This window comes from Panthera leo, chromosome C1 (assembly GCF_018350215.1).
Source record: "Panthera leo isolate Ple1 chromosome C1, P.leo_Ple1_pat1.1, whole genome shotgun sequence".
NCBI lineage: Eukaryota > Metazoa > Chordata > Mammalia > Carnivora > Felidae > Panthera > Panthera leo.
Genome location: NC_056686.1, coordinates 219,330,635 through 220,438,697, shown reverse-complemented (window position 1 = coordinate 220,438,697; position 1,108,063 = coordinate 219,330,635). Strand labels below are relative to the sequence as shown.

General features: G+C 57.5%; 33 protein-coding genes, 4 long non-coding RNA genes and 1 pseudogene across 88 annotated transcripts; 15 read left to right on the top strand and 23 right to left on the bottom strand.

The window, feature by feature from the left end:
• The first annotated feature begins 18,058 nt into the window (after nt 1–18,058).
• Nucleotides 18,059–25,945, top strand: FAM240C (family with sequence similarity 240 member C). Its single transcript, XM_042948722.1, has 3 exons — nt 18,059–18,119; nt 23,704–23,852; nt 25,816–25,945. Exons 2-3 carry the CDS (start codon nt 23,707–23,709, stop codon nt 25,943–25,945), a joined length of 276 nt encoding a protein of 91 aa, XP_042804656.1. The 5' UTR covers nt 18,059–18,119; nt 23,704–23,706.
• An 11,628-nt stretch (nt 25,946–37,573) lies between these two features.
• On the bottom strand, nt 37,574–41,419 carry RTP5 (receptor transporter protein 5 (putative)). Its single transcript, XM_042948721.1, has 2 exons — nt 41,268–41,419; nt 37,574–39,059 (listed from the first exon to the last, which is right to left on the bottom strand). The coding sequence occupies exons 1-2, from the start codon at nt 41,417–41,419 to the stop codon at nt 37,574–37,576; spliced, it is 1,638 nt and encodes a 545-aa protein (XP_042804655.1).
• A 9,548-nt stretch (nt 41,420–50,967) lies between these two features.
• PDCD1 (programmed cell death 1) lies at nt 50,968–62,790 on the top strand. Its single transcript, XM_042953555.1, has 5 exons — nt 50,968–51,081; nt 58,225–58,584; nt 59,718–59,879; nt 61,569–61,603; nt 61,851–62,790. The coding sequence occupies exons 1-5, from the start codon at nt 51,006–51,008 to the stop codon at nt 62,052–62,054; spliced, it is 837 nt and encodes a 278-aa protein (XP_042809489.1). The 5' UTR covers nt 50,968–51,005; the 3' UTR covers nt 62,055–62,790.
• Nucleotides 62,791–68,341: 5,551 nt separating this feature from the next.
• On the bottom strand, nt 68,342–74,552 carry NEU4 (neuraminidase 4). The gene is made up of 5 exons (XM_042950866.1): nt 74,255–74,552; nt 71,848–71,952; nt 71,087–71,290; nt 70,738–70,993; nt 68,342–69,730 (listed from the first exon to the last, which is right to left on the bottom strand). The coding sequence occupies exons 3-5, from the start codon at nt 71,285–71,287 to the stop codon at nt 68,745–68,747; spliced, it is 1,443 nt and encodes a 480-aa protein (XP_042806800.1). The 5' UTR covers nt 71,288–71,290; nt 71,848–71,952; nt 74,255–74,552; the 3' UTR covers nt 68,342–68,744.
• On the top strand, nt 72,730–75,549 carry LOC122226912. Its single transcript, XR_006205813.1, has 3 exons — nt 72,730–72,808; nt 74,542–74,663; nt 75,117–75,549. It is a non-coding gene; the product is annotated as an uncharacterized LOC122226912 (long non-coding RNA).
• Nucleotides 75,550–78,529: 2,980 nt separating this feature from the next.
• On the bottom strand, nt 78,530–81,970 carry GAL3ST2 (galactose-3-O-sulfotransferase 2). Its single transcript, XM_042950865.1, has 3 exons — nt 81,754–81,970; nt 80,338–80,602; nt 78,530–79,437 (listed from the first exon to the last, which is right to left on the bottom strand). Exons 1-3 carry the CDS (start codon nt 81,876–81,878, stop codon nt 78,619–78,621), a joined length of 1,209 nt encoding a protein of 402 aa, XP_042806799.1. The 5' UTR covers nt 81,879–81,970; the 3' UTR covers nt 78,530–78,618.
• Nucleotides 81,971–100,724: 18,754 nt separating this feature from the next.
• On the bottom strand, nt 100,725–126,616 carry D2HGDH (D-2-hydroxyglutarate dehydrogenase). The gene is given in 11 exon segments (XM_042950863.1): nt 100,725–101,074; nt 108,610–108,775; nt 111,464–111,606; nt 114,089–114,232; nt 115,639–115,807; nt 116,292–116,485; nt 117,272–117,411; nt 118,842–118,899; nt 125,898–125,969; nt 125,972–126,258; nt 126,376–126,616. Coding segments are annotated over 10 exon segments (1,623 nt in total). The 5' UTR covers nt 126,249–126,258; nt 126,376–126,616; the 3' UTR covers nt 100,725–100,814.
• Nucleotides 126,617–131,739: 5,123 nt separating this feature from the next.
• On the bottom strand, nt 131,740–153,861 carry ING5 (inhibitor of growth family member 5). 4 transcript variants are annotated; one of them, XM_042950860.1, is made up of 9 exons: nt 152,816–153,182; nt 151,432–151,483; nt 151,185–151,256; nt 148,044–148,210; nt 147,303–147,414; nt 147,042–147,135; nt 135,372–135,507; nt 135,186–135,247; nt 131,740–133,507 (listed from the first exon to the last, which is right to left on the bottom strand). In XM_042950860.1, the coding sequence occupies exons 3-9, from the start codon at nt 151,210–151,212 to the stop codon at nt 133,465–133,467; spliced, it is 642 nt and encodes a 213-aa protein (XP_042806794.1). In that variant the 5' UTR covers nt 151,213–151,256; nt 151,432–151,483; nt 152,816–153,182; the 3' UTR covers nt 131,740–133,464. The 4 variants fall into 4 exon arrangements, with proteins under 4 accessions (XP_042806794.1, XP_042806791.1, XP_042806792.1 ...); XM_042950857.1 differs by lacking the exons at nt 151,432–151,483; nt 152,816–153,182 and adding an exon at nt 153,535–153,861; XM_042950858.1 differs by lacking the exon at nt 151,432–151,483.
• A 7,772-nt stretch (nt 153,862–161,633) lies between these two features.
• On the top strand, nt 161,634–170,762 carry DTYMK (deoxythymidylate kinase). Of its 2 annotated transcripts, XM_042950861.1 has the most exons (5): nt 161,634–161,792; nt 162,480–162,588; nt 165,034–165,124; nt 165,875–166,072; nt 170,321–170,762. In XM_042950861.1, exons 1-5 carry the CDS (start codon nt 161,663–161,665, stop codon nt 170,429–170,431), a joined length of 639 nt encoding a protein of 212 aa, XP_042806795.1. In that variant the 5' UTR covers nt 161,634–161,662; the 3' UTR covers nt 170,432–170,762. The 2 variants fall into 2 exon arrangements, with proteins under 2 accessions (XP_042806795.1, XP_042806796.1); XM_042950862.1 differs by lacking the exons at nt 161,634–161,792; nt 162,480–162,588 and adding an exon at nt 162,656–163,756.
• LOC122226908 lies at nt 167,517–170,321 on the bottom strand. 2 transcript variants are annotated; one of them, XR_006205811.1, is made up of 3 exons: nt 169,051–170,321; nt 168,155–168,258; nt 167,517–168,057 (listed from the first exon to the last, which is right to left on the bottom strand). It is a non-coding gene; the product is annotated as an uncharacterized LOC122226908 (long non-coding RNA). The 2 variants fall into 2 exon arrangements; XR_006205812.1 differs by having other exon boundaries at nt 167,517–168,258; nt 169,051–169,180; nt 169,758–170,321.
• Nucleotides 170,763–173,375: 2,613 nt separating the features above from the next.
• Nucleotides 173,376–200,748, bottom strand: ATG4B (autophagy related 4B cysteine peptidase). Of its 3 annotated transcripts, XM_042950854.1 has the most exons (14): nt 199,554–199,597; nt 198,967–199,060; nt 190,855–190,956; nt 190,639–190,710; nt 188,394–188,492; nt 187,904–188,005; nt 187,370–187,442; nt 184,619–184,698; nt 178,535–178,728; nt 177,942–178,020; nt 177,511–177,656; nt 176,247–176,303; nt 175,749–175,842; nt 173,376–174,865 (listed from the first exon to the last, which is right to left on the bottom strand). In XM_042950854.1, exons 2-14 carry the CDS (start codon nt 198,971–198,973, stop codon nt 174,792–174,794), a joined length of 1,179 nt encoding a protein of 392 aa, XP_042806788.1. In that variant the 5' UTR covers nt 198,974–199,060; nt 199,554–199,597; the 3' UTR covers nt 173,376–174,791. The 3 variants fall into 3 exon arrangements, with proteins under 3 accessions (XP_042806788.1, XP_042806789.1, XP_042806787.1); XM_042950855.1 differs by lacking the exons at nt 198,967–199,060; nt 199,554–199,597 and adding an exon at nt 200,673–200,748; XM_042950853.1 differs by lacking the exon at nt 198,967–199,060 and having other exon boundaries at nt 199,554–200,051.
• On the top strand, nt 200,114–241,794 carry THAP4 (THAP domain containing 4). Of its 4 annotated transcripts, none has more exons than XM_042950850.1 (6): nt 200,114–200,295; nt 202,327–203,498; nt 225,048–225,207; nt 226,145–226,254; nt 227,041–227,144; nt 241,529–241,794. In XM_042950850.1, exons 1-6 carry the CDS (start codon nt 200,219–200,221, stop codon nt 241,646–241,648), a joined length of 1,743 nt encoding a protein of 580 aa, XP_042806784.1. In that variant the 5' UTR covers nt 200,114–200,218; the 3' UTR covers nt 241,649–241,794. The 4 variants fall into 4 exon arrangements, with proteins under 4 accessions (XP_042806784.1, XP_042806783.1, XP_042806785.1 ...); XM_042950849.1 differs by lacking the exon at nt 200,114–200,295 and adding an exon at nt 200,661–200,949; XM_042950851.1 differs by lacking the exon at nt 200,114–200,295 and adding an exon at nt 201,074–201,423.
• Nucleotides 241,795–249,049: 7,255 nt separating this feature from the next.
• Nucleotides 249,050–262,099, bottom strand: BOK (BCL2 family apoptosis regulator BOK). The gene is made up of 5 exons (XM_042950848.1): nt 261,985–262,099; nt 261,413–261,664; nt 258,584–258,712; nt 250,823–250,986; nt 249,050–249,835 (listed from the first exon to the last, which is right to left on the bottom strand). The coding sequence occupies exons 2-5, from the start codon at nt 261,633–261,635 to the stop codon at nt 249,710–249,712; spliced, it is 642 nt and encodes a 213-aa protein (XP_042806782.1). The 5' UTR covers nt 261,636–261,664; nt 261,985–262,099; the 3' UTR covers nt 249,050–249,709.
• Nucleotides 262,100–280,107: 18,008 nt separating this feature from the next.
• STK25 (serine/threonine kinase 25) lies at nt 280,108–292,206 on the top strand. The gene is given in 14 exon segments (XM_042950845.1): nt 280,108–280,240; nt 280,745–280,867; nt 286,059–286,289; nt 286,965–287,021; nt 287,479–287,587; nt 288,310–288,467; nt 288,551–288,736; nt 289,125–289,270; nt 289,503–289,535; nt 289,537–289,580; nt 289,583–289,617; nt 289,775–289,846; nt 291,374–291,510; nt 291,739–292,206. Coding segments are annotated over 13 exon segments (1,278 nt in total). The 5' UTR covers nt 280,108–280,240; nt 280,745–280,837; the 3' UTR covers nt 291,779–292,206.
• A 140-nt stretch (nt 292,207–292,346) lies between these two features.
• On the bottom strand, nt 292,347–396,937 carry FARP2 (FERM, ARH/RhoGEF and pleckstrin domain protein 2). 9 transcript variants are annotated; one of them, XM_042950835.1, is made up of 29 exons: nt 396,857–396,937; nt 380,948–381,179; nt 350,400–350,504; nt 349,312–349,354; nt 347,827–347,905; nt 345,682–345,779; nt 343,888–344,002; nt 339,077–339,224; nt 334,269–334,364; nt 331,918–332,081; nt 331,516–331,584; nt 330,946–331,003; nt 327,980–328,232; nt 317,459–317,473; nt 316,868–317,046; nt 312,448–312,537; nt 311,938–312,071; nt 311,464–311,545; nt 308,465–308,702; nt 305,446–305,576; nt 300,035–300,103; nt 299,358–299,447; nt 296,232–296,252; nt 295,942–296,024; nt 295,094–295,212; nt 294,585–294,745; nt 293,200–293,681; nt 292,824–292,937; nt 292,347–292,583 (listed from the first exon to the last, which is right to left on the bottom strand). In XM_042950835.1, exons 2-28 carry the CDS (start codon nt 381,149–381,151, stop codon nt 292,868–292,870), a joined length of 3,396 nt encoding a protein of 1,131 aa, XP_042806769.1. In that variant the 5' UTR covers nt 381,152–381,179; nt 396,857–396,937; the 3' UTR covers nt 292,347–292,583; nt 292,824–292,867. The 9 variants fall into 9 exon arrangements, with proteins under 9 accessions (XP_042806769.1, XP_042806770.1, XP_042806775.1 ...); XM_042950836.1 differs by having other exon boundaries at nt 334,275–334,364; XM_042950841.1 differs by lacking the exons at nt 380,948–381,179; nt 396,857–396,937 and adding exons at nt 350,703–350,984; nt 351,265–351,990.
• Nucleotides 386,006–386,472, top strand: LOC122226902 (60S ribosomal protein L30). Its single transcript, XM_042950846.1, has one exon. It carries the CDS (start codon nt 386,075–386,077, stop codon nt 386,420–386,422), a length of 348 nt encoding a protein of 115 aa, XP_042806780.1. The 5' UTR covers nt 386,006–386,074; the 3' UTR covers nt 386,423–386,472.
• A 1,936-nt stretch (nt 396,938–398,873) lies between the features above and the next one.
• On the bottom strand, nt 398,874–433,966 carry SEPTIN2 (septin 2). Of its 4 annotated transcripts, XM_042950830.1 has the most exons (14): nt 433,160–433,220; nt 432,503–432,591; nt 425,410–425,439; nt 423,577–423,697; nt 414,150–414,236; nt 413,435–413,558; nt 412,001–412,135; nt 411,704–411,821; nt 407,785–407,886; nt 407,266–407,411; nt 405,826–405,909; nt 404,229–404,286; nt 402,806–402,908; nt 398,874–400,925 (listed from the first exon to the last, which is right to left on the bottom strand). In XM_042950830.1, the coding sequence occupies exons 2-13, from the start codon at nt 432,506–432,508 to the stop codon at nt 402,807–402,809; spliced, it is 1,113 nt and encodes a 370-aa protein (XP_042806764.1). In that variant the 5' UTR covers nt 432,509–432,591; nt 433,160–433,220; the 3' UTR covers nt 398,874–400,925; nt 402,806. The 4 variants fall into 4 exon arrangements, with proteins under 4 accessions (XP_042806764.1, XP_042806766.1, XP_042806765.1 ...); XM_042950832.1 differs by lacking the exons at nt 432,503–432,591; nt 433,160–433,220 and adding an exon at nt 433,525–433,966; XM_042950831.1 differs by lacking the exon at nt 432,503–432,591 and having other exon boundaries at nt 433,160–433,241.
• Nucleotides 433,424–505,338, top strand: LOC122226895 (high density lipoprotein binding protein). Of its 3 annotated transcripts, none has more exons than XM_042950825.1 (28): nt 433,424–433,564; nt 470,786–470,850; nt 472,048–472,160; nt 473,556–473,713; nt 474,935–475,150; nt 481,764–481,970; nt 482,055–482,270; nt 482,791–482,997; nt 483,130–483,237; nt 484,531–484,635; nt 485,007–485,085; nt 486,724–486,863; nt 488,262–488,366; nt 488,478–488,591; nt 489,570–489,656; nt 489,825–489,956; nt 493,258–493,476; nt 496,224–496,445; nt 496,537–496,755; nt 497,566–497,704; nt 499,151–499,305; nt 500,141–500,245; nt 500,422–500,556; nt 501,510–501,653; nt 503,627–503,812; nt 504,300–504,416; nt 504,630–504,758; nt 504,874–505,338. In XM_042950825.1, exons 3-28 carry the CDS (start codon nt 472,085–472,087, stop codon nt 504,958–504,960), a joined length of 3,807 nt encoding a protein of 1,268 aa, XP_042806759.1. In that variant the 5' UTR covers nt 433,424–433,564; nt 470,786–470,850; nt 472,048–472,084; the 3' UTR covers nt 504,961–505,338. The 3 variants fall into 3 exon arrangements, with proteins under 3 accessions (XP_042806759.1, XP_042806761.1, XP_042806760.1); XM_042950827.1 differs by lacking the exon at nt 433,424–433,564 and adding an exon at nt 447,670–447,788; XM_042950826.1 differs by lacking the exon at nt 433,424–433,564 and adding an exon at nt 466,375–466,402.
• Nucleotides 505,339–507,236: 1,898 nt separating this feature from the next.
• ANO7 (anoctamin 7) lies at nt 507,237–534,205 on the bottom strand. The gene is made up of 24 exons (XM_042950828.1): nt 534,089–534,205; nt 532,781–532,838; nt 532,105–532,107; nt 528,315–528,454; nt 526,306–526,413; nt 525,601–525,737; nt 524,799–524,856; nt 523,974–524,084; nt 522,894–523,059; nt 521,476–521,566; nt 520,482–520,578; nt 519,222–519,365; nt 519,013–519,150; nt 518,250–518,348; nt 518,068–518,158; nt 517,068–517,179; nt 516,773–516,827; nt 515,059–515,156; nt 513,840–513,985; nt 512,224–512,429; nt 511,997–512,139; nt 508,603–508,693; nt 507,981–508,100; nt 507,237–507,842 (listed from the first exon to the last, which is right to left on the bottom strand). The coding sequence occupies exons 1-24, from the start codon at nt 534,191–534,193 to the stop codon at nt 507,726–507,728; spliced, it is 2,634 nt and encodes an 877-aa protein (XP_042806762.1). The 5' UTR covers nt 534,194–534,205; the 3' UTR covers nt 507,237–507,725.
• A 6,844-nt stretch (nt 534,206–541,049) lies between these two features.
• On the bottom strand, nt 541,050–570,835 carry PPP1R7 (protein phosphatase 1 regulatory subunit 7). Of its 3 annotated transcripts, none has more exons than XM_042950822.1 (10): nt 570,150–570,827; nt 567,194–567,334; nt 563,049–563,104; nt 562,354–562,419; nt 561,684–561,814; nt 561,163–561,325; nt 559,225–559,341; nt 558,281–558,385; nt 555,006–555,092; nt 541,050–541,362 (listed from the first exon to the last, which is right to left on the bottom strand). In XM_042950822.1, exons 1-10 carry the CDS (start codon nt 570,199–570,201, stop codon nt 541,186–541,188), a joined length of 1,095 nt encoding a protein of 364 aa, XP_042806756.1. In that variant the 5' UTR covers nt 570,202–570,827; the 3' UTR covers nt 541,050–541,185. The 3 variants fall into 3 exon arrangements, with proteins under 3 accessions (XP_042806756.1, XP_042806757.1, XP_042806758.1); XM_042950823.1 differs by having other exon boundaries at nt 567,206–567,334; nt 570,150–570,824; XM_042950824.1 differs by lacking the exon at nt 541,050–541,362 and adding an exon at nt 544,028–549,460 and having other exon boundaries at nt 570,150–570,835.
• LOC122227957 lies at nt 563,886–565,910 on the bottom strand (annotated as a pseudogene).
• On the top strand, nt 570,333–612,850 carry PASK (PAS domain containing serine/threonine kinase). Of its 6 annotated transcripts, none has more exons than XR_006205808.1 (20): nt 570,333–570,417; nt 571,688–571,768; nt 581,523–581,688; nt 583,570–583,802; nt 584,359–584,529; nt 585,193–585,333; nt 585,791–585,925; nt 587,696–587,956; nt 589,755–589,947; nt 592,050–592,206; nt 597,837–599,296; nt 600,144–600,325; nt 600,699–600,866; nt 604,458–604,583; nt 604,699–604,833; nt 607,572–607,771; nt 608,000–608,137; nt 608,891–609,047; nt 609,782–609,915; nt 611,534–611,621. XR_006205808.1 is itself a non-coding variant. In XM_042950817.1 (20 exons), exons 3-20 carry the CDS (start codon nt 581,550–581,552, stop codon nt 612,389–612,391), a joined length of 4,227 nt encoding a protein of 1,408 aa, XP_042806751.1. In that variant the 5' UTR covers nt 570,333–570,417; nt 571,688–571,768; nt 581,523–581,549; the 3' UTR covers nt 612,392–612,850. The 6 variants fall into 6 exon arrangements, 4 of the variants coding, with proteins under 4 accessions (XP_042806751.1, XP_042806753.1, XP_042806755.1 ...); XM_042950817.1 differs by lacking the exon at nt 608,891–609,047 and adding an exon at nt 612,285–612,850 and having other exon boundaries at nt 611,534–611,680; XM_042950818.1 differs by lacking the exons at nt 570,333–570,417; nt 608,891–609,047 and adding exons at nt 571,143–571,250; nt 612,285–612,850 and having other exon boundaries at nt 611,534–611,680.
• Nucleotides 612,851–614,724: 1,874 nt separating this feature from the next.
• Nucleotides 614,725–621,900, top strand: MTERF4 (mitochondrial transcription termination factor 4). Its single transcript, XM_042950816.1, has 4 exons — nt 614,725–614,771; nt 615,900–616,395; nt 618,600–618,784; nt 619,476–621,900. The coding sequence occupies exons 1-4, from the start codon at nt 614,751–614,753 to the stop codon at nt 619,833–619,835; spliced, it is 1,062 nt and encodes a 353-aa protein (XP_042806750.1). The 5' UTR covers nt 614,725–614,750; the 3' UTR covers nt 619,836–621,900.
• A 605-nt stretch (nt 621,901–622,505) lies between these two features.
• On the bottom strand, nt 622,506–709,548 carry SNED1 (sushi, nidogen and EGF like domains 1). Its single transcript, XM_042950815.1, has 31 exons — nt 709,193–709,548; nt 684,737–685,024; nt 681,686–681,826; nt 680,908–681,070; nt 677,933–678,058; nt 677,579–677,692; nt 675,548–675,661; nt 675,330–675,443; nt 666,914–667,039; nt 665,904–666,008; nt 665,560–665,673; nt 664,859–664,975; nt 659,393–659,509; nt 659,126–659,242; nt 658,852–658,965; nt 658,356–658,529; nt 649,178–649,291; nt 648,748–648,861; nt 647,648–647,761; nt 646,934–647,230; nt 645,268–645,451; nt 643,439–643,551; nt 642,314–642,595; nt 641,021–641,162; nt 640,854–640,936; nt 639,248–639,361; nt 631,530–631,646; nt 630,914–631,001; nt 626,459–626,542; nt 625,573–625,618; nt 622,506–623,861 (listed from the first exon to the last, which is right to left on the bottom strand). The coding sequence occupies exons 1-30, from the start codon at nt 709,403–709,405 to the stop codon at nt 625,579–625,581; spliced, it is 4,143 nt and encodes a 1,380-aa protein (XP_042806749.1). The 5' UTR covers nt 709,406–709,548; the 3' UTR covers nt 622,506–623,861; nt 625,573–625,578.
• Nucleotides 709,549–717,113: 7,565 nt separating this feature from the next.
• On the bottom strand, nt 717,114–787,358 carry CROCC2 (ciliary rootlet coiled-coil, rootletin family member 2). The gene is made up of 34 exons (XM_042948720.1): nt 787,119–787,358; nt 774,521–774,671; nt 773,370–773,518; nt 771,132–771,238; nt 769,598–769,763; nt 765,556–765,659; nt 764,814–765,011; nt 763,251–763,347; nt 763,082–763,171; nt 762,717–762,923; nt 762,187–762,398; nt 760,229–760,411; nt 758,604–758,748; nt 758,038–758,184; nt 757,632–757,832; nt 749,768–749,961; nt 746,129–746,256; nt 745,443–745,612; nt 744,671–744,847; nt 742,778–742,891; nt 739,155–739,298; nt 735,279–735,496; nt 734,481–734,640; nt 734,255–734,313; nt 733,508–733,607; nt 733,276–733,397; nt 733,007–733,124; nt 731,658–732,015; nt 731,257–731,420; nt 730,746–730,866; nt 729,968–730,101; nt 721,758–721,904; nt 717,857–718,142; nt 717,114–717,271 (listed from the first exon to the last, which is right to left on the bottom strand). The coding sequence occupies exons 1-34, from the start codon at nt 787,197–787,199 to the stop codon at nt 717,114–717,116; spliced, it is 5,310 nt and encodes a 1,769-aa protein (XP_042804654.1). The 5' UTR covers nt 787,200–787,358.
• A 9,378-nt stretch (nt 787,359–796,736) lies between these two features.
• Nucleotides 796,737–805,101, top strand: MAB21L4 (mab-21 like 4). The gene is made up of 5 exons (XM_042950814.1): nt 796,737–797,367; nt 799,670–799,895; nt 800,961–801,114; nt 802,744–803,100; nt 803,999–805,101. Exons 1-5 carry the CDS (start codon nt 796,884–796,886, stop codon nt 804,089–804,091), a joined length of 1,314 nt encoding a protein of 437 aa, XP_042806748.1. The 5' UTR covers nt 796,737–796,883; the 3' UTR covers nt 804,092–805,101.
• Nucleotides 805,102–810,269: 5,168 nt separating this feature from the next.
• AGXT (alanine--glyoxylate and serine--pyruvate aminotransferase) lies at nt 810,270–820,249 on the bottom strand. Its single transcript, XM_042953549.1, has 11 exons — nt 820,033–820,249; nt 819,741–819,933; nt 818,480–818,544; nt 817,746–817,846; nt 816,658–816,728; nt 815,113–815,197; nt 814,096–814,191; nt 813,377–813,446; nt 812,107–812,202; nt 811,193–811,321; nt 810,270–810,624 (listed from the first exon to the last, which is right to left on the bottom strand). Exons 1-11 carry the CDS (start codon nt 820,195–820,197, stop codon nt 810,517–810,519), a joined length of 1,179 nt encoding a protein of 392 aa, XP_042809483.1. The 5' UTR covers nt 820,198–820,249; the 3' UTR covers nt 810,270–810,516.
• Nucleotides 820,250–843,658: 23,409 nt separating this feature from the next.
• Nucleotides 843,659–939,422, top strand: KIF1A (kinesin family member 1A). 6 transcript variants are annotated; one of them, XM_042950813.1, is made up of 49 exons: nt 843,659–843,738; nt 868,068–868,234; nt 876,493–876,569; nt 877,206–877,385; nt 878,162–878,227; nt 878,707–878,885; nt 879,925–880,036; nt 881,298–881,375; nt 882,077–882,142; nt 882,666–882,683; nt 887,709–887,784; nt 889,288–889,366; nt 889,728–889,870; nt 891,769–891,902; nt 893,844–893,923; nt 894,220–894,295; nt 896,273–896,352; nt 896,599–896,705; nt 897,436–897,519; nt 898,411–898,591; nt 898,715–898,787; nt 898,959–899,052; nt 900,045–900,193; nt 900,443–900,621; nt 902,249–902,386; nt 903,034–903,312; nt 909,716–909,834; nt 911,923–912,008; nt 912,823–912,961; nt 913,138–913,309; nt 913,444–913,534; nt 914,929–915,047; nt 916,072–916,127; nt 916,288–916,396; nt 916,589–916,655; nt 916,756–916,840; nt 919,146–919,251; nt 921,647–921,673; nt 931,117–931,231; nt 932,197–932,330; nt 933,312–933,373; nt 933,675–933,820; nt 934,086–934,286; nt 934,749–934,826; nt 935,373–935,497; nt 936,280–936,432; nt 936,992–937,184; nt 938,021–938,139; nt 938,492–939,422. In XM_042950813.1, exons 2-49 carry the CDS (start codon nt 868,129–868,131, stop codon nt 938,532–938,534), a joined length of 5,379 nt encoding a protein of 1,792 aa, XP_042806747.1. In that variant the 5' UTR covers nt 843,659–843,738; nt 868,068–868,128; the 3' UTR covers nt 938,535–939,422. The 6 variants fall into 6 exon arrangements, with proteins under 6 accessions (XP_042806747.1, XP_042806742.1, XP_042806743.1 ...); XM_042950808.1 differs by lacking the exon at nt 903,034–903,312; XM_042950809.1 differs by lacking the exons at nt 903,034–903,312; nt 921,647–921,673.
• A 6,242-nt stretch (nt 939,423–945,664) lies between these two features.
• LOC122228490 (aquaporin-12B-like) lies at nt 945,665–949,657 on the top strand. Of its 2 annotated transcripts, XM_042953548.1 has the most exons (4): nt 945,665–945,787; nt 945,824–946,271; nt 947,865–947,981; nt 949,270–949,657. In XM_042953548.1, exons 1-4 carry the CDS (start codon nt 945,665–945,667, stop codon nt 949,473–949,475), a joined length of 894 nt encoding a protein of 297 aa, XP_042809482.1. In that variant the 3' UTR covers nt 949,476–949,657. The 2 variants fall into 2 exon arrangements, with proteins under 2 accessions (XP_042809482.1, XP_042809481.1); XM_042953547.1 differs by having other exon boundaries at nt 945,665–946,271.
• Nucleotides 949,658–955,906: 6,249 nt separating this feature from the next.
• Nucleotides 955,907–960,296, bottom strand: LOC122226887. Its single transcript, XR_006205807.1, has 3 exons — nt 960,095–960,296; nt 957,741–959,652; nt 955,907–956,350 (listed from the first exon to the last, which is right to left on the bottom strand). It is a non-coding gene; the product is annotated as an uncharacterized LOC122226887 (long non-coding RNA).
• An 8,735-nt stretch (nt 960,297–969,031) lies between these two features.
• Nucleotides 969,032–971,481, bottom strand: LOC122226886 (G-protein coupled receptor 35-like). Of its 2 annotated transcripts, none has more exons than XM_042950804.1 (2): nt 971,146–971,481; nt 969,032–970,299 (listed from the first exon to the last, which is right to left on the bottom strand). In XM_042950804.1, exons 1-2 carry the CDS (start codon nt 971,147–971,149, stop codon nt 969,146–969,148), a joined length of 1,158 nt encoding a protein of 385 aa, XP_042806738.1. In that variant the 5' UTR covers nt 971,150–971,481; the 3' UTR covers nt 969,032–969,145. The 2 variants fall into 2 exon arrangements, with proteins under 2 accessions (XP_042806738.1, XP_042806739.1); XM_042950805.1 differs by having other exon boundaries at nt 969,032–970,278.
• Nucleotides 971,482–974,774: 3,293 nt separating this feature from the next.
• On the bottom strand, nt 974,775–976,040 carry LOC122228489 (G-protein coupled receptor 35-like). Its single transcript, XM_042953546.1, has one exon. It carries the CDS (start codon nt 976,038–976,040, stop codon nt 975,117–975,119), a length of 924 nt encoding a protein of 307 aa, XP_042809480.1. The 3' UTR covers nt 974,775–975,116.
• Nucleotides 976,041–989,964: 13,924 nt separating this feature from the next.
• On the bottom strand, nt 989,965–1,006,044 carry CAPN10 (calpain 10). 2 transcript variants are annotated; one of them, XM_042950803.1, is made up of 13 exons: nt 1,005,292–1,005,677; nt 1,004,336–1,004,388; nt 1,003,476–1,003,607; nt 1,002,132–1,002,328; nt 1,001,124–1,001,341; nt 999,414–999,555; nt 998,554–998,720; nt 997,915–998,195; nt 997,253–997,455; nt 996,853–997,108; nt 995,348–995,547; nt 995,084–995,129; nt 989,965–994,812 (listed from the first exon to the last, which is right to left on the bottom strand). In XM_042950803.1, exons 2-13 carry the CDS (start codon nt 1,004,360–1,004,362, stop codon nt 994,783–994,785), a joined length of 1,899 nt encoding a protein of 632 aa, XP_042806737.1. In that variant the 5' UTR covers nt 1,004,363–1,004,388; nt 1,005,292–1,005,677; the 3' UTR covers nt 989,965–994,782. The 2 variants fall into 2 exon arrangements, with proteins under 2 accessions (XP_042806737.1, XP_042806736.1); XM_042950802.1 differs by lacking the exons at nt 1,004,336–1,004,388; nt 1,005,292–1,005,677 and adding an exon at nt 1,005,843–1,006,044.
• Nucleotides 1,006,045–1,012,950: 6,906 nt separating this feature from the next.
• RNPEPL1 (arginyl aminopeptidase like 1) lies at nt 1,012,951–1,022,944 on the bottom strand. 3 transcript variants are annotated; one of them, XM_042950798.1, is made up of 11 exons: nt 1,022,390–1,022,944; nt 1,018,887–1,019,027; nt 1,018,402–1,018,553; nt 1,017,790–1,017,906; nt 1,017,376–1,017,611; nt 1,016,983–1,017,096; nt 1,016,161–1,016,273; nt 1,015,774–1,015,882; nt 1,014,564–1,014,794; nt 1,014,347–1,014,489; nt 1,012,951–1,013,886 (listed from the first exon to the last, which is right to left on the bottom strand). In XM_042950798.1, exons 1-11 carry the CDS (start codon nt 1,022,927–1,022,929, stop codon nt 1,013,599–1,013,601), a joined length of 2,184 nt encoding a protein of 727 aa, XP_042806732.1. In that variant the 5' UTR covers nt 1,022,930–1,022,944; the 3' UTR covers nt 1,012,951–1,013,598. The 3 variants fall into 3 exon arrangements, with proteins under 3 accessions (XP_042806732.1, XP_042806734.1, XP_042806735.1); XM_042950800.1 differs by lacking the exon at nt 1,022,390–1,022,944 and adding an exon at nt 1,020,108–1,020,384; XM_042950801.1 differs by lacking the exon at nt 1,022,390–1,022,944 and adding an exon at nt 1,020,108–1,020,382 and having other exon boundaries at nt 1,018,887–1,018,967.
• Nucleotides 1,022,945–1,023,503: 559 nt separating this feature from the next.
• ANKMY1 (ankyrin repeat and MYND domain containing 1) lies at nt 1,023,504–1,078,104 on the top strand. Of its 12 annotated transcripts, none has more exons than XM_042950785.1 (19): nt 1,023,504–1,023,857; nt 1,023,968–1,024,091; nt 1,031,941–1,032,094; nt 1,034,908–1,035,094; nt 1,037,686–1,037,829; nt 1,043,296–1,043,768; nt 1,047,228–1,047,444; nt 1,047,551–1,047,814; nt 1,050,437–1,050,900; nt 1,053,319–1,053,490; nt 1,054,624–1,054,764; nt 1,055,159–1,055,299; nt 1,056,842–1,056,949; nt 1,059,225–1,059,356; nt 1,062,826–1,062,939; nt 1,063,372–1,063,537; nt 1,066,910–1,066,988; nt 1,067,737–1,067,897; nt 1,068,992–1,069,184. In XM_042950785.1, exons 1-19 carry the CDS (start codon nt 1,023,837–1,023,839, stop codon nt 1,069,045–1,069,047), a joined length of 3,318 nt encoding a protein of 1,105 aa, XP_042806719.1. In that variant the 5' UTR covers nt 1,023,504–1,023,836; the 3' UTR covers nt 1,069,048–1,069,184. The 12 variants fall into 12 exon arrangements, with proteins under 12 accessions (XP_042806719.1, XP_042806727.1, XP_042806721.1 ...); XM_042950787.1 differs by lacking the exon at nt 1,068,992–1,069,184 and adding an exon at nt 1,077,549–1,078,104 and having other exon boundaries at nt 1,023,505–1,023,857; nt 1,047,551–1,047,715; XM_042950784.1 differs by lacking the exon at nt 1,068,992–1,069,184 and adding an exon at nt 1,077,549–1,078,104 and having other exon boundaries at nt 1,023,505–1,023,857.
• DUSP28 (dual specificity phosphatase 28) lies at nt 1,026,654–1,028,717 on the bottom strand. The gene is made up of 2 exons (XM_042950797.1): nt 1,028,248–1,028,717; nt 1,026,654–1,027,584 (listed from the first exon to the last, which is right to left on the bottom strand). The coding sequence occupies exons 1-2, from the start codon at nt 1,028,647–1,028,649 to the stop codon at nt 1,027,429–1,027,431; spliced, it is 558 nt and encodes a 185-aa protein (XP_042806731.1). The 5' UTR covers nt 1,028,650–1,028,717; the 3' UTR covers nt 1,026,654–1,027,428.
• A 504-nt stretch (nt 1,078,105–1,078,608) lies between the features above and the next one.
• Nucleotides 1,078,609–1,106,542, bottom strand: GPC1 (glypican 1). Its single transcript, XM_042950783.1, has 9 exons — nt 1,106,374–1,106,542; nt 1,085,717–1,085,875; nt 1,083,657–1,084,048; nt 1,082,729–1,082,894; nt 1,081,907–1,082,037; nt 1,081,701–1,081,820; nt 1,081,469–1,081,602; nt 1,080,956–1,081,131; nt 1,078,609–1,080,543 (listed from the first exon to the last, which is right to left on the bottom strand). Exons 1-9 carry the CDS (start codon nt 1,106,537–1,106,539, stop codon nt 1,080,314–1,080,316), a joined length of 1,674 nt encoding a protein of 557 aa, XP_042806717.1. The 5' UTR covers nt 1,106,540–1,106,542; the 3' UTR covers nt 1,078,609–1,080,313.
• On the top strand, nt 1,091,936–1,094,861 carry LOC122226881. The gene is made up of 3 exons (XR_006205805.1): nt 1,091,936–1,092,389; nt 1,093,501–1,093,656; nt 1,094,245–1,094,861. It is a non-coding gene; the product is annotated as an uncharacterized LOC122226881 (long non-coding RNA).
• Nucleotides 1,106,543–1,108,063: the final 1,521 nt, after the last annotated feature.

The window sequence follows — 1,108,063 nt, the reverse complement described above, 5'->3', positions numbered from 1 at the left end:
GGTTCAGAGATCCAACGTGGACCCAATGCCGGCCTCCCCAGGTCAGACTGCGGCACAGGGAGCTGGAAGGGACCAGGGGTCAGCACCAAGGCCACGGCCTCCCTCCTTCCGCCCTCAAGCACGTGGTGAAGACAGTGGGGCCTTCTGCCCTACAGATTCAGCCCGACTCTGCCTGGTTGGCCGCCACCTCCCCCATCCTCTGCCCTGTATCTCCTGTGGTCGGGGCTCGGGGCTCAGTCAGCTCCAGGGCTCCCCTCCCGGGACACGTGCCGAGTTGCACACCCTCGTCCAGGCCCACAACCACAGGGCTCCAGAAGGCGGGTTTCTGAGGCCGTGCTGGTGTCTGAGGCTTCCAGCTCGAACCCAGGACTGTGGGTTTTTCTTAACCTGATCAGCTGTGTGTGGGGACCGCCCTTGTCCCGCCCCTGAGCATCCGGTCTCACGGACCAGGAGCCCTTCTCTGATTTCTCCGGGACTGGATGTCCAGCACTCTGTTGGGAGGACCCCTGAGGTCGTGGGCGTAAATTCTGGGGACCGAGATCCCTGTCTTCTCTGGAGAAGCCCACGGCCGGGGTCAGGGAGGAAGGCCTCCAGGGGGCGTGGTCTGTGCGTCATCCCAAAGAGAAAAGTTGGTTCGCAGAAACAAAGCTCACTGTGTCGCGATCCTGCGGCATTCTGCTGGCACCTGGGCACCAGCTACTGTTTGAGCTGTAACAGAAGAGACAGAGTTTTGGGAAAACAAAATCCAATTGAACCATGTTAAAGATCCCGTTAGCGTCATTCAGTGAATCACCAATCAGGCGGTGACCCGTCCAGCAGACGGAAGGGCTCAGGGAGCCGCACAAGATGAAGGGGTCAGGACACTGAAACTCTCTACTGGGCAGGTCCCTTCCTTGAGGGGACAGCAGAGCCCCGGCAGGCAGAGGAGCTGAGGGGCACTGATCAGGGCGTTCCTGCTCAACTGGGCTAAGAGGCCAGCTACAAGGGGGCCGAGACTGAACAGTGATGAGGGGCTTCCGGGCCTATTGCCTTGTTTTTCACAAGAGAGAGGAAAACAGAAAGGAAACATAGTCCTGACGTCTGCGACTCATGCACACCAGGGTCCCCCCCGCCCCGCCCCCGCCATCACGGCTGCAACCCCAGCGCTGGGGGGGTCACGGCCGGGACTGCTGGGCCGGCAAGGAGCACAGATCTCCTGCCCCCAACGGGAACCAGCAGGCCCCGTGGAGCTCGGAAGGCGGGAGCAATGAATCAAGCGATCTCCGTCTGAAGTGAGGCCGGACCCGTCGTCTAAAGGAAAGCCGTGGTCGGGGAGCCACGCCGCTGGGTTGACTCTGCGCCCGTCAGTGAGCCCCGAGTGCCTCCTCTGTCCTCACCACTAAAAACGGCAACGACCTTAAGCTCGTATTTACACATCGGCTCACGGAGCACAAGGCCAGAGGCAGCGGTCCCGTGCTAACAGAAATGAGCCAGCAGATGGCTGTGAGGGGGCCAGTTCGCACAGCGCAGGGCGGGGAGGGCCAGTGGGAGCGCGCTCTGTGGGCCACGGGCCCTTCCCGCCAGCGGGGCCCACGAGTGCCCAAGGGGCGTGTCAGACACAGAGCTCCTCCGAGGTGCTGGGGCCCGGGGTCTGACACGGCAACCCTGCACCAGGCCAAAGAGGACGTCACTGAATTAACAGACGGTCCCATAGGGAGCAGAAGGGTCCCCTCCGCCAGAGACACAGGCCGGGTTCAGAACCGGCACCCAGTCCCTGCTGCCTCCTGCCTTCCCTGTGCCTGTGAGTCAGGCAGAACATGTTTATTTTACTGGTTTTTAAACGTGTATTTATTTATTTTTGAGAGAGACAGCACAAGCCGGGGAGGGGCAGAGTGAGAGGGAGGGAGAGAATCCCAAGCAGGTTCTGCACTGTCAGCGCAGAGACCCATGCAGGGCTCAAACCCACGACTCGGGGATCGTGACCTGAGCCGAAATCAAGAGTCGGACGCATAGCCGACTGAGCCCCCTCCAGGCGTCCCTGTTTTACTGTTTTCTCACCTTGGGGTGCACTGAACGACGGCCAGCACCTCAACCAGTCATTCCAAAGCCCCGTGTTCTTCCCCCAGGGCCGAGGTCCCCGCTCCTCCCCCTGGGGTCCGGCACAGCCTCCAAGCCGCCCCACCCCCACGCCGGGCTCAACCGACAAGTGAATAAATACGACAGCCTGGGGCGCAGGAAGAGTACGACGTGTGGACAGGGCGAAACACTGAAACCGGCCTGGACAGCCAGCGGTGACTGGCAGAGTCCAAAGCAGGTGACGTCAAACACGGAGCAGCTAATGTGTGTGAGGGTCTGAGACAGCGCGGGGGGCACACTCCAGACGGGGGAAAGTGACACGCGGGGTGACGCGGCTGTCCTCAGTGAGAAGAGAGATGAGGGACACGGGGCCAGGGACGCTTGAGGGGCCGCCCCTCCTCCCCCCACCTCCCCCACCATCCCCACCCCTTCCCCCACCCTCTACCCTCCTTCTCAGCCTCCCCTCCCCACCCCTTCCCCACACCCTCCTCCTCACCCTCCCCTCCCCCACCCTCCCCACCCCTTCCTCACACCCTCCTCCTCACCCTCGCTTCCCCCACCCTCCCCACTTCTTCCCCCACCCTCTGCCCTCCTCCTCACCCTCCCCCCCACCCTCTATCCGCCTTCTCAACCTCCTTCCCCACTCCTCCCCCACCTCCCCCACCTCTTCCCCCACCCTCTACCCTCCTTCTCAACCTCCCCTCCCCACTCCCTCCCCACCTCTTCCCCCACCCTCCCCACCCCTTCCCCACACCCTCCTCCTCACCCTCCCCTCCCCTGACCCTCCCTTCCCCTCCCCCCCAGAGTCTCCATTTTGTTCACCCTGGAGCCCAGCTGGAGGAGAGATGAGCATCTTGTGTGTATGGGACCTGGGGTGGAGCCTCACACCCAGACCTGGGTCTCACCATATGACCTACAGTTGCCACTGAGTCCGAATCTCTTTTCCGATAAAATTCCATAAAAATGGAATTCCATAAAATTCCATAAAAATGGATTCCATAAAAATATATGTGACAAGTGCTTACACCCCACAGCTCAGGGCTCCAATCCTGACACAGAGCGATGAAATCAAAACCTTACATCCGCTTGGGCAGCCCTGGCCGGCACCAGAGCTCAGAGCAGCACCTGAAGTCATTCAGCAAACCCTTTCCAGAAGCCAGATCAACCTGGTCACCAGCACAACTCCGACGAAAAGAAACTAACTCTGCAATGGCCCCCGAGAAGGAGGAAAGTGAAAGAGTTCCTGCCACCTGGACCAGCTGTGGCCTCAGGGGTGTGGGACCGGCCCTGGTTCCCTGTTACTGCCCGCGTGACCTCGGGCAGGTGGCTGGCACTCTCGCTGCCTCCCCTTCAGTAGCTGGAGAACCGAGAGGTCAGATTGTGTCCACCTCCCAAACGGTGGGCAATCCAACGGCACACGATGCAGAAATCCAGCAGCCGTGTGCCCGGCCTACGAGGAGGCCTGGGGACTGAAGGAAACAGTGGCCCCAGCCCCCCCGACACACACAATAGGGCGACTCAGCTCCCCTCGTCAAGAAGTGGAGTCTGTCTCCCGGCCCCTACGGCAGACCGTGGTGGGCCTGGCCTCAGCAGTCCTCCCATTCTCGCTTGCTTTTCTGTGACCACCACAAGGATGCTCCGGGACGACTCGCAGCAATCCCAGGCTGGCCTGCTGAGGACGAGGACACAGGACGGCCAGCCCAAACCAGCCTGCCCTCACACGACTGCCCGCCGACCTCAGAAGCACGGTCAAGCCCTTCCAGGTCAGCCCAGCCCAGATCAGACCAGCAGACCCCCCTGGACTATCTGTAGGCTTGTGAGAAATGAACAGTTTTGTGGGTGGTTTGTTACGCAGCCGTAGCTGACTGATGCATGCCTGGTGAACATCAACTTCTTCTCTCTCGCTGAGACCCGGTCAGAGGTGGCTGTCTGACAGAATGTCCTTGTCGTCTCTAAACTCATCAGAATGGACACAGCTGGACTTCCGACCAGATGAGAACATCATTCAGCCCTCTGGCTTCTTGCCGCCCCCAGTACGTCATCAGCCCAGCGTCGACACGCCGGCACCCAGCCTGTAGCTCTGCTCCCACACACAAGCCCTTCGGTTCCTGGCCATGGAGGGCGTGCACTCATCCGCAGGGCTGCTCTGGGAGGTCACACGGGGGGCACCATATGGTGGACACACCATAAATGTGGTCTGGTGATTGGTGGTGGCCTGAATCCTTCAACAACTGATCACCCGAGGACACAGCGCTCTAGAACTTTACTGCTGTGACCTCCAGCCTTGCCCAACCTGCCCCACACACATTGAAGACGGTCATCCGAGCCGGACACCCGGCCACGCTGACCCCCAGTGGCTCTGACCTGAGTGCATTGTTTCCGCTTCACTAAGTTTCATATGAAAAGAATCTCGGCGGAAAAACCTCCACAGCCACCAGGTGCCCTGTCTTCGTGTGTGTCAGAGAAGCCCCTCACAGTGATTCCCTTTAAATCAGTCCCAGAAAGTCCTGTGTCCTGTAGGGCACCTCCTGTGCCAGGGGGACGCGGCCGGGACTCCCTTTGTGCCCTTGCTGCCTGGAAGCTCTGGGGCCTGTGGCTGTCCCCTCTGTGCAGTGATACTGGGCTGAGCACACAGCCGGCCTGTGAGCCCCGGAGGGCAGCTGCCTCCCCTGGGGCTGACCGACCCCGAGGGGTGAGTGGGATATACCGCCCCCCCCCCCCACTGCCCTGATTTCCTTACAGAACGGAGGAGCCTCGTGTGAGGACCCTGACTCCTTGTTGCTGAGTCTCAGAACATCCCCCACCCGCTGATTAATGGGCCCTTGAAACTATCAGCTGTGTCGCATTTGCTTAAAGTAATAAATAATAAAATCACGGCCTGACTCTTAGACACCCAGAAGATTTGTTTTGATGTTGTCAGTGCTTTCTCAACATCTTAACAGAAGCTCTCAGCGGCCTGATGCACCGGCTCCCATTGGCCGGTCTCTTTCCCTGGATCACAGCCCTCTCAGGGGACGGACGTCGGTGGTCTGGCCACAGGAGGCACGTCTGTGGATCTGCACTGCGTTCCGCCCCACGGGAAGGACAAGGACAGCACGTCCCACCAGCATGTCCTGCTAAGATCTGCGGAACCAGGACAAGGCAAGGGCCAGCTTCACGGTTTCTGAGCAGCAAACGCTCCTCAAACCCCCAGAAGCACATCTTCAGTGCGGGGACCTGACTCCAGGCTCACTCCCTCTGGGATGCCACACGACCTTTCCAGTAGAGAGAGAGATGTGCCTTTCAGACCTACGATTTGTCGGGCCAGTCCACCCGTCCAACAGTCACTGTCTGCCAAGGGCTGGGTGGGCCAGGCATGGGGTGACCACCTGGGACAGAAGCGCCCCTGCTCTAGGCAGCCCTGGTAACTACGGGCAAGTGGAGAGGTTGAGTGACCCAGGGGAGTGGACCTGGGTTTTCAAAATCCACCCCTCACGGGGTGGGGGGGCCTTGTGGTTTGCCCCCCAATATCCAAGCCCCATTTTTTCTGGCTGCCAGCTAGGGACGCACTTCTCCCCTGCCAGTGGTGTGCTCCTGGTGAGACAGCTGGGCAGCAAGACCCATCTGGGTCTGCTGGGACACAACAGCTCTCTTCTCTGCTGGGTCTGGACAAGGAGAGGTTGGCTGAGAGCCAAAAATGTCTGAGAATGGTCACCGAAAGAGGCAGAACCAACAGACCAGAAAGAAGAAAGCTGCTGTCCATGGCATTGAGCCCCTGGATCCAGCCATTCCTGAAGGCAGCCCATGCCTACCTAGACTTTTCAGCTTGGTGACCTAACAAATTCTTTATCACTTGATTTTCTTTTGAGTTGGTTTTCTGTGACTTATTATCCTGACTTCTATTCCATTCTAAACAGACTCTGTATTTCTTTGATTCCAGCAATGTGGTAATTTGGAAATACAGTGACACCAGCACTTCCCGTTCTGAGGTTGGGACATCTGAGGATGTATTTTCAGGGGTCAGGGAGTCTGGCCGTGTGTTGATCTTGGTGATGATCTGAAGCCATAAATAACATCCTGGCTCATACATTCTGGCTCCGTGACGTTCAGTGTGGAACCTTGCCAGCTGGTTCCAGGGCTGAGTCTGGGAGGGCTTACCATCACGTCCTCACCAGTGGGGGTGGGAGGGGTTTAAACAACACACATCTACTGCTCAGGGTTCTGGGGCTGGCCGCCCACGATCTAGGTGCCCACAGGGCTGCCTTCTGGCGAGGGCCCGCGTGCAGTCTACAGCCACCGGCTTCTCGCTGCGCCCTCCTGGCGGGGACGGGGTGAGGGAGCTCTGTGGGGCCCCTAGAAGGGCTCTAACCCCATCCCAGGGGCCCCACCTGCACCTGCCATCACTCTGGGGGTTAGGAGGGTGGGGGTGGGGGGCGCCCGAGCAGGGGCATCGCGGGGCAGGCCGTGCACACGTGTGATTCCCGTCCGCGGTTCACGGGGCTGTGCTCCAGGCGCCGAGCTGGTCACCGGTGCCGGAGGCGGCCTCCCGCCAACACTCCACGTTCCCCACTGCTCCCCATTCGCCACGTGCCGGCTCGCGGGTCGTGGGGTCCGGCCGTGGCCGAGTCGGCATGAGGCGAGCGCTCTGCCCTGTGCCCGCTTGTCCATCCGCGTCGTCTGCTTGATTTGCTCCAGGTCTCGTGCGTCCTGCGCGGGGGTGGGGGGGCCTTGCAGCCGGCGGCGTGGGACGTCGTCTCCCATCCGGCTCGCCTGCACTTCGGGCGCTGTTCAACCTTGGTGCCGGGCTGCTCACCTGTCCGCGGCAGCCGGCGGTCGCGAGTCCGTGGGGTCTGTCCCTTCAGCAATGCTTCCCACCCTCACAGCGTGAGCGCCAGCCCGCCACGCGCCCCTCCCTGCAAGCGCATTGCCGCGTGGAGACGGCGTCCGCGGGAAGGAACCACTTATGTGCTTCTGCAGCGAGCCTGCCCCGGCTCCCTGGACAACTGATATCACCTAGCTCTGCGGAACGTTCCAGTTTCTCTACAGCCTGAGTCATAGCAAGTAGCATTTCTATTTCTTCCCCCAGAAAGTCGTTGGTGGCTGTACTTATAGCCACTAACTGCTTTGGAGGGGGTGCCTTGAAATATTTATGCTGAATCAGAACAAAAACCTGATATATGAAAACAGGGGGTAAAGGGAAAATAAAGGCAGAAACGGGCATCAGTTTGGAGCGGATGGCGGACCAGCCTGAAATGCAGATTTTGTAGGATGATGTCAGCATCAAAGCCTGTTACAGCATGTTGGTGGGGTTTCCACAAGAGCAGAGGTGGGTCCTTTATCGAATACGGTGGCCGCCCAGCCGCAGACACTTCCAGACAAAGGATCATGATCAGAGCAATAAACTCCAGCATCACCACACGCGGAGCCCCCTCCTGCCTCCTGTGCGTTGCACAGATGGGGAAACCGAGGCCAGGAATGCCACCAGGTTCCAAGCGCTGCATTCCCGGGGCAGCACCGGCCAGGAGTCCCGGTCAGATTTTGTGACAGAACCCAGAGGGCAGGGCTGCCTCACGGTCACCCAGCGAGAGCGGGGACAGAAGGGGTGTCCTGGGGGCCCGCTGCCTGTCACAGCTGAGCGCCCTCCCACATCCGCTGGGCAGAGTTAAAGGAACTACCAAAGGGCTGCCTAGGTAGTTCAGTCGGTTAAGCGTCTGACTTTGGCTCAGGTCATGATCCCCCAGTTTGTGGGTTCGAGCCCCACATTGGACTCTGTGCTGGCTGCTCGGAGCCTGGAGCTGCTTCGGATGCTGTGTCTCCCTCTCTCTCTGCCCCTCCCCTGCTCTCGCTCTCTCTCTCTCTCAAAAATAAATAAACATTAAAAATAAAATAAAATAGGGGAGCCTGGGTGGCTTGGTCGGTTAAGCATCCGACTTCGGCTCAGGTCATGATCTCACGGTTGGTGAGTTCGAGCCCCGCGTCGGGCTCTGTGCTGACCGCTCAGAGCCTGGAGCCTGTTTCAGATTCTGTGTCTCCCTCTCTCTCTGCCCCTCCCCTGTTCATGCTCTCTCTCTGTCTCAAAAATAAATAAACGTTAAAAAAAAAAAATTTTTTTTTAAATAAAATAAAATAAAATAAAATAAAGTAGCTATCGGAAAGTACTGGAAAACTGCCAAAAGCAGACAGGAACTGACAAGGCGGTGGTACTGGCAGAAGGCATATGTGGGTGTGTTTTCTCTTTTTCAGGGCGTTGTGCCTGAGAGCAGCCGGCCCCGCACGGGGAGACAAAGTCCTTGGTAGAAAACCCACATCCAGCTGGTGTGAAGAACCAGAGAAGGGTTGGGGGGCCGAGCGGTGGGGGGTCCCAGAAAGAGGAGCCAGAGAGGGGGCCGCGAATCTGCCGCGGCCCCCAAACACACGATGGGGACGACAGGGAGACAGAACTCACCTGAGTCAACAAAACCCCGACACTCAGGGCAGGCCACGTGGTGCCCGTCTCCACACACGGTCCGACCGCCGGGCTGCGATCCCGGAGGCCGCAGGAAGGGGAACCGCCAGCCGTCACCCTCAGCAAAGGAGCGAGGGAAGCCCACCCCTGGCCCAGGGCTCGTCCCGAATGAGAAGAAAGGAAAGTCAGCGGCAGTGAAAAGTACAGGCAGCGATCAAGTAGGACCCAGACGCCAGGATCCACTGGGGTTGGGGGGGGGGGGTGTCACAGGTGACGGAAGAGACAGGCAGTGAGCTGCACGGTGAGTCATCAGAAGCCACCCCCAGCGAAAGTGCTGGCCCAGTGGTTGGAGTCGGAGAAGGAGGAGGGGCACGCCAGAACGCACGGCTCACACACTGTCCCGGGGCACAGACAGCCGGCAGAGCGGTGGACAGGGGGGTGGGGGGGTCTCGGCCCCATGCGTGGGGTCCCGGAGGAGAAGGCGGGTGGGCCCAGCATTCCCAGCAGGAATCAGCAGGGGCTTGGCCGGAAGGTGAGCATATGCTCCCAGGTAAGTTCCCCTCATGATGAAATGCCTCCTGCACCGGTTCCGTCTTGAAAACTCTCCCAGGCACATCATGTCCTCGAACCCATGACCGGTGCTGTGGGGAGAAAGTCAGTGCCCAGCTGGGCATCTGCATCAGCGTGGAGCCCTCCGGAGATGGAGCGCAGACAGACGGCCTCCGAGGGACCCTGAGACGCCGCTTGAGCGCCCCACACGCCCGTCAGCCCCGGCCCAGGCCACACCTGTGTTCGGCACCCCGTCTGTCCGGCCGCCCTGACCCCCTGGCCCCGGGCACAGCCCGAGCTTCGGGGAGAGCCACTGTCCTCGGGTGTCCGCCTGGGCCCTGCTCTCCACCCCCCAGGGGCCCCCTGCCGGCCCTCCCTCTATGGAGGACACCGGCCTTCACCCAGCCCCAAGAGCTCAGCCCGAATCTGGACCCCTCTCCCTCTCCAGCCCCTCCCCTGCCCTCTGCCCTGTGCAGGCGGCCCCACGGCATCTGGAAGGTGGCCCTCGGGTGGCCCCCCCTGGGGGGCATCACAGCATCACAGGCACCTGGGACGGATTCTGTCTATTTACGTGGGCCCTGACTACCCTCAGAGAGAGCAGGAAGCCTCCGGTGTGGGCTGGGGGCTGGGACGAGCCGCTCACGTCCTGCAGACCCACTGACAGACAGGAGGCCTCCCCGGGGCTGAGCAGTTTTCCTGTGGTTACAAACGGGCGGCGGAAAACACCAGAAGTTCATTCTCTCAGGGTCAGGACCCCAGAATCCCGAAAGCAGGTGTGAGCAGGCCGGGCTCCCTGTGAGGCCGTGAGGGAGCTTCTGTCCCAGGCACCCCGGCGGCGGGTGCCTGTCCTTCCCCCGCGGTACAGAAATGCCTGCGGGACACTTAGTCTGTATCTGCCTTTCATCTGAACCCGCGGTCCTTACTGTCCTGTCCCCTTGTCCCCAGACCCGCCTCCCGGTCCGTCTATGGGGAGGCAGGACGCTCGGGAAGTGAGGAGGGCCTGACCGCGGTCCCCACCCCTGAGGATTTCAGGGTGTGGCCCCAACAGCCCTGTGCTGGCCGTGACTGCCCCCCTACTCCAGGGAGGGAAACGGGAGTCTGAACACAGGCGCCCCACAGAAGACCCAGGCCGCTGGCATGATGTTGGTGCGGATGAGTTCCGCCCCGGCGGGCTCCCGCAGCGAAATTTGGGAGGACGAATAAGTGTGGGGGATCATAACTAGATTTAAAGAGAAACTGACATCAGGCAAACCCGCGCTTCTCGGTAAGACTTTGGGGAGCTCCGGGCCTGCGGAACAAGGGCCTCTGGCGCCCGGGGTCAGGGCGACAGTAAGCAGGACCTGGGCCACACCGGAGGGAGCCTCTGGATGCCAGCTCTGGTCCAAGAAAAGATGAAAAATACAGAAAGAAGATCCCTAAATGGACGTGTGACCCTGTACGTTCAAGAGTGAGGCTCCTGGCCCCACTTTCAGTTACAGATAAACACACACGTGTGCACACGCACACAGACACACACCCCCTTCTTCTTCTTGGGTTGAGGATGGCCCACACTCAGCACACGTTCAGTGCTGTAACGAGGCCAGTGGTCCGTGGAGTGAGGAAAGTGGAGTGAGGACTCCTGACCATGTCCCGCCGGGGGCTGACCTCTGATCATGTGCCTGTGTGCTGACCCCTGACCGTGTCCCCCGGGGGCTGACCCCTGACCATGTCCCGCCGGGGGCTGACCTCTGATCATGTGCCTGTGTGCTGACCCCTGACCGTGTCCCCCGGGGGCTGACCCCTGACCATGTCCCGCCGGGGGCTGACCTCTGATCATGTGCCTGTGTGCTGACCCCTGACCGTGTCCCCCGGGGGCTGACCTCTGATCATGTGCCTGTGTGCTGACCCCTGACCGTGTCCCATGGGGGCTGACCCCTGACCGTGTCCCCCGGGGGCTGACCCCTGACCATGTCCCGCCGGGGGCTGACCTCTGATCATGTGCCTGTGTGCTGACCCCTGACCGTGTCCCCCGGGGGCTGACCCCTGACCATGTCCCGCCGGGGGCTGACCTCTGATCATGTGCCTGTGTGCTGACCCCTGACCGTGTCCCCCGGGGGCTGACCTCTGATCATGTGCCTGTGTGCTGACCCCTGACCGTGTCCCATGGGGGCTGACCCCTGACCGTGTCCCCTGGGGGCTGACCCCTGACCATGTCCCGCCGGGGGCTGACCTCTGATCATGTGCCTGTGTGCTGACCCCTGACCGTGTCCCCCGGGGGCTGACCCCTGACCATGTCCCGCCGGGGGCTGACCTCTGATCATGTGCCTGTGTGCTGACCCCTGACCGTGTCCCCTGGGGGCTGACCCCTGACCGTGTCCCCCGGGGGCTGACCCCTGACCGTGTCCCCTGGGGGCTGACCCCTGACCGTGTCCCCCGGGGGCTGACCCCTGACCGTGTCCCCCGGGGGCTGACCCCTGACCATGTCCCGCCGGGGGCTGACCTCTGATCATGTGCCTGTGTGCTGACCCCTGACCGTGTCCCCCGGGGGCTGACCCCTGACCTTGGCCCCTTACACCAAGCTGAGGACAGTCCCTGCGCCTGGTGGGGGGGGGGAGGTGGTGCTCAGAGTCCACCCAGAGAAGACTCCAGAAGGAGGGTCTCGCAGACCAGCACCTCAGACCGTGAAAGCTGCCCGGAGGCAAGGAATGAGAAGACAGGAGGGGGCTGGGTGGCGCTCATGGGGTCCCCGGGCACATGCTTGGCCACCGTGCAGCCGTAAGTTCTTGCTAAACTGCATTCATAATGGCCTAGAAAAAATAAAGCATTTAGGAAAAAATCCCTTTCAGGTGGTTCTGGTCAGGAAATTGATAATAAAAACTCACTTTCCCGCTCAAGGCCACATAATCCGCCAACTGCCCAGCCCAGCACAGCTGGAGGGGAGGCACTCGTGGGCTCTTCGTCTGTGAGCATCTCCAGGCAGGGGTTTTGTCCCCTCACCTCTCCGCGAAGCCCTGAGAAGTTCAGGAGCCTGGCACCTGGAGCTCCCCAGGCCTGCTGTGTCCCCCGTGCGGCTGGCCGGCTCAGACTTAAGTCATATAGTCTATACTGAATATCCGGGCACATCACCTAAAACATCCAGACTTGGGACTTCTGTGGCCAAGGGGTCCCCAGAGCAGCGAGCCTGGGCTGACCGTCCACTGCCCCTTTCCACACGGCTGGGTCTCCGTTGGCCGCCAGCACTCCCAACACTGAGCCAGGTCAGTAAAGGGGGCGTCCTGCCCACCTCCCACCACCCTTCCTTCTCAGGCCCTCCCCCAGATTCCCCCGCCTTGTCCTCCTCCTTCCACCCCTGAAATCCCCCTTGTCTGTCAAGCTCACGGTGGATGCCGCCTCCTCCATGGGGCCTCCTGGGATTTCTCTCCCCACCACGCGCCCCCACAACTTGGAGATTTGCTTCCATGGGAGCAAATACGTCTGCACACTCATTCATTCGATGACCAATGACTGTGGCAGCCTGGAGGCCACTCTGATGAACAGGAAAACCCCGGCCCCTGGGAGCTGCGCTCCAGTGGGACAGTGGGGTGGGGTCAGAGGGACAGTTTGCTGCTTCAAATAGGGGGCCACGAAGGACCCGTATGCCTGCCCCAAGTCGGGACGCTCTGAACAAGGACGCCTGCCATTGGTCCCTTAAGAAACCACAGCCTGAGCCCAAAAAACGGCACCTGTAAGGGGACAGCACTCAGGGATGGACAGGCACCCGCCCCACCCTGGGACTCTGTCTGCTGGTGACCACACCCCACTGTCCAAGGCACTTCTTCCCAGATGACTTTCTGACCAACAGTGGCTTCCCTTTGAGAGTCCTCTGTTTTATGTACTTTCCTGCATTTGCTGATTCACCAGGGAGGGTGGCTGGCTGGGGTCCTGGGACCCTCCGTCCAGGCGGGGGTCGCTGATGCAAACACAGCAGATGACGCGGCTGAGGCTCCCGGCTGTGAGGGAGGGCCTGAGGGGGTGGGGGACACAGCTGTTTCCGGGCCCCCTACCACCATCTGTTGGCGGAGGTTCCAGAACCAAGAGGAGACGTGAGTCTTTGTGGACGTGACCCGGCAGCCACAGGGCCCCCTGCCCCACAGGCCACCACGTCCGGTGCCTTCGCCAACCACAAACAGTCCGGAACGTTTGGGGCGAGAGGCCTTTCTCCTAAGAAAGCGCTGCGTCGCTGCCATTCGTTGACCGTCCCGAGTGTCGCCCAGCTTCCCAGGACGGCAGCTCGCGGAGGCCTGGTCCTCACGGTTGCCGGGAGTGCCCAGGGCCCTGGCTCTGGCGCTCGTCCGCCATCGCCTGGCCCCTCTGTGAGCCTCCCGTCCTTTCCTCCCTTGCGTGCAAGTGGATTTCACCTTATTTTCCTGCGAACGCTCTTTGCGTGTTGTGGACATCCGCCACGTTCCTGGCATTCGTTTTGCAAGTTGTTTCCGAATCCATCACTGGCCGACCGTCTCTGCCCCTGCCTCCCTACAGCCGAAAAGTGCATCTTGTTTTAACTTGACGCCCTCATCTGACGGGGGGGCGGGGGCGGGTTTGCAGGGAAGGTCTATTCAACATGTCACAGACTGGACCTCTGGGTCATCCTGAGCCGTATGCTGCACTTGGGAAGGTCAGGGAAGAAGCAAGGGAAGCTAAGGCGTCCGCCTGGGGCAGAACGTGTTCTCCCCAAAGCCTCCCCGTAGCTCTGGCCTCCGATGACGCAAATAATACACGCTCCACACAAACGCTTCACAACACGCTAAAAAAAAGAGAAAGAAACCGCACCTGCTGACCTCGACCTTGACCTTGGCGCCTGCGTGCACCGTGTGGAGACCATGGCTGCGTAGATCCCACCACATCCTCGTTAAAACAAGGGAGGCTCACGCTCGTCTGCTTTTAACCTCGGACGGGCACCTCCGTGTCCCCTGCGTCTCCTCCACGAAGAGCACCCGGCCTGGGACACTGGGGCCTTCCCGCCCTCACAGGCTCAGCGCAGACGGAGGCACCGGTGAGGGCTCCCACCGCCGCTCGCTTTACAAGAACACGGTCGTGGCCCAGGCACTCCTGGTCGGTCGCTCGTCCTCTCAAGCCCTGTCCCCGCTCCTCCTATTTAGTGATGCTCCAAACCGGGCTGGGTCCCCGTCCGTGTCTGTCACCCCGTGCACCTGCCTCGGCAGGCAGCGTCTGCCTCTCCGTGCGTCCGTGTTCTGCGTGTGGTGGGCTGGGTGGCCGTACGTCCCGATACCGTCCTGGGGCCAGCCTCCCGCCCAGCGTCCCCAAGAAGCCAGGCGCTGCTGTGCGAAGGCGCCGGCCACTGCAGGACACAGGACCCGAAGGAAAGCTCCCCACCTCCACGTCAGACACGCACGCAACTTGAATTTTTTAAAACCAGCCTATTCACGAGAATATGAAAAACAACCTTGTGGGAACCCTTCGTCCTGAACATGTGGACCACTTGGGGGCATACAGAACAGCTCAGCTGATTTCTTCAGAAAGGACACTCTGTCCCTTAAACGGAGGGCACCCTGACCGTCCCTTAAACGGAGGGCACTCTGTCCTTTAAACGAGGACAATCTGACTGTCCCTTAGACAGAGGGCACTCTGTCCCTTAAACGGAGGACACTCTTTCCCTTAAGAGGAGGGCACTCTGACCGTCCCTTAAACAGAGGGCACTCTGACGTCCCTTAAGAGGAGGACACTCTGTCCTTTAAACGAGGACAATCTGACTGTCCCTTAAACAGAGGAGACTCTGTCCCTTAAGAGGAGGGCACTCTGACTGTCCCTTAAACGGAGGGCACTCTGACTGTCCCTTAAACGGATATTAAACCTGACCCTGGGTCACACAGGAGCTGTGAGGATGGCAGTCCAGGGAGAGAACAACACACGGGTATATTCTTACTGTCATGTGTATGATTTTTTAAATTTTTTTTAATGTTTATTTATTTTTGAGAAAGAGACAGAGCTTGAGAGCAGGGGAGGGGCAGAGAGAGGGAGACACAGAACCCGAAGCAGCTCAAGGCTCTGAGCTGTCAGCACAGAGACCAACGCAGGGCTCGAACTCACAGACTGTGAGATCATGACCTGAGCCAAAGTCGGACGCTGACCCAACTGAGCCCCCAGGTGCCCTCCTCCATGTATGATTTTTAAATGAGATGCATTACAAAGAGATGGATGGACGTTTGAGATAATTATGTGCACACACAGAGTTGATTAGGTACCTATGTCTGCATTTGTACGTGTAGCTATCTTGTTACAGATGCTGCTGTATCTTATTTTTAAACAATATCTGTAGTATATATAAAGTCAGCACACACAAAAAGGCTTCTTACAGAATCTTGTGTAAAACAGTGTGAGGAGCTTTTTTAAAAGAGAAAAAAAAAAGCATACTTGTAACCATCTTACATCCAGAAAGTTGCCTATTTCTGTCCTGGTCTTTCTGGGACAGTTTTTTATATCGGTTTTCAGTAACTTTCTACCTATGATTGTGCAAAAATACATGTGTGTATATACGCAAAATATATATCTACAACTAAGTAGATCAGCAAAGGCTGTAAACAAATGCACACGCACACCACACGTGCGCACACACATATGCACACACACGCACGCACCACACACACCTCACACACACACCCCATACACACCCACACCGCACACACGCACGGCCCCCCACGGCGTGGCCGCCCAGTGGACTCTTGCAAGTGTCCTGATGACGGGCTGACGGTGTGTCGGCTCAGAAAGGCCCGGGTGTGGTTCCGGGAAGAACAACGGGGCCGGAACAACACGAAGCGCGACCGGTGCTCTATCGCAAGTGTCCTGGTCGGCGTCCAGTGTCTATCTCACAGCGTGTTAAACGCAAACGTGTGCTGCATGGATTCCCTGAAGGGAAGGACACAGACGTCCTGCAGAATTCCGCTCTCAGGTGTAGCCAGTCTCCTGGGGTGCTTCTTACCACCCCCTCCCAGATCAGAGGTGGAGAAGGCACTGGGTTCTCACTGGAGCCCGTTCTCTCCTGCAGTGAAGAACTTTGGTCCTCGAGGTGCCTATTTGCCTTTTCTTGTTCTCTGTTCAAACCAGGTACCACCTGGGAGCAAGAGCCTCAGAAGGAAATCCTCTGTTTAAACTAGAACATTCCAGGATGCATGGGTCTGTGTCGGGTACACAGCCGGGGTCCACACACAGGTGTGGAGTTTCCGGTCGGTTCCTGAGCCAGTCGACAGCTCTCAGTGTCTGCCGTCCCCGGGGAAGGCAGGCCCCTCCGTCCCGGGGGCTTGGTGCTTCGTCAGCTAGAGTCACCGCGGGGATGGGTGGCCAGCCGGCCCCCCTCCCCCGGCTGACACAGGGGCCTTCATCCCGCAGAGTCGATGGGTCGTGCACGTGCGCTCTGCTCCAGGCCCTGGTCAGGGCCCGAGGGGACGTCGAAGGGACTACTGCACTGGCCGGTTCTAACCACTTGACCATCAGCTGGGAGCCCCCTCTGAATCACTGCTGCCCTGTGTACTAGTGGGAAGGGCAGGAAACACCCGGGTCCAGGGCTTTCCCTGCCTTTCTGAGGGAAGAACGCAGGCCCCCGCTGACGGGGGCTCCCTTCACCAGCGCCCACGGGTCTCGTGTCTTCCTGAGGCAGCCCGCTTGCTCAGCACGGCACCAGTCCCTCATTCTCCACGTGATCCCCTTCTCAGTCCCTAGTGAAGAACTCTCGCCCTCTGTGGGTCCGTATCACCCCTTTGCTCCGTTTCCAAACTAGGTCCTCTCTGGGGCCAGAATAAACACTACATTACATACATAAACGCAAAGGTGAAACAGCCAACTCACAGAAAGAGCCCAAATGTCCATCACCTGACGAATGGATAAAGAAGATGTGGTTTGTATACACCACGGAACACTACTTGGCAACGAGAGAGAATGAAACCCTGCCATTTGCAGCAACGTGGATGGAACTGGAGGGTATGATTATGCTGAGTGAAATAAGTCGGCCAGAGAAGGACAGATACTTTCACTCATATGCGGATCCTGGGAAACGGAACAGAAGACCATGGGGGAGGGGAAGGGGGAAATAGTTACCAACAGAAAGGGAAAGCAAAACACAAGAGACTCTAAAATACAGAGAACACACTGAGGGCTGATGGGGGAGGGGGGGGAGGGCAAAGGGGTGAGGGGCATTGAGGAGGCACCTCTTGGGATGAGCGCTGGGTGTTGTATGTAAGCGATGAACCACGGGGATCTACTCCCGAAGCCAAGAGCACCATGTACACGCTGTATGTTAGCCAACTCGACAACAAATTATATTAAAATATAAAATAATAATAAAGTTAGCTTGTAACATAAATGCACATGAGGATCCAGTAAAACTAAATAAATACAAATCAAAGTAAATGCAAAGGCAGAGCATCCGGGTGGCTCAGTCGGTTAAGCATCGGACTCTTGATTTCAGCTCAGGTCACGACTCCGGGATCGTGAGATCGAGCCCCGCGTCGGGCCCTGTGCTGACAGTGCAGAGCCTGCTTGGGATTCTGTCTCTCCCTCTCTCTCTGCCCCTCCCACGCTGTCTCTCTCGGTCTCTCTCAGAATAAATAAATAAACTTTAAAAAATAAACAAAAAATACCGCAAAGGCCACCACTCCGCACACCAGGCCCATGACCCTGCGCGATGCCCAGGCAGCCAACACTCTCGGGGGACGGCGACACCTGGGTGCCACTGTCTGCTTGCCCTCCGGCTCCCTGTCAACCCCCCGGGCTCCTCGGGAGCAGCGTCTCAAGAAAACCAAGCTGTCGGCCGCTAGTAACGCCATCCGGCAGGGAGGCAGGGAGCGAGGCCAGCAGACTCCACATTTCTGGACGGAGGACCGAGGGACACGTGTGCGCCAACAGCTACGTGCCAGGAGCCAAATTACGTCTCGGGATCTGCAGCCAGACAGAAGACAGCTCGCTGTCCCAGCAACTGACCTGAGGCCAAGTGCGCGTCACGAAGCCCATATAAGTGAGTGACGGGCGAGACCAGCGGGTGAGCTCTGGAGAGACAGAGGGCGCCCACCCCGGGGAAGACACCCCAGGACGCCCAGTGACTGGGCCGAGAGTCACCTGCAAAGTAAGCTCTGATGTGCCGGGCGAGCTCGCTGGCGGGAGGCAGGGCGGCATCTGGGGGCCCCTAATACGTGAGCACCACGGAGGGGGGTTGGGGCGCACACGAGAATTCAACTTCGTGGTGACTGTTTCCAGGCGGGTTTCTGGTGGCGACGCCCTGGGTGCAGACCCAGCTGGCGTTGAGTTCATCCCGCGTCCGGCTCCGGGGTCTGTGTTCGCTCCGGGTCCTCCACCTGCTTTCTGGATTTCCCGCTGTCTGTCTGTCTGTCTCTCCCCCACGAGGGTCGGCAGGGCCGAGCCTCCTCGGGAGCCCTGCAGGGGAGCGCAGGGGAGGGCAGCAAGGGCTCGGCCTCCCGCTTGTACTGATGTGAACGAACGCGCCTCCGAGGGGGGCCACAGGGGGTTTCCTGTGCCCAGAGGCACGAGCAGGCGCGCTGCCCCCCGTGGACCGCCGGGGGTGGGTGCGCTCAGGTGCGTGGGCTCAGCACGACTCCCGGCTGCCGGCGCGGCTGGTCGCAGTCCTTCCGGTAAACCGCGCGTCATAGGTTTCCGGAACATCAGAGAGGGCCCCCAAGGCTGACTTTTTGCATCTGTAGGGAAGCCTCGAGAAAAGCATTAAAGTGCTCACAACACCCCTCCTGACGGTCCGCGCGGCCCCACGGCCACTGTACCCGCGTCCACGGCTGGACGGTCACGGCGGCAGCCGCCACGTGGTACGGCACGGTGCCCGCCGAAGGGGTGACGTGCCGGGGGCACACGAGCCCTTCGCTTTCCCCCAACTGGGAAGACGCTGGTACGTCTCTTCCCCATCAGGGTGCAAGTCACGCAGTAAAGGGAGGGCCTGTCCCGAGACGTGAGTGGGGACGCAGGGCCTCGTGTCCCCGAGCTCCGACAGCCGGGACGTTCCCAGGGCTGTGTGGGGCTCAGGCAGCTGCAGGCTGGGGATGTACCCTCGTTCAGAGAAGCCCGGAGGACCCAGGCTGTGTCCTGCGTGCCCTCACGGCTGACCTGAGAGCAGGAGCCAAAAGGATTGGCTGCAAGTGACATCAGTCAGCCTGCCTGGACCACTTTCTCTCAAATAGCAGGACTGACGTCTTTGCCATGTTCTGGCACATTCGGCCCCAAGTCAGGGCGATTTCAGACCAAGGGTTACCCCTTCTGGAAGTCCAGTGAGGTGGTCTGTGCCAGGCCGGCCTGGGTGGCCTCGGGGGCAGTGCTGTGACCGGGGACCGTCTGCTCCGCAGCCCAGGACACTAAGTCCGCCGGGCAACCAATGGTACCGGCTTGTCCGCCACGTATCAGCTCATCACGGCCACACTCCAAGGCCACCTCGTCCTGAGACCAGAGACCTCCTGGGAGCTGAGCATCAGCAAGATCACAAACCCAGAAGGCAGGCTCCCTCCCGGGACCCTGCCCCTCCTCCCTCCCGGGACCTTGCCCCTCCTCCCTCCCGGGACCCCTGCCCCTCCTACCTCCCGGGACCACTGCCCCTCCTCCCTCCCGGGACCCTGCCCCTCCTCCCTCCCGGGACCCTGCCCCTCCTCCCTCCTGGGACCCTTCCCCTCCTCCCTCCAGGGACCCCTGCCCCTCCTCCTTCCCGGGACCCTGCCCCTCCTCCCTCCCGGGACCACTGCCCCTCCTCCCTCCAGGGCCCCCTGCCCCTCCTCCCTCCCGGGACCACTGCCCTTCCTCCCTCCCGGGACCCTGCCCCTCCTCCCTCCCGGGACCCTGCCCCTCCTCCCTCCAGGGCCCCCTGCCCCTCCTCCCTCCCGGGACCCCTGCCCCTCCTCCCTCCCGGGACCCCTGCCCCTCCTCCCTCCCGGGACCCCTGCCCCTCCTCCCTCCCGGGACCCTGCCCCTCCTCCCTCCCGGGACCCCTGCCCCTCCTCCCTCCCGGGACCCCTGCCCCTCCTCCTTCCCGGGACCCTGCCCCTCCCGGGACCCTGCCCCTCCTCCCTCCCAGGACACCTGCCTCTCCTCCCTCCAGGGACCCCTGCCCCTCCTCCCTCCCGGGACCACTGCCCTTCCTCCCTCCCGGGACCCCTGCCCCTCCTCCCTCCCGGGACCACTGCCCCTCCTCCCTCCCGGGACCCTGCCCCTCCTCCCTCCCGGGACCCCTGCCCCTCCTCCTTCCCGGGACCCTGCCCCTCCTGGGACCCTGCCCCTCCTCCCTCCCAGGACCCCTGCCCCTCCTCCCTCCAGGGACCCCTGCCCCTCCTCCCTCCCGGGACCCTGCCCCTCCTCCCTCCAGGGACCCTGCCCCTCCTCCCTCCCGGGACCCCTGCCCCTCCTCCCTCCCGGGACCACTGCCCCTCCTCCCTCCCGGGACCCTGCCCCTCCTCCCTCCCAGGACCCCTGCCCCTCCTCCCTCCCGGGACCCCTGCCCCTCCTCCTTCCCGGGACCCTGCCCCTCCCGGGACCCTGCCCCTCCTCCCTCCCAGGACCCCTGCCCCTCCTCCCTCCAGGGACCCCTGCCCCTCCTCCCTCCCGGGACCACTGCCTTTCCTCCCTCCCGGGACCCTGTCCCTCCTCCCTCCAGGGACCCTGCCCCTCCTCCCTCCAGGGCCCCCTGCCCCTCCTCCCTCCCGGGACACTGCCCCTCCTCCCTCCAGGGCCCCCTGCCCCTCCTCCCTCCCGGGACCACTGCCCTTCCTCCCTCCCGGGACCCTGCCCCTCCTCCCTCCTGGGACCCTTCCCCTCCTCCCTCCAGGGACCCCTGCCCCTCCTCCTTCCCGGGACCCTGCCCCTCCTCCCTCCCGGGACCCCTGCCCTCTACTCCCAGGGACCCTTGCCCTCTTCCTTCCCAGGGACCTCTACCCCCCTCCTCCCAGGAACCCCTGACCCCTCCTCCCCCACAGAACCCCTGCCGCATCCTGGGGACCCCTGCCCCTCTTCCCCAGGACCCCTGTCCTCCCAGGTCCCCACCTTTGTTGGAGGCCAGCACTGAGTCACTCTCCAGAGCACAGGGGCTCTCCTCTTGGGTCCCCTACTTTCTGTTGCCAGCACAGAAGTCTCAACTTCTAACGAGACTCCCCGTCTCCTCCTGACCTTGGTTAATGGGGGGGGGGGGGGGGACACAGGTCTTGATTTGCTTTCAGAAGCCCCAGTGAACACAATTGGGGCAGCCCTGCTGGGCTGAGGCAGGAGCCCCCCAGCTGACCTCCACCCACCTCTGGGCTCTTGTCCCTGGCCGGGCTCTACTGCCTGTGCCCCCAGGGCCTCTCCTAGGAGCCGGCCCTGCCCGCCTGCAGCGGGAGCCCAGAGGCCCTGGGGGTGGGGAGGGGGCTTCTCCCTCAACTTCACACCCCTGAACTCAGCCAGCAGCAGGTGAGGGAAGGAAACCCCCTCACTGCCTTCGCCCCAAAGATCACAGGGTCCCCAGGGATCCCGCCACACACCGGCTGCAGGAGGGGCTGAGGGCCAATGATCACCCTGAGGTCTGGCCCAGGCCCCCCACCTTCACAATGCTAATTCATTCGTGTCCTGCTCACTTAAATGTTTGCACACACCCACGGGCCCCAACTGTGCAGGTGTTTTACGTGCCGTCCTGGGTGCTGCGGATGCTTCCGAGAGAGATCCCAACAGTGAGAGAGGAAAGGACTGGGTCCCCAGGAGAGGGCAGGCAGGCCTCTGGAAGCTTCTGGAAGGAGTGGCCAGCTGGAGCCTTGCTGGCACTCTGGTGAAGCACAACAAAATCAATTGTAGGAAGTGACATTTAAAAGACATAAAGCCCATTTTCTTTTTATGGGACCCACACAAAATTCCAGCCAAACAGCCATGGAAGCTCCTAGCCTCTTCCCTGTGATTGTCCCCAAGGTGCCACCACGGGGCCCGAAGGGAGGGCCAGGCAGAGGCGGCATCGAAGCCCGGTCCGCAAGGGTCCTGATGGCAGGGGCATCACCTGGTCCATCTCACTGTTTTCAGTCTGCGCCCTGTTCCCGCAGGTCCCCCAGCGCGTCCCCGATGTGTCCAGGTGTCCCTCCCCCTGGGCACAGTGGCCTCTGGTTCCTGGGAGGGTTCACTCCCGGAACTCGGTGCCTCCAGCTTCGAAACAAGCGTGTGTGAAGCATGATGTCAGGAGATGAGTTTTGTTAAATGTCAACTTCAAGTTCCTTCTTGTAATTTTTTAACTTGAGTGTAGTTGGCACAAGACGTCTCTCAGGTGTACAACGCGGTGACCGGACGGCGTGGGCAGGACGCCGTGCTCCCACGAGCGTATCTCCCGGCTGTCACCACGCGACGCTCCTCCAGCGCCACTGGCTGTGGTCCCGCACCGGGACTCCTTCGCCCCGGAACCGGAACCAGAAGCCTGGCCCTCCCTCTCCCCTGCGCCGTCTCTCCAGCCCCGCCCCTCCCCTCTGGCAACCACCAGTGCGTTCTCTGCATTTATGGGTCTCTTCCTGCTTTTTTTGCTTATTTGTTTTGTTTTTTAGATAACACGTATAAGTGAAATTCTATGGTTTTTGTCTTTCTCTGGCTGATTTGTTTCACTCAGCATAATATATTCTAGGCCCACCCAGGTTGTCACAAATGACAAGGTTTCATCCCTTATGTCTGGCTGAGTGATATTCCACTGTATATTATACACCACATCCTCTTTATCCATCATCAGTCAATGGGCAGTTGGGCTGCTTCCATATCTTGGCCATTGTAGATAGCGCTGCTATAAACATGGGGGTGTATATATCAAATCAGTGGGTTTTGTTTTGGGGGGGGTTGTAAATACCCAATCATGGAACTTTAGGGTCATAAGGCAGTTCTATTTTCAATTTTTTGAAGAATCTCCATACTGTTTTTGGCCATGGCTGCACCAGTTTGCATTCCCACCAACAGTGTAAGAGGGTTGCCCTTTCTCTGTGTCCCCCCCAAAACCTGCTGTTTTCTGTGCTGTTGATTTTAGCCATTCTGACAGGTGTGAGGTGACATCTCATTGTGGTTTTGATTTGTATTTCCCTGATGATGAGTGATGTTGAGCATTTTCTCATGTGTCTATTGGCCATCTGGATGTCTTCTTTGGGAAAGTGTCTGTTCATATCTTTTGCCCATTTTTAATGGAATTGTTTGGTTTTTGTTTTGTTTTGTGTGCTGAATTGTGTAAGTTCTTTACAGATTTTGTTTTTGTGTGTGATTTTTTTTTTATTTTTTAATGTTTTTTTATTTTTGAGAGAGAGAGAGAAAGGAACAGAGCACGAGAGAGAGGGGGGGAGACACAGAATCCAAAGCAGTCTCCAGGCTCTGAGCTGTCAGCACAGAGCCCAACATACAGCTCAAACTCAGAACGGGGAGATCATGACCTGAGCCAAAGTCGGATGCTTAACTGACTGAGCCACCCAGGCACCCCTGCCTTAGATTTGGGATACTAACCCTTATTAGGTCAGACCCCGGAGGCTGCTCTCAGGCGTGCCTACCGACTACCTCCCTGACAGATTCAGTGTGGGGGTCCCCACGTGGGTGTCCTGAGAACCACCCTGCTCCAAGAATCAGGGATTTGAGGCTGAATCCTCCTCGTGGTTAACACGCCCACTCCCTGTGCAGTCCAACCAACACAGCACAAAACGGCTAAGTGTCATCAATTTTCCCTTTGACAGAAGATGAGCAAAAGCTACACTCTGAAGCAGCCTGGAAGAATAGCCTACGATGCTGGTGTGATAAAGAAGTTTTGGGAGGAAAAGATCGAGCTGCACACAAAACGGCTGCAGAGCGAGGACATGAGAACCCGCAGGAGCGCCCTGGACAGGTGAGCTCGCTGCAGAGCACAGCCTGGGGCCGCTCGGCCATCACCATCCAGACACCGGCACTGCCCTCAGATTCAGTCACAGGAGGAGCGGCTGCAGCCACGGAACACCACTCACATTGACTCAGCTTAGAACCTTGATCACTGGGCTGGGGAGGAGAATGCCCCATCCCTGCAACCCCACCCGCTAACACCTACCAGCCCACCTGCCACCACCCAGCCTTCCACTCCCCGTCCCTGCATCCCTCCCTCCCTCCCCCCATCCCCCGCCCCCCCCCCATCCCCCACTCCGGAAGGTCTTGCTAGAAGTTATCAAAGAAGCCTTGTCCGGCGCAGACTGATTTTCTGACCGTTTCCCCCCCGGAGTGCAGGCTAAATCGTCACACTCCTTCCCACACGTTTGCAGACCCAAAGCCCCTTTCTTCCCTGAGATGAGGCGAGGGGTCTGTGGGTGCAGAAGAGGGTCTCCTAGGTGACCCCGGGCAGACTCAGGGGTGCCTGGTCTCAGGGACAGCTAAAAGGGCAGGTTAGCACATAATTCGCACCTAGACAAGGGCTCAGATGGCCAGATATTCCAGAGTGACCACAGCTTTCATCCTCAAACAGCCCAGCAGCTGCTGCCCTGGGCGCCCAGTTGGAAAGGAGGGTTCCCGGAGGGGCAGTGGGACCAGGTCTGGTGCTGACCTTGCCGGAGGCCCGGCTGCCATCATCCAGGACACCTCACCTGTCATCCAGCACACGTGTCCCCGACAGGCCCAGTACGGGAGGCCGGGGTGTCCCTCCTCTCTGCATGGCTCAGCCCCCCACCTCACACACAGCCCGAACACGGGAAGAAGGGGCCTCCCACTAATGCCTCCTGCCAGCCCTCGGCTCCCGCGTGAGGGCGCCACGGCCTCAGCCTTGTCCTACGTGCACCTTCAGGCCCTGGAAACTTCTGGGTCTTCTGCCCACAGACCCAGGTCCCAGGAACGGGCGCCGGTCAGACAGTGAGAGTGTGGTCGGCAGCGGCTGGGTTAGTCACTGAGGGTCCGGGCTGCTCAGGGACAGACTGTGGAGTGTGACCTTCTGTGGGGGATATGGGGCTAGTTATTAGGCCGCAGACCTGGCCGGAAAGATTGTTCCCTGTCTGCTGGACAACAGCAATCCCCACAGCATCCCCACAGCCATCCTACGTGCTCCCGGGAGCCATGTCTAGCCCTGGGCCCAGCCAGTCAGCAGCTGCGCCCTGGTGAGGGGACAGGAACATGGCCCTCACGTGACACCAGCCTAACGGCCTGCTGCTTCGAGCCACCTTCCTCATTCACGTCTCCGGCTGCTGGAACAGCATCTATGTGCACGACTCTTACCAGTTTGTCCTCCAGACCCAGAGGCGTTCGGGAGCTGGGCTCCCAGCCCACACCGCGCCCTCCAAACCCAAACCACACAGCAGGGCCGCGGCCTGCACACGGATGTTCAGGTCTGTTCCCACCCAGTCACCCCGTGTGTCATGCTGTGGTCACAGCAATGCGCCACCAGCGGGCAGGCGGGCTGGGCAGGCGGCTGGGAGTACCCCGGCAGGGGCCCGTGCGAGGGCGCTGGTGAGGGGACCCCGGCCGACCGTGGGGACTCTGTCCGGTCCCCGTGAGCACATCTCCTACACAACAAACCAGGCCCACTGACAAAGGAGGAATTCAGGACATGGCTCAGTCTCTCCCGGCCTCAGAAGTTTCCAGAAGCTGCTTCCTGGACAGAGCACTTTCCCTCTCCGGGCTGGGGACCGGAGTGAGCCCCTCCGTGTTGGGCCGTCGCCCCCGCCCGGGACCGGCCGGGCCTCCGAGGTGGCAGGGCTCTCTGGGACCCACAAGGTCACGGCCGCTGGCCGCCTGGAAGGGGACGGCTGCACGGGAACATGTGCGGAGGTGCCGACAGAGGCCTGGCTGCCGCCGGCCCACGGCTGACTCACAGGCCGAAATTATCGTTGTCCTAGGCTCCGCGGCGAGTGGGCTCGGATGCTGGAGGGCAGGAACAAGATGCTGCAGGGCCCCCCCGAGGCCCCCACGCGGCCGTGCCTGCTGGGCCCCCAGCCTTCCCACGCACGAGACACGACGGCAGCCTGAGGCTGAGGGGCCTGAGCGCCAGCGGCAGTCGGAGGCGTTGCTCATCCCCCGTCCCCGCGGCCACGGGTCCCATCACGGCGTCGCCCTCCCCCCAGCACATGGCAGGTACCCAATAAAGCCCAACATTATCAGATTACATGTTTTGTGCAAACTTTTCTTCATACCTTTAACATTTACACACATTGGAAGCTCCCGTGGTGTTTTTAGCCCCTAAGAAGCCACAGGCACCTGTCCTGGGCTCCGGCCTCCTGCCTGCAGCCTGGAACTCGGCTCTTTCTTGCCTTTGATCGAAATACACGCGTAAACTCAACCCCAGGATGCGGCCTCGTGTGATGCTGGGTAGAGCTCTGTGTTTGTGCAGCATTCTCTTAAATGCTTCATTCATTAGCCACAACATCTCAGGAAACTAAACATCCTTATTTTTATAGTTGGAAAGTTCAGGATTGGAAAGTTGTGTGTTCAGGGCGCCTGGGTGGCTCAGTGGGTTGAGGGTCTGACTCTTGCTTTCAGCTTCAGGTCATGATCCCGGGTCATGGGGTTGAGCGCCACGTCAGGCTCACAGTTGAACATGGAGTCTGCTTAGGATTCTCTCTCTCTCTCTCTCTCTTTCTCTAAAATAATTTTTTTTTAATTTTTTTAAAAAGGAAAGGCGTGTGTTTCCAAAGCCACGAAGGTTGTTAGGGTCGGGGTTCAGTGCTTGGCCACACTTGTCCTGTCCCTTGGCACCCCAGCTATGGCTGTGACCACCCTGGAGTCCTGGGGCAAGAAAACCGAGCACACAGCGGAGGCCAGGCCACCAGAGGACCTGGGCCACATCAGCCGACGGGGACCCAGACTGCAGCCAGCACCCGTCCCGATGTGTGAGCCCAAAGCCCACCACCCCTGTCCTCACTGTGCCCGCCCTGCTGTCGCCGCTGCACTTCATCCTTAGTGACACAGGACCCCCGTTCGGGGGACGGGATCCGGTCTGTGTCCTCTCTCCAGATGTAACTGCTTACAGGGTTTGGGTTTTGTTTCGTTTGACCCCCTGATCAAGTTGGCAGGGAGACAGGATGAGCAGGACTTCGCAGGTCATGGGAGGCTCCCCAGAGGAAACACTGACGCCTACAGCTAAGTAACACCCGGAGCCACGCAGGTTCCTCGTAGGCACCCCCAGAGCGGAGCACAGACCAGACAGGCGAGCATGAACATCCAGGAAGAAAGGCCCAGAACCCGACACCGAGCAGGGGTGTCTGTCTGGCCAAATGAGCAAGCGGACAGAACCCAGCGAGTGTGCCTTACGACACCAGCCATGTCCCTCCGGCCGTCCCCAGACCGTCTGTCATCACTCGTGACTCAGGAGATTCCACTGGTAACACACTGGGGAGCGTGGGTGTTAATACCCAAAATAGTTCCTGAACAGAAGTCCCTCGCTGGTGCTCGCAGAGCCCAGAGCTGCCGAGGGGAACTTTATCTGACGGTAAACTTAGAACGCATTTACTGTCAATGGTGGAAGCTGGGCTGTCCAGTGAGACCATCGTGGGGTGGAAGAGCCTGTTCACACAGCAGCCCTTGCTGTGAGGCTGTGCGGAACCTTCCAGAACAGCCACACCCTCCTTGCTGCCCGTCACGAGCCCGTCGCCCCTCCCACTAACATAGAAGCCAATGGACACCAGGCAGTTGACCGGCCACGTCTTTGGGGTCCCCATCACTAATCACCTGGGCAGAGCTGAGCAGGTTCTGACACAGGAGGCGTGGGGGGAGGTGAGCTGACCCCAGCCCCCAGGGCCTTTGAGGGGCTCAGGACAGGTGGGGGCGGGGAGGGAGCAGCCACAGCCCCAAGGACCCCCCCCCCCCAGGGGCTCAGGACAGGTCTGGTGGGGGGGGAGGTGAGCAGCCCCCAGTGGCTCAGCATGGGTGGGGTGAGCTTGCGTGTAGAGCGAAGAAGGCGGAGCCACCCACCCTGCAGGCCCCCAGCCGGCCACTCTGCCTCCAGGCGGGCGGGGAACTGGCTGGGGGGACAGACAGTCTGCACCTCGTTTGGGGTGGAGCCTCCCCGCATTCACAGTTGTCCCAGCGCCCCGAGCTGAGCTCTGGAGTTCAGTGCTAGCTACTGTACAGAAGTTTCATAGAACAGAAAAGGTTTTAAAACGAAATGCAAGGTTCACACACACCGTCCTCTGCCGCTGGCCCCGTGGCCGGGAGGGCGGGTGCCTCCCGACAGGGAGGGGCCCTGCTCCCAGGGGGCCCCCGAGGCTTGCCTGCCCCCACCAGGTCCCCACCCCACCCCGCACGCACACCTGCCGTCGTAGGAACAGGTCCCACTCGGGGGGTAGCTGAGCAGGCCCTGGGTTTCTCTGCTCAGGCTGGAGGAGGGGAGGGGGTCCTCAGGCTTCACACTCAGGGTGTTCTCTCCCTCCAGGCGTCGCTGTCCCCACACCAGCCACCAAGCCCACCGTCCCTATATTCATTTCCTCTCCTCTCCCAGGGGTGATGAGTCACGTGGGAGGGGACGGAGGTGTTAGCTAACCTTACTGCACATCGTACCCGTGCATCAGATCATCACCGGACACCCTAACTTTACAGGGTGTCACTCGCCAATGACCCGTCCGTCAATGGCGCTAGGGAAGGAGGGAGGCAGGGGGCCAGGGTCAGAGGCTGGAGGTGCCCCAGCCCCCAGGGGCACCCGGGAGGCACCAGCCCTCCTGACACCTTGATTTTATTTTATGCCTTTAATGTTTACTTATGTATTTTGAGAGAGAGAAGGAGAGGGAGACAGACAGAGCAAGCGAGAGTGTAGGGGAGGGGGAGAGAGAGACAGAGACAGAGACAGAGAGACAGAGAGAGAATCCCAAGCAGGTTCCAGCTGTCAGCACAGAGTCCAACGGGGGGCTCGGCCCCACGACCTGAGCTGAAATCAAGAGTCAGACACTCAACCGCCTGAGCCCCAGGACACAGCTGCAGGGCAGGGGATGGGGGAGGGTGGTCAGGGGGGCCCCTCAACCCGGGGTCTGGACAGGGGTCCACAGCACACACACCTGCTCCAGAGCCGCTCACTTAGACCAGGGGGCCCTGGCCCCTCCCCCTGCCTCCACGCCTCCCCCACAGGCTGAACTCCAAGTGCCACCCCCCAGGGGCCGGGGGGGGACCGGAGGAGAATGCCTCCCTGACCGGCTTCCAGACCCCACGTCCTTCTCTCTGATCTCTCTGGAAGACGCCCCGCACTGCCTGCCAGATTGGCTCACTGCCGTGGCTCACGGCTCGGGGGTAACAGAATCAGAAGCACATTCAGGAAACCCTTGTGTGCGGAGGGAAGCCTACTGTCCGCTGTCCTCTGCAGTGACCCCCCACAGCCTGGCCTCGAAGGGCTTGCCCCTCCCCAACACAAGCGTGGTGAACCGTGCATTTCTTCCCTACAAACTTCCAAGTGTTCCTTCCCCATTTGAGAGAGAAGACCCAGGCCACGTCTGCTGTGAGCTCAGCCAACCCTCCAGTCACCCCTGTGTAGACCCCTCCTCGGCCCCCCCACCCGCCCGCAGCCCCACCCCGGGAGGAGGCCTGGCTCGTGCTCAGACCGGGACAAGACAGTGCGAAGGGACAAGACCAGGAGCTTGAACTTCAGCGGGTGGCCCGGGGTCAAGGGTGAGTCTCACTGTCGCGGCGGGGACCGGACCGCTGGGCAAGTCGTCCCGGAACAGGTGCACCAGAGCCCGTGGACTGTGAACACACCTCCACGTGCGACCGGGTCGGTGGGGCGAGAAGCCAGCTCACCACGTGGCCCAAACAGCGGGCCAACGACCTAAGTCCAGACCCTCTGGAATGTTCAGGGCGGCGGCCGCTGACAGACGCTCCTCTTCCGCATCCACCAGGGAAGGGCCTGACTTCTTCACCTGCTCCGGTGCGGTTCCACATCTCCGAGGGTCTGTTCATGGAGGATGAGCCCGTTCGAACCCACCAGCGTTCCGCACGGCCCACAGCCCTGCCCCGACGCCCTGCCCTGCGCCCGCCCCCCCGGGACGCGTGTCCCCGCCTCCACGGGGTTTCTGCCATCACCCAGGCCTTGCTGCCTGCCGCCGCGGCTCTGAGACCCACACTCAGAATTTTTGCCCAAGAAGGCCGGGCGTCGCTGGAAAAGGCAGCCGGGCTGACCCAGGTCCCCCCAAGCCACAGCCACGGCCCATGGAGGGAGCACACTGAGGGTGTCTGCGTTCCTGTCCCTGGTGAGCTCTGTCGTGGGGGGTGGTGTGGCACTGGGCTCTCACTCCCCACGCCCGCTGTTGGCTCTCCCTTCCGGCACTCAGGCGACCCGTGCCCTTGAGCTGCTAGGATGCTCGGAACCTCCCCTCTGGCTGTGGCGAGTGACCGCAAACACCCTCCCACCGCAAACAGGTAGAAAATCAGGCAAACACAGGGCGGTTGCTTGCAGGTGCTGGGTGGCAGGCAGAAGCTGACTGTAGGCCACGGGCCACCTGGGCCGGCCTTCCGCCCAGCGGCCTCCCCCGCCCTAGGGGGTGGGGCCTGGGGAAGCAGGACCCGCAGGAAGACGCACCTGACCCCACGGCCCAGGCCCAGAGCCTGGGGCCCCCGCATCCCTGTCCGAGGCGGCCTGCCCTGTGTGCAGGGCAAGCCACCGTGTCCCTGCCCTGTCCAAACGGGGGTCTCCTGGGGGTCACAGTCTGGGGATACCCGAGAAGGCCAGGCCTTAGGAATAAGAAACTTGTCCTGGAGGAAGGGCCACAGACAAAAGGACTCAGAACGGGCCCAAGGGGTGTGGGGCCAGGCCCTTATCCGTGGGGCAACACCCCCTCCCAAGGAGATCACTTCTTCCTCACTGGCCTCGTACCTACCCTGCAGGCCGGCCGTCATGTAACGTCATGGAGTGACCTCTCACACAACACGGGCAACAACAGAGCAGAGTGGAGACCAGGAAAGTGCAGTGCTCCCACTGGAGCCAGAGAAAGGAACAAGTTAAGGGCATCCCCCAGATGCCGCCCTCCCCCTCCTGGCCAGGAGGACAGGGTCTTGGGAAAGAGCTCAGTGTCTGAAATGAAAATACGCTGGTGACTCAGGAGCAGGAAAGAGGCAAATGAGCAAGAAAAGAGGGGGAGAGAGGAGGGGAGGGGAGGGGAGGGAAGAGGAGAGGAGAGGGAGAGGGAAGGAGAGAGAGAGAGAGGAGGGAGGAGGAGAGGAGAGGGAGAGGAGGAGGGAGAGGAGAGGGGAGGGAGAGGGGAAGGGGAGGGGAGGGAGAGAGGAGGGAGGAGGAGAGGAGAGGAAGAGGAGGAGGGAGAAGAGAGGAAGGAAGAGAAGGGAGGGAGAGGGGGAGAGAGGAGAGAGGGAGAGAAGAGGGAGGAGGAGAGGAGAGGGAGAGGAGGAGGGAGAGGAGAGGGGAGGGGAGGGAGAGGAGAGGAGAGGAGAGGAAGGAGGAGAGGGGAGGGAGAGGGGAGGGGGGAGAGGGGAGGGGAGGTAGGGAGGGAGGAGGAGAAGAGAGGGAGAGGAGGAGGGAGAGGAGAGGAGGAGGGAGAGGAGAGGGGAGGGAAAGGGCAGGGAGAGGGGACAAGAGAGGGAGAGGGGAGGGGGAGGAAGAGGGGGAGTGGGGAGAGGGGGAAAGGGGAGAGGGGAGGGAGGGAGAGGGGGAGAGGGGAGGGGAGGTAGGGAGGGAGGAAGAGAAGAGAGGGAGAGGAGGAGGGAGAGGGGAGAGAGGGAAGAAGGAAGGGAACGGCCTGAAGAGGCCGCCGGCGCCCGGGGGCAGTGCCCGGGCAGTGGCTGAGCACCCATCCACGGCGGCCCCCTCGCCATTCTCAGCTCCTGTCTGCGGTGACAGGTCTGTGCCCACAACTCCCAGCCAGCCACAGCCTCCCAAGGAGCCTGACCTGTGGCGCACACTCTTGAGGCAGAAAGTAGGGGATTACGGTTCGAGTGTGTGCGGAAGGGAGCACGGTGGCCAGAAGAGTGTAGGTTCCGTGCTCCCGCTGGGATCTCACACCCGCTGAGGGGCCGACAGCCTGTGGCACGCCACGGGCCCAGTCGTGATCCCCAGAAGGACTACTAAAACCAGAGCACGAAGAGGCATGACTAAGAGGCCAGCAGAGGAAGTAAATTAAGGTGAAATACTAGGGGCGCCTGGGTGGCTCCGTCGGTGGAGCGTCTGACTCTTGCTTTCAGCTCAGGTCATGATCCCCGGGTCACGAGATCGAGGCCTGAGCCAGGCTCTGAGCTGACGGCTCGAGCCTGGAGCCGGCTTCGGATTCTCTCTCCCTCTCTCTGCCCCTCTCCCGCTCACTGGCACACATTCTGTCTCGCTCTCTCTCTCCCTCTCTCTCGAAATGAATAAATAAATAAACATTTTAGAAAACGAAGTACCAAAAAAATTCTGAAAAAAGGTAGGAGTGGAGGAACCGAGGAAGAAAAAGCAGAACAGATACAAAACAAATGCCAAGATAAGACGGTTAAAAAAACAAACAAGAAAGGGGGATTTCGAGCCAACTGTATGGAAAAGTGCACACAACACAAAGACAGAAACAAAGACAGAGGTCATCAGACGAGACGCACGCCAGGACCCAACTCCACTTCAAGCATGGGGACCCAGGCCGCATGTCTCCGGGACACAGGGACCCAGGCCGCATGTCTCCGGGACAGGGGTGCGCCCGGCCGGCCAGCGTCAGAGAGCTGCGGTGCCCACGTCGGACCACGAGGCATCCCAGGGGAAACGAGGGGTGCCGTGTGGTGACAAAGGAATCAGCCGCCAGGGACATAAAAATCCTAAATCCTGGCGAACCTGATACCCGAGTTTCAAAATATAACAGGAAACCGGGCAGAACTGAAGGGCGGGGCTCGGACGCTTCAGCAACAGGTAAGGACTTAGAAGCACGGACACAATGCGCGTTTACAGAACCTTGCACCCAACAATTGCCGAAAACACATCATTGTCGAGTGTGTGAGGCACACTTACCACGGATGTCTGCCACCATGAGTCATGAAGGAGATGCAAACCGAGGCCACACGGAGATGCCACTACCCCTGCGTCGGGTCACAGAGGCGGTGACGGGCCCGGCACCCGCCGGAGGCTCCGAAATGGGGTCAGGAAGAGGGTCCGGGTCGTGGCGGCTGCGGCTAGGTGCGCAGTGTCCGCTGAGGGTGGCCCTTCTTTCTTAAAGAGCTCTGTTCTAACGCCGCTCACCGAAGGAAAACCAGAGAGCTTCTCTTGGTTACGCTAAGGCTGTGCTTGGCGGGACCAGGCCCCTGTCAAAACCTAGCTGAAAATTAGTGGAAACGGCAAGCTTCCCGTGGGCAGCAGGGGGTAACGCCCAGGCGGCGGAGGAGGAGAGAGGCCTGGGGCTCCAGGAAGCTCAGAGTCAACGTTGGAGGAAAGGACTCGCAGCCATTTTGCTCTGAGGCCCACGGTCAGCGTCCAGTGCCTCCCCGACCCTCAGGGGAGCCCAGAGGTGGCCAGGAGCCCAGGGCGGCCGTCGCTGGAAAAGTCAAAAATCCCGGGCAGGCAGAGAAGTAACAGCTGCAGCAGAGGGGAGGGGGAGGGGGATCACGGGGCCGCCAGGGAGGGATCAGCTGTTTGTCACACACATCGTGTCACATATGGAATTATTTTGACTTTTACACACCACAGAAAGTCCCACTTTGCCGTGATCTAAGGAAAATAACACTGCAGCCCCGGTGCCACCAGGAAGCAGGGAGAAGAAGCAGCTCCTGAGCCCTGCGTTTCTGGGAGTTAGAAGGTTTCCTATCACTTTCCTAATAAAAACGGAGGGGGAGGTTCAGGTCACAAGTGGGTAAGTGTGCGTTCTTGTGGGCGCCTGGGGACAAGCTCTTCCTGGAGGCAGGCCCACCCCTTCCCTGGTGCTTGAAGGAGGACCTAAGATCCGCCCTGGCTCTGACCCCACACTCACCCAGCCCCTTTGTGATTACAATGGTAGAACCTTCCAGAATTTTCTGGAAAACAATGCCAGACTACATTTGCTGATGAGAAGGGCTGGACTATAGGATAGATGTGTCTTCTGATCAAAATCAACAAATTTTCCTGACTTTTCAACTCAGAGGAAAGATGATAGAAAAGCATTTCAGATGGGACAGTTCAAAGTCAGGATTCCAGCTGATAGAGTTTGCAGAGTGGGATCGCAGCCACCTGCCAGGGCCTCGGGCAAGGGCACCTGGTACCTGCAGGAGGCCAGCCGTGGCAGGGATGTGCTGGGACTGACGGTGCACTGTGGCTGCCCTCCGGGAGAGGGCCTGGGAAAGTGCCCATCCACCGCCTGCGTCCCAGCGCAGGGCATGAACTAATCAGGGTCCGTCTGGTGCAGCCCTGTCACCCCCTGCCCTGCAGGAGGTCTCCTTGAAGCCCCCCTCCGCACACACAGGGCCCTTCCTTCTTCCCCCAGCTTGAGAAGCTCACATCGCTGTGCTCAGTCCCTGGCACGCAGGAAGTGTGACTCATTCCTTCACTAGAACATTTACCAAAAATCAGGAAATTGTTCACACTTTGAGACCCCCCCCCCCCCCGGCTCTGGCTGAACTAACAGTACTTGCATTTAAAATGTGTCTGCCTTTGGTTCTCTTCGAGATGTTTTAGACATTCGGTGTCTCTATTATTGACTGAGTTCCCAAAAATAGTTATTGCCACATCATACTGAATTAGGCCCAAACTGGTCATTCAGGCTGTACAAGAGACAGGTGTGGAATCAGGTGCAGACTCAAGTACAGGGTCAGGAACAGGCTCAGGTATGGGCCCAGGTGTGAGTCAGGCATGAACTCAGGTGCAGACTCAGTGTGTGCTCAGGTGTGGGTCAGGTGTGAGCTCAGGTGCAGACTCAGTGTGTGCTCAGGTGTGGGTCAGGTGTGGGTCAGGTGTGAGCTCAGGTGCAGACTCAGTGTGGGCTCAGGTGCAGACTCAATGTGGGCCCAGGTGTGGGCCCAGGTGCGGGTCAGGTGTGAGCTCAAGTGCAGACTCAGGTGCCGGCTCAGGTGCAGACTCAGTGTGGGCTCAGGTGTGAGCTCAGGTGCAGACTCAATGTGGGCCCAGGTGTGGGCCCAGGTGTGGGTCAGGTGTGGGCTCAGGTGCAGACTCAGGTGTAGGCTGTCCTAGATTTGAGTCCCAGGCACGCCTTGGCATTTTAGCCGGTGTCTGTGAGCCTGCAGTCTCCCGTGATTACGAAGGTAAACAGGCGCTCAAAGGAGCTGGTGTGCCCGGATGCGGATGCCCGGATGGGGATCTGTCACAGAGCGAGTGCATTTGCTCTCCGCATTTGCTATCGGTCTTATTAATGAAACTTAATTCTTAATGAGTTAATTATTAATGATTTAATGAAATTTAGCTATTCATAAAGACTAATGTTAATGATGTCGATGACGGATGGAGTTTGCTGGGTTTTAACAAACCGTCTGATTAAACAGAAATATTTAAACAGCTGCCATCAGTCGCGCCATCGCTGGGCTGCGTGTCCCGCCAGCGGCCACACGGGGGCGCCTCAGGACAGCGCGGGCGGCCAGGCGCTGGAGGCGGGGCCGGAGAAGGGGCGGGGCTGGGGCGAGGGGAGGGGAGGGGAGGGGCTGGAAGAGGGGCAGGCGTCTGAAGAAGAGGGAGGGACTGCGGGGGGGTAGGGCTGGGGGCAAGGGGCCAGGGCCGGTTTAGGGTGTCAGGGGCTGGAGAAGGGGCCGGGAGCTGGAGGAGGGAGCGGGAATGGAAAGGGCCCAACGCGGCCAACCGGCAGAGGGACCAGGTGGACCCTTACCTCCTGACTCTCACCAGGGCTCCCCCAGTGGGGTGGGGCCGGACTGGCTTCCATCCCTCAATCAATCAGAAGAGACCCCGGTTTCAGATATTAAGCTCCTCCCCAGGGCAGCCCTGGTGAGCAGGGTCCCTGAGCTGAGGGAGGTGCTCCCCAGGGGGTCCTCTGGGAAGGACAGGCCCCTCTGGCCAGCCCCTGGCAGGGTTCCCCACCCCCACCCTCGTGGGGCAGGAGGGTCTCCAGCGCCCATCCCAAAGGGACGCTGGTCCTGCCCTGGGACCCCCGCGACTGTGGGCAGAGTGTCCCTCCCTGGAGAGGGTCCAGCGGCAGATCCCACGGTGGGCACTGCCACCCCCCAGTCATTTCCAGGGAAGCCAGTGAGCTGGGCGAGGACCCATGTGTGAGGACAGGACAGGGAACCTACCCATGTCGGACCTCCCTAACAGACTCCCGGGTAGGTGTCCACACCCAGTGTAGATGGGTCGCTGGAGGCGGGGAGGGGGAGGGGGAGGGGGGAGGGGGGTGGGAGGGGCGGGGGGGGGGGGGTGGCAGCTGCCCCAGGACAGAGGGCTCTCACCTGGTGTGGGTCCTGCCCTCCTAGTGAGGCTCTCACCCAGTGTAGACGGGACTTGGAGGGTCTGTGTTTAGGTCTGCCCCGGGTCCCAGTGGCGTCAGGTGAGGGCTCCTGTTCAGGCTGTCTGAGGTCTGCAGACCCTGTGTCCCACACAGGCTTGGCCTTCAGGGCAGGGCGGAACCTTCTGGGTTTGCTGGTATTTGAAGCCTCACCTGCACCTCTTCTCTCCCAGCCAACAACGTAGTCGGTGCAGGAGCACCCCCGTCCCCGTGCCTCCCCCAACATGCACCTGTAGGATCCAGGTCAGGCCAGAGGGCAACTGGGCAGAGCCCTGGACGAAGGTTTCCATACACTCAGCTTCCCCCCCCCCCCCACCACAAGGCAAGGCTTCCCCAGACCCTCTCATCTGACCCCCCGCTTCCCAAATCTCAGACCTCGGGGTCCCTGCAGACAACTCCCCACCTCCCTGGGGCCCCGCCTGGAGAAGGAGGGCATGGGGGCCTGATATGGTCATGCCCAATGTCATGCCTCCACCTGGCTGGGAACTGCACAGCCCAATACCCCTGCCCCTTAGAAGTGGGCCCTGCGGCCTCTGAAGATGGAAATCCAGAGTGTGGCTGACGGGAGGGTTCTGATTTCTGGCGTGGATGGCCCTTCTCCCACCACAGCAGTGCTGTCACGCACGGGGTCCTGGGGCAGGTCGGGGGGCAGGGAGTTCACCACGGCTCAAGGGGGCTTTTACCTTTTCCCAGAGTGGCGGGGGTGTGGCAAGTGATCTGCTCCAGGAGGGTCCAGGGGTCCACACAGGAACGCGGCTCGTGCATGGCCCGCGTCCCCGTGCTCAAAGGACAGAGCGTCCCGGCCCAGCACACCCGGCCGGGAGTCCAGAAGCCATCAGGGGAACAAGTGCTGGGCACGACCGGGTCCCTGCAGGGAGGTGCCCACCACACCCGCCCACGTCCAAACCTTCCGGGTGCTGGCTTCCACTCAGCCCAAGAGCACTGTGGGTTTTTTTCCGTTTGACTTTTATTTTACTGGATTGTAACACTCACACAGACAAGTGCCTGGAGCACGCGTGGGCAGCTTGGCCGACAATCACGGCGTGGACATCCACGAAGCCACGACTCACATCAAGAGACAGAACACACACAGAAGTGGGAAGGGGAGGGGAGGGTAAGGACCAGCTGTCAGAGGACTCAGCTCAGGGAGGGCAGGGAGGGGGGCAGGGGGCCCGGGGGTGCGGACAGGGGCGGGGGTCCCGTTGCTCTGCGGCCTGGGCGGCCCTGCCGGAGGGGCGCGGCGGGGACCCGACGGGGGGCGTCGGCCTCACCCTGGCCGTCAGGGGCTGAACTTGTACAGGTACATAATCCACAGGATGCAGACGGTCATGGACACCCAGATCCACACTTCTTCGTAGGGGTCGAAGCAGGGCCTGCAGCAGCCGTCCTCGGGGCACAAGTCCTCCTCCCAGCCGGGCTCGGGGCAGGACCTGCCCAGCCTGGCCCGCGGCCGCCTCCTCTTCTGGGACTGGCCGCGGGGGGCCAGGCCACCCCTCGGGGAGCTGCCGGCGGTAGAGCTGGGGCCCACACGCTTTATGATGTTGAAGACCGAGAAGGGGATGGTGACAGAGCCCTCGCTGATGGTGACGGGTCTGCGGGCGTGCGGCCCCCGCGGGGGCTCCCGGCCAGCGACGGCGGGGCCCTGGCCGCCGCCCCCCTCCTCTTTGCCTCGGGTGACGTCGGCAGAAGCACCCTTGCCTGTGCCTTCGTCAGTAAAGACGAAGGGGAAGGTGACGGAGCCGTTGACGATGGGGAAGGAGTCCTCCTCTATGACGATGTTGGCCAAAGACGAGGGGAAGGTGACGGAGCCCTCTCCGTCATCCGTGAGGCCGACGATGTAGGACACTGGCAACCGGCTGCTCCCCGCAGGGCCCCGGTCGCCCGGGTCGGTGTCGGTGGGGCTGGGGATGGAGCCCCGGCCCTTGAAGATGAAGCCTTTGAGCTGGAAGGGCCTGATGCTGTTGATGAGGAGGCCTCGGCCGTGGAAGATGGGGCTCTTGAAGTTCACCGGGAGCCCTTTGCCCTTGGGCGGGGCCGTGGGTTTGGCAGGCAAGTAGATGGAGCCCCTACCAACGACGAGCGGCCCGCGGGGGTCAGCCGCCGGGAGGGGGCCCCCCCTGGGGCCGACACCGCCCCTGGCATCGGCGCCGGGCCCCCTGTCCCTGCCCGCATCCACAAGGGAGAAAGGAACGGTGACTATGTCGTCGTCGCGCTCGAAGAAGTTGCTGCTCTCGGACACGGGGTTCCTGATGAAGTCGGACACGGACAGGGGGATGCTGATAGAGTTGGGGGTGTAGCCCCGGGAGCGGTCGACCACGGGCCCGCTGCCAAGGCTGAGCAGCTGCTTGCCGGCAGCGGCCGAGGCCACGCCGTCACCCCCGTACAAGGTGTACCTGCCCTTAATGGAGCCGGGGCTCTGGACCTCGGGCCCCCAGGCCGGGTCTGGGGGCTTCTGGAAGAAGCAGACCCCCAGGTCGCAGGCCTCGCAGCGCTCGCCGAAGCAGATCTCGGGGCACTGGTCCGCGCTGAGACCCTCCCCGTAGCACTTCTGCAGGATGAACAGAACCAGCTTGTTGAGGAAGAGCCGCACGTTCAGGAGACTCACCTGGCAGGCCCCCTGGGAGCCCGGCGGGCACAGCCGGCAGCGCTGGCCCCAGAGGCGCATCTTCACCAGCCCCAGGCAGCTGGCCGGGTGGAACCACACGTGGAAGAGGATGTGCACGTGCGCCGAGGACCAGCCCCACTGGCAGCGGCCACACTGCAGCCTGAGGAGGACAGAGGGGCCGTGAGCGGCGGGCAGGGCCGAGCGCCCGCGCCCCCTCTGGGAAGGGACAGCGGGCGGGTACACACCCCTGACCTGCAGCCCGCAGTCTGAAAAGCCAAAGGGCAAATTCTTTTCCACCAGTCTGGCGGGAAAGCCCGCTCAGGGACGAAGCCCGGCCCGACACCCGTGAGGGGTCACTGCACTGCCTGCTGCGTCCTGCTGCTTTTGTTTTGGGACTCAAGACCCAGGCTTAACAGCCCTGAGGAAATGTCACCAGGAGCCAAGCACCCTGTGAGTACCTGGTGGGGGGGAGCATCGCTGTGGGTACCTGGTGGGGGGCTGGGGGAGCACCCCTGTGGGTACCTGGTGGGGGCTGAGCACCCCTGTGGGTACCTGGTGGGGGCTGAGCACCCCTGTGGGTACCTGGTGGGGGGTGAGCACCCCTGTGGGTACCTGGTGGGGGGTGAGCACCCCTGTGGGTACCTGGTGGGGGGTGAGCACCCCTGTGGGTACCTGGTGGGAGGGAGCATCCCTGTAGATACCTGGTGGGGCGGGGGGGGAGCACCCCTGTGGGTACCTGGTGGGGGAGCATCCCTGTGGATACCTGGTGGGGGGTGAGCACCCCTGTGGACACCTGGTGGGAGGGAGCATCCCTGTAGATACCTGGTGGGGCGGGGGGGGAGCACCTCTGTGGGTACCTGGTGGGGGGTGAGCACCCCTGTGGGTACCTGGTGGGTGGAGCATCCTTATGGACACCTGGTGGGGGGAGCACCCTGTGGGTACCTGTGGGGGGAGTGGGGGAGCATCTGCTATGGCTCAGCTGTGCACAGAAACATGGGGAAGCCCTGGAGGGAAGAGCCCCACCCGAGAGGAGAGGAGGTGACAGGGAAGTAAAGTCGGGGCAGGGAGGGATGTCGGGAGAGCCGGGAGGGGCTGGGGGCTCCCAGCAGGACAGTGAGAGAGCCTCTTCGACGGGCCCGATCTGGCTCTAAACACGTGAGCAAGAGAGCCGTGCACCGGCTGTCTGGGGCTGAGGAAGGTGCTGGTCTGGGGTCTCTGTGGCTGCACGCCCCGGGGCCAGGCAGGGGCCCCCTCTCCCAGACCCTCAGGTCCTGGACGAGTGACCACACGCGGGCATTCCCCAGACAGTGCGGTCACTGGTGAGGACGGGCTCCGTGGGCATCGGCCGGCCAGCAGCACACGGCCACAGGTGGCCAGGGAGCACCCAAACGGCCAGTGCCCTGGGAGCCGCACTTCCAACTTCATTTCAGTGGAATCAACATGCACGCCAAGGGCCACGTGTGGCCAGTGGCTGCTATGTTGCAGAATGTAGGGCTGTGCTGTGTGACCCCGCCACTCGCTGGTGTGCCTGCACGAAAGCTGAAAACCAGCTAAATAGTGTTTATGACCCTCAACCACCCGTTTCAGGCAGTTCGCTTGTCTGTGGGACAGTGCCGTGTTTCTCCCAACACCTGGGAGAGACGACAGGCACCAGACACCTGCTCCCGGGGCTTTCAGACGCCGTGTCAGAGTGTGGCTTCCCACGGAGTCCCCCTGGGGACCTGTGAGGCCCCCTCCCCTCCTGAACCCCATCCCTGCAGGCCTGGCCCATCCCCACTGCTGTCATCATGATGACAAGAAGTGGGGTTCATGCAGTGACCCTCACAACACTAGGGTTCCCAACCTGGCCCTGGCCAGACAAAGCCCCACCTCGGCCTGTGGCCCCTTCGGTCACAGTCATGACTCAGCTTCCCTGTCTCAGGCCCCTCTGCAGGGCAGGGTGTGACCACCATCACCCGCCCATCCCCCATTAGGCCATCAGTGCTGCCATGGAAACCGGGAGATGCTGCAGTGGCCAAGTAAGCCTCCCACGCGTGGGTGGCCGCGTCACCCCACCAGCATCTGCCCCCCACCCCGAGTCCGCGGGGCCCCGACAGGGGTGGCCAGCACTGCCCAGCTTGCCAGCACTGGGAAGGACAGGACAGGCTGTCCCCCAGCACCCCCACTTCCCAGAAGGGAGGACGCGCTCCGGGCCCACCTACCTGTTGGAGCCAAGAGCGGGCTGGATGCGTGCCCCTCTTCCCTGCCCCCAGGGTGCCCGCCGCAGCCGGCCTGGGCCCTGGACTCAGGGCCGACCAAGGGCGGTGCTTCAACAGCTCCTGCCCCTCGCCCCCCAGCACCCCACAGGAAGCCCCCACCCTCAGCGCACCTGGAAAGCCCCCTTAGCCGGTACTGAAAACCGCCACTCTCCATGTGCCCGGAGGCCAGGTTCTCCTCAGGCAGCAGCTCCCAGGTGTCCTGGGGTTTCCTCTTGGCCATCAGCTGGGCCAAGGTGCTGGCCCACACGTCCACCCCGTCCATGCTGGCGCCGGGCTCCGCAGTGCAGTCTGCTGGCTGCACCAGCTCGGGCTCCAAGGAAGCCCTGGGATCCCACATCCTGCACCCTCACCAGCCAATCGCTGCCCTGACAGCCATCCAGTCTCCATGGCAACCGGGTTTGTCTCTGAGGAATGAGAAACAGGCCTTTTTCCTTATCCCCTTGAACATTTTTTATTACGCAAGCAATACGTTTTCATTTCAGAAAAAACGAGAAACGGACAGATTAATAAAAAGGGAAAACTGCAATACGATCAAATCGTACGGGATCATCCTTGTGGTGCTGACATCCATACGTTTTTCACACACGTGCCTGTGTAAATTTTCGTATCTATTTTTCATGAACAGGAACTCATACTAAACATGTTATCGTACAGCGTGGCCTCTTCACTCCACGACATACCGCGGCCGGCGGTCCGTACTCGTCCGTCTGTAAATATCTGACATCTTTCCAGTCCGCAGCCGAGCCCAAGTCTGCGTGCCCCGCCCCCGCCCGTGCTCATTCTTTGCCATCAGAAACAAGGCTGTGAGGAACTTTACAGAACGTGTATCATTGTAAATTTTCCCATGGTTTTTTTTCAAACTTTTTATTGGCTAGAAATGTAAAGCGTGTACCTAAAAAAATGGCTAAAACAATGCTTCACAAGTTGTTATAAAGATCTCGCGCGGCACCCCCAAAACTCTCTGCGCGCCCCTCCCCTGCAGAGGCTTTACGGGGCGGGGGGACCCCTTGGAGCTCCGCCACCTGAGATGTTTCTTTTTGCCGCTTTGAGCTTTCTGCAAAAGGAACCCTGCAGGACACATACTGTGCGCGTGCGTCTGGGCCTCTGCCCCAACCTGTGCAAGCCGCTGTTCACGCGCACGTCCCCCAGATGAAAGTCGGACATCCGTCTTCAGCTTTCAGGACCACTGCCTCCACCCCCGGGGCCAGCGTGCTCCGTGGGCCTTCCCGGCAGCCTGGGCCTCCTCCGCTCTGACCGCCAGCCTGTCCCCAGGTCCCTGCTCTCCCCCGCGGGTGCGCTGTTTCCAATCTCCCTTCCCACCCCTCCAGGAGTTTGGATGTTGCGCTCTGGTCCTGTTGCTTTGTGGAAGGCCCTGGAGCTCCAGGGTGTGAAGCCAGCCAACGCCTTCAGAGGGCAGAGCCCCATCCCCTGTGGGGCCCCGGACTCTGTGTCTCGCTGACCTGCACTCAGAGCAATCCTTTCCCCTTCTCGACGGCTGACGAATTCTCTGCTCGCCCAGTCTGCAGCTAATCCTGGCACGTGACTTGATGTTCCCATCATGTTTTGCATTTCTGAAACTTCTTCTTCGATCTCTCAGCGATGTGATAGCCGTCTGTCTTGCAGCAAAGGGGAATCCTGGGACAGGAGAGGAAGCTATTGGGACACACTTCCAGGAAGGCTCCATAATACAGGACCAGCTGGCTGGGGAAGGCCTATTCCCCATCCCACTGTCCTCGGCATCTGTTTATCGATGCAGAGATGATGACCGGCACTCCTGCAGCCCTCTTAGACCATGAGGTGACCATGGTCACCATCTGGTCCTTGATGACAGTTGGAGTCACCACATCACTTCAGGGCTGCCCACCTCTGGAATTATTGCCCAAGAGAGAAGTTCACGCCCAGATGCCGCTGTTAGCTTAGGGCACTGTTTTCTGGGTTTTCTTGGTTGTCACACAGGTAATCTCAGCAATTTTACCTGATATGCTGGGGCTGCACCTATGGCCATCGTGTGTAGGTGGGCACGTGTGGTCCTGGTCACACGCCGTGCAGGGGTCCGAGGGGATGGCTGTAGCCCCGGTCCGGGGCGGGGGGTCCCCACAGAGATTTTCCTCTGTATGTGACCTGATTGAGCCCAGCGGCCCTGACTACTTCTGCACCGTGCTCTGCCCCGGGCCATACCACAGCCTCGTCTGCGTGGCCGACCCCACAGTTTCCTCCCCTCCAGAGACCACAACCTGCCTCTGAGCTTAGGGAAGAGTCTTGGTATCATGACTGACCACTACAACCCAAAAATAATCTTTTTGGTTAAGAAACTTCGTTCAACCTTTCCTAGACGTCTGCTGAAAAGGCCTGGGTGGCCAACCCCAGGGAAACCAGCCTCATTCCACGTGCCTGGTTATCTCTCCTCCCAAACCCACGAACCGAGCCCTCTGCAAAAGCTACTCACGGCCAACTAACAAGCCAGTTGGCCATAAACATCCCCCCCTTCTTTAGCAGAGGGATGATGGAGGAGACTGAGTGTGCACATGGCCGACTCCGGAGGGGTGTGCCGTACCCTGAACCCGGCCGGCCGTCGCCCGCGTGGATGCAGGTCCCTCCGAGGACAGGCTCTAGGAGGCTTGATAGCAACTCCCTCTGCGCCTGCCCCGTCCTCTGACCTGCGCCCACCATTCTGTGACCGGCCCCACCCCCAAGGCTCGGAGGGCTCCAGAATGGGAGAGTCCAGGGGTGACCGGGCACCACTTCAAGGCTACTGCACCCACCTGACAGAGACGGCGCTCTCCTCTCCCCGACGGACTCTCTCTTGCCTGCCTGGCACTCATCTTCAGTTCGGCTTTCTGAGAAGGTGGCTGGAAGGCAGGGCCTCACCCCTGGGCAGCCCCGAGGGAGTGGGTCTCAGAGCTCAGAGCATCTGTCCCCCTCTTGGCCTGGGCGTGGCCTGGGCAGGTTCCCCCAAAGCCACTCACTGCGAGGCTGGACCAGAGAAGTACCAGCTTTGGGGCAGGACAGCACAGCAAAGGAGTCTAAGCTGGAGGCCAGCTGGCTGGCTGGCTGCTTTGCTCTGTCGCCAGGACCCCACCTCGTGTGCCTGGAGGGAGAAAAGTTCAGAGACAGACAGGCCAGGAGAGAAAATCGAGGGGCAATAATCATGCTGGGTTCACCCCTGCCCTCCTCCAAACACCAGCAGAAGTTGTACACCTCCAGGGACACGCTGCGCGCGCAGCCCCCAGCCCCCAGCAGGCGGGCGGGGCGGGCATCCTGGGCGGCAGGCAGGCAGCGGCATCTGCTCCTCCAGGCTCTTCCCGGTGCCCCCAAGTTCCTTGCCCTGGCGTCCCCCCGGCTGCTGCCAGGCGGGGGCCAGTCACGTCCTCCAAGCCTCGGTGGGATGGGGGCTTGCCCTGCAAGGAGCAGAGACCACCCTGGACAAAGAAGGGACAGGCCAAGGGCCTGGGGACCCATGAGGCTGTGCATGTGTGGCTGGCACATTGGCCACAGACATATTTGCCGTGAGTGTGTCTGCCATAACCAATCGGCCATGTGGTGATTTTGCAAAAGAAAAAAATAAATAACTGGCAAACAGTTGGTTTGACAGTGCGATTTCCTCAAACCAGCAGACAGTTAGGTTTCGTTTCTCCATCAAAATGAGCAGGTGCGTGCAGGGCGGGACAGGGCCCCTCCCAGGTCCCATGCCGGTGGCCAGCAAGGAGCCCGAGTGGCGTCCACCATCAGAGGTCAGGGACGCGTTCACGTGACACGTGTCTCACACACGCTTGTGAACACACAGCACACACACACACACACGGGAGCACGTACGCACACATACACACAAGCGCGTTCGGAAATTTAAGATAAAAGTCCACATTTAAACAACGAACAGCATTCTAGAAAGTTTAGAAAGTGAGGGGACCTGGAAATCTCCTGTGACCCTCCTACCCTCACAAACACCCAACTCCATTCTTGTGCACAGTAAGTGGTGTAGTATTTTGTTCACATTTTTAAAATTTGGTTCTTAAAATGGGCAGATAAATTAGGTGTTCTTTTTTAACTTCTGGGAAATGCTTCAAAAACAGGATAGAACAGAAAGTTTTTATTTGCAAACACTATTAACCATTTCCTGTTCCAACCTCAGAAATCGCTGTGAATCTGCTGCTGCCTCCCAGGGCCACCACCGCCTGCGTCCAGGCTGGGTGACATCACCCCAGCCTCCCTCAGAGGCGGTTTCGGGATGATCCTTCTTCCTGTGTTTTACCATAAATGGAAACCTCCCTGTGACTCGGCTGCTGGCTCGGGAAAGCGCAGGGGGATCCCCTCTCCCCCACTTTCCATCGCGCTGGCTCCTGTTCCGGCCCCCCCCACCCGCCCATCCGCCAGCCCGCCTGCACACCCTGGCGTCACCGTCACCACCGCTGGGCACCTTGGAAACCAGGACTCCTCTCCTTGCAGGGAGGGGGCACTCCACAGGACCAGACCGCCTGGGGGGGAGGGGGGCACCCCGCAGGACCAGACCCCCTGGGACCAGAGCCCCTGGGCAGGGAGGGGGGCACCCCGCAGGACCAGACCCCCTGGGACCAGAGCCCCTGGGCAGGGAGGGGGGCACCCCGCAGGACCAGACCCCCTGGGACCAGAGCCCCTGGGCAGGGAGGGGGGCACCCCACAGGACCAGACCACCTGGGGCGGAGGGGCCACCCTGCAGATCCAGGCCACCTGGGGGGGGAGGGGGGCACCCCACAGGACCAGACCACCTGGGGGGGAGGGGCCCCCCTGCAGATCCAGACCACCTGGGGGGGAGGGGCCACCCTGCAGATCCAGACCACCTGGCGGGGGAGGGGACACCCTGCAGATCCAACCACCTGGGGGGGAGGGGACACCCTGCAGATCTAGACCACCTGGGGGGGGAGGGGCCACCCTACAGATCCAGACCACCTGGGGGTTGAGGGGGGCACCCCACAGGACCAGACCACCTGGGGGGGAGGGGCCACCCTGCAGATCCAGGCCACCTGGGGGGGGAGGGGGGCACCCCGCAGGACCAGACCGCCTGGGGGGGAGGGGCCACCCTGCAGATCCAGACCACCTGGGGGGGGAGGGGGGCACCCCGCAGGACCAGACCACCTGGGACCAGAGCCCCTGGGCAGGGAGGGGGGCACCCCACAGGACCAGACCACCTGGGGCGGAGGGGCCACCCTGCAGATCCAGACCACCTGGCGGGGGAGGGGCCACCCTGCAGATCCAGACCACCTGGGGGGCGAGGGGCCACCCTACAGATCCAGACCACCTGGGGGGGGAGGGGGGCACCCCGCAGGACAAGACCGCCTGGGGGGGAGGGGCCACCCTACAGATCCAGACCACCTGGGGGTTGAGAGGGGCACCCCACAGGACCAGACCGCCTGGGGGGGAGGGGCCACCCTGCAGATCCAGGCCACCTGGGGCGGGAGGGGACACCCTGCAGATCTAGACCACCTGGGGGGGGAGGGGCCACCCTACAGATCCAGACCACCTGGGGGTTGAGGGGGGCACCCCACAGGACCAGACCACCTGGGGGGGGAGGGGCCACCCTGCAGATCCAGGCCACCTGGGGGGGGAGGGGGGCACCCCGCAGGACCAGACCGCCTGGGGGGGAGGGGGCACCCCGCAGGACCAAACCGCCTGAGGGGGAGGGGGACACCCCGCAGGACCAGACCCCCTGGGACCAGAGCGCCTGGGCAGGGAGGGGGGGCACCCCACAGGACCAGACCACCTGGGGACCAGACCTCCTGGAGAGGGGGGGCACCCCGCAGGACCAGACCACCTGGGCAGGGAAGGGGGGCACCCCACAGGACCAGACCGCCTGGGGGGGAGGGGGGGCACCCCACAGGACCAGACCACCTGGGGACCAGACCTCCTGGGGAGGGGGGGGCACACCGCAGGACCAGACCACCTGGGGGGGAGGGGGGCACCCTGCAGGACCAAACTGCCTGGGGGGGAGGGGGACACCCGCAGGACCAGACCCCCTGGGACCAGAGCGCCTGGGCAGGGAGGGGGGGCACCCCACAGGACCAGACCACCTGGGGTGGAGGGGCCACCCTGCAGTTCCAGACCACCTGGGGGGGAGGGGGGCACCCTGCAGGACCAAACTGCCTGGGGGGGAGGGGGACACCCGCAGGACCAGACCCCCTGGGACCAGAGCGCCTGGGCAGGGAGGGGGGGCACCCCACAGGACCAGACCACCTGGGGACCAGACCTCCTGGGGAGGGGGGGACACACCACAGGACCAGACCACCTGGGGGGGAGGGGGGCACCCCGCAGGACCAGACCCCCTGGGACCAGAGCCCCTGGGCAGGGAGGGGGGCACCCCACAGGACCAGACCACCTGGGGTGGAGGGGCCACCCTGCAGTTCCAGACCACCTGGGGGGGAGGGGGCACCCCGCAGGACCAGACCGCCTGGGACCAGAGCGCCTGGGGGGGGGAGGGGGGCACCCCCCTCGCTAACAGCCCGGGGCCTCCCGAGCCTTCTCCCCTTGGTCCTGCCGGAAGCAAACAGTGGACGCGGAGCAGGTCGGACACAGGGACACGGGCACACAGCGCCCAGCAGGCGCAGCCCTGACAGCCTCCCGCACAGACCACAGGCCTCCGCAGAGAACGCAGTGAGGAGCCCGCTGCAGACGCGCACACGTGCGGGAATGCGGCCAGGGTCCTGCCCCGTGGGGCCCAGCCCGGCAGGCCACACGCCAGCCTCCCCCACAGCTCTCCCTCCGAGTGCAGGACGCTCAGGCCGTCCCACGGGCGACCCCGTGGGACACTAACCACGCCACGCGCCCGGTCCTTGGGCAGAATGTCGCCCTCGAGAGAGCCTGGCCAGAGTACGAGGCCGGCGAGAGAGCCCACGATCTCCCAGGGACCGCACACAACACGCTCTTCGCGGGAGACCCCTGACCCGGGGGGTCGGGGAGCATCCCCGATGCCTGCCTACTGGAGAGGGTCCGGAGGTGGGGGCAGGGAGCAGGCGACCCTGGCTGGGACCTCCCGAACCTGAAGGGGTGAAGCCAGGACACGGCAGGGAGGAGAGGGCCGGCTAGCAGGGGCCACCAGAAGGGGACAGATGAAGACCCTGACCTTCCCCTTCCCTCCTGTCCCCAATGAAAGATGGTGGGGGAAGGGCACACTGTGTGTGAGGGGGACACTGTGTGTGACCGGGACAGTGTGTGTGACAGGGACAGTGTGTATGATGGGGACACTGTGTGTGTCGGGGAGACTATGATGGGGATACTGACAAGGACACTGTGTGTGAGGGGGACACTGTGTTTGGGGGAGACAGCATGAGTTTGGGGGAAAGCATGCCGACAGGTGGTAGGGAGCTCCCCTTGGGGGTACGGCACCCCAATAGTCCCTGGGGCTCCTGCCCCCTCCCCCACCTGTCCCAGCCTCCTCCACCGGCTCTGATCCAGTCACCTGCTGGTCCTGCCCACCCCAGGGTGGGGTGGGAGGCTCCCCTGGGCCCTGTCTCCCCCGCCCCCCGCCTCCCCAGCCTTCATGGTCTCTGTGCCCCCCTCTGCCTCCATATCACCCCTGCCAACCCAGTGCCCCCAGGGTCTGAGTGCCCCTCTCAACCTCTCCAGTGGGCCCATGCACGCAGCCCACCGCCCAGCGGACATCAGTGGGAAGGGGGGATAGGAGCCGAGGAGGGAGGAGAGAGGAAGTGACAGAGGGGGGACAGAGGGCGCTGGGCAAGGAGGGGCACCACACACCCTTAGGTTCTCCGGGGGCCCACTCTAGATGCGCATCCAAGCTCCTGCCCGTGGAATCACAGCCAGTGTGGCTGGGGTGCAGGGGCCCCCGGGGGGCCCGGCGACATCTTCCACACAGAGCACACCCCCCACACCGCCCCTCCCGGCAGGCCCTCCAGCCCCGAGCCCCACAGGGCATCGTGCCCCCCAGCGCGGAGCCTCGAGGCAGGTGCCCACAGGTCTGAGCCTTGCCGGGCACCCGGCCGTCCTTAACCTGACCTGACCCGCCTCCCCAGCCCCAGGCCAAGCGCCTGCCATCTGAGGGGAGGCCACGAGGCAGGTGTGCGGGGGACAGCTGTCCACGAGGGGTGTCCACGGGGGCTGTCCCCCAGGCCAGCCCCTGAGCCACCCGGCAGCTTCGGGTGAGCCACAGGCCCTGTGCCCAGCCTGGCCGGCAGGGCTCCCGCCCGCCACGCCGCCCCCGCGGCCCGCGCCCCGGCTCTGGGAGTGGCCCTTCGCTCAGCACCGAAGCTTCCTCTGCTCGCCCTCGCCTGCAGACGCGTCTTTGATGCTCTTTTTCCACCGCTTCAGTTCTCTTTAATGTCTTCCCTTCGCCGCCGAGCCGAGTGGAGCCGGGCGGCCCGCCAGCTGCCAGGCGGGCTCTGCCTTGTCGCTCAGGCTGTGAGACCCACGCGCCCAGCCACCCGTGTCAGCCGTTTCCGCTCCCGCTCGTCACCATCGGACACAAGAGCACGGGCCAGGAAACCGGCAGCCGCCTCCAGACCCCGGCGTCCCTGGGGACCCCAGGACCACGTGCTGGGGGGGCCGGGCAAGGGGGGCTGCGTGACAGGTTGAGCCTCCAGGACTGGGTGTCCTAGGGACACTGCATGGAGGAAGAGCCGGGGGCCGCTGTGGAAGGACCCTGGACCCCGCCTGGCCTGCGGCCCCTGAGGCTGGGCCGGCGGCCTCAGGGCCGGGCAAACCAAGGCCACCCCGGGGCCAGGGAGACCCCAGTCCCCGACACAGGACTGGAGGAGAGGGGTCTCACGTGGGCTCGTACAGACCCTCAGCTGCCCCAGAGTGGTGGCCTTGCAGCCCCCGGGTGGGGTGAGCCCTTGGCCGTGGAAGAGCCCCCTGCCCTCTGCCCCTGCCCCTACCTCCTGCCCCTGCTCCTAGCCCCTGCCCCTTACCCCTGCCTCTGCCCTCTGCCCCCTGCCCTCTGCCCCCTGCCCCTGTCCCCTGCCCCTTGCCCCCACCCCTCCCCTTCCTCTTGTCCCCTGCTTCCTGCCCCCTGCCCTGCCCCTACCCCCTCCCCTTGCCCCCTGCCCTCTTCCCTGCCCTCTGCTCCCTGTCCCTGCCCTGCCCCTCCCACCTCCCCTTGCCCCCTGCCCTCTTCCCCTGCCCCCTGCCCCCTGCTCCCTGTCCCTGCCCCAGCCCCTCCCACCTCCCCTTGCCCCCTGCCCTCTTCCCCTGCCCCCTGCCCCCTGCTCCCTGTCCCTGCCCCAGCCCCTTCCCCCCTACCCCTGCCCTCTGTCCTTCCCCCCTGCTCCCTGCCCCCTGCCCCCTCAGCAGTGGCAGGGTATGTGGATTCCACCCCTCAAGCACAGGCAAGGTGGGCTGACGCCACCCTTCATTGTAGACAAGGGGTGGGGGGGGCGGTGCCTGAGCCCAGAAGACCTGCCCTCCCAAGGGCAGGAGGGGGGAGGACACAGGGCCCTGCAGCCTCACCAGCCTCAGCGGAAGGGCGAAGAAGCAACAACAAATAAAGGGACAAAAACTGCTGCTGGACAGACCCCACGGTGGGGGAGCGGCGGCTGGCCTTCCCTCCTCCTTCGGCCTCTCTCTCTCCCTCCATTTCTGGGTCTCTGTGGCTCCTGTGTCTCTACCCTCTTACTTCTATCTTCTATCTCTCCCCCCATCTCCCTCTCCCACCCCCCACCCCCATCTCTGTCTCTCTGTCTCCCTCTGTACCCTTCTCTCTCTCAGGCTCCCCTCCAATCTCCACCCACGTGGAGGAGGAGGAAGAGGGGGCAGGGCTGGGGCTGGGGCGGGTCCCTCGTCCTAACACGGGACAGTTTCCTTTCCGCTGACACTCTACCAGAACCGTGGAGGAAGAGATTACGGAGGCAGCGGCTGCCGCTCCAGGCATGGGGACCCCACGGGCGCCCTGGCCTCTTGTCTGGGCCGTGCTGCAGCTGGGCTGGTGGCCAGGATGGCTCTTAGGTACGTGGTCAGGGGGAAGACTTCCCACCCATGCTCCCTGGCAGGTGGGGAGGGGGCTGGGGGGGTGGGGGGCCAGGGCCCGGAGGCCCAGCTCTGCCCCTGGCAGGGCGCTGTGTGGCTTTGGGCAGGGGAAGGGGCCTCTCTGGGCTCCAGTTTCCTGCCTGCCCACCTCACCTGGTGTCCAATCCAATCCTCGCCGATAAGCAGGCAGGAACCTCCCAGCTCCTCCTCAGAGTCCCGTGGGACGGGCCGGACGCTCTCTGAAGGATGATGGGTCCTCAGCCCAGATGCTAATGTTCTCCTGGGGATGGGACCAGCCTCCCAGGGGGAGGACTGTCTCTGCAAGGCTCCAGGCTGGACGGCCCAGAGACACTTCTCTAATTATACCCGAGGTGCGGCCATTCAGGTGAAGACTTCTCACCTCTCCAGCCCACCTGCCACGGGGCCTGGGGCCTCTAGACAAGACTCTTGGGTGTGCAGGGGTGGGCACGGCTGGGGGGGGCATCTGCGGCAGGATCTGGCAAGGAGGCCCTGGCCCCTAGCCCCCTCTCGGCGGGTGTCTGTCGGGCAGGCCCTGGGGGCCCCCGGTCAGAGTCTGCTGGTCGGGGAGAGGGGCCCGGCTGCCCTTGTCCTCCAGGGAAGGTGGATCCCTGGGAGGGGCCCAGAGTCTTTTCTCTGGACCTCGCTGGGCTCAGAGGTGTGACAGCCCCTGAGCGTCCCTCCCCCCGCCCCCCCCCCCCCCCCCCCCCCCCGCCCCGACCCTGGGGCTGCCCGTCCCGGAGTGTTGATGCCCCTCCAGGGCCTCCAGGCAGCAACCACCCTGCATTTCCTCCTCAGGCTGGCCTGGCCCTCAGGTTCAAGGGAGGGAATTCAGAACAGAGGTCGGTTGTCCAAGGGCCTGTGGCCAAAAGGTGCCCCATGGGGGTCCTTGCGTGGGAGCCCGGGGAACAGGGGCCGAGGGGCGGATGTCATCCGAGCATAGTCAGGCCATGACTCAGCCCTGGTGGCCGGCTACCCACCAGGACCCCTTCCCAAAGCAGGGGAAGATAAGAACGTGGCTGGGTGTGCCTCCGTTTCCCCACCTCAGCACTGAGCGCTCACGCTGCCGACATCACAGGCCGGGTGGTCCTCCGGCTCTTCCATCGGCCTCCGGCACTGCTGGCTGTGGGACATCTGGTTCCACGTCATCTCCTTCCCTTCCTGATTTATTCTCTGTATTTATTATTTTGGTCGTTTCCATGGGTGTCCCCCACAGATCCTCATGTACACGTTTTTTGTTTTGCATTTTATGAAATATCCCAAACCCAAGAGTTGGCCGAGCCCTATGCTAGCGAACAACAATGGTAAGGGTACGTACAGGCTTTGAAACAGGCAGGCTTGAGTTCAGCATCGCTGACAAGGCACCTGCCGCTGGGGACAGGGATGCCTGCCTTATGCTGAGAATGGAATCAGATCGTTAATGAAAACTGTCCGGCACAACCCGTGATAATGTCCTTTGAAGCCAGATCTCGCTTATGTATCTTTTCTGCTTTATAATTTTGAGAAATGCCTGAAACCTACAGCAAAGTCACAAAAGCAGGCAGCGGACCCCCTCCCCAGAGTGGCCAGCTCGCAACCCTGGCACATTTGCTTCCGTGTTAATTTGCCGGGTGAGCCATAACGAAATACCGACCCCTGGGGGCTGCGGGTCCGAGAGTAGGTGTGGGCCGGGCTGGCCCCCTCCGAAGCCGAGGGGGCATCCGTTCCAGGCTCCCCCGGCTTCTGCCGTTTGCTGGCAGTCCTTGGGGTTTCTTAGCTTGTGGGTACATCACCCCATCCCCGCTCCAGCTTCACACGGAGCTCTCGTATGTTTGCGTCCAAATTTCCCCCTTCTTACAAGGACACCAGTCATGTCGGATGAGGGACCCACAAGCTCCAGCTTATCTTAATTAATTACACGTACAATGACCCTATTTCCAAATAAGGTCACGTTCTGCAGTGCTGAGGATGAGGCCTTCAACACATGCACCAGGGGTCACAGCTCAGCCCACAGCGCTTTCCGAGATGTCAGACTTCTCTGCTAACACTCCAGAGGCTTCCTCCCGGGACGGTAGCCTTGACCCACAGCCCGGATGCTCCCGCACCCCAGGGCGCCCCAGGCTGGGTTATCCGGCCCTGATGGGAGCCCAGCCGAGGACCCCCTGCTTCACTCAGATGTCTCTGTCTTCGGCTCCTTCCAACTGGGGGCCCCAGCTCTCTCTGCCACCGCCAGCCCTGCCCTTCTCTGTGTGTGCGTGTGGTGTTTGTTTTTTTAAATCAAATCTCAATTTTATTTTGGATATGGAAAGCCTTAGGATCGGGAATACAGAATTAGGAATATTTTTACTGAGGTACGACTGACCACAACGTAGTAATTTCAGGTGCACAATGAAATGATTCGCGATGTGTATATACTGTAAAACGACGACCCCGGTAAGGCCACCAACATCTGTCACCACACACAGTCACAAAACGCGTCTCCTGTAGTGAGAACTTTCAGTCCACTCCGTAGCGCTTCCACTGACTGTCGTCCCCGTCACCGTGCTGCGCATCCCCGCGCCGTGACTCTCGCATTTCGTAGCTGCAAGTTTATGCGCTTTGACACCCCCCCCCCAACTTGCCAGCACCTCCCTCCCCATCTCGGTAGCCACCAATCTGTCCCCTACGTCCGTGAGCTCGGGTCGTGTTTTATTTTGCTTTTTGTTCTTAGATTCCACGTGGAAATGAGATCCTACGGTGTTTGTCTTTCTCCGACCGACTTACTTCACTTAGCGCGATGCTCTCCGGCTCCGTCCATGTGGTCACAAATGGCGGGGTTTCGTTCTTTTTTTTTTTTTTTTTTTTTTTAATCGCTGAGCAACATTTCGTTGTCTCACAGCACCCCTGCCTTATCCATCGTCTGTCGGCTGCTTCCATACTTTGGCTGTTGGTACAATGCTGCTGTAAACACAGAGCTGCGCATATCTTTTCAAATTAGTCTTTCTGTTCTCTGCGGATAAGTATAAGCAGAGGAATTGCCGGGTCGTAGGGTAGTTCTGTTGTTGGTTTCTTGAGGAGCCTCCACGCTGTTCTCCAGAGCGGCTGCCCCAGTTTGCAATCCCACCAGCAGCGCACGAGGCTGCCCTTTCTCCACGTCCTCGCCGGCACCTGTTTCTTGGGTCGTTAACGTCAGCCACTCTGACCGGTGTGGGGGGAGGCGTCTCACCGTGGTTTGGATTTGTATCTCCCTGACGATGAGAGATGTGGACTATCTTTCCGTGTGTCTGTGGCCCTCTGTGTGTCTTCTTTGGAAAAGTGTCTGTTCAGGTCCTCTGCCCATTTTTAATTGGATTGTTTGGGCGTTTTGCTAGCGATTTACATGAGTTTTTACGTCTTTTGGATATTATCAGATGTGTGATTTGCAAACACTTTCTCCCATCCCGTAGGTGGCCTTTCCACTGTGTTGATGGTTTTCTTTGCTGTGCAGACGCTTTTTACTTGGACGAGGCCCCATGTGTTTGTTCTCACTTTTGCTGACGGCAGAAAGGGTCCAAGCCAGGGGCGCAGGCACGCACCCCCGGGTGTGTCTGACACCTGTTTGTGGGTGATCACAGGCGTGCTGGGGCCCTTCGGGGACCCCACGGCAAGGAGGCCAAGGCACCCTGTTTCCGTCCTGATGAGTAAGAGACCCGTGGGGGTGGCTGGAGCCCCGACAGCCCATTGCGTGACCCTCCTGACTCCACAGACAGGGTTTGCCTAAATCCAGCGCCAGCTGGGGGTGAAACGTGTGGCCCGTGGGCCACGCCGCTCTCTGTGGGAGCCTGACACACAGCCTGTCCTGCGACACTGGGCCCCACCGTGAGGTCTCGGGGTCCCACCCTGCCAGGCGGGCACACTGTTCTCTCCTGAGCCCACTCCCCAAACATCTCATTATCAAACATAAATAGACCACATTTCAGTGTTTAAGCCCAAACAATATAAGACTCGCAGATGTTGGTACCGTAGGGACAAAGTGGACTCCCATCCTCTGTCCTCAAAAGTGAGTTCCACTATCGACCCTTCTCTGGGAAGGAGTTTGGGCTGACTCCCAGGCTCCATCTGGCCGTCGCCCCTGCTCCCGGAGAGCAGAGAGCCGAGGGCCCACCTAGCCCTCTATCTCCCCCATGAGGTCTCAGCCCCGTGCTCCCTCTGGCCCACTCCCCCCTGGTGCTCCCAGGCTCCTATTCCAGGGAGCCCATCTTTCTCCATCCGGAGAGGCCCCTGAGCACCCGGCTGGGATCCCCCCTACGGCCCTGCACCCCGGCCAAACAACCAGCGCCCTCGACGGTCACACACCCTGTCACTTGAGGGAGGTGGGTGCTCCCTGGTCAGAGCTGCTCTGGAGCCTGCGACGGGCCTGCCCCCTCCGCCTTCCCCACAGGAACACTACCCCCTCGACCTGTCTCTGGCCAGGCGTAAGCTGCCGCTGTATCCGGCCCCTGCCCCTAAGCGTGCTGTGAGGACACGGGCGGGTGGGAAGGGAACGGGCCCGGCCGTGGGAGTGTGTCCCGGGAAGGAGTCTGAGGAGAAGCGGTGAGGCCGTATGGCGCCCAGAGGAAGTGGGACCTGGGCAGGACCGGGAGGCTGCCGTGTAGACGCCTAGGCAGAGAGGCTGGGCCAGGGTGGATGGGGCTCCGGACAGCCCAGAGTCCCCTCCACACCAAGTTCAGACTCCCTGGGAGGCCCACAAGGAGCCGACGAACAGAGAAGTGACCCAAATGGTTGCAAATTCATGCCAGACGCGGGGCAGTGAGGGTCTGAACCAGAGTCCTCGAGGGGCCCTTGTGGGGGGTGGGGGGCTTGCGGGAGTGGGCAGTCCACGCACCACGTGGACCAGAGGGAGCCCGGAGGCACGGGGCTGGGCGGGCCCCACGGATCACACGGCCTCGGTGCCAGACTTCGCCCTGCTGGCACTGTTCCTCCCTCGACGAGTTCCGTGAGTGGACGCGCGCTTCTCGGACAGATGCGTAAAAACGGCTGTCGGTGCCGCCAGGGTCAGCGGTCCTGCTGTCCCGTGCTGGTCGTGTGCGCCTGGGACGCATGGTTAAAATAGGAGACAGGCTTACTGTGGGCGCCCCTGGTGCTGTGTCACCCCCGGGAAAGCCGGGCTGGGGTCCGTGAACAGATGGCCGGCTCCACAAGGCAGTGGGCCTCCCGCCTGCATCAGCCACCCCCCCCAGTCCTGGCCTGGCCCCCTCCAGGCCTTCTGGCCTCCTCCTGGCCAGGGGGATGGGCCTTCTGCGGGGCCGCAGAGATGCACGGACAGCCACCCCCCCCCCACGGGGGCCAGGGGACCCCAGGCTGGGTGGCCTCCTGGCCCTGACACCCAGGGGGTGCCCACCCTCATGGCCACGTGACAGCCCTGTCCCTCCATCAGTGGCCAAAGGAGACACCAGGGAGGCAAGAAGTAGAAGGTCCAGACTGGTTGGGCCAGCCTCTCTAAGCTTCCGGGCTCCCAGTGTAAAGGGGGGTGGGGGGCGCCCCGCGTGCTCCCCCGAGCAGGGCCAGCGACGCACAAGGGTGCTGCGGGCGTGTCAGGGCCCACCCTGCTCCCGCCACCTCTGTGATCTCGCCCCACGTGAGGGGCCCAGTGGGGACGTACAGGAAGAGCTCTTGTTACTCGCGCCCCGACGGGGCTCGCCGGGCCCTGGCACCGGCCCCTTCTTCCCTGGGGCCACGGTCACTCGGCCAGCAGGACACCGTGACCAGCCTCAGGCACCCTGTCCCCAGAGGCAGAGGGACTCCAGCTGAAGGGCTGTGGCCCCGTGTGTGAGGAACCTCGCCCGGCACACGCTGTTGCCGGAGCGGAGGCCTCGCCAGGCAAGAAAAGCTCAGAGGGGCAGCCACACGGCCTCACCTCAGGACTGAAGTCCCCGGTCCCCGAGCATTTGGGGAGTAGAGGGGTGGGGGACGTGCTGGGAGGGCCAGGAAACGACCCCACTGGGCCACGTCTCACGTCTGGATGCTCCCAGGGGAGCAGCGCAGCAGGGGCCGGGAGGGGCCGGGAGGGCTGCAGGGGCAGGGGGCCGCGGCAGGGGGCGGCAGGGCCGGAGCTGGGTCTCGGCTTAGCAGCCTGTGGCCAGCCGCCTCCTCCCTCCAAGCCTTGGTTTCCCCGTGTGTAACTCAGGTCGTGGTGCAGCCTCCCCGTGTGAGCCGACCACAGTGAAGGGGGGGCCCAGCACGTGTGGGTTTGGCCGTGACTCTCTGGAACCCTGGGAGCCTGTGACCCGTCCCCGTGTCGCCTTGACCCCGTATGGGTGCTGCTGGCGAGATGCCTGGGCCTCCATGGAGGGGCTTCTCCCCTGCCGCGGTGAGCATGCGAGGGCGTGTACACTCACGCGGGCGCTTGTGGACGTATGGAAGCACGAGTGCATGTGTGCGCGCGGGCCTGGGCGTGCCCGGCGTGGCGGCGTCGCTGGGCCAGAGCCCTGGCCATCGGGTGTTCTTGCGAGGCCTCGTTTTGTGGAGAGCGGGCCAGGGCCCAGGACTGTCAGGGGCCCCCATTTCTGTCCATATCAGGGGGCAACGGCCCAGCTGGCCTCCGAGCTCCCGTCCCCAGGGTCGTGGTGGAAGACACGGAGGGACCCACGCTGACCCCACCCAGCTCTGAGCTTGTCCTGAGACGGGCCAAAGGCTGGACCCCGAGCCTCCTGGGGGCTGGGCTTTCCGTGGGAGGCCCCCACCGGCCCCTCCCAGCCTCTCGGACACCCACCCCTCCACCCTCAGTATACACGGGACCCGGCCAGGCCCCCGATGAGCCAGAGGCCCAGGACGGTGGAGCCAGAAACGTGGGGGGGTCAGGCCCCCGGACACTAGCAACCCGGAGTCAGCAAGGGAGGGGTAACGGACTAACCACCACGGTCCAGGGAGAAACGGGGGGACCTGGGGCCTCGGGTCTCGGTGGGCTCAAAGGACAAAAGTCCCACCACAGAGCTGCCCGGGGAGAGCGCCACGGCCTCTAGAGAGGGCCGGGAGAAGCCGCCAGGGGCTCCGCAGAGGGGGCTCCGGTGCGGGCTGGGGTGTGCGAAGGCCGGGAGAGCAGGAGGGTCCGGGCGGGCTGCCCGCGTGCCTCCTTCCTCACAAGCCGGTCCTCTCCCCACGCCTCAGACTCCCCCTACAGGCCCTGGAGCCCCCTCACCTTCTCCCCGGCCCAGCTCACGGTGGTCGAGGGGGAGAACGCCACCTTCGTCTGCCACCTGCCCGACGTACCCGAGAGCTTCGTGCTCAACTGGTACCGCGTGAGTCCCCGCAACCAGACGGACAAGCTGGCCGCCTTCCAGGAGAACCACACCGAGCCCGGCAAGGACAGGCGCTTCCGCGTCACGCGGCTGCCCAGCGGGCAGGACTTCCACACGACCATCCTCGCCGCCCAGCTCAACGACAGCGGCATCTACCTCTGCGGGGCCATCTACCTGCCCCCCAACACGCAGATCTACGAGAGCCCACGAGCGGAGCTCACTGTGAAAGGTGCACGGCCCGGCGGCCGGGGCAGGGGGCGCGGCAGGGACCCCCCAGGCTGCACTTCCGACACACGGGGTGACTGAAGCACCCCCACACCCACTGCCCCTTAAGGGAAGGCAGGGCCTCAGCGGGGGCGGCAGGTGGCACTTGTCAGGGTAGGGAAAGCTTGGAAGCTCAACGGAGGTGCCGCCTGGAAGAGGCTGGTCGGTGCAGAGCTAGAAGCCACGCCCCTCGGGACTCGGAGAGGGCAGGGGAGGATGCTGGGTCCCCTCCCTGGGTCCCCCCTCTCTGGGTCCCCTCCCTGGGTCCCCCCTCCCTGGGTCCCCTCCCTGGGTCCTCCCTCCCTGGATCCCCCCTCCCTGGTTCCCCTCCCTGGGTCCCCCCTCCCTGGGTCCCCTCCCTGGGTCCTCCCTCCCTGGGTCCCCCCTCCCTGGGTCTCCTCCCTGGGTTCCCCCTTCCTGAGTCCCTTCCCTGGGTCCCCCCGCTGTCCCCCCCATGTCTCCTCCCTGGGTCCCCCCTCCCTGGGTATGCCCCCGTGTACCCTCTCTGGGTCCCCCCTCTTTGGGTCCCCTCCCTGGGCCCCCTCCCTGGGCCCCCCCTCCCTGGGTCCCCCTTTCCTGAGTCCCCTCCCTGGGTCCCTCCCAGTGTCCCTCCCATATCTCCTCCCTGGGTCCCCCTGTGTACCCTCTCGGGGTCCCCCTCCCTGGGTCCCCCCTCCCTGGGTCCCCTCCCTGGGTACCTTCCCCGTGTACCCTCTCTGGGTCCCCTCCCTGGGTCCCCCCATGTCCCCCCCATGTCCCCTCCCTGGGTCCCCCCTCCCTGGGTACCCTCCCTGGGTACCCTCCCCGTGTACCTTCTCTGGGTCCCCCCTCTCTGGGTCCCCTCCCTGGGTCCCCCCATGTCCCCCCCATGTCCCCTCCCTGGGTCCCCCCCTCCCTGGGTACCCTCCCTGGGTACTCTCCCCGTGTACTCTCTCTGGGTCCCCCCTCTCTGGGTCCCCCCTCCCTGGGTCCCCCCTTCCTGAGTCCCCTCCCTGGGTCCCCCCCATGTCCCCTCCCTGGGTCCTGCCTCCCTGGGTCCCCCCCCCGTGCCCCCTCTCTGGCTCCCCTTAGTGAGTCTCTGTCCTTCTGCCCCTCCAGAGAGAGTCCTGGAGCCCCCCACAGAGAGTCCCAGCCCCCCACCCAGACTCACAGGCCAGGGCCAGGGGCTGGTCGTGGGCATCACAAGCGTGCTGGTGGGTGTCCTGCTGTTGCTGCTGCTGACCTGGGTGCTGGCTGCGGCCTTCCCCAGGGCCACTCGAGGTAACATCGTGCCAAACCCTACTGCCGTTCCCCGCAGACAGAGCTCAAGGCACAACCCACAGCCTCGCCCGTCAGGGATCCTAACCCTCCCCCTCCCCCCCCCCCGCCTCCCCCCAGCGCCCTCGCTGCGAGGACCCCTCAAGGAGGGGCTGGGCCTGGAGCAGGCCTCCCAAGTTCCGGGGCCCCCTCTCCCTAACACCTGTTTTAAGGAGGGATGGGGGGGTAGGCAGCTGCCAAAGTGAGGAGAAGCCCCCCAACAAGCTGAGCCACCTACTCTGCACCAAGGCCACCCCCAAACCTCAGGCCACACCTCAGCCCACAGGGCACAGTGAAAGTCATTCTAACAGCCGCTGGGCTCTGCTATTGACCACAACCACCAGGGTGCTATGAGGCCCCCAGCTCCCCACCAGGTGCACCTACCCTGGCCTCCCGGTGTCACGAGGACGACTGGTCACTCTGACGATGGGTACATGTCCCTGGGGCTGGAGGGAGGTGCCGAAGTTGATTCTCCTGGAGCCACTGAGAGGGGACCCAGCCAGGAGTCAGCTCTTCCCCAGGCTCCAGGTCATGGTCTCCTGGGACAGGCACCCGGGGGGACATGTGGCCAGAGAATAGGAGGTTCCACAGGGTCCTGGACAAGACTTCCAAGATCTCCCCGCTGAGCAGGTCAGGGAGGGCAGCTGAGGTCAGGGAAGGCGGCTGGGGTTAGGGAGGGCAGCAGGGGTCAGGGAGGGCAGCTGGGGTCAGGGGGGGAGGCTGGGGTCAGGGGGGGAGGCTGGGGTCAGGAGGGAGGGCAGCCGAGGTCAGGGAGGACAGCTGGGGTCAGGGAGGGCACCTGGGGTCAGGGAGGGAGGCTGAGGTCAGGGAGGGCAGCTGGGGTCAGGGAAGGAAGCTGGGGTCAGGAAAGAGGGCGGCAGGGGTCAGGGAGGATGGCTGGGGTCAGGGAAGGAGGCTGGGGTCAGAGAGGACGGCTGAGGTCAGGAGGGAGGGCGGCTGGTGTCAGGGAGGACAGTGGGGTCAGGGAGGACCGCTGGGGTCAGGGAGGGCAGATGGAGTCAGGGAGAGCGGCTGGGGTCAGGGAGGGCGGCTGGGGTCTGGGAGGGCAGCCAGTCTCCCCGGGGCAGCAGTACTCAACCTCAGCCAGTCTCCAGTGGGAGTTCACTTCTCCAACGATTTTCCTCCTAATATTTTCGAGAATGTGCTATGTGCTCTGTGTGCTGGCCACTGGCGGACACGTGGCAGTGCTGTGTGGCATCAGTTGGAGAGAGACTTGCTACACTGATTCACTGTGACCACCCACCGCCACCCCCACCCGCCCCCCGCCACCGTGTGCTGCACCAACCCGGGGATGGTGGGTGGGTCTGGTGGGCTCCTCTCTCGGCCAGGGTTTGCAGCCCGAGACAGTAGGCGCCCGCGGCAGGACCCAAGCCGGGGGTCCTAGGGGGTCGCCAGCCTGGACAACCCGCGGTCCGTCGGACTTTTGGTTGACAAGCAGGGACTCGGGGTCACCACGTGGGGGGCGGGGTCAGCCAGACGGCCGGGAGGGGGGTGGGGGGGGGGAGGACACTCGGCCACCTCGGGTGGAAGGCGTGGTGCCCTCCCAAGCCCCCGGGGGCGGGGACCCCTGCCACAACCCCCACCCCGAGGACCGCCGGGTCTCCTGGGCTCACTCCGGATGCTTCTTCACAGGTGCCTGTGCCTGCGGGAGCAAGGACGAGCCTCTGGTGAGTTCCCTTCCCTTGGCGCCCTGGCACCAGAGCCCGCACCGTGCTGGGGGAGGGCCGGGGCCGCTGCAGGGCTCAGCGGGGCTGGGAACCCGCCAGGGAGTCTGAGCGCGGGGACCCCGGGCCCCAGGAAGGGTCACGGAGCGCGGGCCCTGCCTGGCTTCGCTCCGGCTTGGCGTCTGCACGTGCGCCGGTGCGCGCCCGCGTGTCTGCCGCGGGACCGCCGACGCCAGCCCTCTCCCTGCAGAAGGAGGGCCCCTCTGCGGCACCCGTGTTCACCGTGGACTACGGAGAGCTGGATTTTCAGTGGCGAGAGAAGACGCCCGAGCCCCCCGCCCCCTGCGCCCCCGAACAGACCGAGTATGCCACGATCGTCTTCCCCAGCAGGCCGGGCTCCCCGGGGCCCCTGCCTCTGAGGCCCGAGGACGGACCCTGCCCTTGGCCCCTCTGACCGGCTTCCTCGGCTGGCCTGTGTCCTTCAGAGCCTCCGCCAGGAGCCCGGGCGGACCCTTCCCAGGAGGAGCGTGCCGGGGGGAGGCTGTGGGGACTGCCAGCTTGGCTCTCCTCTCGCCGCTCACGTGACCCGGGGGTAGGAGGTGTCCCCGTCCCGTGTGACCGTGTGGCGGTGGGGAGGGGACTCGGGGCCTGAGCCGGCCCATCGCTCCCCAGATCTGCTGCTCTGCACCTCCACACACGCCTCCCTGCGGGGGATGGTCTGGCGCTGTGGCTCTCCCTGACCCACCAATGCCTCCCAGGGGAGCTCCAGGACATGGGCGCACAGGGTCCCTGGTTGGGGACTGTGCCGGTGAAGTGCCCCCACGGCCAAGAGATGCAGCACACGGGTGGAGGGGCACACGCATGGGGTCCGGGACCTCGTGCCCCTCCAGGCCTGGAAAAGAGCTCCTGGTGTGGGGAAGGGCAGGCCGTCTGCGGGCCACCCTCATGCACAGCCCAGCCCACCAAGCAGCCTGGGGGCAGGGGGGCAACAAGGGGAACGGGCCCCAGCTGGGGAGTCGCCCTCCCCTCGGTGCCCACGCATGGTGCTATTTATGGGGGCCTCCGCCCGGCACCCCCCGGGCCCACTGTCACGGCAGGGGGGCAGTGGTACCCAGGCGTCAGGGGCTGTCTTAGGTTCCACACACACCTCAGAGCCCCTCACCCTGTTCTATTATATTATAATTAAATACTGACGAAAACTCTAAGAAAAGCCTAGGTTCTCTCCTGGCCTTGTTGGGGCGGCGGGGGGGCGGGGGGGGGAGTTCTGCCTCAAATAGAGGACGCAGCCAGCCCTCCTCGGGCCTGGCCCTCACCCGCCTGGCCGGCACCTTCTCTGTCCCAGGAACACACGGACCCCCGAGGCCCCTCGTCTCCGTCCCCCCCATCATGTACCACGGCCCCCTCAAGAAGTCTGTCCCCAGATCACCTCAGCCGAGAGGCTGCATCGGTATCTGCCCTGCTCCAGCCCTCCCCACAGGCCCCCTGCACCTGACCGTCCCTCCCAGGCAGTGTCAGTGCCCTGGGCTGGGGTCAGGCCAGGCTGTGAGCGAGTGGGTGCAGCCCCACTGGAGACACACGGCCCTTCCCAGATGCAGAGGGGAGGTCTGTTCCGTCCTCCGGGAAGAAGACACAGCACCACCATCAGGGGCCTTCAGTTCTTGTCCCTGACTGCAGTGACCAACACCCCCCAATCCTGTCCTTCCCAGTGAGCCTCGTCCAGACCCTCGGGAGCCAGGAACACAGCTGCACCCCCATCCAGCCCTCAGGGCTCACACCCTGTGCCCGCCACGCTGGGGTCCTGTCCTGGGCGGGCAGGAGCTAGAATCACCAAGTCCGGGACAAGGCGAGGACATCAGGCAAGGTCACACATGAGGGAACAAACACTGCCGGGGAAGGCTGCGGAGGGCACAGGCTTGCATGCCTGGAAAACCCAGTAGCTTCTGCGGAAACACGAATAGGGCAATAAGAAAATGGAGTCAGGTGGCACACACAAAATTAACCCCCAGAAATAAATGGCTTTCGTACATTCAAACAGCCGCCCCCTGGAAGAGAGAGTGATAGAGAGTCTAAAGTTACGCCCGAGGCGTAAATTTAACAAGAAACGCGCCGACCCGCAGGAGGACAGCTTGGCCGCAGGTGTGGGCCCTCCAGGCGGGGACACGCGGTGCCATCGAGACACCACCCCCCCCCCAGGTTGACTGGTAGGTGTGACCATCCCAGTGAAAACCCACTGCGACTGAAAAGTTCGTATGGAGAAGCAAACAAGAAGAAGAAACCTAGGAAACCAAGCGAAGGAGAGCAGCTGTATCAGACCTCCGGCTCGAAACGGTGGTGCTCACACACGAGAGGTGGGACACTGGGAAAGGACATCCTGCAACAGAGGGCGTGAGCAGCTATTCGAAAAGCACCAGGTGGACTCCGTGCGTGTGCCAGGGACTTGCACAAATCCCAAATACAAGCGTAAGACGGAAACCCGAGCAGACGCAGAGGAAGACGGGCGAGGTCCTTCACGCTGGAGCAGGAAAGCCTCCCCACAGCGGCTCGAAACCACAGCACCATTAGAGAGATTGACACATTCGACTCTACAAATTGGGGGAAACACTTTAATGTGGCAAAAGGAAAGTCAGAAGCAAACCAGGGGAAAGTATTTGCAATATTATTACACAAAAGGTTAAGACTCCAGTTATGTAAAGACCTAAAATACGGAAAGAGCAAGGCCGATGGAAGGCACGATGGAAAAGTGAGCAGAAGACATGACGAGGCGGCACCACCAACTCACACGCCCACGCGCACACATACGTGCACACGCATGCACGCGGACACGCACGTAACCACACGCGCGCGTGTGTTCCATCTACGTATACTCAGATCCCTTAAGCAACCAAAGGATGTTCCATTTTACTCATAATAAGAAAAACGCAGATTACGACTTACAAATCACCCGCGGGCAAAACTCTGACCGCGTGACAACACGGTGCTGGCGAGGACGTGGAGAGACAGCCCTGGAGCGGCCGGGGGCGACAAGGCCGGACTGGAGGACTAGGCACCAGCCAGTGGTTAGAGAAACATGTGCCCTTTGACCCCTAAGCCCCACCTATATAACTCCTCCCGGGGGTGAGCCAGCCGCCAGGACCCCGCGTGCACCCCAGGCAGGCAGCAGGAGTCGGGGGAACCCCAGGGGCAACTCACTGCCCCCCAAAAAAGGAACTGAGCTGGGGGCTCTACTCAAAGACAAGGGAGCACTTTGAGCACGAAAATACCAATTAAAATTAACATATTTTGAGTATGTTTTAAAAGAGGTAAGTTCGTATTCTAAAAAAAGAAGAAGGAGGGGGAGAAAAAAGAAGACAGAGGAGCACGCAGCAGAGAGGGAAGGAAGCGGTGGCCTCACCAAGCCACCGGCCGGGCCACCCACTGGCGGCAGCGCCGCGGCTCAGACAAGAAGTGAGAGAGCGCAGGCACAGTCAGCACTCTGATGCTCGCCTTCCCGGAACACGGCCCCTGCGGCCCGCCTCCACTCATTTTTTCCGTGCCCTGCTCTGCCCCAGTCCCGTGTGTCAACGGCCCTGGCTGGGGCAACTTGCCCATCCCCACCCACGCCCCCCCCACCCCCAGCGGTTCCCTCTCTGCCAGCCTGGCTCATCTCCTGGAGGCTGGCCTCAGGAGGACCGGTGGGGGCCTGGGCTCTTCAGATGAGGCCTGAGACCCTGGCACAGGGCACCCGGGGCCGAGGGCATGTGGCCACCCCGACAGCCCGGGGCCACCAGAGCCCCACACTTGTAGCCCCTCTGGCCAGGAGGACGACCTCTCCCACTACCTGTGCTCACCTTTCCTGGTCTGCAGAGCTGGGGGCAAGCGCCGGCCTCCTCCCGATAGGAATGCAAGGCCGTGTGGGACGGGAGGACAGGAGTCTGTGCCATACCCAGAAATCCAAGGTGGGGGCCCTGACAAAGGTCTCCCGGCAGGAGAAGAGCACAGACCCCAAAGGCAACCCGCCCAGGGGATCGGGAAGGAGGGGCTGGCGGTCCTCACTCCAAGGGTCCCAGCCCCAGCGCGTGGTAACCAATCCCGCGTGGACAGGGGCATGTTTGCGCCTGGTGCAGCTCCTGAGATTTAGGAGAATTCGGGATGGGGTGGGGAGGTGTCTTCCTGAGGGCAATCAAGGCGGCATGGCCAGCATGATGTTGACTCCAATCGCTGGAACCCCTCAACTGCTGCTCAACCGCAGCCCCCTGGGGGCCTTGGACCCGCCGGCTCCGGTCCGGTGGCCCCACCCAATTATGGGGGCCCATGTCTGAGGCTCCTGAGCTGACCGGCTCACAGTGAGGCTGATGACATTGTCACGAGTCCACTGGCCACTTGGATGCTCTCGAGATTATACAACCATTGTCAGGCACTTTCTTCTTTCTCTTTTCTTACTGTCAGAGTGTTTATGGCTATACTTTCTTCTTAAATTAGTAGAAATATTTTTTTTTAATGTTTATTTATTCTTGGGAGAGACAGAGACATGCAGGGGAGGGGCAGAGAGCGAGGGAGACACAGACTCCGAAGGAGCTCCAGGCTCCGAGCTGTCAGCACAGAGCCCGACGCAGGGTTCGAACTCACAAACTGTGAGCTCACGACCTGAGCCAAAGTCGGATGCTCAACCGACTGAGCCACCCAAGCGCCCGAATTAGTAGATATATTTTAAAGCGGTTTTAGGTTTACAGAACTGAGCAGTAAGTCTCAGTACGCCACCCCCATGCCCCCCGCACACACAGCGTCCCCGAGGTTAGCATCCCCCACTGGTGGGGCACATCTGTCCTAACTGATGAACCAGCAGTGATCTGGTACCTCACATCAGGGCTCACTCGTGGCGATGTGCACTCTGTGGGTTTGGACAGATGTACGGTGACACGTACCTACCATTATGGTATGGCACTCGCTGCCCTCACGGCCCCAAGAACCTTCCGTGCCCCACACACACCCCTCTCCTCCCCACAACCTCTGACAGCCACCCGTCTTTTCACTGTCTTCCAAGGTCTGCCTTCTCCAGGATGTCATATGGAATCGCACAGTACGTAACCCTGTCACACTGGCTTCTTTCACTTAGTGACGCACCTTCGGGTTCCTCCATGTATTTCACGGCTCGATAGCGCGTTGCTTTTTGGCGCTGAGTAATCTCCCGCTGTCTGGATAGACCAGTTTGTCCGTTCACCTCCTCAAGGACATCCTGATTTCTTCCAAGGTTTGGCAATTCTGAATAAAGCCGCTATAAACACCATGTGCAGGTTTTTGTGTAGACACGGGTTTTCAACTCATTTGGATAAATACCCAGGAACACGATTGCTGGATCCTACGGCAAGAGTTTGTTCAGTTTTGTAAGAGACGGTGACGCTGTCTTCCCACGTGGCCGCCCCGCCCGCCGCAGGAGAACGCTCCTGCTGCTCCACCCCTCGCCAGCAGGCGGCGCTGTCAGCCCTCCGGACCCGCCGCGCTGATAGGCTAATCGCGTCCTGCTCTTTGTTTTACTTGGTCTTCCCCATGGGGGCATCTTTCCATATGCTCACTTGCCAAAGCACGCAAACAAGTCTTAAAACTCCCAATGAGAAGGCAAACAGCACAGGTAAAAAAGGGCGAAGGCTCTAAACAGACACCTCACCAAAGACGAGCTGCGGCCACTTTGGAAAACAGGCAGGGCAATTTCTTGCAAAGAGAAACTATCCGATAAACCAGCAGGTATCCTGAAATGTTTGGCGGAATTCACGGGGAAAGCCATGTACCCCTGCAGTTTTCCTAGAATGCACATATTTTTTTTTATTTTTTATTATGTTTTTAATGTTTTATTTATTGTTGAGAGAGAGAGAGAGAGAGAGTGTGAGCAGGGGAGGGGCAGAGAGAGAGAGGGCGACACCGAATCTGAGGCAGGCTCCAGGCTCTCTGGGCTGTCAGCATGGCTGACATGAAACCGTCGCGGGGCTCGAACCCACTAACCGTGAGATCATGACCTGAGCCGAAGTCGGACAATCAACCTACTGAGCCACCCAGGTGCCCCAGTGTGTGGAGATTTTAAATTACAGATTAACTTCTTTAATAGGATTTTTCAGGCTATTTTGTCTTTAATAAGTTGTATTTTTCCAGGAATTGTCCATTCATATAAACGGTTCCTAGTATCTTCTTGAAACCTGTGAACATCTGTAGGGCCCTCCTCGTGTGTCCCATCTCGTTCCTGATACTGGATTTGTGCGTTTTGTGTCTTTTATGACCAGCCCCTCGAGGGGGTTATCAGTTTTACTAGCTTTCTAAAAACCCAGCTCTGGCTCTGGCCATTCCCTCTGGTGTCTGAAGTCTCCTGTCCCTCTAGTTCTGCTGCTTCCTTGGACTTCACTTACTGCCACTTTCTAAGGTGCTGGCATCACGGCACCTCCCCCCACCCCCGCCCCCACGGGACCCACCTGGCTCAGCTCAACTCACAGATTGCCTGCGGTGCTCACACAATTAACTTCAACGTCTTTTTCCATGTTCAGTGTAGCGTCTTCTTTGAACCAGGGGTAATTCAGAATTGTGTTTCTCAATTTTCAGACACAAGATTGGAAAAAAAAAAAAATTTTTTTTTTGAGAGACACAGAGAAGCAAGGAAGGGGTAGAGGGAGAGGGAGGGCCAGAATTCCAAGCTCAGCGCGGAGCCCGACGCAGGGCTCGGTCCCAGGAGCCCCGAGATCACGACCTGAGCCGGAATCAAGAGTCGGATGCTGAACCGACTGAGCCGCCCAGTTGCCCCCACAAGGAAGATTTTAAGTTTCCTTTTGTTTTCATTTCTAGCTCAATTTCACTGTGATTTTCATCCTTTGAAGTCTTCTAGAGACTTGACTTCATAATCCAATATAATGTCAATTTTCACACCTACGTGTACTCCAACAGACTGTAGATTCTGTTCTGTGCAGTGCTGTGCGTGTGTCCACTGAGGGAAGCTTCTTGGGCAAGTTGGCCAAAGCTTCTGTGTGCAACCTGATTTTGTCTGCTCACTCTGTCAGTCATTGAGACTTGTATCTACAATTTTCTACTGTAACTGTGGATCTATGTCTCCTAGAAGTCTGCCCACTTTTGTTTCTTATTTCAAAGCATACTATGAGGTATGTACAAATGGGTCGGACCAGAGAGCCCGTCAGGAAGGCCGGCAGCGCTCCAGACGCTTGTCCCCGAGGCCGGGTGGCTTGGGGCCCGGCGGCAGGTTCTGCAGGACCTCACCAAGGGAGAACATGCAGAAGGAGATCTCCTCGTAGGAGACCCTGGCCCCACTCTCAAACAGACAAGCAAAGGTCAGGGCTCCCTTGACAGTTGGCCCGACGGATGCCAGATCAGAGTAGCCACTGGGCCCCTCATAGATCACCCAGGGCTCCGTCCAGCTGTGGGGATCCAGGGGGGACCGGCTCAGATAGATTCCCATATGGAGCCGAGCCCTGCGCCCCACCGGGTGGGAATACAGCAGCCAGGTGGGGCTCTGAGACAGGGTGGCAGGGGGCCCGGGGACCTTCGAGGTCCAGGCCGCCATGATCCCACTGAGCCCAGGCCCCAGGCCAGGCTCTTCGGGGCTGTCCCTACATCCCTCCATCCCGCTGGGCCCCTGGGCCCCTTGGGTGTCTCCAGTACCCTCCTCTGAGGGTTCCCGGACTCCAAGACAGAGGTGTGGAGAGTAGGAGTGGCTCCCGGCACCCACTGGCCATCTACCATTCCTCGGCCTGCTAAAGAGTGGGGCAGGGAAGCCAAGGACGCTGCCCTGGCAGCCCCGGGCGGTCTCGGCCAGGGCGGGCACCAGCTCCCCGGGCAGGAAGGAGGTGCCCTCGTCCGCACTGAGCGCCTGCACGCGGCTCCCCAGGGGGCTCCGGGCGTTGCAGTACAGGATGTGGCCGGCCTGCCCGCTGTCCACCGCGGCCAGCTGGCACTCGCCCGAGCGAAGGTTGGGCACCAGGCCTCCGTGGCGCCAGGTGCGACCGTGGTCGTCACTGTAGAAGGTGAAGGCATGCGGGCTGGTCCTGCAGATCTTGCCAAAGCACTCCCGCCGGTCTACGTGGTACGTGTAGGCAGGCACCAGCAGGCGGCCTGAGCGCAGCTGGATGCCGTGGCCCGGGCCCACGGCAAATGTGGCCCAGTCTGCAGAAGAGGGACTGCTGATCATCCGAGCTGGGAGGCAGCCTTGGCGGAAGCCAGACGCCACCGCCCTGGGGGTCAGGGACGATCTGGAGCCAGTGCCTCAGATGTGGGGACAGCTCATGAGGAAATGGGGGACTGCACCCCCACCCGCACTCCTGCCGGCCACTCCGAATCCCCTAGGGCTGGACAAGCCTCTCTTCGCCACTAGCGGGAGCAGGGAGCCCGGGCAGGTGGCTCTGCCAGGCTCTCCGGACGGCATCAGGTAGCTAGTCCCTGGGCCCGGGGGGGCAGCCACTGGCAGTGCTCAGCGTGAGCCCTGCCCAGAGGGGCAGCCAAGGGCAGAAGGGGTACAAGGACCCTCAGGGTGGGGTCAGGCCCTGGGCCTGGGTGGCATGGGGTAGGGTCCACAGGAACAGAGAGCTCTTCGGAGCAGCTCTGTGTGTCCTGGCCAGGTCTCAAAGCCTGCCACATCCCCTCAGCTCAGCTCCCACCTACAAGGATCAGCGTGACCCCTGGGCCAGTGTCGCCACACCACGGTTGGGGTCGCCTCGGGGGGGCAGTGGGTGCTATGGCCCTCGCGGAGGGGGCAGCAGGAGTGGAGGAAAAGCTTTAGGGTCAGGCCACCTGCCTGGCCCTGGGCTGGACACACCCCCCCCCCCCCCACCACCGGGGTCCGGGTGCTAAGAAGGAGGGGCCTCAGCGCTCAGAGGGAGACGGGCTTGGTTAGATGAGCCTGTTCCTGCCGCCAGGAGGTGGGGGTGACCAACACCCATTCACGGGACTGAGGGGTTCGGAGGGGCGGGGGGGGGGGGGGTCAGTCCCAAGAAACGGTGTGGAGGAGTAGGCAGCCACGTGACCTGCAGACGGACCCTTCCCCCGCCCCCGCAGTGCAGAGCCCCCCTCCCGTCACCTGGTGAACCTGGTGAGACCCCTCCACTCTGCAGGCCCCCTCCCAGCGCAGACCCAGCCGAGCGGACCCCACCCCGAGCGAACCCCGCCCCGCCTACCCTGCTCGGCACCGCCCACCGCCTCCTCCGTGAGGTCCCGGGCGGCGCCCCAGCTGCGCCCCGCGTCCCGGCTGGTCACGCAGCAGAGGCGCGCGGCGTTCCTGCCCGCGGCGATCTGCGCGGCCTCGGGGGTGCGGCCCCGCACGGCGATGAAGAAGAGGAAGACGGTGGCCGTGCGCGCGTCGTGCACCGGGCAGGGGTTCATAGACCGGTGCTCCTCCAGGGCGGCCGTCCCCAGCACGCGCGCGGCGCCCCACTGCCGGGGGGGCGGGGGGGGGCGGTCTCAGTTTACCCGCGCGCGGCGGCGGCCCGCCCCGGCCCTGCCCGCGGGGCGCGCCCGGCCACTCACCCGCACGGAGCCCCCCGCCAGCGTGCCCCGTCTCTGCACCAGCCGGTGCGCGTGCGCGTCGTCGGGGCTGAGCCGCTGCTCCGCGAAGGCCAGCAGGGTGGGCGCGGGGGGCACGGGCAGCAGCGCGGGCACGCGGTACGTCAGGCCGCTCCTCTCGCGCTGGAAGAGCACTGTCCGCTCGGGGACGCGCGGGGCCCCCATGCTCTGCGGGGACACCCCCGCCCCCCCCCCCACCCCCGGGGTCAGCGGGCGGGGCTGGCGCGCTCCCCTCCTGTGCGCCTGGATGGGGGAGGGGGCTCTGCGGGTGCAGACGCCCCCACCCACCCGTGCGCCTCCCTGTGCCTCTCCTCCTCGGAGACCACCCTGTCCCGGGCTCCTCACCCCACGTCCACGGCCGTCCCTGCCCACCCCTCCCTCCTTGCCACTGCACCCCCAAACGTCTGCAGTCGACCCTTCCTCCTCTCAACCAGGTCCCCCCGAGAGGGAGCTGCCTGCTCGGTGTCAGAAGCGGGGGGCCCCCGGCCGGAGTGCCCCGACTGCCCGCCCCGTGCCCGGACACAGGCAGGAGGCTGTCCAAGTGGACAATCTGGGCACAACGTTTGGGACACGCAGGGGTTCAGTTTCCCCCAGTAGGGACCCCACGAGCACGGGAGCCACACAAGCACAGAGAGACACAGGTACAGACGCGCTAGACACCCCGAAAATGAGACAGGGAGAGCCGGGCAGGCGGCACAGGTGCCGACACCGGTGCGCACACTCACCAGGCAGGAAGGAGCCTCGGAGACAGAAGGAGCTTGCGTCCCACACCCACGGCCGCAGGCTTCTCGGGGAAGGTGCCCCAGCTGCCGCCACCACCCTGCTCAGACCTGGGGGGGGGGGGGGGCCTGCTGAAACCAAGAGGGGGCGCCAGTGGGGCTCCTGCAGAGAAGGGGCCTGAATTCCAGGTCCCTAGCAGGCCACCTATGGGTGCCGGGGACCAGTCCCTCGGGCTCCTGAGCAAAGCTGGGGTCATGAGGAGGTCCAGCAGAGACACCCCCCACAAGGTGCCCCAAAATGGGTCCCACGTGTGCCTCAAGGGAGGAAGGTACACACCCCAGTGTCCAGGCCCCCCCAGCTGGACCCCACAAGCTGAAGCCAGGTTGGGGAGGGGGTGGTGTGCTTGGGGGCTTCCCAGAGTGGAAGGCTAAGAGGGTGGGGGAGGGGAGGGGAAGGGACCGAGGGGAGGCAACATTCCAGGCACCAGGGGGGCCCTGGCAGGAGGGGGGGGAGATTCAGCAAGGAGAGAGGAGACCCTCCCCACTGCACTCCAGGCCTCTCTTCCACAACCCCGGCCCCACCTGCCCCTGCCCCTGGGCCCCATGCCCCTCACAGCCCCAACCCCCAAAACCTTGGCTGGACACAAGGCCCACAAGCCTTGTGGCTTGTGGCTGGCCCACAAGCAGGGGACAGAGAGTGGCCTAGGGCAGACTTCCTGGAGGCAGCCCCCCTCCTAGGAGTGTGCTCCCAAGGGAGGCTCACATTTGGGGTGCACGTGGAGGCCTCTTTCTCTGATTTGCACAAGACAAATGAGGGCTGGCCCAGCCCCTCCCCCCCACCCCCCCCCCTCCACCGCAGGGACGGGAGTGAGTGAGCAGAGAGGCCCAGGGGACCGCAGGCAATAGGGGCAGGGGTGCCACACGCCGAACTTGGAGCAGCCAGAGGCCCACCGCCAGGCACCGGGAGGTAACTGGCACCTGAGGGCACTGAGGGGAGGGCGAGGCAGGGAGGCGGGAGAGAGCGAAACACCCCACGTCACGCTCAGAGTACCCCTCTCGGCAGATCAAGCCCCCCCACACACAGGCACGGCCAGTGCGTGTCTGAGGAGACAGGATGCAGAGGGGTGACCGGTCACGGGAACGAGCACCCACCGCAGGAGCGGCCTCGCCGGGACACACGGGAGGCCTTGCCGCTGGCTCGGCCTCCTCTCCTGAGGTCCCCCAAACAGACAGACGTGTCCGCCTCAGTCCACCTCAGCCCAGGGCCACCTGCTCCCGAAAGGCTCTCGTGGGCGGCACGCGGGCCCACCCCACTGCCCGCCCCACCCCCACCACAGCCTCTGGGGCTCTGAGAGCAGCTTCCTGTGTGCTGGAAGCCCCCCGGCCCGCCCCCAGTCTGCATCCAAGGGGCAGTTGTCCCCAAGCAGGAAGCAGGTGCACATGCCACGTGTCCCCAAAGGCTGAATGGACACAAGGGGACATTCTCTCCACTTGGCTCACTCCACAGGCCCTGAGACCACCTGGGCTGGTGTCGGGGAAGGCAGAGGCTCCGGGCCCAGCCCACCCCCACCCTGCGGACAGAGCAGGAGAAACGGAGGTTCCCCAGACCAGCGGCTCGCGCTGCTGGCTGCACAGAGCAGGGCAGGGCGGCCGGGCCCTCGGCGCTGTCTTTGTCTAGGCCAAGCCGCGGGTTTCGGCAGAGCCCAAAGTCCCAGGAAGACCCCCTCAAGCGAAAAGGAAGAGCAGGGCCCCGGGGGCTCCCAGATGAGCAGGTAGCAGGGGTCTGCCTGACCAGGATAGGACGGCTGTGTCCCAACATCCTGTCTGGGCTCCCTGGAGCACTCAGGACAGCCCTCCGGACCAGCACGTCTCCTGTCCCTTGGACCAGGATCCTTGCCTGCTGCAGGGTACTTAAATGCACGCACACGAAGACAGCATGAGGACAGACGGGCTTTGCAGACAAGCGGACAGAGGGGCCCTCTTAGCTCCGTCACTGCCCTGCCGGATGGGAATCCGGTCTAACCTGCCTGTCCTGTGCCCTGTCAGGGGCAAGGACTCAATTACAACCCTGTGCCTGGTGGAGTGTGGCCTACACACCCGTCGGATCCTGCAGGCTGGGACGGTGCCCCTGGCATTGAGCCCCTGCACCCTGTCTGCATCACCCAACCTCTAAATCTACCCCTGGGGCCCTTCGGCACACCTGTCACTTGGGCCAGGACCTCATCCCACGGCGGGGGGGGGTGGGGGGGGGGTGGGAGGGGGGGGGGCGGGCATCCATGTGGAACCTCTGGCTGGACGGCCCTCACTCCAGGAACCCACTGCCCTCTGCCCAGAGAAGGGCCGCCAGGGAGGGAACGGAGCGCCGTTTCTGGCCCTCGGGGCTGGGGTGCAGGTGAGCGGGGAGGGGACTCACCGGGCACCACAGGGAGGCTGAAGAGCTGGCTGTGGGGCAGCAACAGGAGCGCCTGCTTCTCCAAGCCCCTGAGCAGCACAGAGACAGAGACCGGCCCGCTGTGTGGGCGGGGGCCGGGAGCTGGCGGGATCCCAGGGCCGCGTCAGGACCCAGGATCCAGGACCCTCCCGCCAGCTGTGCGACTAAAGCCTGTGCAGCTGGGAGAGCGGGTGGAGGTGCAGAAGGGCACCCCGGGGAGGGGCCGGGCGTCGCGACAGGGCCACACTGCATTCCTCTCTGCTGCTCAGCTCTCTCCACCCTGGAGTGTCGGGGCTCACCCTCCAGCAAAGGGCCACGGCGGACCTCTGAGCTGGACCCGGATATCCGCTGCCCGCAAGCCTCGCCAGAGACACCTGCCGTGTGAAGCCGAGTGAGCGCTCAGACCCCCGGCCACGCGCCGTGACCCCCACACCGCCCCGGGGGTGCCGGGCCCTCTGGCTCTCACCGGACCTCAGCCCTGCGTCCGTGCTGGGGAGCCAGCTCAGGCCTGGCGGGCCGGCACCCCACCCCCTTCCTAGCGCCAGCCACCTTGCCACGCTGGCCCCTTCCACCAGGGCCCACTTCCCGGGGGGCCGCTGCCCGGGCCGGGGCTCCAGGGGAGCCCTCAGCACCCCAGCTGCCGTCCGTGGAAAGGCCGAGGGGCCGTCCTGCTCAGGAGCCCCCTGGGCCCCACCCTCTGACGCTCCGTCCCCTGCCCCTCCCTCTGACATGGTGTCACCTGCAGGACCCTGAGACCTGAGCTCTACTGCCACCCACTTGTCCCCCCGACCTTCATCCCCCATCCTTCCCGAAGCTCTTCCTTCCCCCTCATCTCCTCATTCAGGCACAAGACCCGACAGGTAAAGCATCCCGTGGAGGAAACTCAAACTTCCCCCAAGCAGCAACGACAGTCTGGGCGAAGAGCTCTGGGGGCCCAGACCGCCCAGACCAGTGTGAGCTCAACCCCCGACTCACGCCTGCGCAGACGGACCGCGGGGTGACCCACGGAGCCACCGACGGTTACCCTCACCTCATTGTAACGTTCCATCCCCCATCCAAGGAAGAGCCCAAGCCTCATTTCTACAACACACGGCGTGTGTGTCCGCGGAAGGTTTCCTTCAGGCCCGTGTGTGACCGCGTGCCCGCCTCTACACGGGATGACGAGGCTCCCCTTTCTGAATATTCCATCCTAACCCTAAATGAAAGGAACCCAGCCACCCTTGCTCGAGGGTCACGGCTTTGGAAGTGATTTCCCGTGATCTCCTTCTTTGCCGCAAATAAAGTCTTCTTTGTGTGCTAACTCGCCTGGTGGAGGTTCTATGTGTGACTCACCAAGGAGGGAACTCACGTCAGGCGTTACAACAGGACTTGGAAGGGGAAACCGAGCTCTGGGGAGATAATGACATCATAAGATGTCCACGTAGGGATCATAAACCTGCCGGGACTGTTCAGGTCCCCGGGGGGGCACCTGGGGAGCGGGTGGGAGGCGACCCCGATGCCGGCCAGGCCACTGGGCAGCAAGGATGTCCCTAGCCGGCAGCCTGCGCCCAGACGGAAGCCCGGAGATCTGCCGTGGAAGGAACGGGAAGACGGGGAAGGAGTCGGCACAGCCTCCCCACCTCTCAGGGCTCCACTCACACCATCTCGCTCCCCGTGTCCCCCAAGTCTGGGCCTGATGCAGTCTGATGGGCCCCCCACGGAGCCTCCAAGTCACGTGGGCAAAGTGCCCACGTTCAGCAGGGCCGTCTAACCACAATACCCACTGGGGCCTTGGAAGGAGGAGACTCTTGGACAGGCCTCCTTCCCTCTGCGTAAGGATTTGGGATTCGGGTACTTTGCGGGTTGTTTTTATTTTTTTAACGATACCAAGGAGTGCTTAGTAAATAATTCACCGTTTGGAAAACTTTTATTCATAGAGATTTTCTAAGTAAGCCGTTAATAATCTTTCACGTGTATTCATCTGAAAACCAGCTGTTTTTCATGTGTGACAACGATCTTTCCTCTAGAAACAGAACAAGAGATCTATGGGTTCTGTTTTGTTTTCTGGTGTGGTTTTTTTTTTTTTCTGTTTTTTTTTTTTTTTAATTGAAGTGTAGTTGACATACGACACTATATTAGCTTCAGGTTGGAACACAATTATATGCATTACAAAATGCTCACTCCCATCTGCAAACATTATCACAGGACTGACTGCATTCTGTGCTGTGCCCCTCACCCTCATTGCTATTTATTCCCTAACTGGACGTTTGTGCCTCTTATTCCCTCCACCTGGTCACCCATCCTCCCCGACCCCATAATGTTTTAGTGAGACGCCAGCAGGTTTTTAACAAAACATGGAGATTTTACATGAAAACCTGTATTTCCAGCCTCTCCTGAAAAATCAGCCCACAGCCGGCCATCACTTGCCCCCACCCTGACCCCAGCATCACAAAGGCGTTGAAATCCCCCCTCAAAGGGATTTTCTGCCTGGCTTTGTGCTCCCCACTTTTATTGGCTACAGACCCAAGCATTTTAAATACCCCTTTTGAATGGATTTCCTGAACAGATGGTTTTCCGTGTTTTTTTTGTTACAGACCACATGCACTTTACCTTGTAATAAGTACCCCTGAATTTCCTTCCAAAGAGACAGAACCAGTTTACATTCCTGCCAACCTCAAAGGCAAAAGCAAACATCATTGAATTCCTATTATTACTTTGCATTCTTGATGGGCATGCTGAGAACAGACCCCCTTCTGTGGTCCTGGCACTGGGGACAAGACAAGGCATGTCTGTCCTCACCCTGGACGGGCACGCTGGCCCAGGCTAACTGGTGGAGCCTGCCTGACGCCCAGGGCACCCAATTTGAGTCTGTCTTCAAATGGGGGTAATATTTTCATTTCTTTGTGTGGCTATAGTTTCTTACCTATAAATCCCTCACTCTCCTTCTGGGACTCTGTTACCCACGTGCTGCCTAACCTGCATCTGGTCTCCCTTCCGTTCCCCCAGGACGTCCCTCCACGGTCCCCACTGCCCCTGGCTCTCTGCAGCGTCCGTTCTGGTCTTTACTGTCTCTGTGCAGTTTTGGGGAAGTCAGGTTTTCAGTTTCTGATATCCTGTTTTACTCTCAAAAATCTCTGCAATATGTCCTCTAATCTCACTGAAGATTCATTATTCTTAAATTTCCCATTAAACTGATGTCCAAGGTAGTTGCTGCCTGTTCTGATGGCTGGGTGTCTCTGCGAAATGCTGACCCCCTGAAAAGTGCGGCCACGCCCCCTCCACAGGTGCCCCCCGCCCCCTCCCGGCCAGGCAACTGGGGACTTCGGGCCGAGGACCCCGGCGTGGAAGGAAGAAGACCCCGGGCACCCGGCGGACAGGCCAGGCTGAGCCTCCCGGCTGAGCGTGTGAGAGCAGTTCTGGTTCTTGGCTGCCCCACGCACCCCGCTTCTCTCGGGACACGGGGCATCCGGTTCCAGTGTGCACCCCGCCCTAAGCACTGGGCCCCGGGGCAGCCAGGGATCCTGTCCTGCTAGGCAGGGGGTCCTCAGTCCCTCCCCACGGGTGGCACACAGGGGTGCCTGGAAGCCGCCCCCCTCTGGCGCTGCACCCGAGGGCGTCTCCGGCACAAGGGAGGGTGCCGCCAGCCGCGGGGGCTCCTGCGGCAGACACTCCGGGGGGCTGTCCCAACAGGGAGCTGCAGGACTGACCCCCACCTCGTGCTCCGGCCAAACCACGCGTCTTATACACAGTTTGCACATTTCTCGACCTGAAGCCATTCTTCAGCTGGAAAGAAACCTCATACAGCCAAAGAGATGGGAAGCTGAACATTCCAGACTCGCTGCCTCATACCAGTTTCCTGGGCCTGTTATCCAAGTGCCGCACAAGTGTCTCTGTGACCGGCAAGTTCAGGGAGCCACTCTGGGCTCCCTCAGGGACCCATGGCCCTGCTGCCCAAGCCCCTCTGGGCTCTCTGAGTTCCAGTTCTGATGGTTCACGTGTCCAGTGGTTCCTTCCCCCGGCCGTGCTGGCATGCGCTCTGATGGGCCGCGTGTCCCTGTGTGTTCCTTCGTGGGGCGGTGTACTGACGTCTAATTAAACATGCGAGCGGATTCTGTCGAACAGGTTCATGCCCTCAGACCAGGTGTCCCTACTGTCCGAGATCGGGGCCCTCACCGAAAAGGCCCCTCCAGGAGGATGGATCCCGGGTGGGTGCCTTCACAGGGGTCTTCACCCTAAAGAGGGGCTGCTGCGGGAGCTCCCCCTCCCCCCCCCCCCGCCCCGCCCCGCCCCCGCATGAACTGGTGCCACGGCCTCCCCGCCATGACAGTAGGGGGCTGCAGTCACACGGGGGGCCCGACCCCGTCCCTCTAGTCCTCCAGGAAGGGGATGTTCTTGGGGGGCTTCCCCGGGAACTGGCGGGCGTACAGGTGGGCCATGTACTGGAGCTCGGGCGTCACCATCCTCCGGCACATCTGCCGCGTCTGGTTGTCCAGGTCCCGCCGGAGGTTGTAGCCCATGATGTCGGCCACGCCCGACTGGTAGGGGCGCAGCCGGCGGTCGGTGATCTGCGACCGGCTCTTGGCCTCGCCGTCCTGCAGGCACCGCGCCGCCAGCTCCCGCCGCCGCGCCCGCAGCCGCGCCACCTCGGAGCGCAGGCGCCGCGGGCCCAGCTCGGCGCGCACGCGGGCCCACAGGGTGCGGTTGAAGTGCTCGTAGAGGCGCCAGTCGAGGGCGCACCAGCGCCGGGCGCGCGCGCGGGCCTCGGGCGACAGGCCGGCGACGCTGCGCGGGCTGCGCGAGTTGAGCGGGAAGGCCACCACGTCGTCCAGCCGCCAGCGCAGCAGGTGGCGCAGCAGCACCAGGGACTCGTCCAAGTGCTCGGCGATGAGCACCAGCTGGAAGCGCCGCTCCACGTCGGCGAGGCGCGCGCGCACGTACGCCTCGTCGGCCGGCGCGTCGTTGTCGAAGCCCAGGTCGAACCACATGCCGTTCCGGGCGGGGGCGTTGCGCAGGCCCGCGCCGCGGTGGTAGTAGGTGCGCGGGGCGGCCAGGAAGGCGTCCAGGCTGCCCGCCGCCCGGAAGGCGGGCACGTCTTTCCTGTAGTAGGCGAAGGCGGACTCCAGCTGGAAGACGGGGTTTCTGAGGATGGAGAAGTAGAAAGTGTCGTTGGGCATGACCTTCTGCACCTGTTTGGAGACATGACGGGAAGGGCTGGTGACTCCTCTGCCGGGGCACCCGGGGCCGCCTCGCTCCCCTGCCCGCACCCTCCGCCGGCCGCCGTTGTCCAGAAGGATCCGAAAGACCTCGACGGGGGCCCCGCCCCCTCTCCTTGTCCCCCCCCCCCGCCCCCCCCCCCCCCCCCCCCCCCCCCCCCCCCCCCCCCCCCCCCCCCCCCCCCCGCTAAGCCTTCCGAAGGCAGGTCAGGGAAGCCGGCGGGAGGAAGTGACGACCTTTAAACGGAGATCCGAGGGGTGCCTGGGTGGCTCTCGGTGGGTTGAGCGTCCGACATCGGCTCAGGCCATGATCTCATGGCTCCTGAGTTCGAGCCCCACGTCGGGCTCTGTGCTGACAGCTGGGAGCCTGGAACCTGCTTCCGATTCTGTGTCTCCCTGTCTCTCTGCCCCTCCCCTGCTCACACTCTGCCTTTCTCTCTCCCTCTCTCAAAGATAAACCTTAAGAAAACATTTTTAAATACCCTGAGGAGGAGCTGTGAAGAGTGCCCCCTCAAAAGGGGGCAGCAGGTGCAAAGGTCCTGGGGAGGGAGAGGTCGGTGGGTTTGGGGACCAAGAGTGGGAGTCCAGAGACGCAGATGGAGAGGGCGGCAGGCCACGAGGGTGCCCACATCCGACTCCAAAAGCCATTGCAGGCACCCGTCAGCAGGGGAGGGGAGCAAGGTGTGTGGCAGGCCTCGTCCGGCCCCGTGTGAGGCTCCGGCGAGGTCCGCACGCACGCACACCCAGAGCCTTAGTCTCTCCAGCGTGCAGGCCACCCCCACCCCCCACCCCATGGTCACACCTCAAAGCCACAAAGTGCCTGGGGCTGCGTCTCACCCCCTGCACCTCTGCCCTCCTCCGCACACCCCGCACCTCCGGCAGGTTGAACCTCAGGTGGTTGCACATGATGTTGAAATGCCGCTGCGGGCCGGGGGGCTCCAGGCCCTCCACGTAGCGCGCCAGGAAGAGCCAGGGGTAGCCCAGGTGAAAGCGAGAGCCGGCGGGTAGCGCCACCGACAGGTTGTGCGTCTCCGCAAAGCGGAAGAGGATGTTGAGCACCGTGCTGCTGGCGGTCTTGTGCGTCTTGAGGAACATGACGTTGATGATGGGTGGCCCCTCGGCCTGGCCCCCGAGCAGGCTGGGAGGAGAGCACAGCCAATGTCAACCAGGGAGGGCCCACGGGCCCCCCGCCCAGAGAGACCCCCAACCCCACAACCTGGAGACCCTCAGACCATCCACCACCGAGCTGTCCCTAACCCAAGATCCCCTAACCCACACTTTCCCTACAGCAACACCAAAACCTGTGCCCCCCACCCACCAGAGACCCCAACCCTGCAACCCCAGAGGGCCCACTGGCACGGACCTGACTGCTCCCTAAGTGCCACATCATCTGTCCCCCCACATCCCACAGCTCAGTCCCCAGGCCCTGGCACCCTTTCTTTTGCCTCCCAACTTTCTGTTTGGTTCTCAGGGCACCCAGCATGGCTCTGGCCCTGTGGACTGGACACCACACCCAGCATTTCTTGGCTGACTCTTCATGCCTGGACCGGCCAGCCTGACTGCAGGGCCAGAATGGACACTGGTGGCCTCTCTCGTGATCCCATGACAGCACCTCCCAGCTGTGACCAGCCTGGAGAGCGGGCACCTTCCGTGCCCGAGTGCGTGACCGGTAAGAATAACCCAGGATAGTGGGGGAGGGGGGGCGGACGGGATCCAGAAGCTGTGCCAGCCCTGGGTACAACGGGGGGGCCAGCAGAGACCCGGGCAGCTTGGGGAGATCCAACCAGAGGTGGTAGGGTCAGGGAGAAGAGGCCTGGAGCCACACCTTGGGGTGCCCCTTGGGGAGATCCAACCAGAGGTGGTAGGGTCAGGGAGAAGAGGCCTGGAGCCACAAGACCTCCCAGTGGCCAGCCCTGGACCTGGGTGACCACCCCTGAGGACCTGGCTTCACAGAGGACGAACCACTGGCAGGCAGGGGGACAGGGGCCTGGCCGTCCCAGACCTACCGCGGGCCCTGGCCCTGCCTCCCAGCACCTGGTCACCCTCTGCACACAGCGGCTCTGCCCGACACCCAGGCCCGCCCCCGTCCTCCCCGAGCCCTCCCCAGAGGCTGGGCAGCTCACTGTCCACAGGAGACACTGGGAGGGCTCCAGAGGGCTATAGGATCCCTGAAAGGAATGGTCACCAGCCAGTGCTGGATGCCACCCAGAGGTGGACAGCCTGGGGTCTCAGGCACGACTCTGGGAGGGGGCAGTGTCCGAACCATGGGGCACCCAACACAGAACTCACGGTGCGAACAGCCTGATATCCCTGTGCAGGAAGCCAGCCAGCAGGAACACGATCAGGGCCAGAAGGAGAATGGCCTGGAAGCACCTGTGGGGCAGAGCGAGCCCTTCAGCCCCCCTCAGGGGCATGGGTGGGGCCGGCACCACCCCCTCCACCCCCCACCCCTGTCATCCGTGTATCAGCTCCTATCGAGTACCTACCTGCGCCCACCCCATGGGGCCTCTGGGGTGGGGGCTGAGACCCAGGAAGGGCCTGAATCATCAAACTCTACCCCCTCTTGGCCCCGTACTGCACCCTTCCGCTGCTCAGAAGCCAGGAGAAGCTGGGGAGGGGGGCAGCGAGAGGGGCCAGCTGATGAGCCCTCAGCAGGGATCCTTGGGAGTCTGGCCTGCCATAGACCCCTGAGCTCGCACCCCCACGGGCGCATCAAGAGAGGGTCTGAGAGGTGGGACGTCCTGATTTTCCACCACTGGGGGGAGGGGAGAGGCCCCACAAGAGAAGAGCGGCGTGGGATGGAGGAGAGAGAGAGCAGCGGGGCAGGGACACGTTTGGAAGGTGGGGGGAGCAAATCTGTTGCATATGAAATGTGCTGGGACACCCAAGCAGAGATGCCAGCCCGCGGCTGGAAAAGGAGTCAGGAATTGCTGGGGCTGTGACACACATCTGCACATCAGGATAAAAATGCCATATAACTTAGCGCCCCAGTCAGAAAACAATGGTGGATTCTCCTCACCGATCCAGAAGTCTGGAGAGGGGAGGCTGCTGCTTCTGGCAGACTTAGCCCCACCACATTGAGGATGTTGACATCTCTCCCTCTCCCGGCTTGTAGCCTCATGGTCACAATATGGCTGCCAAGCTCCAGACATCACATCAACATTTGGATCAGCAAGAAGGGAGAAGGGGCAGGGCCAGCCATGGTAGAGGCAGACACCTTCTTAAAGTCCCTAGCAAAATTCCACCTCCACCTTGTTGGCCAGAATTCAGTCACATGGTCACCTCCAGTTGCAAGGGGTTGCTGAGAAAGCATTCCTCGGTGTTTACAGCCTCTGTAGTGGGGGGACAGGGAGAAGGTGGTGGGTGTCTATACGGCTATATTTCTGTAAATCTCTGGGAACGGTGGGCTGCAGCCTGGGCCCGAGCTGGGCTTGCCTTCGGAGGCAGACACATCTCTGGAGGAAGTACGTGACCTGGCTAGTGGCCAAGGACCCAGGTGGCCAGGCCAGCAGCAAGGTGGCCCAGAGCCACCCGGAAGTCAGGCCTCTGTTCACCGCAGCACTCAGGTGACAGCACTTGACGTCAGGTTCTGCATACAGAATTCACGACCCAGGTGGCCCTGGACACAGAGCTGCGGCCGGCCACCCGTAGGCATGCAGCAACGTGGCGGGAAAACCGTCTTCAGGGCCTCACCGGGCCCTGGTCTGCAATCATGTTCCTGACATCAGACCGATAAATGCCCGTTCTGGTGCCTGTTAATGCTTTCAGCCCCTGTGCACTAGAAATGTCCATTTGCATCGAGGTATTTTCAGCCGCAGTTGATAGCGAGCTGTCCCGCTGTGTCTGCACAGCCGAAAACAGCCTGGACCTCCTCACTCGACGGGGACGGCACCTTGCGGACAGGAGCTAAGGCAGGGAGGGGCCGGGGTCTCTCCTTCCACCCGAGACAGCCGGAGTCAGGGTCCTTTCAGAGCCACCAAGAGGGGCTGCAGCCTCTTCCGAGCTCTGCCCGTCACGCCCGGCCTGTGGCCCGGCCGTCTGATGGGAGACACACGCGGTTTAGTGGCGACTGACTAGATTAGCTCCGTGCCCTGACCTGTCGGAGAGAGGACCCCGGTGTCCCCTCCTGGGCTTTGCCAACGACAGCACAGAGCTTGGGACTCTGAACTCCAAGAGGGGCGAGCCGGGAGGAGCCACCAGCCCAGATCCTCGACTCCAGGACAGGCGGCTGCCTGGCCCCTGTCTGCAGATGTGGCCGGGAAGATTTCACAGCCGTCCTTCCAGGCTGTTCCCAGCTCCTCAGCCTTCCCCCAGAGTGCGCTCCCCACCCACCCGCTTCCCTGTACACAAGGGAGCTAGCTCCCCAGGCCTCCCCTTGGACAAGACCTGTGCTCAGAGGCTGAGCCTCATACTTCCCCGGGCTTGAAAGGAAAAAGACAGAGGGGGTCTCTTCCTGGAGCCTAACTGGGGGGCCTGAGTGTCCCCAACAGGTTGTGCCTGGGTCGGCAGACTGTCCCAGGGGCTCCCTGGAGGGGTAGCCGGTACCCAAAAGGCCTCTGAGCAGGGGAAGTGGAGGGCGTGGCGGTGGCCAGAGGGGGCGCGGGGGGAGGGGGCTCTGCCGTGTGGGCCCTCGGCCTTGAAGGAGGTCAGCTCACAGGTTATGAGGGAACTGGGTGCCACATCTGGACTCAACGAGCTTAGCATCTGGAGAGCACACAGGGAGGAACTTCCTGCTCAGACTGGGGCTTTCACATAAAGCTCCACAGGGTACACAGGGGTGTGACAAGCTGGGAACGGGGGCGGGGGGGGGGGGGGCACTGCACTCCTCGGAGGAGAAGTGGCTATATCCACGCGTGGCCCACCAGTCAGGGCCCCCTGGCCCCGAGGCTGAAACAGGAGCAAAGAGGAGGCCCTCACCCCCGCTCGGCAGTGGCCGGCACACCCCCATCCTGGGACAAAGGAGGTGACCAGATTTCCGCATCATCAAACACGCTCAAAGTTTAACATAATTCCCAGAAGAGAATCTTTAATAATAAGTCAATTCTAGAGTTCAAAGGGAAGCAAGTCATACAGTAATAGCCAGGAACATTCTAAGCAGTAATTATAAGGGACACGGGGTCTCCACTGCAAGGCATAGAAAACCACTCTCTCTGAAGCTCCTTGGTGTTAGTGCGGGACAGGAGCCCAGGGGAGGGGTGGGGGGTGAGGGAGCTTTCCAGGGAGGGGAGGGAGGGAGGCAGCGGTGGATGGCGTGAGCAGCTGGCTAGCTAGCTCTGGAAAAGGCTTATGCCGGATTTCCCTCACCCCACGGATGAGAATAAATTCCAAACGGGCGACATTTAAACGTGGCAGGTGTGGAGAGCCCAAGGCTGTCCCTCCCTCCCTGTCACTGGTGTCCTGACTGGCACCGCCTCTTGGGAACTCTGGATTAAAATGCACAGGGCCTTTGCCCAGCCAGGTTGTGACCAGCAATTTATCCTGTAGGCACCACGGATCCCCTTATCCCAGCACCCGACGTGCTCTACCCCGTGGTGTCCCCGTGAGTCATCGCTGGTAGCCACTGGGCAGAGGGAAGTCACAAGCCTCGCCCAGGGCCCCACGCTAGGATGCAAAAGAGGCCTGTGACCCAGAGCTGCGTTAACCAGAGGGCCACGCTGTCCCCATCCACAGGGCCATCACTGTGGCCCAGCCAGGGAACAAACAGGGAAGAAACGCATCAGTGACCTCCCAGATGGAGAGGGGTGGGGACCCCAAGGGGAGGACACGGCCGGGGTCAAGAGCGGAAAGGTGCCCAGCGGAGCCCTCAGTGGACAGGGCAGAACTTGGGGGACACCAGAAGCCCAGGAAGGGAGATGGGGGGGCAGGCGTTGGTGCAAGTTTGGAAAGAGGGACATCGTTACAACGCTGCCACGCCACGGGAAGCACTGTGTCCGTCCGTCCTCCGTCTGTATGTCCAAGCTCTGTACCCTTCAATCAGACGGTCAACCTGGACGCTCTCAACACATTCTGGCTGTTTTCATGACGTCGGTCCTGTGCCTCCCGTTGTATTTATTTTGATTTGCTAGTTTTTCTTGCCACTGTAAATGAAACATTCGTCCAAGTCCCATTTCTGGGTGCTTATCACTAGAAGAAGAACATTCTTTGTACATCGTGGCTGTCACTTCCAGTCTCTCTCCCATGCTGCCCATTTACTGGGCGCCACTGTTTCATTCCAGAACCCTGGTGCCCCTGGCGCTGCATCCGTGCTGGCTGGGACACAGGACGCTCCAGCCCTGTCCTGCTCGCCTCCCGGCCTGGGCCTGGAGCCAGCCCCATCTCCAAGAAACCCTGGTCCCCCTGGTAGGGACGGTCTTTAGGGACCATAATCTGGGGGCTGGGGTGTTCACTGCTCAGGGAAGGTCGTAGTTTCAGGGGCGACAAAGCTAGAACGGCACATGTCGAGGCAGAATCGCTCACGGGCTCACACTGACAGGTCCGCTGTGATTCGAGACTGCAGCTTTTTCAACGTTTTTTATTTACTTTTGGGACAGAGCGAGACAGAGCATGAGCGGGGGAGGGGCAGAGAGAGAGGGAGACACAGAATCGGAAACAGGCTCCAGGCTCCGAGCCATCAGCCCAGAGCCCGACGCGGGGCTCGAACTCACGGACCGCGAGATCGTGACCTGGCTGAAGTCGGACGCTTCACCGACTGCGCCACCCAGGCGCCCCTGAGACTGCAGCTTTTTGAACAACCCTCTTCCTGCTGCCTCTCGCGTCCCCTTTCCCGCCCGGGAGTGTGGTCTCGCGCGAGACGGCCGAATTAGAGTCGTTGGCTCCATCCACACTGCGCACACACCCGTGTTGACCGTTTCTTGGCATACCCTGTCCCCTTCCCACAAAAGAAGCGCCAAGCTTTCCCAGCTCTAGAAGGCCTCACTGTGGTCCCAGGGCTCCAGGGCCCCGGGGTTCCCGCACAGCGGTCATGCCATTTCTCCGGAACCCGTGAGGCCTTCCCGGGGGGTGGGGGGTTCCCCTCGTACCTGAGTGTGGATGAAGCCACAGTGCTTTTACAGCCCATATACACTCTAGCTCCCACTGGGCAAGGCCCACACGGGATACTACCCAGGCTGGTCTCTACCCTGGCGATCTCACAGACCCCACTGTGCCGCCACATAAACTCCCTTCTGCAAACACGGTGTGTTTGCTGGTCCCTTGCAGAGGAGCTGAATGAAGCTCTGTCACACGCTGACCATCTGTTCGAAATTCTCCCCTTTGGCCTTGAGGCGACAAGAACTGGCCTGTTTCTCACAGCTGTCCGACTAGAACAAACAGTCCTCAGAGAGGACACTCAAGAGAGGCTCTTCTTTTGCCAAAAGAACCTGTGGTCCAAACGCCCACGGGGGCCGCCGGGTCACGGTTCTGGAGCCGCCAGGGTGCCAGGTGGCCCACCCTCAGGGCCGCGGGTGGGCGGGATTTGCTGCCAAGCGCCAGATGGGGAGCCGGGAGCCCCTCTGTGGCCTGTGTGTCCGACACACAGACGTGCGTTCTCTACGGAGAGCCCAGTGGCTGCACGACGGTAAATGGGTGAATTGTTTGCTATGTGAATTACGTGCCAATAAAACTGTTTAAAGTGATAAAAAAAAACCTATTTAAAAATATTTTCAAAGTGTTCAGATGGCAAAAAAAACTTTTTTGAAAGCCAGTAATTGTGGGAACAAATAAATATAGCTGGAAATGATTACCACGTGACAGTGCTCCCAAGTGCCTTTAGCTGAAAGGGGCTTCCTACATCCCCCCCCCCCCACCCCCCAGTGCCTGTCGCTCAGGCACAAAGGTCTCTGTGGACCTCCCTTTCCTTGGGGGCTTGGCCTGGGCTGCTCACAGGACAACTCCCAGAGTCTCAACCTTCCTGCCTCGGAATGCCTGGGGTGGAGCTCAGTGCCCAGCATCCAGGTGGTGGGCCTGCTGCCCGCCTCGGGAACATGAAAGGCTGGTGTCCCGTGGCATCCGGGGGGCCAGCAGGCTCTCGGTCAGGCTTTGCTCTTAGAGGCCACAGAGTCCCAGCAAGTGGCACCAGAACCCCTGCAGCAGAGGCCCGAGAGCCAGTCTGGCCGTCTGCCAGACGTGGCCCTGGTCCAGTGCCGGGGGGCACCCGTGGGAGAGCTCAAGGCCCCAGGCCCCCGAGCCCCAGGTGGGTCTGCTCCCAGGTCCCTCAGGGAGAAGTCCCAGGCACGTGGGTAAGAACCAACACGAGACTCAAATCACGGATAAAAACAGTATCGCACATCCCACCTCCAGCTCAGGAGCTTCTGGTCTGGCGAGCTTGCTTACTATGAGGGAGACTCACAGGGGGGCTGACGGAAATGGGTTTTTTACATCCGGATTACTCGTTCCCACCCTCCCCCACACCCCCCACACCCACACACACACCTACACACATACACACACCCACACACACCCACACCTGCCGTTCCAGCTGACCTTTCCTTATAAACAGACACTGGCCTCAGTGGGACTGAAGAAGGACATAGAACCAAATGCCTGATGGTCATCCAGTAGTCAGCCAGTTTCAGCGAAAATCTAGAAAAAACAGGACTGACCCTAATCCGGGGAGCTGACTTTCAGCCCCACAGAATGCACAGGAGGCCCCGGGCTACACCCAGCCCCCTGCCCGGCCACACTCTCTGTTCCATCTCGGTGGTCCCACGGCCCGAGGGAAGCAGGAGAATGGGCTGGAAAGACCCAGCACCCTCCCCCCTCACCTGTACACACAACCGTCAAGTGTCACAAAGCCCTCCGTCTGTCCTCTGGGCCTCCGGACCCAATGGGCTTCCTTAGAACACATTCTCCCTCGGCCCATCTGGGGCTCCAACCCAGGGCTCGCATGCAGGATCCAAGGTTGTCACACAAAGCCGCCCCCCCTGCCAAATCCCTGCTCATGGTGCATCCGTCACCTTTCACCTGGCCCTCATTGAGCCCCTTGTACCACTGTAGGCACGAGGACAAGCTGAGGGCATCAGGTACAGTCGGAGCATCTCATCGGTGGGGGCCAAGGACAGGATGGATGTTACTCAGGGCTCCCCACCCACAGCCAAGCACTTGGCCTGAAAGGCTGGGCTCTGCTGCCCCTGGGAGCTGCATCAGCACAAGGCCGGGGGGCAGGGCCACCCCAGGTCCCCCAGGTCGGCACAGCTTCCTCTGCTGAAGACACCATCAACACCAGGGTGGGTAGAGCACAGAGCCATCCATACAAAGAAGAACCAGGAAGCAACAGGGATGGGCTGCCAGACACCCAAACCCAACATCTCCCGAATAACATGGGCCGCCCTCCACCCAAGGGCTTCTTCTAGAAGAAGAAAAGAAGGCCACATTGTCACGCAAGACGTGACAGAGAAACATGGCCACAGGTGGGATGGGATGGGACGGGACGGGTTAGGATGGGTTAGGATAGAGAGAGAGAGCAGGACTGAACAGATACAGAATAAAATAAGACAGATGTGGGGTAGAAAAGAACAAACTGAGGAGATTAAAATAAACACGGAGCAGGACAGACCAGACCAGAAAACGCCTGAGGGTGTCGCCTGGGTTGTTTCGACACCTGTTTGCAGAGAGACCCGTGAAGTGTGTCCTGGGTGCTGGTGCTGCACCTGGGTCACCGTCGCCGTGGGGAGGTGGGCACTCGGCCCCTCCGCCTCAGCCGGGTGCTGTCCTGACTCCCTCCCGGGCACGCTGAGGCCGAGGAGCCCCCGGGGAGCCCCTCCCCACGACGGCACGACCCCCGGCCCCTCCACACCCTGTCCATCGCCCGTTGACAAGGACAGCACATGCCCTGGCCCAGCAACCTGCCGCAGCAGGGCCTGGTGCCCGAGCCGTCCTCAGCCTGAGCGTCCCAGCTCCTCACGCCCAGAGCCCATCGGGCCGGCCACTAGAACGCTCCGCGACAGGCCATCCGGTCACACAGCTGGAGCCTCGCCCACCCTGGCCTGCACCTTCCCTCCTCGGGGCGGGGGGGGGGGGGGGGGGGGTGCGTGAAGGCCCCACCCCCACTGCAGTACCCCCTCCGCAGGGACCCAGAGTCTGCCTTGGGGGCCCCGCAGGGGGCAAGACCCAGGAGCCCTGCCGCCTCAGTGGCCCAGGGCAGGCACTGCCCATCCCCACCAGCAGAGGCGTGAGATCCTCCCAGGGTCCCGGGGAGGGGGTGGGGGGGGGAAATGGGAGGAACAGCGGGTGGGCAGGCATCCGCCTTCTGGTCCCTCCAGAGCTCCCAGGATGGCCTCCAGGGGAAAGGTGGCCTCCTGTGCTGGCCACCTGAGCCCGCATACACTGGGGCACCGTGGAGGTGGTGGGGCCGCAGCCCTGCCCTCCAGGCCCCTGCAGGGTGGGCGACCACCAGGTGTGACCCTGGGAGGGCTGGCGGTCACCACCTTCACTGCAGAGGCCAAATGTGTCTCCCGGATGGCTGCTCCAGAGGGCACCAGCGGCCCATAATGCTGGGAAAATACGAGACAATTCGCAAAGCACTCCCGGTTTGTCCCTCCCAGAAGTTTCTGTGGCTCTGAGAAGCCCTGGGGCAGACCTGGCCTGGCCCTCAAGGGGTGCCAGACCAGGAGGCTGGGAGCCAAGCCACTCCCACGGCCGGGTGTAGGGAGGACACGACCCTCCTCCCAGCCCACCCCTGCTGGGGACCGGGCCTGGAGGCCAGGACAGACAGCCCAGCAGGGCACCAGCCACAGAGGTCACGGTGGCCCCATCACAAAGCCAAACAGTCCCACACCAAACAGTGCCTTCTGGAAGGTGTGGGCCTGACTCACCCTGAGAACGGCATCTTCCAGCTGGTTTATTCCTTGGTCCACTAGTGGACTGGGAACCCGTGAGGGCCACCGTCCCCAGCCCTCCAGCAGGAGGCCACACCTGGAGGGGACACCTTGTCTTGGCCGGCAGCCAGCTCAGAGGACACCCACCCAGCGCTCGGTCAGGATGACGGCTGCAGACAGGCCAGCACACGGACCACGTGGGGACAGACCGTAGGGCTCCACGACAGCTTTGGGGCATAAGCCAGGCTTTTCCCAAAAGCACCGGTGACTCCTGACAGAGCGAACCCCACCTGACCACACACTGGGGGCGGCACGCTCTAGACACGGTGAGGAGGTGCTGCACCCTCCCCCCGGGCTCCACTGACCCTCTCCATCCCCCCTTCGCGGCCACCACAGGTGGGCACCAGCAGACTACTCCCAGGTCCCCTGCCTCGTCCCCCTCACTCTCAGAACCGGCCCCAAGACCTGGAGCCACAGCTGCCTGCGAGGTCAACCCCCACAGGGTCACAGAGCCCCCCTACGGGGACACACACACACACCCCCCACAGGCAGGACCGGAGGCTCGGCACTCCAGGGGATACTCGATCCCCAGAAACAGAGCTGGGCTTCCAACCAGAAACACAGGTTTTCAGGAGCCCCCCCCCACCCCAGCAACTCTGAGGCAGGACCTGGAAGATCTGGGCTTTCACCCCAACAGCTGCCAGGCAGATTGTGCCACCTGGGGCCGGGGTCCCCGCTGGGGATGCCACCCAAGCCAGAGGGTGCCCCAAAGAGGAGGGTCTGTGCCTCAACCCATCACAGTCCGCTCGCTGAGACCACAAGCCCCCTGGAGGGGGAGATCGTGTCTCTGCTCCAGACGGCTCCTCTGACCACCAGGGCCCCCGGGCACCCGCTCAGCCAAGCTTGCCCAGGGCTATCCCCTCCCTGTGCCCAGGGCCACAGGGTACCTCCCCAGGCAAGCCTGCCTGGGACTGTCCCTCTGTCCCCAGGGCCGTGGCTCCGTTTACCCGTCAACCAGCCAAGCCTGCTGGCCGAACGGAGAGGGGCCTCTGAACATGTGCACAATCCGAGGAAAGCAAACAAGTCGAAGGCTGCGAAGACAGCGAGCGAGCGTGTCCGAGTGACCCAGGCAGCCCCTTCTTCCCGGGGCTTTGAGTGGACCCGTAAGCCTGGGACACCTAGCACAGCCGCCGCCCAAACCTGTGCCAGGACGGCCACCTGGAACCACAACACACTGCCCTGCTGTCCCACCAGGCGTCCTGCTCCCGGGGGCTCCCCCTGGGGCCCCTCACCTTCCCTGTGCGCCAGAGGCCGGGCAGCCAGTGGGACCTGGGCTTGGCCTCCGGCTGATAGAGTGACGTCCCCACTTCATGCTTCCTCCTCAGGGTGGTGACCACATCCACCTCCACGGAGAGGGGGACACCTGGACCTTCCCTGTGTCAGCTGGCCCCTGGGGACCCGCTGTCCTCACCCCAGGAAAGAGCTGGTCATGCCCACGTCCGGGGCCCATGGGGAGAGCGCCCAGAGGCACTGGCGTTTCCCCAAAGTGTGTGGGATGAGACAGAGAACGAAAAGGCAAAGCATTTCCAGACACACCCGTCCCCCCTCCGAACCTGAACTGTCAAAAAAACACAACTCCCTCTGTTTATACAAAGGGAAACATAGCACTTACTACCCTGAGCCGGCAGGGCCGGGTGCCTGCACCTGAGGGGACCTTGCTCTAAGTGCCTCAGACCCTCCAGCGAGCACCTTAAAACATACATGTGGATATCTGGCCCTGGAGTGTCAGAGGCTCAGGCTGGAACTCCCCCCAACGCCAGGAAGTTCCTGCTGCACACAGGGGCCTGGCCATGGGAAGGGGGGGACAAGGACAAAGCCAGGAGGTCCCGGACCCCCAGCAGCCGCCCACCCAGGCCTTCACTCCAGACACCAAACCGTCATCCCCTTGGCCCCGAGCCCCACGTCCCCACAGAGGCCGGGACCAGCGCCGGGCCTGGGAAGACAGGGAGGGGTCACGCACTGCCCGAAAGGAAGAGTGAGTTCAGGGCAGTTATTCTTGAGAAATAGCCCAATATATGACTTCCTTCTAAACACAAACACAGAACAGCTCATTTCTGCCAGGTCTCTGGAATATGCAGGGACTAGAGACGTGTTTTGTGTCTCTGTGCCGACCCCGGCGCACCCCAACTTACCTCTGCGTGCCACCTGGCAGGGACAGCATGCTGGCTGGGGCCCACGCAATGGCAGTGGGCAGGTGGCGGTCCAGGCGGAGGGAAGCCAACCCTCAGCCCCTGGGCACAGACACCGGGCAGGGTGCGGTACGTGCAGAGTATGAACTTGACTCCCACGGGAGCTGACCTGGCTCAGGTGCGAGGCCACGCCCTACAGCCCAAGTCGGGAGAGCTTAAGCTTCAGTTCTCAGAAAGAACCGGACTTTCCCTGGGGCCCAGCTGGCGCAGGGAGTCTAGGGCTCCTTCCGTGGGCCTCCCTGCCAGGCCAGCCCCCCATGGCTCCCACCTGCTCACCCGGCCCCATGCCCAGGGGTCCCTCGGCCCCGGGTCGCCAGGGAGCCATAGGCACCTTCAAGGGCCTCTGGACCCAGAGCTGAGAATGAAGTGGACAAGGTGAAGGCTGAGGGTCCGTGAACCCTCTCAGGATGGATCTGGGAAACGGGATCAAATTCAAGACCTGTTCTCCTCCTTCTACCCCTTCACAGCTCGCTTTATACTAGGAGAAAGCCTAACTAGCTTTTACGTCTTGGGATGAAAACAACTTCAGAATGGGGACCTTGGAATGCTAGATAGAAATACTGGATTTTACTGCATGCAAATTTGTCTCTTTATCCAGGAAGTAAATAAATAAGCTTCAAAGACAAACAGACCAGGGGAAACGTCTGCAGTGCTCAACCGAGTGTTAAGTCCGTAAGAAAAGGACAAAACCCCCATAACAGCACACGAGGTGGCGCTCCGTGGCTTGCTGGCCAGCGAGGGAGGGGCTGGGCATCGGAGCCAGGCCCGTGACCCACCTTCCCACACAGCCCCCTTTCTGTGACTGGTCCCCAGACACAATCTGGGGACTGAGTCCTGGTCCCCAGATTGGTCCGGGCTGGCCAGCGGCCTCCCTGCCCTGGCCGGTGGCTGGCATAGTGGGTGCGACAGGACAGAAATAAGGTGGGTGGGCCGGGGGCCTGGAGGAGGAGAGGGGTGCCGTGGGCGGGGGCTGGGCTCAGGACACTCCCACGCCCCCTGGTGCCCGCGGGAGTACCTCCCCACCATGCTCAGCGGTCACACAGGAGCTCCCAGGGGCTGCAGCTCAGAGGGCAGGGAGTCTCACCCCCAGGACAGCCCTGGACTAAAGTGGGTGGGGAGGATGAGGCCAGTGTCCACCGTCCACGGGGCTCCAGGAGGACGCATCACGTGGGGGCGCGGGAGCCAAGCACCCAGTATGTCATTTCCACAAAGCGGGGGGTGAAGCGAAAAAGGCAGAACACAGACAACATAGCCCTCCACTTCCAACTTGCCGATGTGTGTCAAACACCCCTGAAACTCGGCAGCTCCCCAGCAAGGGCTGTGCTCGAGCTCATGGGCCCCAGGGGCTGTCTGCCCACCCTGCTGCTTCAGGCGGGGGGTTTGTCCTGGGCCCCAGCAGGCTCTCTTCCAGGAGGACCCCAGGAGGCCAGGGCACACCTCACGCACCCCCCAACCCCCATTGCAACCCAGCCCCTCCCATCCCACTGACCAGCGGAGCCATGTGGCCAAGCCCAAGGTCATTGGGAAGGGCGTGGGGCCACTGCAAAACCACAGCCCACGCGGGGAGTAGGAGTGATCAGTGGGACATCCTGTGCAACGCCCCCAGCCCCAGCCCAGGTAACAGATGTCACTGGATGGGGACAAGACAGCCCGTGAACCACCCCCCCGTGGCCTCAAGGAGGCCCCAGGCCCCGGACAGACTGTGGGCACTCCTCCCCTCAGCCCCCTCCCCACACCAGGGAGCCCAGGGAAAGGTGAGCTCTGGTCACTGAGCCTGGTCCAGAGATGCCCAGCCGTCCCCCAGTGCAGGGTCTCCTCTGCTTCCCTGGGGTCACCCCTCCCCGGCCCGCTGTCCAGGAAGAGCCACAGTGGGGCAGGTAAACCAGGCAAAGAGCCACGGCTACAGCTGCAGAGTGCCACTCATCCAAGCTGGCAGGGCCCCAGGCCCCCATCGGGGAAAGAAACTTTTTGGCTGCCTGAGGGCAGCTGTCTGTCCACTCGCAGATGGGAAGGCGCCCCGGCATGGACACAGGGCCAGGACACTCCAGCACAGGGGTGGGGGGTGCGAAGAGCCGCACATGGGAACATCTCAGTGCCCAGACCCCTCTTCCCCACCTGCTGGGACCTCCAGGCTCTGTGAACAACATTTCTCTTCCTCCTGATTTACTGCTTCTGTAACCCTAAGCCTCACCAGCGCCCCGGGGGCACAGCGGCTGCCCCTCGCAAGGCCAGATTCTCTGATACTTGCTGATGAGGTCACTGTGCCAAGCCCCATGAGAAGCACCTTGAGTGACCAGAGAAACCACAAAGCTGCCAGTCCTGAAGACCTGGCCCGGCTGGCCCAGTGACTGGGACCGGGCTCCGGGCTGCTGGGCCCGGGCAGTGACTGGAGCAGTGACTGGGGCTGGGCTCCGGGTGGCAGAGCCCAGGGACACTGGATCCAGGGATGATACCACTGGAGGCACTTGGAGTCTAAGCCACGAGCCCCAGGAGGGCCCTGAAGGGTGCAGGGCAAGGCCTGACCACCAGGGGCTGGGAGGCCACAGAGAGGGAGGGAGGCAAAGACTCGACAGGGGTGGGAGGAGAATGAAGGATGGGGGGCTGGCTGTCAGGTGCAGCTGAGCCGAGGAGGACAGGGCAAGGACTGACCACACCATCGGGAGGGTGAAGCAAAATCAACTCTGAGCTGCTGAGGTCAGCGGGGCTCTGGGAGAGGAGATGCCCTCAAGAGCTGCCACAGACAAGGCCACCTGGGGACACAGGGCAGGGAGGGGACAGCACCAGGGCACAACCCTGCCCCACAGCTGCATCAGGAGGCTGTGAACGCAGGAGAGCTGGCTGATCCTGGACCACGAGCCCTTTCTTTGACCCTCTGAGGCCCAGAGGTCAGGCAGACCAAGAGGCCCCGATCTAGGTGGTGGGCTTCCTGTCCAGCCCCCACAGAGGCCCCCATGTGGGGCAGACGTCTCCCTGTGCCCTCTGCCCTGTGGCCGGGTGACCCCACAGGCAGGACTGAGGATGTCCAGTCTCAGAGTGGGGGGCCTGCCACCCCTCGCCCGCGATGCAGCCCCCAGGCCCAGCGTCCATCCTGAGGAGGGCCCAGGACAGAGGAGCACCGTGTCACCCACCGAGGCTGTCCAGAGGAGGCCCAGAGGGCAACACGGATGTGGGCCCCCAGAGATGCTCAGGCTGGCATCGCCGGCATCAGACATGCTTGGCTGGACGGCACAGCCCGCTGCCTATCCAGCTGCCAATGGGGCCCAGATGCCCCACTGCCTCCCTCCCCCGCTCACCTATGCCTGTAACCCAAGGTCATGACTCTGATGGCATGTGGTGGACAAATCCCCCACCTGGACACACCCTGCAGCCTCCACATCCCTCCCTCCGATGGGTCATGGGGGGCCTCCTTGCTTCACCTCTAAGGGGAACACTCCCTTCCCACCCCGCCGCCTAAACCTCGGACGTCGTCACCCGGAAGTCTGGGAGTCACGTCCACGATCCCTGCACTTACAGATGGTGGGGCCCAGGGCACCCCATCCAGTTGGGGTCCCAGCTCCCTGAATCAAGGCAGGCAGAGTGGGCTGAGGTGGGAGGCTCAGGGCCCTTCACTGAACCCCCCAGTTCAGACTAGGGCTGGGGAGCAGAAGGGCACAAAGCAAGGGGACACTGCGGCAGTGATGGCCCCAGCCCCAGGGACCGGACGAAGGAACCATGTTTGACACATGGGGCCTGGCCTGGGGCTCCTAGAGAGCAGGGTCTGTGGCTCCGGCCTACTCACAAAGAGGACTCAAGGGAAGGCTGGGAGAGGATTAGGGCCCCACACCCAGAGGGCCCGGAGGTTACCTCCAGGCTGCCTGGCCAGAGGACCCCTGCCCACCCTGCCCTGTAGGCCTGCTCCACGGCAGGGACCATTGTGCAGGGCTCCGCCTCCAGCAGCGTGGCCGTGGCTCCTGCTTCTGTGCTCAGCACGTGCTCTGGGAACTCGGGGAGATGGACGGACCACACCCTCTTTGCCAGCCCAGACAGGGGGCTCGGGGCCGGGACCTCGGCCTGCTGACCAGCCTCCTGCCAGTGTCCACGGAGCAGGCCCTCCGGGCCTGAGTCAGGAGCATCTCCAGACCCGAGGGCAAGGGTATTGTCACCCAAGCACCCCCGCCGCCAGTTCTCTGCTTCTGAGGCCAGCCCTGCTGCCCGTCCACCTCAGACCCTCTGCAACCCATTTCCCTTGCCGGCCCACGGGCCCACGGCCACAGAACCCAGAAGGTGGCTCTGGGCACCGCACATTCCGCCCAGAAACGGAGGGACACGGCCTGACTGGGCCACTGCTCCAAAGAACACCTATTTGCACAGCCACGGACCAGAGCCAGCAGGGAGGGGAGCCCGGAAACAGACTACCCAGATAGTTCCTTCTTAATGCACCCCTGCAGAGGAGCTATTCCAGAAACTTCGCCCTGACTCTGGCTGTCCCCCCAGGGCAGGCGTCAGGATAAGCCCAATGCTCGCTGGAGGCCTCCCCCGAGGGCCATGGTCAGTGCAAGCCTGCCAGGGAGGTCCAGCCAGCATGCTCCTCCTCACCGCCCCGGGAGACAGGCTGTGTCCCCACCACCCATGTGGGCTTTGGGGCCTGAACCTTTGGCAGGACAAGACCCAGCCTGCTCTCCCCAGACCCCTGAGGTCCAAAGGACCTCAAAGCCTAGGATGGCTTGGCAGCAGCAGGGCTGGTGAGACTGGCCAAGTAGATCCCCTGTCCCTCTGGGGGTCAGGGAGGAGACGGGGGCTGGACCTGGGACTGTGTCCAGGGTGAGCACTGTCCTCGTCAGAGGGTTGAGGTCAGAGGCCAGGCATATTGTGCAACAGCCTGTCACCTCCTCCTCTGCACAGGGTGAGCATCCTGACAGACACGTGGGGACCTGCGGGCCACATGGCCCCCAGACTCTTCATCTGAGCCCCTGGGGTCCACAGTCAGGAAGCCAGCTCTCCCCGAGGAGGGCTCTGCTCCCTGCAGGCCTGGGGAAGGCTGCCCAGGCCCCAGCCACGTCCCTGGGGTTGAGGGGCAGGCAGCCCCCTGGCTCCCCACCATTCTGACAAGCAGCTCCCTGGGTGGAGACCCCCAGGCCCACTCCCTCCCTCCCTCACCCAGCAGCTCAGGCCCTTCCTGCCGCTCCCTGGGGCCCCTCCAAACGGGGCCCTTGGTGGCCATCAGCCATGAGCAGTGAGAGGTCCTGGTCCCTCTTGAATAACCACTTCTCTCGTTGCACCAGTGTAGAGGTTTTGAGGTGAAAAGCACAAGCTTTTCCTAATCCAAATACAAAAGCCACCCCTCACCACCCCAGGCATGCTGGGAGATTATCCTCGGCAGGAGCCCCACCTGCTGTGGCCCCGTCCCAGGAGGAGCCGTCCTGTCTGCAGACAGGCTTTGTGCTGCTGACACTCCCGACAGCCCGGCCTCCTGCCTCTTTTCACATAACGTTTAGTGTGACCACATCGCCACGCGGGGCAGGACAGCGTGGAACCCACCGTGCCCTGCTGTGCGCCCTACCGGTCTTCACGGTGGCCGGTGGCCGCCGGAGAGGTTGCTACCCGCAGGCGTGAAGGCACGTGACCGGCTCCCCTGGGGGCTGGGGTCCTGTCCAGACAGCACAGGTCCTTGTCACCTTGAGACACATGTCATCCACCCAGGCGGGACAGGGCTTCGTCACGTCCCTGCTGGGTGTGCAAAGATTCAGGAACCCGTCTGGTGGAGCACACATTTACCACCATAAACATGGGTTTGCACCAGCAAGCCCCCTGTCCCACGTCCCGCTTTGCAGGCTGTGTTGTGTTCCGCGGACTCTAAGACACCATCAGCCTTAAGACAACACAGAGGAAAGCTGGAGGGGGCGTCCGTGAGACACGCCAGCCCCTACTGTCAGACAGTCGAGAGGTGAACAGCATTGAGTGTCCCGTACCTGCTCTCTGAGCTCCCGGAGCGGGTGCCTGGCGGCCGGCGGGCACCAGGCCTCATGCTCGTCGTGCCCACCGCCACTGGGTAACACGGGCAGGAAATGCCTAGCACAGGCCTCTCTCCCGCAGCCCGGTCCCTGCCACCTCCCCGACCCAGGCTGCCAGGCAAAGCAGCCCCAGCCTCCAGCCCAGAAACAGGGAGAAACGTGCCAGCTGCACACCTGGCTGCAGAGGGTCGGAGGCTGAGCCCAAGAACTGTGAGACCATGACCTGAGCAGGTCTACCAGCTGACCCCGGACGGGTGGGGACAGAGCAGGGACAGAGCAGGGCCAGCTCCGTCAGGCCATCAAGCACCCATGGGATCTGTCCTGTGCGGTGGAAGCCTCGGCTGCCCGTGGGCACCCAGCCAGGGGCATGGGACGGTGGCCACGGCCACAGGGTCAGGGCTGGCTCTTGGGGCTGGCAGGGCAGGAGGGGTAACTCGACAGTTGGAGTGGCCCAGGGCGCCAGGCCCGGTCAGGCACCAGAACCCAGGCGAGGCCACCGGTGCGGAAAGGAACTCTCGTCTTAAATCCTGGCAGGTGGGGCGCCTGGGGGGCTCAGTCAGTTAAATGTCTGACCCCTGGTTTCGGTTCAGGTCATGGTCTCATGGTTCGTGGGTTCAAGCCCCACATAGGCTCTAAACTGAGAGTGGGGAGCCTGCCTGGGATTCTAGAACTCCCTCCCTCTCTGCCTCTCCCCTGCTTTCTCAAAAATAAACTTAAATAAAAAATAAATACATAAGCCAATCAATCCTGGCAGAGAGCAGGCGGGAGCAGTTGGGGACAGAGGAGGTGGGCCACCCACCAGGAGGTGGGTGCCTGTGTATGTGTGTGCCCACATGTATGCATGTGCGCACCGTGTGTGCAGAGGCCTGTCTGTGGATTGTGAATTGTGCAGGGCGGGCCCCACGAGTGAACCACGGGGCCAAAGGTGCACCACTTCCCATTCTGACATCTGAGGGCCGGCTCATCCTCAGGGACAGGGAGGTTCCTCCTGCCACCTGCTCCCTATGACCCCCAGTCATTGGGCCACTTCTCAAAGCCCCACCCCTACACTAGCAGAAAACACCTAAAATCTTAAGCCTTTTCATATTTCGTGCATTATTTTTTTAATTTTTTTTAAGTGTTTTTATTTACTTTTGAGACAGAGAGAGAGCATGAACAGGGGAGGAGCAGAGAGAGAGGGAGACACAGAATCTGAAGCAGGCTCCAGGCTCTGAGCTGTCAGCACAGAGCCCGGCACGGGGCTCGAACTCATGGACTGTGAGATCATGACCTGAGTCGAAGTCGGACACCCAACCGACTGAGCCACCCAGGCGCCCCTTTCGTGCATTATTTTAATTCTCACAGTGAACCCTCTTAGTCATACGACTATCCCTGAAAGTCATTTTGGAGCCACAAAGCCCTCACTGTATGTCACTAACATGAACTGATTACTTAGGAAACCCACGTGAGGCCAAACCCATGGGCCCAGGAGGCGGGGTTTTAGGTTACTCGGAGCGATGAGGACAGGGGAAGGGGTCAGGCCTGGGGTCACTCTGTCGGCCCTCATGTTCCAGCACTTAGGGAACAGGGCACACAGAGGCACCTCACCGCAGCCTTTATGAGATTATTTTCCAGTAAAAGAAACAAGGAGAGTGTCGTGATTATTTCCCATTTTTACTGGAAGTTCATGACGGCCAGAAAGCGAAAACATACCCAACCTCAGACCTCCACAGCCCCAGGAGGCCCCAGGGCAACAGCAACTAGCAGGCCAGGGCCGCGGAAGCAATGTGCCCGGGCCTGGCCCCTGGCCTCACTGACCTTTGATGCAGAAGACCAGACACATCACAGCAAACCACCGAGACGAAAAACTAATGGCTGACCTCTGACAATGGTCTTGCCAATGCACAGACCTTCCAGAAAATGGAGGAATGATGCCTTCCAGGGCGGAGACTGTCCCTGTCACTCTGGCTCAAAGGTGACCCTGGTGACCCGGGACGGACCCCACACAGAGCTCATCACCTCTGCCGGGGGCTCACGCCACATGGGGGACAGGACCACCCACGTCCCCTCCCACGGCTGCAGCTGGTCTCCGGAGTGGGCAGAACTGCTCGCCCACCGGCCTGCCCGGCACGTGCAGCAGGAGGCCGCCTCCCAACCTGCAGAGGGCTGGAGGGCGCCCGCACAGAGGCTGAGCAGCACAGCCGGGAGGGACCCGCCCCCCCCCCCCCCGCCCCCACCACGCCCCCAGCCAGCCCTGCAGGCCCACTGTGACCAGGACAGCAAGACCAGGACAGGACCAAGGCCCCTCCCATGTCTCCCACTGGCCCTGGCAGGCCCTATCAGGCCTGGGCAGGTAGCGTCTTGTAGGGGTTCAGGATGCCCTTGGGGTCCAAGAGGGCCTTGAGCTGCCGCATGAGCCGCAGGGCCTCGGGCGGCTTGCTGTAGCCGAGGACGCCCCTCTTCTTGAAGCCCAGGCCGTGCTCTGCGCTGACGCTGCCCCGCTGCTCGGCCGTCCACTCGTACACATAGGGCTCCAGGGTGCCCAGCACCGAAGGGCTGAAGGCCTCTGACGTCACGTTGAGGTGCAGGTTCCCATCTCCTGCAAGGACAGGGGCGCTGGGTCAGGCAGGGCAAGCTGAGACCCCTTCGTCGGTACCCCCAGTCCTGCCCCTGCCCTCACGCCTGCTTCCTGCCCTCACACCACTGGCCACTGACCTGCAGTGACAGAAGTGGCCTGCTGGTGACCGCTCCTGTCTTCTGGGAGGTCTCTCCGAGTCCTCCCCTCTGTCCTCGTGGCCCTCTCTGAGGGCTCCCAGCCAAGAGTCACTGACCACCCGTCCAGCTGGTGAGAGCACCCGTGGTGGTCCCCAGACCCACCTCTCCCACGGTACCAGGGAAGCCCCATCCCCGCCCAGCCAACGCCCGCCACAAAGTCCTGGCTCCCAGCCTCCCCCTCAGGTCTGCTGGGGCCCGGCACTCTCTGGCCTCACTGAGACATCCAGATGCGCCCTGGCTCTGCCTCTGCCCACACGCACCCCCCTCGGGGTCCCAAAGCAACGACGAGACACAGGATTAACCTGAGACAATGGGGGCAGGAGAGGGGGCTGCAGTCTGGCCGGAGGAGAGCCTGGTGCGCCCACCTCTGTGGGGCTGAGGGGAGGAAAGGGACAACACAGAGCAGCCACCAGCGCCCAGAGGCAGGAGGGAGGCGGACTTGCCCGCCATGAGGCCCTCACCCAGGAGGTAAACGTTCATTTGCTGGTGTGACCGCCATGCAAAGCCAGCATGGGAGCCACCGCAGATGCGCAGACAGGAGGCCCCCGTCCCAGACTCGGAGGTCAGGAAGGTGGAAAGGGCCGAGCAGAGCAGACGGTGCGTAGGGCCCAGGGAGGGTTGCCGCCCACCCTGAGACGCAGGGAGCCGGGGCGCCAGCAGGAGGGGCCCCTAGAGGCTAGAGTGGCAAACCCCAGGCAGCACAGGGGGCACAGGGGGCAGGGCTGAGGCCTGGGACCGATGACCCAGAGCTTCTCACACCCCACCTCCCTCCCTCCGGGTGTGTCAGGGGTAGGGAGCAGAGCAGGTACCCTCTCCCACCAAAGCGGTCCCACGGACGCACTCAGGGCAAAGGCACCAGAGCCCCACCAGGGAGCTGCCCGGGAAAGCCGGTCCACGCACACTGCCCGGGTATGCTCGGCCACAGCCAGAATTCACACCACCTCAGTGCTCCCGCGGACCTTGAGCTAAGAACGCGAAGATTAAAGAGGTTCCAGCTCGGGGACCCGGGTCCCCACCCCCACTCCTTCTCCCTGCACAAGGAAGTCACCCAAATAATTCCCACAAAGCCCTAAATACAGGAGCCCACAACAAAAATGACCTGCACACAAGGAAAGCAACCACCATGAGCAGGAGCCAGCAGAGTCCAAGGCACAGACTTCTGACCCTGTAACTTCCGGAAACTGAACACAAACGTGTCATATGTTAAGAGTAAGAGATAAAAAAGTATAAAGAGATAAAAAGAGATAAAGAGTATAAAACACTGACCAGGCAAAGTTCTTAAATATCTAAGTCAATTTTCTAGAAACAGAAACCACAAATCACTGAAACATAACAGTCAATGAATGGCTTCAAGGCACATGACTCACGGCAAGAGATTAATGAGAACGTGAATCAAACATGGGAGCTTGATGCAGCGCCGGTCAAAGCCGGGGACAGCAAGGGACATGGGGGGACACGGGGCAGACAGGGCCGGGAGACTGGGGGACATGGGGGATTCAGAGCCGGGAACAGCAGGAGAGACACGGGGACCACAGGCTGCAGCCCTGGGGACACCGGGGGACGTGGGGGGGGGGGGGACACGAAGGAGTCAGAGCCAGGAGACCAGGGGACACAGGGAGTCAGATGTGAAGAGAGAAGGGGAGTGCAATTTCTAAAACCAGAGCCCAAAAGACTGCAGGCAGGACGTGCAAACGTTCACCCAGACAGACCAGTGACCCCAAAGCACCCCAAAGACAAAGAGAACACAACAGACTCCCTTTGTGGGGGGAGGGCAGCATTCTCACGGGGAGCTGACTTTGCAACAACACGCGAGTCACAGACGGCAGGACGCCTTCACCCTGCAGACAGGACGGAGCCGTCAACCAGACGCGGGTGCGTAAGTCCACTGGAAAAGACCTTCGCAACAAAATCAATACGTTGTCAGGCAAATACAATCTGTGATGTTCTGTCACCTACTGCCCCACACTAGTGGACACTCAAAGCTGAGATTCAGGGAGAGGCTGTGACACAAGACTGAAGAAGGACCGCAGGCCGGCTGAGCCCGGACAAACACGGAGCACGCGAGATAACATCATCTCTTTTCTCAGAAAAGAAAACTGAAATAGACCCCAAGAAACCGTGCGTGAACCAGGAGAGGACAATGACAATGAAAGTCACGGGTCTCAAGGTCCTTGCACCGTGTCAGTCGGGGATCTCGGAGAAGCAGAGCTGACAGGGTGTGGGCCCGCATACAGATGGGGAGCGAGGTCTGAAGGGAGCGGGTCACACAACTGAAGGGCCTGGCGGGGCGGGCCAGCAGGCAGCTTGGGTCCGAAGGCGGTGTGGAGGCAGAAGTCGCTCCTCCTCTGGGGACCTCGGTCTCTCTAAGGCCCTCAACTGATTAGATGGGGCCCAGCCACATTACGGAGAGTAATCTGCTCTGCTTACTGCTGATTTAAATATTAACATTATCCAAAAAACCCCTTCACGGTGACACTGAGGCTGGTGTTTGGCCGCGGCCCAGCCACACAGACACATAGAATTAGCCAGTCCACAGTGTTTAGAAGGAGGAGGATAATGACACTGATTAACTTCAAACTCCGATAAGCTAAGGGTGCACGTGGCACCTGAGGCCGGTACGGAGGACAGACACACACGTACGATTCCCTGATTTGTAAGTGGGACAGGTTCAAATGAGGAAACAGAGTAGGCAAGAGAAGGCAGTAAGTCAGAGAAGAGAAACGCAGGACGGGAGGCCCACAGTAAGAGTGGGAGTCCCGGAGCCCAGCGGCTCCAGCAACGAGAGTGACGGCAGCAGAAGGGCCACCCTGAGCCGGAGAAAACCGAGAACGAGCAGATCCAAGAAAAGCCCCCTGCCCTCCCCGTCTGCCAGAGAGCAAGACACAGACAGGCCAGGGTGTCGCCCCCGCCCCCGGAAAGGAGAGCCAAGCCCCGGGCGGCCGTGGGCCCCGACCGGCCAGCCGGACCGCAGGGGTCTGCGCGGCGAGCCCACCATCCCTCCGGCGCCCGGTGCGCACACCCACCTCCCCGCACTCTGCCGTCAGAAGCCCAAAGTCGCCTGCCTTGCCTGGGACCTCTCTAAAGACGTGGTGTCCTTTGTCACGATGCTGCATGAGCCCCGGTTCTAACCGCCTGAGCCACTCACCGCTGAGCCTCCCTGGCGTAGGCCTGATGCACAGCCAGTGAACCTGCATGGTCTAACGTTCAGGCCCAGCCCAAGAACGTAGGAGGGCAGAGGGGACAGCTAAGCTTTCTCTCCCCTCCATGGAGTAAACAACATGCTCGAGTTTAAAAGCAACGAACGTTTATTTGTGTGTCCCGTGTCAGAAAGTGGTCCAGGTTCATTCTTCTGCTGTCCAATCTTCCCGGCACCACTTGCTGAAGAGACTGTCTTCATTTCACTGGATACTCTTTCCTGCTTTGTCAAAGATTAGTTGGCCACACATTTGTGGGTCCAATTCTGGGTTCTCTATTCTGTTCCGTTGATCTCTGTGTCTGTTTTTGTGCCAGTACCATACTGACTTGATGATTACAACTTTGTAGTAGGGACTGAAGTCTAGATGAGACCTATCAAAACCCTAGAGGAGAAAACAGGCAACAACCTGTTTGACCTCTGCCGCAGCAATTTCTTACTCAACATGTCTCCAGAGGCAACAGAAACAAAAGCAAACATGATCTACTGGGACCTCACCCAGATAAAAAGGTTCCGCACAGCAAAGGAAACAATCAACAAAACTAAAAGGCCACCGATGCAATGGGAAAAGATATTTGTGAATGACATATCAGATAAAGGGTAGGTATCCAAAATCTATAAAGAACTTATCAAACTCCATACCCGAAAAACAATCCAGTGAAGAAATGGGCAGAAGACCTAAATAGACACTTCTCCAAAGAAGACCAACAGACCATCCAAAGACGGCCATCCAAAGATGGCCAACAGACACATAAAGAGATGTTCAACACCGCTCATCATCAGGGAAATACAAATCAAAGCCACACTGAGATACCACCTCACACCAGTCAGGGTGGCTAAAATTAACAACTCAGGCAAAACAGATGTTGGCAAGGATGCGGAGAAAGAGGATCTCTTTTGCATTGTTGGTGGAAATGCAAGCTGGTGCAGCCACTCTGGAAAACAGTATGGAGGTTCCTCAAAAACTTAAAACTAGATCTACCCTATGACCCAGCAATAGCACTGCTAGGAATTTACCCAAGGGATACAGGAGTGCTGATGCACAGGGGCACATTTACCCCAATGTTTATAGCAGCGCTTTAACAATAGCCAAATTATGGAAAGAGCCTAAATGTCCATCAACTGATGAATGGATAAAGAAATTGTGGTTTATATATACAGTGGAATACTACATGGCAATGAGAAAGAATGAAATCTGGCCATTTGCAGCAACGTGGATGGAACTGGAAGATATCATGCTAAGTGAAATAAGTCAGTCAGAGAAGGACAGATATCGTATGTTTTCACTCATATGGGGATCTTGAGAAACTGAACAGAAGACCATGGGGGAGGGGAAGGGAAAAAAATAGATAGAGAGAGGGAGGGAGGCAAAACGTAAGAGATTCTAAAATACAGAGAACAAACTGAAGGTGGATGGGGGGTGGGAGAGAGGGGAGGGTGGGTGATGGGCATCGAGGAGGCACCTCTTGGGATGAGCACTGGGTGTTGTATGTAAGCGATGAACCATGAGAATCAACCCCCAAAACCAAGAGCATCCTGTAAACACTGTATATTAGCCAACTTGACAATAAGTTATATTGAAAAATAAATAATAAAATAAATAAAAATTTAAAAAATAACAAATAAAAATAAACCCACGAGGTTTTCAGCATTGAAAAACAAAAAAATAATAATAATAAACAAAATAAAATAAAATAAAACAGCAAGCGGCAAACTGTGTAACAAAGAAGCCCCAACTCCTTGCCATCTACTAGACACGTCTAAGCCATAAGGATGGAAAACGGTCGAAAGTCCTGGGAAGAAACACATCGTGTCAGGAAAACAACTAAATGCAAGGAAGCCTGTGTCACTGCACAGTATCAGTCAAGGCAGGCTCCCAGGACAGAGCGATTCCGGGGCCCAGAAGAGCCTGTCGTGACAAAAGAGCCCACCTACCAGAATGACCGATGTGACCTCCCTCCATCTTCACCACTCACAGAGCCACAGAGCCTGCGGCCGCTGTGAGGCTTTCTGACCCCCGCTCAGTACGCAGCACCCGGGCACGACCCAGCGCTCACACAGCAGGTCTGTGTGCACAAACACTGGCCCCCTGACCGCGGAGAACACGCTCTCCACGAGGACTCGGGAAATGTCAGGAAGCCGGGCCACTACCCGAGGGGCACACACGGTGTGACCAAGCTCACAGGCTTCTATGCAACAAACAACAAGTCAGAAATTTTAACAACAGCTAGAAAACTCCTGTACGTTTGGGAATTTACAAACACATTTCTGCCTAACTGATGGGTCAGAGAAAAGAGAACGGGAATCAGAAAGTACGAGGGAGGCTGGCCAGAGTCCACAGAGGAGGCTCTCAGAGCCGAGTGGGGCCGGCCTCGCCCTCCGCCCTGTCCTCTCCCTGGAGCCCGGGGCCGAGGTCAGGACGGCAGGCAGCTCAGAAACCAAAGGGCGGGAGAGGGGGAGGAGGGCCGGCGGGCAGCAGCGGAGCCGGGAGCCCAGATGCCCAGCAGGCGGCACAAAGCGCCCGACTCTGGCTCCCTGGCGCACCCTCCTGGCCGAGCACACAGACGCCGGGGCTCCCGGGCCGGCGTGAGCAGGTGCTGGCCTCACGGACCCTCAGACATCACATGGAGTCTGACAGGTCCACACACAGAGACACTACTGAAGACAGTCACCCCTGGGGTCCGCGAGACTGGTGCGCAGAGAGAAACCTAAATACTTATGCTAGAAAAGAAAAAAGGCTGAAAATCAGGCAGAGTACTTGACTTACAGTCAGAAGAGCCGCAGGGCAGGCTCAGTGCAGAAGGGAAGGAGGTAATAAAGGTAACAACAGAAAAAAAGAGAAAACGAGGTGCAGCGGAAAGGATCAACGGAGGACGCGGTAGGACCGACAAGCGTGAGAAACAAGAGGGAGGCGGCAAAGAGGAAACCCCATCGGGACGGAAACCGGGGCCACCCGTGAGGGCCGACCCGACAGAGGAGCAGGAGCGGGATCAACAACTTTGTGCCAACACGGCTGAGATTTACAAGAAACGGACAAACTCCCAGAAAGCAAACTTGGCAAGAGCACTCAGCCAGGACGGCCCCACGGCTGGTAAGGACACGGGTCCGTGCTCAGCCCCCCGCCGCCCAAAACACAATACGCCTCCGGCCCTGAAACTTCACTGCCAGCTCCCAGGGGACAGTCAAGGAGGCGGTAACGCCAACCACTCAGACCCCGCTGGGCCCAGAGGGAGAGGCCAACGCCCAGCTCGGACACAGCGAAGGGACCTTACAGGATGGCCAGGCCCGGAAGGCCACCGAAAGAGCCCCGTGCAGAACAGAGGCACGTGGACCACGCAGGGTGCAGAGGGCCGGGCCGAGCCGGGCTCACCCGCGGGTCACAGCCCCCCTGCAGGAGGGGGTCTAGGGTGCACCACCCCACAACCACAGGAAACCGTGCCCGGGTCGCATCCGCAGACACAGAAGCAGCTTTCCACAAATTCAACACCCTCCTCGACTCACAGAGTGGGGGCCCGACTCCGCCTCTGGCCGTGACGCCATCTCCGTCGGTGGCAGGAGCCGCTGTCCGTGCCCCTCGAGGAGCGGGCTCTGGCCCGGGGGCTCCAGCTGCACGTCCTTGCCCCCGGCCCTAGGTGAAGATGCCCTCCGTGCCCGTCCCCCAGCCCCCCTCTGGGAGCCCACCGCGCAGACGTGGCTTCCTCCAGGCTTCCTCCCTGAACGCTAGGTTTGCGAGCCCCGTGCCTTTGCCCGCCAGCGTTCCCGTTCAGTGGTCTGACAGACCGGAGCGTTTACTTCGATGTGGTCCCAGTTAGCAGCCCCCCCTCCTGTGGTTTACACATCTGCGTCCTGATGAAGAAATGGTGCCCACTGCGAGGTCATCATGCTCTCGGGTCCTCTCCTTCACGAGGGAGAGTCTGAGCCACGCGGACAGCGCCACGGGGGTGTGGGTGGTGGCTGCCCCCAGCCCCTGGCCATTCTCACCGTCCTCGACGCTGGACAACCTCCCCCCCCAACCGCCCACTCTGGGGGCCACCAGCCGGCACCACACGCCCTGCCTCCGAACCACAAACCAGGTCCTTTCCAAAATACCCAAAGATCCATGAAGACAATTAGGGTTCTCCCAGGTCCCAGGTTCCCCCATCACTGCTGACCCCGGCGCAGCTCACCCAGGTGGCCGTAGCCCACCACGTGCTTGGCCCGCGGGCCAAGGCGCACGCGCAGGTCAGTCACAAGGTCGTAGAGCCTCTCGGTGGGCAGGGAGAGGTCGTACTTGTACACGTAGCCATCGCGGCTCAGCGCCTCCGAGATCCTCTCCCTGAGGGCCCACAGCGCCTAGGATGGACAGAAAACAGGCAGAGTCAAGGGCCGCCGCGAAGGGTGTCTATGCTGATGGCAGTCAAAACGCTGGGGCCTGGGGGGACTGGGACAGTCATGAGGGAACTTTCCGGGGGACGGAAGCGTTCTTGTGGTGATAGGCACGGGGATTTGATCCAAGAGCCAGTACCAGATGGGGCCCCAGAACGTGGCCATGGCTCGCTCGAGGACACTGCAGGTGACAGGGTGGGAGCTGGTTGGGGCTACCGGCAGGCAAGGAGCCAAGTGAAGGCAGGGTTGGGACAGGGAAGACCCTGCAGACGGGGGGGACAGGGCCACAGGGATACGCGGGCTGTGGGGGACCCATCACATCACTGCCCTTCCAGATAAATCCGTCCATGGGTCACTGCCTAGGCTTGCTGACCTGTCACCAGGGACACCTGAAGTCCTCACGATGGAGCAGAGGACAGGCAGCGCCAAGCAAGCCATCGCTCGGCTGCAGGGTGGTCGCTGTCCTGCCCTCCACATGTCCCCCGGATCCAGGAAGCGTCATGGCAAAATTTCTACAAGTAAGGACTCGTGCCCTGGCTTTTTCACACGATCACAGTGCCAGGACCGCCCCCAAAGGAAGAACAACAGCCCCTCACTCCCGTGGACCCCTCGCCACCCCGGACCCCTCACCACCAGGCAGTGTCCCGGCTTCCCCAATTCTGTCATCGGCGTCAGGGGTCACTCCAAGATCCCTCTGCCTCCGACCCTCAGCAGCTCCCTCCGCCACCTGCCTCACACGCACAGAACCCGGCAATGACCCCACACAGCCCGCTATGCTGCTGGACCGCGAGCTGGAGCACTGCAGGGCAGTCCGGCTGCCCACGGGCTCCTCCATTCACACCCACCACACCCTTCCGTGGCCACAGACCTGCCCTCCCCCCCACCGCCGCCTGCCCACCCTGCCCACCCTGCCCACCCTGCCTCGGGGCCCTGGAGGACCACTCCTGCCTCTGTCCTGTCTTTGCTCAAACGCCCCTGTGGGGACATCCCCCACCGTGTCGTGCCCTGCCCAGCCGGCACTGCCCAGCTCCTCCGTTTGAGAACACGGCTGTGAAGCCAGCAGTCCAGACGGGGCAGGGACCAGCGTGGGCACACGTGGCGGCCCCGTGGCCGCTGCCCCCACAGGAGGAGCGGCGGCGACCCCACCCCAGCGGCCGGCTCTCGGGACTCGCTCTGAGCAGAAGCAGGGAGCACTGGCTTTCCCGCTGTCCTCCTGCTGCTCAAGCCTCGGTCGGCGGAGCGGAAATGCCCGCGTGTGCAGGACAGGGCGGGAGCCTCTGTTCTCACGGCCCCCGGGGCCTGCACTCCCACCACGGACGGACACTGCATTCAGGAAGAAGTGAGGGCGTGGAAACACCGGAAAGGAAACAACTATGCCTGTGGGCAGAGAACAGCTCCGAGCCGATCCGGAGACTGAAGGGTTTGCCCACGTTTCCTGCGCTGGCGCTGGCTGCGTGACACCGCGGGGGAAGCACAGGACGCCCCTGCCTGGGTCTCCCTCAGTGGTGACGTCACCCAGTGGAGACGACGGGGCCATAGAGGCGGGAAGACGGTCAAGTGCCCTGAGACCCTTCGTCAGGAGAGGGGCTGAGGCACTGACAACGTCTGACCCCTTTGCTAAACATACAAATAACTGAAGAGAAAGGCTCAGCGATAAGGCGGAGAAAGGAACCCACTGAGCAGACAGTAAGGGCCGGCCTGAGACCCGCCCCGCTCGCCCGCACGGCCTCTGCCCCCGCCCCTGGTCAGCCCCAGCCCTCCCACCACCCCGCTCCTGCCGGCTGCTCCCACACAGCGCCCCAGGGACCACGCTGCACAAACTGGGGAGGACGGCACACAGCACCCCAGTCCCCCAGTGACAGTAACGGTGACGATGGCTCCCACAGCCATGGCTTCCTTCTCCCTCCTTTGGCCTCAGAGCCGAATGATCTCTGGTGGCAACCTCAATGCCCTCTCCCAGGCAAGTGCAGCCCTCGAGACTGCCTCAGTTCTAGGCACACCTTCCCACGTCCCCTGGCAGCTCTTTCTGCCTTTTTTTAAATTTTTATCTATTTTTGTGAGACAGAGAGAGAGAGAGAGAGAAGGTGTAGGGGAGGGGCAGAGAGAGAGGGCGACACAGAATCCGAAGCAGGCTCCGGGCTCCGAGCCGTCGGCACAGAGCCCGACGCGGGGCTCGAACTCACGGACCGCGAGATCGTGCCCTGAGCCGAAGTCGGACTTTCAACCCGACTGAGCCACCCAGGCGCCCCATCTTTCTGCTTTTGTTTAAGATACTGATGATAGGGACACCTGAGTGGCTCAGTCTGCTGAGTGTCCAACCTCAGCTCAGGTCATGATCTCACGATTCACGGGTTGAAGCCCCACATCGGCCTCGCTGCTGTCAGCGCAGAGCCTGCTTCAGATCCTCTGTCCTCCTCTCTCTGTCCCTCCTCCACTTGTGCTCTTTCAAAAATAAATAAAACATTTAAAACATAAAGTAAAATAACACAGAACATGACTGATAAAGACAGACACCCAAAAGTGTGCTTGCAGAGAGCGAGGGACACCTGCCCACATCCGGACAGCGCACACCCCGAGCCGGACACACGGCACCGTGCAGACGTCCTGCACCAGTTCAGCACGACAGAAGCAGGGAGGGGCCAGCGGCACACGCACCTTGACTTTCAGGTGGTCTGTGGCCACAGTCCCATCCGTCACCAGGCCGGAGCTCAGCACCTGCTCCAGGAAGTCATTCAGCTTCTCAGCATCATGGCCTGCTCTGGAGCCTGAGGTCTCGATCAGAACATAGAAGGGACTTTCTGGAAGGCACAGAAAGCAGGATGAGCAGAGGCGAGGCCGGCAGACAGACAGTCAGGATGGGCCTGGGCTGAGCGTCTCCGACAGCCCCGTGGGGCCATCGGGCAGGCAGCTCACACAGCAGGAAGCCTCTGCTCAGTCTAGAAATAGGTCCTTCAGGGCGCCTGGGGGGCAAGTCGGGTAAGCGTCCCACTTCAGTTTGGGTCACGATCTCACAGCTCATGGGTTCGAGCCCCGCGTCGGGCTCTGTGCTGACAGCTCAGGACCTGGAGCTGCTTCGGATTCCGTGTCTCCCTCTCTCTCTGCCCCTCCCCTGCTTGCACTCTCTCCCTCAAAAAAATAAACATTAGAAAAATTATTAAAAAATAAATAAAAACAGGTCTTTCATGGGGCGCCTGGGGGGCTCAGTCGAGGAGCACGTGACTCTGGACCGTGGGGTTGAGCTCAATCCACGCTGGGTGTAGAGATCACGAAAAACAATAAACTTGTAAAAATCATCCTAAAATAAAATAAACAAAAAACAGGTCTTCCACTGGAAGAGAGACCACGCTCCCCAGAAACACATGAACTACCACATGACACCACGAAACCCTCAGCACTGGCGCCTGGATGGGGCCCCTCCCACAAAACCACACACGGTGGGGAGGCCACGGGCTAAAGGAGAGACCCCCAAGCCCACGTGGCCCACTGTGCCCGCAACGCTCAGCAGTTCGTGCAAAAAATGCATACTAGGGGCACTTGGGTGGGGGGCTCAGGGGAGCCTGAATTTCAACTCAGGTCACGTTCCCAGAGTCATGGGGTCAAGCCCCACATCAGGTTCCACACTCAGCACGGAGCCTGGTTGAGATTCTCTCTCTCCCTCTCCCTCTGCCCCTCTTCCCTGTATGTACACACCCATGATCTCTCTCTCTCAAAAAAGAAAAACGTGTACCGTTTACCCAAGATATCTTTTTTGAAGTTTAAAAAAAGGTATGTTAGTAACTATAAGAAAACGTTCAGCTTGTTTTTTCAAGGCTACTGTAAGTTTATCTTTACACTTGTTGAAATCACAAATAAACTCACTGAACCGCCTTTTCCTTCAGCACTACATTGTCCCTTCTGGGAAAACACGACAAGTTGGTCCTACTGTAAACAGAACAGTGTTTTCCAGAGAGTGGCTTTTTCCATGCTGAAATGCACATTCTGCTCTTAAATTTCTCACACGTCATAGAAAACACGGAGAGCTTTTACATTTCTATTGGCTCCTTTTCCAATTACAAAAGTAAAACATGATTATGAAAGGAGTCTTAGGGGCCCCTCGGTGGCTCAGTCGGTTGAGCGTCCAACTCTGGCTCAGGTCATGATCTCAAGGTTCGTGGGTTCAAGCCCTGCATCAGGCTCTGCGCTAACAACATGGGGCTTGCTTGGGATTCTCTCCCTGCTTCCTGGTCCCTCCATGCATGCCCTCTCTCTCTCAAAATTAAATTGTTAATTGATGGACTTTTAAAATTTAGAGCATAAAGATCTTTCCATATTTATGACTATTTTGAACTAAGTTGTGACCCCCAAACTCCCACAGTGAAACCCTAACCCACCCCCAACATGACTATATTTAGACACGGGGCCTTTTGGGAGGTAATTAAAGCTAACTCAGGTCAAGAGTGGGGCTCTGACCCCACTCGTAAGAAGAGGGAGGGGCACCAGGAACCCCACCACCACCACCACCAGGAAAGGCCACGTGAGCACAGAGCTCCGGGCCGTCTGCAAGCCAGGACGAGGGCCCTCGCCAGAACCAGCCCTGCAGCCTTGCAGTGCCACCATCTGTTAGGGCAGATCTCAGAGGTGAAAGTACCAGGATCTACAGGTTCCGAGGCACAGACACTTTCTGCAACGTGGTATCAGCGTCCCGTGTGCTGGTCTGGAATGAACCGGCTGGGATCTGTCACGGACAGATACTCCTCTGAGTCGAAGAGAAGCGTTTCTGACGAGTGCACCTGGGTTCTCAAAGGCCCCGGCGCTCTGGCACAACCGGCAGCACCGACGGGACCCGCACTGGGGGCGCATTTAAAACGCGCATAATCGGGGCGCCTGGGTGGCGCAGTCGGTTAAGCGTCCGACTTCAGCCAGGTCACGATCTCGCGGTCTGTGAGTTCGAGCCCCGCGTCAGGCTCTGGGCTGATGGCTCGGAGCCTGGAGCCTGTTTCCGATTCTGTGTCTCCCTCTCTCTCTGACCCTCCCCCGTTCATGCTCTGTCTCTCTCTGTCCCAAAAAAAAAAAAAAAACAAAAAACAAAAAACATGGAAAAAAAAATTAAAAAAAAAAAATAAAACGCGCATAAAGGAATTCTGCACTCAGCCAGTTGTGGCGACACCGGGGCCACGGACACACCGACCTGCCCAGGTTCCTGCCACACCTTCCCAGGTTGTGGGCAGGACTGACGGCCTGCGAGCCTCCCCTGTGACCCAAGGCCCGGAGGGGGTGCCGCCCGCCAGCTGGGGTCAGTACCTTGCACCGGGCTGGCGAGGCGAAGGTGGTGCGTGACCAGCCACATGCACTCGGCATCCATGAACTCATACGCGGATAGGATCTCACCCAGCAGCCCCTTGCAGGTGGTGAAGGTCTGCAGGACCTCAGAAAAGCCCGGACAACCTGCAAAGGGTCAGAGCCTCAGGCCCCAGAGCCCACGGCCCCCGACACCCACCCCATCCCCCCCCTTACCGCGGCCACGCCGACCCCAACCCCAGGGGAGGGCGCTGGGCGAGCTGGGCAGCCTCGGGAAGGTGGTGGGAAGCAGAGGGGCCGAGATGTAACGAGAACGCAGGGCTAGTGTTTGGGAACGGCTTCGTTGTAGCTCTCTTCCCACAACCAGCACTCGGCTTTCCGTGGGAAATTCATCTGGGGCTTCAAGACACAGCCAGGCCCAGCACAGGCCCGGGTAGCTCGTCTGCCGGCGGCCGGAGGCGACCCTGCGGCAGGAGGGGTGGGATGCACGCAGCCTTTCAGAGGTGAGGCAGGGAGAGTCTGGGGGGGGCGGGGAAGTGTGTCCTGCACAGCGCGAGGCTGGCAGGTGCCTGCTCTGCACATCCAAGGAGCACATGGAGGTGCCATGGCAGGGACGACAGGGCACGTGGGGGTTCGGCAGCGCTCATAAATGGAGATCAGACGGGAAGAGACTGCCCAGACGTGACAGGAGTGTGAAAGGGTGGAAAACACGGCAGAGCGAGAGCACACACTGGAAAGTTGTGTCGTGGGTTCAGTGACAGCCCTGAGGGACAGGAAGACAGGAATCTTCTAGAACTGGTGAGACATCAAGCCACAGGTGCAGGAAGCTCACGAGACCCACACACAATGCGCCCCAAATCACAGAAGACCAAAGACAAAAAGACCTTTAAAGTGACCACAGAACAGAGCGCCAGAGTCCCCGGAAGCCACAGTGGCGGAGGGCAGCCGGCCTCCCCGTGACCACCAGCACGAGCCACAGGCCACACAGTGACGCTCGACAGGAGGAACAAAAACAAACCCAACGTGCTTGTGGACCAGTGACAGTGTCGTCACGGGGGGGGGGGGGGGGAACGAAGTCACCGCAGACACAGCGGGGGACAGAGGACGCGTCACGAGGAGCGTGTCCCAGGTGGAAGGCCCGACGTAGGAGGCATGCAGCGAGCCGACGGGGACGGGCAGCGACAGGGCAGGCGGTGCGTCCCCACAGGCGTGACTGATTCCCCCACAGTAATGAACACACAAGAAATGACACGATCTCCCCCAGCATCTTCCAGCATAAGCCACTTAAACAGCGGACCCAACGGATGGAAGAGCCGAGCAAAGCCCCAGTTTTGTTACAGAATAAAGTGTGCTCTGCACCAAGACAGGACAGGGTCCGCTCCAGACCTTGCTCTGGGAACCAAGGCGGCCAGGTCCTGACCCCTCTGGGAACAGAGAGCGAAGCTGGGAGAGGCAGGAGCGGCCTCCCGAAGGGCCCCCACCCCTGCACCAACGGCAGGGCAGCCGGAGGAGGCGCGGCTCCGAGCCGTCCACCCGGCGGCCGGCCCACCTACCGAGGAAAGCCACACTCACAGCCCTGGGCTTGGGCGGACACAAGATGGACACAGCCGTGATGACCCCCAGCGTGCCCTCGGACCCGATGAAGAGCTGCTTCAGATCGTAGCCCGTGTTGTCCTTCCGCAGGGTGCTCAGGCAGTTCAGGACCGTGCCGTCCGCGAGAACCTAACGGGCGAAAGAAGCAGGCTCGGCCCTCGGTCACAGCAGGTTCCCCTCCCCTCCCACCACCATGCTCGGTGGGGCGGGGGGGGGGGGGGGGTGTTGCCGCAGCCCAGAGCCGCCTCAGAAAGCAGAGCCAGGCACGGGCCCCCCCACCCCACCGCACCCCGGAGTGGTTCGGGAACGCGGGGCCCGGCGTTACTTAATCAGGCTGAAGGAAAGACTCATTCCCCCAAAGCCAGCAGACCCCTGAGGGAGGCGGAGAAGGGGGCGCAGCCAGGTGCAGCTGAGGGGGCATCGGGCCCACCCCCCCCCCCGTGTCTCGACCTCACCCTGCACCACCCCAGCTGTCCCTGCAACCTGCACAGCGGCCCAGCAGCCCAGCCAGGACAGGGCTCCCGCGGACCTCACAGGAGAGCACAGTCCGTGCTGGGAGACGGCCAGGAGGGCCGGGGGGACACAGGACGGCGGACGGCGCCCCCCAGCTCACCGCTTCCAGGCCCAGGACGGTCCCGTGAAGCGAGCCGTAGCGCAGAAACCGCAGGCCGCCGGCATTGGTGGCCACGTTTCCCCCGATGTGGCAGCTGCCCTTGGCCCCCAGGTCCAGGGGCATGACGAAGCCCCTCTCCTCCACGTGACGGCTGAGATCTTCCAGGACACAGCCCGCCTGGCACACCAGGGTCCCTGCCGGGCGGGCAGAGCTGACTCGGGGCGGGGGGGACGGGGGGGGGGGGGGCTCCCGGCCCCACAGGAGCAAGGACTCATGGGGGAGGGCCCACAGGGGTCAGCCACCCGAGAGCCGTCCCCCCACAGAATCCAGGCAAGGAAAAGGCATATGTCCCCCCAAACCAGAGAAGAAAACCCTCATGTACGCTCACCCTCGTGTGGGAGGGACAAGAGAGAGCAGTGTTCTCAGGAGGGCTTCGGAATGGCCGCCGGGTGGACGGCTCGGAGCCGCGCCTCCTCCGGCTGCCCTGCCCTTGGTGCAGGGGTGGGGGCCCTTCGGGAGGCCGCTCCTGCCTCTCCCACAGGAGAGGTCCCAGGGGACCCCCACCAGGGACACGTGACGAACCTGACGACAGTTTGTGCTTTGGGTGCTGCCGGCAGGGAGCAGGACGGGTGCTGTGCCCAGGGCCCCCACCACAGACGTGTCATGCCGGACGGACAAGCCACGGGGCCACTGGGGCCACTGGGGCCGCTGGGCGGGAAGGGTCTGCACGCTGGCTTGTGCCTCAGACGGGGCACCGCATCCACAAGGGCAGACAGGGCCATCTTGGCCAGAAAAATGCCAGGGTCACAGGGACTCACAGCCCTCCCCTTCACCACGAACCCCCAGCACAGGCCCCCGAGTGACCAGCTGAATGATTCCCCAGGGCACACACACACCCAGAGGGCCGGGCGCACAGAGCGGGGCCCCCGGGGCCCCGCCACAGGCCGGCAATCAAGGCACCCCGGGCAGGGTGGGCTTACCGGACATGTCGTGGAAGCTGATGACCTGGTTCATCAGGGCGGTGGACAAGATGACCTCATCGAAGACGGGCACGCTGCCCCCCACCATGCCTGTGTTTCCCCCCTGCGGGTTCACGGCCAGGTTCCTCTCGTGACAGTGCCTGAGACATGCACAGGGGGCATCAGGGCCCCCCGTCACGCACAGCGTCATCCCTGCAGGACAGCACGCAGGCCAACACCCGGCTGTGAGGCCACTAAACCTTGCTTCCGTACCCTCTCTCGTTGGCCGCGGCCCAGATGGGGGAGCCTCCTGGGTCCCCACGTGGGACGAGTCTGAGGAGGCCCGTGTCTGTCAGAGACTGCACGGAGCGCGAGGCCGGCACTCTCCCAGATGCCAGACAGGGTGGCACGCGAGGGCGCCCCTCTTCGAACAAAGTGCCAGTGCCAGCCGCACCCCTGCTGCTCCCCAAGAGCCACTCAGTTCCCAGCCCCCGGGCTCCTCCCCCCCCACCCCACCACGCTCCACACACGTCCACGTCACGGTGGCACTTCATCCGCGGCCAGGCTCCAACTCCGCAAAGGCCTAAGCGGAGGGCCCATAAGGGTGTGGCTTTGCAGAAGGAGCGCACCTGCCCGCGGGAGGCAGTCCACGCACGCACATCACGTGGGCCGCCCTGGCAGGTGGAGAGCCCCCCGCGGTGGGCTGACGGTGAGCGTGCGTGGGCCCACGTGCGCTCACGGAGGCCATTCCGAAGCCGCGGTTACGTGAGCGTAAAGGTGCACGGCCCCGCTGCGTGCTCTCTGGCAGCTCCGGGAGGCCAGTGAGCCGCAGAGCACCGTGGGGTGCACCCCCTCACGCACTGGACGTGGCGTGGAAGAGTCAGCGCTGGGGGCACGACGCGAAGTGAGTCAGACGCAGGAAGGCAAACACTGTATGATCTCACATGTGGAACCCAGAAAACCAAACGAACAGAAACAGGCCCACGGAGGACAGAAGGCTGCCAGCTGGGGGGGCGCGGATGCAGAGGCACAAGGTCACGGTTATAACGTGCATCGGTCCCGGGAAGGAGGCACCCACGCACGGGAAGTCAGGAACGCTGCAGGGACCGTATGGGGACCACACGTAGTCACGAGACCACCTGCTAACGGGTAAAACTATCAAAACACGGCATCATCCCCCGCAGGCCAACAGGACACTGCACGTCGATTACACTCCAACCTCAAAAACCGGCGTGGGAGAATAATCAGCATCTAGAAACAGGCGCGGACACGGCCAAACGGGGCAGGGGAGAAGGCGTCACATCACAGACACAAGGCAGTAACAGTCAGAAACCACACCAGGGCAGATGAAACAGAATGTCATCGGCGGTTACTTCTGGAGGGAAAACACTGGTTGCTTTTGCAGTATTTTCCTTTATGGTTGTCTATGTTTTCCAACTGTTCTAGAATAGACACGACGGTTTACTGACATAAAGCCATCAAAGAACGCCGTTTGCACGGCAAGGCCAACCCGCCCCCCCCCCCCCCCCCCCCCCGGCCCCAGTCAGCTCCAGTCCGCGGGTGAGGCCCCCGCCCGGGGCGGGCTCCATACCTGAGGATGTGGGACACCTCCTCTGTCGTCCGCGGCCTCAGCAGCAGCACGCTGCTCCCTGCAACGCCAAGGAGCACGTCACACACGGAGGGCAGGTCAGTGTACCCTCCGAGCGACGCTCCTCTGGGGGGGCGACCCGCAGGGGCACCGTTACCAACAAGCCCACAGACCTCAAGGACGAGAGCGGGGTGTCAAAAATGGGTCCCGTCTCAGCCCGCAGGGGGGTGGGGGAGACCCCAGCATCCACATCCAGGCCCGGACCCAGGGCAAGGGGCGCCCGCCAGGCTCGTGATTCCCTAACTGTAACTCTCTTGTGCGGAGACACTTGAGACTCCAAGTCTCCCGTCGCTGCCCACGCCTCCACCGCCAGTGCGAGCTCGGGGACGGTCTGCCAGAAGAGGCCCAGTCCATCCCTCGTCCATCCCTCCACCTGCCATTATTAGCTGACTTTCCACCCACAGAGGGGCTGCCCTTCCCTCTCACATACTTATTCGATCATACCCATGGGGCCTCGTGGGCTCTTACTGGATGCACCAGCTTACACACCAGCCCTCTGCTGCCACGACTGGTCTGACGCCCAGATGTGGCGGCAGGAGCCCCTCCAGGCCAGCCCGTCGGTGTTCCTGACCACTGCCTCCCCAAGATGGTCAAGCTCCTCTCTGCCCCTTTGGCTTTGTTAAAAGTACGGAAGTAGGCGAGGGGGCTTCAGAAAGGCAGGAGGCACGCTTCACACGGGATCCTCCCATCAGTGACTTTTCACGGAGCCTCACCATCTGGCTGTAGTTTTTATCTTGCTCCCTTTTTTTTTTAGGAAGGAGTAAGTTTTTTGGGTTTTGTTTGTTTCTTTTGTTTTCTTGAGGGAACTCAGGCACACATGGGGGAGAGGGGCAGAGGGGGAGAGAATCCCAAGCAGGCTCCTCATTCGGCACGGAGCCAGACGAAGGGCTCAGTCCCACAACCCTGGGATCACGACCTGAGCCGAAGTCAAGAGGACGCTCAACTGACAGAGCCACCCAGGAGCCCCAGGAAAAAGTAAGTTCTGCATATTTATTATCCTTGTTTTATTTTATTTGATTTTATTTTTTATTTTTGAGAGAGGGGCTGACAGAGCTCGAGCAAAGGAGGGGCAGAGAGAGAGGGAGACACAGAATCCAAAGCAGGCTCCAGGCTCTGAGCTGTCGGCACAGAGCCCGACGTGGGGCTCGAACTAACAAGCCGTGAGATCATGACCGGAGCCGAAGTCAGACACTTAACCGACTGAGCCCCCCAGGCACCTTTTATTCTCCTTGTTTTAAACGTAATTTAATTACATATCTATGTAACTTAATTTTTAGTAATGGCTGTGTTTTACAACTGGTCTGCAACAGAATTCTAAGAGTTTTTTTTTAAGTAGGCCTCACGCCTAGTGTGGAGCAAGCACAGGGCGTGACCTCTCGACCCTGAGATGAGGACCCGAGCTGAGATCAAGAGTCGGATGCTTAACCGACTGAGCCACCCAGGTGCCCTCTAACAACTGTTTGATAACTGGCTGTCCAGAGCCAGGGCAGGCCAGCTCCGGCTCACCACTGCCCCAAGGCTCCAGGAGACCCTGGGATTGCGGGGACCACCTGATGACACGGGCCAGAGGGAGGCAGCCGTGGAGGTGCTGCTGGCTTATTTCCGTGTTTTCTCTCGGAACGTGTGGGAGGAACCCAGGAAGGCATCTTCAGGCAGACCGCCACCAAGGTTCACTTAAATTCAGCTGTGTCCCCGTCTCCTTTCTTCCTTATCTGTGTGGAGACTCACGGGTTGAGGGCTTCATGAGAGGAACAGAAAGGGGGAAAGCAGGAAAGGCTTCGCTGCAGAGGGAACAGCGCCAAAGCTCTGGAGGGGACGGGACAGGGAGGAGTGGAGGCTGAAACCCGCGGCCCCTCTGGCCATCCGCTCTCATCCTTGGGCTAGAGGAAGCAGAGTGGGTGGGGCACAGACACCTTTCCTTGGTCCAACCAGCATAACTAGTAGTAGGCTCGGGCAGAGCTCCCCTACCCGCCCGGCTCCCACTGTCCCCCACCCCGGGAGTTCGTGACTCAACCCCCCCCCCCCCACCCCGGGGAGAAGAGTGTCCTGAGCGGGGGTGGCGGGCAGAGCCAGGATCCGAAAGGGGATCAGGGTGATGGAGGAAACACAGGATTACCAAATCATCCAAATAAAGTGCCCATCGGGGCAGAAGAGAGGGCGTTTCCCCATGTGGGCCCCTCTGCCCGTGCCGGCAACGGGAGGGGGTAGCAAGCTTCCCCAGAGCCTTCCACCTGGGCCCTCCGTGCCATCAGCGCCTCCCAGCGCTGTCCTCAGCTTCCTTGACACTCCGCTCAGGGAGGATTCTTTTCTGTTCTAATTCTTTCATTCTTTTTTCTATTTTCTGTTTCTCTAGCAGCTCATTGTTGTGAGTTACCTCCTTGAATTGGAGAAGACACATGGTTCCTACACCTTCGTAACCTGCCAGTCTCATCCACCAAGGCCGTGAGCTCTGTATCTGTAAGATGCGCGTGCTTTTTCGCTCCGTTCAGCTGTTCAGCCTGCACGTCTGCAAATCCCTCTGTCCGTTGAGAGCCACAACCGGCTGAGCTCAGGGAAGGCCTTCGTCGACGCCAGATCCGTGGCGCTGCCATCTTGGCATCCTCTGTGCCGGTGTCACGTCCGGATTCTGAAAGCCCCTTGGCATTCGGTTTTCATCAAACAAACCATGTCTGCCCTCCAGCCCTGCTCCTTTGGGACAGCACAGTCCAGGGACCCTGGCCACCCGTGAAGACCCTGCAGGCTTCAGTCACCTACTGCAGGGATCCCAACGGTGTCTGTGTGCCCACCCTGTGTGTCGGGGCCTGCTGAGGGCACGGAGAATGAAAACAGGCAAGATGTCCCACTCTTGGGACATTTACCTCATAACGGGAGAGGAAATGCTCTAATATGTCAACAGCAGGCACCCACAGAGAGAACAGAAAATCATCAAAGACACGGCTTGGGGACATGGCCCAGGACTGCGGGAAAGGGTGTCTGAGCGGAAGAGGCCCCAGAACTGCCCAAGCCAGCAAAAGCCGCACACGGGTCAGGGCAGCACAGCATCCAGCCCGCCGTCTGCCAGCAGCTCCCTCACCCAGCGGAGAGCCACGGTCGGCCCAAGTTCTCGCTGGGGCAGCCGTTTCCTGTGGCTTCTGAGCCTTCCTGCCACCTTCTCCCTCCACCATCCCGACTCCCCGGCAGAAGCTGGCTCCTCTCCCACACTCTGGATGCCACCGGGCTTGCGGGACGGAAGGCACCCACCTGGCCCACGGCCCCTCCCGGGTGTGGGAGACCGCCCTCCGTGAACGCACGTCACCCACCACAGCAGACAGACCCCAGGGCTCCCAACTGCCCCACAACAGACATGGCCCCGAGGGCTCCCAGCTGGCCATCAGCAAACCCGGGACTCTTCTTTCCACACGCACACCTGGCACCCGAGCCCATCTCTCCTGACGGCCCCTTGAAGACTCACGCTGTGAGTCTTCTCCGAGCTCCTCCGGGCTTCCCTGACTGGGCCGTGAAAGCCTGTGCCCCACGCGGCAGCCACGGTCAGGCCACGGGCCCCTCTCTTCCCAGGGCCTCCCAGTAGCTCCCCATCGGCTCAGGGGAGAAGCCAGGACCCACACGGCCCTAGAGGTCTCGACGACCTAGCCCCTTGCTCTCTGACCTCCCCTCCCCTCCCCAACCCACCACAGCTGCACACAGGTCTCACGAGCCCACAAACACGCCAAGCGTGGCCTTGCCGAGGGCTTTGCACTGGCGATTCCGGCCCCGGAACACCCTCGTGCCCCGAGAAAACCTCCTGTGCTGGCCTCCCGGGCCCTCACGGCCACCTGGCGTGCAGCCCACCCCGTTCGTGCCCCTGTCCCTCAGGTCAGCCTCCTGTACGTCTTCACATTTGGGACCCCCAGACCCGCACTCGGTGAGGCGCTCACTAAATCTCTGGGATTCACCTCTGAGCAAGTGACCTAATGTTTGGGCAAGATATTTAATGACAGCTTCCATTTCAAATAAAGACTATGCTTTAAAAAATTATGAAGCTCTGGGGTGCCGGGGTGGTTCAGTCAGTTAAGTGTCCAGCTCTTGATTTCAGCTCAGATCATGATCTCACCATCACGGATTCGAGCCCTGAATTGGGCTCTGCACTGACACCGTGGAACCTGCTTGGGACTCTCTCTCTCCCTCTCCCCTCCACCCCTCCCCTGCGTGCACGCTCTCTCTCACAATAAATAAACCTTTAAAAAAGAATCACGAAGCCCTAATCAGCATTTACTGGCTGTATCTTCTATACAACTCCAAGATTAAAATGTTAAAGTGTAGTTTAGTTTAGAGCTGCTTTCTCCCCCAAAGAAAGCCACGTAAAGGGCTATTTCGAGAAAAATTCAACAAACTATTTCAGCGGACACCCACCGCGTGGACGCTCGGAGGTGGGCTGGCTGCAGTGCCAGCCTCCCGAGTCAGGGTCTCGGCAGCGGGGGGTCCCCCACGCAGGCACACACGATGTGCAGCCTTGCAGGCGGACAGGCCGTCCAGCGTGAGGCTCCTAGGAAGGGCCCCCAGGGGACAGCCCACCCTTGCCCAGGTTGAGGAGGCACACGGTCTCCATCCCAGGCACCATTTCCACCCGCTCTGGAGGCCCGGAAGGAAGACACCCCAAGCCTCGAGCACCAAGCACACTGGGTTCTTACCTCCAAGGTGGGAGCCCCTCCCCCGTTTATGGGCAGTGGAGCTCAGGTCCATCTGGCCAAGGGCCAGCCAGGCAGCGGTGCCAAGCCGGGATGGGGGCCCGGCCCGGCTGAGCCTGGGGTGGACAGCACTCTGTCCTGCTTCCAGGAGGAGTGCACGTGAGCCTGCAGACCCTGTGCGGGCGGAGGGCTGTCGGTGGGGCCACGTCACCCCTGTGGGGTCCCCACTTAGCAGGCAGGGTGGGGCTGGGAGCCCTGCTACTCTCAGGCGCTTGGCCCGTAAAGAACAGGCCAAGGACTTCCCGTGTCTCCAGCCTCCTCACAGGAGCCGCCTACGTTGCCTGAGCCCACACCCTAATCCCACTCGCTCAAGACCACGCACCGGTTCAAGACGCACAGTATTTCCCAGCTGCTGTGGACCCTCCTCAGAGTTCTCCCCACCAACAGCACAGCCCTTGCAGGGGCTAAGTCCAGGCCCAGCCTGCAGACAGGGCTGCCCGGCCCATCCAGGCATTATGTATTTAAATACGTTACTTCGGTATATAGCAACCCAGGCCTTCCTAAAGAAGGAAGAAAGATACACAACCTAACCTTACGCCTTAAAGAGCTAGAAAAAGAGCAGCAAATAAAACCCCAAACCAGCAGAAGACAGGAAATAATAAAGGTTAGAGCAGAAATCAATGCTATCTAAACCCCCCCAAAAAACAAAAAAACAAAACAAAACAAAAAAAACCCAGAAAAACAGATCAATGAAACCAGAAGCTGGTTCTTTGAAAGAATTAACAAAATTGATAAATCCCTAGCCAGTTTGATCAAAAAGGGAAAGGACCCAAATACATAAAATCAAGAATGAAAGAGGAGAGATCACAACCAACACAGCAGAAATAAATACATTACTTCGTGGGGCACCTGGGGGGCTCAGTCACTTGGGTGTCAGACTTCGGCTCAGGTCGTGATCTCACGGTTCGTGAGTTCGAGCCCCAAGATGGGCTCTGTGCTGACAGCTCAGAGCCTAGAGCCTGCTTCGGATTCTGTGTCTCCCTCTCTCTCTGCCCCGTCCCTACTCATGCTCTGTGTGTGTGTGTGTGTGTGTGTGTATGTGTGTGTGTGTGTGTGTGTGTCTCAAAAATAAATGAACATTTGAAAAAATAAACAAATACATTACTTCGTTGTAAACTGGTTGTCTCCTAGGTCTCTTCAATACTACAGCAAAGATGTCGTGCTGGGTTTTGATCATTGTCTGAGTAGACAGGTTACGTTACCGCTGAACACGTTTCAGGAGAGAAGAGACTTACAAAATCTTTCTCATGGGAAGGGTATGCTGGGTCTGGACGGACGAGAACCACCAAGCAGGTGCCCAGGCGTGTGCTGGTGCGGACAGGTGTGGTGAGAGGAGGGAGGCAGGGGTGGCCAAACAGCAGCCCCACACCTTGTCCCAGCGACATGCCAGGGGCAGAGGGTCCACGTCCTGTGCCTCAGAACCTGTGCACCTGACCTCATCTGGATAAGGGTGTTTGCACATGTAATTAGACCAAGGATCTAGAGACGAAATCATCCTGGATTCGGGGGGATGACAGGGGTCCTTACAAGAGAAGCAGAGGGAGACCTGAGACACAGACACACATGGGGAGAAGCCACGTGAGGATGGAGCCGGAGACCCATGGAAGCCGTCACAACCCAGGGACGCCCGGGGCCACCAGGAGCTGGACAAGGCAGGAAGGAGCCTGCGCCAGGGCCTCTGGAGGGAGCACGGCCCTGCCCATGCCTTGATCAGACAGACTACATCCTGTTGTAAACCACCCAGTGGGTGGCTGTTAGGGCAGCTGCAGGGACCGGCACACCCCCCCAGAGCAGCCAGGGGACACTGCTTTTATTCGCAGATGTCACATACCACCAATAAACCTCTATGAATTTTGTTCTCAGAACACTTTAAAACCACAATACAGCTTTTCTTCAGTGTAAGAAAGGCTACGTGGGGGCACCTGCGTGGCTTAGGTGGTTAAGTGTCCAACTTTAGCTCAGGTCATGATCTCACGGTCCGTGAGTTCGAGGCCCACGTCGGGCTCTGTGCTGACAGCTCAGAGCCTGGAGCCTGCTTCGGATTCTGTGTCCCCCTCTCTCTCTGCCCCTTCCCCTGTTCGTGCTCCGTCTCTCTCTCTCAAAAAGTAAAAAAAAAATAAAAATTAAAAAAAATAAAAATTAAAAAAAAAGAAGGCATATGTGACAGTCACCCCGTGGTCCTCTACCCGGAGCTCAGTGCTGTCTTATCTCCTCTCACTGCTAGCACACACCGCCGTCCTCCTGAGGGACACGGTGTGCACAGACCCTCACTCACCTCGGACCGTTCGAAGCCAGTCCACATTTGAAGCCTCCAGCACCTCTGGGTCTGTGATGACCCTGCCGGGACGATGCGTTCAAAGGCTGCCAGGTCTTCCCCAGACACCACGGAGAATGGCAGCCGCTTCACAGGGTAGCGCTCCCGGGTCAGCATCACCTCCGGGGCCCGGGGGGACGTGGAAAAGCCACTTCTGTAGACCCGGGGGCTGGTGGCCGTGGCTCCCCACGGGCTGCCCAGCCTGGGGATCCTGGACGTCCCTGCCCATGTCCTGTGCTGCACAGAGGCTCCCAGAGTGCACGCCGCCTGCCGCCAGAAGCGCCACCCAGGCTGCACCAGATGGGGTGCCATCGCCCTTGCCCTACAAAAGCAAGGGATGGGACCTGTGACTCTGAAACACTAGGACCTGGGAAGAGGCAAGCACCTGCCCGGAGAGGAGCCCGAGGCGTCCAAGTCCGGGCCAGGTCCAGGAACAGACCTGCTGTCCAGGGGGGAGGCGGTCCGAGAGCAGGGGCGCTGCCCTCGATCCTGACCCGGGCTGTTTTCCTGCAGGACCCCCCTCTCGGGAATGCCCTGAGTTGCACACCTGGCTGGGAGCCAGCTGCGCCACCCTCTGACAGTCTGACATTTGCCGTCACAAAGCTGTCTTTTAGCCCCTCGCCCTTCAGGACTAAACCAGGCCTGAAGACACGAAAAGGGGTGGAAGCCACTGAGTACAACTGACAATGGTTGGAATGGTACGTTTTATGTCGTACGTGTACCTTACCAAGTGTAAAAAGTGTAGCAAAGGAAAGGGCGGGGTAGGGAAGCTTCTCCGGCTGCCCGCCGAGCTGCAGGCGACTTTCGACGTGTACAGGGAGCCCCCAGACCTACCCAGGCGAGGGGACAGGGGACGGGGACGCGCCCCTCTTCTGGAGCTCAGACAACCTGAACCGGCGCGCGTGCCAGCGCTGCCCGCGGGGTTCACCAGCGCTGCGCGACCTGGGGAAAATGAGCGCGCCTCTCCGAGCCTCCCCGCGGCACGCGCGCCACCGCCAGGGGCCGAAGAACGAGCGCGCGGGCTCGAGCCGCGGCCGGGAGTCGGGCCCGCGCGCCCACGTGACGGCACGTAACCCGGCGGGCTCGCACTCGAGAACGGCCTCGGCGCGCGACGCCCCCAGCCCGCCGCCCCGACTCGCTGCCCTTCGGCCACAGACCCCCGGCGGCCGCGCGCACGCACTCACGTCCGCGTCCCCGTCCCGCCGCTGCCGCCACCGCCGCCGCAGGCCTTGCGCCGCCAGAGCCACGGCCGACTGAGCCTGCGCACCGGCGTCCCTCCGATCCCGCCCTGGGCCCCGCCCCCGCGTCTTCTAGGCCCCGCCTCCCGCGAGACGGGCGCCCTCCGAGCCCTGCCCCCAGGCCTGCGGTGCGCCGGGTTGCGTGCCCGGGTCCTCTGCGCATCGCGGGCAGAAGGCTTTAAACCGCGTTCGGCACGCCTTGCGGGGCTCCCCCCACACCCTCCCACCCCTTCCCAAGGCCAGGTCCTACCGTGGCCCGCCCTGACTGTCCCTTCTCTCTTCCTACTGCAGGGCACCCTCCAGAAAACTCTGCCCTCCGCCAGGGGTCTCTAGTTCCCCCTCAGGGAACTCTGCCCCTCCCAGGGATCTCTGGTTTCCCCCCAGGGAACTCTGCCCCCCCCCCAGGGGTCTCTGGCTCTCCCCAGGGAACTCTGCCCCCCATCAGGGGTCTCTGACTCCCACCAGGGAAGTCTGCCCCCCCAGGGGTCTCTGGCTCCCCCCCAGGGAGCTCTGCCCCCCCAGGGGTCTCTGGTTCCCCCCAGGAGCTCTGCCCCCTCAGGGGTCTCTGGCTCCCCCCAGGAAACTGCCCCCCCAGGGAACTCTCCCCCCACCCCCCCACCCCCGCCGCCAAGTCTCTGACTCCCCCCAGAGAACTCTGCCCCCCAAGTCTCTGGCTCCCCCCAGGGAACTCTGATCCCAAGTCTCTGCACCCCCCACCCCCACCCCCAGGGAACTCTGGCTCCCAAGCGCCCAACGCCCTGCCCCTACCCCACCTCCGGCCAGAGGGCAGACACTTCTGCAAGTTGGGCACGCATTACAGGCAGAACCCAAGAAGCTCAGAAAGCTGCCTGCGCACACACAGCCTGAACATTTTCCTGAACAAAGGCCCAGGCCTGGGACTCAAGTGAGGCGACCTCGGAGGGACCGCACTGGGGCTGGGGGACCGGAAAACCACACCCAGGCAGGGAAGTGGTGGCAGTCTGGCCTGGCGGCTGCCTCTTACAACCCCTCCAGGTTTCTGCCTGCCACCCAGCTCTGACATGCCCTTTGACCACTGGTCTGTGGGGCCTGTTAGGCCAGGGCACCTGAGAAAGACAATGGCAGAGGGAGGGAGGAAGAGGAAGCTCCTGGCCTGATGGATACTCCCTGCAGCATCACCCCAGCAGCCTGGCGCCAGGTCCCAGCCTCACCAAATTCCCTCAGGGGTGGCCAGGCCAGCTGAGAAAGACCCTGTCCTGGGACAGGAGTCCCGACTCCGCGGGGCACCCCTTCCCAAACATCTTACCCGCCAGCCGAGCAGCCCGCCCTCCTCAGGGCTCTGAGTCCTAATCAGTGCCCCTCCTCCAAGCTGCCAACCCCAGAAACCCCCAGACTTAAGAGTGGTAGCCGCCTCCTGCAACCATCGTCCCATCACCGTCACTAAAGTGGCTTCTGCCTTCCTGACACAGTACCTGGTACCAGGGTGGGGCTCATCCCCCACGCACCCCCCGGCTCCCAGCCATCCTACTGAGGCATCTCCACTGGTTGTCGGGCTCATCCAATTCCATATGCCAATGGCAGAGCAGACGGCGGCATGTTCTGGGGAAGGGTAAGATAACGAAGACGTCTGGCCCACGTGGCTGTAGGGCGGGTGTTCACAGAACCGTAAGGTGCACAGCTGGCTTTGCCACATAGAGTGGATCCTGGTGGCCTTGCAAACTGGCAGAGAACAAGCACTTGCCAGGTCAGTGACGGCATGCCACGCGCCGAGACGGCAGCGGCAGCAATGCCGCATCTGGGTGCACCACCTGTGTCTTCAACCAACCATACTCCTTACAACCTGCCCGCCTCCTTACAGGTGTGCTAAGTACACCACCACTGCACCCTCTCATCGAGGATGCACTCTGCCTTTGGATTGCCGTCCTGACCAGGGAGATGACGTTCCAGAGACTTCCACCTGCCCGTGCTACCATGACGGCCCTTGCTCCAAGGTCCGTGTGGAATCCGTGTGGGAATCCTGCCAGTTCTCAAGTCTCTTTGCATGGCACATTCAGGTCCTGGGACGATAACCACAGGGATCTGTGGACCCACTCAGACAAATGTCACCACTTGATCGAGGTAGCCCTCCTGGACCTCTGAGACTTAGTAACAATTCAGAGCCAGTGAAGATTACCACCCCCACCCAAAAACACTGGTGTTCCCTTTTCCTAGGCGGTCACCACAACAGGTGGCTGCAGGTTCCTTTAGGAGTGCCCAAAGGAAATCCATGCACGTGGCAGCATTCCAGGCCCTTCCTCCAGAATCTCCTGCTCCCCTCAAGCAAGGACTCTGGGTGTGCTGAGAGGCTGTGCCTCTCCATCATGGTGACCAAGCTGGGTTTCGGTGCCCTGACCATTAACTCTCCTCAAGGAAATGTCCTAAGAACTATTTAGTTCCCAAAGGGGTCTTGACATCTATGCAGATCTCAAGGGCAAGCCTTCTGTTCCAGAGAAAGTGCTTTATGCTTCTATGAAATAGCCACTCCAAGTATTCTACACTGACGTTTCTTGTGAGCTTAGGGATCAGCTTCTGACACCACGTAACAGCTGAGGCCCAGGGTCCTGCCCAGGCCCGTGGCCAGGGAAACTCCTCTGCTCCCATTCACTGCCCGTCCCTTTAAAATTCTACGGAGGGGTGCCTGGGTGGCTCAGTCGGTTGAGCGTCCAGCTTTGGCTCATGTCATGATCTCATAGTTCGTGAGCTCGAGCCCTGCATCAGGCTCTGCATTGACAGCAGGGACTCTGCTTGGGATTCTCTTTCTCTCTCTATCTCTCTCTCTGCCCCCCTCCCCTCATTTGTGTTACCTCTCTAAAAAAAAAAAAAAAAAAAAAAATTCCACGGAGAATACACTTACCATCTCTGGCCACAACGTAGAAGTTTTCACATTTCCTGGAATGACTCATCCTCAAACATTTATTCCAAAAAATACTTTATTTATTAAACAATATATCCATAATCTATAACATGATCCAAAAATACAGATATACATCTTTACATTATTTAATAAAAAGATTTACAATATTATCTTTCCTTTACAAAGGGAACATAGATAATTCCTTGAAAATAAAATGTAACATTCATGTTAAAGCTGCATCATCTTTTTGGATGAAATGTGGTCAAAGTGAACACCACAAAATACATTTGTAGAAAGAAAGAAACTTCATAGACTTCTCTCCTGAATGAGAACGTTTTTCTTAGGCTTCCTGTTTTAAAATTCCTCTCAGCACAGGTAGCGAAGACCAGCCACGGCTCACTAGCAATTGAGGAAAACCTTCAGTCACCAAGGCCCATGATTAAGTGTCTATTCCGGCTCCGGCCACATGGCGGTGGGGGGGGGGGTATTGTTCGGACAGCGTGACAGCTCGAAGCCTTCCTTGCCGACGGCTGCCAGCCACAAGTCGTGAGGCAGAGAGCCACGCGGCCGCCCAGGGACAGGACTGGCACCCAGCTGCCCAGTGTCCCCAGGCAGCCCAGCAAACCGCCAGCATTCCTGTGGCTGTGTCTTCAGCATTTGCTGCCCTGGGCAGACTCGAAGCCACCAGGCTCCCGTGACCCTGGCCAGTCCCATTTCATATCCACTCGCCCAGGGCCCCAGCCTGTGCAGTGGGGACGGTCACCCCAGCCAGCAGCTCCACCAGCGCAGCCACAGATGGGGGGGGGGGGGGGGGGGGAAGGTTGGGGTTCAGTTTATAAGTGCAGCATGTGTCCTCCTGTGGGAAAATGAGAGGCTGTCTGTCGAGCTGCTGACTGATAATCTAGCACTGAGAATGAGGAACGTGCAGATTCTCCTCAAACAAGGTACTCCTTCCCTTACACGGAAACCCCGCGGCCGCGGAGGGCCCGCACCCTTGGCTCAGATACAGCTCCAAGAGGGACCGCAGGGCCCAGCCTGGACCCCCTCAACCCAAGAAACAGGGCTCTGCAGCGCCCTCTGGGTCCGATCCAGCGCCTGGGAGGCAGACGGGGTCTGGTAGGAATCACCCCAGGATGAAGGCGGCTGGCCTCAAGCAGCAGTCCTCAGGACCAGGGCCACGCCAGGTGGCAGAACATTCTTCCCCAAGCAAAGCGCTGCTGTCGAGTGTCATTCTGACTTGCAGAGTGTTGTTCACAGTTGGGAAGGACAACCGATCGGTCTTGACCCAAACAGCATTCCAGGGAATCTTCCTAATCCACTCATGTCTTCTGTCTTCTCCAAAGCTAAATGCGTGTTATTTTGGGAGATATCAATGTAACTGACAAAAGTAAACACCAGAAACAGGTAGGCACAGAAACCTAAAGAGAAGAGGTGACAGCAGAGACGCCATCAGACTTTACACGTAAGCTTCATATGGAAGTCGGCCATCTCTCCTGTCATGCTCGAGGCCCCGGAAACCAGGCATCGAGTGTACCCAACCAGCCATCGGCCTATGTCCACGGTCACCCGTCTTTCCACGATGGCAGCGGCCGCGAGTGTTCTGAGAGGCAGTGCAAATATTAAACTAGCTTCCAAAGAATCACCACAAACTCACTGTACTTACCTACCCTCTCCACAAAAACTGGTAAAAGAGTGAAGCAGACAATTTTCCACAATTTATTCCCCACAATCTCTAAACACCTGTGTTAACAAAAAGCTAAGTTCCTAAATACAGACGAGCCTCGGTTTTGGCTGCAGTGGAGACTGAGGGGCTCGTGAGGGCCGGCGCCCAACCCGAAGCCGCCACCCCTTCTTTCGGAGAAGCAGGAAGGCATCGGTTCTGGGAAAGCCTGTCAGGCCCGGCAACCCCCTACCCTCCCCACGCAGCCCGGGACGCACATGCCGAGCCGACCCCACCTGCAGTCGCCTGGAAGCAAGTCCCGCCACTCGGCCTGCTCCAGGAAGGACACAGGACGGCGTGTCTGCTGTGGGCTGACCCTCCGAGAACCACGGACGCAGGTCCCGGCTGGACACTCACTGCCCTCTGACGTCAAAGCGAACAGTCAGCGCTCATCTAGGGACGACGAGCTGAGCTGGCGCGAGGCGGCCCGTGCACGACACGGCTCCCCGAGATTCTCTACGCGGCATCTCCCGGCCTTGCTGACATACTAGAAACAGGAGGACACGTGCAGTGAACAAGCCATCGGAGGAAGCGGGGCACTGTTCCAGAAGGCCTCCTGATAAAGAGGAGACTCCTGTTCACCTAGGAACTTCCCATCTCGACTCTGCCTCCTGCGTTTCTTCTCATGCCTCCAGGACAGAGACCGGCTCTCCCTTCGGGGCTCCTCGGAGCCCTCTAAGTGGGTGCTGTGGGGTCTCGGGGTCCACAGATGCTCCCAGAAGTCATGCCGCACACCACCACAGACGGACCTCAACCAGAGGTACGCGACTTCCCCCAACTGTTACCAGAACGACGGTTCAAAACTGGTTTGGTGAGCGCAGACTGAAGGGAAAACGCGCTCCGGTTTCCCAGCCTCCTTCCAGAACCGCCGCGGCGCAGACTCACGGGTGGCCTCACGTAACCGTGGTCCCCTCGGACGTGAGCTGCTTACCAGTGTGCAACACGGCAGGTTTAAAATCAGCCCGGCCTCGCCAGACCGGACTCGCCTCACGTGCACGCAGACTGCCGTCTTCGCAGTCCAGCTTCACAGTAAAACATCAGGGATTCCCAGAGCGACGGCACACCAGCCGTCGGTCAGGCGTCTCACGGGCGGTCACGGCAACGACAGCCCGCCTGCTGATGACGGGCCGTTCACTCCGGCAGGTAAAGCCCTCACGGAGGGAACTGGGAGTCCAGACGAACAGGGCAGCGCACAGTGCGGCGGGGCCCTCCCGCTCCAGGGACAGCCCCACCGTCCCAGGCAGGTCACCGAGACACGGAGGACGCCTTCCAGCAACGCCTCGCCAGCTTCCGGGCGCACGCCTTGTGGGGACAGATGTGCCGCGGTGGCACCGGGACGGTCGGACCACACAGGCTCACGCCCGGGCTGCAGAGCGACGGCGGTGCAGCGGGTGGGAAGGTCCCCACCGCACCGGCCCGCGGAAGGCTCGGCCGCTCGGTGCACCTGCCGTGCCCGGGGCCGGGCCCCGTACGAGAAGTCTCGAGAATGAAGTCACTGTGGCAAGTCCCTGTGAGATCGCTCCTCGTGCAAACAGGGCTCAGGTGGATTCTTGCTTGTCTCAGGAAATACCCAGACTTACAACTGGCCACTGAGTTGTTAAGTATCATTCAAAACAAGGTAGTTTTAAAATGAAGAGAAAATATTGCAACACGAAGGAAGGAATACATTAACTCGCTCTTCCAGCCCAGGTAGCAGCCTCACTTCCTCCTCCTCCTCTCCTGAACGCACCGGGGACAGAACCTGAGGAGAGAGGCACGGTGATCGGCCCTGTGCGTGAGGAGGCCCACCCCGCCCCCCGGGTCTCCAGGGACGGTGGCCGTGTCACCGAAACCGCACCGGCAGAGAGCACACGGCTCTCCCACCGGACACCCCGGCAAGGGGAGACCCCCAGCAAGTCGCTGTGGCCAGCGTGTGTTTCCAAGGTGACAGAAACGAGTCAACGAGCAAGACTGTCTATACGAACGAATACGCCTCTTGACCCAGTTTCTTGGCCCTCCCTGTGAGACAACGTGGCCACCGGGGACCAAAGTGGAGGCGACACCCACGGTCACATCGGCAGACCCAGCGCGGCGGAGGATGAACCAGCATGCTCCAGCAGGTGGGGCAGGCCGAGAGGGCCCTGGAACCCGCATGGTTGGCGAGTGCTCCCCGGGGACCCTGGGCAGGCAGGCTCAGCGCCTCAGACACCGGGGGCCGCTCCTGGTCATGCCTGGACCACGGCAGCTGTCAGTGACACCAGGGGACCTCCCAGCTGCTCCCGATGCACATGACTGTGCCCCCACCCCCCCCGCCGCCCCATTCCCCAGGGTCCGGTCTGTGCCAGTGAGCGAGCACTGAGCGCGCCCCCGGCCCTGCCCCCGAGGAAGCAAGGCTCCAGCGGCAAATGCACTCACGCAGGCTCGTGCCGCAAGAACATGTCAGAACAAATCTCACTTAATAGGGAAGAAGCCTGAACACTTTGTGATTCTGGAGAGACCCCAGAGAAACCCTGAGTTAGACAACAGGGGGGAGCCCCACCCTGCCTCCCCGCCTCTGCCCACGGGGCACAGACCCCCTGCCGCTCGACCCTCCCAAGAGGCAAAACCGTCTTCCAATGCCCACTGACTCTTCCACCCGGAAGTTCCACCAACAACTCAAACCCACATCGGAACCCGAATCACGTGTCCCTGCCCCCCGCCCCAGCAGGAGGCCCGCAGCCCCCCACCCGGGTGCCCATGCCCCAGCTGCAGAGCACGGTCAAGGGCTGCGCGTCACTGCTCAGACTTCCTGAGGCGACCCGGGGCCGGGACGCACCTGGGGCCAGGCACCTGAGCACCCCCTCAGCCACTGCCCACTGAGCCCTGGGGACAGCACAGCCTGTCCTTCAGGGGTCTGTCGCCACCCCCCATCCACATACACGCGAACACGGAGGACAATCTCCGAGCCTACATTTTAGAACTGAGACCCACTTCACCCACGGGTAAATAAAACCTGCTTTTTCCTTAAATTAACTCTCGGGAACGACACCGAAGCCACCAGCGGGCACACGGACCAGGGACAGAAGCTGCCCCAGCACCCTGCACCCCTCCCCAGGTGAACACAAGCCCCATGGCAGGTCACCGGCCTCACCCAGGTTCGGATTTAATGCTTGTGCTCTTTGTCTTTCCCCAAATCTCCCCGGGAAAGAACTCATTTCACAGTTTCTACCTCAATCAAAAGCTTCCGAAAAGCTGTTCCTTAGAAGCTTAACAAAAATAGGGGAGCACCATGCAAACATCCTGAGAGACCGGACCCAGGCGAGGGGCGCAGATGTCCCCCTACCAGCTCAGCCCCAGGAAGCAGGACCCACGGACTGCCCGTGGCCACAGCCTGGGCCTGGTGGGGGCAGCACTCACGACGCCCCACAGGCAGGGAGAGGTCGAGCAGAGCCCATACTGACCATTTTCCTTTGGGTTTCGTGGTCAGATCCACGCAGGCGAAGTGAAACCACTCGATAGGACACTGCAAGGCAGAGGGGAGAGCTGCAGTTAGGACTCCATGTGCCCCCCCCCCCCCCGCACCCCCCGCACCCCCGGCCCTGGGTGCAGGGCCCTGCCCGAGGCCCGTGCACGGCGCCCACACTCACGTCCGGGTTGTCACAGCCTATCATCTCCCCGTAGGACACCTGGTGGCACAGGCAGTAGGTGGGCTCATTTGGGTCCACGGGCATGTCCAGCACGTCAGAGGGGTGCACGGACAAGATGGTGTCGGTGAACTCAGACCTGCGGAGAAACCACAGCAGTGAGCAGCAGGTGTGGGGGGAGAACGACCGGCCCCTTCGTACCAGACAAGACGGGGCACAAAGGCACCCCAGAGGGCATGAGGGGACGCACTTACTACCCACTCTGGGGTCGTGAATCCATCCCTGTCTCCTGCCTCCAACCTGTTCCCTGGGCTCCCCGCCCACCCCGCCCCAAGTCCCCCCATCCCCAGCCTCTCAGGGGCCCTCTCCCCTGGGGGCAGGCAAACACCCCTACTCACCAGCCACCAGCTGACGACACCTGAGAATCCTGGACCCCAACCCAACCCAGCACACCTGGTGCCAGACCTCCACCCCACTCATGCTCACAGCACCTTCACCCCAAAACCTACAAACCACCAGCTGCCCTTCCCATCCCTGGAGCAGTAGGTCTAGGGAGCCCCTCCAGCCCCCTCCTGCCCACCCCCCAGCGGGGCCGCTTCTGACCATGTGCCGCTGTCAACTGCCCACACCCCTGAAGCGGGCCTGTCGCCCCCCCACCTTCCGCAGCCCCCCTTGGTCACTAACCAGCGGCCCGGCCAGAGTCCGGCCGGCCCGTGCTCCCCTCTGTGTCGGCTGGGGCCTATTCCCCCCCACTCCCCACAACTCCCCCCACCGCCGGCCAGGGTCCGGCCGGCCCGTGCCCCGCTCCGTGTCGGCTGGGGCCTATCCCCCCCACTCCCCACAGCGCCCCCGGCCAGGGTCCGGCCGGCCCGTGCCCCGCTCCGTGTCGGCTGGGGCCTATCCCCCCCACTCCCCACAGCGCCCCCGGCCAGGGTCCGGCCGGCCCGTGCCCCGCTCCGTGTCGGCTGGGGCCTATCCCCCCCACTCCCCACAGCGCCCCCGGCCAGGGTCCGGCCGGCCCGTGCCCCGCTCCGTGTCGGCTGGGGCCTATCCCCCCCACTCCCCACAGCGCCCCCGGCCAGGGTCCGGCCGGCCCGTGCCCCGCTCCGTGTCAGCTGGGGCCTATCCCCCCCACTCCCCACAACTCCCCCCACCCCCGGCCAGGGTCCGGCCGGCCCGTGCTCCCCTCCGTGTCGGCTGGGGCCTATCCCCCCCACTCCCCACAGCGCCCCCGGCCAGGGTCCGGCCGGCCCGTGCCCCGCTCCGTGTCAGCTGGGGCCTATCCCCCCCACTCCCCACAACTCCCCCCACCCCCGGCCAGGGTCCGGCCGGCCCGTGCTCCCCTCCGTGTCGGCTGGGGCCTATCCCCCCCACTCCCCACAGCGCCCCCGGCCAGGGTCCGGCCGGCCCGTGCCCCGCTCCGTGTCGGCTGGGGCCTATCCCCCCCACTCCCCACAACTCCCCCCACCCCCGGCCAGGGTCCGGCCGGCCCGTGCTCCCCTCCGTGTCGGCTGGGGCCTATCCCCCCCACTCCCCACAGCGCCCCCGGCCAGGGTCCGGCCGGCCCGTGCCCCGCTCCGTGTCGGCTGGGGCCTATCCCCCCCACTCCCCACAACTCCCCCCACCCCCGGCCAGGGTCCGGCCGGCCCGTGCCCCGCTCCGTGTCGGCGGCCCACAGCTCTGCAGCCAAGCACATGTGAGAGCCGGAGCAAGCGTTCACCTGCCTTAGAGCAGGGAGGGCTGGGGGTTCAGGCTTCTACATGTTTCGGCAGCCTTCAAACAAACCTACCAGCTATGGGGCAGCGTAGACGGTGTGCTCCTACTAGCACAGAAAGGCAATCTTCCCTATCTCACCCTGCAGAATCGAGAACACCTATGTGACTCGGGTGTATACCCGCTACAGAAACACCTCGAGTTCACACCAGGAACTTGGTGACAGGGATGCCGCGAAGCCGCGGCAGACCACAACGCTTCCACACACCGACAAAGAGTCCGGTTCCCGAAGGCAACCACCGACCCCTTTGTCCCATACTGCCCGTCTAAGGACACTCTGTGCCTCTGCCATCAGACACCCAGGGCCAGCTGTGCACGCCACACTGCCCCCCTGCAGATAGCACTGTCCTCCCTACCGGCCCCCCCACGGCGCTGTCCTCCCTACCGCCCCCCCATAGCGCTGTCCTCCCTACCACCGCCCCCCCACAGCGCTGTCCTCCCTACCACCCCCCCATAGCGCTGTCCTCCCTACCGGCCTCCCCCACAGCGCTGTCCTCCCTACCACCGCCCCCCACGGCGCTGTCCTCCCTACCACCCCCCCCACGGCACTGTCCTCCCTACCGGCCCCCCATAGTGCTGTCCTCCCTACCGGCCCCCCCACGGCGCTGTCCTCCCTACCACCCCCCCCACGGCACTGTCCTCCCTACCGGCCCCCCATAGTGCTGTCCTCCCTACCGGCCCCCCCACGGTGCTGTCCTCCCTACCACCCCCCCCACGGCACTGTCCTCCCTACCACCCCCCCCACGGCACTGTCCTCCCTACCGCCCCCCCCATGGCGCTGTCCTCCCTACCGGCCCCCCCCACAGCGCTGTCCTCCCTACCGGCCCCCCCCACGGCACTGTCCTCCCTACCGTCCCCCCATAGTGCTGTCCTCCCTACCCCCCTCCACGGCACTGTCCTCCCTACCGTCCCCCCATAGTGCTGTCCTCCCTACCAGCCCCCCCACAGCGCTGTCCTCCCTACCACCCCCCCCCCCACGGCACTGTCCTCCCTACCCCCCCCACGGCGCTGTCCTCCCTACCAGCCCCCCCACCCCCCCCAGCGACAGTGTCCTCTGTGCCAGTGCCGCCTCTGCCCTGAGTGCTGCTCGCTGGAGGCAGTGCTGCCCATGAGGGCCCCAAGGCCTGTCTAAGCCTCTTCCCTTTGTAAGTGACCTGCTCTCTGTCTCTGGGAACAGGCAGGACTTTCTCTGTTTATCTGAAATCCGTGCGCATCACAAAAATGTGTCCCGTCCACATGCTTTCAAAACGTTTCATTCAGGCAACTCTCCAGACTAGGACGTGGTTTCCTCTGTTTTCCGCCAAACCTCGATTTCTCAAGCTGGCCTCTGACACCGTGTCTCACCCCCTGCTGGATCGGTGGGGTTTCCTCCCCGAGACTCACCTGGAGGACCGGTGCCAACCTGCGGTGGGGTCACCCCCAAACGCCCCAGGGCACGCGCCTTCCATGTGCCGACCGCACTTCGGCTGCCCTGTGCGCTCTGCTTGCGAAGCTGGACTGAGCTCTCACACCGCGAGCTGACATCTGACCTGAGCACCTGTCCCCCAGGTTCAAGGGCGCCACCCAACCGACGAGGAGGCCTGGGATCGCCCCTGGGCACCTCCTCTCCGGTCTCACCTGAGGGGGCTCTGGGGTGGGCGGGTGGAGCGCTGCCAGGAGGTCTTTCCTACCTGCCAGGCAGGCTGGAGACCCCGTATCGGCCGTGCTGGCCACAACACGTGTCCTCCGAGCCCATTTCCCGGGACATCGCAGGCATCCCTCACCAGGCACTGCCAGGGATCCCCCCTCCCGTGCCTAAACCGCCAACTGCCCGATGTGCTTTCCAAGCACGAATCAGAGCCAGACTTCAGGGCAGCCCCGGTGCCCCTCACACACCCTTCACGTCAGCGGCCCCCGTGGCCCGTCCTGACCACCGTACAGTGCTGCTCGGGGGCCCGAGAAGGGATTCGCACGGACAGGCCAGGCCCAGCCGGACCCGCCCAGGTGCTCTGCACACGTCGCCACCCGACGTGCCCCGCTCCTCCTCTGCAGCCAGCCCAGCACAAAGGGCCAGCTACCCGCCTCCTCGGTGCCATCAGACGGCGGTCAGCAACGCACACGCCGTCACGGCTCTGCCGAGGGAAAAGCCACGTGCCCAGCCATCTCAAGTGTGTCCGCATAGGTGGCGGCGAGACTCGTGCGTCACCGTGAGGTCTGCGGCACAGGCAGGTGTACCCCCGCCAGGGAAGCTCTAACCGCGCCTGAGAGCTGGGGCCTCGTTCCCTGTGAGGGACCCTTGGGGAGGCGACCAACGAGAGCGCCTGCTGTCTCCAGAAAAGGCCACCACGCCTTTCGGTTCTGAGCAGCGTGGAGCAGGAAGACTTGGAGCCCTGCCGCCACGAGTCAAAAAACCAAACCCAACAAGTTGCTAAAACCACATTTTCCAGACACCGGAAAGCTGTGGAGTGACAAGGCCCAGACGCCCTAAGGCCAAGGGAAGGGCAGTGGCCAAGTGGGCAGGCCATCTGTGTCCCGGGCTTAGCCGAGGGCTGCCCGCCCTCTGGGGGCCACACAGAGCCGGCAGGGCCACCGACACGTGAGAGCTCTATACGTGGGGCAGCCGTGACCCCACAGTCATTCGCTGAACCTGGGGGCGGCACAGAGGCGGCAGAGCGGCAGAAAGGCTGAGCGCTGAGCCATATTCTCGGGGGAGGGGCCCGCCTCTGTACAGCGGCCCGTCCTCCACACCTCCGCCAACCCCAGGAGCAACACAGGCAAGAGACAAGAAAGGAAAGCCAGGGCGCGGACTAGCCACACAGGCGCCTTTCAGGAGGGGGAAATAAACCCTGGGTCCCCCACTGAGAACTGGGGGGGGGGGGGGGTCTTCCATCGTGAGACCTTTGACATCAGAGGGGACAGGGGACAGGGCCCAGGTAGAGTGGCCGCCGGCCTCCAGCCCGCTCCATTTGCCTGGACTGAGAGCAAAATGAACTTCTTCTGGGGAATGGCAGAAATCTCACCCTCCGGGTTCCTCTTATACCTAAAGTCAGACAGACAACAAAAAAACTACAGGACGGGAAAAAGAGCAGGAAAACGTGAGTGAAAATCACGAAAAAGCTAACAGAAGCAGAGCCACAAATGACCCGATGTGCAAATGAGCAGACATGGGCTTGAAGCCGCTGTTACAAAGAAAATCTGAATAACGTGACTGCAAACAGGGAGACTCTCCAAAGAGGAACTAAAATCTGTACAAAAAGGAATCAAAGGGTTCGAGAATGGAGAACGCCACGTACGAGACGTCCTGCTGCTGGTCTCGTCCACCCGGAACTGACTCGGCCTGACTGCTCATATGTCAGCCAGTCGAAGGAGACTCACCAAGGGCCGGGCCCTTTCGATCCCGTCTGCGGGCCGTGTTTGCGGCCAGGCCTCAGGTGCCCCACCAGACCTCCAGAACGCTGGCACAAGCGGGAGCACACGCGAAAGCGCCCCCGGTCACAGATGGAACAAATCCACCGAGCACGGGAGGAAACCCCCCATGATGATGCCGAGAGAGGATGTACTGACATCCGTCAGCGAGATCTAGACTCCAGGAAACGCCGGGAGTCACACAGTCTGGGCTCCGCAGAAGGAAAGCTGTGAAGAAAGGAAAGGGATGGAGAAAAACTGACGCGTGAGAGAGACTACAGGTCTCGTCTAAAGGAGAAAAGAAAAAACCTTCCGTTTCTGACCAGGATATAACAACAAGCACCAAACGTGCCCCCCACCGTGAACAGGGAGAAAACCGGACGAAACACGCGACAGCTCTTCAGACGCTGACCGCAGGCAGCACAGGACGGCGGCCCGAGAGAAGGTAACCGAGGCGAGCCCTGCAATCGTGTCGGCTTCCTGCTGGAGGCACTTCCCACACTCCAGTCCACCGAGACGAAAACCAAACGCAGCGTGGAGGTCTAGAACTGAGGGAAAAACCAAAGTTCCAGGAGGGCAAGGCTGCTGGCATTTGGTGGCAGGTTGCTAGAAAGGAGGAAGGAAGAGAATGTGCTCCCGAAATCTGCAGAGGGACCCCTTTCAGTTTTTAGCAAAAAACTAAGCTGTGCACAGGTGAGAGTCCCTGAGTACTGGCAGAGGGTACAGGGCGGCTGTGAGCTGAGCTCGCCAGAGCTCACACACAGGCTCGTCACACTCGCTCCACGTGGCCAGCAAGGAGAGGCCTCGATAAACACAAACAGCATTCAGAAGAGAACCCAGAAGGGCTATACCTTAGCAGTACGGCTTAACCAACCCTACAGTAAGGCTACCCTAACCTAGGCATTGGTGGTCTGTTTCTGTAAATAAAGTTTTATTGAAACACAGCCACATATTTTCTGTGGATGCTTTTGATATAAAACAGCAGGTCTGAGTGGTCACAGCAAAGACAACACGGCCTATAAGCCTAAAATATTTACCATCTAGCCCTTTAAGAAGAGAGGGTTTTTGGAGCACCTGAGTGGCTCAGTCGGTCAAGCGTCCGACTTGGGTTCAGGTCATGATCTCACGGTTCATGGGTTCAAGCCCCGCATCAGGCTCTGTGCTGACAGCTCGGAGCCTGGAGCCTGTTTCAGATTCTGTGTCTCCCTCTCTCTCTGCCCCTCCCCTGCTCGCACTCCGTGTCTCTCAAATAAAATAAATAAATAAACATTAAGAAAAACGGATTTTTTTTTTTTTTACAAAGGTTAAACATGTGCCTGCAAAGGATCAAGTTGATCCACAGGTAATTAAACTATTGACCAAAAAATTGGAAAATAAATTCAATACCTGTTGAACGAAGACAACAAAATCTGAACACTCAACAACACACATTCACATTGTCCATCATCCCATAAAAAAATCACTAGATGTGTGAAGAAGTAGGAAAATGTGACTTCAACCAGGAGAAAAATGAGTCAGAAACAGACTGTACGCATTACGCATGGACAGCTTTTTGAACCTCACTCATGCCTTAATAAATTGGGGGTTTTTTAGCATGCTTTGCTTTTCTTTTTTCATTTTAGAGAGAAAGAGCACGAGAAGAGAAGGGCAGAGAAGGAGAGAGAGAGAACCTCGAGCAAGCTCTACTCTCAGCACGGAGCCCAACATGGGGCTCTATCCCACAACCCCGAGAGCGTGACCTGAGCTGAAATCAAGAGTCAGACACACAACCAACTGAGCACCCAGGTGTCCCAATAAATAGGTTTTTAAAAAAAGAAAGAAAAAATCCCTGGAAATGACAGAATCAGAAAAGAAGATCTTTCAGAAAGCTATCATAAATGCGTATGCTCAAAGAGAAAGGAAAACATAAATGTAATAAGGGAACCGTTGAATAGTACTTAAATAAATATGGTGTAAATAGAACTTTACAAAAAAATCTCTTAAATGAAAGATTCACTAAAAGAAGATTAAGTTAGACACTAAGGAAGAAGAAAAGACTTGAAGACAAAGTAATAGAAACTATCCAAACAGAAGCATAGGAAGAAAAACGTTGAGAAAAAAAAACCACCACCACCGACAACAATAAACGAGCTGAGCCTCAGTGAACTGCAGGAAAATATCATGCTAGCATACGTGTAATTGAAGGTCCATAAAAAGCCAAATGGGAAGCAGAACTGTCTGAAGAATGTCTGAAAATTTTCCCAATTTCATACAAACTACAAACCAATAGTTCCAAGAAGTTCTCAATGAGGTCTAAGCCAAATACATACAAAAGATCCACACCGGGACAGATCATAATTAAGTTGTTAAAAATCAAATTGCCAAATGGAAATCTTAGAAGCAGCAAAAACAAATAAAGCCACATACATTCAGAAGATCAAAGAAAACCCTTTCTCATCAGAATCCGTGCAAGATAGAGGATACCAGGGAAGGAAATATCTTTAGTGCTGGGAAAAGTCAACTAAAATTCTGAGTCCAACAGAAATATCCTTAAAAAAAAGAGAGATAAAATAGACATTTCCAGACAAGAAAATTTTGGGAAAACACCTCAGCATCAGCAGACCCACAGTGTAGAACAACGTTAAAGGCAGTTCTTTAGCAGGAGAGAGATGACAGCAGAGGGAAATCCTCACGTCCGTAAAGAAATAAAGGCAGCGGAAACGGTACGTACATGGAGTGACAATAAAACCCTTCCTCGTGGTTTATAGTCTATTTAACGTAATCAGTGGTTTAGACCTAAAATAATAACAATATGTTGTGAGGCAAATTATCACGTGTAGAAGCAGAACTTTTGACGATGGCACAGAAGGCACGAGGAAAAAAAAACTCGGGTGGGTTCTTACATTACACACAGAACAGGGTGATATCATTAGAAGTTCATTGTGGTAAGTCAACGAACAGGGAAGACACACTAGAACAGTCCTTAAAACAGAATACCAAAACACGTACTCAAAAAAATACATACGGAGCGCCTGGGTGGCTCAGTCGGTTGAGCGTCCGATCGGCTCAGGTCATGATCTCACAGTTCACTAGTTCAGGCCCCGCAGGCGGCTCTGTGCCGATAGCTCAGAGCCTGGAGCCTGCTTTGGATTCTGCATCTCCCTCTCCCTCTCTTCCTCCTCCACTCGCACTCTGTCTCTCTCTCTCAAAAATAGATAAAGATTTTAAAATAAAATTTTCTAATGCATAATTAATCTAAAAGAAGACACTAAACTAAGAGACGGCACAAGCGGACAACTACCAGCAGAAGGTAAGTTCAAATCCAATCATATTGGTAATGATGTTAAATCTGAGTACTCTAAACATTGCAGTGAAAAGGGAGAGACCGTCAGACTAGATAAAAAAAAAAAAAGCGAGACTCAACTTTGCTGCCTTCAGGAAACCCACTCTAGGGGCGCCTGGGTGGCTCAGTCGGTGGAGTGTCCACCTCTTCATTTCTGCTCAGGTCACGATCTCATAGTTCATGCAATCAAGCCCTGTATTGTACTCTGTGCTGATGGTGCAAAACCTGCTTGGGATTCTCCCCCCCCCCCCCCCCCCCCCCCCCCCCCCGTCTCTCTCTCTCTCTCTCTCAGTTCCTCCCCTGTTCGTGCTCTCTCTCAAAAGAAATAAATAAACTTAAAAAAATAAACCCACTCTAAATACAAAAGCATAGGGGCGCCTGGGTGGCTCAGCCGGTTAAGCGTCCGACTTCAGCTCGGGTGGTGATCTCACGGTTTGTGAGTTCGAGCCCCGCATCGGGCTCTGTGCTGACAGCTCAGAGCCTGGAGTCTGCTTCAGATTCTGTGTCTCCCTCTCTCTGCTCCTCCTCCACTCACACTCTATTTCAAAAATAAATAAAAAGTTAAAAAAAGTTAAAAAGAATAAAATAAAAAATAAATACAAAAGCATAAATGTGTTGAAAGTAAAAGAATGAAAAAGGAAAAAGATACACCATGCGAAAACTCATCCTAAGACAAATGGAATAACTTATCATAATATCAGACCACGTAGACTTCAAAACAAAGAATATCACAAGGGAAAAAGGAGGAAATTTCATAACAATGAAGAGTCAGTTATTTTTAGAAAAAACTAAATGCGTACGTACCAACAAATAACAGACTTTCAAAATATGTGAAGCAAAGCTGACAGAAGAAACAGACAAATCCACAGCTCGAGTCAGAGACTGTAAGATGTTTGTCTCCGTAATTCCTCAAGTGAGTAAACAGACTGTCAGGAAGGACACAGAAGACCAACGGAACTGCCAACCAAGTTATCCGACTAACAGCTACAGAACATGCCGCCACCAACAGAAAACACGATATTCTTCTCAAGGGCATATGGAATGTACAGCAAGACCGGACCATAAACCCTAACACAAGTCTTCATCGACTTCAGAGAATTTCAATTATACAGTGTTCTCTGATGACAGCAGAAATATTAGAAACCGAAATCACAAAGTTACCTGGAAAATCCCAAATTACTTGGAAGCTGAAACATACTTCTACATAAAATATAAGTCAAAGAAAAATCAGAGGAAATTTTAAAATATTTTGAAGGAAATAAAAATAAAACATACCTAAATTTATGGGACATGCTAACAGTAATTAGACTTACAATAGTTTAAAAAAAAACTACAGCTTTATGTGCTCATATTAGAAAAGGAAAATATGAAAATCACTGATCTTAGTTACTTCCAGCTTAAAAAGCCAGAAAAAGAAAAGTAAATCCAAATAGCAGGAAAGAAAAAATAAAAATACAAGCGGAAATCAATGACAAAGAAAACAAACAACAGAGAAAATATAAAAACCGATGAAACCGTGAAGCACCAGGATGGCACAAACATCCACTTCTTGATTTTGGCTCAGGTCATGATCTCACGCTTTGTGAGATCAAGTCCCGCATCAGGCTCTGCACTGACGTCACAGAGCCTGCTTGGGATTCTCTCTCCTCCTCTCTCTCCACCCCTCCCTCGCCTGCACCCTCTCCCAAAATAAATAAATAAAACATTAAAAAAAAAAAAAAGTCAATGAAACCAAAAGCTAATTCTCTGAAAAGATCAAGACAAAATGAGACAAGACATGAATTATCAATATTAGGTCTGAAAGAGGAATCATCAGTACAAAATCCTACAACAGAAAGACAATCATGTAATATGATGACCAACCTGATATCAATAAATCTGACAACTTATATGAAACAACCAATTCCTTGAAAGACACAGATTACCAAAACCGACTCAAGAAGAAATAGAAAGGTTGAAGAGTTCCATAACTTGAAAGTGAAAACAGCACTAAACTGTAAACTTAAAATATTTTATTGTATGTAAACCATTCCTTAATAAAGTTAACTTAAAAGAGAAAAAAATAAAAGGGTGCCTGGGTGGCTCAGGCAGTTAAGTGTCTGACTTTGGCTCAAAATCATGATCTCGCAGTTCATGGGTTCAAGCTCCGCGCTGGGCTCTGTGCTGACAGCTCGGCGCCTGGAGCCTGTTTCGGATTCTGTGTCTCCCTCTCTCTCTGCCCCTCCCCCATTTGCGCTCTCTCTCTCTCTCAAAAATAAACAAACAATAACATAAACAAATAAATAAAAGGGAAAAAAATAAGGTTAAACTATAGCATCCACGAACACACACACAGGGGACAGAACTACAAAGAATGGAAACAAACACCACGTAAGTGTGGGTCGTAGGTCCCCGGGGCAGACGGAGGAGGTTACGGCTTCCACAGAGCCATGAAAGCACTTTTGGCTGAGGTCAATCACTGACCAGGATGTGCCTCAGAGGAACTCGTTAAACTACCTGCTTCTTCTGCATTTATTTACTGCAAGATGGTATTCAGGGTGTTTCTTAAGATAAAAGTTTAAACAGAACCAAAACTTCTCCCGTTTTTTGTCAAGAATGGACTGTCCTGAGATCTCCCCGTAACCGTCAGAACCCTCTCCCCAGAAGCTACTCAGCTCTCTACCGTTTTCTCTGATTCTAAATGTCACTTCTGTGAAGCAATACAAGAGCGAGGGGGGTGGGGGGAGCAGGTGGGAGAAAGCTTTAAATGAAATATGCTGAAATTCAAGGTAAATGACACATCTGTTTAATAAATACAGTCATGCAACTTAATGATGAATATATCCAAAATATATATTTATACATAGAACAACGAACAGCTATATGTTTAGCTGCTGAAGTGTGGCTCAGCCTGAAATGTCGGTAAATGTTATAGTGTCACTCAAGAGGCAGGACACACAGGGGCTCAGAGCGTGGGTTTTGGAGTCACACCGCCCTGTGCGAACCCGGCTCCCCGCACACCAGCTGTAAACCCTCGGCCGGTCACTCTCCCCAGGAGCCCCGTCAGGCTGCCGAGCGCAGTGGAACCGCACCCACAGCGGGCACGCAGGGAGCGCCTCCTCGCTGTTAGCGGCCGCTGGTGTCCCCAGATGCTAAGTAAATACTAGCGCTAAGTAACCTCCGGGGAGAAAGAGACAAGGAAAAGAGCCTCTCACCCTCCTTTATGCTTCTTTTTCTTTGGAGTGTCTTCTTCTGAGGTCCTCCTGCCACGACCTCGGGAGCCTCTTTTTTCTTTCTGACCTCGACCTTCTGAAAGACCATAAACACCCCAATTATCTGCACAGAATTCACTGAAGCAGGACAAGATTTACTCAAACGTGATATTTACCGTAATGTTCCTAATACATTTATCAGACAAAACTCTTCAAAACTCCGTACGTAATGGTAACAAAATGAAGAAAAATTAACAGACTTGCTTTTTAACCCTCGTCCTCCGGAGCTTTCAAAGTCACTGCCCTCCATCTTGTCCTTCAGGTCTGCTTCGAAGCGTGCCAGGTCTGCGTCGAGCCTTCGAATGTGTTTATCCACCTACGGAAAAGGATGCTCGCAAGTCATTTAAAAATGGAAGCGGGACATCTCAGGAATCACAAACACGCTGGAAATCAACCAGGATGTACATTCTTGGATTCAGTTGAGTCTTCAATGAACAGAGCGCTATAGAACAAGGCCCGCCATCCCAGTTTATGTGGGGGTCTTTGTCCCCACATGCTTTGACACCTCAACAGAGTAAGTGCCACTCAGGAAAACCGTGAAGGCAGACAGTAATGAGACACGGGGCTGTGAAACGCAATGGAATGGGGGCGAAGACATAAAAATCTGAAGAACGTACGGATTTCAGAGGACAGGTTCTCACAGAAAATGCCTCTGATGCCTTAGGTATTTAGACCAAGATGGTAGAAAGAAGAGAGAGAGGGCAATGGGGTCAAAGCTCGGGGATGAGACAGTTACCCCGCCCCACAGAGGAAACCTACAGACGCTGCCAAGACTTGACAAGGAGCCGGCGGGCTCGCGACACTCAGCCAATGCCACGTGCCACGGTCCGAAAGAAGGACTTGTCGGGGCACCCAGAGGGTGCCTTCCGGCAGACGGGGCAGCACCCCCGCCCCCCCGCCACCCCCTCTTCCCGCAGAACAGGGCGGGGCCCACCCCCTCCTCACCATCTCATAGGTCTGCATGGCCAGCTGCACCTTATCATCACTGTACTCCTTACACTTGCTGTAGGCGCTCTGGATCTTCTGCAGGTGCTCCACACGCTGGTCTGGAGAAAGCGTCTTCACCGTGGAGATATACTCCGCAGCCAGGATGTCGATCTCTGCCTTCTTATCTGATGGGGAAATGGGGGAGAAGCTAGTCCCCGCAGGGGGTTCCAGAACAAGCCCAGCAGTGCCGGTTCCGGTGACGGTGGCTGACCGAACTCCGAATTACTGCTGGTAGGAGCACAGTGGGCACGGCCTTCTACAGGGAGCCTGGCGCGGGGGCGGGGCACAGACGCCACAGCCAGGGCAGCGTACCCAGGAAGTTACAGCGCACAACCGGGCACAACCGCGGTCCAGGTGAGAACACATACCGGCCCCACCGACTCTCAACGCCCCTGAGTAACAAATTATGTGCTCGTTCAGCCACAACCTGCCTACTGCCCTCAAGTCCACACCCGAAAGATTTAGGATCCATATGGGAAAACACCCATAAATGCAGAAAACAGGAAACAAGGCAAATGTGCGATCTATAGTAAGACGGATCAATAAACTGTGGTCCAATCACATGGAACGCTACCCAGCACCAAATAGCACAGCTGTCACCCATAGCAATGTGGATTAATCCCACAAAAGGTGGCACTGAGCAAGAAAAGCCAGACACAGGGGCACCTGGGTGGCTCAATCGGTTAAGTGTCCAACTTCAGCTCAGGTCATGATCTCACAGCTCGTGGTTCCAGCCCTACATCTGGCTTCTGTGCTGACAGCTCAGAGCCTGGAGCCTGCTCCAGATTCTGTGTCTCCCTCTCTCTGTTCATGCTCTATCTCTCTCAAAAATAAATAAACATTTTTAAAAAATTAAAAAAAAAAGAAAAGCCAGACACAGAGAACAACATACCGTGAGATTCCACTGATAATTAGGGGGGCACTGATACAACTCTGAAATCTCCGGTTTAGCGAGGTGAGAAACCTACTGTTGCAGGAGGAAAGCTCGGGGTGCCAGCCCCTTGGGGGGAGGGGTAGCATGCTCAGCAGGGTTACATGTGCCCCAGGCTCCAGAGGCTCTGTTGCTCCATCTAGGCAGAGGTTCGTAAGTTGGTATTTGTTAGACAATTTCTAAACATATGCTTATTCCTGGATGTAAATGCCATATTTCACAATAAAAAAAAGTCTCTGTATTTGCTAGCAGGGAGACTGTACCTCAGTAAAAAACCACAGCTATCCTGATCTTACAAAACTGTGCCAGGCACAATGAATGAAAAATCACCCATACCCAAGTATGATGCCACAAAACACAAAACCTCAAGGACAAAGAAGCAGCAGAAGCTGCTAAACAGGAAAAAGACCACATATATAAAGGATGAGGAATCCAAACAGCATCACATTTCTCAAGGGCAATGTGGAAGCTGGGAGACAAGGCAGCAGTGCCTTCCACGTTCTGAGGGAAAAGATGGTCAATATGGAATTCTATACCCAGCCAAACTGTTCATCAAATAGGAGACCAGAACAAACACATTTTCAGACATATAACATCATAAGAAATCTACCTTCCCGTGTACCCTTTTCCAGGAAACTACTGGAGGAAAGGCTGCAATAAAACAAGGGAGCAGATCAAGAAAGAGGATATTTACAACAAAGCATTCAGGGTCCTGCATTGAAGATGAGCAGAGGCAGAGCCTGTGCAGCAGGCCTAGAAACAACCAGCCCAGGTATAGCCTGCAGGACAGGAAGCCCCAGGGGAAAAGGCTGCGTTTGGAGAGCAAACTCAGAAATGGCAGATAACCTAGTGTAACAGACACACAGAAAATGTGGAATGTGTATGAAATGTGGAAAACAAAGCAATTATGAACTCCCAGAAAAACAGAAGTTATTCAAAACAGGTCACACAAGCACAGCATGTAACATGGCCCAGCTGCAAACCACCCAGTCAAGAGTCCTGAAGGAAACAGCATCCCTGTTGTACTGCAGGTTCAGATTCTAACTCACTACACCAGGAGGTGGCTGGGTGGGCGGGGGCGGTGCAGGAGCTGGGCAGGTGCAACTGGGAAGCAAACCTTCATATTCCACGGTAACAGAATAAACCCCAAAGCAAAAGGGAGCTAAGTAAGAAATAGCAAAAACATGATGTTTAAAAACAGGGAGTTAAACAACAGAACATCAGAAAGTGCTCTTTTTAAACTATATACACACAGTTTAAAAACAAAAAATAATTTGTTTAATGTTTTATTTTATTTTTGGGAGAGGCAGGAAGGGCAGGGAGAGGGAGACAGAGGATCTGCACTGACAGCAGAGGCCGATGCAGGGCTCAAACACTCGAACCATGAGATGATGACCTGAGCCAAAGTCGGACATTCAACTGACCGAGACACCCAAGTGCCCCAAAAAACATAAACTCTTTTAAAGGAAAAGAAAGATGACAAACATTCTGATTGCAAGAGATAGATGATGGTCATAAAAATGATACATGAAGGGACACCTGGGTGGCTCAGTCAATTAAGCAACTGATTCTTGATTTCGGCTCAAGTAATGATCTCAATTTGTGAGTTCAACCCTTGCATCAGGCTCCATGCTGACAGTGCAGAGCCTGCTTGGGATTCTCTCTCTCCCTGTCTCTCTCTCTCTGCCCTTCCCCCAGTCGCCCACATGCTCTCTCTAAATAAATAAATTAACTTAAAAAAGTATTACGTGAAGGTATGTTAAAACCCAAGAAACTAAGTATAATTTTTTAATGTTTTATTTATATTTGAGAGAGACAAAGCATGAGTGAGGGAGGGGCAGAGAGAGGAAGACACAGAATCCAAAGCAGCTCCAGACTCTGAGTTGTTAGCACAGAGCCTGATGCGGGGCTTGAACTCACAAGCCATGAGATCATGACCTGAGCCAAAGTCAGATGCTTAACCGACTGAGCCCCCTCCAGGCGCCCCTAAGTCTAATTTTAAAGTGTCAGCACACTCAAGACACCACACAGTGCCCAAAGTTTAAGGCTAGGCTGCAGCCCCGCTGTCTTGGGTCCCCTGGGAGACCGGTGCCACCCCAGTATCTTGGAGCCCCCTCTCCCCAATCGTCAGAGCACACCGCCGGCTGTACTGTAAGGCCTGGACCCACCTTCCGTCCTCTGGTCCAGCTCTCTCATGAGCTGGAAGTTCCTCTGCAGCTCACAAGGAAGGTTCTCGATACCTGAAACACAGAGACATGTACTTCTCGGGAGCAGGACAAAATCTGCCTTCCAGACTTTATACCTAAAATCTACAAAAAATAAGCTCACGTCGTTTCCTGTCTGTTAGGATTTGGGGAGGAAAAGGATTAAGGTATCTTTTGGGGAACGGGTACCAAACACTGATAATAGACTCACAGGCTTCAGATGTTGTTGGAAGCTGGAGAAATTAGAGGGACTTATCCTGGAACTGCGAGCAGAGGCGGGGAAGTGGCCCGTGTGACTGTCCACCCCACACCCCCCAGTCACTCCTCCCCTCTCAATACCTCACCACAGTGAGTAAGACCAAAATCCTGGGGTCTCTTTGATCTTCCCCCCCACCCCCGATTTACTGTGAAAACCCATTCACGGGGTAGAACATCAAGCAAGGATGGGTATGGTCTCTCCAGGCTACACAATACATCAGGCGCTGACCACGGGGCTGCTGAGCACCTGAAGGGCTGCTACTACAACTGAGGCACTGAACTCTTCATTCGCTTGTTTAATTACTTCCAAGTTAACAGACCATGCTGAACAGCGTGGGTGGAGGACCCCACCCCACACTGCTTTCCCCTCTGCACTGCAATCCTCCTACTCCAGGACGACCTCCCAGCCTGCCTGCACAGCCTCAACAGGCCCCTAACTGGCTCCCGTGCTCAGTCCTAACCCCCTCCACTGTCTTCAGCTGACAGTGATTGTTGTAGGGCTAAATCCGGTCTTTACAAAGCTGCTGCTTAAAGCTGCCCAGCTCAGCCACAGAATGGCACAAACTCCCTCCACAGCCTCTAGGCTCACCACACCCTCCCATGGACCTCCCCGCTCTGTCCTACCCTGGGCTCTGCAGGACAGTGCCACCTCAGTGCTCTAGCAACCTGCTGGGGTCCTTCATGGACCCTCTTCGGCTGTGAGCTTTTAAAAAAAATCTGTCTGCCCCATGTGAAAGTAAGTTCCAGGAAAAGGAGGACAGAGTCTGCTTCCCTGGCCCACAAGCGAGTAGGCATGTCCATCCTGAGCTTTCACACAGGTGCCCAGAGCATGATGGAACTCACGATCCTCAAACCCTCCAAATGGGGCCCACTGGGATGGTACCAGGACAGAGAAGAGCAAGCCCCAGGAGATGGGTTCAGCAGATGGGTTCATCGTGGTTCTGTAATGAGCGCTGCAAGGAAGAGCCTCCTCCCCTCCAGGGTGCTTCCCGCCTAGGACACCGCCCCCCGCCCGCCATCGCTCACGCTTGGCCTGGGAGGTCCCCACCGTCTCCCCCAGAGCAGCGGTTCACTTCCAACTGCTCCTGATAGAGCTGCAGGTGGGGTTCCCAAGCAGCCAGGTACCAGGGACCGCGTATATTCCCACTGCAATACAGCTCTCCAGCTCCCCTCCACCAGCCCCGCCCACCCCCTCCCGCCAGGCCATCCCCTAGCCAGAGCCAGACCAGCAAGAGTGCATGACCTTGACAAGCTACTTAGCCTCTGCAGCCTGCATTTCCCCATCTGTGAAATGAGGGAAATAATCATCTGCTCAGGAGTTCTTAGGAAGCTCCAACCTGTGCTACATGAGGACAGAACGACGCCTGCAGGAAGCGCCTCACAGACGTCTGCCCGTGGCGCCGATCACTGCCCGGAACACCTGCGAGTCCCCCTCCTCCGTCCCCGGCCACGCAGAAACACAGGCACCCGAGGACACTCTCCAGCCAGTATCGTCTCCCCCAACTCCCAGGTCACTGCACGAGCAGGCACAGAAACACGGCCGGAATCCCGCCCACCCCCCGCCCAGGCCCGGTCCAGCGTCCGAGGGGATACGGGCTCAGGGCTCAACCACCTGCGCCAGTCAATTGGGTGGGAGTAGGGCCGGGGCGGGGAACGGGGCCAAGCCAGCGGAGGGGGGTCGGGAAGGGCGGAGCGGGGCCCTGAGCTAGGCCTCTCCCAAGAGAGACTGAGGGCGGGGAGGGCGGTACGCCGCTGAGGGCAGGGGCGGGGCCGTGACACGCAAGCCACGCCCCACGCCAACCGGCCCCGCCCCTCCGTGACGCACCTGGAATTGGCGCGGCCGTGACGGTGGGACCCTGCGCCGCGCCCCCCGCGCGCATCTCCTTGCGGCCCCGCCCCGCCCCTCGCGCGCCCCCGCCACCCCCGCCGCCTCCGGACTGCCCTCGCCACCCCCACGAGTCCTCGGGGTCCGCACGCAGCGCCTGGTGTCCGTGGGGAACCGTGAGGGGGGTACCCTGTGCGGGCGCCGGGCTCGGGGGCCGCGAGGGACGCTTACTGTCCAGGTAGTGCTCCAAGTACATGGCGGTCGCCATCTTCGTCCGCGGCCGCGCTCTAGGTCTGCGCGGGCGGGCGGTGCCGCGAGGGGCGGAGGCGGGGCCGGCGCGTTCACTATTAATGAGCCTCGAGTGTTGATTGGCCCTCGCGTAGGGGGCGGGGTGCCATCTGGGCACGCCCCCTGGCTTCCGGTCGGCAGGCTGCGCGCGGCGCCGCGCGGGAGCAGGTTTTGGCCTGGCGCCGGGCGGGGCAGGGGACCCGGCCCGGAGGCGGGGTCGGGGGCGCCGCGCACCCTGGACGCCCGCACCTGTCCGCGCGGCCCTGGACCCCCGGGCCCCGTCCCCAGCCTGGCGGCAGCGCTGGCGCATAACAGGTGCGGGTCGGGTGTGACGAGTGTGGTACGGCGAGCGCGCGCGGTGTCGCCAGCGTCCGGCAGGGCGGTGGGCGACGCACGTGCAGGTAGAGCGCGGGCGCGCCACGTCGGCCGCGGTGCTGGGGAGAAGGGGCCCGGGCCCCGGGGGTTCCAGCGTGCCCTCCCGCAAGTTAGCACACCCTGACCAGGGGAGTTTCTTTTTTTTTTTTTTTTTTTTTTTTTTTTTTTTTCAACGTTTTTAATTTATTTTTGGGACAGAGAGAGACAGAGCATGAACGGAGGAGGCGCAGAGAGAGAGGGAGGCACAGAATCGGAAACAGGCTCCAGGCTCCGAGCCATCAGCCCAGAGCCTGACGCGGGGCTCGAACTCACGGACTGTGAGATCGTGACCTGGCTGAAGTCGGACGCTTAACCGACTGCGCCACCCAGGCGCCCCCAGGGGAGTTTCGTTATTCGGGATGCGTGTATAAGCATGTAGCCCCCTCGTGACTCTCCCCTAAACCTGTCAAACACTAACGAATTTCCATTTGTTACGTTCGCTGAAAAAATTCAAGCCGTACAGGAATTTCGAGTTTCCCCACCTCCTAAGGGTACAGATCTCTGTCTTATTCACCTTTGAATCCGAATGTTAGCAGGTTGGGTGCATCCCTTCTGGTCCCCTTTCTGTGCTTGATGAAAAAATGCACATAATTGGACACTACCGACCTTTTTTTTTTTTTTAATGTTTATTTATTTTTGAGACAGAGACAGAGCATGAACGGGGGAGGGTCAGAGAGAGAGGGAGACACAGAATCCGAAACAGGCTCCAGGCTCTGAGCTGTCAGCACAGAGCCCGATGTGGGGCCTGAACCCACCGACCGCAAAATCATGACCTGAGCCGAAGTCGGATGCTTAACTGACTGAGCCACCCAGGCGCCCCACTACCGACCTTTTTTGTTTTAAATGGCCATGGATGGTTTTTTGTTGTTTTTTTTTTTTTTTTTTTTTTTTTAACTAAATAGACTTCGTCTTTTAGAGTAGTTTTAAGTTTACAGAAAAATTGACAAAAGATCCTATATACCTTTTATCCTTAAACACATACACGTGCGTGTACACACAGCCCCGGTATAATTTGCATTACTGTGGTACATTTATTATAACTGATGAGGGGTGCCTGGGTGGTTCAGTCCGTTAAGTGTCAGACTTCAGCTCAGGTCATGATTTCATGGTTCCTGAGTTCCAAGCCCCCAGTCAGGCTCTGTGCTGACAGTGCAGGGCTCACTTCAGATTCTGTGTCTCTCTCTCTCAAAAATAAACTTTAAAAAAAATTAAATAATATTGATACATTACTATTAAAGTCCATAGTTAACATTAGGGTTCACTCTATTGAACATTCCATGGGTTTTGACAAATGTATAATGACGTGTATAATATACAGAATTGTTTCTCTGCCCGAAAAATCCTGTGCTCCACCTTTCCAGCTCTCTCCCCACTCCCCATAACCCCTAGCAAACACTGATCTTACTGCATAGTTTTCCCTTTCCCAAAATGTCATATAGTTGGAATCACACAGTATGTAGCCTTTTCAGATTGGCTTCTTTCACTTAGCAACATGCATTTAAGTTTCTTCCATGCTTTTTTTTTAATGTTTATTTATTTTTGACAGAGACAGAAACAGATCTCGAGTGGGGGCCGGGCAGAGAAAGAGGGAGACACAGAATCGTAAGCAGGCTCCAGGCTCCGAGCTGTCAGCACAGAGCCTGACGTGGGGCTTGAACTCAGGAAACGTGAGATCGTGACCCGAATTCAGATGCTTAACTGACCGAGCCACCCATGTGCCCCACCTCCATACTTTTTTTGTGATTTGACAGCTCATTTCTTATTAACGCTGAGTAATATTTCATTGTCTGGGTGTACCATTTCATTGTCTGGGTAAACCATTTCATTGTCTGGGTAAACCATTTCAGGGTTTACCCATTCACCTACTGAAAGAGATCTTGGTTGCTTCCAAGTTTTGGAAATTATGAATAAAGCTAGTATAGTCATTTTTTTTAATTTACATCCAAGTTAGTTAGCATATGGTGCAACAATGATTTCAGAAGTAGATTCCTTAATGCCCCTTACCCATTTAGCCCATCCCCCCCTCCCACAACCCCTCCAGAAACCCTGTTTGTTCTCCATATTTGAGTCTCTTGTTTTGTCCCCATCCCTGTTCTTGTATTTTTTTTTTGCTTCCCTTCCCTTATGTTCATCATTTTTGTCTCTCAAAGTCCTCATATGAGTGAAGTCCTATGATATTTGTCTTTCTCTAATTTCACTTACCATAATACCCTCTAGTTTCATCCATGTAGTTGCAAATGGCAAGATTTCATTCTAGTAGTGCAATTGCTGGGTCATAGGATAGTTCTATTTTTAATTTTTTGAGGAAACTCCATACTGTTTTCCATAGTGGCTGCACCAGTTTGCATTCCCATAGTATAATCACTTGTATACAGGTTTTTGTGTGGACATGTTTTCAATTCCTTTTGTTAAACACAAAGAAGTGTAAGATTGTCTACGTTTGTAGGAAACTACCAAACTGTCTTCCAAAGTGGTCGTATCATTTTGCATTTCCATCAGCAATGAATGAGAGTTCCCGTTGCCCCGTACCCTCACTGGCACCTGGTGTCATAAGTGTTCCAGATTTGGGCCATTCTAACAGGTGTGTAGAGAGAGTTCTTTGTTTTTTGCAATTCCCTAATGACATGATTTTGAGCACTTTTTCACACATATATTTGCCATCTGTAGATCTTCCTTTGTGAAGTGTCTGTTCATAAATTCTGCCCATTTTTTAAATTAGGCTGTTGGTTTTCTTCTTGGTGAATCATACTATCCATTTTTCTACTATTTACATCTCTAACTTAATACTCTTGGCAAACATCTGGCCGTGTTTTACTCAATTCTACTTCATTTTGTTGAGTAGATATATTTTCATTGGTGTACCACATTTTAACAATAGATGTTTAATATTTTGATTGTTTTCAATTTTTCGTTACCATAAATGATGCCCTGTTGAACATTTATTCATATGGCTGTATGTATCTGTGTGTTCCAGCTATTTATTCCTGCATAATAAACTACCTGAAAACAGTGGCTTAAAGGAACCATTTGATCATCACTTAGAATTTTTATGAGTCACACATTGCAGCAGGGCTCAAGCAGGAGATTCTTTTTTCTATGGGATACTGTAGAGATCACTGGGGTGGCTGGAAGGTGGCATTCAACCGGCATTATGGACCGGGGCACTTACGTAGGACCTCTCCAGCATAGCTGTCCCACGTGGTAGTACTTCGCACATGGCCATGCAGGGCTTCCCGAGATCTCCAGGCCTCCGTAGAAGCTGCAATACTTGTGAATGCCCCTTGGAAGTCCCAAGACACCTCACTGCATTTTATTGGTCAAGCAAATTGTTGGGGCCAACTCCGATTTGAGGGGAGGGGAGTTAAACACACCTCTCAATGGGAGGAGTAGCAATGGTTGTGGACAGCTCTAATTTACACACTGTCCTATTAGCCCTTTAGGATAAATTCTTAGAAATGGAATTGCTGGCTCAAAAACTATTGCATGTTCTAAGTGTTGATACTTCTAAATGAATTGCCCAAGGGAAAATAATACCAACTGACACTCCACTAAGTATGTTTCTACACTTTTTGGCCATGATCTCGTGTTTCATGAGTTCGAGCCTGGCGTCAGGGTCTGTGCGAACAGCTCACAGCCTGGAGCCTGCTTCAGCTTCTGTGTCTCCCTCTCTCTCTGCCCCTCCCCTGCTCATGCTCTGTCTCTCTCTTAAGAATTAAAAAAAAAAAAAAAGAGTAACTTCTTCCAGATAACCATTTGTCTTCTTTCGTTCACGTGACAAAGCTGATGAATTCTCTTACAGAGACCCTGTTTTAGAAACTATCAGAGATGACTCCCTTACTGTCTACTGTTACTGCAACGTACTTAAGAGCAGGTTTCTCAATCTCAGCACTGTTGACACCTTGGGCCAGAAAACTCTTTGCTGTGGAGGTGGGGGTGGGGAGGGGGGCTGTGCTGTGCCCTGTAGGATGCTTAACAGCATCCCTGGCTTCTACTCACTAGATAGCACTTTCCCAAGTTGTGACCATCAAAATGTCCCCTAATCGAGGGGCGCCTGGGTGGCGCAGTCGGTTAAGCGTCCGACTTCAGCCAGGTCACGATCTCGCGGTCCGTGAGTTCGAGCCCCGCGTCAGGCTCTGGGCTGATGGCTCGGAGCCTGGAGCCTGCTTCCGATTCTGTGTCTCCCTCTCTCTCTGACCCTCCCCCGTTCATGCTCTGTCTCTCTCTGTCCCAAAAATAAATAAAAAAAAAAACGTTGAAAAAAAAAATGTCCCCTAATCGAGAAACAGCTGGGGGGCATTTTGGGGAAGAGTAAGCTACTCTGACATAAAGAAACCCAACCAAGATCCAGTGGCTTGGAAAAGACAGAATTTTATTTCTTCTGTAACAGTCCCAATGTAGAGTCCAGGATGTGGCAACCATGCTCCCTGGGGTCACTCAGGGGCCCAGATTCCTCCAAGCATGGTGTGTCCCCCAGGGAGCTTCGTCATCAGCAGCAAAGGCAAGGCTGGGTTGCAACAAGAGGGAGCAGTGGGCAAAGGGAGAGTACTGTTTGCTGTCTCAAGGAGCACACACCGTATCTACTCACATTTATTTATTTTTTAAATGTTTATTTGGGGGGGAGGCAGAGAGAGAGGGACCAAGGATCTGAAGCAGGCTCTTGTTGACAACACTCACGAACCGTGAGCTCACGACCTGGGCCAAAATCAGACGCTTAACCAACTGAGCCACCCAGGTGCCCCCCCTACTCACGTTTAATTGGCAGTTACTTGGCCACACCTAACTGCAAGTGGGGCTGGGAAAAAGAGTCTGGTAAGGCACTGATGTGCCCAGCAGTCTTCTGGAAGTAGGTGAGTGCTATGGACTGAATATCCCCCCAAACTCATAGGATGAATCCTAGCCCACAGTGTGACTGTATTTGGAAAAGTAATTAAGAGGAGGAAGAGACGCCAGAGATCTCTCTCCACACCGTGGTAGAAAGACTGGTGCCATCTGAGCCTCCCGGTCTGTGGTGTTTCGATATGGTAGCCAAGCTAACACAGTGAGAGGATCTTTGCTCCACAGCACCAGTGTCTGACACAATCCTGTGAGGTGGAAGGTACAACACACCTGAGAGGCAACAGTAAAAGGGTTTTAGTGATTTTTTTTTTAAGATTTTATTTTTAAGTAACCTCTACACCCAATGTAGGGCTCGAACTCACAACCCTGAGATCAAGTCGCACACTCCACCAGCTGTGAGCCAGCCGGGCACCCCAAGTCTTTTTGTTTTTTAATGGACAATCGCAAACACATTAAGAGTAGAGAGGACCTAAGAAGCTCTGTGTGCCCATCAGCCAGTGTCACCAACTCTCAACTTACAACCCATTTTATTTCACCTCTGTCTCCAAGCACACTTAGACCCGGAAGTGCATAACGTCGTCCATGAAGTGGATGTCCTGTGCCCACCTACAAGGCCTCCGTGGTCTGGGGAAGAGGACTCACTGCTTCAAGACAGACCATGCTGAAAATCAGGCCTGAGACCTGACTCCCCCACCGTGGCAGAGCAGAAAGGAGACCGATGTCCAGAGCCAATGGTGCTCCTCTGCCCACCGCAGGGCTATGAGATCAGCACCGGATGCAAGAAGAGGCGGAAGTCACCCTGTGACCATGAGGGAAAAGTAGAACTAAAATGTGGACCTGACCTTCAACATCACCTAGCAAAGGAAGCCGTTCTCTCTCAGCTGCCTAACTCTGAACTTGGAGTTATATGAGATAATGAAATATCCTGGTGATTTAAGCCACAGTGAGGTTGGGATTCTGACAGGGGCAGTTAGTCATCCTGATATTTGAGGTGTGACATGTCCTTAGCGATGGAAGCACAACTGTTTGCTGTATCTTAACATCACCGTGCTTGTGCCAGGTTAGCCGTTTCTGCAGTCAAAAGGGCACCCCCACCAGCACCCAGCACCCAAGACCCTCAACGGCCAGGCTCCTCCATTTCCACCGGCAGCCAGGAAGTCCCTGCATTCACGTTTCTCCCCGGCAGCCTGGTGAGCTCATCCTGCAGACGTGGCACAAGGCTACCCTGGGCCCTGCCGACCCTGCGATGGTTCTCATCCCCACTCTAATCCTTTTCACACTTTCGAAGGCAAGAAGATGGACATTTTAGAACAGGAGACACCAAACAAATGGATGTTACTTCCCCACCCCGAACATTAAGCACCAGCCTTTGTATCAGTGAGCTCCTCCTAGGCCATGCTGCAGTAACAAGGGATCCCAGGATCAGGGACAGGGAATCCCGCTGGCTTAACTCCTGCCGTGCCATCAGCTGCAGGGGCTGCAGGCCTTCTCTCTGGGATCAGCACGAACAAAGAGTCATAACCATGCAAAAACCCTTTTCACACCGGGGGGCAAAGAGGGGATGGATGAACCACACACCAGCTTTTAAAACTTCTGCCTCAGAGTGTGCGTGTCATCTCTGATTACAGCAGCGTTGGAAGTCATACGCTGAAGATCGACATCGAGGAATGAGGCAAACGATTTGGAATGATGATATAATCTATCACCTTTTCCAGAACCGAAAACCAAATCAGGCAAAGGTCAGTTGGGGAAACATAAAGTTATTCCAGGTGTCTTGGGTAAGAGCGGCATCAGGGTCTTGTACAAACCCTAAGACCTGGGGGGAAAAGTCAGGGAGATCGCGACCGAGGACGTGGGTGGTGCGGGAAGCCTCGGCAGTCTCCTGGGCTGCAGCAGGGAAGCCTGTGCTCCAGGAGGCTCGCTGGAAAATTCTACCTGCAACTGCCTCCGATCCGCAATCTCTAATCCAGTTATGGAGGCTATTCCGGGAAACGTGGCCCCCAGCTGATTACCACCCGAGCTTGTGTGTCCTGCTCCCCATGTGACGGCACCTGGGCAGGGCCCCCGGGAAGCGAGCAGGTGGCGAGGGCGGGATCCCGACGGTGGTACAGCGCCCTCACCAGGCGAGGCCGGCGGACTCCGCAGCAGCACAGTCTCACCTGAAGCACCCCAAACGGCCCGGGTGTCCCTAACATGACATCAGCACACAGGAGAGGGCGCTTTCCGGACTCCAGGAGCTCCTCTCCACCCTGAAGCTACCCCCCCCCCACTTGCCGTCGCCCCACGGCAGGAGTCGGGCACAAGGCGGCGGAACAGCTGCCCCCGTCCCTCTCCCGAGAGCCCGCCTGTGTCTTCTGAAGCGCACCCCGGGCCTCAGGAACAGCGACAACGCCACCGCTTCCCCGCGACTGTCGCGGAACTACACGGCCGCCACGGGACAGCTCAGTCCGTCCACCCGAGGCACGGCCCGCAGCCCCGGGCCACAGCGGCCGCAGCCCGGGCCCGGAGACTGGGACTCCGCCGGAAGGGGCAGTGTCCGACCAGAGAGCCTTCGCCCCACCCCTGGGCCAGCAGCCAATCCCAGCGTGCGGCAGTGAAGACGGCCCACCTTAGTCAATCCCAGAGCGCGCGCGGGCGGCGCTCCGCTGACGCAGATATTTCAGCCGGGCCCGCCACGCGCCGCGGCTAGCGGTTCTTCCCAGCGCGCACTGCGACCGCGCCCCTTTCGGCCAATCACAGCGCGCGCCGCGGACGCCCGCCAATGGGCGCTCTGAAAGGCGGGGCGGCCCGGGACCGCGGCGGGTGGCGGGAAGGCGCCGCGATGGCGGGCCGGCGCGGAGCCCTCATCGTGCTGGAGGGCGTGGATCGCGCGGGAAAGAGCACGCAGAGCCGCAAGCTGGTGGCCACGCTGTGCGCCTCGGGCCACCGTGCCGAGCTGCTTCGCTTCCCGGGTGGGTGTGGCGCCGGCGGGGCGGACGGTGCGCGGTCCCGCTCGGTCTGGTGTTTGTGCGGCTCCGTGGGTCTGTAGTGGACGTACGACCCGGCGGCACTCTCTAAAGCGGGGTCGTGACGTGGTCGTACACTCAGGAGACTGGTGTCGCGAGGTGACGACCCGATCTGTCACCCCAAGCAGTGTCCGTACCCCAGTGTCTGCTTTTGGTTTTCTGGATAGCTGTTTGCTCCCGGGGGGGGGGGGGGGCGGGCGGTATGGGATATTTTTAGTTTGTAAAGTAAAACTTTTGATCTCCAAAGTGCTTACGAAAATTTCGTCAGCGCTTACGTTATCCAAAAACACCTTAAGGCCTACGAAATGGGTAAGGAAATGAGGGTAAAATGCTTTTTTGAATACCGTTCTAATCAGTCTGCAAATCTTATGAATAGTTCTTTCGAGATAACTACTTTGTGCCCTCATTTCCTTTTCTTAAAGCATCTTTCGTCCCGTCGTGTGTGCACGCTGCTGCCCTGTCTCAGGGAAGCTCCTTTGGCTTCAGGGGGAGGTGTGAACCTGTGTACACACGTGGTACCATAAAACAAAGTTCGACCTGAGTGTGGGACCGGAAGCTCAGCCCCAGCTATATTCTACTTCAGGTGGAGAGTCTGTCCTCACTTTTGTGTCACCCCCTCTTCTCTTTTTTTAGAAAGATCAACCGAAATTGGCAAACTTCTGAGTTCCTACTTGGAAAAGAAGAGCGAGGTGGAAGATCACTCGGTGCACCTGCTTTTCTCCGCGAACCGCTGGGAGCAAGTGTAAAAACAACCTTTGTGCCGTCCCTTCCTGGTGTGCTGCTTCCTTCTTGAGCCTGGGTGAACGGCAGCTCTTGATTCTGAAGGGTGTTGGCAGGAACGCCAGTAATGACACTTTTAAAAGTGTCAGGCTCGTCCCCCGTGACCCGAGGTCTTAGAGCTCCATAGTTCCCAAAGAGCACTGATTAGTGCTTTTCCTTCCTCCTGCCCCGCCACCTTTCTGTTATTAATAGACATTATTTAGGGTAGGTTTAGGTATACAGAAAAGCTGGTGAAAAGGTCAGAGTTCCTCCATACCCCTGTCCCTACCCCCTCCTCCATTTCTCATGTTATTGGTTAGATCAGGGAGTTAACTTGTTACAGCGGGTGAACTGATGTTGACACATTAGTAACTGAAGTTCACAGTTTACCTTCTCCCCGCCCCTTTTGTTTTGCCTCCTCTTACTCAGCCTCTTCCCTCAACATGTAACTTTTACACAGTGCCTGTGGGGTATGCTTTTAGGTGCTTTTGTTTCCATTTACATACACCTGTGTTGTTGGGCTTGTTTTGTTTTGTAACATAAATAAATGGGATCCTCCCATACAAACCACCTCCTAACTTGCTTCCTAATTCTGGCCTGCAGAGTTCTGACTTCCCTGTGGCTCTGGGGAGCTTTTCAGAAAGGCTGCTCCACAGTAGATGCAGCTAGATGCCTGCTGACGGCTTTGCACTGTCCCCCCTTATGAGCAAGCCTACGCTGCTTTCTTCTGGATCCCCTGTGTCTCATTTGGAAAGGTCTTCCCACTCCAAGTATTAGAAGAAAGTGAGATCATTTTTATAATCTTTACTACTTCTGGAATTCATGGACATAATTGGTCTGACTTTGCTTTTTGTGGCTTTGTAGAAAAATAAGTCCACTTAGAAATGAAAAATAATGCTGACTCCACTTCCTAGCGAGTGATCTTGTCCCTGGCACACAGGTCTGCATGTGGCACCACTCCTCCTTCAGGTCATTCCAGCCACTACCATTTGCTCAGTCAGATGCGAAAGTCCTCGGGTGACCGGTCAGATGCCAGGTTCACATCTGGCACCATTGCCCACCAGTTGTGTGACCTTGGTCCCACGCAGCCCCTCTCAGCCACAGCTGCCTCATCAGCATCGTGGCCATGGTGGCCCCTCTTGTAGATCCAGGTGAGGATCGAGTACAGCTGGACAGGCAGGCCTGCGAATGAGTGCCCGGTTAACCTGGGCTGTTCTGAAGCACTTCTGTGAAGAAACTGCTGATTTCCTCCAGCCCTTTGATTGTCCACCTTTTTGCTCTGCTTAATTGACTCAATTGCTGGTTCCCAGAGATACTTGTCTTCTGGCTTCTGTACAGTCCGGGGGCACAGACTGGGTGGCACTGCCCTCACAGAATGGGGGCAGCACCCTGCACTTCCTTCCCCGTCTCTGCCAAAACCCACCAGTCCTCCAGGGGCACCTTCCCACTCCATGCAGGAATTCATTCCTGGAAACTAGGGATTTCTTTTACTTCCCTAAATAGCAATTTAGCCATTTTCTACTCCCTTCTGTGCCTGTCTACCTGAGATCTCAGGGCTGGGGGCTGACTAGCCATCACCCGGTCGGGGACACCCTTGGCCACCTGTGCATCCTCGTCCCATCCTTCAGGCTCGAGGCCGCAAGCGTCATCGTATCTCCTCCTGGTCTCATCTGCTCCTTTGCCCTCCTGGGTTCTGCTTCTTTTCAGCAGGGCAGCCTGGCCCCTCTGCACCCCCACCCAGACAGCCCCAAGCCTCCCTCTGCTCATCCGTCTTTGTCACTTGTATCTGTGGTGCTTTAGTGGACTTGTCTTTTCTACGTTGGGCTTTGCCGGGAATGCTCCTGTGGCATCTTCTAAAGAGAAGATCCAGGAGTGCCTGGGTGGCTCAGTCGGTTGGGCGACCAACTTCAGCTCATGAGATCAGGTCATGATCTCATGGGCTATGGGTTCAAGCCCCGTGTCAGGCTCTGTGCTGACAGCTCAGAGCCTGGAGCCTGCTTCGGATTCTGTGTCTCCCTCTCTCTCTTCTTCTCCCCGCTCTGTGTTCTATCAAAAATAAATAAACATGGGGCGCCTGGGTGGCTCGGTCGGTTAAGCATCCGACTTCGGCTCAGGTCATGATCTCATGGTCCGTGAGTTTGAGCCCCGCGTCGGGCTCTGTGCTGACAGCTCGGAGCCTAGAGCCTGTTTCAGGTTCTGTGTCTCCCTCTCTCTCCGCCCCCCCCCGGTTCATGCTCTGTCTCTGTCTCAAAAATAAATGTTAAAAAAAATTTTTTTTAAAGCGAAGATCCAGATCTTTTCTGAACAAGAATAAAGTTACAAATCACTGCCCAGTAATCCCTTCATTGCATGGGTTTCTGAACTGGTGAGTTATTTTCTCTGGACCTGTGAAGCCGGGACCGTGGTTCAGAAGCACTCTGTTTTTTAGGCCATTAATTAAGAAGAAGTTGAGCCAAGGCATCACCCTCGTTGTTGACAGATACGCATTTTCTGGTGTCGCCTTCACCAGTGCCAAGGAGGTGAGTGTCTCCTGGCCCCCAGTGTGATCGTGGCAGGTACAGACTCCGTGTGTTCATAAAATGCCTTCTAGGACTGCTAGGGTCCCTCTCTTCGCTGGGTTAAGTCGCTCTTTATCGGGAGGAAGAGCACCCAGATTGTTGTCAGAACTCTGTGTTGCTCGGATAGCATATCAGCGCCTCCATTCCATGGTGGGTGTCCGGGTGTTTTCTATTAATTTTCCTCCCCACCCCCCCCCCCCCCCCCCCCCCCCCCGTGCCATGTACTTGTCGTTCTACGGGGAGAACGGCAGTGACCATGCTGCCCGTTTGTTCTGCTTTTCATTTAGAAATGTTCACATGAGCACCAGCAGAGAAGACGATAACCACCAGCACCATCACCTGCCTCAGAACCCTCTGGTCTCTGAGCTGACCCACCGGGCACGTCACTAGCTCCTTGGTGAACATTTCAGTTCACATCCCAAAATAACTTCTCACTAACATAATGTCACCGTAACAAAGAGGAGCCCTTTCCTGACGCCATCATTCAGTCACGTGCTCGGTCGCCAGTTCTGTCGGGAACTGTTTGATTGGTCTTGTGTTTTCACACATAGATTGAATCAGAATCCAATTCAGGGCCGTACTTGAAGTGAGATCCCTTTGCTGTCTCAGACACACATTAGCTTGTTTTTCCCCCTTTGTTAGGAATTTTGAAACCAAAAATTCGACCCCGTCGTGGCTTCTTTCTCTAACTGTTGGGTTCTCTGTTGCCAGAATTTTTCCCTGGACTGGTGCAAGCAGCCGGACGTGGGCCTCCCGAAGCCGGACCTCGTGGTGTTCCTTCAGTTACGGCTGGCAGAGGCCGCCACCCGGGGAGAGTTTGGCCGTGAACGCTATGAGAATGGGAACTTCCAGGAGCGGGCGCTGCGTCGCTTCCATCAGCTGATGGCGGATAAGACTCTGAACTGGAAGGTGAGGGTGTCTCCCGGTGTCGCCGCCAGAAAGCACCTCAGTCCTGCTGCTGAGCCGAGACGCCTGGCGGGCCTGGGGCTCCTCCAGGGCTTCCGCGCACAGCAGACCCCAGCCCTTTGTGGGTTGTGCACAACTAGGGAATTTGGTGCCTGGCGGGTGAGTGGGGGAGAGTTTACTAGATGGCAGCTCCCAGAGTGCAGTCCCGTGTGGTCAGGGCTCCTCTGCTGGCATCATGCCACCCACAGGTCACACCTCGCTTCGCCTTGTTTTTTTTTTTTATTCTGGGTTTTGTTTTAATTTTTGTTTTTTAATGTTTATTTTTGAGAGGGAGAGAGAGTGCACTCAGGGGAGAGGCAGAGAGAGAGGGAGACACAGAATCCGAAGCAGGCTCTATCTAGGCTCTGAGCTGTCAGCACAGAGCCCGACGTGGGGCTCGAACCTACAAACCGCGAGATCATGACCTGAGCCGAAGTCAAATGCTGAACTGACCTGACCGAGCCACCCGGGCGCCCCTAAGGTTATTTATTTTGAAAGACAGCACGAGCAGGGGAGGGGCAGAGAGAAAGGGGAGACAGCATCCCCAGCAGGCTCCTCACTGTCGGCGCCGGCCTCATCGTGAGACTATCCCACGAACCGTGAGATCGTGACCTGAGCCGGAGCCAAATGTCAGACCCTCAACTGACTGAGCCGCTCGGGCACCCCCGCCTTCCACTTGTAACCTCAGAGTAGCACTCTGGCTTGCTGTGTCTGTTCCACCTCTGATCTCGAAAGTCCTAGCTGGCAGGTTTGGGCGCGGCCCTCTGTTCTGCCTCCACACCTGGGAGTCCTTTGCTACCTCCCTCCCAGCCCTGTCCCACCAGTTCCAGCCCCGGAAGGGGCCTTTCTTCCTTTCCTCTTGTGAGGATGTCCTCCTCTCACCCACAGGCTCACACCCATGCAGCTCAGCCCCTGTCTACCTGGGCGTAGTGCCCCTCAGCCCTGCTCCCTCCGCCTCAGCGCACCGCTCCCGTTCGCCTGGCCCATTTCCCCCTCCCCATGGACACCAGAGCGGCCCCTTCCCCACTGCTCCCCCGGCCCACCCTTATCCCTGTGTGGTCAGAGGCTGCCCCGGGAATGAGAATGTTGGCTTTCTTTCCCATCAGCAAGCTCCACTGCTGAGAGGGGCCGCATCCCTGCTGTGCTGTGGGAGGCCTAAGGGAGTCGCTTTGGCTCCCAGTGCTTTGGCTCCCAGTTCGGCCGTCTTCTCTGGTTCATGCTGCTCCCTCGAGCTGCCTGTCTGTGGCCCCATCCCGTCCCCCACACAGAATTCTGCCTCTCTCGTCAGGGTGCTTTCTCCTGCTGTGCAAGGACAGCGTTCCTGTGAGACTGGCAGTAAGGGAAAGTGGCTTAAAGCAAAGAAGCGATCACCGTTAGTTTATATGGAACATTTCTGAATGTTCCCAGACCCAGAAAATCACCTCTCCTAGGCCCTCGTGACCCATCTTGCTAACGAGCGCCCATAACCCATGGATGTGAAGCCCAGACACTCGCAGACACAGCGCTCTGGCGGCGGGGCGCGGGGACGCAGAGGGCCGTCCCGGGGAGGGAGCCCAGCGGGCCTCCTTGCTGCAAAACCAACGCTGAGCGCCCTTTTCGCCCTTTCCAGTAAAGCGAAAATCCTTGTTGGTTTCTTTTGGTTAGCGAAACCGGTACTAACATCGGTCTTTGACACAGACTTTTGCAAAGCAGGGGACACCATTCCATTTCTGTTCAACGTGCCTGCGTCAGAGCTGGGGGTGTGAGCAGCGTGTTTCTTTCTACAAATGGAAGCTCCAGATAAAATCCCTTTAAGTTTGTTTAATATCAATGAGCTTTTAAACCCATTTTTATACTGATTGATTATATCGTATGCAGAAATTCCAAAGTTCTGTTCCATTTCTGTTTTTCTTTTGTCAGTCAGTTCTGCGTGGTTTAAGTTATTCTGAATTTAGAACACTTTGCAAAATCTGCAAGGAATAAGACAGAAATGTCTGCGATCAGGAATGTGAGTGGAGAGGAAACCGTTTCCTACCGACCAGCGCTGGTGCCCTTGTCCTTCCCGACCTCCTGAGTTTTCATCTTGTGTCGCTTCCTTTAGTCTTAAGAACATTCTGTAATGTTCCCTGTAGGGTGGGTCTCCTGGCATAGAATTCTCAGCTTTTGTTTATCTGAAAATTAACGTTTTTAGCATTATTTTTGAAAAGTTTTTAAGCAAATAACAAAAAGAAGTTACAACTTGCAAGTATAGTATATAAAACTCTCTCCCAGGACCATTCGAGAATGAATTTGTACCCAACACCTGCCCCCTGCCATGTACTGTCAGATTTGGGACTTAACGCCATTGGGTCCCCAGGCCCATTTGGGTTACCCCCCGTTCGGGTTCCCACTCACGTCCTTTTTAACAAATGACTCCATGTACAGTCACGTGCCTGGCCTTAGCCTGTGACTTTCATGACTCTGACACTTCGGAAGTTTCACAGCAGTTGTGGTAGTGAGTCTCAGATGGCCTCTCCTGTTTGCCCATGACCGGATTCAGGTCGTGCGTCTCTGGCAGGGTAGCATTAGCGGGCTGTCGGCTTCCCAGTGCACCCTGCCATGTCATGTGGGATTTCGGCTTGTCCCATTTCTGGTGATGCTTGCTTTGTCGGGTATTTATACTGAAGTGTAGCTGACACACACTGTTAAGGTTAGTGTGCACCACAGTGATGGGACCCGCATGTGCCACTGGCTGTGGTCCCCAGGCTGGGCCTTCCACGTCATGACTCCACCCCATAACCGGAAGCCTGGCCTTCCCTCTCCCCTGCACCCCCCCACCCCTTCCCCTCTGGCAACCACCAGTGCGATCTTTGCATTTATGCGTCTCTTCCTGCTTTTTGTTTGTTTAGATTCCACGTACACGTGAAATCATACGGTGTCTGTCTCTGGCTTACTTCACTTAGCCTGCCACCCCCTGGGCTCACCTGTGTCCCTGCATACGGCGGGAGCTCCTTCCGCCCTTCGGCTGAGCGATGTCCCGCTGTGCGCGTACCGGTGACGTTCACCTCCAGGGTGCTTGCTGGGCCCCACTGCGAGGGGACTCTCTGTCTGTAACTAATGCGTGTTTTGTGATGAGATTCTTCAAAACCACCAAAGAGTCTCATCGCTCATCAGGTTTTCAGTTCACCTCTACGTCTGTATCTGAACAGACCCATGTTTTCCTGCTTTACCACCAACAGTCTGTTCGCCGAGGTCTGGCCCACGGGACCCCCGTCCCCACGGCTCCTGTTACACTTCTGCTCCCCAGCACGTGAACATTTTCTGGATTTGTCCTGTATTTTTCCAGCCCAGCTCTAGAATCGGTTGCCTCCCCAGGTTTCCCTGGTTGCTTTTTGTGGTGAAAGGTATTTCTAGATCCGTGTCCAGGGACCCAGGGCGCTTGTTGGTGCTGTGCTGTGTCTGTTCCCAGGCCCTCAGAGGACTAGAGATGTAGAAGTTTCTGTGTGATATGCCATGTGTGAGTTTATATACAGGTGTGTGTGTGTGTGTGTGTGTGTGGTACACATGTGTGTGGTTTTCCCATGTGTGTTTATACATGTGTGGTACGCCTGTGTGTGTTTACATGTATGGGGGGGTACACCCGTGTGCGAGCTCATACGTGTGTGAGACATGCCGGTATGCCAGTTCACACCTGGCATGCAGGGTGCAGAATGCAGTCTAGAAGGCCTTCAGGAGGGTGTCACCGGTGTGGGCTCTCGGGCTGTGTAGGAGGTCATTCCGACTCCTGCAACCAGACCTCACGAAATCGTTCCACAGCTGAGTGGGTCTGTGCTCCCAGGAGCCCGGCTGTGTCAGGACAAAACCGTCTCCCCAGGCCTGACTTCTTGCAGAACTTGCCGGAGTTCCGAGCAGCGACCGGGCAGGGCTGCGGCCGGGCGGGCCCTGCAATCCCTGCGCGTGCTCTGAGCTGGACTGGTCGGGGTGGGGAGGCGAGGGGAGGGGGCTGATGGGGAGCAGGACTGGGTGTTTCTCCTGTGTCGGGGCCACGGCAGGAGTGCGGGACGCCTTGGTCCTCAGGACACGAGCAAAGCCCACCTTCCTGAGCCACGACCAGAGGTCAGAGGGGAGGGTGAAGGACCCCGGCGGCGTGGGGTGCCCCTCTGGAGCCCAGCCCCGCCTGGAGTCCCCGCGCGCAGCGAGAACGGCGAGAAGCATTAACCGTCCTCTCTCTCCCTGCCTCCCCTGTGGGAACAGATGGTCGACGCCTCCAAAAGCATCGAAGATGTCCACAAGGAGATCCACGCCCTCTCCGTGGACACCATCCGGGCCGTCATGCAGAGGCCGCTGGGGGAGCTGTGGAAGTAGGCGCGCAGCGCCCCTCGTCGGTGGCCCCTCGGGGCGGAGCTGCTGGGGAGGTGGACGACCCGACGCCGTGCGCATGCGTGGACCAGCGCCGGCAGCCGCAGGCCAGCCCGTCGTGAGGTGACGGGGCGCGGAGACCCCGTGCGCGCAGTGCCCCCGTGCGCGCAGTGCCCCCGGGGCAGGCTTCCTCCGCCCGCTTTTACCCCGAGATCCCGGTAAATTACTGTTTTCTCTTCCAGAGGGACTGCATCCACGCGGTTTCATTGAAACGGCAGTCCGCTGAAACGCTCCTGAATCTTTTCTAGGAACTAATAAAAATGATTTGGGGAACGTCCTGCGGGGCAGTCGTCTCCTTAGCAGCCGTGGGCGTGAGGGAGAGGCGGTCCTGGCGGGCCAGCCCCGGCCGGGCCTTCGGGATCCCTGCCCGGCGTTGCCGGCAGCCGCCGCCGCTGGGCCCTGTGCACCTGCGTGCTGGCCCGTCGTAAGCTGCTGTGAGTGGTCTGAGGGCGCGAAGAGAATCGGGGCTGAGGGCAGTGCAGCGGGGGCCCCCCTCCAGAGGGACTGCGGCCGAGGTGTGGTATCTGGGGGACCACTACATTGTAAGAGGTGACGAGAGGAGCCTGGGCAGCACCTGCCGGTGGCCTCAAGGGTCCTGCGCAGCGGCAGCGCCCAGGGCCACACTTGCCTGTGCTGGGCAGGGTCGTGCTTGTCTGGGTTCTTGTCTGTGGTCACCGGGCCGGGGGCGCAGGCCCGGACGTGCCCAAGGCGGCCCGGCCCTGCGTCCTGGTCCTCAGGGGGCATCTCAAAGGGGACGGAGGAAATGATGGGTTCTGTGTCCTTTGCTTGCTGAGGGGCCTGGGGACAGCACGGTGTCAGCCTCAGGCATCTGTCCATCAGAGGGTGCTGGTTCTGTCCACTCAGACCGCGCCGCACCCTGGAGGTCACCATTGGGTAACGAGAGCTGTCGGAACAGGGTAGACTGTGGAGTGCCGGGTGTCCCCCCGCGCCCCCAGTGGTGGCCTGGCCCCACCATCGTTAGCTGCCTTTGTGCTCTTTGACAGAATCGAGGCCTCATGCCCTGTGATGAAAACAGTCGCTGCCCCCCCAACTGGGGGCCCCTGGGTGGTCAGTCCGTTGAACATCCAACTCTTGGTTTTGGCCATCGTCGCACAGTTGGTGGGATCGCGCCCTGTGTTGGGCTCTGTGCTGACAGCATGGAGCCTGCTTGGGATTCTCTCTCTCTCTCTCTCTCTCTCTCTCTCTCCCTCCCTCTCTCTCTCTCTCTCTCCCTCTCTCCCTCTCTCTCCCTCTCTCCCTCTCTCCCTCTCTCTCCCTCTCTCCCTCTCTCTCCCTTTCTCCCTCTCTCCCTCTCTCCCTCTCTCCCTGCCCCTCCCCAACTTGCTTGCACATGCACACTTTCTCTCAAAATAAGTAATAGTAGACTTAAGAAGCTCCCAAACCAGCATCCCACGTGCCTCCCGTTGCCGTGGGGCAGGCCAGGGTGACTGACACCTAGTGAGAGGTGGGGACTGTCGGGCAGGCGGAGTGGGTGGTGGGTGGAGGCTGTGCCCGGAACACCCAGGCCATGATGGCAGCTGAGGGGACCTCTCAGCTGCAGACAGCTGCACCCCAGGCTAGATAGAACTCAAGCCGTGGGGAGCCACCTGCTCGGCGCTGGGCCGTGGTGGGGTTGGAGGTGGACAGGAATTCGGGAAGAGAAGGACTGCAGCGGAGGCAGAAATGGTCTGACAGATTCCAGCTTTCTCCAGGAAATACGGTGGGGCTTCAAACATCTGGCCAGGTGGCAGCGGCAGGGGCAGGCCTGACCAAGGAGGGGTAGGTAGGGGGCGGACAGGGTCCAGAGCACCCTTCTCTCCGGTGGTTTCCGGTCTCTCCCTAAAGACGACTGTCAGGCGCTGGGTGGGGTACCCGCACGGCAAGGGGACCGGAGAAAGCCCACGGTGCTGTCACAGGGTCTCTGGTGGGGAGGCGGCAGTCCTGGTCAGGGGAGTGGGCGGCAGCAGGAGGGCTCAGAGGGCGCGCCCTCGCTGGCACTCAGGGTGGAGGGAGGGCCCCGGTCCCCACCCCGGGGAGCACAGGTGGCTTCTGGGAGACGGGAGGAGGTGGGCCGGCACGGGCCCGGGCCTCCAGCCAGAAGCAGCCTTGCAGAAGCCTTCTCAGGGCTCCTGGGAAGAAGGCGGCTGCTGCTTCGACTGTTCCAGCTCATGCTACTCTGGGTGTCCCCTAGAGGCCGTGGCGCGGGCTCCCGGACTTCCTCACCTGGGGAGCTTTTGTCCGCCTTCGCCCCCTGGCAGCTGCCATGGATGGCAGGTGGGGGCGCTGTGTGACTCGTGCCGAGGTGACCGGACGAGGCCAGTGGGCTCAGCCCACCTGGAAGGACACTGCTTTCAGAAATCAAACCAAGGATGGGGCGCCTGGGTGGCTCAGTCGGTTAAGCGGCCGACTTCGGCTCGGGTCATGATCTGTCATTGCCGTTTTTGAGTTCAAGCCCCACATCAGGCTCTGTGCTGACAGCTCAGAGCCTGGAGCTGCTTCAGAGTCTGTGTCTCCGTCTCTCTCTGCTCCTCCCCCACTCACACTCTCTCTCTCTCAAAAATAGACGTTAAGAATCAAACTAAGACTAACACCACGCGGGAGACACTCTCCACGGCCTCTCTTGTCGAAGGAGGAGCCGCTGTGCGTCGTCCTAAAATCGAGTTCCTTGTCTTTCACTCTGGGGACCACGAGGCCGAGGGCAGCATCACAGCCCACAAGCTGGTGGGGGCAGGACGGGCTCCTCGTGCGCCGCTCTGGGGACGAGAGCTGCCCACACCTGCCGGCTACCAGAGCCCCACCCCGAGGATCTTTCCGTGGCATCGTGAGCCCAGGAAATGCTCTCATCACAGCACCTAGACCTCCAGGAGAAATCAGGACACGGACAACAAAGTGTTTTCTACTGAAACGGTTATTATTTGCCATTAAGAATTGCAAACTACGCTACGAGGAATGAACATTTTCTTCAGTAAGCCTTTTTCAAAACACACGAAACAAAGCTCCCCGTGGGTCAGGCCATCGCCCCCGCCCCCGGTTCGTACCGACGGCAGGGCTGCGGCAGCGCCCCGCGCCCCCAGCCCGCGGCAGCGGCGGCACGTGTGTGGTCCAGAGGGTTGCAGCCAGGCCTCCCGGCTCCCCCGGCTCTACCTCACGGATGGGGCGCAGGACAGACGGCCCACACGAGCAGGGACACGGAGCCCTGGCGACACGTCCTGGCAAGGCCCGGCGGGCCCGGCGCAGTCTGGGCCCGGAACACGGGGGCTGAAGGCTGCAGCTGCTGACGTTAGAGCCGAGAAGGGTCTGGAGACGTCTCCAACCGGTGCAGAAGGATGGGGCGCCAGTCTCGCACCATCAAGCCTTAGGCTTTACCCTCTGGCCCCAAACCACCTAAAACCTCACCACGAGGCAGCCCCGAGAAGGACAGGGAGCCGGAGGAAGGGCCTGGGGGCCCCAGGGCAGCCCCCTCCCCACCCCCTGACCCAGACTCGACCCAGGGGAAGCCGGCGACGGGAAAGCAGCAGCACGGCGGCGGCGGCGGCGGGGGGGGGGGGACGCGTCTTCGACGCCAGGACCCACAGAGGAGACGTGAGGAAGGCACGCCCCACTCGGGCGTGACCTGCAGCTCCGAGGCGTGTCCCTGTCCTAGCGAGTCACATGCACGGTGACATCTTTGGATTTCCACCACGCCCACCACTCTGCTGCTTTTCCTCCCAAACCAAGGAGAAGCCTTGCCGTTGACTCTTCCGGCCCGGTTTCCCCCCGAGGTAGCCCTTGAGAAAGCACGGTGGCGGGGCGGAGGCCGCGGAGCAGGCAGGGGCCGAGGCTGAGTCCACAGGCGTCCCGCCGCACACGCCTGCCCTGCGGGTCTTCTGAAGCGGACAGGACAGAAATTCACGTCCTTGTGACTTCAAACAGGATTTTAATTCCAAAGCAAACCCAGAACCGAGCGCCCAGGAGGAAGCAAGGCAGAGGCGACGCGCCAGCGCGGGGCCGGCAGTGTGGCAGGGAGAGCTCTCGCGAGTGTGACGGGCCCTGCTCTCGGGGGCTCCCAGCCCGGCCGCGCTGGGTTTCCCTCGGTGGCTCCCGGCTTGCGCCTTGTCGCCCAGACAGACCCTCTGGGCCCGAGCAGCAGCAGGGCTCACGGGGGGGCTCCGTGTGAGGGCAGAGGCGGCACGGGGCGCGGGCGCTCAGCGGACGGGCAGGCTGGATGGATGAAATGCGGCGGCACCAAGCGCCCCAGGGCGGGTCTGGGCTCTCGAAGGTGCCCCCAGTGAGGGCCAGTGGAAACCGTCCCCCAGCTCCGGGATTTTCAAAGAGACAGAATTTCGAAGTCTTCATCTTCTGAGTCAAAGAATCTTTCCAGTCGCTCTACGTCAGAAGAATCTAGGAGAAACGAGCCAACGCCTCATCAGGTGCCTGGCGTGGGACACCTGGGGCGCGGGGACGAAGCGACCGGTGCCTGTGTGCGCACCGCCCGCCGCACCCTGCCTCTGGCCTGTTTGCCCTCGGTGCAGCAGGAGCCCAGAGGACACCGGGCCGCTGCGGGTCTCGGCCGGCCCGGAGCCTCAACCAGGGGAGGGCGGGCCAGAGAGTCCCTGAGGCTCATCTGAGGAGAACACGCTTCTCGTTGGAGCAGAGAGAGAGGCTAGGGGCTGGGTGGGCAGGGATTCCCGTCCTGGGGTTGGGGGGGGGGGGGGCAGCACTCCCTTCTGGGTTCTGTCAGACAGTGGACTCCGTCATCAGCCTCCAGGATCTTCTCAGAGGGACAAGGACACGAGCCCCGTCATCGTCACGGAGACAGACGGCTTCAGGAACCGGACGTGCTCCCGGCCTTCCTGCCGAGGCCGGGTTTTCGGTACGCCGCAGGCTGACTGACGTCGGAGACGCAGAGGGCCTGGGTGAGGGAGGCGGCCTGGGCCTAGAGCCCGTGAGCAGCAGGAAACGGGCGTCCAGCTGCGGCCTGCCGTCCCAGAGCTGGCGCCCGTGCCGTCTCGGAGACGTAGCGCGTCCCGGCTCTGACGGAACCCAGGGGCCGCGTGAGCACCCCCGGTCACTGCGCGTGAGGCGAGGGACAGCCCGCTTGGGGCAGGGGACGGGCTGCCGGGCAGCACCCCTGGTCCCACACACACCACAAGCGGTCACATCTGGGGTCATACAAATCTTAAAGGCCAAAGGCAACCGGAGAAGCAGAGAGACGGGGACAGAACGTCACACAGACCGCAGGACGGCGCACCTGACACGTGGCCCCGCGGCCCCCCACACTCACCTAAGGACAGGTTCAGGACGTCGGGGCAGGCCAGGTGGGAAGGCTGCTGTTCCACCAGCTCGAACATGGGCAGGGCGCCCCCGAGCAGCGACAGCTGTCAGCAGACACGGCCGGCCGTCAGACACGGCCCCAGCGCCCCCGCTCACCAGGCAGAGGGAACTGGGGACAAGAAAGGGGCGGCAGCCTCCGCGCAAGAGGCTCTCGACCCTCTGCTGAGGCAGGTGCTGCCGCCCCTCGGGCATCCACGTGTCATCAGGTCTCCGGCCACACGGGGGGCGGCAAGCGTGAGGCTGGCGAGCAGCCTCGGGGGCAAATCCCACTTACCGCCTCCCTTCACCGACACGACAGCGGCGAGCCAGAAACCGAGGCGCACGAGCAAGGTCCGAGGCCGACGCCACAGCCACGACCACGCGAGGGCCACGGCACGCTGCGAGGCGGGACCCCAAACCGGAGACGGCCTTCCCCCCCTGCCCCGCAGGCGGGGGACCCGCTACCCACCTTTCTGACGCGCTGGCACCAGTCGTCAAAGTCCTCCTCGGTCTGACAGAAAAACCCCTGCAAGAGAAACGACGGTGAGCAGCACGCGGCAAGGCGCGAGAGCAGGGCCCCCTCAGACGCCGTGTGGACCGCGAAGTGGCGTCCGCCCTCCTCTGGAAGCTCTGCCCCAACTGACCAGACACAGAGGCCGTGCACATTTTAACGGCCTGGCCGGCAGCAAAGGCGCCTGGGACCCACCAGTGCGGCCCAGGTGGGCCTCCCCCGCCCAGCGGCACCTCGACGCGGGGAGCCCTGGGTCCCACGGAGTCAGTGAGGACGGCGCACTGTTACAGCCACGTGCACAGAGCGCCAACCCTGCTGACGAGTTACGAGAAACTCCAGGCGCCGGCAGAATCACAGGTTTTTACCACGAACAGGAGCACGGGCAGCACCCTGCAGGGAAACGGTCTAGTTTCTCCTAAGGAGCCCACGCGCAGCACCCTTCCTATCAGGCGAGGACGCGGCGTCCACGGAGCTGGCTGTCCAGGTGGCTCGGGGTACCGAGCACTTCGCGCGGCTGCGTACTTCGCGCCAGCCAGACGGGAACTCGACCCTCCACGCCCCAGCCACGTCCCGCCACCCTCAGGCATCCTCCCCGGGGCCACCAACCTCAGGACATGACACAAGACCCACAGACCCTGCGTCCAGATGTCTGTCTCAGGACCGATCTGCCTCATCTGTGACTCAATCACTCCCCAAGGGACATCATTACTTGCAGGCATCTTGGGCCTCGTTCCCCATCATCAAGTATGTTTTGAGGGCACGCAAGTTCAGAGAAATCACCACCCCAGATCCCAGCCTTGGAATCAAGAGAGAAGGAAACTGATTCTTAAGGACGATCTCACAGGCACAGAAGTCAAGAAACTTAAAAGTCAACCCAAAAAGCCCACAGAGGTGGCGCAGGGCAGTGGGCTGGGCAGGCCGCCGCTGCCGCCACTGTTACGGGGGCTCACTCACTCTCACTGCGCTCTGGCTCACACCGAGGCCGTGAGGGCCGGGCAGGGCCACGCAGGATGACGGCCTCTGGGGGGCGTGAGTAGCTCACGAACATCGTTAACCCTTTCGTGCCCTTTGCATTCTAAACCAACACGTTGGGGGAAAAAAAAAATCACGAGAATCTGAAGCCTTTCGGAAACTTCCATTCTAAAGCAGCGGGACTGAGCACAGGACGACTCAGAACACCACCCAACGTGGCCGGAGAAGGCGGGACGGGGTGGGGGCGCACCACGGCAATGGACGGGTCGAGCTCCCTGACGCCCATCCTGCTCGGAGGGTGCTGGCAGTGGAAGCTCTCGTCCGGGATGAAGCAGCTGTCCGCAAACTCCACCGCGGGCTGCGTCGTGTGCGGATCCAGGTAGATGAGCTCCTCGCCTGCGTCAGGGGACAGAAGTCAGCAGACGGGGCGCGGCCCGGGGTCCCATTTCAGACCCGCTGCACCGAGACCCACCCGGCTGGGTGTGTCAGGCCGGGAGAGCCGGTGGGCCGCAGACGGGGCGGGAACCAGCCCACTGGGGAGGCCGGCACCGGCCAAGAGGGGACACAGACCACCCGCGGGAACGGGACACCCGGCTCGAGCCGACGCCCTGAGGACGCGCAGCCTGCCCCCTCTTCCTCAGCTTCGGGCCCACCTGAGCATCCCGCACACCCGCCACTCACCGACGTAGCCGATGAAGTAATGGGCGCTGTTGGGCTTGCCTCCGATCACGCCCAGGGACTGGGGCATCATGAAGCAGTGCTGCGGGGCACAGGGGAGGCGGGGCGGCTCAGCATGCTGTGCGGCAGCACGAGCCACATGACCGCCAGCCTGTGTGTCCGGGGGCAGCCCCCTTCCCTGCCAGCCCCAGGCCCGAGGGTGGGACGCGGGAAGGAGAGCCGGAAGAGATGGTCCCACAGAGCTTAGCCACGAAGGAATCCGCGGTCGCGTCCGGGGAAGCTCCGTGGGGGCAGTGGGCCTGCGGAAGGGGGACGCGGGCGCAGGGAGGAGGTACGGACCGGGCTCGGTGGCCCGTGCACAGGGCAGAGAGGCGTGGGTGGGGGGCGGGGGAAGCGGTGCCCCGAGGCTGGGTGCTGGCGCAGACCGGAGGCAGGGGGAGCAGAGGCGCCGCGGCCAGCGGAGAGGCGGTCAGGACTGCCGGGAGCGGGGCCAGCGGTCCACAGGGTGCCAGCATGGCCACAACAGCAGGGCTTTAGCAACAAGCGGCATCTCGAGCCCCCTGCCGGTGGGCGAGAAGACGCCGGCCCCCACCCACCTTCAGAGTCTCCACGTAGGCCTCGTTGATGTCCGTGAGCCCCAGGCGCAGGGGGATGAGAAGCACCAGGGGTCTCCACGGTGCCAGCCTGTTGCTGACCTCGGCTCCCGCGGGGAAGCCGTTACAGTGCCGGCCGGGATCCGCAGGGAGCGCGGCGGCCCCCGCGCACGGAAGACCGCCCCTGCACAACCTTCCTGAAAGACGGAGACGGGCTTTCAAGGGCCGAACAGGGGCAGGCGGACGGTAACCCAACAAAAACAAGTACACGATCATCTGGTCTTAGGAAAAGGGGATAAAGAGCCAAGGGCTTAAACACAATTCAAACTTGGAAAATACGACGATTAATCCTGCCACCCACAGAGAAAAAACCAGAATCAAACGTTTCCTATGCGTGTCCAATATACAGTCGTTACCGTGAAGTAAAGTGTCCCGTGAAACCGTACAAGCAAACACAGCCGTGCGCCCGGCGACGACACGGCTCCGTGGAGGCACGGGGCCCCTCAGCAACGAGATGCTTTCCCTCCCTCATGAACGCTGCTATCTGCCGTCTACACCTGCTGGTGATCCCTAAGCGACGTGCTAACGAGGGGGCTGGCTGGTCGTGTGGACGGGGATGCTCCAGCAGCACCCGGTCCGTGGTTTCCGAACACCTTTCCCCACTACACGGAACCAGGGCTCCTCAGGGAAACCGCCGACCCCAGGCCTGGGGCAGAGAGAGCGCAAGATGAGCCTGGATCTAGTTAACGCCCAAGTGGAGGGCTGGACGACGATGACGACAGAGCACGTCAGCAAACAGCACGAACCTGAAGGGGTGTCCACTCGCCGTACTTGGAACGATGAGTAAGGACCAGAACGTGTAACGCATAACCCGCTGAATAAAAAGAGAATCCGCAAGCCCAGTGACGCGCAAAGTTTCCAAGTCGAAATGAGGAGAAAGGGGCACCTGGGTGGCTCAGTTAAGTGAGGAGAAGGCAGGCAGAGAGGGCTCTTCTCGAGAAGGCCAGCCAGTGAGCCGGCCGGGGAACGTGGAGGAAGGACGGTTACAGAGCCACCGTTCCAGGCAAAGGTCCTCAGAGCACACTCTGCATCACCCTCAGATCTCAGCGATCGCAGAGGCAGAGACGCGGCCAAGCAGGTGCCCCGAGGAAGCACCGCTGCTGGGCAGAACCTCCACGGCGGCTCTACCGGTGGCCCCCGGGGTCTGCTCGTGGGCAGATGAGCAGATCCGAGTGCGAGGAAGCAAATACACTGAGTGTGGGGCGCTGTACCAAACCGGCCCGGGTTCTTCGAGAGGTCAGTGCTATGAAAACCCAGGAAAATAAACCAAGGGGGCAAACCGTCAGATCAGAGGAGACCGCGAGGCCCCCGGACCACAGGCCAGGGCTGCGGAGCGGCGGGAAAGTGGGTGTGCCAGAGCACCCCGACTGGGGATGCGGGAGGGAGGCTGATGGCTGAACGAACCCGGGATTGGAATTTCCCAAAATGCGTAGTTGGGGCGTCGGGTGGCTCAGTCGGTTAAGCGTCCGATTCTTGACTTCGGCTCAGGTCATGATCCCAGGGACTCTGCACTGAACGCAGAGGGAGCCTGCTTGGGTTTTTTCCCTCCCTCTCCGCCCCTCCCCTGCTGGTGCTCATGCTGTCTCTTACTTTAAAAATACATACTTGGAAAATGAAAGAACGGGTGAGGAAGGGATTCAACTTTTCATCTCTGGCTAATCCTTGTTTAATATTGCGATTTATTGTAAGAAACACGTATTTGGTTTTCTAGCAGAGCTCCTAAAACCCTTTAATTTTCCTAAGTGACGAGGCCCACACAGGTGTCTTTCGTTGCACGAATGAGGTCACTTCCCCAAAGCTTCTACGGGTGGGCCGGAACTTCCAGTCCCACACCTGACCTCTGGGGAGAGGGACTGGGGCGGAATCGATCCCCAACGGCCAATGATTCCATCAGCCGTGCCTGTGTAACAAAGCCTGTGTAGAGACCCAAAAGGACCGGGTTCGGTGAGCTTCTGGGTGGGTGAGCACGTGGAGACTCGGGCAGAGTGGTGCTCCCAGAGAGGGCACGGAGGCTCCACACCCCTTCCAGCCGGCTGTTCCTGAGCTGCGTCCCTTCCAACACTCTGGGAATCTACTAAGTGAGTTCTGAGAGACGCTCAAGCAAGTTAACCGAACCCGAAGAAGGGGTGGTCAGAACCCCCCATCTACAGCTCAGCAGCACAGGCCACAAGCTGGTCTTGGCGCTGGGGTCTGAAGGAGGGGCATCGCCTTGTGGAACCGAGCCCTCGGCCCGCAGGGTCTGACGCTGCCTCAGCGCAGTGTCCAACTAGGTTACAACGTAGCATAGTTACACCCAGCTGGTGTCGCAGTACTGCTTGGTGTGGGGGGCGCAAGCCCATGTAACAGAACTGATGTCAGAATCTTACCATCTAATTTCTGAAAGCAGATTTCTGGGCTTTTCCCATTTTCTTTTTTTAATATTTATTTTACAGAGACTGCAAGTGAGGGAGTGGCAGAAAGAGAGAAAGAGAGAGAGAGAGAGAGAGAGAGAGAGAGAGAGAGAGGACAGAAGATCTGGCAGGCTCTGTGCTCACAGCACTGAGTTCAACGTGGGGCTCGAACTCGTGAACCTTGAGATCGTGACCTGAGCCAAAGTCAGGTCATGACGAAACAGAGCCACCCACGTGCCCCTTCCCATTTTCTCTTGATAAAGTTACCTGGTGATGTTATTACTATTTTGAAAAAGCCAGCTCCAGAATTTATTAGTTCTACAATTCCTTCTTTTAAATCATTAATCAATTGGTCTTTATTAATACCACTCTTCCTGGATTTCTTCAGCTAGTTTTGTTGTTCTTTCCCTAGCTTCTTGAGTATATGCTCGCTTCATGTGTTTCCACTTTTTAGTATCTGGCAAGCAGGCCTGCGGATACAGGCTCTTCTGAGTTCAGGGTACATCAGATTCTGATACGCAGTCTGTAAACTTCACTTCTTTTGATCCAAAAGCTAAGGCCGGTTTCAAATTTCTAGGTAGTCTCCGTTAGTTTATACACATGGACACTTCAAAAAGGTATGTTCCGTGGCCAGAATCTAGAGTTTAATGTGTATCCGCTAACCCCTCTTATGGTGTGATCGGGCCGCTCCGTGACTCCATGTTCCGTATATTCATCCTGTCACCTAGTCTGTTTACCGTCCTGTGACACTTTCCTGGTTCACTGCATCTTCATCACTAGCACAGAATCTCACGTGGATGGGCTCAAGAAAGGACGGGAGCAGGGCCTGTCACTGCTGCACTCTGGGGACCCACCAAGGCTGCACGTGGGCCCAAACACTGCGAACGTCCTGTTAACGAACAACGGGTTTTCATTTGTACCAGGCACCCACTGGTAATTCCGTCGTGCTGCTCTAACATCCTTATCATGTAAAAGCCCCGTGTTTCCATCAGTGACAACAGCTGAACGCTGCCTGTGCCCCCAGCTCACAAGCCGGGCCACTGCCTCGGAATGCTGACCTGTCTCCGCCAGCATCTCCTGTGGCAGAAGGGAGACAGCCAGGCCAGTAGGATCACCTTTCTTCAAAGGCAGCTTATTCTCATCGTCATTTGGGTGCTTATAAAAGTGTCTCTTTATCTCTGCAGCTTGGAAGTGTCACCAGGAACACGCATATCTGAACAACTCTTGCTTAAAAAGTCGGAGGTCTCCAGTCCTACAGATAACACCTGCTCTGGAGCGGGGAAGCTTTCCTCCCGTTCCTCACGGTCACCTGTCCTTGCCTCCCGAAAATTCTATCCACAGCCACCTCTGCTTTATCTCGGCCACCAGGGTCTTTCCGCCACATGCTTTCTCCGGTGTGCTCGAGTTTAGTTTTCCTTCATTCGTGCGCAACACCAGATTGTCTTTGTCAATCTGTAATTCCCCAGATCCAGTGACTTCCCACTGTCTGCTTATTCACAAGGGTCTAAACCCACTGACGGCAAGTGCTGGCAGGGGCAGAGGCTGCTCTGGGTGTCCTGGCCGGCCCCCCAAGGAGGGTGGGCAGGTGGGTGGGAACATCCCAACCAGCAAGGCCTCCCCTCACCCAGCACACTTCCCCTGAAGAGGAGGGAAGGTGGGAAGCCCGTGCTTTCCCTGGGGAGGGGCTCTGGGGGTGCTTCCGGCTGACCCTGCATATCCGGGATGCTTCCGGCTGACCCTGCACACCCGGGGTGCTTCCGGCTGACCACTCCCGAAGCGGCTCTGAAAACTAGGTCGGCCCTTGCTCGGCCACTGCTGGTTCCCCACCACTTGCTTTGCTGAATCAGAGCTTTCCCTCCTGCGCCCGCGACCTCAGCCCCCGTGACTACAAAGAGGCTGCCCTCAGGCCTTTGCAGCAGCCCACGGGGCCTCCCCTGGGGCTCCTAAAACCAAAAGCATTAGCACAGCCACTGGGAAGCACCTCCGTCTACTCCACGCACCCCTCACCCCTCAGGTCTCTGCACTTCTCCAACCCCAGTGTCCTTGCAGGTTGGGTTCTGATGCTGTCCTTCCTCAGTCGTCCCCGTGACCAGCATACAGCGCTTGTGACTCAGGAGGGGAGGACCACGGGGCCCTGATCACGGCCGGGCGGCCACACTCACCCCGCTTAGGAACCCTCCCCAGAACAGACCCATGTCGTCCTCGGACAAACCCCGGATCTGCACCTCGTCTCCAGCAGCGCTGCCGCGGGCGACCTGAGACCCCGAGAGCCGGGAGCCAGCGTCCAGCCACGTGGCTGAGTCTCCTCCAGGCGCCGGCCAGCACCCTCCCCACCGAGGAATGGAGGTTCCGGACAGCAGCCCGTCCCTCAGCCCTCCTGGCACCGACCAGGGAGCCAGCCTCGCTCGTCTGAGGGCAGGTTGGGAGGCTGACTGGGTAGACCCCGAGGTTAGCGGTTCCCCCAACAACGGGGCCAAAAAAACCCTGATGTGTATTGGGAAGTGAGCAGACAACAGACGGTTGTGACGCTTCACTGACAGAAGAGGCCGCTGTTGACGCCTGTAAGGACCGCTCTCCAAAACGAGACACACACTGGGAGGGGCCGTCTACACGCCAACAGGAACCATTTCCGAGTGAGAAAATCAAGTGTCGTTTCCCTCATTCTCTGTACGTTTCCATAGTTTCCAACGTGTCACAAACATTTCTAGAAACAGAATGCGAGGAGAAGGCAGAGGGAAAAGATACATGTCCTTCTGTGGGGGCCCTGGTCGGCCAGCCCTCAGGGGACACAGGGTGGGTGAGCTGGGAGGGCGGGCCGGGCAGAGAACCGCTGCCTGCTGGAGGCCCGACCCTGGCTCCCCGGACACCTCATGGACGCTGTCCCCCGGCTGAAGAGGGGAAGGGCCGGTCGGCAGCGGGGAGCAGCGGTGCCTCGGGCCCAGGTGCGCTTGTGGCGGGGGCCCCCCACCCGCCGTCACAGCACAAGACCTCCTCCCGCAGAGCAGCTGGCTCACAAGGCTCTTTCTTATGTGACAATCTTCAACAAGACCGGAGGGAGGGAGGGAGGGAGGGAGGGAGGGCTGGGGGTGGGGAAAAGGCATTCCCGAGGGAAAAACTAAGACGTTCGAAAGAGTTTTGTCGGCTTGGTAGCACAAGAGAATGTCAACTCCAAATTCAAAACTCACTCTCTAGAGGCTATCTGCCAGATGGAGCCGTTTTCCTCCTGGACTACCACTTCAGCATGCCTGGATGCCTCCAGGTTTCCCGTGGATCCTTCCAGAGGGAGGGACAGAGCTATGCTCCCCTTTCCTGCCGCACGCTGGCCCGAGAGGGCGCAGCGGAAAGCCATTCCTGCCTTTCCTTGCGGCGCACGGATGCCCGCGAGGGGCTGACCCAGCACGCCGGAACACTTCACTTGCAACGAGGACACAAAACAGCACGGGGCACTGAGGGCCCCAACCCAGCGCTACAGAGAATCCAGGCCCTCCCCCGAGCCTGGTGTGCGCGTGAAGAGAACAAGGGGTCCCCCGGCCTGCGCGCGGGGCGCCGACCCGCACGCCCGGGGGGGCCGCCCAGCGTGGGCCGGGGAGCCGCCCCGAGGCCCGCCAGCCACAGCCCCACACGCCCGTTCACTTACTGATGTCCTCCATCACCACCGTGTTGTCCATCGCTACGTGGACTGCCAAGGCGCTCCACGTGTCGAAGACAGCAAGCTTCCTGACGGAAAAGGGGAGAACACACCAGTAAGCCTTCACGATCAAAGACATCCCACTTGTGCGGGGCAGGTGAAGGAAAGAGCGTCAAATGCTCTAGCGGTTTCTGCGGATGAGAAAGAGGACGACCGAGACGGTCAGCACCACGGGCGGGAGGAAGGCCGAGGCTGCGGCCCGCTTGTTCCCACCTGGGCCCCGCGCACCCTCCGTCACCCGCAGCCTCCACCTGCGGACACAGTCCCCGCGCCAGAGCCCTGCGCGGCATCGCCTCCGGCCCCGGCTGCACGCGGAAAGAACTGGGGCGTGAGCCCCGCCTCAGGCACCGGGGGTGTGGCCGACCCAGGCGGGCCCAGCCCCCCGCTTCTCCCAGCACCTGCACACGCAGCTCCAAAGGTGCCGGACTGACCAGCACTCGGGTCCTCCCACAGACATCTGGTCTCACAACTGCGAACAGCAGCGGAAAAGAACCGAGGCCAAAGACAAGATTCTGAAGAAACCCAGAGAGCAACCGAAGGTGCAGCGGGAAGACGGGCGAGCGCACCCTGGGTGCTGGGTGACGGGGAGGGGCCGCCCAGGTGACAGGGAGGACCTGGTGTGTCTGGGGCCGCACGTGGAAGGCAGGGGGCAGCCACACAGAGCCGCTCCCGATGGGAGGCCAGAGTGGAGGCCGGGGGGGCGCGTGCAACACGCCGCTGGCGGCCTCCCTCTCACGTCTGCCGAGGGCCAGGTGCGGGCCCGAAACCCACGGACGCACAAGACACAGAGCAGCCCCTCGTGAGGCTGACGTTCCGAAGAAGCGTGTGGGCAGCAGGCGCCGTGGAGAAGCACGGAGCAGCAGTGGGGGCACTTCCAGGGCAGGTGCAGAGTGCCTGGGAGTGAGCACAGGGTGGGCAGAGGAGGCAGGGCCCCGCGTGTGCCCACCGCTTTCCCTGGACTCGGCTGGGAAGCCCCAGGACGGTTCCGAGCAGAGAAGGGGCAGTTGGTCAACTTGCACTTTGTGAAAGCGTCACCTACTGCTATTTCCACAGAGACTCGAGGATGACAGAGAGAAAAGGAAGACCAAGGAGGAGGCAAAAAACGGGGCTTGGGCCAGGGTAAGGACAGGGAAGCGGTGACCCCTGGTTAGAGTCTGGACACACTGGGACGGGGTGTGCCGAGAAAGAGTCTGGCGGGATCTCAGTTGTTGGCCTGAGTTCTGGAAGGACAGCACTTGCCGTTCCCTGTAGAGGAACAGGCTGGGGAGGGGGGACAGGGGGGCCGGCTTTGGGTTCTGGCTGTTAGGTTGACCTGCCCCCCAGACACCTAAGGGGTGACGCTGAGGAAGCATGTGGACCTGGGCCTGGAGGCTGGGCACGTGGCTCTAGGAGCCGGCTGCGTGCACCCAGCAGCTGAGGCCGGTGCTGACAGGGAGAGAGCGGCCAAGGGCCCAGGCCGGCCCTGCGGTGCTCCCGGATGGGGCGAAGCGGCCGCAACGGAGGCATCGACAGGGACCAGAGAGCATGACCGTGCGGCCCAGGGTTTCCAAGAGAGAACACCTGCATCGAGGGCCACCTGCTGGACAGCGGAGTAAACAGAGGACCCAAACCTGGCCTTCAGATGTGACCACTAGACTGACAGCAACCTCGAAGGAGCTCTTCAGAGCAGCAGCGGGGACGCGGAGAGAGGGAACAGCTGAGACAGGGAGAGTCCACATGCAGAGCCCGCGGACAGACCCCGTGTCCAGACACGCAGAGCACGTGGAGAGCACCCACGCAAACCAGCACACCGCACAGACCACACACACGGGCCACGCAGAGAACACCCGCAAACCACGCACACCACACTCACGCGGACCACACAGCCACGGCACACACGGGCCACGTGCACCGCGGACCACGGAGACAGACCGTACGCACGGAGCACACCAGCAGAGTCACGTGCAGACCACACACACTGACCGCACACACAGGCCAGGCACACGGGCCACACAGACCGACCACGCGCGCGCACCACGCAGGGAGACTGACCGTCGCAGACTAGGCTCCCGAGGCACGCGGGGCTGGGCCCAGGGCCCTTGAGGGCATGTGGTGGGGGCTGAGCAAATGGGGGGCTGGGGAAGAACACAGATGGCGGGCGGGCTCGGGGCTCAGCTAGGAGGCGGACGTGCGAGAGAAGGCAGCACCTGGGTTCCTCCAACCCAGGAAACGCGACCAGGGCAGCCGGGCGGAGCTGGCAGCCCGTCGCCGCAACGAGGAGGAGCGGGCTTGGGGCCGAGGGACAAGGGCCGGTTCAGACCCGCTGAGCGAGGAGCCTGGCAAGAGCCCGGGGGGTGGGCAGCACGTGCACGAGTCAGGACGTGGAGGGAAAGCCGCAGCTGCAGACACGGGGCCCCAGGAAGGGGCAGAGCCCCACGGTGGCCACGCCATACTGCCGTCGCTCCAGATCAGCGTCAACCTCCCAGACCCCCAGAAAGTGGGTGGTCCGGGTGACACACACGGCCCCACCCAAAGTGCGCCGTCTGGGTGAAGACGTTCGTTTATCGGGAAACAGAAATTCCACACAGGAGACCACTTGGTGCAGCCGCCCGCGAGGGGAAGAGGGGAAGATCCCCCCACGGCCTTCAGCAAGCGAGACTCAGCGGAGTCTCGCGCTCCGCTACGCCCCAGGACTCGGGAGGGACAGAGCTTGGCACGTACTTGAGCACCTGGGCGACCGTGTTGGGCCCGTACCACTGGCCGATGGACTTGCCCTCGCCGACTCCCATTTGTGCTGCAGGAAACAAGACGGGATGAGTGACGGGCACCGCAGCCCGCAGCCCTCACCCCCCACCCCCCACCCCCCCACCCCCCCGAAGCGGCAGCAGCAACGCTCCACAGGAAGCCCGCACGGGCCCTCCCCACGCACACCGGGACGCTTCCTCCCGAGAGGCGCGGAGGCCACGCCAGGGCTGCCCTCCGCTACGAGCCAGGACCCCAGCCCCTCGGTGAGGAGCAGGAGGGCCGGGTCACTCAGAGCTCTGCCTCTCCCCTGCCCCGCGGGAGAACACGAATCAACACAAGGAGCGCTCGGACCCCGCGAAGGGCGCAGAGCGGGACGGGCCCTCGGGGGCAGGGTCCGGCTTTCACAGCCCCGCCGGTTGTGGGCCGGAGCGACCTACATACAGCCTCACGCCTCGCACACCCCACAGCAGAGCGGCTCTCGGGGGACCCCGCACATCCGCAGCCTCCCACCTATCTGGTGAATGGAGTAGTAACTGTCCTTTCTGTCGATGAAGGCGTTGAGCACGCTGAAGTAGCCGTCCGGCTGCCTCTTCCGCTGCGTCCACCGCCAATCTACCGGAGACACGCGGAGGTCAGCGGTACCCAAACAGCAGACAGAGGCCTTTATGCTTCTAGAACACCCAAGCCACAGAGGATACCCTTCCCTGAACCTTCCTGACGTTAACAAATTCTCCAAGCTTCCAAACACGTATGAGCTAACCCACCGGAACAAATCCACGCAAAAGACAGACGTGGTTTCAGTGACTTTATAAAGAGTTTTTGAAAGACAAACGCTCATCAGTATCCTTCACGGTCACTTTTTCGAGCTGACGAAACCCAGGGGGTCACCACTCAAGAAAACCCTGAACCCCAATCTCTGCTCCACCAGTGATCACTCTGGGTGACCTCACCCCACAGTCCCCTTTGCTGAGAACGCTGCCGTCCCTGCGCCATGACTCACCTCGGCCTAAATGCCGGCACACCAGGGCCTGGGCAAAGATCATCTGTCCACACCGCAGCATACAGCCCCAGCCTGTGTCCGAGGTGGGGCCGGTCCCCCCTGGCAGGACAGACAGACAGACAGGCCTCGCTGTCAGAGGGCCCGGCGGGCCAGGAGGCCACGGGCGGGAGGCCCGGACGCCACCTCAGCTGCACCCCAGGTGACAGGCCATTTAGAGCCTGCTCATGCCAAGGGCACATTTAGCGGGCAGTGACGCACCCCGCCATCCTCTCAAGATGGGTGAAATATGTGAACAAGTCAGTCGCAGAGAATTAAGAGTGTGTGGAAAACATGAAAAGACAGGAAGCCTCGTGAGTATCTAGGAAACCTGAAGCTGAATCAGGAGCCATTTTCCAAGCCCCAGAAGGGCAGAGACGCAGGTGCTGCGAGAGCGGGCAGGGGCGCGTCAGCCGCAGGGCAGGAGCAGAACCGGGGGGTCAGCAACAACCCCGTGCCCTGGCAGCGGGCCCGCCCCGGGGCACAGAGGGTGTGGCCACCAGGCAGCGCAGCTCCGCGTGCCCTCTGGGATGGGCCCTGGCACGCCAGGAGACACCTGTACGTCCTATCCACCCGCAATTCCACAGGCAGGAGCTGGAGGAGCAGAGACGCCAGGGTCGCCCCAGCTGGCTCCACTGTCCCCGCCCAGGTCACCTCAGAGCCTCGGACAGCCCTTCCCACGAAGCCTCTCGGGCTTTCAGAGCGCAGCGCCCCACACAAACTAATCCTCTCCGCGTAGCCAGGGCAGGAAAGAGACCACGGTGGCCCTCACAGGCAGGCCGCGTCCTTCTCGATGACTTCACCAAACCGCACAAGGCTCCTCTCAGCCTGTCCTTCTGTGCCCAGACCGCAGACCCGCAGGACAGCGGGGTCCTGCCAGCACCGCCAGGCACCCCCACCCCGCCTCAATCCCAGGGCGCAGCCGACAGGGCTCATCAGACAGTGGTGTGTGGTGGCACAGGCCTCGGGTCCGCACTCCGCAACGCTCCCCGACAGGCACCATGGCTCGGCCACACACACCTCATTCCAGGGACGCAGGAAACCGCGTCTGGGTGAGGGGCCTGAGACCAGCCACCCGTTGGCCTTCTGGTGCCCCACCACCTCCAGTGTCGGGTTCTCCAAACGGCAAAGGCCAGCCCGAGCCCCGGTGCCCAACCTCTGTCCACCCCCAGGGTCCCGACGACAAAGGGTCACTCTCAGTGGGACGTACGCTCGTGCTACGTATGTAGGCACGTACGTATGCACGCAGCCCCTCAGCTCTCCCACGGCTAAGTGTGGAACACATCGGAAAAGGTGACGGGGGCGGGGGTGAGGGGGGCGCCTGGGTGGCTCAGTTGGTAAAACGGCAGACTTTGGCTCAGGTCATGAGGTCATGGTTCATGGGACTGAGCCCCGTGTTGGGCTCTGCGCTGACAGAATGGAGCCTGCTTGGGATATTCTCTCCCTCCCTCCCTCCCTCCCTCTCTCTCAAAATAAATAAACTTCAAAAATAATTTAAAAAGTGACGGATACAGGGCAATGGCTTCCACACATGCTGGCCCCACAGCAGGAAGCGAACTGTCACCACCACGGCCCGGGGACAACACTCAGACACACAAACTAGATCCTCCTGGATTGACATGCTGTGCACTACGGTAACACACCAATTCGTGTCCCCTTCTGTTCTGCATTTTTAAATGCCGGTTGTGTGTCATTATCCTGATCTCAGGTCCCAGGAAGAAACCTTGACTTGCACACCGATAATCCCTGCCCTCGGAAGAATCAGGAGTCCTGGGTTTGGCCCCTGACTCTGCCACACCAGGGGCGAGCCCTCAGCTGGCTTATATTTAGTTCAGGTTGCTACAACAATTAAAACGAAGTGGACAAGGGGCGCCTGGGTGGCTCAGTCGGTTGAGCGGCCGACTTCGGCTCAGGTCATGATCTCACGGTCCGTGGGTTTGAGCCCCACGTCGGGCTCTGTGCTGACAGTTCAGAGCCTGAAGCCTGTTTCAGATTCTGAGTCTCCCTCTCTCTGACCCTCCCCTGTTCATGCTCTGTCTCTCCCTATCTCAAAAATAAATAAAACATTTAAAAAAAAAAAACCAAAAAACAAAACAAAACAAAAAAAAAAACGAAGTGACAAATAACTAGCATCCTGAAGTTAACTGTCAAGTTTCCCTCCTCATACGATGTACGTATCGTCACAGGTTGTAACAGACAGAGTACTTACCAATGGCTGGGAAGTTTTTCCTGTATGTAAACCAAAATCTGGACGCCACGTCGGACAAGATCTCATCCTTTTCTAGGGATTATTTAAAAGAAGAAAACACAGCCTTAACTTGGTAGATCACGTGTCACAGAAACTTAGCAGGTAACTATTATTACCACAGAACGCTTTTTGTAGACTGAGCCCCGTGAGCACAGCAGGCCTCACCACGGCTAATACCTGTGGAAATGCTGTATTTTCTACCCAGTATCCACACAGGCTCTGAGGTCTCCGGGAAATCTTCAAATTCGGCAAATCGAAGAGTGTCGTAGGTCAGAGTAGCTATTGAAACCAAACACACAGTGATCCCATTTTTATGATTTCAGAGAACAGCATCAGAGACTATCTCTAGCATTTCTGTATAAAGAGCTAGGTGGAATTCTGCATCTCCGCAGGGTTGTGCCAGCTATCTGCCCCCCCCCACCCCTCTCCCCGCCCGAGCCTCACCTTCCGGCAGACACGTAGGTGAGGCCCACTGGGCCAGGCCCAGGGCAGGGAAGGACTTAATTCTTTTTTTCTTGTAAGAGTTTTTTGTCTTTGTTTTTTTTGTTTGTTTTTCCAAGAGAGAGACACAGAGAGTGAGAGAGACAGAGGGGGAGAGAGAATCCCAAGCAGGCTACACATTCAGCGTGGAGCCCAATGCTGGGCTTGGTCCCGTGCTGAGGCCATGACCTGAGCCAAAATCTAGACTCAGGCGCCCCATTAAGTACTTGTTTTAAATTTAAACCTACGGGACAAAAGTAGCCCTGGCATCTCAGCGCGCACGGGGGCCTGCAGACTGAACAGACGGTGGAGTAAACGTCCCCTAGGAGCATGTGTCCAGATGCCGTGGGGGAAGGCAGGCACTTCAGGGGCAAGAAAACAAGCTCCTGGACGACGAAGCCAGATGCAGAGGGCGGGACACAGACTCCCAGAAACAGACCCAGAGGCCCCTGCGAGCTGTTTCCACTTCGCCGACGCTCTGAGAACAAGGCCACCGGCTCCCACCTGCTAAGGAGGTTGCCGTGTGTGGAGCTGGCAAGTCCCGAGCACCACTTAATACTGTGTTGCTTCGACTAAGAACCTAGAGAGGCCCAGGGTCCCTCTCTGTCCTTGGATCCGGCTGAGGAAACCCCGCGCACACAGTCTGCAGACCCGGCCGAGCACACACGGACACCCGCGAGGCAAGGTGCACAGTAGGTCCCGGGCCCCCCGACTCTGTGGCTGCTCCTCACGGAACAAAAATGCACAGCTCTCATCTGCTAGCTCCCAAGCCTCAGTGGCACCTAGGCCCTTGTACCCTTCACCTGTAGCTTCCCCAAAATCTTTGGAAAATCTATCATAATGGTTTCTCCCACATCTGAATTTACTTTTTGACAACAACCCCACCTTTTGGTAACAACGATATATTGATTTTTAAAACCCCAAGACTACAAAAATATTATAACAAATCATCTGCAGCTTCACACCCAGCGGTGAATCTCCTTCCAGAAGGCTACGTGTGGACCCACACACGGAACTACACCACACCCGTGATTTCCTCCTCTCTGTCCTGGACAACGACGCGGTCAGTCCACACAGACACAGAGCTCCAGCCAATGTCCACCGGTCTCACAGTGTCCCGCTGCACAGATGTCCATGCCCTGAGCGCTCAAGCGCCCGGTTTCCTGCGTGAACGTCCCAGCCTATCGGTCCGTGCTGTGTGCAATCCCCTGGGGGTGTCGGGGGTGTGGCGCTGGCAGTGGGGGTTCAAATCCCAGCTCAGGCACTCACAGCTTCTAAGTTCTTTGGGCTCCTTGACCTCCTGGTGTAGAAATTTCCTTACCCGTAATATCGGGGGGTAGGGGGGAAAGTAACAGGATGCTCTCGCAGTGCGACTGCAACGTGTCCGTGAAATCCTCCCCGCGAGGCGCTCACACAGAAGCTGGCAGACTGAAGGGCTCCGAGGTCAGCTGGCATCATTAATATCGAGGACGAGGACGCAGACCTGAGGCTCAAAGGCGCGCAGCTGTACTCCCCCCACGAGGCGAGGCCGCGCCGGAGGCGCGCTAATGCCCGTCGCGGGGCTGGCCACCAGTGCTCCGCCCACAGAGACATCCACAGCAACAGAAGACCCCGTGCTGGCTACTTAAAGAATCCCCTGGCTGTCAGGAACCCAGACCCAGCCCTGCCTTTTTTTCCCCACCCCAAATCAGATGGCATCAGAACAGTCTTGCGCTTCCAGAGAAGCCTCGCCGCCCAGAGCGCCTGAGCAGGACGCAGGCACCGGGGCGTCACTCGCTGGGCTTCGGGCACATGCAGGGGCCCTGCTCGGTGCGTGTGACTTGCCCACGCTTCCACCATGAGGAAGAGCCCCAGCCCAAGGCTACCTCCCCCTCCTTTGTTAGGGACGATTCTGGTCTCTGCACACAACTGCAAACGCTACGCTGGAACGGACTCGAGTTCCACCTTCTCACGGGGCTGTAAACACCGCGATGCCTGTTACCTCTCTGTCCATCATCAGGACCTCTGGGCCGTAACCCACGCGGACACTCAGCTATTCTCAAGGGGAAAGGAGGCAAACAACTTGTCTGGGCTCAAGTGACACCACCACAGGACCACACTCTCATCCTGCTCTACGAACGTCTGAGGTCCTCCTACGGCCGCAGCCGTCAACTAGGGGTGAAGGGGTCTCTTACGACCCTGAGGGCTACCGAGTACCCCGGGCGGCATCTCCCCCGTGCACCGCGTCAGGGGTGCGGCACACGTCAAAGGGCCACCACTCCGTGTGAAAGCTGGGGCCCCTCTGAAGTTGAGAGGTTTTCATCAGTGAGGTGGCAAAACGCAAAGCAGGTGTATTTCTTAGGTTTACTGGCGAAGTTTATAGGCAACCACGCCAACTTCAGAGGGAAAGGAGTAAGAGGCGTCCCTTTAACACCGGTCACCAAATTTCGTACCAGAGCTAACAAAATTATGGGTTGCGTGCCCTCAGATCCTTTACTGCCCCAGCCAAAAGCAAGCAAGGAGCCAGACACTTGAAGGGAATGAACTACACCAGGGAGTGACCCCAGCTCTTGCCAGATCAGCAGGAGCCTTGAAGCGAGGGCACACGTGACCTGCGGGTCCCCAGAGAGTGCTGCCGTGCCCCTGTTCCCCATGTCCCCTCACGCCACTGTTTCTCCTGCTCCTGCCCCTCCAATGACCGCCCCGGGGGGGTGCAAGTCACATCCCGTCCGCCTCTGGAACCAGCTGCAGACACACTGCCCCCAGCGCACCGCGGCGTCCTCAGACAAGGACCGTGGTCGCCTCCCGGTCCTGGGGGACACTGCCTGTCGAACACACTCCCCGCCGTGTGGAACCAGAAGGCTCACCCTCACTTGGTGGTGGCCTTTCTCTGCCTTGGTCCTCTCGTCGGTAAAACGGGGACGGTGTGAGGAGGAAACCTGAAAGGCTCTGTGCCACAAGGGGCGACAGGAAGCGAGGCTCAGGGTGGGTCCCCTGAGAGCGACCGAGCCGGCCACGCCGGCAGTGCCACGGCCAGGAACGAGAAGCCCCCACGCTCTGTAACTGAGTTGCGGCCCCCAGGGCCATGTGAGCAGGAAGCTGGCCTGGAACGCAACCCGCAGGAGCACGAAACCGCATCTGAGGCCCAAACCTCCCTCACAGACGCAGGGCCGTGCTCAGAGCGCAGACGCCAGCCACTGCGGCGAGTCCCACGGACCTGCGGCAATTCAGCCCAGGAACGCAACCGAAGGACCCCTCGTCCCCGTGCGGCCACCGGAGTCCTGCCCGGCAATCCCCCCGCCCCGGAGGACGGGACCCGCCTGGTGTCCCCACAGCCCGGCACCCTCACGGCGCCTGGACCACACCAGCAAGCTCCTGGCCCTTCCAGATTGTACTCTCCAACAAAGACAATGTTTTCCTAAATGCATGCACGTCCGAAGTTCAACTTTGTAGCTGCCGGGATATTTGGTTCTGGGCACAGAGAGCCCACCTGCTGGCTGCAGGATGCACGCCCAGGTCCCCTGACCACGGAGTGAGGACACAGCCACTGGCTCTGCCCAGGGGTGTGGGGACACAGGCTGGTGCAAGGTCCCAGCAACATGTGCGGCACGCAGCCGTGGTTTTCAGCACCCCCTCTTCCTCTCTTTCATATCCTCTTGGGCCTCACATTTCACGGGATGGAACTAAATCTCCCTTCCCCTCAGAGAACACTTTTGCCGTTCGTGTTAATTTGGTCAAAACACGTATTAATGACCCTGCAGAACGGAAAATGTTACAGGTGACCCGTTCAGAAAACAGTTCAATAGACAAACCAGCACTTTCCTCCTTTAAAACTCAGCTCGCAACGCCTGAACAAAGTGGCCAACACGGGAGGCCACTCGTCCACCAACTCTGCTCACATCGGCCGGCGGCCTCTGCCTCCTTCCCAGAGAGGCTGCGGCAAATTGATGAGCCCTTTATCTAATTTCATCACCATCCCGTGTGATCTCAATCCTGTGTGAAGCAGTTCACAAACCTTCCACGTTAAAAAGGGTCAAATCCCGAAAAGAACGCCAGTCTCCCGACTCCCAGGAAATGACTAACCCCCACTAAGGTGACGCGCAGGACGAGAAGGGCTGACAGGTGCCATCTGCCGTGAGAAAGGGGCTCCTTCAGAGGCACTTGCGTTCAGTTGGTCACCTGGGTCCCAGACACTTGATTTTCCACATTTTCCTCCCTGATCACATCCGGAAGAAGGAACAGAAAACCCTTTAATAGCATGCTAATTCCATCAGGAAAGAAATGTTCTGATTTATGTTATTAATTTGACAGAAAAATAGGGAACTGTGCTCAACGAATGTCACCAATTTCTCTCCACTTAGTACCAATCACACTGTAACCCAACCAGGGAGAAATACAAAATACACGCACCACTAGCTCTTTTCAAGCTTATTGTAAAGCATCACGTTTCAAAGACATTTCCCCAAAATATCCACAGCTTCTGAGAGATCATGTTTTATAAACAAAATCAAAAGAAGCGTTCTCCCTTTCCTTTAAAAATGTTTATGCTAAGGAGCACCTGGGTGGCTCAGCCCCGACTTCCGCTCAGGTCATGATCTCACGGTTCGTGAGTTTGAGTCCCACATCAGGCTCTGTGCTGACAGCTCGGAGCCTGGAGCTGCTTCGGATTCTGTGTCTCCCTCTCTCTCTGCTCCTCCCCTGCTTGTGCTCTGCCTCTTCATCTCTCTCAAAATCTCTTAAAAATAAACATTAAAAAAAAAATGTTTACACTTAAATCTTTTTAATTTAAAAAAAATTTTTTTTAACATTTTATTTATTTTTGAGACAGAGAGAGACAGAGCATGAACAGGGGAGGGGCAGAGAGAGAGGGAGACACAGAATCGGAAGCAGGCTCCAGGCTCTGAGCCATCAGCCCAGAGCCCGACGCGGGGCTCAAACCCACGGACGGCGAGATCGTGACCCGAGCCGAAGTCGGACACTTAACCGACTGAGCCACCCAGGCGCCCCGTTTAATTTTTAATTTTAGACACAGAGAGAGTGAGAAAGCAGAGGAGGGCAGAGAGAGGGAGACAGTCTCAAGCAGACTCCACACTGTTACCACATACCCTGATATGGGGCTCAAACCCATGAACTGTAAGATCACGACCTGAGCCCAAACCAAGAGTCGGATGCTCGACCGACTGAGCCACCCAGGCACCCCAGAAAATGTCTGTTTAAAAGAGCAGGTTTGCAAGTAATTACTTTCTAAAATCCCTAATAGTTTACATGAAGATGTTGGCGGTTCAATTCTGAATAGAAGGAAGAGACAGGAAAAGTACCCGGAACGTTAGTGACCCCAAGAACTAGAAAATAACGCGCTCATGAGCACACCAGACAGAAGGCCACTCTGAACCCTGCTGCCCCACAGGGATCAGCAGCCCCTCTCGCCGTTTACACCTTCGTGTTACAACAGGCCAGCTTTACGCGGCAAACTCTCCAAACCGAAGTCCTTACAGTGCAGAGTGGAGAAGTGTCACAGATTGAAGCTCTGCTTCAATTACCAGCCACGCACCAGACACAGCGCGAAGGCCTGCGCGCACAAGGTGCCGGCTCTGTCCTCAGGGGACGGGGCGGTACAGCTCTCTAACCGCTGGCACCGGTCAGTTCCCTGAACCCAGAGCGTGTCTTGACACAAGTGCTGGGGGCTCAGGGGAGAACACAACGGGCCTGTAGCCAGCCTGCCGCCTTCTGGACCCTTATGCCCCGGCCGGCAGCCCTGGGCACCCCTCCTAGGCCCCTTCTTCTTCCTCCTCTTCAGACCATCAGCGACTCCTCCAAAGTGGCTTCCCACACACTTGAACCTCTAGTCCAGGCCGGGGACCCAAACCTCCCCGGACGTTGCAAAGCAGATGTCGAACAATAGTCAACACGTACGAAGCCAAACTCCCAACAGCTTCCCCACCGGCACCACTCCCAAGGTCCTCCCCGGCAGTTTCTCAGCTCAGGCCACAAACCTCAGCCCCACCTTCGACTCCTTCCTCTCGTCCCCTCCTACCACCCCATCACCTCCAACCCACAGACAGTCCTGTTGTCTCAAGCCTCCAACACATCCAGAATTTGACCCAACTAAGTAAGGTCCGCTGGGCTTCCTTGCAACAGGCTCCCAACCAGAGTGTCCCTACTGGAGCCTCCCTACCGGCCTCCTGGCTTCTGCCCTTGCCCCTCTCAGCACGAGCAGCACTCCCGGACGGAAGAGCCAGAGTGAGTGTGTACAACACATTTCCCATCACGGTACTCCTCCACTCAAAACCTCCCAAAGAGTCACCAACTTGCTTAGAATAAACAGCCCAGTCCTGTGCCTGGGCCCAATTCGTCTCTCTGCCTTCAGCTCCTAAGCTCTCATCCCACCTGCTGCACCCCGGCCACACTGGGCCACCTGCCCTTCCTCCTACGCTGCTTTTGGGTCTCAGTTAAAACTTACCTCTGTCTGCAGAGACACCCTGCCCATGACTCCAACCCTCCTGGCCCACATCCCGCTCCCACGTGAGCCGCATGGCTTTTGTCTATTCTGTTCACTTCGCTAGCCAGGGCCTAGAACAATGCCCAACACAAACCTCTCACTCAACAATAAATGTAGTTTATCAAATGGATCACTGTAAAAACAGAACCACCAGGAATTGCGTAAGATTTGGTCAAAGAAGGCAGAATCCGTAAGGACTCCAGGGATCAGGGGAGGCTGGATCGTTAATCATCCCTAAAAGGATACACAACATCACGTCAGGAAAAAAACCCTCCACTGCAGCTTACAGACACCACACGTACTTTTATCAGCATCACCAGAGACCCTCAAGTGCGAACACCTTCTGGTACTTTGAAACAGCTTTGGTGTTTTCCCTGGAGACGACTTCAGGGAACCACCATGTGGCTACCCCTAACTTTAACCTGCTGATGTTCACGTGCACGGCAATACAACCAGCATTAAACCATGTTTTCCCCCTTAACCAACTCTCCCATGTCAAAGGTCTACAGTTTCTGAGCAGGGCTAACTTCAAGAAAGTGGATAAATAATTCTATTCCTTTCTCCACCCTGTGCCCCCTGCCCCCAGCAAACAGTAAAACACTCTCTGACACTTCTTTTTAAAACAAACCTCACAAAAAATAACCTCTTTAACCTGCTCTTTTGGGAATCTGGGCAACAGTCTCCACCACAACTTAACGCGTTTATTATTTTTTTTTAATGTTTTTATTTATTCTTGAGACAGAGAGAGAGAGCGTGCGCGCGCGAGCGAGGGAGGGGCAGAAAGAGGAAGACACACAATCCAAAGCAGGCTCCAGACTCCGAGCTGTCAGCACAGAAGCACAGAGCCTGACACGGGGCTTGAAACCACAACCCTGAGATCATGACCTGAGCTGAAGTCGCAGGCTTAACTGACTGAGCCTCCCCAACACATTTAAAGGACAAGATGCTACAAATCATTGAAATACTGGCCATATACGTTTGCATTCATTTCCAAACTGAGATTTCAGTAAGTTTTTGTTGCCATTGCCAGAAGAAAGACACAGCAGACAATGCCATCCAGGATGACAGGTGGGATGAAACCAGGTGGGGGAGGGGAGCGGTGCTTGAAGGCCAATCACTCCCTATAATGAACGAAAAGGCTAAGACTGCCCTGGAAATGCTTTCAAGGCTACTGAACAAAGACCCAAAATAGCTTGCCAGCAAAAATGAAGGGACGGTCTCTCCTCTGAACAGAAGCACAATGAGACAGACCAAAACACCACATATGCGGATATTCGCACATGTACGTGTACACACGGATAATACACACACCCTCCCGCTCGGCCACATACTTTGCATTAGGACCCCAAGAAGTTAAGTTATGATGAGATGAATTCAGGTGCTCTCTTCAACCACGGAAAGGAAGCTGGCATGATCTACTGGTCACTGAATTTAAAAAAGAAGAAGAAGAAAAAGAAGAAGAAGCGCGTGCCGTGAGTATGTTTCTGGCCTCCAGAGAGTTCAAGAGTCTCCTCCACTTCTTAATTCCCGGGGCATGGGGAGCGGGTGGGGAAAGACAAGGCATTCTCCGGCCGCAGTTTCTAGAGCCAGCTCCGCCCGACCCCCAGCAAGCGCCCGACACCGAGGCGCTGTCCCGTCTCGGACGCCACGCCGCCCCTTCTCGTCCGAGCTGGCCTTGGGCCTGTCGCCGGGCGCCCGGGCGGGACCGAGAAGGCGCCGAGACACGCAAACACCCGCTGTCACATCCGCGCCGGCCTTCCCACGGACGCCGTCCCCGCCCCGCTCCGCCTGAAGGCCAGCTCCGCCCCGCGGCCCCGCGCCCAGCCCTCACGCCCGCCGAGGCCGGGCGACACCCCGGCGGCCGAGGGGCCAGGAGAGCGCCGCCCGCGGGTAGCCCAGCGCCCGCTCGGGCCCTCACCTGCGTCCATCTTCCCTCTCCGGCCGCCGACTGAGAGCGGCGTCGCTCCGACGGTTCCGCAGCGCGACGCGACGGGCCGCTGCCGGGGCCAATCCGGGCCTAGCGGGAGCGGGCGGGGCCGGAAGTGAGGGTGGAAGCGCACGTCCGCCATCTTGGCGTACGGCGGGGCCCAAAGCCGAGGGCTGGGCCCGCGCGCTCGGCTCCCTGGCGGCCTGCACCGTTCGCTCCGGGGACCTCGGCAGCGACCCGTTGGGCTAGCGGAAGCAGACGCGGGCGGGCGGCGGGACCCCGGGGTGGGGGGGCGCGTCAGCCCGCCGTGCGCCCGGGCCGCCGGCGCGGCCATCTTGCCGTACGGACCGGCCGGCGCGCCATGCCGCCGTACGGGGCCACCGGCCCGGGGCGCCCCCGCCCACCCTCGACGCCTGGAGCCTCGGGCTGCGCCCCGCCTGGTGCTGGGGAACCCTGGCACGCCGAGGCCCGGCCTGGGGGCCGGGCGGCCGGGCGGCCGGGCGCGCGCCGCCATCTTGCCGTACGGGAGCCGCGGGGGCCGGCTCCCACGTCCCGCAGCCGTGTCGCCGCGCGCCCTCCCCTCGGGGCGGTCCCGCTCGCGGCGCGGCGAGGCGAGGGCCGGAGCCTGGCGGCGGCGCGGCGGCCTGAGGCCCGAGATGGTGATCTGCTGCGCGGCCGCGAACTGCTCCAACCGGCAGGGCAAGGGGGAGAAGCGCGCCGTCTCCTTCCACAGGTAACGGGGCCCCGCCCGCCACCGCCCGGCCGGCCGCCCGCGCGGCCCGGCCGGCCACGCCCCCGCCCGGCCCGGCCCGGCCCGGCCCGGCACCGCGGGGAAACTGAGGCCGCGCGTGCCGGCCCGAGGCGGGCGGCCCTCGGTGCGCCGGGCCTCGGGGCCGGTCCCGCGAGTGAGTCAGCGCGGGGCGCTGTGTGACCTTGGCCCGGGCCGCCGTCTCTGGGCCGGGCGTCTCGGGCCACCGCGGCCACCCCGGCGCCCACCGGCGGCCGCTCTGCGGCGACCGGCCTTCCGCCCTTCCGCCACCGGGCACCTACCCCACGCCGACATGGAGGCCACCCGGCGCCCACCTTACGGCCGCCACCACCCTCTCTCACCTCCGCCCCGCGGCCACCCTGCGCTCCATTGATTCGGGCTGGCCCCGCCGGTTTCCAGACAGTGTGTGCTGGAGACGCTCTTAGCTTAGTTGTCCTCTTGCGTTTGCTGTGACTTTTGTGCTCTTTCGATCGCGAGGGAGCCTGCCTTGAGTCGAGTGATCAGGACTGGGGCCGAGCAGATGCAAGTTGTGCCTCGAGGACTGACACGCGCTGCCACACGCTCTGCCAGCAGCAGGGTCCCGGCGGTGGCGCCGAGAGGTGGCCCTGCCGCTCTCAGGTGCGTCCCTGGACAGTCGTGCTGGCTGCATCCTGCGCACCAGCAGGGCGAGGCCCGCTGTTCACAGGGGGGGCTTCCCCGGCCCACTCTTGGAGCCGGCGCTCCTGGCCGCTTCTTCCTGGCCGGGCCTGGCCCCCCTCTCTGAGGGATTCTGGAAATGGGCCGCTCAGCCCGTCCTCTTCCCTCCGACTCGCTCCCTGGAAAGCCTCCGTGCAGACACTTGTGTTTCTGTTTTAAAAACTTGAATCCTGTTGGTTGCCGGTAGTTTGGTTGAGAGTTCTCAGAGGGTTGTTTTCTTCAGTTGTTACAATCTATCAAAAGAGCTGATAGCAGATTGTTTTAGAGGTCAGCCACCGTGCTTTCTGGAGTTTTGTTCAGACCCTGTGTCCGGAAACTTTTGATACTGCTTTCACAGATGAGGCAAATCGGTGCAGAGTCGCTTCTCTTGGCCGGCATCCATAGTGGTCTTCGCTGGTAAGGGCAAAGGGTATGGGGATCAGGGTCTTGGGGAACTGGGCTCACAAAACATTGAGGAAGTGTGGAAGGTCGCGTTGCATCGGACTTCCTGGGGTGTTAGTATCTGCCTGGCCCCGGTCCTGGTCCAGGGTGGCCTCAGGTGGGGCAGAGACGGCCCTTGGGAGGAACCACCCACCCCACCCCCAGGGCAGAGTTTGGTCCGACTTTTGTAAATAGGGATCTTGTCTAACAATGAGAAGACACGACTGCTAAGTGTTGTCGTGTTTTCTAGGAGCTAGTTGCTTTTTAAAAGACACTTTCGCTCCCGGCCGTGGAAATGTAGTAGAAACCCGGGACTGCAGCTTTGAATTATCCTCAGTTGCTGGAGTCACAGCTCTAGCTGTGAGGGTCGGGCTTCAGGCAGGCCGTCTGGGATGCTCTCCTGACCCCTTGCTGGCCAGCGCCTGACCTGGCCCCTAACTAGGAGACCAGCCGTCCCTGTTTTCGCACCTGGCGTCATGCCTCCGAGGCACACCAGGAGGGCAGTTGTGCTGTGCGTTTCTAGGAACTATTCCCAGGGCTTCCCCAAGCCTTTCCTGTAGTCGGACGCCCTCCTGTGCGATCTCTCCGAGCGTTCTGTGTCCCTACGGGACATTCACCACAGCCTGGGAGGAGTTACCTTCGTTCTCTGCCCTACAAACCGTGAGCTCCTTGCGGGCAGGTGGTGAGGCTGGCTGGCTTCTATCTCACAATCACTTACAAGCAGAAGGTGTTCCTTACGTTTTTACTTAAGTTTTAAATGAGTAAAGTCAACGCGGCGTTGGGTATTTGCAAAACCACTTGTTCGCTTTCGTGATTGATGTGAATTTAGGAGGAGACATTTAGCTCTTTTTTTCTAATTCTCTGTCATTCTTCCTGCAGGTTCCCCTTGAAGGACTCAAAGCGTCTGATCCAGTGGTTAAAAGCTGTTCAGAGGGACAACTGGACCCCCACCAAGTACTCTTTTCTCTGCAGTGAACATTTCACCAAAGACAGCTTCTCCAAGAGGCTGGAGGACCAGCATCGCCTGCTCAAGCCCACGGCCGTCCCCTCCATCTTCCACCTGCCTGAGAAGAAGAGGAGCACCGGAGGCCATGGCCGCACGAGGAGGAAGGACACCAGAAAGGCCTCGGCGGGCCTGAGGGGACACGCGAGCGGGGCGGACGGAAAAGGAGCTGCAGGTGCGTCGTCGTCCTCAGGTGCAAACCCAATGGCCAAGCCCGGGGCCCGGAAGGTGAAGCAGGCCGCGCCGCAGGGCGAGACCGCCCCCGGGGCCGCCCAGGAAGCCGCCGGTCGGGAGCGGGCGCCGCAGGCCCCAGCAGGAACTCCGGCCGATGGCTCGGCCGCCGCCGCCGCCGCCGCCGCCGCCAGCAGTCAGGGCGAAGCAGAGGCGTCTGCAGTAGACGCCGGCGGTGAGAGCGCCGCCGCGCCCGACGGAGGCCTGGTGGACAAGAGTGGCATTTCCGTGGATGACTTTACCCCGCCAGGGTCTGGGGCCTGCAAGTTCATTGGCTCACTTCATTCTTACAGTTTCTCCTCCAAGCACGCGCGAGAGAGGGCGTCTGTGCCCCGAGAGCCCGTTGACCGAAAGAGGCCGAAGAGAGACGTGGAGCCCGGCTGCAGCGGGACCAGCCTGGGGCCCGACAAGGGCTTGGCCCAGAGCCCCCCGAGTTCATCGCTCACGGCGACGCCTCAGAAGCCCTCCCAGAGCCCCTCCGCCCCTCCGACGGACGTCACCCCGAAGCCGGCGGCGGAAGCCGTGCAGAGCGAGCACAGTGACGCCAGCCCCATGTCCATCAACGAGGTCATCCTGTCGGCGTCGGGGGCCTGCAGGCTCATCGACTCGCTGCACTCCTACTGTTTCTCGTCCCGCCAGAACAAGAGCCAGGTGTGCTGCCTGCGGGAGCAGGTGGAGAAGAAGAACGGCGAGCTGAAGACCCTGCGGCAGCGCGTCAGCCGCTCCGACAGCCAGGTGCGCAAGCTGCAGGAGAAGCTGGACGAGCTGCGGAGAGCGAGCTTCCCCTACCTGAGCAGCCTGCTGCCCCTGAGCCGCGGTCAGTACCGGCCTCGCGGCCCCCGCGCCGCCCGGCCGTGGGAGGGGGTTCTCGCCGCGTGGCCGCCGGGCCCCGGGCACCCGCGCGTCTCGGGAGGAGGCCTCTATCGGAGCTGCCCTGGGAGACGGAGAGCCGGGTTGGGGCCCTGCCTCGCGCCAGGGCACCCGAAGGGCGTCTGTGGCTCTGAGGGTTGGGCCAATGGGAGGGGAGGCCTGTGCCGTCTGCCGGGGGAGCCAGAACCCCCAGTGCGTGGCTTCCCACCGGCCGGGGGTGGGGGTGGGGCATCCGCTCCCGCACCCCTCACACGAAGCACGGTTCCAGACGAGTTGACCTCTTGACGTGAGTGCAGTAGGCTCAGCAAGCTATTGGAAGAGCGGTAGGAGACTCTTAAAATCGTGGGGAGTTTCTTTCCGTTAGTGTTTTGAGGAATATCCTTGAAGTTAAATCGTTTTGAACGTCAATAGTTACTTTAGTGCGCCTGCTCGTGCTTTCTTTCAAAATAAAAAACCTTAGGGGCGCCTGGGTGGCTCAGTCTGTTAAGCAGCCGACTTTGGCTCAGGTCATGATCTCACGGTCCGTGAGTTCGAGCCCGGCGTCGGGCTCTGTGCTGACCGCTCGGGGCCTGGGGCTGCTTCGGATTCTGTGTCTCCCTCTCTCTCTGCCCCTCCCCTGCTCGCTCTCTCTCTCTCAAAAGTAAATAAACCTTAAAAAAAAATTTTAATTTGAACATCTATCCAAGTAGAATGTATTCTGTTTTATAAAAATTAAGATGCTACGGAAATAAGGGGGCTTCAGAAGTGGTGAAAATTCCTATTTCTCACTTATCTCTGACCTTCTAGTGCTTTTTAAAATTTCCTGTATGATATTTTAGATTATCGTCTATGTTGTCACATACGTGTCTTTCAACCTATAGGTACAGGCAGGTTGGATATAGATTTTGTGAGTTTCTCAGCTACGTTTCTACTTTTCACCCTGCCTTTCTACTTAGTACTTGTAAAAAACTGCTTTCTAGATATTCTCTACATTTTGAGTGTTACGTGTTTTACCTGTTAAGTATACATGGAAAACATTTTCCTACTTGTTCACGTGATCTGGATCAATATTTGTCTTCCTGGGTGTGACGAACACTTCTTTGGGAAGAGGCTCCCAACGTGACGGGCTGGGACGTCCTGGATCCCAGGGCAGCAGCCGCGCTCAATATGAAACCAAAGCAAGAAAACAGCCCCATCCTGTGCAAAGTGCACGCTGGGGGAGGGACAGCCCCAGCTGAGGGTCACCGACGTGCTTACTGGTGGAGGTAGACCCGCTCACTACTTTACGGTACCTTCTCCTCCTGGCCAGACTCCCAGGGGCCGTCACTGTTTCGGGTCTCTCCTTTGCTCCATTGAGCGAGGCCGCCTTGTTTCCGCTTCATTAATCCTCACTTTCTGCTTTCTCCACTGGTACTTGGTTTTCTTGGTTGTTCTGGCTCCTGGGGGGAAGAGGGTGTTTCCGGATGCCTGCAGGTGGAGGTGTGTCCGTCCCATTGGCCCGAGAGGATTTGTCTCTTGCAGCTCTCATCGCTGGTTGTTTCTAAATAGTTTCTAATTTCAGTCTGTGTTCCCTCTTTGAGTTATTTAGAAGGGCGTTGACATTTTTCAAGTTGGGGGAGGGGAGCTAATTTTGTTGTAGGTTTTTTTTTTTTTGGCGGTTTTAAATATTCCATTAATTTCTTTCTTTCAAAATGTGTGTTTTTAATTCCAGCGTAGCTGACATACAGGGTTGCACGAGTTTCAGGTGCACGGGGCAGTGGTTCCCTAGTCGTGTACTTTCTCCGCGCATCAGGACGAGTGTCCTGTCGATCCCCTCCCCGTTTCTCCCAGCCCTCAACCTCCTCCCCTTTTTTGTGATTATTTTTAAACTTTATTGCTTTAAGGTCGTATTTGGTTTTTGGCCCCTTTCAGGATTTCGTTGTGGCTTAATATGCAGCTTGTTGTCGTGACTGTTTCGCTGTGGTTTGAGAAGAATGTATCCTCCCCGCTTGTTGGTTCCATGGCTCTCTGTCTCACTGAGCCTCCGTCTGGCTTGTTAACAGGTCTGTGTCCTGACTCACCGAATCCCTTATCTCGGGGACAGAAGGGTGACGTGCCCATCCTTCCTGGGCGTCTCCTTGGTGCTGCCATGCGTCCCGCGGCCCTGTGTGAGACGTCCAAGTGGTCCTGACTGTTACCACCACGGAATGCCCCTTTCTGTCCCAATTTGAGTATTCTTTACCTGCTTACTTTTGAAAGCTTTTTATATTCCTCTATCTTTTAGCTATATTTTAACCCAATCTGAGAGTGTTTGCGTTTTTTTAATAAATTTTTTTAAACGTTTATTTATTTTTGAGAGAGAGGGAGAAAGAGTGCAAGTTGGGGAGCGGCAGAGAGCCACAGAATCTGGAGCTGTCAGCACAGAGCCTGACATGGGGCTCGAACCCACGAACCATGAGATCATGCCCTGAGCTGACTGAGCCACCCAGGCACCCTGTCTTTCCTGCCTTTAGAGTAATCCATTTATAATTGTGATTATCGATAAGTTGGAATCTGTGCCTGTTGTTTTGTGTTTTAATTTGTTAGGCTTTTTCGTTTCTTTTTCTGTGCTTCTGGTGGATGTCTCTCAGCTTTCGAAGCTAACTGTTGAAGCCCATCTTTCTGTGGTGCTTCGAGCTTGGGCCGCTGGGTTCCACAGCCCAGCGCCTCCACGCTTCTGTCCCGCCCCCCTCCCCCACCCGCCTGGACCGTGCGTGTCCTCTACTCCCGTACCCAGGTCTCCTCTGTCTAGGGGCCTAGGGGCCGTAATGAGGTGCAAGCACACGGTTGGTGGGTCGCTTCACTCGCCACCGTTTGTTGTTTGCTTCCTCTCCAGAAAGAGTTAATGGCATTTTTGTAAGTCCTACCCTCGTAAGGTTTTGAGAGGGGTTGAGTTTGAAATGCTGATGCCAGGAAACCATCCATTCTCTCAGAGTTGCCCGTGTGTGCGTGTGTGTGCGTGTGTGTGCGTGTGTGCGTGTGGTGTCAGGATGAGGTCAGGGGTATTTAAAGCCACGATTGAATGGGGTTTCCTGGAGAAGCTGTAGCTGGGGAAGGGGAAGGAGCCAGGCCCGGCCCGGGAGCCGGCTGTTTGCGGAGATGCGGCTGAAGAGGGCCAAAGAGGGCCCCGGAAAGGGAGAGTGAAAGAGGGAGCGTGGGGTCACGACAGCCCAGAGGGGAGATGAGGGTAAGCAGCTGGGCTGGGCCCAGCTCTGATCAGAGTGGGGAAAAGATGGCTGGGCTCAGCCACACGGGGTCACTGGTGACTGCGGTGTCCTTGGAGCGGTGGGAACGCTGCTGGGTCGGTCTAGGGCGGGTGAAAGGCAGCACTGGGGCACTTTAAGAGGGTTGGCCGTGAAGAAGTGGACTGTGGGCAGAAACCCCGGGGAACGTGGCTCTCGGGGAGACTTGTGTTTGTGACGTGGGGATCAGCAAGCAGGTGTCCGTGCTGCCTGTGGGTGGGATGGAGAGCAGGAGTCATGGGGGCCAGGAAGGAGAGTGCTGGGCCCTGGGGAGGTGCCCGCAGAGGGGGCTGGTGGACAGGGTGTCCCAGCGCCTCTGCCCGGTGCGCCCTGGGGGGTGGGGCCGGTCGCTGGTTGGCAGGGGAGGGGAGGGTGCGAGAGGTGTTGGGGGGCGGCAGTGGAGGGACAGCGGGCACCCTGGCTTCGTCTCCAAGGAGACGTGCCTGGAGCCCCCCGCTCAAAATGTCTTCTCTCTAAATGGTTTCCCTCCCAGGCTGTCACGAGTTTGTTGGTCAACGAAGGAAACTTCTTAGGGATTTTATGTCGAAGAGGCATACGCGTGTTTATTCCGCCCAATGTCTTTAGCCGGGCAAGCCCTTTATTTTTGGACAGATTACCTCCAGCGGGGTAGCTGGGCCAGGGGTCTGCAGGTTCTGGGTTCAGAGCCCTCCAGGAGGCGGGTGCTGATTGGCCTTCTCACAGGGTGTCCACAGGGAGGACTTTCTCCCTCCTCCGCCTGCCTCCCGCTGCTGTTTCTAGCCTCCAAGAGGACTTCTGTGAGCCTAGCTGTTCGTCCTTACCAGTTGGGAACTGACATCGATACATCGTTACCAGTCATCTTCCCCTGGAGGTTTACTGTCTTGTACTTGGATTTTTTTTTTTTTTTTTTTTTTTTTTTTTTTTTTTTCTAATTTTGAGAGAGAAAGCAGGAGTCAGGGAGGGGCAGAGAGACGGGAAGAGAGAGAGAATCCCAAACAGGTTCTGTACTGTCAGCACAGAGCCCGACACGGGGCCCGAACTCACAGACCATCAGATCGTGGCCCGAGTGGGCCCTGAGCCGCCCAGACACCCCTTGGATTTTGACAAGTGGGCGCCCGCGGTGATCCCGTGTGGTGCCGCGCAGAAGAGTCGCGTCCCTCAGCATCCCTGCTCTTCTCGTGGTCACCCCTTCCCTTCCCAGCCCTGGCACCACCGGCCTTCCTGGTGTTTCTGTAGTGTGGGTTTTTCCAGAGTGTTCCGTGGTTGGAGTACACGGATGCCGTGGAATCGCAGGCACAGCTTTTTCAGGGTGGCCTCCCTCCCTCGGTACGTGTGCTTCAGGCTCCTCTCTGTGGCTCGGTAGCGCATCGTCTCACCTTTTTTTTGCACTGACTTAGAATGTACACAACAAGGGCCGCCTGGTGGCTCAGTGGCTCGAGCGTTGGACCCCTGACTTAGGCTCAGGTCACGATGTCACAGCTGGGCTCCGCGCAGACCGCACAGAACCTGTTTGGGACTCTCTCTCTCCCTCTCTCTGCCCCTCACCTGCTTGTGCGCGCGCGCTCTCTCTCTCTCTCTCTCTCTCTCTCTCTCTCTCTCAAAGCAAATAAATCAACTTAAAAATGCATGTGTACATAGCAGTGATTTACCGCTTTTAGGTGTGGAGTTCAGGGTGTTAAACGCGTTCTCCTGGTCGTGCAGCCACCACCATCCATCCCCCAGAACTCACGTTAATCTGAAGCTTGACCCGTGTGAAAGCGTAACGGCCCCGTCTCCCCTCCCCGCCGTTCCGATGTCTGCTGTGTGATGTTGTCAGCTCCCAGCGCCTCCTGGAAGAGGAATCTGGCGTGTTGCACCGAACGTGACGCGGATACGTTGTGGCGTGTGGCAGAATTTGATGCCAGCGGAACCATCCCGTTGCCCTGCGCGGACGCACCGTATTTTGCTCATCCGTTCATCTGTCAGTAGACGTGGGTTGCTTCCACGTTTTCACTGTCGAGAGTGCTGCTGCTGTGAGCGAATCTCTCTTCGAGACCCTACTTCCAATTCTTTTCGGCATACTCCCAGAAGTGGAATCGCCAGATCACGGGGTATCTTGTGTTTAATTTTTTTGAGGCGCTCCAGTACTGTTTTCGGCACGGACTGTACCAGTGTGCATTCCCACCCACGGAGCAGGGGCTCCAGACTCTGCATTCTCGCCATCACTTGCTGTCTTCTGTTTTCTTGATTCCCGCCGTCCTAGGGCATGTGAGGTGGGCCCTCGTCGTGGCTCTCATCGGCATTTCCCTGGTGATCAGTGGTGATCAGTGATGAGCATCTTGTCATGTGCTCAGTGGCCACTTGTGTGTATCTTGGGAGAAGAGCCTCGTTTGCCCATTTTTGAGTCTGGTTGGTTGTCTTCCCACTGCTGAGTTTGAAGACTTCTCTGTACATTGGGGACCTCAATCTCTGATCAGAAGTATGATTTGCAAATATTTTCTCCTATTCTTTGGGGCACCGTTTTATTCTATGCGTAGTGCCCTTTGATGTACAATTTTATTTTCACGAAGTCATATTTGTCTGTCTCTTTCTTTTATCACATGTGCCTTTAGTGTCCTATCCAGGAAATCATTGCCAAGTCCACGGTCGTGAAGCTTTTGTGCTGTTTTCTTCTAAGAGTTTTACTGTTTTAAGTCTCACAGTTAGATCCTTGATCTACGTTGAGTGAGTTTTTTTTATGGTATAAGGATCCAACTTCATTCTTTTGCATGAGGACGTCCAGTTTTCCCAGCACCGTTTGTTGATAACGTTCTTTCTCCATTGAATGGTCGTGGCACCTTGTCAAAATCAGTTGACCATATACAAACAAGGGTTTGTTTCTGGATGCTCTACGTTGCATTGGTTTCTATGTCTGTTTTTATGCTAATACCACACTGTTTTTATTACTGTGGCTTCATAGTGAGTGCGGAAATCAGGAACTGATTCCTCCAGTTTTGTTCTTCTCCAGGATTGTTTTCCTCGCTGTTCTGGGTCCCTGAGATTCCGCGTCAATTCTGTCTACAGTGTCCTTGGGATGTCCATAGGGATTGCATTGAATCTGCAACTTTGTTTGAGTAATATCAACACTGTGACAGCATTAAGCCTCACATGAACAGAGGATGTGTGTCCATTTATCTCTGATTACATGGATGTCCAGTCCCAGCACTGTTTGTCAGGAAGACTCTTCTCCATACAGTTGTCTTCGCTCTTTTGTCGAAAATCAGATTCATGAATTTGTGTGAATCTTATTTTTTTGTAACGTTTATTTTTGAGAGAGTGACAGAGTGCGAGTGGGGGAGGGGCAGAGAGAGAGGGAGACACAGAATCCGAAGCAGGCTCCGGGCTCCGAGCTGTCGGCACAGAGTCTGACGCGGGGCTCAAACCCACGAACCGTGAGATCATGACCCGGGCCGAAGTCGGACGCTTAACCAACTGAACCACCCAGGCGCCCCTAATATTTATTTATTTAATTTCTACACCCAACATGGGACTTGAACTCACTACCCTGAGATCAAGAGTCACGTGCTCTTCTGACTGAGCCAGCCAGGCGCCCCTGTGTGTGAATCTGTCTCTGGACCCTGTTGTGTCACTTGATCTGTGTATCTGTTGTTCTGTCAGTCCCATGCTGTAGTGGTTACTGTAGCTTTTAGTGAGTCTTGAAACAGGACTGCGAGTTCTCCAGCTTTATTCTTTTCCATGAGTATTGTGTTGGCTGTTCTGGGTCTTTTGGCTTGAGAATCAGCTGGTCGATTTCCACAAAATAGCTTGCCGGGATTTTGATATTGGGATTGTGTTGAATCTATAGATCAATTTGGGAAGAGTTGACATCTTAACAATACGAGTCTTCCTGTGTATCAACGTGGAAAATCCACCTGTTTATTTAGATCTTTTATTTCTTTCATCAAAGTTTCATATTCCGGGTTTTTTGTGGGTTTTTGTTTTGTTTCTGCTGGTGTGTAGGAAAACAATTGACTTTTGCATGTTAACCTTGTATCCTGCAACCTTGCTGCTTACTAGTTCCTGGAGTTTTTTGTGAGTTCTCTGGGATCTTCTACATGGACAGTCATGTCATCTGCAAACACAGATGGTTGTTTTGTTTTTGTTTTGTTTTTTTTCTGTCCCAAACTGTATACCTTTTATTTCCTTTTTTTTATTACATCAAGTAGAACTTCCAGTGCAATGCTGACTGTGAGTGGTGCTGAGCTTAGTAGGAAAGCTTTTGCTTTCCCACCATTAAGTATGATGTTAGCTGTAGGGTCTTGTTAACGATGTTATTTATTATTCCTAATAATAATATTTGTTCCTAGATTATTGAATAGAACTTTTATCAGGAATGGGTGTTGGGTGTTATCATGGTGAATAACTCGTTTATTTATATTTTTGGATTCAGTTTACTAAATGCTTGTTAAAAATTTTTGTGTCTGTGTTCATGAGAGGTACCCATGTGTAGTTTCCTTTCTTGTGTGTCTTTGTCTGGTGTTGGTGTCAGGGTAGGGCTCACCTCACAGAATGAGTTAACACTCTGCTTCTACCTTCTGTAAGAGATTGTAGACAACTGGTATTAACTGTTTCCTGAATTCTGTGGTGGAATTCACTGATAAGCCCGTCTAGGCCTGGGGCTTTGTTTCAGAAGGTTATTAATCATTGATTCAGTTTCTTTGATGGATGTAGGCCTATTCAGATTATTAGTTCCCTTGGTGAATTTTGGCAGTATGTGTCTTTCCAGAAATGCATCCATTTCACCTGAGTTACCAAATCTGTGGGCATAGAGTTTTTCATAGTAACCCTGATTGACCTTTTCATGTTCAGAGGATTGGTGGTGATGGCCCCCTTTTATTTATAATATTGACATTTTATGTTTTCTCTTTCTATCTCTCTGTTCTTAGTTAACTGGGCTAGATGTTTATCCGTGTTATGGATCCTCTAAAAAACCTTCGATGTTGTTGATTTTATTGTTTGTTGTCTTTATTTTCCTGTTTTCAATTTCATCGGTGTCTCTTTTTTTTTCTGCTTGCTTTCAACTTAATTGTTCTTCTCTTCCTACTTTCCTAAGGTGAACACTTAGATTATCAATTTTAGATCTTTCTTCTTGTCTAATGTACTCAGTGCTATAAATTTCCCTCTAAAGATTGCTTTTACTGCACTGCACAAAATTTGATAAGGTATATTTTTCATTCTATTTACTTCGAATATTTTTTTCTTTCTCTTGAGGCCTCCTTCTTGACTCACCTGTTACTTAGAAGTGTCTTGTTTAATCTACAAATATTTGGGGATTTTTCAACTACACTGCTGTTACTGATTTCCAGTTTAATTCCATTGTGGTCTCAGAGCATACTTTGTATGATTTCTACTCTGTTAAATTTGTTAAGATATGTTTTATGGTCAAGAATGTGGTCTGTCTTGGTGAATGTTCCATGTGAGCTGGAGAAGATTAAGTGTTCTGCTGTTGTTGGATGAAGCAGCATCCTAACCTAACCTAACGCTAACCTGTTAGGGTTCTCCAGAGAAACAGAACCAGCAGGGTGTATACATACGCGTACATGACAGGAAATTTATCACAGGAATTGGCTCCCGTGGTTAAGAATGACAAAATTAGAGAACCAGGAAGGCTGAAGGCATAGTCTAGTCCCTGTCCAAAAGCCTGAGAATTGTTGGGGGATGGAGGGGTGGCGGGAGGGCGTGAGTCCTGGACCAGCACTGATGTCCCAGGACCACAGACCTCCCAGCTCTAACTGCAAAGTCACCTTTCCTCTGCCTTTTTGCTCTATTCAAGCCTTCAGTGCCCACCCACCTAGGGGAGGGCCCTCCACTTTACTCAGTTCACAGGCTCCTATCTTCCCTAAACACCCTCGGAGGCACACACACGAGTAATGTCTTACCAGCTTTCTGGGCATCTCTTAGCTGCATCAGACCGACATGTGACATTACCTATCTCGGTAGCGTACGGACGTCACTTACATCCAGCTGATTGATGCCGCCCTTGAGTTTGGCCAAGTCCTTCCTGATTTTCTGCTGCTGGATGTGTGCATTTCTGACAGAGGAGTGTCAAAGCCTCCAACTGTAACAGTGGATTTGTGTGTTTCCTGTTACAGATCTGTCCGTTTGTCTCGTGTGTTTGAATGCTCCCTTGTTAGGAACGTAGACATTAGGGATTATTATGTCGTCTTAGAGGATTGACTCCTTTGTTATTATGTAACGTTCGTCTTTGTGGCTGATAATTTTTCTGATCCTAACGTCTGTTTTGTTCTGAAGTTAGCATTGCTCCTCCAGCTTCCTGTTGATTTGTGTCAGCGGGATAGATGTTTCTCTGTCCCTTTCCTTCGGTCTATGTCTTTATACTTAAAGTGGGTTTCTTATGGACAACATATAGTTGGGTGTTTTCTAGTCTCCTGACTGTCTTCTCCCTCCCGTTCACATTTGAAGTGATAATTGCTGCAGTGAGGCTAAGCGCTCAAATTTGTGACTGCTTCCCGTTTCTGTTCTCCCCTTTTCCACCTTCTCTGGCCTTGATTGAGCATTTTGTGTGATTTCATTGTGTCCCTTTCTCAGCACACTGACTTGACTTCTCGCCGCACCTCTGTTCGTGGGGGCGCTGGGGTTTTCGCCCCACGTTTACAACTCAAGTACATCCACTTTCACACATTGCTGCGTCCCCGGTAGCGCAGGCGCCTGAGACCTGGGCGTCCCCGTCACCCCCGTGTCGTCCCTTATAAAACCGGTACTCCGTCTCACTTGTGCATGTGCTGGGCTCACTACCATTAATCTGAACACATTCATCTGTTGGGTGAATTAAGAAAAAGGAAAGATTTTATCTTTCACATATTCCTTCCCCAGTGCTCTTGTCTGTACAGACTCAGGTTTCCAACCTGTTTCATCGTTCTCCCTGAAGAACTACTATTTCTTATAGGGCATATCTACCAAGTTTTGTCCTCCAGTTTTGTTTGAAAAAGTTTTTGTCTTTAGTTCTTCTTTACTTTTTTTTAGTTTTCGTTTGTTTGTTTGTTTGTTTGTTTGTTTGTTTGTTTGTTGAGAGAGAGGGAGAGGGAGACAGAGTGTGAGCCGGGGAGGGGCAGAGAGAGAGGGAGACACAGAATCCCAAGCAGGCTCCAGGCTCTGAGCTATTGGCACAGAGCCCGACGTGGGGCTCAAACTCACGAACCTTGAGATCGTGACCTGAGCCGAAGTCGGACGCTTAACCAACTGAGCCATCCATGCACCCAGAAATCAGTGTTTTGTTTTTTTTATTTTTTTAATTTTTTAATGTTTATTTATTTTTTAGAGAGAAAAACAGAAAAGTCAGGGGAGGGGCAGAGAGAGAGGGAGACACAGAATCCGAAGCAGACTCCGGGCTCCGGGTTGTCAGCACAGAGGCTGATGGGGGGCTCAAACCCATAGACTGTGAGATCGTGACCCGAGCTAAAGTCGGACGCTTAACCTACTGAGGCACCCAGGCACCCCAGTTCTTGTTTACTTTTTTGAAGGACAGTTTCTTTTTCTTTTCTTTTTTTTTCTTCTTATGTTTTCATTTTATTCATTTCCAGAGAGAGTGCACGCACACACAAGTGGGGGAGGGGCAGTGAGAAGGACAGACAGAATCCCAAGCAGGCGCTGCGCCAGCAGCACAGAGCCCGATGTGGGGCTCGAACCCACGAACTGTGAGATCACGATCTGAGCCAAGATCAAGAGTCAGAGGCTCAACTGACTGAGCCCTCCAGGGGCCTTTTAAGTTTTCATTTTAATCCCAACTAACGTAGAGTGTTGTGTTTGAAGGACAGTGTCTCTGGGCATGGAATTCTACTCTTGTTGCCTGCACAAGATGCCCTCTGTGATTCTTCCCCATTTTGTTCTATAGGTAAGAGTCCTTTCCTCTGGCTTCTTTCAAGACTCTCCATCTTTGGTTTTTTGCAGTTTGAATATGAAATGCGCAGGTGTCGGTTTTTTTGGTATTTGTCGTGATTGGTGTCCTCTGAGCTTCCTGGGTCTGTGGTTTGGTGTCTGTCATTAATTTTGAAAACTTCTCAGCTACTACTTCATGTATTTCTTCTCCTTTCTCCCTCTGTCCTCTGGCTGTCATTGCCATGATGCATACACATATCTTTTGTAATTGTCCCCAACCCCCCAGTATTGTGTGCGTTCTGCTCTCTGCATCTCACTGTGGAACGTCTCTGCTGCCTGCCTTCGAGCTCGCTGGCTCTCTCCTGGACCCCAGGCACCCCAGGTTTCACCTGTCTCGCGCTGGTTTGGATGTGCAGCCTTTCCTTTGGACCCTTGTCAGCTTCCTCTCCATTTACAGAGCTCAGTTCATGCACGCCGTCTGCTCTTTCTGCTAGAACCTGAGCGGATGGATCATAGTTATTTTAAATTCCGAGTCTGAGGATTCCAGAACCTCTGCCTTATCGGAGTCAGGTTCCGATGTTGTCTCTTCAGACTGAATTTTTTCTTGCCTTTAGCATGGCTTATAATCGTTCTGAAAGGTGGACATGGTAATGGAACCTGAGCCGCCAAGCTGGCCTGCCTGGCAGGTGGGTTGTGTCTGATCTCTCCTGCATCAGGCTCAGATTCCTCTGCTGTCTTTACGCTTCGTCTCCACTGTTGTCCTGGGGCTTGTCTGCCGGACTCCCTCCCAGCCCCTGCACCTGCGGCTTTTTCTGCTCTGATCCCCTCACCTGCCGGAGCCCTGAGGAGGGCGTGGGGGAGGGGGACACTCTGCAGTCAGCTTTCTGTGGGGTTCCTCTTCTGTGGCCTGTGTTTCTGGGCTGTGACCTTCCCGTTCTTGTCCTCTTGGAGTGGGGGGCGGCGGGGGGGGAGGCCGTAGGAGCTCGTGGGGGAAGCCGTCCCCAGTAGAGTAAAGCTCAGGTGACATCTGCACTGCACAACAGCCCTTTCCTTTGGAGCATGCTCTGAGCTCCGGTCAGAACTTTCTCTCCCCTTCCAGTGCCGGAGAGAGACCAGGGGATTTTTTTTCCTTGGCTTCTCACAGTGAGAACTTGGTGGGTTCCTGGAAATGAGACCCGAGGGAGCGTGGGGCCCCCAGGAAACTGTCTCCTGCTCGTCTGCGTTCAGCTCCAGCCTCTTGCCCAGTTGTCATCCAGCGTCCCTGTCAGCTCACATCTGCCCCGGGTGAGCATGTCCCTTCAAGTTCTGGGAGACTGGGACCTCACTTCTGATGGGTCCAGGCAGCCACTGATTTTCAGTTCATTCCATGTTTTTCTTGTTGTAAAGACAGGAATTAGGGCTTCTAAGCTCTTTATGGGTCAGAGTTGAACCGTGAATCTCCCTCCTCTGTTATTTGGTTATTGTTAATATGTAGGAAAGCTACTAACTTTAAAAACAAACCATCTTATCAAAGTCACTTATTCTAATAGTTTTTCAGTTGAGGCTTTGGAGTTAACTAGGTAATCAACCATGATACTCGCAAATAATAACTACTTGGTCTCCTTTTGTGTCTTTCTGTATTTTACAGGAACGTTTGCCCTATTTCCTGTCCTTTCTTTTTTCCCTGTGCGCGAACACCTTTTCATCTGACGAGTAATAAAGTGAGGGCCTTGCCACCATCTCAAAAGAACAGCTTCCCCTGAGGCGCCGGGCAGGTGCGGTACGAGCGGTCACGGGGCCAGGACAGTGTCTGCTCCGCCGGGACGGCCAGCGCCAGCCAGGCGACGGCGGCCTGGGCCCTCTGTCTCTCGTGTTTGCAGCCGGTGTCGGAAACACTGCCGTCTGCTAACACAAAGCAGGGGGAGGGTGGGAGGCGCCAGGAAGGCGTCCGTCCCCAGCGAGCGTGTCTGCTTGTTTCCTGTCGCTGGGGTCCTGGGCCTGTCTGCTGACACCTTTGCCAGGAGAGACAGCAGTCTTGAGCACCCGTGTCAGAGCCAAGATGAGTGTCCACCGGCCCTCTAGGAGATAGATGCAAAGGGACGCATCAGGAGTTTCCAGGGTGACTTACAGAAACAGCTTTTGCCATGTGCCTGGCTCCGCCTGCTTCCCCGTTAAAGGGATGGGTTCCCTCCGTGGCCCCCGGGGGAGGCAGTGCAGGGCCGAGGCCCCACTCCTCACTCCCTGGCAGGTCCCACCTTCCTAAGCCCCGAAATGATCTCCTCCCAGATCCCAGTTTGGTCACCTCCGGGTGTCCTTGTCCTCTCCCGGCTGGAACTACACTTCCCAGAATGCACTCTTCGGCTTGGCACTCCCTTCCTGCCAAGCTGTTAGTAACCAGGTGCAAACGTTTCCGTCAGTTGGCAGAGAACAACCTTGAAGAACCTTGACGGTGTCTGGAGTTCAGAAAACTTAGTGATGGGTAAGCCTGCTTTTGCTGTCTTGGGCCAACAAACGAAAATTTAAATTTCTTGGAGAAGATTTAAATTTTTGTTTTTGCGTTTCGGTTGAGGTTTTAATAAAAGAAGAAAAAAATGAAACTAAAAGCCTGTCTGATTTACTTGAAGAGGTAGAAAGTGGCAAATAGGCTGAAATCCCTTACTTCTTATGCTCGTTTGTTTGACTTTCAAGTTTATCTTACTTTCATTTTTCTAATGAAGTATGATTTACATGGAGTGAAAGACACCAGTCTTAGGGATGTGGTTGGATGGATTTTGACATATTTCACGTAACTTGACATTTGGATCTTAGAATTTCCCTGTTGGTCGTCCCCTGCACCGCTTCATTGAAAACAGGAGGAGACACGGTGGCGGCAGGGCCGTGGGCAGGGGTGCAGGTGCCGAGGACCTGGCTCACCCCGTGCCGGGGGGCGGCGTCCGGGGGCACCAGACCTGGCAGGAGGCGTGGAATCCCCCTGCCCACCACCGGCGGGTTAGTGCCTGCCCCGTCATCCTTATTCAATTAAAATTCGTCACAGCCGAGAGCAAGTTGCCAGGAAGCCGGGAGAACTACGTTTGAAGAACCTAATTCAGAGCAGTTAGGTTCTCCGTGGCAGAATCCCACGCCTCCTGGGGCTGGAGGTTTGGTGGACGTGCGTGCTGGTCGTGGACCCTGGGCGAGGCGACCCAGAGTCTCCTGACATTGGCTTAATGGCACGCACCTTCCACGCAGGTTCTGACTTTTGCTGCTCAAAATGGTGTTTCTTTGAAGAGTCATTCCAGAAACTTCGCGTTGCCAAAGAAACACTGCTTCCTTCCGCTTGAATGTGGCGCGTCAGAGGGGCTTCTGCAGGTCCATCAGGCGAGTTCTGTGGGCCTCAGAAACCACTGGTGTCTGAGTGCATCTTGTCTCCCCAAGGGCTTGCTGAGCCTCCTGTACGGAGGCTCTGCGTGACCTACTGTGCACCCTCCCGCCGCTGCAAAGCCCACCGAACGGGTTTACACAGACTGGTTAGAGGCAGAAGTTAGACCCTCAGCTGTCTCTCCCACTTGCTCTCCTGAAGACACCCTCTCACCCCGGGTCCCAGTGCTGTGACCCTGCTGAGCCCACCCCTCTGGGGGTTTTGACCTGTCCTGGGGTGATGTCCACCCTTGGCCCCGATCCCCCTCCAGGCTGCCAGCCTGGGACACCGGCCCCTGCTGGGCTTTCCCCCTGACCCGCACCCGCCCACCCATCCCTGTTCTCCTCCACTCTTCCTGGCCCGCATCACCTCTGAAGCCCCCTTCCCATTTTGTGGTTCCGGCGATTCTGTCCTCCGGGCTTCCGGTATGAGTCCCCGCAGCCCACCTCCCTGGTCCCCACCCTGGGCAGGCTGTCCCTCTGTGTCACCTCACCCAGCCGTAGTCACCCACTCCAGCCCCTCCCCCCGGTCCCCTGTCCCCTGCCCGAGCCCCCACAGCACAGCACCTGCACTCTGGCCCGCAGTCGTCGTCACCAAGGAAAGAGGGAACGGGCCAGACCCGTGCTAGCAGACCACCTGGGGTGCTGCTGTCTTGTCCCAAGGCCCTGCATCAGCACCCCAGAGGTAGAGAGGGTGCAGTCCAGGGCTGCTGGGATGGGCCAGGCTCCGCCTGCATCTGCCTGCGTTAGCTGGGTGGGCGGTCGCAGTCCCCCGTCCCCCACCCTTCACAAGATCTCGGAGCACCTTTTCCACCTGTGTGCTGTTCCTGTCTTCTCTCCCCCCCTCCCGCTCCCTCCCCCCTCCCTCCCCCCCCCACTCCCTCTCCCCCTCCCCCCCCTTCTGGTGTCACTTTGTCAGAATTGCTTGTGCAGACACCTGTCTTGCCTACTGGCAAGTGAGGGCTGACGCAGAAAGCCCCCAGATCCTCTGAGGATCACCTTCAGTGGTTCCAGGGCCAGCACCTGCGGGGGGAGGAGGCCCAGCAGACCCCCGGGCCCCTGCAGGGGTGTTGGGAGGACGTCCATATGCCCGGGCCCTGACCACTGACTCACCAAACCACACCTCACGCTGTAAGCTGCAGTTGTCATTCAAATGCATCTTCAGAAATAGGGGTATTTTACCCCCAGGTCAGTAGTTCTAGATTTTCTTAAAATACCAAAACAATCTGCAAGAGAAGGCTGTCTCCCTGTGGGCAGCAGTCGGCCAGCACAGACCAGGGGCCCTGGGAGGCTAGGCTGCCCCCTGAAGTGCCAGCTGAGGTTGGAGTCACCTGGCCACTCATGAACCTGTGCTGTGGTGACAGTAAACAGGTCCTGGGAAGGCGTTCCCAGGCTCAGATTGTTTTTTTCTTTTCATGTTTGTTTGCTTTGTGGAAGTTTCACATCTGAATGTTTTCACTGAGGTACAGTTAATATAAGTAAAACAGCCCTGGGTGTCCCTCCGTGACTCCTATGTGATGCCATCACCCAGAGTCCCCGGATCTCCGTGCCCTCCTGCCCCAGTCCCCACCCCACACCCGTTTACCTATTCTAGAATTTCATGCAGATAGAAACGCAGATTACGTACATGGTCTCTTTTGTGGCATGACATTTTTGAGGGAAATCTGATCATGTTTTCATAGCCTTGCTGCGCTGTGGTCGGACGACATGGTGGGGACTCTCTTTACTTTCTGACCATTTACAAGGTCAGTTTTCGTGAGGCTTGGAGAGGAGATTCTGCAGTCCCGGGCGCGGAGCACAGCGTCGCTCGCTCAGAACTAGCTCTCTAGTCGTATGGAGTGAGCCCTCCGTGCCGTGCTGTTCTCTCGGACCCACACGAACCACGGTTCCTGCTGGTTTCTTCCTGTGAGCATCTGTGTGTCGTCAGTAGTTTCTGCTTTGTCACGGCTGCTGCTGGTCGCCTGCGTCTTCCTGACCGCGGGGTCTTCGCCGGGACCGGGACCCTGAGCGCTCTGGAGAGCCGTGCTCTGTCTGTTCTAACGCATCTTGGGTGGAAGTTCATGTTCCCTCACCACGGGAGCACGATGCTAGCTTTCCCTTGGGCCCACCTTTGCCTGGCTCTGAAATGCCTTTCTGAGTGATTCTGTCTGGTGAATCTCTCCTTTGCAGCAAGAGTTGAAGGTCTTGCTCTGTGATCCAGTGTGAAAAGCTTTTCCTTTTCATAGGTGAGTTCCGGTACGTGTGGCTTTAGCTCTGCCTTATTTTTTATATTGTACCATGGCGTATGTTTTTAGAGTAAAACCTTCCCCACTTGGTCTGTGCTTGGCTTGCCCGCCTCCGTGACGTCGCCACTCGGGGGCAGACCTCGGGCATGGTCAGGGCGGCCACCACCTGGGACCAGTTCTCCTGGGGAACGCTTCCATGACTTTCTGGGAATCCCTTTGCTGTCACTTCCCTGTGGCTGCCTGGCGAAGGCTGTCCTTTGGTGGTGTCCTCAGAATTCGCTGTAGCGGAGATCCCTGAGTGTTAGTGTAGAGACCGTCCATCACGGCGCCGTCCAACAGGAGCACAGCGTGAGCTCGGACGTGGTTTGAAATTGTCCTGTAGCAACACTAAGAAGGTAAAGAGAGGGCCGCCTGGCTGGCTCAGTCAGTGAGCGTACGACTCTTGATCTCAGGGTTGGGAGTTCAAGCCCCACGTTTGGCCTGGAACCTGCTTAAAAATAAAAAGGTAAAGAGAAACAGGTGAAGCGAACTTTAATGCTGTATTTTATTTAACCCAATATTACCTGAAACGTTACTTCGATACATAACCATCGGAACCTAAAAGTTACTGAGATGTCTGAAGTCCTTTTTGTGCTGAGTTTTTGAAATCCGTGTGTGTCTTAGCCTTAAAGCACATCTCAGTGGACCAGCGCCTCCAGATGTCCACGTGGGGCCGTGAGCGGCTGTGTCAGACACACCTGTGGCAGCTACCAAATCCGTGACGCTCACTCTCCCCGTGCATCTTGTAAGCGTGGCACTAGCATCTGCCGGACGCTGCCGCGGAGGAACCGTGGGTCCGCTCTGGGCCTCTGCGGGCTCGCCTGTTGTCACGTTTCATATGAGTGGAATCAGGGTGCGTGGTCTTTTTCTTGGTTCATCCACGTGGTAGCATTAGTCAGTGCTTCAGTCCTTTTAAGTTTATTTACGAGAGAGAGAGCACGCACGCGCAGGAGGGGGCAAAGGGAGGGATGGAGGGAGGGAGAGAGAGAGAGAGAGTGTGATTGATTGATTGATTCCCAAGCAGGCCCTGTGCTGTCACTGCAGAGCCCGACGTGGGGCTCTGTCCCACGAATCATGAGATCATGACCTGAGCTGAAATCAAGAGTCAGACGCTTAACGGACTGAGCCCCCAGGTGCCCTCTTCGTTCGTTTTTATGACGGATACTGTTCCTCCGTCTGGCTGTGCCACGTCGTGCTCACCCACTCGTCGGCCAGAAGCCGCGGGGAGGTTTCCGCATCCAGCAGCTGTGAACAGCAGCCACGTGGACGCGTGTCGTCCTCTCACAGGAGGACACCCAGCCGTGGGACTCGCGCGCGGCCCAGGTCCCCCCTCCCCTCTCCCCCTCCCCCCCCCCCCCCCCCCGCCATAGCCTCTCCCCCCTCCCCCACCCTCTCCCTGCACCTGTCTTTGCACAGGCTGCATGTTGCACACGCCCCCAGCCCAAGTCTCCAAACCTCTTGACTTTGTTTTCGTTTTACTCTTCTCATTGTCCTCTGTAGCGCGTGTCTGCCGTGAGTGCCATGCTGTCCTCGTCCACCTCCACTCCCAGCTTCTTGATGCGTCTCTCCCGACTTCTTTCTGCTGGAGTTTCACCTCTCCTGCTCTCCTGCCGCTTCTCTCCCACATTCTTGCATTTCTTCCTGGAGGTGGTTGCTTCACCGTGCACAGAGCCGTGTGCACAGAGTGGGCACGCAGAGCCGTGTGTACAGACCCATGTGCGCAGACCCGTGGGGGCAGAGCCGTGTGCACAGAGCAGGCACAGAGCCATATGCACAGACCCATATGCACAGACCCGTGGGCCAGAGCCGTGTGCACAGACTGGGTACAGACCCGTGCGTGCAGACTTGTGTGCAGAGCCTACACTCACGGCCTCCTCTGGGCCCTGGTGGGGGTCAGTGCTACTTCAGTCTTCGGGCTCCAGGCCCCACGTCCACTCTCAGGCTCCCGCGGTTGGCACAGTCTGACGGGAATGCAGGGTGCTCATGAAGCAGGGGGGCAGGGGGTCCTGTGTCCCTGAAGGTCAGTGGCACCCGCCAGGGGCCCGGCTCCTTTCCTGCTGTTTGTGAACACGGGCAGGGTCCCAGGGCCACCCCAGCCCCCACACAGCCCTCCTGCGCATTTTGGTGGCCATGGGTTGTGTCTGTGACCTGACTTCCCTGAGAGCCAAGGCCAGGGAAAGCGTTTTCAATTATCTCTGTTGTCGTTTTTTATTCCTTTCTGAAAGAGGTGATAATGCTCACCTACCAACCCTGTTCCCTCAGAGAGATCCCCAGAGAGATTTTGAGGCAAGAAAGAGCATAACCCGGCTCTCTCTGTCTGTCCGTCTGTCTCTCCCCATCTCTGGGTCCTTCCCTGTCTCTCTGTCTGTCCGTCTGTCTCCCTCCATCTCTGGGTCCTTCCCTGTCTGTCTCTATGTCTGTGTCTGTCTGTCTCTGTCTCCCCCACGTCTCTGGGTCCTTCCCGATCTGTCTCTGTGTCTGTCCTTCTGTCTTCCCCCGTCTCTGGGTCCTTCCCTGTCTGTCTCTATGTCTGTGTCTGTCCGTCTGTCTCCCTCCGTCTCTGGGTCCTTCCCTGTCTGTCTCTATGTCTGTGTCTGTCTGTCTGTCTCTCCCCCGTCTCTGGGTCCTTCCCTGTCTCTGTGTCTGTCCGTCTGTCTCCCTCCGTCTCTGGGTCCTTTCCTGTCTGTCTCTCTATGTCTGTCCGTCTGCCTCCCTCCGTCTCTGGGTCCTTCCCTGTCTGTCTCTATGTCTGTGTCTGTCCGTCTGTCTCCCTCCGTCTCTGGGTCCTTCCCTGTCTCTATGTCTGTGTCTGTCTGTCTGTCTCTCCCCCGTCTCTGGGTCCTTCCCTGTCTCTGTGTCTGTCCGTCTGTCTCCCTCCGTCTCTGGGTCCTTTCCTGTCTGTCTCTCTATGTCTGTCCTTCTGTCTTCCCCCGTCTCTGGGTCCTTCCCTGTCTGTCTCTATGTCTGTGTCTGTCCGTCTGTCTCCCTCCGTCTCTGGGTCCTTCCCTGTCTGTCTCTATGTCTGTGTCTGTCTGTCTGTCTGTCTGTCTCTCCCCCGTCTCTGGGTCCTTCCCTGTCTCTGTGTCTGTCCGTCTGCCTCCCTCCGTCTCTGGGTCCTTCCCTGTCTGTCTCTATGTCTGTGTCTGTCTGTCTGTCTGTCTCTCCCCCGTCTCTGGGTCCTTCCCTGTCTCTGTGTCTGTCCGTCTGTCTCCCTCCGTCTCTGGGTCCTTCCCTGTCTGTCTCTATGTCTGTGTCTGTCTGTCTGTCTGTCTCCCCCACGTCTCTGGGTCCTTCCCGATCTGTCTCTGTGTCTGTCCTTCTGTCTCCCTCCGTCTCTGGGTCCTTCCCTGTCTCTATGTCTGTCCATCTGCCTCCCTCCGCCTCTGGGTCCTTTCCGGTCTGTCTCTCTATGTCTGTCCGTCTGCCTCCCTCCTTCTCTGGGTCCTTCCCTGTCTGTCTCCCTCCCCCTCATCCCAGGCCCACGGGGCCTGGCTGCAGTTCCACCACCGCCACCCTAGGCTATGTGCCCAGGGGAAGGGCCATGCTCACCAGCCCAGGCGGGCACTGCTCTCAGAGGGGACTGGACCAGCAGGTGGTGCCTGGACAGCGGCTCCAAGTGCTGCCCTGGATGCGACACAGGGTCCGCTGGACAGAGAGCCTCTCAGAGGCTGTGGCTGGCTGGCTGGCTGGCTGGCTGAAAAACAGCGATTTCTGTTTATTCTGAGAACCGCAGGCCCAAACCATCCGAGCTTTGCTCTCCCCTTGTCTCCCTGATGCCTTGAACCTCGGGCGCTGCTCGCCAGCCCTGCATCCCAGACATCAGTGCGTGCAGCTGGCTCTCCCTGCAGGGCACCCCTGGGATCTGGCCCTTTCCACCGGCGACACGGGGCCCAGGCCGCCCTCTTCCGCCACCAGGCACGGCTGCCCCCGCGTCTCCCACTCAGACGTCCCCAGGGTCCTCCAGGATCTGGCCCGGCTGGCCCTGAGGAAGCCTCCGTGTCCCGGAGCGGCCACAGGCCCACTCCCACCGCGGCCTCTGCACGCATCTCAGGGAACCGTCCTCCGCCCTCGAAGTTTCAAGCTCAAATGCCACACCCCCCCACCCCCTTTCGGCTTGTCGCCTCTTTCGCCACACACTCAGCATCCTTTTCTTATTTCTTGGTGGACTGCTCTCTTCCCTCGGTGGGACACCGGTGTCCCCGTGGGCAGGGTGTTTGTCTGCTCTGTCCCACTCCAGACCTTTGACTATGAAGCTTTTATTCCTGGTCTCCACCATAGGTGGTAGCCGAAGTCCCGACTTCACTTTTCTCTTGTCGTCTAACTACGAAAGTCTTATGGCCATGCTCACCCCCAGCTGTCCACAGGCCATCTGCAGAGGCCGGGAGGAGCCGGCCAGCTGGGGGAAGGAGCGGGTTTCCCCCCCAACCCCTCCCCGGCCACCTGCGTCTGCCTGGGCGGGCTCCCACGGTGGAGGGGCGACCCGCCGTTTTCCACCCACAGCTGTTCCCACTTCTTGCCGCCAGCCTGGCGCAGGGCAGCCCTCCTCCGCGGGTCCTGTCTTCCTTGGACTTGGCCTCGGCCCCGCCCACCTCCAGGCCCTCTTGCCGTCTCCCCCGTGTGGGAGCTGCATCTGACAAGATGACATTTGCTGACTGTCTCTCCCCGGCTCGACGGCCGGCTGGTGCGCGTTCACGGAGGCACCAGCTCTGCTGTCCGCACGAGGGCGTGCTCCCTCGCCGAGCGTGGACACGGAGCCCACTGACCGCCTCTTCCCTCTGTCCTCAGAGCCCCCCACGATGAACCCGGTGGTGGAGCCGCTGTCCTGGATGCTGGGCACCTGGCTGTCCGACCCGCCGGGAGCCGGCACCTTCCCGACGCTGCAGCCCTTCCGGTACCTGGAGGAGGTGTACATCTCCCACGTGGGCCAGCCCGTGCTGAACTTCTCGTAAGTGTGCCCCCGACCGCGTGCGAGAGCAGGTCCGGGCCGGGGACGGAGCGGCGGGCGCCGGGTGGGAAGACACAAAGGAACTTGGTTGTATTTCGGAGACGCGCCCTCTTCCTGCCCCGAATCTGGTCGCACAGTGGGTAACGAGGTGCTTCCTGGTGGTCGCGTTTCTGAAGACGCGCGGCCGACCACAAAGCCTCGGGCGTGTTGATGCAAACACACCATCAGTGGTGCCGGCACTCGGTTAAGTTCCCAGTGTCTGCCGCGGTCCTGTATGGAGACCAGCCACCCCCGTGTCACTGAGAATAAAATGACGAACATGCCTTTCCCGGAACTCCCCCCTGAGCCGAGCCGTGTGAGGTCTCAGAGAAGCGGTTGGTATCGTGGTTCTCAGATTCGTGCCACACAGCCAAGCGCACGGCCTTTGAGGTCCTCTGTCAGCACCCTGACTTCGTGCCTGCTGTGTCTTACGTGGGGGTTGGTGGGACCCCCGAGCACGATAATAGCTCCCAAGAGGCAAAGCCTGGGGTGAGGGCGGGATTCGACTGTGCTCGTGGGGCGCGTGGGACTGAAAAGCACGGAGGAGCCTTGCGGGAGGCGCGTGCCTAAACTATGGAGACCGAGTTTCTGTCGTCAAGGTCACTGTCAGTCGTGATGGTCGGGAAGACGGGGACACAGACGAGAGCGAGGGCGGGTGGCACCTAGAGGAGCGGCTTCTGGGTCGGAGACAGAAAGTCCCGACGTACCTGGCAGCCGGGCCACACACGTGGCCTCTCGTGTCTCTTGGGCCGTGTCTTTTATGTGTCTCTGCATTTTCCACGTGAACGAGAAGCATTTGGTGGGTGGGGGCTTCGTACAGTGAGACGGGCACGTGCACGCAGCCCGGCCCTGTCTCGGGGGAATCCGCTACCTGGGCCTTCACCCTCCTGCCCGCTAGGTTCAACGCCTTCCACCCGGACACGCACAAGCCCATGCACAGGGAGTGTGGCTTCATCCGCCTCAAGCCCGACACCAACAAGGTGGCCTTCGTCAGCGCCCAGAACACAGGTACTGTCCCTGGACGGCCCGCCCCCTGCCTGCGTGCCAGCAGAGGGGTGGCCAGCGCCAGAGGTGGCATCTGCGTCCCGCCTGCCACTCTGCAAGTGACCTCTGGGAAGCATCAGGCCTTCGGACAGGCCCAGTGGGGCTGGCGGGAGGGAGCTGGTGGCAGGGGCTGCGGGTCCCCTTTTCCCCTGAGCTGCACACGGGTGTTTCCCGTAGGCTGGGGCTGCGTGGAGGGAACCAGACCAGGAGGCCCACACGTGGCCCGAGGTTCTCTGGAAGTCCGCACTGCCCCCAGTGCCAGGCCACCCTAAGATAGCTCACAGGGTTGATTAATTGGAAATTACTCGAACCACACCTGCTTGACCTTTAACCTTGCTCACTGGTCCAAGTGAGGCTCACTTCCTAGAAGCAGGTGGACAGAACCAGCCCGACTTGGGGTGGGCCTGCCCAAGGCAGTAGTGAGCTGGAGGTCGAGGGGGCAGCAAACGGCCGGGAGGGGGATGCCTCCTGGCCTTTTTCATGGGGCCCAGGGCAGGGCCAGGGTCAGGGCACCCCCTGAGAGAATGACCCTCCACAGACCCCCCCCCCCCCCCCCCCCCCCAGCTATAAGAGGACCCGTGAGTCTTTCCCCCTCGACGCCTGGGAGTCTCTGTGCTGGCCAGGGGGACAGGTCGTTGCCTCGATGGCTTCAAAGTTCAGACCTGTCGAAGCCTGGGGTGCAAAGGCCGGTGGTGGGAGCAGCGGCCTAGGAAGCCGCGGGCGGGACACTGAGGACTGGCGGTCCCGCAGGCATCGTGGAGGTGGAGGAGGGCGAGGTGAACGGGCAGGAGCTATGCATCACGTCCCACTCCGTCGCCAGGATCTCCTTCGCCAAGGAGCCCCACGTGGAGCAGGTGAGTCCACACCGCAGTCCCCTCACGGGTGCCCTCGCCACCGTCACGCACTCGGGCCAGGGTCACGGCCCATCCCTCGGCCTGAAGTCTGCCTTTCTGCTTGACCGAGCCTGTCTGCCCGTGCTTTCTCGTGCCCGCATGGGGGTGTGCCACCATTCAGACACCTGGTCCCTGGCCAGCGGGCGGGGGCCTCGGGTTTGCCGTTTTTCTGGCACACACGTCCTTCTGCGTTTGTGCTGTCCGCTTCTGCGAGATTTCTCCCGATTGAATTGCTGGGTCAAAGGCACATTTTAAATCGTGACAGATTCCGTTAAAGTGCTTTTCTTGACCGCCGCGTTCCCACCAGCGTTGCGTGAGGGCACCTGGCTCGCTGCTCCTTCATCAGCGCTGCTCGCAGACTTACTGGCCCTCGCAAGCCTGACGGATCGAAGACGGCATCTCGGCCATGTTTACGTCGAACTCGTGGATGCAGCGAGCGTCCCCACGTCTCCTCTCCTACTTGACGTTCGCGGTCCTTGCCTGTGTTGTGTGCGTTGTCACTTACGGGCGCTTTCTGTGTGCGTGGCTGGTACCCCCGTGTCTGCTGCTTATGTGACACAGTCCCCGTTTGGTGGCACGTGGTAGTTTGGTTTGTGCCGTGCTCCACCACCCGTTGTGAGCTTTCCTGTCGCTCCCTCCAGGGGTCTTTCCCTCCATGGCGTCTGGATTTGGGTTCTGGCTCTGGGAGGTGTTTCTGCTCAGATGACCAGAGTATCCAAGCATCCCTCCCTTCCCCACACTCTTGTAGCTTTTCACACTCAGACCCCAGTCCGTCCCAGATTTGTTTTCCCGTGATGCCGTGTACAGACCCGTGGTGACCAGTGCCCCACAGACCTGAAGTGTCCTGCCTGGCTCGGGCCCATCCCACAGATGGGAGAGGAAGTGTCCGTCTGTCTGTCTGCCTCCTCACTGATAGTAATTTAAAATTGTTCAATAACGTAGGTTCCCGATACTCCTTTCTCTAAATTTCCTTGGTGAATTCTTCAGCACTTCCTCTTCTGCATGAGCCGTATGTGCTGGGCTGCACAAGTGCACGAATGAATCCGGGGAGAAGCGGCCTCCTCGTCTGCAGCAGCACACAGCGGCTCGGGGCTGTGTTGCCATGGTTTCAGGTCTAGTTTGCGCTCTTTCGGGGGCACCAAGTTTCTTTCTTTATAATCTTGTGTAGTTATGTAGGTGTTGGACGTTTCATGGCAGGTGACGTCGTGGTCCTCTCTAGCGTTCGTGGCTGTACCGACGGCATGTGGCTTCGCCTTCTGATTGCTGTTGGTGGTGGGAGGGCTCTGGTTTCTGTCCACCTGTGCTGAACTGGGACGTGTCTGTCACATCTGACAGCTGGTTCTTGGGCACAACCCTGACCGAGCAGAGACGTGTGTTGGCGCTCACCCCGTGAGGGGCTCGCGGGCTGGTCGGGTAAGGACATCCTGTTTCTACTGTGTTTTTACTATGGTAAGAATTATATTCAGGAAGGGGTTTTGAGTTTCATCAAATGCATTTGCAGCCTCTTTTGGGAGGATTCTGTGTTTTTTCTCATTGAAGTTCTTGACGCAGTGAATCAGAATAATAACTTCTAAGTGTTGAGGCGTGCCTGCTTTTTGAGGGTAGCTCCTACTTGCATGATTTTCAGGAATTATTATCCATTTGGGTATCAGTTTTTCACAGAGTGAGCTGGGAGCTTTTTAGTGGTTTCCATTCCCTGACAAGGAGGGAGCCCCGTGGAAATTGCCTGTTCCTGGTGGGTGTCCAGGGGACAGCATCTGGGCCCAGCCTGGGCGGCCCCTGCTTCCCTCCCTGCTTGCCCGACCCTCTCCCTCGTTGCTCCGTTGGCAGCCTCCCCTCACGGTTCCCGGGAAAGGTGCCCTTTCTTCTAGGTTTTCAAGTTTGAGGAAGAAGTGACACGTACTGGTCTCTCTCTGCCATTCTGTGTCCACCTTACATCTCTGATCTTTTGCGTATGACCGTTGTCTCTTTTTCTTGCTGGTACTTGCCAGAGGTTACTTATTTTATCGGGGTTTTGTGGAGGTGGGGGGAGCTTTATTTTTGCTGGAGAACTGACTTTGGGCTTTAGGAAACAGAGGAGCCCCTCTCTGCAGGACAGAGGAGGTGAGGTGAAGCCTGTGGGGGCAGGGCCAGAGGAAGGCTCAGCCCCGCAGAGTGACCCGGCCGACCGAAGGCTGGTGGGTGCCTGGGTTGGCCTCCCCGCTGGCTCGACATGGACAGAACCTGGAAGTGAGAAGCTCACACGTGGGGCCAGAAGAAGGGAGGGGGGCGGGGACTGGAAGTGTGTGTCTGTCCTCCCAGCAGCTGGCAGGCAGAACGCCTGGCTTCTGCAGACCCCTGGGAGTGGCAGGTGTCGGGACAGGTCCCTGCCTGTCTGCCACTGAAGCCCAACCCCGTCCTCACCCTTCTCTGTTACTTGCCATCTGTGTTTGGTCGTTCAGGACTCCACACTGTCCACACGGCTCTGAGACAGCGGGTCCAGCCCCTGCCCCCATCTGACACTGAGGATCAGAGAGGCCCTGCCTTCCAGAAACTCCCCGCGTCCTGAGGTGCCGACTTGTGCGGTCAGGCTGCTCTGACGGCCAGTGAGGCTGAGCAGTGTCCATCCCTGCCTGCTTGGTCCCTCCTCTTGGGAAGTCCTGACCCGGCCCTCTGACCCGCGTCCGCTGTGTCTGTCCCGCCGGCTTCGTCCCCATATAATTTGGATATAAGCTCCTTGTCAGTTACTTGTGGTGCCAGTATCCAGTCCTGTCTGTATCACTTCCTTCTCTTACTAAACTTTAATTATATGTGGTTCAGTTTCCCAGGCTCTCCTTTCTGGATAGGTTTTGGTGTTTCCTAATTAACCAGTCTTCCCTGAACACAGGTCAGAAAATACGTATTCTATGTATTTTTTTCCGGAAGCATTACAGCTTGACTTAAAACCTCCCCTTCAGCTCATCAACGCACCTAGACTTTTGTGCGGATAAAAGGCTCGCTGTCCCAGCCCCAGCCGGAAGGGCCTGCGTCACCTTCCCCGTCCAGGCGCCCTGCCTGTCTGCCACCCCCCTCCCCGTCCAGGCGCCCTGCCTGTCCACCCTGGGCCAGTCCACTGTGTTTTAATTATCAGAGATTACTAGAATTTTTTTTTTTTTTTTACTTAAAAAAAATCAACTCTTTTGAAGTATAGTTACGTAGAATTAGCGCATACACTTGAGGTGTCCGTGCCCGTAAGTCAAGACCGTAATAGCCCGGCCCCCAGCCCTTGCCCCCCAACCAGGGCCAGATTTCTGTTGCCACAGACTAGGTGTGCGACTTCTGGGACCCCTTATGAATGGAACCATCCAGTATTTACTCCTTTCGTTCAGGGAAACACTTTTGAGATTCATTCCTGCTATTGCTCTTAGCGGAAGCTTGGGTGTTTTGATGCCCAGGGCACGTCCGTCACAGCTTTGTCTACTCTCTTTGACGGACGTGGGTTGGTTTGTTTGCAGCTCTGGGCCGTCACGAGCGTCTGTGCGCTCCTGCACGCAGACACGTGGTTTCACTTCTCGGGTGACGACCTCGGCCTGCTACCGCCCAGTCCCGTGGGCACCAGGCTTACTGGTGCCCAGCGCGACCTCACTACGGTCCCCGGGCCGCCCTCTCTGCGGCACTGGTCCTTGAGTGGCCGCGGACGGCATTCCCTGTGCTGATAAACACACTCCCGGATGCCTGACGGGGTCGCACCCTCCTGGTGCCCGTTTCTCATCTGTGAAGCCAGCGCCCGCATCCTGTGCCCCTGTCGCCCAGCTCTGAAGGTTCCGCGTTCTGCATGCAAGGTCTGCACGTTGACACGGTAACAGCGTTCCAGCTGATGACTTAGCTTTTCGTTTCGTTAACAAAGTGTCTTACTTTTCACGTTCTGTTACCAGTCTTGTCTTTTACGGTTTGTCCTTTTAATGCCCTTTCGTAAGTTGTTTTGCCCAAGCCAGGCAGCAGAGATGAATAACTTGCATTTTCTCCAAGAATTTTTATGGTTTTCTCTTTTACTTTAAGGTTTATGATTTTGGAATTGATGTTTTTTTGTTGTTTTTTTTCCTTAATGTTTGTTTATTTTTGAGAAAGAGAGAGAGACAGACAGAGCACGAGTGGGGGAGGAACAGAGAGAGAGGGAGAATCTGAACCAGACTCCTGGCTCTGAGCTGTCAGCACAGACTCGGGGCTCGAACCCACGAACCGCATGATCGTGACCTGAGCTAAAGTCAGACACTTAACCAAGCCACCCAGGCGCCCCTGCTATATTATTCTCTTAATGTGATTCGTTATAGGAACAGTTTTTCAGATGTCGAACCAACCTTGCATCCTTCAGGTAAACCCCACCTGATTGTAATGATTTATCATTTTTAGTTATTGCTGAATTTTTGTATTGCTAAAGTACATAAATTGGAGAAGTTTTGCTTCATATTATTTTTTATTCTAATCATCCGGAGTTTAATTTCCTCCTGTTTTTTGATTTCTTAAATGAGAAACTTGCATCATTGATATCTAGCCCATTTTTAGCTTGTAACACTTGAAACTATGAATTTTCCTGTAAGCCCTGCCTCAGCTGCCTCCCTCAGGTACTAGTAGAGTGTGTTCTTACGACCTCCTAGCTCAAAATATTTTCTCTAGTGACTTTCTTTTTGGAACTGGATTATTTGGAAGGTATGCTACTACTTTCCAAATATTTAAGGATTTTCTACTTACCGTATTGCTAGTGACTTCTAATTCAACTCTGTAAAGCCCAGAGAACATGTTCTTAGAGTTACTTTATGCCACAATGTGTGCTATAACTTGGTGAATATATCATACACAGTCCAGATGAGTAAAAAGTCGACAGTTGTCGGGTGAGCGGACCTGACACTGTTAGGTCAGGTCGCTTGATGGGGTCATTCAGATTTCTAGCATACTACTGAACTTTTTGGGGGAGGGAGTCTGGTTCTATCTGATTGCAGACAGGTGTTAAACTCTCCAACAATCATTGAGGCTAATTCTCTCCTTTACTTCCGCCTGCTTTTGCTTCACAACTTCGAAGCTCTGTTATTAAATGCGTACGTATGATATTTCATGTTTATGACATGTTACCCTTGGTAACTTGCGTGTACCTTGAAGTTGGAGAATAACAACCATACCTGCTCTCCGGTGGTGGTTGTCTATGTGCCGTGTCTGTCTTCCTACCTTTCTACATTGAACCTCTTTGTCTGCATTCAGAGTACATCTCTTGTAGGCTTGCTTTTATTGTCAAAAAACTATATTTTAACTGGAATGTTGAGTCCACTTACATTTAAGAACAATATTACTCGTATGGTTGGTTGTAAGACCGCCATCTTGATTTGTTTTTTTGTTCTTTCTTGTTTTTGTTCCTTTACTGCATTCTCTTGGGTTAAATATATTTGGCATTCTGTCTTATTCTGTTAGGGTTTTTTTTTTATGTTTATTTATTTATTTTTTAGAGAGACAGAGTGAGGGAGGGCCAGAGAGAGAATCCCAAGCAGGCTCCGTATGGTCGGTGCAGAGCCCAACACAGGCTGTAACCCACGAACCACGAGATCATGACCTGAACTGAAACCAAGAGTCAGAGGCTTAACTGAGCCACCCAGGTGCCCCCCCCCCCCCCCGCTTTTTCTTATTGAAATATAGTTGACACACATTGTCACGTCACTCTCAGGTGTACAACGCGGTGGCCGGACAGCGTGGGCAGGACGCCGTGCTCCCACGAGCGTAGCTCCCGGCTGTCACCGCGAGACGCTCCTCCAGCGCCACTGGCTGTGGTCCCGCACCGGGACTCCTTCGCCCCGGAACCGGAACCGGAAGCCTGGCCCTCCCTCTCCCCTGCGCCCTTCTCTCCAGCACCCCCCCCTCCCCTCTGGCAACCACCGGCGCGTTGTCTGCATTTATGGGTCTCTTCCTGCTTTTTTTGCTTGTTTTGTTTTTTAGATAACACATATAAGTGAAATTCTCTGGTTTCTTTCTTTGGCTGATTTGTTTCACTCATGCTAGGCCCACCCACGTGGTCACAAATGAGAGGTCTCATCGTTTCTATGGCTGTTAGCTTCTCAACTGTGTCTCCCTCGTTTTTTTAATGGTTGCTCGGAGGCTACCGTGACATTTGCCCCTTCACACTGGTTGTGGATAATCCGACTTCACAGCCGATGCTTCCCTCTTCCCGCTCTGCAGTCCCACTGACCGTTTCTTCTGTACGGTGTCGTCACACCCGTAACATGTTTGTATAAACATCGATGTCAAAAGTACACACACACACACACACACACACACACACACACACACACACACCATAAATCTTCACGGTACTGTTCTTTTGGCTTTAAATAGTTGATTTGCAGGGAAATTACATTGAGGGGAAACGGTGCCCTCTTCTCATTACCCACTGCTTCTCTGTGTGCTGCTCTCCTCTCCTCCCTGTGGCCCTGCATCTCCAGCGGTATCATCTCCCTTCATCCTCAAGACCTACATCAGTGGCCCTTCTCGTAGCATAGTCTGCTCTCAGCAAGTCTCTTGGGACTATTTCACTCCCGAACTTTGTTTTTTCTTTTTTTTTTTTTTTTAAACTGTGGGATGAAATACATACAACAAACTTTAGCATCTTGACCGTTTCTCAAGCAATTGTCTCACGTTTATGTATTTGTTTGAGAGAGAGAGAGTGCACATGTGCACACCAGCACGGGAGGGGCAGCGGGGATGGGTAGAGAATCCCAAGCAGGCTCCACACTGTCAGCACAGAGCCCGACACAGGGCTCGATCCCACAAACCGTGAGATCACGACCTGAGCCAAAATCGAGAGTCAGACATTTAACTGACTGAGCCCCCCGGGCGCCCCACATCCTACCTGTGTTTACGGACGTGCGTCCGTGGTGTTAAGTATATTCGTGCAATCGAGCAGCCATCACCACCGCGCATCCCCAGGACACTTGGGTTTCCTAAGACTGAAGCTCTATGCCCCGTGAGTCACGACTCCCCATTGTCTCCCCTACGGCCCCTGGTGCCCCGTGTCCCACTCGGTGCGCTACGAGCCTGACGACTCCAGGGACCTCATCCAAGCAGAGTCGCACCCTGTGTGTCTTTGGTTACTGGCTTATTGTACGTAGCGCAACGTGCCCAGGGTTCGTGCGTGTTGTGGGATATTACCGAACTTCCTTCTTCGGGCCGCGTACTACTCTGTTGTGTGTATGTGGTACATTTTGCTCATCCGTTCATCCGTGGCGGACGCCAGGGCCGCCTGCACCTTGTGGCGGCTGGAAGGCGGTTACCGTGGGTGCACAGACATCTGCAGGACGCCGCTTTCGGTTCTTCTGAGCGTGGACCCGAAAGCGGGCTGGCGGGGTCGCGCGGCGGTCCCGTTTCTGGTTTCGTGAGGAAGCCCACGCCGAGCCCCACGGCGGCTGTGCGGGAGGCCCCCTCCTCCACGTCCTCACCCTCCGGCCGCTCGAGCCGTCGGGGCGGCAGCCGGACTTCTGTTACCAGAGACGCGACCGGCCGATGTTTCTCTCGTTTCGTGAGTTGTTTTTACTGTTTGGTGTCTTTGGACGCATACAAATTTGTAATTTTCATGAATTACGGTTTGTCTGTTTTTTCTGTTGTTGGCTCTACATTCAGTGTCACGTCCAAACATCGCCAAGTCCCGCGCAGTGAAGCGTTTGTGCTGTTTTCTTCTAAGGGTTTTATTGTTTTAGCTGTGACATTGAAGTCTCTGACTCGCGTTGAGTTAGTTTTTGTGTGTGGGGCTAGGGAAGCGTCCAGCTTCGTTCTTTCGCACGTGGACGTCCAGTTTTCCCAGCGCCGTTTGTTACAAAGACCGTCCTTCCCACATAGAGTGGTCTTGGCAGCTGTGTTGAAAATTGACCACGTATGTGAGGGCTTGTTTCTGAGGTGTCTGTTCTGGTCCATCGTCTGTATGTCTGTCTGTATGCCAGAGCCGCGCTGTTGTGAAATCAAGAGGTGTGTGTGTCTTCCAGTTTTGTTCTTCCTTTTCAGGATTTTTTTGGCTATTCCGGGTCCCTGAGAATTCCATGTGACTCTTAGGATGGATTTTTCTGTTTCTACAAAACATATTGTTGGGGTTTTGATAGGGATTTCGTTAGTTTTGTAGATCCCTGAGCAGTATTGATATCTTACTGATACTGAGTCGTCTAATCCATGAACGTGGGATGGGCATCCATTTATTTATGTTTACTGTTTTGGGGTGGGTTTTTTGTTTGTTTGTTTTTGTTTTTGGTGTAGACTGCCTGTGCGCAGGAACCACCCAAGACGTAAACTGAAGGTCTCCTCAGGTCTCTTCTGAGCCTTTCCCTGGGCGTGTGCAGGCACACTCTGACCTCCCCGTATATGCCCTGGTTTGTCCGAGTCGCTAATGTGTGGTTCCCAAAAGGGGAAAAGGAAAAGAAGTTGGGGAAAGGGGTGCCGGCCCTTCAGATCTCCTGTGGGCCTGGGCTGGTCTCCTGAAACTCTTGGAACTGTAAGATTGTGTTATTCATATTTGGGGGGTTTCAGACATTATTTCTTCAACTGTTTTCCTGCTCAGTTATTCCTGTTTTCCCCTCGGAACTGCTGTTAAGCATATGTCAAGCCATTTAATCTTGTACCACACATCCCTGAGGCTGTTGATTCTTCAGTCTGTTTTCTCTATATTACTCAGTTTGGATATTTTAAAAATTGTATTGGGGCTCCTGGGTGGCTCAGTCGGTTAAACGTCTGACTTCGGCTCAGGTCATGATCTCACGGTTCGTGGTTTGAGCCCCATGTCGGGCTCTGTGCTGACAGCTCGGAGCCTGGAGCCTGTTTCAGATTCTGTGTTTCCCTCTCTCTCCGCCCCTCCCCCGCTCACTCTCACACACACACACACACACACACACACACACACACACACACACTCTCTCTCTCTCTCTCTCTCAAAAATGAATAAACGTTTAAAAAATTTTAAGATTTTGTTTTATTTTTAAAGTTCATGTATTTTTGAGAAAGAGCACACATGTGCAGGAGTAGGGGAGGTGCAGAGAGAGGGAGAGAGAGAATCCCAAGCAGGCTCCACACTGTCGGCAGAGTCCTGCTCGGGGCTCGAACTCACAAACGGCGAGATCGTGACCTGAGCTTACAATCAAGAGCTGGACGCTCAACCGACTGAGCCATCCAGGTGCCCCTAAAGATTGTATTTTTAAGAAATCTCTACCCCCAACATGGTGTTCGAACTACCAACCCGGAGATCAAGAGTCACACGCTCCCCCTGAGCCAGCCGGGCGCCCCCAACTTGGATATTTTTATCGACCCGTTTTCGATTTCACCAAGTCTTTCTTCTGTCTCCAGTTAAGCTATTAAGTGAGTTCTTCATCCTTCTGTCTTTGTGCCTTCTCTCAAAGTGACCTCTCTTCCTGGCTTCCTCTCTCCCTCACCTCCCCCTCGCCCCACTCTGGCAACCCCCTCTCCTTGTCGCCCGCGAGCAGCAGGGCAGGGGTCTGGTTACAGTCGTGGAGCAGCTGCGTGTCTACGGCCGTGAGACAGACACTGCCCCCTGGACCCACTGTGAACTCCTCACCCGTTCACAGAGACACGGAAGCAGCCTTCGTGTGCACCGACGGGCAGAGCGAGTATGTGTGCGACGTGCACCCACACACACGCACACAAGGAATGTTAGAATTTTAAAATGAATTAAATCCTGTCATCTGCCACATGGATAAAACCCCGAGGGGATCGTGCTAAAGTAAAATAAGGCAGGAAAAGAAACACTGCTGGTTGTTGCCTAGGGGCGGAGGGATGGCAGGTTGTAGGTCAAGGGCACAGACGTCCACCTAGAAGAGGAGTGAGTCGTGGGGACGTGATGCCCAGCATGGTGTCTGCAGTTTCTACCGTATCGTATACAGTAGATCTTACAGATCTCACACCCCGTACACAGAAAGTAACTGTGTGAGGTGATGGGGGTCAGCTAGCACCAGAGACACCTGCGTCCAGTCCACACTTTGCACCTACACAGTGTCGTGTGTCTCAGTAAGCTGGGGGCGAGCGTGCGTGCGCTTGGATTCTCGGTCGTGCGGACCGGCGGCAGGCCACCGAGGAATGACGGCAGGCCCGGCTGGAGGGTAGCTGTCGGCTCGCCGGGATTCCCGCGGCTGTGAAGCTCGGCCCCTGCCACCTCCGCACCCTCCACCACACCTCCACATCAAACCGGCTCTACGGCGAGCACGGTAACCACCGTGGCTTCCCGATTTCTTTGTTTTAGGAACTAACACACAGTGAAAGCCATCTTCCTCCTGAATTTCCTTTTCCACCTTTTCTCTACTGAACAAAACAAGGAAAAACATGCTTTTAGAAAGCATTAAGACATCAAGAAATTCTCACAGCGCGCCTCCCGCCGCAGCGCACTTCCCTGCGGTGGGCGCAGTCTAGGGAAAATGGGCACCCTTGGCTAAGAGAACAACTGGCGTTTGTCAAGAGGGACTCTTCTGCACCTCCAGAGGCTCGTGGGCCCTCGGCCCGGCTGCGTGCGCGGGAGCCGGGCTCCCCGCGGTCTGAGCGTGCCGTCCGCGATCACCGGGCCGCCTGGACCGGCTCCCCTTTGAAGCTGTCGAAGCTAGCGGCTCCTTCCAGCCTCCCGTTCCTCAAATGGGGATCTGGCTGTGGCCCAGATGGGTCTCCGACGATGCCTTCGCTGTCGTGGCCGACTTGGGATGAACACGGAATTGCTCTGAGCGAGCTTACCAGATTGCTGTCTACGGGCAGAGGCCGTGGGAACCGCCGAGCAAGGCAGCGTGCAGCCTGCCTCGACTTTACATCTTTCCAGCGACCGGCAGTAGGGGGGGACGAGAAACGTCCTCCGAGGGCCTCCAGTTCCAAAGGAACCTGACGGGCGACTCTCGGGGCCTGTGCGCTGGTGCTCCCGTTGCTGGCTTTGGCTCCGAGTGCTCCGCTGTGGCCGCTGTCGTCTCCGCGACAGGCTGACAGCACTCCGGAGGCCACACGGCACGTGCCGGAGGCGCCCGACCTGACCAGGGCCCAGTGAGTGTGCTCTGGGGGCAGTGGGCGCAGGGTGGCCCCTCGCTCCCCAGCCCCGCATCCTTCCTGGACTGGCGGTCGGGCTGTGCTCCCCAGGCCTGCCTCCTGCCCGCCTGCTGCCCGTCGCCACGCTGCTTACGCTGGAATAGGATGGCCGTCGCAGGTTTGGCACGGAGAGGCGGAGGTGAGGGGAGGCCACACTTGGATCACTGCACCGTGAGGCGGGCTGTGGGGGGCCGTGTGGTATTTCCAGAGGCCCCTCCAGCCATGCAGAGACAGCCGTTCAGAAAAGGCCAGTTGTCCTCAGGTGTTAGATGTTTTGAGGAGCCTCTCACGGGCTCAGAGTAAATAAGCAGCGGCCTCGCTCTTTCCCGTGGCTCACAAGGCAGTGCCTCACCTGCACGTCCCTGTGCAGCGTGGTCCCGGGCACTCAGCTGAGGGCACCGCAAGACCACATGTCTCCACCTGTGTCCCCTGAGAAGTGGTCTCAAAGGTAAAAGCCAGGCGTATTTTGTTTTAATTTTTTTTGAGAGACAGAGACACAGAGCATGAGCGGGGGAGGGGCAGAGAGAGAGGGAGACACAGAATCCGAAGCAGCTCCGGGCTCCGAGCTGTCGGCACAGAGCCCGACGCGGGGCTCGAACGCACTGACCACGAGATCATGACCTGAAATGAAGTCGGACGCTCAACCGACTGAACCACCCAGGCGCCCCAAGCCTTGTTTGTTCTTAAATGAAATTCCAGAAGAAATCACGTGGAATTACAGGCGCTGATACGGTGAGACGAAGCTTACGTGCCACATGAGGTCCCCCGGTTGTGTGTCTGTCTGTGTGTCTTGTCCTGGGTGCTCCGCTCCCCTGGGCCTGCCTCTTGTGCTCTCCCGTCCTCCCGAGTGTTGCTGTCTGCCCTGGGGTGACCGCCACCGGGGGGACTTTGCAGATGGGCGAGGTTCCCAAGCTCCAGCACTGGAGCCTGGGTGCAGCCTGGGACTGCGTGACCAGCACCCCCGGGCGGCAGCTGCTGGCGCTGGGGACACGCTCCAAGTTGCGGGATACGGGACGCGGACTCCGTGCGTCTCCCCTGCCCTGTCGTCTTTTTACTTTGCTTTTTATCTTCCACCACTCTTTTTCTGAATGACGGCAAAAGGAATCTTTCTGCTTCTCACGAGGAAATACAAGTGTTTCCTGTCACTTTAGCAGGAGTCAGATTTCCTCACAGGTGACCTCGGAAATCTTTCCTTGTACTCGGAGACAGAGATGAACATCCTTTGCGGGGAGCAGGTGTGTGTCCCGCCTTAGAACATACCAGTACCTTTGGCTAAAACGGAGCCCGGGAGCTTCGTTCACTGGACGCCTTTCGCGGCTGGCGCCCTTCAGTCACAAGTCAGAGTCTGGGAGACCAGAAGGAAACCGTGTCTGACGCAGCGGCGTGTGACTTTGAATATAGGGAAGGTATTTTCAAGCACATCGTCATCTGAGGCATTTTTCGTACCCCTCCCATGAGCCGGACGTGGGTCAGCCCCCTCCCACCCTCCCCCGTTCACAGAAGCAAAGCATGCTGCTGCCTCAGTTTCCCCACTCGCGCGCTTCCACGCCTCGCTGCACGTGGCCACCCACGTGCCTGCTCTCGCCCTGCCCTTCGTTTGCCCCTGCTTCTCCGTGCGGGGGGCCCTCTGGTCTTCTGTTTAAGGGGATACGAAATCTGTGGAGTTTCTTTTGTCTAAAGACGTCTTTATTTTGCCTCCAGTTTTGAAGAGAACACCTTGGGTGACGGTTCTGTCATTTCTCTGTGGTGCCGTCCCGCTGTATCCTGGCGCCGGCCCTGCCCCCGCCCCTGCCCCAGGGGCCCCTGCTCTCCCGGGGCAGCCAGTGTCAGGCCCGGATGCACTTTGCATGCGAGTCTTACGGCTGCGACCTGCTCACATCTGGCCGCATGGTTCTGTCCTGTGTGCTGGGGTTTCCGCCACACGTGTGAGCTGTGACTTTCCGTCCGTCCGTCGGTCTGTCTGTCCTCACGGTCCAGCGGGTGTTTTCTACCAGCCGCTTTCCAGCTGCGACTCTTCTGCCGAATCCACCTTGGGGGCTTTAATTTTCATTATCACATTTTGCAGTTACAGAACTTCCACCTTCTTCCTTCTGGCAGATCCGATTCTCTGCTGAAATTGTCCGCAGGGAATACCGTGTGGTCTCCTGACCGGGGCGGTATCGGCACCCCAACCCCACCCCGGGGCACCTGTTCCCGGTACCCGTGCTGGTCCTGCTCTTCCCTCCTTTGCTAAGCCAGTTATTCTCTCTTTCCCTCTTGGACTCTAGACCCTGTGTGTGGAAACCTCAGGTGCCATGAGGCTCTGTGCGGGGCTGTCTCCCACCGAGGGGTGTTGTGGGGCGGACCCCGCCCGTTGCAGGCCGAGTCGCTTCGAAGCTGGCCTTGCCTGTCCCATAGCCGGTTAACTCTCGGTGCTGGGGGGCAGCCCAAAGTCCGCGGCGCTTCCACGGCCTCTCCTCCTCGCTGGGCGTGGAATTGCGCAGTGCTCCACGCAGCACCGCGCCACGAATCGGAGCTGCCGTCCCCTCGGGGTCCAGGCAGCCGCTCACGGCAGGCGCACGACTCGGGTGAAGGGCCGCCCCGAGCTGGGTCTCCACACACCCTTCTCTCCGGGACCTTTGTCCCGGCTTCGGGGTGGTTCCCTGATGCCTTTAAATGGACTTTCTGAAATGTGGCTTTTCTGGTTTTTCGGAGCCGGGTGGTCAGTTACAGAGCGGTTGGCTGCGGCCTGCGGCAGAGGTCCTATTTCGTACGTTTGCGGCCCCCGGCGCGTCCGGAACACCCAGAAGGTCCCGGCCACGGGGTCGTGTCTCAGCCGTTGCGTGTTCCACGCTCTTGGGCAAACGTTCCAGACGGGTAGCATTTTCTCACCGGCCGCCGTACTTTGTTCTGACTAATTCATGGTTCCAAAAGTGCTCGTACTGAGCTTTCCGAGAACGTGTGTTACGTCCGTTCGAGTCGTGGGTGTGAAAGTGAACGGTGACGAAGCAGGAAAGAGAAGGATGGTTGGCTTCTAAGTAGGCTGGGGTGAGACCAAGTCCCACACTGTGGGTCTTTGGGGACAGCCCAGGGGCAGAGGGAGGGGCCGGAGCAGAGGTCAGGACGCCTTGACCCCGGCACGCCCGCGGCGGCTGTGGGCCCAGTGTCCGCCCCCCACCTGCTGGCGGGGACACCCCGAGGCCCACGGGCCCCTGACGATGGAGGCGGCAAGTTGCGGCCTGTGCCACACGCTTGGCCTGTGGCAGGGCCGCCCTTGGAAGACAGAACTAAGGGGTTTGCGTTTGTTTTGTCCTGCTCAGATCACCCGAAAATTCCGGCTGAATTCTGACGGCAAACTCGAACAGACGGTCTCCATGGCAACCACTACCCAGCCCATGACTCAGCATCTTCACGTCACCTACAAGAAGGTGACCCCGTGACCCCGAGCGTGTGTTGTGACCCTTCGGCTTCCCCGTGGACGCCCACAGCAGGTGTGGGTGTGGCCGCAGGTCTCCGTGGGCTCCCGCGTGTTGCCACGTGTTCCTGTAACGGCGTAGAAAAACCAAATAAAAGGCCTTTATTTTTATGACGGAGCATTTTGAATATTGTCCCTCGTGTAGACTGTGCGTTTCTTCCATCTGCCGGTGGCTGCTTGTTTTCCAGTCTTTTCCCTAAAAACTTAAGGAGTGACTCTCGTGTTCCCTCACCTTTTCTTCTGGTAGTTTTGGCAAGATCTAAAATACCTATAAATCTTCAGTGGGGGAGCCGGTGATAAGCCGACACAAAGGGGATCGCGTCACAAAGGGGATCAGTTACTTTATGACTTTAGAGCTGACGGTCTCGGGGCCCCATCTGCACAGGTGAAGGGCGTTCCCGCGGCCGTGAGTCCCTCCCACCCCCCCGCTGTTCTGTGCGGACCGCTGCTCTCATTTCTGTTTGTCGTGCAGTCTCCCAGCCACCCAGCCGTCCCCCTCCCAGGGCTTCGTCCCTTCTCCCTTCTTTTCGCTGGAGTATTTTTAAACAAATTCCCGGCGTTTCCACCAACTGCTTTAGGGTGCGTATCAAAGCAAAACAAAGCCGTTTGCTTCTTCCTAACACCCCACCTTAAAAGCCCAGCCCTGAAGTGGAGCCCACGTGAAGGGAGGTGGTGTCCCAGCCCCAGGGAGATGAGGACCAAGCCTCGCCCACCCCCCCACCCCGGGCTTGGGGACAAAGGCGGCACCAGGTGAGGTGGCCAGTACCTAGGAGCTCAGGAGGGACCAGGACTGGTGACCCAGGTACCAAGGGGCCAGGGAGGTTGCTGCAGGCCAAGTAAATCCAGGGCAGGAGACTCGTATGAATTCATCCTGAGGCGAAGTCCCCTCTAGCTGCGTGTGAAACCAGACAGTTGAGGTGCTTCCCGAACATGGCAGGACAGGCACAGCGTGGACGCTCCCCGGCAGGGCCAAAACCCGAAGGCGGCAGAGTCCCGCTCTTTGGCTCCGGGCCTGCCCGGAGGCCCGCAGGGTGGAGGCCCTGCCTCCCCAGCTTTGCTGGACGCAGCCCGCACGCGGCTCCCTGGGACGCGCTCCTGTGGGATTACGCGGCTGTGCCGCATAGATTATATGCACTTCTCTGGGGTCTCTGCGGCTGGAATCACACCAGCGGCTCCACCCGCGTGGGGCGTGGGTCTCTGCCGAGACTCCGGGCCACTTCACCCTCCAAAGTCTAGGGGGAAGTAGCAGAGCCCCTCTGGTTAGGATTTCAGCATCTGGGCTTTGGGGAAAACAAACATTTGGACTTTAGCACCGGAGGCCCCGGAAGCCGGCAGGGCGGCCTCCACCCGCGGCCCTCCCGCCCAGAGCTGCTTGCGGGGTGGGCTCGGAGCCCAGGACCAGAAGCAAACATCCGGCACGGTCTGGTCCCTCCCCCGTGCTGTTTGGGAACGGGGTCCCTAAGCCCGGAAGGTGTTCCCCAGGCTGAACTGCGGGTGTGTCTGTCTTGCTCCTCCGTCCCTTCTGTCCCCGTGGATGGAAGTTCTCACTGGACTGTGTATGCCCAGAGCTTCTGTCGCCACTCCGGCAGTCACCTGTCCAACTGCCGCCCTTTGCTGATGCTAAAATTAAGAGGCCCCGGTGGTGGGGGGCTGACCCCGTCTCTCACCGGGGAGTCCGCCACCATGGGGGATCTCTTCCTGAGCCAGCCCCACGGTCAGCGCTGCAGACTGGCCGCCTTACCAGTGTGGTCGTTTCTTTATACGTTTACGTCATCTCCACGCCAACGTGGGGCTTGAACTCACAGTCCCCCGATCGGCAGGCATGCTCCCCCCGGCAGCCGGGCACTTTTCTTTTTCCTTTTTCACAGAGCCATTGTATTTTATCAGGTCTGGCATATTTTTTATTTAACAAAATAGAGGAGCGAAAACTGCAAACCGGTCAGCAGTGTCCTGACGGGAAGAGGGGCTCCGCTCCCTCCGACCCTTCCCACCCGACTGGAGCTGAGCGGCATGGAGCGAGCACGGCTGCTGACAGCGGGTAGGACCCGGGTCCTGCGACTCCTGCCTTCCGCGTGTGTTCAGGGGCATCTGTGGGTCAGGGAGGCCCCAGGTAGGAGCTGAGGAGTCAGCTCCCGCGTAGATCAGAGATCCCAGCGGATGCCCACCTTGGACGCCATGCCTGCCTCCCTCCTTCCCCTTCTGTGACTCGGTCGTGCCTGCAGCGCTGGAGAGGCGGAAAGGAAAACCAGTCGCAGCCGTCAGAGGGGGAGGCTGAGACTCCTGCAGGTGTCAGCGGGGCGCCTCCCGCCACATTCCCCAGCGGCCCTGCCACCACCCACACAAACAGGAGAAGGAAAGGCAGGGATTCCAGGGACAAGCCAGACGTTGGGATCCCAGGCTCTCCTGGGAAACTGAGGAGACTATGGAAATTTCTGGGGCATTTCCAAGGAGACAGCGTCTTCAGAAGAGCCTGGAAACTCCTATTCTGACAGCCTGGGGTGGCGGGGGCTCAGAGCCATAGTCCGTATCGCAGAGCTGCTGACCACCTCCAGGCCTCTCTGCGCTCAACCCAGCCACCCGTGACCTACCCGCTGGCTCAGGCCTGGCATTTCCCCTCCACATCCTCGTCCCCTCCTACAAGGCTCTCAGAGGCCCTGGTCTAAAAGGCCAGTCAGTGCCATGGCCAGAGTAGCCTGTCTGAGAAGGAAATCGTAGGGGAAATGCATGAGGTCACGGATGGGGAAGCACCACAGCAGGAGACATTCTGTCCAGTGTTGTAGTCTCTGGAGTGGGGATGGGCGGCGGAGAACCACTCACTTCCCATCGCAGGGGCCCCCTCAGCACCGCTGTCAGGCAGGAGGGGTGGGAGCTGTTGGCAGTGGGGAGCACCCCACGGACACACTGCCTGCCCACTCCCTGGCCCCTTCAGCTCCAGCCATCTGGACCACTAAATCCCCAGGCTCTCCTGCAGCCCCCAGGGCAGGGCTGGGAAGAGAGGGACAAGTCCTGCCACCACTAGGGCCAGAGCATGGTCCCCGGGACACCTGACCCCCTCTCTTGAAGGGCTGGCTACATGACAGTCAGAGAGCTGCACGGACCTCACACTGTTCTCTTCCTGGAGCCATGGTGTGAGAGGCAGATGGGAGAGAGGGAGGAATAGAAAGGCTTGTCAGAGACCCGGAGAGAGGCATTCAGAGGCGGAAGGGACAGGCCTCCCCACTAACTGCTTTGTTTTAAGTACTCTCTGTGCCTAACACGGGGCTCCAGATATCGACCCCAAGGGGCACCTGGGTGGCTCCGTCGGTTAAGCATCCGACTCTTGATTTCAGCTCAGGTCACGATCTCGCGGTTCACGCGATCAAGCCCCAAGTCGGGGTCTGCACTGACAGCACAGCCTGCTTGGGATTCTCTTTCTCCCTCTCTGCCCCTCCACCGTGCACGCGCGCGCACACACACAACCTTCTCTCTCTCTCTCTCTCTCTCTCTCTCTCTCTCTCTCTCTCTCTCTCTCCTCTCTCAAAATAAACATTTAAAAAACAAAATACCGGCCCTGGGATGAGTCACATGCTGCCCCGACTGATCCGGCCAGGCACCCCAACAGCAGTCACTCCTGCACTGGGGGACGAATTGTCAGGAAGAAACTCCTTCCGCGTGCATCGGGCTGAGCCTGGTCGCCCTGAAGTAACTTCCCAGCGGAAAGCCGGCTGCCATTTGCGTCAGAAAGCCCTAGCACCTCGAGCGGAGGCCCACACCCAAGGCTCCTCTGCTGCTCCTGCTGCCCGGAACCTGTGATTCGGGTCAAAGGGGGCGGGAGGTGCTCAGAGGACAGGAGGTCGTGGGTGGGAGGTCAAAGGTGGTGGGAGGTGCTCAGAGGCCAGAGCGCACAGCTGTGTCCCGTGGCCTCCGCTCTGGTGGCGGGGTGCTCAGAGGCCGCAGGCCCGCTGCCCTGCTTCCCGCCTGCGTGGGCAGAGCCAGAAACGGAGTTACACTTCATGGTCTCGGCACCGCCGTGGCCCGTTTGAGGTCGCCACGCAGTCGGCGCCTTCCCCGTGGCTGCCTCAGCACAGGGGACTCACATTCGTGTTTACGGGGAAAAGCGTAGCATCCGTGCCGTCTCCAGTTCGCGCTCTAGGAGCACAGAACTTTTCACCTAAACTCTTTGATCTTACCTCTTCTAAGGTGAAAAATCTTGGTTCTTTGCAATATTAGTTGCTTTAGCCTCCAGGTACATAGCGTTTTCAGAGGAGTAACACTGTGACAACGGACCGAGCCTGACGTCTGCAGTTTTTCCTTTTGGTTTTGCCCCTTCCCAGCAGAGAGAGCAAGTCCAGATACAGTCGAACTGGACTCATCGGTTTCCCTGGTGCCTCCGGCACCGGCTCGCCACACGAGCTCCCTGCGTAACTCTCTGATTGACTCCGCAAGGTGGCTTTGCTTACGCAAAACCCCTGACGTGACTTTATTGCCAGAACCGTAAAATAGGGCCCACTTGCCCGCCCCCAGCTGCAGGTGCTTCTGGGGCAGCCAGGCCACGGCTCACCAAGCAGGTCCCCTCCCGCAGGACGCCCACCCCGCTTCCGGTCTTCGGCGGGCCTCACGATGTCCCCACCAGTAACCTGCCGCTTTGGGTTTCTGCCGGCGCACGCAGGTGGGAGTCCCGTCCAGGAGGGGGGCTGCCAGCCCAAGGCCAGCGGCACAGGGGACCCGACCCCTGGGGGCTGTGCCCTCCGCCCCCACGGCTGTGGGAGGCCGCCTGCCCCACCAGCCGGGCGCTCGTCAGGGAACGGGAGCTGGGCTAGCTGGGGTTTGCATTTCTCTTATTTTATTTTTTTCTTCTGGGTGTTTGTAGCTGATGCACTCTTGAATTTGGAATATTAATCCTGACATGAACGTTCAGTTACAATTTTTTTATTGAGGGAAAACACACTGTTATGACGTAAAGTTCGCCATTTTAACCAGTAACTAAAGTACAGTTTAGCGGCATTTAGTACCTTCATCCTCTTGGGCAACCGTGACCTTGCCCACTCCCAAACCATCCTTGTCGTCCCGGAAGGAACCCCCCGACCACATGATGGTCACTCCCGTCCCCTGACCCCTAGCCCTGGTGCCCACTACTCTTTTCTGTCTCAGGTGACAAGTATTTTTGAAAACGTTAAATGCCTTTTTATCCACGATGCATTTTGTCTTTCATCGTTCCTGAATTTTACGTCATACTTAGGAAGGTTTTGTCTGTTCCCCACTTACGGAGAAAATCACCCATTTCTTCCAGTGCTTATTTCATGTTTTACACTTAGGTGTTTGATCCCCTTGGAACTTGTCCCCGTGAATATTGGGACCGCGGGTCCCATCTCGTCTCTTCCCCCACCTTACTCGCGGACTCAGTTCTGCAGGCACTGGGGTCTGGCTCTGGCGGTCCCAGGTCCCCGGACTGCCTGCCTGCACTTGGCCTGGTGCTCGCGGTTCCGCGACAGACGCCACACCGGGCTCAGCTACAGGCAGGCTTCTCCCTCACCTTTCTCCTTTGTAAGATTCATTCTGGGGGCGCCTGGGTGGCTCAGTCAGTTAGTTAAGCGTCCGACTTCAGCTCAGGTCACGATCTCGCGGTCCGTGAGTTCGAGCCCCGCATCGGGCTCTGGGCTGATGGCTCAGAGCCTGGAGCCTGCTTCCGATTCTGTGTCTCCCTCTCTCTCTCTGCCCCTCCCCCATTCATGCTCTGTCTCTTCTCAAAAATAAACATTAAAAAAAATTTTTTTTTTAAAAATTCATTCTGGCTGTACGTTTTTTCATTTTTAAAATTTTTTAACATTTTATTTCTCTTTGAGAGAGAGACCGAGCATGAGCAGGGGAGGGGCAGAGAGAGAGAGGGAGACACAGAATCCCAAGCAGGCTCCAGGCTCCGAGCCGTCAGCACAGAGCCCGACGTGGGGCTTGAATCCACGAACCGTGAGATCATGACCTGAGCTAAAGTTGGACGCTCAACCAACTGAGCTACCCAAGTGCCCCTATTTTTGCTTTTTAAGAAAATTTCCTCCCATTAAAATTAGCTTGTTCGGGGGCGCCTGGGTGGCTCAGTCAGTTTAAGCACCTGACTTTGGCTCAGGTCACGATCTCACGGTTCGTGAGTTCAAGCCCCGCGTCGGGCTCTGTGCTGACGGCTCGGAGCCTGGAGCCTGCTTGGGATTCTGTGTCTCCCTCTCTCTCTCTGCCCCTCCCCTGCTCGTGCTCTGTCTCTGTCTCTCAAAAATAAAATAAACCTTAAAAAAATTTTTTTAATCAGCTCGTTTAAATCTAGAAAAAAAAATGTCATTCTGATGTGTCTACAAGGATGGCTTTAAATTTGTAAATTTGCTTATGAAGAATTGTCTTCTTTGTGGATGGATTTCCTCTCCGGAACATGGTGTCTCCGTCTGCTCAAGTCCGTGTGGGGTCTTGAAGGCACACGAGCCTTCCGCACACAGGCTCTCTCACTGTTGGGTTCATGCAGAGGAGTCTTATCTGTTTGTTGCTGTTGGAAACAGAGCCTCTCTCCTACCGCGTCCTGTAACAGAGGTGTGTGAAGACAGCCCCCGCCCGATCTCCCTGCGGTTTCGGACCCTGCCGCTGTCCTGTGCTGCCAGCCTGCCCCAGGATTGGGTCCAGGGGGTGAGGGAGGAAGCTGGGGCAGGCCCAGCGGGCAACGAAGACCTGACCGGCATCGCCTGCCCCCGTCACGGGCACCAGGGCGAGAGGAGGGCAGGCAGGGCTTGGAGGGAGCAGCACCCTTACAGCCAGCCGACTCCCACCCTGTGCACAGGATTGCCGCTTCCCTGGGAGGCTGGATGGGAGGGCCGGGCCAGCTGACTTCAGCCTTCCTCTGGCTCAGCCATACGTTGTACAGAAAGGGAAACCCGGACCAAGGGAGACTGAGTGGCAGAATCCAGCACTGTGTGCCTGTGGCCCGAGCAGGAGTCGGGCCCACGTGGGGAGAATGTCCGTTCATCAGAAAGCCGGGGCTGCGGACTGCCCGGAGCCGGCCCTGAGGTGGACACACAGCAGCCAGGCCCCTGGGCCAAGGGGGAGCCCGGGAAGGGGCACGGAGGCTGTGGCCGGCAAAGCGAGGGGAGGAGAACGGCCGGGCTGGACTGAGGAGTCGCGCAGGGCGGGACCGCTGAGCATTTGTTCCTGGTGTGTGTGTGCGTGTGTGCCCGTGACGCCGTGCGTGCACGAATGTGTCCGTGTGGAGCTCCCTGTCGGTGCGTGGCAGCAGAGGCCGCCCTAATCAGGGAGCGTGCCGGGATGCTTCCGCACTTGTGTTTTTCACCTGCCTCCTGTCCCGTCCTTGGGCGGCAGGGCAGGGCAGAGGCACCAAGAAAGCAGATGGGCCACCTCCGTTGCCATGAAACTTTATTGGCATTGAACGCACACACACCAGCCTTCTTGTTCACAGGCTCCCGTGCTCTCAGGTCAGGCGTGCCGGCTTGGAGCCCACACCCCTGGTCCCCACGACACAGCCTCCCTGCCATGGGAGGGGGACACGCGCTCCCTCCAGAAATGGATTAAGCAACCAGCACGTGAGCTCTATGCCCTGTTTACAAGGTCAGTAAGACCCCACGGCTCCTCCAGCCTTGGCCAGGCCAGGGTCTCCTTCCGACGGAATGTGCAGGGCCCACAGCCCAGCTCACGTCCTGACGTGGTCACCCTTCACGGACGGGACCCGGGCATCAAGTGACAGCCTGGCGTTCCCAGCCCCCTTCCTTTGGGACCTGGATGGTGACCCTGGCTTCATGGCTCCAGATGGAAGAGGACAGGGAAGGGTTCCGGGGAAGGCACTGAAACCCAGCTCCAGGCCAGGGAGGCCCCCCCTGCTTCCCCTTCTAGAGGGCCAGGGTCTGTGGACGAGGGGCTCAGGGCAGGGCCTCCGGCACCGAGGCGGGGCTCTGAGGATCGGAGCGTTCCCAGCCTGGTTGGGGAGGACGTTGGCGCTTTCGAGGGCCGGGGGTCTCCTGGCTCGGAGAGCCTGGCTTCGGCCTCTGCCCGAGCCAGCGGCTCATCTCTCTGGCAACAGCACGAAGAAGGCGGCCTTCAGGAAGCGGCCGAAGCTGCAGAGTGCGGCCACCAGCCAGTGTGAGCGGAAGCCGGGCTCGGTGCTGACCACACACTTGAGGACATCGGTCTGGGAGGGAAGAGGGCACAGTTAGAGGGCAGAGCACCTCACACGGGATGCCCACCAACACCCGCGAGGGGGTGCGCGAGGCCGTTAGGGAAGGCCCGTGGTCCACTCCGGACGGAAGAGCCGCGTGGGGCCGACCCGGCCACGAGAAGGGAAGGGAGGAGGTAGGTGGAGGCAGGGAGCGGCCGGCCGACGGGAGAAGCCTGCGGTGCCCACGTGAGGACTCCACCGCCAGCCCCGTGGCCACTACCTGCAGCCACGTCCCCGCAACCCCCGGCCTCCTTCCGCCTTGGCCCTGTGGAGCCTGGGGCGCCAGGAAACGCCAAACCCAGCTTCAGACTCTCCCTTAGAACAGGAGTGGACACAGCTTTCCAGAACCCCAGGGAACGGCCACTATTTCTTCCTATTCCTGCTAAGAAATGAAGTATTTTCTCTACAGTCCAGACTTGGACCGTGGTGGTCACGGCCTTGCTGGCTCCACGGAGAGGAAGCAGGAGGGACAGAGGCCCCGGGGTCCCTGCTGAGGGACACCCACAGCCACAAGTCACCCTGGAGGCGGTGTCCCTGCCCCTTCAGCTTCAGATGAGCCTCCGGCCCCAGAACCGCCCGACCTCGGCCTTCGGCTCCAACCTCGGCAGAGGGCTGAGCTCTGTCATCCACAGCCAGCTTCGCGCACCCTTGCTTGCCATCCATTTTACGGAGGAGAAAACTGAGATCTCCTGTGGGAGCCTGGCCAGGGCTGGGCGGGCGGCTGGGGCGCGGGGACTGATGGGTAGGACGCCTGCACGCATCCCTGCGGGCTGGGCCGATGTGCCCCACCTCTCCTGGACAGAGGGGTCACGGCTGCAGCCCAGCTTCTGCCCTGCGGGGGACTCCTGGACAGCAGGACTTTAGCCCTAGAGGTGGGGGGAGGCCCCGGCCTTGGAGGGAGCTGGGCCTCACCCCTGCCCCACCCAGCAACCCCTTCCCGGGACCTCAGGTGCCCCTCACCCATCCGCCGCGCCTCCGCAGCCAGGGCGCCAGGGTCTTGCGCACAAACTCCCCGAGGCAGTCGACGATAGCGTGGACCATGGCGGGCTGGGCCTGCCGCACACAGTCTACGGCCAGCCCCGCAGCCACTGAGTACAGGGACACCACCTTGCCCCACGTGATGCCTGCAGGGAGAGAGACAGACGCCGGTCAGCAGAAGGCCACCCAAACCCTGGCTCCAGTCCAGCCCTCGGGGTCGCGGGAAGGGCCTCTCTGAGCCACGCCCCCTGCCATCCTCCCACTGATGACCGGGGTGGGCACCCGGGGCGCCAGCCTCCACCCCACCTGGACAGGTGCCCTGCCAGCTGACCGCCAGGCACGAGCCCCAGCCACCCTCCATCACAGGTCAGTCCTGCCACCCTCACGGGTAGTTCTTAGTTGGAGATTCTCGAAGCCCCCGTTACCCGCCCGCACACCCGTGCCAGCGCCCGGGACAACCTCGCACGGCCCACCGTCTGCTGGAGGAGGCGGTACGACAGCAAGGCAGTTCGGTGAGGAGGAAACGGAGGCCAGGGGCGAGGGTGGCCAAGTGACCTTGAGCTGCACACCGTGTCCAGTGAGAGGCGTCAAGCCACACCTGCCCCGGGCGCGTCCGGTCTCCCGGACGGCCGTGTGAAGGCACCGGGACGTTCCCTACGTGAAGAAGCTGAGGCCCGCGAGGGGGGTGACCCTCCCCAGACCCAGAGCTCCTGAGCAGTGGCACCAAGATGGGGCCGCCCGGGAGGAAAAGGCCGATGAACGGAGTCTGAGAAAGAATGCCCGAAGTTCTAGGGTGTGGGCTTCCTTAACGTGTAAAGAGAGTTTGCAACTCAGCCAGAACAAAGAGAAACCTTTCAAAAGAAGCATGGACGCAGAATAAACGGCTGCTTCACGGAAGAAAAGATACAGATACATGAAACATCTGAAAAACGCCCACCTCACAAATAACCACAGAAAGGCCAACGGAAACAAGATATAGATTGCAATCTGTCAGATTAAAACTTTATTGTTTTTAAGTTTATTTATTTTGGGGGGGAGGGGCAGAGAGAGAGAGAGAGAGAGAGATTGAGAATCTCAAGCAGGCTCCACGCTGTCGGTGCAGAGCCCGACGTGCGTCTTGATCTCGTGACCGGGAGATCACAACCTGAGCGGGTGTCCGCAGTCGAATGCTTAACCAGCTGAGCCACCCAGCCTCCCCTCTTTCTTACCTCTCTTAATCTTCCTCCTCCCCGAACCCACCGTCCTTAATTCTCCGACTAACGAACACAAAGCACTTGGGAGAGCACTGCTGTAACATGCGGGGGGCACTTTATTTTCTGTGGCTGTATTACCGTTGTCATTGTAATTATAATTATTAGTCATTCCTCTTTGTACCAAAATTTCCTCATGCTCATTAAAATATCAGTTATAAAAGATACCATGAGAAAACATAGAATATGTCGAAGAATCTTTAAAACAGATTGTAGCAGGGGAGGATTATGGTTACCTGGATATAACCGAGGAAGCGTCATATGACCCAGGGGAAAAATAAGAACAATGGCCAGACAGCATCATCCCTTGGGATCTAGTGTGTCCCCTGTCCAGATTTATTGTAACACTGAACAGGTCTGAACAGTGACTCTGGAAGCTGAGGAGAGGGCGTGCTCTGTGCAGAGTCACAGGATATAGCCCCTAAAGCCAAGGACCGGGTAGATACCCCAGGCTGGAAACTCTGACAGCTTCAGACTTGTGCACCCAGCAAACTTCTGACCCATGGCATGGATTGGACCAGTCAGTAAGCAAACGGGAGGGCCCCGGGGTCCCAGAAACCAAGGCCCAGATACCAGCCCCGCCTCCCTGCCAGGCTACGAGAGTCACAGCCCTCCAGCCTCCCAACACGAGGGGCCCCTCTACAAGTAAAGATTCTTCACAAACAGCAAAAAACTACAATTACTCTGGTCTAGCGAGTACATGTGAGTACATTATCGACTCTCCTCTTTTGTCTTTTTAAGTTTACTTGTTTATTTTGGAAAGAGAAAGAAAGCGTGAGTGGGGGAGGGGAAGAAAGAGAGGAAGAGAGAGAGAATCCCAAGCAGGCTCCGCACCGTCAGCACAGAGCCTGATGCGGGGGTCGAGCTCATGAACCGTGAGACCGCGTGACCTGAGCCGAAATCAAGAGTCGGACGCTTAACTGACTGAGCCCCCCAGGCGCCCCTTTATTTCTTCATTTTTAAAGTAAACTCTAGCCCCAACACAGAGCTTGAACTCATGACTCCAAGGTCAAGAGCTGCACGTTCTACCGACTGAGCCACCCCCGCGCCCCTGTCAGATTAAACCCAGGTGAGTCTGCAGCTTGTCACCCTGACGGGAAAGACAGCCACCATCACGGCAGGAATTAGCCTGAGGACGCGGCATCTGCGGATGCTGGTGCTGCCGGGTCAACGCACCTTCGCGGAGCCGCCGGTGCAGACACCGGCTCCCACCCACCCTTGCTCGTCCGTGTTCGCGGCAGCCCTGCTCACAATCGCCGAAAGGTGGAAGCGACAAAAGAGCCATCAACTGTGAGCAGAAGAGCAAACTGTGGTCCGTCCGTGCCAGGGAACACGACAGCCACGAAAAGGGATGGGGCGTCGGGGAGCCTCGGAAACACGGAGCTCAGGGGAAGCCACAGACTCAAGAGGCCACGTACGCCGTATGAATCTGTTACGCACAGCGTCCAGAACAGGTAAATCCATGGAGACAGACGCAGGTCGGCGGTTGCTGGGGGCCGGGGGAGGGGCGGGGAGGGGGTGCTCAAGGGGTTCCAAGTGTCCTGGGCGATGAAAACAGAGGTGTTAGTTGCACACACTGTGAATGCGCTAACGGCCACTCGATTGTACGCTTTACAACGGTTAATTGTTCTGTAAGTTTCATCTCAATAAAGAGAAAAATTTTAAACCCCATAAATCGGACCACATCATTCCCCTGCGTAAAAACCTCTCATTACTGTTACTGTGCATCTCTTTCTAAAGAAATTCAAGTTACGGGGCCCCGTGGCCAGCTCCCAGCCTGTGGAGCGTGTGACTCTTGAGCTCAGGGGTGTGAGTTCGAGCCCCGCGCTGGGTGTAGAGATGACTTAAAAATAAATCCAAGTTTGGGGCGCCTGGGTGGCGCAGTCGGTTAAGCGTCCGACTTCAGCCAGGTCACGATCTCGCGGTCCGTGAGTTCGAGCCCCGTGTCAGGCTCTGGGCTGATGGCTCGGAGCCTGGAGCCTGTTTCCGATTCTGTGTCTCCCTCTCTCTCTGCCCCTCCCCCGTTCATGCTCTGTCTCTCTCTGTCCCAAAAAAAAAAAAAAAAAACCGTTGAAAAAAAAATAAATAAATAAATAAATCCAAGTCTGAAATCTCATGTGAGCCCCCACCCCCCTCTAGGCCCCATTCCCACCACCCCAGCCCCGCGTGTGCTCTTCCCGCCTCTTCCCTGCTGCCGGCAGTGCTCCCCAGCTCCACAGGCCAGGCCGTGAGGGCGCCAGCTCGTGGTGACAGCACTCCCCGCTATGCCCGTCCTGGTGGCAGGCTCTGTCCCGCTCACGTGGTGCCCTTGGCACCTGACAGGCACCCCTCCCTGCCGGGACGCAGGTGAAGGGACTGACATGCGAGGGTCGGGGTGACTGCCACGGGATGCAGGAGGTGAACACCACGTTCTGTGGTGCCACCACGTGGAGACAGGTGCTCACTGTGGCGAGCTCCACGTGATGGCTGTATTTTCAGGTCTGGAGAGAAAAGCCAGGGACGGTAATAAGTTACCATAAATTACAGTGGCACTTAATGCACTCACCGCCTCTGTCTCGCCCTAACACATTTTCATGCCCCCAAAGGACGCCCTCACCCACGGGCAGTCAGGCCCCTTCCCCACCCCTGCAGGCAGACCCGTCTTCTGCCTTGGCGGATCTCCCTGCTGTAGGTGTTCCCTGTGGAAGGGCTCACACACGACACTCCGTTCTGCGTCTGGCTGCTTGCACCGGGCACAATGTCCCCAAGGTTCATCCACGTGGTACCTGTCAGCATGTCTCCCTTTCTGTGGCCGAATGACGTTCCCCTGCGCAAAGAGACCACGTTCTGCTCATCCATCCATCAGATGACGAACGTCTGGGTTGCCTGTGAACAGCACTGCTCTGAACGTCTGTGTAGACGTGTGCTTCCATTTTTCACGGGTGGACGCCCAGGAGCAGGACCGGTGTGCCCCGCGGTAACTCCACTCGAGTTAAACCGCTAGAGAGGCCGACCGTCTTCCACGGCAGCCGAGCCACACTGGGGCCCCACCAGCAGCTAATGAGGCTTCAACTGTTCACGTCCCCACCGTGGCGTGTGCACCTGCCTCTGATCCCAGCCATCCTGGTGGGCGGGCGCTGGGGCCTCGCGGTGGTGGCTCTTCCCTGGTTGGCTGACGAGAGCACTTTTCATGGGCCATCTGTACATCTTCCTTGGAAAAGCGTCTACTCAGATTCTTCGCTTCTTTTAGGTTGGGTGGTCTTTTTAGTACTGTTTTCTAAGAGTTGGTTATCTTTTCTATTTTCTGATCTCTTTGTGGTAAAATATTTTGCTCTCGTCCTAAGAAGAAAAAACTGAAAACCCTGCCAACTTCTAACCAGGGAGAGAAAAACCAGTTTCTCCCCTGAAGGGAGCTGAGCAGACAAAGGGCAGGGACAGAGGCACGGCCACCCAGGGGATGCCTCCACAGGTCCTGCCCTGCAGTCCTCAAGCTGCCCCATCCGGGGCCACAGCCCTGACTGGGCCTGCACCCCAGGGGGGCCTGCCAAGGGGAGGAGGGGGTGCGAGATGCAGCGGGAGGGTCCGTGTGAGCAAGGAGGGGCCGCGGGAAGACGGACGGGGCTGGCGAGCACCTCAAGGCTGGACCTCACGGCTGGGGCCGACCCAGTGGCGAAAGGGCCTAAGGACCCGAGACGTAGGATGGACAAGGGACCAAGGGGAAGCCTTGGGCGGCAAGCGGGGTGGTGGGAGGAGCACCCACAGCTGGTAAGGGGGTGGCCGGAGAGCCAGGCAGCAGCAGAGGGCCGGCCCTGCAACCCCACCTCCGTGCAGCCCTGCTCTTTTCAGGTGGCTCGGAGGTTCAGAGAAGCTAAGAAACCAGTTGCAGTTCACGGAGCCGCAGCCGATGAGGGGCAGCAGCCGCAGAGCCCACAGGGGCGGGTCCGTGTGGAGGCTGCCCCCAGAAGGGGACGGGGCCGGCGGGGGCCAGGGCCGAACGTGCTTGAACACGAGGGGGTATATTCTGCCCCAGTCTCCAGTGAAAACCACAAGACTAACTGACCTCTGCAAGCAGATCGAGCCTCCGGGCTTCTGTGCCCGTTCTTCCCTGCCCCTCCCCTGTCCTCGTGGTCCCAGTCGTTCCGAACACCTCCCTGAGCAAGGCTGGGCAGGTGGAGTGGTCCCTCTGTCCCCTGTCCCCTGCCCACATAGCAGCCACCACCCAGGAGCCTAGCCCAGCCTTCCCGCTCAGACCCACAGCCAGCAGCAGACCAGAGCCGCATTCTCAGAGATAAGCCTTCCTTTTAAAGCCAGACCTCGGCTCATAAACCAGCCGCCCGCCAGCCTGGAGTCAGACACAGGCGGCCACCCACGCGCCAGCCATCAGGCCCAGGACACAGGAGCCCAGGGAGGGGGAGGGGGATCCTCAGCCCAGGATGTCCCCTGGGCCCCGCCTCCTTCCTGGGCCCCACCTGCTCCCTTCTCCACAACGTGCCCTCCCAGCCCACCCCTGCAGGTTGCCACAGCCCAGCACCGCCCTCCCCCCGCCCCGCCCCAGGTCAGGACAGTTAGAACATTCTGAAGGAAATTGGGCCTCCCACCAGCCCACCCAGGCACCTGCCTCATGACATCCTAGCCTTACTGACTCCTATCTGGGAGGTCAGTGCTGACCTGGTGGTGGCCCTGGAGGAAGCTAGATTCTACGGTTGGCTGTCCCATGTCCCTGGCCGTCCTGCGTCCCTGGCTGTCCCATGTCCCTGACCATCCGTGGCTGTCCCATGTCCCTGGCCGTCCCGCGTCCCTGGCTGTCCTGTGTCCCTGGCCGTCCCACATCCCTGGCTGTCCCGCGTTCCTAGCTGTCCCTGGCTGTCCCACGTTCCTAGGCTGTCCCATGTCCCTGGCCGTCCCATGTCCCTGGCCATCCCTGGCTGTCCTGCATCCCCACTGCACTGGCCACAACTGAGGGAAGCCTAGCACAGCAAGCGCCACTGTGCCCGCCAGGAGCTGGTAGAGCCTCCTTGGGGGAGGATACCGGAAGTCGACGTGTGGTCACCCCAGAGGGTGGGGTCAGCTGGGCTAGGGGTTCATCTCTGATGGGATGAAGCAGCCCTCTGCTTTATCTCTCTGTCTCTTTTCCCTGCAGGGTGTGGGCTGCATCTGCGGGTGGTGGGGACCGTGGCTCCCCCCGCAGCCTCCACCCTAAAGCCCTGCTCTGCTGCTGTCCCAACCATCCCATGGATGAGGAAACCCAGGCCAAGGTCACATAGCTGGTCAGCAAGAGAGCCAGGACCGCCTCCCAGAGGAGGGTGCGAGGCCTCCCTGCTGCCTGGGGCCCTTCCTCCTGCAGCGGAATGCCTTCCAGAAAGCCCCAGAGGGAGGGTGGCCCTCTCCACTAGCCACATGACCGCTCACCTCACTCCCCACTCCAGCTGGGATGCAGCCTCTGGAACACTCTGGCTCCGAGGCCCCCAAGCTTTCCCCCGCCAAGGGCCAGGGCAGGCTGTCCCGTCATCGGGGGTCCCCTGGCCCCGGTGCCAGGGAAACACCCACGGGATGTGCTAAGGCAGGAGGTGCTGGTTGGGGCTGGGGCTCTGGTTACCTAGACGCACAGCCTGGCACCTGTTATACAAGGATACAGGGACGGACTCACAGAGTGTGGGTGCCAGGACAGGACGTGGTGTCACAGGTGGGGATATGAGGTCCGTGGACGCCAGGGAGCCCAGCAGGTTCCAAGGAGAGGACATGGGGACAGGAGAAGGTTTAGGGGGACGAGCCCCATCGCCTCCAGTGAGTCTGGGGGTAGCAGCAGGAGCTGAACTCAGAGGTGAGGGCACAGAGAGGAGGTGGCAGGAGCACACGTCACCTGCGCACAGCTGGGGCACCAGGAGATGCCCAGGGGAGTGCGGGACAGCCAGCTGAGACAGGTGTGGTGCTCTTCCCCAGAGACTGCCCAGGGAGCCTCTGCTCCGGGGCTCCTGCCCTCATGGATCTTCCCTCCACGTGGGGCCGCCCTGCAAGGCGCCTTTGACCAACACAATCCAGCAGAGTGACACCGTACCTGCAGAGGCTGCATCCCGAGAGCCTGGCAGTCCCACCCGGGACGCTGGGGACACTCCCCCTGGGGACCCGGTACCACGCCGTGAGAAGCCCACAGGCCACACGCAGGACACGCTGCCCCCCCTCTAAGTCAACGGTCAGCACCGACTGGCAATCTGGGACACGCGGCCCAGACGAGACTTCGGGCCGCTGCCACCCCAGCCGATGCCCAGTCAGAGCCTCGTAGAGGCCTGGCACCAGCTGCCCAGCAGGCCCACCATCCTCACAACCGGGGGAGGCACTGCACGTCACCGTTCGAGTCAAGGTTCTGGGCTCTTTTGTGCAGCAAGAAAGTACACGTGACCACCAGGTGGCTCCAGGGCTGTGGGGGCCGCTTCCTGCAGGCCCCAGTGCTGAAGGCCCTGCCCCCGGCCCACCCCAGCCCTGTGGGCGCCCTGGGGGAGGGGGTACCCAGGCCTACCTGCGGAGAAGATTTGTGCTGCCACGGCCAGGAAGGCGTCGGTCACCACTGTCTCAGACTGCAGGGAGATGTTCAGCTGACGAGCCACGTTGCGGTAGATACTGGGCCGGATCAGCTCCAGCTCATCTCCTGTGCAGTCACACAGCGGGGTCAGAGGTGGTCCGTGCCTGCACGACCCTCGTCCCACCGTCACACGGGCCTGGGACCAGCCCACTCCTCACGGCCCGCAGCTGGCACCGAACATGCCTGATCCCCGACTGGATTCAGCCTGTCAGATTCCCACCCTGACTCGACCCCACCATGGCCCCTGGGAACAGGAGACCAAGGAGGTACACTGGGAACCCCCAGACCTACCTCCGCGTCCCGCCCCTCCGACAAGCCAGCCACCCCCCACTCCCACCCAGGGCCAAGCCTGCTGGGCCGGTGTGGTGGGAATCCCAAGGAGGAACAAGGGCCGTGCCTGATGGGTGACTCATGGCTCACAGTGAGCTGCCCGGGCGGCAGGCGTACTGGGCAGGCAGCCAGAGCCCGACACGGGCAGGGGCTGTGCCAACGACCCCACGCAGGTGGGCCCCTGGCTGCTGCCTCCGAGGGGCATCCTCGCTCAGGCCCTGCTCTGTGAACCGAGAAGCTGAGCCATTGCCCCAAGCCACCGACACCGCCCAGGCTCAAACCTGGGCTCCTGGTGCCAAGCGGGTGTGTCTGGACGGGCGGCCACGTTGGGCAGAGAAAATGCCCTCTCAGCAGCCCTGCCCGCGGCCTGCGCTCGCTGCAGCGCCCCTGGCAGTGACGTGCTGGGAATCCCACACGGCCCTCCCACCGGTGTCCCCAGCCCAGGCACTTCTGCAGCCAAGGCCAACGGGGAAATGCCGGGGACTGGCCAGCACGGGGCGACAGGGGTGTCTGCGTCATTCCCGAGGCCAGCTGCACTCCATCTAACGAACTAAGATCTAGATGCAGAGCACAAACCGGCGAGGCTGGCGGGCAGCTGGAGGAGGTGGCATGGAAATCCCCAGGGCCGGCCTGGCCGTTCCCACACAGACCTCAGGGCCGCTGGGGACCGGCCCCAAGACACTGACCACGGGGACGCGACCCATTCTTCTTCCTGTGTGCCGTTGCCCCGGGAGCTAGGCGACTGTGCCGAGGAGGGGCTGAGGGGCGTGCTGGGGGGCAGGGAGGCAGCGCCGGCCGTGAAGGGGCTGGTGCGGAGCGGCACCAAGAGCAGATCGCAGCAAACAGACATGAAGGAGAGCACCCTGGGGGGCCAGGCCATCTCCCTCCTTGGCCACCCGGCAGGGCTGAGTCCCAGCCACCGGACATAGCCTGGTGCCGGGGAAGGGCCTCGAAGGCCCTGCTCCTGAGATGGCTGGTGCTGGGCACCCAGGCCCAGGCCGGAAATGCCGGGGCTCTCAGGATGGGACACAGAGGACTGAGGGCACAGGAACCAGCCTGGTCAGACTGGGAGAGGCCGAAGCAAAGTTCTTCAGACAAGTTCAGACAATAGGCACTCTGGGCCCAGGGCAGAGGCAGCGCCCAGCTCCCGCTCACAGACAAGGAGACAGAGGCTGGAGGCTGGGGGGCTGCAGGGCAGGCCGGGACGGAGGCAAGACTTCCTTCTGGCTCCCCCAGGGAGGCCAAGGAACCACCTTCTCCAGGTTCCTCTAGAATGCTCCACCAGCGTCATCCCCACAGGCCAGCTGAAGAAACGGCTGTGGGTGGCTGACCTCATGGGAGTCTAGGCCCTCTGGACCCCTGCCTGGTTCCCCAAACCCCACTGGCTCTCCCCTCCCCCGAGGCCCCGGTGGGCTACCACCCTTCCTGGCAGCCTTGTCTGACGCCCCAGGGAATCTGTGTGTCTCCCCACAGCCCAGGTCTACACAGCTCTGCTCGGAGTCCACACAAAACAGGGACAAGCAGACACCGGTGTCAGCCGGAGAAGAGGCAGTGTCCTCTCACACAGCACGTCCCCGCGAGCCTGGACCCACACTCTGCGCGCAGAGCCGCACCATCAGGCCTCCGTCCCCTCCCCATGTGCCCCCCGCCAGCAACCAGTAAGCGAGCTCAGTCCCTGGGGGAAGTACACTGAATCAGCTGGGCTGGTCCCCCTCTGGGGTGTAGACCCTGGAGAAGGTGGAAACAGTTATTGGGCTGCGTGTGACCGCGCCCCCCCCCCCATAAGTGCCCCCAGGTGTCTATACACACGGGCTGGCCCCTTGGTGGCTCTGAGCCTCTGAGCCTCTTTTGCAGGGAGCCCTACCAGGCCTCCACATCAAGGGGAAAGAGCAGCGGGGATTTCAGGCAGCAACCCCAAAGACCTACTTTCCAAAACAAACATCGGGACACGTGGTCCCACAAAGGATTTCTGTGCCCAGCTCAGTACAAGGGTCACTCTGGAAGTTTAGCCACCAAAACACTGTTGTTTCCCAGAGATTTCTAGTCTTTGTGAACAGAATGTCTCAGATCTGGGCGGAGCTGGCATGCCGGGGAGCTCTGCAGCGGGTGGGCCGGAGAGCCCAGGGGCTAAAGAGGGGAGTGTGGGTGGGCCCGCCTAGCGAAGCAAGGCTATTCCTGCCCTCCTCCTCCTCCCCCCCTCCCGGCCCGCCTCCTGTCCGCCCCCAAGGGAAACTTCGGCCTAGCAGCGCAGGGCTTCTCCCGGACACCCCTTGGCCTAGCAACGGGGGTCGCCCCCTGGGCACCCCTCGGCCCAGAATTGGGGGGCTTCTCCCGGGCACCCTCGGCCCAGCAACGGGGGTCGCCCCCGAGAGACACCCCTCGGGCCAGCAGCGGGGGGCTTCTCCCGGGCACCCGCCCGCCCCGGCCCGCACTCACCTAGGCGCAGCAGCACCGCGCACACCTCCGCCAGGCGGCCTCCGGGGGCGGGAGCGGCGCGTTCGGGCGCGTTCCAGGCGAGGCCGGCGCGCAGCAGTCGCGCATGCACGAACTCCCGGCCGAGCGCCTTGGCCTGGGCCACCAGCTCCTTGTCGGTGGGCGAGCGGTCAAAGGCGTCCATGATCTCGGCGGCGAAGACCGAGGAGCGCCGCAGCACCTCCATGGCGGGGACGCGGGCCAGGGGCGCGGCACCTGCGGGGAGCCCGGCTCAGCGCCCCGGCCCGGCCGGCGGCGGGGAGGGCGCGCGGGGAGGGGGCGCGCGGGGAGGGGGCGCAGCGGGGAGGGGCTGGAGGGGCGCGGCCGGCCGCGAGGGGCCGTTCGTTCTGGTGAAGGGGGGAGGGACAAATCTTTGAAATCACGGTGCCACGCTCTTTGAGATTCCGGGTTCCATCACCAGGCTCCCCAGGGTGCCCGCGCCAGAAGGACCGCTGCGAGGTGGCGATGCGCCCCTGGGGCCCCGCCTCGGAGGCGCGGCGTCCCCCGCGCCCGTCCCCGGCCGTCGCCCCGCTCACCTCCCCCGCGGCATGGCGCGGGCGCGGGGCCGGGGAGGGGGCTCTGGCCTCAGCGTTTGCGGGCCGCGGGCCCCGCCGGCCTCGGTCGTTCCCCCCGCAGCGGCGGGGACGCGCGCCCGCCCCTCGCCCCGCAGGTCCGCGCTCCCGGGGGCGCACGGCGCGGCTCTCCGCCGGCGAGAGGCGAGGCTTGGGGCTTCGCCTTCTAAGGAAAAGGCAGCCCCCGGGGCGGAGCCGCGGCCCGGCCTCCCCGCCGCCTCCCGGCTTAAGGAGGACCGAGCGAGTTCGCCGCCACCGGCGCCACCGGGCAGGACCTGGAGCTGCGGCCCCCGCGCGGGCCCCTGGCTTCGCACCCAATGCGTTTTCTTACTGGTTCCCAGACGTTCTCCATGTGCCCCGGGGACGTGCCCCTGGTCTGACACGTGGCCTTGCGCTGTAGATAGACGCTTGGCCGCGTAGCGCATTGAAGACCCTACAAAAATCTTGTGGCGCTGGGGGGGGGGGGGGGGGGGGGGGGGTTGCTGTTGCTTACAAGGAACTGGAGTGATTCTCAGCCAAGTCCAGTTTGTCTTTCTCTCTCTCTTTTTTTTTTTTATTAAAAAATGTTTTTAACTTTATTTGTTTATCTTGAGAGAGAGCGTGAGCGGGGGAGGGACAGAGAGAGAGAGAGAGAGAGAGAGAGAGAGAATCCCAAGCAGGCTCCTGGCTCCTCGCTTTCAGTGCAGAGCCTGATGCGGGGGTGGAACTCACCAAAGGGTGAGATCATGACCTGAGCGAAGCCAGGAGTCCCACGCTTAACCCAAGGAGCCATCCAGGCGCCCCTGTCTTTTCTCGGAAGGTTGGTGTTTTTTCATTAGGATAGTCTCCTACGTTTCCTTTTCATAGCACAAATGTTTTACCGGTGACATCGATGGATCACAGATCAATTCTTGTGAAGGGCGTCCTAGGGACCAGACAGAGCTCTTTTTCGTATTTTCATATGAATATCCAGTTGACCCAACATCATTTCCTGAAAAGACCATCCTTTTCCTCTTGAATTGGACAAGAGCCCCCATCATAAATCAAGTGATGGTGTATGTGATGACCTGTTCTAGATGCTCTTACGTCCCACTGGTCAATTCCTCTATCCTTGAACCAACACCACACAGTTCAAACAACAAGATTAACCAACCTGCCCTAATGCACATACATACAGCACGTCATCCAACAGCTGTAGAATACATGTTTCTAACACATGCACATGGAATGTTAATCAAAATAGACCACATCCTGGGCCATAAAACCTCAACAAATTTCAAAGGATTGAAAGCATGCAAGTGTGTCCTCTTTGAATTAAATTAAAACTCAGTGTCAACAAAACAATTAGAAAGCCTCCAAGTGCTTGGTATTTAAACCTTACACTTCTAGATAATTAAGGATCTAATGGTAAATCACAAGGGAAACTGTAAAATATTTTGAAGTGAAAATATGACCTGTCAAACACTGAGGGGTGCAGGTACAGCAGTGCTTGGAGGAAAACTTGTAGCTTTAGGAGAAAGGTGGAAAATTAATGCCCTAAGTTCCAAGTCAAGAAGCTAGTAAAAGAACAACAAATTAAACCCAGAGGTGAGAGGAAATAGCAAAAACTATGGCAAAACTTAATGAAATAAAGCAAAAATTAGAGAAAATCAACAAAGCCAACTGTTGGTTCTTCGAAGAGATTAATAGAATTGATAAACCCCTGGAAATGTTGGGTAAGAAAAAGAAAACAGAAATTCCAGTATCAGGAATGAAAAAGAGGACATAACCAGATACTACAAACGTTAAAAGGATAATAAGGGGACCCTGGCTGGCTCAGTCAGTGGATCACACAACTCTTGCTCTCAGGGTTTGAGCCCCACACGGGTGTAGAAATTACTTTAAAATAAAATCTTTAAAAAAAAAAAAAAAAAGGGGATGATAAGAGAATAGTATGAACAACTCCAAGACAGTAAATTTGAAATTTACATGAAGCACAATTTACCAAAACTGACATTAGAAGAAATAGAAAATCTGGATAGTCCTATACCAATTAAATAAAATTAATCCATAATTTAAAATATTCCCCAAAAGAAAATCTAATTCAGATGGTTTCTTTTTTTTTTAGTTAATTAATTAATTTATTTATTTATTTATTTATTTATTTATTTATTATTGAGAGAGAGCACAACTGGGGGAGAGGTAGAGAGAGGGACAGATAGCATCCCAAGCAGGCTCTGTGATGGCAGCACAGAGCCCCATGAGGGGCTTGAGCTCACGAACCATGAGATCATAACCAGAGCTGAAGTGGGACGCTTTACTGACTGAGCCAGGTGCCCCATTTTTCTTTTTTTTAATTCAGATGGTTTCATTGGGGGAATTCCTCTAAACAGTTGAGGAAATATCACCAACCTTACACAAACCTTTCCAGAGACTAAAAAGTGAGCAAATACTTCCCACCTCATTTTGCAAGGCCAACAAAGCATTGATACCCAAACGTATGTAGAACATTACAAGAATCGAGGAAAGCTATCGAACCTCTGCTGCCTTGGCTTCTCCATCTATAGAACAGTTACCTACCTTGTGTGGTTGTCAAGAGGCCTGGACTAGTGAATCCACGTAAAAACTTGCTTGTCACGTAGAAAAGCTACAGGGCTCTCAAATGTGAGTGTGCATTTTAATGACCTCTTCAGTGTAGGGTCTGGAGTGTCAGGACAGAGTCTGCCCTGGCATTTCTGCAGAGCACTCGGGTTTGGGACCTCCCTGTGTTTTAAAGATGGGAATATGGAATATGGATGCTCAGAACGGAAAGGGATTTACCCACGGTATCTCCGCAAGACTGTGCATAATCAGATTGTGAACTTTGGGGTCCACCCCTGGGGCCCCTGGAATGTACTTCTGGCAGAGGGAAAACCTATGTCTGCACATAGGAGACAGGGATGCCCCCCCCTCCTGCCACCTTCCCCCCACGTGGCCTCAGGAAACTTTCGGCCCCACTCACAGCCTCCTATAGAACGTGAGATCCCATTCTCTGCTTCCTTCCTCCTGGGGAGCATGGACGGGTGCAGAAAGACTTCCTAGGCCCCCACGTGGAAGTGACAAATCACTGGACATAACTGACAGATGTCTATGTTTAGCACAGTCCCTTCAGTCCAGGAGATGCCATGCCTGGATCCAGCCATGCCTAAAACCAGTGGACTCCTCCCTGGACCTTTTATAGCAGATCAAAGCCATGTCTCAGGATGTTCAGTACAGAATATTGATAACAGTGAGGGACTGGAAATGCCCCCAAAGGCTTATTAAGAGAGAAGGTTTTTGGTTTGTTTGTTTTTTTAATTTTTTTTTAACGTTTATTCATTTTTGAGACAGAGAGAGACAGAGCATGAATGGGGGAAGGTCAGAGAGAGAGGGAGACACAGAATCCGAAGCAGGCTCCAGGCTCCGAGCCGTCAGCACAGAGCCCGACGTGGGGCTCGAACTCACGGACCACGAGATCGTGCCCTGAGCCAAAGTCGGACGCCCAACCGACTGAGCCACCCAGGCGCCCCTAAGAGAGAAGGTTAAAGCAGTCCTGAGTAGTTAGAGCACAAACCCTTATCCAGACCTTAAAAAGGCTGGCTCCTGGAGGCACCTGGGTGGCTAAATCGGTTGAGAGTCTGACTTCGGCTGAGGTCATGATCTCGTGGTCCGTGAGTTCGAGCCCCACGTCGGGCTCTGTGCTGACGGCTCGGAGCCTGGAGCCTGCTTTGGATTCTGTGTCTCCCTCTCTCTCTGCCCCTTCCCTGCTCATGCTCTGTCTCTCAAAAATGAATAAATGTTAAAAAAAAAATCTTTTTTTAAAAAGGCTGGATCATGCTGGAATTAGTTGAGGCCTTCTTGTCCCTCGAGGCCTGGAGGAAGCTGGCCTTGTCCACCCAGTCCTGGTCGTAGTTCCCCATGAGTGCTCCGACACTCCGCCGTCACCTTCGGCCCCGATTCTCTGCCTCTGGAGAACGTATTGCTTCTGACCCTCTGTCTGCCCTGGTGTTGACCAAGTGTGGACCTTGGTGCCTGGTTGGCAAGGAGCCTTCTGCGGCCCCAGACTGGCCTGAGCATAGGGGGACTTTTGGTTCGTGCGACTAAAATGTCCAGGGAGGGGTCCACTGGTTTCAGGCATGGCTGGATCCCGAAGGAGTCTCTCCTTCTGCCTGTGGGTCTGTCTGTGCTCCTTCGTGGTGGCTTCACTCTCAGGCAGGCTGTCCCTGAGTGACTGCACTCACCTCAGCAATGCAGGCTTTCCCAGAGGGAAAAAACCCAGTCTTTCCAGGATGCCCTGGGGCCAGCAGCTTTTGTCACAGCCCCTCCCTGAACCAGCTGTGGCTGGAGACCGGGAAGGTGCCACGGTGTCAGGTCTGATTATATACGTGGCCCTGGATGGGGTGCAGGGGCCTGTCAGTGCCACCAGGCAGCAAGGATAAGAGTGGAGCTCATGACCAGGAGAGGGATCCTGGCTTTCCATAAAATCCTGCTCAAGGCTTTTGTGGGGGTCACGATTTGGGGAGCAGGGGGTCCACAACCCAGTGATGCCAGGTTTGAAAGGTGAGTGGTCATGCTAGCACAGACATGGACCAGGGTCCCTGCCTGGTCCCCTATAGCCATGCAACGGGGAAGGCACACAGGCCACTGTCCTGTCCCGCAGAGCCAATGCCCGGGCCTCCAGAAACCCGTCTACACTAGCACGGCCACCTGCAGAGCCTGTGTGGGCCTCTCCCCGGGCCCAGCCCTGGAGGAGACTGAGCAGCTGGAGTCTGCAGGGATGTGGACGGTCACGGATGTGTGGATGGGCATGGAAGTGGCGGCACGGGGCTGCATACGTGGGGCTCACGTGAGGCCTCGTGGGCAGGACTGGCTGTGGCCGAGAAGGCCACGTGAGGTTCCTGTGGGACTCTGATCTTCTGGACCCCGTCCAGGCCTTCCAGGACATCATGGGGCTGCTTGTCTAAGGTGGGGGCCTGCATGTTGCATTAAGTCGTTGCTGAACTCCTCCTGTGTGCAGGCTGGGGACACGTGCCCGCTGTCCGGGGACCCATGACCCATGGGTGGGTGGGGCTTCACCAAGCCTCTTCATTCTCCTTTCAGAAGACACCCTAAGGGAGCTGCTTCTGCCTCCGTTGCTGTAAGCACCCTGACCCAGGCCAGCGCCCCTCTCTTCCGGAATGCCTGCCTCTCAGCCGCACCTCTCTAGGCTACCCTGTGCGTGGGGAGTGCCTTTTCAAACCCAACCATTTTCATTAGTGCCCGGCACCCCGGCACCTGCTTTTACCCTCCCCAACCTCCGAGGCTTCCTCTCCCCTCCCTCTGCCTTGCTCTCAGCTCCAGCCACCCATCTCCTTGTAGATCATCAAAACCGCTCGGCACACTTGTGCCTCAGGGCCTTTGCACTTGCTGTGCCTTCTTCTCTATTATCTTCACGGCTCTGCTCACGTAACATTTCATCAGAGATGCCCACTCCTGCATCCTGACTCTCCCGCCACTCCCATTACCATCTTCCTCGCTCTCACAACCTCTGTGCAAAGCAGGTCCCTACAGGGGTAGCCCAGGACAAGGTGGCCCAGGAGGACACGAGCTGGAGTCCCCGAGAGGTGTGACACAGCCTGCCGCTCACATACCCGAGTCTGCCCTCTCGGAAGTCCAAAGCACCACTGACGGTAGATATCCTTATTGGGTATCACTTTGTGTATGATCTACGGGGCACGGCGCACCGTCCTTCCGGGTACCTCAGGGCTCCCCTCCTCCTCTGGCTCAGGTGTTCATCAGGTGCTTTGCTCCTCCTGGACGCAGGGGCAGAGGTCTGTGCGGAGCACTGGTGTGGACTGAGCCGAGAGTGGGGGGTGCTGCGACTCTGGCCCTCCATCCCTGTCGGCGGATCCCCTGGAGCTCTGTTGTTTGGGTCACGCCAAGGCCTTCTTCCCCCTTTTCTCTTGAGGTCCAAGATGCGCACCTCGTGGGTGGTGATGGGACACCCTCAAGGTTCTCTGACAGGAAACGAACTGATGTACCTGACCTACTGGAAGGAGGTCAGGAGCCTCAGAGAAGACGGACGAGGGGAAACGGCCCCCCAGGCACCAGCCTCTCTGCAGGGAGTTCCGCACGGGGCCACTGCACCAAGCCAGGCTGGTGGAAACTGGAGCAGAGAAGGAGCCAGAGGATCCTGACCAGAAATGCACAGCATCCTTGAACCCTGGAGACGTTTAAAGAGTCCCGGAGAAGATTGGGGCGCCTGGGTGGCTCAGTCGGTTAAGCGTCCTACTTCGGCTCAGGTCATGATCTCACGGTCCGTGAGTTCGAGCCCCGCATCGGGCTCTGTGCTGACAGCTCAGAGCCTGGGGCCTGTTTCAGATTCTGTGTCTCCCTCTCTCTCTCTGACCCTCCCCCATTCATGCTCTGTCTCTCTCTGTCTCAAAAACAAATAAACGTTAAAAAAAAAAAAAATTAAAAAAAAAAAAAAAGAGTCCCAGAGGCAGAAGCTGATAAAGTGGCCACGTGGACATCAATCTGGAAACACTTGTGGCTTGGCCCAGGCTCTGGGATGAGGTCCCTGCCCTGCTGCCAGATGGGAACACCCCAGGAGGGGCCCTTGCGGGTGCTGAGCGAGGTCTGAAGGGGCTGGTTCCCCGGGGGCGTCTCCCCACCCCACCCCACCCCAGGGACAAAGCAGGGCAGCGCGGTGCAGGGCGGAGCCGTAATGTGGGCGGGGCCCCAGGTAGCCCCGCGGGGCGGAGCCGTGGTGTGGGCGGGGCCCCCAGGTAGTACCCCAGGGCAGGTGATCCTCACTACCCCTTCAGGAAGGCCGCGTGGGCAGAAGCTGCCCGGGTGGGCGTCCACTCCCCGCTCTTCCATAGCGATGCTGCAGTAATAGGAGGGCTTGTGGGACAGAGGCGGCACCTGGAAGCTTCCTGGGGCTGAGGCCTGGGGAGGCTGTGAGCCCCGCTCTGGCCCCTCCCTGTTTTTCTCTAGTAGCTCATTCTTCTTCCGGAGGGATCAAAGCCCGGACAGAAGGGATTTGTATACACTGGGGTAAGTGCTGGATAAACACCCAGGGGGCAGAGACGGGGGTGGGGGGTGGGGTGGGGGGAGGGGGTTCTACACGCCTGACCCTGTGCCCCCTCCCCCACAGCACAAATGGAAGGGTGGGCTCCAGCCTTGGGAGGCAGCCTCAGGGTGGCGGGCTCAGCCGGACCAGCTGCATCCGCCCGCAGGGCCGTTGCCCCTCTGCCAGCCCCTCCGCTGCTTAATTATAAAGTATTTGGGGGCACCTGGCTGGCTCAGTCAGTTAAGCATCCGACTTCCGCTCAGGTCATGATCTCAGGGTTGGAGGGTTCGAGCCTGGCGTCGGGCTCTGTGCTGACAGCTCAGAGCCTGGAGCCTGCTTCAGATCCTGTGTCGCCCCCTCTCTGCGCCTCCCCTGCTCGTGCGCTCTCTCTCTCCCTCTCTCTCTCTCCCTGTCTCCAAAATGAATAAACATAAAAAGTTTTTTAAATGCGAACATTGTCAAGCAGCCAGGTGAAGAGCCCAGTAAATGTGCCCGCTGCCGACAGAACGGAGCAACTTTGCACCAGCTGTGAGCCATCCGGGCTCTTGTCATTTCCCAGGCACAGAATCAGCCCTTTTCTTTCAGGTATTTATTTTTTCTCCTTGGCTTGTCCATATTCTTTGTATATTCTGGGTATTAATCTTTCGTCTGTTTTATATAAATGTTGCAAATACCTGCCCGCTCCCCCAGGCTGCCGCCCTTCCCCGGGGCCTTTGTTGGGGCAGGGCCGCCCACCCCGCTGTCTTACACCTGCTGCCAGGCTCTGTTCCTGCCCTTCTGGTGGTGTTTAAAATCCAGTTTTGTGGGGCCCCTGGGTGGCTCAGTCAGTTGAGCTCTGACTTCCTCCGCTCAGGTCACGATCTCATGGTTCATGGATACGAGCCCCACCAGGGCTCAGCACTGACAGCCGGTAGTCTGCTTGGGATTCTCTCTCTCTTCCTCTCTCTCAGCCTCTCCCTGACTCGTGGCTTTTCTCTCTCAAAATAAAGAAATAAACTTAAGAAAGAGAGAGGTTCTCTCTCTAACAAAAAGCGCCAGTTTTGTGGATGTTAGTAAGAAAGATGTTCTTTTTCTTGGTCTTCTCCAACCTGGGCTGGAGGTTCGTCCAACACTTCCTGCCGAAGAGGCTGGTGTTTTCCAGGACTTTGAAAGTCAAAGCTGAACCTGAGTCCAAGTCTGGACTCCCCGTGGACGGGCCCTGCCTCAATTCCTCGTGCTCCTAGCTACTTCATGTATGTGTTCACATCTGGCACGGTGAATTCGACTTTCATGCATTCTTTTTGCATTTATTGTGCACTTCAACGAAAATCACGCACGTCCATGATTTAAAGAACTCAGTAGCTTTACGAGATTTTCGGTGAAAAGCAGCTGTCCCCAGGGCCTCCTCCCCAGACACACCATCTCCAACCCTCCCTGCGAGGCACGCCTCTGGGCAGCTCTGAGGTCTCTGTCAGAGATGTGCCCACTCACTCGCTGCCTTGGAAGGTGAGGAATCAGCCCCCCCAGCCCCACACCTACTTCCTGGCTGCCCTACCTTCCCGTTTTCCCTCTCTGGGACTGGGTGAGGTTTGTGTCTGTGCCATAGGGCAGAGCCACGCTCACAGCCCTGGCGTCCCGGCGGTGGCCCCGCAGTGCACACTCTTGGTCTGTGACTGCCCAGTTCCAGTCGTTTCCAATCTTGCCCCAAAGGAAGATAACCCAGAGCTCTGGGGCCCCTCGTCGCTGGTCCAGCCTGCCACTCCCCAGTGACACCATCAGGAAAACAACATTCTGGATCAGTCCGATGGATTCATGTGAAGAAACCCAGGCCACCCCGATCCTATAGTGTTGTCTGAGCTCAGAGCTTGGCGGGGATTCCCCCGGGAGAGCTACAGGGCCTTCTCGGGCTCACCCCTCGCCCCTGCCTTCCATGTCCCCAATATGGTCACATCACAGGTTCACCTTGCACATGGCTTGTGAGCAGCCATTCTGATTCACAGGCTTCCCTGCCTGGAGTTAAGGACTGCCTCCCCTCCTACTGCTTCTGTGTGCCTGGTACTAACAGTTGACGGACCCTTTGTGGTCCTGTCATCGTTATCAGTCATTGTCCTAAGTGCATCTGTCCTGTCCTGTCCTGGAGGCCCCCCTCTGTGTTCTTCCCCCATGTGCGTGGGTCTCACCCCTGTGCAGGTGATGCCAATGGCCTGGGGCCTTCCCAGTGTCCCCTCCCCCGCCCCCGTCCATATTGTCTGCTCCCTCTCTGTGTCTTTGGTTCTGGCTTCTGGAAGAGTTCCTTAATTTTATCTTCACGCGTTTCTATTCCAATGCTTCTTTCTTATTCTTTGATCATTGCCTTGACAAAGTTTCCTGTTCTCGGTGTTATGGACACAGTATCTTCTCTTTCTGAGGATTATAACTTTAAGGGACTTTTTGGTGGGAGGCCTCTTATTTTGCCCCCTCTCCCCCACACTTCTGTATGATTTAGTCCTCCCCTTTCGTGAGGGAGGTGCTCCTTGGCTGTCCTTCCACGTGGACAGGAGGTCCAGCAGCTCCTTGTGGGTGTCCAACCAAGTCTGGTAGCTGGCCTGCTTCTGTCCTGGGAACCCTAAAACGAGGTCCTTTTCCTGGGCAGTCCGGCTTCTCCTGAGAAGGTTCGCCAGGTCTCCTGCTTGGGGTGAGGGGGGGCAGCATCCCGGAGCAGCGTTCGTGAAGGGAACCAGGGTCTGCAGGCTGGGAGACGGCCCCTCCTTGACACCCCTCCCCTGGGCCTCACCGCCCTCGACATCCCCACAGCTGGAATGCCTCAGACCCAGTTTCTTCCGAGGACAGAGTCTGATCTGGTTTTGTCCTGGGGGCAGGAGGCTTGGGCAAGGCCACCCAGCCTGGCTGCGGGACGTGGGTGAGGGACGTGGGGGTCAGGCCCTGCTGCCTTCCCTGGCAGGGACTGGGCTGTGACACTCAGACACCCTCGGGGTCAGCGTGAGCTCCATCGATTTCACAGTCCCTGCCTGTGTGCGTCGGGGTGGGTACAGGCCCTGGACCCCAGATGTCTGGCGGGGCCACGAGACTTGCCTCGGCCTATGAAACGTGAGTAGGGTGACGAGGGCCATGAGTGAGCAGAAGCTTGAAGAGCCAGGACGCGTTTCTGCCTCCTGACTCGGCCACAGGCTCTGCCCCAGAGAAGGCTGCCCCTCCCCCTGACTCCTGGAACGCAGCAGGAACAGGAGTGTGTGTGGGCGGGGCTGCAGGGAGGAGCCAATGCGTGTGGGCGGGGCTGCAGGGAGGAGCCAATGCGTGTGGGCGGGGCTGCAGGGAGGGGCCAATGCGTGTGGGCGGGGCTGCAGGGAGGGGCCAATGTGTGTGGGCGGGGCTGCAGGGAGGGGCCAATGCGTGTGGGCGGGGCTGCAGGGAGGGGCCAATGTGTGTGGGCGGGGCTGCAGGGAGGGGCCAATGTGTGTGGGCGGGGCTATAGGGAGGGGCCAATGTGTGTGGGCGGGGCTATAGGGAGGAGCCAGGGGGCACAGGGTGCCTGCAGGAGAGAGACAACTTGGCTGCCGCCAGGGGCTGTGATTCAAGGGCTGCTCCTTACTGGGAGTCACTGCCGGGAGCTGACAGCTACATGTGCCGAGTCACACACCACCTTCCATCTTTCTTTGCATTACAGTGTGGTGGAAAGCAGTCAAATCTCTCATCTACTGTTGCCTTCTCTGCCTTCTCTGCAGTTCTCTTTGTTTTTGAGGGTTTTCCCTATTGTACAGTTCTTTCACTGCCATGTTAGAAGGGCGTGGGGAGGAGATGTGACTGATGAGCCTTTTTCTTTTTAACGTTTATTCATTTTTTGAGAGACAGAGAGAGACAGAGCGTGAGCAGGGAAGGGGCGGAGAGAGAAGGAGACACAGAATCTGAAGCAGGTTCCAGGCTCTGAACCGACAGCATGGAGCCCCTCGCGGGGCTCCAACTCACAAACTGTGAGATCATGACCTGAGCCGAAGTCAGACGCTTAACCGACTGAGCCACTCAGGCGCCCCATGTTGAGCCATTTTAAACTGGGATTGTGGTTGCCTGCTTTCCAGCGGTACAGTCAACACTTATCCGACTTCCCAACACGTTTCGCTGACCTCTGTGCAATTCTGCTACTTGTGTCCTGTGCCTCTTTATCGTTGTTCTGGGCGACGCCGTCCGATCCTTCTTTCCGACTCCTGGGTCCCTGTGTGTTTGAAGATGCCTGTGACTCCACTCGGAACACAAGTAGACAGCACTCCACGGTCTCTGTGCATATCCATTGTCCTCCCTCCCGTAATCCTCCTCCCTGCTCCGTCCCTTCCTCCTCTCCTTTATTAATCTTCATTAATCTTCCGGGGCTCCTAACAAAGCAGCACAAACCTGACCTAGAACAGTAGACAGGCTCTTTCACAGTCTGGAGGCCAGGAGGCCAGAACCCCAGGTGTGGGCAGAGCTGGCTCCCTCAGAGGCTCTCGGGGAGGGTCTGTCCTTGCCTCTGTCCTCACTGTGTTGCCCTCTCCCTGTGTGTTTGCGTCCAAATCTTCCCATCCAAAGGCCCCTACTCCAGCATGACCTCATCTGAACTTGACGTCCTCTGCAAGGACTCCCTGTCCAAACAAGCTTCCATTCACAGGGACAGGGGTAGGACTCGACATGTCTCTCTGGGTGATGCCATTCAACCCTCTCAGCTTTTTTTTTTTTAATTTTTTAACATTTATTTATTATTGAGAGACAGAGAGACACAGAGCGTGAGCAGGGGAGGGGCAGAGAGAGGGAGACACAGAAACTGAAGTAGGCTCCAGGCTCCGAGCTGTCAACACAGAGCCCGACACGGGGCTCAAACCCACGAACTGTGAGATCATGACCTGAGCCGGAGTCGGACGCCTAACCGACTGAGCCACCCAGGCGCCTCAACCCTCTCAGTTTTTAAGACTTGTTTTTATCCTTAGAATTCTAAAACTAACTACAACGTGTTAGGTCAAGACTTTATTTCCTCTTCTAACCGAAAACCCACATTTCTCTTCACTTTTGGGGAAATTTTGCCTACTGTGTGTCTCTGCATATGTATGTGGTCTGAGTGGTTGCGGGTCTGTGTTTGCCCCTGCCTGCCTGTCTGTATCTGCCTGAGTGTCTGTGTGTGTCTGTGTCCGAGTGTGTGTGTGTCTGCGTGTCTGTGTATGTGTCTGAGTGTGTGCGTGTGTGAGACTGTGTGCGCCGTCCGTGCTTGGCGTGCTGAGTGATCCGTTCCAAAGATGTGCTCTGCCTAATCCCTGTGCGTGAGCTGCCTCACGTGGCAAAAGTGACTTCGTAGGTGGGGTTGGATTGAAGATCTTGAGGGGGGAGATCCCCCTGCATTGTCTAGATGAGCCCAGTATCATCACAAGAGTCCTTGTAACTGGGACCAAGGAGGGCCGGCCTAGAGAGGAGATCCGTAACAGGGTCTGGGAGAAGCAGGGTCAGAGAGAGGCTGGCTTTGCAGATGGGGGAGGGAGCATGAGCCAAGGGCTGCGGGTGGCTTCTAGAAGCTGGAAAAAGCAAGGAAACGGGTTCGCCCTGGAGCCTCCAGAAGGAAACAGTGCTGATAACGCCTTGACTGTAGCCCAGTGAGACCCATGTCAGACTTTTTCTTCCGGAACCATCAAATACATGCGTTGTCTTAAGCCATTCGGTTTGTGGCATCTTGTTAGAGCAGCCGTGGGAAAGGCGCGTGCCTGGCACTTCTGGTTGTGAGCTCGCCTGTGTTTAGGCTCAGGGAGCCCAGGGAGAGCTTGCGGGGCACTTTGGGAGCCGAGCTGCTGCCCTCCGCCAGGGGAAACCTAGTCTATAAGTAACACATGGTCATTGATAAACTCTGAAAAGTACAGAAAAAATTAAAGAATTTGCAGGAAAGATTCATAATCTGGCTCACAGGCAAGCGAGCACTGTAAACGTTCAATACATTTATTTCTATCCAACAGGGAAGGAGGAAGAGAGAGAGGGAAGGGGGGGAGGGGGGAGGGGGCTGGGTTGCAACAGGAGCAGTTTTTCCATTTTCCCACTTGCCTTGGGAACACTTTCCTATCATTATGGTGTTTTAGCAACAGCAGTTGGATGACCGCACCGCGTCCCAAGGATATATGGAAGTATTATTCAACTGTTAGTATCACTGGGTATTTGCGGTGTTTCCACTTTCCCACCTTTGAGCTAAATTGTGCCCATTTTTTAAATATTTATTTATTTTGAGAGAGAGAGAGAGTGTGTGCGAGCATGTGTGCGCGTGTGCGCGAGAGGGGCAGCGGGAGAGGGAGGGAGAATAGAGGGAGGGAGAATCCCAACAGGCTCCTTGCTGTCTGTGCAGAGCCCGATGCGGGGCTCCATCCCACGAACCGTGAGATCACGACCTGAGCCGAGATCAAGAGCCAGACGCTTAGCTCACTGACCCCCCAGGTGCCCCGCGCCTCTCGATTTCCTCAGTGCTGATGCCTGGAGGTGGTGTTGCCAGGTCAGCAGGAGGGGGCGTTTTTTAAAGCTCTGCACCTGGGTAATATTATGCGGGAGAGCATTGCCCCCCCCTCCCGCCCGCCCCCGAACCCCACTGCCAGGATCCGAACACCAGCCGAGTCTGAGCTTGCCCGGTGGGCACTGGGCAAAGCAGCACTTTTTTGGTCCGGAGGCTGACACGACCCAGTGTGTGTCTAGAGAGGCTGTGCTGGCTGCTGGTGACCGGGAAGCTGGGCGGGAGGCAGAGGCTGCTGGCTAATGCGGAGGCACCCGAATGCACCAGTCTTCACCAAACTGGGTTTGAATGTTTCTGGACCTTTAAGTCAGTCTTAGAGGGTGAAGATTTGCTGTCTGTGAGGGTGGAGGAGACCTCGACCCAGGAGAGCCTGAGGATCCTCGAGGCTGCGGTTGGGGGCCGTCACCTCCCCAGGGCCAGCCAGGGCTCCCACCCTGCCGCCTACGTGGGCCAGGGAGCAGGTCCCGGCAGGCCCAGGAAGTCACCTGAGCAGTGTGTCCGTGGGCCCTTGACCTCCAGTCCAGACTTGGTGTTTTGTTTGTTTGTTTGTTTGTTTGTTTTTGCCCTGAGGGGAGTGAGTTTTCTTCTGCCTTAACCTCCTTCCTGAGATCGTGAGGCCTTGAATGTGCTGTTTTGAAACAATCCTCATTGTTCTGAGATTTCCAAGTCAGCCAGCAGACACAGATAAGCCTGTTTTTCTGAATACAGGAGTAAAATCTGGTCACTGAAGTCTACTGGACCTGGAAAGTTAGGATAGCAAATAAAATAAGACTTAAGATCCACATGGCTGTGTCCAGTCCCCATATCCTGTCAGTTCAAAATAGTCCCCATGCGTACACACGATTAGCGTGTAGTTCTAAAACCTGGTTTTTCGCAGTGCCGGCGTAGCTCAGTCGGCTAAGCGTCGGACTTCTTGCGGTCCGTGGGTTCAAGCCCCGCGGCCGGTTCTGTGCCGACGGCTCGGAGCCTGGAGCTGCTTCGGGTTCTGTGTCTCCCTCTCTCTCTGCCCCTCCCCGGCTCCCGCTCTGTCTCTCTCTCAAAAATAAGTAAACATTAAAAAAAAATTTTAAACTGGTTTTTCACCTAACACCATCCCCGAGCGTGTGTCCGTGGCATCTCTTCCGTCCCACGGCTGGACTCCTCCACCGCCCTCCGGGAGCCGTCGGCCTCGTCCACAGACGGGCGTGGACAGGAAACTCCGCCCTTGTCAGTGGCTTTCCTGGTGGTGGCAGTGGGTGCCAGGTCACGGCTGGAAAGTGAGGCTTCCTGGGGGTCGCACTTGAAGGCGCGGAGCCTGGTGGGCGGAGAGCGGGATCGAAGGCGGAGGCGCAGAGCCAGGGAGCCCCGGGCCTGTGTGGAGCTGGGGGCTCCCCACGCCGGTTCCACCCTACACCCGAGCCCGGCGGCCATGCCATCTGCCCGTGCGGGGTACTCTCCCTGCAGCCTCTCAGTTGCCCAGACATCCCAGGACACCCCTGCGGCCCTGTGACACCCGCTGCCCGAGTGCTGCCTCCCGACCACAGTCACCAGTGGGAGGCATTGTCCTCGGCCCGGGGAACACCCTCCCCTTCTCCATTCTCTTGAACCCCTGGACTCCGGGATCCAGGCTGATGGGCGCCTCTGGACGACACGGGAGCCCCTAGGGGCCGGCTCAGCCATCCACACCCTCCTCCCACGGCAGCCTGGGTCCCAAGGAGGGGCGGTGAGGCCGTCCCCACGCCCCTCCCCGCCCCCCGCCGTGAGCTCTGCACCCTCTCATCCTTGCCTGGTTTAGGGTCTGAGAAGCCTGGGGATTCCCCTCTGGGACCTACTACCAGGGGCAAGGTGAAGCCCCCAGACCGCTCAGTCCCCTCCCACCCAGGGGGCGGTTCTGGTGCCTCCCCCGCCCAACACTGCCCCTGCCCCTTTGGACGGCGTGAGCTTCTGCAGCCCTCCCAAGTTGAGTCCATTTGACCCTGACATTGGCCAGGAGAGCACGCACGTTAGAGCAGAAGCTTCTGGCCCGCCTTGTCCCACCCCTGGGGCCCCAGAACAGGGGGCCCCCGCAGAACTCTGACCCAGAGCCCGGGGCACTGGGCCAGTGGGATCGTTCGAGGCCACGGAGGCTGGGAGAGGCCTGGAGAGAGAAGCAACCATCCAGATGTTGTCCAGAGCGGTGGTGCCATTTTGCATTCGCACCATGTAGGATGTATGAGAGTTCCGGGTTTTCATCCTCCTGAATGACCAACTGTTCAGCTCTGCCTCAGGCAGAGGGGTTTCCAGGGATGTGGGACTTTCAGTGCCAGAACCCGGAACTCCCTATTATGAGTACTTTTTATTTTAGCCACCCTAACAGGAATGTGGACAGCACCTCGCTATGGTTTTGTTTGCATTTCCCTGATAGTTAATGATGTGAAGCATCTGTCCACGTGCTACTGCCATTCACCCATCTTAATTAAGTATGTATTTATTTATGAGATAGAATGAGCAGGGGAGGGGCAGAGAGAGAGAGAGACAGAGAGAGAGAGAGAGAGAGAGAACCCTAAGTAGGGTCTGCGCCGTCGGTGTAGAGCCCAACTCGGGGTTCCAACCCACGAACCATGAGATCATGACCTGAGCCGAAGTCAAGAGTTGGACGCCCAACCGACTGAGCCACCCAGGTGCTCCTCACCACCCTCTTTGATGAAGTGTCTATTCAAGTCTGTTCTCAATTTTTTTTTAATTGGGTTGTTTTCTAACTGTTGAGTTTGGAGAGCTCTGTGTATATACGTTGTATGGTATGTGTATAGTATAAATATATATTTCATGTACATACATCCGTATGTATGTACGTATGTATTTGGATATGTGCTTTGCAGTTTTTTCCCCCAGCCTTGTAGCATGTCTTTTCCTTCTCTCAACAGTATCTTTCTGAAAGGAAAATTTAAAAAATTTGTTGACATTCACTTTATCACTGCTTTTCTGTCTTTGCGTTAAAATACACGTAACGTAGGGGCGCCTGGATGGCTCAGTCAGTTAAGCGTATGACTCTTGGTTTCAACTCAGGTCACGATCTCAGTTTCCTGAGTTCAAGCCCTGCATAGGGCTCCGTACTGACAGGGTGGAGTCTGCTTGAGATTCTCTGTCTCCCTCTCTCTCTGCTCCTCCCCCACTTGCACTGTCTCTCTCTCTCTCTCTGTCTCTCAAAAATAAACTTTAAAAAATTAAATACACATAACATAAACTATACAGTGTACAATTCAGTGGGATTAACAAATTCACGATGTTGTGTAATCATCACCACTATTTCCAGGACTTTTTAAAAATCACCCCAGACAGAAACTCTGTCCCTATTAAGTAATGATTCCCTGTTCCCCTCTTCAGCCCCTGGAAACCTGTATTTTACTTTCTGTCTTTTGAATTGGCCTATTCTCCATGCCTTAGGTAAGTGCAATCATGCAGTATTTGCCTCTTGTGACCGGCGTATGTCCCCTGCGTAATGTGCTTGTTGTTGTTTGTTTTATTTTAAATAGGCTCCATGCTGGGTGTGGACTTGGGACTTGAACACACCACCCAACACAGAACTTGGACTTGACCTCATCAAGATTGGGATGCTTAACTGACCAGCCACCCAGGAGCCCCTGCATAATGCTTTTAAAAGTTCATGTTGTAACACGTGTCAGAACGTAATTCCTTTTCTATTTTATTGTATTTTATTTACTTTAAATTGTGACGTAACACACATAAAATTTACCATCTTAAAAGTTGTAAGTACATTAGCATTGTTGTGCACTCAATCTCCAGAACTCTTTATTTTGTGAGACAGACTCTGTGTCGATTAAACAGTAACTCCCCCCATTTCCCCTCCCCCAGACCGTGGCACCCACCGTCTACTCTGTGTAAATCTACTCCCTTTAGGGACTCCACGTATGTGGACCCATGAAATAATTGGTCTTCTGTATCTGGCTTCTGTTACGCGGCATAATGCCCTCCAGGTTCATCCATGTTGTCGCAGCTGTCAGAATGTCCTTTTTCAGGCTGACTAGTATTCCACGGCTTTGCTACATCACATTTTGTTTCTCCATCCCACCCTCCACGGTCACTTGAGTTGCTGCACTGGGCAGGGTCTCCAAAACAGGGTATCGGCGAAAGCCCTCCAAGGCGGAGGGGAGGAGGGAGAGCAGAGAGCGGGGAGGTGGGTGGAAGGGACCACCAGGAGGGAGGATAGAGAGGGGAAGAGAGGAGGGGAGGGGAGAGGAAGGCCGGAGGGGGATGGACGGGACTGGGAAGGAGGACGGAGAGGGGGTGGCGGGGGTAATGGAGGAGGCAGACGGGGACCGGGTGGGCGGGAAGGGGAGCGAGTCCACGGGTGGGAGGACGCATGCCCAAGGGCCCCCCCAACCCCCGGCTGCAGGACCCCTCCTGGCCCCGGCCCCGGCCCCGCCCCGGCCCGGCCCGCGGCCTGCTGGGAGACGTAGTGTAGAGGCGCTCAGGAAGCCCGACTCCGAGTCCCGGCGAGCCCCGCGACACCGCCCTGCCCCGTGGCTTGCCGGGACTTGTAGTCCAGAGCCGGCGGGCACCCGAGCGCGGAGCGAGCGGCGGGACTCGGTGTCCCAGAGAGCCCCGCGCCGGGCCACGACACCGCGCACCGCCTTCGCCGTCGCCGCCGCTGGGCTTTCTCCGGTCGCCGCCGCCACTGCCGCTCCTTCGCGGGCTGGAGGTCCGGGCGCTCCCCGGGCGAGAGGAGGCTGCGGGTGGGAGCCTTCGTGGGCACTGAGGAGCGGGCCGGGGGAGGCCGGGATGGAGCCCCCCGGAGGTGGGCGCGCTGCCGGGTGGGCCCGCGCCTGCGGCGGTTGGGGAGGGGGCCGGGCGGTGGGGGGGGTGTCGGGCGGTTACGGACCGTGGGGCGAGCGGAGGGCGCTGAGGGAACTGGGGGCGGGGCTTGGCGGTGGGGGCAGGGCGCGGGGAGGGGGGAGAGGACGCTGGAGGTGGGGTTCGGGGTGGGGTAGGGCGCTGGGGGCGGGGCTCAGCGCTGGGGGGGTGTGAGGGGCGTGAAGGGGCTCGGGGACCCGGCCCTGGGCGGCGGGGGGGGAGTAGCGGTGGAGGGTCGGAGGCCAGAGCGCGGGCGGGAGAGGCTAAGAAGGGGGACCCCGCTTGGTGAGGCCATCAGGGAACGAGACGGGTGGGGGCGCCTGGCCCCGGGGAGCCCCGTGTACCCCGAGCAGCACCAGCATCGAGCGCGCCTGCTGTCCTTCCAGTTGACTGAAGCGAGGGAGCCGGCTTCCAGAGCCTCGAGGCGGGATCTAGGGGCCTCGTGGGGTTGCAGCCGATGGTCTGAGGGCATCGCAGACATGGCTCACCTCAGGGGCTTCGCCAACCAGGTAAGGCTGGTTCCAGGATGGGGGGTGTGCGGCAGCGTGCCTGCCCCGCCCCCGCACGTGGGAGCGCCGACCGCCACGTCCCGGGAAGACGTTTATTTCACCCACGAGCGTGTCACCTGAAAAGCGCCTGGGCTTTCAGGAGAGCCGCCCGCTGAGGACCCCGCTCCTCCGGGGACCCGGAGGAGGGGGCAGTGCAGAGGGGCTGCTGCCTCGGGGCGGCTGGTGCGGGGTTTTGGGGGGCAGATGCGCGCAGACTTCTCAGAATAGAAGCCCCCCCCTCCCCCCCCACCGCGCCCCGCGCAGGAGTGGAGGGTGTGCGGAGGCTGACCTTGGGAGCAGAGCGGCGCCGGGTGGCGCCGGTGGGTTTGTCTGGGAACCTGGGTGGCTGCGTTTGCGGGGTCCGGGGCCGGGCCAGGGGCATGCCGGGCTGTGGCAGAGGCTGGGGGTTCCCTCCCTGGGGGCGCGATGAAGCAGCCTCGGGTGACTTGGTGTGTCGGGAGAGCTGAGGGCCCCAGTGTGCTTCTGTCGGGGTTTCTTGGGAAGGCTGCTCTAGGAGCGCGTCACCTGGGCCGGAAGTGCCTGCCTGCAAGGTTCTTGTGCTTCCCCACCCGAACCACTTTGCGGCCTCACCGGCCGGCTCTGGGGGACCCCCCACATCCGGCCGGAGTCTGCCCGGAGCCGGCTGCTGGTGCTGGGACGTGGTGGCGGCAGCCAGCGTGGGGGCTTGTGGTTGGTTCCCCTCCCCGTTTGGTTGTCTCAAAACAAGGGCGATGGAGGCAGCATGAAGGGGACTTTTCCTAGGTGCTGGCGGTGTGGTCGTGTTCTCAGTGGGCTGGCTGCTGCAGGGTGATGGGATGGCCCGTTAGCCCCCCTCCGCCGGCATCTGCCCCGGGAAGGTGTGGACGGGGAAGCCTGTGGGGCTCCCATCGAGCAGCGCGTCCTGCACCAGCTGTGGCCACAGATGGGAACCGGGCCTCACCGGGTGATGCCGAATGGGGCTAGCAGATTCCTCTCTAGGCTTTGACATTTCTGTGTGGTAAGTCACATTACTGGTGCGCAGAGAAAACTCGGCCTCGAGCTTATTTTTAAGAGCCGCAGGGTACATTTTGCACCCAGAAAGAGCCTCCCTTGCCTTACCCCGCCCCGCCCCCCATCCTGCTGCTGGTGAGTGACAAGCTGCAGAGAAAGCACCGGAGAACCAAGCCGGTGATGGTGAAGCGACTGTATCAAAGCTCACCTTGTAAGTTCCACGGCTGCAGCTCCCAAGTGCACAGAAAGCCCCAAAGCCGTGTGTGAAGGGCTTTGACGTTCATTGTCAAACTTAAGAGGCGCTTAGAAAGGTGCAGGTTAGAAAGAGAGAATTGATTTGGAGAAAAAACAACACTTTGGGTGACATTTACTTATTCGGTAAACGTTTATAGAGCGCTTGCCGCCAGTCTCTCTGCGCTAAGCCTTTTGCGTGTGTAGCTCTCGTGGTTCCCCTCAGCCTCACCACACAGGTGCTGTCGTCACCCTGGGTTTAAAACTCGGTGCTTAGAGATGTTAGTTGGCTAGAAAGCGGCAGGTCGAGGCCTCGAATCCAAGCGTACCTGGGGTGACGCTCCCAACCGTCCTGCAGTCCGATGGCAGGATGTGTCTGTCGTCACGGCTTCATTGTTTCTCCCAATGAATCAGAAATACCCTTTACCATTCTTCTTTTCCCTCTTAGAATACAGGAAGGAAAAAAAGCTGTGGGAGTAGTTCCCGTGGGTCCCGGAAGTCGGAGCCCCGAGCTGCCCCCGTCCCCGTGTGCGGTCGGCGCTTCGTGTCGGCCCTCGGCGTCCAGATCAGACGGGGAGAAGGGACCCCTCAGGAACGAAGCCCCCTTTGTCCTTTCAGAGGCCAGTGGCAGGGAGCCTGTCAGCGTATCATTTTCTCTTGAGACAGTTGTCACTGTGGCTCCGTGGGGCAGTCCCTGCTTGGGGCAGTAGGCCGTGCTCCCCCACAGCCTGCCCTCCCGCCCTCCACATCTCTCCTCCTCCCTCCTCCCCCCTCCCCCCCAGCTTGTTCCTGTGCTGCCACCTGTCGTGTGGTGGGTGGGGATGGCTTCGCTCCCCTCATTTCGTGAGGTGACATTAACGGCAGACACGCTGCCAGGCAGCGGCCACAGACCTGGCAGCCTCAGGGTTGGAGGACAAGGGTGTCAACCCCCAGAGCCAGTCGAGCTTTTGAGCTTTTACAGCATCGCCTGGAAAAGCAGCCCGAGGCCCCCAGACCCAGGAGCTACTTGCCTTTCCTTCTCCCGGCGGGGCTGGGAACAGGTGGGCCCTGTGACATTCTTGTAGCGTCAGGGCCGCAGCCAGGCGTGTGCACGTGTCACACTGTCTGCTGAGTTGACTGGCCTGCAGTCGGGGGGACTCCAGGAGTATGAGAGTCGGGGGTTGGGGCTCCCCGCCTTCCTTGCCAAGCCAGGAACTCTGGCTTAGGGTCCACCGTGTTCTCCCGGGCAGTGGGGGTCTGAGTGCCCCATCTGGGGGTTTCCCTTGTTGGGTTGCTGGCCCTGCGTGGAGAGGGCCGCGGTGTTCTCAGCAGGGCTGAGGGGAGCGGAGCAGGAGGACGTGTTGCCAGCAATTGCCTGAGGGTGGGAAGGGGACCCGCTGATTGGTGCTGCCTGCTGTCCGTCCCACCTCCTCCAGCTCTTCTCTCAGGGCACCTTAGGAGAGGGACTTTCTTCGGCGACCGAGGACACAAGGTCAGGGCACCAGCTGGACTGGAGTTACTGGACAGCCGTCGTGGGGTATCCTGCAGGGCTGTGCCAGCCCTTCTGGGGCAGGGGACAGGCTGGCGGTCTGGTGGACCGCCGCCCCCGGCACCGAATAGGCGGTGACGGCTGAGTCGATGGCAAGAGCCTCTGGGAAGGTGCTGTTTGGGCCGATGCGGAAGGAGCAGGTCCGGGAGGGGCCGTGTCCCAGACCATGCCCCACCGCGGCAGCCAGGGAACGGCGAGGTCCCCCACCGCTCGCGAGAAGGCCCTCCGGCAGGAAGGTGTTCTTGTCCTGCCTCCGGCCGGTCACGTGTGGGGTCACGTGTGGGGTCGCGTGTGGGGCCGGGGGTTGGCGTGGCGGGATGGCGCAGGCGCCCTGCCGGGCCTTTCTTCCGGGTGGGGGTGGGTTCTGGCCACGTGATCCGCGCCACCCCCCTCCTGAACACAGCCGAGTGGCTGCAACTCGCGGCCACATGCCTAACCTGTCCTGGTTTTCTTGACATGCGCGGCAGGAATGGAGATGCCCGGCGGTTGGGCCCGAGGGACCCGAGTGGCGCTCAGCTCTGTGTCCTGCTGAAGCCTTCAGCCTTGGCTTGGGGACTCGGTGGTAACTCGACCGCGTGCACCCGCTGCGCCTTGTCCTCTACATGCACTGGCTTGGGGACTGGGCTGCTGGTTCTGGTGAGGAAGCGAGGAGGGCCACGTTCCTGAACCAGCTGGGCCAGCGTGTGGATGGAGCCCGGCCCGGCCCGCCCCGTCTGTGGGGACTGTGCTGAAGTGCTGCTCTGCCCCTTGGTCCCGGCCAGGCCCCGCTCCATCTGCTGTCCTGCGGGGCTCCTGGCACCCGACGGCCCCTGCTGTCCTGGCTCTCCGGGTGCTCGGAATCAGGGCTGCTCACCTGTGGGCCTGCGTGCTGTCCCCTCCCTCCCGGTCGCACGCCTGCACGCCTCGGGAAGGCGGCTAATTAGCAGTTTCTGTTGACGCGTAGTCTCTGTCTGGAGCCGGTCGGGCCCAACGTGGAGCTTTGCTGGGGGTGAGCCCAAGGTGGGCTCCGTGTGTGTGCCGAGTCCACGCGTGGAGGGCTCAGCTCGGGACCGGGGGCGCCCACCCACCGCAGGATGGGCTGTCCCTCGGGCCGATGAGGCACGGGAAGCCGTACTTTTCTCCCTCGTGTACCCGGCGCCAAGATGCTCTGTTGCCAGTGGTGCTGGGGCCGTGGCAGCGGCCTCTGTGCCGGGAGGTGCCTCCTGGTGGATCCGAGTCTCGGGGCCTTGGAAAACCCTTTCTGCCTCTGCCTGGACAAGACGCTAGGCTCCCACCCTCCCGGCCCCCTGCGTCGCTCTGGGGCTGTGTGGACTGCTGCTGGCTCTCTGAGGACACAGTGGCTTGGCGTTCCCAAGAGAGTGCTGTTCTCGGGAGCCCGGGGGGCCACGTGCGCAGGGGTGTTGCCTCCTTCGGGCAGCCCCCCAAAGGCTGAGAGCCATCTCAGCCCCTGACGTGTGGAAGGTCGGCGTCAGGCGTGTGAGTGTCCCCCCACGGGCGGGCGGGTGCCCTCTGCCGGCCGCGCCCTGGTGCTCAGACCTCTGGGCGCTCTTTTTCAGGCTTTGAATTTAAGTCCGAGGACAGGACAGTGCGCTGGTTTTGCGTGGTACTTGAATATCCAGGATTAAGCGTCCAAGACAGCATCAGTTTTCAACTCCCCGCTGGTGTGAGGGTGGAGCTGTCTTGAGGACTGATTTGGGGACCAGAAGGGAAGCCGTTTCCGGGGGGTGTGGCTCCCAGGTGTGCAGGGAGAACCGGCTGACGCCATAGACTCTTGCTCAGGAGGAGTTCGGGGGGGTCCGGGGAACCGAGAGCGCCGGTACCTCCCTCCCCCGCCCCCGAGTCTAGCTGGGGTGTGTTTGTTACAAACGAAGAGGCAGCATGGGTACGTTCTTGCGAACTAGGCCTCTGGTTCGCGAGACTGCGTTGGTGCTGTCCCCACTGTCCCCGCTGTCCTATGGGATAGCCTCGCTGCCCCCAAGTCCCCATTTCCTACCCACGTATCCCCTTTAAACTTGTCCTTGTGCCTCACTTGGCCCTCCCCACGTGTCCACGTGTGGGGTGTGGGCAGATAGGGCATGACCTTCATGGTCTCTCCACCTGCTCCACAGCCTGGTCCCCTGGCTGCTGCGGGGGCCTCTGTGCTCCTTTGTGGGGAGGGTACGTTTAGGTTTCCTGAACAAAGAGGTAAAAGCAGCAAGGAGAGGGGTGCCTGGCCGGCTCAGTCAGAAGACTGCGACTCTTGATCTTGGGGTTGTGAGTTCAAGCCCCACAGTGGGTGTAGAGATTATTTAAAAAGCGTAAACTTAAAAAAAAACGTGGGTGGGCTCCCTAGCTCCTCATTTTGGGGATTGCCACCTCCTCCAGCAGGGTCACCCTCAGTCTGCCTGCTCCGTGTCTCTACAGCACTCACGCGTGGACCCCGAGGAGCTCTTCACCAAGCTCGACCGTATCGGCAAGGGCTCCTTTGGGGAGGTATACAAGGGGATCGACAACCGCACCAAGGAGGTGGTGGCCATCAAGATCATCGACCTGGAGGAGGCCGAGGATGAGATCGAGGACATCCAGCAGGAAATCACTGTGCTCAGCCAGTGTGACAGTCCCTACATCACCCGCTACTTCGGCTCCTACCTGAAGGTGCCTGTGGGGTGGGGGCTCGCTCCACGCCAGGCCTGCGCTTGGGTAGATGCCCGTGACCGCCGCCCCCCACCCAGGCTGCCTCCAGAGAGGCAGAAAGTGCCTGTACCTGCTCGGGAGGCCCGGGCTGGGTCTGCCCCACATGGGGACGGTGGGGACAGGCCGGGTCTGAAGGATGAGGGCACTCAAGAAACTACAGTCCCGAGGGCCGGGTGGGCATGGAGGACATGAATGCGACCTAGTTGGCTCTGCAGTGGCCGTGGGGTCTCACTTCCTGGCCGTGCCGTCTCCCGGGCCAGGGCAGCCCCACGGCACAGCGCCTTTGAGCCCACCCCCCGCTCTGCCCTCGGGGGCCCGCCCAGGGGGACGCCTGGGTGCAGGTGCCCGCAGGCCGAGTGCCGGCTGGACATGTCATTCCTGCGGCCTGGTTCCCGTTGGGGTACTGGCATGGGGGACCTGGCCACCGGCCTGAGCACTGGGTCCATCTACACACACACACACCAGGGGTGTGACAGGAGGGGGGGCTGGATAGGGGCCCCTGGGGCCCTTTTGCGGTGGGTCCCTGAGGGTCGGTCCCTGAGGGTTCCTGAGGGCTGGAGGCCTGAGTCTCCCCTGACGGGGAGTGTGTGTCTTGGGGCCGTGGCCTCGAGCTCATGGGCGTTTCTCTGGGCCCAGGGCACGAAGCTGTGGATCATCATGGAGTATCTGGGCGGAGGCTCCGCGTTGGACCTGGTGAGGCATAGGCTGCGGCAGTGGGCGGCTTGTCGTGGGCAGGAGTGGACACAGGAGGTGGCTGTGGGGCTTGGGGCAGCAGCCCTGGACCCACTGCCTGAGGACCCCCGGCTCCTGTGGGCCTCCGGTCCTTGGCTGTTTCGGTGTGGTGCGTGCTAAGAGCCTTCTCAGCCCAGAAGTGAACTGGGGTCCATTTCCACTGGTTTCCCGGGGGTTCTGGGCTGGTGGGGTGCAGGCGGGCCAGCGCCCCCAGGTACGTGGGCTCGGCAGTGGCCGGGACCCCCTTCGTGCCAGCGGAGAGAACGGTAGATGCCGTCTGGAGAGAGCCTCCCCCCCTCCCACCTGACTCAGCATCTGAAGTCCACTTATCCCCTGGCGGAGGCCGCGGCCGTGGGGCTGGGATTGGCGTGTGCCAGTGGGGGTGCCTGAGGCCCTGCCGTCCCTTCTCTGCCTGCAGCTGAAACCCGGGCCCCTGGAGGAGACGTACATCGCCACCATCCTGCGGGAGATCCTGAAGGGCCTGGACTACTTGCACTCGGAGCGCAAGATCCACCGAGACATCAAAGGTCCCCGGGGGCGCGGCCCCTGTCCCTCGTCCCCGTCCCCTCCAGACCCTAGAAGCGCCAGGGTGCGAGGTGGAGGTCGCTGCGAGGGGTGTGCGGCTGGCGGTACTGGGGGGTCTGGGATGTGGGGACCCTTGTAGTTCGGCGCTTCTGGCCTGAACTCCCTTGGGCCGTCCGACGCCGAGCGGTGCCGTCTCGCTCTGTTCCTGAAGACGCTGCCAGTAACAGAACTTTCCGAGTATGTTGTGCCCGTACGGTGGGGACACCACCTCTGCTCCTCGGGTCGGAAGGGACCTGATTAAAGCAGACGTGTGGATTTTTTGCTCGTGGTCTCCTGAGCGCCCAGTGTGTGCTCCAGCGGCCCCGCCGTGGGAGCCGGCCCTGCCAGGGGCAGCCGGGGGTGTGAGGGCGAGGGCCAGAGTCACCTCTGCCTGCTTTGCCGTTCGGGAGAAAAGGGCGGCGGCTCTGTTCTTGGGGTTTGTCATATAAGGCCCACTCTGGGAAGGCCTGGACCTCGTGCCCAGGCGGGCCCCTCCCGCAGCCACCCCCCGGCCGTGCACGTGGTCCTGGGTGCCTGGCCTGCCGGGTGCCGAGGAGAGCTAAGGTCCCTGAGCCGGACCTGCTGGCGTCCCCAGGTAGACCTGTGCTTCCTCAGGCAGCTGTGTGCAGGGGGAGGGGCCCTGCGCGGTGCTGAGGGTGACCCCCTACCATCCTGTGTCGAGCAGCCGCCAACGTGCTGCTCTCAGAGCAGGGTGACGTGAAGCTGGCCGACTTCGGCGTGGCGGGGCAGCTCACAGACACACAGATCAAGAGGAACACGTTTGTGGGCACCCCCTTCTGGATGGCGCCCGAGGTCATCAAGCAGTCGGCCTACGACTTCAAGGTGGGCGCGGCGGGCGGCAGGGGGGCCGCCGCGTGGCTTGGGACCCCCCCGGCGGCAACAGTCCCGTATGGGTCTCCGTCCAGGCTGACATCTGGTCGTTGGGCATCACGGCCATCGAGCTGGCCAAGGGCGAGCCTCCGAACTCTGACCTCCACCCCATGCGTGTCTTGTTCCTGATTCCCAAGAACAGCCCGCCCACCCTGGAGGGCCACCACAGCAAGCCTTTCAAGGAGTTTGTGGAAGCCTGCCTCAACAAAGACCCCCGATTCGTAAGGCCTGTCTCACCCTGGCCGCTGGGGCCCTGGCTCTGTGGGGTGGGCCGGGAGGAGGCCTGAGCGGCCGAAGGCGGTAGGGGCGGCTCTGGGACCGGGCCCCAGAGAACGGCCCCGTGGGCGGGGACGGGGCCTGAGGCCCCTTCCTTGCGCCCGGCCTCGCCCAGCCCCGAGCGCCTCCCGATCCAGAGCGGGCCCTGGCCAGGGGCTGAGGTCTGGGGGAGCTCGTGGCGGGTGTTTACCTGGTGTGGAGGGGATGTGTTCCGCCCCAGGCTGCTGGTGGCCTCGTCCCTGTGGTCCCCGGGGGGAGCCGTGAGCTCCGGGAGTGTAAAGGCAGAGCTCAGCTGTCCCTGGCGTCCGCTGACCTGTGCCCTTCCTTCGGCAGCGGCCCACTGCCAAGGAGCTGCTGAAGCACAAGTTCATCACCCGCTACACCAAGAAGACCTCCTTCCTCACTGAGCTCATTGACCGCTACAAGCGCTGGAAGTCGGAGGGGCACGGTGAGGAGTCCAGCTCCGAGGACTCCGACATGTAAGGGCTCTTCCGGGGGTCACGCCCCCTGATGGCCGTGGGCCTTGTGCCGTGGCGGGGGTGGGGGTGGGGGGTCAGTGGGCCCCTAGGGCCCCGGGGCGGGCCTACTTGACATTCAGGGCCATGAGGTTGCCTCCAAAATAAACGGGGAGACTAAGGGCAGGTGTGGGCCTTGGGACCCCCAAATCCCAGCCCCCATGCTCCTCATGACCCTTCTCACCTTCCACCGTAGTGACGGAGACACTGAGGATGGAGAGCAGGGCCCCCTCTGGACGTTCCCCCCCACCATCCGGCCGAGCCCCCACAGCAAGGTGCACAAGGGCACAGCCCTGCACGGCTCCCAGAAGGTCTGACCTGGCTGGGGGGTGGGGGGCAGGCACCCAGGCCTGGACACCTCACGGGCTGCACCTTTTAAGGAGGTCAGAAAGCTGGGAGGGGGGCGGGGCACGCCTGACCCTGGGGCACACTCGCTCTCATCACCCTGCCGGGGCTTTGACTTGGCAGTCTGCGGAGCCCGCCAAGAGGCAGCCGAGGTCCCAGTGCCTGTCCACGCTGGTCCGGCCTGTCTTTGGAGAGGTAAGGGCCAGGTCAGGGGGTCCCCTGGGGCAGGAGGCTATCGTGCTTCCCTGCACACGCTGTCCCCACGTTGCGACCTTGAGACCTTGAGGTTTATCAGGAGGTGTGCTGGCCAGCCCCCCCCCCCCCTGCCGTGTGGGGCTTCTGGGCCCCTTGAAGCCCATTGTGGTTGGACCTGGGGGCCAGGCTTTCTGAGCAAAGCAGAAGCGGCCGGGAGAAAGTACTTTAATGTGACCTCCCCGAGTTCTCCCCCTGCTGTGGTGGTTTGGGGTCTCAGGATGGCTCTGATCGAAAACTGTGACTTTTATTTTGAACTGCAAACGCGTGGGATGGTCATCTGTTGAGACAGAGCCTGGGAGGTTCAGTTCTCAGTGCTGGATGTCAGGCTCAGGGCAGGGAGGCCTCAAGGGTCATGTGACCCTGCACGTTACCTACCAGTGGGGGGTCGATAGCACCCCAGGGACCCCCACACCCTGGACTTGGGGCTGGCAGTAGGTCAGGGGCCCAGTTCCCACCGCAGGCCCAGAGAGGGAGGAACGGGGTGCTGAGAGCCTTCCTGAGGCAAGTGGGCCCTGGGGTATCCGCTGGGGGGCAATGGGTAGAGGCGGGAGAGCTCCCACCTGGAGGGGCCTGATATGCAGGGGAGGAGGTTGGGGAGGAGCAGGTGGCCAGAGCGGTACTGTCCGGCCATGGACCAGGAGCTTGGGCTCAGCTGGGACACGTCCCCACACTGGGGAGGGAGGCGGCCAGTGTCAGAGGAGGGCCGGGGCTGTTAGCGCCCTGGGCCGCTTGGCATGTATAGAGTGGAGGGGTGGGGCCCTGGGCTGCTGGAGCCCCTGCGCCGTGTGTGATGGCGCGTGTGTGGGGAGGTTGGGGGGGAAGCATAGCCTCATCAGGTGGTCGGGGCCCCCCTGTGGGGCCTGATTCTGTGGGCGGGGCCTGAGGTGGAGGCCGCTGGACGGGGTGTGCTAGGAGGCACCCTTGTAGTTTCTGTGAGGGGTGTGGCAGGGGACCCGGGTGACCTGCTTCTAATCCCCAGGGCGGTGTTGCCTCCCTCTGGTTCTCACAGCCCCCGGTGGTGGTGGGGCCCAGGGTCAGGATGCCTTGATCTGGCTGTGCTGCGCACTGAGGGGCTTCTGGGCTGTTCGCTCAAGTTTGCGGGGCCTGAGGCACGGGGTTTCTGTGACCCTTGGGAGGAAGCCACGTGGTCAGCCTGGCCCACTGTAGCGTGACGGTGACAGGCCAGTAGAGACCCCTCTCGAGAGCGGAGTTGGGAGATTCCCTCGGGCGCGGGGGTGGGGCAGCATCTGTCTTTGCGGGAGCCCCGGGTTTGGCCTAAGCGGTCCCAGGAACCCCGGGGGACCCGGCCCACCCTAGCTCTGCGGTGGACCGACAGCTGGGGTCCCGCAAACGCAGGTCACAGCGAGGGGCCGGGAAGCCTTCCGCGGGAGCTTCCTTGTGGGAGCGTCAGAGCCGAGGGCCCCGGGGTCGGCAGTTCCGGTCAGGCTCCCGGCGGTCTCTCCACAGCTCAAGGAGAAGCACAGGCAGAGCGGCGGAGGCGTGGGGGCGCTGGAGGAGCTCGAGAACGCCTTCAGCCTGGCCGAGGAGTCCTGCCCTGGCATCTCGGACAAGCTGATGGCGCACCTGGTGGAACGCGTGCAGAGGTGAGGCCCGGGGCGCCGGCCTCGTCTGCGTCGGCTTCTCTTTTTCTTTCCTCTGGAGCCTCGGGGCCTGCGAGGAGAGGCCGCGGCCCCCGCGGCCCCCGGCGGACTGTGCTCAGAGGCTCGGGTCAGAACGCGGGCCGCCCCCTCCCTCGGCATCCCGGAGCCCCCACCCTGCCCGGGGCCGCGCCCCTCCTGGCCGGGAGTGACCGGGTCTCCCCCGCTCCGCAGGTTTTCCCACAACAGAAACCACCTGACGTCATCCCGCTGAAGGCGCTGCTGCTTGAGAAGTGGGGAGAAGGGTCTTTGTGTGGAGCCCCCTGTGCTGTCGTGGCCACGTGGGCCTCACTGCCGGGTCACCGCCCCCCACCCGCACAGAGGGTCCCTTTTCCACGTCCCCTCCTGGCAGCGGAGCACCGACAGGTGACCACGTGGCACGAGGAGCAGAGACTGTCGGGGCAGCCCTGCCTCCTCCCCTGCCTGGGGCCCACCGAGGCCGCGCCGGGCCCAGGTTTGCTTCGTGTCGCATTACCGTGTCTCCCAAGGACTCGTTTCGGCCAGGACTTTTTTTTTTTTTTTTTTTTTTTTTTTTTTAAAGAAAACGAACTTCCTGCTTCCCTAAATGTTCTGAGGTTAAGGTGTTAGTTTTCATAGAACGTCGAGAGGCTCGGGCCACTTTCAATAAAAACCTGAATCGGACAGATGCTGGTGGTGGGCGGGGGCCCCGGTTCTGGCTTCTGAGTCCTTATCATGGCACAGGGTGACCCTGTGGTCCACTGGCAGGAGAGCAGGGGAGAAACTCTTTATCTTGGACCGCACGCACGTTTGCATGGACAGACTAACAGAGCCCGTGTCCGTTTACTTTGATTTGTGAGGAAACCCTGGGGAACCAAGAAACTCTAGGCCCTTGCCCTCCCGGGACCAGGTGGGAACTTTGGTGTCCTCTCCTCCAGAGGGCTGTGGGGCGGGCTCCAGAGTGGCTGCTGCTGGACTTGCGTGGACACGTGTCACCTGGCGTGCAGCTGTGGGGCCCACCCTGGTTCCCGTTCCGGGCCGGTCCTCGGCGGAGCGCTGCTCTGGAAGAGGAGAGGGCAGGGGAGCGTGGGGTGCGGCCACCATCCCTGAGCCGGGCCCGCCTTTTTGTGTGTCCTTCCTGGTGCCCACTGGGTCTCGGGATGACGGCCCTCCCAGAGGTCACTGTGAGGCGTCCCCACGCTGTCCTGCCCCACCTATCCTACGCCGGGGACCCGAGGAGACCACAGCCACCCCTGTGCCGTGGGGAAGACGGGACCCGCGGTCACGGGGGATGTGCTGACCCTGCTCTGCTTCTTGGTTCTGCCCTCCTCGGGCAGGGCGGGCTTCACGCCTCGTCCTCGGGGCGCCTGGCCCTCCCGGGTGAGCTGCTGGCGCTCTCGATCACCTCCATCCACCTGGAGAAGAGGCTGGGCCGTCAGAAGTTCCCAAGATGCTCACTCGGATTTCAGGGTGTGCCCTGGTCACACCAGTGGCCTTGTGCTCAAATAACTCCCCAGGGGTAACCCCAGGCACGGAGCGAACGGACCAGCCAGCCCTTCTGGAGGCGGCACCCAGCCCTTCTCTCCAGGGCTCAGAGCGCCTGCCTCCGGCACCCTCTGTAACAACAGGAGACCCGCGGGGACAGCGGCCGACCGTGGCCGCCTGCCACAGGATTACCTCTCAAACGTGTACTTGCTCTCAGCCCGGAAGAAGTAGACGTGGGACTTGAACTGGAGCTTGAAGACGTGCTCCTTGTGGACGCAGTCGGCCTCCTTGGGGACGCTGACACTGTAGCCCAGCAGCGGGAGGCTGGCCAGGGGGTAGTCGTCCTGCAAGGTGGCACGCGGCTCGGTGGATGCGCCCCCTCCCTCCCCCCCCCCCCCCCCCGCGACCACCGCCGAACCAGCTCTCCCCGTCGGGACTGAATGCCCCGTGGGAGCGGGCGGAGGAGCCGGGAGGCCGTGCTCTCCTGTGCTAGGAGCAGGGGCCGCCGTCTGCCAGTGCCACGGGCACAGCCGCCTCCCCGCCCCGGCTCCGTCCAGCACCTTTACCTGATGAGTTTTGTAGAAGAACAAACAGAAGTTGGTAAAAACCACCCAGAGCTTCTGCCAGCCGTTACTGTTTTTGAATTTTCTCAGCAGGTATCCTGAAAGCTGGTTCTATGGGAAAGAAAGACACCGGTACTGGTTAGCGTCCTGGGACTCTGTCCCGGAGCACCTGCTACCCCAAAGCGCGCGTCGGCCCCCGAGGGCTTTCTTGGCTGTGGCCTTGACTACACTTTCCTGAGCGGCAGCTTCCTTCGCCAGGGCTCTGGGTCGTCAGTCTGTTCATAGTCTGACAGAAGGAGGTTTACAGATGTGGGGGGGTGAGGTCCCAGGCGCTAAGTAGAAGGACACGAAGTTTCTTTTCCCTGTTTATAACCTCCCCAGCCATGACCCTCATAAACCCGATGCTGCGACAGGCCACGTGGAGCCAAGTTAGCACGGTCCCACGGTCCCGACGAGACAGCCTGGCCCTGAGCGTGGCGTCCTGACCCAGGATGGCCCCTGTGGCCAGTGGCCCCGCCTCTCCCTTGTAACCCTGACTGTGCTCACGAGGGCCCTGCAGGGACGCCTTCAGCCCGCACTCCTCGCCCCGGGCTCGTGGGGCCTGGCGTGCTGGCGGCGCTCTGCCCTTTCGGTGGGCCCTACCTTTCGGGCCCCGGCTGACGGGGGAGCCCGGGGCTCTGACGGCTTCCTCACTTGGCTCTGCCTCAGGTACGACAGGAGCCCAAAACCCACAGCGAATGGGAGGCGGCCTGGGGGCCGAAGGGCTGGAGCGCGAAGTGGCCGCTCCGGGTGATGGAGGTGGGAGGGGAGGCGGCAGCCCCCACGAGACCGCCCTTTCCGGAGAACCCCAGGGACGCCGTCCGCCCGGCTCCTCCCGCACGGAACTAATCTCGTGGGCCTGCACAAGCCCTGATGGTCACGGTCAGCCCGCAGCCTGGTGGCCCCCTGCTCTGCCCGGTCCAGCCCTCCTCCCCTGTAGCCAGCGCAAGCAGAGGGCGCTTGGGGCCGCCGTACCTCGACGGCCGCGCTCTGGTCGGCTCTGGAGACGCTGGTGTTCCGGTACCAGCACACGTGCACTGTGGTGTTGGCCCGGTGCTGGCCCTGCCCCTCCAGGGACCCGTGGACGCCATGAGTGTCTTCGGACTCTTTTTCCGGAGAGACCTCCTCAGAGGACCCTGGGGAAGGAGTCGGCCCTCTGCTCAGAGGGAAACGGGAGCACGGGGCGAGTAGGGTGGGGGTGGGGGGTGCTTTTGGTCCGGTGCTCTGGACTGGGGGACGAGGGAAGCCTGCAGCCCGGGTCAGCAATGGGCGGAGAGCAAAGTCACGCGGCGCTTCTGCCAGAAGAGCTCGTGGTCCCTCCCCGCGCCCCGCCCAACCTCTCCCCTGGTGTTCGGGGTGCCTGGACCGTTCTCTGTGGAGGGAGAGCCTGTGGGCCAGCAGGAGGCCTGTGACCAAGAAAAGGGATCTGTAGGGAAGCTTAGGTGCAGCGGGGTCCCCGAGGGGGCGCCCCGGCCGGAACTCACTGCAGGGAGGAGCGCAGAGCACGCTACCCGGCAGCACCAGGGACGGGTCACCCCCGCTCTTGGCCACGTCGATGGCAGTGTTCAGGTCACATATCCACTTCTCCTTTTCCAGGCGGGTGCTGGTGGGGGAGGGCCGAGGCTCAGCGCCCGGATCACAGGACCCAGGCCACCAGGGGCTCCCTGCTGTGCCGGCTTCTCTGACTGAAGGTCCGAGGGCTGCACCCCCCTGGGAGGTGAAGGGCCTGGAGGGGGGGCTTCTCCAGGGACACTTTATTCCTGAAACCAGAACTTTCAAGTCTCTGCCGCTGAAATACCAGACCCGTTCCTGGTTCATGATTAAGCTGCCACGGCTTCCTGGTGGGGCATTAAGTGTCCTGTGCTCTCTGATGTCAGCGGTGACACGATGACGACGGGGTGGAAGCCCAGAGCCAGGTGCCCGCCCGGGAGGAGAAACGCCTCCCCTCTGGAAGGGGCCAGGGATCCCCGGCCCCTACAGGGCAGTGAGCCGCCTGCTCACCTTTGAGCTCAGGCCTCCTTCACACTGGGGTGATTTGGGGGAAGTGGCTCGGCCGTGGGGGCAGGTGGAGGCCGGGCCCCTCCCCTACTTGAGGGGACCTAAGTGCCACTAACCACGTGGGCTGCCCCTGGTCGAGGTAGCTCAACAGCACCGTGGCCGCTCCATGGGGACATTCTCAAAGGTCACTTGCTTCCCACCACAGGAGAACCTGCTCTCTGGTCACATAACTGAAGCAGGGCTCAAGGGGGCACGCGCCCCACAACGACCTCGCTCGTGCCAGAGAAGCACTCCCCCGCCCCGGGCCGCTGGGTGCACAGTGGAACATTCTTACCTGGCTGCCACCACGACTGTTTTCTGAGCTGCACAAATGGTGAAACAGTGTGGAACAGACCGCTCGCTCTCGCCCTCTTCTACCTGTGGCGGGAGAAGAGGCGGGCGTGTGGAGTGAGCCCGGGGCCGGCAGAGCCCGCGCCTGCAGCACAACACAGGTGCCTCGGAAGCCCTGTGCTGGGCAAATCTCTGCTGACTACCAGGGGCTACAGGGGGCATGGGGATCCCCGGGCCACGGCACCTGCCACCCAGGTGGGCGAGCTGTGGGCCGCAGGGCACCCAACTACTCACCGGTGGGTCCAGCACTATTAGCTGAAAGTCAAGCACAGGAAAAAATGTTGAGCATTTTCATTATCAAAAAGGGAAATGGACAGTTCGCTTTATAAACCTGGTACCAAAACCTGACAAAGTTAGCTTCAGAGAAAAACCTGACGGACTGCTCACGGTTCTAAGTGACTCACTGAAGTAACTCCCAAATAAAATACTATCTAATCAAACCCAAAGCACAGACAAGAAATTGTCCTGTGACCGAGGAAGGGGCCTCCAGGGATGCAACGGTGCTTTGACGCTGGGAAGCCGGCCAGCACAGCCGGCCACCACACCTGTCGGGAGGAGGGCGGTCATTTCTGCAATGCCACATACACGTCAGCTAAAATCCAGCGTGTGACTTCTGATGTCTCTCACATGGAAACGGGAGGAAGCCGTAAACATGACACAGGTTCTCTTTCTGAAGCCAAGACCTGTCACCCTTCCCTCTGCATTCAGGATGAGGGCCGGCTGTCTGTTCCCCGGAACCAGCCGGTTACAGACCACCCCCGAAGAGACGGCTTCCCTGTGTGGGGGCCCGTGCGATGCCAACCACCAAGCCTCACTCAGGACACAAAAGATCTGAAAGTGTGAGCAGTGGCCAGCAAGAGAAGGTCACGATGTTCGTCTCCCTGTAAGTCAGCACGTAAATGTAATGCCATTGAACTAGAAATCCCGGTGCTGTTTTTGCAAGGAATTTGTCCCAATGATTCCTCAGTTTATCTGGAAGAATTAAATACTTGAAAGTAGCAAAGAACTTTTTCAAAAGGAGGACGAATAAGGGGTGGAGCTTCCCAACACAGCAACCCCCCCACATGACAGAACAGTGTGAACTGAGGCTGGCCCGGAGAAATGAGACGGGGGGCCCAGCGAGCACCCCAAGTGTGAAGGCCACAGTGTTTCCGTGACGAGGGCAGCCTTGGAGGTCAGAGAGAAACAGATTCGACAAAGGAAGCTGCGTGCGAGGGGGGACGTGGCACGTCCCCATCTGGCGGCCCGCAAGGAAACGCGTTCAGGCAGTTTGTGAGGGAGACTTAAGGAAACTGAATGGATCAGAAGAACAAAAAGGCGCCGATGTGATCTTGGCACAGGGAAGGACTTCCTGAGCCCGCACTAAGGATGGGAGCCCTGATGGAAAAGATGAACTGATCTGACTATAAAAATGTCTGAATTCCCTCCTACAGCAAGGATTTGTTGGGACCTCTGTGCCAGGTGCCGTCCCAGGAGCAAGACACGATCACTGTCCAGTGGACTTTCAATTCTACCAGATCACACCAAACCGCAGGCGAGACAAACAGGACTTGCCAGCTGGGGAAGGGATCCGCGGCCTCGGCGAGCGGGTGGCGTCTATAAAATGCGGCACAAACGTGTACGAAGAGCCAACAGGCCGACAGAGACCGTGGCAGCAGACGCCCGCGTGTCTCCTCGGGGAGGCCCCGGACTCTAGGAGACAAGGACTCCGTCGGCCTCCACGACCGTCCAAAAGCTGCGCCACTGGTGGGACTGTGAAGGATGAGGGGTGAGTGCCCAGTGCCCCCCGACGCCGTGGAAAGAGGCTCGGATGCACTTAGTGGGAGGCCGGGTCGTGCATATGCTCCGCCAGTGATGTGGCGCTGATATTCGGAGCCAGAAAAACGAGCTGCCCAAGGCTCAAACAACACGTGCTGGGCGTAGAGATGTGTAGAAAGACCAAAATCCAACGGGGTTATTTCTAATTTCGAAAAACTAAATGGAGCCAGAGTGTCCAATGTCGGGAAACAGTTCAGAAAGCCAGAGTCTGGCCTCCCAGTCCACTGCCCGTCTCCATTAAATGTGCACGGAGCCCACCTATTACAAGCACAGGAGACGTCAGGGATGAAGCGCTGAGCAAGAACGAGCGAGTTACAGAAGAGCTTGTAGGTGATTGTGCCGTGCCGCCCATGGAAATGTTCCCGTACAGACGGAGCCTGAAGGGCATGTTGCAATAATGCCAACAGTGCGTGTTACTTGGTGGCGAAGTTATGAGAGATTTTTATATTTTCCTTTTTTTTCTATGATGAAAGTATAATTAAAAAATATACACTTTAGAACAGATGGGGTCTGCTTCCAGCGAGGGCAGAGGGGTGTGTTCGGACAGGCCCCGTTTTGCTGAGGGTGGGGAAAACCACCAAATGTTACAGGCTCGGGTGCCCAGTGGAAGGAGGCACAGTGCCCAGGAACACGGAGGGCCGGGAAGGGGAAAACACCCTTGAAGAAGGGTGGGGAAATTGAGGCAGACCAGGCAAGTGTAGCAGAGTGGTGTCTGAGCCCCCGCCCGTGGACACCTGGACGGGAGGCTGGCGGGGCTGCAGGAGAGACGCTCACTGTAGTGTGGCCTGTTCTGGACCAACGGCACAGCTCTGTGGCAAACACCCGAACCTGGCCAGCCATCTTGACTGTTCCCAAAGACGGGGTCCAGGCTGAGTGCAGGTTCACACTCAAGGGCGAATGGACAGTGAGTCGATGTGTGTGCGTGAGCCTCTCTGAGACCTTCACGCAGGGTCGTCAGACCACGAACAGCACCCACCACAAAAGGTAAGGCTGGGGAACTGGGTCACATCAAAACGAAGGGCTCGTCAGAGACCACACTGAAGTGTCTGGTTGAGCCTGTGCTGGGGGGACACAGACATGCTGACTGGTGTGTGGTGTGGACAGAGGGCACGCTGTGCAACAGGGTCACCGGTGGCCCAGGCCCGCTACGGCGGCGCACAGACGGGGTGCGACATTTCCTGTGGCCAGCTTCTAGAACGTGGAGGGAAGGCCCGAGCCCAGCCCCCAACTACAGCCTGACGACTTGTTGGCGGTGCTGTCTTCCGGTTTTGAAGCTGTGCGCGCATGTGCACGTGTGACAGAACTAGGAACGATCAGACGACGTGAAGAGAACGGCCCATGTGAGAAGGGATGAGCACAAGAACAATGAAAGGGGATCGGGATTTTTTTTTTTCAAGAGCTGGGTCAGCCCCATTCCCTGAGCACCCAACTGGGGTCTCCCATTGTGCCGTCTAAGGAGGGACAGGCCCCCAGGGGAACGGCAGGTGGGCTGGAGCATGAGGAGGGATAGTAACGACCACCGGCGCGGTGCCTGGCACTCACCAGCATGCCACGGAGAGGAAGGAGGCCCCGGATCCGGAAGTGGCTGGTACCCGTGACCCCTTTGCTTGTGTAGAGCAGCATATCTGAGAACTGAAGACGACAGGCTTTATTACATGAAGCTTAAAAGCAAGCGACAGGTTTCAATGTCTTAATAGACCAACTTCAGCGCCTGGGGCCTTTATGTGGTTATCAAATTGGCTTAGCTTGCTGGAGATTTTGGGCAAAAAAGGGATTTTTTTTTTTCAGTCACACGATTATTTTGACGAGCTGGTAACCACACGAGGCAGCAGATCTCTTAGGCCCGCACGCCCAGTGCCCGCCAGCTGGAGGCGGTGGGGACTTCTGGCTGGTCCTCCGGTCAGGCTCAGCCAGGGTGGCTCAGGCTGGGGTCTCCTAAGTGGCAGGAGGAAGGGAGCTGATCAAGGGGACCCACCGGGAGGGCCTCTCTGAGGCAAAGCCAGCTCTCAGCAGAACATTCCTGCAGCAACGGGAATGTGGACTTTTCTATCTTCTGGTTTTCTGATGGCCTTGCAGACAGGCCCCCAGAACACAGAATGAGGCAGGCGCCTCGCTGCGAGTGTTTTGTGCCGTCCTAGGCGGGCTCCTGTCTGACTTGGGGCTGCTTGCCTGGGCCTCAGCGCTGGCTCACCGGACACAACCACACCCACCCCACCTACCAGAAAGAACATTCTCTGCTGCAGACCTTTCTTGGTGAGCTTGTGAAGGCAGCCCTCGCGGATGAACTCCTAAAAGACAGAGATGAGGTCCTATTTGTGCCGAAGGCCACCTCTGCAGGTGGTGTGCTGGCGGGGCTGAGGGCCAGGTGATGTCACCATTTATACTTCTCTGAGCCGGTCTGGATGAGCCACTCACAGGCCCCCGTCCGACCCTTCGACAGTGCCCTCCTACCCAGGACGCTCCATGCTTTTCCGACCTCTTCCCTTCCCCTGCCCCCCCCCCCCCCCCCCCCCGCCTCCCTTGGCTTCCAAGTCGGTCCCCAGGCTGTCTGCTGAACACCTGCAGCCCCGTGTCGCCACCGGCCAGCTATGCTGAGAGCCTTCATGGAATGCAAAGGGCACTGTTCTTGTTGAGGGGAAGCTTCTGGAAGGTTCAGACACAGAGATACCGGAGTTCAGCTTTGAGGAAAAACTCGGCCAGAGCAGCCTGAGAATGGGAGGGAGGAAGGGACAGCTGGTTCCCACCAAATGTTCACAGGTAATTAGTGTCAGCTGCCACCTGGGCACTGGCATTTGGAGAAATGATTCCCGAAACCACGCAGGCTTTTCCACCCCAAAGGAATGAGGCCCTGGTGGGAGCCGCCCACACTCGTCCTGGGCTGTCCCTCCACCGAGGAGGAGAGGGTGCGGCCTCTGCCGCCATGGCCTGATGGCACCACCAGGACCCGGGCACACCCTCACACTTCCCCACCTGCCCCGGAAGCAGCACTTCCCAGGCCCTCGGGCGTCCACACAGGCCTGACTGCCCACACCAATGGCGGGAAGTGTCGGTCCTGGTAATTCCGAAGAATTCTGGTTTGGACAATTTCCAGACATTCTGCTGTCATCTGTCATTCCTTTCAGAGAAGCAGGAGCGTGAGCTTCACACCCTGAGCACTCGCCAGAGACCCCGGCCCTCGAATGGACCGAATGAGGGCGTAAAACTGAGGGCTTAGCGGAACCCCTGCGGACCCACCTGCCCAGCTGCACGCATTCTTCTCACTCTTGGGCTGAGGGTGAGCGGGGAGCCCAGCCCCTTCCTGCGGCCCCCAGTCCTGTTTGCAGGGCTCCTCCCTTCACACAGCCGGCTCCTCCCCCTCTGCCCCGGGGAGCCGCAGGGCAGCAGCCCCTTCTCCGGGGGAGTGTGTCCCAGGTCCGTGGCTGCCCTTCCTTCCAACACTGCCTGCGGCGCTGCAGGCTCGCCCCGGGTGGCACTTGCGTTCTGCCTCTTTGACAGGGCCCTGCTGGCCCTCTGGTACCTCATTATCAACTTTCTTCCTAGTTAATAACCCTGGCTCTTAAATTCCTCTGCTCACGTCTCTGGTGTGGCTTCTGTCTCTGACATGAGCATTTAGCAAGCAGGGAGACCAGGAGCCCTGAGTCATAAAGACGTTAGAGGTTTGGGCTAAAAACAACTATGGCAGCAAGTGTTTGCAGACCAGCCACTTCATGCCAGGTGCTGAGCCAAGCAGCTGCCATCAGTCCCCTGGTGGCCCCAGACGTGGAGCAACTTGCCGGGCCACACAGAGACCCCGCCCGGTTTTCCAGTCCCTGTAGTGACGGTCCCCTGGGCCACCACCGATAACCCATTGCGTGGAGCACTGAGAGAAACAGCCTGTATTGAGAGCCCTACTGACCTCCAGGAGCTCACAGCCAGCCGCAACCCTCAGCCACGTGGCAAGGAGAGAAAGGACACAGAGCTGTCTGGGTACCAACCAAAGCCCTGAGTCCAGGAGGTCAGAACCTTCCTGTACGTAAAAAAATTTTTAATGTTTTATTTATTTTTGAGAAAGAGAGAGAAACAGTGCTCGAGCAGGGGAGGGGCCGAGAGAGGGGGAGACACAGAATCCGAAGCAGGCTCCAAGCTCTGAGCTGTCAGCACAGAACCTGATGCGGGGCTCGAACTCAGGAACCGCGAGATCATGACCTGAGCCAAAGTTGGACGCTCAACAGACTGACCCACCCAGGCTCCCCCTTCCTGTACATTTTAGTGTAGCTCATTTCTTTTCTTTGTGATCCCACATTCTCCATACCTTCTAACAAGGCTAACACGGACACGTGACTTACACACCACAGTCTAATTTGTGTTAGGATGAGAAACATCCCCCACGCAACCCTTAAAAAAGTCTTCTTTGGTTGACAGTACTAAGTTCGAAGCAAAAAGCATTAGTGGTGAAGCAAGGAGCAAGCAGCCAGGAGACATGTAGACCCATGGAAGGGAACTAGGGTTCAAAAAGAAACCTGCATATCTGTGTCTATGGACAGTTCAACAAATGGTGCTGGGAACACTAGATGTCCACGTGGGAAAGAATGGAGTGGGACCCCTACCTCACACCACACATAAAAATGAACTAAAAATGGATCAAATCTAAATATAAGAGCTGAGGGGAGCCTGGGTAGCTCAGTTGGTTGAGCGTCTGACTTTGGCTCAGGACATGATCTCACTGTTCGTGAGTTGGAGCCCCACATCGGGCCATCTGCTGTCAACATGGAGTCCACTTTGGATCCTCTGTCTGTAACCTCCCCTGCTCATGCTCTCTCTCAAAAATAAATAAACATTAACAAATATAAGAGCTGAAACACAGAAAGCTTCTAGAAGAAAACACAGACGTATATTTTCACACTGTGGACTGGGCAGTGATGTCTCAGCTGTGACACCTAAAGCACAAGCAACCCAAGAGAGAATAGGTAAATTGGATTTCGTGAAAATCAAAAATCTCTGGGGGCGCCTGGGTAGCTCAGTCGGTTAAGCATCCAACTCCCACTCAGGTCATGATCTCACAGTCCGTGAGTTCGAGCCCCGTGTCGGGCTCTGTGCTGCCAGCTTGGAGCTTGGAGCCCCATTCGGATTCTGTGTCTCCCTCTCTCTGCCCCTCCCCCACTCACACTCACTCTCTCTCAAAAGTAAATAAACATTAAAAAACATTTAAAAAAATAAATAAAAAAAAATTAAGAAATCCCTAAAAACAAAACCCAACACCTTCTGTGCTGTGATACCATCGAGAAAGTGAAAAAACACCCCACAAAATGGGAGGGCATATTTGCAAATCCTATTCTGGTAAGTGTCTGGTATCCAGAACAGATACAGAATCTCACAACTCAACAGCAAAAAGACAACCCGGGTGGAGAAGAGGATCTGAAGTGGCATTTCACCAAAGAAGGCACACAAATGGCCAACAAACACACAACAAAAAACTTGGCATCCGCTGTGTGAGCAACGCAAATCGCAACCACGGTGAGACACCCTGTGTAGCAGCCCGACGCCTAGACTCACAGGGACAAGGTACAGGGAAACCGGAATCCCAACACACCCCTGGTGGGAACGTAAAGCTGTCTGGTAACTCTGAAAGACTTTGGAAAACTGGCAGTTTCTCAAAAGGTTAAACCCAGTTCCCATACAACCCAGCAGTTGCACCCCTGAGTGTCTACCCAGGAGAACTGGAAACGTGTTCACAGATGGACCTGTGTGGCAGGGACAGATGTTCACAGCGGTGTTGCTCACGGTCCCCGTTAGGGGGAGCAGCCCAAGAGTCCACCAGCAGATGAACGGATCCAGAGAGTATGCTGTATGCAGAGAACAGAATTTACAGCCACAGAAGTGAGTGAGGCCCTGACGTGCTACAACATGAACCCGAAAGCATGATGCTCAGTGAAAGAAGCCAGACGCAAAGGCCACACAGTGATTCCACTTAGAGGAAACGTCCAGAAGAGGCAAATGCACGGAAAGTGGATCAGTAGCTGCCGTGGATTGGGGACGGGGGAGGGGAGCGGCTAACAGGTACAGGGTTTCTTTCACGGGGGATGAAAATGTTCTAGAATTAGCGATGATGATTGCACAACCTTGTGGATACCCTAAAGACCACTGGACTGTACACTTTGGAAAGATGAATTCTGCAGTATGTGACTCATGTCTCAATTACACGCAACGAAGTGAAAAAGAACGAGGCTGGAGGCATCACAATCCCAGATGTCAAGATACACCACAAAGAGTTGTCATCAAAACAGTGTGGTACCGGCACAAACACAGACACATAGAGCAGTGGAGCAGAATAGAGCCCGGAGATAAACCCATGATTATATGGCCAATTAACCTTTGACAAAAGGTGCAAGGATATACAGCGGGGAAAAGACGGTCTCTTCAACAAACAGTGCCGGGAAAACTGGACTACTTTCTCACACCATACACAAAAATAAGTTTGAAATGGACTAAAGACCTAAATGTGAGGCCTGAAACCATAAAAATCCTAGAAGAGGTAACTTCAGAATAATTTCTCTGACATTGGCCTTAGCAACATCTTTCTAGATATCTCTCTTGAGGCAAGGGAAACATAAGCAAAACTAAACTATTAGGACTACATCAAAATAAGTTTTTGCATAGCAAAGGAAACAGCAAAACAAAAAGGCAACTACTGAATGGGAGAACATATTTGCAAATGACATATCTGAGAAAGGATTAGTATCGAAAATATGTAAAAACTTACACAACTCAACATGAAAAAATAATCCGAGGTACGAACAGAAATTTCTCCAAAGAAGACATCCTCATGGCCAACAGACACATGAAAAGATGCTCAATGTCACTCATCACTAGGGAAGTGCAAATGGAAACCACAAGATATTACCTCACACCTGTTGGAATGACTTAAAAACACAAGAAACAATAGGTGTTGATGAGGATGTGGAGAAACGGGACCCCTCGTGCACTGCTGGTGGGAGTGCAAACTGGTGCAGCCACTCTGGAGAACAGTGTGGAGGTTCCTCAAAAAATTGAAAATAGAACTACCCTACGACCCAGTAATTCCACTATGGTTATTTACCCAAAGAATATGGAAACACTACTTGAAAAGATACCTGCACTTCTAAGTTCACTACGGCATCATCTACAATAGCCCAGATATAAAAGCAACCCAAGTCCACTGACCGATGAATGGATAAAGAAGGCGTGGTGTATAGATAAGATGGGGTATTACTCAGCCATAAAAAAGAATGAAATCTTGCCATTTGCAAACACGTGGATGGATCTAGAGAATATCATGCTAAGCGAAAGAAGTCAGAGAATGACAAATACCATATGATCTCACTCGTACGTAGAATTTAAGAAACAAATGAAAAAAAACAAAAGAGAGAGACAACCCCTCCCCCCCCCAACGACTCTTACCTATAGAGAACACACTGGTAGTTCCCAGAGGGGAGGTGGGTGGGCAGATGGGTAAAACAGGTGAGGGGGATTGAGAGCCCACTCACCGTGAGGAGCACAGAACCATCACTGTATTGCACACACGAAGCTAACACAACAATGTATTGTCAACTACACTGGATAAAAACCAAACAATTAGGTGACCATCTCAAAAAACTTCCTCGAAGTCACTCACCCTGCCGGGAGTGATGAGATTCTCTATGCCGACCAAGTCCCGCTGCAGCTCTGTCAGCTTCTGGAGGTTTTCCAGCCGGGCAAGGCTGTGCTGGAGTGTGGAGGTCATCTCTGTGATGGCCTGGAGGGCATCTGTGAGGAGAGACCCCTCAGTACAGGCACCGGGGAAGGTGGGCATGGAAGGAACCCTCCACCCACACCTCTGCAACAGGAACTGGCATTTTATTATTTTTTTTTAATTTTTTTTTTTAACGTTTTATTTATTTTTGAGACAGAGAGAGACAGAGCATGAACGGGGGAGGGTCAGAGAGAGAGGGAGACACAGAATCGGAAGCAGGCTCCAGGCTCTGAGCCATCAGCCCAGAGCCCGACGCGGGGCTCGAACTCACGGACCGCGAGATCGTGACCTGAGCTGAAGTCGGCCGCTTAACCGACTGAGCCACCCAGGCGCCCCTGGAACTGGCATTTTAAAAGGCAGTTTTAACCCAAGGAACATTCTACTCCCAAGTCCTCACGGGACTGCCGTCCATGGTTTGCAACTGCCAGGGACAGCACGTGGGGGTCCCTGCAGATGCCTCGAAATTTGGACCTGTTCCGTCCAAACCACTGACTAGCTAACGCTCCGGCTTGGAAAACAGGAAGAATGGTCTTTGTGAATAATTGCCGTTCTGGGCACAGCCGTATTTGTTTTTTACGGAGAACTAGCTACTGTAGTTGAAAGGTGAATAATTCGCATCTTCAAAACCTTTGTCCTTTTTCTCCTTGAATCGAGAAACGCATGCCAATCTTGTAGTTCCGGTACAGATATGAAGGTTTATCATCAGGACGGGAAATTCATTCAGACAAAGCACAAAAGCAGCCACGGAGGGTGGCCTTCACCACACAGCCCTGACCAGGCCACACCGGGAGCAGCCGCTTGGCCAGAGCAGAGTGGCCACATTTCGTTTCCTCTTGGGGACGGCTCGGAGAAGCTTCCACCCTCCCGCCAGAACCTCCGCTGACAGCCTGGCCACTGCCTGGTGCGCCCAAGGGGCACAGCGGGAGCCGTCTGCACCCTCAGCTCCGCCCCTGCAAGTCGGTTGCTCCCAGCGGGGTGCCCACCCCTGCCTCACAGCTTTAAGAGGATCAAATCGGATAAGAAAGCGCGTGCTTTGATGAGCCACTCCTCCGGAGGAACCGCTGGGAGAGCCCCAGGGACGGTGCACGGCCCTGAGCGCCTGCCGCATCCGGCCTTGCTGTGCTGCAGGGCTCCCGTTGAGTCTGGACGCGGGGGCACACGGATGCTTGCTTTGCTCTGCCGGTGCACCGCGGGCTGCCTCGCTGGTGTCCCTCGCTCTCAGACGCCTTGTGTGCATGGAGCACAGGGCTGGAACGTGGGCTCGCACTGCACCTTTGTTGGCTGTGGAAGCTGGGGACACGTGTCTGACCTACTGCCAAACTGATGTCCCCAGGCCCACCTGTGCCTGAGTCTCCACAGAATCACAGTGATGTCGAGGGATCAGACACACACGTGTGGCCCCAAGCCAGTGCCAGGCAGCGCCCTCAGGAAACCCTTACTGAATGAAAGATAAAATAACAACACAAGGGGCTCCCGGGTGGCTCAGTCAGTTAAACGCCTGACATCAGCTCAGGTCATGATCTCGCGGTCTGTGAGTTCGAGCCCCGCGTCGGGCTCTGTGCTGACAGTTCAGAGCCTGGAGCCTGCTTTGCATTCTGTGCCTCCCTCTCTCTGATCCTCTCCTGCTCACACTCTGTGTGTGTGTCTCTCTCTCTCAAAAATAAATAAACATTAACAAAATAAAAATAAAAAAACACAACGCAAGCCTCAATCTAAAGTGATCCCCTTTTGCCCAACAGGTTCAAGGAAGCCCTGGAGGTCGGGGCACATGTGGGAAGGGGCCCTGACCGCTGCTGTCAGCTAAGCATGTGTTTCGTCCATGGCTTTCCCAGTGCTCTAGAGATGGCCAGGCTCTGAGGCAAACCCATCCAGGCTGTCGGGTTATCAACACTGTGTCATGTTAACAATTCACACAGCACGTTCAGACACGCCACCTTGCTGGGTTTTTGCATCAGCAAAACCCCAGCCCTCTCATGCATCAGCCCCGGGATGGGTTCCACCAAGTGGGAAGCCGGTGGTAGCGAGCGGGCCCCACCCCTCCGCTTGCACTAGCCTCCCTGTCGTGTCCTGGAGCCCGGGCCTCCCCTGCCGGCACCGCCCACCCCACGGCCAACGGACTTTTATAAACGCTCTGTACTTGTATCACCCTAAATGTGCTTGCGAGGATTTCCCACAATTTTGTCCTTTTATCGAGCAGAAAGCCCTTGCTTTTGGAATGAAGAGGAAGGGAGATGTCAGTGTCCTATGACACATTAGAAAGTATCTTATTTACTCCCTTCAGGACTAGGTGGGGACCAGCTAAATAATCTTTCATCTTCCAATGACAGTAGGGGACTCGCACAAAGGCTGGCACCAGAAGTGCACAACTAGAGGTCGTCTGTAGGCTTAAAAGCTCTGGGTTTATGCTCCTTTGTCCCTTTAACACAAATAAAAATGACCAAGCTCATTAATATCAGAAGCTTCTAATGGGCCATGCTGGCTCAAATGCTTGACTTTTAGAGCCAAGGCTTCAAGGCCAGAAAGGGTCACTCTGAGAGCTGCTCTCTACCGGCAGTGGACTTGGGTGAGGGGGGGGAACCCCTCACAGCAGGAGGCCGCTGTGACTTTGCGAGGCGATCGGAGTCCTTCCCTACACTGCGCAGACGTGCAGAGAAGAGCCCTGCCCTGGAGTGGCAGAGCTAAAGGACAGGCACCCACCTCTCCGGCAGCGGGGCGGGCGGGGAGGGGACTGCGGCCGGACCAGCCCTCCCAGGGGGGAAGCCACGCACTCCCCAGTTCCCAGTAAGAAAGCCAGCATGCTGCCCTGTAGCCGGGCCTCTGGCACCCGTCCACACCGGCGCCGGCACGCGGCCAACACCAGCTCCGGGCCGCACCGGCTCCTGCGTGTCCGGCCCACACTCACCACGGCAGTCCGCGTAGTCATGGTGCCCGGGGTCATAGTGCCCGCACAGCCGGCTGAGCAGCAGGCGGTAGTGCACCAGCCGCTGGATGGGCTTCAGCAGGAACGCATTCAGGGGCAAGTAGCAGACTTTCTGGAGCTCAAACTCTTTGTACACCGTCTCCAGCTTCTTAAAGCGTTTGGTGGCCTTTTCCAGTTCCGTCAGGACTTCATCGTGCCTTTGGAAGTAGCTGGTGAACTCCTGTTGAGGCATAAAAGGGAGGGCCTCAGGTTAGGAGGGCGGGAGAGGGGGGCCCGCGCGGACAGCCTGGTCAGCCGGAAATCTCAATGGGGCAAGACAGAAAGAACGGCCGGTGCGCGTGCGACCAGACGGCCCTCGGACGGAGCGCGGGGCTCAGCCACAGGGTCACCACCACGTGTGGTGAGGGCACACGGGGTGTCAGCCCCACTTTACAGATGAAGGGCTGGGGCTGAGAGGGCCGTAACCTGCGCCACACGACACGGTGGTGCTGGGCGGCAGGGAAACAGACCAAGCTCCCCTCTGCCCTCAGCCCCGCAGGGGCCGTAGGTCCCAGCCACGTGCAGAGCAGAGCGGGTGTTCGAGCCACTTGTTGGAGTGGGAGTGATCACTCCTGATATTCTTACAGCACAAATCAAAGCACACACGTATGGATTCTGAGTATTATACAGATAATCCCAGCCAGTCCCTCTCTACCTTCTAGAAGGTTTCAATATTAAATCAGTTCGTTTTACTAATGTTACACATAACGTCTGTGGTACGATAACCTCAGACAGATTTGTGTGTATTTTGATTTTAAATTTGTGCAAGTGCTTTTGGGATAGAAATGACGAATTTGCTACCTGGCTCAGAAAACCAAACAAGTCTCAGGGTAAGAGAAGGCGCTCCGAGCAGGGCTCTCTGAAGACAGAACTGAGGGATCTGTGGGCCCCCCAGGCTGCTAGGAGCGGGGCCTACAATATGTCAGGAGTCTGGCTGGACTGGGTGGAAGGCAGGACGGGCCTGGGATGGAGGCGGCGGGCAGCCCAGCGAGTGGGCATGAGGGCTTGCAAGCCCAGGGCAGTACGAGTGGGTTTGAGTCCCCGGGCAGGATGCCGCGGGGCTGCTCCAGGATGAGCCTGTGGGTGGGGCCCCTGTCCCAGGTGTGTTTAGCCAGAGTAAGACCCCCGAACAGCGAAAGCACGGCTGGCCCCATTGTCTTCCGCACCGGTGCCAACCGGTCCTAATGAGAAGACGTGCTGCTTCCGCCATGTTGCTGACCTTGGCTCCCCAGAGGCGCTCTGGACTTTCCTTGGCACATTCCCTTCAGGGAGCTCTAACGCGTCTGAGGGAAAAAACCGGAACTATAAGCCGGCAGACCTGTGTGCAAAGACCCACTGCCAGCCTAGACATGTTCTGCACATCCTACGGCAGCTGGTGAGCTCAGCAAGGACAGCAACAACTACACGGGTCAACTAGGGGCTGATGTCCCGCTGTGGATCGTGGATCAGCAGGCGTCAGGAGCGCCAGCCCTCAGCACGCTACTCCCTCTCAGGCTGTCCTGAGGGAACACTGCTCTAAGGGAAATGCTGTCCTTAGGGGAAGGGTGTCTGAGGAGAATGATGTCCTGATGTCCTGAAGAGGAAACTGCACTAAGGGGACCCTGTCTTTAGGGTCTGCAGTCTTTTTTCAAAAAAATTTTTAGGGGCACCTGGGTGGCTCAGTCGGTTGAGCGTCTCATTCAGGTCATGATCTCGCGGTTCGTGAGTTCAAGCCCCGTGTCAGGCTCTGTGCTGACAGCTTAGAGTCTGGAGCCTGCTTCTGTGTCTCCCTCTGTCTCTCTCTGCCCCTCCCCACTCGTGCTTGCTCTCTCTTTCTCTCTCTCAAAAATAAACAAACATTAAAAAAAACTTTAAAAAAATGAAGTAAAAAAAATTTTAAGTGTATTTATTTTGAGAGAGACAGAAACAGCGCGAGTGGGGGAGGGACAGAGAGGGACAGAATCCCAAGAAGGCTTCGTGCTGCCAGCACAGAGCCTGACCCGGTGCTCGAACTCATGAAACCTCGAGATCATGACCTGAGCTGAAACCAAGAGTTGACTTATAACTGACTGGGCAACCCAGGCATCCCGAGGTTTTGCAGCCCTGAGGGAAAAGCTATCCTGAAGGGAATGGTGACCTGAGAACCCTGATCTGAAGGGAATTTCATCCTGACTTTTGTGTCACTCTAAGGTGAAAACTGCCCAGAAGGAAAGGCTACTATGAAGAAAACTTTGTCCTGAGCAAAATGCTGCCCTGAGGGGAACACTGCTGTGAGGGGAAAAATGACCTGAGGGGAAAACCGTCCTGAGGTGAACGCTTTCTGAGGGAAAACTCTGAGGTGAACACTATCCTGAGGAGAAAACTCCCCTGGAAAAAGCTGTCCTGAGGGGATAAATGACCTGAGGTGAATTCTGTCCTCAGGCAAACACTATCCTGAGGGAAAAACTGTTCTGAGGCGAACACTGTCCAGTCCTGAGGGGAACGCTGTCCTGAGGGGAATGCAGTCTGGTCCTGAGGGGAAAGCTGTCCTGAGGGGAAGGCTGTCTGAGGAGGACACTGTCCTAAGGGGAACGCTATCCTGAGGGGAACACTGTCCAGTCCTGAGGGGAAGGCTGTCCTGAGGGGAAGGCTGTCCTGAGGGGAATGCAGTCTGGTCCTGAGGGGAAGGCTGTCCTGAGGGGAACACTGTCCAGTCCTGAGGGGAACGCTGTCCTGAGGGGAACACTGTCCAGTCCTGAGGGGAATGCTGTCCTGAGGGGAATGCAGTCCAGTCCTGAGGGGAACGCTGTCCTGAGGGGAATGCAGTCTGGTCCTGAGGGGAAGGCTGTCCTGAGGGGAAAGCTTCCCCGAGGGGAAAGCTGTGTTGAGGGGATAACCGCTCTGAGGGAATGCTGCTCTGAGGGCAACGCTGAGGGCGCACTGTCATCTGCTAGGTATGGAGTTATCGCACCCACACGTGGTACCTTTAACTGATGCATGTTCCTGAGCAGGATGTCCCCGATTCGTTGATGGCCGCCTGTGGAATGGGCACTGGAAGACCCTTCCCTGGAGTAGACAGAGATGGACAAATATGGTCAAAACCTCGTTAAAACTTGCGAGCTGTACTTTGATGCTCGTGCGCCCGGCTGTCCTAGTCTTAGAATGGCAGTGAGATGCTTCCAGGTGGGAGGCCCATATTTGACAGAAGACGGTAACGAGGCAAAAAAGTGGATGTACCTTTACTTCATTCTCTCTTACGGAAAAGGAAGAATAAAAGTGGCTGTTGTTACAGGTCTACCCCTCCCACAAGTTTGAAAAATATGCTTCGACCAAACAATGGTTCTTGCGAGTTAGTGTCTGAAGCTGGGAATTTCCCGAGGGCAGCGATACAGCTACACCGGCGGAGCTGGCCGTGTGGGGGTCCAGGGCAGGGGCCGCCCGAGTGTGCAGGGTGTTACCAGAGTGCCAGCCTCTGCTCCACCTCACGCAGGAAGCCTCTGTGGAACTCGTAGATGGGGTCTATGTTGGAGAAGAGCAGGGTCATCAGATCTGCAGGCATGGCGTCCTCCTTGACCACCGCACTGCGGAACCACTGCGGGAAGAGCTCAGGGTGACCAAGGAACCTCGCCCCTGATGGTCTGTAGCCCCAGGACACACGGCACCCATCCCAGATTCCCCATTGTTCAAATCAGTGCTACAGCTGTCCTCTTGGCCCATCGCCCAATTCTTTTCACAACATACGAAAACAGTTCTGGGTGAAAAGCTTCAAATGGATACTAGTTTTACAAAAAAACTTGGACTCACTGTTCTGACTCTATTCTTAGACAGGCTTGAAGGCAAACATGTTTAATAGAACATAAACATGTACATCTCATGCTGGCCAAGAGCTACTTCTCAGGAGAGATCCTCTATTTCTGGTGTCGATTATATTAAAGAAGACAAAGTAACAAAGGATTTAGGTTTCATACCACAGTGAGAACTTCTAAATCCTTCAGGTATGTTCGTTCTGTAGCGAGAATCTCCTTGGCTATGAAATAGGCCTCATCTGCTGCCATGCTCTGCAAGAGGCACAGACAGTGTGAGCGTGTGTCTGTCGGCCACGTCGCCCACGCTCACAGCTCTCGCTTTCTTCTGTCCAAGCTGACATCATTGTGCGCTTTTCATCTGTAATTCCTGACGGGATTTACTTGTGAGTCCAAACACAAGCCCAGATGGATCTCCTTTACATGGTTTTCCCATTTTATGTTATTTTTTTGGAGGGAGAAAAAAAAAATCACTGTTCAAACATCAACATGTTTTGAAGCTTATTGCTGGTTTTGTAATGAAATTATTGTTCTGGTATCGCTGCCAGGGGTGTAGCTGGTTAACAGATACATGTGTCTGTATACACGCATGTATGTGACTAGAAACGATTAAGTTGAACTCACAAAAAAGTCATTACAGTTGCCAAACATTCTAACTGTGCCCAATGTCAGAGCACCAGGCCGGCTAACACGCTTTGAGTGCAGGGCCAGAAATGACCCCGCCCTGGGAGCTCCGAATTCTCCGTCCTCACGGCCTCTGCCTGACTCTCAGGTGCCGGCAGCCAAATCAGCAGGGAGGGGACCCGAGAGCAGGAAGGGCTGCCGCAGGCCCCCTGGGAACCTGGGCCACACCACACCCAGCTCTCGGCAGGCCAGCAAAGGACAGGCCGCATGCCCCCACGTGGGTGGCCCTGCTCAGCCCTGTGGGGCTCCTCCACACCATGGGCACCTCAGGTAGCCGCCTCTGTCAAGGTCCGGCTCGAAGGTCCCTCCTCCGTCCTGTCCCACCTGGCTGACACCCTGCTCTGTTCTATCCCTGCACGCTCCCCTGTAGCTCCCCCACCCGGCCGAGGACTTCTCTAGGGCTGGCTGTCCCTGAGGCCACCGAGCAAACACCTACAGAGCACATACCAACGGCACACAGGCACCGGGGACTCGCCCAGGAGTAGAGGCCCCCGCGCTGGAGCGACAGCAGTGGGAGGAAGGGCAGAGCGGGGAGGGTGGAGGCCGGAGGTGTGCGGCGGCCGCAGCCCCTGCCGGCAGAGACGGGGGGTCGGGTAGTGGGAGACCGGCTGGAGGTCAAGGATGGGGGGGACGGGCAAGAGACAGGTGAGCTGGTTACTGGTGGGGGAGGCAGGGCGTCTCTGGGGCCTACTGGAGCTCATTGGGAGGGGCTCGGATGCCGCGCCAAGAGCAGCATGGGGGGCTGGGGCCTGGCAGAAGGCTCCGTCCGTAGTGGGGAGGGGAGCAGCAGGACCCGGAAAGAGTCTCCTGGTCACGTTCTGGTGTGGGTAGAGGTCCAAGGGACAGAGGAGACAAAGCTGACTGTAATTTTGGGTCCAGGCCCAGGGACAAAGCTGCCATCCCCGAGGTGACAGGTTTGGGGAGGAAGGTGAGGAGTCGGGTTTGCACGAGTCTGGGATGGGCTTTCGACGCCGGCGAGAAGCTGACAGGGGAGGCTGGGCTAGAGGCTGCTGTTTGGGGGCCCCTCTCCTCCCTGTGCCCCCGCCCCCACGTGAAGTTGACCAGAGGTTGCCATGTTCCCACGGTGACAACACAGTCTCATGCCTCCTGTGTGCCCCGGAGACCACCGATTTGGCCGTGACCTCTCCACCCACAGGGACTACTCCCCGCGGCCCACTCTTTCCAAATAGTCAACAGCTGCTCTGTCCCAGCAGCCCCGGTGAGCCTGCTCTGCGGTCACACAACACCGGGGTCCCAGCAGCATCTCCTTGGAGTGCCCACCCCTTGTTCCTAGAGCTCCAGACCCCCTCCCTGCAGAGTGGCAACCTCTGTGGCTCTTCAATTCTTTCTGGGCTTTGTGCTATTGAAACATGACTTTCCAAATCCTGATTCAGTCCAGTCTCTTTGACACACCCCATCTGCACCTGAGCTCGAAGTGCCCAGCAAGCTCTCGGGGGCCAGAGCCGAGGAGGAGGCCCACGTTCCCCGTCTGCAGCCTCTGCCCACCCCCATGCGGCCAAGTGTCCCTGATCCTGGACACCTCCACCTGCACGCTGTCGGCCCGGGGGTTCTGGGTGGGGGGTCCGGGGCAGGCAAGCTGGCTTCCTACCCACATTTCCTTTGTGTGGGGTCCCAAGCAGTGCCTTAGCCCTGAGTGCGATCCTGCAGAAGCAGGGTCACCCTGAGGTTCCAGACCGACTCCTCTTCTGTGGGGGATGAAAGTACCCACAGAGAAATGCTCAGAAACACAGCCACGGCAGTGTCACTGATTAGCTCACCATCACGTCACAGGCGCCACCAGTTGGTGACGGGACACAGGGGTGTGGCAGTCAGGCCAGCCTGCCTGTGTACCGAGGGTGGTCCGCAGGTTTCCAATGCAGTGAAAAACCTCTTAGGGAAACTCCCAGGGGAGCAAAAGCCCGGCCAGCCTGGCTGCAGATCAGCGGGGCTGGGACGGCACCACCCCGGGAGGACGGCGTACTTTCTGCCCAGCCCTGCCACCTGTCCTCACAGGAAGCAGCCCAAGAGCCCCAGGCAGGGAGTGCCCCACAAAGCACCTCAGTCTTCGTCCCTCCCGAATACTGTCAGTCCTCAAGGATTTCTATCGGAAAGGGGGAGAAACAGCCAGTTGAGTGGGACACACTGGCGAGGAGGGACGCCAGGAAACAAGTGGGCGGGTTGCTCCCCACGGAGGGGGAGTCCGGCAGTCAGAGGCAAACGCAGAAGCCCCTCCCAGCGCTTAGCCGCTGCTGAGGCCCTGCCAGGGAGTCCTCGTGGGTCTGTGGCCCATGTGTCTTAGCGCCGGCCTGTGGGCTGGCCGTGGGCAGCACTGAGGAAAGTGCCCAGGGACAGGAGAGGAGGCAGGGGAGCTGTGGGGCAGGGCCTGGGGTCCCCAGGTGCAGGGCCCAGACATGGCTCTGCGAGCCTGTGGTGGGGCTCCCAGGTTCCATCTCTGAGGCCTGGTCTGGATGGGAAGGCCACGGCCACCCACTGGGAATCCGGCCGGTGACCCTCGGGCGGTACAAGTCTCCCTACAGAACCACCTAAAGGATGACTATTTTTGTAGTGCGGAAAAGTAACAAAACAAAATTTAGTTTTTTATGCAGCTTTCCAGCCATTCTGTTTATGCACCAAAGCAACAGTGAGCCAAACAGATAATTGTTAGGTTTGCAAAATCAATAAATAAAAACACCCCAAGCCAACAGTCTTGCTGCTGAACCGGGTTCGAGGGACCAGAGTGACCTCTGCCAGGCAGCCCGATGTGAACAGAGGACTGAGGGGTGGGGACTGTGAGCCCTGCCCCCGGGGCCGGGGTCCTGGGATCCCTGCCCTTGCCAGGCGCCCAACGGCACATCCCGTCTTCCGGTTCAGGACCTGCTCTCTCTGACAGGGGCCCCGGGAAGGAGTGTGTGCTGAGGCCTCGCCAGGCCTCCGACTGGTCGACCCCACTTCTCGAGGAATCTCCCGCATCCCACGCATGGCATCCCTCGGCACAACTTCAGGATGAAACCCACGGCCTGACAAGGTGTTCTCCACGACAGCCCTCCCACGTGACAGGCACCTGTGAGGCAGGGTCCCACCTGCTGGCAGCCCAGTTGAGCCTGGCTTCCTTCCAGCTTGCTCCTCGGGGACCCTACTCTACACAGGGGGACAGGTGCCCTCTGGGCCACCACAGTCCACCACCCGTTATTTCAACCACTCTCTTCCCCAAGCCTCCAGCTGCCTGGCCCCTTTGTCCTCCCTTGTGTGCCCGCCCACAGAGCTGCCTGGCCATGACCACCTGGTCTATGCTGCTGCTCGGGTGCAGGGGGGGGCGGGGGGCACAGGCCAGGAGGGTGGGGGTGGCCACGCAGCAGGTGCCACTGCCTCCGGCCAATGCCTCATCCTCGAGTTGGGGCTCTCCGACCTGCCGGCCTCCTGTCCCTGAGAGCAAAGAGAAACCTGTGGGCATCCCCTCAACTTTCCACCGCAAACCCCACACAACCCTCCTCCTGTGCTATCACGCCCCCTCGTGTGGACCCCACCCCACCTGGTCACTCCTTCAGAACCCACTCATCCACGAGACCAACAAGATGGGGGTTCCTGGTCACCCTCCCAATCACCCGATCGTTTGAGAGAGTGCCCAACAAGGGAGGGAGGGCAGGAGGCTAAGTCCCCCAAGGCCCTACCACTCCCACCACGTCCCCACTCGAAGCCCCCAGGTGCCAGGAACGGCCATTAAATGAATAAGGAAGCCTGCCTGTGCGCAAAGGCGGCCGAAGAGTCCCCAGTGACGTGCAGCTCTAGGGACAGATTTCACTGGGCGAGCCAGCCCCCTGGGACAGAGCTCGCCCTGGGCCCCCCAGGCTTCCCCGCAAACCAGGCCCACCAGCAGCTAGCCTCTTGCTGGGGCGGCGCCCACCTTGTGTTTTGGCTCCTCCTCGCCGTCCGTCCTGGCTCCGCCAGCGTCGCTAAGGACAGGGCTCAGGAGGGGGAACAAGCCCTGTTCAGCTGGGCCCAGAGTCACCTGAGAGGCAGGGCTCAGGCTCAGCGGGCTCTTCCGGGCGGAGGGAGAAGGCTGAGGACCGTCCACGGAAAGGCCTGCAATTGAATGGGGCGGGGGATGGAGCAAGAAATGAGAAAGGGCCGCCACGTCGGCCAGACACCACAGTTCTTACCGTGCTTTAGCCAACGTTAGCCTAACGCTACCACCGGGCACCTTCTGGGAGGCATGTAAACAAAGCCTCTATCAGGTGCAATTCTCAATATGACAGAAAGCGAAACGGACACAGGTTGGTGGCCGGTCGACCCGATTTCAGAGACCAACCACAGGTGGTTCGGACACCCCAGGGCTCTGAGTTTCTGGGGTTTTTTCTCGGTTCTAGACAAGATGCAACTGTGACGAGAATAAGCAGCACAAGGCCTGCGAAGCAGAAGGCACACCCTGAGTAGGGCGCTTCTGTGCGCACGTTAACGGAAGGCGGACTGCGGAGCTTAGACGGAAGGTACCGACCTGGTGCTAACGAATCTGAAAAACAAAAGTGTGCTTTAAGGTCGAGCTCCTCACTTAATCGTTCGTTAAAAAAACTGGATCATGTACTCATCATACTGTTTTCTACTTCCTTGAATTTTTTATTAACGAGGATCTTATATTGGTTTTCTAGATTCATACCACAACAGTAACTACTACTATTTTTCTTCTTAAAACAGGGTTTGCTTGGAACTGGGCGGAGGCCAAAGCGTGGCCGAGTCCTAAGAGGGCTGACGAGGCATGCCCCATCACACGTTTTGCAACACAGGAATTCTGTTATCAAGAGACCTTCAAGTCTGAAAGGGTTATTTCTAATGTTTTTCTATGGGAAATCAGTCAGCTACTGAATGGCAACTTTTGAAGGTATCCTTAAAGCAGAGTTGTAGGTAAGAAATCGAACCAGTTTAGAAGCTATTTATAATTGAAATTTACCTCAGGTTTACAAATGGGCGTTTTAGCTCTCATGCTACCATTACTCCTGACTGTGGCTAAGTGGGCTTATGGAATGCGGGCACCTAAGTGACTTGGCCAGGACCCCTGGTGCCTCCCCACCCCACCTCAGCCCATCCACCATGGGCTTCAAAACGAGATCCTCTTACACCGTAGACAGAGACTTCAAAAGCAGTCACCTATAGTGACCAGCTAATAAAACCAAACCTTGGCTTATTTGACCTCAAACATGCACGTGTGCAGGCAGGTTAGTGCAGAGGGCTGCCCGGAGGGCCGGGTGAACATGGCACCAGGGAGCCCTGGGGCGCGGCCGGCAGGCTTGATTTTCACATTGACAAAGGTGGAGTTCTGGAAGGCTGCTGGTGCTGGCGGGGTCTCGCCCAGGGAGGGGGTCCCGCCTTGGAGGGGAGCTACCAATGCTATGAGGGCAGAACTGTCCTGTGGGCCTCTCACCACGACGGAGAGTGAAAACAAGCAAACATTCACTGACCGAGAAAACCTGGACGCTGTAAGAGCATGAAATTATTAATCAAATCAGAACGTGCTTTTATTCAACATTAATTTAAACAAATTAGAATTTGCTTTTATTACACATTTAAAACATGCTAAAGCAACCTTGAAATCACATGGGCTTCCTTCGTGCCCTACCCACGTGCAGGAGCCTAGTCACTTCTGAAGGGATCAGATGGGGTCGAGGGCTCTGCCGGCCCCTGTGGTGTGGAGGACCCCTACGAGGGAAAGCGGCGTTTCCAAAGATGAGCTATTTTAGGACTCCTATCCAAAACCCTTTTTGTCTCAAGCAAGCTCAGAACTGTGTCGGGAGATACTTTTACACACAGGAGAATCCACAAAAAAGTCTAGAATCTCCTAGCAACGTACCTTATTTTTCACAACTGTACTGTTCAAAGTGTGAGAACTGAGATATTTCATACTCATTGGTTATGAAAATAAGGTAAGTCCACTGCTCCGCTCTGCCCCCCGCCCCGCCCCATGCCCTGCGCAGCGCCTCCCTCAAAGATGGGTGGTCCTACCACAAGGGCATAGTGGATAGTTTCCCAGAAAGTCACTGTGAACTTGACTTCATGTTTAAACAGCAGAAGGTGACGTTGGAGGAGGTGGTCCTCCCTGAAGTGTCATGGATGGGTGCCATGACTCGTGGGGTCGGGCTGGTCGGGCCATCAAACTAGAGAATGCGGCTTCCAATACACGGCCCTTCTGATGAACTTGTGAGAGGAACCACCCTTCCAGGAAGGACCGCTCATTTGGAATAAAGCATGCGGTTCCAGGGAGGGTACGAGCCGTCATTTGATATTATCACTGTGGACACTTACTTGACAAAAGTCGTCACCTCACAATTTAGTGAATAGATTAAAAAGTACCACAAACTGCTATTAAACACCTGTTTTTATTAAATCTGTCAGCTACATCGAAACAGAAGTCATACCTACTTCAAATTATGTGAACGCAGATCCTGCACGACAAAGCAAATCTGTTAGGAGACACTTTTTCAAGCAAGTGGCAGTGAGCACGGAACCCGTCTACACCGCTGCTGGAGGCTGCTGGAGTGGGCGCCACGGCTCCATGCCCTACCCTGTGTGGGTCAGCCTTAGTGCTGCATCTGAGGCCACCAACGCGTACACTGCACACGGAGAACACAGGCGTGGGCTGTGGCTCTGTGGTGTGTCCTTCCGGAGCGACAGAAGCCAGTGGTGTCCACGGCCTGCTGCTCTGGACCCTGTGTTGACAGCGCGCAAGGGCACTAACGTTAGAAGCTCCTCGCCGTAGCAAACCCTGTCATCGCTGACATACCAGGATGCAGGTCTGAGGGATTTTTAAAATGCTAAACCGTCGTTTCAGATACCACGGAACACATTTAGGCTTAACGGACACGGAAAGAGTCTTCAATATTTGTGAAAACAGACTCCCGTGTCCGAGGTCCTCTACGGAAAAACCGCGAGAGTACTATTCTGAGTGACAGGGTCCCTACCATCGATCTACTCAGACACAAAGGTGGTGCTCTACCGTGTCACCGCAGCATCAAGAATGACCGGTTCCGGGGCACCTGGTGGCTCAGCTGCTTAAACGTCCAACTCCTGGTTTCGGCTCAGGTCAGGACTTTACGGTTTGCGAGTTCGAGCCCCATGTCCGTGCTATCAGCACAGCCTGCTTGGATTCTCTTTCTCTGCCCTTCCCCGGCTCACACGCTCTCAAAATAAACTTTCAAAAGAAAAAAAAAAGAACGACCGATGCTTTTACTTGTGCGTGAGGAGTTTTCAGAAATTCTTCCATTTCCAGCATCAAATGATTTGAAATTGATAGACAAAACTGATAGCTATGTTCTACTGAGCTCCTCATTCCTGCTGGAGTGGCTCCGCGCTGTCCACCCAGTGTTCAAGACAGCTCTGCACTCAAAGGGCCAACGTACAAGGTTTGATTACCTTTGAAGACACACATTTAAAACATTTCAAACTGCCAACAGTAAGCAACTCTGACAGGTGATGTTCTTTATTTCCAAAAATTTCTAACTATTTTTCTTGTAATTTTTGAAATGTCATTTTAAAAAGCACAGTATTATACTTCTGTGATCATCTTCACTTTATCCATCTAACTAGCTGGGGAGAGGTAACAGCACAGAGCAAAATTTAGGCTTATTTTCATTTCATACCTTTGAATTCTTTTTCAAAACCCTGTAATGAACTCTCTTGAAAATTCTGCCTAAGGTGGAAGAAGAATCAAGGTTCGGTTTGGAAAATACAAGGTCAAGTCTGAAGGTTAATATGATAGCAAGAAAGTAAGATCTAGAAACTCCTTTCGTTTGAAAAATGGATCATTAATCCCATAAATGGAAAAGGCTAAACTGTACAGAGAATTCAGGTAAATGTGAGCATCACAGGTTAGCAGAAAACTACTTCTGGCTCTGCTTTTGGACTAGGATGTCGGGGGTCACTTTTACACAAAATCTGGCTCAAAAATAAGAGTGGAAGGAAAATGGCGGGCGCATGGGGCACAAACACCAGCTCGTCACCCGCCGTGTTACCGCCAAACGTCAGAGGAGGGCTGACTTGTGCCGTACCTTTCCACGGCGCTGTGGTGCTCACCCACAAGGCTGTGGGCCGGTGCCTGGCACAGGGGGACCTCAGGGTGTGGATGTGGCTGTGGTGACCTGAAGTGAAGAGGGAGATGCCATCGTGCATTGTCAATCTTTTCTTTTGTTCTAAATAAACAGGACTCTTTCCCTGTTAAAGAAAACAGGTATTGTGGCCTACAACACAGTCACATTTTGGGCATCTGCAGGGGTGAGGTCTCTTGCGTGTGGTCCAGGGTGCCCTGCATCTGGGTTCTAACGGAGGACACGGGTCTTCTGAACCCACTGCAGCATCGGGGACAAGGTACCCACAACCAACTATTCAAAAAAAAAAAAAAAAAAAAAAAAAACCCACAAAAAAGCCTGTATGTGATGTTGTTAGGAAACAAATGTAACCGAGATTGACATAATTCAGCAATAAAAGTCAGACGGTCTTCACCCTTCTAACCAGTCATCCTAGAGATGAGATGGAAAAGAGAAAGCTTTGAGCAGTTTCTTGAAATCTGGATTTGTTAATGACACACCTTCTGGGACCCACGTGTCGCGGGAGGGAAGGACTTCCTGTGGCACACCAACCCTCTGAGTGGGGAAGGGACCACCCACGCGGGTTGTGGGGTGTGTGCCAAGGTGCTTTTCTAGAAGGCTGCTGCTGCTGCCACGGCCCCCCGGTTCCGGCCACACCAGGCGCCAGGCACCGCGAAGCCCCAGGGAGGAGACCGGCAGCCGCTCCCTCCCAGGGGCCCGTGTTGCTCAGAGCACCAGGAGGGAGAGGTGAGAGCAGCATCCGCCAAGCTCCAGGACCCAGTGCGGGGGGCTGCACAGGGGCGGGCGGCTCCGTGGGGGCAGCAAGAGCTCGTGTTGGCCAGAGGGGAAACTCAAGTTCAGACTCTGTGTAGCTGTTGTGCTTTGGGTCGGGGACTTCACAGGGTTCCAGCTGACTCGGGGAAGAAAAGGCACAACGTTCTCACCTTCAGAATTAAGAAGCCAGCAGCAGGTGTTTTGCGTGCAGTCTAAGCCTAAGGACCACGTGTTTGTCCCCAATGCTGCAGACAGCGCCACCCGAGAGGTGCGGTGCGGGGCCCCGAGCAGCAGGCCACGGCCCCCCAAGTCCGCCTGCAAGTCCGCCTGCACGCTGGCCGCACCCGTCAGGCCCTGAGACAGAGTGACCCCTGCGAAAGTGCACGGCACCCTCCCCTGCTGGCCTTCCAGAGGGCCGCCTGTCCACACCTGAAGCAAGCCCGCCAAGGTGCCTATTCGCTGCTCAGAAGCCTACGAAGTGAAAGAGGCGCCAGTGAAGAGGTTGTAGAAACAAGATGTAGCTGTTCCAGAGATTCGTTTAATACGCGAGACCATCTTTAACATATATAAACGAAAACTATAAAAAAAGGAGAGGGAAAGGAAGCTAAAAATCCCATTTAAAAGTTCATAGTAAATATTTCCTTATTTTATTGAATAAACAATTAAGTTCTGAATTAGTACATATCTGTGAATTTATAAATGGCAATTTCAGTGGAAAACAAATTCTGTTAAGTACCACAAAGGAGGCAACATCCATGTTTTCTTTAGAGAATGAATGAATTAAGTGCGTCAGGAAGTACCGGTTCCTTTCCTCTGCATTTCCTAGGGGAAAGTAGACGTTTTTAGGCCAAAGATAGCACTTTGGGACCTCACAGCACAGCCACCAGACCTCACAGAGGGGCCAACCAGGCCACCTGCACTCCAGCCAGCTGTGACAAGCTCTGTAACTCCAGGACAAGGGCCAAAGAAAAACCCTGGCAGCGTGACTCCATGCCTTGAGAACACACACTGAAATTCTCAATTCTCAACTGTACGCGCCTGGAGAAGGTTAACATTTTTGTCTGTGAAGTAATTGTTCTAGAAATGGATTTCTTTTTTGATGTTCCGTGAACCAGGAGGGAATGGTACCTTGAAGACACAGGCACTGGCATCAAATGTCACACAAACACATGGCTCATGGGGAGATGGCCCACGTGCCGGGTGGGTCCTACGTGACTGCAGCCATGACACGAGGGGCGCTCGTGGTGACTCATGTGGGGCGGCAGGTGGAGGAGATCGTCACTCAAAATCCACGTATGTCCACACAGGACCCAGTTAGAAAGGACTTTGCAAACAACTATGATGAACAGATGTACAGGTTTCCCTGTGAGCTTTTTGATGTCCTATTTTTATTGTCCATCCATCTACCATTACTGCTATTTCTAAAATGTGTGTTGTCACATACAAGGTACTGTGATGAGGTTGTGTGGTGACAGATGGCGGCCACCCTCACAGCAAGCACACCCGATGCCCAGACTCGTCCAGTCACTGTTGTACAACTGACACTAACGTGACATCGTGTGTCGATGACACAACACACTTTGTTAACTGGAAAAGGGGATCCTGACCTAACTCCATACTCAGGGAATTCCCTTGGAATACAGAAAAGGCACACAACCAGACCTAGGACTCATAAAGTTACACAGCACACACCATTACCTATTTGAGTGCGGTCAATCTTGCTAACCTGAAACTTTACTATTAGACTTTAGATACTCATATATTGGTGTATGTAAAATACTGGACTTTGGAAACTTAAATACAAAAATAGACTTGATAACTAATATAAATAAATATTCTGCCTCAAGCAGGTGTACTCTCAGAGGTGGACTTCATGGAGGTAACAGGCACTGTCTATGGCCCCAACACTCCCGTCTGTGATGGGGCTGGTGGGTGCCCTCCTGTCGGAGGTCAGGCCCGCATCTGGCCAAGGCGGGCAGCACATAAAAGGAGAAAACCGTTTACGCTGCAGGCACTTTTCAACTACACACTCTCAGCAAAGTGGCCACTGACATAAGAAGTGCCGGTTACAACTCTGCACGGCTCACTCAGGTACGAACAGCCATCCTGTGATCCAGGAATAAGGGACCACCCTCCCAAGACGGCCTCGTGCCCATGAGGACTTCCAGAGAAAAGATGATCGTGATCAACGGTCATAAACAAACAAAAGGAAGACCCAACGACGCTTCAGGAAGTACTGTCGCTCAATCCGAACTGCTCCAGACATTTTAATATTTGTGGTAAAGCAGCTCTTACTAAGATAAAACAGAACAAGGTCACTGCCTGAACTATCTGCTACAAGCAGAAAGGACATAATTTGTAGCAGGAAGCGTCCTTCGGGCTCACCTTCCCCGGGTTTCTAAAGAACTCCCTATGTGTGGGGTGACGACCCACCCGGAAGCAAAGGGGGTTGGTGGAGACATGAATGGCAGGCGCCTCCAAGGAGAGCCACGACTGGTTTCCAAGTCACTGACTTCACTAGAAAGGGAGACCTGCCAACCTAAACATAGCATGAGCACTCTGGAAGAGAAAAGCTCTTATACATTTCTCCAGATCTTGCCAAAAAGCTAAACCTGAATCTGAACATAACAGCTGTCCCAGTGGTGTCCACAGAGCGTCTGGGACTGGGCTCGTTTCTCAGCCGTGCTGCCCCACGTGCTGATGGCACAGAGGTGCCAGCCTCGTGGGGCTGCGGGACGAGGGCTGGTGGGTGAGGGCACGTGCTCAGCGGTCCGCACGTCTCGGGGCTCAGCCCCCAGAGAATCAGGGGAAGGGCAGACAGGTGACGGCATAGGCAGGGGCGCGAGCCAGGACCAGGGGCCTGGCTCCTCCTACAAGTCACTGGCACGAAGTGGGTCTTGTCAACGAGAGAAGGTGGAAGAGCGGTCACAGCCACATGTGTTGAGCAGAGTGTGTTTAGAGCCGGATCTGAACAAATCAGGTATTAACAGGCCCTTCAGGCACCAGGGCAAATTCAAGTACATCCCTGGTACTGGAGGATACCACAGGGTTATTGAGGATACCACGGGGTTATTAAGTTTGCATGACTGTCTGTGGCCCCATGAGAGAAGGGGTCACGTTTCAGAGATGCACGTAGACATTCTGAGGAAAGGCATCGGCATGTCAAGGGCCCACAAGAAAATATTAGAGCACCAAACGCGGAGAAGGAAAAGGGGCAGACGGCACAGGCACGGTCGGACTCTGGTAACGCTGAGTGGGGTGGCAACGGGGGTATGTCTACTCCCTTTTCTGCTTTTGTGTATTTTGAAAACATTCTAAATAAAAAGCTAAAAAATCAAGTCTAGAAAATGAAGGTTCACCGGGGAAACAGAACTCCTTTACAGGAAGGCCTGGTAGAAGCTGTCGGAGAACAGCCTTTACTCGGAATCTGCAGGACAAGGGTGGTGTGATGAGGTCCTCCCCCACCCGGCCCTGGCTGGCTCCAACCCACCCACGTGGGACCTGCTGCCTAGGCACCCGAAACAGGACAACTCAGGTTCGCTGAGTCCAATGCCAGGCACTTTCATTAGGAGAGAGGCAGCCCTCATGACGACTACAGCCCAGGAAAAGCATTTTCCACGGAATACAGATTAACTCCTCCCTGCACAGACACGGGCAGGGTTTGTTTCTGAGTGACCCCAAGGGAAAGACAAAGTGTCTGGAACACGCTATTCTAACTTGTGGTTCCTACCTGTGCAACCCTACCACCTTCTCCCTCGCTCACAGCGTCTCTTCACAGGTACTGGTCAGCCAACGCGAACGACACTGCACCAGACTGCCTTCACGCTGGACACAGGCCAGGTCTCAGGAACAAGGGATAGGATAAGCGAGAAGGACCTGCAGGCCACAGTGATGAGACGGTGCCGCAGGTTTAAGGCAGGTACAGAAATGGAAAATCAACACGTTTGGCAAAAAGCCTCTGCTGGTAATCCGGTGAATGCGGATGACAAAGACGGCCCCTGGCGAGAGGCCGCTGGCTGCTGGGCGGGTGCACACGTACCCGCCAGGCGGAGGGTCCGCCATCCGCACAGAGGGACAGACGGGAGGCCCGCAGTTACCAAGGGACGTTTAAGAAGCACAGCCTTTAACACGGCCTGTCTCTACTAGGTAAGACCAGAAAGGATAAGCTACGAAAGTCCGATCTGTGAAGTGGGCAGCAGCCCGGGCTTCACGGTGGCGCAGATCAAGGCACCTGCGAGTGTGCCCGTCCGGTGGGCACGGCCACCTCAGGCTGTCCGTTCCCGTGGCCGTTCCGTCTGCCTTAGAAACAGACACTACTAGAAACGGCTGGCGCCCACGTACCACACGCAACCCGACCTGAAGGAAATGACACTCCCGAACGAAGAGTGAACGTCTCAGCCCTTGACGTGTGTGGAGCTCCTGGGTGCTGCTGCTTTTTAGTGAACAGCCCCCCCATCGGTGTGAAGCAGAGAGCTCTGGTGAGAGCTTACGCACTTGAACTTTCAGGCGGATCGGTGTGTCCAGTTCTGCTTTTTCTGCAACCAAATATTTTATATCCCGATTAAGCCAGATGGAAGAAAGCAGTTCAAACTGACATTGCATTTTAAACCAAACTTCTCCAAGCCCGCTATCTAAACACAGCACCATTTCTGGATCTAAAGTCAGTAGACAATGCCCTTGGGCAGAGCGTGCTGCCGCAGGGCCAGGGACCCCGCCACGTGCAGCCGCAGGGCTGGGCAGGCAGGGGGCCTCGGCCTCCAGGGCCTTTCCCAGGAGCTGGGTTCTGCAGGGCTTACTGGAAATTCTGTGCGGGGCCTGGACAAATCCCACCAGACTGCCGTCCTGATGAAGCACAGGCAGCAAGTTTCATCTTAAAAAAGCAGCACCAGGCACAATACACACCGCAGTAGAGACCAATGTGGACCAGAACCGCGTACCGTTCCAAAAGCGGGGCGCCAGTTTCTCGCTGAGTCAACGCGTATGCCAGAGAGATAAAGCTGCGAAGACTGACTCATCAGCCTCTAGGTGGAAATACTCATCTACTTTACACCTTTTAACACACCACTCTAAGCAAAAGTTTTAATCCTCTGACATTCAGAACAGACTAAGCAGAAAACTAGAAAAGGAAGAACATCTAGCCTCGAACACAGACTCGCTGCCTAGGTGTAAAGCCACCAGTCTGAGCTCTCGCCACACTGAGCGGGTGGGGGGTGACCCTGCAAGGGGGCCCAGGGCCGCTCAGGAAGGGTGTTTATCTACCCGCTCTCCTGGAGTCAAATTCCTTATGGTCTGCAGATCAAAAAGGACTCTCTCTCCACCTGTCTGTGCAAAAGGGTTGCTGAAAAAAAGGCTCACGTCTAGTGGGGCCCCGGCCTCGGCGCCCCACGAATCCGTGTCTGTGCTGCTGGAGTCCTCAGCGGTGGTGGGCGGGTAGCTGAGCTGCTCTAACTGGTCGATAATGTCTGAGAGCTGGAAGGCTGAGCTGGCCTCGGAGCGGACCGAGCAGGCCGGGAAGTTGGCCATGGAGCTGGCCTCGGACTGATTGGCCGAGCTGGGAGTGCGCACAGACAGGCCGCTGTGAAGCGGCAGGTTGCTGAGGGAGCTGTTCTCAGACTGGTTGTTCCTCAGCGAGCTGGTCTCCGAGGCGCTCAGCAGGCTCTGCATCAGGCTGGCTTGTGCCTTCACCTCAAACAGCTCTGAGGTGTCTGAGGGGTGCACGTTGCCACCAAAGCCATCCTCTCCCTCAAATTCAAAACCGTGCTCTACGTGCATGTGTATGACCCCCGGGGGGTACCTGTCTGGGCTGGAGGGGGTGGAGTTGGGGTGACCACAGGGAGGGGCCTGCGGGGCTAATGCACAGTAGGGGAAGGAAAACGCCTCCGAGCCTCCAGCAAAGAAAGAGATGTCTGCCGGGTCATCGTCTATGAACTCCTCAGACACCTGCAGCCGGGCATTTGTCAATGTGAAAACAGGCCCCCCACCACCACCACTGCCCTGCCGGCCATGTGGGTGCTCCCCCTTGGTGGGGGACAAACCCGCGGTCAAGCCACCGCCACCCCCGCGGTCACTTTTACCAGCACCCCCTGCATCTGGGTCTGTGGCAGTGTCGTGACTCTGCCCCACGGGGCGACTGGGGCTGCAACTCCTCACAACGTGACAAAACCCAACACCTTGACAAGGCTGCGGTGCAGGGGGCCCGGGGGACTGGGCCCGTCTGGTGTTGCCGTCGGCCGCTGCTGTGCTGCTCCTCTCTGCAGCTGGCCTCTTGGTGTCGGGAGCCTGGGGCTCGGTGAGGGAGCCACTGCTGTCTCTGAAATCAGGCAGGCCTCGCAGGGCCAGAGGGGAGGTAGGAACGGAATAGAAGGAGGCGTCTGCTGAAGACGGGGACGCAGAGGTCCTCAGGCCCTCGGTGAAGGAGACGCTCTGCGGGTCACAGATGAAGAGAAGAAAAGAGGCGCACATAAGATTACAAATCATCATTAGAAAGTTGCAAAGCTAACGGACCCAAGCTCGTACGTCTGCCTCTACTAAGAAGTGCGATTGACCAGACTTTCCCCATTAGAACTGAAGATTTGTAAACGTAGATAGGATTTCAAAAGGACCCAGGATCATCTGTTTAAAACCCCTTACAGTTTCATTGTCTCTCTTATGCTGTAAGAGTGTCCCGTGCCACCCTGAGGTTGCAGGAGGGCGTGCTGGATACTCATCATTTCCGGGGCAGAGGACAGAGGGCGTGAGCCACTCCATTCAGCTAACGAGACTCTAAAGCAAAGCACCAATAAGGCGACACACACGGCTGCACATGACGCTCATTCCTCGGAGGTCATGGCCAGGCACTGATGAAGCGCGTCGGTAGTACATTCACATGGGCACGCACGGCCGGGGACTCTGCCAGCGCCGGCAGCACAGGAGCCCGGGGCCTTCTGGAAGCACTGGCGTCGCCCCCAGCTCGCGTGAGCAGCTGCTCAGGGGCAGGAGGACCCTGTCCTCACTCACAGTCCCACACGCAAGGACACGGGGTGAGCCCTCTCTTCTCCTTCTGTCACTGCTCACGTGCCACAAGACAGTCATGCCTCCAGGAAACTTCAGGTGACGTATACACACACAACATCGTCAAGAGGGTGGTTAGACCAAGGTATCACCAGACAGTCCTGAATGATTTTCTGTGCAAGGAGCGGCATGCGATATGAGCTCAGCGGTAGAAGCCACAGCGGTGACCGACCAGAAAGAAAATGGTAGCTTTCAGTCCACAGGTCAGTCTCTCTCAGGTGTACATCCCATCGCTTTTTCAATCATCCAACTGTACTCAACATGCTCTTGTGGTTTTTAAAAGACAGTATCAGAACTGAAAGTTTAAATGTAATTTTTAGACTATTCATATTATCTTTTTAATGTTTATTTTGAGACAGGGAAAGAGAGCACGAGTGGGGGAGGGGCAGAGAGAGAGGGAGAGAGAGGATCTCAAGCAGCCTCTACACTGTCAGCATGGAGCCTGATTTTGATTCTCAAAACCCTCAAACCTGAGATCATGACCTGAGCTGAAATCAAGAGTTGTACTGGATGCTCAATCAACTGAGCCACCCAGGCACCCCTATTCATACTATTTTATTCATTCATTTTTAATGTAGGCTGCAGCTCCAACGTGGGACTTGAATTCACAACCTTGAGATCAAGAGTCACACGCTCTTCTGACTGAGCCAGTCAGGTGCCCCCATTCATACTATTTCAAACTATTCAGGGGCACCTGAGTGGTTTAGTCAGTTAAGCTTCCGATTCTTTATTTCAGGTCTGATCGTGATCCCGCGGTTCATGGGATCGGCTCCTACACTGGGCTCTGTGCTGACAGTGCAAAGCCTGTCTGGGATGCTCTGCCTCCCTCTCTCTTTGCCCCTCCTGTGCTTGTGTGTTCTCTTTCTCTCAAAATAAATAAACTTTAAAAAAAATTAAAAAAAAGAAACCATTCATAAATTTTAACTTTGTTTAAACAGAAGTCTTTTATTAATATCAATTGATTTAGCAAAAAATTCCTAAATCTGAAACATACCTAGAAGAGTTAAAGAATGTTTTTATTTAAAAGATCCAATTAAACAAAGTTTGGGAAACACGAGCTTTGATACATGAGGTACAAGTGCAGCTTCTGGAAATACTATAACAATATAAATGACCAACTGTCAACAAAGACTAACATTGAACGGGAATAAAAACTTCTAAATGTGAAACTACAGAGATGCACGAGGAGACAGTGACAGCATCACAAGAAGAGAGCAAGAGCCTACATACAGTACGTATGTGGAAGCTGACCTGTGAGCCTGCAGACAGGAAGACTCTAGTCAAGCACACGGGAAGCACAGGGCCAGCTACGTCCCCTCACGCCGGCTCTGCTATCACATTTTGGATTCTGTGGTCAAATGTCTTTCTGTGAAGCATTTGCACGTGCCTCTGGCTATGCCCATGCTTAGTATAGTAGTAATCACGCCAAACACGGATATAAATTTGTCTCCTGCTTTTCACCCTTAACATATTAGCAAAAAAATCTCACTCTGTGAATATAGTTTAAGTAAATTAGCACCCTAAGCTGGCATTTTACAGTTTCACGCTTTTATAAAGGTAACATTCAGTGTCTGTTTTCCTGACAAGCAAGCTGAGCTTCCTGATAGGCAAGTAGTAGAACTTGCCTGGAACCCTGCCACCCAGAGACGACACGGGACACTTAGGTTTATGCCTCTAGCCTGTCCTCTCTGTGCATCTGTCACTTTAGATTCATCACACAGGCTGCTCCGCCACCTGCTAGCTCCCCTTGCCAACACATTGTGCGTGTGTCCCAGGCCGCACACCGCTCTCCTGCCCCGGGACTCGTGGCGGTTCCCGGGTACTCCCCATCGAATGGGCACACCTGAAACCAAAACCGTGCTAGTGAGTCACCTAGCACAGGCAGCGTTACAATACCACCGTGGTGTGTCTCAATGCACAAAGCTTTTTCCTTACTTAGGACTCCTTTTCTGCAAACAGCCCCCGGGCTGGGAGTGCCATGTAAACAACAGGACTGATTCTAAGAGTCCTGTTACAACACTGCCAGGTGATTCTGCAAAAGAGTACGGGTGATAATATCACGTATGTTTCAACCGGAAGGACTAACCTGTCTTGGCAAGTCTGCAGTCAGAGCACGAATAGACATCCGAGTCTTGCTGTGTCTTCTGCAAACAGAGAACAATCTGTGAGCCACCGAGCCTGCCTCTCCCAGCACCTGTTCTGAGGGCAGCCGTGCCCCGAGGAAGAGTGCACGTAAGAACGGGGCTAAGGTTCTGATAACATGCCACAGGCACCTGGCTAGAAACAGGCAGTGACAAAAAGCAGGAATTCAGATAAAACAGATGTCGCAGAAGAGGTAAAATTATCCCCTCACGTTGAAGAAAAATTCCACATGCAAAAAACCCATGCATTTTCAGATTCAAAGGTAAGCATAGTATATAAAAACATTATATATAAGATACGCTATACAGATTAGAGGCTAAAAAGTAATTATCTGTACCTGCGCAAAGTAACTATAGACAGATATTAATCCATTATTTAAAAAAAATAAAAGAAAGAGAACTCCAGTGTCAAAATACATGTTTACGTACTTGAGGTGACTACGTAAAGGTTAAAACTACGTAAAATATTAACTTTAAAAGCACATACTCCCCATCACAAAGACCATGGTGCTCACCTCTCATAGGGAACCCTCTTCACCCCACTGTCTCGGACATAATCCACCAGCTGCTTCTGAGTCCTTCCACTGTGAATAAAAGTTCAGATTTTAAAGGAAAGAATCGGCAGCAATTCACAGCATTAATTTTCCAGGAAGGCGAAATAGCACGTGCCAGCCCTCTAAGTTCCCAGAGACACTGTAAAGTTCTGTTTGTGATAAGCATAACCGATTTCGCACAGTTTTTATCACAACTGTTTTTTCCACTATCTTACTGGATTTGCTCCCTCCAGTTTCACAGTAGCTGTGTTCTGCATGTAATTCTCTGAACCATTTCACAGCGCTTGCCTGCTGACCAGGGACATGCATACTCTCAGTCCTACAAAGCCGCCAGAGCCCCGCCGACACGTGGTGTGGCCCCACCTGTATCTGAAGGAGGAGCCCCTGCTGAAGAAGACAGCTTTAGCTCTGGGCTGAGGTTGATCAAAGAGTCTGAAGAAGGTGTGATACTCCACACAGATCTTCCAGAAGTTCTTACAGCCGTCTCTACTACCCAACAAGAACTCCAGTGTGTCCTGGTAAGGTCCCTAGAAACAAAACACAAAGGTTCAAGTAACTAATTCAAGAAGAAAATTTAGGCAGTATTCAGGCAACAGGCTTTTTATTCAAAGTTAAAAATTAGGAAGATATTTTTGGGAGACCTGGGTGACTCCATGGGTCGAGTGTCTGACCCTTGATTTTGGCTCAGGTCATGATGTCACGGTTCATGAAATAGAGTCCCGAGCTGGGCTCTGTGCTGACAGCACGGGACTCTCTCTCCCCCTCTCTCTGCCCCTCAAGTGTGAGTGCATGTGCACGCACTCCTGCTCAAAATAAACTTGGGGCGCCTGGGTGGCTCCGTTGGTTAAGTGTCCAACCTCGGCTCAGGTCATGATTTCATGGTTCGTGAGTTCAAGCCCCGCATCAGGCTCTGTGCTGACGGCTCGGAGCCTGGAGCCTGGAGTCTGCTTCGGATTCTGTGTCTCCCTCTCTCTCTGCCCGTCCCCTGCTCACGGGCACATTCTCTCTCTCAAAAATAAAAATTTAAAATAAATAAATAAACTTAAAAAACTCAGGAAGATTCTTATTCTGAAGTATCTATAAAGACTTCTGGTGTCATCTATATTTAAGAGAAGAAATTTCACTGTAGAAATTACCAGAAAGATACAGTCACCCACGATCGCACAACTGCTAACATTTATAAGTGTATCCTTGCGACACATCCCACCCAGCAAACCAGGGCATTTTGTCTGTGAGGCAATTATTTATATGCTGTTGCCTGTGGAGTTTTGGGATGTGCTGGATGTCCTCACACACATCGCCTTGAAGAAACTACTGCCTTCTCTCATAGCTACTCCTCAGGATAAGTTCCTAGAATTGTTACACTGAGCTTAAAACAATGCATATTAAAAAAAAATTATTTATTTACTTATGTAATCTCTACATCCAACACAGGGCTCAAAGTCATGACCTCGAGAACAAGAGTCACATGTTCTTCCGACTGAGCCAGCCAGGCGCCCCCACAATGCACATTTTTGAACCTCGTGACATATTACTAAATTATCTCCCAGAAAGACTGTCCTACCCAGACTCCTGTATTCTGTCTTTAAAATCTAAGTGCTGACGGATACAAGGTGTAACTGCCATGGGCAGGTGCAGCCGCAGCCCTGAGCCTGGATGGAGCGTCACGCTGTGGCTCCAGCACACTGGGCAGGGACGCTCCTCTTTCCAACTCGTCCCAACAGCCCCAGAACCCTTTCTTTCACTCACGGAGAAAACGGCAGCCCTTTACCTGATTTTGTGTATGTTTTCAGCATCCCTTATCCTTCCCTCCCATCCCTACAGCAGATACTTGAGTAAGAAACGAGCCCTCCTTCCCGGCTTCTACAGAAAGGAAACAGCCAGGCAGCCCAGGAACCTGCTGTTGGGCAAAAGCTCTTGCTAATCAAGCGCCTTTTAAAAGCTTAAGTAGAGCCTTCTTCTCAGCTGGTTCAGGGCCTAAATCTCCCACCACTGGAAGCCAGTCTTCGCTGACACGGCCTCTTAAGCCTCAACCGCAGCGTTCGGCCAATCTACTCTCATTTCCTAACCTCCTTTGTACACTGGGAACGTACCAATGTGGACATCTTCGAATCGTTTCAAGTACTGGATTTTTCCTAACTATCACACTTATAGAGACATTTACTTTTTTCCATCTTTACCCATTTCAGTAAATTCATATGTAATTATTACTTTATTGACAGACAATCTCAAATGGAAGGAGTACTTATTTTCTGAAAATCAAGACTTCTCCACTTAGAGCACATAAAAGGTCAATTTCTGAATCAAAGAGCCAGGAGAATACTGGGAACGTCCCTCAGCTTACTTGTGACAGAAGCTCTAATGCTAACGTGCTGTAGGCCTTCAGACCACAGCCTCCTTACCTAGAGAACAAAGAGGCTCAATAAACAGACTGTTCTCAGCAGCCCCTGGGAGCTTCTCTCTCTCACCCCAGACCCGGCTAAACCCGAAAGCCAGCTGGGAAGAGCTGTGTGAGTGGTCCCTGCCCAGAACGCTGACCCATCCTCAGTGGCAGCCCTACAGGGCAGGTTACCCAGAAGCCCTTCCGCACAATTCCAGATCCCATCCTTAAACTCTTGTGTGCGTGGCGCCAAAGTGCTTTATAATTTGAAAAGTCAATATTCTAGCAGAATAAATTTTCTTAAAATTTAGAAAGTGCTCCAAATCGTACTTACACGGACCTCTGGGTGCAGTTTGATGAGAAACCTTTTCCTCTTGAAGCTGAGTTTTCGGACTCTGGACCAGTTAAAAGTGTTAATTTTGGTGGTGCCCTGAAATCCAAGAGATGCACACTCAGGCACGTTTATAATCCAGACAGACACACACATTTTTTCATGAAAAGAGAAGATTTTTTATTTTTTAATATAGATTTTTGAAAAAGAACACAACCAGGGGAGGAGTGGAGGGGGAAGGTGGGGTGGGGAGGACCTCTGTCAGCACAGAGCCCAACCTGGGGCTTGAACTCACAAACTGTGAGATCATGACCTGAGCTGAAGTTGGATGCTCAACCGACCGTGCCACTCAAACGCCCGGAAACAGAGAAATGTTTAAATTACAAACTTACCAGGTAGCACAACAACCCACTTGATACTTTACAATTGTATTTGGAATGACTCTGAATTAAAATGTCAACACTAAACATACAAATCTGCCTGTTTTAGGAAAAGTTGATGTTTTTGATATGGCTTTCCTACAAATTACTATTATTATTTTTTAAAGTATATTTACACACAGAGAGTGTGCGTGCACGTGAGTGAGCAGGAGGGGGCAGCGAGGGAGAGAATCCCAAGCAGGTTCTGCGCTGTCCGCGCACGCAGAGCCAGACTCGAGGCTCGATTCCACCAACTGTGAGATAATGACCTGAGCCGAAACCAAGAGTGGGACGCTTAACTGACTGAGCCACCGAGAAGCCCGCCCCGCTTTTAAAGTTTATTTATTTAGAGAAAGAGTGAGAAAGAGAGCAGAGACTTTCTAACTTTTAAACCTGAGCAGCCGGCAGCACTTCTCTCACACAGATTTGTATGCAATGACCCATGGTGTAATTAGAAACGTCAGGCAGGGCCTGAGACAAAACCCAGGCATTGTGGGCCCCATGTTCAAGCACTCCTGCTGGGACAGAAACCACCCACCCCCCCTCCCCAGCAGCTCTGACGCCCGCCCGGGGTGCCTGTGGGAGACCTGGCCTCTGAGCCCTCCCGCACCCCTTGATGGCCGCCGAATTTTAAATTTGGTTTTCATACTATTGATCACGTGAGTACAGCTCACAGGCTGAGCTATGGTGAATTCTAACTATATTTTGCTCCTTTTACTTTTTCTTGACTTACTGAGTGCCTCTTTTCATTTACTCAATTCTCTATGTTCCCATCACTAATTCAGCCTAAACCATCCACGCAGAATTTAAACTCTTCGATGGGTCTGATCCACGAGACAATTTTCTCCCCGCTGCCTGTGCGCTGGCAGGTGCTCTCTGGGCCCCGGCCCCCAGCGTGAGGCCCCGCCCACCGCCGCCAGCCTGGTCTCTTTTGTCCTTTAAGGGGTGCTCAGCACTCACACCTTTGCAAAACTGCGTGTCTGGAAAACTCTCTTATTTTCTCTGCACGGAAGTCCTGGGAAGTCCTGCTGGACGGGGCACAGGCCCTTGGGTGGGAACTGACTTACTTTCGTGTTCTGCACGACCGCCTGCCCGGTCGTCTTGTGGCTTCCAGTGTTGCCCCTGACGAGTCTGACACGCTTCCTGGTCTCTCCTCCTGGAAGCTCTCTGGTCCCATCCCCTACTATGACATTTCACGCTGCTGTGTTCTGTGGTGATCTTTCCTTGTGGGTTATACGAGGAACGTGTAGATGGTTCTAATGTGGAAATTTGTGCATTCGGTTCTGGATATTTTCCCCAGGTAATTTCTTAAAGGCTCCCTCTGCTGCTTTGGGCTTTAAAGCAGGGTGCTGGGCGCTGGGCCTCCTGAGCTGTTCTCTGAATTTTCTCTCCCCTCCTCCACCTTCAGTCAAAGCCTCCTGGTGGAGATTCTGCCTCACTTTCATCTTCCAGTCCCATCCTGCCAACACTGCCCTCTCTGCCACCGCATCTCAGACCTGGAGGCGCTCCTGTTCTCCGTGTGTCCCTGTGACTGGACACTGCTCGTGTTTCAGAGATGAAGGTCCTCTCTGACTTCTGCAGGGCGTTCCGGAAAACGTAAGACAGTAACACGTCAACAAGGTCCAAACTCGCAGGCACCAGAATGTGTCCACAGGGAAAAGCCCCCTCACTGGCTCCCGGAACCCACAGCTGCCTTCCCCGTGGCCACGAATACCACCTGGTTCTTCTATGGCATAAATGGGGTGTAATTCTCCTTTTTCCCCAAGGGCAGCAGCAAACCCCACACACACCTGTTGAGTCTTTGCTCACACAACAGGGACAGGGCGTCCGACAGAACGTCCCACGTGCCACGACACAGGAAGCCTCTGTGTTCCTGTGCAGTTGCCTGATACTCCACAGTATGGATGCACCAGCCTCCTGATGAATTACCAGTGTTTTACTGTTATAAATGACTAGACTAGAATTTCACATAACAAGATGAAAACTGTACATTCGGCTTCCTATTCCTCATAAGCATCACCCAGCATAAAGCAATTTTCTGTGTCTTGCCCATGGGACAGACAAAAGGTGGGGTCCTCTCTGAGGATTCTATGGGCTTTGTTTCTCCTCTTCCGTCCCTGGCATAGGTTCGGTTTCTTCTGAACGGAGAGGATTTCGATCCCTGGTTATCTCAGTTTGAAAGTGAGGCCCAGGACTGCGGGAGCCTGTGACCATCTGGTTCAGTGGGTGTGAGATCTGGAGGGAAACAGGATAACTGAATGGTCTTAACATGCCTCTCCACAGATTGCTTATTAGTTGAAAGAGAAAAACTAGTAACTATAGTAACTGGTAGCTAATAACCGGAAAGCAGAGATGAAGATTCACACCACCAGTGAGGCCAGGTGGTGTCTCTGTCGTGACCCCCTGAGAAGGACGTGACAACACCCGGGTAGGGGTCCAGCTGGGAATGTGTCCCCTGAACCTAATCCCAGGAAAACAGCTGACAAACCACAAGTCAAGAACATCCTATTAAAGAGAAAAAGGACTGTGCTCTTCAATACTGTCAAGGTGGTAAAAGATAAAGAAAAAAAAAAAATGTTCCAGCTTAAAGGACACTGCAGGCACGATCGCTAAGTGCTGCGTCTGGTCCTCGACTGGGTCCCATCCTGGGGAGAACAGCAGCTGTGAGGACGCTGCCGGCTGACAAGACCAGACAATGAACAGTGGATCAGCTGCGTCAGTGAGGAGGTAAGGGAGCCCTTTCTTGTTAGAAATATGTGCCTTCAGTGGTCAAGGGCCCTCAAGTCTACACCTCACTCTCAAATGCTTCAGAAAAACCGTCTGCAGGTGCACACGTGCGTGTGCATGTAGAGAGTTGGGGGAGGAGAATGTGTGCTGGGGGAAGCACAAACCATAAAGCACAGGTGAGAAATGCTGGAGCGCGTCAATCTGGGCAAAGGGCAAGTGGGGGCTCGATGTGCTGTTCTAATTCTCTACAGTTTTTCTCTAAGTTTGAAAGTATTTCCAAATGAAAGTCTTTAAAAGAGGAGGCTCTCTGTGGGCTGGAGTAGGGACGCAGGCCTGTCACCACGGGGTGCCCCTGCATCAACAATTGAGAGAGTAATAGTGAATTCCATCTAACGTGGTTAATTTGAAGACTCTAATTTCTGGTTTTAACTTCTTCCAGTTACAAATTAGTTATCCTTTTCTGGAAAATGACACTGGCTGGATTCGGTGGATGTGATTTTCATCACGCATGATGGTAGAACTGTCATCTGAGTGAGCAGGTGTGGGAGGCCATGGGTCCACCAACTCACTGGGTGTGCCTGACACGATCATTGCCTGTCAGTCAGTGTACGATATAACACGATTAGCGTTCGGTTTACAAATTAATTTTTTTCCCAGTAGGCAATTGAAATTCGATGGCTAGGTTAAAAAAGGAAAGGGAAAGAAAGCAAGTGTAGCTTGACTACAGAGGCCTGGACTAGACAAGCCATTTCAGGGAAACAGGTTAAAAAGGGCCCACAGATGGGGCGCCTGGGTGGCTCAGTTGGTTAAGTGTCTGACTCTTGATTTCGGCTCAGATCATGATCTCACGGTTCATGAGATCAAGCCCCTCGTCGGGCAGGCTCTGTGCTGGCAGTGCAGAGCCTGCTTGGGATTCTCTCTGTCTCTCCGCCCACCCCCTCAAAATAAATAAATCACCTTAAAAAAAAACACAAAACAGCCCACAGAGTGGACTCCCTGGAGTCCCAGGATGCAGCCCTGGACTCCCAGGGTGCAACCTCCCATGGCGGTCAGCAATGAGCAGGTCTCTGCAGGTCGGCTGCATGCACCTGGGCCACTGAGCCCGAGTGAGAGGATGCAGGGAGCCCTCCGCCATGTCCAGGCACAAAGGGTCTGTGTTCCTCTGCTTCGGATGCTTCCACAGCAAAAACCCAAGCACACACATGTGTGACTGCAGGCAGAACTTAGTGGCCATTTTATGTCACTAATTACATATCCATACATAACTAATACACAAGTTCCTGAAGGCTGTACTGACGCTTATCACGTGCAACAGACTCTGATACTTTCCAGTCTGTTTCATGTACTGAAATGACACCTCACAGAGGGGCACACCCGGATCTGCAGCAGGTCCATGCCTGAAGCGTGGAAGAGCCAGTGTTTCTGTTGAAGGTTCTATGGACATGAACTGTGGCTCGGCATTAGAATGGTGGCCTTTGACTGCGTGCCCTGGGGGGCAGAGGGCTCTGTGACAGCAAGGACAGGGAAAGAAGTGCTCCGCGGGATGAGACAGGCACGCTAGGTTCCTCCGACCAGTCCAAGACCTTCAGCATCAGAACGAAAATTTACCAATATGTGTAAAATCAGCCCCCACCCAGTCCTCGCACACCCCTGCCCTCTCCCTACCTGGAACACGAGGACACCCATGTGGGAAACGGCCAGGTTAATTTTGGCCCCCTCCCTGTCAGAAGCGGCGTGAAAACGGATGCCATACATTTCCAACTTCCGGGCAATTTCGAGCACCTGGAAATCCGACTCAGCAGGCGTCTGGCCCCTATGATAAAGGACGGCATGATCACAGCACTGAAAACAACCTGATTTCTAAAAGAGCCAAGGTGTGTAACAAAACTGATCAGGAAAACAAAGCAGAATGAAACAGACCTACACAGGAGGCTTTTTTAGAGAATGGATTGCTTTTGTGAGTGTATTTACCCACTACAAGTGCAGCAGAGCACACACAGGCCAAAGAAACTGTCCATTTCCTTTTATCCTGTGATCCACTTCCTGATGGGTGGAATGTTTTCTTTGTATGCACAAAATGAGCTGAGGTGCTCAGCCTTGTAATTTGTTCTTAATACTGAGGAGGTGACATGCAAACACTGTACGCAGAGACAGGTACGAAACGCAGGGAAACCACAGATGACACCGCTATCTCATGAAACCCATTTCATACTTCAAAAAACCACTTTCGTAATGTACAATTCTAACCGAGAGAGTATACTTTTATAAGGATAAAATTATGAAACGGAATAAAACCATGTTTCCCAAGTGCACAGTCCACAGTCCTGCTCCCAGGGCAGTGACCTGGGCAGGGACCATGGCCCATGTCACACCGACCAGCCTCCAGGAGGCTGCCGCTCAGGGAGGGCACAGCTGGGCGAAGGGGACAGACAGGGTCCTGGTTAGGAGAACCCCTACACAAGGCCTGAGCCCTGCTGTGGCGTTCTCCATCAACAACCCTTCCTCTCACTCCCACATGTCTGAGCTTCTGGATCTTTAAGGAAGAGCCCTTCCCACAGTTTCTATTCTTAGACTAAAACTTCCATTCTCTGAGTCTGATATGGACACCCGACTATCAGCTTATATTTGATAAATCATCATCAAGCAGGAACACCCAGGGTGTGACAACCGTTTTCCATGGTGTCCCAATGCTTCTGTTTTGGAACGGGGCACTGGGCGGAAGCTGGAGGAGTTCTGAGGGGAGGCTAGGGTTAGGGATGCTAAGGGAGATTCTGGTAAGGGCTAAGAAGGAAAAGAGAGCAGAGAAAAAGCTTTTCTTCTCAGAGAAGCCCTAAGCCTCGTGAACAAAATTTGGTAGACACGAGGGTGGTAAAGATCATTCTGGCGAGGTCTCAGAAGTGAGGAATATGTCATTGGAAGTAGGAGAAAAGGCGATCCTTTTTATAAAGTGGCCCAACACCTGGCTGGGTTACATTCGTGTCCTAGTGTTTTGTGGAGAGCCTGATGCAGGCGCGATCTCAAGAACAATGAGATCATGACCTGAGCCGAAATCGAGTGGGAAGCCTAACTGAGCAAGCCCTCCTGGCACCCGTGGCCGAAGAGATTTCTAAGCAAAGTGATGAAGGTATGGCTGGGCTCCTCTGACTGCTGATAGCAATGCAGGAGGAGAGAGATGCCCGAGACATGGAAGTTTAAGCAAAAAGGAAGCAGAATTTTAAGACGTGGAAAGTGCTCAGCCTGCCCATATTGCAGAAAACAAGAGCACCGAGGTGTGGCTAAGAGGCTGAGCAGGAGGTCAGTATGGACCGGCCACCGCAATGGAAATCAGGACGGGGGAAGGAGGATCCCAAAGGCAATCTGGGTCAGGGCTGCCTCTCCCATCACAGGCCACGGTGGAAGAGCGTGGGGGTTGGGAACACAACTGGCCCTTGCTCAGGTTTCCAAGGCCAGGGCTGCCTGGAGCGCAGGAGGGTATACTTGAGGAGTACGGTAGGCCTGGAGGGCAGGGCACAGAGCCAAAGAGGATTATTCCTGAGCCTTAAGGTTAATGTCATTTGCTCCACTAGGTTCTGGACTTGCCTGAGACCCGTCACCCTTTTCTTCCTTCTAGTCCCTCCCTTTGGAAGGGAAATGTGCACCCTGCGCCTATCCCCTACCACAGTACTTTGGTTTTACAGCTAGAGGAGACTGTGCCTCAGGCAAACCATACCTGGAGTCTCAGCCAGATCTCATCAAGATGAGATTCAGGTAAGGCCATGGAATCAGAGGATTTAGTGTTGGTGTTAGAGCAGTGAAGGCTTTTGGGCTGTTGGGGTGGAATGAATGTACTTTGCATGTGAGAAGGACATGAATTGTGGAGGGTGGAACGTTCCAGAGTGAATGTCTGTGTCCTCCAAAATTCAGATGCTTCAGCCTAACCTCTGGGGTGATGGTATTTGGAGGGGAGTCTTTGGGAGGGCCTGGGTGGGGGATTCACGAGTAAGAATGCCCTAACAGAAGCTCCGGGGAGCTCTTGGCCCCTCCCGCCTCATGAGGATGTGCGAGAAGGTGCCATCCGTGCCGCAGGAAGCAGGCCCTCACCACACCCGAGTCTACCAGTGCCTCCATGTCTGACCCCCAACTCCAGAAGTGTGGGAAATCACAGTCTGTGGTCCCCAAGCTGCCTGGCTTGGGGTGTTCTGTTATAGCAGCCGCGAAGGACTAAGACACCAGTTTTCAAATGTTTTTTCTTCAATGTCAAAGATCCAAAAGAACTGTGATAAAAGTAAAAAAAACACTTCTTCAATATCCTCTTGAAGGGTGATTACAAGGGTGTTTCCAGTGGGTCAAGGAAGATAATTATAAATAACTATGTGAGAACTAGATCTTGATTAAAATGAAAGTACCACATCGTCTCTAAAAATCCTACATAAAAAATGATTAAAAGAAATAAAAGTGCAGTAAATATCTGATGACCATGGAGGACAAAGTTAGCACATCAGAACCACGAGAGGGGCACCTGGCTGGCTCAGAGGAGTGTGCAACTCTTGACCTTAGGGTTATGAGTTCGAATCCCACCTTGCGTGTAGAGATTACTGAACAATAGATATCTTAATGTTTATTTTTGAGAGAGAGCGAGCGAGAGAGAGAGCAAGCATGTGCGCAAGAGAGTGGGGGAGGGGCAGAGAGAGAGGGAGATACAGAATCTGAAGCAGGATCCAGGCTCCAAGCTGTCAGCACAGAGCCTGATGCAGGGCTCCAACCCAGGACCCGAACCATGAGATTATGAATTGAGCCAAAGTTGGATGTTTAACCAACTGAGCCACCCAGGCGCCCCCTAAATATCTGACAGAAAGAAAAGAAAAAGATCATGAGAGCCAAGAGACAGCTGACCTCAGGGATGGCAACACTCTGTTGGAAAGAACCCAGGTTTAGTCCTGTGTCAAGCACATCATCTGATTTCTCTTTAACTGGCTTTCACGAATTTTTAAAGCAGCCACCTTGAGACACACCCCTAAGACGCACAAACACGCACACACGTGCAAGCTCATGAACATGTGAGCACAGGCGCCCTCCCACGCGGCTCTCAAAGTGACTGCTCATAGACCTGCACCATTCTGTCACCTGACACACATGCCTGTGTCCACACTCGTCGGGCCCGGTGGGGAGCCTCAACCCTTTCCTGACGTACCCGTCCCTCAGAGCCTGAGACCCCCACACACCCTGCCTTGTTCTCATGGCTTCTGGCGGAGCCCCTTTCTCACTCCTCCCTTCAAGGCCAGTCTTCAGGAGGCTGTCCTGGGCCCTGCTCTCCCATCTGTGTCTACCCTCTCTTCCCTGGGTGACCTGCATAGCTTGATGTGCCCGACGTGTTGACAACACTCTGCCCGCATCCCAGACCCATCCACCTGCTGGCACCGATGCCTTGGTGGGACCCTTGACCCTGCAGTGCCCCATGCCAACTCCAGGAACAAATCCCAAACAGGCGATCATCTCCCTGGGGACTGGCACTGGGAGATGACCCTTTGTTCCTCTGCCCCAGTGTGCTGAACCCTGACACTAAGAGGTGCCCCCAACCGTGCACCTAGAGGGGGCTGGGGCCTTTGCTTGGTCTTGCCATGACAGTGGAGTCACACAGCCTCCTGTGAGCAGTGGGCACTATTACTCGCCCCACCGGCCAAGCCAGAAATTCAGGTGCAACTGCGGGCACCATGCTGGGTCTCCTGGACCCTCCCAGGCTGCTGCCTTCGCCTGGCACTCCCCCTTCACCAACCCTACGTGGCCAATTCCTTAGAGATGCCTGCTGGCCCAAGCAGCCCGGCCATTCACCCTTCTCACCCTGGCCGCTCTGTCTGCCCTCAGCTTGCACACCATAGTGCACAACACTATACTCGTGTATCCAGTGCCCGTCCCGATGCCAGGCACACAAGAGGAGCTCCCCAAGGGCCCTGAGTGGCAAAATGCATGAGAAGCACACAGACTTGCCGGGGTAAGGTCCTCCAGGTGAGCATCTTGGTCCACCTTCTCAAGGGCAAGGCTTCTCTCCTGTCCACTCTCCTTTTGGGGAGTTCAATATCACAGCTAACTCCCCCCAGGCCCTCGGCCCTGGCCCTCCCTCCTGCACCTCTCTTCAACCTGAAAGGACGTACCGGCGTCAAGTCAGTCAAAGAGCAGGCCCGCCAGCCCCAGCCCACCTCACAGGAGGGCCGCCTGTTGCTCGGCGGGCTACCACACGCTTCTCACCATTAATGGTGTCATGCATGTGGTGGGACCCCGTGGCTGCCCCTGACGCTCTGCCCTCTGGTCACTCTTACCAGGGCCCTGACGTCCCTTCCGGCCTTTCTAAAGCAGTGAGACTGTGCCCTCCCAGGGAGTGGACGGCAGTCACTTTAGTCAGTCTTGCAGAAGCCTTAGCGGTGGCTCCCGTTACTTAAATACACTATTTCATCATTATAGTGTAGGGACAGGGTGCCAGCGGCTGACTCTGACAGACTCACGTGTGCTTCCGGTGGAATTCTAGAATCTTCTCAAGAGAACGCTCCTGACTGGGCAGGTACTCATTCACTTTAAGGTGCTCTCGATCCAGGGTTTCATCATAATCTCCTATTTCAGCTGAAGTGAGAGAACAACAGTCAGTAATTCTAATTCTCAAATAAAGAAAAATACAAGCATTTGTACATGCAAATGCATGAATTAAAAGAAAAAAATTATCCTAAATCTGTAATAAAAGAATATATAAATATTTTTATTTTATGAACAAGATTTTGTATTTTACTTTCCCATACATCTTAAGCTACTAAAGGCAAATATAAAGGCAGGTAAAGAAGTTTTTTCCTGAGTTTTGAAGAACAAAGATGCTGGTGAGTGACCCCAGGGAGGCTGACACTCAGTCGCCAGTTTATCCTGAGTTTTCTGTGTTTTAAACCTCGCTTTATTTGTCTGTAGTCTCAAGACTCTTGTGACCAGGAATATGTATCTTGTTTGTTTCAGGACAATGTATTTTAAATCATTTTTTCCTTCGGGGCCTCTCAAATTCTTGAGGAACAATGTCTCTTTCTAATTTCATGAAGCTTGAGAGGCCACTAATGTTTCAAGAATCGTAGTTAAAGCCCAATAATCTTAAACAATATACATCTTTTTTGTTTTGAGACCATCTCAAGTTCACAGAAACGTCGCTTGCACTGTGCCACACTTGAGGGTGTGCTGTGCCCACATAAGACACGGCCGCCCATGAGCAGGGCACAGCCCCCGAGCAGGCGGGCCCCGGGTCTGCTGCGGCATCCGAGCCTCAGACCCCACCATGCTGTCAGCAGCTGCTCTGTCACGTCTCCTACAGCCAGACGTCCTGGCTCAGAGTCACGCTGCAGCGGGTGGCCCTGTCTCTGCAGGTTCCCGCAGTGGACGCAGCGCATGTCCAAGGGCAGGGCGACGGCTCGACAGGTTATCACACCACATTGGCACCGGAAAGCCAGCTGTCTCTCTGAGAAGACCTCAAACCCAATAAAAAAACAACGAAGTCACTTTGAAAACTTATATCAACAAGTGACAGCAAGGCCCCTAGTGATGAAATTTGCTATTTGTACAAGGTGTGTGTGGGGGAGGGGAGGGGACCCGGCAAACCACAAATTAACCCCCGTACTTAGCCGTTCCTATGATCCCCCACACTTTCTACATTCTACTTTCTGTGCTCAAATTTCAGAAACATCACTTCTGTGTCAGGGACTCTAGTCCAGAAGCAGCATTTCCTTCGTCCTACCCTGTCAGCGGGGGGCTTTGTAAAGCCCCAGCAAGACACACACCCGTTTTTCGGAACCTCTTCCTACAATATAAATTTTCCCGTTCTTCTGAGCTACCTCTTGCTGTGTGACATACTGAGAAATGTGTTCTTTTCCCTCAGGGTTTGATGACTGACTTATCACCAGAGGGGCTGTGACGGTCACCCCAGGGAGGTCTCTTTCCAGGGGTGCTGAGGGTCAGGGCTGCCACTTGGCTCCCAGACGCAAGACATTTATGGGGAAAACGCGGGAAGACACAAAGGAGAGACATTCGGAAAGGATTCGTGTGGCTGCAGATCTTGGCCTGGAGCCTTCCTTTCTTGGTGGAGACTGTCTGCCTCAAGGACTTCCACTCTGTAGATGTTAATCTTCAGCTTATTGGAGAAAATACTCAAATCGAAGGCCTGTTCTTTCATCACATTCATTAACTGTGCAGGTACATCAGGTGCTGGCGGTCCTGAGGGCCGTGCACCTAGGACACCGTATGCGCCTCCGCCCGCGGCTGGGGACACTAACACTGCAGAAGGTGGGATGCCAGAAGGGCCGCCGTGGTGTCCGCACAGGGCAGACGCTCCTCCAGGAGGTCTCTCTTAAGTTGCAAGGCAAACAAGTACCTAGAAGGGAGTTCAAACAACACAAATGTCAGCTCCGAAGGCTCTAGGGCAGACCCCCCGCATCTCCGTCGCAGGACAGCACCCGTAAACAGCGGTGACCAGGGACACCAGAGCAGACAGTGACAAAGAGGTGAAGTCGCAGGCGGCAGCTCTGTGGGCAGAGTCACCGCACACACGAGAGCACTCAGATGCTCGCCTCCCGGACCCTACCGCACCTTCAAGGGCAAGCTCACAAGTTCAGGTCACTTCTGTCACACACACAACTGCACTTAATGACTCTGTTGTGAAAGAATCAGCAACATCCAATTCAGATAGAGCTTAAAATGTGGCCATGGAAGTTTGAGACAGATCGATGATATTCAGCCTTGGCTAGGATCTGAGAAACAGGCACTCCTGAATGTAACTAAAGAAGGCAGTATTAATATGCTCATATGCACATTTATTCCACCGACAAATAATCACTGAGCTTGTACCATGTTCCAGGTACTATTTCTGGAGCTGGAGCTACGATGGACAAGACAAACTCTCTCTGCCCTTGCTGCAATTTATACTTGAGTGAGCTGTTAAAATTTACTGTATTCTCTTAAATTTTAAATGTGGCTACCCTTTAACTTAGCAATTTCACTTTTATGAAACTTTTCAGGAGAGATATTTTCTAGAGCTTACAAAGATGTGTGGGCAAGGCTGTTTATTTGCAGCAATATAGCAGAGAAAAATTGGAAATGATCTAAGTATGCACTAATATAATAACTTAGTAAAGTAGATACAGGCACATGCACTGTACACACAAAGACGGACACGTGGATAACAAAACAAGACCAAACAAGCCATCCAACCCACAGTTCTGGGCGCATAGTGTGATCCTGCTTTGTAAATTACCATTTCTTTAAAGACCTGGCTCCATTTATACATTTGCTGTGAATTCGTCTGGAAGACACTCCTCAAGTGTAACTACTTCTGGGGACAGCGCAGTGGGCAGGGAGTGAAGGGGAACATTTGCTTTTTATTCCATGTAGCTGTATTCTGAAGATTTTCTTCTTTTATAATAAACTGCTTTTTTTTTTTTTTTTAAATAAATAAAAGAAGCACCTTCTGCATAAAGTTGGCTTGGACCCCGTTAGGTAACACCTTCCGTTACCTGTTATTCCCTCAAAGAGGACTTTTTTGGGAAACGCCAGGTACTTAATATGCTAAGAAGATGAGCTCTGTATTCACTCATAACAACACTTTTTGCTGCCCCTGGGGTTGTTTCCTTACCCACAAAGTGAGCGGCTGGGCTAATGGGATCTCTACATCTCCCTGCAGCTGACAACCTGGGATTCTGTGATGTTACAGAGTTCTGTAAGAACCTTCTAAAGAGAGATTCATAAGATGCCCATGATGCAGGTATAAATACATTTTTTTTGCTCAGAAAGGCTGGTACCACCACAATGATATCACAGTTCTCTTTTATCCTATATCTGATCTTGGGTTTTGAATTGGTACATAAAACACAAGGAAAATAAATTCCATAATCTGTGCCCAGATGAAGCAACTGTAAACATTTTCTTCAAATCATTTCTATGAAGAATCAATCTCGAATTCGAGAGAGTGATAACAAAAGAAATCACCTAAAATACTTCTGCTCATATATTCATAAGGACTCTCAAACTCAACACTTCTCCCACTTGAGAGTATTTTGGGCATACGGGCTAGGCTCCTGGCAACTTTACGCACATGCGTAAATCTGTGTCAGCAGGAGGCTATCAGTTCAACAGCACACTAACACGTGTTAGTCCCCCCACCTTTGTCCCCAGTTTGCACCATAAACACTCTTCCAAGCTCCGCTGGCATTTGTGTTTGTGCAAGAGTTAAATGCTTCTTTTAATACTAGACACTGACCACACCTTTTCTGTGTATACTGTTCACCTTTTAGGTGAATGAAGATGTATTCATTCATTCTTTGAATACATAGAGCCTGAGCACTTGATGAGCCAGGCGCTACTGGAGATACAGGTGAATTCTAGATCCCGCTGACAGCAGCTGTGGCTTAGTAGGGGCTCTTTACCTTGTATATTCTTCCTGCAACTGACCCGGATCAGGTGGGAAAAATTTGACTGCTAGACGAAGCAATGCGTTCTTTGGCCCTATGAAAAGAAACATTTTAAACTTCACAAATATTAGGTCAATCCCACTATTTTTTGAGATCTTTGTACACTTTAGTGAAAGAAAAATGTTACCATCGCTCACTATACTGAACCAGAACAATATGACTGCTGTAAAGAAAAAGCACAAGGTATTATTAGCTCATCTGAGTATCTTAGCTTTACTGAAATTTTACAGTAACACACCCATGTAATTTTCACCAAAAAGGAAAGAGGAGCTGTTTTGCTAAATGTGATGATGCCCCACATGGCCTGACGTCACCAGTGACTGATGAAGCTACTGGTGCATGCCCTTCTCTCCCATTCGGGACTAAAAACGTTGCAGGTGAATCTGGACCCCTAGAAAGGACCCTGTGCGTTACATAATTATTAAGAGGCATCACTATGTGCCTCAATTTAACAAATTTAATAGAGACTAACAAAAATAATGTTTAAAATTACAAAATAGTATGAACTATTTTATTTTATTTTATTTTTTTATGAACTATTTTATTAAAAATCTAAACTGTGTGTCAACTATACTCAGAAAAAAAAATCACAAAAAATAAAATTTAAAAAAAATTGTTTAAAAAAAAGGGGGGTGCCTGAGTGGCTCAGTCGGTTGAGCATCTAACTCTTGATTTTGGCTTGGGTCACGACCACAGGGTCATGGGATCGAGCCCTGTGTTGGGCTCTGTGTGGAGCATGGAGCCTGCTTAAGATTCTCTCCTTCTCTCTCTACCCCTCCCTCTCCCCAGTCATGCATGTTCTCTCTAGAAAAAAAAAATTGTTAAAAAAAATTACAAATGCTAATTGAACCTCAATGTCTTTTCATAACTCAGAGAGAAACTGCCTTCTTATTTTTTTGTTTAAATTCAAATTAGTTAACATACAGTGTAGTATTGGTTTCCAGAGTAGAACCCAGTGATTCATCACTTACATATGACACCCAGTGCTCATCACAAGTGCCCTCCTTAATACCCGTCCCCCACCCACTTCCCTCCATCAGCCCTCAGTTTGTTCTCTGTCATTAAGAGTCTCTTGTGGTTTGTTTCCCCTCTCTCCTTTCCCGTCCCACATGTTCATCTGTTTTGTTTCTTAAATTCCACATATGAATGAAATCGTACGATATTTGTCTTTGCATATTGGTCCAAAATTAAAGTGCTATCAAAGAACATATCCTGTTACTGCCACATCTGAGAATGAAGTGAGTTAAATTACTGCCCACCCCCAGCTAACATAGGATAAGACTAAGTAGTGAAATGACTTTCAAGTTCAAGTACTGTTGTCGATCACCTTGCTGCTATCCAGTGACAATGAACATCTGAACATACCTTCAATTTGAACAGTCAAGAACAAAAGCATCTAAAATGAACAGAATTTTTAAAGACTTTAAAAAAAGGACTTACTCCGTATTTGCCTAGTGATGGGCTTCATAGGTTCGAGCCAAATCTAAAGAGAATTTAGAAAAGAGATCAGATGTGTTCAATGATTTCTCTATTTAATAAGTATGTTACAAAATACAGAACTGTTTATAATTAGGAGAGATATTTAAGGCGGGCCTATTTTGGTTCTCCGCTCACACACCAGTCTAATGCTGATAAAACACCTGGGAGTGGGGTGTCTGGGTGGCTCAGTCAGTTGAATGTCTGACTTCAGCCTGGGTCATGATCTCACGGTCTGTGAGTTCGAGCCCTGTGTTGGGCTCTGTGCTGACAGCTCAGAGCCTGGAATCTGCTTTGGATTCTGTGTCTCCAACTCTCTCTGCCCCTCTCCTGCTAATTCTCTCTCTCTCTCTCTCTCAAAAATAAATAAATATTAAAAAAAAAAAAAAAAGACACCTGGGAGAGGTATAGGAGCACCTGCTTCGAGAAGTGTGGCAGGAGGCCAAGATGCCACACTGTATGGGACCCCACCACGAGGCCACAGCACGCTGCTGTTGCTATGCACAGAACAGGTACCAATAATTATTTTGGGGGGGGGGGCATCTGTTAAGGCCAAACAACTATGTGGTGCATGCTGCACTTGTAAACAACAATGGCAAGAGCACCACTACACGAAGGGGTGGATGGAGCTCTAACGTTGACATACTTATTGAACGAACAGGTTGATTTTGGGTTTTAAAACAGTTCCACCTGTAAATATTAAAGCTCCACACTTTTTAAGGCTCATCTATCAAGTGACAAAAAGGATAAACAATTTAGTAGCACAGTTTGCTAAAAATGATCACCAAACAGATGTACTAGAGGGAGTTTCTGGATCTCCTTGGCACACGTACTGGCAGGAAGAACAAATTCAGGGAGGATGGGAACTCAGCCTTGCTAACAGGCACGTGTACTCCGTATTTCCACGGGACAGCCCCAGTAACAGCCCTGTGATAAGGTTCCGTGCTCCCATTGCTGCCACAGGTCCTCCGAGGCTTGCCATGGCCACGTGCACCGCCAGCACCCACCACGTACCCACAGCCCGTCTGCAAGAGTGAGGCAAGAGCACGTACCCAGTAGGCCCGGGGGTGCTGAAACTCCAGCCCGAAGTAGTCACACTCCGTCAGGTTCAGGCGCCTCCACACCTGAGTCAGCAGCGTCTGGCCATCGCGCTTAGGCTGTGAGAGGCAGGGAGGGGAGCACAGGAGAATGAGGTGCCTTCCAACGACCCGGGTTCATGAAACAGCGTGGCAAGATGTGGCTTCCGCACGTAAAATCCATCCTCCTAACTCCTTGCTTCACTCTGCCTTCTTCTAAGGCTCTTAGTGCTCAGAAGCGGACACCAAAGTGAAGCCAGACAACCCCCTCACTCTTACCTTCTCAGGTGCATCTTTAGCTATTTTTCTTGGCAACGTTAGATGACAGAACCCGTTCTTAGCCTCAGTGAACACTTTATCAACTTGGTATTTACCACAGAGGTGGGTCTCATACTCCATGTTTGCCTGAGACCCCAGTGAATGCTTGATTATTTGGTAATAACATTAGCGAGGAGACCTCGCACTGCTCAGACTAGAGGTGGGACGATCGGCCCTCCGTTCAGAAGAAACATGAAGTTAGCTCCCTGGTCTGCACTGGTCACAAAAATAAACTCCTATGGACTAAAGAACAGAACAAAGCAGGAAAATATTTCTCCAGTTTCGGGGTTAAGTAAAGTGTTCCTAAAGTACCACACAAAGACAGACAGACTCGATTAATTAAAGGTGAAAAACTTCTGAACAGAGAAACAGCGAACAAAGTTACCATCCAGAATCATACTAAAACAAGTGATTTCTCTCTCACATTGCTCTCATGAATTGGGTAAAGAGATACAAATGGCTTTTAGGCACATAGAAATGTACTCAAGCCCTCTAATAATGAAATAAAACAGCGAGACACCACTTCTTGTCCATCTCAGAGGGCTGGGAGCACGGGGTGGTGCGGCTGGGGGAAGGCAGCCATGTCCGCGCACTACTGGGAGAACTCCAGTTCGTCCCGTCCTCCGGGAGAGTCTGAAAACACCTCCAAAACTTAAAGTGTACGCATACACCTTTGCTCCAGCAATTCCACTTCTAGAACTTTCTCCTACAGATATTCTCACACAACCGCACAGAGCCAAAGATGCAAGGACAAACCCAACAGAGAACTGATGACACGAACAACGGTACCTCCGTTGTCACAGCCCTCAGGACTCTGTACCAGCGTGGAATGAAGTCCAAGACCACAGTCCAGTCATGAAGAAAAAAGGGTTCCCTTCCTATCCAGTGTACATGACAGAAGCCCACTTCATAAAATGTGCACGCTGCATTTACCTTAACTGAAGCAAGTCTGGAAGGCTCCATCCTGAGAGGAAATCACCATTCTGGACTGAATGGGGGTGGGGATAGGGACCAGGGCCTTCACTTTTACCTTATTTTCTAACTTCTGCGATGTCTCAATTTTCATCAGCGGGCATGTCCTTTTCGCACTGCAAAGATAACACCTGCAGGGGAGGAGGAGAGGCAAACCTCCATGGCTCCCCAGGACGGTAGTTTCTGTGAGTTTAAACACTGGACTTTCTTACTGTGTGCCCAAGAAGTGGCTGTGCTCCTAATGTGAGCACTCTTTTCTCTTTTTTTTTTTTAATTTTTTTTTAACGTTTTATTTATTTTTGAGACAGGGAGAGACAGAGCATGAACGGGGGAGGGTGAGAGAGAGAGGGAGACACAGAATCTGAAACAGGCTCCAGGTTCTGAGCAGTCAGCACAGAGCCCGACGCGGGGCTTGAACTCACAGACGGTGAGATCGTGACCTGAGCCGAAGTCGGACGCTTAACTGACTGAGCCACCCAGGCGCCCCTCTTTTCTCTTTTTTTAAGTTTATTTTGAGAGAAAGAGAGAGCGCAAGTGGGGGAGAGGCCGAGAGAGAGGGGGAGAGAGAATCCTAAGCAGGCTCTGTGCAGAGCCTGATGCAGGGGCTCGAACTCACGAACCGTGGGATCGTGACCTGAGCCGAAATCAAGAGTCAGCAGCTGAACTGCCTGAGCCCCACAGACGCCTGTAAAGCGAGCATTCTTATGGGAAGACGGAAATAGCTGCCCTCTGTGGTGACAAAGCGGCATGCAGGGAGTCACAGCCGCAAAGGGATGCAGACAACGCCATCCGTAGAGAAGGGAAGAGCAAATGTTCTGGACGAAGTACCATAAGATCACGTCTGACGAGGATCACGGTGAGGGCTCGCGTGCCGGCCGTGCTGTTGGGAGAACCCGCCCACAACAGGCTCTGCAGCCTGACGTGCGGTCCAATCCCCTCAGTGGTGAGCTGGTCAGAAATCCTGGGGTCCGCTGCAACTCCTCTCACACTCAGCACTCCTCCCCAGGAAGCTCTCCCACAGCTGTGCCCCCTCCCCCAGGACTGCAGGGCTGTTGCGGGGTGGGGGGCTCCACAGGAGGACAAGGAAGGCCCCAAAGGTGTGTGCACATGGGCCCCACAAGGCCTGGCCTTGCCCATCCGGGGGCGACTTGGACACCTGGCTGCTCCCTCACAGGGAGACCCCCTCTCCCTCTGGCGGCCACGAGCAGACCCTTGAGAACCTGGTGAGTTAGTTGCCTCGTGGGGAAGGTCCCCTTAATTGCGTTTGGCTCCACATAACCGCCACATCACTTGGCGCTTCTCTCCAGCACGGTGCTTACGGCGCCGTCGTTCCCACATTTACTTGTTTGGGTGCATTCCTATTCCACAGGGTCAGAGACTGCGTCATCCATCTTGAATCTCGAGGCCCAGCAACGTGGCAGATGCGCCACTGACAGGCCCAGAACGTCCACAACTGCTCTGCTGCTCCAGTCCTCCCCTCTCCCTTCTCAAGTGCCTGGTCACCCCACGCGGTAAGGGGCGATGGTGGGATTAACAGCCCCATCCAAGCCCTCCACCCACGGGCAGTGAAGCCCCGGCTTGTCCCAGGAGGCCTGCCGAACCGAGGGATGCCAACACGTATCAAGTGTGCAGACACACAGGCACACATCCATGATGCACCAGCGTCCAGATCCAGAACAGGGTTTTTAAATCTGGGCATAAAACTACACTTAATTACACAGGTTTCTATACTAATATACACGCATATACATACATATGTATGGACACACACATGGATACACATATATCCATACACACATATGTATACGTGTATATATATGTGTGTTTAACTCCTGTATTGGAGTAAATTTTACCAAAGTAAAAAAGTTTTTGCAAGTCAACTATCCTATGTTCAGCAAAAAAATAATAAGTAATAACTTTAATGTTGGGACACCTGGGGGTGGCTCAGTCGGTTAAACGTCCAACTTCGGCTCAGGTCATGATCTCAGGTCCGTGAGTTCAAGCCCCGCGTCAGGCTCTGTGCTGACAGCTCAGAGCCTGGAGCCTGCTTTGCATTCTATGTCTCCCTCTCTCTATGCCTCTCCCCTGCGCACTCTCTCTTTTTTTTTCTTTTTTGTAGGGGCCATATTTCATCTTTTTTTGGGTATTTTTCTAGTTTACTTTTGCAATTGAAGTATAATTAACATATAGTGTCATTATATTATTCTCAGCCGTACAATGTAAGGATTCAACAATTCCATACATTTCTGAGTAATCATCAAGATAAATGTACTCTTTTTTTTAAATGTTTATTTTATTTTTATTTTTTATTTTATTTTTTTTAAAGTTTATTTATTTTTGAGGCAGAGAGAGACAGAGCATGAACGGGGGAGGGTCAGAGAGAGAGGGAGACACAGAATCTCAAACAGGCTCCAGGCTCTGAGCAGTCAGCACAGAGCCTGACGCGGGACTCAAACTCATGGACGGCGAGATCGTGACCTGAGCCCAAGTCGGATGCTTAACCGACTGAGCCACCCAGGTGCCCCTAAATGTTTATTTTATTTTTCAGAGAGAGAGAGTGGTAGAGCATGAGCAGGGGAGGGGCAGAGAGAGAGGGAAACACAGAATTTGAAGCAGGCTCCAGGCTCAGAGCTGTCAGCACAGACCTTGACATGGGGCTCAAACTTACGGACATGAGATCATGACCTGAGCCGAAATCGAGTCAGCTGCCACCCAGGTACCCATAGAACAGGAAGAAAGTGATTCTTGAACAAGAGGAGGAGGCCACTCTCAGCAGTACACTAAATAGCTACTATGTGACGCTGACATCAAAACAGAAAGAAATGAGATGTAAAAAATCAGAAAGGAAGCAAAACGATCATTATTTGTAGAAACGATAATTCACTTTGAAAACCTGAGAACATCAACCAGAAAACTATCATGAAGAGATGGAACTGAGTCAGGTGATGGGGGAACAATACCATACATGCATCTAAGCTGCGTTCCCCTATACACAACTAGCCACCATCCTCAGGACAGAAAGGAAGGAATCAACCACATTTGTAACAGTCACAAAGAGCTGAAGTATTTTGGAGTAAGCTTAACAAAAGAAAGCTTCATGGAGAAAATTCAAAACCACTGCGATGAGACAGAAAGGGGGACACAGAAGGAGCGTGGAGAGGTGCAGGGCACACGAACGCCTCCAAAGGGGCGTCAGTGCTCACTGAAGTCAGCCACGGATTCCACGTGGTCCTAATAAAAAGAGCAAAAGGATTCTTTGATGGACCTGATAGACCAATTCTACAGCTGGTATTTTTTTTTTTTTTTAAGTGCAACCATGCCAATGAAAAAGAAAAATAGGGGAGGACTAGCCTTAGCAGACATTCAAACCACAGTAATTAGAATGTTTGGTACTGGTACATGTCTACACAAACTAAATAGAACAGATTAGGAGGTGAAGAAATATACCCAGATATATAAGGTATTGGAGTGTCTGATAAAAGTGATGTTTCAAGTCAATCAGTGGGAGGAAAGCAGATTACTCAATAAAAACTACTTAGTATCCATCTGGAAAAAATAAGGTTGTACCCTTACCTCACGTAATAATTTCAAGATGAGTAAAATACCTAAACACAAAAACATGCACCCATCAAGGTCCTGGCAATGAGACCGTTTTGTTTCATACTCTGGGTGGAGAGAAGGCCATGGTCAGGACACTCTGGAAGCTAAGAGCTGTAAGAGGGGCTTGAGAAACTGGGACATCAAACAAGAAACGTCTGCACGAGATGAAACTGCTGTGGGGGCGCCTGGCCAGCTCCTTTGGGGGAGCATGTGACTCCATGCTGGGCAGAGAGCTTACTTAAAAAATACAATCAGGGAAAGGGGAAAGGGGAAAGGGGAAAGGGGAAAGGGGAAAGGGGAAAGGGGAAAGGGGAAAGGAAAAAGGAAAGGAAAACAAAACGAAACTACTATAAAGTCAAAAACACTCAGGGAGAAAACATTATAGCTCACATCACAAGGTGTTAATTTTTAAGGCACCCGGGTGGCTCAGTTGGTTGGGTGTCTGACTTCGGCTAAAGTCATGATATCACAGTTCGTGGGTTCAAGCCCAGCATCAGGCTCTGTGCTGATAGCTTGGAGCCTGGAGCCTGCTTCGGATTCTGTGTCTCCCTCTCTCTGCTCCTCCCCGACTTTTCTATCTCTCTCAAAAATAAATAAGCATTAAAGAAAAAAAAAAGAAGTTGATAAAGCAGATTAAAAAACAATATAAATACCAAAGCCTGGAAAGTGAAGACAACTTTGGAGAAGAGGAAAGTTGGAGGACTTACATTGCCAGATATCAAGACTTATTCTGGGGCACCTCGGTGGCAGAGTCAGTCAGGTGTCTGATTTCTGCTCAGGTCATGATCTCGCAGTTTGTGGCTTATGGGATTGAGCCCTGTGTTGGCCTCTGTGCTGACAGCATGGAGCCTGCTTGGGAGTCTCTCTCTCCCCCCTGCTGCTCGCTCGCGCACTCTCTCTCTCTCTCTCCCCCCCCCCCCCCCCCGCTGCTCTCTCTCTCTCCCCATCTCAAAACAAATAAAAACTTAAAAAAAAAAAGACTTATTCTAAAGCAGTAGTAATTAAGATAGTATGCTATTGGTGCAAAAACCGACCTGTGGAGTGTGCAAGAGCCCAGAGACAGACCCCTATACGCACACTCATTTAACTTAAAGAAAAGACACTAGTGTAATTCAGTGCAGGAAGGGTGCTCTTTGCAACAACCGGAGCCAAGAGAAGTGAATGACCATATGGGAAAAAAGATGAACATCGACTCCTACCTCACACCATACACAAATATTAATTCAACATGAATCATGGAGAGGCAAAGCAATAAAGCTTGGTGTGAGCATCATCTGCTCCTAAAAATCCAGAAATGCACCATCAGGTGGACTACAGGACCCATGCCCACTGCATATTCCCGAAGTAGCAAAGGAAACCAGACTCTCTCTGAACTACATAAGGGGCTAGGCTCTACAGACACTGAAAACACTGGCATCACGGACAGATACTCACAATGGAAGAAAAATGGTCTTCACGACCCATTTCCCACTGAGGCAAGCAGCCACCCAAATTAGAACTGTGTTTCAAACACTAGACTGGAGAAGAAACAGCATTAAAAATGTAACATACAAAATATAGATTAAAAACCAAAAATTCTGTTTGGTGTTCCCATCTTCCAGTTGGCCACAGTATTCAAGTTCTTCTCCAAGCTTAGACATAAAGCATATTGTTAGAAATTTGCATAGACAAAAGTACCATTAAAGATTTTGTCTGGATGGAAATGGGCTACGAAATCTCAGCTAACAAAGTACTTCTTTATTCTTTGTCTTAAGCACTGTGGGAAAATTCTGGAAAAAGCTTGATTTAGTCCTTCAACTTGTTTCACATGCCCATTTACAGTTCATTTGCCAAATTATAACTCCTCCATCTATCTATCCAGATGCCTACTCCTATTATACAACTCATATCTCTACTGTTTCATTACTTAAAAAATTTTCTTGTCTAATAATTACATCAATGTCAAATTTCCTTTTATGATATTATGTTGTACAATGAATATAATCTTGAGTGCTCACAGGAAACTGTAGCTACATTCATTCTAGATTCTTTGAAAGGTCACCAACATTTTTGATAGGCATTTCATTCCCACTCTGGCACACTTTCAAGTCTTAGGTTCTCACATCTCCCTAAAATGCTGTGCACCAGAGAACTCCTCCAAACTGCATGGAAAGCCACAAGGACTCGTGTTAAATCTGAGGGCCGAAAGATGTAACTACCACTTCTGCTTATCAGAGAGGGGATCCTATGTCCTGGAAGGAGAAATGTATCCCCACACATTCAGTGTTCTGAGACTGAGGAGATCACCTTGCACGTAAATTATCTCTACCATAAGACATGGACATAACGCGAGAGCCTCCTTATCAATGGATCCACTGCTACCTTAGCTCTTTCTACAATGGTTTCTCTTAAATTACTCAAGGAAACAGGACAACTTAAAATTACCAAATTTGAACCCGTTAATACGGGTGAGCCAGGTATCCATTTACTGCTGTTTTCTCCAAATCTACCCTTCTTTGCCTTGCTTTGTGACACGGGGGCAGGTCCCTGTAGATATTTCTCTTTTACAAGCTGCCTGGTCAGCAAAGGGTGCCAGGGATACCATGAGAAGAAGGAGTTTCTCTCCCTGTTTCTGGGGCTTTGGGATTTTGTGCTGCTATGGCCAGTCCAGAGCTTCCCTGCCCACTGTGTGCAGGAGACCCCATGGCTGTGCCCTCCTGGGTCTCCCCTCTTCTACTCCAGTCCTGCCAGGGGGCAGTTTCCTGCCTGCCAGCCTGTTCCCGTGGCATCTTAGCAAATATCTCCACCAACTGTAGGTCTGAACCTTGACCCCAGAGAAGGAGACCTCTTCCAAGTTTGTGTTGGCTGCTGTTTACTGCATTTCCGGTTCTGTATTCTTCAGCATTCTCTCCTCCCCTTAGTAGTTAATCCTTATACTACTTAATAATCACTCCTATTACATTTCCCAGTTCAAATTACTGGCATATATATATATATATATATATGTTTATTTACTTATCGAGGGGGGAGGGGCAGCAAGAGAGGGAGGGAGAATCCCAAGAAGGCTCCTTGCTGTCAGTGCAGAGCCCAGTGCGGGGCTCCATCTCACGAACCGTGAGATCATGACCTGAGCCGAGATCAAGAGTCAGACGCTTAGCTGACCGAACCACCCAGGCTTCCCTGATGTACTTTGCCTCCAAAAATGACAGTTGCCCGGTCGCAGGGCCGTGGGAGTGGCCAAGATCCTGGCTGGGACCCTGAATACGTCAACAGGGAGACCCTGGAAAATGCTGACAGTCGGCACATCTATCTGGAACCTGGGAGGAAGAGTTCTGTAACTGAGGAGAAAAATGTCGCATCTATAGCGGCCCTCCCGTAATCTGTCCAAGCTCAAGCTGTATGTCCCGGCGCACAGGCTTGGCAGGGCCAGGTGACGCTTACCAGTGCAAGAGTAATAACTACGGGGGGCTCGCGTGGGTGCCTGTTCTGCTTGTTCCCAATTCGTCAGGAAAAGAAAACACTGTGCCTTCAAGCAGCTCTCGTAAATGAGGGAAGGTAGGTTTCTGCCTGAGAATACACAGTCAGTAACAAGCTTCATAACAGAGGAACTGGTGGAGTGCACAGAGGGGCTGAGACGCGAGCACAGAAGGGGATAGATGTGAAAGACTCTGCCGTTGCGCGGAAGGACCGTTAAAGTCTCCTCACGCCAGAGCCAGGGCGCCTCCCAAAGGATACATGCCAAGTGAATGAGGCCCGGTTTTGTGACACTCATGCTTTCCCCACCACATATGTACACAGTAAGTTACAGACCAGCAGCCAAAGAAGCAACTTGCCATTTCTGGTAAGTTTTAGAAGTCGGGCAATCAACCTACTCTTCCCCGCCCCCCCCCCCCCCATTCCTTGTCTTTACCTTAGCATCAGGGAAAAAGCAAAGGAAAGGGAGAGCATCTTAGGTTGGCAGTAGATCTCTCAGAGCAGTCGGCCTCACAGGTAATTCCTTTCTTTTTTCCTCGTCAACAGAAGGGCTCTGGGCGGCTTGCCTGTTCTTACTTGTACTTGTGAAAACGCATACACAGAAAGGAAACCTGTCTGTCAGCGTGCCCTACCCACTCACCCAGCCAGGATCTTGACTACTCCCGTGGCCCTGCAACCAGGCAACTGTCATTTTTGGAAAGGAAGCTTGCCTGGGAAAAATCAACCTGTGGCCACTGCAAAGGCCAACGAAGCCAATAGGAGCAGTCTGGAGCCTCACTTGCAAAAACACACGGGCGACCAAGAATGAGCAGACACAGAGAAGGAAATTCCTGAAACAGAGGGATCAGCCTGAAAAGCAGAGGAACTGACCCCAGTGAACAGAAAGAGTGGGGTACACCAAAGAAACCACAGTAAAAAAAAATTAAGGTCCTCAAAAAGGCTAATGTAACAGGCCACTGCATTCATGAAATGAGGAGGCTCTGGGGAAAAGAGAAGCAACTAATGACTTAAAGGGGACATGAAAAGAGCACTCCAGAAATTAAACCTCAACTCAGGAGGCCTGAATCACAGTATGAATCAAGTATAAATCTGAACCGATGGCATGAAAAACAGAGGCAAACTTCTGGAGATAGAAGTAAGGAGAGAAGAGTTTGGATTCAGAAATGTGTGTGAGAAGGATTTCAGGATGGAGACGGTAAAGGGTACAGGGGGTGTGGGTGGTGCTACAGACAATACCCGGTGGCTTGTCTCTTGAAGACCATAGTCTGAGTTGTCATTTCCTCAATCTCTTGCTAGAATTGTTCAAAATCAAAAAAGAAAATAACAAACAAAAATGTAAACTCCATTTTCAGGAAAATTGCTAAACCCTGAATCAAAAACCTTAGGGGTATGGAAGAGAAACAAAAATAATATAAAAACAGGGAGGGGGACAAAACAGAAGTGACTCATAAATATGGAGAACAAACTGAGGGTTACTGGAGGGGTTGTGGGAGGGGGGATGGGCTATATGGGTAAGGGGCACTAAGGAATCTACTCCTGAAATCATTGTTGCACTACATGCTAACTAATTTGGATGTAAATTTAAAAAAAATTAAAAATAAAATTAAAAAAAAAACCCAAAAACCTTAGGGGGAGGAGTGTCACTAGCCACAGAGCCAGAGGGTGCTGGCGTATAGGGGTGGCTCAAACTAGATGCCAGGAAGCAAATTTCAGGAGAAGCCTCAAACAATACAGATCAACAGTGAAAGACAGAACCCGGGGAGTAAAACTTAAATCCGTCGTTTGCAGAAACGAGGGGCAAGAGGCATCAGGAGCAGAGCTGCACAGGAGCCAGAGCCAAACAAGAAGTTGTATGTGAGCTGCACAAGGGAGACACTGTGAGACCCACCCTCCCCTGCCCCACCCCCCACAACCACAGGTGAAGAAGAAGTAAAGGCAAAGCTAACTTACATACAAACCTCAGGTCACTGGATAAATTTCAAATTTCAGCTAGGCTATAACCAGCCACCCATACAAGACCTCCTGAAGATAGCCATCCACGAACAACTTATCTGCCCCAAAGATGAGAAGTCAAACTAAAATCATTGCAAATATTCAAAGATACTCAAGATAAAAGGAGAAAAGAAACAAAATACAAAACAAATGTAAGATGAACACTCAGTTGAAAAATGTTGCCTCTTAGCACATGAAGCTGTGACTGAAATTTGAACAGAAAAAGAAAAGTTCATAGAGCAACTGCCTCTGTAAATTAAGAGCAGAAAGAAGAGATACAAGAGCTCTAGAGAAGACAATAACATCTGTTCTGAGAAAAAGGATCAGCTGGGTGACAGTTCCTCTGCACCTGTTTTCTACTTGTGTGACCTTGGGCAACATCTGAACTTGGGTCACTTGTCTTTTCATTATTGAGTTGTAAGTCATTTTAAACTATTTTTCAGATATAGAATTTATAAATACTTTCTTCATTCTTTTTACTTTCTCAATAGTATTATTTCTAGCACATTTTTTGTTTTGTTTTAATAAAGTCCAATTTATCCATTTTTCTCTTTTGTCATTTCTGGTTTTGGTACCATACCTAAGAAACCACTGTTTAACCTAAGGTCATGAAAATTTACTCCTAGGTTTTCCTCTAAGAGTTTTATAGTTTTAACTCAACAGTTAGGTCACTAATCCACTTCGAGTTGGTTTTTGTGTGTGGTGTTAGGTAGGGTTCAGCTTCATTCTCATCCATTTGTGGAAGACCATTTGTTCTCTGTTGAACTGGCTTAGCACTTTTTTTAGGGTATTTTCTTCAACTGACCATAAACATAAGGACTTACTTCTTGACTTTCAATTCTATTCCACTGATATCTATGTCTATCTTTACATCAGTACCACTATGATTTGATTACTATAGCATTATAGTAAGTTTTGAAGTGTGAGTACTTCAACTTTATTCTTTTTCAAAATTATTTTTAGCTATTTTAGTTCCCTTGCATTTCCATATAAAATTTTATTTTGAATGTTTATTTATTTTGAGAGACAGCAAGTGTGAGTGGGGAGGAGCAGAGAGACAATCCCAAGCAGGCTCCATGCTGTGAGGGCAGAGCCAGATGTGGGACTCAATCCTGTGACTGTGAGATCATGACCCGAGCTGAAATCTAGAGTTGGACGCTCAACCGACTAAACTACCTAGGCACTCACCCCTAGGTAAAATTAAATATAAAATTTAAAAATCAGCTTGTTAATTTCTGCGAAAAAAGCCCGCTGGGATTTTGATGGGGATCACATTAAATCTGTAGATCAACTGGGGAGTATTGCCATCTTAATAACAGTAAGTCTCCTTTTATTATTACTATTTTTTAATGCTTATTTATTTTTGAGAGAGACAGAGTGTGAGCAGGGGAGGGGCAGAGAGAAGAGGGAAACACTGAATCTGAAGCAGCCTCCAGGCTCTGAGCTGTCCACACAGAGACCGACATGAGGCTCAAACTCACGAACCATGAGATCATGACTTCAGCTGAAGTTGACGCTTAACTGAGCCACCCAGGTACCCCATTAATGGTAAGTCTTCTGATACATGAACATGGTATGTCTTTTCTTAGCTATTTAGTTTCTTGCAACAGTTTTACGTTGTTTTTTTTTTTTTTTTAAAGTTTATTTATTTATTTTGGTATAGAGAGACAGATGAGCTGGGGAGGGATTGAGGGGGCGGAGGCAGAGTATCTGAAGCAGGCTCTGTGCTGACACCAGAGAGCCAAATGTGGGGCTTGAACTCATGAGCTGTGAGATCATGACCTGAGCTGAAGTTGGACGTTCAACCAACTGAGCCACCCAGGCGTCCTGCTTTACAGTTTTCAGTGCACAATTAAAAAAAAAAAAAGTAATAGTTTCACTGGAGCTCATAATATCTGTGTTTGGAATTCTGTTTTATGGTCTCTCATGATCACTGGAATCTGGGCTGTCCTGAACATGGCATGATGAAGTGGAGTGATAACATGCAAAGCAAAATTCCTGGACTTCCACAGCTGAGCTCTAGGTTTCATTTTACTGTCTTTTGCTAGAAGCACCAGCAAAAGTTGCTAATGAGTATTTATTATATTTTGTCAAACACCATCCTAAAATGGAAATGAATAATATATGTTCACTTAGCCTAATCTTTGCCTTTAATATTTAAGTATTTGTTGAAGAAAAAAAATCTCAGTGTCTTGACATTTGGTTCTAGTGTTTAAAATTTCTCTTTAAGAATCATGTTTTTCATAAATATAGAGTGAGATTTATTGGATTTGTTTTTAGTAGTATGTAGGGTTTCTTTTCTAATTAATATAGGTTTCCAGAGAAAATATAAAATTTGGTTCTATCTCATATATCAGTACTTCTAGTAGACAGGCCAAATGTAAATACAGATAGGAACAGTGATTCAATTATTTGAGGACTTTACATGTATTACCATGTTTAGTTTTTAGAAAAAAGTGCAATGTAAAAACCAGTAAATAATTTTGCAGCTGGATTCAACATAAACACTCTACAACTGTAATTTAAGTTCTAAAACATAGGAAAATAGATGGACAATGTAAAGGAAGGATAATTAGACCCTATAAACAAATCAGTGGACTGTGTTTTAATTAGAATTTTGTTGGGCTCATGAATTTGTAATTATTTTGATAATTATACTGGGAAGGAGAAAAAGCCTCTCTGGGTTATTCTCTTTGGATTCTTCTTTCCTAAAAAGTTTTTTTTTTTTTTTTTAATCTTTTTATTTTATTCTATTTTAGAGACAGAGTGAGTGAGTTGGAGAGAGGGACAAAGGGAGAGAGAGAATCTTAAGCAGGCTCTATGCTGTGTGAAGCTGGACGTGGGGCTCAATCTCATGACCCTGGGATCATGACCTGAGCCAAAATCAAGTCAGATGCTCAACTGACCAAGACATCCAGACACTCCCTAAAAAGTTTAATTAAACACCTGGAACTAATGTAATATTGTGTGTCAAGCATACTTCAATTAAAAAAAAGAGCTTAATTCAAAATCTCCAGGTCACTAATTAGCTTTTTAAAACTCTCTTTTTATGGGTTATAACAGATTTCTTCTTTAAGAAATTAGTAGTTGATAACCAGAGAGTGTAGAAGTTTTGAGGTTCTCTTGTTAAATTTATTCCCAAGTATTTTTTTTTGATGTGTAAATTAAAGTGTTTTCTTAATTTTATTTTGGAATTGTTCATTACTATTATAAAGAAATACAAGTGATCTTTATACATTAAAAAAATTTTTTTTAATGTTTTATTTTTTTGAGAGAGATGGAGACAGATTATGAGCAGGGGCAGAGAGAGGAGACAGAGAATGTGAAGCAGGCTCCAGGCTCTGAGTGGTCAGCACAGACCCTGACACGGGGCTTGAACTCACGAACCACGAGATCATGACCTGAGCCGAAGTCGGATGCTTAACCGACTGAGCCACCCAGGTGCCCCAAGATCTTTGTATATTGATCTTGTATCCTGCAACCCTGCTGAATCTGTTTATTAGTTCTAATAGTTTTTTGTTTGGGTTTTTTGAGGTAGATTCCTTAGGATTTTGCATATTATGACAATGTCATCTGTAAACAGAGATCGTTTCACTTCTTCCTTTCCAACCTGGATGCCTTTTTAAAAAATTTTCTTCTTCTTTTTCTATTTTCCCCAATTGTCCTGGCTAGAAATTCTAGTAGTGAGTAAGTTTTTTTTTTTTTTTTAAATTTTTTTTAACACTTCATTTATTTTTGAGACAGGGAGAGACAGAGCACGAACAGGGGAGGGTCAGAGAGAGGGAGATACAGAATCTGAAACAGGCTCCAGGCTCTGAGCTGGCAGCACAGAGCCCAATGTGGGGCTCGAACTCACGGACCGTGAGATCATGACCTGAGCCAAAGTCGGCTGCTTAACCGACTGAGCCACCCAGGCGCCCCATAGTAGTAAGTTTTAAGAAACCTCTTTACCTCAGTTTTCTTAAGTATAAAACTAATTATAATGCAAACGGTGAGGATGAAATTAAGTAACACATCCTGCAAAGCACTTTAGAACAGCACTCAGAATATGGTAAATATTTAATGTTGGCCATTAGGTTAGGACATCTAAAGCAAATGATTCAGAAAGATTGAAAAATAAAACTATGCAATGAGTGTACCAGGCATACTGTAAACAACAACAACAACAACAACAACAACAACAACAACAACAACAGAAAAGCAAGGGAAACCTGAACTTAGAGAATACACAGTTGCATTTAGGCCAAAAAGGCACTAGAACAAAAGAAAGAGGACATTTTATAAAAGGAAAACAGTGCCATCCTCGTCAAGCTATAACCGTGAATATCTCTGTACAAGTGAATCTAGTGTCAACATTCATAAAACAACAATCACAGGAGATAAGAAGAGGAATAGACACGAACACATTACCAATGGCTAATTTACTTCCTCAGTGCTAAAGTAATCACATGGACAGAAGTGATATTATGGATGATGTGTGTGTGTGCACACAAGTGCACAAACAAGACTGAAAATGGTCAGGAAGAATTAAACGGATAATATGACCAAAACGTCAAAGAGGCTATTTTGGGGTGTAAAAGAGTAAGAAATTTTTTTTTCCTCTGTACTCTTTTATATTGACTGAATTTTTTACTGTGAGCATGTATCAATTTTATAATTAAAAAAATACATACAGAAACTTCCTGGGGCAGAAAATGCAAAACAAAAAGACAACACAAAAAAGCACACAAAATGCTATTATTTTATAAACCCAACTGACTTGAATAATTAACAATAACAGCATTAATTTCTAAACTTCAGAAAATCTACAGCAATAGGAAATTTTGTTTTTCCAGAACTTTATGGAAACAATGTTCCAAAAACAATTTACTTTCTCTAGTGCTCTTACTTGTCTCCACATTTAATTCCAGTAAGAAAAAAATTGACCCACTGTAAAGCCTGTGTTCTCAGCAAGAGTCTGTCCTCTCTCAAGGTACCTATTTTTATTTTTATTTTTATTTTTTTTAAGTTTATTTATTTTTGTGAGAGAGTGTACAAGCGGGGGAGGAGCTGAGAGAGCGAGGGAGACACAGAATCCAAAGCAGGCTCCAGGCTCTGAGCTGTCAGCACAGATGTGGGGCTCAAACTCACAGAGTGTGAGCTCAAGACCTAAGCCGAAGTCAGACACTTAACCAACTGAGCCACCCAGGCGCCCCGTACCTATTTTTATTTTTTATGTTAATACACTAACAAGTTCAATTTTTATGATGTTACTACTTATACCTAATTTATAATTTCATTTCATATTACAATTTGCATTCATAATGACATTTAGGTCATGTTTTTATTATTCTGTGTGGTTTTAAAAGATGGAAGATTGATGTAAATTAAAGCCAAAAGCAAGCAACTACAGAGCTGAATGTTCTTGATTTAACAGAAGTTTGATTTGAAAGAGCTCATTATGTATTTAAAAACAAATTTTTTAATCTTTATTTATTTTTGAGAGGGGGGAAGGGGCATGGAGACAGGGAGACACAATCTGAAGTGGGCTCCAGGCTCTGAGCTGTCAGCATAGAGCCTGATGTGGGGCTCGAACCCATGAACCATGAGATCATGACCCAAGCTGAAGTCGGACGCTTAACTAAGTCACCTAGGTGTCCCACTATGTATTTTTAACATGTATCTTTCAGCATATTTTCCAGGAGAACAGCAACGTCTACAGCCTTCAGGTGATCCTGAGTTGTCTTAACAAAAATTACTTTAATAGGAAAAGACTGGTTTTTCTTCTGCTATAAAAATCTGACTTTACCAGTTTCAAATACCAATACATGCCCCCCTGCCAAAAGCATACTGCCACATATTAGTGAGAAACAAATCTAAAAAGTAAAGTTATGATGATATGAAGAAACATTATGAATATTTAAGTACAGAAAACTAAGAATGTATTTTTCATAATCAGGAACATGAGACTTATTTCAGAAAGACATTTTAGTTTATCAATGGACTTATTTCACAGAAGTCTAAACTGAAGCTTTTGAGGTTATTAGTTCCAGGCAGGTGTTTAAGATTGTGGATTAAGGAAGAAAATATTTCTTTTTTCACCATCATCAGAAAAAGCTCTTGAATAAGGGCTGGGATCCTCTCTGCCACTGTGGCAAAATGAAGCTGTGTTATATAAACTATACAATTATACACATAAAAGCATAACACGTGTGCACAAGAACATTCCACAGCATTCCAACAACAGCAGTTTGGAAGCACCAACAGATGTTTTCATGTTTCTCTTTAATGACTAGTCAAAATCTCTAAAAATAAAAGCCCCGTAATTACTGCAACCAGGAGTCAAAGACTGAGGATAGTTTTAAAAAGTTGCCTCCCTGGCCCACAGCATGATACTTGTGACACTTGTCCTTTGACATGAACCAGTATGAACGCAATCACAGCACCACACAAGGGCAGTACTAGCATCTCGGGAAGGTCACAGCAATGGCTGTCCTTGCCCTTGTGTATGAGAGTGCAGGTCACTAGAGGACATGGCAAGGACCCTCCACTCAGATGCTGAGGATCACTCCAGGCTCCTTGTGTCCCCAAACAGCTCCCGACCGTCCTCCCAAAGCAGCTGTCCTCATGGCCCCTATCTGAGGCCCAAGCTGGCATCACCTTGGCTCTTTGGTTTCTGTGCCAACATCTTCTGCACAGCAAATCCTGTGGGCTCCTGCTTCAAAATCCTTCCAGGACGAAACTGATGGTCAGCACTGTCCTGCTCCTCCTCTCCATACCAGCCCTGACCTGGCTCTGGTCCAGTCATCATGCCCTTGGGGCATTTCTGCCTGCACCTCCAGGCCACTGTTCCAACCACCCTGAACACTCTTCCTGAGAAGAGAGGTCTGAGCCCCACTCCCTTGCTATCTCAGAGTGCAAACCCCACATTCCTGTCCCCTTCCCGTTTTGTCTCTCTCCCGAGCACTAAGTGTTCTGTGTTTCACCGTGGTCATTGTCAAACTCCTGCTGCAGAACAAGCACCGAGAAGGCTGAGCTCACTGTCCATCCTGCTGACCTATGCACTTCCGGCTTCCACGAGGGTTCCTGGCAGGTGCTGAGGAAACACACCAGCTGAACAAAGGCGGCCCCTATGGGCCTCTGGGTCAGTAAGCACAGCTCAACCCACACTGACAGTCTGTTTCCTAGGTCTCAAATTCTCATGTGCGATTTCCACCATTTCCTGTCCTTTTCGTCACTGTAGATGTCACTTCTGTGAAGTCTCCAGCATTCCTTCTTGTTTCCATCTCTTTTTTTAACTTTAAATACAATGTATATGCTATTTCCCTAACTCTTAACCTCCTATTTTTTTCTAAACTTCAAATACAATGTAGAAATATTTGCAAATCATGTATCTGATATAGGGGTTAATATCCAGGATATATAGAGAACTCTTAAAACTCATCAACAAACTCCAAACAACCTGATTTAAAAAGGGGTACAGGACTTGAGTATACATTCCTCCATAAGAGATCTACCAACGTCCAACAGACACGTGAAAAGATGTGTGACATCACTAATCACTAGGAAGATGCAAACAAGAATCACAATGAGACACCACCTCACACCCATTAGGATGGCTGCTATCAAAATAACAGAAAACAAGTGTTGCAGAGGATGGGAGGAAATGGGAACCTCATCCACTGTGGGTGGGAATGTGAATTGGTGCAGCCAATGTGGAAAACAGCCTGGGGATTCCTCAAAAATTAAAAACAGAATTACCACACGATCCAGCAATTCTACTTCTGGGTGTACACTCCAAGGAAGTGAGAGCAGGGTCTCTGTGAGGTGTCTGCACCCCCGTGTCCAGAGCACCGTTATCCCCAAGAGCTGAAATACGGAAGCACCACTGACAGATGAACGGAGGAGCACGGTGTGGTCCACCTGCACGATGGAATATTGTTCAGCCTTAAAAAGGAAGCAAATTCTAACACCTGCTTCCACATGGCGGAGCCCCGAGGACATTATGCTCCGTGATCAAGCCAGTCATGAAAAGACACGCAGAGTCGTCAGATTCACAGGGACAGAGAGCAGAAGGGTGGGCGCCAGGGGCTGGGGATGGGGGACGGAGAGTCAGTGTCTCATGGGGGCAGAGTTTCAGTTTTACAAGAAGAAAAGAGCTGCACAGAGGATGGCAGTGATGGCCGTGCTGCGGCGTGAATGTATTTAAGGCCCCTGAGCCGTGTGCCCTTCAAGGTGGCTAAGGGGCGCCTGGGTGGCTCAGTCAGTTGATTGTCTGACTCTTGATTTTGGCTCAGGTTATGTTCTCATAGTTTGTGGGTTTGAGCCCCGCATCAGGCTCTACGCTGACAGCTCAGAGTCTGCTTGGGATTTTCTCTCTCCTCCCCTGCCCCACATTCATGTGCTCCCTTTCTCAAAAATAAATTTAAAAACATAAAAAAGGTGGCTAAGATGCTACATTTTTGTTGCATGTATTTTACCACAATAAAAAAAAAAAAAAAACGAAAAAAAATGATGCAGATCAAACACCAGAAAAATCCTCCCTAGACCCACAAAACAAAAAACCAGAAGTTTTATAAAAAACAGGTTCCTGCCCATTCAACTGGAGATTTTATTAAAAATTTTTATAAGATGGGAATGCAAACTGGTGCTGTCACTCTGGAAAGCAGTATGAAGGTTTCTTAAAAAATTAAAAATAGAACTACCCTATGACCCAGCAATTGCACTACTAGGTATTTATCCAAAGGATACAGGAGTGCCGTTTTGAAGGGGCACATGCACCCCAATGTTTATAGCAGCACTATCGACAAGAGCCAAAGTATGGAAAGAGCCCAAATGTCCATCAATGGATGAATGGATAAAGAAGATGTGGTATATATATACAATGGAGTATTACTCGGCAATCAAAAAGAATGAAATCTTGCCATTGGCAACTACGTGGATGGAACTGAAGGGTATTTATGCCAAGCGAAATTGGTTAGTCAGAGAAAGACAATTATCATATGATCTCACACATACGAGGACTTTAAGACACAGATGAACACAAGGGAAGGGAAGAAAAAATAAATATAAAAACAGGGAGGGGGACAAAACATAAGAGACTCTTAAATATAGAGAACAAACTGAGGGTTGCTGGAGGGGTTGTGGGAGGGGGGGTGGGCTAAGTGGGTCTGGTGCGTTGAGGAAACTACTCCTGAAATCATTGTTGTACTATATACTAACTAAATATTTAAAAAAGAAAGAAAGAAATAGCAAAAAAAAAAAAAAAAAAAAAAAAATCTTGTAAGAAACATTGCCGAAGGGGGAGAAGCAGGCGCTGGTGAGCACTACTGGGGGTGCGGAGGAGAGTGATTTCACTGCACCTGTCCCAGCCTCACAAAGACACATAACACCCTCTGGTGTAGGACTGCCACTGCACATATTTATCTAAAGGAAACAATCAAGAATGTGTATAAAGACTTATTATAGAGAAATTGAAAGCAGAAAACTTTGTAGCCATTAAAAACTTTTTAAAGAGTAATCACACAGAAAAATATTCACAGTGCGTTAAATTTAAAAATAGACTACAAAAATGCATGTAAATCTGATTCCAATTTTATTTAATATATGTGGTAGGTAAAAAGTAAAAGAAAGATATTTAGAAAAATGTGAATGGCTGTTCCCTCTGGGTAGTTATCTTTGGTCATGGATCACTTAAATTTTTCTATTTCTCTACAACGAATTACTTGTATGACAGAAACTGAATTACTTTGGAGATGAGTTCCACCTAAAACCAGGAGCATCAGGAACCCCAAGTGACATCCTGGTTGGTCTTGCAGCCACAGTCAGTTCAGCAAGCAGCAGAGAAGCAAGAGGGACCTCGCCAGAGCACAGCTTCTCTGTGGACACTGACCCCAGTGAGCACATCATCGTGCGAGAGTAATAAAAAATGTACAAAACACTCCACAGAAGTGAAAATGCGGGGGTGCCTGCCTGGCTCAGTTGAAGAGTGTGCAACGCTTGACATTGGTATTGTGAGTTTGAGCTCCACATTGTGGGTAGAAATTACGAAAAAAAAAACCACTTAAAAAATACAAGAAGTAAAAAAGCAGAATGCTCTCTTTGAAAAAAGAGAAAATTATAAGTCTACAATTAGTTTTCTGGAGAATCTTGGTTTCTTTCTGGATCTGGAAGTGACCATTAACACTGATAGTGAACTGTGGGGCTGGTGTGCTCTAGAAATGCTCCACAGGAAGACACTCCAAGTTGGCTGTGAAAACAACATTGGACCTTCTTGGTACAGAGAAGAGGGTTTTTGAATCTTGTTCAGTGATGGATGGGTGGGTGGGTGAATGAAGAACAAACGAACGAATGAACGAATGAAGGACAGGGCCAGGAGAAAAGGGCACAAAGGTTGGAATCAGGTGGGGAGGGTACACGTTCCAGAACATACCAACTCTTCTTAAAGCCACAGGCCCTGGTTCTGCCCAGAATCACCTGAGACTCCTGCCAACAATACCCTGTAAGCCAAGTCTGCAGCTCGGTGCCGAGGCCCCTGGAGGCTGTAGCAGCAGGAAGGAGGGACAAGTCCCTCCTGTCAAGCCGGTGGCAGGAGGATGGAACTGGAGGGTAAGAGAGGGTAAGAGTCCTCCACAGAGGAGGAGGGGACAGCTCGACAGGAGGGGAGAGAGGCACACAGTCTGGGGGGCATTGTGTGGAGGAAGGGAACATATGACAGGAGAACCGGCTGGCAGAGCCGTCCTGCATGACCTGGGCAGGGCCAGAATGGGCACATCTCACAACCACAAAGTCTATGCTAGGAACACACCCTTGAGAAACCCACACGCGTCCCCACGACAACATATACAACCTCAGTGTTCCCAACAGAACAAGACTGAATTCTAGTGCATCCAGAAAACACTGCGCTGAGCCCAGGGCAACAGGGACCAGCAGGGCAGCCGAGGGAAGGCCTGCACTGGAGGACTTTGGGCCTTTCTGGCCTCTGGGAACTGCCCTCAACTGCAACCCACATGGCCCCAGTGGGAGGAGACATGGACCATGTCATCCCACAGTTCCGGATGGGTCACCTGATCAAAGCTGTCCCCAGACCTGGAACAAGGCACTTTTATACACCATCAAGAGGCCTAGGGTTGAGATTTAAAACTTGGTCCTAACTTGCCCTGTGTGGTGATTTTTTTTCTTTTTTAAAGGCTGCCCCTTGCAGGGACTAACCAATTCATTTAAAAAAAAATTTTTTTTAACGTTTATTTATTTTTGAGAGAGAGACAGAAGACGAGCAGGGGAGGGGCAGACGGAGAGGGAGACACAGAATCCGAAGCAGCTCCAGGCTCGTAGCTGTCAGGACAGAGCCCGACGTGGGGCTCGAACTTACAAACTGAGATCACGACTTGAGCTGAAGTCCGACACTCAACTGACTGAGGCCCCAGGTGCCCCTGTGTGGTGATTCTTTAGGGACAGAGAGAAAGAAGCTGGCCGAGGAAAGGGGGACCAAGAATGCTGGGCAAGGGGGCCCCAAAGAAGAGCTCATCAGGCAAGCATCACCCTCAAGTGGGTCACCTACTTGTGGGGAGGTGGGCCAAGAATGCAGGCATCTGAAATTTTGGGGAAGAGGTGAAAAGAACTGAAGGGAGCCATGGGTCAAAGGCCAAGTCAGTAAATTAGGTATATGTTCAGCTCCTCAGCCTTCTAGGAACAAGCCAAAGCAGAACCATTCGGGATGAGAAATGAGAGTTATCACTGGGGTAAGACGAGAGCACGGGGCAGGGTGGCGCTCCTGGGTGGCTCAGTCAGTTTAAGCGTCTGATTTCAGCTCATGTCATCATCTCCCGTTTCATGGGATTGAGCCCAAGTCCCGTGTCAGGCTCCACACTGACAGCACAGAGACTGCTTGGGATTCTCTGTCACCGCTCCTCCCCTACTTGCACTTTCTCGCTCTCAAAAATAAATACATTAACTTAAAACGGGGGGGGGGGGTGGTGGTGCCTGGGTGGCTTAGTCAGTTAAGCATCTGACTTCTGCTCAGGGCATGGTCTCATGGTTCGTGAGTTCGAGATTCTGCTTCGGATTCTGTCTTGCTGTCTCCCTCCCCCTCTCTCTCTCTGCCCCTCCACTGCTTGCACCGTTTCTGTCTCTCAAAAAATGAATAAAAACGTTTAAAAAATTAAAAAAAAAAAAAAGAGAGAGCACAAGGTTTCTGGAGACAGCACGGGGGTGGTCACGAGAGCAGGCTCCCAGCTGGAGAGGTCAGCTGCTACCTGTGTCACCTGGGGGCTCATTCCATCTCATTCCCATATCCTGCTGGGGTTGCTGATGATAGGAGATGAAACTGCCAACTGCCAGAACTGAGGTGCCCAAGAAGTGGCATTCCACGTCCAGATGACCCTCCGCCAAGACACTGAGAGATCTCGGTCACTCTCTGTCACGTAACTGTGGTGATGGGACTCTCACTGGTACAAAGATCAGGAGGACAACAGTTCCCTTTTCTTTTCCATTTGCTGGTCTAGCTTCTCCTCCGTCAACATCACATCCAACAGACTGTGTATGCCGGCCTCGAGCTGTGTGCACGCACGCGCATTAGGGTTGGCGGGGGGAGCCGGCACCAGCAGCTTTGATGACACATCTCAGTCACTGAGGATAAAAACATCCACATCTCTGCCCTGTACCACCTGGCCAGGTTCCTGGGCATCATGGCCAAAGAAACAGATCAGCTTTCTCAGACAAAATAACAGGGTTCTGAGGCTAGGACAGAGTCCTATAATAGCTGTATATACTCGAGATACATAAGAGCTTTTGTATAAAGCCTATATTATCTCCAAATTCAGATGCTGAATTACTGACTTGTTCTTCCGAGATCAGACCAAAATAAGTTCTAAGGAGGTTTATTTGCCATATTTAGGATGTTCATGTGGGAGCAATGACAAACATCTGGCTACGATACTTTCTGGAATTTTGACTATTTCTTCCTGGCCAGAAGGAAAACATTAACTTTCTACTGGAATAGCAACTAGCACGGAACTTCAGGACTGAGACACTGTCCTCCAACTTGTCACATATTTAAATTAAAGCTTTTCCAATTTTTTAAAAAAGTAAGCCTCCTCCAAAAATTCTGAGTATGATAAAGAAAAGGGGAATGTGAGCAAACAGATTAACAATAATCAAGAAACCTCATATTCATTAGAACTTGCTCCCCAGTTGCCAGCAAAGGCACGGAACATTCACTTCTGTGGGTGAGGTCTCACACACCCAAACTACACCCCAGATTGTTCTTTTAATCACTAAATATCACCTTTTCCACACTATTAGCTTCCAGATAACAGAAAAGCTAAAATTCACATCAGTTCCTAAACCTGGTGGTGAATTATCAATTAGAAGAATATCTGTGTTAGAAATCTTGCCCTGAAGTCTAGCAGAAGGCCTCTCCCTCTAGCGCACCAACACTCAGACACTTTCCACGCTTAGCATGGTGTGGAGCTGAAAGCATTTCTACTCTGTGACTTTGCACACAGGACAAGACAAGCTGACACATGGCTTCCAGATGGTTTCTTTTATGGCTCAGAAAAAAAAAAGACCTTCTAGAGCTGAGGCCAGATTTCTATTTTCAAAACCACAAAATTCATTTAACTCACTGAAAATAAATCAAGACTTTACTAGATCAAAAAACCGGCCACTGACTGACCTTCGCATAGCTAAAACCCCCATCAATAGATGTCAAATGTCACTTAAAAAGAGACAGGACGGAAGCCTAGGCAGATGGCTCCCCAGACTCCGTGGTGCAGGCTGCTCTCCTTTCCCGGAACCACTAGATAAGTGCCTTCTGTACAGAAAGTATCTTATCTTCATTAGTCATCAGAAGAAAGAGCCACAAAGTGTTATCTCACCTCCTATCTCACAAAGTCCTGGTAAGTATACGTTGCAGGCAGCAAATGATTTATATGGACAAGGGTAATCAAAGTAGTGGTTACTTATAAATGAATTAAGTGAGAAATAACTGATTTAAAAATACAGTGTATCAGTTCCTAGTTCTTTAAATTTACAAGACAACGCTAAAGGGAACTTTAAAATGTTTTATAGATCTTCCGAGTCAGCGTCCACTCTTTGCCAGCTTCATCTCAGGGACACTGTGGCCAGCCCTCAGCTGTGCTTTCTTGGTGGTCCTCACAACCTTGCAATGTAGAAACGTTCACTCCGGGGGCACCTGGGTGGCTCAGTCGGTTGAACGTCTGACTCTTGATTTTGGCTCGGGTCATGATTTCGTGGTTCACAGTCCCTGGGATCAAGCCCCCATGCCGGGCTCTGCACTACTAGCTTGGAGCCTGCTTGGGATTCTCTCTCATTCTCATTCTCTCTCTCTCTCTCTCTCTCTCTCTCTCTCTCTCTCTCTCTCTCTCCCCGCTGCTCACGTGTGCATGCTCTCTCTCTCTCTCTCTCAAAATAAATAAACTTTAAAAACAAACAAAAAAAATGTTCATTCCATATGTGTGCCAGGGCTCTGCAAGAGGGTTAACTTCATAAGTACCCAAAACCTACCCAAGGAACCACTCTGGAGATAACTGATTACTGGTACAGTTCTCATGTTTTTGGCTCAAAAATTTCCCTTCTTTAACCATTAAAAATAACCATTAAAAATAAACTTCTAGAATTTCACCTCAAACCATAATGAGCTACCACCTAACACCCCCCAGGATGACTAGAACTCAGAGACCAGGTAATACAGGTGCAGGGGAGGACATGGACAGACTGGAGGCCCACACACTGCTGGTGGGTGAGCCCCAGACACAGCCAGCCACTCTGGAAAATGGTGTGGCAGTTCCTCTAACAGTTACCACGTGACCCAGCAATTCCACTCCTGGGTACACACTCAAGAGAAACACACACGTCCACACAAAACCCTGCACATGAATATTCACAGCAGTACGATTCCTGACAGCTAAAAGGTGGAGTGTCCGTCAGCTGCCGAATGATAAACAAAATGTGGTCTATCCATACACAGCATTATTCGGGCACAGAAAAGAAAGCAGTGCTGACACATTCTACACACGTACAAACCTCTGAAACATGATGCTCAGGAAAAGAAGCCAGTCACAAAAGAACACACGTAGTCCCACTCACAGGAAATGTGCAGAACAGTGCGGTCTATGGAGGAGGGGCGCACACTACTGTCCGCTTACAGCTGAAGCGAGAGGAGACGAGGGCAGCAAAGTGGCAGCTAAAAGCTATGAGGTTTCTTCCTGAGGCGACGAAGAGGTTTTCAAACTGACCGCTGCAGCTGCCCGTCTGGGAACACACTAAGCCTCGTGGAAGTGCGCACTTCAAATGGGTGACTTGTGTGGGACGTGAACTTTCCTTCAACGAGGCTGTTGAAGACTTTACCGTCGACGCCACTGAAACCTGTCTGGACAAGAGCAGACCCTGGCTTCTGGCTGTAAGCCCTCTGGACTCGCGGGCAACAAGCACTGGACAAGCTCATGTGATCCAGCCCTAGAAGGGGCCGGAACAAAGCTTCCCCACACCCAGCGAGCCCCCCATCTCCTCCTTGGCAGTTGGAGTGCTGGAAGCATGGGCTGTCACCGCGGCGGTCAACACAGCGACGTGACATGCAGTGCGTCCGCACACCCAGGGAGAGGGGAGAAAGAGATACAACTGGGGGCCTGCAGAGCTCACCTTTCTTAAGAAACTGTAACGAGGATGGCCAGTGCCATCTTACTTACTAAGACAGACACGAAACAGCACACACTGCTCGGGAAGAGACGTGAACCCCAACAGGGAGGTCTTCGGGCTGAGCTACTCTGTATTTTCACTGAACAACATAGAAGCATTTCCAAAATAACTAAAAGTCAAAATTTTCCCTAAATTAAAAAGGTCCCTTCAATGTCAACTAGGGATTCTACACAATGCCAGTGATTCAAACTCCCTGTGTGCAGGAGCCAGTGGCCGCGCCCCCCCCCCCCCCCCCCCCCCCCCCCCAAACAAACACACACGCACTTGAATCTGAGGTCAGAAAACTCTGCTCTAGGGGAGAATTCAGGACACTCTTGAAGAAAGGATGTTAACCCAATCTATGTTTTGATTTCCTTCATTCAACACACGTATTTACCGAGCCAGCACGGTGCCACACCAAGAACTCGGCAGAGCCTCAGACAAAACCTTGTCTCTGGGACTTGCCTTCCAGGAGGAGAGAGACCTCAGACAAGCTCTGGGGCAGGGGGTGGCTTCACTAAGACCTTCCTTCTGTGCCGCCAACAAAGACCCAGCCGGGGGTATCTGTGCACTGTGGGCCTGCTGCCCATACCACGAGTGTGCACCATCCCAGACAACAACCTGTGTCTCTTAGCTCAGATATAAAGGGCAGAGGGTGGCGGAGTGAGTGTCACCTGCAGGACCCTGAGACCTGAGCTCTACTGCCACCCACTTGTCCCCCCGACCTTCATCCCCCATCCTTCCCGAAGCTCTTCCTTCCCCCTCATCTCCTCATTCAGGCACAAGACCCGACAGGTAAAGCATCCCGTGGAGGAAACTCAAACTTCCCCCAAGCAGCAACGACAGTCTGGGCGAAGAGCTCTGGGGGCCCAGACCGCCCAGACCAGTGTGAGCTCAACCCCCGACTCACGCCTGCGCAGACGGACCGCGGGGTGACCCACGGAGCCACCGACGGTTACCCTCACCTCATTGTAACGTTCCATCCCCCATCCAAGGAAGAGCCCAAGCCTCATTTCTACAACACACGGCGTGTGTGTCCGCGGAAGGTTTCCTTCAGGCCCGTGTGTGACCGCGTGCCCGCCTCTACACGGGATGACGAGGCTCCCCTTTCTGAATATTCCATCCTAACCCTAAATGAAAGGAACCCAGCCACCCTTGCTCGAGGGTCACCGGCTTTGGAAGTGATTTCCCGTGATCTCCTTCTTTGCCGCAAATAAAGTCTTCTTTGTGTGCTAACTCGCCTGGTGGAGGTTCTACGTGTGACTCACCAAGGAGGGAACTCACGTCAGTTTGGTCACCAGCGGTCAAGGAACAAGCAGTGGTGGATCAGTGATGGGGCCCCAGGGGCAACCAGCCTCCATCTCTGGATCTTTTACATCTTTGGAGCCATGGCTCATGGGAGACACTGGGGAGAATGGATCAGGGCAAGCCTGTGTTCTTGGACCAGAATCTCACAGAGGGGTATGGGGGAAGCATGTCCCCCCAGAGAAGGCCATGTGGCTTGCTCTGGGGCAGGCCCCACAAAGCATGTCGCCCGGCAAACGAGACCAGCCCACTGATGGGAGATACTAGAACTTCACAGAGACAGTCATCTTTCCAGAGATGCATTCCTGATCCACTGGCAACAGCCGTTGTGGTATACCGAATAAAATGGTCACAAATTCCTTGGCACTCCCGCTACAAGGTAGCTCTACTGCTCCCCACTCTTCCCTGCTTGAATCTGGGCTTGCCTGGTGGCTTGTTTTGATCAGTTAAACTTGGTAGGCGTTACAGCACATGAACCCCAAGCATCCAGGGACCTGGCAGCTTCCACTCTTGAGAACATTTCCATCATGGTGCAAATAAGGAGAAGCTAGCTCCCTGGAGGGTGGAAAGAGGTTCTAGCTGGGGTGCCAGACATGGTAGGCCCTCCAGGCCGGCCCAGACCAGAAGGCCCTCCCAAGCCAACACTCAAACATGCAGGAAACATTTGATATTTGCTGTTTGAAGTTACAAGGTTTTAGAGTGGTCTGTTACTTAACAAAATCCACTGACAGGGTTGTAGAGGACAGGGTACCTGGAAGCTGAATACAAATGACTCAAAAAAACATACTGAATTCTAACTCCTCCTAAAAGGCATGCGTCAGTGGGTAACATCATTCAAAAAGTACTCCATCCAACTCGGGGTATGTGGCAGCAATGTGATTCTGCAATTTCTGGTGACTCCGACAGGCTTACCAGAATATCAACCTGCAGGGAAGTGAAGATGATGATTCCATCTGATGAACAGAAGCAACTATAGGGGCCAAGAGCAGGCCTCCCCAAGATGGGCCACTGTGGCATGAACACTATTTTGAGTTAAAAGCAATAAAAACCCAGCAGATTCAGGAAAAGCTCTTCACCGCCCTCCCCCTCACCCCCCAACTAACTGCACCAGGAAGAGAACTATTAACAAAGACTCTTCACCTGAGACACTTATCTGCACGACAGTCAACCCCTATTCCCAGACATCTCCTCTCCCCTTCCTGTCCCAGACCCAACCCCCCTCCTGAGCTCATATAAGCATCGTGCTGCCTGTGTTAGGAATTTCCATCTCTGTGGATTCCCTATACATATGCTATTAAGTTGGATGTTTGCCGGCTGATCTGTCTCATGTCAATCTGATTCTTGGTCTAGCCAAACAGATCTGGAAGGGCAGAGAAAATTCTTCCTCCCCAACACAATAATCTCAACCTACTCAACTCTGACAAGTTCTAAATATGGTGAAACCTTTACAAAATGCCACTTCTGAATGCTGACGAATAAAGCAATCCAGACACTTAGCGATGGCGTGTATCTCAGAGAAGGGCTATGTGTTATTTATGACTCCACAATAAATATGTGCTTTCTTCTTTTTTGGGCCTAGTTTTAGTTGATAAAGACTATTAGGCAGGATAAAAAAAGATGCTCTGAAAGTAAGCTCTGAATAGCTCAGTTCTTTGTGTTCTTTTCTCTCCTCTCCTCTCCTCCCCTCCCCTCCGTTCTTTCTTTTGAACATTCTGAGAGTGTTATAAGCCTAGACCATAGTGGGTGTGTCTATCAGAAGACGGCTAAACGGTGGAACTCTTGAGAGCACTGGCTGGAAAAGATCTGGGAGTCCAGCTAACCCTGCACACCTTTAACCCATTTCCTGCAGGTGACTCATCAAAGAGCACCATGCGGGGCTGGGAAATGCTGCCAAAGAGAGCCCACAGCCAGCCTCTAGCTCTCCAGCATTCAAAGGTAGCCTGTTTTGGACTACCTTCCCAGCAAAGGCTGCCTCTGGCAACACGGGAGTGACCTGGGAAGCTGGACAGACAGGTCTTACCAGTTTCAATTACTACTGCCCTGATGAAATGCTACTCAATTTCCTCCTCAGGTAAGACCTTAAAAGGAGTGTTAGGGGTCCTCTGAATTCAGATACTATGAATCTATGCACTAGACGCTTACCATCAAACACTCAAGCAGGAGAGGCAAGAGAGGCTGGTGTGCCTGGGACCCCAGGCAAGAGGACTGGGGTACAGCCCTGACCTCCAGCTCCCCACCACTGACCCCCTCCCTCACTCCCTCCTCCCCTTCCCATGCAATGCGTTCTGAATTAGGCACCACCAGAGCCCCCAAGAAGTTTCCTCTAGGGTCATCACAGCTTGGCCCCCAGCTCAGTAATCTTAGTTTCTGTGTAGCATCCTGACTTCTTGACAGAAATCTCTAAGCACAAATAAGCCTCCTGCTAAAGTTTAAATTCATTCTCTTGTCCTTCCTTTTGTGACATTAAGAGCAGAAAAAACTTCTAAAGGTATTACTTTAAACCATTATGAAAAAATTAGAGAAGAGAGACTATCTTTGTGCATTACATACAAAATAAATAATTTTAAAAAGCACACTCATTCTAACACCATTTAGAAAATCAGTGTTTTCTAAAGTATTATGTGGGTCTAAAAAGTATTGATTAGATACATATATACACACATACACTTATATGATACATTTACACATTTTTGCTATATTCACTTGTTTTTGCCAACATTATCAGTGCAATCTATTGTTAGGAAATTTTCAAAATAAAAACGTTATTATGTTTCCTGTATCTGTTGATACAGAAAAACAAGTTCAATGTTACTGTGCAACACCACCTGTGTGCCAGGCTCTTTGCACCCGTCCTTGCCACAGCCCCTGAGAAGAGGGGACTACAATCACCGCCACGTTTCAGAGAGGAGCTGACACACAGTGGGCAGATCTGGATGGGTCCAGTCCGTGCTCCACAGCAGTCAGCCAGCCTCTCTGAAGAACAGAAGGGCCATGTTGTATCAGAATTTCAAAGGAAAGACAGGAGAATATCACTCTTCAAATAAAAGCAGAAACTCAGACTCACTGTTTCCAAGGATCTTAGTGTTACCAACACCACCCTTGGTCAGCTTGATAAACAGGCCAAGTCTGATCAGCAAAATGGAATGTGGTTCATCATACTTGACTTTTAGAAAGTATAAGGCAATATGCCTCCAAATATCGCTACTTACCTCAATGTCAAATATTTCCATGCTGTTGTCCAGCAGCTTCACTCGGAGGTGAAGGTGCTTCTCCTGTGTTCTGGCTGATGCCCGTGCTGCGGTTGCCAAGAGGTTCTGCCCAGGCTCGAGGGTGCTCACTCCCCCTGGGGTCTGGGCGCCCAAGCGTGTCCCTGGAGTCTGCAAGACTCTGTATGTTCCTTCTATCTCCCCCATTCTTCATCAGCTAAGAATGAAGGGCACTCTAAAACAAAACAAAAAACCCCAAAGAGTCATTGAAAGTCATTTAATGTTTGTTTATTTTTGAGACAATGTGAGAGACAGAGTGCAAGCAGCGGAGGGGCAGACGGAGGGAGACACAGAATCTGAAGCGGGCTCCAGGCTCTGAGCTGTCAGCCCAGAGCCTGATGTGGGGCTGGAACTCCTGAACCGTGAGATCATGACCTGAGCCGAAGTCGGATGCTCAACCGACTGAGCCACTCAGGCGCCCCCAAAGTTATTTAGATATTAAGAAAAATCAGGTGCCCAGGAATTCTCTGCTCTAATTTTGCAACTTCTAGGCGTCTTAAGTTACGTTAAAGCAAAGAGTTAAACAAGATCACCTTCTACTCATACATGGATCGGTGGATCACAAAATAACAAGCACTGTTCACAAAGACACTATTTCTTGGTGCTTCTGCAAGCCAGGCAATGCATCCTCTCGTGTAAGTCACAAGACCTCACCCAACAGTGGCCTGTGCCTTCGTCCGGCCGCCTGGAGTCCCCGGCACACCCTCTGGGCTCCAGCAGCCCAGAGAGTTGTTGTGCTGATGGTACACTGTTAAATGCCAGATGGTACGTTTCAGCAAAGAGGAGCAGGTGCCACGCAGCAAGTGCAGTGCACGACGGGCACCATTCAGTAGGCCACTCCCTGTGCTGGGTGAGGACAGCCAGGTGAGGACAGCCCAGGTTGGTCTGGGCCGGGTTCAGGCTTCCCAGTTTTGTAAGCGGTGTCTTACCAGGCTGGACGGAGGCCATCAGAGTGACATGAGGGCTGTGTGCCTGATGTGAGGGGCACTGGCCCCAGGCCAGGCCGTTCCCAGCACCACTTAGCTGTTCTCACGATGTCCTTGCACCCGCTGCCTGCTAAGCAGACACCAGCACACAAGCGATGCCCTCCGCCCTTCCCAGTCCTCCATGGCATGCCATGGAAACTTCTCTAGCTTCAAGCTAGAAAGCTGAACAGGGTTAATCACGTCATTGTTTTCACAAAGAAAGAAGAGGCTGAGTATCAGCTAGAATCTAATAATACCAGCTTGCTTTCCTTTGTATTAATCTAGCTACTCTCTATTTATGACAAATTTACTTCTTAAATATGTGTATTTATGTTTGAAAGTCAACTTAAAGAAAAATCTTGATCAGTGAAGCACAGTATGACAAAAAACAAATTCGAGACGTTTACTCAAGAAAGAGCAGATGGGAATGCAAGCTGGTGCAGGTACTCTGGAAAACAGAATGGAGGTTCCTCAAAAAACTAAAAATAGAACTACCCTATGACCCAGCAATTGCACTACTAGGCATTTATCCACAGGATACAGGTGTGCTGTTTCGAAGGGACACAGGCACCCCCATGTTTATAGCAGTACTATCGACAAGAGCCAAAGTATGGAAAGAGCCCAAATGTCCATCGATGGATGAATGGATAAAGAAGATGTGGTATATATATACAATGGAGTTCTACTCTGTAATCAAAAAGAATGAAATCTTGCCATTTGCAACTACGTGGATGGAACTGGAGGATATTATACTAAGTGAAATTAGTCAGAGAAAGACAAAAATCATATGGCTTCACTCATATGAGGACTTTAAGACACAGAACAGATGAACATAAGGGAAGGGAAGCAAGAATAATAGAAAAACAGGGAGGGGGACAAAACAGAAGAGACTCTTAAATACGGAGAACAAACAGGGTTACTGGAGGGGTTGTGGGAGGGGGGATGGGCTCAATGGGTAAGGGGCACTAAGGAATCTACTCCTGAAATCATTGTTGCACTATATGCTAACCAATTAGGATGTAAATTTAAAAAAATAAAAAATTAAATTAAAAAAAAAAGAAAGAGTGGGGCTGCTGGGAAAACTACTTCACTCCCTTACCTCTGACAAGCATTCTACTAACGTGCGGTAAATTTCTTAGAGAATTAATCTAAATTTCCAGTCCATTCCCTCATGTGCCAACCTAACTGTTGGCTCCCCTGGCCCTTTCATCCGTTCCATGCTTACTTTGTTATCAAGAAAAACCATTTCATGAATGTTTTGTCTCTTGAATTAAGTTTAAAAACTTCTCAGTCACCCGCTGAGCCACCTCTACCACACACTTAAACCCTACCCAGCAAAGACAAGGTCTCCAGCCCACGTGGGCAAGAACTTCCACACACGTGCGATCTGTCGAACAAGCAGGCAGAGCACAAGAAAGCTAAAACCTCCCGGGACAGTGAACCAAGAACGGTATGAGCAAAGTGACAAGGTGGTGTCACTCTGCCAAATACACCTCCCGCCCCCACTCTTGCACAAGGACGGACTGCCCCTCGTGGACAGGCACAGGTCTGGTTCAGGTTAGCAGTTACCCACCATATTCGAATCCCCTCTCCGGGTTGTATGCACCCTGACAGCAGGAACTAAATTCTTACTGTGAATGTTTGCTAAGTATTTATTTAATTCACAGCAGTGGCATCAAGGAACATGAACTGCCTCATCAGGCAATGCACCATACAGGCCTGAGCAGTGAAAGACAGACTATGGTCACAAACAGAAAACACTGGAAAATCACTAATATTCATGCCACTAATATTAAATGTGGGATGAGATTCTGAGAACCAGAAGGATGAACTTTTTCAATTTCACTGATGTGAGTAGTTAACGCAAAATTGATGGGATGTGAACGAAGAAGACACCACCTGCAAGGTGTCTCTAATGTGCACATAGAGGAGAACAAGTTCTTGGTTAGTTCACAGCATTTACTGACCCTGAGGCACTGAGAGCAGGTCCTTCTGAGAAACTATGGGCCGTTTAACCCTGGGCACCAAAGTGATCCTTCCCTTTTCAAGCTACTGTTCTGAAAATTTAGGTACAACCAAAACATATTTTAACAAGTCACTTATTTATTCCATTATATATTCTCATGTAGACTTTTCTTTTTTAAATTTTTTGAATGTTTATTTATTCTTGAGAGAGAGAGAGAGAGAGGTGGGGAGAGAGAGAGAGACAGAGCAGGAACAGGAGAAGGGCAGAGCAACAGAGGGACACAGAATCTGAAGCAGGCTTCCAGGCTCTGAGCTGTCAGCACAGAGCCCAATGTGGGGCTCAAACTCATGAGCTGTGAGATTATGACCTGAGCTGAAGTCGGATGCTTAACTGATTAAGCCACCCAGGGTTTCCTGATATAGATTTTTTTCTTAATAATTTTAGATGGAAAAAATTTCTTCAGATTATCTTCTACTCGTTATGATAAGAGAGTCCTGTCTAGACACATACTTCTAAAACAAAACAGGCAAGACTCACCCCCAGTGTGCTGAGGGGCACATCAGGGTGGGCACGCTGTAAGAAGAGTGTGCAAGGAGATTCGTACTAGAAAACTCGCAGTGGTCCATCTTGGTGGGAGGGCTTCTGTCTCCGGGATAAGGTTTCAGAAGGGCCCTCTGGCATGGTTACATCACTTGGTTAGACCATGTTCACTTTATAATCGTTAAGCCATATACTCGATTTATGTGGTTTTTCTAGATCTTTGTTTATTTATATAATAAATAAATTAAAAACAGCATACTTTTAACATTATTTCATCTCTTCTAAGAACAAAAGACCACTTCTTGGTCCACAAGAGACCTGTGCAGGTCTGCATGCCTTTTGAGCAGCAAATGGACATCCTAGTTATTTTCATCTAGTCCAAAGACCTCAATGTAGCTTAAGCTAAGACTCGGGGTCATCAGACACTCTTGTTCTGGAAGGTCATTGAGGAAATGGCCCCGAAGTACCCTACTGCTTATGTCTAAAGAAAAATACGGTTGCTATCACATAACAGTATGTGGCATAAATTACACGTTTAATATTTACTTGGCTTCAAAGTTTAAGAAATCTTAGAAAATGAGGAACTTAACAGAAAACTGGTACAGAACCCCGATGCTGCCCTCAGAGCCTACCCATCTGCTGCAGAACGAAAGGCGTAACCAGACCCCTGCAGAAACTCGAGGCCACTCTTTCAGCGGTCACGTGCCCTGCCCACCGCCTCCTCCAGCTGACCGCGGGAGAAAACGAAAGGAAAAACGTATGCACTGAATGAATCTGTTTTACATCAATTACGACCTAACAGAAATTACTTTGTTTTGCCTTGTGTGCTTCTAAATAAACATTTAAAGGGCAAGAGTATGCAAGACAGATGAGAAACACAGCAAGGCCACGTGAGCTGTTCTGCGGTCCTGGGAGCCCTAAATGTTAGATGCTAGCCCGTGCTCACTTCTCCTGCTTCCAGAGAGCCTCCCAGAAATCCAGAGGGAAGCAGTGGTGTGAAGAACCAAGGCCCTACACGGGCTCCAGATTTTGTCATCCTCCTCCATGAATGAAATGCTCTGCAGATTTCATTCCTAAAAATATTTCTGGTAGCTGGACACAATTTCCACTACTGACATTTAGCACTACCTACTAGAAAACTCCGTTTCTACCTACATATTTTCATTTAATAAAAAAAATTTTTAATGTTTTTTTAATTTATTTTTGAGAGAGAGAGAGAGAGAGCATGAGTCGGGGAGGGGCAGAGAGAGATGGAAACACAGAATCCAAAGCAGGCTCCAGGCTCTGAGTTGTCAGCACAGAGCCCGACGTGGGGCTCAAACTCACAAATTGTGAGATCGTGACCTGAGCTGAAGTCGGCTGCTTAACTAACTGAGTCACCCAGGCACCCCTAAAATTTTTTTAATTTTCATTTGAGAGAGAGAGAAAGATAACAAGCGAGTGGGAGATGGGGGGGGGGGGGGGGGGGGAGAGAGAGAGAGAGAGAGAGAGAGAGAGAATTCCGAGAAAAACTTTAAAAACCACCTTGTGGCCTTTCTCTGTCCTGGCCATTTTGGCGGTTGCTTCTGGTTGGGTCCGCCCCGCACCTAAGGCAGGAAGATGGTGGCCGCAAAGAAGACGAAAAAGTCGCTGGAGTCCATCAACTCTAGGCTCCAACTCGTTATGAAAAGTGGGAAGTACGTGTTGGGGTACAAGCAGACTCTGAAAATGATCAGACATGGCAAAGCGAAACTGGTCATCCTCGCCAACAACTGCCCAGCCTTGAGGAAATCTGAAATAGAATACTATGCCATGTTGGCCAAAACTGGTGTCCATCACTACAGCGGCAATAATATTGAATTGGGCACAGCGTGTGGGAAATACTACAGAGTGTGCACCCTGGCTATTATTGATCCAGGTGATTCTGATATCATTCGAAGCATGCCAGAACAGACTGGGGAAAAGTAAATCACGTAAAATTTTTCGTTAATAAAAATGGCTAGAGCTTGTTTAAAAAAAACAAAAAAAAAAACAAAAAAAAAAAACCACCTTGTGATATATTTCTATCTCAAAGTTGGAAAAATTCAGCTCAAAAGTCTGTCCATTTGGGCGCCTGAGTGGCTTAGTCAGTTAAGTGTCCAACTGATCAGATCTCATAGTTCGTGAGATTGAGCCCTGCATCCGGCTCTGTGTTGACAGCGTGGAGCCTGCTTGGGATTCTCTGTCTCTTTCTGTGCCCCTCCCCCACTTGTGCCCTCTCTTCCTCAAAACAAACAAAAAGTCTGTCCAAGCTTTGGGTGATGACATGTCAATGCGGGTTGTAGCAGATGTGCTACTCTGTGTGTCTGGGGGGGGGGGAGGGGGGGCTGATGGTGGGAAAGGTGTAAGAGGGACAGGGCATTTGGATATCTCTGTACCTGCAACTTGACTTTGATGTGAACTCAACACTGCTCTAAAACATAAAGCCTATTAAAAAAAAAAAAAAAAGCCTGCCACAGAACACATAACTCAGAAATGACTGCGCCAGGACCTAAGCCCGGCCTGGACCTGGCCACTAAGCCGCCTTGCTGTCTACTGGAAAATGAGCACATGGCTCCCCAGACAAAAGCACCCACTGGTCATGGTCCACAATAAAGGGAATTGCTTAAAAATTCTGTTACGCAAAAGATCTCCTTGGTTGCCTCTTTCAGGAGGATCATAAAACCTAAGTGTATACTGACCAATTAAGGAAGCAGAACATGGCACTCACTTCGACGACATCTTTCTAACACACCTAGAGCGTACGACAGCGCTGGCAAGAACGCTCGCTGCTGACAATGTTCAGATGGAGTCCTCACCTGGCTCCTGGGCCCTGGACTACATCACCTCTTCACTACAGCACAGCAAGAGGTAGGCCCTTTTATTCCCTAATAAGCATGACTAGTATTTTTTAGAACAAGCAACTAAGCAATTCAATCGGTATAAGGAATCAGAGAGAAAAATGTCAGAACATGTGCCGTAAGGCAACGCCTCAAAGAGCTGACAAGAAACAGCTGGCCAGATGGAGGGCAGGCAGGGCATCCGCATGCATGGGCACGTGTACTGGTGGCAAAAACACACCCACCTCCTCCAATCAAAAGGTTGATTCTCAACCCTTTTTTCCTTTGGTATGAAGCTGCCCAATTTAACACCAAAATCTTCACGGACAAAAGCAAGGTCTTTATGGTTCTCTAGCATGAACAAGAGAGTTGGAATAGAAACATGTGCATTTGCTTGTCTTCAAACAACAATGGAAGGATAAACCCAAACGTACTGACAGTGGCTGCCCATGGGATGGAATGCACCGGGAATACAGCACTGGAAACCTCTTCTTCCAGTGCACAAGGTTTCCATGGGTTGACTTGGGAACCTCCCGAATGTTTTACATACTTAGAAAGCAAAATGAAATCAGTGTTTTAGAAAAGCCCCAAAACTCAAAAATGAAATAAATGATCCTCACTGTACATTCAGACAGCAGCTAAACTACAAAAGGAATTACTTCAAGTGACTTTCAAACTCAGTAACCTCATTACCCATCACTAGTGGAATACATCCTAAAGATTAAAGACTACGAGTAAAACCACAACGTGGCATATTCTACAAGAAAACAATCTCATTTCTTCAATAAATGGCAAAGAAAAAAAACCAGCAAGCAAGCAAGCAGGCAGGCAAGCAAGCAAGCGACGGGGTGGGAGGAAGGTGATAGACACTGTTAAAACACATTATCTGTCAAATGCTCCCCATGGACCTTATTTGAATCCTGAATCAAGTGGAACAATCAGGGAAATCTGAGCACTTCCTTCAAATTAGGTGATTTAACAAGTACCACTAATTTCCTAGATGTTTTAATGGTATTGTGTATATACGAAGGTGGAAGACACCCTATCTCTTAGAGATACATAACTATTTTTGGATAGTGGAATAATACCTAGGATTACATTAAAATAATCCACTGAGGTGGGGGTCAAGAAGATAATAGTCCCCCTCCCCCAAAAAAACCCCAAACTATTGCCCATATGTTAATTATTGGAGCTGTTTTTGATATATGCACTTTTGTGGATGTTTGGAATTTTCTACGAGTTAAAAAAAAAAGAAAAAGAACAAATGAAAGAACAAACAACAGATCTGGCAACAATTTTCAGCGTACATTAAGGATCCAGAAAACCGCTGGAATAGTTCACAGGTGAGAGGGCGAGTGTGTGTACACCGTGAAATGCTGGCTCATCCCCTTATTTTCCATAGGAAACAGCAGCCTGAGAATGGAGCCGCTTGCTGAAGGCCACAGATCCAACCTGTGTAGACAGGACTAAGGCCCAGTGTCCTGACTCCCAGTCCAATACACTATAATGCAAATTCTTCAAGTTTAAAGGACAAAACAATTTGACTTTAAAAACTGTACATCCAGGGGCGCTTGGGTGGCTCAGTCAGTTGAGTATCCAACTCTTGATTGGCTCAGGTTGTGATCTCATGGTTTGTGGATTCGAGCCCTGCCTCGGACTCTGCACTGAGCACAGAGCCTGCTTGGGATTTCCCCCTCCCTCAAAATAAATAAATAAACGTTTAAAATATTGCACATCCATGCATCATACGTTCACTGTCATTTGTTAACTCTGTAACTCCATTTTACGTCAGTTATTGTATTTTCAGTTCTAAAATTCCTACTTGTTTTTCCTTTACATCTTTTTTTTTAAGTTCACTTTCTACCTTTCCATTTGTTTCAAGAATACCCTTGCTTCTCAGGACATTTTAGTAACAGCTGTTTTCTAAACCTCCCACAGTATCAGCTCACTGGAGTGTTCTGGTTTTTTTTTTTTTTTTTTTTTTTTTTTTTTTTTTAATTTATTTATTTATTTTTGGGACAGAGAGAGACAGAGCATGAACGGGGGAGGGGCAGAGAGAGAGGGAGACACAGAATCGGAAACAGGCTCCAGGCTCCGAGCCATCAGCCCAGAGCCTGACGCGGGGCTCGAACTCACGGACCGCGAGATCGTGACCTGGCTGAAGTCGGACGCTTAACCGACTGCGCCACCCAGGCGCCCCAGTAACAGCTGTTTTCAAGTGCGTTTCAGCTTTTTATCGCAGCCTTTACCAGTTGAGCAGCTTAAATAAGAGCCTTTTATTGTGTCAGTCTCTGTGGATCTGAAGTCTGGGTACAATGTACACCCGCAGAGCACTCTGCTGAAGGTCTCACAAGGTCTGCACAAGGGGACAGCTGGTGTGGGGTCTGAGATGGAAGAATGCATTTCCAGGCCCGCTCAGCTGTCTGGGTAGAGAACTGAGACCCCTGTCCTTGCTGGCACTGAGCTGCTGTACCATGGCATGTTCCTAGAAGTAACATCAGGAGGTGAAGGTCACGGGAGCCAAAATTCTGCCAAAGTCTCTGTCGGAGACCTGCAACATTCGTATCACCTCGGTTTGTGCCTGTCTTGTGTCTTCTGAGGGGATATTTTCCCGATTCTGTGTATGCTATGTAATTTTGGATAGGATTGTGGACTTTTGGAGCCCCGGATTGTGGCCATTTTTAATACTGTGTGGACTTGGGGTATTTCTGCTTTAGTAGACACAGGTCTGCTTGGGATCAGGCCGCAGGCTGTGGTCTCAGCGTCAGTTCCATGTTCAGAGGCTCCATCCTCCTTGTGTACCATCATCCAGAGGCCAGCTTGGTTCCCAGGCCGTGGCCTACCTCTTAGTTGAGTTCCCAAAGCCTCTGGCAAGTTCTTCGGGGTCAGACTCATACGTGCCCAGCTCAGCGTTGAGGCCATAAGTTCAAAGCAATTTCAGGGGTCACTTTCTTGAACTCTTCCCTCTCCCAAGTCTCCCTGGTATACTTTCCAGTTGCCTGGAGCTCCCCTTCTCAGTCCTTCAGCCAGAAACCTGGGGCTTTAGTTACTGGCTCCGCTGTGCACTTCCTGTGCCTGCACCCTTGCCTGGGAGAAAACAGCAATGGGGGTTTCTGGACTCCCTCAGAGTTTTAGGTGTCTGCAGGTTCCGGGAGCCACAGCCTGACTGGAGGACAGGGGAGAGGGGAGGAAACCAGCAGCTTTCTCCCATTCTCTCCTACAGCACTTTCTGTTTGCATCTGGTGCCCACCTCTGGGTTTCAGATACTCTGAGGCCAGGCTGGGGAATCCTGGAGGAAAAATAGGAAACTCTTTACTGGTGCAGTAGTTCTTCAAATTCTGGCCTTTGTTCCCAATCCTCCTGTCACCATTGACTTGTCAGAGTCCTCAAGACCAGTTCCCTGCAGCTGTCCAGGCTTTATAGCCACAGGCAGTGGGAGAGACAGGGTGGAGCATGCTTAGTCCATTGTCCAGGAGCCAGACTTGATATCCATGCATTTTAAAAATGGTTATGGTGGTTATCTTTGGGAGAGAAAGAAGGTTGATTTTTATTTCTTTTTCCAACGTTCTATAATTTTCAAATTGCCTCCAGTGATACATATACATTACTTTTAAATGAGATGGCTTTTCTGCAGATTACTGCACAAGTACTACCTGCTTTAGGAGTCTTAAATGGTAGGGGTACCTATGGTATGTCACTGCTCACCTTCCAAGAGAAAGATGCAATAGCTATTATCTCTCGTCTAGGAAGTGTACTTGTTCTTCTAAAACAGTTCAGTAAAATTAAAAAAAATAATAAAGTTTATTTATTTTTGGGAGGGGGGCAGAGAGAGAGAGGGAGAGAGAGAATCCCAAGCAGGCTCTGCACTGTCAGTGCAGAGCCAGATGTGGGGCTTGATACTATGAATCATGAGATCATGACCTGAGCTGAAATCAAGAGTCGGATGGATGCTTAACTGACTGGGCCACCCAGGTGCCCCTGAAATAAAAATATCTTTAAGCACTCCCTGGAATCGATTTCTTGTTCAGGTACTGAGACTTGTTCCCCCAACATGCATCTTATCAACTACTATCAAAAGCGTTTAGGGCTTTCATTATGAAGGAGGCAAGAGTTACTAAAGCCTAGTAATTGAAACAACTTGTCAAATTCCCTGGTGTTGCTTCTTCCTTCTCAAACACACTTCCACTGGGTGCTAGAAGGTGCACTGAGCACCCTCAACCCTCGTGCCTCTATCGTGTTATCTGGCATTAAGCACAGGGACACAACTGCCCTTGCAAAAGCCTGATACCTCTAAAGCTGTTCTGCCTCTGGTTTGGGCCACCCCCCCCCCCCCCCCCCCCACATGCACTGGCCCCTTCCTAGATCCTAGGACAGGCCCTATGCAAAGTGTGCCTATGGTTGTAGCCTTCTGTAAAATTCACAGAACACATTCTGATTGCAATCAATTTAGGCTGCTGCCGCTTTCCACTACAACCTTGTTCCTTTTACGTCAGGCAGCTTAGTAGGGGCTGCTGGCATTTTGGGGATGCAGCTCAGGGCACAAGGAGCTGGAGACACATTTAGCTTGGATTTGGTGGGATACGTGTATGTTTGCAATTACTTCTTGTACACTTACCACCTGCCATCTCAGTGCAGGTAGGGCTTCTGGGAACACTGGCATCACCCACTACGCCTGCCCCCCAGGGGCACATGAAAAAAAGGTGCAGGGCTGGGGGCCTGAGGCCATCTGTACACATCTGATGGTGCCCAGCACTGGCGGTGCATGGGCTATGGGAAAGAAACAAGGTTTGAAATAAGGGGAGCCAGATGCTCACCTGTGGGAAAATTATCATCACACACGTTAAACTGTAAGTAGATAAAACTGATGTTCTTGTTTGTCAGAAAAATAAATGTTAATGTAGTAGGTCTATCAACATAACACAGATTATTTTTTTACTTTTTGAATGGAATTGTACAGAATTGAATTTATCAGAACTCCTGCTTTTCTGAGACACACACCTATAGCTGTACCAGAAACAGCAAACATATACTGTCCATAGGTGTAACCATGTTTTATGCATCCTATCGATAAATATTTTTGATCACTTGTGTGAGAGGAATCATTGAGTTCTTTCTATTCTCTATCACATGAAGAGACCATTAAAAACACATATGCTACTTTTGAACAAATATGCCATTTAGTGATGTTATTCTCAGCTTTTTTGAATCTGTACCTTTTTCTTATTCTACATAAATATTCACTTTCCAGTTAATTATTTACAACACTGTATTCGTTTTCTTAGAAAGGCTCCCTCTCCCAAATTGTATGTATAAGCTTCAGGCCACATAAAACTTGGCATCTGCCCTTGCCCCAAATGAAATTTGAAATTTGATTTATTCAAATGTATTGAGCACGTGCTCAGTATCAAGAAAATCTAATCTGTAAGAACATGGGAGTTTTTTTTTAATTTTTTTATTTTTAATGTTAATTTATTTTTGAGAGAGAGACAGAGCGTGAGTGGGTGTGGGGCACAGACAGAGGAGACAGAATCCAAAGCAGGCTCCGGGCTCTTAGGTATCAGCACAGAGCCCGATGTGGGGCTCAAACTCTCGGACCTCAAGATCATGACCTAAATTGAAGTTGGACACTCAACTGACTGAGTCCCCCAGGTGTCCCTATAAGGACATGGGAGTTGATGAGACAGCCCCTCCCTATTACAGCAGGAGAAGATGGTGTGTTAAATGGTGGTGGGCACCACAGAAAAAGTAAAGCAAGGCTGGCAGACAGGAATTGGGTGTCTGCAAGAGAGGGAGAAGCCCTCCGCAGGAGGGCATCTGCATCAGGCCAAAAGAAGGTTCTGGCACACACCCCAACGCCACAGTGTCCCAAGGGATGGCCACTGCTAGGCCCACATCATCTTATTTAATCCTCACAATCCCCATCACATAGATCGAGGAACTCAGGCTCAGAAAGGTTAGTGACTCGCTGGTGGTTGGTCAGTTCCTCAAGTGGCACCAACCCCACCCTGATTCCACAGTGGAGCATCTCCTCTTGGTTTACGTGACCCTGCAGGCCAAGCACAGGCCCACAAGATCTAAAGACGACTCTGGGGGCGCCTGGGTGGCTCAGGTGGTTAAGCATCTGACTCTTGGTATTGGCTCAGGTCATGATCTCATGAAGCCTGCTTGGAATTCTCTCTCTCCCTCTCTCTGCCCCTCCCCTGCTCATGTGCGCACTCTCACAGAATAACTACGCTTTATTTTTGTAAAATTTGTTAATGTTTTATTTTTGAAACAGAGAGAGAGACAGAGACAGAGACAGAGACAGAGGAGACGGACAAAGTGCGAGCGGGGGAGGGACAGAGAGAGAGGGAGACAGAATCTGAAGCAGGCTCCAGGCTCCGAGTTGTCAGCACCGAGCCCGACATGGGGCTCGAACCCACAAACCACGAGATCATAACTTAAGCTGAGGTCGGATGCTTAACTGACTGAGCCACCCAGGCGCCCCCAAATAAATACACTTTAAAAAAATAAGTAAATAAATTGTGGTATGATTATATTCCAGTTGACTGTAGATCACTTCACTAATTTACATTAAAAAAATAAAATAAAAGACAGCTCTGTAAGTGGCCAGTACCACCTCTCCACAACAGTAACCAGGAGCAGAAAGTACAAGGTAAACCCAGGAAGAGGGTGCTTGCCTGACTCAGAGAGGCTTCCTGGGAGAAGTCAGGGCAGGGGCCCTGCAGGGGTCAGGACAAAGAACAATGTGGGTAGGTGTGGGGTCCTGAGGATGCCCGCAAGGGGCTGGGCCCTGAGGGACCTTGTGGGCCTACCGAGAGGTCTGGATGTCATCTTAGGTCTCCTTCTGCTCTGCAGCTGGGAGAGTCATCACTGCATCCTACAACGTTACAGTACCTTTCTGTTTTTTAAAAAGGCTAAAAACTAAAACACCGGTTTGGCAGGGTAGAAATAATCCCATGACCCTAAAATAAAACTACATATATCCCTAACATCCCTTTCCATCCTGGTCCACGTCTTCACATATTTTTACAACAGTGTAATTGCTATGTACCCATGGTGTCACCTTTTTAGTGAAGGCATGTTTTTGAACCGATTTCCATAAATCAAAGGTTCGCATTTTGTCTGGATTCCCAGAGCATGCTCACTAGCTGTGGAGAACCCTACCATCCTGACATGCAGGATTTGTGTATCAGGGTTGGTTTTCAGAACGGGGACTACAAAATGAAAATCGTTAGCACATACCGCTAACTGCTCTCCAAAAAGAGCAAACCGATTTACAGAATCACCACCAAAGTAACCAATCCCAGAAACCCACAAGAGTGGGCTTTACCATATTAAGTTCTGTGTAATCCTCACTTCTTTGACTCCCTGTTGCCAAGGTAAAACCTGGAGTAGACAAATATACTATAGTCCAGTGACCCCGTGGACACCCGGAGTTCAGACCACGACACAAGTGCCCTCAGATCAACACTCAACTTTACAGTGGGGTTTCCCTGAACGCCTACTGCCACTGCTGCGTGTCGGAGGCTTGCCACCCACTGAGTGAAAGGGGCAGCTGGTGAGCTGATGAGAAAGTGGGTGAAGGAAAAACAGGAACAAAACGGAACAGGTGAGCAGCAGTCAGTTACTGTCTGACTACAGACGGGGTGCCAAGGTGACCAGAGGCCAGTGTGTGGACAGAAGGGATTACCCACGTGTCCATCTCTGCTTTGCCAAGCGGTTCCTATCCTTCCCCCCAAGGCAGTGTAACTCTGCTTAAATACTGCCTACTTCCCGGGGCGCCTGGGTGGCTCAGTGGGAGAAGTGTCCGACTTCGGCCCAGGTCATGATCTCACGGTTCATGGGTCCGAGCGCTGCGTCGGGCTCTGGGCTGACAGCTCCGAGCCTGCAGCCTGCTTGGATTCTGTGTCTCCCTCTCTCTCTCTCTGCCCCACCTCCACTTGCTCCCTATCTCTCAAAATAATAAATGAAACACTGACAAAAAATTAAAGAAAATACTGCCTACCTCGCTCTACTATCCACTCAGATTATTCTTCCACCTGATAGTATAATGGCTAACGTCACCTAAGCGCTTGCTGTGTGCCACACATCTCACACGTGGCCCATTATATACAGACGCTTCGGTGCCACAACAACCATGTGGGGTAGCTAAGTTTCACCCCCTTTTATCGATAAGGAACAAAGACAGATGGATATATCACGTAAACTGGGGAATGACTCAGAGCAGAAGGGCCCTGGAAACCTAGGAAAGGATGGTCATCATGTGAATGAGGCAGCAAACCTCCCCAGTGCAGGAAACCGCAGCAGCATCTAGTCCAAACGGCTCAGGGCACACTCGCAGGAGAGAAGCTGCAATAAAGCTGGGAAGACGCAAGGCCAGGGTGTGAGCCTAAACCGGTCTCTCCACTTCCAGATGGGGCTGTGCGCCCTGGCCCCGTCTCCTCTGCGGGGGTTTGAGAGAACCAAGCACGACGACCAGCACGGCGCGGTTCACGACTCTTCACGCCGGATTCTCTCAGCGCACAGGGGCTCACACGAATCTCAACCGGCAGCAGATGCGGGAAATTAAAATTGCATTCGATCTACGAGTAAAGGTTACTCCGTGCCTGCCGGCCTGCCTTAGTGTCTTCTACAGCCTCTCTGGCAGAGAGAAAATCTGAGTTGTCTGTTGGCACGCCGTCTACACACAACCAACACCCGAACCCAATGCCACCAGATGGCTATCAAACGTTTCCACAGTGGTCCGACCAAAACCATCTCATGGGAACAAAACAAACGAAGGAAGAAAAACCACCCTTTAAAGATCTAGCCCTGGGTCTTAAATCTTCCCATCGTCTCTTTATAGGACGTACTGGCGTTATTGCCTTCAGCACATGATTAAATTTCTGTTCTTCGCAGCCATCCCCGACTAGCACACCAAAGGCCACTGGAGGCTGTGGACACCGGCACAAGCGGAAAAAGTGCTGGCGCGATTCGCTGGGCCGTATCCCGGCCCCAGTTTTCCTTCAGATGCCTTCCCAAGGCCTTGGGGAACATTCTAAACCTGAGTGGACTAAAAGCATTAACACCCAACACCCAGTTAACCACCTTTAGGATACAATTTGAAGGCCAAGAAGGGTGTGGTCACAACCAGCATGGGCTTCCACCTGTGGCTCTGCGTGGGCCTCCACGCGAGACGCTCCCTGGGCCACCTCCAGGGCCTCCACGCAAGGCTCTCCCCAGGGTCCCTGGGTCCCCACGCAGGACCTTCCCCGGGTCTTCACGCACACCCTCTCCGGCCCGCCCCCGGGCCTCCCGCGTCCGGGCCGCCAGCGGGCAGGCTCCACGCTCTCGGGGCCTCCTCGCGCGGGGCCCGCCGCCCTGGAAGGCCTCCCGAGCCCGGGCTTGACTCCGCTGGTGGACCGCCGTCCTGAGGCGGCTCCTGAGGCGCCGGGCCGCCGCGGGCCTCAGCGCCAGCTCGGCCTCGGCTCCCTGCCCTCGCCCGCGAAACCGCGGCCCCGCCCGCCCGCGGGCCCTTGTGCTCGCGGCCCTGCGTCCTCACCCGCCGGCCCGGCCCGCGCCGTCGTCCGTAGCGGACTCCAGGTCTCGGCAGCTCCGCCCGCTCGCGACCGCCGCGCCAGACTGCCAGCCAGCCGCCTCCACGGCGCACGCCCCGCCCCGCGCCGCGAGCCCCGCTGGGGCCCGCCCCCGCCTCCGCGGACGCGCCGTCGATTGGGCTGCGGACCCTTGGGGCGGGGCCTCCACGGCCCGCGGCCTGGAAGTGCGGCACAGAGTTCTGATTGGTGAACGAACGGGGAGGAGGCGGAGCTAACTCGACAGGCGGAGTCGAATGCAAATCAGCGGAGATTCGCCTCGGAGGACGGTGCTCGGTCCTGGGGGGGGGGGAGGGGGGCTCGGCTCGGCAGGCGGGCCTCAGCCTGGGGCGGGGCTCTGAACCCGGGGCTGGGCCCCGGCGGCTCGCCGGGTCGGGGGCGGTTCTGGGCGCGGCTCCTCTCCTCCCGCTCCAGCCCAGCCCGCCTGCTTGTCCTACCCCCGGATGCATTCCTCCTGGGGCTACCCGGACCATGGCCTAAGGGCACTGACTGCCCAACAGTGACGTGCTGCGGTGGGCAAGGGAAGGCGGCCCACGTCCTCTCAGCCTTGTGGTTCCCCCTTTAGCATCGCGACTACCACTCGGGAATGGAAACGGGACAGTACGTCTTGGGTCTCCCAGGCCCGCGACCACTAGGTGCACACACCCCTTCTTCTAGGGGTTCAGTGAACTCCTACGCATCCTTCAAGCCCTACCCAACTTGCCCTCAGCGCCAGGTCCTGACACCCGCCCTCCTGGGGCAGACCAGGAGTGCCACCGGCTGCTGTCAAGGAGATAAAGGTAGGATCAACTGGGGTTTGTTCTCAAGGGGACCCCCACCCCCACAGTGTTTCACCTCCTGAGCTTAGCCAGACCCCTCAGGTTTCCTAGAGGTTCAAGGAACTGATGCTCCCCACAGGGCAGCCTCAGGGTCTGAGGCTCAGCAGAGACCCAGCTTGGCAGGCCATCCAGACAGCTCTGTAGGGAGCGGCCCCTCCACCTCCTGGCCCCACGGTCTCCCACCACTCCCTTGAGGCCTTTCCTCTAACTGGCCCCCAGCACCAAAATTGGAGTCCAGAGAACTGTCCTCACTGCCCCCAGGGTGGCACAGGTCTCAGGACTGGCCGCGGGGCAAGTGGGGGCTGGGAGCAGAGAGCCTGGTCCCAGGGATGGGTGACTCCCCGGAGGCTGCAGGGCCTCTACTAGCGCCAAACAGGAGGGTACAGGCTGACCTGAGGGAAGGAAGTGGAGATGGTGTACCTTCTACCCTGGGGTCTGTGCAGGTGGTTCAGGAAGCACTAAAGGTCCTTGGGTGGTCAGTGGTGGAGGCAGCAAAGAGCATCCAGCCACCCAGATCAGGCCTGCAGTTCAGGTTCAGAGTTTCCTCTGTAAGTGGCCGCGTGTTCCTTATCCGTCTCTTCTCAGAGATATTTAGAACAGAAATGATTTCCTAGATCTAGTCCAGGCACCACTGGACTCCTAATAGTGCTGACTTTTATTTTTTTTAACGTTTATTTATTTTTGAGAGAGACAGAGAGAGAGAGAGAGAGAGAGAGAGAGAGAGAGACAGAGCACGAGTGGCGGAGGGGCAGAAAGAGAGGGAGACACAAGAATCTGAAGCAGGCTCCAGGCCTTGAACTCATGAACTCAGGCCTTGAACTGATGCGGGCCTTGAACTCATGAACCGTGAGATCATGACCTGAAATGAAGTTGGATGTTGAACCGACTGAGCCCCCCAGGCACCCCATAATAGTGCTGATTTTTAGCATACACTCACTATAGGTAGGTGAGCAGGTCACCCATAATTCCTTCCTTCCTAGTCTTTATGGCTCTTTCCCTCGGGCTGGGATCGCCAATACAAAAGGTAGGTACTGATATTACTGGTGCAAATAATTCTTCCTGATTTTGTACACAGATGTTTTGTAGGGCTTTGAACCTTTCCCAGAAGACATTACACCTTCATAAAGAACCAAAAATAACTATTCACTTCATAGCCAAACAATAGTGCTTTATTGATAAAAGGTTAGTTTCAATGGATACAAAATTGCTATGTAAAGTAAGTTTTCAAAATACACTTCTATAGGTAAAGACTATTCCCTTAGTAAAAGCAATTATCTATAGTGAAAGTATTTATTTAGAATTGGGCAGCACAACAAAAGGGGATTTAGAGGGGAGACAATGTAGGCCCACCTGCCCCCGCAGAAGCCTTATGGGATGGCAGCTGGCCCTAGTAGTCTTACTCAAGCAGACACAGGGCTTGCACTGACCACTTGCACATGTGCCCCCAGCTCCACCCTTTAAACAGCTTTTACTAGTGTAGTTCATGCCAAAATAACCCAAACAATTGGCCTTGCACGGACGCGCTCTTTAGAGCACTTTCCCCTGGTAAAAACTCGGTACAACGTGCCTAAACCTAACAGCTTGTGACTACTCACCATTAAATGACAGTGAAAAGGCAAAGTTGTTGAGAACACCCGATTATTTTCCATAATACACCTTTGGAGTGAATATATTTTGACCATGTCACCATATTGTGTCTGGCCAAAACAAAAACTCTTCTCCTACTCAGAGGAAGTGATTTCTGCATCTTAACCCCTGTTACAGCAAAATGAAAACACTGAAGCCGCACCTGCTCCCTCCAGGTCTCCTTCCACCCTCTCTTTCTGGGAACTCTTTCCCAATGTCAGTATAAATGTTGAAAACAGCATGCCGGGAGCATCGGTGCCCCTCGGAGCACATGACAGGGGGACACACTAGGAGGGAATGGAAGGGCCAAGGCCACAGAGCACAGAAAACGGACCTGACTGGTGGCATCTACCAGTCAGATCGTGGTGCACATCTGAAATGTCTTTCAGTCTTACTCGGTACATGGGGAAATTGGTATTACACAGAACGATGGAAATGACAGTGGCTGAAAATGGACAACAGTCTGCACATTAAAAAAAAAAAATGATCTGCTCTTTGGCTTTCAGAAAACCATTAAAAAAACTTCAGGGAAACAAAAGAAAAGCCAAATCAAGAAAACCTGGTAGGCACTGAGGCTTCATGGGGCCATGAGCCTCAGGGCCCATGACAGGTCTGGGGGTTCAGAGGCCTACCCACCAGAGGACCCCGATTTCCACTGCTCAGGCAGATCTTACTTGCAGTTACAGAAAACACATTAAAGTGCAGTACAAAAATATAAAAAAGTTGGTTTCTAAATGTATCAACTTACTAATTTTCCTTAAAAAGTAACTTTTTATGTTGAGTAAAAATCGTTTATTGGCTATGTGTGCGTTAAGAGTCATCACTGTAACATGAAAACTGGAGTTCATGGACACCTTCTGTCCACAGCAGAGTATAAACCAGTATCAAGTGAAGAACACTACAAAACGTGGCTTGTGGCAGGTTCTCTGCAGAGCAGTTTAAAAAATGTAGCATCAGAATCCAGAGAAATCTTAAAATTTGCTCCTAATGGCCTGTTTTTAAAGGAGCTGAGTATGCACATATCACATTAGATAATTCTATTGTTTCAAGTGGTAGAAAGGTGAATGTGCAGATGAATGAACAGTATCGAATTACAGCAGCAAAACTGGTTTTAGGTGTTGTAAATGCCCTACTGCAGGCCAGCTCATCTTTCCAGATCACTTGCTGGGTCTACGTTGCCACCACCCAGGAACACTGCTGGCTCGATCTGAATGTTCTAGAAATGAATCAAGAGTGCTCCTCAACCATTAGTCAGGCCAGCCAAACCAAAGAAATTCAATGTTAACTACACATTCTAACTGACCCCGGAAATCAGTTCCAACATTAGTGGTTAGTTAAGGTGGAAGAAAGATAAAAATGAAAGGTTCACCTCACAAAATATGAAGTATAACATAGCAACAAAATTACAAATGTTAAAAGTACTTCATACAAAACATCAAAAGTTTAAAAAAAAAAATTAAATTCTCAGGCACAGGTACTGTAAAATGTGGACGGGCACCCCTCCAATAATCTGTCGGAAACACGCAGCTGTATTACTCATGCGGAATGTTTTCTTCACCTTGCAATGTGTTTTCTGGAAAAACAAAACACAACATGTTTAGATGGAAGCAGTGCAATGCTCCTGCTAGGATCATCATCAACATTACTTTCTGTATCACAAAGGGCACAAATTGAGCAGAAGGCTGGCTCACGTGACCAGAGTTAACTAAATCAAAACAGCATTGATGAGGCTCTTGGGAACTTGGGAGTTACCACCAAACTGAAAAGTATACAAAAATATAAAGTGGCTGCATACACCTAAAGTAGAATTTTCCTGATTTCATAATTAAAGTTTTTAAAAGAAAAGCAGGAAAATCAGAGAAAATGAGCAAACATCGGTCACTCCCTCCTGCCTCAAATGAGCCCTCCCCCTCAGAAGTCCTGTTTCCTGCTAATTCCCCAGCACTTCCCCATCAGGCACCAAACCTGCTCACGCACAATCAGCCTCCCGAGCTTGGGCGGTGCTGACATCTCCCCAGTGAGAGGCGCACAGGCAAATCACCGGAAACCCTGGCACGCGATCGGTGTCCACGGCAGTGCAGCGCAGACTCAGCACATGGCCTCGTGGCTGCCGGGAGGTGTCGACAACCAACTCTGGGCTGCCGTTCAACCCCAAGTGGGGATATGTGGACACTCCCGTTCCAGTAACCGGGGACACCAAACAGGTGTATCTGTTTGCTTCACAACTGAAACCTTGCCCCACAAGCCGCAAAGGCAGGGCTTTGTTTTGGTGGCCAATGCTCCCAGGGTGAGCCTGCAGGGCCTCCTCTATCACGTGTGCGACTGCCACGGTGGACTCCTGACAGTGGGTAGACTCCTCCCAGCCTCCAGGTTCCTCGCTTTCTGTCTCATCAATCCTGCCCTGTGTCAGTTAAGCTTCAGCTCACTTATGTCCCCACATCATCTCCCTCTTGTCATCAACACTCTCCTGCCTCTGCAATCAGGCCCCACCTATAGTGGACTCTACTTGCAGCACCCCCAGACCTGTGCCAGCGCTAAGCATCTCTCTTCCATGGAGCCTCTGCCTGAAACCCACATAGCTGCTTCCTCCTCGGGCCTGTATTTGACTTAACCTCTCCCTCCTTCCTCTGGGAGGTGATGACAGCAGTTCCACAGACACCTGTCCACAGAATACAGGGGAACATTTGCCCTTTCCTGGTCCTGGGTCCCTGCTGTCTGCAGATTCCCTTCAAACAGGGAGGTGAGCGCACACCGGGCTAGACATCTACGAGCTTCACTGATTACCACGGGGCGGAGCAGGGCTTCGGTGGGATCAGCAGTCTGGATCAAGGAACCCCTGGCCTACCTGGGATAATTCACCTTTTCACGTCACCTTTACCTTTGGTTTGCAAAAACTGTTTTAATAACACTTTGTAATTCTCTTCGAAGAGATGTTTTCAACTGCAATAAATTTCCAATAGTATGACTAGTAAAGGTTATTAAAAAAATTTTTTTTAACGTTTTATTTATTTTTGAGACTGAGTGTGAGTGGGGGAGGTGCAGAGAGAGAGAGGGAGACACGGTATGCAAAGCAGCTCCAGGCTCTGAGCTGTCAGTACAGAGCCCGACGTGGAGCTTGGACCCATGAACTGTGAGATCATGACCTGAGCGGAAGCTGGATGCCCAACTGACTAAGCCACCCAGGGCCCCCTAGCGAAGCTTATTTTAAAATATTTAACTTATTTTCGTTAATCACATTTATCAGCTCAGAAAATATGGAAAATCTTTTCTACATTGGCAGGGGAGAAGGTTCCATCTTTTAGAGGCCACACGGTCTCCTTTAAGGTCGGTAATAAAGTTAAAGACAGAGCTTCAACGCGCAAAACGTTAGTAAGACTTAAGGAGGAGGTGCCTGCCATTACATTTAGGTTGAGGTGTCTGGAACCACACACGTCTTCTAGGCTTCACTGTTACCTTACACGTGGTGCCCGTGGGCCCCACCGTCGCCGTCCCCGCCCTGCAGCTGCAGCTGCATCTGCGCCTGCATCCTGGCGATCATCTCCTGCATGCGGCGGAGCTGTGGGCAAGGAGGGGCAGACAGGTTATTGCTTCTCCAGGTCCGTCCTCCCTGGACATTCTTTAGAGGTGTTCTCGTGATTCCTAAAACTTCAACCTCCATGCTTTCCCAAAACATTATAGAGAATTTACAAAGAACTCCCACAGATCAGTAAAAGAACCAACAACAATAGAAAACCAAGCAAATGATAATATGCAATTCAAGCAAGAAACAGAAACGATCAATGAACACGACAATTCAGTAAAGGCAACAGGAGATAATCTTTAACCTAGAGGGTGGGAAAGAGGCTGCCACTTCAGGGTGGGGAGTAGGACTGGGCTCTTCTGGAAGGCAGCAAGGCCCTAGCTGTTCCAGTGCTGAGTGGGCCTTCCCTGCCACCCTCATCAAATTTCATCATTACGGTCTCCACTGGTTTAGAAAGTATCTACCTAAATTTTCTTCAGGTAACTTTGTAGTCATGTTTTTAACATTTAAGTATTTTAATCCATACTGAATTAATTTAGGGCCAAAGAAGTGAGTTTAATTTTTGTTTCGAAAAGGCCTGCCTGTTTGAGGATTTCCTGGATATGCTTGAATTCCACCGCCCTAACAGAATCCACCTTTACCACAGACACTTGTTTAAACTTTGGACCTATTTCCAGCTGTGAATGTCATCAGCCCGTCAAGCCTGTGCCCCACTCTGGATTTCCAGGAGCAGTGGAGCCAGCCCTCCTGGGTTAGTCTCCCTGACCCTCCTGTGCTCAGTCTTCAGATCAAACATCACAACTATGTCAGCAAGCTTCCCCCAGAAGAATTTCGCAAACCCCACCGTTCTGCTGGAATGGAGTTCAGTTTAGAGAGCACTGTGATCTGTGTGCACTGAGCGTCCTACCTAAAGTGATGTGTCCATTTACACTTTGAAAACTGTTTTCGGTAGAGTTTTCTAGTTTCTTTTCTGTATGAGTCCTACGTATTTCTTCTTAAGTTTTTGTTAATGGTTGTAAACGGCAGTTTCTTTCATTATATTTTTCAACTGGTTATTGTCCAGGTATAGGAAAGCGACTAAATTTTGAATATTACTAAATTATCAAATTTGCTAAGCCTTAGTAACTAAAGTCACTAAATTCGCACTATTCCCCAATTTTTCCCACTAAATTGCTACTGGAGATCAGACGGTAACACATGTAAAGCACTAGTCTACAACACATACCGATGTACATGTAATAAAATAAATTAGTGACCTATGATGTATCCCTTAAGAGAGTAAGGAAAGAAAACTGTAATGACGTACGGATGCACGCTACAGGCCTTTAGACTTAACAGGAACCCTTTTCTACTTACCTCAGCTTCCTTCTCCAGCAGGATCTGGTCTTTATTCATGTCCTCATTGTCCACTTTTCTAAGAGTTGAACGAAATTACAATTTATCACATCGCAACTAATTTAGCTGGTTATTTCTGATGACAAATGTCCAAAGTAAAATTTCACTTTATGTTTCTGAGAAATGTTATCTATCTACAATTACCCACATGCATTCTTTTTCTGATTAACGACATAAACAGATAAGAAGACAATGTTGGAAAAATGCACATCGTGAAACGGTAAATTCAAGAAACTTTCCTAACTCCAAGCGGGGCTGGGACACTCTGGTCTTTACTTACTCGAGGAATATGAGACATTATCAGGAGAATACTCTTTTTTAAGGTAAGCTCTTTACGGACATAGACCATAACAAGTTCACTTGAAAAAGGGAGGGAGCAGGGCCTGCGCACACACACAGAAGATGCCGGTGAGGGAGGCCCTCTGAGCGATGAGGACATAGCTCTTCGTGAACTCATGCCTGGCTCACTCACAGTGGGATGTTCTTGTGGCTTCTAAAACCCATCTTAATTAATGTCTGGTCCCCAAACAAATAACATGGTAAAGCAGACCTTAACATATACCCTGTATACACACACAAACCCACCAGATGTCAAGAATGTGAGTACTTTAAAATAAACTACAACACGGCAGCCTCCCCCTTATCTGCGGTTTCAGTGGACCGTGGTCAGCTGTCATCCGAAGGCAGGCGACCCTCTCAAGCGTCAGGTCAGCAGCGGCCCAGGGCTCCGACACGCCGTCCAGGTATTCCCCCCACCTCACCTCATCCATCACATGGGCATCCTGGCATCTCACAGCATCACAAGGGGCGCGGTGAGAGCAGGGCAGGAAGCTCGTTCGTGTACTCTGATTAGAGTACGTGGCTGTAACTGTGGCACCGTATTACTGTTGTTGTTACTCCCTCACTGCATCCGATTTATAGATTAAACTTTATCGCAGACACGTACATACAGGAAACAGGTGCGTGGGCAGAATATTTGGCACCGTCCGCGGCCAGGCATCTGCTGGGGGCACTGGAACGTGCTCCTGTGGATCAGGTATGTGGGAGCAACTACCGTGCAGAAAACTCTTTTTGTAAGTGATGAAGGTCACTACCTTGATAGCTAAACTGGGCAGAGATGTGATGTGACCAGACACGAATCAGGTCACAACACACAAACCTTGAGTAAAAACCCACTCCGATGGTGAAACAGGAGAGGTGAGGGCAGCCGCCTGTGTCACTGAGGAGCCGGGCTGCTGCTCACCCCACCCGGGGAGCTGTGCTTCGTAACATCACGTGAAGTCTGTCCTCACTGACAGAGTGACGTTCTAGAGACCAGTCGCTGGCCTTTCCACCTAAAGCTGTTCTTTGCGTGTAGATGATGAAAGCTACCTTGGACAGATTAAACAAAGCACGACACAGTGACATGAGCAACAAGTACCTGGAAAGAGCTTCTGAGTAGGAAACCAAATCATGTTGCTTAGAGTCAGGAAGACAGAGTAGGACAGGTGGAAGGGGGGCCAGTGGGACTCTGTGACGCAGTATGGGCAGGAGGACAGTGTAAATTGGGGATAACAACCTGCCACCTCTTTTGAGCCTCTCGGAACGGAAGTTTTCATAATGCAGGTCCTGGGTCACCTCCTGGAGATCCTGCATGTGGGTGCTGGAGGAGAAAAGGGCACAGCAAGGCCGGCTGAGTGCGGAGCCATCTGCACGGAGAAACTAAAACCCCACTTGCTACTTCTAAATCGTACATGAAGTTGCTGGAGCTTTGGATACAGGAAGGAAGCTACAGAGGCCTCTCTCTCCTCCCTACCACGAGCAAGGGCGCACAAGCACACAGCACAGGGTCAGGTACAGAGGCCCTTCCGTGGGATGCCTCCCCCAGGCACTGCCCACCTCTGCATGAGACTGTCACCGGTGCACAGAGGCAGAGATTTCAGCAGACCCTTTTAGGTGAACGATGTCTGAAACACAACGTACTTTTTGTTTTCTCTCTTTCGACTATTCCTGACTTCTCAAGCTTAAAAGAGTTGGTCAGTGTAAGCTCTCAGCAAGACCATAAAACAAAGTATTAATATTTTAGAAAAACTAGAGATAGCACTTTGCATCTTCTAATCATCTCAGAAAACACTCATCGTTTTTTTGGCTCGGCTCTTTCAAATACATAAACTGCCAGGAACGAGTGACAATGAGGCATTCTTGTCTGCTGCTTAGAGTCTAGAGAACGGGACCAGTGACAGCAGAGGGTGGCGGGCTCTCCGTCCCTCTAAGAAGCACGCAGGAAGCTGCCAGCAAACAGCAGCATGACCACAAGGACCCATCCCCAGTGACCTAAATGACGCCTGAGAAAGCTTGTGGCGTCGTTCTAATTCTAGTTTTGGTGCTTTTTCTGTTTATTAAAAATTGCTCAACCAAGACACACGTCGATGAGCACGTATGTCAATTTTTAGTTACTCAAAATGTACCTCATCTGTTCTTTGAATTCTTCTAATCAAAGAGATTCTAGATTTTAGGAACACTCTTCCTTTCAGCCTGATTCAAGAGCAATAGCATGTGCGTGTATGTCACTAAATGCGAACTCTCCTTCTCAGAGGGAAAACGTGTGCTGCTGTAGCCGGGCCTGTGGGAGGTGCTGAGAGTGCACTGAGGACCCTCCCGGTGGCCCCAGGGCGGGAAGGGAGGCTGCCTGCCATCCCGCAGCACCTGAGCCTTTGTGCCCAGAGCAGGTGTTCGGGCGTGGCCAGGCCGCAGTTTAGGACCAGTCTGCTTTCAGCGTCAAGAGAGCGGGCTGATGAGAAAGGAGAGGGTGCTAAGCCACAGGCCTCGAGTGGGAGAGGCTGGTTCTGTAGAACCACAGAGAGCTCCCGGTGAGGGCCTTCCATAACAGGTGCGGCGGCCCCACCGCCTAATACCCGTGGCGCCGGCAGCTGTCTGCGAGGCCCCACGCACACCCTGTGGTCAAAAAGCTCTGCTTCCCGCTATAGGCGCTGCCAACGGGAGCGCACGGGTGTCTTACATGAGCATCGTCCGCAGCTTCAGAAAGTCATTGTGCTCCGGGTTCTCCACCTCCACAACGCCCCACGGGTAGAGACGGCCTCTGACCTTCTTGCCCTTGGCTTCGATCAACTGATTGGACCCGACCACGGAGAATGGGATACTGGCCTGGAGAGAGACGCACGAGGTAGACCAGGGCCCCACCGGGAAGCCCAATTCTCGCCGTGAGCACACGAACACAGGCACAGACGGAGCACGCTGCGGCTTACTGCAAGATCTCCTCAGACAGCTAATGGTGTAGGACAGCTCACTCAGAAGGACAGGTGTGTTCCACACGGGACAAATTCGATGGAAACACATTAAACCCGCAATAAGATTTCTAAACCTCAGGTGGCAGCTGTATCAAAATATATTTAATGCAAAACACTATGAGTCTCTCAGAGGTCAGCCATCCTGGATACGGCCCTTTGCCAACTCCTTCCAGGGTGCTCATGACAGAGCAGGAGCGACTCGTGTTGGGCACCTGGAGAGGTGTTCTTACCTTGAGAAGTCTAGTCTGCTCTTTAAAATCCTCATCTTCATCGGATTCTGCATCGGGTAAGTGATAGATTTTGATATTATGTTCCTCGATTTCATCCAGAATCTGGAAAAATGACAAAGACAGGAGCAATTTTACCAAACAACTCATATTAAAGACAAGGCTGCCTGGGGCACCTGGGGGGCTTAGTTGGTTAAGTGTGGATTTCAGCTCAGGTTATGATCCTGGTTCGTGGGATTGAGCCCCACATTGGGCTCTGTGCTGACAGCACGGAACCCGCTTGGGAGTCTCTCTCCCACTCTTGCCCTTCCCCTGCTCATGTTCTCTCCTCTCTCTCAAAAAAACCAACCAACCAAACCAAATAACCCCCCCAATAAACAGAACTATCCAAATGCCAACACAGAATCAAGCTGATCACTGACTGCCAAGTGATTTCCTGTTAAGAAAGGCCCCGTGCTTGCATGTTGAGGGGACCCCCTCTGCCCAGGATGACAATAACAGCGTGCCGCTGCTTTCAGGGCACAGAGCAGCAGGCAGACAATCACTCCGGCACGGCAGCTAACAGGAAACACACTACCACCAGCTTCAGGAATGACACGTACCCAGGGAGTGGCACACCCAGACGCCGCAGGCCCCAGAAGAGCCACAAGCATTGCCTGAGGAGTCGGCAGGTGTGAGGGCTGGAGGGAGGGAGGGCCTCTAGGGACCACGAAACCCAGGGTGGCCAGGAAGTCAGCTTCCAGGTTGGGGAAGACAGAAGAATAACTGGAGTTACCAAGCGGAGAGTTCCCCGGAAGCCAAGCTGGGTTCTGGGTTTTGTTCAAGAGGCAAAAAGTGGCAGCCATAGAACCACACACTCAGACCAACTGAGCAAGCGGGAGAGTGGCCCAGAGGGCACGAAAACCTGGGCTGGAGATGAAGGAAGCAGCCGCGCACCCGCTGGCTAGCCCGCGCCCAGCCCCCAAGCGCCTTCTGTGCAGGGAGCGCCAGCAGATACGGGCAGGCTGGAGCTTCGCCTCCGCCGAGTGGGCAGAAATACCCCTGCTTTGAACCCTGCTCTGGCATTGGGGGTTCTTAACGGGAACTCTGGGGCCTTTACGATGAAAGGATCAAAGATTGTGGGACTTAACGCGTTGTCTGCACTAATTCAGGACTCGCAAAGAGGTCTTTCTCCCTCCTCCCAACATCCTTCCCCTTCCAACTGGACCATCTGTGCTTTCAGAGCCCTCCCTCCTAGAGGAAGCAGAGGAACCATCTCACTGGTGGGAGAAGCCCAGCAGTGAGCAAGAACCTCCTCCATCTGTTCCTCTTTCCTGCCCATCATCCATCCCTGCTGCCCCATCAGGACAAGGCTTACGAGACAAGGACGAGAACCGAGTTGACAAAATGCAGTAAATGGGCGATTTCCAACGAGAAAAGAGGAAGAAAGTGATGAATCAAAGGCAGCCACACCAAAGATGGGGGTGCAGGTGGAGCCAGGGAAGCTGGGTAACCAGCTCAGGACCGGGATGGCGGGGGTGGGGGGGTGGGGGGTGGGGGGGGGGGGGGGGGGGTGGGGGTTGGGGGGGGGGTGGCGCGGCTATCTCCTGTTTACACACATAGTTCACGTGAAAAAGATTCTCTGAAAGGAAAAGCAAAAGCCACAGGAGATGACACGATCTAAACTATACTAAGCAATGCTGACATTCGTGGCTTGGAAGATAGGTGGCAAAGCAGGCAGAAAGACCCAGTCTCCCGAGAGCGCGGCCAACCCACTGGGGAGGCCCGAGGCTGGTGGAGGGTCTGCAGCCAGACCCTAGACAGGAGACCTGCTGCTGGATGAAGTGGAGCCAGTTAGAGACGAAGGAAGGGTAGGACTAAAGCAGATCTGCCAGAGGCTCTTTTTAGATGAGGGAGCAGGAGTACAGCAGGAGGCACAGGGAAGAAACCAGATAAAGAGAAGGGATTACAAAGGCCCAAGATGAAACAGAAAAGAGCAAAAAAGGATTTCAATTCATTTCAGACTTGGAAATCAAGCCCTAAGAGTTCTGGGCCCAGGATTAGAGATGGGTGTACAAAACATTCTAACCCTGACCCTGGTTCCCCCACCTCTCTGAAATCCAATGTAACATGCCTATCATAAAAGGTGGCGTTTCCTTAAGTGGGCATTACTAAAACACATACTGTCAAGCAAAAGCATGCCTAAGCTTTCAGGGGCTCTTCCAAAGGCCTGGATATTTCCTAAAAGGCTGGCAGGCACTGAGACGACAAAGGAAAAGGTTGACATAGTCCATACAATTGAAGAATTCTGCCATGACAGAAAACATCAAGAAAAATGTGAAAACACAAAAATCAGACTAGGTCCAAAAACACAAGAATATCCGTTAATTAATAAAAAGGCAATAAAAACGCAACACAGGCTCTAAAAACCTCAGAGAGCACACTAACAGGCATCAGGCACCAGGATACATACTCACTCGCATAGGAACCAGACACTTGTGGAAAACACTCGCGGAAACTAGACACCGCTTCCCATTTCTGAGATGGGAGACACTTTAGAAAACCTGGTGCCGGATCTAGGACAGTTCTGGCAGGGGTGGAGCATGCGCACATGCTGCTTTGAGAATGTGAGTCCTTACACATTTGTTTTGAGGGAAATTCAGCTATCTTTTGTAACTTTAAAAGCCAATCGATTTCCTTTCCAAGAATGTATCTGACTTCTACAATTGTCAGAAGACAGACAGGTGCCTACAATGTGCCAGGTACTGTTCTAAACTTTTGAAACACACAAGTGAGCTAAGCAAAGATCCCTGACGCCAGGAATAGAGGGGTGGGGGTGGGAAGCCAAGAAACACACTGAAGAGAGAGTTTGTGCCGGGAATGCTCCTGAGTGTGTGAGAGAGAGAGAGAGAGAGAGAGTGTGTGTGTGTGTGTGTGTGTGTGTGTGTGTGTGTTGCTCTAAGCTGAGTAAGGATGCGGGGGAGTGTTTTCTGTGTGTGCTGGGTATTCTTAGAAAGTGAAAACAGCAGAATAATATGTACGCGATGATCCCATTCTGTAAAAACAAAAACATAGGTAAACTATGTTCTGGAAAAATAGGTATGTCACTGTAAACAACAACTGCTTTTATGGATAATTCAGAGAACTTTTATTTATAGAATTTAGCATATGAACTTGGACTTTCTTTTAGCAATTAAAACTTTTTTTAATGTGTATTTTTCAGAGAGAGAAAGAGAGAGATGGAGCACAAGGTGGGAGGGGCAGAGAGAGGGAGACAGAATCTGAAGCAGGCTGCAGGCTCAGAGCCGTCAGCACAGGGCCCATCTTGGGGCTCGAACCCATGAACAGCGAGATCACGACCTGAGCTAAAGTTGGAGGCTTAACCAAGCCACCCGGGCGCTCGTAAACTTGGACTTTCTTAATGAGCATTTGAATAAAAAAGACAAGTAATTAAAAAATATATACGAAAGAATCAACAAAGACACACCAGAGACCAATGACCGGCATAGGGCTGCTGGGCGGTGAGAGTCACACAGGCTGGAAGATGGACAAGTGCAAGGCAACCTCTAAATGGCCAAAACACAAGCCCTTGAAACGTTTATGGTACCAAACGATTACAACTGAAATACATTCCTAAATGAATTGGCTGCAATAAAATGTTTAGATAAAATAACAAAACTTCACAGAGATGATCACACTTCCATACTCATTCCACTCTCATAACACATGGTGTCCCTTCTACTCATGGACAGTATTTTCATCTAAGGTGAATTACAAAGAATAAGAACTTGACATCTTTGTCAAAATCCTAAAAATCTACAACTGTTAGGTGTTTTTCAAAAAACCACCAGCCTCCCTACCTGTTCCCCCACATCTCAGGACACCCCTCCACTCTCTCTCCGAGGCACCTGGCCTTCAGCTACCCTGAGTAAAATACACTCACCCTTTTCTTCAAGCGCTCCCGCTCCTTCAGTGTGAGGGTGTCGGCTTTGGCAATGACAGGCACAATGTTCACCTTGTTGTGTATCGCCTTCATAAATGCAACATCTAAGGGCTTCAGTCTGCGGGGAGTGAGACAGTGCCACGAATTTAGGGGAAGAGCAGGGAGATCACACATTTTTGTTCTCTCAAAATTATCTCAATTCTTGTATTAAAATGTGCAACTGGGGGCAACGATCAGCCCACAGAGTAAAGACGAGACTCTAGCACACTTGGCTTCTGCGGCCAGTGGCCCACATACCCGTGGCCGAAAGGGGAGATGAAGTAAAAGCAGCAGTGCACCCTGTTGTCCACGATGTGCCGCCTGTTCAAGCCGCTCTCGTCATGCAGGTACCGTTCGAACTGCTCATCAATGTAGGCGATGATGGTCTTAAAACTGTGAGAAACACAAATACTGACTATCGGATTCCAAAGGCAGGCAGTCCCAAACTTCAAGGACGCAGGCTTTTTCTGTCCCCTGCCTCCACACCAAATACAATTTGACAATCACTTACAAGATGGGGACGGAAAACTGACTCCTATGTTTGGCAAGATGGATGTTTTTGGAAAGTGCGCCAAGCGTAATCTCCCCCAACCACAGGGGGCTTGAAGGCCCAAAGGGAGTAAGTAAAAGCACCCGAGGTGGGTGCCTGGGTGGCTCAGTGAAGCATCCATTTTTTTTTTTTTTCCATGTTTATTTATTTTGAGAGAGAGAGAAAGCACACACGCACACCCCAATGGGAGGTGGGGAGTGGCAAAGAGAGGAGAGAGAGAATCCCAAGCAGGCTCCATTGAGAGTCTGGCCCGAGCCGAAATCAAGAACTGGACATCTAACAGACTGAACTACCTAGGCACCCCGGGAGTCCAACTCCTGATCTTGGCTCAGGTCACGACCTCATAGTTCATGAGATCGAACCCCGTGTCGGGCTCTGTGCTGACATCGAGGAGCCTGCTTGGGATTCTCGCTCTCCCTTTCTCTCTGCCCCTCCCCTACCGGTGTGCATGTATGCGCACCCTCTCTCTCAATAAACATTTAAAACAAACACACAAAGTGAATGAAAGCACCTGAGGTGACTGAGTGGACAGAGGGCCGCCAGCTGTCGCAAGGACTGTAACTGTGCAGAGGGCAGAGGGGCAGCAGCAGAACACACGGCGGGGACAGGCATGTGAAAGTGTGAACCCAAGAGCAGGGAGAGAAGGGAGCGAGTCCCAAAGAGAGGAGACGGGAGACCCTTCCCCTTCCTTCCCTTCCCTCATCAGACGCTGGCAGGTTGATGCTGTCCATTGATGACGTAAGAAATTGCAGTTTCTGCCATGAACGTGGTGCTCTCTGCGCAGCGCAGGGACAGACTGCTCTTCTGCTCGTAGCTTTCCTTAGTTTTGCTCACGATGTCAAGGACCGAGTCTCTAAGGGAAAGGGCTAGACCACAGTCTTCCCCGCTGGCCAGGGTTGATTCAGATCAAGGGGTTTCGTTTACACTAGCATTTGATGGATGGTTGGCTCTTCCAGAAAAAATACTCCTTCTCTCTGAAATTCCTCACTTCAAATGTTACAATCAGCACACTCGTCAACTGTTTCACCGTATTATTATACACAGCTACCTCAAGCCTAGTCATCACTCATTAATGCTATGAAACCTGAATACGTTAGAGTAGCCATAGCACTTCCAGGACCCCGTGTCCCCGAGGAGCGTACCAATCCCTGCAGTTGATGGCGTCCCCGTAGCCGGGTGTGTCCACCACTGTCAGGCGCAGCTTGACCCCTCGCTCTTCAATCTCCACGGTCGAAGCCTCGATCTGGACAGTTCTTTCAATTTTCTCTAAAAAAAGAAACAAACTTAATGAGAGAACGTACCTAAAAACCGACCCAGTTCACAAGAGGAGAAACGACCTGTTACCTTCTTATTAAGATACAAACGAACCTCATTACCTTTCCTAGAGGAAGGTTTTCCGAGCTAACACAAGAACTGTGTAAAAATAACCCCCGAGTTGGCAAGGGAGACCTGGAAGTGAAGACGAAATGGCAGCTCGGAAAAGTTCAAACGCCAACACTGAAAATTATGACCTTTGCTCACACAGCAGGCGCAGGCAGATACCCACACCCGTGGCAGTCAGCCACTTACAGAACTCTCACCTGAGGAAACACCATCCCCCAGCCCTCCCGTCAAACATAGAATACAGGCAGAAGCTACTCCTTCTACTTTACCATAAAGGAAAACAAACTCGGAGACGATGGACCTGTGGACAGATGCCGAGTCTACAACCAAGACTCAAGGGACGCAGGTCAGCACCTTTCCCGACCGAAAGAACGCTTGTCCTTGTGTTTCAAGCTGAGGCAAAAACACCAATTATGCGCTCTCAGCAGCTCTCATGTAGCACGACACTTAACAGTCGTGTGGGGGCTCCTGTACCTGCGGCTCCAGGTATGATTCTTTCCGGGTAGAGATCGGTCAGGAACAGGCTGTTTATGAGAGTCGATTTTCCTAGACCCGATTCACCTTTAGATGAAAATGAAAACATTGTCATGACTTGACCTGTAAGACATGCTTCATCTCCTGAGTTTACGTGTGGGCTGGCACTAGGTTAAGCCCTCACAAACCCCATTCTCTGCACTCCATATGACCACTACCGATTTGGTACGACTCTCCCCACTTCATTGACGGGGAAATGGGTGCTCGAAGGTTACTAAGTAGCGTTTGCTCAGAGAGCTGTCCAGAGCAGGGCCTTGATTGGAATCAAGGTCTCTGAGCCTCCAGAATTCCCACATGGTGAGATCAGAAACATACCCTTAGTTCTTCACAAATGTATACGATGGACTTTTAGAGGTGGGTCTTTATTTTTTGATAAATAGAATGCAAAGGTTTTCAGTTATGAGTTTTGGTAATTATTAAAGTTCCCAATTTTCAGGAAACTGATCTACCAATGTCAAGTGCACTATGGCTCGCCAAGCTGTGGGAACCTGACCCAGAACACACGCCCAAGGCTGCGTCGCAGTCTGCATTTCTTCCTCCTGTCGCCAAGGCAGGGGCAGGCCACCTCCTCCCTTTCCTGCTTTACATACATTCTGTGCCCCAACACTGGCCCGGCAGCTGCCTCAGGTCAGACAGCCTGCCCACACAACACTGTTGAGTGTGACATGACCAATTAAGAGAAACACATACTCATTCGAATATATAATGAGTTAATAATGCTCTTCAACTACTATAATACCTGAATTCTGAACACTCTTGAGTTAAGTAACGTTTGTATTCTGAGCATCTGCAACTTAACTTCAAGGATGCAAAACACCACAAATTAAATATCTTTTAGAAATGTTTATTATTTTTTTGAGAGAAAGAGAGTGCGAGCAGGGAAGGGTCATCCATAGAGAGAGGGAGAGAGAATCCCAAACAGGCTCTGTGCTATTCGCACAGAGCCCAACACGGGGCTCGATCTGATCATCCGTGAGATCATGACCTGAACCGAAATCGAGTCAGAGCTTCATCTACTGAGCTACCCAGGCGTTCCCCCCCCCCCCCCCACAAAATGAAATATTACATCTTAAGGAAGCATGCACAGATGCCATCATTTCACTGTAGCTGTTATCAGCTAAGGCTACATTCCGCGTGGAGAAGTGCTTCTGAACTCAGTGCCTGACCATCTCCTGGGCATCTCGGTCTGAACCTCCCTCTGCTAAGTCCTGCGCAGCACGTGGAAGGAGCACACATCTGTTTTGAAAATTATTTCCGGTAAAATGAAGTACAAGAGTAAATTTGAAATGAGTAGACATATAAAATCAGGACTGCACTTTAATTGGATGGCGATTTTCATACGTGGAAAGGACCACCAAGGGGACAAAACCAGAATTACATGCTGAACATGTCCAAATAAAAGAGCATAAAAATATGCCACCAAATTATCATTTTAACAAACTGCCCAGCAGTTTTTATCACAAACGAAGAGATCTTGCCAGTAAGCGAGTGCTCAGTCTTTTTGTGTGCCTGGCACAGCTCCATGTGCTCGACAGCTAAATTCCTGCTCCCGTGCAGACTGGCAGTCCAGTGGGGGAGACGACAAACAAGCAAGGTTACTTTGCCACCAATGAAGTGGTGACAGCTGTGGGTAATGAAGCTGAAAGGGAATGGGGCTCAGAAGACATCTCAGCACAGGTGTCTGAGTAGAGACACCTTCTTTAAAAGAAAAAAAAAAAGCAGTTGCAACATTCCAATGTCTGATCCTAAATTACAAATCTTCACTTTAAGGGTGGAAGCATCTTCCCTCGGAATGGCTTTCAGGCAGCACCTACAAGTAATTAACTCATAAACTCAGAACATGATGCTGCTGTTGGGCCGAATCTCTGGGAGTGGCTAGCTTTGTGATTTCTCGTTCACCAGTATCTCTGTCCCAGAGGCGTTTCTCAGGCGCCTATACATGCGAGACACAAGAGCTCAAGAGGCCCTGGAATGTATATCTCACAGCATAAAATACACGGGGCTGAGCAAACCTATGTAGTTGTCCTGCACCAGTGATGACAGCAGAAGCTGACTGGGATGGGAGGTACTCGGGGTTTACAAAACGGCTTACGTTCTCACCAATCGAGATACACAGCACCAGGCACAAGGGGGCGCCACCACATGAAGAATATGCACAGGAGGAAAGGGAGCTTGGGTTTACAGCGTCCTGAAATCCCATCAGGCTCAGGGTCCCAGAGATCCCAGAAGCTTCCAATTAAAACCTAGGCGAACCCTCCCATCCCCCCACAAAACTTAGGCCAAGCCAGGAATGCTAGGAAACAAAAAGCTCCTAAACTGGGTGGAGGGTGTCCTCCTCACATTTACTTTTCGATTTTAACCAACACAAGAAAGCCCTTGCTTTCTCAAACACCCTGCAGCCAGGGCCACCTGGGAGGGCCCCGAAGGGCAGCACTCTGAGGTGATCCCTTTTTTGCCCAGAGCCAAGCCATTTCACGGGGTAAGGATGCACAAGCAGGCCCGGCTCAGAGGGGCCAAGGTCCCAGGTGCATGTGCCCTCATGAACGAGTCCACCAGGACACAAGTGTGCATTTTCAGGACGCGTGAACCTACAAGGATTCGTTCTCTTAGCTTAGTTCCAAAGTCTTTGGAAGTGTTCATTCTGTAACCCTCTTGTGAATTTGGTCACACTATCCATTCTTCGGACTTTCTACCAGCTAATATATATATTTGACAATAGGCTTTCTATTTTTAATTTTGCTTTTCTTGTGAACAGACCCACCACCCCCAATACTCGTGGGGAGGCTGGAAACTTGGTATGAACTATCACCAACTATCACCATTTGGCCAGACTTCAGCAGCACAGGCACCACGTTCCCTCACAAGCAACCTGCCACTGGGCTTTGATCTGTGATGTCTTTAAAGAACTTATTTGTGATTTTTAAGTTTCTTCCAGATTGCTGCCCAAACATTTGTAGTTTTTCACTTGCATATATGATCTTTTTATGAAATTTCTTATTCCCTTAGATGTTATCTGCAATTCTGAAAACACCTTTTGCAATAGCGTCTGACTTACAAGGTGGGTGCACTGGCCTTTTCCTGATACAGGTTCTCCCTCTACCCGAAAGTAGACTGTTCCTAAGCCCAAATGGTAGAAAGCAAAAAAGCATTATACCACTCACTTAGATGGAAACATTTTTTGACACCCCTAGCTTAAAAAAAAAAAAAATCACCCCTCAGCCATTCTGATACCTTAGAACACATCATAACAGGTGCACAAAATCAGTGGAGATAAAGTCCAGATGCTCTCAGACAGCTCAGAGCTCTGGCAGCTGGACACGGAAACGCTTCGAGAGGAGGCTCGGCGGGCGTGCTTCCTCTGCAATGGCTTGCTGCTTGCTGCAAAACCGATGCTGAGCTCTTGCTGGTCTTTTGTTATTGAAAACAGGCACTACTACAGGCCTTTCATAAAAGTGGCACGCCAGGAACTTTCAGAAAGCAGGGGATACCTGTATATCATTTTTCTTGTGCTTCTAACAGGTACAATTTAAAGGTTGAGGGTTCTCGTGGTTAAGTTTCTAGGTGTTATTCACTACCCGTCTCACCTTTAATTCCCTAACTACTTGCTTTATTTGAAACCCACTTTACTGAGGTGTAACTCACATACACCTCAGTTCAACAGTTAAGTGCACTCACTTGAACTGTACTGACGGATTAGTCTGACCAAGTACACACTCAGATAAGTAAACTCAAGATAGAAAGGATCTCCATACCATGAGAGCTCCTTTGCCTAAGTCAGAGTCCGCTCTACCCCTCTCCTGTCATTATATGCATACACCAATCTGCTTTCTGTCTCTACAGACTGGTTTTGATTATTCTAGAACTTCACAAACATGGGATCATACAACATGCCTTCTTTTATCTGGCTATTTTGGCTCAGCACAATTAGCTCTGGAGGTTCATCCACGTCATGTCATCCATCAGCAGTCCGTTTCCTTTTCTCATGTGGACACATCGTGACATGTTGATCACCCTCTTGCTGGGTACACCTGTGTTACATCCAGTTTGGGCCACTGCAGGGAGAGCAGCTGTGAACGTCCAGGCGCAGTCTCTGTGGTCGTGCTATCATCTCTCCTGTGTATCTGCCTAAGAGCGGACGGTCTAGTCACACAGGGAGTAACAGCTGAGAAAGCACCGAACTGTTTCCAAAGTGGTTGTTATCACTTTACACTGTCGCTAGCCACCAGGAGAGGTGCGTCTGTCCACATCCTCGCCAACACTTGGACTACCAGACTGTTGGCAAATTTCAGCCATTCCAGTGAGTGTGTGGTGGGATCCCGTGGGTCCTGGCCATTCAGGATCTCCTATGAAATGTCTGTCCCAATCTCGTGGTCCTTTCTGTAACTGGGTAGCCTATCTTCTTTCTGAGCTGTTCGGGTTTATGTTCCGGATAGGAGTCCTACGTTGCACGTGGTGCTGTGAACGCCTTCTCAAGTTTATGACCTTCTCTTGTTGTTTTCTGAAGAGAATTTTTAACGAAGTGCAACTTTTCATTTATTTTGTGATTAGCGTTATTCACGTCCTAAGCAATCTGCTTACTCCAAGTCATGAAAATTTTCTTGCCCGTTTTCTTCTAGACTTCTTACAGCTTTACAGTTAAGCCAACAACCCATCTGGAGTTAAGTGTGTTGTACAGTGTGAAGGAAGGTTCACGTTCACTGCCCACCACACGACCATGCACTTGGTACAACACTGTTTGTAAATGGCTAACCTCTCCCCCTCTGTGTCACCTTGGCACCCTTGTCATGAATCAGTTGATCATGTGTACACGGGTCTTCGGGCTGGTATTTTCAGTTGATCTGGAGTTCCACCCTCACCACGCTGTCATGGTTCCTGCTGGGAAGGCTTGAAATCAGATAGTACAGGCCCTCTAAATGGTTCTGTCTGCTCTAGGCCCTCTGCACTTACATTCACACTTTAGAACCAGATTGTTCATTTCTGTTTTAAAAAGCCTGGTGTGACTCTGGCAATGTGCTGACTCGATGGGTCACTCTAGGGGCAGAGTCACGGGCACGGTGTGCACGGTCACGGGCACACCCGGAGCACTGGCAGGTCTCACAGCTTGTCTTTCTCTCAGCAGTGCTGCCATGGTGTCAGTGAAGGTCCTGCACCCGTTCCGCTAAGTTAGCCTAAGCATGGTGCATTCCTTACATTACTATGGATGGTACTGTCCTTTAAAATGTTTCTTGTCGGGGCGCCTGGGGGGCTCAGTCGGTTAAGCGTCCGACTTCGGCTCAGGTCATGATCTCACGGTTCGTGGGTTTGAGCCCCGTGTCGGGCTCTGTGCTGACAGCTCGGAGCCTGGAGCCTGTTTCGGATTCTGTGTCTCCCTCCCTCTCTGCCCCTCCCCCGCTCATGCTCTGTCTCCCTCTGTCTCAAAAATAAACAAACATACATTAAATAAAAGTTTTTTGTTACCATTGTTTTTGACAGTCTTTTCAAGTTCATTTTAAAATTACTTGTTGGTGGAGGCACCTGGGTGGCTCACTCAGTTAAGCGTCCGAATTCAGCTCAGGCCATGATCTCGTGGTTCACGAGTTTAAGTCCTGCGTCGGGCTCTGTGCTGACAGCTCAGAGCCTAGAGCCTGCTTTGGATTCTGTACTCTATCTCTCTCAAAAATAAATAAAACATTAAAAAAAGAACCTGCAACTTGATAAAATTTACTTATTAACCATAGTAGTTTTGGGATTCCTTACAATTTTTAATATACACAAATCATTTCACTTGCAATTAAGAATGTTTTAGAAAATTTCCTTGTTTTTTTTAGTTTACAAAGTTTTAAAATCTTTAATGGGTTTGAATTGTTGCGACCGCATGTTTTAGATGACAGCATAAATTTCCCCTTTAGAACCACACAGATTAACTTTCTAATGTTAAATCATGCACTCCCAAGGGGTGGCGCCTGGGTGGCTCAGTTGGTTAAGAGTCACTTGATTTTGGCCTCTTGATTTTGCCTCAGGTAGTGATCTCAAGGTCGTGGAGATTCTCTCACTCTTTCCCTCTGCTTCTTCCCCTGCTCCCCCATGCTCTCTCCACAAATAAACAAATAAAAACACAAAAGCCCCTCCCCCCAAAACCCATGTGCTCCCGAGGTAAACCCCATTCATTAGGATGCATAGACAGCTTTGCCATTAACACATGCCTTGAAGGTGAGAATTTGTTCCAACACAACTGATATACTAGGGAACAACTTCAACATGATACAAGCATTGTATCTGCTCGTGTGATTTCACTGGTGACAAACTAGGTGAACGTCAAAAACTGTATCCAGTAGAACCAAGCCATGAAAGAACATTTTCAATAATGTGCACCCCTCAGCACCAGTGACCTCTGTTCAACAGTTATCGTGGACCATCCCCACTCACCTCTCCTGACACAGCTTCCCATCCACCATTTCCCGACACCCACTCTGACAAACCTCAGAGACTGGTCAAGCTATAGGGCCCGTATTCAGTACAGTATGATTATTTTAACCAGTTAACAAGTGTAAAACCATTTAACCTGTAAAACCATTTTTATTATGTTCCTCACTTCTTCCTAATAGGTCCCTGAGGCAACTTTTGTGCCTGTATTTTCTCCAGAAGCCTGTGGCTTCGAGTGCATTATTGCAGAGCATGGTGATATTTTTTTAACGTTTTTATTTATTTTTGAAGGAGAGAGACAGAGCATGAGTGGGGAGAGGAGCAGACAGAGAGGGAGACACAGAGACCTAAGCAGGCTCCAGGCTCTGAGCTGTCAGCACAGAGCCCGAGGCGGGGCTCGAACCCACGAACTGTGAGATCGTGACCTGAGCCAGAGCTGGACGCTCAACCAGCTGAGCCACCCAGGTGCCCCACAGCATGGTGATTTTTAAGGAACACGTGTATACTGCATTATAGTAGAACTTAATGTATTAAGCATTTTTATGTATTGCTGGACTTGCTAAAATTTTATTGAGATGTCTGTGTCTACGCTCATGAATTGTCTATACGTTCTCATCATGGACTACAGGGTAATGTTGGCCTACTAAAATATTCTCACCAGAGTATCTATGGTGAATCCTCCACGTGCACTTGAAAAGAATGTCTACCGTGGGGTTTCTCAGCACAGTGCTCTCAACATCAGTTGGATCAACCTTCAGATTCCTCTCTCTTTCAGATTCTGCATCGTGCATTATGAAGCTCCATCATTAGGTGCACATACATTTATTTTTTAAAATTTGTTTTTTAACATTTTTGAGAGTAAGAGAGACAGGGCATGAGTGGGGGAGGGGCAGAGAGAGAGGGAGACACAGAATCCGAAGCAGGCTCCAGGCTTTGAGCCGTCGGCACAGAGCCTGACACGGGGCTCGAACCCACGGACCACGAGATCATGACCCGAGCCGAAGTCAGACGCTCAACCGACTGAGCCACCCAGACGCCCCTAGGTGCACATACGTTTAAAATGATGTCGTTTTGAACTCATCCCTGCATCATTAGGATACATACTTCTTTATCTCTGGGAATACCCAGGTAGTAGACACAAAGTCTACTCTGTCTCGTATCAATACAGCTGCTGTGGGTTTCTTATGGTTGGGCTTTGCATGATGATTTTCCATTCTGGTCCTTCAGGCTCCTACTCTCTCCCTCTGACTTCTTGTCCCAGTCACGGCTATGCCCCTTCCGCTAGGGTGTTGCCCTCTCTCCATTTGTCTCATCTCTTGTTTCTTTGCTTTCTGGATTGAACAGCGTTCTGTATTCTATTTTATCAAAACTATTGGCTTTGAGTCAAACCCTCGTTTGACTTCCCTAGTGGCTGCTCTGGAGTTGATAACACGCACCACTAACGCAGCAGCCCTCCCTTACGTAACATCAGCTCAGCACCCTCCCGTCCCGTGCTGCCCTCATTCATCTTACTCCATGTTAAACACTGTTAACTTGGCTTTAAAACTACGTTCGACAGAAATGAAAAACCAAGAAAAGTGTTTTACATTTACCAACACACTTGCCATTTCCAGTGCTCTACCTTTTCCGTCAACCTGAAGAACCCAGTTTAATCTTTCTTTTGGTGTAGATCTGACGGTGACAAATTCTCAGCTTTTACTTAAAAATGTTTATATTTCATCTTTCTCTAAATCTCCATCTTTCGAGGTAATTTTTGATTAATTCAGAATTCTAAGCTGATGGTTTTATTCTTTCAGTACTTTAAACTATCACTGCATATGGCTCATATCTGATAAGTCAGTGGTCCTTTCCACCTTTGACCTTCTGCATGTAATGTGCTTGTTCCCCGCCCCCCACCTGCTTATAAGATTTTCCTTCTTATCAGTGCTTTCACCAACTGTTTATTGTGTGCCCTGGTGTGCTTTTCTTATTTATTCTACTCGGTGTCTGGATGCTTTCTATTGCCCTTTCTCTTCGGCAGTATATAATTTGCTGTTAGCTCCGTCAGAAAAAAATTTCATCTCTAAAAGTTCCATTTAAGTTCTTTTGGTTATCTTCTATTTCCTTCTTATATTGATGTTCTCCTTTAGGTAGCAGGAGCACATTTAAAATAGTGAAAGGTCTCGTTCGCTAATTCTATCATCTCTATCATTTCTGGATCTGTTTCTGTTACCTGATTTTTCTCTTGGTTACGTGCCACGCCGTTTTGCTTCTTTGCATTTACAACTCTTTACTGGATGATGGCAAGTGTAAATATTACACTGCACACTGGATTCTGATTTCCATCTTTAATGAATGATGGGTTTTGTCCTGACAAGTAGCTAATTTTTCACCCAGCTTGATCCTTCAAAGCTTGTTTATAACTTTGTTAGGGAAGGTCTCGAACAGCTTACACACAGCAACTGGTAGCCCTCAGCTCCTTGCCTTGTGAGGCTTCTCTATAAGGCTGCTGAAGGGTCCTCCCAACATGGTGGATGGCATCCCCCAGAGTGATTCAAAAAAAGATAGGGGGCAAGCTGCAATGTCTTTTATGACCCAGTCTTAAAGTCACACACCTTCACTGCTGCCATGTTCTACTGGCTACACGGGTAAGTCCCACTCAGTGTAGGAAGGGGCTAGAAAGTATCACAAATTCCAGGAGGCAAGGATCACTGGGGCCATTCTGGAGGCTCACTGGCATAATGAGTGAATACTTCCACCACATACAAATAAGGAAACGACAGAAATATTAAGATTTTACTCTTCAGAAAAATTTTCTAAAGAATCTTTTTCAAATTCCCCAGTTATTTGATCCTGACAATAAAGGAATATTCCCTTCGACTTTATAGGTCACACAATTATACCCTAAAGGTTGAGGAGAGGAAACACCTGCATATTTAATAAGCTCAAAGGTGTAAGGTGTAAGGTGTAAAGGTTAATTTCTTACCGACCACCATTAGTGTGAACTCAAAACCTTTTTTCACTGATTTTCGGTGAACTTGATTGGGAAGGTTTGCAAATCCAACGTAGCCAGGAGTTTCTGGATTTATAAACTGAGTTGGTTGTTGCTAAAATAAGATTTTACAAAAAAAAAAAAACAAAAAACCACATTATTAGTTGCTTTTAAGATATAATCAAACCTGTGACAAACATAGGTATCATTAGTTCCCACAAATTAAAAAAAATACATAAACAAATCCACATTTTTGTAAAAAAAGCACCTGTATCAGAAAACTGATTGTATTCACTTAACACTTTTAAAAAGATAAACCAATCTACTATTATTACATGCAGGAAAATCAGTCAAACTTACAAAGTAATGCCACAACTGAAAGTGGTTTCACAGAACAAACTTAGCAGAAGAATAGTTTCTAAAAGCCAATCCTTCTAGGTATCAGGTGTGATGCATTTGTGAACAGTGTTCAGGAACAAGCCGTGTCTCCCGTTTATTCCCAGCTCTATGCAACAGTGCCATCAAGGGTGAGGCAGGCCATTTAGGGGTGGGATGTGAGCATCGGGCTTCAAAGATCAAAGAGAAGACTAGGAATGAAAAATGAATCACAGCTGAGGACAACGAAGCATCAATATTCCTGGACAGGTGGAATAAATCGGAGATGCCATCAAGTGTATCAAAGCTATAGAATCTAGGCACAGCATACTAAAAATGTGAGGAAATCAAAAAAGGATACACCAACTGCTTTATTAATTTTGACAGCCAAGACATAAGATAGTATTTTTCCTTTAGGATTTTGGAAACATATATTCATATGCACACATGCGCAGATGTAAAAATATTCATAAAATGTTACTAGTGGTTATTTCTAGGTGATGAAATTATGGTTAATTTTTATTTGGTTTTTTGCTCATCAGTGTTCCCGACTCATACTTGCCTAAAAAGTAAAAATTAGTAAGGTAATTATGCATCAGTAATGAACACTGAAACATTCAAAAATAAAAGGCAAAGGAAAGTAATAATCTTGCAATTTTAACCACAAGTTCTGCTTTTCTCAGCATGTCTTTCAAAACTAATTTATTTCAGGGCTCTGGGCTAATCTGCAAGAGCTGATATAAGCCAATTTATCAAGTCTAAGAACCCTGTAAGTTTCATGATGAAATATGATTAGAATTTTAAATTATTATTTGATTGGTGTGCTGAAAATGATGTAAAGGAGGCTAAATGGATTGTTACTGATGTACTGAAACAAATTGGAAATCTAAAAAAATAAAGTTCAAAGGTTTTAGAATGTCAAATTATACACTGCCTCAACAAATCAAATATATCAGTCATATTAAAAATGAGTCACATGGGGGGGCGCCTGGGTGGCGCAGTCGGTTAAGCGTCCGACTTCAGCCAGGTCACGATCTCGCGGTCCGTGAGTTCGAGCCCCGCGTCAGGCTCTGGGCTGATGGCTCGGAGCCTGGAGCCTGTTTGAGATTCTGTGTCTCCCTCTCTCTCTGCCTCTCCCCCGTTCATGCTCTGTCTCTCTCTGTCCCAAAAATAAATAAAAAACGTTGAAAAAAAAAAAAAAAAAAAAAAAGTGAGTCATATGGGGGTGCCTGGGTGGCTCGGTTGGTTAAGCATCTGACTTTGGTTCAGGTCATGATCTCATGGCTTGTGAGTTTGAGCCCTGCGAGGGGCTGTGTGCTGACAGCTCTCTCTCTAAACCCTCCCCAGCTAGTGTGCACACGCTCTTTCTCAAAAAAAAAAAAAAAAAAAAAAAAAAAAAAAAAAAAAAACACATAAAATTTAAAAAAATAAAAAAAAAGTGTGATCTCTTACCTTAGACATCTTCAGTGAAGTTTTCTCAATCTGTTAAAAAAAAAAACCCACATATACATATATGCATGTACACACACACATTTTAGTATGAATTGACATGTACACAGACTTAACACCTAAAGCATCAACAGTTCCTGTTTTACTTGTTACCTGCATCAAATTACAGAAATGAGAAAATTATCATCTCATTAAAAATTAGATATAAAAAATTAGGTCAATTAAGTCAACCACATACACGTATGTACACATACAGACGTTCCTTATTTCCAACAAAGTCTAAACGTTTTTCTAGTACTGATTATATGCTAAGCACCAGGGACACAACAAGAGAAAAAGACAAAATCTCATGACCTCTGGAATTCTATAATTTCCTTTCCCTCTTCGAAACCTTTCAACAAGGAAAGCGTACTTATAGAGCTATGTCTGCTGCTGGGAGGTTCCCTGAGCTCTTGACAACTAGTTTTAGACAATGGGGCACTCAGAGCAACATTTATAATTAAAGGAAAAAGGACTGAAGGCATTGGAGTGTTGGAAGAACATGACAATAGTTTTAGAGATAGTTGGAATTTAATACGAATTTTAGAAGACTTGAAATTTTGGGGCACATGGGGTCTGTCGGCTAAGTCTTTGGTAACAAGGTCAAAAGATATGAATGAGGTCAGATTTGATTCCCTCTGGAGCTTAGAAACTTATGCCCTTCGTGTTCTTGCTTCCCCATCCCCCAAACCTTAACATTCCTGAAAACTGCACACTGTTTCCCTTCTGAATGGAAATGTTCCCAACCACTTCTGAAGACGTGAGGCTCCTGCACCCCCATGCACAGTTTGGTTAACAAAGGCCAACAGCAGTAGGATTTGTATTATTTCACAGAAGGTAAGTTTACAGTCTTTGTTCTCGTTCTTAGTGGCCCATGGGAAGCCTGAACCTCACGTGTCCCACTGGAACAAGAAGGGAGGCAGAGGAGAGTTGAGAACTCACATGCAGTCTGTAAACCGCTTGTTGCTTCTATGGCTCAGAAGGGAGCATTAGGTAAGGCCTGGGCTAAAAGGGAAGGGCAGTGATTGAGGGGGAGTGGATAGCTCCAAGCCTAGGTGGTGGAATTAAAGTAAACTTAAAGGAAAGTAGGAATGTTAGGAAGAACAAAAGCAGGAAGTGAATTCTGAAGAAACTTCTGGCAAGGAAACGAATATAGTGCATCCTGGAAAAGCTTGGAGAACAGAGTCCCTGAGTGTGAGGACCCCAGGAGTAAGATGATAAGTGACCCCAACTCCCTGTCTCCGAGAAGAGCTCCACAGGCAAGCTGCAGGAAGAGGAAGGCAATAACGTGAACCAAAAAAATAGTAACGCTACGGTAAAGATGCAAGTATACTACTTAAAACAAAACATGATTTTCAAACTCAGACTTTGGTAACTCAACTGAACAAACGGTCACAGCTGCGATTCACCTTGGAAGATCAAATATTAGAAAACTTAATGCAAGGGCAAAAACACAGAGAAGGAAATCATGATTTAAAAGATAGTCTTGGAGAAACAATCTAGGCAATCTACCTTGTTTTTAACTTTTTTTTTTTAAAGCTTATGTATCTTGAGAGAGAGAGAAAGCGTGAGCAGGGGAGGGACAGAGAGAAAGAGGGAGAGAATCCCAAGCAGGCTCCCCTATGTCACTGCAGAGCCTGATGTGGGGCCTGAACCCATGAACCGTGACATCATGACCTGAGCCGAAGTGGGATGCTTAACTGACTGAGCCACCCGCGTGCCCCGTTGGCAATCACTAAGAGTTCTTGTCAGTAAAAAAGGAATAGAGGGAGAAAAAGAATAACGAGAATATTTTCCTGAGAAGAACAAAGAGCAGGGCCCATACATTAACAAACTATCTGGAATGAATTAAGGTGTCCTGAATGGAAAGGGACATCCTAGGAAAATTGTATTAATAATATAGAATTAGTATGAAACTACTTAAGAGTTGAGGGCAAGAGTGAGAACACAGAAGTAAAACATTCCAAAGGGAGAAGTGAGGGGTCAGACGGAATACAGATGGTCCCAGTGGAAGAAGGAGCTTTAGTCTTTTTTTCAAATATAGAAATTAAGTGACTATAAAAGAAAAAGTAACCATTAAAGAAAAATTATAGTGGAACTTCCAAATTAAGAGAAAAATATGGAATAGCAACTTGATCAAGCTAGCAAAATTGTGGAAAAAGAAAAAGTAATAAAATCAATCATTAAGTGGAAGAACATTCTTAAAGTAGCAAAAATGCTGAAAACAAAGGGACAGGCGGAAACATACCAGCCTAGCCAAACACAGAGAGCAGGACAGACATTACTGGTATTAACCCCGGGTGAGATTTAAGATTAAAATGTAATCATGATCATAAAAGGATGGAGAAAATACAACATTCCTAAACTTGCACATGCAAATCATTACAACAGATAAACACACAAGGAAAGCCTAAGAAAAATACCAGGTGACTTGGTAAAAATAAAAGAGAAGTGGGAGACTTTAACAGCACCCCTCAGAATGGTACAGATTCAGTAAACATAGTATGAGCAAGGGCAGAGGACTGAGTAATACAGCCAATAAATTAGAATTGATATAGAGAATCTTGAGGTAATAGAAGAAAAGCAGTTAAAGAAAAAATTTAAAAATTATCATGTTACTATAGAGAAAATTTAAACTTTAAAAAATATTTTTACAATTTATGTTCTCAACTTCTGACCTGCTAAAACTAGGGGAAAAAAGATAAAATACAACTCCCAATTATTTGGGACAATCCTGGATAACCCTTGGATCAATGAGGGTAACAAAAGCAAAACCACAAGCTATCCAGAAAGCAATGGGAAGACAAAAGCAAGATCTATGGGACACAGTAAAAGCTCTGCCGGTTCAAATGAGAATTTGGGTTTCAGATATTTTCATTAAAGAACACTGAAAATAAATTCGATTCTCACAATATGAAGAAACGAATGAAATAACTCAATAGAAAATAAACAGATCCAAAAGCTAGTTCTTTGAAATAAATTCCCCACAAGTCAAAATTAAGGAAAAAAGAAAAGCAAACATGGAAAAAAAGCTATAATCACAGACTCAGGAGACATGTATCAAGATGGTCACAAATCTGGGGCGCCTGGGTGGCTCAGTTGGTTGAGTGTCCAACTTCCGGTCATGATCCAGCACTTTGTGGGTTCGGGCCCCGCGTCAGGTTCTGTGCTGACAGCTCAGAGCCTGGAGCCTGCTTCAGATTCTGTGTCTCCCTCTGTGTGCCCCTCTCCCACTCTGTCTGTTTCCCAAAAATAAATAATAATAATTTTAAAAAAGATGGTCACAAATCTGAAAACCCGAAAGAAATGGACGATTTCCTAGACACTATAAATTACCAAAATGGAACCAAGAACTGGAAAATCTGACTAATAGTATTGAACAGCTGAATAAAATATACCAATGAAAACCGGGAGGGGTGGGGTAGGGGGAGCGCGTCCCCTGGGCAGCTCAGTCCGTTAAGCGACTGGCTCTCTTTTTTTCCTCAGAAATTTTACTATGCTACGGAGCCTGGGTGGTGGTTAAGTGTCTGACTCTTGATCTCAGCTCAGGTCATGGTTTCCTAGTTTGTGGGATGGAGCCTGCATCTGGCTCTGTGCCAGCAACGGAGTCAGCTTGAGATTCTCTCTTTGCATCTCCCCTGCTTACACGCTCTCTCCTCTCTTAAAATAAATAAACATTACAAGAAAAAAAAGGAGGTGGGGGTGGGACCAAAACCAGACAGAATTAGAGCTGAGTTCTATCCGACACCCATGTCACTTAAGCCACTACAGAAACAGGGACAGCACTCCAATTTATTTTATGAGGACACTACAACTTCAACCACAAACCCAGAGAGATACCTAAGAAAGCAAGCTGGCTAGATAGCGGTATGTCAATCTCACTCATGAATATAAATGCAAAAATTCTCAATGAAATATTTGCTAGCAATTAGGTTCCAGAAATATACCCAAAGCATCTACCTACATAAAGCTGTTACAACAAACTAAAGGAGGTAATCACATATGAATAGATGCTGAAAAGTCATATGATAAAATTCAGCAACAAACTCTAAGGAAACTGCTTAAATATAATCCAGGGTGTTTCCAAACATTAATGTCAAATATTATTCTCTCAACAACAGAATACTAAATCTATTTAAATTACAATCACTAACTAGGCAGGGATGTCCATTACCACCATAGTTGTTTTAAAATACTTACTAGAAATTCCAAACTTACACAACGGAACAAAATCCCCATGTACCACCCATCATCCAGCTTCAGCAATGACCAATTCAATGTTTCAAATATCCCCTCTGCCACTGTCATCATCCTTGATTATGAATCCCTTATTTCTAACAATAAGGATTTTTTAAAATGACAAATATTATTAAGGAAAATGAACAAATTTTGAATATAATATCCAATCAGCACTCCTATTTCTGATTGTCTCAGTTTCCGGTTGTTCCTTTAAGATCCAAGTAAGATCTTCATATTGCAATCTCACCATGGTTACTGAATACTACACTTTGACAAGTTTAGTGAGAATTCAGTGAAACAACAAAATGAGAAAACAACCTTTTTCACTGATAAGACTACACAGAAAACATAGATAGTCCAAAAATTCTAAAATAACAATTTAGTAAGGTAGCTAGATATAAGGCAAATATAAAATAAATAATTTCCTCTCCATTCTAGTTATGAAGATAAAGAAATGGAAACAGGGGAGAAATGCCATTTACAACAGAATTAAAACAAAAAGCAACCAAACATGTAAGAACAAACTTAGAAAAAAGAAAACAGACCCTATGTGAATCAAATCATTTCTATTTCTCCCAAATTAGTATATAAATGTGGTCCAACCCCACGTGGAATTCTAATGCGGCTTTTTCGCTAAAGGACTGGATAAAATGAGCTTCAGTTCACATCAAAGAATAAGTGCCCGAGGGTGGAAAAGAGTGAGCACTTGCCTTATAGGCTATCACATGTATCTTATTTCAAACCGACCCAGTAGCACAAACGACTATCACGGAGGTCTCCCCTGATCTCCCACAGACCTGCTTCACCTCACTGAAGCCTGGGTTCTCAACAACTTCATTCAGCAAGCACCCTGAAGATGCTGTACCTCGAGCCCACCTGTGTTCACCTTACCTTGTCACCCTGTTGAGCAGGACTGAGGATGTCCCATAGGAGAAAAGGGGGACTTTCACTGTTCCCTATCAGTTTCCTGGTATGTAAGAGCTACATGGATGTACAAGTTTGGGAAACGGAGAATACCATTATTGGAACAGGCTGTGAATTCTTTAATTTATCAAGTTTTTCTTGTCATATCCTATTTCTTCCATATTGTTTTTTTTCCCTGAAATATAATTTGAATCCACTGTGATCTTCTAACAATATAGGTTAGAACTAACTAATGTAAAATGAAAGTTGAAAGAGGAATGTTGAACTTTTGAAGAACCAGAACACAGGATGCCAACCACTGTGATTAATTTAAACACTGAGTGCAGGCCATTGGCTCTCCTAAACTCAATGTGGTCAAATGAAAATTTTATTCTTTCAGGTTGTGCTCATTCTAGAGGCTAGCAATTGTTTAATAAACATTTTTTTTGTTGTTGTTGAACATGGCTTCACAATACCCCCATCCCAATTCACATAGAACAAATCAACTTTTCCGAAACAAAAGATGAAAAACAGATGGATAAAAATGGATTCTTGGCAATAAACGTACATTTTTTTTTTGCTAGTGGTATTTATACTAGTGGACTGTCCATAACTGCCAACCACAGACATGTTATTCTTATATTTGCATACATTACCCCAATCCACAAAATGACCCTGCAGTATAGGACTCCAAATATCCATAATCTCGTACCCAGAACTCTTGGAATGTTCGGCATTCAGATTCTTTGGATTGGAGGAAGGTACTTGTATAGTATACAACACAACATCCCCAACGGCCACCAGGGCAGCACATTCCACAATCAAACGTATTTGCTATAGTGGCATATATGACCGTTAGCATAAAGTGGTACAAATACAGAATATAAAATGGCTTCAACCCAATTCCACTGCCAAATGAGTTATGATGTTCCCATCTCTGTGGGGGAAAAATTTTAAAAACAATTTTAAAGCATTTTCTGCTTTTGAAATTTAAAAAGACCTGAATCACACTTAGGAATGACAACAGAGGGTGGTCCTTCCTTCCCTCGCCATTTCCCTGGGTCACCCTGCTAGCTGAAAAGCAGTCAGAATGCAAATACGACCTGATTGAGAAGCCCTTGTTCTTTACACTGGGCTTCTGTGTCAGGTGAGAGATCAAAGTTGAAAACAGGAAAAAACATCGGGATCACCTTCACAGCCATATGTTGCCAAGACCTGACGGAGCAGCGCACATTGTGAGTCAGGGTACCGGGTGGTACAAAGAAAGTCCGAGTGGGAGCCACCAAAACCGAAAACAACGGGACCTCAAATTACAAGCACCGGGAAACAGCTTTCGGGACCCCTACGCTATCGCGTATCACTAAGCCGGCAAGACTATTTAGAACATCAGACTTATTTTGAGATATTATGATTTGAGTCCTTCAAGAAATACTTGAGAACTCACTATGTGCTGGTCATCGTGCTGGACAACGGGTGAGGGTGACAAGACTCACACATCTCCTGCCCCTCAAAAGACCGACAAGCCGGTAGAAAGCTACCACGGAGAATAAAGGCTGATTCCAGGCGCAAACCTAACCCAGCCGGAGGAAATCGACTCTGGGCCGAATCTCTCACAACAGAGCAGAAGGTGGGGAGGTAACCGGGTTTCAAGCAAAAAGGAGGGTTTGGGCCAAGAACAAAGGTGACAAAGACCCAACAGTTTGAACGGAAAGTTCAAGGCGCTGGGTCAGGCGCCTGTGGAAGGGGGAGGACAGAGAAGGTGGGGCTGGTGCTGATAAAAATGAGTCCGGACAGGTAAAAAGGTGGCCAGGTCTTGTGGGTCCTGCGGCCATCCCAGCTGAGCTTTTACTGAGAGCAACGGTAGCCACAGGTCGCCACATCTCGGGCTTTCGTGGGAATGGCGGCCCCTCCCCACCTCCATCCTTCCGGATTTGGCTGTGCACAGGGCCGGGACCTCCTCCTCCTCGCCCCAGCTCTAATCGGCGGCCAGGAAGAGCCTGGAAACTTAACAAGACAACGAGGACTTGTTGAGGCTTACTCTCGGCTAGAGGATGGCGGGGAGGACAACGGGAGAGCCGCCCGACAAAACCCGCCCCACAGGACGCAGCCCGGACTTTCCCTCCCCAACCACGACCGCCAGCGCCCCAGGCCCATTATCAGAGTGGTCCACGTACTCTGCACAGGATGCGCAAGGGGTCGCTCGGGTTCTTCCGGACACCTCCCGCCGTGAGGGCCCGAGAAGGGCCAGGGAGGGCCGGGGACCCCGGGGCGGGCAGGGTGGGGGGAGGGCCGGGGACCCCGGGTGGGCAGGGTGGGGGAGGGCCCGGGATCCCGAGGAGTAGGAGAACCGGGGAAGGTGAGGAAGGGGCGGGGATGGCTCGCGGAAAGTCCGGGAGCGTCGAGGAGGGTCAGGCACACCGATCCTGCCGCCCCTCCCCCACACCCAAAAAGCCGCCCCGCCCGAGCCGCCCCCGGAGCCGGCCGACCGCCGCCCCGAGCGGACCCCCACCGCTTCTGCATCGGCCCACAGCTCACGCCCCTGCGACCGCGGAACCCACGGCAAGACACTCACCGCGGAGAATCCAAAGAACAGCAGTAGACCGACCGCGCCGCGGACCCGCCCAGTGCCCGACGTCCGCCCGCGCCCCGCCCTTCCCCGCCCCGTGCGCGGATGGCGTCATCACGCCGACCCGCTCCCTGCTCCCTTGTCAACGCTGTCCTCGCCCTGGCGCGACCTGGCCTCCCGCCCCACCCCCACTCGCCGGCTTCCGAGTGCGCAGGCGCAGGCCCATCCGCGTTTTCCGCCTCTGCGCAGGCGCCGTGCCCCTCCCACGGCGGTTGGCCATATAGAGGCTGGGGGTGGGGGGGGGAGGTCAAGCGTAGCCTCTTCTCCTTTACCAAGATGGCGGCTTGTCCCTGTTTCGCCACAGTTCCTACCTTATGAGCTTGGTTTCCTTACGCTGATAAAGTGGAAGAGGTAATGTGAGTCTTTGCCTTGTGAGTACCTAGAGTGGGGTGAAGGGCATCTCTTTACAAGGAGCTAAGTGGCTGCTGAGGAGAAGAGAGGCGGACGGGGATAGGGCAGGTCACAGTAAGACTGCGGAGCGACCACGGGGCGGGAGCCTTCGCCTCTGGCCCTCTCCTCCGGGAAGATGGCGGCAGCACCGAGCGGGGAGCACCAGAGCGGGACAGCGGAGGATACTGAGAGCGGCCGAGTGGGGCTGGTCTAGCCCCGGGCCGCCGTCGTCTCGGTGGTGCCGGGGCCTCGCCTCCATTGGCTGCTGCGGGTCACGTGGGCCGGCGGGCCTGTGAGCGGACCATCGAGTTGGGCGCCCGTCCCCGGGGACGTGGCCTTCGTGCGCCCGAGCTGGGGCCTGCGCCCCGGGGGAGGGAGGGGCGGGCACGGCCCCTCGCGGTCTGCTTGTGTGGTCGCGAGGTGAGACCTGGGGCGCGTCCCCAAGCCCACTGCGGCCACGCGGCTCGGGGACGGGAGGGCGACCCGCCCGGCCCGGGCCGCGTCGGCCCGGGTGTCCTTTCTCCCCGTCGGCGGCCTGCAGGCCCACAGCTGTCGGACCCAAATGCCTTCGTACAGGGCGCCTTTCTTCAAGACCCCGACCGAACGCAAACTCAGTTGCTGAGACTCTGATGGGCTACGGCACAGTGTTGGGGACGCTGGGGGATACCGACAGGGCATGTTAGGCACTTGCTAAGTGTTCTCTACCATCGACTCGGAAAATGAGAGAGTCAGACTTTGTAGGAGGGTTTGCACGCCGTGTGCATCCAAAGAGAAAACCTCCCCGTGTATTGTTTACAAAACAGTATTTATGATCAGATGAAACCTCTGCGGGGATGTAGGTGAGTGGAATGTCCAGGAACAGGGTGACTTGTCCTTCAGTTTTGAGTTTGGTTTCAAGGCCCTGTTAACTTTTTTTTTTTTTTTAAGTTTACTTATTTTTTGACAGAGACGGAGTGCGAGCATGAGCTGGGGAGGGCCAGAGTGAGAGAGGGAGACACAGAATCTGAAGCAGGCTCCAGGTTCCGAGCTGTTAGCACTCAGAGCCTGACTCGGGGCTTGAACTCACGAACTGTGAGATCATGAGTTGGGCCGAAGTTGGACGCTTAACCGACTGAGCCACCTAGGTGCCCCTTCGAGGTCCTGTTACGACAGGGCACGTCACAAGTAGGATTTTTGTCTGAAGCAGCTGGTAGTGCTCTCCTACAGAATAACTGTAGCGTTCATGTATGGAGCCAAACCTGGGGTATTGAAACATTGAATGAAACCTCGTTTTCAAGTTTAACGATTTTGATAAAAATAAGCACCCCCAAGCTAACCTTAAGTACGTTTAATATTAAGGTACTTGGAAGCGGTGTTTTAAAATAGTTGAAAAGATACTTGGTTAAAAAAGGCTTCTTCCATCGCTTGAACTCCCAGTTCTCTGGGTCTGCAACATCAACCGTCAACCTATCCTGAGACTTTTAGGCTAGGGAAAAATGGAGCACACCCCTTCAAGTCTTGAGGGACAACACTCGAAAGCCAGATAAATAATTTACAGTGAGGATTAAACTTCCTTTCCTACGCTAACTTCCATTAGATCTTCTGTGTGCCAAGCACTGTTGATGGGCTTACCTGATTTTCTCTAATCAGGTTAGCCTCACTTGGATAAATGTACAGTGAGCTTAAGGAGAGCGCTCCTAAGGTGCCATCAGCCCACATTCCTGGGCACCTCTGGGGCCAACCCCAGCTGGATCTCTGCACAGGGCGGTTTCTCATTGGCCAAGCTCCGCCTCTCTGCAGCCTGATGGGAGAACTTGGGTCATCGAGTTTTATGTGTTTCTTTTCCTTTGTTTTTCTTGTTTAGGGCTACTGGTTCGGCCTCATGACTTCACTTCTTCAGCAGTTCAAATCAAAAGCATTTATTGGGAATTGTGTGCCAGATACTTCTAAGCGTTCTAGGGTCATAAACATAAAGAGGATATAGACTTTTTTTTTCTTTTCCTTAAGCAGCTTATGGTCAAGTATGGGGGATTCACTTGTAAAGTAACTAGGTTACAGAGTTTTAAGTGCAGTAGTAGAAATACATACAAGATACAGAGATGTGAAGGAGGAGGCGGTAGTTACTGTTGGAAAGTTTTTACAAAGAATGTGGTTCTTGAACTGGGTTTAGGGGATGAGAGTTTTTCCGAGATGAGGTGTTCTAAATAGGAAGACTAGCTTATGCCAAGGGGATGCGTGACAGCCATAGCTGGTGGCACAGATGGGCAAGAGGTTGAGAATTTGGCATGCTGCTAATAACATCTCAAGTGGTAGAGGGCTTGCCCGAGGTCCTGTTGTAAAGGAATTCATGCCCTTCAGTCAGCCCAATCTAGGGCACTGTAACTTGGACAGGATTTCAAGTGGTTACATTGTCCACCTGGATGATTTATATGAGCTTTAGTGACAAGTGGATGAGATAGGTTCTCCATTAATGCTTCCCAACTGAAACTTGTTTATTTACCGAAAGGGTTTGAGCAGAGAACACATTTTTTGAAGTACCAAGTGGTACTTACATTTGATAAGGCCCATTCAGCATACATCCATCTCACAGGGCTAGACTCATCCCTTTCCTATTAAAAAATAACCAAGCTCCTGGAAGAAACACAGCACACAGCTGAGTTCTCAGTTGCCACGTTATGGTAGCAAGAAGTCCGGCATGTATAGTGGAAAAGTTTTTGGCCAAGTGGAAAAACAGCCAGAGAGCATCAGTGAGTCAAAATGCTTTTTCCCCTAAGTTATGAAAACACCACAACATTTCACATTTGAAAACCAAGAAAACCAAACTCTTTTCATCGGTATGACATTTTAAAAATTGATGACACAAGTTAGTTTGGGCTAAAGTAAGTTTGTTTTTTGTGTGTTTTTGTTGTTGTTTTATAGTGCTAAAATCAGAGACATTTTAGAAGCAATGGCCCTAGTAGGCTGTTCTGCCAGGCATACTAAAGTTCCTCGAATACTGCTAGAGACGAGCCAGACGTGTTGTTCCAGACATGTCTGGGCATCATGTTGTGTTAGTCATTTTGATGCTTGCCATTAATTTGCTAACAATACATTGTGTATACTCTGACTTAATACTTTTTATTGGCATTCATGAATTTTAAAGTTAAAAATGAATTTATTTCAATCAAGGTTATACCTTCAAGTAGTTTCAAGAAGGAGAAATAGGGCCCCTGGGTGGCTCAGTTGGTTGAGTGTCTGACTTCAGCCCAGGTCATCATCCCGCAGTTGGTGAGTTCAAGCCCCACATTGGGCTCACTGCTGTCAGCCTGTCAGCACAGAGCCTCCTTTGGATCCTCTGTCCCCCATCTCTGCCCCTCCCCTGCTCTCCCCAAAGTAAATAAGTGTTAAAAAAAAAAAAAAAAAAGAAGGAGAAATAAACGTAGAAAGGCTTGTACGAAGACACTATGAATCTCCTTCCCCAGTCGTGTCTCCTCTCCTGCAGAGCATACACGTCCATCTCTTGGTGGGTTTCTTTGGTCTTTGGCTCTGACTCTAAACAGCACGTGTTCGCCTGCTCAATTATTGCTCTTTTCTCTCCTGTTGCACACCTTGTCTCCTTACTTGACTCAATGGATATGAAGTTTCTAGCTTTCTTTCACTGCTCTGCCTTCTCTGTGTAAATACATGGCTGCCTAAAGCACATGCACCTTTAGTTTGGTTAGACCAGTATTTAGTGTGCGAGTTTTTACCGCATAGTGCCATTCACAGCTAGGCAACTGGTGTGATGGGGTTGCTTTTCCTTTCCTGGATCAGGTTTTGTTTTCCCTGAAGTTCTTGTGAGTCTTGTTTTTTGTGTGTTTAGTTTTCTGTATGTTTCTCATTAAAATTTAATCCCAAATTCAACAGTTGTCTAAATTTCTTTCAAGAAGTGGAGTCTTTTGGGGGGCTCCTGGGTGGCTCAGTTAGTTAAGTGGCTGACTTTGGCTCAGGTCATCATCTCATGGTTCACAAGTTCGAGCCCCACCTCGGGCTCTGTGCTGACAGCTCAGAGCCTGGAGCCTGCTTTGCATTCTGTGTCTCCCTCTCTCTCTCTGCCCCTCCCCCTCTCAAGCTCTGTCTCAAAAATAAATAAATGTTAAAAAATTTAAAAAAAAGAGAAAGAATGGAGTCTTTTTTTATCTGGTGAAATTCAATATTTCATTAATCTCCTTTTGAATAAATCTCCCCCAGGCTCCCATCTGCTGGGATCTTCCTGAAGATCTCACCACCCACTTGGGTCCTTGGTTTCCTGGAACCCATGTCTCCATCTCTCTTGACTTACCACTCTCTCATTTTGATGAAGCACTTCCTCAAGAAGTTGTCTGGGAACAGACGCATGAGAGAGAATGTTTTGAGAACACGTGTGTTTGAAAAGTGCTTTACTTCTACCCATGTATCTGAGTGAGAGTTGGACACCATTTTGCTCCATCTTCTAACTTCCAGGGTTATTACTGAAGGCTTCAGCCATTCTGATTCCTCGGTCTTCATGTGTGGCTATTTCTTCTCTGAAGCTTAGTGGATTTTCTCTCTGAAGTTCAAAACACCCAGTGCAGCAATGTCCCTTGGAGTCAGTTTTCATCTAACGTCTTGCCTTACTTTAGGTTCCTTTATTTGGAAACTCCTGTTCTTTAACTCTGGGCATTTTTCTTGATTTATTGCTTTGATTTGTTCCCATTCACTTTCTCTCTGTAGAATTAGACTATTGTACCTTCTGGACTGACACTCTGGTTTTGCTCAGGTTGTCCACCTTCTTTCTGGAATATATTCTCAGCTTTATTCTGAACATGCTGTTGAGTACTCACTTTATTTCTCTAGGAATGTTCTCTTACTCGCTGTGTCTTCTGACACCCTGGTTTTGTTTCATAGCTGTTGTGCCTCCCCTTATCTCTCTGAGGACATTTCTGAGTTAAGGTTTTCTTTTGCCGAAGTCACAGTTTACTTCAGGCTACTTTTTGTTTGAGGTTTTGGCTTTCGTATCAAAGCCTTTCTGTGGTATCTGGTGATATTTTCCCTGTGCTCATGTGGCAGTAGGTGGGGTTTGCCAGCTGTGGCATTCACTGCAGAGGCACTGGCTGGGCCATTTCCTTACAGCACTCTGTCAGCTTCCTTCTGTCTCTCCAGATTTTCCACAAAAATACCTTCCTGCCTCTTGCCTGTGTCCAGGGGGCCAAGTTTGGGAGAAGACTACAATCTTTGCAGTAACTACAGATGAACTTAACTTCTGTGTCTTCAGAATGGTGCCTCACCCGCCATTGTAACGGGTAGCCCCATTCCAAAGATTCTAGTTCCCTTTCCAGGGGAAAATCACAGCCTTTGACCAGGGTGTGAAAGGCAAAAAAAAAAAAAAAAAAAAAAAAAGCCCTTTTTAATAGTATTTTCTGATCATTTTTCTTCCTTCCTGCTGCTGGGTGTCCATCAGCAATGTTACTTTTAGCTTACAACATGAATTTCACTTACATTTGTAATTCTTTTGTTCTTTACTACTCCTTTGTAGCCTACATGTGGGTTTTCCTTTGTCTTACATGTGTGCTGAAATGCCCTAGCAGAAAAGAAGAGGTGAAAAAGGTCAGTCTTCACAGTCAAGAAATTGAAATGGCCGGGAAGCAAAGAAAGATTTCAGTTTTGCTGATGTCAGAGAATTGACATTGAATGCATATTTCACCTAGAAGTTGGAAGAAGTAAACATGACCATTTTAGTTATCAAGTGTGAGGGGGGCATGTGTACTCAGGTGTTGTGGGGTATAAATAATTTAGCTCATTGGGAGGGTAATTTTGCCTCTATAATGACTATCCATGTACCCCCCTCTAATCTTATAATTGAATTTGTGTGAATTTTAACTGTGTGTAGAGTTGCTGGCTCTAGTGAGCAGAGAATATGTTTTCCAGCAGTGTTTGTAATCAGATATATACACAAAGCATGCAGTATCAGTAGAGAATTTCTGTTTTCATTCAACGTGCAGTTATTAATAAATGGGAAATTTGCACGTAAAATTTGGAAAGACAGCCATGATGCATTTTAAATGGAATTAAGTGTAGCAAGTGGTAAAACAATGCGTATACTATGATTATATTTTTATTTAAATCATGTATTACATATCCAAGAAAAACCCTTAGATAAAACAATTTTGGAGATATTTCTTAGACAAGAATCAGGAGAAATTGCCAGTTTTTATGTTGTTTTATTGTAGTTGTGTTTTACAATTTTTTTTAATGTTTATTTCATTTGAGAGTGAGAAAGAAAGCACGAGCAAGGGAGGGGCAGAGAGAGTGTGAGAATACCAAGTGGGTTCCACGCTCAGCACAGAGCCTGACATGGGGCCCAGTCCATGACCACGAGATCATGACTTGAGCCAATGTCAAGAGTCGATTGCTTAACTGACAGAGCCGCCCAGGTGCCCCCATGTTCTACAGTCTTTTTATGATGAAAGTCCTTTTCCTTGGTAGACCAGCACTGCAGCAGGCTCGCTATAGTGGTAATAAAACCAGTATTAATGTGGCCTTCTGGCCCCTGCCCATCCTATCCCAGGGTCTGTCATGGGTGTAGGGGTTTCTCAGGAGGCTGAGCTGCACCCTGAGAGACCCCACCTGCTATGGGAATAGCAGGCCTCATCTGGAGCAAGGAGAGTAGGGAGCCAGTATTTAGTTAGCAGGTACCGTTCAGCAATCTGTATTTTTTTTTTTTTTTTTACAAATAAGTGTTTTCTGAAAACTCTTCCAGGTTTTCCTTTTATTTGTATGAATTGGTATTTTTAGACATTGCTGAAGGTGGACCTTGTGAGACGTAACAGCAGTGCTTGTCCGTTAGTATAGATGGTGAGGCCTTTGTTCTTTCTGCCAGACTGGACAAAGTGTTGAGACATTTGTAAGCTGAGGGAGGTGGTCCTCACCGGACTAGGAGTCAGGAGGCCTGGACTTCAGTTTGGAGCCCAGTCTTTTTTTCTTTTTTTTTGTTAAGTTTATTTTTCAAAAAATTTTAAAAATGTTTAATTTTCAAGAGAGAGAGAGAGAGAGCGAGCACAAGCTGGGGAAGGAGCAGAGAGAGAGGGGGACACAGAACTTGAAGCAGGCTCCAGGCTCCGAGCTGTCAGCACAGAGCCTGATGCAGTGCTTGAACTCCCAACCATGAGATCATGACCTGAGCCGAGGTCGGACACTCAACCGACTGAGCCACCCAGCTGCCCCTAAGTTTATTTACTTATTTTGAGAGAGCAAGTAGGAGAGGGGCAGAGAGGGAGAGACAGAATCCCAAGCAGTTTCTGTGCTGCCAGCGCAGAGCCAGACGTAGGGCTTGAACTCGTGAAACTGAGATTATGACCCGAGCTGAAACCAAGAGTCTGGTGCTTAACCGCCTAACCACCTGAGCCACCCAGGTGCCCCTAGGGCCCATTCTTAATCACCCTTGTGACTCGGGGTGTTTCTTGACCTATAGGACTTTAGCTCCTTCTTTTTAAAGATAAGAAAGCTGAATCTGAGATTTTGTTGTTATTACCCTTCTGATAGCACAGAACACTTGATCAACTAACTCCGTTTGTCAGAAACTCAGTTTTCAGGTTTGGAAGGACGGCACTTGGAGCTGTTAGTCACTCGTGTAGCACATTCTGTGATCATTTCAAGGATGCACAAGCGATAGGAAAAGCTTTGCCTGGTAAAGCTTTTATTTGCTGATTCCTACGCAACAGGCCCCATGCCCTTTATTTCCAGCAGTGGTTCGATCAGGTGATTTTGGCCCCCAGAGAACATCTGGCAGTGTCTGGAGACTTTTTTGGTTGTCATGACTCAGGGGTGCTACTGGCATCTAGTGGTTAGAGGCCAGAGGTGCTAGGCATCCTACAGTGCCTAGGACAGCCCGTGACAAAGAATTGTCTGATTGAGGAGGTCAGCAGGGCTGAGGTTGAGAAGGCCTGCTTTGCAGGGTGAGTCCTTAGAAGGGTTCTGGGCTGTAGCTGTCATAGGCTCCATTTTCCAGTTAAGAGTGGAGGCTGCCTGGGCAGAGCTCCTTGCACGAGTGGCTGGTTTAGGGCCGCGTTGCCCGTACTGTTGGAGCCCCCACATCACAGATCTCCAGGAGGGTGGTGGTAATAGACCGTCCTCACGGAGCCTATTGTGTGCACTCTGGTGGAGCACTACGTATGGGCTGACTCAGTCCTCACAGTGATACCACCATTGAGAGCAGCTCCTTTTTACAGGAATGGAGACAGGGCCCAGTCAAGATCCGTAATTGTTCCGTCCTTGTCTTTGACGCCAGTTTTAGACGTTTGACACATGGAAACATTCAGCCTTGACCTGTTTATCTGGTGTTTCCTTGCTGTCTCTAGGGCTACTCCAAAGCTTGGGGTGGAGAAGGCAGTATCCTATCCACACACTCTTTACTAGCCCAGGAGTGGGGCCGTCCAAGCCTTTGCAGCAAGATAGATGGTCTACTCTGAAATAAATACTAAAATTGTCTTGCACCCCTTAGACTTTTGAATCTCTTTCCTTGGTTCAATCATCAAAGATTAATTTTTCACCAAGTACATATCCATCAGCAAGTTTCAGGTAAGGAGGTGGAGGGAAATGGAAGTTCCACTCCTAGAGTGCGCAGTCGTGCAGGGCCCATCTCTGCGGTAACCTGTAGACAGCTGCTGTCCGTCCATCTGTGGCCGCTGTACGGGATCCGCTTTCTTCTCTGAACTCCTTCTGGACTGGTGTTTCCATCCTGTTACAGCAACCCAGCACCACCGGCTCCCTGACATCATCTGGTGGATGTGCAGGCCTCGTGGAGTAAGTCCTCTCTTGGTTTTACCTGCCCCGTCCCTGTCTGCATTATAGGATAAGCCATCGGTAGGCTTTTGCTCGTTTTGGATCCCTGTGACACAGCAGAGTAACGGGGTTGTGGCAGATAACCTGTGTGTGCCGTGAGGGAATGAATAGGCAGGACAGCGTTGATTACTAAAATGGGAATATGCTGAACACTTGTCTTTTGCTAACTTTTGGTGAATTACAGTGGGCTGCTGAATTCCAGAATAGCTTTCTAGACTCAGGGGTACACTGGACAGAGCAATAAGCCAGTCTAAAGGCCAGGTCCCAATGCGTTGCTCTTGTGTTCTTCAAGCTGCTGTTGAATTTGTGGCCTCAGCCGACCGTGGAGTAACTTTTTCCTGAGGTTTGGATGTGCTCGGATTAACAAACTGTTGTGATCCAAGAGCATTCAGAGCATGTGCCTTCTCCGTGTAGCACACCGTTTAGGGGCCAGCTGCTGCTTGGCCGGGTGTTCTGGCATAAAGCTGTCTCCTTGTGCTCGTCTTCTAGACTGTGTCTTTATCAGCATTCATTTCTTTGTGCGAACCTTCTAGCATCTCACCTTGGGCATGTGGATGGCGCTGGGGACCACATTTATGAAGCAGAGCAGTAATTCCTGGCCTTGCTGTGTTGGGTGAGAGGGGACCCTGTGAACACTGCTCAGCTCTCTCCCCCCACTCAGGAGCAGGACACGCCATCAACCAGCAAGGTTGATGATGGCAGTGCTTAAAGCTTCTAGATACAGTGCAGGCTGGACCAGTGCTACTTTTGGTTTCTTTCTGGAGAGGGGAGATAACTTGAGCCAGGTGCATTTAGCAAGTATTGTCGTTTGCCACACGCAGAAAGTGTTGTGGAAATGGTTTTGCCCTTCAAGGGAGGTTCTGCTGTGGGAACTTGCTGGTGGTATGGTGTGTCAGGCCTTTGTGCGTCACTGGGCCTGTGTGGCTGCAGTTCAGTAAATGGGGCTGGGAGGGAAGGCGCTGTGGGCCAGTGACTCCATCGAGGGGGCCGAGTTCCTCTAATCCCTGGTTCTGAGGCACCCTGCAAGCCTCTGGGTGCGTATGGTTCCTGGGAGAGGGGGAGCAGCCTGCGTGCAGGTGCCTTGATGGCAGCTACCTGCGTGGCAACCGTGCCCGGCCTCCCAGGAGGTTTGCATCTGGAGGCTCCAGAGAGAGCTGGCCTCCACAAACAGCCTTAGGGGAAGTGGCTAGGCTAGAGACGACACCCTGAAAGGACCAGACCTCTCGGAACAAGTAAAGGTAGGAAGGAAAAGGAACAACACCAGACGGAGAGAGCTAGAAGAAATCATTTCGGAAAGGGGGTCAGGTATTTGGCATTTTTTTGTTGTTGTTGCTGTTTTTAAGATCTGGTTGAGGTGAGTGACTTGCTGAGAAGTGTTCTCGTTTCCCAGGGCCGACCCCTCAGTGTCAGATGTGTGGTTTCTGGTTCCTTATTATCTAGGGTTGAAAACTTTTGGCCCTCTGTTTAACTTTCTTTAGTTTTATAATTAAAAAATAACATAAGAGGAAAAGCTAGCCCTGCGTGAACCTTTCCACCTTTCTGTTGTGCCATTCTGACAGTTGTGAACCATGTTATTGATGGTGCCCATGACTTAGAGAAGGGGCTGGAGCGTGTCTGCTTGGGACTTGACGCTCACTTTTGTCTCTGTGTTCTTCCTGGTGGAGACAGTGTACTGACTCCTGGACATCGGGCATCCGGTGAGGACAAGTGTGGGCTCCGGGCACTTGCCAGCTGTTGTGCACAAAATCACAAGTATGTGCTGCTCTACACTCTGGTGTGGTGTGCTTTCTGATTTTATTGCTACTTAGCTCATTTAGAACTACCTTTCAAATGGAATTGCTGAATTATATGTGCTGTTTTGACTTTTTCTGGTAAATAGAATATTAGCTAGGTGGTCCTGAAGTACCAGCTTAAAGCAGTGTTTGTGAGATCAATTTTAAGAATACAATTTTTTTCTTTTGAAACAAGGCTTCTATTTTGATACACTTGCTTATGCTCGGCACTGACTCGCCAGCCCATGAGACCAAAGTTCTGTGTTGCCTTTGTCGCCCGCCAGTGAGCTCAGCAGTGCTGCCAGGCTGCCTGTGCGCGGGGCCCCTTGGCTCCCGGTGCTCAGCGCAGCAGCGTCTGGGACGTGCAGACAAGAGCCAGCTGCAGCCAGAGGGACCCGTCGCGCTCGGGGCTTTCGGGGCCCCTCCTTAGTTTATACAGGTGCTGAAGATGATCACCATGTCCCCTTGAGATCGGTAGGGGCGATTCTTTTCTGAAAGATTGGGCAAACAGAGAGAAAAAGATGGTGTTGCTCGGGGAGAGTCAGCAGTCAATTTGTAGAAGCGTGGGTAGGAGCCTTTGATCCGTGAAAGACATGTGGCCTTTGCTAGGTCAGCCTCACCTTGTTCTGGGGTGGTTGGGGTTTCGGGTATGCTTCATGCTGGAGATGCTGCTGAGCCGGAGACTGTGTGTGTAAACCTCCAGCCTTTCCATTTCTTTCCAATGCAGTCTTGTTGGTTTCAGGTTGTGCTGGTAGTTTTAGGACTAAATCCCCAAGGAGGAAATGCATGTGAAGGATTCAGTGTGGTCTGTGGGTCTTTCCCTTCCATCTGAGGTCACTGGAGTTGACTTGTATAGTGATTGTCTGCTATCATCCGGGCATGTGGCTTTATTGAAGGCTGTAGCCTGGTTAGCCCTTATTTGGTAAGAATTTTATTTTTTCTTTTTTTCATGTTTATTTATTTATTTTGAGAGAGTGAACGAGAGAGAGCGCATGCGCCCGCGTGAGCGGGGTAGGGGTGGAGAGAGAGAATCCCAAGCATGCTCTGCGCTGGCAGTGCAGAGCCCAACGAACTCCCAAACCAACTCACAAACCGTGAGATCATGACCCAAGCCTAAATGAAGAGTCTGACGCTTAACCGACTGAGCCACCCAGGTGCCCCTTGGTAAGAATATTTTAATTCCAAAACGTACTTTTCGTCTGTCTTCTCTCCTCACTGGTCCTGAAGTGGTAGGGTTGTGTGTGTGCTTTCCTCTCTTGTAAGCCATGGCTAAATGACATGGTCGCTCTCCTCACCCCGCCGTGGGCAGTGCTCCTTTTACGTGACGTGGCTCACCCCATCTGCTGATGTCTCTGGGTCTGTTGTTGGGGTTCCCAGTGCGAGCTCAGATGGGGCGTTCTGTGCATTTCCCTTGTGCATGTGGTGTCTGAAAAGCTTGAGGAGCACCGAGGGGCTCCTGCCTTCTGTCGGGGGGCTGGTGTGGGACCCATGCTGACCTTGCTGTCGTCCGGGATGAGCAGCTGTGCATGTCTCAGGTTGTGCTGTCAGCAGCTTCCTTGACACTTTGTGATGGTTTGAAAATCTGTGTTTATGAACTTCGAGAAGATGACGTATAACGGAGGTTAGTAAGATGGAGATAAAACTTTGTTGTGCTACATAGAAGATGAGTGAGATACACACCAAGCCCAACAAATAAACATGTAATCAACTTTGAATTTGAAGGATCAGTGTCATTTGTTTATTTCGAAGATCAGTCATTTATTTATTTAACAAAAAAATTTTTTTAACGTTTATTTATTTTTGAGACAGAGAGAGACAGAGCATGAATGGGGGAGGGTCAGAGAGAGGGAGACACAGAATCTGAAACAGGCTGCAGGCTCTGAGCTGTCAGCACAGAGCCCGATGCGGGGCTCGAACTCACAGACTGCGAGATCATGACCTGAGCCGAAGTCGGCCACTTAACCGACTGAGCCACCCAGCCGCCCCTATTTATTTATTTATTTATTTATTTATTTATTTATTTATTTATTTATTTTTAATTTTTTTTTTTAGCGTTCACCTATTTTTGAGAGAGAGAGAGACAGAGACAGAGCATGAACAGGGGAGGGGCAGAGAGAGAGGGAGACACAGAACCTGAAACAGGCTCCAGACTCTGAGCTGTCAGCACAGAGCCCGACGCGGGGCTCGAACTCACAGACTATGAGATCATGACCTGAGCCGAAGTCGGACGCTTAACCGACCAAGCGACCCAGGCGCCCCCCTATTTATTTATTTTTAAATTAAGAAGCAGTTCTAGGGGCACCTGACTGGCTCAGTCAAGCATCTGACTCCTGATTTCGGCTCAGGTCATGCTCTCAGGGTCGTGGGTTGGAGCCTGCTTGGGATTCTCTCCCTCTCTCTCTGCCTGTCCCCCACGAGGCCCCGTGAGTGCTCTCACAAAAAATAAAATCTAATTTAAAAAATATATTTAAAAAGTATGTTTAATTTTTTTTAACTATCTTACAGAGGAATTCTAAGACTGGTAGAAAACACTTTCTTAACCATTTGAGAGTAAATTGGGCACATGAGTCCTCATCACCCTTGGATATTTTGGGGTGTTTCCCACAAATAAGATACTCTTCCTCCTTAACCACAATACAACCATCAAAATCAGGATGTTAACAAGAATGCTTTGCTACCTTCAGACCCATTCACATTTCACCAGAAGAATCCACTCAGAAGCACACAATAACATTTCATTGCTGGGTCTCTGTAGTCTTCAAACTGAAACATTTATGGGGCTCCTGGGTGGCTGTCAGTTAAGCGTCCGACTCTTGACTTTGGCTCAGGTCAGGATCTCACGGTTTGTGGGATCAAGCCCGCGTCGGGGCTCTGTGCTGACAGTGTGGAGCCTGCTTGGGATTCTCTCCCACCTGCCCCTCCCCTGCTTGCACTCTCTCTCTCAAAGTGAATAAAACAAGCATAAAAAAACAAAAACCAACAAACAGGACTATTTATTCCATCTTGCCTTGGCTTTCTTGGTCTCGTCATTTAAGGAGTACAGACACTTATTTTGTAGAATGTCCCTCGGTGTGTATTACATTTTGATTGGATTCAGGCTTTGTTATTTTGGCTGGAATAGCACAGAAGGAATTCTGGGTTTTCTTTGCATTCTGTCAGATGGCACACAGGTTCAGTTTGTCCCATTATCAGTGGTGCTCACTTTGCTGATTAAGGTGGTGTCTGCCAGATTCTCCATTGTGGAGTCTGTGTCATTAATAAGTACATGCTGGGGAGCTACTTACGAAGCGAAATATTTGTTCCTGTCAAATCTTCATTTTGGTCATGTGTCTGTATCAATATAGGCTAACCGTTGCCCATTTTACTTACATTATCAACCTTTATCATTACTTACGGTACTGTTCATATTGACTGGAGAGTGCCCCCCTTAAAGCTGGCTCCTGTGTCCTTCTGACGCTTCCCCCATATTTGTTTAGAAACTCTTACTTTTTGGTACAGCAAGACACTCTGGGCTCTTCACGTACCTTCCCTTCCCTGGACCTGGAATCAGCCTTGTTCTTCAAAGAGACCTCCTTTTATGGCAAGTGGTACTAAGAGAAGCAGAGTCTGGACACCAGGTAGGTTGTTGTTGAAGTATTACTGACCCAGGTCCTCTCGGTGGAGAGAGCCACAGAATGTGTGTGTGTGTGTGTGTGTGTGTGTGTGTGCGCACACATATGTATACACAGGTACCCATATGCACACGTGTGTGTTTATAACACAGTCATGTCTACTTTTATCTCTCAATTGCAAAACATGAGTTTTTCTCTCTATTGAAACACATGAGTTCATTCCAGTCCTTCCAACTCCAATCAGATATGTTGGTGTTCATTCCAGTTTCTCCCTTTTAAATCGGTAGCTGTCTTTTCCAACGATGATACTCCTAGATTCCGGTATCCCTTAATGTATTTGCTTATTTGAGTAGTCAACCCTGTGTGTTACCAATCTCCTGCACGGATGTCTTCTGCCCTCTTCACCTCACTCAGCCTCTGCAACGTTCCCACCCCATGGAAGTGGCCTGCCACTTCACCTGGGCTGTGAAAACACCAGTGATGTGGACACCCCCTTACAGGGAAGCCCATAGTCTATTTTTAAAAAATAAAGCCCTGTATACTGTTTTTGCTGTCTCCAGGTCATTACCTGAACCGTTGTTTCATTGTTTGAGACCGTGCCTACTGTGGTTTGGACATGTCACCGTGTCGTTACCACTTGCTCACCTATGCGAACTTGTGTTCTTTCTAGTTCTTTGCCTTTGACGGAGCTTCTGTGAGTTTTCTTCTGTGTGTTACACCTATGCCTTCTGCGTTCTTCTGCAGGTGCTTCTGGAGAGTGGCTTCTTTGAAGTGTGATTGCCGAATTGGATTGTGTGTCTGTTTCTTCATGATGTGTTTTTAAATTGCCTTCTGGTTTTACACATCCTCAATAGTCAAGTAGCCTGTTTTTCCTCGCCATTTCAAAAATTGTACCACTTTTTTTTTTTTTTTTTTAAGTAGGCTTCATGGCTAGTGTGGAGCCCAGCAGGGGGCTTGAACTCATGACCCTGAGATCAAGACCTGAGCTGAGATCAAGAGTCAGATGCTCAACCGACTTAGCCACCAGGCGGCCCCCAAAATTGCACCACTTTTATTCATGTTTGTTGATCTCATAAAGGGCTGAGTGAAGATGAACGTCCATTCGTGTTTATGTGTGGTTTGTATTACTTTTCTATGAACTGTGTGATCACATCCTAGCTTGTTGAGATGTTTGCCAAACAGAGAACTCTTACTTGTATCCTAACTTCTCTAGTAGATGATCTGTGCTATATAAAATTCTTAACCTCTTACGAGGGTCAAATGAGTCAATACCTTCCTTGATGGTGTCTACAGTCTGTATCCTCGGTAGACTTTTGTGCCCCCAAATCACTGGCTTTTCTCCTCAATCTTCTAACTCCCTAAGGCTTGATTTTTTACTTTCAGATCTCTAATGCAGTTGGAATTTATTTTGGTGTATAGCATGAGATAGAGACCAATTTTTATATTTTTCCAAAATGGAAATTTGTTATTGGCCCACTTCTGTCTGTTGCTATCCTTCCTTACTAATTTGGAGGGGCACTTGTATCAAGTGGTAAACTCCTAGTACTCATGAGACTGTTTTATTCATACTTTTCCCTCTTTCTTAACCAACACCAAGTACTAGTTACTATTGCTTTGTCATGTGTTTTGCTAGTCTTTGAATCTCAACTCTTTTTTTTTTTTTCTTTTGAGGCCAAATAATCTAGGCAGATTTTAGGTGGATTTGGGAACTTTTCTTACAGTAAAAAAAAAAAAAAAAAAAAAAAAAGCTCCTGGGATGTTGGGTTAGTTTCTTAGGGATGCCCTAATAAATTGCCATAAATTTAGTAGCTTCAAACAACACAAATTTACTCTTTCACAGTTCCGGAGGTGAGAAATCTGAAATCTGGCAGGGCCACACACACCCTCTGTGGGCTCTGGGGGAGAAGCTGTTCTCTGCCTCATGTGGTTTTTGGTGCCTGCCTCTACACTCCTTGGCTTATGGCCACATCACTCCAGTTTCTGCCTCTGTTGTCTTACAGCTCCCTTTTCTGTGTGGGGTCTCTCTGCTGCTCTTTTATAAGGGCACTTAAGAGTGGCATTTAGCACCTGCCCAGATAATCCAGGGCAGCCTCCTTAAGATCTTTAACTTAATTTGGAAAGACTGTTTTTTCCAAATAAGTTAACATTTGCGTTCCACCTATTAGGAGCTGGTGCCTCCGGGTGGACGTTTTCAGCCTACCACAGATGTTACTGGGCATCTCCTTGAGGGTGTAGATGAACTTGGAGGGGACAGACATCTTTGTGAGAAGTCTCTTGGACTGAAACCTGGCATCATCTCCGTGATATGGGCCTTTAGCGTGTGTTGTGTTGTGTGTGTGCTTGTGTGTGCTTTGTATGGCTGATGTAGTAAACTTTCCTTTAGTTTTCCTAGCTTTTTGTTATAATAGAGGGGACTTCTAAGATGGTCATCTGCAAATAGTGACATTTGTCTCTGCTTAATTACGTCTACTTAGGTTGCATATTTGACAGTCTGTGACAGTAGTAGACATCCTTGCCATTTGGATACTTTTAGCTTTACACAAACATGATATATTTTATCTCTTGGAAATATTCCTCATATAGCCTTTTCCTTCTATTGCTGATGTTAAATTCAATAGGAAACAAGGAACAGACACTGAATTTCCACATTCTTTTGAGCATTTTTTAAATGGCCCTCTATCAGGGTGTGTGTGTGTGTGTGTGTGTGTGTGTGTGTGTGTGTGTGTATGTGTACGTATATGTATATATGTTCTCTTTTTAGCTATAAATTTGAGATGCATACATTTCCTGACATTGAATCCTTACTGAATCCCTAGAACAGACCCTACTTAGTCATGATGTCTTATTTTATAAACTAAGTGCTGGATTTATTGGTTTGGTGTTTTGTTGACTTTTCATGTTTGTAAACTGGTTTGTAGTTAAGATCTTTTCTCTGCAGCACCCACTCATTGATTGGGGAAGCAAACAGTGCCTTGATTTGCCTCTGGGGGCCACCCTTTTCACCACGTACAAACTGTGTGTTTTGGATGAAAGGGCCCAGCTGCATGGGTGGACCCTGATTGGCCACAGCTAATAGACATATCCTATCCCCTTGGTCCCTTGACTATGGTTATTGGTCCCCTGGTGGGCTTAGAACCCAATTAATGCCAGTGAGATACAAAAATAAATTTGTTGGGGCCCCATGGGGCAAAGAAGCGCTTACTTCCTTGGGAGCTACCAGAAGATGTAATTACTGCCATTTGTAATGGTTCTTATTTCAAAACCAAGCAAGGATAGTATTGTATCATTGTGACATTGTATTCTCTGTGTGTTCTTTTCTTTGTAAGACTAGCAGGAGTTAATTGCTCTTTCATTGCTATTTTCAGAAAAACTGATTTTGGTTTTGATCGATCAGGTCAACTATTTCTTGTTTTTATTTTCTATCTCACCAGTTCTTTTATTTTTTCTACTTTCTTTGATTTTCTCTTAACATTTGACTTGAATACTTAGCTCATTTATCTTCATTTTCCTTATAATAAAACTTATACGTTTGATTCACCCTCTGAGTACAGCTTTGGCAGCATCTTTTTAAAGTTTGTTTATTTATTTTGAGAGAGAGGGAGGGAAAAAACTTGAGTGGGGGAGGGGCAGAGAGAGAGAGGGAGAGAGAATCCCAACCAGGCTCTGTACTATTGGATGTGGGGCTCGAACCCACAAACCACAAGATTATGACCTGAGCTGAAACCAAGAGTGAGACACTGAACCTACTGCGCCACCGAGGCGCCCCACCTATAAACCAACTCTAACAATTGTCACGTTTTGCCATTTTTGGTTTGTTTTCCTCTGCCCCCCCCAAAACATTTTTAGTTTTGAGTATTTTATTTCATTAAAATTTTTTTTTAATGTTTATTCATTTTTGAGAGAGAGAGAAAGAGAACACGCACACAAGCAAGCAGAAGAGGGACAGGAGAGGGAGATGCAGAATCCAAAGCAGGCTCCAGGCTCTGTGCTGTCAGCACAGAGCCCAACATGGGGCTTGAACTCATGAACTGTGAGATCATGACCTGAGCTGAAGTCGGATGATTAACTGGCTGAGCCACCCAGGCGCCCCTTGAGTATTTTATTTTAAAGCAAATCTCAGATTTTGTGTTACTTGTAAATAAATACTTTGGCATATATCTTTAGTAGAGGAGGGCTTCAAGAAGTCATAGCTGACAAAATTAGCTGTATGTTGTTAATATCATCCAGTATCTATTGTGTTTGGTTTTCTCCAAATGTCATATTAGGGTTGGTTTGAATCAAAACCTAAAGAAGGTCTCTCCACACACTGCATTTCGTTGGTGCCTCTTTTGTCTCTTTTAAAATATATCACAATTTTGGGGCGCCTGGGTGGCGCAGTCGGTTAAGCGTCCGACTTCAGCCAGGTCACGATCTTGCGGTCCGTGAGTTCGAGCCCCGCGTCAGGCTCTGGGCTGATGGCTCGGAGCCTGGAGCCTGTTTCCGATTCTGTGTCTCCCTCTCTCTCTGCCCCTCCCCCGTTCATGCTCTGTCTCTCTCTGTCCCAAAAATAAATAAAAAACGTTGAAAAAAAAAATTAAAAAAAAAAATATATCACAATTTTCTTATTTTTTTTTTAAACGCCATTTATTTACAAAAGCAACAGGGCCATTTGTGCTGTGGAATTTCCCATATTCTGGATTTGGTTGATTCTATCGTGGTATGTGGTATGTTTCTGTGACCCTCATATTTCCCATAAACCAGTGGCTATGTCTAGATGCTTAATTTGTTTCAGGTTTGATGCCCCCCTGGAGGAGGGGGTGAAGTGGAAGGGAGGAGAGGTGTCAAGAGTATACCCTACACTGTGCTGTGGACCATATTGCATTATAGCAGGAGGCATCACGTCTGTCATTTGTGATGTTAAAATTGATCAGTGGTTACCGTGTCAGCAGGCTGATTCCGTTATGTTCTTTACCAACCAGGGATCTAATGGGTTTAACTGCCTTTTTGCTTGTGTCCATTATTATTTCATTGGTGTATTAGTTTCCTTTTGCCGCTGTAACAAATTACCACGGACTCGGCCGAAGTCCGTCTCACTGGGGTAAGTCGTGGTGTCGTCAGGGTCTCCTTCTGCAGGCTTGTAGGAGAGACTCGGTTAAAGTACACGATTTTGAGGATGCTTGTGATTACACTTAGGTCCCACCTGTGCAATGCAAGGTACTCCCCCCTACCCCCCATCTCAGTGCTCTTAACCTAATTCATCTGTGACATTCACAGGCTTCAGGAGTAATGACGGGTATCTTGGGGGACAGTGATTTAGCCTATAATTGGCAAGTGCAAAATGAAGATTTTTCTATTTCTGCACTTATTAGCATTCTCTTCTAAAGAAGGTTTCCCACCTCAGTTGTGGTTACTCCGTGGTACAGTTCCTTCTCGTCTTTATCGCTGTTTAGTGTGCACCAGGACTAGCACCTTCCAACGTGACAGAGCATTTTTGTGGCTTTTTTTCTTCTAGTCTCATAAACTTATGGATGTGTATATAGTTGTGTGTCAACCCGTTACAGCCATTTTTTGAAGCTCGTGTTATTTCCCCAAGTTGGCTCTGTGTTCTTTGGATGTGACCCTGTTAGTCTGTAGCTGCTTCCTTTCTGTCACAGCAAGGTGTCCCACCTTGTCCATATTCTTGAGCAGACCTGAGGTTTTTCTGAGGAGCCCTGGCTCCTTTTAGTGGCATGTGGTGTTTGGATGCCACAGTCCATATGCTAGGTAGGGATGCTCGCTGCCACTGTGTTGTGTTAACCATAAAAATAAAGCAGCATGTTAAAAATGGATTTCGTTGAAGAATAACAGAATTACGATCGCAGACGTGCAAGCTATAGCAAAAGGGTAGGCGAGTCCGACAGAGATGAGGAACGTAGTGAATTATTACTCACTGAGCCTATCCATGTAACCAGCATCAAGAAGGACATACTTTATTTCTAGAGTTTGTATGTCTCTGATTTGTCTGACTAAAAAAACCTATGAATTGTGCTATATTCAGATGAATTCGGCCTCCATCCCTTTCCCCTCCCTTCCATGGACATTGTTTCCTTCCATCCTCTCTTTTTAAAAACACGAACAGATAAGTATATACTACGTGCGTGTGCGCACACGCAAGTGTGTGTGTACAGAGGCAGTATTTCTGATTCTTTCTTAGAGGAAGGCAGCATACCCTCTATACCTGCTTGCTGTCCTCTGTTGCCTTTGTTATTAACTGTAAACCCTGGAGATCACATATACTAGTGTGGGAAATCTCTCCCATGCCTTATATGCTGCATGTTATTTCATGGCATGGATATAGCATGATTTGTTTAGTCAGCCTCCTCCTTAATGGAAGTTTTGGTCGTTTCCAGACTTTGTTGCCTTTTTGTTTCTTACTGTTTCTGCTGCCGCCCTTCTGTGTAATCCTTCCTTCGCACAATAGGTAGAGTCCATTCCAGATAGCTGCTTAATGTCCGCTTGGAGTTGGCCTCAGTTCTCTCTAGTCTGGCGCCCCATGCTGATCTGCCCTACTGCTTCTTACCCTTGACTCCCTGTGTCTTCACCCTACATCCCTCTTTGGTTGGTGCTGATTTTCTAGTAGCGGGGTTAACAGTGTGCTCTTGCCCCGTGCACCGTTCTTTCTCAACAGGTGAAATGTCTCGGTTCCTGCTCCCCAGAGGCCCTTACGGTATGGTGGCCTGCTCGGAGTCCAGGATATCAGGTGTCTGCCTCAGGACAGAGTAAGATGTATCTGCTTTGGTCTGTGCATTGGACTTGTATTAGTGCACCTTTATGTTGAATTCTTCAGGGTGACAGCTATGCCAGGAATTCTTTAAATCTAAAAGTGAGGTTTGCTCCCTAGAGCAGACTCAGAAAGACGGTACTGGAAGAGATAATGGAGTCCCACCTCCTCATTTGACAAGTGAGAAAACAGGCCAAGTGAAGAGGTGTGACATGTCTACGCTGAGTGTCCACCAGGGCTTAATACCCTAAGGAGGGGAGAATCCAAAAACTTGCTTTTTCTGATACTTGTTTCCTTGTGGAGAGGCATTACATTTCCATTTGGATAGGACTGGTTCCAGTTTAGGTATTTTACCCATGGCTTTAGCTAACTTGGTATCTCTACTCTAGCATAATGTTGTATAGGGATGACCTAAGTTCATTCTAGCTCATAGACCTTTTCTTTTTTTTTTTTTTAATTTTTTTTTTTTAACGTTTATTTATTTTTGAGACAGAGAGAGACAGAGCATGAACGGGGGAGGATCAGAGAGAGGGAGACACAGAATCCGAAACAGGCTCCAGGCTCCGAGCTGTCAGCACAGAGCCCGACGCGGGGCTCGAACTCACGGACCGTGAGATCATGACCTGAGCCGAAGTCCGCCGCTTAACCGACTGAGCCACCCAGGCGCCCCGCTCATAGACCTTTTCTATGTAGATTGTAGGAAGAAAAAACATCTTTCAAGTATAAATTGTTGCCTTTGGTCAAATTGTAATTATTTTGTTTCTTGTAGTTTTAATGGGTTTTCCAGGCAGAAGATCAAAAGCATTTTTTTTAATCGTAGGACTGAGGGGGGATACTGCCAGAGCCCTCCTCTATAGGCATTCCATCGCTGTCATGCCCTTACTGTCCTCTTCCCAGAACCACCATTACCTTGAGGTGCTTGCCGTGGTCCCCAGTCTGTCACCACTGTGAAACCTGTGGCATTCAGAGACACGAATGACCCAACGGTCACTGGATGCATTTCCACCTGGAAGTACTTGGTTGCTGTAATGAAACGAAGAGTTTTAGACATGGAGGCGACCCTCAAGAGGGGTCTGTCTGAGCAAGCGGTTGCCACATGGCGGGCGTGCCTGCTCCGGTGACTGTGCTCACTCTCAGGGGCGGTTTTCTGTCTGCCCAGGGGAGACGTGTCTCTGCGGTCTCTCCCTGTCCCTCACTTTTCCTAGCTGTGTGTGCTGGGAGCTGGGCAGAACTCACCCCTTCTATCCTGCTCTTCGAATATGTAAAGACCGGCTTGGGTATCTTCCAGTTGCCGGGGGCTTTAATAAGTTCGTGTAAGGCCTCCTCTCTCTGCAGTCAGCAGTCCCTCACAAGGAAGTGAACAACAAAAAAGTCTTACTTCAGATTTCTTGCTGATAGCACGGTCTAATAAAACAGCAAAGAAAATAATTCTTGTGACTCTGTCTTTCACTGATTTGTGGTAGCTAATGCTACTTAATAATACCTCTTTATTTCCCTCTCCAAATGGAAGTGTCTTTGTGGAAAAAGTAAGGAGCATCATCTGATACAGAACTAGGCTTCTCCTGCAGGTAATCCACATGAGCACTTAGCATATGTCCATCCATCATTTCTAAACCTTTTAAAATACACCTTTTTTGGGTAAGTGTTAAAAGAAATACATGCTCTTTTTACGTGTGCTCACCTCCCAACTTCATAAAATGGCTCCTTTTTCAAGTCAGTAAGTGTCGTCCCCTCTCCTCTATCCAGCTCTGATGCTCGTGTGCCCTGGTGCCTGGCTCTGTGCTCCCTGTTCTCCTCGGTGGCTCGGCTACCCTAGAAGTAGCTCGTGGGTATTTTATGTACATACAAGCATGTTTCTGTCTATGACACTGCTGGCTGTGTAGCTATAGGATACAGAGCTACCCCTTTCTCCGGAGTTGACTCGGACACTGGTCCCTCAACACTGGTTGAGGGAAGGACACTTACTCATTCACCAGTCTTTGTTTTTTTAATGTGTATTTATTTTTGAGAGAGAGAGACTGGGGGAGGGGCAGAGAGAGAGGGAGACAATCCCAAGCAGGCTCTGCAGCTGTCTGTGCAGAGCCCAACACGGGGCTCAAACTCACAAACTGAGATCATGACCCGAGCTGAAATTAAGAGTCACATAGATGCTGACTGAGCCATCCGGGCGCGTCCCTCCCGCCCCCCCCCCCCCCCACCACCCCATTCCCCCATCATTGGTTGCAGGGCTGCAACCTAGTATCCGAGGGTCTGCTGACTGGATTCTACATAATCTCTGTCTATACAAACCAAACATAATGTGTTACCTAGGACATTCAGCATCAGTTTCTTTTAAGTGGATCAAGAACTTAAGACACAGGGCAATTAGAATATCACATTCCTTGAGGTTTTTAAGAATTGTTCACCTAACTGACATAATTCTTTAACGCAACCTGCCCTCATTGAGAACTTTAGTGTGATAAGTTGAATATCCGTAGAACCATCTCACTCTTCTTTCCTTATTGTATTATTTTTAAATTATGTGGTTACATACGTTAACAGTCAAGACTGGCATAAACAGCTTTGGGAGCAAGCATACACCATCCCAGGTGGGGGCTGGATTTCAGGGCGTGCTGGAGGCCGTCAGTGCTTGGAGGGTGGTCCGTTCCTCTGTCTTCTGGTCGGTGGGGACTGGCTCACTCAGCAGGTTAGTTAGAGTAGACTTTGGGCCCCGCCGTCATCTGTTTATGCAGCCCCTGGCTAATAGAAAGAACACCAACGTCCAATCTTTTGCTCCTGCAGAAATGCTATAGTACATTTGTTTTTTATCACGTATGTGAGCATATGTGGGAGAAATTCTAAGAAGTAGGAATTGCGGGGTCAAAGAATATTCGTATTTTAAGTTACAATATATAATCAAATTGCTCTCCAAAGAGATTCCGTCAGTTACTCCTCCAGCCATAGCAGTTTCCTGTACCTTTTCTGACACTCATGAAACTCCATTTTTGCCAAACCGAGAGGCTTAATGTAGCCTCTTTTCTTACTTTGAACTTGCGTTTTCTTTTGTGCAAATCAAAGTTTTCTGCATTTCTGTAAAAGATGGTTGTATCTTTTGCTCTTTTTTTGGTTGTTAATGGGTTTTTGGAGTCCTTAGGAGAGATGCTGTGAACTAAACTTGGGCATGTCTTCCCTGGAAGTCCTTGAGAGCGCTCCCTGTGCCACACACCCCAGGGCGCTTGTGGCCGTGGAGACACGACATAGTACCCATTTTGTGTTCCTTCCCCTCATCTATTTATTTTAAACAAGAAATTTGTAGTAAATTGATTAGGGACTTTTTAAAAAAGACTGATATAACGTTTATTAGCAAGAAAACACTTTTTGTCAGATTACATTTCTGCTTTGGTTTGGAAAGCCAGCTCTATAGCACTGTAATTCAAATAAGAGTTTCACATAGGATTTAAAGTTTTCTATTGTCCACCTTAAAAATGCAAAAAAGAAACAAGTGAAATCAAGTCAATAATGTATTTTGTTTAACCCACTCCAAAACATTGTTTCCTCATGTAACCGATAGAACATTATCAGTAAAGTGTTTTACGTTTTTCACATGAAGTCTTCCAAATCCAGGGTGTATTTGAGGTGTAGAGGGCTTACCAGTTTGAACTAGCCACGTCTCAAGTGTCAGTAGCCACGTGTCAACGGTATATGCTGGCCAGCATGGCTCTAAAGAGTAGTTTTCATTTCATTTCTATGGAAATCCATTAACTTACTCTTTTGAACCTAACATTTGTCCCATCCGCTTTTTTTTTTAAATGTTTGTTTTTTGAGAGAGAGAGAGTGTGTGGGCGCATGCACGAGCAGGGGAGGGGCAGAGAGAGAGAGAGAGAGAGAGAGAGAGAGAGAGAGAGAGAGAGAGAGTGTTTGAGAGAGAATCCCAAGCAAGCTCCGTGCTATTAGCACAGAACCTGACGTGGTGCTTGATCTCCCAAACTGTGAGACCATGACCTGAGCCGAAATCGAGTCCAGATGCTTAACCGACTAAGCTACCCAGGCACCCCTGTCCCATCTGCTTTTTAAAGAGTTATAAGGTGTGCTTATCTGACACATGTTCTTAAATTAGACTCTAAATAAATGCTACTCTTTACTCATCTGTATAAAGATATGCTGGTGGGCACCTGGGTTGCTGTGTCGGTTAAGTGTCCGACTCTTGATTTCGGCTTAGGTTATGATCTCACAGTTGTGAGATCGAGCCCTGCGTAGGGCTCCACGCTGGGCGCAGAACCTGCTTGGGACTCTCTCCTTCCCTGTCTCTCTGTCCCTCCCCTGTGTGTGCGTGTTTGCTCTCTCTGTCAAAATAAGTAAACAAACTTAAAAAAATGCTGATCATTTCAGTATTCATAAAATTAATGTAGTAGATTTCATTTAGTGAAATTAAATGCGGATATTCCCATACAGTGAGATACCTATTGTAGGGGAGTTTATCTTTCTTGATCTTTTCAGCAATTTACAAAGGCCTCAGAGGTTTATAAATGGGAAACTTGTAAATGTTGAGAGCTTAAACAACTTGTCAAGGTGACCCAAATAGGATCTGAGCAAGATTCTGAACTTCCGTCCTGACAACAAGCTTGGTGTTCTTTATACAGTCTGTTTTCACTGTGGGTGCCCATTATGACTTAGTTAAAACGTAGGTTAAAGAGAAATACATGAAATCTAGTGCCACTGTCATTGAAGACAATTGTTACCCTCTCTGTCACTTCCTGAAAAGAAAGGACACCGATGCATTTAGTAGGGAGAGAACGAAGGGGGGCAGTGGAAAGCGTGGATGGTGGCTATGTATTTCTCTGTCGTCTGAACTTGGACTACTTTATTTTAGGGAAACAAGGCCGCCAAGTTGAATGTACTTATTGTAATAAATATTATTTCCGAGCCAAAGAAAGGAACCTAGTTTTGATGTGTTATTAGAATATGCTACCAGTCAACTTGACACTGCAGTTTATAGCCGAGCATGAAGAAGCTTCATGGTACAAGGATTTTTTTAGTATATTTCAGCTATCGAGGGGGATGAGAACATACTCTTCTTTGCCCTGGCCCACCTACCACACTCATTATGGGAGAGCAGACTGTGAACACTCCCGTCCCTTAGTGCCAACTTCTTACAGGACCGCGGGGCCTCTGAACAAGTTACCAAACCTGAGCGGCTCCCACAGCCTTGGAGATGTCCACTCCAAGGACATCCACTGTTCTTCCTGACCCTGATCAGCATGGCCCACCTCACTGAGTCCTGTCAGGTAATTAGTGAAAGCGAAGAGGGTAAGTAGTCTACATTATGCACCTTAGTTTGTTTATCTGTGTTTATCCATTGACAGGCCGTTCAAAATTGTTGGCTGTTGCTAACAGTGTGCTGTGATGACCAACATCCTTGCATACACTTCCTTTACTCACGTGGGAGAGCTTTTTTCCATAAGTAGAAGTCTGACAGTAGGGTTGTGTCCCATGGTATTTGCATCTTTGGTCTTAGTTGGCCTTGTGAGTGGTATATAAAGTAAGGACCTATGCTTTTTCCTCATCTAGATAACCAGTGTTCCCAGGGGCATCAATCGTCAGTTCATCCACAAGGCCATCTCTGATAAAAGTGATGGCTGGCTGTTAAGGTGGCCAGGCTCGGTGCCTCTTGTCTATGTCATTGTTCTCTGTGTCTGTCCCTGCGCGAACACCACACTGTCTGAAGTACTGTAGCTGTAAAATCTCTGAGCCGTAATCGGCTGTTCGTGGCCTTTGATCTTTTGTAGAAGATTTGTTGCATAAATACAATTGCATATGTAAGTAGTTTAAAAATTATATACAGAAATACAGTATTATAAAAATGGTATGTAGAAATACTGTTGTCTAAATAAAAATTGCATAAAATCTAGTTGGAAAACTCCACACACACAGCACACCCCTTTTTAAGGTACAAGTTGCATTCGCACTGAGTTTCCAGTCTGACTAGGGGAGAAGGACAGTCTTTACAATTGAGTCTTCCTACATAGGTAAATGTGGCATTTCTCCATTTAGTTAGGTATTTTCTGTATTTTGACAGAGGTTTTTAGAATACTGTCTACAAATTTTACTATTTTCTTACTAGACTTATTGCTGATGTTTGGTGCTGATGTTTTGGAGCATAATCGATTTTGCGTACTGATCTTATTTCCAGAAAACTTTTAGTTCTAATAGTGTGTCTGTAGATCCTCCTGGATCTTGTACTTAGTTGTACTGCCCGTGAGCACCTGCAGTTTGTTGTTTACGGTTCTCCTATGTTTCTTTTTCTTGCCTTCCTGCCCTAACTAGGATCTCAAGTGTAGATGTGCACAGAGAAAGTGCTCCGTTTCAACCTGTTTGTTGTCATGATCCTGAAGTGAATGATTCTAATGAGGGCATCTGGTAGACAGCAGAACTAGCATCTGGTTAAGGAAGTGCCCTTGTATTCCTCCTTTTTATCAGGAACGGGCGAGTTCTATCAGATTCTTTATTAGAATGTTTTGAGGGGAGAAAATCATTCTTGCCCTGGTGTAATAACATGGTGAATTACTTCATCTTTTTGATACTGCGGCACCTTGCATTATTGGAATAAAATTGGCATTATCATTATATATTATTTGTTTTGACTTTCTAGATCAATTTGCTAGATTATTAAGTAGACAAAATTCATACATTCATGTTAGCCTTGTCTGGGAAAGTATTAAAGTCCCCTAGCTTTGTGAGTTGAGTTGGGAGGGTAATTTCTCAGGGCTTCCTTGCAAAAAAAAGCATCTGGGCCTGTCTCTGTGTTGAGGTTTTTATATTTGTTTCTTTGAAAATTGGGGGAGAATTGGTTGTGTAAACTTTCCGTTTCTAACAGACTCAATTTGGGTGACTTGTTTTTCTGGAAGTTGCCTGTTTAGTCTGTTTTTCAAGGTGTACATGTGTGCACGTGTGTTCAAGTTTTTGAACTCTGCAGACTTCTGTAGAGTTCTTCTATGATTTTTCAGAGTCTGTGCCGTGGCTATAGTTTCAACCTCCTTGAATTCTTAGTATTGGCTGTTTATACTTGTTCTTATTCTTTTCCATGTCATTTTTTTTTTTTTTTGGTCTGTTTTTTTTCAAGACTCAGCCGGAAGTTGTATTCTCTCCCGTGTATGTCTTTTATTTCATTAATTTCTTAACTGTATTTATTTCAACTTTCTTTAGGTTTTCTATTCTTCTAATTTCAGGAGAGGATGATTAAATTTTAACTTTTTTCTCTTCACTAGTATGATGGCTTATGACTATAAACTTGTCTCCAAGCAACACTCTGGCTTGATGCCCCAAGTTTGGATATAGAACTGCTTATTGTTCAGTTCTAAATATTTTCAGATTTCTTCTTTGTCCCATGAGTTATTTCGAAGAAAGCTTTTAAATTTCTAGGCTTCTTAAAATTTTAAGTTGTCTCTAATTGATTGCGTTGTAGTCAGAGAATGTTGGTTATGCTATTAATTCTTCGCCATTTGTGTTTGTTTTGCCTTAGCTGCTGGCCAGTTTTTATAAAAGTTCATTACGATTGAAAAGAACATGTTATTTCTAATAATTGGGAAAATTGTTGAAATTTTTTCCAAGAAAGTAGGTTTATTAACGGCATTGTTTTAATTATCTATACATTTTTAATCTTCATAATCTGTATTACCAAAAGAGTGAGTCTGTCTTCCTCTGTAAGTCCTCCATACGTCAGCTTCTAGTAACCTTCCTGCTTTTACTGTATATATTTTGTAGCTGTGTTTTTAGATACATGTATAATCAATTGATTGGGATGTTTTATTCTTGACCTTAATAGTGTTTCTTATCCTACAGCCTATTTTAGTTAGTATGGCCAGCTCAGGTTTCGTCAAGTTAGAATTTGCTGGGAGTATTCAACCACCCTTTATTCAGCCTCTGGTCCACATGGTTTAGGTCGCTTAGGTAGCTTATTGCTGGATTTTGTATTCTTATTACATTTTTACCACGTTTGGATTCGATTCTTCATCATATTTTGTGCTTCCTTTGTCTTGCTTTTTCGTTGCTTGTCTTTTACTTCTTCTGCTTCCTATTCTGCTTTCTTTTTTCCTCTCTTTTAGTTAATAATATTGATACAAAGTATGTAACTGGCAATCACGTATATTGTAATGACTACCTCTGTACCTGCCACCTAATTCAAGGTCTAGAACATTGCCGGTAACTTCTGTGTGGATCAGAGTTTGGTTTTTGGTTTGAAAGTTAAAAATTGTGCATTTACTAGATTGTCTTTAGGTTTGCATCATTTATTCAACAAAGGCTAAAATTAGTATCTCTGACCTCTTCTCAAATAATCTTGAAATACAGAAACTTCAGTTTCCTCCTTCTACCTCCTATCTTATTGCTGCTTACAATTTTAATTGAATTTTGTGTTTTCATTTTTTCCACATTGTATTGTTGTTATTAGTATATGGTCAGTGCTTGTTTCACTTTGGCTAGGTACTGGTTTCTTTCCCAGTATTCCCTCCTGCTTTCATACTCTTCTTGCTAGAATATGTTCTCAAATAGTTATTCCAGCACTTTATCCACTAATAGAAATGGCTTTCTCTTCATCTACATGTGTCTCCCGTTTCATTCTTGTCCTGAAATGAAGTGAAGGTACCTCCTTCAGCATAGTTTTCAGGTCTTATTTCATTGTGCCCTGGTGGGCAGTGTGCTCTTTTGTGGTGTTCCTCTAGATAACCTGTCTTGTCACTAGTTGCTTATAGGTTCTACTCTTGTCTTTGTGGTCTGAGGTTTCACTGTAGTGCATTTCAGTGTGGATTAAATGGTGCTGCTAGCTACCTGTTCTCTTACATGGGGGTTGGATGGGTGTCTTTGCATTCTAGAATATTCTCTGCTGTTTTTTCAGTATTGCTCTGTTCTTTATAACTGTTTCTTTCAGAACTTCTATGGGGCACCTGGGTGGCTCAGTCAGTTGTGTCCAACTTCGGCTCAGGTCATGATCTCACAGTTCAAGCCCTGCGTCGGGCTCTGTGCTGACAGCTCAGAGGCTGGAGCCTGCTTCAGATTCTGAGTCTCCCTCTCCCTCTGCTCCTCCCCTGCTCATACGCTGTCTTTCTCTCTCTCTCAAAAATAAATAAAGATCAAAAAAAAAAAAAAAAAGAACTTCTATTGGACAGATGTTGGACTTCCACATCCTCTTATCTATAGTTCTTAATCTCCTTCATTTATTCTATTTCTTGACTTTTTTTTTTAAGCCATCTTTATGTCTTACATCTCTAATCACTTTAGGGTTTTTGGTTTGTTTTTTTACAGTCTCAATCGGATAGTTCTGTCATCTGATGTTCTTGAGTCCACTCCAATTTCAGTCTTAATACTTTTTGAATTTTGGACTTAGAGCCTCTCTACAGTGTGGGTAGATTTGTGGATATCCTTTGTAGCCTGGTATGAGGTTTTTCTGCTGAGTGAGATTGGTTTCTGATTTGCTGATTTCTAGGTTTGGACTAGGGGGTCTTGGAAAAATGGGGTTATAAGGATTTGAGCCCTGATCCTTTTATTCATGGTTGCTACTGCTCAGTGGGAGTTCCCACCTCTCATACAAGCTGATTGGAAAGGATCTGTGCCGGTGGGCTTGTCCCCCCACCCCCACCCCCCCATGGCCTACCTCCTGCTGAGAGTTAGTCCTTTTGGGGATCGTGGCTCTAAGTGGGTGGGAGGGTAGAGTTCTGTTCTTTTTACCTTGAACTGGCCCACATCTCCCATGTCCCTTTGAGGGCTGAAAACCCAAATGTCACAGACTGATGTTCACTTCTTAATGTAGCCATAGGGGGTTCACACATTATCCGGCGTGACTGTAGCTGGGCGCAACTCTCTCAAAATTTGCCTCTACAAACTTAGTTTCAATACGCTGAAGCTTGCTGGGAAGAAAAGCTGGTCATAATTATCAGCAAAGAAGCACCCTGGGATGGTTTGTAGCACAAATTCAACATTGTATTATGTAATATTTTTTTGTTAACTGTATGTTTTTAAACTTCTTTCAAGGCCTTCCATGCACCAGCTACTGTATGAGCTTCTGTCTGTGGGGACTTCCAAGCTTCACTGGAAGTTCCTGGACAGTGGACCTGCCAGCTGCTCACGAATCCCTTCTGTTTTCCCCCTTTATTCCCCCCCCCCCCCCCCCCGCTGACCCAGTCTTGAGACTTCAAAGCAAAACAACAGCACAACACACTTGTCCGAGTTGCTGGTGGATTGGTCTGGACAGAAGGCCTACCTTACAAACGCTAATAATGTAGTAAGGGACGCTACAGAATTCCTTGGTGCTTAAGAGCTTCTCCCAAGTCTAAGGCCATGGCACCTGTCCATGTCCTATTCTACGGAGTTTGGGTACTGCTTTGGCAGTGAGTCCTTGGCTCCAAGTGGTGGATTTTTGTCTGCCTTCCATGGTTTTCTCTCCCCCAGTGATGTCTTAAAGGGTTCCCGGTGTCTGGGCTGGGCTTGGCTTCTTCCCTAGCCTTCAGCTTGTATGTACAGTTTTGCCTACTTGACCAACCAGTGGGCATCTCACACATCACATCTCCATTGTGAGTTTTTGCAGCACACTCCCCCTCTCCATTCAAGTCTTCGTTCGGTCTCCTCATCTCTGTGAGGGCAGCCAAGAACCTCCCTGCCATTCTTAACCGCTGTTGTGCTCTGCCTCCAATCAATGAGGGACTTCTTGGTGCTGCCTTCCAAATTTGGCCACCTAGTTCATGTACCCTTGCCAACCATAGTGGAAAGCTGGTGTCATCTTCAGACTGAACCACTGCAGTAGCCCAGCCCCCCAACCACATACTTTGACTGCATTCTACTCAAAAAGTACATCTGGTCAAACCTGCCGCTCTAAGTCATCCTCGGAACCTAAGCAACACCTGTATCAGAAATATAGGCTGTGCTGACCTGGTTCCTGTTTAAGCCCACCTGGCTGTACCCACAATCCCTCATATGTCCCTCCCTGCCTCTTGCCCCCCTGTGGTCCCAGGTATCTGTGGTGCACTTCCATAATTGATGCAGGAGTCTGTTCCTGACATTTCCATCAGAGATATAAACTAGTATATACAAACTCCTGCAGGAGACCTGTACCCTTGATTTAAAACAGTGCAAACCTGACCTGCCATTCTCCCCCTCTAGGGTGGAAGTCTGCCTGAGGGCAGGGATCTTCTCTCCTGCTGGATCTAGGGTTGCGCATAGTAGGCACACCCATTCTTACCTGTTTCAGTGAAGGGGATTTAACTGGTAGCCAGGGAATAGAGTAGGGATGCAAGGAACTGAACCACCCGGCAGTGAGAGGGAAGGAAAGTTTGTGCCCGAACTTTGGGGCCAGGCCGGCCGTGTTTGCATGGAGTTTGGTTAAGACAGAGTGGGGAGTTGTAAATGCTGGGGGCGGGGGCGGCGGGCAACAGTTTCCCTTGGGGTGCCTTTCGAGGTCCCTTGTTTCATTCTTGGGTGGGGAGGCAGTATTGCTAGTGACCTCGCTTCTGGAGCGGCTCGGCTGGCCGGTCGTGGGGGGTGGGGTGGGCAGATGCATTTCTCAACTCTCCGACCCCCTTTCACCCCCGCCCCAAGGGCCGCAGAGCTCTTTCGGAGTTGAGCCTGGTCTGCAGGCTGCTCGGCCTTGCGCGGCGGGACTGGGGCCGCGAGTGGGGACCCCACGGGGGGCGGCGGGGGCGGGGCGTGGGCGCGGCGGCGGCAGCGGCGGCGGCGGGGGGGGGGGGGGGGGGCGGGACGGGGCGGGGCGGCCGCCGCCTGACGTGTCTCGGCGGGATTGGAGCCGCCGCCCTATATAGCCGCGGGGGCCCGGGCGCCGGCCTCGGAGCGCGGCCGGCTACTCCGCGGCGGCGGCGGCGGCGAGCGGACGGCGGGACGGACGGGCCGACCCCAAGGAGTGAGCGCGGGCCGGGGCGGGGGGGAGGGTGGGCCGGGCGCGAGCAGGGGTGGGGGTCGGCGGCGCAGGGAAGTTGGGGCGCGGGGCGGGCGGGGCGCGGGCTGCCGACGTGGAGCGCCGGGCGGGGGAGGGGCCGCGGCCGCCTCCCCCCTTTCCCCCGCCGCCAACCGGGCGCCCCCTCCTTTTCCCGGGCGCCCCCTCCCCTTCCGCCGCTCGGCCCGGCCCGGGGGGGCGGCTACGTGTCACCACTGCGCATGGGCCGCAGCGCCGGCTTGGGAAGAGTGAGAAACTTTCCCGAGTCCGCGATGCCGGCCCGCGCCCACCCCACCCCCAACCCTCGCCTTCTGCGGCGCCCGCCCCCACGAAGTCCCTCTCTCTCCGTGCCGCCCACTCCCCCCCAGCCCCCTAGCCCAGCGTGGGGGAGGGGAGGCCGACCTGGGCCCGGGCCGCTGACGTGGGCGTCCGGCCGCTGAGTTGACCCCTCCCACCACCCCCCGCGCGCCCCTCCCCCGGCTCGGGTTGGGGGGAGGCTTGCAGGGCTGGGGGTGCAGCTCGGGTCCCGAAGGGCAGGGTTGGGGCCAGCAGGGCGGTAGGGCCCCGCGCAGGCCTAGCCGCACCTTCACCTGCTGCCTGCCTACGTGGTCGGGTGGGTCTGCTGCCCTGGGGGGCTGCAGTGCAACTTGGACGCACCCCAGGGTCGGCGCACGAAAAGTGCATTACGGAAAAATACCGAATTTGGATGAAAGGCGGGGAGGCCGAGCGCGTTACTGCCCCTTTAAGCCTGTCCCCGCCCGCGGGCTCGCGTGGCCTGTGGGAGGGCCTGCTGAGGTGGCATCTGCGAAAGTTCCTCCTGCGGGAAGGGTGCCGACTTCAGAACTTGGGGGAGCCGCTCACCTGGCCCTCGTTCGAACTTTTGGCCCGTGGGGAGCGCGTTTTTGTTCTCAAGCTCGGCGTGTGGGTCTTGAGAAGTATGTTGGAGAAAAAATCGGTTTTCCTTGTAGGGTTGCTGTAGGCATAAAAGTAAATAGTTTTAATCTTGGAAGAAGAGGAAAGAAGTCTGAGTTTGCACTGCGGGTGTTTAGTACCAAGCACATTCAGTCCTGTCATGGCGCGTGAAGCAGGAGCTTGTTAGGTGGCCCCGACGTACTTTTCTGTTCTGTTCCTCGGGAGTTCTCCCTGCATAGGCGTCTCGCTGGGGAAATGTAATTGACAAGGTCACAAGGGAATGCACATGTACTTGTCCAGAAGCAAAGGAAGTAAAATTCTCTCTTTAAAGATTTTCTGTGGTGTATTTGTTAGGACCAAGTTCCAGATGTGATCCACGGACGTTGTGACTGTGTTTCTCCCACGCAGCAGTCAGGAGTGCTCGCGGCTCCCTGCCACGGAGGACACGCTCGCTCTCTCTCTCTCTCTCTCTCTCTCTCCCTTTGCTTCTGTCTGTCCCCTTTCCTTTGGTTCTAGCTCTGCTGCTGCACAGTTATATTTTGCGAGGTGCCTTTTTCCCCCCCTGTGGACACTTAAACTCTGGGAAACAAGAGTTAAAGTCCAGGGTGAGAATAGTTGAAGATTTGCATTAAGTGGATCTGAATGCTTCCTGCAGGGAAAGTAGTTGAGAACAAGCAAAATGATGTAGGGTCTGGGGCGAAACCCGGAGGAGACCGCTCCACGAGTCTGAAGCGATCTTGCAGAAAAGAGTGGGCTTGTTCTCTGTGGTGAGAAGGGGGAATAAAGTTGTGGGTCTTGCCACTGTATACGGCACGCTATTCTGATAGCTGTGTAGAGGTGGAGCGAGGCTCCTTTGGAAGGCAGTGCAGGGGCCCGCCCGGTGGTATTCAAAGGTTGCTGAAGGTCCCTTTCAAGCCTGATTTGAGTGGCGTTAGTACATCAGTCGGGGACCTGCGATAGCATGTGTTTGGCCTGTACTCCTTGATGGTGGGGCTTGTGTCAGGGCTCCTGCGAACTTAAGATAGCAGTGGTCACTGTGCGGTCGTCCAAGGACTCTGGAGTGGGAGTCCTCTTGATGTGTGTTGTCCGTGAAGGCAGAGTGAGGGCTTGCGGGGAGCAGGCTGGGGCGGGCATAGAGCTGTGGGGGGCAGTCTCCCTGGTGCCGATTTGTAGACGTAGAGGCAGGTAGACTGTCATGCTGAGAGCACGTTAGGAGGGCTGAGATCAGCCTTTTATAAAATCTTAGAGCAGAGCCTTAAGAGAAGGGTCATCAGGTATGTGCTTAAAATGGATTCTTAAGACAGGGTTTTGAGAAGTTTATTTAAAGAAGAAAAAAAGCCATCTTCTCTGAGGATATCAAAACCCCAGATGTTAACTCTGTTGTTGGTTGTGATCCATTCATTTCCAGCTGTGATAAACTACCATTGGAAGTCTGGAGACGAGACCCAGTGTATCCTGTCAAACAAGTCTGGAGTTTTCTGGAGATCCACTTGTCCTTCTGTTGCCCGGGGGCCTGTGCGCACGTGGGGGTGTTAGAGGCTCTGGGACAGGCTCTCACTCTGGTACGTTAGTAGGTGTGCGATCCTTTCTTGTGTTTCTCGCACTACAAGGTCCCATGGAAGAGCGAGCTGGAATGGATTTTTGAAAGGTGTGTGAGTGATCTCAGAAGGGACCTTCAGGAATTCGTCCTGTAACGTGACTCTAGGTGCAGAGTGGGAATTGCTTGTCACAGACCTGTGGCTGGAGGGGATATGGACAGTGACTGTACCTTGCAGGGTTGCTGTGTGGCTTTCACCCGGCACGGAAGATTTGTCCTGCCAAGGAAGGCTAGAGGACCGGTCAGTAGGTACACAGAGAAGAGGGTGTGGGTCTAGTCGATCATGTGGGGAACCTGAGTTACTAGGGGGGTGTCTGAGGGTTTTAGGAAGTAACAGGGACTCCTCGTGACCTGGAGTGGGAGGGAGGCTGTTGAGATGCAAGGTTGGCAGGTAAAAGGGCAGGTGCAACCCACGTGGGAGTTCTGAGCGACAAAGGCAGGGTGGATGCCTGGGTCCTGGCTTCGCTGTCGGTGCTTTGACTTAGAACACCTCCATCTTGTGCCTGGACTAGCTAAGTGTGCCCTGGCCAGACATGTGGGATTGCAAGGAGTGCTCACTTCCTGCACCCTGTCAAAATCAACATGTGAACGTGCTGCTCTGGTACTTTGATTTAATGGAAGAGCCTTAGTCTTCAGTAGGACTTGCGGGTTAGAATTATTGGAGACAGGTTCTTAAATAAAATTGTCTTGGTCAGTTTGTCTCCACTTTTCTCCCTCTGCCTTAGGGTGCACACCAGGATCTGGTGGGACTGGGGCCCCAGAGAGGCTCTGGCCTCTGGCTTGTGGCACTTTCCCCGTGTGACTGAAGCCTTGCATTTAGAGTTGTTGGTTTTTTTGTTTTTTGTTTTGTTTTGTTTGTTTCTGTTTTAATTTCTGAAATGCTGCTCAGGACAACGAGACCCGAGTCTATTGGTGCACCCCTGATTGCCATGAATTGTCTTCCTAACTCCTGAATTAAACGTATCACAGGCAAGAATTTGGGGATGTTATTCTACAGTTAGGTAGCAGGATGTTTTTATTATTGCTGTCGATTCTCCCATCTCAGACACATACCCAACCTTTGTTGGAAAGTCCACCTCATCGCACCTTGTCCCTGTGTGTGTGCTGGTTTGCGTAAAGTGGCAGGTAACCTACCTGGTAGCCTCACTCTCCCAAAGTCCCTAAGGCAAGGTGACCCACACCCTCTCACTTCACAGAGTGGTTCTCGGTCCTCCCCAGATGGCCTCTGAAGGTCCCTTCCAACCCTGCTATTTTATGGCCTGGTTTCTAAATCCCCAGTGGATTAGAAGGGACCAAAGGACTTTTACAGGATAACAACGGGAACGGAGTAACCACAAGGCACAGCGAGCTCATGAGGACAGCAGCTCTCGTTCACCCCGAGATGCTCAGGAGGAGCCCCCCCACGTCCACGTTCTGTTTTGTGTCACAGAATGTTTTTCCTCCTGGGTTAGCAGTCAGAGATTAAGAGGGGTGCAGGAGAAATTCGTCAACCACGCAAGAGAACAGACCATCAAGTTTGTAAGGATTTTACTTCAAAATGGGTCAATTGAAAAGTTTCGGTGTTAAGGGCTCACTCCGGTCCAGGGAAAAATTGCCCCTAAAAGTTCTAGATGGTTTACATTTTACTGTAATAGGTTTTGTTTGAAACTGATAGCCCAAGGGCAGAGAGCTTCCCCTTTTTTCCCAAAAAACTTGTCTAAATGTTGGTAGTAATACCGAAGTGTAGATGATGTCGTGCCCTTTTCTGTTTAGGAGGTAAAAGGATCTGGGTTGTAGAATACAGATAAGTAACTTCTCTCTGGTTTTCTTCTCGCTCCCGCTCCCTTCCTGTCCCACACCAGCAAAAACTGGCAGGCTGACAGAGGCGGCCTCGGGACGGACTCTCTGGCTACTGACCGCTTTGCTGGTAAGTTTGACCATCTTTTCCAAAGGTTCCCCGTCCCGGAGCCGCGCGCGCACACGTTTCTAGTGGTTCAGAGAGACTTGTGGCTCCACATCGCGACTCGGGCGGCATTTACGTGTGCCCTGCAAGTGTGTCGTCTGGCTTCCACGACTGTGTTCAAGTTTTGTGTTTAGTCAGGATCGTCTGAATTTGGGTTGTGTTCTCTTTAGGAATGTAGAGCTTAATTTTCTTGGATCTAGGAAGAGTTCTGAGTTGTGAAAATTACACAAAAACTTCACTTTTTTACATCAGTTGGCTCTCTTACTACTTTTCTGCCACAGTGGTACATACAGATTGGTGCGTAATTGTGTGAAAAAAGTGGGTTCTTCATTCTCACAGCAGCGTGGAGCTCGCCTGGAGTCGAAAGGGGGAAGCAAACACCACGGCTTCGGTGCTGAAAGAGCCCCCTTTTCCAAATAAGGGGCTGTGGCTTTTAGAGCCCTGGAATCCCGCTGAGTACGGGGTGCTCAGGCAGCAGGTCTGGAGGCAGAGACTGCGTGGTTCTTTCCCTGGACTGAGGAACTCTATACCTGCGGGTCCCCTGTGACCCCTGAGACACAGGACTTCAGAGAATCCCCAGCCCCCACCCGTCAGAGGCACTTACCCATCCTGCTTCTCGCTGTTCCAGTGGAAGAAGCTGCTCCCCATCCCCACCCCATCCCCCCGCCGTGGACCGGACCGCGTCGCCAAGCTGTGCGGTGCCCTGGGCCTTGCCTGTAGTGCCCATGGTGCCTGAGATCCCCGCAGACCCTGTTTGATTGGCTTTTGGTAGCAGCTGTCACGTGATCTCTTGAGCATTGGGAGGCATGTGGGTGAACCAGTCCCCAGAATATCTGAGGTAGATGTGAGGATGGCTGTCCAGGTGTCGGTCTGTAGGCTTTTGCCGCCCCTGGGCTTCACGGGACTGGGGCGCTCAGTTGGAGCCTCCGCCTCCTCACTTAGAGGCTAAACTTGGAGGGGAGAGTTGTCCACGGACCCTCCTTCACTTGCGTTTTGCCTTTCATCGCTTGGTGAAGGTTTGAGTGTCCTGGTACCTCACGGGTTGTGAGGAGAATGGGTGGTTTGCTGGTGAAACAAGCAAGCCCTTGGCTGAAACACGAAGCTTAACGGTCTCGCCGTGCCTTGACTTTCTTCTGTCTGACTCCCTCCTTCCTGCTCCAGTGGCTCACCCGGATTGTGCGCGGGCGCGAGATCAACCATGAGCTCCGTTGCAGTTTTGACCCAAGAGAGCTTTGCTGAACACCGAAGTGGGCTGGTTCCGCAGCAGATCAAAGGTGACGGCCCCTTTTGTGCCTTTCTTCTTCACTCTGAGACGTCGCTCCTTCAGCATCTTTGTCAAATCTTTCTGCCAGTATTTCTGGATACAGAAACTCTCAAACTGGACCGCTTTCTGGAAAGCCAGTGATTGTGGTCACTGGTAATTAACGGGATTCTTTTTCAGAATTGCTGTTTCCCAGTTGTGTTGAACTAAAATCCTTCAAGATCTGGTGTGTATTTACATAAACAGGATAATTTAATTTGAATGCTAAATTTTCATTTATAATCCTTCATCTGTATGCAGATTCTATAAAATTTTCAGGTGAGAGAGTAGGGTTTTCTATTCCAGCCTGTTCTCAACTTTAAACGTTTTCTAATAACCGAACCAACTATCAGTTCTTAAGTTTAATTAAAATTTCACTTTGTAAGTCCCACTGGCCGTGTTTCGCGTGCTCATTTATTGCTAGGGCAGTGGAGACCCAAGCGCTGCCACGCGCCATCCAGCTGCCCCGTAGGGTTGTTTCCCTCTCTAGTTGAGGGACGCCAGGCACTGACAGGACCCGGCTGCTTGTCAGCGCGGAGGCTTTTTGGCGTCCTGGGATAGCACAGCCACGTGGCCAGAAGTGGTGAGCCCGGAGTGGCACGTAGGCCTGTCTCATTCCAAAGGTCATCTCCCTGCTCTGTGTGCACATCCATTCACAGTGGTTTTTGCGGGGCGCTACCGTTGCCGAGGCACTCGGGGGGATCCGGAACAGCCCCGCTCCTGCTTTCACGGAGCTCTGGTGAATGGGACAAAAAAAACCGTGAATGATTAGGGCTCTGTGGGGGATGGAGGTGATGAATGCTCCGGGGCCCGGTTTCCCCCGGGCTTGTTGGCTCCTGTGCAGTTGGGAGGGGGTGGTCAGAGACGGCAGCTCCCGCACAAGTCATTGTCAGCACGGTGCCCTGCGGTGGGAGATCGGCCGGGGTCTGCCGCGGAGGCGGGTCTCGAGGGCAGTGCTGAGTGAGCACTGACATTATTCTGTTCTGCATATTTAAGGGTTGATTATGTGCCAGGCGTTGTCATGTCATAGTTGTGATTCTGTAAGCAAGGATTAGAAGACTCTTGGGCTTAAATTCTTTGTGGTAAGGCCTGTTTTCACGGGGCTCACCCCACTCAGGGAGGAGTAAGGCACCTGCTGTCGGGGTTGGCCCCTCCCGGCCACATGCTGAACCTGAGGGTGCTGGGCCTGGTGAGCTCACAGGGCCCTTTACCGTCACTAAATGAAGAGGTGGGGGTGGAGTGTCACTCACAATTAATGTTTTGTTGCTCTCTTTTATTGATTTATTTTGACATTAAAACTCTCCAAGTGTCTTTTTCGTCTAATGTTGAAAGTGGTGTGCTTCCTTTTAATCTGTGTCGGCTGGTCCAGTTGCTACTTTAAATTCAGAAGAGGAGAGCGACCCTCCAACCTACAAAGATGCCTTCCCTCCACTCCCTGAGAAATCGGCTTGCTTGGAAAACGCCCAGGAGCCTGCTGGCGCCTGGAGTAACAAGATCCGGCCCATCAAAGCTTCCGTCATCACTCAGGTAGAAACTCCGTTCTTTCTTCCTCTGCCATTCCAAGTAGGAAGTGGTAGCACCTGAGGGAGTGGGTTTTGAACACACAGAAATGGGAATGCTTTGGGCATGCGGGGGCGGGGGGGGGGGCTTTCAGGGTAGATCATTCCCCACTGCTGGGGCAGCTGTCCTCACGCCCACCGCATAGCCCTGGCGCTCAGAAGGAGCAGGTTCCTTGGCTCTTCAGTCTCCGCTGCAATCCAGTCTCTGCTCCTAACTGCTGAAAGTGGCTTTCCACATCACCAGCTCCAACAGGAACCTGTCTGTCTTTTCTGCCTTCTGTCCCCCCATGTCAAAGCAAGTCTTCTCCTTTTGGCTCCGGGACACCCATTTCCGTGGCTTTCTTTGATCTCACTAGTCCATCTCTCTGCTCTCCTGACCTGGGACATTGGTGAGGTGAACCCCGTCTCCCATGTGAACTCTTGTCTGATCGTGCTTGTTGATTACCTGCCACCCATGTGCCAAGAAGTGCCCTGAGCCTGAACCTCCTAACCGACTGCATCCTGGGTCTTTCCACCTTTCCGGCAGCTATCTGACACAGGCCTGGTGTCTCCCCAGTCTTCCCAATCTTATTAAATGCACCATGTTTTACTCAGGGGTCCAGGCCCAAAACCAAGAGTCATTTTGGTTCCTTCCACTTCCACTCTTGCCTCTGCTCAGTGCCTTCTCCGTCCGGCAGCCGGAGCGTCCTGAGTCATCAGTCCATGTGCCTACCTCTGCCCGAACCCTTCGTTGCCCTCATCTTGCTGCAGAGTGGGCTGGGGTATCCGGTTCCTTCCTTTCTCCTGCTTGGACAACACCCCCTCGTGCTCACGCTGCTCCATTATGTGCCCCCTTTTTATTGCCCTCTCCCTTTTGCTCACTCTCCCCTCTGAGTATGGCTTTTCTCTGTCTCCTTGTCCCTCAGCCCCTCTTACCTCCCTGTGTGTTTCCTTCGCTGTGCTCTCACCTGGTGCTTCCTTGCTGTCCATTTGTATCGGGGTATAGCTGTCTTCACTGGAGGGCGGCCTCCTGCCCTGAGGTGCTTTCTGCGGCACCCCCTCTCTGGCTGTAGAGCAAGGGAGGGGAGGAGGCGGGATACTTAGGAGTCTGCGGACTCAGGCTCTTGACTCTGTATTCGGTGCCTGCGCACCTAAGTGTTCTCCGTCTCTTAATCTCTTTACCTTCCCTTTTTTGTCTTTTCCTGAGCAGGTGTTCCATGTGCCCCTGGAGGAGAGAAAATACAAGGACATGAACCAGTTTGGAGAAGGTGAACAAGCAAAAATCTGCTTGGAGATCATGCAGAGGACTGGCGCCCATCTGGAGCTGTCTCTCGCCAAAGACCAGGGCCTCTCCATCATGGTGTCGGGGAAGCTGGATGCTGTCATGAAAGCCCGGAAGGACATCGTTGCTAGACTGCAGACTCAGGTGGGTCCCCAGCTGAGTTCTCCCGAGCAGGTGTGCCCTGGACCGTGCCGCTGGCTCCTGCAGATACGGCTTTGGCTTCGTCAGACCCTTCCCCCACTGGGGAAGCAACATGTGGAGCCTCCTGGCATTTTTATTTGAAAAACCACTAAATCAGGGATAGAAGTGGGACACCTACTGTTTTTGCTATTTGACCTGATGGACTGAAAGGTAAAGGCTTGTCCCGAGGGTGGAGACACTTGGAGAAGCTGGGCTTACTGGATGGTGTAGTGCAGACACCACCACAGGGCGCTCGTCCCCAGGGCCTGTCTCGGGGGTCTGCGCATTGCTGGTTAAATACACGTTTCTGGGTCCTGAACTTGGGAGGTTACAAGTTCGGATGTTGTTTTGAACCTGTTTCATAGTTCTTAGTAGTCTGATACCACTACTTGGAATTGATTGGGGAGAACTGTTACAATAAATAAATCTACGATACCTTTTGTTTCTCCGTTAGCGGTGTCACTTAAAGGTGAAGGTCAATGCAGAGAATCTTATTAAAATTAAAATGTCTTGTGACAGAGACAGCGTTAGGTGGGTTTACTTAGAAATAGAGGTCCTGGGGTACCTGGGTGGCTCAGTCTATTAAACGTCCGACTCTTGGTTTTGGCTCAGGTCATGATCTCACAGCTTTGTGGGTTCAAGTCCCACATCATATCAGACTCTGCACTGGCAGCACGGAGCCTGCTTGGGATTCTCTCTCTACCACTCCCCCACTCATGCTCTCTTTGTCTCTCTCACAACAAATAAACTTTAAAAAAGAAAAAAAAAGAGGGGCTCCTGGGTGGCTCAGTCGGTTAAGTGTCCGACTTCAGCCCAGGTCACGATCTCACAGTTCGTGAGTTCGAGCCCCACGTTGGGCTTTGTGCTGACAGCCTGGAGCCTGCTTCGGATTCTGTGTCTCCCTCTCTCTTTCTGCCCCTCCGCAGCTCATGCTCACACTCTGTCTCTGTCAAAAATAAATAAACTTTAAAAAAAAATTAAAAAAAAAAAAGAAATGGGGGTTCTGTTGGTGCCTGCCTGGGTGGCTCAGTGAGCGTCTGACTTATGATTTTGGCTCAGGTCATGATTCGAGGTTCATGGGATTGAGGTCTGCATCAGGCTCTATGCTGAGTGTGGAGCCTGCTTGGGATTCTCTCTCTCTCCCTCTGCCCCTGCCCCCTGCTCGCTCGCTCGCTCTCTCGCTCTCTCTCTCTCTCTCACTCTCTCACTCTCTCACTCTCTCACTTTCAATCTCTCAATGTCTCTCACTCTAACAAAAAGGTTGGGGGTGGGGGGCAGCCTGGAGCACCTGGCTGGCTCGGTTGGAAGAGCATCCAATTCTTGATCTCAGGTTATAATTTCGAGCCCCACATTGGTTGTAGAGATTACTTAAAAATACAGTCTTTAAAGAGAAAAAAAGAAATGGGGGTTCTCCCCACCTGCCACTGATCTTCTGCAAACTCCTGGGGGAGCTGGCTCTAGAATGTTGTGGCTAAAAGATGAGGGGCTGTGGGGCAAGAGCAGGGACTTAGCAGGGAGGAGGGGATCTGCCCTGTGCTGTCCACACTCTCACTCACCCTGTCCTGTGGGCCATGGGAAAGTCACTAACTCTCCACTAGCTTCAGGGACCGAAGTCCCGAAACACAGGCAGCACTTCACCTTGCTGCTGACATGTAATCAGTTCTCAGACTTGCCGTTTACTGGTCAGTGAATATTTGAGTATTTCGTGAGTGAGCACTGGGCGGGAGAAGACCTGACCCACTCCACTCCCCCTACACCTCCCTTTACTTTAAAGCAGATCCCAGATACATTCATCTGTAATCTGCCCCCCACCTTTTTAAAAGTATAATCTACCAGGCTGTTACTCATTAAAGTTAACAGTAATTTTTAAGTTTGTTACTTATTTTGAGAGACGGAGTGAAAGCGCATGAGTGTGCGTGGGAGAGGGAGAGAGAGTATCCCAAGCAGGTTCCATGCTGTTGGCGCAGAGCCTGATGTGGGGCTTGATCCCACAAACTGTGAGATCGTGACCTGAGCTGAGGTCAAGAGTCTGACACTTGAGGGACCGAGCCGCTCAGGCACCCCTAAAAGTAATAGTAATTTCATAATATATACATACTAAGCCCAGTCTGTGGACTTCTTACGTTAATTATCTCCAGTTGTCTTTGGAGTTCAAATCGGCATCCACACCAGGCCTGCCTGCTGGGCGTCTTGTGCTCATGCCCTCTTTGATTCCTCAGTAGTGCCCTCCCCTCCTCTTCTTGGTGCCTTTGATTTTCTGGGATAAGCAGGTATTTGCTTTGTCCCACCGTCCACTGTTATTTCCTGTAAACTGGGGGTTAGATCTAGGGGTTGGTTACTTTGATGTTCAACTTGTTTGGCAGGGAAACTTGTGGGTGGTCCTGTGTGGTTGTTATTGATTCCAAGACTAGACTCCAGTTTTCAGCAAATGCATCCATTAATAAAGTTCCCGATCTTTTGCTTAGTACTGTTATCATCTGCAGACTGCTTAAATTCAGTGGGGTGCAGATGGCAGTTTTCTAACTCCCTCCCCATTAACTTGGTCTTCTTGTGAAGAACTTTCCTCTGCCACCTGTTGAGTCAGTGTTCAGACTACGTTGGCACCCTGGCATCTTCACGGGGGACCCGGGAATCTTCTCACTGTCATTATGAACTTTTGATGTGTTGATTTGGTCCTTTATGGTGAAGTTTGCATCACCTTTGGATAGTGGGACCCCCTTTGGTGTGGCCTCCTGCCGCCTTCTGGAGTGATCATTCGTGTCCATCATGCCCTAATTTCGAACACAGACATGCAGGCCAACTGTAGCCACAGACGTAAAGTCAACTGTTCATCCAGGAACTCTGTGCCTTTTTTTTTTTTTTTTAATTGTTTTTGAAGTTTATTTTTGAGAGAGGGGAAGAGACAGCATGAGGGGGCAGGGACAGAGAGAGAGAGACACGGAATCCGAAGCAGACTCCAGGCTCTGAGCTCTCAGCACAAAGTCCGACGCAGGGCTCGAAACTACGAACCGCAAGATCCTGACCTGAGGTGATGTCAAACGATTAACTCTCTGAGCCACCCAGGTGCCCTTCTGTGCCTTTTTAGTAGGAAGTTGCATGAGTGCAAACTGGTAGTTCTAATTAAGATGAAAGGTGATGGAGTCTTAAAATTGCTTGAAGGAGTTCATGCTCTCATCCTGAGATACAGTTAGGTTGGGACAGAGTCAGAGCTGTGTGATAAGATCCTGTCAGAGACAGCTTCCGCAACCCCCCCCCCCCCCCCCCGTCTCCCTCCCCTGCCAGGTGACCATTCTTAGTCTTTGATTTATCCTTCCCTTGTTTGGGTTTGAGAATAGAAGCAAAAGATAACTTGCTGTAATAGACCTTGCCCTACATCCTGTTTTTTCCTGCGTCTTTTTTGGAGATGTATACGTATCAGCAAACAGTGGCTCTCCTCCTTTCTTACTTGGGTGCGTGGTGCTCTGTGCGTGTGCTGGAAGTTGTTCAGGCATTCCTGTTGATGGGCATTTGGGTGCCTCCCTGACTTCTGTTATAAGTGTGTCTGGTTAAAAACCTTGTGCATATGGGATTTCCTGTTTTACCCTGTCTATCTGAAGATGAGTTTCCTAGCAGTGAGGTGGCTGGTCTGGGCTGGTCTGAGGGCAGCGCATACTTAATTTCTCTGTAGCAGCCAAGCCCTGGCCCCCAGGTGCACCCGGGGGCCTCCCCCACAGGCTTGCCCCGCCTGTCAGATGCTTGGGCTTTTGGCATTCTGGAGAGTAGCTGAGTGTACTTTTAATTTGGATTTTTCAGATGAGCAGAATTGTTTTATTTACTTACTTGAAAGAAAGTGTGAGTGGGGGAGGGGAGAGAGAGAATCTTAAGCAGCCTCCACACTGTCAGTGCAGAGCCTGGCGTGGGGCTCCATCTTACGACCGACGCTGAGATCATGACCTGAGCCGAAATTAAGAGTTTGACACTAAACCAACTCAGCCACCCAGGCGCTCAGGATTGAGTGTCTGTTTTCCTGAAGGACCCTTTGCATTTGCTCTGTGTGCTCTTTGTTCTTTGGCCTTTGCTATCAAGTTAAAGAGTCTACCTGGCTCAGTGTATTAGGGCTCTTAAAACCTGCCCCAGAGGGGCACCTGGGTGGCTCAGTTGGTTGAGTGTCTGACTTGGGCTCAGGTCATGATCTCATGGTTCGTTTCATGAGTTCGAGCCTGGCGTCGGGCTCTGTGCTGACAGCTCAGAGCCTGGAGCCTGTTTCGGATTCTGTGTCTCCCTCTCTGTCTCTGCCCCTTCCCTGCTCGTGTTCTGTCTCTCAAAAATAAATAAACGTTAAAAAAAAGAATTTAAAAACCTGCACCAGTAATACACCTTATGAATAACGCTTCCTAGTTGGCCATTTGTTTTTTGACCTTGGTGTGTTTTGCTGTGTGACGGGTTATTCAAGTGTAGTCATGTTCATTACTATTGTTATTTTGAGTCCTCACTAGGAAACTGTTTCACTTCTGGATTATGAGAAGCTTCATCTTTTCCTGGTGCCTGGAAGGGTGTTCTTCCCTTTTTGTTCTGGATGTTTGGAGTTTCTTACCAGCAGGGGGAGGGGCACATCCAGTTTCATCCTTCTCCATACGGCTGTTAGGTTGTCGACACCAGTTTTAAAAGAGTTTTTTCCCAGTGATTTGAGTGGCTGTTTTTATGAAGTCCTACGTTTCCGTATTAACTTGTTTCTGTTTGTGGGTTTTCAGTTCTGACCTGTTGGTCTGTCTTTCTGTGTGCTAATATTCTGTTTTAAGGGTAGTAGTTTTATATTATTTATATTTAGTACAGTTACTGGTACCCTTCCTGTACTGTCCTCTTTCAAGATTTTCCTTGTGCCTTTCTCTTTTGCTCTGCCATGCAAAACTTTATGATCTACCTTTTGCTCAGAATTGCATTAGAGCTTTAAAGGAGTGTTTTGTGATTTTTTTTTTTGAAAGAGGGCACAAGTGAGTGAAAGGGAGAGAGAGAAGTGGGGCTCACCTGATGCGGGACTCGGGCTCATGAACCGTGAGGTCATGACCTGAGCTTGAGTCAGATGCTTAATGACTGTGCCACCGGGGCACCCCGTCCTGTGAGTTCTAGTGCTCGGATCCCCCCTGCGCTGCCTGGGCACCCCGTCCTGTGAGTTTTAGTGCAGGGACCCCACCTCTTATGTTGGGTTGTGTCTACTTAGCTACTTTGTCTTTTTTTTTTTTTTTTTTGGCCTGTCAGAAATGGCCATTCTTTTGCATTCTGTCTTCTAACCAGTTGCCGTTAGCATGAGATAAAGCTGCTTTGGTGCTGCTCTTCTCCCTGTTATAGACCTTAGACGTTTAATAAAGTTGTAGTTTCCCGGGGCTCCGGAAGGCACAGGCCCGTGCCTCTTCCCTGTCTCATCTTTGTGCCTGCTTTGCTTCCTTGGGTTTCCTTTTGTGGTGACCCCCTGCAGTGGAGGTTGGGGGGGGGCAGACCTCAGTGGGTACCTCCCGTTAAGTACAGGCTGAGTAGGGTGTTGCCTTTTGTCATGTTACAGGAGTAACACATCCATTGATGTTCATGTTCTTGCACATTTTAAATCATAAATAGATTTAAATTTTCTGGAGGTGATCGTTTGATTTTTCTTCTTATGTCAACGTCATGACACGTCAGTGGTATGATGAATTACATAAACTGATTTCCTCATTGATCCATTTTTGGAGCAAACGTGAGCTGATCAGAATGTGTAACAGGCTGGTGGTCTTTTTCTGTGCTGGTTGGGAAGTGAGGTCCTGTTATATGGTCTCTGTGACATTTTTGTTTTGAACGTCAGGTAGTCTGCTATAAGACGGTATTTTGGGGGAAGGGGGAAGTGGCTGATACGGGAGTTTCTGCTACACCAGTGTTGGGAGCTTTAACACGTTTCTTTTTTAAGTCGTCTTAGTGGCTACTTTCTGCACAGAGTTGGGAAGACTGGGAGCCTGTGTCCTCCTGGCTCTTTGGGACTTCAGGAACCTGCTTGATTTCTAGCAGTTGGACTCATTGGATGAAGGCTTTGGACTATTTCTATTTTATTTTCTCAGATAAGTCGTCTGTTTTAAGTGGTTGTAAAAGAGAGGAAAAAGAGTTTATTAGGGATATAGGTCTTATGTCTGAAAATAAAAATCGCTTAGTATTCCAGAAACAAAAATTAATGTGGTTAGTCAGTTATGTACCCGTTTTCCTACCATGTCCCAGGATGGTGTTGACAGTCATGGAAGTGGAGAACAAGACAGCATTCTTGAATATTCCTGTTCTCGTGGTGGCTCATTGCGTCGAGAAGCCGTTGAACAAATCAGTACTTCTAACTAACTATGACAGCAGAGCATGTGTCATGGGGTCATGGGGGGGTGTATTGCACTTGAACTTTTCCTAGCCTTGGGGTCAGGGTAAGCGTCCCCAAGACCATGATGTTTATTTAACCTGGGAGTGTTCTGAGGGATGGGCTGGCACTGGCAGGCAAGAATGGCGTTTCAGGCGGAGAGAATACCATGGAGAAATAATGCTTTTTCAGGACCTGCAAATACTATTGTTTTCTCTGCCTCTCTTCCTCTTACAGGCCTCAGCAACTGTTGCCATTCCCAAAGAACACCATCGCTTTGTTATTGGCAAAAATGGAGAGAAACTGCAAGACTTAGAGCTCAAAACTGCAACCAAAATCCAGATCCCACGCCCAGATGACGCCAGCAATCAGATCAGGATCACCGGTACCAAAGAAGGCATCGAGAAAGCTCGCCATGAAGTCTTGCTCATCTCCGCTGAGCAGGTGGGGCCAGGTGAGGGCTTGGTGTGTGTGCATCGGCCTCAGCCCAAGAGCTGTGCCTTCATGGTTCTGTTCTGTCCTTTCCAGGACAAACGTGCTGTCGAGAGGCTGGAAGTGGAGAAGGCGTTCCACCCCTTCATCGCTGGGCCTTATAACCGACTTGTTGGTGAGATCATGCAGGAGACAGGGACGCGCATCAACATCCCCCCACCCAGCGTCAACCGGACAGAGATTGTCTTCACTGGAGAGAAGGAGCAGTTGGCCCAGGCTGTGGCTCGCATCAAGAAGATTTATGAGGAGAAGGTAGTGGTTGGGCAGAGAGTATGGGGACTGTCATCTGGAAGTGTGGCTGAAGTCTAGCCCCTGCCTCTTACCGTCTTGTGCCCAGATGAGTTCAGTTTCTGGTTAGCTAGCGGGTGGAGCTGTTGGGCAGGGAAAGAGTGGACAGAGCTTGGAGCTAGACGCCTGGGCTGGACGTAGCACCCAGATCCAGTCCAGTGTTGGAGCTAGCTGTCTGCTGTGAGTCCCCGTCATGGAGTCCCCATACTCACTCCTTGAGGTAGGGGAGGACTTGGTGTCCTCACCTCACGGACTTGGACTTTTCAGTCCGGGCTCGAGTTAAATTCTCAGGTGATTCTTGTGAGGACGAAACCCAGCCCTTGATCAGAGGAGGTTCTGGGTTGGCTGGTCCCCGTCTTCACTTGCAAGGGCTCACGAGTATGTAAGGCTCTGCGTCTTGCTCCCCCCCTTCTTTGATGACAGTGTTCTGTTCCCACCTATTCCTCCTGAGTCCTCCCTTCTGACTCCCTCATGGTGCTCTTAGAAAAAGAAGACCACAACCATCGCTGTGGAGGTAAAGAAGTCCCAGCACAAGTATGTCATCGGGCCCAAGGGCAACTCCTTACAGGAGATCCTGGAAAGAACAGGCGTGTCTGTGGAGATCCCACCCTCAGACAGCATCTCCGAGACTGTGATACTTCGAGGCGAGCCTGAAAAGCTGGGGCAGGCGCTGACTGAAGTCTATGCCAAGGTAACTGCCGCGTACGACACCGGGCGCTGGCTGCGGGGACCGTGTCGGGGGAGCGCACGCCTGGCTCTGGCGAGCGTGAACACGCGTGAGCTGGCCCCCGCAACCCCGCTGCTCTGCCCCCTGGTTTCCTAGGCCAACAGTTTTACGGTATCGTCCGTCTCCGCTCCTTCCTGGCTTCACCGATTCATCATTGGCAAGAAAGGGCAGAACCTGGCCAAGATCACTCAGCAGATGCCTAAGGTGAGGGGGCCTTGCGGATGTGTTAGTTCTGAGTTTTTGATCTTGTCCCGTTGCTGACGTTTGTTGTTTATTCTGGGCGTGCCTCTGAAGACCGTGGCACGGTTTTTAAAAGTCAGTTGCTGTTTGTGCCAGTCCGTTTACATGGTTGGCTGAGGAAGAACGTAATGAAGTTTTTAATGTACCTGTCATTCTTTTGACCTTTTTAGTCGGAAGCTGTGTGTATCGTCGGGTGTCGTGGATACCTTAGGAAAGCTCTCCTGTACTAGGGCGTAGTAACTTCACGATAGTTACGTGTGTAAACTTGGAAGAGCACACGCGCGCCATTTGTTTGAAGTGCGGCGTTACAGCCTTTTCGTGCTTTGCACTCCCATCCTTGACGTCTCCCTGGTCTTCCGGAGGGGACCACAGCTCCCCGTGGACTTACCCCGGCGGACTCGCGCGGGAACACCTCCTTCGTACCACCCTCCTACTCACAGCGGGTTTCCAGTTGACTTCCTCACGTTTCCCTTAGGCTCAGGGTCCTGGTTCACACAAATGCAGCTGCTTCCTGGGGCCACTCTCCCTTAATGCCCTCGTCACACGTTGCCCTCTTGCCCGGTGTGTCGTAAGCGGGGACAGGGCTGGCCCTGCCTGTGGACCACCTTCAGGCAGCTCTCCGTGGGTTCAGATTTCCTCCCTAATGCTTGTCCTCATTGTTTGACTTTTTTAAAAAAGTGTTCTTAACGTTTATTTTTGAGAGAGAGAGACAGAATGCTAGTGGGCGAGGGGCAGAGAGAGAGGGAGACCCAGGATCTGAAGCAGGTTCCAGGCTCCGAGCTGTCAGCACAGAGCCCCACGCAGGGCTCAGACTGAAGAGCCGTGAGATCATGACCTGAGCCGAAGTCGGACACTCAACCGACTGAGTCACCCAGGGGCCCCAATACTTGTCTCCTGTCTCATTCTTTGTGTGAGTGAAGAGGAGTGGGCCTGTAACGGGGAAAGTGCCACAGCGAAACAGTGGGGAAAGTGGTGTTGAGGTGCTCTAGGTCTGCGGTGTGGGTGGTAGGCGTATTGTGGAGGATTTTACAGTTCCCGTATTTACTGAAGCAAAGATGATTAGATCGCGGTATCGAGTACCGAAATAATGGGTGTCCCCCAGCTGCCCTCTTCAGCCGCCTGTGGTGTCTCTGGACGAGCGTTTATATGAAGCAGGTGGGGTTGGCCGCTGCCTCAGGAAAGCACTCGCAGGTTCTCAGGGCGCTGCCGCTGTGCCGTGCCGTCTTGGCCATCTCCTTCCTCATTTTGATGTGGTAGGTTCACATCGAGTTCACGGAAGGTGAGGACAAGATCACTCTGGAAGGCCCCACAGAGGATGTAAACGTGGCCCAGGAACAGATTGAAGCCATGGTCAAAGACCTGGTAAGGTGCCCCCCTGCACGTTGTGGGTGCTGGTGAGGTAGGGGCGTGGCTGGAATGTCCTCGCTTGCCAGTCAGACATCACGTGGGTGGGCCTGGCTACCCAGGGGTAGCCCAGGGCGAGTAACGGGTTCTGAAGCGGTTAGAACCTGGCCGAGTCCAGGAGGTTCATGGATGGAGGAGACTTTGTTTTGAAGAAGGGTCTTTGAAGTGGGCCGGAAGGACAGTCTTAGAACAATGCCCGACAGTTGAGTGACAAAACATGGCAACAGCTGCCGGCTTTTGGACTTTGGTTCTTGCTGGTGTCTGAGACGGTGGCTCATCCCATGGCCTCAGGAGTTTGTCTCCGGACCCATTCTGTGCTTCTCCTGCAGATTACCCGGATGGACTATGTGGAGATCAACGTGGACCACAAGTTCCACAGGCACCTCATCGGGAAGAGCGGGGCCAACAGTGAGTGCGGCTGATGGCGCCGGGGGTGGTGCTGGGGTTGAGGGTGGGTCACACAGCTTCGAACTCCTCTTCTCCTCGGGCTGTGGTCGGTCTGGAGGTAACCATGACCATCCTGGTCAGAGGTCACGGTGAAGGACTACCGAGCCTGATGGGGTAACATCACTGGTTTTCTAGTCACTACCGAATGGGTGCCTAGCGGGGCTCCCCAAGGAGCAGGAAATGTCTGGGCTCACGGGCACAGGGAGGGGTTCTTTTGGGCAAGTGATATCACGGCAGCCCAGGTGAGCTCTGTCTGATCAGGAGCGCAAGCGTGGTTCCTCAGAAGTGTGTTGAGTGAGGGCTGTGCCCAAATGAAGGATGTTTTCTAAAACCCACTCCTTGGCCTGGTTTACTGTGAGGCCACCCGACACATTACAGTGCTTTCCTTGTCCCTATGTTTGCTCTGTAGTAGGAGGTGAGAGGGCAGCACACGTCCCAGCCTGGGTCCATCCCTAGGTTGTAGGGACCCCAGCCGTGTAGACAGGATGCCCTGTGAGTGTGTCCTCTTTGGTTTTTGCCTGATACGGTCCAGTTTTTGTTCATAGTAACGTAAGCTTGTCAGCTGTGCCGTGTTTGGTGTCAGTCTTGTGTTCTGGGGTATTTTAAACACCAGTGAGAGGCCACAGACACAGAGCACCTCCTGATGGAGCTCCCTTGCACATACTGCTGAAGCCTCGCGCACGCCGTAACTCGATTTGTGTGTGTGTGTGTGTGTGTGGATGAACTCTGGGGTGTCTTCACGTAAGAACTCGTAGCTCTGACACAAATTGCCGGTGTCTGCTCCCCAGGAGTGAGGGGCCCCCAATGTGGTTCAGGTTAATTCTCTTCGCTTTCTGGTTCTGTTTCTCCCCTCCTTTTCTTTCATGATCTGAAACCTCCCACCTGGCTTCCGAGTCCTTGGCTCTTGTTGTCCTACGTGGTTTCACCCTGGAATAGCACATGTCCTGGCTGTCTCTGTGTGTGCTCACAGCCCTCCTCTGTGACCCCTAAGGATCTTGGGCAAAATGCAGGCTTGTTTCTTGGGATAAGGTCTCTCCAGGGTGTGGGGGCTTGGGTCTCTGTTCAAAGAAGATGACAGAGGGTTTTCAACTCAACTTGTTTTGCAAAGAAGTGAAGTCTTGATTTGGATCCCAGCTGATGGTGGGGTCTTTCTGGGCAGCAGCCTGACCTCCGTGGAGCCCTCGGGCGGTCATTGGGAGGTGCCCTTCTGTTATTTTTGTTTTTTTGAGAGTAATTTTATGACGTGAGAACACAGTGGTTCGGTTCCCAAACTTGCTTCCACCTTAGAAACCCCTGGGATCTTTTAAGTATTCTAAAGCCCCAGCCATAGCCCAGGCCAGGGAAACCTCATCCACTGAGAGGCCCCAGCTGTCCGTCACGTGACATCCTCAGGGTGACACCTGCATGGTCCGTCTAGGTAAAGACCATACCCAACACATTTTAGAGAATGGAGGGTCTTGCACTGAAGGCTTAATCACCTCCTTTACTTGTTGGGTGACCAGTGAGTGGGGGCTTTAGTCCTGTTCTGCTAGGTGGTTAATCACCAGTGGAACATAATAGATTCTGAGTCTAAAACGCGTTTCTTGTTGTATTATTAAGTAAACAGAATCAAAGACCAGTACAAGGTGTCCGTGCGCATCCCTCCTGACAGTGAGAAGAGCAACCTGATCCGTATCGAGGGGGACCCGCAGGGTGTGCAGCAGGCGAAGCGGGAGCTGCTGGAGCTTGCCTCTCGGATGGTGAGACCTACGGCCAGGCCCTGCTGGGGAGGGGTGCGCCTGTGCCTGCTGGGTGACTCTGCAGGGTACCCTCTGTGCGGTCCTGGAGAATGGGACTCGCTCGGTTTAGGAGTGACTCTGAGCTGCAGGGGCCCAGGTGCTGTGCTGGAGGCACTGGGGCTCTGCAGCAGGGCCGTTGGCCTTGGGGAAACCCCGGAGTCTGGGATGCTTTGAGTACCGACTCCAGGGACTGTGATGGATTTTCTGGGTTCTTAGAAGCACCCAGGGGACTCCCATGTGCAGCCAAGGTTGAAAATTCCTGCTGTGTGGTTATCTGCAACTCTAAAGGTTGGCGGGGCTTGTTCCTGCTGCCAGACTGAAGTTCTGCACTCCCCTGTCTAAGCTGTCAGCGCTGGTGTGTCTATCTTGATCGTGTGATTCATATGCAGATAGCCACGCAGCTGTGATTGTTGGTTTGGGCTGCACGTAAGCGTCACTGGGATGCCTTTCAGCATCCAGAGGAGGCACGTGCTGAGTGAGAGTTTACGGTTCAGCGTAAACACGTGCAGAATGTCAGGAAGCCTCGGGCAGGGCAGCGTGCGTGCCTCGTCAGGATAGGGAGTGAGCTGCATGTCTGTTGTCACCCTGTCACTGCCTGGCTCTGGTGCCCAGGCCTGGAGCCTGCCCTCAAGGCCCCCTTTGGGCAGTAGCCTTTCCTTTTCCTCCGCTGCAAGCTGACATGCGGCCTCCTGCCATTCTCTGGCCATCCCTGAGCTCACAGCTCAGCAGAGGGTTCCAGCTCTTCCCTTACTCAGACAGCTCTCTTGTTGCCCGGGAAGGGGGGGGGGTCCCTTGGTCTGGGGTATCTGGTGCTTCTGTGGGATTACTGAACCCGTGTTTCTCTGTCAGCCTGGTGCCAGTCTGATCCAGAATCTCCCCCAAGATTTTGAATGGTTAGCTGCTAGTATTTTTTCTTTATCCTACCTCTGTTTATTCTTTTGTATTATTCTTTGGTGTTTTAGTGAGATGCTGGGGTAGGTGAGAACCAGAACCATGCAGGTTTACTGCCTGGTGTTGAACCTTTCTTAATTATCCACATGTGGCAGTGGTTGAACCACACTGTGTTCTGGAAGGATCACTGCCTGCGGGGCGTTGTGCCTCATGGTCTCTTGTTCTCGTCCCCATGGGTTGAGGCCACTGCACTGGCACTTCTGGTTGAGGGGTCCTGAACTCTGCTGTGGAATCGTACTTCATTCAGGAAAATGACACCCAGCCCGTGTTGTTAGAGAGAGTGGGTGTCCTCTCCAGGGCACTCTGCTGGCTGCCGACTCCCTGCGGTGCTACGAGGCTGTGTGGAGCTCCCCAGGCCCCCGGGGGGCCTCCTGCTGTTAACATCATCTCCTCAAACCGCGTTTTTAGGAAAATGAGCGTACCAAGGATCTGATCATTGAGCAGAGATTCCATCGCACCATCATTGGCCAGAAGGGTGAACGGATCCGTGAAATTCGTGACAAATTCCCAGAGGTAAGCGTTTCCCAAAGGCATTCTTGAGTCCTCTAGGAGGGATTGATTGGCACTGTTGTGGAATCCAGTCATTACCAATAACTGAACTTGGATTTGTGGTGATTTGTCCAGGTTATCATCAACTTCCCAGACCCAGCACAAAAGAGTGATATCGTCCAACTCAGAGGGCCCAAGAATGAGGTGGAAAAATGCACAAAATACATGCAGAAGATGGTGGCAGACCTGGTAGGGGGGGTTTCCCTCCTTGGTTGAGATACAGTGTTGCTGGTGGTGGAGAGGCCTGGGGGACTTGGCCCATCAGTACCTCTGCTTGGGGAGCGCACTTGGGCCCTGGATTGGTCTGCCGTCTCCATAGTGATGCCATCCCTGGTAACCCCGTGTGCTTAGACTGGCAGAAATTGTTAGGGCCTCAGTGTTGCGTGGAATTACGGTGGGGTGCCAGGTTCCTTGTGTCCTGGAGGGGCCTTGGGGTATCTAGATAACGTGTGCCGAATGGTAAGGAGCGGGATGTGCGCAGATCGTGTGGGGAGTCAGCTACTGATTTGTTACCTTCTTGAGAGCTGGAATGGGAACAGGTAGTTTGGAAAGTGCCGAGGGTCGTTACCGATGGGAGGACTCCAGGTGGGCTCATGCTTTCTGTGGTCCTTCATGGGGCTTGGACCGAGCTGACAGCTGCCTCAGTCACTGATGGGGGCTCTCCCAGCCCTGAGCACATTCACGCTGCCCTGGAGTGGTGGGGTTCCCAAGAGTGGCAGGGTCTGTGTGTCACCTTGAGGTGTGCTCTGGGCTTACTTCTCCCAGCCCGGTGTCCTGGTCTCCACTGGCCCTCGGCCAGCTCTGGTCCTGGAGGTGGCCAGAACCCCCTCGTACCCAGAGTGTCGGTTGAGGACCCTTGGCACACTCCGTTGCTTCTGGATTGTGGAACTTGCATCGAACAGATGGCAGGTTGTATTGCGAGCCACTTTTTATAAAGGTGGCTTTGCATCAGTTAACTGTGGCTTGCCCAGTTAGCTAATTGCTGAGTAAATTATCCCCCATTCTTGTGACAAGCCTCTGAAGGTCAGAGGTCAGATAGCGGGAGACCAGGAGGATCCAAGTGTGTGTTTTCCCATAACGAGACCTGTCATTTCATACTCTTTCATGGATGATGGGATACCTCACTCCAGTATGCTGGCTAATTGTGCCACTCCTTTTGTTTCTAAGGTGGAAAATAGTTACTCAATTTCTGTTCCGATCTTCAAACAATTTCACAAGAACATCATTGGGAAAGGAGGCGCAAACATTAAAAAGGTGACCAGCCAGTTTGTCCCCTGAACCTTGGCTCTCCTCAGCCTACCCCCAAAGCCCTCTGCCATTCCGGCTGAGCTTTGAAGGAGGGAGCCTTCCTTTCCAGCCCTGGGCTCCAGCAGCTGTCTCACCTGGGACGTCCGCTTTTCATGGTGTCCCATCTGCTTGTAGATCCGAGAAGAAAGCAACACAAAGATCGACCTTCCAGCAGAGAATAGCAATTCAGAGACCATTATCATCACAGGCAAGCGAGCCAACTGTGAGGCTGCCCGGAGCCGCATCCTGTCCATCCAGAAAGACCTGGTAATGGGGTGTTTTGAGACAGGACGCTAGCCAGGCTCCCTGTGGTCATGTCTCAGCAGCCCCCACGGCGCTAGCCTGCTGTTCAGGCACGCGGGTCAGGCAGGCCGGCCCTCCCCGCAGCAGTGCTGGCCTCCGAGCAGCCACCTGCCGCCTGGCTGTGGCGGTGTGCCCCGCTGGTCTGAGCAGTAGCACTGGACTTGAGTGCTTGGAAATCACGTCGTGAAGGCATTACAATAATTTTTTTCAATTTCTGAAAAGTTAATGTGTAAAAAACTGCATGTTTAAAGCGTGCGCTTTGGTGAGTTAGGACACGTGTACATCCATGGAATCCTTTCCGTAGTCAGGATGCCGAGCGTGTCCGGCACCCCAGAAATGTCCTCCTGCTCCTTTTCAGTCCCTCCCTCTTTCGTGCCAGCCCCCGCCCCCTACTCTGCCTAGCCATCCCCTTGATCTGCTTTCGGCCACAGGGGATTAGAGTGGGTTTCCTGCATCTTCGTCTAAAAGAAATCCTGGCGTCTGCTCCCCCATCTGCAGCTGCTTTCACCTCGAGCATCCGTGTCGCTCTGTGTGTCAGCACCTTGTTTTGTTTAATGGCCGTGCAATACTGTCATTGTATGCACTGATGATTTTCCTTTTGGTCTGAGACCTGTAGTTTTTCTTTGAAGGGGTTTTTTTTATCTAATAAGTCGTCAAATTTTTTAGCGTAGAATTTTTCATAGTATTCCCATAGTGTGTTTTCACTGTGGTGGTCTCTTTTGCATTCCTGATGCCTGTAATTCGTGTCATTCTAGAATCATCTTCCTTTACCCTGGTAGTAGTCTTTGCTCTGAAATCTACTTTTTCTCGTTAAAGTAGGTTTCTCTTAGGCAGTTTGCTTTTTTTTCTACTCAATTTGACCATCTCTGCCTTTTAATTGTATCTAATTACATTAGTAATTGTAGATACCCTGTTTTAATCCATGTTTTAATCCATATTTTTAGTAAGTGTGAGGAAATGTGAATTTTTTTAATTTTAAAATTCTGTTAAAATTCATGTAAACAAGATTTGCCATCTTAGTGTACAGCCCCAGGACAGTAAGTGCATTCACACTTGCTGTGCAGCCATGACCACCATGTGTCTCCAGAACTTTCCATCTTCCCAAACAAACTGTCCCCATAAACAAGTTCCTTTGGCCCTCCACAGCCCCTAGTCACCCCTGATGTGATTGTTCTGTGCGGTTCCGTTTCAGTCCACCGCCTTGAACTTGTTCTCTGTGTGTCCCGTCTTTGTCCTCTTTTTCTGCCTGCTTTTGGATTTAATAGAACTTTGTTTTTCCTTTGATCTCCCTTTATGGCTTACTGGATATTCTAGCTTTTACTTTAGTGGTTGTTTCAGAGTTGTCCGGGCACACGTTCCACGTGCGCTTCCTTCCTCCGGGTCCCTTCGTGCTATGGCAGTGTCGCTGGAGGTGCTGAGAATCCCGCGTCCCAGCGCTACTGCCCGGCCTCCCTGGTCTGCGTTGCGGCCCCGCGGCACCTTCTTGTTTGCACATTGGCTTCTTTCCCTTAGTATTAACGTGGGTCATGTGGCAAGAACGTATTTAGTTTTGTAAGAAAGTGCCAGCCCGTCTTCCCAGGAGGCTGCCCCAGTGGCAGGGTGGGCATCCGGGGGCTCTGCAACCTTGGCTTGGAGGTTTTCTTTCTGCACCTGACTCTGTTTTGGCACCTCCCACAGTGTCTGTGAGGACACGTCTGAGGTCCTCCTTTACTTTGCTTCTCCACGCACGTTCTTTGGCTCTTGTTTTTAGGAGTGTCTCGTAGGCTTTGAGCGACATACGACATGTCTGGGGGTCCTTTTCCTCGCGTGTCTTGGAGTTCATTGAGCTTTCTTGGATACGTGAGTTTAGCATTGTCATCAAATTTGGAAAAATTGGGGTCACTATTTCTGAATATTTTTTTTCTGTCCTCCCCTTCAGGGACTCCAGTTACCTGGTGATAGGCAGCCAGATTGTCCTGTGGTTCATTCGTACGCTTTTTATTTGAGTGGAAAGGTGAAGTGGTGTTTTTTCCTCCATTAGTTTCTTTAAATTTGTTAATTTTCTGCAGTGTGTAATCTGTCTGTATCCCAGCTAGTGTATTTGTCATTTTGGACGTTTTCACCTGTAGGGGTTCATTTGGAATATTGGAGGTTTTACATTGACACCTTCAGTCTTTCTTTGCCTTTTTGACCACATGCAGGGTCGTGAAAATGCCTGTTGTAGTGTTATCGGTCTCCTCCGGTTCTTCTTTTTTTTATGGTTTTTTTTATCTGAGGTGTGGATGCAGAGGGAGAGAGCGAGAATCCCAGGCAGGCTCCACCGCCCAGCGTGGAGCCCAATGTGGGGCTCGATATCAGGACCGTGAAGTCACGACCTGAGCTGAAAGCCACAGCGGGATGCTCAACGGAACCACCTGGGCGCCCCTCAACCCACTGGTTCTAGTGTCTGTGTCATTTCTGGGCTGTTTTCTGTGCTTTTCTCAGTGAGGTAGTTTTCTCCTGTTTCTTTGCTTATCTGCTATTTTTTCATTGGATGCCAGAAGTTAGGAGGTTTCCTTTGGTGGATGCTGGATAGTTTTGCATTCCTGTAAGTGTCTTTCAGCTTCGTTAAGGTACTTTGAAATACTTTGCTCCTTTGTGGACTTGCTCTTGAGACACACGAGGTGGCGTCACAGCAGTGCCTAGTCTGGGGCATTACTTCCCACTACTGAAGTGAGGCTTTCCTGTGCCCACGTCCTGGCACGTGGACAGTGCTGTGTGCTGTGGTTTGCTCCCTCTAGTGATCCGGGGCTCTTTCCCAAGCCTCGGCCATTTCCCTCCGCACGTCAGTATGGGAGCAATGTCCGGTTCACGGGGGCTTCTGCCTCCACGCTGCCCCCTCCCCTCAGGCTCTGACCTGTCGGCCCTGTGTCCTGGACGCCGGGACTTGGCCAGGGGGCAGTCAGCAGGCTCACCTTCCTTCCTCCCTGTCTCCAGTGTCTTGAACACCATTGTGTCCTTGTGGGAGGTAAACCTGGTCCTTGTGTCACCTTGACTAGAGGCAGGATAGGTGCTGACCCGCGGGCATATCGGTGTATCTCTGCTTGGGCACCAAGAGAAGCAAAGGAGGAAAGCACTGTTTTGACCGTGTAACCCGGAGGCTTCCCTTCCACGTTGTGTGAGCCACTGCCCCCGCCCCATCCCACACCCATATTCGTGTACCCACTCATGCACACAGGCTCCGGGTCCCTGGGCGGCGGGCGTGCCGTCCTGTGTCCCACACCTCACGGACTGTGTGTGATTCCAGGCCAACATTGCCGAAGTGGAGGTCTCCATCCCCGCCAGGCTGCACAACTCCCTCATCGGCACGAAGGGCCGCCTGATCCGCTCCATCATGGAGGAGTGCGGCGGGGTGCACATCCACTTCCCTGTGGAGGGCTCGGGGAGTGACACAGTTGTCATCAGGGGCCCCGCCTCCGATGTGGAGAAGGCCAAGAAGCAGCTCCTGCACCTGGCAGAGGAGAAGGTGAGCCCCACGCCCAGGAGTGATGGTGCCGTGTCTGTCCCTTGCTAGAAATCCTTGCCCTGTTTTTGTGGCAGGTCAGAAAACTGCTCCGTTACACCTTTATGTCTCTGGTTTTGCCATTGCTGAACAAAGGGCCTTGGCAGGTCGAACGCCTACCTGTACGATGTAGAAAAGTTGCGGTTTGGCGTATTGGCTTTTTTAAGTAGGATTCATAGACTATAAAATCCACTTTTCTGAGTTTTGACGAGCATACACACACTGACATGACCACCACTGCAGTGAAAATGTTTTGGCCATCACCTTAAACTCTGCATTGAATCACCTTTGCCCCTTTGTCAAAACCCACGCGTGGGTCTGTTGCTGGACTCTGGGTGTCCCAGTGACACACCTTTAGCTTTGTGCTTTTGTAGAACCACGTTAGCTGTTCTAGATCTTTGCCATTCTGCATTTGGAAACTGCTTACCAATTTCTAGGGGAAAATCCTGCTTAGATTTTGACCGAGACTGTGTTAAATCTGTAGACCAAATTGGGGAGAACTGACCTCCCGGGAATTCAGTCTTCCAGTCTGTGTTAAGTCTTTGATTTTTAATTGGTGTTTTCTTACGTTCAGCATGGGGTTCTCCTTCGTGTTTTGTTCAATTCATCTCCTCACTATTTTGCTTTGTAGCATTTTGTTAATTAAATAAATCAGCGTCAGATTCCAGCTAGGGTCATGTATTGAAATATGTTTTTTTTTTGTATTGGCTTTGTTTTGTGCATCTGCTTTAAAGTTCAGTTACTAGTATTAGTAGCTTTTTTTGTGAGTTTTATGTGTAGAACATGTTGTCTTTGCGTAGACAGTTGGGTTTCTTTCTGATCTGTACGCCCGTAGGTCTTGTCCTATGCGCCACGCGGGCCTCCAGTATGGCGTTGCGTAGCAGTGGGGAGGGCAGACAGCCTTGCCTTGTTGGCAGCCTTTGGGGAAAGTGCTCAGTCCTTCACCATGAAGTGGGAGTTACACTGTCTTCCAAAGTTGCTCTTTATCAGGTTGAGGAAGTTCTCGTCTGTTACCGATTTGCTCAGAGTTGTTGCGGGAACAGGTGTTGGGTTTTGTAGGAAGATTTTTCTGCATCTGTTGACATGGTAGCATGGTTTTTCATTTTTTAAGCATATGTATTAGATTTTTTTGGTTAGCTTTTTCCTTTTTTTTTTTTCTTTTTAATGTTTATTTATTTGCGGAGAGAGGAAACAGTGAGAGAGGGAGAGAGAATCCCACGCAGGCTTTGTACTGTCAGTGGAAAGCCTCACACAGGGCTTGAGCTCATGAACTGTGTGAGGTCACTACTGTAGCCAAAATCAAGAGTCAATGCTTAACCCACTGAGCCACCCAGGTGCCCCTAGTGGTGGTTTTTTGTTTGTTTTAATGTTTAACTGACCTTGTGTTTTTGGGTGACCCCACTGGTTTAAGTATGTCATCTTTTATCATGTTGCTAAGCTGGGGTCACCTTGCTCATTAGCTTTTTTTTTTTTTTTTTTTTTGAATGTTGGTTTATTTTTGAGAGAGAGACAGAGTGCAGGTGGAGGTAGGAGGGGCAGAGAGGGGGAGGCCCAGAATCTGAAGCAGGTTCCAGGAGCTGAGCCGTCTGCACAGAGCACGACATGGGGCTTGAACTCACGAACAGTGAGTTGGATGCTTAACTGACGGAGCCACCCAGGCACCCCTGCTCATAGGTTTTTTAATAATGGTGCTATTTGCCAATGTCGTTGTCTGAAGAATAGAAGATTTTCTCAGGGGTGTTTTGTGAAACCAGCATTTAAAAGATAACAAAATTCACTTGTTTATTACTCTGTTTAGCATGCTGGTAGACCCTCTTTTTTTTCCCCCCCTCTTGTGTTTCTTCATGCCTGTGAGCCAGGTTTCAGGATACAAGGAAGAAGGGGGAAGCAATGGGGCGCCTGGGTGGCTCAGTCGGTTAAGTGTCCGACTTCGGCTCAGGTCACGATCTCGCCGTCCGTGAGTTCGAGCCCCGCGTCGGGCTCTGTGCTGACTGCTCAGAGCCTGGAGCCTGTTTCAGAGTCTGTGTCTCCCTCTCTCTCTGACCCTCCCCCGTTCATACTCTGTCTCTCTCTGTCTCAAAAATAAATAAACGTTAAAAAAAAAAAAAATTTAAAAAAAAAAAAAAGAAGGGGGAAGCATTGTATGGGTCTGAGTCAGCCAGGCAGAGTGTGTGCTCCAGATGAATCCTCAACAAGGTCGTCGTGTCGGGGCTTTTGCTGAGCCCTGGCTTCGTGGTGTCAGACTAGGGCCTTGGTTGGCTTCGGTCTCTCCGAGATTGAGATGGGGCCTTCCTGTTGGGAAGGGCTCCCCTGTGGCGAGAGCAGGTAAAAGCCTAGACAGGGAGCATTCTGCTCGACTTGGGAGGACCGAGAGTGCTGTGGGCTTACTTGCTGTGCAGTTGCCTCCTACTTGCCTAGCACCCCGAGGCCACACTCACCAAGTCCCCTCTGTAGATGGAGAGCACTGGCGGGGGTGCGGTCAGTTTGGGGAAGCAGCAGGACTGGGGCTCTCAATCCACATGCTCTCGGCTATCTGAGTGTCTGTGGTCATGGTAGATGGCATGTAAGTACTTCCCGTCTGGGGGTCCATCCATTAGTTTCCGTGAGGCTCGATTAGCCCCACACTGTTGTTCTCTAGGCCCTCTTTCTCACTTGCCCAGGGGACCAGGCGAGTAGCATCAGACCAATGTATCTGCGGTTGGTTTCCACAGCAAACCAAGAGTTTCACTGTTGACATCCGCGCCAAGCCGGAATACCACAAGTTCCTCATTGGCAAAGGGGGTGGCAAAATACGCAAGGTGCGTGACAACACTGGAGCCCGTATCATATTCCCAACGGCTGAGGACAAGGATCAGGACCTGATCACCATCATTGGGAAGGAGGATGCTGTCAGGGAGGCACAGAAGGAGCTGGAGGCCCTTATTCAGAACCTGGTAAGGCCCGGTGGGAGCTCCCCCTTGGTTGTCCATCCTGTCGGTGTGGTTGACACGAGTCCTCTCCCTTTCCTTTCCTCCAATGCTGCAGGATAACGTGGTGGAGGACTGCATGCTGGTGGACCCCAAGCACCACCGCCACTTTGTCATCCGACGAGGCCAGGTCTTGCGGGAGATTGCTGAAGAGTATGGTGGGGTGATGGTTAGCTTCCCGCGTTCTGGCACGCAGAGTGATAAGGTCACCCTCAAGGGCGCCAAGGACTGTGTGGAGGCCGCCAAGAAGCGCATTCAGGAGATCATCGAGGACCTGGTAGGTGCCTGGGAGGGTGGCAGGGCTCCAGTCAGGCTGGGGCTCTTTGGTTCTCAGTCTTGGACTCTCAGCCTCTCTGGCTTTACTCTTGGCAGGACACTGCCCTTGAGCAGCAGCTTTTAAAAACACGTTATGAAATGAAATCTGTATGAGGAACCGGCTTCCTTCTCTCTGCCTCTCCTTCCCAACGGGAAGAAAAGAGATGGCAGGGGAGGGCGTGTCAGCGAATCCACATGGAAACTTGTGGGGTTTTCTAAACCAGCCCTTAGAGAGCCTCACCCCCCCTCCAGGGCTCCTCCCAGCCCTCCCCTGCTGGGGCCTTGGAAGTACTGTCCTGACCATTAAGCCCGATGCCTCCTCACAGAGTCACAGCCACAGCATCTGAATGTCACCTGGCTAGCGCAGTCACCCGGTTAGTGCAGTCACCCTACAGGGACAGTGGCTAACAGTGCCGCGTGCTTTGTGCTTGGGGCGGGGGCTCTGTGCATGGAGACAGGAGATGGTCACACATGCTCTGGGCAGCAGTGAGTGCTGGTGCCGTTTTGTACAGACAGGTCATCAGTACTTAGTCACTGGGAGATGTCTCAGAAAGAGGCCTCCCTGTCAGTCCTGCCCCCACCCTCCCTCTGTCCACCCTGTTGTACTTTGACCACTTGGAAAAGGGGTGGGGGGGGGCGTGCATCTGTGCTTTTGGGGGTCTCTGTAGAGGATTGAGCGGAAGCTGGTGAAAATATGCGTCGAGCCTAAGCAGTTAACCTTTGCCTTTATTTTTTTCTTTCTTGCTGTGTCCCCCTGCCCACCCCCCCCCAGGAAGCCCAGGTGACCATAGAATGTGCCATACCCCAGAAGTTCCATCGATCTGTCATGGGCCCCAAAGGTTCTAGAATCCAGCAGATTACTCGGGACTATAACGTTCAGATTAAATTCCCAGACAGAGAGGAGAACCCAGGTGGGTCTCAGCGGTGAGCTCTGTGCTGAGTGGGGAGCCGGGGGTGTGTGAATGGACCTCACCTACGGAGGGTGGGCGTCAGGTGGCCATCACGTGTGCTGCCTCGTGCGTCAGTGCTGGCGTGCTGCTGGAACACCCGGGTCCCAGGGTGACCAGGTGGCCTTCGGGCAGGGTGACAGGGCCAAGGACGGCAAAGCAGCTGCGGCCTCTGATGCAGCGGTTTAGTTCTGAGGCTACTTACAGATTCCCAAGTGATGTGTGTGACGGGGCTGCTCCCACTCTGTCCACTGCAGCTGCCTCTCCCCCAAGCACCCCTACCTGGCGGGTCTTGTCCCTTGTGAGGCAGGCGACTCCAGTAAAGGCGGCCACTGGCTGCCCTTCTGTGACACCCCTCCCCCAGCTCCGTGTCCTGCTTGTCACTTGGTCCTGCCTGTGTCCCGGGAGCAGGGCAGGGTGGTTAGGCAGCCAGGAGGTGACTGGCTCGTGGGGTCAGTGAGAGCAGCGTCCTGCCTGTGTCTCAGACCTCACTTGGTCACGCCAGGCTCCCAGCTAGGTTGCAGCCCACTGTGCCATCTCTGGTCTCGTCTGGTCGATGACCGACCCTGCAGCCTCCTGGGTCCTCCCCGCTCGTCTCTGTCCTCTCTGGAGCTTCTCGTGGCCATTGAAGCTCTTGTTTCCTTAGAACATGGGCTGTTTGGAGTATATTTGAAGGAACATCGTACCTGATAAAGACATATTTTATATGTTCATTATCGAAATTCGGTCTCTTTTGTTCTGCACCTCCTCTTCTATGCACACACACAGTTGTTTCTGAGACGCTGGAGTGTAATTTTCAGACTCGTCCCTTATCTGTAGTGGCTACTTCCTGAGAATAAGGATGTTTTCTTAACGTCACTAGAGACAACTGTGGCCCATCCCCCAGAATCCGCGGAGCTGGCGCTCCGTGTACTGGTGCCGAATTCGTGGTCATGGTCACATCTTTCCGGTGCCGGCAGTTCTGCAGCGTCCACCTCTTACCCTGGTCTGTGCGGCACTGCCCTGCCTGATGCTCACTCGCTCGCTCTTGTTCATGTCGTACAGACTCCTGGGTTCCATCCCGCTCTGTGAACCTTGCTTTTGTGTTGGGTCCACACTTGTCCCCCGCCAGCCCACTCCTGTGTTCGTGTCCCTTCACTCTTGAGGCTTGCCTGCCTCCTGACATACGAGGCCGCTGGAGGCTTCCCTCGTGCCTCTCGCTGCCGTGTCCCAGCATCGTGGCTCAGTTTCTAGGCTCCGTACCCTTTGGGCTCACCGGGCATCACGTTCCAGCCCCCAAGGAAGAGCGCTCCACTCCCGGCCTCACTGTGGGGCCTTTGTTGCCACCCAGGCCGGGCTGCGAGCCAGGCTGGCGCCGGTCTGCCCTGCCTCTCCCGCCAGGACTCTGAGCTGCCCTGCCCTTCTCCCCAGTTCACAGCGTGGAGCCGCAAGTCCAGGAGAACGGTGACGATGCTGGAGACGGGAGGGACACCAAAGACACCGACCCTGGCTCCCCAAGGAGATGTGACATCATCATCATCTCTGGCCGGAAGGAAAAGTGCGAGGCCGCCAAGGAAGCCCTCGAGGTGGGTGTGCCCTCATGCAGTGTGTGACTGGACCTCGTCCCGGTGGGGCTGCCCCAAGCACCTTGGCTTGCACCGCGGGCTGTGCTAGACCGGACCCGGGCACAGAGCCCGGCACTGGGGGCTGGGCAAGTATGTGGAACCGGCAGGTTTCAGTGACAGCAGGGTCAACGTGATCTGTAGCCTCTGTGGCCTAGTGATAACCGCTGCCATCTCAGGTCTGTGAGGAGGAGTCTTTTGTGTGGGGGGCATCTACCTGAGAGCCACCTCCCTGTTGGGCGCTGCTCTAAGTGCTGTGTTCCACGGTGTGCAGATTAGTGCTTACGTGGAGTGGACAGACAAGAAGCAGAAACAGGTCACGTGTCAGGTGGTGCTTAAAAACAGTGGAATGTGGAAGTGAAGGGGTTGTGGAGAGGTGGTCAGGGGCTAGCGTAGAGAGAGAGCAGGGGAGCCTGTGTCCCCGCTGTTAACCCAGCAACCCACACAGGCTTGGCTACAGTCTGTTCCTGATGTCAGTGAGGCCAGCTTCCGTCCCTGAGCCCCACCGGTCTCTCTCCAGTTGCTCTGTTTTTCCTCGATTTGTTTTGTTTCTGTAAGAGGTTTGCCACGGTTAAGGGCATAGGCTTGGGGTGAGGGCCAGAAAGTTTGCTCTGGTGGCGTTAACCTTAAAACTGGATTCTGGATTCTCTTCCTGTGTTTTCTGTTGAGTTAAAAGTCTGGGTGAAGTTCTCAGTTGAGGCAGAACATCCTAGAAGGCTCCAGGAAGCGCCCTGTAATTCTCACAGGGTCACTGGCTCCCTGCCAGCTGCTCTCAGGCCCGACCCTGTCTTCTCTGCAGGCACTGGTTCCCGTCACCATCGAAGTGGAGGTGCCCTTTGACCTTCACCGGTACATCATCGGGCAGAAGGGGAGCGGGATCCGGAAGATGATGGATGAGTTTGAGGTACTGGGATTTGCAGTCTTTCCCCAGGAGCCAGTGTTGGGAGCGAGCCCTCCCACGGGCCCCTGGCGGCTCAGCCCCTCGGCAGTGCGCCTCATCCTGGTCGTGCCCCGTAGCAGTGCCCCGTCCCCAGTTCTTGTGCGGGACCCCCGCCTTTATCAGATCTGTGTCCCCTGCAGGTGAACATCCACGTGCCGGCACCAGAACTACAGTCTGACGTCATCGCCATCACTGGCCTCGCTGCGAATCTGGACCGGGCCAAGGCTGGGCTGCTGGAGCGAGTGAAGGAGCTGCAGGCTGAGCAGGAGGACCGAGTGGGTGTCCGCCGGGCCCGCAGGGGTGTCCTCCAGAGCCACGGTCCCCGGCCACACTGCAGGCGGTTCAGCCACATGGCTGCAGGGGGACCTGGCCACCCGGGGAGCCTTCCATCAGACACAGCGTTATGAGCGTGGCACTTTTCTCTTCAATGTAACAGGGGCAGAGTTAGATTTCCCATTAATCAGCACTTTTTTTTTCAAAGTAACCCTGCCACGTGTGGTGTCTCCAGCCCGATAGGTAAGGTAAGGTTGGAGAGGCCTGGGAGCTATTGCTAGAAAAGAACCCCGAATGTGAGTGGTGTGGTCCAGGGTGGGTGTCAGCATGCCCATGCGGACCTTCTCTCCGGAGCTGCCCTGCTTTGAGTAGGTTTAGGGACCCATCTCCCTGCTTTGGAGAGCTGGCATTCGAAGGGCTTCCTAAGCACACGGCAAGGCTGGGTGTTACAGGCTCTGAAGCCCTGCTAGAGATTCTGTAGGGAACGGGCTTCCCGTGAGGAGGAGGACTTGTGGAGTCTCGATGCGAAGGGTCCGCAGACCTCTGGAGCCTGGTTCCTGTGGTCTAGCCTCTGGCCGTAGATGTCCCAGGCCGGCCGTCCTTCAGCACTCTCCTGCCCCCTCTTCCTTCTGGCCTGCTCTCATACCCCAGGCTTTAAAGACCCCAGGACGTGTTTAGGCTTCCTCATCACGTCCCCATGAAATTCACTGGAGAGCCAGCTCAGAGCCCACCACGCACGAAGCCAGTCTTGTCAGCGCCCGAACGATCCTCTTGTGAGGGGTGTACACGCTCGTTCCGGGTCAGCCCTCCAGCTGGCAGTGCACAGAGGCTAACGGGAAAGCGTATCTTGCTTTTGTCACTGAGGAGATCTTTGGGGTCGAGGACAGAGTGGGGTTGACATGTGGCTGCACATGGTGAAGGTCAAGCCTGAACTCCACCCTTGTCTCACCTGCAGGCTTTAAGGAGCTTTAAGCTGAGCGTCACTGTGGACCCCAAATACCATCCCAAAATTATTGGGAGGAAAGGGGCAGTGATTACTCAGATCCGCTTGGAACATGACGTGAACATCCAGTTTCCCGATAAGGATGACGGGAACCAGGTAAGAATGCCGGCTTGGGTCAGACTCTGTGGCTGGAACGCTTTGGGGCGGGTGGACTCTCGTACCCTCACCCTGACCTGGGAGCCGTGAGCGGGCAAGCGTAGGGCCTGCCCAGGTGGGCGGGGAGGGTGGAGCGCAGAGGGGCAGGTCTCTGAGGGTCTGAGTTTGCCTTGGGCTTCGGGGCCCCATCTCGGTCTGTGCCAGCTGGGCGAGGTCTCCCTGTGCTTGGCTGCCGCGTGAGTGCGCAACAATTCTCCCGTGCCCGCCTGGTTGTTCGTGGTAGGCATGCTTTGGCTCCGGCTGAGTCCTTCTTCGCATCTGTACCCACAGGTGCGGTCCTTCAGAGGGTACCCTCCCCCTGCCTATCACACCCCAGCCCGTCTTCCTCTCCGCTCCCATCAGGGCCCCCTTCCAGCATAGCACTGCGCACTGTGGGAGCCTTGGTCTCTGCCTGCATCTCTGGCCATGGTACACAGCCAGGCACCCAGAAATGGTTCTCTAGAACCTTCTGGTCAGCAAATCCCAACATGCCTCTGCAGACTCTGGCCTTTTCAGCCCCGTGTTCCCGTGCTGTGGCAGACTGCCTGTTTCTGCACCTTCCTCCTCTGCTCAGCCCGAGTCTATAAACCACACACTTAACCTGAGTTCAGAAAGGCAGGCAGGCCTGCAGGGCCCCCTCTGGAGCCCCCACCTCTCCTCTGCGCCTCCTGCCTGGTCCTGGCCTTCCCTGGGTGCATCCTTCTGTTCCCGCTGCGTTTCTAACAAACATGTTTATGCTCCTGATCTTTCTTAACGCTAATTTGTGATTTTTGTTCTGTTTCAGTGAGTTCTATGCCCAACGTGGGGCTTGAACTCATGACCCTGAGGTCAAGAGTTGCCTGCTATTCTGACTGAGCCAGCCAGGCGTCCCTTTAACTTTAATTTTTGATGTTTAATCCTGAGAATTGAGCTCCTTTAAACTCTGCACCTTCACTACCTTCTATTTTCTTTAATTTTCCCAAGGAAACGTGACTTTTTTAGTCATTGTTTAGGGTTCAAACCACTCGCTAGTGTTTCAGAGCCAAGTAGGATTGGGTGGCCATGTGATTTTGATACGCAGCATTTTCCTGTGAGAATTATGCTTCCGTTTGCAGTCTGTTCTGTGTCTGCATTTGGCATAGCGCTCGCGGCTGCTGGTGGGTCCTGGACTCCGCCAGGCAGGTTCTAGGCACAGCCCGCTGCCCCCCACCCCTCCACTGCCACCGTGGGGCCTGCTGCTGCTCTGCCTCCGCCTGGCTCATTCTGGCCTCTCTTCTGGGCGGATCTCGAAGTGTCCGCTCTTTTGTTTCCAGGTGTTTTTGTTCTCTGGTCCTTTTCTGTTGTTCCGTTCTTTCGTGGGTGTAACTTTTCCTTTGTCTTAAAGAATATAGCTTACGTGTGTGATTTTTTTCTTCTTTTTTGTCGTCGTTTCGCTTTGAGTCCTGTGTTGGCTCTGCTCGCACTGTGCATGCGTGGTGCTGTCACCCGTCCACGTGTGCTGTGAGGGAAGTCCTGCGCAGGGGCATGCTGGGGCTGTGCAGTGCGGCCGCAGCGTCCCGCCCCTTCTCTCCAGGCGGGTCTGTCTCCAGCGAGACGCCTCCAGATGCAGGGCCCGAGGTGACCTTCCCTGTGCCCTGTGTGGTCTCTGACGCAGCACCCTCCTCACCTGCAGCCATCTCTGTGGCCACGTGTCCTTTCTTTTCCCGTACACGTCTGGGGGGAGGCGGGGGCGCAGGAGCTAATGGGCATCGTTGACCTGTTTTAAATCAGCTTCTGGCGGTCTTCCCATCTTCTTTCTCTCCTGAGTGGGTCAGTGTTTCCCCTCAAGCTGAGGTCTGCCTCACTCCGCCAGCACTGCCTCTTGCCGCCTCGTGGAGCTGCGTCTGCTGGCTTGATGCTCCCAGCCTGGGGTCTCTAGGGGCATCCCCTCTTCTGACTGCGCTCTCCTTTCTTAGCCCCAGGACCAAATAACCATCACAGGGTATGAAAAGAATACAGAAGCCGCCCGGGACGCTATATTGAAAATCGTGGGTGAGCTTGAACAGATGGTTTCTGAGGACGTCCCGCTGGACCACCGTGTTCACGCCCGCATCATCGGTGCCCGTGGAAAAGCCATCCGCAAAATAATGGATGAATTCAAGGTGGGTCCCCAGCGCCACCACGAAGGGTGCCGTGTAGTCCTGGAAGCATGGTGGGTGCAGCGGGGTGGGTGCAGCGGGGTGGGTGCTCCCACGCTGTCGCGGGAGTGAGTGCCTGGGACCACAGGTCTCCTGCCTCGGCTGCTGACCGCCCTTGGGGTCTGGAACGGGAGACTTCTGAGGCTCTGGTGCCCGTCCCTGAGTTGGTGAGGTCATGTGGAGGTCCCAGCTGCGTATACGCGACACCGTCGGTGAGCGTCCCACACTGGCCTGGAGGAGACGGCATTCCCTCCGTGCGGCAGGGTCCTGCACTGTCGTGATGTGTTAGCTCTGACATACAGGACCTTGGCTCCTGAACACAAGGTTAATTTGGGAAAACTTCCCTAGAGGTCCACCATTCTCAGCCACACATGACCATGACCCTTTGGTCCAGAGACTCCAGATGGAGTGTCCTCAGACGCCTCAGCGGCCGCATGTGCTGTCTTTCCAGGTGGACATTCGTTTCCCGCAGAGTGGGGCCCCAGATCCCAACTGCGTCACTGTGACGGGGCTCCCAGAGAACGTGGAGGAGGCCATCGACCACATTCTCAACCTAGAGGAGGAATACGTGAGTCATGGGTGGGCAGCAGGCCTGTGCCTGGGGCACCCTGCCTGCCACTAACCGGCCTGGGGCAGCAGCAAGGCCATGTATGTGCGTCCGCTCCCAGAGGCACGCCAGTTGCAGGGTGTCCCCCTAAGCGAGCCCTGAACACTTGAGACCAGGCAAGCGTGGTCGTCGTGTGTGCCTGCTGCAGACTGACGCCCCCACCTGTGCCCACAGCTGGCTGACGTGGTCGACAGCGAGGCGTTGCAGGTGTACATGAAGCCGCCAGCCCACGAGGAGTCCAAGGCGCCATCCAAGGGCTTTGTGGTGCGGGACGCTCCCTGGACCGCCAGCAGCAGCGAGAAGGTCAGACACTGTTAGGCCCGCCGTTGGAGGTGGGGGCGCCCCCGGCACTCGCCTCTCGCTGGGAAGCGGCTCACACGGGACCTCTTATTGAGGCTGTGCCCTCTCCCCCCTACAGGCTCCTGACATGAGCAGCTCTGAAGAATTTCCCAGTTTTGGGGCTCAGGTGGCCCCCAAGACCCTGCCATGGGGCCCCAAGCGATAATGATCGAAAAGCAGAAATCTCTCCAGCCTGCTGACCCAAACCCCACCAACACATGGTTTGTCTCAATCTGACCCGGCGGCTGGAGCCTCCATAAATTGTTGACGCTTCCCCCTCCCCGAGGTCTCGCAGTGAAGCCAGGCGCGCCAGCACCCCGCGTGCGCTCAGGATCTGCTCCCTGACACCTTCGCTCTGGGACGGCTCTCCACTGTCGTGAACACTAACCGAGGTAATTGGACATTTCCCCGTAAGCGTCCTGGCTCATCCAGCATGTCCGTAAGGCTCTGGCCTCCGCTAGGAGAGCTCCACAGCTGTGGCGGAGTCTACTTCCTGTGTCATGACCTCAGGAAATAAATTTCCTTGACTTTATAAAAGCCAAAATGTTTGCCCTCTTCCTTTCCCACCTCCTTTCCTCCCTTTGCCTGCCATCCAGACCCTCTTTACAGAATGCAGTCCACCTTCCAGCTGCCAAAAGCCCACTTGGCCCAGACCACAGGGTGGTGAGGGAGACCCAGTTTGCACACTGGGAGTGCCTGGGCCCAAAGGAGAGCCGTGGTGGAGCCAGAGGGGACCAGAGAGGCAGCAGGGTGACTGGGTGCTTGGGCTGTCTTGGCCTCGCATATGTTGGGGTCCGAAAGCACCCAAGTGTCTCCGCCCCCAAGCGTGGTGAGCAAACCCCAAAGGCAGGGCCGCATGTCTCCGTCTGGGCCAGCCGTGGCTGTCGTGGTGGCCTGGTGTGGCCTGAGAGACGTGGGGACAGGGAGAGGGGCGGCCCGCAGAGTAGCAGTAGAGACTAGCCGCTCCTCTGTGGCCCCCTCGCCCCAGGCCAGGTGTCCAGCGTCCTCCTTTCTACCTCAGAGCCAGTGTGGCTGCTCTCGTGCTTAGGGTGGTGCCACCCTGGCGCTCAGCCTCTCGGCGTAGATGTTTCTGGTGGTGGCGTGTCTGCTGTAGCCCTGGGGGCGGGAAGCCGGTGCTGGGGCTCAGCCAGGCTGTCCTCTGACGCACCCTCGGATGCTGCGTGTGAGCCCCCGGGAGCTGTCTCAGAGAGGCAGGCATCGTGGTCCTGGGGCAGAGAGAGGTGGTCACTTGGCCTGGACCGGAGGACCCGGTGCTGGTGAGGGAGGGTCCGCTCTTTCTCAGGTGTGTGCTGGGTGACTGTGGGTGTCGGACCACGGGCCTTGGCCTGACCACAACGTGCCCTGCCCCCCAGCGGACTGTTGAAGGTCAGCTCTGGAGAGGAGAGGTGGCCCCGGGCGGTACAGAGGCGCCCGTGTGTCGCATTGTGAGGGAACGAGGACGGCCCTTTGTGTCGGCCCCCTGGCCTCCCCATCTCTGCCTCTGCCCGCACGGAGGTGATGGGGCCCTGTCGGGTTACCCCACCTGGGATACTGGAGTTCCTGGGGGCCAGCTCGTGTCTGGCGCACACCCTGCGCCGCCCCTGCACCCCCGTCCTTCACTCTCCACTCAGTAACTCAAGCCCGGTGATCTCCAGACTCTGAAATTCTAAGTAGACTGAGAATTGCTCGACCCAAGTGTACCTTCGGCTGCCCCTGCCAGCTTTCCGTCTGCCACGGCAGCCTCCAGCGTGCCCATCTGTGGGAGCGAGCCACGGGGGTAGGAGAGAGCACTCACCTCAGCAGGCGGCCTGGGTGTCCCCAGAGTAGGCCTGTGAGGAGACGGAGGAAGGGGAGGCACCCCCTCCCCTCTCGGGGAGCCTGATTGGGAAGGGCGGGCCCCTCCGCGTCTCCACCTGCATGAGGTTTGGAGCCTTTCCCGTTGGCCGTCTTGTTTCCCTCTGCCTGCCCCTCTGGCTCCCTCGGCGTCTGCCCAGCCCTCTTTTCCCTTCATCTTTTCTACGGCATCCTTCGACGTCCCCCGCCCTTCCCCAAACGTAAATTTTAAATTTTCACAAGTTTTTGCACATCTGCATTTATCGCTAAATGTTGTAGATACGAATCCCCCCTTCCCCTGAACTGTGTTTGGGATCTTGCGTGCTGTTTTTGGTTGTTGTTGGTAAAGACTGTTGGTGGCCCTGCCCAGGCCTGGTCTCCTGTGGCCACCCCTGCTTCTGGGGCAGCCCTGGGCAGGGTGGGGTGTGCGTGTCCATTTTCTTTGTTGAATGTCTTCCATATTATGTGTTTCCATAGCTATGATCCGTCCCTTGGCCTTAATTTTGGAATCTGGAGATTATATGCAAACATGTGTAAAGGCTTATGAATATGGATGACACTGGAATTTTATAAATTCTAAAATAAAACCCAAAACCAGATGTAGTGTGCTAGAACTCGTTTTATCACGCGGCATGTCGGTTCTCGGTCCTGTGGAACCAAGGGTGTCTTCAACAGGCTTTTGAGTGATAACTAGAGACCCATAGATAGTTCTAGTCTCCAGTGCGATTCTCCCGGTGGCACATGGGAGATAGAGCTGTGCCCTGCGTGCAGAGAGCTGGGGGTGGGGAGGGCCCTGAGCCACAGTGTCGGGGCCAGCTTCTCTGGTGCGGGGCCACCTGCCCTGGGGGCTGGGAGGGAGGTGGCAGGGAAGCTCCAGGTGCTGTTGCGGGCAGGGGGTTGGGGGGGCGGCAGCCGGCACCTGAGGGGCTAGGGCTCATGAGCAGAGGCCCGGGGTCACCGAGGGCATCACAGCTCTGGGCCAAGAAGGGGCAGAAGGTGGGCTGTGGCCTCTGAGGGCAGTGAGCCTTTGACATCTCCGGGGCAGCAGAGTCCCTCACCTCCAGGTGGGACTGCTGGCTTGGGGTGACCCCCGTGACCTCAGAGAGAAGGGACTTGAGAGGCCTGGCCACCTCCCGGCAGTGTAGGCTGTAGGCCCAAACTCCTGTCTGAGCTCTGGGAGTAGTTGTCCTTTGCTCCGTTTGTTCCAGAGAGAGCCTGTCTCCAGGGAAGGGTACAGGAGGGGTGATTGGACCGGCTACCCTGTCACAGGCCAGGGTAGAGTGCTGGGCCGGGCACCGTGCCGCCGGTGGATGAGGGAAGGTAAAGCGGGGGGCGGGGAGCAGAAGGGCTCACCTCATTCTCAGCCAGCGCCTGCTTGGCGAGGTAGTACTCTCGCTTCACCTTGACCTCCACGGACTCGGGAATGTCGGGTACCAGGAGGTCGAGGATCCGGCCGATGGAGAACACCACGTGCTGGGGGCAGGACATAGTACGAGCGGTGGGAGGACGCCCGCCCCTCGGTAAAACAGACGCCAGCAGTGGCCTTAATGGGGCCAGGTGTGCACACCTGCTCCCCAGGTGTGAGCTGAGCTGGAGGGGAGCAGTGCAGGAAAGGAAAGCCCTGGAGGCAGAAGCCACCGCTACGGAGACCTGCCCCAGGTCTCACGGCCTGTGGAGCCTCCCCGGACACAGCAGTGCCCAGAGCAGTTCAGTATCCACACAACCTAGGCCAGGCAGGGGTTGACAAAGTTTTCAAGACGGGGAAACGACAGTGCACAGGAGAGTGGCCCTGTGACTGGGTAGTAGCTTGGTTGCACACCTCCCCACCCCAACCCCCACCAACACACACACACACACACACACACACCCCCCACATGGTGGGATTAGGCAGAGCATCCTGGGGGAGGGGTGGGTGTCCTGCTAAGGCCAAGAGAGCCAGTCGGGGGAGCCAACGGGAACTAGGAAGTTGGCTAACCTCAAACACTATGACGAAGGCCAGGCGGATGGCCAGAAGATTCCAGTATGTTGGAGAATACTGCCCATCATCTTCCCTGAAAGCCTGATACCTGCAGGAGACACGGAACTCAGTGTGGGGAGCTGGGGCTGAGGGTCAGCTGAGGAGCTGGCAGGGGCCCTTCTTAGCTTCTCTACTTTTTCCTTCCCTGATCGTGTAGTTCTGGGCCCGGCTTGCCTGAGAGTGCCTGAAGGAGGGAATATTCCTAAACGGTACTAAACAGTGCCTTCGGCTTTAATTCTTGGGGTTCCGGGGTTCCAAAGGGATGGATGGGCTGGATTGTCCCATTCCCTACAGCCTGCACTGGGCCCCAGAGTGGCAAATGCCCTGTTAATGTCATGGATGTGATAATATGATGAATCTGCTTCCGCCGGTGATGTCAACCTAGTCAACACTGTGAAAACCTGCCATTCGGAGATCAGTCAGCTGTGCCCAGACACCTGTCCAGCATGGCTCTCCCGGACTAGAATAAGCTGGTGTTAAGTTTCGCTTGCTATTTCCAATTTGTCATCTTGTCATCCTTCGACTACTTCCTGTATTTCCGGTTAGATTCGGCATTCCATTTTGACATAAACTGCCATGCTACACTCCATGGAAAGCAGTATTAGGGCCAACTTTGTAGAAAAAGAAACAATTCTTGAACATTAAAAAAAAGTTACTGAAGGAAAAATCCTCAATGCATGTAATAAACTGTAAGTGGCCTAACTAGACACAACAGAAGACAGACTGGGAACTTGGAGACGATTATATGAAATCACCCTGAATGCAACACAGAGAGTCAAAAGATTGCAAAATATATCAGTGCCCTTGGGACGTGAAGGGAGAACAGAGGTGCTCCAACATAGCAGTTCCAGAAGCGGAGAATGAATGCAAAGAAGAGTTAGAGCAGCTCTGTTTGAAAAATGAAATGGAGAGGTTTCCATGGGGCGCCTGGGTAGCTCGGTCGGTTAAGTGTCTGATCAGCTCAGGTCATGGTTTCGCGGTTCATGAGTTCGAACCCCGCATTGGGCTCTATGCTGACAGCTCGGAGCCTGGAGCCTGCTCCGGATCCTGTGTCTCCCTCTCTCTCTGTCCCTCCACTGCTCACACTTTTCTCTCTCTCAAAAATAAACATTAAAAGAAGAAAAAAAAAAAAGAAACCGAAATGGAGAGGTTTCCAGAACTAAAGAAAGAAAGACATCACCTTTCAGATCAAAAGCACATAACTGATTTCCAGTGAGAAACTTTTAAATAAACTCTACGACGGCAGAGACCTATTAGTAACACAAGTCAAGGAAAATGAGGAAAACCTTCTATGCTTACCAAAGCTTTCCACAAGAGAGTAATAGTCCCAAAGAGCTAAGGGAAGATAGCTCAATGGAGAATTGTATACCTGCTATTGGAAGGACAAAGAGATATTTTCCGATATAAAAGGCAACATACAAAACGGTTTGCCAACTACACACCATTCCTCAAAGCGCTAGTCAAGGATGTACTTCTGCAAGAATGAATGTGAATTCGGAGGGAAGGCAAAGCGTAAGAAACCCTCGTAGCCACAGAAGCTACTAAAACATACCATATAGACATGATTAACAAATGACTAGAAATGTTTTTACTTTTTAATACTAAAACTCTGTATAACAATAAGATGGAGTGGTGGGTGCTAAATAGGCGATAAAGCATGTGAATTCCTTTAGTCTGATAGGAAAGTTTATATAGTTAAGAATGTATGCTAAAAATGTAAGGATAATCTCTAAAAGAATAAAAATGTACACCATCAGTTCTAAATGAGCATAAAGAAAAAAAATTCTAGTCATCCTCCAGAAAGCAAGAGAAGAAGAAAAAGGAAAAAAAAATGAATGGAAAAAGTAAGTAAGTATCCACTAAGAAGAGATCACAAATAAGAACTTAATGCAACTAAGAACCTCACGATACATAAAGCAAGATGTGACAGAAGTACAAGAAGAAACTGATAACTCTACATTCCTGGAAATATTCTTACTTCACCTGTATCAGAATCTGATAACGCAGGGAGGTGGGGGGTGCAGAAAAAATCCAAACAAGAAAGTTAAGAAGCCTTACCTCAGAGGTTTATAGACAGCCTTACTTTAAGACAGATAATACAAGATTCAAGTTCACTTGAACCAGCAAAAATCAAGTGAGCAGATCATAAAGGAAAACAACAAATGTGACAGATTTGTATCATATGGACTCTTCAGGTTCTCTGATCACCAAGCAGTTAAACCAGAATGGTTTTTTATAAGTAGAAGAACACACACAAAAAAAAACAACCTCCACACTGGGGAACTTTTCTAAATAATTCATAGATAAGTAGGGGGATAACAACTGCAGTTAAGAGATTCAGAAGTGAAGGGACAGGTATTATCAACGAAATGAGGCTTTTAAGGGGTAGGGTCAAGTAAACTTACAGACATAAATACCTTTATTAAAATGAAAGACAGAAAAGGGCGCTTGGGTGGCTTAGTTGGTTAAGCGTCCGACTTCAGCTCAGGTCATGATCTCACGGTTCGTGGGTTCAAGCCCCGCATCAGGCTCTGTGCTGACCACTCAGGGACTGGAGCCTGCTTTGGATTCTGTGTCTCCCCCTCTCTCTGCTCCTCCCCCGCTCATGCTCTGTCTCTCTCTCTCTCTCTCTCTCTCTCTCAAAAATAAACATTAAAAAAAATTTTTTTAATGAAAGACTGAAAGCAAATGAGCTATGATGTCAAGTTCAGAAGATTGACTTTTTAAGAGCAAAGAAAACTCTATCTGGAAAGAAAATGAGATAACTACCAAAACAGAGCTTAAGCAAATCATCATAGAATACTATGAACAAGTTTGTGTCATTCCGTTTTTAAAAGCAGTTGGAATAGGGACCCCTGGGTGGCTCACGGTTAAGTGCCAACCTCGCCTCAGGTCATGACCTTGCGGTTCATGAGTTCCAACCCCGCATCGGGCTCTGTGCTGACAGCTTAGAGCCTGGAGCCCCATTCGAATTCTGCATCTCCCTCCCCCGCTCGCGCTCTGCCTCTCTCAGAGATAATAAACATTTTAAAAAATAACAAAAATAAAATAAGTAGCTGGAATACAGTTTTCTGCAAATGAAATTGCCCAAACCGAGAAGAAACAGAGACGGGAAATAAACCTATGCCCATGAAGGAATGGCAATGGAAGTAACAGGCGCCTCCCCAGGGGCCCAGTGTTGCCTACCAAGTCCGCCTGGGTCCCCGTGTCCCCAGACGCCGGCCTGCGCTCTCACCTCCTCCCCACCCCTCCCCCCTCCCCCCGCCCCCGCCCCCGTCCCCGTCCCCCCGACGCTGGTCTGCGCCTCCGGGCCCCGCCCCCACCGGCTCCCCGGCCCCGCCCCCGGCCCCACCTGCAAGTGCGGTTGTGCGCGGAGGCGAAGGCGGGCGGCGCGCGCGCCAGCGTGAAGTTGACGAAGCCGCGCAGGTCGGGGGCGCGGGTCCACCGGTAGTAGGCGCGCGGCAGGAAGTCGGACGAGAAGGCCAGCAGGAAGGCCTGGGCGCGGGGCGGCTGGTCAGCGCGGGCCCGTCCGCGCGGCCCCGGCGCCCCCGCCCCGCCCCGCCCCGCCCGCGCGCTCACGTTGCTGACGACCGCCAGGTGCGCGATGCCAGCCAGGATGTGGGACCAGATGCCGATGTCCTGCGCGCGCTCGGCCACCGGGCGCCGGTGCTCGCAGACGAACTTGCGCGCGTCCAGGCGGACCTCCACCCAGTTGTTGAGCAGCGCGAAGAGCGGCGCGAGCGGACACGCGGCCACGAAGATGGTGACGAAGCCGAACTGCAGCACTGTGGGCGAGGGCCCCCGGCCCGCACCGTGTGAGCCCTGTCCGCCCGCTTAGGCCGGTGAGCAGAGCCACCCGCGCCTGCCACCAGTGGGTGCCACTGCCCGCCCGCCAGCCTTTCGCAGGCCCTCCTCTCCGGAGGCTCTGGGGACACCTGTTCCTGCTCGGCTCATCCGAGACTCAGCTGCAGAGCCCCCGCCCCCGGGAATTCTCCCCTGACTGCTCCCACAGCGCTGCAGGCCTTTCTGGCTGAGCTTGGGCCTCCCCTGGCTCTCTGAGGTCAGGGACTCTGGAACTCTCCAACCTGGGTGCTCTGACACCCTGAGGGCTCGTGCAGCGATGGAAACAAACCTTCTGATTTCAGAGCCGACTTCACCATTCACCCCTCTGGAGGTCGGGGAGCTTTAGGGAATGGCTTTTGTTGTTTTTAGGTTTTTTATTTGTCAGTAATCTCAGCATCCAACCCGGGGCTCGAACTCACAAGATCAAGAGTCGCCGGTCCACAGGCTGAGCCAGCCGGGTGCAACCCCCACCCCCACCACAGGTTCCTGAAAGGGGTTCCTGGGTCTTATGTGAAATCCTGAAGGACAGCATTGGGTCCCATTTCCTGCTGTCCAGTGAAATAGGGACACATGAGGTCCATCAACCCCACTCACATGCTATGAAAAAGCATGACTCTCCAAGAACTGTCCTGCTCCCTTTTATGCAAAGAACGACGTCACCACTGTCACTCGTTTTGCTTTGGCTTCCGGAGACCTCAGAGCAATGTGTTGGGTTCAGATGCTTTAGAGTAGGAGTGTGCGGTGATGGCTTCCCCTCCCTTGTCTCTGGGTAAGACCCTGGACGGGCAGGGGACCACTACCCACAGTAGACACAGCCCCTGCCCTCCAAAAGCGCTCCACCCCACGTGGGGAATGAGCCGCAGGCATGGGCACCACCTGGCTAGGGCACAGTTGAGGGTCCAGTGAAGAGTGTGGGCGTCGCGAAGCTCTCGAGAAAATCAACTCCTCGAGCCCACCACCTCCCGCCCCCAGGGCCCGGTCTCTTGTGCACCTCTCCTCACTCCCTCCATGTGCCCTGGCCCATGCTTCCCAGGGTTGGGGGAGATTAAGGAGCACCCCACCCACTGCCCCCAGGCCCTCTTCTTAACCCCCGTGCCCAGGGCACTGTCCCTTCCCACCCTCGGCCATCCTTCTTCAAGATCTCCCCTCTCCAAACCCCACAATCTCCCTTCCGGAACCTTTGCAGGCCCAGCTCCACCAGGGACCCTCTGTCCCCACGTCCACATCATCTTTCAAGGTAGATGTACCCAGAGGAACACAGGCTGGAGCCCCTCTCGGGGTATGGCTGCCCCTCACCCCCCCCCCCCCCCCCGGTCCCCGGTGCCGGCCGTGGCCGCTAACATGGCTCCTACCCATTTCGAGGTACTCGTTGAACAGACCCTCACAGGGCAGAAGCTCGTAGTCGGCCTCCCAAGGTGCCTGGCCAACCGCCTCAGAAGCCCCCGCCTTCCTCTTCTTGGAGCGCAGCCGGAACTTCTGCCACGAGCCCTGTAGCTTCCTAGAGGAGGAGACATCCAGGAAAATGGCCCTTGTTCTCCCAGGCCTGGCCACGCTTGCTCTGTGGGTGAGGGGCAGCAGGGGGAGGAGGGCCTGGGCCATAGGGAGGGCAGGGGTGAAGATCTTGTGGAACTCACTGGCTGAGAGCATCTACATCCCCCCCACCCCTCCATGGGGCAACCTCCCCCCCGACCGCCCCCACCCCCCACCCCACAGCGCCCTGGGGGACTGCAGAGAGGTTCCGAGCGCTAAGTCAAGGTCGGGAGGGGACAAAGGACACCGCGGTGCCAGTGGGGGCAAAAGTGTGTGTCGCTCTATCATATTCGGGGAGGGGGGGCGGGTGTGTCTGTTGCTTTGCCACACTGTCAGGTGTCCAGCTCCTGTCCCCGCCAGGCACCGAGGTACACGCTGCCCTTGTAATCTCACATTCAGCTTCAGGGCACCAACTGCCCAGAGAAGCAAGGCCACACCCAGGGGTGTGGGGGGTGTGGATTGGTCACAGTCCCACAGCTAAGGGGAGTCAGTTAGTGGGTGAAGATCAGGTGTGCAGGGGCCGACGGGAGGGAGTCCAGGTCGGCTCCAGCCTGGGAGGGGCACCCCGTTGCCTTGAGGAGGGCCACGGTGGTGCCAGTGGGGTGGCACCGGGGAGACGGAACCCAGTCGTCCCTGGTCAGGGCACCTGAAGCCTGGGGCCTCTCGCTGCTCCCTCTGGTGCTGGCCTCGAGGCTGGGGATGCTAAAGAATGCCCCGGCCCAGCTAGAGTGGGCTGCACACCTGATGGGCCAGCACGGGTGGGGCAGGGCCCGGGAACCCAGGCCTCCCCGCCACCCCAGAGCCGGCCCAGGGCCAGAGGCCTTCGTGAGCCTGCCCGGCAAGCACACACCACACGGGGGGCGGGTGGCTGGGGCACACCCTCCCCCTCCCTTGCAGATGAGGCATCGAGGTCCGGCGGGGCCCGGACCCGCCTTCTCCACCTCTTCTTCCGGGCTGGGGCTGGGCCAGGGGCTGCTCTCCCAGACGCTCCCAAATCCCATGGCCCCTGGCTGCTGCCCAGGGCAGGGTGGGGGGGCTCACGGGACGAGAATCTCCTGCACGTTGTTGATGATCTGCTTGCCCACCATGATGACCAGGAGCTCCTGTGCCAGCTCGATGAGGCAGCCTCCGGCCGCACACTACGGCAGCAAGGCTTCAGGTTAGCTCTGGGAGGGACCGGCCTCATCTCCGCCACCCTTCTCTGTGCCTCAAAGGCGTCCCCTCCCACGCCGTCCCCTCCCTTTCAGACATGCCACAGCACACCCGGGACTGCAGAGACTGTCCCTCCCTCTCCTCGACCTCATGCAACCACCCCCTAGTCTCCCCCAGATCCAGCTGGCAGACTGTGCATAGAGATGATGGGGGTGCTGCCCTATAGCACCCCAGATTTCCTTTGGGGACCCACACAAAGGTGGGTTATGTGGGGCTGACCCTAACCTGTGCCTCCAGGGAGGACTCAAGATGTAGGCCCCACGAATCGGTGACCCGAGTCAAGTGAGAGTTGGGCTGGGGCTCTTACGGGGGCTCCTGAGGCGGCACAGGGGTACTGAGCTCGAGGGTGTCAGGCCAACTGCAGGGTCTCCCCCACCAGGTAAGGAGAACCTGCCTCAGCGCACGCCAGTGATGGGGAAAGCAGCTCGGCACTGGTTAGACACCTGGATCCAACCATACCTGAGCCCACGGGGCCCTGAATGTGTTCGGCACCAGAGCCAGTGGCACTCCCTGTTTTGCTTAAGCCAGTTTGAGTTGGGAACTTTTCCCACTGACAACTGAATGCTGCTTCACTGATACGGCGTGTCGTGCACAGTCGTGCCCCCAGGTCGGGGTCCCAGCTGCCTGTCCCTAGGAAGCTCCTCCCATCTCATGGAAAATGGAGGGTGTCCCTCAGAGGTGGCAACTTTGCAGTCACCTATTGGGTTGGGTCACAGCCCAAACCTGCGGGAAGCAAGGAGACCCTCTTTTTCTCAGAAAGGAGAAGCGGGTCTTTTAGGTGATGAGCTCAGCAGGAGCTATCGGACCCCCACCCGTGTCCCCTGACCCAGCTCGGAAGCTACCTGCGGACCGTCCCAGGCACACCCCTCATGCTGTCTGCACCTCTGGGCTCGGGCGTGCTTGGCCTTGCCCTGGTGAGGACCCGGATGCACGAGGACCATTTGGAGATTTCCTCCAATGTCCCAGAAGGTCCAGGACAGAGTCGCACCCAGGGGCTCATAGCAGTGACCCCTCCCTCAAATACAGGCACGCTCCCTTCTCCTGCCCCGCCCCCACCCCTCACATGCTTGCTGGGGTAACGCCCACAATTGCTTGCACCTGAGTTTTTATCTTGGGGTCCACTTGGGGGACCCCACACTATAGCGGTGCTTCATCCTGCACCAAACCCACGTCCACCAGGTTCACGCCTGGCTCTCGCAGCAGCCTGTGCTAATGGGGTTGGGGCTGGCCGCGGGGAGAAGCCAGGGCCGCCCTGGCCACGGGCACCGGGCCCCTGAGGGAGTGCAGCCCCTGCACCCCCGCTCCCCCACGGTGGTTCGGGTCCTTCACCAGGGCTGGAACCCGGCCGGCTCAGGTGTGCACCGAGCCACACGGGAACAGGAGGCACGAGCAGGACCCGTGACTAGGCGTGCAAGCGGTGTGGGGTCGTGCGGGGTCGTGCGGGGTCGTGCGGGGCAGGAAGGCCCGAGGCCCTGGAGACTCAGGAGGCGCGCCCCAGGGTCTCCGCCTCCGTTGGCGGGTGCTGGCCTCCCCACACACTCACCTCCTCGTTGCGGACCCCAAATAAGGTGTGATAGTTGCCCGGGTATCCCACAAACCTGGAGGGGAATTGGGGCCCGGAGGCCATGAGTGAGGAGGGGCTGCTGCCCCCTCGCCCGCCTGACAGGAGGAACACCAGGTGGGCCCGAAGCCGAGTCTGCTCAGAGGCCCGAGGCCAGGACTGGCCCCGGTCCCACCCTCGGCTCCTGTGCCAACAGCCCCCTTCCCTGGGCGTCTGGACGGCGTCCCAGTGGCCACCGGGGGGAACAGGAGGGTAGAGTGGAGGGAGCGGTGCTGACCTGCCCTTGAAGAAGGCGATGTAGATGGGGGAGGAGTAGAAGTTGACAAACTGGAAGATGAACACCTTGAGGGTGAAGGCGTCCTCGAACTTGGTCTGCGTGCGGTGCATTTCTGCGGCACAGGGAGGCTCGCTCAGTCCCCCACGTGAGGCCAGCCAGGGAGGGAGGAGAAGGTCGCATTGCCGGATGTTTTAAGGAAACTCACTCAAGAATGGGGTGGAGTATGGCACTCCTAGATTTCCATTTTCAAAGTCACTTAAAAACATTGCATTGGTAGAGGAGGAGCTGGGGGAAGGGAAGGGAGGTGGTACCGACGCTGAGTTACCACGGTGCGCACAGGTGGGCACAAGGGGTTGGAGCGACAGAAGAGAGCCTGGGGGCTGGGCGGTGGAGGTGTCCGGGGCTGGGGACACACAATGTTAATTGAGGGGGACACCCGTGGCTGGAAAAGGGGGACGCACGAAGCCTGCTGTTGCAGAAACACTCGGGGCAACAGAGCCCGTCCCTGCTGTCCCCACACCTGGAGCCTCTCCTTGGACACCTGCCCACTGCTGTCCCCACACCACCGTCCCCAGGTGAGTCCTCTGTCCCTCTCTTAGACCAGGCTGGTAACAGGTAAGCAGTTTGTGTGGAACGGACAGACTGGTTCATTAGCGTTTGTCCTTAGGAGATGGGGGTCAGGGAAAGGAGGAGAGAGGCTGGCAGAGAGGGGATGGAGAGAGGGGCAGGAAGGGCAGAGCAGAGGGAAGGGGCTCAGGAAAGTGGAGGGGGCTGGGTATGTCCCGGGCCCCGGGGGGGTAGCTCAGCTGTGAGGGTCTCCCCTTCTCCGCCCACGGAGGCCCCACTCAGTGCTATGTGTGAGGCCCCTGGGCAGGGTCCCACATGCCCCGTCGGTGCCTCACTCAGACAGAAGGGCCCATAGGTAGGACGGAAAGTCGAGTTCTGGCCGGCAGGGCTGGGCGGGTCCCAGGGTCAGCGCCCAGCGTCCTTGGCCACTCACCCCATCTCGTCAGGATGCGGGCCAGGGCCACGTAGATCTTGGAGAGGACGAGGATGAAGACCAGGTTCACCACCGACGCCGTGCGCGAGGCCTGAGGGGAGCTGGCGGGTCAGAGTGGCGCGCGGGAGGGGTGGTCCAGAGCCTTCCACCCCACCCAGCAGGAGCGGGCGGTGGAGGCTCACCCAGGCCGCGAGGAGGGTGTTGTTCGACCTGGACACGAGGATGGGCATGATGGCCCGGTACAGGATGATGGACACCAGGCGCATGACCACCACGGCCACCTGTGGGGCAAGGCAAGTGCGTGAGCCCCCGTGCAGCGGCCTGGCACTGCAGGGCCCTCTAGAGCTGGCTGTGGTCCCCGCCCGTCCTAGTTGGGGGGCAGAGGGGGAGGGTGGGGAGGAAGGTCTTTCAGAATGGAGGGTGGGCACCACGTGGATGGCCAGAGGCCGCCGTGCGTTGCTCTGGGCACTCGATGCTACGGAGCCGTCCCTCCTGCCCCCACCCTGCGCCCTCAGCAACCGAACGTCGGGGATCGCTAATGTCTTGGAAGGGGAGGGAGAGGGAGGTGGTCCTGTCTGGAAGCCCCTCTGGCTGGAGAGCAGGGGTGGGTGGGCCCCTGTGCCGGATGCTCCCCTGTCCTGGAAGGTTTCCCGTGGACGCTTGAAGGCTGCCCCAGGCCTGCGTCCACGGGAAACCTTCCCAGAGCCCCCACCTGGCACACACCGCCTCCTACAGCCCGGACCCCCGAGCGTGGCCCCGGGCGCGGTCCCCTGTCCGGAGCCCGGGCACACAAAGGCCTTCTGGGGCCTTCGGGGAGCCGCGAGAGTCTCGTGGGGGCCAGAAGCAGCCTCGGGCTCCCAGCCTCGAGGGGAGAAGCGGTGACGAAAGGTGCCCCACGGGGCTCACGATGGGGAGGGGAGGGCAGGGTGGCAGGGGCTCCCTCACCATCATCACGACCACCGTGGAGCCGGCCAGCACGCGGCGCACGCGGCTCCTCTCCGGGAAGTAGGGCTCGTCCTCCCCGGTGACGGGGTTCAGGGCCGTCGTGGGGGCCGAGGCGGCGAACTGGGGCCGTGGCCTCTCCTGGAAGGGAGCCCGCGTTCAGCGGCGGCCCGCGCGCGTGGGGAGGAGCGGCCCCGGTCCCGGGGACCCACCTCCATGTCCTCGTAGTCCGAGCAGCCCCAGCGGTAGGCCAGCGTGGCGCTCTGGCGCTTCCAGTACTCCAGCAGCAGCACGGCCCACAGCGCCATGAACACGCTGAAGAACACGGTGCCGCCGTGGTCGAAGAGCCGGCCGGCCTGCGGGCGCGGGCGGGCGTGGCTGTGACTCGCGTGGGACCCGTGGCCCCTTCGTCCCGCCGAGTGCTCCCTTTTGGAAGGCGACACCTCTCCTGCGCCTGCCCATCGCCCTGCTCGTGTCTCCGCGCGCAGGCCCACGGACGGGGAGGGCGTCGCCCCGGGGTGGCCCCTTTTCGCCGCGATTTAGGGAACGGGACTCGGGACGTCCAGCTCCGCCTCAACGCTGCTACGGGCTGAGACTTTGGGGGACGTTGGGTTGGGGCGAGTGGATTTGGCACACGGGATGGATGTGAAGTTTTGGGGGCCAGAGGGCGGATGGTGATAGGTTGAACTGTGACGTCCCCCCGGAACCACGGATCGTAACCTCATTTGGAATGAGGGCCTTCGCGCATATAGTTAAGGTAAGGACCTCTGGGTGGGAGCACTCGGGACGGCCCCTGAGCCCCGTGACAGCTTTAGAAAAGAAGGGGAAACAGGAAAGACGGGGGCAGAGGTTGGGGGACGCAAGCCAACCAACACCGAAGACTCCTGCGGCCCCACACACTAGGAGAGGGCCGTGGAGCAGATGCCCCAGAAGAAACCAAACCCTGCGGCCGCTGATCTCGGACTTGGGGCCCCCAGAGCTGTGAGAAAACAGTTCTGGTGTTTTGAGCCCCTCGGCATGATCACCTGTGCCAGCGGCCCTAGGAAGCTGATTCCGACGGGGTCCCAGGAGTATATCAAAAGTGTGTCTGGTCTGCGGGTCCATCCTGGGCACCAGGGTGCCCGGTCCAATGTGGGTGGCGTGCAGGCAAGGCCACAGGGCCGCCGTCCCCGTGGAAAAGCCCATGGGCCCAGGCGGCGCGCGGTGCTGACGTGTGGGCGGACAGGGTCCGGGACCCACGGAGCCTCCCTCCTCCCGCCTCCCACTCAGGCTGTCTGTGCCCCAAAAGTTTCGGGGTTTGTCTGCCGCGGGGAGTCTCCCAGGCGACCTTGGCTACTTATGCACAACAACACAACGCAGCTGAAGCTGGCACGGCTCCAGCTGGGGCGTCGCCACAGTGGGCCTGCCTTCGACGGTGCCAGAGCTGGTGTTACCGACAGGCGGGACCCTCTCCTCCCCCATCACCCTCGTACCTGGACCAGGGTGCAGGCACTGGAGAGCAGCCAGAAGGGGCAGTCCAGGCAGAGCGGGCACATCTCAAAGTGATCGGTGCTGCTACACAACTCCCGCCTTCCGGGCACAAGGACAGGCTGCAGGAGCCCTAGGGGAGCAGGCTCGCGCCGGCCCCAGCCCTTGCCCTCTGCCTCCCCCCGGCTGCCTTTGCCAGGCTCAGCATTTCTTTAAAAAGCAGCTTTAAGGGGCGCCTGGGTGGTTCGGTCGGATAAGCGTCCCACTTTGGCTCAGGTCACGATCTCACGGTTCGTGGGTCTGAGCCCCGTGTCGGGCTCTGTGCTGTCAGCACGGAGCCCCCTTTGGATCCTCGGTTCCCCTCTCTGTGCCCCTACCCCATCCCCCCTCAAAAATAAACATTAAAAAATAATAAAAAACTGCTTTAAGATATAAGCAATGCAAATTTTTAAAAATATTTTTAACGTTTATTTTTGAGACAGAGTAAGCAGAGGAGGGGCAAAGAGTGAGGGAGACACAGAATCCGAAGCAGCTCCAGGCTCCGAGCTCTCAGCACAGAGCCCGACGCGGGGCTCGAACTCATGGACGGTGAGATCGTGACCTGAGCCAAAGTTGGACGCTTAACCAACTGAGCCACCCAGGTGCTCCTATGCAATGGTAATTTTTGAGGTAACTTTTTGAAATTTTAGCTCCGTAACGAAGTAAAACCGAAGGCCGTTTATTGATAAGAAAAGCTTATACTATTACAAGAAGCGAAGGTACCAATAAAATCGATCCAGGAGCACACCGTGCACCTGTGTCGGTCCGGGAGCACACCCGTGAACCGGTCAGCCTTGCAGCCAGGCCCACGGTGTCCTCTACGACAGGAGGGCACGGTTATGCTCAGTGCTCACCTCCATCCCCAGCTCTGCACAGGGCCTGGCACCTGCGGGTCCCTGAACCACACGCCCGCCTCAGGAGACACAGGGCAAGGCTCGGGGGCTGAGAGATGACACTTACGTGGGTATGTCCGAGGACACCAGGAAACAGCCCGCCAGGAACACCAGAGTGCCCACTGCCGCTGCCGGCAGGAGCCAGCCTGTGTAGAACCCTGCAGGGCAACACTGGAGTTGGCCCTCCGGGACTGGGCGGAGGGACCCTGGGAGTCCGCCGTCGGTGCCCCGAGTGGGCCCGTATACCCAGCGCAGAGCGAAGCAGTGGGTGGGGTCTGCACAGCCACACTTGTCCCCGGGGAACCCATGCTCCGCCAGCAGAGTCAGACCTTCTGCCGGCAGCTCTGAGCAGAGCCCCCCGCTCCTGGCCTCGGCACTCGACTCCCCCAGAGCCCCAGCCCAGTGTGGCGACACCTCCCGGACACCCCTTTCCCGAGTCCAATTGGTCTCTAAGCACCATGCCTGGGATGGACGTCCCCATCGTGGGCAGCACACGGCTCACTGCACTCCACCCTGGGAGACCGATGGCGGTCCATTCTGGATGCTTCCCTCTGCCTCAGCCCACCCACTGTGGCCAGATTCCTGTTACCCCCAATCCCTCGAGGGGTCACCCCACTGTCTCCCATGGGTCTGCCTCCAGCCCCATCCTGCACGGGCAGAGGGACTTCCGTAGAAGGCCGGCCTGTCTGGAACCCAGATGAAGACCCTGTCCTCGTGCCGTCTGCGGCCCTCCAACCTGGCTTTGCTGTCCCATGGCCCCCGCTCCCCCCGGCCCCGTTGGGGTCCTCGCACACATGCTATGCCTTGGGCTGCATGCCTGGGCCTGGTGCCCCCTTCCACCCTCCCAGCCCTCTCTGGGGCCACAGAGGCTGTGGGTGGCCTCTCCTTCTGTGTCACCCACGGCTGGTGCCTTCCATGAGAGCAGAGTCCCTGCGTGCCGCACAGCATCCCCAGCGTGGCTTGAGGCCTGAACAGACGCATGCAAGCACGACTGAAGGGCTGCCCATGCCCGGGGCTGGAGGGCACGGGCACTGTGTTTAGGGATGAGAAGGGACTTCAGAAGTTTTGGGGCACAGAACAGTGGGGAGAGGGCCATGCTCATGGGGGTGAGCCTGTGAGGGGGCAGAGGAGCCCAGGCTGCCCAGGGAAGAAGGTCGTTCCAAAGGTGCCAGTCTGCCTGCAGGTGTTGAGAGGGTGGCTGGCCCTGGACCCTGGCCAGGCAGGGGTGACCTCAGCTGGTCGGGAGTTCCTGGAGTGGCCCAGGGCCTCGTGGGCTGCATCTGGTGGGCTGGGGACACTGGGGGCTGAGTCAGGAGGGCCCTACCTGCAGAGGGGTGTTCCTAGCCCCTTGCTGGGGTGTTAGGGCCCAGAAGAGCCACAGGAATATTACTGGGGCTGGTGGTCGCTGGGCAGGTAAGGCTGGGGATTGGGAAGGGTTTCCCCAGGAGGGGCCAGCGTGGCTCTCCTCCGGGGGGCAGGACTCACCAAGCCAGGCGAAGTAGAAGGCCACCTTCTCCCCGAAGTATCTGCGCACGTGGTCCAGAGGCTGGTACTTGTTCCACTGGCTCCAGCGAGCCCAGTACCGGTACAGAACCTGCCTTTGGGTGAGGCCTGGGGCCTGAGGGCCCTCTGGGGGTGTCCTGAACGGGCCCTGTGGACAAGAAGCTGTCGGGCGGGGAGACCCAGGCTGGCCGACCGGGCACTGTTGTAGGTGTGGGGCTCAGGAGGGCTGCCTGAGGAAGGAAAGAGGGGTGTGGGGGGGGCCAAGGGGCCAAGAAGGCCTCTGAGGAAGGGCTGTGCGCCTTGAGCCCCTCAGCCAGGGCTCCTGGGGCCTGGGACCAGGGCAGGGAAGGGTCTGGAAGACACCAGGAGGCATGTCTGGGTAGGGGCTCCTGCCACCCAGAGATGTGCAGCCCACAGCAACCTCAGGGCAAGTGGGGCCGGCTGTGCCTACGGAAAAGCAGCGCCTCCCAGAGCCGGGGAGCACTTGCGATCCCGCCCGCTGCCTTATGTACCCCTAGGCAGTGTCTGGGGAGGAGGGACAGTCCCCACGGTCACACAGCTGTGGGTACCGGCTTGCCCTAGCCCTGCAGGCCCCACCCTCTTTGTGCAGCTCTGAGGACTCGCGGTGGGTACTGCGCAGGGGGCCGGGCGGAAAACAGCTTCCTGACCTACGTGGTGGACATTTTGCCAGGACCCTGGTCAGGCCAACAGGCGCCACTCCCTGGTACCGCCCTAGTTTACCTGGCTTCGAGAGGGGCACAGGAGACCTCCCCATCTTCCCCGAGACCGAAGCTGTCCAGGGAGGGAGGGCTACTGGGTCCGTCACATGGCAAGGAGAGTGGCATCTGGCCACCAGAGCCTCAGACGGGCCCTCGTGTGGCCCTGTCGCGTGGCGAGCGTGGCCTGGGCCGCCCGTCTGACCACAGCTGCCTAGCACAGAGGGGGCCGCTGCCCCACGTGCCCGGAGGTGGACGGCAGGACCCGGCGGTCCTCCTCAACCAGGAACCCACCCTAATGCCCAGGCCAGGGCCCCACCCCACCCCATCAAGCCCCTGGTCTCACATCATGCAGGGGGAAGGCCGCGCTAAAGACACCCTCCGCCAGCAGCTGGTCGATCCCGCACAGGCCTTTCTTCTCGTGGCCATATGGGGTCTTGGCCAGGATCGCAAACAGCTAGGGGTGGTGGGAACAGTGCCGGTTACCTGTCACGTGCCAGCAGGGCAGGACCATCCCGGCCCGCTGATCCCCGGCCGAGCCCTCTGCTGACAAGCAGTGACGAGGCCTTGTGGGTCCAGCTCTTCCGCACGTGGCTGGCTCACACATACCACCGTCCCCGACGCCCCACTTTACTTTGGCCACAGTCACTGGAATCACAGGAGTCCAGTCTGGATCTGAACCCAGGCCCCAACTCAGGGTCACAGCCTCCACCCGGGTGCCCGTGTCAGGGGTGGGCACCGCCCCTGGCCCCCGGGCAGCCCACATGGCCTCCTGCTCTTTGGTGGTCAGCGGGGGACTCGCGGGGCAGGCCTGTCCTGGCGTCTTCCCCACCACAGGCCACCGGAACAGGCCTCCTGGAGGGCATCTCTCGGGGGTGCTGTGGCTGTGCCGGTGCTCTGGCCCTCGGCCCCTCCTCACCAGCCAGCAGGACCCACACCACCACCCCCCCTCCCCCGGGCCTGGTGCCTCTGGCCGTCTGCCCCGCAAGCCACAGTTGTGGCGTCCATTCAGGGTCCTGGGGGCCCCGAGGGGTGCCGAGCGGGGCCTCCGCTGTGCCGTGAGGTGGGGGGTAGCCCCGGTCACGGGACAGTCTTCCTGCGTCCACGGCTCAGCTCCCCTCTGTTCCCGGCTCGGGGCCGGGAGGTCTGAGGCCCACAGCCACACACTCACAATCTGGTGCCGCTCGGTGCTGGTAAAGAAGCTTTCTCGGTTGTCACTGCCGAGGAACCTGAGGGCGCGGGAAAAGGGCAGAACTCGAGAACCTGCGCACACGCGGGAGAGCACACACGGGCACGTGACATGGGACACACACGAGTACACATGGTGCACACGGGAGCACACGCACAGCCTCATCCCGCAGCTGGGAAGACAACCCCTAACCTGGGAGCACAATCAACTCCTGCTTTGCCTTTTCCAGTCTGGGGGCAGGAGGTCACAGCCGGGTCCCCGGACAGCACGGACGCACCCCCCGACAGCCCGTGTGGGAGCACCAGGCTCACCAAGGAGCCCCGTAGCCTTCCACGCTCCCCCTGAGACTCTAAGCAGGGGGTCAGTGGCCTCGTGGGTGGTGCCTGGTGGTGGCCTGGGCGGATGGACGATCGGCCAGGGGCCCTCCCTGGGCCCCCGGAATCCTGGGAAGCCCCAGGACCGCTGGCTTCCCCCCGAAAGGAGGCGTGCTCGGCACGGGCAGGAAGACCACCTGCGAAGCTTCGGTGCTGGTCACCGACAGGGGTCCCCACCGCCCCTGGACACTCCCCTCTTCTGTGGCTGGGGTGGCCGTGCGGCTGGGCTGTCCCGTGCATGCAGACAGCGCCTCCCGAGCCGGGACAGCGCCTCCTGTCTCTGCCTCCGAAGCAAGGAGCCTGAGCCCTGAAGACCGTGCAGAGCAGGGACCTGCCCACCCACCACAGACCAATAGCTGAGAGGGAAACGGACCTAAGCGCCCAGCGGGTTTGGGGGACGTTTGTCTCACCTTGACAGCTTGCTCACTTTGAACGGGCAGGAGTAATACTCGGGGGGCACGTCGGGCACGTCCTCCAGCAGGATGTTGGGGAGCCCCAGCCACGCCAGCAGGCCCGCCGACCAGTTGGAGGCCTGGTTGGGCAGCTCCTGGAGGGCACGGTTGCACTCCTGAGCGGATTCGGACGCAGAGGCCGGCACCACGTGTGGGGTGGGGGTGCGTGGGTTTAGAAAGTGGGCAGAGGGAGCCTGCCCGCCCTCCCCTGGCTCTGGAGCCTGCGGGGATTGACCGGGCTAGCTCCCGGCGCTCTCTGGGCCTTGGGCCGTGGTGGGCAGCGGGAGCAGCCCCCAGGCATATCATCCGGAGGTCACCTGGAAAGTGCTGCCCCTCGCCCCGTGTCCCCCAGGCTGGGGCTGGCCCCCAGTGGGTGGTTTCTGGTGGGGGGGGGGGCTCTGGGGTCTGGGCCTGGAGGAGTCCAGGTGGCCAGTTCAGAGCCTTGGCTCCTATGCACACTCCCTACCCCCCGAGCCCGTTACCTCGACCCTCTCTGCCCACCAAGGCTTCTTGGGGCACAGTGATGGGGGTGGGAGGGACCCTCGCGGACACCGAGCGGGAGCCTCCAGGGGTGTTGGTATTGGCCGTGGTATGAGGGCGCCATCACGAGCGACCTTCGCTTGCGGAGGACCCCCTCCCCCCGCCCCGGGCACACCCGGGCACCTGCAGGGGCAGCTTCAGACGCAGGTCCTCGGCGTAGTAGCAGAGCACGGCCCAGGGGGCCCTGAGGAGGACGTACTGCACTGCTCCGTTCTGACCCTGGACAGCACGCTGCGGAGACCAAGGGCTCCATGAGAGCCTGAGGGGCGTGTGCACCTATGCGTGTGTGTGCACGCTTGGAGTGCGTGCCCGTGTGTCCACTTACACTCCTGGGAAAGACAGATGCTTCTGGAGCCATGGTAACAAGTAAGCAGCACCGGTTTTAAGTCTGTTCCATAAATGACAACTTGCCTGTTGAATGTGCCTCCGAGAGCTGACCGGGCGGTGCCCGCCCCCATTCAGCAACCAGCCCAGCGGCCACGGAGGGACGGCACCCAGCCTGCGTCAGCCACGCCCCCTGGGACTGGCAGGACCAAACACACCCTCCCCCAAAGCCTGCCTCGTCCAGAGACTGTGGCTGACCCGCCCCACTCTCCTGACGTCAGCAGGCAATAGAGTCAGCTTTCGGTTTGCAGAGACCGAACGATGGTCTCGTCCTTTGACAGGCCTCTGGGCCTCTATGTTACGCATGCACATGTGTGCACACGTGTTTAGTGCATGGGCGTGACTGTCATATGCGTGCGCACATGTGGAGACACGTCACAGGCGCTCTTGGGGCTCTGAGAGGGGACTTGGGGCACCCCGGTCCGGTGCACACGGTCTGGGGCCTGGTTTCCAGAACCTTGCCTAGTTCAGGTGCTCTCAGCCCTCCCTGCGTCACAGCCTTTAGGGTTCCCTGAATGCCAATGGTCAGCCTCCGCCCAGGGCCCACTGGAGCAGACACTCCCGGGGCGGGATGGGCTCGGCGGTGCTTCGGGCGACCGGCTGGCTGTGCTGTGCGCCGGGAGCTGCCACCTAGACTGAAGACTCGGGGCACGTCAGTCGCCGTGGTGGGGCAGCCGCCCACTGCTGTCCCCTGTGGCTGTCCTCCTGTGACCCCCACTACGACTGTCCTCCGGTGACCCACTAGAAGGTAAGACCACCCATTCTGGGTGAAGGTCTTGCAATCTCATGTGGCCACACCCATGAGCCAAAGCTTTCTCCAAGATAAGGGGGGGGGACACCTTTCGTCCCCACTCACCAGACTGTCAGGTGGGTCCAAACTCGAAGGGGAGAGGGTGTTGTTCTTGTCCCCCCACCATCCCGCTGTGGGTATGTTTGCCAACAGCTACGGCCCTCTGGAGGGGCCTCAGGGGAGGGGAAGGTCAGCAAATCCGACACGTCCTCCCACAGGAACGGAGAGGTAAGTGGGGGCACATTCACGCGGGGGTTCTCTGGGCAAGGGCAGCAGCCCCGCAGCGAGTACATGGGTGCAGCTCACAAGCATGGTGTCAGGAGGGGTTACATCGAGCCCGAGTGCGTTCCATCGAGTTCAAACAAAACCAAGCTGTACTGTTTGCAACATAAAGGTAGCGCTAACATGATGAGAAACACACGAAAATGTGACGAATGTAAAATTCGGGGCTGCTTTGCTCTGGGCGGGGAGAGGGCACCTGATGGCTGAGTCCGTTCCTGGGGACGGCAGAGGGTGGGGGACACACGTGCAGCGAGCCCAGCCAGGGTTCGGGGACGAGACGACGAGAGGGTGCCCTGCCACTGCTGGAGGGGGTCTAAGTGGGGTCACCGGCACAGGCGACACAGTGAGGGAGGGGCTGCTTCAGCTGCTCAGTTCTAGAAACACACAGTCATCATCACAAGTGTGACACCGGGACACTTCGGTGCAGGTGGGTCAGGCCGGTGGGTCTGAAGGGCTCTGGCTCCCACGAGCGAGCGTGGGGCGGGACCGGGGCAGGTGCCGGGCCGGCCTGTGCTAGGTGGTCCCATAGGCACAGGGGGCTCGCACAGGGGCCGGGCTCCCAGCAGGAACTGGGCTCTTGCTTCGTCCCGGGGCTCTGGACCCCACGCCCTTGGGCTTTGTCGGGAAGGTGGTGGATCACTGAACGGATGCAGGGCCCAGGACGGACCCCAAGTACCTGGTCCACGTGCAGCCCAGCGGCGCGGAGGTTATCCAGAAAGGTCTCCCTCCAGGCACCGCGCGTGTCTGTCCCGTCCCGGCCGGTGCCACCCTGCTGCCGACCCGGCCTCAGGTCTTCCTCCCAAACGAGGACGAAGTCTGCCAGAAACCACAGGGACGGAGGCAGGGCTGGCATTCCGGCCAGGACCCCCAGGCTCCAAGTGGGAAGTGGGACCCGAGCTCTCGGACACTCGCCCTGCTCCTGGGTGTCTCCCTCCGGGCCCTCACTCTGGTCCCGCTCAGGGCTGGGAGCGCTGGGAGCACCGGCTGGTGGGACGGGCCGGAGACGGGCTGGGGCCTGCTCCTGAGATCCCTGTGTGGCTCCCACTCCCGCAGGTAAGTCCCAAACCCCCACAGGGGGCTTTAAGGACTTCACGTGTAAGCCATCACAGAATTTCCTCCCGGCCACGGAGACCGTAAAGGCTGGACACAGTGTGGCAAGTCCCTGCTCTTCTGGCACCAGACAGCCACGGGTGCAGGGCTAGGGCCTCTGAGATCTGACGGTAGGGGAGCACAGGGGTGAGCCCAGACTCACTTGGGGGTTCTCCCTAAGAGCTGTTTCTAAACTGCGGGGCGGGGCAACAGAGCCCAAGAGGCATTGCTGAGCGATGAGTGAGGTCAGGACTGGGGGCTGCGGAGGGGGGTCTGGGGCCCGAGGGGTGTCATGTGGAGAGGACAGAGAGGACAGAGCCCTTGTGGCTCCGGAGCCGCTGAGGCGCAGAGACCCCAGAGGAGGCACGGCGCTAGGGCTCCAGCGGCAGAATGGGGGCAGCGGGTGAGGGCCCTGGCTTTCCAGGTGACACTCCGGGTCCTACCCCAGGAGCCGGGACTCCACCACAGGAGTTAAGGGGCGCACCGGGGCGGGGGGGCGGAGTTGATAAAATCAGCAGAAACAGACCCGGAGACGAGCCACATGGTGGAACTCGCAGAACGGGGCGAGAGGAGGAACAGTGATGGAGGTAAAGCCGAGAAAGGAGTCCAGGACGGGCAATGGTTGGAGAGTGGAATTACGTCAAGGGAGACTTCGGATCTAAGAAAAGGAATCAAGCAGACGTTCGAGAACAGCATGCGCAGCACCTGACACAACGGAAGACAGCTCTGGCAGACTGAAGGACAGACCGGTCCTTCAGCAAGAACAGAAAACATCCCAACTGAACTCGGAGTAAAAAGAACGGAAAGAATGGAACATGGTACCTGAAGGGTGGGGTCCCGGTCAAGAGGCCCAATGCGCTGCAAGCCGAGGACCAGGAGAGGGTAGGAGAGCGGCAGTCCTTGAAGAAAAACGGCCAAGAATCTCCAGAGCTGATGAAAGAACTGACTCCAAAGTGATTCCCAAACAGGATCAAGCAGCTACACTTAGGAAAATCAAGATACAGCACACCCTCTGCTGTAACTAAAGACAAAGATGAATCTTCCAAGCAGCAAGAGTAAAGAGAACACACTGTTTTTCAGGGGGACAAGAGTGATATATACACTTGATCTCTCAACAGGAACAAAGAGACAACGGGATGGCATCTTTGACGTGCTGAGGGACAGATGCCACACGCCAGAATTCCTGATCCAGCGGAAATGTCCTTCAGAAACGAAGGCTCACGAAAACGTTCTGCAACAGCACAAATCAGAGACTTAGTTCCGGCACACCTGCTCTAAATTACTGAAGGAAATTCTTCCGTCTGCACAAGATCATCTTGGACGGAAGTGCTGATGTGCAAGGAGGGAACCCAAATGGAAACACACAGGAAAATATGAGAGCGCAACTGTCTCTATGTAGAGACGACACCATCTTGTATACAGGAAATCCAAAGTCCCAAACTATTAGAACTAATAACAGGTTTGGCAAAGCTCCAGGATGCAAGATCAACATATGGAAATCAACCGGGTTTCAATACACTAGCAATAAACCAGCTAAGAATGAAATGAGGAAAACCACTTCCGTGTAGAACGGCACCAAACACAAAATACTTACAAACACATGTAACAAACGATGTGCAAGATTTAGACATTGAAAGCCACCAAATATGGTTGAAACAAATTAAAGAGCAGATAAATGCAAAGACATTCCATGTGCATGAATGAGAAGATTAATATTACCATGATGGCAGCACTCCCAAAGTTAATCTACAGAGTCAACACAATCCTTATCAAAGTCCTAGCTGGCTTATTATTAATGGTTTCTTTTTTTGCAGAAATTGACAAGATTAAAATTTATTTGGAAATAAGAGGAGACCCCGAATGAACAAAACGCTGTTGAAAAAGAAGAACAAAGCTGTCGGGCTCACGCTTTTTGACTTCAAAACTGTCTATGAAGCTAGAATAACCAAGACAGCGTGGTACCAGTATATGGACAGACATATAGATGAATGGGTATATTTGAGATTCTGAAAAACCCACATATTTATGGTCAATCCATTTTTTACAAAGGGGACGTTACAATTCAATAGGAAAAAAAGTGTTTTCCGCAAATGGTGCTGGGACAAGTGGATACCTAGATTGAAAAGAATGATTTGGTCCCTTACCTCACACCATATACAAAGTGCAGTTAAGATAACCAGAGAAAGATGGTGGACCTGAGTATAAGAACCAAAACGATAGAGCCCTGATGAGGAAACAGCGGTACATCTTCATGACCTGGTGTAGGTGACGATGTCTCAGACATGACACCAAAAGCATAGCGATAAGAGAGAATACTGATAAATTGGACTTCATCAAAATTAAAAACACATATGCTTCAGAAGCATCACCAGGAAAGTGAAAAATACCCCACAGAATGGGAGAAAATATTAGGAATCATATATCTGGCAAGGGAGAACTTTTCTAACTCAACATTAAAGAGACAAATAGCCCAATTTAAAAATGGGCAATGGTTTTGAATAGACATTTTTCTAAAGAAGGCGTATACACGGCCAATAAGGCCCTGAAGTGATGCTCAATATCATTCAGCCCTTAGGGACTTTCCAGTCAAAACAACGAGATAGATGCCATTTCATCCTCACCAGGGCAGTCGGCACACAGACAACAGGCAGGTTAGGATGGACGTTGCGCAACGGCTGTGCTTTGTAAGGTGGTAGTTACTCTGGAAAATAGTTCGGTGGTTTCTCAAAAATGTTCCACTTTGAAGCGCCTGGGTGGCTCAGTCGGTTGAGCGTCCGACTTCAGCTCAGGTCACGATCTCGCGGTTCGTGGGTTCGAGCCCCGCGTCGGGCCCTGTGCTGACGGCTCAGAGCCCAGAGCCTACTTCCGATTCCGCGTCCCCCTCTCTCTCTGCCCCTTCCCCTGCTCGTGCATGTGCTCTCTCTCTCTCTCTCTAATATATAAACACTAAAAAAAAGTTTAATGTTGAGTTACTATCTGACCTTGTGATTCTGCTCAAGTGTCCATGGCCAAGAAAATCAAGCACATCCACATGAAACCCTGTGCACGAATGGCCACTGTTGCTGCGGTCCTCACAAAAGCCACAAAGGGGGAACAAGCAAAACACCTGTCATCGATTCTTTCGGGGATACACATAGAAGTCGGATTGCTGGATTATATGGTATTTCTTTTTTTCTTTCAATTTTTTTTAAAGTCTATCTATTTCTTTTGAGGGAGGGAGAGAGAAGAGAGAGAATGAGCGGGGAAGGGGCAGAGCGAGAGGGAGGGAGAGAATCCCAAGCAGGCTCCGCACCGTCAGCACAGAGCCCGACGCGGGGCTCGATCCCACCAGCTGTGAGATCACGACCTGAGCTGAAACCAAGAGTCAGATGCTCAACCCGCTGAGTCTCCCAGGCGCATGGTATCTCTTGGTTTAATTTTTAGGAACCACCACACCGTTTCCCACGGCGGCTGTACATTCACCTTCCCTCCAGCTGTGCACAGGGTTCCAATCTCCTCACATCCTTGCCGATGCTGGTTATTTTCTGTTTTATTATTTTTAATAATAGCTGTCCTGGTGGGTGTCTACTTTCTGGGCCGCAGGGAGAGCGAGGTGGCAGCAGGGAGCCCAGGCAGGGGGTGGTCGGCACTCTGGGCTCAGGGCAGACGGTACCGCGGGGGCGGGGGGTGAGGATAAGTGGAGCTTAATGGACTTTGAGGTTAGAAAAGGTGTGGGCTACGAGAGACAGTCTGCGTTTGTCTTGAGGCCAGAGCAGGAGAGAGGCGGGCCGCCCCACCCCCGGCCCTCCAGAGCCTCTCAGCCCGCCCCCCTTCAGGGAGGACTCCCCCCACTTCCCTACCATCTCCCTGGCTGTGCTCTGCTCGCCACGAGGCCCTCCCCACACCCCCGGCACGGCGGCTGGCACCGAGTCGGCTCAGGAGATAGTGCCGGGTGAGGGAGCGGCGGCCTGGTTGCTGAGGACGGTGACCTGCCACCACCCGTGGGCATCCCGTCTGCGTCCCCACCCCCAGGACCAACACGGGAACAGCTGGCAGACACTGGGAGGGGCTCACCTACTCGGGGCTTGGAGGGGCTCCCCACCCTGCCGGCGGCCTCCCGGTGTCCACTCGGCTGGAAGGAAAGGAAGACAGATGGCGGCATCTGACAACTGCTGGCACTTCGCCCCCCCCACCCCACCCCGCACCCTCCTCCTCTGGGACACAGGAGGACGAGCGAGAACGCAGCCACCGAGTGTGGGCAGAGTGTGGACAGGCGCTGGCATGTCCGGCGGGGGAGGCCGGCCCCACGTCCCCTCCAGCCCCCACATGGGCCTCCAAGCACCTGGCTGGGCTGTGGGCAACGGTCAGGCTTGTAGGTGACCTGGGCACGACCCAGGGGTGCCCGCGACCGAGGGCCTCCGGGGGCTGGAAGTGCTCTGTGCACCGCCCAGAGGCAGTCATGGCTCCCAGAGAGTGGAATCAGCTTGGGTTTCTCGAAGTTGCCAGGGACCAGAGCCCTTGGTAAGAGGCACCTACACTCACTAGCCCCAGGAGACCCCAATCATCGACCTTGACTAACCGCAAGCTTAACCTTAGCCTGGGATCCAGCAGAACGTAACCTTCGCTGACGCTGAACCCTGCGCTAACAGCAATGCTGACCTGAGCTGAATTCTAAAGCGCGTCTGCCCTCGGGCTGCTGGGGCTCCACCAGGGTCACTTCTGAGTTCTGACCATCCTCGCGTGCAGACGTGCTGCCACACGCACCCACAAGCCACTCCCTCCCCCCGCCCCCCACCCCGGCCCCCCGCCAGAGCGAGCACTGATAACCTTCGATGTGCCCAGTCTACGTTTTTAGGTGACAAAACAGCGTGGACACAGCTGCCGTCCTCGACCCTGCCGTGGGGCAAGGGCTGTCGGGAGCGTGCCTGCTTCCGGGCTGCTCCCCAACGCTGCGTGTACATCCGAGCGGACGGGGCGCACTCCACGGCATTTTCAGTAGCGTCTCTGGTTTACCTGCAGGATGCCCGATGCTTCCCTCTCGCTGTCCTTCCCGCTGCTGAGTCCCCGCCCAGTCCAGCCCGAGCCCAGCCTGTCCCCCTGGTCGTCTGCACATCCCCGAGGACCGGTGACCTGGGCGGTGACCTGACCACGAGCACCGGGGCAGCTCGAGGGCGCAGGAGGTCCGGGCGTCGAGGTGGGCTGTGGGTGCCACGTCTGCCCACAGGCTCGGGGCTCCGGCTGTAGCCACTGTCCTCAGGGTCCTTGAGTCCAACCAGGGGCTGGGGGCTCAGGCCCAGGCAGGGAGAGACCTCCTAAATCTACAGCAGACCGCGGGCCTGGGTCCCAGGGAGGAGACGCAGGACGCTGCCTCTCGAGGTTTACCTCTGAGGTGGGGGCTGTGCTCCCGTAAGTGTGGCCCTTCTCGGCCTCGGGGGCCACGTCAATCAGGACGGTACTGTCCTCCTCCGGGGACTGTCTCCGCAGCATCCCACTCCTGCACCTCACAGCACCGGGTGGGGATGGGACAGAGCGGGCACATGAGGCTCGGTTCCCATACCACTGCATGGCCCATGTGAACCCACTTCACAGGCAAGGGCACAGGCTGGGGCAGGAGCCAGGGCCGGCGCCAGGCTGCACTGTCCCTCCTGAGACCACAGGCAGGTTCCCCAGGGGCCGACCAGGGAGGAGGAGGGAGGGGGCAGGGGCCTGGCCCAGCAGCTGTCCGTCTGTGCACCCGTCCAGCGTGTGCCTCCCTCCCTCCCAGCAATGCCCGGGGTGGTGGGGGCCGGAGGAGGCCCTGTGGGGTGGGCTCAGCTCTGCTCCCCAGCAGGAGGAGTGGGTGATACCCTTTAATAGGCTCGAGGCCTCAGCTCCTCCCAGTGGCGGGGGGGTGGGGGGAGGGTCCTGGACCCGTTGGGGAGGCTGGCCCGGCCACGCTGACCCTGTGTGTTCCCCATCTGGCCTCAGGAGCCCTCCGTGGGGAGGACAGATGCCACTCTCCCAGTTGACAGGTTGGCAAAGAGCAAGAGGAACCCTGTGGCCCAGAAGGGGTGGTTCTGAGTGGGGCCAGTCATCTGCCCCAGCGCGGGTGAGGCACTGACGGCCACCACCAGGCCCGTGGAGGCGGGGAGGGCTGAGGTGGAGAAGCCGCGGGGGGCTTTGGGGACAGCTCGTCTAGGCCACATAACCTGGGGGAGGCGGAGGTGTGAGCCCGCAGCCCGGAGTCTTTGAGGTGCCAGGTGGCCCTGAGCCAGGGCCTGGCATTGTGACAATGTGGGCCACGAGGCCCTCCTGGAGGAGAAGTCTCGGGATCTTAAGCCAGCTGGCAGCCTTCCCCACTGTGGTGAGCGCTCGGTGCAGAGAGGACAGGGGATGAGGCCACAGCAGTGACCTCCTCCGTGGTGGCTCCACTGGCTGTCCCTCCGATTGGAGGCGCCCTGCCCAGAGCCACACCGAGCCTTGGCTCTTCTCACCCCCGAGGCCCGGGCAGGCCTCTGGGTAGCAGGGGGACGTTGGAGCTTAACCCATAGTTCAGGGCATTTGGAGCCCTGATGGTCCGGGGGTGCTCACCCAGCCTCCCTGGAGTCCCTCTCCCCCCTCCTCCCCATGGCCCTTGCATCAGAAAAGGCTCCCACCTGGGACGGCGGCTTCCAGAAGAGGCCTCCGAGGTCATGGCCAGCTTTTCAGCACAAGCCTGGTCTGGGCAGCTGAATCCGGGCCAGTCCCGTAGGCAGAGAACTGGGAGGGACCCTGCCCGGCGTGGGGGTGGGCGATGGCCACTCACATATCCTCCCTCGCCTGGCAAATGGGCCCGGAAGCAGAGTGGCTGGGGCAAGTTCCCCCACCCCCCCCACCCCCCCAGCTCCTGGAATGGGATCTGCCTCTGTTTGAAGAGGGGGTGTGGGGCTCTGAGTCTGCAAACAGAGGCAGCCTATTTTCCTAGGGCCCTCACCCAGCACACATGCAAATGCCACTGTGCTCCCCTTTGTATTCAGGGATGCCAGGGCCCATGTCAGCTGTCGGGCCATTGCTGTGGGACATTACGGAGAGGTGGCATCCGGCGGGGGTGGCCACAGATGTGGGCTGTCGTCTCTGCCTGGCAGGGTGCCCGTGTGGGACATGGGGGACCCAGGAGGTAGAGCCCGTTCTGCCACTTCCTGGGTGTGGCCTCAGGCTACCACATCAGCTCAGGGCCCACTTCAGTGCAGGGAGGAGGGCCCTGGGGCCCCCCCCCGGGCCCTCTCTGCTCTGGGCCTTTCTCCCAGGATCCCGCTCACCCACGCTCAGCCCTCCTCACCAGACACCTGTTGAAACCCCCGAGTCGCACCCTCGTCCTGGCTGCATCTCTGACCCCCACTCTGCTCCCAGGGAGACCCTGCTCAGCGGGTCAAGCTCCCACAGGCAGGGCCCAGCCACAGCTGGGACCCCCTGAGCCTGAGGGTCAAGCGCTTCCCACACAGACGCCGAGATGGGATGCCCCAGAGCCCAGGAAAGGGGTGAGGCGGGCGGAGACAGGAGGAACACCCGGGGGGTGGGGAGCTCGGCTTGAACCCCAGGGCCTCTGTCTGGTGTGGCCCAGAGTTTTCCCAGCCTGAGACAACTTTGCCCTGTGCTCCGGCCAGACACTGCAGAGGAGCATCCCGGGAGGAGGCCAGCTGTCAGGGGCTCCCGGCTCTCTGCTCTTGGGGCCTCAGGGATGTCTACCTGAGGAGGGCAGCGGGGACAGGTCGCGGGGGGCCACCGCGCCCCACGGCTGGAGCCCTGGAGGGACACATGCACGCAGGACACCTTCAAGAGCGGATAGCTTAGATTTTTACTTTGCACGATGTTTCATGGTTTGACATTTTTCCAAGTTGCGTTATTCTGGCAGGTTTTAAAAATTAAGAAGGAAAAAAAAGCAAGCAAGCAACGAGCGCAGGTGTTTTGTTGGGTCCCAGGTGCCAGGAAGAGCCCAGGGCCCGGATCTGCCACACTGCACCCTGGCCTTTTTTGACGGTAACCTTTTACATTCATCTGTTGAACATTTAGAAATACATCGGTGGAAGCAGGGGGGAAAGACCTCCAACTGTGGCTTAAAAAGGATCTTCGTCACCTCACAAGAACAGGGAGGTGGGGCACCTGCGGGCCCAGACTCCAGCCTGTGCCATCTGCACCTGTCCTTCCCCTCCAGATGGCAGGTGCCACCGGCTAAGCACGAGTCCCAGCCCCTCCACCCCCCCCCCCCGCCCCCCACCGCCGCCGTGGGGCAGCCTGGAAAGGGAGCAGCTCTGACAGCTGGTCTGCAACCAAATGTGCCTCCTCCCTGGGGTGGGCACCCTGCTGCTCTGAACAAAATCACTGGGCTGATGGCCCTTGGAGTGACTGCCAGCTGGGTGACCCTTCTGTTCTCCTCAGTCACCCGTCCTGCACACAGTCTGAGGGGTGGGCCATGAACGGTTCACAGTCTTCCCGTATCCTATGCGTTATCCGCTCACTCAACCCCTGCCCTCCAGGACTCATCCCTGCCCCCAGGACTCACCCTTGCCCCCAGAACCCTTCTCTCCTCCCCAGGACTCCCCCCCCCCCCGTCCCCCAGGACCCTCTCTTGTCCCCAGGACTCACTCCTGACCCCAGGACCCTCTCTTGACCCCCAGGACCCTCTCCTGCCCCCCTCCCCCAGGACTCATACCTGCCCCAGGACCCTCTCCTGGCCCCCCTAGGACTCACCCCTGCCCCCAGAACCCTTCTCTCCTCCCCAGGACTCCCCCCTGTCCCCCAGGACCCTCTCTTGCTCCCCAGGACCCTTCTGTCCCCTCCAGGACTCATCCCTGCCCCTCAAGAGCCTTCCCAGATTCCACCTCTCTCCCAAACATTCCCTCCGCACAGAGCAAGCACCCCCTCCCCCAGGTGGCCACCGCCCTCTCTGCTCGCCTCCTGCTGCAGTAGGACGCCACCCTTGTGTCCAGCGTGTCTGTCTGCCCGTCCCCCTGCCCTGCCCCTCCCTGGCCTCAGGGTACCTCCCCTGCCCCTCCCTGCTCCCCCCTCCCTCTGTGCCTCTCCCTTGCAGCCTGCTGGGGTCCTGCCAGCGCTTACTCCCCATCCAGGCTCTTCCCGCCAAGCGCCCCGAGCCCGGGGGTTGGGGTTCCGGAATGCTCTGCCCGAGGCTTCACTCTCCCCTCCCTCCGCTCTGCCTCCTCCTCTCCGCTGCCCCCTCGGCCTGCTTCCCCCCACCCCCCAGTGTGGCTCTGGCCTGGTTCTGCCCCTCAGCGAGGTCACCCCACCCCTGCCGCCAGGGAGCCTGGCCAAAGGCACGTTTCTCCCAAACGTGGAGTCACCTTCTAACCATACAATTGTCTTCTGGTTGCTGTTTAACCTAGGCCCGCTCCCCGGGAAGTTCCCAAGGGCGGGTTTTTAAAAATCTTATGAGAAGAAACAAAGGGTTGTCTGGCTCACCGTTGTATGATCCCAAGTACCTGAAAGAGGGAAGGCCGAGGGACAAGGGCGGAGGCGTCGAGTGCGCACGGTCGCGTCTGTTCCCTGCAGCCACGCTCCACCCCCCCCCCCCCCCCCCTGCCGTGGGATCAGCAGTATGGCCACGTCTGCCGGTGTCTGTGCTGTCTCCTCACCTCCCTCCCTCTGGCTCCAAACTTGCCTCCTAGTAGGTGTCTTTGCTTGGGGCTGTTTCGGACCACGCGCGTGAGGAGGAGGGGTTCCCGGCTGCTCCTCACTCCCGGCTGTTCCCGCTGTTCCCGCCGTTCCCTCCGCGTCTGAGAGCCCTCCAGTCCGCGTGCGCCCCCGCAGGCCGTCCTGCCCGCGCGCGCCCGCCCCCGCACGGCGCTCCTTCGCGGACACGTGGTTTCCGGGCCGCGGCCTCCTCGGGTTGCCCAGCGGGCGCCGCGAGCTGCTTCCGGCCGAAGAACATTTACCGTAGCCAAAGACCCAGCTTGGCTGCGCTTTTGAGGTTCAGGGTGCCCCTGGGGTCCCTCTGCCTGGGCCGTGACGGCACTGCGCCCAGGGCCCACGTGCGGTGCCCTCCTGGACACCCCACGCCGGGAGCTCTCGACCCGGCTAATTTTGGGTAGGGGCACAGCAGCGGCCCATCCCGTGTGTGCCTCTCCGAAGACCGGCGCGCCGGGGTGGTCGCCGGGCCCTCTGGCTTCCCTGGATTGCCTGCTGTCGCCTTCGGCGGGTTTCTGGTGGGCTCTTTGATCAGGCCTCTGCCAGTTGTAAACACTGGGAGCATGTCTCTTCACCTGCTGTCTGTGGTCTACCCGTGGTGTTCCGTGCTCTAACAGGGATTTTATTTTTGCGTAGACGAACCCATCAAAACCGTGTCTGTGGCTGCGCTGCGGCTCACAGAGGTGTTCCCGCACTTCCTCCCGACACCCGTTTTCCCGGTCACTCCGAGGTTTCTGACCCTGGGCCACGCAGGGGGCGTCCCATCCGGGGCCGGGACCCCACCAGCCTGGTCTGTAGCTTTCAGGATCCGGCAGGAAGCTGCCTCCTTTGACCCTTGGTCAAAGTTTCATGGTTCAGTGTGGCTCTTCAGTTTAACGAGCTTCTCAAATATTCAAGTGACGCTTGGTCTGGGACTGCCGGTTCTGCACACCCTTCCCCCCTTCCCCCCCCCCCCCCCCCCCCCCGTACATTTCCTGGGTCTGTTAAAGCACAGAGGCCGGATGTTAGTGGGACTGGGACCGGCTCTGGGCACATGTCCCCACCTCATCCACACCAGAGGCTGAGGCCTCTCTCCTTACTGTCCTGTTTGCCCGAGGCTCCCTGGGTTTCTTTTCCTACCCATGAGGACAAACCTATCCTGTTCGCAGCTACTTTCAGCACGTGGCTCCCCATGCACGTGTTTATAAATGACTGCTCCTTTTCTTCCACGCCACGGTGAACGCATGTGCCGTCTGCCGCTACCTGCGACGCTCTAGCTCCCAGATTAAAAAGCGGTGACCTCGTGGCTCACATGGCCCACTTTTCAGGGCGCGTCTCGTGACGCGCGTGAGAATGTGGTCTCTGCTTCACAGAAGGCTCTTTGTCAGCTGTGTGCTCACGAATGAAGGTCCCGCCGGGTGTGGCCTTCTGCTCCGGAACGACACCTCCACCGTTCTGTGGTTCATCTGACGGGGTTGTATTTGGGTGAATGATGCCTGTGAATAATGCTCCCAGCAGTGGCAGTCAAGTCCCGAATGCTTGTGTCTAGACTCTCTTTCTTCTTACTTCTAGGCCTGTAATCTGAAGACCCTTTCTGGGGCCGCGCCCTCCCGACCCCTTCCCGGAAATTTGCTTCCAGTGGGCAGGCGCTCACAGGGACAGGCCACACGATTTATCCTGGTGAAGGGGAGTTGGGAACTAGACGTGACCTTAAACTTCAGGCCAACAACTGGCAGGTCCATGACTGTTGGCAGGGGTCACCTGTTCGCTGGGAGACCTCTGACCTGCTCCCTGGCTCTCAAGAGTGGCCTGTGCAGGCTACTCATCAGGATCTAGAGCAGGACCTTCCAGAACTCTCTGTGACGACGGGAACGGGTCCCCCTAGTGAGATGTGGCTACTGAGCACCTGGAATGTGCCAAGTGCAACTGAGGAACCGAATCTTTTATTTCATTTTAACAAATTTAAGTTTATGTTGAAGCAACCACACGTGATGGCAAGTGGCCCCCATACTGGACAGGGCAGCTCTAGAACCTTGGAGAAGGGACCATGGTGACCATGATTCAGTGCTCTTTCTGCGGAAGGGAAATCTGAGACCCCGAGAGACCCTGGGTGAGTGTTGACGTAAATGTTCTAAGAAACAAGCCAACATGACGGGGAAAGACCGGGAAGTGATGTCAGAATCTGCCAGGAGGTGGGCTCTTTGGAGAAAGTCTTGAACAGAGACTTGGGCGGGTCCGCACTGCCAGCGGCACGGGCAGCCGTGCGCGTGGGAAGCGTCTCCTCTTGCGGGCGGTCCGGGCCCCGAAGAGCTGAGGTTGGGTCGGCAGGGCCAGCCCGGGCAGCGGTCAGCAGGGGCCCGGTGCGTGGCTGCGACCATCTAGGAGCCGGGAGGGTCGCAGCACGCAGGGCTGAGCCATCCTGTGCCCAGTTTTGTTTTTTAAATACATGCAATTAGAAAAACTGAGGCATCGCCTGGTGTCTAAGACCAAAGAGCTTTGGCGGCCAGGCCGGCCACCGAGTGCCCCCACCCTGGGCAGCGCCCTCATACCCACCGGCCCGCCCTTCTCAGGAGGGCCGAGACCTCCCGGAGAGGAAGGAGGAGACGGACGTGGCGGGAACACCACAGGTGGGACCATGACCGTCTAGCCAGAACACCGCGTGGCGGCGTGGCGGCGTCCCGGAGCGGCGCGGGCGTCACACACGGCGTTTATCACTCAGTGCCTTTTTATTGCCATTGGGTTTGCGACTGTTGAGAGTGACGGCTCGAGGAGCAACGGGCGGATAAAAACCGTGGCTGGGAAGTTCTTGTGAAGAGAGGGCCCGGGCGAGGAGCCGGGAGGACTCAGAACCGGACGAAGGTGGCGTCGATCTGCCGCACGGTGGGCAGGGCCAGCATGATCTTCCGCCTGTACTGGGGGTCCTTCTGCAGGGGGTTCCGCTCCAGGTACACCGTCTCCAGGCTCTTGGCCGCCTTCAGCTCGTCGAGGTCGCTCCAGCTCTCGAGGAGATTGTCGTTCATCTGGAGGACACACACACACACACACACACACACACACACACACACACAAGTGCGTTAGAAAAGCTTGTAGGACTGAAGGGCCCGAGCCTCCCACCCCCACACCTGGGCACGAGGCCACAGACGCGCTCCCGTCCTCCCCACTCTGAAGACAGTGTGACTTGGTATTAAGTCTTCCTGGTGCCCTCATGGAACCCTGTCACCGCTCGGTACCACTCGGCCACCTTCCAGCAGTGTCCCAAGGGAAATGCTCTTGCTCATGCCCAGGACTTGGGCCACATCACCACGAAAGGGGCTAATCCAAGTTAAGATCAGCGGAGAAGCGATCAGAGCAACACCGAGGACAACCCCGCCCCATCTCCTGGCAACGTGTCACAGTAGGTTCGGTTTCTGTTTCAGACCCATTCAGTCATCCCCACGGCCTGACGGCACGCTCTGCCTGTGACATGGTCAGCAGGGCAGCAGCCACGCTGACTAAACGTCCATCTGTCCCCGAAGTTGCCTCTGGCTTGTCCCACTGGGATGCCCCTTGCTGGGGTCTGTGACGTAAATGCCCTGCCACCGCTCACCTTACATGGCTGACATGATGGCCCCAGGATATGAACCTGGAGGAGGGGCTCAGAAGTCTGAGTTACGGGCTCAAAGCAGGTTAGATTTCACCCTCCCGATCCTGCCAAGGCCCACCTGGACAGGACCCGCCAGAGCCAGGGAGAATTCTCTCTTTGAACCACCGTCAAGACGAGGGCATGGTGGGCCTCTGGATTTAGAATGCCCGTCACAGCATGTGCTCATGGCGCTCAGTCCACACCTGTCCTGTGGATGGTGGTGGCTCCTCCGTGGGGGGCGAGACAGGAGGCTCAGAGGGTGAGCCACCCTGGCGTCTGCCAGTTCCCCAAGAATCTGGCAGAGGACCACGTGAACACAGATGGCGGGACAGTCTCTGAAGGCTAGATACAGCCATCCGCCCCGGGGGGTGCGGAGGCCAGGGCGTAGGCCGGGCGGTCCTGCAGGCGCCCTCAGCAACCAGCTCCAAGAGATTTCAAAGAGCCCCGATTGGTACCGTCTGCCGGATTCTGTGGTGTAAACACCCCGCCGTGGCCGATCTCACGCTACCCATGCCACGTCCCAGACCATGGCGCCGGGGTGAGGCACAGCTGGCTCTGACAAGCAGGGCAACCTGACTCCAGCAGATCATTGGAGGGTTTTGGATGACAGGAACTTTAAAGTTTTATTTTTATTTAAGTGATCTCTGCAGCCCATGTGGGGCTCACACTCGTGACCCCGAGATCAAGAGTCGCATGCTCCACCGACTGAGCCAGCCGGGTGCCCCCGATGACCAAGTTTAAACGAGGCACAAGCCGGAAAGCCGCTGGGAGCGTAGGCATCACGAACAGGGGGGTGCCACACCAGCCTCACGGCCTGCTGGTCTGACCCCCCCCCCCCCACCCCAGTTCCAAGCGCACACAGGTCGAGGGCAGGTGCGCTCCTCCCGAAGGACAGGGGCAGGTCCGTCCTCTGTGAACCTGCAGCGGGAGCCGGGGTGGGTGGAGGCGACAGCGTGGCCCCTTTCATCTTCACCTCTGCATACAGAGAAGCGACCCACACACACGCAATGGGAAGGAGGCGGAGCCTTTCCAGGAACCCACCTGTGGCCCCTCCGCAGGAGCGCCAGGGGAGTTCAAGCGCTGCGAGCCAAGAGCGCGTTAGTCGGCATGGAATTCTGGGACACTGCCTTGCCTTCGGGTCTGAAACACTGACACAGCGGCTCAGCATCTGGGCGAACGCGTGGGAACCTCCCACGTACCAGGCTCTGTTCTAGGAGCTGGGGTTCAGCAGCGACATGACATGGGGGTGGCGGTGGGGACTCGGAAGGACTGAGATGGCGGCCCTGGAAGGGTTGTGGACTTGAATCTGGTCATGGTCGTGTGGAGAGTGCTGCACGTTAGGAAGTGGTGTTAATGGTGCCGGTCAGGGATGATGGTGGCTTTGTGGCACGGTGTTGACGGCAGAGGTGCAGAGAGGCTGGATTCTGGGTAGAAGGGGGAGGGAAGGCGTCGTCTTGCATGTGATGTGTAAAAGATAAGGAGAAACAAAGGAAGATTCTGAGATCTTTGGCCCGAAGAACTGGGAGGCTGTTGAACAAAATGGAGGAAGGACAGCTTGGGGAGGGAGGCTCACGGGCTCAGGACGTGCTGCTGGGTTTGGGGGTGGGTAGTCAGCCAACGACGTCCTGCGCTGGGCACACAGTTGTTGCTGCAAATCCGGAGCCCAGGACAGACCCGGGCTGGGAATATAAATGTGGGTGCTGGGAGCAGACGGGGGTACTTGGACTGGAGAGGCTCATTAGGCAGAGAGAAGGCCCAAGACTGGACCCCGGGCAGGCACTCCGGCGTAGAGTGAGGGGTGCAAGGGACACTGAATCCAGCCACGTGTCTGCTGGTGGAGGGAAGCTTCCAACACGCCAGGTGTAGCACAGGCCCCGGCCGCTAGACCATCTTGGCTGGCGGGCCACACCGTGGCTGGGGGTGCGTGCCCGTCCTAGGCCACGGGGAGAGCTTGCTGCTGAGCGAGTCCCAGGGTGGAGGGTGGAGGTGAGTGACAAGCCAGCCAGACGAGAGGTCTCCTGAGCAGGCTGCCTGCAAAGGAGGGCAGGGATGGCGGAGGGGGGGTGGGGGGGGGGGAGGGGGTCATGGTCAAGCAGAGAGGGCAGCCTTCAGGACAGGAGAGGCTGCAGCCCGTCTGTGCACGGGTGGAAACGCTTTTATGGGCTGGGGCAGGGGCGTCACTGGTGGGCGTCCTTGAACGAAGAGGAGGTGGCCGCAGAGAACCGCCTACATCCGCCGTGATGGGGGGTGAGAGTGAGGTTCTCTCCACGCAAGGATGTCCGGCGAGGGCGGAGGAAGCTGACCCGGAGAAGATGGGCTAAGCTTGGCTCAAAAGGCAGGAAGGCACCGTGGGGAGCATGGTGGGCTCAGCCAAGGCGAAGTTAACACCTTCTGCAGGGTGAGCCGGTCGAGCCGAAGGGGGTGACGATAGCAGCCTCCTGATGTAGGAGTGGTGCGGGGGTGAGCACCTAAGAAGGCGAGAGACGGAGAGGGGGCCGGGGTCCCTGGTGATGGTCTCGATGGGGCAGCAAGCAGATGGGAATGCTGGCGGATGGAGCGGACCGCGTGGAGCCGGCAACCACAGGGCTCGGGGTCCGTCGGGGGGGTGTCAGCAACCGTGACTTTCGGGGGGGTGAGGAGGCGCCAGGCCCCTGGGACACCTACACGGACTCGGAGAGCAGCAAGGACCGCGCGTGGCAGGGGCAGTGCTGGGTGGGAGTGAGTCCCGACATCTTCAAGGAAGGGAGGGGTGAGGCCCCGGGGTGGAGTGAGCACACCAGGCTGCGCGGTGGGAGGTCTTCAGGGAGGAGGAAGAACCGTCCGGAGGTGGGCATGAGAACAAGACACCACAACCCCCCTCCAGGCCCAGAGAATAATTGGCACCAAGGGTTTGGTTTCTTATGACAACTTCTTTTTAAGCACAGATCATATTTTCCTATTTACAGATCTGTGATTTTAGACCAAACGCTAGACGTTGTGGATAACGTGCTATCGACACTGGATTCTTTGAAGAGGATGGATTTTTTGTTCTAATACCAGCTGATCAGCACGCCCTGAGTGAACCTGGTTTCACCCTTTGTCAGGGTCCCCCCGACTCGGTGGGACCAACCTCCAAACTCCACCTCTGGAGACAGTTTGAGCTTGGTTTAGGCTTTATTTAGGGTGGGTCTGCGGTAGGGTGAATCTGAGCCTGGGGTCCTTCCGTCAGGAAGGGCCTCTGTGGAGTCCAGCCTGGACGCTGAGGGTGTCGGCAAGCTCTCTCTACGTGGGCACTGCACCCCAGCATTGCTACCGCGTGAGCCTTGAGTGGGGCGGCCTTGGGCCCAGACGGCTCGGGCCTCGGCCACGGTGTGCTGGGCCCCTTCTCTGCACGGCTACCCCCTCTGCAGTGCCTCATGCCTTGTCTTGCCATAAACTTTGACCGCGGGTTCTGTTCTTCGCTCCACAGTTGCCACGCCTCCCCAGGGCCACAGCCTCGTGCTCTGCCCGGGTAGAGCCAAACCACATCTTGTACTTGCTCATGGCTGGAGGCCAGTCCGCTACCCGCTCGGCGGCCACGGCCAGAACGTCTGCACTAATTCCCCGTGAGCCCGCGCACTCCCAGACCTCCTTGGGCGAGGAACCCTCTTTTCACATGACTTCTTGTGGGCCGAGGGTGCCACCTGCTTCGGAAAGTCTAGGTTTCCAAAACCCAGGTCTTGGCCCCGCGAAGGGACGGAAACCTGCAAGAGGGCCCGGGCGCTGAGAAGGCGCTCTGCCGTCGGCCTGAGTGGTGCATCCCCTGGAGGGGACGCTGGAGAACAGCTCCTTCAGGACGCATTCTCAAGTGTTATTCGATGAAGCATAAATCTACCCACCCGTGAGCCGCTCACACGGCCAAATGCAAAGCGGGCACGATTCGAAGTGCCGAGGAAGCACTCCATCCGCCGCCAAAGTGGACAGCCACTGAGACGGTGCACACACGTACCTACGCTTTGACCTTAACACAGCAAAATTAAAGTAGCAGTACAGCATTCTTTGGAAGAAAGAAGGTTTTTTGCAACATTGCTTAAAAACCTTTTCATAACATCACAGTGGTGGACTCAGGCTGTCAGCTCTGGCACAGGCGGCCGCACAGCGCCCGGTCCTCTTCTGGTTCAAAATACACGTTTTCTCCTATCTGCCCACCGCACGCTTGCCGTCCTGCACGTCACGGTGCCCGCGGACACCAGCATGCCGCCAGTTCTGGGGGGGAGACTATCTCTATAAAGTCCAGATTCCAGCATTTTGGGTGATCCAGTCGGCCTCCGGGCAATTTCCTCCAGGATCCCATCAGTGCGGAACTGGAGATTTCACTCCTCCCCACTGGAACACTGGAATGATGTCTTGGATACAGATAACTTTTAGAGTCTTATCTTCATGTTTCCAAAATGGAGCGCAAAACCATTCCCTTGTATTGTTTCCACACACAGTTCAGAGTCTCCTGAGCCCAGGCCGGGGCAAAGATGTTATACTCACTGAGGGAAAACACGGCACCTCCTGTCCCCCGTTACGTTCTTTACAACCGGGGCGTAAAGGAACAGGGTGGGGTGTGACCCTTAGAGAGTATCTCCCCAGAAGGTACGAGGTCTCTTACTCTAGAACATTTCCCACCTTCTACTCACATTTTATTTTCTTCTGTTAAATGAAATTGACTTTGTGAAGAAACTCAGTTAACTTTCCTGTGGAATGCCCCTCATTCGGATGTACCCTCTGGCTCTCTTTTGGTGTCATCTAGCATGTTCTTCTAGCCCCCGTGTTTCCTGTAAACTCAAAGTTAGGTCTGAATGCTTGGTTAGAGCAAATAAACATTTTTGGCAAGTATGCTTTATAGATGACTCACACGGGGGGCGGGGGGACACAGCATCAGGCTGTTGCTGTCAGGGACGGTAAACTTGGTCCTATGGATGAAGTTGCCCTTTGCATTTAGCAAATTCTACGTGGGGCGACACACGGCAGACATCCAGCTCTTCAGTGATTTTAGCATCCAGGGATGAGGTGGCCTGAGTCCACGACTGGAATTCTGCTTTTGACAGTCTCCCTGCTCGACATCTTCCCAGCAGACTGCTTGTGGTTTTTGAGACCCTAACTTCACAGGATGTATTTCCCATTACGATGGTTTTTTGTGGCTGATATTTATATAGAAGATTTACATTTAATTTCCCCTAAACTCAGTGACATCTTACAAACAGCGGTGTGGAAGAATTCTTAAGGTACATCTTGTAAATCACTGGTAGAATATCACAATCGCCTATTTGTGGACAATCTGTAGGGCATTTCAAGAAAGGGGATGTGTGCCTTGTGTGCTGCTGACGTCAGAAGAGGTGTCTGTTACTTCGTATTCAGGTACGGATTCAAGAGGGAGAGCAAGACAGAGTCCCTGGGACCGAGGGCAGCCTCTTCATACCCCAAGCACAGGGGTGAGCTCCTGTGGCCTCTGCCATGTTTTGTTGGAAATGAGTCGGTAAGGCCCACACACACTTGTGGGCAGGGGTCACGTGGGCACGAATGCCAGGACCTCAGTGAGGGGGACACATCATCGGTCATCTCCTGTGGGTTCCATGGATGTTTTCTCCTTGTTCTGGGTGGCACTTTCCTGCCTCTCTGCACACTGGCTGCTGTGGATGCCACACTTCTTGCGGCCTGCGTTTTGCTGTCCTCCTCTAAAGAGCGGTGTTCTGCGAAGCCTCCTGGTCCCGTGAAGGCCTGGTCGCAGGCTCCGGGAGAGTGCCGCATGTGCCTCTCACGTGTGGCTGTGCTGGGCTGTCGATGCGCTTTCTGGGGTGTCGGGCCAGCCGTCCCGCCCTGGCAGGTTGGAACGCGGTGCCTCCAACACGCTGCGTGGCATCCGGAATCTCCGCCCGGCCCGACGTCCTCAGCTGTCCTCTGCCAGGCCTGCTGCCCATGTGCAGCTTATTCTTCGGCTGAGGGATCCTCAGGCTGATTTCTCTGGCTTTGTCTCCGTGTGGCCATCGCCCCGCTGCAAGCCTGCCCTGAAAATTTCAGCCCCAGGAGCCCAAGCTCCAATTTCTGCTTCCTTTGCTTGGGGAAACCGCAGCTCTGTGTCTGGGCCCACCTGTGTGTGGCGAGCACCCTTGGCTGAGGGCCGCGGTGTGGACACGGTGGTCGCCCCGAGCCCATGGCCTGGAAACAGCTACTCCCTATGCCTGCCCATGTGATAGCTGTTTGTGCGAGATGGGAAGACTGAAGGCCTTTCCTCCATGCCTAAACCTGGCCCCAGATCCAAACCCAACACGACAGGCCACACTAGTGTGACTTTGTATTTGTGTCTATTTTCTTGAATGTGGAGTATTCGGAAGGATCCTACTCACGTTAGTATATTTATCCTGTAACATATTTAAAATAGTTTCAAAATCATAACACCAATATTATCACGAATAAAACCACCAAGGGACATTCAAGATCCTTTAGGAGTTCTTTCTGTGCTTAGGATGCAGCTCCCAAAGGCCGTATGGTCAGAGAACTCTTTCCTGCGTCACTGTCTTCTGTGTCGTTATTGTAGGAATTTGAAATATTGAGTCGTTTGTTTCAGTCCACTTAGAATTGTAAATTAAAAATGTTTAAAAAAATGCATAAAGCATTTTCAAAAACCAAAACTCTGCAAAATGATGTGTTTGGAGAAGACACGGTCTGCTGTTACACCCTCCACCTTCCCCTCGGGCCCCACGGGCGACCGTTTCTGCAGGTTGATGCTTCTGGGGTTTCTCCCTGCAGAAAGGAGGGACACGTGTACCCGCTCTTATTTATACACTTTACACACGCACACACTAACTTCTGCGCAGCACGCTACGTATCTGGGCTCGTCCACGCCGAATTCTGGGAGCCGGGATGATCTGGTGAAGGGGAGGCTGTCTAGACTGCTCCCAGCTCAACTGCTGCCTTCTTGCTCGGCCCCACACATCTCCCTGCCCATGACCTTCGCCTTTCCCTCAGCTGGTGACCAGTTTCTGCTGACTCACCATCGATGTTTCACTTGGAACTCACTCCCTTCTTTCTCACTCCGCCGCGACCTGCCAGGTCTGCTCACGTGGCCTCAGTCACCTGTAGGGCAGCAGGAGAAGGGTCTCGGCCTCCGCTGGCCTCCACTGGCCCCTGCACTCCCGCCAGTATGGAGCACACAAGGCGGCCATGTGGCTCACCTGCTCGGCCCCTGCTGACAAGCATGCGTGAAAATACACCTCCTTCTCTTTTTCTTCCCAAGATAAAAATGTTCATTGCCGAGGAGTGGGAAATACAGCAAGGGAGGAAAAGAAAAAGATAAAAATCATGCGCGGTCTCGCCACAAAAGGAAGACCGCTGTTAATGTTCTGTTCTGTCTTCTTCGGCCTTCTCTGTGAGCCACAGAGCCTATCTTGGCGGGAGGCACTGGCGTCAGCTTCACCTCTGCTTCTCTTCAAATGTACTTTTCCATGCTTTGGTTTTCAATCACGAGAGACGTAAGTGCTCACCATGGAAAACTTGGAGGAACCGCAGAGTAGAAAGAGAAAAAGGAAACCGCTGTATGTGTGCAATCCAGAGAGCAGGGTTTCTCGTTTCTACACACGTTCCTCTGGCCTTTCTCTGTGTGCGAGCGTCCACGTGTACTGAGTTCACCAACACCCGGATCTGCCCCCAAATACTTGGCCCCTTCCTTTTTTCCCATCAACATTATGGGCATTTTCCTGGAATTAAATCCCCTTTACAAACGTCATTTGAAAGCCTTGCTTTATAGTAGCATAATATTTCATCATGTGGCCATATCATAATTTATTATTCCCTAACTTGGAGAGAACATACGAATGATACAAATTTAAAGTTTCAGAAGAAAATCTGGACAATTGTTTTTATAAGTTTTGAGTTTATGACCTTTTCTAAACTGACACTAAACGCTGAAAACCAAGGAAAAAACAGATTTCTCGTTCTTCTTTGTAATCTGATCTTTTTCTTTTTTACAACGAACAGAAATACTTTTATCGTTAGAAAATACAACAAAGCTATTTCCACTGTAAAAAAAACAAACCCAGATCCTGATGTCTATGTATTTTTGTACATAATCTTTGACTTTCTCATCATTTTGTTAGGTCTTAGATGTGAAAGTTCCAAGGCTCTGAATGCCCCACAGAACACGTGTCCACCAGAGTCCTGCCGGCGCCCAAGGGAGTGCTCGCCACAACGCACGCCTCATTCTAGCAAAGGCTTTGTCAACCTGACCATCAAAACACCACATCTCACTGTTTCAGTGTATTCTAAAAATTAATAAGTAGGAAACGCTTTATGTATCTACGAGCAACTGTTACTTCTTATTCTGTGACATGCCTATTCGTGCTCTGTCCCCCACCTCCCGTTTTCAAATGGCGCCCCTCTAGGAGCCGTTTTTAATACAGTAACCCTCAGCTCACGTACCTGCACGGGGTCATTTTCAATGTTATCCACAGCTGGTCTCCACCCAGCTACCCAAGCTTCCTCTCCTAAATTCCTGCCTCTCATTCAACCGAGCGTGTGCCAGGCACTGTTCTAGGGGTTGGTGAGGCAAGACTGAGCAAAACAGAGAGACTCCTCTGCCCCGCGAAGCTCACGGTGTACCGTGGAGGAGTGAGAGAGAAAAGTGAAAAATTACATGAAGTCACAGGACCTCCACTTCAAGCGAGGGAAGGACTGGAGCGGGACTCCACTTTTCTGTCGTAAACTGGAAGACAGGACAAGTAACATGAAACTGCTGTTCGCATACACTGGACAACAGGTGACACAGGACAGTGACTCCAGAGAGCAGGGAAACGAGGGAGGTGAGCTCTGTGTGCATCTGGCCTTCTGTCTGCAGGCACGCTGTGGACCACAGGGGAACCCAAGTAGAGCCTGGAGGCCACACTGAGTTGAGACAGTGAATCTGGTTTGGGAAGGCAGAGGCAGCTGGGATTTCTGGAGAGGAGTGAGCTGTATAGGAAAAAAGCTCCAGAAGGGCACCCAGTGTCCCCTTGAATCTTGGACTGACAACCGAGTGTGGATGGTGGCGTGAAATTACAGGACTGGCCACAGCATAGAAGCCACGAGGCGCCAGACGCAATGAACTGGGCAAGGCCAGAGCTCATGCACGGAAAGGACATGTTTGTGCCGTCACCAACCAGAGGCAGAGACCTCGTTAAATGCCCAGGGCATTCACTAGAGACCCAAGAAGGGTCACAGCCTAGAAACAGAGCAGAGTAGCCTTAGAGGACAGGCTTCGTAGATTCACGCTGATAAAGCTGAAAGTGAGCCTCAAAAGGATCAGGTTCACTGTCTGCCAGATATACAGGCCAATACACTTTAAAGGAAAGCCAAAAAAAAAAAAAAAAAAAAAAAAAAAATCCAGAGTCAATAACTTCACATCTTTTTAAAAAAAGATTTTATTTTTAAGTAATCTCTATACCTAGTGTGGGGCTTGAACTCACAGCCCTGAGACCAAGAATTGCATGCTCTACTGACTGAGCCAGCCAGGTGCCCCAATAACTTAACATCCTAATGGCCAGCACCTAATACAAAAATTACTAGCCATGTGAAAAAGGAAGGCTTCAAGGGAAACACAAACATTAAGGAGAGAAACAGAATCTATAAAAAGAGAACCAAACTTTTTTTTAGAGTTGAAAAATATAACATCTGAGCTAAAAAACTGACTCCAAGAGGTTAACAGCATATGAACATTGCAGACGATCATGACCTTACAGACATAGGAACAGAAATCATACAAACGCAAGCACACAACATAAAAGCCAGTGACCCAGTGACCAAGCACTGGACAACATATGCATAATTGGAGTTTTAGGAAGAAACTGGGGGAAGGGGAGCAGAATAAATTTTGGAGGAAATTATTTTCAGAAGTTTGCTGCATCTGATTTTGAAAACTATAAATTCACAGATCCCAAAAGCTCAACAGCACGTGACCTTCAAGTTGCAAGAAACAGAAGTGACGATAGAACATAAATAAGCAGCTGGAGGGAGACAGGGGTGCCTGGGGGGCTCAGTCGGTTGAACATCCGACTTCAGCTCAGGTTATGATCTCATGGTTCGTGGGTTTAAGCCCCATGTCGGGCTCTGTGCTGACAGCTCGGAGCCTGAAGCCTGCTTCGGATTCTGTGTCTCTCTCTCTCTCTCTGCCCCTCCCCCACTCACGCTGTCTCTCTCAAAAATAAACATTAAAAAAATTATATATTAAAAAAAAGCAGCTGGAGGGAGAGAGACATGTCACACAGAAGGGGCGAAAATGACTAACAATTTCTCATCAGGAACAGTGCAGGCCGGAGCACAATGGAAACACGTATGAAGTGCTGTAGACAAACCCCCCAAACTGGCAAACTAGAATTGTAGAGCTGTAATCCCATACTTCAAAAATGAAAGCAAAATAAAGAGACTTTTCCAGACAAATCAAAGCTGAAACAATTGGTTTACAACAGGCTGCACAATAAAAAATTATTAAAATTCTTCAGGTGGAAGGGAAATGGCACAATGGAAACCACATAAAATAATTAAAAAATGCCAGAAATGGTAAAATAAGTGGATTTTGTTATTAAATTTCCTTAAAAGATAACTGATCTTAAATCTACGAAAAGGCTTAAATCTATGAAAAGTAAAACACAGGACAATGTCAGCTGTTGGAGAGGAATGGAAGCACACTCCTGTAAGGGACTCACATTATTTGTGACGTGATATATCATTTGAAGGCAGACTGTGATAAATTGAAGATATATTTTGTGATTCCTAAAATACAGCATACAGATATAAGCAAATTACGTCAATAGTGAAAATAAAATAGACTACCAAAAATAATGTTTTTCTAATCCGAAAAGAAGGCAAGAAGAGAGAAAAAAAGGAACAAAGAACACAGGGGACAAATAAAAACCGAATAGCAAGCTGGCAGACCTAAACCCAACCATTGCACAAAGTGGAAGTGAACGTAATTGTACTAAACGTGAGCAGGGTAAATACTGCCCTTAAAAGGCAGAGACGGTCAGATTGGATAAAAAAGCAAAACCGATGTGCTGTCTACGAGAGACGTATTTTACCTATCATGAAGACAGAGGTTGAGTAAACGGATGGAGAAAGAGACCCATGGAAACAGTAACAGGAGAAAGATAGAACGGCCAGATTAACACGGAGAGGTAGAATTCAGGACAAGAACAAAGAGGGCAGCGCGGAAAAGGGACATTCCATATGATGAAAAGACAATGCCTCAAGAAGACACTATAATCCTAAATGTGTATGCAACCAATAAAAACCTTAAAGATACAAGGAGCAAAAGCTGGGGAACTGAACGGAGAAAGCAAACCCACGGTTATGTTTGGGATATTCCAAACATCCCTTCCAAACATCCTTCTCTCAGTAACTGGCAGGACAAGCAGAACATCAATAAACATACGATTCGGGTGATTAAAATTTTATTAAGCCTGGCTTCCTATTTCTCTCTCAGAGACCAGCTCATAGCTAAGCAAACCCTACATGTGATAGGAGCACAGAAGAGTTTGAGAGCTCCCAGTTTGCAACCTCCCTTCCTGAAATGCAATTCCTCAGTGGTAAAATGGCATAATACCGCCTGCTTCGCAGGGTTGCTATGATCAGCAGATCAGAAGAGGAAGCAGTCTGGGCACCATCAAGCACTGTAGGCTCTGCCTCATTTGACTGTCTTCATCTGCTTTGTGTGTTACAGGGCAGGGCACTACCCACCTTCTGGCAAGTGCCAGCCTGCCTGCCTGCCTGCCTTCCCGATGGCCAGGGTGCCGAGCTGGCCTCTACCTGTGGTCTCAGCACCCCATGTCCCATGCTCTTGTCCCTTGGCAGGGCATGTAGAAGCAATCACACATCTCAGAAACACTGCTTCAGTATCAGCTGGTTTCCCAAACCTCCTGAAATGTTCTGCCAGGAGCCCTTTCCCTGTCACCCAGGTCCCGTGCCACTGGACTCGTTTGGTTGTTTGGTTTCTCTGTGTGGTCCCCCCACCTCTCCAGAGCCAAAACTCTTTGCTCTGATCCAACCAGCCTATCCGCAGCCTCACCTTCCTTCGGGGGTGGGCTGCACGCTAGACCCACCAGGCTCATGGCAGCTCACCGGTGCCTCCAGCCTGACACCCTTTTCCCACCTTTCTACTTCTGGTTCTGGTCTCCCCAGATTTGCTCTGGCACCACAACCTGACACGACACAAGACCCAGCGCTATCGGTAAGGGGCAAAGGTCGTTTTCACAGCAGGCTACCTGTGTTGTCGGGAAACCTGGAGGAGTTTTTAAGATGACGTAAGCAGGGTCAGCAGCACGGCTATGGAAGGAAGAGTCATGTCTCAGACTCCACGCACAGCCTGGTCAGCTGAGCACACCCAGGACAACGCTCGCTTCAAAGGATCTCAGGGTGAAACGTGTGCCACGATCCGTGCACGGGCCCCCAGCCCGGGGACAGGCAGCGCACACACGTCAGGAGAGCACGCCACAGAGCCCGACACTGCGGCCCTCAGCTCGGTGACCGTCGTGCAACGCTTTAGAGGAGTCAAGAAGTTAGGACCTGCGACGTGCTGCTTCTCTTCCTACTTCTTCCTCCCGGCTCTGGGATACCACTCCCCAACCCACACCTGTTAGCCTCAGAAAACATGAGGCAGAGCCCGGGAGGACCGAGTGCAGAGAGCCTTCCGGCTTCTCCTTCTTTGCTGCTGCGGTCTATCTGCACTGAACGCACTAGCTCCCGGGCCGGGTCTGGAAAGCTCTCGGTCACAGGCAACTCTCACCCTACAGACCCGGGCCTCTCACATCTTCTTGTGCGCTGCGATCCCCAGAATCTGTGAAAACGCGGATGCCGCTACAGCCCGCGTCTGTGCGTCTGGGATGACGTGGGGCCCGAGTTCCGCCCCTGGGTGATGCCGGCGCACACAGCCAAGAGTAAACTCTGCGACAGCGCCCCCCACCTCACTGCATAGGAGGCGCCCGGGGCTGGCGCTCCGCAAGCACTCAGTGCTACGCTCGGTGGCGCCACTTCAGCGGAGGCAGAACCAATCCCGGCGGTCATTCCACTTACCCAGAATTCCTGCAGCTCTGTCAGATGGCTGACGTTTTCAATCTTTTTGATTCTGTTTGATGCAATGTCCAACATCGTGAGTTTGTTCTAAAATAAGGAAATAAGATTGTTCCTGGATTACCTCAGTTCAATAATGACCGTGTGACCACACACATGCCGTCGGGCGCCGTGCTCACGGCCGTGGGGCGAGCCACCCTCCCTACCCTCAAGGAACAGGAGCAGGCTATCAGGACGGGGTCACCCGCCACCCCCTGCGGCCCACCCGTGCTACTCGCACACAGACCCTCACCACCACCTCGGCAGCACCCCCGTTAACACTGGCATCTGACAGTCTCCACCACAGGCTCCCAGATCCCCGTCTACAAGGATCGGTGTCCCAGTGGGCTGTGTAGTCCTAGGAAGGGCAGAGTGACACCTCCCTAGAAGCAGGGGAGGCCTGGGGCTCTGGGAGGCCGCATGGGGGCATCTGGTGTGGGCCCCGAAGAAGGGGTAACCACTGTAGCAACACTTATTTAGTTTCTGTTGAGGACACGCACGATATATCAAAAGGAATCCTCAGAATAGTATTTTTGTTTTCAACAACATCTGCTTTAGCGTGTACCCCACAATCCCCTATCCTAAGAATGCCCAGCAGATACGGTTTTTCTAATGCATATGAGCTAAGCCTGAGTAACATTTTTTTAAAGTTCAGGGTTTAAAGATTTAACAGAGTTGAATAACATTGTAGTAAAAACGAAGTCTGTTAAAGCTCCCGCCGCTTGCTGAAGTATGTTGAATCAAACCAGTTGGCGAAGTTTTTCTAAAATCAAAAAGGAAACATTTAGAAGTTGGTTCACAGCCGCCCAAAGAAGTCCATTCCCTTCTCGTCTGCCCATTTCTCACTGTGGATTCCTTCCTACATTTTCTACTGTATTCATGGGATTCCGAGTCCTGGTCCTCCCAAGTTTTAAGGGAAGGTTAAAAAGCGTCTCAATAAAAGAAAAAGAAATCCACGAACACACACAGAAGCCCCCAGCCAGCGGCGGTGCTGACTCAGAAGCGCTCTGGTCCTGGTCTCGGGTTCCTCGAGGGCCCGCCACCCATCCCGCACCCACGTCACCCCGTAAGAGCACTGGCCAGTCAGTTTCCAGGAAGCTACATGGTGCCACGTCAGGTCACATGCAAGCTGGGCACGGGCACGCAGATGAGCAGCTCCTCTGAGTAGCTTGTGTTGGGCACGTCGTGTGTGCTCAGACTGCCACGCGACTGCAGTGTGCCAGGAGGCTCCTGCCTATGGGAGCTGGGGGGCGGTTGGTGGGACCGCAGCAAGCGGGGACTTAGGAGAACTCGGCAGAAGAGGGCCGGGTCCTCCACGGCGGTGGTCTCTGGCTCTCTGACCCCATCCTGCAGTGCTCGGTGTCACGGGGTGCACACGAGGAGACACACGACAGGCCGATGACGGCATGGGCCCCGTCCAAGGCCGTAGCACCAGGGGCATCACGGTGCACAGCACTGGCGCAGGGACTCAGCTATGTGCTCGACACTGTCTTGTTTTTTCTGGGGAGCCGGACAGTGTTTTGAAAGCTCATCTAAAAGCAAACCGGTGAGAGCTACTTAAAAAAATAAAAAAATAAAGAGAGGAACCGGGCAGGGTGGGAGCGAGCACAGCACATGGGGCCACACACAGTGCCGCGGTCACAGCGCCAGAGAGCAGCGGGTGCGAGGTCGCCAGCGCCCGAAAACCCAGCGCTCAGGAGCAGACACAGAGGTCGGGGAGCGCCCGAATGCTGGGCAAGGCGTCTGTGGTGCTGGGACGGGGGATTTGCCATTTGGGAAAAACATACACTCAATTCTTCACTTCCCACAACAAAAATAACTTCCAGATAAACTGAGAGAGAAAATACAGACGAGTATTTGATCTCCAACTGAACGAAGCCCGAGCAGACTGTCATACTGGACCTTGATAAATATTCTAATTACATAATTACCTTCAAAACCACAACCGTTTTTGTTTTTTTTTCTGTTTTGTTGCAGAGGCCCAAGAATGATCTGGAGTTCAACCCTGACCACGGTGCCCACTCCCGCTGGTAAAATTCTAAGCTCTAGCTTCTCTCCTGCTGGCCCAGGGACCTGCTCCTCTGTCGGCCCTGTTGTAGACACACTTCCCCCACCCTGGGGAGACCTGGGAGTTGGGGAGACCCTCAGCTCTCCACGATCGCGGGCCCCGCAGGCTGGTCATCGCACGGGGTCGGCACACCCTGCCAGCTCTGACGCCATGGCCTCCGCACACAGTCCCGCGTCTCGGAACCGGGCCTCCAGCCACCGCCCTGCGCTGCCTGAGTGTACACCCGTCTACACGCCAGGTTGGTCAACTCTGAATTTGACTGCGAGGCGGAGGAAGACAACTAAACTTACCAGAGGCCCATTCTGCCTTGTCTAAAATTTGGTAAAAGGAGATTCAGAATGTGGTTTTCCCTCTAAAACGTTACTAACGGTGACCAGGCCCAGGGGCCGAGGCCAACGGAGCCTTTACTAAGATTGAAACGCTGTGTTTACGGTAACAAAAGTGACCAATATGGTTACCTTTGCTAAAAATAAAACAGAAAAAAAAAAAGCTCAGTAAAACTGAATGAGAAAAAGTATTTTATTTGTCTTGAGTATCGCAGTGAGGAAAAGCAGGCTTGCCCGCAGGCAGCTGAAAGGGGCCGGGGCCAGCGCTGGCCCGCCTCCCCGCTCAGCGCATCTAAGGCTGTCCTGTGCTGAGTGAGAACGGGGCCGTCCGTGGGAGGCGGACAGGCCCTCCCTAGCCTCACGAGGGCTGGTGAAAAGCAGGGAGGAGCAGGAAACGCGCAGGAGCTCAGCTCAGAGCAGCTGAGACCTGGAGGCCCCCGTGGCCCCCGTGGCCCCCGAGTGCCGAAAGGCTGCTGCCACGGAGTGCGGCGGCCAGAATGGAGGGGGGGAGACGGCAGCCGGCACCTGCCAGCCCTCTGCAGCACGGGGCACCTAGGAACGCGCGGGGTCCGTGTTCCAAAATTCTTCCCAAATGGCTGCGGTGCCGCTGGTGACCGTATGGTGCGCACGGCATGCAGCAACAGCTCCGTGCTCCCCCAAGGGGAGGGGGAGCACTGTGTGTGTTTTATGCACGTGCTAGTGTGAAGACGGGGCTCTCTGTTTTCAGACTTGGGAAGGTCTCTACCACGAGCCCCTCGAGGCAGCGAGTCTTCTTCCGACCAGGCCTAGGCTGGCGGCTGCCCGGTCCCCATGCCCATACCGCCCCGGACCAGCGGATGTCTTACATTGTTCTCCAGGCCCTCGATGACCTCGATGCCATTGTGGCTCAGGTACAGCTCTCGAAGGTTCACCAGGCTCTGCAGACCTTCCATCTTGGTCAGCCGGTTGCTCTGTGACAGGAAGAGCAACAACCATCAGGATAGCACGGAGGGTATGGAAAAAACGGCTTTTAGGAAAGGAGGGCTCTCCTCTTGAGGAGCTGACACTTTAAGCGCGCTGGGTGGGAACTCACATAGAGAAAGAGATCAACATTTCGAGGCTGTTGCACTGGCTAGAATGCGTGTGTGAAGGCCGGGGGCTTTTAGGCGAGGAATTCACTCTTTTAGGTGTGCCCGGGGAAGGCCTACCCCAGTTAATTCAGTAATTCAAAAATGTCAAATATACTGAATGCTGTAAAATAAATCACTTATCATTTCTTTCAGGACATACTGTAACTCAAATTCAAGTACAAGGCCCTCTTTTTTTAAGAGTCTGCAGAATGTCTGCTTCACAAAAGGCACAGGTGGTTTTGGCGGACCTGCCGCAGCCAGAATGCCCTCCTGCACCTCACCTCGAGGGTCCGGTTCCACTCATTCGCTTCCAGCAGAAGAGGCGGCCTGAACCTGAACCTGGGCGTGCTTGCCAGTCCCTCCCAGGGCTGTGCTCTCTGTGTGGGTGTGCAAGGAGTGCTCCCACCACTGAGCCCGACACTCCAGGAGGCTTGAGAGCATGCACACGCAGCCTTCTCAAGAAGCCCCCTTGGCTAGAGACCGCCCAGGGAGGGAACTTTTAGCTGTGTGTGCATATAACACACACGTACGTCTAAGTCTCTGAAACCTAACATTTCGGTTGCTCACTGGTGGTAAAAGTAGCGTCGATCCCGGACGCGGTGGCAGACAAAGGTGAAGGCTGTTCGGCAGCGGTGCGCCGGCCGGGGCTTGGCCAGATGGGAGCAAAGGTGGGTCAGTACCTGCATACTGAGGACCGTCAGGTTGGTAAGTGCGTCCAGGTTCTGAAGTTTAGTGATCTTGTTCTTCCCCAAAAACAAACTCTCCAAACTGGTTAACGTGTCAATATTTTCAATTGCCTACGAAAAAGACAGAGAAGCAGTTAGCACTGTGTGGCTGACCAGCGAGACTGGAGAGGGAAAGGTGCCGGGCGAGGAGATACAGCTATCTGGACTTGAGCCCTGGGACGGGGTCAATTTACTTATCCACTCGGGAAATTCTCCCATGAAGTCTCACTTGAAAGTACAGAATGCGAAAAGGTGGCTAGTCCAAGGCCTTGTCTCCTGGGTGCCCCCCACCCCCAGAGCTCAAGGTCAGGGGACACAGTTTGAAACCCACAGACGAGGACATTTCTCAAGTCCCTCTCAGTGCTGAAGTTGAGTCGATACGTTATTGTCATCCCACGTAGGGTTCCTTACGATGCATTCCAAGAGCTTAGGTCTCCCCAGAAGCAGCTCTGACCTTGGGATGCCAACCAGGATTCCTGAGAGCAGGAGCCTCTGTTCCATGGCTTTCTGTCCCCTACCTCAGTTTCCACAACCCTCCCCCCTTGCCAGCATGCTGTGCTCCTCTATTCACTGTAAATTCCAGGGCCCTGCGGAGAGCAGGCATAGCAAGCACTGACTGCCTGGACCGGTTTCCCTCCTCCTGAGTTCACTGCCAGCTTTTTCCTTAGACACTGAATGAGCAGTGGGTGCAGACCTCATCCCCCCTTGCACCTCACAGCAGGACTTGGGGGACTTAGGGGGTGCTTATGAGGGGGGAGGATCCAGGGGGATGGATCCTTAGCTGCTCCTGCCTGCACAGAGCAGGAGGATCCTGCCAGCTGCTCCTGGCTCCTGGGCCACCGTGCTGCCTACAAACATTCTACAGAGATATACCTGATAGAAGGGGCTGACGTCTGGGCCACTCTTTAGTTTTAAACATGGTGCTCTGATATGTGGGCCATGTCCCTGCTAACAACCGTCACAAGAGGCCCTCCTTGGTTTGCATCCTGCCCAGCTCTCCAGGGCCAAGTGGGATGGATCACGGTGTGCCGTAGACACAAAGCCAGGCACAGGGCTACTCCCAACACAGAGGCAGGTGAAGAAGTGCTTGGAAACACTGGCTCTTAGTTGCTCAACAAGGCCAGCGGGAAGCCCCGGGCTCGGTAGCATGGCTTCACTGGGATGTGGGGTGAGGACTGAGGGGTCTTCTGGCTGGCAGGTACCCTCATCACGTCCTGGTGACCCTTCCCCTTCTCTGCTGGCAGCCCCCCCCCCCCCCCCCCCCCATGTCAGTCCTTCTGTGACCCCATCTGTGGCTCCCACCACGGGCAGTGCCCAGCACCCATGAGTCAGGTGGGTAAAGGACTGCTCCTATAGCACCCCAGACCGTTTTCCCAAAGCGTCTCCTGCCTGCTCTGCCCAGTGCTCCCAGAGGTCAGGGCCCGGTAAATGGCGCGATGTTAGGCTGCCATGGGGCGTGTTCCGCTGGTACGCGGCTGTCCAGGGAGGATGGGCCGGCCAAGCACCCGAAGGTGCAATGTGCCTCCTACGGCCCCCGTGTGGAGGTCAGGTCACCGCAGGCCACCACTCTGCTGTGCTTGGGGCACTGTCACCTCAGAGAGGCCCACCAAAGAACACAGCCTCAGCAACTCAAAAGCAAAGTGTTTGGGGCTGACCAGTTCACCTGGGGCAGAACGTCACAGGGACGCTTTGCTAAGGTTAGGTCGTGACCTGGATGCAGAGCAAGTGAGAGACACGCACAGAAGGGCCAGACCGAGTGGTGTGAGCGCACGCTCTTGTGAACACTGACCTGCAGTTGGCACTTTTCTCCTGGAAAATAAAACCATATGATATGAAACCCACAGCCAAACACACATCTCGAAACTGCCACCGCCAGCCGCACCCCACACCTACCCGGATGCGGTTGGACCCCAGCTCCAGCATCTGCAGCTGGTGTAAGCTGCTTATGTTCTCGATTTTACTGATTTTGTTGTTAACCAGGAAGAGCTTCTTCAGTCGTGTCAGCTTGTCGACTCCTTCAATGTTCCTCAGCAGATTAAAAGAAATATCTAGAATCCTGGGACAAGCAAAGCGTTAATTTTTTCATAAGAACAGGTGGAATAGAGCTCTGAATGCAACCAACCTAAAGGCACCGCCCCACCCGGTGGGCCAGGCACCACCCAGCGGCCCACCCCGACTCTCCAGGCGCCCCGACGGCAGCAATCGTGCCGGCCCCTAAATGGACCGGCCTGGAGTCTGCAATCAAAGGTTTAACCTGCAGGCTGGGACTGTGGGCAAGCCAACGCCACCCATGGAGACAGGCGCTGGGTGGGACCCTGTGGCAAAGGTGGCCCTCCAGGACTGAGCGTGGGGCCCAGGGCAGCTCTGGGGAGAATGGACAGACCCCTCAGCTGTCCCCTGGACTCATGACTCACTCCAACTGTGTTAGCGCCTCCAGATTCTCAATCTTCTTGATTTGGTTGTCATAAAGGTCCAGCTCTCGAAGACTCTGTAACTCCTCCAGATTTTCAATGCATTTAATTAAATTTTGACGGAGGCAGAGACTCTGAGGGATGAAAAAGGACAGGTGACATAGGCAGCAGAGAGGTCACGAGGAAGTGCCAACTGTGTTACAGGACAAACCTTCCATGGGACAGGGAATGCGGTTTTCATCCTTCTGTTGTTTTCTAGAAATGTGCCCACCTTGGAGAGGATGGGCAGATACCCAAAGGGAGGCTGGAGGCAGGCCCCGCATGGAGTGCACCTCCTCGGTGAGGGGGTCGTTGGCCAGGGATTGCACTGGCCAACCTCTGGAGGGCCTGAATTTGAACAAACTTAACTGAAATGAGTTGAGGACTACACAGGCTGGGGTGTGCTGAACGGCAGGCAGGCCCTGCCCTGGACCACTGCCAGGCATCAGGAAGAGCCCATCGGCCTCTGTAAACCCGGCCACGCTTAGGATACAAGTGCTGATGTCAGTTCTGGACAGAGGCTAGCCCCTTCTGCAGAACCGAGTCTCAGTGATGCACGTGCCTGTGTCCCTTGGGTAGGACAGGCTCCGGGGTGCGTGTGTCCCCAGGAGACAAAGGACAGAGCCCCTCATACCTTTACTTTCTTCAGCACCTCAAATCCCTCGATTTTCCCAATGCGGTAGTGGTTCAGATCAACGTCCTGAAACGAAGAAGAAATCCGGCTCAGTTGCCTGAAGACCCGTGTCCTGGACTAGGACCAAAGGAGGCCGGCCTGGCGGGCGGAGGGGCGGGCAAGGAAGGGTTGGTGAGCCTGCAGCGGACCGGCCACAGCAACATGCAGGAGCACTGTGAGACATTCCTCAGCAGTTTTACAAAACAATGAGCAGTACGTAAAGCCCCTCTCTCACCTAAAGCCCCTCTCTCACCCCGCAGCAGCCCCATGGGCAGGAGCTGTGAGCTGCCGAGGGCAGCCAGGGAGTCTGCCCTACCTGGCGGTCTCCTGCACACTGAGCTGTTGACGCTCAGTGTGTTTCAGATGCCGGGATGGCCAGGACCCCCACGACTTACAAAGTCATCACCTGACCCACCGGTGGCATTTAGGAGCCAAGGGCGTTTCGTCTGCTGCCCAGCCCTCTGGTCACACAGAAATGGGTTTCAGTCACGGGTATTAAAAACAAGGACAGAAAGAATCTGACCCAACCAAGGGGCCTCAGACGACCTCGCCTGGGGTAATCGCTTACTAAACCAGCACCTCCACAGAAGATACCCTGACGGCCAGAGTGGTCCGTCACCATGGCCCCTGAGGCTGGCTCCAACAGGTGGCATTACCTCTGCATCTCTGTCCAGGTTAATGGTTTCCATATCCACGGGCAGCTCTTGTCCTTCTGAAAAAATAAGGAAAACAGCCCATTCAGAGCCCGAATGTCAGTGGAGCTGGGACTCGGGCTGCCTGGCTCACAGAGCTGAATCAGTGCAGAGGAGACGCCAATGGGTGGCGCGGGGGCCCTGGATGGTGTGGCCGGCTTAACACAGTTCTGATAATGGTCACCATTCAAGCATTCTGACTTTCCCGAATTAGGTGACTGGCAAAAGTCTCCAAATTTCCATCTGTGCCAGTGAACTTGCCAGGGAAGGAAATGTAGTCTGAAGCTGCTTGCAGGGAGGACGGTGGCGGGGGGACGGGGGTGGGGGTGGTGGCTGCCCAGAGCTGCACAGCTGGCAGCAGCCTGCTCTTCCCTGACCTTTCCTTTCTCGTCTGTGGCCACATGTCAGACCATCTGAATATGGATCATGCTGGGCATGTCAGATGTGCTAGGACGTGCCTTTTATTGCTTTGGAAAGTGGCCTGGTATCTCTAAATGCTTGTCTGCCAAGAGGAAAACACAACAGAGCGCAGCTCAACAGACGGACCGGAGAGCCCTAACAAGGGAAACACGCTTTTCCCCCACTGGGGGCCCGGCCCAGCAGAAGGCCAGCCCACCCTGGTGCCCGAGGAGAGCCCCAAGAAGCCCTCTTCATTTCCTCTGAACTGCAGAAGCATGCGTGTCTGAAAGGATTCGATGCTTTAAAAAAGTAACAGTCGTTCTTTGATTTCATCAATTGTCTTATGATTCCCCCCATTCCCCCCCGCCCCCCGCACCCCGTCTGCTTTTATTAGGATCTGAATAAGGGCATATATTGTGACTGGATGACATTTCTCTAATGTTCCTTTCTGCTCTTGCGATTTTTGGTTGAAGAAACTGGGCCGCCTGGCTGTGACGCTCCTGTGGGAGTGTGTAACCTCCGCTCTCCCAGATCTCCCGCAAATCGGTCGTTCCCAGTGCTGTCCTGCCCGGCTCCTACCACCGCCTCTGCCCTGTGGGAGAGCTGTGCTGGCTTCTGTGGTGGCTCACGGCTGTAGCCCTCAGGCCTCCCAAGGACCAAGGCCGGAGGTCCGTCTGCTGCTCAGTCTGGCCCCTTGACTGGAGGCAGCAGAGAGGTGCACGCCACTCGGACCGGACCCAGCAGCGTAAGCACCGGCTGGCACCGGCTGAGTTCAGGTTCCTAACTGTGCCTGTTCCACAACAATCCACAACGGCCAGTTCAAAAGTATGTCGTTTACTATGGTTTGTCATTTACTAGAGTTTTTTTTTCACTTTTAGCAAAAACTCTGTAAGGAAAAAAATGTCTTTTCATTTTCTATTCTTAGCACAAATTTTAATTCTTCCCAGTAGAACTCAAACGTCTTGAACTCCTTTCAGAGTCATCCAAAACCTGAACTTCCTCCATGTCTGGATAAAAAAATCCATTCACAAATGAGCCGTGCAATCCGATCACCCTTTTTGACTTTGAACTTTTCTTTGCCAAAATTAAATCGTACAACAGCCACGTTTCCTCTATAATCTTCACCCGTGACGCCAGCTTCTACATCTATGAAGTGCTTCGCAGCTAAGCAAAATGGCGAGCTACCCTTCCACGGCACCCGGAAGCAAGAGTGTTTCCACAAGGGTTTTCTCCATAGGTGGTACTGTATAATCACGGGCATTGCAAAGGTTGTAGGTCGTAGCCCGCAGCCCGCACAGACCCCTCGGTCAAAGCGGTGGCGTGCTCCGAGGGCAGGACGAAGCAGAGCCTCGCGGTGTCCTCCGCAGGCCGAGCCCGCTTGCTGGGGGAGATGGTGCATATGTCACCTCAGCGCAGGGTGTGGCAGAGCAGAACGTGAGAAAAGACAGCAGCACAGGGGGCAAGTGGAGCCAGAGTCATTTGCTGTAACTTTAGAGGATATCAACCAACCTAGGAACGAAGTGAAAGGAGTTGGGCAAAACCAAGAGAAATAGCCAAATTACCCCTCAGCCCAAGGCAGCACAAATGCAGTGTCCATGAACTCAGGAAGCTGCAATGAAGGCAGGTGTCCAGGCCACCCAGTGTCCAAAGCAGGGCGCCAGGAGAGTCCAGGGCAGGTGCAGACAATGGAGTAGGGCCCGTGGGTGGAAACCGGGCCCGGGCTCTCCTCAGGACAGGTGCTCACACAGCGTAAAATGCTTCTGTCTGTCCATCCAGCACATAGGGCAGGCCCCTCAAAACATCAGCTTCACCTCTGAAACAGTCGCCAGCCTAGAATGTTTTCCCAAATGTACCACGTATTGATCTTTTGAGGGAAAAAAAAAAAAAAAAAAAGCTAGGGAAAATAAGTGAAAGGTAACAGTCGACAGGTTTGAATTTGTTTTATTTGAACTTAGCACTTAAACAAATACAAGTGGGAGTGAGTCCTGGTTTCTCTTAAGGACTTATAAAAATGTATATTCCCAGAGCGCTTCTGATCAGCCAGCGGTCTGGAGGAAGGAACTCTGGATTTGACAAGCTGCGCTCAAGTCCAGCCCCTCTACTCTGTCACCACGAGCCCTTGGGCAGGCCAAGGGAGCAGGTCTCACCACCCAGGGAGAGAAGCCCCATGACAGGGCCCCACCGCCTCTCCGGTTCTCCACGAGCGCCAGGTGTTCAGACGCCGAGAGCAGGCGACGCTCCCACTCTCTTGGTCGTCTGTGACTCAGTTAAGACAGTAACGAAAGCTCTCATCCATCATTCCCGTGTACTTATTCCACCCACGTCACTTCCAGAATATCGACTCTGGCATTCCAAAGTAAACGTGGCTGATACTTTCGTGGTAATCTCCTTTTGCCTTAAAATTAGGTTGCCATAGTTACCAATCATCCTCACTGGCACAGAGCACAATGTTATTTTAAAAATTAGTCTCGTTTTCTTATAAATTTGTGTTTTCTTTTTATCATAAGGGTAGTACGTGACTATCAACACCTTAGAAGTCCACACATTGTATATAAATCTCGAAAACGCAGAAAGTACAAGACCCTCTCACACCTGCTGTTCGGAGACCCTCAACTGAAACTTGATGTGTTTTCTCTGTTAAGTATGTTAAAACTCACATATTACTAATATTTTTAACAATAAAATTTTAACGTGCATACTGTTTTGAAATTTGCTACTCTCACCTAATAACATACCTTGGACATCTTTCTGTCTGCTCCTATGCTCTGTCTCACTTCCTTTTTTCTTTTAATGCTTATGTAGTCTTGGGAGAGAGCGACAGGGTGCGAACAGGCGAGGGGCAGAGAGCAAGGGAGACACAGAATCCGAAGCAGGCTCCAGGCTCTGAGCTGTCAGCACAGAGCCCGACGCGGGGCTTGAACTCACGATCTGAGATCATACCAGAGCCGAAGTCAGACGCTCAACCGACTGAGCCACCCAGGCGCCCCTGTCTCACTTCTTTTCAATGTAAATCTATTTTCTAACCAAAGATCATGGTTGGTAGGGTGAAAGACCACCCATTATGGACTGAGAATTTACTTTTCTCATCTGTAAGTTAATTTTGTTGCTGTTAATCACTAAAACAATAGGAGGCTATGGAGACAGTCTCCACCTAAGACAATTTTTCAAACATCTAGGTATCTTAGGAGTCAATCCTTGCCTGGAAGTATGGTGAAGCAGGACTCAAACGACTTCTCCAAAATACTAAGAGTGCTATTCTGAAATTAGTGTACGTTACTACGATAGGAAACAAAAGCGTCATCGGCCAAAATATTTATTTCACATCTCGCTTTCCGAATACACGGTTAATCACGCGATTTTCCGATCCTGCTCCAGATGCCACGCTAGCACCAGTAACATTAGTCGTGTTTGCCTTCAGTGCAATTCCAAAGAGATGCATCCTGCCCGCGGATGCCGTCCACGAGTCAGCTCACTGAGGGAGTACCACAGAGGGCGCCCGCCCCCAGAGCACACGGCCACCAGCCCCCAGAGGGCCTCCGACGCTGCATCAGCGGAACGAGAGCTCGCCAAACGAACCCCCTCTCGCACAGCAGTCCTCCCGCCGCCCTTGCCTCCCCAACACCCACCGTGGGGTGGGTGTTGGGTGGATCCCGTGCAACACGGCCGCACCCACCCCGCCTCCCGCCCTTAGTGAGTGAAAGGCTCTTAACTCGGCCTGGTACCTTCTGGGACTTCCTCCCCCTGCTCCTCTCCGTCCTTCAGGCTGTGCTCGCTGAGGTCTGCCACTATACCGCCACTCTGCTTCTTCCCCTCTTCATCGCCAGACTCTTCAGACTCGACTCGCCTGTCAACTGAATGCACACACATCAGTAAGAATTCACAGCCACTTTATGTGACTTTCTGAAGAACACAGAATAGACTGATATCCAGTTGTAACTCAAAAAGACTTCATTCAGAATCGTTCGTTGAATTCAGTTCAACAAACATCTGTATTCCATTTCTTGGGCGCCACCTGCAGCGCACAGAGGTGGGGACGACTTGAGTGGGGGAAGGCAGAGCAGGGAGGACACAGGGGTCCGAAGATGAGTAACATACTGTTCCTGCCCTCGAGAAGACTGAAGAATTACCAGGTGTTCTGAAGGCCCTGGGTCATCTGTGACCGAACGTACTGACAGCGACGCAATGAAGTACCTCCTGCGCGGCTCACTTTCAGCCTGGACATCCGTGTACAGGGGACCGTGTGACCCTCCCACCACATACCTTCATCCACGCTCCACTATCCATTTGGCCAAGAAAACCAGCCCCGTCACAGGCCCATGTTCTGAAAGAAATCAAGACTAACTCAAATCAGACTGTGGGCGGGAGGGGGGGGGGGCTGTAATGACAAAGGAGAAGACAGCCAGTAGTGCCAACTGCCCCACATAGAGGTCACTGATGCCAAACACCAGCACACAGTGATACCAGCCGAGAGTTTTGAAAGGCTGGTAAATAAATATTTTTTGAATTAATGCATAAGGCAATGACTAAGTATAGCAGACTGATAAAAATTCTTTGGGGGGACTGTCACATCATTTTCCTTTCTCCAACATTTTCCATGACCTGTCTTGGAATCTGGAAGAGCTGAAACACTAATGAATTACTGGGAGTTATCAACCATACTGAAGGCATTTTCTTTCCTGCCTACGGCTTATCCACAGAGGGGTGTGCTCTTTGAGGACAGGAGTCCTACTCCTCCTTTCTGTCTCCTCCTGGGCCTAGCAAAACAGTACCCAGGAAAGGACTGCTGGATAAAACCAAGTCCTTACTAAACCCACCTCCCAAACCTCCAAATCCATTCCTTCTTCCCCACCCTGGCAACTGCCAGGCCTCCCGACTGGTCTCTCGGTGGCTTTTCTGGCTCTGTCGAATCCATTCTGCATTGCCAGAGAATCTGATTTGATTCTAAAATCCAAATCTGATCTTTGACTCCAAGTTTCTGGAATGTTTCTGGCTCCAGCTGAGATTTCAACTTGCCCTTAGAGACATAGCGTTGGCAGGCTCTTTCCTTTTCCAGCCTCACTCTCCTCATCTGTAGAAGGCTAGTTTAGGACCCATTTACCAGAGGCGCTGTCAGGGCTAAAGTTGAAAAGGCACAAAAGCAGCAGTCAGCATGTGTGTGACACACAGTCAACACTAAGTAAACTAGTGATCACCAAGCACAGGGCACTCTGTGGTCATGGCGAAGGGAGAGCAAGTTCTACTGGGAGATGGGGTGGCGTGGCTGAGACCAGGGTGGCAGGGACCTAGCGAATGAAACCTGGGACTCTATCCTGAAGGCAGCAGAGGGTCTGGAGCATGGGACAGCAGATCAGAATATAAGGTGACTTTGGGACACTGGGAAATGGGGTGGTTCAAAGTCTTGGCAAAGGGGACGGAAGAGGTACTGAAGACTTAAGAGATATTAAGGATATAGAGTCACCAGAACTGATTAATTGGATGGCTGGGAGTGGGAGAGAGAGGATCACCTAGGTTTTGTATTTTCCTTTCACCAAGACATGGAAACAGTTGAAGAGGAAGGAGTAGACTGGGACGCGGGGAGTCGAGGAGAGCAGACAGGAAGAGGCACTTTCTTGCTTAAAGGGATCCAAGACCCTTCACCAAGGTCCACCATGACCCTCTCTTGCCACCCTCCTCCAACAGGACTGTTATTCTTGGTCAAATTTTCTTCCAGGCAGACCGCATTCTTTTCACAGCTCTTTGCCTTTGTCTTTCTCTCTCCTGAAATGATCTTTGATCTTTCCCCAACCTGGTGATTTGTAGTTATCTGTCAAGGCTCAGCTCAGAGGTGGCTTTGGCTGGGCAGCCATCGCTCCAAACAGGCCAGCTCCTCTTCGCACCCCGCCTCCCTTCTTACCTAGTAGTTTACACATCAGACAGTAGCTGCTCTTCTGGAGCTCTGACCTCATCCCCACTTCCCCTCCAAACCAGCAGAGCCCAAAGCATATAAGCACTAGGAAAACATGACTGGCTCTCCAACTGCTGTGTGTATATAACTATATGCACACACAATATGCATGTGATTTTTTTCAACAAAGCTAAAGAGTTGAATTTAGTCTTTTTGGAACTAGAATAGTTTTTAAACCAGGCATCCCCTCTGCAGAACTCAACCTCTCGGCTCCTTGCCACCCGTTCCCCACAACACATTTGCTTAACAGAGGACTCTTCTCCACCTCCACCACGTTCACCTACGAGCCGACTGGGGCAGGTCCCATGGGGCCGTGCGCCTTACTTTTCCAGGTAGCTGCCCAAGGGACCGACCCCGTGGGCCAGGCTCAGAGAGAGGTTCGGTACGAGGCTCCCGCCAGCTGGTGGACGCCGGGGCTGTCGAACCACCGCGTCGTCAGTCCCCACCCACTCTACTGCGCCGCCGCTCTCCCCTCCCACCGGCCGTGGGTCCGGCGCCTCCTGGCCGCCAGCGCCTTCCTGACTGCCGCAGTCTCGGCCCGGGGTCCCGGGGTCCCGGGCCGCCCCTACCCCGCGGAGCCGGCTGGCAGCTGTCAGGGCGCGCGGCGGGGCCCAGGCCACGGCTAGAGGCGGGAAGTCCCGTTTTTCTCAGGCAGGACCGGCGCGGGCCGCTGCCTCCCCGCCCGCGGGGCCCTTGGGCCGCCGCCCCACGAAGCCACTCACCCTCCATCATCTCCTGCGACTGTTGCTGGCCCGCGCCGCGTTCCGCCGCCATGTTGGCTGCTCTTCCCCTTTCCGGAATCTGTCGCCTCAGGCTCCTCAGCCAATCAGGGCTCCCGACTCAGTGCTGCTCAGCCAATGGAATCCCACCCCAGGTTTGAACCCCCCGACGCGCCTGCGCAGCCTCCGCGCCTCATGGGAGTTGTAGTCCACTGGCGAGGCCATGCGGGCCTCAGCCCCAGGAGTAGCCAGCCTCACCTCCCAGGGACAGGTAATCTGAGAGCGCACCGGAGGCTTCTGGAGGCGAGGAGCGGGGAAGAAGACAGGGGCGGTCGGGGCCTCATGCACGGAGGCGTGGCTGCAGGCGAGCGGAGAGAAGAACCTGGGAAATGCTTGGGGCTCATCGAGGGTCTCTGCGTGGGGCTGCAAAGTGCGGGCCAGTCGAGGGCGTGCCGGCCCCTCCGGGGCTCAGAGGTTGCGTCTGTACAGTGGCCAATTTCGTCCCGATGTCGCCGCGCGGATTTAGTCCGTGTGAAGGGATGGCCTCCAGTTAACGCTCAGCGCAGGGCGCCCGCTCTCGTGCCGGAGTCGGAGCCGAGGCCAGGGGCCGGGGCCCGAGCACCGGGGGCCAGCTCCACCCGCAGGTGCGGGGACAGCCTCTCGGGGGTCCAGGACGTCGACCCAGCCCACTGTGAGCCTCAGCCTCTGTCGGTCCCTCGGTCCCTCGGGCGTGCGTGGCCCGTGAGGGATCCCCTCCGCGCCCCCCACCTCCGAGGCCGCAGAGAGGCGAGCTGCGCACTGCTCACCCTTCCGGATTCGGAGACCCGAGGAAACGGTGTCGGTCAGACCCCGCGGGCCGAGGCGCCATCTTTTTTGGTTCCTCCGAGGCGCCGTAAAGGGAGTCCGGTGCGTCCCTAGCAACCGTTAGCGCCCGCTTCCCCGCGCAAGCTCGCCGAGTCCCGCCCACAAGCACTCGTGGTTGGCTCGTAGGGCCTGTCAATCGGCACGGGTCGTTCTGCGATTGGCCGGTGGGGCCGGAGGCGAGGATGCGCTCCTTCCCGGCGGGTGAAGCGAACTTGGCTGGGAGACCCTGGCAGGACCCAGGTGAGATGCCTGCACTGGAGAGAGCCGGCCCGCGACCCGCTGGCTCCTGGCGCGGCCCGTAGACGAGCCGCACCCGAGCCCTGCGTCCCCTTCGCGTGGCTGCGGCTGGTGGTGGCCCGCTGCCGCCTTGCCGCCGTTTGCGGCGCGCTAGGGCCCTGGGACCCGGCCGGGGCCTAACCCCACCGGCGCGCCATCCACCCCGGAGTTGGCCGCGAGTGTTTTGTTTACCTCGTGTTGCCTGTTCCCCCTTCTGGATGTTGAGTCCGGGAGAACAGGGGCCTCCTCCTGCTCTCGGCTGCTCTCCAGCGTCGAGAACGGTGCCTGCCAGCGGGTATTTGTGGCATGAACGCCCACTGCTTCCCCCATCTCCATTTGGGTGTCGCATACAAACCTGGCTTTATCCTGAACCTTGTCTTCACCGGCTTTTCTTCTCCCAGAGCATGGCAGCGGCCTGAGCGGGAAACTTGGGATGCCGTCTTGATGCCTTTCCTTCCGTGCTCATCACCCAGTGTATCTAGGTCAGTTCTGTGCCAAGTTTTGTCTGTGTGTTCCTGTCTCCATCTTTCTGCCACTGCTTTATTTTATTTATTTTATTTATTTATTTTTTCACTTTACATATGCAACTTTATTTTTTTTCAATATATGAAATTTATTGTCAAATTAGTTTCCATACAACACCCAGTGCTCATCCCAAAAGGTGCCCTCCTCAATACCCATCACCCACCCTCCCCTCCCTCCCACCCCCCAATAACCCTCAGTTTGTTCTCAGTTTTTAAGAGTCTCTTATGCTTTGGCTCTCTTCCACTCTAACCTCTTTTTTTTTTTTTCCTTCCCCTCCCCCATGGGTTTCTGTTAAGTTTCTCAGGATCCACATAAGAGTGAAACCATATGGTATCTGTCTTTCTCTGTATGGCTTATTTCACTTAGCATCACACTCTCCAGTTCCATCCACGTTGCTACAAATGGCCATATTTCATTCTTTCTCATTGCCACGTAGTACTCCATTGTGTATATAAACCACAATTTCTGTATCCATTCATCAGTTGATGGACATTTAGGCTCTTTCCATAATTTGGCTATTGTTGAGAGTGTTGCTGTAAACATTGGGGTACAAGTGCCCCTATGCATCAGTACTCCTGTATCCCTTGGGTAAATTCCTAGCAGTGCTATTGCTGGGTCATAGGGTAGGTCTATTTTTAATTTTTTGAGGAAACTCCACACTGTTTTCCAGAGTGGCTGCACCAATTTGCATTCCCACCAACAGTGCAAGAGGGTTCCCGTTTCTCCACATCCTCTCCAGCATCTATAGTCTCCTGATTTGTTCATTTTGGCCACTCTGACTGGCGTGAGGTGATATCTGAGTGTGGTTTTGATTTGTATTTCCGTGATGAGGAGCGACATTGAGCATCTTTTTGTGTGCCTGTTGGCCATCCGGATGTCTTCTTTAAAGAAGTGTTTATTCATGTTTTCTGCCCATTTCTTCACTGGGTTGTTTTTCGGGTGTGGAGTTTGGTGAGCTCTTTATAGATTTTGGATACTAGCCCTTTGTCCGCTATGTCATTTGCAAATATCTTTTCCCATTCCGTTGGTTGCCTTTTAGTTTTGTTGGTTGTTTCCTTTGCTGTGCAGAAGCTTTTTATCTTCATAAGGTCCCAGTAGTTCATTTTTGCTTTTAATTCCCTTGCCTTTGGGGATGTGTCGAGTAAGAGATTGCTACGGCTGAGGTCAGAGAGGTCTTTTCCTGCTTTCTCCTCTAAGGTTTTGATGGTTTCCTGTCTCACATTCAGGTCCTTTATCCATTTTGTGGATAAAGTTTATTTTTGTGAATGGTGTGAGAAAGTGGTCTAGTTTCAATCCTCTGCATGTTGCTGTCCAGTTCTCTCAGCACCATTTGTTAAAGAGACTGTCTTTTTTCCATTGGATGTTCTTTCCTGCTTTGTCAAAGATTAGTTGGCCATACGTTTGTGGGTCTTAGTTCTGGGGTTTCTATTCTATTCCATTGGTCTATGTGTCTGTTTTTGTGCCAATACCATGCTGTCTTGATGATTACAGCTTTGTAGTAGAGGCTAAAGTCTACGATTGTGATGCCTCCTGCTTTGGTCTTCTTCTTCAAAATTACTTTGTCTATTCGGGGCCTTTTGTGTTTCCATATGAATTTTAGGATTGCTTGTTCTAGTTTCGAGAAGAATGCTGGTACAATTTTGATTGGGATTGCATTGAATGTGTAGATAGCTTTGGGTAGTATTGACATTTTGACAATATTTATTCTTCCAATCCATGAGCACGGAATGTTTTTCCATTTCTTTATATCTTCTTCAATTTCCTTTATAAGCTTTCTATAGTTTTCAGCATACAGATCTTTTACATCTTTGGTTAGATTTATCCCTAGGTATTTTATGCTTCTTGGTGCAATTGTGAATAGGATCAGTTTCTTTATTTGTCTTTCTGTTGCTTCATTATTAGTGTATGAGAATGCAACTGATTTCTGTACATTGATTTTGTATCCTGCAACTTTGCTAAATTCATGTATCGGTTCTAGCAGACTTTTGGTGGAGTCTATTGGATTTTCCATGTATAATATCATGTCATCTGCAAAAAGTGAAAGCTTGACTTCATCTTTGCCAATTTTGATGCCTTTGATTTCCTTTTGTTGTCTGATTGCTGATGCTAGAACTTCCAACACTGTTAAACAACAGTGGTGAGAGTGGACATCCCTGTCGTGTTCCTGATCTCAGGGAAAAAGCTCTCAGTTTTTCCCCATTGAGGATGATGTTAGCTGTGGGCTTTTCATAAATGGCTTTTATGATGTTTAAGTATGTTCCTTCTATCCCGACTTTCTCGAGCGTTTTTATTAAGAAAGGTTGCTGAATTTTGTCAAATGCCTTTTCTGCATCGATTGACAGGATCATATGGTTCTTTTCTTTCATTAATGTGATGTGTCACATTGATTGATTTGCTAATGTTGAACCAGCCCTGCATCCCAGGAATGAATCCCACTTGATCATGGTGAATAATTCTTTTTATATGCTGTTGAATTCAATTTGCTAGTATCTTATTGAGAATTTTTGCATCCATATTCATCAGGGATACTGGCCTGTAGTTCTCTTTTTTTAATGGGTCTCTGTCTGGTTTAGGAATCAAAGTAATACTGGCTTCATAGGATGATCCTGGAAGTTTTCCTTCCCTTTCTATTTTTTGGACTAGCTTGAGAAGGATAGGTATTATCTCTGCTTTAAACGTCTGGTAGAACTCCCCTGGGAAGCCATCTGGTCCTGGACTCTTATTTGTTGGGAGATTTTTGATGACTGATTCAATTTCTTCGCTGGTTATGGGTCAGTTCAAGCTTTCTATTTCCTCCTAATTGAGTTTTGGAAGCATGTGGGTGTTTAGGAATTTGTCCATTTCTTCCAGGTTGTCTAGTTTGTTGGCATATAATTTTTCATAGTATTCCCTGATAATTACTTGTATCTCTGAGGGATTGGTTGTAATAATTCCATTTTCATTCATGATTTTATCTGTTTGGGTCATCTCCCTTTTCTTTTTGAGAAGCCTGGCTAGAGGTTTGTCAATTTTGTTTATTTTTTCAAAAAACCAACTCTTGGTTTCGTTGATCTGCTCTACAGTTTTTTTAGATTCTATATTGTTTATTTCTGCTTTGATCTTTATTATTTCTCTTCTTCTGCTGGGTTTGGGCTGTCTTTGCGGTTCTGCTTCTATTTCCTTTAGGTGTGCTGTTAGATTTTGTATTTGGGATTTTTCTTGTTTCTTGAGATAGGCCTGGATTGCAATGTATTTTCCTCTCAGGACTGCCTTCGCTGCGTCCCAAAGCGTTTGGATTGTTGTATTTTCATTTTCGTTTGTTTCCATATATTTTTTAATTTCTTCTCTAATTGCCTGGTTGACCCATTCATTCGTTAGTAGGGTGTTCTTTAACCTCCATGCTTTTGGAGGTTTTCCAGACATTTTCCTGTGGTTGATTTCAAGCTTCATAGCATTGTGGTCTGAAAGTATGCATGGTATAATTTCAATTCTTGTGAACTTATGAAGGGCTGTTTTGTGACCCAGTATGCGATCTATCTTGGAGAATGTTCCATGTGCACTCGAGAAGAAAATATATTCTGTTGCTTTGGGATGCAGAGTTCTAAATATATCTGTCAAGTCCATCTGATCCAATGTATCATTCCGGGCCCTTGTTTCTTTATTGACCGTGTGTCTAGATGATCTATCCATTTCTGTAAGTGGAGTGTTAAAATCCCCTGCAATTACCACATTCTTATCAATAAGGTTGCTTATGTTTGTGAGTAATTGTTTTATATATTTGGGGGCTCCTGTATTCTTTCTGCCACTGCTTTAATGTAAGACCTTGTATTTCTTGCCTGTATTACTTGCCTCCCCACCATCCCCCACCTCCTTTGCTCCTGGAGTGATGTTTGTAAACTGCCAATCTGGTCCTGTTACTCCCAAGTGTAGACAATCTTTGGTAAGAAGTCCAGACTGCTTGGGCAGGCTTAGGAAGCCCTGGGAGGTATGCCTGACTTTTCCAGGCCATCTCCACCTACTTTCCTGTGTCCCAAACTCCCCAGGGTACTGTGGGAATCTTTGTCTTAAGGTGCCTCTGTCTGCCTGGAAGCCTTCTTCATCCCAGTTTTCAGTGCTCAGCTCTGCTGGTGCCTCCTGCAGGAAGCCTTTATTGCCCTTTCAGGTCTGGGAAGTGCCTTTTGCTTCCCCCTCCCCGCCTCATCGCAGCAGCTGTCACCCTAGATATTCTTTAGGACGCCTCCAGGGGAGAGACACAGATGGTCTTGGAAAGGCTCTGAGTAGTTTTTGGCCCCACCCCTGAAGTCCAGAGGCAGGAGGATTTTAGGGGGGTTTATCCAGTGGCTCAAAATGGCGTCCTTGGCATCCTCTGCTTTGCTCTCCATCGTGTTGGCTTCTCCCTGAGGCCGGTTCTGCACCTGGTTGTACAGCAGCGGTGGGACCAGTTGGAGCTGTTTGCTTCCTAGCCTGTGTTCTAGTGGGAGAAAGATGGTTGCTTCCAAAGGTTCACCCGTAAGAGCAAAGGGTACTTTCCCAGAAGCTCCCTGCAAATCTCTTCTTGCTTCTGTTTGGTCTCGGGGGTCCGGGGTGGAGGGGGGCACTCATGCCTTCTGAAATCAAAACTAGCAACAGCAATGGAATTACTCTTAGACACCGTCAGGTGCTCTCTGGTTCAACTTCCTGTATCTTCTGCTCAGAGCAGGTACAGAGGAAAAGGCAAAACCCCGAAAAATGATCCTGAAAACATAGGGCTGGACTTGCAGGTGTTTCTGGTTGGCATTTGAGTTAAACCTGTGAAAACAGGAGCGTTTGAAGGTTGATGAAGCCAGGTCGTGTGCTCTCAGAGGACGGCATCTCTATGTTAGAATTATTACGTTTTGCTGATGTAGCCGGTGTACAATTGTCATCATTATGCTTATAAAATTAAACCTTCTGTTATAGGTTTATTGGCCATTAGGGCTTCCTCTTCTTGTTGAATGAAATCCTTGTTTTCATTTTTCTATAGAACTGGGTGTGTCTTTTAGAATTTCGTAAATTTTTAAAAAATGTTTATTTTTGAGAGGGGAGGAGGGGCAGAGAGAGAGGGAGACACAGAATCTGAAGCAGGCTCTGAGCTGTCAGCCCAGAGCCGGACTTGGGACTCGAACTCAGGAACCATGAGATCATGGCCTGAGCCGAAGTCGGACGCTTAATTGACTGAGCCACCCAGGTGTCCTAGAATTTTTTAAATTTTAAATGATTGACCTTTTAAACTATACTGGATATTTTCTGGTGATATGTGTGGCAAATATCTTCTCCCAACCTGTGGTTTATTTCTATCATTTGGTGTGTGTGTGTGTGTGTGTGTGTGTGTGTGTGTCTATATGTGTGTGTATGTACGTGAACAGGTGTTCTCAACTTTAATGCTAAATTTTCAATCTTATGTTGCAGGTAGAGCTTTTTGTGTCTTGTTAAGGAAAACTCTCCTTGCCCAAAACTTACAGACGGTCTTTCTAATTGTCTTCTAAAAGCCTAGTGTTTTGACTTTGACAAGTTAAGTCTTTCACATCCTGGACACCGCTTTGCACATTTGGCGTGTGGCCAGCTCTGCTGTGACCGTCCTGGTCTGGAGGTGGAGCCACTTCGGCCTCCCCGTGTGCTGGTGGCTGGGTTCTTCCAGCCACGGGCCCTCCCGCAGGCACGGGTCTGGGACAAGGGTCCGGGGCTCGGGCCCGCGCAGGCCTGCGGCTGGGCACCCGCCTGCTCCTTTGATGGGTTTGGTTATTCCTGCCCAGACACACCCGCCCGGTGAGCACAGCTTCCTGTCGATCTTTCATACCTGGCAGGCCCAGTTGCCCCCCTCAGGGGTGTGGACCTGTACATTTATTTCTTTGTTATTGAAGCTCACTCGCTCTTACCTCTTCTGATGCTTCTTCCTCTCCACTCTCCCTCCAGTTAGATCATCTCAGCCTGAATCTCTTAACTTCTCTCTCATGATTTTATGTCCTTGCATTCTGGGTTATTTATTCACATAGATCTTCCAATCCTCGGATTTTCTTTTCAGCTGTGACTACCTACCTGTCTTACTCATCCAATGACATTAAAAATTAACTTTATTGAGATAGTTTACAGACAATAAAACATGCTGATGTTAAGTACATAGTTCAGGAATGTCGGGAGGCTTACCCAACCTCACAGTCACAGCCACAGTTGAGTCTGAGGGCCTTTCCGTCACCCTCAGAATCCCCTTTGTGCTGAGTCCCTCCCTGCCCTTCCCACCCCTGGCCCCCCACAGCCCCTGCTTGGCCTGCTGCCCCTACCGGTGGGGCCTGTCTGTGCTAGTGCCTGGTGCTTGTGTATGGTAGCTCCTTAAGGGCTTCACTTGCGTTTCCCTGGTAACTAATGATGGTGAATGTTTTTCTCATGTGCTTCTTTGTGATTCATGTGCCTCCCTTGGTGAAGTGTCCATTGAAAACCTGCATCCTCCACCCTCTTTAAAAATAATCAGGTTATTAGTTTTATGAATCCTTAGGATTTTCTATGTATGTTCTCATGTCCTCTGTGAATCGAGACAGCTTTATGCTCTGCTTTCCAGTATCTGTGCCTTTTATTTCTTTTTCTGCCATTGTGTCCTGGCTATGACCTCCAGGACAGCGCCGGAGAAGAGGCTAGAATGGACGTTTTTACCCTGCTCCTGACCTTGGAAGGCAAGCATATCGCTAGCTATGGGTTCTTCATGTATGCTCTGGATCAGGTAGAGGACATTCTCACCTCCTAACTGTTGAGTGTTTTTTCCCATAAAGGGGTGTTAGATTTTGTCAAATGCTTTTTCAACATCTGTTGATATGATATGATTGTGTGATTTTTCTTCCTTTTTTTTTTTTTTCCTTTTTTAGCCTGTTGATATGATGAATTACACGGACTGATTTCCAAATGTTAAACTGGCCTTTTGTTCCTGTGATAAACGCCGCCTGATTGTCACGTATTCTCCTTTCTACCTATTGCCTGGTGGATTTGCTAACACTTTGTTGAGGATTTTTGCATCTTTGTTCACAAGAGTTTTTGGTCTGTGGTTTCCTTTCCTTTTCTTTCTTTTTTTTTTTTTTTTTTAATATTTATTTATTTTAGAGAGAGAGAGAGAGAGAGCGCGAGTACACACAGGCCAGGGAGGGACAGAGAGAGAAGTAGACACAGAATCCAAAGCAGGCTGCAGGCTCTGAGCTGTCAGCACAGAGCCCCACATGGGGCTTGAACCCATGGACCGTGAGATCATGACCTAAGCCAAAGTCAGACACTCACCCGACTGAACCACCCAGGTGTCCCTGTGGTTTCTTTTCTATCGATGTTTTTGTCCAGTTTTGGTATCAGGGTAATGCTGCTCTCAAACACTGGGCTGGATGTGCTCCACTGGTTTTTAATTTCTGGAGGAGTTTGTATAGTATTGTTATTTCCTTCTTAAACGTTTGATAGAATTCACCAGTGAAGCCATCTGGGCTTAGAGATCTTTGTGGGAAAGTTTTTAAATTACATCTTCATTTGTATAATGCTGAAATCGATTCTTTCAGTATGTAGTTATTTTTGAGAAACTCTTGTTCTCACTTTTTGACTCACATCTTTTACGTTTTAAACATATACCTGGGTACTTCTAACATCTGATGTTCTTGTGGGTCTGGATCTGTTTGATTGTTCTGTAGACTCTCACCGAAGGTACCTGTTTCCCTGTCTTTTTTGTTGGAAGAGAATGTATTTGCTTGTTCTTGATCTTGGAAGCAATCAGGAAGATTGCTTTTGCCAGGGCCCAGGCTCCTGAGCTAGGGCCGGGGCCCCGGTGTCTCTTCGGGGAGCCCCTGCCTCATTAGGGTGACCTGCTTACAGCTCTGTACAGCTCATGTGCATCTTTCAAAGGTCGTGTCTTTCTGGGTAGCTCCGAGATGCTGCAGCACCAGCATTCTTTTTTTTTTTTTTTTTTTAACATTTATTTATTTTTGAGACAGAGAGAGACAGAGCATGAACGGGGGAGGGTCAGAGAGAGAGGGAGACACAGAATCTGAAACGGGCTCCAGGCTCTGAGCAGTCAGCACAGAGCCCGACGCGGGGCTCGAACTCACGGACCGCGAGATCGTGACCTGAGCCGAAGTCGGACGCTTAACCGACTGAGCCACCCAGGCGCCCCAGCACCAGCATTCTTAATGAGCTCTAGCTGGTCTGGGATACAGGGCCTGCTCGTTACCCAGGCCACTGTATGCTTCATCTTTTTTTTTTCCCTAGAGCTTTTATGTTTTGTTTTTAAATTCACCTGGAACTAGTTTTTGTACATGGCAAGTCATAGAGGTGCCACTTTGCCCCTAATTACGCCAACTCCCAAACTGACAGCTCATGGCTATTAGGCATTTCTAATTCGCGGTAGCAGCTGAGACCCTTGGGTCGTCACAAGTGTGCTGAGAGTTGTGCATTATCGTTGCTCACATTGTGCACAGAAGGGGCTGATGCTGGCAGGCCAGGGGGCTGGGCCGGGGAGCAGCGTTCACCCCCCACCGACCTTCACCGGGTGCCGACATCAATCACAACATCAGTCTGTTTGTGAAATTGATTGTTTTGTCGTCTTTTTTGTTCCTCTGCTGTCCCGACCTCCATTTCTGTGGCTCGCTGGCATGTTTTGATGTCAGCAGCCTTCCATGCTGGTGGTAGGAGGGCCTTCAGTTTTCTGTCTAGGGGGCCCCTGCCCCACCGTGCTCAGGAGCTGGCAGCTGAGGTGAGCATTGGCCGGGCCCTAACACCTGAGGGGCCTGGAACGTGAACATACGGGAGATGCCATGCTGTTACCACTGTATGCAAAATTACAGATTGGGCTCAAAGGCGTTAACTATGAAAGTCACTGCCCTCCTCTCCTGGTGGTGAATCTTCATGAAGGCCTTCAAGCCAGAATAGAACGGGTGGGCGGGGCCTCCTTGGAGTTTGGAGCTGCAATGTGGTGGTGGGGGGGGCAACTGCCTTCCCTTTCCATAGCAGGTCCGTCCTGTGGGGCACCCCCGCCTGCTTATTGAAGCCTGGTCTTCCTTGGAAAGGAAGCCCCTCAGCCAGTCCTTGGGCCCGTGTGTGCCCACGAGGGAGCAGTGGTGGGGGCAGAGGCCCACGAGGGTCTTGGAAGCAGGTTCCGCATACCCTGGCCTGGACCTCCAGACAGTGGTTCTGCAAGATGTCACCATTGGAGGAAATGGTGAAGGACGCAGGAGATTTTTCTGTATTTGCTTTCCTTACAACTGCTTGCAAGTATTTAAAAATAAGAAGTTAACAACACAAATGTCTGGCGCCAGGCCCATCTCCAGACTCTGTATGTTGGCTTTGCGTTGCTATTTTGTTGGAAGCCCCATGGATGATTCTGGGTGTGGCTGGTCAGATGCAGTGGATTTGGGGAAAGCTGGGGCCACCCAGAGCCTCACGTGCTGGCAGGTGCTCCTGTCGTCGGGGACGCCCTTGGCCTGGGGCCATCTGTAGTCGGTGTGCCGCTGCAGCCTGGGCCTTCCTTGGAGGTCCCTCCTGCCCTGCTCTGCTCTCTCCTCATTTTCTTCTTTCTTTCCCATCTCTTCCCCCGCGTTTCTCCCAAAGGACTTCTTTTAGCAGGACTTCGGTCCTTCTGGGCTCGCGTTGTAAGCTGGGGGAGGCCGTGGGGCTGAGCTGCTCTCAGCCTCGTGGGGGGATCAGTTGCCTCTTGCTTCTTGTGCTGCAGATGCTGATGGCCTTCGCTTTGTTTTCCAGTTGTTCTCCTGGCCTGCCAGCTCCCCGATGGAGGGCGGAGGCCCCGCCGAGAGCCCTGCCGTGCGGACCACCTCCGAGCCCCGCAGGTCCTCGTCCTCGGCGCACAGACACCTGAGCAGAAGGAATGGGCTGGCGAAGCTGTGCCAGAGCAGGATGGCCCTCTCCGGTACCCGCCCCTTCTGGGCATCGTGGGTGGCGGTGTCGAAAACGCAGGCGAGGGGGCGCTCTGGGCTCTGGCCACTCTCTCTTCTTGCTGAGAGGACGCGCTCTGTGTGCGGGCGGCGGTGCTGGCTGAAGCCTCTCCTGCGCCGCCGTGATTCTTAGGCATGAGCCTGTCCTGCGGAGGGTGTGTGAGCGCGACCCTGGGCTGGGCTGCCTTGCAAGTAAGATACAGTTTTGCGGCTTTAGTTCGGTAAATATTTACCAGCTGCTGGGCTGCAGGCTCATGCTTTCTTCCCAGGTACAGACGAGTAACACGGGCTTGAGGGCAGCTAGCTTTCCAGTGCAGAAGATGGTGCCCGGTGTGGTGGGGGGAGGGGGCAGGAGGTCGAGGCACCTGCTACCCGCTCGCTCATGTTTCCCCAAGTTAACTGGTGCCTCCAGAGCCCAGACACCCCCGAGGGGCTCGTTGTCGGAGGGGGCGCTTTGGGAGACAGAGGTGCATGCCTGCAGCCCGGGGCTGGGACACGGGGAGTCTGTTAGGATTGTAGAAGGGCTGGAGCCCGGGGGGCTAGGACACGGGGAGTCTGTTAGGTTGATAGAAGGGCTGGAGCCCGGGGGGCTAGGACACAGGGAGTCTGTTAGGATTGTAGAAGGGCTGGAGCCCGGGGGGCTAGGACACGGGGAGTCTGTTAGGTTGATAGAAGGGCTGGTGCTGGAGGAAAGGTGGAGGTGAGGAACAGTCCCACGGAGGAGGAGGGTGGGAGCCCAAGAAGAGGGCTCACATGCTGGCCTGGAGGCACAGGGTGGGGCTGTTCAGAGGGGAGCAGAGGCTAGGTCCTCCAGGTGAGGGCTGGAGGTTCTGTGGGGTGGGCTGGGCAGGTCTGTGAGGCAGGCAGGTAGCCGCCCTCGCCCTCGGCCTTGGGAGGGAGCATGGGTGGGTGTCTGCTTGGGGAGCAGGGGGCGGAGCTGGGGCCACAGCACCTGTCTGGTGCTGTAAGGAGATCAGGCCGGGCCTGGGGCAGCCTGGAAGAGGAGGGCCGAGGCTCTGGGCCGTGCAGTTTCCAGGCTCCTAGAATGGTCTGGGGTGGGCCCATGAGCTAAGGAGGGGAAAGGGGGGAAGACTTGTCTTTGCCTGGTTTTTGAGCTGTTTGAAGGATGGAGCTGACATTTACTGAGATGGGAAAGGAGAGGCAGGGCAGGGGTGTAAGCAGGGGCCTCGCAGCACATTCCTAGGTGAAGTGTATTTAAAGCCACCAAGGAGTGGCTGGGACGGAGCGGAGGCGGTGAGCTTGATCCCCAGGGTTCCAGGGTGATGAGAGCTCAGGCAGGTGGAGGGGGGAGGGAGCTCTGCCAAGGGCAGAGGTTTAAGAGCTGGGGAGCTGCCCCCTGGCCCAGGGCTGCTGATGGTGGGGGTGGGTGAGCCCTGAGAACTGGCCACGGGGTTGAGCATCTTGGGAGCCACTGGACCTGTTACCGGGAGGGGGTTTTCTGGAGGGGTCGTGAGTGAACCTGACCAATGAATGAGGGAGGGAGGAAGGGGCCGGGACAGCCAGGCAGCTCTTGGATTTGGGAGACTTTCTGGGATCGAGGGCTGTTAGGACAGACCCAGGAGGGCACCCCTTGGGGGGCTGGGTGGAAAGGGACCTCAGAGTGTGTTTACACAGAATCGCTGAGGCTGGGCCTGCTCCCCATAGGTGCGACTCCGCATGGCTAGACACACCCGGGTGTTGTTCTGTTGGGCTCTGGGGACGTTTGAGACGCACCCTGGGGTGCAAACCAGCCCTTGGAGCCTTTGGCAGGAACTGAGAGCAGGGGCTGTGTGCAGCGGTGTGTTTGAGGAGTGCGCTCCTGGCAGGTCTAAGGCTTCCTTTCCTTCTCTTTCCAGAAGGCAGATGGAGTTCCTACTGTCTGTCCTCGCTGGCTGCCCAGAATATGTGCGCGAGCAAGCCGCACTGCCTGGCCGCACCGGAGCGGTCGGATGCGGCCGGGTCCCTGGGGGGCGCGTCCTGCTGTTCCCTGCTGCGGGGCTTGTCTTCGGGGCGGTCCACGCCCCTGCTCCCGGCCCCCGTGTCCAACCCGAACAAGGCTGTTTTCACCGTGGACGCCAAGACCACAGAGGTATTTGCTTCGGTTTGTGACCCTGCCATGAGCGTGTAGCCCGTGTGTTCCACCCGTGGCCTCAAACAGAGGCGTTTGCGTTAAGTGCGATCAGAAAAGCGTTGGGTTTCACCTCTGTAGTTGCAGGAGCGACATAAACAAGACTCAACCACACCAAACAGTCCTCTCACCAAGGTGGAGACCCCAGGGAGGGGGCGAGGCGCGCGCTCGTGCTGTCTAAGGCACTGGCCGCCCGAGAGTGAGAACGCATTCCCAGCGTGAGAGCAGTGCGCTCAGGGGCACAGAGAACTGAAATTGTTCGGTGGGCAGGAGTATGGCCTAAGTCCCCACACGTCCACGTAGTCTTGATGACGTGAGGCGCCCGGTCGTGGCGCTGCCATTTCTTGTGTCCCCCTCTGTGGCCAAGGCCCCCGAGGACCCAAGGCGTCACTGCTGTGAACCGCCAGGGCAGGACACTGGGAGGAGGACGCTGGACCATGCCGCCTCGTCTGCTGTTCCCGGGGGGTTAGAGGTGCCGCCGGTGACGCTCGTGCCCTCTCCTCTCCGTGACCCCCAGATCCTGGTCGCCAACGACAAGGCTTGCCAGCTCCTGGGGTACAGCAGCCATGACCTGATCGGCCAGAAGCTCACGCAATTCTTCCTGAAGCCAGATTCTGACGTGGTGAAGGCCCTCAGCGAAGAGCATGTGGAGGCTGACGGCCACGCCGCCGTTGTGTTTGGCACGGTGGTGAGTGCCCGGCGTGTGCCGCCGGGGCCGTGCAAACACGGCCGGTCACCGGCCACCGCGGCCGCTGTCCCCCCGTCGGTGCTGGTGCGGGGGACAGCTGGGCTGGCGTGAGGGCGGTACCACCTGATGGGGGAGGAGGCCAGTCGGGTTTGCGGGCCTGCAGGATGCGGCGTGGATGCTCTCATCTCAGGGTCCCCACCCCTAAATCTCCAGCTCTGTGTGTCGGTGTTCGTTGGCGGGGCTGGCAAGGTTTCCCGGGGGCTTCGGTCCTCCCCGTGTGGCGCATCAGCTGGCAGTTGACGGGCTGAACTGCATGTTAGATGCTGAGCCCTTGCCCCGGGCACCGAGGGGAGTGAGATGTGGTCCGCTACTTCTGAAAGGCCACCTGGCTGTCGTGAAGAAAAAGTTGGCATGTTCACCACGCATTGGTGTCTGTTTCCTCGAGAAGTTACGGATGCTGCTTCCCCTGCGGTGTTGAACGAAGCTGCCAAAAACCCTTCTCTTCCCATAGAACGTTGGCTCAGAGACTGTTAGGTTAAGTGTCCGAAACCTTGTTTATACTTTGGTTCGTTTCCGAGATGTGGGGCAGGTGAGCAGAGGCCGCAGACGTCCACGGGCCTGGGGTCCAGGGAGGGCCAGGTGCAGGCCCGTCTGTCCCCACAGGTGGACATCGTGAGCCGCAGTGGGGAGAAGGTTCCAGTTTCTGTGTGGATGAAGAAGGTGAAGCGGGAACGCAGCCTCTGCTGTGTGGTCATGCTGGAGCCCGTGGAGCGCGTCTCGGCCTGGGTCGCTTTCCAGAGCGATGTGAGTGTGCCCGCGGCGTCTCAGCTGCGCGTAACTTGACCCTGTGGCGCTGCTCCCGGAGCTCGGGCTCACCTTGTGGCCTGCTGTGTGCCTTTGGGGCCTGTGGGAGGCCCCGCTGCACCCCCACTGTGTGCACTTGGGCAAGGAATCCAATCTCCCTGTGCCTCAGTTTCCTCGTGTACTACTGGGATATGATCAGAACCACTCACAGGACTGTTTCCGCACCGTGTGGGGTACACAGCCCTGGGCTGTGAGCTGTGGGTGTGGTTTGTGCCGGCTTCTGCGGAACATCTCGAGAAGTCAGGGATTTGGGCCTCAGGAGTGTTTGTGCGCGCCTCGCACACTTCTGCCGCGCGGTGTGAACTTTCAAGCTCGAGACTTGGCGTTTGGTGGAGCTTGAAGCTGAGGTGCCAGGAGTTTTATCCCAAGGCTTAAAAATGCTGGTATTTCCTCCTAGGGAACCATAACGTCGTGCGACAGTCTCTTCCCTCTCCTGTACGGGTACGCGTCCGGGGAGGAGGTGCTCGGGCAGCACATGGCAGACCTCATCCCTTCTGTGCAGCTGCCTCCGCCCGGCGAGCTCGTCCCACAGGTAGGAAGGACCCCGGGGACCTCTGGCCGCCGCAGGGAGTCTGTCTATCCAGTGGCTGGTGACCGTTCATCTCCCAGACTGGAATCCGTGACCTGGCCACACAGGCTGGGACCTGTGCTCGATGGCACCCGTTCCCCTGTTGCTCTCTGGGCTCAGAAGCCTTGACCCGGTCAGGGCCCGTGTGGCTCTCCAACTGACTGCCCTGTCCCCTCGGTCCTCTCCCTGGAGCCTGGGGTGGGGAACGCCCGCTGCCTCTCTTTACTGACAGGTCTAGGGTCTTGAGGGACAGGGAGAACAGGCTGATGGCAGGTGTCCCCTCAAGGCAGGATGGCAGTCAGATGGGGGAGGGCCGGCAGCTTTGGGGTCAGTGGCGGTCTGGGGTCGGGGGGAGGTTCTGATGCCGACCGAATCCTCCCAGTTCCCAGGAGCCCCGTTTCCTAGTAGTGTGCAGCCTCCACACCGGTGACCCACACTACAGTGAGTTCACCTCACGTCACACCCCAGTGACCTGCAGGATCAGACTGGACGGTTGATTTTTGCCTAAGTCACCTCTGCCGCTGTAAGAAATCAGAGATGGTTTCGGGCCACCCATAGGCACTCACTGGTTCTCTGGCTGGCCTCAGGCCAAGAACCCCCTGAGCAGTCATCGGCTATTTTTCAGCTTTCCAGCTCAATGGGAACCCCCTGCCCCCATCCCTAGTCCTTATTGTCTCTGTGTCCTCTCCCCTGCCCCAAGGCCGGGGGGTGGGGGGCGCCTGTTGGCCCAGCCCCGCTGGGAGCTCGCGTGTCAGCACCTGCTCAGTCTGAACGCAGGCACGCATCCAAGAGAAGTATGTTCTAGAAGGCACGTTTGTAATAGCCTCGAACTAGAGTCCCCGACTCCCCGGCAGCGAGTGGAGACAGGTGCTGCACCCCTCATTCCTTGTGGGGCCCCCTGGGACCTGGCGCCTGGCCTACGGCCTTGGCACAGGGAGCCTGGCGTGTGGAGTCCCGACCCTGTGGAGGGTGCAGTGCCGCTGAGTGAAGCTCCCCTCCTGCGTCCAGGGCGGTGCCCACGACATGGGCCCCTTCACGTCTTCTGTCTCCCAGGTGGCCCCTCAAAGGGGTGGGTGGGATAGGGCGAGGGGTGGGCACAAAAGCCTGGGCCTCGTCTTGAAACCTGAAAGGGCGCACACTCTCAAAGCCCCTGGTGAGGATGCTGCCTTGGTCGAGGTTTACTTGAAACTGGATACGTTCCAAGTCTTCAAGAAGGGAAACGTAAAGCAAGGATGTGCTCTCGTGGGTGATGGACGTGCCGAGGCAGATGGGGCGTGGCCACCCAGTAGTCAGCAACAGCAGAGAGCCTCTGCCCCTCAGGCCGAAGGATGGGGGACGGAGTGAGGGGTGGGGCCGCCCGCAGAGGGGGCACCCTGGGGATACTGGCGGTCCGAGGTGGAGAGCGGGGAGGAACGCTGGCCCTCCCTCCCAGACGCCAGCCCTCGCGCGTCTCGGCTGCCCTGGTGTCTGCTGCCCTCGGGCCGTTCTGGAGTGGTGAGCGGCTGCCGTGCTGGGGTGCCCTCGCCCCCGGTCACAGCTCCTGGCCAGCTTCCGCTTTCCCTGGGGCAAAGGCGGGGTGCGGGGAGCTCAGGGAAGGAGGACCGGTGTGGGGAGTGTGATGTTTGGGGGTGCTCCCCAGCACACGCGGGTGGGTTCGCTTCTCAAGCTGCAAAGACTCAAAGCCGGGGCTGGGTGCGATGCCGCTGTCAGCTCAGTGGTGCGTGTTCCTTCCAGAATCTCAAGGTTCAGAGGTCTGTCGGGAGAGCCAAAGATGGCACCACCTTCCCTCTGAGCTTAAAGCTGAAATCGGAGCCCAGAAGCGAGGTGGTGGAAGACGGCAGGGCAGTGCCTGAGCCGGGTTACTCGGCGTCAGTCTGGGTGTTCTCCACCATCAGCGGCCTCATCACCCTCCTGCCCGACGGGACCATCTATGGCATCAACCACAGCTTTGCCCTGATGCTGTTCGGTTACGGGAAGACGGAGCTCCTGGGCAAGGTGGGCCTTGCGTGGGTGGCCAGCCTGCGTGCCCCTGCAGGGGGCTGGTCCGTTTCCACAGTGAGGACCTGAGCTTGCCACAGGCCTCGTACCTCCCTGTCTGCTGGGCCGGCCCCCTGGCTGCCCCTGGGGGGTGCCGGGCAGCGCGCTCTCTGTCTGCACTCATTTCTCCGGACCCCGCGCCGAGCCCTCCGTGACCCCCTGGGCTGTCTCGAGGTGCCGCCCTGGGAGAGGGAGGGGCTGTCACCCTGAGACCTGTCCCGAGCAGAGCGTGTGTCCCACCTGTGGGGATTTTCTCTGCGCGTGGAGCTCGGGGCTTGTCTCACCTCCTGTGCCCTGGGGGCCATCTTGGGGGGTCTGTTGTGCGGTCAGAGTCAGAGGAAAGTGTTCATGAACTTCTTCCTTGGATGGAGCTTTCTCTGAATTTCTTGAACACGGGGAGTCGGAAATCTCCACACACCAAGAGCCAGGCCCAGCTGGGATGCCAACTGCCTGTTTCTATCTAAGACCGTGCTGAGAGTCTGTATCTGTTGCTGCAAACCATTGTAAGCTTGGTGCCTAAAACATGACAATCTCATATTTAGGTCACAGATGGGCCCTTTGGGCTGGGCTCGGCGGGATGGCCTATTCTCTTTGATGTAGTGTCAGCCGGGGCTGGCGTCGTCCCCAGGCGCGCCTACCTGTGGGTCTGGCTCCCTGGGTCCGTGGCTGGGGCTGCCTGGGTCCGTGGCTGGGGCTGGTGTCGAGAGCCCCTGTGTGTCGTGTGGTGGCCGGGCTCCAAGGGCAGGTGAGCATCTCAGGCGGCCACAGCATGCTCCTCACATGGTCCAGGGTCCTCCTGGGTCCTGGAAAGGGGACACGGACCCTCTGCTCAGTGGGAGGAGGGTCACAGGGGAGGGAGAGGCTGTCGGCTGACGCATCGCTTTTGATGTCGAGTGGTCCCTGTGCCGGTGCGCCCGGCCGGCTCGGCCCTTGGGTGCCTGCAGCCCTTCACGGAGCACCTTGTTCACCACGCGCTGCCGCAGAGGAAGGGAACGTTGTTCCCTCTTGTCATTCTCAGACCCAGTGACAAGGTCCAAACACAGGTCCCTCTTTGTTTTCTAATTAGAAATGTTAAGGAGCAAGTGAGCTGAAACTTAGTTAAATGAAGGTAAGCTTAGTTTGAAGTTAATGAAAACACAGTCAGTGTGAGTTCTGGACCAGGGGTTCCCGCAGGAACATCGAGGGCGTCCCGTCTTTGTAGGGACCGCGTGTGGGGTGGATGGACCTGCCTCCGGATTAGACCGTGTTCCGGATTCACACGGCTGTGAGTAGGGGGCGCACACGGGTTCCGAGAGGGCACGTGTCCTTGCGGCTCTGGGGCCTGGGACCCTCATGCTGAGGCGGTGGCCAGCACAGCAGAGGCGCCCCAGGGCCTTTGTCCTTTGTCTCATCCGGGGCACCCATCGCTCCCTGAGAGCCACGTTTGCACACGTGAGATTTGCACACGTGCCTTTCATGCCTAAGGAAAACATGGGGCGAACATCTGCCCGGGAGACGTGGAGGTGTTGGTATTGGTAGCTTCAGTTGTTGATTTTGTTTTTTCGTAAGAAAAGGGAGGAAAAGTCACGAACTCCATGTTGAGTGTCAGAGGGGCTTTGTGGGTCTGTTGAAAGGAATACGACCTGGGGTCTTTGCTCACCTTGCCCGGAGATGTGCTCGCGTCGCGTTCATTTTGTATGCAGACCGGATGGTGCGCCGGCCCCGTGGGTCAGGGTGGGTCCTCAACACATCTGAAATGTCATGGTTTCTTTTCTAGAATATCACTTTTCTGATTCCCGGTTTCTACGACTACATGGAGCTCGCATATGACAGTTCCTTACCACGGCCAAACCTGACCAACTGCTCGGACGTTGGCAACCAGAGTGAGCCTGGGGGGAGTGCTGTGGACCCCCACCAGGGCTGGGACCCGGCCGGCGAGGCCAAGGGTCGGCCCAGCCGCTTCCTCCCAGGTGCGTCCGTGGCTGCCCAGCCACACACAGCCCTACACCTCGGAGGGAGGGGGCACGGGCGTGCTGGGCGGGATGGAGAGTGTAAGCCAGTGGCCGCCGGGCATTCGTGGAGACCCTGTCTGTCGTGGGCCTTCTGTGTTCCCGGGGGATGGGACGTGTCGTGAGTCTGACAGCCGTGAGCGTAGAGAGGGTCCCGGGGGTAGCTTGTGGGTGGTATTTTACGAGTAGATCTGTGGAGCCTCACATAGCCTACGACAGTGTTAACGTAGCCTATCGCGTTGACCCCTAAGTTAAGTAGTTCTAGGCATATTTGCTCGTTGTGTTTCTCCTCTGTACTTTTAGTTTAGCGTTTAGTATTATTTCAGCAAATATCCCAAGTCCCCAAGACGTGAACATCTTAGGTGCCGTGGTGTGTGAGGACAGGCTGGGAGCACGGCTCCCGCCCTGGCAGGGCTCCTCTCTGGCTTCGGGGCACCAGGAGCAGGGACCACAGAGCACGAGACCGCCCGGCAGCCTCCCCAGTGCTCACCTTTCCGTTGACAAGGAGCGAGGAGCAGCTGCGCCCCGTTCTGCTCCCAGCCCACAGGGCCCCGCTCTGCAAGTACCTGCTCCCTCACTGCCCGCTGACAGGGTGCGGTCCTCACGTTCCCTGGTCTCTGCCGTCCCGTGGGAGGGGACACCGGAAATGAAACGAGAGGGCTGCTGGGGAGCGGCAGGCTTCAGGCGGCCGCATGGGTCCAGGGCTCCGTGGCCCTCTTGGAGGGTGGCGTGGTAGTGATGCCGTGCGCACGGGGCAGGCTCAGGGTACCTTGGAACACGTTGTCCCCGTGCTGCCGCCTGTGGCCCGACTTGCTGTCTGAGCGCTCACATACGGGGGTTTAACACAGTCACCAAGGGGGTGGAGGGGCCACGTGGGAGCCGCTGTGTCGTGGGGCAGCGCTCTGTGTTCTGGGCGCTGAACCCCAGTGGGGGTTTCTGCAGCGCGTGGCTCGGACCCGAGGCTGGGAGTGGGGTGCGTGCCCTGAGGGTTGCTTTCCAGGCACTAGAGGTGACCTCGTGGCATTTTGTTTCACAAGGTGCTTTGTCGGGCTGCTGGCTCTGCTGGGGTCTCCACTGTTCCCACGCCGGCTCCCTTCGTCGCATCTGCGTTCTGTCTACACAGACGGCCCTTTTCCAGTTTCTGTCGCTAGTTCCGAGTCTTCCCTTTCCCACCATTCCACCGTCTCTCCCGTGTGTGTGTCTAACGCACGTTCTTTGTGGAAGGTCAGGGGGCGGGGGTCGCTTCTGCCCCTCTCCCTGTGCCTCCTCGGGATGAACTCTCGGAAGTGGCATTTCTGGGCACGTGGGGATGCTCGCTTTTGCCGGCTGTTGTCCGAATGTCCACTGGAAAGATGGTGCCGGCCCGTCCACTTCCACCGCCGGGGGCCGGGCTTCTTCCCCACAGCCCCGATCCAGACTGCCATTTACAGGGACAGCCCGCCTGCGCCCACCCCCCCTGCTGTGTGCTCGGCCCTATGTGGGTGGACAGGCGCCGGGCCGGGGAGCTGGTGGGGAGGCTGTGACACACAAGTATAGGCTTGACGCGTAGGTGACCAGCCCTCAGGAGGAAGAGCGAGGCAGGGGGAGGACGTACAGTCTCAGGGTCCGTGAGCCTGGGAGGGACCCTTGGGATGGTGGCTTTTGGTGAAGCACCGAAGGCGACAGGAGTGGCGTTCCAGGGACGGGGGCCAGAGGCCCTGGGCAGAGCGTCGGGAGGCGGGCCGCAGGGCCGTGGGGGGTCACAGCACGGATTTGGGCTTTTACCTGGAGTCAGAGCAGAGCCCTCGGGGGGCTCTCGGCAGATGGAGGGGCGCGCTGCAGCCCCGGGGTGGTAGTGGGATCCTGCCGGCTGAGGGCAGGGCCTGGGACACCGCAGCAGGGAGAGTGGGGGCCGCTGGCCCCGACGGGGCACCTGCGGAGTGGCGAGGGGGTGGTCCGGGACACGCTGCGGACGTAGGCTCGCCACGGCTTCCGAGATCCGGTCGGGGCCCCCCCTGCTCACGAGTCCCGTGGGGGGGAGACTCGGTCAGCAGGTGGGAAACGGTCTGTTCTGTTGCTGCCAGGTTCCAGGGTTAACGGCTCGCTTGTCGGAGACCACGAGCTGCCACGAGGCGAGACCCTAGAGGTAGCGGGAAGCCGAGAAGCCTTCGCAGGGACGGGGGGCCAGGCAGACCCCGGAGGCCACCTCCCTCCTGCCCTCCCGCCTCCACCTGTTCCGCGGTGAGTCCCCTGGAGGTGGGGTGGGGCGGCGGTAGGCGGGCGCGGTCGAGGAGCGTGCTGCGACCGTGCTGCGGGGAGACAGGTGCCCGCAGCAGCGGTGGCGCTAGCTCCTGGCCACCGAGTGCTGGCTCGAGCACCGGAGTCCGCCTTTGGGCGTGGTCCCCAGCGTGGTCCCCGGTGGTGGCCTTGAGACCCGGCCGTTGTGTGGGTGGGGTTCCAGGGAGTTAACATAGCAGGATTTTCTCATTTAAAAAACCATCTGCGTCTGCTCTCTTTTAAATAACGAAATACCGTATGTAGAGTGGTCAAGTCCACGTTAGAACACGTGGAAAATGTAGAAAGGCAGAGAGAGAAACTCACCGGTCATCCCTGCTTAGTTATCGTGGTCCCACGGTACACAGCGTTTTGGAGTTTCTCAACTAGTTTTCTCCCCGCGGGAGCCGCCGCCAGCCGTTGGGGCTGCCCCGCCACGTCCCCGTCCTCGGAGCGGGGCACCTTCCTGGCGTGTCCTCCGCGTCCGCGGGTGCTCGTGGGCAGCCTCTCTTGCCCCTGTGGCACAGACCGGGTCACCCCGTGCGTGTTGTCCTGGACGTGTGTGTGTGAGACGTGTGCGTCCGAGCCCTTTCCACGCGTCACCTCCCGTGGAGCTCTGCGGTCTCGCTGCTTTCCTGCCGTTGGCTTGGATTCCCTGGCCTGCCGCTACTTCACTCGGGTCCGCTTTGGATGGTCTCTGTGCCACGTGCCCATCTGTGGACGGGGGGACCCTCCCCCGGCGGGGCCGCCTGAGGCGTGACCCCCTGGCCCCAGGGGTGGTCGCTGCTACAAGCCGCTGGGCTCCTGGCCTGCGAGTCCCGGGGTGGGGGACCCTGGCGGTGGCTCTCATCTGCTCTGCCCCAAGCTCCCGTCTGGGCCCCGCACGCTCCGTTTTCTGGGACGAGGTTGTGCGACAAGCAAGTCCCGCCAGATGAGCCGCTTCCGACGCTTCTCTCGGGTTGGATGTGCTGAGCTCAAGTTGTAGTGCTAGATCGACTTCCCTCCTAGAGGCCCTGTAGGTGTGCTTGTCCTTGTCACTGCCCCTGGCTTGCTTGCTTGCTTCCTTCCTTCCTTCCTTCCCTCCTTCCCTCCTTCCCTCCCTCCTTCCTTCCTCCCTCCCTCCCTCCCTCCCTTCCTCCTTCCCTCCCTCCTTCCTTCCTTCCTTCCTTCCTTCCTTCCTCCCTCCCTCCCTCCTTCCCTCCCTCCTTCCTTCCTCCCTCCCTCCTTCCCTCCCTCCTTCCCGCCTTCCCTCCTTCCTTCCTCCCTCCTTCCTTCCCTCCTTCCCTCCCTCCCTCCCTCCTTCATTCCTCCCTCCCTCCCTCACTCCCTCCTTCCTTCCCTCCCTCCCTCCCTCCCTCCTACCCTCCTTCTGCCCACCCTCCTTCCTTCCCTCCTTCCTTCCTTTCTTCACTCCTTCCTTCCTTCCTCCTTCCTTCCTTCCTTCCTTCCTTCCTTCCTTCCTTCTCTCCTTCCTTCACTCCTTCCTTCCTTTCTTCACTCCTTACTTCCTCCCTTCCTCCCTCCTCCCTCCCTCCCTCCTTCCCTCCCTCCTTCCCTCCCTCCCTCCCTCCCTCCTACCCTCCTTCTGCCCTCCTTCCTTCCTTCCCTCCTTCCTTCCTTTCTTCACTCCTTCCTTCCTTCCTCCTCCTTCCTTCCTTCCCTCCTTCCTTCCTTTCTTCACTCCTTACTTCCTCCCTTCCTCCCTCCTTCCTCCCTCCCTCCCTCACTCCCTCCTTTCTTCCCTCCTCTCCTTCCTTCCTTCCTTCCTTCCTTCCCTCCTCCCTCCCTTCTTCCTCTCTCCCTCCTTCCCTCCTTCCTTCCTCCCTTCCTTCCTTCCTTCCTTCCTTCCTTCCTTCCTTCCCTCCTCCCTCCCTTCTTCCTCTCTCCCTCCTTCCCTCCTTCCTTCCTCCCTTCCTTCCTCCCTCTTTCTCCCTCCTTCCCTCCTCCCTCCCTCCCTCCCTCCTCCCTCCCTTCTTCCTTCCTTCTTCCTTCCTTCCCTCCCTCCTTCTTCCCTCCCTCCTTCCTCCCTCCCTCCTTCCTTCCTTCCCTCCTTCCTTTACTCCTTCCTTCCTTTCTTCACTCGTTCCTTCCTCCCTCCCTCCCTCCCTCCTTCCTCCCTCCCTCCCTCCTTCCTTCCCTCCTTCTTCTCTCCCTCCCTCCTTTCTTCCCTCCTTCCTTCCCTCCCTCCCTCCCTCCTTCCCCCCTCTCTCCTTCCCTCCCTCCTTCTCTCCTTCCCTCCCTCCTTCCCTCCCTCCTTCCCTCCTTCCCTCCCTCCTTCCCTCCCTCCTTCCCTCCTTCCCTCCCTCCTTCCCTCCCTCCCTCCCTCCCTCTTTCCCCCCTCTCCTTCCCTCCCTCCTTCTCTCCTTCCCTCCCTCCTTTACTCCCTCCTTCCCTCCCTCCTTCCTTCCTTCCTCCCTCCCTCCCTCCCTCCCTTCCTTCCTTCCTCCTTCCCTCCCTCCTTCCTTCCTTCCTTCCTTCCTTCCTTCCTCCCTCCCTCCTTCCTTTCATCCCTCCTTCCGTCCTTCCTCCCTCCCTCCCTCCTTCCCTCCCTCCTTCCCGCCTTCCCTCCCTCCTTCCCACCTTCCCTCCTTCCTTCCTCCCTCCTTCCTTCCTCACTCCCTCCTTCCCTCCCTCCTTCCCTCCCTCCTTCCCTCCCTCCTTCCCTCCCTCCTTCCCTCCCTCCTTCCCTCCTTCCCTCCTTCCCTCCCTCCTTCCCACCTTCCCTCCTTCCTTCCTCCCTCCTTCCTTCCCTCCTTCCCTCCCTCCCTCCCTCCCTCCTACCCTCCTTCTGCCCTCCCTCCTTCCTTCCCTCCTTCCTTCCTTTCTTCACTCCTTCCTTCCTTCCTCCTCCCTCCTTCCTTTCCTCCCTCCTTCCTTTCTTCCTTCCTTCCCTCCTTCCTTCACTCCTTCCTTCCTTTCTTCACTCCTTACTTCCTCTCTTCCTCCCTCCTTCCTCCCTCCCTCCATCCCTCCTTCCTTCCTCCCTCCCTCCCTCCCTCACTCCCTCCTTCCTTCCCTCCTTCTCTCCTTCCTTCCTTCCTCCCTCCCTTTTTCCTCCCTCCCTCCTTCCCTCCCTCCTTCCTTCACTCCTTCCCTCCTTTCTTCACTCCTTCCTTCCTCCCTTCCTCCCTCCTTCCTCCCTCCCTCCCTCACTCCCTCCTTCCTTCCCTCCTTCCCTCCTTCCTTCCTTCCTTCCTTCCTTCCTCCTTCCCTTCTTCCTCTCTCCCTCCTTCCATCCTTCCCTCCCTCCTTCCTTCCTCCCTTCCTTCCTCCCTCCTTTCTCCCTCCCTCCCTCCTTCCTCCCTCCCTCCTTCCTCCCTCCCTCCTTCCTTCTCTCCTTCCTTCCCTCCCTCCTTCTTCCCTCCCTCCTTCCTCCCTCCCTCCTTCCTTCCTTTCCTCCTTCCTTCCTTTCTTCACTCATTCCTTCCTCCCTCCCTCCCTCCCTCCTTCCTCCCTCCCTCCTTCCTTCCCTCCTTTTTCTCTCCCTCCCTCATTTCTTCCCTCCTTCCTTCCCTCCCTCCCTCCCTCCTTCCCCCCTCTCTCCTTCCCTCCCTCCCTCCTTTACTCCCTCCTTCCCTCCTTCCCTCCCTCCTTCCTCCCTTCCTTCCCTCCCTCCCTCCTTTCTTCCTTCCTTCCCTCCTTCCTTCACTCCTTCCCTCCTTCATTCCCTCCTTCCTTCCTTCCTTTCACTCCTTCCTTCCTCTCTCCCTCCCTCCTTCCTCCCTCCCTCCTTCCTTCCTTCCTTCCTTCCCTCCTTTTTCTCTCCCTCCCTCATTTCTTCCCTCCTTCCTTCCCTCCCTCCCTCCCTCCTTCCCCCCTCTCTCCTTCCCTCCCTCCTTCCCTCCCTCCTTCCCTCCTTCCTCCCTTCCTTCCCTCCCTCCCTCCTTTCTTCCTTCCCTCCTTCCTTCACTCCTTCCCTCCTTCCTTCACTCCTTCCCTCCTTCATTCCCTCCTTCCTTCCTTCCTTTCACTCCTTCCTTCCTTCCTCTCTCCCTCCCTCCTTCCCCCCCTCCCGTACTCCTTCCCTTGCTCCCTCCTTCATTCACTCTGTCATTCACTCCTTCATCGCTCCCTCAGTCACTCATCACTCCCTCCGTACATAAACATTGCAAAAGACTTGAAGGATCATCCCCAAGAAATACTTTGTAGCAGAAACTGGGCTAAATCAGCAAACACGGTGAGACTGGGAACTGGGAAGGCAGGTGCAGCGTGACTTTGGGAGTGTTCGGTGCCTGGGGACCAAGGGTCGTGCCCGCTCCTCATTCTCCCAGCTGTCCCAGGAGCCCCGGAGGCAGTTGCTAACACAACCCAGTGGATTGTTGTGTGGGAGACCAGCCTGTGACCCTGCGTGAACCGCCCGGGGGCACTGGTGCGGGCCCTGCCGAGTGCCAGCTGGGGCAGCGGGGAGGAGGGGAGGTGGGAGGGGGACGGGAGCCTCTCTGTACTTAAAGGCTCTCCCAGAAGCCTCCTTATCACTTCCTCAGTTTACCCTGGCTGGAATGCAGTGACACTATGAAACCTGGCTGCCGGGAGCTGTGGTGGTGGGACGCGGGTACAGTGCTGGCCCTGGCCTCGCCCCGCGTGCCCACATGGGAGGGTGCCCTACCCTGCCCTGGGGCCTGACCCTCGTGCCCTCCGAGGGTACCCGCACTGCTTAGAAAGGGGATTGAGACCTTCTGCCTCCTTTTTGGACCTTGCAGAGGACGTGCCGGTTCCTGGGGGCCAGCTCCAGGCTGGTCTCTTGACCCGGGTGAATGGACAGAGATAGAGAGATATAGCCAGAGACGCAGATGATTTTTGCCTGGCCTCTGCACACCCTTGTCCGTGCCCTCATTTTCCCCAGAAAACTGCTGCTGTTCCCAGAACCCCACTCACGGTTCCCTCCTCTGTGGGACCTGCCCTTTTGTGTCGGTTCCTTCCTAACCTGTGCCTCTTTACAAACCTCTGTGGCGACGCTCGCCAGATCACCGGCGCACACGCCCCGGCGAGGCCGGCCACGGCCACCTTCCGTGCATCTCGGTGCTGGCGTCAGGCTTCGGCTGGCCCCGGGCAGGAGCTCAGCGTCATCGGTCACGTGGGGCCACAGTGGCCGGGCCAGCTGTGGGGGCGGGGTTCCTCACCTGGGGCCTTTGGCTCTGTGATCGCCCCCCTGCCTGGAGGCGGCCCCTCCCTGGGTGGCCTCCATGCGAAGTTCCTGGGCTTGTGTCCCAGCTCTTCCCACCCCTGTGAGGCCCTGCTCTCACGGCCCCTCCTTGTGCCAGCCTCTCAGAGCTGTCTGTCTTTGGCTGTGACATCTGATAGCATTCATAGCCGATCACAGGTCAACATCGTACAGGGCCGCACGGCTACAGGGAGGCTCCCTCCCCGCGAAGCGACGATGCTGACCGGAGCCCTGAACGTAGGGTCCTGGGTATTCAGGGCTGTCTTTGCTAAATCATTGTTAAACGAGGATTTATCTAGAGAATGCATGAGCTGCTCATAGCTTATGGCGGTGACTGCTTTATACTTGTCTTTAATAGAGGAGGATCCGTGTGCTCTTGACTTTTGGTTCTTCTGTGGCTCTTAAGTAATTACATCATCCGTGTTACAATCCTCAGAGGGGACAACATCCCAGAAGGAAGCCTGCCAGCCCAGGAACGGTCATTGCCCAAGGACCAGCAGAACATCCCAGAAGGAAGCTCACCAGCCTTCAGTGAGTGGTTATTTCCTGAGGGCCAGCAGCAGAACACTCCAGAAGGAAGCCTGGCAGCCCTCAGAGAAAAGTCATTGTCCAAGGACCAGCAGAACACCCTGGAAAGAAGCCCGACAATCCAGGAATACTCATTGTCCCAGGACCAGCAGAACCTCCCAGAAGGATGCCCGCCAGCGCGTAGCCAGTGGTCCTTACCCGAGGCCCAGCAGGACACTGTCTTGGAGAAGGAGGAGCGTGCAACCCCAGAGAGCCTCATACGGGACCTTGAGGGAAAAAGTGGGTCTGGCCCCGGGGACACGTGGACGTTTGCTTCACGTGAAGACTCTGAAGGCCCGGCTCCAGCAGAGGGTGGGAGCAGAAACCCGGGGGTGTGTGGCCCGCACCAGGAGGCACAGCTGGAGGGGGCAGGTGTGAGCAGTGCCGGTGGTTCAAACCATCGGGCTGATTCTGTCATGCCCGTGCCCCATGCTGCAGGCCAGCCGGCGGGACAGCACCTCCTGCCGTGCTACCCCAGGTATGGGGGTGAGCAGAACACGCAGCCCGGAAGCCCCCCCAGGGCAGCGCCACCCTCATTCTGGAAGCCCGTGCTAGATGAGCCGCGGGCAGGGGAGAGTGACCGAGATGAGCTGCAGACTTGCCTAATTAAGGAGCAGCTGTCTAAGTGGAGCGTCGTGGGGCCACCGGGCGTCTCTCACACAGAGCACCCCCTCTTCTCTGCCCCTGTGTCGCTGTGTGACCCGGGAGGTGGAGGCCCGCGCAGCCGTGTGGGCAGCTCCGCGGCTTACTACGCACTGGCCACAGACCTCCCCGGGGTCCTGGATGCGGTGCAGGCCCGGGAGGCCGATGGAAATTCATTTTCCTGGAATCTCAAGGAACTCTTTTTCGGTGAACGGACAGACCGAACGTCCTCGAACCGTTCCTGTACCGCGTCGGAGCTTGTGGAGATGGCCTCTCCTTCGCTGGCGGGCTCTGACGCAGACCTGAGTGGTCCGCACGGGCCCGGGTCACAAGTTCTGGACGACAGAGAGCTGTTGCTCCTGACGGGCACCTGCTTGCGTCTTGGTGAAGTTCAGCAGCCTCGCGAGAGCTGTCTGGGGCGCGGCCCGGCCGAGCCCTCTGAGACCCGTCTGGTGTCCTCAGGACCGTACAAAGCGAGTGGCAGAGAGAACCCCACCTGCGTCCTTCCCACGCCGGGAGCTGGCTCCGTGGAGGTGTGCCCGTTGGAGGAGCCCAGGCTGAGCTTCCAGGTCACCTCCACGCCTGTGAAAGGGGACAGCCCGGCGATGCCCGGGGCCCCTCTGCAGCATGAGATCCAGGAGGGCACCTATTCCGGCAGCTGTTACCACCGAGACGGCTCGTGGCTGAGTATGTGGCGGGCGGCTGCTGTGGGAGCACGGCATGGCCGGTGCAGGGACTCCCCCGTCCCGGTGTCTGATGTGGCTGCGCCCCCTGAATAGTTGGGGCAGAAACGATGCACTAAAGGATCTGCAGTGAGAGCTTATCCCTTGAAAAGTAGGGTGACGAGTGCACGTGCTAGGGAAGGGTGGAGCCTGCGGTCCCTTCCTGGGAGCTGCTCCGTGCACCAGGGGACGGGTTCTGCCGGCCCCGACCTCCACGGTCACCCTGGGCAGCGAGGTGCTCTGTGGCCCCGCGTGTGCTGCTGGGGCTCTGGCGCCTGACGCGCTGTGCGCTAGGAGGCAGTGTTCTTGTCGGGCCCCTTCACTTGCCCCTGGGAGTCGATTATGTTCGTGATTTCTTAGCAGATTATCTCCTGATTTCTTAGCAGATCCACATCATTTTCACCAGTCGTTTCCTTGCTGCTGACTTCACAGTGTCGATCGCTAAGGCTTTTTCCCTAACCTTAAAAAGGTTCTACAAGTAATATGTGTTATCCGTAGATGTACTAGAAAACACAAACAAAAAGATAATAAAGCCACCTGTAAATGCCTCCCCCAAGATGACCCCGTTTGTTTTGGCGCGTACCTTGGAGGCCGTGTAAAAACGCGCAGACGTGTATCCAAACCACGTGGGCTTTGTACGTACGCGCACGTGTGGTCGCAGGAAGCGCCATAGGCACGTACGCGTTCCACTGAGGCCGCTCACGTTCCTGGCAGCTGTCTCCGGGCTTCCCCCCTCGTCCGAGTGTGGGTGCCCCTGCCCGCCCCGCCCGGTGCACGGTGGAGCTGTCGTGGTGACCGTCCCTCCCCTCCAGGTGTGCAGTTTGAGGTGAAGCGGGTGGAGCTCCAGGGCTCCGCGACCCTGTTCTGCTGCTGGCTCGTGAAAGACCTGCTACGCAGCCACCGGGACTCGGCCGCGCGGACCCGCCTGCTCCTGGCCAGCCTGCCCAGCTCCAGCCACTCCATGTGCGAGCTTTCTGGGCCCAGCGCAGGGGAGGTGGGTGTCTGCGGTCAGCTCCCACCTTGCACCCGCCGCGTGGTGTGGGAACCGGTGCCGCCCGGCTTTTCTCTCTTTCTCTCCGCTTCCTCTGCGACGGGAGGGAGGTCCGGGTGTGCCTTTTTGGGCCTGTCTTCTAAGTTCGTGGGTAAGTCGGAAGCCAGACGTGGAATCTTAGACCTGAGTTTGCCCCGTGTGCGGGGCGGGGCGTAAACACGCTCGGGGGTGTGTGCCCATCTGGGCCAACCGGGAGAGCACTCCTCAGGCCAGGTAGCCCCAGGACACGGGAGGAGGGGGGACAGGGGACCGGATGACGCGAGCCTGCCTGCTGCTGGTCACACGTGGCCCCTCGGGCGTCCCGTTTCGTTCACAGATGCTCAGGAGCAAGCCCTGGTTTGAGGAGCCTCCGACGGCTCTGGAGGTGGAGGGGCTGGCCGCCTGCGAGGGCGCGTACTCCCGCAAGTACAGCACGCTAAGCCCACTGGGCAGCGGGGCCTTCGGCTTCGTGTGGACCGCGGTGGACAGAGAGGAGAATAAGGAGGTACTGTGGCTCCTGGGCCGTGCGCAGCAACGGGGCCGCTCCGGTGCGTCCGTGGCCTCAGTGCTGTGGCACGGGGCAGGAGGCGTCCTCCGTGGAAAGCACTGAGCACACCGGCTGGCCCGGAGGGCACCCAAGGCAGCGCACACGTTCCCCCCCTTGGCCATCCTGCCCGCCGCTTCGGGGCCATGTGGGCTTCGCGCGTGCCTCTCCCTCGGGGGCTGATATCTATTGATTTTCAGGTTGGGACACGCCAGGCTTCCTTCTGTGGTCTCAGTGGGCGTGGCCATTCTTACTTATTCCTCGTCCACCTGAGCCGAGGCCTCGCTGCCCCTCCTCCCACATCCTGTTGAGACTGCGGGTGTAGCTGCCCAGCGTTTTGTGATTTGAGGGAATCGACATGGTGACCGTCCTGCCAGTCCCTGTGAACACCGTGACACTGCCCAGGTGTCCCCGTGCCACCTACTGGTTTCTGGGAGACCGTGTACTCAGGGGGTCCTTTGACCTGTTGGCTGTTACCAGCACATGTTGGGGTTGACACATTGTGTGTCTGTGCGAGACCCTTGCGGTCCTGACGTGTTTTCGTGGGTCCCCCAGAGCTCCAGGTGAGCGGCTCAGGAGCAGGCTGCCGCTTGCTGCGTCCCTGCCATCGCGGCCACTCCGTTCCCTTCTCGATGGATCCTTCTGGGGAGGGTGTTTCATTGGTTTGCAGCTCGCTGAGACTTGGCTTGAAGAATGAGTGCTGAGTTCTGTCTGGTAGTGAGTGGTTGACATGATCACACCCTTGGTTTCTCTGTTCAGTAACACCGATCAGCTTGTGTTTTCCAGAATCAGCCCTTGGTTCTGTTACAATATTCTCTTAGCGCGTTGCTGAATTCGGCTTGCTGATATTGCTACTTGGGATTCTTTTTCATTTATATTTCATCCATGAGTTTTCTCTCTCTTCTGACATCAGCGTGACGCGAGGCCTGTGGAGTTAGCGCTTTCGTGTCAGCGGGGTGTCTGCCCGCCTGTTCAGACCTGCACGTTTCTTTCAGCCGCATGCTGTGGTTTTCCGTGTGCAAATCCGTGTGCAGGTGACGTGCAGCTGCGTCTGCTCTCTCGGCCATCCTAGTTCTTGTGTTTGCCCTCTCTCGTCTTTGCGAGACTTGCCAAAGAAGTGTCTGTTTTGTTAACCAGATATTTGTTTTGTTTTCTTTGAACTTGTCTTCTTGTACCTTCTGGGAGTTAATTGTGCTGTATTTCTAGCTTATCGGATTGGAGGTGTCTCGTGGAGCCATTGCTGAGTGACAAGGCCCCTGCAGAGCGGTTGGTGGTGGCGCGGGCCGCTCTTGCCACCTGTGTTTGCAGGGGCTTCATTCTCTAGTCCTCGTGAGGCGGGTCTCGCTCTTGGTTGGGTCAGTGACCCGACAGACCACAGGGCTTTCTTTGGACCGCTCTGCCTAAAGGAAGAGGAAAGAAGCTGCCGAGAGTCCTTCTCTTGGTTTGAAAAGAAACACATGAGTAGTTTCACCTTCCAGAACACAGATGTCAGCCTAAATATTACTAGGCCAGCAAACGATGAAGGAAAGCAGCCAATCAGAAAACAGCCCTGCACGGGTGAGGTGCCCGTTTGAGGGCCAAGCGCTGCTCTGCAGTCTCAGTCCGCGGGACAGGATGGGAGGACTGCCATCCCGACACAGTGGCTCTTGTGACCCAGGACCCGCGGTGTCTCTCCGCGTGTTCAGACCAGCATGTTTCTTTCAGCCGCGTGCCGTGGTTTTCCATGTGCAAATCCTGTCCTCCTTTTCTTAAATTGGTGTCACTTCTATATCCAGTCTCTTCTCTTTCTTGTGTCTAGTTTTCTTTTGCTGGAATGTGCGTTACTAATTTCCTAGGAAGGACACTTTGAGTTCTTACATGTTTTCTGATTTGTTTCCCTTCCATTTCAGGGGCGATGCGCCCTCCCTATCCCTCTCCGAACGTGTGAGCCCACATCTGCTGTCATCTAGCATTTATTTGAAGAGCCATCTGATGTTTTTCCTTTCTGATTTTTTTAATTTACTTAAAAATTCTCTTTAAAGTTTACTTATTTTGAGAGAGAGAGAAAGAGCACGTGAGCGAGCAGGAGAGGGACAGAGGGAGAGGGAGAGAGAATCCCAAGCAGGCTCCGTGCTGGAGCCTGTCAACACAGAGCCCGACAGCACAGAACCCGATGCGGGGCTTGAACTTAGATCATGACCTGAGCTGAAACCAAGAGTCAGATGCTTAACGGAGCTACCCAGGCGCCCCCGGAATTTTTTCTTTTAATCTTTGGACTTCATACATTTCACCAGGATGTATTCCTGCGTGTGTGTGTGTGTGTGTGCACGCGTGCATGTGTGTTGTTTATTCTTGCTTGATGCTTGGTGAGACTTTGATCTGAATGTTTAAAGCTTTCTTTACCTTAAGAGAATGTATTCCTTTGTTCTGTTAATTCTTTCTTTTCCTTCTTTTTCGCTCTGTACTTTCCCCTGAAGCCCCTCTCACGTGTGTGTTGCAGCCCATGGCAGCAGACTTCCTGGTGGTCTGCTCGAACCCTGCGGTGGGACGGCCACAGCCTCTGCGTGCCCCCCCCACCCCCGCTGGCCGCGCCCCTGGGTGCGCAGGGCTTCAGCCTTGCTTCCCTCATTTTCTTGCCTTCCCTCACGTGTCTCCTCCAGCCTATTGAATCACAGGGCCCTCTCTCCACGGGATCCTTAGGATCTGACCACTTGTCACCACTGATGGCCAGCACTAACCCATCACCTTTTCCTCGAGGTCACGTGAGGGCTGACCGGGTGCTGCACGTGCTCCTTGCTGTCCCTCCTGCCTCTGCGTGCTCCCCTCCCGCTCGCTGCCCCTCCGGCGGGTCCCCTCAGCTGTCCCTTCTCGGGGAGCCTCCCTACCTGCTTCCCTCCTCAGCCGGTGCACTGGGCACTCTGTGTGTTGGCCGTGCCCCCCGCAGCCGATGAGCCGGTGAGGTGGGGCTCGGGGGCCATCTTGTGGGGTCTCCCGCCGGCTGTCTCTGCTCCCCGCTTGGCCCCTCGGCCACGCGCCCGGCCCTCACCGGCACGGTGCTCGTCTCCTCCCCGTGACCTTTGCCATCGTCCTGGGCAGTGATGCTGTTTCTCTTGTGTTGGCCTGTGTCCGTCAGGCTTGCTGGACTCCACTGGGCTCCAGCTGATGTGAGTGGTGGCCTTCGTGTTCCCAGTCCTCAGGCCTCCTCGTTCGTCTCCTGGGTCGGGGCACCTGTCCTCACTTGAGAATTGGGGGTGCTGCGGCTTCTGAGGGGCACCTGCTGCAAGGTCTGTGGCCCAGGCTGTGGCTCCTCAGCTCCCGGGCCCCTCCATCATGCCCTCGCATCCACCTTAAGTGGGCAGGTGTCCTCAGACCTGCTGGCCAGCTGCTGGTGTGCCTGTGTGTTCCTCGTGCCGGGCGGGGGTCACTACTAGGTTCCTCTCTCCCGTCCCTGGATTCAGGGGAGGTACGCGTGGAGGTTACCCTCCCCTGCACTGCGATGCAGCAGTGGGCACCAGGCTTGAGGGGACGCGGAGGCACGCTGGCGGTCGCTTCTCCCCTCTGTCTTCCTCGCAGGTGGTGGTGAAGTTTATTAAGAAGGAGAAGGTGTTGGAGGATTGTTGGATTGAGGATCCCAAACTTGGAAAAGTTACTTTGGAGATTGCGATTCTGTCCAGGGTGGAGCACGCCAACATCATCAAGGTGGAGTGCTGCTTCTCACTTAGCGGTGTCCCGACGTTGCTTGTGTGAGAAGCTCTTAAATACGTGGTCTGGAAGGTGTCTCGGCAGGCCCAGACCTGACTTTGTCTTTTTGCAGGTGGTGGACGTATTTGAAAACCAAGAGTTCTTTCAGCTGGTGATGGAGAAGCACGGCTCCGGCCTGGACCTCTTTGCGTTCATCGACCGCCACCCCGGCCTGGACGAGCCCCTGGCGAGCTACATCTTCCGACAGGTGAGCAGGCTGGCGCCGTGCTGGGGAGGTGACGGGCTTGGGCACGGGGCTCTGAGGCCGCGCAGATGTGGCTTCACACGCACTTCTCTCACAAGCTGGGGTCTAGCCTTTAGATTTTGGATTTGACGGAGTAAGATACATAATAAGATATACATTGGAGGCCAGATGCCGTCCTGGACCATTCGGAGATGGAAGCTTATTTATATTCCTACAGCACCCGTGCCAATTGCAAACTTAGCCAGAAATATTCCTACGGTACCCACGCCAATTGCAAAACTTGGCCAGCAAAGCTGTTGGATTAAGGTTTGAGGCCTGTGCCTCTGATCTGAATCCTCGTCTCCCAGCAGGAAACCATTGCTAATCTGTGCAGCAGGGATCATGATAGTGCTGGCGTGGGAAGGCTAGGAGGGTTAGCTCAGAGCCTCTAAGGCACCTGTGCGGCACGGTGTCCCGCACACTGTAAATGCTCGATCAATAGTAGCTGTCCAGTCAGTTAAAGTAATCAGTAAAGGTTGAGATTCTAGCAATCTCATTTTACAGTGTTTGTTTTGGTCTCTTTATATCTGTTTATGTATTGATCTTGTCCGTTTATTCTTTTATTGGAACAGGAGACTGATCAGCGAAATAGAAAGGCATGCTGGGAGATAGAGAGGTTGGGGAGGGGGTGGAGAGGAGACAGTAATTCTTGTTTTGAGGAGACGGTGGTGATTTCATTTTAGACTGTTCCAAGCACCCTGGAAAGAGTGGAGAAATAATCTGGAAGGCCGGGGGCAGAGGGGAGTGAACAAGTCCCAGGTTTGCTCTCTGATTGTTTCCTGGTGAGGACTTAATTTCTAATGACAGCTTCCATAAATTGACATTTTGTACCCAGAGCTGTAAAATCCCAGAAGCTATTGGATTTCTGAAATTAACTTTCTCAGGCACCTACTTATAAATTTCAGGCATCATGATTCTGCTCAAAGACCGTCGTCCCCTTTTTCCCTCTTCCTGTTTTGCAAGATTACATACCCATCTACCTTAATGCATAGCAAAGATTTGTTTTTGAAATCTTCATGGCAGGCAGTCCTATGACAACAGGAGTCACTTGTTAATAGCTGGTGTCTCTCAGTTGTTAATTCTGGGGCAACTGACATAGATAAATATAGTGTCCTCTACTTTATAATTTTTCAAGAAGTATCTATAGCCCTTCTGTAAATTTACATGCGTAAGTGCTACATATGTAGGTGCGTATGGATTCATGATTTTATAGAGAAATACCATTATATATTAGCATATGTATGTAGAGTGCCAGTTATCAGTGAATTGCTTCTCAGCTCCAAATCCACCAAGGGCCCACTCAGCGGCCAGCTCTCCTATGCAGCGAGGGGGAGGGAGGACCTACAGTATATTGTCACAACCGTACCCTTTCAGAGCGGGAACTATTGCATGAGGCTTGTTGGAATGAAGCCCACTTCCAGTGGACTTACTTTACATCTGCCTCCGTGAGAGCCCCACACAGTGTGGCTGATGCTCGCTGCTGCTCTCTGAGAAGCTGCTAGAGCCCAGAAGTAGGAGTTTGGAGACTTGGCCTCCACTCACAGCTCTGTCCCCGCGCACTGCGTGAACTCCGGGCAGGGTCCTTTCCTTCCCTGTGAACCGACGGTGTCAGACTCCGTCTTTCTCCAGGGCCTCCTCCCGTTGAACGCCCAGACCACCCTCAGTAAGGTGCCCACTGTGTGTCTTTGTAGCTTCTGCTTGTGGTCTGTCTTTCCTCCTGAGATTTTCACGATGTGTATTGAGGGGTGAGTGAATGTCTGCTGGGAAGGCTTCTCAGCGTGGAGAGAACTTGAGAATCAGTGTTTGTCTGGTGGGGGCACAAAGTGTCAGCTACACAAGATGACTAAGTCCTGTTTCATAGCTAATAATACTGTAGTGCAGACTCAGAAATTGGCTTAGTGTAGATCTTATGTTGAGTGTCCTTATCGCAAATAATAATAATGAAATTTTATTTTTTTCATTTATTTTTTTTAACTTTTTTTTAACGTTTTTATATTTTATTTTTGAGAGCCTGAGAAACAGAGCATGAGTGGGGGAGGGGCCGAGAGAGAAGGAGACACAGAATCAGAAGCAGGCTCCAGGCTCCGAGCTGTCAGCACAGAGCCCGATGCAGGGCTCGAGCTCATGAGCCGTGAGATCATGACCTGAGCCGAAGTCAGACGCTCAACTGACTGAGCTACCCAAGCGCCTGCTTTTTAATTTTTTTTAACATTTATTTTTGAGAGAGAGAGAGAGAGAGAGAGAGAGAACAGAGCACAACTGGGGGAGGGGCAGAGAGAGAGACACACACACACAGAATCTGAAGCAGGCTCCAGGTTATGAGCTGTCAGCACAGAGTCCGATGTGGGGCTCGAACTCACGAGCTGTGAGATCATGGCCTGAGCCGAAGTCGGACGCTTAACCAGCTCAGCCGCCCAGCCGCCCAGGTGCTCCGAAATTTTAAAGAAGAATCAGGTGCTGGTGCTCCTGCCGGCGGTGGGACAGGCCGGCCACGCCAAGCACCCCACCTGGACCTGCTTTGCCTACGCTGAGCTGGGCGGCGTCTGCAGCATCCAGCCTTCTTTCTTGTCACCCACGCGTGATAAACCAGACAATAGGCTCTTAGCTTCGTTACTGTTTCTTTCTTTGCAGTTAATCCTTATTTTAAATGCATGTTTTACTTGACTTGCTTTTTTAAAAAGTCCCTGTGGCCCCGATTGCAGCTGGTGTCGGCAGTGGCCTACCTGCGCTCCAAGAGCATCATTCACCGGGACATCAAGGACGAGAACATCGTGATCGCGGAGGACTTTACCATCAAGCTGATCGACTTCGGCTCTGCTGCCTACCTGGAGAAGGGCAGGCTGTTTCACACGTTCTGTGGGACCATCGAGTACTGTGCGCCCGAGGTGCTCCTGGGAAACCCGTACGTACGTGCTGCGCGGCAGCCCGGCCTCGCGCCTTCCGTCGGGGCCCTGCCACCCGCGGGACTTTAGGTGGGAAACTGTTTCAGTTTGCGCCTCTTGGTGACAGGGCCGCCGACTGATTATGAGCGTTTTGTGGTCCGTGGGCAGGCAGGCAAAGTAAGGCTGGTTACGGGATGCTGGGCGGTGGCTGCAGGATCTGTTGTGGTATTTTCTCAACTTGTGTGTAGGTCCGGAGTTTTAGAAAACACGAAAGATCAAGATAAGCACAAGAATGAAGAGGGTTTCTCCTCAGTTGGGTTTACTTCTTGTGACGACAGGAATAACGGCTATTCCAGTAACCACTGTTGGGGATCGAGCAATGGGAGGTACCGGTGCAGAGGACCGAGTGGCCTGGGGCCTGGCCAGGCCTCCCGCTCCTGCCCCGGAGCCTGCGGGCCACAGGGGGCTCCAGCCATTGCTCACTGAGCCCTTCCCCTGTCATCCGGCACACTCAGAGCCACCGGACGGGAGGGGAGATTGAAGGGGGATAGTCTAAGAGGGCCTTGGAGTTTCTCTGAAGATGTAATTTGAGCACCCGGTGCCCCCAAGCGTGCCCTTGGCTGCTGTCTCGTCCTGTGGTGGCCACCGGGTCGTCAGAGTTGTAGCGGGGGGCTGCACGCCCTGTCCGTGGGATCACGGCATGCGCTCTGCGGTTTGTCTGCCCCCCACCCCACCCCCTGCACCCGGGCTGGGAAGCTCCCACAGGGAAGCGCAGGGTGGTGCTGCACCTCAGTGCCCGCCCGAGGGCGATCCCGCCTTCTCCAGGAGCCCCGGCCCTGCACCGTGCCTGCGCCCTCCTCTCGGGCCTGCAGGCGCCCTCCTGCGTGCTCCCCCATCTCACCTCACCAGGGGTTTGCTGAGCTCTGATTCTAGATCCCGTCCTCAGGGACTCCGCTTCCTTCCTCATTGTTTCTGTATCCTTCTCTGCCAAACCGGCCCGCCACTGGGTTTTATACATAGACTTTTATTGCTTATGCAGTGTCTGTGGCAGCTTTCACGCTGCTGTGGCAGAGTGTAGTGCCGGTGACAGAGGCTGGGTGGCCCACAAGCCGGAAATGTTTGTGTTTGGCCCTTTACAGAAAACGTTCGCTGCCACCTGTGGTACCCTGTTGGATTTTTGTCTTCAGTCTCCAGTATTCTCGAAATCTTTCTTTGCAAAACAACACAAAACAAAAAGTGTCGAACCTGCTTTCCTCGCTCTGGCTTGTGCAGTCTCTCACCCCGCACTTGCCTGAGGTCTGTCCTCCCGGCACCTGTCAGCGTCCAGGGCCCCCCAGCTCGCTCTCCTGCCCCCTGACGTCCTGGACCCTCTTGCCGCTCACCAGTGTCTCTCAGCCACGTTGTGTGACTGACTCCGTCTCTGTTCTCCGGGCCGGACCGCCCCCGAGGGCCAGACCCCCGTGACCACGCGACTCTGGGGCCAGCTCAGCGGCAGCTCCCCACCTTCTGTGTCACGTGAAGGCGCTGCTTCTCGGGCCAGCTGTGGGGCTTAGGGCAGGGTCACATAAAATGCCTGGCGGAGTGTTGGCATCTCACAGGTGCCGACGAGTGGAAGCCAGGTTAGGTCCTCACGATGATGAAACATGGCGACAAAGCACTATCCCTGTTCCGCCCCCTCCCCCCGCCCCCTCCTCTGGGTCGCTGCTGTTACCTTGGCCCTCCTCCTGCTCCCGTGCAGCTTAGAGCCTCTACTCTGCTGTGCCTTCTCTGCACCTCCTCCAGGAAGCCCTCCCATCAGGAGGTGCTCCGCCCTCACATGCCGCACACCCTCCCGTTTGGCAGTGGGCATCTCTCAGCTGCCTGAGCGCGAAGGTTTGCTTTTCTCTCCCTCCCCAGCGCGTGGCTGGAGCCGGAGTTGAGGGCGTAGTTGAGGAGGGCTGCAGGACGCGCCGGGGGCGTCCTGTGGGGCGGGCCTGTGGCTCTGGGCTGAGCCCGGGCGTGCCCCGAATGTGGCCGCCACCTCCTTGCAGGTACAAGGGGCCGGAGCTGGAGATGTGGTCACTGGGGGTCACGCTGTACACGCTGATCTTTGAGGAGAACCCTTTCTGCGAGCTGGAGGAGACCATGGAGGCCGTGATCCACCCGCCATACCTGGTGTCAGAAGGTGAGCCTGCGCTGCAGGTGCCGCGGAGACGGCTCAGTCCCCTGCCTCGGGCACAGCGCCCCTTTGTCCGTGCTGGTGACCTCATTGCTCTTTCTGTGCCTCTAATGCCGATGTGGACAGAAGGGTAATGTGACCATGACTGAACCGTCATGATAAAGTTATGTGCAGGAGAATCCCCCTTGGGTCCCGGGGGGCCCGCTTCTGAGACAGACGCTGGCAGCCTGGGAACCTGGCTGTGCCAGTGACTGTAAGGTCAGCACTTGGGTCAGACATTCATCACTTGGGGGCAATGGTGGGACTTGGCCCCCTAGCAGCTGTTGGGAAGCCTGCGGGTTTCTGTTGCACCTCCGGCTCCTGTCGGGGCCACGGGGGGAAAGGGGTGGTGTGCGTTTGGGGGAAGGACCAGTGGGCTCAGTGGCCTGGAAATGACTTCCTGTGCCTGGAGTCGGCCCCTTTGGCACCCCAAGTGGAGGAGCCCCAGGGAGGGGGCTGGTAAGAGTTTCACGGGCACTGCTGGCCCGTGGGCTCCGGGGTCCCTTCCAGGCTTGGCATCCTGTGACTCTACAGCACTCGTTTATCCTTACAAGTAGCGGGGTGACGAGCATGAACATCTCGTGCACAGAGTCCGTTTGGAACCAGCTTGGAGTCCAGCCTAACTCCGCTTAGGTTGGAAGCCAGTGTCAGCACTGCCACGAAAACACGCCACAGATTGGGGCTTACACAACAGACAGACATCCATTTCTGTCTGGAGGCTGAGAGGCCAAGATCAGGGTGCCCGCGGATTCGGTTCCTGATGAGAGAGAGTACCCACACGCCACGCTCGGTCTCTCTTCTTGCGAGGACACTAACCCTACCACAGGGCCGCACACTCAGATGAAAGACGTCATATAACACCCCCCGCCCCCGTCACCTCCCGAGGGCTCCACCTCCTAACACTGTCCCAGTGGGGGACAGGGATGGGGGGAGGCGTGGGGACACTGAGTCCCTAACAGCCTGGAGGAGGATCTTTAGAGCTTTGCTGAAGTCCCGGATTCCCACGAACCACGCCGCTTGCAGCACATTCTGTTCCACCCACAACGCCTATTCCACACGCTCACTCACCAGGTTCTCAGGATACCCTCTGGGATGGTGAGGCTCAGAGTAGCCCTGGCTGAGGGGACCCCATGTTCTTACAGGAAATGGGGCCCAAATCCAGACCCAAGGCTGGGGCTCTTCCCAGAGCCTGTGCTTCCTTTGGGGGGAGGGGGGGACAACGCAGGGCTTGCTCTGGCCACGTCCCTCTCCTCTTGTCCCACAAACCCTGTGTCGTTCAAAGCTCTGCACAGCCAGAGCCCCAAGAACGGGTCGAGTTTACGAAGCTCCGCACATTGGTTAGGTGAGCGAGGCGGGACCCTGAGCTCCATGCTTCCATTTCAGAGGGACAAGCTTCTCCTGCAGCCTGTCTGGGGCATAGCTGGGCCCGTGTGCCAGGGACCCCAGGTTCTTGTCAGAAATGGAGGTTCCGGGGCTCAGAGGTGCTCATGGCAGACACACCCAGGACCTGTAGTTTTGAGACATATTCTACTTGAGCCTGGCTTGGATCCACCCACACGCGTGGGGTGGGTCTCTCTGTCCCCAGATCTCATGAACCTCCTGTCTGGGCTGCTGCAGCCTATCCCCGAGCAGCGCACCACCTTGGAGAAGCTGGTGACAGACCCCTGGGTGACACAGCCTGTGAACCTTGCTGACTACACCTGGGATGAGGTGTGTCGAGTGAACAAGCCAGGTGAGAGGCATGGTCGGTGTGCCAGGAAGGCAAGGAGGTTCCCCAGGCTGCCTTCCTGGGTCTGAGGAGGACGCTCCCTCTTCCATGCTGTCCTGGACACAAATGTCAGGCCTTGTAGCTGGCTTGTCACCTGTGGAAAAAGTGGAGCTTGATTCTGTTCCAGAGGCCCCTGAACACCACCGGGGCCTTAGAAGGTGGGTGAGCACCCAGGGGAGCCCCTGACAAGGAGGCGCCCACAGAAGGATTGGGGGCAAAGGGCTGGTGGTGGCCTGAGCCAGCTAAAGGAAAGGGTAAGGCTGTAGATGGTGGGATTGGGATGCTCTGAGAGGACCCAGGAGCCCTGGCTCTTCAGATAAGGCTTCTGGCCGCACAGCTGGGCAGCAGCCAGCGTGTCTGGTCACCAGTGCTCAACGTGGGCGGACCAAGCTGGTGCTGGCGGCCCCAGGCTTAGAATCCGCGCAGCAGCTCGGCAGGGGCCGGGACTCGGGCAGTGCCAGGCCGGTTCTGAAGGCCCCTGATGTCTCTGCGGCTAGGGATTCTCCCAGCGAGAAGCAAGTGTCTTAGAATCTTGTGTTAATGATACAATGTCTTCTTCTTTCTTCAGAAAGTGGAGGTCTGTCGGCGCTGAGTCTGGAGATGGAGAGCAGGTGCGTGAGGGAAGTAGCCCCAGAGCCATGCGGGGCCTTGTGCCCTAGGGGCGGCCCCTGCTGAGCGGACACCAGCTCCCTGCTCCTCTGTATCACTCTGGGGGACTGAATTGTTTTCGGGCCTCTTCCATTCAGAGAAAGTAAACTCTCAAGAACTAGGCCCACTTCACGTTCTAAAAGCTCACATGCAAGTTTAAAAAAATGCTAGAACAAAAGCCAGTGATGCTGTAAGATTTTAGGTTTATAAATAGACTTGGAATTCACTTTTGTCACGACCTCGGGAAAGCGTTCTAGTGCCGGGTTGAGTTTGTACTGTTAAAGGGCTTTCACTTGTGGACTTCGGAAAGGCGTAAAGTTTTTTAGTCTTTCTGCTTTTGTATATACACATGTGTTTTTGTCTCCTCTGACTGGACAAGTGCCCATCGGATGTGTGGAGTTTGTAGAACTGGTTAGCAACTGACCAGACTATTTCATTAACTTATTTTCTTGAACATTTTCCAAATTAAAGCAATTTTGTAGTAAACAGTTATCCTGACTTGGACTGTCTGAATTCTTCCACAACGCCAGTGTGGGAAGCGTTTCCTTTCCTTATTTTTATGTCTGTGCACACCCACTTGCTGCAGCTGGAGAGGGGCTCAGCCTCTGTCAGTTTGGGGGTGCCTCCCCCGGGTGAGCCGGGAGCCCTGCAGCTTGCTCAGTCTAAGGAGGCCGGGTGGGCACTGATGCTCAAGCACTTCTTTCTCCCCTCCCCCCCCCCCCCCCAGCACTGCAGCCCACCTGGGCCCTGCTGTCCACCCAGACGCCCTGCCAGCACTCCCCCAGACAGCCTGCGTCCAGCCCAGGCCCCACTCGGCCGGGGCGTCCGGCCTGTCTTACTTCCCATCCGGTTCACATGCCAGGGTGTCCCTCACACACTCCGATGGCTCCGACCCATCCCCCTCCGGAGCGGAATCCAGATGCTCACGGAGCTCGTGAAAAGCAGCCTTTCTTTTTTATCTGTGTTGGAGGGGAGGGAGCGGTTGGGAGTAAGGGGGAACTCTTTCATTCTTCTCTTTGCTAAGACGGCGAGAAGAAAACGAAAAACCCCGAGGCCCCCCCACCCTTCTTCCAGCACGTCACCCCTTTCTGCAGGTTGACGGTTCCTCTGCCTTGTCCTCCGGAAGATGCTCAGGGGTCACACAGCTCTGGTGAAGCCCTGGGCTCATGAGGGAGCACTCAACTGTCTTCCAGCATCTAGGGACACCCAGAGAGCAGTGGTTCGTTCTCAGCTGTGGGGATATGGGATATTGCTATCCCCCTTCCTTTACAAAGTGCTGCCTGAGTCCCTGCTGTCACCAGAGACTGACAGGGGGCGGGGGACACGCCCTCCTCCATCAGGGACCACAAAGGCCTGGTTTTTAGGTGTGTATTTTTTTTAAAGTGTGTAACAAAAAGTGATGTTTACTCTTCTGAGTTTGAATGAGTTTCTTGATAACTCTTTTCCAGAGTGAAAAAAAAACCCCACGTTTTTGCTTGTAGTAGACACGATACTTACAACACGTAAGAGGTTACAGAATGTTCTTTTCAGACCCGGGTGCAATGGACTAAGAGGGTAAAGTCCTAGCTCTCCCAGGACTGTCACTTCTGAGGAAAAATAAAACTCATCCTTCTGGATGGCAGTAGGAGGTCTGACGTTTTGAGAGCGTTCTTTGCAGAGAGAGGCTGAGGCTGAGGCTGAGACTGAGGCTGGCAGATCTTTCTCTCTGTGTTCCCGGTGCGATTCCAGAGAGCAGCATTTTCAGAGGACTGAAGATGCTGTTGGCTTCCTAGAGCGAGGCCTGCATCTCGGCCAGGACTTTCTCTCTCCAGCCGGATTACCTGTTGGGGCTCTTGACTGATTCCCTCTAGGGAGTGGCGGCAGCACACGGGGATTTTCTTAGGCTTTGGGTGTAAAAGCATTACTTTATCCTGAGAGGCCGACACACGGATAGTTTTGCAAGAAAACTGGAGTAAAAAAAAAAAAAGAAAAGAAAAACAACCAATGCCTTGGTTCTACACAGATTACAACCTTCTCTTTGACAACGTCCTTCGTCACATGACCTGTGGCGGCGCCCAGCCCAGTGCCGGGCACGGAGCAGGTGCTCCAAGCCCTTCTCAGTCCAGAAGCCAGTGCTAGATAAAAAAAGAGGAAGCTCGTACAAGCGAAGGTTCGGGGCTCGGGAGGGCGGAGGATGCCCTGAAAGACACCGGGGCTCCGTGTCCGCACGACCGGGCGTCCCCGCTGGAGGAGGGCAGGCCGGGGGACTGGGAACCTTCGCGGCGGAACGCGCCTCTCGCGCGCCCGCACTTGCCAGGGGGAGGGCGGAAGGGAGGGCTCGCGAGGGCGGAAGCGCGGACCCGTGAGGGCCGGTTTCCGGCGCCAGGGTCGCTGCCGCCTCCGCGCTATGGCGGCGCTCGGCAGGCAGGTGAGGTGGCGCCCGGTGCCGGGGATCCGCGCGGTGGCAGACGAGCCGCCGCCGGGTGGAGCCTTACTCGGGGGCCGGTGCCCCGCGTGGGCCGCGGCGCGCTGTCGCGCGGGGTGGGATCCGGGGCCGAACCCGGCGGAGGGGAGGGCGGGCGGCCGGGCGGCGACCCCAGTGGACGCCTGCGAGCGCTGCGGGTCGTGGTGGGGAGGGTGCTGAGTGCGCGGGCGGCGACTGCGGGATCTGCCTCGCGTGGGCGCGCGCCGCCGAGCCGTTCGAGGCGGGCGGGAGTTGTGTGTGTGCACCTTGGCCGTCAGGCTGATTCTGTGGAACAGGATTGTTTCTGCGGAGTGGACTTAGATCGATGAATCTGCACACTAGCGTGAGGTCCACATCTTTGAGGTGTGGACGCCAACTCAGACCCCCAGGGGTGGCACGGAAGTTGTTTTCAACTATTGTATTTAGGACACAGCAGCTGCAGAAGGGTTTCTGGGAGATTCCCTTATCTCACTGGTAAGACAGGCTTCATGTTTTTCTCTCCTGGGTAGTTTTAGGGCCAGGAAGAAAAAGAGAGACCACTTGCATCTGCGTAAACGAACATTGTTACAAACTTGCTTATCCCCCATTTGTTCTTCCCACAGACGCTGCCTCCTCCTTAAGTTAGGCCCTAATTTTACCGTATAGAGAGCTACCCCTTCTGTGAGCGGCTCCATGCCTATGAATAAACTTTGGTTTTTAGCTTCCCGTTCGTCTGTTTTCAGTTAAATTTGCACCCCCCCCCCCCCCCAAGCACTGAACCTTAGGGGTAGAGCCAAAGTACCCCACGCACAGACACCCTTTCTAGTTCTGTTCCTCCCTGCCCCCTCAGTTACAGTGACAAAAGCCGACAAAAGCCGGCGGACACTTGCTTGGCTCTCTGACCTCTGTGCCCTTGCAGTACTCTGCTCTCTGTATGTGAACTTCCTTCTCTGCAGGCTTTTTTAGGTTCGGATACGATTCTGCAGATTGCTTACAAAGGCTGCTGTGCTTATGTGGGACCAAGGCACTAGGTAACCTGGCTCGGGAGCCCCGTGATGTCTGTTACATTGGGGTAGTGAGGAATTTATTCCCTATTGGTACTCTGTCTCGTAGGTCTTTGACTGGCACCGCCTGATCCCCCTCACCTGGGCGCATGTTGCTAGGCAGACTCCTCTCGGAGAACAGAAAAGGACGTCTGTATCTTTGTTGTGTCCACTGACCACAGCCTCCAATGGAGGGGGCCTCCAGAAGGTATCCTGCGTGGAACCCAAAAAGTATGTGCGGGAACCAGAGTGCAGGACACATCTCACCCCGGACCCCCTTGAGAAGCAGAGGACTCCTGTGGCTGGAGGGTTCTTAGAGCGAGAGAACGTCATCAGTGCCCTCCTGGACATGGGTTTCAGTGACATCCACGTTAATGAATTGCTCAGTATGTGGCCAAGTGTGCCCCCCCAACAGTTGCTGGACATCATTTCAGAATTAATACTCTTGGGTTTGAACCCAGAGCCTCTGTATGTGGCCCTAAAGAAAAGCCCTGAGCTGCTGAAGCTGCCTATAATGCAGATGAGGAAACGCTCCAGTTACCTGCGGAAGCTTGGGCTTGGAGAAGGTACAGGAAGTGCTGATTTCGTGGACGACGCCGAGGACTCGGGCTTGGGGGACGAGTAGCCCAGGTGGGATGGACTAGGGGGGCTTCTGGGGAACGTCCTTGAGAATAACACGTGATTTGGTTCGGAGGTGAGAAAGAGGAGTGACCTCTGGATGGCACTGCCGGAGGGAAGGGGGGACAGGCCAGGACTCTTGTCTGCTGTGCTCACTGTGGGGCCCCTGGCATCTAGAGCACGTACTACATGCTCATGCCCAGCAGATAGATGTCAGTGTGTGATACTGATACATGTGTGTATACGGCATTTTTGATGCTTAACGTGAAGCCGTCTTAGTGCTTTGTGTCTGTATGACGTAGAGCCAAAGGCTTACAGAGTCCCTGGTAAAGACGTGCATTCCAACAAGGTGTCTTGATTTGCTGTGGAAGACGAGATCTTCCCAAACTCCTAGGAAACTGAGGAGTGTCTGTTCCCTCCACCATGTCCCCCACCCCCTCCCCTGTCCCCAACAGGATTCACACCTCAAGGATTCTAGAATTCCTTTCTCTCTTTTTTTTTTTTTTTGTTTATTTATTTTAGAGAGAGTGAGAAAGAGAGCGCAAGCAGGGGAGGTGCAGAGAAAGAGGAAGACACAGAATCTGAAGCAGGCTCCAGGCTCCCAACTGTCAGCACAGAGCCTGACACAGGGCTCGAAGTCACAGACCTCGAGACCATGACCTGAACTGAGGTTGGACACTTAACTGACTGAGCCACCCAGGTGCCCCAAGGATTCTAGAATTTCCTTGGATCTCTTTATGGGCCTTTAGGAGAAGGGGGTTAGGGGTCCATGAGTGTCTCCAAGGATCTTTACCTACTTTGACCAGCGGAAGGCCACTGTTCTTTTTTTTCATTTTTGACTGTTACTGGTAATATATTGTTGAGGGCGACAGAAGGTTTAGGGATCTACTATTTCAGAGGATCTCTATGGACCTCCTCTAGAAGATAAGGAAGAAGGTAGTCTTCTCTGTTTCTCTTACTGGATTACCTGTTGTGGTATAATCTAAAAGGCTAAACTTAACACTTTGTATGTTATGATTATAAATTACAAAGCTCAGAGGTGCCTGGATGGTTCAGTCGGTTAAGTGTCCACCTTTAGCTCAGGTCATGACCTCGTGGTTTGTGAGTTCGAACCCCACGTCAGGCTCTGTGCTGACAGCTTGGAGCCTGCTTGAGATTCTCTCTCTCTCTCTCTCTCTCTCTCTCTCTGTCCCTCTCTGCCCCTCCCTCCTTTTTCTCTTTCTCTCTCTCAAAATAAATAAACTTTAAATATAAAAAAAAAGATTTTCTTCCTCTCTATCTGCCCCTCCCCACTCCTCCCCCGTCAAAGAAAAGAAAAAAAAGACCATATGCCCCAGTTTGCGTAGGGTAATCTCAGTTACCAGTTACCCTAATACATTTGTTAATAGGGCCTCTTTCACTCAGAATTGCCCTAATTTGGATATAATATATGGTCATTTCACTAACTAGGACATCAGTGTTCATGGCTACACATCATGAGTATTCTTACTATTACATTAATTATTATCATGGAAGTCCTTTTCATTGAGTTTAGGCTCCCAGATCTTAGGAACGTTGCTTGTCAGTGCTTCTATTTTATTATGGAAGGAAACATCAATCCAAAGCCCCAGTGTGGGGGATACTACTGTCTCATATTACTGTCTGATCTTTCCGTAAATCCCCTTTTGGAGAGAGATTGTGCATGAGCAGGGGAGGGGCAGAGGGAGAGAACCTGAAGCAGGCTCCACGCTCAGCACAGAGCCCGACGTGGGGCTGTATCTCATAGGCTCATGACCTGAGCCAAATCAAGAGTCAGACACTCAGCCAGATGAGCCACCCAGGCGCACTAACCCCCCACTCCCCCACCGTGAAGTTCTTTAGAGGAAGGGGGCAAGAGGAGGAAGCCGAGAATGTGAGGTTAGCGGCTTTCAGCCGGGAGGCCAGCAAGAGGCCCCCTCTTTCTATCAGGGAGGGAAGGTTGGTGAGTCTCAGAAGTGAGAGAGAGTCGGTGAGGAGATGTGTTGTTCTGGTGCTCCTGGGCAGGCAGCGGACGCTGTCACTCGTGGAGGAGAGCACCCTGGTCCGTGTTTTAAATGCTGGCTTGGGTGTAGCGAGCCCTTGGTTTTCTGGACTATCCTGAAATTATGCACTTGCCCTTTTTTATGTTCTGCAGGGAAACTCAAGACGGTGCTTCTCTGCTGCCCTGAAATCTTCACCATGCACCAGAGGGACATCGACAGCATTGTCGGAGTTCTCAAGGAGAAATGTCTTTTCACGGTACAGCAGGTGACCAAGATTTTGCACAGGTGCCCGTATGTTCTTCAGGAGGACCCCGGTGAACTGGAGTACAAGTTCCAGGTGAGGGTGCCTGGTCGGGGGTTCGGGAAGGGACAGCCAGTGCTTCAGCTGTAGGGAGGGGCCGCTCCACCGAGGGAGGCCTCAGGCGCCCTGAGGATGAGTGGATGAGGTGAGGGCTTAGATCCTCTTTGCAGGAGCCAGAGAGAATCGGCCTCTGGTCTTTCACCCCTTTACGTAGGACCTGTTCTGCAGTTTTTCTGCCATTGATAGGGGGTCACCCAGTCTCACTCCTGGGGGCCAGACGGGGCCTCTGCTTGAAATAGCTAATTTCAAAAGAGCTGAAAATCTTCCTTTCTTTAGAACCTATTCTGCATGTTGATTTTAGAAGTGTAATTGTGACAGTTGTCCCAACTTTTGGGTACCAATTATGACAACTTAGGTCAAATTGTTAGATGTTTTCTGAATTTTTTGCCTGTTCTTTCCATACTCACGGTTTTTTCCCTGAGAAAAACAGAACTGAATTTCTCTCCCTTGCCCCTTTATTTTCTGCTAAATTTTTCTCAATATGAATTTGAAAATGTTTTGAAAACTCAGCCGTCACACAATTGCCGGGCGTCAGGGAGTGTCCTGCCACTGTTAGTTGGGTGGCTCTTTGTGAGTGCGTTTGGACAGCTTGAGGCGATTATGGACCGTAGAAGGGCCGGGTGTAGGTCCCTGTGCCTGGGCCTCCTAACTGTGTCTGTGTCTCCAGTATGCCTATTTCAGGATGGGGGTTAAGCACGCGGACGTGGTGAGGACTGACTTGCTGCAGTATTCCATCACCAAGATCAAGCAGAGACATGTGTTCCTCGAGCGCCTAGGACGGTACCAAACCCCTGATAAGAAGGGCCAGACCCAGGTCCCCAATCCTTTACTCAAGGACATCCTCAGAGTGTCAGAAGCTGAGTTTCTGGCCAGGACAGCCTGTTCTTCTGCTGAGGAGTTTGAAGTTTTTAAGAAGCTCTTGGCTCGGGAGGAGGAAGAGAAGTCCGAGAGCCCCGTGCCTGACAATAAAAGCTTAAGTCTGGACGAGGAAGAGGAGGAGGAGAAAGAGGAAGAGGAGGAGGAGTGATGGAAGGACAGGAGTGAAGAGCGCATAGATACCCAAGAATGTTTTAATTTTCTCAGAGCTCTTGAGAGCTTCACTTGGATCTTCTCAGGTTATTTTTCCTTCTAAAACTGGTCTTCTAGCGAAAACATTGTTATAAATCACCTGAGAAGCAGGTCAGACTAACAAGGAGCTGCATTAGTTTGATCTGTCGTCGGATCTCTGTGGGGAGGGCCCTGTTCCATCCTGAATGAGAGTTACTCTGAGCTGTTAAACTCAGGGGGACTGAGTATCTCAACATCCGGTTTTGTTTTTTTCTCTGTTACATACGTGGGTGATGATTCCATGATTGTGGGGAATGGGGTTCCTCCCTCTGGTTCGAGTCATTATATACTTCCTTCTAGTGATAAAGATACAATTATGAGCAGGCAGGGAGGCTTTTGTACACCACAGCACTTTATTCTATGAAAACAAGTAGCCGGTTTCCCACAGAAACACTCGTGTTTTCCATCCACACATATTGCTTCCTAACTGCATTCAGCATCCGGCAGCGTAAAGGGAGTTGTTAGTGATGTGTGTTTTCATCTCGCACAGCTTCTCGATGCCAGTGGAGGGTTGGGGGGCTGCTCTCTATGTCTGTGAGGCCTAGGCCCTGGCTCTGACCTCTCAGGAAAGTTGGCTTCCCTGCGAGCGAGCTCACGGCCGGTGGGCCACATCCAGGCCTGAAGGCTCTGGCGGCCACAGGAATGTGGCGTGGAGTGCGCCAGAACACGAAGGGGCTGGGGCGGTCTGATCTGTCCTCTCCCTATCGCCCGTTTCACACAGGTGGCTCCTGAGACCAGAGGAGAAGAGGAGTCACACGGGGTCTTTGGCGGGGCGGGACCTGTTCTCCTTCAGGAGGCCCCACGACAGCATGGCGCTGGGAGTCCCCTCGGGGAACCCGGTGGGCCTCAGGGGTGATTTAAAGAGCGGAATGTGATAGAAGTCATCTCTGAGGTAGAGGCCCGGCCCTGATGGTCTGGGCTCCGCGAGGGAGGGCTGGTGCACCTCAGAACGTCCTGGTGTCCCTCCCTTCGGGGGAGCCGGCACGGGGTTGGTGACGCAGAAGATGTTTTTGGTGATGCAGCCAAAATCCAGGTCTTGGCAGCATTTTAACAACCATGTGAAAGTTCTGGTGCTCGGCCTTATTTTTCCAGCAGAGACTGTGCAGGGATCCTGTGGGGCAGCGCTTCCCGCCTGTGGCGATCTCGACCCCAGGGAACGTCTGGCAACATCTGAGAACATCTGAAAAAGGCCTCGGTTGTTAGGACCGAGGGAGGGTGCCGTTGGGATCTAGTGGAGGCGAGCGCCGCCGTTCAACATCCTGCCACGCCCGTGACGGCCTCACTGCAGAACCATCCAGCTGGGGTGTCAGCGGGGCCGTGGCCAAGGAGCTGCTCTAAAGCCTGGTCCGGTGGATTGTAAGCAGGCTTATGTTTGTTACGTTTCTTGTATTTAAGAGAAAAGTCAGTAGCTGTGTGTTTGCGTTCCGTTCCTCCATGCACTGGAATGTTCCTGTAGTCTGAGCTCTGTTTGCTGTGGGGACTCAGCACCAAGGTACTTCTGTTTCCTCCGGGCTCACGTGTGAGCGTGACCACACAGAGCCATGTTCGGCGGAAGGAAAGTAGCTCAGTGAGTCCCTGTGTGGTGTCGGAGGCCAGTGTCGTGGCAGTAGCTGGCCGGCAGGAGAGTCCCTGCCAAGGCAGGTGCTGGAGGTGGCTGGCCCTGGGTTTGCCGGAGGGAGAGCAGCAGGATGGGTGAGGGATTGCTTCTGTGGCAGCCCACATGCGGCGGGGGAAGGAAGGTTTTGTCTTCCCTGGGTTCTCGGCCGTGGGCAAGGTTATGTGAAAACGAGAGCATTTCACTCTGCTGGCGTTTTCACGTTTCTGTTTTGTGGCGTCCGAGTGACCAGTACTCTCCCTCAGATGGGCTCTTGTGTCCAGTCGGGGGACTAAGTAGAATTACAAATTTCTATGACTGGAATGGCTAACCTGGCAATTCATGATTGCTCCTTGCATTTTGATGCAGAAATAAATTTCTACGCACCTGATAGTTTTCTGATTTGCATTATTACTAATTTCTTCAGGTGGAGTTTGAGTGTATGTTCGAGGAAGACGCTACAGTTTTGTGAAAGAACTGTGTGAAAAAAGCAGTGTCTCATTTAGAATGTTTCCAGGATGAATTGTGATTCCTTTAGCATCAGGAGATGTTTTTACTAGATTTACTAGATTTGTAAAACATCACGATGAGTTAATCCTACGACGGCACCAAGCTCAGGATTCAGTAGATTGTTTCTTGTAGAAACAAACGTTTCTGAGTTAAAAACTGAAACACGCTAGTGTTCGCCTCACGGCTGAGGGGCTTGAGGTCATTAGCATCGCAGTAGAAAGTTTCATCTACTTTTCCAGTGATATCACTTGATCTCGCCACTTGCTGGTGATGCTGTAGCTTTCCGTAGGCACACAGCGACAGGTCCCAGGGACACAGCAGAAGTCAGCAGTACGCGTGTCTGTACGTGGTCTCCTCTCACTCCCCCAGTGCCGGAGCCCGCAGTGAGCTCCCCCGTCTTCTCCAGGCGGGCCTGGGTCACTGGGGACGCTCTTGAAAGGACCGTCTTTCCTTTCTGAAAAGGACAAATCGCATAATACACAGACATATGCACACAAAATTTTAATGAAAACAAAAAGCCTAAAATATACTCTAACTCTTCAAAAAAGTGTTTTTAGAAAAGACGACAGGAAGGAGCCCTCTCTGTGCTGGAATGCTGACTTGGGGCAGTGTCCGTGGGAGGCGCCCAGGGGCTCCAGTTCAGGTTGGGTCGGCTCCTAAAATGTATGCGACTCGAGGTGGGTTGGCTTGCTTGGTTTGGGCCTCCGCAGGGAGAAGACTGCTGGTAGAAGACTCTGGAAGGCATATGTGGCGAGGCTGCGCGGCCCCCTGCTTGCAGAGGCGGAAGTGTGTGAACAGCCGCGAGCCGACCGCCTACAGCAGTGTCGCTCAAGGCACGGGCTGAGCATCTCCGGCACGGTCGGGTCTCCGTGGCACCCGGCCCCGAGAGGAGGAAGGAGCCCCTGCTGTGCGCCGTGGGTACCCCCTCGGCTTCCCGAGTTGGGGGGCTCGCACAGGGCTTCTGTGCAGTTCCGGGGTCTTTGCTGCCGAGGTGCGTCATCGGGGCATGGCTTTCTCTGCGCGAGGCTGAGGCCTGGGTGACCCGATCGAGCGGGGCTTAGCCAAGTGGGTAGATGAGGTCTTACTGGATCACAGCCACACCCGTCCGGTCACACGTCTGTGGCAGCGCTGCTGTGAACGCGGAGCTGAGTCGTTGCCGCGGAGACCGTCTGGTCCACGGAGCCAAAAATAGTCACTGTTTGGGAAAGGGTTGGAGGCTGGAAGTGTGTAAACCCCATCTTCGTATTTATTGTACTTTCTCTTTCCAATCTGCTGGACCGGGTGCCGGGTCGCGCCTGCAGCAGACGAGCGGGGGCGATGGTGGAGGAGGGTCCGGCGGGCGCCCAGCCCTCGGCTTCCCTCGCCGTGGCGCCTCATCGCGGCCCCTTCCCGGCGCCGCCGGCTCTGCCTGGGGGGCTTGAGAGCGGCTCGTCCTCAGCGTGACTGTGAGGTCTCCGGGGGAGAACTGCCCCCCCCCCCCGACCTCGGAGTCCCAGAGCCGGTGTCTGGATGTCGCAGGAGCGTTCCTGGCTGGCTGCCTCGCTTATCCAGGCCGATGCCTGGGCTGTCCCCGTAGGAAACGGCAGTAGGAAACGGCAGCCGGGCTTACAGCACGGGCTGCCAGAAGCGTCGCGGAGCCTGGAGGTGACTCAGCCCAGAGGGCGTCCCTGGCGTGGCCTTGGCCGTCTGTCTCGTAGAGGCGGGGGAGGGAAGCTGCAGAGGGGACGGGCGCTAGCCAGGACCTGATGTCTCAGGCGCCCGTCTCAGTCCACTTTTAGCCCCGTCTTTCTGGGCTCTGGAAGCTCGCGAGGTTGAAGGAGTGTAACAAGGACGTCCTGAACCCTTTGAAGGAGAAAGAGAACGGGGCGTGAGGAGAGTGATACCCATACCTCTTTAAAACGCAGCTTCCTGTTCCCTTGGCGGTGCTCGGTCCCCGCCCCCAGGTGGCCCCGTGTTCCTGTCGCATCAGAGCCTCGCTAAGCTCTCCAACACGCAGCAGGGGGAGGGCAGGTGTGCCGAGGAGCTCTGGCTGCGCCACCCCGCGGTAGGGGCGTTCGGGCGGCTCCCTTCCGTTAGGCGATGCCCTTGGACCTTGGCTCTGAAGACACAGGCTGTCCCTTGTTGCTCTGGATTGAAATGAACTGCTCTCGGTGGTGTTTTCTCCATTGTTTGAAGAATGGGTGTCCTGGAAGCTAGTATTTGATGATCTGGGAGTTAATTGAGGGTTTCTGATTTGTTCTTATACTAATGGACTTGTTGAGTTTTAGTTGTTCTTTCAGGTGACTTATTGTGATACAAAGGTTTCAGACCCAAGCTATACTTGCGGGTTCTTGTCCTGGTAGCAAATTGCTCGCGAGCCGTGGGGCGTGTGTTGCATTGTGTGTCTGTGGGGTATGAAATGGGAGGGGAATGATGCCTTTGAGTAGACGAGCTGAACGCAGAGGCTTTTTGAGCAGTCGGCCCGGGGACGGCTGCCAAGGCCGCGCTGTGCGGACCCCGGCCTCGGCTTCCCCCCCTTGGCTGGGGTGAACACGCTTCCTGTGGTGGCGCCTCCCCTGCTAGGCTCTTTTGCTTTTGCTTGTCTGGAAAGGCTCTGAGAAACATTCCTCCTTCATCTCCTCGGTCCGTAAGACGGTATAGCCTGTGCTGAAGCTGCCTGTTCCCTGAGGTGCCTCACTTTCCTCTCAATACCAGGAGGATGGACTCAGGAGGCTCATTTATGGAGCAGGAGGAGTGAGCTGCCCTGGGTGGGGGTGGGGGTGGGGGGCGGTGTGCCACCTTATTCCCGGTGACGCTCAGCGTGGGACTGATTCTGGGCTGTAGACGGGTCTTCGTGGTTCAACCCAATATGTCCCTGACTGTTAGGAAGACTTGGACAGAGTTTATGGGTGGCGAGTAAGCCGGGTGGCGTGGAGTTTCCAGGGGAGTTTGGGAAATGCCAGATCAAACAAGAATAGGGCTAGAGAGTTTCTCTCATTCCAGGATTCCGAATGCTCAGGATTTCTGCGTCCATTGGGAATTGCCCAGTGAGGGAGTCGTCACGACTTCCCCAAAGTTACGTGATCAAGGTCCCTCACCCCATTTTTTCTTTCAACGTATCGCCATTCACGGAGTCTGGGAGCCCTCCCTTGAACCCCTGCGCCCCTGGGTCTGCGTCTCCCCAGGCCCCTCCGACCACCCTCCCTTCCCAGCTCCCCCCCCTGCCACCACCCCTCCCGGCAGCCCCCGTCAGTCCTGCCCCCTGCTGCTGCTGCTGCTGCTGCTGCTGCTGGGGGGCTGGGAGGGGTTTCTCCATTTGCTGGAGGTGGAGTGAGACTCGTGCTCACCCCCAGGTGCATCTTACCAGGTTTATGTCTATTCGGAGGCCTTGGGTATTTGTTTTTTCTCTCCCGTTGTAGCCCCCTCAGAGAGTTCTGAACCCCCTGGTCTGGGGGTTTGTAACAGGGTACAGCTGGGCCCCAAGGAGATGGCAGCCCTCCCGGAGCCCGCCTGCCGCGCCAGCCCCTCCGACCTCCCAGCTCCACCAGCCACCCAGCCGTGGTGGGAGACATACCTGTACCTAAGATTTCTTCAGTGTCGGACTGTTGTTACTTTGTTTCCTGAAATAGGAAAAGGCGGTTTAACAGAAAAGAAACTGTGTACCCGGAGCCCAGGCTGCCTGCTGGGGTCCCTTCTTTGGCTCAGGTATATTCCATTTTGGGGAACACCGCTAGCGAGGCGCTGATGCGGAGACTAGCATTTTAGTGTCTGTGCACCCACTTGACCGACTGTGAGTCACGGGGAGAAGGAGAGTGGAAGGGACAGGTACGTGTTTGGCCAAGCAGGTGTCGAATTGCACACCGCGGTCTTTCCCTGGCAGTCAGTAATGCAAAAGCTAAGGTGTGTGGTTACTGGTTGGTCTGTCGGAGCGACTGGGGTGAGGACTCTTCTGTTTGGAAAGCATATAATGTACTCGGGCAGTACATTATGTGATAACTCCTGTGAGTCCCTTGGGCCCTTTGGGGAAAGAACCTGGCTGTGAGTAAATAAAAAGTAGAGATTTACTATATTTGCAGTTACATATGTGCACCTGTCATTGATGTCCCCTGCTTCCCAATTCACAGGTGCTGTGTGAACCACACGTACTGTGTGAACATGCATAACCAGAGACCCTCTAAGCACCCACCGTGTGACCCCCAGCACCCACTGTGTGGTCTCCCCCGCACCCACCATGCCTGGCTTGACCAGTCTGTGCGTGTTCAGGTGCACACGTACGTGCACACAGTTTCTAAGTGGAGTGTCCGTACGGGGCTGGACATTTGGACAAACACACGAGACAGCCTGGCTCAGCCCACAGGGCTGTGGCACCCCACAGGGCTCAGCCCCCAGGGCCGCCTTTGCCCCGTTACCCTGTGAGCTATACGCAGAACACCGTGTGGGCCTCCTCCCTGAGATGGCACCTGTTCGGGGTTTTCTTGACGCTCGTGCTTTCACAGCTCTCTTTGAAGCAGATGTCCTGGTGCACCTTGTAGACTCTCTTATACCTGCGTCACAAGAAAGTTCTGTGAAGCCAGAAACTAGAGCAGGATGTTGCCCAGCTGCCTCACCTAGGCTTCACGGGCCCACAGTGACTGACCGTGCACGTGTTCGAGGGACAGGTCATTATTTTCTAAATAAAACTTTATCTCACGTGGGTGTAATAAAGTGTCCAACATAAAAGTCATATAATTAAAAAAAGATTGACTGCCCTGAGGCATAATGTACATAAGATACACCCATTTTAAATATGCATTTTGAGAAATGTGGGCAAAAAAATGATATTAAGACGTGAGAGGAGAAATTTCAAGCACGTGTTTTGCGGAAGCCTTGATACAGTACGACTTTTCTGTCTCAGGGGAAGTTCTTGGAGAAGTTTGAGAGCCTTGAAGATGCAGGTGCTTGCCACGGACAGTGTAGACTCCAGCCCTGCCTCCCATTTATTAACTAGTCTACTTGGAGTGTGTGTCTGGAACTTAGGCCTCAGTTTTGTGTGAAACGGGAATTATTCGTGTTACCTCTCACAGATTTGTAGACAGTAATGAACAGGAAAGTGTTTGTTGTTAAAGCTCTCAAATGTCAGAGCTGTTGGAAAGGGAGATCCAGGGAGTTTGATGGGCAGACCTCCAACTCATGTTCAGTCTAGGAGAGCCCTTGGGACTTAAAGCCTTTGGTTAAGTCTTACACTTGTGGCCACCAGGGAGTAACAAGATCTGGAGTTAACCCCCTAATACGAACAACTGGAGAACATGGACAAAATGTAAGCAGCAGTTTTCAGATGTTAGAAAACATACAGTACAAGACTGTGATGCTTGAGACAAGGGACACGTGAAATGAGCCCTGTAACCCCTGAATTCAGTCTGGAGGCATGTTTTGGACTGCACTGCAGGGTGGCGGGGGGGAGGGGTGGTGCACTGCAGGGTGGTGGCAGTGGGGGGGGGGGAGGCGCGCGGGAGCCAAGCAGTGGTCACACTGAGTTGAGGGAACAGAGGTGAGAATTGAGGAGGTAGAGGCAGCTGTGGTCTGTGGGGCAGAGCACTGGGGAGGAGGGAGCTATGTAGAGGACGAGCTGAAGCCTGGAGAAGGGTCCCTTTGAAAATTAAGCTGTGCACACGTGTGGTAGAGTCCCCTGAGGCTGGGCAGGGGGAACTACCGAGAAGCTGAACAACCGAGCTAGAGCAATCTTCTATCCATAAGATAGAAGCTCCAGAAAGACCATGGTTTAGAAGGAGGGAAAATGAAGACAAATCACCCTAAAACAGCCTTCAAAAAGATCAAACTAAAATCAGCTGCCTTGTAGAACATAACTAAAGGTTCTTGGAAATACACACAAAAAAAACTTAGCACTCAGTAACATAAAGTTCACAATGTCCAGCATCCAACAAAAAATTACAAGACATTCAAAGACTCATACAAAGTATCAAGAAAATGTGACCCGTGAACAACAAACAATAATTGAATAGAAAGACACTCAGACGGGAGTGCAATGGCAGGAAGACCAGACAAGGACCATAAAACGTGTCACAGATTTGCTCCCATACGTTCTGTGATCTGAAGGAAAACAGAAGCAGTGAGGGTGGAGAGGAAAGACGTGCGAAAAGACTAGATTGGATTTCCAGAGATGACGAAGTGAAGATTTTGCTGAGTGAGTGGGATTGATGGCAGGTGAGACCGTGCAGAAGGAAAGATCATGGAGCTCAAAGGCACAGCCGTGGAATCGATCTACAGTGAAGTAGAAGAAAGGCTGGAAATGATGAAAAGCACCTTGGGGAGCTGAAGGGACTATGTCAGTCTAGCACCTGCATGATTGGAGTCACGGGACAGGAGAGAAATGGAGGGACGGTAAGGATACCTGAAGAATAAGGGCCCGAACCCCAGAGATACAAGAAGCCCAACAAACTCCTGAGAGCAAACCATGTACACGAGCACGTCCAAATGCAGCACACTTAGGTTTCCCAGAGACGGTAGAAGAGACATAAAAGCAGCCATGGTGGGGGGGGGGGTCACGTCACACTGGGGGAGAAGAGTGAGTGCAGCCTGGGGCGCCTGGGTGGCTCAGTCTGGTAAATGTCCGACTTCGGCTCAGGTCACGATCTCCTGGTTTGTGAGTTCGAGCCCCGTGTTGGGCTCTGTGCAGACAGCCCAGAGCCTGGAGCTGCTTCAGATTCTGTCTCTGTCTCTCTGTCTCTCTGTCTGCCCTCTCCCACTTGAGTTCTGTCTCTCTGTCTCAAAAATAAATAAGCATTAAAAAAAAAAAATGAGTGCAGTCTTCCTGAGACCACGCAAGTCACAGTACAAGGAGGGGCCGCTCTAAAGCGCCAAAAGGAAAAACACAACTGTCAGCCAGGAATTCTACATTCAGCAAATACATCCTTCAAAAATGAAGGCGAAATAACCCTTTCCAGACAAAAGCAGAGAGAGTTCACCGCCAGCAGGCCTGCACTGTAAGAAGGGCCACAGGAAGTTGTTCAGGCAAATGGTGCCTGAGGGCGTCTTGGGTCTGTAGGAAGGAACACCAGGCGCTGGGGATGAGCATGGGAGGGAGCACAAAAGACTTGACTCTCAACGGTTTTTCAGAAGGTAACTGTCCTTTGAGAGCCGGCACACCATACTGTATGGTTCCGACTGGAAGTAAAACGTCCGGCTACGGTCGTTGACAGCCCGAGGGGAAGTGAGCCTGCGGTAGCGGGAGCCTTCCATTATCCTGAGCTTGTGTGGCAGCGGTTAAAGGTATGTTGTGCTGAGCTGAAAATGCATATTGTGAGTCCCACAGGCGTAGTCACCACAGAACATTCGACCAAGCAAGTATTATCAGTGAACCAACCGCAGTGGTAAAACAGAATCCTAGGAAGTAATTGGTCCGAACGTAGGCAGGAAAAGAGAGAAAAAGGAACAGCGATCAGATGGGACAGATAGAAAACGCACAGCAATACGGTGGATTTACACCCAGTCACGCCGGTCATCACGGCAACATGTAGCTGGTGTCAACACCCCAGTAAAAACCAGAGGCGTCAGACTGGATGTAAAGCAAGACCCCCACGTGCTGAACACGAGAAAGTCACTTCCGGACACGTGGTCAGGGTGAGAGGATGGAGAGCTGTTGACGGGCGGGTGGGCCTAGCAGGCACCGGTGTCTCTGGCTCAGTTGGGAGACGGGGGACGCTGCAGGTTAGGGCTGCCGTTCCACAGAACCAAACTCAGATGGTCTGTGCACATGGATCCACGCGCGCCAGTGCAGCTCAGCACGCCTGTGTGCTCCTGCCGTGTGCAAGGCCTGGCTTCCGGTCCACGTTCGGAGCAAACCTACCTGGCCTTCCCGCATCCCATCCAGAGTGCTCTTTAGACACGTAACCAAACAGGTCACTCCTCCGCTCGGCATCCTCGGTAGCTCCCGTTTCAGAACACGTGCCAGCGTCCTTCCAAGGGCCTCCAGAACCCTGCTGGGTTCCTGCTGGCCCACCTGACCACCACTTCCCCTGGCTCCCCTCCAGCCCCACTGGCCTCCTTGCCGGTGCTCAGACAGGCAGACGTGTTCCTGGTTTAGGGCCTTGGCGACTGATACTTTGACTTTCTGGAATGTTCTCCCCTCAGGTATCCCTCACCCCCTCCGTGTCTGTTCAATGTCGTGTTTCCACGAGGCTTCCCGTGACACCCTGTGTGATGCTACAGCTGGCCCCTCCCCGTCCCCCAACCCTGGCTCTCCTGGCCCCACCTGTTCATCTTTTCCCCAGCCCTACATAACATGCTCCTGCTGCTGGTGTCCTGTCTCATCGAAAGTGGAAGGATGTCGAGGGCAGGACTTTGGCCACTTCTGCTCACGGGCATGTGCCGAGTCTGTTTGTTAACCAAATACATTGTAAGTATGACCCAAAGGGCCACAGGGTGTTAGCAAGAAAGGTCCTGTGAGATGAGCCGGGCCAGCTCTCCCTCTGCAACCCATTTTACAGATGGGGAAGCCAAGGCGTGAACGTCATGACCTAATGGCAGGACGGAGACGTGCGTTCTCCTGTGCGGTTGCTTATCTTTCCTGGGGGCTCGGAGGCAGAGAGGAGGGGACGTCATTTCCTGACACCGATGTACATGTTGCCCTGCCGTCCAGTGAGGGGGTGGGGTGATGCCACTCAAGGGTGCGGGAGAGGAAGGTCCAAGGGGTCAGGAGCCAGGGGACCAGGGTTCCCTGCACGGACTCGACAAGCTATTCAGCCGTCTGCTTCAGCTTCCTGATGTGTTACATGGAGGGAATGGGTGCAAGCCCCTGTGTGACCTCGACCCCCAGAGCTCCTTGGGGCTTCTAAGGGTGGGCGAGCTGGGCTTTGTGAAAGCACTTCTGGAAGCCGGGAACTTTCCACAAATGTGGTGAGAGCAGGAAAGAAACTTACACGTGGTGGCAGGCTCCTCCTTCCCAGACGGGCACGGCCTTGGTCTCGGAGAAGAGCCTAGTGCAGGGCTGCGGCACCTTGGTGCAGGCTGCCGGCACAGAGGGAGGGAGAGGGCCGAGGCTTGGCCCTGAGGTCGCACCCCTCCCACAAGTGCGGGGTTGCCCTGGCCCCTGGCAGCCCCAGGCTGTCGGCTCTGCCCGGCCACGGGGGTGAGCAGCTGCTGTGGAGACTTCGTCCACCCCCCCCCCCCCCTTCAGTCCCAGATTCTTTTCAGTGGGGGAGGCCTGTGGCTCTTCTCCCTCCTGCTGCCATGTCTGGCCCCTGCTCCCACCTCTGGCTCTGGGGATGCTCCATGTCCCTTGCTTTCTGACTGTCCCCAGCCTCCCCTGTTCTCTGGGCAGCACCCCTCACCCTGGTGCTTCGGAACAAACTGCGCCTCAATATCCCTACCTGGGCACCGGGGTCTGGGGCACCAAAGCTGGGCCCCCATCCTGGCACCTGGAGGTCGGAGGTCCTTGTGGCAAGCCCACCCTGGGCCCAGGGTTCCCATCACAGTTGGCTGTGACAGGTGATTTGAGGCCTGGGTCCCCACAGGAGGGAGCAGCCCCCGACTTACCCAGCTCACAGCGTCTGCCTTTGAACCCTGGGCTGCAGTCACAGCTGTGGGTGTCCACACCTGGCACGCAGGTGCCTCCGTTCTGACAGGGGTTTTCTGAACAGTTCCCAGGAGTGTCTGCGAACAAGCCATGAGCAGTTAGTTGCCGGGACCCCAGAGGAAGGGCTGCCACCATTGCCCCGTGGCTGCCTCCTGCTGTCCGCAGCGCTCCTGGGCCCTGGGGGTGGTCCGCTTTCAAGCGGTCCCAGAGCAGAGGTGGGAAGGTTGGCCTCAGTGTGCTTGTCCCTGACCCTGCACCTCCAGGGAGGGGGATGACTCTGGGGCCCGCAGTACAGAGACACTCCAGCCCCGCTCCGGCCTGCGGTCCCCGCCGCTGCCACCCTGCACTTGGAGCCCCCTCCTTGTCCTCCAGTGCCTGTCCCCAAGTCCCCAGCCAGCCCTCTGCAGGCCTCCATGCCGGTGTCTTCCCCGGCCTCCTCACCGCGCTGCTGGCGGCTGGAGGCAGAGGGTGGTCCGTGCTGCTGCCCGGGAGGGCCAGGCCCGGCTTTTTCCCTTAGACCTGTCCTTTGTTTTCTTTTTCTTTAGCTTTGTCAAGATACCTGCTGTTTTCCTTTTTAACTTAAAAAATCGAGGAACACGAAAGAGTGAGAACTGTGCACAACAACCACTTCCAGTAGCAGAAGGCCCGTCCCCTCTGCATCTCCTCCCACGCCCCCTTCTCAAGACCTCCTCGCGGCTGGGTGCTGACCGCAGGCCTCACACCTCCCTTGGGCCCTCCTGGCCCTTGGGGGCTCTGTGCTGGCTGGTTCTCATTCCTCACTGTATCTACTCCACTTTTCCTCCTTCCTCCCCTGACTCTGCTCTGGGACTTGTCTTCTTGCCTTTCCTGGTGTGCTAAAGGTGAGTCGTCAGCTTTTACAAGAAAGTTTTATTGTTGAAAACTTAGAAATCTATAAAATGTCGAGTATGAAGAGCCCCATGAGCCATCGCTCAGCTTCAGGGATCTTTGGTATCTTGCCAATCTCATTTAATCTATTTCCATTTCTCACTGAAGAATTTTGAAGCAGTTCACAGAAACCATTTCACCTATAAATATAGCAGGTGTCTGATATGTACAGATTTTTATACATTTTTATGTAAGCACAACGCTATTTCTGTGAAATCAGCAGTAGCTCCTTAGTACTGTAAGAAATCGCAGTCCTTGTTCAGGTTTTCCCTGATCATCTTAAAAATGTCATTTCCAGCTGGTCTGATCTAATTAGGAGTCCTAAGGACACACTGCCTTAGTTTGATGTATCTCTCTTTTAATGTGTAACTTTTCGTCTTTCCCCCATCTGCTTTTATTAAAGAAACCAGGTCATTTGTCCTGTAGAATCTCCCTCCTGGACTTATTGCTTTCTTGTGGCACGAACTCATCTCCGATCCCCACATTTCCTGTAAGCTGATCATCAGAGAGAGGGCTTGATAGGGTTCGGTTTCAAGTGGTCTTTGCAGGACTGCTTCCCCCTTCCCCCTTCGCTACTCCAGGAGGCGTGTGATGTCTCTGTCTCCGGTTTTAGCGATGTGGGGATTGCTCACTGCTTCAGCATCGGCAGCCTGATTAATCCAGGAGAAAGTTCTGATAGGCTCTGCACCTGACGGCTTGAGTGTCAGGAGATCTCGAGTCCCAGTTCCGTGATCTCACTAGGGCCGCATCTAACCCCAACTGTAACTCTTCTGCGTTCCTTGGCTGGAAGGCCTCCTGTGAGGACCTGCTTTCCCTTGCCCACTATCTGGTCACCCTGAACTACAGTCCACATAGGCCAGGCCAGACAGAGGCTTCATTCCTGCCCTTTATTTGTACACTTGCAGAGTAAGCGTTGGTCCCCAGCCAGCTCTAAAAGGGACCAGCACATGGTGCTTGCTCTCAGTGCCATCGTCAACTCAGAGATGCTTCTGTATTTGATGGGACTCAGTCTGCAGCTGCCATGAGTCTTCGGTTATCCAGATGCCCCGGTTATCCGTCCTCTGCCTGTGGGAGCCTTTCAGGTCTGTTCTTGTGCTCAGGAGATAAAACCCCAGTTGTCTTTGAAAGCTTGCTTGTTTTACGAGTATGTCCTGGGTATATTTTGTCCATATTCTGCTTCAGTCTTGGAGTCAGCCGCTTCTCCAAAGACCCCTGGTTCCTTTAATTGGAGGGTGGCGTCTAGAACCCACGGTCTGGGCGGCCAAGGTGCTCACTGCTCCTGGGGTGTCAGTGCTTCAGGCCTTTTCAGTGGACGGAACTAGGAACTTAGATTTAAAAATAAAAGTAAACAAATTGTGAGTTTATATCAATATTTAGTTAAGAAGGGAGACACAGGGATTTTACTTCTTTGATTTTATGTTGTCTCTCTCTACACTGAAAATCTTGGTGGCATTAACATAATTATTTTCGTTATCCCACGGTGTACATGTAACAATTCTAAATAGTACCACTGTTTCTACTAACATTGAGACTATTGAGTACAGCCTTAAATTTCTCTCAATTCTTCTCGTAATAAGAGTTCTTCTTATTAAATATATCCTTCTAGGAATGAATAGTCAGAAGGCTGTTTTTAAAATCACTTGAAATGATACTTTTTTCCTGTCTGGTTATGCCATCAACATGGTAAATAGGTTTATTTATTTCAGTTTGTTTTCAGTTTTTAGGTGTTGCTTTTTCTGTGTGTCATTTGGAAAAAAAACACTTTCTTCGTTCTAAAATAAAAACTATAAAGATACATTCAGGGAAGTCTAGCATCCACCACCATCCCTTTACTTCCTTGTTCTAATTTCCTTCCTCATACAACCATTTTTGTTAGTTTTATTTCTTTTTAAATATAAGAAAATAGGTGTATTCGTATATCCCTTCCCCACTTTTCTACACAAAAGAGATACTGAAAACACTGGTCTGCACGTTACGTTTTAATAATAGCTTTATTGAGATATAGTTTAAATACCATACGGTTCACCCATTTTAAGTGTGTAGTTTATTAGTTTTTAGCATATTCAGAGATAGGTGCATCCATCGCGACAGTCAATTTTAGAACGTTTTTGTCATTTCAGAAAGAAACCCCACATCCCTTAGCTGTCATCCCCCACGCTACGCTTGTACCCCCGGGCGGTCACCCCCTCTACTCGCCTCTACTCACACCCCCAGTCCCAGGCAGCCGCTGACTCTACTGTCACTGTCGAGTTCCCTATTCCGCACTTTCATGTGAGTGGAACCATATTATATAGAGTCTACTGTGAGTAGCTTCTTTTACTTAGTATGACGTTTTCCAGGTTTACCTACGTTGTGGCCTGTGCCAGTACTTCATTCCTTTTTATGGCCGAATCATGTTCCACTGTGTGGACCACGTTCCGTGTATCCGTTCGCCAGTTGGTAGACATTTGGGACGTTTCCATCTTTCGGGGATGGTGAATGATGTTCTTATGAGCATTCGTGCACAAGTCCCTGTGTGGGCATCTGTTTTCATTTCTCTCGGGTACATACCTAGGAGTGGTGGAATTTTCTGGGTCATATAATTCTGTTCAGTGCTTTGAGGAACTGCCAGACCGTGTTCCCCCCAGCCCCGCCATGCTGCACCTGTCTTCCCTCAACCTGCTGCACCTGCCTTCCCCCGACGCACTGCACCTGCCTTCCCCCCACGCGCTGCACCTGTCCTCCCCTCCCCCCCCCCCCCCCCGCCCCGTGCTGCACCTGCCTTCCCCCGTCATGCTGCACCACTCTACGTGCCCACCAGCAGTTTCTCCACATCCTCACCGGTGCTCATTGTCATCTTTTCGTTCTAGCCATCCTGCAGGTGTGAGGTGGCATCTCACTGTGGTCTTGACTAGCGTTTCCCTGATGCCTAATGATGTCAAACATCTTTTCGTGGGCTTCTTGGCCATTTGTGTATCATCCTTCTAGAAATAAGTGTTTAGATCCTTTTGTCTGTTTCTTAATAGGGTTATCTTTTATTCAGGCAAAGTTATTCTTTATATAGTTTGAATACAAATGCCTTTCAGGTATATGTTTGCAGATATCGTCTCTCATTCTCTGGGCTGTCTTCTCCCTGATAACGTCCTTTGAAGCACAAAAAGCTTTACATTTTGATGAGTCCAATCTGCCTTTTTTTCTTTTGTTGCTCAGGCTGTTGGCGTCTATCTAAAGTCTTTTGCCAAATCCAAGGTCATGAAGATTTACCCCTGTGTTTTTTCCTGAGAGTTTTACAGTTTTTGCTCTTAGATTTAAGTAGTTGGTCTGTTGGGTTAATTTTGTGTATGGTGTGAAGTTGAGGTCTGACTTCATTCTTCTGCATGTGGACGTCCAGGGTTCCCAGCTCCCATGTGTCAAAAGCTGTTCTTTCCCCCATTGAATGGTCTTGGCCTCCTTGTTGAAATCAGTTGACCACAGACATATGGGTTTATTTCTTGGCTTTCAGTTCTGTTCTGTTGGTTATAAGCCTGTCCTTGTGCCAGTATCACACTGACCTATTACCGTTGCTCTGTGGTAAGTTTTGACGACGGGGTGTATGGGTCTTTCTGCTTTTTAAAGATCGTGTTTGTTATTCCGGGTCCCTTCCAATTCCATATGGAATTTAGACTCTATACACCATGTCCACAGGTATCTTATGGCAAGCTTACAGAACATGGCAGTGCGCAGGCCTGTGTGGAGCCCGTGAGCCTCTGCCGGCTACCCTCACCCTTTGTGATCGGGACACCAGGCTGCAGAGACTGACTGATGTTCGCTCCTCTCTTGGGCAGCTGAGGCCCTACGCCTGCAGTTCATGCAGCAGTGGGATTTTTCACCGGGGCACTGCCCACTGTAGCCTCATCTTGTGAAGTCAGCCCACTGAATCCCGAGTTTATTGTGACCTACGCACCCTTTAACAGAGGTGGCTGTTTTGAACGGGGTGGGGAATGGGTATGGCTGCGCTCTGGGGTGGTGGCAGTGGGAGGCTCCTACGTGATGATAAGTCACAGAGTAAAGAGGTGTAAGTTCTGCCCTTGCTGCTGTCACCCAAGGATGGAGACTGCCTGCCTGTCTCTGGTATGCAGGGGATAAAACCGGGAGAACCCCCAAATCCTGCTGGGGTGAGAATTTGGAGAAAACAGGAAGAATTTGACTAGCCTCAGTGGCCACTCCAGACCTCTGTAGGGGCAGGTTATGATCTTGGGGATCCTCCTCCTCTCCATGAACTTCCCCTGGGAGCTCAAAGGTGCACCCCTAACCCGGAGAGCTGCCTGGTGAAGAAACACCAATCAAGAGTGTTAATTGTAGTCTTTGGGTGTCTAGGGCTCTCTGGGGATCCTCCTTTCCTTGAGAAAGAAAAGTCTAAGAGCTTCCGGAGAAAATGAGCAGATATCCTACAAGGAAACAGGAATAAGATTGACACCCATTGACAGCAGTGCTGGACAGATGACAGGGGACTAATGTTTGAAGAACTGAAAGGTAGACAACCTTTGAACCTCGAATTTTATACCGACTCAAATTGTCTGTCAAATGTGACAGCTACTAAGAGCATTTTCAGGCATGTAGGGCCAAATCCCAAGTGCTTTGTGGGACTCCACAAGATGGTTATAGACTTAAAAACATTTTTTTTTTAATGTTTATTTATTTTGGAGAGAGAGAGAGAGAGAGCACGAGCAGGGGAAGGGCAGAGAGAGAGAGGGAGACACAGAAACCGAAGCAGGCTCCAGGCCCTGAGTTTCAGCACAAAGCCTGACACGGGGCTCGAACCCACAAACCATGAGATCATGACCTGAGCCGAAGTCTGGCGCTCAACCTACTGAGCCACCCAAGTGCCCCTGGTTATAAACTTTTATAGAAAGACAGAGGACCAAGAACAGCCAACACTGAAGGTCGGAGTGAGTGGGTGGGCCCTGAGGGATAGCATGCCTTACCAAAGATAGCGCCATTAAAATCGTGGTGTTGGCTTCAGGAAGGCAAAACAGTGGAACAGAGCGGTGGACCCAGAGCCTTTGGTCAAGACCAGTGAAAAGACGCTTGACCGTATCCTCATTCAAGACACAAATCCAGATCCCAAGGGGTGTGCCTCATCCCCATTCCACTGGCAGAATCTGGAAACCCTGCCAGATCAGTTTTAGAGAGACTGGCTTAACCACACTCTTGATCATAGCTGGAGGGAGTATGAACTCACGCCCCCACTTAGAAAACAGGTTCGCACTCTTGAGTGACTTGGGCTTTCACAGATCCCAAGCCCAGCGTTTCTACTCTTGCACGTGTGCCAGGGGATACATGTAGGAACTTGATAGTGATGCTGCCAGTGACAGCCCAACACGACCCAGGTGCCCTCTGGGCAAAGAGTGGACAAGGCTGCGGCGAATTCACTCGTGCGTGAATGAGCTGTGGCCGCGAACGACAGCTCTGACCGACCTTACTGACAGTCCGGGAGGATGTGCACGGCAGACACCTTGTAACTAAAAAACCTCAACTGTTGAGGCAAACATGGGTATGTGTGAGGCCCCCTCCCCACCGCCCACCCTGCAGCAGAGCAAAGGGACTTAACACGGAGTCCAGGGGCATGGTTAGCTGGGAGTACAACAGCAAGATACAGGTTACTGTTCGTGTTCTAGTTCACGGGTCGGGTTCCACATCTAAAGGTCACTCATTATCTTAGCAAAAGGTAACTTATTAAACTAAATAAAAGGGGCTGTCACGGTCCCCAAATAGGTGTAACAGGAACCAAAAGCCACAATTAACTTTGCACACCTCGGGATGTTAATGATTTTTTTTCCTGTTGATCACCTGAAACCTCCTTTTGCCCCTCCCCCGCCTGCCTGCGTGGCTCTCGTTAGCAAACACTGCGGATTGCAGTGACATCCGGGGCCAGCTTGAACCCCCGCCTTGAGAAGGAGCGGTAATTCACGTCTCTCTGGTTCCAGAGTTTTATGAAACGCAGCGTCTGATATTGAAAAGGGCTGACTAACACAGACCCTCTGATGACACGGGTGCTTATGTCACTTACAAAACAACAGCAACATAATTTTTACTTTACTCTGGACCCACCTCAACTAATGGGGTCATGCAGACCACCCGCTCGGGGCTCCTCGGGCTGAGGGCAACTCCAGGCACACACACCTTCTGGCGCAGATGCCCTTGATGTGTGCGGGTGTCCTTGGGTCACCCGGGGCAGGCCTGCAGGCGAGACGCACCCTCGGAGGTGGCGTCTCGGGCACTTGGCTCACCGTTCCCGCCTTCCTTGGGGTCTGGTTGGTGGGAGGGCCCAGCCTGGGCCTGTGGTGTGACTTGGGAGAAAGGGCCACTGGGTCCTGCAGGAACGGTCCCCAGAGGGACCCAGCCCCAGGGGTTAGAGCGAGGAGGAAAGGTGGGGCCGGGGTCTGAGTTTGGGTGACGGGCGTGTGTCTCGTAGCTGTCCCGGCTGCCCCTCCGGGACTTCTGCACCCTGCTCAGCACGGTCCTCTGGAGAAGCAAGGGCTGTGCTTTCTGTTGCGGGGGAAGGGGCTGTCCCTCCAGGGCAGGCCTGGGTCGTTTGGGTGAGTGTGCTCCCAGCCTGTTCTCTGGACACAGAGATGTGGGCGCCGCGGCCCGTGTGGTGAGCTTTGCCCACCCTTTCCAGGACGGGGTGTTTGGCTGCTCCTTGGGCAGCTCTGTGTCTCCCGCTTCTTCCCTGTGGGCGGCCCCCTCCTCACCTACGGCCCTGAGGCCCCCTAAGGTGGTCAGCTCTGAAAGTCCACTCCTGCTGACTTACTTTCCGTGTCCTTGTCGCTGCTGCGTTCAGGGAGCTGGAGGGCCAGGCCGACCTGCTCAGGCGCCTGCTTGGGGGCCTCCTCCGTGTTCTCGAGCTGCGCCAGAGCCGTGGGTTCTAGGGGAAACGAGAACGCCCCGGCGTGCTGACCACACAGCCTGCTGCCTCGTGCCCAGGATTGTTCTTGGGTGTCCTTGAGCTGCTTCTCTCCCTCAGGGTGCAGGGATGGCCGTGGCGAGCGCTCGGTGCCCACTTCCCTGCTGCCCCCTCCCCCACTTGGGCAGAGTCCCATGGGCCCCTGCGCTCCCTCCAGCAGGAGAGCTTTCCTCCCTGTCCTGCTGAACCTCACAGCTGCTTTGGTGAAGGTCACCGGTGGCCTGAGGCTGGGCCGAATGTCCTATCCAACCCGGTGGCCCCATCCCTCCAGGTGGCTGATGCTGTGCTGTCCTTCTGTGGTCAAATTCTGCTCTCTTCTCTCTCCACCCCTGCTTCTGGAGGGCTGTGGTGCCTTCTCCACCCCCATCCACCTTCAGGCGGACCTTGTACTTGGCCACCCCTGTGTGCAAGTCTGCTTTTCTGAGGGGTCCCTGCCTGTGTGCTTAATGGCTTTAGGAGGGTGTCCAGACGCAGCCCAGCCTGCGCAGCTGCCCAGACACCTGCCCGGGCCCTTCCTGCTCCTGGTTGCTGTGTGCAGCGAGCCATTCGGCTGCTCCTCTGCTGGCCGCCAGGGCTGCGACACCACCCGCTCATCACTCTCCCTTTTGTTCCCTGGCCCAGGAATGTCTGTGTTGGTTGAAAATCCTCACTAAACTGGTAATCAGGTTCTCTGCCGGGGAATCCATGAGGACGGGCCCTGGTTTACAGCGTCCTGAGGGCCTTCGGGGCAGGGCAGCCAGTGGGCGTGTGGCTCCTGGCCTGCTGTGCCACAGTCTTGGGGAGGACCTGTTGCAGACAGGTTCCTGGCCACCTGCTCCTGCTGAAGCACGTGAGAAGGGGCCAGGCCATCGGGGCCCATCGCCCACGCCCTGTGCTGCTGGGGCCCTGCAGAGAGGCCTGCCGGCCTGCCACGGGTGATCCCACCCATCCAGGCCGAGCAGGATCTGAACCCAAGGCTCTGCCTGGAACACGGGACACGATCTCTTACTGTGGCGGAGAGGTGCAGTCTGCTGACTGTAATGTGCCTGCCGTCACCTGGCTCCTTGTTAAAAGACTCCAGCTGCACAGCTCTGGGTGGGGCCCTGCACTTCTAGAAGCCCCCAGGCGAGGCTGGTGTGCTGGGAGCAGCAACGAGTTAGATGGCGTCACACTCTCCTGCTTAGTGTCGCAAGCCACGTGGGGACTCCTGAAGCAAGGCCAGCTTCTGTGCCTCAGACCGACTTGTGCCCCCGAGCCCTGCCAGCAACCTGCACTTCAGCTCCGGGTCAGGAAGGCTCCTGTGAGCCTGTGCAGGTGTGAGGGCCTGGCCTTGTGCCAGGTCCCTGCTGAAGGTGGCGTCAGGTGTCCGGGTTGGGGGTTGGGTGGGGAGGGTTGTCCTTAAGCTCTCAGGGTGCTGGGGACGAGGGCCGGATGAGGTGGCAGTGAGGCTACAGGGGCTGGCTGAGGCACTCACGTGATCTCACGGTGACCGATTTGCCAGGTGAGCCACCGAACTTGGCACTCACTCGCCCTCTGCCGTCCACAAGCTCCGAGAACCTGCCAAGGGAGTCACCATGCGTCACCACTGTGGGGCTTGTGGCTGGGGCCGCGCGCTCCGGGTGGGGGCGGCTGAGGCTGCACCTGGGGGCCGGGGTCTGAGCTTCAGGGTCGTCACGGTCACTGAGCAGGTGCTCCGGCAGGCGCACGGGGGGCGGTCTGTTTCTGAGCACCCGTGGATGGAGTCCCTCCCTGTGCCAGCGTCTGTCAGCGCCGTCCCTTGGGGCTGCAGGTGGGTGGGAGGAGCGGGTGGCTGCACAAGGCCTGACCCTCCCGGCCCCTCGGAGGGGGAGGACTGAGGAGGGGTGTGTGCATGCCCGAGATCTCGCGGCAGGCTCACGGCTTTCCGAGAAGCCCTGGGCCCTGTCCGCGCCCACCCCCGCCTCCACCCGCTTCCCGTCCCAGGGCTCGCGGGACAAGCTGTCCTGGCCCACCTTGGGCCCAGGCTCTCGCTCTGCAGGGCACGGCCAGCCACTCAGACCTGACGGGACACCTCAGTGAGGCCCCCACCCTGCACACGCCCAGAGCGGGAGGACGAGGCGCCTCCGTGGGTCCTTGTCGCCTGACTGTGCCCTTCAGCCCTCCCTTGGGCAGGTGCATGTAGCCGTGCTGGGTCTGAACCTCTCGGAGCAAGCGTCCACCTCCTGCGTGGTGCCCGCGTGTCTGCTCTCTGGGGCTCTGTTCTGCCTCAGCCACTGTCCACCCCACTGTTCTTTCTTCTCCCTTCGTTGCCCTCACTGCAGCACCTGTCCGGATGTACCGTCTTCCTACAGCTTGAGAACGTGAGCAGGGTTGTGAGGGACCTGGGTGACCCTGCGGGCCACGTCCTCCATGTGGCCTCTCTGAGACTCTGCATTCCTGAGCTCTTCCCACCGTCCATCTGTCTGGGCCTCCCCCAGGCTCCCCTTCCTGTGGCCATCCTGGGCCTCTCTCTCTCCCATTCTGTCCATCGGCTCCTCATGGGTGAGGCCTGGCTGCACGGCCACGCCCCGGGGACAAGGTGAGGAGCAAGATGCTTGTGTCTCCAAATTCCTAGTGTACTGACCTTGTGCCAGCCGCACACAAGTCCTTCCTCCCCCACCGATTTTCACAGCCCCAATTCTCCTGCGTTAACACAGTCCTGTTTTGAGGTTGTCTGTCTGATGTCCGTGGGTCAGTTGTGGTCTGTGCTGGGAGAGGGTCCTGGGGCTGAGCCGTCTCCTGGGCCAGGACGCCACTCCCCAGGGATGGCAGCCCAGGCCGCTGCCCTGCTGGTGGCCCACGGGGAGCACCAGGGGCCAGCCTGCACTCACCATGGCCCCATGGGTCCTGAGCAGACCACGGGGCCTCGTGTGTGTGGCCGTCCCCTCCCCCCAGCCCTGGTAGGGCTGCACTCACAGGTGATGATGTAGAGGTGAGCAGGCTCGCTGTGCAGTTGGTCACCCTCTGCGCTCTGCACGGCTGTCACCGAGAGCTGGTACCGCCGCCCTGGCAGCAGGTCCCTCACCGTGTAGGACGTCAGCCTTCCGTTGGGAACGTAGCGGCTTTTGGTGCTCTGGCTGGTGGTCACGTTGATGACGTATGCCTCCAGCAAGGTACTTGGAGTGGGGGTGTCCCAGACCACGTGGGCAGAGGTGGCCGTGACTCTGGCGGCGGTCAGGTTTGCTGGTGGCAGGGGCCCTGATAGGCACAGAGCAGGGGAGGGAGGTGACGGGGGCCGGCGGGGTCTCCTGCCACCGCCACGTTTACAGATCTGACGTGGATTGCCGAAGCCTCGTGCGAAGCCAAGTCTGGTCATTACGGACAACCTTGTGGTCCTGAAGGATGGTGTGGAGGGGTGTCTGTAGCAGCACGTCCTCCTGCCCGAGATGCACCCCAGAATGCTGCCCGGTGCACCCACGGAGGCCCCCATGCCTGCGCGGCCTGTCAGCGTGTCCTCCTTTTGATCCCCTAAGCCTGGCCATATGCACCTCCTCCTGGGACACATAAGAGGGGCTGGGCTAGACAGGCAGGGAATAATGGGCCAGGGTCCCAGCCTCAGGGTCAGTGCCAGGACTTGAACCTGTGATCACCCTTGCCCCATGGGCCATCCGTATGCCTCCCCACTGGGCAAGGCCCCGCCTAGACCTTCCGTCCTCACCACGCATCCCCCGTGTTCACTGGTCCCCTTGTGCGTGGACCGCACGGCACTCTAGCCCCCTCCCACACGTTGGGCTGGGAGGGCTGGTGAGGGCCAGGTCTCCTGCCCGTGAGACACCATGGAGATCAGGAGTGGACAGCGTGTGCATTCACCGGTGTGCCCCTCTGGCCTTTGGCTCGTGACTCCCATCCGGTAGGAGCCCAGGAGCATCTGGGTGCCAGGTGAATGCGCAAGCAGGGGGCTTCCCGGGAAGGCCGCCTTCCCTGGCACTGGAGGGGAAGAGACCTCTGGGGCATCAGGGCCACTTTGGTAGGACTGGGGCTGGAGGGAGGTGATGGCTGGCAAAGTTCCCTTGAGAGCTGAGCTCATGCCCCTGTACTCACGCGTCCACACGTGCAGCGGGGCCGAGGCCAGGCTCTCGGTGGGAGGCTCCTGTCCCCCGAGCCCACTGAGGGCAGTCGCGTGGATGGTGTATCTCCTTCCTGGCAGCAGGGCCCTGCGGGAGGGGAGGGGAGGGGGAGAGACTCCATTACAGACTGTGACTCCTCCCACACAGGTGGGGGAAGAGGTGTGAGTGGTCCTGCAGGTGGCCCGGGGGGCCTCCACAAGGACCAGATCTGTGGGCTGAGACCTGTGTGCTCCTCAGGTGGGAGTTCCTCCCTGGTCTGTCTAGAACAGGGCAAAGGTCGAGAAGAGCCCACGCCTACCTGCGGCGGCTGTAGTGCCCAGGCTGGTGTTCAGACAGGAGAGGCCAGAAAAGGGAGGGCCCTTGGAGGTCATTGTGCAGAAAGGGTTGACAAGCAGGCCCCACTGCCCTCCTCGGGAACGCCCGCCCGCCAGGTGGCCCGCGGCTGGAACTCATGGATAAGAGGACCTCGCTGCCCCCTGACGTCTGTGCGGTCTGTGCGGCGTGGTTCGAGCTGAGCACCCGCTTCCGCCCGGGCATCCGGGATCTACGCCAGGCCCGGGGGGCCCCGTGCCCAGCCCCCGATTAAAACCCCGGGCGCTGCGTCTCTCACAGGCACCTGGTGGTGGCCTGTGTGAGCGCACAGGGAGGGCGCCCGGGAGCTCGGGCCTGCTCCCCTGACTTCTCCCTTCCTGCGCGCCCTACCATTTCTGTGTTGTGAATCCCAGCTGGGAGCGCGGCCTGTGCTGAGTCTGGGGGGGGGCCCCCAGTGACTCACCGAGCCAGGTGGTCTTGGGGACCCTGACTCACCAAGTGCCCACCCGGGGCCCCACGTGTGTTTTTGTGACACTGTTCTTCGGAAGTGGGCAGGATGTACATCAAGCAAGGTCACAGCGACACTTAAGAGAGCAGAGTCTTGTCTCCGGCACAGCAGGCATGGGAAATACGGTGTTGGGAAGTCCGCCAACTAGAAGCAACGTGGCTCGGTGGTGCAGAGGGGACTGAGTGCTGTGCCCGGCTCGCCTGCCCCGACCCCTGCAGCGCCTGCCTTCCAGACAGCCCTCCCCATGGCCGTGGCCCGTGGCTGCTCTGGGCAGGATGCTGCTGATCTGGCGACATGGCCCGCTGCTGTCGGGTGTGGGCAGTTAGGTGGGCCTGTCCTCTACCAGAGCCGTGTGCACGCTGCAGGCACAGGGACCCCAGGCCGCGGCCAGCTAGTCTTCCTTCCCACCCTCCTGTCTTCCAGCACCATCCCCAGCAGGTCTCGGAAGCCCCTCTGGCTGGTGAAGGCCCACGGGGCCGCTGGGGGCTGAGGCCGGGGAGTGTGAGCCTTCGCTGCGGGCTGTCCGAGCACACTTCAGTCCTCAGCCGCTCGGAGCTACTTTGTAATTCCGTTTGCATCTGATTTGTAATCATTCAGCATAAGATGGTTCTGTGCCCAGTTTAAGGTTTGACCATATTATTTAAACAGCATAAAAACGTAAAGCAACCGCAGGGGTGCCCTGCGTCTCCCTTTCAGAGGGGCCTGTGTGACTCGGGCCGTGCTGCCCTCCAGGCGGCCCAGTCTCCCTCCTTATCTGTGCGGGAGGCAGCACCTCCCAGAGTTTTCGAGAGTCTCTGCAGCCCCGTGATGAGGCAGGGCAGGCAGGTGCCTGGGGGACCCGGGGCGGGGGGAGCGCACACACACACATCCCTGCTTCTCACGGCAGGCTGGGCAGCTGGGGAATGGCAGGGTAAGGACACAGAGGGAGAGAGGAGGAAGCTCTGGGGCCCCGAGGGAAGGGAAGGCCAGCCCTGTGCTCTCACCCGAACGTGAACTTGTCCACGCTCTTGTCCATATCGGTGGACTGGTCCTCCTGGGCCTCGGGATGCCGGATGGACACACGAACGCCGCTGACAGTTGCGTGACGGATCCTGTGCAGAGCCCACCGCACTGAGATGGTGCTGGCTGTCACGTTGGTGACCTCAAGGCCCTCAACGGGGCGGGGTCCTGGGGGGCAATGGGCCCCTCAGCTGATGCTGGCACCTCCTCGTCTCCAGGGGAGGGCAGGGGCTTGAGACAATGAGACAAGGCTCAGGAAGTGTGCTGGGGGTCACAGAGGTGGCCCAAGTGAGGTGCGGGCCCACCTGGGCTTGCTGAGTGCACCCCTTGGCCACAGTGGGACTAGGGGAAGTCAGGCCCCGGACTCCAGCCTGGGGTGGGCGGTGCAGTCAGCTCCACCGGAGGCCTGCAGTCTTGCCTATTTAGACACGTTTGGACATGCACGGACCCTGGGAATCCCCTTCCCCTGTGTCTGTCTGATTTGGTCACACTGACAGTGAACGTTTGGGTGACGCTTGGGCCAGCGGGCATAGAAGCTGGGAAAACTCTGGGCTGCCGCAGGGAAGGGTCTGGGTTCAGCACGGGAGCTGGGAGGGGAGCCCTTGGCTCCCTGGGCAGGTGCGGTGCCCGGTCTGGCGGGCAGTGCTGGCTCTGCCCACCGTGATCTCCTGGGGAGACCCCACTCTGATGGTGGAGGGGGAGGGGTGCCACTTCTTCCTGAAGCCAAGCTCAGGCTGAGCCCACTCCACCCTGCAAGCTCGCTCGGCCTACCTGCCGCCCAAGTTCGCTGTAGGTGCCTCTTGGCTGTGCTTTCCCACGACACACCTGTCCTGAGTTTCTTATCTCATCTCTCACTTGGCCCTCAATGTCCTCAGGGTTAGTGTCTGGCTCGGGCTGGCAGGTGATGTTAGGGCACCCTCCCTTCTCCCGCTAAGTTCCTCTCCATGCCTCTGAGCGTCCTCACCTCCCTCCTTACCCAGCCCGAGTCCCCACCGGTGGGCCATGGCTGTCTGGCCTCACGGCGCTCCTGTGGCCGGCCCCGCCTGCCTGCTTTGACCTGTGCCAGCACCTGGTGTGGTGGGCGCGGAGCCCCTTGTGTGCTGGCCACACTCTGAACCCCTACTGGCTGCCCCCACGGCCCCTCAGTGCTGCCCAAGGGACCATTGCCTGATCCATACTCCTTCCTCCAGCCTCCAGCACCCCCTTCCAAAGTCCCCAGGGTCCCCTGGCCCCTGCCCACCGTTGGCTCCTCCCCCGTAGAGCCCAGAAACAGGCAAGCCAGTTAAGGCCCCGAGGTCTCCCTCGGCTAGGTTTCCAGCTACTCTGCAACAGCACTAGAGGCACCCTCTCTGCCCCACCCCCCTTCTCTAGACCTGCCACCAGCAGGCTCCCTCCCCGGCCCCTCCGAGCTGCCGTCTCCCCCCTCAGCGTGTTGGGGTGGCCTCCTGGACGCCCCAACGTGCGCTGGCTCGTCACAGGTGCCTTCTCAGGGAGACCCGCACTTCTCCCCTAGCCTCACTCCTAAGCCACCGGCTCTTATCTCTGTTAGCCACTGCCCGGGGAACAGGTTAAGGGTCCCCGTGGTGCCTCGGGGTGCCTGGCCAGTGTGCCTCTCCAGGTGGCAGCAGGCACGTCCAGGCGGGCACTCACGTGTGCGGGTGAGGAGCAGCACCGGCCTGCTGATGTCATTCTTGTTGTTGGCGTTGCGCTTGACGGAGAACACGGAGATGTTGTAGGCTCTGCCGGCTGCCAGGGCCCGGAGCTGGTGCGAGGAGCGGCTCCGGTCCACGAAATCTGTGCGGCGGTAGGCACCGTCCGAGGAGGCGTAGGTGACCGCGTAGCCGTCAAGCATCTGCCTGGCGGCCTGACCTTCAGGTGGACGCCAGGAGATGGACACCCCACTCTCCTCCACTCGCTCCACCTTGAGGGCCGTTGGCGGGAAGAGCTCTTCAGGGTTTCGGTGGAGAACAAGGGAAGGGGGTGGTCAGCTGTCGGCCACGGAAGCCCTGGCCCCCGGTCAGATATCTCACCTGGCGGCTCGTGGGCCTGCTACCCTGGGGGGTGGACGTGGGGCAGCTGCTGGGGGTGGGGAGCCAGCTCCTGTTGCCTGCGATGGACCTCTTCTCTCAGCCTCTGGCCAGTGCCTCCCAGGTCTCAGGTGTGTGCGCACCTGTGACTGCATTTATGCCTCCCGGAGTATTTTTACAACCCTCCCTGCTTCTTGGGCAGAGCCTGGGTAAGCAGCTGCCTAGACGCTCTGCTCTGGGGGGCCGCTCAGCACTGTGGCCTGTCCCCGGGGGCGCCTGTGCCCTCTGAGGGGTGAGGGAGGCCCCGCCCCCCACACTGGTGCCTCTGCCACCTCACCTTTGGCGCAATCCTTGCCCGTGTAGCCCACTTTGCAGGTGCAGCTGTGGGACCCGTTGCTGGCCAGGCAGTAGCCGCGGCCCCCACAGGGGCTGGAGAAGCAGGGGTCGCTCACTGGGAGAGGGGAAAGTATTGGTGAACACTGGGGTTTTAGCAGCTCCGCCAGCGGGACCCTTGTCCTTCCTGTGTGGGTGTGTTTGTGGGGTGGAGGTGGCTGGTACCATCACAGGCAGGGGTTTAGGAAGTGAAGGAGGGGACATTGTCTGACGGGGACTGCAGGGCTTGCTGTTGCTGGAGGTCCCACTGAGGGGCTGGGCAAGTGTGCCTTTCCTCCTGAGCCGGGCTGTCCCACTGCTGCTCCAAGCCAAGGTGGGCTGGCAGGTGGTGACTCGGGGGCGAGCGCGGTGCTGGCCCCTCCTGGGGGGGCAGCCGGCAGCCGGGCATCCAAGGGCCCCAGCCCTCTGCAACCTCCCTCTGCGCCAGGGCTGCGGGCACCGAGCGGACCTGGGCTTCCCGGGCCAGGGCCAGGGTCAGCAGGTTCCCAGTGGAGCCTCAGGAAACAGTGGCAAACAACCAACGTGTCCCCTTATCACCGTCACGGCCACTAACCTTGGTCTTCCGGGTGTGCCCCCGCCCACCCCAAGCCTGCGCGGTGAGATCCCCTGGCCGCAAACGGTCCCGCCATGCTTCCGCCCGGGCCCCCTCCCCACCGCCGCCCTGCAGTGCGTGGATGGCACACCTCCTCCCCAGCACAGCCCTCGCTGCCCTGCAGCGTGCACCCTACACAGTGCGGTGCCGCCGGCCGGGCCTGGCTTGGGGCCTAGAACAGGACAGGCCAGGATGTGCCCCCAGGACACACCCATCCCAGGAGGAGAGCTGAGGTCAGCAAGTTGGGGTTATATCGAAGAGGCGGCTCCAGACGGTGGCAAGTCCTATAAAGGGGGAAAAGGCGGGGAGCGTCTCCAGCCTTGAGGAGCCGTGAGGACTCTGGGGCTGTGGTGAGCTCCGCCCGTCCAGGCTGGACAAGGGGCCAGCCCGGGTCTCCCGGGGGGAGCTGGGGCCGCTGGAGAGGGAGCAGGGACTTGCCCCCACCTCCCTACCTGTCTCGCAGTGGTAGCCGAAGAAGCCCTCTGGGCAGACGCACAGGTAGGCCCCGCCACCGTTCTCACACCGGCCTCCGTGCTGGCAGGGGCTGGAGTCGCAGGCATCCACCTCTGGAGAATACCCAGAGAGTCGGCCAGAGCCGCAAGGGGGTGTCTGGGGGAGGGAGGAGAGGACAGCGGGAAGAAGGGAAGGGGAACCGAGGAGAGATGCCAGGTGGGGGGGCTGGGCAAACCCCCCTCAGCCCTGGGGTCCCTCCCACCAGGGGGCCTGTCCAGCTGGGCCATGGGCCCCAGCCCCTTCCCTCTGCCCTCTCAGCGGTCCAGGGTCTAGGCTTGTTGAAAACAGGTTTGCCCGGGGTGTCCGGGGCATCGCGATCGTGGGTGAGGGCCCAGCCGCTCAGGGGACCCACCCAAGCGCAGCCCCTACCTGTCTCGCAGTGGACTCCAGTGAAGCCTGCGGGGCACTGGCAGACAAAGGCCCCCGGGAGGTCCCTGCAGGAGCCTCCATTTCTGCAAGGCTGCATTTGGCACTCATCTGTCTCTGCAGAGACAGGGGCACTTGTCTGTCTCTGCAGAGACAGGATAGGAGGCTGCGTGGCCCTACATGGGCCCTGCACGGGGTGACACAGCCCTGCGTGGGCTCTACACGGGCCTCCACCACACCCAGGGTTCCACGTGTGCCCTGCGGCTTCAGCCTGACACCCACCCTCTCCACTGTCTGCCCAGCAAAGGCTCACCCCCAGGTCACTCCAGCATTTCCCTTCCAGGCTTCTCAGGGGCCCGGAGGCATCCTGGGCCTGGCCCTCCCTGGGGCGGCATCAGAGTCCTACCTAAGTGTGGAGGGCACAGGGCTCGTCCGTCAGTGTACCCCAAAGGCCTCTCCCCTCCCTCTGCTGGCTTGGAGCACAGGGCCAGGGGTGGTCAGGGTGGGGCTCTCTCCACCCCACCTCCTCTACCCCTGAGGCGGAGGCTGCAGAAGGAGGGGCTGCAAGAGGAGATCAAGGTCAGCTTGTTCAGCTGCGCTGTCCGTCTCCCTGGGGAGGTGGAGGCAGAGATGTTTGTAAACCTCTGTCTTTCTAGAAGTCGGAGAGGCAGGGGTCTGAGGGCAGGCAGTGGTGGGCCCGGCAGCCTGGGCAGGAGGGGCTGGAGCCGTGCCCCGCAGTCTTACTCAGCTCACAGTGGGCTCCTTTGCGCCCTGTGCTGCAGACGCACAGGTACCTGGCAGGAGCCCCCGCGCAGCTCTACCAGCTTCCGAGGGAGGGGCGCCCAGGTGCACGGGCACCAGGAGAGACCCCAAGAATAAAGCAGTGTTGCGATTGGAGGCAGTGGCTTGAAGCCGAATAAGATGGACATAAATCAGCTTTGTTCGAGGAGACAGACAGAAGTCTCCAGCACCTCTCAGTGCCTGGAGAGGCCAGAAACCAGGCAGCGGGGGACACCCTGGAGAGGAAGCAGCGGCAGCAGGCCCGGGGACAGCGGGCACTCATGATGACCCGAGGGCTCGCAGAGGTGGTGTGGGACTTCACCCCAGTGGCTCTCGGGTGGCCAGGTCCAATCTTGTTCGTTCGATACACAGCAATCCCATATGAAACCGGCGCAATGGGGACGGGGCCCTCCCTTTGAAGTATTGGCCACAGGCTCACTTTTTCTTTTAAACTGGGAAGTGTACTTCCGAATTCAAAATTTTCAACTTCTAAAAGTTTACTGTTCCTGCTCAAAATGCAGATGAGTAAGTAATGACGCCCGGGAGCTACAATGTCCACCGGCTCACCGGCACGTGCCCCTCCCCACCCCCGGGGATGGAATTTTCAGGGCCGCGATCTCGTTACCTCTTCCGAGTTTCGATTTTTATGAATCACCTAAACACGTATGGTTTGTTTGTGCTACATATGAACTTTACTGATAAGATATTGGGGTATAGGGACTCTTCTCTTGGAAGGCGCGAGGGGCCTCCGCGTCTCCGGGGTCTCTGCTTTCTGCTGCGTGAACATGGGGGCGGCGGTGGGATCCGTGGTGTGACCACACCACACTTTGTCCGGTGTCGTTTGCTGGGCCTTTGGGTTGGTTGTGGACTTTTTGTTATGATAGAAACCTGCTTCTGTTTTTGTTTTTTTTTTTCCCTTTCCTAGCTCCTGGTATAAGTGTGCTAAGCCTACAGGTGGAATCACGGGCACACAGCTTATACGCATGGTCAGCTGGACAGGCAGACTGTTCGACCCTTTTCAAAGTGTTTCCCCTACTTACACTCCCTCCAGCCGTTGCTAGGAAATCCTGCCCATCCACGTTTTCACCAGCAGATGGCTTCTTAGGTTTGTCAACTGCCTCCGTGAGCTTTTGATGTGCAGCTCACTGATTACTAATATTTCTCCTTGTTTTTGTTGGCTTTCAGTATCTCCTCTTCCATGAAGGGCTTACTCAGGTGTTTTGCCAGTTTTCCTATTGGGTTGATTATTCTTTTCTTATTCATTCACAGGGTTCTTTATATATTCTTGAAACCAGTTTTGTATAAATACATCTTTTCCCAGTTTGTCGCTTATATTTCACTTTCTTCCTTAGGGCTGATGATTTTAAATTCATATTTATATAGTCAAATTTGTCCATTTTTTTCTTTGATAGTGCTTTTTTTCAATGTTTATTTATTTTTGACAGAGAGAGAGAGAGACAGAGCATGAGTGGGGGAGGGGCAGAGAGAGAGAGAGAAAGAGAGAGAGAGAGCGAGAGTGAGGGAGACACAGAATCCGAAGCAGGCTCCAGGCTCCGAGCTGTCAGCACAGAGCCCAATGCGGGGCTCGAACTCACAGACTGCGAGATCGTGACCTGAGTCAAAGTCAGACGCTCAACTGACTGAGCCACCCAGGTGCCCCTTTGATAGTGCTTTTTTGTGGCTTAAGAAAACTTTCCTAATCCCAAGGCCAAAAGATACCTATACTTTCCACATAAAATTTTATAGTTTTAGAAAAACATTTAAGTCCTTAATCTGGAAGGAATTCTTGTGTGTGGTGAAAAGCAGGGGACAATGTAATATCTTTCCAAATGCATAACCATTTTACTCTGGCTGTCAAGAAGACTGTCTCCGATGCTCTTTTAGAAGTTTATAGTTTTAGCTTTTACATTTATGTCTACAATTCATTTCACACATGTAAAAATGTATCATGTTTTTGGTGCTGTTACACACAATATTGTTCATTTTATTTTATTTTCCAAGTGTTCACTGCCAGAATATGAAACTATCAAGGTTCTGAAATGTCGTCCTGTGTCCTGTGACCCACTTGAATTTGCTTATTTGTCCTACAGCTTCTTTTGTAGAATTTCCTAGGATTTCCTATGTGCACGATCATGTCCCCTTCCTTTCCAGTAGATGTGACTTTTATTTCCTTTCCTTGGCTGTGGCACCGTCTGGGAACTCCTGGGCAATGCTGGAAGGAATTGGTGAGATGGACACAGTCGCCTTGTTACTGATTGCAGCCACAGGTCTCCCACCGTGAAGTCCTTTGTTAGCGGTTGGTGTTTCATGGATGCCCTCATCAGGTTCAAGATCTTCCCTTCCACTCTTAGCTTAGTAAGTCTTAAACAGTAGTTGAATATTTTGAAATGATTTTTCTGCTTCTATTGAAATGACTATATGGTTTTCTTCTTCCTATCCTAATATGGTGAATTACATTTTTCAAGTATTAAGCCAACCTGTGTTCTTGAGATAACTCCCACTTGGTCATGATATATCATACTTTTTATGTAACACTGGGTTTGATTTAGTAAGACTTTGTTAAGATATTTATGCTCATGTTGGTAAGGAATATTAGTCTCTGATTTCATTTTTTAAAATAACCTTTCTGTCTGCTTTTGCTATCAAGGCAATACTGGTCTCACAAAATGAATTGAGAAGTACTCTTTCTCCTGTATTTTCTAAAAAAGCTTGTGTAGGGTTAGTATTATTCTTTCCTTCAGTGTTTGTTAGAATTCATCTATGAAGCAATCCAGTCTTGCCATTTTCTTGCAGAAAGGTTTTTAATTATGAATTAAATTTCTTTAGTAGATACAGAGCTATTCGTATTTTTTATTTATTTTTCTGTCATTTCTAGTAATTTGTGTCTTTCAAGGTAGTCCCTTTTCTTTCCCTTGCCAGATACATTGGCCTACTGTTGTCCACAATATCTCTTTGTTGTCCTTTAAATGCTGGTAGGATCCTTAGTGATGACACTTCTTTAATTCTGATATTGCTAATTTTTCGTTTTTATTTCTTGATCAGTATAGCTAGAGGTTTGTCAATTTTATTAAGCCTTTCAATGAACCACCTTTCAGTTTCATTGGTTTTCTCTGCATAGGTTTTTTTATAATTACGTTTTCGATTGTTGAGATGTTAAAATGTAATTGTGTTATAATAATCTATATCCACTAAACATACTATGTTTCCTGTCATTTTCAGTGGTTTGCCTGCAGGTTAAAGACAACCTTATCAGCTACAAATACTGACATTTTAACTTCCTATTTAGTATTCTCATGACTTTAGTTTCTTTTTCTTTATTGCACTGGCTAATACATGAAATATAATTTTGATGAGGCTTAGTGACAGTGGGCATCCTTGTCCCCAGTTTTAAGAGGAATGTCTATTTAGGATAATGTTTACTTGGGGTTTGAGGAGAAGCATAGTAAAACTGCTTCAGAAGCTAATTTCCTTCCCCCTGTTGGCCGCTCCGTGTGTTTGAGTCAGATCAACAGAAGCACAGCTTTTCAATTCCAGATCCTACCTCTGTATGACAAGGGTCAGGACACTCATTGTTCCACAGCTCTCTCGATGTAACCTGTAGTCCTTCCTCTGTAAAGGTGTGAAGTCTTACAGCTTGGTTACACACAGTATGAGCAGTCTGGCTGTGCCCAGCCTAAGCACACCTCTCTGTGGGACGATGCACACTTTGGGGTTATGTGGATTCTGCTCCTTCTCTCTTTTAAGCTTTTCCTCCAGCAAACCCTATATATTTTATACCACATGGCACTACAGGTGTGTGTGTGTGTGTGTGTGTGTGTGTGTGTGTGTGTGTGTGTGTGTGTATTATTTTTATCTGGTAAGGAAGTACATTTTTATTCCTTATTTGGTAAGAATTTATTTCATGAATGGGTATAAATTTTGCCAAATGTTTATTATGCACTTATTCAGATACTTACATGCTTTTTCTCCTTCAGTTGGTTGATAGAGCAGGTTTTCCTAATATCGAACTATTCATGGCAACAACCCAGCTTGACAATGGTATGTATAGTCTTCATAGACCATCGAGTTTCTGCATCTATGTCCATATGTTTAACAGACTCACGGCTGACTTTTTCCCACTGTCCATATCTGGTGTTGGCAACAAGACTATACTGGCCTCATAGAATAGGTTGGCACATATGCTTTATATTCTACTCTCCAGAGAGCCTATATAATGATGCGATGATCTATTGGTTGGCAATTTGGTAGAATTTACCTATAACATTGTTTGGTCCTGGAGTTTCTTTGTGAGAAAATGCTTTAACTGCTGCTTCAATACCTTTAGACCTTTACAGAATTATGTAGGCTTTCTACATTTCCTTGAGTCCTTTTTGGTAAGTTATATTTTTCTATGAATATTATGTCCATTTCTGCTAAGGTTTTAAATTTATTTGTATAGACTAGTTGATAGCATTCTCATTATCTTTTTAATCTCTGTTATATCTGTGGCTATGTAATTTGTTTCATTTATAAGGATTTTTATTTGTGCTCTTTGTTTTTCTTGATCAGTTGATAGAAGTTTGTCCATTTTCATAGGCTTTTCAAAGAACTGATTTTGGTGTTCTCTGTACTTTTGACTTAACGTTTCGTTAATTATGGCTCTTGTGTTACCTTTTTCTTTCTACTTTGTTTGTATCATTTGTTGTCCTTTTCCTAACTTCTAAACTCAGACATTTAATTCATTAATTTTTGAACTTTTCTTATTGCGGATTTAAAGATGTAAATTTCTAGGGGTGCCTGGCTGGCTCAGTCAGTAGAGTGTGTACCTCTTGATCTTGGGGTTGTGGGTTTGAGCCCCCACACTGGGTGTAGAGATTACTTAAAAATAAAATCGTAAAAAAAATAAAGCTGTACATTTCCCACGAAGCACTGCTTTTGCTACATCACACAAGTTTCTATATAGAAAATGATCGTTAATATTCACTTAAAATTTGTAACTGTCCATATTTCCTCTACCGATAAGTTATTTCAAAGTATCTTTAAAAATATCTAAACATGGAGATTTAAAATTTATCTTCTCCTTCTTCTTAATAATGTAATATTTTCTGTGTGTTCAGGGAATGAATTAGTTCAAATTGTTAGCTGTATTATTCAGATCTTCTTTTTGCTTATTGTTTTTTTGGCTTCTTAACCCGAACTAATTGAGGGAGGTGGTTCAAAATTTCCCAGTGTTAAGGTAAATCTGTCAGTTTCTTCAGTTTCTTCGTGCAGTCTGTTAATGTTTGCTTTATATGTATCGAGACTATTGCATTAGACGCTGGAATGTTTAGAACGATCTTCTTGGTGAATTGAACCAATTATTGGAGGAGACCCTCTCATTCTTAATGATGCTTTCCGTCTTACAGTCTATTGTGGCTGATAGTAGTGTAGCTAAACCAGCTTTATTTCTCTATGTGTATTTACGTGATATTTTTTCCATACTTTTACTTTTTTGTTCTTCTGATTTAGGAGTGTCTCATCTATGAAAGTATAGCTTGTTTCGTTTTGTTCTGTAAAAGATCTGGCAATCTCTTACATGGCAAATTTAGCTCATTCATATTGACTCGTATTTTTTCTATCATGATCTTAACTGTCACTTTTTTCTGCTTTTTTTTCTATCTCCTTTTAGATAGTGACAGACTTTACTATAGTATGTGATAATTCTCCCTTCTCATATTGCTTACAGAATATTCTAGGTTTATCTTACTTTTTGAATAACTATCCCCCCCACCCCCCAATACTCTTTTTTGGTCAGCCTCTGAAGCTGTTTTTGTAAGAGGATATTTTTTATTATGCCCTCACATTTGAATAATTTGACTAGATAAAAATTTTTAGGTCTTAAGTTTATTTATGTCAATATTTATCTTGTGGTATTTGCTGAGCTTCTTGGATTTGTGGGTCGACATATTTCTTCATTTTTAGAAAATACTCAGTCATTCTCTCCTCAAATGTTTCTTTTGCCTCTTCTGCCCTCTCTTTCCGGGACTCCCAATTATGTGCTTGTTTGCTCGCTATTTCCAAATCAGAGATTTCTTATGCTCTGTTGTTTTTTTTTTAAATTCATTTATGGGGGGCACCATTTATTGGTGGCTCAGTCAGTTAAGCGTCTGACTTCGGCTCAGGTCATGATCGTGGCGTTCATGAGTTCGAGCCCCGCGTCGGGCTCTGTGCTGACAGCTGGAGCCTGGAGCTGCCTCAGAATCCGTGTCTCCCTCTCTCTGCCCCTCCCCTGCTCGCGCTCTTGTCTCTCTCAAAAATAAATAAGCATTAAAAAATGCTGAAAATTCATTTATAAGTAATTCGTAGTTCGTTTTTTCTTCTGATCTTTAGTTTTAATCATTTTGTTGACTTGTCCTTGAGGTCCATGATTTTCTCCCGTTGTATCCATCCTATGGGTGAGGGTACCCAATCAGTCTTCACTTTAGATGTTGCCCTTTTAATTTTGTTACTTTAAGAAGTTTTCTTTATTCTGCTCAAATGTGCTGTTCTCTCACTCTTTTGCTTCTCTTGAACGTATTTATAATGGCTTTTTTAAAGTCCTTGTCTGCTAATGCAGACGTGTGGGTCATCCGCAGGCCTGTTTCTTCTTGAGGTGATACGTCATAATCTCTTGCTTCTTACACATACTGTGTACAAGACCAGACAGCCCGAAGCAGAAAATACCTACCCCGTACCAAGCATGGGCTTGCTCCACTCTGCGCTGGGCAGCTAGGCTGAGGAGCTGATCTCTGATATCGTCAGGAAGTGAGCTGGGCCGGGCCTGGTGCACTGTGCTCGTTAGTGCCAGTCCCCGATTGGCTTTAGATGCTTGAGGGTTGGAACAGGCCTCTCCCTCCAGCTAGACTGGGGACCTCAGCCTTGGGAGAGTGTGAAATCTCTCTTTGCTTTCCAGACCATCTCCTGGCTTCCCATGCACTTAGTAATAAGTGCCGTGGGGGAGAATTGGCAGGTGCCGAGCACTTGCCCTGCATCTGCGACCCCTGGTGCCAGCCCATCATGCTTGCTCACGTAGTCATTATCTTAAGGACTTTTTCTGTTTGTCTCTGATAATCTTAAATTTGGCTGTAATGCGCTAATGTTCCTCTTTTCTCCTGTTTGATGTTCCAGGCCCGTCAGGCCGTGGGGCTCACCTGTCATTCTGGAAACTGAGCTCCACAGCTGGTCAAACGTTTCCTTGTGTTTTTATTTTTCTCTCATCTTGGACTCCCGTTGCCTCAGTGCTGGCACATCTGCCTCCACCCTCCACAGAGCCTGCATTTTCTCTCTGATCTGCACATGCCTCCCTGCTTCTCTGGGGGAAAATTCCTCAAATGGACCTATCAACTCATTAAAACTTCATCTGTATCTATTTGTAAATTGTGACTGTTGTTTCAACTATTAGGGTTCTTCAGTCTTCTTTTTTCCACTTTCTTTTGTTAAAAATGATTTATCGACCCTGTTTTTTTACGACCATTGCCACGTTCTCTTCTGTCTATCTGTCGTGCCTATTTCTATGCTCGTCCACCTTCTTTCTTTTGCTCCTAAATATTTGTTGTCTGGACTTTATTGCTATTATTGTTGGAGAGGGGTGTTCTCCCAGACAGTAACCACCAGCCCCGTGCGCTTGGAAGGATAGGAGGAAAGTATAGACACGTGGGGCTAGGCAGCCCCATCCATCGTCCAGAATTCTTCACCTGTGTGGGGTCGCACGGCATGGGCTTTGCAGGGTGCTGGGAGAGAGCGGCACTGTGTGCCGCTCCCCCCCCGCCCCCGCCCCATCTCTGGGTGCTGTCATGGTCCCTGAGCTACTTTGTTTGAAACTCCTTGCTTTGTGAAGATGTGTTAACATCACACAGATTTTCTGATGGACAGAGTTAGGGATGCAGTGGAATGCACATGCAGTTGTGTAAGTGACCCCATGCCTGCAGGGGCGTCGGGTAGACGGGGGCCGCCCCAGGCCGTGCACCTGGCGCACTCTGGGAGCCTGGAGGTGACGCTGTCTGGAGCGGACCTCCTCCAACAGCTGTGGGTGTCCAGGGGGCCTTGTTCAAAGGAGGGTCTGCTTCCAGGGGGGAGGCCAGGGCCAGAGGCAGGAGATAGGCCCTAAATCCCCAGTCTGCCCCTTGAGAACCGTGCCCTGGGGCCACCTCCTGGTCTGAGCTGCTTCATCTGCACAGTAGGCATATGAGTTGGACACCTCGCTTTGAGGACAGGGAGGCCCTTAGCGAACAGTCATCACTGCCTCCACCAGGGTCGTGACCTGACTTTGCAGGGAGGAAGGGGAGGACCGGGGTCAGAACTGTGGCTCCTGTGCTCCTCTGGGTGGCCCCGACGAGGGGGTTGTGGACCTCACCGGTTGTGCCCACCCACCCGCCCACCCTGCCCTGGAGGGCCCGCGGGTCACCGTGGCACTGTGGAGGTTCGCTCCAGACGCCCTGTGGCTGGCAGACTCGGACGTGGTTGGGGGAGCTCAGGCTGTAGCCGTGGTCACACTTGTACAGGGCCACCGAGCCCAGCCGAGTGCCGTTAAAACGCAGCGTGGCATGCTTCACCTCCGCTGGGGGGCCGCAGTCCACCTCTGTAAGGACACAGCGGCCCTGTCCTGCACTGAGATTCGTCTGCCGGAGGCCTCTCCGCCTGCCCTGGCCTCTGCCCCACCGGGCCTCAGGGCCTGGGACCCTTCTCCCCTCCCCTCTGCCCTCTGCCCCGCCACTCTGCCCTCTGCCCCGCTGGGCCACAGGGCCTAGGACCCTTCTCCCTGCACAGCCCTTCCAGGTGGAAGCGCCTTGACTTCCAGGGCCGGCTGCCCGTCGGATTTTCCTTCTTCCCCCTCCCCTCCTCTGCTCTTTCGGGATTAGGAAGAGATCCCGTCCCTCCACCCCAACCCCCAGCCCTCTCACCCGCCTGGCACCGGCGTCCCATGTACCCTGCTCGGCAGCGGCAGGAGAAATCTGTGCCTAGGTCCTCACAGGTACCCCCATTCGAGCAGGGGCTCCGGAAGCAGGGGGACGGGGCTGCAAGGACACAAGGGGTCACCGTCACTGGGACCTCCCCGACGGCCTCTGGGCTCCACGGGAGCTCTGCCTCCCACTCCTCCAGAGCGGGGCCACCCCTGCCCACTGGGAGGACATGCTGCCCCAGGTGCCCTGGCCCGCTGGCCTCTACCCGCCTTACCTATCTCGCAGTGCCGCCCGGAGAAGCCTGGGGGACAGTCGCACTTGTATTTGCCGATGTAGTGAAAGCAGGTGCCGCCATTGTGACAGGGGCCCGAGGCACATGAGTCTGGCTTCCCTGGAAACAAAGGGGCCCCATCAGAGTCAGGTGTCGGGTGTCCTGCACCCACCGCCCAGTGCCCCTCCCCTGACCCTCCCACACCCCAGAGCTGGTGGGCCGTGGGCCCCCCCAGCCCTTCCAGGCTGACTCCAGCTGGCAGGAGCGCACCGATCTCGCAGTGCCTCCCGGTGAAGCGGTAGGGGCAGCTGCAGTGGTACTCGCTGCCTGCCTCCTTGCACGTGCCTCCGTTCCGGCAGGGCCCCGAGCTGCACAGGCGTGGCCGGGCTGCGTGGGGTGGGGGAGAGAGAGAGACACACACACACACAGAAGTGGGTGAACAGGGGCCAGCCTCCAGCCCTGCGGCACCCGTGATGCCCTGCTCCCCTCTTCTTGGCCCGCGGGCCCCAGGGGCCCAGAAGGCCCAGGCCCTTGGGGGCCCTCTGCCCACCCTTCCTCTCTTTCTGCCCAGGTTCTGGGGCCCACTGGGCCCTTCCTGGTGGAGATCTGGCCCCACAGTGCAGCAGACACTGCAGCCCTGCTTCCTGCACGGCAGGTGAGTGACAGCCAGCAAGGAGCCCGGTTGCAGCTGATACGACACTGGGATCCACAGCAGTCCACTTTTTTTTTATTTCTTTTTTTTTTTTAATTTAAATTTTAGTTAGTTAAGATACAGTGCAGTATTGGTTTCATGAGGAGAATTCGGTGATTCATCCCTTCGTACCACATCCAGGACTCATCCCAAGTGGTCTCCTAATGCCCATCGGCCATCTAGCCCCTCCCCCCACCCTCCTCCTCCATAACCCTCAGTCTGTTCTCTATCGTTAAGAGTCTCTTATGGTTGACTCTTAAATACAGAGAACAGACTGAGGGTGGATGGGGGGTGGGGGAGAGGGGAGATGGGTGATGGGCGTCGAGGGGGGCACTTGTTGGGATGAGCACTGGGTGTTGTATGTAAGCGATGAGCCACGGGAATCTACCCCCAAAACCAAGAGCACGCTTTACACGCTGTATGCTAGCCAATTTGACAATAAATTATATTGCAAAAAAAAGGGTCTCTTGCGGTTTATTTCCCTCTTTTCTCTTCCCCCCACTTCCCCTGTGTTCATCTGTTTCTAAAATTCCACATAGGAGTGAAAGCATATGATATTTGTCTTTCTCTGATTGACTTATTTCACTTAGCATAATACCATCTAGATCCATCCACATTGTTGCAAAGGGCAAGATTTCATTCTTTTTGATGGCTGTTCTATGTATATACACATACACAATGTTCTATTGTGTATGTGTATATATATATCACATGTTCTTCATCCGTTTGTCAATGGACGTTTGCATTCTTTCTATAGTTCGGCTATCGGCTGTTGTTGATAATGCTGCTATAAAACATTGGGGTGCATGCACCCCTTCGAATTCGTATTCGTGTATCCTTTGGGTGAGTACCTAATAGTGTAATTGCTAGGTTGTAGGGTAGTTCTAGTTTTAGTTTTTTGAGGCACCTCCACATTGTTTTCCAGAGTGGCTGCACCAGTTTGCATTCCCACCAGCAGCGCAAGAGGGTTTCCCTTTCACTGCATCCTCACCAACACCTGTTGTTTCTTGTGTTGTTAATTTTAGCCATTCTTATAGGTGTGAGGTGGTATCTCATTGTGGTTTTGATTTGTATTTCCCTGACGATGAGTGATGTTGAGCATCTTTTCACGTGTCTGTTGGCCATCCGGATGTCTTCTTTGGGAAAGTGTCTGTTCATGTCTTCTGCCCATTTCTTAACTGGGTTGTTTTTTGGGTGTTGAGTTTGAAGTTCTTTATAGATTTTGGATATTAACCCTTTATCAGATATGTCATTTGTAAATATATTCCCCCATTCCATAGGCTGCCTTTTAGTTTTGTTGACTATTTCCTTTGCGGTGCAGAAGCTTTTTATCTTGACCAGGTTCCAACAGTTCATGTTTCCTTTTATTTCCCTTGCCTCTGGTGATGTGCCTAGCAAGAAGTTGCTCTGGCCAAGGTCAAAGAGGTTGCTGCCTGTGTTCTCCTCTAGGATTTTGATGGTTTTCTGTCTCACATTTAGGTCTTTCATCCACTTTGAATTTATTTTTGTGTATGGTGTAAAAAAGTGGTCCAGTTTCATTCTTCTGTGTGTCACTGTCCAGTTTTCCCAACACCGTTTGTTGAAGAGACTGCCTTTTTCCCATTGGATATTCTTTCCTGCTTTGTCGAAGATGAGTTGACCATACAGTTGTGGATCCATACTCTGTTCCATTGATCTATGTGTCTGTTTTTATGCCAGTACCATACTGTCTTGATGACTACAGCTTTGTAATACACCAATTATAATGCCTCTAGTTTTGTTTTTCTTTTTCAGAATTGCTTTGCCTATTCGGCTCTTTTGGTTCCATGCAAATTTTAGGATTGTTTGTTCTAGCTCTGCAAAAAATGCTGAGGGTATTTTGACAGGGATTGCATTAAATGTGTAGATTGCTTTGGGTAGTATAGACATTTTAACAATGTTCGTTCTTCTAATCCATAAGCATGGAATACTTTCCCATTTCTTTGTGTCTTCTTCAATTCCTTTCATAAGTGTCCTATAGTTTTTAGGGTATGGATCCTTTACCTTCTTGGTTAGGTTTACTCCTATGTGTCTAATTGGTTTTGGTGCAATTATAAATAGGATCAATTTCATGATTTCTTTTTCTGCTGCTTTGCTACTTGGTGTATAGAAACGCAACCAATCTCTGTCTGTCGATTTTATATCCTGCAACTTTGCTGAATTCATGTATTAGTTCTAGCAATTTTTTGATAGTCTTTCGAGTTTTCTACGTAGAGTATCATGTCATCTGCAAAATAGTGAAAGTTTGATTTCTTCCTTGCTGATTTGGATGCCTTTTGTTTCTTTCTGTTGTCTGATTGCTGAGGCGAAGCTTTCCAGTACAATGTTAAATAGTACTGGTGAGACTGGACAACCCTGTCTTGTTCCTGGCGGTAGGGGAAAGGCTCTCAGTTGTTCCCCACCGAGGATGATATTATCTGTGGGTCTTTTGTATGTGGCCTTTATGGTGTTTGAGGTATATTCCTTCTCTCCCTACTTTGTTGAGAGTTTTTATCAAGAATGGAGGCTATGTTTTGTCAGATGCTTTTTCTGCATCTATTGACAGGATCATATGGTTCTTATCCTTTCTTTTATTAACGTGGTGTATCATGTTGCACCAACATGATATTTGTAGATATTGCACCAATGCTGCAGCCCAGGAATAAATCCCATTTGATCATGGTGAATAATTCTTTTAATGTACTGTTAAATTCAGTTTGCCAGTATCTTGTTGAGAATTTTTGCATCCATGGTCATCAGAAATATTGGCCTATAATTCTCCCTTTTAGTGGAGTCTTTGGTTTTGGAATCAAGGTAATACTGGCTTCAGGGAATGAGTTTGGAGGCTTTCCTTCCATTTGTATTTTTTGGAACAGTTTGTGAAGAGTAGGTATTAATTCTTCTTTAAGTGTCTGTTAGTGGGACGGCTGGGTGGGTCAGTTGGTTAAGTATCCGACTTCGGCTCAGGTCATGATCTCGTGGTTTGTGGGTTTGAGCCCGTGTCTGGCTCTGTGCTGACAGCTCAGAGCCTGGAGCCTGCTTCAGATTCTGTGTCTCCTTCTCCCTCTCAAAAATAAATACACATTAAAATAATTTAAATGTCTAGGAAAATTCCCTGGGAAGCCCTCTAGCCCAGGACTTTTGTTTGTTTGGAGATTTTTTGTTTGTTTGTTTGGAGATTTTTGATTATAGATTCAATTTCTTTGCTGGTTATGGGCCTGTTCAAATATTCCATTTCTTCTTGTTTGAGTTTTAGTAGTTGTGAGTTTCTAGGAATTTGCCCATTTCTTCCAGATTGCCCAGTTTGTTGGCATATAATTTTTCATAGTATTCTCTTACAATTGTTTGTATTTCTGTGGTGTCGGTTGTAATCTCTCCCCTTTCATTCATGATTTTATCTATTTGGGTCCAGTCTGGACAGGGGTTTATTAACTTTGTTTATTCTTTCAGAGAACCAGCTCTTGGTTTCATTGATCTGTTCTACTGTTTTGTTTGTTTCTATATTGTTTACTTCTGCTCTAATCTTTATTATTTCCCTTCTTCTGCTGGTTGTGGGCTTTATTTGCTCCTCCTTTTCTAGTTCCTCTAGGTGTAAGTTTTGCTTGTGTATTTGGAACCTTTCTCACTTCTTGAGATAGGCCTGAATCACAGCAGTCCATTTTGGTTTTTGTTTTCTGTGCCTGTTCTGGCACGGACGCATGTTCTCTGGGTCCCAACAGCTTCCCAGGGCCCCGAGGGGCTCACATGCCCATGCCTGTGCTTGAGGCGTCCACGATTCACAGATGTGAATCGAATGGCACGTCGGTCCCTCCACCCTGAGGAATGGCACCTTCACAGGCCCTGGGAGGAGTTAGAGCCTCAGCGTCCTTTACTTTTTTGGGAAAAGTGTGCAGCAGGAGGGGGGCCTGCCCGCCGCACTCAGCCCTTCTCTCCCCACCACCCCACACGTTGCACGGCCTCACAGGCTGCATGCCCAGATTCCAGCCACCCCACCCCTGAGAGCAGCCACCCCGCGTCCCCACTTTGGGGCGCCTTTGTCAAAGGCACAGGACCTCAACTGCACGTGCAGAGGGCTGAGCCCGGGGGCTTCTCTTTGGAAATTCCCTCCTCCTCCTACAGGGGTGGCCAAAGCTGTGGGGGTTCCCTGGGTCAGAGTGGCAAGGACCTGCCCTCGGGGCCCCCTTGAGAGCGGAAGAGACTTCCAGGTAAAGCCACCGAGGCCTCTGTTTGGACAGTTGAGGGCAGCAGGAGGCCTAGAGGGCTGTGTGTGGCCCAAGCACTGAGCACCGGGACAGAGGCCCCGGGCCGGCCCGGCTCTGACCGAGGGGTGCCGCTGTACAGTCCTGAGCTTGGCTTCTGCCTGCACGGAAAGGACAGTCCAGGTTGGGCACGGGCGAGGACAGCGATGCCTGCCACGTTCTTTTTTGTTTGTTTATTGTGAGGGAGAGAGAGAGGGAGAGAGAGAACGAGCAGGGGAGAGGGCCAGAGAGGATCCCAAGCAGGCTCCGTGCCGCCAGCACAGAGCCCAACGTGGGGCTTGAACTCATGAACCGTGAGATCATGGCCTGAGCCGAAATCAAGAGTCCCACACTCAACCAACTGGGCCACCCAGGTGCCCCACCCACCACGTTCTTATACAACTCTTATGTGTTCTTGTGCGCTCTTAAGTGGCTAAATGTTGACATTTCCCAAGTTCAGTTAGATTTAATAAAGTCCTAATTAAATTAAAAAACTCAAGGATTCTAAAATCCATTAAAAAAAATGCCGAGCAGGAAATGAAGCCTATTCCGAGGAAAACGAAGGTAGTGGCCAGGAGGCCACGGAGTAGAACTACTAACCAAATAAGCAACACTTGGGTGGGGAGATGGTGTTGGCATGAAACACTGAACGTGAGTGACCAAGATGATTCAGGGTGAGCAGGGCCTCTGCCTTGTCCTGCCCTCCGGCCCCTCCCCTGCCCTCCTATCCCCTGCCCTCCCGCCCCTCCCCTTTCCTCCTCACCCTGCCCTTCCACCCCTCCCCTGCCCTCCTATCCCTGCCCTCCCCACCTTTCTCGCAGTGCCGGCCATGGAACCCTCGGGGGCACTCGCAAGTGTAGGAGTCCTCATGGGCGTCACAGGAGCCTCCGTTGAAGCAGGGGTCCGAGTCACAGGGTGATGGCAGTGCTGGGGGGACAGAGAGTGGTCACCCTGACTTCCCAGCTGGAACCGAGGCCACTTAAAATATACAATTTGTGGGATTGTGGGGTGGGGGTCTTAAGTCTTTACACCAGGCTCTAAGGCCCTTCCCTGGAAATTTCTTTTATTCTCAAATTTTCCAGAATTCATCCTACCTCTTGTATGAGCTAGGACGAGTTGTGGTACGTAGATGTTTCTATACGAGCACCACCATCGTCATCACGTGTAATTATACGTTACGTACATAAGCCGTTACTTCTCTGCATACCAACACATACACAGGAGTAAGTATTCAATCACACATCCTGAATTAGGCTCGCGTGAAGGATTTTCATAGCCGAGCCAGGGGCTCAGGGAAGAGCTCGCAAGCATCTAGACACGACTTTCCAGCTGTGAACTTCTGGCGGTGCAGGGGGTGGACGCCTGGCCCAGACTACAGAAGGTGACACGGTAGGGGGTGGCGTCACACACAGGGCCTCTGGTGGCCTGTAGGGAAGCCCCGGCCTCCACTTGCTGTGCCCCCACTCCTCCTCCTAACACCGCCCCCGCCCCGTGCCCCGCCCCCAGCTCACAGTGGCTGACGTTGTGGTCAGTGTGGCAGACGCAGAGGTAGCTCCCCCCGTACTCCATGCAGTAGCCCCCATCCGGGCACTGCGTGTTCATGTTGCAGGGCGTGGCTGTGACTTCTGCAGGGAAGGAAGAGGCCCGTGTGTTTCCCTGGGGACTTGGAGTCCTTGGGAAGGAGCAGGTGGCCAGCCCCACACCCTGGGGTGGGAGCGGGGGATCACGGGACCCCTAGTTAAGGGTCTGGGTCTATGCTCTGGGCCCAGACCCAAGCTACCACCTATCCTCCGGTTTGGGGGATTTTTAGGGGCAAGGCGGAAAGGGTGCCCCCGCCACAGCCGTGGGCACTTACCAAATTCACAGAGGAGCCCAAAGAACCCTGGCGGACACTGGCAGAGGGTGGTGTTGGCCTCTAGGCATCTGCCACCATTGCGGCACCCACAGTGCTCAGGGGTTCCTGCCGTAGACAAAGGGAGGGAAGAGCCTCCGATGTGGGAGTGCTGGAAGGCAGAGGCCTCCCCTGCACCTGCCTCCCTCCTGCGCCTGAGCCTCCCCTGCACCTGACAACACCTGTGCACCTGACTCTCTCCTAAGCCTGACCCTCCCCTGCGCCTGACTCCCTCCCGCTCTTGACCCTCCCCCCTCCCCTGCACCTCACCCTCCCCTGAGCCTGACCCTCTCCTGCACCTGACTCCCTCCTGCGCCTGACACACCTGGGCAACTGACTCTCTCCTAAGCCTGACCCACCCCTGCAGTTGACTCCCCCTGCTCCTGACCCTCCCCTGCGCCTGACCCTCTCCTGCACCTGACTCCCTCCTGCGCCTGACCCTCCCCTGCGCCTGACCTGCTCCTGCACCTGACTCCCTCCTGCGCCTGAACCTCCCCTGCGCCTGACAACACCTGTGCACCTGACTCTCTCCTAAGCCTGACCCTCCCCTGCACCTGACTGCCTCCTGCTCTTGACCCTCCCCCCTCCCCTGCACCTCACCCTCCCCTGAGCCTGACCCTCTCCTGCACCTGACTCCCTCCTGTGCCTGACCCTCCCCTGTGCCTGACACACCTGTGCAACTGACTCTCTCCTAAGCCTGACCCACCCCTGCACTTGACTCCCCCTGCTCCTGACCCTCCCCTGCGCCTGACGCCCTCCTACGCCTGACCCTCCCCTGTTCCCATGAGTGCTGCTGTGTACACACACACACACACACACACACACACACTCTTTCTCTCTCTCTCCCTCTCTCTCTTTTCCCTCCCCCACCCCCTCGTGGGTGTTTGCATGCACACTTACCTGACTCCCTGCATACACTACCACAGGAGGACCTTGCCCTGAACCACAGCCCGGCAGCCCCAGCCCAGACTCACTCTCCCTGCAGTCGAGGCCAGTGAAGCCCTGGGGGCATTCGCACACGTAGCCCTCCTCTGCATCCACACAGGTGCCCCCGTTCTGGCAAGGGGCTGAGAGGCAGGGGTCGGGCACTGGGTGGCTTCCTGCAAGAAAGACAGAGGTCACCAGAGGCCACACGGAGAGCACGGGGCGGGGTGGGGTGGGGTGGGGAGTGAGGCCAAGGGCCTCCTTGCTCGGGCCCCACAGTGCTCAGGTCTCAGTGCAAGTGGGATTTGAGTCTGAGGCTCACTTTCTGGAAACTGCTTTCTAGCTGCCTGTCACCGTCTGAGCCCCCTCTGTGGGGAGCAGAAGGGGAAGCAAGAGTAAGCGCCCCATGGAGTGCACAGCTAAGGCCAGAGGCTTTAAACAAATGTTTCTAATCACACATTTCTGTTAGTAACATGGTTGGGATTTTCCACATACAGTTTTTGTTGATTTCTAGTTTAACTACTGTAATCAGAGAACACAGTCCTTTCCAACTGACTGAACTTTATTTTTTTTTAATTTTTATTTAAATTTTAGTTGACAAGCAGTGCAATATTTGTTTCAGGAGTAGAACCTAGTGATTCATCCCTTGCATACAACACCCAGTGCTTATTACAAGCCCTCCTTAGTACCCATCTGCCATCTAGCCCACTCCCCACCCATCTCCTTCCATCAGCCCTCAGTTTGTTCTCTATCGTTAAGAGTCTGTTGTGGTTTGTTTCCCTCTCTTCTCTTCCCCCCCTCTTCCTGTACATTCATCTGTTTTGTTTCTTAAATTCCAGATGAGTGAAATCACTTGGTATTTGTCTTTCTCTGATTGACTTATTTCACTTAGCACAATACACTCTATCTCCATCCATGTCTTTGCAAATGGCAAAATTTCCTTCTTTTTGATGGCTGAGTAATATTCCATTGTCTACATATACCGTATCTTCTTTACCTAGTCATCAGTCGATGGACATTTGGGCTCTCTCCATAGCTTGGGTATTGTTGATAGTGCTGCTATAAACATTGGGGTACATGTGCCCCTTCCAGTCAGCATTTTTGTATCCTTTGGGCAAATACCTAGTAGTGCATTTGCTGGATTATGGGGTGAGACTTATTTTGTGTCCTACGGGATGGTCTGTCATAGTGAGTGCTCCGTGAGCACTTGGAAAGGATGCGAGGGTTTGTAAATGTCACTTAGGTCAGGTGGTCCGACGGTGCTTTTCACATCTTTGAGGTCCATACTGATTTCTGTGAATCACTGAGAGTGGCGTATTGGAGCCACCCCGGTAGTCATGGATCTATTTCTCCTTGCTTTCGCTTCCTTTGTCCTGATACGTGTTCAGTGTTCACGGGTGCAAGTACATTACAGATGCTCTGCCTTTTTGATGGGTTGACACCTTTGGCATAAAAGAGCCATCCGTCTCCGGCAGTATTCCTTACTCTAGAGTTTAATCTGTTTGATGTGAAGATAGCCACTCCAGCTTCTCTCGATCAGTGTTTGCCAACCTGTTCCTTTTCATTGTTTAGATGTTTGATTTCTTCATGTGGTTCAGAATTTATCTTTTAAGTAATATATGGTACAATTGGCTTTTGCTCGATGTAGACTTTTAACACATGTACAGATCTGTGTTGCCCCCACCACAATGAGGACACTGAGCACTCCGTCATCTCAAGTACTTCCTTGTTCTGTCTTTTCAGGGTCACAGACTCCCTCCCTTCCTGAGCCCCTGGCAACTACTGATCTGTTCATCACCACAGTTTTGTCTAAGAATGAGAGAAGTGGAAGATTACGTATGAACAGTATGTGATCTTTTGAGACTGGCATCTTTCACTCAGCATCAGGCCTCCAAGATCTGTCTCAGTTGTATGATCAGCAATCATGTATTCCATGAACGGGGAAGGACATTTGGATTCCTAGGTTTTTGTGATTATAAATAGACACGCTATGAACGTTTGTGTATTTTGTGTGAACATAGTTGTTATTTCTTTAGGGTTAATAGCTAGGAATGGGATTGCTGGGTCATACTATAAGTGCACGTTTAACTTGATGAAACACTGCGAGGCTGTTTCCACAGTGGCTAAACCATTTGGCATCACCACCCAACATACGCAGGAGTTCCTATAGTTCTGTGTCCTCACCAGTCAGCACTTTTTCTCGTAGCCATTCTGATAGCTTTGTGGTGGTACCTCATCGTGGCTTTAATTTGCAATTCACCAATGGCTAATGATAATGACAGATCACCACGTTTGTTCATGTGCTTCTTTGCCTTCTGGGAATCCTTTATGGTTAAATGTCTTGTTCAGGTCTTTTGCCCATTTTGTGATTGGTTGGCTGTTTGGTCACAGTTGAGCATGGAGAGTTCTTTATGTGTTCCAGACACCACTCCTTTGTCAGACAGGACTTCTTGAAGCATGCAGCTTGTCTCCTCATTCTCTGGACCGTGTCTTTCACAGAGAAGTGTGTTTCATTCTGATGAAGACCACTGTTTCTGTCTTCCTCTGCTGGGATATGCTTTTGCTGTCTTACCTAAGAACCTTCATCTAACCCTAGGTCACAGAGATTTTCGTCCTATGTTTTCTTCTAGGAATATAATGGTTTCAGGTTTTCCATTCAGGTCTATGATTCATTCTGACCTAATCTTGTATAAGGTGTGAGGTTGAAGCTGAAGTTCATTTTTTGCACAAGAATGTCTAATTGTTCCGATACCGTGTGTTGAAAAGATAATCCTTTCTCCACTGAATTGCTTTCATACCTTTTAAAAAACTTGGCCATATATGTGTGGGTCTTCTGGATCCTGTCTTCCATTCCAGGGATGTATGTGTCAATCCCTTTGCCAATACCACAGGGTCTTAATCACTGTAGCTTTATAGTTAAGTCTTAACACTAGGTAGTGTGATTCTTCAACATTTACTCTTTTCCAAAATTGTTTTGGCTGTCTTAATTCCTTTGTCTTTTCATATAAATTTTAGGACCAGCTTATGCATAGCTACAAAACTCTGCTGAGACTTTGGTTGGAATCATGTTAAATCTATAGATCACCTTGGGGAGGACTGACATATTTACTATGTTGAGTCTCCCAGTCCATGAACATGGGATGTCCCTCCATTTCCTTAGATCTTCAGTTTCTCTCACCAGAATTTTGTGGTGTTCAGCATACAAGTCCTGTACGTGTTTCGTCAGATTTATGCCTAAGTCTTTCAATTTGGGAGAAGCTATTATAAATGGTATTGTTTTTAACATTTTTGATCGGATTGCCCAACTTAAGGAGCTCTGGAATTCAGAAGTGATTATGGGGTTGCTGAACCCAGATCCCCCTCTCTGCAATCTCCCCATAGTTCCCAGTGCTCTGGGGCGACCCCTGAGTCCTCTGGCAAGAAATCTGGGGCTTTTATTGACCCCATTCTGCTACTTCCATCCTGTGAGTGCGCTCTCAAGTCTGGGCCAAGTGGTGGGTGGACAGAGAAAAAGAAAAGCAATGGAAGTTGCCCATCCTTGTGGAGTCATAGGACCTCCAGGTGGAGAGGAAGTTTCCTCCTGTCAGTTTGGACCCCTGAGGGCCCCCCCGCCCCACCCATTGCTGCTATTGTTGGCCCTGCTTCTCGTGCCCGACCAGTGGCTACTCCTGGAGCTCTTTCTGTCCATCTGATGCTCATTTGTGGCCCGGGAGATGCTTTGAGTCCAGGCAGGGGAGGCACCAGAGGAAAAAAATGGTAAATTCACCACTGGTTCTGTGGTGCTTCGAAGCTTGGTCCTCTTCCCCGGTCCGCCTGCTACTATTTATTTTTCCGAGTCCTCAGAGAGTTACTCCACGCATTCTGTCCAGGATTTATGGCTGCATCCAGTGGGAGAAACAGGGCACAGCACGCTTACTCCATCTTACCCAAAACCAGAAACCCACTCCACTACTTTCAAATTATCTGTGTCTTTATATTTATAGTAGGTTTCTTGTAGACAGTATCTAGTCGGGTCTTGCTTTTCAATGCAGTTTTACAACATCTGCTTTTTAAGTGGTGTGTGTACCCGTGTCACGTGTTAACAGAACTAGCAATGTGATCAAACCTGCCATCGTGCTGGTGGTTGTGACTCGTTCCATGTATTTCTTACTCCTTTTTTCTTCTTTTCCTGCCTTCTGGATTGAGTATTTTTAGGATTCCGTTTTATTTCCACCACTGTTTTATTTATTTATTTTTTTAAAGTTTATTTATTTTGAGGGGGGAGAGGCAGAGAGAGAGGGAGAGAGAGAGAATCCCAAGCAGGGTCTGCACAGGCAGAAATGTTAAAGGAAATTGCTTAGATTAAAGAAAAACGGTACCAGATGAACATCCGGATCTACACAAATGAATGAAGGGCTCTGGAAACGCTAACTATGTGGGTAAATGTACAAGCATACCTCATTTTACTGGGCTTCACTGATCCTGTGTTCTTTGCAAATTGAAGGTTTGTAGCAACCCTGCACCAAGCAGGTCCCTGGGGCCATTTTTCTAATCGCATTTGTTCACTTTATGTCTCTGTGCCACATTTTGGTAAGTTTGCAGTATTTCAAAATTTTAAACTGTGATTATATTTGTTATGGTGATCTGTGATCAGTGCTTATAACTCACTAAAAGCTCAGATGATGGTTACCATTTTTTAGCAAAGTAGGTTTTTTAAAAAATATTTTTAATGTTTATTTATTTTTGAGAGAGAGAGACAGAGCGTGAGCAGGGGAGAGACAGAGAGAGAGGGAGACACAGAATCCGAAGCAGGCTCCGGGCTCTGAGCTGTCAGCACAGAGCCCGACGTGGGGCTCGAACCCACAAACTGCGAGATCATGACCTGAGCCAAAGTCAGATGCTTAACCGACTGAACCCCCCAGGCACCCCTAGCAAAGTAGTTTTTAATCAAGGTGTGTATATTTTCTTAGATGTGATGCTATTACACACTTAACAGACTGCAGTGTAGTGTTAACATAACTTTTATAGGCACTGGGAAACCAGAAAATTCATTTGACTCCTTTTATTGCCATATCCATGTTATTATAGTGGTCTGGAACTGAACCCACAGTATCTCCAAGGTATAATTGTAAAATACTTCTCTTCTTTTTAATCTCTTTAAAGATAATTTTAACACAAAAAATAAAAGTATGTTTTGGGCTTTGTAGCATTTATAGAAATAAATGTATGACCTTAATAGCTTAAAGCAGAGTGTGCAAGCTTTTCCTGTGAAGCACCAGCTACTAGAATTTTTGGCTTTAAGAGCCATGTGACCACAGATATTCAACTCGCCAGTGTAATGCAAAAGCAGCCAGCCATAGACATACATGAATGAATGGGCATGGCTGTGTTCCAATAAAACTTTATTTTTTAAAATGGGTGTCAGGCGGGGTGCCTACGTGGCTGAGTCGCTTAAACATCTGACTCTTGGTTTCGGCTCGGGTCATGATCTTGCGGTTCATGAGTTTGAGCCCTGTGTCGGGCTCCATGCTGACCCCACAGAGCCCGCTTGGGATTCTCTCTCTTCTCCCGGACCTCTCTCCCCTTCTCTGCCCCTCCCCACCTCTTTCAAAATAAATAAATAAACTTAAAAAAAAAAACCCATTTCTTATAGATCAGATACGCCGGTGCTGAATTCTCTGTTTTTGCTGTCTGACAGGTCTTTACTTCGTGTTTGAGAGACAGTTTTTCTGTGTATACACTGCGAGGGGGACCGCCCGCTGTCTTGAGGCTGGCACTGCTTCTGATGAGAAGTCTTTACCATTCTTGTTTCTCTTTGTCCTGTGTCTGGTCTTTGTCCTCTGGCTGCATTTCAGATTTTCTCTGTTACTTGTTTTCAGCAATTTGATTATGATGTGCTTTGTGTGATTTTCTTCCCGCTTTTCTTGGATACGTGGGTTTTAATTTTCATACAACTTAGAAAATACGTGGCTATTATTTCCTCAATCTTTTTCTGTGCCCCTGCAGCCCCTCCATCTTTCTGGGCCCCACGTGTGTAGACCCTAAACTGCCTGGTGTGTGTCACACGGGTCCCTGAAGACTCGGCCTTGGTCGCAGTCTCTCTCCTTCCTGTGCTGCCTGTTGGGTCGTTTCTTCCAGTGCACGGATCTTTCCTTCTGCAGTGTCTAACCTGTGGTTAATAGGTCCAGTGTGTTTTTAATACAGAGATTTTACGTTTTGTATCTCTAGAAGTTCCTTGTATCTTCTTCTCACTGTGTCTTTTCCCCTCCACAGCCTTGAGCACACAGAGCATGTTCACATGAGATGATTAAACGTGCACATCTGCTAATTTCAGCGTCTCTGCCGTCTGCTCCTGTTCATCTATTTTCCTTCTGGCTGTGGGTCATAATATTCTTTTTTTTTTCTAATTTACTTAATTAACAATTGTTTAAATGTTTATTTATTTTTGAGAGAGAAAGACAAAGCACGAGCAGGGGAGGGACAGAAAGAGAGAGGGGGATGCAGAATCCGAAGCAGGCTCCAGGCTCCGAACTGTCAGCACAGAGCCCGACGTGGGGCTCGAACTCACGAACCGAGAGATCCTGACCTGAGCCGAAGTCAGAGGCTCAACCGACTGAGCCTGTGGGTCATATATTCTTGATGCTTAGTATGCCTGGTAGTTTTTGGCTGGGCATTTTGGGGTCCTGGATTCTGTTACATTCCTTTAAGGAGTATAGGATTTGATTCTGGCATGTGGTTAAACTACTTGTGATTGGTTTGAGCCTTTCAGACTTTCTTTCAGTGTTTGTTAGGACAGGTCAGATTAGCCTTTACTCTAGCATCTATGTATCCACACCAGCAAGATGATCCCCACCGACGACCCTCCTCAGTGTTGGCCCCGGCTGTGAAGAGCTCTCTGCACCCTGGCTGTAGAGAAGCGGGTTATTCTGAGCCTTGTAGAGTTCCGAAGATTGTCTGACTCACACTTCTGGGGGCTCCTTCCCGGCCTGTGGACCTCACCCCACCTGGACTGTGCTGAGCAGAGTCGGGGTCCCCTCTGCTCATCCTCAGAGCTGCTTCTCACATCTCCTCCAACCTCCTGCTTAGTAGCCCCGTCCCTTTTGGAATTCTCCCCACAAACTGCAACCACCGAACTCGAGTCCCAGTCTCCGAGACCCCGAGACTCCGGGGAACTGCTGGAGCCTGGATCCCTTGCTGCAAGGGGCCGGGGGGGCTTCCCGCAGGCAGACTCGGGGCAGTTGTGCGGTGTACTGCCCTGCAGTCCCTCCTCGCAGGGGAACAGTCCCAGGATGTCTGTTGTCCAGAGGCCAAAAATAGTTGTTTCGTGTATCTTGTCCGGTTTTCCAGTCGTTGACGGCGAGGGAAATTCCCTTGGCCAGAAGCAGAAGAGTGGATACTGTTTTTTAAAATTACCTCCACCTTTTGGTCACCTTCCTGTTGAATCTGATTAGGATGTCAAGGCTGGCATCTTGCAACGTGACTGATGAGCGTACATTAGGGATGGAGGTGTCGGTTCTGTCCTTCCTTATTATTTGCTTGTATTTGCGTTATTCTTCCCATACCGAATGTGGTTTCTTTGCAAAATCTTTTAAAATCATTAATCTGTTTTCTGACATGAGTTTAGTTAAATACACAGATATTTAGATAATAATCTGGGCAAGGTGAGCTGTGACCCTTCACAGTGATTTTAAGCAACCAGACCGATAAGATTGCTGCCTTCCCCTCCTCCCCTCTGCACTGCAGAGCCTCACCCTGTCCTCAGGATGTGGCCCGTCCTGTGTGGCCGTCTGACCAAAGACTGATGGAGGGCATAGCATCCACCTACATCTTACTTGTGGGCAAAATGTCATTTCCTTCTTAAGTTTTTAGACTCCAAGTAAACCTGACGAGCTTGTCTTGGGCCCCCTGGGGAGCAGCTGCCCATGCCGTGCACACTGCTCTCGTCGGCACAGTGGCCGAGCAAGACCTTTGGAGGTCAGAGCAATGTCAGACGCTGACAGCCTGGATTTATTCTGTGGGTTGTAAAATCTGGTTGTTTTTTACATTGATCTACCGAGTCATAATCAGCATTTAAAACAATGGGAAATAGAAACCAGCAAATTTCATCACATGTAGTAAAGATCAGTTTTCTTTCCAACTCTCGTCGCTCATTCCCTTGCACGGTGAGCGGTCTGGAGTCGGAAAGAAGGATGTTAAAAAGCCAAGAATCTCCTGAGCTGGAGGAGGGGCCTTGAGAGTGTGGCCGTCTTTCCCTGCATGTTACAGATGGACATGGGGACTGGAGAGGACCCCGCACGGCACGTGGGCGGCAGAGTCGGGGCCACAATGGCAGCTCTGGGGACAGGCTGGCACAGGCAGGCTGGGGAGGTGACCCTCCCCACCCCAGACCGCAGTGGAGCCGATCTGGACAGTGAGGTAAAGGGGCCGGGTGCCCGCGCTGGACCGCCGTCGCTGTGGGGCCCGGGGGCTGTGGGCACGTGCCGTTACCTGTCTCGCAGCGAGGTCCTGCGAACGGCTCTGAGCACAGGCAGGTGAAATTCCCCACGAGGTCCACACACGAGCCTCCATTCAGGCACGGGCCCGAGGCACATTCATCCACGTCTGCGGGCAGAGGAGGTGGGAGCTTGCTCGAGCCGGCCTTTGGCTCCCTGGCACCTGGTCTGGCCGGGCGGGAGCCTCTCCCTTCCCCCGGGCAGGCCACTCACCCGTCTCGCAGGCCGTGCCCGTGTAGCCGGCCTGGCACAGGCACACCGCCGAGCCGCTCTCCGCCTGGCACCGGCCGCCGTTCTCACACTCTCTGGTGTCACACGGAGACAGTGCTGCACGTGCAGAGGGGGGAAGGTGTTGGACCCCTCGCTGTGGCCACGGGGGCGGGGGGGAGTCCCGTGGAGCCCCACTCTGCGGGCGGCTCTGGAGGGTGTTGGCTGTGGGGGGCCTGGCCCGGACGGTCCCCACCCATCGGCCTCGAGCTCGTCCCCGCCGGGGTTGTGGCAGCAGATCTGGGGTGGAAGGGGGCTGTGCGCGCTGGTGGGGGGCGCAGGGGTGAGTGGGCCCAGGTTCCACCCTCCCTGTGGTTCTTCTTCTCAGTTGCCAGCACAGAGTGGGATCCTGGGGCACTGGCTGGAGGGATTCCTCTGGGCCAGAGCCTTGAAGGGGTGCAGCGGGCAGGGGTGCAGGAGGAGAATGGCCCTTAGGGGAAGGGGCGAGGGGGGGAGGAGGCATGTCTTGCCGCAGGGCTGGGCGCAGAGGCTGTCAGCCCCCACCAGGTGGGGGTGAGCTGAGGTGGTGCCTGTGCCTGGCCACCTCCACCCAGCGTGCTGGCCTCTCAGACTCCCTGGTGGCTGCTGGCCCCTGAGCTCCGGTGGCTGAGCCGGGGGTGGGGGGACACTGCCTTCCCTCAGCCATGACACATGTCCTGATGACAGCGCATTCCCCAAATGACTCAGTGTGGGCGCCAAATGCATCGGGAGCACGTGGCCCTCCCGGGCCTCGTGGGGGACAGTGGGAGGAAGGAGACGGCGGTGTGGAGGGGCTCTGCTGGCTGACGGCACCAGGTGACCCCCGTCTCCCGGACCCTGACTCCACCAGAGAGCAGGGCTGGGCACCCGTGGGGAGGGGAGGCTCATGGTGAACAGCGCAGGTGTCCCTGTCTGGACGCTGCTGGGTGTCCCTGCTGTCGTGTGCCCTGGTGGCTGAGGTGGGTCCTGAGACCAGCGAGCGTCGGTGGGGACATGGGACTCGTCGGTGTCACTGTCTTGGCCGTGAGGAATCTGAGGCACGGGGCCACCGGCTCCAGCCCCAGACCCTCCGAGGGGCCTCCCTGGGCCCAGACACATGTATGTGCACTGGAGTCACAGACCTTGAAACATTCCTTGTGGCTATAAGTCTCCCTGAAAAATGGTTCTTCTAAGATCGAAGCTTCTTGTACAGTTGCTATTTGTACACACTTGATTTAACGACGTGTTATGTGTCTCTAAATCACGGTTGAACATCAGTAAGTGTCTTTAGGGGAATGGGTGTGTGGCCCAGCCCAGGGGCGTTAGGGATCACGGTGCTTTGATCTTAAGAGGCTCTTTTTCTTGGGCTCCCCTAGCAGCTTCCCACAGTGAGACTGGGGGTGGAAGTGGGGGCCCCCCTTCCGGCACCGGGTAGGCAAAGGGCCAGGGTGAAGGGACCCCAGAGAGGTGCTAGAGGAAGGGCAGGGGGTGGTGTTTGGAAGGAGGGAGGCAGGTGGGGTGCAGCAACAAGGAGGTCTCAAGAAGGACCCCAACCCTCGCCTGTGAGACCTGGGGGCCTCCCCTTCTGTTGGGGGCTGTTGGGGTTTGGGGTCCTGGGGGTACAGAGAGGAAGAGGGTGGGGGGTTGTGCCCTTCTGCACCCCACAGATGGCCTGTCCAACCTCAGGAGCCCCCACATTCCCCCCAAGCCAGTCCAGAGCTGAGAGGGAAGTGATGGCCCGTAGCACCTGGGGCGGCCCTCGTGCAGGCCCTGTGGCCCGGCTGGAACCGGGCACCGACCGCTCCAATGTGTCATCCCTGGTGTGCGCACCAGGGCCCAGGAGGCGCTCTGGATTCTCCTCTCGAGTCTCCGCTCCTGCCCCCACGAGCCTCGGGGCTGCCCGAGTCTACCGCCGAGCCCTCCGCGGATGCCGACCCGGTGCCCCCACCGGGCTGACCACGTGTCCCTGGACGGGCAGGACCACTCGGGGTGCCCTGCAGCCGCTGGCGTTCCTCTCACCTGTCTCACAGGTGGGCCCCCCGAAGCCGGCTGGGCATCGGCAGCTGAAGCTGTTGATGCCGTGTGTGCAGGTCCCGCCGTTCTGACATGGATGGGAAGCACATTCGTTAACATCTGAAAAACAGGGCCGGCTGGGGCCTCAGTGGACGAAGCCGGGTTGGGGAGACTCTGCCCGGACGCCCTCCCGGCCTCGCTTCAGGGGGGGTCGGCTCAGACGGGGCAGCCGTAGCCCCGCCTGCCATGCTCTCTGTCGGGGAGCCTCTGTGTGCCCCCCCTCCATCGCCCACACTGTGGGGACAGACACCCTGACCTTGGGCTCTTGGGGCCCCTGGCTGTGCTGCAGTGCACACTCACCCAGGTGACACCGCCTCCCGGTGAAGCCTGAGAGGCAGGAGCAGCTGTAGGAGGGGTTGCCCGTGATGCAGTCGTCAATGCACTTGCCGCCGTTGAGGCAGGGACGCAGGGCCAGGCACACGGAGGCTGTGGACACAGGAGGGAGCCGAGCCGTCCCTTCCCTCCCCTGACCCAAAGGGCCCGTCTCTGAAGGATCGCCGGTGGTCTGCTGGCCACCCAGCATCCACGATTCACTTCCCAGGTCTCCCAGGGTGCCCAGTGCACCTGCCGTGTGTCCTGCTGACATTTAGATTCCTACGCCGTGACTCTGGCTTTCCCTGGAGGCCACGCTTTCCCAGAATCCTTTAAACCCACAGCACTTCCTACCTCTTTAATGCATCAACTTGTCTGAGGAACTAACAAGGTTCAAGACCCAAGGGTGCCTAGCGACACAGGAAGGTGTGCGGGCATGAGTGAGCCCGATGAGAAGGACGTCTGCAGGTGTGGACGAGGGGCACCCACCCCTGTGGGAGCCAGAGGCGGTGGGCGGGGGTCCCTCGGGCCTTTCTGAGGGGATGCAGTCTGCTCCCAGGGGCGCCCGTGATAGTTACGGAAACGCACGCCCAGCTGCCCTCCGGGTCTCCCCGCGTGAAACAGGAGGGCCACACTCAGGGTTGTTGAAGTCAGGGTTTCTCACATCATGGCCTCCTGGCCAGGGGGTCTCCAGCGGTCCCCGAGGGCCACCCAACCCCATGCCTGGGCCTCGCAGGACGCGCAGCCCACAGAGCTCAGCTCAGGGGGCCGTACCCCTCTGGAGAAGTAGGGCCACTGAAATCTGCGATGAAGAAGCACAGCTTGGCAGGTAACTAGAGCACCCCCAGGTCTCGGATCTCCCGTTACTAGGAGGGCCCCGGGAGATCTGGCGTGGTATGAAGGACAGCAAGCGGGGGACACACCCGGAAGGACCTCGTGGCCCAGAACACCATCAGAGCTAAGGGTATCTTTCGGACGGCCCCCGCCCCTCACCCGTACCCCTCCTCCGTTCACTCGGTCACACTGTCACTCTGCCGGCCGTTGTGTGGCGGCTGTGTCCACCAGCCGTTTCTGGACCGGCCTTCCTCAGGACTGAGCCTTCCAACGGTGGAGGCGCTGCCTCTCGCGTGTGAACTGACCCTCCCGTCCCGGCACGGCCCGTGTGTAGGCAGCCCGGACTGACACGCACGGGCTCCCTCTCCTGGGCCTGCAGCGTGGCCGCGGGGAAGCAAGGGGGCTCCCGTGGGCCTCTGTGCACACTAGTTCGGAAGGCCCAGCCCTGCCTCCTCCGTCTACTCCCCCAGGAGCCTGGGATCGTGGAGGGAAGCACGTCACCGTGGGAAAAGGATCCCCGAGGGACTGGCCAGACCCTCTTCTGAAGATCATTTCTCAGGGTCACAGCCTGCAGCCTTTGTGGGGAGCATGGGCCTGGCCACACCTAGACACACGCCTGCTCTCACACCTGCTCCCACACTCGCGTCCACGCTGCACCGCTCACGGCAGCCCACACCTGCACCCGTACTTCGATCCCTAACCACAGCCTAAGCCCCTGGCTACTGGCGGGTGACAAGCAACAGACCTCCCTGACATCAGAGACGCAGCGGTGTCCCCACCCCTGAAACACCACCGCCCAGAGCCCAGATGGGCAGAGTAGGCCGCGGGCTTGGCCGGGCCCGCCCTGGGGCTGCAGGAGGGCTTGCGTTCTTGGGTGCCCCGCTTGCCACTTTGGGGAAGGGGCAAAATTATTGGCTCCTGGGCTCCCTGGCCTGTGGGTTCCCCATCCTCTGGGCTCAGGCTCTGGCTGGGGCCTATTTGGTGCTCCGGTGAGTGGGTGGGCTCGGCTTCCCCAGGCATCTCTCACCGGGGCACCATCCTCAGGCCTTGGTGAGTCTTCCTGCCCGCCGGGGCGCACACCCGCCCTCCCCGGCTCCTGCCCCTGTCCCTGCAGAGTGCGCGCCTGTTGCCCTGGAAGGTCTGGGTGGGATCCACCCGCGCTGGGTTCGCTCGCCGAGCTATGGGGTTGGGAGAAGTGGGAAGAGGGTCCTCTCTGTGGCCTCAGTCTCCTTGTGGGTGGGAGGTGAGTCCGCGAAGGCGGTCCCCACGTGGGCGTCATTGTGGCCTCAGCCTTTGCAGGCCTGTGGTTAGTCCTCCCCTCAGAGTGGCCACATCAATCGTTTACACACCCTCTCCATTTCTAAGCACGTTCCAGGAAAGTCTGCACCTCGGCCGGCACCACACAGGGGAAGGGGCTGGGACAAATCCTTCCTCGGCCAGTCCCGACTGTCTGCCCTAAGGTGGACCCTACCCGCCACCCCGCCCCATCTGATGCGTGGTCATTGCCTGAAGGCCCCCTGGGTGTCGGGGAGATCCCTCTGGTCAGGCAGATGCGGGGGGTGTGAAACAGGCAGCAAATCCCACCAAGCATCAAGTCCTTGGCAAACATGGGGAGATGAGTGAAAAGGGTGCCTGCCTTCCAGGCGATCCTGGGGACAGGTGCCCCTCCCCAGCCCAGGACACAGGCTGGGGGAGAATGAGGGGAGAGTGCCAGCTCCTGGACCCAGGACGGGCCACCCCGGCTTCTCCGTGGTCTCCAGCATATTCCCCCATGCGGCGCCCAGAGCAGGGATAGGAAAGCCTCCCCAGGAAAAGATGGGGCTCAAGGGGCGAGCCGGTACCAGCCCAGGTTCCTGGCTGGGGGAAGGGGTGGGCAAAGCCATGCCCTCCGGCAGCCTGCTTGTCCCCAGCGTCCAGCACCCCCTTCATCCGGCCTCGTCCTCCCTGCCCCCTCTCCCATCCTGCCCTTCCCCCGTCAAGCATCCAGCCCCCTTCTTCTTGCCCCCTCCTCCCTGTCCCCAGCATCCCAATCCCTTCCTCCCTGCTCCGGTCCCCTCCTGTCACCCCCCACCGACTCCCTGAGCCACCCCAGCCCCCACAGCCCTGAGCCGCTGTTTCCATCCTCTTACTTGTATGGCCGCAGCCCCCCACGCGCACCTGGGCATCATCGATTCTGAACGCCCAGCGCCCGGGCACGCCCACGTTGGTGGTGGTCTCCACCTCGACCATGTCCGCGGTGCGCGAGCCGGGGATGCTGAAGTAGCGCCGCCCGTCACCCGCATTGAAGCCAGCCTGGGGTGGGGAGAGTGGGGGGCAGGCGCCAGTTGGGTCCCCAGGTCCCCCTGAAGCTCCTGAGACCCACGTAACGCCTCCCCCCCGCCCCCCCAGTGGCCAGGGTCAAAGAAATCACGTGGAAGGCAGCTTTGTAACCCTGGAGCTTTACAGGTTTAGGGGTACCCCTACCGCCCCCCATGTCGTCCTTGTCCCGATCAGCAACCTCCCAGCCAGATCCTGACCCCAGCCGCCAGTCCCTCCAGCCACCAACCTTGAGCACTGGCGTGCTCCCCACACACACACCTGCGGGGCTCACTCCCTTGGAGTCTCAGCTCCCATAAGGACCAGGGGCCAGGGGCAAGTGTGAGCTCAGGAGAAAGTAGGTGGCCCGGGAGGAGGTGGGGGCCTTCACACAGTGCAGGAGCACTGGCTGGCCTTGGGGACTTGCACTTGACCACGCCCTCCACACTTAAGACTTCCTGCTGGCCACAGTTCTGTGGGCCACGGGCCAGCCCCTAGGACAGTCAGTGCACGGAGGACCACTGGCCTCTTCACGGTACTGGCTGTGTGCAGGGAGGGTCTGCCCGCCTTGTCAGCTGTGACAGGCGTGGCGGTGGGGAGCCGGGCCCCTACCTGGGCCGCGATCCCTCCCAGGCCAGTGGTGTCACCCCCGCTGCTGGCGTGTGTGCCTGTGGTCCACGTGATGGACTCGTAGTTGAAGATGGTGAAGGAGAACTTGCCGTCAGTGATGAGCACGGTCTGGAACGTGTTGACCTGCCGAGGAGGGAGGTCTGAACAGGGCTCTGCACCCCAGTGTCCACGCTGCAAGGCCCTGCCCCCCTCCGGCATCCCTTCGCGCACTGTCATCATCCACCGGCTGTGTTCCCGACTAGGTGGTCAGCCATCTGCCGTCAAGCTGATGGCCTCGTCCCCATCCTCCACCGTGTCCCCAGCATCTGAGGCCCCGGCACGGCCCAGACCCCCAATATCTGTCGCCTGGTGAGCGAGACACACCGAGGGGTCATGAGGGCCCACGGACGCCAGGAGCAGACGCTGCGCCCTGTGGTGGCTGGGGCACAAGGGCGAGCGTTGACTGGGCCAGATCCGCACCACTGCCTTGTGTGAAACAAAAAAACGTAAAGGGGGGGGGGGCGGGAGGGAGATAAAAAAAGGAAACAAGAAAAAGTGGTCTTAGTAATTCTTGTTTTCCATGGAATTCTCTTCCATGAAACTGATTGAGCAGCATGTGTAGGAGACGTTATTTCAGATCGGGCAGGGAGGGGGGCTGTTTAAAAAGTGATCTTGGGACTAGTAGGAAACTCTCTGAAAGAGGATAAAATTAGAGCTTTACATCTTTACATCACTTTAATAAAGCCCACGTCAAGTAAGGTTATGGATGGAACCATCAAAGCCCTAGAGGAAAATATGGGCACTCGAGTCTGCAGAGCTGCGTCGGGGAAGGACTTGAAGCATAACGTTTGTCGACCGTGAAAACCAGAAAGGAGATTTATATGTTTGACTACAGAAACTTCTGTGTATAAAGAGTGCTGTAAAATCACACTGAATAGCAAACGGCAAAGTGGAAGATGTTTCTACAACATAGGTGGCCGGCGAAACTGTGGGTGTCTTTAATTCAAGCACAACTTGTACGGGCCAGTAAGAAAAAGACGAGAAAGGTGACCGAATTGGCAAGGGTCGCGTGAGCAGATGCATTACAGCAGAGCGCGACCGCCCGGTCACACTGAACAGATTCGCCAGCCCTGGACGCCAAAGGCCTGGGAGGAAAAGGAAAAGGCCTTCCCCGTTTGCCCGTGACGCTGGCGAGGGAGGGGAGCCACGGGCGTCCTGCTGGGCCCAGGGAGACCGCGTGGCCGCACGTGGCTCACTCGCATGTCTGAGGCCACGAGTCTGAGAGGCGCGTCAGAGCTCTGCGGGCAGCGGCCTCCCTGCTGGAGCCTCGTGCCGGGAGACGGTCCCCGATCTAGCGGGGCCGCGCGGTGCCCACCTCGGGGCACAGGTGCCGCCCGACACGGTGGGGCCTCATATGGTCCATCTTCTTACTTCTGTAAGAATGAGCAAGAGGGAGACCGAGTGCTCCCCTTCGGGATGGCAGACCCGGGGCTAATACGAGCAGGACGCCGCGGCCACGAAGGCGGGAAAGCCGAGGGGGGACGGAGGGCGAGACTAGGGCCAGCAAGGCCAGCGGCGGGGCTTCGCGAGCTGCTGAGGCCCGGCGTGCGAGGAGAGCGAGGCCGGGCGTGGGGCTTACGTCCCTTCCTCCCTTCCTGTCACTCGGCCTGTTCCCAGAGGAGGGCTTTCCGGGTCCGCCAGCGCCCGGCCCCGCTCCCAGCCCCAACTCAGAACTCTGAGCCCTTATAAGAATTCTTGTGTTGCCCAGACATTCGCACCCCTGGGCCCGGACACCGGAGAGCAGTAAGGTTTCCTCTGGCAACACAGGAGGGGCTCAGGAAACAGACGGCACGGGTGACATCACGGTTTCCGCGATGCCGGGGGGAAGGCGGACGCTGTTGAGCGAACAAAACCACAAAACGGCGTGTTCTCCGTGGCTCTATTTATTTCTTAAAGTGGGTGTCAGTATACAATAGGAAGTGTTTACTGGGAGTTACCTCTTGGTGGTGGAATCTCTGGTTCTTTTTTTCTTTTTGTTGCACAGATGTTTTTCTTACAAATTGGTGATAAGAAAAAACAAGTAAAACGTAGCGAAAGATGAGTGGGCTCTGCATGAATGAAGTTCACCAGCGTGAACGCTCATCCGTAGTAATATTTACAGAAAAAGCCCATCTTTCCCTGTTGACTGTCCTCCTTTTAGGAAGTGAGCGCCGCAGTCGCTCAGCGGCTGCCTCGCTCCGGGGCGTGCTCGGTCCCCCCCGCTGCTGGAGAACTCTGCCAGCGCTCTCCACCTGCGCTGTGTTCCGAGCCGCCGCTACTGGGGACCCCGCACCGCCATGCCGAGTGAAGACCTCACCTGTTCCCACCCTCTGCCCACCCACTCGTGTGTGTGTGTGTGTGTGTGTGTGTGTGTGTGTGTGTGTGACGGGAAACCAGGCCCTGCCCTTGACTGCTGTGCCCGTGCCTGTCCCCTGCGGTCCACTGTGCAGACACATCTATCCCTCGGGGCTGCTCTGAGCCTTCCCGTCCCTCGAGCCACGGAGCCTCCTGTGGCTAAGCTGCCACCTTCTGCCTGGCACAGCAGTCCCACGGGCTGTGCTGGCTGAGTGCTTCTCGGCCCTTGGCGTCTAGAATGTGCCGCATAGGAGACACGGGTCCCCAGTGCCTTCATCGTTTGGCGTTATCGCAGAATAAAGGATAAAACAGAATAAACTTCCTGCATAACCTGTTGAGTTTCAAACCATTCCAAGAGGAGACTCTTCTAACACATGATCGGTATCTCCCTAGCGTGTGAACTCCTGTATCGGGTCATTTGGCATTTTCCTAGAGGCAGATGGGTTCCAGGGGGGTGGGGGCTGGGGAAGGTCAGGGCTCTGCCCTCCTCCAACCTGACTCTGCGACCCTGGGAGAGTAACTTCCATCCCTGAGCCCAGTTTTCCCCTCTCGGCCGTGCACCAGTGATTATGTCTGACCCACCTCAGCAAGGCAGGGTCCCTGGAGGGAGAGCCTGGACCCCAGACCGACGTCCTCCCTCCCCCAGGACAAAAAACTCACGGGGGAAGAGGAGCTGCCTCCAAAGAAGGTCACACGGTGCCAGGTGGCTATGAAGACCCAGGTGGCGGAGAAGTCCTGGAGCTCGGGGAAGTAGCGCCTGACATCCTCTGTGGCTCTGCGCAGCGTGGCAGGGTCAGTGGCCTCCCTGTAGTACACGTCACCTGCACGCCGATTGTCCACGTCTGCCCAGAAGGCTGCCACCACGCAGCGGTCCTTGGCGATGGGGAAGGCCGCGGGGGTGAACTGAGAGACCTCCTTCAGGAAGGAGACGACTCCGTTATTGTTCACCTGTCAGGAAGCCAGACGGGGGGCCAGTGGGCACCTGGGGACAGGTGGGCGGGCCCGGCGGCCTCCCCTGCCTCACCCGCCACGCGCCCTCCAAGGGGGAGCCGGCCTTGAACCGGGCAACCCTAGGACGGCCTGACAGTTCCTGGTCCCTGATATGGGACCCCTCGGCCTGTCCCATCCCCTTGCGGACAGGCTGCGCGCTCAGGCACAGGCTCTGACCTGTTTGCTCTACCTGATGTGCCGCACGGCGCCCAGACCTGGGCTGCTGCTGTGGGGTCAGGGAGCTCCCACTGTGGGCCCTGGCCTTGGGCAATTGGGGCGCTCAGGGTCCTGGGTCCCACTCTAACCAGGCACCTTGGGAGGCGCAGTAGGCTGCCAGCCTTGGATCCAGGTCCGGACAGGTGAGCTGGAGCCGTGTGAGGTGGGCTGAGGGGAGGCCGGAAAGGCCTGGATGTCTGGTTGGTGGGGAGGGTCTGTGCTCAGGACTCCAGACAGTAGGGAGCTGCAGAAGGCTCCTGAGCAGAAGGGGGGGTGGGGGGCAGCAGGCAGCGTCTGTGCGGTAAGACGCAACTGGTCCCAGTGCAGTTAGCCGTGCAACCAGGAGGCAGTTCAGCCTTCACCTCTCTGTGCCCTGGGTTTTCACCTGTGACATGGGGATAACACTAGCTATTGCCTCCGGGATGCTGGCAGCCTGGAACGAGTTAGTGAGCACAGAGCTGGGCCCTAGACTGTCAGGATTTGCTCCTGGGAGGATCGTGGTCAGAACTATGCTTTCAGAAAAGACTCTGGACTTGCCCTTTAGGTGAGGGTGGCCCGGTAACCCAGAGAAGCACAGCTCTCTTCTTAAAGGCACCGAGAGCGATCGAGCAAGTGAAGTATTTCAGGGCTTGGATTCCAAATTGAGGACAGGGAGGGACCGAAGGTGAGCCCGGCTCTCAGAGCTCCTTCCCGCCCAAGTGAGTGCACCTGCACACTGAGGAGCAGTGGCTGCAAACAAGACCTAAAGTTTTGCAGCCTCGTGGAAGAACAGAGAGAGAGACGTCAAAGCTCGGCGCTCACTCGGGGCTGGGGGTAAGCCCCCACACTAAGCTGGGTGAACTTGAAGTACACAGTCCTCATGCGGCCTCACGCTCTGCCGTCCCCTCACCCAAGCGATCCAGGGCCCCTCGAACTGGGACTCGGATCAAGGCTCGGATTCTCGGTTCCCAATGGATAGCATCCTGAGGTTCCAGAAGCAAAGAAAACCCTCTCTGGTGGAAGCTGGCATCACCTTAGGCCTCAAGCTATTCCTGTAAATAATTGTTCAAGTACAAAACCCAGGTCACAAAGATAATTGGGCACATAAGGAAACAAGGTACCACTCACAAGAATCAGCAGAAATGCAAGAAACATCGGATATCAGAATTATCAGACCAGAGACTATAAAATGACTAAGTTTACTGTGTTCCAAGTGCAAGCTTTAAGTTTCTTCAAGAGAATGGCCAAAACAATCTTGAAAAAAGAACGAAGTTGGAGGACTTATACTTTCTGCTTTCAAAACGGACTGCAAAGCTGTAGCAGTCAAAACAGTGAGGTCTTGGCTTAAAGACAGAAATATAGACAAATAGAAGAGAATAGAGAGCCCAGAAATAAGCCCTCACATATATGGGCAAATGATTTTCATCAAGGGGGGGCAACAGAAAGGGCAGTCTTTTCAACAAATGGAGCTGGGACTATTGGACGTCCACATGCAAAAGAACAAAGTTGGACTCTTACCTCACCCCAGATACAAAAATTAACTTAAAATGGATCAAAGACCTAACCGTGAGGGCTAAACATATAAAGGTTAGAAGAAAACATAGGATAAAAGCATCACAGCATTGGCTTTGGTAATGATTTCTTGGATATGACACCAAAGGCACCGGCCACAAAAGAAAAAAAAACAGACAAACTGGAGTTCATCAAAATTAAAAATATTTGTTTCTATCAGCAGAATGAAAAGGCAACCCACAGAATGGGAGAAAATATTTGCAAATCATGTATCTAATAAGGGCTTAATATCTTAAACATATGGAGAGCTCCTACAACTCAGTAACAACAACAAATACAAACAACCTGATTAAAAAATGGGCATAAGACTTCAATAAACATGTCTCCAGAGAGGATCTACCAATGGCCAATAATCCCATGAAAAGATGCTCAACATAACTGTCGTTAGGGAAATACAAACCTAAGCCACAATGAGCTAACACCTCACACCCATTAGCATGGTTCCCATCAAAAAACCTAGAAAAGAACAAGTGCGGTCAGGGACACGGAAAAGCTGGAACCCTTGTGCACTGCTGACAGAAATGTAAAATGGCACAGTCGCTGTGGAGAACAGTTGGCAGTTTCTCAAAAAATTGCAAATAGATATACCATATGATCCGGAAATTCTACTTCTGGGTATATATCTGTATTAGTCGGCTGTGGCTGCCATAACAAAATACCAGACTGAGTGGCTTGAACGACAGAAATTTGTTTTCTTGTAGTTCTGGAGCTAGACATCCGAGATGAAGGTGTCGTCAGAATTGGTTTCTAGTGAGGCTCCTCTTCCTGGCTCGTAGATGGCTCCCTCCTTACTGTGTCTCCACACTGCCTTTCCTCTGTGTGCACACGAGAAGGGAGAGAGCTCTCTGGTGTCTGTCCCTCTTATTATCAGATTGGGACCCTACCCATACAACCTCAATTTACCTTCCTGAAGGCTCTATCTCCAAGTACAATCACCTTGGGGGGTAAGAATTCAACATAAGAATTTTGGGTGGGACACAATTCATCCACAATGATACTCAAAAATAATTGAAAGCAGGGTCTTCAGGAGATCTTTGTACACCCGTGTTCATAGCAGCATTCTGCACGACAGCCCAAAGGTGGAAGCAACCCAAGGTTCACCAATGCATGGATGAATAAGCCAATGTGGTCCATCCATACGATGGAATATGATTCAGTCTTAAAAAGGAAGGAAATTCTGACATGTGCTACAAAATGGATGAACTTTGAGGACCTTATGCTCAATGAAATAAGCCAGTCACAAAGAGACAAATGCTATGATTTCACTTATATGAGGGATCTAGAGTAGTCACATTCATAGAAAATAGAATGGGGGTGTCCAGGGGCTGGAGGAGACGGGGGTGGGGGCGTGTCTAGTGGAGACAGAATTTCAGTTTTATAAAATGAAAAGAGTCTGGAGGTGAAGGTAGTGATGACTGAACAACATGTCCTTAATACCACTGAACTGTACACTTAAAAATGGTCAAGATGTAGGGGCACCTGGGTGGCTCAGTCAGTTAAGCATCCAACTTCAGCTCAGGTCATGACCTTGCAGTCCATGAGTTCGAGCCCCGCGTCAGGCTCTGTGCTGACAGCTCAGAGCCTGGAGCCTGTTTCAGATTCTGTGTCTCCATGTTTCTCTTTCCTCCCCTGCTCATGCTCTGTCTCTCTCTTCTCAAAAATAAATAAATGTTAAAAAAAAAGGTCAAGATGCTAAGTTTTATATTATGTGTATTGTCCACAATATAAAAAATTGACTAAAGCAAAGTCTGGGACAAAAAAAATAATCAGGAATGGAAATTCTCTTTTTAATAAACCATTTTATTTTATTTTATTTTATTTTATTTTTTAAATTTTTTTTATCGTTTATTTATTTTTGAGACAGAGAGAGACAGAGTGTGAACAGGGCAGGGGCAGAGAGAGGGGGAGACACAGAATCTGAAACAGGCTCCAGGCTCTGAGCTGTCAGCACAGAGCCTGACGCGGGGCTCGAACTCACAGACTGTGAGATCATGACCTGAGCCGAAGTCGGACGCTTAACCAACTGAGCCACCCAGGCGCCCCTTTAATAAACCATTTTAAAGAACTAAATAGAAATTCTAGGACTAAAACTAAGTAAATAACAAATTAAGAACTAAGTAGATAATTTAAAAGCAGATTTAAATAGATAATTTAAGAGCACAATTAAAGGAAGAATTAGTGAGCTGGACCTAGAAGACAGGTCAGAAGAAACCATCTGGAATTTAGAACAGAGACAAAGACATGGAGAGTAGAGAAAAGAAAAGAAAAGAAAATTTATGTGAAGCAGGAGGATGGTCAAATACAGGTATGGTTTGGAGCACCAGAGGGTAAGGAGGTATAAAGGCAATGGCTGAGAATTTCCAGAACTGATGAAAGACATCAGGCCTCATATTCAATAATCCCAGTGATTCCCTAGCTGGAAGACTTAAAATATAGCAACAACAAATGACTGCTGTAAATGCACATCAACGATAAGGAGACAGTTATAAAAGGAGAAATATATGAATTATCATCAAGGGTCTTTCCCGTAGAGTGGCAGCTGATTTCTCATAAGCAACAATGGGGACTAGAAAATGGTGGGATTGTGTCTTGAATACGCTGGAAGAAAATAATCTGCTTGCAGTTTTATACCCAGATAAAATATCCTTCATTACTGAAGGCAAAAGAAAGATAATTGAAATAAATAAATAATAAATAAGTAGGAACTAAATAGCAGACCCACATAAACAAAGCCAAGTCAAAGGGAAATGTAAAGTCAGAGATGCAAGGAGGGGAAAAGGGCAAAGAAGGTGAAAGAAGGTGCTATGAACTGAATGTATCTCCCCCAAATTCTTATGTTGAAACCTGGCCCCCACTGTGATGGTGTTAGGAGGTGAGGCCTGTTGGAGGAGACTAGGTATGAGGGTGGATCCCCCATGAAGGAGATTAGTGTCCTTATAAAAGAGACCCCAAAGAGCTGTCTCTGTTTTTCTGACATGTGAGGACACGATGAGAAGATGCTATTAACCAGGAAGTGGGTCCTCACCAGACACTAAATCTTCCAGCCCCTTGATCTTGACTTCTCAGCCTTCAGAACTGTGAGAAATAGTGTTTGTTGTTTAAACTACCCAGTCTAGGGGCGCCTGGGGGGCTCAGTCAGTTAAGCGTCCGACTTCAGCTCAGGTCATGATTTCACTGTCTGCAGGTTCAAGCCTCGGGTCGGGCTTTGTGCTGATGGCTCGGAGCCTGGAGCCTGCTTCAGATTCTGTATCTCCCTCTCTCTCTGTCTCTCCCCCTCCTCATGCTCTAGCTCTCTCTCACAAAAAGACATTAAAAAAAATTTAAACTGCCCAGTCTGTGGGCAGCCAGAACAGATTAAATCATAGCAGCCAGAACAGATTAATCATATGTCATAATATGACATCATATATCATATCATAATCATATATCATATCACCATATATCATATCATATATCACAATCACTGTTTCTATTCATAATCATATATCATGATATTCATAATCATATATCATATCACCATATATCATATCATATCATAATCATATCATAATATGATAACAGATTTATCATAGCAGCCAGAACAGATTAAACCAGAAGGCATGAGAATAAATCTAAATGAACATTGACCATATAAAGAAATAATATAAATAAAGCTTTGTGTAGTTGTGTGAAAAAAAAATCTGTAGAATTAAGATTAATGATAATAGCTTATAAATTGGGAGAATACATAAGTGTTTGAAGGTCACTGTATTTTCCAGAAGGGTAAAGGCATTCACTTATTAGTGAATATTGGTAAGTAAAAATGAATATGGATAATCACCAAAAGAATAGAAACAGTGTATATCATCCTAACCGAGAGAGGGGATGTGACTGAATGATTAAAATACTTGATGTATAAGATGGCAAGAAAGGAGAGAGAAGGAAATATAAAGCAAGTGGGACAGACAGCACAGAAGATCTTAGATTGAACCCAGCTCCATCAGTAACAGTTTAAATAAAAATGAATTAGATGTTCCGGTTAAAATACATACTATCCAAATGCTAACCAAAGGAAACCTGGTGTAGACCATAAGGCAAAAAGTATAGCTAGAAACCAAAAGGGCCACTTCTTGATAATAAAGGAAGATATAACAAGTTTGCATTTTTACATGCCTAATAACAACGTTAGTTATCACATAAGTGAAAAACTGACAAAAGGAAATAGGTCAATTCATAACCACTGTGGAACATTTCAACATACATTCCTTAGCAAAATGGACTAGGCAGACAAAATTATCTGGCAGAATACGGAAGATTTGAGCAGTGAAAATAGTAAGTGACCTAATAGATAATACAAATATCTTTTTAAAAATTTACTATACACTGATCACATAGCAAGTGTCAACAAATTTCAAGGGATTGCAAAAAATAGTTTGTTCTCTGGCCACAGCGCAATTACACTCAAAATATTAACCCCCAAAAGGTAGGAAATTTCTATGTATATGGAAATTAAGAAATATAGTTATAAATAACTTGGGAGCGAAAGATAACAAAAGTGCTATTTAGAAAAAACCCGTGAGGGTGTGGGGCGCCTGGGCGGCTCAGTCGGCTGAGCTTTGGCTTCAGCTCTGGCTCAGGTCATGATCTCGTGGTTTGTGAGTTCGAGCCCCACGTCGGGCTCTGTGCTGACAGCTCAGAGCCTGGAGCCTGTTTCGGATTCTGTGTCTTCCTCTCTCTTTGCTCCTCCCCCGCTCGTGCTCTGTCTCTCTCTCAAAAATAAATAAACATTAAAAAAAATTTTTTTAAATAAAAAAAAGACTCATGAGGGTGAGGTGCTACCAAACTTAAAAGGGGAATTTATACCCTTGCATGCTTATCTCAGTGTGTATACTTAGTGAAGAAACCAAACATTTAGTAAATAATCCATATACAGGAAAGAAACGACAACAACAACAAAACAGGGGAAGAGAAAAACAAACAATTAAGAGCACAAGTTAATAAACTAGAAAACAAACACTGAAAAAGAGAACCAACAAAGCCAAAATTTGGTTTGTTTCAACTACCAGTAAAATGGATAAACTTCTGTTGGAATTGGTTAAGTAAAAAAAAAGGTGCTGATGGCCAGTATCAGGACTGAAAAAGAAAATATGGCTTCATACTCTGACACTCTCAAAAAAGATAACAAGAAGATATTGTAAATACCTTTATAATAACAATACATTTAAATTTTTAGATGAAACGAAAAAAATTTCTAAAGAACTGGGTTAAGAAGAAATAAAGGAGGACGGATGTTAGCATAACAGAGAACTGACTTTCTGGAAGAGGACGGACAAGGGCCTCCGTGGACTGGGACAGGAGAAACTGAGAAGATGCCCCAGGATCCCAGCAGATAGTGTTCTCCACAAGTGAGGTGTAGTGTGAGTCGGGGGTGGAAAGTGAGGGTGCCCACTGTCTTACCTGTAATAAAGCAGAGCAGTGAGAGCTAGGCTTGAAATAAGCCATCCGATCAGAACTTTGGTTGTTACCATGACAATGGGGTAGCAACCCTCTAACGCCCCAATGAAAAAGCAGAAGGGCCCTGATGACTGAGTAAAGATTCCCAAAGCTGAGATAAATGGTTTTAACAATGAGGATTTAGAGAATATTTTTTTAAGGATTTAGAATTTTGAGGGGACCCGAAACATTGAAAGTCCATTTGGTTGAGCTGCGTGACTGACAACTGTAAAGCCTTGCTTATTGGGGCAGAGTCACTGTCTTCTGCTGTGTCCCTGGATCCTTGCTTCCTCCTCTATCCTGACTTCAGCTGCTTTAAGGAAAAAGCCACATATGGCAGGAGACTTCAGAGAGGGGAAGGACTTATACTTTTACAACTCTGCAGTGTATTAGTGTAGGTTCGTCAGTTATAACAAAGCTAGCACTGGGGCGGGGGTGTTAATAATGGGGAGGCTGTGCATGTATGGAGGCAGAGTATATATGGGAAATCTCTATCTTCCTCTCAATTTTGCCGTGAATTTCAAATTCTTCTGCAAAAAATAAAGTCTTAGAAAAAAGACAACCCAATAAAAAATGGGCAAAAGACTTGAATAGTGAACAGGCATTTCTTCAAAGAAGGTACACAAATAGTGTAAAACACGCTCAGCATCATTAACCATCAGGGAAATGCAAGTCAAAACCACAATGGGACAGCACTGCACACCCACTAGGATGGCCGTAACGAAAACAAAGAGACAATAACAAGTGTTGGTGAGGGTGTAAAGAAAGTGGAACCCTCATACACTGTTAGTGGAATGTAAAATAGTACAGCCACTTTGGAAGAGTCTGGCAGTTCCTCAGATGGTTAAACAGAACATAACTACGCACGTCAACAATTCCATGCCAGGTATATATGCATGTATATCCAGGAGAACCGAGAACACATCTACACAGACATCTATACGCAAATGTTCATAACGGCATTGTTCACAATAGCCAGTGGAGCCAACGCATGTATCCATCAACTAATGAATGGATAAAGATAAATGGAATATTATTTGGCCATAAAAAGGAATGAAATACCCTTGCCACAACACGAATGAACTTTGTCAACATTATATTAAGTGAAAGAAGCCAGACAAACTAAACTGTATGATTCCCCTTCTATGAAATGTATGGAAGAGGCAAATCAAAAGAAACCGAAAGCAGATTTGTGATTGCCTAGGTCAGGGCAGAATTGAGGGGCTGGAGAGTGACAAGTGCGGGGTCAGGGTTTCTTTTGGAGGTAAGGAGAATGCTCTAAAATTGTGGTGATGGCCGAACAAATACTTGAAATATATGAAAACCCATTGCATTGTAAGAGAGTGAAAGGTATGGTATGTGAAGTACATCTCAATAAAGTGGAAGGAAGGAGGGAGGAAGGGAGGGAGGTGGGCAGGGGTTGGGGCTTGGGCATCACCCGAAGCTAAAGGCCACACAAGCGAGCAGCTTCCCCTGTGCACGCCACCCCCTCCCCACCCCCCACCCTCCCACCGGGCTTCTAGAGGCAGAGCATGGGCCTCTGACTCAGGGGAAGACAAACTTGCAGTGGAGACAGGAAGCTTAAGGGAACCCCATGGCCGGGATTCAAGTCCCACGGCCTCTGTGTCTAAGTGTGTAGTTGCTGCCTGCCGTTCCGCCGGGAAGGGTTGGGGCTTCTCCTTTCAGGGGCCGCTGTAGCTGGGAGATAAGAGGACACCGCAGAGCCCTGTCTTGCAGGCTCTTGTGCAGAAGCTGGTGGAGTCCGGGCGTGGCGGGCCCGAGAGGCGCTTCCATGCAGCAGCTCCCCCTGCCCGAGGCAGGGCCCAGCTGGGAGCTTGCAGAAGCCAAGGTGACCCATGGGGGCTCATGACTCTGAACGTGCCCACGAGCTCGGGAAGGGCCCGACGAGCTGGGCGGCCAAGGGGAAATTGCACAGAGGCTAACGCATCTCGGTTTTACGTGAAAAAATGGCAGCTACCCCTGGGGGACCTCGTCTTTCACGCCGGTGCCCAAAGCAAAGGTGCTGGCTCAGTGGGCCCTCGAGTCACCCAGGGTCCCCAGAAAGCCTGTCTGGCTTGCCACTGCTCTGGCCGAGCTGGGGCCCGATGGTGTGCCCTGGGGGGCAGCAGCCTGGGGAACCGCCCCGGAGCCCCAGCTCTGGCAGGGCAGCCTGTGGGAAGGTCGGCCGGTGCTTCGGGTGGGATCGGACGCGGTCACCCTGGCTGAGCAGGGACTCTTGACCAGGCACGCCAGATTTTTACTGACCTTTGAGTTGCTGCAAATGGTCTAGCTGGGGGTCAGCACGCTGTCCCGCGAAGGGCCAGATAGTAAATGTGTTTGGCTTTGTGGACCACATACGGTCTCTATCACATATTTTTCTTTGTTCTGTGCTTTTGTTTTTATAGCCCTTTAAAAATATAAACAGCATTCTTAGCTCACAGGCCATCCGCAAACAGACGATGGGCCAGTCCCTAGGCTGTCCTTTGCAGACCCCTAGTCTGGTCTTGTAAACAAAGCTCTGCCGGAACGCCGGGGCGTCGCTCACCCCCACTCCGCCTATGGCCGCTCAGAGTTCAGTATCCAGACAGAGCCCTTCGGCCCGAAAGCCCCACATACTCGCTCGTGGCCCTCCGCTGAGAAAGCCTGCCATCTGTCATCGGGCCTGCTGCTCGGAAGGGCCCGGCCTGGCAGACGAAAGACGCCCACCTTTGGGGCCCACTAACGTGGGCGCACGGTGCGGCCACTGGATTCAGTCTGGGTCACTCTCAGAGGGGTCCACAGGGAGGAGCGTTCTCTGATGGCGCTGATGGGGACCAAGCTGCTGATGGAGGCCTCTCGCCGGCCGACACTGCCCCCGAGATCCCTCCTTATACCGGAAATGGCACCACGGCCACGGCAGGGACCCAGTGAAAGGAAAGGCCTCTGTGTTGCTGGTGCAGAAGCCCCTCCCACACACCGGGTTTGTCCTCATGGAAGCTGGCCCACTTTCCATCTTGCCGAGAAGGACCGTGGGCCCCCAGGCCCAGCATCTAGGGGACAATGCTGCTGTGGCAGCCCAACCACCTGCTCCGGCCACATCACTGTCAACTTCCTGGGCCATTTGTGCCCGACAGAGATGCTCCCTCTGTGTCACAGGCCACTGAACAGCAGAACTGTCCGGGGACCATTCTATGCTTCCCACCATCCACTGGCATCGGGCCTTGCCGAGCTCTGGATCAGCCTCCCCAGACCCCACCCCAAAGACCTCCGCCTCTGACACCCCGTGGCCCTGGTCTGGGCAGCTTGCTCACTGAATGTGGCCGTGCCCCGCCAGGATTTGCTTCCTCTTGGTTGCCCTTGGGTAATGACCGGGACGGGAGGAGACTGATAGGGGGTTGTGCGGGCCTATTTTGAAAATTGGGGCCTACGCCCACACTGCTCCCGGACACGATGGTGCAGCTCCCCCTACCAATAGCAGGACAGGCCAGCCCCTGGGGGTGCCTGCCGGGTGCAGCCGGGCCGAAAGGGGCTCAGGGTTCAAACTGAACTCTGGTGCAGCCACCTGGATTTTCTTGGAGGACCAACACGTCCCTAGGTCCTGGAGACCCAGGTCACTTGGTTGCGTACCCCCTCACTGTCATCTGTGGTGGTCCACGGGGGCCGAAGTAGGGGTGTGATGAGTCTATATAAATTTCACTCAGATGCCCCCATTGCTTTTTTTCTCCTAAAGCCTGCAGGTGAAAGGTCTGTGTGCGAGCAGGTGATGGGTGGAGAGAAGGCACGAGATACTGAGATGGGCACACTGTGCAGGCGGAGACCCACCTGGGCACCGGCAGGGGCCACCTCAGGCCTGGGGGCTCGGGGGTCAGAAGCAGTGACGATTCTTTCCCCCTGGATCCGGCACCTGGCAAGGCAGGGAGCACCGTGACCTGTGCTGGGTTTGCACCCCTGCTTGCAGCAGAAACAGTGGACATAGCCAGTCACAAACTATTCTGCTGGGCCTGACTCCCAACGTGGGCCCCTGCCTCTCACGGGCTACCACACATGTCGTACGACCTTGTCTAGGCCCTTCAGACACAAGCTCACACTTGGCCTTGGGTTATGTGGTGTGTGGCGAGCAAGGCCACAAGAGCTTGGGGACACGGCCCACAGACCTCAGGCAGAGATCCAGATCAGGTTAGCATCAGATCCCAAACCGTGGTGGCCTGTGCCCCTCGGGGGAGGGTGAGCCACGGAATGTCCCTCCACGGGGGTGGAGATGAGGGGGCCAACCGTGCCCCATCGGCCTGAGACCGAGGGGGTTCCTGGGCCTTCCAGTGCTGAGACCTGGAAGGTTCCGGTAAAGCAGGATGAGATGGTCGCCCTAAGGGGAATCACCTTTTTGGCCCATTTGCTGCCCCTGTAATTATGGTGGTGGCACCAGAGGTCAGCGGTCCGAGCTCCTCGTGTGGGTCGTAAGGGGGAGTAGCCTGGTCTCAGGCCGCACCCTGGCCGAAGTAGCCCCTGCCAGCCTCTCCGGGACTCACGCACAGCCGGCTGCACCTGCAACCCAGTGGCGAGGTGCAGTCCACACCGCAGGGCTTCACGCTGCTGCTGGGAGCCCCGTGGGGGGCAGCCCGCGGGAAATGCGTCATGAGGCAAATCACACAGAATCGGTCTTGGCCTCTGTGGTCCGACTGATCAGATTGACTGTTGGAATGGCAGACTCATGTGAAAATCTGAGTTGGGCCAAGAACGTGTGGGGCCGAGGAGGCGGACTGTGGAGAGAGGCAATCTGCCACGGGTCCTCAGCGCCTTCGTGTTTTTGTTGGGTATGCCAAGAACGCAAGGCTCCATCTGCCGTCCCCGGGCTGCGGCTCGGGGTTGTGTTTGCAGAGATCAGCTTGAGGGATGAAGTGTCTCCCTTGTGCACAGAGGGCAGGCTTCCCCAGGCTCAGTGTTTCTTGGCCGTGACACAAACCCACAGTGCGGGGAGCATGTACCTAGACCCTACATGTACCTAGCATGTGTTGCCCCGTGGGACTCGGGGAGCAAGGGACCCTGATGCGGATGACTGCTCTGCGCTGCCCGCTGCACCCTGGGTCTGTGCTTCTGACCCAGGAGTCTAGGGTCCTGCCAGCACCCCCCCCCCCATCTGAAACAGGCTAACATGAGCCAGTAAGGAGGGCACAGCAAATCCTAGGCCTTGACAACTTCACGTTAACAACCTTGAAATTGTACATAAAATGGAAATTTTCCTAGAAAAACACAACCTACCAAATGCGAGGAGAAATAGAAAACTTTTAAAAATATAATCGTTAAAGAAATTTGAATCGGCACAAAACTTTCTCCCAGGAAAGCTTGCTCCAGACGGCAGCCCCAGTCAGTTCCAGCTGACATGTAGGGGTAACTCCAGAAACACACCCGCCCTTCTAAACAGAAGAATCACTTCATGAGACGGGCACGATCATGACACTGAGATTAACAGGGCCAGTTCGTGCAGGAACAGCAACCAGGCCAGTTCCACTCACCGAAAACGTTGCCAAAATCTTCAATAAATTAGCAAACTGAATCCAGTGATGTATGAATAGGATAAACAGTTCATCATTAGCAAGTTGGATTTTTGTGAGGAGTACAAGCTTGGCTTTACATTAGAAAACCAACTAATTTAAGTAATTTAAATGATCCACTTAGCAGAGTAAGGGAGAAAGTCCTATAATCACCTTACTAGGTATAGAGATGGCAGTTAATAAAAGTCAGCATCCATCTGGGATCAAACTTCTCAGAACACGAGGAACGTAAGAGAACACCCTTCATCTGATAAAGAGTGTCTTCACAATAAACAAGAACAAACATCATGTTTAGTGGTGACATACAGACTTGGTTTCTGAGACTGGGAACGAGACAAGGAGCCTTCTAACACCATTTCCACATTGGAGACCCGAGCCAACACAGCAAGGCAAAAAAAAAAAAAAAAAGGAATCAAAAAGTAAAGAGATCAGACAGGGAGGAACACAGCTGCTATGAGTTGTGTAGGATACGAAGATGGTTGTAGAAAATCTGAAAGAATCCCCAAATAGTTTAGTAAAACTGATAAGAGGCTTGGTTCGGTTGTTAAATATAAAATTAGAAAATGTAAAAAAGTCAACTGTGGTTCTACACACCGGCAATCAGCAGAAAAGAAATGAAAGAAAATGCACCATTTACACTAGTAAAAATATAAAGCGCTTAAGAATAAGTTTAACGGGAGATGCACAAGACTTGTCCGCAATCACTTCTAAAACTGGATTGAAAACATTCACGACAACTTAGATAAATATAAAAGCACACCGTGTTCCTGAACCGTATGACTCAATACTGTAAAGATACCAGTTCTCCCACGCGGATTTATATACTCAAGGCAGTGTCAAAAAATCCCAGCGAGTATGTGTGTGTTCGTGTAACTTGATAAGCCAATTCTAAACTGTAAATGAAAATGCGACGCCAAGAGTGACCATGACTCTCTCAAGAACGAGGCAGGTGCTTGCTGTGACAGACACTGAGGTCTCCCACAACACCGCGGTAACCTGGCGATGCTGGCTCAGGGACAGAGAGTCAGGAGGCAACCCCACACGCAGGACAATCCGTTTGGACAGAGGGGGCGCGGTGGAGCCCTGGGAAGGGGGACAGGGTGGTTCCTCTTTTGTAAGATGGGAACCCGTGTACCTTCGATCTCGTGCCACACACGGAGCCCAGCTCCAGGTGCGTTAGACGCCTCAGTGTGAACAACAAAACAATCCGGCAAAAACACTGTTGGAGAATATATTCCTGACTTCTGAGGGTGGTTTTTAAAATCCGGCACAAAAACTTCTAACCATAAAAAGAAACCTGGACACATTTTATTACATTAAAATTAAGAACGTCTACTCACGCAAAGACGCCATTAACGAGGGTGAAATAAGGCGCAGAATGGGAGGAGAGATTTACGATACTTGGGACCTGGGTTTGTCAAGCACTCCCCCAAATCAACAGGAAAAAGGCAACTATGTAGAAAAGAGGGGAAGGACTTTACAGATGAGGAAATCCAACAGTCGGCGAACACGCACAAGATGCGTTCAGCCTCGTGGAAGAGAAAGGAAATTAAAACCGCATTAACGCACCAGTGCACAGCTGCCAGATGGGTAAAAGCGTCGGCTAGGGTGTCATGCGGTGGGGACGCCTGTCGCCGCCACATCTAATGAAGCTGAAGACGGGCGCGTCCCCCGGCTCAACGCTCTCGCTCTCGTGTGAGACGTGCCCTTGTGGACACCCGGGTACATGTTCCAGAGTTTCATAAACAGCCTTGTTAAAAATAGTCTAAAAGTAGGAACCCCAAATGTCCCCCACGGTGCAGCAGATAAACCACTTGTGATCTCTTCACGTAATTACCGGCAGTGACAAACCAAGACGCCGCGCCAAACGTGGGTGGGCGAACGTCCGCACGGTTTGGAGCAAAGGAGACAGGTGCAAGAGAACGGGCTCCGCGTGCCTCCGTCAGACCGAGTCTGCACACGGTCTTAGGGGTGCATGGTGGCGGGGGGGGGTGGGGAGGAAGGTGAGGGCATCGTCACGAGGGGCCGGGGCTAGGGGCTTGCGCTGCATTTGTGCCTTTGTGGCACACGCGTTTAGGAAGAGAGCTAAGGGTGAGAAGTCACAGGTGGGCAAGGTGACTGTGGATGGGACAGAGGCCACTGCAGCAGGCACCGGGGGACCCTGGGTCGGGTTGGAGCTGCGGGCAGCTATGGGCCACCTGCCGGGGTGGGACTGGCCTGCACCTCCCTCCCTGCATCCCTTAGCTGGTCTGCTCCCCACTGTGGCTCCTACAGACAGACCACTGAGTTTCCTCCTGTCTTTGAAGTCCAAGTCCAGCCCCCAGGTGTGTGTGTTGTGTGCCCCCATCCCACACTGACGCTGCCCGCCTCCCCCCCCCCACCCCCCGGGTGTGGGCCTGGAGCCCAGGGGTCCAGGAAGGAGGCAGAACAAGCCGGCCCTGTTTCCCTGCCAGGGCAGGGCCGGGCCAGGACCACAGCCGAGAAGGCGGTGGGGGCCCAGGGGCTGAGCAAGCGGGCTGCTGGCAGGCGCTGTCACCTGGACAGGAACCTTGTTGGACTTCCTTTCCCCAGATGAGAGCATCTGCTCGTCCGGTGAAGGTTTGGGGAGTGGGCAAGCTGGACCAGAGGGCTGGGTGTGGCGGAACAGAGCAGGGAGCTGAGGGGTGCGGGGAGCCGTGTGGCCGCCGCTTTCCACCCCACACCGGGGTCCCTCCCCTCCTTCAGGGTGGGGCAAATGCCGCTTCCCACAAAATTCCAATTTTATTATTATTTTTCTACGTGCAGTAGTACTTTATGAAACATGCGATGCAGACATGGAAACTGAGGAGAAAGGATTAGGCCCAGACTGCCCCTCAGATGCCCCCCTGTCACCACGTGAATGTCCTAGATGAATCATTTAGGTCTGATCCACACCTGTGACTTAGAGAAGGGGGACCACCAGCACTATTGAGCCACTGAATCCCCAGAAACGTGGCCACGGGCCTGGGTGTTTGCTGGAGCCCGGGGCCTGGAACGGCCGCCCCCCACTGGCTGGCCATGAGGATCTGGGGCCAGATGAGGGGACTGCCCAGCTCACTGGCACTCTCACAGAGACACAGGGAGACCCCAGGAGCAGTGGGGACAGGGGACCTGCTTGCACTGGTCTGCAGGACCTGTTGCTCCCAGCCCCTCCCTGCAGCCACCCTGTGGTGTCCCTAAGCCAGGCCTTGGGGTCAGTTCTCCTCTCCCACACAGCGACTGTCTCTCTGGTGTCCAGGCACCTGCTGCTGAGAACAAGGCTGCCCCTGGGGGTCCCGGCCCTGGGACCTGGGTGGGACTTGCACACGGGCTACCTTGTGAGGCCTGCGTGGAGCACAGAACCGAGTGCAGGGGTGGGTGACTGGCAGTTGCACCCTCCACGCCATCCCCCTGCACTCTCCTGTCCCAGGCAGGTGCAGGAGGCCTGCGGTCAGTCAGCGGAGGGGGTGTTTCAATCCCCTCTGAGCTGGCTAGTGGTCCTAGGGAAGGAATTGCTGGTGGTCGCTCTTAGGGAGGCCCCGAGGCCACATGTAACAGGAAACCGCAGTGACTCTGTGAACTGCATGGTGGCCCTGGGGTGGAGAGGCCCCTCTTTGACCTGGGGGAAGGGCATGTGTCTGTGTGCATGCGTGTATTGTGTGTGTGAGTGTACGTGTGTATGAGTGTGTGTGAATATGTATGTGTATGAGTGTGTGTATAAGTGTGTATGTGTACGAATGTACACGTGTGTACGAGTATGTGTATATATATATGAATGTGCGTATGTGCATGAGTGTATGTGATGAGTGTATATGAGTGTGTGTATAACTGTGTATGTATGAGTATATATGTGTGCATGTATGAATGTGTATGTGATGAATGTGTGTATGTGTGTGTGCATGTGATGTGTGTGAGTGTGTATGTGATGAGTGTGCATATGAGTGTGTACATTGTGTATGAGTGTGTGTGTATGAGGGTGGATATGTAATGAGTATGTGTATGAGTGTGTATATATGAGGGTGTATATGTGTGTATGAATATGCATGTGTGTGTATGTGTGTATGAGTGTACGTTTATGAGGGTGAATGGGTGATCATATGTATGTGATGAGTGTGTATGTGTGTGTATATATGATGTGTGTGAGTGTGTATGTATATGAGTATATGTATGTGTAAGAGTGTGCTTGTGTGTATGAATATGTATGTGTATATATGTATAAGAGTGTGTGCATGTATATGAGTATGTATGAGTATGTGTGTGTATGAGTGTGTGTATGTAATGAGTATGTGTGAGTGTATGTGTACAAGTGTGTATGAGTGTGTTCATGTGTATGAGGGCATATGTGTGTATGAGTGTGTATATGTATGAATGTGTATGTGATGAGTCTGTATGTGTGTATGAGGATGTGTATTTGTGTATGAATGTGTGTGTGTGAGGGCGTGTGGTGATTGTGTATATGAGTGTGTACCTGTGTGTACATGTGTATCAATATGTACGTGTGTATGGGTGTGTATGAGTGTATAATTGTGTATATGTGTGTATGAGTGTGTGTATGTGTGAATGAGCGTGTATGTACGAGGATGTATATGAGATGAGTGTGTGTATGACTGTACATGTGCATGAGTGTTTGCATGTTTATGAGTGTGTATTGTGATTGTGTATGTATGACAGTGTGTATATAATGAGTGTGCGTATGTGTGTATGAGTGTGTACATATATGAGCGTGTATGTGATGAGTGTATGAGTGTGTATATGCATATGAGCATGTGTGTGTGTGTACGTGCATGAGTGTGTGGCTGTGTGTAGGTGATGAGTGTGTACGAGTGTGTATATGCACATGAGCGTGTGTGTGTGCCTGGGTGTGCAGTGCGGTGTGGGGGCTGGCCAGAGGGCGCCCATGCCTTTTCTGCAGGACCAGCCCCCTCCCCCCCCCACGCCGCCTGTTGAGAAGCACAGAAGGACAGCACCGGTGGCATTTCCGACTTGGATAAAACCAGGAAAGAGCGGAAATGTCCTGGAGAGCCTCTCGGAGGCGACCTGCAGCCCAAAGTATGTGACGTGTGTTTGGCGGGTCCCTGAGCCGGGAGTTTGAGGGCTCGCCAGTGCCACCCTTGCTGGGTGGAGGGGCTGCTCTGAGCGGGCCAGGCAGGCCTGGAGGGGAGCCAGAGACCCCCGAGGCCACAGCACCCCTGCTCTGCAAACATCAGATCCAAACGGGCGGGGCCTTGGTTCCTGCTTTGACTTCTCTGCCAAAAATAAAACAATAAAGCCCCTGAGGCCTTTTATAAGCTTGTTTTGAAAAATGTAGGCATGTTTTTTATTTCCTGGCAGCTTTCTGGGTAATTAGGATTCCTCCCACGGCACAGTTGGGGGCTGGAGTCCGGCTTGCAGGGCAGCAAGTGGGCAGGGCCCCTGGGGCTCCCGGGCAAGGTCAGGTCTGAGCCCCGGAGACCCAGAACTTGCCGCACGCCCAACCCAGGAAGGAGGGGAGGCCCGCCCCGGGCTGAGCCTCGGCAAACAGGCAGACTCAAGGGAGCGGCCCCGGGGCCCACTTCCGGGGGAAGTGCCCCCACCAGAACTGGGGCAGGAGGGAGTCCCCCCCGAGGCTGGGACAGCAGAGTTTGGTGTTGGAGGAGTAGTCCCTTCTGCCCCCACAGGCCCAGCCCGCCTGGATCTCGGGGCCCCGGGACTGGGCTTCCTGCCGTGTTCTCCCTTTCCTCTGTCCTCCTCCAGGGCCGCCCTGTGGCCACCCTCTGGTCTCCTGGGGGGCCCCACAGTCCAGGCCCTTGTTCCCCCACCAACAGAGGCTGCCTCTCCAGGTGTCCCAGCAACTGTCCTTCCTTTATCCTTGTGTAGATGGCAGCTCCCGCCTCCCCCTCCCCGGCAAAGCCTCCCCCCGCCTCTCCTCTGGTACACCAGGACCGGGTGCCCCCCCAGGGCAAGAGCCCAGCTCCCCAGTGGTTCCTGGACACGCCTGCCTGTGGAATACAGTCCCACAGCATCTGGGCACCCTCGCCCTCCCTCGGCATCCATTACCAGCCCGAGCCGCTGCCTCCCCGTCTCTCTGGAGACCATGTTGCCTTTCAGCCTGGTCCACTCCTCAGATACCGGGGCCCTCCTTTTGGACACCCTGCACCCCTGGGCCACCCTGCATCTCTGTGACCACCATGGGGTCCACTGTCATCCTGCAGCCACCACAGCTGGAGATGCAGCTGCTGTGTCCCTGCCCTCCACTCACACTCACTTCTGGGGACAGCAGTTGCTCCTTCGGGACCCCAGCTCCACCCCAGACCCCATCCCCAGCAAGCTTCTGAAGCTGCCTCTGCCCATGCCCCCTCTGCCCAGAGTAGCCAGCAAGGCTCGAGGGACTGCGTTTGGCTTTGGCCCACCCCGAGGCCAGCTCAGGGGACAGTGTGGTCCTGGGCTGCCCCCCGATGTGGAGGGGCTGGGGTCAGGGACCCGAGCCTGGACCCCGTCCTGTTCTCACTCCTCCTTCCCGCACTTGGCCTGTGCAGCTCAGACTTCTGGACCTATTGAGTCCCCTCGGGCCTGGGGAGCAGGGCAGTGGCTAAGCACACAGTAGGTGTTTAATGAACAACTTGCCCCACTTTGTAAAGAACCAGCTTTTGGATGTTGAGGCCCTAAGGCTGGGTCTTCCTGGAGACCAAGTATGGGGAGAAACCAGCCGGGTGCCCTCACCCAGCTGCCTGCTCACAGACCCATAGCAGCAGAATCCCTGGGGTTCAGGCTCTTCCAGATTGTTCTGTCCTGGGGCCCACTCACTGCCCCACCCCTATCACGGATCACAAGGAGCATCCGTGCCCAGGGCCCCGTTGGGGCGGCTTGTCCTGGCCGCCCCGTACCAGTAAATGGGAGGCAGTGAACACCCGAGCCTGCGGGGCTAGGAGTGTCCAGGGCCAGCCGTGAGCAGGAGGGCAGGTCAGTGGGTGTCCTCAGGAAGAGCAGCGTTTCTCAGATGGAACTCTGGACAGGCACCAGGACCCCCTGGTCAAAATGCGGAGTCGGGCCCATGCAAGCCTCTGGAGTCAGACCCTCTGGGAGGGCCCGGGGATCTACATTTCTACCATGCCCCCTGGCGACCGGCAGCACCACATGCTGGGGTCGTGCCCTGCAGGTGCACACAGCTCCTGATGGCTGCTGGAGCCGAGGGAGGTGGGGGGGGGGGGTGGCGGAGCAGTTGCCCCCGGGCTGAGCCAGGCCAGGTGAGGCGGCCACCTGACCCAGCAGAGGAAGGTGGCGAAGAGGATGCCCTTCTGAATGGCCGGGGCAGTAAGGAGACATTCCTTCGGACGCAGTCAGCCCACTTGGGGGAATTTATTGTGAGGAAAGGACGAGAGACCCGTAACAAGGCGTGTATAGGGTGCACGCGCACCAGCGCACCGTCAGTTCATGGGAGACGCTGAAACCAGCCACAGGGGCAACAGTCAACAGAGCAGTCGACTTAAATAATTATGATGCAGCCACAGGAAGGAATATTACACTGTCACCTAAAAGCATGTCTCTAAAAATTTAAGGCATGGGAAATGCTCACAGCCTAAAGTACTGAAAGAAATATGCAAAATAGAAACTTGCACGAAATGGGAGCCCCAGGTTTGTCTCGTGGGCCCCTAGGTATGTTTGCAAACAGATCAAGAAGAATTTCACCAAAATGTTAAAAGTGTTGTTTTTGGATGGTGGGATTATGCCCGTACCATCCCACCGATCAGAAGATGAACAACAACATTGACCTAGAAGCTTCTAGGAGCTAGCTCTCTTCCGGAAGCCAGGATAGCGCGGTGAACAAAATAGACAAGGATGATGGTGATACTTAAACCAAAACACTGCTGCTAGTGCATCTGGACTCCTTGATTCCGAGCAAGGGCTCAGTCAAGCTTTTGGAATGAATGAACGAGTGAATGAATAAATGAACGAGGGAACAAGTCACTGGTGAAGGAGTGCACGAGGTTTCCGTGGTGAGTTTTCTGGAAGGACAGGGTTTGGCGAGCTGGTCGCTTCTGGCTCCGCAGTTCATACAGTCACCGGGAGCTAAGGAGTGGGGACCCCGGGCTCATTCCCAGCTGGCTAGGCTTGCCTCCCAGTGGGGCTGGCCAGGTGTGTGGCCAGGTGCTCTGGGCACAGACACAAGGGTGTTCTCACCAGGAGGCATTCGCTCAGTTTGACGTAAGGTTGCAGCAAGGAATGTCCCCCCACTCTTAATCCACACGCTCCCACTGCTCGGACTTGCCCCGTGCACTTGCTCCCCCCCCGTCTGTCTGTCCGTCTGTCCCTACGCAATGTTTCCCGAGCTGTTGGAGAGTGAAGGGCAGACAAGAACGCTCTCTGCTGGAAGCACACACGCAGGACCCGGGTCGGGAAGCTAGAGACTGATGTGAGGCTGTCCACACTACTTCCTCCCATTTACACGCTTAATCATTTATTTCCTTTTACCAGCGCGAGCTCACTGGCTCCCCCTGTATCCAATGGATTAAAACCTATTACTACCATTATTTTCATGCTCAGATTGCCCCCCGTATGGCCAGGGAGCCTGTTTGATGGCCTCTGTGTCCTCTGGACACATCCCAGCCATTCTTGGAGCACTCTTCTTCCTCCTGCGTGTGACTGATTTCCAGGCGCATTTTGCACTTTCCCTGCCAGGGCTCTATCATCTCCAGAGAGTCCTGGTTCCTTCCAGGGAGAACTGATGTTTGGCAAGCAGGATCTGAGCACTAGGAGTGCTTGGCACTACGGGGGTATCGCAGCGTTGCTCTCCCTCAGTGGACAGAGCCAGGAAACGAGTGAGCTGTGTGCATAGACACATGTGCAAGGGCCTGTGTCCACAGCCGGCTGCCATAAGATATGAACGTAGACATACGGACATATGTACCGTGAGGTCATAGCTCCGTGGCTCGCAGGGCACACGTCCGCATGCAGGAAGTGGACGCCAAATGGGAACGACTGAGGTGGGGTCAGGGGCCAGCACAGGAGGCAGAGCTGGAGGGTGTGGTGGGGACAAGGGGGCCAGACCACCCAGCCTCAGGGCCAGGAGCAGGTAAGGGCTGGAAGGAGAGCCAGGATCTCATTCACATTTGGCAATGCTGCTTCAGCCGCCTGATGCACAGGCTCGAGGGGCAGGACCGGGAGACAAAGGCCAGCGAGGAGGCACCTACATGCATCCAGGCGGGTGGGAACGGTGGTCCTGCCCAGGGCTGTGGCCATGCAGGCGCTGAGGGGTGGGATGTATTTCTAAGTCTCCAGCAAGGAGGGGACAAGGGAAAGGAGGGAGGCATCAAAAGGCTACGGTGGGCCTAGGGAGGAAGCAGGACCTCTGTCTGGGTCCTGCTAAGTTTGAGATGGAATGCTAAGGAGGCAGCTGGACAGGGTGGTCTAAAGGCCCCTGAATCTGCATTCTGAGCCTCAGTTTCCCCATCTGCCCTCTGATATCCAGGCGTGGCCACCAGGTAGGCATGGGAGGCACTGGCCAGGTCACCTGCTTTGGAATAAACACCTTCCCTTCTCTCACTTAGCTTTAATCGTAGCCACCCACCGGCCTGCCCGTGCGGGACCCCCGCGCCCTCCCGGTGCCGTCAGGCAAGCTGTCCGGGCATGGCACCCTCAGGAATCCCACGGTCTTTCTCGCTGAAGGAAGAGAAGGCACAGCATGCTACTATGTCCACATGGACACTTGTTTTTCCAATATTATCTTTGTTTCCGGAAAAAGCTCTCACGGAGATATATGTTTTGTTAGCGGCCATAATGTTCATTTCTGATGAAACTGTTTGTTTTCCTAGTAGATCTTTCCACTTTAGAACCATTTCTCCCAGTTGTTTTGGTAAGAGTAGATGTTTTTGGTGAGGCTATTAAGAAGGTCAACCGTTTTAAGAATATTTTCACCCGTGACTGTGAGGGGGAAAGCTGAGCCTGGCCCAGATGCTTTAGGAGCATTTTGACGGTGTTCTGTTCAAATGGTGCCAACGTGAGTTTTCCCATTTCCAAGGTGCGCGGGCCTGCTCCGGCCCCTGCAGACCCTGAGCACAGCTCTGCACTGTCCACCGTGCACTTCTGGAAGTCAGTCCTGGCCTACAGAGAGGACAGTGGCCCCCTCCTACCACTGTCACGTCACCAAATGCTGCTGCCAAGGTGCGGAAGCTTCCCGCATCGGCATGGGGAGTGCCGTGGTCGCCAGGGGAGAGAGCACGTGACGGTGGCCACGGTGGTGGAGGGGCTGGTGGTGGCCACTCGGACAGGGCCCGGTGAGGGTGTCAATAGTGCAAAAGATGGGAGTGGTGGTGCGGGTGGCCTTGAAGGTGGTGGGGAGGGTGCTGGTCATGTCAGGAGGGGCCGATGGAGCGGGTGACAGTGGTGAAGGGGGAGGTGGTGGCCCAGTGGGGGTTGCTCGGGCGGGTCGATGGCAGCACAGGTGGTGCAAGTGGCAGTGGATGGAGTTGAAAGTGGCTGAGGTCGTGGTTGGGGCGGCGGGGTTGGAGGTGACAATGCATCCGGCCGGCCTAACTCTTTTCTATTCAGGGGACGGCAGGTGCCCAGTGGCCCACCCACAGAGCAATGCGGTGACGAGCCATCGCGTTTCATTCCTTCTGCGGCCCACAAATGGCTCCCACACCGGGAGCACCAGACACAGAACCCTCGCCCTTGCCCCTCGCCCTGAGGACTCCTGCTGTCCTGAGTGCCTGGCCCCAGAGCTCCCTCTGGGAGTCCCTTCGGGAGGCACTGGCCTGAGTAAGTGGCTCCTGGACTCAGGAGGAAGGGAGAAAGGGAGGGAAAGGCTCGGAGGGGACACTCCGCCCAGCTGCTGCCACACCCAGGGGGGCTTCTGCCCAGAAGCAGGCCCTGCCCTGACCACCTGGCCAGGGGTCCCAGCCTCCTGCCCGTGGGCCTCAGGCGTCAAGGAGGGCGGGGCGGGTCTAGGTGGCTGCCAGAGGGTACTTGCAGGCCAGGTGCAGAACTGAACAGGCCAGGTGCCCCGCTCGGGAGACTGAGGCCCCAGGGAGCACGTGGCTGCCGTCACACTGACGTCTGGGACCAGGACGGGGCCAGGACTCTGCGGGGGGGCCAATGGCCGGGCGGACGCGGTGTGCGCAAGCTGCCCAAGCCCCGGGGGCCGGTGAGGCCGGGCCCGCGCTCCGCTCGCCCAGGTGGCCGGGCCGCAGCTCGAACCCCACCCCCGCCCGCCTCTCCCGCGGGCCGCTGTCCGGCCTTGGCCGCCGCAGGGAGGAAGCGCTGTCCTCATTCCACCTCTGGCCGCCGCGGTGCCAAGTTGCTGGCGGCGGCGGCGCGAGTCGGGGCGGCGGGCAGCGGCGGGGGCGCAGCGCCCGCCCCGGCGCCCCCGCGGCCCGAGGTTACTCACGTAGAGTCCGGAGTGCTCGGCGCCGAAGAACGGGAAGGGCACGGAGAGCGGCTGCAGCCCCGAGCCGCCGTCGTCCTGCTTGGGGGTGACAGCGTCGCCGCGCTCCGTGCCGAACGGGTAGAAGTCGGCGAGGGCCACCGCGCCGCGCACCCCGCGCACCCCGAGCCCCAGGGCGGCGGCCAGGAGCAGCGCCCAGGCGGCGCCGCGCAGCATCGCCGGGGATCGGCGGGCGGGACGCAGCAGGACACTGCGGGGACCGAGCGGGGGACACTGCGGGGACCGAGCGGGGGACAGAGCGGGGACACTGCCGGAACCGAGCGGGGACGGAGCGGGGACGCAGTGGAGGCAGAGTGGGGAGCAGTGGGAACAGAGCGGGGGGCGCAGCGGGGACGGAGCGGGACCGAGCCGGACGCAGCGGGCACAGAGCGGGGACCGAGGGGCCTCGCGGTCCGTGTGGGGCCGGAGCCGGCGGGGCCGGGTGCGGTGCGGGCGGCGCGGCGCGCCGTCGGGGAGCTCCCGCGCGCTCGGCCGGGCCGCGCTCGGGTCGCCGCTCCGCGAAGGAAGGCGCCGGGCGGGACCGCGTTCAGGGCCGGCCCCGCCCCAGGGGCCGCGGCTTAAATACCCGGCCGGGCGGTCCCCGGGCCTGGGCGGGGCCTGGGCGGGGCCATGCAAATAAGGCCGCTCTTAAAGCGCCAGGCCCCACGGGAGGGCGAGGGCGCTCGCTGCGCGCCTGGGGCCGCCCCGCGATGGCGGGGAGGAGCTCCCTGGCCCAGTCTTTGGCGAGGTGAGCGCTTCGCGGGAGCGCTCCTGCGGCGGGGACCGTCCTCCTCCTCCGTGGGTTCTCAGCTGCCAGACTGGAGCGAGCCCAGAGGAGGAGCGTTGCTCACGGCGCAGTTCTGAGACAGACCCTAAGGCCTGCCTGCCTGAGATGTTGGTCGGGGCCACCCTGGCTTAGCAGTGCCTTGATACCCTTATGGAAATGGCCAGGGGCCAGCCCCGTGTTGCTCCCCAAGATCTGAGCCTGTGGACACTTGTTGGGGGGGGGGTGCTCCTGGTCTGGTTTTATGTGAGGACCCCTGGCCTGGGGGAATTCAGGGCACTAAACAGGTGCACTGACCCATCAGGGAGAAATCCCCCTGGAGGTTTTCTGATGGGTTCGGGGCCCTAAGGGAACTTCACAGCAAGAGAGTCTCTAGCAGACTCCAGGGTAGGGAGGGCTCTAAGGGAAGGCTGGTCCTCTTGGGCCGGGCGGGGGGGGGGGGGGGGGGGGGGGGGGGGAGGGGCAAGTGGACGGATGTCAGTGGGCCTGGCGGACCGCAGTAGGGCCTCCAGAGCCCAAATTCAGATTCCGTATCCCCAGCTGTGGCCATCCCAGCGCTTCTCCCGTCTCTGAGACCACTGACCGCACACCTGGTCCCTCCCCAGGTGCAGGGCCTGACTCCTGGGGTTGAGGCCCTCCCCCACCCCCCTTGCTCTCAGAATCCCGGTGTTAGGGGATGTGTGAGTGCAGGCCCAGCCCGGAGCCCCTGGAGACAGCGGTGTTCCCGTCAGAGATCAGCAGAAACAGCCAGCACGATAGCAGCAGCTGCCACTGAGTTTCTGGGCGCTTTTACGCTGGGCTCCGTGTTTTTTCTGTGTGTCCTAAAACGTCTTCAGTGAACAGGTGTTGCTCTGTGGTCAGCAAGAAATAGTAAATGTGACTTTGAGGAAGTAGTGGAAAGGTCCTCTGAGTGTGACTCTGGGGGCCAAAGGTTTACACGGGTCCCGTTCGGCCAGTATCCTGGCGGCCTCGCCGTTCAAGGAGGCAGCCCCTGTGGGGCACTGGCCCGAGAGAGGTTCCCCTTCAACTTCTCTCTGGTTCCCCTGTGCTCAACTGCGAGAAGGCCAGCCCTGGGGCCGGGCTCCTGCCTCAGAAAACCCTGGACGGCAGGACAACCGTGTGGTTCCAGGGAAGGACGAGAAAGGGCAAGGCCTCCCGTCTCTAGGAAAGGTCAGAGAGGACATCGAATTCCGGGGCTGTGCTGGGAGCAGAATCTTCGCGGTGTTGTCAGCGGGAACCTGGGGAGGAGGGGCACGTCCCCGCTTGCTCCCCTCCACTCACACGTGCACATCCCCACTCGCACACACACTCCCATTTCCACGTGCACGCTCACACATGGAGACAACACTCACACTTCCACACCCACACTCAGTCACATGTGCTGCCACATACAACACTGCACACATTCCTATGTGCCCCTCTTCACTGCTGACCTTCTGCCCCAAGGGATCCTAGTAAAGGCCCACGTCTGGGCTAGGTTATGGGTCCACCTAGGGGCTTGTAGGCAGTAGGGCTGCCCCAGAGAAGGGCTGTTTCTCTAGACACGGTGGGAGTGGTTGGCCTAGACAGGGGGTCCCAACCAGGGCACTCAACTGAATCCCCTGGGTGGATTTGTGAGGTGCTCAGGCCTGGGCTCCACCCTGGACGGCAGGTGCTTGTGGGTCTAGGCTGGAGCCAGCCACAGGCCGACTCTTCGGCCACGGCCCCAGTGAGGCCACGCTTACCTGGGGTCCAGGCCTTGCTGCCTATTTGCAGCCTGGTCTGGGAGACTGGGGGTTAACATGAGGCCCCACCACTGCTGGGCATTACATTTCAAACACACACACACACACACACACACACACACACACACAACTCCACAGGCAGCAAAAAAGAGGAAAAAAAGTGTTTTTTTTTTTTTCAGGTGCTAAAAATATTATCAGGAAATACTTTTCAGCAATGTGCCGTTTTAGGTTCCCCTCTGGACTCAAGGGCGCCTTTGTCTCTGCCACAGAAAGTCCACATTTATCAACACCAAAATCGTTTTATCAAGCAAGCTCATGTTCTGCGGCCAGGAAACCTGAGCCTCCCCAACAGGCCTGTGACATTTTAGTTTGGGGCCTGAGTATGTGTGCAGTTTAGATGGGGGAGCCCTGGAGCCGACCTCGGGACACCCCAGGACCCGGGGCTCTGTTGGGGCAAGGTGGTGCGTCCTTCCCCACAGCGCACCTGGCCTGGTGGGCTTGTCCCTACAGGGCTGGGTGGGGCTCCCTGAGCAGGGCTCCGGCCGGGGCCCTAGAGGGCCGGGCTGGCTGTGCCTCCCACCGCTTTGTCTCCAGAGGCAGCTAGCTGAGCACAGATCTCCCCAGAGCAGCCAGAAGCCCCTGCCCCAGGTAACCCTCACCTGCCCCAGGAGCAAGGCTAGGAAGTTACAGGGCCCGAGGCTCAGGCTGGGTTGCGCCCTTGCGGAAGCCCACCCTACCTGGTTGTTTCACTGTGAGGCTGGACGGGGTCTTGTCACAGGTGGGAACGCCTGGTTCAGGATGAGCGGAAGGGACGGTCCTTGGGTCCTGGGCCCACTCGGCTCCGCGCCCCCTGTGTGCAGCAAGGGGGCACAGCCTCCAGGGAGCCCCCCCACACCTGGACACCTGACGGGTGTCCTGCTATCTATCGGAGAGAAATGATCAGAATAGGGTTCAACGTTTACTTCCTGGGAAGTTCACTGCTGCTTTCTTCTTTGAAAAAACTAGAGAGCAATTAGAAACCCTTCGAGCTGGAGAATCTGCAGGGAGAGGCCAAAGATGGTTACGGGTGAGCTCAGGTTGGGCCTCTCTCCGTGGTTGGGGTGAGGAACGACGCCTTCTGCCGTCCACGGGCATCCTCCCCCGCCCCCCCCACCCCCTCCCCGGCCCCGCCCCGCCCCGCCGCTGTCCCCCAGGGCACAGGGCAGAGACTCGGCTTCCCGAGTGTTCCACAAGCGCCAGGGACAGGTGCGACAGAAGGGCTCTCAGGTGGCCCCCGCATGACCCTTTGCCGAGAGGGTTGGCAGCTGATAAAATCAAGCTTCTGTGGCATTTTTCATGACGTGGGGAAAAGCCTCATGATAAAATATCAAGTAAAAGTTTTTCAGAAGAGTATTCAGCGTGGCACGTGCAGCAGCCCCCCACCATGGGGAATGTTCCAGTTTTGCCCGAGGATCTGCTGTCACGGAGTACGGGCGGTGGCGGGTTTCTTTTTCATAGGCTTCGTCGTCACAGGTTTTCTTTGCAGTTATGTGAACAAATTAATGTTTTGGAAGCCGGAATATCAGTGACCCTGGTTCCAGCTGGCCCATTTCCTGCTCCGGCTGTGGCCCAGGTGAAGCCCCTGCCTCCCTCGAGAGCTGGGGTGCTGCGGGGGGCTGGGGCCTGTGTCCTCAGGGTGTTCTTTCTCCCTCCGCCGCCTCGTCTGTCTGGTGGGAATCACGGCCTTCCCTGGGCTCCCGAGGGGCCCTTTCTCTGTGGCATCCCTGCTCTCCTCCTTCGTACACCCCACCCGCAGTGGCTACAGGGTGATGATGGTGCCCCCACCCCTGTCGCTGAGGGTTCATGATGGGCCCGGGGTCAGTGTGGGCGATACCTCATAGAGGGCTCACCGTGCCCCTCGGGGGTGGGCTCGCCCATTTCACAGATGAGGAAACTGAGGCTAGAGAGCCTGTCCAGAACCACACAGCTGGAAGGGGCAGAGCTAGGATTCCTCCAAGGCTGATGAGTCCCAAACTGATGTGGGGGCTGCCGGGCCTCTTACAGGCCGGAGGCCTCCGTGCGGGGTGGTCGAGGAAGAAGCCGTGAGCCTTTCCCCTCAGGCCACAGGGAGGGCACGGGCAGCGGTACAGCCTGTTCTCTCGGCCTGGCCCCGCCCCAGGCCCTCCTGCCTTGACCTCACCTCCGGGAGTGTGGGGCGGGTGGTGCGTGTGAGGACAGGTGGATGCCCGGCAGGGTTCCAGCACCCTGGGCACTGGGACCCACCCTGCTCGGCACCCCCAGTCCGTCTGTCCTCCAGTCGGCAGGACGCTGTGCCTGCAGCCTCGCTGGCCTCTGGGTTTGACTCTGACCTCTTGCGGACTGCCTTGTGGCCTTGGTCCAGAAGCAAGACCTCGTGGAAGCCCGGTCAGGGAAGCCCCCGTGAAGTCCCCTGTCAACAGGCGTCCCAGGGCGCTGTTGGGAGGACGGAGCCAGGCTCCTCCAGGTTCCGGGGTAGTTGTTAGACGCACAGGCCCTTGTGCTGGAGATGCTCGAGGAAACACCAATTTATTTCCACTAGAAAAATCCTCTTTTTCCTAAGTGTATGACTTTATGTTGAGTAAGTAAAAACTAGCATCTCCTACGTGGATTGAACGATTAACATACAAAAATCGAGAGGTCTCACAGGTGCTGTGAAAGTCCCGCATGTGCAACCGGGGGCAAGGAAAACACCAAATCACCAGGATGTTGGTCAAAACATGGGGGCTTTCATTTTACTAATGAGAAGTCACCCGACCCCTTCCGCACCTGAGATACATTTTCCTCTTTCACCCGTGAGCGTGCACTTGCTTCTTCTGTGCTGGGAGCACCTACGACGCCAGCGGGTGCCGCAGACACGCACAGACTCCGGTCTCCAGCTGCTTGTTCCTTCCTCCTCACACCCCCGCCCGGCCCGGCCCTGGGGTCCTTCTGCTGGGGGGCGTCTGTCTACTAAAAGCCAGGCCCCGAGGGCCACGCGTCCCCTGTCAGGGCCCCAGCCTCTCCCATTCTGCAGAGCACGCTTCTGAAGTAGGGGTGCACCTGCCCGCTAGCCTCCACCGGTGGCACGGATCGGGCCGCAGGTAGCACCAGTACGGCCTCCTGGGCCCAAGGCAGCCACTGCCAATGGGTCACCCGGCGCTTGCCTCCGAGCCTGGGCTGGGCTTCAGAGCCACACAGCCACCGGTGAGCAGGCTGAGTTGAGGGCGGAATGAAACCTGTCTGCTCCCATCCTTCTAGCCGCTGCTTTCGTACACATGACCGCCTGTGGGAATACATTGCTAAATTCAAGCGGAAAGCAAGGTCTTGACAGGATAGCCTATTTTAAGCCCTGGATCGATCTTGAAACAGACATACGGCGATCGCACATTCGGGCAGCAAGGTGCAGGGACAGCAGTGAGGTGGGCTGTGTGCTCTCGGCCCTGCCCGCCCCCAGGAGTCCTGGAGGGCAGCCAGCACCTGTGCCCGCAGGAATTTACCGGGCTGGCCGGTGCCCTGCGTATCGTAAACGTGCCGCTTGCAAAACAGGGGAGGCCATTTGGGGAGGAAAACAAATCACTCTGGCCGACGTTCATGGGGGAAATGAGTAAAAATGCTGACAGGTGAACCCCACAGAGGCCCGAGATGGCCACCTCGGTCTCCCTAGCAACTGGGGCCGGTTCCCCCAGGAATTTTCCCAGAGTTTATAGGCTGGAAAAGTGGGGGATTCTGTAACAGCTTCAGCTCTCACGGCCAGTGCTTCCCGTGGCCGGCGAGTCACAGGGACTTGGTTCTGAGTCATTTCCAGCCACCTGCCACTGTGACGGACCTGCACTTCCTGGATACAGAAGGTTCCGCGGCCTCTGGACGTAGGGAAGTGGTGGCTGGGCCTCGCAGGACATTATGTTTTTGGCTCTAGTTGGTGGAAATATTTTCCACGTGTTTCCCCATGTTTATAGAGCTGAAGGCATGGAACGCAGCCTGTGGCCGCGGGAGCCGGCCTGATGGGGCCTGGTGACCAGGGTCTGGCCAGATCAGTGCGTCCCAAGTGGAGACAGAGTGCCAGGCCGGGTGCGGGCCAGGGGCAGGGCGGCGCCTGCGAGGAGTGTCCTGGAGGCCGGTCCAGGGTGCGCAGAGGTGGAGGTCCCAAGGGCCGGGGGGAGCTCAGTGCTCTGTGGAATCGCGGGGCGCCTGCTGGTATAGGACCCCGGGGGAGGCGTGGTGGGCTCTGGGCCGTGGCACCACGGTCCTCTGAGCAGCGTGAGACGTCCGTTTTCCCCATGGCGGCTCTGATGCGCTGTCGGGTCGGCGCTGTGGCTGTCGGGCCACCCTGGGGGCTTTGGCAAGCAGGGCTCACTTCTTGGCCCGCAAGGCCTGGCCGAGGCGGGCCTGTTGATGCCGAGGCGCTTCCTGGTCCGGCTGCTTCTTCAGACTGGCCACCTGGGGACAGGGCAGGAGCTCAGGTGGGTGGGTGGTGGCGGGGGGCGGGCAGGGCCTGTAGCCAGGGCTCCCGGGCCGTGGTTGTGGAGAGCTCTGGGGGTCCTGAGGAGAGGCAGGTGCCTGGGAGAGAGACATCAGGCAGGCGGGGGACTCGCTGGCTGTCACATGGGGGTATGTGGAGCCATGCTCTTCAGGGACACCCATCCCAGGGGTCCTAGGGACTGAGGCCACTGCACACCCGCAGTGGATGGACCCCCTTCCATTCAGGCCGTGAACGCACTCGGAGTGATAAGGAAATGCATGCTGCTCAGCTTATAAATTTGGCAAATGTGACTTGGTGGGTTAGGGACACTAACTTGGGGGTGACACCGGCTGGTCACTTTACCCTTCTGGGTTTCAGCTATAAGATGAGAGTTTGGACCAGATGGCCCCCAGGAGCCCAAGGGTGAGCCCCAGCAGGTGTGCGTTCGTGTGGGGGGGGGCGGGGGTGCCGGCGGGGGGAGGGTCACTGCCATGTTTCGTCACTGCCTCGTCCCCACGTACACCACTGTTCTCCCTTCCTGACTCTGACAGACAGGTGCGGGGGTCACCTCTGTTCCGACTGCCATGTGCTAGGTGCAGTTGGACACTTTACCCGCGGTGACCTCCGGCCCAAGAACTGTCCTCACCTTCCTCCTAGGGGCCCAGTGATGGAGGCACAGAGAGGCCGGTGGCCTGTCTCAGAACACTCGCTCCGCCCCTCGGTGCGTGGTGGGGGTGGTTGGATGGAGTGTGAGAGCCCCTGGGGGTGGCTGGGACCCCCCTGCCGCAGGATTTCAGGCCGAGGCCAGGCAGGCACCCCTGCGGTGTGCTGCTACAGGGTGCCCGTCCCTCCCCACCCCTCCCTCTGCCTGGGGCACTGAGGTCCAGGCCCCACTTCCTCCTCCGGGAACTTCGGCCGCCGCTACCGGTGGGTCTGCTCCCGGCTCTCCAGGGCCTGCACAGCCTGCAGCCGGGCCCTGTGACCAGCTCCCGACCGCTGGGCCTGTGCCTGGGCCTGCTCCGCTCTCCGGGCCCGAGGTGAGAACCTGGGCTCCTCCCTGCTGCCCACCGACCTGAGAGCTGCACAGAGTCCAGGGTAGGGCGTCCAGCCCTCCCCCTGGGGCTACTATTCCTCCCTCCAGCCCCCAGCTGGCTCCGCTGCCCTCTGCTGGGCACAGGCCCGGCCCAGGACTGGCAGGCCGACCCAGGGGTTCAAGCACATTCAGCCCCTGGGCCTTGTCTGGCCTAGAGCCCCACCCACGGGCCTCCAGGCTAGGCCTCACAGCTGTTTTACTGGCATCCCAGTTTCTGCTTGGCTGGACTGGGGGAGGCGTCGGGTGGGGGGGGGGGTTCGTGTGGGCGTCACAGACTCACTCTCGCCCCTGCCCCTCTTGCCAAGTCCTTGTGTGGAGGTAGGGGTCTGGCCAGCGGTGGGAGGGGAGATGCCCCCCAAACACACAGGAGCAGCCCCTGGACTTGCCCACAGGCCTGCCTGACCCCGCGCTTCCCACACTCCTCCCCGACCTGCTCTGTTCTGCACAAGCCCCCTCGGCCGTGTGGCCACTCCTGCGGGGCCTGGGGAGGAGACCAGGAGGGGCCCACAGAGCCCCGAGCCCTGGTTCCACCCCCGCCTGCGCCTTGCGGTGTGAGCCTGGTAGACCCCACTGTCGTCTGGGGCCGGGTCTCCGCATCGGTCGGTGTGGGAGCGGTCCACCCCGTCCTTCCGGGCCGTGTGCGCGCCTCCACGTGGGCTGTGCGGCGTGAGACCCACCGGACACTCCCTGCCCCTGGGTGCACCCCCGAGGCTGGCCCGGCTGACCTGCCGCCGCTGGTGGTGCCTCGGCACGCCGTCCCCTTCCTGGTGCAGGCCGCCCACGGGCTGGGGCACTTGCTCCTTCCGGGCCCCCCGCCTTGCCGTGCCCCCTTCTTTCCTCAGCGTCTCCTGCTCCGTCTGTAAGAGCCCAGGTGTCGGAGACTGTAGAGGCCCTCTGGCGGTGGGGGTGGGGGGGAGGTGGGGTCAGGCCAGCCTTCCCCTCGGGAAAGGAGGTCTGGAAAGGGCTCTGGGTCCCCTGAGAGCAGGCTGGGTAGAGGGAGGGCCCTGCAGCCAGGGAGCGGGCTGAAGGAGGAGCACGGGCTCCCGGTGCCAGCCTGCTTCAGGCTGGTGGGGGAGGGGAACGGCTCCATCTTTTGGGTGGCCTCCGGGGCCTGCCGCCCAGGGGCCCTCCCGGCATTGCCCTGGCCTCATGGAGCCCCGACCCCCTGCACTCAGGGCCCTGCCCACTCTGACCCAGGCCCAAAAAGCCTATGTCCCCACCATCTGTCTTCAGGGGGCCGCAAGCTGCCCCCAACAGAGCCCCCTTCTCGGTGGCCTTCTCCGGCATGCTGGTCACAAGCAGGGGGCTAACGGCAGGGGACTGAGAGAGCAAACATTTTCAACGGGAAGTTTGGCGGGCCTCCTTTTGTCCCTTGTGGGTGATCCTTTTGGAGGAAGGCACGGACACCTCAGGTCATGCCTCGTGGGTGCTGGATGTGGACAACCTCCTTCTGGAAGCCCGTGGGTGGGCGCCGGGCCTGTCAGCAGTTGGGGCTCTCCAAACGGGGCCCCCTCCACTACCCTGCTCTGCCCGCCTGCCTGGTGGGTCCTGCTGGCTCCGGGCCAGTCCCTGTGCCCGGCGGGGGGCGGCTGGGGCCCCTGGGCACTCCTCCGTTCGGTGTCTTCTTGCCCCGTGCCCAAGGCCTTGGGGCTGGTGTCACAGAGGCCCGGAGATGTGGCGGCTCTGTCTTGCTGGTAAAGTTATTCGGTCAGTGATAGGAGAACAGCTTACAAAAATAAGGACTTCCAGGGGTGCGGAAAACAAAGGGTCCGTTACAAAAATAAGGGCTTCTTTCTTCTTCAGGGCGGAAAACAACGGATCCGCCTCCACTGAAGAAGGAAGGTCCTGTTTGTCTGAAAATCCAGTCACACTCCTGGAAGTGCATGTCAAAAAGGGAAGAGAAAAGTGAAATCCAAAATAAATAAACGGCCACATCCGGGTTTCCCCTCCTGAGACACCAATAAAGGGTTTATGGGTTTGGGGGCCCCTCACAGCTGACCTCCTGGAACTCATTAGCTGTTCCTCCCCTCCCCGACCTGGGCTGCAGGGGCCCACAACTCGCTCCGCGGCCCTGGGCAATGCCACCGCGGCCGGGCCTGTGCTGCCAGGAGAGGCCCTAGAGGCCTCGGCTCCCCCCGCTCAGCGGCTCAGTGTCGGGCCCGCCTTTCAGGAGAAGCAGGACTCCTGTGACCGTGACCGTAAGGGTGGGCCGACCCACCTTCCTGGGAGGGCAGGTGGCCCTGCGTGGACAAGCTGGCCAGTGGCTTTCAGTGACTGTCCTGACCTGCTGGCCCCTGTGCCTGCATCCCGTTCCAGGGGCCCTGCCCCTGACTGCCACCCCGCTGACCTGGCCACTCCCCTCTGGAAAACCCACTTGTCCCCGAGTCCACGTCAGCTGGGCAGTGTGGTCTGGTGGCCAGAGCCTGCCCTGGGACAGCTGTTCACACGTGCTTGGGCAGACTCTGTGCTGGAGGGTCCAGGCCCAGCAGCGCCCTTGCCTGGTGGGGCCTCACTGCTCCCCTTCGGGGCCTGCTGCTCCGCGGGCACTGCAGCGGGCCCTCCTTGTCAGAGAGGCTGGGGGCCAGCTGGGCGCGGGGAGGACTTCGAAGGCAGACGTCGCTCCCAGAGGGACCCCGCTGCTCCTGGTTTGTGGCACAACTCCGCACCCTCTGTCCCGCTCCTGCTGTGGCTGGTGGCCTCTGTCTTTCTTCCACTCCTTGCTGGTGCCCATGTGCTGCGCCAGCCCCTCTGTCCTCCAAAGTTTGCGAGTTCTGGACACCCAACGTTTTGTCATCCATTCCACGGGCAAGGACTCGGTTCTGGTGAGGCCAAGCCCGGCCTGTACAGTCCCCTGGCCCTTCTGCCCTCAGGCCGCACCGCCCAGCCCAGCCTGCCCTGCGTAAATCTGGTCCACAGGTCTGGGTGAGCAGGGGTGTGCAGTGGCCGGCTCAGGGGTCTCCTGGACCTGAGGCGGCCCCTGCAGATCTGTGAGGCCGTGTCGTTTAACATGGACCCTCCCCACCGTCCCCTGGGAGACCCTGGCTGGGTGCCGCTGCCTCGAGCAACCGTAACAAATGCCCTCCCCTCGGGGCCCGGTCCCCTGTTTCGCGTGTGCAGATGAGCCCCCGTTGGCACACGCCTCCCACACCTCTGCCCAGGCCAGCGCTGCAGCGGGAAGGGCTTGAGCCGGCAGGGCCGTGTCCCCGTGCTCCTCCTCTGTGCCCACACTGCTTCGGGCCACTGTTCTGGGGGACAGGCCACGAGGGTTTCTGCCCAGATGGGGCCCAGGCATGCTCATGGAGGTTCTCGGTCACGAGAACCAGGCCATTAGGCCAGCAGGACACCTCTATATCCTCATCCCCGTGAAGCCTTAGGAAGCCCACTCTACCCTGGGGACCGTGGCCGAGGCCCTCAGCACCCCTGTCAATGCCAGGACTCTTGCTTTCCTCACTTTGTAGATGGGGTCATGGAACGCGAAGGGTCACCCTGCCTTAACCCAGACGTCGCTGTCTGCCTTTGTTCGAGGGCTTTAGTTGGGGCCCTGTCGCGCACCCTGCCCTGTGTGGAGACTGCTGGGGTGACTAGATCGGCTTCTCCCCTTGAGCCTTCCTGGTCTCCCACTGTGTAGCCCTGTGCATTCCCCAGCTGTTGCCCTGGTCCTGTCTGTAGGGCACTCCCCGGGCCTGGGGTCATTTCCAACGTGGACGGCAGAATCTGGGGCTCCCGGGGTAGGCCGTGTGCCAGGCCACACAGCTCCATGCAGGGCTGTGGCCCAGACACTGGGGACAAAGCCGGCGATTTGCTATGGCCCCGGGGTGCCATACCAGAGGAGAGGAAAAGTAGCGGGGGCCTCACCACCAGGCATGGGGTTACGGAGGTCTACAGGGCGGCCCTGAGCTTGGAGAGGGGTGGGCAGGTGCAGAACAGGTGCCCACCCGGGGAGGCGCCTCCGGCAGCCTGGCCCTGCTTGGACCCCCACGGGATGCTCCCTTTTCCCCGCCTCCACCCGCCCCTCCACGGACCCCCGCCCCCACCGCCGGCCCCTGCGGCCAAGGCCCGCCCACCACCCCTGCGCGCGCAGCACCGCGAGCTCCCCCTGCAGGCGGTCCCGCCTGCGCGCGGCGTCTCCTCCCGCGGGAAGCGCCTCCCCTGCGCTGTTGCTGCTGAGCGCTGAGCCCGGCCTGGCCCACGGCTCACCCGCTCTCTGCCCCTGAGCTGCGCGTCCGCAGCCGGCCCTCTGTCCTAGGGGCGCGTGCTGTGGAGCCGGAAACCCGGGGAGAGGCCTAGGGCCTCTGACTCCCTCCCGCCTCAGTTTCCCCGTCTGTCCGCTGTGGTGTCTGGGCATCTGGGGCTCCAGGTGTGAACGCTCGCCTCCGGCATCTCCTTTTCTGTCCGGGGGGGGGGGGGGGGGGGGAGGGGGGACGATGATTCTGTAAAGGGAATGCGGGGCCCTGCCCTCTGGGGCCGCTCACCTGCGCGGGCTCCATCGTGCCCTCTGCCTCCTGGCATCTGCACCCCAGGCAGGCGACCTGCGCCTCCAGCCGCGTCCCCCTCTGGGCCAGGCCCTGGCTGTGCCTTCTGCTCTCATCCAGGGCCCCGTGCAGTGCGTCCACTTGCTCCTGCGGAAAGGATCGTGAGGCCTCCTGGAAACACGGCCTGGGGTGTGCTCCAGGGGCAGGAGCACAGGGCATCTGCCTGGACGGCGCTGCAGGTCGCTGTGTTGTAAAAAGGCAAGAACAGGTCGAGTACCCGTGCGCTTGGAGTTCCCTTGGAGCCGTGGTGGGAAGGGCGCCGCTGCAGTGGGCGGGCTCTCTGCTGTGGCCGGGGGTGGCCTCAGAAGACGCGTGGCATCCCTCCAGGGCTTCCAGCCCTTGTAACGGGCTACGGTAGTCCTCCCCAGCTCACCGAGCCTGGTGGGCTCAGCCTGTGTGCCCCCCCTTCTGCCTCTGAGATCTGCCCCCGTGTGTCATCGCCCCCCCCCCCCACGCCCCCGTCAGCACTTCTGACCCTGCTGTGTGCACAGAAGCATCTGTCCTAGGACACTACTCCCTGCCCCACGGGCATCCTGGACACATGGGACTCAAACCGAGCCCCGGTACGTGGCCCTTTCCCCTCCCCCGACACCCACTCACCCACCCTGCCCAGTCCTTGGCCCCTCTGGCTTCAGCCTGCCCAGACCGTCATCGTTTGCCTGGGCGCCCCTGACGCCTTCGCTTTGCTGTCTCCAGGCATGCTCCACGGGGTGGCCGACCACGCGTCTCAGTCCGTGCATTGAGTTGGGCCGTGTGGTTGCTCTGAGCCTGCAGTGGCTCCCCACTGCCCTCAGGATGAAAACTGAGGAGGGAACACGGCCACTCGTCAAACCCGCCCACCCTGCTCACTCTCGAGTGAGAGCCTCTTGCTGCCCCTTGCCTGAGCTCTGCCCGATGTCCTCTTGGCCCCGTGGCCCCCTGGCCCCGCGGCACTGGGTTCCCTGCAGCACCGCTTGGCCGTCTGTTAGCCGTCGTCCCTGTCACCCCCTGCTCGGAGCCGTCCCCAGAACAGCGCCGTTGTGTCTCTCGGGCCCCAGGGCGGGCACACAGAGGGCCTGGAGAGCTCTTGTGAGCAAACAAACACACCCAAGCCTACTCGAGTCTGCCCGGCAAAGCCGCCGTCCTGCCCGCCGTGCCAGGCCAGTCTCCTGCATTTGAATCTTCCTGAGTGTTCCGTGGGGGAGGTGGCCTGTGCCTTCTGGTACCTCAGACTCCAGAAAATCAGGAGTCACACCTGTAGTGCTTTGGGGGCTGAGCGGGAAGGCAGAGGTGTGGCGCTGGGGGAGTCTGGGAGTCCCACAGTTGTCCACGCGGGAGCCCGTGGTAACTTGGACTCGAGGGGGCAAGAAGTTGAAGAACATGACTTGACTCCAGAGACGGCTGGGGGTGTCATGTGGGGGCTGAAGAGCCGCTGGTGTCCCAAGGGCTCCCGGGCCTGTCCTGCTGGGTGGTCCAGGACCCACTTACCAAGATGGGAAGGGGGCGCCTTTGGGGGTGAAGGTTCAGAGTTCAGTCTTGAGGAGCCTCCCAGGAGTCACTGGATGTGGGGCCAGTGTCACAGAACCAGGTGGCTCTGGAGGCCCAGGGCTCTGATGGCCCAGGGAGGGGAGGGCTGTCCTGGGGAGAGGGGAGAGGGGGAGGGAACAGGTCCTGGGCCAAGGAGATGTGAAAGCAGAGGGGAGGAGGCGGAGACGGCAGCCCAGGAGGACCAGAGGGAGGGAGAGGTTGGTCCCCCATGTGGAATGTCCCGAGAGGTCAGGCGGACGCAGACCCATAAGGGACCCTTTGGATGGGACCAGATGTTGCTTGTGACCTTTGCACGTGTGTGAAGGTGGGGGGAGCTGGGGCTGAGGGTGGAGGGGGGCAGCCGTTCCCAGCAGCCTGGCTGGGGGAGGGGAGACAGGGCTGCAGACAGGCGAGTGGGGTGCTCGTTCAGGAAGAGGGAGACTGGGCACGGCGCCAGAGAGCGAAGGCCGGAAGGCGCAGGGACCCCCTGATGAGCCACGCGGGTGCCAGCCCTGCAGCCACAGGGTCCCGGGCCAGCCAGGAGCGCTCACGCGGCCGTGTCCCGCGTGTGTGTCTGCAAGGCCTTCCCATCCGTTCGCTCGCTCACTCGGTTGTCACAAATGCTGGCGTGAACTTGCCCTGCTTGTGGCGGAGGCTGATTCAGAGGGGGGAGGGGAGTGCCTGCCTGGGGGAGGGGCTGCAGGGCTGACCCAAAAAGGACATCCTCCTTTTTGTCTGACGCCCAGTACTTTAGAAACGGACAGTGGGGACCGTGCCTGTGCCTAAAGCCAGTGACTCACCCTCCCCTGCACACGTGAAACCTACTGTTTTCTGCTTGTGCACGTTTCCAGCAGAAAAGCAGAGGTTTCCTTCAAATATGGCTTAAATATTTCGTGGCATTTTAAAGAGGTCCGAACCACTTCTGTGAAGGATTGTGCTCCTGTTGTAATGACTCAACATTTCTGGAATTCAAACGAACCGTAATGAACGGTGCGCCCTTTAGGAAGGTCAGCCGGTGCACCACTCGGTTATTCTCATTTCTGGTGTCGCGTTAGTTCCGAGTCCTGATGCTGTACAAGCTGTGGGCTGGGCAAGCGAGCCTCGCAAACCCAGGTTCGGTTGGAGGGTCCAGGTAGCTGCAGGAAGCTGGGCACACGGCCCTGCCCTCTGGGAGCCTCGGAGCCCAGATCCCCCCGGGGCCCGGCCCAGGAACACACCGGCACCGGGAAGCGCTCAGACGTACAGGGGACCCGGCCTGCACAGGAGCCCAGGGCCCGGTGGCAGACACCTCTGGACTCCGCGCTGCCTGCCTGCCTCTCGCTCCGCTCTCCCGCTCTGACCGGCCGAGCCTTATCGTCAGTTTCACTATTGTTTTCCAACATTTCCTTTAAAAATCCCAAACGTTCATTCTTCCCTGTAAACGTTGCCCAGTTTCCCTCCAAACATACCATAAACAAACAGACAAAACCAAACCAAGAGAGCAAACAACCGACAACCTACAAAGCAGGACCATAAACGCAGATCCATCCGGAAGCTACTCAAAAGCTCCTAACGGCCCTTGAGCCTCGGCCCCTCAGCGGTGCGACCGGACACGGCAACCAAAAGAGAGACAGATGTGTCATCATTCTTTTGAGAAGTAAAAACTGAAAGTCTTAGAAAAGTGGTAAAAAGAAAAAGAATTCATGTCAGAAACCCGTGGTGCACACGGGCCCACAAGGAAGGAAACTGTGATAACGCAGAATGCTCTATTGAGGGAGGAAACTCAAACATAAATACATCACTTACTCAGTTTAAGAAATGAGGCCAATTACAAAAACACAAGAGAGGATGTTAATATAAGCTGAAATGAATAATTGTAGGCAAAAATGCGAGAAGAGGTCAAGTCGGTTCTTTTGAAAAGACCAGCCAAACAGGGGCACTGTTGGCAGGTCAGATTAAGAGAAGCAGCTAGAAAGCTTCGAGGCCGAGAGACAGACACAGCCACAGGTATAAATAAGATAGAGCCTCAGGTATAAAACGGGTCCAACCAGAGACCTAGCTACATGTGTAATAAAATGTCAAATAGCGTGTGCGGGTCCTTGGCGTTTAAAAACACAAGGTGGACGGAGGTCCAGACGACAACAGCCGCCCCAAGGGGAGAGGCGGCCCCCGGCGGCCCCCGCATCGCCGCGGGAGGAGCAGGGGAGAGGCAGTGAGCGGCGTATGGAGTGAGTGAGGTGCGGAGCGTCTGCGGGCAAGTCCCGTGCGTCTCGGGAACCTGACCTCGGCCGCTCCGTGTCTGGCAGGTGGCGGCGGAAGCTCACCAATTGACCGCATGAGGAGAAAATAATCTTTGCGCCCAAACTCTGTCAAGTGCGGCGCCCTGAGGGGGTACAGATGCAGACAGTCGTCTCCGGGCTTGGGTGGGCCCGCCGACCCGCACGGCACGGCCTGCCAGTCCACGAGGCCGAGCGGCTCCCGGCTTTGCTTCTGGAACCTGACCGACGCTGTTTGGGGCCCGGAGGAGCGCGCTCGGGAGAAGAGGGCGTGTGCAGGGCCCTGGGGGGCTGGGGCAGGTCGGATGCCCGGCAGGCTGTGACCCGGCTCTGATGGGGGGACACCCCTTCTCCCTGGGGGCGTGTGTGGGCCCGCACCCCCGCTTGCTCTGAGGACGACCCCCAGGTGCGGTGTTGGGCGCGTGTCCCAGCGCTCTGTGCTCGGTTCTGCCCTGTTGATCTCTTGAATTCCCAGGGTGGCCCTGGAAACGGGGAGGGATTTGCTCTCAAACAAGAATCTTACTGTTTGCATAGCACAGCCTACCATTTAATTAGGAAAACATGTTTTTAATTGACTTTCTCTTGACAAACACATTGGCTCATGTGAACCGGGGGGAAAACCCAGCCATGAAAGTGAAAGCAGCCGTGTCAGACGCAGACCTCGCTCTAGCACATGCTGGCGGCTTGGCCACGTGACCGACGGAGGGGGCGTGGGCGGTGGGGAGTGTGGCCACGCGACCCGAGCCCCTCGCTGGCTGCAAACGCTGCAGCTGGGATCTGCTGTTCGTCAAAAGGGCCTGGGGCCTCTGCGCCTTAGGTGCGTCTGAATCCCCCTCCCAGGTGCCCACCTCAGTGGCCGACAGGTTAAAACATTGGGTAAGGGGCGCCTGGGTGGCTCAGTCGGTCGAGCATCCGACTTCAGTCAGGTCATGACGGTTTCTGGGTTCGACCCCCACGTCGGGCTCTGTGCTGACAGTGCGGAGCTGCTTTGGGTCCTCCGTCTCCCTCTCCCCCTGCCCCTCCCCCTTTCACACACTCTCTTTCAAAATAAATAAACATTAAAAAATTGGGAAAGACCTTCCTCAGACCTGGAGATCAGAGATTTTGAGGGTTCCCGCGAGGTCGAGGCACACAGAACCAAGTGGCCTAAAAATAGGAGAATTGCTAGGGTTCTAAGAACAACGGATAGATTTTAGCTCATAGACTTTGCTGAAAAGTTGAGGAAATTCTTAATCAAGCAGGAAAATGAACAGGGGTAGAGAAGGTTTGAACAACATCCAGAAGAGCCTTCTGCACCCATGCGTGGAAACCTCACAGAACCTTGGGGACGCTGACTCAGGGCCTGGGCTGGGGGCTGGAGGGCAGGCTAATAAGGACCAGGTCACGAAGGCCCCCAATCCCCTGGCAGGCAAGTGCTGGAGAGGAGGGGACCCCAGCCACCACAGCCACCACAGCCAGCCGTGCCCCTGAGAACAGGGCCTTCACCCTCCCTGTCCCTGGTGGCCCCCATGCTGCCCCTGCTGCCCTGCCCGCTCCCCACAGCCCCCAAGGTCCCCGTGGGTCCCCATGGCTCCCCCTTTCTCTCTGCCTTTCACTTTGGGCCTGAAATATCTGGACAGGGACATGTGAAGTCCCAGGTGGGTTTCTCTCCACTCCTGACTTTGAACGAGACCAGACCCCCTTCTTTGAAGACGTGCAGAGGAGGAAAATCTCGACAGCAGCAATCAACTGTGGTTCAAGAGACAAAGTCAGTCCGAGGGATCAGATCTGAGGGTATTGAGTTAAAAGAGAACAGAGTTATTGCAAGAAATGGGAACAGGTGTCAGGAAAGGTTCACCGACGCTCTCATGAAGGGGAGCCAGAGTGGGAACAGTTGAGATTAAAAACACAAGGACCGGGGTGCCTGGGTGGCTCAGTCGGGTGAGTGTCCGACTCCCGATTTCAGCTCAGGTCATGATCCCAGGGTTGTGGGATTCAGCCCTGCATCAGGCTCTGCACCAGTCGTGGAGCCTGCTTTGGGATTCTCTCTCTCTGTCTCTCTCTCTCTCTCTCTCTGTCTCCCTCTGCCCCCGTTCCCGCACTTGCAAGCACTCTCTCTCAAAAAAAAAGAAAACAAACCCCCCCAAACCCCAAAAGGACCAATCCAGGCATGAGGACAGGGACTAGGTTAGACGCGGCAGTCAGATGAACTAACCTAAAGACCCGAAGTTCTCTGGGACGTGGCAAGGAGCCAGTGACAAGAGGTGACGTTCAAGATGAACAAGGAGGAAAAGGCCCAGAGAGCAAGGCTGGGCTGCAGTGAATTTCAGGACAAAAGAGTGGGAAGAGGGTGGGGGAGAAGCGGTGGTCTTTAGGTGGAAATAACGTGCGTCGACCGAAGACAGATTCGACTCTGCAAGCGGAGATAATGCACAGGCTAAGATAACAGAGGGAACGAGTCCACGTTTGGGGAACGTTTTTGAATTTCCAAGATAAACGGACCTTCTGGCTTCCTCTCTGGAAGGAACGATTCAAACCACCTAGACGTTACCTTTCTGGAACTGTCTGAGCCTGGGGTCACGGGGCAAACAAGAAAAGAAGTCCGAGTAGAAACAGGCCCCTCCCGGGGAGATGGGTCGTGAGCCTCGCTCACCGCGTCCCCACCGACCTGCTGGGCCCACTGCTGACACCGGGTGTGGCGGGCAGAGTTCTGACCTGGCCTGTGCCCCGCAGCCCCAGGGTTGCCCCAGGGTCACCCTGTGACCACGTTAGGGCCTGTTGCAGACGTGATTAAGGTGACTCCTCAGTGGCTCTGAGTTAACCAAAGGGGGATGACCCAGGTGGGCCTGGTGACTCTCACGGGCCCGGCGGGCTGGCGGCAGAGCAGCGGCCGTGGGGTTCGAGTGCGAAGGGGGCCGTGTGGGGGTCCTGCCGTCGCCGCCGCGCTGTCGTGAGGGCCGACGGGAAGGCCCAAGTCGGGAGCCGGAGAAGCCCTCAGAGGCCACTGGCTCCTCAGCCAGGAAATGGGCTGCGAAGAGTCTGCCTCAGGTAAGGAAGCGGCTCCCCACCCCCTCCCAAGAGCCCCCCGCTGTGCCAGGTGGGACCCCGCCCCCCGTGGGGCTGGCAGCTCACGCTGCCCGGGGTTCAGTCATCAGTCTGCAGCAATGGCTGCGTAGCGGTCAGAAAGGAACACAGTGTGGGCTGCGGTGAGTACAGAGCCTCCTGCAGACAGGAGGAGGGGTTCCAACTCAGGGGCAGGCGCTTCATGGACCCCCGCCGGGCACGCAGAAGAAAGGTGGAGGCAGGGCCATCTGGAGCAGGGGAGGGGCCCAGGGGAGAGCCCCTGGACACAGGTGCAGAGCCCTTGCGGGGGGAGGGGCGGGGAGCCAGAGGCGTCCCCTGTGCACGGCGCGGTGACACGTCGGCTGCCGTGCTCACTGTTGCCACACTCCCGCCGCCATGGAAGGGGGCAGGGGGAGCAAATAACCCTGAAATAAAAGGCTGGCACGGAAGTCGTGAGGAAGCATTAAATCAGCAAGGATCCTGTCAGCAACCAAAGAAAACCAGAGCAAATAAATTATTGCAAAACTTGTAAGCGGGATAAATTCCTTTGGAAAAGGCACACGCTCCGAGGTGGGCTTGAAACCAAGGCCAGGCGGATGAAATAAACGGTGACTGAAAACATACAGGGCGGGAGCGCGGGGCCGGGACCGGGGATGGGGGGTGGCCACTGCACGTGTCAGGCACAGCAGACTCAGGACAAATGGCACGGAACAGGCACCGGGAGCTCTAGGCTGGTAAGAGGCAGAGCGGCCAAGAAGCTTCAAGTTGTGAAGAACGTGTCCTAGAAATGTATAAACCAAAGACCCTTACAGACAAAAGGAGGTATTGCCCTCCCTGCCCCCACCGTGATGGCAAAATTCAGCACTTCACTCCCGGTTTTCATAAACTCGAGAGACAGATCCAACCTGGAGTATGTGACTGACGTGGTTGTAAAGGTTGACTTAATTAATACATACATTTCAAAATGTGTAACCTGCAAACGGAAAGCCTTATTTTCAAGCACGCACAGAACACACACACGTGAACGCACGTAAAATGGGGCGCGGCCCGCCCCTCCTGCCCTGGGGGTCTGCCCCTGGCTCCGGGCCTCGCCAGCTCTGTCATGCAGGGCGCTCCCTAAGACTCAGTTTTCCTAATCTGTCAAATAAGGGCTGGGACCACCTCCAAGGCAGCTCTGCCAGGGGATGCCCCCGATGAGCGCCGTGGGGCCGTGTCCCTCGAGGCCACCTGCTCCGGCCCAGTTGTGCTTCTGCCCGTGGGGACCCCAAACCTCCGCCCCCCCAGAAGCCACCCCCTCACCCCCCCCCCCCCCCCCGTCCCCAGGTCCCCGCCAGCTGCGTGCCCCACCTGGAGCCTCCGCTTCTCCCAGCTGGCCGCCCGCCTGCCAGCCCGGTGCTGTTCCTCCAGGCTCCGGAGCGCCTCCTCCTGCAGGGCACGCGCTGCCTGGGCCCTGCGCCTCTCACTCTCCGCCTGGCGCCGGGCTGCGGGGCGAGCAGGGTGCTTGCTTGCCTGGCTCCCAAGGTCAGTGCGGCCGCCACATGGGGGTCGCCCCTGCCCATTTCACAGGCTGGCTGAGTGACTGGGAGCTAGACGGTGGGGGCTGGAGTCCCCCCCCCCCCCCCCACCGCCCGTCTGACAATTCCCTGCCGCTTGAGGGTCCCCGGGGGCGGGTCTGGGGTCCTGGCTCCCTCTGCCTGCTCCTTCTCTCCCAGGTTCTGTCCTTCCACAGACATCCCTCCTTCCAGACACCTCCCGGGCAGACCCACTAACGGAGGGAGGAGGGCACGTGATGCAATGGGGCGACCAGCAGGCCAGGGGCGCTCTCGGTGGTGACAGGGGTCAGAGACCTGACGGAGAGATGGGCCTCAGGGCTGTGGAATCGGGTTCCGGGAGGTCAGCGTGGTGGGAGGAGGGTCTGCGGACCCTGCAAGGGCTCTGGACCGCATCCCCTGGTGACGGGGAGCCACTGTGAGAGGGCCGGGCACACCCGGGGGACACGCTGGCCCGCGCCCGAGCAGCTTCCAGGACTGCACCCTCCCGGCCGCCAGGGTGGGGCGCTTGGGGGGAAGCCCGGGAGGCGGCCCTGTCAGCGGTGTTCGGGGACGGGGCGAGGGAAGGGGGTCACCTTCCTCCGCCTCTGCCAGTGCCTCCTGCAGCCGTGTCGCGCGGCTCTGGGCTTGGGCACGCTCGCGCTCTGCCTCGCTCAGCCGGCCGCTCAGGCTCACCACCTGGAGGTGCCAGTCGTCCTGGGCGGAAGGACCCAGGTCAGGGGGCAGCCCGGTGGGTGAGCGGGGGCCGAGGTGTCCGGCTGGAGGTTTGGGGGGCTCGGGCACGCTGACCTGGACCCCGGTGGGCATCATAGCGGCGCCCGGCGCCAGGGGCCCTGCTGCTAATCGGGAGTAAGGGAGGAGGCCCTGAGCCGTTGGGGCGGCAGCTGAGTTTTGAGGGACCGTGGTGTTTGTTGCTACCTGTCACGCCCAACAAAGGACAGTCTGAGCGCTGAGGCGCCCGGCGACCCCAGGGCCCGCCAGGGCCTCAGCGGATCTGGGGTGGATGGACAGATGGACAGCAGAGTGACGGGCAGCATCTCCGTGTTTCTGGGAGCCCCCGGGCCATGTCCTCTCCACCCCCCTTACCCGTTCCCTCTGGGCAACCCGCAGTTTCTGCACAAAGTCCGTCAGGGCGTCTCGCACAGAGTCCACGTCCACATCTGGGCAGGGGTCCCCAGGTGCCGGTGACGGCCATCGGAGCGGTGAGCCGGACCCGGTCGGGGGGCCGGCGCTCTGGACGCTATCTGAGCCTGCAGGAGAGTGGCAGCGGAGGGGATGCGGTGGGGACGTGGCGGAGACTTGGTGACAGGCATGCAGGTGCCCTGCCCCCCCTTTCTCTGCTTGTCCCCACCCCCAGGGAGCTTGCGGGGGCACGGGGTCCAGGCCCCTCACTGTGTGGGTCGTGAGGCCCAGGGAGGGGAGGAGGTGTCCTGGGTGGGTGCCAGAGCCGGGACAGGAGCCTACCCGAAGCCACTGAGGACACTGACCTGGACTGGGGAAGCCGGGCCACTCGGGGGAGCCCGAGGGGCCTCGTCCCCGCAGCCCCAGGCCGCGGCACAGGGTGGACCACAGCCGGCCCAGCTGGGCCTCCGCGTGCCGCCCGGCACCTTCGGCCCGGGCCAGCTCCCCTTCCAGGCTGTGGATCCGGCGGCCGGCCTCGTCCAGGCGAGCCTGGAGGCCGTCGGCCACGCTACCGGCCTGCTGCAGCTTCCCCGTGACCATGTGCAGCTCGGCCCGGAGGGTCCGCTCGGCCCCCCGGCTCTGGCGGAGGCCCTCCTCCAGCTGCTGCTTCCGGGCCTCAGCACCAGCCTCTGCCTCTTCCAGCTCCCGCCGCAGCCTCAGGACCTGTGGGAGGGTCATGAGGGCTCACGTAGAAGCCCTTTGTCCCAGAGCCACCTGCCCTCCGCACCTCGCCCCCAGGCCTCTTGTCCTCCCTCACTCCCTGCTTGGCACGTCACGGCCAGGGGCACCTCGGACCTGCCTCCCAGCCCGTGTCTGGCGCTGGGGGCCCCTGAGCCCAGGTGGAGAGGGGCACCTCAGGACCACAGAGCACATCCTGGCAGGCGTCCTTTCGGACTCGTGAACCCCCCAGCCAGCTGCTGGCCCTAGGCTGTCCCCTCCTGTGGCAGGGGACCGGCTGCCTCGAGCCAGCCCCATGCTCGTTCGTCTGTGGCTGCTCTTGGCCTGTGGTAGCAAAGGCTGGGTCAGCATCGTCCTGAGACCAGGGCTGGGGAGCCTCGGGGGGCCTGATGCAACACCACGGGCTTCCGCGGGGTGGCACGGGGGTAAATCAGCCTCCCCGGCACACAGCACCTATGGGCCGAGAGGAGAGGCCTGGCCTCTGGGAGGCCGGTCCTGGGCTCTTGTACCTGGGTCACTCTTTCTACCCTTCCACGCTCACCCCTCGGGTCTGCCGGGCCCCAGGCCCCTCTCTTCTCTGGCGGCCTGGCCTGGGTGCGGAGGGGCCCTACCTGACCACCTGCCCCTCTGTAGCCACCCGTCCCGTCGTCTCCAGTGAGGCCACCCTGTCTGCCTCTGCGGACCCTGGTCACAGCCTGACCTGTGCCGCTTAGCCCCTGGGATGGGGCCTCCGCTCACACAAGGTGCCCCCTAAATACCTGTGAGTGAATGACGGAATAGACAGGGTCACGTCACCCCTAGGGCAGTGACAGGCTTGGGGCAGGCAGCCAGGCTCCCGGCTCGAGGCCACAGAGCCTCTGCCAGACCGTAAGCCCTGGCACAGGGGGCAGGGCCGGGCCCCACCCCGTTTCCTCTCCGGGTGGCCACAGTGTTAACGACCCCATTCACGGGTAGAAGTGAGGAGCCGTGAGGTCACACAAGGGTCACATAGGTCGTGGGAGGAGAGTCCAGGTTCTCTGTGCACGGTGGGTGCTCGGTGCAGCCGCCGTGTGCGTGATTTTGGGTCCGGACCAGGGGGTCCCACGCGGGCCGGGCTGTGGGAACACACGTGCAGGCGTGGGTGTAGGTGTCACTCCAAACCCAGAGGCTCTTTGACAATTGGGCATTTGGGGGCTCTTGCCTGTCCCCTGGCTCAGAACTCGCATGTCCCCTGGGCGAGACTGTCCCTTTCTAAAACACGAGAACCTTAGGAGATGCAGGGGGTCCCGCTTTCCCTGCATTCGTTCAGTCAGCACCCCTGTCCCTCGGCCCTGGTGGCACCCAGGCCCCACGTTCTTTCTCCGGTTCTCAGCCCGCAGCATGTTCACCTGCGAGTGTGGGGTGGCACCGAGGGGGTCGCCGGGCCCCTCCTGGGCCCCTGCCTCTGCTCACACGTGCTGGGGAGGGAGCCTTCCTCCTGGGCAGCGCCGCCCCCCACTCTGGCCAAGCCCAGTTCTGGGCGATGGGGGATGTGGGTGCTGGGGGTGCCCTCCGAGACCACGCCCTTGTAGCTGATGGACTCCTGAAGCCGTTTTTGTCTGAGGCCAGGACACCCCGTGGGCAAGGAGCGGGCTGGGCCCCTCGCTGGCTGTCACCCTCGGGGACCCTGGTCCGACACATGTCTCTGTGGCTCGACGTCCTCATCTGAAAAGGAAGGCGCTAGACCTTCCTCACGGGGGGTCGGTGGTGGGGGAGGGAGGAGGGAGGGCGGTGCAGCACACGCCTGGCCTGGAGGGAGCACTGGACCCCGGGTTTCTCCTCCCCGTGCACCTCACGGCCCACTCACAACGGCTGCGGATGTTGGGACCGGCCTCCCACCTGGAGGGGTATCTAGGCCCCTCCTCTGAGCGGTCCCGAAACCGAGTGAACTCGGTGTGAGCGGCCCTTGACTCTGGAGACCGAAGCAGATGGATGAAGCCGTGCAGGTGGTCTCTGAGCCCCGAGGCAGCCGGGCCGGGAGGTGCCCAGCCGGCAGCCGGTACGGCCACCGGCCCCGCGAGCAGGGCCGCCTGCCCGTGAGCCCAGCCCTGCCATCAGGCCCCCCGCTGTGGAGTCTTCTGGGCACGTGCACCGTCGGGCAGAGCCAAGGCGCCCCTCTGTGCCCTCGCCGCATTCCTGATCTCAGGGGCCACGGGCGTCCAAGTGGTCGTTTTCAGCCATTAATCTTGAGGCTTGTCATCCGTACCCCATGGGGCAGACCCAGCCGGAAGCCCCACGAGTCTGAGCAGGGCCCTCCAGCTGAGGCTGCAAGTGTGGGGACAGAATGTTCCAAAGGCACAGACAGCGAGGCCATGTCTTGGAGCTCGGGCTCCGCGGTCCGGTGGGTGCCCTGGAGGCACCTGGGGCAGCCGGACCGAGGGGGGAGGGGACATCTCTGTGGGGGGGCGGGGCTCCAGGACGGCTGCCCTCACCTGTGTGCCCAGCTCCTGGAGCTCCCGGCAGGCGTCGGCGCGAGCCTGCTGCACCTCCCGTAGGCTGGCCCGCAGCTCACAGGCCTCCTTCTGGGCCGCTGCTCGCGCCTCCTCCAGGACCAGCACCTTCCGTTCCCTTTCTTCCTTGGACCTCTGAAAACTGAGCAGAGTGTCACAGGCCGGGGCTCCAGCAGGTCCCGCAGAGACCTTTCCGCCGCCCACCTCACTCCGGCCGGATGCCTGCCCCGTATCTCGGCTCTACGGTGTCCCAGGGCCCAGCCTCCTTGGGGCTGCCTGGGGCCGGTCCCCTCGGGCATACTAGGTCCGGGTGCCCAGCCGGATCTGCCCCTCCCCACGTCTCTAGACCTTCCCTCCACCCTTCCCCGTGCTCCAGCCACACTCCCAGAGACCCGGTGTCCAGCGCCAGGCCCGCACCTCTAATGCCCCTCTGCGAGGCCTGCGGTCCCGGCCTCCCGGTCCCTCCCATGGGGGGCCTCCCAGAGTCCCGGAACAGGCCTCTCTTCCTCCCTCCACTCCCCAGCCCTTGGCCGTCTCTTGCCCACCACTTGGGGCTTGTGTGGCCCGCCAGACGGGAATGCTCCGAGGGCAGGGACAGGTCCCTGCCCGTGTGCGGGCACCGTAGAGCCTTCTGATGGACAGCTGGCACCGTGAGCTTAGTGAGTCCACCCACCATCCTCTGGCCCACCTCAGTAGAACACCCCGCGTCCCGCACACTTTGCCCCTCCGGTGGATTTCGGGACCGGAGGGCCCCCTGACGGATGCTGCATGGGCTCATACCTGGCCTTGTCCTGCTCTGCCCTGCGGAGAGCGGCCCGCAGCTCGGTGTTGGAGCTCTGCAGCACAGCCTTCTCGCGGGCCTCCTCGCCCAGCGCCCGGCGGGCCTCCTGGGCCTCCCTGCGAAGCCCCTCGCGGCTCTCCTCGCTGCCCTGCAGCTCCCCGCGCAGCACGGCCAGTGCCTCCTGGGCCTCGTCCAGCTGTGCCCGCAGCCCCTCCGCCTGGGGAAGGGGCACGAGGCTGTCGGGGCCGCCGGGGGCCGGGGCGCCATGGGCAGGTGGGGGGGGGGGGCGGGTAGGAGCTGCCGATCGGCCTCTGGCTCTGGTCCGGCAGCGCCCAGGTGCCCCCAGCCCTGTGTGCCCAGGTGCTTGAGAGAAAAGCAGACAACCTGGCTCCGCCCACCTGGGGGTGCAGGGTGCCTCACGAGGGCTGGTCCCAGAACCGGGGAGGTGACGGTCTGGCCCTGCTGGCCCTGGGCCCTTGCTCCCTCCCTGGCCCCCGGGGATGCTGCTTGCCAGACAGCAGGGACAGCGTGGCACCTGGCTGTGCCCACACATCCGTACTGCCCCCTCCCGGGTCCAGATGCCTCCGCTTGACGGCCCCCCACCCCCGCTGCTGCCCGCTGGCCTTCAGTGATGCCGTGGCACTGGGGCTGCTGCCCGCCCTGGGGTGGGTAGCCGTGCGGGTGGCCCTGGCTCGAGACCCCTGCTCCGCGGCCCTCATCTCCCTATCACGTGGGAGGCAGGGGAGGGTGGGTCTCTGGGCGATGGTGCCCTCAGAATCCTCTGGCAGCACGAAGGCCGGCTCGGGCCAGGCTGTCCAGTTTGCTTGGGCGGCAGGTTCTCACTGTCACCAGGGCCCTGGACAGAGTGCTCCGCAGAAGCATGGACACCCTAAACCCAACGGGTGGGGGGCAGCAGAGGCCCCCGGCTGGGCAGGATCTGGAGCCAGTGGGGGCCACCCTGGTCTCAGGGCTCAGCAGCCTAGACTCCTGCCTCGGGCCGCTTTGAAAGCTCTGAAAAGCTGACCGGAGGACGGGGAGAGGCTGTAGGTGTGAGTCCTGTGCCCTGCCCCTACCAGATGTGTTCCAGGCCCAGAATGGGACACCCGTCACGCCGTCCTCCCTACAGCGGGACCCCCACGCCCTCTGGGGGCTTCCAGGCAGGGCTTGCTGGTTCTGTGGTTGTGTGAAGCTCAGGGCCTGAGCGAGGGCCAGAGCTGGGTCAGGGTGGGGTCGGGGGTCCTCCTCACTCCTCGCCCCAGCACCACCTCCCCCTCGACCCTTGGAGGGAGGGTCTGGAGGCGAGTGCAGACCCAGGGCAGGGGCGGCCCACCTCCCAGCGCCCCCACTTTGGTGAGGGAGATCTCCAGGCTCGGCCGGGACCTCTGGTCTCCCGCCTCCCAGGCCTGTGCTCCAGCCCTGACCGGGGCACTCTAGAGAGGGCTCCGTTCAGGCTCGGGTGTCCCGAGGAGGAGGTGGAGAGGAGGTGGAGGGGGCCGGCGGCGTGCCGACAGAGGGGAAGCCGCAAAAACTCTGAGCCGTGTCAAGGCGCTGGTTTGCCAAGAGCAAACCCCACTTTGCTGGCCGTTTCAGCGGGACATTGTCCAGGCCCCTGGCCAGCCTGGCTCCCGTGTCCGCCCGCTGTTATTGTTGTTCTGTTTTTGGGAAGGGCCTGAGGCCCCCCCCCCCCCCCCGCCCCACTCCCCTTCCACCCCCCACATATGGGAGCCACAACTGTGCAGGGCAGTTTCCGCCGAGCTCAGCAAAAATCCACCGAGAAGGTCAAGGACCAGCAAAGGGCCCTATCCATCATAAAAGGAACTGTTTTCATTTCCCAGGGCAGAGGAGATGAAAACGAGCACAACAAAGCTGGAGAAGGGCCCCCCTCAGCCCTGCACCCCCACCCGCTTCCCTCTGCCTCATGAGAACAGCCATCCTCTTTACAGGAATTTTACAGCCAAATCACTTAATGTGATTATAATAATTATTTCTTTACTAGAAATTGTATAAACAGCATCTTTTGAAATCTCCTGCAGGGAGGTGGTTCCAGGGCTCTGCACCGCCTGAGGGAAGGCAGGGGAGGGGCCGGCAAGGGGCTCTCGCCCGTGCGTGTGAGCACACACATGCGTGGTCAGCGTGCGTGTCTGCAAGCGACGTGTGTGAGTGTGCCGTGTGCACCTGCACACGCGTATGCAGGAACACGCGTGCCCATGTGCCCACGCACATGTGTGACGTATGTGCGTGTAAGTGCATGTAGAGCTGCGTGCCGCGCGTTTCCCTGTGAGTGTTGTGTCCGCATGTGAGTGTGTGTGGGGGCATGCACAGGCACGCTGTCACTTGTGTGCATGCGTGTGCACGTGTGGGCAGGGGTGTGAACGGTGCAGCAGGTTCACGTGTGTGTGCAGGCACACACGTGTGGACTCCAGGCAGCGCCGAGAGAAGCCTGGACGTTCCTTCAGTTTAAAGGCTGTGAAAACGTTATGGTTTCCATGGCGACCGGGCCAGCCTGGCGCCTGGGAGGCTCTTCAGTGCTGCTGTTCCCGGCTTGCTCCTCCTGCCCCCGCCTCAGCCTCCTGCTCCCCCACTGCTTGCTGGGGCCCCTCTCCTTTCTGGGGGTTCCCTCCCCTTTCTGGGGTTCCCTCTCCTATTGGGGGCCCCTCTCCTTGCCGGGGGTTTCCTCTCCTTTCCAGGACTCCCCTCTCCTTCCCGGGGGCCCCCTCTCCTTCCTGGGGCCCTTTCCTTTGTAGGGGTTCCCTCTCCTTTCTGGGGGTTCCCTCCCCTTTCTGGGGTTCCTTCTCCTTTTGGGGGCCCCTCTCCTTGCCGGGGGTTTCCTCTCCTTTCCAGGACTCCCCTCTCCTTCCCGGGGGCCCCCCTCTCCTTCCTGGGGCCCTTTCCTTTCTAGGGGTTTCCTCTCCTTCCCGGGGGCCCCCTTTCCTTTCCGGGGGCCCCTCTCTGGGAACCTGAGCTTCTCGGGAGGCCTGTGCTCTCTCCTCTTTCACCTCTCCAGAACAAATGTGCCCCCAGTCTCCTGGCCCCTCCCCTGCAGCCCCCAGTTTTAAAATCTCATTTTGCTTCCCCGTGTGGTCGCTGACCGGGCCTGACTTTGAAATCTGTTGAAAGGAGACCTTTCTCTTTGGGGGCCAAAGTAAACAGCTTGTCATGTTAAATCATGCTCTCTCCCTCCCTCTCCCTCCACCACGGGGCCTGCCCCTGGGGGCGCTGGGGGAGGGCTGAGGAGCCCCCCTCTCTCTGCTGCTGCCTCAGCAGCCGGTGCCTGCTTGTGCCCCCCCCGAGCTCTGGGTCAGCGCGCTGCCTGCCGGCCTCGGCGCCTGGCCCGGGGAGGGCACGGGTCCCCCAGTCCTCGCGGCCCCACCTGGGCGCAGGCTCACCCTCCCCCAGCCCAGATCCCCGTGCCCTCCTGCCCTCCCCTCTCCCAGGCTCCCCAGGTGCTGTCACGTCTCCCTCAGGAACACCTCCCCATTCTTGCTTGCCTGCTGGGCCGCAGCCTGGCCTGGCCTGCCCTGCCCGAGACTGTCCCCCACCGCAGGACACCGGCCCATGGCTCCCGGGGGCCCCTGCGGCAGCCTTGAGGCCGCGGCCGGGTCCACGCACGGTCGGCCCCGGAAACACCACAAACCCCCCACACCTCTGCCCCTCTACCCGCCCCCCCCTGGGCACCCCCAGGGCAGCTCCACCCCACCCAGTGCCCAGTCCCCTGGGCTCCGTGCGTCGTGCTGCATGTGGGCAGAGCCTGGCCAGACCCACCGCACGCAGGCTCTGCCCAGGGCTGGTGGGATGGATGGGTCTCCGGGCACCCCTCCCCCTCCCCGGCACCTCTCCCCCCTTCTCCCGGCACCCCTCCCCTGGCACCCCCTCACTTCTCTCCCGGCGTTGCTTCTCTCTGCCGCCATCTCCCGGAGACTGTCTCTCAGAGCCGCGGCCTCTCTCTGATGGGCCGAGATGGCGTCCTCGAACTGGGCCTGCAGGGCCTTCAGCTCCGCAGCCGTGGCGCTGACGGTGGCCTGGAGAGAGCGGCAAGCTGGCCGCGGCATCCAGGGGCAGCCCAAGGCTTGAGCGGCCGGTGGACAGCCATCTGCTGTCCCGGGGCCGGGCGGAGGCTCGCTCGGGCCGCACAAGGCGGGCAGAGCAGAGCCCCGGGCCAGGCTTCTCATGCCGCCCACTGCCCGTGCCACCGCTGCTGGCCCCGAGGGGACGTGGTGATGGGGGGGGGGGGGTCTCCCCGCGCAGAGGGGCTGGCCCTTTCCCCCATGCCTTTCCTTTCGGGTCTCCAGGCCACCAGGCCAGGGCAGCTTGGGGGCGGGGACCCAGTCAGGGACTCAGGTGCTGACCTCTTTCAAGCCAAAAATGTTGCTGTTGGGCCGTTCAGCTGAGGGGCCAAGAACAGCCACTTGGCGAACGAGACAGGCCCTGCCCTCAGAGGAGGCTGACTTTGAGACCCCCTCAGCTGGGCAGTGTGCTCGGCATTCGTGCCCAGGACGTGGGCATGGGAGAGGCAGCCGGGGTCCCGTGGTCCTGTAGTCTGGGACGTCCACTGCGGTCAGTGCACGGGGGGCTCGCCCTTCCGAGGCGTGCCTCTAGTCCCCCTCTCTGGGACCCTGCCCATCGGTGGAGGGCCAGAAAGGTGGACCCCAGCTCAGAAGACATGGTGGTGGCAGGGAAGGGGGGAGGTGGGTCCCAGGACAGCCCTGTCCCCGAGTCCAGGCGAACACAGGAGCCCCTCAGTCAGTCCGGCCCTTGGTTTCCCGAACTTTCAAATGGGCAGGTGGCATTCGGGGATGCCCACGGTCCCTGCCAGCCTAAACACGCGAGCACCCACAGACATGCCCGGAACGGGGCCACGGGGCTCAGCCTACACCCCTCCCTAGACGGAGGCCCCCCTGCAGAGACACTCAGGCAGCACAGACATTCATCGGACTCAGCTTGGCCTGGATCTGCTCTTCTGGACCCTCCTCTCCAGCACTACCCGGTGGGCACTTGGAGGAGGAGGGGTCCCCTGGGCCCCAGGCTAGGAAGCAGTGCCCGAGCTTTCCTTGTCCATGAACAAGGATGCTGCCTGCTCACCTGGGGCCCGAGGCCCGCCTGGCTTCCCGGCCTGTATGCTCCCCCTCGCCTCTGCCTTGGCCCCAGGGTGGTCTAGGCCCCCCCGGGGGGGCCGGGGGGAGTGGAGCCGGCTTCGTGTCCCAGGGAGGCACAGGTGCCTGTGCTGGTGCCCCCGCACTGGAGCCCCACCCCCGCCCACCCAGATTCTGTAGGCCGCTGCCCCAGGGCGCTAGTGGGCTGGGGCCCTCTGAGGCCTGGCCTCCTGCTCTTGGTGAAGGAGCCTCACTGGTGCCTCCTCCCCTTGCCCCTGCCGTCCTTCTGCATTACCCCCCACCACCCTCCTGTCCTCCTGCACTGACAGGTATCACCCTGGGTGGCCCGTTTGGCCGTGCCCTCGGGGCGGACCCAGCGTTGCTGTGGCGGCCTGGCTAGGAAGGCCCTGCAGAGGCTGTGGGTGACAGGATACAGCCCAGGAGCCCCTCCACCTGCCAGGGGGCTTTTCTCACGTCACCCCACAACTGGTTTTCCTCGGCAGGCATTTCTCCTCTCCTTCCGTCCTCAGTGGGTTTTAATTTCCACGTTCCTTGCCAAGGGGGCAAAACAACCCTTAACGAGCTCGCTGAAGTGCCCGCCCGCTGGCTGGCCGGCTATCCCCAGTCCAGGCGGAGACTCAGCCAGCACAGAGGGGGAAGGCTCCTGAGCAGCCCCTCTGAGTTGGGGGGTCAGCTCCCAGGGTCTGGGGGGGGGGCAGTCCCTGGTTCCCTGACGAGAGTGGGATGGGTGGGGCAGCTCAGTGGGAACGGAAGGAAGGAGGGCACCACCCTGTGGGCCCCCCCCACGCCTCCCAGCTGTGCCCACGGAAGCACCGGCCAGCCCGTGACAGAGCAGGGCGGGGGCTCCAGGGAGAGTGGCTCTTGGACAAGACTTTTCTGAGTGCCGTGAGCCCCTCCGGGTGGCAGTGCTCAGAGTGACCCTGTCTGGTGGTGGGGGGGGAGGGGGTGGAAGGCAGCCGGCTCCTAACCGCAGCCCCCTTTCCTACTGACTGTGCCCCTGGGACAGGACTGCGTGTCCCTGCCTCCCCAAGGCCCCGCTGGCTCTGCATCTGCCCCCGCCGGGCAGCCTTCTCAGTGCCCGCTGCTGCTCGAGCAGGTGCAGAGTCAGTGACGCTGAGACAGTGGCTCCTGCTCTGACACCAGTTCTGGGCCGGGCACTGCAGCCGGTGTTCTGTCCACACGCTCGGTCCCTGACTCGCTGAGTCATTCACTCAGCACCAAGGGAGCATCTCACCCTTTGACCTGGGGGCTGGGACACACCAGGGACAAGGGTGAAAAAAGGGTCTCCTAGAATAAAAACGAAGGTGACAGGAGCTGGAAGGACACAGGCAGGAGGCAGAAGGGACAAGGTGCTGGCCTGGCCTTGCCCTGGACCACGCTGGCTCCCTGCAGTCTGCGGGGTGCGAGAAACGCCCCGTGGGTCTCTGGGCTGCTCCCTGCCTGCCTCTGCTCAGTGCCCACCCCCGGGGTCCTGACCCCGCTGCAGACAGCCCTCCCCTGAGCTCGCCGTGGTCCTTTCACCTAGCTCTGGCCACCTCCCCCTGCGGGGGCAGGGGTCATCCCCACCTTGCCTACACTGGTGGGACTGCACTGCATTTCATAATAGGCTGAGCCTCCCCCACTGGAGACAGCAGTGGGGGCCCAGCTCCACACATGGGGTGGGGACACAGGGTCCCCAGGGTCGCTGCCTGCCCTGTTCCCTGGACACGGGCTCCTGATGGAGTCTGGAGCCCCGAGTGGCCCCAGCTCGTTGCCTGAGGCAGCCTCAGTGTACCTGTGGGCGGCTACCCACGGGGGGTCTCTCCGGTCCCTCGTCCCTCGGGGATGCCTTTCTCCTGGCTCAGCTGGACACTCTCTGTGGTGTCCTTTCCAGCGAGGGTCTGCCTCAGGCACAGTGCTGGCCTTTCCCAGTTTGGTTTCTCCTTTGGACGCACGTCTCTAATGAGCCAGCCCCAAGAGGCCTCACGCACATTTCCTGCAGTTCCGTTTTGCCAAGTGCATCTCAAGTGCACAGACAGGCAAGGCTGGATGTACATGGGGCTGGGCGGGGCACAGGGCTGGGTCCTGCCCGCCTCTGCTGCTGGCTCACCTGCGGCCCCAGGCCCTCCTCTCTGGGCCCTTTCTGGCCAGGCCCGCTGCTGGCGAGTAGGGACTGGCTCTTGGAAGCCCCCACCCCCCAGCCGGCTTTGGTTCACTGGGCCTTTCCTTGCCATTAAGACAGTGCCCCCTCCCAGCAGGAGACCTGGACATTTCCTGGAGGGTAGAGAGGGCTGTGTCCCTGGGACCAGGAAGGAAGGGGGTGCATCTGAGGGTCTGCCTGAGTCTGCTGGGCAATGCAGGTGGCCAGGCTGGGTACCCAGTGTCTGGCTTGGGCACACAGGGCTCACCTCGGCTTGCTTTTGTTGGCTCTGGGCCTCCTGCCGCACCTGTCCCAGCTCCTGCATGGCTCTGAAGAGTTCTTCCCTGAGCAGCCTCCTCTCTTCTTCTTTCAGTGACAGGGCCTGGCAGGATTTGGGGGGGGGCATGCTTGTGAGGGTCAGGGAGCCTCCACAAGGGGAGGCTGCAGCAGAATGCTGGGTGCTAAAGCCTCTGCCAGGATGTGTTGTGTTCTTGATTCCACATCCCTGCTCAGGGAGGGGCATCGCTCCGGAGGCAGCCCTTGTCCCGAGTCGGGTCAGTGGGGTCTTTTTACTCTGTCTGCATTGGTCCAGCTTCCATGCCCGTGCTCAGTTCTCTACACACTAGCTGGATGATCAGGTGGGTGGATGGTCAGACACAGAGATGGATGGTGGATATGGATGGACAGCTGAGTGTGTGGATAGAGGGAAGGATGTTTAAGTGAATGGATGGACAGATGGTCAAGTGAGTGGTTGCATAGATGGATGGTCATACGAATGCATGAATGGTTGAGTGCGTGGATCATTGATGGATGCTTAAGGAAATTGATGGATAGATGTATGGTTAGGTGTGTGAATGGAAAATCGGGTATGTGGATAGATGGCCATGTATGTGGGAGGAGAGCTAAGTGTATACATAGAAGGATGGATATTCAAATAAATGGATTGATGATGACAAATGGAAGGACAGTCAAGTGCATGGATGGATAGATGGATGGATGGATGGATTGGTGAATGGATGGATGATGGATTGGTGGATAGATGGATGGATGGATGGATGGATGGATGGATGGATGGATTGGTGGATGGATGGATGGATGGATGGATGGATGGATTGGTGGATTGGTGGATGGATTGGTGGATAGATGGATGGATGGATGGATGGATGGATTGGTGGATGGATGGATGGATGGATGGATGGATGGATTGGTGGATGGATGGATGGATGGATTGGTGGATTGGTGGATGGATTGGTGGATAGATGGATGGATGGATGGATGGATGGATTGGTGGATGGATTGGTGGATGGATTGGTGGATGGATGGATGGATGGATGGATGGATGGATGAATGGATGGATTGGTGAATGGATGGATGGATGGATGGATGGATGGATGGATGGATGGGTGAATGGATGGATGGATTGGTGGATGGATGGATGGATGGATGGATGGGTGAATGGATGGATGGATTGGTGGATGGATGGATGGATGGATGGATGGATGGATGAATGGATGGATGGATTGGTGGATGGATGGATGGATGGATGGGTGAATGGATGGATGGATTGGTGGATGGATGGATGGATGGATGGATGGGTGAATGGATGGATGGATTGGTGGATGGATGGATGGATGGATGGGTGAATGGATGGATGGGTGAATGGATGGATGGATTGGTGGATGGATGGATGGATGGATGGATGAATGGATGGATGGGTGGATGGATGGATGGATGGGTGAATGGATGGATGGATTGGTGGATGGATGGATGATGGATGGATGGATGGATGGATGGATGGGTGAATGGATGGATGGATTGGTGGATGGATGGATGGATGGATGGATGAATGGATGGATGGGTGGATGGATGGATGGATGGATGGATGGATGGATTGGTGGATGGATGGATTGGTGGATGGATTGGTGGATGGATGGATTGGTGAATGGATGGATTGGTGGATGAATGGATGGATAAATGGATTGGTGGATGGATGGATGGATGAATGGATAAGTAGGTAGGTGGATGTCTGTCGACTGGGACTGCTGTGAAGACTGAAGCTTCAATAGCAGTGATCTGGAAAGGTCAACCCTCTTTGTGGGTCAGAGAAAGCATGGTGAGGTGGAATGTGAGGGTTCCCCACTGCCTGAAAGTCCCCCATCACCTCTTGCATCTCATTTTCCAATTGGAGGAGACTCTCATCCCGCTCATGCTTTAGGCTCTGAATTTCCTCCTTCAGAGCCTCCCTCTTGGCCGCATTCTTTGCTACCAGCTTCTTCTCCTGTTCCAACCGGTGAGCTGCCACTTCCTTCTCCTCTGTCAGAGACAGACTCAGGGACTCCTGGGCCAATGCAAAGGAACAGGCTATGAAGACTGCATAAGTCGGGACATGTGAGGCCAGCAGGTACCTGTAGTCCTGAGTGAGACCCGGTTCATGGGACGTCAGGACAGTACAGGACCCCAGGAACGGCCACTCCAGTCAGCTAAACACCCTTTGTCTCACACAATGACATTAAAGCAAGAGCTGGGTCTCGCCACCTGCCGTCCCTATGTAGTGGCCCATCTACCTCTCCCAGCCCCCACATTCAGAAGGTGTGTAACATGTTAAACAAGACCTCGCAGGGGCCTGTGGCCAGTGGGACAGCTTAGCGGGAGGAGGGAGCTCCCTCCGGCTACCGGGCCTCGGACTGCAGCCAGGCCAGCCAACCCGAGGTCTGGCCTCTTCTGTGGGGGAGAAGACGCCCCCCGCACAATGCTCCAGGCCCTGGACCGCCCACGTGAACTATTCGACTCCTCTGGGTGCGGCCCCGGTATGGCTGGGGCACCTCTCGCCTGGCTGGTCTCCTAAGCTTCCCTCCCCCATGTGTCTGCTGGCTTCCGGGACATGGCAGTCTCCTGGGAAGTGACCACACAGCAGCGGCCCAACGGAAGCAGACCTTCTCCCTCTGGAGCCGGGCCAGGTCCTCGTGGTGGGCCAGCGCCTGGCTCTCCAGGGCCAGCTGCAAGTCCCGCTCCTGCTGTGCCACCTGCCGCTGAAGCCTCCCCACGTCCCACTGCAGCTTTGTCTCCTGGACCTCCCAGGCGCTTCTCAGCTGCTGCATTTCCACTGTGAAGTGACAGAGGCATCAGGGACCGGCCACAGGGCCCCCACAGCATGGAACCCCTGTGGCCCTCACAGACTCCCTGTGGAGTGATGGCCCCATGGGGTGACAGCCACCTGCTTTGAGGAGGCTGCCAGAGCCAGTGGGACAATGAATGCCCTCCGTGCCCCACTGCAGCGTATGTCCTAATTGTCACCTTGTATTGGCTCTGGCCGGGCCCACACAAGGCAGGGGCGCCGGGCAGGGAGCACGGGGCCTGGGAAGGGAGCACGGGAGCTGGGTAGGGAGCCACCATGCCGACCCCGTGGCCGCAGCCCAGTTCTGCGCCTGGGCCCGGCACCGAGAGCAGGCTGTGCAGGTGGCCGGCCCTCCTAGACAACAGTGGCATGACCCGATCAGCCACGTGAGCTCCAGGCCTGTGTTCGTGTCCCTTCAGGGGACTGGGGAGTGTGAGCAGCACATCTGGGGACTGAGCCCCACTGAGGGGAGAGCGGAGCAGAGAGAGCCTGCCCGAGGAGCACCTTGCAGGGCCTGCCGAGCGAGCCGCATGCTCCGGGCCTGTCCCTCCAGCTGCTCCCGCTGTGCCTGCAGCTGCATCACCAGCTGCTGGGTCTCAAAGAGGCTTCTCTCCAGAGAGTCCCTCTCAGCCCTGCAGAGTCATCAGACAGCGGAGCAGGTCACCCAGGCGGTCCTGCTGATGAGGGACGGTGCAGAGTCCTTTAGCTAGATAACGGAACAGTGCCCACCGAGGCTGGGCTCATCAATCAGAAGATAAACAGAATGAACATCTCATTCCTTTTTTTTTAACTCTTTTTTTTTTAGGTAGGGTCCACGCTGAATGTGGGCTTAACCTCACGACCCTTGGATCAAGAGTCGTGGGATCTACCAAGAGCCAGCCAGGCATGGCCCGTCATTCATTTGAAATCTCTAAAACCAAATTAGGCCCTGCGCAAAATAATCTTTCAGGTGGATTAAAAAGCTAAATGAAAAACAAAACAAAACAAAGCACAACAACAAATAAACAACTCAGAACTATAAAAACCATAGAAAAAATAGAGAAAGGTATTTTATAAAGTTTGTAAGCAAAACACAAAACCGAGAAGACAGAAATAAAGAGGCCAGCATATCTGAATACACTTAAAGGGGTTGGGGGCTTATGCAGAAAGATTTCACAAACCAACTTAAAAACAAGGGACAAAGAGTTAATATCCATCATATGCAAAGAGCTCCTACGAATCAATGACAGAAGGTCAGCCGATCCTACAGAAAAATGAGAAAAATGACTGTTATTCACAAAGAGAACGCAAAGGGGGAATGAACATATAAAGTTTGCTCACCCTACTGGTACTCAAGGAGATTCAAATGACAACCATGTGGTGTCATTGACCAAGCACCAGATTGACACAACTTTAAACAATGTTTATATTCAATGTTGGCAAGGGTGCGAGGACCATTTTCTTTGTGGAGGGGAGGCTAGGAAACTTCAAGATTTAAAGCGTGCCTATCTTGGAGCCCAGCGATTCCCATCCCAAGTGTCGGTTCTTTAGAAATACACATGAACCAACTACACACGTACAAGGATGCTCACTGCAGCCTTATATCGCACACTAACTGGACGTGGCTTCCATGCTAAGTGGCAGAATGTTCTAGAAATGCTAAGTGGTAGAATGTTCTAGAAATGACGGTGCATCTAGTGAGTTGTTATCGAGGACGAGGAAACTCTCTTCTCTGATCTCTGAGAAGCAACGTGTCAGAGCGGAAGGGCACGCCCAGCGTCCACCGCGTACGAAAGCTGCCGCGGTGTCTCTGTGCACGCAGACACAAATGTGCAGAAAATACCTGCAACTCAGAGCAGCGTTCATTCCCGGGGAGGGGGGTGAAGTGGCTTGAAGGAGTTGTCAGAAGACAACCAATCAGCCCACCGGTCGTCGACCAGCCAGCGAGCACGTTGTAACCGATACTGTGCTTGGCCCCACGCGAGGTGTTTTACGGTGAAAACATCTGCCAACCAAACAGCACACGTGCACACACCACAGACACACAAAAATACTCACGTGAGCACACAAACGGCAGACACACATCCGCACACAAATCGATGGGTCGGGGAGGGCCGTGGGCCCCGGGGGACCCTGCTCACCGCTGCCACCTTGGTGGGGGGGTTGGGCGTGTCGACACCGTCCAGGGCTCGCTCTTGCCTGCAGAGCCCAGAAGCTTCACTCCTCCGATGTCCCCAGTGCCCCCTTCCAGTCCCCATCCTAGTAAGCACCTCACGTTCCCTGCTCCCCGCTTCTGTGTGAACAGAAGGCAGCGGGGGCTGCCTCGGATGCCCTCCCCAACACCTCGAACCCACCTCCTCCCAGACAGCAGCCTGGTCCCCTCTGGGAGAAGCGGTCTCTGCCGCTCAGACACCAGAATCTTCTTTCACCCCAAAGCCTGGGAATCCAAGGGTGTGTCCGGTCTCTCCTTCCTTGGGAGCCCAAGAGCACCTCAGCCTCCCGGAGCAGAGGCCCGGCGTGACCAGCGAGGGCGCAGGCAGGATGCAGGCAGACACCCTCCATCCACCTCTCCGGGTGCCGAGCGAGCCAGCAACCCCTCGACTGGGCATGCGCCCCTAGCGCTGCAGCCTGGTCAGGGCCTGGGTGTGGGGGCTGGAGGAGCTTGAAACCCGGGGTCCTCTGTCATCAGCCCGCCACGGAGAGGCAAAGAGCTGCCGCAGGACTTCTCGCACCTGGTGGTTATCCTCATTACCCGGGAGCTCATTAAAACCGCAGTGGCCAGACCCTCCGGCCCATGGAGCCAGCCAGACAAACACCTACCGTGGGAGCTAGGCGGCACCCTGTGCCAGCATATGTGATTTCAGGACAAGCCCCCAGCAGCCTTGTCACCGGAAGCTCAGACCGGTCACCGTAAAGTGCTGTTTAATGAGCAGGTGACTGTCTGGGGCCACAGGGCTGCCCAGTGATCGGGGCAGAGCCTACGGGGAGGACCCTGGGCTGCCACGGCCTCTGCCCAGCCTCTGTCCGTGATCTGGGCAGCAAATACTGACAGGTGACAGGGGCCCTCCAACCCCTGCTTGTCTGAGCACCCGTGGGGCCTGGAAGGGGGCGACAGGCGGGGACCCTCTGCTCCTGCTGACCCGGAGCAGGCCTTTGTTAGGTTTTCTGTTCCTGTTTCTGTGCGAACTTTCATTTGCAAAAGAGGTTTGTCTGTGAGGATGTTCAAGGACCTGGGACTCAAGGGTTCTGGTGACCCCCAGGTTCTGGAGTTCCAGGAGGAAACCTTTTCTACAAAAATACTTAGATGTTCTCAAGAGAGCCCACAAGTTTGGTGACAGAAAGCAACCAGCTTTTGGATTGCTGCAGAGGCCATGGGACCAGCTCAGCTTACCAGGTGACAGCCTGAAGGGCACCCCCGTTCTTACCTACAAGTGCCTATTTCACGTCTTCTGGAAGTGGCCCCTGCTGATTTTTGAAGCTCGCTCTGGCCCTGCCCTCAGCCTCATGGTTCCCTGGGGTTGACTTCAGGGATGGGTGCCTGGCTTCAGGGATGGGCGTGTGACCCCAGCCTGCCAGTCTGAGCCTTACGACTCCCAGGACTGGTTCAGGGATATCAAATGGCTCAATATGGCCAACGGCAGCAGCTTTTGGGTTTTTGGGGGGAGGAGGACACTGTGTCTGCTGGAGGAGGGAGCCTGGGGTGGCCACTGACCATTTGCCACCTCGCACCCCGACTCTGCCTGAGAACAAAGTCTCCTGAGTTAAGTAGCACTGAGCAGGGAGAGGCAGGATTCTGACAGCACTGTGGGAGCACCTGGATCCAGCCTTGCCTGAAGCCATGTGTATCCTGAACTTAGACTCCTTGAGCAGGACATCCCATGCCTTCCTTCTGCTGGTCTGGACTGGGTTTCTGGCACTTGCTATCTGGCCAGTGTGGCCACCTCTCTCAGGAGGGCCGTCCTGGGACTCTCACTGGATTCAATTCTTCTAGTCGCTCGTCTCAGCCAGGCTCTGTGTCTGCCCTTCATTCACAGCCTCTCTCCCATGTAGACATAACATTGCCCTGCCCTACAGTCGCCGAGTGAGTGCCTGTCCCCTGCCGCACTGCGGGCTCTTCGAGGGCGAGGCCGTGTGGACAGAACCTGCTGGTAGGGCCCCAGGTACCTGAGCTCGGCCGCCTCCTCAGCCGTGAGCCGGACCTGCCTCTCCAGGGCCTCCTGCTTGGCCAGCAGCTGGGCCCGCTCCTCAGACAGAGCCTCCCTCTCCTGCAGGGTCCTCTGCAGCGTGTCCCGCTGGGCCTCCCGGTCCTGCAGGCTCCGGGCGAGCTGCTCCTCCAGGGCCTGCTTCTTGCACGTGACCTAGAGGAGGGGGAAGGGACAGTCCAGCAGGGAGTGGGAGGGTGAGGGGGGCCCTCTCAGGGAAAAGAAGCGATTTCGTGCAGAATGGCAAGGAGGGAAGGGTGGGGAGGAGGGTGGGCATAAGACGAATTGGACCTCAGAAGTACGTGTGTGTTCACAGCAGAGGGGCCCTGGTGCCTGTAGCCACGATGGAGGCGTCCCTGAACTGAGCACTCCCAGGGAGGAGCCAGCTGCCAATCTAAATGGCAACCCGGGTCAGCCCACAAGGGTCCAGGGGGCAGGAAACATCACACAGTGATGGCCATAGAAAGTGGCAGGGGACCTGGTTGCTGCAGACCGACACTTCCATCAAGAGCATCACAGGAACCTGGACGGAACATAACACAGGAATCCGCACAGAGCTTCCGAGAGCTGCCGAGGCAGCTGGGACCTCAGAGGAAGGGACACAGAGGAACGAGGTATCTCTTCTCTGCTCAGAATTTGATTTAAAAGCTTTGGCTGAGAAGTTGAGAAGCCGAGGAGAGCTTCTGACAGCACTCTGGCCTTAGGGGAACAAAAAACTCAAGCTCAGAGCCATCCTAGCAGAGGGGCCCGAACAAACACTGCAGCTCTGAGTTGTATTCGCTGCAGGACTTCACCCTGGTAGTGGTGGTGAATCGGAAGTAGACCATCTCTCATAAAATCTGAAGCTCGGTTTGAAGCCCTTCAACCAGGGACTATGGTGGTCATCTACCTTCACTTCTTGCCAGGACCAGAGCAAGAAGAACAGTGTCATCACGATCCTGAAGTTATTTCTACAGGTTTTTTTACCTAAGATATTTAGCATTTAATCAACATTACCAGGCATATCAGGAGATAAGATGATATGGCAGGAAAAAAAAGTAATAATATAAACACGGATGCCTCCCTGACCCCTTGGGTACCCAGATATTGGAGTTGTCAGACACAGAGTTTAAAATAGCTGTGACTAAGTGTTCAAGATGATGGATGGCAAGATGCAGAACTTCACAACAGAACTAGAAACTAAATATAAACGATATAATTTAAAAATACAATAAGCAAAATTAATAAATGTATGAGTTCAATGCCAGCTTAGATGGAAAAGAGAACTAATAACCTGGAAGATAGACAAAAGAATGTGTTCAGACTGAATCATGAAGAGAAAAAAGGAGGAAGAACACAGAAGAGAGTGTAATAGACTTATGGGACAAAGTAAAAAGGTCCAACATATGTACAATTAGAGTCACAGAAAGAAAGGAGAGAGAATATTTGAACAGACACTGCACAAGAATTTCCCAAATCTAATAAACTACATCAAGCCACAGATTTAAAATGAGCCACAATCCTCCAATAGGATAAGTACAAAGAAAACAGCACATAGAGTATACTAAAGTTTCTGAATACCAAAGATGAAGAAATATATCTTTTACAATCAGGGGAAAACACACATTGCCTTAACATGAGCAACAATAAGACTGACATTTGACTTCTAAACAGCAACAATGAAAGTCAGAAGATGGTGGATGAATTCACCAAAATGCTGAAGGAAATAATGGCCATCCTAGTATTCCATGGCCGGTAAAAATATTCTTCAAACATAAAGACCAGAACTTCCTGCTTCTGTAATGATGGGGGAGGTTGTTAAAGACCCACCCTCCCACCTGGAACAGATAGAAAATCTATACGATGTATGTCTAATATAACTGAGGGCATAAGAGATGCCAAGTAGCCAAGAGCCAAGGAGACATGTATCCAGCTGAGCCCAGCGCTTCATCACATATCTTCCTTGAGGTATTCTCCAGATCCCAAGTCGTGCAAGGCCCAGAACCTTAGCAGCCACGCATAAAGCCTTGGCTAAAAGTCTGGGAACTTGGCTTATGGTTTCAATGGGCTTATAAGATCAGGGAGACCTAACGTGTCATTCAAAGCTACCAAAGCAGCTGGGGTTGGAGAGGAGAAAACAGAAAACATCAGAAAGGAGGGGAGACTCAGATTCTATATTGGTTTTTTTATTGCTTTTTTTTTTTAAATAACTCCCAAGAAGTACAGGGTCAAGGGACCATGAATGTGAATGAGAAATGGCAGGTGAGAGTCTGAGAAGTCAGGTAGAACTTTGGGCAGTCTTACAGAACTGAGAAACAAAATCTGCAGTTAGGGCTCACCAAAATATGGAGGCCCTGGTCAACACCCCACACTTCCAGCTAGGAGACAGGAGAGCTATGTTATATTCCGGGGTGCACGGGAAATAGATTGCTCCTCACAAAAGACTGAACCCCAGTTACAAACCAGCTTGATCCAGGACTGGATAAAACTGATCTGCCCCTGCTTTGATTTCCCAAGATCAAAACAAATTCCCTCTGGAAAAAGTTGGTATCATTCAGAGCCTCAAGTTATCCCTACAAAAACATAAAGTCTTATTCAATATATTCTATTACGGATATCAGCAGGCAAGACAAATGACCGAAAGCCAAGAGATGAAAGATAATAGAAAGAGAGCCATTAGGGGATCTAGATGATGGAGTTATCAGAAAAAGACTTGAAAAAGATTACACTTAATATACCTATGCAGATAAAGAATTTTGCCAGATAACTGGAGTGCGTGTGTGTGTGTGTGTGTGTGTGTGTGTGTATGTGTGTGTGTGTGTGTGTGTGTGTGACTGTTTAAAGCAAAAATTTTAATAATATATGGTAGGGTTTATAATAGCACATGTAGAAACAAAATACATAGCGTGAAGAGCACAAAGGATGAGAGGGGTGAATGTAATACATTGCTGGAAGGGTCTTAAATTGTTTTTGAAGTAGTAAAATATTATTTAAATATGAACGATGCATATCATAATTTTAGAGTGATTACTAAAATAATAAGGAAAAGAACTATAGCTTAGAAACATCAACAGACAACACAAAATGCAATTCTACATAAATACGTAACTAACTCAAAAAAGGCCAGAAGGGAGGAAAATAAAATGTTTTTTTTTTTTAATGAGACAAATAGAAAACAAATACCAAGAAAACAAATACAAAGATGTTTCAACCCAACATATCAATGGTTACACTAAATGTAAATGGTACAATCACTCTACTAATTGGTAGAGACTGTCAGAGTAACAATACAAGCAAGACCCAATAATATGCTTTTTATAAGAAACACACTTTAAATACACAGAAACAGACAAATTGAAAGTAAACGTATGGAAACAAAAACAATGAAAACACTTAGCACGACAAAACTGGTATGGCTAAATCAATATCACAAAAAGTAGGTATCTAGAAAAAGAGATGAGGGAATGTTTTATAACAATGAAAAGTTAAGGCATCATGAAGACATGAACTACTTAATGTGTATCCACCTAATAATAGGAATTCAAAACATGAGGCAAAAATGGACAGGACTAAAGGCTGAAAGAGACAATCCTACAATCATAGATGGAGATTTTAATGCCCTTCCAGCACTAATGATTAGAACAAGGGGACAAAACAACCAGCCAAGTAAAACATATAAGACAAACAAACCCCAAAACAGTGAGGACATGGAAGTTTTAAAGAATACTTGACCTAATTGATATTCATGGACTCTCCATCCACCAGTGGCATGGTGCACACCCTTCTCACATGAGCATGGGATGCTCAACAAGATACGATGGGCCATAAAACGTGCCTCAGTACCTTTAGATCTATTCAGATAACATGGAGTATGTTTTCTGACCACAATGGAATTATGTTAGAAATGGGTAACAAGTAGGTATTTCCAAACACAGGAAAATCCCCGTGTTTGGGAGTTAGGCAATGTACATCAATAAGCCACAGGCCAAAAGAGAAGTCACACGGGGAATGAGAAGATAGCTTGAACCGCACGGTAGTGAAGGTACAGAGAGCAGAGGAATGCTACATTTGTTTTAGAACTTGAATTCCTTATCAAAACTTTTCTCACAAGGGAAATGTCAGACTGAAATGACTTCACTAGCAAATTCTACTAACATTTAGGGAAGAAACAACACCAATGTCAAAACACGTTCAAGAGGTAAATAAATTTCCCAACTTCTTTTATGAGTCCCTGGTTCCAAAACTGAGAAAAACACTATGAGAAAAGAAAATCACAGACGAATAGCCCTCGTGAATATCAATGCAAAAATCCTTCACAAAATGTTATTAAACTGAATCCAAAAATATATAAAAAGGCTATTAACTTATGGCCAAGTAGGCTTTATCTCAGGTATGCAAGGTTGTTGTGACATTAAAAACATGAGCCCCTATAATCCACCACATTAACAGAATGAGGAGAACAATATATTGTCACTTTATAAAATAAAAGCAGTTAAAGGAATTCAAGATTCAGGGCATCTTGGTGGCTCAGTCAGTTGGGCGTCCAACTTCAGCTCGGGTCATGATCTCATGGTTCGTGGGCTTGAGCCCCACGTCGGGCTCTGTGCTGACAGCTCAGAGTCTGGAGTCTGCTTTGGATTCACTCTCTCTCTCTCTCAAAAATGAATAAGTATTTTTTAAAAGATGTTAAAAAAATTCAAAACTCATCTAAGATTAAAAAAGCAATCCTGTCATCACACTAGAAATGAAAGGGAACATCCTTAGTGTATTAAGGGGGATCCGTGAAAAGCCTACAGAGAACATCATCCATGACGGTGAAAGACTGAATTCCTTCACCATGACTGGGATCGGTGAAAACATGGCCACTCTCACCGTTTCTTTTCAACTTTGTGCTGTGGCTCTTTAGTCAGTGCATCCAGAGAAAAAGAAATAAAAGTCACCAAGATCAGAAAGAAAGTAAAACTATTCTTTTTTTGGCTATCCACAAATGCCATGATTATGAGCATGTAAAAGCCTGGCACTCATGAGTGACTTTGTCAAGGTCGCATGACTTAAAGTTCCTAGATGAGACTGTATCCCATACACTAGTAATGAACACCAGGAAAATAAAATTAAAACAACAAGGCAATTCACAATATCAAGCTCAAGAATTAATGTAATCAAATGTGTGCAAGACCCCTACACTGAGCACAAAACACAGCTGAGGGAACTAAGTAAAGAAAGAGAGATATTCCACGTTTTCTTGGATGGACACCTCAATGTCGTGAAGGTGTCCAGTCTTCTAAAACTGACCTATGGAGTCAACACAATCCCAATCAAGGACCTAGGAGGGTTTTGCGGGGGACAAAAATTCACAAGCTGATTCTGAAATGTATGGATATGTAAAAAAAATTAGAGCAGTGAAAACCATTTGAAAAGGAAGAATAAGACTGGGGAGTCACACTACTTAATTTCAAGACTTACCGAAAAGCTACAGTAACCAAGACAGTGTGGTTTTGGGGAAAGAAGGAACAGATTGATTTGTACCGATCGACAAGCTGATCTGTGCACATACACACATATATATGATCGATTTACTTTCAACAAGTCAGGTAATTACTCAGGTAGTTCAAGGGAGAAAGGACAGTCTGTAAAAACTGGTGCTGGAACAATTGGATATTCATCTGAAAAATAACAGACTTCAATGCCTACTTCACACGACATACCTGCGGTCCTCACACTTTTGTATGCATCAGAATCACCTGGAGGGTTTCTGAAAATCCAGATTTCTGCCACCCATCCTGGAGTTTCTGATTCGGTTGGGGTTTTTAAAATTTTTTTTTAATGTTTATTTATTTTTGAGAGAGAGAGACAGAGCTTGAGGAGGGAAGAGGCAGAGAGAAAAGGAAACAGCATCTGAAGCAGGCTCCAGGCTCTGAGCGGTCAGCACAGAGCCCGATGTGGGGCCTGAACTCACAAACTGTGAGATCGTGACCTGAGCTGAAGTTGGACACTTAACTGACTGATTCAGTAGGTTCTGAGTGGGGAATTTTAAGAATCTGCATTTCTATCTAGTTCCCGGGTGATGCTGATGCCGCTGGTCTAGGGAACACACTTTTAGAGCCACTGCCATACGGAAAAATCAACATGAAGTGATCACAGACCTACATGTAAGAACCAGGTGAAAACACTGGAGGGTCTTTTCTTCTCCTTGTCCTACACAGAAATGTCCCAGCAGCACCTAGAAAATACTAGCCATACATTTTTTTAAAACTTGGCAAGTTGGATTTCGCCAAAGTTAAAATTTTCTGTCCATCAAAAACAGCACTAAGAAAATGCATAGGCAAGTCATGAACTTGAGCAAACTCTTCTAAGTACATCCATCTGACAGAGTACTCGTGTTCAGGATATATGAAGACTTCCTATACGTCCGGAGCCAAAACACACACAAACACACACACACACACTAAAAAATGGGCAAAAGACTCGAACAGACACTTGACAAAATAAGGTATACGAGTTTCCAATAAGCATATGCAAATGTGCTCAACATCATTTGTTATCCAGGAAATGAGAATTAAAACCACAACGGTACCTAGCTTCACACACACAGAACAGCTAAAAAGCAAAAACTGATGATGCCAAACGTTGACAAGTCTGAGGAGCACCTGGAACCCCCTCGTCCCCCCCACGCTGTGCTGCTGGCAGTAGAATAAAGTAATACAATCGCTTTGGAAGTTGTTCAGCAGTTTCTTATTAAGTTCAACGCACACCTAGCACCGGACAGTTTCACTCCCAAATATGCACATAACTTGTGCACCAATGTTCACAGCAGTCTTGTCCATTACAGCCCCAAACTGGAAACAACCCAAATGTCCAGCAGCAAGTAAATGGGTGAGTGAATGTGGTTTATTTGTACAACGGAATATTACTGTGTCGTCAGCGCCCCCCCCCACCCCCGCTTGATACACCTAACAATGTCAGAACTTGCAAAGACATCCCCTCCAGAGAGAAGGTGGACACAAAACCTACGGTTCTGCCACAGGTGAAGCCAGTGCGGGAGGCTGCGGGGGGTGGGGGGGGGCACGTCAGAGCAGAGGCTGCCTGGGACGGTGCTGACCCCAGGGCCAGGGGAGACCGTCCACGTCTCCTGGGTGCTTGCTACACGATGCACACAACCGTCACAACTCGCTGAACCGTGCACTGGCTCCCCGAGTGTAAATCACACTTCAGTGAAAGAAGGGGGAGCCGGCGACCCACCGGAAGAGATGGGACAGAGCCTGAGACACTGAGGGAGGCTGAGCCGAGTCCCAGAGGAGGCAGGGGACATGCGGTCTGAATGCCGGGGGGGGCCACAAGGCTGCCAGCACAGGGCTCCACGCGGGGCAACACCTGGGACTAGAAGAAAGCAACCCCGCTCAGTGGCGCTCCCCCGGAACCCGTGCTGGGCCAGAGCCTGGCGTCCACAGAAGGTCCGAGAATGCCGCGTCGGTGAACGAGCCCACGGCAAGTGGGGACGTGGTCCGGGAGGAGAGAAACGACACAAAGAGGGAAGCCGTGAAGCCCTTGACCCCCAAGCGTGTGGAAACCAGGGGCCAGGGGCAGGCCCTATGTAAGCGTCCTCTGCAGCTCCCCTCCCCCCCCCACCCCCCGCCGTCTCTACCCTCTACCAACCCCCCTCCCCCCCCACTTCCGCCACCGCTGCCACCACCTCCGGGGAGCCCTCTTCGACGCCGGCTTCGAGTCTAGCCAAGTCTGTTAGCTCTGCAGCCGGAAGTCCCTGGTGCCCCGAGCCCGCCGGACTTCTGAAGGGGCCCCGTGACCCTCCACACCCCAGGGGGGCAGGGGCAGCCCCGCGGACGCCTCACCTGGCCCACCTGCTCCTGCAGCCGGGCCCTCTGGCGCTCGAAGGCCGCCTCCCGCCCCCGCAGCCGCTCCTCCAGGCGCCCGCAGGCCTGCCGCACCGGCCCCAGCCGCTGCTGCGCCCGCGCCAGCCGCTCCAGGGCACCCGCCCGCTCCTGCTCCAGAGCCTTCTGCCGCTCCCGCAGCTGCTCCCGCTCCTGCTCCAGCTGCCGCGGGTGGGGACAGGCAGGGGTCCGCGTCCAGGCCCGTGCGCCACGCGCACCCTCAGTCCCGCGGGCCTGCCAGGCACCGCTGTGCCCCTGGGCCTCTCCCCCACACCCGCTCTCCGCGCAGGAACGGAGGAGTGGAGACGCGGGGTCGCCAGGGGGACCTGGGCTCAGCCACACGGCCAGCCCGGGCCCCTCGCCTCACCTGCAGGACCTGGTGGCCCAGGGCGCCTTTGTCCCGAGCCAGCCCCTCCGTCAGGGCAGCCATCTTGGCCAGGGAGTCCCTTTGCTCCACACCCTCCGACTTCAGCCGGGTCACCAGCACCTCCAGGTCGGTGTTGCTGGACTCGGCCTAGGGCGGGGGGGGGGGGGGGGGGGGGGGCGGCTGTCACCCCGACGACGTCAGAGCTGTCGGTGCTGGGGAGGGAGCGAGCCCCGCGTTGCGGAGGGAGACGTGCGAGCCGAAGCTCTGGGTGGGGCAGGGTGGGGGGGCCTCTGAGACACGCGATGGGCCCCTGGGTAGTCAGGCTGCATCCAGGAGAGGTGGCAGGGTGACCAAGGGAGAGGGCACAGAGAGGCGGGTGTGGCTAGGGGTCAGGGAGGGTAGGCCGGTGCCCACTGCCTGGAGGCCCAGGGGCCCCCCCACCCCCACCCCGGGTGGCTTTGGGAACTCTGGGGATGGACTGAGGGCGCAGGAGCGGGAGGAGACAAGTGAGTGGGGGGAGGTGGGCCCCAGCGGATGGTGGCAGAGGGCCAGGCATGGAAGTGTACCCGGGCCAGGGCTCTGTGCAGACCCTCCCTCTCGCTCTCCAGAACGTCCCTCTGCAGCCGGGCCGAGTTCAGCGCCTCCTGGGCAGACACCAGCTCCTTCTTGAGCCCTGAGACCTTCTCCTCCAGCTGCTCCAGGCGCCCTTGACTGAGGTCCGGAAACCAGAGGGCAGAGAGTGTGAGGTCACTTCAGGGCAAGATGGAGGGGGCACAATGGGCGGGGTGATGACCTGCAGCTCCCTCGCAGTCCAGGAGCCCCTGCAGGGCCAGGGGGTTCGTGGGTCCTGCTTCAGGGCTGGGGGTGTGGTGGTGTTCTTGGTCCATACCCTGACACCCAGGGTGAGGAGTGTGTGTGGGTGTGCACGCACGGCTCATGGCGCCCATCTCTGCCGGGCCCAGGGTGGTAGATCTGCCCCCGAGGGGTGGGGAGTGCGCCTGGGGCAGGACGTCGGGGCAGGTGTGTGGGTGTGGGGTGATGGCCCAGCCTGGAGGAGTCTGGAGAACACTTTGCCCCTGCTGCCCCATCAGGCACCCCCTCTCCTGTAGATGAGCCTGGGAAAGGGGTGGCCCTGTTGGTGGTGGGGGACACTGAGGCTGAGGGGCGTGATGCGCCCCCCCTCACCCGCCCCAGCCCACCTGGTCCCCAGCTCCCCGCGGCCCCGCCCACCCGGTCCCCAGCTCCCCGCGGCCCCGCCCACCCGGTCTCCAGCTCCCCGCGGCCCCGCCCACCCGGTCCCCAGCTCCCCGCGGCCCCGCCCACCCGGTCCCCAGCTCCCCGCGGCCCCGCCCACCCGGTCCCCAGCTCCCCGCGGCCCCGCCCACCCGGTCTCCAGCTCCCCGCGGCCCCGCCCACCCGGTCCCCAGCTCCCCGCGGCCCCGCCCACCCGGTCTCCAGCTCCCCGCGGCCCCGCCCACCCGGTCCCCAGCTCCCCGCGGCCCCGCCCACCCGGTCCCCAGCTCCCCGCGGCCCCGCCCACCCGGTCTCCAGCTCCCCGCGGCCCCGCCCGCCCGGTCTCCAGCTCCCCGCGGCCCCGCCCGCCCGGTCCCCAGCTCCCCGCGGCCCCGCCCACCCGGTCCCCAGCTCCCCGCGGCCCCGCCCACCCGGTCCCCAGCTCCCCGCGGCCCCGCCCACCCGGTCCCCAGCTCCCCGCGGCCCCGCCCACCCGGTCCCCAGCTCCCCGCGGCCCCGCCCACCCGGTCCCCAGCTCCCCGCGACCCCGCCCACCCGGTCCCCAGCTCCCCGCGGCCCCGCCCACCCGGTCCCCAGCTCCCCGCGGCCCCGCCCACCCGGTCCCCAGCTCCCCGCGGCCCCGCCCACCCGGTCCCCAGCTCCCCGCGGCCCCGCCCGCCCGGTCTCCAGCTCCCCGCGGCCCCGCCCGCCCGGTCCCCAGCTCCCCGCGGCCCCGCCCACCCGGTCCCCAGCTCCCCGCGGCCCCGCCCACCCGGTCCCCAGCTCCCCGCGGCCCCGCCCACCCGGTCTCCAGCTCCCCGCGGCCCCGCCCACCCGGTCCCCAGCTCCCCGCGGCCCCGCCCACCCGGTCTCCAGCTCCCCGCGGCCCCGCCCACCCGGTCCCCAGCTCCCCGCGGCCCCGCCCACCCGGTCTCCAGCTCCCCGCGGCCCCGCCCACCTGGTCTCCAGCTCCCGGCGGCCCCGCTCGCCCTGCTGCACCAGCTCTTCCTTCTGTTCCGCCCACAGCAGGAGGCTCCTGTGCAGCTCCGTGTTCTCGGCTTCCAGCCTCTGCTTCTCTGCGTCTGCACAGGCCGCCTTCCCTCGCATCTCCTCCACCGCCGTTTCCAGAGCCCTTTTCTCTCTGGGAGCAGGGGAGGCAGAGGTTGGGGCAGCCCCAGGACATGGGTCCAGGGAAGGGGAGCCGAGGGACCCTCACTGGGCATAGTCAAGCCTTGGCCGGGTGCCAGGAGCACGGACAGGGCAAGGTGGGCACCTGACCCCGGGGGCCGCTCAGGGCAGCAGCCTGGGGAAGTGAGGTGGGGAGCGAGAGAGACCCAAGCGCCTCCAGCCCCAGCCAGCCTGCCATGCTGGGGTGGCCCCTGGTGGGCCTCTCCCCTCCTGGAGGTTGTGCGGGCCCGAAAGCAATCAGGGGTCTCGCTGCCTGGTACGTCCTGTGCTCAGCCCTCAGCCACCACGGTCCAAGCTCAGCTAGTCCTTGCAGAACTCAGCTGGAAGGAAGGGACCCCTCCTCTGCCTGGTATCTCCCCAAATTCCACATCGGCTGGTCCTGTTCACCTCGCCCTGACGGGGGCCCCCGGCCCTTGAGATCTAACACCTGTGCAAAGCTGTGCTCGCTGGCTGACCCATCCCTGAGCCCTCTCCGCTGCCACCCATCATCCGGGAATCTGAATCTTAGCTGCTCCCCCTCGGGCCCTGGCCCCTGAAGCTTCCATTTCCCGAGTGCCCCTTGGATCTGGCCCCTCCTCCTCCCTACACAGGGGGCCCCACCCTGGCCTGCCCACCTGTCCCCGGATGCTGCAGCTTGGCCCCCAGCAGCCAGACCAGCCCTTTCAAGCCATGGGTTTAGAAGGCTGTGCCCCTGCTAAATGCCCCCAGGGCCCCACAGCGCTCTGCTCCTTGGATTGATGGCCCACATCAACCTCACCCTCCTCGCGTGGTTCCGCTCTCCCCACCTCTGCTCCCGTCTGCCCCTGGGAAGGCGTCCACCCTCCAGGGAGCCCTCCACAGCCCCCTGTGGTGCCATGCCCCCGCCAGGCCAGCTCCTCTGGTGGTCTTTCCCTGGGTGCCTCTGGAGGAAGGCTGGGGCTCTGTTTTCCTCAGACCTCCTGTCCCAGCACTGAGGGCAGTCAGGCCGCACAGAGAAGGGGCCTCCCCGGGGAGGTGTCCCGCTCCCCCAGGGGTGAAGAGTGGAAGCAGCCTTACCTGCTCCCTGTCCTGCTCCTTTGGAAGCCCCCCAGCTCCTCCAGCCGGAGCCTGCTGGCCTCCCACAGCCCAGCTCACGCAGAGTGTGGATTTGGGAAGCCCCATCTAGCCCCTCACTCAGGACTATGAGGCCCCGAGGGATTCCTGTCCCACGCCTCCCCACTCCCACCAACCCCAGGGCAGTAAGATGTGCCCGGAAGCATCCAGAAAGCCTCGCAGCCAACCGCACCATAGGCCACCGGATCCACAGGACACGCCAGGGGGGCCCTTAGACCACCCCAACGATGCGGAGAGAAGGGGGTCAGGGATGTAGGGACCATTTCTGAAGGATGGGTGGGACCCCTGGCAGGAGTCCCGCGGGCCAGGGGGGAACGGGAGGTGGCAGAGCGCGTGGAAGTGGAGCCAGGCTGCACTTTGGGGATGCAGCAGCACGGGCAGGGCACACGCTCAGCCTGGGCTTCGGGAAGCTGCGTCCTGGGCAGCGGCAGGGCCCAGACGGCCCCAGACGAGGGGAAGGGGACTCAGAGCAGGCCCAGGGCTGCGGGGACAAGGCCAGGCCAAGGGAGGTGGCCTTGCCAGGAGCAGTTTCTGTCCTGGGGATGGGACCCTCTTTGTGGCCTGTGGGCAGGCCTTATGGGGGAAGGCCCCCCAGGCTGGCACTGCCCGGCCCGCCCTGCTCAGCCCTCCGGTCACCTTTGCAAGAGCTCGCTGGACGCCCTGCAGCGCTGTGCCTCGCGGCTCTGCGCCTCCAGCTCGCGCAGGAGGTCCTCGGGCTCCCGCACCTGCTCCTGCGCCCGCTCCTGTAGGAGCCTCCTTGCGGCCTGCAGCTCCCGCTGGGCCTCCGACAGCTGCTCCCGGAGCCTGGCTGCCTCCGCCTGGGAGGACCCCAGCTGCAGGCGCAGCTCCTGCCCCGAGGACGGGGTGCGGCGTGAGTCACTCTGGCCTGCGTAGGCCTTGACCACAGACTCCCCCAGAAAAGATGCACTTAAGATGGGGACCCCCTCCCTGGGACTGTAGGGCTTGGGGGCAGGCCACGCGGAGACCCTTCCTCTCACAGACCCCCGGCTCCCGTCTGGGGCACCCAGGTCCCCCTTCCTGTGGCCCCAGGGCGAGCCACCAGCAGGCCCTGTAATGGCACTTCCGGCCTGGGTTTCAAAGCTGCCCCTGGTGGAGACCAGGCCACTGCTTCGCCTCCGGGGCCCCTGTGGACTGAGGCCGCCCACCTGCTCTAGCAGCCGCCACCTCTCGAGAGCCGCGTGCACAGCCTGCGGTGCGGGGTGCAGGGCGTCCAGGGCGTGGGCCCGCAGTGGGGACACCCCGCGCTGGGGGGACGCAGAGCTCCCGGGCCTCCGCACTTGGCCCTGTGCCTCCTGAGCTTCGGGACCGCCGCTGCACGCCCGCTCCGGGCACCCTGCGTCTTCCTGGGCCACCTTCAGGGTTCAGAGAGGAAGGGACGGAGGGGAGAGAGCTCAGGGCTGTGGCCACATGGGGACCTTCCAGATCACGACGTCAGGGCTCAGCTGGGACCATCGGGATCCTACGGTTCATGCTCTGCTTTACCGCGGGAAGGACCAAGATGGGCCAGCACCTCTGTGATGCTCTTCAAGACACGCTGTAGGGCTTCAACTTGGTCCTCCAAAGTGTCCGCTGCCCGCTGGCCTCCGCTGCGCCGGGACTCCTGCGGCCGGAGCAGACTCCTCAGCGGGGCCGGCAGGTGGACCCCCGCCCTGCACCTGCCTCTTCTCAGCCCCACGCACCAGTTTCTGGACATCCATTTTGAGGGAAGAGATGGTTCTCTCCTTCTCCGAGTTTTGTTCTGTGAGCTTCTCCACCAGCAGCGTCTGCTCAGAGAGTCTGGAGAAAAGTCGGGCGTTGGGGGAGGGGTTGTCAGAGCAGAGAACAAAGCCCAGAGCATACGTGGGCCCCGAAGATGTCCAGGCGGTGTCCAGATCCCTCCTGTGCTGTGGCCGCCTCTGTCTGAGTGGGCCTTAGTCCCTTGTCTGATCAGACGCTTCTCTTCTGCTCTAGAGCCTTCGGTGGCCCCCACTGTCTCTGGAGCCAAGTGCAGAATGAGAGTTCAGCATTCAAGACCCTCACCCTGACCCTGACTCTGCCCTCCAGCTTCATGGCCAGTGGCTTCCTGAGGCCTTGTCCTGTCCATAGGGGACAACAGATGCAAGCAGCCACTTCTGGGCCCTTGGCCCAGCGGCTTCCTCTGCCTGGATCACGTCCAGTGCTGTAAGTCTAACAGCAGGTGACGTTACTGTCCCTTCCTGCCCGGGAGCCACCTTCTTCTCAAAGACCTGGGTCTCCCCTCTGTGGCCCCTGGGTGTCCCCTCTGTGGCCCCCGGCTCTCCTTTCCTGTGGCCCTGGGGTCTCCCTTCCTGTGGCCTGTGGCTCTCACTTCCTGTGGCCCCGGGGTCTCCCTTCCTGTGGCCCCGGGTCTCCCTTCCTGTGGCCCCGGGGTCTCCCTGTGGCCCCTGGCTCTCACTTCCTTGGCCCCGGGGTCTCCCTTCCTGTGGCCCCTGGCTCTCACTTCCTTGGCCCCGGGGTCTCCCTTCCTGTGGCCCCGGGGTCTCCCTTCCTGTAGTCCTGGGGTGTTCCACTCAGGCCCGGCAGAGCTGCCCCTGCAGGCTGAGCTGGGCCATCTGGCACCCCCGGGCCCTGCAATCATGCTCCTTTGGGGCTAGTTAGGGTTCGTTTCACTCAACTCACCCCCTGAGGGCGGGACAGCTTTCTTCCCCTCAGCCTGGCAGGTGTTTGTGGCCAAGGGAGCCCCAGACCCCTCGGTTCTGTGGAACTGTGCCCTGGGGCCGGTAGGTGAGGCCTCCCCAGGGAGCTGTCCCCCCATTTCCTGCTGAAGCTGCTCTCAAGAGATTTCTGAGCTGCAGACGTGGGTTCTGTGTCCAGAACCTTCTGTGCTTACTCACAGACTCCACCTCCACCTGCCTCAGCTTCTTAAATGGTCTGTCTCAAAGCAGGCGTCCCCCCTTTGCAGGAAGGTGCTCTTAGGCCTAAAAGTTTCCCTTCTGGGAACAGCAGAGACATGCCCGCTGCAGTGTTCACGGAAGCCCTCGGATGTCAGGAGCTGTACCTTGGCCTCAGGGGGGTGGGTTAGGGTCGCGTGAGCCCAGTGACCTGGGGACCGTCCCTGGGCTGCCAGCAGGGTGGGAGAAGCAGGATGCTGGGTGCAGATCAGGAGGCAAAGCTGTGCACGGGCCACGGGCCTGAGTCTCAGAACCGGCAGCCGCCCGGGAGACAGGACAGGGCGGGGTGGCCCTTCCCCCGCCTCCGTCCACCCTCGGGCCCCCAGCACCCACCTGGCCTGGAGCGCCACCTTCTCTGCGTCCCAGCGGCCCTGCAGCTGCAGCGTCTCCCGCACCTGGTCCCGCAGCCGCTGCTCCAGGGCGCCCGCCGCACTGCTGGCCGCCAGCCGCAGCCTGGAGCCCAGGGCCAGGCAGGCCGTTTGCAGGCGCCCGGCTGTCCTGGCCATCTCCGCGCGCATGTCGGTGAGAGCCCTGGGAGACCAGAGCAGCACCCCCTGCTGAGCCTCGGGACCGTCCGGGGGGAGGGCAGGATCCGGTCACATCGGCCCGCCCTCTACCACGGCAGCCCCCTCCCCGGCCATCCTCAGGAGAAGCCCCCACCACCAGGTGTGCACTGTCCCCTCGTCACAGCCAGGGACGGCGAGCGGGGGCTGGGCCAGGCCAGACCGGGCGGGCTGTCTGCCTCCATCAGGACGCCGGCCCTCTGACCCTCAGCCTCCCCCTGTGCGAATGGGGGTGCTGACTTGTACCTCGAGGCTCCCAGGTCAGACCTGTGTGAGGTGCCGGAGGGATCCCAGGGCCCCTGAAGCTCCCCCCTCTGCGGCGGCCCCCCCGTTGGCCTGCCCCGCTGTCCTCTCTCCCCTGCACCCTTGTCCATCTTGGTCTGTCCATTCTTGCTTCTCCCCCCGCCACCCGCCCCTCCTGCCTGTTCACCGCACCTGTGGGGCCAGTGCGAGGTCCAGACAGGTCCGGACGCCCCATCTCCCCCACCGCCCGGTGGACCCTATGGCGTTACCTCTCTGCGGTTGTGCGCAGCTCGGCCAGCTGTACGTGGAGTGCGGTGACCTGTCTCCACAGGAGGAGGAAGTCCTGGGACCCCCCCGAGCGTGTGCGCCGGATCTGCGAGCAAGAGGCCTGAGTCTGCTCAGGCGTGCGAGGCGAGTGCAGCCTGCAACCCCACCGGCCTCTCCACACCGCCTCTCCCGGATCCTCTGTGGGGAGCACACCCATATCACCTGTGGCTCTGCAGCCCCCTTTCCCAGGGGCTCGTCTTCCCAAAAGGTGCAGATCCCCTGCTCCAGGGGGCAGTGCTCACTCCCCCACCTCGCGGACCTGGGGAGGGGGTCGCATCCAGCTCCTGCCCCGACCTGGGACTCACCCAGCCTGGTCTCCCCGCCGGGGTGGGAGGTACTTGGCGACCCTCAGCAGCCACCCCACTCCCAGCATGAGGGGGGCGGGGAGGCCAGGTTTCCCCCCTTCCTCCAGCACCAGGACAGCAGCTGTCCCTCTCGGGGGTCCCCAACACGTCCAGGGACACAGAAGCCTCTACCACTCAGAGCGCATGGCGAGACAGTGGGGAAGCCGCCCGCTAAGACGGGGCAGAGTGAATGGGGAGTAATGGCGGAGCAGGAGGCTACAGCAGGACTGCGGGGGGGCGGGGGAAGAGGGGAGAGTGGAAGCGGGAACCGGACAGAGCCATGTGTGGCCAGTGGCACCAGCCTTTCAGAGAACTGAGCTGAAGCCCCGGCGTCCTGAGTCTCCATGCCACCTTCCCTGTCCCTGGTCCCTGGGCTGCGTCCTGAGTGCTGACTTCCGGGACCCCCAGAGGGCTCACCGCATGCCCAGTGCTTTCCCACACTCCTCTGTCCCCTGCCTGTCACAGTGCAGCCTGGCTGCTTCCTGACACAGAGTGACCTCACCTTTCCCAGCTCTCAGGACCCACACACTCTCCAACCTTCACAGAGCCTCTGCTGCAACCCCTGTCCTGACCCCACATCTGAGGTCCCCCCCACCCAAGCCCTGTATGCCTTCTGTAGGGAAAGCCCCTTCGTGCCTGGGGCCGGGGTCCTCTGTGCACTTGCACTGCACCTCCCAAACCCCATTGTGATCAGCAAAGAGCAGGGATCAGACATGCCTTGCAGTACCGGATGCCTGGACGGGCCTGTCCAATAACAGCGATTAGCTACATCAGATTCCAGGCTTCGCAGCTCCCTGAGTGCAGGCTGGGCTGGCCCTCGTGGTAGGGAGCACTCGGGCAGGGACCCCTGACCCACACGCTAGGGAGCACTGAGGCCAGAAACCGGCGAGGTCAGGAACTTGAGAGGAACATCGGCAGCCAGCCTCTTGCCAAACTGAGCAACTTGAACGTGCCTCCTTGACCACAGGGGCTCGGGATGCAGAGGAAAGCGTGGCGCCCATCCAGAGGTGGAGTCTGCCCACACTCGTGAGTGAGATCTCTCTGGAGGGTGTGCCGGAGCTGGCTGAGCAGGACACACAGGTGCACACGTCCACACTCACACGTGCTCACAGCCCTGCCCACAGGGCACTGCGAGAAGGCACAGGGGACACAGAATGTTTGTGTCCCCTGCAAGTCCTATGCGGAAACCTAATCCCCGGTGGGACTGTATTTGGAGGTGGGGCTTTCAGGCTCCGTCCTCATGATGGAGTTAGTGCCCTTATGAAAGGGCCCCAGAGCGCTCCCACGCCCCCTCCACCGTGTGTGGTTATGGGGAGAAGGTGCTATCTCCGACCTGGGGAGCATCACACACTGAACAGTCTCCCACCTTGATCGTGGCCTTCCTGCTTCCAGAACCGTGAGAGATAAACGTTAGCGTAACATAGCACCCCTCTCCAACCCCCGGTCTGTGGTGTTCTGTGACAGCAGCCTGAATGGTAAGACAGGAAGGAAAAAAATCTCCCCTCTGGATTTGGAACCACACATCAGCCTTTATGCCACCTGGATTCACATAACCTGGGCGGTTTAAAAAAAAACTCAGGTTGAAAATTTGCTTCAATTCTAACAGGTCCAAAGACTGTTAGAGCCCCGGGTACTTGTCAGAAGTGAACGGAAATCCTTTCTGGAAGATGCCACATCCACTCTAGGTTTCGAAGAACTTTCACAAAGTTGCGAGAAAAATAAGCAGCTTTTGGTTTAAGAAATTTTTTTTTAAATCACCAAAGACACAAGGAAACAGCACTAACCTTAAAGAACTTGGACGTCAGAACATCAGGCACAGCTTGGAACATAACTATTTAATTTGCATCAGCAAGTAAACCAGGAGCTTGACCATGAGTTAAGTGTAAGATATTTGGAAAAGAATCAACCAGAATCCTTAAAGATGAAAAACACAGTATTTGGGATTTAAGCAAAGCAGGCAGGTTTAACAGAAATTGGACGCCGAAGACAAAATTACTGACCGAGTAGGTATATTTGAAGAAATTATCTAGAATATAAGCCAGGGTGACACAAAGAAAGCAGACACGAAGGTTCAGATGGCTGTGGGCGGAGCCACCAAGTCGGGGAGGAGAGAGCGTGAGCACAGGCAGGGCTCAGAGGGGGAAGCGCTACTTTCCAAAAATAACAGAAGACACAGAACCCTGGTGAATCCGAGGCAGGATAAACAAACAGAAAGCTGCACACAGACACACGCTAGTAAAAACTGCAGAGCAGCAAAGTCAAAGCGGGATCTTCCAGCAGCCAGGGGAGAGGACAGATAGCCTGTGCGAGGAGTCCCACGGAGTCAGAGGCGCCTGGAGCTGAGCGCTGGGCGGCGACGGGGGAGGAGACAGAGACAAAGGGTCTTTAAAGCACTGGGAGAAAACACCCGCTGACCAGCGGGACGTCCTTTCAAGGACGAGGAGGAGGGGGAGATGAAGACCCTCGACAAACCCAACTTGAGACCCAGGGGCCTTGTTTCCACTCAGCGGTCACAAGCCGGCAGCGAGAGGAGGAGGGGCTGCCTCGAACACGCCCCCTGCCTCATGGGTGGGGGTGGGGTCCTGCCATTAGCTCCTCCCTGTGATGTGATGATGGACGTGGCCCTCTGAGTGACACACACCCTTGATTACGCCTGGGGCGGCCTGCCTGGCGCCCTCCCCTTCTGTGCAGCAGGGGGCACCCCCAGCCTCTGATGGCAACAGCAGCCACAGAGGGCTGGGCACAGGGGCCCCCCACCTGCTCCCTGGTGGGAGGTGCAGGGACTGGGGGGCTTGCGGAGGGATGTCTGTGTAGGGTCGGCCTGAGGCCCAGGCCGGCAGGGGCCATCTCGGCCTCCTTTCCCTGGAGGAGGAATCCTGCCAGTGGTGCCTGCCTGCAGAGGACAGGGGGAAGGCCGTGGGGACACCGGCGCCCCTTTAGGGATGGCTGCAGCTACAGAGGCCTGCCTTGCCCCCGGCCATGCCCCTTTCCAGGGCCGGGGTCCAGTGACACATCAGCACATGAAGGTCTCTTTTCACTCAGTGCTCACCAGCCTATTGTGGGGAGACCTGGGGGGGGCATCATCCGTGTCAGGCATCTGCCCCGGCTCCCGCCAGGGGTCTTGCCATTGGTGACCACCGGCTGAGGCTGTGCCTGGAGCACTGTGCCCTGAGCCCCCGGAAGGACTTAGGGATTCAGAAAACTGACAGGGGGCAAGGTCACAGCAGGGGGCCCTGCTGGCCCTGGCCACGGGCTGGGAGCAATGGTGTGGCCCCCGCCCTTGCAGTCCGGACACGGCAAGGAGTCGGGCCCCCGGAGACCACCTCTCTCAAAAATGGGGCAGGACGTGGCCCTGTGACCTTGTTCTACTTTCCAAGTCTGTTCTTGGGGTCCTGCTCGCCTTTTCTCAAGGAAGGGTCTCCTTACCCTAGCGCCCCCCACAAAGTAGACTGCAGGGGCCCAGCCGAAGGCCGAACATGGTGCGGCAGGAGGTCGGCGGCCTTGCCCCCGGGGGAGGGGTGGGAGGGGAACCACAGTGGGAGCCAATTCGCCCTGTCCTGGTCCCCACTGCCTACCCCTACCGCCAGCCAAAGCACCAGATCAGGTGTCCCCTGCCGACGGGCAGAAGCGGGCAAAGCACCTGTGTCTCTGCCCGGCGCCGTGCCTCCCTCAGCTCCAGCTGGCTCCGAAGATGGAGTACGCCGTCCGTCGTCCTGGCCAGCTCCTCGGCCAGCCTGTCGTTGGCCTTCTTCATGTGCCCCAGCTGTTCCCGCAGAAGGGTGTTCACCTGGGAGAGCCCCGTGCTCCTGGACGGGCAGACACCACAGCAGCTCGGCCACGGCCCGGGGCTTCTAGAAAGGCTCCCTGAGACCCAGCCGACCCAGCTCAGGCCCGGAGGCCGCAACCGCTCCTGAGCGGCACTGGCCACCTGCAATGAGTCCCCGATGGCTCCCCAAACTGGGGCCAATTTCTGAGTGCCACCCTGGCCCCCTCCTCCTTCTCTGGGATGCCTGCTCTCCCTCCCCCGCAACACGGACTCTCCTGGCCGCGTCCACAAGCGTACCGCCTCGGCCGTCTCCGTCCCTCGTGCCGAGGGGAGCCCTCAGACAGACTGCTCAGAGGGGCAGCGCTGGGAGCTGAGGGACGGGCCTGGGGGGAAGGGGCAGGGCAATGCAGAGAGGGAGTCAGGCACGCCCCCCCATCCCCCGAAGGCGGCAGCCCCCCTGTTACCGTGGAGGCCTTTCTCCACGAAAGCAGCCGAGCTGGGTGGAGCAGGTATCCGAGAGCCAGCCCTCCCAGCCAGGCTTCGGGGCCACAGAAAAGACCTTCTCTGTTCCTCGTTGCAACTCAGGCATCACCCTCCTCCTGGGTTATTACCTCCCACCTCCGCCCCCGTCCCTCCCCCCCAACCCCCCCCTACTGTTTTTGGAAAACTGGTTTTCCAAATGCTTCCCAGCACTTTCCTTCTTTTTCCAGAATCCCCGAGGACAAAGCAAGTAACGGGAAGTAGTCCACACGTGTCCTAACCTCCCCCAGGTCTGGAGACGCAGCCGTGCTCAGGGGCTCAGCCCCACTGGCTGCCCTCCCTGCAGTGTGGAGACATGTTCTCCCTTTCCAGGGATGGTGTCCTGGAGCCTGGGGGTTCGGGGGCCACCTCTGGAGGGCTGAGGTTACCCCTGGGGGTGCCGGGCCATGACCCATGCTTGCCGACAGTGAACGGATGAGCCCCTGACCATGACGTCAGAGTGGCTTGGCACCTAAGGGGCCTGGGAGTCAGGGCCAGAGTGTGAAGAAGGCTGGGGTTGAGGGCAGCACCCCCAGGGACCCCGGACTGGCTGTGCCAACCACGGGCCACAGTCAGCTCAGGGGACCCGCCAGAGTGGCAGCCTCGGCAGGCGTCGGGGCCGGCAGGAGGCAGACGTGGGGGAGCAGGGCCGGGGGGACCCTCAGACCTGGGGGGCCTGCACCCCACGCCCGAGGCCCACAGCAGGCCGGCCCTCTGCCCACCCTGCCCTGTCCACCCAAGCCTGTGGCCACCTCCCACGGGCAAATTTGACCTGGAGTCACTCTGGGAAGAGACTGGCCAACAGCCCCAAGGCACAGCGGGGTCTGCCGCCTCTGGGGGTGATGGCCGAGTTCCCTGTGGCCCCGGCTGCCGCATCCACCCGGCTCACCTCTGCTCAGCGGCCTCCAAACGGCCCAGGGCCTCCTCCAGGTCCGCGCTGTGCTCCAGCTCCGACCTCCGCAGCCGAGCCTCGGTGGTCTCCAGACGGGCCTGCAGCTGGAGAGCGACTGTGACCCACCTCGCCAGCAGGCAGGGCGGCTGTGGCACCGAGCCCTCCCACAGGTGGCAGAGAGGGCTCCCCTCAGGCCCCAGCGGGGTTGGGGTCCAGGTACGGCTGGGTCTGCTGAAGCTCAGGCCCCCCCCCCCCCCACAGTGGGTCCGATGGGCGGGCGTTCACACCTGACCACGTGCCCAGGGCCCGTGGCTGGCTGAGGAGGGGGTCTCGGGGCCCGGTTCATAAAGGGCAGGCAGCATGGCTGAATTGCAGAGCAGGCCTGGGGTCAGCCCCCTAAGAGAGAGTGCGTGTGGGGTCCCGCCCCTCCAGCCGTGCCCACCGCCTGTGCTGGAATGTGTTGCCAGTGCCTCCTCCGGCACGTGGCAGGGACCACGCCCACCCTGAGCGGCCTGGTGGGGAGGGGAGTCCTCTAAGCTGGACCAGGCCTGCCCAGAGTCTGCATCCTTCTTGGCTCCCTGCTGGAGCCCGAGCACACGGGGACCCTAGAGCTCCAAGGGGAACAGGAGGTGCTGGGGGCTGCCCCTAGATGTGCTGACCCAGAGCACACTGGGGGTGTCCGGGGAGGGGCCGTCGGGCCGAGCAGGCAGGCTGGTGGGGGGCCGAGCTACGGGAAGGCCGGGAGAGCCTGGAGGCCACCAGTAGGATGAGGGAGGGCGGGCCGGAGAGCCCAGCGGAGCCAAGAGGCCGGGGCAGGGGCTGTGGGGATGCCAACTGGGATGGAGATGCCCACCAAGCCGTGCCACCGCCACCCTGACCCCCACCCCACCCCGCCATCTGCTTGGGGGTAACGCGGAGGGGGGCCTGGCCCCTGCTGGCGCCTGCCCAAGGGGAGGCTGAGATGCCCGCGGGAGCCTGACATGTCCGCCGAGCTGCGGGGTCTGGGAGTTCAGTTCTGACTCATGAGGCTTACTAATCTGTCCGCAGGATTTCTGGCTTCTATTCCCACCACTGGTTCCCAACATCTCCCCACCCTGTGCTAGGAAGGCCCCCCACCCCCACGACTGGGCCGAGGCCACAGACCGCCAGGGAGGGCAGGCGAGCTCACTGATGTACTCCTGGCCCTGACGGGGGGCGAGGAGGGCCCTCGTGGTCCTGCCCTGAGGGCCTCGCTAGGGGTGGGGGCAGCAGTGGGAGCAGGTGTTTAGTCTGGGGGCTGCGGATGCCACCTATTTCTGGCAGCCCCGGGCATCCCGGGGGACACGAGGCCAGCCTGGGGCCCTCGGGCAGTTGGCACCGGTCACTGGTCGTGCTGGAGAAAGGGCGGGACCCTGGTTCAGGTCTCAGCTCCAACACTGGCAGCACGGCCCTGGGCAACTCTGGCCTGCTCTGAGCCTCAGTTTCCACATCTGGAAAGTGGGGTCATCTATCCCGCCACGTAGGGCAAGGAGGACTCCGAAAACTGCAGGGGTGGGGGCCGAGCCAGACATGCCAGGGTCTCTGAGCACCCCACACGGAGCATCCCTAGCCCAGTCCTGCCTCAGAAGCCGCAGACACCGGGAGGAGGGTCTGGCCTGGCAAGTTTCTTCACCTAGCCGCCACGGTTTCCCCGTCCACACAATAGGGGGCCCTCCCCACCTCCACACCTTACAACCAAATGGTCTCTTGCTGTGGCCGCAGGCATTGTGGATGCCCAGGGGGCCAAGGTGGAGGACCCAGGGGGTCACAGGTGTCCTCTGAGGTCTGTGCTGGCCTCGGCTGTCAGGAAAAGGTAGAGGTGGGGGGGGGGGGGCGAGCCAATTCTCTAGAAGCTCTGTCTGAGTGTTGGGGCCAATTCGTCAGCAGACCCCAAAGGTGAGGTGCCGGAGCTGAGGGCTCAGGACTGACCAGGCTGCCCCCACAAGTCCCCCAGGTGGCCAGGGCACGAGTCAATGTCCTCAGCCGGGCTGTGAGATCTAGGGGGGACTTTCGGGGGCAGCGGGGCCTGGACGCCCCTCCTATTCTCGCCCTCCCGCCTCCAGCCTGTTTTCCCGTCTGCCGTTTGTGTCCATGGCCGACGAACTGTCCTTCTGTGTCCCGAGACTTGACGATGGTCCCACCGGTCTGGCCGCCAGTCCCAACAGGTGACCGCCTCACCACAGGCCGGTCTGCCACGTGCCTAGCGCACGCACTTACCCGCGCACTGACCGCGTGGTACCTGCCGGCCAGTTCGTCCTGCTCTGCGTCTGCCTGGGCCAGCAGCTCCCCCAGCCTGGACAGCTCCTCCTGCAGACGCTCGTTCTCCTCCTGCACCCCTGCTGACACGGCCGGCGGCTCCTGCAGCCCTGCGCAGGTGCGGCCCCAGGGTCAGCCCGGGGGGCCGGACCGGGGCCCCCCACCTGCTCAGCCACGGCGCACTGTCTCTCCACGGTGGGGCTGTGGGCCGGCCACTGGGCTCTCGCTGCTGGCCTGCCCCCATCTTCCAGCAGGGGTCCCAGTTCTGACCCGGGAGACCCCCGGTGTGGGGGACGTGGACTTCGTGCTCGAGGCCCTCCTCCCTCTCCTGTTGGTGGACGTGCTACTGACCTCCTGCCTTTGGCCCCAGTACCGCCCCAAGCCAATTCAAGCGAGGGTGTGGGCGAGGCCTGCACAGCGGGTCCCCCCACGCCCTGTGAAGCAGTGACAACTGCTGATCTGGGGTAACCGGATCTCATCCGAGTAGGAAGTTGCTTTTCTAAGTGCACAGTGGAGTTTCCTTTTCCTTAACATATACCCGGTGAACCACTGGTTCCCTCGGGGGCGGGACAGACCCTCCCTATGGCGAGGGGTCTTGGGACCCACACGTGAGGGAGTCACAAGCACTAGCTAGGGCCAAGTGGCCTGGCCAGTTGGGCGGCCGTGACACGGGGACCCAGCCTGGAGCCAGTCCCTGCAAAGCGCTGGCCCTAGGGGGCCCTCGGGCTGGGTGAGCAGAGGTCGGGGGCGGGGCTGCTCAGCACCTGTGCCTCCCGAGTGTCAGCCTTCAGGATTTTCACTCATCTAATGAAGAACAAATACGGACGAAGTCCAGACTGGCGGTCGCGAATGTGCCACAAACACAAGTGCAGCACCGGACAGTCCTTGCGGGCTAGCCGTAAAACACACGGTGGGCACGGACACGCGACCCCCGTGGCTGACCCCGTGGGAGGGTGTGGCTCTGTGCCCCATCGCACTGGAAGATGATGACAGGCCGGGAGGGGCCAGCTGAGCGGGGGCTCGGTACACCCAGCCAGCCTCCAGCTCAGGGCTCTGTGGCTCCCCCGGTGGCCACCCCCACCCCCACCGTCACCCCTACCACCTCCCGTCACCTTGGTGTGGTTCGTCCCTCAGGCTGCCAGCTACGATCTCACGGATTCGGGCGGGCACAGGGGTGGGCAAAGCCGGCCAGCCTTCCCCACGCACGGTCAGTGCCCGGTCTTCTCTGCTGGCCATGGGACTCAAGACGGTGTCCTCCAGCCTCTGAAAAACAGCCGTCCAGAGAGACACCGGGGGCTGGCAGTTTCCTGGACAGCCGCCAAATAGCCCCACGCGCCCAGCGGAGTTAGTGGGGGGTACCGCAGAGCTCCCCCAGGGCGGCAGCAAAGTGCCCCTGAGGCCTGGGTGAGGCTGTCACCCAGAGCACACGCCCTGGTTTCTCTACCTGTAAGGTGGGAGGGCACCTGCCTGTCCTGGTAGTGCCCTGAGCACCGGTGACCAGGACAGCACCTGGCCTCGGTGGCCACTGTGCGCTGCCCTCTGGCCCTGCTCCCCCTCTGTGAGGGCAGGGCTGGGTGTCCCCAGTGGGCCTCTGCAGGGCGCTGGCAGGCAGGCGCCCTTGCTCTGGCCCACGGGACACAACGACCCACCCAGCTGCCCACACAGTCTCCACCTTCACGGCCTGGGTTGCTGGGAGGACTGGTAAGGACCTGAGACCACCCACCCGCCTCCCTTTAGGGCATGGCCAGCTGCCTGGGGCTTCACCCTGCCCGCCGGGAAGGGCGCGGGTGGGCCCTGGGAGAGGGCAGGATGGGAACCGAGGGGTGGGCTGTGGGAGGGTAGTGAGGACGGCCTTCCCCCCTGGCCAGTCCAGAGCCGCTGACTGCCGTGGGAGAGGTCTGAAGAGGCCTGGCAGTGGGCAGGAAATCCCAGGGTCCCGGATGCCCAGAGGCTGGTGTTGGGAGGTCTTGGGCTCTGAGCTGGCACACTGCCTCGGCCCTGGGGATTCGTTGCATCGTGAGGTGGGCAGAGCTGGGGGAGGGCCTGGGGGTGCCCTTCTTGCCATGTCTGATTGTGGCACCGCCCATGGGAAGGATGTTCAGGGGCCTGTGAAACAGCACTTCACTATGGACATGAGAGGCCTTGATGTGACAAGGTCACCGGATGCTTCCCAGGAGTTCTGGAGACAGATGTCTGCTCCCCACGACTCTCCAGGGCTGCCAACCAGGTCCTCCTATCACTCCCTGCCCCATTCCCAGGCCTCTCGAACTCATCACCGTGTGCCCAGACTCATCCTTCCTCCAGCTTCCCAGGACCCCTGCTCCTGGCCCCCTGACTCACCATCTCTCCCTCCCAGCCCGGGGTCCTGGTGAATGACCACCAAACAGCCTCCTTCCGCCTGTCTCCTCCCTCCTCTGAGCTCCCCCCAGCTCTCCCTGAAGACCTTCTCCAGGTTCAGACTTGTCTACCTGGCTCTGAACCTCAGGGCCTGGCTGGAGGGCTTCCTGGGTGCACCCCTGCCCTGCCCAGCCCGCTGCCTTGGTACATTCCCCCCCACAACCCCCACGTTCCTTCTTCCTGAGATCAGAGTCTGGTCTCTTCTGCACACACGACCTCAAATTCTCCCCAGACACGAGGCCTCTTCAATCAGGACCAGGTCGCCAAGAGTCACCCCAAGACCCGGGCTCCGGAGTGACACCTGGTAAGTCCCCGCTCTGATCCCCAACAGCTGCCCAGTTGCTGGGCAGCCACTGAGCAAATGCCGGGGACTGACCTCCATGCCCTCTGGCTGGAGTGAGGGCCCCACTTCTGGTTCACCCGGGGCCCAGCCCTTCCTCAGGCTGGAGCCTTACTTCTCAGGGGTGCTTGAATCTGAGTCAGCTGGGGGGTCTTGGGGAGGCCCCCTTACCCACCGTTGCCCCCAGATGACCCCCTCCAGTATTGCTCTGGGTGGGAGATGAGAAGCCTGCCTTGGGGGCAGGGGACGATGTGCCTGCTTCCCGTTCCGGGCCAAGCAAGGAAAGGGTGCCAAGACCATCAATGGCCCCTCCTGTCCTCCTGGGAGGAAAGGCGGCCGAAAGGGCTCAGCCGTTGTCTGCCCCGAAGCCTTTATTTGCACGCGGGGAAACTGAGGCTCAGCGGGGTAGCGAGACCCGGCCCCGGCCCCCCCCCCCCTCCCGCTGCAAGGAGCATGAACTCCAGGAAGCTCTCCCTCCGAGGCCAGGAACGACTCTGCCCCTTCGCCCTCCCCCGCCCTCCCCCGCTCCCTCGGGCATCCGAGGCGCCACCCGCTAACGGGAAGGCAGCAGCGAGGCATAAACTTGACTCATTCCTAACATTCACAGAGGGTCACTTATTAGCCGAGACGTCCCGAGAGGCGCTGGGGGCGTAATGGGTTCCAGCTGTGGCCGGGTGCCGGCGATGGGCCGAGGCCCAGCTGGAGCGGAGGGGGCGCGGCGGGGGGCGCGTGGAGGGGAGGGGCCGTGGGGTGGGGGGGCAGCCCCGCCCCCGTGGAAACCTAGGGAGGGAAAGGGGCAGGCCCAGCAGGGGGAAGGGAAGGGGAGGAGGCAGGGAGGGGGCGGGCGCGGCAGGGGGAGGGGAACGGGAGGGGGCGGGGCCGGGAGGAGAGGCCTGGTCTCCAGCCCGGATGCTTCCCGGGGCCTCGCGGACGTGCGGGCTGGACACCGGCGCCCGCTGCCTGTTCCCGGCCGGCCTGAGTCTGGCCCGGAGAGGTCCTCCCTTCCCGCCGCAAGACCTTCCTGTCTGCAACCCCTGGCCCGCACCTGCGGCCCTGCAGGTCCCCGCGGGTGGCCTCCTCTGCGGGCCGGAGGGGCCCTCCTTCCTGGCCGGCCATTTGTGGCCGGGCCCTGGGGTGGGGGTGGGGGTGGACGTCCGCGTGTCCGGCCAGTGCACAGGGAGACTTCCAGAAGCCTGCCTCCCGCCCCGGGACTCTCAGCCCGTCGGAGGGCTGGACACTGGTTAACAGAAGACCTCAGACTCGTAGTTGAACCCAGCCGTGTCCTTTCCTCCTGCCCCCAGTGCCCTGCTCTGCTCAACCTTGGCTAAGGGCCTCTGCAAGGTCACAGCCCCTGCGTGGCACCGCCCATGGGAGCAGATCTCGGCCCTAAGGGGGGCAGTCACTGCTTCATCACTGTCACCCTCCCCATTGTGGCTGTGGGGATGGGGGAACCGTGGGCTCACCTATCTACCCCCACCCCTGGATCAGAGCAGGACTCCCCGATAGGAGAATGGGTCCCTGTTCCCCCACGGCCGGTGCGCCGCGTGACCCTGGGCGTCAACGGCCTCAGGTCCTCATCTGGGAAATGGGAGGGGGCATCCCAGAGCCCCGGGGGGCTACAGTTCTGTGAGGGTGGGGTGTGGAGTCTGTGGGTCAGGAGGAGGCTGGGGAGGGCAGGGGGTGTTGTAGGTCAGAAATGGAAATCACACAGCAATTTCATCACTTCCTCTTGCTGGTGACCAGCATCAGAAAGTCCCCGAGTGGCTCCCTCTGAACGTCCAGGCTGCTAGGGGGCATGGGCAGACAGACAGCCTGTCACCCAGGGGGAGAGAAGGAAGGATTCGCAAGAGGAACCCGGCGTCTTCTAGATGGAAGAAGATGAGGCTCCCCCAGACCCAAGTCAGGGAGACCCTTGGATGGACCAGGGTGGGTTCAACGAGCCCAGTGGCACCAGAAGCGCGGATTAACGTCACCCTGGGAGAGACAGCGTCCAGTGGAAGCGCCCAACTCAACCGGGCCTCAGGCCGCAGCCTCCCGGGGCAGGAGCAGGCCGAGTGACCAGCTGGAGTGCAGGAGCCGGCCGGGCCCCTGTGCGCGGTGGACTGGCCAGCCCCGGGGTCTGGCGGCGGAGCTCCCACAGTGCCGCCGTGTGGCCGCCGGGGGCTCTGCAGGAGGCTGGGCTGCAGGGGAGGGGAAGGGTGCAGGGCCGGGCACCCGCCCGCCGAGAGGTAAGTGACAGTGGTGAGCCCCCACCAGTGAGGCGGGGCTGGGCGGTCACTGCTGAGGATTTCCTAGCAGACGTGTGTGCGCCCCTGACCGTGCCCTGAGAGGCCAGCGTCTCGCCTCCACCACGTGAGGAAGCCGGGGGCCCACTCAAGGTCATTCACGCTCAGGCCCTGAGCCCGTGGGTCCCAGCACCTTCCCAACGCCCGCGCGGCCCCAAGCCTCTCCGCACCGGGCACTCCCACAGGCCTTCCTGCATCCGTAGGTGGCGGGCGCTGGCCCTCGCCAGGAGCGGGCACAGCTTGAAGAACACGTCTGAGGACAGAGCCTGCAGCCAAGTCCAGCTACCGGACGTCTGCTTGCCATGTTTCCGTGGCTTGGCCTGCTGCGGGGGGAGCCCTGGCCAGGGCGCTGGCCTGCCAGGCTCCATTTCCGTAGGAAAAAGAGCTTCTCTGTGTCTGGGCTAACACCTGGCCCCTGACGTGCTGTGTCTTAGCCCCGCTCGGTTCAGATGTCTGTGCGTCTGAGCCCTCTAGGGCCCTGGGCGTCACCCCAGGAGCAGGGGCATGCTTCCTATGGCTGGCACTTTGGTCCTCAACTCATAGTAAGTGGGAGATCCAGGCCAGGCGTTGAACGAGGCATTTGGGAGTGAGGGGCAGGACCTATCATTCCTCTCCGTGCCCCCACCCTGAGCCCCCAGCGCGATCAATGCTTCGCATCAACCAGACACAGGGCAGTACAGGAATGACTGAAAGCCCAGCCCAAGGTATGAATCACTAACGACAAAATGACTCATATCAAAGAGCTCTGGGAAGGGCAAGGAGCCTGTTGATGTTATGGTTCCTGTGCCCCCCGTGCCCACACCGACTTCTGGAGGAGGTGGCAGGTGAGCTGGAGCTTGGGGAATAAGTAAGAGTCCAACAGCCAGAGGGAGCCCGGGTCAGGTGTCCTGGCGGAGGGAAGGGTGCAGGCAGAGGCAGCGGGGTGGCTTCTCAGAGTCTGTGAGGGGCTGGGGCAACAAGGCAGGAGAGGAAGCCACAAAGGCCTTGAATGCCCCCTTGAGGGATGGGGAGCCACAGTCCCCCTGACCCCTAGGGTGGCGGTGGGGAAAGCGGTGTTTCTGAATGAGGACCTGTGGCCCATCTGACTGGCCCAGCTGGCTGATCTGACCAGGTCTGCTGTGGCCTTGGCTGTGGCAGGGCGAACGGATAGACGATTTGGAGATGGGCCGGTGCCGCTGTCCCTGGTTTGCTTGGGGACAGCACAGGGCTCGGCTCCTGGTAAGTGACTGGCCTTGCCACACCATGGTGCTCTGGAACCATCCCAGCTCCTGACCTGTGGGTGGGCCCTCTCAGGTTCTGGGGAGCCCCAGAAACCGTCTGTCTCACCGCATTATACAGATGAGGACACTGAGGCACAGGCAACCGATGACTGAGCCGGCACCAGAACTAGGACACCACACTGCCCTCCCTCTGCTCAGAGGCTGTGGCCTGACTCCATCGCTGTGCCCACCTCGCTTCCTGGACCTCCGACAGCACCTTCCCTCCACCGCGCCCCCTCCGCTCTTTGATGGGAGATTCTGCCACAAGTGTTTCCCGTGCCCTGGGGGGTTCCCGGGGCCCCACAAAGCCTGTGGGTGGAGGAACTGTCTTCAACAAGTTAAAATCCAGGGGTGCAGAGTTTGCCCTTCCGGGAAGGACGCAGGGGTGCCGCGAGCCAGCACTCCCTCTTTGTGGCAACTGGCCACAGTGGGGCATCAGTGGGTGAGGCAAGCAACCAGGGAGTCAGGGAGGTGGGCTGAGGTTAGGGGGAGGTGAGAACCCTGGGGTGGGCTGTGGTCCTCCTGGGCTGGGGGCAGGGCTGTCTCAGGGGGAAGAGGAGCTGACAGAGTTCTTTGTGGCTTTGTGGGCTGGAGATCTGAGGAGCCTTGGACACAGGGCCTCTCCTGCCGTTCCCATTTACACAGCGACAGTAGCATCCCGACACGCCGAATATCTACAGGTAAACGTAATAACGAAACGTGTGCGAGACCTTTTCATTGAGAACTACACTGAGCAAAATTGGAAAAGAAAACTTAGGGGCGCCCGGGTGGCTCAGTCGGTTAAGCATCCGACTTCGGCTCAGGTCATGATCTTGTGGTTCATGAGTTCAAGCCCCGCGTCGGGCTCTGTGCTGACAGCTCGGAGCCTGGAGCCTGCTTGGGAATCTGTGACTCCCCCTCTCTCTCTGTCCCCTCCCCAGCTCACGCTCTGTCTCTGTCTCTCAAAAAATAAGTAAACGTTAAAAAAAATTAAAAGAAGAAAAAGAAAGAAAGCTTAAATGAAGAAATGGGTGGTGTTCATTTACTGGAAGCCTCAAGATTGTGAAGAGGTCAGTTCTCCTGCAATTAATGTGTAGGTTCGGTGGAATCCCAGTCCAATCCCAGCAGAGTTTTCATCGTGTAGAAACTGACACACTGATTCTAAAATCCACTTGGAAATGAAGAGTCAGAAGTACGAAGGCAGCCGGGGAGAACGAAACTAGAGAGAGGGTATGTGCCCCCGGAATGAAGACACGTTACAAACCCACGGTGACTCTGACAGTGTGGTGCTGGTATAAGGACAAACTGACCGGCGGAAGAGGTCATGAGCTCTGAAAGCGTGTCCACACGTCCACACACACGCACGTACACACGCACAGACACGCACCCACAGCTCGTTTGCGACGGAGATGACGCGGGCTGTGCAGGGGGGAGACGGTGGGCTTTTCAATAATGGGGGTGGGGGAGGCCCCCGGGTGTTCACGTGGAGGGAAACATGCACCGATCTCCAGCTCACGCCATACGCAAAGATCGGTTCCAAAGGGATTGAAGGTTTCAGTCTGAAGGTATAACAAAAAAGCTTTGAAAAGAAAGCGTAGAAGGACATCTTTGTGACTTCGGAGGAGGCAAAGTGTGTTTCTTAAACAGCACACGAGAAGCACTAACACGGAAGAGAAAAAACTGGTAAATTGTGCTATATCGAAATTATGATCTTCTGCTCATTAGAAGATGCCATTACAAGAGTGAAAAGGAGGTATTTGCGCTGAATGTATTCCATAGAGACTCATTTTCAGATTACACAAGCAAATTCCCATCAACAATTAAAAGCGGGGCACCCGGGTGGCTCAGTCGGTTAAAAGTCCGGCTCTTCGTTTGGGCTCAGGTCACGATCCCAGGGTCGTGGGATCGAGCCCCACCTTGGGGTCCATGCTGAGTATACAGCCTGCTTAATATTCTCTCTCTCCTTCCCTCTGCCCCTCTTCCCCCTTCTCGTGCTTGCTCTTTCTCAATAATTAATAATAATGAAATTATTTTGATAATAATTATTTTAATGATAATTATCTCTTTAATAATTAAAAGGTTTTCTTAATAATAACTTAAAGAGAGGGTACCTCAACGGAAAAATGGGCAAGCTTTTAGAGCACACACCTCACAAAAGAAGCTATCGAGGGGGTCCCTAAATATACAGAAATGTGCTCAGCTTCACTAGTTACCAGGTAAATGATGAGTAAAAGCTTCACTAGTTACCAGGTAAACGATGAGTAAAAGCTTCACTAGTTACCAGGTAAATGGTGAGTAAAAGCTTCACTAGTTACCAGGTAAGCGATAAGTAAAAGCTTCACTAGTTACCAGGTAAACGATGAGTAAAAGCACAATGCAGTGGCACTGTACCTTCACCGTAACAGCTAAATAGGAAAATGACAAGAGTGCCGGGCGTGGGCAAGGACGTATGGCGACTAGCCCCTCCCACGTTCCACATTATAAATTGGTGCGACCTCTTTGGAGTCATTCGGCGGTATCCACTAAAGCTGACCACGTGCAAACCTGTGACCTAGCATTTCCACGGATGGAAATGTATACACAGGGCCCTGAAAATACGTGCCAGAATGTTCGCGGCAGTGCCGTTCTTACTAGGCCAAAGTGGAAACTGCTCAAATGGCCATTGAGAATAAGATGGAAGAAAAGCGCGGTATATTCACACCATGCGATCCTATAGAGCAAAGGAGGAGCAAGCTATGACCGCGTGCTGCGTTCTGGGTGAAGATATGGTGGTGCACAGAGAGTGTGCTTGTGCACAAGCACACACACCCACACACGCGGTTCCATCTGTATAAACAGGCGGGACTAACCTGTGTCGGTGGGGGGACTTCTGAGCCCAGCGGAGGGCTCAGTCAAGCCGCACGCTTAGGACGGACGTCTGCACGTTTCTATATGCACGCGATTCCTCGTCCCAAGGGGAAAAACAAATCCTGTGATGTTTTTCCTCTCAAAGGCCAGTTCCTAGAATATGGGATCTACTGTCTTCCCCACCCTTTGTGGGCAATGTCCTCCCAGCCATTCTCCAATCTGCCACCTAGCCGCCCACGGCCACGCACCCACCAGCCTCATAACAGTCCCTCCACCCACCGACCCACGTATCCTTCTATTTATCCGTCCTCTAATCCACAGTTCAGCGAGCTGTAGCTCGTAGGCCAAATCTGGCCTGCCGCTCGTTTGTAAATAAAGTTTTGTTGGAGAATAATCCATTGGTTTCCGTATTGTCTATGGCTGCCTTCGTGCTCCAATAACAGAGCTGAGGAGTCGCTACAGAAACTTTATGGTTTGCAAAGCCTAAAATATCAATTATCTGGCCCTTTGGAGAAAAAAGTTGGCCAACTATACACTTGTCCCGTCATATCCCACCCGATCCCACCCCATCCCCCCGTCGACTCTTACCCCTTCCCATCCCGCCCCCTCCCACCCTTCCCCCACCCATCCCACCCCCTCCCGTCCTCACCCCGTCCCATCTCACCCCTGCCCAGCCCGTCCGTCCCAGCCAACCCCACCCCATCCCCCCGTCTTCTCACACGTACCTAACGCACTGCTCCAACAATCCTTCCTTCTCTCTTATGTATCAGTGGTTTTTCTCTCTCTATCAGACCATTCTTACCGATACAAACTGCTTTAATCGACACCTCTCTGTAAGAAAACTGTTGCTTCTACGTGCCCCTTGCAATCAAGATCATCCACGACCTCCGTGTTGGCTAAACCCAGCGGTCCATGGTGTCCGTGTTCCTTGATCTGTCGGCAACATGAGGGTCACCGTGTCCTCCCCGAAACGCTTCTCCTGACATCGCTCCTCCCAGTTGTTCTCGCCTCATTGGCCGTCCATCTTGGTCTCCGTAGCTGCTTCCTTCTTGCCTCTCTGGCCTTTCAGAGTGGGGGGCTCCAACTCCTTTTCTGTGTACACTCACCGGTTACCCGCAAGCCAACAACTCTGAATGTCCATTTCCAGCATGGAGCCCTCCCCCGAGGCCACTGAGCTCCCACTATCTCTGCTCGGATGCCGAGAGGCTTCTCCACGCTAAGACGTTCAAAACAATACCTCTGCGCACAATGTAGTCAAAGGAGGTGCAGAAAAGAATTTGAAAATCTCCACATATTTGGAAATCAGGGTGTTTCCACCTCTAGATAAGCCATGGACGGCATAAGAAATTGCAATGGAAATGAGGAAACAGCTTGAACTGGGTAACAGTGAAAACTATTACATCAAAATTTATGGGATGCAGCTAACACATTGTTTAGAATGAAAAGCATCCTTTAAAAAAAGAAGAAAAAGAAAGCGGGAATGTGGGGGGCACCTGGGTGGCTCAGTCGGTTAAGTGTCCGACTTTGGCTCAGGTCGTGGTCTGGTGGTTCACGAGTTCGAGCCCCGCGTCGGGCTCTGCGTCGGCAGCTGGGAGCCTAAAGCCTGCTTTAGATTCTGCGTCTCCTCTCTCTCTGTCCCTCCCCTGCTGGTGCTCTATCTCTTGAAAATAAATAAAACATCAAAAAAAAAATGCAAGTGGGAATGTGAAATGGTGCAGCCGCTGTGGAGAATAGCACGGTGTTTCCTCCCGTTAAGCAGGGAGTCACATGTGGCCCAGCAGCAACTCTTCTGAGCGCATCCCCACAAGAAGGGACGGCGGGCACCGAAACAGGTGCGCACGTCAGTCTTTAGGGCAGCACACTCACAGCTGCCCAAAGGTGGAGACAACCTGACTGTCCATGAACCTAGGAATAAACACCACGTGGTCCGTCCGCACAGCGGACGGTGACTCCGCCTTAAAAGGCAAGGGCGTTCTGACACCGGCTTCAACACGGCTGAACCCGGAGGACGTTGTGCGTGAAACAGACCCGCACAGAGGGAGGGGTGCCGTAGGACTCCACTTCTGCGAGGGCCCGAGAATGGCCCAAGTCATGGAGGCAGAGACTGGAAGGGTGGGCGTCGGGGGCAGGGGCAGGGCTTGAGGGGTCAGTGTTTCCGGGGACAGAGGTTCAGTTTGAGAAGGTGAGAAAGTTCTGGAAGTTCTGGGTTTGCACAGCAGGGTGAATGTGCTCGGTGCCACTGAACTGCACACTTAAACACGGTTAAAATGGTAAACTTTATGTGTATATATGTATGTATCTATTTTAACACATTTGTTTTAAAAGTTAAAAAAAAAAACTCAACAGAAGGCTGCAAATTCATGAGCTAAGTACACATCTCAAACAACTAGCTGAGCAACAAACCCAAAGAGCTGGAAAGCAAAGGAACAGCAGATGTCGACGTTAATAAAACAGACGGAAGTAGCCTAAGAAGGATCGACAGGTGGCTGGGATCAGGAAAGGAAAAGGGGAATCACTTCAGGGTGGCCCGTCCGGACCTCCCGGGTGTCACGCACGAAGCCCTGGCCTCAAACCCCTCAACGTCGGGGCCGGCGGCCACCCCGCTTCACATCCTCAGACATCAAAACGACAGCAAGAAGATGTCGCAAGGACTTTTGTCAGTAAATTTGGAAGTCTGGGTACCGCAGACAAATTCCTGGAAAACTACCATTGATCGAAACCTAAACTGGGGCATTCACTTCTGAATGCCCCCCCTCTGCAAAGAGAGCTTCCATACTGTTCTTCCTTTCTGATCCTGTAATCTAATAAAGTTTTGCCTGCTGCTCAAAAAAGAAAACAACACAGCACAACAACACAACGCAACACAACGCAACACAATCCTGAACCCAGAAGGCACAGGGTCTGACCAATCTGGTAGCTCTTCAGGGGACCGAGTCTAGGATCACAGCCCTCTGGCACCCACCACCCAGGCTCTCCCGTGCCACCCCTCCCCATCCACACTGGTCTGGACCCTCCCTCTGGGGGCCCAGCTCTGAGCAGGAGGGCAGGGGCGGGCTGCTCTGGGATGCTCTGCAGAGGCTGCAGGGGTTGCGGGAGCACATTCAGGCCTGGTCACATGAGGCCCCCACCCCCCAGCCACACCTTGCCCAGGGCCCTCATTCCCTGTCTGCAGCCAGGGGCTGGAGGATCCTTCTGGCCTGCCTCCCCGTCTGGACAGCCCTATCTGGACGTCTCTTGGCGCCCGCCTGCCTGCTCACCCCCAGGGCAGTGGCACCAAGATCTCCATCACCACGATGCAAATAACAGGTGTTGGCCGGGCGGGCAGAGCAGACCTTGGCTGGGCCTCCTTGTGGCTTTCAGAAGACAGTTTCCCGCAGGGGTTTGGGGGCAGCCGTGTTTGCCAAGCACCTTGTGCCCGCTGCCAGACAATGGCACCAGCCTGCGTCTCTCCCTCAAACTGCCTGTAACCATAGCGACGTGCTTCAACCCTCAAGCCTCCGTTTTCCTGGAATCCAAAGGGGATGATAGAATCCTCCCAGGCTGATGGGGGATCCTATGGGGTGCCTGGATGAAAGGGTCTTGAGAACTGTAGTGTGCAAGCCTTTCCTTCCTGCCTCTATCCTTCTCTCCATCCAGGGAACTGAGACCCTTTGGGAGCTGGACAGAGACAGTCACCCACCCAGGGCCACCTTGTTTTGTGTGGTTGGCATCACCTGATTCACTATCCTGCTGCATCCTGACCTGTCCTGTGTGGGCACCCGTGTGTGCGTGTGTGCGCGTGGGTGTGGGTGTAAGGTGCCTCCATCGTGGTATTTAATCACCTGGCACCAACTGTGGGCGATTACTCTTCTCCGGCGACCTGTGCTGTTTATATCGGGCTGTGTCAACCCCCTGCAGCACAGTCTGAGATTCTAAGAACTGGGTTAATGGACAACTCTGAGTCAGCTGGGGCACCAAGGTTCACTGGGGTCCCCCAGGGGTCACTCAGGGTGGGGACTGCCCGGCTGTGGTGGCCAGAGTCAGGTGATGGCAGTGGCAGGCACCTAGTGGGGCCAGGCAGTGGCTTGGCTCTGGGAGGCAGGGAGTGAGGGAGAGAGAGGCCTGGGGATGCTCTCGGCCACCATGGTTGCTGCTGGTATGCAGGTGGTGCTCTGGAGAAAAGCACCCGGGGAGTTCCTGAAACCGGGGACAAGCCGCAGCCACCCACCAGTGGCGGATCCCACACTTGGCCACAAAGAAAGCAGTGCACGAGGTCCCAGAACGATAGCGTGGACGGTTGCTCTGGCCCTCCCCGTCCCCGACGTGCAGGCTGCAAGCCTGAGGCTCAGAGAAGAGGGCTGGCGGCCTGAGCTCGTGCCGGCACGGATGGGGAGGCTGGGGCTGGGCTCGGGTCTCCCTCTGCTCAGATCAGTCTCCCCCCAGCCTCCTCTCCTGAGCCGAGGCTGCACGTGTGTGTGTGTGCACGCGTGTGTACGCGGGCTCGTGCTGACCACGTGAGCCCTCAAGTGGGGAGCGGGGGAGGTGTGGCCTCTCCGTGCACCCTCCCAAGGTGCCCTCAGGGCCTCCTCCCGGGAGGGTGCTGGAGGGCGGGCACCCCACTGACCTGGATCACGGTGTCCAGCCCCAGTGGGGACCGCTCTGCGGTGGCACCCCCATGGCCAGGCTCGCTGGAGGGAGAGCTCATCTCGAGTGGGAGGGCAGGACTCCGAGAAAGCCGGGGCTTGGCGGCCAGGTGAGTCTCCGGCCGGGACCCGGGCCGGGCCAGGACCTGCGTCAGTGCACCAGCCCCACGCCGGCACGACACCTGGCTCCTCCGTCCAAGGTGCCCAGCTGCCCCTCTGGGCTGGCGACCGAGTGGCCGAGGAAGCCCGTAGACGTTGCTGTGGCAACCGCGACGCTGAGGATTTTGTTTCCCTGGAAACAGGAGCGCAGGCCCTGTTGCCATGGGGACTAAAGAACGCTGTTGTCTGGAAGCGGTTTCCTGGAGACCTGGAGGCGCCCTGGGTGAAGCTGTCCACCTGCGCGACCACGCCCGGACAGGGGCTGGCCTCTGCCCCGGACCTCCTCCCGCAGCCGCGGGGAGGGCCCCAGCCTTCTCCGCAAGAGGCGCTGTGTGCTTGGGGGCCGCACGTCAGGGGAAGGTGGCATGTGGGCCACTGGTTCCTCCCGATGGACAATCATAAACAATCAAACAAACAAACCCCAGTTTTTCCCTAACATCTAGAAAAGACTGTAGAGGTTAGTAGTCGGATCGTGTCCAGCAGGTGGACAGGCTGAGGGCTGGAGAGGAGAAACCACCTGTCTAAGGACCCCAGGAGACCCCCATCGCCCTAACCTCGTACCTGGACTGGCCTTCCAGAATCTGACCTCCCTCTGGAGCCCTCTTAGGGTAATCTGCCCTACGGGGATTCCTCCCATAGCTGGCACACTCCTCGGTCACTGAAAGCTTCCCAGAGCCACATAAGGGACTGACCGGGACACTCGCAGCTCACCCATTGGGGTGGTGGGACCCAGCCCCGGGGCCAAGGCAAGGGGACGGACAAACACAGACCTGTGCCCATCTAGCCTGGGCCTCCTGGGGCCTCTGGACTGAGTCTGGTCTGGGGATCCGGTCACACCCGTGTCCCCCCCGAGTCCTCGCTCTAAGTGGACCTCTCCCAGTGGAGTCCCTGGAGGTGGGCTTGGCAGCCAGGACTGACCGCCCCTCTAACAAGAGGAGGCCAGTGTGGGGGCCCCGGGGGTGGGCCCCCCCGGGGCAGCCTGCCAGGCAAGGCCAGAAGGGCCTGGTGGTCAGGGAGCGTATCTGTCACCAGCACTGCTGACGGATGCTAGGGGCCCAGGCTCTCTCCTCAGAATAGACGTTCAAGACAGGGCCACTGGTGCTTGAAGGCAGCTGTCCCCCCAGGAGGAGTGTTCTGTCCTGGCCCCCCAGGAGGAGTGCTCCATGCAGGGACAGGACTGGCTCTCAGGCAGGACATCGCCTCACTGGGCGTCCAGGCCTGGCAGGAGGCTCCGTGCACAGGTCAGTGCACTGAAGGCACGAAGCCGAGATACAGACTCGGAGCCCAGGGGACCCGTGCTGTGGCCTGGGCACCTCCCGGCACCCAAGGCCGTCTACAGCACCCCTGGGGTCTGAGCCCCAGGACTTGGGAGAGGTGTGAGACAGGTGTCCTTGGTGGGGCACAGGGGCTGGGCCTCATCTGACCCCAGCCAGATGGGCTCTGGGGGCACAGAGGGCACGGCCTGCTTCCGGTGAGAGCTCCTGCCTGGGGAACTCCGTCGGGGCATCCGTGTGACGGCCGGGTGGCGAGGAGGCCGTGGAGGCCGGCGAGACCGTCTGTGATCACTTGTGGGAAACCAGGAAAGGTGGTGCCTCCGGTGGGTGGGGCATCCTACCGGCCGCCTCTTGCCCTGACCCCACCCCAGCATTCACTCAGCCTGTTCTCCCCTTAAGCCCTTAAGGCCCTGTGGAGAAGCTTAGCACATTCCGGCCTTCACCCCCACACCTGTACCCTTTCCTTCAAGGGGAAGCCCAGCCCCTTTGAGGGTCCCACAGGCCCCGTGCATAACCCTAAGGCCTCACTGCCTGGTGTCTGTGCTTGTGACTCCCGGTCCTGGGCCGTCAATGGACAAGAAGGAGAGCCCTCAGGACGGGGCTCAGCCTTGGACCTGGGCATGGCCCCCACAAAATTTTCTGGAATGAACAGAGGGTGTGACGTAAGGTCCTTACCATGCAGGCGGCATCTCTGTGGGCCGGGTGGGCCTGGCGGGCTCAGGGAGGGTCACAGCTGTCCTGACCCAGGGCAAGAAGATGGCCTCACCTCTGTCTGTCTGCCACTGGCCCCAGGGTCACCGGAATTTGCCACGCCCGATCCAGACCCTCCCGAGAGGGGAAGGGACCTCAAAGCTCGCATGACAGTGCTGGCTTCCTGGTGTCAAGGCCACACCTGCCTTTGGTCCACGTCTCTTGTACAGGCCATGACAGACAGGACCAGGGCGGGTCAGCTGAGCCTGCTGTGGATGGGACACGTGGCCCTGACACATCCTCCCGAGGCGGGTCACACACAGGGCAACCCCGGGGAAGAGGGCAGGAGGCCGTAAAGGAATGGGGTGCCGCCGTCCAGCCCCTCGGGGCCTCCATCCCGCCCACCTGCTGTAGGACCTGACTGGCTCTGCATCTGTGCTCCTCAGTGACCCCCCCGCCGAGCCGACCGTCCTCAGTGACCGCATGTCAGGAGGGCAGGTGATCGCTCAGGAAAGGAGCCACTCCCACTGACAGGCTCAGCTCAGCTGACCGGGGTTCGAGGCCTCTAGCGGGCGTGTCCCCTGCAGGTGCGGACAGGAAAGCAGGCCGTCTACTAAGCGCAGCCCTGCTCTGGGCCCGGCTCGGGGGCCGCCCGGGGCTGCTGCCTCGTGCCGAGGCCGACTGGTCGCTGTCTGTGCGTCTGCCCCCTCTGCCCATGCGACAGAGGTGGAGGCCTGTAGCAGAGAGGTGGGACCTGAGGGGCCACCGGGAGGCTCACATCTGGGTCCGCGCCTGGGTGAGGCTCTGGGTGTCCCCAAGCGGGCCCCCGGGCACACGTGCTGTGGGAGAGACGTGTCATCCTTCCCTCTCGGGCCGGCTCGGCATCCAGTCCACCCTCAGAGGACCACAGGGGCGCCGGTCAGCCCTGGCCGTGGCAGGGGCAGCCTGGGAGCGAGTCTTGAGAGGTTCCCTGGGGCAGAACCCACCCTGTAGGCGTCTCTTCACACGATTGCCGAAGGCCGCCGTGGGCAGGCCCTGCACACCTGGGAGCCGGGGCGGCCGGGCTCAGTCCTGCTGAGGACTCGTCAGAGGAACAAACCACAGAGCCCTGACGAGAAGGCACAGGAGAAAAGCGCCGTGGCCACGATTTCTTGGGTGTCGCACCAAAGCACAGGCAACACGGGGGAAAAAAGTGAATTGGATCACTTACACACTCGTGTGCATCAAAGGAAGCTATCGAGAGAGCAAAAAGGTGACCCTCGGGTTGGGAGGAAGTATTTGGGAATCATATATCAGATGTCGGAATGAATGTCCACAATCTGTAAAGAACTCCTACAACTGAGCAACAGGGGGGCAAAGGCCCGAATCGACCTTTCTCCAAAGAAGAGGCACGGACGGCCGATAACTGAAAAGATGCTCGTTAATTGCGAAGGAAACGCGAATCAAAACCACAGCGGGGTCCACACGCATAATCAGGGCTCCTGTAACACAGACCCCAGGAAATGGCAAGTGTTGTCAGGGGTGTGGAGAAACCGGACGCTCATCCCCTGAGTGGAAATGCAGAAGGGCCCGGCCGCTACGGCGAATGCTGCGGCGGCCCCTCACGCGGCTGGCCGTGGCGTTGCCGTAGGACCCGGCAGTCCCGCTTGCGGGTATGTGTCCAAAGAATTGAAAGCGGGGTGTCCCAGGGAGATTTGCACACCCAGGCTCACAACAGCCAGCGGGAGGAAGCAGCCCAAGCGCGCACGGACGATGGACGGAGCAGCAAAGTGTGATCTATGCGTCCAGAGGAGTGTTATTCAACCACAAGGCGTGAAATACCGACCCGAACCTTGTGGACGTTACGCTCAGTGAAATTAGCCGGTCACAACAGGGCCAACTCCACTTATATGAGGTCCCTAGACCAGTCAAGATCATAGAGACAGAAGGACACCCGGCGGGCTCAGTCGGTAGAGTGCGTGTGACTCTGGATCTCCGGGTTGTGAGTTCGAGCCCCGTGTTGGGTGTAGAGATAACTTAAAGTCTTTAAAAAAATCATAGAGGCACAAAGTAGAACAGGGGGGCGGGGGGCTCAGGGGAGTGGGGAGTGTTTTTGACGAGGAGTTCAGAGTTTCCGTTTGGGAAGGAGTTCTGGAGACGGGGCGGGGGGGGGGGGGGGCGACGTTGGTAGCACAACAATATGACAATAGCAACAATGTAAATGCACTTAATGTCGCTGAATTACACACTTACAATTGTTAGGAAGGTAAATTTTACGTTATGCTTTGTATCACCATGAAAAATATCAAACCAAATCAAACCGAACTCAGCCCTGCCTGCAGCACCGGGGGCGACCCTTCTGTCACAGCTCTAAGGCAGCTTCGAAGGAAATCTAGTTGATTCTTTGGTCTGAGCCGTGCTGTGGATCCCGTGGTCTAGAGGAGGGTCGGGGAGAAGTCCCTTCCGGCCCTGCGCTGACCACCTGGGCCCTGGACAGACAGAGCCGGGCCCTGCGTGACCGCAGGGGACCCACATCAATGCTCCTCGGGCCTGAGAGATCGTCTGCCTGGGGTCCTCCTTTCTCACAACCCCTTCTCCCCACCCCTGTACTGAGACCCTGGGAGCCCTCCTCTCCCCCCGGGCCCCCGCCGGCCCCCACCTTGGGCTGTGGACTCCCCCAGACTCCTTCTCGCTTGGAAAGCCTCGTGGCTCAGCTGTCCGCTCCCCGTTGCTTCTGCCGCTGGCCGGGGGTGGCCACCTTCTGGGTGACGGTGCTGGCTGGCCACACAGCTGCTTCTCCTCGGGTGACCCCAAGTGTCCACAAACACCTGGATGCCTCACCTTTCGGGCCACCCCCTGGGCATCCCCCACCACACAGATGAACCCTCACAACCCAGCTCACCACCTCGGGCACCTTCTTCGAGGGGGCCTGCTGCCTCCTGACCAGCGCCCCCTCCCCCCATTACTGCTGGTGTTAGGTGCCCCGTCACCTCCCACATGTAGCCCCACAGTCCCCTGCCTGATGGAGCGGCACAGGTGGGATGGGAGGGGCCCCTGGGCAGTGCCGGGGGGTGGGCGGTCGGTGGGGAGAGCCCCTGGGACCTGGGGGGACGAGGGCCAGTGATGTGACTCCTGTGCTCTGTGCCTCCCGCGTCCTGCAACCCAGCAGACGATGCCTTTGAGGAATCACCAGAAAACAAGGGCAGAATAACCCCAGTCATCGCTGGTGCTCGGGCCGCAGGGAATCTGACGCCCAGTGACAGGGATGCGGCAGGTCGTGTGGGCGCCGAGGGGCAGCCGAGGGCAGAGCTCCCTTCTCACTCCGACCCCACCCACCCACCCACCGCGAAGTCTCTGAGGCAAGCCCGGGCAGCGGTGCTGGCTGTGGTCACATCGGGGGCCTGGCTCCCTCCCTTACGAGCCCCCCTACTTCGGGGGTGGGGTCACCGCTGTCCAGCCCTCCCCCTGCCAGGCAAGGGTCCCGATGTTGAGGCTCATGGGGCCGCGCCTTCTCTGAGCCCTCCTCCTTCCTGCTCCATGGCCCTCGGACCCCACACTTCCGTCAGCTTCTGCTGGCCCAGAGGATGGCCCGGGGACCTGGGCTGGTTTCGGCCAGAAGGAACGTGTTTCTCCCTCCCACGGTGACTTTTCATTTGCCGGCTCCTGCCTGTCTCTCCCCCTCCCCCCGGGGCAGCCGCCCCATGGGGCGGGTCCGTCGGCGGGCACAGAGGACCCAGCTCCTGCGGTCCCCACCCTGAGGCCGCTTCAGAGCAGCCCCAGCCCTGGAGCCCAGGCCTCCCTCCTGCGGCCAGGGCCTCGCCCCTGCTGGCCCCGCCGCCCTCCTCTCCCTCTTCCCCTGACCCGCCTCAGCTGCCTTCCCGGCCTCCTCCGTGCTTCCTGCAGACCTTCTGCCTCTAATCCCCGCAGAGGAGGAGGCCGCGGCCGAGCCCTGGACTGGAGGCTGGAGGCGGCTGGGAAGGGCCAGCCACTGGAGCCAGTGTGGCTCTTCAAAGGCCCCCATTCCTCTGCTGCTTCACCCTTCCAGGGGCGAACGAGAGAAGGGGGGCCAGGCTTGGCAGACGCACGTACACGGCCTGTCACACTTGAATATTCCGCAGAAGCAGCACACGAGCGCCCACGGCCGCGTCCAATGCCAGTCAGACACACACGTCAGACTATGTCCATCTTGACTGTGTGTGTCCTGTGTGTCCTCGGGCCACCGCACACCAGAATTAGGCGGTGACGGGGCTGCCCGTGACGACCAGATGGCCAGTGACAGTGGGACTGCCTGGGACGGTGGGGCTGCAGGGACCCTCGTGGGAGCCGGCGCTCCAGTTCGTCCAGCTTGGCAAGCCTTGCTGTTCCGGCCTAAAGCCGACGGGAGCCACGTGTGGGAGGGGCCCTCTGACGCCGGCCACATGCAGACCGCTCGTTTCGGCAGCTCACGGGCATCGTGTGGGAGGGGTGGCCGGTTTCGAGTCGCCGTCCGTCACCGTCAGAGCGTGGAGGCGTCTCGGGGGCCCATCCGTGTGGCCTCCTCGTCTCCCCGCGACGGCTTCGAGGCCGGGCCGGCAGCGGCTCGCGCGGAGTGTCAAATGGCCCCCGAGCATGTCCTCTCTTGAGGCCTGACCGCTCCGCGTGCCTCCCGAGCGCCAGCGGCCTCTGGCCCGGGTGCTCCGGGCACGCGGGCTCAGCCAGACCGCGAGGCCCTGAGGGAAAGGCCCGCCACCGTGCACGGAGGGAGGGGTCCCCACGGGCAGCACTGACCGTTTTGGGGGATCACACTGGCAGCTCAGGCAGCGTCTGCTTGTGTGTCCTGGGGGCCCCCCGGGGCCGTGCGTGCGGGGACTTGACAAGAGTGGTCTGGACGGGGGCCTGGGAGTCTGAGCGGAGGGGCGGGTGAACACAAGACACGCGAGGCGGCTTCCCGGAGGAGGTCGCGGGACACGGTCCGATGCGTGTGAAGAGTGGCCGCTTCCCTGCGCCTGGAACCCGTCGCTACGATCAGGCAGAGAGGGTCCCGGGTGAGCAGAGCTGAGGCTTGTGCGGTGAGGCCGGCTGGGGCCGTCCCTCCCAAGGGTCCTTGTAGGACAGAGGCAGAGGGCGATGACAGAGATACACGGAGAGGGCCACGTGGGCGCGCAGGCACAGGCGGGGCTGGAAGAGGCAGGCGGGAGCCTCGCAGGGGCCGGCGACACCTTGACCTGGGACCCCTGGCCCCAGAGGCAGGAGACAATAGGCTCGTGTTGTTCTCAGCGCCCCGGTGTGTGGTGATGTGTCACCGCAGCCACAGGAGACCGACGCATGGACTTTGAGTGGCACCCGCCCGGGACCACCTCTCCAGATGAGCCCGCGACGCCGAGGCAGCGTGCGGCCCGCCTCACGGGCTCGGTGCGGGTCCCTTTCTGCAGCGCCTCGGGAGCTCCCGAGACACGGGATCTGTGAGCTTGCCCTGAGCCGAGCTCTCCGGGGAGGCAGAAGCAACAAACACGTGCTGGTGGTCGGCACATCTTCCTGCCAGCAAACCCCCCCGCGGCCCGGCCGCCCAGGCCCGGTCACTCGCCACGCTGGCCCTGGGCTCTGCAGGGTGGCGGTCCCGGTCCCTCTGAGGTCAGACTCTGCCCGGCGGGCCGGGGTGGTGCCCGCGCCTTTGCCCTCCTCTGCCCTCCCAGGGGATGGGGTGCGAGGTGCCCGTGGGCAGTCCGGGGGCAGACGCGGAGCTGCCGTGGGGCACCGAGGAGCAGGTGCAGGGGCTGTAGAACGGGGGTCAGCGGAGAGCGACGGTGGAGGCAGAGAGGGTCAGCTGACCAGCGGAGGAGGGGAACGTGGGCCGCAGGCCTCGGGCGCTTCTGTGTCACTGTCCGAAAGAGGGGGCTGCAGGCGGCAAAGGAGGAGAGCTCCCCGGATGACAGAGGGTTGGGGGCACAACGCGAGGGTTGCCCCCGATGGGGAAGGTCCCTGCGGCATCGTCCCCAGAGTGGGCACTTTGGTGGACGGGGCCTCAGGGTCTCCCGGGTGAATTCGGGATTGCCGTGAGGTTGCCGTGAAAAGAAGCTGAAGGGACACGGGATCATCGGGTCACAGACGGTGGAGCCACGGTACAGACAGGACCCTGTGACCCAGGGTCAAGGTCAGGACCGCAGTTCCCAGCGCCTCTGCAGCAATGCCCCATAGGTGAGAGTCCCAGGAAGACAGAGGGGCCAGGGCAGAGTGTGTGAGGGCAACAGAACGGGGTATAGGTGGGGTGTGAGGCAGGCCAAGGGAGTCTGGGTCCTTGACAGGCAGCAGCTGCCCTGGGAGAGGGACGGATGTGCTCTGGGCAACCCCAGAGGACAGGATGGGGCCAGGTTTAAGGCAGGAAACTGGTCTCTTGTTTGGCCGTGCCATGGGCTGCTCTGTGAGGTGGTGAGCTCCCCGACCAAGGAGGTGCGGAAAGAGAGAGCCAGTCACCGGGGCTTCCGAGCACCAGGAAGTGAGCATCTTGGCTCCAGGCTCCGCCTGCAGCAACCCGGTGTCTGAGGCCCCTGTGGGTAGGGGCGAGGCCGCCGCTGGAGGGCCGCAGGGCAGCGTCTCCAGGATGCCTTGCTGGGGGCTGCCTCCAGGTTCGCTGTGTGCAGACACCCCGGCAGGGGCACCCAGCGTTCCGGGCCAGCCCAGCAGGGCCAAGGGTCAGCGGGGGCGGTCCCCCCTGCTGGTTGGGACTTGCCCGGCCCTGAGTGGGGAGACGGGCCGGGCCGGGCCGGGCAGCGCTCCCAGCACGGCGCCGGAGGGGTTCGGCAGGGCGAGGCTTTCCGCCCAGCGAGGAGGGGCCGGGGAGACGGCTCCTGGAGCCAGACTCGCTCCCGCTGCAGAGCCAGGTGGGTGCGGGCTCCCCTCAGGCTGAAGGCCCCGCGGGCTGGGGGGCAGGCAGCTTGAGGGCCTCGGGCCGGCCGGGGGGTTGGACGTGTGGCCCTGACGGGAGAGGAGGCAGGATTCACAGCGGGCTGCGGCCCGGGCTGCCCTCTGAGGCGCCAGCTCGCAGGGGGGCACAGGTGCCTGAGGGGGCTGCTCAGGTCGCCGTGGAAACACAGCCCCAGCGCTGATGTCCAGCTGCCTCCCACACAGGAGGTCTGGGGAGGCCACCCCTCGGGCCTCACCTTTCTCTTTGGAGCGATGGGATGCCACGCGGCCCTCCCCCAGGCTCGCAGGGAGGCCCGGATGCCACAGACACCGCGCGGCTGCTGGCATGAGGGTGGGGGGCGCCAGGAACGGGGTCCCCACCTCCAGGACAGCAGGGCGGGAGGTGGCCACACCCCGAGTGGCGAGTGGCCTGGCGGTGCCGACTGATTTTTCTCCAGGGCGGAGCCTGAAGGTGCCTTGGGCCCAAGAGGCGGAGTCAGCGTGACAGAAGGGAGGCCCTGGGCTGGGTGGTGACCAGGCCCCGCCTCCCCGCCCAAGGCTGCGGAGGTGACATTCCTAATTGTCGGTGACTGACTCAGCCTCACTTCAAAGTCTTGGGTCGGCCCCAGCCCTTTAACCTGCGGGACGGCCGCAGCCCCCGTCACTCTGGAATTCTGCTTCTCGGGGGAGCCGGCCCGCCCGAAGAGTGCTCCTCGCCCGGCCGGTGCCTCCCCCCGTCCCGTCCCGTCCGCACCCGCCGCGGCCATGGCCGTGCAGGTGCCCCTGTGGCACCACTACCTGCAGGCCATCCGCTCGCGGGGGGCACGGCGGGCGCAGGACTTCCAGCGCGCGGAGAACGTGCTGCTCACGGTGCTGGAGCACGTGCACCGCCAGGACCCCCGCTTCCTCGTGGACTACTCCCGTGACCTGGAGGCCTTCCAGTTCGCCCTGCGCACCTCGGAGGAGCCCCTGCACGTGGAGGTGCCCCTGCGGGCGGACGCGGACGCCCTGCTGATTGAGGAGGTGGGGGCCGCCGAGGCGGGCGACGGCCCTGCGCCCTGCCGCCTGGGTGTCTCCAGGGAAGGGGCCCGCCCGGAACGGCGGATGGCCGATGACGTCCTCAGCGTCTCCTCCGAGGGTGGCGCCGGGTGCCGCGGCCACATCGCGCCCAGCAAGGTCCTGCGCGTCCTCAAGGACCTTCTGGTGGCGGCCGTGGTGCACTGCAGACACCAGGGCCTCGTCACGCCAGGTAGCGGGCGGGACACACTGGGCACGCGTGTGTGCTGCGGTGTGTGTGTGCGTGCGTGTGCACAGACTCGCGATGGCTCAGTGGGTGTGCGTCTGCGTGCGTGTGCACAGACTCGCGATGGCTCAGTGGGCGTCAGGGCACACGGGCTGGGGGATCCCGCTCCGAGATCCTTTCTGGTTCCAAACACTTCTAAGAACGCGGGTCACCCATTTCCACGTTGCCTGATTTTCACATGGTGACTTTGGCGGTGACACGTTAACGGATGTTACTTGACGAACAGCTAGAAGCTAAGTCCGGGGCACGGGGTTTCCGGCTGACCTGCTTGATGACGGTCCCTGCCATAGTTCTGGGCAGGTGGTTCTGTTATCAGTTCCAGCTCAGCATGACGGGTGTCCCCGCTTCTGGCATCTGGTCACAGTGCCCGGAGCGGGAAGACTGCGCGGGTGCGTGTGTGCAGCGGGTGCAGGCCCAGGACAGCAGAGCACCCTCCTGGGGGCCAGAGCAAATACATCGGGTCGTCCTGGTAGAGAAGTGGGGACGCAAACAGAAGTCCCGCTTCCCTTGGGAAGGAACAGGCCATGGCGGTGGCAGCCGCCTGGTCCTCGTGTCTGCCATAACGTCAGAGAACGGGGATGGACGGTCAGCCCGTCGCAGGGACAGTGGCCTGCCCCGGGCTGCTCAGAGAGGCTTCTGGACGGTCTCCCGACAGCAAGAGGGGCGACGTCCAACCCTGGCCCCTCTCCAGACCTGCCTGGTGACCCGGGCGGGTGGCCACCCTCTCAGCTGACGATAGATAGAGCCCTCCCAGGGCAGCTGGAACCTGTCATCAGGCCCCTTGGACATCTTCTCTGGTCATCTTCTGAACCTTTTAATTACCGCAGGTGACTTGACAGGGCCACTGCTGTCTTCTTCCATGATCTACGGTGGCCATGCCCACCTGGCCCTGTCACCTGCAGGCCGTCTGCCCTGCCTGCTGGGATGGCCCAGCCCTGGGCCTTTCAGGCACACTCTGAGCTGCCACTCCCAGGTCCCCACCGTCCCCCGGCCTGGCCCGGCCGAGAAAGCAGAGGCGGCTGGGAGCCACGCCCAAAGGGCCGACCGAGCTGGGCACGCAGGGAAATTCCAAGCATTGCTCCCAGACACTTACCTTAAAAGGGAAGCAGGGCAACCCCAGGTGACGGGGTTCAGGCTGCCCGCACCTGGGAACAAACCGGTGAGACCGGGCTGGGGGCTGAGGCAGGGAGTGGCTGGGACAGGCCGAGGGTGTGGCTGGCCGCCCTCCAAGCCGCCTCCGTGGACAGAATGTGTGACCAATGGTAGGTAGGGAGATGAAGCCACCGGTAGTGGCTTTGGATGACAAGTGCCTCAAACCCTGAATTGGAAGGGACCGGGGGTCACTGAGCTCCTTCCTTCCTGTAACCGATGGGGAAACTGAGGCCCATGTAGGCGATGGAGTGGTCCGGTGGCAGGGCCAGGACCTGGAATACCCCACAGGGGTTTGGGGGGAGGGGTCTGCATAAGGGGGCCCAGGCTCCTTCCTACAAGACCCCCACGCCGTGGGTGGGCCAGGGCGGGCTGCGTGCCGCTGTTGGACGTGAGGAGCCCCACCCCCCGTGCTCAGTCCCTGCAGAGACCTATTTTCAAGGCACTTGTTGGGGGTTCCCTTTGGGACATGGCTCCCAGACGGTTGGTCCCCTGGCCCCTGACCAACACCCTTACTGGGCAGTGCTGGGGGAGGGAAGGAGGGACGTCTCCGAGTCTGGTGTTGGCTGGTGTTGGTAAGGGCCGGTGACAGGAGTGTCCCCCACACTGCTCAGCTCCCCTCCTCTCTCTGTGGTATTAATTTGTTTACTGGGGGGGGAAGGGACAACTGAGGAGGAAGGCCAGAGGGCCCCGGGTCATCCCCAAGTGTCTCTGCCTTGCCAGCCCCCAGCCCTGTCACCCTTGGAATGTCCCCTCCTGGGTGGTCTGGGGGCTCTGGGCTCTGGGTGTGGGTGCTGGGCTGAGTCCGAGGGGTGACGGGAGCGGGAAGCATCTTTACTGGAATGAGCCATCTGGCGTGTGGCTCTGGGGACCCAGGGTGTGGAGTGGAAGCCAGGCGCGTCCACTGTCAGCCTTTGGATCCAGGCCCTCCTGGGGGCGGGGCACCAGGCACGCATCTCCCGACACCGGGCCTCTGGGGACACACATGTTAACCCCGAGCCGTCCCGGGTCTGGCCCTGTCCTTCACTTGCCCAGCCCCTTCCCAGAGGCGCGGGGCCCATCTGAGATGAGGGTTCCAGGGCACGGCGGGCTGTTGCAGGTTCTCTGAACGCGGACAGCCTGGAGGAGAAGGAGTCCCACCTGTCCCTGCTCGTGTCTAGCGGCTGGCGAACAATCCGGTTCAACATCGTGCCCATGGTGTGGAGAAAGCTCGGGGTGCCGGCCCTGGAGAGGGCTCAGTGGATGCACGGGTTCCCTGAAGGCAGCTTGAAAAGGATCATCAGCCAAGAAGCGGCCCTGGTGCCAGCCAGTGCCCAGCACTGGAGGTCGGACATGCGTCCTGGGGTCTGTGGGGTCCTGGGGAGCCGGCAGGAAGGGGGCTGCCACCCCACTGTTCTTCCCACTCCGGGCAGGAAGGTCTGCGGGGACCCCCTCCCCCCGCCTCTGCCCCATAGGCTTCTGTGCCACGCTGACGTCCCTGGGATCTCTGGGGGACGTGGGGTCATCACTGCCCACCGCCAGCTTCGCCCCTCTTGGAGCTGTGGGGAGGGTGGAGCCGTGCCCCCTGCCGCCTGAGCCGGGGGCCAGGGCGGGCTGTGAGGGGACACTCAGAGAAACGCAGAAGGCTCTGGACACCAGAGGCCGGGTGACTCACCCAGGGTCCCGCAGGTTCTGGGGACAGTCGGGAGGGGTGTCCACACAGTGAGGTGGGGGATGCGATCGCACCGGGAATTTGCTAGCATTTCCTGTCTCGGTGGCCCTTCCTCATTAGGACACTGTAGGTCCTCCCGGCAGGAGACCGCCACCTGTGGTGTCCCCGCCCCCCCCCCCCCCCCCCCCCGGCCCCAGAGCCCCAGCAGCCCCTGTGGGGCCCCCAGTCTCCACCCCAGGAGTCTGCGAGCTGGGGGAGGTGCGGATGCCCCTTCCCCTCCCTCTCCAGCCGGCAAAGGGAGACCCCGAGTTGGTGTCCGTGAGCAGGAAAGACAGAGCAGGGGACGTGGGACAGAAGCTGAGCTCCCTTTGAGACCCCGAACCAAGGGCCGGGGACTGAGCCCCATCCAGCTCTGACAGGACTTAAACAGCAAGGCCGCTGTGGTTTGGCCAGGGTGATGCCCCACTGGCTCCCACGCCCGGGAATGCAGCCCGGGGCTGAAGTAAGCAGGGGTCGCTCTCACAGTTAATCCTTGGAAGTAGATGACATTCGTGGGGCTGGGCCGGGGTGATTGCAGCGGCATAGTCCCTGCCGTGGCCTGGACCATCCTGTGGGGCTCAAGACCTGATCCTGGGGAGGCCACGGCTGGGGGCTTTCCTTTCTGGGGATGCAGCGTGTCCCTGGATGGCTGGCCGGAGCCCTGATGCTGACCGAGTATGTGTGCTGTCCCGGCTCTCAGGGTCTCCACTGACTACCTGCTCACCAGGCTGCTCGGTGCGCTGGGCTCCCTCCCAGGCCACCGTCTGGACGGCCTCTCCATCCTGGACCGGGTCAACCACGAGAGCTGGCGCGACGGCGGCCAGAGCCCCGGCCTGACCTTCAGTCACCTGAAGGTGCGCATAGGGGGCTCGTGGGCACACTGGCCCCCGTGGCCGTGAATGTTACATGCCGGGGGTCCCCACTCTGAGCCCTGTGCTGCTCACTGGCTGCTATGACATGGCTGGAGCCGTGTCCTCCTCGGCCCCTGTGACCGTCAGGGGCTGAGAAGAGCAAAGGAAGGCCAGGGCCGGGGCACAGGACCGGGAAAGGGAAGCGGGTGGGGTCTCTGCCTGGAGCGAGCCGTGGTGGGGTGCAGAGGCCTGCTGAGTGCTGCTCCATGATGGGAGCTGGGGGTTAACAGAGAGGTGGCCTGGCCTGCACAGGAGAGCCCGTCTGACCCGCTCCCCACCCTTGCAGGCCCTCATCCCACCCCCAAGGGGCCGGCAGCTTCTAAGAGGGCCCTTGGCGTCTGGCCCACTGTGGCTCCTGAGCCCCATAGTGAGCAGGGATGATGGGGGCTGGTGGGAGGGCACAACTGTGGCTGGGGAGGGGCCCTGGCTGGGGGGCCAGGACAATGCCACAGGCTCAGGCTGCTCTGTATAGCAGGAGTGCAGTCAGGGCTCAGGGCACGAGGGGAAGGGCCAGAGGAGGGGCAGAGCCTCAGAATCTCCTGAGAGGGGTCCTGGGCACCACGGATGGGAAGCCAGGGTGGGGCTCCAAGGTCCCTCCCAGCCTGGACTCAGTGGCAGTGCCTCGGGGAATTGGGGAGGTGGCAGGATGGGGACAACAAGTGGAGAGGGGCTGGGGCTCGCTCTGGGACCTCTGGGGGGAGGTATGGAGTGTGGGGGAGAGGTGCGGGGGGCAGGAGACTTCCAGGGGACAGCTTCGATAAGGGTGATGGGCTGCGGGTGGGCAGGAGTGGAGGTGGTGGGAAGGTGGTATGGGTCACAGGTGGGTGGGCAGGTGTGGGGGTGGAGGGAAGGTGGGGAGGGCCACAGGTGGGCAGGGATGGGGGTAGAGGGAAGGCCAGGAGGGCTGCAGGTGGGCAGGGGTGGGAGTGGAGGGAAGTCTGGGAGGGCCGCAGGTGGCTGGGCAGGGGTGGGGGTGGAGGGAAGGCCAGGAGGGCTGCAGGTAGGCAGGGGTGGGGGTGGAGGGAAGGCCGGGAGGGCCGCAGGTAGGCAGGGGTGGGGGTGGAGGGAAGGCCGGGAGGGCCACAAGTAGGTGGGCAGGGGTGGGGGTGGAGGGAAGGCCAGGAGGGCCGCAGGTAGGCAGGGGTGGGGGTGGAGGGAAGGCCGGGAGGGCCACAAGTAGGTGGGCAGGGGTGGGGGTGGAGGGAAGGCCAGGAGGGCCGCAGGTAGGCAGGGGTGGGGGTGGAGGGAAGGCCGGGAGGGCCACAAGTAGGTGGGCAAGGGTGGGGGTGGAGGGAAGGCCAGGAGGGCCACAAGTAGGTGGGCAGGTGGAGGGGTGGAGGGAAGGCCAAGAGGTCCTAAGGTGGGCAGGGGTGGGGTGGAGGGAAGGCCGGGAGGGCCGCAGGTGGGCAGGGGCGCAGGTGGAGGGAAGGCGGGGAGGGCCGCAGGTGGCTGGGCAGGGGTGCGGGTGGAGGGAAGGCAGGGGAGGGCCGCAGGTGGCTGGGCAGGGGCGCGGGTGGAGGGAAGGCCGGGAGGGCGGGGCTGGGCCGGACCGCGTACCCCGCCCCGCTGCAGACGGTGCTGCTGTGGGCGTCCACGCTCTTCCCGGCGCCGGAGGACTGGGCGGAGCTGCAGGGCGCCGTGTACCGGCTGCTGGTGGTGCTGCTCTGCTGCCTGGCCACCGGGAACCTGCCACACTTCGTCTACCCCAAGCGGAACCTGCTGAGCGACGCCGGCCTGGACCTCAACGCCCTGTACCAGCGCGTGGAGCGCTTCGCCAGCCAACCCGAGGCGTCCCTGCGCATCCACGTGACCCACCTGGGCCGTGGCCCCCCGCCCCGCATCGGCAACGGGGTCAAGGCCCTCCTGCAGCTGCCTGCCAGCGACCCTGCCTACTGGGCCACCGCCTACTTTGATGTCCTGCTGGACAAGGTGGGCATGGCAGGGGCGTCTCAGACGGGCCCGGGGTGACACGCGGGGATGGGGGGGACCTGCTCCCCCGGGGGGGCAGGAGCTGAAGGAAGGCCGGCCGGGCCGGTCCTCGGGCCGGCAAGAGCCGGCCGGGGCAGACGTGACATCCGGTGGTCAGACAGGCCACGAGCGACCCTGCCCACTGGTGCCCCAGGGCCCCAGGGCAGCGTGTCCGAATGTGCCTCCATTGCCCGCCAGAACCACCCCCAAACCCAAGTGCGGTAAGTGCTCAAACCCCGCCTGCCTCCGCTGGACTCCGTTCCTCAGGAAGGGGTGTGGCCGTCCCTGGGCCTCACGGGGCCAGTTTCCTGCTGCATCCCGAGACTCGGGAGGCCCACGCCGTGTCCTCGGACTTTGCATCCTGTGTACGACCTGCTGTTCAGGGGTCGCCTGGCTGTTCTGCCGACCGCACCTCCTTGAGTCTCCGAGGTTCTGCCGGCTCGCTAGGCCCTCCCCTCCCCTGCTCCCGCAGAGCCCGCTCCCGCTCCTCTCCCCCAGGGCCAACCCCCACCCTCACCCCAAAGAGCCAACCCGGTCTCCCTGCAGGACACGTGGGGCCCCGGGGGACGGCAGCAAGAGGGCTGGTGCGTGCCCCGTCCTCCACAAGCACCTACTGGGCCTCCTCTGTGTCGGGCCCATCCGGGGACACCTGTGTGTGAGGAAGAGCCCCCCCCCCCCCCCCGCCCCCGGGCGACAGGGCCCTGCGTGGGTCCACCTGTCAAGAGGACCGTGCAGGCAGAGACCCAGACGCAGGAAGTCCTGGTGGCCAAGGAGCACGTGTTGTCCCGCGCCGCGTCCAGGACCCTGCGATGGGCTCCGAGGTGCCTCTGTGACCCCTCTGTCCCCGCCCCGTCTGCAGTTCCAGGTCTTCAACATCCAGGATGAGGACCGGATCTCGGCCATGCAGAGCATCTTCCGGAAGACCAAGACCCTGGACGGCGAGGAGTGCTGAGCGGCCTTGCCTTTGCTCGGTCTTCACCGCCCACAGCCGGGCTGCATGGCCCTGCGGAGGACCCGGGACATTCAGAGAAGGGAATGGGCTTCACCTCGAGGCAGGTGACGGGCGGTAGAGACGTCCACCTCAGACTGCCCGGGGGATGGCCTCCCGGGACGCTGGGAGCGCCGGGCAGCAGGTCCCCCGGAGCAGCTGCCTGGTCTCCCCAGGGCCTGGGACGAAGGCACCTTGTATCTCACAAGACGCGTGTGGGTCTGTGTGATGTCATCAGACTCTCAGAGCCAAGCGTCTGCCCGAGACCTGGAGCTCGAGGGCTTGTCCCGACCTGAGTCCCATGCTCCTCCATGGTGATGTAATACTATATATCTGATCTTGAATAAATTAATGCGCCAGGTAGGCTCGGTGGGGACGGCAGCTGCCGCTTTCTGTGTATCTATGTGGAGAATATTCCCCTGGAGACGAGGAAGGAACCTGAAGCCAGCAGAGGGGACGCCTGTGGCTCCCTCTGCCAACAGGGGCTGGTCCCGCCGAGGTGGGGCATCTTCCGTCTTACGCAAGGTGGCATCTCCTGGCATCTGACGCCACCCCCCCTTCTGTTCTCAGGGCTCCGTGTCCCCACCCGGCGCCCTCTCATCGGCCCATGACGGCCACCTGCAGCCCCTTCCCCACTGAGCTCTCACGTGACCTTCGTGTGCCCTCGCCTAGCAGACAGTGTCCACTCTCCACTTTCTTTGCCTCTCAGTGCTATTTATGCCCCGGCGTCTGAGCCACAGCCCACACCCTGGCTCCTGTAGAGGGACCTGCAACCCCACGGCGATGCGTGTAGCGACACCTTCCCCAAACCTCCTGCAAAGCAGCCCCCGGCCGAGTGCCAGAATCGCCACACGCAGAGGAGAGGAAGTGCCAGGGCCTTTGAAGGCTGTGTGATTCGGGACCTGAGCTGACACTAATACAGGGGGACACAAAATGCCATGAGAGTAGAGGCTGTCAGAGCACAGGACCTTGACGTTACAGAGAGGGAGGGAGGCAAACCATAAGAGACTCTTAAATCCTGAGAACAAACCGAGGGAGGATGGGGGGTCGGGGAGAAGGGAAAGTGGGTGATGGGCACTGAGGAGGGCACTTGCTGGGATGAGCACTGGGTGTTGTATGGAAACCGATTCGATGATAACTTATTTGAAAAAAAAAAAGAAAAGAACACAGGACCTTGGTCCAATCTGATTCACAGTGGGGACAAAGTGTCCAGGCCCACCCTGTGGTCATTTCCTCAGTGTCTGAGTGTGTCTCAGGAGGCCTGTACGTGGAAGAACTAAGGGCCTCAATAGTGGGGAAGGCCAAAGGGAAAAGTTCCAAAACACATCTATTCTCATGGCCAAAACAGTCTAGCAAAACACACTGTCTCCCAGGGGCAATAGCAGAATGTAGCATTACCCCGAAAGACCCGAATTCACCAGTATAACCTTAGCAAAAATCGGATGAATCAAAAACGCGACACTTAGGTATCAATCCAACAAAATATGCAAAATATCTGTATGAGGAAAATGACAAAACTCTGATGAACAAAATCAAAGAAGAGGTAAATAAATGGATGTTCCATGTTCATGGATAGGAAGACTCAAGGTCGTCAAGATGTCTGTTCTCCTCAACTCGATCTGTGAGTGCAAATTAAAACAACTGGGAGGAAACTCCACGTGCCGACGTTGGAACGTTGACAGCATCGAACGCTGGCGAGGACATGGAACGTCAGGAGCCGGGAGGGATGCAGGTTGATGGTTTCTTAGAAAACTAAACACTCTTTTACCGCTCGATCCAGCAATTGCACTCCTTGGTATTTACCCAAAGGAGCTGAAAACCCATGTTTGCCCAAAAACCTGTATACGAATTTTCACAGTGACTTCATTCGTAATTGCCAACACTTGGAAGCCACTCAGGTGTCCTTCAGTAGGTGATGGATAAACCGTGGTCCGTCCAGACAAGGGGAGATTACTCAGTGCTGAAAAGAACTGAGCCATCAACCCATGAAAAGTCAGGGGGGGACCTTAAATTATTGCTTACTACTTAACGAAAGCTTATTACTAAATGTAAGAAGCTAATTTGAGAAGGCTACATTCTGTATGATTCCAACTCTGACGTTCTGAAAAAGGTAAAATTATAGAGACAGTGGAAAGATCAGTGGTTGCCAGGGGGGAGGGATGACCAGGTGAGGCACAGAGGACTCTTAGGGCAGGGCAAATACTCCGCGTGGTACTAAACTGCTGGGTACATATCATGACGCGTCTGTCCAAACCCACAGAGTGCACAACACCAGGAGTGAGCCCTGATGAGAGTAAGGGGCTTTGGGTGATGTTGACGTGTCTACGTGGGTTCGTCACCTGTAACACATGGTCCCTCTGGTGGGGGCTGTTGGGGACGAGGAGGCTGTGCTTGTGTGGGGGCAGGGGGTTATGGGAAATCTGTACTTTCCTCTCCATTTGGCTGTGTGTCTAAAAACTGCCCCTCAAAATAAAGTCTAAATAATCAAACGAATTTAGAATGTTCTCTCTCAGTCGGATCATGATGAATGACAGCAGATCCCTTTAACTGAACCAGGTTTTAGCCTGTAACCAAGGTGCTGTGCTGGGTGCTGAGTGTTACGGATTTAGGAGAACAGGACAGCACAGCCTGTGGCATGTGCTTCGTGGTGGCCGATCTGTGGAATGAGTTCTTTCCAGCCCCCGTCGGGTGGGGGGGGGGGGGCGGTTAGAAACAATTGTGTTCACTCGGAAGAGGCAGGAAGTTATGTTTCCAGTCTTGCCCCAGGCTGAGGTTGACCTTCCTGCTTTGTGTCACAGTATAGGCCCCATGGACCTTTGTCATCTGGACTGGGCCTGTGGGGTATCTTGCTGGCTCACTATTTTGATGACATCATGCTAATAAGACCTGGGGAGCATTGACTGGCAAGTGTTTTGGATGCCTCGTAAGATGTGTTTACGCCAAAGGGTGGAAGAGAAATGGTAGAGTCTCAAGGGTCTGTCTTATAGCTGGCGATTTGAGAGGCTCGGGGGTCTGGGCATGCCAAGACATTGCCTCTAAGGAGTAGCGGAAGTTTTGATGCCTTGCCCCACCTCCTGTGATGAACAAGGACAATGCCAGGTGGCCCTCACCGATTTTGGAGATTGTGTGCATCTTACTTGGCATGTCCCTGTGTCAGGTCATGCAGAAGGCTCTGAGTGGGGCCGGGGCGACAGGTGAGCTCTTCATGCTGCAATATGACCACTGCCCTGAGGGTACCCCTGGGAGAAGGGGACACCACACGGCATCTCTGAGAGCTCTAACACGGGAGCAAGGGTGCGCCATCTGGAGCACAGAACCACTCACGGTTCAGAGCGCAGCGTCCGTCACGGTGCTGGGCCCCGGTGGAGAATGAGCCGCTGGCCACGAGACCCTAAGTGACTCTGGGACCTGAGCCGCCCACCACGAGCCACGTGTTACAGGGTCCTCACCGTGTAGCGAGGCAGGAGAAGGAAGTAAAAGGCGCAGATATCGGAAAAGAAGTAAAGCTGTCTTTTGCCTAGATACATTGCTCACCTACATAGAAAATCCAAAGGAATCCACAAAAAAAACCTTGTGAATTTGACAAGGTTAGAAGACAGGTTAATAGAGAAAAATCAACTGCACTTGCATACATTAAGAATAAACAATTGGACATAAAAGTTTTAAAATACCATTTACGGTAGTCAAAACTAACACACCCAGGAATATATCTAACGAAGGCTATGGAAGCCCTTGCACTGAAACATTGTGGAGTATAATTTAAAAGACCCAAATCAATGTTCATGGAAAGGAATTCATATTTTGATGATTTCCATTGTCTTTAACTTGATGCATAGATTTACTGCAATTCCTATCAAAATTCCAGGAAGCTATGCTGAAAAAATAGACAAGATGATTCCAAATTTACACGAAAATTCAAAGGATCTAGGAGAGGAAAAACAATCTTTCAAAAGAGAGAGCAGAATCGGAAGACTTGCACTAATTGGTTTCAAGACGCTTCACGAAGCTGCGTTACCGAAGGCGAAGACGCGACAGGGAGGAGGCCGTGACACGGGGGAGAGGCCAGAAGCAGGTCTGCTCTGATGGTCAGTGGCAAAGCGGCCGCCCCAGTCAGGTGGGAAAAGGAGAGTCTGTTTAACAATCGTTGCTTGAACAACTGGCTGTCAGTGTGGAAAAAAAGCAAACCCTGGCTCTTTTCCACCCCATGCACAAAATTAACATAAAGTGCACCATGAACCCCTCCACACCAAAGCTGACACCACAAAGTTATCAGAAGAATCTTCCTATGAAGATATCAATGTCAGCAAAGGTGTCCTGGAGAGGTTCCCGACAGCACGGACCACGAGAGAAGCCGCAGGAGCTCGCCAAAGGAAAAGACCTGCCCTTCGGAAGACACGATTAAGAAAATGAAATGGTAAGCTGCGGGGAAGGAGAAAAGGCTCACCACTCTTCCGGCAGTATCCCGAATCTATAAAATAACGACCAATTTATGGTCAATAAAAATATGGTCAATATGGTCAATAAAAAAGAGGACAATCAAGGAATAGGAACAAATGCTTGAGCCGACAAGTCTCACAAGAAGACTCACACGTGACCAGTCTGCACGTGAAAAGATGCTCGATATCATCGGTCATCGGCGAAAGGCAAATTAAAACCAAATCACGTGCGCTGTCACACCCACTAGACAAGAAGACAACACCAGACGTCGGTGAGGCTGTGGAGGGACTGGGACTCTCGGATGCTTCTGGCGAGGACGTAAAATGTTAGGAGCACTTCAGAGAGTTTTGTGGCGTCTTATAAAGCTGAAGGGTTACAGTGGGACCCCACGATTCCCTCGTAGTTATTTTCCCAAGAGCAGTGAACACGTGTGTCTGCGCAAGGCCACGTGTAGGAAAGTCTGTCACAGCCTTATTCGTAATAGTCCCCAACGGGAAGGTCCCTTCACAGCAGATGATAAACAGATTGTGATCTATCCGTACAAGGGAAAAGCACCAGCAAGGAAGACAGCGTCCCCGCGTCCCCACGGCAACACGCGTGACCATCAAGAGTGTTAAATGGAAGCAGCAGACACAATAGGGAATATGTCACGCAAACACCTACAAGGCTGGTCTGTGCTGACAGTCCGGTGGGGCACTGACCGGCTGGGGGCACAGGGCACCTGCCACCGGATGGGGATTCCTTTCTCATCCCCATGTCTGCTGCAGGAAAAACCCAATCTGGACAGGGCTGCTGTCGGGACAAAGGCCACGTCTCCAAGGTGGCCCGCACGGCCCTGTCCAGCCTTCTCTGGAAGAGCCTCCCTCCACCCACCTTCCACTTCCGGATTCAGACCCTCGGCCCCCTCAGCTCCCGTGTGCGTCTCTCCTGGTGTCCGTGAGCTCACGGGGCGGACGGCCTCCGGTCATCCCCGTGACCCCAGCGGCCTCCAGACGTCCCCCACGACACCAGCGCACTCAGCCGTGCCGGCCGGCACCTGGGTGAGTGACGGGGGCCGAGCCAGGCCGACCCCTGCCCTACACAAGGTCACGGGCTGTGGGTGTCCACCTCCGCTTGAGGCCCTCCTCCGGGGCTCTTAGGACCCGTGAGGATGTGGAGGCACGGGTGCAGCTGTGATCGAGTAGAGCCGAGGCTGCGTGTTCCGGAAGTCTTAGGAGAAGCTAAGGGCGCCTGGGCAGAAACCCCAAGTAAGGGGGCAGTCAAGGGCCAGAGGGCCAGAGGGGGCCAAGCCAAGAACGGGGAGAGGCCGGGGTGCAGAGGCCACGCTCGGATATGCATCTGAGGCCCCCAGACTCTCAGCACATGTGGAGGCCCGTGTGCCTACGTCGTGACCTTCAGTCTTCCCAGGTCAAGTCCTGGCTGTGTGCTCCAGGCATGTTGGTGCCTTAATCTCTGTGACTCTGATCACAAGTCACGAGTAATCAGCCCTGTGGGTCATGGGGGTTGCCCTGGCGGTGTGGGGGGTGCGGTATCTTGCAGGTGCGAGATCTGGGGTAGGATGTATGGTGACAGGGCCCCTACACACTGTTCTCCAGCCCTGGGGAGGCCCTAGGCAAGGAACTGCCCCCAGGCAACCCGCATGAGGGCGCAGTCAGGGGCCAGACTCTTCCCCGCCCACCCTACACACAGTGAGGACAGATGACCGACGATTCTTTATTGAGTGTCCACCGGCCAGGGGCCTGTGGGGGTTGCAGCTCATTTGGGAGGTGCCGTGGGTCCCGAGCCCACGTGGTCTGCTTCCAGGAGGTGCCACTCGAAAGGAGAAGGACTTCCTGGGGCCGGGACGGCAGCTTTCCTGCCCCCCAGGGGCCCTGACCGACTGCAGAGTCTGTTTGCTCCTGGTGCCTCCCGCCGGCCGGCCCCTCCGGGAGGGCGGGACACGGGCAGCCAGGTCACAGCTTGTTTCGGGAGCAGCGCTGCAGAGCCTCCTGTAGGGCCCGGATCACTCGGTCCACGTTCTCCCGGGTGGCGTTGCAGCCCAGCAGCCCGATGCGAAGCACCTGCAGGGGTGGGGGAGGGTCCGGGGCAGATGTGAGCCCCGCCCTGAGTGAGGTCTAGGCAGAGCCAGGTCCCCCCCCACCCCGGCACCGAGAGCTTCCCCCAGTTATACCGGGAGCCCCCCCTCCCTCCCAGACCCAGGCTCTCTTCCGTCTGCATGCACAGAGCTCCAGAAGGAAGGTCAGGATGACGGTCAGTTACAGGTCACTCAGAATCCCCCACTCAGCGGCCACAGCCAGACCCAGGCCCGGCGCCTTCAGCCTGGTCTGCCCGCTCGGAGGGAAGGACATTCTGGGTGGAATCGGAGGGGCCACACCCCACAACCTCACCAGGCTGGGGCGAAAGGGGGCAGGAGAATTCATTCGCCCAGCTCCCCCTGCAAAACCCCTGGGGTTCAGAGAAGGATGTTCCCGGGTGGGTGCCCCTGCCGTCCCGGGGAACCGATGACCGCCGACCTCGGCCTGGGCCTGGCGCATGCGGCGCTCCATGTGGGGGCGGAGAATGTAACTTCCGTGGCAGGCGTGGCCGGCCCTCACCCCTGGCCACTCAGAGCAACAGCGGGCCCCTTACCTTCCCCATCGAGGGCCCAAGGCCGCCGGTGATCTCGATGTCAAAATGGTCCATGACATAGTTGACGATGTCCCTCCAGTCGTAGCCAGCGGGCACGGCCACCGCGGTGACAGTGGGCAGCCGGAGTGCCTGCGGGACAGGCCCAACTCAGCCTCCTCCACGACAGCCTACGGCCAGCACCGCCTGACCTGGCCCGGCCAGCCCTGGTCTCAGGCCCCAGAGGGGAGGGCGGAGATGGGGGAGGGCACGGAGGGAGGGAGAAGGGGCCCAAAGACACGGGGGTCACCATCTCTTCTGTTTCCTACTGAAACCTGGACTGGCTGGCTAGCCGAGCGGACCCTCCGCCCTCCACCCCCGCCTGGCTGGACTCTCGGGGCTCCGGTGGCCATGGGCGTCTTCCGGCTCAGAGATCGCCCATCATTACTTTAGGCGGGGAGGCTGTCGGGGACAGTGGGGTCACTGAGCTAAGCATCCTAAGATCAGAGGCCAGGCCACTGTGACCGTAAAAATGACCACCCAGGTGACCGCAGGAGTCTGTGTCCATTCAGAGGGGGCAGGGTAGGAGCTCTCCCCTCCCCCACACCCTCTGCCTCTCCCCTCTCTACCCTGCCCCTGCCCCTGCCCCCTGCCCTCTGCTCTCTGTCCCCGCCCCCTGCCCCCTGCCCTCTGCTCTCTGCCTTCCACCCCCCTGCCCCCTATCCCCCACCCCCTGCCCCTCCACCCCCTGTCCCCACCCCCTTCCACCTGCCCCCTGCCCCCCACCCCTTGTCCCCCACCTCCTGCCCCCTGCCCTCTGCTCTCTGCCCTCCACCCCTCTGCCCCCTGCCACCCACCCCCTGCTCCCCGCCCTCTGCCCCCTACCCCCTGTCCCCCACTGTCCCTGCCCCCTGCCCCCTGCCCTCTGCCCTCCTTACTGGATCCTTCACGAAGAGCTGCAGGCCCAGCCCCTGCAGGCGCCCATGCAGGTATGCCGTGACCTCCCGGTGCTGCCGCCAGCTATTCTCCAGGCCCTGGGAGGGGAGAGGACACCCAGTGGGCAGGGCAGGGAGGGCAGGGTGGGGTCCCTCCTTCGGTGGCGAGAGAGGGGAAACTGTGTCTCATCCATAGTGGGGGGCAGCTTCAGACTACGGAGGGGCTCCTCTCCTAGCCTGGACTCTGATCCCCATAGAGACCCCTGAGTCCCCAGATTCGGGGCCCCGGTTCTGCCCCAGGGGCCAGACCTGGAGCCACCTCGGGGCAGTGGAAATAGTCTGGGCCTGGGGGAGCAAGTGGGGGGCCCAGCCGCGGGTTGGAGCCTTGTGGCTCCCGGAGGGTGTGAGGTGGGATCGCCTTGCTGCAGGTGGGACGCTGGCCAGGGGAGAGAAAGGGGCTTCTGAGTCACACGCTGTCCTGTCTCCCGTCTTCCCCGTGCACGGACCCCACAATCCGCTGTCCTCACCCCTCTCAGCTGCACGCCCCCATGGGGCACGGCCAGCCTGGGTGCCAGTGACCCCCCCCCAGCTCACGGGACTCCTCAGCTCCTGCTGGCCGGGCCCTGGGGTGCCGGCTCCATGAGCAGGCACGGAAGGGCACACAAGGCCCACACAGCGTGCAGCCTCCTGGGGAGGCCGGCCACTCATGGCGCTCTTCCCGCCTCTGGGCTGCTGGCTGCAGGCTTCCCGGGAGACACCGGGATGACCCCAGCTATGCTGGGGGCAGTGTCGCCTGTCCTCTGTCCCGCAGGACCCACACACTCTGTGCCCCGAGAGTGTGGTCACTGCACCGGACAAAGACACTCTTCTGGTCACACCCACGTGTCCCCGCTTGGCCCCTGCCCCACCCCGGGAGCTGGAGGGGGCTGCGGGAAAGTGCTCTGTCCCCCCCCAGAACCCCTCTGCCCGCAGCCGGCCCTCCCACCCCTCTCCTCCTGCACGCAGCCCATCCTCTGCTGCCACGGCCCCTCTCTCTGCTGCTCCGTGGACCCGTTCTTCCTTCGACGCGGGCCAGGCCCACCCGGGAGACCGCCCGGCACTTAGAATCCCTCCCATCTGTGTCCTCAGAAGGGCTTGAGGGAGTCAGGAGAAGGGGCCTCTGGGAGGCCACCAGCCTCGGCACGGGGACTCCAGGGAGCTGAGAATGCTTCCCTAGGGGTCCTGCACCCGCCGAGTCCCTGCTCCACGCGGCTCTCCGCCCCACTCCCCTCACCTGTTCCGCTATGAGGGCCAGACTCTCTCTCAGGCTGTACAGGCTGACGACAGGGGTCGTGTGATGGTATCTGGAAGACAGGAGGGGACTTGGTCCAGTGTCACCGGGTGGGGGGCGGCCAGGCCCCCTGACAACGGGTCTAGCCACTTCCCAGGGGGCTGCTGTCTGGCTTGGGGGTACGGACCCAGCTGGAGAGGCAGCTAGGGCTGGGGAGAGCGAGGCTCAGGGCAGGGACACCGGCCCGATCGCCTAGGGCTGGCTCCCCACCCAGCCTGTCCTTCCCGAGAAGCTGCTGTGCCCACTGAGTAGGGCACACTTCCTGGTCCCCCAATCCCTGTGTGGGTTACAGCGAAAGCGACTTCACAAGGAGCCCCTGGCTGAGCCCCTCTTTTTGAGAGGTGGGTAAGCCGAGGCCCAGGAATGGGAAGGTGTCGCAGGGCCAGGCCCAGAGCGTCCAGAGGTTCCCTGGGTCTGGGAGGACGGGGCCCGGGGCAAGGGTGGTAGGGGCTCTGCTGCTGGACCTGAGCTCCCAGGCCAGGGAGGGGTGGGGGAACCGAGTGGGGGCATCGATGGCCTGACTCTGGTGAGTCCTGCGGCTGCAGCTGGGGCGTGGGCCCCGAACCCAGGGTGTAAAGCTGACGAGAAGCTGGGTGTAGAGAGAGGTCACCCCCACGCCCCGCCACCACATATGGCCCTGGCCCCGGCCCTGCGGTCCTCACATCCTGGGCTTGCCGTCACAGCCCCAGATGTTGGCCAGCCACTTCATGTCCAGGTAGAAGGAGACGGGCTTCGTCTTCCGAGTGTAAATCCTATTTCTGGAAGGAAGGAGCAGTGTGAGTGCCCGCCTGTCTGGCTGGAGCGCCTGGGGGTGGTCTCGTCAGGCTAGCCTGCTCCGGGGAAGCGAGCCAGAGGGGCAGGTGCCCCCAGGACCCCTGTGTGTGTGCTCAGGCCCAGGTAGGGTGTGTGTCTTCCCAGCCGCTGCACCTCGGGGGGCCAGGCATGGTTGGGGACCTCGGCTCCTCTCCTCCCAGGCCCCAGGAATGCAGCCGATCTTGAAGCTTTAAATACACCTGTTCTCCAGACGGGCGTGACAGACAGGGCCTCTACCCGAGCTCCATACTCAGACCACCAGCCGCTTCCTGGACCTTCCCGCAGGCAGTCAGACTTCCCACGACCACAGACGACCCTTGACCCCACCCGAGACTGTCTCGGTGCCGCATCCCTGGGTCCTCCCCCATCCCGGCCTGGCCTGGCTCAGGGGCTGGACACTGGGGACCGGGGGCACCGGGGCTGCTGGACAAAGGTGGTCCACACCCGCCCTGTCGAGCAGCTCGTGCGTCAGCTCCTGGGCGCTGAGCCAAGGGTGGAGGCATGGGAGGCAGGCACTGGACCCCCAGTCCTTGGCTTGAGGCTGGGGAACTTCCAGAATGCCAGGCCCTGCACCCTCACACACAAGCCCAGGCTCCAAGAGGAGAATCTTCTGGAGGCCAGACTGGCCAGGCCACCAGCCTCACACCGGGACCTCACCGTGCCCTGGCTACCCCCCGCCCTATGAACTCAGAGCTTGGGCACATCTGTCCAGGGTGGGCACCTGTCCAGGGTGGGTGGTGGACAGTCCAGAGGTGTCTCTGAGCACAGCCCCTGAGCCCTCCCTCTCTTGCTCTGACCTCCCGCTTCAGGGGCCTTCCGGCCTCACTGCACATCCACCTTAGGTCAGGGGCCCAGGAGTCACCCACTTGGCCTTGTCACTGAAGGAGATGAGCGAGGTCCCTGGAGGCGAGTTCAGGACCTTCTGGGAGCCAGAGTACAAAACGTCAATGCCTGTGGAGAGGAGGGGCGTGTGCTCCTGGGGGCCAAGCTCCGCCCCGGGTGGGATCATCGCGGGGGTGGGGAGGGTGCCCACCCAGACCAGACCCCAGCAAGTCGAACAGAAGTTTTGGGCAACCTGGGGACCTGCAGGACAAGTGCTGTGTGAAGCAGGCTGGACGGTCTTGTAGGAGTGAGACCCTGACCTATGCGACGTGACGCCCTCTCCACGTAGATGGAGTGAAATTGCAGGCCACCCGCCTACGGTCGGCTCGGGTGGAGGAACCCACGCGTGGCGTCAGTGTTGTGAGCGAGCGTGTGGCAGAACACAGGACGAAACAGGTGTTCTTGCCACATCAGGCGGCCGCTGAACTGTCGCGAAAACCGACAAGGTCACCGCCTGAGATTTACGCTCTAGGTGGCTGTGAAGGGTCTCGGCAAAGCACAGGGTTCACGTCTACCGCCTTGCAGGCCCTGCAGCCGGGGCCTGAGGGAGCTGTGTGCACACGTCCCCCAGCAGCCTTGTCTGTGCAGGAGCGCCCTCTGCAGTTTGCTCCTGAAAGCGTAAACCCAGAAGGAGCCCAGAGGCCTGCTGACAGGAGAAGGGTGAGCCTGGCCTATTCACGTAAATTCAATCCTGCGAACTGAAACTGACGGGTAAAGGCCTCGAACGCCCCGAGCGGCGGCGTTCGCCGACACTTCCCTGAGGTCCACACCCTCCACTGAGGACGGGGAGGCAGGGACAGGGACGGTGCGGAGGGCGTCCCGGGTTCCAACCCTGGCTTCTCGGGGCTGCACTGTCACCTGGGATCTGGGCTGGAGCCTCCTCCCTGGCACCACGGGGACCGCCAGCCCGGGAGGCGCAGTGTGGGCATTCCGGGGACAGCCCTGTCCCCTCCCCGAGCCCTTCCTTTCGGAGCAAGGCTCTGAGGGTCAGCCCAGAAATCTCCCCTTTGACGGCCCAGAGCGCCCTGGTAAGAAAAGATTCTGGAAGAAGCTTGCCGGATGGAGTGGGGGAGGGGTGGCTGTGGCCAGGCCCCACCCCCTGTGGATCGGGACTTTCTTCTGGGAGGAAACGCTGGGCCCGGAGGCTTCTCCAGGCTGGCCAGCAAGGCGACCCTGGAAACAGTGCTCGTTGTGTGTGACAGGCCGGTGGGGACCCTGAGGCCCGGCCTGACTGACAGGGGCCCTGACACTTCTCCCCCCCACCCTGAGGGGCTCTGAGTGCGTCTCCAGACGCTGGGGAGCTTTCCCGCCTGTTCCCCGCAACGGAGCCGCAGAGACGCTGGGGTATTGACCAGTCCATGGGCAGGCCCTGCCTCGGCGAGGAGACGAGCGTCCCCTGGGGTCCTAATCCGACGGGTGCGCTGCCCGCGGGCTTGCAGGCACTGCCTCAGGAGTCTTCCCCCCCAGGGCCCTCTGCACCCTCCGGGCAGTGGCGGGGAGGGTGGCCGGGTGCAGGGGACACGCCTTACCTTGCTGGTCCATGTAGATGGGGGTCCCGCACAGGGATGCCACCGAGTCCACCAGGAGCAGGCAGTTGTACCTGGGGGCACAGGGCAGGACAGTGAGGCAGGAGAGGCTTCCTGGAGGGGCCGTGAAAGCCCGCACGGAAGCGTGGAGGAATTTTGGCCTCCCCCAGGGCGCCTCATCCTGGAGGTTGAGACCTGCTGTGGACGGGCGTTGACACCCGCCCCTCGGCCCGCCCTGGTTCCCACACAGAGCCTGTCCTGGGGGTCTGGGAGTCGCGAGGGCCCGCCCCGGCGGTGTGTGGTCCTGGGGGCGGCTGGGGCTCTGCGCACTCAGGCCCACAGGCCCGCGTGGGGCCCAGGGCTCAGGGACTGGTCCCTCTGGCAACAGCACGCTGGCCGTGTATCCAGAGCCCAGAGGGGACAGAGTCCAGAAACAGCTGAGCTGGAAACTTTGAGTCTCTTCCACCTCCACACTTTCTTAGGAAACGAGAGAGGCATGGGGCCGCCTGGCTGGCCCAGGCAGTAGGACGTGTGGCTCTTAATCTCAGGGTCATGCGTTGGAGTCCCACGTTGGGCACCGAGATGACTTAAAAAATTCTTTTGAAGCATAAAGAGTATCCCACGCTGGGCATGGAGGGGACAGGGGGATGTCCTGAGGGTCCCAGCCCAGGCTTGGTTTACTGGACAAGACCCCGGGGGACGGGCTGTCCTGGCAGGGTGAGCCTGCCTGGCTGCGGAGAGCTCCCTCCTCCCATCCTGCGGTCAGCTCTCCAGAGCCGAATCCCACTCGACTACACCCGACTACACCCGAGGTCCGGCCCGCCCCTTGCTGGTGGGGAGGCTGGAGGAGGGTAGTGGAGGTGGGAGCACCTGGTCCTGCCCTCAGCTGGGTGGAGCCCACCCAGACTCAGTGCGGAGCGAGGAGGACCCCGGGACCGACTGCATCTCACTGTGCGTGACGCAGATGGGGGGAGCCGGGTCTCCCCTGCTGCCCCCTGGCCCGGAGGGGCCTGCCTGCACCCCCACGCCCAGCCGGACTCTGAGACGTGCTTGACTCCGCCCCCCGGCACCGCCCCCTGGGCCAGGCTCACCTGTGGCAGAGCTCCCCGTAGCCGTCGAGGGGCTGCAGAACGCCACTGGAGGACTCCCCCTGGGTCAGGAACAGCAGCACCGGCTTGTGCTGGGCCAGGGCCTGAGTGGGACGGATGTGCCAGCTGTGGGCACAGCCAGAGGGGGTGGGCGCCTCCCCGTGGACCCCCAGCCCCTCCCAGAAGGACTTTCCCTGGCGAGGGCAGGGCGGGATCTGCCCCCCTAACACTCCTTTCCTCCCCGTGGATGGGACAGATCTGGGCGGCGGAAACTCGATGGGCCTCAGGTGCTGAGCCCGCGTCTGGGCTCTGGGAGGTGGGCTGGTTCTGGGAGGAGAAGGACTTTCCCCCCCGAGACAGAGCTGGAATGGGCCCAGCCTCCTCCTGCCTTGTCCTGTTGGGGCCCGGCGAGGTCAGCTGAGTCCCCAGGGTCTTGGCTGGTTGGGACGGACCTTTCCCGACGGGGAGGGCTGGCATCCTGAGTGTCAGGGCATCCTGCTCCCACCTCCTGCCTTCAGCCCCTCTCGCCCAGCCCACAGAACCGGGCTCCTGACTCAGTTTCCCTGCCAGGCAGCCTCCCTATCAGGCTTCCCACCAGCCCCTAAGTACTGGAACGATCCTCCTGTGCACGGTCACCTGCTCCGGGGAGAGCTGAGGGTCAGCCCCAGTCCCCCAGCCCGAGCCCCCTCGGCCAGCCGGCCTCCTCCCCTCCCTAGGGCCAATGTGCCCCACCCTACCTCTTCCAACTCTTGCAGAGTGTAGTGGTTTCCAGGGTCCTTGATCATTGGGTGCACTCGGGCTCCTGGGGGCGGGGGCAGCGTGAGAGGTAAGCACCCTCCACCCCAGTGTGGAGACCGGGGTCTGTGCTGACCGCCCCGGCCCGCGGCCGCAGGGAAGAGGAAGCGGGGTGTGCTCAGGGAGCTGAGGCTCCGGGGGTGCGCGGGATGAGAGCGACCAGGCCCAGCTCCTTTGCCCCCGCCTCGGGCTAACCTCCCTGAGCCCAGCCGGGCTCCTCCCTCGGCCAGTAGACAAGCATTTGTACAAGGCCTGGTGGGTGGGCCGCGCCTCAGCAGCGTGCGGTGATGGGCCGATAGAGCAATGGATGGACGAGTGAGGCTCTGGGAGGCAGGCCTTCGTCCCGCTCTCCCTCTCGGGCCCCTGCGCCCCCCTGCACAGCGGCTCCAAAGTCGGTGTAGAAGGAAGGAGGCCGTGGGACCACCGGGCCTCAGGGGGGAGCCCAAGGGGGGGGTGCGGGTGGGGGCCAAGAAGGGTCTCGCCCGGGGTGCACAGGGGTCAGGCAGGGCCTCTGGAACGGGGGAGCCTGTGAGGTCCACTAGAGGCCCCGGCCTCTGCCCGACGCCGCCTCCCCTTGAAAACCGTCGTGTGAACCGAAGGGGATGGGTGAGGGGTGGGGGGCTGTCCATTAACCAGGACCGAATGCGGCCGTGTGTGGAGCTGACCGTGCAGGATGTTTCCAAAGGCCACGATCAATCATTAAACCCGCTGCACACTCCTGCTCTTGATTTCGGTCTCTCTTCAGAAAGTTTTACTCTGGAAGTGAACACCTGGTCGGTGCCTCTGTTTACCTGGCCGCTCCTGAGAGGAGGCTGTTCCTGAGACCCTGGGCGGGGTGTCAGCCTCCAGAACCCTGTCCTGTCACAGAGCAGAGGTGAAGCCCGGGGACCCTGGGGAGCTGCGGGGGCTGTCTCGGGTTTGTGCGGAAACCTGGGTCTTGCCCACGTGCTCTGGAAACAGCTGTCCTCAAGCTCTGGGCGACTGGGAGATGGGGGTCTCTCGGGCACCCCGGCGCCCGCTCGGAGGAGGCAGCAGCGGGCCTGGTGGGGGTGGGTGCATGAAGGGGACGAGCACTTACCCGCGGAGGGGCCACGGTTGGCGCCTGGGGCGTGTGGGGTGGGTCTGCCGGGCGGGAGGCAGGTGGGGGGCCTTGGGGAAGGATGGCTCGAGGGCCCACACCCCGCCCTCTGCCCCGTCTCTTACCGATGCGCTCCCCGATGTCCGCAGCCCGCTGCCCCCAGATGCCATTGACCCCGACCAGGAAGGGGTCCCCTGGCTCCAAGATGTTGAACAGGGCGGCCTCCAGGGCGCAGTGCCCCGAGCCACTGATGGCCAGGGTGAGGGGGTTCTTGGTCTGGAACACGTACTGGATGCCTTGCTTGATATCGTCCATTATCTGGGGGCCGAGGGCACGCAGGTCAGACCCTACGCCTCTGCCCTCTCCCCCCTGAGGAGGACACTCAGGACACCCACTGCCACCACCTACGTGGCCTACCTGGAACATCTCTTTGTGCATGTGCCCAATCATCTGCTGCCCCCCGGCCACCAGGACTCGCGGAGCCAGGTTAGAAGGGCCCGGCCCCAGCAGCAGCCGGTTAGGGATGAACAGGGGCCTGAGCAGGGCCTCCGGAGGGGCCACCAGCAGCTGGCGGGTGGCCATGGTCCGTGCCCAACCGGCCACCTGGGGCCCCAGGGTCGCACTGGCCCTGGCCAGCGCTCGGAACATTTCCCAGCTGGCCTCGAGCCGGTGTCCGGAGGCCGGTCGATGGGCTCCCCCGCTGCACCGTCTCTGCCTTTCGTTGTTTGTCGCTGTTACCTGACCCCTTATCGACACTTCTCCTGCATGTCAGGGCCTGACAGCCAGGGTGTTGAACCCTCGGTCGGGGGAGGATCCTTCAGGGTCCGGTCAATGAAAAACAGAGTTTGGCAAGCTGCCCTCTGCCCTCCGGCCCCTCCCAGCTCCTCAGCGGTCGGATGCCCGGCCCCAGCCAAGGGCATCCTGCTGGGCTCAGGGGTCCCCCAAGTTTTTCTTACAGGACCAGAGAGCGGATATTTCAGACTTGGCAGGCCTTCCAGGCTGTGCTGCGGCCACTCAGTCCTGCTGTGGCCGTGCAAAAGTGGCTAGAGTGGTGCTGCTGTGTGCCAATAAAACTTTATTTACAAATACGAATCGTGGGCCAGATTTGGCCCAGGGACCACAGTTTGCTGACCTAAGGGAAAGGCTTAATTTGGAAAATATATATGCCCCGTCTGTATAGACACACACTCTCTCTCTCTCTCACACACACACGCACACGCACATATACCCACCGAGGGCACAGTCATTCCTGGTCCTTTTAGAAATAAGGGTCTCCTTGGCCTCTCCACTCCCGACGGCCCTGACGTTTGGTGTTCACTCGCGTACCCAAGGGCACGTCTGTCTGGGAGTCCTCCGCTTGCTAAGTCGACAGGTGGTTGGAATAAATGCAACGCTCGACTACTTGCAGGAAAGGGAGCCAGGCCAGCCGGGCCAGAGGCACCCGTGCAGTGGAGCCCCAGGTGCCCTGGGAAGCCAGGAAAGGCCGGAGCCCGACCTGGTGCTCCCTGAGCAGCACCCATGCCCCGCATGGTTCTCCACGGGGCCTGGTGGGAGCACGTGAATTCCCGCCGTGTTTAGGGCTCTGACGCCGCCGTGGGCCTCGGTCGCCGGGGACGGGGGAGGCATCGGGGCTTCCGCAGGAGACTTCACAGCGACCGAGGAGGCGGCACCCTCCCCCCGGGGCCGGGCACGCGACCTCCCCGTGCCGGCTCGATCCCCAGCCCAGCAAAGTCCCTTCCTTCAGCTCTCGTGGATGGGTCTGGGTTTGTCTGGCATCCCGGGAGCCCCGGGGACCCAGAGAGCCTGAGCCAGGCTGGGCCTGAGCACCCGGGAACCTCCACAGCCTTCGGAAGCGGTGGTGTTCTGTCCATCCGACGGGAGAGGAAGCAGGCGCAGGAGCAGGCTCCACGCCCTGGGCAGAGAGCAGCCCCGGGCGGCCCCAGGGAAGGTGCGGTCCCAGCCGGCCCGGGGCATGCCCGCCTTGACAGTTGGCCTGGACTTCTCCAGCTCAGTGGGCCCTCCCCTCCCCCTCCCCTGCCCTCCCCTCCCTCCCCCTTCCCTCCCCTCCCCTCCCCTCCTCTCCCTTTCCTCCCCCTCCCCTCCTCTCCTCTCCCTCTCCTTCTCTTCCTCCTTCCTCCCTTCCTTCCTTCCCTCTTTTCCTCCTTCCATTCCTTCCCTCCTTCTTTCCTCCTGCCCCCTCCCCTCCCCTCCTTTCCCTCCTCCTTCCCTCCTCTCCTCTCCCTCTCCTTCTTCCCCTTCCTTCCTTCCCTCTTTCCTTCACTCCTTCCCTCCTCCCTCCTCCCTTCCCTCCTTCTCTCCCTCCCCTGCTTCCCTCCCTCCCCTCCCTCTCCAATTCCCTCCTTACCTCCCTCCTCTTCCCTTCTTCCCCTCCCTCCCTCCTTCCTTCCCTTCTTCCCCTCCCTCCCTCCCTCCCTCCCTCCCTCTACTCCCTCCCTCCTTTCTTCCTTCCCCTCCCTCCCCCTTCCCTCCTTCTCTCCCTCCCTCCTTCTCTCCCCCCTCCCTTCCCTCCCCCTCTCCCTCCTTCCCTCCTTCCCTCCCCCTTCTCTCCTTCCTTCCTTCCCTCTTTCCCTCCTTCCATTCCTTCCTTCCTTCTTTCCTCCCGCCCCCCTCCCCTCCCCTCCTTTCCCTCCCCCTTCCCTCCTCTCCTCTCCCTCTCCTTCTTCCCCTTCCTTCCTTCCCTCTTTCCTTCACTCCTTCCCTCCTCCCTCCCCCCTTCCCTCCTTCTCTCCCTCCCCTGCTTCCCTCCCTCCCCTCCCTCTCCAATTCCCTCCTTACCTCCCTCCTCTTCCCTTCTTCCCCTCCCTCCCTCCTTCCTTCCCTTCTTCCCCTCCCTCCCTCCCTCCCTCTCTCCCTCCCTCCCTCTACTACTCCCTCCCTCCTTCCTTCCCTCCCCTCCCTCCCCCTTCCCTCCTTCTCTCCCTCCCTCCTTCTCTCCCCCTCCCTTCCCTCCCCCTCTCCCTCCTTCCCTCCCCCTTCTCTCCTTCCTTCCTTCCCTCTTTCCCTCCTTCCATTCCTTCCTTCCTTCTTTCCTCCCACCCCCCTCCCCTCCCCTCCTTTCCCTCCCCCTTCCCTCCTCTCCTCTCCCTCTCCTTCTTCCCCTTCCTTCCTTCCTACCTTCCTTCCTTCCTTCCTTCCTTCCTTCCCTCTTTCCCTCCTTCCATTCCTTCCTTCCTTCTTTCCTCCCACCCCCCTCCCCTCCCCTCCTTTCCCTCCCCCTTCCCTCCTCTCCTCTCCCTCTCCTTCTTCCCCTTCCTTCCTACCTTCCTTCCTTCCTTCCTTCCTTCCTTCCTTCCTTCCCTCTTTCCTTCACTCCTTCCCTCCTCCCTCCCCCCTTCCCTCCTTCCCTCCCTCCCCTCCTTCTCCCCTTCCCTCCTTCCCTCCCTCCCTTTCCCTCCTTCCCCTCCCTCCCTCCTTCCTTCCCTCCTTCCCCTCCCTCTCTCTCTCCCTCCCTCCCTCTACTCCCTCCCTCCTTCCTTCCCTCCCCTCCCTCCCCCTTGCCTCCTTCTCTCTCTCCCTCCTTCTCTCCCCCCTCCCTCCCCTCCTCTCCCTCCCCTCTTGCCTCCTTCCCTCCCTCCCTCCCTCCCTCCCCTCCTTCCCCTCCCTCCCTCCTTCCTTCCCTCCTTCCCCTCCCTCTCTCTCTCCCTCCCTCCCTCTACTCCCTCCCTCCTTCCTTCCTTCCCCTCCCTCCCCCTTGCCTCCTTCTCTCTCCCTCCTTCTCTCCCCCCTCCCTTCCCTCCTCTCCCTCCCCTCCTCTCCCTCCCCTCTTGCCTCCTTCCCTCCCTCTCTCCCTCCCTCCCTCCCCTCCTTCCCCTCTCCCAGAGCACTCACTCTTGACCAGGACCCGTCTGGCTGCTCCAGCTGATGTAGTATCAGCAAGAGGAAAAGTAGAAGCCCTAATAGGTAGGGAAGGAGTGGGGACTAGAGGAGTCCTGGGTGCTGGGAGCCGAGAGCCTGGAAAAGGGAGAACCCCAGGGGCTGCCAGGAGAAGGTCAAAGTGGAGTGGGAGGCACTGGGGGCCTCGAGAATGGGGAAGGGTGCCGGTCCCAGGGCCAGGAGGGCAGTGAGGACCCAGGGGGAACCACAGGGGCCGAAGGACAAAGGTGGGGGGTCTACCCAGCTAGAGGCCCACGCGTCAGGAGGACGTGTGCAGGCCCCCTAATGGAGCCGGCATTCTCAGGTCCTGCCCCGCCATGGCACCTGCCCCACCACAGCCTGGTGAGCCTGCGTAGCCCTGGGCCCCGGGAGTCACGGTGCGGTGTCAGCCCGGCCCGGCCCTGGTGAACCCTTCCTCTGCCCTGAGCTGGTCAGACAGGACACACCGCACCGTGCGCCTTTCTGCCCGCTAAGAACAAGGACAGCATGCCCTCCCCGGGGCCGGGCACCCTCGGCTCAGCGGCTGCCCTGGCTCTTTCCCTTGGTGGCTGCACCCCTTCCTCTGGGCCCCCTTCCCTCCCGGCTGGGGGGCTGCACCACCTCCCCTGTGTCCTCCAGGCACACAGGCCCCTTCGCTCCAGTCTAACACGTGCCTCTGTGCCTTGGCACGTGCTGTTCCCTCTGCCTGGAATGCTTGTCCCTTTCTTTGCTCAGCCCTGCTTGCTCTTCTCTTGGGCTGTGGCCAAGCCTCCCGTCCAGGGAGTCATCTCAGCTGCGTGGGGTCCCCCGGACACCCTTCCACCGAGCCGTGTGCCACATGCCAGCCGGGTCACGCGGTCCGGCCCGCCCCACCCCGGGAAGGACCCCGCTTTGTGCGGTGCGGCACGTGGGAGGGAGGGGGAAGCCTGGGCCTGGGAGGACTGGCCGGTTCGTCCCGGTAGGTGGGTGGGTGGGCACAGGCCAGGAAGCCGGGGGGGGGGGGGGGGCGTGCGTGTTGTTCCCAAACAGGAAGGAACCCTGTGTCAGCGACACGGGGGCGGAGGGGGGAGCTGTTGCAATCCAGAGAGGCGTCGCCTCAGGCCAAGAGCCCATTGGGAGCCGAGGGAGCCCGTGACGACAACCGGCAGCCGGCCAGGCAACCGACCTCTGTCTCCGGAGCCCTGGAGATAAGGGCCACCTGGCCAGGTGCGCCTCGACCTCAGCTCGACACCAGACCAAGCGAGGCACCCAAGACCAAGGACAGCACCCACCCCGAGAGTGTGCCGGTCAGCCAAGGCCCTGGGTGGGGCGTGGAGTCCTCCCCCCCGGCGCCTGGGTGGTCCTCCCTGGCCAGCTCCCCATCGGCCCAGGCGGTCTTGCGTCTCCATTCGGCCGTGGGCCCCTCGGCTGCCGCCTGCCACGCCGTGATACAGAGTCTGTGTTTTCACCTCCGCTTTTCCACAGTGGACGTGAAAAGTGCAGATGACTGCTTTTGCCTACGGGTCTGCTGCCCGCCGTGCCCCCGAGCTTCGTGAGGAAGGCAGGGCACGTGCCGTCTGTCCCCCGGCTCTCGAGGTGGACGGTGACCTGGTCTGTGGGCCACACAGGCCCGCTCCCCTCTGCCGGCCGCCCGCTCCTGCCCGGCGTGTCCGGGATGCTGTTTCTCAAACTACGGCTAGAGCCAGCCTGCTGGGACACCCCAGGCCAGGGAAGGCCATTAGAGGCCCTGGGCTCACCTTCCCACAGACAGCCCGCTGGGTCCCAGGAGGGGGCAGGGATCGGCCTGAAACCTCCATCTCAGCCCGAGGGGCAGGACTGTCCCCAGCAGGGGCCGCCTGCTGTGACGTGCGGCTTTCAGCGCGGCGGTGTCCAGCCTCAGGTGTCCAGGCCGTGACCGAGGGTCTCTGCCCAGTATGTGTCATACAGAGCCTGCCCCACTGAGAGGCCCCTGAGACGACACTGTGTCCCTGGGTGATGGCTTAGTTGTGTGGCAAGAGGCGCCACAGGCCCGTCTTGACCCGTCTGCTGGCGGTGCCCCCTGCCGCCCCGCTGAGCTGCCTCCCTGGGGCACCGGGCGCCCTGGGGTGCGGGACACAGGGGTCCGAGAGTGAAGGACGTGCACCTGCAGGGCAGACCCCGGAGCCCAGCCCCGTGTGGCAGCGCTGAGACGTGGGGACGGCCCACGGGCTTCAGCCCTGCGCCCGGGAAGGCCGGGAAATTCGGCGGCCGCGGCTCCTCTCCCAGGCAGCCCACCGCGTCCCCGCCGCTGCCCGCTTGTCTGAGCGCCGGCTCCCCAGGTCACCCTCGTCCCCATCTCTCTGCGCCTCTGAGGCTGCACACAGGCTCCGATGCTCTGCCCACCCTGGACCCCGGGCTCTCCCTGATTTCCCCCCAAAACACCACCCACTTCCCGTGCTGCCCCTGGTCAGCCTGAGCGTGCTGGGTGAAGCACCCCTTCCAGGGTAAGGAGGGGGGCGCATGGGGGTGCCCCGGGGGTATGGGCACAGCCTCTAAGTTCTGGAAGGGCTCAGGAGTTAGAATTTCATGGATTCGTCTGTTCCCCAGGCTGCACCGAGCTGGGGTGAGGTTGGGGGAGCGGGGGTAGGGCCCAGCTGTGCCCTCCGGGGACCCACTGCTGGTTCTCAGAGAGAGAAGCCTCCTGGCCCCATCCTCAGGACCCTTGGGGGCCCCACCACAGGGCTGTGAACAGGCTCAAGGTGGGCCTCAGAGAGGAGGGGCCGGGCCTCTCCCCTGGAGGTGGGGGGCCCGGGCAGGTATCTGGAGTCACCTGCAGCCTGATCAGTGTCCTCGTCCAGTGTCCTCATTCATAAGTCAGGGAAGGCACCAAGGGCCACAGGGACCAGGGGAGACCAGGGTGCCAATTACTACAGAGCCTCTGGGCCCCCATCACACTCCTCTGGCCCCGGGACTCAGACTTTTAAGGATTTAAGGCTTCCGTGAGCCTGAGAGATATGCCTACGTCAGGTCGACCCAGCAGCAGTCTCCTGTGTGAGATGAGCAGAATCCAGACCAAAGTCGGGGGACGCCGCTGGGGCTGGCCCCACTGCCCTGTGCCGCACCAAGGCTGCCACTCCCACTGCTGGAAAATTCTGCCCTGGTGCCAGGGAAACAGATCCCAGTGGTTTCTGGCTGTCGTAGATTGCATGGGGTCCTCCCCAAATATATGTGCTAGTCCTGGTGAATGTGACTTATAACAGGGTCACTGCAGATGTGATCAGGTTAAGATGAGGACACACTCGAGTAGGGGGGACCACAATCCAATGGCTGCTGTCCTCACAAGGAGGGGGAAGTTTGGGCACAGACACAGAAGAGGCCATGTGACAACGGAGGCAGAGATGGGAGTGATGGGGCCACAAGCCACGGACTGCCAGCAGCAGAGACACTGGAAGATGTACGTGGGCAGGAACCTCTCCTACACTGGCCTCCAGAACAGAGACAATAACCTGTCATGTCTGAGCCTCCCCGTTTGAGGTCATCTGTTACGGCAGACCCAGGGCACCCACACATCGCGTCCAGGAAAGGGTTGACAAGCAGGCCCCGCTGCCCTCCTCGGGAACGCCCGCCCGCCAGGTGGCCCGCGGCTGGAACTCATGGATAAGAGGACCTCGCTGCCCCCTGACGTCTGTGCGGTCTGTGCGGCGTGGTTCGAGCTGAGCACCCGCTTCCGCCCGGGCATCCGGGATCTACGCCAGGCCCGGGGGGCCCCGTGCCCAGCCCCCGATTAAAACCCCGGGCGCTGCGTCTCTCACAGGCACCTGGTGGTGGCCTGTGTGAGCGCACAGGGAGGGCGCCCGGGAGCTCGGGCCTGCTCCCCCGACTTCTCCCTTCCTGCGCGCCCTACCATTTCTGTGTTGTGAATCCCAGCTGGGAGCGCGGCCTGTGCTGAGTCTGGGGGGGGGCCCTGTGAGTCACCGAGCCGGGTGGTCTTGGGGACCCCAACAAGTATGTGCAATTGACTTTTTAAACCTCGGGAAATTGAATGCTTTCCCTTAGCACCCACAACCGTGTGAACAGACCCACATTTCTGTCCTCCACGCGACAGACGTCTGCCTCATTTCTTCCGGAAACATTCTGGGAGAGGTTCTGGCATTTTGCGTCATCGGTTCATATTTTTGTTTATTTAGCACCATTCACGTGCCTTCCGTGTGTCAACCACACGAGAATGAACAATTCTGAACAAGATGCCAGAGCCGAGTGGCCTCGCCGCTCCAGGGCGCGAGCCCGGATGGCGCAGGGCCTGCGGCCTCAGGGAAGTACCCAGGGTAGCGCACGCACTCGGGGTGGGAGCGGGCGGGCCGGGAAACTTTCTGGCGGGAGCACGTCTGAGACAAGATCTGACAGGGGGAAAGGTTAACCAGGGCTGTGAAGGCGGGGTGCAGAGTGGGCCAGGCCCGTGGAGCAGGGCACAGTCAGGAACAGAGGGAGGCCCCGCGTGGTTTCTCCCGAGAGCCCCACGGAATCACGGACTTTACCTACGACAGTCACAGATCACAGCAAGGAAAGTGCTTCGAGAGTCAGCCAGGAAAGGGAGGTGCCTCTTCCCGGGCAACCTCCTGTGTCCGGAGGGCACAGTGTCCCAAACATGAGTATCAGAATGCCCAGACTTTCTGGTTCTGGAAGACTGGGGTAGGCCCGAGAATCTACATTTCAGCAGGGAGCCCGAGGAGGCCAGGCTTCTCAGTGGGCGTGTCTGGGGTCAGAGGTCATTCAACTCCAAAAGCCTGTGCTTGGACCCCACCTTGCCCAGGGAGCCACTGGGGGACCGGACAGAGGGGAGAACACCACACGTTGGCCCCGCGGGAAACAGCGACACCCAGTGGCCAGACTGAGGCCCCACGGGGAGCTTGGAGAAAGCCGCGTAGGAGGATTGGTGCAGGTGGGGCAGAGGCGAGGCTGGGGGTCTGCGGGCACGGGTGCAAGCTGGGCGGGAGGTCTGCGTGGGTGCACGTCGGTCCCAGGTGGTAGTTGGACGCTCACTTTCCTGCACGAAGAATTTTGAGCCCGGCCGTGCTCTGGGTGTGAGCAAAGAGACAGTGACCTTCTGTGGCCGGAGCCTGCGGGGACTCACGGCGGCAGTGACCGCTGATGCAAGCAGGAAGGCTGCAGACAAGGCCTGGGGAGACGTGGGGGTGATGTTGGGGCCCCTGACAGGAAGTTGTTCTCACTGCCTGGCCAAAAGCGCGGGTCACAGAGAGTTCTGGGGGGTACCGGGCCCCCCTCTTCTGCTGCATCCATCTGGGAAGGGTTGAAACCAAAAGCCCAGGCGGGAAGTAGGTTCCGGGGTGTTCTAGAAGCACGGGCGGTGGGTGGGTGGTAGTCCTGTCCTTATATTTTACAGAACTGAACTCAGCCAATCGTTGAATCCCCTGGAAGAAAGTCTGCTGCTATTCTGTTTACAGATGAGGAAACTGAGGCATGGAGCAGTTCACCCCCCTGGACTGAGCTCTACTGGGCCACTGGGCCGCCGTGGGCTTCCATTCGTGGTGACCGGCAGGGCTCCTTGTCCCCGGCCCCAGGTGACCATGCAGAGGCAGAAGGCTCTGGGCCACTCTCAGGTACATGCTTGCCATCAGGGCTCCAGCTGGGGTCTCCCCAGGAGTCGGGCCCCTCTGCTCCAGCTGGGCCAGGGCCCTGGGCCTCCGCGGAGGGAGCCAGGCAGAGGCAGCTCCCGGAGGCAGTCGGGGCCCGAGGCTGCTTATGGCTCACGCACAGCACGTCCCTGTTGGGAGGACTCCACGAACCCTTCCTACCCCTTCTAGATGTATTCTGGGTCTTACCTCTCTCCCCCCTTGTTCCCAGAATGTGGCTCAGACCCCGAGGTCACTGGGGTCTCGTCCCATGCATACCTGGCAGAGGAAGCTTGCTCTAGCAGGGCCTGCACAGGCCACGCCCTGGGCCCTGAACCCCCCGGGGGACCCTGGTCTCTGCTCCACCGTGGCCCGGGACGCCCCTCCACACGGCCCCCGCCGTTTCGCCCACGTTCCCCCAGCGAAGGCACCTGAGTGGGGCCCCCGGCCACTTCCAAGGAGGCCTGAATCCCCGGGCAAGCGATGCGGGGTGCGGTCCGCTCACACCAGCTCCCCGAGAAGGCTCAGCAAACAGCACCGTCACTGTCGTCGGGACTGGCCTCCTGGCTCCTTCACATATCCTCTCGAATAACCAACGAGAAAGGAATTGATCCTCAAACTCCTTCCTCCAAGGTCAGCCTCCTTTCTGCCAAGATCTAAGAAAAGATTTAATTTCAGTCACTTCTGCTGCCAGTTTCAATTCTGCAATGTCATCTTCCGAGCCGCGAGTCTGAATTACGCCCTGTGGACCCTGGGCGCCGCGTCGTCTTGGCTGAGGCGAGCAGAAGACCCTCTGAGGGAGCCCCGTGTGCCGAGGAGAGGGGTGTCGGAGGCCTTTCACACACAGCTTTGTCTGTGCAGAAGGGGTCCCGTCCCGAATGATCGACAGGCACATCATCACGTGCAAAACACCACAGATTTGGGGGCCACACAGGCAGGAAGATCCTGACAGCCAGACACACGGACGTGAACGAACGACCTCCGAGTACAAAAACTGTGTCAGGGACGTGGCCACGGGAGCGCCTGGGAGGGGAAGGGGCTCCTGGCGGCCCGAGAGTAGCAGGTGCTGCACGCGCACGTGAACAGGAGCAGGACGGCCGGACTCCTGTGGGACGTGCGTGCGGTGGCCGCTGCAGCCACGGAGCCTGACACGAGCCGGACATGAGCCTGACACAGCTTCGTGATCTAAAACGACAGGGGAGGGGCGCCTGGGTGGCTCAGTCGGTTAAGCGTCCGACTTTGGCTCAGGTCATGATCTCGCGGTCCGTGAGTTCGAGCCCTGCGTCGGGCTCTGTGCTGACAGTTCAGAACCTGGAGCCTGCTTCAGATTCTGTGTCTCCCTCTCTCTCTGACCCGCCCCCATTCATGCTCTGTCTCTCTCTGTCTCAAAAGTAAATAAACATTAAAAAAAAATTAAAAAAAATAAAACGACAGGAGTTGTTCGCACCTTCGCAGAATAGAAGCCAAACACCTCTGCAGACGTTGTAAACATTTCCTCCTCGTTGGATATTTCTTGTCCTTGAACTGTTGCTGGTTGATTCTGTCACATTCGAGTTCTAGATTTTGATGTGGCCACATCTGCTGGGCTGGTCCTTCACGACGTCTGGATACCTTATGCTCCAGTTTTCCGCCCTCATGGTCTGGTGCCCTGCCCGAAGCCCTTTCCTAATACCATCCCGCAGGGGATTCAGATTTCGGGAGGACATAAACATTCAGTCTATTAGCTCCTGTGAGAAAATCTTGGTAATTAACACTTGCTTAGAAAATTACCAATTTGGGCGGGTGGGGGGGGGGGGCGCCTGGTTGGCTCAGTTGGTTGAATGACTGACTCTTGATTTTGGCTCAGGTCATGATCTCATGGTCCCTGGGATCAAGCCCCGAGTCAGGCTCTGGGCTGATAGTGAGGAGTCTGCTTGGGATTCTCACTCCCTCTCTCTCTGTCCTTGCCCTGCGCACACGTGCTCTCTCTCCCCCCGAATTTATAAATTAGTAAATAAATAAATAAAAAGAAAGAAAGTTCATTCCTTTGTTTTCAGTGTAAATCCATGACCCTCCCCCCCGGTTAAAAAAAAAAAAGATTACCAATTTGTTTAGATTTTCACCTTTTATATAAATATTTAAAGTGCATTTGTTCTGTAGTTACATTTTCTCCTTTTCAAATAACTAATCCTTTCTTTTCGCCCTAAGTCTGGATTTTGTTTATTTTCTCCTCCATAACTCCAGGTTTTGCCTTATCTCTTGAAAACTCTCTGCTGAACTTTGTTGTTGCTACTTACCATCTGAATTGTTACAACCATTCTGGAGTTGAATATAAGTCAATCATTTTCAGTCCTTCTTGAATTCTTATCAGGGGTGCCTGGGTGGCTCAGTGGGTTGAGTGTCAGACCCTTGACTTCTGCTCAGATCATGATTTCACACTTCGTGGGATCGAGCCCCGTGAGGTTGAGCTGGAGCAGGGCTCTGTGCTTCATGGAGCCTGCTTGGGATTCCCTCCCTCCCTCTGCCCTTTTCCTGCTTGTGCGTGCCAGCGCAAATACTCTCTCTCAAAAGTAAATAAACATTAAAAATAGTTCTTATCAAAGCATTTAAGGCTTGCGTTTGTGTCCCTTTATTTATGTTTATTTCTTTAGAGAGAGAGAAAGAGAGAGAGAGAGAGAGGGAGCATGTGTCAGCAGGGGAGGGGTACAGAGAGAGGGAGAGAGAGAGAGAATCCAAGCAGGCTCCGTGCTGTCAGCGCAGAGCCTGACATGGGGCTTGAACTCACGAACCGTGAGCTCAGAACCGGAGCAGAAACCAAGAGTCAGACGCTCAACTCACGAGCCACCCAGGCGGCCCTCATTTGCTTCTTTTAACACAGGGGCTGCATCGGACTGACAGCAATGAGGACCCCCTCCTTCACCCCTAACTAGAGTGCCATTTCACTTCTGTCTCCTCTTTTAGCCAAATACATTTTTAATTTCCAAAGTGCTTGATGCTTTCTCCTTGGGCTGTGTTTTTCTGGGGTTTGCTCTCTTTTTTATTACCTTGGACTCAGAAAAAGATGACCTATACAACTTCTTCTGTGAATAATTTACTGACATTTGAGGGGGGTGGGGCTCGAGGCCTAACTGAAATGCCGTCAGTGTTCATGGGCTTTGGTGAGGGTCCTGTCAGGGGGCTCGCGGAGTCCACAAAGGGCATTTCGTCACCGTGGGCGGGGCTACGGGCCCCCTGAGTTGGGGGTGAGTCCCAGGCGTCAGCTGCACTGAGAAGCCTCGCCGGTCCTGGAGGGTACCGGGCGGGGGCCGTACTGGAACCCGGAGCAGGCCGTGGAGGGTCCAAAGCCCTCAACGAGCATGGCAAACCACCACGGGTGCTCTGAAAGGGCGGAGACGAGGGACACCTCCCCGCACCCGCACCCCGCCCTCTCCTCCTGCTTTCTGATCTCCTGCTGGACCCTCCCACTGGCTGAAACCAGGGAGGTCAGAGGACCCAGAGAGGTCAGCCCCCAGGGACAGAGCGGGCAGAGGCTGACTGGGGAAGCAGGGGCCAGGTCTGGAGGGGGTCCCCACCCTGCATACCCCCAGGCACGGCCGTGACAGGATGTCCCCTGCCTCGCTGTAAGTTCCTGCGGAAGGGCCTGTCTTCACTAAGACTGCTCAGGCCCAGGCCCTCAGCAGCATCTGGTGGTGTGCTGAACGTTCTTTGCATATGGGACCTCTGACCTCCCTCTGACCTCCAGGCTCTGTCTAGTGCCCGGCTGCTGCTCCCCCGCCCCCCTCCCCACCCCCTCGGCTTTCCGTGCAGGCCGACAGCAGAATCCGCCCTGGAATTTTCCGGGAGCCCTCAGTCTGCTTTCTCCCCCCCCCCCCCCCAACCCTGCTCAGCTCATTGCGGGCAGTGGGGCATCCCGATGTACTAGACCCACCTAGCCGACGGCATCTTAAGGACACAGAGGACAGCCCTTCCTGTCCCCTCCCCCTACAAGCCCCAGACACAGCTCAGAACTTGTAGGGTCTTTGTGGATGTGCAGGGGAGGGACAGGGGAGCTCCAGGTGGGGACTCCGATTGACCTTTAGGGACCTCCTTCTGGTCTGGTCACACGAGGAGCCCCCAGAGGCAGCCGTTCTGTGGACACGGTCCCCCACAATGGGCTCTGGCTCAGCCCAGCTGCCAGCTGCTGCCAGCCAGACACTGAGTCAGCATCTGGCCCGCAAACAGAGCCCAGCGGAGCGGTCCACACGCGGTGCAGGGCCCCTCTGGGCCTCCCGGGCCAGAAGCTCAGGGGCCCGTCCACTTGGGACCTTGCCAATCTCCACCCGGTTCTGCTCTGTCCCACCCACGGTTCCAGGCTTCCGAGTCGGACACCCAGCAATGGCTGTCTCCTTCAGGCCATCTCACTCCTTCATGAAATGGAATATAACGCTGGTCCTACCTCCTGGGTGATTCAGCAGTAAAGTGAGAGCAGTTATTGCAAAGGGACAGGTGTGTTCTTCCAAATACAGATTCCTCCCTGCTGGCTGGGAGGGCGCTGTGAAGCAGGGCCTCCATTAATTAAAGCCTGGACTGGGCGCCCCGAAACCTGCTTCCTACCGTCCCCCAAGGGCTGCCTCAACCCCTGGGGCTCTGGCCCCCGAGAAGCTCCTGGAGTCTGGGAATGAGCTTTCAGCCAAGGGCCTGACTGGCACTGACTTCACGCACCCCGACCCTCAGGGGCCTTTCCAAGTTTCTCAGCCTTGGTTTCCTCCTGGGCAAAATGGGGCCGACGACTGTGCCTCCCTATGCAAGACAGCAGGAGTAAACCAAGCTCGTTATTCAAAAGTAAGCACTTTGCAAATTCTGATGCAGGTGCTGGGAGGATTAGGAACAGGTGTCTGGGGGCTGCCTCTCTGCGTTCCCACATGCCCAGCCTTGGGCTGCCCTCAGATCAGCCTGGTGGACAGTCGCAGCCCTAGGACTCCAGTCTGTGGTCAGCTCCTGGGCCCCAGCCCCACTGCATATGCTGGGCCAGTGCCCGGGGCTCTGCCGGGCCTCCTTCCACCGCACCCAGACCAGTGGCTCCTGTTCACTCACCACCTCATCTCTGTGGCCCCGCAGAGTGCAGGAAACCTGTCCACGGCTCTGTGAGGTTCCTGAATGCTCTGCCCATGTGCTGGCCTGCCAGCCTGGGGAGTCCGTGCCCAGACAGCCTGGTTCTCAGCTTACACACTGCACTCCCTGTTGGCTCGTTTGTTTTACTTTTCTCCAAACCCAAACAAGGGTACTATCCCCACTTTAAACACAAGGGCCCGAGACTCTCAGGGGATGGAACGAATGAGAACTGGGGGATGGGAATGCTCCATCCAGTGTCGGAGGCAGGAAGGCTGCATGGAGGAGGCATCCTAATAGGGCTTTGGAGGATAGGAATTGTCAGTTTTAGAGGAAGTCCGCAGAAGCTGAAGAGAAGGCGTGACCATGGAGTGGGCAGTGGGGCAGTTGGTCAGGCACCTGGAGGGAATAAGCAAGGACCAGATGGACAAGGGGGCTTCCGCCAGGTGGAGGAGCTGTGTGGCCACAGGATCCAAGGTCCAGGTCAGGGAAACTGTCCCACACAGGCGCCCCTTGGGGCCTGGACCTGCCTGGGCAACCCCCGCAGCCCGAGCCGCTGAGCAAGTTGGGAAGAGAAGGGTCCCCACTAGGCCAGCGGGTCCTGCCTCGACAGGAGCGCAGTGCCTCCGCGCAAGTCCTTCCCTCGGTTTCCCGTGTTGGCCTCAGTTTCCTCATCTGTAAAATGCAGCTAACGCCTTCCAGCGTTGGATCTGGAACCCCACGGCGATGCAGCTCCAGCCCACAGAGCCCCCCGCGGCCCCGGGCCCGCCTTCGGGGCGGGGTCTGTTCTCTCGCAGCAGGAGACCCCCACGAAGGCCAGCAGCCCCCGCACACGCGCGGCTGTCCGCGGGGATGCGCGCCCGGCTCGGCTCCCTGGCCCGGAGACACGCCCCGCCGTTGCCGTGGCAGCCGCGTCCCCCGGGGGCGCGCGGAGCCCCGCACCCGGCTGCGGGGGTTGCCTAGGCAACCAGGCGCTGCCGCCTCGGGGCGAGGCCCGCACTGGGCGGGGCCTCCAGGGGCGGGGCTCGGGGCCCCTGGCGCCGAAGACCGGAGGCTGGAGGTCCCCGAGTGGGCCACGGGCGCGGTTGGGAGTTCTGGCCCCGCCCATCCACCCAGCCGACACCGCGGACTGCTGGCGGGCTTTAGAGGCCTCGCAGCATCTTCCGAATTGCACCTGTCCCCTTAGACATCCCCCCACCTCCAGAGCCAAGGGCGCCGTAATTTGGGCAGACGACAGCTGTCCCAGGACCTCCCCCCCCCCCCCCCAGAACGGTCCAATTGTCACTTCTTTTCAGGTAACTTGTCTTGTCACTCTGACTTCTATTTTGGATGATGATGATGATGATGTCCTGCGTTCTGCAGGTTTGGTTTTATTTTTCTCATTCGGGATCACGTTGATTTCTCGCTGAGCATTTCTGTCTATCTGCAGTTCTGGAAAATGCGAAGCCAATATTTCTTCAAATATAGTTTCCATGTCTCTCCACTCCTCCTTCCGGAATTTCAGGGGCCCTTTCTCAAGCACAGGTGACAGGCTTCTCCTACCCGGCTTCCCGATTTCTCCCGACCCCACCGCCCTGCCTCGGCGCTTCTGTTGCGCGCGGGCCCACAGTCCTAGGCTTCCCTTACCCGCCAGGCGGGAGCCTCGAGCTTTGCTTTTCTTCCCAACTTTGCTCCAGGGTGACCCCAGTGGGACCCGGTGCTCACAAAGCTCTCTCAAGTAGCCGGCACCCCGTCCCCACTTTGTTCCCCAGGTCCCCTTCTGCACCCTCCGAGCTGCTGTGCAGAGATTATAGTCCCTGCTGGTCCTGAGGGGCTCAGCCGGGCTGAGCCGACACCATGGGTTTTGTGGCACTTGGGCGGTTTATCTTTTCTGTTTGCAAGCTTGGTTTGTGTGTGTTGAATCCTGCGATATATTTTTCCACAATTTGTTTTTATTAAGGTAAACCATTTAAAATGACCATTTTTTTGTAGGTCAGAAATAGTTGCACATTAAGGATGTCATGAGTTAACCTAACGTTTGGAGTGACTGGGGGGTCTTTCCAGGTTGTTTAGCCCTACAGAATTTTGTCTACAGCTCAGACAGGATTTTAAAAACCTGATTTCTAATGTAGGATTTATTAATGTAAATTCAGAACGGTACAAAGAAAAAGTAAAAGTGAAAATGGATCTTAACCTCTACTCTTAGAGCCACCAAAATAAAAAATGTATCTGTATACCCAAAGAAGATTAGAAAGTTCAAACTGTACATACAGAAAGACTATATAAACATGCTTAAAAGCGAAGGCCTTCTCCACTCCTCTCCCCAGCAGCAGCCCCAGCCGTGGCAAATACCGTCTCCCGGTTCTGGTGCTTCCGTTGAGGAATACAAGAGAGGGAGGTGAATATTATGCACACTCTTCTGTGCCCCTTTGAAATAATTTAGCAAACATCCTTGTGATCTTTGCACATCAGCATATAATTTGGGACTCATTGTTTTTAGTAGCTTCAGAAAAATCTCTCCTGTACATACCCCCAATTCAATGAACCACTCCCCTTAGGGAAACACCTAGATTATCTCCAGTTTTGGGGACAAAGTTTTGTGCGTAGATACCACAGGCAAATATCTAGCCACAGCCTTACTGAATCAAGGATAGGAGCACCTTTGGGGTGCCTGGCTGGTTCAGTTTGTAGAGCATGCAATGCTCGATCTTGGGGGTGTGAATTTGAGCCCCACTTGCGGGTAGGGGCCCCCCGGGTGGCTCAGTTGATTAAGCGTCCAACTTCGGCTCAAGTCATGATCTCACGGCTTGTGAGTTCGAGCCCCGCGTCGGGCTCTGTGCTGACGGCTCGGAGCCTGGAGCCTGCTTCGGATTCTGTGCCTCCTTCTCTCTTTGCCCCTGCCCTGCTCGTGCTCTGTCTCTCTCTCTCAAAAATGAACAAACATTAAACATTTAAAAAAATTAAACAAAAATAAAAAGAATGATAGGAGCACTTTAAACGTGGAAACAATTTGACAAACTGAAGAAAAATAATGATACTTGTCCCGGCCACTGCCACCACCATGTTGTAGAGGGGCTCCTTTCCACACACCCTTGCTCACTGGACATCACTAGACATTTACATTTTGGACAATTCAGTAGGTCAAAAAATATCTCCCTGTTTTGATCTCTATCCCTTTAACTGTGATGACCTTTGCTATTGACCCATTGTCTTCCTGTCACGTGTCCTTTCGTAGTATCTGGCCATTTCCCTGCCGGTGTTTACATTTTGTGCTGTTAGGTCGCACGGGCTTTTTGTAGCTTTAGAAAATTCCCTTCATCTTCATATGTTCTGAAGTGTTTTTTCAGTATGGGCTGGTCTTTCCATTTCGCTTATGATGTTTGGGCCATGTAGACGCTCCGTTTTCACGTTGGCCCGTCGGTTTCTCTGGCACCTTCAAGTCATGGGTCCTCGTTTGTCCGCGCCAAGATATTGAATGTGTCCAATCCTACTTCATTCTCATTTCCTAAAGTTTCATTTTTTTACAACAAATGTTTACTCCACCAGAAGCTTTTCTTGATGTCGTGGCAGGCGGTATTCAATGTTCTAGATCTCGCACAGTGGCCGATACCAGGGACCAAGTCGTCTACTCTCCCCAAATCATTTGAAAGGATATCCTAAACTTTTGATCTGATCTTTCAGAATTTAGAATTTTGGAACTTTCCGTTTTAACGTCTAATAGGGCAGATGCTCTTCCTTCCTGTCCTTTTAAACCAATTTCCTGATTAGTCTTGTATGTTCCTTTTTTTCCAGGTGAATTTTTGTTGCTATTTTAATTAAGACTGAATCAAGTGCGTCCTTTTAATCTAGGGAAAAATGGGCCTTTTACAACGTTGCCTCTTTCTTTCCGGGGGTATGCTGTGCTTTGCCATTAATTTACCTCTTCTCGGTGGATTTTTAATTTCTGTATGCAGTTTCTTTACCCATGAGAAACTGGCACATTTCTTGTTGTTTCTGGATGTTTTACATTTCTCAGTGCTATTGCGATCGGACTCCTCAATTCCAGGCTCTAACTGGTTATACCGGTGACCCCGCTTGCTTTTCGGAAACTGTTGCCCTGTCAGTGATGATGTTTCCTACTCGCCCCAACTTACTGTTTCCTGTGGCTTTTCGCTCATCCCTAAAGTTTTCTAGGTCGACAATCACATTATCTGAAAAGAATGATAATTTTGTTTCTTCCTTTCTAATACTTTTGCCTTTTTTTCTCTCATTTGCAATTACAGCGGCTGATACTTCTGAGTGGAGTGGAGGGACTGTGCACGTCCCTTGCTGTCACGGGAGTCCTTTTGTGTCTCCGTTACAGCTGTCGTCTGCACAGGGCTCACTGTGTGCCCAGCCCTGCTCTCAGCATTTCACATGCAAACCCCCAGCCCCACCTGTGAGGTTGGGACGACTCTTACCCCATTTGAGGAGTGGTGACAGACATGGGGCGACTGACCTTGTCTGGAGTCACACAGCTGATGGAGAGTAAAGCCCACAAGAATGGCCACGAAAGGCAATCAGGGTGTGGGTTGAAAGAGCCCAGGGGAGGGTGCAGTGCAGGGCTAAGTCATGCGGGTCTGCCGGCCAGTCCAGTCTTGCTGCTGGGGGGAGGGGCATGAATTCCACCAGGGGAAAGGAGAGTCAGAAAGTACAAAGAGAAGAGGAGGAGTTGTCAAGGATGCGAGGGCCAGCATGCAGATGCTAGGAGCCCCAAAGTCAGAAAAATATTAAAACCAAGAGGAGTCAAAATATTTGAAAAACCATGCAGATTAATTTTCTGGAATGAAAGAAAAATAAACAACCTCAGATTGAAAGGGCTCACAGGGGGGCACCTGGGTGGCTCAGTTGGTTTAAGTGTCTGACTTTGGCTCAGGTCATGATGTCGTGGCTCGTGGGTTTGAGCCCCGTGTCAGGCTCTGTGCTGACATGTCAGCTCGGAGGCTGCTTTGGATTCTGTGTCTCCCTCTCTCTCTCTCTCTCTCTGCCCCTCCCTGCCTTGTGCTCTGGCTCTCTCTCTCAAAAAATAAAATAAAAACATTAAGCAAATAAATTTTTAAAAGGGGGGCTCACAGAAAAATCCACACCTTTAGGAAGTTCTAGAAGCATCCTGAGAGAAAGAACATGGAACAAGAACCCAGGGGACATGGGACGTCTCGATAGCACACAAGGAGACCACGAAAGAATATTTTTTAAAAATTGGAGGAAACAGGGCACCTGGGTGCCTCCAACAGGTGAGCGTCTGACTTTGGCTCAGGTCATGATTTCATAGCTTCTCAGTTCCAGCCCTGTGTCGGGCTCTGTGCTGACAACTCAGAGCCTGGAGCCTGCTTCCGATTCTGTGTCTCCCTCTCTCCCTGCCCTTCCCTCGCTTGTGCTCTGTCTCTCTGTCTCAAGAATAAATAAACATAAAAAAAAAAATAAAATAAAAATTGAAGGAAACAAGCTTTGCACCTAGAGTTTTGTATCCAGCCCAATTGAAAGTATAATAAAAGTCTTCTCAGGAACGTGAAGCTTCAACATATTTTTCACCCAAAACCCACGTTAAAAATACCATGTATTTCATGAACAACATGAATGCAGGAGAGGCTTCCCAGAGGTATGGAAAATAACAATGACCACATTCCTGGGAATGAGTATTCGTTATTTTAAACAAAAGTGAGGACCCAAGGAAAAAAAAAAAAGAGTATGTCCACAATAACTCAGAACCATAATCCTAGACAATCAGGGCTCTGGAGTAAAGAATCTTTGGCAAGCTGAGGTACTTGAATGTTAGGGACAATATGTGACTACAGAGGTTCATGGGGTAAGTAAAAATGGTGTTAAATTTAGGGCAATTGCCATAAGAATAAAAGTAAGACCAAGGATAAAGCAGAAGAAAATTCACTATACTCCATGAAAAATAGAAAAAAATAAATACAATAAATAAAATTTTGTATAAGATGGCAAACCAAATCTCAATATAACAGTTCATTACTATAAATGTAAGTGGATTAAATTCCAATTAAAAGGTAACCCCCCCCCCAAAAAAAAGGTACAACCTGATTAGATTTAAAAATGCTAACAATGGGTAGCTTAAAAGAGATACACTTAAAAAGAAAGATACAAGAGGCACATGGGTGGCTCAGTCGGCTGAGCATCCGACTCTGGAGTTTGGATTAGGTCATGATCTCACGGTTCATGGGTTGGACGGCAAGGAGCCTGCTTGGGATTCTCTCTCTCCATCTGTCTCTGACCCTTCCCCTCCCCCCTCTCAAAATAGATAAATAAAGTTTAAAAAAGAGAAAGATACAAATAGCTTAGAATAAAATGTTGGCAAAAGACATGCCAGGCAGATATGAACCAAAGGAAACTGGATATGACTTTCAAATTTAAGACAAAAATATTTTTTTTAAACCCACATGGGACACCACCTGCATTCTGATGAAATGGGCCACAGAACAATAGTGCACGTCCATCGGGATCATTTAAATACCTGAGAATAAGTCTCAACGTACATCACGCAAGATCTGCCAGACCTGCAGGGAGAAATAGGTATTTCAACAATTGTCACTAGAGATTTTAATTAAAAAAAAAATTTAATAGCTCAAGCAGGCAAAAACTAGAAGTCTCCAAATCCTGAACATCATAGCTAATAATCTTAAAATTATAAATATATACAGAACTCTATACCCATCAAACAGAGAGTACAACCTTTTAGCACATGTAGAATAGTTACAGAAAAAGACCATGTGTTGGGAGCTGAAGAAGCCTCAATAAATTTCTGGGGCAACATTCCATGCAGCGGGCTGCGATGTTTGGCTTGTGCTTCAAGGTCCCCTCTGCGCCATGTCCTAAGAAACCATGCTAAATGGACCTCGTCAGTGGGTGCCCCAGCCTTCCAGCTGCCCTTGGACTCAGGCAAAGGGGGCACTCCCAGGTCCAGAGAGGAGGAGAGTGGGGTCCAGGGCCAGGGGTTGGCTGCTCTGGTCCCTCTTGATGAGTGCTCAGCTAAGGCCTCTGTTCCCGCCAGGGCTGCTCCCTCCCCTCCCTCCCACCCCTTGCAGTTGGCCACAGTGTCACTGCAGTGTCAGTCAGTCCTGGGGTTTCCCTTCTCCTCCCTACACCTTTGTAGACAGTCCTTTTATCAAACACTCCTCACATTACCTAATTGGAGTGTGCCATCTGCTTCCTGCCAGGATCCTGACTGAACACAGACTTTGTTCTCAGGCGGTAATGCGATTAAATTAGAAACTGGTAACAAAAAGTTACGATAAAAGAAATACCGAAGCAAGCGAGCAAGAAACGCTATTGGAAAATAAATAACATTATTAAATAAGGCATGGGCTTATAACCCACGAGTTTAAAAGGAGATCATCAGGGATATTAGAAATATTTAGATCTGCGGCGCCTGGGTAGCTCAGGCAGTTAAGCGTCCGACTTCGGCTCAGGTCATGATCTTGTGGTTTGTGAGTTCAAGCCGAGCGATGGGCTCTGTGCTGACAGCTGGGAGCCTGGAGCCTGCTTCAGATTCTGTGTCTCCCTCTCTCCCTGCCCCTCCCCTGCTCGTGCTCTGTCTCTCTCTCTCCCTCAAAATAAATAAACATTAAAATAAAAAGAGAAATATTTAGATCTGAGTGATAATGAAACATCATATGTCCAAATTTGTGAGCCCTGATAAGGCTGTGCTGTAGAATGAAGTTTGCAGTTTTAAATATATCTGTCAGAAAATTATATGGTTTAAAAATAAATGAGTTTGAGCACTTAGCTCAAGACGGAAGCAACATACAGACCCGGAGAACCAGGAAGGAGGGAAATCATCAACAAGGGCAGAAATGAGTGAAACAGGAGGAAAGATGAGAAGATGGCCTAAACAAAAAGTTGGTCCCTTGAAAATATTTAAAAATATTGACAGAGAAAAACGCAACTAAACAAAGTACAGAATTTAAAAAGGAGAAATAACTAGAGAAGCGATTGACATAAGAATGAGTATATGCTGGTGATTTTAAAAGCTCAGTGACATTGATTAATTCCTAGAAACATGTAAAATTTGGCTCAAGAAATAGAGACCTTGACCAGGTCAATAAATATGATGAAAATGGAAATGATAAAGCCCCCCCATGCCCCGCCCAGATAGTTTTATTGTTTCTACCACAAGTTTGGAAAAACAAGAATTTCTCTTTTATGTAGGTGGTTCCATGAAATAAAAGAAGAAAAGAAGAAAAGTTGGGGGGGGGGGCTTTGGGGGATGGGGGGGAGGGTGGCCTCCTTTGCAGGATGCATATTCCGGGAGCTGGGCTGGAAAGGGACCCGGGCACCTTGTTACTCTGGAGGAATGTGCCACACAGATGGTGCAAATCGAGGCGAAGCCCCCCAGCCCTCACTGAGTGGGGTGAGGATTCAATGGTTAAATAAAACCTTCAGGCCAGCGTCCTGCACCTGCTGGGCGATGGGGGAGGCTGAGCCACGGGGATGCAGAGAAAGCTGATGGCAGGAGCTGGGCTGGAAAGGGACCTGAGCACCCCGCTTCCGCGAAGGCATCACGTCACCGCGCCCACCGCAGTTCCGGTGGGTGAGCTGGCTCGAGGCTCTGTCAAAGGTGCCACCCCCTAGGGTGGCCGATGGAGGTCGGTGGCAACAGCGATGCCAGTCGGTCTGGGTGGCCTGGGAAGCCGCTGGACAGGTTGACGCAGGCTGGGTTTGCCCGTGTGGCCCGGCAGCAGCGTGTGACCTGGTCCACGGAAGTTAGGCTGCGGAGGCAGGGTGTGAGGACCGTGGGGGCTGATGACCTGGAGAAGTGGGGCGGGCGGCGGGTGGGGGTCTCCACCCAAGGCATGATGGGAGGAGAAGCGGGAGGCGGCCGGCCGGTTGCATCATCCCTGCGAGAAGAGCTGTGCGCGATGCTCTGGTCCCCTCCAGTGCGGGACCGAGCCTGCAGACGCGATTAAAATTCACCTGTTACACCGGAGTCGGTGTCCGCTCCCCGCCCCCACCGCCCCTCCCTGCGGCAGGGACCCCACCGAGTCTTTGTCCCTCTGCGACCAGGCGCTCGTGCTGCCAGCCTCGCGGGTGGGGGGCTGGGGGCAGGCGGAGATTTCACTAGAAAGGGGTCACACTTGGGGGAAGGCCCGGCGCGGGATCCGCGGCAAGTGCGGGTGGGCAGGGGGCCTCTGGGCAAGTGCGGGTGGGCAGGGCGCCGCCGGTCACTCACCCCCGCGGGGGGTGGGGGGTGGCGCGCGGGGACTGCGCGGGCGGAGGGGGCGCCGCGTTCGAGCCCGGGGTCGGTTCCCCACGTCTCCCACCGAGCAGACCGCGGTGTCGGCGGTGATGTCACAGCTCGGCTCCAGGCCCCCCGCCCCCTCCGGTCCCAGCCCCCCTCCCCGAGGCGGCCGCGACGCCCGTCCCTCTCCCCGCGCGACAAACCAGCTGGCGGCTGGGGCTCGGGCGCCGCGCGCAGCCAACCAGCGCGGCGGGAGGGGCGCGGGGCGGGCCGGGCCGGGGGCGCGCAGCCCGTCACGCGGTGCCGCCGTCACAGCGCCCAGCGCAGCCCAGGAGCGGCAGCAGCTCCGCGCTCGGGGACCCGCGCCCATGCCGGGCCGCCGCCAGTGACGCCGGAGAGGTAAGGCGGCCGCCCGCCTGGCCTCGCCCCTGCGCCCCGCTGCCCGCACCTGCCTGCGCTGCGGCACCCCCCCCCCCCCCCCCACCCCGGAGCCGCGTCCTTGTCGCCGCCGGCACCGCGCGCGCGGCCCCTGCTCTCCCCCCGACGCTCCCCGTCCCCGAGGAGAACAATGGGGCAAATTCAGGGGTGACCGCCCTTCAGTCGCGGCCCGGCCGGACCCTCGGGAAAGGCCCCGTCGCCGCGACCCCTGCTGGGGCGGGACCGTCGCCGGGAGGGGCGGGGGTCGCCAGGGGAGGGCGCGCGCCGCCGGTGGCCTCTCGAGACGCCCCCTCCGTCGCTTCCGCCCTAGTCCTTCCCTGGAGAGGGGCCGCCGGGCTAGACCGCGGGGGAGGGCGGGCCGGGGCGAAGCGGAGAGCGCGCGGCCGGGGGCGCGGGGCAGCTGCCCGGGTCCCCGGGGTGGGGGAGGGGGTGCTGGAGCCCGGAGCCTACCAGGCGGGGCGGGGCGGGACGGGCGGGGGCTGCGGCGGGAGGCCCGCTTCGTGCGCGCCTCGGGGGGGGGGGGGTGCCCTTCATCCTCCCCCCGCCGCATCCTCTTCGGGAGAGACCCCGGCTCCATTCTAGAAAGGCTTGGGAGGGGCCGTCAGCGGATGAGGCCTGTATCTACGCAGCCGGCGCCCCAGTAACAGGTGTGGCCCGGCGGCGGGCAGGGAGGGGGCTGCGGGGCCGCCCGACTCGTGTGACAGGGACCAGCGCGGACGCGAGGACCCCCGGACTCCCCGTTTAGGCTGCGGCTCCCCCTCCCTCCTCCCACCGCAAACCAGGGGCGCAGCCGGTGTGCTCGAGAAGGGGCGGCGGAGGCATCCCAGGGCCGAGGGAGGGTCTGCGGTCCCCTGGGCGCTGGGGTGGGCGGGGTGGGGGTGGGGGGACAGCGGGCCGCAGGGCCGAGTAGGGGGGAGGGGAGGGAGGGAATGCCAAGTCATGGGGCCTGCTGGGCGCGGGCACGACGTCGCCCCGGCGCGGACCCGATGCGCGCCCTCGTTTCCAGGAATAGGGACTTGTCCCGAGAGACCGGTGGCCCCCTCCCCAAGAGGCGGCCCCCGCCGAGGCATGCCCGCTTTGCTGGGACCAGAGGCCCGTTAGGGCATCGAATTGGACCTTGCGGCTGCGGAGAGGAGGAGGTGCGGGGAGGTCCCTGCCGCGCAGGGCTGGCGGGTCCCAACCCCGGGGAGGACTGCGAGACAGAGCGCCCGCTCCTGCGGAGCGGTCACACCCGACCCGCTCTCCCTGCCCTGCTGTCTGTCTGCCTAAAGAGGCTCTGCCGGGGCAGCCTGGCCCGGATGCCTGGCCTCTCGGCCCGAGGAGGCAGCCGCAGGTTTGAAGGCCAGCTCTGGGGTCCAGAGCGTGGCGGGGGGGGGGCTGGGACCGCACCTGCGGCGGCCATTTTGCAGGTGTGGTTGGCCACCCGCCTCGGCCGGGGCCGCGGGGTGAGGGTGGGCAGGCGTGGCGCCGGCAGCGGGGTGCAGCGTCTGCAGTGGCCGGTGAGGGATGCTGCGAGGGCCAGGGCCAGGCGCCAGGTCTGCTCTTGGTCGGGGTCGAGACCCAAGATGGGCTGATGTTTGCAGGGAGGCCGCTGGCTGGGAGACCCAGAGGGGGTGGGCGGGGGGGGGGGGGGGGGGGGGTCAGCCTCTACCTGGATGCTAGGTCTGCGAGGGCACTGGGTTCAAGATAGGGACCGGGTGAGCGGCTCTGTCCCGCCTTCTGCCGGCATCTGAAGACAGGAGGGGTGTCCTCTGTGGGGTGTGGTCCACAGGACAGAGAGACTGGGATCGGGCTTGGAGTCAGGGCTCCCCGAACCCAAGAGTCCCAGTGGGGTGGGGGCGCCACGAGGGCCCGCTGAACATCTGCTGTGTGCCCTTTCTCCTCTCCCACACTGGAGTGTCCCACAGACTGCCCCTCTGGGGCCTTGCCCTGGGCCAGCCACAGCCAGTCGGAGACTGAACAAAGCTAGAATTTATGCCACCCGACACAGGGGCCCCCGTCCACTCTGCCTCGACCCCCTTCAGTCACCACTGCAGACCCAGGGCTGACCATGTCCTTTGGAAGGAGAGCGAGATGGGGCCTTGGGACCACCGGATTGGGGACTTGGGGGGGGGGACTACCAGCTTTGGGAACCATGCCCTTCATGCCCGAGACCCCGTACCTCTGAGAGTGGTCACTCAGCCGCTAGTGCCCCCCAGGATGAGCGCACGGTCGTCCTCCTGCCCACTCCCGAGTGCTCCCTAGAGCACCGCCCCATTTAGGGTTCTTGGGCCCAAGGGAGTGGATCCCCACCCACATCCACTGTCTCCCTTTCCCCACCCAGACCCAGGAGCATCTCAGGGCCTGGTTGGGGCTGGACCACACCCTGCCCCAAACCTCTCAGCTGGGCTGGGGTGCTCAGGGGCAGAGCCAGGCAGGTGGGTCTGTTCTGTCCCATTAGCTGATGGGCCTCACCCCACAGCAGGGCTGGGGTAGCAGGCAGGGCGTAAGGGTCGGGGGTGTGGGCATGTGACTCACTGCCCCACCTGACCTACCAGGTTTGCAGTTTAACTCCCAACAGGACCGTGATTCTGGCTTTGGGCACTTTCCCCCCCCCCCCCCCACCCCGCCCCAGGTGCCTCAGGAACTCAGTGAGGGGCCATTGCACCGGGGGCACTGGAAGTGTGGAGGGCATGGTCAAGTCAACGGTCCGCTGAGGCTGAGCCTCTGACCCGTCTGGGTTTCTCTCCAGCCCTTCCTGTGTGCCTCCGTGGTCATGTCCCCTGGCCCCAGCCAGCTCCCACCCTGGTTTTGTCATGCCAGCCCCTGGGAGCCCCTTGCTAGCTGGTGAGGCCTCACTGGGCGCTGTCCCTGGCACTGGGCAGGATTTACCTGCCGCCTGGGTGGCTGGGTATCTGAGAGGAGGGGCTGTCGCCTTCTCGAAAGCCCCCTCCGCCTGGATTTAATCTGCTAATCCTGGTCCTGCAGTCTGGCTGCCTGAGCCCTGCCCGCCCTCCCCCTCCTCCATGCAGAAGCCCAGGGGTGCAGAGTGCCCGCACTGCCCGCCTGCTGGGTTCCAGGGCCCCCTGGGTCGGGGGTGGGGGGTGCTGGCCAGGACCCTCGCCTCCTGTTCTTACTCCTCAGCCTGCTCCACACTGGTCTTGGGCTGGTTGTGCACACAACAGTCCCTTACACGCTCAGTCTCAACACACGCCCACGCACACTCACTCACATACGCTCATGCTTCCGGCCTTACTCGCACTCATACACATATTCATGCACACTCACATTCACCCACAGACACACTTACACACCCAACCTCACCCTCTCACTGTCTCTTACACATGCGGCCTCACACACTCTTCCAGTCTCACTCTCGCACACTCACCCCCCCCCCCACACACCCCCTCTCACACACGCACACGAGCACACACGCACACAGCCCTTGCTTGTCTTTGTTCCTGCCTAATCCTCTGTCTTCTCTGGAGCCTTCCACCCAGCCTCCACGGGAGGTCCCTGGACCCCCTCACATGCCACCACCTTGAAGCCAGCTGCAAGCCCCCACTGTAGGTGGTGGGTCAGGGGAGAGAAGTAGGCATTTAGTGGGTGCAGACTGCGTTGCACATCTCATGGGCCTCTCCTCACGGGGGGCTCCCAAGCCCCCAGCCACGCGGGCGGTGCCCCTCCCGTTTCTCAGGTCTGGACACTAAGGCTCCTGATGGGCCTGTGGCTTGTCACGGGGGCCCCGAGAGTCCACCCAGCTCCCCAGACCCCGGAGATGGCTGCTCTTAGCACTTCCTGCCCTCCTTGCCACCCCTCTACGCCACCCCACCCGCCGGCCTGACCCCCACCCCCCACCCCACTGCCTCACTCCCACCCACCCCACCCCTCCACCCCCCACCCCAACCCTCTACCCCCACCCCACCCACCAACCTGCCCCCCCATCCCACTGCCTCACTCCCACCCACCCCACCCCTCCACCCCCCACCCCAACCCTCTACCCCCACCCCACCCACCAACCTGCCCCCCCATCCCACTGCCTCACTCCCACCCACCCCACCCCTCCACCCCCCACCCCAACCCTCTACCCCCACCCCACCCACTGGCCTCACTCCCCACCCCTCACCCCACTGCCTTACTCCTACCCACCCCACCACACCCCACCCCAACCCTCTACCACCACCCCACTCACCGGCCTGCCCCCCCCACCCCACTGCCTCTCTCCCACCCACCCCACCCACCAGCCTGCCCCCCCACCCCACTGCCTCACTCCCACACACCCCACCCCTCCACCCCCCAACCCAAACTTCTACCCCCACCACACTCACCGGCCTGCCCCCCCACCCCACTGCCTCACTCCCACCCACCCCACCCCTCTACCCCCCACCCCACCCCTCCACCCCCCACCCCACCCACCAGCCTCATCCCCCACCCCTCACCCCACTGCCTCACTCCCACCCACCCCACCCCAACCCTCTACCCCCACCCCACCCACCAGCCTGCCCCCCACCCCTCACCCCACTGCCTCACTCCCACCCACCCCACCCCTCCACCCCCCAACCTAACCCTCTACCCCTGCCCCACCCACTGGCCCACCCCCCACCCCCCACACCACTGCCTCACTCCACCCACCCCCACCCCTCCCCTCCATACATACCCCAACCCCAAACCCCCAACCCAATCCTCTACCCCCACCATCCCACCCACCACCCCTACCTGTTCCCTCATATCCCCACCACACTCTTCTGTCCCAGTGTCCCACCCACCCCACCTCACAAACAGTAGGCGTCCAGGAAATGCTATTTTCTTGTTGAGCTGGTTGTTTTAGCCCAAGTGGTCCATTTCCTGTGTGCCCAGAGAAGGCAGCCACCGCCCTGTTCAGGTGCAGATTTTCTGTGTGCCTTCACAGCTCCCATTTAGGGCCCAGTGTTTCCTGAGGAAAGAGCCCCCCTGCTCTGGGTGTCCTGTGAGGCTCCCGAAATGCAGCTCTGGGGAGGGGGTGGGGATGGCCCCCACTGCACCTGCAGACCCCTCTCCTGCCTTCAGAGTGAGGCTGCTGGTGCCCAGGAGTGCCCTAGGGGGGTGTCGGGAGTCCTCTCCCCCCTCTCAGGTCTAGCCCAGCCAGTAGTGCTCAGGGGGGCATCGGTGTTCTTCCCCAGCTGTCGTCAGCTCCGCCAGGATGGTGAGGGGCAGGGCTGGGCCATCAGTGCCCACGGGCTGTGGGTCCATGAAGACCAGGCATCTGAGGGGCCCCTGTGGGGCTGGGGCATGGGGGTTGTCATCTGCTTTGTGTCATCTGATCCTCACTGTCTGCCTGCTCCTGATGCTTGGGCCACAGCACGGACACAGGCCCTGGTGCCTGAAGGGTGTCAGGATAAGCAGTGATATGGCGGCCAGGCCCAGAGTGGAGGAGGAAACTTAGGGCCTCCCTCTCCTCTGCATGAGCTCCATGCTTGGGCAGGACATTCTTCACTAGCGTCTTATTCCCCAGCCCTCAATCACACTCTGTCCTGCCAGGTCCCCTCTTTCCTGGCTCCCACACCCCCTGGAGCCCCCTCCCTGCTATCTCCCTCCTGTCTGTAACCTGCCACGTGCCAGCCTGCCTGTTGCTCACCACATCCCCTGGGTCAGTGGCTCTGTTTCTCGGACCCCAGAGCTACTCTGGTTTTGGCTTCCTGTCCTGTGTGACTTCCTGAAAATGGCGATGAGTTCTTGGCCATGTGTCTGCGTCTCTGCTCTGTCCTCACGCTGGGTACATGGTTTGTCCGGCGGCACTTGTTTCCCCTAAACATTCCGCACAGAGCACTCGACATTGGCTTCATGGCCTGCTGCATCCAGTTCCTTACGAGCAAAGATCCACCCCTTTTCTTTTTCTGTTTCCTTCCTCGACTTTATGCATTGTCTTCTCATCTTGTTCTCTTTTCTTTCATATATCGTGTCTCCTTTTTTAGGTCTTATTTTCTGGGCAGTTTTGGACTTCATTTGCAAGTTCTTCTTGAAATTGTGTATTTCAGCACCTACCTTTTCCATCTCTAAGAGCTCCTTCTTTCTTGTCATTAACTGTTCTTGTTTCACAGCATCCTGTTCTTGTTTTGTAAATGTACTATTTTCTTGAAACGTTCTGAGTATATTCATTGAGGGTTTTTTTTTTTTATTTGCTTGTTTTTGCTTCCATTCTGTGCTTCATCTCTTGTTTTCTGCTGGTTTATTCTGGTCTTTACCTTTGAAACTTTTTATTCTTCTCTTGTACATGGAAGTCCTTGTGGGCCTGTTTGTGTTGGGGAGCCCACTGGGTAGTAGATCGTGCTGCCACTGGTTTCCCCAGGTCTGAGTGGGATTCCGACTGGCACTCGGTGTGGGCCGTGGAGGCTCCACTGGCAGCCTTTGCTTTTGGTCTGAAGGGCTAGGAGCTGGATCCAAGCTGTCCCGCTCCCTCATGCTGGAGTGTGGGGCGCCGGCATCCACACTGAAGCATTCACTCTCACCGGGCATTTCCTTCCAAGTCTGTGAGAAGAAACGTCAGCTGTGTGCCTGAGAGTGTTGGCAGCCACTGCCCTCTGTGAGGGTGGGTGGCAGGGAGGGGGTGAAGGTTTTACTGATGTGGCTGTTCTACAGGCAGACTTACACTGAGGACCCTTTCTGCAGCCTCACTTCCTGCCCCTGCTCTCCACTGGCTGCTTTGAGCCCACGAGCCCAGAACCCCCGAGGCCCCTGCTGTGTGCCAGCCCCTTCTGGGCCGTGTCTGGCTCCGCCCCCTCCCGCAAAGGTATGAGGGCCTGCGGTCATGGGTGAAGCCTCTCCCCTGCCCTTCACCATTGCGGTGACTCACTGGCGTGCTCTTTTCTTCCATGGGGCATCCAGAGTGACCCCTGGCCATGCCTGGCACTCGTGCAGCCCGGGGGTCCTCCTCACCCTTCTGAGGGGTCTAGGGGCCCGGCCGGCATGGACTGCAATGTATATCTGTTGTAATACTAAGAAAAGCTAGTTTTGTCTTTTCTCAAACTCTTCAGGAAAAATCTGTGTTTCAGGAGGAGGTGCTGCGTTGCTGTGGTGCTCCAGGGTGTGCCGCTGGGCTGGGGGGGGCAGACCGATGCCCGAGGGGCCAGCGGCCAGGGAGGCCTTGGCGCCCAGTGCGGATTTGTGCAGGGGCCGGCCCCAGGCCTCGGGTAGCCTTTGCTCGTCCGTTTCTCCACAGAGGTTTGGCCTCTGCTTGCACATGCTGCCCACGCCCCTGCTCCGTTCCTTTGTCCTGTTCCTTAGAGAAATACTCCAAGGGCCCCGAGAAACAGATGTGAGCTCCTCGAGGGGCTGGCCCCATCCTCTGTGTCCGCAGTGACCTGTCCGCGGTTGGGTCCTCCGCGTGTTTTCACCACGTGAACGGATTTCAACTCCCCTCCTAACCCGGGGGCCTTGGCCCATGGCTCTGGGTCTCCCTCCCCCACGGTCCTGACCATCGTCACTTCCTCGTCCACATGCGTGACTGCTGTCGCCTGGCCCCTCTCTTTCTTCTCCTGCTGACTGTCTTCTCTGCCCCACTTCTCACGGATGCAGCCCGGGTCTTGTCACCCTTAGACACTGATGGCAGCCCTCTTTAGGCCACGGGGCAGACCCTCGTGGCTCGGGGGCCCTCTGGAACAGTTCCTCGGGCTCCTCTTGGGTTCTGGCGTGCTCCCTGCACCTGCGTGGTTCTCCCGGCTCTGAGCCCGGGCTGGCCTGCTCATCACCCCTGCACATGCCCTCCCAGCCGCCCTCTGCAGCACCTGCAGCCACGTGACCCTCCACCCCTAAAGGGACCATGGCGCACTTTCTGCCTTCCCGTGTCCTCTCAGACGCCTCACCAGGCGCTGGGAGGGGAGCGTGGCCTTCTTCCAGCTCTCCAGCTTGTGGCGTGTCTGCGGCAGTGACCCCCCAGCCCCACACCTTCACACCCCCCGCCGGCAGCCCCGCCCCCCTGCCGTAGGTGACAAGGGCTGGCTCCGCCCCCTGCCTCATCACCCTGATTTCCTGCTCCCCTTCGTGGTGAGACTTCTCGAAAGAAGTTAAACACTGTTGTCATGTGATAGGACTCACGAAAAAGAATACAGAGCGTGTCCACAAACAGCCACGTGTCCACCCTCAACTTCAGAGGTAAAGCTTTTCCAGCACGTTCCCGGTTCCCCGGCACTGAGGGCGACCGCCCCCCTAACCCTCGCGCGGGGGCTCTGGGGCCGGGCCGCCTTGCAGACCCGGAGGGCCACATCAAAGCCTCGGCGGCACCCATGGTCAGACTCCTGAGCCGACCTGAAGGCTCACCGTCACCCAGACTGCACTCCGCGTGCTCAGAGCTGCATCGTGGACCCCGAGCCTCCCCCGTGGGTGTGCAGCCCTGCGTGGGCCGAATCCCCTCACGCGTCCGTCCGTGTCCCGCCGGGCTGTCTGAGTGACGTTTGCTGTTTATGACGTTCCCAGGGACTGTGTCTCTGCTTCATTCGGTCCCATCTGGACAGCCGCGGTGTGACCCGTCCTGTCTCCGGTCGGCGGACAGCCAGTCTCTCCATCCCCTCCGTCTTCCCTCCTCTTTCTCTTTTCTGCTGCAGACACTGCAGTGTTGGGGTACACGTCTGGTCACAGAGCGGCCGGTCCCATAGTCTGCGACTGTACTGGATGTGTCTCCCCGTGTTGTTTCTAAGCCGGTCATGCCGGTGAGCTGTTCCCGGGAGGACCGTGCTGTTCCCGTCGCCCTGTCCTTACGACAGGTCGTGTTGCCACATGTTTTAACGCTGGGACCCGAGGGGTGTGGTTTGGAGCCCACGCTCTTGATTACCGTGGTGGTTGGGTGTCGTGTCCTGTAAGTTACCTGTTCAGATCTCGTTGCTATTTTCTCGACCTTTTTGTTTGTTTATCTGGTCTTTGTGTGTTGTCCGTATGTTCTGCACACGAGTCCGCGTGAGTTAGATGTGCTAAAGACATCTCCGGGTGCCTGAGCGTCTGCACCCACGATGGTATCTCGATGTCTGGACTTTTCCTTCTGGAGTCTTCTGTGGGTTGAAGCCTCAAAGGAGAACGTGGAGACAGCACCCGTCTTCGTTTTCTTCCCAAACGGTTGTTCACGTTCGGGTCTTGAGTCTGGGTGGAATTGGATTTGGTATAAAAAAGGAATCTAATTTTGTGTTTCTCCATATGGCCAGCCGGTTGTCTTCATCCACCCGGGCCGCTGCGACAGAACACGCCAGGCTGGGCGGCTCACAGACCACAGTGATTTCTCACACTTCTGAGGCTGGAAGTCCGAGGTCAGGGTGCCGGCAGGGCCAGGTTCTGGCGAGTGCCCGCTCTGGGTTGCAGTTGGCCAACTCCGCTGCAGAGCGGAAGCAGGCTCTCTTGGGACTTTGATAAGGGCGCTAATCCCATTCGTGCGGCCCACCCTCACGAACTCCTCTAACCCTAACCGCCTCCCACTGCCTCCCCCATACCGTCCCGTCGGGTAGGGTTTGGGTTAGGAATGTGGGGACACGGACGTTCAGTCCACAGCCAGTTTTGTCAGCCATGCAGCTTCCGGATCCCTCCCTTCCCTGCTGACCTGCACAGCCCCCTTTGTCCGCTCTCCGAAGGGCTGGGTCTGTGCGCGTGTGTTTCTGGGTCTCTTCTGTTACCCTGGTGGCGACTCACCTGGTCCCAGCCACTCCGTCTTAACCACCATAGCTTTATATTAAGTCTTCATACCGGGAGGGCGTGTCCTCATCTACCCTCTTGTGTTTCTTCAGCGCCTCACTCTTCCATAGAAATTTTTGGAAGGAATTTGTCAACTTTCCAGAAAAAAATGTATTTGAGGTTTCGTTTGAAATTACAGTGAATTTTTGATTCACTCGAGTGAAAATAAACATTTTTTAAAAGATATTGAAAATTTTCCACAAACAAGTTCTAGGTCTTCATTTATTTAGATTTTCTATAAAATTTTTGTGAAGGTTAAAAGTGTCCTCATAAAAGTTATGCACATCTTTTGTGATATTTATTACTATCAAGGTCCTATATGCTTTGGGTCCATTTTTATTTTTAATTTTTTAACGTTTATTTATTTTGAGAGAGAGAGAGAGAGAAAGTGAGCGAGCAGGGGAGGGGCAGAGAGAGGGGGACACAGGGAATTGGGTTATTCTTCAAAGGTACCTTAAAAATATATTTTAGCCACTAGGGTGGCTCAGCCAGTTAAGCATCCAACTCTTGATTTCAGCCCAGGTCATGATCTCATGATCATGAGATCAAGCCCCACGTGGGGCTCTGCGCTAAGCATGGAGCCTACTTGGGATTCTCTCTCGCTCTCTCTCTCTCTCAAAAAAGAGATACACACACACACACACACACACACACCTTTAACTCTTTGCCTCTAGTATATTCCAGTGTGGTTGGTTTCTAGCAATTTTACCGTACCTTCCCCAATTCAAATAATTTGTCTGTGGATCCTCTTGATTTCTGTGTGGATAAGCAAATGGTCTGTAAATGATGGCAATTTGGGTTTCTTCTTTCCAATCTGTATTTTGTCATTGTTGTTTCTTTTTCATGTCTTGTCGCTCTGGCCAGAACCACCACTTCCATGTGAAATAGAAGTGTGATGGGCGTCCCAAACTTGTTTTTGAATTTAAAGGAAATGTTCCTAATATTTTAGCATTAAGTATGATGTTTGGGTAGGTTTTTAGCAGATATGTATCATGAGATTAAAGATTTCTTTTATTCTCGTATTGCCAAGAGTTTTATCATAAACAGATTTTGAAAATTATTGAATGCTTTTTCAGTATCTATGGAGTACCTCATTTGGCTTTTTCTCCTTTAATCTGCTATGTGGTGAATTCTATTAATAGATGTACTTATGTTAAACCATACATATGTTATCGTACCGGTATTCTTGGAGTAAACCTACCGCGTTATCCGTTTTATTTGCTGCTTGGCCTTCTTGCTAATGTTTCAGACTTTTGTATCTATGTTCATCAGTGAGGTCAGTCTATGGTCTTCTTTTCTCAAATTTCTTTTGTCTAATTTGATGCTAAGGTCATATTGGCCTCAGTGAATGAGTCGGGAGTATAATCTCCCTTCCTCTGTCTGCCTCTCATTTTTCTGTTCTCTTAAAGAGTTTGATTACGATTGGAATTACCTAGGTTTTTGAATGTGTGCTGGGGTTCACTTGTAAAAAGTGTCTGTGTCTGCTGGTTTTTTGGTAGGTAGATTTTTCAACTATTGAATCAACTTCGTTAATAGTTATAGGAAAATTCAGGTTCCCACTGAGTAGTTTTTCTCCTGGTTATAGATCATCGTTTCCTGCTTCTTGGCATGTATAATAATTTTTTTTTATCAGATTCTAGACATTTCTACATCGTGGAGTGTCTGAATTATGCTTTCTTCTTAGAAAGCATGTTGGGCTTTAGTTTGGCAGGCAGCAAATTACTTGAGATAATTTGATCCTTGAGACCTGATTTTAAGCTTTCCTAGAGTTACTCTAGAGTAGATGTCACTCCAGGGATAGTTAAGCCTGCTGCTGAAGTATGATTTCTTTGGGGTCTCTACTGAATGTCTGGGAGGGAGGGATCGAGAGGACTGTCTTCTGGCTGGTTGATGCACAGATACCTTCTTTTATGTCAGCTTTGGGAACCTGTGTCTTCTTTGCCTGGACTACATGGGGACAGACTAGTTCTCTACAAAGACTCGAGGGAACCTCTGCTACCTAGCAGCTATTTCCTTTCCAGAACTCTGCTCCACGACGTCCAGCCGCTTCAAACTACCCAAACTCTGGCCTCCATCTCCTCAAGTCATGAAAGCTGCTTGGGTCCTGCCTCCCTAAGCCTGAAATCTGGAAATTGCCTCTGGGCAGATTTGGAGTGATTATAGGTTTCCTCTTGTATGTTTCCCTTCTCTCCGTGATCACAGCCGTGCACTGCCTGCTGTACAATGTCTGAAAACAGTTATTTTCATACATTTTTTTCAGTTTTTGAGTTGTTATTTACAGGGAGAGTTTAAAGGTACCCTTGTAGCTTCCATCGTGGCTGAATGTGGAAGTGCCGGAAGTTTCTTCTTTTGTGTGTTAGCTATCTCGAAGTTTATTTTTCAGTTTTCTTTTTTTAAGTTATTTTCATTTTATTTTATTTTCTTTAGAGAGAGTGTGAGCATGCAGATGTGTGTGCAAGCAGGGGAGGGGCAGAAGAGGAGGGAGAGAGAATCTCAAGCAGTCTCCACACCTAGCACAGAGCCAGACGTGGGATGTTATCTCATGACCTGAGACAAAATCAGGAGTTGGACGATGAACAGACTGAGCCCCCTGAGTGCCCCTCTTTTGAAGTTTTCTAAACACAGGTCTTTAACGATCTTTTATTGATTTTTAATTGTGTTCAAATTACACGATCCGTTTGACACAGAGTCTTTGACATTTATTAGGAGTTGTTTTGTGACCTACTACGTGGTGAAATGTTGTAAAGGTTCCATAGGTGTTAGAAAAGGGACCGTTTCTCTCATTTTCCAGAGGAAGACAGCACCTGTGCTCATCAGTTCGTGATTATCACGTTCAGGTTTTCTACATCTTTGTTAATTCTGTCTGCTTGATCTGTCGGTTAGTGAGGGATTCGTTAAAATTCCCGTCATGATAAGTTAATGAATTCTTTCGTGTAGCATGACTCTTAACCTTGGTTTTATGTTTTCATCGTGTTGTCTCTCTGGGACCGTGCTGAGTAATTTTTTCTGATATGTTTTCCAGTTCATTAATTCTCTGCTCAGCTTCATTTAATTTGCTGATTAATATGTCTGCTAAGTTTTGAACTTTGAATGGTTACATTTTCATTTCTAAAAGTTCTGCATGGTTTTTGCCCCATATTTTACACCATCATTTCCCATTCCTGTTTATTTCTCTAAGCATTTTAGGCACACGTATTTTATAACCTGTGGCTGACAGTTCCAGTATCTGTAATCTTCGATAGTCCAGGATGAAGATCTAATTCTGGTTCTTTTTTCGTTTCCTTTTCTACCCCCCACCCCACCCTCACCCCCCCACCGGAACTCTTGCTCATGGTGAATTGCTTCTCTGGCATTTGGGTAATATTTAATTGTGAGCATCCATTTGACTGATCTTCATCTGTGGGAGTCCCGGGGACCCGAGAAGAGGAAGCTGTTTCTTTTATTTATCATCATTATTTTCTAGTCTTTATTTTTGAGAGAGAGAGATTGCGTGTGAGTGTGGGGGAGGGGCAGAGAGAGACAGAGGATCTGAAGCAGACTTTCGCACCGTCAGCACAGAGCCCGATGCGGGACTTCAACCCACCGACCGTGAGATCATGACCTGAGCCGAAGACACTTAACCAGCTGAGCACCCCCTGCCCCAGGCGCCCCGAAGGCTAAGCTGTTTCTCAGGAGATTTGTTCTTGTGGTTGTGACGTGCTGTAGCGGCTGAGCCCCGCTCTGAGGTCACTTCTCAAACTTGGGTTTCACTGATCATGCAGGGGTCGCAGATCTGAGACCCAAACCTGCACGAGGACAGGTCTGTGACCTCGGAGTCTCGGAAACACTGGCTTTTCCACCCCAGGGAGCTGAGAGGCGTCACAGTAATTCCCCTGGGTCCCTTTGATGACAGGTGGCTTTTCCCCAGCCTTCCATGTCACACGATTTGGTTCCACTTCCAACTTTGTGTGTGTTTGAGGCCACGCCCTCCAGCCTCCATTCGGCAGGCGAAACCCAGAAAAAATTCACCTGTTTTCCTTGTTGGTTGAGAAATACGACTTTTATTTATTCATTCATTTATCTATCTATCTATCATTTGTCTATTTATAATTTTCTATTCTATTCTAGACAGAGAGAGAGCGAGAGCAGGGGAGAGTCTGTTGCTCAGCCGACTGAGCCACTCGGGCGCCCCTAGAAATACTAACTTTGATGAGCCAACTGTTTTTGTCTTCACACATGCCAGTGTTTGTCAACCAAAAGGAGGTCTGTTTATTTATCTACTTATTTACCTGAGCCATGTGGTAATTAAAACAAATTCTGTAAGTGTGACCACAGCCTAGAAGGGTCAGATACAGCCGCCAAACCTGTTTATGGAATCAGCAGGTGTCCGTCTCCGTCCCTGTCCCCGTCAGCTCTCTCTCTCTCTCTCTCTCTCTCTCTCTCTCTCTCTCTCTCTCGGCTGTTGTGTCGTGCTCAGTCGCTCCGTCGTTCCGCGGTGCTAAATAATGTGCTTATTCTGCTGAACGGTGTTTGCCTGTTTTGGAAGTTGCATAAGTGGAATTATAAAGTGTGTACCTTTTGTGTTTGAGCCCTCTTTTCTCAGTGTTATGTTTGTGAGATTCATCCATTTATCTTCTTTCCCTCTTGAAATGCCACCAAAATAAGGGCAAAGGTAAACTCAAGAAAGACCTAAGCTCTTCCGGCGGGAAGAAAGACCAGAGAAGGCACAGTGACCGCATTTTGGAAAATGAAAAGCCGAACCCTCGTGGTGACTGACGGCAGACTCAGGAAAGCTGGACCCCAAGGAGGCCGAGGGGAAACCGGGAAGCGACCTGTGGTGTCCCCACAAGGCTCAAGACCTGGGCACCCAGCTGCCTGTGGCAGTGAGGGCGAGATTCAAGGGGACCTGCCCGAAGTCTGCTTAAGAGGCAGCTGGATTCCCAAGGCTTCTCCGCTGCTCCTTCTCTATCTCTTTCCATCTTTCTAACCCTTCGGCCGTGACTTAGTCAGTGCTCACCAGTGACTGATTCAGTGACCGAGTCCAGCCCCCTCCCTAGTAGAGTTTTTCTCGAATCTCCAGCCCCCTGCCCTATCAGAGGCTCCGCTGCTGGTCCACAGACCTGGGCCTTTCTCCAGGAAAACTCTCCTGAAGGTCCCCCGCTGGCGAACCTGCAGCTCCCTGAGGGCCGCCGGGGTCTGAACCTGCCTGGGAACCGTGTGAAGCGCCCCCCACCCCCCGGGACGGGGTGAACCCCCCCCACCCCAGGCTTGTGGTTCAGCCGCATCCCACAGTTTTCATATGCTGTATCCTCACTGTTGTTCGGTTCAAAATAGTTTCTCATATCTGATGAGTTTTGTTTGTTTGTTTGTCCCATGGGTTATTTAGAATTGTACTGCTTCATGTCCAAGCAGTTGGGGGATGTTGTAAGTTGTTTTGTTTTGTTCCGTTTTATGCACCTTATGAGTATAATTTTATTTATTTATTTGTTTATTTACTTATTTATTTTCTTAATGTTTATTTATATTTGAGAGAGAGAGACAGAGAGGGCACAAGCCGGGGAGGGGCAGAGAGAGAGGGAGACACAGAATCCAAAGCAGGCTCCAGGCTCCGGGCTGTCGGCACAGAGCCCGACGCGGGGCTCGAACCCATGGACCGTGAGATCATGACCTGAGTCGAAGTCGGAAGCTTATCCGTCCACCCAGTTACGCTTAACAGGATGCTTAACTGAGCCACCCAGGGGCCCCTTGATTTTAATTTTAAATTGAAATTTGTTAGAGTTTGATTTATGACTAGCATATGGCTAATTTTAGTACGTGTTGCATGCACTTTAAAAGAATGTGTGCGATATATATTTTTCCTTCTCAGTAGCTGACGGAACAAGCAAACCAAAAAATTTTATTGTTTTATTTTCAACCTCTCTGTGTCTTTTTATTTAAGGTGTCTCTTGGCAACAACATAGAGTCTTTAAAGATCTGTTTCGACAATTACATTTTACTGGGAGTGTTTACCTCATACAAATTTAGTCTATACTAATGGGGCTTTTGTCTGCAGTCTTAAATCTTCATTTTCCATTTGGCCTAACTTTTGTTGTTGTTCTTCTATGTTTCCTCCTTAGTTTCCTTCTATTGGATTAACAAAAAGATTTACATTTTTTTCTGTTTTTTTTTCTTGCTGCTAAATTGTTTCTTTTTCTGCTCTTTTGATGATTTCCTTAGCAGTTGAAACACGTATACTTGAGAGTCTAATATAAATTGTTGCTTTTCCGCTTACCTGATAATGCTGACGCCTGAGCCCTGTCTCGTGGCTTCTGTCATTGGTGCGGAGAAGTCAGTTGTCAGGCTTGTTTTCGTCCCTTTAGAGGTTATGTGTCTCTTTTTTTTTTCCTGGCTGTTTTTAGGATTCTTCATCGTTGGTACTCAGCAGTTTTATTATGATGCACCTTCATGTAGATTTCTTTGTGTTTATCCTGCTTGGCCTTTGCAAGGCTGCTTGAATCTATGGGTTGATCTGTTTCAGCAATTGTGTGTATGTATGTACATACATATGTATTTAAACTGTTTATTTATTTATTTATTTATTTATTTATTTATTTATTTATTTTGAGAGTGTGTGTGTGTGTGTGAGTAGGGGAGGGGCAGAGAGAGAGAGAGAGAGAGAGAGAAAGAGAGAATCCTAAGCAGGCTCCATGCTGTCAGCACAGAGTCCGATTCAAGGCTTGATCTCACAAACTGTGAGATCATGACCTGAGCCAAAATCAAGAGTTAGATGCTCAACCGACTGAGCCACCGGGGCGCCCCTTGCTTCAGCAATTTATTTGTATTTTTTAAAATATTTTTTTAACTTTTACATTTATTTATTTTTTGAGAGACATAGAGAGACAGAGCACAAGTTGGGGAGGGGCAGAGAGAGGAGACACAGAATCTGAAGCAGGCTCCAAGCTTGGAGCTGTCAGCACAGAGCCCGACGCGGGGCTTGAACTCACAATCCACGAGATCATGACCTGAGCCGAAGTCGGATGCTTAACCGACTGAGCCACCCAGGCGCCCCTAAAATATTTTTTAAAGTTTTTGTTTTGAGAGGTGGGAGGAGAGGCAGAGAGAAATGGAGAAAGAGAGTCCCAAGCTGGCTTTGTGGCATCAGGACAGAGCCCAATGTGGGGCTCGAATTTATGAACCATGAGATCATGACCTGAGCCAAAATCAATAGTCAGGTGTTTAACTGAGTGAGCCACCCAGGCACCCCAGCTTCAGCAATTTTAGACAATTAATCATTATCTTTTTAAGTATTGATTCTCTCCTATTTCTTCTCCTTTTAGATTCCAATCACATGCATGTTAGGCTGCTTCACTGTGTCCTATATTACTCTGACTCTACTTTCTGTATTTTCCATTCATTTTTTCCTCTGTTCTGTAATTTCTGCTGGCCTGTCCTCCAGTTCATGAACACTGCCTTCAGCTGTGTCTAATCTCTTGACCTCTTAATGTCAGTTATTGTGTTTTCAGTTCTAGAATTCCCATGAGAAATTCTTTGTTATCGCTTCAAGTCTTCTTGCAAAATTCTTCATTTTTTTTTCCATTTAATTTCTCCGTACTTTTCTCTTTATTTTGAATATATAAGTTGTGGTCATTTTAAAGTCCTTGTTTGATAACTCCTAGATCTGGATCATGTGTAGATATGTTTCTTTTTTTCCCCCCAATTTGTTTTGAATCCTATAGTCCTGTCTTTTCTCACATCCTATGACTTTGGATGTATTGTCAGACCTTGCCTGTTAAAACACTGTAGAGGCTCTGGATGGTTTGCTCCTTTCCTTCCAGACGGGCAGAGTAGGCGGTCATCCCTGATTCAGGCGGAGACTAAGCGGAGTCAGGGAAGCCTTGCAGTTTGCATAAGGTTAATCCTCCCTGTGGTTCCGCCCTCCCTTTAGACTGTGTGCTTCCCCGGGCTTTCAAACCAGGCCGTCGTGTGATCACCAAGAGGATCCTGAATGCTAATCCCTGTCTCCTTAACACCTGAGACCGCAAAAGACTCCTGGTGGATTTTTAGAAGCTTTCTGCTTGAGATTTTAAACTCCACCCCTCATACCCTCAGAGTTCGGCACACGTCTTAAGGCTTGAACTGGCCAAGTGAAGTTCCCCACTCCTTCTTTCTTCTGGGATTTTGGTCTCTCAAGTGTGCTGCTTTTGACCAAAAGCTCAGCGGGTTTCTCCATCCCTCGGCAACGGCCCTCTGCCTGGGAAGACTCCAGATTGCCAGCCTCTTGCCCTGTGCCCAGAATGCAAATGCATTTAAGGAGACAGTGCTGCGGAGTGCTGGAATGTTGTCTCCTGCCCTGGCAGCCCCCCATCTCTGGAATCTTGGCCTCCTCGCCTGCATGGTTTCAGTAGCTCTTTGATTCCTTCCAACAGATTGTGAGATTTTACCCACCTTCTCTAGCTGGGCATGGTGGGAGGGGCGCTGCTGTGCTGACGGCCATTCTGCTGCCTGCTCTGCTTTCCGGGCTTCGTGCTGAGGCACGGTCTCTACCCCAGAGCCATAAGCGTGGTCTTCGTTCTTGCAATGCTTTCAAAAGCAAAGTTCTTGCTCTCTTTTTTAATTTTTAAAAATATTTATTTTTGAGTAAGAGAGACCGAGCATGAATGGGGGAGGGGGAGAGAGAGGGAGACACAGAATCTGAAGCAGGCTCCAGGCTCCCAGCTGTCAGCACAGAGCCCGGCGCGGGGCTCGAACTCGGGAAGGGTGAGATTGTGACCTGGGCCGAAGTCAGACGCTCAACCGACTGAGCCCCCAGGCGCCCCTTTAGCTCTATTTTTTAATATGGGGGAGCCAATCGTTCCAATACCAGCCTCACCCCGTTACCTGAAATGCTGTTTTATCGTCTGTCTTTGGTCAGGCTTAGTCTTTTCTGTTGATCTCTGTGCCTGTGTCATTACTGGACTTCGCAACTTGTAGCTTTACAGCAAGTCTGATACCTGGTAGGATGTGCCCTTTGTCCTTATTTTCCACAGCGGTCTTTCGAACTGTCGCTAAATGCCACTGAAAATCCTGTTGGAGTATTTTGCTTATTGGAATCGGACTGAAATAATGTAGCTAAATTTGGGGAGAGCTGAAAATTTTGCAATATTGAATTGAACATCTGCTCTCATAAATATTTTCCTCATTCCTAATGATTTCCTATTTCGGTGCTGAACATTACTTACTCTACACATATAGCCTCTTTTTTAATGTTTATTTATTTATTTTGAGAGACAGAGGGGGACACAGAGTCCCAAGCACTGTCAGCGCGGAGCCCGATGGGGCTCAAACCCACAGACCTCGAGATCATGACCTGAGCCGACTCAGGAGTCGGACGCTTCACTGACTGAGCCACCCAGGCGCCCCAGCCTCCTTTTTTAGGGCACAAGGCACGCTGGTAAATGCTAGAAATGTCGTTCCAATTTACATTCTCCCCAGGAATTCGTGACCTTGGTCTCGCTCTTCCCACCCCGGCTGGAATGTCCTAAGACTTTTCCCCGTTTCAAGGGCACAGAGATTTTCCAGCATGAGGAAGCAGGTTGTCAGGGAGGCACGTCCCTCCAGTCCCCGCCTAGGTGGTCACTCGCGGAGGGAGGAAGGGGAAATTATTGGGAGCGCTCGGGCTGTGTGGACAAGCGCTGCGGCTGTAAGGGGCGCCGGGGTGTGGCGGGGCGAGCCCAGACCCCCTGCTCCTCCCCATCCGCCTGGGCTCCCGCTCGCGTCCTGCGCTTGCTGGCCCTCCGCGGTCGGCTGCCCTGGGCTTCCTGCTCTCCCTGTGGAAGAGCTGAGGCTGCTTGAGGGGATGGGTTCCGCTCCGTGTTCCGGGGAGTTCGGGGGGGCCGAGGCCCTGGCCCTGAGAGGGCCTGGGAGTTTATCGCCTGAAACCTGCACCGATCCCCACCCCCGGGGGGCTCCCCTCCACCTGCACTGAGAGGCCCCCCGAGAGGCCCCGGGACACACCGCAGGCCCCCTCTGCTCTTGGTCCTGGGTCCCCAGAGGTCCTCACGGGCGGGGGTCGGGTCCTTGCTGGAAAGGGGTCTTCGGGGCAGATTCTCCTGAGGGTGGGAGTCGCAGGTGAGGAGGGTGAGGCAGGAGGTGCCCCTTCCAGGAGGGCGGATTTCGTGGAGCCTCAGTGTGGGCGAGTCTGAAGACCTGTCCCCGAGCCCTTGCTCTACTTGGATGCCTCCAGTGACGGGGGGTTCGCAGCTAAACGGGCATGTGAGTTCATTTCAGACGGCTGAAGCCCCGAGCGCCTCTTCGGGTGAGGCTGAGTTGTTTCCCGGCGCTTCTGGCCGTTCCTGTAAACACCGGCTCTCTGCCCCGAGCTTGTCCCGCTCTGTGTTCCCAGGGGCCCGTCCCTCGGGCCCCCAGCCCCCCCTGCGGTGGCCTGCCGCAGCCTCAGGCCGGCAGCCCCGGCAGCGCCCTGTGGGGACGGCCTTTCACCGTGGCCACGGCGGCAGCAGAGTTCCGCAGGGAGTTTTCTGCCAGCTTTCCTCAGGGGCCCGGCACCCGAGACTCCGACTCACTTTGGGGGCCACCCACCTCAGCCTGTCATTTCACAGGTGGGTAAACCGAGGCCCAGGGGTTAAGTCACACGGCGGAGATAAAGGCAGGACCTGGACCGGGTCCTCCGGTCCCTGCTTTGCCCCTAATCGTCTATGACGCAATTTGCTCCTCATCAACGGACGTCGATGTGGCTTCGGGAATACCCCGGGCGCCTTCGGCACGAGCCGTGCACAGTGGCCCATGACGCCGACACGCAGACCCCTGTCTCGTTGCCGAGGGCTGCCAGCCCCGTCCTTTCGATCTGCTCTCGGGCGAATCATTTCCTTCCCTGCTAGTGTGGAGGCCATACTCGTGGTTGCGGCTGCCAGCGAGAACCCCAGGGTGTAGGGTGTGGTAGGAGACTCTGGAACCCTGTTCGATTTTGAAGCACACCTTGACGACCCTTCTCGATGCCTTGAAGGCCCAGACTGCCTAAGGGTCACGCTCCCGCTCAAAGAGCATCTGTGTCTCACGACGGCTGTGCCCGCTGCCCGCGTGCCACCGGGTCCCTGGCCAGATGGGCGAGGCCAGGGCTCAGGAGCGAGAGTCTGAGGGCACCGGGGCTCTATTTCTGGTGCTGCCTGTGGCTGCCCGACCCTCTTCATTCGGGCCCTGCCTTGTCCTGGCGTCCGGGGCTGGGGGACTGTGGCTGGGAGACCGTGGCTGGGGGCACTCAAGAGACAGCACCTCAGAGACCCGGTTGGCAGCATTTTCTGTGGAAACAGATGCTTGAAGGTGGTTCTGTTCCCGGGACCCCCTGGAAGCTTCCCTGGGCCCACTGGCCGTGAGGGGACGCGTGTGTCTCCACAGGCCCCTGTCTCTGCCTTGGGAGGCTTGCCGGTGAGTCACCTGGTCTTTGGCAGCTGTGGCTTTAGGGAAAACAAGATTTTTCTGTACCTTTGTGATTCCTGTGAATATTCACCCCTTCCCCCCCACCGGGTGGGGTTTGGGGCTCCGTGTGCCCCGGCATCATGGGATCGTCCCCTTGTGCCAGTCCCCGCACCCCTGTGCGTGCCTCCCCCCACCCCGCCCCCGGCCTCCCCGGGGTCCCCCAGGCGGCTTCTTTCTCTGCCCCCCTGCCCTGACCTTGGCACGCGGGGAGTCGAGCACAATCCGATATCTGGAGGAAGCTCACCGGCGCCTCGCTGGCATCGAGGCCTGGAGGGAGGGCTGGCGGCCCGTGCTCCGCCGTGAGTCCTGCCCACCCGCGCCCGCCCCGCTTCCGGGGCTCCCTCCAGGAGCCTCAGTCTGGGCACGCAGGGTGGGCAGGGGGATGCGCAGGGGCCGCCTCCCGCAGGGGACGATGAGGTGTCATGTGCCCCCCAACAAGCACAGGCCTGCTCCCCCTGCGGCCCCGTCCTAGGCCTCCTTCCTCCTGTCCCGTCTCGCCCGGGTCTTGCCGCAAAGACTGTTCGCCCGCCCCTGGCCTGTGGGCTTCCAGCGCCCAGACACTGTCGTGTCCAGCTGGCGGGAGCCCAGCCCGGGCCTGCATCCTCGGGGAGCCGCTTCCTTGGCGTGAGCGTGAGGCTGACCTCCCAAGGGACGTGAAGGGCGGCCTCGCACTCGCCGAGGTTGTCACAGAGCAGGCCTGGTGGCGCCGGGGCTCCAGCAACCATGTCACTCTTGCTTGTCGTCCTTTGGTTGGTTCCTAAACTTCTCACCAAGCACATGTGGACGTGGCACCCGAGGCAGCGGGGCTGAGGCTCCTCGGGAGGGACAGAGGGACAGAGGGACGGCCCTGCTTGCCCCCCCCCCTCCCCCCGGCTCCCGGCTCTGGTGTGTGCTCCCCTGTCTCTCAAGTCCGCTCAGGTGGCCACTTCTTTGGTTTCTGGATTTAGCTAATCTGTTTTTTTGCCTTTAATGTTGATTTATTTTGAGCGCGAGAGAGTGTGTGAGTGTGGGAGGGACAGAGAGAGAAGGAGAGAGAAAGAGAATCCCAAGCAGTCTCTGCGCTGTCAGCACAGAGCCCGACGCGGGGCGCGAACCCCAAAACCGTGAGATCACGACCTGAGCTGAAGTCGGGGGCTTAACCGACGGAGCCCCCCAGGCGCCCCTGGGCTTAGCTACTCTGGAGGTTCAGCTGTCCCGTAGCATCGCTCCAGCAGAGACCCCCCCGGCCCGACAACTCCGTCCCCGTCTTCCTGCCGCATTTCCTGTGCGGTTCCTGAGTTAGAACTTTGTGTTTGCAGCGGTAGGACCAGTAAGGACCCTTCTCTGCTCCGCACGTGCCTCCTCTGCTCTCGTCAAACCCTGTGACACTCTGACGGCCACTTCTCCCTGGCCTCGGACCTAGCCTCCCTCCCGCTGGCGTCACTGATGTCCCCTCCCATCAGGGGTGTCCCCCTGAGGCAGCCCCAGTGTCCTCGTGGGACCCCCTGCGCCATCCCCTGGGCCTGGACCCGCGTCTTCCTCACGTTCCCTGTTCACCCCCGCACTTGCCGGAGCACAGATCCCGGCATGTTCCACAGTCTTCCGGGTCTTCGTTCTCCTCGCACTCGACTGGCGGTTCGGCTGCGTTTAGAACTGGAGGTGGCAGGACGCCTCTCCTCGGCAGTTTGGAAGCGTCTCTTCATCACCGTGTGGCCGAGGAGATACAGATACCGCTCTGATTCTCCATCCTCTGTGGTCTGTTGTGCCTCTGGAAGCTTATGGAATCTTCCCTTTAACCCTGAAGTTCTGAAATTTCACGATTTGCCTGGTGTGTGACGTTTTACGGCCGGCAGGGAGGGTAGGCCCTTTGAATTCGGAGACGGGACCGGCAGTCCGGGGAGGTTTGCTTGAATTATCTCTTCAGTGGCTGCTTTTCACTGACCCTCAAATTCTGTCCGTCCCCTTTCATGGAAAATTGGTAATTCCAACTTTTAAAGTTTCTGTTTTCATTTCTAAGAACTGTCTTATTCGTTAAATGGTCCTCTTACGAATAGTGTCCTCCCCTCACTCGTGGACCTGGTAGCTTTCCTTTCTGAGAACATTAATTACAAGGCATTAAGAAAATACTTTCTTTCTGTTCCCTGCACTGTCTCTTGCTGTTGTGTTCATTGTCTGGTTGTTTTAGCCTCTGTTTCTTGCTAGAGGGTATGGTCCTGGCTGCTTTCCCCAGACGAGAGCCCTGCACGGGGTTCCCGCCGCCCGGCATTTCCGTGGCCTTCGTTCAGCCCCTCTGCAGTGGGCGCTCCGCACCTGCCCTCGTCCGGCCCTCGGGCGCCCCGGGCTGGGCAGGGCCTCTGACCTCCTGCCCGGTGGTGGTGGAAGGCAGGGTCCTGGATGTCCGCAGGGGGAGGGTGGGGGGCTAGGGGTCCTCACCGGCCTGCCCGAGCTGCTGTAACAAAGTTCCACAGACTGGTGGCTCAGAGAACAGAGGCATATTGTCTCCCGGTCCGGAGGCCGGAAACCCGAGATCAGGTGTGAACAGGGCTGGTTCCTACTGAGGCCGTCAGGGAGACTGTTCCGGGCTTTCTGGCTCCTGGCGTTTGCTGTCACCTTTGCCGTTCCTTAGCTTGTGGAGGCATCGCCCCGATCTCTGCCTTTGTCTCCACATGGCACTCTCCTTGTGTCTCTGTGTCTTTTTAGAAGGACTCTGTATTGGGTGGGGGCTCATCCGACTCCAGTGTGACCTCATCTTAACCAGTAACATCTGCAAGGGCCCCGTCTCCAGATAAGGTCACGTTCTGAGGTCCTGGGGTTTAGGACTTCAACGCAGGAATTTTGACGGGACGTAAGTCAACCCATAACAGGTTTAATGTTGATTTTCCACAAACACCCGCCTTTGATCCCACCCAGACGCGAGCCTTCGGAGGTACCTAGAGTCTTTCCAGGTCCCGCGGCGTGAATTGGCTTGTTTCTTGTTGGGCTCTGGATTTCCCAGGCTCGCTAAGCCAGGCTCCACTCATCCTGTCTGCTTTCTTGTCTAAAATGTGTGGTGTTTCGCGTCTGTGGCCGCCCTCTCCGGTTCCTGGCCCCTGTGGTGTGGCACCACACGCAGGGACCACTTAGGGGGATTTCGGAAGGGAGAAGGTCCAGTCCCCAACTGGAAATACTGTTCTGCCTTTTGGATATCGCTTCTAATCCGTGTCTCCCTTTCTCCCAAGGTGTCTCCGCCCTCGCCAGGGCTCCCAGCGCTGCTGAGGGTGACCAACAAAGGCCGGAGAGATGGCCGGGGCCTCGGTGAAGGTGGCGGTGCGTGTCCGCCCCTTCAATTCCAGGGAGATGAGCCGAGACTCCAAGTGCATCATCCAGATGTCTGGAAGCACCACCAGTGAGTATGGGTCGTGACGGCGTTGTCGTCGGCTGCTGGGCGCTCAGGGCCAAGGGTCCTGGGCCTCCCCCGCCAGACACAGCAGCCGCCCTGGCCCCCACCTCCCTCCTTGTCCACCTGGTGTGTTGGCTCCCTGGGGGCAGCAGTGGCAAATCACCAGCGGGGCGGGAAGGCTAAAGTGACAGAGACGTGTCCTCTCCCGGTTCTGAAGGCCAGTGTCGGAGATCAAGGCACTGACAGGGCCGTGCTGCCTCTGAGGTCCTAGAGGAGGCGGCTTCTGCTGGTCTGGCCGTCTGGGCCTGTAGCTGGCATCTTCAGGTGACCGTCACGTGAGAGCACAGATCGCCTGGGAGGTGGGCGGGGGATGGGCATTAAGGAGGACACTTGTTGGGATGAGCACTGGGTATCCCACGTGAGTGACGAATCACTGAATTTCTGTTCCCGAAACCGGTTTCACACTATATTTTAACTAAAAGCCAGACCAAGACAAAACCCCGCTGATCACTGGATTTAGGACCCACCCTAATCCAGTCTGATCTCATGGTAACGACTAATTACATCTTCAACAGCCCTGTTTCCAAATAAGGTCATGTTCTAGGGCTCAGGGTGAACGTGAATTTGGGGGCACACTTTCCAACCCAGTACGCGAGGTTACTGGTTTCTCACCTTGTTTCAGCTGCCCTCCATTGACACGTTCTTTTATTTCTGTCTGTCCTTTGGCCTTGTGACTGTGAGTCGCCTCAAAACTGCCTGAGAAGTAGGAGGCCTGCAGTCAACACGTGGACAGTAAGAGATAAGATGATGGTTTCACGCTCAGATGTGCCCCGAAGGGTTTCTTTAGGGCACACGCAGGCTGCTGGAGTCCAGGGGAGCACTCACTCCAAGCCCAGGGGAGCACTCACTCCGAGTCCGGGGAGCACTCTCTCTGAGCCTGTCCTTTGCTCTTTTGCTTTGAACTTTCATGCTGAGTGGCAGCACGCGTGCAGACGCATGCAGGCAAAGCACAGCGCGTAGCCTGGAGGTCTCACAGCCTGAGCAGAGCATTGCCAGACCCCCCCCCCCAGCCGCCCGGAAGGCCCCCCACCCCTTGCTTCCCACCCGTGGGTTAGCGGGGCTTGTCTAGGGTCCCGTGGAAACTGCAGCCGTGTTTGGTGATATCTCCCGCTGATTGATAGCCTGTCCCCACAACTGCTGACGTACGACGAGAATTCAGGGCTCAGCCAGGCGCTTTGCCCCCGGGGTCCCTCAAGCGGCTACTGCAGCTGTCACCCGCAGGCTCTGGGGGTACAAGCTGTCCTGTGTGCTCGACGCCAGCTGCTCACTCCGCGCCTCGTCCTCAGGTCGCGGGGTGGATGGAGGCCTCGCCCGTCCTCGGGTGCCCTGCACCCCCACGTAACCCTACCCCGCCTGTTAGCCACCAGGTTGGAGGGAGGGGCTGGCCGAGGGGAGGGCGTGTGGAGGGCGTGAGGACTGGGGAGTCTCTGGGAATGTTCTGGGCCCCTTTAGGCTCCGTGGGAGGGGGAAGGGCCGGGAGGTGGCGCCCTACGTCCCTTCGTCCGTGTGGGCAGGTTGTGGAGGCCCCCGGGTTTTGTCGTGGCTTTCAGGAACCGAGTCGCCTCCGCTTGGTCCCTGGAAGCAGACCCTGACGGGAGGATTCGGAAGGGTTTACTGGGGAAGTGGTCCGGGACACATGGGGAGAGAACGTGGAAATGCGGAGGGCGCTGATGCCTGGGGGGCAGGGGACACCACAGGCAGCGGGGGCCGGTCTCCGGGACCCCCTGACCTAGAGAATGCATCTCTGAGTCATCGTCCCCAGAGGCTGGCTGCCTGTCCGGCGTCTCCCCAGCGTGAGCTGAGGGTCGGTCCAGGGGCCTGCTTTCCTAGCGGCCAGAGAAGGTGCTCAGGAGGGTGACTCTCACCTTAGAGGTGGGAAGCCAAGAGCTGTACAAGAACTGGGACCCCTGGGTGGGAACCACGACCCCTGGTGGGAACCGTGACCCCTGGTGGGAACCGTGACCCCTGGTGGGACCTGTGACCCCTGGTGAGAACCGTGACCCCTGGTGGGAACCGTGACCCAGGGTGGGAAGGTGACCTCTTGGGTGGGAACTGTGATCTCTTGGGTGAGAGCTGTGGCCCCTGGTGGGAACTGTGACCCGGGGTGGGAAGGTGACCTCTTGGGTGAGAACGGTGACCCCAGGTGGGAACTGCGACCTCTGGTAGGGGCTCTGGCCCTGGGTGGGCAGTGGACACCGGCCCAAGGAGCTGACAGGGTCTGTCATGTCAGTGTTTGATGACCCAGGACTGCGGGAATGACTATGGGGTCCCTGCTCACACCTGGGCCAGGCCTGACCAGCACAGTCACCACCTTAGACAGTAGCTGAGGGTCTTGGTTCACAGGCAACCAAACCCTGTAAGAACCTGCAGAATAAACAGAAAGAACAAAACATCAGAGTCGGACCCCTGTGTCCCCTGGAACTTGGGAGTGGTCTAGGACAGGATGGGATGGGTGTCACGGAAGCAAATGGCTGGAGGAGATGATGGGCCGTGGGGGGTGAAAACTCTGACCTACCTCTGGCTGAGAGACAGAGAGAGAGACAGAGATGAAGAGACAGACAGGGAGGGAGAGGAGTGTCAGAAGAATGGATAATCAGGACACTTGCTTTGGAAGCTATTTTCTATTTTTTTTTTAACATTTATTTATTTTCGAGACAGGGAGAGACAGCATGAACGGGGGAGGGTCAGAGAGAGAGGGAGACACAGAATCCGAAACAGGCTCCAGCCTCTGAGCTGTTAGCACAGAGCCTGACGCGGGGCTCGAACTCATGGACTGCGAGATCATGCCCTGAGCCGAAGTCGGATGCTTAACCGACTGAGCCACCCAGGCGCCCCTGGAAGCTATTTTCATTTTCAGAGAAAACAAAGCAGTGATGGTACTGATAGAAAGTGCTAGAAGCCAGGTCAGAAGCGGGGGTGAAGGCTGAGGAAACCCAGAGGCAAGGAGAGTGCCCTCCAGCCCTTAGCACAGAAGAGCGTGTCTGAGGAGCGGGGTCAGAGGGCAGGACGGGCTTTATTCCTGGCCGCCCCGGGGCAGAGCTGCGCAGGTGGGTGGACACCCACGGAGGCGGGGTTTGGGCGGCCACCTTGCCAGTGTCTGTGGGGCCTACGAGAAAGGGTGGGGACGACGCTCCGCCGGGTAAGGCTGTGCGAGGCCTCGAGGGCCAGCAGAGAAGTGTTGAGCGGGGAGCCACTCTCCCCAGTGATACACCGGGTGGGCTCCATAAGTGGATTTGCCCAACGGCATCCAGTGCCAGGCCGTGAGTGTCAGGGATGTGACATATTTCTTGAACCTCAAGACTAGGTGTGCACAGGAGATGCCATGTCCCTAAACGTACCCCTTGAACCTCCATCGTGAGGCGCAGATTAGAAGCATTTAGAGGTGAACTTAATTTGTCGTCCCATGCTCACTGCCTGGATGAACAATACCGTTCACTGGAACGTTCCAAAACTAGTAATTTTGTGAGCCAACCAAATCGTACGCAGCGTATGCTTCTGTGCCTACGTGGCAGGTCTGGTGTAGGTTACTCAGGGGTACAGAGGTCCTGTGAGTACCCCCACATCCCCGCTTTACATAAGAACAGACTGAAACTTCTGGAAGGGTTTGCTCTCTTCTCTCTGAGTGCCGGCTATACAGAGGAACCCTCAGGATTGGGGGCCCCCCCACCCCTGCCCCCGTACCCCTGGGGCCCCGAAGCGAGGCTGGGCCTGGATCTCAGCGTCTCTTGTGTCCATTTCAGACTGGCCTTCATTCCTGGACCCTCTGCACCAGTGGGAAAATTCATTTTCCCAGGAAAAATAAGCTGGGATGGAAATTATTTTCCCAGAAACCAGAAGTGTGAGATCAGGCTGTCCATGGGGCTGGCTTCCTCTGAGGCTCTGCGAGCATCCGTTCCTGGCCTGTCTCCTGCCTGTGGGGGCTGCCAGCGGGCCTGGGCTTGCCTCCGTCCTCACGTGGCCTTTTCCCTACGTGTCTGCTTGTCTGTCTGTGCTTTCCCTTCTTATAAGGACCCCGGTCACTGAATGTACGGCCCACCCTAATCTGCATGATCTCATCCTAACTAATTACACCTGCCAAGACCTTTTTTCCAAAGGTCACTTTCTGGGGTTCCAGGTAGATGTGAATTTGGGGAGGACGCTGTTCACCCAGGACACTGCCTCTGGAGCAGGAGGCCATGGCAGGGCTGATCATCCAGGGCCTGCCCCCAGCCCTGCCAGGCCCCACAGGCCCACACCCAGCCTGACCTTCCCGCCTCCAGCCCTCCTCCTGGATGCTGGCGAGCTGGTCCTGGTGGGCATCAGGCAATGCACCGCCATTCTGGATGGTCCGCTGGAATATTCCGGACCCTTTTCCTCTGCTCATAGTGGTCTTTCTCCCAAAGGCCTTTGTCAACCAGCAGCCCTGTGCACAGACCCAGGTGTTGCAAACACCTAATTCATCTAAGTCAGCCCCTATTTGCCATCACTGTTCTAGAATGTTCTTGGCTCCAAATAGAGTGAAACTGGGAACAGAAGGCCACCAAAGGGAACTCGGCAGTGGCTGAGGAGGCAGTGGTGCTGCTGCAGGCCTGTTCATGGGAGGAACGGCCGATGCGGTGTCAGGGAGGAGCCCTGGGACAGCTGCCTTCTCCCCGGGATGTCTGCCACCCGATAGGGTCACCACGGCCGTTCCGCTCACAGGGTCACAGTGGTGACCTTGTTTGCTGTCCTCACGGGGATGAGGACCGTTTCCGAGGCACAGATGGGGAAACCGAGGCTCTGTGAGGGCCTGTCATCACGTGTGGCCATGCAGGAAAGTGGACAGGGGGCCCCTTCATGTTGTCAGCAAGCGTGTGCTGGGCATGAGCTTCCAGGCATGTGTCCTCTCTCTCTCTCTTTCTCTCTCTCTCTCTCTCTCTGTCACACACGCACATACACACTCACCTACCTGCTGGCCGATTTACATGGAACAAGTAACAAGTACTCTCCCCACGGAGCCCTAGGGGGGCAGGACAGAGGCTCTTACCACCCTCAGGGGTGATGTTCCAGCAGGGAGGCGGACCTTGCACACGTGGATGAGGGCTGTGCCTTGCAGAATCAAGAGGGCACAGTGATGGGGTGCAGAGGGGCTAGCCAGGGTGCAGGGGGCTGGCTGGGATGCAGGGGGTTGTCCAGGGTGCAGGGGGATGGCCGAGTGCAGCAGGGCTGGCCGGGTGCAGCAGGGTTGGCCGGGGTGCAGCAGGGCTGGCCGGGGTGCAGGGGGTTGGCCGGGGTGCAGGGGGCTGGCTGGGGCAGCAGGGCTGGCCGGGGTGCAGGGGGTTGGCTGGGGTGCAGTAGGGCTGGCCGGGTGCAGCAGGGTTGGCCGGGGTGCAGGGGGCTGGCTGGGGCAGCAGGGCTGGCCAGGGTGCAGGGGGTTGGCCGGGGTGCAGGGGGCTGGCTGGGGCAGCAGGGCTGGCCGGGTGCAGGGGGCTGGCTGGGGTGCAGGGGGTTGGCCGGGGTGCAGGGGGCTGGCTGGGGCAGCAGGGCTGGCCGGGTGCAGGGGGCTGGCCGGGTGCAGCAGGGTTGGCCGGGGTGCAGGGGGCTGGCTGGGGCAGCAGGGCTGGCCGGGTGCAGGGGGCTGGCCGGGGTGCAAGGGGTTGGCCGGGGTGCAGGGGGCTGGCTGGGGCAGCAGGGCTGGCCGGGTGCAGGGGGCTGGCTGGGGCAGCAGGGCTGGCCGGGTGCAGGGGGCTGGCCAGGGTGCAGGGGGTTGGCCGGGGTGCAGGGGGCTGGCCGGGGCAGCAAGGCTGGCCGGGTGCAGGGGGCTGGCCGGGGTGCAGGGGGTTGGCCGGGGTGCAGGGGGGCTGGCCGGGTGCAGTAGGGCTGGCCGGGTGCAGCAGGGTTGACCGGGGTGCAGGGGGCTGGCTGGGGGCAGCAGGGCTGGCCGGGTGCAGGGGGCTGGCCGGGGTGCAGGGGCTGGCCGGGGTGCAGGGGGGCTGGCCGGGGTGCAGCAGGGCTGGCCAGGGCACAGGGGCTGTGAACCAGATCAGATGGCCACGGAGCCTCCTTGTCTGTCGGGAGAAGGTGAGGAGGGGGCTGTGCCGTGCGCGAGGAATGCCAGCGGCTGGGTGTGGGACTCACTGTTCCCCGAGGCCCCGCCGAGGTCCCGCTCCATGAGGGTGGCCGCCTCCTAAATCCTGCACGTTTGAGGCAGTGGGCTGCTGGTAAGCCAGCTCGCTTGTGCACATGCGCTCTCACGCTCACACACACTCTCACTACACTCTCACACGCCGTCTCACACGCGCTCACACACGCACACTTGCACACCCCCCCACGCGCTTACACGCTCGCACGCTTACACGCTCACACTCTCCCACACACACTTGTCGCCTGACTCACGTGGTATAAATACTCTCCCCTCGGCTAGTTTCGAGCTGCAACGGTCTGACAGCAGGCTCGCAAAAGTCTTCAGTGTTTGCCTGGAAGGGGCCCAAGCAGCACACGCTGGCTCGCGGGGCCTGAGGTCGCAGGGACATTGAGACGGAGACGAACGGCTTCCGTTCCGCCGCTTCCTCCCGGCCGTCCCTTCCCCGTTCCAGCTGCCCCCCCCCCCCCACATGTCTGTCCCTTGCAGGCGTGCACCCCGGGCGGCTCTCCCAGGACTGTGTGCTCATTGGAGGGGCCCCAGCCCCCCCAGGCTTGGTGGGAGCCCGTCCCCGGCTTGGCGAGCCCCCGAGGACCCCCCTCCCTCCTCCCTCCTCAATCCCAGACAAGGAGAAACTTGAGACCCTGGCAAAGGAAGCTGTTTCTCCGGCGAAATCGGCTGTGTCTGGGCACGCAGGGGGTGGGCGGCGGGGACGGTGTGCCAGGTGGGCCGGGGTCTGCCCAGGGAGCAGGGTTGGGGAGCGGGCCTGTCCAAGGACCCGGGATAGGGATCAGGGCCTGTTTCGGGAGCAGGGTAGGGGGGCCAGGCCTGCAAGGCAGGGAGGTGAGGAGCAGAGGGGACCGGGCCCCTGCCGCGTGAGCCATGGGAGGCCTAGCCCGGACTTTGCCTGGGGGGGGTGGCGTGATTGTTGTTTCCACGGCACTGGCATTATCTGTGCTCGGGGTTCCGGTGGCTGTGTCCCCAGGTCCCAGCAGGAGTGGACAGCAGGACAGCCTGCTCTCCTTGGCCTTGCTCCTGGAGGCAGCAGGGATGTGACCCCCTCGAGGCCCCGAGGACAGCGCTGGGGTGGTCGGTCACCTGCTCCTTCCTGCTAACTTCCCCAAGGTGCTGGTTATCTCCCAGAACTCCTCAAACCTGGGGTCTGGGTCCCAAAGCCAAGTCAGCCCTGGGGACAGGGCTTCAGGGGATGCCCGTGCTGGGAGCAGGCCCGTCAGCCAGAGCAAGTGGCCCCGGGGGCCTGCCCGCACAGACCCCCGGCCCCAGAGTCCTCCGTCAAGGTCAACGCAGACCTCAAAGGTTCAGATGGTGCTCCGGTAGGCAGCGGGCGGGGTGGCTCAATGGGGGTGGAGGCCTCAGTCCCTCCTGCCTGGCCACAGAGCAGTCACCTCTTGCAGGCCTGGGGCAATGGGGGCAGAGCAGGCTTGGGTCGGGGGCCGCTGGGACGCGTGGCAGGCACCGGCTGGTGTGTGACGGCACCAGCACGCATTCGTGGCCTCGTTCCCAGGGCTGCCTCTGGTCAGCCCGGGGTGCAGCCCGCTGCGGGGGCGGGGCGCGCACAGGACGGCACCCGGGGGCCCGTGAGCGCGAGCCTGGAGGGAGCCTGCAGGCACAGGCCGGGAGGAGCAGGCGGTGGAGGCTGTGTTGGGTTGCCCCAGCGGGGACAGCCAGGGCCGCACACAGCACACGGGAGCCACATGGGAACGACAGGGCCCGGAGGAAGCAGAGCACGACCGTGCCGGGCTGCCCAGCCTGCCCGGCCTTCTGGCTGCTTCCAGGGCACGTGTACGCGGAGCGGATGTGTAAGACCCAGAGGGGTGGGCGGCGAGGGAGGCTGGACCGAGCGGTGGGGGTGGGCTGCAGGCTCCACCCGACAGAGGAAGGGGGCAGACGTGGCTTGTCTGCCTGGAATCGGAGCCCTGGCCCCATCCCACTGGGGGGGGGGGCTTGTCTGGGGCCAGAGGCCACCGAGGACCCCACCTCCCTGCCCTGGGTACCTCTCTGGTGGGTATGGACCACATCCTGGTCGTCTCTCCCCCGGCACAGCATTAACTGCCACGCCTGTTCCCCCCCGCCCCCTCCGCAGCCATCATTAACCCCAAACAGCCCAAGGAGACACCCAAAAGCTTCAGCTTCGACTATTCCTACTGGTCACACACCTCGGTAAGCCCAGGGCTGGGATCCAGGGGGGTGGGCCGCAGTCGTGTGGATGCTTGCTGTGTGGGCCTTAACCAGTCCCTTAACCTCTCTGAGCTCCTGACCTGGGACATGAGGGTGGGACAGGGGAAGGGGCCAGCAGCACCTGCCCGGGGGGAGGGGCCTACCTCCTCAAGTCCCCGTGTGCTTGAAAGGTCACCCCGAGCAGTGACAGGCATGGTTATGGTAACGCCCCGGACCTGCCTAAATAATCCTCTGTTGGGAGAGCATCCGGCCGCCGTAACCGATCTGTGGGCTCCCAGGGCCTCCAGCCCCACCGCTCCTCATTCCCAAGGCTGCCAACCCAGCCTTGATTTTGAGCCTTATGTCCCATGCTCCTGCCTCGGAGCCTTCACACAGGCAGTTCCCTCTGCTGAGACGCCCTTCCGCCCCGCCAGCCCCTCCCAACCCCTCCCTCAGGAAGCTGCGCCCCGCCAGGCAGGATTAGGTCCCCTCTCCGGGGCGTCTGAGCGCCGGGGCGCGGGGCGGGCGTCCCTCCCCAGGGGGAGGCCTCGGGCTGCGAGGCAGGTGCTCGGAGAACGCAGCGGGCTGAGCCTCGGGCGCACCCGGCCTCCTACAGCCTCGCTCCCTGTTGTCTTGCAGCCGGAGGACATCAAGTACGCGTCACAGAAGCAGGTGTACCGGGACATAGGCGAGGAGATGCTGCAGCACGCCTTCGAGGGCTACAACGTGTGCATCTTCGCCTACGGGCAGACCGGGGCCGGCAAGTCCTACACCATGATGGGCAAGCAGGAGAAGGACCAGCAGGGCATCATCCCGCAGGCACGCGGGCTGGGGCGGGAGGCCGGGGGAGGGCAGCACGGGCAGGGCTGCAGGAGCCCAGCGGGGAAGGGCCGGGCAGGGCGCCCCAGGGGAGCAGCCTCGGAGAGAAGGGGGCCAGGAGGGGGGGGACACTGCGAGGCGGGAGGGCAGGGCAGGAGGGGCGGCGTGGGGTGGACCTGCTCTGAAGAGGCTGGAGCCCCAGGCCCTGCGGTGGGGGGTGCTGAGGGGCAGAGCCCTGGCCGTGCCCCCCGGGTCACATCCGTAAGACAGGGCAGTCGGGAGAGTCATTGTCACGCTGACCCTTCCCCCGGGAGCTGTGGAGGCTGGCGGCGGACAGGGAGAGACGCCGGGGACAAGGGGTGGCCTTTGGTTAACTGCAGCCTGAGACATGGATGACTCAGGGGCCCTGAGCTGCTGGGACCCCGGGCAGGCTTCTGGATCTGAGCTGGTCAGCGCTTGACCTGGTCAGGGCAGGAGAGAACACCGGGTAGCCTGTAGCACGGGGGACCCCAGCCCACCCGGTGGAGACAAGGACGGCACGAAGAGCGTAGGAATGGATCACAGATGGTCCGTGGGGACTCCATGACTTAAGCAGAAGACAGCCGCTCTTTGGCTGCAGGCCTTTTCAGTGCCTTTGAGGTGGACTGTTATTAGCAAGAGGGGCCCAGACAGCGGCGTCTGGCCTGGGCTCAGGCTGCCCACAGCACCCCGGGGGCAGGGCTCCAGGAACAGTCCCATTGTCCCCATAACCTAACGGTGTGTTCTCGGCCCTATAGCTCTGTGAAGACCTGTTCTCCCGCATCAACGACACGACCAATGACAACATGTCCTACTCCGTGGAGGTAGGGCTCCCCGAGCGTCCATTCTTCCAGCACAGCGGGGGGCTCGGGCGTGGACAGCGGTGCTTTTCTGCTTTAAAGCAAGTCCCCACCACTGGTCTGTGCCGTTGGCTCGTCCCTCCCTCGTGCATGTGACACCCACACCGGGCACGGGAGCGAGGGGCGGTCCTCTGCTCAGCAAGTCTCACTAAGTAGTTGCTCCGGACCAGGGGCAGGGACAGATGTCTCAGAGCCGCGGGACCTGGCTCTGCCATGGCCGCGGTGTGTCCACGTCGGACGAGCCCCAGGATGAGCGCAGGTGGGGGGGACCAGCAGGAGGTGGGCCGACTTCCCTGTGCACTCACTGCACTCACCTGACCCCTGCACTCGCACATGCCTCCCCCTGCCAGCAGGTGGCCCCCACACCCCTATCCCAAGAGTCCCTGGTAACGGCCCTGCGCCCCCACCTTGGGGGGCCCTGATGGTACATCTCCGCCCTGCAGGTCAGCTACATGGAGATTTATTGTGAACGCGTCCGTGACCTCCTGAATCCCAAGAACAAGGGCAACCTGCGCGTGCGCGAGCACCCGCTGATGGGGCCGTATGTGGAGGACCTCTCCAAGCTGGCCGTCACCTCCTACAATGACATCCAGGACCTCATGGACTCAGGGAACAAGGCCAGGTGCACGCCGGGGGCTCGCCCTCCCCCAGTTCTCTACCCTAAACACCGCCCCCCCCCCCCACCGCCATTGTGAGTCTCCCTGAGGAAGGTCTGCTCCTGGGGCACCCGTCGGTTTCCCCGTGGGGTCTGTCCAGCACCCCTGTGGAGGGTGGACCCCGTGGGCCTGAGGCCATTGAAGGGCCAGCCTGGGAGGGGCCTCCAGACCCCCACCCTGTCACCTCCACAGGGGCTGCTCCTCCTGGGGGGGACTGGCATCATCTGTGAGTCTCCCAGGGGTCCTTCCCTGTGGGCAGCTGCCCCGTTGGGCCCAGTGGTCAGGAGGCTGTGAGGCCCGGTTCTGCCCGCTCTGCAGGGGGCGTAGGTAGAGGCCTGGGGGCAGGGTCAGCCATAAGGCACTGCTGGCCACGGCACTGGCGGCACTGCCCCGGGGGGGTCTGCCCGGCTGCTCATGGAAACAGTTGCCTTCTCTGCCGCCCAGGGACACCCCCACGGTGAACGACCTCACGTGGGTCAGAGCCCCGCAGGAGCAGGGTTCTGGTGAGGCCTGTCCCTTCTGTGGGCTGTCAGACAGCGAATCCCCACCAGGGACACGTCCTGAGGTCCCGGCAGGTCGGCAGCCCTGGGACCAGCCCTGCAGCTCCCCTCGTGTTGCCTTGGGCTCTGCCCCCAGGGGCCTGCTGCCGGCCCTGTCCAGACGGGGACCGAAGGGACAGAAGGTGGGCGCCTCCTTTCCCTCCTGGGCGGGGCCTTTCCACATCTTGGCCCGACAGGGCCCCCTTCCTGTTTCGTGAGTGCTCCTGGGCTCTGCTGACCCCTGTCACAGCACCCGAGTACCAGGCTGGAGCTGGTGGCCGGGAGGGCGTGGGCCCTGTTCGCACTGTGACGGGACACGCAGTCACCACCAGGCTGGGTAGGGCAGCCCCGGGAGCCCTGGGAGAGCCGATGCCCCGTGACCTGGTCCAGCCGGCTAGCACCGTCGGCGACTCTCCTGCCCGACCATAGGACGACAGGTAACCACGTGTGGCTTCCGTTCCCCCAGGACCGTGGCGGCCACAAACATGAATGAGACCAGCAGCCGCTCCCACGCTGTCTTCAACATCATCTTCACCCAGAAGCGCCACGACGCGGAGACCAACATCACCACAGAGAAGGTGAGCGTGGCCTTGGCAGAGGCGGGCCGTTTGGGCGGGGGCACGGGTCACTCCCATCAGGCGGGACGAGGAGGCCAGGGAACCACCGGCCTGTGAGGCTCGGACAGCGTCCTCACCCTGGGCGCCAGGCCCTCACCACCCCCTGCTTAGCGTGGGCCTCCGAGAAGATGGCCGGCCTGCGGGGCCACCTCGTCTCGGTATTTGGCACCGTCTGGGCGTAGAAGGGACTGACGGTGGAGGGGCCGTGGACCCGGGGTCTGCCTCCTGCCGGGTGGGTTTGGTGGAGACCGTGGGGGCTGAGGAAGGGTGTCCCCACGGCCGCACCGCTGAGGACACCGGTGGCCCTTGGAAGCAGAGGGCCGTGGGTGGAGTGAGTGCCTGTCACGACGGTGACCGTGGGCCCCGGCCGACTGGCAGGAGAGCGGGGGGCCCCGGCATCCACAAGCACAAAGGAGAGGCTGTGGTCTGAGCACCACCCCGCCCACCGCCCCTGGCTCCGGATGCCTTTCCCACGCGCCTTGGCGTCCTCAGGGAACCCGGGTAGGAGCACGGTCCCCTGGGACCTTTATCTGGACACGTGGTCTCCATGCCCCAGAAGGGGCCGCAGGGCAGGCTCAGAGCCTCTTCCTGCCCATCGGTGGCCCTGTCCCTTGGGGTCAGGTTTTCTCTGTGTCGCCTCCCCTGACCCACTGTCCAGCCCTCCTCCCCGGGGCGCCTCGGCCGCCGCCTGGTGGGCAGTGCTCTCTCGGGCAGCGGGCAGCCCCCCAGGGTCCGCATGTCCCGGGGAAGTTTGCCACACTTCGTCGCCGATCGCGCCAGGGTCCTCTCAGCCTGGTGCCATCCTCCCAGAGATGGCCCGGCAGGGTCTGGGCGGGCAGAGAGAACGGAGCCAGAGCCGGGTTCGGATCCCACCGCGGGTGATGAGCCCATCTGTGGAAAAGGGGGGCAGGACACATCTGGGGAGCTCTGTGGGGGTTCCGTGCGAGCACGTGGAGAGCCCCGCACACCGAGGGCGGCGTCTCCGCAGCATCGCGAGTGTTAGGGGTGAGGGGCGCGCAGCCTCTTGGGGAGGTGGGCTTTGAACCCCAGGCAGAGCCTCCGGTGCGCTGCGAATAGAGGGAAACCGCGGGGTCTGAGACCGGCGGACCCCCGAGGCAGGGCTTGGCCACGGCCCCTCAAGCGTGCGCCTCAGGCCTCGGAGGGGGCAGGGCGCCCCCTAGCGGCCTCGAGCGTCTCCCGCATTCGACACGTGCCGTTTCAGGTGAGCAAAATCAGCCTGGTGGACCTGGCGGGGAGTGAGCGGGCCGACTCCACGGGAGCCAAGGGCACGCGGCTCAAGGTAGGGGCCAGGCCACCATGCCTGTGGACGGCGGCGGGCCGCTCCACGCCTCGCTCGTCCGGCAGGTCCCGTCTTCCAAGCCTGGCCTGCTCCAGGGCGGGCCGGGCGGGAGGGCCCCTCTTGGGGAGCACCGCCACCCGGGGCGAGCCCGGGCAGGGAGGGCAGGGGGCGAGGGTGAGGGCGTGGGAGGAGGCCGGCAGCCAGAGGGCCGCGCCCAGCACGCTGGCTTAGTGGTCAACGAGGACGGAGGCCCTGGCGGGAAGGCTGGGCCCCGTGCGGGCCCTCACGGGACCCCGGCCACCCGTGTGTGCGCTTTCCCGCCAGAACCCAGGCTGCGAGGCGGACAGTCTCTGGTCAAAGCGGTCCTTGGTGTCGGGGAGGAGACTTTTCATTTTCAGCCTCCCTTTGGCGCCCGCCGCTACCTGGGGGACGGGAGGGGGCCCTGGAAATTGTACCAGCGGGGCTCGTGTGAGGTGTTCTAAGGACTCCCTGGGGGACTAGGACAACCACTGGGCGCGCCGCACCCCCTTGGCCAGGGTGGGCCTCTGAGCAGCTTCTCGCCAGAGCCTCCCGTGCTCCAAGGAGCCCCGGGATTAACGGTCAGGGCTTGGTGGCCTCAGACCAACGTCACGCGGGTCAGGCCCCGTGGGATCACGCTGGAGCACGAGGTTCATGAGGCTTCCTGTCCTCTCTGCACACAGGAGGGAGCCAACATCAACAAGTCCTTGACCACGCTGGGGAAGGTCATCTCTGCTCTGGCGGAAATGGTGAGCCAGCTTTGGGTTTCTGGAACTAGGCTGATGGCACGGATTGCGGAGGTGGCGCCCTGTCCTGCCTTCTGTGGAGGATGCCGGGGGCCTGTCATACCTGCCGCGGGCCCTGTCTCTGGCAAGGAGCCCGAGGTTCAAGGGAAAGCCCGAAGGTGTGAGGGGTGTGTGTCGCTAGGCTGCAGATGGGGTCGTGATCCCTGTTACTCCCTGGAACCTCAGTTTCCCTACCGGTATTGGCCACTCGAGACACCCCGGCCTTTGTTCAGAGAAGGACGAATCTTACGAGGCCCTGCCCTCCTGAGGTTGTTAGGGGTGAAGGAACCCGAGAGGTCGCGCTGTCGTTCGGCCCGTCGGGACCCGGGTGGCCAGCAGGGGCCAGGTGAGGAGGGATGGACCCCTGGCACGTGCTCAGGCCTCTCCTGCTCCTTTGTCCTCTGGAGCCTGCCAGCAGTCTCCTCCCCACACACCTCGCGTCCCCAGGCTCGCCCCAGGTCCTCAGACTCTGTCTTTTCTTTTCCAGGACTCTGGGCCCAACAAGGTAAGCCGCTTTCTTCGGTTCCAGGGGGAGGAATCTTCCTCCAGGGCAGGGTGGGGGCTGGAAGCAAGGAGCTCCTTCGGCTCCGGTCCTCCTGTGAAGGTCTCGGTCGTGAGAGCGCTCCTTCATTTGCGCACCCCACAGGCAGACACATCGAGCCGGCGCTGAGCCGGGCGCTGCGCCGGGACGACGCAAGCCTTCCGGGGCCACGGCACAATGGGGGACGTAGGCGTAGAGACGTGGACGCGGAAAAAAATAATTACGAGTCGGTGTACGTCTCGTGGAGGAAAAAGATGGGCCGTGAGAGGGACGCGCGAGTGAGATGGCCCTTAGTCGGGGTGGCCGAGGAAGCTTTACACGTAGTTGTAAGGCTGAGACCTGAGGGGCGGGGAGGAGCCGGCCCTGGAGCCGGAGAGCCCGGTGTGAGGTGCTAAAGTGGGAAAATGGTGGCTTGTGTAGGAATTGTGCGTGAGGAGACGTGAGGAAGCACGAGGAATCGTGTGAGGGAGTGAGAGGCGGCGTGCGACGAACTGTGTGGGGGGAACCGCGCGAGGACACGTGGGAGGCACTAAGCGAGGATCTGAGAGGAACTAACCGCGGAGACGGTGTGAACGTTTGTGGGGAACTGTGTGGACGACTGTGCGAGGAACTATAAGGGAAGCGTGTGCGGAAGGGTGCACCGTGCGAGGAACTGCGAGAGGAGGTGCGTGAGGTGGGCGGGGCAAGGATGGCACTTCCGAGGGGATCGTGAGCAACTGGGTGGCAGCTGTGCGACACCGTGTGCAGGACTGTGTGAGGAGCCGTGCGAGGAAGCGTGAGGAACGAGCACGGCACTGTGGCACCAACCGTGTGACGGACCGTGGCAGGGAGCGGAGGGAATTGAAATCGTGTGGGAACGTGTAACTGTAACGGTGGGAGAACGCGTGTGAAGCCGCACGCAGAACGACGAGCAAACGTGTGGACCGTGTGAAGAGCTGTGTAGAACGGTGTGGGAGCTACGTGGACAGATATCTGTGCGAGGAAACTGAGGAAATGTGTGGAAACTGTGAGGAACCACGTGAAGATCGCGTGAGGAACTGAGGAACCGCGGGAGGAACCGCGTGAGGAACCGCGTGAGGAACCGTGGGAGGAACCGCGGGAGGAACCGCGTGAGGAACCGTGGGAGGAACCGCGGGAGGAACCGCGTGAAGAACCGTGGGAGGAACCGTGAGGAACTGCGGGAGGAACCGCAGGAGGAACCGTGAGGAACCATGGGAGGAACCATGTGAGAAACCGTGGGAGGAACTGTGTGAGGAACCGTGTGAGGAACCCCGTGAGGAAACGTGAGGAAACATGTGAGGAACGGCAGGAGGAACCGTGAGGAACCGTGAGGAACCATGTGAAGAACCGTGGGAGGAACTGTGTGAGGAACCGCGGGAAGAACCGTGTGAAGAACCGCGGGAGGAACTGTGAGGAACCGCATGAGGAACCGTGTGAGGAACTGCGGGAGGAACCACGAGAGGAACCGTGTGAGGAACCGCGGGAGGAACCGCGTGAGGAACTGCGGGAGGAACCACGAGAGGAACCGTGTGAGGAACCGCGTGAGGAACCGCGTGAGGAACCGTGGGAGGAACCCCGTGAGGAAACGTGTGAAGAACTGCAGGAGGAACCGTGAGGAACTGTGGGAGGAACCATGAGGAACCGTGAGGAACCACGTGAGGAACCGCAGGAAGAACCGTGTGAAGAACCGCGGGAGGAACCGTGTGAGGAACCGTGTGAGGAACCGTGTGAGGAACCCCGTGAGGAAACGTGAGGAAACGTGTGAGGAACTGCAGGAGGAACCGTGAGGAACTGTGGGAGGAACCATGAGGAACCGTGAGGAACCACGTGAGGAACCGCAGGAAGAACCGTGTGAAGAACCGCGGGAGGAACCGTGTGAGGAACCGTGTGAGGAACCGTGTGAGGAACCCCGTGAGGAAACGTGAGGAAACGTGTGAGGAACTGCAGGAGGAACCGTGAGGAACTGTGGGAGGAACCATGAGGAACCGTGAGGAACCACGTGAGGAACCGCAGGAAGAACCGTGTGAAGAACCGCGGGAGGAACCGTGTGAGGAACCGTGTGAGGAACCGTGTGAGGAACCCCGTGAGGAAACGTGTGAGGAACTGCAGGAGGAACCGTGAGGAACTGTGGGAGGAACTGCGGGAAGAACCATGAGGAACCGCGGGAGGAACCGCGGGAGGAACCGTGGGAGGAACTGTGAGGAACTGCACGAGGAACTGTGTGAGGAACCGCAGGAGGAACCATATGAGGAACTGCGTGAGGAACCGTGTGAGGAACCGTAGGAGGAACCGTGAGGAACCGTGTGAGGAACCGCGGGAGGAACCGCATGAGGAACCGCGGGAGGAACCGTGAGGAACCATGTGAAGAACCGCGGGAGGAACCGCGTGAAGAACTGTAGGAGGAACCGCGGGAGGAACCGCGGGAGGAACCGTGAGGAACTGTGGGAGGAACCATGAGGAACCGCGGGAGGAACCGTGTGAAGAACTGCGGGAGGAACCGTGAGGAACCATGTGAAGAACCGCGGGAGGAACCGCGTGAAGAACTGTAGGAGGAACCGCGGGAGGAACCGCGGGAGGAACCGTGAGGAACCGCGGGAGGAACCGTGAGGAACTGCGTGAGGAACCGTGTGAGGGACCGTAGGAGGAACCGTGAGGAACCGTGTGAGGAACCGCGGGAGGAACCGTGTGAAGAACCGCGGGAGGAACCGTGAGGAACCGCGGGGGGAATCGTGCTGGGGGTCGGACATGCCGTGTCGGGAAATCTGTGGGAACCGCCTGCGAACGCATGTGGAGAATTGCGAGAAACGGTCCGTGGACCGCGTGAGCCGCTGCGGGACTTGGTGTGAAAGAGCGTGGGGGTGGCGTGAGGGATCTCTGAGGGGCTGCGTGGAGGGCTGCTGAGGGGCGGCGGTCTGCGAGAGGCACCGCGTGGGCAGCCTCTGGGCGTCCGTGTGGGGAGTTGTGCGGGGAACCCGCGTGAGGAGGCGTATCGAGCGGGGAGCGACGCGTGAGACGCCGCGAAAGAACCGTGAGGAGCCGGGCGGGAGCCGGGTGGACAGCGTGAGCGACCGCGCGACTGCGACTGCGGGCGGGCGGCGGCCGGAGGCGCGAGGAGCTCCGGGGAACCGTGTGGGAGGCCGTGGGGAAGCGTGGGGAACCGCGTGGAGGACGGAGAGGAACCGTGTGAGGAGCCGTGAGGAATCGTGAGGAGCCGGATGTGGACGTGGTGGCACCACGTGAGGCAGTGTGACGAGGCTCGTGAGGAGCGGCCTCGGGACCGCGTGGGGAACGCTCAGCCACAGGGCTGCGCGAGGGGTGGCGGGGCGCGGGGGCAGCTGTGGGAGGCTGTCTGGGGAGGCGCACGGGGAGCGGCGGAGACTGCGTGAGGGATGGTGCCGAGCTACGCGCGGAAGTCCGCGGGGCTGGGGTGAGGGCCTGGGAGCGACGGAAGGGCCGACACGAGGAGCCGCGTCACGGGCCGCGCGACGAGTCGCGCCGAGGGAGGGAGGGAGGGGCGAGGGGCCGTGAGCTCATCCGCGAGGCACCCCGGCGGCTGCGGGGGTCCTCGCCGACGGGCCCGTGCGACCAGAGGGCGTCTACCGTGGAGACGAGGAATGTGACGGACGTGGCCGGGGATTCGGCCTCGGGAATTAAATAACCGGAAACGAGGTAGAGACGCAGTCTTCATCCGTCGCGTTTCGAAGGAGAACGAAAGGCCCCGGGTGCCGACGAGCTGCCGTGAGATGGGCCCTCAGAGCCGCCCTCGGCGAAGCCAGCGCGGCCTTTCTGCGGGCTCCGATCGCGCGCCTCAAGGGCTTCCACAGCTACAAACGATTTTTTCACGCTTACTTAGTTTTGAGGGAAAGAGACACAGAGCTTGAGCAGGGGAGGCGCGGAGAGAGAGGGAGACACAGAGTCCGGAGCAGCTCCGGGCCCCGAGCTGTCGGCACGGAGCCCGACGCGGGGCTCGAACTCAGGAGCCGTGAGATGGCGACCCGAGCCGAAGTCGGACGCCTAACCGACCGAGCCGCCCCGGCGCCCCAGGAGCCCTCTGAGATCTAGGGGAGCGCCTCTTGGAAAGCAGCCCGAAGAACAGCGACGGAGGAGCCTGTGTCTAGAGAAAAGGCACAGCCCTCGTGGTGGCGCCTGTGCGCGTCTGTCTCCCGGGAGGGCTCCGGGGGACAGGGCCGTGTCCGGTGGCCTCTGCAGGGGCTCAACAAATACCTTCAAGCAACTGTGTGCACGAACGAGGAGACGGTGGGAAGTGACCGGGTGCCCTCGGCCAGTGGACTCCCTCGTCCCATCAGCGGCGTCCCCGGGGAGCGGTCAGCGGTCTCCCTCGGTCAGCCCGTAAGCCGTGCCCACGGGGCGCGGTGCCCAGCGGCCGTCGCGCGGCCGGAGTCCGGGTTCCGAATGTCCTCCATCTGCCGTGATGGAGGAAGAACGAGGCACGGGAGTAGGCGAGGGCGTGGAGGACGCTTCGTCCTGGGGCCGGGGGGCGGGGGCAGGAGCGGCTACCGAAGGAGGGGCCTGTGCCCTGGACTGCAGGGCAGGGGAGGGAAGGTGAGTTCAGCGAGGGAGACACGTGAGCGACGGGCGTGGGCGGAGGCCCGCGTTGTCACGTAAAGCAGCGGGGCCTTTGCTGTTTAGTCAGCGGGACTGACGGTGGGGCCCGAGGAGGGGGCGGTGGGCTCAGACCGGCCCTTCTGACGGAGCAGAGGCGGGACACGCGGCCGTGTCGGGCTGCGTGGCCCAGACGCGCGACGGGACAGACGAGGGAGGAACCCGAGGGATGTGCCAGCAAGTCTGCTCCCAGCCCTGAGCGCAGGCGCCCGGGGGCAGCACCCTGGGGTTCCGGTGGGGAGAGGCCCCGCCTTCCACACCAGCCTTCGGTTTGGGGGACCCACCCACAGACCCCGTGCTTTGCCCTTCCAGCTCCCTTCCCTTCTGGCGGGCTCAGGCTTCACCTCGAATGTTCCTCCCCCACAGAACAAGAAAAAGAAGAAGACCGATTTCATTCCCTACAGAGATTCCGTGCTGACCTGGCTGCTCCGGGAAAACCTAGGTGAGGACTCTCGGGGTCGCCTATCCCCCGGGCTCTGACTCCCACCCTGGGCCTCCGTCCTGCCCTCCCTCCTGGGGAGGGGCGTCCAACCACCGGGAGGCCCCTCACCCTTTCTGGGCTGAGGTTGAGGCAGACCTGGGGGATCCTTCCGGAGGGCCCGGGCTGGTGGCCGGCGAAGGGCCGAGGGAAGCGAGTGCGGGGACGCAGCATGGCCCGCGGGGCCACCGGACACACGCCTGTGCCGCTGCTCCCGCTTTAGGCCTGTGACACCCGGACCACGTCTCCCCACCCCCCGCCCTCGCGGGGACTCCGCGATTCTGGGGAGCCCTGCTTGCTTGCCGGGCTTTTGGCAGGTGCCACACGTCACGCCTTCTCCCTGAGTCCTGAGCCACCGAGAGACAGACAGGGAGATGGAGACTGAAACGTTCCCAGTCCCCATCCCTTCGCACCCGAAAACAACCGTGGGGGTCCTCCCTGGCTATGTTTACGGCTCGGGAGGCCGACACCCAGGAAGGTACACTGAGTCACGGGCTGACCCGATGAACGTAGGCAGCTGGGATCTACAGCCTTCCTCAGCTCCACGGCTGTGGTGTGGGGGCCCCGGCTGGCTGACCCTGCACCCCGGAAGCAGTCTGGCTGTTCCTCAGCTCAGACTAGCGATGGGCGCCACCTGGGCGCTCCGGGAGGCGGGTGAACCCCACCGAGAGCGGATGGTATGTGCCGGGAATGCGTTTCTTCACCCGAGGCCAGGAAGGAGGCCTTTGCCACAGGGCGGGGGCCGGCCCCAGGGTCGGGACAGGGGGAGCCCCCCACAGCCCAGCCAGGCGCCCGAGCCCTTTAGGCTGTCGCCTCACAGTTTGTGTGGGGGCCACACCCTGGGCACATGACTCCCGGGACACACGTCCCTGAGGTCACAAAGGAGAGGCCATCGGTCCCAACCCTGAGCACGGACAGGCAGCCGTCCCAAGGGCTGCCCGGGCCGCTGACCCGACCGCGCCGACGGCCCAGCCCCCGCTCCGCTCGGAGCCTGCGAGTGATCCTTCGGCGTCTGAACTGAAGCCGAACATCCATTTCCTCGCGCGGTGTGTTACCTGATGCCGGGCTCCGCGCTGCCCCGGGCTGGGAATCTGACCTTAAATACCGAGAAAAATATTCCAAATGAGGAAGATAGAAGTGAAAGAAATCATTGCACCTGGAGTTGAATTGAAATGAACGTTGACTCTCTCAAGAAATTATCCTGACCGTGAGAGGAAATGCTCCTCTCTTCAGTGTGGGGAGGGAAGACTGGTGGTTGTGAAATAAACCCAAATTCGAGCAAAGCACTCTGCAGGAGAAAAATGACCGAGGTACCCGCTGCGGTGATGAAGTCAGACCCCCCGTTCCCACAGTTGGCCCGTGACGCAGTTTACCTCTCTGAGCCTTGGCCTCCCCAGGTGTACATGCAGGCGGGGAGGGGCAGGAGGGTGGGGGGAGGACCCCCGCGACCTGGCCTTCTTCCCGCAGGCGGGAACTCCAGGACGGCGATGGTGGCGGCCCTGAGCCCTGCAGACATCAACTACGACGAGACTCTGAGCACGCTGAGGTGTGTTCTCCAGGGAGGTGGGCCCCGTCCCCCCCACCCCGGCAATTGGACTTGCTTGCTCGTCCCCGGGACCACAGGCCCCGACGCGAAGGCCCCGCCACGGGGAGAAGATACCACCCTGTCCCTGCTCCTCCTGGGGACTCAGTTCCCCCGAAAGGGGGCAGGGTTAGGTGATGCCCCCTGTGGGTCTCTGGCCAGTGGCCCCACTGACTCCAAGGGGCATGAGCCCCTGCCCTGTGTCGCAGCCCCTGGGTCCCCGCTACTGAGGCCCTCCCCACCGCGGCTCTGCCCCGGGCAGGGCTCCGGGTGCCCTCGGGCCTGCCCGGCACGGGCACAGCCCACAGTTCCCTTGGCCGTCCAGGTACGCCGACCGGGCCAAACAGATACGCTGTAACGCCGTCATCAACGAGGACCCCAACAACAAGCTGATCCGTGAGCTGAAGGACGAGGTGACCCGGCTGCGGGACCTGCTGTACGCCCAGGGCCTCGGGGACATCACCGACAGTGAGTGTCTGTGCCCGCCTGTCCTGGGCAGGGCAGCCGGGCCAGAGTGGCCTCCCTCCTTGGGACGGCCACCCGCTCGCTGGCTGCGGCCCGGCCGGGACCGGTCAGGCGGCCTTTGTGGCCTTGCCACCGGAATCCTAGCCCTGCTCTGAGTCCCCGTGCGAGGCCCCCCCTGGCGGGAGGCTGGGGTTTCTGTCCTCGACCCCGGTGGACTGCATGGTTTGGGTTTGGAGCTGGCCCAGGCAGGCCACGGACGTTTTTCCCGGAAGCCACATGGGCATGCCGTGGCGCGGGGGGTTGCAGCGGTCTCCGTGCGTCCCCCGAAGACCCCCGCCACCCTGTCGGATGCCCGGCCTGCGACCGGCGTGCCTCAGACCCTCTGGAGACAAACCTGTTCTTCTGTTTCTCTGTCTCTCCTCCTCCCCCACGCCTCCCCTCCCCATAGCCAACACTGTGCCCGGAGGACCCAAATGTGTGTATCCCCCTCACTGCTCTCCGCATCCCCGCTTCTGTCCCTGCTCGGCGGGGCGTAGGGCAGCACGGCGGGGCGTAGGGCAGCACGGCGGGGTGTAGGGCAGCATGGCGGGGAGGGGCCCGCCCAGCCCTCCTCTGCCTTCCCCTCTTTCAGGGGCTGGGGACAACAGCCGTCTTGTTCGCAGACACCCTCTAGGTGGATGCAGGCCATGCTGCCTTGTGAGCCTGTTCCGGGTTCAGTCCCATGTCTGTGTGGGAAACTGAGGCCACAGGGAGGCCTGGTGCAGTCGAGGCCCTGCCAGGCCGGAAGTGACTGAACTCGGCCTGTCCGAGCGCCCTGCAGTGCCAGAGGCCTGGCAAGCTCGGAATGTTAGCTAGCACCGGAGGGCCGGGAGAGCTGGAGGGCCCGCCGAGGCCCGGGGCCTGTCCCCTGGCTCCCAGCTCCGGCCTCCCCCAGACCACACCGCACACACCTTCCCCTGGAAGCGCCCGTGTGCCCTTCTGGCCTTGGGCCTGGCTCCCTGCGGCATGGACATGTGGTTTGGTGCCTCCCCGACCCAGGGGCCGCAGGGTGCCCTCGGTTGCCCCAGCGCCCCGTGCTGTCCTATGTTTGCCGCTGCTCTGCTGTGTGTCTGCTTCTGCCAGGAGGGCTCTGGGCATCTCCCATACCAGGGGTGGCCTAGCTCAAATCCCAGGCCTCGGGCTCTCTGGGCACCCCAGTGCCAGGAGACCCTGGTCCCAGAGCAGGCTCTTCGGGGTGCAGGAGTAACGTGCTCCCTAGGGGGTTCCCAGTTCACCTCTCCTCCAGGGTGTTCTCGGGGCAGATTCCTGTGCCCGGTGGGGCTGGACAGTTAGCACAGCGCAGTCCCCGCAGCTGGGGGGTGCATGGCCGACCAGGCGGGTGACGGGTGCCAGGGGTGGGCGCCCACGGCAGGGAGGATGAGGACGGGTGTCGGGGCCCCGGGCGTAGGAAAGCCGCAGGGCAGCGACAGCACAGGGTGGTAGATGGGGTGGGGGTGCGGGGAGGCCGCTCCCGGACAGAGGCTGCCGGGCGGCCTGGGAGCAGGCGCAGGGAAAGCAGACGGGCCTCGGGGCCGGGCAGGTGCGGAGGGTAGAGGCGCTCGAGCGGGTGCCGGGGTGGTGGGCGGGCTCGGGGGGCTGCGCCCTGGCGGGGCGGTGGTGGGCAGCCTTGCATGTGCTTGTGCGGCGCTGGGCCCCAGGCTGCACCCGCCGGCCGCGTCTGTTTCCTGCCTCTCTTCACCTGCCTCTTGCTTTTTCCCAACTTGGTCTCTCTTTTCTCTCCCTCCCGTCTGTCTGCCCGCCCTCTCCTTCCCTTCCTCCCGTAGACGTGTCCGACCTTGAGAACAATAACCGTAACCGTGGCGGGGCGGAGTTGAGTCCAGCCCCTGACAATCTCTCCACAGTGACCAACACCCTGGTGGGCATGAGCCCCTCGTCCTCGCTCTCGGCCCTGTCCAGCCGCGCCGCCTCCGTGTCCAGCCTGCACGAGCGCATGCTGTTCGCCCCAGGCAGCGAGGAGGCCATCGAAAGGCTGAAGGTGAGGGCTCGGCCGGCGGGGACGCCACCTCCGGGGGGGGGGGGGGGGGGGGCACGGGGGCGGGCCCGGGACCTCTCCTGCCGGCCCGGCCGTGCTTACGGCGCGGGGTGGGCCGGCTTGCAGGCGGAGCGGCCGCACGGATGGGTGCAGGGTCTGGGCCCCACCCCCGGTGCCCCCACCGGCGCCCAGCACCGAGGGGTCCCCGCCTGCTGAGCAGGGCAGGCACGGGTCCTGGGGGTTCTGTGCTCACACCTGCTCGGAGTGTTCCCCTGCCCCGCAGCGGCCCAGCGGCGGGCAGGCTACCTTTTCGTTTATTGGCGTTCCGTCAGCGGATGACTGGGGTGCCGGGCTGCGTGGGGCTGGGGGGTCCAGGCCTCGGAGACAGAAGCACGGAGGCTGGACCGTGGCTGGCGTGGGGCACGGGTGGGACAGGCTGCCCACCGGGGGGGCAGCTGGGAAGGTAACCGGGAGCTGGTGCGGATGTCGGAAGTGCTCGTCCCCTGTCCCGGCAGCGGCTGAGGGTCACCTGTGCCTCGGAATCAGTTTTTCAGTGTCCGCATGTGTCTCTCAGTGTCCCTGCATGTCTCTGAGTGTCCCCACGTGTCTCCCAGGGTCCCACATGTCTCTGAGTGTCCCCATGTGTCTCCCAGTGCCCCCGCGTGTCTCCCAGGGTCCCCCCGTGTCTCTCAGTGTCCCCACGTGTCTCCCAGGGTCCCCACGTGTCTCTCAGTGTCCCCACGTGTCTCCCAGGTCCCCACGTGTCTCTCAGTGTCCCCACGTGTCTCCCAGTGTCCCCACGTGTCTCCCAGGGTCCCCACGTGTCTCCCAGGGTCCCCACGTGTCTCCCAGTGTCCCCACGTGTCTCTCAGTGTCCCCACGTGTCTCCCAGGGTCCCCCTGTGTCTCTCAGTGTCCCCACGTGTCTCCCAGGGTCCCCACGTGTCTCTCAGTGTCCCCACGTGTCTCCCAGGTCCCCACGTGTCTCTCAGTGTCCCCACGTGTCTCCCAGTGTCCCCACGTGTCTCCCAGGGTCCCCACGTGTCTCCCAGGGTCCCCACGTGTCTCCCAGGGTCCCCACGTGTCTCCCAGTGTCCCCACGTGTCTCCCAGGGTCCCACATGTCTCTGAGTGTCCTCATGTGTCTCCCAGTATCCCCGTGTGTCTCCCAGAGTCCCCGTGTGTCTCCCAGTGCCCCCGCGTGTCTCCCAGGGTCCCCCTGTGTCTCTCAGTGTCCCCACGTGTCTCCCAGGGTCCCCACGTGTCTCTCAGTGTCCCCACGTGTCTCCCAGGGTCCCCATGTGTCTCTCAGTGTCCCCACGTGTCTCCCAGGGTCCCTGTGTGTCTCCCGTGTCCCAGGTATCTCTCGGTGTCCCCACGTGTCTCCCAGGGTCCCACATATCTCTCAGTGTCCCCACATGTCTCCCAGTGTCCCCACGTGTCTCCCAGGGTCCCCATGTGTCTCTCAGTGTCCCCACGAGTCTCCCAGGGTCCCCACGTGTCTCCCAGGGTCCCCATGTGTCTCTCAGGGTCCCCATGTGTCTCCCAGGGTCCCCATGTGTCTCTCAGGGTCCCTGTGTGCTTCCCCATGTCCCAGGTATCTCTCAGGGTCCCCGCATATCTCTCAGTGTCCCCACGTGTCTCTCAGCATCCCTGCTTGTCTCTCAGTGTCCTGCGTGTCTCACAGGGTCCCCATGTGTCTCTCAGTGTCCTCGTATGTGTGCGTTTCTCTCCCTCCAGGTTTATTTTGCCGTTTCCTCTACTGTCTGGCTGTGTCTGCGGGAGAGACTTGTGTCCTTGGACACGTTAGCTCCTCAGCCCTTCACCCTGACCTTTCAGGCATTGTGCCGCCTGACCAGACTGGGGATTGGGGTCTCGGTGCCCTTCCACCTGGCCTCCGCTCCTGGCACAGATCCCTCACCTCACTGCTCTTTTCCGCTGCCCAGGAGACGGAGAAGATCATAGCCGAGCTCAACGAGACCTGGGAGGAGAAGCTGCGGCGGACGGAAGCCATCCGGATGGAGAGGTGGGTGGCGGGGAAACCGAGGACTCCAGCGCTGCAGCCCGGGCCCCCGCTCCTGGCGGTGGCCGTGCCCTCTCACCCGGTGACTCTTGCCCCATCACCAATGGCCCCACTGACCTGATCCCTGATCAGGAGACCAGTCCCTCCAACTGGACACCTCAACTCTCTGACCGGATGGGACGCCACCCGGGCTCCGCCTTTGGGCCGTGTGGCCAGAGCCCACGGCCGACTGGTCGGTTGGGGGCCAGGCAGGTCCTGCGGCCTCGAGGCTCGAGCTGACCCAGACGCTGTCCCCACAGGGAAGCACTGCTGGCCGAGATGGGCGTGGCCATGAGGGAGGATGGCGGCACATTGGGTGTGTTTTCTCCAAAAAAGGTAGGTGCTCTTTCTAGCTCTGGGGTGCAGCCCTGACTGGGACAGGGCCGGGCGGCCCACAGCCCTTTGTGAGGTGTCAGCTCCTCTGGGAGGAGAGGGGACAGGTCCAGGCACCGGGGGCCACACTCGCCCACAGCCACACCTCCCCAGTGTGGGAGACACCCTCTTGGAGCTCAGCCAAAGTCAGGTCTGGCTATCCCAGCTGGCACTCAAGTCTTCTCCCGCCCGGGCCCAGCTCGCTCACAGGACCTGGCCCCGTCACTAGGGGGGCCTCCAGAGCACTGTCCTCCTCAGTAGCTCAGGTGGGGCACAGCATGAGCGTTTGGGGAGAAGTTGTCTCTGATAATTCTAGGACCAGGCCCCCCACCCACCCCAAAGAATGCCAGAGCCTCGAGCCCTCAGGAGCTACGTTTTAAGCCGGGGAGCCTCCAAGGAGGTGGTGGCCGTGTGTTCTGACCACAGCTCCGGACTCTCTGGGCCCTGCCCTCGATACTTTGTTAGTGAGGAAGGTCCTGCCCGCCTTCCTGGGAGCATCTTCGTGTGGCTGGCCCCTCACCCTGGCTCTGTCTGGGACGGCGGGTGCTCTGTGCCACCAATGCCCAAAGGCAGACACACATGGAGCCCCCACGGTGCTGTCGGGGACCCTGTGGGAAGAGATGTGTGGATGCTGGTGTGATGCGTGCATCGGCCAGGTGTCCGCTCCTTGGGGACAGGGACAGGCTCCTCGGGCTTCTTCCGCCTTCATGTGCTCCAGGCTGGGGGGGGCAGCAGTGCTGAGGCTCAGAGGCGGGGGTGGGCAGTGCTTGCAAGGACTTGGGGCAGGCTGAGAAGCAGGTCACACCCTGCTTCATGTGCCTTCTGGAGACGCCTTGAGTTTTCCTGGGGAAACTTGCCCCTTCCCGGAGGGTGGGGTGTACCCCGGGGCTGTGGGAGCAGGTGCTCTTGGGACACTTGGCACCCTGGAGGCCTTTGGTTGGTGGCAGAGGGATTACCTTGGCACCCTGGTGGCTTTGGTTGGTGGCCCCGGATCTGGGCACTGCCCAGGAGTGGGAGGATGGCCCTAGGGACCACCGAGGACGCCTCCTTCTGAGAAGGGCAGCATTCCTGGGACTCTGGGGAAGTGCCCGTCCCAGCTGGACCCCCCTACTCAGCCCTGCAGGGCGAGCACCGTTCCCCTTGCTTGGGGGAGGGGGCGGTTGGGGACCGCTGTCCCCAGTGTCTGATGACCAGGACTTCACAGCCCCGCACAGGAGCGTTGGTGGTGCATCGTGGGATTTATAGCTTAAAGTGGAGGCGGTTTGTTCCAAGGTGCCAAGCGGGAAACCGAGGAAGCTGTCCCAGCCTCCACCATGTTGCAGGACCCTGGCCTGGGACACAGTCAGGGGTGGCGTTCCTGAGCTCAGGAAGCATGTCTAGGGCCCCAGTGCCCTGGGAGGGAGGCAGGCTGCTGAGGGCAGGGCAGCTGGCGGGCGCTGGTCACCTTTGGTAGGCCCGTGGACAGGAGAGCGGGTCCGAGCTGGGTGGCTCAGCAGGGACTTCCTTTACAAGCTGTGCTCCAAGCCCCCAGGCCAGATCCCTCCCTGGCCAGTGTCCTAATCCTTCTGGACTCTCAGATCCACTGGGACCTCAGCTCCTGGGCACTTCAGCTGGATTGAGGGCCTGTAGCCCCCTTGTAGGGTGAAGCCACAGACACAGAGCCTGGTGCCATGGGCCCTGCAGGACCCGGCCCGCACCCTGCACATCCGAGGGCCCGCCACAGCCCTCAGAACCCCCAGGTTCCCAGCTCCCCTAAGCGCCTACTGCCTGGTTCTGAGCTCCCTGGGCTCCTCACGGGAGCCAGGCCGGGAGGACACCGCGTCCCCAGGAGGCCAGGCCTAGGCTGGTGGCGGTCCGGCACCTGAGGAGAGACAGGTCAGGTGTGCGTCAGTGCTGGGCCCTGGCACCTCCCCAGGAGATGTGACCCTCCTTTCCCCCCAGACACCACATCTCGTCAACCTGAACGAGGACCCGCTGATGTCCGAGTGCCTCCTGTACTACATCAAGGACGGGATCACCAGGTGGGGGTCGTCAGGGCAGGGCAGGCTCCCTGGCAGAGAGGCCGCCAAGCCTGGGTATGAGCTGCAGCATTGCTGTCCCCCGTGCCGGCTGCTGGAGACAGTGCCGAAGGCCACCCTGAGCTACGTGGCTCTCCCAGGCGGGGCAGCGCTTGGGGCATCCCTGTGGGGATGCGCAGGCAGGCCAGCGGGTGGCGGCATGGGTGCGCTGGGTCCTGCCAGTGCTGACGGCCCCCCGCCCCTCCCCAGGGTGGGCCGGGAGGATGCGGAGAGGCGGCAGGACATTGTCCTGAGTGGGCACTTCATCAAGGAGGAGCACTGTGTCTTCCGGAGCGACTCCCGGGGCGGCAGCGAAGGTACCTCTGCCCTTCAGTCCCCACCTCTGCCCTGGCGCCACTGACCGTCAGGCCTGAGCGGGGCTGTGGGTCAGCCCTCGCTCCTTAGTCCATCCCGGCAAAGCCCTTCCATTACAACGGTGTTCTGAGGGCTTGGCTGTGGACGCGGGAGCTCCCTCCCCATGCCGCGAGTGGTCTGGGGGTCTCCGTGGGCAGGAGAATGGGGAGCCGTGAGGAATGAACCTCCATCCGGGCTGGAGGACTATTTTCACACCGCACTCTCCTGTTGGCTGTGCGCGCGGCCATCTGTCCGTGTCCCCAGCCTGCCTGCCAGTCACCTCAGGGCGATGGCCTTGAGCAGCGTTGGGGACAGAATTCTGTCTCCAAAGCCTGCCCTCCTCTTTGGGATGGGCACAAAGCTCTAGGGGGCTCTGGGACCCCTGGGACCCCTGGGGACACACTAGCCACTGTTTCCCGTCTGTGCCCATCTGGTTCTCTGGGACAAAGGCACCTCCCCATCGGGCATCACCCTCATCTGTTGTATGGGGTGCAGCCCTCCTCTGGCTTCTCCAGGGCCCCCACGATGTATTGTCTGGCGGCCATCGGGCTTTGCAGCTAGCAGGAATGAGAGAGGCCTGATGCGGGCCACACCTGGGTAGCCAGTTGAGCCGAGCCCTGCATGCGGACAGAGGACATGGCCACTCAGGATGACAGTCCCTCACTCTCTGCCCTCCCCATCTCTGTCATGTAGCCGTGGTGACCTTGGAACCCTGTGAGGGGGCAGACACATATGTCAATGGCAAGAAAGTCACGGAGCCCAGCATCCTGCGGTCAGGTATGGCTAGGGCCTGGAGACAGGTGTCTCTTTCTCCCCTGCAGTTTCGGGACTAGGCCTGGGGTCCACACACTCAGGAGGATAGGCCTCAGCTCGGTGTCTCCTTGCTGGTACCTGGACCCCAGGGCAGGGAGGACAAGTGAGGGTGACTAAATGAGGGTGGCTGGCCAAGGTGGCGGGGGAGGAGCTGAGGGAGGCTTTAGGGAGGACTCACCAGCAGACAGGGGCTGGTGTGGGAGGAGCTGAGCCTGCTCCATGGGCCCTAAGTCGGAAGGAAACTAGGCTGTCCAAAGAGCCCTTGTAGGCAGGACTGTCCAAGACGGTGGGTGCTACAACCCTGGTGGACGTGTCTGCCTGGAGGGTCCTGCAGACCGGGGGACCCTGGCCCTGGGCACATACAGACGGGGGGCCCTGGCCCCTGCCCTGCTTCCATCGAGGCGGGTACTGAGGGGAAGGGCCCGTGAGCCCATGCTTCAGCATCCTGCAGGGTGAGGGTGGGGGCACACACAGCCCACTGGTGTGGAGGAGTGGCCAGGGCCAGGGCCTGGGGGCAGGAGACCAGGCTGGCCTGGGGGTGACATGTGTGGGCTGTGCACAGGACCGCACGTTGGAGAAAGCCCCAGGACTGTTTTGCAAACATCCCTGGCTGCTGTATGTTGCGGGGGGGAGTGAGGGGGTGGGTCTGGGGAGAGAGTCAGGTCCCGGCCACAGGGTAGGTGGCTGGCTGGTCCGGAGCAGACCTGGGTGGCTCCTGGTGGACCTCCCTGGGGCGGGCCAGCCTGGTGGACCTGCCCGTGCTCCACTTTTCCCGTCTTCCTGCCCTGACCCCTTGAGGCCACCCCCAAGGCCACAGGCTACCCCCTGATGGCCGGCCTCGCTTCTGTCCCCCAGGAAACCGCATCATCATGGGGAAGAGCCACGTGTTCCGGTTCAACCACCCTGAGCAGGCACGGCAGGAGCGCGAGCGCACGCCCTGCGCAGAGACGCCCGCTGAGCCCGTGGACTGGGCCTTCGCGCAGCGCGAGCTGCTGGAGAAGCAGGGCATCGACATGAAGCAGGAGATGGAGCAGAGGTGAGGCCCGAGGTTGCGGGTCACCGCGCCCCCTCTTCCCCTGCCGCGCTCCATCCCCTTCCCCCCCCACGCCGCGCCCGCTCCCCCGCTCACCCGCGCCCGCTCCCGCTCCCCCTCCCGCAGGCTCCAGGAGCTGGAGGACCAGTACCGCCGTGAGCGAGAGGAGGCCACCTACCTGTTGGAGCAGCAGAGGCTGGTGAGGGCGGCCCGCCCGCCGGGCCCGGCCTGGGCGGGGGGCCGGGAGGGGGGTGCATGAAGGGGCCGGGCCGGGGGGGGGGTGGGGTAGCCTGAAGGGGTCAGGCCCCGGTGGCGGGGCGTGAAGGGGCCCGGCCTCCACGTGGGCCCACACTCCTCCCTCCGTGGCCAGGACTACGAGAGCAAGCTGGAGGCCCTGCAGAAGCAGATGGGCTCCAGGTGCTTCTCTGAAGCGAACGAGGAGGACGAGGAGCCGGAGGACGAGGGTGAGAGGCTCGGGGGGGGGCAGCGCCTGGGCCGGGGCCGGGCGGGGTCTCGGGCACGAGGAGCCCCCCAGGCGCCTGGTCGGCGCCTTTGCCCTCGGGGTCCCCGGCCCGCCCCTCAGGGAGCGAGGCCTCCTTGTCCCCGGGAAGCACCCACGGAGGCAGGATTTGGGGGAGGCTGCGCTGCAGCGGGAAAGTGCAGGCGTGTGCTCGTGCAGTGTGTTTACACAGGCCTGTGCTGGCGCACGCAGGTTATGGCAGGAATGGCCCAGGTGGTGGGGAGCACGGTGCGGGCGGGGTGCGGTGTCTGCTCGTCCGCCCTGCCGTGTGTCCTGCCTGCTCAGGCTGGTGCTCCTTCCCAAGACTAGGTCACCGCTCCTCACCTCAGGACCCCCTTCCCAAGCATCGGCTTGGGCAGCCCCCCCTGTGACGGGGGGAGGACCTCACGCTGCTGTGGGGCACGAGGGCGGCCCGCAGGCAGGGCACATGGGGTGGAGTCAGGCACAGGACGCGCGTCCAGCTTGACCCCTCTGGTCAGCACCTTTGCGTAGATGTGACCTTGGCCTCCTGTTGCCTGGAGTCATCTTCCCTCGGGGCAGGAGCCCTGGATGAGAGGGGCGGAGCCTGGGAGCCTGGACAGGCCCCTCCTGGTGTCCCTGCTCCCTTTCTCTTGGGGACACAGTAGACAAAGGTGTGTGAGCTGGGACAGGGTGGGAGGTCACTGTGCTCTCTTGCCTGTCCTGTGAGCACGTGGCCCCACTGCTGCTCCCTCCCCCCGCCCCCAGCCCCCGCCGGGCTTCTCTGACTCTCAGAATGTCCGGTTCTGGTCGGCCCCTCTGGGGCACATGGAGCCTTCAGGCCGCCCCCGGGGCAGATCCTTCTGTGGCTTTCCTTCTCTCCAAGAGCCCGCGACAGTTAGCGCAGAAGTGGGGGCCCCGGGCCAGAGTGGGGTAAGGTGGCATTTCCGTGACGACCGCACGTGCCCGTCCCCGCAGTCCAGTGGACGGAGAGGGAGTGTGAGCTGGCGCTGTGGGCCTTCCGGAAGTGGAAGTGGTACCAGTTCACGTCTCTGCGGGACCTGCTGTGGGGCAACGCCATCTTCCTCAAAGAGGCCAACGCCATCAGCGTGGAGCTCAAGAAGAAGGTGGGCCCCCACCCCGCCGCCCACGACCCGGGCCCCGTACAGCCGTGGGCAGAGCGAGGGAGGCCCGGGGACGGACCCAGGCCAATGCGCACCCTCCCTGCTCCGGGAGCAGCCGGGGTGCAAGTACAGCTTCCCCTCCGGCTGCCGGCTGGAAGGCTCCGGTGAACCCTGTGGGGCGTGCAGCCCGGAGGTGGGGCCCGGCTCGCACACCCCCGGGGGCTGACGGGCGGCCGCCTGCTGCCGCCACAGGTCCAGTTCCAGTTTGTCCTCCTCACGGACACGCTGTACTCCCCACTGCCGCCGGACCTGCTGCCCCCAGAGGCTGCCAAAGAGCGGGAGACGCGCCCCTTCCCGCGCACCATCGTGGCCGTGGAGGTCCAGGACCAGAAGAACGGGGCCACCCACTACTGGACGCTGGAGAAGCTCAGGTGTGGTGGGCAGGCCGCGAGGGGGGGCGGCAGGGGTGGGTGCGGGTTCGCGGTGCTCCTGCGTCCCTGCGCTTCCCTCCTGCTGGAGTCGCTTTTACAGTCAGAAGGCAACAGCGTTAGCGTAGAATCGGCGTTCTCCTCCTACGGATGCAGCGGTCAAGTGTACCGCGCTTCCACGGAGGAAGGGGTGGATGAGGTTGACGGTGCTGCAGGAAGGCGGGCGGGCGGAGGCCGTGTCCTCAGAAGAGCTCGGCAGCTGCAAGCCTCTCCGCCCTGGGGCTGTAGGGATCCCAGGGGAAGATGGACGGACGAGGGTCCGGGGGAGGGCCTGAGGGGGCTGGGCTGGGGGCGAAGCCGTCCCTGCGAGAGGCGTCTTTCCTCCAGCTCCACCTGCACCCTCCCCACGTGCTCGTCCCCACGTGTGGCTCTTACCTGAGAAAGGGGACTGAGTGAGGTGCAGGCGATGCCGTCCAAGGGAAATCGAACAAGCGCTGCTCGAGGTGCCCCAGACGTGAGGCCCCTGCACGTAGGCCGAGCCAGGGTGGGCGGGAGGGAGCGCAGGCCATCAGGAGGGAGACAGGAGCAGAGCAAGCGAGTCCGCGGCCTCCGTGTGGGTCTCCACGCCCTGGGCAGGGCAGGGCCAACCGCTGGGACCGTCCGGTTTGGATTTCTCTGGAGGGCTTTGGCGCACAGAGCCTGCCCCTGGCTGCCGAGTCCCTGGCTCCAGGGTGATTTCAGGCAGGGGGTGCTGGCTTGGCGTGAGTCAGACAGGTGGGTGGCGGGGGTGGGGGGTGGTTTCGGTTTCCTTGTGAGAGGTGGGCTCACCCAGGACTTATCCACTGTCTGCAGGAACCGGCCGGCCCAGCCAGCAAGGCCCCACAGATGTCCCGACACCCTAAAATACAGAGAAGGAAAGCTGTAAAAATACACAGTTCTACCCAGACACTCCCGCACACACCCTCACACACTCACAGACGCCCGCACACCTCCTTTCTCGCATGGCTCGCTCACACGCTCACACACACGCTGGCACGCACGCGCGCGCACACAGGTACACACGCTCTCGTAAGATTCATGCGAGTAGATGCGCACGCTCAGGGCCCCCACCCTCCCCGGGGCCGCGCTGTGGCGGGGACGAGCGCGTTCCTATCGCCGCTGAGCCCTACCGGGAAACGATTTCGTTCCCATTCTTCCACAACTTGTTGGTTTTCCTGGAGATAATACTTTTTGAAATATGTCATGTTTCTGTATCCCGTCACCGATTTGCCGTCCGTTCCCTTGAGATTTCAGGGCTCTGTGACGGGATCCCCCACCCCGAGCGTCCCCACCGTGGCTCTGGCCGGAGCCCTCTCCGTTTCCCCTCCAGTTCCCGGCCCATCCTGCCTGCATAGATCATGTGGTGTCCCTGGGCCAGCATCGAGAGTATTTAGCACGTGCTCGCCTGGAGGTCTCCTTGCTCACGGTTGACAGATTGCGAGGACCGTGCAGGGCCTGTCAGCAAACCATGCTGAACCCCGGATGACGCTGAGCTGCGGCCGGAGCCGGGTGGAGCCTGCTGTCCCCAGCAGCAGAGATGTGCTGTGCCGGCTGCTCGCCCAGGCCCACAGTGATCCCTGTTCCCCTGCAGGCAGCGCCTGGACCTGATGCGGGAGATGTACGACCGGGCCGCGGAGGTGCCCTCCAGTGTCATCGAGGACTGTGACAACGTGGTGACTGGCGGAGACCCCTTCTACGACCGCTTTCCCTGGTTCCGGCTGGTGGGCAGGTGGGCGCCTCCTTCCCTCCCTGGGCTGAGAGAGAGAGAGAGAGAGAGAGAGAGAGAGAGAGAGAGAGAGAGAAGGTGGTGGGGGCAGGGAGTGGGCGTCCTCCTAAGGCCGAGCGCCCTGGCTGGGCCCCGGCCCTGACATGAGGAGGGAGCCATCGAGAGGCCCTTTCCCACCTTGACGTCCCTGACCTCGTCCTTCCTGGGTCCGAGGCACCCCGCCCCAGCCACTCCTGTCCACAGACCAGTGGGCCCTATAATTTGGGGACCGGGGAGGGGAGGGAGTCTCAGTATCACCACCTACACCTGCTGCGGGGCTGTGGCCGCCGGGTTGCACGTGTCCCCGCGTGTGAATGTGTGGCTTGGTCAGGCTGAGTGACCTGGTCCTCACACGACCTCAGCCACACCTGGCGAGGATCACGCCAGTGGCTACTTTCCAGAACTTTCGGTGACCTTCCCCTGAGCACACGTGTGGTTTCTTTCCAAGCCTGGGGACGGGATGCACTTTTGGTTCTCGTGTCTTTTAAAGCAGCATTCCTGATGGTCTGCGTGTTTGGTTTTGGTTTTAAACAGAAGCCCCCAGCCCCGCCCTGTCCGTCCCCGCGAGTAGCTGGTGTTAACTTCTCTCTGTCTTGTCGCACTAACCTCAGTTCAGTCATCTCTGGCTGCAACAGCTACCCTCTTCTCAACACATGCATGAGCGAGCGCATGGCTGCTCTCACCCCCTCCCCCACCTTCTCGAACCCCGACTCCGACGCCACCGAGCCTGCCGAGGAGCAGAGCGTGGGGGAGGAGGAGGAGGAGGAGGAGGAGGAGGAGGAGGAGGAGGAGGAGGAGGATCTGCAGGACGACGTCTTTCCGGAGCACGCGCTGTGCGACGGCCGGGACCCGTTTTACGACCGGCCCCCCCTGTTCAGTTTAGTAGGAAGGTTGGTGAGGTCGAGGACGGCATGCTGGGAAGGAACCAGCTCTTTTGCGCAGGAGCACTGCTGCGGGCACAATTTGACCGCCGTCAGGGCGTGACCCCCGAGCAGAGGGTGTGAGGGAGCGAGAGGATGTGAGTGTGCCCAGCAGGGAGAGTCGGGCCCCAGTGTCAGAAGAGGTGGTGCTCCCGGAGCACGGCCGTCCGGCGCTGTGTGGTGGAGCTGTGTCTACAGACAGGCCCTGGAACCCGGGAGGAGTCCCTGAGTGGGGCTGCTGGGGGGCATTTGGGAGAGTGGGGGTTTGCGTCTGTGCACCCACCACTGGCTGCAGCGGCCTCACTTCCCTCCGCCTCCTCGTGCTGTTGACCTGCTACTGACCAATAGCTCCCGGCTGGGAGAAGGAGGCCAGCCTGGAGGGGGGTGGGGTGGGGGGGGGAGGAAGAGCTGGCAGGGGAGGGTCTGCCTCTGAAGCCGGGGCCCAGGTGGACCTTGCCTCTCCCCGAGCCCCTCTCCATCTGAGAGTAAGGACGGTTCGCTCCTCCTGACCTCCCGGCTGTCACGGCGAGAGAGGGCACGCGTGGCCCTGTGCCCTCGAGGAAGTGCCCTCGGCAGAGAGGGCTTGTTACACTTTCTGGATGGAAGAAGGAGGCCGAGGTCAGGAGGTGGAGCGGAGGCCCCGGGGAAGCCCAGACCCCACAGGCAGATTGGGCAAATGCAGCTGCCATTCGTGTTTTTTACTGCCATGGAATGGAGGCAAAACAGATGAAGGAAAGATCTAGAAACTTAGCTGCTGTAGTAAGGCATTCAGCTCATTTTGATTTTACGTATAGAAAAAGCACAAGAGGGTTTCAACAGCAGCCTTTTCTGAGCCGGAGACGGCTTTCGTGGGCTAGGCCAATGGGAGTTTCTGCAGGTTTTGACCTCGGAGCCCCAGTACTGGAAGCTGAAGGCCGAGGCTGGCCCCCAGATAACGGGTTCACACTAGCAGCCCTTGGGCGCAGATGCTGGACTGAAGGCCCACCAGCTTCTCCTGGAAGGAAGCAGCTCCCCACGGGCGCATGTCGTGGAGCCCTTCGACTAGCTTTCCGTGGGTGTGGCGTGCTGGCCTGCTCCATAAACACGTGGGCTCTCGCCCTCCGAGATGCCCTGGGTCTGGGCCTCCCGCTCCGCTGAGAGTGGGGTGTAGCCCCGGGGCCGGCTCCACGCAGGCCTCTAGAAAGCCCTGGGCGGCTCCGGCGTCAGGTAGGCGTGGGCTCAGGGCGCAGGGGAGCGAGGGCACCGGGAGAAACGGGGTGTGAGCTCTGCAGTCTCAGCCAGAAAGAGCTGGGTCCTTCCAACACTTTCCCCCTTCTGTGGATCTGAGATGTTACCAAACAACCAAATCAAACCAAGTCGTCAGCGAGAGGCCGGCCCCCCCTACGGCGGGCGGTCTGTGTAGGGCTTCATCTGGAAATGTCCCTATCTTTTTGGTTTGGCAAGAATTGGCTTCTCCCGCGCAGCAGCTGTGCAGGCCCAGGCCCTGAGAAGGACCCCATCTTTGGTTTCCTTTTATCCTTCTGGTAGCTGCTGGCTCTCTCTCTCCAAAGCTTAAGCAGAATTGGGGCACCCACTCTTGTCTCCCTTTGGAAAGGCTTTCCTGGCCCCAGCATGCGTCTCTGCACCTCACCAACCTCGTGGTTTTAGCCCTGCCTCCTCCCCTCAGCCCTGGCTCTGCCGCTCTGCCGTCTCCTCTCTCTCCGGGCGGGTTTCAGCCTGCTTCAAGGTGCCCTCACCCCTGTGGACGGGCCCCCCCCCAGCCTGGGGGGCTCCTCACCCACGGCCAGGGTTAGCCCCCCAGTGGCCTCTCCCTCTGGTGGTCTGGGGTGCGAGGTGAAGGAGGGAGGTGGGACGGGCTGACCCAGGCAGCAAAAGTGGCCCCGGGGGCTCTGGTTCCCCCCTCCCCCAAGAATCCTCCCTGCCCGGAACGTCGCTTTCAGTAGCTGGATGGGCAGGGAGCCCCAGAGAGGAGGGCGAGGGGCTGGCAGCCAGGGATGGAGGGCCCAGGGACGGGTGGCAGGGGCGGCGTGAGGCGGGACTGCCCGAGCCGTGAGCCCCTCTGTGCAGCCGGCGCACCGTGGCTGGCGGGGCCCGCCGGGCGGTGCTGAGGCTGTTCTGGCCCCTTTGCTGACGGACGCTGATGTCGGGCCGTCTGGCACGTGTAGGGCTGTGGAGGGGAGGCCGGCGTCTGTACCAGGGTCCTATTCCCTCACGTCCGGGGTTCTGTCGGCCAGGGTAGGCTCTGCCTGGGCCGTGGGCTCTTCCAGCCTTGGCTTGGAAGGTGGCTAGGTGGTGGCTGCTGGGCCCCAGGGGTCCCTTCTGGCCGAACGTGCCCATCACCATGTCAAGGTTAGGTCTCGGGGATTAGGGGCGGCAGGAAGGAGAGAGGGCCCAGCGGCCGGCACCGTGCACTCTTTTGCCTTCTGGGAGCGTCCGAGCTGGGTGCCCCAGGGGACTGTGTGCATGTGCTTTAGCCACTGCTGGGTTACGAAGCTCAGAGAGGGGCAGAGGGGTCCGTGGACCCCCGCGGCCGATTTCATTGTGTGGTCCTGCACCTCCAACCAGGGGGCACCTCGAGGCCCCCACCCCTGGGCAGCCCCGCCTCCGGCGAGCACATCGAGGCTGCATTTGTCTAATGGTTTGAAGTTGGAAATGGCAGTTTTTGATGCCACGGGTGTTTGGATGTTTTTTCGCCCCCGACAGGAAATCCTAAGTTGATCTACTTAATTAGCCGATCGAGCTGGTGAGCGGGACGACGGTGTCTACCTAGTAGGGCTAGGAGCCAGCCTGTGGGTTTAAACCCCAGCTGGGGCCTTAGCTCCCAGCCCGAGGCACTTCCGCCTCTGTCTTCGTGCCTCAGTTTTGGGTCTGGGAGATGGGTACCGACAGCTCTAAGGCGAGGAAGGTGCAGGTGCTTGAACTGAGACGCGTCGTGGGTGAGGAGGACACACGCGCTGCCCGGGGCCGTGGAGGCACCGCTGTGTCAGTGCCGGCCCCTCGTGAGCTCAGAGGCACGGGCTCCCAGGATGGCTTCACGACTTTTCCACCCACCAACGGGGTGATTGTGGCCTCGGGCACACGAGAGGCCCAGCCCCAGCCGGTGCGTGGGAAACCTCAAATCTGCATGATGCTACAGGTTCTTGAGCCCGTGGATTGGCAACATGGCAGAAAGCGTCCACCCTGAAGACGGTGAGGGGCTTTGTGCCATGAGGCCCTAAGGACAGAGCCAGAACTGGGCATGCCTGCCCTGACCTGGGCCCGGCCCTGCCCTCTGCCTTGGTCTCCCTCTGTCCTGGCCTTTGTTAGGGACAGGGGAGGAGAGTCAGGAAGCGGGTGGGCACAGACCCTGAGAGCTCACCTCTGGGGTGCTGTGAGTGGCATTCTGGGTGGCCCCGGAGCCCAGAGCCAGCCCCCGTGGAATGGTCCCCAGAGCCTTCTAGGAAGGCACTCCTGGCTTTGAAGTGGCCTGGGTGGGAACAGCCTTCAGCTCTCCTTCCCGGAGGCTATAGTGGCTGAGGACCCTGGTGCCGGGCACTGTGCCCTCACAGGCCTGCGGTGGGAGGTGCTCCTCCGCTTCTGAGGGCCCTCCCGTTGGTTCCTTGGCAAGTATCGATGGGGGTGGGCAGGCCGTGGCCCCCGCGTCTGTGCCCAGGGCCCCTGGGGGCCTCCTCTCTGCCTCCCAGCACGGGGCTTTCTGCAGTGGGCCCTGCGCTGGGAGATGGGGTGGGGGCTGACTTGAGGGCCCTGCAGCTGGGGGCTGTCCTGCTTGGTCCCCTTAGCTGTGTCCAGAGTGGTGGGCTGGCCAGACGGGGGCCCAGTCAAGGGGGCAGAGCAGGGTCGGGACATGTTCCCGCAGCCTGAGTTCTGGGCTCCCTCTGCTTCCCCTTCTGGACCTCAAGGCTTCGCTTTCTTTCGTGGCCGCCCTCTTCACGCACCCTCAAATTCAAGCAAAGGCCCTTGGCCAGGATTCCGGGGGCCCAGGGAGGGCAGCCCAGCACTGTCCCTGTCTGGAAGTTAGTGCTGGGAGAGGCTCACCAGCCAGCCCCGGCCAGACCCTGTCAGAAGCAAGGGGCTTCTGCTCTCTGAGTCTCGGTTTCCTTTTGTGACTAGGGTCATGGCTGGCTTTTGCCGACAGCCTCCGTGCCTAGTCTTGCTGGGTGGCCAGGGGCAGGAGAGCCCCCGCCCCTGTCACAGTCAGGCAGACCTACCTGCACCGTCCTCAACACAAATGCTTTTCAGTGATGAGTTCCCCTGGGACAGCCATCCCCTGGGGCATTCTCAGAGAGGCCACCCTGCTGACGAACAGAAGGGCTCCATAAAGCCATCAGGGGCTTCCCCTGCCCCAGGGGGACATCCGGGCCCCGGAAGGCAGTGTGCCCTTTCCTCCAGCTGGTGCCTGTCTTGGCCTGGGGGGTGCCCAGGGAGCAAGAGACACTTGGCAGAGACCGCTCCCCCTGCAGGTTGGGACAGATGGCTCTGAGGAGATACGTGACATGGGGGCTGGGAACAGAGAGGAGGACAGGCCTCACTTGTGGAGGGAGCGGAGAGCACCGGGGTTGCCCCGGGACCGAGGGGGTGGCTGGGCGGTAGGGCTGGCGGTGAGGCAGGAGCTTGGCTGGCACCGAGGGTGCGCGGGAGTCTGGTCAGAACCCCAGGCCCCGTCTGGCTGCTGTGGGGGCCGAGGGGGAAGCAGCTGGGTGACAGGTCCTCCGCAGAGGACCTCTAGTTTGAGGGAGAGCTGACGCATTTGAGAGCAGAGCCAGGACGCTGCTCGGGTTTCTAACCTTCTGTAGACAGAGGTCCGGCAGGAGTGGGGGGGACAAGATCTGGAGCCCACACGAGAGAGGGGCTCCGGGGTCTGGAATCAGGCCCCTGGGGCACAGCCCTTCCCCACGCCTGTGGTCACAGGGGCTCCTCCAGGAAATGAGGCATGGGGCGAGACCAAGGGGCTCAGCCTGGGTGGTGTCTGATCTCTAAGCAAGCTAAGAGGGGTCGGGGATGTGGTGACACCTCTCCTCCTCCTCCTCCTCCCCCTCCTCGTCCTCCTCCTCATTCTCCTCCTCCTCCCCCTCCTCCTCCCTGTCCTCCTCCTCGTTCTCCTCCCACTCCTCCCCCTCCTCCTCCTCCCAGCTCAGCCCTGGGCCGTGCATCTGGGTGCCAGCACCCACATGGCCTTCAGACTGTGACCTTCCCTCCCCTCCCTCCCTCCCCCACTTCCCCTATTGCTCTCACTTCTGTCCCCACTGTGTTCTGCCCGGCTGAAGCCCTGGGACTCCCTTGCCCCATCTCTACACCTGCTCCCCCACACCTCCTGCCCATCCTCGCCCAAGCTCTCCCCCTTCCCTGGGATCCCCCACTGCCCCAAGATCCCCCTGGAAGCCCGGGGCTATCGAAATCTGCACCTCCGAGCTGGGCCCAATGCCGGTCATGCCGGGAGGGAAGGGGAGGGCCGGGCGGGAGGCAGGTCCTGCGCCGATGTGTGAGCGGAGCTGCGGGTTCTCACCAGATGGGCCACGTGGGCCGCCTTCCCTGTGTCAGGTGTCCCCTTGGGACGGGTGCCCCCGACCAGGGAGGAATTTTGCTCCGCATCAGCCTGCACACCTAGCTGCGTGGCACGGGTCTCCCAGAGTCCTCTCTGTCCGGGCGGCCCGTGCGACCTCTGCGCATTGGCCAGCTCCGGGAATTCGGTGGACACCTGGGTGACGTGGCCCCTCACCGGCCTGGCCTGCCACTCGCTGGGTGCGCAACAGAGCCGCTCGGGATGTGAAGGGCTCTGGGCGCCCTGGGGGTGGCGGTGCCCTGTGGGCCGGGGGTGCTGCCCTGTCTGCCACTGTGCGCTCCCACCCGCCGTGTTCCCTGAAGGGTCCAAGAAGGAACCGAGAGCTGTGTTCCACCTTAGAAGCCCTCTGTGAGGGCCCTCTGTGAGGAGCCCACCTTAGGAGACCTCAGGGGTCACTGGGAAAGAGGCGGGAGGCAGGGGGATGCCGGGCATCAGTGCCAGTGTGAGGTCCTAGCTCGGCGTGGCCGGGTCCCCAGGTCCTCCTCCTCCTTGAAGCAGGCTGAAACCTCCCTCCTCAGCTCTGATAGCGGGTATGGCCCCGCGGGCTCCGCCCCGTGCCAGCCCCGCTCCGCGCTTCCTTCTGCCCGCCCTGCGCACGCCCTCCTCCTCCTGTGTCCTCCGCGGCCCGTGGACCCCCCCCCCCAGCCCCCGCCCAGCACAGCCCTGTGTCCGTCCCGCCTGCTCGCTGCCCTGGCTGCCTTGCGCCTCGCTCTGCTTTGCAGTGTTGTGTCGTGAGCCCGGGCCGTGCTGCCGCCAGCGCCGCTCCGCGCGCACGCTGGAAAGGCCCTGACCTCTGGCCTCTGCTTCCCCCAGGGCCTTCGTGTACCTGAGCAACCTGCTGTACCCCGTGCCCCTGGTGCACCGCGTGGCCGTCGTCAGCGAGAAGGGAGAGGTGAAGGGCTTCCTCCGCGTGGCCGTCCAGGCCACTTCAGGTGCGTGTGGGGCGGCCCGGGCGGAGGGCCCCGTGGGCACCGCGCAGTGGCCAGAGCGCCACCGGCCGCCTCTGTGTCTCCGGCTCCCGGCCGGCACACGGGCTGCTGGCTCCAGGAGAAGCCTCTGCCGCCCAGCTCTGCGCTCCGGCCTTCCAGACGCTCCCGGGTCAGGTCGGCCGGGGTCCTAGGAGACTGTGCGGGCCGAGCCCAGGGCTGTCCGAACCCGCTCCGGTTCGGGGGCCCTCCTCCCTCCCATTAGACAGCCCCAGGTGGACCCAGAGACCGACCGGCTTCAGACCCCAGCCTGGTGCGGAGCGGCCGCTCCCCGGCGGTCTCTGAGCCCAGCACAGGCGTGCAGACTGCAGCCCGGACCGGGGCCACGGCAGCCCTCAGAGCCTCTCTCGAGACTCCCCGGTGTGCCCCGCTTGCGGGCCCTGTGGCCTCCCTGGAGCTGACCTTTCTCCCCAGAGGGTGTGCACACCCCCCCCCCCCACTGTGGGCCTGCAGAGGTGGACACCCTCTTGCCGCTGAGCCCTCCCCTCACCCCCGGCCGGGGTCCCGGGACAGGAGAGCCACAGAATGCCTTTGAGTCTGGGTTTGCTTCCCTGTAAATGGCATCCCGTTTGAAGCTCCCTACCCAATAGGAGTGTCGAAAGATTGTTCCAGAACACAGATGTGGGCATGCTTAGCCACCAGAAAGCTGCAGGCCAGAGAGGGCCTAGTGTTCGTGCTCTAATGGCCGTTGCTCCCTTCTCTGCCCTCGGGCCCCCAGCCCCTCCACCGTGGCCTCCTTCTGTCTCCTCCCACTGCCTGGGCAGCCTGGGGAGATAATGAAGCAGAAAACATGCAGAAATGCCGAGCAACTCCCAGACTAGGTGGGGCTGGGCTGCTCCAGAATGTTCCAGCCGCTGAAAGGGTCTCGAGTCACCCCACCCCACTTGAAGCCGCTCCAGGCGGTTTTGGTTACACCTTTAGGATTCTTTTGTCAAATTCTCACTAGCCTGTAATTTCCAGACACTCTTTACAGCGCTTCCCAGTCATGTCACTGTGGTGCCGAGATCCCCCGGGGACCCCGAATGGGGGAAAGGACAGAGGACGGGGATTCTAGGGACGTCTAGTGCCACAGCCATTCCTCAAGGGGGACCCTGTCCCTGTCATCTTGGAGGGGCTCTGTCCCCCTGAGATCTTGGCCCTTTGTGACCAGCCTGAGCCCCGATGCAGCCGGTCCCACAGAGTGGCCTGCTTTATAGGCGAACGCTGTGTGTATTTGGGCCACACCTGATATTCCCTGTCTAGTGGCTACAATGGAGAAGGAGCCACTTGGAAAAGCTCCGGTGGTCACACGTCACACCTGTCCTGCAAGTGTCAGCTTGCAGGACCCCTCAGCACCGAGTGGAGGGGCCGGCCCCGGGCCCTCAGGCAGCTGGGGTAGAGAGCACAGCAGGGTTTTGCCCCGCCCCCCTGGGGGCCCCAGAAGAGGAGGTCAGAGCCCCTGGATTGTCTGAGAGGCCTCCCAGGGGGTGGCTGGATTTGGGGTTGGGGAGGCTGACGGAAGCCAGGTCTGGGGGTGTCCCTTGGGAAACAGTGGGAAAGCACAGGACGCCATGAAGGACGGCAAGTGGGGGGCGTGTGGGGAGCAGGCGTGGGAGCTGAGCGGGGGCTGCCTGGGGTCTGGGTGGATGACGGTGGAGTCAAAATCAGGAGGACCCCACGGAGGGGTCTTGCCCCGTACGGCTCTACTGGTGCAGCCGAGTCTGGGGGAGGGCGGGGGTGGCCAGGACTCAGGGAGACGGGCAGTGGTCATAAGGCTGGTTCTGAAAACACGGAGCTGTGGCCCCATCAGAGGAGGCTGTGCTGAGGATGTGGCCCCGCCTGGGTCCTAGGACAGCACAGGCGGGCGACCGGCGTGCCTGGGACGCGTCCTCCTTGTTCTGGGGCCGCGGTGGGTGGCACTGGGGATCCCCCCGTGTGGGCCAGAGTCTGTTCCGGCTCCTGTGCCTTCCCCCCACCTGGCGACTCCGCCTGGCCCTGCCACTTCCCCCTGGGGGACGAGCCGGGCCCCGACCGTCTGCTCTGTCCCCATTTCAGCTGATGAAGAGGCCCCCGATTACGGCTCTGGCGTCCGACAGTCAGGAACCGCCAAAATCTCCTTTGATGACCAGCATTTCGAAAAGGTGCCGTGAAGGGTTTGGCCCGGCTGCCCAGCACGAACGCCGGGGGCAGCTGTGCAGCGGGCCCCGGGGCCTCCTGTGTTCCTTCCTCTCCTTCCAAGCCGCAGGCCTCGTGGCATGTCCCCCTGTCTCCCACTGTCTGACTTGCCCTGACCCACTGGGTCTCTCTCTGTCCTCGCCACGGCCTCTCCGGGGTCTGTATCTGCTTTCCCTGCCTGGGCCTCAGCTGCGGGCCGGGACACAGAGCAGGTGTGCACCCCCAGACACCGAGATGCCTCCACTCCACCCGCCTTGTCCCCTCCTCGGGCTCGCTCTCCTGGATGCTGTTTCCACCAGCATCTTTGCTCTCCGCCAACATCCCACTGAGAGCCAGAGGGCCCCTCCTCACTGTCTCGACATCAGGTGCCGGGCTGCCCCCGGCCCGGTCCTCCCTCAGAGGAAAGTGCTTTCCACCTGGGCTCCCCTTTCTACTCTCAGGCCAGAGGGTGGAGGAGGGGGAGGGTCCTGCTCAGGGCCCCAGACCGGGCTTAGCTCACAGGCCAGGAGGCTCCTTCCCTCTCCTTCTTTGGCTCTTTCCTAACCTGCCCCCACCTGGCCACCCGTCACCCCGCCTGAACTGCTCCCCCGCTTTCCCACTGCAGCCAACACAGGCCACGGCAGCCTAGGAGAGGCCGAGGGAGGTGGGCGCCCGTCTGGGCGGGGGCGGGTCTGCAACGCGGGTCCACAAAGGCCCTGACCCGACTCCGGGGCCCTCAGTGGGCTAGAGTGGCCTCACCTGGAGCCGGCTCCCCCTGACTCTGGCCCCCAACCCACGCAGTTCCAGTCCGAGTCCTGCCCCGTGGTGGGGATGTCCCGCTCCGGGACCTCGCAGGAGGAGCTGCGCATCGTGGAAGGTCAGGGCCAGGGTGCGGAGGCAGGGCCCTCGGCCGATGAGGTCAACAACAACACCTGCTCAGGTAGGTTGCCACACCTGCCCCGGGGCCCGGGGCACTGGGACACGGCCCCCGCCCCGCCGTGGCCGGGGAGGCTGTGAGACCTTTCCACGAGAGGACACCGCGTGGGCTCCCCGCCTGACGCCGGGCTCTCGGCCTCTGGGGTGCTGCCACGTTGCTCTGCCCTCGGCCCCCTGCAGCCGTGCCTCCAGAAGGCCTCCTCCTAGACAGCCCTGAGAAAGCCGCCCTGGACGGGCCCCTGGACGCCGCCCTGGACCACCTGCGCTTGGGCAGCACCTTCACCTTCCGTGTGACAGTCCTGCAGGCGTCCAGCATCTCTGCCGAATACGCGGACATCTTCTGCCAGTTCAAGTGAGCCCCGGCACCCCCTGCTGGCTGGGGACCAGGGCGGGCGCCTAGCACCCCGGTGACCCCCGCCAGTCCCCGGGGACGGGTCCCCCGTCCCGTCTCCTGCACCCAGCCGAGCGTCTCCTCTAACTCTGCAGCTTCATCCATCGCCACGACGAGGCCTTCTCCACGGAGCCCCTCAAGAACACGGGGAGGGGCCCCCCGCTGGGCTTCTACCACGTCCAGAACGTACGTCCTGAGCGCCCCCGCCTCCGCCCCCCTCCCGGGTCTCTGGCTTTGCGGGGCCTCCCCGGAGCTGAGCCGAGCTGTGGTCACTCTCTGTCGTACCGTCTCCCTGTCCTGAGCCCCAGCCGTGAGCTGGCGGTGCCCGGGTGTGAGGGCACGGGGCCTCTGGTGCCAGGCAGGGCCGTGGAGGCTGCTGCTGGACAGTCGGGGCCTCGGTGGGCTGCTACCTGGGGGTAGGGGCAACCCGGGGGGCAGATAGGAGCACGGGGAGTCCGGGGTGCCCCACGTGGCGCCGGCCTGCTGCCGGGGAAGAAGAGAGGCAGGGCACACAGAGGGCATCGGAGAGGTCAGGGAAGCCGCAGGTGGGGCACGTCCCAAGCTTGGCTGCGGGAAGAGCGGGACTCAGACTGGAGTGGCTCCGTGAGGCAGGAGAATGTGGCCAGCCAGCCAGCCGGGTGGGGGGGGGGAGATGCGCTCCACTTGGCCACGATGAATGCCGCCGGGGGGCAAGGCCTCGGGTGCCCGCCGAGGAGCGTGGATTTGACCCTGAGCGGTGCGGCCTGTGGGTGCGGGCTGTGTGGCCCAAGCAGTCACAGGCCCCGCACTCAGAAGGGCCCCACGGACCGGCCCGTGCTGACGCTCAGGCAGCAGGGAGCTAGTGGGTTCTCAGCCAGGGAGGCCGGGCCAGGGGTGAGGGTGTGCAGCCTCCGTTCCTGGGCTCCGGAGCAAAGCTCGCGCCCTGGCGGCCTTGACAACCAAGTTATTGCCTCTCAGCCTTGGAGGCCGGAAGCCCGAGATGCAAGTGTGGGTCGGGTCGTTCCTTCAGTGACCGTGAGGGGGACTCCGTGCTGGGCTTCTCCTGGGCGGATAGATGCGGTCTTCTCTCTGTGTTCTCACACAGTCCTCCCTCTGTGCCTGCCTTCGTGTCCTCATTTCCCCTTTTCATGAGGACAGCCGTACCGGATTAGGGCCGCCCTAATGCCCTCATTCTAACTTGGGATAATCTCTCTGAAGAGTCTAGGTCCAGCCACAGGTCCTGGGCATTCAAGCTACAACATAGGAATTGGGGGAGGGGGGCACAATTCAGCCCATAACTCTCAGGGAGTGGGCGAGGGCCCAGGAAGGCTCAGGCCAGGCCACAGACCTTCGTCCCCTTGCCAGCCCGGTGTTCTGAAAGGGCATTCTCGGGGGTCCGGCCTTCAGGGGTGTGATGGGAGGGGAGGCGGGGCAGGAAGGACCAGGTGAGGAGTGTCACCCCTTCGTGGGCAGAGGTCGGGTCCAGCCGCGGTGTCCAGTCGGGTCCTCCACAGAGGCTGAGCGCTTACCTCTGCAACCTTCCTTCCCTCTCTTGACTGTGGCGTGGCTGCGGCCTCCTGCCTGCTCTCCTCATCCACCAGATCGCAGTGGAGGTGACCAAGTCCTTCATCGAGTACATCAAGAGCCAGCCCATCGTGTTCGAGGTCTTCGGCCATTACCAGCAGCACCCGTTCCCCCCGCTCTGCAAGGACGTGCTCAGGTCAGCAGCCCTGGGTTGGGGGGCTAGCGGCCCCCTTCCCAGACCTCATCCAGCCCCCCCAGGGCGTGGGCCCTCTCCACCTCCCAGCCAGCGAAGCCGGCCTTGCCCCAGACAGGCCTGGTCGGGTGGCTACAGGACCCATGGGCCTTAGATGCCCATTTTCCCTGATGATGGGGCGGCTGGTTACCCAAGGTCAGCGGGACCCAGAGCAAGTCAGAGACATCCCTTCGGGATGTCGGCAAGTTTCTTAAAGAGTACTGCCGTCTGGGCCCAGACCCCTGCGGGTATGGGCCATGTCCCCGGGCCAGGGAAGCGGGCGCTGGGCAGGAGGACGGCCCGGGTGGCCCACGGGGAGACGGCTCCTGCTGCCTGCTCACCACTCCACCGCCCGGCTGTCCCTTCCCCCGAGTCCTTGGCCCCCAGACTGAGTGAGGGAACATCTTTCTGTCTCCCTCATTCCACGTGACCTCTGGGGGACTCTGAGGGTAGGCCAGGCTGTCCCTTCTGTGGTCCCCACCCCCCACCTGGGCGCAGGGAGAACGGCACGTGGCTTCTGTGGTGTGGGAGCCTCTGGCCACCTCCGCCCCCCTCTCAGCTGTCCTGGGGGACCCGGAGCTAAGTGGGGCGTCCCGGGTGGTGGAGGAAGAGAAAAGCCATGAGAGGTACTGGTTCCAGGGGGGGTGGCCCCAGGAGCCTCGTCTGTCCTCGGGAGGGCCAGGGGAGGCTCTGTCCTGGAGGCCCCTGGACGGAGAACCAGCGTTCTCGCCCCGTTCTCCTGGACTCGTGGGGCCACCCAGGCAAGGTCTGGGGTCCCCAGGGGCCCTCCTTCCCCATCCAGGCTGCTGGAGGGCCTGAGCCCGGGGCCTTTCCTAGGCCCTGGGAGGCAGGGGGGCAGGCGGAGGCTTGGAGCGGACCGTGCCGTGACCGCCCTCTGCCAGCCTCCTGCCCTTGGCTCCCTCTCCAGCTGGAGGGTCCCAGAGACGCCACCTGCAGCCGCCTCACAGAGGCTCTTCTTCCTCCACAGCCCCCTGAGGCCCTCACGCCGCCATTTCCCGAGGGTCATGCCGCTGTCCAAGCCAGGTAGACGGAGCCCTCCTGAGTCCACCCCCGCGGGAGGGAGGTGCCCACGCTACCCTGGACGCGTTCCCCGCCCCGGGCCTCCTTCCTGAGCGTGCCCCCAGGACATGGCAGGTCAGGTCTCCCATCAGCGGCTGCCTCTCTCTCTCCCGTCCTCCCCCAGTGCCTGCCACCAAGCTCAGCACCCTCACGCGGCCCTGCCCAGGGCCCTGTCACTGCAAGTACGACGTGCTGGTCTACTTCGAGATCTGTGAGCTGGAGGCCAACGGCGAGTGAGTCCCAGCGCCTGCCGGGGTCGGCAGGGCTCCGGGTGGTGCACGGGGGCACTCTGGGCTCCGGGCCGGACCGCCTCACCTCCGCCAGAAGGCGGGGCTGCTTTCCCTGCCGTGGCCCTTCGGCTCCTCGGGCGGGGGCCGCGTGTGTCTGCGGGGCGGGGCCTTGCCTCACGAATCTCTCTCTTCTAGTTACATTCCCGCGGTGGTGGACCACCGCGGCGGGATGCCGTGCATGGGGACCTTCCTGCTCCACCAGGTGCGGAGCGCTCCCCGGCCCTGCCCGCCTCGTGTCCCCTGCCCCGCCCCATGTGACCCCCAGACCATCTGACCGTGTCCTCTCTCCTGGTGCCTGGCAGGGTATCCAGAGACGGATAACCGTGACACTGCTGCACGAGACGGGCAGCCACATCCGCTGGAAGGAAGTCCGAGAGCTTGTCGTGGGTGAGTGAGACGGGTGGGGGCTGCCTTGGGGGCTGGGGCTGGGCCGCTGGGAGCAACGGGGCCCCACCCTCTCCGCCCCCCACCGTCCCGGCCAGGCGGCTGACTGCTAACCACAGCTCTGCCCCTGATGCCGTGTGACTCTGGCTAAGTCGCTTAACCTCTCTGTGCCTCTCTGAAGAGCCTAGGAAAGGAAAGCTCGGACTAGGGTGATGATTCCAAATTTCTATGCAATCACCATGTCAGCTCACCAGGGCTGCCGTGACACAGCACCACAGACTGGCAGCTTAAACAGCAGAAAACGATCCTCCCGTAGACCTGGGGGCCTGAGTCTGAGGGTGTCAGCAGGTGGCCATGCCCCCTCTGAAGCCCGTAGGGGAGAGCCCTTCCTGGAGGTTTGTGGGGAATGTCTGTCCCTCTTCGGCTTGGGGACCTGCCGGCTTTAATGCTTCAACTTGACGTGGCCTCTTCCTGTAGAAGAAGCTACTTTCAGGCCTGCTTCCTCCATTGTGACCCCATCTCAACTGATTATACCTGCCGAGACCCTGTCACCAAATAAAGTCACGTTCTGAGGTCCTGCAGGTTAGGACTTCAACACAGCCGTTTTGGGGGGAGGACACAGTTCAACTCCTGGTGGTCACCACGGCTCTTAGACGGTTTTCTTCCGTGACCTCACGCTGTGAACTCTTTGGTCTACTAGACGAGTTTCTTGGCCGAGCTATAGACTTTTTCCAGTTTTCATTCAAGGACACGGACACCTGTCCGCCCCTGCCCTTTCTGGATTGATGGATCCCTCTGGAAACCCCATCCTGGGCACTTCTGTGGCCAGAAGGGCAGCAGCTGCAGGGTGCCGTCCCTGGGGCTTGGAGAGGGGGTTCCGAGGGTGCAGGAGCGGGGACATGACCGTGAGACCCATCGTGCTATGCCCAAAAGCGCAGAGCTGTGGACAACAAGGTTCTGGGGGCCCAGGACAGATGCTTTCATTTTAGACATCTCGTATCTTTTTTCACGCACACGGTGAAAGGCTGGAGCAGGCGAGCCAATCCTCATCTCAGATGTCGTTTAGGGCCGGCGTGGACAGTGAATCGACTTAAAGAGTTAGCAGACACCCGGCCAGCGCGTGGACCGGATGCAGGCAGGAGTGTGTGTCCCGTGTGTGGGCAGAGAAGGGGAGCTGGTGAAAGGATTTGGGGAGATGCTGGTGTGAACGCCAAGGCCCCCGCTCCACGTTGGGGTGTTTGGGCTGTGCCTCTCTGGGCTTCATAAACCACACGGACCAGCGAGCGGGCTGGGAGTGAATGGGCTCCGGGGCGTCGCTCTCGCAGGCGGAGCACCTGGCCAGGCTCAGCTCGGAAGGGGCAGAGAACCTCTGCGGAAGCACGCGCTCCAGGGGCCGAGCAGGGATGAGGCTGGCACTGTGGCGAGCTTTCTTCCGGCAGCCGAGCCGTGGGGCACTCCACCTCCAGCCACGGGGACACATGCCGGAGAGCACTTCTCGGGGAGCCCACACCTGCCTTCTCCCAGAGCCCAACAGTTGCAAGAAGGTTCCAGGAAGTGGGGCCAGCAGCTGCCCCGTGTACAGACACAGAATCCTGGCCGGGTCCCGGGCTCTGCCTCACCTCTGTGTGGGGGGCGGCACACAGGGCTTAAGGAGAAAACGTAGTGCGTGTGTGTCCCCTGAAGAAGCAAAGTATTCAACCTAATGCTACCAGGGCAGGAAATTACTAACGGGGTCGCCAGCGGGATTCCTGACTCGCGGTGGATAGGACCACCACCCCAGTGTGGGCGGCTTAGAGGCTTCTGTTGGAAATGTGCCCTGCAGGGAGAGATCTGTGGCCCAGATAGTGTCCTCCCTCCGTCCCTCCGTCCCTCCCTTCCTTCCTCCCTTCCTTCCTTCCTTCCTTCCTTCCTTCCTTCCTTCCTCTTTCTCTCTTTCTCTCTCTTTCTTTCTTTCTTGAAGGGAAAGTCTCTCCTTATCTTGCTAAGATTTTCTTTTCCAACGAGAGCCTGTACATTCTAGGCCGAGTGTTTGGAATCTATCAGTTGGGTGCAAGAGAGACAGACCTTGAGAGTGTCTAAGCTGAAAAACTCCAATTACGGGAGGAACGACGGTGGAGTGAGCCAAGGGCGCTCACGCCCGGGCTGGTAGCAGACCTTGCCATGGGCTCCCTGTCCGGCGCTCTTGTGGGCACGTGGGGAACCCGCTCCCTGATGCGGTGTCACGGTTCCGGAGCCCCCGCCCAGGCAGGGACCCAGCACCCCCTTCCGTTGTCCTGAGAGGTGACTGAGCCCATGGCCTTTCCCGTAGGTCGGATTCGAAACACACCAGAAACTGACGAGTCCCTGATCGACCCCAACATCTTGTCTCTCAACATCCTCTCCTCCGGCTACATCCACCCGGCCCAGGACGACCGGTGAGTCCCCTTGGGGTGACAATGGGTTCCGTTCCCAGCTCCCTGGAGACAGGGTCCAGGTTGAGACCCAGGGCGTGCCCTCAGCCGACCTGGCTTTGTAGGGTCCGGTACGTGTCCAGCCCCGAAACTTTTGGGCCTTCCTTTCCGACACCTCCGGAACAGGTGCGGGACGGGCAGGCTCGTGGCCTCCAGGTCCTTTGGTGTGTTTGTCTACACGTTGTCCCATCACTGGCTCTCACATTCGTCCGGCCTGTCCATTCGGTGACCTGGTGGAGGGGCAGCGGGACTCGGGGGTTGATGAGCTGGGTTCTCTCCTCAGGAGTTTTGGGGGGGCAACACGGGGTGGTGCGCAGACAGGCGGTCCTGAATCTCCCCGACCACACTGCTGTGGGTGAGTCCGGGGCTCTGGCCGGGGTCCCTCGGGCTGGGGGTCCTGGATCCGCCAGGCACCATTTGGCACGCGCTCCTTGTCGCTGGGCTATTCCTTTCCGAGCTTGTGGTTAATGGCCAAGACTCTGCAGCCCGGGCAGCCCCAGCCCCGCCACATCTGGGACAATGGTCGGGGTATGCAAGCCCCCAGGGACACCCTTAGCAGCCCCCGACAAGCCAGCCTTGTTGAGGCTTGCCGGAGGCGAGGGGGCGGGAGGTGAGGGGTGGTATCTGAGGACTGACGGGGCGGGGGGCGGGGGGAGGGCAGCTCCTAACTGCCGAGAGCTGCCCTGTTGGTGGGGACGTGGGCTTGGCTGTGTCTGAGATGCTGCTTTCTAGGGACTTGGGGGAAGGATGAGGTGTTCCAGAGTGCTGGATGGCTGCTGCGGAGGGCTAGACCTGGCCCAGAAGCAGAAGCTGAGAGTTGACCCTTGGAGTTCACACTCCGGGTGTCCTCACGGGTTCCTGCGACAGCGTCTGCAGGAAAAACTTCTTTGAGGGCTGGGCGTGCTCGGAGGGGACAGGGGACCCCACACTTGCAACGAAGGCTGGGGTCCGTAAACGTAAAAGGACCCGAGGGAATCGTCCTGTCCTGACTCCCGGGTCCAGACGGAGCCTGGGTTCATCATGGACGCCCCAAGGAATGGGCTGTAAGGGAAGCACCCTCAGTGTGGGCAGTTGGGGGGCCAGGAGTCCGAGACCCCCAGAGGGGCAGCTGTGACTCGTTCTAGCCCTGCCCAGGAGCCTCCCAGAAGAAACTCCGCTGCCCTCACGTCCAGGGGAGGGAGGAGTGGGATGCAGAGTGCCGAGGGGGTTCTCATGATGTGCAGGCTGGGGGGCCCCTCTGAGGCCGTGAGAATGCGTCAGAGGAGGCCTGATCCCCAGCCACACGGGGCTGCCTGCAGGGATGTGGGGACCGGGACCCCAGAGGGGAGGGTGGCCCCGGGACTGCCTGTGCCATTGGGGAGGGGTCTGTCTGCCATGCTGAGTGACCTCAGCATCCCCCTGGCCTCTGACCCTTCCTTTGCCCAGGCAACTTCTAGATTTTGGGGGCAGAAATGGAGTGGGGGCAAAAACAAGCGAGTGGGGGTGGGTACGTTCCCTCTGGGCCTCCCTCCCTGCGCGGTCTCTCTACACTGAGGACCGTGTTTCTGGGTCTTTCCATCGTCCCGCCAGCCTGGCCGAGGGGCCCTTGGCTCTGGGCTACGTCCCGGGGTAGCTTAGGAGGCTGTGGCTCCCGGCTGGACCTCGGGTCAGCAGGGCTGTAGCTAAATAGGTCCACCCCTGTCCCTAGAGGCCCGAGGACCCGTCACTGATGGGGCTTTGGTTCCGCTTCCTGGGAGCTGTGGCAAGTGAGGCTGGACTCGGGGCAGCTCTGGGGTCCACTGGCCCTGTGTCTTAGGTCAAGGCCCTGGTCCAAGGGTAGAGGAAGGCCCGTCCACGGGGCAGGCCCATAGACCTTGCCAGAGCTGCTTGGGCCTCAGGCTTGGCTCCTGCCCACGCCAGTATAGCCCCAGGACTGCTCTGACCCTCCAGCTTTGCCCCCAGCAAAGTCCTGGGGACCCTCCTCACCTGGCGGCCCAAGGCAGGTGCCGTCCCGAGGCTCCGCTGGCCAAGCCAGCGGGCCCCTTCCCGAGAATCTTCCTCTTCCCCAACCCTGGCTGATGCCCTCAGAGCCCCGTGATGGGCCGCTTGGGTGCGCCCTGCTCCCCCTGGAGACGCTGGGGCTCAGAGACCCCAGGCCTGGCTTGGGCCGAGGGGCTCGGGCTGTCCTCATGCTTTGCCACGACCTCGGCCTCCTCCGCTGCAAGGCCCCACGCTTTGCTCAGAGTGGGCCTGTTGCCGCAGACGGCTGCTCTCCCCGCTGCCCCTCCCCTCGCTGCCGCTGCCCTGCCGCCCCGCTGCCCGCTGTCCCGCCGCCCTGCCCCGCCGCCCTCACTAACCTCTGATTGTTTGTGTTTTGCAGGCAGTTTCTTGATTCGGACATGCCTAGGTATCATTTGTGCCCCTTGGTTTTATTCCAGCCTCTCTCCTTCCCCAGACCCACAGCCCTGACTTTTAATTTCGGCTTTTTGATCCCTTCTACACTCGCTCCCCTTTCCCTCCTGTTTCTCCGTTTTCTTTCGTTTTCTTTCCTCGGAATACTTTTTTGATTTTCTCTGTTGCTTCCTCTTCCCACCCCCTCCCTCCCTCTTGGCTGAGCTCCTTCCCGTACTCTTGATTTTGGCTGCATCCGTAGTTTCCCGCCCGCCCCTCCGTAGACACTGGCTGGCCTCCTGCTCCTCCCGCCCCTGAGCCTTGCCCGCCCCGCACTGACCCACCCCTGCCGGAGCAGGAGCCGGTGCCCCCCGCATGCAGGCTGGCCGCACCAGCCCCACTCCCTGCAAGGTGAAAGAGAAAAGGGGGAGGAGGGGCCGGCGCTGGGCCCGGGACGGGAGGGCAGACGGGTACCGGCCCTGCAAGGGACCTCTGCACCATACCCTCCGCTGCTGGGCGGTTGCCCGGCCAGGCTGGCCACCACACACCCTGTTTGCAAGTAGGTGGGCGGTGAAGTTGGGAGGGGCCCAGTAGGTCTCGGGACTCACCCGGGTGGCCCCAGGTCCAAACCCCCCGGAGGCAGGGGTTCCCGGGCAGGGGATGCCCTCTCTGAGTTGAGTGGGACCCCTGCCAGTGCCCACCGGGTGCAAGGGTCAGTGAGGCCCTGGGCACGGACAGCCTCAGGGTTCCTAATCAGGACCGTCCCTGAGACCCAAGTCTGTTCTGGGCAGAGGGTCAAGGTCGTCTCCCTCTGGGTCCTGTGGATTGTGGTCAGAGCTCCGTGCTGGTGGTTTCGCAGGACAGCCGTTTTGAAAGGCGAAGTGAGCGGTTGGAAGGCTTCCGGCAAACGTTTGAGCCTTGAGGCTGCATGGTAGCTTGAGCCGGGTAGGGGTGGTGCCTGCTCCTCTTCTGGAAGGAGCCCCAGGGTGGGGCAGGGGGCACGGCAGGACTGAGTCATGGCCGTGAGGGTCACTGTGAGTGCGACCCCGGCACTTGGAGCCTAGGCCCCAGGGAGGGCGGCAGGCTGTGGTCCCGCCGGTGTGACCCTCGGGGCGCACTCGAACATCGCACCTGTTGGGTGAACCCATCTTTTCCAGAGCCTGCTGCGGGCCCTCTGGGGACCCTGTCAGGGGAGAACTAGGGTGGCAGTGGCTGCCCCAGAAAAGGGGGCACGGCCGTGCCGGCCGGAAGGGACCCGTCTCTCCGGGCCATGCGCTGGAGGAGGTCGGGCGGGGAGCCGGGCTGGTTAAGGCCGTGTCGCTGCTCTCAGAAGGCTCTGGGCTGGGAGCCCCTGGCTCGGGTTCATCCCCTGGGAGGGACCCAAGTTAAGGGCTGTTTCCTTGACGAGTGGAGACTTCCAGGCGGGTCGGTGTGAGGGCTCGAGGGGGCGTGACTGTTTTGTCCACGTTTGAGCTGCCACAGCCAGCGCAGGGGGATAGAGGGGCGCTTGGCAGTCCTCAACCCGCCCCCCAGACACAGACCTCCCGGAAGGTTCTAGGGAGAGACAATGCCCTGTGGCCAGGGGGAGGTGTGGCACCAGGAAAGGGAACCAGTTTTCCTTTCCGGCAGGGCTTTCTTTGCCAGCCCCCCAACGTCATGAGGCCCTCACCCCTGCACCTGAGCGGGGAGCACCGTCCCCCCAGTTCCAGAAGAGGGCTCACTGGCCCCAGTGGGCTTGGCCAGTAAGAGGAGGCCTAGGGCACTGAGAGCGAAATGGGGGTCAGAGCCCCAAGACTCGGGCTTGCGCTTCCCCACAGGGTCCGGCTCTGCGGGGCAGGGAGCCACCGTGGCGGCGGGACCGGGGACTGGCGGGACCGTGGGAGGTGGCGGAGGGAGGGTCTTGTCCCACGAGTGCGGACAGCCTGGCAGTGCCCTCCTCTGGCCCAGTGAGTGTGGACAGGTGGCAGAGCCTTCGGGAACCTTGTTCTCCTTCCCCCTTAGAAAGGGGATAATTTCGCCGCTGCCTGAATGGCCGAGACACACACGGCCTCACCCCTCACCCCTGACCACCCCTCACCCCTCACCCCTCATCCCCTCACCCCTCACCCGCAACCACTTACCCCTCACCCCTTATCCCCTCACCCCTCACCCCTGACCACTTACACTCACCCTTCATCCCCTCATCCACTCACCCCCTCACCCCTCAGCCCGACCACTTATCTCTCACCTGTCATCCCCTCACCCCTCACCCCCCACCCCTGACCACTTATCCTTCACCCCTCATCCCCTCACCCCTCACCCTGTCACCCCCAACCACTTATCCCTCACCCCTCATCCCCTCACTCCTAACCCGTCACCCCAACCACTTACCCCTCACCCCTTATTCCCTCACCCCTCACCTCTCATCCCCTCACCCCTGACTACTTATCGCTCACCCCTCACCCCCCACCCCTGACCACTTATCCTTCACACCTCATCCCCTCACCCCTCATCCCCTCACCCCTCACCCGCAACCACTTACCCCTCACCCCTTATCCCCTCACCCCTCACCCCTGACCACTTACACTCACCCTTCATCCCCTCATCCACTCACCCCCTCACCCCACACCCCGACCACTTATCTCTCACCCCTCACCCCCTCAACCCTCACCCCGACCACTTATCTCTCACCCCTCATCCCCTCACCCCTCACCCCAACCACTTATCTCTCACCCTTCATCCCCTCAACCCTCACCCTCATCCCCTCACCCCTCACCCCTGACCACTTACATCACCCTTCATCCCCTCATCCCCTCACCCCCTCACCCCTCACCCCGACCACTTATCCTCACCCCTCATCCCCTCACCCCTCACCCGCAACCACTTATCCCTCACCCCTTATCCCCTCACCCCTCACCCTCATCCCCTCACCCCTCACCCCTGACCACTTATCCCTCACCCGTCATCCCCTCACCCCTCACCTGTCATCCCCTCACCCCTCACCCCCCACCCCTGACCACTTATCCTTCACCCCTCATCCCCTCACTCCTCACCCGTCACCCCCAACCACTTACCCCTCACCTCTCGTCCCCTCACCCCTCACCCCTGACCACTTACCCTCACCCTTCATCCCCTCATCCACTCACCCCCTCACCCCTCAGCCCGACCACTTATCTCTCACCTGTCATCCCCTCACCCCTCACCTCTCATCCCCTCACCCCTCACCCCCGACCACTTACCCCTCACCCCCTCACCCCTCACCCCTCGTCCCCTCACCCCTCATCCCCTCACCTCCTCTCCCCCCACCCTTCACCCCTCACCCCCAACCACTTATCCCCTCACCTCCTCACCTCCTACACTCTTACCCCTCTCCCATCATCCCCTCACCCCTCAGCACTTATCTCCTCGCCCCTCACCCCCTTATCCTCTCACTCCTTCATCTCCTTACCTCCTCACTCCTTACCCTCTTATTCCCTCACCTCCTCACCCTTCACCCTCTCATTGCCTCATCCCTTACTCCCTCACCCCTCACCATTTATCCTCTCACCCCTTCATCCCTCCCCTTCCTCGCCCCTCACTCTCCTATCTCCTCACCCCTCACCCTCATCCCCTCACCCCTCACCCCTGACCACTTACATCACCCTTCATCCCCTCATCCACTCACCCCATCACCCCACACCCCGACCACTTATACTCACCCCTCATCCCCTCACCCCTCACCCTCATCCCCTCACCCCTGACCCTGACCAGTTACACTCACCCTTCATCCACTCATCCCCTCACCCCCTCACCCCTCACCCCGACCACTTAAACTCACCCCTCATCCCCTCACCCCTCGCCCACAACCACTTATCCCTCACCCCTCATCCCCTCACTCCTAACCTGTCACCCCCAACCACTTACCCCTCACCCCTTATCCCCTCACCCCTCACCCTCATCCCCTCACCCCTCACCCCGACCACTTATCTCTCACCTGTCATCCCCTCATCCCCTCACCCCCGACCCCGCACCCCCGACCGCTTACCCCTCACCCCTCACCCTCATCCCCTCACCCCTCACCCCTGACCACTTACACTCACCCTTCATCCCCTCATCCACTCACCCCCTCACCCCACAACCCAACCACTTATCTCTCACCTGTCATCCCCTCACCCCTCACCTCTCATCCCCTCACCCCCTCACCCTTCACCCCCACCCCTGACCACTTATCCCTCACCCGTCATCCCCTCACCCCTCACCTCTCATCCCCTCACCCCTCACCCCTGACCACTTATCTCTCACCTGTCATCCCCTCATCCCTCACCTCTCATCCCCTCACCCCCTCACCCCTCACCCCCACCCCTGACCACTTATCCCTCACCCGTCATCCCCTCACCCCTCACCTCTCATCCCCTCACCCACTCACCCCTCACCCCCCACCCCCCACCCCTGACCACTTATCCCTCACCCGTCATCCCCTCACCCCTCACCCCTCATCCCCTCACCCCTCACCCTGACCACTTACCTTCACCCTTCATCCCCTCATCCACTCACCCCCTCACCCCTCAGCCCGACCACTTATCTCTCACCTGTCATCCCCTCACCCCTCACCTCTCGTCCCCTCACCCCTCATCCCCTCACCTCCTCTCCCCCCACCCTTCACCCCTCACCCCCAACCACTTATTCCCTCACCTCCTCACCTCCTACACTCTTACCCCTCTCCCATCATCCCCTCATCCCTCAGCACTTATCTCCTCGCCCCTCACCCCCTTATCCTCTCACTCCTTCATCTCCTTACCTCCTCACTCCTTACCCTCTTATTCCCTCACCTCCTCACCCTTCACCCTCTCATTGCCTCATCCCTTACTCCCTCGCCCCTCACCATTTATCCTCTCACCCCTTCATCCCTTCCCTTCCTCGCCCCTCACTCTCCTATCTCCTCACCCCTCACCTCTTATCCCCTCACCCCTTCACCCCCTCACCCCTGCCTTCATCCTTTCATCCCTTCACCCCCTCACCCCCTCACCTGCCCACTTCCTCGTCCCCTCAGTCCCTCAATCGTCTCATTTCGCCTTTTCCTTCTGGTCCAAGGACTCTCGCACGGCACGGTGGGGGAGGCCGCTGAGCCCTCCATGTGTCGCATCAGGTGCAGCAGGATCCCCAAGGCTGGGGTTCGAGCCCATTGCCCCGCTCCCAGCTGTGTGACCGTGCTGGGGTCACCCTCCTCACTGGACACGAGGGCTGTCCCGGCTGCAGTCCAGGGGGCTCCGTCCTGGAAGTCTGCCTGTCAGTTCGCCTTCCCCAGGGCCACTCTTGAGAGTACTTCTCTTCTAGAAACGTACTTCCTAGAGCGTTATGAGTTTCTTGTTGAAACTTTGAGCACGGGGTTTGATTTTCAGATTCTCAACAAACCCGTTCGCATCAGGATGCCCAGCTGGCCTGCCCACTAACCTACCACAGCTGAGACACTTGTCACAGGCGCCGGGTGCAAGTCACAACACAGTTGTCTAAACGTCTAAATCGGCCACGTGCAGCCGGCATGCGAGAGTCCCATCGGGAATGCCCAGGCCCTGTGTGCTGGGAGCCCCGACCTCCCGATTACCCTACCCTGGCAGCCCGGCCCCACCTGAGCCCCGCGGGGACGCGCGCGGGCGCACAGCCCGTTGGGTTGGGCAGGGCATCCGAGGGGACATGAGACGCCTGCCCCTGTCCTGGCCGGTGTAGCCGCTGAAACTTTCTGAGCAAGAGTCGACACGGACAAAACATTGGAGAGCGTATGACGTTTTCTCTGTCGACAAACTTTTTAAGTGACTTTTTGGTTTTCCCCACATGGGTCCTCCTTTGTTTGAGCATCAAGCTCCACGTCCCATCACTGAATTGGGGGTGGTCCCGTTTCTGGGCCCCTGCGGCCCCACCCTCGTGCGTGGCTAGAGGAGAGCCGGCCGAGAGACCTCCCAGCCTGGGACCCCGCCCCACCCGGCGTGAGCGGCTCTGTGTTGAGACATGGCCGGAGGCGGCTGGACTGGACCAGGGATGTCTCAGAGGAGGGGGCGCCTTGATCCCGAGCCCCGCAGTCGGCTGCAGAAGGATCCGTGCAGGGCGGCATTTTCCTTCCAGAGGGAGGGCCCCGTGGGAACCCCTAGGGCTCTGCCGTGGGCCAAGCCTTGCCCTGCCCGCTGCTCTTCCTACACAAGGGTGGCCCGGAGAAGGGCTGAGGACCGGGGCCGTGGGTGGGACCTCACTGGAGGAGGGACACGTGCTCTGGCCTGTTTCCCCAGATGGGCTGGATCCCGAGGGCCCGCGGGCTGGTGGGGTGGGCCAAGCCCAAGGGGAGGCGCCGGAGTGGGCTCGGGTGCTCCACTCGCGAGGTGGCCGCATCCCAGTGTTTCTGCCTCAGTGGGTCAGTGGGTTGGGGGTGGGGCCTGAGAATCCGCACTGCTAACAGCGCGGCGTCCCGAGTGGTGCTGCCGCTTCGGGTCCGGGGACCCCACGTCCGGGCCGCACGGTTCCCCGAGGAGTTGTGTCTGAGGGACTGGCTGGGTGTCGGGTGGGGCAGTGTGAGGGGTGCTGTGGGGAATGGGGCTCTCTTCTGGGGGTGACCTGATGCCCAGAGAGATCTCCAGAGCCCTGCGCCTGTTCACAAGTGGGGGTCCGGTATGGTACCCACGGCCTCCCATGGCATCCTGGCTCACTACGGCTCCCTCTCTGGCTCTCTGGGTCTTAGTTTCCTGCTTCCTGATCAAGGGGGCACCAATCAGCGGTTCCCATGCTGCGTCCTGCAGGCTTGGTGTCCTACGTGGCTGTCTAGGTCCCACATCGGGGGGGCCACCGCCCTCTGCACCCCAAGCACACCTGCCGTCATCTGGGCGGGACCTCCCTCTGCAGAGGCTTCAGGGGCTCGGGAGTGTTGTTGGGGACCCTTCCTGCCTGGGGCTCCGGGGTCTGGCACCCACGGCTGGCTGGGGGCTGACCAGTGGTTTGGAGCCAGCTATGGGCAGCAGCTTGGCTATGCCAGGTCAGACCCCGGCCATCTTGGCACCTGGGGAACGGTGCGGTGAAAGGTGCCATCCTAGGCTGTGGACGTGGGCCCAAGAGGGTCCCCACCCCCCGTCACCTCATACGTGAGACCCACAGGTTCAGGTTTTCAGAGAGATTCTTGGTCACTGGAGTCTCATCGGGGCGAAAGCCTGACGGAGGGCCTCCCGGCCAAGAGCACCTTCAAGGGGCCTCGGCGAGCCTTGTCGGAGGTGTGCCGTCTCTCCGTGCAGCTCCAGCCAGTTCTGGAACGGCCCACCTGGTCCTGGGCCGAGGCCCCTGGCTGAGCCCTGGGTCTCTGGCTGGCCAGACCGGGCTGGCTCTGGCTCCTCTGGAGTGTCCCGCCCGAGGCTGTGGGGCTCCAGACGAGGCGGGGACCCAGCTCCTGATGCCCGAGTAGGAGCCTGCCCTGGGAGGGGCACACAGAGAGTGCACGCTGGTGTAGAACCGTGCTGGTCCCCGATCTCGGGCCAGCGGTGGGGGCAGGCTGGGTCCACACGGCCGGAGCGCTTGCAGCGGAACGGAAGCCGGCGGTGTTCTTTAGCGACTTTTGAGGCGGGTGGACAGAGGGGACCGCACCGAGCTGAGGCCGTGGGCCCAGCTGGAGGGTTTGGGGCTGGCTGGCCTACTTGGGCGGGGGCCCCAGGCTAGCCGTCCCCGGTGTGTCATCGGGGCCTCTAGGAGGCGAGGACTAAGGATGATGACCCCCGGGCCCCGCCCTCGGCACCTCATACTGGCTCGTTCAGCCCGCAGCACGTCTCCATGGGGCCCCAGTGCCTGCCGGTCGTCCGTCCAGGAAGCAGGGTACAGAGATGTCTGGCGAAGGCCCGGGGTCGAGCGGCTGTGCGGGAGCATTCGGAGCCCGGCGGTCCGGAGAGCGTTTGGGCCGGGCTGCCGTGGACCACCGGCCGTGCCTGCGGGCCTGCGGCGTCTGGGGGCCCCCGGGACCGAGGGTGTCCCTTTAGGTCTGGGTCACGGGTCCACGGGTACCCGCCTGGTCCTGCTGGGGTGGACCCAAAGCTCTCAGCGCAGACGCGGGGGGCCGGGGTCGGAGAGGGCCCCGCCCGCCGCCCCGTGAGGCGCTTCGGCGGCCGGCGGGACAGCACACACGCCCGCTCGCTGTCGGTTAGCTTGTACCCGGCCGTGTGACCGTGCTCGTTCTGACTTGTCCATCTCTTCTGTGTGTACGTGTGTGTCCTGGCTGCCTCCACCTTTAGCGTTTCGTTCGGAAATGACACTAGGTACAGCTCTCTTTTCTCTTCCGCGCTGGCTTGGTCCGTCCCTCTTCCGCTTTTCAGTCCCCTTTCTCCTGCGACGTCTCCCCTGCGCTCTCTGCCAGTTCTCCGGTCACCCCGCTGTCCTCACGTCCCTTCCCCTGGGTCTTTGTCCTCGGTGACGTGTGTGTGACAGCGGCCCTGCCCCGTCCCACTGCTTCGCCCCGTGCCCCTGAGCGTGTCACGGGGAGCCCGTCCGCGCCTCGGCGTGGCCTCGCTCCTCCTGGCCGCCCTCCGCGCCCCTGGGCCGGGCCGGCTCCTCGTGGGGTGGGGGGGGGGGGCCCGGTGGGGCCAGGGCGTGAGCCGCTGCCCGCGGTCTGTGTCTTTGAGGATGCTTGGATGGAAACGGGGCAAGGCTGGGGGCTGAGCGGCCACACTGTGGACTGAGGCAAATTTACCACCTCAGATAGGATCCTCGAATGCCCACCCGGCCTCGGACAAGAGTTTAGGAGCTCTGCCGGGTGGTTGAAAACAGGAGCTATCCTGTAATAGGAAACCCTGCCCCGGAGCGGAGGCCGCTGAAGGGTGTGATGTCCCGCCTCCCAGGGGCGGCTTAGGCTGCCCTCAGAGGGGCCACGGGCCTCCGGCTCTGCTCACAATCTTTCTGGGTTCGAGATGGGGACAGGGAGCAGGGCCCACCACCTGCTCTGTGCTAAACCGAGAGGAGCCTGGCCGCGGGGGGCGGGGGCGAGGCCATCTGCCCCGGGCCACCCCGCTTCCACTCCAAGTGTCCTCCCCCAAGGGAGGAGATGGGCCACACAAGGTTTTGGCAAACCTGGGCAGGTCGGGACCTCCTTACTCAGACGGGGCAGGAAGGGGCGGCCCCCTTCTGCCCTCTCCGCGTCTCTCACCCCTGTCTGCCCCCACCTCCCCTCCTCTCCCTCCCTCTTTCCCTTTGTTGCTGTGTCCCAGCCCGCTTGCCTCCTGCCCTCCCTTCCCTGCCCCCTCTGCCCCCGCCTCAGCGTCTGCGCTGCGGCTGCCCTGTCCGTCCGTCCGTCCGTCCGCAGGGGAGTCCCCCACCCAGCCCGGTCCCCAGTAAGGAGGAACCTACTGTTCTCCTCGACCCGCCGCCCGGGCTTCCTGACCGGTGGCCCATAGGTCTCTCTGTCTGTGTCTGTCCGTCTGCATGTCCCCAGCCCACAAGCGCGGCCCGTGTGCTGCCACATTTGACCTTGTCTCTGCTTCCTTCCAGGACCTTTTACCAGTTTGAGGCCGCGTGGGACAGCTCCATGCACAACTCTCTGCTGCTGAACCGGGTCACCCCGTACCGAGAGAAAATCTACATGACCCTCTCGGCTTACATTGAGGTGAGAAATCTGTGCCACGGGTGCACCCCCAAATCGCTGCCCCCCAAGTCTGAGATGCTTGCCAAGGGGCAGTGGGGGCCCTGGGTAGCCCCGGACAGAGGACTTGTCAAGTTCTTATTCAATCCACGTACTCCTAATGGCGCCGTTCCCCCTCCCGGCACTACGTTCAGTGAGGCTTTGACCTCGGGGTTGCGGGAGGCCTGCGTCCATGTTCCGGGCAGCCTGAACCAAGAGCCTGACCAACCCCGTCCCCGGGGTCTTGCGCTGTGCCTTCCCTGCCAAGCACAGCGGGTGGCCCGGAGCACGGGCGTTGCCAGCTGGGTGCAACAGCGAGGACCCAGCAGCCCGGAGGGTGGCGGCTGGTGGCACGGTGGCACCCCACCTCCCCTCCCAGCCCGATTGCTCCGGCTGTGGGAAGGGAGCGTCCCGACTGCCTCTCGGGGTGGCGGTTTGCGGGGGAAGCACTGGCTGGGCCCTGCCGCCGTGAGTCCCGGCCCACAGCGGCCCTGCCGGCACCTGCTGTTGAGCTGCAGGAAAACAAGAGAAGCAGCGGTGTGAGAAACGGCGTGTCAGGGCCCCGGGAAGTCATCTAGAGTTAAAATGTGGGTGGGAAGCCAGGATCTGGTTTGATCTTCACAGGTGTTTTTGGGAGCGTGTTGCCCCATCCCGTGGCAAGGTGGCGGGGGCCTGACAGGGTGAGGCCTGTGTCTGGGACCTTCGGGGTCCCCGGCACCCACGCCAGCCCTCTGCGGCCCAGGGAGGCGGGGCCCTGGCTCTCTCCCGGCAGTCTCCTGGGGGGGGGGGGGGCAGGGAGCTCGCACCTGGGTGGGGGGCCAGGGCAGAGACCCACGAAGGTCTGGGGCTGTCGGTCAGTGGCTTGTGCGCCCCGGGAGGTTAGAAGGGGGCCTGGGGCCCGGGTGCCGCGGGGTGCTCCTGCGCCTGAGCCCCCCTGCCCCCCACTGCAGATGGAGAACTGCACCCAGCCAGCCGTCATCACCAAGGACTTCTGCATGGTCTTCTACTCTCGGGATGCCAAGCTGCCCGCCTCGCGCTCCATCCGCAACCTGTTTGGCAGCGGGAGCCTGCGGGCCTCGGAGAGGTGAGCCTGCCCTCGGGGGGTGGCCCAGGGGCCTGCTGTCCGGCACTCTGGCCCCAGTGAGGACAGACCGGACTCTGCACGGGGAGCGGCTGGTGTGTCTGGCAGAGGCTCGAGTGACACGCCGGCTTCAGGCGGGCCCAGACCAGAAGGCAGACTGGCCACTGTCCCAGCCAGTCCCCTGCATTCAGAGCCTCTCACCTGCCCCTGATGTTGGGGTCAGTGGAGGCCATGGGACACAGATGGCACATTGAGGGGCGTGAGAGAGCCCGAGTCTGCCCACAGGCATGCGGGAGAAGGCCTGGGGGGTTTGCCCTTCGGCCCTCCTGTGGGTGGTCCTGGGCCCGCTTCCCCGTAGGACCTCAGGGCCGTGCCATCAGGCCTGGGGGCTGCGACTGGAGAGAGGGCATTCTGGACAGGGCCTCTTGCCATTGGAGGCTGGCAGTGCCCGAGGGAGGAGAGTGTCAGGCCCAGGCCCAGCCCTCCCTTCTTGCTCTCTGACCTGTCCCTGCATTCCTGGGGCGGGGAGAGGTGGTGAACAAGAGTGTCACGGCAGTGAGGAGAGACCACCAGGCCACCTGTGCTCACCTTCGGTGAGGCTCCCCACGCTGTCTCATGGACCCCAGTGTGTGGGACACCTGGGCACAGCCAGGAGGACAGAGTCTGGGGCTCAGGACTTAGTGGCCTTGGGCTGGCTGTAACCCGGCCACGCAGGGTCACCTAGTGAGCACGGGATACCGCCTGCGAGCCTGGCTCCCCCCTGTGCAAAGGTTCGTGGCGCGCACTTGGCGAAATCGCGGTCCCTGGCAAGAGGGGGCCCGGAGGGGTCTGGGAAGGGGACCGCCCACACGTGGCTGCAGCTCAGGGCCCCCGCGGCCCCGCGCAGGGCCACCCGGCATGGGCTCGCAGCAGGACCGGTGCCAGCTTCGCATTTGATCGGCCCTGGCCATGCCCGGTGCCCACCCGCCTCCCCTCTCCCCGCAGCAACCGCGTGACAGGCGTGTACGAGCTCAGTCTGTGCCATGTGGCCGATGCCGGCAGCCCAGGTAGGCGCCTGGTGGGGGGTGGGGGGGCACTTGGTTAGGAGCCAGGGTTCCCCGGGGTCCCTCAGCTAAGCTGCCGTTTTGGGGGGCCCTCACTTTCGAGACTCACGTGCTCACCTTTGCACTTCGGGAGTTGTTCTGAGAGGCCGCGCGGGGGGCGGGCCCGGCGGCCGCCGTGCCGGATGACTTCCTGTGGCCGAGGCTTTCCCGGGGGGCCGGCCTCCCTCCGTGGACAAGTCCCCACGGGGGGCCCAAGGCCTGGCGCCAGGGCGCGGATGTGGCCAGACCGGCACCCCCTTTCCAGGGATGCAGCGGCGGCGGAGGCGCGTGCTCGATACGTCCGTGGCCTACGTCCGCGGCGAGGAGAACCTGGCGGGCTGGAGGCCCCGGAGCGACAGCCTCATCCTGGACCACCAGTGGGAGCTGGAGAAGCTGAGTCTCCTGCAGGAGGTGCGCTCGTGCTCGCCGGGCGCGGACTGCGGGCCGCAGGGCGCACGGGCGGCGTGGGGGGGCTCGGGTGTCCGTCAGTTCCACCCCCTGCCGACCGCAGAGCAGCCGCGCACCTGCGGGGGGAGGGCAGCACGCTGGCTGCTTCGAAGGGCGGCTGCGGGGCTGGGGCTCGAGGCCGAGTGCCGGCCGCGCCCCAGGGAAACAACGGCGGGCGCTGTGGGTCCGGTCGCCCCCGGGGCTGAGCTGCCCTCCGGCTCTCGCGCAGGTGGAGAAGACCAGGCACTACCTGCTGCTGCGGGAGAAGCTGGAGACCACGCAGCGGCCCGGCCCCGAGGCGCCGTCCCCCGCCTGCAGCGAGGACTCCGGCTCCCACGGCCCGTCCGGCCCCTCGTCCCCACTCTCGGCCGAGGGCCGGCCGTCCCCCCTGGAGGCTCCCAACGAGAGACAGCGGGAGCTGGCCGTCAAGGTGGCTCAGGCAGCGCTGCTGTGACCCCGGCCCCTCTGGGGGTGACTCAGCCCTGTCCCGTCAGAGCAGGGGCGGGGAGAACGAGGGGTCCCGGGAGTCCCCTCGCCTACCCCTCACCCACCCACACTGGAATCTGTCAGCCTTTTACAGCTTCCTCCCCCAAGCAGTGACCTGCTTCCCCGAATACCTACGCTGACGGGGAGCTTACCCCCTCTGCCCGGAGCTGGCTCTTTCTGCCGCTTGACGGGCCGCGGGGAAGGCCTCTTAGACTGTGGGCAGCGCTGCCCACCCCCCGTCTTTGCCCTTGGCCCTCAGCCTGCTCTGAGAGGCCTCCCCGGCTCAGCCGTCACCTCGGAGGGTGGAGGTACCTGGGCCCCCGGACAGTCACCCACGTCGGGGCCGTGCCTGGGGCGGAGCCGGGTCCGGGGGCCTCCTGACTCCGGGCATTTGCTCCTCTTACAGTGCTTACGCCTCCTCACGCACACGTTCAACCGAGAGTACACCCACAGCCACGTGTGCGTCAGCGCCAGTGAGAGCAAGGTGGGCAGAGAGGGGCCACCCCCCAGGTCATCACGGGGCCGTTGTCACCAAGAAGAACTCACAGTCGTATCCAGAGAAGGAAATAAGGGTTTTCTTAGAAACATACTGTCATAGCCAAGGGCCCCGTCTCCCTGTGCGTGGGGTCTGTGGAGCACAGGGGCCTCCCGGCCTGGCCCTCACCCAGCTGCCTCTGTCCTGGGCTGGTCAGGCCCCGTCCCTGTGGCCATCCTTCCTCTACCAGGGGACGGATCCTGGTCCCCAGAGCTAGTGTGGTCCCTGTGCTGCCCCACCCCCCTTGATTCGGGACCTGCCGTGTGCTGTCTCTGCTCAGTCTCTGGCCCATCGCCGGTCGTCACCTTTGACGTGTGTAGGGGCGTGAAGGGGCTAGGGGCAGGTCGAGGGGGGCTGGGAAGAGGGTCTGGCCTGCAGTTGGAATGGGGGGTGCCCCAAATGGAGGTAAAAGGTGAGCAGAGGCATAGGAATTAGCCACTGCAGGGGTGTCCCCACTCTGCAAGCCCCACGCCAAAGGCCCACTGTCCTCCACAGCTCTCCGAGATGTCTGTCACCCTGCTTCGGGACCCATCCATGTCCCCTCTGGGGGCAGCCACGCTCACACCCTCCTCCACCTGCCCCTCTCTGGTGGAGGGGCGGTACGGAGCAGCTGATCTGAGGTGAGTGAGCTCCAGGCTCCGGGAGCAGCTTCCAGTGCCGAGAACCGACTGATGACCTCGGCCGTGACTCAGGCGCACAGTGCAGGGAACGTGGCGCGCGCGGGGCCGGGCACGAGGGACGGCCACAGGCATCTAGGGCAGGGCCAGCTGGAAGGGATCTGCCCCGCGCCCTGCCCTGGCTGGCGCGGCCCCCGCCCATCTCCGGTTGTGTTACTTTTCCGAGGCCAGTTTCTGCTGAAGGGTAGATTTAAAATGCACTGGGGACGAAAACCGGGAACGGGTCAAACCGGCACAAAAGCCAAACCCTTTTCGGGGGCAAGTGCTGGTATAATAGTCAGTAGGAAAACCGGCAATGAAGTAGCTTGGAGACCCACGGGCCTGCCGTCGTGCTGATGGCTGGTGTCTGCTCAGCTTTACCAGCACCTCTTACGCCCGGTCCCTTAGACTTTAAATCCCTCAAGGCATCCACGTTTTCTTCTTAAAATAAAAAGGCATCCAGCCCTCTGGGCCTCATCTGAGACGGGCCTGTGCTCAGCCGGGGAGCTGAAGAGACAGGGGTCCGCTTTCACAGGGGCGGGGAGCAGAAAGTGCCAGGAGAAGGGCGGTGGGTCTTGCGGCCACGCCGGCCCTCCCCGAGCTCCAGCTGTGGCTGTGGCGGGGCAGACCCTGGGAGGTGCCCATGGGGCCGGCTGGGTGTGGGAGGAAGCCCGGTCCCACGTGGCTCCCCGGCCCAGCGGGGACTCTCCCTGCAGGGGTGCAGAGGCTTCGCTTTGCTTCCCCAGGACCCCGCAGCCCTGCTCCCGGCCGGCCAGCCCAGAACCTGAGCCTGTGCCCGAGGCAGATTCGAAGAAGCTTCCATCCCCTGCTCGGGCCGTGGAGGCGGACAAAGAGCCCCCGCGCCTGCTGGTTCCTGACATCCAGGAGATCCGGGTCAGGTGTGTGGGGGGTGCCCTGCCCCAAACCGGGGCTCTTCTAAAACCACCCGGCCAGCTCTGTCCCTGACCCAGGCCCGGGGACAGCGCCACACTAGGGAGGCAGGCAGGCAGGCCACCCCTGACCTGGGGCAGGAGCAGAGAAGGAGCAGACAGCAAAAGGGCAGGAGGGGGCCGGGGACCTCGCGGGCACCTCTGCGGAAAGATGGTTTAATGCATCTGCGAGTTATCAGTTTGGCCTCTGTGCCAGATGCCTGCCTGGCCCTTGTGGCCCAAGAAGGCCACCCTCCGCGGGTTGTGGTCACGGAACCCCATGTGACAGCGAAGGCGGCTGCGGCCTTTTTTTTTAAAGTTTCTCCTTTTCACAGCTGGAGAAACTGAGGCCCAGAAATAGGTTGGTGGTTCTGGTCTCTGACCTCCCAAGCCGGGGTTCTACCGGGTACCCCATAGCCCCTGAGCCCCGGCCGGTACCGCCACGGGCCTGGTGGAGGGTGGTGGGCCCCACCGCGAGACCCCCACTGACCGCCAGGAGCACATGAGCCAGCAGGCGTCCCTCCTGCAGCCCCATCGTCTCCAAGAAGGGCTACCTGCACTTCCTGGAGCCGCACACGGCCGGCTGGGCCAAGCGCTTCGTGGTGGTACGGCGGCCGTATGCCTACATGTACAACAGTGACAAGGACTCTGTGGAGAGGTTCGTGCTCAACCTGTCCACCGCCCAGGTGGAGTACAGCGAGGACCAGCAGGCCATGCTCAAGGTACAGCCTTGGAAATGGGATGGGCGGGTCCCGGGTTGGCCAAGGCCCGGCGAACGCCCGGCAGGGCTGCGGGACGTGGGAGCCGGGCCCCGTCCCCCGTAGGCCCGTTTCCTACTCGCTGCCAGACCGAGGTCCCCACGTCCTGTCTCTCACAGGGTCCCCCTTCGGCCCTCCCACGGGGCACCTAGTCCTGGTGACGGCCAGCCATGGCTGTGGTCCACAGATGGGGCGAGCACTGACCCATTCCCCAGGGACACCCTGGGTCGGGGGCTCTGAGCCCCACGGGGCCGGCCATGTCGGGGGCCTGGGAACACGGCCTTCCTGTCCCCTGGCTTTGCCCTGCCCCTCTCCGAGCCAGCAGTGACCCTGGCTTTGCCAGACCCCTACAGCACCCGCTGGCCGATTTCTGATGCCCTGTGGTGGGGGGTGGGCACGAACTCGGCGTGCCGCCCACACCTGCCCCACCCAGGGCTCAGGCTCAGCAGGAGAGGCCGGCACGGCAGCGGAGCCAGAATCGCGGGGGAAGGAACCTCGGCCCGGGAGGGGTAGACGCATCCCAGGGGACCACGCAGAGCAGGCCACAAGGGAGACCTGGGGCAGGAAAAGACACAGGGTGTCCCCACCGCAGAGCCTTCCGCGAGGGGGCCGCCCCCGTGTGGGTCAGACCGGGCCGTGTGCGCTGCGGCTGTCTCCTGCGGGTTCTTCTTTCCTGCCCCCTCGCCCCTGGGATGTCCCGGTGGCGCCCCTCCCCTGCCCCCACCCATGCCCCACGGTGACCACCGCGTGCCAGCCTGGCGGAGGCCTCGCGCCGTCTCACGGCAGCCCTGCCTTTGCAGACACCCAACACGTTTGCCGTGTGCACGGAGCACCGCGGCATCCTGCTGCAGGCCAACAGCGACAAGGACATGCACGACTGGCTGTACGCATTCAACCCCCTCCTGGCCGGGACCATACGGTACGCGGCTCCCCCTGCAGGTGGTGGGAGGGCACCGCCCCCGGGCGCGTTCTTGAGGACGTTAATGCCTAATTTGTGTCGTTGCTGCTGATAAAGCGAGTGAGCCCCTGAGATGTTCAAAACGTACTCGCTCCTGGGGGCAGGCCCTCACGCGGTTGCAAACACAACTCACGGTCAGGCCTGGGCACAGCGAGCCCTGGCGATGGGACCCCCGCCCCTCCTGCACCGCTGACTTGCAGAAGGCAGGTGGGCGACCCCTGAGCCCGGGTCTCTGCGTGAGCAGGGAAGGAGGGGGGGCGTCCGCCGCCGAGAGGCCAGCATCCCGACCCCCGCTTGTCTCCACCTCCCGCAGGTCCAAGCTGTCCAGACGGCGGTCTGCCCAGATGAGGGTCTGAGCCGGAGCCCCCCGCGCCCCCACGACAGCCAGCAGGCCAGCCCCGCCCCCAGTCCTCGTCACCATCCGTCATGTCACACGTGCCCAGCCTGCCCCCACCAGCCAGCCAGCCAGCCAGCCGGTCCCCTGTTGGGGACGCTGCGCGGGGCCCCACAGAGCGCCACCTCTGGCCCGGGCGCCTGCACCGCAAGACCTATCCTGCCCCGAGCAGAGGCCACGTTCTGTCTTCTTTCGGAGCGGGCCCCGGGTGGGAGCGGCTGGGAGGTGCCAGAGAGGCCGGAGGGCACAAGTCAGGGGCGTCGCTGCCGTTCTGATATTTTTTTAAGCATAGACAGACTTATAATTAATATACGTTAGTTTAGTGACACCGAAACAGGCCACTCAGAAATTAACTATAAGACTGTGTTCTATTTATAAGTATTTATTTCTAATGCCTTCACATAGACCCGTAGGATTCGGATGGACCCCGTCCCCTGCTTGTTCCCTCTCTCATCCCCAAGCCTCGTAGGGAAGACCACGGTGAAGAGGCGTCTGCACAGGCCGGGGCACCACCTGGTTGGCACCACGGGGGCGCGTCCACCCAGGACCGAGCTCAGGCTCATGGGGGAGGCCTTCCACCCGGGGTGCGTGTGTGTGTGTGTGTGTGTGTGAGCATCAGGGGACCCGGCGCCCGAGGTCCAGGCCGCGAGGGGGTGGCGTGCACCCTCCCAGCCGGAGGTAGAATCTGCGTCTCACCCGGACAGCAGCCTCTGAGACGCGACCCCGCGGGCAGTGCCGGCAGCTTCTCCCCAGGAGCGTGCGGGCATGAGGGGGACCAGGCAGATGGGCCCCTGGGCTGTGGGGCTCTCCCGGCAGGGACAGCAGGGGTGGTGTGTCCAGGCCGGCAGGGTGCAGGTGGCGGGGGCGGGGGGGGGGGGTCCGGGCGGTGGGGGGCTGGGGGTGCAGCTTCTCAAGCTCCAGATGGTTCCCGGGAAGAAGGTGTGTGGCTTCCCCTCTTTGCCCCGAGAGAGGAGTGTCTGTGAGTCCCAGTGAGAAGATTCCACGGGGTCAGGGGAGGGCAGCCAGCAATGGGGCCCCCGTCACCAAGGAGGCTCCCCTCTCCTGCACCTGAGGGCGCTGCCCTTGTGTTGCTGCAGTGTCCGAGTCGTGCCCCCAGGGACTGCACGGCCCAGGCCCGGCCGCCGGGGCAAGAGCCTGCCCCGGGCTGGGAGTCTGGCCAGGCACCACACCCGGGCCACAAACACATCAGAGAAACCCCGGGGTCTGGGGGGTCTTCGGTGACCTGTTCCCTTGCCCGCAGCCGCACGTGGCCTCTTTCTAACTCCGGTCAAAACAGCAACCGATCCATAAACCCCTGTCCCGCCACGAGCAGGTTCCGCTCGGAACCTGGGCGTCCATGCCGTTCTCTGGTGCCTTCCACTGCCTTCGCCAGACCCTGCAGGGCACCCCAGTGACCCCCCACTTTCCCACTTGGTTCAGATCACCTTGTCGCACCCCGGCCAGTGGTCTGGGGCCCCCTCAGCCTGGCTGTCCCCAAGCGGCACTGACGAGGCCTGTGGATATTGTACGGGTTCCGCGCCCTGAGGCCCGAGGTGTGCGCGGCCTCTTTCCTCTAGGGGTGCGCGGGCATGGCTCCCACACTAAGCGACCAGGTTTCGGTTGGAGGCTTCCCTTTGGGAAAGTTATCCCCCCGATAACTTGAGCTTCGCCCCAGACGTGGGACCAGGCGGACGGGCTCCCCCATCTGAGCGCCGTCTGGCAGCCGCGTCTGGCTCCGCCGGCCGCGCCGGGCCGCTTGGAGGCTGTGAGCGCGCCTTTCCCGTGGCTGGTCTGGGCAGTGCGTCAGCGGTCACTTCCACCCGCTGCTCCCCTCGTCCCGGTGCTCGGAAGGCACCACTGATGGCATCGCTCCATCGGCAGAAAACGCGTCCGAGGAGACCACATCTGTGGGACGCGGGGACCCAGCGGCCTTCTTTGGGGACCCCCAGAGGAGGCCTCGCATCCTGGACAGAGAGCAAACGTCCGGAGACCGGACGCTCCCGGGCCGAGACGCAGAGGGCAGGGGTATGGCACAGTCCAGAGCAAGCATTTATTCTGGCTCCTGTGATGGCCTTGAGGGCAGGGAGGGGACCAGGGAAGGAGGACGTGGTTCCTAGATGAGTTGGTTCCCGACAGCCCCCCTTCCCGCGGGGAGACTGGAGGTGCAGGGCCCGGGCCGCAGGCCACCCAGGTCAGCCAGCCTGGAGCCGCGGCCTGGGGAGGCTCCGAGGCCCCCGCACCCGGGGTGCAGGGGTCTGAGGCCAGCCAGCCTGCAGAGCACCTGCCTCGTGGGGCTGAGGGAAGGGGGACGCGCCCCATACGCGGGAGCCTCCACAGCCATGGAGGTGCCCCCAGGACCGTTTGATTCTGGCCCTGGTGCCCGTGCCCGCGAGCCAGGTGTGGGCCACGTGGACCCCCTGTCCCCTGCCAGACCCTCGGAGTTGGTGGGGAGAGAGATCCGAGTCAGAACGCCTGGTCCCTTGTCTGTCCTGCCAGAAGCTACCCAACGTGTCACGTCAGAGGGGACGGCACTTAGCAAACTGGGCCAGTCTTCACATCTGTGATGAGGGAGGCTGCTGTTTCCCAGAGGAAGGTCAGGCCTGGCTGTGGCTGTGATTTCTCACCAAGTGGGGAGGGAAGAAAGATCCAGAAAGCCATCTCTCTGGGAGTTTTTTTTTTTTAACACCTGATGGCACTCGTTTTGCTTTGAGGGATAGCCGTCCTCACCCAGAGAAGCTCTCTGTCTCCTCCAGGGAGAGGGGGAGTCCTCCCGCTGATCCGCTGTGGTCCCAGGAAGGGGGGCGCTGGGCTCCAGGCTCCAGTGTGACCCAGCTGGTGCCCAGGGGTGTTGACATGTTCCCAAGTTCCAAGGCTTCCATGTTCCGAGTAATCACTCCTAAGATGCCAACGTTTCGGTCACCGATCACACACACGCACACACACGCCCCGGGTGGTTGCAGGGAGGCAGCCTCCCCCTCCGTCCCGGTTCCCCCTCCGCACCTGCCGGGCGGGCGTGGCGAAGCACTCGGGGAGAGTTCCTGAAGGTCGCCGGTGGTTCGGGCGTCAGCGGATCGCAGTGCTGGTCCTCCGTCCGCCCCCTCCGGTGCGGGACCCCGGAAGGCGCCCTCCTTTTACCCCGGGGACCAGGGAAGTGCCCCCAGGGATCAACAGAGTCTATGGCTTCTTCCAGGCCGGTGCTTCCCGCAGCTGGCCGTCCCCCACGTCCCCCCGTAGCTTGTACATATGTGGTTGTGTGGCACACCCTGGCCCCTGCACTGTAACCACCATCCCTACGTAACGACTCGAGTTCCCTGACGTCCTAAACCTGAGTGTTAGGCTCTAGGCTCCTGTACTGTGTGTGTGCACTTAAGAATCTGTCCAATTAAGAAATAAACGTGGCTCCTTATGCAACATCAGACCCGCGGGTGTCCACTGTGGCCTTGTGTGTTGAGTCTGTTCGATGCGGCCAAGAATGGCCCCTGGGGTCAGGTCCAGCACTGTCCAGAGAGCACCCACTTCCCACACCGGTGAGGCAGGGGGGAAGAGAGCCTGGAGGGGTGTGAGGGGTGATGGTCACGGGAGCACCCACTTGCTTCCCTCGGCACCCGGCCGCACCTGGCTGCGTAAGCCACGTGCCCAGGCAGCCTCAGCTTTTCTGTACGGTCAGCTTCACCCGGTACCAAAACCACACGACGATATTGCAAGAAAATGAAATGCAAACCAGTGTCCTTCAGCGACATAGAAAACGAGTATCTTCGGTAACGTTTTGCCAAACCGAATCTACTAACTAGAAGGATAATCCCTCGTGATCGGGTGGGGCGAACCTCGGGAATGCGGGGTTGGCTCAAAAACCCATCAGTGTGATTCACCATGTTAAGCCAACAAAAATCTGGTGGAAAATCAGGAAAATCAGAAAATGAGAAAAATCGCTACAGACACAGAAAAAGCATTTGACCAAATTTAACGTCCGTTGCTAACTGAGCCTTTACGTGGACGATCACGTCCTCGGCCTGACAAGGCACGTCTCTCAGCAGCCCACGGCTAACGCCATCCCTAAGGGCAGAGTGGGAGTGGGAACCCTCAGGACCGGGAGCGAGACAGGACGTCCTCTGTCAGCAGCAGTTGAAAGGAAGCAGACTCGGACACAACAGGGTCCGAGCTCCCCCGACACCCCCCTCGGGAGGCCACCAGGCTCAGCAGTGTGACCACCGCTGCAGTCGCGCGCCGTCGTCCTAGAGAACGCGGTGACAACGGAGGAGTGAGCACCTGTGATGGCCGCCCGTCCCCTGGCTTTATCCCTCTGCCCCCACGGCGTGCAAGTTGGCCCCGAGACCGTGTGCTTTGCTCTATTTAAGTTTTATCTAAACGTTAAAATGATGGGGCGCCTGGGTGGCTTAGGCGGTTAAGCATCTCAGCTCACATGATCATATGATCTCACGGTTCCTGGGATCGAGCCCCATGTCGGGCTCTGTGCTGACAGAGCAGGGCCCGCTTGGGATTTTCTCTCTCTCTCCCTCTCTGTCTCTCTCCGTCCCTCCCCTGTGCGTGCTTGTGCGAGCATGCGTGTACACGGTTTTTCTCTCTCCCTGTCTCTCAAAAACAAATATAAATAAATAGGTAAATAAAAGTTAAACTTAGGCAAAAATAAAGATTGAATTCACGCTGATAGCTCAGCATGAATAGCCACTGAGCATTAGCCAGGCTTGTGCTCTCGGTGATGTGCTTCCTGGGCCTGAAACCACTTTCTGTGTGTTCTGACTGGGCCAGGCCCACCCCCCACCCCAGTTGGAGCAGGGGGTTGGAGGGTGGAAGGGGGTCTCTGCGTGATCCCTGAGGGAGCCCTGGCTTCTCCGCTCACGGACTCCAGGGCTCCACCGGTTCCCCGCTCCTCCGACAGGGCGGGACCTTAAAGGAAAGAACAGGCCCCTTGCCCCCCACACCCCTTCCTGGGGCTGGGGTCTGGACGGTTGTCTGCCTTCCAGGGGGAGCAGCAGGCAGAGCTCCTGTGGGGTTAACCTCACCCCTGCCTCCTGGGGCCCAGGCCCCTTCCCCACCTCCAGGAAAGTTCTGGACCTCAAAATCCTCTACTGGGACAACTGGAGGAAAGGCAGCATCTGTCGCCCATGCTCTGGACCCCCCTCCTAGCTGTCAGTCTCCCCTGCGTCCACGCAGAGGGAGGCTGCCAGGGGGCGGGGGGAGCCCTTGGACTGGAGCCACACAAACAAAAGGAGGGTCAGGGGGGCGGAGGCTGGGCCAGAGGTGAGCCCCCTCCCACCCCCGCAGGAAGGCTGGCTCTCAAGGAGGCGGAGCTACCGCTGGGCCCCCTTGTGAATGTGTGCACCTGCTCCAGAGGGGGCCGCGGTCCAGAGCTGGGCCCTGCTGAGCAACCCTGCAGTGCTGCAGGTGACAGGGCCATTTGGGACACGTCCAGGACTTTAGTCACGGTCCCCCGGGAGTCAGGCGCTGTCAGGGGGCCCCCTCCTGGTGACGTCCTACCCAGCCCTTTCTCCAGTTGTCTTGCTCAGCTGAACTCCTTGGAAGGAAGTGGGTGGCCGGCCTTCTCTTGAGGGGCAGGGGGGAAGCAGGATAGGGAAGGCTTGTGAGAGAGAGGGGTCAGGTGCTGCTGCAGGCCTTGGGGACCCCCAGGTGGGCACAGGGTGAGGGTAGGAGGGGCAGAGGCGTCACCCGTACCCCCAGCGGTGTCTGGACGGTGGGGCCTTTGCCTTGCGGAAAGCCCACCTGCTGTGCTCAGAGCCCATCTCCATGGCTCTGTCTGTCCATCTGCGGGGCACGGGGGTTGGGACATGGGGTAAGGGGACGAGGTGCCCATCTCCCACTGGCCCACCCGCCCCGCTGATCTCCCCGCCCCACTGTGCCCACTGCCTTGGTCCTGGTATGTCCAGGAGACCTTGACCTGGGCCTTCCCCCGAAGCTCCTCCCTCCCCAGTGCCACGCCCCTCCCAGCCTCTGTCCCCCTCCCCTCCCAGTCCTGAGGGAGGAGCTCAGGGCCAGAGGCCCCTCCCCAGCCTGGCAGACCCCTCCCCCGGCAAGCTCCCCATCCAGCGGCCTCTGCACTGTGCCAGGCCATCTCCTTCTGCCTGGAATGACCCCTCCACCAGGGGTTGGCCGCTGAATCCAGCCGCCGTCAGTGACCCAACGCAACTGCTTAATGTCTGCTCTTCCCCAAGGTCGATGGCATACTACAGTCACTGTGACGTGTCGGTGACCTCAAGCCCCTGAGACTACGACCTCCGAGCTCGTGTCTCTGAAGCCTGGCCAGTGTCCCAAAGTCCCCGGTTGCTCTGGGCTTGAGAGCCAGGCCCCACAGCCTGTCCCCAGGAGGGCCGTTCACAGGCAGTCTCTGCTTACCGAGGGGGAACAGGTCTAGTCTTCCAAGGTCATTGTGATCTTGGGTCCGGAAGGAAGCACCTGAACGTCTCAGCCAGCCAGGCTTTCTTGGAAATGCATCTTTATGAGTCTATGCTGCTAGGCAGGAAAAGCAAAGCGCATGGTGGGCCGGGCAGACTTCTGCAGGGTCAGCTTCCTGAGGAGTCCGGAGCGGCCAGGCCGGAGCGCCCATGGCTCCCTCCCTCGCTTGTGTGGGGACATCCGGCCCGGCACGCAGCTGCCTTCGCAGGGGGACCTGGGGCCAGGGGACCCACAGTGCAGGCAGAGCCAAGGCCCCTCACCCAGGTGGGACGCAGCACAGGGGCAGGGAGCTGCCAGGCCGTGCCCACGGAGCCAAGGGCCCGGGCCGTGAGTCACGGAGCTCCGACGGAGGCTTTGAAGCTGCGTCCAGCACCCGCGGCTGGCCGAGTGGGGGCAGGGGGCCAGGCGTGCCTCAGGCCCCAGGGAGGACGCCTGACCTATGGGCGTCCGCTGTGGTTCTGCTCCCGGGCCGGCAGCAGGTGGGGGGGTTGGGGCGGGGGTGAGGAGGTGAGGGCACAGGTGTGGCGTTCGCAGGGACAGCCCGCCCAGGTGGACTCTCCCACAGCGGCCCCATCCTCGGGGCTCGGGGCTCAGGGCGCGCCAGCCCTGACACGTCAGCTCGGGTCCCCCGCTCGGCCTGCTCCTCTAGGGGCCCCCAGGCCGATGGCCGGTCTGAACGTGTCCCTCTCCTTCTTCTTCGCCACCTTCGTCCTCTGCCAGGCGGCCAGGAGGGCGTGCAAGGCCCTGCTCCCGGCGGGCGCCTACGCCAGCTTCGCCCGGGAGGCGGTGGGCGCGGCCCAGCTGGGGGCCTGCTGTCTGGAGATGCGGATGTTGGCGGAGCTCGGCCCCTGGGCGGGGGGCTTCGGCCCCGACCTGCTGCTCACCCTGCTCACCCTGCTCCTCCTGGTTCACGGGGCGACCTGCGACGGCGCCGCGGCCAACCCCACCGTGTCCCTGCAGGACTTCCTCCTGGCCGAGGCCTCCGCGCCCCGCACGCTGCTGAAGCTGGCGGCCCAGGGGCTGGGTGTGCGGGCGGCCTGTGCCCTGACCCGGCTGTACTGGGCCTGGGAGCTCTGTGACCTGCACGTCCTCCAGAACCTCCTGGACCCGCACTGCAGCTCCCCCCTGCGCACGCCCGTGTCCCACGGCGCGCTCGTGGAAGGCGCCGGCGCCTTCTTCTTGCACCTGACCCTCCTCCGCCTCCGGAACAGCCTGCCCGCCTACCGGGTGCCGGCCGTGGCCCTGCTGGCCACCGTCATGACCCACACAGGTGAGACGGGGCTGCCTCTCCCCTGGGCCACGTCAGAGCCTCTGCACCCGCGTGGCCGCCCCGCCCACCCGCACCTGCGGACACCCGGGGGCGAGGCCGCCAGCCAAAGGGGGCCGCCGGCCCACGGAAGCTGCCGACCGCCCTTTCCCGGGAACCCAGCGGTGGCACGGCGGCCGGCTGGACAGGACCCGGTGCGGCAGGGTGGACCTGGGCCCCCGTCGGGGCCGTCGTTCTGGCTGGATCTTCCGCATCCCAGCTGCTCCTGGCCATCTCAGGAGGCCGGCTCCCGGGACAGGTTGGGGCGGTGGGGGGGCAGCCAGTGCGGTTTCTTCAGGGCCCAGGCCGGGCCCCGCTCTGGAAGCCCCTGCGCGTCCTCTGCCGCCCCGTCCAAGAGCACCAGGTCCCGCCGTGTCTGCCCCAGCCCCCTCCCCCTCCCCACTTGGCCCCAGATGCCTCCAGGGAGGGCAGCACCTCCCCCGTCCCATCCTCGGCCGCGCCTGCGCCTCGGGCCGGGCCTCCTGACCAAGCTCCCTGGCACCGCCCCCCTCTCCCGGCCCCCACGCAGCCACCCTTCCCACCAGTGGTGCAAGCAGAGAGCTGAGGTCAGCTGTGGGATGTCCGGACTGCTGACCTCCCAGGGCAGCTGTCCCGGGCAGGGGAACAGAGCTGTGGGGGTGGGGTGCAGGTCATGTGGCCGGCGGCTCACTCCTGCTCAGGGCGCTACGGCTACACCTGGAAGGGCCTGAGGGCCCAGCTCCCCCAAGTCTGCTTTCGGGGGCGGGCGGGGCCCGGTAGGGACAGAACCAGAGGGCTGACTTTCTGAGATGCCGTCCAGGGTCTGGTACAGAACAGACGTCACGTGCCCGGGAAGGCGCCGCGAGAGCCCGCGCACAGGTGGGGAAACTGAGGCACGGGTGAGCAGAGACTCGCCGGGAGCAGGGCTGTGCGTCTGGACTGCCTGGGGTCCCGCCTGGGGAGATGCCGGGAGCTCCTGTGTCAGCCCTGCCGCCACCCAGGGCGCCTCCCGGAGATCCTGGTCTGCAGAGTGCTTCCCACTCTGGTCTGCCCGGACGAGGCCGGAGCTCTTTGGCAGCGGTGGACGTGGCCGGGGTTGAAGGACGCTGGCTTTTTCCCCAGCCCCTCCTCATCTGCCCTGCCCCTTCCCCTTTCTCTTGTTTCTTCACTGGGCTCAACCCTTCTCCACCATCTGTCTCTGTCTGTCTCTGCCTGTCTCCCTTGTCTCACCGTCTCTGTCTCTCTCTCCAACTCTCTGTCTCTGTCTCCCTTTCTCTCAAGGACAAGTGCCCCCAGGTGGACAGAGGAGAAAAGAGCTGGGGGAGATGAGCGGTGGGTAGGGTGGGGGAGGTTTGTGGACGGACTCTTGTCCCAGCTGCTCCCTGATCCGGGGACCTTTGGCTTTGGCCGAGTAGCCCTCCTGCCCATGTCCCCATCAGTACAGCGGGGCGAGGATAGGCTGAGCCCCAGCCTGTGTGCCGGGAACCACGGTGGGGATTTCCGGGGTGGCTCCTCTCCTGGCCGGAGAGGCGGCCGCAGGCAGGGCCCCACGGGGACGGTCTGTGCCTCCTCCCACAGCTGGGCCCTTCACGTCCGCCTTCTTCAACCCGGCCCTGGCCACCTGGGCCACCTTCCACTGCTCGGGCCACACCCTGCTGGAGTACATGCAGGTGTACTGGCTGGGTCCTCTGACAGGTAAGGGCAGAGGGGTCACCTGGGAGGCTCCGTGGGCAGCAGGCAAGGCCAGGCCTGGACAGTGGCTTGGGGACTGCCACGCAAAACATTTGTGGTGGACGTGGGTGTTGGGCGGGCAGGAGGGACGCACCCACGCCTGCAGGGCGCCCTCACAGACCCTGAGCCCGGGGCTCAGGCAGGGGCCACTTCTCCAGCACCTGGCCTTGGCCCCTCGGCCTCACCGCACTCTCCACACCTTGTCCGGCGGGTAAGCGGGGTCCGGTGGAGCTCTGGAAGCTTCCTCCACTTCTCTCTGTCTACACGGTGGGCGTGTCCTCGGGGAGCACAGCCTCGGCCTCCCCGGGGCTCCCAGGCACTATAGGAGCCATGAGAAATCCCATCGTTCCTATTTCTGACTTCACTTTCCACTTGACCGCGGCCTCGGGTGCATGTGGTCCGTCATCCCTGCCCTGCCCGCATCCCCGCCCCCCTCCAGAGGCAGCGAGGGTCTCCTTATCCCCTCCCCCTTCTCTACATAACGGGCTCGGGCTCGCAGAGCCACTTCTGGGTTTTCAGTTAGGGCACTAACTCTCCGCCCTCCCTGTGACTTCCTCCCCCGCCGCCTCCCGGGGGACGGGCCTTGTGCACCTGAGAACAGCCCTCGGGCTCAAGGGGGCTTCCCTGTGTAAGTCCTTACAAGACTCACGTACACTTGAAGAAAATGTGCTCTCCTGTCCCGCTGTGGCCCACTTACCTTCCCAGTGACCCTAGCGGCCACGTGAGAATTTAGGATTCTCGGCTCCACAAGTTCCGGGAAGAACCTGGGAACCAGGGGCCGGGCCCTGCCCTCAGCACACCCTGCACTTCCCAGCCCCGGCCCCACCCACACCCGTCTCCTCCCTCGCTGTCACCTCCACTCTTGCCTACACGCCCAACACAGCCATGCACAGGGATGACAGGTCACTTGGGAGGCAGCCCTGGGAAGAAAGAGGCCGTGCACGCGGCCCACGACATTTGTGCCGGCGACACCAGGCCCAGGTCCCCGGAGCCTGGCCGAGAAGTGGGCCCGGTTCCTGATGGGTCATGCACGTCTCCCAGGGGTAGGCGCAGGGGGCGGGGAGGGGAGGGAGGTGTGGGAAGGGCCAGACCAGGGTCCGGGCGCTGGCTCCCTGACGGAGGTGCGCAGGCTCCCCCAGGTCCAGGCCTGCGGGGCCCCCGTCGCACTGACGGTCCCGGCGTGAGCACCCGGGCTGCCTCATGCTGCAGCGAGCCGACTGGGCCCTGTGGTCTGACGCCTGGTTTCTTGCAGGGATGGTCCTGGCCGTCCTGCTGTATCACGGCCGCCTTCCTCGCCTGTTCCAGAGGAACCTGTTGTACAGCCAGAAGAACAAGTACCGAACTCCTAGAGGGAAGCCGGCCCCGGGGCCTAGAGACACCCAGACGCCTGCAGAGGGGTGCAGAAGCCGGGAGCCTGGGCGGGGTGGGGCGGGGCAGCCGCTGCCGGGCTCCCGCTGAGCCAGCACGGTCTGGGGCGAGGGCCGGGGCTCTGGCTGGACTCTGGGGCCTCCCTGAGCCGAGGGGGGACCGGACCCGCAGCCCTTTCTCCCCACAAACCTTTCGTCAATAAACCATTCCTAAGACCTGCCCGTCTCCCTGGCCTGACAGAGGCTTCTGGAAGGGCAGGCAAGGAAGGGCGTACGCCATGGAGGCTGGTCTGTGTCACCCCCATCTTCCCACGGGGCGTCTCTTGCCTCTTTACAGAATTAGGATCAAAGGGAAGACCGAGGAGGAAAGGCAAGAGGTCCAGGGTGGGTCACGGGGTCCTGAGAAGATGCTGGGGTAGAGATTCCACAGGTGGTGCCTGGCTGCCCAGAGCCCACCGCCCGGGAGGCCCGAGCAGCCTCCTCGCCCTGACACCTGCTGGCCACGTGGGGGAAGGCGGCCGGAGCCTGAGGCTGCAGGGGAGCGGGCTGGACACAGGGTCGGGGTCCCACCATCCGCCAGCATCCGACCCTCAGGGCGGCACGCCCCCGGGTCCTCGTGGCCGGGCAGGAGTGAAAGGAGAATTCCGCCCCCCCCCCCCACCACTTCCCGTGGCTGCCCCTTCGCCCCTTTTTCATCCGCTCTCCACCTGGCCTGGCAGTGAGGCTGCTCCCTCTGGGCCCCGGCTCCCTCTCCCCTCCTCGGAGGGGCTGCTCCGGGGGGGGGGGGGGGGGCGGTGAGCAGGCCCAGGTCTCTGAGGCCAGCACTGTGTGCCTTCTGGAAGGCTTGATGGGGCTACACGGAAGCTTCCAGAAGGAGGACCATGTGCACACAGGGTTGGTGCCAGGATGGGGGGCCATCCAGCTCCCTTTGAAGGGAGTCTTTGTGGGCCGGGGGGCTGGAGGTGATAGCAGAGGTTGTAGCCCCAGGAAGGAGGAGAGGGTCCTCGGGGGGCCCAAGGTTAGAGGCTGGCTGGCACGTCTGTCCCCATAGAACGTGGCCTCTGCACAAATACTTCCAGGACAGAAGCTTCTGGCGCTCACTTAGTAAATTTTTTTTTTTTTAAAGTAGGCTCCACATCCGGCAAGGACTCCAATGAGGGGCTTGAACTCACAACCCTGAGATCAAGACCTGAGATGAGCTCAAGAGTAGGGCACTCAATCGACTGAACCACCCAGGCGCCCCACTCACGTAGTAAATGTAACCAGTGAGTTCGTACAGGAAAAGCAAACCTGTGCACATTGCAATAAATAATATCAGCAAATTATCAGAATTCCCCAAGGAGTTTAGGGTCTTTGTTTTGGAAAACCTCAACGTCATAAAGCAACACCCACATGCTTAGAAGCGTAACTTAAATTTAAGGAACACTGCACTTGATGGAAAGAACACAATTTTCATAATTTCCATACGAAGCTCTGATGAACTGATTACTAACATGGGAGGCAACTTAAAAATTACTACAAAAAGTTGATGACGAGTTTAACACGAAGAATGCAAAATGGTTCCATACTGGGCCACTGTTTAATATAATCCCCCTTGTTAATCAATCTAGGAATAAAATCATACGATTATCTCCACCGACACTTAAAAGGCCTCTGAGAAAACATAACATCTGTTTCCTGTTCTAAAAGATGCTAGCGCATTAGGAAGCGGTGGGTCATTTCTCAATCATGCGTACACGCCGACGTGCGCACAGGGCGCGCCCACACCCCGACGCCCCGCTCGGTGGGAACAGACCACGTCTGGCCGAGTCAGAAAGACAGTGAGGAGTCGCGGCTCCTGCTAAGATACGAGCGGATGAAACCGGACAGGAGGGAACAGTCAGAGGAAAACCAATTCCTATCTGCAGACAGCGTGATGGTGACGCTGGAAGAAATAGACACCACAAAACCAATCACACGCACTGAGAGCCTCAGGACGGTGGCGGAATGTAACATTAACAGGCACCAGGGCCGCCCGGGAGGCTCAGTCCGTTGAGCGTCCGACTTCAGCACAGGTCGTGGTCTCACGGTTCGCGAGCTCGAGCCCCGCATCGGGCTCTGTGCTGACGGCTCAGAGTTTGGAGCCTGCTTCGGATTCTGTGTCTCCCCTCTCTCTGCCCCTCCCCCGCTCATGCACACTCTCTCTCTCTCTCTCTCAAAAATAAATAAACATTTAAAAAATTTTAAAAAAAAGGCATCCAACAGGCTTCACATAGCAAACAATGAGAAGAAAAATATGAGTAACAGCAGAGCTATAAAGAGCTTAGAAATAAATCTAACAAGGAATGCGTAAATCCTGGTTCCGGTGAAAATTTTTTAAATTCCCGAAAGACTGGAAAACATGGAAAGTCATTCCTTGCTCTTAGAAACGATATCCCAACATCCTAAGGATGTCAGTTCCCCCCAAGTTAACACATACGTGTTGATGATACAATAATAATAATAAAGTCATTAGCATAAAATTACATAATATAGAATCGTAAATATATAATAGTGATAAAAATAACAAATAACAACGCCAAAGTGCTTTGAGGCTGGACGCCAGATTCCCAGATCAGTATGAAAACAGCCAGCAAGAAAGCCAAGCAAACGCTGAAGGAGACACGCGTGGGCGGTGGCACTGTGGTCGGGTCACCAAACACAGCTCAAACCCTCCACAGTCACAGCACGTGCTCCGGGCGAGTGGACAAAGATGACTGGCCACAACCAGGCCCAAGTACAAAGGACACTCAGTATCTGACGGGCGCGGCCCCGGCGTCACTGGGTAGAAAGCAGACATCGCGGTAAGTGGTGCCCGGGCCGTGTGGGGGAGGGTTGACTCTGTGCCTCGCACCGGAGTGAACTCCCAGAAGGGACTCGAAGCCATCAGAGACCTAACTGTAAAAACGTGAAAGCGGGGGTGACGTTCTTTCTACATTTGGGAGCAGGGGAGATCTCTCTAACCATGACGGAAAATCCAGAAGCAATAAAGAGCATCGATACCTATAACAAATAGCAAACCAGAGAAAGAGTTGGCAACCTTTGTCACGAAGGGTGAAGACTAATGTGCAAAGAACTCTTTAAAAAAATAGTTTTAGCGGTGCCCGGGCGGCTCAGTCGGTCACGATCTCGAGGTTCGTGAGTTCGAGCCCCGTGTCGGGCTGGGACAGCTGGGAGCCTGGAGCCTGCTTGGGATTCTGTGTCTCCCTCTCTCTCTGCCCCTCCCCTGCTGGCACTCTGTCTCTGTGTCTCTCTAAAAAAAATAAATGAACATTAAATTTTTTTTTTTATTTTCAAAAAACAGGGGAAAAAAGCAAACCGTGAAGAGAAATGGACCTCAGTGCACAGCGACAGGCTCGCGCCCATAAGAGGACAGCAAACCGTATCAGGTACCAGTGTTCCTCCCCACAGTGGTAAAAAAAAAAACACAAAAAACCAAAAAAACCACAGCTTCTCTGCACAAAGCCAGGCCTCCGAGAGCTTGCAGGGCAGGCAGCTCCTGCTGAGCTACAGGAGCCTGGCCCCAAGACGGGGCCCCTCAATTCAGACGAAACCCTGCTCCGGGCCCGGCCATCACTCCGGAGCCTTAGGACAGGACACTACACCCTGACCCCGCCTCCCGCAGTGCAGGGCCGGGAACAGGACTGGGCTGTCGAGGGAAGGGACAGACGGCCTCCCTCTGGTGGAAGCCGGTCCCCGTCAGCTGGGGGGAGGCCCAGCGGGCTCCTGAGCATCCATCACATCCTTCAAGGGGACAAAGCACAGCCCAGGTGGCCCTCAGCTCCTCCTGGCCCCAGCTGGGTCACCGTCCGGGCCCCAGCCCCCCAGAGCCTGCACTCTCTCCCACGGACCCTGCAGGGCTGGGACTTTCACACAGGCCCCCAGGCGGCTGCTGCCCCAAGCCATGTGTGCAGCTCTGGGCTGGGCCCGCAGGGCACCGGGTGTGTGTGGGGGGGGGGGGGGGGGAGGCGGGGTGCGGGGAGGAAGGGCTACCCCGGACCTGCTCAGGGGGACAGCCAGGCATCCAGCTCTCGCCTGGGGGCACCATAGTACCCAAGGGTCACACCTAGAGGGTGTCCCGCAGAGCTGGCACCTCGTGCTGAGTGCCCGCCGAGTCCCCTGCCTCTGAGACCTTTCCTCGCCCACGGGTGAGGACCAGGCCTCGGGAGTGTGGGAGTCCCCCAGGCCTGGGGCTCTCTTCCGGCCCCTGCCTCCCCAGACCGGCGCTGGCCACCTGCCAGAAGGAACTGCCCGTGCCCGGGGGCCGTGGTCCAGGGTCGTCTGCCTTCTACCCGGGCAGGAGCCCCAGCCCCTTCCCGCCTCTGGAAGCTGTTAGCTGGAGGGGAGGGGGGTCCTGGCGTGTGCCCGCGGGCTGGCCGGCCTCACTCATCTTCCAGGTTAGCGCTGAGGGCACACGATGGAGAGCAGGGAAGGCAGGGGCCATGGGGCCCCTGCTCCGGGGGTAAGGACCCCCCCACTCCACCTCTGCCATGCCACCGGTGCCACGGGGCTCCGCCTCCAGGGGGACCCTGCTGGGTGCGCCCTGGGCGGGCCGCAAAGATGAGCTCCGGCGGGGGTCCAGGAGGCTGGTGTGCGCGTGCAGTGAAGAGCAGTAGGGGAGGGTCTGTCCGCCCTTGTCGTGTGGCTTGATGGCCCCGTGGGGCGGGCACACTGGCACTTGACTCTCGGTGCACCTGGCCTTGGGGCTGGCTCTGCAGGGGTTCGGCGCTTCTGGGCGTCACTGCTCGTGGCCGAAATAACCCGGGTTCTCAGAGGGACAGAGCCCACTCACCTGTTATGCCAGCCATGCAGGTGGCAAGGAAGTTGCCCACTCGAGGGGGTTAGATTCAGCCCGGGCACCAAGCCTGGAGCCTCGTATCCGCTTCACCTGAGCAGACTGTCCTTCCCAGCAGGGCCCACACCTGTCCGGTGTCAGTGCCTGAAAGTGTAACCTTTTCTAGAGCCAGTGGAGAGACTGCGATCTAGTCAAAGGAGTGAATCCTGAACGGTGGAACGGTGGGTGAGTGGAGAGAGATTTGGAGAGCAAGTGCCTCCTGGGCCAGGGCTAGCCTCCCGGGGGATAAGAGTGCTCGGGGTGCCGGTCAGAGGCCCGCAGCCCCTCCGGCTCATGAAGTCGGCAGCCCAGGCTGTGAGGTGGAAAAGCAAGAAGAGGTCACAGGCACGTGGCTGACCCCGGCAAATATCGGCAACACGGACGAGCGTTTCTGGGCCGTGCGTCCGGCAGGCCCAGGGGAGACCCTGCCTGCTCGTGTGAAGCTTCAGTGATAGCAATCGTTTTGACTAAAAGAAATGCCAACGGCCACTCCGGGGAGCTGAGTGTGGTCAGCCCACGGGGAGCACTGGCTACACCCTGCTGACTCATTTCCTCTTCTGCAAATTGGAGGCATGTGCGGAGCCTCCAGGCCCTCCGCAGCAGGACCAGCACAGAGCCAGCCGCTTCGCGGGGCTCAGCGCATCGGGTCCCTGTCCCACCATCCCCCGGGGCCCCTCACCTGACCACGCTCTCCTAAGTGAAACGTTTTCTCACCCAGCCCGGGCTGGCTCACCCGAAGGGGCCCCCGTGTCCCACCCCACCTGTGGCCACTGCAGGAAATCGCCTTGAGTGCATAATGGAACATGTATGTGTTTCTGCGTGTTTGTGTCTGTGTGTGTGGACGTGCTCACTTAAATGTGCACGTTCAGGGCAGGGGCCCGGAAGGCCCCCTAGCAGCTGGCCTATGTGGGTGAGTCCCTCAGGGCCTGTGCCCCCGGGCTCCTCTGGCCCCTGGCAGGCACTGGCTCTAACGAAGCAGCCTGGGCACCTGCTCCTGTCCCTGTGCCGGCCACTTAGGGAAAAGGCCACTAACGTGCTGAGGGGTCTTTCCTCCGTCCCTGGCTGAGCCCTCACAGCCCCTGTGCGCACCAACTGCCCGGTGACTCTGATCACGTGGTGCCCGCCTCTGCCTTGGACCCTCTAGGGAGGCAGGGCCACAGGAAAGAGATTTGGGGTGGACCGGAGGGTCCAATGGGCAGCGGAGGAAGGCCCTGGGGGGCCCTGCTTCTATTGGGGGAGCCCCCCAGCCAGGGGCAAGCTGCGGGGTGGGGGCTCTGCTCAGGGCCCGCTATAGCGGGTAGAGTGATGGGACCAGGGCTCTGTGGAGACGTGGCTGAATCTGGAACGGGGACAGGACATGCCCGAGTGAGCCCAGAGCACCTGGTAGCACCAGGAAGTTAGAGAGCGCCCCCCAAACACCCACATGGATGGGAGCATGTCAAAGGGATACAGAGGCCAACTCAAAGAGCCCCCCCCATCACCAAGACCATCTGAGCAAAAATTAATAATAATATTGAATTACTGACCCAAACTATAAAGCAAGTGCCCGTGAATCCATGCCGATATACATAAATTATACATAAATTATTGGGTGGGACCCAATGCGCTGAGCCCCGCGAATCAATGAGGTAGAAGGAGACAACTCCTGTGTAGGAGAATTCCAGATATTTTATTTGACCTGGATACTCTGCTCTCCAGGAGGGATCCTATCTCCTCACTCCCGCAGGGTGGGTTGCTCATAACGACTTCCCTCCGAAGACGGCAGGATGGAAACGGAAAAGATTGGGGTAGAGAAGCCTGACACCCACCCCCTGAAGCAGGTGGCCAAGGTCAACATCAGCTGTGACGTGTCACGTCAACAGTATGCGTGCTCGGTAGGGCGTGATGAGAATGGCCTTGACCTCTTGGTCTTCCTCCCCAAACCCATAATCCCACAATCTAACAGGGAAAAACGTCAGGTAAATTCTAATAGGGGGACATCCTACGAAATGTCTGGCCAGTCCTCCTCAAAATGATCAAGGTCATCAAAAACAAGGGAAGTCTGAGAGGCCGTCCAGCCAAGAGTACCGAGGAGTCGTGACAATCAAACACAGTGTCATCTCTGGCCTGGTGCACTGCAACGGAGAAAGTACATTAGACAAAAGCCACATACTGGGGTCGGGGGGGCTCAGTCGGTTGAGCATCTGACCCTGGATTTCAGCTCAGGTCACGATCTCATGGTTTATGGGATCAAGTTCTGTGTCAGGCTCTGCCCTGGCAGCTCAGAGCCTGCTTGGGATTCTCTCTCTCTCTCTCTCTCTGCCCTTCCCCTGCTCGTGCTTTTTCTCTTTCACTCCAATAAACAAACTTAAAGCAAAATGAAGAGAAACACATACAAACTGAAACATACATCAGAGAAACCTAAACTATATGAATGAACACAATTGACATGGGTTCGTGGGTTGTAACAAACAGACTGTACTGAGGTGAGGCGTTAGCCAAAGGAGATCGTAGATGCGGAGTATATGGGGAGTATTTGCACTTCTCGATCTTTCTATAAATCTAAAACTACTCTAAAAAACAAATTCTGTGGGGAGAAAAAAAAGACAGACAAAAATCAGAGAGAACGAACAATACAGTTTTTTATGCGGCAGGATTAAGCCCTATAACATCAACACCTACAGAAAATGTGAGTGGATCAAACACACAATGGAAAGATCTTGGCAGAATGGCTATAAAAACCTGGCTCTAATCCACACGGTCTTTAAGAAACTCAGATCAACTGTAACCGCACGGGCAGGTGGAGGGTAAGAGGACGGGGGGAGACCCAGCACGCCAACACCGGCCCTGGTGAAGGAGGCGCGGCTACGCGGTGTCAGATACACACTTCCGGGCAAGAAAACCAGGCCAGCGCGTGCGCACCAGGCCTCCAGGGACACGAGAGTCCACCCCCTGCGGAAGGACGCGTGTGCGCTTCTCTGCCTCCTTCTCCCGATCTGCCAGAGAACCGGAGCGTCCCTCCGGCCTGTGGGGCCTGGTGTGCGCTCGCACAATGCACGCCACCCGGGTCTCAGCCGCCCGTCCCAGGCCTCTGTCAAACCGCCACTCGGAAGATAGGAGTATGCTCTTTGGCCTGAAGCGGTGAACTCCATGGTCCCGGTGGGGGTGACGCCCTCTGCTCCTGTCCCCCGGCGCTCTGAGCACTGCGCCCCCAGGGCACCAGGTAAGTAAAGCCCTGTCCGGAGTCGGCGCCCACTCGGTCAGGACCCACCGGGCCCCCTGGGGCCACCGGGCGTCGGTCCAGCTCGTCGGCTGCGGGCCCACTTCCGGAGCCACCGCCGGGGAGCCTGCCCCACAGCTGTGTGCGGACCCGCTCTTCCTGCGGACGGAGCAGCTCGTGTGGGCACGCCTGGCTCCAGGGTGCCGGAAGGGGCATGGGCAGACCCGGCCCGGCTCCACGTGCTCCCCTTCAACCCATCTCTCGGACGCGGTGGCCTTGACAGGCAGCTGCGCTGAGACACTCACCTGCCAATCCCGGTCACTTCTGACCCCGGAAGGGAGTTCTTCCTGTGAAATCAACACGTCCTGCTCAAACACACCCCTTAAATATGCACAGGGGTTTGCACGGGGCCATCTCTGTCCCAGACTGGGTTTCCATCTCCCGTCCACCCGATCACACAGCCAGCCCGTCGGCCACCACCCGTACATCAGTAAAAACCCAACAGAGGGGCCGAGGGCACGCGGTTCAGTTCCCTGACGGATTCACTTGTGCCGCCTTTGATCAGAGCGGTGGCCTAGGACGCGGCCCGTTCCCCTTGGAACGAGCCAGCAACAAGCCAGGCAGCCCTCTGTGGGCCAGCCGAGAGCTGCACGTCGGGGACTGTGCACGCGGCGGTGGAACCTGGCAGCTCCTCGGGGGGCTCCCTGCTCACAGACGTGAGTACCTCTTTGCACCCCCATAGTGGCACGTGCACCTGCAAAATACATAATAAAATGTCCCCCTGTCCCAGGCCTCTTCTGGTCACTGATGCAGGATTTCTCGGGCATCACTCAGGGCGCTACGAGTGTTTAGGGTTTCAGGATCAGGTCATTTGGCCATAAGCGACGTCAGTCAAAACCAAACAGCCCGCGAATTGGGTATTTTCTGGTCCAGTATCCCGGTGGTCGCCCCGGGGGGGCACTCACTGGCCTTTGCCATAGTCTGTCTGTGCTCCACACAGAGCTATAGCACAGGGAGCACCTGTCCTCCCGCACTCCAGCTTCTGACGGCACATCCGTCCGGTGGCCATCCCTTTCTCCCACCAGGTGTCCCATCCTCTTTTGAAATATTAGCCTCTTCGGGCTTGGGCCAACTTACTGGCCCCCATTTCAATGCCGGCTGAAGGGGGCGTTGACATGCCTTCTGGCTGACTGCAGCAGGTGGGGAAGGAGCCCTTCGGCCAGCACAGCGTCTGTCCCCACAACACGGTCAGGTACAGCGGATGTGAGATGCGAATCCCTCATGGACACTTTCCAGTTTTCATCCAAACCTTCACCTTATAGTGCAACCACCTTGCACTCCCTGATCTTCCCGGGCTGCTTCCAGGAGGTTCTGGAATCGGCGCACGGGGCTCCCACGCCAAGGGGTCCCCGAAGGGAGTCCCTCCGAATCGCCCCCACCCTCCAGTGAGCCTGCTTCTGAGGATGCAGGGCTACAGGAAGACGCTTTTCTTTTTGCTGAAATAGTTTTGATTTTCTCTTTCGGTTTTACTGCTGTTAAGTGGTCACTCATGGCTCACGTGGGAACCTCTCAGATTATAATTCTCAGACGATGTTCTACAGCTTCAGGTGGCTTAGACAATTCTTACAAGTGCTTCAGTGTTATTGTCTCTGTGGGAAGTGTCATTACAGTATTTCGTTGTTGCTAACGAATGCAATAACCCAGACACGGCCAGATTTGGTCTTCTAAAATAAATGCAATTTTTTCTCTTTTGTTTTCATAGTTATTATCAAGTGATTACCCAACACCTCAAGTGGAGAACTGATAAGATTATAATTTCAGGGTAGTGTTTTATGTGTTCGTTCCACACATGTGAATCTTATTAGTAAATGGCTCCCATCTCATGTGATTTCTAGACGGAGCAAATCGAACGTTCCTGTCACTCTATTCAACACGTCTCTTCTATTGATCCAGAAACCGCGATATTTGGGCTCTCTCGCAGAAAGCAATTTCCTCCCGTTTGGTGTCACTGCTGCGGTTGGGGGACCATCGCTCAGGTTGACGCTGGACAGGACTGACATCCCTGGGACAGCGATGTGTACGCGGAGCTTCCGTGGCAGAGAATTTCCGAGCGCCCTGTCCCTTCCCGGGTCCTGGACCGGAGGACGGGGTGTGGGTGCGGCCGGCTCTCAGGGCCCCGAACAGGAACTTGGGTGTGGACGGACAGATGGATTCCCTCTAGTTAGGAGACCAATAGGTTCAACTCACTAAATTTAAGTTAAAACAGTTTGGGGAACACCGTGACGACAGGTCGTGGTTTCCTTCAACACTCACGGTGTGAGCGTGTCGGCTCCGGGAGGCCGGCCCTGTGGACGCGGCTGCCTCCCCACCTCGGCCCCGGGAACCAGGTCCCGACAAGGATCTCCTGCTCGCGTGTGAGTTTTCCTCCACGGGCAGCCCGTCCTCACCCAGGGTCCCCCTGCCCCACTCTGACCCCGGTCAGCGTCTCAGGACCCGGCTCCCCAGAGCTCACTTTGGGGGTTCCCACAGACGAGATGGGCCCATGGGCACATCCGACGGGGACCTGAGCCCAGCAGTGACCCCGAGGGCACGGGGTGGGGCTCGATCTCCTCCAGCCAACCGCCCCGGGCCTCCTTCAGGGAGACAGCCCGAACCTCACCAGGGCAAGTGTCCCAGGTGACCCTGAGCAGAGGTCACAGGTCAGACCTGCCACCCTTTAGCCGGGCCTGCCCCAGGCAGATTATGAAGGTGACAAGGATTTTCCAGGAACCCCCGACCCCCTTCCCTGCTCTCAGGTCTGGTGTTTGGTTTGGAAAAGACCTAAGAGGTCAAATGGCACTTTCGCCCCCTCCCCGGCCCCCTCTGACCTCAGCCATGGCCTGGCCACCCCCAGTGACAGTTGGAACAGAACGTGGTCAGTTTGGAACTCGGCAGGGTGGGGCCTGGGGACACAAGCACGGTTGGCCTTGGGCCCTCGTGCTGGCCTCAGCTCCCCACCACCCTGTGGTCAGGCTGGGGACAGCTGCTGTGGGACCCGGCCGTGGGCGTCCAGCTGTCCTTCAATCCTCAAAGCGCTGTCAGAGCACGTCACTGCCAGGGACAAACGTCCACACCACCTGGAGGGATGGTGGGCCTCCTTCCCAGCTCTACGCGGACGGCTGCCCCTGAATGAGGTGCGCGTGGGGGTTTTGGGGACTTCGTCCACCTGGAACCCACGGCCCACGGAAGCGGTGAGCGGGCTCGTCCACGCAGAGGGCGCGGAGCTGTGTCCAGCCCTGGACGGTGCCCAGGAACCACCCATGTGGGTCACTGAGGTGGCCCAGCTAGAGCCCCAGTCGGCTGAGCCGGACGGGCCTGAGGGGGACGGGTCTCCGATCTCCTCCCTGGTCGCCACGTCACACGGAGGCCCGCCTCGAGCCTGCGCGTGACAGGGAATGACTCTGGCCCCTCAGGAACCACAGGGCCCCCTCTGCTGAACCCGTTGGGCTGATCAGAACCAGACTCGTCCGGGCCTGTGATGCGTGGTGCTCTGCCTGTGGCCGCCCTCAGTGGGCCTTGTGACCAGAAGCGGAGAAGGCCTTGCCTGGATCCTCTGCTCCCAGAACAAACCCGGGGGGACTTGCTCCCCGAGTCCCGTGGTCACCCTGCCACTTCGGGGCTCGAGCAGCTGCCGAGCTCAACCGAGTCTCGGCAGCCCGGTCAGGGGCCAGCGGAGGCCCCTCCTGCCCTCGACGGGGACTATGTTCAGGCTCAGTCTTCATTTCCCTTGGAAACCTGGACTCACCTGCCGGTTTCTGCCCAGCAGGCTGAATTCCTGTGCAGTCGGGTCCCCTGGAAGGAGGCCCACCGCAATCGGCCATGTGACGGGAGGTGCCCGTCCCGGGAGACGCTGCGAGGCGGGGACCCCCACCTGTGTGCTGTGTGGGCTGCTGCCCGGGTGTTCAAGGAACAAAAGGCACTGGAAAAGGCCATGAAATCTGGCCACGGAGGACGCTCCCAACACCTGCCGAGGCCACGGCACCGGACCTGGGGGAAGGTCCCTGCTGGCTCTTTCTGGTCGTCCTATTCCCGCTGCCACTCATTTGCCCCCACCTCCCCGCACCTGCTTCCTCCTTTTCTCCTGCCCCACACATGACCAAAGTGCGCCAGGGTGTCGCCAGGGGATGGGGGCACAGGCGCCTCGTGCTGGGCCTGAAATCCAGAGCTGGAAGCCGGCAGCGCTGGGGCCGCACTCTACCCGTGTCCGGCTGCTTCGGGCACCTTGGGACATCCGCCGGGCTCCGCCTGCCTGCCCGTCTCACCTTACAGCCGTATGGCCAGACTAACCTCCTAAGCCACGAACGACACGGTAAGGTTCCACTGCCGAGAGCTTCTGTGTCACTCAGACCCTCAGATCTGAACTCCCAGCTGCCGTGGTCTCACAAGCCCTTAGCCATTAGCTCCTCCCCCGGTCGGAGTAGCTGTAATATGTGTGAGACCACGACCCCCAAAGCAGAGAGGTCACAGAACCCTCACCACCTCCCAGTTCATCCCATCAACCCCTGCTGCCCCCTCCGGGGCGGCTCCCTGGGACGGCAGACCAGCTTACCTTCCTGTAGCTGGACGCTGGTCTTTCCCGCTGCTTCGTGACCCATCCTTCCCCGTGATGGCGCTTGGAACCCGCGGACCCACACGTAGCAGCTGTTCCTTTAAATACTTCCGAAGGTAGATTTCCACCCCCAAGGTCACCTTTGACACTGAAATTTCCCTCAATTTTTTATCTCAACCTTCAATTTTGGAAAACCGGACTGGACCTTAAATGAATCAAAGACTCCTACTGAGCTGCTTCTAACTCTGTCAACAAACCCAGCCCATCGGGAAAGGAAACTTGGGTGGGCTCTTGGCTACAATATTCCCTGTGGTGGGAGAGAGGAGGGACAGCGCGGCACATAAGAGACCACTGGCACCTGAGACCAGGACCTGCAAACTGCGCCCCCCCCCCCCCGGCCCCGGACACCTGCCGCCCTCAGGCACCAGCGGGCGGCCCCTCGATGCCCCTGGGACCCGTGGCTCCGTGCCCCACAGTGCTGCCATACAGGGGGCCACTGCTCCCGGGCACCTGAGCCCCACGGGCTTCTTCTGTTCCAGGGCTGCCTGAGCAAATGCAGAGCCCCTGCCTTTTCTTCGTGAGCCCAGGGGGGTCCGGGCTACAGCAGAGCCCACGGCGCACAGATCAAGGAGAACGGCCGGTGCACGGGCGACAGAGGAAGCCGCCCACGTCTCTGCCCATGCCCACCGCCCTGGCTGTGGGCACGCACACCGGGGGCGGGCTAACCAGCTGAAAGCAGCCTGCTGCCTCTTTTCGTAAATAAAGTTTTGTTGGAACGTGACCTTGCCCGCTTGCCTTGCCCGCACGGCGTCGTGTGCTGCTCTCCCCCGCGGGCACCGCTGGCGAGCCCCACAGCAGACTGAAAATACCAATTCTCCGAGCCTTCGCAGAGAAGCATGCTGACGGCCGGTGGGGACCAGCTTTGCGGCCCACGCCGGGACGAAGGGGCGCTTCATTTCTGACGGCTGCCTGCAGGGCGGCTCTCTGGTTCAAGGGCTCTGCCGTGGCTGCTCTGGGCCCACTGAGGATGCCGCCTCCGGGCGGCCTCCCGCAAAAGCAGATTCCGACAAAGGGCAGCTGTGACGTCACAGACCTCTGCTCTCCCCTGCAGCCGCTTCACTGCTGAGCCGTCGTGGTCCCCAGCCACCGTGGGTGGTCCCACAGAAGGTCGGCATTCGAGGAGGGTCTCTGGGATGAAAACAAGACAGAAAGACATATCTGGCCCCTGCAAACGTGACCCAGTATCACCCGCCCGGCCCCCGTGGAGGACCACTTCTTGATGTCCAGTCACTCCCACAGGCCCAAATCCTATAACGAGTCCTCGGCTCCCGCAAATGCGAGGCCTCTGTTCGCCCCGCGTTTTCTGGAGATGCGGCCCCCCGCCCTCACTGCAGAAAGTGATAAACCGACGCAGGATGTTGATGGCATCTTCCTGGTCTCTGGGTGCGGCCTTGATACAGGTGGATGTGTTACCAAAGCAATCCTGACTGCGTGTCACGGGTGGCCGTCCCGCCCTCATGTTCGGCCTCTCATTTCTAGCCCAAAGCCGGCGCCGTCGCCGGGGCTCTCCAGGCCAGACCACGCTTCCCCAAGTCTGAGGCAGGGCCACCCCAGTATCTTGGCAGAGAGATGGTGACCAGCTGGCCAGCCTCTTGGACTGACCCCGATGGCACAAACAGTGGGACCAAAGCCTGCAGTGGCCGGACCCACAGGGCGTCCCAGCAAGGGCCGGGGCTGTTTCTCAGAGCACCGTCTGCTCACTTGCTAGCTGTTTGGGGCGGTCCTAGAGGTTCTGCAGTGGCTGAGGGAGTGCCGTGCAGGCCTTCCATTATCCCTCGCTCCGGAGTCACCCCAGGAGTCCTGCCCTGGTCCCACAGATGGTGCTATGGCTCAGGTTCCCAGGTCCGGGCCGGAGAGAGGGCAGCTCCTCGGCCCTGTGACCTACAGCCAGGGGTGGGGTGGGGGCACTGGAGGTGGGAGCTAAGGTCAGGCTCCAAAGGCACAGACGTAAGCTTTAAATATTTAGACTAGCATGTGGGTCTCCACCTGTAGTCATGTCCTGGACCTCACGAATGTTAGGGGTGACCCCCCTGGATCCGAGGGTCTTCAGGCCACATGGGAGAGCACCGAGGTAGAGGGGCAGCAGGCCGGTAAGCATGCCCTCTGCATTTGCACTCATGCAGCCAGGTTCAAGGACCACATTCTTTTTTTTTTTTTTTTTTTTTAATGTTTATTTTTGAGAAAGAGACAGAGTGTGAGCAGGGGAGGGGCAGAGAATGAGGGAGACACAGAATCTAAAGCAGGCTCCAGGCTCCAAGCTGTCGGCACAGAGCCCGATGCAGGGCTCGAACCCACAAACCGGGAGATCATGACCTGAGCTGAAGTCAGACGTTTAACTGACTGATCCACGCAGGTGACCCTCAAGGACCATATTCTTAACTGCTGGACCATGGGCCATCCTGTGCAAGCTCAGTGTCTGAGGGCCCCAGCACCCTGGACTCCTGGGCAGAGCCCAACAGGGCAGTGGTAGGCAGGTTCCAGAGGCTGGGGGGCGGGGGAAGGAATAAGGAGGGAGCTGCTGTGGGGTAAAAATGGGAAGAGGTGGGATGGGTGTGGAAGTAGAAGGAAACCTTGTTTAGCATGGAGTCTGGGGGCCAGCAGGGGGAGCTTTCGTGCCCAGCACTGTTTGTCAATTGCAGACCCAGCCGGTGACTAGGCAAGCTGACCAGAAAGAACACTAATATAAGAGGAAAATAGAGGATTTTGTTCAAACCCAGATTAAGACAGCTGCCCAGGAAACACGAACTTCGCAGGGAAGAAAGTGCTTCCGAGAGTGAACAGTTTTTACAGGGTTCTATACCTTTTGCATAAAGAGCCACAAATCAATATGTCAGAGGTATATTCTTGTTAAAGTTCAAAAAGATTATAGATTAGCGCGTAGGCAGGATCATGAGTATTAATGCCATGAGTATAATTAATGCAAAGGAGTAGCAGCATCGATCCATACGTGCAGGACAAGATGGTTTTCCTTTAAGCTACTCATTTACAAGGCAGGTGTGTAAGATATGCACGGTGGGTGGGCCATAAATCGGGCTTTTGGTTTAAATATAAAGTTAATATAGATTCATGCTGCCTTAGAAAGAAATCTAAAATGGCTTCCCTCATATAGCAGCGCTTGAGAGAGTTTTTCTCTCACCAGAGGAAGAGAGGGACCTTGCAGGTGGCTGGCCACCACTTTACTCTGCCCGCAGGAGGAAGGAAGGTTTTCTCCTCCCCTGGCAACAGCCCAGCCAATGAGAGGCAGTCACAGCCAAAGACAGCCCAGCCAATAAGAAGCCACTACCAGCTCCTAGTTTACTCCAATGGGCTTTTGGTTTATAACAGTCCCTTTCCTTAGAAAAGATCTGCCTGGGGGGGCGGTGGGTGCAGCTGGTTTTCTGGACTTGCCTATGGTTTTGCTGTAGCTCGCTGGTCCTGGGTTGCAATTCTCTGCTCTTCCCAAAGTAACCATTTCTGGCTGGTAAAATAACTGCAGTTGTAGTTTTCAGGTTAACAGCGGCTGCGGCGCTCCCGGGCGTGTGCTGGGCGGGAATCGGGCAGAGGGCGGGCACCCTGGGTTTCAGTTTTGCTTCTCGCCGGGAAATGGCAGGGGCGGGCACCTCACTACCCAAGTGGACCTTGTCTGGGAGGGCGTGGAATTCCCTAAGCGAAAGCCAACACTTTGCGATGCCAACTGCGCACCAGGCATGGTCTAGGTGATATACTTACTCCTTGCTGAACGTGCACTCCCCTCCCCCCATTCATAGGTCGAAATCCTAATTACAGACGTGAGGGGATTAGGAGAGAGACCGCGCAGAGCCACCTAGCCCCTCCAGGTGAGAACCCGGGAGGTGTCTGAAGCAGGGAGCACGCCCTCCCCCGGACCGACCCTGACGCCCCCTGATGTCTGACTTCCAGCCTCAGAACCATGAGAAATAAAGACCGCGCAGTCCGTGGTGTTCCCATATGGCAGCTGGAGTAGATTTAAGAACAGCCCTGGAGCCAGGAGACACCGGAGGGTCAGGGGACCTCAGGACAGGACTGAAGCCCCCGGACCCCTGCCCCGTGCTGACCGCGGGAACTGGCAGGTCCTCCCCACCACGCATGGCCTGTTTGCACTTTGGCGCGTCCCCGTCGATTGGAGATTCCCTCCCTAGATTACCTAAAACCTCAATCCTGCCTGGAGCAGCTGGGTGGGGAGAGGGGGTCTCTCCCATCTTTGCCCCCTGTGCCCAGCGCCAGGGGCCGCCCCTTGCTTTTTTTCGGGAACCCAGAGCCGTCTTTAGGGAGAGAACGGGGTTGGACCAGCCTGCGGCAGCGGCACAGAACGGGCAACAACCTTTGTAGGGACCGCGGCCGACCCACCAGCCTGGGAGGGAGGGAGGCGGGGGCGGGGTGGGCGGGGCCAGGCGGCAAGGCCCCTCTCCGGCTCCGCCCCCGCGGCCCAGGGTGCCCCAAGGTCGCCCAGGTGGAGGCTTGCAGAGCAGCGCCAGGGGCAGCGATGCGGACTCCGCCCTGGTGAGTGAGACGAAAAGATGCCACGGCCAGTGCCCGAGGCGCGGGGCGTGTCCTTGAGGTGCGTGGGGACACAGCTGGCCCCTTGGGCGGCCCTGCCCCCCTCTTCTCCCCACAGCACCTACCTGAGGGCAGAGGGTCACACCTCTGCCTCCTGGCTGCCTGGGTCCCCTGCCTTTGCCTGCCCCCTGCTTCCTCCTGGCCCTCGTGCCCCTCCGCACCTGCCCGGGGTCACCCTAACTCCTGGAAGCCCGCTTTCATCCCCCGTAGCCAAACCACTCGAGAGCGCTGCACCCTCATTGCCGCCCCAGCTCACCCTTGACGGCCTGGCCCCCGTCACAGTCCCAGCCCCCATCCTGGTCAACATTCACTGTTGCCACCCCCGGGCCCCCACTGAGGTCCTGGTCCTGCCGCCCAGCCCCCAACTTGCAGCACAAGGAGGTGCCGCACCGGTCTGAAGCAAAGCCTCCCGAACACCGTCCGAGGCCTGCCTCTCCCCTGCCAGGCCCTCCGTGACCCAGCCTTTCCCCTGCCCACCCCTCCGCGTGAGCCTGTGAGGCTCCCCGTGTGCACGTCTCAGGGCTCAGCGCCTAGACGGTGTCTGCAGCATGGCGGGATATACGCTGCTGATGGTCAACACCGGAGCTCGGCCCAGAAAGCAGCACCCAAGGTGTCCAGGAGTCCGGTCCCCCGTGGCGGCCCTTCAGCCTGCTGTGCCCCAACGCTGCCTCCAGGCTGGGACGGCCTGGGTCTCAAAGGGATCAGTCCTGCAAGCTGACTCCGGCGCGCTCCTCCTGTGGGGGAGGCGCCCTAAAGGGGGTGCTGGGGAAGGGGGTGAGCCCACGTGCCTCCCGCGTGCTTGCCGACAGCCTGAGCCCCAACGAGCAAGAGCCCCACCTCTCTGGACCCCCACGCGCACCTCCCCAGAGTGGGACGTGGGCTCGCTGGGCAGAGGGCGGCCGACTGCAGCCGTGGACTCGGAGGGGAAGGCCGCCTGGCCGAGCCGGGACCTCCGTTCACCGCCGCCCTGAGTGTGCTCCGACAGGTGGCTGTGGAGGGCCTGGCTCTCCAGGGGTCACACTCCCAGCCCAGGCTTCTCTCCCGGGGAAGGCTCCACCTCACGGTGACACAGGAGCCCCCCTCTTTCGGGAGCCCCTTCCGGATGCACTGGTGGTGAGGATTGGACCGGGGACTTTATGCCCTATGATCTCTGTGTGCGAGGAGGGGGGCGATTCGGGCCAAGGCCGTACTCGCCCCGGTCGGCCAGCTGCCGCTCAGGCAGCCCCAAGAGGACGGAGGGGCCAGTGACCGTGGCCCTACTCTCGGCACCCCGGCAAGCTCCACACCTGGGGCAAGGACAGGACAGCTGCCCTCGGCCTCGGCCCTGGAGCGGTGGGCAAAGGCACCGATGCCGCCGTCGGCCTTGGCCACACAGATGGCCTCTCCGAGGAGCCTGCTGAGCGGTGACCAGAACGAGTGGGCCGGGGGGAAGGTGAGCCGCTGCTGGGGACGCCGGTCGAGCCTGGGTCTCCAGGCAGCGGAAGACCAGGCCTTGGCGGGGCACCTGCACACACGGGGCGGGACTGACCACCAGACCGTGCCGACCGCCGTGCAGGTCCTGGCCTCAGCTCGAAGCTGGTGGCGCCTCAGGCTGACAGGTCCGGCCTGGGGCCCGGCCCAGAGGCCCAGCTGCTCTCATTCCGCAGGAACAGATCTCCCTGTGCGGCCGCGGGCCCTGCCAGGCAGAGCGCTCTGAGGGTGCAGGAGTCGGGGGTGGGGGTGGGGGTGGGGGAGGGGGAAGAGGAACAAGGTGAGGGGAAGGAGGTAGGGGTCCGGGTCTCCCATTCTCCCTCTAGTCACCTGAGGCTGTTGGGAGCCCCCACCTCTGCTTCCTCGGCCCCAGTTTGGGGCCCCCAGCCTCCAGCACGAGCCCCTCAGGTCTGTGTCCTGCCCGGGCTTCCTAGTGGAGGTGTTTGTGCCGATCCCATAAGTCCATTCCAAGCCGGGCCCTCGGGCCCCGGCAGGGTGGACACCTCCTGAGAACCTCAGCGTTGTGGGGAGAGGCACCCCCCAACCCTCAGCTCAGCCTGTGGGTGTCCACGAGCCCGGGCCAGAGTGGGAGGCCCCCAGCGGTGCCGGGAGGCATGAGGGGTGCGGAAGAACGGGGGCTCAGGGAAGCACCCCGAATCCCCGAAGGTCAGGACGGGACCTCTTTGATGCTCTGTAAGAACCCACGGAACGGTTTTTACAAAGGAGTGTCTTCAAGCTTGTTCGGTGGCTGTGTCTCTGTGAACGTCCTGCGGCCCATGGGACGTACTTGGATTCTGTCTGCAGTGGTGTCACCGGCCTGAGGAGAGACCTTGTAGCCTCTGAGAGATTTTGGTTCTAATCACCGGCTATAGGTGACAGAAATGCCCTCCCCAGTGCTTGCCGAGGAGGGCCGTCCAGGCGCTGAGAAGAGAGATCCGTCTGGGAAAAGAGATCCGTGGGGTGGCAATTTTTTAATGCCTTGGTTAAATTCTATTTGCTGAGGGAGAGTCCACGTCCCCAGGACCCGTAAATCCAAAGTCACACGTGCGCAGTGAGGCTACTTCTGGCGCACGCCGCGGAGGGGGGAAGAGTCACCTCGGGGGGGCCCGGGGCTCCCCGCGGCACGTGCTGCAGGGCCATGCGTGGGGCCTCTCCCGAGCTGTTGTCCTCATCCGTCCACGCCTGGACGGCCCAGTCAGGGTAGTCACGTGTAGGAGCGCTCTGCATCCGTCCCCGGAAAGGCCGGGACGTGCTGAGGACGGCCCCCACCTCCTCCTGGAACTCTTTGGCCACAAAATAGTAGCTGACGGCGTCCAGGCAGCAGTTGGCGTTGGCAATGCGGGAGGTCACCTGCACGAAGGCAGCCACCGCCTGGAGAGTGGGGCAGGCCGCGTCTGTCCACCGGGCCACCAGCATGGCCAGCAAGGCCACGTGCAGGGGGAGGAAACAGAGCAGGAAGGTGGCCAAGTTGGCCGCCACCACGTGCAGGGCTCTGAGGATGTGGGCGGCGTCCTGGGGCGGGGACCGCGCACGCTTGCGGGTCAGGTGCCGGAGCACCTGCCAGGAGCAGAAGCTGAGGACCAGCAGCGGGAGGAGGAAGAGCAGCAGGGAGAAGGCCAGGGTCCTGGGGCCCCGGGTGCGGCCCCGGCCGAAGCAGAAGCTCTCCCCCGCGCGCAGCCAGGACGCCGGCAGGGCCACGGCCCCGAACACCAGCAGCCAGAGGGCCAGGCAGGTGAGGGCGGCCTGGCGGGGGCTGCGCCAGGCGCGAGACCGCAGCGGAAAGCGCAGGGCGGCGTAGCGGTCGGTGGCGATGGCCGTGATGAGGCATATGCTCATGTAGGTGTTGATGTAGTAGAAGCTCTGCACGACCCTGCACACGACGCCCTCCTGGGCCCCCGCCGCCTGGCCCAGCGTGTGCAGCACTCCCGGCAGGCTCAGCAGCAGCAGGCAGTCGGCCGCCACCAGGTTGGCCATGTAGACGCGGGTCTCGGTCCACCTGCGCAGGCGGCACCAGAACACCCAGAGCCCCAGGCCGTTGAGCGGCAGCCCCAGCGCCAAGATGACATAGATGGAGACGCTGGTGGCCGCCTGGGACAGGATGCTCCTCTCCGTGCTGCAGCCCTCAGAGCCGGTCCCGTTCCCGGGGACGGCGGCGGGTGCCCCAGCTTCACCTGCGGGCAGGGAGGGAAAGGCTGCTGTGGCCTCGCCCCTCCTCCTTCACCTCCCTCCCTCTGCCCCCCTCCCCCCTCCCTCCTCATCTCTTCCCCCTACTTCCTGTGCCAGCCCCGGGGCTCCCTCTCTTGACCTCAGAGGGCTCCACTGGGGCCGCCTTCCCTGCCCCGCCCAGAGGGTCTGCATTCCTAGATGTGGACGGCGGCCCCTGCCACGAAGGGGACTCTGGGGGGCTTCTCTCTGGGCTTCTCCACCAGAGGCTTTAGCCCAGCCGGGGACCTTTGCCACGTTGCTGTCCCCCACCGCCTGTGGCCCTGTCCAAGGTCCCTCAACCCATGACCCGTGGAGCGGGACCCCAGACTCCTCTGGCAGGGGCCACGGGGGGTCCTGGTCTGCAGAGAGGGAGCACCCCCAGCCCGTCAGGAGAGCATCGGGAGCCCTGGGCTGACCCCAGTCTTCTCTGTCTTTGTTAGGCTCCCTACTTCTGTGTGTGTGTGTCTCCCTCACCCCAGCCACCCCACTCTGCCCTTCCTCTCTATCCACTTCCTCCTTGGGGCCCTCTTTTCCCCTCCCCCCCAAAGCTTTCCCCTGCACTCTCCCCCCCGCCCCGTCTCCTATCTCTCTCCTCCTCCTGTCTACCTCTGCCCTCCACGGCCCCCCTCACTGTCCGTCCACAGAAGCTAACTGCCCCCTCGGCCCTTGCCCTAACACCTGCTTGGGCTTGGAGCCCAGGCGTGGTCCTCAGGTGGGATGCACGAGGCCCAAGGCCCTGCTCCCGGGAGCCCTTTGTGGCGGCCCGCGTGGCAAGGGCAGGACGGGGTTCATGGAGGGGACAGCAGGGGGCTTCCGGGCCTGGGTGGACTCACCCATCTGGGATGGCTGGGGCCTCGGAGACTCCGGCTGGGCCGCTCACTGCTCTGCAGCCCCAAGGCTGTGGTTACGCTTTTGTACTCTCTCGAGTGGGTGTGGTCCCATCTCGGTGCAGCTGGCAGGTAGGCGGCCCCCTTCCCTGGTCCATGTGCGCCTGGGGCCCGCAGCTTCTGCCTGCGGTTTGTGACACCCAGACCACAGCTCTGGGCCCCTCTGCAGCAGCCTGGAGCTCAGGGCTGGATGGGGACCGAGGGTGCCTCTCACACGGGGCGGGGTGACGGCCTGCACGGGGCTTCTGGCAGGCCCGTTTTGGTTGGGTGGTGCCCCCTACCTGTGTGCGTCCATGATTGGCACCGGGTGGGGAGACCCCGGGCAGGAAGCCTGCGGAGTCCGGGGCTGGAGAACCCATAGACCCTTGGCCAGGAGCCCCTACCCATGCGGCCCAGGGGTCCGGGCACCTGGCCTGACAGGGTGGAAGGCTGTAGTGGGCGCTGTGGGGTGCTCTGGTGGGGGGGGCGTCACGACCGAGGCACATGGTGCTTGTCTTGCTGGCCGGAGGCCCCTCCGGAATCACCTTCAGCAAGTGACACATCAGAGGCCGTGCACCCACGGTAGCCCTGTATGGTCAGCCGCGTGGTCACAACTCCAGAGCTCCCCACGGGCACGGAAGCTGTTCCCTCCGTCCATCCCGCTTGGCCAGCTCCTTTTTGGGTGGGGTTCCCAAGAGCACTCCCACAGAAACCCCTGCGTGCCAGTCTCCATGTCAGAGAGGCTTCTGGAACCCACCCTGACGCAGGGGTGTATTCCTGTCCAGCACCAGCACGGCCCTGACCTTGGCCACACCAGCAGCTCCCCCAGAGGGCCGGTGTGAGGGGCTCTTGGGGGTGGGGGTGTGGGGCCGGCAGAGGGTCTGCTGTCCCAGGACCTGGCCCGGCCACCTGCAGGAACAAGGAGGCCAGAGGAAGCTGCCTCCCCCCGCCCCCCTGCTCGGGAAAGCAGGGGGCGCGTACTCCCACGAATCTGGGGAACACGGCACCCCGTGAAGCTGTGAGGTGGGTGACGTGGGGGCGGGTGCCCAGGGGACCCTGAGAGGGACGGCCTGCCACACAGACCAGGAGGCAGGGGCAGGCACGGCCCTGTGCAGACGGCAGCGGCTCTGAGAGCCGGGCAAGGTGAGGTCCCTCCCTGCCAGAGGCGGGGCTCGCGGTGGTCAGTGTCACTTCTGCCCTCCTCCCTACCCTCCCGGGTGGCAGGAGCTGAAAGACACCTCGCCGCCGGGGGCAGGTGCAGGCCAGCGTGCCCACGTCGCGTGCTCCCCGTGGACTTCAGGTGCCAGCCCCGGGCGCCTTTATCCGAAAGGTCACTCGTGGGCAGCAGCTCCCTGCAGTACCGACCTTCCCATTGGCTCAGCTCTGCGATCTGCCGCCCCCTCCCTGCTGGGAGGGGCAGCCCTGGGGTCCCTGCGGTGCCCCAAACCCTGCACTGCAGCTGCGGGGGGGGCTGACCTGGAGGCTGGCAGCCCCCCCCCCCCGGCACCCACTTCCCCAGACCCTGCAGGGCCCTGCCTGTTCCTGCACCGTGTCTGGTTGACGCCCGCTGCCCCGTTGACCGAGGACACTTACTCTTAGGAAAGTTTCCTCCGAGGCACAGCAGCAGGGGGCCCCGGAGAACGGGACACAAAGCGTGGCTCTACCCACTAATGGCCGGCCTCCCCCCACCCCCAAACTGCCTTCTGAGGCCGGCTGCAGCCGGGCTCGAACCCCCAGCGAGGGGCATGGACTTCCCGGGACACCTTCTCTCTTTCTGATAATTATTGGCACTCGGGGCGCCTGGGTGGCTCAGGCGGTTAAGTGTCCGACTCTCCGTTTCAGCTTGGGTCACGGCCTCCTGGTTTGTGAGTTGGAGCCCCACCTCAGGCTCTGCGCCAACAGTGCTCAGCCCGCTTAGGATTCTCTCTCTGTCTTTCTGCCCCTCCGCTGCTCTCTCTCTCTCTCCTCTCAACATAAATAAAGTTAAAAAAAAAAAAAAAAAAAGAACGTTATTGGACACTTAGATTCTGCCCAGTCCTGGGAGGTTCTCTGAGTCCCTCCCCGTCGGGGATCTGTCCTCTGCAGCCACCCAGACCCATCTGCTTCTCAGGGACTGCAGATGCTGCCACTTCCTGGGCCGCATCTCACTTTATCTGACCGCTCATACTTCCTCTGCCTGTGGCCAGCTGGCCTGGGTTGCCAAGCCCTCAGCGGCCTGAACCCTCCAGACCCTCTCCCGGGTGACCAAGGCCTGGTACAGAACAGTGCCCTGACCAGATAAAATACCCCAGGGGTAATCCTAGTGGAGGGAGAATGAACTGTGTCCTCCCACATTCTGGGCCCTACACTCCTGATGATGCAGCCTCAGAACGAATCTGCTTTTTTTTCAGATGCCGGTCGTTTGCTAATTAATGGCCAGCCCAATCCTCATCAATGGCCAGACTGCCCCCTAAGCCCTCTGGGCCGGGGCTGGGGGTGGTCTGTGCATACATTCATGATAGAGAGAGGTTCTTCCACTTGGCCTGGCACAGCCCAGAGGCTGGACTCTGGTGTAGGATACGGAGCGTGTGGGCCGTGATTAGGGTTCAGAAGTCAGTTGTGGGGATGCTTAACCTCTCTGATTTTGCTTCTGCCCCATTTCTTGTTCTTTCAGGAATTTTGTGCAAAGTCCAGCTGCCTCCACTTGCTGGGAGCCAGGAGAGGCCGGAGGGAGAGGTTGTGCACACATCCCCTCTCCAAGCCGTAGACTGGGGAGGATCAGCACCCCTGGGGCCAGGATCGGACAGCAGGATCGGGCAGCATTGTGGTAAAGCTTCACAGGGCCCCCCTGAGTGTGGCTCTTCCCGGGCACGGGTCCACCCAAGTGGGGGCCTCCCTGAGCACCAACCTCCATAGGCAGGGACCCCTGAGTCCGCAGGCCCCTGGGGCCAGGACACGGCTGCCATTCTGGCTCCGATCACACACGCGGAAGAAAGAACAGGACAGGGAAGCTGTTTGGTGCCCGGGGATGTAGGTGGGGTGGGGTTTGAACCCAGGCCCTGCTTGGACCAGCACCCCGGGCGGCCTCTGGAAGGCTCTGGCTGCTCCAGCTCGAGGGTGGATGCCCGGGGTCCCACGCAGGGAGGCAGAGGAGAGGTGGGCACAGCGCACACCAGGCTGGGCGTCCACACTTCCGCCTGGGCGGGTATCCGGGCCCCGCGGCCACCAGGCAGGGCCACCAGCTTCCCTGAAGGAAGCACAAGGGGAGTGTGCCCCCTCGACAGACCTCGGCCGGTTCCTCACCGCCCCTAGTCCACCCCCAGGCTAGTGCGGTTGGCTGTGCAGCCCCCACGAGGGGTCGAGGGGCCCTGGCCCTGCCTCGGCAAGGGAGAGAGCAGCGCCGCCCCCCGGCCCTCCAGGTGGCTGGGCGTGCTGCGGGGTGGGAGCAGGTGGGAGGACCCAAGGAGAGCCCCCAAGTGGCTGGCCATCTAGGAAGACGCCCCGGCCCTCCTACCTCCCACCATCCGAGTATGGACAGCACACGCGTGTCCAAATGCACACACACATGCGCGCGCACACACACACACACACACACACAGCCCTGACAGGGTCAGGGGAACACCTTTATTCCAACCGCTATAGGTTGGCCGCAGAAAGCTGGCCATTGAGGCCTCCAGGCACAGAGCAAGCGTCCACCCCAGTACCCCGGGGGGACCAGACCCTGGGCACTGCAGGTGTTGGCCCGATCTCAGGGCCCCAGGGGTTGACCCCGCTCAGTCCTCCCACCCTCTTCCACCCCGGGGATGGGCGCGTCACCACCGCGGGGTCCGTGCCTGGGTCGTCGCCACCCTGCCAGGCCCCCTGGAGCCTGCCCCCATCCACGGTGAGCCGGGGCGCCCCCAGCAGGCAGCACCTCCCGGAGAGCCCGGGACCTGGCCCGCGTGCCCGCGACTTGCGTCCTAGGCCAGGGTCACAGAGAAAGAGTCCCGGCTCCTGTGGGCCTTGGCGGTGGGCATGGAGGCCAGTGCCGACGCCTCCTCCTGGAACTCCTTGGCCATGAAGTAGTAGCAGATGGCGTCCAGGCAGCAGTTGGCATCCGAGAGCTTGCTGGTGACGTAGAGGGCGTAGCAGAGGGCGGGGGTGGGGGCGCCGTGGCCCGCGGCCATGCGCACCGCCAGCACCACGTGTAAGGGCAGGAAGCAGGCCACGAACACGACCAGGTTCGCCCAGACCATGCGGGTGGCCCTCCGGGTGGCCTCTGCCTGGTCCGTGTGGGCGGCCGGCCCCTGGCCCAGGGCAGCGACCACCTGCAGGGAGCAGAAGAGCAGCACGGCCAGCGGCAGGTAGAAGCCCAGCAGGGAGAAGGCCGTGGTGTTGGAGCTCTGCCGGGAGACGCTCAGGAAGCAGAAGCCGCCCTCCCGCACCCCCAGGGCCCACCGGAGCACCAGCGAGCCCGTCACCAGCGCCCAGAGCGCCGCGCACACGGCCACGGCCTGCCGCGGGGAGCGGAGGGCGGGGGCGCGCAGCGGGTGCCGCAGGGCCACGTAGCGGTCCACGGCGATGGCCGTCACCAGGCTGATGCTCATGTACCTGTTCGCCAGGTAGACGCCCTGGGAGAGCTGGCAGAACAGCGTGTCCTCGGCTCCCTGCTTCAGGGAACGCAGGAAGAAGGGCAGGGCGCAGAGCAGGCAGAGGTCGGCCACGGCCAGGTTGGCCATGTAGACGTGCGTCTCCGTCCACCGCCGCACGCGGCAGCAGAACACCCACAGCGCCAGGCCGTTGAGCAGCAGCCCCAGCGCCAGCAGCAGGCCCACGTAGGCGTCCACGACGTTCTTGACCCAGTAGGGCCAGGTGAGCTCACTGGAGTGACAGGTACCGTTCATGGTCCTACGGCTGCAGGAGAGAAGCAGGGCTGAGGAGGGCTGGTGGGGGGGGGGGGGCGCGCCCCTGGCGCCAGCGAGGCCCCGCCCACCTCTGGCCAGGGATGCAGGAGGTGAGCACGCCCCCCCCCCCCCACACCGCTACATCCAGTAGCCCAAAACTCACCTTCCCAGAGAAAATCCTAGAAATCATCAGGGGCTCTGAAGCACCCTCCGGGCCACAGCCCTGCTCGCTGGACGAGTGGGGGAACCGAGGCTTTCAGAGGCCTGAGGGGGGCTCAAGGTCACACAGCGAGCCAGCCCAGGGCTGGGACCAGATCTCCTGGATGGCGAGGAAGGTGGGAGGGGCTCAGGGGCTCAGTCTCCACTGGCCAGCGCCCAAATCCTGAGGGCCCCCCACGGTGCCAGCTCTCAGGACAGGGAGCCCGAAGGGCAACCAGCCTGGCCCCAGCCCTTGCCGCTCTCCAGGTGGCTCCAAGGAGAGAGCTGAGGGCCGCCCACTGCCCCCTCCCCCCTCCCCCCACGCAGTCTCTGGCTGCAGGGGTGCTGACATGCCGTTTAGGCAGCGGGGCTGCGGCTCAGGACAGCCCCCCAGGAAACCCCAGAACACCCTCGTCCCCCCTCCCTCCCTCCCGTGCCACCCCGGGCACCACCACCCTCCGAGTGCCCGCCCACCCCAGTGCTGTGCCCTGGGGTCCACTCGCAAGGGCCCCTTGAGCCCTCTGTGGTCAGAGGTCCAGACCCACGGTTCAGAACAGGCCTCCGGGTGGCACTGGGGCGTCCCCTGCTCCATCATCATCAAGGCCATTGTTAAGGCCTCACCCTCCACCACCCACACTGTCCCCTCCCTCCCTTGGACAAGCTCCACGACACGGCCCAGGAGGGCTGGGACCGGTCCCCCAGGGCCGGGGTGGACCTGGTCGGGGGTCGTGACACAGGGCCTGGCCTGTGAGGTAGGGGTTGGACTCCGGACTCACCCGAGCGCTGGGTGAGCCTTGGCCTCCCGAGCACAAAGGGGTTCTGGTGTCACACATGTGGGGTCGTGGAGCACTTGTGTGAGTGACCGGCGTGCCAGTGCCTAGCACGGGGAACACGCTACCAAGCCCCCACCTCGCTTCCCCCGGCTGGAAGGGCCCGGAGGGGCAGGGTGGGCATGGCCTCCCCGCCCCCAGGAGCACCAGGCCCTGGGGGGAGGGGTGCTCCCTGCGCTTGGGGTGGTAAGGAAGGGCGGGTCCTGGGCGAGCTCTACTGCCTTGAGCCCTCCCCACACAGGAAGAGAAGAAATATCTAGAACCATTAGATTCATTAGTGCCTGCGGCCGGGTGGGTGGGAGGGGGACTCGTTTCCTCAGCCGCAGTCCCCTGGGAACCTCCAGACCACGGTCCTTTAGGGAAGCAGGAGCACAGATTTCAGCTCGAACAGAAATATTCCACCAAATTATCCCATTTTCTCTCCGGAATTTTCAAAGGGCGGCCCTGCCAGCAACCAAAGTTTTATGAGCCTTCACCATGGTTTCCGCTCTCTGCGCCCCTGACGAGGCGCTCTCCTTTTTTTGTTGTTTTTAAGGAGTCTGCTCTTCTCTCTGTTCTGTGAGTGACACCCAGGTTCTGAGGCCCCTCAGACCACAAGCCAGCCAGGCTCCACAGGCCCCGAGCCCACCAGAAGCGACCACGGGGATCCTCCCTCCTTGCCTGCCCCGCCCTCGCGGCCGCAGCCCCCCCCCCCCCAAGCATGTGTGAGCTTCCAGGCCCCCCACCAGCCCAGATTCCTTAGAACCTGCTGGGAAGGTACCTCAAGGCCCCACAGAGTCACGGTGCCGCCGTGGGACCCCCCCACCCGAGGCGGGTCCAGCAGCGGTGAACGGTTGCTGCCCTTCTGGCTGACCTTGGGAGGGGGGGGCAGGATGAGATGCCCGGGGCCGCGTGCGGTTGGGTGTCTGGGAGTATGACTCACAGGCTGGCCTCAGTGTGGCCCGAGCTCTCCTCACCATCCCAGACAGGGCTTGGCATGGTTTTGAAGGTACCGGGGGGGTCCTGAACACTTGGCCAGCTCGGGGGGGCCCGCATCTGTGTCCCTTGGGGCGCCTCCCGTGCAAGCCTGGGAAGTCAGGTCGCGGGTCCAGCCCAAGTGGCACGGGGCCGTCCGGAAGCCACCGATGGCACCGCATGTCCTGCCTGCGTCTGGCCCTGGCGTGGGGACCTGTGTCCAGGGCAGGGCCCCCGCTGTCCTAGTGTCCTAGTGGCCCCATTGCCGCACGGCCAGCGCAGAGCGCTGAGTGACACGGGCTGGGAGCTTCCTGCTGAGGGGTGGGGGGGGGCAGGGGAGCGGCACCTCCCGGGTACCGCTTCCTTCCTGATGGCGCCATCAGTCTGCCTCCTCACGCCAGTGGAAAGGTGTCCTGGATTCTGCACTGAGGCACCTCTGTAATGACCCGACAGGGGCCTGGGGTCGGGTCTGGGAGGCCGGCCCACCCCACGGCCCCGGGGCCCCACAGACGCCTTGAGCGGGACCTGGGGCAGGGACTGGGGTGCAGACCCCGGGGCCTGAGCACCGTAGAGGCCTCTGGAGCCGGGGCCCCGCGCAAGAAATACTCCAGGATCCAGGACGGATGCGCGTGGGTGACCGAAGCGTCGCGGAGCCAAGATCCCCGCGGCGGGAATACGGCGCGCAAACATTTTCTCTCCTAGTTTGTCAAGCGCCGGTCCCAGCCCACAAAGTGGGTTTCAGGGTCTCGAGTGAGGTGGGAGTTCTGGCCCTGGAGGAGGACCCCAGTTGCTTCCCATTTGTTGCCCACGCTGGATGCCCCCCCACACGCATGGAGGGCGGCTCTCCTTTCCAGATCATCGTCCTCACAAAGCACCTCGGGCAGGATGCTCCCCTGAGCTCCTCCCCTCACCCTTCCGAGACCCCACCACAGCCTCACCCCCTCTGAGACCATCATAGCTTCACCCCCCCTGAGGCCCCCCATCACACCCCACCCCTTCCGAGACCCCATCACACCCCCACCCCCTCAGAGACCCGCATCACACCCCCACCCCCTCAGAGACCTCCATCACACCCCCACCCCTTCCGAGACCCCCCATTATTTCCTCACCCCCTCTGAGACTCCCCCCACCATACGCTCACTCCCTCTGAGACCGCCCCATCACCCCCTCACCTCCAAGCTTCCCGGCTCCAGATGGGAAAGTGGGGGCAGCCCTGGCCGACCGTCCCCCGACCTTAAGGCAGGCAGGTGGCAGGGTTGGCGGACGACAGAGCGCAGGTGCCGGGACTGCCACCTGTGCCGGCTCAGGGCTGCCGGGGTAGTTTCTCGGAAGGGAAGTGGGGAGTGGCATGGCCTCCCCAGACACGTCTGCGGAGACGGGGCGTCCTGGAAACAACCCGAGAGAGTTCCTCTGACCCCGCTCCTTTGACCCCAGCCTCTCTACCCATCCACCCTGCAGAATGAGGGACCTTTCCGGGGGCGCCCCCCCCCCCCCCGAGGCTGCAGGTCGGTGTCCCCCGCCCCCAGGGCCAGCATCCCCCGGCGGGAAGGCCACACGCACAGGCACCCTCCGGGGCACACCCGCCGCGACCCACCGACGTGTGTGGGCGCAGAGGCTCCTCCGGGCCGGCGGTGCGAACCCAGACAGGCGACTTCCTGTGGCTCTGCGCACGCACGGGCGGCCCTGCTCCAGGGGCCTCCTGGGGCGACCTCCCCACTCTGAGCTCACGCCAGCCTTCGCGTCCCCCTCCCACTTAGCCCGGCGCGGCACGCACAGTGTGGCAGGGACCCGACTCCTCGTTGCGGCTTCTCTCTCTGCGCCGAGCCATCACCACCACCCCTGCTCATTGGCGGAGGCAGCAACCGAGGCCCCCAGAAGGCAGTGGCTGGGCTGGGCCTCCTGGCCCTGTGACCAGGGCCCCTCCCCCACCACAGCAGCCCCAGGCACAGCCCTCCAGAGCCAGCCTGCCTCCCCCTCCTCCCCCGCCTCTCTGCCCCTCTCTGGGGGCCCCACCCCTTCCTAGCGCCCCGTTCGGTCTGGTTTTCCTTATGGAATTTCTCATGAATTAGAAGAGCTCGTCCCTGTACTCAGTTCTTGCCTGTGGCTGGGACCCGCCTGCTGTCGGCCACTTCAGTGCCTGGTGCGGAGTGAGGCCTCCCTAAAGCGTTTTAACCAGTCGGCGGCGGCCTCGAAGGGAGAATCCAGCCGGCGCCGCGTGCCGCCGAGGAAGAAGCCGGATTCTAGGCTCACGGGCGTCCTGTAAACAGTAGTGGCCTCGACTCAGAAAGCGTCTGCCCCGGGTGGGCTGGGGCGTCGGAACCTTCCCTCCGCCAAGCTCCCTCCCTGTGCGGGGCCGGGCCCGGGTCCTTTCCCTCAAGCCCCACTGGATCCCGCGGGTTCAAGAGGCCTGACCTCGCAGGGCAGGCTCCAGATGCCAGACCAGGCCCGTCCTCTGGCTGCCGGGCCGCCTCGAACCATAGCGACGGGCCTCCGCAAAGCAGCACTTGCGAGGCCCGGCTCGCTGCCCCGAGACCCACCGCGGAGCCCCTGAGAGCCTCCACCAGCCGGGGCACTGGGGCTCAGGGGACCTGCACCCCCTGGCCGCCACCCCTGCCTGGGGTCCCAGTCCCCGCTCCTGCTTTGCACGCGCAGAACCCACGTGGCAACCCTCGTGTGGTGGATCCTTCTTGCCCCTTCCTCCTGGCCCTCCGCCCCTCCGAATGGTTGGGGTTGGAGGGAAAAGGGCCACTCGGCTGATGTCAAGATGACACGTCACTGCCCTGCTGAGAGCTGGGAGCCTCCAAGGGAAGTGAGCCCGGGAGTCTGAGTCACTCCACAGGAGGCCGCTGGATGGGGCCCAGGGGCGGGCCCAGGAAACGCTGAGCCCCTGCCTCCGGGGGGCTTCCCTCCTGGGGTGGGAAGCGCGCCCCTGCCCACCTGGGTCACACGGAAACCAAGTGCTGAGAATGGGGGCATTCAGGACCCTCGCCTAGGAAGAGGGCAAAGGATCCTGAGGACACTGGGCAATGCGGCCGCCCAGGGTCGACTCCCTGAGCCAAAATGTGCGTCCACTCTGACCTAAAATGACCGTCTACTCTTGGTCTGCTCCCTCTTCTGCACCCACGCTTGGGCCCTGCCTGGGCACCACGCTGGGCACAACGCTGAGGCAGGCGCCCCAGGAGCGGGGCCCTGCACTCACATCGCCTCCGACTCCTGGGGGGTTCACAGAGGGCAGGACCGGAGGCTTCTAGGAGGAGGTGGCCAGGGACAGGGAGGGAGCAAGCTGCAGGAGGAGCAGGAAGGGAGCCTCAGGCCGACAGTGGGCAGGGGCGTGGCTTGACTGTCTGCACAGAGCCACGGCCCTTTCCTCTGGTTCGGGGATGGGGGGGGCGGGGGGAGCCTGAGCGGAGCCCCGAGAAGCAGAGCCGAAAGCTGGCCAGGGGGCCGCCTTCCGAGCCACACTGGGGGTCGGGTGGGTCTTTCACGACCTCCCGGTCCCCCCACGTTGGAGCCTGAAGCCGAGGCACGCCAGGCCCCCCAGCCTGCCTTCACCGGCCGCGCTCACCCTTTGCTCGGTGGGTTTGCGCATCAGCCTCCGAGTACGAAAACGTGGCACCAGAGCATGGTTAACCCTCACGCCCGAGTTGTCGGCAGCCCCTTGGATGCTGTGCCAGAGGCCAGCGCCTCACCCCTGCCCGGCCTAACCCCAGGCACCTGGGGGTGGAACCAGCCGGGCCTCTGGCACGGAAGCCGTTGCCACCGCTGACACTTTCTGTTCCCCTGTCCCCAGCAACTGTCTCTGGGAACCTCCTCCCCCTCCCCCTCCCCCTGTCTGGCCCAGAGCCAGATGAGGACGCCAAGGGGCTGGAGGGGTCCCGGGAGGGGTCAGCTGCCCCCAGCACCCCCGCACCCGAGTCCCCCTCCCCTCCTCAGCTGGGGGGCCCAGCCTTGGGACCCCCCCCACTCTTCTTCACAGACCCTTCCAGCCCTGTCCCCTCCTCGGGCCCCTCGGGCCCCTCCTCCACTTGGCAGCCAGGGTCCCTCTGCCTCCCGGGAAAATGAGGCCCTGTCACTTGCTAACACTCTCGAACCGCATGGGCCTGTCCCTAGGTCACCCCCAGGCACTGTCCCCCATTAAGAGGGCTTCTTCTCTCCCAGTGTCCTCAGCCTGGGTCTTCCCTTGGCATTCAGAAACCAGCCTCGACTCCCCAGGGGGAGGAAGTGGGGGGGGCGGTGACACCTTCCTGGCCACACTGCCCCCTTGACATCCCTCCCTCTGCTCCCTCTGGCATCCACCCTGTACCACAGGAAGTGGCTGGGGTGCAGGCAAGGTCAAGGATAAGAGCCTCCCACCCACCCGGCCTCCAGCCAAAACCCCAGGCCCAGGCCTGCGGGGACAGGCTGTGAGGGGGCACCGGAGGATGGCCACCCTGTTCCCAGGGACCCGCAGGCACATCTGGGGTGGCAGAACAGCCTTACGGGCCTCGGGCCGGACAGCCGGCGCTCAGGACACAACTCGGCCTCCGGCCTCTCGCGCTGCCGATGACCAGTCGGCACACGCCGACACCCCACGGACAGAGGCCCCGCCTCCGGGATGTGCACCCCGGAGCCCTGGGCGGGCAGCCCTGGCTGTGCCCGGCGCGGTGCTCCTGGTCTTGTTCCCTGCGTTTCTCCTCGGCGTCCCCTTGTGAACCCTCCGTGCCCCAGACAGACCCTGCCTTCAGCCACATTTGCCCCTGGAGCCCCTTTCCCAACCCTTGGCCCTGGGCCCAGGAAGCGCCTCTGCTCGGCCTCCCTGAGACAGAGGGTCAGGGCCAAGTCAGACGCTCAGACAGCACGTCCACAGCCCTTCCTGGACAGAGATTTGGCCCAAGCAAGGAGGGGAAGGGGGCCTTGTCAGACAGGAGAAGGCACCACAGCACAAGGGACACTGTGGCAACTTGGGGAATGTGAGGGCATCTTGAGAGAGTTCTCAGGGGGGCCTGAGGGCCTGAGGGGTTCCTGGGGGGATCCTGAGAGAGTCCTGGGGGGGAGTCCTGAGGGGGTCCCGAGGTCTGCTGACCTTGGCTGGGCTGTTCCCGCTGGTGACATCCTAGGGCCTGTCACTGGCTGAGCAGCATGGGCACAGGGTCCCCAGGGGTCGAGGCAGGCTGCTCTCCTGCCCCCACCCCCACCCCACAGCCTCACAGATGCACAGGCTCAGCGAGGAGCATAGTGGGTGCCACCCTCCCTGCCCGTCCTCCTGCCTACCCCACCCCTTCAACAGCAGCGGTGGGCAGCCTCCCCCGACCTGTGCCCTTGGACACTCAGGGACCAGGGACCCGGGCACCTCCCGCCACCTCTGCTCGTTTTGCCCCGAGGTGGAAGATGCCTCGGGACATCTGGACACTCGAAGATGACGAAAGTGCCCCATCGGCAGGCCGGCCACTGCACGCACGGGGCGTGGGGGATGGGGGTGAGCGGGGACCCGGGCAGGTGCCGGCCTCCAGCTGCCCGGGACAGCTTGCTCACTCCGACAGCTCCTGCTCCCCTCCTCCTGGGCTGGCTCCTCGAGGAGCCCCTGGGGGACCCGGGGGTAGGGTGAGCGGTGGAACGCTGCAGGTTCCTCTCCGCCTCTTCCTGCTCATGCTGACCCTTGATGTGCTCCTCTGCCCTCCCAGGCACCTTCCCCTTTCTCAGCCCCAGACGGCTCCGAAGGCAAGGCTGGTGGCTGCCCCCCCACCCCAGGTTCCACGCCTGCGGTCTCCCTGCACACCCCCCCCCCCCAACCGACCTGGGCCCTGGGCTCCCTGCCCTGCCTGGGGAGTCCTCCCCACTCCCTGCGGCCATCCTCCCGGGGATGGCTCCTCTTTCAGTCAGTGCTGCTGGGGCGCAGGTGGGGGGCTGGGGGGGCTCCATGCCTGTGGACCCCAGGCTGAGGATTGAGATGGGCGGAGAGCAGCGGCTCACCCCTGCCCGAGAGTCAGCTGTGAAGGTGCAGCGCCAGCCGCCAAGCCGGGGAAGGGCCACCTCCCTTGAAAGCGGCTTGTCTGGAGGGCTTTTCCCTGCCTCTCCTCCTCCAAGGGCAGATGGCCTCCGGCTTGGGCTCGTCTGAGCCAGTCTGTCTGGGGCGGGCCGAGAAGCGCCCGCTTTACCAGCGCCAGGTGATGCCGGGGCAGGGAGCCCCCCCCCCCCCCCGCAGCGCTCTGCCCAGCATTCTGTGTCGGCCCCTGTCCTTGTCTCCGCCCAGGACCTCTGCCTTTGGAGGTCGGCGAGATGCCAACAAGAGACAGGAACAGACTCTCAGAAAAGGAGATGTGAGATGCAGAGGACTCACTGGAGATCTAAAAGGGGCCCACGCACTCATCAAACGAGAAACGTGAACTCAAAGTGCACGGCGATTCTGCTTCTCCCCGTCAGATGAGCTAAGTGCGAGCAGAGCACTCGGCAGCGATCGAAGGCGGGGAACATCGCCAGATATGGCCCACTGATCTTCCCCGTGGAGAGGGCCTGGCAATCCTGCAACGCTGGAGATGCCCTGCCCTTTGACCCGGCGACCACACTTCCGGGCATCTGTCCCACGACAGAGCAGTGGGGTTCTGAAAAGGATGCTCGAGGGTCTACCCTCGCGGTGCTGTAGTGAAGCGGGGCCTGGAAACCACCCGGACGTCTGTCCGTCAAGCCCTGGAGGCATGAGATGCTTGCCCTCCACACCACGGGGCACCAGGAAGTCGTAAAAAAGGAAGGAGAAATATTTCTATCCATTACTCAGTGGTTTTCTCCAGGATAGATTGAAGAACGAAATATGGTGTTGATGCGTATTTATTATAGCACACCAGCAGCTTCTGTTTTACAAATGGAAGGATAAGCCAATAAATTTGTTTAAAATTAAATCATTACCTATGAGGAACAGGTGGGGAGGAGGAGAAGGGAGACAGGAATAGAAGCTAGACCTCGAGGGGCACCTGGGTGGCTTAGTCAGTCGAGCGTCCGACTTCGGCTCAGGTCATGATCTCGCGGTTCGTGAGTTTGAGCCCCGCGTCAGGCTCTGTGCTGACGGCTCGGGGCCTGGAGCCTGCTTCGGATTCTGTGTCTCCCTCTCTCTCTCTCTGCCCCTCCCCTGCTCACGCTCTGTCTCTGTCTCTCAAAAATAAATAAATGTTAACAGAAGTTTTTAAGTATGTAGCTCTGAATTTGAGTGAAAGGTATCAGTATATCCTTGTACTGTGTTCTATCTTAAAAAGAAAAGTTAGTATCTGAATTCTGTCCGTTGACAAGACCTAAAAGCAAGCACCCTAAACATCCAGATTTTGGTCTCTAGGAATCATTTCTCCTGAAGAGAAAGAGGGGCTCCTGAGGGCAGCGGACGCTCTCAGGCCTGGGTCAGAACATGTATAAAATGAGCCTGGATTTTGCGTTTCGCCCTAGAGAACGAAGCAGATCCAGACTCTTCGCCACTGTCTAGAGGACTCAGGAGTGACCTCGAGTTCGCTCCCACTGGCCAGAGACAAGATGATCTGAATATCAATAGGAGGATCATTTCCATGAATTGGAACTCGAAAAAATCGCTTACATCCATGAATTTGCACTTAAACTTAAAAACCAACGACCTGTCACTTCATGTGTCGCGTAGCTTGCCAAAAACAAACATCACACCTGAACTTGAAGAAGCACCTGGAGCTCGCCACCTGTGACAAGAGCCCCAGAGGGCGTGGGATACAGTAAGTGACGCCCTAGGGGTGCAAGCAGCAAAGCCCGGTCTGGGGCCGCTCTGCAGGGCAGGGCATCAAAGGCAAGAGTCTGGAGGGGAGTCCAGAGGGGGGCGGGGCTGCCTCCATCACCCACCTGGGCACCAGCCTCCGCGGCCCCGGCTCCCAACCTGCGCCGCCCAGGTGGGAAACTGAGGCCCAGGTGGGGCAGGGACTGGCCTGAGGGTGCCGGGGTGAGCAGAGGAGAGAACCGGAACGCCCAGCCCGGGCTCTTGCCCAGCGCAGACTTGAGGATGCAGCACGCACCTGGGGCGAAGGCCAGGGAAGGAGCGGCGAGGGCGCTGAGCTGACCGTCAGACACGGGTGGGCCGTGGGGGGCGGGAGGGCCACAGAGGTGGGGAGGGGGCGCACGGTCGGGGTGTGAGGGCGACGGCGACTGGGGAGAGGGAGGAGAGTGGGCCCCTCCAAGGTTGAGGTTGGGCCTAGGGCCGGAGTGAGGGGGAGGTCAGAGGGCGGTCAGGGTCAGGGTTAGGACTGTGTTAGGGCAGGGTTAGAGCCAAGCATTAAGGAGTCGTGAAGTAGGCCTTGAGTTTTTACTTGATACTCGCTTATTCTAAAAATCTGCAGTCCGAGATTCTCTTTCCAGAATTTTGTGTTGGTTTTTTGTTTTGTTTTTAAATGTTCATTTATTCTGCGACGGTGAGCACGGGTGCGTGAGCAGGGGTGGGGCCGAGAGAGAGGGCAAGAGAGAATCTCAAGCAGACTCCATGCTCGGCACAGAGCCCAACGTGGGGCCGGGTCCCACGAACCGTAAGATCACGACTTGGGCTGAGATCGGGAGTCGGACACGTAACCGCCTGCACCACCCAGGTGCCCCATGTGTGTTTTGATGAGAGACAAACTCTTTAAAGGCCTGATATACAAGCGAAGCCATTTTAGATTTCTTCTTAGAAAGAAATCAAGCTTTGGTTCAAACCCAAAAGCCTGGCTTGTGGCCCATGTTGTGCACTTGCCTTGTGAACAAGTACCTGCAGGAAAACCATCTTGTCCCTCACACATGGACCGATGCTGCTACCTCCCGCATCCCTCGATGGTAGAACTCAGGATTCCTGCTACGCGCTAATCTCCAATCTTTGGAGCTTTTACAAGATGTGAAAAGTATAGAACCCTGTAAAACCGTTCATTCTCTAGACGCCTTTCTTCCCTGCGAAGGCGTGTTTCCTGGGCAGTTGTCCTAACTTGGGTTCAAGCAAAACTCTTCTTTTAGAGATTCCAAAAGGTTTGTTCATTTTGCACCTCTCTCTCTCTCACACACACACAGACACACACACACACGCGCACATGCACACACACAGTTTCATGGGCCCTGCTCTCAGATCTGCTCACCCTCACCTGGAGCACCCCACCTCTGCTCTCCCCTCCCCGCCTGCCCATCCTGCAACCCGCCCATAGCAGGCTGCTCCCTGCCAGCCCCACCCGTGCCCACCTGTCCACTTTAAGTTCCTCCAGCACATATGTGCTGAGCTGAGTGGGGTCCAGCCTCCTCTTGTAGGCCAGCTCCCACCACGGCGGGGCTTGTACTCCCGGAAGCCACGTTGCAGGCTTGTGGAAAGCCACCCCGCGTGGCAGCCAGAGGCGCAGTCTAGATGAGAGACCGGGCCTCCGCCGTGGTCCCAGCTGTCCGCCGAGCCCTGCCAGAGGACCGTGTGGTGGCGCAGGTCAGATCCTCCTGAAGGAGGTGTCCTCATGCGGAGTCTAGCTCCTCAAACCCCTGCGATGCTCAGACACTGAGGTCCGGACCCCACCGTGGGCAGTCCGCACCCTGGCAGGCACCTAACGGGCACCGTCTCGACTCCCAGCGACATTTGGCAGAGTTCTTCATTGTTCAGTGTTTTAATAAAGTATTGAATAGATTTAAATGTACAGTCATGTGCACGTTCACAAATTAAGAAATGGAGCTTCCAATGACCTTCAAGCGCCCCTGCCTCCTGCCCCAGTTCTGAAACCCTGTCACGGCACCCCCCAGGGGCAACTGGAGCTGCCGCCTCTTTTGGTTCCAAGGTGGCACTCTAGATTGTTCTGCTCCTTCCTCTCCGGACTCTCCCCTCACGCCTCTGTCCCAAAATTGGAGTGCACGGGGCTTGGTCCTGGACCCTTTTCTTGCCCCATCGCACACTCTCCATAAGCAGATGCACCCACTTCCATTGGTTCATCAGTTACCAAATGCCCGACTCCAGCTGCCAGCTCCAGCCCAGACTCCTGGACCACACGTGGAACTGCCTCTCACGCGTCTTCCCCTGGATGCCCGAAAAGCACCTCAGGTGCAACTTGTTCAAAACCGACAGGACCCCCCTTCACCTCTTGCTCTAACACTAATCTTCCTTCAAAGTTCCCCGTCTCAGAGAATGATCCCCCCCCTTGCTTCCCAGGCCAGATATTTGACTACCATTCTTGAGACTCGATTTCCCCTTCCCTTCTTTCCCCCCTCCCTTCTATATCCCATCCATCGTCAATAAGTTAAATATGCAGTGTAAACCTAGTATCACCCACTGAAAAAAACAAAAGTTATAATAAATAAGCCAATAGAGGAGATAAATGGAATACAGAACAAAACATTTGATCCCAAAGAAGGGAGGAAACAGGTACAAAGAAAGGATGAGATAAACAGTACACAAATGTCAGGTGGTAGACTTAACCCAGCTGTATCAACACTTACATTAAACGTGATTGGTCTGCTGTTCCAGTTAAAAGGTAAAGATTTTCAAACTGGATGAAAGAAGCAAAAGATGATAATATACTGTCTGAATGACACTTGTTTTTTTCTTTTTTAAGAGACAGAGAGAGAGAGCTCAAGAGAGACAGCTCACATGTGAGCAAGGGAGGGGCAGAGAGAGAAGAAGAGAGAATCCCAAGCAGACTCAGCGCTGTCATCACAGAATCTGATGCAGGGCTGGATGCCACGAACTGTGAGATCAGAACCAAGCCAAAATTAAGAGTTGGACACTCAACTGACTGAGCCACCCAGGTGCCCAGAACACACACTTTAAATAGAAAGGTAGGTTAAAAGTTAAAAAAAAAAAAAGTAAAATGAAAGAATGGAGAAAGAAAATGCCAATGCTAATCTCAAGAAAGCTGGAATGAGTAAATTAATATCAAAGTTGACTTCAATACTGGGAATATTACCAGAGATTAAAAGGGACATTTCATACCAATAAGAGGATCAACTCATCAAGCATGTCTAACAGTTCTAAATGTGTATTACCTAATTTCGGAGGTTCAAAATATGGGAAGTAAATTAACAGAACTAGCAGGATAAATAGAAAAATCCACAACTGCAATGGGTTATTCTGACACTCTTCTCTCAGTAACTGAGAGAAAACAAATAAGGATATAGCTGACTTGAACAACAATCAGCTTGTCCAAGCTGATACTTAGAGAACGGTGTGCCCAAAAAGAGTATGTAATCTTTTCACGTGCACATATGAACATTCTCTAAAATAGGCCAAACACTAGGCCACAACATATGTCTCAATTAAAAGGAATTAAATCATAAAGAGTATGTTCTCTGAATATGACACAATTAGAAATAACAAAAAGATATAAGATGTCTGAAGAATGCCCAAATATATGGAACTTAAAACAACATAATTAACTCAAGGGCCAAATAAATAATCAAAGGGAAACTAGGAAATATTTTGAACTAAATGGCAATGAAAACACAACTTACCAATATTTATGAGACAAAGCTAAGGCCATGTTTAGAGGAAAATGTGTAGCTTTGAGTGCTTATATTAGAAAAGAGAAAAGGCCTAAAATCATTGATCTAAGATTCCACTTTGGGAACCTAGGATAAAAACAACAAATTAAAATGAAGAAGAAAGGAAATTAAAAAAGTAGAAATTTAATATAATACAAAAATAACAGATCAAATCAATAAACTGCAAGTTGGTTTTCTTGAGAAGATCAATGAAGTTGATAAACCTAGGGCTACACTGATCAAGGTAAAAAACACCCCACAAATTACTAATATCAGAAATGAAAGAGAAAGCATCAATTCAGATCCTACAGACATTAGAAGAGTAATAAAAGAACGTCATTAATAACGTCATGCAAATATATTTGACAACTCAGTTCAAATGCACAAATTTATTTTTTTAAGTTTATTTATTTATTTTAAGAGAGAGAGAAAGCAGGAGAGGGGCAGTGAGAGGAGAGAGAGAGAATCCTAAACAGGTTCCCTCCTGTCAGTGCAGAGTCTGATGTGGGGCTCAGTCCCACTCACTGTGAGATCATGACCTGAGGTGAAATCAACTGAGTCACTCAGGTGCTCTGAAATGCACAAATTTCTTAAAAGTCACAGCTTGTCGAAATTTGTACAAGAAATAGAAAATTTGAATAGTCTATATTTAAGTTGTTGAATTCATAATCTAAAACTTTCCCACAAAGAAAACCCCCAACCCCGATGGTGTCACTGGTGAATTCTACCAAACATTTAAGAATAAAATAATATCAATCCTTAGCACTTTCAGAACATAAAGGAGAACACTTCATTCTACCCTCATTCTAAACCTGAACAAAGATATTACAAGAAAACAAAAATACAGAACAATATCATGTATGAACACAGATATAAAAATTCTTTAAAATATATTAACTGAATCCAGCAATGTATAAAACAAATAATACATTGCACACAAGTATCCTGAGGATATAAGGTTTGTTTTAACATTACAATGTCAACCAGTATAATTGACTACATTAATAAAGGGGAACATTTATATAATCATCTCCTCCGATCTTCCTTGCATTTATATAATGAAAGAAAATCACTTGATAAAATTCAACATCTGTTTCTGATAGAAACTCTCAAAAACTAGGAATAGGGGGAAATTCCCTGTCTGATAAAGAGCATCTATAAAAAAAAAAAAAAAATCATGCCTAATGGTGAAAGACTGAGTGCTTTCCTACTGTGATCAGGAACAAGGAAAGTGGCTCTCATCACTTTTACTCAAAATGGTATTGGAGGTCCGAGCCTCCAGAAATAAAGCAAGAAAAAAAAAATGAATTCAGGTAAGAAAGGAAGAAACAGAACTTTCTGTTTTCACATAGGACGTAATTCTGTATGTAGAAAATCCTAAGGGATTTACAAATCAAAACCAAAACCAAACAAAAAACAACCCAACCCCCAAACTATGAATAAGTGAATTAACAAGGCTATAGGACACAACATAATATACAAAAAATGTATTCCTATATACTAGCAAAAAAAAAATTAGAAAAATGAAACCTAACATACAATAGCATTTGCAAGTGTTGAAAAACAAAGTAGGTAAGAGTAAGTGCAAAATATCTATGCTCCAGGACACACAATACTGCTGAGAGAAATTAAGGAAGACCTCAAAAAATGGGCAGGTATACCATGTTCATGGATTTGAAGGTATCAATTCTCTTCACGTTGCTCTAGACGATCAATCTAATTAAACATCAAGCATCATGTTCTGCTGCTTTTGCTTTCTAAATGTACCTCGACAGTGACCTCTTCTCTCTGCCTCTCCTACCTCCCTTCTGGGCAGGACACCATCACCTGTCTCTTGATGTCTGCGACAGCCTTCTATTTGGTCCCCTCCCCATCTAGAGACTCCGACCAGAGAGAGAAGTCACATATACACCTATCAGGTCCTGCTTAAAAACTGTGTAGTGGCTCCTTACCACCCAAGGTGTAAGACCCAAGCTCCTTAAATGGACCTCAAGACCCTTACCTACTTTTCCAGCCTTAGCTCCTGCCACAGTTGCTGAGCCTACTTGCCACACTGCAGGCACAGAGAGCTTCTTTCCATTTCCTGAGGCTGCTCAACTCCTCTGCCAGCCCCTGCTTGCCCTGCACTGCTGTCCCCAGGCTGATCAAGGGCCACCCCTACACATCAATGCATCATCTATCCCTCATCATCAGTACTGTCCAGATGATCTGTGTGCAGACAGTCCTCAAGGGCAGGGTACTGGGCATCTGAGCCCCATCCATAGCACCCCACACACACTCACAGAGGGACTTCAGAATGAAGGGACAGGGGATCAGGGTAGTGGAGAGGGATGTGTTGGTGCTGGTGGGTCTTCTCAATAGGCCTTGGGGGATGAGGGATGAGATCACGTCAGTCAGATCGTGTGCGCACGCGCGCGCACACACACACACACACACACACACACACACACACACACGTCATGGTGCCCCAGCGTCACACCTGCCCAGGTACCAGGAACCCACAAGGGACTAGGACTGGCCCCTGATAGAGCAGCCAGCCCAGTCCAAGCCAAAGCCGTTTCCTGATCCATCAGCCTCCCCTCTTGGGTGATTTGTGAAGGGACAGGCAGCTGAGGGTGTGTATGGCCTGAGCCCCAGCCCTGGAGGGGAGGTGCTTTAGGGAAACAAGCATAAGCATGGTCCTGACTAAAACTCCATGGCCTGAGTTCCCCAGGACGCTGAGTGAGCCGGCTCCCAGGCCAGACTGCCCTGTCTGTGCAGAAACAGCCTGTGCTTGCTGGGAACCAGAGGAATAGCCAGAGGGTCCCAGCCAGAGCCCTGCATCTGAGGTCCCCTGGGGAGGGACGGGGCCCCAGAGCCGCTGAGTTGAGTACTCCTGGGTGCTGGAAGGCCCAGCCTGCCCCTTAAAGTTCATCCTCAAAACCAGCAACGACCGTCTCCTTGATGGAGCAGCCATGTCCAAGGCCTTGTGTTGGGGTCCAAAAAGCCCCCAAAGTGTCCCTAGGAAAAAATGACTCTTCTATTCATTTCAAAAGGCAGCATATCTAGCTTATATCTATTAAATATTACAGGAGAAAAAAAAAACCAGTAAAACCAAATGATGCAGACATAGGACACTGAGCGAGAAAAAAATGATTATTAACGGAGAGACAGAGAGGAAAGAGGCTGGAGCATCTGAGAACCTCGGCCCCGTCTGGCTGGCCCTGTCCCGTTCACCCCAGCTCTGTCCTTCCTCTCGCCCCGGAAGCCCAGACCCAGCCAGGCCCCCTCCCTGACTACCGCTCTGAGGACACCAGGATCTTGATACTCACCCCAGGACCCCTGCGGCCCCCAATGCTGACCCAGGCCCAGGGGAAGGAGGGCAGGCGAGGACAACGAGAGCAGACCCAGGGCCGGGACTGGGTAGGACATGGCTCCCACAGAAAAGGCACGGTCCACCTGCCCCAAGCAGGAAGTGGAACGAGAAACCAAACAGGTGGTGTGGGGCAAAGTCTGCTGGGAAGGCCGGAAAGGTGGCGTTCCCACATGCACACACCCAGACCTGCCCGTCAGGGGTCTGCCAGGGCCCCCGGACACAGGAGGGAGGCCCTTCACCCGAGTAGTCCCCCACCGGCCGGTCCAAGAACCAGGCCTCCAGGGCGTGGCTGGTTGCTGCTGCCCAGCTCCCCGGGGCCACAGGCCGGGTCCGAGGCGGGGCTTAGGTCAATACAGAGGACGGGTCAGACAGCAGCGCACCGGCCCGGAACCCGTGGGGTCTGTGGTCTACAGCCCCAGCTCATACCGGGCTGGGTGGGGGGCCAACGTCAGGTGGCTGACGGAGACTGGAAGTCGCCCGTGCATCGGGTCCTCCTGTGGGGCGGGGGCGGGCAAGAGCCCTCTTTCGGTCACTCTTGTCCTCAGCAGAATGAGCCCCGCTGGTGCCCACCCCACAGGCCCTTCCAGGCCAAGGACTCCAGGGCAGACATGGGGGCACACTGAGTACGGCCAGGGCTCGGGCACGTGTTCAGCAAGGACATCGAAGCCCAGAGAACACAAGCTACTTCTGGAGCTCACTCGGTCAGAGGGAGGTGGCCATGCCCAGGACAGCCGGGCCTGCCTGCCTGTTGAGGATGCCCTGGGGGTGAGGTCTCCTTCAGCTCTGCCTCCCACGAAGGAACCATGCGAAGGAACCACAAGCTGGCGCAGGCCCAGGGGGCTGGCGGCCAGGAGGGCGCGAGCCTCCTCCGGCGCGGGGGCCACGGCCCGTGCCCCACCGGCCCAGCCACGTCCTGGAAGCCCGGCTGGTGTCTGGCCGCCTCTGCCGGGCTGCCTCTCCATCCGTGGCACCTCCAGATGCTGGAGCCCCTCCTCCGTCCTCCACTCGACCCCAGAGAACTGGTCACTGCGAGGGGTCTTGCTCACACGTGAAGGGGCGTGGGGCAGCGAGGTCTTCCTCGGGCCTGTGTCGCGGCCCCCAGCCCTCCTTTGGAAGGTGAGGACGGCGACGCCACGGCGCTGGCCAGTCAGGGAAGCGGCGGGGGTGGGGAGAGAGGCCCGGCCGAGACCAGGGCTGACTGCGTCCAACCGGTCAGAGGCCCGGGGCCCCCGGGGACGCCTCCTCCCACGTCAAGAGCAAACGACTGCATCTGGCACCTCCAAACGGAAGGGAGGCGGAGGCCGAGAGTCCCTCCGGACGCCCAGGTGGGGTAAGGCCCAGCAGGGACAGGGCGGACGACGTGACCGGCACCAAGGTGCTGCCCTGGGCTGCTCCCTCCTGCTCCCGTCACGGGGCGGGCGCCCACGGCCCCTCCACGACCCTCCAGGCTCCCACCACCCACTGCGTCCTCAAGCAGCCTGCCCGTCTCACAGGCCAGCAGGGCCCCGAGGGAGCGCAGGGCCCGGGCCTTCCCCTGCTCCTCAGGGAGAGCGGACTCGGCCTGCGGGTCCCCGAGACGAGGCTCCGCAAACCGCTCAGTACTCACGTTTATTCATAAAGTTTCTTCCTAAAAACGTCTGCCGTAATAACCGGTTCTAAACAAGATTTGTCCTGCTACGCTCTTGTCCCCTGTGAGGCCTCTCTCCGGAGCCGGCGACAGATGCCGTCGAGGGTCTCTGGGAGGCTCTCCGGCCTCAGCGCCATGGAACAAGGACGCCCGATGCAGCGGTTTTTGCTTTTCCGAGGCACCTGCTTCGCCCCACGGCCACCTCCCTGCAGGACCCGCGGGCACGTGCAGCCGTCCGACTCGGGGCTGTGAGCCACAGCATGGAGGCTGGTGGCACCGTGGGAGGGGGCCTCTCACCCCCCAGTCACCGGAGCCGACACGGGGGTCACCCAGTTAGGTTTTCATAACTGCCATGAAGGAGGCCTGCAGGACGAGAGACGGCGAGGTCTGGGCAGGGCCGCCCTCCTCCGAGCAGCACTGCCAGGGGCTGGGACTGCAGCCCCGGGCTCTCGGCTGCTGAGGGGCTCTGCCTGGTGGCCCCCATGTTCACACACCGGTGTGCCGGTGTCCCCGGGCACAGCCTGGCCTGCAGCCTGGCCTCTGGGAGGAAGCTGGGGTAATTCAGACCCCAGGGCGCCAGGCGGCCCCAAGGCAGAGTAACGGGGTGGCCCTCTGCCCTAGGGCCCACACGTACCTCCTGGAGAAGCTGCCCCAGCCTTTCCTGGCTGTGAATGGAGCGCCTGCGGGAGAGAAGACACGGTCGGCCTCCTGGCCCCCAGCTCGAGAGCAGCCACGCTCCCCCCACAGACTCCCAGGCAAGGAGGGGTCCCAAGGCTCACGCCCTGCCCGCTGCTGCTCTGCGGGGACAGACAAGCGCTGGGGCAAGCAGGGCAGGCGGGAGAGAACAGGCAGGTGAATACTAAGACACCGAGGGCCACCCCCAGCCCCGGAGCCCCACCTGTCTATTCTGGTGGCGATGGTCACCGTGAAGGCCCCTTCTGTGTCTGGCAGGTAGGTGGAGGGCACAATCCTGTAGGTCCCCGCCGACAGGTGGCAGAGCCGGCTCACTTCCTGGGCGTAGCAGTGTGGCACACAGCTTAGCAGAGGGTCCTGGAGCAGCAGGCGGGACGCGCCCTGGCTCCCGCCATCCACCGGAACCTGGCGGAGGCGTGGGCTCAGACGGGGTCGGGGGGTGGGGCTGTCCGCTGGGCCGCCACGGCCACCAAGTCCTTCCCAGTCTCGGGACCGCACTCCCTTTCCGAGGCCGGGGTGTCCAGGGTGGGGAGGCGCCCGGTGCAGTCTGCCCGGATCTCACGGTGACGTCTCCCACATCACACTCCCTTTTCCAGGGAGGAAGGGCCACCAAGCCGGAGAAGCTGGGCTCACACTCACCGAGGCCCCACCGCCCTTGTCAGGCGGGCGGCCCCATCAGGCGTGGGGGACCGCCACGACCACCACTGCCCAGGCCTCTGTCCTGAGGGTCGTCTGACCGGCTCCTGGCACTGGCACTTGTATCGAAGCTCCTGGGTGCCCCAGCTGGCAGCCCGGGGGCAGCGAAGCTCCAGAATGAGCCCTCAGCTCTTGGGGAGCACAGTGTCCTCCCAAGCGTACAGAAGCTGCTCAACCAGAGAAATTCCCACTCTTCCTTCACATCATCTGCACCCCGGGCTCTGTGTGCCCACCCCACAACGGCGCCCAGGGCACGGCTCCAGGCTGCCCTCCTGGCCCATGCCCTCCTCGGCACCCAGCATGAAGCGGGGCCCCCAGGAGGGGCACAAATGTGAGCTGGGAGCCACTTCATCCCCGTGGAGTCTGGGCTTACGACCTCTGACCTCCGGCACCGCACTTGTCCCCCTTCCTCCAACTACAGGTCTGCTGGGCTTGTCCCAGCTGCGTTACAACACAGGGCGGGCAGACTGAGGTGGAGGGAGGTTTGGGAGGTTTGGGGTGGTGTTTGTGATGTGCTGGCCCTACTCCGGCCTCAACACGGCTTCCTCTCCTCCTGCGGGGGGACAGCTCTCTGCTCTGAGAATCACCTAAGCAACTGCGATCGGGGGCATCTGTCTGCCAGGCCCTCACGCCGGCTCTGTGGGCGGGTGGGCTCCCTTTCCTGTTCTTCCCCGCGAACCTGTGCCATGAACTGCGTCATGGCTTTGGGGCGGCTCCTGGCGGACCGCCTTTCCTGGGGCACGCTGTCGGGTCTCCTGGGCGAGAGGCGCGGTTCTAGGGAGCAGACCTGACCTCGTGACGCTTGTTCTGAGCCAGGGTTCTAAGCTGACCTATGACCCCATTGAATTACAGACTTCACGAAACCCAGAAATGGATCTTGTATGGGACCAGCCGGCCTGGCTGTGCCCACGTGACCCCGTCCAGGCCTCTCTGTCCGGCCTGGCCGCCTGTGTGGACCAGCCCCCCCGAGGCCTGCCCTGTGCCCGCCTACCCCCGGGGACAGGAAGGGCTTGCCTGGAAGACGTGGAAGCCGATGGGGTGGCACTCGCTGTCACGGCAGTGTTGGCGCAGAGTGATTCGGATGCAGCGGGGCCCTGCGCCCTCAGGGACCGAGAGGGGGAAGCAAGGGTTGGTAGGGTAGGAGGCGAAGTTCCTGCTGCCCCCCGCCGTCTGGCCGATTCTCCAAGAGCCCCGCAGCTGCACGGTCTCCCACTCCCCTGCGGGCAGGGCCTCCCCAGAGGCAGGGCTCGTGGTCGCCGGCTTGATGGCACTGCCCGGGGGAGACACAGGAGGACCCGGCTGTCATGGGCCGCAGACGCACACGGACCGCCAGCAAGCTGCCCGGGCCGCTCCCCCTTCCTCCGCTGAGGCCCTCGAGGGAGCGCGGCCTGGAGACCCCACTTGCCCCTCTCACCTGAGGGAGACTCTCCCACTGGAAAAGACCCGGAGCAGAAACTGCCCCGGCACGTCCTTCAGGAAGGTGCTGGGGACGGCCAGGTAGTAGCCTGGGCCGAGTTCACAGCGGAGGTGGACCTCCCGGTCGTAGGCGTGGCACACAGTGCCAGCCACGGGGGGCGTGGACAGGACCCTGGGCAGGCTGACCCGCCGCTTCTCCACCTGCAGAGAGGGGGCCCGTGTGCCAACGTCCCGAGACCGGCCTGCCGCCTTCACCCAGCACAAAGAAACCGCCCAGACCTGTGGGCCCCGCCCCAGCACGGCAGGGGATGGCTCAAAGCGCCCAGCAACCCAGGGCTCTCACTCGGCCCCAGGGGTCAGTGGCTCTGTCCCGGATGTGAGCCTCCAAGCCCTCCCGCTCTGGGGAGAACAGAGGAGGACCGAGACAGGGCTGTGCCCTGGTCCCTCCGGCCGGTTCCGCCACCGGCTGCTTTTCTTTTCGTTTCCCTTTGTCTGACGGATGCCGGCTGGGTTAGGCGGGGCTGGGTCTGTGGGAGCACCAGCTGGTGTATGACCCTGGGGTAGGCGGGGGACACCTGAGGCTCCTGGCGGTCACCGGTGTCACTCTTGTCCTAGCGCCCCTAGGCCCTGAGCAGGGAGCCGGGACCAAGGTAGAATTACCTTCCAGATATGCAGGCCCACGGCCTGGTAGTCCTTGCCCAGGAGGCTGGCCGGGGTCCATGAGGCACGGTCGTCCCTCAACGGTGCCCGAGCCCGGCCTGCCCAGTTTGCCGTGCGCACCCTGGGTCTCTGCAGGACGGTAACGTACACCTCGCTTGGTTCCGAGACCCGCAGCCAGAATTTGGGGTTGCTGGGAAAGCCGCTGTTGTTCCGACAGCCTCCTGCAGACTGCCCCTTGACCCAGGCCCCGGGTAGCTCCTGAGTGTGGCACAGCTCCTTTTCTAGATGGAGAACCAAGCATCGGCTCCAGAAAGGGCTCCCATGCCACCTTTCCTGCCACTCTCACCAACACCAGCCACGGCACCCTATAGGAGGGAACCCCGTGTCTCCCAGCACCTTGAGCTGCCAGGGACGGGAGGAAGTGGAACCATCTCTCTGCACTGAAGGAAGCAGATTGGGGCCTGTAGCCAGGCTGGTGCCCAGGAGCCCCCAGAGGGACGCGGGCTCCGCTCAGCCCTGACTTCCGAAGGCAGAGCCCATGCGGCTTGCCGCCCCCCCCCCCCCCAGGCCTCCCCCAGGGTGAGCGTGCGGGCCTCCCCCAGGGTACGGGCTTCCCCCAGCGTGCGGGCCTCCCCTTACCTGAGTAGAGGCTCTGTAGGTGGCCAGCCTCCGTGATCGGGAAGCCCACGGTGACCTCATCAAACTCCTGGAGGAACTCCTCCTCTTCCACCCAGAACTCCCCTTCCTGCAGCTGGGACAGCAGTGTAGCCTCATCCGCCGGGTCCACCTGGCTCCACCCTTCGCCCCTGGAAGACACTTCACTTCAGAGGGGCCTCTCATCCGAGAGTGGACGACACTGACCGAGGAGCCCTGTGCCCTGCCAGCTCGGGTGGCTCCACGCTGGCCTTCCGCAGTCACCTCTGTCCTTCCCCGAGGGCCCCTGTCTCTAGACACATCTCCCCAGAGCAGTGTCCTCGAGCAGGTGAACGAGAGATGTGTTTGATCGACTCAGGTGGAGCTGCCACCAGCCTGGGCTCGGGGGCAAGCGTCGGATCTGCTGACCGGTCACGGCCGGCCACGGGGAGCGGGTCCAGAGCCCTCATTCAATCCAGGTTCCCAGCACCAGTGAAGGTCAGAAAGCTGAGCACTCACAAGTCCCTGTCACCCGCAGCCTGATGGGGCACCTACCATTCCGTGGGCACCCTCAAGACAGGACCCCAGGGTCTAGGGTTGCCTTGGTCCCGGCACCATGCACGACACCGGCCTCCTAAGGTTGTCTGGGGCCGAGCACAGGACTCAGGGGACCAGAGGTGGTGCCAGGAGGGCCTTGCTGGAGACCAACCATGCACCGTCCTGACCAGCTACGAATCGTCTGCCACGAGCCACGGCACCAGAGCCCGGGACACACACGGTTGTGACACACACAGCTCTGAGTTGCCACTCGGGGCCCCACCCTCCCGGCCTGACAGCAGTATAGTTCTGGCCTCACCCATACTCACCCCTCTCTCCAGGGCCCCTGCCAGCACCGCCGGCCCCAGGGGTTCTGAATGCGCAGCAGCAGGATGGCCTGGCCAGTCCGCCCCCGGAGCTCTCGCAGATCCGACACAATGAAGGCATGAAACTCCCCCAACTCCCTGGCACCTGGGAGAGACACAGCTGGGATGTGGGCAGGGAGTCCCCAAACCGAGCAGACCCACGGGTCTGTCTCCTTCCCCGCGGGCTGCTCCAGCCCACCCTGCTGTGGCCACACCAGCACCCAGATCCCCACGGACCAGTGGGGCTCCTTTCCCGACCCTGTGGACAAGCGAGCTTAGGAGCGGCCTTCGCCACGGCAGAGCCACGGCGAAGGACCCGGGTCTGGACTCTGGCTCTGCGGCCACAGGCCCGGCAGCTCATTCCCTTCTCGGTGGCTCGGTCCTTGCCTGGGCGGACGAGAGAGGATGGCCGGCCGGCCGACAAGGGGCACAGGGCCCCTGGTGCCGCCACCAGCACTGTCAGCGGCAGGTCTGTGACCTCCCGGCGAGGCTGGCTCGGGTGGCATCGCACAGCAGGTACTGCTGGAGGAAACACGTGGTGTGGGGTGGGGAGACCGGAGGCTCCAGAGAGGAAACCACCCCATTTGCCCAGAGCCCTTGGGACAAACAGACGTGCAAAAGGAGGGGCCGAAGAGTGAAGGAACTCCAACCTGGGAAGGGGGGTGGCAGTCCAGAAAGGAGAAGAAACCCCAGGAATGTCTTGAAAAGCTTTATTTACAACGGCATTATAGCCACCACTCTTGGGGTCTGCCTCAGTCCTCAGTCCTGAGACGCTCCAGGGGGATCCCGATGACCTCCCGCAGCCCCCTCTTTGCCTAGGGGCTTCTGCAAAGCCTGGCGCGCCAAGAACTGACCCCACCCACCCTGGGGGCAGCCGATGCCAAGACTCAGGGAAGGTTCTAATGCTGTGTCACGCACAGGCTTCTGCGGGCTTCCCTCATTTCCCACACATGGGGGCAGACCCAGCCCTCACGCACAGGCCGGGCAACTGAATTGTCCACACGTGTCCATTTATTTCAATGTCCGTATTCTGGGGTCGTTATGACTTTCATAGTGAAGTTCATCCTGGACGCTCTCAAACACGAACATGTTCAGTAATGCCGTCTATAACGCGAGAAACCGAAAAGACCTTAAAGGTCTGAGGTTAAGGGAAAGAGTAAGAAAACCACAGCAGATCTGCGAACGGAACTGACACTGACAGTTTACACGGCACCTGAGAAAACGGCATACGGTGCAAAATGCAAAACACACACGTGTTGGTGGGAAAGACCTACTAAAGTCCGTGAAAAAGTCAAAGGAGCTCTGTTTGCGTGTTGTTTTCCTTTCAACAAACTTTCTCTGACGAGTGCGAGGACCACCAAGGCGGGAGCCTCAGTACTGACTCCGCCAGGTCGCCAGCCGGCCCCAGATGCTGCCGCCACCCATCTCCTACGAAGTCTCCACACGGCGGCCGCCCGCAGGGTCCGGCCTCACCCTAGCGGTGAGTCGGGGAGCAAGGGACACCTCCCTCCAGAGAAGGACGGGTGGTGGGGACAGTCACACACCAGACACCAGCTTTCAAGGACAAACGTCTTGCTTTCCACTCGGCCCCGATGGGGCCGCAAGAAGAAGACGCACGTGTGTGCGGGCCTCTCCCCTGCCCACCCCCCCCCCCGCCCCCCGCTTGCGTCTCACCTGCTCTGGAACTGAGCACCGAGCAGCTTATCAGGCACCGGTCCTTGAGGCTGAGTAGCTGCCGACAAGTCCTGTGCTCTGAGCCGCCAGGCCTGTCCTGTCGGCCGCCGGTTCTTGCCAAGTCCTTCAAGCTCCACCTTTCCGCCAGGCCACCAGTGAGGTCCACCAGGGCATCCGCCACCTGCCCGGCCCACAGGTGCTCATAGGACCCATAGACCCTAGGGAGACAACCGCAGCCAGTGAGCCTCTGGCCCGGGTACCCTGCCCCTTCCATCCCCACACCCAACACCCCCAGATCACCTCGCCCACCACTTCAATTGCTTCTCTTTACTCCTGCCTCATTCTCCTCAAGTCCAGGCATCACCTGACCCTGAAAGGCTGTAACGTACAGCGGCCCAGCAATGCCCTGCCGCCTCCAGGGCAGACATCAGCACGAGGCGGTGCGGGGCGCAAGCCTGTGAACACCCACTCCTTGCCTCTCGAGATCAAACCCCACACTGGCCAGGGGATGGAGGGACTCGCTCACACCAATATCACTGCGGGCCTTCCTCGCTCCCTTAGGGCTAAGGCCTATCGGTGCAGCCTCTCTGGGCAAGCTGATATATGCATCCTAAGAGGAGGCTTCTTCGATTCAGACCCCGGGTGAGGGTCGTGGTCTCAGGCAGCACCAGGCTAAACAAGCACTGCGACCTGGGTGGCCTCCCACCTCCCACCATTTCCAGGGGAGGGAAACGCACACCCTCTCCCTCTGGAGGCGATGCCTTCATGCCCGACTTTGAGATGAGTGCGGAGAAAGGGGGAGCGGGCCGGGGATGGGGCAAACCACAGGCCGAGTCTCAGAGTTTCTGTCTCTGGACAAGTCAGTCCCCACGCCGGCCTGGCTGTCAGGTCCCTGGAACGGAGGAGGACACTGCAGCCCAGGGAGAGCGGGGACGTGCTTCCCGGGGGCAGACTCAGGCCGCTGTGGCTCCCTGCCCACCCCGACCCTCCAGCCTCCGGCACGCGTACTTGGCATAGACCTTCTCCAGTAAGGGAAGCCAGAACACATCCTCTCTCTGGCACCGGGAGAAGCAGAGTCTCCCTGCAAGACAAGGCAGACGGTCATCTATGGTCACCTCCACCCAGCGTCCAAACTGCCAAACTCGACAGGTAAAGGAGCCGCGGTACGTTTGGTCGAGCCAGCTCGGCTGTCCTGGAGGAATGACCTACCGTGCACAGGGAAAGGCAAAAGGAGACCGTGAGAGGCAATGCACGCAGCGCCCTCCAAGCACCTTCATTGAGCCGTTCCAGGGGACCCTGCCGGTCTGCCGAGGGCCCTCCCCTACTCCTCCCCGGACGGCAGCGCTTGCAGGAAACCTAATCGTCACACGGAAAGCTAACCGACTTTTCAATGGACGCATCTTAGGGCCACACTGAGGGAGCCGAGTGTGTCCAGAAGCTTAAAGCCAACCTTTATGTCCTATTGTCCCAAATAAGCACTCGACCTGAATCCAAAACAAACGTGACTCTTACAGGCACGAGTGACCCAATTTTCAGCACAGCCGGTGGCAGACGGCAGGTCACCGTGGGCACAGCAACCCCCCGGCTGGAGGCTGGTGCCTCGGGATCCGGGCCAGCCCGTCCACTGCTGGCTCTGGTGTTGTGACCCCACAGGTGTGGGCTTTGCCCCGGACACACTTGTCTGGTCCTGGCTCTGCCCCTCAGTGGCTACAAACACGAAAGCAGTGGTTTTCGCGCTCTCACTTATGAACCAGGGTCAAAGCCAGAGAGGCCCGGAGAACAAATGCCAGCAATTGTGGTGTGCTTAGCAAGGCCTGGGGACCCAGGAGGAGCTCTGGATGGGTCACCACCGTCAGCCTTGCTGCATCAATCAGTAACATTCTAGCGACAAGCCAAACAAAGAGCTGTGGTGCTCCTGGGGGAGCACTCTGAGCAGCCCTCCTACACCTGTGCTAGCCGCCCAGCCTCGGAAACCATTTCAATCACCTTTTGCCAATTTACATTCAAAGCTTGTTTAAAAAACAACAACAACAACCAGCTAGGAAAACTTACTCCAAACCCGGGGCATTCCTACTCTGGGCTGGCCTGCTCATCTGTGCATCCCTCCAAGGGTGTTGGAGGGCAGAGCAGGGCAGAAAGCACCGGGGAGCCCTGGTGAGACGGGGACACGGTGTCTGTGCCTTGGAGCCCCTGGGGCCTGTGAGCAGAGCCCTCCCTTTCCACCAGCCATGCTGGGCGACCTCAGCAGAGCCCCGTAGAACAGGAGGTTCGGCTGCCTTGCCTCCCGCTTCCTTCCTGTGCGCAGCAGACAGGAAGACAGAGCAGAAGAGAAACACGCTCGGACGCAGGTACCTGGTCCAGGAGGCGCCGGCTCTTCTGCAGGGCAGCACAGGCGCACAGCAGCCAGCAGTCTCCCAGCAGCCCTTGCTTCACCTGTCCTTCCTGTGGGTTATCTGCAAACAGCCGGGGTGTGGCACAGAGCTCCTGAAATAAAGAGTACACCTCGTCTGAAGGCTAGTCTTTAAAACGAAGAACACGGGATCTAGGCGACAGGCGCTGGGGAGGAGCTTTTCTGGTCATCCGCATTGCCCAAGAGGGGAGGGGAAGCAGCTGGCCTCCGCGGCCTCCATCTGTCAGCCCTCCTGGCTTCACATCATCCCATCTGGCTTAGGTTCTAGGGTCCTCTTCTCTGTCTAGCTTTGTTAAGTGGCAAAACCCCAGCTCGGGATGGATCCCACGTCCCCCTTCTCCAAACAGCTAACTGTTGGCCTAGAAAATGGTTTCACTTAAGTCCACACTGGCAGATCTCAAATGGGTCCTCCATACTGCTGGAAACTGAAACCCTTCTCTCCAAGGCTTAATTGCCAACTCCCCAGACTACTTTATTCCCTCTTCTCTACACTTCTACACTGCCCCCCTCTTGCCTGCGCCCCTCTGAGCTGATGACCTTGCCAGAAGCTTCATCAGAAGCAACCTGACCTGACCCCCTCTTGTCTTCGGAGCCTGGGTTCCTCCCACGACCCCCCCCTTTCACCCCTAGAGGCAGAATCCACCAGCAGAAGACGGAGAGAGAACCCCCATCCTCTCTAACAGACCATCCCCCCTGCATTAGCTCCCCTTGAGGCTTCCCTTCACTGGCAGACTTCTTGAAACAGCTGCTCATCACTTCCTCCTCCCTCAGCATAGGCCCCTCTAGCCTCTGAGCCGGTCACCTCTGTGTGGTCAAATCCAGCAGGCATCTCTCTGTTCTCATCTTTCCTGGCACCTGCAGGCATCAGAACAGTGGCTGAGCCCCTGCACTTCCCCACAGTCCCCTCTTGGCTCCCAGGGTTCCATGTGTCCCCGCTCGTCCTTTTTCCTCACTGCCTGCTGCTTCTCGCGGCTACCTGCCAGGGCACCTGCTTGGACACCCTCGGAAGTGTGAGGGTCCCTCAGGGCTCAGTTCCAAGCCCTCTCTTCTTCTCCAGCCCCACTTTCTCCTGAGACACTCTTCAGGGCCCTGAGCCCTGTGACAGCGCCCATTCCCAGAGGGAACCTCTAGCCCAGAACTTCCTGAGTGCCCGACTCTCATGCCCACCTGCCTCTGACAGCTCTGTTTGCTCCTGAGAGAGCAAAACCCAACCCGAGAGTTCCATCCCTAGCTCTCCCCCACCTCCCCGTGTCGCCTAGCACATCACCCAGGTGCTCAGTCTCGAAGTCTCGAAGTCATTCCTGAGCTTGGCTTTATCCTCACCCTCCACTTCCAGTTGGTCAGTAAAACCTGTTAATCCCCCTCCAGAGTACTTCTCAAACCCACCCACTCTGAAGCCATCCTAGGGGTGGCCATGCTACCAGGAGCATCACTACTGCGATGGCCACCTGCTTGCTTGGCGGGTCAATCCCCCACCCAGCCAGCAGTAAAAGTGAGCTTCTTCAAACATAAACCCACTCAAATCGCTCCTCTGCTAAAACCCCCAATGGCCTTCCAAGTTGCCTAGAATCCATTTTTAACCCGAATTCCACTGGCATGGCCTGTAAGGCTCTTCATGCTTTGGCCCTCCCGTCCTTCCACACCAAACGGGCACTTTCCGTGTTGCCCAAATGCCTCAGTCGCCAGACCCAAGCTGCTCTGGCTTTGAGGGCTGCTGGCCATGCAGGCTGTGTCCGTGCAGACGAGGGAGGGTCGTACCTGAGGAGTCTTACTGGGCAGATACACTGTTTCTAAGGATTATCAACAGAGCACTGGGCCGGAGCATCCCCGCAAATTGCCACCTTAAAGCGTTTACATCTGAAAATGCAGGTGCACGAAGCCCTAAACAACTTTGCTTCGTAGGCTCAGTCTGGCCCTTCCAGAAGACCACGGGCGTAGCAGATACCAGCAAACACAAGTAACGGGGCAGGCCCGCTGGCGGCCAGGAGGGCCGTGCACACCACAAGCTAAGTGCGGTCAGGCGCCCGTCGGGGCAGAAGCGGGGCTGGGTTTGTGGGCCCTGTCGCCGGGCCCCGAGCCTCCTCCGGAACCAAGTTCTCACAGGCGCGGGCCAGGCGCTGGTCCTCCCGCACACCCGGGACGGACCTGGCACGGAGCTACGAGGGGCTCCCTCCCGACGGACCACCCCCCCCCCCCCCCCGTTTCTGGGACAGACGCGGCAGACGCGGCCACCCCTCCCGCCGCGCACCGCGCGGGAGGCAGCGCCCGGAGCCCGGCCCTCGGCTCGAGAGCCGCGCCGGGGGCCGCACCTGGGGCCTCCTCCACGTGATGTCCTCCCGGAACTGGGCCAGCGGCGTGGAGAAGCTGGAAAACAGTGAGGAGTCCGAGGCGGGGAAGTCGGCGTCTCGGAACAGCTCCCTGGCCGGCGCCCGCATCCTGGGCGCTCGGGGCTCCCATTGACAGCCCGAAGGAGGGCGAGGCCCGGCGCGCGCCCGTCCGGTCGCCGCGGTAACCGCCGGGCCACGTGACACAGCGGCCCAATCGCACTCGAGCGGCGGAAGTCCAAACGGATTCCCAGTATCCCACCCTCGGGGGCGTGGCTCCCGAGCTCGGCTCTCGCGAGACCGTGCCATCGCCCGGCGGCACTTTTCTTTCCCCGGGAGGTGTGTGCGAACTCGCCCGGCGGAGACTCACGGGAGGCTGACGGGCTTCGTGTCCTCTGGCCGGTGCAGCTCGGGCTGGGGCGTCGGGGCCGCTTGGACTCGCGGGCGTTCGGGGCTTAAGGGACCGGAGAGGCCTCTTGGGCCGAGGTCCGGGCCGCGGACTACAGATCCCAGAATGCAGCACCGCCTCCCAGAATGCGCCGCTCGTCCCGGCGCTTGGCGGCAGGTCGGGCCGCCTGTTGGCGGAAGGATCCGGGAAGCGAGCGCCGCGGCTCGCTTGGGAGGGCAGCGGTGGGGCGCGGTGGTGTGCTCCCGGGACCGAGCCGGCCCGCGGTGAGGGGGGACGGGGGTCCTCCGGGCCTAGGAGGCTGTCTCGAGGCCGTCTGGGATCGGACGCGCTGGATCCTGAGCGGGACAGGGGATGGGACTGCGGCAGATGACCGGGCATCTGGTCCTGGTGGGCTGGACAGTGAGTGACCTGCTGGACGTGCGGTTATAGCTCCTGGCCGCTCGGTGCTGCGGGGAGGCGAGGACGGCGATTTAGGGACCTGCCTAAGCATTCACCTTTGCTGCAGATGCCTGTACTTCCCCATTCCCGGGAAGGAGGGAAAGCGGCCAGAGGCTTGTTGTCTGCCTGCCTGCCCCTCCAAGCCTGCTTCACTGTGTCTGGCGCCTTCACAGAGGGTCGGGCAGGGGAGGAGAAGGCGGCCTGAGCCCTTCTCGTGGCAGCTCTGTGCCACCTCCTAGGGTTAGTCAGATCTTGCATTCCCAGACTTTTACCCAGCCCCCTGGACGTGAACGGTGGTCAGATTGAAGCCCTTCTGCAGACCTGGAAAGTCCCTACTGCCAGAGAACAAACCGAACCTGGTCCCGGAGCCTCTACCCCAGGTTCCTCTGACAGCTGCAGCTCCTCCCTCTGAGAGGCCAAGAAGGGCCTGCATGAGTGGCAGCTGCTGGTGGTAGTGTGACACTGTGTTAGCCCTACCCGCCAGGCTATTTGGGGGGGCCTCGGATATTCCTGTTGCTGTTCTAGAAGAAAACTACATAGCCCAACACCTGTCTCTGGGATGCTAGGACTTAGGGCACGACCATTCAGCATCCCTGTGGCAGTCACTCCCCCAGAAGATGCTAATGAGTCCTTGGCAAGCTGGTGGCTGCGGTAGCTGGAGGGAATCCGTAAAGGCCCCGGGCTCTGCTTCTTGTAGGGATCCTGAAGGAGTAAGAGACAGATTTCCTACCTGCCCTAGGGTGCCGGACAACTCCTCGCCCCAGGTAACACATTGGGGTGGTTAGCGGCAGAACCGAGGCCAGCCCAGGATCTGGACTCTACGTAGCGGCCTTTGCTGTGTCACTCACCCTGGCTCGTGAGGCCTGGAGAGCAGGCAGCCTCCTACAGACGTGTCATCGTCCAGGGGTGGGCCTGTGCCCAGAGAAGTGGCCCGGAGACGGGGTGCTGGGAAGGCATTAGCCCAGGCCTGGAGTGACAGGTGAGTGGCCAGTACTGAGATGGTCCGAGGCCTGCCTGCCGCAGCTCCTGCACCACCGTTACCCCATGTGTCCCGTGTTCCCCTCTGCCGCTTGGGCCCACCCGCAGCCCTATGCAGAGTGGGGCCTGTGGCTCCTGGAGTATTAATAGGAGTTGGAGGCAGCCTGAGGGGTGTGACAAGAAGGTGTTCTGGAGGCAGCTAGTTCATGACCCCCAGTTCCCACAACCACAGGCCCTACGACAGACAGTTAGTTATTTGAAGTGTGAGCCTCGGGGTTGTCCCTGTCAGGTGGGAATACCACCCTATGTCACAGTGCTGTTTGGAGGTTACAGGAGAACGAAGGTAAAGGTCCCCCAGCCGTCAGGCAGGACCAGCCTCCCTACTGACCACCTCCCAGCCCGCGGACGGTGCACATCTAGCCGTTTCCTTTCCCAAGCCTGTGGGTGTTCACGGGTTCTGTGGAACCTGAAACCTGCCTGCTCCCCTCCACCCTCCCCGGGTTATCACTGCTCTGGAGTGTTTGTGCTCCGTGGCTTTGCTCACACTTGTGCCTGGATGACCGTCCTTGTTGTTTTTCAAGGGATGTTCCCTGGCTTCGCAGCTGGGCTTGGGGGTTGTCTCTTCGAACCCCCGCAGCTCTTCTGGTCAGCGGGCAACAACCAGGCACTGGATTCTCATGTGGACACAGAGATTAAAGCCAGTGTCCTGCCCACGCTTCACCCAGGGTGGGGGAGGGCAGGCCAAGGTGTCCCAGGGGAAGGGACAGCTGGTGACAGCTGGGCCGAGGCTGCAGCCCTGGGCTGGCAACGTGCCACATCCTGTCAGGATCCACCGTGTGGCTGACCCTGCCTCACCGGCAGGAGGCCAGCTCACTTGCTGTTGAAGTCATCCGGGGAGCCTGGACCCCTCCCTGGCTCAGGGTCAGAAGTTAGAAAGGGGTGTGCGCCCCAACTCAGGGCAACGGGACATGGGGAACAGCCCTGTGGGGGACGCCGGAGCTGTCTCCAAGCTTCCCAAGGGCACACGATGGCATGTTCTCCTGTAACCCGCCTCGGATGCCCGTGTGTGGGAATGTGGGAACAGAAACTGCTGCGGCCAGCTGGTGACCACACGGGACAAGCCGGAAGACAAAGGCCAGCGTTACGGAGACTCCAGAGCAGAAGGATGAAGGCCCTGCTGACGTCCCTGAGCTCCTGAACTTGTTGGTGCTAGAATGGTCCACTTTGGGATTTCTGGTCATAGGTTGTAAATGCAGTTTTATTGTTTGAGTACATTTTGAATCGGATCTTTTGTTGAAGCATAACTGACCTTGTGCAGAGACCTCTGTTGATTATCCACTGCTGTGTGTCCGACGACCCTCACAACTTAGGAACTTAAACCGATATGTATTATGTCACAGTTTCTGTGGATTAGGAATGTGGCAGCCGTTCCCGTGGGTGGTTCCGGCTGACGGTCTCTGAGGAGATAGCAGTCAAAATATTGGCCAGAACCGAAGTCCTCTGGAGGTTGGCTGGGCCTGGAGGCCTCAGTTCCTTGTGTGGACCTTCACGAAGCTACTTGGGTGGCCTCACATCATGGCGGCTGGGTTCTCCCAGAGCAAGCGACCCAAGGGAAAGGAGGGCGGAAGCTGCGGTGTTTCACGGCCCGGCTCAGGTGTCCTGCTCCATCGCTCCTACAACCCTCCTTTCGCTGGGAGCGAGTCACCCAGTGCAGCCCATACACCAGGGAAGGAGCGTCAGAGAGTCTGCGGACGGGAGTTAAGCCCCCCGAGGGGTGAGATGAGAGTGGGGCGTGTGTGGGAACCGGATGAGCAGTCGGGGAGCCCGGGCCCTGGCGTGGTCCAGAGGCACTTTAAGGGATCACGCCCTGTGCATTGGGCTCAGGAGGAGGTCCTCGAGGCTAGGGTGGCAGAGTGAGCCCGGAGGCCCAGGGTTTGAACCAGCGATGGAGAAGGAGATTTAGTTCCTTTGAAGGTCCTTGGTGACTAGTCACGTGAGTCAGAAAGAGGGAGGGTGCCCCGGGCCCTGTGGAATTGGAGGGACTAGCTTCATGCCCTGCCGGTTTAGGAAGCTCCTGGAACTCCCAGCAAAAGAACATTCTTTGTTCAGGGACAGGCCTTGACGCGGACTTGGGCCAGGCACGTTCTCAGTTACACTGGCGGGTCTGAATGGCAGGGCAGTTTCTGGCCCACAGAACAGTGTGGGCCCTGTTTCCCACCCCCAGCAGCCAGAGAGGGGCCTAAGGTCCTGATCCTGCGGGCAAGTCTTTCTCTCCGGGAGTCTCCAAATGAGGGAGGGCGTAGGGGCGAGGTCCCCCAGCCTGCAGGGGCCGCCTCCACCGTGCTTGTCCCAGAGCCAACTGCCCTCAGAACACTGAGGGATGGCAGGGGCCCGGGCCACCATCCCAGCAGGTCCAGGGGCCCAGAGCCTGGACCACTCTGGAGTCACCTGGGCAAGGATTCTCCTGGCTGCTCTTGGCCACAAACCCTGTGGTACAGAGGGCCCGGGGTGGTTGTGGGGATTAGGTGAGGAAACGCAAAGTGCACGGCTGGTTCCGGGTTAAGGGGGGTGGTCAGTGAGGGTCACGGTCCTGGGCTATGGGGGTGGTCAGCGGGGGCCATAAATACGGGCTGCTTCTTTGGGCACGTCCAGGGTGGAGTGGGCGTCGGCCCCTAGAAGCCCAAGTCTCTCCTGTTCCCCGGCTGGAAGGTTCCAGCGGAAGGAACCTTCCCAGGCCAGGCTGGAACAGGGCCGCTCTGCCTTGCCCGGCTCGCAGTCAGTTCTCCAGGAGGAGTGGGTTCCGCCTCTAAGGGCTCAAAGGGTCCAACTCCTTTGAAACGCTCTGTGTTGAGCTTGCGTGGTCCTTGCACATCCCAAAGGGAGGAGGCGACAGCCCAGGGGTGCATTGCTATAGTGGGGACACCGCCAGCACCCCAGACCAGGCCGACCTTGCCCACTGTGCTCTCTGCGACGGAGGAATGGATTCTTTTCAGGTGATGTTTTAGATAACATTTCTAAAATAATAATACAAGCTCCTAATAGGACCCTCCCCCCCCCAACCTATTGTTCCCAAGTGGCCCTAGGGGTCATGTGCACGATGAAGATCATTTCCACAGTTGATGCTGGTTCTCCGAGGGGAGCCCACCTCTGGCCCTGGCCGTTCTGTGCATCCCGGGTCCTCACCCTCCTACCTGCCTGGCTGCTCCCTTGTCTGTCCCGAAAATGCAGCTGTTGCCCAGCGTTCTGCCCCCAGCCCTGTGTGGTCACTACTGCCACTTGTCACCCCCCCCTTCCGTGCACGTGGTGGCAGTGGCCAGTGTGAGCCCCTCCCCAGCTCTCCCGTATCTCTGGCAAGGTGCCTGGAGTGCTCCAGATGTCCTCTCCTTCGTCAGCATGGGTGGGTCCCTGAGGAGTGATGGTGACGGGAAGGCCACCCAACTGCCAGCCTGTAGCTGAATGAGAAACACGCCTTGTTGAAAACGTTGGTATTTCAGAGGTGTTTGTTGCTGGAGTGTGACTTAGCTTGTGGCCTAGAAACCAGCCCCTAGAAGAGGGTGCCATTCTATCAGAACACAGGACACGTGTGCCATGGGCGTGGGGCCGGCGGGGCCGCTCTGGAAGTGGAAGCGTTGGCAGGTGGGGTTCCGTGGTGGCTGGCACAACACGGTCAGCACCCGGCCGGGGTGACTCGCAAGGCAGGTGGTGTGTGATGTGCTCGAGAGCCTGGTGGGAGAGCGGCAGCATGTGTTGGTCACAGGCAGCGTTGGGCAAGAGACTACAAGGAGGAGATGGGCCAAGAGAGTGTTGCCCGGGCTGCGAGCTGGGAGGGAAAGGAATGTTGAAACGCCAGGAACGCAGGGCCTCACGGGCCGGGAGTGCTCCGGCTCGCCCCAGAGGGTCGCTCAGAGCCAGGACTGGGACAAGGACTGTGACAAGGACATTATCAAGGAGATGGGCGTCATCCTGCTAGCTGTGACAGCTGGGAGTTGCTTCTGAGCTTTGCAAAGTCAGGAGAGAGCGGGCAGGTGGAGCGGCAGGCAGGGAGCAAAGTGCACCCAGCAGCATCCGGGAAGGCACCGTGGCCGTGGAGCTGCGGGCAAGTCTGCGGCAAGACCGGCATCGTGAGAGCATCGAACTGCCAATGAGACCAAGAGCCCGGGACTGAAAAGGGTGTGACTAGAGACTTGAAATTAACCTCCCCTCTTGCAGGGAAGAGGCCGAGAGAGCGGCTCAGCCCCAACAGGGCTTCTCGTTGGCACCTGGTTTGGGAAGAGAACGGATCCTCCTGAGGGGCCACAGAGAGCCCAGGACGAGGCCTCTTGCAGGGCACCAGGATTGCTGTGGGGCGGGGGCTGCCGGACGCCTCCCGTGTTCTCCCTTCCGCAAGGACGTTGCCGCAGTGGCCCTGTCCGTCCCCTGCAGGGTGGGTGACCAGCCTTCCGGTTCCCAGGTTTCTGGGCTGAGTGGAACCCCACTCAGCCCCGATGCACAAACCCACGCTCATGGAGACCACCCGAGATGCTGGGTGTGTGGGGACCGGGCTGTCCCCCGGGACAGAGGGGTCTAGAGAGCAGAAAAGTCCACGGGATACTGGTGACCTGGCGGCTGGGCAAGACGCTGCAGTCCTGTCAAGTCCCAGCCCCCTGTACAGAGTGCGGCTCTGTGCCCGGGGCTGGCCTGTGGCCCAGGTGACGTGTCCTTTCTGGGCCTGGCGTGAGGCTCTGCAGGAGACTGAGCCCGTGGGCGATCGTAAGCAGAACCCGGCTCAGCCCTTGGCCTCAGCGGGTGCATCACACCCCCCACCCCTCCACCGCTCAGCCAGTCGCCCTCCGTGGCAGACACCCAGGTGGAGTCCCCGACCTCCTTCTTCTCTGGGCCCCACTCGCACCCGGAGCGTGTGCTACGGTGGTGCCGGTGGCTGTTGGCCCTTGGCCAGCCAAGATCAAACTTGCCCCCACCATGCACCCCTGCCTTTACTCCAGCTAGGGATGGGGGCCACCCCTGAGAAAGGCCCAGAGGGAGGGTGGGGACAAGTGGCCTCCTCCGCTTTGGTGTTCGAGGGTCTGGGCGGGGCTGGCGGGGGTGGCCTGCTGCTGGTCCTCAGAACCCCAGGCTGCAGGGCAGGATCTGGGGCCTCTGAGGGCAGAGCCAGGAGTGGCTGGAGTGCAAAGGAAGCCCCTTCCGCCCCATCAGCAGCCCCCTGCCCGAGCACAGGCCAGGGTGGCCAGGTGCACACGGAAGACAAGCTGGGACGAACAGGCCGGGGGGGCTGTTTGCAGAGTGGAGGTTTAATGGGACGATCACGGTGACCCGGCTGCAGGGCCCCCAGGCCTCTCCCGCACGGTGGGAAAGAGCACCAGCACCAGTACCACCTGCCCTCTTCCCTGTGGGGTGTTACAGCCGCGAGACAGACTGTCCTGGGGCCCGGGACCCCGTGTTCCCTGAGGGGCTAAGGCTTTCTGGGGACCCCTTCCCAGGGAGGTCCACCCTCTCCTCAGTGTCCCCTGGCCTTGCACTAAGGGCATGTCTGTGTCCTTGTCCTCTGCCAGGGGCCGGCTGAGGCTGCCGACCCCAGCAGCGGGTTGCGGGACTCCGGGGGCAGGAGGCCCGCCGTGAGGACGGCGCGGCCCGGACTTCCCGGCGGACGTAAGGCACAGTGTGGCGGTCGCCGTGGGACTGCGGGGCTGTCACCCCGGGGGCAGTGCCCGGCGGTCAGTGTTGAGACAGGCATGGCGTGTGCTGGCCTCTCCGGGCCTGCAGTGCAAGAGAGCTGGGGGACCAGGTCCACGGGCCTCGCCGGCCGTGAGGAGGTCCCCGGCAGAGCCCGCAGGAGGGAGCTCACGGCCAGAGGCGAGGCACAGTCACGGCGGGCCTGGGGCTACAGAAGGCACAATCGTGGTGTCTGGGAGGTCAGGGCTAGGCAGACACGTTGACGTCCCTGAGAGAAATGGCGGCGCCGGGGGCCTCGTCCCCGAGCAGCAGGGCCGGTGCTTCTGGGTCCACCTCCGAGTCTGCTCCGGCACCGCCTTGTTCCGCGCTGGGCTCGGCGCCAGGGCCCAGGCCCTGGGACAGGATCTGCTGGATGGTCCTGCGCAGGTTGGGGTGAAGCCGGCCCTGGGTCTGGTAGAACACCTCCAGGGCGAAGGACTTGAGGGCGCCGGTGCAGAGGTCCTCGTACAGCGGGATGGTGTACATGCGGGACATCTGGGGAGGTCGGCACACTGTGGCCCCGGCGCTTCCCTGGCCCAGCCTGCCGGCCCAGCCACCCCGGCCTGCGGTCACACTGCCGGAGGCTTCTCAGCCCCCACCGCTGTGGGCCTTCCGCAGAGGCCTCGTCTCCAGGGAGCTTGGGTTCAGGGGCAGTGAAGGGGGACAGGTGTGCGGGGCGGGGAGGCTGGAGCCCGGGACCCTCGGATACCCCCGGGGCCACAGTCCGGGGGCTGGACTGCCCACAGGCGCAGGGCCCGGTATGCCTAGACCTCCAGACTCTACTCCCGGCTTTGACCTCTGGGGGACACGGCCTCCCCTCCCATCTGGTGTGTGTCCCCAGCGCCAACCCAGACGCCGCATGTCTCCCACCTCCTCCCGGACACCGTCCATCCTCCCGGATGCCCGGCCTGCTGGGTGCAGCCGTGGGGGCGGGGCCCGGTGCGGGAGGCCATACCTGGCTCTCGAGGAACCGCCGGACCCGGTGGAGGTCGGGGTAGTAGTCGTTGCGGACGACGATCTGCAGCCAGCGGATACGGATCTCGGCGTTCATGGAGTCCAGCAGGGACGAGTAGCACTTGGACAGGCGCGTCACCACCTCTGCCGGGCCACACGCAGGTCAGGGCCGGGCAGGCACACTCCGCCCCAGCCACCCTGGCGGCCGCAGGACCTACCCTGGGGCAGCGGGGACCCGTCCAGGAGCCGGTCCAGGAAGAGCGCTGTCTGGAAGGTCCTCCACTTGGAGATGTCGATGGCACTGGCAGAGGCGGCCGCCTGGTCCAGAGGCTCCGCGGTCCACAGCTGGAAGAGGGCCTCCACGGGCCGGGTGAGGCTGGAGCCCTGGGACAGGTCCGGCTCGGCCAGTGGGGGGCCCGTGGCGTTGAGCCAGCGCTCGAACTCCAGCCCTGCCGGAGAGATGCCGTCCTGGGGTCCCCGCCCGAAGCCAGCTTGCCCCGGCGACCCCGGACTCTCAGAGCGTCCCCGGGTGTGACTGTCCCAGGGCCTGGGAGCCCCAGGGCAGGGGCAGTTAGGGGAGGCCAGGGTCCGCTCTGGCGCCTGCCACCTGGAGCTGCAGGAAGGGCTTCTGGAAGCAGCGCAGGGAGGCCTGAAGACTGAAGCTGGTGGCTGAGGGCCCCTACCCCTCCATGCTTCTCATGGGTACAAAGCAGCGAGGCACTTTAAACCCAACCTCAGGGCCCGGGGCGGGGGTGGGGGGTGCACCGAAGGGCCTCAGGGAGGGGCGGGGGAGCAGAGGGTGGGGCGGCGACCTGCTTTAAAGCCTGGGGCAGCTGGGGGGGGGGGCACGTGCTGCTGTTCCCCACCCCCAAAGGCCCTTGGTGCTTTTATTAATCCTTCCGAAACCAAGCCACGCTGCCCACGCCTCCCAGCCACGCTTCATTGCTCTCTAGCAAATCTTGGCTCTCCCTAGACGTCCGACACCTCCAGTCTCTCCTTTGGCCCCAAGCCCTCGGAGCCCCAGAGACACCTCTGTGGGTAATGCACAGGTGGGCCAGCTGGCCTCAGGCAGCTCTGAGGCAAACCTCCCTCTGCCCAGCCAATCATGCCCCAGGCCTTTTGCACACAGTGCCTACTTTTCAGCCTGCTTGACCTAAGGTCTACCTCCTCAGGGAAGCCTCCTGGGCCCCAGGAGGCTGGGAAACACACTGTCCTCTCTGCACCCACGGTGTCCCAACCTGAGGACCGTGTCATCCAGCCAGGGTTGGCTGACGGGCGGTGGACGAACCCAAGGGGGGGCCTTTCTCCAGGCAGGAGCGGCATCTTGTGCAGCAGAGCCTCCCCGCCCCCGCCCCCGCTCACACCTGCTGTGCCCCTGGTGGGCTGAAGGCTAGCCAGACGCGGACATGTGGCCGGCGGTGGCCTCACCTGCCCGGCAGTCCACACTTTGCTCCTTCAGCTCTGGGAAGAAGCTCAGGAAGGAGTCCAGCAGGTCCTGGGCTACCACGCTGGTGAACTTGTACTTCTCCACGTAGGCCTGCACAAGTGGGGCAGGGCTCAGGAAGGCTGCGGGCTGGGCGCACCAGCCTCCACCAACGCAGGGGTGGGCGCAGAGGCACCCGTGTGGCCACGTGGACCCTGCCGAGTGGCCGAGACCGGGAGGGGCCAGAGGGAGGAGGCGATGCCCCGCACCGCTGCTGTCAGGCCCCCCCTTGACTCCACGCCGCCCTCCAGGACAGAAAGCAGCCCCGGGAGCTGGGGAGGGGCTCAGGGTGGGTGGAGGGCAGGGCCTGTCCCGGGGAGAGGGCTGCTCACTCGGAGAAAGTCGTCAAAGCGCTGGGGGTCTCCACACAGCTGGGACAGGTAGTACACGAAGCAGTAGCCCTTCTCGTACGTAAACAGGTTCATCAGGTGGCTGGGATTCACTCCTGCAAGGGGAACAGCCCTGGCTCTGGGCGGTGTCCCGGCCCTCCTACGTCTGGTGGGAAAGGGGGCTGGGGTGGTCGGGCGCTGCGGAGCAGGAAGGGCTCACAGCTCCTGTCCCTCACGTCCCCAGAGCCCTGGGCGCACACCGATGGGGCCTGCCCTGCCCGCGGGGCCTTGGAGGAAACCGAGGGCCCGCACATCATGGTGGCCAGCGCTCAGAGCCCGTGAGAGGCGGCGGCAGGCTGAGGGAGCCTAGGGGAGGCCTTCCTAGGGCTGGGGGCACCCAGCCTGGCCTTTGCAGGGATCCAGCCAGAGACGCCACAGCCAGAGGAAGCAAGGGGTGGTGAGGCCCTTCGGGGCGATGTCTGCAGGGCCCAGGGCAGAGCCTGGCGGGAGTACCTGGTGAGAGCGGGTACCTGGCGGGAGTGGGTACCTGGCGGGAGCGGGTACCTGGAGGGAGCGGGTACTTGGTGGGAGTACCTGGAAGGAGCGGGTACCTGCCCGAAGTGGGTACTTGGCGGGAGCAGGTACCTGGTGGGAGTACCTGGTGGGATAGGTACCTGGAGGGAGCGGGTACTTGGTGGGAGCGGGTCCCTGGCAGGAGCGGGGCCTGGCGGGAATGGGTACCTGGTGGGAGCGGGTACATGGCAGGAGCGGGTACCTGGCGGGAGTGGGTACCTGGCGGGAGCAGGGCCTGGCAGCAGTGGGTACCTGGCTCCAGCTTGACCTGCAGCTTGCTGACCGGGCTGTCCTCTCCGAGGAGCTTCATCTGCCTGTGCAGGGCATCCAGGCGGAAGGCCGTCTCCAGACAGGTGAAGGCAGCCCCTGGACGGGGACAGGAGGCAGAGGAGGTGGGAGGGGGCAGGGCCAGCCTGAGCACCCGGGCAGGTTCGAGGCCGCTCCCCGCCCTGAGCCTCGTGGGGCTAACCCAAGACCAGCCCGCCGGACACGCACGCGGCAGGGGACCGCGCACCCCAGGGGCCGGGCTGGGCTCTCAGCCCCTTGCACAGTACCCAGGACGGCCCTGACCCCGGCCTGCATGAGGCCGCCGTGTGGGGCTCCTACCGTCCCCCCACCCTTCCCGCAGCCAGCCGGCGGCAGTACCGTAGGTCTCAGTGGTGATGCGGCGCTGGGCGTAGGTGGCCAGGCCCTCACTCAACCACATCTCCTCCCACGTGGCGTTGGTGACGGCGTTGCCGAACCAGCTGTGGGCCACCTCGTGGATGACGTCGATGACCAGGAACTCGTCACTCTCCAGGATGGAGGAGATGATGAAGGTGAGGCAGGGGTTCTCCATGGCCACGATGGGGAAGGAGGGCGGCAGGAAGACAATGTCGTACCTGCCCCGGGCGGGAGGGTGGGCGAGCGACCGTGAGAGGGCCGGGGGGCCTTCCTCCCCCGGACATCAGACGGGGGACCCTCCCCGTAGGCCCTCATTTACCCCTCGGGAAGGCAGGACTTGCCCTCTGACCCGCCCGCCGTGTAGCCCACCGGGCTCCCGGGCGCCCCGGGACATACCTGCCCCACATGTACGGCCCATACAGCCGCTCGGCTGCGCTCAGCCACTGCTCCACTGCGCCCGACAGCTTGCTGGTAGCCGTGGGCAGGAGGCACGGCTCAGCCCACACGCGGCTCCTAATACAGGGCGGAGAGGGGGTGGGCAGAGGCCGAGCGGCCCCCACCCCACTCGCCCGCAGGCCTTCCCTCTCCTTCTGGGCTCAAATACCACCCACGCCTCCGAGAGCAGTCAGCCTGCTGCCCGCCACCCCACCTCACGGGAGGGCCGCCACGCAGGCCCTTCCCACGGCAGCGGCCGAGCCACACGCCAAGGGGGTGGCTCGGTTCCCCTTGTTGCTGGGTCGAGATAACCCACCCAGGCTCGAGGGTGTGTCGGGCTCTGGTGTGGCCCCAGCAGGAGGACTCTAAGGAGGGGGAGAGCCCCGGCTTCTGGCCCGGGCCGGGGGAGGGTGGGGTAGGAGGAGCCTGGCAGTACGAAGCCGTGGGAACCACGGTGTGGGGGTCCTCGGCAGGGCAGCCACGGACACGGGCCTCGTGTCCAGCCCACGGTGGGATTTCCCCCCAGCCTGGGCCCCAGGCAGCAGCAGCCGCTGCAGGAAGCGGTGGCCCTACCTAGGCCCGATGTCTGCCGGCTGGAGGTCCCCGGCCACCAGGGCCACGAGGTAGGCGGGCACAGGGTGCTCCATGTGAAAGCGGTAGACGCCCTCCTCCTCCACGTACGTGCTCTGCGTGGCACTCATCAGCACCTGCACCCCCGACGGGGCCTGTGTGCGAGGGGGCCCCACCCGTCAGGGCACCCCATGTCCTTGATGGGGAACCCCGCATCCCCCCGCAGGGCGCCCCACGTCCGTGATGGGAAATCCCACGCCCCCTGTCAGGGTAACCCATGTCTTCAATGGCGGGTCCACAAGGTGGGTCAGGGAATCCCGTGTCCGGGGTGGGGAGCCCTGCCCCCCTGACGGGCACCTCTCCTCCCAGAGAGCCTCCACGCTACGCTGGGCACCCCGGTCAGGCTGCCCCCCCCCCCACCGCCGCCCTGCGCTGGGGCTCCCTCTCGGAGGGTGGCGAGGAGGTGGGCCAGGCTGGTGGACGCTGACCTTGACGACGGCCGAGTAGGTGCACTTGACGGCGGGCGTGTCGAAGCAGGGGAAGAAGGAGCGGTTGCACACCGAGTGGCCCTGGGTGAAGACGAAGGGCTTGGCGTTGCCATAGGTCAGCTCGGGGTCCAGCCACCAGATCTGCAGGCGGGCAGCGGGCAGGGCATCAGCGCCACCCTCCCCGTCACAGTGGGCCGCGGCCCCTCTCCCCGGCGAGGCGCGAGGGTCCCTGTCCCGCGGAAAGCATCACGTGGACAGGTGGCCGGGACACCTCTGCCAACCACGCCTTATTTCCGGGAAGCTGGGCAGGTTTCCTGGGGAGAGCAGGGCCTCGGGGAAGTGGCCCTTGACCGGTGGTCCCACTCAGGCTTCTCGGCCCTGGGCCTCTGGGGACGGCGGCCAGAGAGGAAGACAGTGAGGGCCTGGGGGGTGGGGGGAGATGGTCCCATTGGGCTCCTCCAGAGCCAACAGCCACTGCTGGTCACTGTCGCTTGCCTGCGCCTCCGGCAGGCAGGGCAGCTGACCCAGAGTGCGGCCTCTACTACGTCACCAGAGCCAGTAGGAGGCCGTGCGTCTAGGAGCCAGCCCAGGGAATTGAGCCTCCTGGCCCCTGCTCCTCCTCCCAGCTTCCAGAGGGAAACTGACGCCCAGTCTGAAGCACGCCCAGATTCTCACAAGCCAGCAGCGGGCAAAGGGAGCCAAGAAGGTGCAAATGGGGGGAAACCAGAGCTTCCCGACGAGCCACACACTGGGAGGGAACTCCTGAGCCCAGGGCCACCCCTGGGAATGCGGTTATCCTCGCCGGGAGGGACCCCATGGGGGGATGGGCTCCGGGCCAGGAGAGGACGGGCGGGACAGGAGTGGCCCCAGGAGGGCCGCTGGTGCACGTGCGCGGCCCCTGAATCTGTTCTTCACACGCTCCCCTCTGTCAGCACACGATCCCTGAAGCAAACTGGGTTGTTCCTCGTCCGCTTCAGCGCCCAAGCGCACAAGGGTCCTCCCAGGGCGGTTATGAAAGGACCCCAACCCCCCACAGCCTCTGCAAGTGATGGCTTGGTGGAATCCACAGCTGCGGGCCACCGCGGCTGCTGGCCGGCCATTGACGGTGTTTCATGCTGAAATCACAGAAGCGGTGGGCACCAGATCCAGGGGGGCCTCCCTTCCCCGCAGACCACAGACCCCAGACCCAAGTGGATCCCTAGACCCGGCAGGGCTGCCTACCCGGCCCCGGCCAGACGCTGGCCAGTGTTCACAGGTGTCTTTAAAACTTCCCTCTGGCCGCTCTGTCTCTGTCCCCTCACTATGGGAAGCCTGTGGTGGCATCTTCTTTTTCTGCCGACCCTCGACGTGCACAAGGCCTGTTTGTGGAGCCTGTTCAACGCTGCAGACTCCCAGGCCCCACCCCAGAGCTTTCTGGGGCCAGGACCCAGGAATCTGCATTAAGGAGACTCTGCAGTGGATGGTGTGACCGGTGGTCCTTGGCCCACGCTGGGGACGGGCTCCCAAGGTCCCCCAGACCCCCTTCAACCTTACTTTCCCCTCTCACACCTACTCCACCACCACAGCCTCCCCTTCCACTGACTCCTGCCTCTCCTGTGGTCCTCCTCAGGCTCCGCCCAGCTCAGCCCCCCACCCCCACCCCCATTTCCCACTCCTCATGTCCACTTGTGGGCCCAGCCAGAGAGGGCGCACCCCGCACTGGTCTCCCCTTAGCCTAGCAGAGACCAATGGGGTCCACAGTCCTCCCTGGGAGTGGGGGGCTGCGGCAGACCCCCAGGCAGGCGGGACCCTGCCCCGGAGGTGAGCCACCAGGTCCAAGGGGCAGAGGGACAGTTGCAGATGGGCTGGTGATGCCTCTAGACATCACAGTGCAGGAAGAAAGCTGTCCTTGACAGGGTGGGTGGGATTCAGGAATGGGACACAAGAGACATCCCAGAGTCTGCAGCACCCTAAACTGACTCTGGAGGTGGGGGGACCCACGGGCAGGGCCTCCCAGGAAGCGACAGCCTCACCTGGCACAGGGATGGGTTTAGGGATTTAGGCCTGAGTCCTAGAACAAGCCAGGAAGAGAAGGGGACTCTGTGCACGGTCCCCGAGCCCTGTGGCCTTCACGCAGGACAGTGGGTGCCTGAGGTCAGACGCCAAACCCTGTGTGCTGTGCAAGTGATCCAGCTCACGTGCCAGGCCCCTGTCACCCCACCCACAGCTGCGCAGTCTGTGTGGGGACATGGCGCCCCTCCCTGCTCCAAGCACCCGTAGAAAGCCCAGGGAAACGGCCACTCTTGCTGGCAGCCTGCTGAGGGTCCGGGCCCCACCATTCTGCTACTCATGGCCTTGAGTGGACCAGACACGAGGGTTCCAAGCTCACAGAACAAGTTCAGGGAGAAGCACACCTTCGTTCTCACTGCATGCTGGGAGCGTGTCTGCCACCTGTCAGAGCCCCAGCCTAGCTGAGCAGGCAGCGGGGGGCCAGCACACTGGTGGGGGCTCAGGGGAGGAGGTGGGGGCGGGGCCTGCTCAGGGCTCCCAGGAATCGGGCAGGAAGCCCGCAGGTGTGCGTCTGGTCCGGGCTCTTCCCATCCTGACGTCACCTTGGTGGCTCCTGGCCTGATGCCGCTACGCCACCTGTCCCTTTGCGAGCTGCGGGCAGTGACAGACGGAACCTCTCAGGGCCTCCCAGAGCCGCGTGCGTGTGGTGTACATGGGGGAGCGGGGTGTCACGCGTGTGTTGTCCACACGGGGACCCAGGGAACCAACCGCGTGCCGCGGGAACGAAAGACCTGCTCCTTCCTGGAAGCCTCACCACGGGGCAGGGGTGCCGCAGACACAGCGCCCCACCTGCGCCACCCAGGCTTCTCGGCAGAGCCTTCAGGCCGGTGGGCGTCCCGGGCCCAGAGCCCGGCAGAGCCTCCCTAAGTGCCTGTGGGGCCACCCGGCTGCAGCATCCGCCAATCCTCGCGCAGGGGGGCCCAGGGCACCAGAGCCAACCCGGCCCTCTCTGTCTCCGCTCTGGCAGGCCTGTCCCTCATGCCACCTCCAGAGAACACATCAGGTGCCCCCAAGTCCTCTGAAGACACAGGTCCCACGGAGGCCCTTCCACGTCCGACACCACCCACTGTCCTGCCCCGGTGCCAAGCTCCGGCAGATGTATGGCTTGGCTTGTACCCACCAGAGGCGGCCCTCGTCCCCAAGCAGGGACCATCTCTGCACAACTGAAGGGAGAAGCCTCCCTTGGTGGCATGCAGTCCCCTGCCCCCGCCGGGCCGGCACCAGGACTCTCGCTCAGCCCAAGTCTCCTAAGACTCGGAATCACTGAGGGCACCTGAACGGGGCCCCAGGGCCAGGGGGAGCAGTGCTAGGCCAGAGGCCACGGACCCCTGCAGGTGCCCTCTCTGCAGGTGCCCCAGGCGCAGAGCCCGGGTTAACGCCCTCTAACCTGGCAGCGCGGGGAGAGGCCGCCCAGAGACGGCCCTGAGACCAGCCCACAGCCCCGGCGGACTCACGGCGGGGGCGTCGGTCGAGGTGTAGCGCAGGATGACCTGGAAGGGCTGGTGCGCCTGCAGCTCGGGCGGCAGCGTGACGGTGAGCGAGGAGCCGTAGTCGGTGAACGGGTCCACCCTGAAGGCCAGCGGGCAGCAGTCGGGCTCGGCTCCGGGCGCCTCGGGGAAGGCGGGCAGCGGGGGCGGCGGCGCGGGCCCGGGCCCGGCCGCGGCGAAGGCGAAGGCGCAGGGCGGCTCGGCGGCGGCGGCGGCGGCGGCGGCGGGGGCGCGGCGGAAGGCGGCCGAGTGCAGGCGCAGGGCCGGGTGCGCGTCGAGCACGAGCGCGCGGGGCGCGGGCCGCAGCGCGCACAGCTCGAGCACCAGGCAGCCGGCCAGCTCGCGCGCCTCGGGCCGCAGCTCCAGGCCCAGCTGCAGGTGGCGGAGGCGGAAGAGCTGCGCGCTGGAGGCCGAGGCCACGTCCAGGGCGGGCGGCGGCTCCGGCGGCGGGCGGGCGGGCGCGGCCTCGGCGCCGGGCGCCTTGCAGCAGCAGCACTGCGCCGCCATAGCCGCCCGCGCTAGGTGAAATCCATGGGCGGCGGCCGCGGGGGGCCGCCGGGAGCGGGCGAGGGGCGCCGGGCGGCGGCGGCGGCGGTGGCGGCGGGGCGCGGGCACAACAGGAAGTCGCGCCGGGAGCCGCCCGGCCCGGCCCCGTGCCGTGCACCGCCCCGCTCGGGCTCCGCTCGGCCGCCGCCGGGGGCGCTGTGCGCGGGGCCGGGCCCGGGGAGCCGGGGACGCCGTGCGCACGGGACCGGGGCGGGGCGGCCGAGGGAGCTGGGCGCCGAGGGGGACCGGAGGTCCGGGGCGCTCCTCCGGGGGCCGGGCCGGGGAGCCGGAGGCTCTGGGAGCCGGGGACGCCGGGTGCAGGTCCGGGGCGCAACGTGTGAGGGGTTGGGACGCCGTGCGCGAGGCGGGGCTGGGAGCCGGGAGAGCTGTATGCGGGGGGCCCGGGGACACTGTGCGCGGGGATGGGTACTAGGTGCGGGGCGGGCCAGCAAGCCGGGGAGGGGGGTGTCGTGCACTGGGGGACCGGGGCGCACAGGGGCCTGGGTGCACCGGGTGGCCAAGCGGCATCCCAAGCCCTGTGCGCTTCTCTCCCGGCTTCTCAGGGCTGCTGTGAGACAGGTTCCTAGGGATAGTGGCTGCTTAGTGCGGTCTCTGCTTGTGCAAAGCCCGGAAGTGTATACACCCCTCCCCCCGCGCCCCCTCCATCGTGAGGCCAGTAGTCTGTGTTGCGGAGCCTGGGGGCCTTAGGACTGTGCTGTCATATAAGGTAGTAGTAGCCGCATGTGGCTGTTTGGATTTAGCCAAAATGTTAAGTTTATTCCTCCGTGGCACTAGCCATAGCTCAAGGTCTCCAACCAGTGTGTGCAGGGTAGTGTGTGGCTAATGGCGACCGTACTGGATGGAGTAGATGTTCGTTCTGTTGGAACAGGTAGGAGTGCTGCCTAGAGGGCCGGCAGGGCCCCGGAGACGAGATTGTTGTTTAGGAGGTGGCGTTGGGGCGGTAACAGGGATCTGGTCTGCCCCCGTGCCACCTTGCAGGGTCCTGTCCCGCGGCCTGGATCCAGAGGAGAGGGCTGCAGACCATTGAGGAGGTGCGGATGCCCAGTGAGCAAACATCGGATGGATCTCGAAGCCTTGGAATGTGAGGGGCCACCCTCTGAATGTAAGAATTCAGATCTTTGGGGAGAAGGGGCTTTTTGGCCCGGGAGGGCATCCAGGAACTTCACACACCTCTTTTCTCTGCTCAGTTGTGGTGTGGGACAGAAGTTGCTCCTGACCAAGGCATCATCCCCGAGTAATATTTAACCCTTCTGGACTCCGTCCGGGTCTGTAACCCATGTGATGGTGCCCACCGTCCTCCCTGGGGGTGGGGAAGGATGGTTGGCTGGGAAGGAGGCCCATGTTCGCTGATGTGGAGCATGTGCACTGAGACGTTGCTTTAATTTTCCCATGGGTGCTCGGGTCCCCATGTGTCCTCTTAGCAGGGGTAACGCAACCTCCCTGTTGGGGCACCTGGCTCAAACTCACCAGGAGCCCCGGGGCTCACACAGCCACTTGAAGGAGGAGGTCAGTCCTATGTCTGAGACTCGAGAGAGGAGAGCGGGGGGGTCTGATTGGTCCTCACCAAGTTCAGGTGGCCCAGTTCCCGCCCAGGTGGCAGTGGCCCCGAAGTGCCAAGGGCGGAGGGTTTCAGATGGCACTCCCCGTTTTATGAGCTTCTCAGAGCCCCTTCCCCCAGGCCAGGTGTTCGGGGCTGGAAGGACATCATCAGGACTGCACATGGGTGCCCACACTAGCCTGCCCCAGCCCCGCCTCAGGCGGGTCGACCAACCATCTGTGCCCTCAGAAGCCATCAGGGGCTTCTTGCCCTCCTGGTCCCCTGGACTTGGGGGAGCAGGGGTTACATCTCATCCCTTCCCTGCTGGAGGGCCCTGGGCATCTCCCCAAGGTGAGTTCTGCACACAGGGTGGAGGGAGGAGAGGTGGTAACCTCTCCTCCCAGAGTGGGGGCACCTGCTACCCCCTATTTATGTCAGGAACCAACACAAGCCAGTTTTAGAGCAGACACATGTGTTATGCAGTAGTATTCCCCTCCTGACTGTGAGGCCCACAGATGGGGATGCTGTCGCTGTCCCCACCCTTCACCCTGTCTCTGCCCTTCAGGGGACAGAGCCATCAGCACGGCCCCACGGCCCTTCCCTGTAGCCCATCTGGCTGTCCTCTCTCTCTCCTTGCCCTGCCTCCAGAGAGAGGAAGGTAGAAGTTGGGGCCATCAGAGGCTGGGGCTTCTCCCACAGGAACTTTCGTACTTTAGTTTTCTGGTGATCAAGTCCTGGCTGGCCTGGGTGGGCTGAAGCAGTTGACGCTCTGCCTGTGCCCCAGCCTTCCAAGCCTAATGCTCACGGATGGGCACCACCGTTCAAGTGTGGCATGCTAGGTCCCCGGCCTCTCCTGCCAGGCGGATGTGCAGGCAGGCGGAGGTCCTCGGGAGAGCTGACCTCTGCCAAGAGCCGCAGTGAGATGGTTCTCAAACAGAGCTGGTGGGATAAAACACTGACGGGACCCACAGGTCTTTCAATCTGGCCCAGCTCTTGCACCTTTGGTACCTGGAGCCAGGGCAGCCCGCCAGGGGGGTGTCCCATGAGAGGTACATGGATGTGGTGGGGGGGGGTCCCATCACAAGCGCCATGGACATGGTGGCTAAGAAGCTGGGCGCAGGTCCTGGCAAACTGCTCAGCTCGCCTGCCAAGTGGAGACGTGGCAACAGCTTCCTCACGGCAAGGGGTTGACGGAAAGGCGACACGAGGTGCGAGGCACTTGGAGGGAGTCGCGGCAGCAGGCAAGCCCTTTGTAAAGGTGGTAGAAACCGGCTTGGCTGCAGGGAGCCACAGAGCCACGTGGAGAGGGGCTGGGCACCAGCTACCAGCTGTGGTGCATGTGCTGAGCCGGGGCCAACGCAGGGGGGTCAGAGCTCAGGTGCAGGTGTAAGCGGGGTGGGGAGGGAGCCCCTTTCACAACCATCTCCATGCCTCCTGGCGTGAGCTTCCCATCGGACAGCTTTGGGCTCTGCTGAGTCAGGGGTTCCGTTCCCAGGTGGCACGTTTCCACCAGGGACACGCACGTTCCCCTGGATGGCGCGCTGGGACACCGGCTGGCTGTTCCAGGCTCCCCGGGCCACTGACACAGCGGGCAAATCAGGGGTTGCTCTGCTGGGTGGAGGGACTGATCCTGTCTTGCCGGGAGGAGGACACTGAGCTCAGGACATTCTCCTGATGCGTCCGGTAATCCCGCTCGTGTGGTAGGTGATGGCGGCCACAGCAGTAACACAAGCAGGGCCACTCAGGACCCTTCAGAATGAAGGCGTGAGTCATCTCACCGGGAAAGACTAGGACCAGCGAGGTGCTGGCTGAGGAGAAAGGGAACATGAAATGACTAGCGGCAAGAGAAAATGTTAAAAACTGATTGTGATATTTTATCAATTACCTTATTATGTATACAGTAGCATATATTTAGCAGGGACTGTATTCTTTGTAACTCGCATTATAGCCCAGTTTCCCCTTTTTATTCTTTCCCTTTCCTATTTAAGGAGTGTTGATGGTGATTAATTTTTTTTAAGTTTATTTATCCTGAGCGAGGAGAAAGAGCGAGTGAGCAGGGGAGGGGCAGAAAGAGAGGGAGAGAGAGAATCCCAAGCAGACTCCACACTGTCAGCAGAGAGCCTGACACGGGGCTCAAATTCACAAGCTGTGAGATCATGACCTCAGCTGAAACCCCGAGTCAGACGCTTAACTAAGTCACGCAGGCGCCCTACGGTGATTGATTTTCTACAGTCTTTAGGCCATAGGAACCAGGTGAGGGGTGTCTGAACCAAAAGAGGAATCAACACACTCAGATGCACAGGTGGCCAGTGCGTCTTTGAGATGATGGTGGCTGCAGGATGTTAGGCTGTAAGATAGGAGGTGGGCACAGGCGCCCAGAGCCCCAAGGGTGCCCGTGCTAGGCTGTCACGCAGCCTCACATCCTGGCCTGTGTATGGTAGAAACTACAAGTCTGGGTCCCGTGCCGGATTCCAAGATGGGACCAGCATGAGGTCTGGGAAAAGCCCCTGTGGCCTTAACAGGTGGCAGGCAGTCAGGGCAGGGGTGGGGGGTTGGGTCTCCAGGACTCCTGTACTTCCCATCTCCTGACCTTGGCTCCCTGGCCTTGCTCTCTGTATTAAATACCTTCCTGCCTAAAATTTCTCAAGTGGTATTGACTTTCCTGACCAAGCCCTGTTGATAAACCTAAGGAAGGGATGCTCTCAGTCCCTTCCTAAGTGGATACGCTCCTGCAGTACCGTCAAAGGGCACAAGAGCTGCATTTAAGGTGAAATGTAAACTCTGTACGACAACGAGGAAGAAGGGAAGGGAGGAGGAAGATCATCCTCCAGGCAGCGCTTGAACTACCTTCAACTCCATGCGCCCTGCTTTGGGCGCTGGGTCATCTCCAAGGGTTGTAGGACTAGGGCTCATTCTGGAGCTCTTCTCTCGTTCGGGAGCCCGGTCCCGAGGGCTCCCCGGGCGGGCGGGACAGGGACTGCAGGACCTCCTCGTACTTCTGAAGCTGAGCCCAGAAACCCGGGTTGGGCTCGGCCACCGGGCGGGCGCTCTTCACCGCCTGAGAACAAGAAGGTTAGGTTGAACGCGGCGCCAAAGGTGCTCCGCACCTCTAACGCCCAGAGGCCCGCCGCACCTGGAAGGCCCGGCCCACCGGGCAGGTCCGTCCCACCCGGGGCCCCTCCTGGGAGCCCCGCCCCACCTGGAAGGCCCGCCCCACCCGGCAAGTCCGTCCTCCCCGAGGCCCCACCTGGAAGGCCCGCCCCACCCGGCAGGTCCGTCCCACCCGGGGCCCCTCCTGGGAGCCCCGCCCCACCTGGAAGGCCCGCTCCACCCGGCAGGTCCATCCCACCCGGGGCCCCTCCTGGGAGCCCCGCCCCACCTGGAAGGTCCGCCCCACCCGGCAAGTCCGTCCTCCCCGAGGCCCCACCTGGAAGGCCCGCCCCACCCGGCAGGTCCGTCCCACCCGGGGCCCCTCCTGGGAGCCCCGCCCCACCTGGAAGGCCCGCCCCACTCGGCAGGTCCGTCCTCCCCGAGGCCCCACCTGGAAGGCCCGCCCCACCTGGAAGGCCCGCCCCACCCGGCAGGTCCGTCCCATCCGGGGCTCCTCCTGGGAGCCCCGCCCCACCTGGAAGGCCCGCCCCACCCGGCAAGTCCGTCCTCCCCGAGGCCCCACCTGGAAGGCCCGTCCCACCCGGGGCCCCTCCTGGGAGCCCCGCCCCACCTGGAAGGCCTGCGCCAGGCTGAGGCCGCGGTGCCGCATGAGGTAGGCGGTGCACACGGCGGCCGAGCGGCTGCGGCCGTTCTTGCAGTAGACTAGGCAGGCGCCGCCGGCGCGCACCGCGGCCTCCATGGCGGCGCAGGTGGGCTCCAGGTGCGTCAGCAGGTCCTCGGCCGGGTCGTCGAACACGGGCACGCGCAGCTCGGCCACGCCGGGCGCGCTCGGGCCGGGCTGCTGACGCGAGACGTTGACGCACAGGCTGACGCCCGCGCGCTCCAGCAGCTCTGGCGCGGCCGCGGTGCGCGCACTCCCGAGGAAAAGTGACGGGGCGATGCGCGCGAACGGTGGCGGCGCGGGCGAGGCGGCCCCGGGGGCCCCGCAGCGGCCGGGTCCTCCCGGGTCCATAACCGGCGCTCGGGCACCCGGCCCGCGGATCTAGTTTGGGCGGCCGGGCGGACTGCCGGGCACCCCCGGGTCCTAAAGGGCTCCCGGGGACCCGCCCGCAGGGCCTTGGCTGCCTCCCTATTGGCCGGCCGGAGCGGGGCTCCTTCCCCGATTGGCTGCGGGTGGGGATGGCGGCCATTGGCTGGCGTCGTGGTTGGGAGGACGAGTGGGATTGGCCGCAGTGGGGTGGGCGGGGCCGGGACGCTGGGATGAATGGGCGGTCCCTGGGGGACGCGGAGGTTCACGAGCTGCGGTCCTTCGCGCGAGGGCGGTGTTTTCGGTCAGCTGGCCTGCGACACTGCACGACGCTGCGACCGCTGCGGCGCCTGTCCCTGCGAGGGGTGGGGGTATGGTTCACAGACGCGGGCACCTCCCCAGAACGGGTCCGGTCGGGCAGGGGCCGCAGGGCCGGAGGGCCGCAGCAGGGCTCCGGGAGGTGGGCTTCTCAAGCTGTGCTGTAGTGCACAGGACTGGGGTCCGGTCCAGTAGCCTCCCGGTCGTTTTGTTGGTAGGCTGCTTGGCTTCGAGTACGCTTAGTAACTACGCATGATTGCATTGCCGCTTGATGTGCCTTTTAGAAAGCTCTATGTTCCTTTTTACCTGCTTCCTAATTGCTCTTTGTAATTTCTGTATCTTAGTTTCACTTTAATTGTAAAACATGGTTCGTATGAAATAAAGCTGTCTGCCCTTTTCATCATTTCTTCATACACCCATATTTATTTTTTATTTTTAGTAACTTCTGGTTCATCGCTGTAACTTTTAAAAACTAAGATCATTTATTGCCCAACATTTACTATGTAAGAAGACTTCTTCCGTAGGTTTTTTCCCCCTTTTTAAACAATTGTTTCAAACGTTTATTTTTGAGAGACAGAGTGCGAGCAAGGTAGGGGCAGAGAGAGAGGGAGACGCAGAATCCGAAGCAGCTCCAGGTGCTGAGCTGTCAGCACAGAGCCTGACGTGGGGCTCTATCCCACCAGCCTGGAGATCATGACCTGAGCCAAAGTCAGACACTTCACTGACTGAGCCACCCAGGCGCCCCCAGTAGGTTTTTTCTGATGTCCAGTGTCATTCAGGGATGTGTTTCAGGGATCCGTTTCAGTGAAAAGCTGTCCCGCAGTGAAGAGCTGTCCTGCAGCCCTGCATACATTGATATTGTGGTTTGTTTTATTAATCATGGCACAATTTTGGTTCATCTATAACAGAGTATCACAAACTAGATGGCTTAAAACAAGTTTATTTTTCCCTGGGTTTGTGGTTTCCAAGCCTCTGTCTCCTTATAAGGACATTTGTCATCTGGTTTAGCGAATACCCTAATCCAGTATGACCTCTTGATTATTTGCAAAGACCCTATTTCCATATAAGGTCATTCACCGGTACCAGGAGTTGGGATTTAAACTTAATCTTTTGGGGGGATGTCATTCAACTTACAACAGATGGTACGGTTTGATAAGTTTGTAGGATATTTTGAAGTTGATCACTTCTTTCTCTTTTCATAACAGGAATTTAAAGACAGTTTGGTTTATTAGCCTAATGCCCAGGCTGCAGTTGGAGGGAGCAGGGCAGAGAGAGGGGGCCTGAAAGTGAAGGATAAGAAGTAAAGAGGGGGGGATCCAGGAACCAAGGTGGATATGAAGGGAGAAGGGGAATTGGGAGATAGAGGGGTGGAGGAAGCACCCCAGAGCCTTAGCCTGAATCTAGCCACTGGGGGCGGCGGGGGGGGGGGGGCGGGGGGTGGTGGTGCGGCTAGGCTTCTTTGCATGTCTCTTTCCCCTCTTTCTAAGGGGCAGTCTGGGTTGAGAACCCCAGGCCCTGGGCCTGCAGAGAGCCCCGCCCTCTCTCCAAGAGGCCCCAGTTGCTTCCTTTGCAGAAAGTCCTTGTGCTGTTTCCCACCACTGTGCCTCTCTGCACATTTAGCCCAGTTCCCTGGACTGCGCTTTCTTTGCTCTTTGGAGAACTCCTGCGCATCCCCTGAAACCCTATTCAGGTCTCCTCTCTCCATAGTCTTCCCTAGAGACTCCTCGGTCCCCACAGCTAATCCTTTTTCTCTCCGTGACTTCAGTCCCCTTTGTCGACTCGTCCCGAACCAGACCAGGAGCTCCGCTCCGTGCCTTCCACAAACTTGCACGGAACCGCCAAAAACCGGCTTTGGAGTCCGGCAGAGCTTGAGGAGATCTTGGCTGTACTGCGTCCTGGCGCGCGGCGGTGGACGATTAACCCCATTGTCCCTCGGTTTCCGCAGGTGTCTCCCGGGCACACCCCACCATGCTCTCTTCCCGGGGGGCGGGGGGGAGCGTAGGGGGCTTAGTGCTCTCCCCACGCTCTCCCTGAGACCTTGGCCCAGAGCTGGCTCACCGGCCTCTGCTGGACGTGGAGGTCGGTGCCCGTAGCGGACACAGGCGGCCGGGTTCCCGCGTCTCGCGGGGCTCAGGCACAAGGCCCGCTAGCGCCGGGGCGTGGGGGGCTCGGCGGCCGCGGGCAGGCGGGGGCCCCGTGAGGTCACAGAGGGGCGCCCCCTGTTCCGCCAAGGACGCCCGGGGGCGGGGCGTGGTCTGGGGAGGGGCCGGGCGCGGGGATTGGTGGAGGCCGAGAGCGTCCGGCGCTGGGGCGGTGGGCAGGTCTCCAGGGAAACCCGACGCTCTGGGGCTCCGGGCGCTGCGCAGAGCGGGACGAGACTTGCGAGTGGGGCTGCGCTGCGCTGGCCGCCGCCCTGGGCGGACTGGCTGCAGAAGGTGTGAGCTCTTCGACCCTCGGTGCGGCCCGCGGCAGGGGCGCGGTCGGGATCCCGGCGGGAGCGCGGTGAGACGGGAAGGGGCGTGTCCCGGGGCTCTGCGCGTGGTCCCGACGCCCCCTGGGCCCCGCCCTCTGTCCTCCCGCGTCTGGGACAGGCAGGAAATTTGGGACCCGACGTGCTTGTGTGAGGTCGGATGAGGGCCGTCTCCCTGCACTTGGTCCGGCCGCCCTCGCGGGCTGGCATCAGAGACCTGGGGGGAGGGGACGCCTGCTGTTCGGGGAGGAATATTGCCTCCAACGTAGGGCCCTAAGGAGGTCGTGGGAGGGTGGCCCAGATGGCTCTTAATGTGTGGTTCCTGCCCCCGCAGGAGGGACGCTGGCGGAGTTTCCAACAGGATGGGGGTATCGACCGGGTTAGGGGAGGGGGGCTTTGTTTCTCTGAGGCGGGTGGGGCTGTGGGCATGTCCCCGGGGCCCGCCAGGAGCTCTGAGGGCGGATGTGGGTCCCTGGCTTTGCTTTCAGGTTCGAAGACGATAGGCATGGAAAGTGGGTGTCCCTCAGCCTTGTATTATAAAGTCCCAGATGATGACATCTCTGAAAATCAGCTGGCAGGGAGAGACGGCCAGCCTGCTGCCACTGACTTCCTGGGGACTCTGGAGATGCTCTCTACCAAAAGGTGTGGGGGCCCTCCTACGGGGGGGGGGGGGGGGGTGGTTCCCAGCCTCACCCTGGGGACCAGACTTAGCTGGGATCCAGCGTTGGGGTAGGTGCTAAAAACCCCTAAAAGTTATTTTACCCCTCAAAAAGTAGTCTCTGGAGAGAGAGGAAGACCTGAGCGTTGTATCAGCAACCACTGAGGAAAATTACAACACGGGGTAGCTGGAACACCCCCTCATCCCCCCCCCCCCCGCCCTCCGGCCAGATGTCCGCACTCCCTTCTAACTCGGCCACTCTGCCTTGGCCTAGTCTCGCCACGAGGGTTCCCAAGCTGGGCGGCTTCACACTATGGTGTTAACAGTGAGAGCCCACACCTCCCAGGCCTACTCTGGGCCAGGGGCTGGCTGCCCTCCCGGCCTAACCGTGGCATCTTGTGAAACCCACCCTGTAGTCCTGTTGTTCTTGTCCCTGTTGGCGGACTGCACTGTGCCTCCCTTCCCCCACTCGCACTCGCGAAATCCGTGTTGAAGCCCTAACCCCCAACGTCCTGCTGACTTGTGCTCCTCCACAGGCTCAGTGCAGGCACAGGCCCTAGCCGTCCTGGCCCCTGCCCCGGTCACCGTCACGTGAGGTCTGGAGGCTCAGGGGTGGGGGGCTCAGAAGCTCTGCCCTGCCTGCAGCTGCGCCTGCCCCCGCTGCCCCTGTCCCCCCTGCCCCTGCTGCTCCCTAGGCTCCAGCCTGGGACCCCGGTTGTCAGGCCGCCCTGCTCTCCTCTGGCAAGCACGCCATTCTCCGTGCACTGACACACCCAGCCCTGGAGGTGGGGCTTTTGGGGAGTGATTAGGCTTAGAGTTGTGGGGCCCCATGATGACATTAGTGCCCTTCTAAGAAGAGGAAGAAGCCGACACTTTCTTTCTCTGCCACATGAGGACACAGGTGCCATCTATGAACTAGGAGCCTGGCCTTGTCTGGGAACCGAGTCTGCAGGCACCCTTAGATGTCTAGTGTCCCCCTCCAGAACCGTGAGAATGGATGTTTGTGGCTCAAGCTCCCTGCCTGTGGGACTTTGCAATAGCCTGAGCGGACTGATAGAGTCCCTGTTTTACAGAGGAGAAAGGTCTCTGAGCCCCAAGGGGGACAGGGAGCCTGTCTGGTGGCAGAACCACATGCCCACCCCTGCTCACCCGGCCAGCCAGCTGGGCATTTCCAATGACTCAACAGTGGGCCTTACGGCTGATTGCTCGTGTTAGTAATTTTCTTGCTTTGTTTTAAAATCATTTCCTTTGGCTTTTTGAGGAAATTTTCCATTTGTTCATGTTTTTATAGTCCATTACCTTTTCCTCTTAATAACTCAAAAAAAAGGTTTTTTTTTTTTTTAATTTTTAAATTAAGCATGTAGTGTGTGTGCCCTGTGGCAAAGCAAGAAAAGTGGCATGTTAGTCTGCTGGGGCTGCAACAAAGTGCCACCCACAGGGTGCCTTAAACAATAGAGATGTATTGTCTTTCAGGCCGGAGGCTGGAGCCCAAGGTCAAGGTGTGGGCAGGGTGGTTTCTTCTGAGGGTGAGAGGGAGAATCTGTTCCAGATCTCCCTCCTTGCCTTGTAGACGGCTGTCTTCTCCCTGTGTCCACACATCATCTTCTCTCTGTGTGTTCCTGTGTGTCCAAACTTCTTTCCCTGGTCATAGTACAACAGTCACATTGGACTAGGCCCCCACTGATGACCTCACTTTAACTTGGTTACCTCTGTAAATGCAGTCCCAGGTAAAGTCCTGGGATGTAGGCTCTAACGTAGGAGTGTGTGTGTGTGTGTGTGTGTGTGTGTGTGTGTGTGTTGGGGGCTGGGGGGAAACATAATTCAACCCATAAGCACAGGTAAGCCAAAGAAGAAACAAACCAAAGCGCAGCCCTCAGATTTTTTCATTGTTGCATGTATGTATCTGTTTTTCCTGGCTTCTTTCTTCAAACGCGTAACAAAGTGGCAAATGGAGATTTTTGTGTTCACAGCAGCTGTATCCCTTCTTTGGGCAAAGCTTTGTGAAGCCTCTGTGACTCACGGCTGGCATTTGAGGGCTGGCTGGTGGAGGGGGCTCAAGGTCCGGGGGTTTCCATGCTTTCAGCAGCCCAGCTAGACCGTCAGCCCGACAGTGGCACAGGTCTGTAGACCAGAGACATCGAGATACAGCATCCCCAGAGAGCCCTTAAGTTGAGAGGGAGGCAGAGAGGGGGGCCGTGTGTGTGACGGGGGCTGGGGGTAGGTCACCCTTTAGGTCAGGATTTGTACTCTTAGCAAGAGCAGAAAAGAAGCCAGCTCGCCCTCGTGAACATTTTCTGCCCCTTGCTGTGCACCCGCCCATCCCTGCGGTCTCTCTTAGTAGGCAGCTGGCTGCTGCTCTTGGACCGAAGCTCCCTCTCCTTGTTCAGACCACCCACTGGTCCATGCGTGCCTGCCAGGTGTCTGCCTCCTGCCCAGCTGTGGGCCAGGCTGCCAGCCCCCGGGGGGGAAGGCACTGCCATGGCGCTCTGGGCTGCTGGTGGACACAAGGCTGGCCCCACAAACAGCTGGAGCTGGAACCCATCAGCTTCCAGGACACCGGCAGCCCTTTACCCATGTTAGAGACTCAGGGTTGCACACTTCCTGTGTGACCTTGGGCAGTCACTGCATGCCCATGCCTCAGTTTCCCGCTCTGCAAAATGGGAGTGGCAAGAGCGTCTGCCTCGGGGTTGTTGGAGGAAGAGACGAGATAGTGTGTGTTCTCTGCACGTGGTCCCCCCCTCAGGCCGGTTCCAGCATTGATCTTCCTCACCCCCCCCCCCCCACTTCACCTTCCTAGGGACATCCTAGAGGCCCCGGAGGAGGAAGAGGAGTCCGAGGGTCCCCCCAGGGGACAGGACCTGAAGGAGGCCTACATCCAGCTGGTCCGAGGCGTGCAGGAGTGGCAGGATGGCTGTGTGTACCAAGGGGACTTCGGGCTGGACATGAAGCTGGGATACGGTGAATTCTCTTGGCCCACGGGCGAGGTAGGTGGCTTCCGTGGCTGTCCCCGCCAGGGCCTGGCTGTCTCTTTTCTTCTAAGAGGGGTGTGAGGCAGACTTGCCGGTCTCCGGCAGGAAGGGTGCTGGGCTTGTGTCTTTTCTACCTTCCAGAAACTTCCAGAGAGAAACATTCTCACAGTTGTCCAGGGTCACACATGCAGTTGGCCTGGGCATTCCCGGGCTGCGGCTTGGGAAGGGTTACTTACGATAAATTCTTATTCTGGGCAACTGTTCAAAAACTTCAAATTACTGCATGGAGCTGTATGTACGTCGGTGAAATTGCATCGTATTTAGGGTTAAAGAGAAGGGAAGGATCTTTTTAGCAGTCAGATGGGAGCAGGCTCCAGAGCCCACGCAGTAGGCCGCGTCCAGGACCCCAGTGGAGACTCCCGGAGACCTGTGGGAGCTCCGCAGGTGCCTGGGGGAGGGCACAGTGGCCTGGCCTGTGGCACGACCGCGGCCGACACCTGTAGCTGCGGCTGCCTGCTTGTCCAGTGGGGAGATTTCCAGAGCATGGGTTCTACTGTGAGCTGGGAAGACGGCCCCGTAGGGTACTTTCGTTCAGATCCAGGCCCAGTGGGGTCCAGGCTCAGAAGAGCAGCCGGGGCTGGGTGTGTCAGTGCGTGATTGCCAGAGGAGAGCAGGGCGGCCTGATAACCGGGGTCTCGGGCCGGAGCCTGGGGGCGGCAGGGGCAGGGGGGGCAGGCGCAGCTGCAGGCAGGGGCGAACCTTCCCCCGCACCCCTGCCGATCCCTCTCCCAGAACGCACCTCAAGCTCAGACGAGCCTCCGGACCTCAGGTGACTGGGAGGCCGGGACCGAAGCCTGTGTTGAGTGGAAGCCACCGTGACACTGGTGGTTCAAGCGCTGACTCCCGTGGCTCCGGGACTGGCACTGAAACCAGTCCTCGGCTAGTTTCTTTCTTTTACCCAACGCCGTGGTGTCCCGTGCCCTCGTTCGTGGCTGTGGGAGGTTGGGCGTGCCGGCCTGTCCCGCGGAGCCCGGGTTCCACCGTGAGGGAGACCACGGGGGGCGGGTGTGGTGGCGGGGCCTTGGCCTCATTACTGCCTGGCGGGACCTCCGGGTCCGCGGAGCAGCTGCTTGTGCAGCCGAGGCAGCTCACAAGCCGGAGAGGCCAGGGGGACGAGAGAGTGTGCCACCCACCAGCGGTGACCCTACACGCGTTAATGGCCTGAGCACATCAGCCCTGGCCGGTCAGACGCAGCTCGTGGTGTGAGTGCAGGGGTGGGGACGGATGGGGTGGCTGTGGAAGGGCCTCCCTCCAATGCTGCTTTCTCCTGGGGAGGGGGGCAGAGAGCCTCTCTCCCACGTATGGACCGACGCTCGTACACAGTTGTTTTCGAGTCGGGTGGACTCCGCTTTCCCCCACAAAGTGGTGCGGGTGTTGGCAGGAGCGGGCAGCCCCTGGCCTCGTGCCCCTCTGCTCCGCGTGTCCTCGTGCTCGACATTCTCTTCAGAAGCGCCGGCGGAGCCCACGTTCAACCCAGGCAGCGCTGAAAAGGGCCTTCGTTGGCTCTTACGATGGAAAGCCCGTCAGCGGGGCTCTGCAGCCCGAGGCCTGGCTGGTCCGGGGACTCTGATGACCTTGTCGGGCCCCCTCTCTCCCCGTCTCTGTGTTGGCGCCCAGACTAACCTTCCGCCACCTGGCGAGCCTGGGGAGCTACGCCTGACACTTCTGGGGGAGAGGAAGGGCCCTGGGGACACTGGTCTGGCCCCGGGCATGGGTCCTGTGGCCAAACCCAAATTGAGGCCGGGGCCGGGGGTCGGGAGTCGTCTGGTCGGACAGACCTGGTCACTGGTGCCTGGTCCGTCAGCCACCAGCCCCATGGGGAGTCCTCTCCGTTACCCGAGGACAGAGGAGGGCACGAAAGCAGCCACACCTGGGGTCCCGTTCCTAAAGAGCCGTCTCCGAGCGTTGCAGGACCGGCCTGCGGCTGGCATGGGAAGAGCTGGCAATGGGCGTCACATTGTTTGACCCTCCTGAGGCCCCAGCAGGGAGGCGGGCCGGCACAGACCCGCCACCGGCATTTGTGGGGCTTGGGCCACGAGCGGAGGCCGGCGTCCGTGGCTCAGTGTAGCCACACCAGCGTTCCCGCGCAGGCCCATAGCTTGCCCCTGGGGTCACACGTGGGGCCGCGCGGGTGAGCCCGAGGCTGGTGGCCCCCCACCCCCCGCCCCCGCCAGCCTGCTGCCTGTAAACCCAGGCAGACGTGGAGCTGAGCCCGGGTCGGGGCTCCGGCCCAAACCCAGGAGTCGCTCCGCAGTGGTGGCCATTCCAACGCCTCTCCAGATTCCCCTACCGGAGCTACGGCGGGCGACACGGGGGCCACCGGGGCCCGACCGCCTGGCACCTGCTCTGTGTGACATAGGTGACGTCTCTCATAGACTCGTTCGGCCCCCGAACTTGAAGGGGCCCCGTGGCCAGGTGCCCCTGTGGTCCGCCTCACTGCCAGCCTGGCGGGCTGCCTCCACCTGGGGGGCTTCCTGGAAGGCTGGGGTGGGGGGTGGCCAGGAGCAGCTTCTCGGACACAGCCTGTCACTGAGCGCTCTTCACAGTTGTACCACGGGCAGTTTTACCGGGACCACCGCCATGGGCTGGGCACCTACCAGTGGCCCGACGGCTCCAGCTTCACTGGCATGTTTTACCTCAGCTACCGAGAGGGCTACGGCACCATGTACCTGAAGACCAGGCTCTTCCAGGTGAGGGGGCGGGGCCACAGGGGAGAGGGGGCGGGGCCGCCCTGTGGGGGTGAGGGGGCAGGACTACCCCAGGTGCAGGTGAGGGGGCAGGGCCACGGGGGTGTGAGGGGCGGGGCCGCCAGGGGGTGAGGAGGTGGGGCAGCCCCTGGGGGGGGCGGTGTGAGGAAGGGTGAAGGAGCTGCCCCCCCAAGGGGTGTGTGAGTGTGAAGGAGGGTGAGGGGGCGGGGCGCCCCTGGTGGGGGGAGGTGTGGGGGTGTGAGGGGGCAAGGCTGCCCCAGATGTGGGTGACAGGTGAGGCCGCCCTGGAGTTGGGGGGGAGGGGGGAGGGTCACCCTGGGTGCAGGTGAGGGGGCGGGGCCACCCCTGATGCAGATGAAGGGCGGGGCTCTGTGTGCTCAGGCCACTGGACAGAAAGATACTTAGGTCCTGGGGAAGTTTATTTGTGTAACAAGTGGTAACTTCCTTATTTTTAAAGATCGTTAACAGTACCAATAATAAGGTTCATGAAAAGAAAAGGAACACGAATGAGAAGACAGGATGCTTCATGATCCCATTTTCCAGAGCAGGGAGTTGTGTATCCTTTAGATTAAACTGCAAATGCACCGTAATATTTACTTTTTTATACATAAGCTGGATCATTCCACATAGATTGTCTTGAAGCTGGTCTTCTTAAAAAAAAATTTTTTTTTAATGTTTATTTATTTTTGAGACAGAGAGAGACAGGGCATGAACGAGGGAGGGTCAGAGAGAGAGGGAGACACAGAATCTGGAGCAGGCTCCAGGCTCTGAGCTGTCAGCACAGAGCCCGACGCAGGGCTCGAACTCAAGGACTATGAGATCATGACCTGAGCCGAAGTTGGCCACTCAACCGACTGAGCCACCCAGGCGCCCCTTGAAGCTTGTCTTTATTTGTGGAGGAAATTCCTGGTTTTGCAGAAACAGTTGCCTTTCCTCCTTTTATTTCCGGACGGCGTAACTTAGGGTACAGTCCACCCCCTTGAGTATGCAATTGTGAAGGTTTTCACGAGCGTGGAGTTGTGTGACTACTACTGCCGTCAACGTACAGGACGGCTCCTTCTCCGCTCCTGCCGGTGCCCCTTTGGGACCGATCTCTCCTCCCACCCCAGCCCTGGCCAGTTGTTTTGCAGATGATTTGCCTTTGCAAGAATACCAGGCTAGTGAAATACAGTAGGTAGACTTTTGAGGCTGGTGCCTTTCACCTAGCGATCGTATTGAAGGTTCATCTGCCTTGTGGTGAGTCCGCAGCTCCTTCCTTAGTGCTGAGCAGTGTTCCAAGTGCATGGTGCCGTTCTCCATTCCCAGCTGACAGACGCTCGTTTCCAGCTTTTGTTGATTATGAATCAAGCTGCTGTAAACATTTATATATGGTGTTTTGCGTGCATGTTCGTGTGCAAGCATTGTACCCCGTCCAAGCCCCTAATATATACTGGAGTCCATCTCCAGCCCCACCCCCTCAGCTCTCGATGACGCAGCTCTGCTTTTCATCACAACGTCCCCTTTTCCGTTGTTTCAGATCAGTGGAATGGGTGTTACTGCATGTTCGATTTCTCTGGCTTAGGGCGTGATTCTTTTGAGATTCGTACGTATTTGCATATGGCAGCAATTTGTTTCTTTTGCGGTGAGGTAGTATTCCGTTGTGTGGATTCGAGACACGTGTTTTACTGATTCGCCAATAGCTACATGTTTGAGTTCTTTCAAGTTTTTGGTTATTATGAGTAAAACTGCTAAAAACGTTTGATTACAAGCCTTCATGTGCACACACGTCTGTCTTTTCATTTGGGTAAATACCGCGAGTGGGATCGCTGGCCGTAGGTGACGTGCATGGCAAGTTTTGTAAGAAACCTCCGAAGGGTTTTCCAAAGTGGTTGTGCCGTTTTCCATTTCAGCCACTCATGGGGCGCCTGGGCAGCCCAGTCAGGTAAGCATCTGACTTCAGCTCAGGTCATGATCTCTTGGTTTGTGGGTTCGAGCCCCACATCGGGGCTGTGCTGACAGCTCAGTCTGAAGCCTGATTTGGATTCTGCCTCCCTCTCTTTCTGCCCCTCTGCTCATGCTATATCTCTGTCTCTCAAGAATAAATAAACATTAAAAAAGTTAATTTTAGCCACTCGTAGGCTTATCGATTTTTCTTTCCCTGGTTCTTTTTTATGTCCTAGTTACGCAACTTTAGCTTAATCCAAGTTTCCTAAGATTTTCGTCTGTGTTCTCTTCTGCATGTCATGGTTTTGGCTCTGACATTTAGGTCTGGGATCCGTTCTGGGTTAATGTTTGCACTGCACGTGAAGCAACGGTTGGTTGGGCCTCCTCCCCTCCCGCACCTCCACCTGTAGGCGGCCGGCTGATCCGGTGCCATCGGTCGAGAAGACTGTCATTTCTCTACTGCTGCTTTTGTACCTTTGTTAAAAACCACACTCGGAGACACGTGTCTGGCCGCCTTTCTTCATGTGATGTCGGGACTGATCCGTGGGTGCCGGTGTCTGCAGTCCTTTTCCGTCGGTTCCGACGGCCTCCTCACCTTACTTGTTGTGATTTTGGACAATATCGCTGGACCGTCATTTCATTAGAGGGCGCAAGTTGGTGACACTCTAAATCTACGATCCCTCCTTCACTTATTAACTAGAGTTCTTTTGTCTACAACAGCCTTCATCAACTGTTTGGTTACTTTGAGGTAGTTTTATGGGGAAGGCGAAATGACACTTGGTCTTTTCCTTTTTTGCCCCTCGTCAGGGTAACAAGCGGATGATTACCTAACATTCTTCAGTGGCGATCGGTGGGGCTTACTCGGGTTTTTTTTGTTTGTTTGTTTTTCGGATCTGTATAAACTCACGGACTTTAGTGTATTTGGTGTATCTCAGCACATTGTGGTGGTTATGCTTTTGGATGCCCGAATTGTCACTCTTGGGTCGGGGGAGTTTGGTTTTTGCTTCAGTTTGGTTCTTGCAGTAGACATAGCTCCACCAGGTGTCGGTTTTCTTGCCTTTTGTTGGGGCGAGGAGACCCCAGCTCATCCATACGCCTCCTGCCCTGGTCCCAGGATTGACTGTTGATCTGGCAGGCCTGGTTCCTAGATGGGGCGTGGTGTGGAAAAACCACCGTTTGGGTGCTTATTACTATCGTGTTGGCTGGTTTTCATTTGTAGGCTTTTTCAATAGCAGATCTAGATTTTTTTTTTTCTCTCTAAATGAGAAAAGACACCATCAGTTCATACGGACGTCTCCAGCTCCAGTTTGGGAATGCGGGGCTTTTACTCAACAGCCATGGTATCGTATTTGCACGTCTTTGCAATTAGTCTTAAAAATCTTTGTTTCTAACGTTAACACATTTCCTATTTATTTCCCCCCGTGAAATATGTATGACAGTTTCAGAATGATGGCGTAGCATTAGCTCCAGCGCCGTGGCTCCTAAAACAACTCAGGGCTCCTTTCCTGCCTTTTGTCCCTGGGACCCATCCCACTGGGAAGGTGGAATCCAATCACGTGAGCTACTGTCCATCCGTGCTGCCTGGAGGTAGAGCTAGGTTCAGTGGTGTTGCTTTCATTGTTTAGGATTTGATTTTTACGATCTTGCTTTAATTTAGTTTGGTAATTCAGTAAAAAATGGATATTTTTCTGAAGGCAAATCTAGCAAACAGGGTCCCCCCACAGGAGTCCAGCTTCCACTGTTTCTATCTGGAGTCCTCTCTCGTCACCGGGGACTGTTTGTACAGCTTCCTCTTTGCATTTACACACCAGGAGCACACGTGCACACACGTTCCTCCCCGCGTAGGCAGTGGGACGTGCACCCTGCACGCTTCCCGGGGCCGCCTGTGGTTGCCCTTCCTCCCGACAGCCCAGACCCGCTTCTCACTGCTCGGGAAGGGTCAACCACATGCGCACTTTCCTCCGGCCTTTGTGGTGCCGAGGGGCGCCGTGGTGACTGTCTCGCCGGTTAATGGTTCCATGCTTTTGTCGGTGATCTTCGGGATACGTTCCTAGAGGGGGATTGTTGGTCACAAGGTAAATGCATATCAAAGGCAATTTTTTAAGCCTGTCGCGTGTAGCGTCCTGGAGACACATTCTCCTTTCTTTAACCGTCGACATTACTGCCATTGTATTTTACTACTAACGTAACTGTTAGCGTTATTAAGAGCTTGCTGCTAGACATACTGTTGTGAACGTATGTGTGACTATAGCTTTGATCTCGTTGGGATTGTTTCCTTACGATGTTAAGGAGATTATGTCCTTATGATAGAATCCTAGAAATGGAGCTCTTGGGTCAGCTCTTGGGGCATGAACGCCTTTGGTCTCCGCACAGACCCCCAGCAGCTGCCTTTCCGACCGCCTGCCTCCCTGCACCCCCTTTTCTTGCCCCGTCCGCAGTCTTCCTTCTCGGCCCATCCATCCTGTGGCTTCCGCCGCCTCGGTGACGCTCCGGCGCTGCCAGGATGAACGCGCACCGCCTCCCCCCGGCCCCCGACCCTTTCACAGACCGCGGCGGCACTCGGTGCCCTGCTGCCACTCGGCAGATTCTCCCGGAAGTGCCTCTGCCGTCCCCACCCAGCTGCTTTGCACGATGAAGTCCTCCTTGGTGTGTCTTACTGTTCCTTGCATGTTCTTTCCTCTGCTCTAGACTGTGAACTTCTTGTGGGGGACTGTGTAACTCAGAAACTTACGCCCCAAGTAAGTCTGCAAGCCCGGGGCTCTGAGATAGGGGCCCTGTCCCAGGGTCCCAGGCGAGGGCGTGGCACCAGGGAGTGACACGGAGGTCCCCGCTGCGGCTCCCAGTGACCTCCAGATGCCCTTCAGAGCCAGCTCTCCTGGGAAGCCGGGCCCCTCTCCAGCTTCCCGTCCCTTTTTGTGGGCCCAGCATTACCTTTCATCCAAGGCCCTCTTGGCCCTCCCCTCGCCACACATCCCCCACCCAGCACAGACCGCCCCACCCAGCGGAAGGGCCTCGAGAGGCCCAGAAATCACTGCACTCTGCTGGGTTCATGGGAAGCGGGGGGTTAGCTCCCTTCCCCCCCCCCCCCCCCCCCCCCCCCGCCGCCTGTCTCCTCAGGTCACACCTGCCAGAGTCTCTCTGACCCAGGGCCCCACATCTCCGCTGCCCCGGGTGGCTGGGCTGGGCCCACAATGTCACTGCTACAAGGGGTTCCCTGAAATGAGCCCACACGTGGTATCCCTGACACGCTTCCACCTTGAACCCCCGGTCATGTCCCCACCTTACCGCTAAGGCCACTGCTGACCACCCTGGGTCCGAAGCACCTTTCTCCCCCAATGCATTCCATATTTACACGTTTGCTCTGGGACACCATGCCGGGTGCATACTCGGCCTCCGTAAGTATTTGTTGACTGAATGAAGACGCTTCTCTTGGAATTTTGTTTTTCTTTGATTTTGAGAAAACGGTTGCAAAGCTTAGGGCCCTGCTGAACGATGTCTCTTGCCCTGGTGACTTTCGCTTCGCAGGGGCTGTACAAAGCGGACCAACGGTTTGGGCCGGGCGTGGAGACCTACCCGGACGGCAGGCAGGACGTCGGGCTGTGGGTCCGGGAGCACCTCATCAAACTGTGCACGGAGGTTCCCCGCAGCTTCTCCATCCACAACTACCCCGAGTACTCGGGCTTCCTCACTCACTCTCCTGCTAGACTCGGCCTCTCAGATGAGGAGAAGGTGGACTGGGACCAGCCGGAGGGACAGGACCCCTTTTTCTACGACTATAAGCGGTTTCTTCTGAACGATGACCTGACTCTGCCTCCAGAAATGCACATTTACTCGACCGACAACAGCCACCTGCCCATGACCTGCTCTTTCCGCAAAGAATTAGATGCCCAAATCTTCCTTAATGACATTCCTCCATTTGCTGAGGATGAAGAACCCTGGTTTATAAAAAATGAGACCCCTCTGATGGTCAAAATCCAGAAGCAAACCTACAAATACAGGTAACTTGCCCCATCTTTCTTTCCCTCCCACGACGGGCCCGTGCTCGGGGCTGGGCTCCTGGGGGGCCTCTGGCGCCTGGCTGAGTAACCCGCAGGGTTATTTCTTGGGTTCACGTAAAGGTGCTTCTCCTGTTTGAGGCAGCGCAGCGACGAAGGGGGAGGGAGAGCCGTGCGGGGCCGGTGAGCTGGGACACACGCCCCGGGTTGCGAGCATGCAGGTGCAGGAGGGTGCCGTGGCCTCGATGTCTGCACAGGGGCCCGGGATCCTGCTCACCTGCTCTCGGGAGAAGCAGTGGTCAGGAGGTTGCTGGGGAGCACGGAGTGAGGGCAGTCCCTAGAAGAGTGTAGAGCCTTGGGAGGAGCTGTGGAACAGGGTCAGCCGGGTTGATGGAGCCGAGTTCAAATCCTGGCTCTGAGACCTTGCGTGTGTTTGCTCTGTGCAGGTCGGAGCCCGTGCTCCGGCCTCTGTGGGTCATGTCTGCACACAAGGTGCACACGAAGAGATGTATGAGAGCAGGTCTGAGCAGAGAGCCGAGGGTGGGAGGGCCGGGGAGGGGTGGGCTGGGGGCTGGCTGAGCCTCTGGCTTCTCGACGTCTGGGAAGGCGTGGAGCTGCTCCGTCGGTCTCCGAAGACCAACCCAGTCTCCAAACCCCCAACCCCGTCCAGCCCGGGAAAAGTAGGCAGCCACCTGACGAAAACTGATTTTTTAACGTTAAAAATTTTAAGAATATTTTCATTTACTAAACTTTGTCCTCAGTTATAACTAAAGTATTTTAGAATCCAGGTTTGGTAAGCACAAGTGGTTACTTATGCATTCATATACCCACCCACCCATGTACCACCCCTCCATCCACCCCCCCCCCACCCCTATATCCACCCACCCACCTGCCCACCCGCCCATCCACCCACACACCCCTCCATCCGTCCATTACCCACCCACCCACCCATCTATCCATCTACCCCCACCCATCCATCCATCCATCCATCCACCCCCCCCACCCACCCCCCCATCCACCCACCCACCCCTCCATCCATCCATCCACCCACCCACCCATCTATCCATCTACCCCCACCCATCCATCCATCCATCCATCCATCCATCCATCCACCCACCTCCCCATCCACCCACCCACCCCTCCATCCATCCATCCACCCACCCACCCATCTATCCATCTACCCCCATCCATCCATCCATCCATCTATCCATCCACCCACCCACCCTTCTATCCACCCCTCCAACCACCCCTCCATCCACGGACCCCTCCATCCACCCACCCCTCCATCCACCCACCCCTCCATCCACCCATCCACCCATCCATCCCTCCATCCCTCCACTCCTTCACCCCTCCACCCCTCCACCCATCCACCCACCCCTCCATACACCCCTCCACCCCTCCACCCATCCACCCACCCCTGTATCCACCCGTCCACCCACCCACCCATCCATCCATCCACCTCTCCATCCACCCACCCACTCCTCCGTCCACTCACCCACCCATCCCCCCCGCCCATCCATCCACCCACCTCTCCATCCGTCCATCCACCCACGCACCCATCTATCCATCTACCCCCACCCATCCATCCCTCCATCCCTCCACTCCTTCACCCCTCCACCCCTCCACCCATCCACCCACCCCTCCATCCACCCCTCCACCCCTCCACCCATCCACCCACCCCTGTATCCACCCATCCACCCACCCACCCAGCCATCCATCCACCTCTCCATCCACCCACCCACTCCTCCGTCCACTCACCCACCCATCCCCCCTGCCCATCCATCCACCCACCTCTCCATCCGTCCATCCACCCACGCACCCATCTATCCATCTACCCCCACCCATCCATCCCTCCATCCCTCCACTCCTTCACCCCTCCACCCCTCCACCCATCCACCCACCCCTCCATCCACCCCTCCACCCCTCCACCCATCCACCCACCCCTGTATCCACCCATCCACCCACCCACCCAGCCATCCATCCACCTCTCCATCCACCCACCCACTCCTCCGTCCACTCACCCACCCATCCCCCCCGCCCATCCATCCACCCACCTCTCCATCCGTCCATCCACCCACGCACCCATCTATCCATCTACCCCCATCCATCCATCCACCCCTCCATCCACCCCTCTATCCACCCACCCACCCCTCCATCCCTCCACCCCTTCACCCCTCCACCCCTTCACCCCTCCACCCCTCCACCCATCCACCCACCCCTCCATCCACCCCTCCACCCCTCCACCCATCCACCCACCCCTCCATCCACCCATCCACCCACCCCTGTATCCACCCGTCCACCCACCCACCCATCCATCCATCCACCTCTCCATCCACCCACCCACTCCTCCGTCCACTCACCCACCCATCCCCCCCGCCCATCCATCCACCCACCTCTCCATCCGTCCATCCACCCACGCACCCATCTATCCATCTACCCCCATCCATCCATCCACCCCTCCATCCACCCCTCTATCCACCCACCCACCCCTCCATCCCTCCACCCCTTCACCCCTCCACCCCTTCACCCCTCCACCCCTCCACCCATCCACCCACCCCTCCATCCACCCCTCCACCCCTCCACCCATCCCCCCACCCCTCCATCCACCCATCCACCCACCCCTGTATCCACCCGTCCACCCACCCACCCATCCATCCATCCACCTCTCCATCCACCCACCCACTCCTCCGTCCACTCACCCACCCATCCCCCCCGCCCATCCATCCACCCACCTCTCCATCCGTCCATCCACCCACGCACCCATCTATCCATCTACCCCCATCCATCCATCCACCCCTCCATCCACCCCTCCATCCACCCACCCACCCCTCCATCCCTCCACCCCTTCACCCCTCCACCCCTTCACCCCTCCACCCATCTACCCACCCCTCCATCCACCCATCTACCCACCCCTCCACCCACCCATCCATCCATTCATCTCTCCCTCCACCCCTTCACCCCTCCACCCACCCACCCATCCCTGTATCCACCCATCCATCCACCTACCTGCCCATCCACCCATCCAGCCATCTACCCCTCTGTCCACCCACCCACCCATCCATCCATCCATCCATCCATCCATCCCTCCCTCCACTCCTCCATCCCTCCATCTATCCACCCATCCACCCATCCATCATTCAGACATCAACTGAGCCAGTAATTGTTGGTAAGTGTTGGGTACAGAAGCTGCCATAAATCTATAGGTTCTTGACCACGAAGGAGGTTATGTGTGCACAGGAGGCTGAAGTACGTGGTGGTGAATGGGCCACGGGACTTGCATACTCTCTACTCAAATAGCAGAGTGAGCGAGAAGTGGATGTGAGTGCTTGGTGCTGAGTGCCGGACCCATGTGTATCCCTGGCCTCCTTCCCGCCCAGGGTCCCTCCCTTGAGAACCCCTTCCCCAGCACAAATGGAGAGACTGATGAACCAGGGATGCCCAGGGTCCCCGCTGTGTCTCCAGGAACAAGAAGGCCCACACCAGCTGGAACATGGGTGCCATCTTGGAGGGGGACCGGAGCGGCTTTGCGCACCATGGGCCCAAGGAGCAGCTTTCCAAGGAGATGATCCTGCGGGCCGAGGAAGGGGACTATGACTGGATCTACAGGATCCTCAGGGATGACCTCGCCAGCGCCGATGTGGCCGATGCCAAGGGCTACACTGTGCTCGCTGCGGCCACCGTGAGTCCCAGTGCCGGGTCGCCTCCCCTCAGTGGGGCCACCGTCCTCCAGCAGGGGCTTTGCCGGGATGCCTGCCGTCCTCGTGAGGCTGGCCTTCTCCCTCCAGGTTCACTGTCACACTGACATCGTCAACCTTCTGCTGGACAGCGGGGCCGACGTGAACAGGTACACGGACGAGGGCCTCACGCCGCTCAGCATGTGCTTCCTCCTCTACTACCCGTCCACGTCCTTTAAGCCCAACATCGCTGAGAGGATGGCGCCCAAGTCCCAGGTCAGCCCCGTGGCCCTGCAGCTCCCAGCACTGTGCCCCGTCTACTATCCGCCTGTCCGTCTCTCCACCCGGCAGTGCACCTCCCCGCGCCTTGCACAGGTCAGGCTCAGATGGGGTGAGCAGACACCGAGGCCCGCGGGCGGGGAGTCGGAGGGGGGGACGGGGCCGGCACGACGTCTAGGGATGCGTGTCCCACGTGAGCCACACGCGCAGTGGTTGGGGCTCTGAGACCCCTCCTGCGGGCTTCAGGGGAGGAATCGCAGGGTCGGGGAGTGAGGGAAGGAGTGAGGCCCGCCTGTGCCCATGGTGAATAATGTTGCCTGGGGCTCCCCCAGGCAGGCGTTGGTGCGAACTGCTCCCGGTGGTTTTGGGTGTAGGCCCAGAAATAGGATAGCTGATCACACGGCGGTCCCGTATCTCATTCACCGAGGAACCACTCTGTCGCCACGGTGGCATCTCTTGACGCTAGGTTCCAGTGTGGACTGGGGGCCTCCCGGCCCAGGGCGGGCGATGCCCAGGGGCTGGCTCCCTACAGCACAGGGCACCCTGGTGTCTGTCTTCTGAGCCCCGGCCTGAGGGGCAGTGCCTGCAGGGGGCACGCTTCCGCCCCTCAGGAAACCCTGGACCCTAACCGTCAGCCCCACGAGGCTGCCCGGCCTTGACCGCTGCCAAGAAAGCCTTTGGAGGGGCTGGGGCTTTCTCTGAGCGTGGTCGGGGCCCCTCCCGGGTGGGTGAGGGGACGGCACTGGACAGTGTCCCCTTGGTGGGGTCCTTCCCTCACCTCATCGCGGGCTCCTGAATCTCTTCTTCGGGGAAAGGCTCTTACTGCACCCCGGCCTGTGCCCATGGTGCACAGTCTCCCTCAGCTGCCAGACACTCCCTGAACCTCTGCCTCTCCAGGGCCCCGGCTCTCCCTGGCCTGTGTGTGGTTCTTGACGTGTGGCCGCACCAGGTCATCAGAGTCCAGGGTGGGTGGGGGCACACCGGCCGGGGCCCCAGCGTGTGGTGAGCAGGTGCACGCAGGGAGCCCGCCAGAGGCCCTGCTGCCCTGGGTGGTCCTGTGTGCGGGAGGCGGGGTGGGGGGGGGTGGTCCCTGGGAGGAAGGAGGCGACATCCCTGCAGGAAGACTGCGGTGGAGGGTTTGTTTTCGTAGCAGCGTTAACGTGTGCCTTGTGAGTGCCCTCTCCTTCCTGGTCAGAGGTTGTTAACTCAGAGTCACGACCAACTTTCAGTTTCAATGTGATCATAGGAACGGGGACGGGGGGAGACTGTGTCGGTCCTTGTGTTGCCCCTCGGCCGGGAGCTTCTAGGGACAGGGGCTGACTTTGTCACCACAGCCTCTCCAAGCCCAGAGCATCTTCGGGGGGACCCTGGTCGCAGGGGAAGCCTCAGTGATTATTGGTGAAGGCAGCGAGAGCCCCAGAAAGGGTTTTATTTGTACACTTAAAACACTGGTAAAAATCGCTCCTCTCCTCTTCTTTGAAACTTCTTATTCTGGAAAACATGGCACGCACACAGAATAAGCGAAGACGGTGGCATGTGTGGGAGCTTGCGTGGACCCGTCACCGAGACTAAGCAGCTGCCAGCACGCGGCTCACGCACCACGTCCACACCCCCGCCTCCCCCGCCAACTGCGCTCATCTTAGCGTGGATTCCTCATCGGCTCGCTTCAGCCAGAGACGTCGGCTGAAGACACATTCTTCTGTCTCCCTCTCAACACACCGCAGACACTAGCATCTCACCTGAAAACTTTGTTAAGTCCTGTGGGATCCCACCCAGGCAATTTTCCCGGGTTCCCACGTAACCTTCCTCTCAGACTGGAGATAAATGAATCCAGACCCAAGCAAGTTCACACGCCGCACATGGTTGAGAAGAATTACTCTCTTCCAGCCCAGGGCAGGCTCCCCGCCCTTTCCCGAGTCCAAGGAAGCGGGTGGCTTTCCCGTGCCGGGCCTCACCGGCCGCCTCCGGGTGGGCAGCGCGCCCCTCTGCCACCTGCACCCTGTGTGCACCGTCCCGGCAGAGGGCCCTGGCCCACGGAGCCGCCTCTGTCTACCACCTGGCCCTTTACAGATGTGGGTCGCAGGGGGTTGGGCCCCACTGCCAGGGATCCTGCCCCCCGGCTCTGGGATGGGGCCCAGGATCCGCATCCCCGGCCACGAGGATGCTGCTGGTCCCGGGACCACACCGGGGACGCAGAGGCTGTGCGTCGGGCTTGCAGGGCGGCCTCCGCGGGCAGGACCGTAGTGTGAGCCTCACTGCTGGTCGTGAGTGTCGCGCAGATGCCTCTAGGAACCACAGTAAAAAGAGGTGGAACAGGTGGAACTAATTTTGACGTATTTCATTTCACTGGTGTCTCCACAATTTATCATTTCATTGGGTCATTAGTGTAAAGACAGGAGGGCAGTCTGCATTCTTTCTCTGGCCACGCACACACCGGTTTGGGATGGGCCTCACGTCGAAAGCTCGGTTGCCGCGTGTGGCTGGTGGCTGCCATGTGGCTCAGGTTTCTGTGTGAGGCCCCTGAGATGTGTGCTTCCCTCTCTCGGTTTTTGCAGAGTGCTTTAGCACGGTCAGCTAGAAGCCTTGAAGGTCACTCCCAGCCTTTAGGGCTGGTTCCTGCTAGAGAAATCGGTTAGATAGGATTGTCACTCTGATTTCTTCTTTCTTCTAATTTTCTTTCTCTCTCTCTGTCCCTCTCTCTTTTGGTACTTTCCAAAGGAAGCTCCAAATATGCCAGTAAATCCCAACCTTACCTTCTCATTCCCTGAAATGGCCATGGAGTCCATCTGTTTCGAGGACCTGGTGCCCACCCCAGGCAGCCAGGAGCAGAAGTCCATCGTGTGGGACAGCGAGGAGGACCGTCTCTCCCCGGGTGCCCGGCTGTCTCAGGAGTCCCCCGACCTGGGGAGCAGCCCTCAGAAGCAGGACTTGTCACCGTGGGACAGTTCCAGTGACCTGGAGAAGGGGCCGGACGGCACGGAGGGGAGTCTGGGCGGGTGCACGCTGGGCAGCCAGGAGACGAACTTCGAGTCTGCCGTCTGTGTGCGCAACTTCTCCTTCGGGCTGTCCCAGGACCTCCTGGAGAGGAGCGCCCAGGCCCACAGCATGCTGAAGGCCCCCTCCTTCAGTGCCACCGGCTTCGACAAGGGCACCATGAGGAAGATGGCTCTGGCCGTGGTGGAGTAGGTCGCTGGGGTGTGGGCGGCGGGGCCGAGGGTCACTTTTACGGGTGGATCTCCTGCTCGGTGGGCCGGCATCACCTCCCTGGCCACCAGGAGGAGGTGTTTCCAGAGGTTGTGTCTCACACCCCCTGAACCTACAGGGGTGCCATGGGGCCCGTCCTACGCGCTGCCTCCAGGGTCTTAGCGTGGGCATTCTGTGCATGGCTCAGGGTTGGGGCCTGGTTGTGACCTTAGGGGAACGGTGGCAGTGAGAGGCTAGGAGATGTGCCCTGTGGCTTCCAAAGTGCAGGTGCTCATATACATGTGCCCCCCCACACACACCTGAACACCCGCACACACTCACATGCCCCTGCACACGCCCACGGACACGCACTCTCCCAACCCGCACCTGCACGGCCACGTACACTCATGTATACCCACACACACCCGTGGACACACTCTCGCAACCCACACCTGCATACCTGCACACACTCGCTCGTCCCCCTTCCCCCGTGGACGCGCACCCCCCACGCTTGTCCTCTACATTCACACAGGCACTCCCACGTGGGCTTGCACAATTCACGTGCACACACTTCACGTGCGCAACTCACGTGCGCAACTCACGCGCACAATTCACGTGCCCCCTCACTTGCCCTGCACAGCTGTTCTGTACGCTCACGCGCGCTTGTCCCCCCTGCCCTCTCAAAGCGTACCCCCCCCGCCCCACCCCGGCGTCCCAGACCCTGGCAGGGAGTCTGCGGGTGGACACGATTCTCCTAACAATCCTCAGACTCCGCGTGCGTTCCCTGCACGACGTCCCCATCTCCCCGGCACGCGTGCACAAGAGACGGCATCTCGCTGACACTGCACTTGACGGGGCAGGGCTTCCTCAGTCCTCACACCCTGAGCCCGAGTCCGTGCCTTTCTACTCCACGTGATGAGATGGGAGGGACGCCCAAGGCGCACATGCTCCAAACCAGGGGGATGGTCTTCTCGAAAGCGCCTCTCCGACAGCGAGAGTGGAGAGTGACGCCGCTCTCACATGCGAGATGACCAACTGGCGTGCCACGGTCACTCGTCCCCACGCGCGTGCTCAGCCTCACGCTTCAGGGAGGCAGCTCACAGCGTGTGTGGACAGCAGTGACGCTTCAGTGACATCCCGCCCGTCCAGCGGAAACGGGAATTTTGGAACCCGTGCACCGCCCCCCCCATGTTCTCTAATGACACGTGTCACACTGGGGAGGGCTCAGGTCTTCCCACGTGACCAGGTCCTGGTGTCGCACACCCGGGCGGGGTCGGGAGTCCTCGTGGTGCTGCATTCTGAGGCAGCCAAGCATCCGTTTTCCATAAAACTACGCTATTTTCGTTAAGATGTGATGGGTTTGTTGCTCTTTAAATGTATCAGCAAATCTTTTTCAAAATTCTCATTTTGACCGCAATACAGTAGACACGGGTGGATGGAACCTGCGTAAACAAAGCTTTTTGGGTCCTCAAAGGATTTGAGGAGTAGAGAGGGGTCCCGCGAGCAGGAAGTTTGAGAACCGCTGCTTTAGATCGGCCCTGCCCATCCGCTGCCCTCTTGCCCGTGCCTCCTGGTTATGCGCTGGGGTGGGGTCGGCGGGACCGCCAGACCCTCTGCCTTCCTGCTGTCTTAGCTGTTCCTAAAGCCTGCTTGGCTCATCACCTTGACCTTCTTCCTGCCCAGTGGGGCTGTCGTGGATGTATGTATGTACGTGCACGTGTATGTGCCCAGTGTGTGTGTATACGTGTGTGTATGTGGATGCGTGTGGTAGCCATGTATGGGTGTGTGTGTGTGAGTGTGCTGTGTGCGTATATGTGCGTGTGTGTGTTCTCTGTGTGGCACGTGCCCGTGTGTATGTATACACACGTGTGTGTGGTGTGCACGCATGTGGTCGTGCGCGTCGTGTGTGACGTGTGTGTGTGTACGTGTGCGTGCTGTGTGTGTGGTACCTGTGTCCCCGTGCAGTGTGCGTGTTGTGTGTGGGCGTGCGTGCCTGCGTGTCTGGGTACGGTGTTGTGCCCTACGTGTGCTGGCTGCTCTGTGTCATCCGCTTACAGCCACCCCGGGAGGGAGGGCTGGTCCCCACCTCACGCCCCGTGTGGCGGATGACCTGAGCAAGGCCGAGTGAGCACCGGACGCTGGGGTGGGACGGGGCTGCGTCTGGACCCCAGCCCGGCGGGGGCCGGCTCAGGTGTGGCGACGGCGGGAGCAGCCCTGGTCCAGGGCGGGGGCCGGTGGCCTCGGGGAGGCAGGGTCCTGGGCGGTTCCGGGAGAGGCCGTGAATGCTGGGGCTCAGGTGCCACACGTTCAGCGCCCTCCCGAGCCCCCTTTACCGGGGAGCGTCGGTCCCGACTGGGACCGGGGTGCTGTCCCGTGCCTGTCCCCAGCCTGTGACTGTGTCACCCTGGTCCTTTCAGACGCAGAACCAGGTGGCTGACCATCGAGCTGCTGCTGCACCGAGGCGCGGACCCCAACCTGTGCCGCGTGCCCATGCAGGCCCTTTTTTTTGCCGTGAAAGCGGGGGACGTGGCCGGGGTGAGGCTGCTGCTGGAGCACGGGGCCAGGACCAACATCCAGCTCCCGGCTGAGGTAGGACCCGCGGGCTGGGGGTGGGGACCAGGGGGCAGGGGTGGGCTGGCGGGGGGCCCGTGAGGTGAGTGGTCAGAGGGTGCGGCGCGGCCAAGGCTGGCGGGATCTTTTGGCTTCGGCCGCCGCCCGGTGTCCCTGTTCAGGGGCAGGTGGGTCTCGTGTGGCCAGCCCCTCGGCCGGACCGCGCACCCATTCTTTTCTGAGCATCTGGGAACGTGAGTGCGGGACAGTGGCATGTCCGTGGGAGACCCAGGGAACCTCGTGATAATCTTTCAGGTTTACAGATTGGACTCTGCCTTGGGAACTAAGGTCGTAACCTTTCAACATGGCTCCGAATCGGTTCACTTATTCTTGCCTTCGTTCATTCCCAGTCAGGCGCCTGTTACTTACACAGTCCTCCTTCGGGGGCATTGGGCTTTAGTAAACTGTTGGGGTAGATTGTAGGGGGAGGAGGAGGAGGGTGCCTGTGCCCGGAGAGCGCCTGTGCACCGTGGACTGATGTCCTCCCGACTCTTCTCCGAGGGCGCCTCCTGTTTCCCCGACACCCTGCTTTGCGGGTTCTGGTTGCGGGACACGGACGGCCCTGTGCCTCCGCCCCCTCGTGCTGCGTGCTCCTGGCCGGGCTCTCTTCCCCAGTCGGCTGTGCTCCCTCCAGGCTGGCCCGGGGTGTGCGCCTCTGTGTGGCCGGCCCTGACCAAGCACGGCCCAGCAGCCCGCGGCTCTCCCAGGAGTGGCTGGAGGGTTGCTGTGGGCGGAGAAGGACAGGCCTGGGCGGGGACCGGAGTCAGGAGCCGCATGACCATCCACCGGTGGCATCCATCCCGTGGAGGCCCGGCAGGAAGGGCGGGGCTTTCTCGCGGGAAGGGCGGGACAGCCGGGCTGTGGTGAGGCTGGCCCACCGGGGCCCCTCTGCGTCTGCGGGGCTGGCAGATGGAATTGGAGGGTGCGTGTCCGTGGTCCCGTGCGGGCGGGCCTCGATGTCCTGAACATCACGATGAGGCCCGGATGGTGCCGTGGGGTCTCTGAGAGGTGTGGCGCGGGCGGCCGCGCTCCCGCCCTGGACGGGGCTCTCAGCCTGGGGGTTTTGCTCACCCGGGAGCCGGGCCTCACCCCTGCCCGTGTGGCCTCTGCAGCTGGGGGCCCTGACCCCCCTGCACATCGCAGCCGCCCTTCCCGGGGAGGAGGGCATCAGGATAACGGAGCTGCTCCTGCACACTGTCACCGACGTGGACGCCAGGGTGGCCGACGAGGATGACGTGTACAAGCCGAGCAAGGTGCCCTGTCCTGCCGCGGGAGGGGGGGCGGGGGTGCCGCGGGCCCCAGGAGGTGCCCCTGCACACGGTGGTACCTTTATTGCCCTTGCTCTGAACGGGGTCGGCCTACTGCTCCCTGTGCCCCAAAGCCGGCGGGGCCCGCCCCAGTGTGTGCGCCCTGCCGACCCTCTCCGGGGCGCGTGGGGGATGCACTGTCGCGTTCGAGAGGGTTTCGCGGGACGGTGCTGGGCCCCGCGGTCTGGGGAGGGATGCTCTTGCTGGCCTGTGGGAACCTGTCTGCGTGTGAGTCTGCACCCGCCGGCTCTCCGGCCCAGCCTGGCCGGGCGGGAGCTGAGTGTCTGGGCCCTGGGGGGCGAGGCTCGGGGCCAGCGCTGGTCCCCCCCTGTCTGCACAGCTAGACCTGTTGCCTTCAAGCCTGAAGCTCAACAATGAAGCGGGCCCGGCCGGCATCTACCACAGCAGGCCTACGTGTGTGCCGGATGAGGGGGGCAGGACGGCCCTGCACGTGGCCTGTGAGCGTGAGGACAGCTACAAGGTGAGCCGGGCCTTTCCGGGCCGGGCGGCATGCGTGTGTGGTGTGTGTGCGCACGCGCATCTGAACGTGCGCACGCGCGAGTGCGTGGCCGTGGGCGTGTGCACGTGCGTTCCGTGTGCGAGCTCGTCCTCGTAGGCCGGTCTGCTTGTGTCTCCGTGTGCACGCGTGAGCAGGCTCTGCATGTGGCGCTTTGGGGACGCGGGCCCGTGTGTCTGTATGTGGTGGGGGCGGGGCAGGGCAGTGAGCCCACGGCCCCCGTCAGTCACCGTCTCTGACTCGGGACCCCAAGGCTGGGCCTGTCCTGCGGAGCCCCGGGCTTTGACCCTCCGGCGCGGGAGCCTCTCAGAGGAGGCCGAGAGGTGGGCCTGGGGGGGGAGCCGGGAACCAAACCTCACTCTGTGCTGTAGTGGCCACCACAGCCCGGGCCGCTAGGCCTCGGAGCACGTAGTAAACTGAGCCTCCGTTTACGCAGCCACAAGGTGAAAATCGCAGCCGGCTTCTCGGGTCTGTGGCACGGGTGGGTTCCCCCCGCAAAGCGTGGTGATCAGTCATGCTGCCTGTTGCAAGGGAGTGAGGGCCTGCGTGAGGGTGGGCGGGGGGCGAGGGAGCGGAGGTGGGAGGCACCCAGACCCCCCCTGCTTCGTGGCGTCCCTGGTCCGTGCTCCTCGGGCTCCGGCCACTGTGCCGAGCAGAGCCTTCAGGGGTGCCCGCGCCCCACGCGAGGAGCAGAGACGGCTCAGCCCCGGGAGGGCAGGCCGACCCGGGCCCGGGCGGTGCGTGCCGGGCCTGGGCTGTGAGTACAGAGCTTCCCCCCACCACACACCTGCATCTTTGCACTGATTACAGATTTGGAAGCGTTACGGGGAAACAAAGCCGGGAGATAGTAGAGGCATGGTCACCATTAGGTCCAGGGTCATTAGGTCATCGGAAGGTCAAGGGCAGATGGCAGCTTCGCGCCCCTGTTGAGAGATGGGGGCTGCCACCGTCCAGCTGTGCAGTGTTCCGGGGGGAGGAGGGGAGGGAGAGCCCCTCAGCAGATCTGGGCTGGCACCTCCTTGGCCTGGCCAGGGCGGGAGGGGGAAGGGGCGTGCGCTTGGAGGGAGGCCCGGCTGGTGCGCGGGGTCCACACACCTGCAGGGGGAGTCGGGCCCTCAAAGAGTGTTCTGGAATTGAAGCTGCAAGGGCCACTCCTCTCAAGCGCTGCCCTGCACCGTCCCTGAGCCCTGGAGCTGGGCCAGCCCTGCTGCCCCACGGTCGGTCCCCTTCCTCTGAAAACAAGCTTCAGGGCAATTTGCGCACCGCGTGCCCTTCCCGTTTTGCATCAGAAACGATGTGTGTTTGGAAAGCCCCTTCCCAGTTCGAGGATCCACCCACCCGTCCGTTCATCCGTCCCAGGTCTGGAAGAGGCAAGGTGCTGGTGTGCAGGAGATAGCAACCAAGCGGCAGACTTGATTCCATGGCGTTTGAGTTCATGCTCGATGTCCGGTGTTCCTGGGAGTCCGGGCACCTCTGACCTGCCGTCCTGCCTTTCTCCTCACCCAGTGTGCCAGGGACATAGTCCGGCTCCTCCTCTCCCACAGAGCGAACCCCAACGTGCTGTGGAGCGGCCACTCCCCACTCTCCTTGTCCATCGCCAGTGGCAACGACCTGGTGAGCATGTTCCAAACCCGCTGGCGGTTCACCTGCAACGTTTGTGCCGCTCGGTGGCCCCCGCCCTGGTCAGTCTTTGGGATTTGCTGTTGTCGTGGTGGCTTGAAGACGGCACGGGGCAAGGGGCGTGGTGGATCCCCTCTCCCGTGGCTGGAGCTCCTCAGAGAAGGGTATAGGAAGGAAGGTGAGCAGTGGGGGTGGGGGTTCACCTGGTGGCCGCTCCCTCAGGCTGGGTGGACCCAGCGTCCCAGGCACTGACTCCTCAGTGCACCGGGAAGGGCACCTTGGCCAACACCCATCTCCTGCCGCTGCCGAGAATGCGTATGTTCGCCATGAATCCATCCGCCTGTCCGTCCGTCCATTCACCTACCCCCACCCATCTGCTACACATCTCTCCATCTACTCACCCTCACCCACTCATCCATCCACCAACCATCCATCATCCATCCATCCATCCATCCATCATCCATCCATCCATCCATCATCCATCATCCATCCATCCATCCATCATCCATCCATCCATCCATCATCCATCATCCATCCATCCATCCATCCATCCATCATCCATCCATCCATCCATCATCCATCCATCCATCCATCCATCATCCATCCATCCATCATCCATCCATCCATCCATCATCCATCCATCCATCATCCATCCATCCATCATCCATCATCCATCCATCCATCCATCCATCATCCATCCATCCATCCATCATCCATCCATCCATCCATCCATCATCCATCCATCCATCATCCATCCATCCATCCATCATCCATCCATCCATCATCCATCCATCCATCCATCCATCCATCATCCATCCATCCATCCATCATCCATCCATCCATCATCCATCCATCCATCCATCATCCATCCATCCATCCATCATCCACCCATCCATCCATCATCCATCATCCATCCATCCATCCATCATCCATCCATCCATCCATCCATCATCCATCCATCCATCCATCATCCATCCATCCATCCATCATCCACCCATCCATCCATCATCCATCATCCATCCATCCATCCATCATCCATCCATCCATCCATCCATCATCCATCCATCCATCCATCATCCATCCATCCATCATCCATCCATCCATCCATCATCCATCCATCCATCCATCATCCACCCATCCATCCATCATCCATCATCCATCCATCCATCCATCATCCATCCATCCATCCATCCATCATCCACCCATCCATCCATCATCCATCCATCCATCCATCCATCATCCATCCATCATCCATCCATCCATCCATCATCCATCCATCCATCCATCCATCATCCATCTTGCCTCTCTCCCTCCCTTCCTTCCCTTCCTTCCCTTCCTTCCTTTGATCTATAATCCATCCATCCATTCATCCTTTCACTTCACTGTTATTTTTGAGCATCCACTGTGTGCCGGGCGGGCACCATTCTAGGCATTAGGTGTCAAATACGACAAGGTCTTTGCTCTCAAAGATCCTGTATTCTAGTCGCAGGAGACAGACCGTAATCCTGTGTGTCACAGCATTTCAGTCAGTGATGAGTGCTACGAAGACAGTAACAGCCGGATAAGGGATAGAGAATGATGAAGGGTTTCCCTGGGGAGGTGACCTGTCGGCAGAGGCCTGGAGGAGGCGAAGGCGTTGCTGATGAGGGCTGGTGCACCTGCTCTGTGCCTGGGTGGGTAGGTGGGGCACGGAAGCGTGGAGAGCTGCCTTCTGGGGCAAGGAAGCTCTTGAGAGAGCCCCACGGTGTGTGTCACGTCCAGCCAAGCCGCTCTCACGCCTGGCTTCCTGGTGGCACTCGGGCCAGTGGCTGGGGACCCGGCAGGGAGCGAGTGAGATGTGCCCCACTCTGCGTCTGGTCAGGTGAGCGCAGTGGCTCAGGTGCCCGGAGGGCAAAGGCACACGGGTTTCAGGGACGAGGGCTTCCGGGAGGTGCACCAGGCGCCACGCTGGCCCCCGGGCCGGAGAGCAGGACACGAGCCAGGAGCACTTTGGAGCAAGCGGACAGCGTGCAGAGAAAGTGCCAGGCCTGGGCTGCCCCGGCGTGTGTTGCGGCCCTCCCTGGGGGCCCCCGCGTGCCCTCTCCATGCCCCAGCGTTGCGCTCTGAGCCGGGCAGCAGTGAGAGGCACAGCAAGTGCCCAGGTGGGGCCCCCGTGAGGCCCAGGTGTGGCCGTCTCTGTGCTCAGAACTGTGGGAGCCTTACTCCGGGGACGATCTCCACATGTGAGGGAGGGGACCTGGCGGGGGCTCACGAGCCTGTCTGTGTCCAGATCGTGAAGGAGCTTCTGTCCCACGGAGCTGACCCCAACCTGCTGCTGACCAGAGGCTTGGGCAACGCCTTGTGTGTCGCCTGTGACCTCACCTATGAGCACCAGAGGAGCATGGACAGCAAGCTGGCCCTGGTGAGGAGGGAGGGGCGAGGCGTGATGGTGTAGGGGTGGCCGTGGAGGGCGGCAGGCCCTAGGGTGTAGGGTCTGGGGGGGCTGTGTCAGAACCCTCGGTCTAGCCTTCATTCCTCTGTGGTGTTCAGATCCTTGAGAAACAATACAGAGTTCTTGCCTTTTGTGTTCTCTCGGCCTAAGAAATGTGAAGTGCAAACCCGCTCAGCAGGCCAGACAGAAGTCCTCTGGCTTAACTCAAGGAAGTCGCAGGCCATCACCCTGGCTGGGCTGCGGGATCGTAGACCTTCCATGCAGAGCGGGCACCGGCCGGGAGTCCTGGTCAGGGACCTGCCGGAAAGGCATCTGGGGGGCCGTGTCCTGTCCATGGACGTGGCTCGCTGGTGTCGGCCCTGTTCTTCTAGGTGGGCTCAGTGTGACCAGGAGGCACTCTGTGCTTTGTAGGTCCCGGAAGCCCCGCTGTCCCCTCCCAGTCCCTTCCTGCCTTGCCAGCTGGTTCTGCCGGGCACCGAGGCACGTCCCCTGCTGCCTCCCGCCTCCCCTCCCTGGGCCTTCCACGGCCCTTCCCGGAGAAGTCCCTCCCCACAGCCTCGGCTCTCGGTGGGCTCCTCCCTGCCCTGGCTCCACCGAGGGTCGCAGCGTGGTTCCCTGCGAGCTGTGAGCGCCAGAGGGGGAAGCCGGAGGCGGAATGAGACCCTGACTTTCTGGAGGCCGTCGCACTTGACAGAGGCGTAACTTTATGTAAAAAGAACCAAGACTCCTTTCCTTTCTTTTCGAACATTTTCGTTTAAATTCTAGTTAACGTACAGCGTGGGATTGGCTTCGGGAGGGGAATTCGGTGACTCATCCCTTGCAAAGGACGCCCAGGGCTCATTCCAACAAGCACCCTCCTCAGCGCCCCTCCCCCATCTGGCGCCGCCCCCACCCCACGTTCTCTATCGTTTAGAGTCTCTGGTGGTTTCTCTCCCTCTCTCCCCCCTTCCCATACGCTCCGCCGTTCTGCTTAAATTCCACAGATCAGTGAAGTCATATGTTTATTTTTCTGACTTATTTCGTTTAGCGTAACACCCTCCAGTTCCGTCGACGTTGTTGCAAAAGGCAAGATTTCCTTCTTCTTGATGGCCGAGTAATATTCCGTTGCATACGACACCGCACCCTCTTTATCCGTTCATTTAGCCGAAGGACACTTGGGCTCTTTCCCTGGCTTGGCTCTTGTTGATAGGGCTGCTGTACACACTGGGGTGCATGTACCCCTTTGAATCAGTATTTTTGTATCCTTTGAGTAAATACCTAGTAGTGCAATTGCTGGATAGTTTCTTGAGGACCCTCCTCACCGTTCTCCAGAGCGGCTGCACCAGTTTGCCTTCCCACCAACGGTACAAGAGCTTCCCCTCTCTCCGCATCCTTACCAACACCCGTTGTTTCTTGGGTTGTTACTTTTAGCCACTCTAACCGGTGTTTGGATTTGTATTTCCCCGACGATGAGTGATGCGGGGCATCTTGTGTCGGCCCTCTGTCTTCTTTGGAAAAGTAAGACTCCTTTTCTTGAGATCCTATTTCCAGATCCCGTTTTGAGGACCCTATTTTGTCCCGAGATTGTCCTCTGAGCACCTGGAAATGCCTGCAGATGGGCTTCTGGGGCCTCTCCGTGCTTCGTCCCGGATTCGGGGCTGGGTATTTCCGCTTGGCCCCAACTGTGCTATCTGCTTCCGTGATTGTTTGGCAGGTGGAAGGACTCTCTTTCTTCACCCTTGAATTGTCTCCTCTTTGACCTCGGAGCCTTCCCCTGGTCCCCTCAGCCTCTGATGTCTGCCTTGCTCTCCGGTGCCTCAAGGGGACCCAACAGCCCTGTGGGTTCTTGCCCCTGGCCCCAAATCAGCCAACTCAGTCGGTTTTTCAATGACTTAATTACTTAAAATTTATTCACTTAATACTTTTTACGAAAACAAACATAAAAGAACAGCAGAGTGATGCCATATTGCCTCACCCAGAAGTACCAGTTATCAACACCTCCCCTGCCCACCTTCCGGCCTCCCTGGCACTTCCCTCTGCCAGCCAGCCAGCCCGCAGTGTGCCTGGCTCCAGGCGGGGCCGTCCAGCACGTCGCCACGCCAAGAAAGTCCGCGTTTATCAGATGTTTGGTAGGGCCGTGCGGCACCTGGCCCTCCCCGGACCCCCGCCGTCCTGCCATCGGCAGGCCTTCCTTCCCCTCTGGGTCAGCCCACGTTGCGACTGCATCCTTCACCTCCTCCTGCCCTGACCCGAGCCTGCAGCCAGCTTTAGAAGCCACTGCATTTCTTCCTCCTCGACCCCTGAGCAAGTCCTTTAAGCCAGCTTCTTGCCCTTGCGACCGCAAGGTGTATCTGTGAGGTGTGAAAAGCCCAGGTGCAGCAGAGACGACGCAGAGAGGGCTGGCCTCCTCTCTGTGCTTCCCCAGTGAAAGGCACCCCCCCCCCCCCCCCCGGCCCGGTCCCAGCGTCCGCAGCTACATGCATGCGTCAGTGGGGGAACGTGGGGCTGTCAGGGCTCTGGAACAAGAGAGTCCTTTGGTGCCTCTGGTTCTGGCTGCGAACGTGGTCAGCACGTTTGAGGACAGGCTTGGGGCCTCCCACCCGCTGGCACTGTGCTCTGCTGGCTGTTTGGGGACCGCTGCGCATCTCCGACCGGCGGCCCCGCTCGGCTAGGAAGTGGACCATAGGCGGTACGGGCGGTGTCGGCCGATGACGGCCCGGTTCGCATCGGGTCATACTGGGCTGCACTGGGCCCGGTGGTTTGGCGGTTTTGTTAAGATGCTGCGCCGAAACTAACACCACGAGACCTCTTCACGGAACTCGCCCCCTCCCTCCTCGGCGTGAGCGGGGGCACCTCTGTTGGGTGCCATTCGCTATGAGTGGAACGTGGTAAGTCTCCAGCCTGAGACCTTGCTGTGGTGGGCGCCAGAGGTCCCTCGCGCACGCCTACGAACCGACGCACTGCGTTCGCACGGGTGCGCCCACGCGCCCACGGTCACTGCGCGCCCGGGCCGCGTCGGCACGGGGTGGTGAGCGGGACCGGCCTGGCGTTCGCTCTCCCGTCGCTTCCAGTCTGGGGACCGGGACGGTAACAGACTCCAGTTACAGACCTGTGGCGGCTCCACGCGGGGTGTCCGGGGGGCTCCCCGAGGGGGGCCCAGCCTGTGCTCCGCGCTGACTTCCCAGCCGTGAGGTCGGCACGTCTCTCCGGTCCGTCTGCTGACTCTCCACACGCCCGGGAGGGTGGCCCCTGGATAATGTGAGCGACAGTCCTCCTTGCTGGTGGCACCTGCTCTCCTGCTTGGGGCCCTGTCCTCGGGGCCGCCCTCCCGCCGCCCAGTGAGTGAGCCTCGGAAGCCTCAGGTGACCTGGGTCACAGCACCGGGCACCCTGGTTCCGAATCCTGCTTTCTGCTGGCTGGGGCGTCCGTGCACATGTGACACAGGCTCTGTTCTCCACAGATTGACCGGCTCATTGATTACGGGGCTGACATCCTGAACCCTGTGACGCTCACACAGGGGGACAAGGTGGCTGTGGGCACGGCTGTCGATTACGGGTACTTCAGATTCTACCAGGTACGGCTTTACACGCCTGTTGGCGATAGGGGTAGAGGACCTGGGGCCGTCGATGGCTCTCGGGCAAGGCTGGGCCACAGGCCCCTCACGCCTGACGGAAGCCCACCCCTGGCCTTGTGGAAGGGAAGACGTGGGCTCCCCCAGTGCATCCTGCTGGTGTGGCTGCTGGTGTGGCTGCCTGTGCGCCAGCGTTCTGAGCGCTGTTCCGCTTTGCCCCCACCGTTAGGACGTGTGCTCTCCGCCAGTGTCCCCCCCGTGGTGGCTGGCTAGGGCGGGGGCTGGGGCCCTGCGGAGTGTCACCCCCCCCCCCCACCATGGTGGCCGGCCAGGGAGGGGGCTGGGGCCCTGCGGGGTGTCCCCTCCTGTGGTGGCCGGCCAGGGCGGGGGCTGGGGCCCTGCGGTCCCTGGCGGTAACCTGGCGCTGGGCTGCAGGACCGGAAGATCGCCCACTCTCCTTTCTACGCGCTGATGCCGGTGGACCGGGAGGTCCTCCTGGCCCGGAAGCAGATCCTGGAATACATGGGCCTCCAGCTGCGCCGCGCTGTCTTCGCCAAGGAGAGCCAGTGGGACCCGAAGATGCTGTACCTGAGCAAAAGAGGTGGGTGTCGGCGGGCACGGCCGCGCGGGCGCGGGACCATCAGCTGAGAGCCGAGCCTGCTTCCCCGGAGCATGGGGAGCAGTGCGGGGCCGGCCCCTCAGCTCACTGGCCGGCCGGCCACGTCTCCTCTGCGTGACGGAGCGTCCCCAGAAAGGATAGAGTCACATACCCGAGATGGTGGCCTTTGTACCCGTGTCACCGAGGGGCTGGGGTTGTGACCCGCCAGGAGCAGCACAGGTCGCTGCTCTGGCTGCAGTTGGGCAGGAGATGCTCCCCTCCGGATGGCAGCTGCTGCTGGCCATATGCTGCCCTGGCCACCAGGCCTCTGTGCCCCAGCACGGCCTGTCCTCTGTGCCCCAGAAAGGCCTGTCCTCTGTGCCCCAGCACGGCCTGACCTCTGTGCCCCAGAAAGGCCTGTCCTCTGTGCCTCAGAAAGGCCTGACCTCTGTGCCCCAGCACGGCCTGACCTCTGTGCCCCAGAAGGGCCTGTCCTCTGTGCCTCAGAAAGGCCTGACCTCTGTGCCCCAGCACGGCCTGACCTCTGTGCCCCAGAAAGGCCTGTCCTCTGTGCCCCAGCACAGCCTGACCTCTGTGCCCCAGAAAGGCCTGACCTCTGTGCCCAGCACGGCCTGTCCTCTATGCCCCAGAAAGGCCTGACCTCTGTGCCCCAGCACGGCCTGACCTCTGTGCCCCAGAAAGGCCTAACCTCTGTGCCCCAGCACAGCCTGACCTCTGTGCCCCAGCACGGCCTGACCTCTGTGCCCCAGAAAGGCCTGTACTCTGTGGCCCAACACAGATTGACTTCTGTGTCCCAGTCACCCAACCTCTGTGCCCAGGCTGCCTGGCCCCTGCAGCCTGAGATTTAAAAAACAGTTTCATTTACGATATCAGTAAGAATAAAATACTTATTAATACACTTAACAAAAGCAGTGCAAAACTTATACTCTGAACACTACATTGCTGAAATTAAAGGAGGCCTCGATAAATGGAAAGACATCTCCGTATCAGAATCCCATTGTCTACTTTGTACAAACCAAGAAGCTAATTTAAAAACTCACATGGAATTACAAAGGTCCCAGAATAGCTATAGCAATCTCGAAAGAAAAGAACAAAGTTGAAGGACTCACGCTTCCTAAAGTCAAAATGACAAACTTACTGCAAAACAACAATACAAACAGTGTGGCGGCACAAAGGCACACACGGAACAATGGATGGAATACAGATCCCGGAAGTAAGGCCACGTGTATGTCCGTTAATTTTCAGCAAGGGTGCCAAGGCTTTTTAGTGAGGGTAAGAACAGACTTTTTAATAAATAGTACTGGGACAGCTGGTTATCCAGACACAAGAGAATGAAGTTTGACCCTACCTCACACCATATACCAAATTTAATTCAATTTGCATCGAAGACCTAAATGTGACAGCTTGGACTGCAAGTCTCATCAAAGAAAACAGGGACGGGGCACCTGGGTGGCTCAGTCGGTGAAGCATCCGACTTCGGCTCAGGTCACGATCTCATGGTTCATGAGTTCGAACCCCGCGTCGGGCTCTGTGCTGACATCTCAGAGCCTGGAGCCTGCTTCGGATTCTGTGTCTCCTCACTCTCTGTCCTCCCCCACTTGTCCTCTGTCTCTCTCTCAAAGTAAATATTAAAACAATTTTTAAAAAATGGACAAAGAGTATGAATAGAAATTTCTCCAAAGAAAGATACACAAATGGGCATGAAGCACATGAAAAGATGCTCAACATCATTAGTCATTGGTGACGGACAAATCAAACTGCACTGAGAGAATCCCTTCGCACCCACCGGGAGGACGGTAATCAAAAAGCAACGCGTGTTGGCGAGGATGTGGAGGAAGCCCTCGTTCGGGGCTGGTGGGAACGTACCACGGTGTAGCCTCTTGGGAGAGCAGTCCAGCTTCCCTCGAATGTTAGCTGCGGAGTCGCCGTATGACCCAGCGATTCCACTCCCGGGTAGAAAGGCGAGAGAACGGAGAATAAGAGTCCGCCCAAAACTTGTGCTCCACTGTCTACAGCAGCAGCATTTACACAAGTCAGAGGATGGAAAGAACCCCAATATCCGTCAACTGATGGATGGATGAGCAAATTGTGGCACATCCACATGATGGAATGTGACTCACCCGGAAAAAGGAGTGGAGTGCTGCTACGTGTATGTGCCTCAAAAACGTTATTTTAAGCGGAAGAATCTGGTCCCCAGAGACCACACACACACACACACACACACACACACACACACACACTGTATGAGCTCATTCACGTGAAACGTCCAAACTAGGCAGATGCGCAGAGACGGAGTAGATCGGCGGCCGCCTGGGACTGGACGGCCGGAGAATCACGGCGTGGTGGTTATCGGGCAGGGTTCCATTTTGGAGTGATGAGCACGTTGGACAGTTGGTCACGGCGATGGCTGCGCACCTGTGGATGCGCTAAGGGCCATCAAACCGTGCACTTGAACGCGTGAATTGGATGGAGTGTGGAGGGGATGTCACCGGAGCCGTTAAAGAGCCCCGGCGCTCTAACAAAGAGGTGCTCTCTTTTCTCTGCCCGTGTCCTTTGAAACGAGTGGCCGTGATGCTGCGGCACCACGAGATCCCGCGTCCAGCTCGGCTTTACCGTCCCCTCTCCTGGTGCCACGCGGTGTTCACCACAGTGGCTTTGACTCTGTGTGCACGGTCACGGAGCCGGCTCCCCGGGCCCACGCTCTAGCCCCTGTGGCGGCTGGGGTGCAGCCCTGGCTGCCGGTGGGCGCGGGAGGGACAGGGGAGGAAGGGGGGCCCCACCGTCTCTGTTCTCGTGGCCGGCAGGTGTCTGTGGGGTTCCTGCCTAATTAGAGGTCAGGCGGCCTTCCTGGGGAGGACTGATGTGCTGTGTAAGGAGAGGAAGGCGGAGAGGCGCAGCGGACCCCCGGTAGTAACTAGGGGGGCTCACCGGCCTCTGGCCCCCCAGCTCGGGTGCGTCCCGTTGCCAGCTGCCAGACGGCAGAGCCAGGAGCGTCCGCTCCAGAGAGTGTCGTGAGCTGGCCAAGGGCAAAGAAGCCTGGTGGCAGAGGGGCAGGGTGGCCAGGAGGCTGCAGGTGCGAGGCCAAGGATGCAGGAGCAGAGGGGGGCCGAGGGGTGAAGCCCCCCTCCCCAGAGGTCGTGGACTCCTCCATGGCCCCAGGCTCCGCCCTGTCTCTCAGACTTGCCTTGGGCTGTAAAAGGCCTGGGGTCCCCCACCCAGTTCCCTGCAGTGCTGGGCGTGGTCTCCCGGCAGGAGGGTGGTTGAGGTGGGCAGCTCAGAGCTCCTTACACCCGAGGGCACCACGGCGCGACCAGGCGGGCCCGCGGGGACTGACACGGTTCTCTGTCCGTGCAGCGGAGCTGACCCCCTACCGCAGGCTGAAGCAGAAAAGCACCAGCCTGTCCAAGGAGCTCCACTTGGAGGAACAGGAGCCGTAAGTGGCTGAGGGTGGCGGTGGGCCGGACGGTGTGGCCGGCCTGACCCCCTGCCCAGGACAGCGTTGCTCCCTCTGAGCCCTGAGCAACACGGGCCGTGGCTGGGGTCACGGGTGCCGTCCTGGAGCGGCCCGGTGGGGTCTGAGCCTGGGCTCCGCCTCTCAGAGACGTCTCTGCTGGTGCTGCCCTGCGCCCCTGCGTCCCTCCCAGCCCCTCCCCCACCCGCTCCTCCTCGAGGTCATGGCTCTGCAACCACCCGGCCTTTCCAGAACCATCTCTTTATAGACGTACCCCCGTGGGCGTCCTGGAAGGTGCCCGCCCAGTGAAGCCTGCTGGGTGAGGTGGGGGTGAGGAGCGGGGACAGGCCGGGGGTGCGTCCACCCCGGGGCTCGCCTTGCTCCCGAGGCAGACGGCGTGGGGGTGCCAGGCTCACTCACAGTCGCACGGGGTGCCCGCTGGAGTCTGCTCCCCTCGTGCTGCGGCGCGTCAGGGTCTCTGACGCCTCGGCATCGTCTCCTCCGGGCCCTGGTGGCGGGCTTTCAGGCGGCAGAGTGTGTTTCCCGCTCTAACCGGCCCCGTGCCGGACATCCCTGGACGGGGACTTTGGGTCTTCTGTCCGCATGTGAGTGGCCATCCTGTGAGGGGGACGGCGGCTCCGGCGGGGACGGCTGGGAAGGGCCCGGAGCTCGGGGTCGGGCGGGCACGGACGGCGGGCCCTGCCCCACTGCCCGTGTGGCTCCTTTGCAGGATCCCCTTCTTCAAGTTCTGCTACCAGTGCGGCCGCTCCATTGGGGTGCGCCTTGTGCCCTGCACCCGCTGCTACGGGATCCTGACCTGTAGCAAGTACTGTAAGACCAGGGCCTGGGGTGACTTCCACAAGAGGGACTGTGGCAGCCTGTTGGCCATCGGTGAGTCCAGCCGCCGGGCAGGCTGCGTGGGGCCTGCTGTGTGTGAGGACAGGGGCACCGGCCCGTGGGGTGGCTGAGCGCGGGGGTCGGTTATTCCCTGAAGTCTCTCAGATTCAAGCCACTTGCCACAATTCCCAGACGGGCCTGTTGCGTAGACACTGAGCCTACCTGGTCCTTCTCCGGGCGTCATGTGACCGTGGCTCCCTGGAGGCGGGCGTGGCCTGGGCGCCACAGAACTGGCACGTGATCCGCGGGCCCCATGGGACGTGTGAGGGGCGTTGCTGGACACGTGGGGCTCTGCTGGGCACGTGGGGGCTCCGCTGGACGCGTGAGGGCTCTTGTGGACGGCGGGGGATCCTTCTGGACACACGGGGGGCTCTGCCGGCCACACGGGGGCTCCACCGGACACGTGGGGGCCCCGGTGGGCACTGGTTTCCCTGGATCACAGGGCACTTGGCCTTGGCGCTGCTTCTGGAAGCTTCCTGCTAGCCCATCCTCCCCGCCTCCCCTCCTTTGGGATGACCTGAGGAGGAGGTACGGGCTCGTGGGTGGCGACGCCACACCAGGGCTCCACGGCCCCCCGAGGGTGCCAGTGCTGAGCACAGCTGTGTGCAGAGTTGTCCCCTGGCACTTGACCAGGCGGAGGGAGGGGCAGGTGTTGGCTGCCCTTTCTTGGAGCCTGTCTTTGGTGTGGTAGGACAGAGAGGCCGGGCTGATCCCCGCCCTTGGGTCCGTGGCTCTCTGAGATCTGACTCTCTGCCCTCCACGTTCACCCTCGGTAGAGTGGGGATTTTACTGGCGGGCTCCCGTGGGGTGCGCCCGGATTGGGCAAGGCGCGCAGACCCCGGGCTGGGAAGCCCCCCTCTGAAGAGCTATCACGGCTCACGCTCAGTCCTTGCCATGCGTGCCACACGAGTGCGAGCGTGAGGCCAGGCGTGGCACGGTGGGGTGGGGGGGCTCTCGTCACCCCGTGTGCGGCGGGGAGCGCCGTGTCCCGGGTGGTAGGGCAAGCTGGCAGGCCCACCGGGGGTGGCCCTTCTGCGCTCCTGCCTCCCGGGGGCAGCCCGGGCCCTCACCTCCGTGCTCCCTGCCAGTTCCCGGTCCAGAGGCCCACCTGGAGGAACCGCACCTGCTGGAAGAATCTCAGTAATGGCGTGATGCCCGAGGCCCGGGAGGGCCCTGCGCGGCGGCCGGCGGGGGGCAGGCGGTCTGCACCCATGGGGCTGTGCGTGGCAATGTATCCCTCCTGGCCTCGCAATAAAGTGGCCCCACTGGGGATGTTTTTAACCCCTTCTGCCTTGCTCCGCCCCTACCCTAGGGTCTCCCTGGCCGTTCCTGCCCGGCGGCTGTCAGGAGACGGGCACGCTGGGTGGATGAGGGTCACGGCTGGAGCGCAGTCCAGAGATGACCGTGGGGAGGTCACTCCTGCGCCCGGGGGGATGTTTGCGGCCCCTTTCCAGGGGCTCCCAGCCCTGGGTCTCCATCGGTTCGGTTCCTGCTCAGAGACTCCAGGCTCCCTGCTCCCTACTGGTGTCTGGGGCGTTCATTTCTCCCAAGGGCATTTGCTGAGTGCCTGTGTGGGTCAGGCACGCTCTAGAGGGGACGGTGCACGTGGAATTCACCTGTGACTGAGATGGAGGTGACCGTGGGGGTGCCTGTGGGTCGTTGGCGTGGTTGCAGCGATGCTGGGCCATGGGTGGTGGGTCTGCTTTCCTGGAGGGGTGGGAGGAAAGGGGCAGTGAGGTCTGAGGACTGGGGCGTGACCGCTCAGAGCACTAGGTGGTGGGCGTGTGCAGGGGGCAGGGAGTGGGGCCGGCAGGTGGGAGGAATGGTTGGGAAAGGGGGGGGACTGAGCCCGTGTGGGGACCCCAACAAGGCCGGCTTTTGGCTGGTCAAGGCAGCCCTGCCTGTGGCTGTTTTGCCTGATTTCCTCGGTCTCTTGGCTCCTTGGTGGCAAGCTGGCCGGGGGGCTCCCAGGTGATGCTCCCGTAAGGGGGTGAGGAAGGCGCCTGGGCAGGAGGAGAAAGGGCCGTGAGTGGAGCTGTGCGGCTTTGTATCAGCCCCGGAGAGGCACGCGACCCCCCTCCCCCACCACGTATCTGAAAGTGGGGGCTCGGTCGATAGGTTCTAAACGTAGCCACAGACATCGTTCTATGCTATTAAAAGTTTTTCTGCAACATAATTTTCCCCAAATGAAGATGATTTTTATTCTGATGATGCACGTGTTTATACACCTATTGTTTAAAAAAGAACACAACGGGGGCGCTTGGGGGGCTCAGTCGGTTAAGCGTCCGACTTCAGCTCAGGTCTTGATCTCACGGCTCCTGAGTTCGAGCCCCGCGTGGGGCTGTGTGCTGACGGCTTGAGCCCGGAGCCGGCTTCGGATTCAGTCTCCCTCTCTCTCTGCCCCTGAGGGAGCAAATACAAAACACATGTGAAACCACAGTAAAATAACCCGTTGGAAATCGTCCTAGTCTTACTACTCAAGGACACCCTGAACATAGCAGGTTCTAATCTGTCATTGTGCGTGTGCGCACACGGGTTTTTTCATGTGTCCCTCCATTTGTTTTTAATTAAACGACCCATTTTGTGACCTCGACCTGCCTTTCTGATGCGCCGTGCGCGCCGCACCATTTCCGCGAGGGAGCGGAGGCAGGTGTGGCGCCCGGTGGCTTCAGGGCTCACCGGTGGCGCAATGCTGTGCGCACACACCCCCCGCCTCTGGTGTTTTCGGGCTTTCGGAGCGCTCTCGTCTTCCGCCTCCTCCTCTTAGCCTGCTTGTGAGGCTGGTGAGCGAGTCTGCGCCCGGTCGCCCGGTGCCTCGCAAGCGTCGGCAGTAAGTTCGATGTCCCACCTCCCAGGGAGCGCGTGTACACGGGGAAGTCCTCTGCACGCGTGATCCTGTGTTTGGGCTTTTCCTCGTGTTACTGGAGATGCTCGCCCTTCCTGGAGCCTCGGGAGGGCTCCCCCCGGCCTCTTGTGCGGACGACCTTCTTCTCCCAGTTCGAGTTTAGCTGCACGGGGTTTCTCACTCTGTCATCAAATCTGGTCCTTCCGGGTCGGGTTTGGTGGCAGGTCTAGGAAGCCGTCCCCACATGGAGAGGTTACAGGGCCCAGATTCGACAAGCGATCTTCACGCGTTATTGTTTCACCTGTAATTGTCCAGTCAGCCTAGAGTGAATTGTCGTGTAAGATCTGCGAGCCGCCCGGCAAGAACTGTCCCGGAGGCCGAGTGATGACGGGACCCCGGGAACCCTTCGCTTGCCAGCCACGTGTGCCCAGGGTGCCCGAGTCCCGGACTCTCCAGGCTGAGGCCCCTGCGGCATTTCTGTTTACCTGTGACGGTGCCGGCCGTTACTGCACGCGGACGGGGTCTGCCGGGTCAGAAGGCGCCTTGTTGTCCTCGTGTAACTGTTCTGACGGTCCAGAGTGACTGGGAGGGCGCGGCGTCTGCGCTGGGGGGGCCTCCAGGCGGGGATGTGCCCTCCGGGCCCAGCGTCACAGTTTCCCGTGCAGAGGCGTCACCCCGGCTGCTCTCGGACCTTTCTCTCCCCCACCCAGTCCTGTGGCGAGTCTGCTCAGCTCCGCCTTCAAAGTTGGCCCCAATCAGGCCACTTCCGGAACCTCCTGCCGCCACTGACCCTTCCCTCCCCTCTGTCCCTGCAGCCACCGAGGCTCCGCGCAGCCACAGGGCCCCCGCGTTGCTCCCGCATCCACTTGGCGTCTGTCAGAGTCCTTTGCTTGCCTTGCTCCCTGCGCCCGTCGCTCACAGTCCCCCTTACGGCTGCTTTGGCCCGCCCCTGCCAGTGCCCTGCCCTCTTTCAAACATCCCTGTGGCTCCTCCTTTCCCGTTCTCAGACAGCTGCCCAGTGGAGTCCTCTCTGCTTCTGGGTTGACTTGTGCCTTGAGCACTTCCTCTCTGATGGCCGTGCTCTGGGCACCTCAATATCGTAGGGGACAAGATAACCGGATCCCTGGCCCCCGGGAGTCTATTCTAGAAGGGAGAGCTCTCGTGTGGGAGATACGCCGTGTCTGCCAGACCCCAGGACAGGAACCCCGGGAGAACCTCAGCCGCTGTGAGGCCACCAGCTGGTGGGGACCCCGGCCGCACTGATGGCGGGCCCAGCCGGCCGCTGCACAGGCCCACCTCCCTTGGCGCCGGGGCTTTCCCGCTTCCCGTCCTGTCGGGAACAGCCTCTGGGCTGGTGGCAGGGTCTGCGGGTGCCGACGGACGATCCAGCGGGGGATCCCGTTCCTTTTTCGTGTCTGTGGCTCACTCTTTATCCCCTCCGGGGCTCACATTAGCTGGCAGCGTGGCGGCCTTGTGTCGACAGGGGAGAGCTTTGCCACCACCAATTTCTTAAAAGGATGGAGATGCATCTTACGGAAAGGTACACCGAAGTTAGTCCCTCCAGCTTGAGTCTTTGCCTCCGGACGTCACTTAACCCATTCATCTGTCTGTCCAGTCCCCGTGGTGCCTGTGTGTGTTTTCACGTATGTGTGAGGCGCCCCTGCCTCGCCCAGTCTCCCCACCGCCGGCGACGCTCAGGCCTGCCTCTGTCACCCAGACATCCTGCTCATCAGGAATCCGGTGCCTTCCGTCTTCAGAAAATGCTGAAGCAGCCGCCTCTCACCTCGCCCTTCTTTGCTGGGCACCGAGGCATGGGTGGGGCTCTGTACCAGTTCCGTGCGGGGGCTGTGGAGACGCTGGCCCCGGTGGACATGCAGTGCGTCCTCTGACCCCTCCCAGAGCAGGTGCATCCCAGCCAGCAGCCGCCCGTCACGTCCTGAGTGCCGTGGGCCGCCGGGCTGGTCTTCTGACTCTCAGGGACAGCTCAGACCTTCGCTGTCCCTGTGGTCGGCTTTCCCCGCTATCGGCCGAGCTGTTTCTGCTCCACATCAAGTAGAAGCTGGACACTGCCAGGGTGTGGAGCGAGGAGGGGGCCCCCCTGGTCGCCTGTCCTGGGGGGTCCTGCAGAGTTCAGCTCCCTCCTCGGAAAGTTCTGTGATGTCGCTGAGCCGCTCTACCTGCTTCCCTCTGAGCACGAGGTGCCCCGGACGCCCGGCTGCCGTGGGTGGACCCGCCTCCCCTCTCCTCTGGCTGCAGTGTGCACGCCCTTTGGCTCTCTGCGAACTCTCCCAGAACTCTCTGGGAGTTCTGGTCACTCAGGCCCTGCTGCAGCGTGCACGTCCCAGGAGGACGAGGAGGCCTGTACCCAGGGCAGGCCCCGCGCCGAGCCACCACCCGTCTCCCTGCTGGCCTGCGCCCGAGGACCTTTGAGGCCCCTGCTTTGTGGGCTCCTCTGTCATTGGGGGTCTGGCGCCCCTGGGACTGTCAGTCACATGCTCAAGGCGGAGAAGAGGTGGGCGTGCCCAAGTCACACAGGGGAGGAACACTCAGGTCTTCTGTGCTTCAGGGCGCTGCTGGGCGTGGGAGGAACGTGGGTGGGGGTGTGCGGTCAGCGGGGACAGCGTGCGGGGCCTGGTGACTCGTGAGGACCTAGACACCGTGGAGAAGGCCTTGGAAGGCCCGGCTGGAGTCCGTCTGGGGGCTCCGCTGAGCGTCAGGGCCGTGAGGGCAGGAGTGGAGGCCAGCCGGGCGGTGGGCGTGGGAGGGACGGGTGCTCAGGGGAAGGGCCTGGTGGGACAGGGGCAGAGCTCGGCACAGAAATGCCCGGCACGTGGGGGGCACCCGCGGGAACCGGGCCACAGAGAGCGCCCACGGTGGCTCACGGGAGATGTGGCAGAGCCCTGGGGGTGGACGTGGCCCGTGATGGACGATCGCCGGGACACGAGCTTGCGCTGGGGGTGGGAGTGGTCTCAGGGCTCTGCCGTGGGAAGAGGGCTTGCCCCCGGGACTGGGGAGGGGGAGCCCGGAGTGTGGGACTCTCTCCTGCCCTGCTGGACTGCGGAGGGTGCGTGTCTCTGTGCGTGGATGTGTGTAGCCGGCTGCTTGCTGAGCAGGCAGAGCTCCGGACTTGACAGGCAGCTGACTCAGGCAGCTCTCGAGGGGCCAGTTTGCTGAGAGCGGTCTGGGGCTAGCCCACCTGCCCCGCCCTCCCGTGCTCCAGCTTGTGTGCTCACCCGTCCCCGCCCCTTGCTCCCGTCTTCCTGCCCCTCCAGGCTCTACTCAGCCACCCCCCTGGGCCCTTGGGGTCCTCTCTCAGGCTGGGAAACAGGTGGCCTGCCCCAGCCCCGGGGGGCCGCACTGGGAGTCGAGGTGGGGCAGGCGGGGGCAGGACAGCAGAGGTGCGGGTTGTCACGGGGTGACCGGATGGCGGCCTCAGGGCAGGCTTGGGGGCGCCTGTGGCTCTAGACGGAGTCGGGCTGTGGCAGAGCCCAGATCAGGTTTAAGAGACGGTCAGGAGGACAGTGGGTGAGGGAGGGAGGCTCAGGCTGGGGAGCTGGCCAGCAGGACGGGGGGCGAACGGTGGCTGCAGCAGGTGCGCTCTGGGGGAGGTAGGGTCCAGGAGGGGACCCTGCACCAGGGGACGGGTGCAGAGGGGTGCTGGGCCTCACTCATCAAGGGAGCCGATGGAGCCGGCAAAGCTGATGGTCTTCAGGGTGCGGGGAGGGGCAGAGGTGCAGTGGGAGGGCCAGTGCTGGGGAGGTGGAGGGACCAGCCCGGTCGCCACCGCCCCCTCCCCAGGCCTTCCATACCTGGGCTCTTGGGAGAGCGGGCAGAGCCCCGAGGGGCGGCCGGGTAAGGTCAAGGGAGCCTTGGGAGGAGACCCCCAGGAAGCCGGGAACGGGGGTGGTTCGGGGAGCCTGAGAGGGGAGCGGCCAGAGATGAGCTCGGGACGGAGAGGGACGGTCGGTCCGGAATGTTGGCGATGGACACAGAAGGCCTGGAACCCGTGTTTGTCAGGGTTCCGCCCGGAACCCAGCGTTCTGTGACTGTCGCAGAGATGGTGTTGGGGTGGCCAGGTGCATCCTGGGAAGGACACCGAAAACCCAGGGCCGGGAGCCTGGGGTCCTTCCCAGCCACAGAGCGGAGGCACCGCTCCCCCCATCCCTTGGAGCCTGGCGAGCCAGCACCTGCCCCTGTCCCCTTCCTCTGGCCGTGTCCGCAGACTGACCACACGCCAGGGTGGCCAGCTTCGTTTTGTTTGTGGTTTGGGCCCTTTTATTTTAAAGAGCCGCCCCTCCTTCCCAAAGTTTCAAGGCTCTGCAAAACCTGGCTCTGACCTGGCTCAACACTGCACATCTTAAAAAATCAACAAAATAATGAGAGGAGCCCCTGACGCACCACCCCCGCCCAGACGTCCACACGGAGCTCTGCTCATCTGATGTCTGGTTTTTCCAGAAGGGAACCGAGGTGCAGTGAAGCCTTCTGTCTTCTCCCTCGTGAGGTTCTCTTCATTCCTGCGTCCCTAACAGACTCATGGGATTGCTTTCCACTGTGAGACTTTTCACATGTATTCAATTTTTATTTATCCTATGTATTATTTATTGGCCATTTGGAGTGCCCTGTCTGTGATTTAGCTCTGTGTGTGTGTGTGTGTGTGTGCTCTTTGCCCACAGTTTTCTACACGATTGCCTTTTCCCTTGATGGTAGAAGCTTCTTACATATTCCACGGCCTGCATTTCCGCGTCTGGTCTTTCTGGTGCAGGACCGAATGCTGACGCGGCCGCGGCCGGCCACCTCATCTTTGCGTGTCTGGGAAAGGTCGCTTCACCCTCAGCTCGCGCTGTCCTGTTGTCTTGCCCGTGTTCCAAAGCGTCGCTTTCCACATTTTTGTCCGTATTCCTTCCCGATAGATTTGTTGTTGCCAGTGTGACGTAGGGGCCCTGTTTTCTCTTTCCCCTTGTGACTGGTCCGTGGCCCAGCACCATTTATTTCGTGCCCTCTTCTCCCCCAGCCCCTGGCAGCTGCTGCTTGTGCTCCCTCCCTACAGACTCGCCTTTTCCAGAATTTCATCCTGAGGGACTCAAACCGTAAGGTCTTCCGTAGCCTGGGGGCCGCATTCAGGCTGACAGCCAGGGGACCGGTGCAGTGGGGCTTTATCTCTATGGGGGGGCTCAGCCCACCCCCCCCACCCACCTGGAGGCCTGGAATTACTGCCAACCCACCTCCTGGGGGGTCCCCGCCTCTTCTGGGGGGAGTCCCTGCCTCCTGGGGGTGCCCGCCTCCTGTGGGGAGGTCTCTACCTCCTGTAGGGGGTTCCTAGCCTCCTGTAGAGTCTTGCCTTCTGTGGGGGGGGTCCTCACCTCCTGTGGGCGTCCCTACCTCTTGTGGGTGGTTCCCTGCTTTCAGGGGTCCTGTGGGGGGTCCCTAGCCTCCTGTGGGGTCCTGCCTGCTGTGGGGGGTCCCCACCTCAGCTTCTGTTGGTGCTTTCCCCAGTCTTTTGTTTTCTTCTAAACAATGGACGCGTTCTAACCTGACGATTTCCATCTCTTTCTCTGGGATACCACACAACACCGACTTTGTAGACCGCTTGTCCTCTTACCCGTGTTCTCAGGCTATGGCTCTGGGCACTGGGTGTTCTTGGCATGTTGTAGTTTTTCATTTGAGTTCCCATCACGGGGGATTTGTCACTCCCTCTCCCGTGACCAGAGGGAGCCCTGTGCTCTGGGGAGCCCCGTTTCTGGGCGGAGCCCTGGCAACACAGCTCTCTCGGCCCGTCTGGCCAGCAGAGAGCTGCTGTTCCTGTGTCCAGGCTGCCCGGGGTCGGCTCCAGAACCGCCCCCCCCCCCCCCGCCATCCCCCAGGGGCATTTCTGTGTCTGCCCCACCCCCACACTCCGTGTGGCCTATAGGGACCCTCACTCAGGTGACCTCAGACGGCTCCTGACTCTGTAAATGTCCTTGACTCGTCCAGCATCCTGAGGTGTCTGTGGAGTGGGGAGTGGGGGTGGGGGGGGGTCATTGCGGTCGAGCCACCGTGCGGCTGTGACATCTCAATGCCAGACATTTCCCAGTATTTTTTCCCGCTTGTCACTCTTGCTTGGGACAGTGGCCGACGTGGCTGTGTATTTTGAGGTTCCCGAGAGGGTCCTGGCTGGCTGGTTTCTCTGCTTTCCCAGGTGGGGCCCCGCAGTGCACGTAAGCTAGAGACGTTTCCCAGCCTCAGGGCCGCGTGAGGGGTGGAGGGATGTGCTTAGAGCCACCACTGCCGCCCTTCACAGGCCGCGGCACCTGCCCCGGCCTCGGCCCGCACTCTCGACGGCTCTGACTTGTGACTTGCCACCTGTCTTGTTTCCAGAAGGAACCTAGCCCCTGGTTCCAGTCTTTCCACGTTCACTAGGGTATGGGGTGAGAGAATCTGTTCTCTATCCTGAACGAGGGCTAGCACTTTGATTATAAATGTGACTTCTGTCTCCAGGTGAAGGCAGGCTGGTGTCACCTGGACGGGAGCAGAGCGTGTGCCCCGTGTGTCCCCTGCAGAGCCCCACTCTGGCCTGCCCGGGCCGCCACGAGGGGCTGCGCGGCAGCTGGCCGCTCTCTGCCAGCGGTGGGGGTGGGGGTTGGTCCGGATGTCGGTGGCTTCCTGGATTCCCCAGAGGAATGAATTGGGACCAAGAGCCAGGGAGGGGCCTCTCCTCGACCATCACCTGGCGGGCTGTGGGCGGGGTGGACCCTCCCCCCCTGCCCTCCCGCCGTCAGCCGTCCTGTGCTGACGTCCACCTCACTTGGGTCCTCTTTCCCCAGCAAGGAAAACGCATCCGGCTGGGCGCACACCCAACTTCCAGAAGACCTCGAAGCATCTGGGCAAGGAGGCGAGCCAGAAGCCGAGCCAGAAGCCGGAGGCTCCGAAGCCACCACGCGGTTAAAAGGCTTCTATTCCACGTACAGCCACGAATGACTGTCTAGAGACACCCACCTGCCCCCTCAGGGAGGGAGGCCTTCGCCCCCACCCTCACCTCCTGGGAGGAGCTAGACCGGGGGCCACCCCGGGACCCCCGGGGAGGTGGGCGACTGAGCCCACAGCCCCTGCTCTGTAGGGGAGGCCGGCGTATGGCCCAGGGGCCATCGAGGAGCCACAGGCCCTGGAGAGGCCCTCCTCCGCCCCCGTGCCGGGGCCGCGTCTTCCCTCCCGGGACGCACTGCCCGGCTAAGCAGAGTCCCGGGCCGGGGGAGCCGGGGCCGGGTCGCTGGTTCCTCAGCACTCCAGGCCCGTGGGGACAGAGAGGCTGTGCTGAATGCCTGCCAGGCCCACCAGTGTAGCCGCAGTTCCCAAATAAAGTGGCCCTTTAAGGCAGCTCCAGCTTCCGTGTTGGCCTCCAGGCTCTGGCCGAGGAGCTGGTCACGAGGTCCCGCGCTGCGTGTGGTACCGGGTCGCAGGGCACCCCGTGGGGGTGGTGATGGGGCCCGGCAGCTGTGCCCCAGCGATGACACAGGACTCCGCTTGGTGGGGTCTGGTGAGGTGGCAACAGACCGGACCGTCAGGATGTCCAGCCAGGCCCGGCCTCACAAAGCTGGTCCCCACTTGGCGGGAGCTGGAACCTTCCTGGGACACGCATCAGGATGCGTGTCCAGGGCAGGGAAGGAGCAGACAGCAGGTGGGTCCAGGCCTCTTCCGTCTCGCTGGCACTGGGCGGGCCGCCGAGACGTGGACCCTGCAGCCTGGGGGCTATGCCGCCGGGCGCGGTCTGTGTCCAAGCCCTCCCCCACCCCCCAAGACGCCGCCCCGAGTCACGTCTGCTGTGCACAGCCCGCGGACACATGCTCACCCCCGAGCTGGGCAGGATGGGGCCACCACAGCCACACGAGCTCTCCAACCTTTTATTCGTACAAGGACTCAAGAGCATGTGATGCCAGGTGACACCGTGCAGGGGGACACAGCAGGCCTGGCTACGGCCCGGCCAGCAACTGTGCTGGGGCCGCCCCCTCCAGAGAGGCACACAGGGTGGGGACGCCCACGCGCGGCCAAGGCTGCCATCCGGGCACGTGGGCGGCTGCCCCAGAGCCCCCGGGAGTCCAGCTGGCCTTTGCCTGCTGGGAAGCAGGCCCCAAGCCCAGCCCTCTGGGGTGGCAGGAGCAGAGTTATCACGAGGTGGGCGTGCCCGTGGGGGAGCGCTGCCCGGCGGGACACAGGCTGGCGGCCTCGACCAGCGCAGGACGCAAGGCAAAGCAGCTCGAAATGGCCTTGTCGGGTCCCGGTGCTGGCTAGGACTGCTGTGCCCAGCCACGGGGCTCAGCATCCGACAGACCCGTGAGGGTCCCCTTGCCTGAGCCCCTCTCTGGCAGGGTCCAGCCCCCTCCCCAGGACCCACAGCAGCTAGGGCCCGGGAGGGAGGGAGGATGGCGGGGTCCCGGGCCCGGACAGCCTGAGTGAGCAGGGGTGCGCCCAGGTCCGGGAAGCCCAGGTGCCTCCAAGCTCTGGGAGTAGCTGAAAAGCAGCTCTGGGTGAACAGGTGGAAAGCGTCTGTGAATGTATGTAAGTTTGGAAAAGCCCTTAACTGTCAAAGCCCCCCCCACCTCCTCGGGCCCCCTGCAGCTGGTGGGGTCAGGAAGGGCCAGGCCTCCTGGCCGGGCTCAAGTTTCACCGGCCTCCCTGCGTCCTGTGGCCATGTGTCCCCTCCAGCCCTGCCTGCCCCACCTCGAGCTGGGGGCCGCAGGCCTAGGGGCGGTGAGAGGCAGGGCACGGGCAGGCAGCTCCTGCACGCGGCCACAAGTCCCCGTGCAGGCGTGGGGCCCGTGTTTGAAGGGGGCACCCAGCCTGCTCTCCCGAGACGGCCAGGACCGGCACCCCCAGCCTCACGTGAAGGTCAACCAAGGGCGGGGCCCGGAAGTGGCGAGGCTGTGCCCATGGCGGCCCACCTGTGTGCCCCAGACCCTCGTAGCCAGTCCTTGGCGAGAATAAAGTCCAGACAGACTCATCGACAAGGGTGCCTTCCCAGTTAGAAGTCGCCCTGACGCTGAGGGCCTTGGGGGGCGGGGTTGGGGGGGGGTCACGGCATCACGGGGGCCTGGCTGAGTCAGAAGGGTTCATGCATAATCTCAAAGCCCCTGCTAGACCCTGGATGGCAGAAACCCTGATGCCCTCCCAGGGATTCTTAGGCATCCAGGGGTGGGCTTTGCTTTCTGACACACGGAGCCCGGAAGTTCTCGGCAGGAGGAGGCAGGAGAGGAAGGCACAGACTCGCACTCTCCAGCGGGACGCTGCTCGGGGAGCTGGGGGAGAGGTGCGGGCAGGCAGGCGGGAGGTGGCCACCGGCATCCCCCAGGTCCCTGAAATACATGGCTTTTGGGGACATTGTTCCCGGCTGACCTGAGGCCCTCATACAAAATTAAAAGGGTGGCCGGCAGGACCAGGGCCCCCTGCCCCACCCCAGCACAGTCCCAGAGCCGGGGCCCCTCACTGTCCCTCCCTGTCCTGCCCCCGGGCCTCTAGGCCCAGCAGAATTAAATATCGTCTGTTTTGCGTTTTGGCAAAGTCAGTTCTTGGCCTCGGTCCCTGGGGCCTGCGGCAGTTACCGCCACGTGGGCCTGGCAGCCGAGAGGACCAGGGAGAGGAGCAGCATTAGGGACACGCAGGGCCGGGGGCAGCCGGAGGCGGAGGTCTTCTGGCCCTCCCGCTCTGACAGGCCCGGGAGGGCGTGGGTCAGGGTCGTCCGTGGGCTGGAGCTTTTCTTGCTGACTCTCCGGCCACAGAGGTCGTCGGGGCAGCTGTCCCCGCTGCCCGAGCCACTGCTGTCGTCACCTGGGGAGGAGAGGAGGCTCCAGCAGGCCCGCCCCACCGTGAGGGGACCCCGGGCACAGCAACCGTCCACACGGGCCTCCCGCGGTCGGCTGTGCCAGTGCCAGCTCCGCCCTGAGCTCCCCGACCTGCCCGGGGCCTGCCGGGTCCGTATGGACATCCTGGCCAGGCCCAGCTGTGCTTGGGGACACACGGGTGGGGGCTGCTTGGTGTCTGTGTCCAGACAGCAGCAGCATCTCCCTGCCACCGTGGGGGCCTGGGGGCTGGAAGGGTCTCTCCTGGGCACCCTTGCCCTGCACCGCCCCAGGGCCCCGCCCCTGCCCCCAGCCCCGCCCCAGGGCCCCACCCCCGTCCCCAGCCCCGCCCCAGGGCCCCGCCCCCGTCCCCAGCCCCGCCCCCAGGGCCCCGCCCGCACTGGCGTCCTGGAAGTCCACGTCGTTGCCGTTGTAGGCGCTGCGAAGCCGGTTGGTCATGACCTTCAGCTGCATGATCTGTTGGCGGACCGTCATGTCGGGCTTGGTGATGTCCACCTCCACCTCCGGGTTGTTGATCTGATTGGCCAGGCCATCACCCATCACCTCTGGGAGGTACCTGTGGGCAGGCCCTGGGTCACAGCCTGGTCCCTGCCAAGGGGCAATACCCTGGCACGCCCTCCCACACCCCTCTTCTCCTGTCCAGGTGCTGGCAAGCTCGAGACCCCCAGTGGCCTTTCAGGGGCCGATGGGAGCCCACAGTCGCGGGGCATGGGCACACGGAGCACGGTACATGCTGCCGGGAGCTGGCCCGGGTGAGGGTTTCCTGTGTCCTACCGCGTGTCTGGGGTCGGGCACGGCCCCGCGCACACAGCACTTGGTGCCACAGGCCGCACAGGCCCAGGTGAGACCGCGAAGGGGGGCCGGCCTGTGGCCAGCCAGGCAGCAGCACCTACCGGCCCTTGGCCATGCCGTTCCAGCAGCGGTCGTCACTGGCGGCGCTCATGGCCATCTTCTCGCTGCACAGCATCCCCGGGAGGCTGATCCAGAAGTCCTGGGCATCTCGGAGCTGTGCCTTGGCCTCAGAGGCCTGCAGGGCGGGAGTCAGACCACGGGGCGCCCTGCTCGGCCTGCCCTTCCCTCCCCTCCCCTGTCCACCCAGGGCCCGGCTGGCTGAGGACCACTCACCAGCTTCTCCAGTGAGCCCGTGGGGGGCCTCTCCTGTAGCACCAGCTTGCCCCGGCGCTGCTTCTGCTCAGGCCCAGAGCTCTGGGGGTTCACCTTGGGGTTCCCACAGCCCTGGATGACCTGGGGGAAGACCGCAGGGGTCCTGCAGGGGCACGAGGCCACATCCGGGATGCCACGCCACGCCCACCGCACCCTCCTGCCCGCACCTTGGCTGTGAGCGTATCCCTGTTGTCCTGGAGGGCGTTGATGGCTTCTGCGAGCCACAAATGCACACTGCCGATGACGCTTTCCGCACCTGACGGGCCCCAGAACTTGTCGGTGATGAGCACCATGGAGTCTGGGACAGGCGGGGGCACATGCACAGAGGGCATTTGGTAAGTATGCACGGCAGCCAGGCCGTGTCCACACGTGAGCTCACGCGTGTGCTGATACGCACGCGTGCCGGCCGGCCAGGGGTCCGTGGGTGAACGTGTTAGCTGTGTGTCGGCATGCACGCGTGTTGGGCACACGCGTGTGGAAGCTCGCGTGTGCTGGCACATGCTGAACTGGCCCACCGTGGGCGGGTGCTAGTTCACACGTGTGGGTGAGTCTCACGCATCAGCACACGTGAGCGTGTACACGGGTCGGCCTGCGGGGTCAGCACAGTTAGGACTTACCGGTGCCGGAGCGCGGGCACGCTGGCCCACCTGACGTCAGCAGCGTCAGCTCACACGTATTGATGTGGATGCGTGTGGGCCCCCCACGTGTCGGCACGCGCACAGGCAGGCTGGCCCACCGCATGCGGTGGCCCGCCTTAGGTCACGTTCATGTGGGCACGTATGCGTGAGGGGGCCCTCCCTCAGCGGGGAAGGGCGAGGAACTAGGACCCCGCAGGGCTCCATCCCAGGCAGCAGCCTGCACTCAGAATGGCCTCCCTGTCCCTTGACCCCGGGTCACCCTCCTCCCAGGGCCTCTGGCCAGGCACTCCCGAGGACGGGACTGGCTTTGTCCCTGCTCTGCTCTGGCGCGTGGTGGCAGCGAGGGCTCACCCAGAAGGTTCCTCCACTCGGCGTCGAGGTCGGCCTGGTTGGCCAGGCAGCCTTTGAGCACATTGCGGCAGTAATCAGGGCAGGGCCGGGCGCCGGGGACCCCCAGGCAGTGCGCGCAGTAGACCAGCTTCATGACGGCCCTCGAGCACTCCGGGCCCAGGGGCACCTGCGGAGCCAAGGCAGCCTGAGCCCAGCCCCGCAGCTGGGCGTGCCCAGCCCCCCAAGGAGCCCGGGGCTGGAAGGCTCTGGACAGAAGTCAGGAGGCCTCAGTTCTGCCCCACCCACAGTGGGACCTCCGCCTGGCCCCGGCCCTTCTTGGGGAGCCCCTCTCTTCTCAGATGACCAAGCAGGCCCACGGGTCGTGGGACCACTCATCCTAATAACTGCTACCGTCCTAGTGAGCGACTCCCTGAACACTGCCGTCACCAAGCCTCACGGGGGAGCGTGAATAGGTCTGTGTGCGACGCGCACGAGGGGACTGAGGCTCAGGGCTGGGCGGAGGACCCGCTAAAGGACGCCAGCTGGAGGCGGAGAGGTGGCTCACACCCAGGGCTGTGTGGCTCGGAGGCCGATGCCCTCCCCCTCCCCGGTTTGTCACCAGGGGGTCTGACTCCAGCTGCTGGCCCCCGCCTGCTCTGGCCTCCGAGCCAGTTGCCCTTTCGACTCCCGGCCCCTGACCCCGCAGTCGACTCGGCATCTAGCCCCACACCTTCTCCCCTCTGGTCCTGCACGGGACCCAGGCTGGCTGAGGATGGGACCGCCCGGCTGCCCCCACCGGAGCTCAGTCGCGGGACATTGGGACGTGCTGTAGGCGGGGCAGGGAGCCGGGCCAGGAGACCCCGGGGCACGGGGCGGGGCCGAGATGCAAAGCGGCGGGGGGCGGGGCCGAAGGGTCCCCGAGGGAGGTGGGGGGGGCCGCCAAGCGCACCTGGGCCACCTTCCGGACCACGTCACTGGCCACGCCCAGGCCCTGCACGAAGGCGCGAGCTGCCACGAAGGCGCGGGTGGCGCGCAGGCGCAGCTCGCGCGGGGCCTCCCCGAAGGGCCGCAGCGCCTCGGCCTGCTTGCCCAGACAGTCCAGGTAGTCGTCGGGCAGCAGCAGCTGCGGGTGCAGCTGCCTGAAGAGGCGCTCCAGCAGGCGGGCCCAGAACTCGGCCAGCGTCTCCTCCAGGTGCAGGTTTGCGCCGCGGTAGTAGAGGCGCAGCTCGGAGTACAGGTCCCGGAAGGCCCTGGCGCTCTGCGTGTACAGCTCCCCGAAGGCGCCGGGGAAGGTGTCCTGCAGCGCCCGCTCCGACTCGTTCAGCAGGTGCTGGAAGTGATCTGGGCCAGTGGGGGGGGGGGGGGGGCGGTGAGGCCTCCCGGGGCCTCCTGTCCCACCCCCCACCTCTCCCCGCACACCCCCTACGCTGTGGAGGCCAGGCCCCCGATGCCCCTGGGACTTCTAAGACCTCACCCCCCCCCCCCCCCCCCCCCCCGTGGCCTGGGGTGCAAAAGCCTGGGTGGGGGTCCCCTCTCGGGTCTCAGGGCCTCCAATGGACACTTCTGAGCTGGGGGCAGGCTCAGGGTGCCCTCAGGGACTCATTGGGATCACCTGTAAGGGGGGCAGGAGGGTCCTCTGAGTCAGGAGGTGGGGCCGCCTCCTTCCTGCTCTTTCCTCCCTGCGTTGCCCCCTCCCACCCCCCAGCCCCGTGTCCGGCCCTCCCTCTCATGCCTCCCAGAAGCTGGCCTGCCTGAGGGTCCGGGTTGGATCTCCTGTAGCCCTTGGGACCTGCCCAGAGCCCCAGACAGATGTGCTGCAGCCTTCCGGGAGGCAGGGCGTGGGCGTGGTTCGGGGGAGATGCCCTGCACCCCGTATGCCCAGAACGGGGTCCCGGACAGCACCCACCCCCTTTAGCAGCAAGACTGCAGTCTGTAACCACATGGCCCCTGCCCTCGGACTCGGCCCCCAGAGCCGTGGCCACCCTCCCCGCACAGGCCCCTGGACCCTGGGCCCCCAGGGGTTTTCAGGCTCCTCCACATCTACGCCACCCAAGGCCCTGGGCTGTAGGGCTCAGGACACCCTGTGCAGCACCCCAGGTGGGAGCCGGGCAGCTCCTGGCCAGGCTGCCGGATGGTGGGAAGGAGGCAGGGGGCGGAGGTCACAGGCCCCCAAGGAAAGCCACTGCTGCAGGTGTTGCCAGGCTGGGCCTCAAAGCCACTCGGGGCTGTCTGCCAGCTGCAGGCTCACACTCTCCCTCCTGTCTCAGCTCGGGCTCTGCCGGGGCACCTCCTCCCTCCAGTCAGACCTCAGGCTTCAGTCTCAGCTCAGAGGTCACTTCCTGGGGGCCCCCCACCCCAGCGCCCACACCGTCCCCCTGGGGTGGCCACCGTGGACGTCGTTACACCAGCCCACTCTTCACGGTCCAGGGCGTTCGATCTCTGCCCAGACACGGCGTGAGACTCCCGGTGTGAGACCCATGAATGCCACGCACAGCAGCTGCCCCGGAGATGTGAGGACCACACCCGGGGCCCCAAACTCCTCCTGCCCCCGCACCAGCGCAGACCCGGCCCTCCGAAGCCCCATCCTCAGTGCCCCGCCCCGAGCTCGGCCGTCACACTGCGGTTCCTGGCTCCGGGCCAGCTGGTGGCCAGTGCAAGGCCTGTTCCTGCCTCTAGTGATAAGGAGCCACCTTGAGAGCAAGAAGGACCCTCTGAAGGGCGGACAGAGGGATGGGCCTGATCTCCCCAAACGTGCACGTGTGTTGCCGTGCACACCACGGGGTGGACAAAGTCGCCTGCAGACCACCCCACGCTCACGGGTCCCCTGCTTGGGCCCCTGCACGTGGGCAGCTTTCTGCTACCGGGACCCCCCAAATCTCAGCTCCCAGCCCCAGAGCGCTAATAACCCCACCCATCCTGTGACCCCGCCTCACCAGCAGAGGTGCCCTCGTGCCCAGCTCCCCACCGTGTCAGCGTCTGGTGGTCCCCAAACCCCAGTGGCCTGCTCACCATCGAAGTTCTGCAGCTGGGTGGTGAGTGTGGCCTGCAGGGCGCGGCCGCTGTCCAGGAGGGCTGTCTCCAGTTCAGCCCGGCTGCGGTTGGCCAGGTTCTCCTCCATGTGGCTGGTGCAGCAGGTGTAGCCCTGGGGGCAGATCCGCAGGTGCTCACCTGTGGGGAGGGGCCGGCGTGAGGGGAGGAGGGGCGGGGAGGCTGCTGGGGCATGGGTCCGGGGGCAGGCACAGCTTTGGGGACCAGGAGAACTGGCCCCGGGGCTTGGCGGGGTCTCCTGGGCAGGGCGGACATGAACAGCGGACCCTGGGAGGGGCACAGCTCCAGTGGGGGTCCCGGGGTAGGCGGTGCAGTCCCCAGCGTGGGACACAGGAGCAGGGCTTCCTCCGCAGGCCACCCTCCAGGCCGTCTGGGACAAACGCAGCCGGGCTGGTCATAAAGTGAGGATGCAGGGATGTCGGAGGTCCCCCCGGCCCCTCAGTCCCCCTGCTGCCACCATGCAGGTGAGGAGGGCCATCCCAGGGGCTCTGGAGCAACTCAGGTCACATCTGTGACCCAGCACGGAACTGCCTCAGGGCCCTGTGTATGTGCGGAGGGGTGGGCTCCCAGACTCAAGGCTCCCCAGGGTAAGCCTCCAGGCCTGCATGGTGCCCCCCTGCCTGGGCCCTGGCTGAGAACGGGCAGGGAGGAAGGGGTCGCTGATGGGCAGGGCTGGACAACCAGAGCCTCCTTACCACCCCCCCCCCCGCCCCATGCCAGAGCACGTGGGGGGCAGCCTAACCCAGCAAGGACATGGCCTGGACACAGATCTGCCGGGGGCGGGCGGGGCAAGAGGACACACGGGTGTCTCCGGACGTCCCTTCCGCTGCGCCCCCAAAGCCCCCATCACTCCTCACGCCGCGGCCTTGGCCCTTGGCTCCAGGGCAGCACCACTATCCGTGTTCCCACCTTGGGGTCAAGGACAGGTGCTAAGTCACACAGCCCTGTGGTTATACCGCTGTGCATACTGCGCCAGCCACAGGTCCCAGTATTACAATGATCACAGCAGCTCGGAGGTGGGTGCTGTGACCCCACTTTATAGACCAGAGACACCAAGCTCAGAGAGACTAGTTTCCCGTCCAGTCCATGCTGCACAGTGAGAAGCCAAGGCTACCTGTTTTCAGGACTCCACGCCCACCGGGCCGCCTCCCCACCCTCCCCACCCGTCCCTACCCCACCCTGCAGGCCATACTTCGTGCCTCTAAGCTGTGGGAGCGGTCCCTCCTGGGGCCCCCTGGGCAGCAAGGGTCTGACGGGGGAGGGGGGCAGGGGCTGTGTGGGGGCAGGGTCATCCTGTGCACAGTTGTGGGGTGGGGGTGCGGTGGCCTGGGCAGAGTTCTCTGGGTCCCGAGGGCTGGGGGCTGGCTCCAAGGTGACCCGCAAGGGAGAATCAGCAGCCCTGGGTGCAGACAGCCTCTAGAAGAGGCCTCGGGTGGAGGGGAGAGAGAAATTATTATCCTGAGGCTGAATTGCCCCGAACTGCCTCTCGGGACCACCGGGTCACACACCAGGTTGGACTGTGTCTGGCCTCCGTGCCCATCGGCGGGACAGGCGCTGCCGAGGCCTGCAGGTGCAGTGGGAGGGGCCGCAGGTGCCTGGGTGGGGCACTCAGACATGGTGTCTGGTCTCAGACACCTGCTCCCCCCAGGGGCTGCATGCCTGGAGGACCGCCGCCCCTTCTCCCAGGGCCTGGAGGTGATGCTAGCATGTCCGTCTGAGGGGGGCTGGGACCCCCATCTTGGGGCAGGGCTGACCTCGGGGTAACAGACTGGAGCCGGAGACCACTTGTGACCACCCCCAGGGGAGCCCCAGGTCTGCGGGGGGTGTGTGGCCGTTGGGGACCTGAGGCCTGACCCTCTGGGTGAGCCAGACCTTTCCGGGCCTTGTGGGGACCAGCTGGGGCTGAGGGTCGGAGCCCGGGCCTGGTGGGGGGGGGGGCACCCGCCAACATCCCTGTGCCCCTTCTCCTGAGGGGTGGCATGCCCAGGTGCCTCCAGGCAGGGAGGGCTGGGCCAGACAACAGCTACCATGGTTCCCTCTCGGGGGCCGTTGCCAGCAGGAGGCAGGACGCTGAGCAAGATGAGGGTCCTCTCCATGGGGTCCCCGGGCCCCAACCAGGAGAAACCTGAGCTCCCCTCCTCAGTGGGGGCCCGGAGAGCGCCCTCTGCACACCGGGGTCCCAGTGGTGCTGGGGGGTGGGGGTGGGGGTGGGGAGGGCGAACCAGGGGTGTGGCCTGGGGCAGGGGGCAGGTGCCAGCCGGGCTTCATGTGGGCCCGGGGCCGCCCAATCCTGAGTATTTGCAGGCTGTGGGGGCGGACGGCATCCCTGGCCGGCTGCCCTCCCTCCTGAACCCTCCCGGTCCCCCGGTGGCCCAGACCCCCTCCCCGAGCCTGCCATTCACGCAGACAGCAGAGAGGCTGGGCAGAGGAGGGGGACGCCGAGAGATGCAGGGAGCTCCGCCGTGGGCGGCTGCTGCGTGGGCTCCCTGGCACTGTCCCCACAGCCTCCCCGGCCCTGCCCGGCCACCTCGTCCAGCCGCCCGGTGGCCTGCGCTGTTCCGGCTGCCCCGGCACAGCCCCCGGCCCTCCCTCCCTCCGCGGACACACGGGAGTGAAGACACGGAGCCAGAGCCCGGGCGCCGGCCTGAGGCCCCGGGCAGGCTGGGCCGAGGCGGCCGCGAGCCGGCCGCGGGGCAGACGCAGGGGCTGCAGCGCCTGGCGCTCGCCCTCCGCCCACCCTGGCCCGGCCCGGCCCGGTCCGCACATCGTCCGACGGCCCTGGATGCCGGCCGGCCGGAGGCGGGCTCAGCAGGGCACCCCCGCGCCTCGGGGAGAGCGGGCCTGCCCCTCCCGGTCGGAGCCAAAGCGCCGGGCGGGGGTCTGCGGGAGAGAAGGGGACCCCCCACCCCGGGCAGTGTGCACGACGGAATCGCACCCTGTCGCTTCGAACCTCTCCGGCCCCGAACCCCCCCACCTCTCAACACCTGCCGAGAGACGAAGACTCGCCCGCGCCGGCAGGCGCCGGCCCCTCTTCCCAAGGACGCTTCCACCGGCCGGCCGGTGACCGTCCCTCCTTCCTCCCTCGGTCCCTTTGCGGTTTTTGCAACAGCGGGCCGGCCACATCCAGGACTTCCCTTGGCCTGTGGGGCACTTCCTCCCTGTGGCGATCCCCGGGGGTTCTGGGGAAACGGGAGGGAGGTCTGATTCACCGATTCACGGTGGGATGTACGCCCGTCCTGCGATCCCTGCGGCTCCTTCCCTTAGGCCCCGCCCCCGAATTCCCAGATTCCCTCCCTTCCTGCTCCTCAGGTTTAAGTACTGCACCCACTCCCCTCACCCCATCAGCGGCTGCTTCTCTTTCTGGGTGGCAGACCAGAGGTCCACCTTTTCCCTCCAGATTCAGATCTCTCGGGGTCACCCCAGACCCCCGGTTTCTCTTCACTGAGCCCGTATCAGTCTACGACTTAAACATCTTTAAGGCTCACACCCTTCTGCCACCTGCTGAGCGCTGGTCCCAGCTGTCCCGTCTTAGCAGTCTCCGAAAGGCGTTCCCCACCCAGCAGCCACCCCCACCAGCACTATCACCCTGATGCTTTAGCCCAAGACCCCCTTCCCAACAGTGGTCACTGGCTCCAATGCCAGACACGGACCTCATGTGTCCAGGCCCAGCCCAGCAGCCACCTGTGTCTGGTGGCGCTAGAGCCCTCCCAAGGAGACTGCAGAGGGAAGATGGCGCCATGCCAAGCCCACGTCTCCAGAAGCTTCTAGTGCTCACACGGGAGTATGCAGACTATCTGCTTGACCTGTCTTTAAAGCCACAGCCCCGATGCTCTGCACCACCTGGCCCAGCGACCCCTAGAACACTCTAAGTCACTGTCGACAATCAGCCTGCGCTACCGCGCTAGCCTCCCTGGATGGGCTGAAGCGGGGCCGCGTGCCCAGCTCCAGGCACCAAAACCCAGCAAGGGAGAGGCCCGGGTCTGGAAGGGCAGGAAGGGGGCAGCTTCCCCACCCCTCTCCTTTACTCAACTCTGGACCCTACCCGGGGCTTTGCCGGCAGACTGGGGGTGAGCGGCTGTCCAAGGCTTTCCCCTGGACAAGTGCCCCCGCCCACTCCTGCTCCTGGACCCTATGTCGCTCCAGTGGCCACAGGATCCCCCTGGCATGTCTACCAGCCGACTGGGGGTGGGAGACACGGAGCAAACAGAGGGAGCTTCCCTGGCCACTGGCCACAGCGGAGCTCCAGACCTTCCTTTCTCAACAGCCCCCCATCCCCCAGAAGCCTTTGCCCCTGACGAGTCCCTGTTGGAGGGTCACACTTGATCACCTAGAGTCCGTCCAGAAGGGTGGCCTCGGATGCACCTTGCAAAGGACATTTCAACCACGATCTCCTACTCCCCCTTACACACCAACAACACCCATAACCCCTCCTGCTTCCGACCCAACCTGCTTCCCTACCCCTCACCGACCACCCAAAGCCCCCTCCCACCCCCCCACCATTTCAGGCAAATGACAGCGTCACCAAGCGGCCCTCTGCCAGTGCTGCCGCAGAGCCTCCGCCAGGCACTGGGACCCGAAACCGAGGGGCATCGGTGCGGACAACTCCTCGCTCGGTGGGTGGGAGGGGTGGGCCCCCCAGGCCTGTGAGGGGCTGCGTCGCCGCGGCCGTGGAACAAAGGCTGGGCGCCCCGGTGCCCTCGCCAGTCGCTGCGGGCCAGGACGCGCGCCGCGGGGCGGGAGCCGGGGAGCCAGCGCGCGGTCTGGAGATGCGGCGGCGGTGCTCCTGGCGCGGAGGGGACCGGGCGCTGGTGCAGTGGGCGCGGCGGGCGCCCAGGGGCTGCGGGGGCTGCGGCAGGCGGGAGGGGAGGCGGCGAGCAGGGGGGCCGCGCGGGGGGCTGCGGCAGGCGGGGCGGGGGTGGGGGAGGAGGGCCACGCGATTGGCGGGGAAGGGGCTTGCCGCAGTGGGCGCGGCAGGCATGGGGAGGGGGTGGCAGCAGCGGGGACTCGCGGGGGCTGCGGCAGGCGAAGGGGAGGGGACGGGTCTGACGGAAGAGGAAGGGGGGCTCGCTGCAGGAAGGGGGCTGCGGCAGGCGGTGGGAGGCACTGGAGGGGGTGGGGGTGGGGGGGGTGGGGAGGGGTGGCGGGACGCTGCGGGATTGCCGGCGGAGAGGGGCCCGGGGAAGGGGAGAGGTGGGGAACGGCAGGAGGGGACGGGGTGGGGTGGCGATGGGGTGCGGCGAGAACGGGGACCCACGATCCACGGGGTGGACGCTGGGGCACCTGCTGCGAAGCGGTGGGGAAGCGGAGCGAAGATGCGCCTGTGGGGGGTGAGGGCAGCGCAGGGCAGGGCGGACAGAAGATGGGGCCGAGGCGGAGGTGACGGGGGACAGGGGTGGGGATGAGGGGGCGAGGCGGAGGGAGTGAAGGGAGGGGTGGCAAGCCTGGGGACGGGGGCGCTGGGGGACCGGGGAGATGGAGATGGCTTGGGGTGGACGGCTGGCTGGATCCCAGGCGGGGTCGCCCAGCTTGGATCCCGGCCCCGCAGAGGCCACCCGCGCCGTGGCCCCGAGAACCCTGCGCGGCGGCGGCGGCGGCGGCGGCTCCAGCGGCGGCGTCCCAGGCTGCGGTGGCGGTGACGCTCCGGGTGGCGCGCGACTCCGGCTGCGGGCGCGTGGGGGGGGGGGGGGGGGGCGCCTGGGGACCCGGCCGGGGGCCGGCGGAGGAGCAGGACCGGGCCGGAGGGCTCGGAGGCGGCGCAGGCGGCCAGGAGCCGGGGAGGAGCAGCGGCCACCGCCGCCCCGGCAGCCCCGCGGCCGCACTGGCGCGCACGGCGAGGGCGCGGCTCCCGGCAGCGGGGACGCGCCTCCTCCCGCAGCCCCCGCCCCGCCGCGCTGGCACCGCCCCGTCTCCCAGGAACCCGCGGGCGGCCTCCCCGCGCCCCCTCCGGCCCGGCCCCTCTCCGGCCCGGCCCCTCTCCCGGCGGGGACCCAGGCCCTCCTCCGCTCTTCCCCCGCAGCACAGCCCCGAGGCGCAGGCCCGGAGCGCGCTAGGGAGCCGGGAGCCGGGAGCCGGGGGCGGGGGCCCATCCCGGATGCTGACCTGAGGCTGGGGGGGGGGGGGGGGCGGGGGTGGCAGGGAGGGGATGGGGGTGTCGGGTTTCTCCTGGGGACGGAGAATGGCAGCTCCCCACCTGGGAGCCCCCTCTCCTGCTGACGACGACCGGATTCCCACTGCTGTCTGGGGCCCTCAAAGCCACCACAGCCGCTACCTGTCCCCTCCAGGCCTCCAGCCTCTCAGCTAGGCGACCTGGGCCTGCGTGCCAACTGCTGATCTCCTTCCCCTGGGAATCGGCCAACCCCACCTGGCCACACGCTCCCCGGGCACCCTCCCACACTGGTGTCTCTCCCTTCCCTCCCAGGACACCGGGACAGCCCTCACCAATACCTTGTACTCCCCGGAGCCCTGGCCCTGGCCTCACCTGGCTGCCACCGCACAGGAGAAAACCACCCACTCAGGCCACCCTCCTCGCGGCCAGCCTGCACTTGGAGAGCCCTACCTGGCAGGCAGCGCTTGATCAAAGACCCCTCACCAAGGCCACAACACCTAAGACCCCTGAAGAAGGGGGTTTCACCAGGTAACCACAAGGCTGCTCTCTGTGCCGCCCGGTTCCTGCTCGGGACCTCCTGGGCAGGCCACCCTGCCAGTGAGCACCAGGTTTGGGGGCGCCTCGGTGAGGCAGTGGGCCTGGCCTCATCAGTCTGGCCGCAGCTCTGGCCAAGAGACCGAGCCCTCTCCAACGGGCCTCCCCTGGGTTGCTTCAGGGTTCACCGCTCACTCCATGACCTCAGAACAAGCCGGGGATAAAGGGGACCCTGGGTTTGTGCCTGCTGCACCTGAAACCTCAGGTCTTGGCTGCAGGGCAGGGAGCACTCTCTTGGGGCCCAGGGGTAAGTGCTCCCCGGAATCTCTCCCATCAGGCCGAGCTTGGCCCAAGCTGAGCTGAGGAGAGCACCCCCTTGGGCTCATCCGCATGCCAGCCGGCTGGGCATCGGTGGGGCGTGAATGCCTGAGGCTCTGCACAGCCCTCCCATCCACCCTCCCGTGGGGCCTGGGGCAGCTGAGGGGGCCTCTCCAGTGTCCACAGGGAACGACCTGGAACAGCAGGAGGGGGTACAGCTCAGGGACCCCCTCTGCTGTGTTCCCCGCAAAGACACGCCTCGGGTCTGCCCATCCTCCCCCCTTGGACCCCCCCCCCCCCCCACAGGCAAAGGGGGCACCAACTCCTAGCTGGGCTGGAACATCGGGCAGGACCCTCCAACTGAGGGAGCCCACGGGGGCTCACGGTGACCCGGGCCCAGTCTCCGCTCAGGCCCCATAAATCCTGGGGCTGAAAAGACAGAATGGGAAGGGGCAGAGGGCTCGGCTGACGCCCCCTGACCCAGCCACTTCCCGCCAAGCCTGGTAGCCGTGTCCAAAGTCACGGGCGCCGTCGGCCTGGCATCCCAGCTCCTCAGTCCCCCTCCAGCTTGTGGCCTGCCACTTGTAGTAACTCTGGGTCCCAGCGCCCTTCCCCCTGGCCCCACCCTCTTTCAAGGCCAACTCAGGTCTCCCTCCAGGAAGCCCTCCCAGGCCCCCCGGGGGCACAACACCCACTCAGCACAGGCAGCCCACCCTCCCTGGCAGCAGGAAGGCCACTCTGCCTGCTGGTGGGGCCTCCACTTCCCTTCTCTTGTCTCCCTGCCCAGCACCCAAGCCGGACCTGGGTCAGTAAACAAATATGCCTGAAGACACCGCACAGAGAGACTCTTTGTCTGGTGTCGGCATTCAAGGAAACGCAGCTTCGTGCCATCACGGCCCCAGAGTGGCGGCCTCAGACCTTCCTGACCCGACCCCTCCCACAGGTAGCAGGACAGCGGGCAGCGTCCACGAGGGGGTTTTCGGGGTGAGTCTGCTCCCCACAAGGGCGCCCTTGTTCTCACAGAGGCCCGGCGGCCTCCGCGGGAGATGGGAGTACTCGCTGCTCGCTGCTCGCTGTGCAAGGTGTTAGATGCGATCTGCACAGCAGCCCCTCTTTCCCTCGCCGCGGCGGGCGGTGTAGGCGCTGACATGAATGCCCGCGGTCACTCGGCGGGAAGTGGCTGAGCAGTGCTGGCCTCCCGCTCCCCTGCCTCTCCCACTGCGAGACCTCCCCCCATGCCAGCCCCCGGGGTGGGGGGGCGTCCTGAGCAGGACGGGGACGCGGAAGCAGGGGCAGGGGCAGGGGCAGGCACGCCCCGCCGCCCAGCAAGCTGCAGACGGCCGGCCCGCTGCCTGGGGAGGACGGTCCCCCCCCCCCCCGCCCCCCACCGGCTGAGTCAGGGGCCGCCTACCGCCCAGGCACCTCCACCCAGCTCGCCAGCCCAGCTGGCAGGCACAGCTGGGGAGGGGGCTGCAGATCTGGACGGGACACAGTTCACCGTGAGTGACAGAAAAACGGCATTCTTTCTTAGCATAAGAGTATCTGGCCCAAAGGAACTGAAATGAAAGCAAGGACTGGAACAGAATCTCGCACGCCCCTGTGCACAGCGGCTGCCTCACAACAGCCGGAAGGTGAAAACAACCCGTGTCCGTCCACGGAGAAGTGGGTCACAAAACGTGGCAGAGCCACAGGACGGAATATTACTCAGCCTCAACAAGTAACGAAGTGCGACACCTGCTCCGACGTGGAGGCACCTGACCTTGCCAACGCCGTGCGGAGTGAAAGAAACCAGACTTGAAGCAACAAATACCATGTGACTCCCTGTACGTGGAGGCCCCCACGGTCGTCAGAGTCACAGTGACAGGGCGGAAGGTGGGCGCCAGGGGCCAGGGCGGGGCTGGGGAGTCCGTGTCCACTGGGGAGAGAGGTCCAGTGGGGGAAGATGAGAAAATTCTGGAGACGGATGGTGTGGACGGTGCGTATGTGCTTAATGACCCTGACCTGTACACAAAAACGGTTAAAATGCTATATCTTTTTATGCGTATTTTATCACCAAAAAAGCAAGACCCCCCGCCCCCCACTATCTGCAACGTACGTACGCTAAATATCTAGCACGTACTTTCACCAAAAACTTACACCGGTTTACTTTAAATTAAAATATTCAGGACATACCTAAGCGACAAACTTTTTCGCTATCTGGATTACCAATTTAAGAAGATATACTGCAGTTTTATTTCCAGCCCTTCGTGGGGTGTGGACAGAAGCCTGACTCAAGTCACACAGGCTCCCTCCCTGCAACACTCAGGCACAACCCCAGCTGAGGTCCTCACACCCACAGCCCCAACCCCCTCAGAGCAGGCTGAGTAACAGGAACATAGAATCGTACCCATCTTACAGATGAGAAGACTGAGGCTGGGAGACGTTCCGTGACTCGCTCAATGTCTCAGGTCTGCTGCCCAACTTGTGTGCCTCCCTGTCTTCGCTGAAGGGGAGGAAATAAGAGCACGGTGGCACCTGGGGCCCACCAGCAGCTTGGAAGTCCCGCGTATGGAGAGGAGACCCCTCTCCTGGAAGCTGAGCCAGGCCCGGCCACCTCCACTTGGGGGGTGGGACACCTGCCTAGACGCTCCTGCCAGTAGCCAACCCTCCACCGGAGGCCGCGCCCACCAGGCCCTGCTGGGCACACAGAGGGTCACGTGAGCTCAGCGTTTGCCCCCTTGCCCGGCTCCCCAGAGGTGGAGCCCTGATCTTGTTTGGGTTCGCGGAGCAGGTGGGAATGTTGGGGACCATCCTATTCCCTGGCTTCTCCAGATCAGTTTCTCAGGGGCCGGTGAAGCTGGAAGCATGTCAGAGAAGGGCCAGGCCCCTCAGGAGGTGGGGAATTCTGCTCCCCTAGGCACCCGGTGTCTCCACCCCGGCCTCGTCCAGCCATGCCCAGCAGGCAGAAGGGCACACAGGCACACAGCTCTGGATGGGGGTGGCATGGTCCCGCTCAGGGAAATCCTGGAGCAGATGGTCAAGGGGATGGAACCAGCCCCGTCCCCAGAGAGGGGCCACGGGGACGTTGATAAGGCCCCACGTGACCCGGGCGAGGAGAGGCCCCCGATGCAGGCTGCCAGACCCCAGGCCCGGCTACGGATTGAGGGTGTGTGTGGGTCCTTCCGGCACCATCTCCTATCCCCCTCCAACCTCTACGCAGGATCTGTGGTTACTTCTGGTGCCTCCATCTGTGGCTCTCTTGTAAACACCAGCTGCCACCCTCCAAGGCCACACAGAGTCCTTCCTAGGTGTGGGCATGGCCCTATGCTGGGGCAGTGCTCCCTCACCGAGAGCTGTCCTCCAGGACCAGCTCTTCCCGCAGTGCTCAACTACCAGAGACCAGGGCCAGCCGGGCGGGAGCATGGAAGCCACACCCAGCACTGGCCAGTAAGCAGAAGTGGGTGACTGAGCAAGGGGAGAATCCTCCCCTCCAGCCTAGATCTCTGAGCCCCGGCCGTGTGGCTGCTCAGCCTCCCACCAGGGGCCCTCCCCCACGGCACCTCCAGAAGGCAGGACCTGGAGACGGAGGGCCCGTGTCCCCAGCAGGCCCCGCGGCATGGACTCTGGCTGTGCACACGGGCGCACTGATGACCACGGACGCTCCATGCAGCAGGCACTGCTACCATCCCCATTTAATGGAACAGCACTCTGAGGCTCAGAGAGGTTCAGTAATTGGCCCAAGGTCACACAGCGAGTGAATGTGGAGCCGGCACTTGAACCCCAGTTGGGAGGGGTCTTTGCTCTACAGCCCTGGAGGGGCGGGGGGGAGGGTGGTGCGGTGTGACTGCAAACCTCACCTCAACACGTGCATGTCTGGATTCACGTGTTAGCTCTCTATACTTCCGACTTCCGACATAACACGTGGTCACCGTGGCCAGCAGAGCCACAGCTCACAGGACACGACCGACGCTCGTCCTGTCCTCGTGCCAGTGGCTCTGCTGGTGGCTGCGTTTCAGCGGGAGAACGGCCCCAGCACGCGGGAGGAGCTCAGATAACACCCACTGAGTGATGCAGAGAGACTGTCACCTCTGAATGTCCCCGTCACCTCCGGGTGCCCGTAGACACCCCTGCTCCGCGGCCCGGCCCCACCCCCAGCCCCTGCAGGCCCTCCTGGGTGCATACACTGGCCGCAACACTGGCCCCACTGGACCGTCTGCTGAGGCCCGCTGACCCCTTCCCGGGCGCTGACGAGTCGAAGAATTATGCGGAGGACCATGAAGGACGCCGGGCGAGGCGCAACGGTCCTCAGAAAACCGCACAGTGAACGCGTGACGTGGTGCCTCGCCCGCTCTCCTGGGAGCGCGCTCTGCGTGAGCTGACGGCAGGTCTAGAACCAGCCGAGACGTCAAGGTCGTGGGGAGTGTGAGAGGGATTGCCGGCCACCCGCTGCAAACGAAAGGGGACAGAGTGCACCAGCGGCTTCCACGGCAGCCACGCCCCAGACACCCCACCGCTGCCTCGTTCGTGGTAACAGGAGACGTTCAAGTCCGCTTAGAGGTTAGCAAAAACAGAAACGCGATTTCTTCCTCGGCCGTGCTCGCCAATTGCCCGAACTCCTTCCCCGGGCCTCGCCATGCACCCCAGCTGAGGACCCCGGCCTTCCGCGCCCTGCCTTCACACCTGTCGGTCCGCCACGGTTCGCCCTCCTCCACAGACGACTCCACCCCTGCGAGGCCATCCTGGCCCCAAAGCAGAAGGGCGCCCCTCCCCCGTGCTCCAGGCCGCTGGTTCCACCCCGCCCAGGGCTTTGGTTCAAGGTGCTTCGCATGAGGCGCTACTGGCATTTCTGGAAGCCACCTCCTGGCTGTTCAAGAGTGCCCAGCACTTCACAGGGTCCCTGGCCCTGACCGAAAATGCCCCCAGCGCACAGCTCCTACTTGGGAACCACACCGGACCCTGGGGATGGGGCTTTAGCTGTGTGTGTCTGACCTGTCCCCCAACCCCCCAAATGCACAGTGATGGGGATGTGCCAGTCCCTGGGTCACTTGAGGGCAGGATGCCAAGACGCCCGGACTCTCTGTGGCGTGGGCAGCCCGTGCCACGCCGGGGGAGGAGGTCAGGGACGGCGGAGCGGAATTAAGAGCCTCATCCTTTTAAAATAACTCTGTCGGTCCACTGTGTCCCACACTCCATGACAACGAGATGTGAGTGATCATGAGCCAACCCAGGCAGTGGGTGGCATCATCTCTGTCCCCAGGGCCTGGAGATGGTGACAGGTGGGTGGGATATACTCCCTTGGCCCCCAGAGCCAGGGACAGGCAGTCGGGGGCCCCGGAGCCTAAGGACACACTCAGTTGTCACCCGTGGCTCACCACGGGGGCCCACATGGTTCGATGTGGCACCAGGCACGTAGGATGCCGTTAGACACAGGGATGGGCCTGGATGGGACTCGCGGGCTCAGAAAGTGGGTCCTCAGTGTTGGGGATACTGTCTGAAGGTATGCACGGGCCACCAACCCCCAGATTCCAGTGCCGATGGGGAGGGAGCCCCAGAGAGGACAGGTGCACCTGTCCAGGGCCTGGCTGTCCACCCTCCAGGTGTTGGTGGCACTGCCACCGTCCTAGGACCGACTAGCTGGGGTGCAGACGAGGCTTGGACAGTCAGTGTAGGCAGGCTCTGGCCCGCTGAGTCCAGGATGGTCTGAAGGCCCCAAGGGAGTTTCTCACTAGACCTTGATCTTCTGGGAGACAGAGACCGTGGCTTTTCACCTCTGTGTTCCAGAAACTGGCAGAGGGTGAGCACACAGTGGATGAAAGGTGGAGACCCTCGCCCCGGCCTGGCCAGCCCTTCCTCATCACAAGGGGCAGGGCAGTGGGGCTCGGACATCTGTTGCCGTCAGGAGCACCGGCTCTGACCTCAGGAGGCCCTCCCGGGGGCGGCTGGCCAGGCGCTCCTGCAGTCGAGTGTCACGAGGGCCTCAACTGGGCCTCACATGGGCCTGAGAGTTTCCTGGCCCCTTCCTGGGCCCCTCTCTCCTCGTGGCTGTGGGTGCTCCGGGGCCTCGAGCCCCAGCTCTCCATCCTACCGCCGACCTCCCCCTTGCACTCTGGACCACATGCCCAGCGCCTATGGGACAGGGACACACAACGTCCCCCTAGTGCCCCCTCCCAGGGTGGGCACTGTTACCCAGTACCCACACCGGACGCCGAGGCAATGAGGCAATTTGGAGAAACCCCTCAAGGGACAGGCCTCTGAGCACGGGGAACCCCTTTCTGGGACCCGGCTTCCTCATCCACATGCTACGTGGCCGGACCCACCCTGCAGACACCCATGGAAGCACCTCCAAGCCAGAGACTGGAGGCAGCCAGGGCGAGGGGCTAAAGGAAGCAGGGCCTCGGTCCTCAGCAGGTGGTGGGGGGGGGGGGGGGCGGGGAGAGGCCCAGAGCGGGGTTCCCGCAGGCCCCCCTGCCGGCCAGCTCTCCTCCTCTCTTCTGGTCCTCGCGTCCACTTCGGGGCCCTGGGGCTCACGGCGCAGGCCCCCGTGCTGTGCTCTGCTGGCCCTCACCCAGCACCACCCGACAGGGCCAGTCCCCAGCTCGGACCCGGCCAGTCTCCCCTGTGAGATGCAGCAGGGGCGGCGGGCGGGGCCCTGGGCCTCCGGGGGGCTGAGGTCAGGACAGATGGCAAGGGAGCGGGACTGATGGAGCCCCTCGGGGCTGCCCTGTCACCCAGCCAAGCCTCCAGGACCCAGGGAGCACTTAGCACAAATGAGCAGCGAGCTTCCTCAGCTGGGCCACCGTACCAGGGGACAGCTGCCACACGGTGGCCCGTCTGCCACCTTCTGCCTCCCCATCTCCAAACCATGTGCCCCCTCCTGGCCTCTGGGCCCCCCTCCCTCCCCCAGGCATATTCCAGCACCTGCCCCGAATGCTGGGCCCCCTCCGCTCAGGTGGGGACCTTGAGCCTGTCGAAAGAACACTGGTGTCGCTGAGTACTATCCCAGCCAGGTGCCCCCCAACCCCACGAAGGTCTTAAGGCCGCCTCACCGCCCGCCCCGCTTCTGGGACGTGACACAAGCCGGATGTGTTGGCGGGTCAGCAGGCCCCGAACGCTGCAAGGAGTGGCTCCTGACCCTCCCACCCTGACAGGGATGGAGAAGTTGAGGCTCACAGGGGGCTGGAGGCTACTCAAGGACCCGGCGGGGGTCAGGGCCCAGACCTCTGAGCCCACCCACACCAGGGCCGTGCCCGGAGAAGCCTGTGGGTGGGAAGGGGCCTGACCCCTCCACACTGTCACCAGGGCCTCGGTACGCATCTGTGCCGGGCTCCTGAGCCTGTGGCGGACACGCGGAGGCATGACCCTGTCCCGAGGAGCCATGGCCACGAAACAGCAGGGCTCGGGACCACCGCTGCCAGACGGAAAGTATCTCAGGGAGCAGATGGGCTGGGCCACCTGATTCATACGCTGCAGTCCTGGCCCCAGGAGGTCAGAGGGTGCCCTTATTTGAGTAGGGGGTCTGTGAAGGTGAGGTCACACGGGAGTTGGGTGGCCCCTAATCTGATAGGTGTCCTTACTTTTTTAAGGTGAAACCTGGAGGCAGATGAGCCCACGTGGACAACCCACATGAAGCCAGAGACATTCAGGCCCAAAAGGCCAAGGACCCCCAGCGGCTGCCAGAAGCCGGCAGGGCCTGGAACGGGTCCTGCCCCCCAGATCCCAAGGGAGCCAGCCCCGCACACCTTGATCCCGAACTTTCGGCCTTAGAACTGCCAGACGGTAACCTTCTGTTGCTAAGCTGCCCAGCGTGTGCGTCTGACACGCCCCCGGCACCCGGCCCAGGCCTGGCACACGGGAGGTGCTTGGAGTATTTACTGCCGAGGCCCGCCCAGACTTGGGGAGAACCCTGGGAAGCAGGGCAAGCCCCAGAGCGTGGGTGCTTGGGGGACGCCCGGCCAGGCCGGTGCCAGCCGTGTGCCAGGGGCGGGCACGGGGAGGACCCACCTGGCAGGAGGGGGTGTGTGTACCAGGAAGACGACCCAGCTAGGAGCTGGCGGGAGAGGACGCTGAGGCCACAGGCAGAGGAGGGCACGGGACGAGGCCGGCCTGCCCGCCCCCCCCCCCCCACCACCAGTGGCTCCTGAACCCACCCAGGATTCTAGGGCTCCTGCTGGGAGAGCAGGTGTGCACTCCCTCTGCACTCCCCCCACCCAGAGCCTCCCCGGCATCCACAGCCCGTCTGAAGTCAGTCTAGGAGGCTTGGCCCCCAAGGTCCTGCCCCCCCAGCAGGGAGGCCACGCCTGCCCTCGCCTCACACCTGGCCGCCATGTGCCCCCACCTGGGAAGGTGGGGAGAGGCCTGGGGCGGGAGGAAGCATCCCCGTCCGTGCCATCCCCGCCCCCAGGAGACTTCCAGCAGCGAGGGGCACCTGCCCGGGCCTGTTCCTGGACAAACACCAGCAAGAAAGACTGCCAGCCGCCCTAGCTGCGAGCAGCCGGGCTCCGGGGTGGGTGGCCTCCGGCTGGAGCCCTCACGCTCTGGAGTCTACTTGTCTTCTCCCCAGTGTGGGCAGTGACCTGGGCCCACAGGGCTCTGCTAATGGTCAGACGTGATCGGGGCCGGCCCCCAGCAGAGACGCTGGATAGGCAGGGGCTGCACTGGACAGCAGGGCCCAGTGTCCTCCAGGCGCCTGACAGGGGCCCTGAGCCTTGGTCTGGAATCACCCTGAACTAAGCAGGTCTTGGAAAGAAGAGTCTGCCTTACAAGGGAGGTGTTCCTGCTGCCTGGGCACGTCCAGGCCTGGGCACGGCAGAGGCCAGTCCCACGCCCGACCCGACTCCCAACGGCCTCGGGGCAGGCCCTCTCCCGTCCAGGGCCAGCCAGGCTGACACCCGTGCCTGTGGGTGTGGATGGCCTGGCACGAGCATGGGCACCCCCACACAACCGGGCTCTCCTCCCGGTTCTGAACCCAGCCTGCTGCCTGGCCGACGTGTCCCCAGTCCCTCTCCCAAGAGGCTGGGCCACCGTCTGTCAACCTCAGACTTACACTGTTCTTTAATTAGTGCCTGCACGGAGCCAGGCCGACCTGCCTCGTCCCCTAGGCTCTCACCCCCCGAGAAGCATTTGTCCGTGAGTCCTGGGGGACTTGGCCCAGCACGGTGCTGGGGACACGCCGGGGGTTTCTTGCAATGGCCAGGAACACACAGCCAGGCCATCCTGCGTGTACCCGGGGATCATCTGATTCATGCCCCTGGTGCCTGGGAACAGCCCTCCTCGGGCAGGAGCAACAGCCCTCAAGGCCTGCGGAAGAGCTGGCCGCCACCAGACAGGTATCGGGGGGCCCAGGCAGAGGGCAAGGCCCAGCTATGAGGAGGGCCAGTGTATACACGGCCCTGTCCCGATGGAGGAAGGGAGGCCAGGTCAAAGGCTCGGGAAGAGTTCCAGTTAAGAGATGTTCTAAGCCGGCCTAGAAAGGAAGCCAGGCCCAGGAGAGCCCACAGGAGAAGGCGGTGGGGGGGGACCACCAGGGCCTGGGCCTCGGGCTCCTATCTCAGGCCTCCAGGCCGGGATGGCTCCAAGCCTTCCAGAAAACTCGGAGCCCAGGACTGGGCAGCAGCAAATGCCATAGGCTTTGGGGTCCACAGCTTGAGCTGCACGTGGGCTACGCGTGCTGGGCAAAGTTACGTGGCTCCCCTGGGCCTCGGTTTACTCATCTGTGAAGCAGGTCTACAAAAACCCTTCCTCACCCAAGGCATCAAACAGACAGTAACGCGAAAAGATGTGCACTGAGTCGGGGTCACGTTAAGGGCTCTCAAGACGCTACTGCCCGAGGGGTCTGTGCGGGCCTGCAAAGACCCCAGGGCAGGGGCAGGGGGAGAACGTGGGCCGGGGCCGGCCACACGGTGCACGGTGCCAGCACATCCCTTCCTGGGCACCTTCAGGGGCGGTCGTGACCATTCCCAGTGTCGTGCGTGAAAACCAGGGGCCGCGTGGCGCGGGAGGCTTGCGCAGCAGGACTGACATTTGAAGTAAGGCCCAGGGAGGATGTTGCTCCTCTGGCAGGAACACCGCAGCGTGTCCAGCAGGGGGCTCAGGACGTTGCATCATGCAGGTGGCCCCGTCGAGTCCTGGCTCCCTCGGGCCTCCCCATCACACGCCTCCCCCCCTCATCTCAGGCTGGGGATGATGAAACCATAGGTCCTCAAATGGCAGAGGGACGGAGCCACAGCACAACCAGGGGCTGAGGACCACTCGGGGACCCGGCCAGGCACACGGGGTGCTTTTGCCTTCTGAACAGGGCAGGGTACACAGAACCCCGTGGCCTGGGGCCAGGCCAGGCCGTGTGCCATGTGGCCTGTGAGAGCCCTACAGACCACAGGTGAGGACAGATACTGGGTGGGTTCTTTTGAGCCCAGCCAGGACAGCCCTTTCTGGGATGCGGGCTTCTGAGGACCCTCTCCCAGAGTCTCTCACCACCCAACAGGCGTCGGGGGTCAGAGCCGGCACACGGAAGCAACGGTTTCTGCCGATGGGCCCGGGGGGGGGCCCTTGGTGTGAGCTCCAGGGTACGCTGTCCCCCCCCTTGCCGGCAGGTAGGCTCAACCCCAGGCCAGAGGGGACATCAACCGGTTCTCACTGCACTGACGGCCCCCTCTGACCTCCAACCCCCAGCGCTGGACCTCTAGACCTCTCCTCCTCTGCCCAGGCCCTTCGCCTCTCCCTGCCCACCCTCCGTGGCCTGGCACGGAGCAGGACACAGGTGCGTCCCCAGCAATGTGGACCGAGGACCTACTTGGTGCCGGGAACGGGGCCAGCTTCTGTGGCTACAACACGGACGTGACAGGAGTGGCCCCTGTCCCCAGCACCCCAGCGAAGGGTCAGAGCAGTACAAGGCATGTCACTGGAGTGCCAGGAAGCCAGGCAGGTGCTGGGAAGACAGCTGGGGGCCAGGAGCGACCTCGCAGGCAGAGGCAGAAAGCCTGCGGGCTCCAGCGGGCATGTGTGATTCAGCACGGGGCACTGCACGTCCCCGGCACTGGCTCCCGGCAGAGGGATCCCTCACTTTCTCTCTGTTGCCTTCTGGCCTTCGGGAGGGTTCCCTGGGCTCTGTGGCCCCCACGGCCTTACCCGGCTCTGCCTCCCCAGGCCCGCTTCCTCACCTGTAAAATGACAACAGCTGTCATCACCAACTGCCGGGCACGGCCATCCAAAAAAATCACACGAAGTCACGAACTGGAATCTTATGTGGCCTGACACTCCCCACTCTCACGAGCCCACCGTCATTTCTAAGGTCCCTTGGGCAGAGGCCGTAAACGCCTCCCTGCTTTCCAACCACTCCACCCGGTCAGGGCCGGCTGAGTCGGGGGGGGCGGGGGGGGCTTTCCACAGGCGGGGACCCCAGGTCCCCACGCTAGAGAAGTCTGGCGGCCAGGCCTGCAGGAGAGGAGAAGCAGGCACGGTTTCCCCAGAGGCGCGTGCTGTGTGAGGCCGCCAGGGGGCGCCTGGTCCACGGAGGCCAGGCCCCGCGGCAACAGGAGGGGACGGGCTGGCCGCTGCCCTGGGAGGTCACCCTGTATCCTCTGCTCCACGTGGCGCTGGCACCGTCTGGGCGCCTGGGCCCTGCAGGGCCCTCCGCCGTCCCAGCGTTCATGGGGGCTTCAGCCACAGGCTGGAGGGAGGTGGCCCCTCTGAAGAAGCCCTCCCCCTAGGACGGAGGAGCTGAGGGGCGCCCGCAGAGGGGGCGCCGGCAGAGAGCGCGGCCCCTGGCATTCCAGGCCCGGAGGAGGGCGGCACCCAAGCCCTGGCCAGCACGACGCTGGGACAGCTGCTGGGTAGCCACTGTCCCCCAGCCGGACAGCCAGCACCCCGTCTCCACCCATCACACACAGAGACTGCAATGCACTTTGATCCTCCGGGGCCCCTGATTGACTGCCTCCCCCAACCCAAGGGGAACAGGAGCTGGGCCCCAGCCCAGCCTCCGCCCTTCCCCAGCTTCCCCAGTTTGCCCCACTCTCTCCCACCCCTTGGCAGCTGCCCAAACTCGGCCTCCTGGCCTCTCGGCCTCACCAAGACAGAGGCCTGTGGGTTTGAGCAAGTTTAGGATGGCCCCTAAGGACACAGTGGCCAAGCGGGAGTGGGCACACGGAGAAGAGGCACAGGCACAGGCTTCCAGCCGAGATCGGGGGCTGAGTGGGGGCGTCTGGGGTGGGATCCAGAGGGAAGGCTGGGGACACCCAGGCCAAAGTTCTCCTGTTTGTGTGGGAGGAGAGGCAGTGGTGGAGCAGAGGGTGAGCCCAACTGCAGAGGGCCCTGTGCAGCCAGGGAGCCCGGCAAACCCGGCCCGCCGGAGAGGCAGGCCCCACACGGACAGGAACTCTCAGCAGAGGGAGATGCTGGAAGGCCCGCTCTGGGGTATTGAGAGGGGGCCTCTCCAGAGCCTTGGTGGCCGGGTGGGCAGGTATGTCCAAGGGTCTCTCAAGGCAGCCCTGTGTGTGTCTGACCGTCCCGGGGCCCAGGGGGCCAGAACCCGGCTGCCTCCCTCCCAGTCCCCAGCAAGGCAGGGCCATGGACTGCACATGGATACACTCCTCTGTCACTCAGAATTCCTGTATTTGTGGTCATTCCCTGTCCCCCATGTCACCGTCTGAGCAGAACCCTTACTCACAGCTCTCCCCCTAGTTTGGGAGAAATCCCTTCCCTAAAAGAAACTAGTCCGCTCTGAGCTTGCCCACCGCGTCCCAGGCGCCCTGCACAGACCTAGTGTGGTTCCCCACACAGTTGCAGTGTGAAGAGCCTGGGGGCCTGGGTGGTCCTTAGGACTTTGTACTCCACCCCCCACCCTCCAAAGCTCCTCAGAGGCCGGCAGGGAGGGGGTGGGCAGGACTGCAGGCAGCTGCAGGGCTGAGGATGCCTGGGAGGGTCGATGCTCTTACAAAGAAAAGAAACGGCCCCTGGGCGGGATCCAAAGAGCCGACCACCTGCAGCTCGACTCCCCGCCAGAGGCGGCTCCGAGTGCCAGGCCGGCGAGCCACGAGTCCAAGTTCGCCAGGCAGGAGCCCTTGCTTCGGGCTCCAGGTGGCAGAGGTCAGCGCCTCGCCCCCACCCCCAGGCGCACGGCTGACTCCCTACCTCGCAGGGGCCCACTCCCGCCAAGAATGGGGGACTTGTAATTGAACCCACCCAGGCTGCCGTTGCTGGGGACCCCAAAGGAATCCCCAGGCCCGACCCGCGGCGCCTCCCGGAGAGGCCCGACCAGACAAATGGGAGTCCCTCGCCCGCGGCCGCCGTCAGCTGCGCCCCGACAGCCGGCCCCGCAGTCAGCCCTGCGCGCCCCCGGGCTCGGACCCCCCGCCCCGCCACCGCGCTGGGCCGAGCCGATGGCCGAAGACGCCCAGCCCTAGCTCTGGCCCTGCAGGACTCCCCGCCGGGGACGGCCCGGGCCACAGCCCCACGAGCACAGCTCCTCGGGGAAGGGGCCGGCGTGCGTGCTCGCGGCTCGGGGGGCGGCCGAGAGGAGCGCACGAGACCCGGGCGGCACTCGGGGGCGAGGGCCCGAGGGGGTGCAGACGGGCGGGGGCGCAGGCGGCCGGCTCCGGGCTCAGGGCACGCAGGGGAGAGCAGGAGCGCGCAGTAGGGACCCGGGCGCGCCGGGGTCCGGGGCCCCGGGTGCCGCGCCCTCACTTACCCGAGATCTCTGCCTGGGGCACGTCGCTGAGGCTGAAGCCCTTGGCCCCGTAGATCTGGCGGACTTCGCTGCAGCTCCGGCTCTTGCTGGCAGGGTCCCCGCGGGCGCAGGCGGCCAGCGCGGCGGCCGCGCAAAGCAGCCACCAGCCTCGGGCCCGCAGCTCCATGGCGGGGCCGGGGCGCCCCGGCCGCCCGCCCGCCCGCGCCTCTCTCGGATCCCGGTCTGGGCCGCGCAGCCCCCACCCGCGAAGGGCAGAGCCAAGGTCCCGGAGCGTGCGGCTCGCGGTCCGCAGGCAGCGGCGGCCGAGAAGGCGGCGACAACAAAAGCCGGCGGCGCGGGGCGCGCGGGGCGCGAGGTCCGGCCGCTCGGTCGGGCGGCACAGAGCGCGGCGGGCGAGCGCGCAGTCCCGGCTCGGCGCCTCCCCTGCCGGCGGCCCGGCCCCTCGGCTGCCGGGGCGGGGGCGGGGCGGGGCGGGGCGAGCAGGGGCGGGGCGGGAGGGGCGAGCAGGGGCGGGGAGCGGCGGGGCGCACCGGGCGCTCCTCCCGCTCCCCGAGGCCTGGGGCCGCCGGCTCGCGCCGCGCTGCGGGGCGCTCGCGGGGGGGGGGAGGGCGGGGCTACCGGGGAGCGCCGGGGCCGCGTCGGGGTCCCCGAGGGCGGGTCCCCCACGCCCAGCGCCCGGGGCGGCGGCGGCGGCGGCACCACCTGTGGGGGCGGGGGCGGGGGTGCTGAGGCAGGGCTTCCCCCGCCGGACGTGACGTCACGCCTCCCGCGCGCCTATCAGGGGCTTCCCCGCCCCCCAGCCGAAATCGGCATCCCTCCCACCTTCGCCTCCCTCGCTCCCGCCCTGCCTCCCTGCACCCTGGCGGCGCGCCCGCGTGTCCGCTCCCGCAGCGCCGCCTTCCCCTCCGCGCGCCGTCCCCCTCCTGGCCTGCACCGCCGTCCCGGCCCCTCGCCCCCCACGTCCACCTCAGTGGCCTGTCCCACGGCTCCGGCTCACACCTGAGATTTTGGTGGGGAGGGTCGGGGCGGGGGGCTGTACGCCGGAAACTAGCTGGGACGCCCGACCCCACCCTTTCTCAGCCCTGTAGGGAGGCAGCCAACGACTTAGTTATTGGACGTGCTCAGCCGGGTTTTGGTCTCCTCCGCGTGGGTCCTGGAGAATCCAATGTGACCCAAGCAGAACGTCTCTATAGGCTGGGGTCACTGGGCGGTGGCGGGTAACCTCGGAGCAGGGATGGGTTCGGGGCCAACAACAGGTCAGGTAGCCGGGGGCGGGGGGTGAGCAGGGCGTGCAGGCCAGAGAGCTTGATGGGAGAGGCCGGTGGGGCAGCACGCGAGGTGGTCAGAGTGGGTGGGCCGGCAGTGCCCTAGCTGCAGGGGAAGTGGGGATGAGGGTCAGTGGTAGGGGAGGTAGGAAGCTGAGGGCTCTGGTATCTGGAGGGCTTCCGGGCTCCTTTCCTCCCCAGCTGCTGCGCCCCTCCCCTGGCCTCCACTCTCCCCACTGCCCTGGGGCAAAGGCCTCAAAGACCACCAAGGCCCCCAGGCCCCCAGGCCCCCAGGCCATGAACCCACATACCTAACTGGCAGAAACGGGAGGACGGCAAACGAGTCAGTACCCTTGGCAGAGGACCCCGAGATAACTACCGTGTGGCAATAAGAGCCTCAGGGCTGTGGTCTCCCCTCACTGCAG

Coding starts and splice junctions, on each gene's coding strand:
- FAM240C (XM_042948722.1), top strand. CDS start 23,707: ATGAGCAAAAGCTACACTCTGAAGCAGCCTGGAAGAATAGCCTACGAT. Junction 23,853..25,815: donor CGCAGGAGCGCCCTGGACAG/GTGAGCTCGCTG, acceptor TCGTTGTCCTAG/GCTCCGCGGCGAGTGGGCTC.
- RTP5 (XM_042948721.1), bottom strand. CDS start 41,419: ATGGACGGGGTGGACGTGTGGGCCAGCACCTTGGCCCAGCTGATGGCC. Junction 39,060..41,267: donor CGGCTAAGGGGGCTTTCCAG/GTGCGCTGAGGG, acceptor TGTCCTCCTCAG/GCTGCAGTGTGGCCGCTGCC.
- PDCD1 (XM_042953555.1), top strand. CDS start 51,006: ATGGGGACCCCACGGGCGCCCTGGCCTCTTGTCTGGGCCGTGCTGCAG. Junction 51,082..58,224: donor GTGGCCAGGATGGCTCTTAG/GTACGTGGTCAG, acceptor CCCACGCCTCAG/ACTCCCCCTACAGGCCCTGG. Junction 61,604..61,850: donor GGAGCAAGGACGAGCCTCTG/GTGAGTTCCCTT, acceptor CTCTCCCTGCAG/AAGGAGGGCCCCTCTGCGGC.
- NEU4 (XM_042950866.1), bottom strand. CDS start 71,287: ATGGGGGCCCCGCGCGTCCCCGAGCGGACAGTGCTCTTCCAGCGCGAG. Junction 70,994..71,086: donor TGGCGGGGGGCTCCGTGCGG/GTGAGTGGCCGG, acceptor CCCCCCCGGCAG/TGGGGCGCCGCGCGCGTGCT. Junction 69,731..70,737: donor GGTGGGCGGTGCCGAGCAGG/GTAGGCGGGGCG, acceptor CCTCTTCTGCAG/ACTGGGCCACATTTGCCGTG.
- GAL3ST2 (XM_042950865.1), bottom strand. CDS start 81,878: ATGCCCCTGAGGGGGGCTGAAGGGCTCGCTCTGCCCCACAGGTGCTTC. Junction 80,603..81,753: donor GATATCAGGCTGTTCGCACC/GTGAGTTCTGTG, acceptor CTCTCCTCCCAG/CCTGCTCGGGGGCCAGGCCG. Junction 79,438..80,337: donor TGAGGTTCAACCTGCCGGAG/GTGCGGGGTGTG, acceptor GTCTCCAAACAG/GTGCAGAAGGTCATGCCCAA.
- ING5 (XM_042950857.1), bottom strand. CDS start 153,571: ATGGCGACCGCCATGTACTTGGAGCACTACCTGGACA. Junction 148,211..151,184: donor GCTGGACCAGAGGACGGAAG/GTGGGTCCAGGC, acceptor TTTCCCCATCAG/ATAAGAAGGCAGAGATCGAC. Junction 135,508..147,041: donor AAAAAGAAGCATAAAGGAGG/GTGAGAGGCTCT, acceptor GTTTCTCCGCAG/GTCTGAGTTCACCGACACCA.
- DTYMK (XM_042950861.1), top strand. CDS start 161,663: ATGGCGGGCCGGCGCGGAGCCCTCATCGTGCTGGAGGGCGTGGATCGC. Junction 162,589..165,033: donor GCGAACCGCTGGGAGCAAGT/GTAAAAACAACC, acceptor TCTGTTTTTTAG/GCCATTAATTAAGAAGAAGT. Junction 165,125..165,874: donor CCTTCACCAGTGCCAAGGAG/GTGAGTGTCTCC, acceptor CTCTGTTGCCAG/AATTTTTCCCTGGACTGGTG.
- ATG4B (XM_042950853.1), bottom strand. CDS start 199,896: ATGGCCGCGCCGGCGGCCCGGGCGCACGGCGGGCTGACGCGCCCCCCC. Junction 190,957..199,553: donor GAGAGGGAAGATGGACGCAG/GTGAGGGCCCGA, acceptor TGGTTTCAATAG/CTACTCTGACCTACGACACT. Junction 178,729..184,618: donor GGTGGTGATGGAGGACATCA/GTAAGTGAACGG, acceptor TCCGTCTTTCAG/GAAGGTTGTGCAGGGGCGGT.
- THAP4 (XM_042950849.1), top strand. CDS start 200,852: ATGCAAGTTGTGCCTCGAGGACTGACACGCGCTGCCACACGCTCTGCC. Junction 203,499..225,047: donor CCTGCTGCCCCTGAGCCGCG/GTCAGTACCGGC, acceptor CTCTGTCCTCAG/AGCCCCCCACGATGAACCCG. Junction 227,145..241,528: donor AGGAGCCCCACGTGGAGCAG/GTGAGTCCACAC, acceptor TGTCCTGCTCAG/ATCACCCGAAAATTCCGGCT.
- BOK (XM_042950848.1), bottom strand. CDS start 261,635: ATGGAGGTGCTGCGGCGCTCCTCGGTCTTCGCCGCCGAGATCATGGAC. Junction 258,713..261,412: donor CGCGGTGCTGCTGCGCCTAG/GTGAGTGCGGGC, acceptor GTGACTGCACAG/GAGATGAGCTGGAGCTGATC. Junction 250,987..258,583: donor AGCACAAATCTTCTCCGCAG/GTAGGCCTGGGT, acceptor CTCTCCCTGCAG/GCATCACGTGGGGCAAGGTG.
- FARP2 (XM_042950835.1), bottom strand. CDS start 381,151: ATGGGGGAGATAGAAGGAACATACAGAGTCTTGCAGACTCCAGGGACA. Junction 334,365..339,076: donor TGGGTGTCCTCGTGTTCCAG/GTAGGGAGAGGG, acceptor CTTGGATTTCAG/GGCACCACCAAAATTAACAC. Junction 294,746..295,093: donor GCTCTGCGCTCCTCCCTGCA/GTGAGTTCCGGC, acceptor CTCCTTCCCCAG/GGTCCTCTGAGGAGGTCTCT.
- LOC122226902 (XM_042950846.1), top strand. CDS start 386,075: ATGGTGGCCGCAAAGAAGACGAAAAAGTCGCTGGAGTCCATCAACTCT.
- SEPTIN2 (XM_042950830.1), bottom strand. Junction 413,559..414,149: donor AATCATACCTGGAGCCGCAG/GTACAGGAGCCC, acceptor TTCTTTTTTTAG/AGAAAATTGAAAGAACTGTC. Junction 405,910..407,265: donor AAGCTGCGGACGATGCTCAT/GTAAGACACCCG, acceptor TTTCTCCTCCAG/CACCCACATGCAGGATCTCC.
- LOC122226895 (XM_042950825.1), top strand. CDS start 472,085: ATGAGCTCCGTTGCAGTTTTGACCCAAGAGAGCTTTGCTGAACACCGA. Junction 489,957..493,257: donor TGTCCATCCAGAAAGACCTG/GTAATGGGGTGT, acceptor GTGTGATTCCAG/GCCAACATTGCCGAAGTGGA. Junction 503,813..504,299: donor AAATAATGGATGAATTCAAG/GTGGGTCCCCAG, acceptor CTGTCTTTCCAG/GTGGACATTCGTTTCCCGCA.
- ANO7 (XM_042950828.1), bottom strand. CDS start 534,193: ATGCTGCGGAGACAGTCCCCGGAGGAGGACAGTACCGTCCTGATTGAC. Junction 524,857..525,600: donor AAAGTGAGCAAGCTGTCAAG/GTGAGACAAACG, acceptor CCGCGCCCTCAG/GTTCCTCGGCAGTGACAACC. Junction 524,085..524,798: donor GCACCGAGCGGCACCAGATT/GTGAGTGTGTGG, acceptor CACCACCCCTAG/CTGTTTGCGATCCTGGCCAA.
- PPP1R7 (XM_042950822.1), bottom strand. CDS start 570,201: ATGGCGGCGGAACGCGGCGCGGGCCAGCAACAGTCGCAGGAGATGATG. Junction 567,335..570,149: donor GTCGCAGGAGATGATGGAGG/GTGAGTGGCTTC, acceptor GTGTGCATTCAG/TTGACAGGCGAGTCGAGTCT. Junction 541,363..555,005: donor CAGAGCTGCAGGAATTCTGG/GTAAGTGGAATG, acceptor TGTGTCCTCCAG/ATGAACGACAATCTCCTCGA.
- PASK (XM_042950817.1), top strand. CDS start 581,550: ATGGAGGGCGGAGGCCCCGCCGAGAGCCCTGCCGTGCGGACCACCTCC. Junction 583,803..584,358: donor TGGACGCCAAGACCACAGAG/GTATTTGCTTCG, acceptor CGTGACCCCCAG/ATCCTGGTCGCCAACGACAA. Junction 607,772..607,999: donor GAGGTGCTCCTGGGAAACCC/GTACGTACGTGC, acceptor ACTTGTGTGTAG/GTCCGGAGTTTTAGAAAACA.
- MTERF4 (XM_042950816.1), top strand. CDS start 614,751: ATGGCGGCGCTCGGCAGGCAG. Junction 614,772..615,899: donor TGGCGGCGCTCGGCAGGCAG/GTGAGGTGGCGC, acceptor TCTGTCTCGTAG/GTCTTTGACTGGCACCGCCT. Junction 616,396..618,599: donor GAAGCTTGGGCTTGGAGAAG/GTACAGGAAGTG, acceptor TATGTTCTGCAG/GGAAACTCAAGACGGTGCTT.
- SNED1 (XM_042950815.1), bottom strand. CDS start 709,405: ATGCTGCGCGGCGCCGCCTGGGCGCTGCTCCTGGCCGCCGCCCTGGGG. Junction 659,510..664,858: donor TGGCCGGCACTGCGAGAAAG/GTGGGGAGGGCA, acceptor CACCCCACGCAG/CCCGGCCACGCCTGTGCAGC. Junction 625,619..626,458: donor GTCAAGAAAACCCCGAACAG/GTGCCATCTCAG, acceptor TTCCTATTTCAG/GAAACAAAGTAACAACAGTC.
- CROCC2 (XM_042948720.1), bottom strand. CDS start 787,199: ATGAGCTCTCCCTCCAGCGAGCCTGGCCATGGGGGTGCCACCGCAGAG. Junction 774,672..787,118: donor GGCTGGACACCGTGATCCAG/GTCAGTGGGGTG, acceptor GCTGTTTTTCAG/AGGCTGGAGGACACCGTCTT. Junction 773,519..774,520: donor GAGGGACGAACCACACCAAG/GTGACGGGAGGT, acceptor GCACCTGCGCAG/GGCTGCAGGAGCCGCCGGCC.
- MAB21L4 (XM_042950814.1), top strand. CDS start 796,884: ATGGCCGTGCAGGTGCCCCTGTGGCACCACTACCTGCAGGCCATCCGC. Junction 797,368..799,669: donor CCAGGGCCTCGTCACGCCAG/GTAGCGGGCGGG, acceptor GGGCTGTTGCAG/GTTCTCTGAACGCGGACAGC. Junction 803,101..803,998: donor TTGATGTCCTGCTGGACAAG/GTGGGCATGGCA, acceptor CCCCGTCTGCAG/TTCCAGGTCTTCAACATCCA.
- AGXT (XM_042953549.1), bottom strand. CDS start 820,197: ATGGCCACCCGCCAGCTGCTGGTGGCCCCTCCGGAGGCCCTGCTCAGG. Junction 815,198..816,657: donor CATCTACATGGACCAGCAAG/GTAAGGCGTGTC, acceptor TCCTCTCCACAG/GCATTGACGTTTTGTACTCT. Junction 812,203..813,376: donor TGGCCCTCATAGCGGAACAG/GTGAGGGGAGTG, acceptor CTCCCCTCCCAG/GGCCTGGAGAATAGCTGGCG.
- KIF1A (XM_042950813.1), top strand. CDS start 868,129: ATGGCCGGGGCCTCGGTGAAGGTGGCGGTGCGTGTCCGCCCCTTCAAT. Junction 921,674..931,116: donor CTTGATTCGGACATGCCTAG/GTATCATTTGTG, acceptor GCTTCCTTCCAG/GACCTTTTACCAGTTTGAGG. Junction 933,821..934,085: donor AGCTGAGTCTCCTGCAGGAG/GTGCGCTCGTGC, acceptor GCTCTCGCGCAG/GTGGAGAAGACCAGGCACTA.
- LOC122228490 (XM_042953547.1), top strand. CDS start 945,665: ATGGCCGGTCTGAACGTGTCCCTCTCCTTCTTCTTCGCCACCTTCGTC. Junction 946,272..947,864: donor CACCGTCATGACCCACACAG/GTGAGACGGGGC, acceptor CTCCTCCCACAG/CTGGGCCCTTCACGTCCGCC. Junction 947,982..949,269: donor CTGGCTGGGTCCTCTGACAG/GTAAGGGCAGAG, acceptor GGTTTCTTGCAG/GGATGGTCCTGGCCGTCCTG.
- LOC122228489 (XM_042953546.1), bottom strand. CDS start 976,040: ATGAACGGTACCTGTCACTCCAGTGAGCTCACCTGGCCCTACTGGGTC.
- CAPN10 (XM_042950802.1), bottom strand. CDS start 1,005,968: ATGCGGGCGCCGGCCAGGGAGCTGTTCCGAGACGCCGACTTCCCCGCC. Junction 999,556..1,001,123: donor GGTGCTCAGTTCCAGAGCAG/GTGAGACGCAAG, acceptor TGTCTCTCCCAG/GTGCCAGGGAGTTGGGGGAG. Junction 998,721..999,413: donor CAGGGGCCCTGGAGAGAGGG/GTGAGTATGGGT, acceptor AGTGTCTTCCAG/GGGCGAAGGGTGGAGCCAGG.
- RNPEPL1 (XM_042950798.1), bottom strand. CDS start 1,022,929: ATGGCGGCGCAGTGCTGCTGCTGCAAGGCGCCCGGCGCCGAGGCCGCG. Junction 1,017,097..1,017,375: donor CATCACCACTGAGACCTACG/GTACTGCCGCCG, acceptor GTCCCCGTCCAG/GGGCTGCCTTCACCTGTCTG. Junction 1,015,883..1,016,160: donor GCTTTGACGACTTTCTCCGA/GTGAGCAGCCCT, acceptor CCACTTGTGCAG/GCCTACGTGGAGAAGTACAA.
- ANKMY1 (XM_042950784.1), top strand. CDS start 1,023,837: ATGTTCGTTCTGTTGGAACAG. Junction 1,047,445..1,047,550: donor CTGTGCTCGCTGCGGCCACC/GTGAGTCCCAGT, acceptor TTCTCCCTCCAG/GTTCACTGTCACACTGACAT. Junction 1,059,357..1,062,825: donor TGGACAGCAAGCTGGCCCTG/GTGAGGAGGGAG, acceptor TGTTCTCCACAG/ATTGACCGGCTCATTGATTA.
- DUSP28 (XM_042950797.1), bottom strand. CDS start 1,028,649: ATGGACCCGGGAGGACCCGGCCGCTGCGGGGCCCCCGGGGCCGCCTCG. Junction 1,027,585..1,028,247: donor GCCTGGCGCAGGCCTTCCAG/GTGGGGCGGGGC, acceptor TCTTGTTCTCAG/GCGGTGAAGAGCGCCCGCCC.
- GPC1 (XM_042950783.1), bottom strand. CDS start 1,106,539: ATGGAGCTGCGGGCCCGAGGCTGGTGGCTGCTTTGCGCGGCCGCCGCG. Junction 1,084,049..1,085,716: donor CCAGCTGCAGAACTTCGATG/GTGAGCAGGCCA, acceptor CCACTGGCCCAG/ATCACTTCCAGCACCTGCTG. Junction 1,081,603..1,081,700: donor CGGGCTCACTGGAGAAGCTG/GTGAGTGGTCCT, acceptor CCCGCCCTGCAG/GCCTCTGAGGCCAAGGCACA.